This window comes from Caretta caretta, chromosome 2, assembly GCF_965140235.1.
Source record: "Caretta caretta isolate rCarCar2 chromosome 2, rCarCar1.hap1, whole genome shotgun sequence".
Classification (NCBI taxonomy): Eukaryota; Metazoa; Chordata; order Testudines; family Cheloniidae; genus Caretta; species Caretta caretta.
This window is the reverse complement of record NC_134207.1, coordinates 190,302,418-191,328,957: the sequence shown is the minus strand read 5'-3', so window position 1 is coordinate 191,328,957 and position 1,026,540 is coordinate 190,302,418. Positions and strand designations below refer to the sequence as shown.

At 41.8% G+C, this 1,026,540-nt stretch overlaps 15 protein-coding genes and 2 long non-coding RNA genes across 54 annotated transcripts; 8 read left to right on the top strand and 9 right to left on the bottom strand.

Moving 5' to 3' along the window:
• Positions 1 to 82,623: 82,623 nt before the first annotated feature.
• On the bottom strand, positions 82,624 to 186,097 carry LOC125631703 (uncharacterized). Of its 2 annotated transcripts, XR_012667180.1 has the most exons (11): positions 186,009 to 186,097; positions 157,606 to 157,714; positions 151,204 to 151,305; positions 130,096 to 130,235; positions 119,886 to 120,018; positions 109,644 to 109,722; positions 108,233 to 108,311; positions 103,642 to 103,708; positions 94,084 to 94,826; positions 85,653 to 85,719; positions 82,624 to 84,880 (listed from the first exon to the last, which is right to left on the bottom strand). It is a non-coding gene; the product is annotated as an uncharacterized LOC125631703 (long non-coding RNA). The 2 variants fall into 2 exon arrangements; XR_007355016.2 differs by lacking the exons at positions 94,084 to 94,826; positions 109,644 to 109,722.
• On the top strand, positions 100,509 to 119,976 carry LOC125631702 (prostatic acid phosphatase-like). Its single transcript, XM_048838771.1, has 11 exons — positions 100,509 to 100,645; positions 101,952 to 102,047; positions 104,009 to 104,095; positions 104,983 to 105,135; positions 108,220 to 108,318; positions 111,492 to 111,587; positions 113,947 to 114,079; positions 114,592 to 114,674; positions 115,869 to 115,975; positions 117,404 to 117,572; positions 119,892 to 119,976. The coding sequence occupies exons 1-10, from the start codon at positions 100,532 to 100,534 to the stop codon at positions 117,558 to 117,560; spliced, it is 1,125 nt and encodes a 374-aa protein (XP_048694728.1). The 5' UTR covers positions 100,509 to 100,531; the 3' UTR covers positions 117,561 to 117,572; positions 119,892 to 119,976.
• Positions 130,450 to 152,895, top strand: ACP3 (acid phosphatase 3). Its single transcript, XM_048838769.1, has 10 exons — positions 130,450 to 130,622; positions 138,331 to 138,426; positions 139,546 to 139,632; positions 140,677 to 140,829; positions 144,000 to 144,098; positions 146,063 to 146,167; positions 147,014 to 147,146; positions 151,286 to 151,368; positions 151,979 to 152,085; positions 152,687 to 152,895. Exons 1-10 carry the CDS (start codon positions 130,509 to 130,511, stop codon positions 152,859 to 152,861), a joined length of 1,152 nt encoding a protein of 383 aa, XP_048694726.1. The 5' UTR covers positions 130,450 to 130,508; the 3' UTR covers positions 152,862 to 152,895.
• Positions 186,098 to 186,154: 57 nt separating the features above from the next.
• On the top strand, positions 186,155 to 290,994 carry DNAJC13 (DnaJ heat shock protein family (Hsp40) member C13). 3 transcript variants are annotated; one of them, XR_012667179.1, is made up of 58 exons: positions 186,155 to 186,358; positions 195,334 to 195,414; positions 209,955 to 210,030; positions 211,003 to 211,152; positions 212,379 to 212,420; positions 214,278 to 214,478; positions 215,541 to 215,747; positions 215,841 to 215,936; positions 216,329 to 216,420; positions 217,809 to 217,975; positions 218,086 to 218,165; positions 218,246 to 218,415; positions 220,573 to 220,672; positions 221,055 to 221,162; positions 222,133 to 222,288; positions 222,955 to 223,011; positions 225,400 to 225,521; positions 232,626 to 232,701; positions 234,096 to 234,191; positions 234,405 to 234,548; positions 236,386 to 236,400; positions 237,161 to 237,243; positions 238,846 to 238,999; positions 241,399 to 241,502; positions 241,595 to 241,754; positions 243,209 to 243,271; positions 243,742 to 243,843; positions 244,250 to 244,354; positions 246,210 to 246,412; positions 247,103 to 247,187; positions 247,437 to 247,591; positions 248,491 to 248,536; positions 251,473 to 251,627; positions 252,463 to 252,664; positions 255,106 to 255,221; positions 257,467 to 257,545; positions 258,294 to 258,429; positions 260,625 to 260,809; positions 261,598 to 261,672; positions 261,859 to 261,978; positions 264,222 to 264,401; positions 265,621 to 265,788; positions 266,748 to 266,861; positions 267,243 to 267,359; positions 268,209 to 268,386; positions 270,498 to 270,589; positions 271,482 to 271,581; positions 277,981 to 278,055; positions 278,226 to 278,338; positions 279,342 to 279,511; positions 280,034 to 280,076; positions 281,757 to 281,930; positions 283,020 to 283,199; positions 283,912 to 284,052; positions 284,814 to 284,957; positions 286,010 to 286,109; positions 288,362 to 288,473; positions 290,126 to 290,994. XR_012667179.1 is itself a non-coding variant. In XM_075125699.1 (57 exons), exons 2-57 carry the CDS (start codon positions 195,347 to 195,349, stop codon positions 290,221 to 290,223), a joined length of 6,738 nt encoding a protein of 2,245 aa, XP_074981800.1. In that variant the 5' UTR covers positions 186,157 to 186,358; positions 195,334 to 195,346; the 3' UTR covers positions 290,224 to 290,994. The 3 variants fall into 3 exon arrangements, 2 of the variants coding, with proteins under 2 accessions (XP_074981800.1, XP_048694724.1); XM_075125699.1 differs by lacking the exon at positions 288,362 to 288,473 and having other exon boundaries at positions 186,157 to 186,358; XM_048838767.2 differs by lacking the exons at positions 236,386 to 236,400; positions 288,362 to 288,473 and having other exon boundaries at positions 186,157 to 186,358.
• LOC125631700 (myb/SANT-like DNA-binding domain-containing protein 2) lies at positions 275,346 to 277,984 on the bottom strand. The gene is made up of 2 exons (XM_048838770.2): positions 276,476 to 277,984; positions 275,346 to 275,886 (listed from the first exon to the last, which is right to left on the bottom strand). Exons 1-2 carry the CDS (start codon positions 277,053 to 277,055, stop codon positions 275,732 to 275,734), a joined length of 735 nt encoding a protein of 244 aa, XP_048694727.2. The 5' UTR covers positions 277,056 to 277,984; the 3' UTR covers positions 275,346 to 275,731.
• Positions 290,995 to 292,702: 1,708 nt separating the features above from the next.
• Positions 292,703 to 353,598, bottom strand: ACAD11 (acyl-CoA dehydrogenase family member 11). Of its 4 annotated transcripts, none has more exons than XM_048838785.2 (21): positions 353,462 to 353,596; positions 350,452 to 350,525; positions 348,319 to 348,418; positions 346,255 to 346,380; positions 344,395 to 344,556; positions 342,067 to 342,231; positions 339,066 to 339,213; positions 338,365 to 338,486; positions 337,470 to 337,576; positions 336,964 to 337,090; positions 334,260 to 334,337; positions 331,259 to 331,397; positions 331,036 to 331,143; positions 328,976 to 329,074; positions 301,775 to 301,841; positions 300,654 to 300,739; positions 300,365 to 300,436; positions 299,611 to 299,765; positions 297,206 to 297,322; positions 296,063 to 296,172; positions 292,703 to 293,682 (listed from the first exon to the last, which is right to left on the bottom strand). In XM_048838785.2, the coding sequence occupies exons 4-21, from the start codon at positions 346,267 to 346,269 to the stop codon at positions 293,568 to 293,570; spliced, it is 1,992 nt and encodes a 663-aa protein (XP_048694742.2). In that variant the 5' UTR covers positions 346,270 to 346,380; positions 348,319 to 348,418; positions 350,452 to 350,525; positions 353,462 to 353,596; the 3' UTR covers positions 292,703 to 293,567. The 4 variants fall into 4 exon arrangements, with proteins under 4 accessions (XP_048694742.2, XP_048694741.2, XP_048694739.2 ...); XM_048838784.2 differs by lacking the exon at positions 353,462 to 353,596 and adding an exon at positions 353,290 to 353,408; XM_048838782.2 differs by lacking the exon at positions 350,452 to 350,525 and having other exon boundaries at positions 353,462 to 353,598.
• Positions 319,861 to 323,929, top strand: ACKR4 (atypical chemokine receptor 4). Of its 2 annotated transcripts, XM_048838802.2 has the most exons (3): positions 319,861 to 320,057; positions 322,003 to 322,091; positions 322,776 to 323,929. In XM_048838802.2, exon 3 carries the CDS (start codon positions 322,784 to 322,786, stop codon positions 323,846 to 323,848), a length of 1,065 nt encoding a protein of 354 aa, XP_048694759.1. In that variant the 5' UTR covers positions 319,861 to 320,057; positions 322,003 to 322,091; positions 322,776 to 322,783; the 3' UTR covers positions 323,849 to 323,929. The 2 variants fall into 2 exon arrangements, with proteins under 2 accessions (XP_048694759.1, XP_048694758.1); XM_048838801.2 differs by lacking the exon at positions 322,003 to 322,091 and having other exon boundaries at positions 319,864 to 320,057.
• Positions 353,599 to 353,654: 56 nt separating the features above from the next.
• On the top strand, positions 353,655 to 368,957 carry UBA5 (ubiquitin like modifier activating enzyme 5). Of its 4 annotated transcripts, none has more exons than XM_048838799.2 (12): positions 353,655 to 353,772; positions 358,054 to 358,099; positions 358,194 to 358,283; positions 361,601 to 361,710; positions 362,155 to 362,241; positions 363,035 to 363,131; positions 364,087 to 364,191; positions 364,408 to 364,535; positions 366,164 to 366,299; positions 367,043 to 367,118; positions 367,878 to 367,984; positions 368,733 to 368,957. In XM_048838799.2, the coding sequence occupies exons 2-12, from the start codon at positions 358,061 to 358,063 to the stop codon at positions 368,814 to 368,816; spliced, it is 1,059 nt and encodes a 352-aa protein (XP_048694756.1). In that variant the 5' UTR covers positions 353,655 to 353,772; positions 358,054 to 358,060; the 3' UTR covers positions 368,817 to 368,957. The 4 variants fall into 4 exon arrangements, with proteins under 4 accessions (XP_048694756.1, XP_048694757.1, XP_048694753.1 ...); XM_048838800.2 differs by lacking the exon at positions 353,655 to 353,772 and adding an exon at positions 353,858 to 354,033; XM_048838796.2 differs by lacking the exon at positions 353,655 to 353,772 and adding an exon at positions 355,247 to 355,493.
• Positions 368,958 to 371,180: 2,223 nt separating this feature from the next.
• On the bottom strand, positions 371,181 to 417,465 carry NPHP3 (nephrocystin 3). Of its 4 annotated transcripts, XM_048838777.2 has the most exons (27): positions 416,663 to 417,465; positions 414,427 to 414,552; positions 412,603 to 412,753; positions 410,969 to 411,121; positions 409,206 to 409,339; positions 408,781 to 408,941; positions 406,344 to 406,491; positions 405,024 to 405,098; positions 404,171 to 404,350; positions 401,305 to 401,408; positions 400,465 to 400,579; positions 399,471 to 399,614; positions 398,898 to 398,995; positions 398,395 to 398,497; positions 397,729 to 397,811; positions 395,251 to 395,389; positions 391,816 to 391,980; positions 390,410 to 390,507; positions 389,433 to 389,555; positions 388,546 to 388,735; positions 388,144 to 388,385; positions 386,549 to 386,624; positions 382,682 to 382,809; positions 376,612 to 376,852; positions 374,185 to 374,310; positions 373,189 to 373,304; positions 371,181 to 372,585 (listed from the first exon to the last, which is right to left on the bottom strand). In XM_048838777.2, the coding sequence occupies exons 1-27, from the start codon at positions 417,014 to 417,016 to the stop codon at positions 372,405 to 372,407; spliced, it is 3,954 nt and encodes a 1,317-aa protein (XP_048694734.2). In that variant the 5' UTR covers positions 417,017 to 417,465; the 3' UTR covers positions 371,181 to 372,404. The 4 variants fall into 4 exon arrangements, with proteins under 4 accessions (XP_048694734.2, XP_048694735.2, XP_048694736.2 ...); XM_048838778.2 differs by lacking the exon at positions 374,185 to 374,310; XM_048838779.2 differs by lacking the exon at positions 399,471 to 399,614.
• Positions 417,466 to 417,498: 33 nt separating this feature from the next.
• Positions 417,499 to 827,589, top strand: TMEM108 (transmembrane protein 108). 8 transcript variants are annotated; one of them, XM_075125690.1, is made up of 9 exons: positions 417,499 to 417,638; positions 503,762 to 503,862; positions 540,358 to 540,437; positions 588,134 to 588,255; positions 641,089 to 641,213; positions 699,801 to 699,886; positions 808,366 to 809,466; positions 824,654 to 824,808; positions 827,250 to 827,589. In XM_075125690.1, the coding sequence occupies exons 6-9, from the start codon at positions 699,847 to 699,849 to the stop codon at positions 827,370 to 827,372; spliced, it is 1,419 nt and encodes a 472-aa protein (XP_074981791.1). In that variant the 5' UTR covers positions 417,499 to 417,638; positions 503,762 to 503,862; positions 540,358 to 540,437; positions 588,134 to 588,255; positions 641,089 to 641,213; positions 699,801 to 699,846; the 3' UTR covers positions 827,373 to 827,589. The 8 variants fall into 8 exon arrangements, with proteins under 8 accessions (XP_074981791.1, XP_074981793.1, XP_048694746.1 ...); XM_075125692.1 differs by lacking the exon at positions 641,089 to 641,213 and having other exon boundaries at positions 824,657 to 824,808; XM_048838789.2 differs by lacking the exon at positions 641,089 to 641,213.
• LOC125631718 (uncharacterized) lies at positions 794,768 to 889,809 on the bottom strand. Of its 5 annotated transcripts, none has more exons than XR_007355020.2 (6): positions 889,716 to 889,809; positions 886,493 to 886,605; positions 816,063 to 816,306; positions 808,728 to 808,886; positions 796,160 to 796,246; positions 794,768 to 795,240 (listed from the first exon to the last, which is right to left on the bottom strand). It is a non-coding gene; the product is annotated as an uncharacterized LOC125631718 (long non-coding RNA). The 5 variants fall into 5 exon arrangements; XR_007355022.2 differs by lacking the exon at positions 889,716 to 889,809 and adding an exon at positions 889,609 to 889,686; XR_007355021.2 differs by lacking the exon at positions 889,716 to 889,809 and adding an exon at positions 889,560 to 889,665.
• Positions 836,357 to 877,143, top strand: BFSP2 (beaded filament structural protein 2). 2 transcript variants are annotated; one of them, XM_075125695.1, is made up of 7 exons: positions 836,374 to 836,923; positions 850,815 to 850,897; positions 857,174 to 857,330; positions 860,409 to 860,570; positions 872,387 to 872,518; positions 873,662 to 873,882; positions 876,974 to 877,143. In XM_075125695.1, the coding sequence occupies exons 1-7, from the start codon at positions 836,468 to 836,470 to the stop codon at positions 876,975 to 876,977; spliced, it is 1,215 nt and encodes a 404-aa protein (XP_074981796.1). In that variant the 5' UTR covers positions 836,374 to 836,467; the 3' UTR covers positions 876,978 to 877,143. The 2 variants fall into 2 exon arrangements, with proteins under 2 accessions (XP_048694771.2, XP_074981796.1); XM_048838814.2 differs by lacking the exon at positions 876,974 to 877,143 and having other exon boundaries at positions 836,357 to 836,923; positions 873,662 to 874,214.
• A 130-nt stretch (positions 889,810 to 889,939) lies between the features above and the next one.
• On the top strand, positions 889,940 to 914,327 carry CDV3 (CDV3 homolog). 6 transcript variants are annotated; one of them, XM_075125696.1, is made up of 6 exons: positions 889,940 to 890,544; positions 893,291 to 893,370; positions 897,834 to 897,970; positions 900,602 to 900,761; positions 902,030 to 902,079; positions 902,461 to 904,400. In XM_075125696.1, the coding sequence occupies exons 1-6, from the start codon at positions 890,326 to 890,328 to the stop codon at positions 902,475 to 902,477; spliced, it is 663 nt and encodes a 220-aa protein (XP_074981797.1). In that variant the 5' UTR covers positions 889,940 to 890,325; the 3' UTR covers positions 902,478 to 904,400. The 6 variants fall into 6 exon arrangements, with proteins under 6 accessions (XP_074981797.1, XP_048694767.2, XP_048694766.2 ...); XM_048838810.2 differs by lacking the exons at positions 902,030 to 902,079; positions 902,461 to 904,400 and adding an exon at positions 909,250 to 914,327; XM_048838809.2 differs by lacking the exons at positions 902,030 to 902,079; positions 902,461 to 904,400 and adding an exon at positions 906,522 to 907,797.
• A 4,614-nt stretch (positions 914,328 to 918,941) lies between these two features.
• On the bottom strand, positions 918,942 to 965,368 carry TOPBP1 (DNA topoisomerase II binding protein 1). Of its 6 annotated transcripts, none has more exons than XM_075125688.1 (28): positions 964,986 to 965,368; positions 963,598 to 963,685; positions 962,511 to 962,645; positions 961,762 to 961,905; positions 958,581 to 958,762; positions 958,263 to 958,456; positions 956,311 to 956,490; positions 955,377 to 955,546; positions 954,755 to 954,918; positions 953,152 to 953,399; positions 952,439 to 952,758; positions 951,416 to 951,588; positions 950,609 to 950,820; positions 948,188 to 948,486; positions 943,678 to 943,851; positions 942,355 to 942,464; positions 934,631 to 934,754; positions 933,893 to 934,039; positions 933,215 to 933,320; positions 932,528 to 932,720; positions 930,041 to 930,264; positions 928,091 to 928,302; positions 924,506 to 924,620; positions 922,879 to 923,042; positions 921,688 to 921,828; positions 920,533 to 920,622; positions 919,838 to 919,999; positions 918,942 to 919,184 (listed from the first exon to the last, which is right to left on the bottom strand). In XM_075125688.1, the coding sequence occupies exons 2-28, from the start codon at positions 963,676 to 963,678 to the stop codon at positions 919,041 to 919,043; spliced, it is 4,608 nt and encodes a 1,535-aa protein (XP_074981789.1). In that variant the 5' UTR covers positions 963,679 to 963,685; positions 964,986 to 965,368; the 3' UTR covers positions 918,942 to 919,040. The 6 variants fall into 6 exon arrangements, with proteins under 6 accessions (XP_074981789.1, XP_074981790.1, XP_048694730.2 ...); XM_075125689.1 differs by having other exon boundaries at positions 963,598 to 963,755; positions 964,990 to 965,368; XM_048838773.2 differs by having other exon boundaries at positions 964,990 to 965,368.
• A 2,224-nt stretch (positions 965,369 to 967,592) lies between these two features.
• LOC125631713 (C-C chemokine receptor type 5) lies at positions 967,593 to 971,936 on the bottom strand. Its single transcript, XM_048838806.2, has 2 exons — positions 971,760 to 971,936; positions 967,593 to 970,954 (listed from the first exon to the last, which is right to left on the bottom strand). Exon 2 carries the CDS (start codon positions 970,941 to 970,943, stop codon positions 969,891 to 969,893), a length of 1,053 nt encoding a protein of 350 aa, XP_048694763.1. The 5' UTR covers positions 970,944 to 970,954; positions 971,760 to 971,936; the 3' UTR covers positions 967,593 to 969,890.
• Positions 971,937 to 985,779: 13,843 nt separating this feature from the next.
• Positions 985,780 to 994,002, bottom strand: LOC125631712 (C-C chemokine receptor type 5). 3 transcript variants are annotated; one of them, XM_048838804.2, is made up of 5 exons: positions 993,937 to 993,993; positions 991,823 to 991,968; positions 990,636 to 990,732; positions 987,994 to 988,192; positions 985,780 to 986,979 (listed from the first exon to the last, which is right to left on the bottom strand). In XM_048838804.2, the coding sequence occupies exon 5, from the start codon at positions 986,966 to 986,968 to the stop codon at positions 985,916 to 985,918; it is 1,053 nt and encodes a 350-aa protein (XP_048694761.1). In that variant the 5' UTR covers positions 986,969 to 986,979; positions 987,994 to 988,192; positions 990,636 to 990,732; positions 991,823 to 991,968; positions 993,937 to 993,993; the 3' UTR covers positions 985,780 to 985,915. The 3 variants fall into 3 exon arrangements, with proteins under 3 accessions (XP_048694761.1, XP_048694760.1, XP_048694762.1); XM_048838803.2 differs by lacking the exon at positions 990,636 to 990,732; XM_048838805.2 differs by lacking the exons at positions 990,636 to 990,732; positions 991,823 to 991,968 and having other exon boundaries at positions 993,937 to 994,002.
• A 31,071-nt stretch (positions 994,003 to 1,025,073) lies between these two features.
• On the bottom strand, positions 1,025,074 to 1,026,496 carry LOC125631022 (C-C chemokine receptor type 5-like). The gene is given in 3 exon segments (XM_048837209.2): positions 1,025,074 to 1,025,245; positions 1,025,247 to 1,025,601; positions 1,026,187 to 1,026,496. Coding segments are annotated over 3 exon segments (837 nt in total).
• Between the last annotated feature and the right edge of the window lie 44 nt (positions 1,026,497 to 1,026,540).

Here is a 1,026,540-nt window from a genome sequence, read left to right as displayed (position 1 = left end):
ATTTCCTAAAGTATAGGATCAGGCCAAAACGCAAAATTAAATCCTTATTGTTGCAAGTGCCCTGCAGGCTATTAGAATCACTATTAGTAACAGTGGCATGACAATAGTACCTAGAGATTCCCACTCAGATTGGAGCCCCATTGTGCTAGGCACTGTACAGGCAGGTGGTCTGAGACAATCCCAAACAGACAATACGGACAAAGAGTGAGAGGGGAAACAAAGGCACAGAGATAGCCATGACATGCCCATGTGGCTTATCGCACAGCAGATCAGTGTCAGAGCTGAGAGAAGAGAGCCCAGATCTCTTGACTCCTTGTCCAGTGCCCACCCACTAGACCACACTACCTCTTCAAAAGAATCAATCATTCAAATGCTGCCGAGGACTGTAAAGTAGATGGAAGGGTTTACCCCCTAAGAACCTGCTTCTCATTCAAGCAATAAGAAGTTTTAAAATATGAAGCCTATATAACCCTCTTTTTAAAGTAACCATATTTTACATGTTAACTGGTCAGAAATAGACCCAACTTTTTTAAAAGTGGGTGCAACGGGAGTATCCACAAAAATGCGTGTGCACATGCTGGATTTGCAAAATCCCACATTTGTGTATGGAAAAAGAAAGACACATGAAATCAAGCCTGTGAAATGAGAATTTAGCTGGCGACTTGCAAAGCAGCATATTTTCCAGTTTGCTTTTCTGTTGATTCTGCAGTCTTATCAATGGCCGAAACTTTTTCTGAGCAGTAAACAGGTATGACTCAAAGACACCCGGGGAGCAGTTGCAATCTGACGAGCAAGGCCTGATCCTGTGATGTGATCTTTGAGGACAGACACCTTGCACTGTCATGTTAACGGGGATATGCAGGCAGATGGGCGTCAACCTGCAGAGACCACTGACTTCTTGTACAACACAGGCCATAGAGATGCCCCAAAATAATTCCTAGAGCAGATCTTTTAGAAAAACATCCAATCTGGATTTTAAAATTGTCTGTGATGGAGAATCCAGCATGACTTTTGGTAAATTGTTCCAGTGGTAACTCACTCTCCTCACTATAAATTTACGCCTTATTTCCAGTCTTATTTCCTTATGTCCATTGCAAGACAAAGACCTGAAGAAAGTACAGTAGACCCTCAGAGTTACGAACACCTCGGGAATGGAGGTTGTTCATAAATCTAAAATGTTCGTAACTCTGAACAAAACGTTATGGTTGTTCTTTCAAAAGTTTACAACTGAACATTGACTTAATATCGCTCTGAAACTTTACTAAGCAGAAAAAAATGCTGCTTTGCCTTTATTTTTTTGGTAGTTTACATTTAACACTGTACTGTACTGTATTTGCTTTTTCCCCCTCTGCTGCTGCCTGACTGCGTAATTCTGGTGAGGTGCTTGGTTGACTGGTCAGTTCGTAACTCTGGTGTTTGTAACTCTGAGGTTCTACTATAAGGTGTTTATGACAACACTTTTTTGACTATGTCATTTTAAAAATTGAAGGTTTTAGAAGGAATAGAAACTTTCATGCTTCAGGACATAAGCCAACCACTAAATGATCGGAGGTAGGAAGAAACTTTGCCATTGGGTATGTTATTTCATACCCATCCACCATCTGAAGTATCTGGTCCTAATCACTCTCCGAGACAGGATTCTGCAATAACATGGAACACTGATCTCATCTGCTCTGGCAAGTGCTGTGTTCCCCTATTTAAGATTTGCCCAGCAGTGCTGCCTTTTACACTACATAACTGTAGTTCTAAGACATAAAAAAGTAAAGCATTGTTCATTTAGCAAAAAAAGACGACAATGTCTTTCTTAGAAGCATCACTGTTCATGTAGTTTTTCCAACACATAACGGAGTCATCTTTCCAAAAATGTGATCTGTGATGTTTCCATTTTTCAGACATTATGTGTCATAAATAAAAGGATGAAGGAGCTCTTAGATTTCCAACAGGAAGGCCTTTCCTTTGTACTCCTAACCATCTACGTCTAACACTGCTGAGCTCATATTTTTCTGTATAGCTGCTGAAGATGGTAGCTGAAGGTAACGAGAGACGAACTTCAAGGTCACTGTAATTTTCTACCCATTTTTAATGAGAAAGGGTTATCTCCCAGTGTGCCCTTTTCCACTTTTTTTCAAGTTAACAGAACATTTAGAAGAGGCTACCCTGATGTACATTAAATGCCTGGTTACTTCTCCACAAGACATTCAATCATTTGCTAAAAGCAATTTAGAAAACAGCCTATCTAAATAAAACATTACCCAAGATAACTTATTAACTCATAACTGGCTTGAAATCCTGGGATGTCTGCTTCTGTGCCTTAAGTCAGTTCTGTTGTTCCACACAGGAAGCCTGCAACTGAGAAATTAGAAACCAGGTGGTTTATTCTCTTTTGATCCCTTTTTGTCTTCTCTGTATGTATCCTGACCCTTTTAGCACATTATGTCTCATGTACTCCTTCTCTTTCATCTGTTTTTCGTTCCATATGCTAACTCATCTTTTCCTTTTCTGTCTCTCTAACCGGGTTCTATTTTTTGTTTTGTATGGCCCAGTAAATATCCAGGATTACAAAAGATATTGCTAATCACATAGTCTCTCATTCTATTAGCAACCTTTTATTATGCATCTGCTGCACTGTTGAAGTCGATTATGAAAATAATTACCTCTTTGTGAGAGAACAGCAAGTTGGCTTGACTCCAGAAGACAGGTGTTCCCAGGAAGAGTTCTCACTAAATATTCGTGTTCAGTAAGCTCTTGTCTGAATACTATCTACCTATTTAGCAAGCCCTTAGTATGCAACAGCTTTCCTTTTCCATAGCAAATATTACATTATCATTGATGAATCACTGGAGCCAGCAGTTCCCACTGAAAGATTTGCACATGGTTATTGGATGGAGTCCCACATCATCTGTTATCCATAAATTCCTCTAATGGGTCAACAATAGCTATAGATGAACAAAAGAAAAGGAGCAAATATTTCGTATATTCTGTAATCTAGTCATTAACTATGCAATTACTGGAACAATATCTTCACAGACCTCCCCAAGTTGTGAGCTAACCACCGTTGCCAAAAAATCTGTCTGCGCCACGGCTAATTCCAGGAGTTAAAAACACTCCCTAGTAAGGATATTTTAGCTACTTAATTCTGTTCCATCAGAAGTGTCATTCTTAAGAGGTGGAAAACAAGGTTCCTCTCTCCTGTATGGCGAGAGTAAGTAAATTATCCACCACAGCATTGGTGAAAAGTAAATATAGATTATTGGGAAGAAAAAACAGGAGGAAATATGATAGGACCGCCCCACACCTAAAGGAACGACAGCCACTAACTCTAGCCCATTTCCCTGCCCAATTCAGCCCAAAGGTGGCATGCTCATATGCACATAATGGGCCTCTCTCCCACTCCTTATTAACTTTGAGAGGAGCAAGACTAGTCCCAATTATTTCTGTTTAAGAGCCATTCCAGGTCAAAAGTAATCAAACTGTGCATAATTTAGTGTTTGTACAATTTGTTATTTAAATCCTTATCTTTATATTTTCCTTCTGAATCATTGTAGCTGTGTTGGTCCAAGGCTACTAGAGAGACAAGTGGGTGAGGTAATATCTGTTATTGGACCAACTTCTGTTGGTGAGAGAAACAAGTTTTGGGGCTCTTCTTCAGCTCTGGGAAAGGTTCTCAGAGTGTCACAGCTAAATACGTGGTGGAACAGATTCTTTCCACCACAGATTCGTGGTGGAACTGGAATGCGTTACCTAGGGAGGTGGTAGAATCTCCTTCCTTAGAGGTTTTTAAGGTCAGGCTTGACAAAGCCCTGGCTGGGATGATTTAACTGGGAATTGGTCCTGCTTCGAGCAGGGGGTTGGACTAGATGACCTTCTGGGGTCCCTTCCAACCCTGATATTCTATGATTCTATGATTCTTTGGCATAAATAGTGAACACATATTGTAAGAAAGCATTCAGGGTGAAGTGGGCCATTAACACCTCCATAATTATGGGACAAAAAAAGGGGGGATTAGTGTGTTACAGATTGTTGTAATAATCCATACATCCAGTGTCTTTATTAAAACCATGATTTTCAGTGTCTAGCAAAGTTATAAATGTAAGCTTCTACTGTTGTAGATTTCCTTTGAGAACGAGGACTGAGAGGTTAGATAAAGAATGATCGTTCTGTGAAAGTGTTTGCCCACTCATGATATGCTGTTTTTGTCTTTTATCATGTTTCTGTGTGAATTCATTTGAAAGCGTAACGATTGTCTGGTTTCACCCACATAATAGTTGTTGGGGCATTTAGTGCACTGGACAAGGTTTTGTATAGCAGAAATTCTACTCAAAACCTGTCTCTTTCACCAACAGAAATTGGTCCAATAAAAAATATTACCTCACCCACTTGTATCTTTATATATGTTACATAATCTAGATCGGGGGTTCTCACACTTCATTGCACCATGACCCCTTTCTGACAACAAAGTTACTACAGGACCCCAGGAGGGGATCGGAGCCAGAGCCCCACCGCCCCAGGTTGGGGGAAAAGGGGCCGCAGTCCGAGCCCCGACACTCTGGGTGGGGTTGGAGCTCTGGCTTCAGCTTCAGCCCTGGGTCTCAGCAAGTCTAATGCTGGCCCTGGCAACCCCATTAAAATGGGGTTGCGACCCACTTTGGGGTCCTGACTCACAGTTTGAGAGCCGCTGATCTAGATCATTGTCTGTTTTGATTCACCGTGAGTTTACTCTGGCAGAAGGCACAGAATGTCTGCCTAGAAAAGGGTAGGAGCAGGTGAAATGGAGGCTGCGGATGCATTGCACCTGCTGCTGTCCTTTTCTGGACAGCCCTAAAACGTGACACTGCTGAGCACCTCCTGTGAGGTGCCAAGTGCCCTCAGTTCCTTTGAGTACAATGGGAGTTGAAGGCACTCCTAAGACTGCAGAAACTGGGATCCAGCTGACCAATCACAACTAGAGATTTTCCTGGATTTCCAAGTGTCTGTCCAGGAACTTATGAAAAGCATAATCTCTCCCCTCCTCAGCTGGAGTTCAATTCTCCTTAATGTCTGTCTCTCTTCTACCTCCTAGCTGGTGACTTTTCCCAAGGGAGTGGAGTTACAGGGCTTCTTATATTTTAGCATCTTAACCTTCACAATCTATATTTACCAAACAGGCCCATTTGCAGGTTCAGTATTTGTATTTCTTTCTGATCCCTTTTCTGCTGCTCTGCTAAGGGAATTTATTTCCAGACTGTATTATACTGCATACTGTGGAAGGTGAGCCTTTCATGTTCAAAATAATGCCATTCCCCAACGTTTTCTGTCCAGGTGGGCTCTCTTACCAGTATATCTTCCCTTACACTTAGCGTTCTTACATCAATTAGAGTAGTGAAAGCCAGGTACATACCACTTCTGAATCAAACATTTTTAGCTACTTCTTTCAAGTTTTATTAATGATTAATTCCTGTTGATACCTTGCCAAAAGCATTCTTTGGAGAATGGCAAAACAATTAGTGGCTATCCAATCTAACTTTTTGTCCTGGAAACTGCACAAATTGAATATTAAGGGAAAGTGTAATTCATTATCCATGAACATTCACAACCCACATACATTGCCACCTGCACATGTCTATTTTCAGTAATCTATTCAAATATTCTGCATGCTAAAGTCCTTCATATCTGAAACATGACACCCAAAAATTGCTGTAGAAGATTGAGGTCAAAGACGATGAGTAACCCTGACTCCAATTATGTGAGACATGGCAAGTCTGCACCTTATTATATCTCTGTTGCCCACAGCATTTCCAAGGTACAACAGACTCCCTTGACTCAAGTGTTGCCACCGTAGTAACAATGTTAGCAGCACTTACAGAACGCTTTCCATCTCCAAAGTACTTTCCATGTATTAACACACTGATCCTCACAACAGCCCTGTGAGGCAGGGAAGGGTTATCAGCACAAACTGGGAAACTAAGGAAGACATTATAAACAATGTCATGGAGGAAATTAGTATCAAAGCCATGATTAGATTTTAAGAGCGCCTGACTTCCAGTCCTATGCTTAGACCATGAGTCCACACCTCTCTCATTTTTGCTACATTCTTTCTTTACAGTCTGATGCTTCATCAGATAATATTGGTGTTTCCCTGCCCCCATGTAGGTAGCCATTTCATTTTCAAGCAAATAGATAAATAATGTATGTTTACTTCTATGGCACTCCATGCCTGAAGACTTTTAAGTGTCTAACAGAGAGTCTAAAAATCAAAAAGATACTGTCAAGCTCCAGCATAAGACAACACCAAAACAAGTGCTCAAATATACAGTACATAATATCTCACCCTTTCACATACATACCGCATATCACACCCCAACTACGCAAAACAAAATACTTCCCACTCCAGATGCAACACACAACTAAAAAGGAAACCAAAATGATAAGAATCTTGCCCAGAAGGAAGACACAAATGGACACTGGCATATATTCAAGAGGAGAACATTTCAGAGCCAGAAGCTCTTGATGGAGAATTTAAATGTTGTAAAGGGCCATTCCCTTAGGCCTATACTGGTTAAAGGAGGTCTGTATTTGGTTTGTGTTTGTCCTATTTAGGGTGACCAGATGTCCCAATTTTGGGGACTTTTTCTTATATAGGCGCATATTACCTCCCCATCCCCATCCCCATCCCATTTTTTCACAGTTGCAATTTGGTCACTCTAGTCCTATGCATATTCAAACCTTTCCCTTTCCAACAGGAGCTGGAAGAGCTGTCTCTTCTGGGTTGAACCTCCCCTGATTTCACTATCCAGTTCTCCAAAGTTCTCCCCACCTCCCCCTCAAAAGGGGTAGGGAGTCAGGTCACAGAACTATCCATAAACAAAGTAACTTTTACGACTGAAAGAAAACCCAAAACAACAACACTTTTTGAGGCTGTCTTTATAATTCATAAAAGAACAGTATTAGAGCATAACTATGCTTTTTCTGCTTTGCTGGTCACTAGTAAGTTTTAAATATTGAGACTATGGCCTTAATGTACACTCTCTGGATAATAACAAGAAGCTAATCCTGAACAAACATTTGCCCCACAGAGGCATTCATAGAAAATGGGTTTTCCCCCAATTAACAATGCTCTGTTTAATTTTAGCAACTTAACAAGTTTTGATTAATTATTAATTACTCCAGAAGTGCACATTTTAAAAACACAATTTTTTTTATTTTTCCCATTATCTAGGAAATGTAAGGTATTGATTTGCCTGGTAAAACAGGTTAATTATGTTTTGGTAAATTATTAAGTATTTTATTATTTTAATTAATCCGGTTTCAGATGCATATACCAGAGCAGGAAAATCTGATAATAGTTATAACAAAGATGCAGTTGTATCCTGTCTGCCAATTACTATTATAGAATGGATATCTGGAATATTTAAGGCTTCCTTATCCAGTCTAGTGTATATAAAATTTAATTAGGGTTTGATTAAATTCTGCTTCAGCTATTTAGGGTTGGCAGGTCCAACAGGAAAAAACTTCTTATGGTTCCTTCTGAACATGCATTTTTAATGCCTCGAGATTTGACATTGCAACCTGTATAGGCTTGAAGACTGACAATAGCATATGCTGGGTCATGGGAATGAGGGGTCTGGTTTGTGATCCACGAATTGTTAGGATCACTATTTGGCAGCTCACATACTTTTTATCTGTTGGCTTAGATTATTATTACTAGTAGCAGTATTATTACAGTTGTGTCTAGATGCCCTAAGATTGGGGCTGCCTTGTACCAGGTACTGTGTAAACACATACTGAGAAATAGCCCCTGCCCTGAAGAGCTTGCAAACTAAACAGAGGACAGATAGAGGCACCGAGAGTTGACGTGACTTGCCAAAGACACACAGCAGGTCAGAATCAGCAATAGATGCCAGGTATCCTAGTTCCCAGTTCAGTAGTCTAGCCACTAGACCATGCTGCCGCCAATACAGAAGAGCTAGTTGCTATGAAGCATTGAACAAATGGCATGAGGGGAGACATTCCTCTCAAGGAAGCCTTGTAGTGTACAAGAAAAAGAAGGCCTGTGGTCATTTTGGTCATTATCTCTCTGCAGGTGAACACATATACGGATTTAGGGATCTTAGGAGGAATTGGAAAAGCCTCAGATTAGTGCCACCATGAAGTCAATCAGCATTTGGGGATTTTGTTAAGGACTAAACTTCAAAGCTTTAAGAAATGGAGATCTGGAGTGATTGCTCTGGGACATACACTAATAACTTGTTCCAATCTTTTGAACAATGAAAAGCAGAGAAGAGCTTCCAAAATATTTACTGATTCAGATCCTAGCTGAGGGATATTCTAACCAAGCAGTTTGCTGGAACTGATGACAAACTGGTTTCATAACCCTCCTGACAGTTGCCACAACTGTTCTATAGGGCGGGTTGTGGATGATAGTTGGATGCACATAATCCCTTGCCCAAAATTAGTCATAGCAAGATGCTAATGCCAATACTAATAGACTAGTAATGTGCATGAATGAGAGTACAGTACATTTAAAGAGAAGATTTTCGAAGGGAAGAATTTCAGCAAGTGTATAAATATTTTGCATTGGGCTTATTTTAAGGCTAGACTGTGCCTGTAGGCATAGCCCTGACCAATGGGTGGTGTAAAACGAATATCCCAGGAGACACTGTGTCTTTGAGATGCACCTCTAAGCCACAATTCCTCCCCTGCTCTGGGGAAGAATCTCTGGGGTTGGTGGGTGAGGTAGAAAGAGTAAATTAGTGCAGCTCTTGGAAAGGGTATAGTTTATTTCACTCCTTCAGACATAACCAGCTCATGGGACAAGTTAGTAGGGTAAATAAAGCCAAGACTCAACCTACACCCTCACCCACACCCACCATCTTGTTTGCCTGTGGGAATAGCTAGGGGGATTGCACTTCAGAGCAGGACCCAAGGTGCAGGTAGGTCTTAGGAGAGCACAACCTAGCCCTTAATGGGTCTGATTCTGCTGTCACTTACACCAGGGTAAATTACGACTAGCTCCATTGTATTAAAAGGAGTTACACCAGGTTACTATACCAGGAAAAACTACAGGAGACACACCAGAATAAAACAAGATGGCAGAATCAGGTGCTAGAAATCCAGTTGTCTTCCTTTCATTTGCCCCATGATTTTTGCTTGATACAGCTCTAATCATGGGGTATTAATGGAAGATTTGAGATTACAGAATGTACCCATAGGCTTAATCCCCTAGTCAATATCTAGTCCCCTAGTCAATATTGAGGGAGTCAATATCTAATTTATTTATTCATGTAAGTTATTTCTAGGCATTTCCAGCTCCTGCATTCTCATAAAATCTGCGCATCCTAATTGTCTCTCCCAATCCAATTGTTTAAAATGGCTAAGAAAAGCTGCCTCCTTTTTATGCCTTCCTTCTGTTGGGAGGCTGTTGCTTTTCTGTAGGATGCTAGCATGTCAATACATTATAATTGAAATATGTTGGAGAGGTATTTAAATATATTTCTCCTTTCAGCTGACTATTTAAAAATAACTAGCAATGTGTGGTGTATATTTTTAGAGGATGTCAGGTAATGTTATTTTTTTGGTGATACACCATGCCTTTCCCCCCATCACTTGGAAGAGAGTTACGCTGGAGTTAATGCGACATACTCCAGATGATCTGAGGAGGAGTGACAATACACAACAGAATTACACCATTTAACAGTCCCTTACGTAAGCTTTGCTTTTAATCAAAAGAAAAACAAAAGCCAAATATTTCATGATTTTTATTATCAGGAAAATTAATTTTTCACTGACCTGAAGCCTAATCCTGCTCCCACCAAAACCAATGGCAAATCCCCAATGCTTTTAGTCAGAGCGAGAGTATGCCCCTCGGTGGTGCTTTTTAGGTGGTCTTAGGCTGAGAGAGAACGGGGTTCTCATAAGTTGTCTCTATAATATCAGTATCTGTGTGGTGAAGTAGCAGAGAAGCGGTAATGTGTGAGCTAGATTGTCATTAAATGGCTGTAGGTGTATGAGTATAATACAAGCACAAGGACTATGTTATGATTTGTACTGAAGATCTTAATATAAACTAAGAAGGAAAATATTTATTAAGGGGTGGACTGTGCCTGTCCCTTATGTGGGGCACCAGGGGTAGCCAGTGGGAGAAGGAACCTCCTCCGTGCATGGACAGCCTAAGGGCCAGACTCAATTGCAGTCCCTACCCTCCTCTCTCCCTACTGTCCCAAAAGAGAAGACAGGAAGGAGTCTGAGCTAGGGCTCTTTCCTCCTAGACACCCTCCCTCATACCACCAGTACATCAGCTAATGGAGTAAGCAGCGTGCCATGAAGAGTGTATAAGCAGATGCTCTACTTTTGCTCCTTGAGCTAGAATGCTTCTCAGTGTTTGCCCTGCACCCTCTCTCAGTTCCAGGCTCTGCCTTAGAGACATGACTGAATCCAAGAGGTTAGTATTTTAATTTTTAAAAATGAAATGGAAAAGATTCCCAAACAAATCCCAAAATGACTCTAACAAAAGATGTACGCTAGCTTCTCTGAGAGCCACAAGTGGCATACGCTGAAGCATCCACACCACTGTTCCAAGAACTTCAGTAAAATGCAGTGTAGGCTGCGGCAAGTATAAGCTTAATGGCTGTTTGGTGGCCTGTGTTAAGTGAGAAAGTGCTATCTGCCCCACTCCTAGGGGACAAGTGTTCACATTACACACCTGTTGGAAGTCTCAGCAAAGAGGTCAATGGGTGACTAGGCCATGGAGACTGAATTACCCTCTGATCCCACCAGGTCAGGTCTGAGAGAGACTGGCATGGTGAAGGAGCTTTGGTAGTTCAAGAAAAAGTCCTGACATCTTTGATTGTACAAAAACAAGCTGTTCCAGTTCTAATGGTTGAAATTCAATACTGTTCCAAATTCATCCCTGCTGAAATGCCGCTGACTTCAATAGATTTAAAATGGGAATGAATTTGGCCCAATCAGGAAACAAGAAATCAATCAGTAGCTGGAGAAGAATCTGTCTATCTTGGTGGCAAGTAAAACATCAGTATCCAGAAAGAGTTCGTGTAGCATACATCAACAGTCACATTCAGTGCTAACACTCAAACATATCATCATCCTCGTACAACAGCCCTGAGGTCCAAGGGCCTAGGGAATTAACACCAGAGCACATATTTTTCATGACACTTTATACAAGCAGCAGTGTAAACAAAGCACAAGGAGGAATAAAACTCGTTTTACTAAATCGAAAGAGAAGTTTTCTCTCGGAGTTCTCGTGGAAACAAAAAAATAATTCAGTTCCTGTGAATTTCTGCTCACTTTGAAAACGTCCAGCATCCATATAATAGATTGTCTAGCAGCCTGATAAGTCAGAACAATATCCAAGAGCCTGTCCAAGAGGTCCAAATGTATAGGGTTATTGATTCAATGTACCGCCAAGGGGCAACAGAGAATGGAGTCCTGTAACAATGAGTTTTATATCATCCAGAACAGAGTTATGCCGAACTAGGAAGGAGCTGTGCCTAATGGAGAGCAATTTCAGGTAGGCATGTAGCCTCAAGGTACTACAGCAACTAACTTCGTCCAACAGCAGCAGCAAAAAAGTCTTTCAGCAAATCAAGTTCCCCCACCCAAGTATTTATTCTTGAGGTTCATATTGCACAGGATCCCACACAAACAAGCTCATGCTACAGCAGAGTCTCTCTAGCAACCCGCTGTGGGGCTCAGGCATCCTGTCTGACTCCCAGGAAGCTGACTTGATAGAATGATGCCACCTTCCCCAGGCTACCTTATTAAGCCAGCCCCATTTAATTCCTCCACCATGTATACCCTGTTTGAAATCTAAGCAGGATGTTAACTCAGTATTATACTAATGTGCTTTGCAGTGACACCCAGAGACTCCAGTCAAGGTCTCGGGTAATGTACAAATACAACATAGATAACAGTTCCTGCCCTGTAGACCTTACAGTCTGAAGTAAGATATTGCTGATGCCTCTGCACCCTATCATAATCTGCTTCTCTGTTAAGAATGACTTGAACTGGGACAGATTCCTCTTACTGATTAATGAAGTAACGTTGTGTAGAACTTTGTCAGCGTCCCCAGCTCAAGCCATGGTCTAGAATTAGCTGTACAAGGGAAAACTGGCAGTCTTTTACTGACACTTGCCCATGGCTGTGAGGGATTACAGGCCTCAATCCCAGGCCTGCAGGTCTCTAGGAAGTGCTCAGACTGGGGCTACCACCAAGTAGCTCACCTGAACCTGTGAGGAAGGGGGCCAGTGAAGCTCTAGCTCACAAAGGGCCCCATCCACAAAGTTTTTGACTGGGGGGAGATATCCAACCCCACCAATTGGCCAGGACACTCTACTTAAACCAGAAAGAGGCACAGAAAGTTCAGTTGTCCGAGCAACTAGGTGAATCCCTGGCAGGCAGGCAGGCACGCACACATATACTACTGACCCTGCCTTCTTGCCTGAGCCCTGCTTTCCCTCCTGCTCCTGGTTCCTGCCCTCCTTATCCCAGACTCCTGTCTGCTCCCAGTTCCTGCATTCCTGCCTCACTCCAGGTCTTGCTCCTTCTCTCTCTACTGACTCTGGCTTTGTCCACTAACTTGGCACCTGACTAAGGCCCCGACTCTTGCCATTGGCTTGGCACCTGACTCTGACCCGGGATCCAGTTCCAGGCTCCTGACTCTAACTGTTAGGCATGACCACCCACACCTTAGTGCCTACAATGACTACTATTAACCTCATAGCTCACAAATGGAAGCAAGTTACCCACTCTCCCTTTCACTAAGAAATGGTCAAAAAGTATAGGAAGTCGTAGAAAAACTCCATGTTTCCAGAGAATCAATATCCCACACCATATTGCCATAGACCTTTGACCATTTCATCAATATGCTAAATGGCAGAGCCAAAAATCCACAAAGTTCCAAGGCCTTCATGTTTTCAATGTGCAGCTTCTCACCACAGAATGGGACACTCAAATGTGTGTATGATACACACTGACATAGACCAAATTCCTGATGCCATGACAGGTTTCTAAAAACTGTCGTCTTTTTTTTTACCCTCAGTACCTTTTGCCTGTGAATTCATATTGCATGTTGGTTTGCACAATGCCTTTGCTAAATATAAAGTATGTCTTGTATATATAAAATGTGCTTGTATTTCAAATGGTTCTGCACATATATAATTCTTTTATAGTTGTATGTGACTTCTAGCTTATTTCAACACGTATAGTGCAATGGGAACTATTAAAAATTCAGCATTCACTGCCCTAGGTATATGCTATTACGATGGTATCTTTGAAAACTTAGAACAGGAGATAAAATGATGTAGCAATCCCTGCCAAGTTGCAAATGTTGAGATTGTAACTGCTTTCTGTGTATACTCTATGCCTTTGAACAAACTTGTTTTTCAATATTGCTTACCTCAGATCTGCCCTACATAAAATTATTTTGAGGATAATAAAGAAGATCTGATAGCCCTGGGAAAGAAGAGGGCTGGGAGACCCAAGTGGATACATCTGATTCTCCAATAGGCAACATCCCATTTAAGCTGTTTTGCAGTATTAATCTCATACAATTGAGTTTTTCCATTTATTTCCATGGGCATTTATTACTAGAGAAGGAGGAGTATGTGATTGACGTTACAATGTCTAAATGAGCCATAAATTCAAACTATTGTACATTTATATAAGTAGGCAGCAAACAGGAGGATATACTGCATTGGGTTTGGAGCTAGGGTGGCCAACTTTGATAAGATGTATTCCTGGAGGTTTCATCACATGACAATCTTTAATGAAAGATTGATTTTTAATCCCTGGAGACTCCAGGGCAATCCTGGCGGGTTGGCAACCCTATCTGGAACTCTTGTGCATAATTCAAATCACTTACAGAAGGCACACTAAATTCATTTCTCATGGAAGTCAAAAGCGCAGTGCTGAGTAGTAATGAGGTTCTCAATAACTATTTCTTCGCAAAGTTCTAACCCACAGTCACCATCTAGCTCAAAAGTACTTTACTGCTTCTTTTTATGCCAGGGAATAATCAGCACAGCATCATTATAAGGACCACCGTCCTTATTCTTGTCATTTCCGAGTCTCTTCCCATTTGAGATGAAAGAAAAAGCTTACTTTGTTTGTGCAATCTAGCACCACCCATTTGAAAGGCCACACTTAACCTTTCTGTTACTGAAAAGTGTGATACCCCCTGCACTCAGTTTGTTTGTAACTGTACATCCATTTGAGTATTTACTGGACTCAAACTTTTATGATGTGCTCTGCAGAACATTAATATTATGTAATGCATTTCAGGGAGTTCTGGCTCACTGAACACACTTCTATCTTCTATACAATTTTTACACTTCAGGATCATTGCACAGTATAAACAGCTAATTCACTCTCTATGAACTCGATCTGGGTGAATTTCCATATTCATTTTACAGTTTCAGTGTAAAATGACTGGGCCCAAAGAACAAATTTATTTGTATCAGGTCATGAAAAGAGCAGATGAAATTATCTGCTTTTGTGTAGCACAAGTGTAAAATTTCAAGAAAGTTGATGTGATAAGCAGTGAGAACCAGACTGACATATTGGGCCCAATTCATCCCTGATACAATTCACTGAAGTCAACTGAATTACATCAGCTGTGAGATTTCCCCTTTCCAGGGCAGGCATTAGAGGTGGGTGATCAGGGTGGTTGCTCTGGGCACCAATTTCTGGGGGCACCAAATCAACATGGAGGGTGCCAGGACTGGGTTTTTGGGGGGAGGTGGTGGGAGGTTGCTCCTCAGGGGATGCCCAAAAATGTTTTTTGTCCTTGGTGGCAAAACACACAGGGTTGCCCCTGCCCCTTCCCATGTATCTAACATTGCTATCCGTTCCCTAACTGATGAGACACAACATTTTGCATGCAGTATCACACTAAATTTAGAATCTTGAATTTGTTTTAAGCATCGTGAGGGTCATTATAGCTGTGTGACTGGCTGCAATGTACCAATATTGCAATTCTCGGGGGGGGGAACATTCCCCAATATCTGCTTCATGGAGGGGACCACATAAACAGACCCCCACTCAGACACACTGACCCATGAGAATGCTGGGCATTAGCCACCTCCATGGCACCATCCCTTCTTTCTTGATCTTCAGCCAACTTTGTAATGGGCCAGTCACTCACCAAAAGTTAAAGCAGCTTGATGGCTGTTCTAAATTATGGCAGCTACTAATGGTCTGAAGGGTTGTTGGGGCAGCTGGAGATCACCATGACACACAGAGAAGCCATGGTGATGCCCACTACACTGGCTGCACAGAGGGGTTGTGATGTACTGTGCTACCAGTAGTCCCCATGCCCAGCTCCAGCTCAGCAATAATGGCAGCTTCCAGACTGTAGAATCAAAGGAGTATAGCTAATGATATCAAAGTCCAGCTCTCCCCTGCTTCTTGCCCCATAGTATGCTAGAGTCAGAGTAAAGGAATATGAAAGTGGCTGAACTGGTTAGAAAAGAAAATTCAGCATATGCGTGCTGTCATTTCAGATAAGGAGCCCTCTTTCTGTGATGCTCAGCAAAAGTGATCGTTTAAAAGTAAACCCATGGACCATTTTAATCAATATACAAGCAGCTCTGCTAGAGGCCAGAAATTCTCTTTGGGCCTCACTGTAGTCAGTGTCTATACAGTGTGCAAGGAGACGCCACACCCTTAAATACAGATGTACACACATAGGCCAGCTACAATTGCACCCCTTGCGCTCCACTGAGGAGCCAAAGCAAATATGAACCCTATAATTAAGCCCATAACTCATTTATTGTTTATATACTACAAAGCAATAGAGACTATACCTCATTGCCTGGACTGTGATACTTAATTGTATAGCCATGCTAGAGGCATCAGTACACTTACAACACAATATACAGGCTTACATGTATCAGCTAGAGACTTTTTGCTTGTAAACTGAAGGATTCTTTAGGAGAAGTAGTACATAGGAATACATTCGCAGATGGAACAATCCAGAATACTATAATAATTCCTAGTGTGAAAAGTTAATCCCATCCCAATCAGACCTGGAAAAAAAAAACAACAAAAGATGACTCTGACAGTGACATCTATCTCCTCAAGATATTCCATTAGACGAGGCATTATTGTGTCAAGGGAATGGAAGAATATATGATCAGAGGTAAAGAAAGCAAGCTGTTCTTGTTGCAAAAGTTGTGGGCCTGGTGCTAATTGATTAAAAAGTAAAAGGATCCAATTGCTATAGTCAGTGCCATCTGCATTTGGAAATAACAATCCTTGATTTATGTCAGGATGAGTCTTATCCAGGTAGTCCAACTACTTATGAGGTCCTGTATGCAGCTCCCCACAAGTCTGGAAAACAGGTAAATAGTTTCTGATCATCTCAGTCCAGACCAGCTCTTGATTCAGTCCTGAAGGAGAAGGGTTCTGGTATTTCATTTCTATAAGGATGCTTTTAGTGCAAGCAAGTGGTGGAAAAGCACCATCAGAAAAATTATATGTAGCTAGCCACTACTGAAACACTTCAGTCAGAATTTCAAACTAGCAAGGAGAGTTTGGACCTTAATACAAAAACATCAGCAGAACCTTCTTAGCTTTTTCCACAGACAGACCAAGGACTGAAGGTGCTGTGGAGACCAAACTACTTTTACCCCAGAAGTGTTACAGTATAGCCAAGATGTACTGCATTATGGGTATGGGAAAGCTCCACTGATTTTCCTTTTGCCATATCTGCTCTGTGGACAGAACACTTTGGTCCTCTGTCCAGTTAGCTTGTCACATTTCATGAGCACCAATTTCATTTTCAAAATAAATACCACAAAAGAAAATATGAAATAGCACACAAGTGCTTTTCTCAAGACAGCCACTGTGTTTCTTATACAGGAGCATATGTACTATAGATATTACTGTACCATTCATTCATAAACTGTTGTATGTGGACAACTAGCGGCTCCCAGATCATTTGCTGGTGATTTATGGAGAGCTGGCTAGTCACACCCTACTGGCACTTCTCTTTGTTACCAAGTGCTAAAACTTACATGAAAAGACAGATAGGAAAAAATATTTTTTCCTATTTAGTAATTTCTGTACTTACCACAGGGATATTATAAAATAGCAATAGGAAGAACGGGATTTTGGTCTACCAGGCAACCTTTCTGTTAATGAGGTGATCCATACTATGAAAACTTTTGAAAACCCCAGTAGCAGAGTATTTGTGGCATCTCGCAATATGTCTCCCAAACTTGGCCTAAGGACAAAAATGGCATTTCTATTAGTAACTTGGCACTCAAGGCTGATCATGAGCTGGCATTAACAGTTCAGTTGACTAATCACATACAGTACAATATTTTGCATGTGGTTATGTTAATCATTGCAACTCAGCTGAACAGGTCAAATGACATCACAAAAAGAATTAAAACTAGGCCCTTGAAAGTCAGTGATCTCTAAAAAACAGTACCTGCCTATCATCCAAAGAAACAAAAACTGGGATTTTCAGTGGATCTTAAGGGAGGTAAGATGCCCAAATCCTATTGGACTTCAGTAGGAATTAGGCACCTACCTCCCTTAGACTCTTCTGAAAACCCCAATCTGAAATCTTTCCAGTGAAAGAATATAATGTAGGATTCCATCTCATAGATATATCTCCTCTCTGCCATCATGATTGAAAAGTCACACCTATGATTATGTACGGACACTTAGTCAGTCTGTTATGGCAGGAACGTCTGGGTGAAAGTCAAAGATTTAATGTAAGGAGATCTATCCTAGCAGGATTTTTTTTTTTTGTTACCTCATAAAATTACTTGTCTGTTTAATGGTTCCCTCCAAGTTTCCTTAAATTGAAACTGCTCTCGGTTGTCAAAACATAAATCTTAAATCAAGAAATTCTCTCCCAATTCTGAATTTGTATCAGTCAGACTGAAAATACAAACTATGCAACTACGTATCGACCATGGATGTTTAATAAGTATTCAGCATTACTCATTAGCAATTTGATAGAAAGTAGCAATATCAATTTATCTGAAATCCATACGCATAGAAAAGTTCCTATCTGTCAGAGGAATGCATCTTTTTAATCCACCTTGACAAAATGTGTGTGCATTTGCAGTTCTCCATTAGACAATCTATCCCAAAAGACCTTTATTTGTTAATAAAGAAGATTATTAATAGGTTCAATTGAATTGTGTACCACAGAAATTTGTCTCTGTAGCAGGGATTTTATGATGGTCAAATGCCTTCTGTGGAATTTAAGATTTTAGTAAAAAATATTTAGCAGTTCTAGTCTTCTTGATAATCCAAATATAAATCAACAGTGATATCTTCCTGAGTCTGCAGAGAGAGAGGTAGCTGATCATGTTAATAAAGACACCTAGCCAATGTGGTTTTTATCCAGACTGGGGAGATTAGTTTCCAAATAAGGTCGCAAAATTTTAAGATGCAAAAAAATAAAGTTATCCACATAAAGAGTTATTTATTTATGTGGATTTGAAAGAACAAGAGCATTGTGGCTTAACTATGGATTGACAGTGGTGTAACTGAAATCAAAATCTAGCACAAACTTGACTTTGACTTGCCAAAATATGCAGTATCAATTTTTGTTATAGGAAAATGCTACATTACCTCCAGGAAGAGGTAGGGTCCAAGATGCTGCTGAACTGACATGGTTTTGTTGCACAAGGAGAGAGCAGAATATCTGAGTCTGCAGAAGAGTGGCCCCCTGCACACTACAGACTGCAGCTCCCTGAAGGCTCTCAGGGTATGTCTACATTGCAACTAAACATTCACCACAGCTGGCATGTGTCAGCTGACCAAGGCTTGCAGGGCTTGGGCCCTAGGTGCTGGAACTAGGGTGTGCTGTCCTACCCCCTGTCCTGAAGTAGCAATAACAGCCTAAATACATGGTTTCCTCCTTCAGCACCCCCACTATAAAAATTGGTCCAGCACCGCTGGCTCAGGCTATGGAGTTGTTTAACTGCAGTGTAGATTTTCGATCTCGGACTGGAGCCCAGATTCTGGGACCCCACACGAGGGAGGGCCCCAGAGCCTGGCTCCAGCCTGGGCCTAGGATCCAGCTTGAGCCTGAACTTCTACACCACAATGAAACAGGCCCAGGCCATAGCCCACGCCCAACAAGCCCAAGTCAGCTGACGGGCCAGCTGCAGGTGTTTAACTGCAGTCTAGACATACCCTCAGTGTTGTTGTGTGCACTGTGTAGCTACGCCAGCTATAACACCCTAAGGACCAGTGGCAATAGGGCCATGAAGCTTACTCCAGCCTTGGGGCTGGTGGAACAGATCCACTTCTTCTTCATGGGGGCCAAGGTAGAGGTTTCTGCTCCCTCGCTCCCTCCCCCTGCCCATCCATCAGAGATGCACACCATCCAACCCAGTAACACAGCCTGTGTGCTGGAAATAAGAAAACAAGCCTATTATCAGAAAAGTTTGTGGTCCTGTATATATCGTATTTCATAGTGGGATCTATATGGGGGGGGAGGGATAGCTCAGTGGTTTGAGCAGTGGCTTGCTAAACCCAGGGTTGTGAGTTCAATCCTTGAGGGGGCCATTTAGGGATCGGGGCAAAAATTGGGGATTGGTCCTGCTTTGAGCAGGGGGTTGGACTAGATGACCTCCTGAGGTCCCTTCCAACCTTGAAATTCTATAGTTAATATTCTGTCACACAAAAAACTTCTCTCCTAGTAAGATTAAATCAGCCTTGTGCAAAGATCTAGTGCAGGGGTTCTCAAACTTCATTGCACCGTGACCCCCTTCTGACAACAAAAATTATGACAGGACACCAGCAGTGGGGACTGAAGCCTGAGCCCGCCCAAGCCCTGCCACCCCAGGAGGGAGGGTGGGGCAAAGCCAAAGCCCCATTGCCCCAAGCCAGGGAGCCCAAGCCCAAGGGCTTCAGCTCCAGGCAGGGGGCCTGTAACCTTAGCCCCACTGCCCAGGGCTGAAGCCCTCGGGTTTGGGCTTGGGCTTTGGCCCTGGGCCCCAGCAAGTCTAGGTCAGCCCTGGCGACCCCATTAAAATGGGGTCAGGATCCACTTTGGGGTCCCAACCCACAGGGGTGGCAAGTTATATGGGCCTATGGTGCCCATGCTGCAGGCATATTCAGGGCCTGGGGGCCTAGCTCCACCAATGTTCGGGGCTGGGTCTCTCCCTTGGCCCCGCCTGCCACCCTCTTGCGCCTCCCCTGGAGCATCTCCTGGCCCCGCCTGCCAACCCCAGGCAATTTAAAGGAGCCCAGGGGCCCCACCGGCAGCAGAGTGGGGCTAAGGAGACTTCCTGCCCGCCCTCGCTCCGTACCATTCCCGGAAGCGACCGGCACATCCCTGCGGCCCCGGGGCGGGGGCGGGGGTGTCTCCGCATGCTGCCCCCGCCCTGAGTGCTGACTCCACAGCTCCCATTGGCCAGGAACTGCAGCCAATGGGAGCTACAGGGGTGGTGCCTGCAGGCAGCAGCACACATAGACCCCCTGGCCCCCCAGCTAGGAGCCGCTGCCAGAGGGGCGTGCAGGTCGCTTTCGGGAGCCGCCCAAGGTAAGCACCGCACCCTTCACCCTCTCCCGCACCCCAACCCACAGACTGTACTCAAATGCCCTCCCAAAGCCCCTCCGCACTGACTCTTGCACTCCAACCCCCAGCCAAGAGCCTGCACCCCAAAACCCCTCCCGCACCAAATTCCCACCCAGAGCCTTCACCCCTCCCACACCCAAACTCCCTCCCAGAGCCTTGGGCAGGTGTGTGTGGCAGGGGGGACTTGGACCCTTTCTGGGCACCACCAAAAATTATACAAACCTGACGCTCCTGCCAATGCACAGTTTAAGAACCACTGATCTAGTGCTTAGACTACAATGTGGTCCTGACACAGACCCACCAGATGCAATATTTATGCTTATATTAGAGTTGTGAAATGGATAAAAAATGGATACATCCAACAGGCAGACAAAAGAAATAGCTCTGCATAAAAATGAGGAGCATGATCTACAGATAAGTGAAATTATAAGTTAATAAGTGAGAAGTAATAACTGGAATTACTGTGCCTCTGGGAACCACATTTAATTTATCTAAGGCTTCCAAGAGCCAGTAATTGGCAAAATGTCATTTGTTGTGTCAATACGCGGACAGAGGCATCTACCAATTCATGCTTACGCAAAGCACTATTCCAAACCACTCTTCACTGTCAAATACCAGTCAACCCCTAAATGAGGAGTCAATTGAACCATTCAACTTAATAGAGCAAGGATGCTTGAGTCTCTTTCATCCCTTCAATTTTCAGCACTGGTTCAATGGTGTTTCTAGTAACTGCCCTTCCTCCACCCTTACTGTCAGCAACTCATTGAGAGGAAATGTGGCTTGATAATATTAGAGTAGGCATATGAATTGACAAGATCTACCTGGCTTTGTTCTCTGCATTCCAAATAATAAAAGCATGTTACACACATAATAGAGCTTCATACTAACTATGTCTAGGGGAATTGGTGGGAGGAAGCAATTGTACACATCTGAAGTGTTTCTATTAACTCTGTGTGGATCCCTACCTATATGTCTGTAAAAAGAAAAGGAGTACTTGTGGCACCTTAGAGACTAACCAATTTATTTGAGCATGAGCTTTCGTGAGCTACAGCTCACTTCATCAGATGTGTACCGTGGAAACTGCAGCAGACTTTATATACACACAGAGAATATGAAACAATACCTCCTCCCACCCCACTGTCCTGCTGGTAATAGCTTATCTAAAGTGATCAACAGGTGGGCCATTTCCAGCACAAATCCAGGTTTTCTCACCCTCCACCCCCCCACACAAATTCACTCTCCTGCTGGTGCTAGCTCATCCAAAGTGACAACTCTTTACATAATCAAGTCGGGCTATTTCCTGCATAGATCCAGGTTTTCTCACATCCCCCCCACCCCCATACACACACAAACTCACTCTCCTGCTGGTAATAGCTCATCTAAACTGACCACTCTCCAAGTTTAAATCCAAGTTAAACCAGAACATCTGGGTGGGGGGGGGTAGTTGCTCTTTACACATGATTTTTCTGGGAAATATGGGAGCAGGATTTCGGAAGCTTGAACAGGGGGTTTATTGCTGCTGCACACCAAAGAGCATGGCAGAGAACATAGGCTAGTTTGAGAGATCTGGGCACTGTTTCTAACTGCCACTGACTCACCGTGTGCTTTGGGAAATCACAATCTTTGTGCCTTAGTTACTTATCCGGGAAAGAAATACTGATCATATGACAGTGAGCATGCCGAGATTTTGGATGACAGTTGCTTTATAAGTGCCAATTATTATTACTTCCTTCAAAATCAACAAATCCCTTAAAATGCTTCTGCCTTATGATCTATAGGCCAATTCCTCAGCCTCCCATCCAGACGTTTCCAGCACAAAGAAGCCAAAAACCTGCCCCAGAAAGGCAGCTGTTTCCATCATAAGGGAATTTTTGAGTGGGGATAAAACCTACATAGCCAGCTCTATACCACCTTATTCTACCACAACACCCCAGTGTAGGGGGCATAGCCAGAGCACTTGTCTTCCAGCAGATTGGTCCTTAGGGGACCTTTACTGCCAATGTTACTTAGAGCAGCCTTTAGGCTGAACTAAAATATATATGTAACCCTTCTGCCCGTCAGAGTTGGCAGCAACAAGGGCCGGGTTCAATATCTAGGGGATCCATTCCAATAACACAATGCAAAACCGGCTCGAGCCCCCACCCAGTGACCTGGGACAAATATATACCACCCCCGCTGGGCGCCTCCAAGAGGCAATACTTCCCCTCTCGCAAGCACATAGTCTGAGTGTAGCAAAAGCCTTTTAATAACAGAGAGAAACAATGTGGCATTATGTTGGGGAAACACCACCAACAGGATTCATAACACAACCCATGAGCAAAAAAAACCCACCCCAAGCAAATTGGGGCATGCCCTTTTCTCTTTGGTTCTTGAGTCCAGCAACCCCAAATCACCCAAAGTCCCAAAAGTCCAATGCCCCAAAAGTCTCTGTCCCTGGTCAGGGCAGCCCCAGAGTTCGAAAGTTTATCTGCGGAGCTTTACCTCCCAACCTGGGTGGAAATGGGATGGGGGTAAGAGGCACCTTACATGATCTGAAGCTGACTGCCCCATAGCTCCACAGCAGCGCTCCGCTCCGCCAGCCGCCCCACGAACTCCTTCGCTCAGCTGCGCTCCGCTCCGCCAGCCGCCCCACGAACTCCTTCACTCAGCTGCGCTCCGCTCTGCCAGCCGCCCCACAAACTCCTTCGCTCAGCTCCATGGCCCACAAGCAGCTCCTGCCATCCACAAACTGCTCCGCATCGAACTGCTTCACCAGCCGGTCCGCAAGGCACTCCAGCCGTCCCGCAAACTGCTCTACAATATATCTTCAGGCTCCCCCACTACTTAACACAACACTCAGTGAATTCAGCTTGTAGTAGGGGAGCCCCAGTGCTGGTGCACTGTCAGCCCAAAATGAGCTCAGCAGCCTATAACTAGACTTCTAATGAAATCAAAATTAGCTCTAATATTCCACAGTGGAGAGAGGAGGAAGTGCAATTAGCATTTAAGACCCTCACCAAGGGGCCCATACCACCAAGTATTAATACTTGTCCCCAGCCTCTCTCCATTCACAGTTTTGGAACCCATGACCCTTGCCTAGCGAGTGCTACTTAGTTGATGGTGAATCCCTCCATCATAACAAAAGGCCACGTACAGTTCCAAGCACAGTTCCCATAATCAGGGTAATAACAATTTATTCTTCCTGCCCCAATAACAGAGACACTGGGGATCCCACAGCAGCCAAAGTGACCATTTGGGCAGCTATGGTCTCATTCTAGGCGTGGTGGGTGTGCCTATGCAAATGAGATCGGCCCCTGAAGTTCTTTTCCACAACTTGCCACACCTCACCACCAGATGTCAGGGTGGAGCTCATCCTGACACTGCTTACATATATTATCAGGCCCATAAAATCTCCAGAGTGTTTCTCTCATGCTCTATGATCTTCCAGCTCAAAGCCCTAACAGACAGGCCAGCAGATCTCTGAAAGTTCAAAGGGGCTGTGCATAGAAAACAGAATCATGACCACATCCAGCACAGTTAAAAGGGACAACTAATCCTTAGCTCGCTGTGAGTTGCCAGAGCTCCATTGAAGTCAGGGAGCTATGCCAGTTTATACCAACTGAGAATGTAATTCAGACTTTCCTTTTTTCTAAAGTTTCTTCACTGGGCTCTGACTCTACCTCTTTTCTCACTCTTGTTAAGCATAGATTTTCTGGAAGGAAAGGCAGAAGAAATGAACATGTCAACTAAAAGCCAAAGGAAAACTGACAGAGTAGTCAGTGATAACAGAGAAGCAGCAGTACGTGGTAAAATTAATAGAGACAAAAGAGAACCATTTTCTTCCTTATTGCATTGTTCATACTGGCTTCCCATTAACTGGGGTGAGAGGCCAGCTCTATAATTGTAATTGTACACTAATAGTCTACTGTACACACTTAATACCTGCCAGAATAATAATTAAGAATTTTTTTTCTGCTTCATCTGCAAGGTCTGTTTTAGCACCTCATAGCCCCACTCCTGTTGGCTCTGATGCAGTCTTGCCCCAGTCCATTCTCACGTTGGCAGGGTTCTGTTTCCAGTCTCACTACTCAGTAACTGTTTGTGAAGGTAAGAGAGACAGTCCTAATCCTCCAGTGCAATTATAGCCATTTTCACAAGTTTAGGATTCGACATTTCCCCTAGGGCAACTCCTTCCTTGCTAAAAGAAAAGGAGGACTTGTGGCACCTTAGAGACTAACCAATTTATTTGACCATAAGCTTTCGTGAGCTACAGCTCACTTCATCGGATGCTGTAGCTCACAAAAGCTTATGCTCAAATAAATTGGTTAGTCTCTAAGGTGCCACAAGTCCTCCTGTTCTTTTTGCGGATACAGACTAACACGTCTGCGACTCTGAATCCTTCCTTGCTGTTGCTAATACCATCACTTCAGTGGTGCTCTGCTGATCTGCACCAGCTGAGGATCTGGCCCACAGTCTTATACACATACTCAGGTTTTCAGCACCTAGCATTTGCACCTCAGAAGAGGGATTTCTGTTTTACCACACTTAGGAGATGGGCATATGAAATACATACACACCGCACTAGGGTTCTGAATCAAGCATCAAACTTTGTTGGAGAGAGGATTATTATATCTGAGTGACAACAGACTTGGTCACTCTCTTTCCATAAAACTGTACAATCATAAGCAACCCAGAATGTCCCTGTTGACTGGCTATCCAGAAACTGGATGTTATACGCCTGAATCTGTATGCCTGATATGGACAGCTGTGCTGTATGCTTACCACTGATAAGCCATCTACAGGACATATTGCATAGTATTTGATTTATGTTGGGTTGGGAGGAAAAGTCCATTGTGGACAGAGGGAAATTTCACCTCACAATTTGAGCAGTATTTTTCCGTAGCTGTTGCGGTTATGCTGAGTGATGACAAGAAAAAGAAATGCAGTGTCTCCCTGGTCCTTTTTGGGTGATAATTAGTGATGGGCAGACTCCAAAAGTTCAGGGTTGGATCTGGATAAAAAACAACCAGAAGTTCAGATGCTTAGCCAAATATTTGAAGGAGTCCTCACAGACCTTCCCCTCCTGCCAAGACTTCTCCCCATTCAGGCAGGAAGCAAGCAGAAATACTGCAAGAACAGACCTGCTAGTATTGATTTTAGCATTTCTAGTTCACAACCACGCTGGTGACTCTCATGTAATGGACACACTTCAGATTCTGGATAAAAACAAATGAATAGAATCAGCATGTTACAACCTGCAAAAACTTTCTGTTTTAAGAAGACTATGGGAGTATTTTATTTTGACCAAAGTTAACAAGCTGTCAGTAGAATCCAACAGGCTTCTTTATTAAGGCAGCACACAGGCCCAAATTCAGCCTTGTCATAATCAGGCTTAACTCCATGGATTTAAGTAGAGTTACATCTGATTACACCAGGGATAAATTGGATCCCGGAACATAAGCTCTATACATTCTTTTTTCTACCTCTTTCCTACCTGCCCCTGTTCTTGTGGAAAGTCCTATAAGTTTAACAGAGATTAAACCAATGGACTTCTGAAGAAGTTACTGTAACATAATAGAAAATCATATCCCCCATCTAGGATTTCTGAGCTATCCACAGGAGCATGATGTACTTTATTGCACTGTGGTTCTGTTCAGTTAGCATTGGATACAACAGGGTAGTTCTTATTTTATTGACACTTATTCACCCAGTGTATCCAAACTGGACAGTGTTATGATGCAGTCATTTCAGTTCCCCATCAGTAGGCAGAAGTTCTCTGTGTGTTGCTATCTCCATACACTAAATATTTTTGGAGCACAGCAAATGAATAAAATGTATGAAGTAAGCTTTTCTTAAATGATGTGTGCATTTCACAGGAGACAGGTATGTTAAGATTGCCACTTTTGGATGTTAGACCTGTAGAATAATAGGGTGACCAGATGTCTCATTTTTAAAAGGACAGTCCCATATTTAAGCTCTCCTGAAGGTGTCCCGACTTTTTCTTAAAAATGGGCTGTCATAAATATAAAGGGAAGGGTAAACCCCTTTGAAATCCCTCCTGGCCAGGGGAAAGCTCCTCTCACCTGTAAAGGGTTAAGAAGCTAAAGGTAACCTCGCTGGCACCTGACCAAAATGACCAATGAGGAGACAAGATACTTTCAAAAGCTGGGAGGAGGGAGAGAAACAAAGGGTCTGTGTGTCTGTCTATATGCTGGTTTCTGCCGGGGATAGACCAGGAATGGAGTCTTAGAACTTTTAGTAAGTAATCTAGCTAGGTATGTGTTAGATTATGATTTCTTTAAATGGCTGAAAAAAGAATTGTGCTGAATAGAATAACTATTTCTGTCTGTGTATGTTTTTTGTAACTTAAGGTTTTGCCTAGAGGGGTTCTCTATGTTTTTGAATCTAATTACCCTGTAAGATATCTACCATCCTGATTTTACAGGGGGGATTTCTTTATTTCTATTTACTTCTATTTTTATTAAAAGTCTTCTTGTAAGAAAACTGAATGCTTTTTCATTGTTCTCAGATCCAAGGGTTTGGGTCTGTGGTCACGTATGCAAATTGGTGAGGCTTTTTATCCAACATTTCCCAGGAAAGGGGGGGTGCAAGTGTTGGGAGGATTGTTCATTGTTCTTAAGATCCAAGGGTCTGGGTCTGTAGTCACCTAGGCAAATTGGTGAGGCTTTTTACCAAACCTTGTCCAGGAAGTGGGGTGCAAGGTTTTGAGAAGTATTTTGGGGGGAAAGACGCGTCCAAACAGCTCTTCCCCAGTAACCAGTATTAGTTTGGTGGTGGTAGCGGCCAATCCAAGGACAACGGGTGGAATATTTTGTACCTTGGGGAAGTTTTGACCTAAGCTGGTAAAGATAAGCTTAGGAGGTTTTTCATGCAGGTCCCCACATCTGTACCCTAGAGTTCAGAGTGGGGGAGGAACCTTAACTTGGGCAAATCCTGTATTTTCTGTCTCTCCCCCCATCAGTACTGGCAGGTCCTGCTGCTGGCCGAATCCCTGCTCGCCAGCCGCCTGCCCACCAGCTGTGAGTGGGGGTCCAGTGGCCGCCGATGGGAGTGGGTGTACAAGACTGCTGGTGGGGCAAAGATGCAGCGTGTGGGGCTGACCGCTCCCCCTGTTGGTCCGTCAGTGCAGCCCACACTGCATGCCGGCTCTTGGCCAGCAGGGCCCCATCCCCCGTCCCATTTCCGACTGGCGCTGGTTGCGCACTGCAAGCTGCAGAGGCTGGTGTGTGTGGGCAGACGCCAGGCAGCGGCCGGCTATGCATCTCCTCTGCTACCCACCCTTTACATGCTCCCCCTCTCACTGTCCATGATCACCCTATGTAGATACACATCTCACAAATTCTGGTAGGCTGAACTAATAATCTCATGGGAGGACGCTAGTAACACAACTAACCCTGGGGCAACAAATTCACAGAAACTGCTGGTTCTGGAATATGTGTTTCAGTGCTTACTCTGTTTCAAATGTAACAAAAATCATTTGGAAAGTATAATGCTGTAACGTGAAAAAACAATTAGATGAGATTGTACAAGGCTCTCAGTAAAATCAGTAAACAACATGGTGCCAGTGGACAGATATTACCTTTTTCCTATGGGCAAAGAAACCCAGTACACTATCCTTATGCTTATCTAATCTCTCTCTCTCTCTCTCCTCCTCCACTCCCAACATTTAGTAAATGGAGAGAGCTGTGAACTCTCTGTAAACTAAGGGATGGCATGACTTATTTCTGTTGTCACTAGGAATGGACACACCGTGGGGATAAAATAGAAACCAAGCTGAACAGTTGTCCCAAACTTAGACTTTTTGAACATAAAAAAATTAGGTTAACATATCTTTCTTTTTCACTGTTCCTGGTTTCATCAAGAGGTGGAAGTACTGAAACCCCCAGAAAGCTTTTTCTCAAGGCATTTTGAACTAAAACAAAACCTGGAACCAGGAAAAACTAGAAATCTCACACAGCTGCCTGTTCTTCCAAAATTTCCAGCCTGATATTTAGACCAGTGAAGTTTGAATAAGTTTGAATAAGTTTCAGATAAGCATCCAAACTTCTAAATGCATATTTGAACCAAATCTCTGAACCACGACACATTATCAGCCTAAAGTACAAGATATAACAAGGTAGCTCCAGTGACTAAAATGGCAGGGTTTTGTGACATCTTTAAGTCATTTGTGATAAATTTATCAGTGTACTAGGGATATGGACATACCCAGGTGCTCATATAGAGTTTAAGACACCCCCCCATACCAACCCAAGAATAAAGAGAGTGGTTTGCTACTGCTGCCATTTCTACTGCTACCACTTATGGTCTCCACCATCATCCCTGCAAGCACATCTCTTCCTCACAGGTGCATCCTCAGCAACCTTCATCTTCTCTCAACATCATCTTTGTAGGTACCAATATAATGTGACATGCATACAGCAAGCCCTGCTTTCTGCTGTTAGTATTTATAGGAATGACTTTAAAGAGCAGAAAATCAACTGGTTTGTGGTTATGGAAATATTTCAAAATACATGCTGATCTCTCCTCTCTGGTCATCTTTTGAATCTTATAATCTATCTGAATCTTCATTATTATCTATTCTTTTCCTATGCTAAGAGGAAGTTATGGCAACATCAGAATTCCAAGAGTTATCTCTTAAATAGATTTAATTGATTTCTGCATGCCTGAATGAGATGTTAAAAATGAAAGTTAACCTAAGGAAGAAGAAAATGGAAATTGCAGAATTCTTTGAAGGGATGGGAGAAGTTCCTAGTTTGGATAAAATGAGAACTGACTCATACTTTCTCCCAAGTAACTTTGAAGTTCATAATAAGTTCTATTAATTTTCTTTCACACACACACCCCCCACCCCCAGCAACTTTCTTTGTGATTTCCATAACTTTGTGTATTTCTAGTTCAATACAGAACTGGAAGCATACGCATTGACAAACTGTCCCATATTTCAATGCAATATAGGTATATTATGAGGTGAAAGTAAGATAAAATACTTACCGGTACAGGGGCCCGGCTCTGGGCCCTTGGAAGGGGTGAGGCCTTGGGCAGAAGGGGGCGGGGCTGAAGGTCAGCTTCCCCCAGCCCTCCCTTCCATGCTGCCCGGCCTGCTGCAGTAGAGGCGGCCAGGAGCTCCAGTCCCTTTTAAATCATCAGGCCCTGAGGCAGCTGCCCCTTTCACACACACCTCCATCGGCAACCCTGGGGGAGGCAAAAGGGGCAGCGACCTTAAAATGCTGCCATGGCATTTAACATGGGCTGTGTACGGGCTGGTACCGGCAGCTATTTCTTACTGGTACACCGTACTGGCCCGTACCAGCCCACTTTCACCTCTCGTATATTCTGTATAACAAAGGTATATAAAATAGGAAAAATTCTGTGCGGAAGAAGCTCTGAATATAATTACATCAATTACGTCACCAGAAACTTCAGTTTCAAAATTGCTAATGAGAATTCAGAAACAGAAAAAGAAATTAAGTAATATCCAACATTTAATTCAGAGGAGAGCAACACCTCAATAACTCAAAAAGACATTTTGTCGATAAAGCCAGAAAACCTCAAAAGCAAAATATAATTGCATAGATTATATAATTTAGAAAAGCCACATGAGAAATTATAGAAAGCAATAAAATTATATTAAAAAAGACACACAAGTAAAGTTAAAAGTATAAAAAATAAGGTTTAATTAAAAACAATATACACAACAGTATATATAGAATAAGTCTTAAAAAGAAAACCCTGGAGACTAGTTCTGCACCAAATGCACAATTTGTGTAAGGAATTCTGTCACAAAATGCAGCTTGTAAAGAAATTTTGCCTCCTGATTCTCAGTTCATATCTAACAGAAAAACTATGTGCTATTTAGACTTTGCAGGATTAGATTTTTAATGGGTAAATATCAGTAAACATCGATTTCACCATACACATACAAACAAAAAATATTTCCATTGATTATAGTCAAAATTTACTGACAGGCAAAGTAAGAAAAGTGCTGCTTGAGGACTTAGAGTTGGATATAAGGATAGTATTTTGTATATTTTAAGATGTGATATTGACAATTTGTGTTTTATTGGTTATAAAGCTTTAATGTTGAATCTCAGCATCTACTGTCATTAAAATATTGTCTAGCCCTATATGTGTATGACACAAACCCCATAATTTCCTGCAACTGTGGAAAATTTAAAATGATAAAAATTGGAAAAAGCCTTCATAAAATCCATAATTTTGTGCAACTGTGAAAGTTTAAAAATCTGTAATTTTTAAATGCTTAAATAAGCAGATTTTATCCGTTGAAATTACTTTTAAAAAATCAAATTCTGCTGAGCCTAACTATATTATTTATTAAATTATATTATACATTCACACTGCAGTACCATCTAGAGCAGGGGTTCTCAAACTGTGGGTTGGAACACCGAAGTGGGTCGTGACCCCATTTTACTGGGGTCGCCAAGGCTGACTTAGACTTGTTGGGTCCTGGGGCCAAAGCTGAAGCCCAAGACCAATTGCCTGGGGCCAAAGCCTGAGGGCTTCAGCGCTGAGCAGCAAGGCTCAGGTTACAGGCCACCTGCCTGGGGCTGAAGACCTTGAGCTTTGGCTTTGCCACCAACCTCCCCGGGACAATGGGGCTCGGGTTTGGTCAGGCTTCCGTCCCCCCTCCCGGGGTCGTGTAGCAATTTTAGCTGTCAGAAAGGGATTGCAGTGCAATGACGTTTGAGAACCCCTGATCTAGAGGCCTCAGCCAGGTCAAGGCCCCATTGTGCTAGGCACTGTACCAATATAATAGATGACTGTCCCTGCCCCATAGAGCTTACAGTCTAAATTGATGGCCAGGCTCAAAAAAAGTTGTTTTAACAGGCACCTACTTGTTTGGTATATTCATGAAAGATGCAGTGGTGGGAGGACTTAAATTCTACTTCCAGGATAAAGAGGAATTTCCTGTAAGTGCAGAGGAGTTTGCAGAGTAAAGGTTCACTTCCGGCAAGCTGTATCAGTCTACTTACTACTCACTTCACAACCTAAGCGACTGACTTTATGAAATTCATTATAAGAGTGAATTGTCACTGACTGGGTGGAAGCACTGAGAGTGGAGGTAGAGTCATTTTGCTGACAGAGCAGAGTTCACAAGCAGATCTTGGACTGCATAGTTAATACATCACACAAAAAGCAAGGGAGGAATTAAGATGCCTCAGTAAGGAACAGCTGAGAAAGGGAAGAACTTGGTCCTGGCTACATTTCCGTAGCTCTTTCCCAATGGACCAATGTTATTATTTCATTACTCCTCTTATTACGAATTTTTATCAAATGCTAAAACTGCCAGCCTTTTCACTGCTGGTAAGTTATCATTACTAGCAACTAGCCTTACGGTTAAAAATACTAACTGGGTGGGAACACCAGGTGTTGCCTGCAGCCTTGATGACTTTTTAAAAAAAATAAGATATTTGGAAACATTTGCTAAAAGTCATTACATTAGTGAGCAGCACAAGTGCCTGCTGGTACTTCTAATGCAGTACACTAAAACTATCTGGCCAACGAACAACCTGAAGGAAGCAATGGGTCATCCCAGTAACACACCAGAAATCTGGTAGCAAAGTCCCTGAAGATGCATCAGAGTGTATTTCTGGGGTGTAACAAGAGCCACTGAAGTCAATAAACAAGGCTGGTGGGAGTACTTATTTAGTTATTTATGTGGTATTTGCAGTTAATGTAGTCCTTTGGAAGAGTACTGTGTATATTTGGTGAGTTAGAATTGAGTTGTTATAGAGAATGTGTGAATCCCTTTATTTAGCATCTTAGGTATATCTGGACTTAACTGTTCATTTCCTGGTTTGAGGGCTTAAATCAATGATAATAACTGCACATGTACAACCTTAACTCATTTTTAAAATAATTACTTACTGAGCAGAATGGCAGCTCAGCTGTATCTAAGGTTCAGTCACCTACTGTTTAACAGATGACATTTCTAAGTGTTCTAAAGCATAAAGAGTGTTCATTACATATATTTAAACATTTAATTTCTCCAGAGTGAACCAGTTTTGGACAAGCCCACAGAATGTTCCAAAGAATCCCACATTCATTCCAACAAAGAGGGAGACAATATTGTACCTGTTAGTCAAGAGTTCAATATCACCTATACGAAATGTGATAGCTCTGCAATTTTGATCTACAAAGAGCAGTTCCAGTTTTCTGCTGAGTTTCCCATGTTCAATTCTGTAGTGTGGACACTGACGTAATTAGGTCAATGTAAGCTACCTTATGTTGACCTAACTCTGTAGTGTAGACCAAGCTTGAGATAGCTACTGCCTCCTCTTTTGATGTCTCTCCCCACTGTCAGCTGCTTACATGGGATCCGGAGAAGGGAGCAATGAAAGTGGAGGATGAGAGGCAGTCTGTTTTCTTGAAGGGTCAGCCCCACAGCATCTTGTGTGGCCAGGAGAAAGAACTGCAGGGAAACCCTACTGCCTTTCTGCAGCCATGCAGGATGCATGATGGAGTGGAAGCCATTGCAAGGTGTCACACAACAGGGATGAAATTAGCGAAGTCTGCAATTCTGATGGACAGAGACAGTAGAGAGGGCAGAGAACACCATCATAAACAAACAGGAAAGGAAGTTCTCCCGGGGGCTAGATAGAACAAAAGCTTCATGTCCAGGGGGTTTGTGTGCTTTTGTTTAATATTTTGTATTTTTACGTATCTATTTTTTTATGCAGATTTGTGTCTCTTTACTCTAATATTGTTGTTTTCTGTATCTGTGCTTTTTCTAATGTATTAGTTCAATGTAATTATTTTTCACTCCATTTTTTTTTGAGGTTACTGAGATTGTAATCATTTCTGAATTGAAATGTTATATTTTGACTTTTTTGAGGTTTCTAGTGATATGATTGATGGCAGGAGAAAAGAGGAAGGAGGAGTTTTAAAAGAGATTATTATGGTGACTTGTGAAGCTGTGTTTGAATACAGGCAAGTGGAAGCCAGTTCTGTCTCTGGGTTTTGCTACTGCTGTAGGCAGTATAACTTACTGGGTCAGAACCTAGTGCAGCTGCGCTGCTTGGAACTTAATCTGTTCACATTCTAATCACAATATAGAGGACAATGGCTAATAACAGATAGGCACACTCAGCATCGTGCTCACTTGGCATAGTTCAACAAGAGATTATTCCCTGGAGATCAGCCAGTACAAAGACAAAGTTGGACAAATACTTTCAACAATTCTCCATTAATATTTGCTTCACTGCAAAACTATGTTAATTTGACTGTGTTCATACCCCTTTTGTGTTTGCTTTCCATGTGTATTTCAGCACACGCATTTATTGGAAGGAATGGTCACAATAACAGTGAGTTAGTCACAGAAAGCAAATTCTGAATTTGAAAATATATTTTTACCAGAGGCCTCGTTCTAAGAGTTACACGCATCCAATCAAGGAACAGAAACACCACCAGGTGTCCCAAGTGTTCAATCAAAACTTTCTCGCATGGCTCAAGTTTGAATATGGAATGAACTACTTTGAATAATCTACATGCCAAGAATTATTCACAGAAAACTACCTGGTGAATAATTCAGAAGAGTGACTGTTTGGGAAATCAAAAAGTTGCTTGTGAAAAATGTACTAACAGAAAAAGAGCATAATTGGCCAAACTATACATAAAGATTATTCACTAATTATTCACTAATCAGACAGTGTCATCCTTTTTCATGTGGAGTGATATCTTACTCCATGAAAAGCCCCATTTAAATAAATGGGATTAATTGAAGGTTGGGGGTAAAATCCTGGCTTCATTGAAGTCAATGTCATTTTTGCCATTGACTTCAGTGGGGCCAGGATTTCATCCTGAAATTTTAGGAGCAAGCTAATAGGAGTGTGATAATGCTTTTTATATGAATAGCACTAAAGTGGAAGGATAAAAATACATCTTTTTTATCTTTTTACATCTTAAATTCAATCATCTTTCAAAGGAATATTATTTTGCTATTTTTAAAAATGTTCTTTTAATTGTATAGATGGTCTCTGATATCACAATAATGCTGTTTTCCTCGCTTATGATAGAGTGACAGTTGTACACCTAGAACACAGGCCAGTTTAGTAGCTTAAACACTTAAATATTTAGGAATCTTCATGTATAATTTGAGTTTTCATTCTCTCCCCTCCACCAAGAAAACCTCTTTTATGCACAGATAATGTAGGTAATTTAAATATGATAATTCAGCACACAGTGCACACCTGATTATAATTAATATATAGCTTGCTGATGAGATGGCTTTAAGATATCCTCAGAGAATTGAGTTTGATAATTTTGACAGAGCTCTCAGTGGATTATAGATCATATTAGGAAAGCACCATATGCTTCGCACAGCTTGGAGTCTTCGCTTCTATAAAGGCCATGACTGAATTAAGAGAGAGAAGACTAATATCTCCATTCACCCCTCACATTCTATGAGTCAAACCAAGTCTGTAGTCCAGGCAGTGGTGCTGGAACAAGGCATGCTGGGGATCCTGCCATACCTGCTGGCTTGAAGTGGTAATAACAAACACCGAATGCATGGTTTCCATCATCAGCACCCCCAGTATAAAAATTGTTCAAGCACCCCGGAGTCCAGGTATATTCAGCAAGTGGTTACTGGGAGGCTATACAGAGAACCTGTCTGCAAGGAAAACATTACTGCAATTGCAGCACACTCCTGGCCAATTAGTACTAACATAATTATCACCTGGAAAAGAAGAAAGGAACATCCTGACAGAGAAAGTTCAGGGAGTCAAAACATATTTTCTGGAAATGTTGTGTAGACTTGCTTACTTTGTCCAGGCACAGTTGTGTTCCTGAACATGCACCTCGGCAGGGAAGAGAGGGGGCATGAGGCAGCTGAGCTGGCCCAGAGTGGGAAGCAGTCTGTGCCAGGTACAGGGCTGGAGCAGATTATTTACCCTACAGAGAAAGAGGAGATGCAAAGGCCAGATTGTGACTACAAGTTGCTCTAGGGGCAGGGCAATTATTTGGGCTTTGGGGCAAAGCCACCCTTAAGCCTTTTAAAGGCTTTATCAGAACAGGTCAGAATTTTCCTAGCAAAAAGCTGAGGCGGTGGGGGATTCCCAACAAATTGCCCTTCCACCCCCCCAATCAAATTATTTACAAAAAGTATGAGAATTTTTTTTCAGTTTTGAGGAATCCACTTCAAAGGTTAACTGGACTATAAAAGAAAGTATCAGGGGGTAGCCGTGTTAGTCTGTATCCCCAAAAACAACAAGAAGTCCAGTGGCACCTTAAAGACTAACAGATTTATTTGGGCATAAGCTTTCGTGGGTTAGTGTTTCTGTGATGTGGTGTGTAGTTGCTGGTGAGTATTTGCTTCAGGTTGGGGGGCTGTCTGTAAGCGAGGACTGGCCTGCCTCCCAAGGTCTGTGAGAGTGGATAGGTTTTCCAGGATAGGTTGTAGATTGTTGATAATGTGCTAGAGAGGTTTTAGCTTGGGGCTGTATGTGATGGCCAGTGGTGTTCTATTATTTTCCTTGTTGGGCCTGACCTGTAATAGGTGATTTCTGGGTACCCGTTTCGCTCTGTCAATCTGTTTCCTCACTTCCCCAGGTGGGTATTGTAGTCTTAAGAATGCTTGATAAAGATCTTGTAGGTGTTCGTCTGTAACACTAACCCAGGAACCAATCCCTGTAGCAAACCTCGTTGCCCACTCTGTCCCCATATCTACTCTAGCGACACCATCAGAGGACCCAACCACATCAGCCACACCATCAGAGGCTCTGTCAAGGTTCCTTCCCCATGCTGAACTCTAGGGTACAGATGTGGGGACCTGCATGAAAGACCCCCTAAGCTTATTCCTACCAGCTTAGGTTAATAACTTCCCCAAGGTACAAACTTTGCCTTGTACTTGAACCCTATGCTGCCACTACCAAGCGTGTTAAACAAAGAACAGGAAAAGAACCCACTTGGAGACGTCTTCCCCCAAAATATCCCCCCAAGCTCTACACCCGCTTTCCCAGGGAAGGGCTTGATAAAAATCCTCACCAATTTGTACAGGTGAACACAGACCCAAACCCTTGGATCTTAAGAACAATGAAAAATCAATCAGGTTCTTAAAAGAAGAATTTTAATTAAAGAAAAGATAAAAGAATCACCTCTGTAAAATCAGGATGGTAAATACTGTCAAAGTTTGACTCAGACTCACAATTTATCAGACCACTCTGTTTTATTAGCAAAGCTGCTCTGCTAATACATTTAGAAGTGAGCCCCTCGAGTGGGGCTTGTGTCTCTTAATTTATACAGTTTTTTGGAGAACAAGTTACAGAGAAGTTACAGACAAAAGAAGAAAAAGATTTTAGTCACCACCCTTCGAGATCCCTGAGACCAGTCACATATCTTCAATTACCTGCCACCCTTAACAATCTCCTTTAACAGCTTCCAGTTAACTTAACTAATTGCCCTTCAGACCTTCCATTCTGATGCCTGCTTCTTAGATGTGCTGGCTCTATCTTAATTGCTTCTCCGTTCAAAAGCTAACTGTCCCTACGTGTGCTCCCTCAGATACTTTGTAACATGTTTTGGCATGCCCTCTCATATACAATGTATCCAGCATGTCCCCTTATACAACTTTATACTTATACAATGTTATACTTCCACAATCCCCCCTTTTGGTCAAGGCTACGCCCATGACCAATGACTTACTGGATTCCATACATCAATCGTTCTTTTTCATTACTTTCACTGGTGACATTTAACAACATTAGATTAGCACTCTGGTTAGGGGTAACCTGATGGATGGTGTGTCTTGTGCAGTTTTGGATACAACAAGAAATCAATTGAAAACACACAAAGATTATTAGAATTCCAAATAGGATAGTCAGGATTCCTTGAAACAACCAGTTTCCCAGACTAGAGAAATTGAATAAGTTACTTATCCATTTCCACAAGGAACTTGGTTCTTCGTGGGGAAGTATGCAATTTGCTCCAGATGGCTAGCACGATTTATTACCTCATTAGTATTATCAGGTATGTATACACAGCATTCTGTTCCCAATAGAGCACAGGTCCCTCCTTTGGCTGCCAGTATTATATCTAATGCCCGACGGTTTTGGAGGGCCACTTGTCAGACTGCTCCTGCTTCTTTGGCTAGAGCTTTTAAGCTCTCTCCTGTTTCATTGGCCATGATCTCAACCACCGCTTGTAACCTTAAAAGCCTTTTTGCATGGTGGATTACCCCCCCTACTGGGACTAAAGAAATGCCAACAGCTTCTTCTCAAGTTAGGGGGCTTATGTTATCCACATACCATTTAGCATCTGGCAAATCCCTCCTTTTTCGCCTGAAATTATGGAGGCGATTTCGTGGGAGGGATTGAAGCACCCAGAATTGTGGGAAAAGCTGAGCAGGATAACAGATACCTGACCAATTTGCTGGTAACACAGTGTAAGCATTTTCCCCACAAACCCAGTGATGTCCCATTAAAGCTGGGAAGGGTTGACTGCAACCCTTTGACATGTAAGAATTTACGAAGGAGGAATAGTATCCCCCAAAGGGCACAGGATGATTTTCACTGGGAAAAGAGGTAGCATTCACATGACATTTGTAGATGGTGCTGTTTTTCTCAGGGAGGCTGTAGGGGGAGCAAGAGATTGAATCTTTGGTTTGGTCCCAGGTTGAGAGGAAGTTTATCTTTCCATACCCGGTTCGCCATTCTCCAACCTTGTTTGAATAGTCCCATACACCATGGGACACGATGTATTGGAGACAGCTGCTCCTCCCTAGATTCAGCCCTGTCCCATTACACACCCAGCACCAGTGGCCCTTTCCTTTCACCACACTTATAAGTTTAGGAACATATGTTTTTCCCAGCCCCCAAGTGTCATTTTCCTTCCATGTCCTTTTAAGTGGATAGGGTTCTCCAGCAATCTCTGAGGAATTCAAAGGGATTGCCATGGTGGGGATACTAGCTTGTGAGTGAGCTGGGATGTGGCTACAGACCCAGCAATTAGAAATATTCAGGATCTGGGCCATCTGCAGCTGTTGTTGGATGAAAGAATTGTCACTGTCACTCTGGATTCCCCAGACCCTCAGGACACAGTAGCTGAGGATTAAGCTTCTCAAAGGACACATGTTGGAAGCAGGACCCTTTCTGGTTCCGAAAACCCCTTTCGAGGGAACCACAGTCACGGTTTTACATCCACCAGGCAGCAGGCGCTAGGCTCACTACTGCTTCTTGTTTGTTGGGTCCTGCTGTCTGCTTACCCTCTGCTTCTGGCAACCCTTACGAGAGCGCAGATTGTAAGGTATTGCAGGCTGTTCCTCTTTGTCTTCTGGGGTTGAAGCTCGTTCTGCGTGGTCTTGCAGAGGTGCTTGGTCCCCTTGAGGTGGCGCTGGCTTACACTGTGAGGCGTGGATCCAAGCAGCAATGCCGGATAATTTCACTGCTGTCTGGGTGGTGAGCAGTACCTGGTATGGACCCTTCCACCGGGGTTCCAAGGCGTGCTTCCGAAGGTGGTGCCGCAGGTAGACCCAATCACCAGGCTCAAGAGTGTGACAGGCAGCAGAGATGGGTTCCGTCGGCCAGCTTCAATCCAACCCGAAAACATACATATTATAACTAAAATGAATTCATATTTCTGACACTTTGGCATTTGTACAAAATCAAGTTGCCAATGTAGGAAAGGTGCTTGAGGCAAACCCCGGAACCCTTGTGTTACTTTTACAGATTTGCCTACATTGTGGCTTTGACAAGTAACACAAGCGGCACAGTGACGGGTTGCAAAGCAGCTGAAATGGGGAGCCCACCACCCCGCCTTACTCATAGCAGAGACCATCCCCTCCTTGCCGACATGCGAAACACCATGTGGCAGGGCGGCTAGAGACAGGTAGAGTGAGAGGGGGGCTACAAAGGTACCGGTGGGCGATCGCCAAAGGGAATTAGAATGCAAAGAGCAACCCAAAGCACTCCAGGAGTCTTTCTCTGTTTCTGGGGCAGAATCCTGGAGCTGAGCGAGATGAGACAGGGATGGTGGCATTACAGAGACAGAGAGGGGACCAAGAAATGCTTCTGGTGAAGGTTTTATAGTGGCGGCATATTTTGCAGCAGCATCAGCAAGTGCATTACCTTTTGCCACCTCGGTGTCTGCCGCTGAGTGGCCAGTACACTTAACAATTGCCAAGGCAGATGGTAGTAAAACTGCATACAGGAGGGCGGCAATGTAGGGGCCATTCTTGATAGGGGTACCAGTAGAGGTAAGAAAACCTGGAGCCTGCCAGAGGGTGCCAAAGTCATGCACAACCCCAAAGGCATACTGAGAATCAGTAAAAATAGTGGCAGAGAGCCCCTCGGCTAGAAAGCAGGCACGGGTTAGAGCAATCAGTTCAGCCACCTGGGCAGAGGTCACAGAGGGTAAGGGCGCAGCTTCTATGGTCTCAGAGAGAGAGACCACAGCGTACCCTGCAAGAAGGTGGCCTTGGTCATTTCTATAACAGGACCCATCAGTGAATAATACCAGGTCAGAGTTAGGGAGAGGTACATCTGAAAGGTCGGGGCGCGGGACAGTGATAGCGGAGACAGTTGCAAGGCAGTCATGGGGTTCACCATCACTAGGTAAAGGCAGGAGGGTAGCGGGGTTTAACCGGGAGCAGTGCTTAATCATGATATGTGAGGCTGAAAGCAGCAAAAGTTCATACCTAGTGAGGCGAGCAGAGGAGAGGTGAGCAGTGTTGCGTTGCAGAAGGAGAGTTTCCACAGAACGGGGAACCATGAGAGTGAGAGGAGAGCGGAGGACAAGGGACTCAGACATCTCGACCAGGCGTGCTGCAGCAGCTACAGCGCATAGGCAAGGGGGTAAACCCTGGGCTACAGGGTCCAAGGTTGCAGAAAAATAAGCCACGGAGCGATTTCTGTCAGCGTGCTCCTGAGTAAGAACCCTGAGGGCACAAGCAGATTGTTCGTGACAGAAAAGGGTAAAAGGCTTGTCATAGTTAGGTAACCCTAAGGCAGGGGCAGAGGCTAAATTCTGCTTAAGGGAGATGAAAGCAGCATTTGCTTCAAGTGGCCATGGCATGGGGTTAGGTACAGAGGATCGAGTGAGTTCTTGGAGTGGTTTAGCCAGAGAAGCATATTGGGGAATCCATTTCCTACAGAACCCTGTCATGCCTAAGAATTTTCTGACCTGGCGTGGAGAGCAAGGCTGGGGAAAGCTAAGGATGGCTTGTACCCGGGCTGGATAGAGTGTACGGGAGCCCTGGGAGAGAAGGAAGCCTAGGTATGTGACAGAGGTTTGGCAGAGCTGCAATTTTGTGCAAGAAGCCTTATGACCCTTGTTTGCTAAAGCTGTGAGAAGTGTTAGTGAATCAGTTTCTGAGGCAGACAGAGAGGGGGAGCACAGGAGTAAGTCGTCCACATATTGGATCAGTGTGGATCTTGATGGGAAAACCAGATCAGCGAGATCCCTGGCTAGGGCTTGAGAAAAATAGGATGGACTCTCTGTATACCCCTGGGGAAGGGTAGTCCATGTATATTGCTGACCCTTGTAGGAGAAGGCAAAGAGATACTGGGATTCAGAGTGAACTGGGACAGAGAAGAAAGCGGAGCACAAATCTACAACAGTAAAGTGGGTTGCATTTGGAGGAATAGACGCTAGTATTGTAGCAGGGTTAGGAACCACTGGAAAAGAAGGTATGACAATACGGTTAATAGCTCGAAGGTCTTGAACAAATCGCCATGATTTGCCATCAGCCTTTTGAACTGGGAGGATAGGGGTGTTACAGGGGCTGGAAAAAGGGACAATAATTCTTTGTTCTTTTAATGCAGATATAACTGGAGCAATCCCAGCCTCTGCCTCAGGATTCAAAGGATACTGAGACAGGCGAGGCAGAGGTTTGGAATTGTCTACAGTAATCCGAACTGGGTCAGTATTTAATCGGCCCACTTCAGATGGGTGAGATGGCCATAGGGAGGAAGGAACCTGAGAGATTAGGTGCTCTAGGGACGGAGTTAAGGGACAGCAAGGGACCGGAGTGGAGAGGGAAGTTTCAGACAGCAGGGAGGCTACAGAATCACATAAGGAAGACTGAGGGATTTGCAGATAGACACCATCTGGGGAGCAGTAAATAGAACAGCCAAGTTTGCATAGCAAGTCCCGTCCCAGAAGGTTTGCAGGGGTGGAATCAGAGAGGAGGAATGCATGCTCCTCAGAGAGGGGACCGACCTGAACAGACAAAGGTTTTGAGAGGGGAAAAGAGGTAGGGATCCCTGTAATGCCAACAGCAGACACAGATTTTCCAGATCGGGGAACCTCAGGCAAGTCAGTGGTGCGGATTGTAGAAAGAGAAGCTCCAGTATCAACAAGGAAAGGGAGAGAGAGATCATTTACAGTCAGGACACATTCTCCAGTAGGGGACAGAGGTAATAAGGGAGCTAAAACTTTGTGAGGTTCCCCAGCATCCCATCATTGTTGGGGTGAAAAATAGGGTTGGGGATCAGCTGGAGGAACCAGCGGGGGGTTCACTTGATTTCCCATACAATTATTAGGTCGTCTTGGACACTCTTTTTTCCAGTGTCCAGGCTGTTTACAGTAGTTACAAACCCCAGTTAATCCAGCCCCCCGCCCCCTTCCGCAACCCCGTCCCTGTCCCCGGTGTGGTCTGCTTAGTCCTGAATAATGCTGTATCTGCAGAGCCATTAACTTTTGGGAGGACTGTTCCTCCTTTCCTTTTAAAGTGCGGTGGCAATGCTCTGCTACTGCCAGCAATTTGTCCATGGTTTCAGTTTCCCATCCCACACTTTATTCGTTTTAACATGCTGCCTGTGGCAGGGAGAAGACCATCAACAAATGCATGTGCCAAGGCCCCCTGCCCATTTACATCGGGCTCTTGTATTCCTGAATGTTGTAGGAAAATATCAGTTAGCCAGGACCTATAGTCGCCTGGGCTTTCTCCTTGCCCTTGCTTACAGCAACGTATTGCTGTCCAGTTTGTTTTAGGAGACCACACTTTGGGAATGGCTTGATGCAGGCTCTTCCAAAGAGCCATACACCGGTCTCTGTATGCCGAATCTGGGCCAGTACTTTTTATGGTTGAGTGGCGTGCCTCAGCTGGCCAGTCTGCAGCAGCCAACCATTTTTCATAATAACTGGCAGGAGCTAACAATTTACACAGTTGGAGGAGATCTGTCTCAGAGGGTTCATAGGTTTCACAGATTAACAGAAACTCATCAGCAAATTTGACAGAGTTTTCCTGTGGTTTGGGAAAACTTTTAACTATAGATAAAAGTTCCGTACGAGTCCAGGACTTATAATCCCATATGGACTCACTTTCTCCCATCTTAAGGACTCGTAAGGGTGCCACAACAGCGTGATCAGAGTCTCTCATTAACCTCCCATCAGGTTCTCTTTTCCAAGAAGAGATGTCAAGAAAATCTTTGCAGTCTGCTTTGGATTTCTTCTTCATAATATTTTGCAGAGCTGCGAGGCCAATGAGGGTATCTTCTTCACTTTCATTATCTGTAGTCACTGAAGATTTTTCCTTTTCTGATTTCTTATTTGCACAGGAGTATGGTGGGGGTCGGGTTTGATCTGGATCATTGCACAGGACTGGGCAAAGGGGAGCGCTCGGACTAGTGGTGGGAGAGACTGCATCCAATTGAACGGTTAGTTTTTTGATAGAATTTTTAAGAGAGGTGAGTTTTGACTCAGTCCATCTACGATTTGCCTCTTCCCACCACTGCATGAAGCAGTCTACTTCTCCTCTCTCCAATTTGGTTTTTGGGAGGACGAGTTTGCTTTTTAAAGCGTCCACTCGATCCTTGTCCCAAGAACCTAACAGTGGCCACTGTAATTTGGGGTTCTCTAGAGCTAATTTGGACCATTTTTCAAGAAACCTACAAGAGTCCGGACCCCTCCTAAAATACATAAAATAAGCTGGAGTTCCCTTAGGGAACTGTTCTACCTTAGACTTCTGATTACCCATCCAGGAGGACTTCACACAGCACTCACACAAGAAGGAAATTCGGGCTCAGCAGAGCGGTACCCGGTGCAACACACAGAAAGGAGCCCACAGGCTACTGCCTCAACTGCCCTTGCTTTCACACCAAGGGTTATACCCAAGGCATGGTGCGGCTGCAGCTGTGCAGATTCCACTTATTCAGACCATGGGGACCCCTTGGTCAGCCAGTCTCCGGACAGAGATGGCTCCCAGATTCACACACACACCACGGGGAAGACGGATAGACACAAAGACAAGACAGTCCTCAAACCGGTTAAAGCACAAAAATAATAATTACCTGAGACGTCTGATTCCAGAAGCTGGATCCAAAGACCCCTACCCGAACAGAGTGGGAACCAACAAGTTCAATGGTGTAGACTGCGCTGCTGCTGTGTACCTTTCTGTCTTGTGGAGGATCGCTTGGACTAAGCGTCCAGGCGCCGGCTGCCACGATCGTCCTGCAAGGCAATTAGGGATCACACAGCCTCAGTGAAGCCGCTTGCCATCTCGGTGGAACCTCCAAATTGTCAAAGTTTGACTCAGACTCACAATTTATCAGACCACTCTGTTTTATTAGCAAAGCTGCTCTGCTAATACATTTAGAAGTGAGCCCCGCGAGTGGGGCTTGTGTCTCTTAATTTATACAGCTTGCTGGAGAACAAGTTACAGAGAAGTTACAGACAAAAGAAGAAAAAGATTTTAGTCACCACCCTTCGAGATCCCTGAAACCAGTCACGTATATTCAATTACCTGCCACCCTTAACAATCTCCTTTAACAGCTTCCAGTTAACTTAACTAATTGCCCTTCAGACCTTCCATTCTGATGCCGGCTTCTTAGACATGCTGGCTCTATCTTAATTGCTTCTCCATTCAAAAGCTAACTGTCCCTACTTGTGCTCCCTCAGATACTTTGTAACATGTTTTGGCATGCCCTCTCATATACAATGTATCCAGCATGTCCCCTTATACAACGTTATACTTATACAATGTTATACTTCCACAATACCTTACAGGGTAATCAGATTCAAAACATAGAGAATCCCTCTAGGCAAAACTTTAAGTTACAAAAAGACACAAAAACAGGAATATACATTCCATTCAGCACAGCATATTTTACCAGCCATTAAACAAAAGGAAATCTAATGCATTTATAGTTAGATTACTTCCTAACTTAGAATTTCTGAGACTGCATTCCTGATCTGCTCCCGGCAAAAGCATCACACAGACAGACAGACAGACTATCTTCCTTTGTTTTCCCCCTTCCAGCTTTGAAGGAATCTTGTCTCCTCATTGGTCATTTTGGTCAGGTGCCAGCGAGGTTATCTTAGCTTCTTAACCCTTTACAGGTGAATGGGTTTTGCCTCTGGCCAGGAGGGATTTTATAGCACTGTACACCCTTTATTTTTATGACAGGCTCATTCACCTGCACATCTACTCATGTTATATATGCCTTTATGTGCCAGCAATGCCCCTCTGCCATGTACATTGGCCAAACTGGACAGTCCCTATGTAAAAGAATAAATGGACACAAATCAGACATCAGGAATGGTAACATGCAAAAGCCAGTAGGAGAACACTTCAATCTTCCTGGACATTCTATAACAGATGTAAAAGTAGCTGTACTTGAACAAAAAAACTTCAGAAACAGACTTCGAAGAGAAACAGCAAAACTAAAATTCATTTGCAAATTTAACACCATTAATTTGGGCTTGAATAGGGACTGGGGGTGGCTGGCTCATTACAAAAGCAGCTTTGCCTCTCCTGGAATTGACACCTCCTCATCTATTATTGGGAGTGGACTACATCCACCCTGATTGAATTGGCCCTGTCAACACTAGTTCTCCACTTGTGAGGTAACTCCCTTCTCTTCATGTGTCATTATATAATGCCTGCATCTGTAATTTTCACTCCATGCATCTGAAGAAGTGGTTTTTTACCCACGAAAGCTCATGCCCAAATAAATCTGTTAGTCTTTAAGGTGCCACCGGACTCCTTGTTGTTTTTATAAAAGACAATGACAAAGGAACCAGACCTTTTGGAGGGAGATCCTGACCTCAGAATTTGGTCATCCCTGTTGCTGGGACCATGTGGAAAGGATTTTAGCTTGTTAAGTTTTAGCTACTAGTACCATTTCTAACTTTAATACCCAATACTTGAATTCACTTAAAATCCTGTCTTCTTTTGTTAATAAATTTGTTTTATTTTTTAATCTAAATTGATCCAGTGATGTGTTTAAACAGAACTGTTTGGCAGCAAACACTGTTTGGTAGCAAACTGATGAATATAGACCCTTTGCAGGAGCAACAGACCTTTAATATCTGAACTGCCCAGGAAAGGGCTAGACAGTGGAGAACACATTATGGGGAAAATTTGGGACTGGGAATGTATTGGGGTGACCCTGCATGTGTTAACCAAGGCTGCTGGAAGCCAGAGTGTGGCTTGTGTGTTGCTGACAGGCTGCTGGGGTCAGAGTTGCTGGACCAGGACTGCAGCTACACAAATTCACTCAGGATGTGACCTGCATGTTGGTAGGCTGTTTCTGAGTGTCCCAGCTTGGGAGATACAACAGGAAAGCATTGTGAGACACCCAGTGTTACAGAGCAGACGGTGACACAGCCCTTCACTGGTCTGGAGTGCAGCCCGGAATGTGACAACCACCCACACGACAACATCGCCAGCACATACAATAATCCTAACCATCACTCTGAAGCTTAGAATGTGTGTTGAGTCAGTATGAAATGATGGAGACAGCTAGAAACATGGTGAGTGCTCTTTTTGTTGAGAATATCGCCAGATTCAATCATTGCTAGAATTTGCTGTCTGTTACTGTCCAAAGTTCTCAACCATAAACATACAACTTTATGAATCACAGGCTTTCAGCTACTAGTTTACTGATAACATTGCAAGTTACTGCAGCATGCAGGCAATCCCTCTGCTCCAACCTTACCTGCTTCCTGGGTATCTCAACTCCCCAGAGCTATAGTTCCATGGACAATTAAAAATGAACTTTATGACTAAGATAAAAGTTTAGTGCTGCTTCCCACTTAAAATCAAATTTAAAAGCCCAGCTACACAGGGCCAGCTGAATGATTTAGCCAGGTCTTGGTACTACAAGCAAAGCCAAGGATGGGATATCAATATTGAATGCACGAGTGTATTGATTATTAGCTACCAGCATTGCACTGAACAATGTGTTCCACACGTTAGGGTAACTACTAGCTATTGCTTTGTGTTCGTGAAATGAGAGACCCCACACAAGATTAATGGGGCAGATAATGGATGTCAACCAACTGGCCTGGACATCAGTCACCTCATGCCTTGTCTCTCCATAGACACAACAGGGATTTGAAGGCTCCACATACAAATACATAAGTCATGAAATCATTGCATGTCATCATTATTCACAACATTGAACATATATGGCTATTGAAAAGCTGCAGGTGCCAGGACTGGAGCAGAAGTAATGACCCTCCACATGAAAGACTGAATCAGAGTATTTCACATTTCTCAAGTCTAATGTTCAGTACATAAGAAAAACCAGACGTGCACGCACGCACGCACACACACACACACAAACTAACTTCCAATCATTTCCAAAATTATAGCTTTGTCTTTGGTGCTCAGATAATGTTATTAACACACTGCCACCTACTGGCACTGTGGAAATTTTAGTCCTGTACTTTTTGTTCATGATATATACATTTGTTTAGATGGAATTTCACTCAAAACAGCTGCTTTAAAATACCACTGCGCAGCTGGTGTTTGTCCATGGATAGATTTTACTAAAAATCAACATTGAGAAAATGTCCCTGGCCTTCCACATATTGGAAAGCCACAAATCCTGGATCAATAGCTCAATCAGAAAGGAGCTAGAACTGCACAAGACTCTGTGTGCCATGTGGTCCAGAATGAATAATCAGTATAAAATTATAAGGTGATTTTCAGAATTGCTGAGCATCCTCAACTCCAATCAAAGTCAATGGAAACAACTAGCATCCAGCACCTTAAAATCTGACTTTAGTATCTACATTCTGATCCACCCCATAGTGAAAAATTGTCTCCCTCCAGTTTTGTTTGTTGTTCTTCAAAATCTATGCTAATCAAGCGGCTGGCAGAATTTACTGCAGCTCATGCCTCAATCAGCAGGCTGCAGGTGTTACGTTGATAAAATATGTCAATGAAAATAATCCTTTGGTCTCATATTACATAGCATGTAATCAATAATGCAGTTTTCGTTTGAGGTGTTTGTGACCTTATTAATTTATTTCCTGTGAATGTGCATGTAAGTGATTTGCTGTGTATTAGGAATGTTCACAGAAAGAGAATCTCAGGAATAGTCATGTGTCTGAGTTTGGGTTAAAGTTCAACCCAGAAGCGTTCTCACTGAGATCTGACTCGGCTCTTCTTATTCATAAACGTTTCAGCCATCTAACCAGGGAGCAGAAGTGATACGACATAATTTTGGTAACCACTCAAATGCCACCAAAAGCAAGGAGTAAAAAATAGTCTAAGAGGATACTTCACAGATAATCCTAAAATGAATAAGTTCACATACTGTACTCACCAAATGACTGTTAACAACAAATACATTCAGAAAAATCAAATTCTGGTCACAGATAATTCCTATTCAGAAAGAAAGGGGCTAAAGTTGGTAAATAAATTATTCACTACAAAGAATTAGTCCAGCTGTGATTAAGATATGAACCTTTACAGTTTCCTGTGTCTCTGAGAACGTCTATGTTAGTTTTTTATATGGCCCCCCATCACCATAGTATCTGCGTGCCTCACAATCTGAACGTAGTTACCCTCACAACACCCCTGCAAGGTAGGAAATTACTCTTATACCAGTTTTACAGGTGGGGAACTGAAACACAGAGGAACTAAGTGACTTTCCGAAACTTATACAAGAAGCCTGTGATAGAGCAAGGACTCAGATCCAGGTCTCCCAAGTGCTAGAATAGTACCCTAACAACTGGACCATCCTTCCTCTCATTCAATAACTTCCTCCTAGCCGCACTGTACCAGTTGCTGAGTTTTCCAGCATCACAGCGCTTGACCTTCATCTTATTTTTCTATCTAAAATAATATCTTAAGCACTTATCACCATAGCAACTAGTTGCATATTCCAAATTACATATACGTTAAATGTGGGGGATAAAATCCTGACCCCACTGTAGTCAACAGGGAGTTTTGCCATTCACTTCACTGGGGCCAGGAGTCCACCTAGGGCAAGGGTTCTCAACCTTTTCCTTTCTGAGGCCCTCCTCCCCCTGATCCCAGCATGCTATAAAAACTCCATGACCTACCTGTGCCACAATAATTGTTTTACTGCATATAAAAGCCAGGGCCGACATTAGGGGGTAGCGAGCAGGGCAATTGCCTGGAGCCCCACATCACAGGGGACCCTGCAAAGCTAATCTGCTCAGACTTTGGCTTCAGTCCCCGGATGGTGGAGCTTGGAGCTCCGGACTTCAGCCCTATGCGGCGGGGCTTCAGCTTTCTGCCCTGGGCCGCAGCGAGTCCAATGCCAGCCCTACTTGGCAGACCCTCTGAAACCTGCTCACAGCCCCCTAGGGGGCCCCGGAGCCCTGATTGAGAACCACTGACCTAGGGTATATTCACCTAACTACTAGGAGACATGAATCGTGGCACAGCTCTATGAATGAGGCCCTGCTGAGCCAGATACTTTTGATTTGCAGAGCTGTCTCCAAGTTAAAACTGTCAATTCTACTTGAAATGAAGCTTATGATTAAAAGTGGCATTTGTGAGCCATCATCAGTACAGGCTTCTGGGTTAAACTGTAATCTTTTGCATTAAACATATCACAGTAGAGCTCTTTCTATTATAAAAAATAGCATTACAGCATAATGGAAATCGTTTAACCAACTCTGCCACTGGAATCCAAAACTTCTAGTTCAGGTAGCTACTGCCCATCTCAATTTTCACAGGACGAGCCTGGTTTTCACAGGCCAGTCAGACATCCATCAAAGTAGGCTTGCAAAAACATTACAGGTATCCCAGAATATCTTCAAGGCCAGTGGAAAGTCAAGAAGCAAACATGACAATATAACCCAATGAGTTTGTCCCAGAGGGCAAAATTTTTAAAGGTGGCTCCACTGTTGCTAATGACAACCCACTTCAGCAATATAGTGTCTGCCATCAGATGGCCAGGAAATGCCAAATTGGATGTGCAAAATATTTGCTTCAAGTGGCATACATTTAATGATTTGTACCTGGTGGAAAACATTTATTGCCCTTATAATCTTTAGAAATGATGCACTGAATAAAAATGCATACAGACATTTTACTAAGGTTCTTGTGCAAACAGTATTTGACCACATTTTGTAGAACAAAAATGAAAGCCATTCCCTTCCCTCATATTTCATTTGCATGTAACCATTCAGGAGTTGAAGGGCAATAAAGATAATAAAGGTGTTGCTGAGTTAAACTGGAGTTGAAATGTGGATGTTTGACCTTCTAGAATTTAAATTAATTCTGAAGGACACATTTAATGGAAAACCTCCTATAGGAAATGCTAGGCACAATGCATTGCTCACACAATCCTGAACTACTCCAGAATCTTTTCATGGTTCTTTCTTTTATCTTGCGCTGAATTTCTGAGACCTATAACATTTCTCCTTTCCTTTTGTTTTTCATAGGCTTTTTTTTCTGTTGAATGCCATTTGATCTTCTTTGCAGCCACATGGTAGACTAAACTGTCCTTGATCTGGTTAACCCTTAAAATGGTCACTCTCCTACTTAGGCCAGTTTTGTGAAATGTGAGTGCCCAATCCTGTTCCCATTGAAATCAACAGCAGAACTCCTGTTGCCTTCTGTAGTCCTAATTTAAAACCCATTGACTTTAATAAGTCTGGATTGTGCCTAATACTGCCTCCCACACGGATTGGTAATAGGGGATGGAGTCTTTCTCCTTTTGGCTGGTAGTTTGAATCTAGCCATAGTTGCTAGTGACACAAAATTGTTGGCATCTGATGAATTTTTGCTGACCCATGTGAAGTGAGGTGTGGTCTCTGTTTGCTTCCCAATAGACATGTGCACAAAACACAAGGTAGACACTAATGGACTCCCTTGTTGGTAAAATCAGAAAGAAGTCAAAGATGGAATGAGCAGGAGAATGAAGTAGCATCTGAGAACTTGACTTAATCCTTCATGTCAGCACTCAGGTAAATTGGTAGGGTGGCTTAGGGAAAGTTGTTCAACTACTTCTACTGTACCGATTCAGTCGACCGAGAGAAGGGAGTTCTGTATTTGGGCACATCAACCTAGTGCCTTTCACCCTTTACATTCGCTTACATTTTAAAAAGAAAAATATATTATTGTTAGTGGCTACAGTTTGTTCTGATCTCACATCCAGGTACGGTCAAGGGCATATGCCAGTATGAAAAAAGTGCCAAAGTTGAAAGCAGGAGGAGATAAATGGAGCACTACAGATACAGAATTGAGCAGAGTATAACGCACGAGGAGCAGTGGTTATATGAGGGGAAGAGAATTGGGCAGGGGCACTGTTCAATGCCCCTGTCTGTGCCTGGTCTGCAGAGAACAGGAGTCTGTTATAGCTGTGGGATTTAGTCCTTCAGCTCGAGCCCTTCTATGCTCATGCTTTTCCCGCACTCAAGACCAACGTGGTGACATTACACTAGCTCTGGAGATTCTGTATTTTCATTCATTCAGGTCCCTGAACACTTACATTGTTTTAGAAAACTGAACAGAGATCTGTGCCCCAGGGGCCAATGCCTGAAGTCCCTACTCCATACTCAGTACAACTGCCATTTACCTCCACGAAGATGTGTCTGAGTGAGGACTGACTAGGTGCCTGGCCCTTCTGCGCTGTGTGGGGAGGGCACAAGGAGCCTTGGTTCTTGCATAAGGGCTAGGCTGAACTGTAATCCCTGTGCTCAGGAAATGGCAGGGCACACCGTTCCCTAAAGTCATGGGGGTGTTGGAGCCATGGCCCAGCCCCCATTCCCCTTGCTCCCAAAGGGAGATTAGTGTACCGTAGGGGACACAGTGTGCATGCACTGACTGCATGCCAGTGTGGCAAGAGAGGCCTCTCTCTTTGTATGTGCCCCCGAAGAGAGCGAGTTCTGCCACATATGCAATACCACATGCGGAGCTGTGCCTTAATGAGTCAGGAACTCATAATCTGACCCTAGGTAAATAGGAGTACTATACCTTTTACTCCAGCATATGGGAATTATGGGATAGACTGTCCAAACAGAAGATGAAATTGTCTTTGTAGATGGGGCTTTAAACAAACTACGGTCCCAATTAAGCAAAGCACTTGCTTCACTTTAAGCATGTAAGTAGTCCTGCTGTGTTAAAGTGAAACAGGTGCTTTAGTGCGTTGCGGAATTGAAACCAATACTGGGCTACATTGAGCCCTTTCCCTGCATCAACACTGGATAGAACAAGGACTATTCCTTCCTAGCATCTTCATGGCGTGCTCCACCCTAAACAGGATGGGGAGGAGGCAGGGCCATGTCCCCATCCCTAATTCTGTACCAGCCAGTGGAGCCCTAATGTACAAACCATCCCAGGACTCCCTCTGGGGTGGAATCTGTATGCCCACCTCCTCCCAATGAGGACCTGCTTGCTAATCACACAATCTGGCTCATTACATTTACTGCTCAGCAGTACAGAGAGCTAACACTCCATAATGCCAGCCTAACACAATGGCTCTTAATTTTATATGTGCCACAACCACTTTCACACACAAGTCAATTGTACCTATAATTAATTTACACAAATTGAACCCTCAGCCGCCGTCTCATACAGCCTGCAAACGCACATGCTGCAGAAAATTGTATTAGTAATTAATTTGTCAAGCAAATGCTAGGGAAGAACAACACTGGTAATTTGTACCATAGATGTTCAAATTAAACATCTTGCCTTAGTGTTTTAGTGTCAAAAAGTAGAACAGTTGCAGAAGAACAAAGAAACATAGTCTTCCTCCTGCAACTTCTTGAGGGGAGGTGACTGCAACACACAATGGGCCACATTCAGACCTTGTGTAAGTGGATGAAACGCTACTGAGGACAGGTCAGAATTTGGCCCAACCAATGGATGTTAGGACACACACTCTACCTGTATGCCAAGCATCTGGGAAGGGATTGTGCTGGCTGACCCCCAACCCTGCATGGGCCTGTCTGGAAAACCCAACCTCCAGACCTGTCGGAAGATACACACAGATTATGGCTAAGATTTGTTGCATTCTGGCTCTTTGCAAAATGGCAAGGTTGGGTAGTTTGCATTCTTTTTCCATGCCATGAGCCCTTCTAGTAAAAAAACAACAACAACAACAAAAGACAGTCGGTTTCTGACACCACCAGTTTACTGGAGACAATTAAAAAAAATACTCAGAGGGGAAAAAACTAAAGCCAAAAACACCAGAGGAAAAAGCCAGACATTAAAGCCAAAAAACTAAAAGGGAAAAAAAAGGAGCTACACACAAGTTACGCTTTAGTCAAACAAGTTACTGGGCTCAACACAAGCGAAACCGGGTGCAAATTAATGCCCAGTGATGTAAAGGTGGTCAGACTAGATAATCTAATGGCCTTAAACTCTGTGAATCTATATTAAAAAAGTGAACATTGTATTGAAATCCCTCACGTTCCCTCCTCGAATTTTCAACATGTGAAAATGTCAGATCAGCTCTACACTTTACAGAGACCTGCCCTGCTCCTGCCAGATCATCTCAGGAAACTGCAGAAGGGCCCAGCATGGATTCAGCAACACTCTCGTTGGCAGCAGCACCTACCTATACAAATCAACCCTTAGACATGGCCAGAGAGGAGAATCTGTACTGATGTAAAAACCCAATTAAATTGGGTGGGGCAGAAGAAACGTTTACATATCTAGGGCAATTCTCTGCATTTCCTAAGATGAAGACATTTCAAAAACTGGAATGCCAAAACCAGTGTGATATTTATGGCCTCCCCACTGCTCCCCAAGAGGGGAGACATAGCTAGTGGAGGGAGGGGGCCTCCTTCTTCTTTGCCACTGCAGTGGAGAAGTCAGCACTGGGGGTTCTCCCTCTTCCTTTCTCTCCCTAGAGTGGGATAGGAGCTGTCAAGAAAGAAGATGCCCAAACTAAGACCCTTATCCTCCTTCTGTCAGGTGCTGCTGCTGTTCTACCTTCTATCAGAACTATTGGGAGCCTCATGATTCCTCAGCCAGGCACCAGCGGCTCCACTCTCAGATTTCTCTGCTTGGTGAGTCCTCCCCATAACAGTCAAGGAGGAGAAGAAGATTTGAGAGAGAAAAAATGAATTCCTCCAAGCCAGGAAGAAGAAGAGGTAGAAGAGGGGGAGCTCTCTGCATTTAACAGAAAAGGTGTAGCTGTGTTACCCCATACATCTCTGTACTTTAACCCTTGCTGGCAATATAAGAACACTGGAATTATCTGTTCATATACAAGCTATCATATACAAGATATCAATATATCACCATCGATGGACTTCCAGTGAAAGGATGGACTAATTGCACACCAGGCTGTAAAGGCAGGTAAAAAGGCAGACTTAATTGACAGCATCCACACTTATTATTGAGGTGAGGGACAGAACTGTGCCAAGCTTAGTTAGTGTTTTCCAGAGCAGCGCTCAGGAGATCAGTGACAAATGAATCCGCTCCAGCCAGTGTCCAGATGATCAGCTTGCACGGTCTTGTCTGTCCTGAGATGATCCAGTCTGATGAAGTACAGTGTATTTCTGAATGAGTGCCGATAAAGGCAAGCAAAGCGCTCCCTTAATTAAGGGAACACAAAATGTCATCCATAAATACTTAATACTGCCTCAGCCCTTAATAACACTAATCCTTTTATTTTTTTCCTCCTCCTTCAGGCATCCTCTTCTTGATGTTTTCATAAAACTGGTGAGAAGCACTTGCCACTGCTGAATGTTATTGACGCTAAGCAGGCAACCGACCTCTATGGCTCTTGCTATCACTGACTGGTATTAGAGTAGAGACAGCAAAAGCTAAAGCTGTAAGAAGAAAGAGGGAAGCTTTGAAACCCTAAATACAAAGTTGCTTCAGAAATTAAATGTCTGGTTTGAACTATAAAGATTGCAACATACATACCTCAAGATACCCCACTTTTCTGTTAGAAAGAGAGGGACTGCCATGGAAGAGCAGACTAGTGGACCATATAGTTCCATATCCTGTTTTCCACAATGGCAGGAAACAAGTGCAAGAAACCCTTCAGTGGATAGTTATATGAGCAGGCAGCCTGCCCCCAGGGAAAGCCTCTTCCTAACCCCTGTCAGTTAGAGGTTAGCTTATGATGCACAGGGATTTGTAATCACTTGTGTTTATTGTATTTCATGTAACTGGGGATGTTCTAATAGTCACTATTAATGTCTTTTTTGACCATGGCCATTGACTGCCTCCCAAGCAACGCCTTGTGCCCAGGTTTGTCTCTGTGGCCATCTCACCTCTGTTTCCATTTCATCCAGGCCCCCTTTAAGAACTCACTCAGGTCTTCACTGACTTTCTAAGCTGAATCCTTTCATTTGCTCTTCACCAGTTCTTCTCAGGCTGGCAATAGAGTGAATTCAAAAATCCCAAACAAAGCTTTTCAGCTCATCTTCCCCTCTGACCTCCCACTCACAGGCTTTGTTTTATCTGGTGAGGGCTCTGCAGGAGCCATACTTGCTCCTTATGGCTTCTCCTTCCACCAGCCCCAGCTCCACACAGTGTCCTGAGCTTCCGCCACATAGCAGATGGTGTCAGAGTGCATCTATCTAGATACTTATATAGCTCTAAGAACGAGGCGCACTTGTGGCACCTTCAAGACTAACAAATTTGTTAGTGTCAAAGGTGCCACAAGTACTCCTCATTCTTTATCCTGATACAGACTAACACAGCTACCACCCTGAAACTTATATAGCTCTAGAACCCATAGTAACAGAGTGCCTCAAACAAATGAGAGGGAAGTATCAAATATAGCTACTTGTGCTGTTCAGGGCTATAAAACCCACCAAGAGAATGTTAAACAGAAACACTATTCTGCCTCTTCATGTAAAAAGTAGAGGATGGGTTACATTCACATAAATTGCCCACTGGGGTAACTTCAAAAGGGAAAAAAATATGCTTTCATGGGATAAAGATGGACCTTGTGGTTCTGGTACACAGCTCGGAATCAGACCAAGTTATATTCCCTGCTCTTCCAGTGATGGCTTGCTATCTTGGGCAAGTCATTTATCTTCTCTCTGTCTTTGGTTCCCCAACAGTAATTTGGGGCTAATGCCTGCATGGTAGTGGCGTTGTGAGGCTAAATTAATTATGGGTTGGAGAGTTATTGAAATTCTCAGGTTGGAGTGTTATGGAAGTGCAAATTATTTTTTGTTATAACCTATTCCTGGATTTTCATTCATGTATTTGTGAAGAGAGGAGCAATCTTCTATAGCTGACTATTAATTTATGTTGCCAGAGTTGTAGCTTCGCTGGTCCCAGGATATTAGAGAGACAAGGTAGATTAAGCAATATCTTTTATCGGACCAACTTCTGTCGGTGAAAGAGGACCTGAAGAAAAAGAAGACGACCTCTAGGTAAGCTCAACAGACAATGATAGCTGGGAAACCTGAAGTACCCTCTTACTGGAACACAAAAATTAACCATGTACTATATTAATTAGACTATCAGGATTAGAATCACAGCACAAACTGCAAACTGGCTAACGTTTCAAAACCCAGGATGAAAAATTTATTGAAATTCACTAAGTAAGGAATTTCTAAAGGATGGTAATTACACCCTGTACTACGCAAAGTAATTGTTTGATGGTTTTCAGCTATAAAAATATGCTAATAGGAGCAGTAAACAAGGAGAAAAAGACTTTGAAACAATGATGAATACAGATAAAATAGACCAGTGAAGCAAAGAAATTTCCAAGTACTAGAGAAATCAGAGTTAAGAAATATTGCAATTATTTAGCTGAATACTCAAAAATGCCTAAAAGGTACAACTTAAAGCTGTACACAGGAATAAAAGCTCAAATCTAGTTAAAGAATGTGAGGCAAATTCTGCTCTCATCCCACTTAGATTTTTTTTAAACAATGAGTATCTTTCACTAAACCAAGATCAGATTGTCAATGAGTATTAGTTTTCTAAATAGCTAGCCATTTTACCATCTTCTAAACAGCTCAGGATGCTTTCCCTTCAGCAGACAGAATCAGGGGTCCATTTCACATGGTCCTTATCTAACCGCATATGCACATGTGAAATAATTAACCTTCTGCTTAATGGAGCAAAAAACATAGAATTATGAGAGAAGGGAAGGAGCACAGAATACCTTAGCTATGTTCTATGTTTTTTGCTCCCATAGAAAGGAGAGAAATAGCCTTTTACAGATGGGGAAACTGAGACACAGAGCAGGTACTGCCTCAACCAACAATTAAGTGCTAGAGATGTCAGCTTTACTCTCCCTTTCATAAATGAGGGATGCCTCCTCTACATTCATTCTCTCTCATACCTATTCATCAAAATGGCCATTAGGAAAAAGTATTTTACCACACCATATAAATCTGTGTATATCATCCCTTCAGCCATTACCTTACCCCTATTCCCTACTTATAAGTTTCCATGAAAGGTGGTACTACCCATACACTCTTGTTTAGTTTACAATTACGGACTGCTTAACATTTTGACACTTCAAACAGAAGATACGTTGGCTGCCCTGCTCTGCCTTTTGACCAGATTATGCAAAATGGTATGGCCCTGTCTTTTGGCTCTGGTTGTTCATTACTTCCCTGGTTACCTTCATGATCCTTTTGCTAGGAGTCTGAAGAAAAAGTGTCCACTATTTTGTCCATGATTTCCTGAGCATTTCTTCACCTACTCAGTGACTGGCAATTAAACAATTTCTTCAACTTCCTCTTGTTCCAACAAATGTTAATTTAAAATGGCAAAACATTCAGCTCCCTTTTGATTCCCAAAGAGCTGGCAGATTTATGGAGAGTATATTGCTGACCAATTATACACTGGTTACTATGATACCATGCCTTTTACTCTCAAACAGAAGAAGGCTGAAGAAATAGAGTTTGATCTCTGGTTTCCTTGCAAGAAATTACATTGCAATGTTTTATATTGGTCAGTGTCACCTCATTCCAAATGTTGGCTCAAAAGCTGGAGAAACCTGATGAGAGCATCAGCTGTGACGCTCAAACCAAGAATCAGAATTGTCAATGCATCTAGTTTTCTACTGCGGAGCATGCCAGGAGTGGGGGAAAGCCTGTTCTTGTAACATATTCTCTACCAACAAATCTGTGACCTACTTTCCCTCCCAAAATTGTTGTACAAAACTTCCTGATCCTCACATGCTCCGAGGGTTGCCTTTGGCCCTATGTGGTATTCTAATAGGCAGCTGGGAATGTCAGTGCTTGTTAGGTGGATCTGGAGGCTTAATAGCTGGGAAGTGAGCGGGGGGTTGTCACAGGGTGTTTGGTAGATTTGGAAAGCTGGATCGTGCAGAAACAAAGAATATCTTAGATGTGTGCTTTACATAGTGTTACATTAGTTTAGTAACTAAAGAGTTAATTACCTCAAATTATATAACATGGATGCAAATGGCATCCACTTGGAATTTACATAAGATTTTGTCTGTACAAGAGGAAGCATTTTCAGAGATATCTAGAATATGGTAACATAGCTTAGAAAAGACTAGGGGGGTGAGTTAGTATGTTTAATTGCCCCTACTTAACAGAAGATGGTTACAAAAACCAAAATGAAACATGCTTTCTAGAATTTCTAAAATGTAATGTAACATATTACAATCCTGGTCTGAGGCAACTTCTCATCTACAGTCAGTTCTCAGAGTACACAACCCACATGATTGGGGTGATCTACCTTTCACATATTTCAAAAGCGCTGGCCTCATTTGTTCCCTAAGAGATGGATAACAAAGGAGTCCCCTTTCTTCCCTTTTATACCAGAAAACCTTTGAAATGTATTCTTTGAAAAGTAACCCCAAACAAAGGTCTTCTCCCCTACTGTTTGTTCATTGGGGTGCTGGCACCAATCCCCACCTCCATCCTCTTCTCAATTTGCCTTTTCAATACGCTTGATCATGTTGTTTATCTTAGATGCAAATATAATTTAATTGCCCTTTGCTTGTAATCAAGCCATGCCGTTTTTCATCTGCCTGTTAGCCTGGTCCATGCAGACAGATAAATCTGCAGTCCTTTGTCTAGGGCTGGTTTATTTCTCAGTTGTCTCCAGAACATTTTCAGAACACATTTCCAGCACACCTACATAACTCTGTATATACAACCTGTACATTTTTCATGCAAGGATATTAATGACCAGCACGCCACTAGTTTTCGTATGATAACCAGGTGTCTTGTAAGTATTCTGGCAACCGTAGGTTGAGTGTAGTGAGGTTGTCAGTCCTGCTGAGATTTATTGTGACGGAACAGTGTGCCCTTTGCCATCTGGCATAAAGGGGCTCTTAGGTCACACTCACCCTCTCCACTTTTTCTCACGAGCTGGCAACTCTCAGGGCTAGAAATTATGTGTAGAGTCAACATGACTGCAGTCGTTCCAGCCACAGTAACAGTGATACCCTGTATACAAAGAATACCCATCTCTTCCAGCCAGCAGTACTTCCCAAAGGTATTGATGGGGTTTGCCCATGAGTGGAGGGGTACCACCACTTTGGTGAGCTCACCAAAGAAATGCTACAGTGATGATCATGTGTAGGGCTGTTGTCACTGTCAGCAGTCTACCCTAGCAAATCCCGCAATAAGAGGGACCTCTCACTGGAGGGCTGCTATCATTACATAGTGACAATGGACATTTCCCTTTGGAAAAAATGAAACAAATGAACATGGGAGCACTTCTTTAGGTTTTTTTTAAACAAAGGCTGTAGATGTAAAGGAACATCTGTGCATGACCTTTGAAATCAGACACACAGGAAGAACAACAAAATAGCCCAAATTAATAACATCCTGTGATCTAGTGGCTAGAGCACTAGAATGGGTCTCAAGAGACCTACAGGTACTGGCCTGCCGGGTGACCTGGGGCAAGTCAAGTTTCTGCTCTGTGCCTCAGTTTCCCCATCTGTAAAATGATATTTATCTCCTTTGTAAAGCACTTTGAGACCTACTGATGAAAAGTCCTATATAAGAGCTAGGTCTTATTGTTTTAAATGAATACTGCATTCTATATTGGGAACTGTGTTTCTTCTCTATCTCCTATCACTCTCCTTTCTTTGTCTTACTTGGTATTTAGGTGTGTCGTATATAAATCTCATTTCTGTTTCCCTCTTCTTCAGTCACAGTCACAGAGTCTTCAACCTTCCGCAACTCCAGTCAAGAAATGAAGTTGTAAAATCAGGTCATTACTGTTTCACAATACAAAATACTGCAAGAATTTGTGGTATCTTGTACATGCTTATGCTAGAAATACTACTGGTTTGTGCTGGAAAGCCCATAGAAAGAATGGCACTTATGGCATATCTTGCAATTTGTATTCAGCACAAATCTTTGTAACACATAGGACTTTTCCTTTGGACCAACTGTTTGCAAAAATGGCGTGAATTTTAAGGGACAGTGTCCAGTAGAGGAGGTTTACATTTAACCAAATTTTATAATCTGGTTCAGAATATCTGCTATAGTTTAAATACCAAAAGGATTACTAGTTTTGATTTTCATTTTTAAATCCCCACTCTATTGAGAAACCATCTGAAAAACAGGTGCAGTTTATGTGCTTGTACATTTTTGCTATCATGTTGCAGAGAGAGAAGAAGATAGCTAACTAATATTTGTCTTAACACGAAATTAATGAAAATAATAGAATTACAAATCGAAAAGACCTAATAGGCAATCTAGCTTGTAAACTCCTCAGGGCAGGGACCATATCTACCTCTGTTTGTACAGTACCTAACACAACAAGGCCCTGATTCTGACTGGGACCTTTGGGTCCAATGTTATATGAATAATAATTAATAATGAAAGGTGGAGAATGATATTGTCTCACCGAGAGGATGTATCAGTTATGAAATTGCTGAGCATTACACATGATATAACCAAAAGCACTAAAAGCTGCCATTATAATCACAATGCACAAACAAATATAAAAGCCATAATAGCTTGTAATTCATATGAATCGGGGTGCTAAACTGTTTGACTGACATTAGCTGTGAAGAGGGTCCCCTGTGTATAGCTCCTTCCTTCCCATGGGAGATAGAAGTCAGCTTCCTCCATTGCATAACCTTACCCCCCATTCCAGTTGCTGGAGAAAAGTGCCTCTTCCCTAATGTAGTCTGTAAAAGCCAGCAGTATTTATGCATTCTAAGGCTGCATTAAGTTTCTTTGCCCTTATCTGTGCTGAAGGGGAAACACCTCAAAGTGTGTTCCCTGGAGCAGGGCATTCCCTGACAGCATGGCTTCAATATTCAGTGAAGTCAACAGTTACTCTGGATTTTCTCTGCTGTAACTGAGATCAGAATAGGAACAATATTTGCCAAATGGGAAAGCAAACAAAAGCTGGAAAAAAAGAGGTTCTCTCTCAGCTATGTTTCCAAAAAATTGGGAAAAGGTGCCTTTATATGTGTACACAGTGCTCCTGCATTAGACTTTTTGTTTGTCTGAAGCTAGATTCAAACTGAAACCCCTCTTTTCAGGGTAAATTACATCTGAGAACCAACAAGGGTACAATTAGGCTCAGAGGGCAAGGAGTCAAGAATGCTTGCTTAATTATACATCTGGTAATTAATTTGTAATTCTCACAAAAGGCATAAGGAGAATGTTAATTTTTGGACTGCACAAGGTACTATTATGAAACAGAGAATTCATGTTTGATATTCAAAAGTCTCCTTTCCACTGGGGGTTCAAGGTTGGCACGGATATGAGCAGCTGGCTTTGTTTATCCAGTGATGGAATGTTAAAGGAAGTCCCTTGTTCCCAGAGTGACAAACCCAAAGGGAGGTGACATGTTTTACATTTCCTAGATGTCAGAATCTAAGGCAATGGAAGCAAGTGTTAGATGTGAGACTGCTTTCTCAAAAAGAAAAGGAGGACTTGTGGCACCTTAGAGACTAACAAATTTATTTGAGCATAAGCTTTCGTGACCTACAGCTCACCCCATCGGATGCTCACGAAAGCTTATGCTCAAATAAATTTGTTAGTCTCTAAGGTGCCACAAGTACTCCTTTTCTTTTTGCGAATACAGACTAACACAGCTGCTACTCTGAAAGACTGCTTTCTGTACATCACGCAAAACCAAATGTAACTCCCTAAGATGCAGCGCCCTGGAACTTTCAGAAACTTTTCTTGACTAATACCTTGCATGTTTTGGGGAGAGGAAGATTACCATTGAATCACAGATGCTGCAAGAAATAAATGCTAAGCATAGGGAAACTCGGCTGTTTATTTACAGTTAACATTTTCTGCCAACATTCCTTATCTCCCCAGTGTTGGTTTCCCCTCATGCAAGGGCACTGGAACAATTTGTATAGTGGGGGTTGTATGTGCTGAGAGCCATTGAACTAAACTGTAAACCCTGTATATGATGGGAACCACTTCAAGCCAGGGGGTGTGGCAGCACCCCCAGTTCCAGCACCTGTGCCCTCATGAGTATCCAGAGTAGGGTTTGCTACACCCTAAACTCTCTTCATTGGATGTGGACTCCCCTGGCTCATCCATACAATACTCATCCATACAATACTCACCAGTAACACAAACTGAGGCTCTGATTCAGCAAAGCATTTAAGCATGGATTTCACTCAGAGACCACCATCCTAAACCTAAGCCTAGCCATGATGATATTCATGCTGCTTAAACAACTGTGTTGCAGATAGAGAGGAAAATCCATTCCCAATATCCCCATTGTGACCTGTCCTCAGGAATTCCCAGGGAAACTGGAACCCATGTATGCCTGAGAAGATGACCAGTGGATGGATAATGGCCAACAAATGACATTCTGTTACCTTTGTTCTCAACTCCTTAGTCCCGTCCCATTTTCATGGATGCTGAACTCCTGTCTGGCCACTCTTATTTTCTTATTTACAAAGACATCTTCCTTTAATCAGACTCTGCCCAGACTATCGTCATGTCGTCTTACTAATTACATCAATCTATCAGGGCTTTTATTCCACTGTGGTGCCTGGGAGAGAGCAAAGGAAATGAGAGGGAGCGAGGGAACTGCCTGCAGGAGACTTGCAGCCTGGAGCAGACTTGCTAAATGAGCGAACCAGACACACCTGGTGTGAGGAGGGAACCTCAAGCGGATGGTTCCTCATAAGAAAGCTGAAGCAACTGTTTGAAAGGGCTCACTCTGGGACGTCTACAGAGGAGTCAGCACTGAGCAGGACAGCTGCAAGTCAAACCCCAAAGTGCGTCACTGTGACACTCTGTCTCAAAGCAGCAGCCTGGAATGTCCATATGCACCACTGTCATAGAATTATGTTTTGTAAAAAGTAAGCCTTGTGAGGTATCAGTTTAAAAGTCTTGATCTGTTGAACATTAATATCCCATTGGATTGTATGTGCTATCATTTTATGTGACGTTATGAAGTTTTGCTATGTGTATTACTGAAATATGTTGTAAGGTTGGGAACTAGCCTTTCAGGTACAACCATGGAGTAGCCAGATGCACTGATGGCCCATTGAAGGGAATCCACACTCCCAGCAACCATCCCAGAAGACTTCTTGGAGAGAGCACATAGACAATGGAGGCTGCTTGACCAATGGGGGTGGACCCCAATGTCACAAAAAGATCTTTCCAGCAAGCTGCAAGAAACTATAAAAGGGGGAAGTGACATCATGATTTGGTCTCGCTCTCTCCAAAACTCAACACATGGAAACACGTCTGGAGCACAAAGACTCTGAACTGAGGGAGGGTGGTCCCGGGCTGGAAGTCAGTTCCAGCCTGTGTATTGAAGGTCTGTGACCTCTTTGTACCATCTGTCAGTGTGAGACACAGCTTGATTCAAATCCTGTTTCATTTATAGAACTCATATAGACTGTGAATTTACTTTTATTTCTTAGGTAACCAACTTTGATCTCTATGCTTACTACTTATAATCACTTAAAATCTATCTTTCTGTAGTTAATAAATCTGTTTTATATTTTACCTAAAATGGTGTGTGACAGAAATTTTACCTAAAACAGAGGTGCTTGGGAAATCTCAGCTCAGTTTACACAGGCTAGCATGTGTTCTCTCTACATCAAGGGAGGGGCAGACTGGATAATGAATTTACACTGGTCGGCCTTCTGACCAGGGCAGGACGGTACAGCCCCGGGGTTCAAGGCTCAGGAGCTCGGGGGAATTGGCTGGAGCCTCTCTACTGTTGGTTCATGACTGGGGAAAGCATTCATGTAACTCAGCTGGGTGTATCACTGCCTGTGGATGTCTGTGTACGTGCAGCACCTACCAGAGGTTTGTAGCTTGCCAACTGCATCACAGTGTGAGAGGCAGCCCGGATTGGTGGGACAGAGGGCTCAGCAGTCCCACAATCCAGGCTGCACCCTGGGAACCCTGACACAGTCCCCCTTAAGAATTCATACAAGAAGGAATCTATGAAGCAACCCTTTTGCTCATGCAAGCTCTGAGGTATGAGCCAGGCCTTTGGACAAATCTTTGGGACTTTGAGTTTCACTTATGAGTTTTCTGACTGAATAAATTCAGACCCCCAATAAGCATGGTGTTTGGATGAGCAAGTGTGTGGAGGCTCTGTAAAAAGGCCTGGCAGAGGGAGAATAAAGGGCAGGGCAGTACAGACAAACCCCACCCACGAGAGGGTGCATGAGGGCAGCCAACTTGTTTCTAATACTTAAATTGGGGGTGCTTCTTCTCCTGTTTCTGTGCATGTATTAATCACTGCCTAACCCATTACTTCAACGCCTTGAGTACTTACATCATCTCACTAGCTTCCTGATAGATTCAGGACATGCATCCTGTAAGGATTTCACTCACCACTTAGATCAGGAGCATTAGTTACTGCCCCAGGCCAGGTCTTTATGATTCTTTGAGAGACACACAGGGGACAAGTTTCAGGCATCACACAAATTGCTTTTAAAATTAGCAATTTCTCAGCAGAAACACTTTCCATGAGCATTTTGGACCAGCTCCTCCACACTGGGGCTGTTTGGATGGATAGATAGATATCCGCCATGGTGTCTCCTTTTCTACCTTTAAGCAGGAGGCTCCTGCCAAGAAAGTGGGAAGACCCAGGTTCCTTACTAAAGTGCTATTATTACTTACATTTTCCCAAGCTGATCCATACAATATGCCCTCCTAACCATTCATTTGGCTGCCAGTCTAAAAACCAATAGTGTTCTTTCATTGTAATCCTTGACTATTATTACAGTCATTTATTTTAACTGCATTCCCTCCTCAACTGGAAACCTGGGCTCAGTGGCAGTTTCGTGAGTCTCGATTTATTTTCACTCTGCACTTCCCGTGCATGTCATTCCTTAGTGCAGAAGGAACATGTTCACTCAAAGGAAAATTGCTTGGCCAAAGGATTGTACCACTCTCCCTTTCTCCTTGGAACTCAGCATACTATAAAGTAGGTGCAAAACTGGTTGAAAGACCAGACTCATAGAGCAGTTATCAATGGTTCACTGTCAAACTTGGGGGGCAGGGGAGAGAGAACATATCTAGTGGCATCCCACAGAGGGCTGTCCAGGCCCTAGTCAATATTTTCATTAATGACTTGGATAATGGAGTGAAGAATATGCTTATAAAGTTTGCAGATGGCACCAAGCTGTGAGGGGCTGCTATCCCTTAGGAGGACAGGATTTGAATTCACAAACTGGAAAACTGGCCTGACATCAACAAGATGAAATTCAATAAGGACAAGTGCAAAGTACTACTCTTAAAGAGAATAAATCAAATGCACAACTACAAAATGGGGAGTAACTGGCTAGGTGGTAGAACTGCTGAAAGTCTGAGGGTTATAGTCAATCACAAATTGAATAGGAATCAGTGTGATGCAGTTGTGAAATAGGCTAATCATTCTGGGGTATATTGTCTTGCTGTACACAGCGCTGGTGAAGCCTTAGCTCATCTTTTGGAGAGAGAGAGATTCCCAAGGAGAGCAACAAAAAATGATAAAAGCTTTAGAAAACTTGACCTATGAGGAAAGGTTAAAAAAATTGGACATGTTTAATCCTGAGAAAAGAAGACTAAGGGAGACGGCCCTGATAACCTTCAAATATGTTAAGAGCTGTTATAAAGAGGACAGTGATCAATTGTTCCCTATGTTCACTGAAGGTAAGACAAAAAGTAATTGCAGCAAGGGACATGCAGGTTACATAGTAGAAAAAGCTTTCTAACTATAAAGATAGTTAAGCACTGGAACAGGCTTCCAAGGGAGGTTAGACATCTTCTAGATTCACTTGGTCCTACCCCAGTACAGGGGGCTAGATTAGATGACCGCTCGACTAGATGTCCTTTCCAGCCCTACATTTCCATGATCATATATTCACTAGCAAAAAGGAAAGCAGTTGACCAAAGGTTACTAAATAAAAAGAAACAAACCAAACAAAAACCTGAATTATAAATACAGAAGTACAAGCATTTCTAGGAGGTGTATTGCAAAGAAACCTCCTATATTTTGAATTGGTTCCCATCCCCAAGTTCATGGACCTGAAATTCAAAGAGGCATCAACCAAGTGTCCATTTTTGAGAATGCAAAGATGTGTGCGTGTACCAGCCAAGCACGACACCAGCGTACATGGATGATCGATTCCAACATCTACATGTGATGGGCCTGGCCCATCGCCTGCATCCCAGTGCTATTGCTTGAAAAGTGTGTGGAGTGGGTGTGCACAAAAGGGGAGACAGAGTGCACTTTCGGTAAATCAGGTCCCACACAAGAGACCTTACAACTATTGAGGAAGTTAAGTTAGCCCTAATAGTGTGGGGTTTTTTAAACTTTGCCGTTAAAATGACTTACCTTTTCTAATGTGGCTGCTTTTATGGATATCACATCTTTATAGGTCTGACCTACTCCTTTTTACCATGACTTTTGTTTGTCTGAGAAATTTGTTGGGGACTTTAAACACAGCAGTTCACTGAGTTCAATTCAGTTGCTGTTACAATGTTGCTGCTTCATGTAGCCTTGATCTGAATGTTACCTACATGATTAGCAGTGATCATTCTCTTGATAGAGAGATCTTGGCAGTAAAAGCAGCACCAGACAGTACGACATAACTGGAAATTCAGTACCTTCTGGTAATAGATTGCATCGCAAAATTAAAATGGTCTCAACTGAAACAAATTGGAAGACATAAAACAGCATCTAATCATGCAATATTATACCATTGACAACCATTTCTTTCTGATCTCAGCTGGTGATCAATTTATGCTCTGAAGTCTGGATGACTAATTCACTGCTAAAAGATAGAAAGTTTACTGATCAGTACTAAAACAGATCCTAGTCAGAAAAGTATACCTTTAGGTCTTTAGAAAGAGAATGGGTGTCAATAGGTTTACTATGAAAACACTATATTTAGCATTGGTTTAAATTTTCATGTACAATCATGTGTATAGATGAGTAGAAGGAACAGATGTGTTTTTCTGGACAGGAAAACCGAGGCACCACCTATGACTCTGAGCCATTCCCTTCATGGCTAGTGAAAGAGTTTAAAGCATTTACAACCTCTGCTAACTAAGGCGGTCAGCACCACCTCTGAAAAAGGACATCTACCATCTTTGCCACCCCAAAACACACCATTCAGCAGCCAAGCATTCTTAGTGTGCAGGGGACAGACTTGTCCAGTGGTTACCTGAAGTAGTGTCTTCATGGCTGCTAGCTGTAGAACAGAAATGAGCCAAGGACACAAAGAGGTTAAATACATTCTTCCATATGTTCATGACAGAGGAAGCTGGAAGTGTTGGAGGAACAGGAATGTTCCCTGTCATATTCCTTCAATTAGAGGTAATCCCCCAAAAGCCCAGCAGGACTCTAACAGGGTCTGAAGTTTCCCTTCCTCACCATTATGTAAGTGTAGGCACTTGTACAGGGTATTTAGTCAGTGTTACAATTCTCTTGGGCTGCATGACCTGAGCGTGGTGGGATGCTTATTTACATGAGCCTCCCTTCCACTCTCTCATCTCCTTAAACCTCCCTGTTGTGGAAGAGTTTATTTATTGACTTTGTACAGCAAGAAGATCTTCCTTATCTATGCAGTCTAGGTGCGAGGTCCCCTGGAGTCTTTAGACTGCAGCCACCACCCAGCAGCTAACTGGTACCAGCAGAGATTGTGGGCTGGTGGACCCTCGCTCACTATAAGCCCCACCCATGAAGCTCCCAATTGGAGGAAAGATCCAGTGTAGCTACAGGTATTTGTTAGATGAGATTTAGATAAAGATAAGAAATAGGTCGGAAGCAGTCATGCAGGAGAGCTACAGGCCCTAGCTTGTAAGACAATAGCTTAGCAAAAGGATATAAGGCTTCCAAAAGCTAAAGTAGCTAAATAAAAGTTACCTTAAGTCACAAGATAGCATACGATAGAATGCTATAATAAGCAAGTATGACTCAACTGCTGACAGGTAAACACAAAGTCTCATTTGATGCCAGTTTGGGTATTTTAGGACAGGAACATCAGCAAGAGTTCAACCACAAAATTGCCATAGTAACCAATTGATATGTATGCTACTAAGTTTAAAGTAACAAACATATTAACCTATAAGAGGAGAACACCGCAACATTATTAGGATGAGGAAGTTTAGTTATGCACAGACAAAGCTGAATATCCTTATGAATATTCCTGTCAGCCACTGAACCCCATAATGGGCTAACCATGGCCTAAGCTGTTGGGAACTTCTGCCACTCCAGGGAGAGGATAAAACCCTGCATGCACCACCACCTGTCTCACCAATTCCAGATCTACACAAGGATGGTGGGAGTATACGATTCTTTGATGCTGGACATATGGTCAATTCTGTATTATCTTTAGCTTTTTGTTTGAGTTGGAGTATTTTTGCTTTTGTTAATTGTGTTAAAACAATTGTAAATTCAAAAGGTTTTCCCTACGTGTGAGTGTTGCTCCCATGCACATTAGAGGGTTTCCAAATTAATAGTAACTAATAACTCTGGGTCTGGTCATGGGACAAGTCCCTGCCAAACCACAGAGTGTTGACTGGGGATTCTTAAGTAATCAATACAATTAATACACAACCAACAGATCAGGCAACACCAGCCTCTAGAGTTGGCTCAGAGTCACTATTTAAGCCAGAAGGCGGCACAGGAAGTTGTCTGAGCAGGTGAATCCCTGGTTGGCTGCTACATTGGACCCTCCCTTCTCGCCTGACTCCAGAGCCTTGTCTCGTTCCTGCTTTTCTGTTCTGTTCCTGGTTCCTGCTTCTTTGCCCAATTTGGGCTACTGGCTTTGGCTCCAAACCTTGGCTTGATTCCTGATTCTGATGCTGACCCATAGCTTGACTCCAGTTCTTGGCTCCTGACTCCTGCTCTGACTACTAAACCTGACCACTCCTGTTCTGACTACTAGGTCTGACCTGTGCCCTGGGTCTGACAGTTTACTTGGACCACCAACCCCCAAGTGGGGTCCAGCCATGTATAGACCCAGGGGAGCTCCCATTACCCCCGGGATCACTGGCACTCCATGAGCAGGCAACGAAGCCTTGCAGGCGCAGATCACGCAGCTGGTCACCGAGAATCCTGCACTGCAGGGACAAGTCCACCAACTCTGGGCTCAACCGCCCACATCACCCCCTGAGCCAACACCTGTCATGCTCCCTCTTGGAGTGCTGCAGCAGGGATTGTTCCAAATTTCAAGGCTTAATGAACTAGTGCCACTCTTGTTCTTGTTTTGCCCTCAAACATACTCATCCAAGGTAGGCCTGCTAGTCAGCCTGCTGTTGGTCTGGGCCTTCTCCCTCCTGGAGGCCAGCACCCTCGTGCTATCTATCTGGGACACCTTCCAGCAGGCAATATCAACCATCTATGGTGATGCCAACCATGCTTGCTCTGCTAATGCCACATTGTGGAAACTCCAAGAAGGGTCAGGCACAGCTGCCTCCTATGCAGCACATTTCCACCACATCACATTGGACACAAAGTGGAATGAGGCAGTCCAGCCTGTTACAGTTCTTGTGGGGCCCGTGGGGTGAAATCAAGGATGAGATGCTAGAGCTGAGACCCCAGCGGAACTGGGGACCTTCAGCAGGATTGACAACTGGCTGCATGAACAGCAGGAAGAAAGCAGTCATCCCTAGTATCCCACCTGGAGTTTGCATACAATAACATGGAACATTCCATTGTAAGACAAAGTCACTTTTTAAACCAAAATATGGGTTCCGCCCTTGATTTTTTTAACCCAGACCTACCCACAACCTCCCCCACTCCTGCAGCCTTAGACATAGTGCAACAAATCCATCAGGCCCAAGATGACCTGAAGACCCACCTAGATGAAGGCAAGGGAAGTTACAACCAATATGAGTACCACCAGTGACAAGGGCCCATTTTTTCCTTAGGCCAGATGGTATGGCTCTCAACATCTGCACACACAAGCAATCTTGTAAACTGGATTACCAGTTCCTGGGCCCCTACCAAAATCACCACCAAATCAATTCAGTCACCTTTGAACTCCTCCTGTCCCGATCCTCCTGCCCTGATTCATCCAGTGTTTCGCATATCACTTCTAAAGCTCCATACATAGGATGCATTGCCTCCCCACTCCCTACCATGTGTTTAAAGTCACAACGTATGTGTCATCCAGGGGATACCTGATGCCAGAATAAGGTTGAGCAAACTATGATATTTGACTGGGAAGGTCACAGTCCCAAAGGAAAAGGCGTACTTGTAGCACCTTAGAGACTAACCAATTTATTTGAGCATAAGCTTTCGTGAGCTACAGCTCACTTCATTGGATGCATACTGTGGAAACTGCAGAAGACATTATATACACAGAGACCATGAAACAATACCTCCTCCCACCCCATCTCCTGCTAGTAATAGCTTATCTAAAGTGACCACTCTCCTTACAATGTGTATGAAAATCAAGGTGGGCCATTTCCAGCACAAATCCAGGTTTTCTCACCCTCCGCCTCCCCACACACAAACTCACTCTCCTGCTGGTAATAGCTTATCCAAAGTGACCACTCTCCTTACAATGTGTATGAAAATCAAGGTGGGCCATTTCCAGCACAAATCCAGGTTTTCTCACCCCCGCCCCCCCCCCCCCAAAAAAAACACACACACACACACAAACTCACTCTCCTGCAGGAAATAGCTTATCCAAAGTGACCACTCTCCTTACAATGTGCATGATAATCAAGGTGGGCTATTTCCAGCACAAATCCAGGTTTTCTCACACCCCCCCCCCCCCCCCCGCACACACACAGACTCACTCTCCTGCTGGTAAGAGCTCATCCAAACTGACCACTCTCCTTACAATGTGTATGATAATCAAGGTGGGCCATTTCCAGCATAAATCCAAGTTTAACCAGAACATCGGGGGGGGGGGGGGCGGTAGGAAAAAACAAGGGGAAATAGGCTACCTTGCATAATGACTTAGCCACTTCCAGTCTCTATTTAAGCCTAAATTAATAGTATCCAATTTGCAAATGAATTCCAATTCAGCAGTTTCTCGCTGGAGTCTGGATTTGAAGTTTTTTTGTTTTAAGATAGCGACCTTCATGTCTGTAATTGTGTGACCAGAGAGATTGAAGTGTTCTCCGACTGGTTTATGAATGTTATAATTCTTGACATCTGATTTGTGTCCATTTATTCTTTTATGTAGAGACTGTCCAGTTTGACCAATGTACATGGCAGAGGGGCATTGCTGGCACATGATGGCATATATCATGTTGGTGGATGTGCAGGTGAACGAGCCTCTGATAGCGTGGCTGATGTTATTAGGCCCTGTAATGGTGTCCCCTGAATAGATATGTGGGCACAGTTGGCAACGGGCTTTGTTGCAAGGATAGGTTCCTGGGTTAGTGGTTCTGTTGTGTGGTATGTGGTTGTTGGTGAGTATTTGCTTCAGGTTGTGGGGCTGTCTGTAGGCAAGGACTGGCCTGTCTCCCAAGATTTGTGAGAGTGTTGGGTCATCCTTCAGGATAGGTTGTAGATCCTTAATAATGCGTTGGAGGGGTTTTAGTTGGGGGCTGAAGGTGACGGCTAGTGGCGTTCTGTTATTTTCTTTGTTAGGCCTGTCCTGTAGTAGGTAACTTCTGGGAACTCTTCTGGCTCTATCAATCTGTTTCTTCACTTCCGCAGGTGGGTATTGTAATTGTAAGAATGCTTGATAGAGCTCTTGTAGGTGTTTGTCTCTGTCTGAGGGGTTGGAGCAAATGCGGTTGTATTGCAGAGCTTGGCTGTAGACGATGGATTGTGTGGTGTGGTCAGGGCGAAAGCTGGAGGCATGTAGGTAGGAATAGCGGTCAGTAGGTTTCCGGTATAGGGTGGTGTTTATGTGACCATTGTTTATTAGCACTGTAGTGTCCAGGAAGTGGATCTCTTGTGTGGACTGGACCAGGCTGAGGTTGATGGTGGGATGGAAATTGTTGAAATCATGGTGGAATTCCTCAAGGGCTTCTTTTCCATGGGTCCAGATGATGACCCAGATGGGGTGGAGTACCCCAAGGGTCGGTCCTGGGGCCGGTTTTGTTCAATATCTTCATAAATGATCTGGAGGATGGTGTGGATTGCACTCTCAGCAAATTTGCGGATGATACTAAACTGGGAGGAGTGGTAGATACGCTGGAGGGGAGGGATAGGATACAGAAAGACCTAGACAAATTGGAGGATTGGGCCAAAAGAAATCTGATGAGGTTCAATAAGGATAAGTGCAGGGTCCTGCACTTAGGACGGAAGAACCCAATGCACAGCTACAGACTAGGGACCGAATGGCTAGGCAGCAGTTCTGCGGAAAAGGACCTAGGGGTGACAGTGGACGAGAAGCTGGATATGAGTCAGCAGTGTGCCCTTGTTGCCAAGAAGGCCAATGGCATTTTGGGATGTATAAGTAGGGGCATAGCGAGCAGATCGAGGGACGTGATCGTTCCCCTCTATTCGACATTGGTGAGGCCTCATCTGGAGTACTGTGTCCAGTTTTGGGCCCCACACTTCAAGAAGGATGTGGATAAATTGGAGAGAGTCCAGCGAAGGGCAACAAAAATGATTAGGGGTCTGGAACACATGAGTTATGAGGAGAGGCTGAGGGAGCTGGGATTGTTTAGCCTGCAGAAGAGAAGAATGAGGGGGGATTTGATAGCTGCTTTCAACTACCTGAAAGGGGGTTCCAAAGAGGATGGCTCTAGACTGTTCTCAATTGTAGCAGATGACAGAACGAGGAGTAATGGTCTCAAGTTGCAGTGGGGGAGGTTTAGATTGGATATTAGGAAAAATTTTTTCACTAAGAGGGTGGTGAAACACTGGAATGCGTTACCTAGGGAGGTGGTAGAATCTCCTTCCTTAGAGGTTTTTAAGGTCAGGCTTGACAAAGCCCTGGCTGGGATGATTTAACTGGGAATTGGTCCTGCTTTGAGCAGGGGGTTGGACTAGATGACCTTCTGGGGTCCCTTCCAACCCTGATATTCTATGATTCTATGATGATGTCATCAATATAGCGCAAGTAGAGTAGGGGCATTAGGGGACGAGAGCTGAGGAAGCGTTGTTCTAAGTCAGACATAAAAATGTTGGCATACTGTGGGGCCATGTGGGTACCCATAGCGGTGCTGCTGATCTGAAGGTATACATTGTCCCCAAATGTAAAATAGTTATGGGTAAGGACAAAGTCACAAAGTTCAGCCACCAGGTTAGCCGTGACATTATCGGGGATAGTGTTCTTGACGGCTTGTAGTCCATCTTTGTGTGGAATGTTGGTGTAGAGGGCTTCTACATCCATAGTGGCCAGGATGGTGTTATCAGGAAGATCACCGATGGATTGCAGTTTCCTCAGGAAGTCAGTGCTGACTCGAAGGTAGCTGGGAGTGCTGGTAGCGTAGGGCCTGAGGAGGGAGTCTACATAGCCAGACAATCCTGCTGTCAGGGTGCCAATGCCTGAGATGATGGGGTGCCCAGGATTTCCAGGTTTATGGATCTTAGGTAGTAGATAGAATATCCCAAGTCGGGGTTCCAGGGGTGTGTCTGTGCGGATATGATCTTGTGCTTTTTCAGGAAGTTTCTTGAGCAAATGCTGTAGTTGCTTTTGGTAACTCTCAGTGGGATCATAGGATAATGGCTTGTAGAAAGCGGTGTTGGAGAGCTGCCGAGCAGCCTCTTGTTCATATTCCGACCTATTCATGATGACAACAGCACCTCCTTTGTCAGCCTTTTTTATTATGATGTCAGAGTTGTTTCTGAGGCTGTGGATAGCATTGTGTTCTGCACGGCTGAGATTATGGGGCAAGTGATGCTGCTTTTCCACAATTTCAGCCCGTGCACGTCAGCGGAAGCACTCTATGTAGAAGTCCAGTCTGCTGTTTTGACCTTCAGGAGGAGTCCACCTAGAATCCTTCTTTTTGTAATGTTGGTAGGGAGGCCTCTGTGGATTAGTATGTTGTTCAGAGGTATTTTGGAAATATTCCTTGAGTCGGAGATGTCAAAAATAGGATTCTAGGTCACCACAGAACTGTATCATGTTCATGGGGGTGGAGGGGCAGAAGGAGAGGCCCCGAGATAGGACAGCTTCTTCTGCTGGGCTGAGAGTATAGTTGGATAGGTTAACAATATTGCTCGGTGGGTTGAGGGAACCATTGCTGTGGCCCCTTGTGGCATGTAGTAGTTTAGAAAGTTTAGTGTCCTTTTTCTTTTGTAGAGAAGCAAAGTGTGCGTTGTAAATGGCTTGTCTAGTTTTAGTAAATTCCAGCCACGAGGAAGTTTGTGTGGAAGGTTGGTTTTTTATGAGTATCCAGTTCTGAGAGCTCATTCTTAATCTTTCCCTGTTTGCTGTAGAGGATGTTGATCAGGTGATTCCGCAGTTTCTTTGAAAGCGTGTGGCACAAGCTGTCAGCATAGTCTGTGTGGTATGTAGATTGTAATGGATTTTTTACCTTCAGTCCTTTTGGTACAATGTCCATCTGTTTGCATTTGGAAAGGAAGATGATGTCTGTCTGTATCTGTACAAGTTTTTTCATGCAGTTGATAGATTTCCACTCCCAAATCTTGGGAGACAGGCCAGTCCTTGCCTACAGACAGCCCCACAACCTGAAGTAAATACTCACCAACAACCACATACCACACAACAGAACCACTAACCCAGGAACCTATCCTTGCAACAAAGCCCGTTGCCAACTGTGCCCACATATCTATTCAGGGGACACCATTACAGGGCCTAATAACATCAGCCACACTATCAGAGGCTCGTTCACCTGCGCATCCACCAACATGATATATGCCATCATGTGCCAGCAATGCCCCTCTGCCATGTACATTGGTCAAACTGGACAGTCTCTACGTAAAAGAATAAATGGACACAAATCAGATGTCAAGAATTATAACATTCATAAACCAGTCAGAGAACACTTCAATCTCTCTGGTCACACAATTACAGACATGAAGGTCGCTATCTTAAAACAAAAAAACTTCAAATCCAGACTCCAGCGAGAAACTGCTGAATTGGAATTCATTTGCAAATTGGATACTATTAATTTAGGCTTAAATAGAGACTGGGAGTGGCTAAGTCATTATGCAAGGTAGCCTATTTCCCCTTGTTTTTTCCTACCGCCCCCCCCCTCCCCCGACGTTCTGGTTAAACTTGGATTTATGCTGGCAATGGCCCACCTTGATTATCATACACATTGTAAGGAGAGTGGTCAGTTTGGATGAGCTCTTACCAGCAGGAGAGTGAGTCTGTGTGTGGGGGGTGGGTGAGAAAACCTGGATTTGTGCTGGAAATAGCCCACCTTGATTATCATGCACATTGTAAGGAGAGTGATCACTTTAGATAAGCTATTACCAGCAAGAGAGTGGGGTGGGAGGAGGTATTGTTTCATGGTCTCTGTGTATGTTATGTCTTCTGCAGTTTCCACAGTATGCATCCGATGAAGTGAGCTGTAGCTCACGAAAGCTTATGCTCAAATAAATTGGTTAGTCTCTCAGGTGCCACAAGTACTCCTTTTCTTTTTGCAAATACAGACTAACACGGCTGTTACTCTGAAACCAGTCCCAAAGGATGCTCCTGGGAGCTTGCAGAAAATGCCCATGCACCCAAAGTGGTAAAGGCCTTCCACAAGAACCATCCTGGAAAACCCAGCCCACTGATAACCGGAAGGCACCAACAAAAGGGATCATGGGTCTCAACCCTAGTCTATGGGTCCCCAGGCAGTCCTCAAACAACAGCCACCACTCAACAGGTACCATCAGGAATTGTGGGTTGGTGGACCCTAGCTCACCATAGGCCCTGCCCACAATGGTTGGATTGGCTCAGACTCACTATTTAAGTCAGCAGGAGGCACAGGAAGTTGTCTGAGCAATTAAGTGAATCCCTGGTTGGCTACTACATAGGATCCTGCCTTTTTGCCTGACTCCTGAGCCCTGCCTTATTCCTGCCTCATTCCAGTTCCCATGCCCCATCCCTGGCTATTGACTTAGTTCTGACCCTTGGCTTGACAGCTGGATCTGACCACTAGGCCTGACAAGCTCTGTTCTGATCATTAGGCCTGACTGCCTACATCCCAGTCAACAACAATAGGTAACTTATTTGACTGCCTTTGTCCACCTACCACCTGAGTGCCTTCCAAAATTTGATGGATCTCTCCTCCTCACACCCTCCTGTGAACCAAGCAAACAACTTTTTACAGATGGGGAGTTGAGGCACAGAGAGATTAAGCAACTCTCTGAAGTCCACATAGGAAGTATGTGGCAGAACTTGGATTTGAACCTAAAACCCAATTCACTGCTTAACCACAAAGCATAATTTCTCCTGAATATTATGGCCTACCCAGTAAACACCATATTCAGCTTCTGTTGCTTATGTTGCCCAGAAGCTTAAGCATTTTTTCATGTAGCAGCAGCCCAAATGTATCAAAGTCAACAACAAGTGGGCATCAAAAGCAATCACGCTTCTGTGCATATGAGAGATTTAATGCCCATCAGTTTCATGTGTCAGCTGCTCTTCATTTATTTTGACTTCTTGCCATCATGCTGTTGTCTTTTACAATTTAACTGTAAAAGCCTTGGCTATGGAAAGCAGTTAGAGTGCTTGGTAAAATCCCATTAAAGGGAAACTGGTAGGGGGTTTAACGATGAAGTACAATTTGATAGTATTTCTTACAATGTGATTCATTAATAAAACTCAAAAGAAATAATCCATACAGAATATAATCTTACCTGTAGGCACATTTAATAAACTTTTTTTTTATTTTGAACTGAGTCATATTCACGTCTTCCTGACTAAATATTATTAGAGACTAAAATATTCAACAGAGCTGCTGCAGAATGGATGTAAATATATAAGTAGATGTAAATGAATTAGATTTTTTTTTACAATCAGCTTCATTAATTAAAAGCTGTATTATACAGGAATTATTTTTAATATATAGAAACCAAAACTAGCCAATAGGCCATGAGCAGTCTCTTTAAGAAGGGGAGATTGCAACCACTTTCTGCCATGCACAGTGGACTTTCCACTCCTGCAGGCCTCTGTCAAAAGAGGTCACTGTGACCAGGTGCTTGGGGTGGGCCACACTGAGAATGCCCCACTCTGGGCAGACTGCAAGAAATAGGGCAGACAATCCCCAGAGTTTGTGGATTATTCTATAATTAGATTCACCAAACCAGTAATAAAAGAGCCTCTGCAATACTATACTGGTTAACCAGAAGCCAAATGCATTCCCCTTTAGGCATTCCAGCCCTTGGCTCCCATCCAGGCAATCCAATCTAATATAGTGAGAGGTTATTGAAAACCTATTTCACCATATATGAAGTTCTTTCTAATCCCAAAGGACCAGACACAGGTGAATATGAATCTCAGCTCTTACCCAAACATCATGCTGTCAGCCAACCCTTAGTAAACTAAAGATTTAATAATAGAAGAAAATGGTTATAAATGGTGAATAGATCTTATACATGCAAATGATTGAACAGTCCGATATCAGGTGTGCAGCAGTGATGAATTAGACTGCTGGGTTGTAAAGTCTCTCTGGTAACTTCCAAAAGATTGGAAGGTTCTCAGTCCATAGTTCAAGATCATAGAAGGTCAGGGTTGGAAGGGACCTCAGGAGGTCATCTAGTCCAACCCCCTGCTTGAAGCAGGACCAATCCCCAATTTTTGCCCCAGATCCCTAAATGGCCCCCTCAAGGATTGAACTCACAACCCTGAGTTTAGCAGGCCAATGCTCAAACCACTGAGCTATCCCTCCCCCCAAAACAGCTGTCACACAGAATGGCCCCCTCAAGGATTGAACTCAAACCCCTGGGTTAAGCAGGCCAATGCTCAACCCACTAAGCTCTCCCTCCCTCCTTTTAGTTGTAAATCCACAGTCCAGAAAATTAGAGCAGGAAAAGAGGGACACAGAGATGTCGCAGGTATCTCTTTATGTCCTCTGCCATGTGCAAAAGGTTGCCAACCCTCCAGGCTTGTCCTGGAGTCTCCAGGAATTAAAGATTAATATTCAATTAAATATTATGTCATGTAATGAAACCTCCAGAATACATCCAATCAGAATTGGCAACCCTACATGTGCATGGAAATTTACTGTCCCAAACAAAGCCCAAAGCCCCTGTCTGTGGAAAGTTACTGGCCAAGATGGAGTCCAGGGTCACATGAGGATATCACATGCCCCTACATCTGGGCAGGCTGAGTTTCTTCAATGGCCCATAGTTAGAGTGGAGTGTCCTTGACAGGCCATCAGCACATAGCTGTCGAGCACTAATGTAAATTCTATCTGGGGGTGTCACCTGGGAATACGACAAAGGTTTAAGATACAAGTACGTAACGAGTATTCAGATACAAAGATGATACATTCATATAAACAGGATAATTATATGTAGCAAATCATAACTTTCCCATTGATGCCTTACATGACATACTTTGTACAAGATTTATTGCAATGTGTAACAGTGGTTACAGCAATGACACAAATGGTCATCTTTCTTATACATGGCATCACAGGCACCATACGTCCTGCAAACTGAATGTGCCCAAAATGCATATCAGAAACTGATATGTCACAATAGGGTTGTGGTTCACCTCAATGACTAAGCGCACGTCCTTTATCCCAGATTCTGAGAGCACTGCAAATGGTACATAGGTTTTGAAGTTTCATTGTCTGTCAAATAGCATTTCACTTAATTTTTCACATCGTTAGCACATTTGCTATAAAACTTTATACTAGATACGTACAGATAAATACCCTTCCCTGAGTAAGTTAGGCAGAAACTCTGCTTGCTTAATACAGCCCTTGATTTTTAGTAACAAAATGGAAACACTAAAATAAATAATTGCCAGGGCATGGCTGCAAGCCAGACACTGCACTATCTCAAGAGGATTCCCTGGTACAATCATTGTTATTTCAAGAGACTAAAAAATTAGGTAATATTTTCTTGTTCTTCTAATTAGACCCAGGGGAAAAAATGAACCAGCAGGACTCCCTCATTCCTTTTTAATATGAGAATATAATGTCTGAAGCTCATTAAAGATGACCTGGTTAGTAATTACGTCTTACCCAAAAACCAGGATTTTATTTCTCTGGAACCTATGTAATTTCATGTTCATTAACAAGCCTTTTCTTGCTTTCTGGTTATTTGGGACCATTATTTTACAATATATTTCCCCATTTCCTTCTCCCTCCTCCATTAGGTGTTTAAGTGCAAAAAATACACATTCATTAAGTGCGAAAATATACATTGTGATACTGGTGTAACTCCCCTCCTACTAGGTGACTTCATTCTTGTATGTATTCATAGCCTGGGTCCTTCAGTCAGGATGGTATTGGCCTTGACTGTGATAACGTCTGTTGATAAACAGCAGGATCTGAAGTCATCAATTCATGGTGGTTTTGCATGAGACCTCTCACTTTAATCAAGATGAGCATGCAATGGATGTAACCCAGCCTATAAGAATAGTCTTACGGTGCACAGTGTGGCTTAAACAATATTCTAGGGATTCAGACTTAAGATCATCAGGACAGTGGGGAACCCTCTGGACCTCCTGAAATTAGATCAGACAACGTGAATCTCTTGGTATTTAATGTCTCCACAAGACAGAAGTGAAGGCACCCTCAATATAAATATGTGTAACATGCTTCTTATACTGTATTCTGTTAAATATATGGATTTAAAGAAAAGTATTGAAGGTTAAGAAATAATATAAATGCAACATGGAAGAGGAGCAAACGAAACCTATAAAGACGGACCGTGGAAGCTGGATTTCTGTAAAAACAAACCCAGGATGAATTCAGGTTGGGTTCCATTTCATCTGAGTCACCACTGAGAAGGGGCAGTAGTAGCTGGATAATGGGTTTTGGTCCATTCGTCATAATTCTTTCTGAATAGTTATCTGGACCTCAGCTGTGCTAGGACTAGACCTTTTCTTGACCACACAATCTCTTGTGCTGACAGGCTTTGAATCACATCTTCCTGCTCTTTGGAAGGGGTGAGTGGATGATAGCCAATAGCTTTTATCTGACAGGGATGGTCAAAAGATTTTTTGTTTGTTTATCTTTCCAGATTGTGGGAAAAGAAACAATTATTCTGTTCAGAAGCAGCAATACCATCCAGTGTGAGAAAATAATCATGTCATGAAGCTGTGACACTGCATTACGACACTGCCGTTGTCACAGGGTGATGCTGTGTTGACAGTACTGCAGCCTCAAAAATAAATCTGGGACTTCTGGGGGACACAAGGCAGGCTTACAAAAGTTGGGTCTGCCTCGGGATTTTGGAGATGGAAGGCAAGCCTCCGCTAACCATTTCAGAATTACATTTTGATATTTGTATATGCATTAGCCAGCAAGTTTTCTCCTTTTCCTTCTTCCCTGTCCCTCTATTCCTTCCCCCCCTCCCTCCGCCCCAACCACACAAGCAATATTCCCAGAAACTCCCAGGCTAGATATGTCATTACAGCAATACGCTTCTTAATAGAATGAGTGCAGTTAGATATCGAGTTCTAGCAGTGTATTAATGAAAGGTTCAAAAAAGAGCAAGCAACATTTAGCCTGCCAGATCAACATGAAATAAATTTGCTTGCAGGAAATTAAAATGCCTGTGCCCTTATATGTGTTCAGATACTCTGTTCGTCACCAGGTGACAATGAAAACAAAAAAAAATCAATGTCTTGAAATTCATTATTTTAAGTAATGCTGACAGAGGGTGAAGAAAATACAGTGCAATTCAAGAGACCAGCAAAAACTGGTTTTTGAAGCAGGAAGCTGAGTTACATTTCTCAGTGACAGAATTAGTCTGGGAAGAAATATGGCAGGAGTGTCAGAAATGTATCCATTTCTTACAGCTATAATTTTCCAGAACAAAATTTTATACATCTTCTGTCTGACACCAAAGCATCTTCATAAAGCAAGTTTAGCTAACCGTGGTAAATTCTGGAGATGCACTACCCTAACACACAATCTTCTCTTGTCACAAAGATGGGGGCCATATTTGGTACAGTGTAAACTCCCAGAGCATGGATGACTTACCTAGTGGGTGGAGCAGGACTTTGCATGGTGGGTGTGGTGGCGGTTCAGAGTAATGGTGAGCACAGACCCAGGAGTCAAGTACCAAGCCGAGGGTCAAGTGGGAGTCAGGGTTGAAGAGCCAAACCAAAGGTCAGAACCAAAGTCAGAATTAGGAATAAGGCAGGTAGGCAAGACTAGACTGGAACTCACAGGAGTCAAGGCTGGAATAAGACTGGAACCAGGCTGAAGCAGGGGGCTGGAGGTAGGACCATGGCTACTGCAAGTATAGGCGTGGTACATGTCGAGCAGCCTGTATGCTACTGCCAATGCAAGGCTGAAGTAGCAGGCTACTTGCTCCCTCGCCCAATCAGGAGGCATCACCCTTTGCAGAGGGTTCATTGGGCCCAAGCTGAGCTTGCTAGGTTGCCTAACAACCAGGCTGGGAGCCATCTGTGCTCCTAACATTCATATGCAACATTTAATCAACCTTTTCTTACACATGTTTAGAAAGTTCGTGTAACTTTTGATGTATGTAAATACAACGACGCTGCCCTAAGTTTGAGAAAATGCTCTCTGGAAATTCTTTGGGGCTGAGAGGTAAAAGACCTGTTGCTTCCCATCCTTCATGAAAGCTTACTAGGGAAGTTGAGAGTGCTTAACACGGGCAAAACAACATATTATTCCCTAACCTCATTCTTGTAAATGGTTGAACCATTTGGCTGAATCTTTCCAAAAATTCAGCCTGAGGCAGATATGAGACATGGGAAATGTGTCCTGAACTGTCAAAGTTTAACAAAGTTATGAGCAACTGAAAACAGAGTTTTATAATGAGAAGCATCATGCAACCTTCATAATAGGCTTATTATAGTGCTACCAGCCCTGCCTCTAATATATACAAATTGTACAGTGTTCTATCATTTAAAAAGCATAAATTTGGATCAATCTGATTCATAATTAGGTGTTAATGCAGGAAGATGTGCTAACAGAGCGAGGTATGAGCTTCATGCTTTAATTGCATGGAGCAACTGTTAATTGAGAGCTATTTATAAATTTGTTGATCATTATTCGTCCCTTGATTTTTTTTTTTTTTTTTTGGTGAGGAGGTGGAGATGAATTTTAGGTACGTTTGTTCCTTGCTGGAAATGTACAGGTCATTTGGCTTAAACCCTGAACTTTTCAAGTAAGAGTTGTTACACATCTTCAAAATCTGTAGGACAGTATCAATTTTTCATAGGTCTTTCTCACATCCCACCAGCTAAGATAAGCATGTAGGGCAATTAAAGAATCCTGAATTTATTTGGGGCATGACTGTTCTGCATTGATCTGTGATTACGTTGGATCATGGATGACATGGCTCGAACAGTCTCATTACACATGGAAGCAACTTGTACTGTAAACAAATGTACATTGCAGTATCAGTGCACTTATAATTTTCCCTTCAAAACAAATGAAAATAGGGGAAATGCTGATTTTCTTTTGTGAAAATATACATTTTACCAAAGATAATGTGAGATGACAGAGAAATTTTGTAAGAACAAGTGAGTCTAGAGGTCAGACTTAAGACATGTAGAAATAAGACAAAGAAAAAGGTGTGAGAGGACGAAGAGAATAAGTTTTTATTTAGTCCAGCCTGATCTTAATGACTACATTGTGCAAAATTAATCCATAATATTAGATTTCTCAGGGAGTGTGCTGGATTCATGTGCCAGCAACAATGAGAGAGTCCAAAGGAGAAAGTTAATTAAGGGGTTATGATAAGAAAACACACACACCTTTTCACCAGTGCTATGGAAACAATTACTGGACACAAGATCATTTTCCATTCAAAGGGTTCTCCGGGCCCCCCACCTCACCCCGCACTGATTGTTCTCTACTACCTGGTGTCCAGTTCCCAGAAGTTTGACAAGGAAACTACCGGAATGAGAGTTTCATGGCTCAGAAACAGCTGGTATATGCCGTATGCCATACTGGCACTTCTATGAAGCTATAACCTGTCTTTCCAGAATCTCAGCTTTCATCATCAAATAAGTCTCAAGGAGAGTTGGTCAGGAATTTTCCATCAAAATGTGGTGGGACGGTTTATAGAAAATGAGTTTTCTGCAAAAACAAAATTTTCTACACATAAATGTCAATTTTGCTGAAAAGTTTAGATTTTTCATTTCAGTTTCAACATTAAGCTACATTCACCTGACCTATTGTGGTGCCTCATGGGAGTTATAGTTTAGGTGCTTCATATACGCATTCTCTTCTATAGGCTTGGCTATATCTTCCAATGTTGCACCATGACCTCCCCTCTAGCTGAGCCAGCATGGTGTATTATGGGAGTCCCATGACCACGGTGCATCATCAGCGATGCAATATGGCTCAGCCCACAGGGAAGAATGGAGTCATCAAACATCTGTACTTCAACTCCCAGGAGACACCACAGTAGCCAAGGAAGATGCAATTTAAGTTTGGAACGGTCCAAATGGAATGTTTCGATATTTATGAATTGCAATTTTTCAGAACATTTCCTTCAATTAAAAGTTTTGATATTTCAACCTTTCATCCCAATTAAGGACAAAAATAAATGTTACAGTTGAGAAAGAAAACATGAAATGTAACCAGTCCAGACATGAGTCTCCAGAGAGCCCAGAGCAATAACTTGGGGAGGTGTGAACTCAGGTGCCCCAGTGATGATGATTTAAATGTCAATTGTTGCGGTTCAAATACAAGACAGGACAAGCTTTAAGCAAGCAAGCAGGCTGGTCTGCCGACGGGCTGCTCCGCCTGTCAGCTTTTCCACCCTCTCCTTTATTTCTCTCTCCCCCCGCGCATTACATACTCCAACAGATAAAAGGAATACACTGGCTTTGTATAATATTCTTATTTACCAATTTCTATCTACCGCATTCCTTGCTCTCGGGCCTTGAGCCCAGTCCTGGGAGGCTTCCCACGGTTCATGTCATCTGGGCGAGATTCCAAGGTTCATGCCCTTGAGAGGAGCCGTGTGTGCACTGCTCCTACACAACACTCTGGGTGTGCCCTGAATGTTGCCAAGTGCATGAACCTTGCATGAATGCTATATCCCCTCCTTTTTTGTTTATTTGTGCTCGGCCATCTCATGGTAGCCATCAATTTGCTTTTGCAAGCCATTAACTCCCGGACAGACAAGATCATAACTCATGGAGCCTGCCAGGGTGGTTCTCGACAAAGCCTTAACAAAAAAGAAATACATTGCACACAGCAACAGCAAAAAATAAGCTTCAGAAGGTAAAGTGTAATTGGCCAGGCCCCAATTAGCCATGCTAGAGTACTGGAAGAGAGGTTCGCGTAAGCAGCGAGCATCGTCTCATTCCCTATTTCCTCAGGGTGATGACATACTGGAATAAGGCACATACCTAACAATTCTTCAGCTGCTACAAAATCAGATAAACAAAAGTGGGTAACATTTGCTATTGAAGCCAATCTTTCCCATAGGTTATATGTCATTTGGGCCCGTAACAGAGGAGGCGCTCCCGAGACAACCCCTACAGGAAATAGCAGGCACATAAGGCACACAATCAATACAGAATTAGCAGTGATTTGGGTGAGAATGGCCACAAACAGAGTCTCAGGAGTCTCTGGCTGTTGGTTTGCTGCCAGTCTTCATTGAGCCGCGGCGACCAATGCTTTTACTGCTCCCCAGGTCACGGGCTGGCTTGGGACGCTACATCTCCGCCGTCTCCGTCCCGCCATTGTCGACCCAGGAGGCACTGCGTTCTCCTCCAAGGTCAGCTGAAACTCCGGTATGGGGTTCGACAGCCCCTGGTGCCACGCCATGCTGTTTCAGTGCCGGTCGCACACAGCGGGCCGGAACCCACAACGGTCCTGCAGGGAGAGACACAGCAGCATATCCCCAACCCCAAGTAATTAAAGGTACTGGGCCCAACCATTGCGGGTCGGGCAGCTGACGGTAATAGACACGCGGTCTTTCCAGTACCTCGGACTTATGAAAATGCTGATCCGCGGGGGTCTGCTGATCTGCGTTCAGTGTTAAATTATTTAAAGTAAACAAAAGGACATGCAATTGTTGCTGAATGTCTCCTAAGGTTCGGAGACACAGCTCCCCTTGTTTTAATTGTTTGTCGAGCAAGGTTTTTAGCATGCGATTTGCATGTTCAACCATGGCTTGGCCCGTGGAATTATAAGGGATCCCGTGTTTGAGACAGACGTCCCATTGGGCACAAAAGGTGGAGAAGGCTGTGGAGCAAAAGGCTGGGGCATTATCCGTTTTTATCTGGCTCGGGCGACCCATAACAGCAAAACAGGCTAGCAAATGGTGAATAACTTTGGGAGTGGCTTCCACACGCTGTGGGGTCGCCCAGAGGAATCCCGAATAGGTATCAATGGAAACATGTAAAAACAAATAGGGGCAGAATTGTGGCACGTGAGTGACATCCATTTGCCACAGCTGATTTGCTGCAGTACCTCTGGGGTTAACGGCATAAGAAAAGGTAGGGGCAGCAGCAGCACAGTGGGGGCAGGAACGAACAATAGAATGTGCATGATCAGCAGGAATGTGAAACTGTCGGGCTAAAACAGAGGCAGACTGATGAAAAAAGGAATGGCTTTCAATGGGGTCAGAAAAGAGGGAATTTACCTGACCATGTAACGTGCGATCGGCGCGCGCGTTGCCTTCAGTAAGTATCCCAGGCAGAGAGGTATGACTGCGAATATGAGCAACAAAATAAGGGAAATTACGAGTGGTGATGAGATACTGTAAGGACAAATACAGGCGAAGGAGGTCAGCATCGACCTGAGGGGTAATAAGGGCAAGGGGTAAATGATCAATTACCTGATAAACATAATGTGTGTCCACAATCAAATTAAAGGGACAATCAGCAAAAAATTGAAAGGCCAAAATAACAGCAGCAAGTTCTGAGCGCTGTGCGGAATGCTGAGGCAGCATAAAACGAGAATGCCAACAAGGGGGGTCACCTAATTGATAGGTGACAACACCTCGACGTGGAGAGCCATCAGTAAAAAGAGTGATAGCTGAAACAATAGGTCGAGAGCAGCTAAGACGATGTACCATTAGTGGCACCTTTTGTGTGATCACCAACCGAGGATCTTTCGGGGGATTATAAGAGATCTCTCCCACATAATCACAAAGAGCAACCTGCCGGGCCAAGGAGGTGTGGTACAAGGAATCAAATTCACTACGTAATAAGGGGAAAACAATGGCAACTAAATCAGTGCCTGTGAGTTGCACTGCACGGTGGCGGACTTTACGAACAAGGTCGGACAGGGCATCTAAATAAGGATAAAATGTTCCGAGGAGGAGTGGAAGACAAATATATCCACTCTATGATAGAGACGGCTGTATCTGTACGAGGTACAAACAGAGCAGCAGTAGGCGTATAAGGGGTGGCAAGGAGAACCAACCGCAGGGGACGAACCTCAGTGAGTCTATCCACAAACTGCTGACTCAACACTGCATTGATCTGTCGAATGCAGGCAATGTGCTCCTCAGTGGTGGCAATAACTGCGCCTGGTGCCCGAGCTCCACGTAGGAGCTCAAACAACGGCCGCAGCATCGATGTGGGGAGACGGAAGTAGAGTCGAATCCAATTTAAATGACCCAAAATTTGTTGTAATTGAACGAGGGTTAGGGGTTGGGATAGAACCACTTCTGGGCGAACAGGGGCAGCATAGGTTTGTAAAACCTTATACCCGATATATTGGTAGGGATAAGAGCGTTGAATTTTTTCTGGTGCCACTAACAGGCCATTTTGACCGAGAATCTGGGACAAATATTCAAGCTGTTGTGCCGTGACCTGGGGACCGCTAAGCAAAATATCATCCATATAATGGTAGACCTTTAGTGTGGGGTATCGGGCACGAAAAGGGGCAAGGGCCCGATCCACAAAAAGTTGACACAAGGTTGGACTATTTTGCATTCCCTGGGCACAAGACCTTCCACTGATACCTTTGAGAGGATCACTGATTATTATATTCTGGCACCGTAAACACAAATTTTTCACGATCTTGTCAGCAAAGGGGGATGGTGAAGAAACAATCTTTTAAATCTAACACACAAAGCTGATCGGTTTGAGGAATTAAATTCGGGCTTGGCAACCCAAACTGCAAGGGGCCCATGGGTTGAATGCGTTTATTTATTTCCCTTAAATCGTGTAACAGCCTCCATGCACCAGATTTTTTCTTAATAACGAACACCGGGGTGTTCCAAGGACTAGTGGAGCTCTCCAAGCGCTGTGCATGCAAATGTTGGTGCACAAGCGAATGAAGCGCTTTCAGCTTTTCTAGGGGGAGGGGCCACTGGTCAATCCATATGGGCTCTAAGGATTGCCATACCAATGGTAATGCGGAGGGCAAGGTGGGTGGGGGAGGGTTTTGGGCCATTATATATTAATATCGAGGGTGGTGTCCAGCTTTACAAGTAAGTCATGGCCCCAAATATTGAGGTGGACAGAGAGCACAAAAGGGCGGATTGTAGCAAGGGCACGGCCTCCTGGTTTAGAGACCGTGACCCAAGACAAACTTTGGCGCCCAGGTTTGCTACCCCCGATCCCCCACAACTCTTTAGAAGGAACTGTTGGCCAACTGACTGGCCACTCCGGATCACGAATCACCGTAACGTCAGCTCCAGTGTCCACCAGCCCTGTAAAAGTGTTAACTGAGGTTTCGAGGGGCGGAGTGGCATTGTTAGAGCAACAAGTGGAGAGGACGTGTTGTGAGACAGCAACTGAGACAGCGTTGATCCAAAGCCGCTCCCGCTCTGGGCCCAATCCTCTGCGGCTGGCACCTGATAGGGGACTAAAATCAATTGTGCAATTGACCGTCCACGCGGGAGCGACTGTGGAAAATGGGTCCACACCTGAACCTTAATAACGCCGGTATAATCGGCGTCAATGACCCCTGGGATGACAAAAAAACCCTGTTTCCCAGCATGTGAGCGAGGGAGAACCAACACTCACAGGAGAGGTCCCGTCACCTGTGTAGGTATGGCGCAAACCTCCCCCGGCAACTGAAAATCAGCGTCCTCCTGCATAATCAAATCAAGCCCTGTACTTCTGGCAGTTGCCGCCCTCATGTAGTCTATGGATTTTAAGGCAGAGGAACAGTTGTCTGAGTGGGGAACACCCCCGTTTGGCCCTGGGTTCAGGGGGGACCCGTTGTGCGGTTTCCCGACCCGCTACGACACTGATTAGCCCAGTGATAGCCCTTCTGACACTTGGGGCACTTCGAGGGGCGGGCGGGCGCCGTCGATGAGCGGCACTCCCGCTGAAAGTGACCCTCCTTACCACAGCGATAACAACGCTTCCCCTCCTTCCCGCTTTTCCACAGGGCGGCAGCCAGAACCCCAGCTTTATGTGCTTGTGTGCCGATGTTTTGGCACACCCGCAGCATGTCCGTCAGCTCTAGAATGCCAGCGGCTTGTGCCGCCTGGAGAGCACGGCGGCAATCCTCGTTCGCATTTTCAACCGCCATTTTTAACAGAATCTCCTGAGCTGCCGCAGGGTTATCCACCTGTCGGAGGATAGCCTCCTGCAATCTGTTGGTAAAATCCATAAAGCACTCTGATGCACCCTGACGGATACTGGCAAAGCTTTTGGTAGGCTTGCCTGAATCCGGGACCTTCCGGAAAGCATGCTGGGTGCAGGCAGAAATAATGGAGAAGACAGCCTGCTGGAGTTGAGACTGCATCTGAACGGTAGCAAACGGGCCCTCCCCTGCTAACTGCTCATAAGTGACACCTTGCGCTATATATACCTGGGCTTGGCGTTCCGCCATCTGCCGATACTCACTAAGCCAAATAACTTACTGACTGGGCGTCAGCATCATGCGCAACAGCGCCTTCCAATCTTCAGGGACCAGGGTGTACCCAGTACCTAGCCCTTCAAGGAGACCACGTACATACGTGCTATGAGGCCGAACTCGCGAAACACTTTCTTTACCTCTCTGATCACTGAGTAAGGCAAACTGACCCAGTTTGCAAGCTGGTTGCCCTGGCCATCATCCTGCCAGGTCACCGGACAAACTGAGACCAGATCAGCTAATTCCTCTGCTGTAAGATCTGGGCGAGTCTTCGCTGCGTGAACCATTTGTTGCACCAGCGAAAGCCCCTGAGCAGACGCGGATGACCCCCCGGGGGGCCCCGGAGCATGGGGGGACGGTGGGGGGACGTCCCATGGGGAGACGGTGACCACTCACTGGCTCCAGAGGGGAAGACAAAGGAGGCGGCAGTAATTGAGGTATTGGGGGCGAAGCAGGGGGAGGGATGGCTGCAGGAGCGGACGGGAGTGGCGAGATCACCAGCCTCTCTATTGGCGTGAGGGAGGGCCTTTCCGAGGCGACACGCTGCATCGCGTCGCGGCAGAGGTGCCAGGCATGTAAAGCCTGCACGGGCGCCCAAGGCTCTTTGTGCAGTGTCTGGCCCAACCGCTCCCAGTCCGCTAGCTTAAGGGTTCCGGCTTCAAGGTACCACGGGCATTGGGCACTCACCTCCTGTAGCAGGAGAGTGAGTTCTTGAGTGGGGCAATCATGCTGAGCCTTACGCAGCAAATATTGTAGCGCATTGCGGTGTTGCACTTGCAAAGCAGAGAGGGAGTTTCCCATACTTACCACAATGAAAAATACTCACTGGGATCCGCGAAGCGGATGAGTGACGCGTCTGAAACCCTTGCCGGGCGAGGTGAGTGCTGAGGGCCCCATGTTTGGGCGCCAGTTGTTGCGGTTCAAATACAAGACAGGACAAGCTTTAAGCAAGCAAGCAGGCTGGTCTGCCGACGGGCTGCTCCGCCTGTCAGCTTTTCCACCCTCTCCTTTATTTCTCTCTCCCCCCGCGCATTACATACTCCAACAGATAAAAGGAATACACTGGCTTTGTATAATATTCTTATTTACCAATTTCTATCTACCGCATTCCTTGCTCTCGGGCCTTGAGCCCAGTCCTGGGAGGCTTCCCACGGTTCATGTCATCTGGGCGAGATTCCAAGGTTCATGCCCTTGAGAGGAGCCGTGTGTGCACTGCTCCTACACAACACTCTGGGTGTGCCCTGAATGTTGCCAAGTGCATGAACGCTACAGTCAATATTGTTAATTATTTCATTCTTCAAGTGAGAAAAGAGGGGGAGGCACAGATCTGCAGATTTTATTCTCAGTGACATCTCATTTGGGTGCAACGCATGGGTTGTGCATGGCGGATACTACCACTTTTTTTTAACCAATCTAGAAGCCAAACCCAAGGATTATAACAGAGTCCATTGGCACATTCAAGCAACTCCATGGGAGAGCCAAGATCAAGAAGCCTAGTAGAGCCAAGCAATACACATGATCATATTTTGGTTTTCTGTACAATCTACTGTGAGCTGTATCTCATTTTGGTGAAGCTTATTTTGTGGGCAGATCCTGAAAATGTGCCACCACTTTTTCCCCCCAGTTTAAATCCTGAACAGTTTCTTCCCTGGCCTGTTCCCCTAGGAAAGGAGACCCAAAAGGCTCCTACAATTGCACAAATCCTCCTCTATGAACTCCATTTCCCATGAAGCCCAAATTCTTCCCTCACAAAACTCTTCCAATTAATCGCAAATTGCACATTGTCTCAGCGTGGGGCCAATCTCCAACTAAATCAAAATGCCTCCTTTCCTTTTGGACCCATTTTCACCACAGAGTAACCTCTGTAAGTCTACTTCTGGAAGAGTTCCAAGATTGTCAGCTTCCTAACTTCCACCACAGTCTCAGCACAGCACTGCTATAAAAATGAACTGGTAATTTTTCTCCAACCCTTACAGAAAACCTGTCAAGAAAGGCAATGAAACAGGTAAAACTCAAGTGCTACATCTAACACCCTCCCTTCCAACTCTATTCACCAGAGAAAAGCCAGAGGGGGGAAAAAAACTACTTCAGAAGACCTTGTCCCAGTTCTCCCAAACTGGAAGTTTCATTAACAGAGCACAAAGTTCACTGATGCATTGATTAAAGACTAGAAGGGTATCACAGCCAACTGCAGCTATTCAAAACAGACCTCTGTTTAACCTCTGCAAAGGTCCTCTCTGGTGAGTAATTGAAATGTGTTTTATGTTGTCAACAACCCCTGTCTTTGTAAAAGTTACTGGACTAAACTCTGTTAGTTATGTAAGCTTGTAAAATGGCTTTAGACAATGCATTCTTGATTTCTAGCTGAAAATCTACTAGTCAAAACTTCCCAGCATACAACTAGAACTCCAAACACAATTATGAAAGAGAAATAATTGTCAATCAAGAATATGTTACAGTTAGACCAAACAAAAAGAGAATGACTTAGGACAGAAGCTAGCACTAGATGGCAATATACCTTTGTAAAATAATTCTTCTAGGACACAGATATTTGCACATTTAATTTTGCTAAATATTATACTACCTACTTACTGCTGTAGATACAGATATAGGTTGACCTGGGTCTTTTAAAAATAAACTTAGTTTTTTCATTTCTTTCTTTCTAATTTAGAATTACACCTCCCCATGCGCTAGTCTAGAGATGGTCAAAATAGAAAAAGTGATTTATAATTTTAATCCAAAGTATGTTAGCCACTATTCATCATTTATCAGTCTCCTGTTTTAAAAGCTTCAGTCATTCAATCAGGAACAACACAGCGTGACTTAGGTGACCAATCATACAAACAATGAATAGCAGCTAATCAAAGTGAACTATACATGAAGATCCAATAGAGTGGGCTGAAATCTGTACACATTCTACTTTATTTGACAAATACTTTGTATATATCAGGGTTGGCTTGTAAAGGGTTTATGAAGAAAACATGAGTGCTACATTTGTTATATAATCCATACAGAATGAGCAATTCAACTTGCTCCACTCTAGGCACAGTATATTCACTCTCCTTTCCATTGCCTTCATGGTCCCTTCTCAGCTGCCCCCTCCCCCTTGCCAGATAAAGCCTGGGAAACCAGGTCTTTCTTCCCATGTGTCATCAAACCTAGGATGTGATGAACCAGGGCAGGAAGTTCATTCCAGAACCAAGGACTCAACATTATCAAAAATATCCTGCCAACATCCCATTCTTTTTAAGCCAGGAGTGGGCTTTGAGTTAATGAGCATTAGAGGGTGGCAATTGCTCCAGTATCAGGTGTAGTCAGGGCCAAATTATTAAAGCTTTAGGTTTTAAAGAAGTTTACATTATTTTTTCCTGGGTAAGGGCAAGTAATGCCTCTTGTAGATTTGTATCCTACCTTTTAAGGTCATTCTAGGAAGAACAGACTGGTAGTTCATGGAAAACCTTAGAGGCCAAATTCTATTATGTCACCCCATAAACAGCTCATTTGAAGTCAGTGGAATGTACATCAAGACAGAGCTGGTTCTAGGGGCCCAACCTTGCACTTACTGATGTCATTTGGAGTTTAACATTTGACTTCAATAAGAATATCACTGGGGTCTTGAGGGTAAAATTCCCATCTCTGATCTGCACTGGGTATCTCTTGATTGCAACACTGATCTTAGTTCTCTATTTTGCTCTCATGCTGTGCACGGAGCACCAACTGAAGTCTGCGTGTAAAGTACGGAATAGACAACAAAGATCACAGCACAGGCTGGAGAAAGAAATTTTGCCCTGTTTGTTTTTAGGTAGTGTTTTATAAAGTGTTGGGAATAAGTACAATATCACCCAAAACCACAATGTAGTGTGTGAGAATCACTACACAACAGAACAGTATAAGGCCTTGTCCACATTATCACTTTAAACTGAGTTGATAACTAGTTAGGGGCATGATGCATACTAAGTAACTGTGGCAGCTCACAGCAATTTGCTCTTGCCAGTGCCCTGTGCTGCTTCATGGCTACTTGTTGCTGGCATACTTTTTCTGCAGCAAAAAAAGGACTTCTTGGTCATGACTGAGGACCTGCCAATCATCTTTGCTCCCAACTCTATGTGGTAAGATATCTCAGAGTGAAACAGCAGATGAGCTGCTGGTGCCACTCTGCTCATCGCTTTAGCCATTGCTGAAGCACTATGGGATGCCTGCCCAGATTTTCAGAGAAGGCACAGACACAAACAGAGTTAGGGAGCATAGGAGGTGTGGATGTAAATGACCATGTTAGGAGTAAAGCTGCTGCCTGGGCACCCGTTAACTGTGCTTGTTGTAGTCAGATCGGATGAAATTCACAAACTAGTTTCAAAAACAGAGTGTATTTAAAGCGTAGACAAGGTTTTCAAGTTAAACCTCAAATAGCTCAGTCCTGCAAGGTGCTGAACATTCTGGCACTGATTCAGCAAAACATTTAAGCACTTGCAGGATCAAACCCAGTTATTTCCAAAGTCCAAACTACATAATTGTTACAGCCTTCAAAACACCTATTTCCATGGCCTTGGTGTACCAAGCCTGAGCTAGACTGCCTTTGGCTTTAGGTGAGGGATTCTAGATATATAATCCATAATTTAGCCCTAGCAACAACAGGAACATTTTAATGAGAATCCCTCAGCTAAAAGGAACATTAGAAAACTCCAATGTGTACTTCTGTCAAGGTTCCTCCCCCACTCTGAACTCTAGGGGGACCTGCATGAAAACCTCCTAAGCTTACTTTTACCAGCTTAGGTTAAAACTTCCCCAAGGTACAAATTAATTTTATCCTTTGTCCTTGGAATATCCACTGCCACCTCCAAACTCTAACTGGGTTTACTGGGAAACATAGTTTGGACACATCTTTCCCCCCAAAATCCTCCCAAACCGTTGCACCCTACTTCCTGGGAAAGGTTTGGTAAAAATCCTCACCAATCTGCATAGGTGACCACAGACCCAAACCAGTGGATCTGAGAACAATGAAAAAGCATTCAGTTTTCTTACAAGACTTTTAATAGAAATAGAAGTAAATAGAAGTAAAGAAATCACCTCTGTAAAATCAGGATGGTAGATACCTTACAGGGTAATTAGATTCAAAACATAGAGAATCCCTCTAGGCAAAACCTTAAGTTACAAAAAAGACACACAGACAGAAATAGTCATTCTATTCAGCACAATTCTTTTCTCAGCCATTTAAAGAAATCATAATCTAACACATACCTAGCTAGATTACTTACTAAAGTTCTAAGACTCCATTCCTGGTCTATCCCCGGCAAAAGCAGCATACAGACAGATACAGACCCTTTGTTTCTCTCCCTCCTCCCAGCTTTTGAAAGTATCTTGTCTCCTCATTGGTCATTTTGGTCAGGTGCCAGCGAGGTTACCTTTAGCTTCTTAACCCTTTACAGGTGAGAGGATTTTTCCTCTGGCCAGGAGGGATTTTTAAGGGGTTTACCCTTCCCTTTATATTTATGGCAACTTCTTAGTGAAATCACCAGATAAGCCAATCAGCATTGTTAGACACAGTGCAGTGACTCCCAGAAAAATGCAATTTGTGTGGCAGCAATTCCTACAGTGACATTGTGACGGAGTGCTGGGAGTTAGCAGGTGAGCCAGCACTCTGATCCCTCGGGCATGAATTAGTCTCACCACAGAGGTCTGACTAGGGAATGGAATGGAATTAGCTAATCAGGCTGGGTGAGCTAAAATACTAATTAGCTCATCAGCTGAGGCACAGGAAGGCAATACTGAGATAGAAAAACAGGGCTAACTGAGCTCAGTCTCACAGAGAAGGGAGACCTGTTCACCTCCCAGGCCCTGGAGAAGGGCTGAAAGCACAGGGAACACTCTGAATAACATTGCTGCACAGGACTGTAAAGATGTTTGTGGAGGGAATATAAGTAAGCATCATGGTGTGGATACACAACCAGTGGAGCTGGAGCGGTTTCTGTGATACTAAAAGGCAGGAACAGCATGTGGCCTGTAACAGACATAAATGAAAATGATGTCAAAGGGGAATATTCAAAATATAGAAAAAATACGGAAACTGCCTAAGCAAGCATTGAAATCATCCCCCCCAAAAATGAATCAAAAATACATTACTCAATACAACTGTGTTACTATAGTAGAAGTGAGCCCCAGAATGAAATGAAGGTATGATTTAAAAAAAAAAAAAGTAAAAACATTAAGAGCAAAAGAGAGCAAGAAAATATAAGAAAAATGGAAGAAAATGGTCATAGAAGAAAAACAGCATTTCTGAAACATATTATGCATCTGCTAATCCTTCACATCCAGTTCAGAATATAAACACTGGAGACGGAGAGCTATCTATCCATAGAGGTGTTCTTACTGTACGCATCATCATCATCATCTATGCCCATTATTAAAGAGAAGTTGCTGGGTCAAATTTCATCCAGATTTTATGTTTGTAAAAATTGTTGGATTTTTTTTAATGCCAATGGAAACAATTTTATTTAAAGCAAATATCTGTCCCCCTATAGCATTTGGATTTTAAATATTGTTGCATTGTGCTAGCCCAGTACCAGCAAGCATTCCAGCTGAATAGAACAATTGCTTTAATCACAGTTATTGTAGTTCACAAAGTTAAATACAATTATTAAAATTGAAAAGAAAGTATTCTGAGGTGCACAAGAACAATAGCTGGATGCCTGACTACACACACAAATCGTTTCGAGGCTCCTGTATGCTAGCACCTGGAGGAAAAACTGCTGGCTTAAACCTGAGACAGACTGCTGTGATGATGGTTGGATGGAAGAAATGTTGTCCTCCTCTTACATCAAAGGTATCTGGCCCTCTTTGTCAAAATCATGTGAAGTCTCAGAGACCTGCACAACTCATCAATAAGTCTAAATGATCAGGGAGAGCAAAGGGTGAAAATACTCTTCTTCCACATCAGGTTTGCTAGGGAAATAGCACCTATATAAAGCATATAATCATATTGGTTGGCATGGATGACGATGTGTCACTATGACATGGGCATTTTGACATACTATGCCATTGTTTTCCCTTTAAAGGAGATAGGACTTGGGACGGGAGGGTGACAGGATAGGACAGGGCTCTGAGGTGACACTGAGCATTCACTCCCTCATGTGTTTAGCTGGGTAATTCTTGCTCACATGTCAGGATCTAACTGATCACCATAGGTGGGACAGGGGAGGAATTTTCCCTCAGTATCAGATTGGCAGTGACCTTGGAGGGGTTTCTCCTTCCTCTGCATCTTGGGCTGACAGTCATTTGCCAGGATCATCTGGTTATTTCTCACTTAATTATTTTCATACCATTGCAGGGGCCTCAGGCATTGGTACACCTTTGTCCCTCCTACTCTCTGCCTGTGGCACATAGTCCCCTGTGGGCTGTTATACTTCTGTCTAATTTTAGTTGCTGGGTTTAGGGCGGGGTGCTACCTGGTGCTGGTGACTGATGAAACACAAGAGTTCAGACTAGATGATCTGTGGGTCCTCGCTGCCCTTAAACTCTGGCTCTAATTCCTTCCTCCTACACGGTAATCTGGTTCTGTAATCCACACTCCAGATAAGGTTACTGGAACTTGCGGTATTTGGGGCTGAAGATGCAAGCAGTGGAGGGGCTCCATATTATGCAGAATTCATCAGTCTGCCTCCTCTATGAACCAAAGCCACAGTGACTACCCCCCATTGTGTGTGATACCTCTATTGGCCACCATTCTGCTTCCATTACCAATTCAAGACCTTGATCCTGATTTTACAGTCATAAATCAGTAATGGACTAGCTACATGAGCAACTACATCTCAGTCTATGCCCAACCCCCACCCACGTCAGCTGTGCTCATGAGTAAGAGGTGATCTTCAACTGCTGTAAATGGACGTAGCTCCGTCAAAGTTAATGGAGCTCTGCCATCCTACATCAAATGAGGACCTAGCACTATATTTATACATATCCCACACACAGCTCCCTATATCCAGGAAAGGGACATGAGCAGAAAGTTCTAGGAATTGCACAATGGCCTTCAGATCATGGATCTAATTCACCTGTGTAACAATTAGCTGCAGTGATGGATTCTATGCAAACCTTATGATAGATAAATCTGGAGTAAGTACATAAACTGGTTTAAAGTTAGACATAGAAGTTAAACAGAGTATAGTCTAACCCACTATATACAAAAGCACTTTTAATAGTTGCCGATTTATGTTACAAGGAAAAGTTTAAATCTATTTATCATACTTTAACTCTGTACTGAAAAGGGTTGAAAAATATATGCCAGTGTAAAAATCTTTAATAAAAACAGTACATTGGCTTGCGCAGAATCCATTTTTGTTGAGATGGGGGACAATGTGTCACTGTGACATGGGCATTATGACAAGCTATGCTATTGTTTTTCTCCTGACAAAAATAGATGAAGAAACCTAATGTAAGCACCAGCCTTTATCAGATTCAGCGACGCCCAACTATATAAATATTGCAGAATGTTTTTACTGCAATTAGTTGATTACTTCAACTGGAAAGGTTAGTTGAACTGACACTCGCTCTTCTTCTCTCCACTCCCCATGATACGAGAGCAAAACAGCTTGGATGAGAAGGATATAGCCTCATGAAGGAGTCTATTCTTTCATAGGTGTGTGAGAGAGTTACCAGTGTAACTTTGACTAGGTCAAATTCATCCCTTGTATAACGTCACAAAGGGAAAGAAGTTACACCTCCAGGGGTGAAGCTGATCATATAGTATGTTTTAGAAAGCGTTAGCTAAGACTGTGTGAAGGTTAGCTCCCCTCTAATACTGTAACCAGTGTCATTCATGGCACAATTTGATCCAATTTGTCCTTTTGAATTTAAAAAATGTGCAGTGACACAATAGTGTCACTTTTAGGCATGTGCACTCTGAATACTAAACAAACCCTAAGTTTCCTAGATGCTACTGCAAAGATCCAGCTGACCAATATTGTCTCATTGTTTCCTTCTCCTCCCCTGTCAGGCCTGTCTGTACCCATCTGTTGTCTGATACTTATACTGTATGCTCTTTGGGACAGGGACTGTCTTTTTGTTCGGTGTCTGTACAGCACCTAGGAGCATGGGGTCCTGGCCCACAACAAGGGCTCCTAGGCACTATGATAATACAAATTATAAATATATCCTGTGAGGTTTTTTTTTAAGATACCACCACATGGCATATGCTCTAGAGGTATACCTTTATCTAAGTATTTATACCATGCTCATAAGCATCCTACCAAGTTTATCACAATCTGATATCACATGATCTAATTTTCTTCCTACTTGCCCAAGGGAGTCATGTCATTTATTTGTTTGGGGGTTTTTTGGTCGTCTTCTCCTCTTGTCAGTTGCTTTGGCTGAGGCTGTGTGCAAACTGAATTGAAGAAGCAAATTTGACATTTTTCTCTGAATGGGGTTAAATTTTGATGATTCTCATTAAAATCAAAAGGGAGTTTCCGAGGTTGCCAAGAGGTTCTGGCTGCCAAGAAAGCACTGCTCTCAGGAGATTCATCCTGCGTGTTGATGACTTCATAGTTTCTGTGGAACATAACTGATGAGGGAGAATGCCCCCACAAGGGAAGAAAGGCACCTACATGGGTAGGGTGGGATTTTCAAAAGGACTTTGCGTTCTCCTAACTCGGCTACCTTCAACCGGAGCAGCATTAGGTGAACACGTTTTGAAAATTCCTCCCTTAGAGCCTCTCTCTTATTAGTGCTTGCAACATAAATACATAAGACAAAACAGAAAATAATGTTAGCTATGACAATGCCATTTTGTGGCCTACAGCCAGAATATTTTCAGTCCTATTGCTATAGTCCTAGAATAAAGTGGGAGATAGAGAGTGCTTGGAATAAAATAACATTTGAGGACTGTCACTCTTGGTACGGATATGTTTTTCCAGCTAGATCTACACAGAGTAGGTGTAGGTTTGCCAGAACCTGGGAATGAGCGACTGAGAATGGATCACTTGATGAATGCCTGTTCTGTTCAGTCCCTCTGGGGCACTTAGCACTAGCCACTGTCAGAGGACAGGATGCTGGGCTGGATGGACCTTTGGTCTGTGTGGCCCAGTGTGGCCATTCTTATGTGTATATGATGTATTTATTGTGTCCCTTGGAAATGGAAGATAGCACATTTTCCTCAAAGAAAATGTATGAAGCATGCCTGCCACTGGAGAGGGCAAGTTATATAGAGCATCGATGCCTTGCAGCAGTTGACCCTGCTGTGCCAGTGTCTACCATTTAAAAAAAGAAGTCTTCCTCTCAACAGACTGAGGCAGCTCTGGATGTTGTTCCGTTACTGGGCTCAAGTGCTCACAAAAGCAGAAACAGTAGAAAAACCATCTTGCAAGAGGATTTTTTCCCCTGCCATCTGAATGCTTCTGAGAGGCATCTCTTCAGTTCTGATGAATGTGCACAATGTGAATGTTTTTATTCCAGGCATTAGAAGTGAGCAAACTGCAGATCTGGTAATTAAGGCAGTTTTTATTAATTCTTGCTTTAAACTATATCCTGTGAATTGTATACACTTGTTTTAGGCTTCAGCCTGACATCTATGACATTTTGTCAGCTATTTTCCTTAACGCTACTATTTGTTGGCAATTTTTTGTCACCAACAAATTGCTCCCAATTTTTACGTATTAAACAGGTCTTAACTTACTTATGAAGACAGGTATTATATAATGTAAGGAGGACAAATTGTTAACTGATTAAATGTCAAGACTTAAGTGTTAAAATTTAGCAAGATCAAAAGTCACTGACACAAAGATGTAATTGCACCAGAGGAAGACCAATAAATTGATCAGATCCATGGTGTCTCAGCTGACCCTGATTGTGAACCAGATACTTTTTCTTTAAATTTAACAAATAGCAGGATGATTAAAGAAATATCTTCTGACTTACATATGTTGCGGCATTAAGTACATCTGCTGCAAGAAAAGTTAACAAGCAGAGAAAGATTTACCAAGAATTATGGCATGTTAGGGGAAAGTTCTTTAGAGGAAATTAGTAACCATTACCACCGGAGAGATTATCAATCCATTGAGTGAGATGGGAAGTTGTTGGACACATTTTTATTCTTGCCAGTTAATTTAGAGCTAATAAATAAAAACACCTGTTTTATTTCTCCTAAACCCCACAGCCAAATCTAGAAATGCCCAAAGGGATCCAATAATGGAAGACTGCCTATTGCCACCACTGTTGCTGTATACGTTCCCATACAAAGTACTGAGACAAAATGTGTTTGCTTCTCAGCCGTTGGCAGTTATCTTGGGAGAGACTTTTGTATATGGCATATTAAAACCACACCAGCATACTTGCAATGTTTTCATTTATAAAGATGCAACACTCAAACAGATCTATGATGGTGTTACTAGGCTTTAGTTTAAACAGCGTAAGCACTCATGGGCAGCTTGTATCCAGCTGCACTGTCAGGGTGCATGGGGCCCGAGGAGCCTCTCTATCACGTGCATCCTGGATAGCACCAGAGTGCCCTGCTCCCTTCACAAGTCCCCTGGCATGCAAGTAACCCAAAAGGGGAATAAGATGAGCAGGAGGCAGGACTATGGCCCATTTCTAGAATTCATAATGCATAAGACTGACTCCTCCCCTCTTATTCATCTAACTGTGTGTCAAATCTGCAGTAGGGCTCTGTCCAGCCCAAGCACTTGGTGTACAAAACATTCTTAAGCTATTGCAAGGATGAGAGTGAGACAGCTGCTATGTGGAGTCTGGAGTTTATGCTTCTTGTTTAGTCTTTTCTTGATTTTGCTTCACCAAACCACAGCGAAAAGAAAACTGAAGTTTGTGTCTGTAGTAAGTATATGGCAGTGTTAATTTCACTATGTGAATGGAAGGAATTTTTTACAGCACCTGCGGTTTATTGTTCTTCTTGTGTTAGAAAGTGTTTCCCAGTGAGGGGGAGGGGGTCAAATGTTTTGTAGACATTTAAATATTTCTTGAATAGTCAAGCTGTTTTATCGCTTCCCATAGAAAAATAAACAAAGTCCCAAATTTTAAAGAACAGTTTGTAACTTTGCTTCCTTTTTGCAATCTCAGGTGATACTGAAGCAAGCGCCTTATTTGTGACATTAAATGATCATTGCAGAATGCCTCTTTTGAAGTTGTGAAATAGATGAGATGCCATAACTAGTGTTCACTTAGTGGAGAATTCCTCTTTGCCTTGGAACTAATTTATTGCTCTCAAGGGAAAGCAATGTCTCCCTTATGTGTAATCAAAAACAGATGTGTGCTGCATTGAATGAATAAACAAACAAACAGTCCAGATGCACTCCTGCTGCAAGTTGGCACAACTTGCGTTGATTTGCAAGTTGCCCTGGTTACAGGAGGTCTGAATATGGCCTATGGTGGACATAGCACATGCATTTAAATCACTTACACTTTTTTTTAGATGTAATCTTAAATTTTATTTTATTTCTACTTTGATGATTCAGGGAAAGAATTAATTGTGTAATACTTAGTTTTAAAGTCATGTAACTAATAGGTATGTGTAGTCAAGTGAATTATACAGGATTATAACATGGAATGGAATGAAAAGGGACTTCAGGATAGAGTCAGAGTTTTCACAACTATCTTCCCTGAGTTTAGATTATGATACTTGCAATATTTGATATCTTCCTGCCTACACACTACTGTCTGAGAGGAACTTTTATCAAGAAAAATTTGACTGGTAGTTTTTTCACACGGATTGTCCTGCCTGCTTAATGTAGTGTGAACTATTCCTCCTATGTTATCCTGACCTCTCCAAAATAGATCTGGCATATGATATACAAGACTATTATACAACTTATACAGATTGCAAATGAAACCCTGAGCTAGCTACTTTTCAAATGCAGAGGAATAGAGTCACTATGCCGTGTAAAGTTCACAATCTAAAAAAAATAAGTTACTGTAGGTCTGTGACTAGGGCTTCTAGGCACAATTGTAATACAAATAATTATTTATTATTAATAGATATTATAGACAATAAACACATGATAGATGTATTAGTACACAGCATATACAGCACTCACTATTAATGAAAACACTAATGGAATTGCAATATTTTTTTCTAATAAAAAAGAAACAATTATGTTGAATGGAATTCAATCTATTTTGTCAGGTGTTTCGCCATAGTGATTATACCCCATGTGAATCTTTTCCAACTGATAAACACAAGGAAAATGCATGGCCACAGGGATTTGGACAACTTACTAAGGTTTGTTGGCTTTACAGGGGCCCATATTGAAACAGAAATTGTCTTTCACATGCTAAAGTTTGAAAGGTGGTGGAACTGTATTTTGGCAAGCAATGACTCCGAAAAGGACTTAGAGGTCATGGTGAATAACCAACTGAACACAAGCTTCCGGTTTGATTCAGTAGTAAGAGAGCAAATGCAATCCTTGAATATATACGCAAGGGAATATTAAGTAGAAATAGGGAGGTGGTATTAACATTGTATATAGCATTAGTGAGACCATTACTGGAATCATGTGCGCAGTTCTGGTATCCATATTTTAAAAGGCTGTTGATAAATTTGATAGGGTTCAGAAAAGAGCTACAAGAATGACTCAACATCTGAAAAAAATGCCTTCCAGTGACAACCTAAAAAAGCTCAGACTAGTTAGCTTAACAAAGAGGATGTTAAGAAGTGCCTTGATCAAAGGAGAACATTTCTGATGGCATGGAGCTCTTTAATCTAGGAGACAAAAGCATAACAAGACCCAGTGGTTGGAAACTGATGCTAGACAAATTCAGACAAGAAATAAGGAGTGAGTTGTTTATAGTGAGGGTAATAAACCATTGGGCTATCTTACATACAGATGTGACAGATTCTTCTTCACCTGAAGTCTTAAATCAGGAGTGCATGTCTTCTTAAAACAGATGCTTTAGCTCAGCCAAAAGATGTGCACTTAATTCAAAACCATGGGATGAAATTCTATGGCCTGTGTTATACAGGTCAGACTGGATCATAATGGTGCCTTCTGCCCTTAAAATCTATGAAAGTTGGGGTCACATTTGCAGTACAGTCTTTCGTGCAGATGGTATCTACAGATGCTAATATTTCATCTGAAACAAAGTCAGCACTCTACCTCCATTCATTGAACAGGTGTTCAGGTGCTCAGCACCTTCCAGGATCAGGTCTTGAATTTCTATCTTTGTCTATTATGACAATGCAAACATCACAATACAAACAGATGCACTGCTGCCTTTTTAATCCAATTTACAGAAAACTGCATCTAACTAAACAAGAAATATGGGAACTCGTCCCTACCCCATCCTGCTCAGTTCAATAAGATATAAATTTCAAAGGCTAACTACAATGATGTAAATTGTATTTGTACACAATGTAGCTTAATCCCAAACAACCCCCCGCCCATTTTTTAAATGGCAACAAAATTAAATGTTGAAAGGACTATGTTCATGCAACTCTAATGTTTCACAATTACAGTCAGAGTGAGGGAATCCAAAAGCTAAGGCTGTAACATCAATGTTAACACAGCCACTTTGCAGGATTTCCCCCCTTCCTACATGCCCACCCCCCTTATAAAAATATTTTAAGGTATTTTCTTAATTAGGATGTGAATAGTGTTTACTCATGTGAGTTGCCTGGTTAGCAGACCCAAGGTAGTAATAATAAATGAAATAATAATGGATTTATTTAGCTGCTTTCATCCACTATTATTATTATTATTAAAATGTATAATACCATGCTGAGGTTAAAAACTGTTGCATTTCCTGATTTTTGTGCTTATGACTATGCATCTTCAAACTGTATGACTATAGATGTACTGCATTTCATTATATATTACCGTATATGCGGGAAATGTTGCTTCTCTTGGACAGCTCAGATTCTATGCAGCATAAATGTTGAGATACCTAATAGATAAAGATTTAAAATAAATCAGATAGAAAGAGACATGAGTAGGGGAAGCATGAGTGCCTAGCTAAGGTTCTTGCACATAAAGCAATCAGATGTGGTGTTTTCGGGTGGGTTTTCTTGGTTTTATTTTAAAAATATCCCAGGGCATCCTGTGAGGACAGATCAAAAAGAAGGAAAATAACCTATAGCAATTATTTTATCTACTGCTCCCTCCTCTTTTTAAAAATCAGCTAAACCTGAATTACTCATCCACAGCTACCTTACATTGGCACTCATCAATATTGTTGCTTCCACAGCTTGGAATACAGCGGCAATATAAGCTTGGGCAATACATGCGGAAGAGATATAAACATTTCCTGAGTACCGTATATAACCAGTTTGAGGCAAGTATCAGAATTAGCATGAAGGACTTTTTCTACATACTAATGGGACTTCCTTAAGACATGAGGGGTCTGATCCTGCCTGGTAACTTACACTGAAGTCAACAGCAGTTGAGGGTTCTCAGACTCCCTGAGGTTGTGGCCCAAAATTTTGTTCAAATTGACTCATTATAGAAAGATAACTGAAGAGTTAGTGCAAATAGATCTTCACTTCAGCTGTATATCAGGTTTGGCAAGAAATCAATTTACACAGAAAGTTGTGGTGTTTGGGTAAGCCTGAAAACGCCTGAAAAATATCGGTGTTGTATTTGGATTCCAATGAACACAGAGATCATTGCCTTAGGACCTCACTAATAGCAGCCTCACTTCAGATACTTCATCACTTCAGTGATGCAATAAGCCCTCCTGTGTAGGCCCACATCCTCCTTACCATGGACCTCAGCCACTGACAATGGGTGTCCACCTCTCTCCTGCTTATGAGAACCTCACAACTGGAAATTCCATAAGACACTATTAGAATCTCTTGGCTGCTCTCTATTTGATATCTTTGTCTGTTTCATTTGGGGGTCCAGTAGCTCATCAGATCCATTGCTGCATCCCAAAAGCTAGCTGGCCAACTAGAGCCAGTTGAATTTTTTCCACTAGAATTTCTAGTGGGGCTGCTATTACATTCCAGCTCACTATCCCCACCAATGTTTGTTCCTGCTCCAACTCACTGCTTCCTCTCTTCCTTACTATCCCAGGTTTCCTTTTTGGCCTCAGTCCCTTTGGATGCCAACCCTCCCTTCCCATTTCCAGTTCCCTCCTTTCCCACTAAAAGTCAGACAATTAACAGGAGCAGGGTTCTGTTTGTGAACACTAAGAAATAATTCTTTCTATCCTTGCTCCAGATTTATGTTCAAAGCACAGATGCTGATCCAACTCTTATGAGTGCCCAGGCAAGTCTTGCTGGGCTGTATCCACTGGCGGGTAATCAGGTCTGGAACCCCAAAATTCTTTGGCAGCCAATCCCAGTTCACACTGTGCCAGTGTCACATGACAAGGTGAGTACAAATTGGGGACTTTCTGCTTCAGAAAGCCAAAATATGTGACAAAGAGTGAAGGAAGTGGACGAAAGTGACACTAAGCTAAGGCATCATACACTAAGAACTGATAGCGTGGGCAGCACCATTATGTTGAGATTCCTCAAGAAGAGAATTCCAATACACAGCCTTGTGCTTAATGAAAATAGAAAGATCTAAGTCTAAAATGTAAGGAAGTGAATTTGCCCACACTGTATGAGAACACAACTCAGAGCTGGTAACAGATTAACCCACTCTCTTGGCTTGCACAGATACTAAAAATAGCTTGCTCCACTTGAAAGCTGGGAGGAAAGTACATTTTTCCCCCACAATTCTTTAGGGCTGTGATTTTAAGTCTTTTCTGATCCATGACCCACAAAATGGCCAAAAAAATTGTCCCATGTCTCATCATATCCCACAGTGAGATTTGGAGTGTGGGATAATGTTTTAGCTATTTTGTCAATTGTTAGTTTTAAAAAAGTTGGGGTTGGTGCTGCTGAGGGTGAGGCTTGTGAGGTAAATAGATCATGCTACTCCTTTCCCTCTCTTCTCCTCCAGACCCACACAGTACTCCACTCTGGGAAGTGGGGAACACTTTTCCAAGGGGATGTGTTGAAGCCAGCTACACAGCCACTTGAAGTGCTGCTTCCCCTGCCCCAGAGCTGGGACTTGGGCAGGGAAGGGGGAAATATGGGCAATGTCAGGAAGGGAGCAAGGCAGGAGGAGTAGGGAGAAGAGAGTGAGCTGTTCCTTCCTTCCCTTTCTTAGACTCCCACTGAGTCCTACACACCTAGGAATTTTTCAGCTCTCAGTGGAGGTGCGCCCCACAGGTTGGGGACAGGTGGCCTAGAGCACTGGTATCAAATTCAGCAAAATGTCTCACATTTTTATCCAAGTGATTAGAGAGCCATACCCTGGCCATATAACATACACAAGTGAATCAAATTACTGTAAAACATTTCTGTCGCCCTTATTTAGCTTGACCACTGAATGCTGCTGTCAAGGTTCCTTCCCCACTCTGAACTCTAGGGTACAGATGTGGGGACCTGCATGAAAGACCCCCTAAGCTTATTCTTACCACCTTAGGTTAAAAACTTCCTCAAGGTATAAACTTTGCCTTGTCCTTGAATCCTATGCTGCCACCACCAAGCGTGTTAAACAAAGAACAGGGAAAGAGCTCACTTGGAGACATCTCCCCCCGCCCAAATATCCTCCCCAAGCCCTACAACCCCTTTCCTGGGGAAGGCTTGATAAAAATCCTCACCAATTTCCATAGATGAACACAGACCCAAACCTTTGGATTTTAAGAACAATGAAAAAGCAATCAGGTTCTTAAAAGAAGAATTTTAATTAAAGAAAAAGTAAAAGAATCACCTCTGTAAAATCAGGATGGTAAATACCTTACAGGGTAATCAGATTCAAAACACTAGGCAAAACCTTAAGTTACAAAAAGACACAAAAACAGGAATATACATTCCATTCAGCACAGCTTATTTACCAGCCTTTTAAACAAAAGGAAATCTAACACAATTCTAGCTAGATTACTTACTAACTTAACAGAAGTTCTGAAGAGCATTCCTGACCTGGTCCCAGCAAAAGCATCACACACACAGACAGACAGACCGACCCTTTGTTCCCCCCCACTCCAGCTCTGGAAGTAACTTGTCTCCTCATTGGTCATTTTGGTCAGGTGCCAACAAGGTTATCTTAGCTTCTTAACCCTTTACAGGTGAAAGGGTTTTGCCTCTGGCCAGGATGGATTTTATAGTTCTGTATACAGAAAGGTGGTTACCCTTCCCTCTATATTTATGACAACTGCCCTGGTCTGATGCCCATTGTAGGTACTGTACTGCAGTCACTAGAAACTATGTTAATAAAAAAATTCTCATGAATAGGAAAATGTAAAAGTAGATGTGATTCCCCCCCTCATTATTTATTACATTTTAAATTACTATGAACATACAGCAGACTTGACTCCAGAAGTGTCTTTCTATTCAAAGAAAGTGTCCATCAATTACATCAAGAAAAGTCATATCTCTTCATTAACATATGGTTAGATTTCAGGATGAAATGGCTCAAACAAGTAGATTTTTAAAGCAGTAGAAATACAGGTGTGCATATATCCAGGCTAATGATCTCTTCAATTCTCCAAGGTTTTATTTAAATCTCTTGTTTTAATTGTGCCACAAGTACTCCTTTTCTTTTTGCGAATACAGACTAACACGGCTGCTACTCTGAAACCTGTCATTATTCAAGGCACTGCATTTAGCCATATGGAGTAGAAATCTATCAACTTCATGATAAATCTCCTCACTGTATTTTCCACTGAATGCATCCAATGAAGTGAGCTGTAGCTCATGAAAGCTTATGCTCAAATAAATTTGTTAGTCTCTAAGGTGCCACAAGTACTCCTTTTCTTTTTGTTTTAATTGTGTGGCTACAAACAGTTTTATTAATTATTTTGTGAGAGAGGGCAAAACACATGTTAGTAGGAAAGATACTTGCCTCTTCATTGCAAATTAGTTGTAATTTTGGTTTTTACTATTTAAATTTAATGCCGATAATTTCAAATAAAAATTCTCAGATAATGCAAATACACATTCTTAGACCATATAATCTAAGCAGTCTTTAGCTTGTGGTAAGAGTAAACAAAGTTTTCAAAAATCTCTAAGACTGAACATCAGGGAAGAAATCACCCCTGTGCAGAAGGCCAGCAAAAGGCATAGGCACCATTTAAGCCCTATTTTGAAGGCTTAAGCAGTATATGAGCTTGCAACAGCCTTCTGCACAGGTGCGGATTTCACCTTGACTGATTATGTTCTAATTTTCAACCACAGCATCTTTAAGCAGGGACTTCAATAAAGGTTTAATAGTTATATTACAGAAGTGAGTCCACAGGGCTATTATAGTTTACCTTGGCTGAAAGGCACTGGGAAACAAACCAAAACCCCTGGTGCAGTTTGGCTCAACTAGCACACACATGAAAAATGGAGTCTCTTGAGAGAACATTAAATATCCAAATGGGAAACACCCTGCCTAACTAATCCATTGTATTTTTTATTTTAGTTGCTACACTTACCTTATCCAAACTGCCCACGATACAACGAACTTCAGAAAGAAACCTTTGCAACAAGGGCATTTCGAAGACACTTCAAACACTACAGGGTAAAGAACACAACATATTTTCAGTTGTGGAAAAAGTCTAATTAAAAACTGTCTGTAAGGGATTGTTCGACTCACCACTGGACAGTGATGCCTCCTGGTGGTTCTGGGGTTCAGCTCAGTCAGGCTGATGCCCCTGGCCGTGGTTATACCCAGTCTCCTAGGTTACCCTTGTCTCACTCCAGAAGCCACAGCATCTGCTTTCTGACTCAGTTGTCTGGCTAGGTCACTATTGTGGTTTGCTCTTCCAAGGAGAATGTATCAAGCAGTCTCAGGCAGTCTTCCACTTCACTGCCTCACAGTGCCACTCCTGCAATGACAGGCAGGGGAACCCAGGCCCACCCTCTACTCTGGGTTCCAACTCTGGGACCTTCTAAACAGCAGCCAAGGTGCATCCTCTGCCCCTTTCTGCCTTTCCCTGAGCTGCTTCCATATCTCCTGGCCTTCCCCACTTCTCTGGGTTTGCCAGTCTCTTCACTCCCTCCTCCCAGGGAGTAATTTGAGGCAAACTCATAACTGCAGACCCCTCAAACACATATCCCTTCTCCCAGGGAATAACTGTAAACACCTTCCCAGCAGCTCCGTCTGCTTCCAATTTCCTGTCTTTTGTAGAAGCCCCACATGTCCCTCTCAGGTGAGCTTCTCTCTAATTAGCTGCCTCCAGCCTAAAACTTCCCTATTTGCAGCCTAATTAACTTACTGGCCCCACCTGGCCCAATTCAGCTCTTGCAGGGCCAGTTTGGGGAGTACACTCCATCACACTGTCACTCATGACAGAATTAGCCAATGGTAGGTCACCAGAATGGAAATCAAGAGAGTTTGTTGTGATGTTCCCCTCTGGTGTTATCTGGACTGGTGATCTGCTAGGTCACTCCAATTCTAGACTCTGGGAGCCAGCCTTACCCTGTTCTGCTCTGAGAACCCCCCACTCCTGGGCTGTTCACGCACAGCCTTTAGCATGTAAACTGCTCGTTGGATTGTGCAACCGAATGACACTAGCCAATATCTCCGGTCTCAAACACAACCCTAGGAACGTCCATCTTGCAGTGCCCCGTTATGCCCAATGGACGCTGCAAGTTCAATATGAGTTCGTCAATTTAACAAAGAAATTGATATGTGCCGGGCTTGTTATTCCAAGGGGAGTCTCTGACATGCTTCAAACTAAACGCACTGCTTCAGGTAGAATAAACAAACAGATTTATTAACTACAAAGATAGATATTAAGTGATTATAAGTTAAAGCATAACAAATCAGATTTGGTCAAATGAAATAAAAGCAAAACACATTCTAAGCTGATCTTAACACTTTCAATGCCCTTACAAACTTACATGCTTCTCACCACAGGCTGGCTTGTTCTTCAGCCAGGCTCTCCCCTTTGATCAGTGCTTCAGTCACTTGATGTGGTGTCTGTAGATGTAGGTGGAAGAGAGAGGAAGAGCATGGCAAATGTCTCTCTCTTTTATCGTGTCCTTTCTTCCCTCTTGGCTTTGACCCCTGCCCCACTTCAGAGTCAGGTGAGCATTACCTCATCGCAGTCCCAAACTGACCAAACAAAGGGGGGTGACTCACTCTAGAGTCCAACAGATTCTTTTGTTGCTGTCTAGGCCAGCGTCCTTTGTTCCTGTGAGTCTGGGCTGGGTTTGTCCCATACATGCCCTGATGAGGTGTGAACTGCCTCTCTGCTCTTGGGGAGTTTTTGCCTGGGCTTACTTTGAGCCATGAGGGCACATTTTCAGCCTCATAATGTTGCAACATTACTGCAACAACAATTACTATAATATTACTATAACAACAATGCTCAGTACATCATGAACCTTTCGAAGACACCCGACATGACAAACTTTATATTGGATTCTACACAATCATATTATAACGATGAACATGGGGATGTAGGGTGTTCCCATGACGTACAGAACGTCACACTCATATATTCTTCTTTTAACGCAGGTATTTCATTCCTACTAACATTAACAGGCCTAACTACCACATATTGGAAGGAGATTATACCCACTAACTGATTATGAAATTGTAAAACCTGCTAGGCTGGCCTATCTACACCAAATGACAGGTGCAATTTTAGTGAAGGCCACCATGTATCAAAACTCCACCTATCACTTGGATTAGTGGAAATCTACAAAACAAAACTCAGCTCCAGACCAACCTCTCCCTCTCTGCTCAGTCTCATATCCACAATGCCTCCTCTGACATCTCTCCCTGCATATGCTCCTCTGCTAGCTCAGATGACTCCTCCTCCTCCACAAAAATCTCCTCACTATTTTTTCTCATTGTCATGTTAGAAAATTCCCACCATTTCACTGCAGTCTCAAACACCTCTCTCTCCCCTTCATGTCTCGCATTCAGGTTGTTGCTCAAGTGTTTCACTTCTTTCACCACAACATCTCAGATGCCTCTCCCTTCCTCCACATCCCCACTATCAAAATCCTTACTGTGACTGGGTTAATCTTCTGTCAACTCCACTGCAACCTCCTGCTCTCTGGCCTTTCTGACTTCCACTTTCTAACCCTCAAGTCTAACCAAAACTTTGCTGTCAAACTATCATCTTCCACTGCTTTGACCATGTCACCCCTTCTTAGACTCTTCACTGGCTCTGCAACTTGGCACCACATTCAATCTACTCATATTTTACACAGTTCTGCCTCTGCTTACTGTTCACTTTTGTCTCCTGCCACTCTCCTGCTCAATACATACTTTGAACTAGTTCTGCTTCCCCACATGGTCCTGTTTACCCCTTTCCCACAAAGTGCCTGGGTGCTTTTCCCCATGTTTCCTCAGACATCTGCAATCTCCTCCCTGATCCAGTAGGTTATGCAGCCTCCCTCTGCTCCTTCAGATCCCATCTCAAAATCCTTTTCTCCTTCTACGGTGTCCCACATTCCCACAACAATCTAAGAAGAAAAAAAGTCAACATTTTTAGAAGGGGAACTTGTGATGTATATATCCTATAGGACAAGCAACCTCAACCATGTTGTGTGTAAACTTCCTTTCCTCTTGCCTGTTGTCATCTCTCCCTGACTTGTAGGTTCACTGGAACAGCATCTGTCTTTATTCTTCCTATAACAATTGCAAATACTACTAAGGCGTTATATAGGAATGTCACAAATGAGCAAAACAAAAGCCTTTCGTCATATTTAATGTTTGTTGTTTTTGTCTTCCAGCCGTTTCTGAGATTTTTAGCAGTTCACACAGGATACCCATTGAAGAGGCTGAACACTGAAAGAATTATAAAAATATATGACACCTTACTATGTGAGGTAAAAGTATATAAGAAAATTCCCCTAAGATTCAATTCAGACATGCTACAGTACAAGAAGGATTGATGTACAAACTTCATCCTCTGCTCCTTGTGGTTAGAAAAAAGCTATACGTTTGCAAGGAATAGGTGTTTTAGAATGTCCAGAGCTAGGGATTCTTACCAGACCAGTTGCCTCAAATAAGTGACACACATATCCTTCATCCAGTTCTATGCCAACATAGCTCTTTTTTTTTTTTGTTAACTTTCTTGTTGCCCTAAGTACCATTTAGAAAGTCTATCAGTCATATTATCACCACAGTTCTGGAAGGGAAAAGATGAGGTAACTTTTAGACCCTCTGCTTGTCATATTATTTATACAGAACCATAAAGATGTGCAGCGTTTATACTAGTAAAAATACATGGATTGGCCCAGAAAATATAATCTTCCCCCTCAAAGATTTTAGAGTCAAATGGTGCAATCAGGTACAGTAATAATTAGGTAGTAGCAAATGGAGTAGTGTGTGGATGGAAACATCTGTAAGATTCATTGAACAAGTGGGATTATGGCAGTAATTTGAAGGAGGCAGAAGGCTATTGGTGAATATGGTTTGGGAGGCTATTCTGAACATAGGGACTATGTCTTCCAGTGCAGGAGCAAACAAAAATTGAAAGGTCTCGCAATGTATGTTGTTGGTTGTTGTTCTGTTTGTTTGTTTTCTTTTATTTAAATACCTGTTTGGCATATTACCTAGAAGACTAAAGCAGTTTTAAAGTAGATTACATTGTGGATGCAAACTGCCCAATTGTATTATGCAATAAGTTGCCATCTGTCTTGAATTTTCCACGATAGTTCCAATTTTGCCAAGGCAATCCCACATGGGACATTTCCCAGATCTCTACATTAGTTCAATGACCCATGAAATGTCAACGTAATGGGAAACTGCAACTTGAGCATGTTGCAGCAAATCATCACCACATACCAGACAGAGATGTGCCAATGCAAGGGCACAATGCTGTATTGCAAACATCATGGTGTTCTGAGACAGGAGTTTATTCCATCAGGTAAGCTTACAAGGTTGCCCATCCTTGTCGGTCTCAGTGGCCCTTATGCCAGAGAGAATTTAACTAATTAGTAGAGTACTTCTTCCGGTGTTGGACTCTGAGTATGGGTCCTTCATGTTGCTCAACGGGGACTCCCACCACAAAAGCAACAACTCTACCAGCTGTGCAAAAAGAGTCTTGTTGTTAGCTGTTTTCATGCAGCCACAGTAAAGTCACCTCACCGTATTATTTATTATTGGTCACATGCCATTTGACTTCTAGGTAACTCCAAAGACACAGGCACTTGTTTGCCTGCAGCAATGCTATGAAACAGTATTCACTTAGCATATCCTCTTCTTTCTAAACAAATCACGTTTGTTAAAGAAAGAAATAATACATTGTGACCTGAGCTGATTTAACCTGACATGATCCATTGTTTCCCCTGTTTAAACAAATCCTGTCAATAATTAGCAAGTCCTTGTCAGGACATAACAGGTAGTATGGAAGCAGGTAGTTCTGAGAATGCTCCCACTGTTTAGCTCACTTCAATTGTCACACTTTGATAAGGATACACTATGTTATGACAAAATAGACTGGTTTTGTTAAACAGGAATTCAGTTCAGTACAAATCTGGAGCATTGTGTGCATTTCCTACCTCTTCACAGTGGTAGCCTTTAACATATCTGACTTCAGCCCCAGAGGCAAACATAGCCTCATTCTACTTTGTTTTGGGGACTGAGGCAACATCTGTAAGAGTTGGTGTAAAATGGGCCAGAACTCCCCAACCCTCACCAGATGTTAGGTTGTTCCAAATCCAGATATAAATGTGGCAGTTTGAGCCATTCTCTGGCTTACTGATTTCTCAGAGCTGCCAAGCCAAAAAGTCTTGACTGCCATGTAAGTTTTGCTTGAATAGGGGTTTCTGGATGTGGCCCAGGAACTTGCTGACAATAGAAAATTTTCACTAAGACACAAGATTCATCCTTAATAATTTTTGATGATGATCATCCTACTATAAATGCAGCCATTTTTGTATATCCCTCCCTATTAGTGCTGCGCCACCTCCTAGTCTTCATGAATACTGTCATCTCTTCTTACCCTTTAAAAGTTGCTGTCTTTGAGCAATATATTGATATAAATGAGAGTTCCACCACCACCCAAGTGCAGCGTCTGGTCCTTAGTTTAATATAAAATAAAGAGAAATCTTTAATTTGGTCAAACATTCAGGATTTGTATCTGAATGTACCACAGCATTGCTGTTGGCAACAATACAAAAGGAAGCAACACAATCTGGTAGAAATCAGTGAGAAAATCATTGTTTTCTTTCTTTGCTGTAGGAGATCAACAATTACACTTTACCATCATGGGCCACTCATGGTGTCAGGACTAAGCTTCTAAAGCTCACAGAACTGCTGCTACGAGCAGAATTTGGGCTCCACAAACAAAAACAGAAGTCCCGACTCCAGGGAGGTAAGCAAAAATACTTAATTCTAAATGGGGTGAGAGTGTGATGGGAAAACAGAGTGGAAAGGGTGTACAGTCAACATTGGAATTCATACCATATTTAGAACTATGGAAGCTGCTATATACACATATATTACAAGGTGATCACCATCTATTCTTATTTGCACCCATGGAAATCAGGAAGTTACAATGGAGTTACACTAAAGAGAGGGCCAGACTCACCAGTACACTCTGGCTTCTTTGCACTACTCTTGTGAACCAACCAGTTAAACCAGTTTATGGCTGCTTTCAGCCACTAGGATCTACCAATGAATCTGGCCCTAAAATTGGTGCATGTGGGAACACAATCAGGCCCATTATTTATAAAAAGATTGGGTCAGATGCATCAGAACATTTCAAAAAGTAGCTATTAACCCATGTTAACTAATCTACCATGTGTTTAAGCACTTCCTCGTGTTAAGAATATCAGCACAAGTTCCCTATACCATTATTGTCACTATTGCCCTATTTTCTTCTAGGTGTTCTTTTAAAAGATATTCTGAAACATCTCTCGACTGCCAGAAAGCCTTCCAACCAGCGAAAGATAATTATCTATTCTGGAGTGAGTAATTTTTTTTCTTTTATGTTGGATTTTTGAAGTTGTCAACTATAGTAAAAGACATGGGACTTCATTTCCTGCATCTAACAACAGTTACACTGGGTTTTCTTTCTTCTGTGGCTAGCTTTAACCATTTCATAATGATTTACTTAGGAAAATTTAGCTCAGGTACATACAGCATCGCATTTCCCAGTCCAGCCTAGTGGCTTACTTCATTCTTAAGCTGTTTTGATTGTTTAGTAAAGAAATCAAAAGGCTTGTCCAAGGTCTTGCACTGATCCAAAAGGACTTCCTTGATCTAGAAATCAGCCTACTGCTGCTTTTTTAAAAATTAAATGTAGTGATTTTAAAAGGTGTTGGACTGGCTGTCTTAGATACTGAGGTTTTCTATTTTTGCACGGAACATGCACCTTCTCCCAGTGAACAGGGAGAGTCCTGGATTACTGATGGCAAAAACTATTTATAGCCCAGTTAGGTTGTCAGATGTTGGACCTTAGGACCAAATTCTTTCAAATCTGACCTCTAATTCTAGATGCCCAACTGGAGAAAGCTTGAGCCCAATTGTAAGAAGACCAGAATACTCCCAACTCCCATTCACTTTCACTAGAGTTGCAAGTGCTCAGGTCTTCTGATGCAAGATGTCTCAGGTTGAACATTCAGAATTAGAGGGCACATTTGAAAGCGTTTGGCCTAACAACTGAGGTACTCAAAATTGAAGGCCACTTTTAAAATTTAGGCCTAAGTCTACCATTGGATTGGAACTGATAATTGCCAGTCCTGGACCTCAGGACAGCATGATTCTGGGCAAATTAATATATATTTGGGATGAAAAAGAAGGAAAAGTTTATGTGGCCGGTTGTTATTGTTATTTTTAATGGCAACTGTTTGAACCTGCTCTGAGATTTGGAATATGAGTAGTAGTCCTGGAAGGCTGATATAGATGCATTTTATCACATAGGTATCTCCGCTCCAGGAGAGATGTATTTATTTCTGGAAAAAAGCTAACTTTTTTCAAAGCTATCTTAAAATAAGAATAATCAAGGATACAGAGATCAGAGGCCAAGTACCTATTCACAGAGTTGTGCAAGTAAAGTGAACTGTGAAGCTGAACTGGTGGAGAAATTATCAAATGTTTGCTCAGTAATGATCACATCATTCTCAGGAACTCTTTAATGGGAGTGATTCTTCTGTTTACAGCATGCTGCTACCATTGTTGCCTTACAGATGGCACTCAATGTTTTCAATGGAAAACTCCCTCCATACAGTGCCTGCCATTTTTTTGAACTTTACCAGGAAAAGGATGGGTAAGTATCTGGATAAAGCTGTGTTCCTGAAATGTACTTTTTAAAAACCAATTTACTGAAGCCCCAAAGTATTTTATAAATAAAACTGGTTTTGATGGCCAAAATTGAGCTGCCTGGACACATTGGGCCTTAAATAATAATAGGGACCAATTAGCTTAATTATTATAATCTGAGTGACTTTAGTGCTTGTGAAAGGCACCAGGTTCACAGCCCTGGAGCCTGAAGTCTCTCCCTACAGTATAAGCTTCCCCACCAGTGAGTTTCAACCCTGCTCTAGGACCACCTCCAGTGGTGAGAGGTTTTACTCAGCTCCTACTGCTACTCAGTCCTCTGACTCTCCATTGAGAGTGGATCTGTAGAGTTGAGGATCCCCAGGTCCCTTCAGCTCCCAAATTCCCCCTCCATGCTGGGGACACAGGGAACCCTTGTGGAGCAGAGCAACATAACACCCTCCCCTGGCTCACAACACTCTTTTCACTGTGAAATCACACAATTCTGGTGCCTCAGGCTGAAGGAACAGCTTTTTCCAGACCATGACTAGTGCTAGTTCAGGGATACTAAATGCCATACAAAATGGCTGGACACCAGGTGGGATTGTCAAATGCATCTAACAGGACTTAGAAGCATAAGGAGTTGGGCATCTAACTCCCTTGGGTCCTTTTGAAAATCCCACCCCCATGAAAAATGCCCTAACAATAAGGTCAAGTAGAGAACATACAAATCTTCCAAGGAAAGATGGTGAAGTTTCAAAATAAGTTGTTAAAATTAGACTGGACAAAACACCTTGAGAATGTACAGGAAAGCTGGTCATGTCAGCGCAGGAAAATAGCTTAGATGATGGGTTACCTCGGGAGGTGGTAGAATCTCCTTCCTTAGAGGTTTTTAAGGTCAGGCTTGACAAAGCCCTGGCTGGGATGATTTAGTTGGGGATTGGTCCTGCTTTGAGCAGGAGGTTGGACTAGATGACCTCCTGAGGTCCCTTCCAACCCTGATAGCTATGATTCTATGATCTAATGCCAGTAAATCCTTTTGATTCTCAATATCTACATACAAAGGCAGATTTAAATGTTAGAGTATAGGACAAAATTGACTCATGCTGTGTTACAGCACAGGTGAAGTTGATCCATAATGTTTTACAGACATTTATGTATCAATATTTCATTTAGACCTTGTTAAAATGGTGAAATACACCCCTCCAGGCTACCCGTGACACCCTTACTAACAGGAGGGCACATGGACTGCAAGTTCCTGTCTCTTATAATAAAGCACTGTTTCTCTTAATAATTCATTCCATTTGGCACTTTTTATAAAGAGTTAGACAAAGTGTGTCAAACTTGTCCTTGGTGTAACTGCATTTAATAGGGTCCAAACACTGCAACTTCAAAGAAGGCGTACCTAATTTTACTTTTATTTGTGTGCTGAACTCAGGCAACACACCATTGAAATGTACTATCGGAATCACTCTTTGAAAGATCCCCACCCGCTCACTCTGCCAGGCTGCAAATTTCGCTGTCCTATCGAGCAATTTAATCAGCTACTTTCGTCAGTCATAGTGCACCACTGGACAAAAGAATGCAGGATGTAGGGCATAAACAAGGTAAATGTGGTGCTGCTAAATGTTGTGTGTGCGTGTGTCATCCTAAATGTGTGGCAAGAGCAGATACAGCCCTGACTACACAGAACTTTGAAACAGCAATATTTTTGTAAAGGTTTGATCTGAAATGAATGGCAATCCAGATCCATTAAGACAATTTTCCTCCTACCTCTCTATGGATGCATATGCCCGGCCAACCACAAATCTAAACTGCTCTTCTGGTGGAAGAAAAATTCAGGTTAAATCTACCTTGCAACCAAGGGTGTAACTTGCAGCTTGTTTAAACGTACCTGCTCTAGCTTTAGTATAGCTAGCTTGCTAAAAATAGCAGTGAGGACATGGCGGCACAGGCTTCAGTGCGAGCTAGCAACATGAGTACATAGCTGATGCAGGCTAGATAAGTTTGTACGGCCTGTGCCGAAGCCATGTCCTCACTGTTATTTTTAGTGAGCTAGCTAGATTAAAACTACCATATGTACTTCTCAATGAGCCCCAAATTGCATCCCCAGTTGCATTGTAGATGTAGCCTCAGAATGAAATCAAGTATTATTATATGACTGAAACATTGTAGGATACTATTTTTTTTTATTTTATTTTAGCATAGTCAAAAAGACATTTAAGTTACTAAAATGAGACAACAGGAGTTGGAAAGATATCTCAAAGGACTGAGCTATGTCAAATCTCCCAATCTTCTGTACATGGAAATATACCTCTCAGCTGATTGGCAAGTCCATGCCAAGTCCTTTGATTTTTCAGAGATATCCGTATTTGGGAGGGGCAGGTGGAAAAAATCATGCTTTCCTTCCTATATCTGGCTTCACATTCCTTACTATAGAGTCCAAAAATAAATAACTGCCAAGAACACAAGTGCACACAGAAAACTGTCAAATTTTTCAAGGAACAATTGTTGTATGTCATGCTTGGAAATCCCATATGGCTTTCTGAATCACTGGTCTCAAGAGGAATTTGGAACTGCAGATATTAGATGAGCATGAGCTAATTCACTTGGCTCTAAGTATTTTCTTACTACACTCTTCCAAATCCATGAACAGAAGGAAGATGTTTTAGCTGGAGTGAGTGAATAATCAGCAATGAATAATTTACTCAAGGAATTTCACAGACTGTCAGTAAGCTGATCAAGAAATCATGAAAATTATTCACTATTGAATGTGATTCCTGTAGTTTTTGACAAACGTGATCAAGAAGAGTGTGTTGTAAATATCCAACACCTGCACTGTGCTGTTTAGCTACCTAAGTCATTGGGATACTGATTGGATAAATTATGTAACTAACCAACAAAAAAACAAGTGAAAAATTACTATCAAATACATAATCAAAATTTGCTGTTGGTAACTGTTTGGGTATTCAGACTTAAAGTACACCTCTGTTAAGAGGGCCAGCATAAGGCCTCTGCACTGCTTAAATTCTCAAACTAGGGGCAAGTCAGGTTTAGGTGATGCCTAGGCCTCATACTGGCCCTTTGCACTGACACAGATTTCACCCCTGAGGACTGTTTGTCCTAGTAAAACTTGAACACTTAAATATATATGAAAAACCAAACACAAGAGGTCACAAACCTGGTTGACTTTCAAATCTGAATGAATATTTTCAGACCATTTTCTCCACTTTGTGCTAAATTATAATTTCAGCTGCTGCCCCAAAGATTACCAAGTCACTGTGAATCAGGACAGAAGGGAACAACCGATCCTTAATATCCTGAAACTGAAGCAAATTCACAAGAACCTCACACAGATTCTGGGCCAACGTCAGTCCCAGTGTGCAAATAGTTCCAATTCTTTTTAATTTCACCTGCAACTTTCTCAGAATCATCTTTAATATTGTCCCCTGGTGCTGCACATGTACTTTGTGTTAATACTTTGAAGAATAATGTGCTTATGAGTGAGCATCCATTGGATAGAAACCCCTAACATGTTTATCTCAAGTAAAACACTCCTGGCAACCATAGAGAGTCGGAGGGGTGTTTCTAGGCAAGGGCCATGTCTTTTCACCTGAACATTAGGACAACTATGCTGAGGGGCAGAGTGTTCACTTTACATGCATGTAGGAAGAGAATCCCCTTCTCACACTCTCCTTGATGCTCAGGGAGCATTATGCCTTTCAAAATGGGCTGAGTCACCACTGCTACAAGCTTTTAATCACCCATGTATCAGCCTTTTCTGTGTCTAGTTATGCCAGTCCCCATATTCAGATGCTGTTAATTCAGCTAGTAGCTGAAACTGTCCCCTACTCCTCTGCTTCATGTTCATCATGTTTCGTGAGAACAAGGCTGCTTGCTAAAAGCTATAATTCATTTACCTTCAGATGCATGCTCTAAGATCTTCAGGTGACTAGATTTGTGAAGCAATTCCCCCCACACAACAAAGTGACATGAACCTTTCAGCTATTTCAGCATTAACTTCCATCAGCGTGACCAGAGCCAGCATTGTACCTGTCAAGAGAAAATACATCTTAGAACTGCAGTGGACTATGAAAACTGTACGTGGCTGTGACTTTTCTTAAAGAATGTTACTTCTGCTTTAATCAAATCATGTACCTTAAATGAAATATTGACTTTACAAAGCCATAGTAATTTACCAAGATTTATGACTGTTGAGTTGATTGACATTAGTTCAGGTAGATTACTTTCAACTTTATGGGTATACTTTTGATGCAAACTTTTTGGGGGGGTTATAAGTTTAACTTTCAGCAAAGATGTGATATTGCCCATTGAGTGCTGCTGCCTCTTTAAGAAACAACAGGATCCTTTAGGTCTATGATCAGGTATGAAAAGCAAAATCAGAAGGAAAGATGCATGCAGATAGAAGAGTCAATCCAGTCAGCTCCTACTTTCATCTATTCCAGGAACAGTTAAACATTTTGTACAAAGATCCAGAAATCCCAAGAAACAAGGAAAATTGTTATTTAAGTGAAGGTGTGATACACAAAAGAACCCACATATGAGCAGGAAAAAAGACAAGAGGGATGGGGCAAAATGGACTGCTGGCCTGCAACTAAAAAATAAAAACATTCCCAGGTGGCACGTCTGCTGTAAAAGCAGCATAGACGGTGAGCTCGAGTGACAAGGCAAAGGAGCATCAAGCCATTCCCTTCTTTTTGAGGAAGCTGCAAGTCTCAGTTGTCATGGGTGAAAGAGAAATCACTTGTTGCTTTGTGTGTCATCCTTTCACACAAAAAATGTACCTTGCTTTTGGATATAATTGTCATTACTTTGATCACAGTAAAGTCCCTGCTTCAGAAAAATTCATGGGTCAGTGCAAAGTCTGAGTTTAACAACAAAAAATGAAGGTCTTCCAAAAAGCAGAGAAAAAAGCCAGAAGCTGTTAAGTGCTAGATAAAACACAGCAGAATACACTATAGGGAGCAATCCTCCATTAATTGGAAAATGGGCTAGTTGACTTACAGAGCAAGAACTTGAGAAGTCTGCAAGTGCACAACTGTGAGTATAATTTGTGGAAGCAACTACCATGACTGCACGCAGTTGACAAATTAAACATGTATCTGGTCATTTTCACATGCAGTTACCACTATTTCAGCAACCTAACCTAGGAAATTACAACATGCCCATTTGCATACATGGGTGGAATTCACCCCTGTACAGAGAACCCATACAAGGCTTCAGCACCTCTTCAGACATGAGTGTTAGTGATGTATAGCCTTTATACTGGGACTGGCTGAACAAGAAGACTGGGGATGGATACTGGGAGTTGGGAGGGAAGAGTGGGATCAGAAGAGGAACCTTGGGTTGTGGGAGACTGGGATGAGGAACCCCAGGAGGGAATCTGGGACTGGGAGCCAAGATGGCTGAGCAAGAAGCCAGAAGAAGAGACTGGAACTAAGAGTCTTTGGGGAAAAGCTGAGACTCAGATGGGGAACCCAAAAGTGGGGACTGGCTTGGTGAAGAGGTCTGTACGAGGAGCTGGGGGAAGGAGGAGTTACAGACGAGGCTAGGACTAGGAAGGGACAGGTTAGGCTGGAGGGAACAGCTGTAGGAGGGGTCAAGTGTGGAGGAACAGTGGCAAAGAAAGTCTATGACCATTAGAGAACACTCCCTTCCAGAAATGGGAATGGAATCCAAGATTCCTGGGTCTCACCTCTCCTCAGCAAATCGCTGTGAAGCCAACAGGCAAAGTGAATCAACTTCCTCTAGTGGCTGGGCCTCACAAAGGATGACAATATACTATTCCTCAAGTGGCAGAGGTCTCTATTGTGGATCTAAAGGTTCCAGCCCTACTGATGAACCATATGGGTGTCACTACAGTTCCACCTGATGGAATTTCTGAGTTTATTGTGTAACTCTCTATATATTTATAATAATCCTTTCCACTTCAGTCATGTCTGATTTCCATGTATACAGGGTATTGATAGTCCTATTTTGCTTCAAACCAAGAAAAGCATTTTGGCTCGAATTTTCAAAGCAGCTTAAGTGAACTTGAATTTCAATGGAACTTGGGCGCCTAATGGTCTTTTGTGCCTTTGCAAATTCTGCCCCTTGCTCAGTCTATACCCACACACTTTCCCCAGCAGAAAATAAAGAAAACTGGAAAAGTGCTTTTTTGCATGTCAAACAAGTTCTTATTGTGATTTTTCCCTCTCGGTTTTTCTAATCTCCCTCTTACAAATGTAATTTCTGTAGCTCCCCTGGAAGTTGACTCAAACAGACTGAGGTTGCTAACCTCTGGAAACAGAGGGTGTTTCTTGCCACCCAAAACAGACCCTTTTTTTATGAGGGGCCTCATACTGCTGCCATTGCCCTCAATGGGTGCAGGATCAAGTCCTTAAATAGAGAAACTGTGGTGATATGTGAGAAAGGGGGCCTTTTTGACATTCCAGCTTCCTTTCCACTGTTTTGAAGAATGAGGTGCATTACAGGAGATAAAACCTTTTAATGTATCTTTCTGTCTCCATCAGCCAAGGTGTGACTGGGTCCCTACACCCTTGAAGAAAAATAAAATACCAAAAATAAATGTGGTTAAAACACACAGATTCTTTTCTTCCTTCAGGCAGGTAACACAGATTCGGGATTCCCCTCTTAGCAGGAAGGCCCCATTCTGTCCTCAGCTGGGGCCAAATAGCCCCTTCTCTTTCCTCCACACTGGTAGGGAGCTACAAAGAGGCTCCCAAATGGCAGGCTCAAGAAACAATAGCCCTGGGTCTGCTTTGTGGCAAAGAGGAGTGAAAAAATAAACAAAGGATTCCCTCTTGGCAGCATAAATAACCAAAAAACCTTCTCCCTTTGGCATAGCAGCAAAATAAAGATAAAAAATGTCTTTTCTCTTTAGCTTAAGGGCAGCCAATTCCAGGTCATTCCTAATCAAGAGAGCAGCTTCTCCCTCCCACAAGCCTTTTTTTCCAGTATAACCCTAATCCTTTTAATAAGCTACAGCTAAAGGCCTTTCCAGGCCTGGCTGTGCATGCAGCCTTTACAGCGTAAGCCAGTGTAAGCCAGTTCAAGCACAAAAAGCATAGGGTCAGTCAATCATGTCTCCTTTTCCTAGGAGAAATTTATCTTTTGCGATCAAAACACTAGTAAAGACCAAATCTTACTTTTAACCTCTTCTCTGTCTAACCACTTTCCACAGTGCACACAACCCATCAGGCACTTTTCCTTTCTACCACCAAAATGGCAGAAGCACAGCAGGGAATACTTTGCGTACATCCTTCTCTGTTTTAGAGAATATTAATATCAGCTTTTGTGAAAGCTGAACCACAGGATCCAGATCTTCAGCTCTTCTTTATAACTGAACATTTGAAATGGAAATGAATGTGGTTTTGGTCTTTTCTTTTAAAAAACCCCTCAAACAATTACAGCTCAGCCTCAGTGCTATTTAGGTATTTACAACTGCACAGAAACAATGGTACAGCGGATCATGGCATAACACCCGTATCACAATGACACATGGGACCCTCATCAAAACGCACAAACAAAACATGTTTATCAAGAAAAATATTTTAATGAGGTTTTAACACCTGAAGGTTTATAGCAGGAGAGGTTAAATACCATGTGCCATAACTACGGTCCTTCGAGTGGTATCCCTATGGATGCTCCATTTCAGGTGTGCGGGCACTCCATGGCACCTTTGATTGGAGATTTCTGATAGCAGTGCCTGTTCTGCCCACGCATGCGCTCAGACATCCTCATGCCCCACAGTGAGGATATATAGGACTGTGGAGGTGAACCACCCTCAGTTCCTTCTCTACCATGAAGTCCTGTGAGACAAAACTCTGAAGCAGAGGCGAAGGAGGGTGGGTAGTGCAACACCCACAGGGATACATATATTGAAAAAACACCAGCTACTGCACAATTAAGTAACCTCTCCTCCTTCCTCAAGCAGTGTCTGTCAGCCTCCTTCCCAAGCAGTATCCGCAGAAGGAGAAGGGAGCGTCGAAGTCGGATCTAACGCTGAAGACAGACCTGCACTGCCAACCACAGCCTCCAATCTGGAAGCGTGAAAATTGAGTCCCAGGTTGCAGCTCTGCAGCTTTCAACAACTTAGAACATCTTGCAGTAGCTGAACACTGGTGGCGTCATAACAAGAGAGAACATACCCACAGTGCCAAGTCTTTGAGTGGAAATTGTGGGTCCTTTGGCTCGGTCCGCAAATGAAAACAATCAGTCTGGGAGACTTTCCAAACAGTTTGGCTTTGGTTCTGTCCAGATAGAAGTTAAAGTAAGTAAAGAGAACTATGCCAGAACTAGAGTAGAACGGCTAAGCTACAGCTAAGCTGAAAGCAGGCGCACAAGATACTCTGCCTCAGGTTGTAGGGCGGTTGAGAAGGAACTGAGGGTGGTTCACCCATGCAGCTCTGTATGTCCTCAGGATGGGGTACAAAGTTGTTTAGAGCACATGTGCAGATCCAAAAGGCACCACATTTTGGGTTATTCCCTCACAAGCAGACTGTTTCCAAACAGACATCAGTACAAAAAGAAAAGGAGTACTTGTGGCACCTTAGAGACTAACCAATTTATTTGAGCATAAGCTTTCGTGAGCTACAGCTCACTTCATCGGATGCATACTGTGGAAACTGCAGAAGACATTATATACACAGAGACCATGAAACAATACCTCCTCCCACCCCACTCTCCTGCTGGTAATAGCTTATCTAAAGTGATCACTCTCCTTACAATGTATATGATAATCAAGTTGGGCCATTTCCAGCACAAATCCAGGTTTTCTCACCCTCCACCCCCCCGCACACAAACTCATTCTCCTGCTGGTAATAGCCCATCCAAAGTGACCACTCTCTTTACAATGTGTATGATAATCAAGGTGGGCCATTTCCAGCACAAATCCAGGTTTTCTCATCCCCCTCCCCTTTTTCCAAAAACCACACACACAAACTCACTCTCCTGCTGGTAATAGCTTATCCAAAGTGACCACTCTCCTTACAATGTGTATGAAAATCAAGGTGGGCCATTTCCAGCACAAATCCAGGTTTTCTGACCCCCGCCCCCCACAAAACACACACACACAAACAGGGAAAGATTAAGAATGAGCTCTCAGAACTGGATACTCTCATAAAAAATCAACCTTCCACACAAACTTCCTCGTGGCTGGAATTTACTAAAACTAGACAAGCCATTTACAATGCACACTTTGCTTCTCTACAAAAGAAAAAGGACACTAAACTTTCTAAACTACTACATGCTACAAGGGGCCACAGCAATGGTTCCCTCAACCCACCGAGCAATATTGTTAACCTATCCAACTATACTCTCAGCCCAGCAGAAGAAGCTGTCCTATCTCGGGGCCTCTCCTTCTGCCCCTCAACCCCCACGAACATGATACAGCTCTGTGGTGACCTAGAATCCTATTTTCGATGTCTCCGACTCAAGGAATATTTCCAAAATACCTCTCAACAGCATACTAATCCACAGAGGCCTCCCTACCAACATTACAAAAAGAAGGATTCTAGGTGGACTCCTCCTGAAGGTCGAAACAGCAGACTGGACTTCTACATAGAATGCTTCCGCCGACATGCACGGGCTGAAATTGTGGAAAAGCAGCATCACTTGCCCCATAACCTCAGCCGTGCAGAACACAATGCCATCCACAGCCTCAGAAACAACTCTGACATCATAATAAAAAAGGCTGACAAAGGAGGTGCTGTTGTCATCATGAATAGGTTGGAATATGAACAAGAGGCTGCTCGGCAGCTCTCCAACGCTACTTTCTACAAGCCATTACCCTATGATCCCACTGAGAGTTACCAAAAGCAACTACAGCATTTGCTCAAGAAACTTCCTGAAAAAGCACAAGATCAAATCTGCACAGACACACCCCTGGAACCCCGACTTGGGATATTCTATCTACTACCTAAGATCCATAAACCTGGAAATCCTGGGCGCCCCATCATCTCAGGCATTGGCACCCTGACAGCAGGATTGTCTGGCTATGTAGACTCCCTCCTCAGGCCCTATGCTGCCAGCATTCCCAGCTACCTTCGAGACACCACTGACTTCCTGAGGAAACTACAATCCATCGGTGATCTTTCTCATAACACCATCCCGGCCACTATGGACGTAGAAGCCCTCTACACCAACATTCCACACAAAGATGGACTACAAGCCGTCAAGAACACTATCCCCGATAATGTCACGGCTAACCTGGTGGCTGAACTTTGTGACTTTGTCCTTACCCATAACTATTTTACATTTGGGGACAATGTATACCTTCAGATCAGCGGCACTGCTATGGGTACCCACATGGCCCCACAGTATGCCAACATTTTTATGGCTGATTTAGAACAACGCTTCCTCAGCTCTCGTCCCCTAACGCCCCTACTCTACTTGAGCTATATTGATGACATCTTCATCATCTGGACCCATGGAAAAGAAGCCCTTGAGGAATTCCACCATGATTTCAACAATTTCTATCCCACCATCAATCTCAGCCTGGTCCAGTCCACACAAGAGATCCACTTCCTGGACACTACAGTGCTAATAAACAATGGTCACATAAACACCACCCTATACCGGAAACCTACTGACCGCTATTCCTACCTACATGCCTCCAGCTTTCACCCTGACCACACCACACAATCCATCGTCTACAGCCAAGCTCTGCAATACAACCGCATTTGCTCCAACCCCTCAGACAGAGACAAACACCTACAAGAGCTCTATCAAGCATTCTTACAACTACAGTACCCACCTGCGGAAGTGAAGAAACAGATTGATAGAGCCAGAAGCGTTCCCAGAAGTCACCTACTACAGGACAGGCCTAACAAAGAAAATAACAGAACGCCACTAGCCGTCACCTTCAGCCCCCAACTAAAACCCCTCCAACTCATTATTAAGGATCTACAACCTATCCTGAAGGATGACCCAACACTCTCACAAATCTTGGGAGACAGGCCAGTCCTTGCCTACAGACAGCCCCACAACCTGAAGCAAATACTCACCAACAACCACATACCACACAACAGAACCACTAACCCAGGAACCTATCCTTGCAACAAAGCCCGTTGCCAACTGTGCCCACATATCTATTCAGGGAACACCATCACAGGGCCTAATAACATCAGCCACACTATCAGAGGCTCGTTCACCTGCACATCCACCAATGTGATATATGCCATCATGTGCCAGCAATGCCCCTCTGCCATGTACATTGGTCAAACTGGACAGTCTCCACGTAAAAGAATAAATGGACACAAATCAGATGTCAAGAATTATAACATTCATAAACCAGTCGGAGAATACTTCAATCTCTCTGGTCACGCAATTACAGACATGAAGGTCGCTATCTTAAAACAAAAAAACTTCAAATCCAGACTCCAGCGAGAAACTGCTGAATTGGAATTCATTTGCAAATTGGATACTATTAATTTAGGCTTAAATAGAGACTGGGAGTGGCTAACTCATTATGCAAGGTAGCCTATTTCCCCTTGTGTTTTTTCCTACCCCTCCACCCAGACGTTCTGGTTAAACTTAGATTTATACTGGAAATGGCCCACCTTGATTATCATACACATTGTAGGGAGAGTGGTCATTTTGGATAAGCTATTACCAGCAGGAGAGTGAGTTTGTGTGTGTGTGTTTTGTGGGGGGCGGGGGTGAGAAAACCTGGATTTGTGCAGGAAATGGCCCACCTTGATGATCATACACATTGTAAGGAGAGTGATCACTTTAGATAAGCTATTACCAGCAGGAGAGTGGGGTGGGAGGAGGTATTGTTTCATGGTCTCTGTGTATATAATGTCTTCTGCAGTTTCCACAGTATGCATCTGATGAAGTGAGCTGTAGCTCACGAAAGCTTATGCTCAAATAAATTGGTTAGTCTCTAAGGTGCCACAAGTACTCCTTTTCTTTTTGCGAATACAGACTAACACGGCTGTTACTCTGAAACCAGACATCAGTACTTACTTCTCCAGCTGCAATAGACATCTCCATCCCTCCCCTTCCATGTTACGTGGATATCCCTGCACCCCGGAGCCTGCACTCCCCTTCCCACACCCCAACCCTCTGCCTCAGCCCGGAGCCCCTCTTCTGCACCCCAACCCCCTCATCCCCAGCCCCACCCCAGAGCCCACACCCCCAGCCAAAGCCCTCACCCCCTCCCACAGCCCAACCCCTTGCCCTAGCCCCCCAAACCCCTCATTTCAGGCCCCAACCCAGAGCCCACACCCTGTCGCACCCGAACCCCCTCCCCAGCCAGGTGAAAATGAGCAAGTGAGTGAGGGTGAGGGAGAACAAGCGACAGAGAGAGGTGGGATGGAGTGAGGGGGGGTGAACTCAGAGAAGGGGCAGGGCAGGGGTGGGGAAAGGGTGTTCGGTTTTCTGCAAATACAAAGTTGGCAACCCTAGCCCCGCATACTCACTTCCAAGCAAGCAGAGGCCAACGGGAGATCAGGGAAATACAGATGGAGGAAGAAAAAAGTTGAAGCAAGAGCTGAAAATTATCTGCAGACAGAACTGCAGAGAGGTTGGGGCAGATGGAGATGTCGCAGAGGGATACCAGATGGAGCTCTGAACGCCTTGTGACTTATAGGGTGCCAGATGCTTCTTGATACATTATAAAGCAAAATTAAAATGGTAAGGGGTACTTTGTACCCAGTCCTGAGATCACTACTGCAGGAGCTCAATGGAGGACACCAAGGCATGTTTGGGAGTGACTTTGGACAATTCCCAAGAAATCATTACCGATAATAATACTTGGTGCTTTTTTAGCACTTTGTCAGCACTAATTATTCTGCACACAGCCCTTAGGAGGGGAGTGTGAAAGCATCATTGTACCTATTTTATAGAGGGGAAAGCTGAGGCAGGAAAGTTACATAACCTGCTCAAAGCCAGTGATTCAATTTCAGAACCAGAACTATAATTATGATTCATTGTTTGTATCATGTCTAAAACGTACGTGGCACTTTACAGGCACAGTCTGCAACCAATCGATCACAATCTATGGTCCCGATTCTGCAATGGGCTCAGTGTGAGCTCAGGGATCCACCCACACAGCGTTCATTGCAGGATTGGGGCCTAAATAAGACAGAACACAAATTGGTACAAAGGGGTAAAACAGGCTTGCAGCAGAAAGTGAGGCAAGTGGTTACAAGTACAAGATCACACAGTAAAACCTCAGAGTTAGGAACACCTCGGGAATGTAGGTTGTTCGTAACTCTGAAACGTTTGTAACTCTGAACAAAATGTTATAGTTGTTCTTTCAAAAGTTCCCAACTGGACATTGACATTATACAGCTTTAAAACTTTACTCTGCGGAAGAAAAATGCTTTTAACCATCTTAATTTAAATGAAACAAGCACAGAAACTGTTTCCTTATCTTGTCAAATCTTTTTTAAACTTTCCCTTTATTTTTTTAGTAGTTTACGTTTAATGCTGTATTTGCTTTTTTGTTTTGGTTTGGTTTTTTGTCTCTGCTGCTGCCTGATTGTGTACTTCTGGTTCCAAATGAGGTTTGTAGTTGACCGGTCAGTTCATAACTCTGGTGTGGGTAACTCTGAGGTTCTACTGTACTGTTGCTCAGCGCTGCACATGCATCTAGGAGGTTAGATTACAGTTGTTGGGAGCTGGGTAGTTTTAGTATATTTTAGTTTTTGTTTATATTATTTTTAAAAAGTAGTTTGACCTGGTCATGGGAAGTTGAGTTAGACAGTAGGAAGAGAATGGTGGGGGAATGGAAGAAAGGCCTTAAAATACTGGTGAAGTGGGAGGAGAGGTGACTGGGAGGGAGGAAAGGGAATTAAGGATTGCCCTTCTCCTAGTTCAGCGCTTATTTCTCCAAGCCGTATTGCCTCCCGCAAAGTGTCCAAAAACTGAAAAATATAGACAAAGCAGAGATGCAAAAATCTGCAAATCTGGTTATTTATGGAATGATGACCCCCTTATTTTAAACCCCCCCAAAAAAATCACATGGGAAAAAACAAAACCACAGTATTCCCAACCCAAAATGTTCAGAAAGCATGAGTCAGGCTCAACAAAAATCATGAGACTGGCCTTAAAATCACAAGAGTATGGAAAAATAACAGATTTGGCGTTCTTTGTACTTGCCTTCTGCTTTTGGAGCCTTTAGGATGCACTGGGGACACACTTCGAAGCTTTCTCCACCGCCACGAGGGCTAGAAACTCACTTTTTCTTTAAGAACAAAGGGTGACATCATCACGTAATCACTTGACTCCAGGAGCTGGGGCTGTAAGGAAAACCATAATTATCGTGAGACTCATCACAAAAATCATGAGAGTTGGCAACACTGAATTAGGTTAAAAAGAATGGAAACAGCAACTTGGAAAGAAAATGATTTGAAAGGATAGATGTGTTACATAATCACTTCCAAGTTTCTCCTGCATTTGAAATGCACAGGAAGCAGATCCACCCCTTTTGTCCTTTTGAAAGTACAGCTTCACTTCAGGCTGATAAACCTGAAGAGCTACTATAGCTACAAAGCTTTTTCAGCTGCTGCAGGATGGGAACGACACAGCTTCCATGCAGGTCCAGGAGTTTTTGCTTCGCTTTTAGTCTTTTCGTCATTCTGCTTCACCAAACTGCTGCAGAAAGAACGCTGAAATATGTGGTTGCCGTAAGTAGATGGCCTCATCGTTTAATTGCTGGCAATGATTTCAATGTGGTGTTCCTTGAATTGATAAAAATGTAAGATTTCAACCCCTCTTTGTACAGATTCCACAAGGAAAGAAATACTGTAGGCATTTCTTTGTACAGCGGATAATCAAGCCTCAAAGGCTCATCTTAATGAAGATAAAATAAGTCAAATTGTAAAGATTTTTTACAAGATAAAAGAACCCCCAAGATGTGTGGGTAAAGCACATGAACGGCAGTCAAGAGATTGGGGTTCTATCCTTGTCTGTCCCTCCCAGCCTTTGTGTGCCCATGTCAATCTCTGTGTGCCTCCGTTTCCCCATCTGTAGAATTGAGGATACTTACCTAGCTCATAGGTGTTTCAAAGGTAAATTTATTCATGTTTTTATAGTTCTCTGAGATCTTCAAATGGAAGGCATGCTAGAAATGCAGGTATTTTATTTCTTATAACAGCTGAATTGGCCTAGCAGTGTGCAGAGGCATACAAAGCCTCATTTATTTAGTGTTGTGATGTACATGCTGCATTAACTAGGAAGAATTTGGAAACTGGCTGCAACAATTTTTCATGGCCCATTTCTCGTTTTAAAGTCAAAAGAATAACAATACAGCATCCATTTCCCCTCAACAGATTTGGGGAGGCTTTCCCCTCAATTGATCTGGAATTTCAGTAGTATGTTTTGAAGCTGGCCCTTTATATCTTTTTCTTTATATACGGGTGGCAATGATTAAGAAGATGCAGTTTAAAGTGTTGCTTCCAATATAGAACCTTAGGCAGTGAAATGTATTGTTTGTAACAAGGAACGCTATTATACAAACATTCTTGTACCTTCCACAATTCCCAATGAGTGCTTATTGATCCTTGTAGAGAAAACAGTACTACCTATTGTGTTCTTACTCAACTGTCTGTGCCAAAGAAAGAAAATCTGTGATATTTCTTATGTCTCTGTTGGCTGACGTTAGTAGGAGTACCATTTGGCTTGTGGGCCAAAATGCCTTATCCTACTCCCGTTGACTTCAGTGGGAATCTCAAAGGGAATTGGATCAGGCACCAGGCAAAGAAGAGACCCAAGTTCTATTTTCAGCAACATGTTCAAAGTCTGTCCCATTCATTAGTGCATGTATATAGGAATATCTTAAGAGTATTAAAGTGAGTGAAAAAGCACTGAATGCACAGGTGGCATCAGGCAGATGGCATCATCTGGAGACTGGAACTCTCTAAAGCAGTGGTTCTGAAACGTATTAATTGGGCCCCCCTTCTTTGTGTCTGTAGTCGTTTATGTCCCTGCTCTCTCTCTCCCACCCCTGCCCCAGCTCTGAAGGCAAGGCATCCAGCTGTGAAGGCAGCGCACACCAGCAGCAACACAGAAGGATGGCAACATAAGTGTGGGAAGTAGAGGTGTGGAGGGTGCTGCAGCACCCCTAGGTTTTGCGTATGGGGGGTCCTGGCAGCTGGCCCCGTGTCTGGGGTTTGCTTCTGGCCCCATACCCAGGGCTCCTCTCCTGGCTCCAACCTCCTCACCCACCCCAAGCTGTGGCCACAGCCTCGGCCCCCTTACCCCTCTCTGTGTCCCCCCTCCCGAAGCCACAGCCCTGCTCCCAGCCTTAGCTGGAGGGACCACTGAGGAGCGTGTACAGGGTTAAGGGGAGCTGCAGCTCAGCACCCCCACTCTGAAAACTGTTCCAGTGCCACTGGGTGTCAATGCGAAAAGTGATATTTGTCAATATCACTTTTCACAGCAGACGTAGAGTCCCATTGCCACCCTTACTTTTGTGCTGCTGCTGCTACCCCGATGTTGGCAGCTGGAGCCCCAGCGCTTCCATGTGATGGATGTGGGGGAAATGAAAGCCCAAGCCGGCTGCCTCCGGTGAGGGATTGAGGCGGGGTGGGGGAATAAGAAGAGGCTGGGGCTCCAGCTGTCAGCCCCAGGCTGCCGGGACTCCAGCTGTCCCCTTTATCCCCACCTCCCAGATGTGCATGGCCCTTCTGCATGAGCCCCAGCCACTCGTGACTGACAGCCAGAGCTCTTTCCCGCCCGCCCCCCCCCCCCAAAGGCTACAGCTCTCATGCCTTCGGAGGTCTGCCGCATAGTTTGAGAAAGCAACTTAAGCTTGAGCTGAATAGGTGTAACTATGTTCTACAAATTGATGTCCTGACCCAATTTATTAATTGAGAGTTCTGCAGAGCCATTCATAGGAGGTGCTCACTTTCTTGGAGAATCAGGTCTTTAATATCTAAGAACCACCTCTTTACCTCTGTTCCATGTTCCATTCACTTTCTGCCACCCACTGAAAAAGAACATAGTACTCCATTTATTTCTAGGATAGCATACACCATTTTATTTATTTCCTTACTTACAATAATTGCTATTCCAGAGAATTTTCATGTAAATTGTCCTCCTTTTCAGATAAAGGCTAAATTATTCTAGTATTCCAGTTACACTTTAGCTGGTTGAGCAATCAGCTATACAATTCCTATAGATCTGGTCTTACTATCAGAGTATATTTCCCCTTCCCTGGCACAGCTTCACTGGGTTGAATTCTTATCTTTTAGGTGTTGTCTCCTGGACTTGCTGATTTGAATTTGAACGATATACTGAAATGATGTGCCAAAATGGAAACCATTTTCACCCCTTTCTTTTTCTTATTACTGTACTTTTCCCTCCTAGCAGCAAGTCACAGCATAAAGCACACCTGCAGCAGTAAACAAGACAAATGTTTCCCTTTCTTATTTTCAGGACTTTGCCAGATTCTGAAAAGCTGCCAAGCTTTCTCCAGCTGACGTTCACCTTTGCGCTGACTCTGCACTTTGTGCTTTACAGACCACTAGTTCTTTTGCCTGAAGAGGAATAATTTAAGCCATTTTATCAAAATGCTATTTTGACTTTCCTTCTGACGTGTAAACTTTAACCTCCACTGGAGCTGTTGTGCACGGCCCTGATGCTGAATGTCAAATGCAATCTGGTAGAAAAAATGGGAAATATCTAGCAGAATCCCATTAGGTAGAAATGAACTTCTAAGACATTGCATCTATAAATCACAGATTCCTAGAGACATATATTCCCCACCCATGGATATAGGAAAGAAGTCACTCGCCCAAAAGGTGAGTCGTTTCTGAAAAGCTGCAGCTGCGCCACATCCTCCCCGTTGTAACACAGGATAGGCAGCATTGGAGAAGAGGCAGAGGGGTGTGGCACACAGGCAAAGAACCCAGGAATAATGATAGTCCAAACACTTTGGAACCTTGAGCAAACCTGCTCAGCTTCCCAGCCTCTGTGGATTTCCTGGCACTGGTAGCATGGCTGGTTTCATTGCATGCTGCTTTTGCCTCCCCACTCTCTATATGATCTCTCCGTTGGGGTTAATAGGGCACAGAGTGAGCATCAGGGGTCATAATTACCCAGAGCCATATATTTCAGCATAATTTGCTATGTTTTCCAATGGACAATACCAGATGTTCCCTGCCCACTGAATTTCCCCCTCCCCTCTTTTTTGTGCATTATGGTTCTGCAACCTAACTGGTGCACAGGAGCAGGTGGTGGCTACATAATGCCTCCATATGATTCACAAGTCCTCCCCTACCCACACTTGCCATTTTCTCTGCTCTGAGGTATGCAAGGAGAGATAGATCCCAGCTGTGAAGTTCAGATTCAAACTTCTACAAACTTGATGGAGTCATTCGAATGCAGGGTTTTAGCTTGGGCTCATCTCTGGAGAGATGGAAACAAGATAAGGAAAAATCAGGCAAGGAAGAGATAGGAAAAGGACAAAAGGGAAGGAGACCCTGCTTATAAATATTGTTCAAACACAATATTGGGAGGCAATTTGTTTTGGTTAAACCTACATACTCAACCTCCTCCTCTGTTGTGACATGGGCTAACTTAATTGCCAGAAACTTGTTGATTGGTAATATGTTCTGGATGGTGTTACAGACACATTTCAAGTTCAACCTGTTTGAAACTCAAGAAAACATAATTCAGAGATGACTGGAGTAACTCACCATGACCCCAAGATCAGGAGAGGACATTGGGGTTTCTAGTCTAAACCATGGGGGAGATGTCCAAAGGCATAAATGCCAGTTAGGCACTTAACTTCCACGGACTTCCAATGGGTATTAGATGCCTAACTCCCATTTGTGCCTTTGGAAATCTCTCTCCCACTCTCCCCAATATCTGCAAAGCTCAGAAGCAGTAAAATACACAAACCAAATTCTGTGTTGCATAAAGGCATTAAACTGAAGCTGGATGAAAACAAAACCACAATGAACACCTATGCAGTCAATGAACATAGCATATGACACAAATGAAAGAACACCGATGTATGCTTTCATAAAACACTACCTCCCTCCCTGAGGACTGGTTGAGTAAAATATTTGAATTAATGATGCTGAAGTGAACACATTTATCAAGGGAAACTGCTCTCATTTTGTCCCATCTCCATATCTCCTCCCCGCTCTGCCTTTTTCTGTTTCCCAGTGTCACCAGTACAAAAAGCTACTCTTGCCATCACACAATCCCTTCTCTCTTTTTTCCCCTTTCATCCTGCCATTCTCTACTGAACTGCCAGGTGAAACTAAGAAAGCTCCAAGTTGCTACAACATGGGTTTGCTTTAAACTTAACTGGAAGTAACAGCTCCATTTTAACAAGAGGTAAAAGGTCTAAGTGTCAACTTTGAAATACACATTTATAGCGCAAGGAGCACCTGGATCTTGGACCACAGTTGAGGTTTCTGAGATTGTTATAGCTGCCTACTTAGGGTGGTTAGTCCTTTAGATCCACCAATAGCAATTCATGCCTTTAGTGCGAAAGATATCAACTTCAATCCCCTCTCCCAACCTGAGCAAGGTAAGTTTCAAAAGTAGCACACCACATTTGGGGCTTGAACTCAAGCAGACCTCAGATGCTTGGGAAGCTCAGTCACATGTATTTCCTAGAACCATGGGCTTAGGCCTCAGTAGTCTTTATTCAGCTCTTCACCCTTCCAATACAGAGAAATGGAGTTACATAAAGTTTATACTATGCAATGATCTTTGGATGAAGACATACAAACCAAGGTCTTTTCTGCTTTGTGTGGACTTAAAGAAGCCATGGCACTTTTTAGAAGAGGGCAAATCCCTCCTCTTCTGAAAAAAGGTTTCTTTAATCTATACCGAACAGAAAGGATGCTGGTTTATATGTTTTCATCTTAAAAAAATTCCATGCACATTCCCACTCTTTACCCACCCAGACAGAGCTACAATGCTGTTTTACTCGGCACGATAAATGCTCTTGAATGAGAGAATTGGAACTGAAGAGTATGCAAGAAGTTATGTTGCATACAGAGTACAGGATGCTGAGTGCTACTATTACAAATCTACCATGATTTTAGTGACTTTCTACTAATTAACAAATAAGGCACGCTTCTGTATCAAGGGCTCGAGCCAACAATCATTGAAGTCTACAGAAATCTTTCTACTGACTTCAATGGGAGTTGGTCTGGGCAACTTCCATGTACTTAAAATTAGAAAAAAGTATCTTGCTATGAAGTTATATTGTGGGCGCATGCAAATTGCATAGTTGACTTTTAATTGGGAATTTAATCTTCATTCTTAGCAAAGGCATCAGCTTCTTCAAAAGAGCAAATTAATCCCACAAGAGACTTGTGGTATATCAACGTGACAAAAACGTGGCCAAAGAAACAAGCGACTTTTCTTCCCCATCCCCCCAGCAGGTCCCTCATTCCCTCCCACCCTGTCCACTTGATTCAATCATCAGGGAACACAGCTCTTTACTTAATTATCTTGTCATTAGAGGTGCCCTGAGAAGGGATTAAAAACACTGTTTTGAGATTTTAAATCAGTAACAAAAAATGTGTGGAATTAAAAATTATATATAAATATATGTAGTATACATTATATTGAATAATATACATTATATTGAAAATCAGATTCTCCTTTGCTTACATCCCAACACCTGAGTTCAGGAATTTAGGATTATGTGTTGTTGATAACATTAGCACCTTACAGAAAGCTTCCTTATGCTGCTTTAGGTGTTAGTCGGGACATCTACTCTAGCAAGATGAACTCTGAATTGGTAAAAATACAGTTACATTCACCTTAAAGGACTGGCAGCTTTTCTTTATTTTTAACACTCACCTTACCACCTGCTGTTTGTGCATATTGGTACTGAGGGCTACCAGGAAGGTGGGCATGGTAATTGGCGCTTTTAGGGGAGTGGTTAAAAGCTGCATGCTTTAGTTTACCATCTGTAAAGTGAATATAAATAATAATAATACACCTCACAGCAGGTACTGGGGGACTTAATTAATATTTGTAAATTTTTGTGAGCTTCTGGGATGAAAGGTGCACTTGCAGTGGAAAGTACTATTTACAATGAAACTGTTTGCAAAATCAAATTGCATTGTGGAAGTGTGATGCATTTATTCTCAAAGAGGCATTCAGTCCATAGTACTGCAAAGGCAAAGTCAGGGAATGAGTCTGAAATTATTTTAAAAAGTGTACAGGATAAAATGGGGGGGGGGGGGGCGTTGGGGTGGGAGGGCATTTTTGTGATGAGAGAAATTCAGTTATTCAGAGCTATTTAAAACAGAATGTGTAGGGCTGGCATTTTCTTTGTACCCTGGAATAAAAGGACCACAAAAGCAATTATATATGCCCTCTGATGCATGACTCATGTCACCACTTGCCTTGCATGTGCATGCACAGTCGCTCATGTGTTCTGCTTATCAGACGGACCAAACTCTCACGGCAAAATTCTGGTCCCGTTGAAGTTAGTAGCAAAACTCCCAATGACTTCAAAGAGCCAGGGTTTCACTCCAAGTCCACCCAAAATCTAGGTGGGTACCTTCTTAAATCAATCAGATTTACATGGCACACCAGTCATTTCAGACATATGTAAAGGACAAAAAATTCAATACCCCCTGTTTTCAGGGTTAATGGAAACAAATTCTTGAATTCAAACTTTTAAAAACAGTCCTATCATCTGAGGAGACCAAAACAGGAGGTAACATTGAGATAACATATTTTAGGATCTAGATGCAATGGAGCCAGATTGTGCCTTGCCCTTATGCAAGAGTGTGTATGTGGGGGGGGCAAAGGGAGGGGGGAATAGCAGTCAGTAGATATTTACTAAGGTAGTGATATTTTTTTATATAATGTGACCACATTGGAATGACTGTGAAAATGGAAAGGAAGTATCACAGGATTAGACTTCAATTGCAATACATGGAAATAATATTCTAAATTATATTACTAACAAATCAATGGCCAACTCTTTCAAACTTGGGTGTCAAAGCTAAGAACCTAAATCCATATTTAGGCCCGTGAATCTATGGTCTGGTTTTCAGAGGTGAGCATTCACAAGTCAATCAGGCCACTTGTTTAGGTGCCCAAATATGACTTTGGAAGCCTACCTCTGGAATTCAGGTTCAAAATTTTGGCCAATATACTTTTATGTCCTATGTGAGAAAAATCATCAGACTCTTCCCATTCACAGTTCAGTGGGCATTGGAATGATACCCCAATATCTTAATATATACTTCAATCCGACTTGATGCGTTGACCTGTGTTTCTGCAGACTCTCCAGTTCTTTGGATTGCCCAAGAGGTGCTAGGACTAAAATGATATGCTAGTCTTCCAGACAAGTAAAAAGGAAACCCAAAGGGAATTAATTCAGTCTTTGATTCATCTCACTAGATTTTTCGACATGGTGACCGAACTCCAATTCAAAACTTTCCAACTGGTCTACACAAAGAAAGCAAATGGCCACAGGGATTTGGACAGCTTACCAAGGTTTGTTGGCTTTTCACAGAAATGAGAACATTAATGCAATAAAAATTATGCAGGTGTCTGATCTGTGATTGAAAAATATTAGCAACTAACCAGGTAGGTGTAATTCATAAATTAAACCTTTAGTGCAGTGATATTTCACCAGTAGGTGTTAAATTCGATCTGGCTCTTTATAGGTAGAGATGTGACTCTCAGCCTGGGGGGAAGGTACTGCACACCTTCCTGATGATGTGGCTGCATTAAGATAAGAGGCCATTTAAATTTTAAAAAAGCATGCCAGTTAGACCTGTATTTGTGTTGGTAATCCATTTAAAACAAGAAAAAACTTTTGTCTTAGCTTGTAGAAAGCTGCTCTAATTTATTTTTATTAATAATTTTTAAATGTTCCATTCATTATATTTTATTCTTAGTATGTGAAATTTTTTTGTGGATATCAATAAAAGTGCTTTTTTGGCTGCTAAAGGTTAAGGGATCCTACCCACAGCCTTGGAGAGATCTAATAGAACAGATAAAATACCACTCCAAGACATGTTAGCAGCTGCTGTTAAACCAAATACAAGTTGGCAGAATGTAATTAAAGGGATGAGAATCAATCTACAAACTCAGGAGTCAGATCAATAATTTAGTAACAATGAGTTGCTATGAATAAGCCAATCATTTTCTTCATAAGTATTTGGATCACATAAACAAACATACTCATTTGACACTAACTGACCACTCAACTTAATGGGCATGATTCTCTTCACACACCCCACAGTGTAAATCAGGAATAACTCTGCTGAAGTCAGTGGAGTTACATCAGTGTGAAAGCTCTAAGTGAGAGTAGAATCTAAGTGACAGTATAATCCATCTCTCCCAGCAGGACATGAACTATGACGTAACACCCTCAGTATCTTAGAAAGTATAGTGTCCTAATATACTGAGACTAGTTTATGGATATAATTGAACTTTCCCGTTGAAAAACAAGATGTAAACATGCACAAAGCATACAATATGGCATAAAAATGGTTAATGATCACTGGAAAAATTCACTGAAGACAGAAGGAAGAGTGGAAAGGAAAGCTGTATTAAAGTTTCACAACCACCTTAAACTGACACTCACCTGTACTGCTGTCCACACAGATTGGAATGCAGCAACAATATGAGCTTGGACAGTATATGCGGAAAAGATACTCAAACTTCCTGAATGCCACATACAACCGGCATGAGGTAAGCATCAGAATTTGTGTGAAGGAAATTTCTCTTGCACCATTGGACTGTGAAACTTGTACTTCTGGGTCAAAAAAAATCAACCCACCATATTAAAGCAAGAGATAAGGTTAACAAAATTTCAGCATTTTTGAAAATCAGGCCACTTAATTAGCTACATAAATATAAATTAAGGAGCCTAATGTTAAGCACCTAAATTTGAAAATTCTGGCCACACAGCATATCATATAAAGGATTAACAGAATTTCAGAAAGTCACAAGAGAGGGCGGGAAACTGCATTACAGTCCCACATTTCCCTAAAATCCTGCCCCACTGGGCTAATGGATGAGGCTGAAGATGAGAAATGCTCTAAGCACGACTGAAATGGCTGATACTCAGATGATATCCTTATCAGGGTCCTGTTATCTGAGAAAATTCTTCTTGAGAAAAATGTATATAATGGAAGTAATAGGGTATACTGTGAACTATGATGGGCAAGGGAATGAAGGCAGCCACAGCAAATACCGTGTGTAAACTGTCAACCTTGCCCCGGAAATGGCACACAGGAGTAATTTAAAACACACCTTAAACATACAAACCTATACACAGAGGTGCTGGAACAATTTTTATAGTAGGGGTTCCGAACCAAACTGTAAACCCTGTATATAATAGAAACCACTTCAAGTCAGGGGATGCTGCAGTACCCCTGCATCCCTAGTTCCAGCTCCTATGCCTATACATGCTTGTATCTCAGAGGAACGGATAAATTTTTTTTTAATCTAGATTTTAGTGCTTCTTCATAATTTTTTCTGTGTTTAGATTCCAAGGTGAAAGGTGCCTTTGAGAAATTCCATTTAGACTGATGAAGTAGAGTCCTAGAAACAGGACTTAAGTGTGACTTAAGTGGTGCACAAATCTACCGCTAGCCCTCTGCACAAGGGTGAATTTCACCTTTTGTGATTTATGCAAAACAGGAGAAAGGAAAAGAGGGACACATAGAATGGGAATTTGGATCATTGTTGTTAATTATTAGGAAAAAATTATTTTTGTCATTTTACTTTCAGATTTTCATTCAAAGCACAGACTATGATCGAACCATTATGAGCGCTCAGGTATATCTCGCCGGACTCTTCCCCCCAGTGGCCAATCAGATCTGGAATCCCCAGATCCTTTGGCAACCCATCCCGGTTCACACTATGCCACTATCACAAGACCATGTGAGTACCAATTGGGAACTTTCCACCTCTGATCAGATTTTTCAGTAGGAACACGAATTAGGAGATGAGAATGTAACTCTCCCCTCAACATGTTCAATCCAACAGAAAACACCTTCCATAGCTGGTGGGCTATAAAAGTGCCACATGCAGTCATGCAGGCCCAGCCATAATTGTTGCATGAAAGTAAACAGGGACTGAACAGCTGACATGCATTCCTCATCACCATCTCCTCCACAGGGAAGCTCTGACATTATCCTGTCAGGAATGAAGCTGAGGAAGTTCCACTAAAATCTTTTCATGGGGGCTGGTTCTTTCTTTCAGACAGACAGACCTTTAAGGTTGTTTCAAGTTTAAATTTGCTTTGAATTCTTCCCTACCTGACAGGTTTGCTCCTGAGGTCAGCCAAGGAAAGAAGTTTACATCAAAACTGTAACGATCTCTCTGTGGTTATTACTAATTTATACTGCAGTAGCACCCAGGAGCCTCAGTCATAGATTGGAGCCCCATTGTGCTAGGTGCTGTATAAACACATAATTGAAAGACAGAACCAACCCTGAGAAGCATACAAACCAAGTGAATGTATCTAAGAAATGATAGGGCAGGTAGAAGCTATGGCATAAACAACTCTTTCTGACTGACTCAGGTACAGATCTGTCAGCCAGGGGGTGCTGCTGCAACGAGGCACTGTGCAGGCCAAAGATTTAACAAGAACCAAAGCTGCGGAGAGCAGAGACAGAAAGGGCTTCATTCCTCATGCTACCTCCAGTACTTTGAGGAAACAGAAACAAGGATCAATAAAACCACCACCCGCCATGTCATCAAGGTCATCAGAGGATGGGTCACAGTCATTAGGCCACCATGCCTGTCTACTCCAGAGATGTTCATGAGCATTACGCCATTCTAAAGCCATGTGTGAAAGTGAGATGCGGGGGGGTGCTTCAAGCAAACTGGATCAGACACAATGTGACTCAGCTTGAACCTTCACTCTGCCCTCCAATGAAGCAAGAGGAAGGGAGGTTTTCAGGTGGGAAGGGCTTGAAAGTGGTTTTGATAAGCATCAGACCTGTCAGATGTTTATCCAAACCAAACCTCCAAACCCTCTGAGTCACCACTTTAAAAGGAAAGGGAGCTGCGGGAGGAGGCAACGTCATTTGCATGAGTGCTCTTCTTCCCTGTCAGCTCTGCAACTTTCCCAGATGGGGGAATTAACCTGGTCACAGATTATTTTCTTGTGATCCATTAAGAACTGACAGGTAGCAGCACTGTGTACTACTTAATGAAACCAAAGGGAGTGGCTTAAGTGATAACACCCAAAGGGTGGTAATTAAGCTATACAGCAAAAGGAGCATTTGTTATGATGCAATAAAAAACAACATTCCAAAGCCTTCCATCTTAGCCTTGAACCTCCAAGGTATGCTGCTATTGCAGAAGAACACACACTCTGGAGGTCATGCAATATTTCCAATTTAAAGCGTTAACTCCTCTCTGCTAGCATCTGCTTCAGTGAGGAAGGCCTACGTCCAGGGGGAAGCACTAGAGGTGCATTCTGCCCAATTTACCGGGAGTGAAATTCACATTAGGTCAGAGAAGGCCAATACAAGACACGCGACACTTAAGTCCCACTTAAGCCATCAAAGTTGGGCTTAAGCAGGAGTGAAGTGATGCATGGGTTGTGCAGATTCTTTGAATAGGGATGAATTTCACACATGGCGTATTAAGCAGTAATGACGCTATTACATAGGCACCCTTTCAATACTTAGGAGCACAGTTCACTTCTGTCTCTTGTTTATTCCCAAGAATACTCAATGGCAAAACAGGTACCAGGTTATTGTGGCTCCACTGAAAAAATGCCATATTTTACACATGAATCGGAGAGCAGGATTTGGACTGAGAAATCAAACTTTCAGCCATCTCATATGCCGTTTCCAGTGCTGGGCTGCATTTGGTGTGACTCAGGAGCTGAGAAGTGAGGAAAAAAGGAGTTTCAAATGCCTTTACACTGTGGATCCTGGGAACTGGGCCAGTTCTCGAGCAATTCTAAGATATACACAGCAGCTTAAGAGGGTCATTCTGACAGCCAGGATCAGCTAGATTAACAGCTTCCTGGACATGCCAGCAAAATCTTCCACTGCCCAAATTCACCAAGTGTATGAACAACTTGCACCAATGGATTGGCACAAAGCAGCTGCAGCATGTCCATGAATCTGACTCACAACGGTTAGACACTACAGTGACAGATGAAGCTAAGTTGGGTTAGATAGATGGTGACAATGGTCCAGACCCACCAAGGTATTTAGGTGCTTAAGCTCCAGACTGTTTAAGTACCTATACACAATGGAACACTAACTGGGCGAGAGAGAGAAAGAGAGAGAGAGAGAGAGAGAGAGAGAGAGAATGAAGCTGTAGGTCAGTGATTAGGGCACCACCTAGGAGATGGGAAACTCCAGGTCCAGACCCTGTGCTCCAGTCACTCTTTCATTATTTACCCATAGTGCAACAGCTTCCACAGGAGAGACTGAAGGAGCCCTAAAGCAGAATATCCCATAACTATGGGGCTGGACAATGTACCTGAGAGTGGGGAGATCCCTGATCATATCTTTTCTCCCTCTCTGGCAGAGAAGGGGGAGTCGAACCTGGATCTCACAGATCCGATGTGAGTGCTTTAACCACCGGGCAAAAAGCTATCAGGTGGGCACCCCCACCACCTCCTTCTCTGTTGTGTTGTAGAGCAAGGCAGGTGCCTCACTCAGTGCCTCAAGAAGTGGCTTAGGCACTTCAGCTGCCTGACTCCATGTGGCTGATTCCCATTCATGGATTGCTAAGCAAAGATACATGCCTCCCTTCAGCCTGGACTTAGGCATCTAACTCAGAGAGATGGGCAGTGCTTAGCACACATCCCTGTCATCTGCAATTGGCTAGCTTGGGCAGCTCCCCACCTAGCCATGCTAGCTTTTGTGGATTGCAGTCTAAGGAGTCTGCCTCTCTCCTTCACTGGATAGGGAGCTTAGATGCCTTTCTTAGGCTTTGTGGATCCCAGTGTTGTTCCTGTTATTTTCTAAGCACCTGAAAGTTAGGCGCTGTGATTCCCAGCTTTGCAACACCTAAGTCCCTGTGTGGATCCCATTCAAAGTTCCTGCCCACTTGACAAGTTTAACTTTTTTTTATTTCAGATGCTCCACTTTCCTACTTCTAACTGTCCATGTTTTGATGAACTTCAGAATGAAACCCAGGCATCATGGCAATTACAAAACAAGTTGCAACCCTATATGGTAAAACAAAAAGGAAAGAATGTAAACTTAAGGGATTGTGACATTGGATTGTTTCCATTTACTGAAATTCTGTTACTGTCTCCCAAGGAACAACAGCCTCTTCAAAATAAAATTACCACAAGACAGGCTAATATTACTATAAAAATATAATATACCTGAACTCTGAACAAGTCTCAAATATATATTTTAACTTGAGTTTTATTTTAATTTTAATTTTTAGATGTGAATGTATCACTAACTAGCTCATGCTATTTGAGTTATATTTAATATGTGATAAATAGTCGAAAGAGACTGAAAATATTCCAGAGGCAGTAATTTCCTGCACTACATTGTAGCACAAAACCAATCATACAGATGCGATTACTCTGCTGAAACTGAGGAGAAATAAAGACCTCAAGATGTGACTGTTGCAATGCAAAACCAATGTAAAAACAACTCAAGCATTTCCACTTGTGCAAGTTTCATTACAATGCTATTTATTTGCAACCTCTCACCCAAAGTTGAGCAGTGTTTCTGCTTTGGCCTTGACACACCTCTTCACCCAAATACCCCCCAACTTTTCCCGCTACAGAGGCTGTAGCAGGCAATAAGTAAATAGGGTGAACAGGCCTTGAACATCACAGTCTATGGAGTAGCCACAGCTACATTGGGTAGCCTGCTGAAGCAGTGCCTAGTTGTGCTGCCTCAGTGTCACTAGTCAGTTCCTGCTTCTTCTTTGTTTTATGGGGGAAAGCAAGCTGTACCTGACTTTTTCCTTGTGCAGCTTACTTCCCACTCTTCACCAACTGCTGTGCTGGCCAGCGTCACCCATTCCCATAGCCAACTGCATGGGAGGGGAAGTAACAGCCTGACCGCCACTACTCCCTCTTCCACACTGTTACACATGGTTCAGGTGAAGAACACATAGGCATAAAGTGGCTTAGAGTCCCCTTACACCCCCTGCAGGAGCACAGAGCAAGGGTCCCTGCAGAACCAGCTGTGAAACCCTTACATGAATAAGTGCAGAGTAAAGCCTGGTAAATTCCTATTTTAGACTTTGGTATGGTTACATCTCTCATGGATGAGACAAAGCCTGCCCCCCACCCCGTGAGACCTAGCTGTACCAACTAACCCCAGTGTAGACCAGCACTAGGTTGATGAAAGAATTCTTCCATTGACCTAGTGCTGGTCTATACCAAGGGCTAGGTCGGTATAGCCAGGTCTCTGGGGGGTTGGATTTTTCACCTGCCTGAGAGACATATAGACCAGGCCTACCATGAGCAGGGCTTCACAAATGGTCTCTGGAAATGGTACATAAATAGGTTATTGCAAAAAGAGAAGGAAGGCAGAGCCCTGCATAACCTCAGGCAGTTTCAGGCCCCTAGGGGTTAGAAGGAAAGACAACTCTCACAAAGAGTACATTGCGGGTACTTTTTTTATAAAGTCAAATTGATACAAATCATTCACAAGGAGCGCGGGATATAGTGGGGCTTCCATATTTCACATTCATTTTACTCCAATGTAATTATGCTTAATTTTCACAGAACTGGTAGTCTAGGACTGTGGCTCTCAAACTGGTTCCCATTCTGGTAGTCCAGAGGCAAGGTGCAGGATTGCTCAGTTTTGAAAGATTTTTCCAAAGTCATTCCTAGAGGTGTAGAGGTCACCTGGCTGCCAGCTACAGTGTACATACACATCCTGGTGACATTTAGATTGTGTCTCATGTGATTCATTTAATTATCCAGAACCCCAAAGCTGAAATGGTATTTCAGGCTGTTTCAAAGAGCTGATCCTCCTCCTGGATTGAAATTCTCACATTCACTACATTCTTTGCCCCATCCATTGCAACCTTACATTAGGACTATTCACATGTGTAAAGTTAAGCACACATGTAAGAGTTTGCAGGATCAGGGCCTATGAGTCCACATGAACATGTATCTAAGTGTATTGAGGCATTCATTATTCCTTTTGTTTTTGTCTTTCAGGGGTTTTTAAAAACTATGGCAGCTAACACAGGATACGATGTGGACAGTCTCAAACAACTGAATAAGTTCAAAACCTGGAATACATACGATACTCTGCTTTGTGAGGTATTTAAAAGAGAAAGCAAGAGAGAGACTAATCCTGAAGATCTGATTCAGTTAAACACAGCAATTTGGTTTCAACCAAACACAGTAATGACTGACCTTCTGTTCTGCCCTGGGCTTGGTTTCTTTTCAGCACCGTTTGAAGAATGGTGAATGATAATGAAGCATAATTTAGTGCATTAGAAAAGGATATTCTCAAATCATAGTTTACAATTTAGAAAACTAATCTTCATTCATCCCTGTTATTTATCATCCCTTTAAAACAGGACACTAAAATCCATCTCCTTATATTATTTCCCTTTCTGTACAACCCAGTGTGTTACTGTAGTTACTCAAGCATGCTGAGAAGCTCATAATGATTTTTGCTAATAGAAAAAGTGAAGTATTTTCTTTAGAACAACTCCTTATAAGTATATAAATACTTACCTGGAAGTTGAAAATAAGAGGTAGCAGCATTGTCTAGTGGTTAGAACAGGAACTGGGAGTCAGGAGATGAGAGTTCCCCACAAAGAGCTAGATTATGCCTTGCAGATCCAGTGTTAGAGAAGGGGCAGGAGTGAGTTGGCCAGGCAGGACATGCATCTTCCTCTCCAAACCCACACACTAGCAGAAACCAAGAAGGAAAGCGACTGCAGTAAGAGAAAGAATTACATTTCCATTGGGGCCCCCTCCATGATGAGGAACCTCCCTAAAAGGGTGTTCTGGGGGAGATACCAGGAAATGAAGCCACACAACAAAGGAACTGGGAGAAAGCCACAGGGAATCCAAAGGCAACAGTGTAAGGGTGGACTGGGGGGACAGAAAATGAATGGGAGAAAAAATAATGTTCACTTTCCTTTTTTACGATAGAGTATTCACAATTATACTCTCCCTGAATGGGCTTCCCAATATGTAATGAAGAAGATGAAGGAGCTGGCAGCATTGTCCTTACAGTCACTCTTTGGGATATACAAAACAAAAGACAAATCACGACTACAGGGAGGTAAATAAAATATTGCACAGCACTGAAAAGGGAGGAGTGATACTATACAACAAATCCAGTCTCCTTATTCATGCAAAGCTCCTTGTTGAAATGGCACTACAGTGTGTTTCTATATATACCTGGACACAGTAATAAACATTTAAAAATGTATTTTGAACACTGGTATTTGCATGATCCCTGGGATATCCTAAATGTACGTCCTAAATGTAGAAATGTCTTTGATTACCCTAGTTCAAGTTTCAGATTTGGTTGCAGAAATCCCAGCAGAAGATTCAAGGTCATTCTGACCTGAGTCTGACATATAATCACAGGACTGGAAGGAACCTTGAGAGGTCATCTGTCCAGTCCCCTGCCTCATGGCAGGACTAAGTATTATCTAGACCATCCCTGATGGGTGTTTGTCTAACCTGCTCTTAAAAATCCCCAATGATGGAGAGTTCACAACCTCCCTAAACAATTTATTCCAGTGCTTAACCACCCTGACAGTTAGGAAGTTTTTCCAATGTCCAACCTAAACTTCCCTTGCAGCAATTTAAGCCCATTGCTTCTTCTCCTATCCTCAAAGGTTAAAAAAAACATTTTTTCTCCCTCCTCCTTGTAACCACCTTTTACGTACTTGAAAACTGTTATGTCCCTCTCAGTCTTCTCTTCTCCAGACTAAACAAACCCAATTTTTTCAATCTTCCCCCATAGGTCATGTTTTCTAGACCTTTAATCATTTTTGTCACTCTTCTCTGGACTTTCTCCAATTTGCCCACATCTTTCCTGAAATGTGGTGCCCAGAACTGGACACAATACTCCAGTTGAGGCCTAATCAGCGCAGAGTAGAGCAGAAGAATTACTTCTCATGTCTTGCTTACAAGACGCCTGCTAATACATCCCAGAATGATGCTCACTTTTCTTGCAACAGCATTACACTGTTGACTCATATTTAGCTTGTGATCCACTATGACCCCCAGATCCTTTTCTGCAGTACTCCTTCCTAGGCAGTCATTTCCCATTTTGTAAGTGTGCAACTGATTGTTCCTTCCTAAATGGAGCACTTTGCATTTGTCTGTATTGAATTTCATCCTATTTATTTCAGATCATTTCTCCAGTTTGTCCAGATCATTTTGAATTTTAATCCTATTCTCCAAAGCACTTGCAACCCCTCCCAGCTTGGTATTGTCCACAAAAGTTATAAGTGTACTCGCTATGCCATTATCTAAATCATCAATGAAGATATTGAACAGAACTGGACCCAGAACTGATGATCCCTGTGGGACCCCACTTGTTACACCCTTCCAGCGTGACTGTGAACCACTGATGATTACTCTCTGGGAATGGTTTTCCAATGAGTTTTTCACTCACCTTATAGTAGCTCCATCTAGGTTGTATTTCCCTAGTTTGTTTATGAGCAGGTCATGCAAGACAGTATCAAAAGCTTTACTAAAGTCAAGATATATCACGTCTACCACTTCCCCCCATCCACAAAGCTTGTTACCCTCCCAAAGAAAGCTATCAGGTTGGTTTGACACCATTTGTTCTTGACAAATCCATGGTGACTGTTACTTATCACCTTATTATCTTCTAGATGTTTCCAAATTGGTTGCTTAATTATTTGCGCCATTATCTTTTGGGGTACAGAAGTTAAGCTAGACTGGTCTTTAATTCCTCAGGTTCTCCTTATTTCCCTTTTATAGATTAGCAGTACATTTGCCCTTTTCCAGTCTTCTGGAATCTCTCCCGTCTTCCATCACTTTTCAAAGATAATCGCTAATGGCTCAGATATCTCCTCAGTCAGCTCCTTGAGTATTCTAGGATGCATTTCATCAGGCCCTGGTGACTTGAAGATATCTAAATTGTCTAATTTTTAACTTGTTCTTTCCCTATTTTAGCCTCTTCTGATCCTACCTCATTTTTCACTGGTATTCACTATGTTAGACGTCTAGTCACCACCAACCTTCTTGGTGAAAACCAAAACAAAGAAGTCATTAAGCACTTCTGCCATTTCCACATTTTCTGTTATTTTTCCCCTCTCATTGAGTAATGGGCCTACCCTGTCCTTGGTCTTCCTCTTGCTTCTAATGTATTTGTAGAATGTTTTCTTGTTACCCTTTATGTCTCTAGCTAGTTTGATCTCGTTTTGTGCCTTGGCCTTTCTAATTTTGTTCCTACATATTTATGTTATTTGTTTATATTCATCCTTCATAATTTGACCTAGTTTTCACTTTTTGTAGGACTCTTTTTTGATTTTTAGATCATTTAAGATCTCCTGGTTAAGCCAGGGTGGTCTCTTGCCATACTTCCTATCTTTCCTACACAGTGGGATAGTTTGCTATGGAGCCCATAATGGTGTCTCTTTGAAAAACTGCCAACTATCTTCAATTGTTTTTCCCTTAGACTTGCTTCCCATTGGGATCTTAGCTACCAACTCCCTGAGTTTGCTAAAGTCTGCCTTCTTGAAATCCATTGTCTTTATTTTGCTGTTCTCCCTCCTACCACTCCTTAGAATCATGAACTCTATCATTTCATGTTTCAGAGTAGCAGCCGTGTTAGTCTGTATCCACAAAAAGAACAGGAGTACTTGTGGCACCTTAGAGACTAACAAATTTATTTGAGCATAAGCATATGGTGAAGTGGGTTGTACAGAACTCCTGTTCTTTTATCATTTCATGACCACTTTCACCCAAGCTGCCTTCCACTTTCAAATTCTCAATCAGTTCCTCTCTATTTGTCAAAATCAAATCTAGAACAATCTTTCCCCTAGTAGCTTTCTCCACCTTCTGAAATAAAAAATTGTCTCCAATACATTCCAAGAACTTATTGGATAATCTGTGCCCTGCTGTGTTATTTTCCCAACAGATGTCTGAGTAATTGAAGTCCCTTATCGCCACCAAGTCTTGTGCTTTGGATGATTTTGTTAGTTGTTTAAAAAAAGCCTCATTCACCTCTTCTTCCTGGTTAGGTGGTATATAGTAGACCCCTACCATGACATCACCTTGTTTTTATCACTTTTATACCTACCCAGAGACTTTCAACAAGTCTGTCCCCTATTTCCATCTCAACCTCAGTCCAAGTGTATACATTTTTAATATGTAAGGCAACACCTCTTTCCTTTTTTCCCTGCCTGTCCTTCTTGAGCAAGCTGTACCCTTTAATACCAATATCCCAGTCATGCATATTATCCCACCAGGTCTCTGCAATGCCAGCTATGTCATAGTTGTGTTTATTTACTAGTATTTAAATGAATGACAGCAGCCTAGACCAGGTTTAGGTTCTATTTCTCCAATATTAAATCTAATTGTTTATTGAGCTTCGATTTTTTTTCTCTGATTTAATGTTAACCTTGGAAACACCTTCATGGCGACCTCACTGAGGCCCAGATATAAACCTGCCCCCAAGCAGCTCTGGGCACAGCTGATGCTAGGGGATTCAGAGTCCTTGGTAGCCCTCTCCTCTTGGGTCTGGTTCTACACTGGTTCCAACCACAGAGTAAATTAGAAGAGCCTCAAGTCAGCTCTAAACTGCACTGCCTGACAGCTGGCCCCCAGAGCTATTCTAGCAGGCAGGGATCGACAAAGTGCAGGGATACCTCAGCCACATCCCTTCTCCCTGGCCAAGCCCCTGTTCTGGGAGCAGGAAAGGGAATGGTGTAGGTGCCCCTAGAAGGATTCCTCCACTGGCTGGTTCTGCTGGCTTTAGGACACTTTTGTATTGTGAGAACAGCACAAAAGGGCCCTAGGCTAAAAAGACTCAAGAACCAAGCCTTGAGGGAAAAGGCAAGAGTCAAAGTTATGGCAAGTGAATTGTTGAAATATTTATCTGAGGTGCAGCTGTTATCAGAACGAAAGGTCATTGGGGAGAAGGCAGCGCAGCCTAACTAAAGGGGCAGGCATTGTAACCCTAATTCTCAGCCATATTCTAGCCTGGGTTCTAATGCTCCTGTTTCTCAAACTATCCTGGATTCAAAATATTTTTTTCATTTCTGTAACATCCATTGTCGAGCTCTGAATTCCATGTGAACTAAAAATGAATTACTGTTGTACATTCATGAACAGATCTTTCTGTTTAATACCTGGGATCTTTGAGTTTGGGCTTCCATCTGAATAGACTTTATTCATCAACATCCTCATTGCTCTTCCCCCATCTTCTTTAAGGTGTCCTGGTGAATGCTATTCTAAAAAACATCAAAAATGCCACTCAACCATCAAACAAGAGAAAAATGCAGATCTTTTCTGCAGTGAGTAACTTTATTTTTCCTAAATGTTGGTGTGATATGTTTACTAGTGGGAATTCAACAGAATGGGCTTTATTTGACTTGTACTGGGAGCAAATGCAGAGGGAAATTTATAAGCAATGTTACCAACGTATTTTGATGCAACAACTTTTCAATGTTAAAGAAAAAGATTACATTCCTGCTACAAATGGTGCAAAGGGGCTGTATGAGATCTATATTTTTCATTTTAAAATATTGTAACCAAATTCATGCTTGGTGTAACTCAATTTATTTATCTGTTCCAATTTATAAAGTATCTATAGTTTAAGACACTGTATAGTGATTAAAATACAACAATTAGAGTGGTATATAAACAAGCTCAGTAAACATACAAACAAGAGACTTACTCTAGGGAAAGATTTGGATTCCTTCCTCCCCCCTTCAACAACCTGTCATGAGCTTTCTTGCCAAAGGGGGCAATAGGTGTTTCAAAAATAAAAAACAGACCACAACTGGGGTTTTACTTTATTATCCCTTCCTAGAACTAAAAAAGGTTGTTGGAGGTAGGGGCAGCAAAACTCCACTTAAAAGCAACTACTATATTACATGGGAGCATTATTTTCCTTTTTTACAGCATGACACCACAATTGGTGCCCTACAGATGGCGCTCAATATTTTCAATGGAAAACTGCCACCGTACAGTGCTTGCCAGTTTTTTGAACTCTACCAAGAAAACAGTGGGCAAGTATCTTGACACATCTGCAGCAACCAAATGTGTTTTGCTTTCAGATGCCAATTTATTAATGCCTTAGATTATTTTTGAGAGAAAAGCATCCTCGTGAAATATAATTATATTTTAAATGAATTTTACTGAGCAGTCCTATTCACAATGTTGCATTAAATGCATTCAGAACCAATAATTGACTGAAATATGAGAGAGAGAGAGAGAGAGAGAGAGAGAGAAAACACACTTAAGTTTAGTGGTGGAAATTAAGTGAATGGATAAATGTGACTGCTTCCCTAAATGGTGGCAATAGTTTTCAAGCTACCCCTTAGAGCTTATTGCAGTCAGACATCCTTACATAGGGTCTGGTTCTGTTTTCATTTAGTTAAAGATTTCAAAAGGGCCTGCTGACATGACCTGTGACATTAGCAGTGACATGACTGTTCTAAGGAGCACTGAGCTTTGAATGTCTTTGCCAAGGTCTCTATTCTTGAAGAATTTGTTCTACAATAACTTCCATTAACAAAGGCTGTAATTTGCAGAGGGCTGTGTCTCTGAAGAGGAAATTTTAGATATAAGGATCTGATCTTTCTTTTTCTTCCGGGCACTGTAAATCAGGCACTACAGCATTGAAATGCACTATCGGAATGACTCCTTGACGGATCCTTATCTACTCAGGCTACCAGGCTGCACGTCTCCTTGTCCACTTGAGAAGTTTGCTAAGTTGGTCTCTCCTGTCATAGTGAAAAACTGGTCAAAAGAATGTGGAAAGTGTCAGGTGAGGGATTCCTAGGGCTGAGGAAGCAGGTCCCAGCCACACACCTCTGCACAAACACCAATCCCCTGCCCCCTAAGGGGTCAGAGTTCACTCCTGGATCAAGCATCATGCTTAACAACAGAACAACACTTATCTAACCCAGGCAAAGCCAGGAGTAAACCCAAGGCAAGATCTCTGGTTAGAGATAACAGACCTCCTCACCTCGGTAGAGCACAAAGCCCCTGTCCCCATATCTGGCTAGACACACACAGACCGTCTGCCCCAGGCCCATGCAACCGGCCCTCCACCCCACCCCGGGGCGGTCCAACCTCTTTGCATTCTGGTGCTGGTATGCCTTGTGAGCTCAAACTGGTGGGTGTTGCTGTGTAGTCTCAGCTGACCTGTCAGCTCCAAGCTGTGTTTGCAAGAATCCCCCGGTGCAAGCACCAATGCAGCCGTGCTGACTGTCCTCCAAGCAGCTCCCTAGTTCAGACTCTGTCTCTACCTCAGCTCAGGCTTGCTGCTTCTGCTGGCTGCTGCTCTTTCTTTGTTCCCTCCGCAAATCTTCCTTGGCTTATTTCTCCCCATTCCCGCACCATTAACTCATTGGTTTAAGCCGTCCCAGGTGGTCTGTAGTACCATTGTTTTGGAGTGGCACTCAGCCAAACAGGTTTGTGTAGAGTAGCAGGGAGGGGGGAAAGAGGGGATAAAGGAAGGCAAAAGGGCTCTTTACCCAGTCCCACACCAGTCACCATGTAAACACACCTGTCCTGAGGCATGCCCCTTGGCTTGGCCACCCTCAGCATTACTGTATCAGTTGGGTAGGAGGCTGAACCCCCCATTCAATCTTTGAGAATGTCTGAGAGCATTGCAGTACTCCCACCTCCCTGTTCTGCTCCTCGCCTGCCATGGGGCCAGATTTGGGTGCCTCTTCCATAGATGCTGGAACTAGGAGTGTTTGAAGTAGTAATAACAACCCAAATACATGGTGCCTTCAGCACCCCCTCTATAAAAATTGTTCCAGCACCACTGGCCTCTTCCCTGAGACACCCAATCTAATTCTACTTTCCCCTGCCTCAGAGCCAGGAGAAGGGTTGGGTGCTTCCACCGGGGATCCCCCCCATGTGAGCCACCCTACTAATGGGAATGGAGTGACTCCTTCTAGCCCTGCCTCTCGGCTACTGGGACTAAGATCTGCTCCCCCTACCCTGTTTGGTGGCTTGGGTTAAAAGCGTCAAGGCCTGAGCATATTCTGCTGGACCACCTTCTCCAGTCTCTCTGCAGACTGCTTGGATCTTCTATACTGGAGCCATTTGAAGTATGGGATCCCACAGACGATGCACAGTTTGTGGCACCAGGCTGCATCCAGTTTGGAGCGCCTCTGCTGCTTGAATAGGACCTGCCAATGGTTCCCTACCACCAATGGGCCGGCAGCAACATGTTTGCTATAGCTCCATTTCTATGTCTCAAGCTTGGTCCAGGTTCGCGGCTACAAGCTAACCTGCTTCACAGAGGTGTTGGTGACGCTCATTCTGAGGCCCCTGGTTGGATGCCCAAGGTCACGTGTATTGGCAGCTGCCCATTCTTGCCAAACATCAGGAAGAAGAGAGTGTACTCCATAGATGTGTGCAGCATATTGTTATACAGATAGGTCAGCTCTGGCAGGCAGGAAGTTCAGTGTCTCCGCCACATCCCTGCTAGGAGCATCTGGTTGACTCACACACAGAGGCTACTGCCTTGTTGGGGGTAGGCTGTCATCCTTAGCTTGTGGCTGCCAGATAGGGAGCACAATTTCTAGAACATCTGTGATTCAAAGGGCATGCCTAAGTCTGTGAGCACCTTGGTGAGGTAGCCACAGGCCGGGGCAAAGTAGTGCCAGAAAGCTTCTGTGGATGCTCTGACCATGATCTCCCTGAGGGGTGCAGCAACCAGGAATTTGGTGTGGTGATCCACCATCGTCAGGATGTAGGATGCATTGCTCTGGCTAGGCTCTACTTTCAAGTGGTCCCGTGCTCCCAACGTCAAGAGCACAGTGGGCTCTGTCCCCCATTCCAGGGTTCCTTCTGTTGGTGCAGACCCAACCTGCCTGTTCAGTAGGTGCTGGCATGCACTGTGAGCACAAACTGGTGGGCCGTGCTGGGTGGTCTTAGCTGTCCTGTTGGCTCCAGTAAGAATTCCCTTTTGAAAGCACCCGTACAGCAGCTGGCTCTCCTCCAAGCAGCTTCCTATTTCAGACTCTGTCTCTGCCCCAGCTCAGGGCTGCTATTTCTGCTGCTCTTGTTTTGTTCTCGCTCCAAATCTTCCTGGGCTTCTTTCCTTCCCTAACCCTCATTGATTTAAACCCTCCCAGGTGGTCTGTAGTTAATTCTGTGTCCTTGTTCTGGAGTGGCACTCCCCACCCCCCAGCCAATCGGAGTTGTGCAGAGACACAGGGGTGGGGGAGGGAGTGGAAGAGGCTCTTTACCCAAGCCCATAAAAGAGAAACAAAATGAAAGGCAATGGAATAGGATTGTGTTTTGTCTGCACACAGCATTTAAGCAGTAACTGCAGGAATGGCTTCAAACTTTCTATGTGCCATGATTCTTTAAAATAGTAGACTGATCTTCAGCTAAAGAATATGGGCCACATTCATCACTGATGGGGAAGGGAGTATAGATTACATTGCCTTGTGCAAGTGAGCTCCCTTGCATGCAAAGGGGAAATGCACCCAAAAGGAGTGAAGGCAGTGTTACTCCCAGCACTTTTCTCCAGTGCAGCTTTAGTACATAGCCACAACTTGATAAAGCCCATATAAGTTTGCAATTGAGACTCCTAAGGGAGATTAACTGAATCAAAGCATCTTCCAACACTCTTGGCCATGCCCTCTTCCCACCCATACTTGGTTTTGCTGACCCCCACCACACCTCCCACAGGCACCACCACATATGTGGTACATAGCTCTGACCCTGTGAACACTTATGGCCATGAACAAGAACTATTCACATGCATGATGTTATGTACATCAGTGTTTCCAGAATTGGGGTATATGTATTTATATAGGAGTAGCATATGTATTAATGTACTGGCACACATATAAACTTACCAGAAAAATAAACAAAATTCAGCTACAAAATACTTTAATGCAAAATATTAAAAGTTAAGACTATAGTCTGGAACTCTAAGGTGACATATATTGATACCTCTTCCTCACATGCATATTTTCCCTTTACTATTTTATCCCAAAGATACATTCCTAGGATTTGACTTTGCTGTTGGCCTGTTGTTCATCTTTGATGCTGTGCTGTTGTACCTCCTCTATGAATATGGAAGCTGCAGGCGTAAAAACACTTACCGAAACTTTTGAAGGTAAAAGAATGAATAACTAGAAACTGCAAAACTTCTAGACCAGCTAGATGTCTGCTGCTGTTAAGTTGCCCTCAGTGTTTTACAATCTACGATGATCTCTGGTCAAATGTTTCTACAAAGTGCATTGAATGACGAGCATCTGCAACCCAATTTATAAATCACTGGATCATCACTGAAATAAGCTCATGTTTAGAATTTGCCCTTGTAATTTTGTTTAGGAAAACAGGGCTTAGATCATTTTAAACAATCTCTTTACTCCATACGACTGATAGCTTTTACAGCTGAGCATCATTTATGTTGTTCACTCAGATTTTTTCAAAGTCAAAGCTTTATCTGTGGTTTTTATACCAATTATTGATGCAACCACCAGAGAAAGCAGTGATATACTGTCCAACTTGATAAACGTTATTACCATCTGTCCCTCTCTCACCTCCACCAAAATAATCTTTGTTGAAAATCAGAGTCTATATTGTTTTCCTTACTTCTTACGTGTGGTCGTTCTGTCAGCATAGAGGAACACATTTTCAGCAGGTGGAAACTGCAATTACTGTGCAAAGAATGTTTGTACCAGCATTTGTGTCCACAGTTACCACATTTATTCATGCAAACCATGCCTAAGTGCTGGCCTCAGCTTCCACCTGCAAAAATGGCTGACCTGATTTGCAAAGGTGCTATACTTTCACACTCTCATTGAAGTCAGCTGGAACTGTGGGCACTCACTAGCACATCTGAAAATCAGGCCAGAAGCCAATATTGTGTTTATTATCTACTATTTCACTCCCCTCTCTCATCACTCTTCCCACCCTTGGACCTCCCCAAGCCATGGCTCTCCCCTCGCCTTTGTTTTCTCTGCCCCTGATCCCACTCCTATACCTAGAGTAGCCTCTCTCCTTCAGTACACTACCGACCTCACACTCTTCCTTCAAGTCCCTCCATAAACATCACTCCCTTCAGCCAGCTTTTAGGCACTAACCTTCTATATACCTGATCTCGGGCCTCACCTTATCTTTTATTTTAATTCACATTGCATGTTAACTCCCTGGCAGAGGCAGTGCTAGCCCATTGGGGTTGCTAAGCAGGAATATCCCCCCCCCATACTAAGTCCACGTTTATTATAATAATAATAAAAAGCGAATAAGGGCCACCCTTGAGTTGCTTGGGGCCCTAAGCAATTGCTTGGTCTGCTTACCCCTAGCGCCGGCTCTGCTCTCTGGCCTCTCTAAAAATCCTTGGAACTAACAAGACATGTGCTGAAAGAAACTAATCAGTTGTTTTGCTTTTCATATTGCATCTCTTTCCTGAACTGCATTTAATCTATTTAGATTGTAAATTCTTTGGGCAGAGAACTTGTCTCCTTCCATGTCTGTAAAGTGTCATACACAATGATGGTGCCATATAATTCATTAATAATCATATTTTAAGGGGCAGTTTGTACCTTTTCTGCCACAGCTCTGTAGGGGGTGATGTGGGCCACATTGCCCCAGTAGAAACATCATGAATAAATTTCTCTCAGCGCTGCTCCATGCACAATCGCCATCATTGCCCTGGGAAGATGAAAAATTAGAATGAAGGAAATTGCTCCCCTCAGTGTAACAGCCCCACTCCATGGGTATGGAGAGGAGGCAGCCCCTGGCTGTGCCTCATTTTCAGACTCCTGTTACCCAACAGTGAGCAAGCACTCCCTCCATCATCCTTATGGTGACACACTATGAGGAGAAATTTCTTGGTGTCCCCTGTTGTAATAACTGGGCCTAAAGATTTACCCTAATTATGAACTCAACTGTGAAATGCGAGTGAAAGTTTATAAAATGTCATAACAACCTATAAACAACAAATGCTGAAGGGAAAAGGTACAAAAAAACCCAGGCAATGACTGAACAAACAAACAAATAGTCCAAACAAAAAGGTTTATGGATATAATTCAAGGGTTGTGTTAAGATCATGACTGGTAAACAAGAGCAGTGAGACAGTGAAAATCAATTAACCAACATTGGTGTATTGGAAATAGGTCTAATTGGTGGACAAAATAATGAGGGGATGGGCTATTCTACTGCTCCCTCCCTTTTGGGATCCTTAAAACACCCCCCCCCCACACACACACACACACACTTTGGGGCATAAAGCTGGCTACCATGATGCCAGCTGACTGAAAAACAAGAGAAGAGGAAGGAGCAAACTTTATTATCATGGCTGCCACCTCACCGTCTCCTGGGACCCCAGATCATCGTCTTTCTAATCCTGAGAGATGCCCTGACCAGTCCAGGTCAGAGAGAGGAAGCCAGATGACACCACCACTTCTACCGGCTCTGGCTGAATCCTGAACACCTGCAATGTGTGATTGTGTCTCTGCCACGTGTCCTTTTCCTCCCCCGCCTTATTTCTTCTCTTTCCTATCTCTCTCCTTTTCCTTCTGTGTAGTAAGAGTCTGGCTTAGCTGCACAACACTGCATATTTTGCAACACTGCTGTAAGCCTGTGACCAGAAAGGCAGCAAAATGCAATACCCTAACCAACCCAACATTGGTACAAGGTTGCCAGGTCTTGGAGTGGTAGAGAAGACTGTGTGCTGTGCCTGTGTTTTTCCAGCAGTGAGGTTGCAAGTGAAAGTCAATGGCAGAGTCAGATGCTCCATTTTTTAATCTTTGCCATTCTTTTCTTTCCCCTTTTGTGAAATGAATATGAAAGCTTGTTAAAATAAAAGCCTTACTTAATTTTATGTTTTAAATGTATCTTTAATAACAGATTAAAAGGATTTTTAATGGTGTTTACGCCATGGTACTAAGCAGCTGAGGTCTCTGTATACCTGTTAGGATATAGATATTCAGGCCTGTCTGTAAAGGCCTATACTCTAAGAATGTAGGTATATGTTTATCATTTAGCTAGTAATAGAAGTATACAAGAAAGAATCTGTGTAAGGGCCTTCTCTCACTGTGACAGTCTGAGGCCCTGTTCTTAGGCAGCCATAAGCTGGGAAGCGAAGGGTCACATCCTCACATTCCAAACTAGTCAATATGGGGCTGTTAGGAAGGTGATCCGATCTTTCACCTCTAGAGAAAGGGAAGAGCCTAGAAGATGTAAAAGGAAATTTAGGTTGATAGTTTTCTGTCTGGTAAGAACTCACTTATCAATAGACACAGCTGGGAAACCCTTATGTCTTTATAGATGTAGTTGTGAAATCCTCACTTCTGTATTGTTTTGTCATTATAGTTCCCACTTTGCTATTAGAAAAGGAGTACTTGTAGCACCTTAGAGACTAACCAATTTATTTGAGCATGAGCTTTCGTGAGCTACAGCTCACTTCATCAGATGTATACCGTGGAAACTGCAGCAGACTTTATATACACACAGAGATCATGAAACAATACCTCCTCCCACCCCACTGTCCTGCTGGTAATAGCTTATCTAAAGTGATCATCAGGTGGGCCATTTCCAGCACAAATCCAGGTTTTCTCACCCTCCACCCCCAAATCCAGGGTGAGAAAACCTGGATTTGTGCTGGAAATGGCCCACCTGATGATCACTTTAGATAAGCTATTACCAGCAGGACAGTGGGGTGGGAGGAGGTATTGTTTCATGATCTCTGTGTGTATATAAAGTCTGCTGCAGTTTCCACGGTATACATCTGATGAAGTGAGCTGTAGCTCACGAAAGCTCATGCTCAAATAAATTGGTTAGTCTCTAAGGTGCTACAAGTACTCCTTTTCTTTTTGCGAATACAGACTAACACGGCTGTTAGTCTGAAACCTGTCACTTTGCTATTGTTTATTGGCATGGTCTCTGCCTGGTTCTGTGATTGTTTCTGTCTGCTGTATAATTAATTTTGCTGGGTGTAAACTAATTAAGGTGGTGGGATATAATTGGTTAGCTAATCATGTTACAATATGTTAGGATTGGTTAGTTAAATTTCAGTAGAATGATTGGTTAAGGTATAGCTAAGAATATTAGTATATAAATTAGGGGCAAACAGGAAGTAAGTTGGGATTCGAAAATAAGGAAAAAGGAACTTGGATTTAAGCTTGCTGGAAGTTCATCCCAATAATCATTGAATTGTTTGCACCTTCGGACTTTGGGTATTGTTGCTCTCTGTTCATGCGACAAGGACTAGGGAAGTGGGAAAGTGAAGGAATAAGCTCTCTAACAATACCAAACCCTGAACCTTGCTTAAAACTGTTTAATGTTGGACAGTTTCACGGTCAAGTTAACACCTTTAACTCTTTGGACCTATATATTCCTTCTAAAGGGATAATACAACACTCCTACACAGCCACAGATGAGTTGCACAAAATCTGTCCCTAATCGTACAAAATGATATAGATCTAGTACCTAGATGCTACAACTATGGACACATTAGAAATGTGAGAGACAGATATTGAATGGCATAAACAGAAGAGTGGGATAGCACAGATTTATGGGAATAAGAAGATTCCCAAGTGTATCTCTTTTTTGCCAATAGTAACTTCAGCCAGTCAGGTGACCAGCTTTTGAAGTGATGCTTTTCCATCAGTGGTACGACCTCATTTACGTCCCTGATATTAAGACTGCCATGTTTATGTTGGGGATGTCATGATCAAATGATGGATTTACTCAATCAGTGTTGAGGATGCTGTATTGTACAATGCTTTAGGGAAATGCTGTTGAAAAGAATAAAAGTATCCTTATATCAGATGTTTTGGCTGCATCAGCTTCATAGATTTGGTACTTCTGATCTTGGGTAGCTACCTGCAAAGAAAACGACTTGGTAGATAAGTGGCAGTGAAGATAGCCATTTTGCGGCACTGGAAAGACAATGGCACTCCAACCGAGGTGGAATGGAGCATGCTTATCCAAGATGGCTTTCTACAAAAGATTGTATTCAAATAGGGAAATAGAGGGGTTTTGAGGGCATTTGGAAATCTTTGTATGGATTACATTTCTAAAGCTGATGCTACTACTCAGAATTTCCGGATGGGTAGCCACCCTAACTATATTGAGTGCTGGCATGAAGCAGTTTTATTTCTGGGATTCATTTCCGTTAATGGCATAAAATTATTACAAATGATACTTGATAAAATCCAAGTGCCCTTAATAAGGATACAACAAACACATGGTAGAATGTAATGGAATCTGCAAATTCAAAATTCTCACTGTGATGTTGGGGGAGGAAGCCATGATCAATTAGTAATGAAGAGCCTGATTCTCAGTTATACCAAGGCCCTTTACACTGCTCTGACAAATTAAATTAAAGTCATACCCACTTTAAGGCCCCTTTACAATGCCAAAGCAATATAAAGCGACCTTAATGTAAATAAGAATCAGGCTTCTTGGCTTTTAAAAGCTACATGAGAAACCCAAAAGCCTTAAAAAAGTTAACTTTTTTCTCATTGGTGACTCGTTAGATCGTTTGAGACAAAAACTATACTGCCCACAATTTTGTAAAACTGCAATAAAAAATATTAAAGAAAAAAGTGTGTGCATTTATATTTGAATGAACTACAATAGAACCCTACTAATGTGTACTTAGTGATCTGTAAATCCACAACAAAATTGAATTTTCTAGTTTCCTGTTCACTGAAGCAGGGAACAGCAAAACACTAATGCATTGTCAAGGGTATGGCCAATGCTGATGGCAGCTTAGTCCCTAAGGACAAATGGAAGAGCTCCACATAACCCTGTGGGTCTGCCCGCAGTACAGTCATGGAAGCAGTGACATCAGTTGGGTATACAGCTCTGTTGCAGGGTTTGCTGGTGCACACAGGAACCAGCAGAAGTGACAAGGTATTCTTACACTGGCTCACAAGGAGAATGCTCATACTGTTATGCTATACAATCCTGCTTGGCTCCTACAATACACATTGGCTCCACTCCAGTGCTCACTAATCCTCATACACACTGGGGGTCCAGCCACATTTATGCATGTTAGGACTTCTGCTGTTCTACTGTATTTTTAAGGTGGAACTATTACATGAGACAGATGTATGTGCTGTCCTGTGTGGTTCTCTTGACTTTGCCTTTTCACTCCCTGAAAGATTCCAAGTCTCCAATCCTGTTGGATGCCTTTAGTCACATACCATCCTACTATTGCTTGACAACATCACAGTGTGAATTGTCTTTAGACATTTGATTTTCTGCAGTCTCTTCTGAGCTGCACATTCTTCTACAGTTCTCTGAACTGCACATGGCTGCGGTTTGATGACTGTAACACCCAGAGCTGACTGAATCCTGGCTCTTGTCATACTAACTCGATGTCTGCATGTTTACACACAGATGATGGAGAACAGCCTGACAACATGTTGCACTGGATCTGAGTGGCTGAGGCTTTGCACACTTTACAGTCAGCTTTTGCAGGACAAGAGCCGAAGAGAAAATCTCCCAGATCATAGTGCACTTCATGTCACTTGTTAGGTCCTGAAGTCAAAGGGGAAACAAGTACCACAGCCTACCTGATTGGTTGCTCTAAATATGAATGAGAAATCATCAGATTGATACATAAGGTGACACATCATCATGATGATATCACAAGACTGTCCACTATGTTTAAAACTTTCCAAGCGATCAACTGATTCATGTACAAATCCAATTTCACCTGCATATTTGTTCCATCCCTAGAGAGAAAACTTCTCACCATACTTCACATAAAACAGTGGATCAGCATTCATTATTTATGAGAAACAAAATCACCATTTCATGCATTAAAGATAAACTGTTAGATTCTTCCGTTGCTGTTTTACATATGAAATGGTGCTCAGAGTTAGAAAACCAAACTGAGCCTTCTTTCATTTCAAGGTTACTTTTTAAAATTCTGGGCCAAATCCTCAGCTGGTGTTAATTAGCATAGCTTCACTGACTTCAGTGGAGCTGCACTAATTTCCACCCGCCAGGGATCTGGCCCATAACTTTCATTGTGTACAATATTTTAAATGTATGGCCCAATGCTTCCTTCACCTATGCAGGTGGAGAAAGCAAAAGCAAGCAAAAAAAGGCCTGGGAGAGTCAAAGATATGGAGCAGCAACCCCACTGCATGCTTGTTCCCTAGCACCTCACAGATTCCCCTCTGCCAACATTTCATGAGAGGAATAACAAGGGCAGGAGGGGGCAAAGCTAAGGAACAGATAGCCATGCACTTATATAGGCAGGAATAATAAAGTTTTACACCCACTTTGCACTGACATAAATAACAACATAAGACTGTGATGTCTATACTTTTATGTTCACCACTTTTATAAGACTAGAATCAATTTTGTACAAAGTATGTCTTGTGAGGTATCATTTGAAAACTTGTAAACTGCTGAACATTATTGTCCTGGTAAAATATATGTATCAACATTGTGTGTGAATTTATAAGACTCTGGTGTATAACATTGTTATAATATTGTTATATTGTTATAATATATATAACATTGTTATATATGCTCCAAGGTTAAGAAAAGCAGGCCCAAACCAGTTTTTCAGAGACAACGACACATTGACACCCCAGCCAAGTGTTAAAGAGCTGTCACCTGCTTAAGCAGCCATTCTCCAGCAACAGGAAAGTGTGAGTAAGAAATTTATTTTCCATCACAGGATGGGTCAGACCTAGGGTTGTCAACTGTCTAATCGCAAAAACCCAAATATCATTGCCCTGCCCCTTCCCCATCCCATCCCCATGGCCACACCCCTGCCCCACCCCTTCTCTGAGGCTACATCCCCACTCACTCCAGCCCTCCACCCTCACTCACTTTCACCAGGCTGGGGCAGGGGGTTGGGGTGCGAGCTCTGGGCTGGGGTTAAGGGGTTCGGAGTGCTGGGGTCGGGGGCTCCAGGCTGAACCTGAGGCAGGGGGTTGGGGTGCAGGAGGGGGTGCCTGGTGCAGGCTCTGGGAGGGAGTTTGGATGCTGGAGGGGGATCAGAACTGGGGTGTAATCACTTAAAATCTATCTTTCTGTAGTTAATAAATGTATTTTATTATCTAAACTTAAGTGGTTTTGGATTGAAGTGTTTGAAACCGCCATTTGAGATAACAGGGTTTGTGCATATCATTTTCTATTCTATTGAAATGACAGACTTTCTATGAGTTTGTACTGCACAGAAGGAAAGCTGAGCAGAAGAAGATGCACATTTCTGGGGACAAGTCTGGGACTGAGAATTTGCTGGTGTCATTCTACAACATAATTCAGGAGTGGCTGGCTAGAAGCAATCATATAATTCACCTAGGAGTGACTGTGCACGCTAGAAGATGGATGAGAATAGGACAGGAGTAGTTGTTCTCACAGCAAAGTAGTGTGAAAGGCACCCCAAGCCTGGAGGGTTGAGAGGACACACCTGTTCAGCTATTTCAGATTGTACCCTAGGGAATGTCATAGGAAGGTACAAGCCTTTGAGCTTCACAGAGGTCTTCTTTTATGTCTAGGAAAGGTAACCAGAGTGTCTGAGCTAAATACAAATTGGGACAGATTGAGATACATCAATGACATTTTCATCCTCTGGACAGACAACCTAAACTCCCTCAAAGATTTCCACCACAACTTTAACCCACCACCCACCCATCCAAACTCTCTCTAGAACACTCACACACCAGCATCAATTTTCTGGACACTATGATCAACTTCAAACAATGGAACTCTGCAGACAAGACAAGAAACCCACAAATCACCAGACTTACCTCCACAGATCCAGCAACCACCCCAGACACATCAAGAAATCTGTTATCTACAGCTAGGCACTCAGATACTATAGAATATGCTCAGACGATAAAGTCAGGATATACAGCTAAGCACACTTAAAAGCACTGTCACTAAACAAGGATACTTAAGCAGAGAAATAGATCACATCATGGAAAGGGCTGCCCAAATACCCCAGGAAAACCTGCTTTGATACAGGAGGAAAAAACCCACTAACCACACACCCTTAGTTGTCACCTACCACTCCACACTGGAACCCATATAGGATATCAAACCATTACAACCTAGATTAGATGGGGACCCCATTCTGAAAGAAATCTTTCCCAACCCCCACTCTTCTGCCCTTCAAACAACCCCACAATCTCACCAAGAAGCAAGCTCCTAACAGACTAGGACACACCAACTCAAAGCAGCACCAGACCCTATCAGAACAGATGCAAAACCTGCAGACATATCTCCACTGTTTATGATGATCAATACCCTCCACAACACACCTTTCAAGATTCATGGGTCCTATATATGCCTATCACAACATGTGGTATACCTCATCCAGTGCATCTAATGCCCCAACAACAACTATGTGGGTGAAACCAGACAATCACTATGCTCTTGAATGAACTCGCACAGAAATATGGTAAAAAACAAACACCCCATCAGCTGTGGGCAAACACTTTTCACAAAATGATTACTCCATATCTGATCTCTCAGTCCTCTTCCACAAAGGAAACCTGCACAACACCTTCAAAAGGCAAGCCGGGAACTCAAATTCATAACTCTGCTAAATACTAAAATCCAAGGTGGTTTTATGGCTCATTATAAATACACCTTACTGCCTGCTTACCCTTAAAGGCACACTTCATTTTAAGTGGTCTCTTACAGCAGTGGTTCTCCACCAGGGATACACGTACCCTTGGGGATATACAGAAGTCTTCCAGGGGGGTACATCAACTCTTCTAGATATTTGCTTAGTTTTACAACAGAGTACATAAAAAACACTAGATAAGTCAGTACAAACGAAAATTTCATACAATGACTTGTTTATAGTGCTCTAGATACTATACACTGAAATGTAAGTACAACATTTTTATTCCAAATGATTTTTATAATTATATGGTAAAAACGAGAAAATAGCAATTTTTCCATAATAGTGTGCTGTGACACTTTTGTATTTTGATGTCTGATTGTGTAGGCAAGTAGTTTTAAAGTGAGGTGAAACCTGGGGTATGCAAGACAAATCAGAATCCTGAAAGGGGTACAGTAGTCTGGAAAGGTTGAGACCCGGTGTCTTACAGCATGTGTGAAACTCATATGCTTAACAATCTGTCCCAATTTGTATTTAGCTCAGAGGCTCTGGTTACCTTCCCTGGCCAGCCCTGAAAAAGAGCTCAGTGAAGCACCAGCATTTGTCCCTTCCATCAACAGAAGTTGGTCCAATAAAAGATATCGCCTCACCTACCTTGTCTCTCTTATAAAACTACTCTGAATCATCAATTTACTATGAATAGAACCGAGTTGTATGGTGCATCTATACCATCCATAATTTGCAGTATATAAAATAGCTGATCTATTTATCATGTAATCAATCTCTCTCTCTCATCTATTTATATCTAATCTCTGTCTCCTCTTATCTGAACTCTGTCTAGATAGAGAGATTAGACAGAAGATAGGGTTTGATGAGATGTGAATACTTGTCTCATTACGAATGGACTGAAAATCCCAAATTCATTTCAGACAGAGACCACAACACAGGCATTATTTACTACCTAGCTGGACTGGGTGAGAATATACTTGATTATCACAAGTGGAAGGCTCTGTAAATATGATTTACAGCTGTAGTTTTCAGGAGAAACCTTAGCGCACATTTAAAATGAAATCTGCTGGAACAATATACTGTAGTGGATGGGACCCCTGGGACTCAGGCAAGTTGGGTTCTATTCCCAGTTCAGCTGCTGATTTATTGTGTGACCTTGGGCTAGTCACTTCACCTTTATGTGCCTCAGTTTCCCCTCAGACCTGTTGTCTGTCTCATCTATTTACATTATAAGCTTTTAGCAGACTGTCTATGGGTTTGTACCACACTTAACCCAATGGGACCCAATTTTTGTTGGAGTGTGTAGGTTCTAGTATAAAGCAAACAGCATTGCCAACCCCAAGTACTCAAAAAACAGGAATCAGGCCTCAAAAATCATACCAGTTAAAAAACCATAAGATGGTTTTAAAATCCATTTTGATTCCTTTTTATTTGTTTTCTGGTTTCTGATTTTTTGGTGTACACTACAATCCCATTTTCAAGCTTTTCTCCCCAACCCAGAGAACTAATACCTTACTTCTTTAACAAAAAGAAAGATGCAAAGAAATAGAAAACAGATTCTAATGTGATCACTTGGCTTCAGAAACTGGGGCTTTAAGGAAACAAGTATCATGAGAATGAAAGTGTGAGAGTGAGCAACACAGCTAATAAACAATAATAATCATGATAATGAAAACAAGCCAGAAAATCACGCATAGAGGGAAGGTCCACACCTCGGGATTTTACCTGCAAATGGACAGCAATAAAATTCTGCACTTGGCTGGACCATCAAGGGTGGTGAAACACTGGAATGCGTTACCTAGGGAGGTGGTAGAATCTCCTTCCTTAGAGGTTTTTAAGGTCAGGCTTGACAAAGCCCTGGCTGGGATGATTTAACTGGGAATTGGTCCTGCTTCGAGCAGGGGGTTGGACTAGATGACCTTCTGGGGTCCCTTCCAACCCTTATATTCTATGATTCTATGATTCTACTATGTGGACAAAAGCACTAACAATGGTAGCTGTGTAATGTTCCACTGTCTGATGAAATGAATGTGAGAAATAGAACAGCCACTAGAGGCCACTGTGCTCCTTTTTATGTACAATCTCACAGGCAAGGTGAATATGGTTAGTTCATGCGGCAGGACCTCACATGCATCGACAAACTACAGTGGGAAACAGCACCTTGGACACGTCCCTCAATATCTGCCTGATATTTGCAATTATTTATTTGTATTCCCATGTTGCTCATGAAAATGAAGTATTAAACATAATGGCTACTGCCTGGAACAGACAACGCAGAGATGCCAATGCACTTTGTTATTGTCCCTGCTATTCCAGCCTAGGCTTCCCCATGCAGCTCTCCCAATGCACTTGGCTGAGGGTATGGTCATGAATAGTGGCAGATTTTTCTGTGCCCGGTGATGGGGCCCAGAGATGTATGTTTGCCTAGCGTCTCGTGATGGGTTAATCCAGCCAATGTTATTTATCCGTCAGCAGAAAGGAGTTTGTACTGTACTTCTTGGGAGAATAATAGGGTTGCTACTGGGGCTCTTCTTGCTTAAGGCTTTACTTAAATTAAAAGAGTCAAAATATCACAACCTCTGACACCTCCATCTCTCCCCACAAATATATCCTAGATTCTGGGAGCTCCTCAATTTCTGATGCAGTTTTGAATCATTGTGTGCAGTGCCCCAGAAAAGCTACATGTACTACAGCCATTTTTTCATTTGTGGAATTAATACACCTCCTGTGGAAAAGCTACCTCCTCTGGAGTACAGGGTAGCAGCTAAGTGAACTCAAGCACACAATGCTGCATTCTAGTGCAAGAAGAGAAAACATTAGCCACAAACAGCCCTTAGAATCATAGAATATCAGGGTTGGAAGAGACCTCAGGAGGTCATCTAGTCCAACCCCCAGCTCAAAGCAGAACCAATCCCCAATTTTTGCCCCAATCCCTAAATGGCCCCCTCAAGGATTGAACTCACAACCCTGGGTTTAGCAGGCCAATGCTCAAACCACTGAGCTATCCCTCCCCCCTTCAGCTGAATCATATGAGACATCTCTAATATCCATGTAAGAAACTGCTGTGGCAATCGCTTTGTGCATAGTAAGTAAAAGTGAGGACTTTTCCTCTTACTAAAGGAAGATGTGAGCTAAAAAATACCCTTTTACAAAGGATGTTGTACAACTTTATACCCTCCAAATAAGAACTCTTCTGACTTTTTACCCCCAAATAGCAACACACTCACCCTGACATATAGGCAAGCTTTATTCTCACTTCATGGAGGAGAGAAGATGGATGAAGCTGTAGCGAGTGGCCTGAAACCACACAATCTGTAGCATATCTATTGAGTTGTTTTTCTTCCCACCCTGCTTGCTCATATCACTGAACAAAACTTCATCGTAGCTCGAAATATAACAAGAGTCCTATTTCTCTAAACCAGTGGTGTGCAACCTGTGACCCATCAGGGTAATCCACTGGCGGGCCACCAGACAGTTTGTTTACATTTGCACGGCCGCCCTCCGCTGCCAGTGGCTATGGTTCACCATTCCCAGCCAATGGGAGCTGCGGGAAGCGGCGCAGGCCACAGGGACATGCTGACCACTGCTTCCCGCAGCTCCCATTGTCCTGGAATGGCAAACCGCAGCCACTGGGAGCTGCAGGAAGCGGCCGTGCAAATGTAAACAAACTGTCTCGCAGCCCACCAGTGAATTACCCTGACGGGCCACAGCTTGCCCACCTCTGCTCTAGACCCTTCATTCTAGCTAGAGCTTAAATTCAGCCAGAGCTGAGCACCGGTGAATATTTTCAAACCCCGCCCCGGAGTTTTTATAGCATACTGGGGCAAGGGGCACATGGCGGGCTCCAGGAAATACTCTATAAGCATTTAAGCCCTGATTCTAGCCGTTAGGCTGCACTCCAGTTCAGAGCCAGAAATCAGCCCAGCACTACTGACTAACAGTTCCCCTGTTCTAACCACAATTCTAATGAAGCCTGCGCACCTTCATTATGCTCTGATCTGTGAAAAAGTGACTTAGGGCCTCCATTTTCCTGCAAGGGCAGAGCCCTGCAGTACTTCTGGCCTTATAGCAGGCTGTGGGTTGAATTATAGTAGCCTGTGTGACAACTGCTTTACAAGCCTAATTTGTGATTCACTTCCACTATAAAATGCAGTTGTGAATGACCAAGAACATATCCCAGTCTGGGATGAGAACTTAAGGAGAATCCCACTTACTGCAGACAGAAAATAAGGCAGCAGAGTATTTGGTATGTTATTTCCCAGCCCTTCAAGCCACTGGGTTTAACACCTATCATTAGTGAAAAATGCCATGAGACATTCATAACTGCAATGTGTATATTATTCAAAACAGCCAAAAGACTGTAATTCCAAGATCTTTTTAACCTTGGAATGAAGTAATTGCTGCCTTAATGGATTCAAAGACTGACTATCTTTGAGGGTGTATTCTGTGTGGCAATTTATCTTACTGCATACAGCACTGTCTTAAAGTGTAATTCTAAACATACCTGTTATCAGAGGAAACACTGATTCCCGGTGATGACAGACCTTGACTGTCCAAGTCAGAAAACAGTCAAATAAAAACATACGTGATCATACAACTTGGAAAATACAAAATCAGTGAGATAAGAGGGTCATACAGGATAAAGTAGAATAGAAATAGCATTGTCTTTGCCTCCCAACTTGTGAAAAAAGAAAGTCATTGGGCACAAAAATCTAAATTGAAAAGCATATATACCATAGGTGCTAAGCATTGCACAAGTTTTTGTATAGGCTAAATACCTCAAAAAATAATCAATCCAGCTGTGATGCATGGAAGTGACTTCTCTTCTGCTAAAGTGCTCAAAATTAATTACCAGTATAGGATTTCTTCGCTCATTGATCCCCTGGTAAATGTTAGCCTGGACATGGAGAGGCAAGTATCTAGATTAGCATCTCAACACTAATCTTAATACCTGCTCAAAAATAAGTATTTCTGAAAAAATCTAAGATTTTAGATTCTTTGGGATAAAGACTAATTAACTAGATACAAATAGAACAGAGATTTGATTTTAATGTAAATAAATCTGGATGAATTAGGATGAAGCATCAATTAGGTTAGTGCTAGATAAGATTAAACTGAATAAGGAAGTTGAGCCTGTATGACTTTTCACTCTGGGGCTGGAGCTCCTCTGCTCCAATTCTGCTTCCCTAATACGAACCAGAAGCGATCTCCCTCTCCTAGCAGAAGGAAGGTTACATAGTCTCTGTGTTTATTCAATACTCATCTCTCTATATTTCAGAGAGCAAGGAAATTGAGATTTGGAAAAGGGAAGCAGTACAGTATGAATCAATCCCTAGCAAAGCTGAGAGCCATTAGGAAATGGAACTTGCAACACAAGCTACCCACATGAATTCAGCCTCGCCTATTCACCAGACAGTTGCAAAGTTAGTATTGTAGAAAGAAACAGTAGTGGGATTTTAAGATAAATTAGTGTAAAGGCACAGTAATACCTTTACATAGGAGTCTATCGAAGAGGGAGATGCATTGGCAGTTAGAGAGATAGAGGTTATACAGCAAAGGTTTGACCACTAGAACTGGGTAAAATTGTTCAGCCAAAACTTTTTTCAGCTGACCAAAACATTTTGCAAATTCATGTCAAATTGTCTTGCTTGAGGGGAAAGAAAAAAAATTACAAAATATCAAAACGTTGACATTTTAGAAACTGAATATTTTAGTTTTTAATTTGAAATTACATTTTGTGTAGAAATTTACTTCATTTTTATGTTAAAATTAAAGGTTAAAAAAAAGCTCAAATGAAAGGAGCCATTTCACTTTGGGTCAATCAAAACATTTCATTTGACCTGAAACAATTTTTCTTGCCATAGCCACTCTGCTTTGGATTGCTTTTTACATTACACAATTTGAAATGGTTTGGGCACATTTCTTGACATAGGCATAGTGTGACTGGCTCTTCCAATAAGACTATTTTGATGTTGCATCAGTGTGTAGAGCCCATATGCCAAAATTCTGAAAGCAGCAGACCCTTTCTCCCTCCATCACCTTTACCTGCAGGCTCACAGTTTATAGTGTCCTCTCCTTCCATTTCCTATTGATTAGTGTGGGGCGTCTGCCATCTGCTGACCATAAATATTGCCTGCGCTTTCAGATTTCTGCCTAGTATGTTTGGAAACAGCTTTAAATGCACGATATGTCATCTTTGAGGTTTCAAGATTTTGGGTAAAATTCATCTTGGGAGTAACACCACTGATTTCCCATACCACAGCAGGCTCTCTTTTTGGTGTTGGAGAATGGATTATTAACAGGATATTATTTTCCCTCTGAGAGACACTGCCAGGAGGGCTTTAGAGATATTAGTGCCAAACGAAGGAATCCTTCTGTCTTTCACATTACAGAAGAAATCACCACACATGCAGGTTAAAATAAAAAAAGCTGTACTTATTCAGGATTAATCAGTACACTTTGGGATAGATGGAAACTCCTACTCAATCACATTCAAAGGTTAGAGCTTTGTGTTGACTAGGCCTTCTGAGCCTCATTTGGTCTATGTGTGACCCTCTTAGAGGGAAGGGAATAATGATGTCAGTCAGTACTTCTGTGATGGTTCCCACATTTCTTCTAAGTGATCTTCCTTACTTCTGACTCCCTCTCCCTAGCAGCTGTACTATACTGTACCTTTTGTTCGCATCTCTTAAAATCTTATAATATTTCTGTTCAACAACATTACAAGTTGTAGGCCCAACATCGTTTCCACTGAAACCAATGACACCAGCAATTGGCTAGTTGTGTTATTTATTAAACACGCTAAGAGAGCATGTCTGGCAGTTCCAGTGTTTGGGCCATTGCAAGAAGATTTCTAGTCAGCATTGTAAAGGGTGTGTCATGTTCATTGGACACTAAGTTGTGTTAAAGTAAAACTGAAACTAAACGCCTTGAGTTACACAACTCTTTACTGACAGAAAACTAATGAAACAAAACAAAAGCCAGAAACGGAAGAATATGAATAGAAGTTTCCTTGCTCAGAGCCCATTGATCACAGGTTTAGATGTGTTACACACATTCAGTGTGCATGCTGTTCCACAGACTTTCTCCCAGCACATGCTTACTTTTTTTTCCTTTTCGTAGCCATAAATCCATGCCATGGCACTTGGCTACTGATTCTGTAAACTGGCGTTTCAATGGGGTCTTTTCAAGTGGGGCTTGTCTGGAAAGCACTCTTCAACCTTTTTGTCTGCTGATGTAACATGCTTTTGTCACATGAAGGCCCTGACTTTCTGTCCTGAAGTCGATGGGAATTGTGTGTGTCTTGCAAACCAAGCTGGGCACTGAAGGCCCAAAAAGCCTCCAATTTTGGAGGTGGGAGTGGGCTAGAAATGTAAAAGAGAATCTCCCTTTTTGAAAAGTCTGTTAATGCTGAAAAGGCTCTTAATGAGTAAGCATGTGGCAGTGGCGGAGGAGTGTCCAGGGATAAAGGAGCCCCATCTCCAGGGTTCCCCTCAAAAAGAGCCTACACCCTCATGCTCTATCCAGTGAGATCTGTAAGTGTAACCTTCAAAAATGAGCCCCTGAGACACCAGTTCTTCCCCTACTGAAGCCCAGTCATGAGGTTAGGCCAAAACTAATAATTTTTATTTTAACCAACACAATGGTTCAAAAATTAGTTTTTATTCTTTAGAATAGTGCCTTACTATTCACTATTTGATTTTGGATCCAAATCAATTTTACTACAAACCTTAAGAATGAAGCATAAGCTCTAAAGCAGCTTGTAGCACAATAGCTTCTTCCATTAAAATATGCCAGTGTAACAATTTGGAAAGAAGGCCGTCTGTGTATGTGTATGTATATAAAATGTAAACAAGAATAGTTTGACCTTTTCTCTATTGATGTAAACAGGGAGGGATGTGTCTTAATGATTCCCTTAATCCTGTTGTACAATTAAATTATTGTTCAGAGTTGCAGAAGAATGACGACACACAAACAAGTAGACTGCCACAGTACATTTATTTTTTGTTTAGCAAATTACAGTGGCAAAGGGGACATTTCTTGGGGAAACTGATACTTAGCAGAGGCTAATATTCAAGAATTGTTTACTGATTTCCAGTAATTTTTTGTGGCACAGGGCAATACTGTTTAGCGTGCATTCAGATACTGTAGTGAGAAGAGCATAACACAGATTAGCTAAAAATAGCCTGTGGGACATAGAGCTACAGAACTAAACTGAAGCCTTATCCAGCAAATATTCACTAACTGAGTCATCCTCACCTATGCAATAGTCTCATTTACTTATGCAAATACTCTCATTAAAGTCATCCAAGTCAAGGTTTGCGGGGTCAGGTCCTTGCCACTGTCTTTCTAGCCAGTGAAGATGCAAAGCAGCATAAGCAGGGAAACAAAGACAACCTATAACTCGTATGTAATGTGCCTAATTTTGGCCAAGTTGAATATTTGCTATTACCTCTGCTCTTTAAAAGACATACATGTTACTAACAGCAGCCTGATGCTTAAGATGCTACATGGGGAGCCACAGGGGAGAGAAGAGTAAAGGACAAGAATTCCTTCTGAAATCAAAAGATGGATGATATTCTGCATTGGGCTGCCTGAGGTAGACTGTCACCAGAAGCTCACTGTAAGAGAAAATGGGACTACATGTGATCAGTCGGTTGGAAACCGGACCACCAGCTTCAGGTTTTTTGGTTTTGCTGTTCTTCAGCAACATCTGCATTTTGCCATTCTTTGCTGGTTGAACTGAAAGAAGTTTAGGGCTATGACTGAACAATTTGGTATTCTCCTGCCAGGTGCTGAGTCATCACTCTAAGTTTCTGTAACATCTGTAAGACATTAGTGTTCCTACACGGCCATTTGAAAAAACCCAATGTTCCAAAGCTGGTCACAGGAAAAAAAGTATATTCAGAAATCTAATAGCTGTCAATCTCTATATAAGAAAAGAGGGAAAATAAGTACAAGGCTCTGCAATTTCTTTACAAGATGTATCAAAATATTTAATTTTATACATCTACAAGGAAATTCAGATTCAGTCATCACAAGTACATTTCGCAAGTACATTTCTGTAAATCCAATCCTGCTGCTTATGTATATAAAGCTTTGCTGTTAAGGATCAGCTGGCCTCAGGTCATAAGGATTATGCTCTAAGTAGCTAAGTCAGCAAAGCCAGTGTGGTTCTCTCACTCTCTCTTCTCATGCTAAAATATTCAGCTCCATGATGTTCAGTACTTCCGTTGTGCAACAATGTAGAGATCTTGCAGTGTATTGGAAAAAATGCTAACAAGATGCCAGGGCAACTGAGTGAATAGTTCAAAGTTCCTCAGTGTATACTCTCCAAGCTCCTGAAAAGGAAGACAAATACTGAGTGACAAGTTGTCCTGTTGGAATTTAGACTACAAGCAGAAACAAGATAAGGAGATGGAAAAAGATCAGATGGTATTAAGTTGAGCAGTCATATCTCTATGTGGTCTGCTGCTAGTCCAGGGAGCTAGTAATCCTGTAGCAGAAAGGGGTAAATTAGTCTGCAGAGCATCCAAACAATTTTATGAAAAGGAAAAGGACGCAGACTTCAGTGCATTCAGGGCCTGCAAAACTCAGATTTTTACCTCTCCCTCTGTGGGAGAACAACAAAGAACATACCTAGAGTGATGATGGGGCTGGGCTGTATCAGAAAGGGGATGATAACTTTTAAAGACTTTCCTGACTTGAGGCGGTGATGGAAGAAAGAAATAAAACAATCGCCAGACTCCAGTGGAAAAGATATATTTTTGCTATGGGAAAATCTCCATTATTTTCATGGAATTCATAACATGCTGTACCTATTGAATACAAAGGCAATGGAAATGTGTGGATGGCTGCAGCTGGGTTTTACTGGATTAATATGTAACACAGATTTCAGTCTTGAAAGACAAAAGTGTTGTGCCTGTTATTTGCCAGTCAAAAACATTGCTTCTTTCCACATATGGAAAAAAGCCAGGAACATCCCTTACACTGGGGTTTAGTGAAAGCATTCTTAAACCTCTGCATTCACTTTTTGCAAAGCAAAATGGGTGTGGGGGGGGGGGGGGGCGGGGAGATAAACATGGATATCTGCTGCCTGAAATGGATACTGGATGTAAGGTTAACTTACTCAGTGCATTTCACATGATTATTACTGTCTGCTGTGCTCTTTCACAGTTATGCATTGCAAACTGTTCCCATGAAATGTGAGTTCATGGGCCAGTCACTTGATAAAAACAATTGAGATGAAGAAATTCTTCCCACAGGGTGGATACATAAGAGTTTAATATGCTTGCATATCTGCAATACAGTGAAATTGGCCAGGAGGAGCTCAAAGATTCAGACATAAGATTCAGACATGTCTACACTGCAATTAGACACCCACAGCTGGCCTGTGCCAGCTGACTCTGGCTCAGACTAAGGGGCTGTTTAATTGTGATGTAGACCCTCCTACCTCACAGGGTCCTAGAGCACAAGCTGCAGAAATACAAAGGGAGGAGAATGGAGGTGAGACTACAGAGAACAAGGAAGGAATCTTTGCTTTGCCAAACTGCAAGAATATAGAAGTGCGCGTAGCTGTACTTCCTCTTGCTACTGAAAGGGGAAAGTCTCTAAATGATACTCACTGATGCTCATTTTATAATTTGTACCGTCTGCTTCTGCAGATGCCCCTGGACAGCAAAAGAAAACTATTGACTTCTTTGTGCCAGTAACTGTAGTAGGGGAAGGGGAGGGGGATGAATGTTGTATAACTTTATAGACTTGTTCCATCTGCTAGTAGAGAGGTGGGCTGGTTACAACTGTGTAAAGTACAGTACTTTTAATTAGAATGTGTTTTTGTAACTAATAATTTTGATACTTTACAGAGCAGTTCTACCTTGTGTGCAAACTCCTGCCATTCAGTGCTCTACTCTGGGGTTCATGATGTAATTGTGAACAGAATAATATAGTGTTTAATTATGTACAAGTAGCCTGTTCAGTTGCATCTGAAAGTTTAATAAAGTATGAAACTGGATAAAATTGACATCACATGTCATCTGATGTCTTTGTCAATGTGGGCATCGTGATCATTTAGATACAGGGGGTATGTTGCCCAAACGGACCCAAATAACTCATCTCCTTTACTGCTCAGAACTCAGCTCTCTTCCTTGGTCTTTTCCCTTGCTCTAATCCAGAGGCTCTCAAACTGTGGTCCATAGACCACCAGAGGTCCACGAGCTCCGTCAATAGTTCCCTCTAAGGTGGGCGCCTGGGTGGCCGCACACAAGAGAATGAAGGGCCATCCACCTAATTAGTGGAGCCGCACAGGCATGGCTCCATTAATTAGGTGCCTGGGCCCTGAAGAAGATGCACATTTGAGGTGGTGGCCATGAGGGGGAAATTTGGGATGTGCAGGGCTGCAGCAGCCAGAGAAAGAGGCAAGTTTCCCCAGCCTCAGCTCTGTAGCAGCTGGGGAAAGACCCCCCCGTCCTTCCCAGCCTCAGCTCTGTAGCAGGGGAAAGACCCCCCCACTCCTTCCCAGCCTCAGCTCGGGGACTGCTGCAGTGGGGGAAGAGAGGGCACATCCATCACATTAGAAAGGTAAGACTACTGATATGAAAATATGCGTTGTGTGCTTTCATTTGTAGCGCTATATAAACAAAACGTTTTGTTTATATAGTGCTTTTATCCAAAGCGCTTTACAATAGTTAGCTAACGGTACAAACACATTTGGAAAGATCATTAAGTGGTCCGCCAAGACTCTCAGCAATTTTCAAGTGGTCTGTGGAAAAAAAAAGTTTTAGAACCACTGCTCTAATCACTGTACCACAGCCAGAATGCTGACAGCCCCTGCTTTGTGTTGTTGACCAAGAACCTAAGCTTAGACAATCCTTCTGTCATGGGGTCTGCACACCTCCAGTGTGCCTTCTCCTGGTTGCTCTGGAGATTAGTTGATTCTAGGTCAGACACCTCTTTTCCGCCTCTCGCCATCTGCCCTGTTTCCTCTTTCTGGCTCTGAGCAAGGCAAGCTCTTTTGTGTTCATGGCTTAGCCCTCCGGCCAAGTTACGTGTCCTTCCCTTCCAGGGTATCAGAGCGTCTTCTTACAAATGGACTCAGGCAGTCTTCTCATTCACTACCAAGCTAGTACCACTTCCCCACTGGCTAGTAAGGGAACCTTGGCCTACCCTCTACCCAGGGACCCTCTAAATCAGCAGCTAAGGTCTTTTGCATTCTGGACCTTAGCTGCCTTACTGAACAGAAAGCTCCCCCGCTTCTCTGGGTTTGCCAGCCCCAAAGCTCTCTCCTCCAAGGGAGTAACTATAGGCTACTTTGGCCCAAGAACCCCCAATCAGACATCCCTTCTCCTAGCAAGTAACAACAGACTACTTCCCTGCAGCCAACTTCCTGCCTTTATAAACTCAGCCCAGCTGTTCCTCCTCATCTGGGCTCCCTCATTATTCAGCCAGGTGATTACTTAAGCTACCCGATTCCCCTCAGCTGTGACCTGTCTGCTTAATTAGCCCCCTTCTTAGCCTACATTAATTTCTTCAGGGCTAGTGTGGGGGTGAACAGCTCATCACACCTCACCCTCCATGGGCCAGCTCACCTCAATAACTCCAGACCAATACTGATTTAGCTTTAAAAAATAGGGAAGAGAGTCAGAGAATCAATGGAAATAAAATTAAAACACAGAGTTTAATATCTAACATTAAAACAAACATCACAGGGTAGGCAGTAAGGCTCTTGAAATACAGATTAAGTAAAAAGCAAAAACTCTTTCATCCTGAGGTTAGCAATGTCCCTATTTCATTCTCAGGACTGAATCTGCTTGGTCCCACTCAGTAGAATATCTCATGACTTCCCTAGTATCCATAGCAATGGACCCCAGGGTGACTCATACGGCCAGTTTACGGGCCAGTTTGGGTATGTCTACACTGTAATAAAACGCTTGCGCCAGGCCGGTGTCAGCTGACTCAGGTTCACGGGGCTCAGACTGCAGGGCTATACATTTGCCGTGTAGATGGTTGTGCTGGAGCCTGGACTCTGGGACCCTGTTACCCGGGGTTCTTTCAACCCAAAGCTCTTGGTAACTTTTACTCTGTGCGAGGTGGTGTCAGGAAATAAATCAGGGGAGACATGGCCATCCGACCGATAGATGGCTGGCACAAACAGGACAACAAAAGAGTGCTTTCACTTAAAGCTAAACTTTACTTACTCTCAAGCACTTACACACATGTCCCCAACAGGTTAGTAAAACACCACCAACCCTTGATAATTACCAAAGCTGAGTGTGGCTCTCGAGTGGCACAGCGGCAGGCTTCCGGTGGCCAAATCTTCCGTCTGCCGGTGGGGACTGCAAGATGTATCCAGAGGGAGAGTCCAAAAAGAGTCCAACTACCTCAAACTTTTCTCCCTTATGTATATTTTAGTAATAGAATGACATGTCCCGTAAAGAAAACTTGTTAAGTAAGCAGTTTCAATAGTCAAGCAAGAGGTTCCTTCTGATTATCGGTTAACCAGATATGGGTTTTTCCAGAGTTTGCAGCTTTGACGCCCCCAGTAGACATTCCTGGGGCACATCCTGCTCTTCTAAAATGCATGTTTCAGCCACTTCAACACAATTCTTATCAGGAAGGACGCGGAGTCAAGCTGCCCTCTCCGTGGCACCCAAAGATCCCCGTCCCCTCCTGCCTTAAGCTAAGCCTGCTGACTTGGCCAATTTACAGTCTGCTGACTTGGCTGCTTTTAGCAATAAGCCATAGTGGTTTCAGGCACTTTACTGGTTTGCCAAAGTCTCCCCGTACAACCCCACAAGGAGAGAGGGTTCCCAAGCCCAAATGTCTACACTACAGTATTACACCCCTGCAGCCTGAGCCCTTTGAGCCTGAGTCAGCTGACACAGGATATCCATGGGTGTTTTATTGCAGCGCAGACATATCCTTTGTGGTTGATTTAAGCATTTTCAAAACCCCTGAGGGTTATTAAGCCTCCTCTCTGTGCTTTTTCTGCTTCCCTCAAAACTGTTATAGTTAGCTATCAGTTTAATGACTTCCGATCAAACTTTCAGGCTTTTGTACTGTTCACTCAGATTACCTGATCACACAGTGCTAATGACTCCTTTCCTGGCCATAAAGCACTCTATGATCCTTCCAGGAAACCCAGACCATTGTACCACCAAATTCTACCATCCAGATAGGCTGAATTTGGATCTAAGGCACTAGGCCTACATGAACGAAGAATTTGGCACATGGATTCTCAATATTCCAAACTACAGCTATAATTATATAGACATATCAGTGTGGGTGAATTTTTACCCCTGCATGGAGCCCTATCGCTTTCATCCATTGCACTTGCAAAGGTCCACTTGCAAGATCAGAGCTAATGACACTCATAGCAGCTATTGTTCAGCAAATGCCATTATGAAAATCTAAGGCCAAGGGATTTAATTTATTGTTTTAGTATTTTAAGTTAATGTTGTCTGTTAATTTAACAGCCAGGGAAGGTGCCCGTCTGACAGTAACAGTTAGTGAGGTCCTCTGCTTAAACACAGAAAGGGATTAGTATACACAGCCACAGTGGATGCTTTTCTAGCTTCCTCCATTGGTGACTCAACCGTCGTTGGAAGAACTACCTCTGAGGCTTAGACCGTAAGTCAGTCTCCATTTCTAGTCAGAAGCTGCTTGCTCATTCTTTGCGTGCTAACAGCATGGCTCAAACAGAACAAAAAAGGAAAGAGCACATAATGAAACAAGTTTAGCAGCAGCACTTGCACTGGATACAATCTGTGAAAACTTCTCAGTCACAGCATCCAAGCAAACTTGATACCAAATACTAAACTGAAATGAGGACAACATTTTAAACTGATAAATTTACATATAGAAATCAGGAGAACACAAGCATATGAATATTACTAACATTAGGAAAATCTGAAGGAAAAAACTTGTATACTGTAACAGGGCTAATAAAACATTTGTTCTGTAAGATGGATGGAGTACTTGTAGAATATGCCCTCAAAATATGATGGATAGACAGCTAATCATACTAAAAAGGTTTCTTATATAGTTCAGCCTGGATGGTACATAAGTAATTTGAGACAATTTGGTATAAATATGAGGATTAGTTTGGTAAAACTGAATACATTCAGGAGTACTATATTGACTGGATCATGACTTCAGAGGAGGCTGGAAAGAGTGATGCATTAAAACATTTTATTTTAGGTAAAAACTTCATATTGCGTGCAGTTTTCTTTTTTTTAGCTCCGTGCAATAATCTTTGCAAGGCACATAGTACTCTCACTCTGAGCATGATCAAAGGCAATCACTAGATCAATAAACTAAACAAGACTGGAATATACACTCCATTCTCTCTTAGCTGTATTCTCTTTTAACAGGGAGAGGATCAGTCAGTTCTGCTCTTTACAAGAGAAAAATTTCTCCCCCGATGAGATGGATATTTGAGATGTTTAAGATATTTAACCCTTAAATTTTGTGGCAACCCAATCTCTATTTTTGCATCTGCAAATCTGCATCTGCATTCTGTGGGCACAAGTGATAGGACTTAGGAGGGAGATTGTCAAAGGTACAGAGGGGAGTTAGGCAAGCAACCTCCTGTTGACTTTCACTTGGCATTTGACACTTACCTCCACTTTGTGCCTTTGAATATCTCCCCTTAACCATCTATTTTATTTGTGGGATCAATCAGATACTGTAGTTAGATGTCTACATATTCAAATGCAGGGACAAAAATGGAGGCCATTTTTAAAAGCATGACCTTATATAGTTATTTTAGCATTACTAATACTGGGCTAGATTGTGCCATTTAGGCACAACCCATATTATGGACTAATGCAAAAACTCAGAACCCCTCAGAACATGGAGAACAATGACATTCTACCCCATGTGTAGCTTCTGCTATATGCCTTTGTAGGGTGCAGCTACCCCCCACCCTGTTGGTTGGCTCTGCTGTGCAGTGAGGAGGGAGGTGAAACTACGGCTCCTCCTCCTCTCAGCTTTATTCGGGGCACACTGAGCCCACAAGATAAGCTGGAGGAGACTCTGCCACCCCACAGTACTGGAGTGTAATTCTGCCCAACCTTCACAGATAGTGCAAGGGCAGAGGCTCTTTTTGCCCACTTTACCCTGCACACTTGTATCCATGCTAGGCAGAATCTGGTCCTTTGTGATTGCTGTGAATCTCAGTAAACGTGCTTTACAAAAACGGAACCCTGCTATTGTGAATTGTATTTAAATGGTCAAGATACCTTATTGTTCTTGTTGCATATATACAGTGCATTGGTTCTCTGTTGTATCAAGGTACTGTAACATATCTGAAGAATTTAGATTAGACCAAAAAATTTAGAATTTAGACTAAAAAAAAATGCACAACCCTTTAGATTAGGTGCTGATCACAGAAATAGTTTGCTGTAGTGTTAATTATTTAGTAGTAGATTGGAGATCTTCATTCCTTCCGGATTCCAGTAATTGGATGGTAATGAGAGACCTTGTTTGCTAGACTGGAGGTAGCCTGACTCTTGTGCAAATGATATTATTTGATCTGACAAGGTCAGATTGACATTTGAAATAATTCTTCAGGTGAAAGATCTGGAAGTAATGAAGACAGGTGCATTTCTCCAAAGCAGATTGAGGTTACCAAGAATTTTAGCCTTGAAAAAGACACCAAAAGACATTTTACTGCTTTAAAATTCCAATTTTTGTATAAATGAAAAATGGTTTCATACTCTGTTTCTGACTCCAGGAAAATCTGGCCCCACTGAAGTCAAGAGCAAAACTCTCATTAACTTCAGTGGAACCAGGAATTAACCCTGATGTTTTCTTTACTGGTTTATTTTTGAATTACTTAAACCACAAACTTTAATATTGGAAGGTCACCTAGCTTTTTAATACTGAAATATTAGTTTAATCTGAATAGATATGTTTATCAGTCCTGCTTGATAAAACCTATAGGAAGCAAAAAATTGGTTTCTGGAATTAGCTCCTAGTTTTAATGTTTACAACAGTTTATTAATGTAATTGTATTACTTATTAGTCAGTTTTTGGTGTCCAGCAATAAACATTTTACAAAAGAACTCCTCATCTACTGTGTTTTTACCTTCTATACATAAACAGCAAATACTAGGGGGGAAAAACCAAAAGTCTGTTGTATCATGAGTAATATGTATTAGAATGTACAACTTTTCCGGTCCTCACCATTTCCTCCTGCAATTAGACCCTTGGAATTTCCAATGTAATAATAGAACAGTGAGTTCTATTTTAACTTTTTCAAACTTCTGTGACTACAAGTTATCCATCAATTTCACCAAAGTGATACCATCTTCCCATTAGCACTATTTCAGAATGGTGGTCCACATTTTTCTGACTGCTACTTTGAATAATAAGAATACTTGGTCATTTAAAATGTTTTACCCAATTATGGGACATGATGAATACTGTATATGACAAGGACAAGGATAGTAGAAAATGGAAACTAGATCCCATTATTTTAGGGGGTTTTATAAATGTTAACTAGACTAATACATCCAAAGCCTACTTGAGAACATTCAATAAATAAATAAACCTAGCTCTTATATGGCACTTTTCATCAGCTGCTTTAAAAAACAGTGTTACTAACGGAATGCAATATAAGGACAGGTTTCAGAGTAACAGTCGTGTTAGTCTGTATTCGCAAAAAGAAAAGGAGTACTTGTGGCACCTTAGAGACTAACCAATTTATTTGAGCATAAGCTTTCGTGAGCATCCGATGAAGTGAGCTGTAGCTCACGAAAGCTTATGCTCAAATAAATTGGTTAGTCTCTAAGGTGCCACAAGTACTCCTTTTCTTTTTGCGAATATAAGGACAAACACTCGAATTCAAAGTTTTTTCAAAAACTTTTACCTCTGTCCTCAGTTATATTAGGGACACTACTGCAATGCTGCCCTAAAGCTGCTGTAGACGACTATGGGAAAATCACCTCATCACAGAGGAATCCTCTGATTTATACAGCAGGCTCCACAGAGCTCCTACATCATATTCTAGCATAGGCATGGGAAGTAGGAGTGTGGGGGATACTGCAACATCCCCAAGTTTTGTGTGGGGTCCCGGCTGCTGGCCCTGTGCCTGGCTGCTGCCCAGGATACCAGCTGCCAGTCCTGCATCCTGGGTCCTGGCTGCTGGTCCTGTGGCTGGGGTCCCAGCTGTCGGCTCCGGGACTTGGCTGCCAGCTCTGTGCCTGGGACTCAGCTCCCGGCCTGCATGAGGGGTCCTGGCTGTCGGCCCCACACCCAGGGCTCCGCTCCTGGCCCTGGCCCAGGGTTCTGCACCCGTCCCCAGCTGTGGCCCCAGCCTTGGCCCCCTTACCCCGTCCGTGTCCCCCCCTCCCGAAGCCATGGCCCTGCTCCTGGACTCAGCTTTAGGGGACACTGAGGGATGTGGACGGGGTAAGGGGGTTGCAGCTCAGCACCCCCACTCTAAAACTGTTCCAGCACCACTGTATTCCAGGGACAGCATGTGGAAAGCAGATGATGGAGGGAGGGCATGTCTGGTGCATTCTTATACCACAACCATCCTCAGCTGCTATCAGAAGTGAAAGGTTTCAGAGTAACAGCCATGTTAGTCTGTATTTGCAAAAAGAAAAGGAGTACTTGTGGCACCTTAGAGACTAACCAATTTATTTGAGCATAAGCTTTTGTGATAGCTCACGAAAGCTTATGCTCAAATAAATTGGTTAGTCTCTAAGGTGCCACAAGTACTCCTTTTCTTTTTATCAAAAGTGAAAGTAAGCCAGTACAGTCCAATGGGGCATACCAGCAAGAGCTGGTACGCCGTGCCGGACCGGCTTCCCCAGGCTGGCGACTTAAAGGGCCTGGGGCTCCCTGCAGCGTCCGGAGCCCTGGGCCTTTTAAATCACTTTCCGAGCCCCGCTGCTGGACCCCCGGGGTAGCGGCGGCAGCGCTCCAGTGGTGATTTAAAGGGCCCAGGGCACCCCGCAGCGACCGGTGCCCCGGGCCCTTTAAAGTGCCGCCCAAGCCCTGCTGCTGGAGCCCCGGGGTAGCGGCGGCAGGGCTCCGGGAGTGATTTAAAGGGCCAGGGGCTCCTGGCCACTGCTACCGCAGTGGAGCCCCAGGCCCTTTAAATCGCCGCCTGAGCCCCAGGGTAACGGCGGCAGCCGGGAGACCCTAGGACTCCGTCAGCAATTTAAAGGACCCAGAGCTCCGCTGTGGTTGCGGCGGCCAGAGCCCCGGGCCCTTTAACTCGCCCCTGAGCCCCAAGGCTCCTAGCCGCCTCTGCAGCTGGTACCTCCGGGGGTGATTTAAAGGGCCTGGGGCGCTGGTTGAGGCCACGCCCCCTGCTCAGGACTCCAGTATACCGGTAAGTCCTTTAAGTTACTTTCACTCCTGGCTGCTATACTCACCCCCAACCTCAGCTGGCAGCCTGTATAATTTAAATGAGCCCTCAGGGTTAACATTAATTTTAGGGTTAACTATATTCATATTTTTATTACTTTCTACCCCATCTTCCTAAAAAAACTGACATAGATAATTAAAAAGTTGCTTCAGTCTGATGGACTGTTGATTTTGCAGCGTGCCTTGCATTGGTTGAGTGCAATCCACCACTTCTCAGGTATCTGCATTTTGATGGTGCTGTATGTAACTATGACACAACCTGGCAGCTCTTATTTATGAAAAACATAAACTGAACTCAACAGAAGTACAGATTGCTCGGTCAGGCCCATAGACTGAAATGTGGTAGAGGACAGGGTGTGAAAAATGGAGGGAGCCATGATTATTGTGGGCATGTCAATGTTTGAGGCCTCACCCCAAGCAGTCACAAATCAACAATCACACTCCCAAAAATCATACGGTTGGATTAAAACACATGGAGACCTAAGAAATAATGCACATGGACATCTTCCATTCAGCTTCTGTGTAACTATGAACTGATTTTACAGACCCAACCTTCCACCCGCCCACACCATCCTCACCCCCAAAGGTCCTCCCCAGTCCACCCATAACCGTCTCCCCTTCCAGTTCTCACAGCCTCCTTCTCCAACCCTGCCCAGTTCTGCTCCCCGCCACTGAACCTCCCTCGCTTCTCCAGCCCCCCCCCCGTGCCCCACCCACTCACTGACCCCTCTCCCAGCCCCTCCCCTGTGTCCTGCCCTCACACTGAGGCCTCCCCAGCCCCAACCCTTTGTGCCCCGCTCACTCACTGAGCCCTCCCCAGCCCCTCCCCTTTGTGCCCCGCCCACTCGCTGACCCCTCTCTCAGCCCCTCCCCTCTGTGCCCCGCCCACTCTCCGACTCCTCCCCATCCCCCTGTGCCCCGCCCACTCACTGAGCCCTCTCCAGCCCCTCCCCCTGTGCCCCACCGACTCACTGAGCCCTCCCCCAACCCCCCCGTGCCCTGCCCACTCACCGCTGCTCTCCGATTTGCGCGTGCGCACGCAGGCGACTGCTTGGTGAGGGAGGGGCGGTTTCGCGACGGGAAAAGGGACGGCGAGAGTCAGCTGACAGGGTCTCGTGATAGTGTGGGAACTGACTGTGCTTGCGCACAGAAGGCGTTTCGCTGCCGGAGTGAAAATGGCGGCCTCCAGCGCGAGACTCTGAGGGGGTTCAGAGAAACGGGGCGCAGCAGCGGCAGCCTAGGCGCTGCGCTCGGCGACGGCAGCAGCTTCCGGGTCTGCCCGCCGCCGTTATCTTCAGCGCTGGTTGCGGCCGGGCGGCAGCCAGGCTGGGGGAGTCCGGGCAGCGCAGCTCTTCGGCCAGGTAAATCCCTCGGGTCTCAGCGCCTGTGTGGAGCAGCGGGATCCCGGGGTGTCCGGCCCGCGCCTGGCTCGCTCGGAGCGTGTGTGGGTCAATGCGCTGCCGGCAGCTCGGGAACGGCCGGGGAGGCTGTGACACCCCCCCCCCCCCGACCCCGGTCACCGACTCCCTCCTGTCACACACACTCACCGGTATCCACCCCTCCCTGCCGCGGGGGAGGCTGTCATACCCCCGCCCCAGCACCTCTCTCCTCCTGCCCCATTTGGAGGGGGGTGGCATAGAGGAGGCTCATACACACCTCCTGCATCACCTGGAGGAGGATGGCACTGGGGAGCACCTAGCAAAATCCTCTTTCTTCCTTCTCTTCTCTTCTCTCCTCTTCCCCCACTCCCCTAAAGAGGCTGTGACGTTTGCCAAAAACTCCTCCCCAACTTATCGTCTCCCCTGATGCCTGGAAAAAGGAAACACACACAGCAAAATCTGCTCCTCCTTGTGTTGGCTGAATCAGTTTCCTCCCCGAGGAGAGGAGTTAGTGGAGGCTTGGCAAAATCTGCATCATCATCTTCAGGGGAGACTAATAACCACTCTTAATGTTCATTTTTACCATTTATCTCTTTCCCTCTCCCACCACTGCAAGATCAAAATCTTTGGACACCATGGTGCACTCTAGAAATAACCTGAGGGTGGGTCACTTATTGGTGAGGGAGGTCCTTAACGGGAAACTGGACTTCAGGCTTCAGCAGTAGCTCTGCAAAGAACAAGCTAGAGAAATGTAATTTAGTTCATATGGTCTACCCAGAAATGTGTGTTCTCCCTTCAATCCTGATGCGGTTGCATCCCTTCCTACATCAAATGTTCCAGGTCATCTGCCTTTAAATGTGACTTAAGTTTGTTCAGCTTTTCCACTGTGAACTGTAGATGATGATGGAGGGTGAGAATCTGCTCTTGCTCTTAGGAACTGTTGCGCTCCATTTCAGGGAAAAAAATTGTCTAGGGGATGTGAAATGATGGGAATTGAGACTAAATAAAATTTTCATACACAACTAAATTCTCCATTATTTGAGGGAACTACAAATACTGCTTGAAGATTAATCTGAAAGACATCTCTTTTGTGCCCCTCCCCTCTTCCTTGCACATGAATTAGACTTTTGTCAGCAAGTCTGAGAAGATAAAATTGCGTAAATGTTTCTCCTCTTGGTGTTAATGATTATTTCAGGAAGTCTGTTTCCCTTTTTCAGTCTTGTAAATGTTGAGTCTCTGCTTCAGTTTATTTTTAGGAAAGATTTAAGTTTTGGGGATAAATTATTTGTTTCGGTTTGTGGTGGTGGTATCTGTGTTCAGTGTGAAGTGTAGGGGGTGGGGAGCATGAGTGATTCTGGTTTCACCCATGAATTTCAAATCGAGGGGATGTGAGGAGCTATTGCTCTCGCTATCTGTTTAACCACTACTTCATTTAGTAGCAGCATTTTGCCAGTGCTCATTTCTAAAAATAATTTTAAAAAGTATACTGGGTTTTAGCCCAGGTGAGTTCATTAACTTGAAGCTTGATCTAATCTGTGTTTGCTGTAGGGGGCCAAATGCTAAACCACAACATCAGTAATACATTTGGGTGAACACTGAAACTTTTTTGATAAATCATGTTCAACAACTTGCTGCAAATGGAAGGATAATGCTTAAAGTTTCATAAACTAAACCCTTTCCCCACATAACCTATGAACATTTTTCCAAATTATTTTCTTTCTTCTCTTTGCTGCTGCTCTCATTCTCCTTAAGTCTCCATAAAGCAGCTTAGTTTTAAAAACCAATAAATCAAGTATGTATGTTTGACTGGTCCCTCTGAATGGTCTAGGGTTATACTTTCCATGTACTTACTTGATGATTCAGTCCCTGAGACAAGTATCTTCAGAATGTTTAAACTCTTGGCATTTCAGAAACAGTTCTTCTTAATGGTCAAAATTTCAGATTTGACATTAGTGATATCAAACTAAGCAGGAGATCTGATGAGAATCACTTTAAAAAAACTTCAGATCTTACTTTAATAAGTTCATCCATAAATCTTAATCAATACTCCTCTATAAACCTTAATTTCTAATATGTATAAATGAATAACTTCATAGTAACAAAGGCTTAATTTATGAGGCCTATATAGATGTTAAAAAATCTGAAACATTTAAGCAAATTTTGGAATGTATCACTACAACTTAAATTAATTATGGAAAATTCACAACTCTATACCTCCTCTTAAATAAAAAAAAATCCACACTGCAGTCCTCTTCCTGCCCCCAAACAACTAAATTTGTAATATTCATTATTCATAAATATCTATTTAAGATCATATTTAGGGTACCATAAACTGTTCGTTTGGATTTAGATATTTAATAATCCTTGCAGGGTAGGGGAGAGACTTAGAAGGTTCCAGCCCACATCTTTTGACAAACATCTGTTTACCTGGAATGAACTCATAGTCTGTATTTTGACTCTCCTAATTTAAACCGAGTCAAGGGTCAACTATACAGACTCTTTTAGAAAACCTATTCCTATCCTCTCCCTCAGTTTCTTCACTTAAGCCTCTTTCCAGCTGGTCTCCATTCTCTACTCCATCCTCTGATCAGTCTTACCTCCCTTCTTTTGTTACTCCTTTTAGGTAATCCCTTCCTGTCTTCCCTTGTCTCCCACTCATGCCTTACAGTACACTTTATAAATCTCACCCCAATATTAATTACATAATAAAAAATTGTTGTACAAATATGATACCTGCAAACCATTGGCTCTGCTTGTATGTTGCCCTTTCCCCACCCTGTTTCTGACTTGTGTATTTAGATTGTATACTCTTTTTGAAGAGCACCATCTTATTCTTTGGGGTCCTGCAGTGGTAGGCACTGTACAATCTTAGTAGGCCCCTACTTGGTACTGTAATGCAAATACTAAACATGTCACTTTGAGATACAAAAGATTGAAATAGCATAGAAATAGGCTTTTTGGGAGTTCAAAAAAAAATAGTTTCACTGGTGGTTCAAATTTAGTTCAAGTTCAAGTGCATGAGTAATTTATGCTCGAGAACTCTTCCATTGAATTCAGTGGAACTACTCATGAATGTGAAGTACTTACATTTGAGTGTTTGGAGGATCAGGGCCATGGTATTAGATAAATGAGTTATCAGCAGCCTTCTTTTTCTAAAATAAAAACCTAAACAAAGATCCCTTTCCACTCTTAGCCAACACCTGATGGTGTCCAGTGTTGCAAAATTAAAATGGAACAGAAGGGTTAAAATTAGTGATGGTTTGTATATGTGCAACCCACTGGTGAGTGTTTTATATAAAAATCTTAAGTCAGGGAACACGCAACTTTTAAACTCTATTGGACCCTTTGTAGTAGACACATGAAACTAGTATCTTACTAACTCAGTGCTGTGTGCAGTGCAAGAAAAATGCAAATCTCACTTTTCCCAACGTTTCATTCATTCTTACAATACTGTAACTGCAAAATATTGCTAAATAAACTTTCTTGTTTTTGTTGGAAGCTTGTTTAACTTCCATACAGTGGTTTACAAAACCTGGAGGGTGCTTTAGAAAATGCCTGTGGACACAAGTGGGGTATTCCATACTTCACTTTAACAAAAATAAAACAACTAGATGCCATGTTGAAGATGGTGTAGGTGATAGCACTACTATTACATGCAATTGAGCTAGGTTTCAGTAGTTTTCTGGTCTCCAACACTTAATGCGGTGGATAATTATATGGATTACAGTGGTTCCTAAAAGCACCTGTCCCGATCAGATCCCAGTTGTGCTTTAGGCACTGAAGAAACCTACTGAAAGAAAGTGTTAAAGACTGGCAACAGTGAAGCTTTGCTTTTGGACAAAAAGGCTGAACATTTCTGATATTAAGATAATCTCCTGTGAGTTTAAAACCTTTTTTGTAACTGACAAGATGCAACAGGTGAATGTAACTACTGGATGCAGGGGAGGGAGGATAAGATAATAAAATGAGCATGATCTTGTAGTGACTCTATGCAAAATAGTGCACCCCTACTTAGCTGTTATCACCAGGTTAGGATGCTAGAACTAAATTGCCTATTATGGATGTATATAATGCAGTGTGACACCTATGCTTTGGTAAATTAGTCTGTGTGTCATGTACTTATATTGCCCCCATTATTATAGGGCTGCTCTTGGTTAATGCTGTAAATCGACCTAAGTTACACTACTTTGGTTACAAAACTGAAGTCTGCACCATGCTGTGTCAACGGGAGGTACTCTCCCACCAACTTACTTTCCGCCTCTCGGATTTAGCCATGAGTATAGACCAGCCCATAGTATCTGAGCAACTCACAATCTTCAAAATACCTTAGCCTTGCAGGTGGGGAAGGTACAGCTACAATTCTTCCATATTCTCACTTGAGATCTATGGGGCACTGAGAGTCTGCTTTCCAGAGAACTTTTTGTCTAGTGACAGTTACAGTTCCCCTCTCAGTTCTTGCTGAGCTGGTAGGAAGCTTAAAATTGGAAAATGAATTCTGTGTCCTCAAAGAATCATAGAAAAGTAGAGCTGGAAGAGACCTTGAGCGGTCATCTAATCCATCCCCTCCTACTGAGACAGTGACAGGTATATTTAGACCATCCCTGCCAGGTGTTCAAAACCTCCAGTGGCAGGGATTCCACAACTAACTTGGAAACCTGCTCAAGTGCTTAATTATCCGTAGATTAGATATTAGGAAAAATTAACTGTTTTAAAATCTCCTTGCTACTCCAGACTACTGACAAGCAAACAGTCCATATCAAGGCCAGATAAACTTATGTTGGAGGTTTTTTCCCCCCATGAAGGTGTGTGTATATATACCTTTTACATTCAGAAAACAGTTGCTGTGGATGGCTCCAAAAGACTGTTCTAGTATTTATGTACAGAAAACCTTAGTAAAACTGCTAAGTAACCCAGTAGCAAACATTTGTGTGAGCAATTTATGGCTGTTTGATATTTTCATTAAAATAATAAAGAATAACATAAAAGTTGTAACATGCTGAGACAAAAGCCAGAAAAATCAAAATGATCTATAACTCAGTCTTCAATTCACTAACTCGGTTCTCATTATCTTGACTTTTATTGGCTTCTGTCAATAGGTGCTTGAATAAATAAGTTAATATTTCTGGAGTAAGTTGCCCATAGGCCATGTAACCTGAATATTTCTCTTAAAATGTGCTGTTTGGTAAGATTGAAAGAATGGATGTATGTAGCCAGAGGTGTATTAAACAAATGATTCATCGTCTCTTGAGCTGATTCATGGTTAGGAATATATCAATTTGATGAATGTCATTGAACTGCTTTAATATCAGTGGGAGCTGTGAAGAACTCCATAGATTTAAGATTGTTCCCTAAGCTAATATTCCAGCATAGATTCTGTTCAGCTGTTGGATACTGTTTGACAGAGCTGAGAATATTAGACTACTTCATGGTGTTGTGTCTCTGCTTTAGTAAAATATTTCCTATAGTTTACTCTTGATTCTACTTGTGATTTTAAGTACTTGCTTGTCTAAGGCAAATTAGAGATGTAAATAACAAATCAAGTGTATAGTTACATGTTCATAGGTATGTATGTAGGCTTACAGGAATAGGACTTTGCCTGCCTGGCTCCTGCCCCGAGGAGCTTACAACCTAAATGATCAATGACACTGAGTAATGGCAAGAAAATTGTGAACGCTAATGTTTTGATACTATCCAAATGGATAGAATAGAGAATGCCTACTTCTCTGAAAAGTGGCCTTAAGAATTGCAAGAAATTCACAGATCTGCAGTGCTTAATCTTATCACTAATTCATACTAAGATATACATGCATACAAAATACAGGCAAATCAGACCTCATTATACTGGCACTTCAATTCAGGTGTATTTATTTTTCTATGCTCGCCCATAAATAGGGCATGTATTACTTTTCATGACTCTAAATTCTCTTTTTGTAAGGTGTAACATTTTCAAAAGTAACTTAGGCTGCTAAGTCCCATTGACTTCCAATGAATTAAGTGCTGAAGTCACTTTTGAAAATGGGATTTAGGCTTCTGAGTCATTTAAGTGCTTTCTTTTTTTAAGGAACAGTGCCCCCATATTCCTCATCAGGTTTGGTACTGCATAGCTAGTAATGATATAATGCCTTTTTTTCCATTCAGGAGTTCTAAAACTTTCTCGGCGTGGAGCACACTTATGTGCAGAGACCTTTGTTTAATTCAGGCTGGCCTGTCCTTTCATTCGTGATTGTGTAACATCCCTGTAATTGCTTCCACAGAAAAGCAGTTCTTTCCTGATACTAAACTTTTTAGCTGTCTTCTAATGCCACTTATGATTGGGGGATTGTTGTGCTGACTTCACCTAATTTACCTTGCAGTAAAACTAAAGTGCCTTGTCTTCATTGTATTTTTAGCTTGGAATAGCTCGCTCATGTTAGTTACCACCAGGTAAAATATACGCCTCTTTCAGCAGTGAAGATGTGATCTTAGTGTCTCTAGTATCTCTTAGCGTTTAACTGCTGTGATAGGTGGCATAGGAAACCAAAAGTCTAGTTCGTTGTGGTAACCTAGTTTAAAACATAGTTTAAATTGAGTATTTGAAAGTAAATGTTCTAAATACTGCGTAATTAGATACTATATAAGATAAGTTGGTGACCATTAAATTTCTCTAATCTTCCTTCCTCAGTTTTTTCCGTCAAATATGCTCAGTTAACAAGTAAAAATGCTGTCATCTTTGATCCAGACTCATCCTAGAGTTGGAAAATAGAGCTGTTCCCTCCCCTTTAGTGCTCTCATCACTAAATGAGGGTTATCAAGTGGTTTTAAAAAAAATTGCAATTAATGGCATGATTAGTCACAATGTTAATAATCGAATATCATTTATTTAAATAGTTTTGGATGTTTTCTACGTTTTCAAATATATTTCAATTACAAGAGAGAATACAAAGTATACAGTACTCCCTTTATATTTTTATTACAAATATTTGCACTGTAAAAAACAAAAGAAATAGTATTTTTCAATTCACCTAATACAAGCACTACAGTGCAATCTCTTTATCATAAAAGTTGAACTTACAAATATAGAACGATGTATAAAAAAACCCTGCATTCAAGAATAAAACAATGTAAAACCTACAAGTCTATTCAGTCCTATTTCTTGTTCAGCCAATCGCTCAGACAAACAAGTTTGTTTACATTTGCAGGAGATAATGCTGCCTGCTTCTTGTTTACAATGTCACCTGAAAGTGAGCACAGGTGTTTGCATGGCACTGTTGTAGCCGGTGTCGCAAGATATTTACATGCCAGATGCGCTAAAGATTCATGTCTCTTCGTGCTTCAGCCACCATTCCAGAGGACATGACATGCATCCATGCTGATGATGGGTTCTGCTCAATAACAATCCAAAGCAGTGAGGACCAACGCATGTTCATTTTAATCATCTGAGTCAGATGCTACTGGCAGATGGCTGATTTTCTTTTTTTGGTGGTTCGGGTTCTATAGTTTCCGCATCAGAGTGTTGGTCTTTTTTAAGACTTCTGAAAGCATGCTCCACACCTCATCCCTCTTAGATTTTGGAAGGCACTTCAGATTCTTAAACCTTGGGTCGAGTGCTGTAGCTATCTTTAGGAATCTCACATTGGTACCTTCTTTGCATTTTGTCAAATCAGCAGTGGAAGTGTTCTTAAAATGAACAACGTGCTGAGTCATCATCTGAGACTACTATAAAATGAAATATATGGCAGACTGCAGGTAAAACAGAGCCGGAGACATACAATTCTTCCTCAAGGAGTCACAAATTTTAATTAACGCTTTTTTTAAAATGAATATCATCAGCGTGGAAGCATGTCCTTTGGAATGGTGGCCAAAGCATGAAGGTGCACACGAATGTTTAGCATATCTGGGACATAAATACCTTGCAATGCCGGCTACAAAAGTCCCATGCGAATGCCTGTTCTCGCTTCTTGGTGACATTGTAAATAAGAAGTGGGTTGCATTATCTCCCGTAAATGTAAACAAGCTTGTTTGTCTTAGCGACTGGCTGAACAAGAAGTAGGACTGAGGGAACTTGTAGGCTCTAAAGTTTTGCTTTTTGTTTTTGAGTGCAGTTATATAACAAATCCACATTTTGTAAGTTGCACTTTCATGATAGAGATTGCAGTGCTGTACTTGTATGAGGTGAATTGAAAAATATTATTTAATTTTTACAGTGCAAATATTTGTAAAAAAATATAAAGTGAGCAATGTACACTTTGTATTGTGTTGTAATTAAAATTAATATATCTGAAAACATAGAACATCATCCAAAAATATTGAATGAATTTCAATCAGTATTCTATTAACAGTGATTAAAACAGCAGTTAATCACGATTAATTTTTTTTGAGTTAGTTGCCTGAGTTAACTGACTAATCGGCAGCCGTACTAATATTCTGCAAGTTTAGTTAAATGTATTGATGAGCAGGAGCTGCTTACTCTTCCATAGCTGTAGTTTGCAAAGGTAAACAGAGCGAAATTACCTTAGCCAGTTAAGAAAACAGATGTCATCTCTACTTGATTTTGTGTACTCTGAATCAGATCAGACAATAAAACTAAATTTGCTTTCTTCTTTGCAAAGTTACTAAAGTGGGGATTGTTTTCTGTGCACTGTCAGTGTGCATACAGTAATACTAATATCTTAAGCATATCGGAGTAATGCAATATTGTCTGCTCTTAGATCATTACATGCTGGTAATAGGGAGGAGAAGAAATGAATACTTAAGTGCTCTGCACTCAGTAAATAGTTGAAAACCATATTCCTTCAAGTAGCTAAATCTGAGCAGCGGTAAGGTATCTCAGGAGGTCTTAAATTGCAAACAAACCTGAGTGAAAGATAAATTAATTTAATCCTTTTATCACATGTATTTTAGACCATATCAGTGATTAGTGGTTGTATTTGGTCTTAATTAAGATCATAAGTATTAACATGAGATTTATTTTGTTTCAGGTCTGGGCACAAAATGAATATAATTAGGGAAAATAAAGATCTTGCTTGTTTCTACACAACTAAACATTCGTGGAGGGGAAAGTAAGTTTTAAATCTATTACTTTGTCTCATATCCATACAAAATACTGTCATGTCTAGTCAAAATAGCTATCTAATCTGTTTATGATCTCTAATTGTGTACTCAAGTCTTTAAAAATGTTGTGGAGCTGAAGGCTCATGTTACTGTAAAGTCCCTGCTCTGACTGCCTCTTCAGAAGCCAGAACTACTACTATTTAACCATCTGCTCAGCCTGCCTTCATCCACTTCTGTTCCAATTCTCTTCTCTCTACTGTAGGTTTCCCAGTTTTCAAGAGAACACCTCTGGGCTATGCTGTCTGATTGTCTTAGTTCTGTTGCACTAGTGAGATTAAAAAAGTGATGAGTCAAAGTATTTCAAATTACATAAATTGAAAATTTAGTAAGTCTCTAACTAGTACCTGAAGATTTAGAAACTGCCTTTTCATGAGTCTTTTTTTTTTCTTCTTCTTTTCCCTTTTAATGGATGAGCTCACTAGTCTGTCCTTCTTCTTGGACTGTATTATTATGGGTTAAGTGCTGAACTACTAATGGAGATTATTTTGGGAACACCTGTTCTAATGTATTGTAGTCCATCTTAAATCTTTTTCACTAAGTAATGCACAAAACCTTCCACTATTGCTGACACAGTAGTGGATCTGAACTGGTCTTAGTGAAGGTGGGAGCCTTACCATACATGTTGCTCCAGTATTTGTCTTCAATACCATAAATTAAATATAAGTAAGTCTGAGTTGGAAACTGTTGCCAGAGCTCAAGAGCAGCATATCGGTGTGTTAGGCACTGATGCAGCTAAAGTAGTGTTGGCAATAGCAGCAAATCTTTGTAAAAATTCCCTATTGTAGACTAGGCTTTAAGGATGTGTGGCTTACCGTTCACGAGCCAAGCAGAGACATGGCAAATTTTCAGTGTATAATTTCCATGTGCCGTCATGCTGTGGATGTTTGTTTGGATACTAAAGCGAAATGTAATGTTGTATATGAGGGTTTAGCGAATACAAGTCACAATTCAAAGTGCAATAGTCATTAACTTTGTTTGTTGATTCTGGTTTTAAAATCAAACTTAACTTTACTTTAATTCAGTCTTTGTCATATAAGTTGCCTTGTCTATTTTTAAAAGCAAATAATTATCCACTTAAGCGTGCTGCTTAGAATGTTTTGTGTGTTTGCTTTCTGGTACTTCAACCTAAAAACAAACCACCATACACTCTGAGCGAAAGCTTTTTAACCTTATTGTAAAAATGCCATAAGACTATGGGGCCAAGCTGTCACTTGTATTGAACATACAATGGTTACATACTATCTGAGAAACTGGTGGCATCCGGAAGTATCACTTCAGTGGTGACATGAAGGAGAGGGACATAAGCCTCAGGCAAGGGTTTTTTTTTTTTTTCTCCCCCCCCCCCCAACTGAAACCTGAACTGAGGTGACATGATGCATTTAGAGCATACAATTGAAGTGTAGGGGGGGAAAAACACACAAATAGTTATTTGTTCATTGGCGCATCTGTCTCCTTGCATGATAAACTTAAATTTGGAGGCCTGCATAAAAATAAAACTCAAATCCTGGTTTCCCTCCTACTATGGTGGTGACTGACTTTCAACTTAGCAGTACTGTGAAGTAGAACGTATTGTGAAGTTACCCCCCTTCGTGATTCCTGACCTCATCCGCAATATTGCTGGCATATTTTTCAATCCAATGTTTTAGTATAAAAACTTCTGAAATTCTGCTCTACCTAATCTTAGCAGAATGGGATTTAAACTCTGCTCTGCTAAACAGCATTCTTACTGGCAGCAAATCTTTCTACACAGTTTGACTATTTCATAGTGCGATAGAAGTTTTTTAGTGTGCGGTGTGTGGGGACTGTTTGAATTGATCCAGCACTCAAGTCTTACATGTAGCATTCACTGTAGGATAGCATTACTTTCATGCTGCTGCTTTCTGAATTCTTGGAGTATAGTGCATTCCTCCTTGTTGGGGACAGATACGGGGTTAGCCTGAAGACAGATGCTTGAACAATGAATTGGGGTTGAAACCTGATGACTTTTTATAATACTCCAGAATTCAGGATCAGTGTCAGCTCATTCCTCAGCAAAGGCTAGGAGCTCTAAGTCAAAAGTGACCCACCTCTGCTTGATTGAAGTAGCATCATCATGAATTCTTGGAAGAGGCTAAAGGAAGGACTGATGGCCAAGAACTCTTGAAATAAAACTTGTCAATATCTGACAGAGTTCTCTGTCCAACAACAATAAAACTCTAAAGCCTGGCAGTTCTACTCAGTCTGCTCTGGGCTACATTATAACTGCCTTGATGCAAAGGACAAGGCTCTGCCTTAAGTCACCACTGTAAAGAGGCCTAATCTCTGAAATCATGATTATTGCTTCAATTGTAAACTCTCAATTAAAATCCTAATGGAAAAATTACTCACATCTTTTAAAAGGTACGTATGTTGCCTGAGGGTAATAAGAACAAAAACACTTAATGCTGAACTTAATTAAAAACACACCATTAAAACAAATCTGCAATTAAATGGGCAAAAGGACATACATGCTATTGCAATAACAAATTTACTGGTAAATAAGTATTTGCTGCAATGTCTTGTGTGGACAAGGATATTTTAAAAAAAAAAATTTTTTTTTTTTTTTGGTCTGACCTCTTTTCTAAAGGTGCTGAACATTTGTTGTTCTCATTGATGTCATTGACATCAAGGACACAAATGAGAGCTGCAGGGCCTCAACACCTTTGCACATCATGCCACTTACTATATAAAGAGCTGGTAGTGCTGCCTATAGCTAAGGTTGCCCAACATTTCCCATAATACTTGGCTTTCAATTGTTTATACCTTTGCCAAAGTTTTAAGTTGAGGATAAAATTTTTCATGGTGGGTGTATGTGTCAGGCTGGCTTTTTTTTTTTTAGTTCTAGCAAAAATGGTTCAGCTGGCTCCAAGAACTAGGACATGCAAATACATTGTCTTGTTCATGTTAAAAATTCTTCTAGCTGCTTCACTGAGAAACCTTAGCACCACCATGCTTTGAAGCAGGGATTTGAAGTTTGGCAATGGTGGGAGTGGGAAAGCACACTGGTCTAGAGATGTGCCTTTTGATGTGCCTCTGTGGAAAAATCACCCAAATCTGGCCAAGTCACGAGCCTCTGAACACATGCGCCCACGCTCACACACTTGTAAGAGCTTGGCAGCTGAAGTCTCTAGAGATTCTGTCTGTGCTGAACATCATTCATCTCAGGGCTGAAGAGACACAGCAGGATTTTTGCTAACTGCTCCTGTCACTGCTAGGGGCTGCTGTGGTGCCATGCACCAGAACTGAGATCAAGGAATCTCTCCCTTGAGTTCAGTGCTCTGCTGCTGGCCTCCAGGCAGTGCAGAAAAGTAAGAGCCACCTGACTTGAATGCAGAGGAGTGAGGAATTTGGGCTGAGTCAGGGGTGTTGCAGGAGCCTGAGAGTATAGGGGCTGGGTGTATTTAGTAGGAGGGTGGCAGGAGCTGGGGCATTGTGGGCATGTGGTTGGTTAGGAGCTGGAGTACAGTGCAGAAGAGTCTATAACCACTATAGACCTCACTCCCCTATAGAACCTCAAATTGAACCCAGGAGTCCTGAATCTGAGTTCCTCTGCTGACAACAAATAGCTATGAAGCACTCTGGCAAAGTGTGTCTCACTCTGTTAATAGTGACTGGTCACAGAGAAAAACGGCCTACTGCTGCTGCATGTTACTCTATTAACTCAAGCAGTGCAGGTCTTTGCTAAAGGTCCTATTGCTGATGACCCAAGCTGCGGGTGGATAGAATTTTTTTTTTTTTCAAATCAGGAAGTTGCATTTTAAAAACAAACCTGCAATTAAAAGAACAATAGGGTTGCAGAGTCAAGCATTCAAATATTAGGAAACTAGCATGCGATAATGTAATTAGACTCTATCATATGGCATGTGCACACGAGGACTGAATTAAGGTTGCACAGGAAACCTTCATTCTGACATTTTCAACTCTTGAGTTTGCAACTTTAATGCTCTTTTAATATAGGCTCTTTTGGGTGTATATGTGTAAAGGAGAAATATATGATTTAGTTAAATTAAAACCTAGTCATATGTGTCACTAAATCTATAATAGACCCCAAATTTTTCTTTAAACTTTTACTAAAGGCAATCTTCTTCTCCCCCCCCTCCAAAAAAAAAAAAAGCATTACCATTACAATCAGTTTGTCTTGTTCAGGGTACTATTATTGTAGTGCACACCTTTTTGACTGTTCTTACAAAACCCTGACAATTGCTAACTGTTCCTTAACTTGAATCTTTGCTTACAAATAAGTATAAAATGTCTGTCGAGAGCAGTGGCTCTCAAACTTTTTTACTGGTGACCCCTTTCACACAGCAAGCCTCTGAGTGCGACCCCTCCCCCCCCCAAGTTAAAAACACTTCTTCTAAATATATTTAACACCATTATAAATTCTGGAGGCAAAACGGGGCTTGCGGTGGAGGTTAACAGTTTGTGACCCCCCCTGAGGGGTCCCAACCCCCAACTTGAGAACCCCTGGTCTAGAGTAGGGGCATTAGGGGACGAGAGCTGAGGAAGTGTTGTTCTAAGTCAGCTATAAAAATGTTGGCATACTGTGGGGCCATGCGGGTACCCAGCTTTCGTCCCCTAATGCCCCAACTAAAACCTCTCCAGTGCATCATCAAGGATCTACAACCTATCCTGAAGTACGACCCATCACTCTTTCAGATCTTGGGAGACAGGCCAGTTCTTGCTTACAGACAGCCCCCCAACCTGAAGTGAATACTCACCAGCAACCACACAACAAAAACACTAACCGAGGAACCTATCCTTGCAACAAAGCGCGTTGCCAACTGTGTCCGCATATCTATTCAGGGGACACCATCATGGGGCCTAATCACATCAGCCACACTATCAAAGGCTCTTTCACCTGCACATCTATTAATGTGATATGTGCCAGCAATTCCCCTCTGCCATGTACGTTGGCCAAACCAGACAGTCTCTACCTAAAAGAATAAATGGACACATCAGACGTGAAGAATTATAACATTCAAAATGCAAACTAGGTACCTTTTTGTAAAGCGCTTCAACATGCTGCTTTTTAACCTCCCCATGCAGACCCTGCTGGCATGCTCTAAAAAAAAAAAAAAAAAAGCCACTCACTTTCTTGGAAATGTTGTTCTTAGAGATGTGGTGTTCATGTCCATTCCAAGCAGGTATGTGGATGCCGCGTGCACACCAGCCGGAATATTTTTCCCCTAGCAGTGTCCGTAGGGTCAGCCTGGGGCGCCCCCTGGAGTGGCGCCTTCATGGCGCCCAATATCGGGCCCCGCCGACAACAGTTACGAGAAAGTGAGTAACCGTTTTTTCTTTGAGTGATCGTTTATGTCCATTCCAAGCAGGTGATTCACAAGCTAGAGTTCAGAAGGTGGGGTCGGAGTTATCCACAGAAAAGAGCACGGCTCGCCCAAAAGCCACATCGACCCTGGACTGTCCTGTAATTGCATAGTGCGACGTAAATGTATGTATCAAGGACCACGTGGCTGCCCTGCAAATTTCCTGAATAGGGACTTGTGCCAGGAATGCCGCAGAGGAGGCCTGGGCCCTGGTAGAGTGAGCGGTTATCTGCGGAGCGGGCTCCTTTGCCAGGGTATAGCACTCCCTTACGTAAAAGAATAGATAGACACAAATTAAACGTCAAGAATTATAACATTAAAAAACCAGTTGGAGAACACTTCAATCTCTCTGGTCACTCGATTACAGACCTAAAAGTCACAATTCAGCAAAAAAAACCTTCAAAAACAGACTCCAACGAGAGACTGCTGAATTGGAATTAATTTGCAGACTGGACACCATTAAATTAGGCTTGAATAGAGACTGGGAGTGGATGTGTCATTACACAAAGTAAAACTATTTCCCCATGTTTATTATAAAATAAAGTAAAACTATTTCCCCATGTTTATTATAAAAGAACAATGGGTGGAATTATTGGTCACTACAGTGAAACAGCTATTAGATGTAATCAACTGCATGGTGCAGAAGGGTGAATGGGTGGAGTTGTGAATCACAGGGGACTTGCTTTGCTAAAATCTAGAAGCTTTTGGACAGATGGGCATTGCATTTGATAACATGGTTCCATATCAGTCTGATTTAGCTCGTTTGTTTTTATTGTTCAATGTGTTCATTCATTGGTGGTTTCTTGTTCAAACAGTAGCAAGTAGGAAAAACTGAACCAATACTACTAACAGGTGAATAGTAAAGATTACCAAGAGTTACTATGAAATTCTGACTCATTATGCCTTAGAATCAAGGTGGAAAGATTTAATTCAGCAAGCAGAACCTCGATTTAATTTTGTTTTGCATCTGTACTTTATTCACTACTTAGAATAAGAACTTTTTCAAGATCAGGTGTCCCACTGAATTAAATGGCATATTGTATGTCACATAACACAGATGATCATGCAGGCAGGACATTTTATATATTGACCACAACAATGGAATAAGGTCCATGTTCTAGGCTTTTCAGCAGCATTTAAACAAACTTAACTCAAAGAGTCCATTAGTATTATATCGTAAAAGATGTTGTAGAAGAACTTGTGATTATTCCACAAAACCAAAAAGCAGAATAAGGAAGTTTAAAAACTTTTAGGCTAGCATTACCTTTATTGCAGCAGTCTGTTCACCTGTAGAACTGTAAAAAAGATTGAAGCCAGCACCCTGTGTCTGTCATGTATTTTATGGATTGTGAGGAAGTGTTTTATGAATTACAGTTGGAGAACTAGTACCTCATATAGCTTAGGTTCTAGTTACCAGCAAGACCACGTCTCACCAAGCAGATTATGGCAGTCAAGCTTCAAGACCAGCTGGCAGTATTGGAACCTTGGTGGATGGTGGGAGGGTATTTTCAATGGAGAGATCTTGATTCTGGATTTCACTTGCCCCATTGGTCAGAAACAATGAGAGTCTGTTGGCATTTAAGGCATGGAACAAAACCTCTGTTCACTCAGACTTTTTACCTTAGGAGGCTGGTGGAGAAGAGGATTCTGTATTTAAAGATAGCCTTTGTTTCCTTCTCCCCCCACCCCGATGTTACCACAGAATTTAAAATGGAATAGTTGTAAAGTTCAGGAGTGTCCTTTCATGCAGACAATAATCTGCAATATGTTAATCAACATAACTGTTTTAGTTAATGAAGATGTGCCCACAGGCTTAGGAATATACTTATTTGTATTATAATTTAAATATAAAAATGCAGGATACATCACAGCCTCTTTAAATCCAATTTTCTTCCTTGAGGCTGTTCAAACTTGAATCCCAACAGTGTTCTACTGTCAGGGACGCAAGACAGAATTTTGGCTATCCAAAAGTCTCTTCACTGCACTCCAGGAGAATAGTCTGGCAGTTTAGAAGAGACTGTGCTCCATGTTTATATCCACATCTGCACACAGTATGAGAAGAGGCTGGTGTGTACAATTTTAGATACCAGTGATTTTATAAAAAGTTATTTTTCATGATTATCTAGTATGAAATAGCACTGTAGGATAAACTCCAGTACCAGCTAAAGCCAGTACTTTGTTTCAGATACAGCCTGTACCAGAAAACTGCCTATAAAAAGTTTAAGTAGACATATAGCTAAATTGCTATATGAAAACAGCTTTTTATAGAAGGTTTTAATTCTGTTGCTCAGATCTTCACACTAAGGTAAAGCAAAAAATAAAGCTACATTTTTAAAAGCTACCACTTTGTCTGATTTCAGAGTAGCAGCTGTGTTAGTCTGTATCTGCAAAAAGAAAAGGAGTACTTGTGGCACCTTAGAGACTAACCAATTTATTTGAGCATAAGCTTTCGTGAGCTACAGCTCACTTCATCGGATGCATTCAGTGGAAAATATAGTGGGGAGATTTATATACACAGAGAACATGAAACAATGGGCATTACCATACACACTGTAATGAGAGTGACCACTTAAAGTGAGCTATTACCAGCAGGAGAGAAAAAAAACCACACACACACATACCCCTTTTGTAGTGATGATCAAGGTGGGCCATTTCCAGCAGTTCACAAGAATGTGTCAGGAATAGTGGGGGGGGGGGGGTGACCAATAATTCCACCCATTGTTCTTTTCGACTTTCTAGAACATTATAAACGTTTCCTGAAACATAAAAATAATATTGAACTCAATTCCCTTACTTCGTTAGACTAAGTAAATCTTTTTCAGGTTTTTAGAGCCTGATGTTTCTCAGATCAAATATATTTGTGTAAATGAGTAACATAGGATTTTAAAAAATGAAAACACTCTTCAGAAATAAGTTGCATTGATTTATTCTCTAGTTTTTAGGCAAACTTTCCATTTACACCTTTAAAAGATCAATAGAAATGTGTCTTAGGTCTGATTTCAGAGAACTTCTTTTAAATATAACTTTTGACCCAAAGTTTCATTGTCCCTCTTAAACATGAACACATGGGGCTGTTAAGTATTAGCACTCCTTTGATATGGGAAGCACTCTCTTTTTTGGGGCTTTCTGTGGAACCTCATTAGACAAGCGTGTTCCAGTACTTTGCAATACTTCCAAACCTGTATACGGACTACACAAATAACATGTATGTTAAAAAGAAATTGTAGCATGTGTCTTTTAAAAAGAGGACAACTCAAAGTGGAGACATAATTACTCAGTCCACTAAAGTTGTTGAGAAGCTGTTAAAGCAGGAAAGAGCCTCCCACAGCACTAACCACGGTGTTGCTGGATTCAGTTCCCTACCGTGCCATTAACTTCCATGTAACTTTTTGGGCAAGGTCATTTAACCTCTCTGTACCTCAGTTCCCCATCTGTAAAATGAGGTTAATGCTTCCCTACCTCATAGGATGTTGTGAAGATAAATATATTTAAGACTGTCGTGCTTTGAGATCTACTGATGAAGAGCACTATATAAGAAATAGGTATTAAGTCAAATGACATCTGATTTGGCTGACTGGTATTCTGTAGGATTTTTTTTGTATGATGCTAATAACATTAAGTATACATCAGTCAATTGAATAGATAATCCCTTATCTGTGGCTCATGAAGAGGTAGGTTACTCAAGAAATTATCAACTTTTAATTTGTTACATTTTTGTAAAGTTGAAGTTTTTGACTTAAAACATAACCTTACGGGAGGCTTTGAGACAGGTTTCAGAGTGGTAACTGTGTTAGTCTGTATCAGCAAAAAGAACGAGGAGTCCTTGTGGCACCTTAGACTAACAAATTTGAGCGTAAGCTTTTGTGGGCCAAAACCCACTTCATTGGATGCATGCTGTATTTTCCACTGCAAGCATCTGATGAAGTAGGCTTTGGCCCACAAAAGCTTATGCTCAAATAAATTTGTTAGTCTCTAAGGTGCCACAAGTACTCCTCATTCTTTCTGGAGGCTTTGAGTGAGACTTTAACTCAGGGGTGGGCAAACTACGGCCCGGGGGCCGCATCCGGCCCTTCAGACATTTTAGTCTGGCCCTTGAGCTCCCGCGGAGAAGCAGGGTCTGGGGCTTGTCCTGCTCCGGCACTCCAGCTGGGGAGTGGGGTCAGGGGTGGCCTCTGCTCTGTGCGGCTCCCGGAAGCAGCGGCATGTCCCCACTCCAGCCCCTATGCGTAGGGGCAATCGGGACTCCGCACACTCCCCCCGCCCCAAGCGTGGCCCCTGCAGCTCCCATTGGCCTGGAACCATGGCTAATGGGAGCTGCAGGGGCAGCGCCTGTGGACAGGGCAGCATTCAGAGCTGCCTGACTATGCCTCCGCATAGGAGGGGGGGGGCGGCGGCGGCTGCTGCTGCTTCCAGGAGCTGCTTAAGGTAAGCACTGGCCAGAGCCTGCACCCCTGCCCCAGCCCTGATCCCTCTCCCATCCTCCAAACCCCTCGGTCCCAGCCCAGAACACCCTCCTGCACCCCCATCCCCTTGTCCCCAGCCCCACCCCAGAGCCCGCATCCTCTGCTGGAACCCTCACCCCCCACACCCAAGCCCCTGCCCCAGCCTGGAGCCCCCTCGTGCATCCTGAACGCCTCATTTCTGGCCCCACCCCAGAGCCCACACCCCCTGCTGGAGCCCTCACCCCCTTCCACGGCCCAACTCCCAATTTCATGAGCATTCATGGCCCGTCCTACAATTTCCATACCCAGATGTGGCCCTCAGGCCAAAAAGTTTGTCCACCCCTGTTTTAACTTGCTATCCTTAGGGAAGGTAGATCTTCTGATGTGTAAGAGTTGTAGCTGGAGTGGTTGGACCCTTCTGTCTGAAGAGAAATTATCTTATTCCTATTTCAAAGAGGTAAACTCTTCTTTCTTCTCATAAACTGTTTGTTTGTTTTACTTTTTCCCCTTCTGGTCTCATGGTGATTATTCTGCTAATGATGAACATGAGACTTTTTGGACTATACAGCTTTTAGCATTAGTGGGTGTTGAATATGGAGAAACATTCATAAGCATTTTTTCAAGAGCATGCATTAGTGTTGCTGGTAAGACTGGTTCAACTAAGCTTGTCTCGTTGCTTGCATTGGCATAAATAGAGGGAATTGGTTAGAAGGATGCATGGAGGCCTCCATGTTGAGAACAGAGAAAACAAATTTGATATTGATAAGATGTTGCCATAGATCTTCCTGTAAAAGATGGAAATAAAGAAACAGCTTAGTGGTTTTGTTCTGCTTTGTACAGCACCTAGAACAATGGGGGTCCTCTGCCATGACTCGGGCTCCTAGATACAGTGCAAATAACTAATAGTTCACTGTCTGGCACTTCTGTCCCAACTGCTATTGATGTAGAATGATGTTGCAAGGTATTGTGGTCCTAGCTCACAAACATGAACCATTCCTTCCCCCGCTATTAAGAGACTTTATTTTCCTGTTCCTGAACTTTCAGGAGCCTGGATTAGTGAAGCTGAGCCCAGAAAGGACATTTTGGTATAGGCCGTAGTCTCATTCCTTTTCCAAATTCTTAAATTAAGCTTATTGCTTTTGCTATAGATCTTGTCCAGAAAGGCTCCTAAAAGGGAGCCACCAGGTTAAGTGACTTTACAAATTAAGTCCTCACTCAAGTTGCTAGTGATCTCCCTGTGACCTCTGACCCTTCTTTGGTCTCTGAATACACCTCTCACAGATAATGGCCTTGTGCCTTAGCCCTTTCTACAGTGGAATCCTGTGATTCCCCTTCTTTTCCAGGATTGTCTTCACTGCAGTGTTAACTCATGGTATAACTCGAGTGTTGGCCCTATTCCAGCTCATGTCCACATGCAGCTCTCTAGCTGGAATTAGGTGGGACCTTAAATTCAAGTTAGCTGGCCTGTCGGGGTGTGGGTTAAATCTCCAGTGCTGCTGACAATCCAGTACAGTGGTGGGGATTCAGCTACCTAGCTCAAGTTAGCACAAGTCATCAGCTGCTAATCCAGTCATTCTATTGGTAAGCGAGACCTTACCTTAACTGTTAAAGGTGCATTTTTACTTTTGGCTTGTGTCGTGTATTTTTCTTCATTGCAATAGTTAGCTTAAATGAGAGTAGCCACACTGTGAAACTCTCAAGCTATCCACTGATTTAGGCCTTATCCTCACTGCAAAAGCAGAGGTGGGCTTGCCTGCCTTATAGTCTTTACCGGCTTAGAGATTCAGTGTAAGCTGACAGATGAAGTTCTCCAACCAGCAACGCTAGCTAAACAGACAGAAGCACTCTTGTGTGAGCATAGCTGTCTACATCCGGGTTTTTGCTGGCATAGCTGTGTGGGAGAGTGTGTTTTATTTTCATGCTCCTAGCCAACATAGCAATGCTGGCAAAACTTTGAAGTGTAGACTAAGCCTGTGTGACATAAGTGAGCTCAAAAATACTTCTCAAAATATTTCTCAAAAATATTTGCTTTGCGTAGAGGGGCCTAACTATATTTGGAAGAATTATAATTAAAAGGTACCCCTCTACCACCAGCTAGTTAGTTTTCTCCTACTACTAAAACAACTGGTGCTTTTCTAGGCCTAGTTCACTTTATTTTACTATTTGTTGCAACCTACTCTTTAGTTTAACTGACAGTTAATTACATTGGTGATATTGCTGTGGTCTGTTCAGAAGTTCTGTAAATTCAGACTTTGTGTCTGTGCTCATCATTGCAAACCAGAGGATTGAAGGTTTGTAAAAGTAGCTAAAATGTAAAGGAAGCAGCTTAGATGCAGCTCCATAAGAGGATGAAACAGATCACTCCACAGGGTTATATGGGGCCTCGGATACATAGGATGATGTCCATGCTATGGAAGTTTTGACAGCCATACCCCTAATTCATGTTTGAAAGGTGATGTAAATGTAAATTACCATTTTGTTCATCTCCCCGTGATTATACAAAGTCAATATTTTTTATTTAATTCTAGAACGTAAAGCAGAATTCTTGTATTTCAGCATCCTGACTGCTAACAGAACTGAGAAGTGAGGAGAACAGAATGGTCGTCTTGACAATATCCCTATAAGGATAGAATAGATACCATGAGAGTTTGCATTCATAGATCTATTAAGTTTTTATAAGATAAACAGTTTCTATTCAAGAGCTCTTTCTGGGTACTCTAAGTATTTGAGTTGTCAACTGTTTCTGTACTTGCACCTTATTTTATTTTCAAACAATGATTTATATTGTAAACCAAGTATAGCAGAGGTTAGTAAACACTTCAGAAGTTCATTAAACTTGCTCAGAGTCAAATCTAGTTTCTTGATTTCCCTCATCCCTCAAATTATAGCTTCTAAATGTTCAGTATTGTTACTGGAAATATAATTTAATGTACATAATCTATAGCATACAAAAAAGCTGTGAACAAATGGAAGTGTGTAAATCCTTCCTCGGACTAATCAGATTTGATTTATATTCAGTCATCAAATACTAATATTTCAAAAAGATATAATGGTGTAACTGACAAAAGCAAGGAAAATATAATTAAAAGTAACTTGTAAAACTAGTCTCTTGGGGGGGGGGGAAATGTAATTTCTGACACGGTGACTTAACATTAGGCAGTATTGAAATGACACCTTGAATAAAGGTAACTTTTTATTTCTCCTCCTAGGGTTGCTTGTTTCTGAAGATACTCATAACTAATTGAGGAATATCTTTCAAGTAGTAAAACTGAGTGCTGCCAGACCCTGCTTACTGACTTTTCACCTTTTAGAAATCTTAAACTGACTTGTGTGTAAAATATTTATTGAAGGTGCTTTCTGGAAACTACCTCTTTCACTTACTTGGTCATTTAACTTTCTGTCCACCCAAAGCCTCTTACTTCCAGGCACCTTGAATAGGCACTAAAGGTCATTGCATCACACAGAATACACATGATATAAAGAACAGCTTCACTTTGAGACCCTCCTCCAGTTCACTTGTCTAGTCACTGAAAAATGTATCTGCTTGCTTGCCTCTGCAATTCAAAGGAAATCTTTCCTGTTTACCATTCCACCATGATCCAGAGAAAAGTGTCTCCTTAATACCTCCTCTGCTGATGGGAAATCCCACTATACCTACCTTATCCATAGTTAACAGTCAGCCCTGAGATGCACTCCTGCCATACCATTTGCAGCCACGTTGAGTAGAGGGTTCTTGGTAGCTGAAACATGCTGAGGAATGTAAATGTCTTTCATATGTGTGAAGTCTGTATGTAAAATATAGTTAGTCTAATTACAAATACTTTTGATGAATTATACTGGGGTAGGGAAACGGGGTATGACTTAAAGATGTTTGTAGAACTCTAATTCCAGATTTCTAGCTGTTGTATTTGCGTAAACGTTAAAATGCTGATTTACAAACACAGATTGACCTTGAAGTTAGAGGTGTTACTCTTTTAAATAAGATTTGTACAGATGATCTATACTAAGTGCTTGCTGCAAACTAGCAGTTGATAGATTTGGACCAGTTGGCTTTTCTTTGAACCACACAAACCATCAAACTTCTGGTGCAGCTTTTGTATACTTTTGTTGTTGTGGTGTTTGTTGAACTACGTCAGTATAGTTCCTTGGAGAAGAGTATTCAAGTAGTTACTGTTAGTTGGAAGCTGTGTTCTACATTCAGAATTGTCTCAATTTATGCTATTTTGAATTTGTGAATATCCATTTTCTCCCTCATTTTTTTTTTTTTGCCTTTCTACATATAGTCATGTTGGTGAAAATATCCATTGCAAGTTTCCCATTGGTATTTTGTACTTGTCAATGCATGTTGTTGAAGTTTTTGGGCTTAGATCTTCCTGAGCTTGGCAGGGAGGGAGAGAATGCTGCAACAATTAAATATTCTTAAACCTTTCCTTTCTCTTCTGTTCACCAACCACATTGGAAAAGAGGCAAAGACGAAGGTATAAAAGAGTACTCTAGCAAACTTAATCCTTTATATTGAGAAATAATAGCATACTCACTTTATTAAGTCTGGCCATTCTCATTGTAATGGTTAGTGACTAGGATTAGGCTTATGTTGGTTCTGTCCTAATGGGTGATTAGTGTATTTATCTGTACACATTTTGCTTTTTTTATGAGATTTCAGGAAAATACTTTTAAACTAAATACTTTCTTGGTATGCTTTAGGTATAAGAGAGTCTTCTCAGTTGGAACCCATGCCATCACTACGTACAATCCGAACACACTAGAAGTTACAAATCAGGTAATGATAAATGTAGTAATAGCCTTCTTGGATACATTAAGATATCCTAATGCAATCTGAGTTCATGTTAATATTCTTCTGACTTGTCCCCTCCTTAATATTTGAGTGTGGTCAGCTATGTTTTACAGAGGGTTCTCTCTTGTGATAAACACTAAGCATAACTAAAATGGGTGTCAGTTCCACTAATTACATGATTGGGCACTGTGGTGACTTGGCTTGCTCAGGCAAACTGTCCTTTTATAGGCTAAAGAAAAGTAGCTGATGCAATAGTTAACAGTTTAAATGGTGATTTGGTGTTTTTTGAAGCTCGTATAGTCTTTTGTCCTGTTACACAATAGAACTAAAATTGTTACTTAGTAAAACAATCTCCTTCAACTTCCCTTTTTGTGCGTGTGCTATCTCAGGACTACTTGGCAGTTCCAGTGTCCTTGAAGGGAATCACTGCAGAGCAGAGATCTACAGGGTCACAAATTTTACCCAACTTTGCACTACTCCATCCTTGTTTGCTTGGATCCTTGTGCTTTTTCATTAGTCGAAATGTTGGCTTTTTCTTGAGCTTTTGAATTCCTAGCTACCACTTTGCATCCGACGAAGTGAGCTGTAGCTCACGAAAGCTTATGCTCAGATAAATTGGTTAGTCTCTAAGGTGCCACAAGTACTCCTTTTCTTTCAGCAGAGAGTGAATGCATTGCATTGAGCTTCCTCATCAAACTTGAATGCTTAGTCATAAAACAGATGTATATGCTGTTTGTTGCCCTATTTAGTTACTCTGTACCTTTATTTTAATCACAAACTAGAGAGTTGGGTTTTGTTGTTATAACCTTAATTGTTAAAAACAATTTAGCCCTCTTATAAAGAGACCTAAGGTACAAATATACCCTTAAATACCTGTTTCACTACATTTGGATATAAAAGATTCTATTTCTTACATTAATTGAAACTTATCAAGTGACCTTAATTTGTTTACCTTAGTGGCCTTATGGAGATCTTTGTAGTATCGGCCCTGTTGGAAAGGGGCAAGGAACAGAATTCAGCCTCACCTTTCGTAAGGGGAGTGGAAAGAAGTCTGAAACGCTTAAGTTTTCTACAGACCATAGGACAGAACTCATTACAGAAGCGCTGGTAAGAACTAGTTATTTGGCTATTCAGCCAATTTAAGATATGTTACTGTTTTTCTTATTAAATCTAATAATATTGTATGTTCACTTTGGATTTTATGTGATGAGAAGGAAAGCTGCTGTGCTTGTATATTAAAATGGATATTCATATACTTGGACTACGGTGTTCATTGAAATAACTTGTATGTAAGACTCCAATTTACTGGATGCATTAGGCTGGTGATACTCAGACTTCAATGGTTTAGGAGCCAAATTAGTGATCACTATTACCCAAAAGAGCCACAGTAGTGTGAATGTTTCATTTACTATAGTACTAAATATTTTATATTCTCACAGCAAGTAAGTTAATAACTTAATGCAGGTTGATGATTTTATTGGTTAATAACCAGGGGTGAAAGTAACTTAAATCTCCTACTGGTACGCAATGCTGCCAGGCCCCTGGGCACGGTGTAGGAGGCCCAGCTCCAGGCCCCCAGAAGGTGCGGAGTCTCAGGTGGAAGGGGTGGGGCCAGTGGTGTTGGAACAATTTTTTGGGTTCGGGTGTTGAGCTGCACCTCCTTCTGCCCCTGTCCACATGCCTCACCATCCTAGGCTGGGATCACAGCTGGGGGTGGCTGCAGAGCCCCAGGCTGGGGTCAGGAACGGGGGCCGGTGTCAGGGATCCTGGATGGCAGCAGAGGGGCCAGCAGGTGAGGAACTGGGACCCCGGGTGAGGGGCCATGCTGGGCGCAAAGCGTGGGGGTGCTTCCCGTGTTGCCTGGCCAGCGCTGCCTGGGGCTCTGGCCACTGCCCTTTTAAATCGCCCGGCCCTGGGGCAGCTGCCCGTTTTACTCTGGCTGCAGCAACGCTTTAACATTGGCCGTGTACTGGCCTGTACCGGCGGCCGCTTTCTTACCAGTACACCGTACCAGCTTACTTTCACCTTTGTTAATAACACAGTAAAAGCATTCGGATTGATTAATAATTAAATTGCACAGTGTTTTAATATCATACTGCAAAGAGCTGCAGGAGACCCATTAAAGAGGTACTTGTGGCTCGTGAGCCTCTGTCTGAGTATCACTGGTGGTGAACAATGGAGCGAATGTATCCGTTTATATAAAACAAACGGTGCCCTTTAAATATACAACTTTTAAATCTTTAAGTTTTAGACTATCCAAAAGAGATTCAAGTCGGAGTCCTTCTGGAATAATTAAAACAACGAATTATTTGTTTTCATTCTCCTTTTTACAGAGATTCAGAACAGACTTTTCAGAAGGAAAAATCACAGGAAGGGCAAGTATCTGGCCTGTCTATATTGGACTACAAATCCAGTCATTTCATAATTACAAATACTGTAAAAACAGACTAATTTCTAGTTGACCATGTCCCTTTATATTTTAAATAGTTACGGCTACCTACTACACCTAAATCTGAATTTCCTGCCAATTTTGTGGTTTTGTAATTTTCTTTTTTTTTTCTTTTTTTTTTTCTTTTTTTAAATGTTGTGAGATGAACATTATGGGAGAACTCTCCATAGAGAGCAGAGAGGTAATGTACTGGTAACTGCACAAACTGGAAAAAATATACTTCAAGGGTTGCTACCAAGTTACATTTATGTGGTGTAACCATAGTAGGCAAACTACAGAAGTGCAGATCTATTTCAAAAATTACTTTAAAAGGAGATTGAATATTATTAATTAGAAATAGTTGAAATTAAAGTGAAGTTATCAGAACACTGTTCAGCAAAGACTTGCATTTGAAAGTAAATGTGTAGTAGCACTTACGTACTTTGGGAGGACTTCACCTCCTTTCTAGCCAGTGTGAAGGGGAGGAAAAAAGAGAATTCTTGGTGTATAGTGGGAGTTGGGGAAAAGTTCCAAGCATATCTTCTCAAATGGATTTATGGAGAGAGCTTGAAAGAGCTTACTGGAAACTAGCTACTGAATCTCTCTGTAGTACGTCAGCTTATGAGATTTATGCATTTAACACCCATACCTTGACACGTGGTTTCACATCCACTGGTCTCCCTGGAATGCATCTTAATAGGTCTTCTGTCTTGATGGCTTTGTTCATTTATATCCTTTTGAGTGTCTAGAAGCCTATTACCATTCTAGGACTACACCAAGTAGGACTTTTTTGAAGTGATACTTTACTAAACAAGTATTCCATAGCACTATTATAGAACAATCAAGATTCTAATGGCTGAAATGTGTTGGGGATTCCCTGTCTAAGGCTATGTCTACGCTGCAATGTAAACCCAGGGTTTGTAGGACTTGAGTCAACTGACCCATGATAGGGAACCCTGGGTTTGAGTGTCTACATAGCATTTAAACCCTGCATTTAAGGCTCTTCTAACTCGTGCTAAAACTTAGGGCTCTGGCGTCCGGCAGTGCTCAGACCCAAGTCAGAGTAACCATATGCCAGAGTCCCTAGTGTCCCCTGCAGAATGTGGCTTCTCTAGCCCTACAATCAAGGTGCACTGTGGGAAAACTTTACTGCTTACCCTGCACATTACAGGAAGCTTGAACAGATCACCCAACCCAGGAGGCTCTCTGATCACCACTCTCTGCAAGCACACTATCAGAAGAGAATAGGTTAACACTGACCTGAGCTGCTCCCATTCACCAAGGGGGGGGGGGGGGGGTAACTTCAGTTCTCAGAGTGGATTGCAGGTTGTTGGGATAGTTGTCTCATGGAACTGTCATACTTCTGGATGACTCCCAGGACCTGAGTCAAGCCAGGCTGCAGCCACACTGCAAAGCAATAGGGCTTGGACCCCTGGGTTCCAGCTGGACTCTACCTTGAGTCCTCCTACCTTGCAGGATCCCAGGACCCTGGGTCTGAGCACTGGGTTAGCACAATTTCAGTATAGATGCGGGGAGGGAATAGGCTTGAGCCCAGGCTCATGTTTCAGTGTGAATAGACCGTAAGTGAACAGTGTGTCAGGATTGGGTTAATCTTATATCAATTACAATGTAAAGATAAGTCAAACCATGCTGTGCTGTCATGGCTTTCAGATTTATTGGGGACACTTGCTTGATCATACAAAACCATCTCAAATTAAAGAACTTATGTGTAGATGTAGTCCTCAGGAGGTGAAGAAATCTTTTTAGTTTTCTCTGGACTTAACAGCAGTTCCTTCTTTCATAGAGATACAACTGTTATAAGCATCACTGGAGTGACGTGAGAAAACCTGTGATTCTGGAAGTGACTCCTGGAGGGTTTGATCAAATTAATCCTGCAACTAATAAAGTCCTGTGTTCCTATGACTACAGAAATATTGAAGGTTTTGCTGATCTCTCTGACTATCAGGGAGGTTTCGCTATACTTTATGGAGGATTTAGTAGATTGGTGAGTATTATAACATTTTAGACATATGTATATCAAGTCATGAGAAGTTTTTTACATAAACAGAATAAGTATGAGGCTGTCTCATTCTCCTGCCTGTAAGTTCAAATCACTACATGGCAGATAATAAATGGCTTGTAGATTGAATAGTTTGGTAAGTTCAACAGGGCCAATTATACAACATTTAATATTGGTAGTGTTGTAGCCATGTTGGTCCCAGGATATGGCAGTGACATTGGGCCAACTTCTGTTGGTGAAAGAGACGAGCTTTTAATCTCCACAGACTTTGAAAGCTTCTTTCATCAACAGAAGTTGGTTCAATAAAACATTTAATACAGAATTCTGTCCAAGTCCCCTTGAGTACTAACTGGGAGACTGGCTATTATCTGCCTGTGTATAAACTTGAGTGGAACAAGTTAAAATGAGGGAGCAGAGAACCCATACAGCCATGCAGAATTAAAATAAAAATCCTAAGCCATTTATTGTGGACTACACTGCAAGCAATTGAATGGTGTGCAGCAAAATAAGATAGCTCTGCAATAGGAATTACCTTAAACTTTTTAGATTCTTTACATCACTGCTGCCACAATTGTTTTAATTTTCTATTTATTAAAGAGGGAAACATGAGTTAAGCGATTCAAGACATACTGAGTTTCTTATTTCTTTTTTACAAAAAACTTACAATGGGTATTGTTGATTATTAACTTCTGAATAATACTTTATTTCTGATTATTTTAGGAAAATGTCTTTTTACTTAAAATATTTTTATAACCATTTTAACTAGTGAGGTCAAGTTACAAAGTGCTGAGGAGAAATGTTAATTCTTTATTGTCATAGTGTTTCTAGTTGTGTGGAGGGGGGAAAATATGTCATTTGTTCAAGTTAACAACATTTACTAGTAAATGATACTAATAAAAAAAAAAATCAGACGGTCATGCAATATAAACAAGTTCACTTTTTTTATAACTATTAAGAAACTTTAAGCCTGAGCGGATTACAGCTGATGTTCAGTTTTCTTATTTTTTGTGTTAAACTTACCTAAATATATCTTTCTAAAATTTGCAGCACATGTTTGCATCTGAGCAAAGGGAAGAAATTATCAAAAGTGCAATAGAACATGCTGGCAATTATATAGGCATCTCTCTCCGAATAAGGAAAGAAGCTTTAGAATTTGAGCAATACTTGAGCCTTCGCTTTGGGAAATACAGCAATGATGAATCTATCACATCTTTAGCAGAATTTATTGTTCAAAAAATAACACCTAGACATTCGGTAAGGTCTACAAACTTAGACTACATCTTATTTGTTTGATTTATTAGGTGGCTAAAAAAGAGGTCCCCTTTTCTAACATGTTTTTTCTTTAAGGAACCTGTGAAAAGAATATTAGCCCTTACAGAAACTTGCTTAGTAGAGCGGGATCCTGCTACGTATAATATTGTGACACTGAAACCTCTAGGAGAGGTAGGTGACAATCCTGTTTAGAATAATACATTTTGACTATTAAAATACAATATTCTATAGTACTACTGCAACGTGACAATTAAAATTGAAGTTCACTTATTAGTACTATTTACTGTGTTCATTCTGTCAGACCCCATTTTCTAAAGATGCAGAAACCATTCTTGGGATTCATTTTGAAAAAACCTAAATCAAAAAAGCTGACACAACAAATTCTAGGAAGTTCTGATTACACTTGCAGTTCGTTTTTTTTTTGGGGTCATTTCCTTGAAACTTGAGTATATATTGTAACATTGAGCATTGGTTCAACAATTCACTTCCTTGACTACCTGAGAATTGCATTAAATGTTTCCTATAAGTGTGGGTGGTCTCATTACATGGCTTCTTCTTTTTAGGTATTTGCACTAGTACGTGATTGTGAAAATCCACAGCTTTTTACCATTGAATTTATCAAGGGACAAATCCGAAGATATTCTTCAACAGAGAGGTATTTTAAAAGTTTGATTACAGGGAAATGTAAATGGGAAATTAGTTGAATGACAAAAATATAATGTAAGCTGTGTGAAGTTAAAAACACCTTCAAGGGCCAAATTCAGACTCACTTCATTCAAAGCCTGCCTTCAATTCTCTGACTTCCCCCTTGAAGATGCCTGTACTACCTCAAACAGATAACATGTGACGTCTCACTTAAATTTGTGAACTCCTTGGTGTTCCATATCTATCTGCTTTCAGTAAATGGGATAGTGGAAGAAACTTTAAAAAAAATTTTTCTCCTACACTTATATTATCCCATACAGGTGAACAGTTATAGAGGGTCAGTTAGAAATATATATTTTGTCCACTTGGTGTCAAGGTAATTGACGAGGTTTTGAAAAGTTTTGTAGTTAGACGTGCTGTTTAAACAAACTGGAGTGTTAGGAAGTAGGTTGATTAGAGGAGAGACAGTATTAACAAGCTCTATCTTGAGAAACAAGTATTGATTGAAAGCTAATATGTTAAATCCTAGATGTTTAGCTGGTAACCATGTGCCAGTACTGTTTACTGTCTGGACTGAATTGGTCTGGTCTCTCCTCTCTCCTCCTCCCCCGCCCTTTCCCCCTCTTTGTCTGTCCACCATACCTGTATGGATTAAATGTGGCTGAGGGCATTATGTAGAGTGGTGGTGCTCAACTTATTACACAGGAGGGCCATATAAACCTAAGCACAAACTTATGGGGGCCAAATAGATTCTACATATTAAGATTTAAAGTCACCTGTATTGATTTATATTTTAAGTTCAGCTTATTTTGTATGTATTTAGTTAGACAATACTGTACATAGAAACAGCCTATTTACACCCTTGTGTAAACTAAAATGATGTAAACATGACAGCAGAGTGCTAATGAATGAGTTGTTAATATATTGTGTGGAAGCGGGCAGTGGGCCTTCTGAAATGCTCTGGTGGCCTGTGAATGGTCCGTGGGCCATAGGCTGGACACCTCTGATTGTAGAGCAAGGTGCTTGTGTGCAGAAAATAAAGGAATGTAGCACATGCAAGAAAAAATAGGCCAGAAAAATCTAGTCTAGCTGAAATACTACTTTCCTTACCATACTGCACCATCCACTATCACTTTACATATCTCTTATTGTTAGTGGAAGAGTTCCACTATAGTTTTGTCAGGTCATTGGCTCATGCAGTTGTTTGTATTTGGTAGCATTGCATACTTTAAAGAGTGGAAAACCTTGATCTGTGTGAATTCCAGTAGAAATATTGGGCACATGTACTTACGGTTCAGTCAGTGTGCTCAACCTTTTCCTTATAACAATCATAATTTTCCAGTTAAGTGTCTAAATTCACAGGGTAATAAGTGTCTAAACATTTTTCTCTCTTCTCAGAGATTCCCTGTTAGCTAGCTTGCTGGATGGAGTAAGAGCCTCTGGCAATAGAGATGTATGTGTGAAAATGACCCCAACGCACAAAGGTCAGCGCTGGGGATTGCTGAGTATGCCTGTAGATGAGGAAGTAGAGAGCCTTCACCTCCGGTTCTTAGCTGCTCCTCCAAGTAAGCTCAGCTTTTACTTCAGTTCAAAGTGCATTCTTTTTTATAGCACAACATATCTTTAAGCCATTTAAAATATGTAACTCTCAACTACATTTTGTTTCTCATTGCAGATGGCAATTTTGCAGATGCTGTGTTCAGGTTCAATGCTAACATCTCATACAGTGGAGTTCTGCATGCAGTAACACAAGATGTAAGAATTAATTCTCTGCCCAACGTCTTACAGTTTTTGTTACTTTATGCAAGTATTAATGGCTCTTACTCTTTTATTAGGGTCTGTTCTCTGAAAACAAGGAGAAACTGATTAATAATGCCATAACAGCATTACTGTCTCAAGAGGGGGACATTGTAGCATCTAACGCAGAACTTGAAAGCCAGTTCCAAGCTGTGAGACGACTAGTTGCTTCAAAAGCTGGCTTCCTTGCCTTTACTCAGCTTCCTAAGTAAGAGTTTCCTGCTATCCGCTTAAATAATGTTCTAAAGGCTTATACTCACTAGTCTCCTTGAAACGTTGAATCTGCATTGAGGTTGGGATCATCCATAATAGCTGAGGCGTCAGAAAAACTTCTATAAAGTAGCAGTTTCATGTATGTAAGACTATAAGGTGGTTGGTACTGGATCACCTGGTAGCGTAAACTGCATCTTGCTGACAGTTTCTAAATTAGGGGTTCTCAACACTAAGCTTTAATCTTTTAGCGTTGCCAGCTATGGTTCTGCTTTTAAGTTATAGTGTATGTTAAATATTTACTGGTAAAACTGATTTTTTTTTTTCTTCCCCCATTGAACAAATATAATGGCTTAATCCAGGGGTAGTCAATAGATGGACTGCCAGACACTCTTGAATGAACCCCAAAATCTTTATTTACTACTTTTCATTATTGTTTTTTGTTTTCTCTGGCTTCTGGACCTTGACTTATACCTTCACCAAGAAATTTGGACTAAAAAATAATTGACTACCTCTGGTTTAATCTTTCTGGTGACACATCAGCTGCAATTACAAATTCCATACATTCCCCAGGGGATAAAAGGTGCAGTGAGCACCAAGCTTAGTGTAAAGTCAGTTACACCTTAGATTGCATGTATTTGAGGGGCAAAAAGAAAGAAGTGAAGGAAGTAGGTTTTGAGATGTTGCAAATTGGCATACTCATAATTGGCTTAAAGATTTAAGATGCAATCTTGGAAACCTTTTGACTGACTTTCTGAAGAAATTGTGCATGTCTTGTTCATTGTTGCAATTAGGCTATTTTGTGAAAATGAAATCAGTTTAGCCTTCATTATATGTGTTAAGAGTATGTATGTGGCTTTTAAAAGGTTATTGTGAAAAATTTTATAAATAGAACAAATTGGGCAAATTTAAAATAAAATCTTCTTGTAGCTATACTTACTTTTCTTTTAAGAACTGAATTCTCTGATTATTTGGGCGTTAGTCTATTGTAAACTCTTCACTGGTCATGTAAAGTGATAGCTAATTTCCTTTGTGCATTTAGTAAGTCCATGTCCTTACTGTAACTACCATTATGTCATACTTTGAACTCTGACTTTGGGCTTTTGGGCTCCACTTTCTTTTGGCCATAATGTACGTTGTTTAGTTGAAATGAAAGAAAAGGAAAATATATAGAGAGGTCCTCTAAAGGCTTGTGAACATATGAGCAGTTACACCCCAGCTTGCTCCACGCTAAGTCTACCCCACACCATCCTGCTGGGCTCTAAGGGTATGTCTACACAGCAACTAGACCCACGGCTGGCTGGTGTTAGCTGACTCAGGCTCATGAGGCTCATGGGGCTCAAGCTTCAAGGCTGTTTCGCTGCTGTGTAGAATTTCAGGCTCGGGCTGGAGCCTGGGTGCTAGGACCCTGCAGTGTGGGAGGGTCCCAGAGCTTGGGCTTCAGCCCAAGCCCGGCAGGCTACACAGCACTGAAACAGCCCTGCAGCACGAGCTAGTCTGCGGGCACGGGCCAGTTGCAGTTTTTCTCTTTGCTGTGTAGACATATCCTAACTCTCCATGTGGACCCTGCTGTTGCACACTAAAGATTCTGTAGTGCACTTTGATCTACTCTGCTTTGAAATGGAAGTAGATCAAAGTGAACTTCAGAATCTTTAGTGCACAGCAGAAGGGTCCATGCAGAAACTCAGGCCTTGTCTACACTACGGCTTTAGTCAATATAAATTACGTCACTCGGGTGTGTGGAAAAAACCACCGCCTGAGCAACGTAAGTTGCATTGATTTAGCGCGGTGTAGACGCCACTTTGTTGGTGGAGATGCTGTCCTGCCGACATAGCTTCCGTCTCTTGTTGAGGTGGAGTAATTACGTTGACGGGAGAGTGCTCTCCTGTCGACGCAATGTATCTTCACCTGATGTGATGCAGTGGCACCAATGTAGCGTGCTAGTGAAAATGAGCCATTAGTATGCAGCAGGGTAGCGTGAGGTAGACTTATACCCCAGCTTGCTGCACACTAACAGGTCTCATAGACGAGCCCTAAATACTGAGTGAGCTGCTCAAAGGCTTGATATCAAAGGCTTTTTAGAAAAATATCTTGATACCTAAAATGTAAACGCACTTGCAATATCCATTTTAAATTACCTTTTTTCTTGTGACAGATTTCGGGAACGTCTAGGAGTTAAGGTGGTAAAAGCTCTTAAAAGAAACAATGATGGAGTAACCCATGCTTCTATTGACATGCTGTGTGCTCTCATGTGTGTAAGTGTTTAACTCACAACTATGTTACAGAATAAGATTTCAATATTTTGAAACTATTAAATGTGTGAATTGCAAGGCTCTGAAAATGGGGTTTGTGTGGAAAGTGTAGTGCATGCGTATCTTGCAGTGTACATAGGATATCCCAGGTTGAAATAGTAGGATATCACATGAGTAGACTCGGTTGTCCATGGTTATTTAGAAGTAGAAATAGGATTCACTCTCCTAACTAGCTTGTTTTCCTTTGTCATGAGTTCACTGTTAGTATTAAATTTTGGTGGACTGTAGCTTCATTCAGCTACATCAAAAGACTTGTTCAGATCTTTAAGTTTAGTTCGAAGGCTGAAATATGACTGCATTTGTGAATGCTTTCTTTGTCAAATAGCCTATGCATGATGATTACGACTTGAGGCAAGAGCAGCTGAACAAAGCTTCCCTTCTTTCTTCAAAGAAGTTTCTGGAAAACTTATTAGAGAAATTTAATTCTCATGTGGTAAGTCATAGATTAAGGCATAGTTCGTGAAAAAGTACTGAAATATTAAAGGTTGAGGGTTTGACAGGTCATATGTAGCAAGTCCTTTAACGTAAGCTTGTGCGTATCTTTGCCATAAGAGAAGTTTGCACTGGTGGCTCAAACCCAAAAATATATCTGTAATTGATATTGAGACTGTGTTCAGTCAGTTTGTATCTGGGGAGACGAGTGAAAGCTTTCCACAGAACCTAAGAGCAAGTCTACTCTGCCCTGCTGTTTGCACTAAGGGCATATGAATAGCAGTGTGCACCAAAGTGCTATGCTGTAACTCCCCTGTGTGGATGCTAAAGGTGTGAATTTAAAGGTCCTGAGTTACCAAAGAGGACTAAAGTCATGATAACTCGGGACCTTTAAGTTTGTGCCTGCAACATCCACGCAGAGGAGTTACAGTGCAGCACTTTGGTCCTATTCAAACCCCCTTTGTCCAAAATGCAGGGCTGTGTAGACATGCCCTTAGAGGGCTCTCATCAGCTTTTTTTGAATGTGTTCAGCCTAATATAGGCAGAAAAGCATTCCCGTTAAATCAATCCTTTCCAACAAAACAAACTCCTGCAAGGACTCTAAAAGGACTACTTAGAAACTGTCGCTCCTCTGATCTGTAGTGCTCTGATTTATTTGAGCTTTTTCTGGTTTTCAAAAAAAAAAAAACCTTTCAACTCTGTTTAGAGGACTCACTGCTACTGTGAATCCTTTGTGGGATGCTCTGGAAACTTTTTTTTGTTTTGCCACACTAAAATGATAGCAATGGTTTTTATCTTTCTGTATTTGAAATACTGCTATTTGTTAGCTACAAGTAGAATACAGGTAACGGTGGTGGGGGGAAGTGTGTGTACTCCTTTTGTAGCCAAGGACAATACCGAAAAATTCTAAGCAAAGATTTTAAAACCAGTTGCTATGATTAAAATTCTTATACACTTCATTTAAATTTCAGGATCATGGGACAGGTGCTCTTGTTATTAGTTCACTTCTGGACTTCCTTACATTTGCCCTCTGTGCTCCGTATAGTGAGACAACTGAAGGGCAGCAGTTTGATATGTTGTTAGAGATGGTAGCATCTAATGGGAGAACCCTCTTTAAGCTCTTTCAGGTGAGACCTTTTTGTTCTCTTACTACCTAAAGCCATACCTATGTGCTAGCAGGAACAGAGGCATTTCAAAAGGGCATGGGCTTCCAGTCACCGATTGTGGAGTTCAAAAAGTCTGTGGGGACAGTGGCATTGTGGGATTGTTGCTGGAGAACTCTCTCTGTACCAGTATAAGTAATTGAGCATCCACACAGGCATTTTGCCAGTAGAAGAGTGCTGGTAGAGGGTTTTTTCTGCTCTGGGAACTGGTTTAATTTGACCAACAGAAGCTCAGGGTTTTGTCAGCAGGATTTAAAATTGTGTGTGGCTGCATATAAGGCTGTTCTAGCAAATGGTAAGTTTTGCCTGTAAAACTTCGTAGTGCGGACCAGGCCGAGAAGAATTGTTTCCATATCCATTTGATCATTTCAGTCTTTGAGAGTACCCAGAAAACTGCCAGTAGTGCTCTTGGCATGACTGTAATATGGACTCTTATTCATAGGAACAGGTCAGAGCTCTTAATTTATTTCAGGGGCCCTGAGCTATAAAAATTTGGTAGTTTTTGACCAGAGCTGAATTCAGAACTGCATCCTAGATGAAGTTCAGTTTCCTATCCATTGAACGGTTCGTTTCCCCATAAAAATGGAAGTTACTTTGTGCTGTTGCTAAATTGTAATGAACTCTTTTCAGCACCCTTCAATGGCAATTGTAAAAGGAGCTGGTTTGGTTATGAAGGCAATAATAGAGGTGAGTGTTTTTTGTTTTTGTTTTTTTTTAAATAACAATTACTTTGGGATAACATGCTGAGAAGTGTTGAATGTGGCTTTCTTTCTTTCCTGAATAGGAAATTGGAATCTGCAGCTTGTCAGTAGTAAAAACCAGTTCCAAGTTTTCAGTGGTAAAGATTTGAAGGACTATAGGAGAATGAGAGAGTCTATTCTGGCTTGTACATATATAATGTGACAGACTGAATTTTCTTGAACTGAGCTAAACTGTATTGAATTAGGTTTAATACCTTTGAGGTCCATTGCAGTAAAAATGCAGTTGTGTATGTGTTGAGCTGTTGGATATACTTTCTCTAGTAGGAGAGGGATGCTAATGTACCTTCTCCATTATCAGCCCATTGAAGCTGCCCCCAGGGAGAGGTATGCATATACTAGTTCAAACTGAATTCTCCATGGCTCCTAGACAAGGATTTTTTGGACAAATAGACTGGCTTTAAACGGGCTCAAGACCTTCTTCCTGATCTAGCAAATGGGCCCTTGACAAACGGAGGTCCTCCCCAAGTCCTTAGACAAGGGTTGGAAGGAAGGACTGGGCCTACTGAGACTGATAAGTCTGGGTGTGTGTTCTGAGCTGAAGCTGTGATGTATTTAAAACCCAAAGGAAACCCTTTGGGTCAGCTGTTTTGAGGGACTGCTCCAGTCAGAGCCCATGTTAGGGTTGGGAAATCTCTGGTAAACTTATTAACATGTGAGTAGGTTTTTATTTTAGGAATAAAATAGGCTTGAATAAGAAGAGCTGTTTGGTAGCTTATAACCATTGACAAGCATTCTGTCAGTCTCTGAAAGCAAGCAGGTGTGTTTGGGAAGCCTGGCTCTGCTGGGAATAACACAGTGAAGGCAGGGACCTGTGCAGCCTGGAAATAGCCCAGTCAGAAGGGAGTGAGAGACAGGTCTTCATCCAAGAAAGGCAGCTGTTGGGAAGCTGTAAGTCAGAGTTGGTGGAAGCCTGAGAGTAGGTGCCCTTGCTGGACCACTGTGGGAAATATGGGTCCAGTTGCCCTGAACTGTGAAGCCCAGCACTGTTAACTAAGTTCAAGTTGCAGACTCTTTAACTGATGGTAGTACACAAGAAAATCCAGCTTTTCTTTCAGATACCAGGTTGAATTTGTGGGGCTGGTTGCTGGGGAGCAAAACATCACTCCTTCTAAAATGAGCAAATTTGGTGTTACTCTAAATATGCCATTTTTAGGTTGTAATGGCTATTTAAACTAATGTCTTATAGCAAATTGACAGGTTTCAGAGTAGCAACTGTGTTAGTCTGTATCCGCAAAAAGAATAGGAGTACTTGTGGCACCTTAGAGACTAACAAATTTATTAGAGCATAAGCTTTCCTGGGCTACAGATTACTTCATCGGATGCATAGAATGGAACATAAAGTAAGAAGATAGATAGACATAATAGCTCATCTTAATTAGCCTCGTAGAGTTGGTGTGGAAACTTCCACTTTTTCATGTTTGTGTGTGTTATATAATGCGCACGTGCACACACACACACCATGAAAAGGTGGAAGTTGCCACACCAACTCTAAGAGGCTAAGGTGAGCTATTATCAGCAGGAGAAAAAAAACTTTTGTAGTGATAATCAAGATGGCCCATTTCAGACAGTTCACAAGAAGGTGTGAGGATACTTAACATGGGGAAATAGATTCAATTTGTGTTATGACCCAGCCACTCCCAGTCGCTATTCAAGCTCAAGTTAATGGTATTTAGTTGGCAAATTAATTCCAGGTCAGCAGTTTCTCGTTGGAGTCTGTTTTTGAAGCTTTTCTGTTGCAAAATTGCCACCTTTAAGTCTGTTACTAAGTGACCAGAGAGGTTGAAGTGTTCTCCTACTGGATTTTGAATGTTATGATGCGTGATGTCAGATTTGTGTCCATTTATTCTTTTGTGTAGAGACTGTCCGGTTTGACCAATGTACATGGCAGAAGGGCATTGCTGGCACATGATGGCATATATCACATTGGTAGATGTACAGGTGAACAAGCCCCTGATGGCATTTAATCACATCAGGGTTGATGTGGGCTGTAGCCCATGAAAGCTTATGCTCAGATAAATTTGTTAGTTTCAAAGGTGCCACAAGTACTCCTGTTATAGCAAATTGGAAAGCTTCTGTTCTTGTGACTTCACTGCAGTTAGATCCTCTGATCCTTGTTGCTGAGAATTCATTTTTTAAAGCTATGTAGGAGGCATCCTGAATAGAAGTCCCAAATTAACCATTCAGAATTACCCAAAATGCATGTACTTAAATGAGTCAAATGGTCAAAATAGTTTGTAATGAATATTGTAAACTAAAGATAGAACAGCTCAATTAATATTTTCTCCATAGTAATCATCTTGTCCTGTTTCCAAAGGAAGGAGATAAAGAGATTGCTACCAAAATGCAAGATCTCGCCCTCAGTGAAGGTGCCTTACCTCGTCATTTACGTACTGCTATGTTTACAATAAGCGCAGATCAAAGGATGCTGACAAATAGGTATGTCAAGTTCATTTGCTATTTCATGTGATGGTTAATATTTGCATTATTCATATGTGGGAAAGCTGAAACATTGGAAGCTTCCATTCTTGTTTTAGAAGAATCATTCTTCATTTTAAGCTTAATTTGCATATTTAAATGGTTCAAGTGAAGTACTCTATTATGACTGGGTGTAGTGTTAGACATTTTCTTTGCATTTTAACTGCTTTGCCTAGAAGCACTTTAAATGTGACAGTACAAAAAGTACAATTTCACAAACAAGATGTCACTACTCACTTTTCTTGAATTCCTCATACAGTCCAGTTTTAATGTGGCCTTAATGATCAAGATGGCATACATTTCTTTGCTTACTATGTAAGTTGGATACTTAAACTTTCTTATGGGAACGTATGGGGGAAGGATAATCTTTCCCTAGTAGTCTGCCTTTGGAGTGCCTTCCTCTATTTGTTCAGATATGTGATCTGTTTGTGAAAATTCTACTTTTATCATTGTCTCCAAGTATAACTTTAGGCTTATCTACATGGCACTGGCAATATGCACCAAAGTGGTGCAATTCATAAAGCTTTCCAGTATGTTTCTGTCTTTAACTGCTCCGTGTAGACCGTGCTAGCATGCTTTAAAAGGTAACTAGTTCAAATTAACGTACCTTCTTCTTCGAGTGATTGTTTGTCCATTCCAAGCAGGTGTGTGCACGCTGCGTGCATGCCAGCTGGAAGATTTTTCCCCTAGCAGTGTCAGTAGGGTCGGCCTGGGCGCCCCCTGGAGTGGCGCCTTCATGGTGCCCAATATCCGGCCCCGCCGACACCCCCCCCTCCCTCCCCCAGTTCCTTCTTACCGCCCATGACAGCTAGCTGGAACTTTGCTCGCTCTTACAGCAAGCGCCTTAGCAGTGTCTGTTCTTAGTGTACATAGTTCAATAGCTATTCTCTATAGTTATACTTCTTCACATAGTAGGTAGTGGTTTGTTAGATAGTTCGTTTCCCCTTTGGGGATATGCCCGGATCTCCGGGGTTTAAACTCCATGAGTCCTGTAGAAAGTTTATGCCCAAGAGTGATCCTCACTCGTCTTGCCTGCAGTGCCTTGGTGAGATTCACCAAAAGGAGAAGTGCCGTATTTGCAAGGGTTTCCAGCCAAGAACCCTTAAGGACAGAGAGCAGAGACTAAAACTCCCGCTCATGGAGGCGGCTCTGAGACAGCAATCTGACCCGGGACCCAGTGACCCAGCACCGAGCACGTCCTCTTCAGTGCGCAGTGCTCCGGTGCCAATAGGGCCCTGCTAAGGACTCTAAAGCCCACTGCCACTGCTCGGGCCATTGGGCGTCGGCCTCAGTTCGGCACCGTTCTCCATCTCCAGTGCCGGTAAAGAAGAGGAGGCCGGTGAGGGACCGATTGCCCCCCTTGAAATCTAAGGGACCGGTGCCATCCGCGAGTCGCTCGGGACAGAACACCTACACCTCGCTTCCGCCCAGGGTTTCGTCGACTCCTGACCCGGCTGGGGTCCAGTCGAGTCCGAACCCCTCCTCGGTCCCCGGACCATCTGGTGGACGTACAACCACCATCGACGCTGGAGGCGTTCGAGGTGGCAATGGACTTGATGTGCCTCCCGGTGCCGTCCTCCCCCAAAGGAGGGACAAATCTGTGGCAACCGCATGCCCCCTTTGCCACTCCAGGGATAAGCCAACCATGACAGCCCATCGGTCTCCATCTCTGGCACCGTCCGCACAGATGCAGGAAGCGCACCGCTTCCCGAAATTGAGTTGTCGTTTGTTGGCAACCCAGAGGACTGCTCCTCCATGGTCATCTTATTTGGAGACCTCCGAGTCGGAGGCGGACTCGGCTCGATCTAGCAGATCGCGAAGCAGAAGGTCCAGGTCCCGGCGCAGTCACCAACCATACCCGGCACCGTGGCAGCAACAGTGGCAACCACTGGCTCAATAGCCCTTCTGGACACCCTGGGCGTACCGTCAGAGCCAGGGTCAAGTCCATGGTCCATGCTCCAGAACGGTGTCAGTGTCCTTGGCGGCGTTCGTGCCACAGTCAGCGCCGCTGATGACGGCGCAGCCCTCGGGCAGAGTGGCCCTGCTGACTCACATGGTTTCCAGCCAGCTCCAGCACCGGCGCTCTAGGTGACAGCACTGGTGGAAGCCTCAGCTCCGTCCCTACCGACCCCAACGGTCTCGGTCCCACCAGTTTTACCTGCCCTGGCACTGGCTGCGGCGCAGGGTTCTTCATCAGTACTGGCTCCACAGCCTGAGTACCGTGTGCCGAGGGACCCCGGGGGGGGCAGGGAGAGTGGAAGGCAGTGAACTGGGCCCACCTCATGTTCTCTCTTCCTCGTCCTCACCCGATGAAGCGGTTGCAGGGACTTGGACGGCCCCAGCTTTCAAGGACAACCAGGTTCTTCAACAGCTTTTGAGGCAGGCCACCCAAAGCCTGGGGATTCAGGCAGAGGAGGTGGAAGAGGATTTAGACCCTGTCATAGACGTCCTGGCTCCCTCCAGCCCATCCAGGGTTGCAGTGCCATTTATCAAGTCGATAACTGAAACATCTAAGAACTTGTGGCAAACTCCCGCTTCTCTGGCACCTACGGCCAAGAAATCCGAGCACCACTACTTTATTCCCTCTGAGGGTATGAACATCTTTACACCCACTCTCCTCCGGACTCTTTGGTGGTTGACGTGGCCAATCGGAGAGAATGTCAAGGGTTTCAAGAATCCACCCCTAAAAACAGGGATGCCAAGAAACTGGACCTGTTTGGCCAGAAGGTCTACTCGACAGGAGGCCTGCAACTTCGTATAGCCAACCAGAAGACCATAATAAGCCGCTACAGGCATAACACCTGCTTGTCTATGGCAAAGTTTACAGAACTTCTGCCCCAGGAAGCTCGGGGGGAGTTCTCTGCACTCGTGGAGGAGGGGAAACTGGTCTCCTGAGCGTCTTTGCAAGCAGCCTTCAATGCGGCGGGTGCGGCCTCCCGCACTTCGGCCCCAGGGGTAGTTATGAGGAGAGGCTCCTGACTACAGGTCTTTGGTCTTCCCCACGAGGTCCAGCAGACCATTCAAGATCTCTCCTTCGAGGGTGTAGCTCTCTTATCCAAGAAGACGGATAAGAGATTTCACAGCTTGAAGGACTTGAGGGCTACCCTTTGTTCGCTGGGGCTTCTCACGCCTGCTACCCAGCGCAGACATTTTAGGCCTCAACCTTCCCCTCATTCTTACCAACCCCAAAACCGCCAGGACGCTCCGTGTAGGCAGAACAGGAGCACTCCTGAGGAGGCAATGCCCTCCCTCTAGACAAAGCTCTGGCCAGCCCAGGGCCCCACCGGACTCTAGACCACCCTTTTGAGGGTACGGTCGAGGACGGCTTGCCAGTACAACCTTTGGATCCTTCCCATCTTATTTTCTCGTCCCGTCTATCCCCTTTCTACCATGCCTGGTCTGGAATTACTTCAGACCAGTGGGTGCTCCGCATGGTAGAGAGGGGATATTCCATCCAATTCTGCACTCAACCCCCTTCCCCCTCCCTCTTCAGGGACCCCTCTCACGAGCAACTTCTAATTCAAGAGGTGCAGTCCCTCCTCTCGGTAGGGACAGTGGAAGAGTTTCCTCAGGAACTAAGGGGCAAGGGTTTCTACTCCTGGTATTACCTCATACCGAAGGCCAAGGGGGGGCCTCAGACCCATGCTGGACCTGCGACAGCTCAACAAGTACATAAAGAAACTCGAGTTTCACATGGTCTCACTAACCTCCATTATCCCCTCACTGGATCCAGGAGACTGGTACGCCGTCCTCGACTTGAAGGAAGTGTATTTTCATATCACAATAGTCCCACATCGCAGACAGTACCTCCAGGTTCGTGGTGAACAGAGGCCACTACCAGTTAGCCGTCCTGCCGGTCGGACTGTCAACTGACACCCCCCCCCCACCGAGTATTCACAGAATGTATGGCAGTTGTCGCGGCGTTCCTGCGCAAACACCAGATACAGGTTTTTCCATACCTCGATGACTGGCTGATCAGAGGTCGCTCGAGAGCCCAGGTGGAGACTCAGGTCAAGTTTATAAGGAGGACCTTCCTCGACTTAGATCTCCTCCTGAACGAGGAGAAATCTACTCTGTCCTCGGTGCAGAGGATAGAGTTCATAGGCGCGGTCCTGGGCTCTACCCATACCTCCCGGAGGCCAGGTTTTGCCCACTTCAGGACATCATACAGAGCCTCAGATGGTTCCCCACAACGTCGGCAAGAAACTGTCTAAAGCTGCTGGGACACATGGCCTCCTGCACATATGTGGTGCAGCATGCCAGGCTCAGGCTGCACCCACTACAGCCTTGGCTGGTGTCGGTGTACCGACCAGCCAGAGATGCGTTGGACGGGGTCGTAACCCTGCCCCACCTGGTACTGGACTCCCTCGTATGGTGGCTCGACCCTTGAATGGTTTGCACCGGGGTGCCTTTTGCCAGCCCTCGCTCACCTTGGTGTCAGACGCCTTGGATCTGGGTTGGGGGGCTCACCTAGGGGACCTCAAGACCCAAGGCCTCTGGTCTCCAATTGACCTCGCTCTTCACATCAATGTCAAAGAGCTGAGGGCAGTGTGTCTGGCATGCTACGCTTTCAAAATGCACATAATGGGCAGATGTGTTTCAGTCCTCGCAGACAACACCTCAACGTTGTTTTATATCAACAAACTGGGTTCACGCTCCTCTCTCCTGTGCTGAGAAGCCCTTGCGCTGTGGGACTTCTGCATAGAGCACTCGATCCACCTGCAGGCTTCATGTCTCCCAGGGGTGCGAAACACGCTGATGGACAGCCTCAGCCAGACCTTCAATGGCCACAAGTGGTCCCTTCGGCCAGACGTGATGAGCTCAATCTTCCGGTTCTGGGGCTCTCGCCAGATAGACCTGTTTGCCACTCCGGGCAACAGGAAATGTCAGACATTTTGTTACCTCGGGAGCCACAGCTTGGGGTCCATCGGGGACGCCTTCCTTCTCTCATGGGAGGGCTGCCTTCTGTATGCTTTCCCACCCATCCCCCTAGTCCACAGGGTGCTCCACAAGATCCGCAGGGACCGGGCCCAAGTCCTACTTATAGCGCCGGCGTGGCCGCGTCAGCACTGGTTCACCTCGCTCCTGGAAATGTCCATAGTGGCCCCACTCACCTTACTGCTGGTCCCTGACCTGATCACACAGGACCAGGGCCAACTCCGGCATCCGAATCTGGAGTCGCTCCACCTTACGGCCTGGATGCTCCATGGCTAAGTGCTGCAGAGCTGTCTTGTTCGGACCAGGTCAGACAAGTCCTCCTGGGTATTAGAAAGCCCTCCACCAGGGCTACTTACCTGGCCATCTGGGCGGAGCAACGTAGTCAGTTGCCGCTCCTCGCCTCCATACAGTTTATACTGGACTACCTCCTTCACCTAAAGCATTAAGACTTGTCCCGGTCATCAATAAGGGTCCACTTGGCCACTGTCTCTGCCTTCCATCCAGGCTCAGATGGTCTCTCGGTCTTTGCAAACCCTATGCCCAGTTGTTTCCTCAAGGGTTTGGACAAGCTCTTCCCACACATGCGTCAGCCTGTCCCTGCCTGGGACCTCAATTTAGTCCTCTCCAGGCTTACAAGCCCGCCATTTGAACCTCTGGTCACCTGCTCCCTGTTTCAGAGTAGCAGCTGTGTTAGTCTGTATTTGCAAAAAGAAAAGGAGAACTTGTGGCACCTTAGACTAACAAATTTATCTCAGCATAAGCTTTCGTGAGCTACAGCTCACTTCATCGGATGCATTCAGTGGAAAATACAGTGGGGAGATTTATATACATAGAGAACATGAAACAGTGGGTGTTACCATACAGACTGTAACGAGAGTGATCACTTAAGGTGAGCTATTACCAGCAGGAGAGTGGGCGGGGGGGGGGGGGGGGACCTTTTGTAGTGATCAAGTGGGGCCATTTCCAGCAGTTGACAAGAACGTCTGAGGAACAGTGGGGGGGGGATTAAACATGGGGAAATAGTTTTACTTTGTGTAATGACCCATCCACTCCCAGTCTCTATTCAAGCCCAAGTTAATTGTATCCAGTCTGCAGATTAATTCCAATTCAGCAGTCTCTCGTTGGAGTCTGTTTCTGAAGTTTTTTTTGTTGAAGAATTGCAACTTTTAGGTCTGTAATCGAGTGACCAGAGAGATTGAAGTGTTCTCCAACTGGTTTTTTAATGTTATAATTCTTGACGTCTGATTTGTGTCTGTCTGTTCTTTTACGTAAGGGAGTGCTATACCCTGGCAAAGGAGCCCGCTCCGCAGATAACCGCTCACTCTACCAGGGCCCAGGCCTCCTCTGCGGCATTCCTGGCACAAGTCCCTATTCAGGAAATTTGCAGGGCAGCCACGTGGTCCTTGATACATACATTTATGTCGCACTATGCAATTACAGGACAGTCCAGGGTCGATGTGGCTTTTGGGCGAGCCGTGCTCTTTTCTGTGGATAACTCCGACCCCACCTTCTGAGCTCTAGCTTGTGAATCACCTGCTTGGAATGGACATAAACGATCACTCAAAGAAAAAACGGTTACTCACTTTCTCGTAACTGTTCTTTGAGATCTGGTGTTCATGTCCATTCCAATACCCACCCTCCTACCCCTCTGTCGGAATAGTCGGCAAGAAGGAACTGAGGGTGTGGGGGTCGGCGGGGCCCGATATTGGGCGTCATGAAGGTGCCACTCCAGAGGGCGCCCAGGCTGACCCTACGGACGCTGCTAGGGGAAAAATCTTCCAGCTGGAGTGCACGCGGCATGCACACACCTGCTTGGAATGGACATGAACACCACATCTCGAAGAACAACCGTTATGAGAAAGTAAGTAACCGTTTTTTTTAGAGCATGCCAGCAGGGTCTGCATGGGGAAGTTAAAGAGCAGCAAGTTGAAGGGCTTTACAAAAAGATACGTAGTTCACATTAACATACCTTTTATTCTTGCTCTTGTGAACAAAGGTCATCTGAGTGTTGGATGTGCTGACAATGTAAACTCTCTTACAAGGCGGTACTGAATTCACAGTAATGATTAAAAACCTACTGTTCTAGCCAAGACAACAGTAAAAATTTCTCATGTCTTCATTTTTCAGACAGCTAAGTAGACATTTAGTGGGCCTTTGGACAGCTGAAAATGCAACTGCTATGAGCTTGTTGAAACGTATTTTGGTAAGTGAGTGATCTACTCTTTTTAAACACCACTTCTAAATATTTTTTTTGGTCAGTTCATGTGTCCTCAAATGTTGGTATTCTCTTTAGTTGTAAAAAGTTTCAACTAACTATACCTGAGAAGAACAGGAAAGAGTGTGGAGTGAAGCCAGTAAAGGGGCAAGCTCTAACGAGGGCACAGGAGATATAGTAAATAATGCTTTTTAAAAGTTTAAGTAAGTTTATTGGAAGCATTGCCAAACAGCTAACTTTATTGCTTTACATTGAAGGGTTTGGCTTTTGGGGTGAGGGAAAGTTATGATGCAATCATTGTTCATTTGGCTAGTATCCTAGTCCAAGGGAAACTTGCTAAAATCTTTGATTCTAGGTGGATCTAGTAGCTATGCTTATAGCTATGCTGCTGTTACTCATTGCTTAAAGAACTGCTGGAAGGCACTTTTTACTTCCTTATCAGTGTAGTATCTAAGAACTTCTATAAAATAGTTTAAGGTTGCCTTACCCTTTCCATTATTGGACTGAGTTTTCAGTGCTTATAATTTTGTCAAACTTCAACCATTCTGGCTGATATTTGCCGGGTCTCTGTTTCAGGCTGAACTTTCTTTAAAAAGACAAAACAAAAATTCAGTTAAGGCAAAGAAATACATGGGAAAAACTATGTTAAATACTTTCAACCATCACTGGCAAGTTCTAGCATCTCCATGCTTCTGGGAAGGGGCTCAAAATTGGGCATGGGGATTGCCCTGGTGTCAGGGATGTCTCTTGTGCTAATTTTCATGGAGACAGCAAATTTGGCAGTTCTAAGCCTCTGGGAAAATCTCATTGGAACTCTGTGGCATGGGTAGAGTGGCTTTTGCATCAGAACGGCCATACTGGGTCAGACCAAAGGTTCAGCTAGCCCAGTATCCTGTCTTCAGACAGAAGCCAGTGCCAGATGCCCCTGATTAACTGCATTAAACATAAGGCCATCCTGTGTCTCTTCCTGCAGTCCCCTGCTTCATTCACTACACAACTTCCAGCTTCCCCAACAAATGGGGCAGGGGTCCTACATACAACATTCTGCTCACTATGCAACCCTGATTAACTTCTTGAGTACAGTCCATCCTGTGTACTGAGTGAAGCAGGGTTCTGTGGGGGGAAAATAGTCTTTAATTACATACTATCTGAATGTATATGCACAAGGGGGGGCCAGATTAACGTTGCCTGTGCAACTTTAGTGTTAGCATTTCCTAACTTGCAAGTGTTTGACAAGTATGTGGCAATATTTCCATTCTTTTAATTTAGGGGGTTTGTATATGATAGACTACTTACCTACATTATGCACTTACACCGGAATGACTTACTCTTGAATTCAGAGAACGGTTATGGAATACAAATTATTTCTTTTGTGGATTTAGCCACCAGGTTTGCTGGCGTACCTGGACAGCGCTGATCCTGTTCCTGAGAAGGATGCTGACCGGATGCATATTAGGGATAACTTAAAAATTGCAACTGTAAGTAGAAAAATTGTATTTATCTAAAAAGAATGGTGAGCTTTAAATGACTGATTCTCTATTCAGCTGTGTAACTTGTTCCATGTACCGTACCTACTATTTAAATGAGGGAGGGAGGGGAGAAACTGTTGTAAAATATTGATGCTCATCTTTTCCAGTACACTTATTAAACAGAAATTTAATCACAAGTTACTGATAAGTTTTGTTCCGCAGGACCAGTATGGCAAGCTTAGTAAAGTGCCCGAGTGGCAGAGATTGGCTGGAAAAGCTGCTAAAGAAGTAGAAAAATTTGCCAAAGAGAAAGTTGATCTGGTTTTGATGCACTGGAGGGACAGAATGGGCATTGCTCAAAAAGAGGTAAAAACGCAATAAACAAGTTTAAGAGAAATTTGAGATTAAAAAACAGTATAAGTCACTAGTTACCATGCTGTGTAAATACTGGGCTTTTTTCCATGACTAATGCAGTGTAACTGGTAGGTTTTAGCCATGGTTGATTTCAAGGACTATGGTGGAAATACTGATTCTTGGCTTTAACTGTGAAATATGCTATTTAAAATACTGTTAGAAAACATTAGTTCTTTGTTTCCAGGTTTATAAATTTTTGTCTCTTCCCTTTTTTTCATTTTTAGCTAGAAATGTGAGTGATTGTAGTGAATCAGTTGAGGTTGGGAGAGGGGCATATTAGTATCTTGCAGACATGTCATTTGTCATGCACACATTTCCAACTTGCATAACCACCTCTTTTTGCTTAAACTAATTACCTAGGAAACTAGACTGCAACTGGATTCTTTTGCACCCTTCTGGGTATGAGCATCTTACAGAAGTTAGAGCAGCAGAAATCCTTAAGAGGCTGCTGCAGAAACAGCCTTTTAAACAATAATGTGGTGGGAAAATATTCAAGGATTTTCAATGTGTATTTGAGGTGTATATTCATTTGGTATATTTATTCATTAGTATCACTGTACTTCATCTGACTTCCTGTCTGTTTGGAAGACTAGAACATTGTCTTGAGTGGATAGACTTAAACTTTTGATATCGGAATTTCTTCCACTTTTACAGATCCAGACTAACACGGCTACCCCTCTGATACTTGATAGTAATGGCGGATTTTTACTTTAAGGTCACCTGGCTCTTATTCAGTCTGTGCCGCCTCCTCAGTACTTACATTATTTAAGATGGTGGTGTAGGTTTGTGTGTTCAGCAGCTATATTCTCTTAATATCCAAGAGGTCACCCTGTTTTCCTTGTTGAGGAAACTGGAAGGTGCCGTGAGAACCACCACCCCCCGACTTTTCCTTGCATTTATTTTATGTTCTGTCATTCCTCCTCTTCCCCTGTCCCTTCTGTGTGGTTGTTCTTTTGTGGTTATAAAGCTCAGTTGGTGAGACTTACCCCTTTTTTTCTTGCTCTTATAATTCCAACTTTTTTGTCCCTAGTCCTTTCTTGCTGACTTTTGGTTTTTTCACGACTAAGCTTGGCATTCTAGTCAGTTATTCCTCTAAATGAAACAAAAATTGCCTGATCTCTGAAGTTTCAGTTCTTCATTTAGAAGTTTGTCATTTTCAGTTTGCTGCCCATACATAGGAAAGATGGAAAGGTAGGGGAAACGCAACACATCACATCTGATTTTTAACACTTTCTCCTGATTTCTGATCTAAATAAAGTCTTAAAGTAAAACACAAATGACACAACTTAGAAAAGTAAGAAATTATGTGGGTCCTGAGGCAGGTTTACTCTTATTTAGCTTTAACAAATGTTACACAGAAATAGGCCAAACAACACTCTTTGTGGGATAGAGTGAAAATTCAGACCGAAATAAATCATAGAGATGTATGGATGTTTCTTTTATTTTAGCTGAATTTCTCAGTAAAATCTCTTTCAATGAGCTGCATATTATAAACTCTCCAAGTATGAACACTTACAGCTTTTCCTTGATGTCTTATTTACTTGGGAAGGATAAACCATGAATACACAATAAGTAACAGATATGGCTCTGCAAAACAAAATTCTGAGCTTTCACTTTTGATGATCAAATTAATAAAGGGAGATTGTGATTCATATTCATCAAATTATATGGAAAGTATTTGTGTGGTAACATTTTATAACTCCATGTTACCATATAAAATACTTTTAGTGGCTGTATCTTATTTTGTTTAAATATTCCTCTTTTCTTTCTACTTTCCAATCACAATCAGGACAGAAACAATATGGTGAGTCTGCGTACTACTTTTGTGGCTTATGTTTCATTAAACTCTGCCTGGCATGTGGTGTCTTGTCTAGCAGTGCATTTTAGATGTTGTTGATCAAACAGTCTTTCAATTTCCAAGTTGTGTCTGTGACTGTTTCCCTCACCACCACCCCTCCTGCCCCCCTGGCTGTTTAAAGATCCTTTACTTCTGAACAACAAAGTAGCCTTTTGTGTTCTCCAGGTTTGTGGCTGCCAATTTTACTGTGGGTATTGTCTCCTGAAAGATTGGTCTGGTTTTGGTCCCCAGTCACTCTCTTTGGCTTGGTGCAAAAGAGTTTTCCTGCATGGTTAATATATGCATGTAATACAGTATATTTAAATACAGGATTACCCAGCAGTTTTTGCAGTGTGCATATGGTGATGGGATTTGGCTTTTTATACAAGATAAGGGGTAACTGTGTATGATAAAAGTACATGGCTGCAAGTTTCTCTGGCATGATTTGATGACCTGTGTTGGTAATTTAGTATTAATATGGTGCAAGTCACTAGCTAAAGATTTCAGTTGTGGTGTTCTGTTGTCATTGCCTGTGACATCACTGATTAGAAAACTGCATCACTAGTAGTAGGCGTTCTCTTGGAAAGCTGAGATCTCTTAGGAACAGCCAGTGAAAACAAAGCTTCATTTTCATGTTTAAAGTAACGCTAGAAACCCACTTTTATATCTGGTATCTGTTATTGCTAATTGTCCTAGCCCTAAATTTGGCATCTTTTTCTATTTGCAGAACATTAATCAGAAGCCAGTAATACTAAGGAAACGAAGGCAAAGAATAAAAATAGAAGCAAACTGGGATCTCTTCTATTACAGGTAAATATCTAGAATAAATGTGTTAACTTTAATTCATCTGTTTTGGTTAATAAATCACGGCCATTCACTTGACAGATACAGAAGCCCTAACTCAAAGCTACAGCTATAAAGGTAGAGTTTTAACAATACAACCTGAAATATTTGACATGAACTTTAACAAATACAGTGTATAGAGCAAAAAAATACTCAAATGCACTAGGGAAGTTGTTTAATCTGCTTTTGGAATGCACATGGCCAGCCATAACCTCTCTTGCTTTTGACATTGCATACTCAGATACACTTGACAAGGCTGTATATGACATTTTTGTAAGACACAACTGTAGTATGTTTCCCTTTTACCATTTATGCTGTCACTTGTACAACGAAGTCCCAGGAGGTAGATTGCATTTCAGAGTACTAATAGGGTTAATGCTTTTGAAAAGTAGGGTATTCCGATTTCAAGAACCTTATTTTAGTTAATCAACTGGCTCCTAGATTTATTTTAAGGTAGAGTGGATGTCTTGTCTGATGCTCATAAAACACTAAAGATATGACTACACAATAGAGAAAAAACCATAGCTGGTCCCTGTAGGGTTGGAGGGTTCCAGAGCTTGGGCTCCATCCCAAGCCTGGAAGTCTACCCAGCAATGAAACAGCCCCACATCCTGAGCCTTGTGAACCTGAGTCAGCTGACATGGTCCAGCTGCAGACTTTTCTTTGCTGTGTGTAGACAAACCCTTAGACTAGTGGTTCTCAAACTTTTTTTTTAACTCAGACCACTTGAAAATTGGTGAGTCTCAGCAGACCACTTCATGATCTTTCTAAATGTTGTTTGTACCATTCGCTAACTATTGTAAAGCACTTTGGATAAAAGAGCTATATTTAAAAAAAACTCTATAATAATTAACTTTGTTCTACAAATAAAAGCACACAACTCTTATTTTAATATCGGTAGCCTTACCTTTCTAATGTGATGGATGTGCCCTCTCTCCCCTGCTATGGCAGCTCCCAAGCTGGGGCTGGGAAGGAGGGCCATCTCTCCCTGGCAGCCACAGACCTGGAGCTGGGGAAAGTTGCCTCTTTGGCCGCCACAGCCCTGCACATCCCAAATTCCCCCCCCTTCTCACCCCACTGCCCCCTCCAACCTACCCCCTATTTTCCCCGCAAGGCCACCACCTCACCTTACATGTGCGTCTTCTCCAGGGTCCAGGCACCTAATTAGCGGAGCCATGCCTGTGCAGCGCCACTAATTAGGTGGGTGGCCCTTCATTGTCTTGTGTGTGGCTGCCCAGGCGCCCATCTTAGAGGGAACGATCTGCGGACCACATGAATGGAGCTCGTGGACCACTGGTGGTCCACTGACCATGGTTTGAGAACCTCTGCCTTAGACTAATAACAAAGTAGACATATTGAGCAAGTCACTACTGTAACATCAGAATGATTTAAAGACAAATGAGACCTTGTTTTGTATAAATCAAGAATAAGATGGCAAAGCGTATTCCCTTCTGTACTATTTATCAAAGTACAGTATGCTCTGATGTGCATGGCAGGTTATATGCATTTTAAACTATCTTCAGCATTAAAACAGTTGAAAACTTTTTTACTAGCCATGCTTTCTCCTAGATTTCTTCAAGATCATACTAAGTCAAATTTGATTTGGAACTTCAAAACACGGGAAGAGCTGAGAGATACCCTTGAATCCGAAATGCGGGCATTCAGTATTGACAGAGAACTTGGCAGTGCTAATGTCATCTCATGGAATCATCATGAGTTTGAGGTAAACTTTTCTAATATGTTTTATTTAAGTCACTAATATTGTAGTCCTAGTGTCCTTACGCATCAGCTTTTTTTAGTAACATTCTAAATGAGTATTGTACACAACCTTTGTCAATAAATGATTGGGCAGAGTGTATGAACTCAAAGCTATGAAGGAGAAAGCAGGCACCTTCTCTGTATGGTGCTGATTTTTTTTTTTTTTTTAAATTCACCGTCTACAGGCCATGCAGACCAGTCCCGCTCCAGGCAGGGTACATGGTCCTTTTTCAAAGGAATCGCTATGAACTGCCTCATACACCCAGATTAAATGGCCTTGTACAGGCAAGACAAATCTCTGATCAGCCAAGGGGAATTCTAAATATATTCACTAAAACCACAAATAGCCACTTTTCTTAACAGTGAACGTGGCAGAGATCTTTAGATATGGCAAAATATACACATAAATAGACTTGTCTGCAGTGCTTCAACACATGGATTCAAAGATTAATTCATCTTAGAGAAGCTGTCATTGACAACCGAAGTTGGGAATTTGGGTCAAAGTCCCATAAACCTAACACAGAGGGCTTTTGACACACTGGAAGAAAGCACCTATGTATAAATTCCCAATAGAACAACGGTTAACGTTCATTTCAAGCATTAATCCTAGCAAGGTTAACACTGAGGTGAAAGCCATTAAAATGTAAGGTCCATGCACTATTCCTGTTTCTCTCTTACAGTATGTATCAACATACTTGTCCTGATAATTTATTGTATATTCCCATGTTCAATTAAAAGTGAATAATAGTTAACAAGTGCAAAGATCAGTGTGGTACCAAAACACCTGGAGGGGTTTGCTTTCAGAAAGCTTACTAAATATGAGGCAACCCATCTAAAGTCCTGAATAGATTGGCTTATCAAATCGCATGCAGAACATCGATGCTTCTGGGAGGAATAAGCCCTTCAAGACATGTCATTGACACAGTAACCTTTGACACCGCCAGAGTAAAAAAATTAATTCCATATATCAAAACTGTGTTTTGGAAATGGGTAGTATTTCTCTAAGGGGTCGCATAAGCCAAGAGGCCATAACTAGGTAGGAACAGAATAAACTGACTTCAGGTGTCTTTGATTTAAAAAAAAAAAAAAAAAAATTCAATAATAAAGCCTTCAGATAGCAGACTGTCTCCACAACAGAGTGGATTGACTAGAAAACAAAAATAGGAAGCGGAACTTGAGTGCTGTTGAGGGCAAACCACCATCTCATCAGTAGGAAGGGTCTACTAGAAGTAACTAAATCCAGTTTTACATCTCCAATAAATGCAATCAAACAACCTCAAACTCTGCACAGTATATCATAAATACTTTCTGCAGTTGTTCACTGATATTTTGGTCACATATGAAAAGCTTACAGAAAACTTGTTATATGGCTTTAGAAAAAGCCTGTATTCTGGGAGATCACCCCCCAAATCTACAAAACCCGAGTGTATCACCGCAATGTATGTCACGAGGAAATCTACAGGTACAATGTGACTAAACAGAGGGAACGTACTACACTTCAGATTGGTCCAAGAGTGGCTTGAGGGATATTGGCATTCTGTCAGTAAACTATCATAACCTGCAAGAAATAGACACTGGTGTGTAATGCCACACTTAAAACATTTTAACTTACTTTTGTATTCTTGCAGATATCTTTACATGCAAGCATTCTTATATTAGTGGTTTTTAATTGAGGCTGGGTGAAGGGTACAGAGTTTAACTTCATCTTGGAACCCCATTAACTCATGTAATTATGTGATTTTGTTTGTACTCCTGCTATTGCACTGTTTCCTCTAGGCTTTGGAATACCTATTTGACTTATTAAATATTAGCTGTTACAATGCTGTACTGTATCCATTATTGTAGAGATCCCTGTACTAGATTGTTTAAACAATGTGCTTAAAAGGTGTTTAGTATAATGCTTCAGTTTTAGGTAAACGCTTTGTTTTAAAATACATAGTGTATTAGAATATTAAAATTCCCTGTGGATTTCCAGAGGCTTTGTGCCACTTAAAGTATTGTGGCTGTCTGGAAACAAGTTGGATATCAACTGTTCTTTAGAATGTCAGTTTCTAGTCTTCATCCGTGTGTAAAGAAGTAATTTTTCAGCCATAAATGTATAGGTTAGTAAAATGAAAACTGAACTGTCATTTAGAATAGCAATTAATATAAATCATATTTCATAAATGTTGCTTATTAAACCTTACTGCTTATTGCAGGAGAGAGGCTCCTTCACAAAGAAGAAAAACAAACAAACCATACTGAGCATGTTAAGCCATGAAATCAAATAAAATATAGATTGCATGTGACAGCTTGTTAAAAATTCAACTTTAAGTGTATAATCCGAAATAACAAGTGGTTTGTATATGTATGTTTCATTTATAGGTTAAGTATGAGTGCCTTTCAGAGGAAATAAAAATAGGGGATTATTACCTGAGATTATTGTTGGAGGAAGATGAAACTGAAGAGAGTGGAGCAATCAAAAAATCGTGAGCCACAGTTCAGTTTGTCTTCCTTATTTTTTTTTTCCTGAGGTTTAATGCATGTTTCCTTCAGTGTGAACTTTCTTCCGTTTTTACAGGTATGAATTTTTCAATGAACTTTATCACCGCTTCTTGCTCACCCCTAAAGTGAACATGAAATGTTTATGTCTACAAGCACTGGCCATTGTTTATGGAAGATGTCATGAAGAAATAGGACAATTTGGTGACACTAAATATATTGTTGGGATGTTGGAAAGGGTGAGTTTTCTTTGGCTGATATTTTTAGATAAAAATAAATGTTAATTGGTGGCTAGGAATAGCTTAGTCATTGATATGCTGCTGTCCAGTTTAGATTTCAGTATTGCAGACTTATCTTGAAGTTTCATTTGGAAGTTACTGCTGGATTGGGTCATTTTTAGTCAGTTTCTCTCCTCTAACTCAGTCTTAATTGACACGTTCTGCTGATGGAAGTCTGTGATGATGGTATTTTTAGTCACGTTACTTTTAATATGCAGGAATAAATTTATTTGAAATGGGACAAATAGAAGCTCTACCTAAAGAGTAAAATAGAGATGAAAACAATATACACAGCATTCAATGCAGTTTTTTAGTCTTCCACTTATTCCTGAAGCACATCAGGGTTTAACAGCAAACTTGGAATTTTTGCACCCCTGTGGAGAGTAGACCTTCCACGAAGGGAGATGCTTTACCTTCAGAATGGCTTGTTCAAAGTGCATTGGCAGTGGTCTTTTAGACAGCATGTTTTCTCCAAAACTGTGGGTGTACTAGTATACTTAAGGATGATGCGTTGGAATTGTTTGTAACCGTAAAAACTTGGAAACCCTTTAGTGGTAAAGGCAGACACAAACCATGTTTAAGTACAGTTGAGTTAATAGGTTCTAATTCTTATGCCTGTTTAATCTGTTGAAGGTGAATTGAAGAGGTTTGGCCCATCGTCAGGGTAGTTCATGGTTGCACTTCTCTAGTAGCAATTGAAATTAACATTTTAAGCTTTAGAGAGCTGCCTTTTTTACAATGCTCTTGTCTTAGTAGTCTGGCAGTTCTTTCTGGAGAAACATTAACTCAAGCCTTAAATGGGAGCTCATCTTTCATTTAAGTGCATTTAAATTATAAACTCATACATGCTTTAATACCAAATCAGTAATAGGATATAAGATAATAAAAATCAGTTAACGATTAAAACTCCATTTCACAGTGAATTCTATAGCATGTCTATTTGGCAGTGGTATTTTTACCTTTCCCATAACATGAACAATTAACATGGATTAGGTGTGGTTCAGAAGAAAGTTGCATGCTTGAAATTACTTTGCACAAACAGACTTCACAGCAAACTGTGGAAATTATTCAAGAGCTGTTTTTAGTGTGAAAACAAATCCAATAATACTACCAAAATTAGTGAGACTGTTTATAGTGACTTACAAGATATTTTTGAAAATGTTTGAGACTTTTGTAACATGTTTGCCAATACCATGTTATATATACATTTTTCTGAAATCTTACTGTTATAAGTAGCCTTATCTGTTGTTGCACAGTTTTTATGTTTGTCACGAGATATTTGAGAATTTGGATTTTACTCTCTGGTTAATGCAACATGCTAATTTTTTGAGGCTTGAATAATTTGTATTTCCTGTTGGACATGTTTGACTTGTTCTTCTCTCTCTCCCCCCCCCCCATTTTTTTAACCCCAAAAGTGCACAGATAGACTTGAGCGGGACAGATTGATACTATTCCTTAACAAGCTCATTTTAAATAAGGTAGGAGTACTTAAAAGATTTTTATTCTTCTAGTACTTAAAAGAAAATTCATGAAGCATGGATACATTTCTTAAACTGTTAAAATGATCTCCAGTTTGAAACTAATGCTCTGAGTTGATTTTAAAAACTGTAACTGAATATCTAATCTTGTGTTCACTTCATGGAAAGAAAGATCTCTTATTAGATGCAAATGTTAAGGGTAAAACTCTCTACATTTCTGGCACAGATGCTATCTCTATAGGCATGATTTAGCATTTTTGAATGGGTAATGAGGGGATAAGGAAGTATAAATGTTCTGTGCTAGATTTCTAAAGAATATGGTTGAGTGTGAGGAGAGTTGAAATCTCACCTTTGAATCCCATTTAAAATACTATACAAAGGTGGCACTTACAGTGCTTTTTACGTGTCCATAACACACTTCTATAATGCTCACATGAAATAAATGTGAAGGTTTTCTCTCTTGTTTACAGAAAAATGTTAAGGACCTCATGGATTCAAATGGCATTAGAATCCTTGTGGATCTGCTTACCATGGCACATCTCCACACAAGCAGGGCTACAGTACCATTGCAAGTATGAGGTCTTTTGGTTTATTCACACTATACCTTTTTTGAGGAACTTTTTAAAATCTGACACCGTTTTAAAGGGTGCTTGGTCAGAAACTAGGATTTTATGAAATTCAGTCTTTTAAGGCTGATATCTTTTACTTATAACAATGTTGAAAAACTCACAAAAGTAAGGAAACAAGCTGAAGTTTCTCTACCAACCATAACTTTGTCCTTGTTTCCCTGCACATACTATTTACAGTCTAAGCCTTCTTTAGCACCACCCAACTCTCATACCCCCCTCCTAATGCAGATCATTGTAAAATCCCCTCCATAAACTAGCTAGCTTCCAAATTGCTAAAGTCATATGGGATCAAGACTGGATCTTGCATTAAATTGGGTACATCGTTTATATATAAATATTTAACTTTTAGAGCAATGTGATTGAAGCAGCACCAGATATGAAGAGAGAAAGTGAGAAAGAGTGGTACTTTGGCAATGCAGATAAAGAGAGGAGCGGTCCTTACAGCTTTACAGAGGTATCGTATTCTTTTTATGGCTGATTCATAAAATAATTAAACTTAAGAACGGCCATATTGGGTCAGAATAGCCCAATATCCTGTCTTCCAACAGTGACCAATGCGGAAATGAACAGAACAGGGTAACTGAGTGATCCATCCGCTGTCATCCAGTTTCAGCTTCTGTCAGTCAGAGGCTTAGGGATGCCCAGAACATGGGGTTGCGTCTCTGACCATCTTGGCTAATAGCCATTGATGGACTTATCCTCCATGAACTTAACTAGTTGTACTTTTGGACTTCACAACATCACCTGGCAATGAATTCCACAGGTTGACTGTGCATTGTGTGAAGAAGTATTTCCTTATGTTTGTTTTAAACCTGTTTCCTATTTTCATTGAGTGATCCCTGGTTCTTGTGTTTATATGAAGGGGTAAATAACATTTCCTTATTCACTTTCTCCACACCATTCCTGGTTTTGATAGACGTATCTCACACACACCCAGTAGTCTCTCTTCTAAAATTATCAATCCCAGTCATCTTAATCTCTCCTCATATGGATGCTGTTCCATATCCTTAGTAATTTTCGTTGCCCTCTGTACTTTTTTCCAATTCTAATATATCTTTTTTGAGATGGGACGTGGGCATACTCTGGATATATATGTAGTGACATTATGATATTATCTACCACTTTCCTAATGGTCCCTAACATTGTAAGGGGTGTTTTTTTTGACAGCTGCACACTGAGCAGATGTTTTCAGAGAACTATCCACAATGACCCCAAGATCTCTCTTGAGCTATGACAGCTAATTGAGACCCCATCATTTTGTACGTCTAGTTGGGATTATGTTTTCCAATGTGTATTACTTTGGAATCGGTGTTCCTTTTTCAAGAGGTCAGGATATTGTGTGTTTATAGAAGAGGAAAGAGTCTACACTACTCCAATACGTGCACATTGTTTAGCATAACTTATCAAATTTTGGGTAGATAATCCCCCCCCCCCCCCAAGTTTGAGACTTCATGGAATCCTACGTAATAAAGGAGAGTGATACTGTCACCACCTCTGACTATAACTGGCATTCTAATAGCATGGTGGAGTTCCACAGGCTACTGCTTGTATCTGCCATATGGTGGAATGAATTAGTCTTCTAGTTTACTGCTCTCTGAGCCAGTCGGAGGTCCATCATAAAAAGAAATCTTATTTAACATGAAAATGGTATTAAAATGTAAAGATGTGCACTGGCATACCAAATTACTGTTGTAATTAATTGTCTTACACTTAGTCCACATCCAATATATATTTAGTATTGTTCTGATGGTACCCAATAAGCTTAATATACACAACCTCTGAAAAATGTGGGTTTGGCACATTTAATGTTTCAATTCATAAGCTTCTAATTTTGTTGTGCTAAGGAAAGATTAAATTCTCAAAGGAAATCAGTGATCTAATCATTTTGGATACGGTGTTTGTGCATTTTATCTTCGTAACACAAACTACCAAATGGTGTATAAAATAGTATTTTTAAGAGTACTAGAATCAAAGCTTTTAGAGTTATAATTCTGTGTAGTCTCCAAATGAGATCAATAATGCAATTTACTATAATGACTTGACTTAAATTCAGTTGAAAATCTCTTCCCAAGTTGGTTTTCTTTTGCTTTTCTGGACCCTTTTTTCCTATCCTACACAAGGGTAGATTTTACAGTTCTTAAAGGGAACAGGAATATTTTAAGCTGTATTGGTTTTTCATAGCAAAAAATCTTGGAGGGCATCTGATTTTATATGCATTATGAGCTACCAAGACAAGTAATGAAAAATGCCAGAAAACCTTACTGCTTATAGTGTGAAGCATCTAACTTGTACCTCTGACTTTAAAAAAGATGCAGGAATTATGGACCAAGGGAAAGCTGACTGCAAAAACACGGTGTTGGGCTCAGGGTATGGATGGCTGGAGACCATTGCAGTTTATCCCTCAGCTTAAATGGTGCTTGCTAGCCAACGGACAGGCTGTGCTGAATGAGACTGACCTTGCCACACTTATCCTCAACATGTTGATCACAATGTGTGGCTATTTTCCCAGCAGGTAATGAGTCTTTTTAGTTCCAAGAGGAGAAAATGGCTGGAACTTTCCATGGTTGTAGCAAATGTGCATAATTGCTATTCCAGTTTTATTGATACATTATATGGGAGAAACTTTTTTTAAACAGGACATGCATCTACCATCTCGTAGCAAATTTCATTTGGTTAGTGAACATGGAAGTTTTAATCTTTCTACCATGAAGGGAGAGATGAACTAACACAGTTTTATGATGGGACAAAGATAAATCCATTTAATAGAAGTGCCATAAAACTTCATGGTCACTGCTTCTCAAACTGAAATTACAGTAACTTAACATTGTCTTAAAAATTATAACACAAGTGAATGTCTCCAGTTACTTTGATAGCATTAGAAATATAATCAAACGTCTTATAACTCTTCTTAAACAGATAGCTAATCTCATTGTTTCCATACTTAATGTGAATTTTACTAAACCTCACTGATATATTCTATATCAAAGCTAAGACCAGGTGAAAGTTTGAATATTTAAGAAATGAGGATAGAAAACTTGTCAGAATGTATATTCAGGATCTTGATATCAACCCAGTCCATTGGATCAAAATCTAAAATCTGCCTGAGAAATCGGTTCAAAAACATTTAAAATAAAAGCACAAATACTGTATTTATATTTATGTATTATACACTAAACATTGATTGGGAAAATACATATTTTAGGGATCAAGATAATGCCATTATAAGACCTTTGCCCAGAGTAAAGAGGCTGCTTTCAGACAGTACTTGCCTTCCCCATATTACTCAGGTAAGTTGCTTGTTTTGTCAGTCTGTTCTTTCGAAATGTGTAACTATCCAGAAATGATTCCCGCTAACTTAATATAATTTAACAGTTATTGTATCCTGGGCTGTTGTACTTTATTCTTTCTGCTGTATTTCACTAACATATTTTTTGGGTTTAATTTTGATTAGCTGGTTAAAGTTAGTTTGTTTTATGGCTACTGATCATCTAAAATTTGTAGATGCTCCATGTAAATTCTGTCTGTCGTCTTTTCAGCTGCTGTTGACGTTTGACCCTATCCTTGTTGAGAAAGTTGCCATATTGCTGTTCCACATCATGCAAGATAACCCACAATTATCTCGTTTTTATCTAAGTGGAGTATTCTTCTTTATCATGATGTACACAGGTTCCAATGTACTTCCTGTTGCAAGGTAAGGACAAGAGGAATGGTGAAAATAACAATTTTAGGTATTTATGCGTGGAACTGCCTCTGCATATTAATACTCCTAACTGGATAGGGGAACCTGTTACTTCTATCAAGCAGTGAACAGCAAGGTTTTTATAGTGGCTTGCTTGTTTGCTTCTGTACAAGTGATTACGCTATAAAAAACTTCATGTCCACTTTGGTAATGTGCATACATTTACAGTTTTGTTGAACTGAAGTAGTGTTTGGGGGAGTGTGTGCATATACTGTGCCCAGCTGTACAGCTAAAATCATATATCTGGTCAAGGTTTCCAATGACTTAAAGCCATTAGAGCAAGTTCCAATTATCTATACATAATACCAGAATTAGAAGAAATATTGTAGGCTTTTGATGTGTACTATTTGAGTTTTTATTTTTATAATAGTTGGGTTTCAACAAATCTCTGATCTTGCAATGAGATTCATATAAGGGTCCATAAAACTCATTGCAGGATCAATGCCTAAAACACTTTAATGTAAACATTCACGTTTATCAGACTTGTATCTTCAAGCATGTCTAAATTGCTTTCTATTAAGCAAATGAATTTGAGTTTTAAAGCAGTTTTGCTGCATGTAATAAATTATTCTTCCCATACATTATGAATTCAAAGTCTACGTGCTCTATGCAACAGAATGTCAGAAATAAGTTCTCTGTTTGTAAATTAGTCATTTACAACTTGTAAAAAATTCAAAGCTTTCTATAAAGCTTATAGGAGGCAAAAAATCTAGGGTTAAGCTATAAATTTGATATGAAGACAGGACTGAAATGAAAAAGCAAATGCATTTTTGAATCAGCACCTATACTGCTGTTTTCTGCAAAGCCTCATTGAGAATATCACTGAACTGAAACATTACTTTTTCTCCTAGGTTTTTGAAGTACACTCATACAAAACAAGCTTTCAAGTCTGAAGAGGTGAGTAGAAATTACTAGTATAAAAACATTTATTTTTGCTCTCATAAACGAAGTTAATTAATTCTATATTAAATATTTTCTGAAGTAAAATCAGTTTTCAATCTTTCTACCTTGTGCTTACGTCCTCATCATAAATGGACACTTTCGTCTTCTATTTTGTTAAAGATAAAGATTCTTTCCCTCCTTGCACTCCATGTTTAAAGTCCTCTTTTTTTTAAAAAACAAACAAACAAACCCAAACCTCCGCCCCTCACCTTGAGCAGACAACTACCTAATTCTCTTGGCTGTGTTGCTTGTGACCGTTGTGCATTGTCAGTAATTCATTACAAAATGAACTATATTCCCTCACCAAATACAGGGCATAGAGACTCCTGTATTCTTGACTTCTGTCAGTCAAGTCTGCTTTGAATCTCCTTTAGAAAGCATTTTGTTTGTCATATCTGCTCTTTCTCTTGGTTTCTAGAGAAGACCATGAAGAAATGCCATTTGCATAGCCAAGTAACTTTTCTCGCTGCTCATTCAATGTCGCTGCTCATTCAATGCAATCAGTGCATTAAACATACTCTTCTTTTCTAAACCAAGCATTGGCAACTAAGATGTGAAGAAGTTTATTTTAGTAGTGCTACAAATAGTGATTGGAGTAACAATCCAAGCAACTACTTGTTCCTCTTACAATTAGACCCTTTGAGACACCTAGATCTCACTGCTTACCACCTCTCCAGGCAACATTCCCATTGGCTAAGAGTGGGATTTCACTAGACACTGCCTATTTGCATGTCTCTTGTGTGCGTCTAGGCATGTAGCAAAAGAACTAACTTGGGTCTTAAAGTGAGGTGAGTGAACACTTTAAGATGACCAGAGAAGTCTGTTTTCTGAGACTGAATTTTTTGTCTTAGGAAGCTTCAAAATGGGACATTGGCTTGTAATGTGTTAATGAAAAACCTTCACTAGAACCCCATGGAAATAATAGGGGGAAGCACATTCCCTATATTCAGTGGCAGAGAGAGACAAAATCTGGTGGACTCAATTACCTTCCCCATCCAACATCTTGTACAGGAGTAAAATCATACAGATTTGTACAGCTTGTGTGGCCTCTATCTTCCGAGCTTGCAGCTAGGATGACTGCAATTGGCATTTCAAAAGAGGTCTGTTTATTCTTCATAACACAAGTGGAAGCAGCTTCGAGCTAAGATGAGTTTGGAGCACTTTCTGGCTTGGCCAGTACACCGATCCGTGAAACTCTTTTCACTTTGTGGACCATAAGTCTCTGATATCAGTTGTGTTCCTCCAAGTGGAATAGCTGTGTACACACAGTGCCTAGTAAATGATCAAGCTAAAGGAATCCAAAAAAAACAAAGAAATAGATGTAGTTCACTGGTCTGAAGTGGCAAAAATGAAGAACTTGGAACTGTAACCATTATTTTTAGGTTGTTATATATTAGGAACTCCTTGTCCAAGTCATTTTAAACGTTGTATGAAGGTTCCTGGCCAAAGTAGAATTTAACATTACAATTTTGAGATGAATTTGAATTTTGCCAATTTTAGTAGGGAAAAGGCCAAATATGGCTTTTAATGGAAACTTGGTTGCAGCTTAATAAACTGTAGGGAACTACATTGATCCAAGCTAAGGTCTTAATAAACTGTGAGAAGTAGTGCTTGTTGGTGTTAATACTCAGTCACCTTTTTAAAGGGGATAAATTGCCCTTGCAGAAAGTGCATCTTAATTCACCTACTCTACTTATGTCCGAGTGTTAAAGCTGAACCAGGGGAGGAGATAGTATCCAGAAGCTGCTTATCGTGCTAGTCTGATGGTGGTTTCCCAAGGATTGGTTTCTTCCTTTCTTTTGATATAGAAGGCTTGCAATACATTGTTTTGTCTGAAATATTTAGCAGTATCTTTATGCTTTACAGTCACCCTAAAGTCACATTTTAAACCATATAAAAATTGAATAATCTTACAAAAATAAAATTGTAGAGCTGCACTTATATTACTACTATAGTATGTGTGCCTGTCTGCCTGTAGTACTGTGCCTCTGAATTAAACATACTTCCTATTAGCATTCTTATAGTAAGCAGGATCCAAGAACATTCCTTGTTCTGTAAACCAGCGTAACTTTCCATGTACTGATCTACTTTATTCAAGGTATGAAGGATGCTAGCTCACATCAGATTTTTTTTAATTCATGATATCAAAAAAGATTTATGATATCGTTGCTTGTTAAACTCTTTAAACTTAAACTAGATCATTGATGTAGCAAACAATTTGACCAGTAAATGATATAATTAAATCTGTCTGGATAGCTTTTAGGAATTTTAGATAGGATTTTTGGCTCACAGGAGACCTAGTGACAATTTTGAGTTCTGTATAGAGACTTGCTGCTTGTTCTAGTCTTGCCATTGGCTGCAAAATGAATATTCTACAATAAACTTCAGTGTCTTATGCTTTCCATTGATGAGCTGAACCATACTGCTGTTGGACATAACTACAATGACTTTAAGATTAGTGTTTCTTATAGTCCACTGCTTTATATCGCTAAGGATGATGGGCTTCACTGCCCTGGGTGTAAAACTGGTACACTTTTTAAAGTGCTATGACTGTTCTGGGTTAACAACTGTGACTTACAGTATATTACTTAGCTGTGTTTCACTCCTTTACAAGTAATGTGAAGATGACTCATGGTCAGCATCCTTTTAAAAAATCAGCCTCCTTAGCCACTCTTACATGTAAGTAGCTGTTACTGACTATCAAATTGTTGCATACTTGAAGCTACGTAAAGAAACTTTACGAACATATTTAAGATCCTAATCAGTTTAATTGAATTCCACTGTAAAATAGGAAAGCCTTATCCCGGAGTATGTTAATCATTCAATGAGTGTGATCAAACTACAGCTTAACTTGGAAACACCTCAATACCTGTGAAATTCTTTCATTTTAGACAAAAGGGCAAGATATAGTTCAAAGAAGTATACTAGGACACATCCTTCCTGAAGCAATGGTGTGTTATTTAGAAAACTATGAGCCAGAAAAATTTTCTGAAATTTTCCTTGGGGAATTTGACACTCCAGAAGCGATTTGGAGCAATGAAATGAGGTAAGTATTTTTATCTATTTCCCATTAAATAGGGGATCCAGTCTTTTGATTAAACTTGTATTAAGTGCATACCATGTGATTTGATCTTGGGCAAAGAGGGCTCAGTGGCTCATTTCACTTTGCTATAGTAGCAGTTGCCTGTAGAAACTCTCTCCAGTGAAATGGATTTAGTTGTCCCAATTAAGTCTTCAGCCCTCTGTTCACATCATAAAGCCAGGAAATGACATGACACAACAAAGTCTCTCTTCAAAAGAAGCCCGTGGTACAAATATAAGTGTCATGGAACAGTTACGCCATTTCACTTTAAATTCTCCAGCAGTTTGCTTCATGCCTGCCTATGTCATGCTTAGTTAGTGTCAGTAAATGTTATCTGTCTCTAGAGTGTGACCATTCTTTACGGTTTCCTCGCTAAACTACATGGTGTTACAAATCACATAATTCCTGCCTGGATAACATACCTCTCTGGTTGCTAGGGCATTTCCCATATAAAGCATGGAAAATCTTTCTAATTATATATCTTTTTATATAAATCTAAATCTTCAGTGTTAAAACAAATTTGAGACTGCTCTCGAATAGGTAGGCAGAACTGTGTACGCACCTTCTGTATTACTGCTTAATTTTTTGTTTGTTTTTTTGGTGTCTTAAAATTAAAACCAGTCACATGAGATTATAGGACTGTAGTATCCCAAATTGCATAAGACTTTTAATCTGTTCAAGAAAATATGGCTAATTATGGGAAATTAAACGCTTGTCAAAAATGCTTAGTAGTGTACTTATGAAAAGTACCTGACCAAAATCTTGTATTGGTGTAATTCTCAATGTTTGCAATTCAAAGGCGCCTTATGATCGAGAAGATTGCTGCTCACCTTGCTGACTTCACCCCTCGTCTTCAAAGTAATACAAGAGCACTCTATCAATACTGCCCCATACCAGTTATCAACTATCCACAACTGGAGAATGAGCTGTTCTGTAATATTTATTACCTCAAACACCTGTGTGATACACTCCTGTTTCCAGATTGGCCAATTAAAGATCCTGTAAGTCCAGAAATCTTTCTATACTTGTATATCCATAGTGCACATGCACAGACCTAACACTCAAACATTTCTAAAATCCAAAAAATCCAGGAGTGGCATATTCTTAATAGTTGGCCTCAAACCTTGTTTCCTCCATAAACCTCAATATACTTTGGTTTACACTGCAAGTTCCTGTAACAACTTATGCATGATGAACTAAAAATCAGTATTGGGTAAACGGGAATATAACTGAGTTGTTCACTGAATTCTTGATTATGGCATGAAAAAACTGTTCTGCTGCTGTAACAGATATGATTGCTCATACTTACCTTTGTTTCAGCAACTCTTGGGATGTCTACACTGCAGTGTGAGTCTGGGATTTGAATTCAGGCTCAAGGCCCCTACCCCTTCCATCTACGCATAAATCTTACTAATTAGGACTCAGACCCAGGGTCCCAGGAGGTGGAGGGTCTGAGCCTGAGTCAAGCCAAGACCTGGGTTTAAGCCATATTGCTTTGCAGTTTGTAAAGACAGACCCACTGGACTCGTCCTCTGGGACTCCACCAGAAATATTCCATGATCCCACAGGCCAGCTATCTTTGCCCTCTGGGCAGTCGAGTCTGGTGGAGAGTCAAGTTTTCCCACAGTGCACTACAAACAAAGGACTAGAGCAACCAAATTTTGAGAGGGTGCTAGGAAGTCTGGGATATGGGAGGTTGGACTTAGTCTGCCCACATAAAACCGTGTAGACACTGGAGCCCGAGGTTGGGACACAGGGTTCAACAGCTCCTAACCTGCGGTTACAAATGAGTGTAGACACTCAGACCTAGGTTAACAAACCCAGAGTATGCTAACTGAGTTCTGCTAACCCTGGGCTTAAAGAGACTAATCCGGATAAGTAACCTGGCAAACTCTTTTAGTAACACTTTTTAATGCTTAAACTTGTAAAGCATAACAAGAAACCTAGACTTAGACTTCATAGATGGCGATGTCTACTTTGACAGTTAACCCAGGTGATTGGCACCTCAGTTAGCCTAGCAAGGGTGAGAGCATCCCTGCAGCAAAGCCATATCTGCATTACAGTTTCTGCACTCATGCATGTGCCTGGAAACATAGCCCATAGTTCTTTGTGCTGAGATCCTGTAAGACTTACCCAGTAAATTGGGAGATAAGGATAAACTTATTTATCCTTTTGGAGAATTGTGGTAAAGACACTGGAGGACTGCTGGCACTTGAATTATTTTATTTATTTATTTTTATTTTTCCCCTGTGCCCTCAATACAAAGTAGACGGGTTCTATCCTGACTTAGAACAGAGCCTGGCTTGTAGCCCTCCCATACAGCCAGGTAAATTGGTCTGTGCTTAAAGAGCCTCTAAAAAGCCAGGTCAGAGGTTTTTCATTTGTGAATGGTAGTGGGGTTAAGGCTACTGTGCAGTGTAGATATGATATTCTCTTAGTGTTTGCAGTTCACCTCACTTGGACAGTGAAACTAAAGGTCTTGTGTAGTCACTTATTCCTTATATGCAAAGGAATTCTTACTTGTCTTAAATTACCCATTGAAACTTACAAAATGTAAATGTTTTCATAATTTTAACTTAAAAGTTGCAACAAAGCTACTTGGCAGAGTTCAGGTTAATATATCTGTAGCAAATGCAGTAATCAAATGCTAAGAATCAGTCTAAAAATATCACTTTAGTGCTATAACTCTGAGGCTAATTTTAACTTACTCATGTACAAAATATCTAAATGGAATTCCCCAAACAAAGATGAAGACTTACCAGGTCTTTCAGGTACAGTACACTTTCTAGAGCTCTGTCCACTCCAAATTTAAATGAAACACATTTTTAAGAACAAGACCGCAGCGTGGAGCAAAATCAGAATCCCAGGGTATGTCAGTTCAGGATAAAAACTACCTTAGAAAGCATTTAAAATAGGAGTATCTAAGTGATGTTACATGCTAACATTAAAAAAATTTCACCTCTGCATTAAGTCTAGCTACCTATGTATATTAGCATTTAGCCACAAACTGGAGAACAGCTTTATTTGCAAGTAACTCAAATAGGCAACATTACCTGTGTTCAAATCAACTAATATACAAATTTCCAGTGATTGATGGTGGAAAGATTAAATTAAAATAGGTTTCAGAGTAGCAGCTGTGTTAGTCTGTATTCGCAAGAAGAAAAGGAGTACTTGTGGCACCTTAGAAACGAACACATTTATTTGAGCATAAGCTTTCGTGAGCTACAGAGCTCACTTCATTGGATGCTTATGCTCAAATAAATTGGTTAGTCTCTAAGGTGCCACAAGTACTCCTTTTCTTTTTTTAAATTAAAGTAGTTAGTCCATAACCAAGAGCTTCACAACATCTGAATTTCTTGATCAGTACTACTTCAGTATCAAGTGCTGACAAGTATGTTTGACACTGGCCATAATATCCTTAATGGATTTTAATTAATTTCAGGTTAAATTGTTAAAAGATACTCTGGAGGCTTGGAAGAAGGAGGTAGAAAAGAAGCCACCTACAATGTCAACAGATGATGCTTATGAAGTTCTTAACCTTCCAAAAGGACAAGGACAGTAAGTTGCCATAAAACTTCCGAAAACAAAACTGAAGTAACTGCTACATTGTTTTATATCATAAGTTACTCCAGATAAATTGAAACTTTGATCTCAGTTTATGGTACCCAAAGCTGGAGATATCTGAAAACCAGCTATCAGATGGCATTGTGTTTCAGGCATTTAATTGATGCTAATGATGGCGGCTACCTTTATTCAGCATGGAATAAATGCTGAAAAAATCCAAAACTGTTCGATTTGATATTCAGGTAATCTCTATATATAAAAAGTGGTACTTGCATTAATTTGGGGAAAAAATGTCTGTTTCAGTCTTGAGCTCACGCCAAACTGCTGTACTGGATCCAAACCTTGGGTCCCACATACTCTCTGTTTTCTGGGGCTGGGCAGAATTTAACTTTCTCTCTGAGCGTGTAGGGATACACTCCAGGTACAGCCTCCAGGTCTGACATTCCTGTTGCCAGTGGGGACCTTGCAGTCCAATTGCATAGACTCTGAAGTTAGGGCCAGTTCCTGCAAGCCTCACAGTAGCTGTTTGCACACTGAGTTCTGTCAAAGCTGTGACCTGCTTGTTTACTGTTCCCTCTTTTGGGACTACATGACTATAAGCAAGTAATATACAATCTGCAAAGGGATTTCTAAAGGCACATCCTTTACGCATAGAGAAATCGTAAGATGTACAGATCCATGCAAAAATAAGTATCCGCAAGCAAAATCCTTCCTTTCGTATCCTCACTGCTCTGAGAGCTCTTTGGGCTTTGGTCAGTCCTTCCAGCGTCCTGAGACCCTCCTCTCTTCTCCTGCCCATTCTTGCTTTCTTGTGACCCTCCTAATCAGCCTCAGAGACTGTCAGTGATGCCTTGCAAGGTTACCAGCTCACCTAGAAGGACTGGCTTCTGTGGGTGGTAGCTAGCTCATAGTTCATAAGTGCTTGTATTTGAATAGGAGACCCACCAGGGTAATTAGCCTTGATTTGTTTTATTCGGCCTCTGTCAATGCCATTTGGAAATTTTCAGTCCAGGGTGGAGACAGACTACAGGGAAGGTACAGTAGTCTTGCAATGAAATGGTGCTCACAACTAAGTGGAGTTGGTAGTCTGATGTAGATAGCCTTGTTGCCAGGCTGTAACTATTTTGTCACCCCAAATTCAGCCATTGGAGAACACTTCTAAAGTGAATAGTGCTTTAATAACTGTTCTTTGTAATCTTATTCATAGCAATCACAACTAATTGAGAGTCACAGGACTTCTGTGTCTTTGGGAGGAGCTCTCATGAAGCCACGAAGCTCCTCTGTTCTTGACTCCACACACACACACACCCCCCCCCCCCGAGCTGTACACATGGGCAGAGCTCTGCAAGAGTCTTGGAGCTGAGGACGCAGACCTGCCATTGCTATTGCACCATGCCTTCATGTCTGGCTCTATACCCATAGTAGCAGAGAGGGAGTCCTGGGGCAGTGAGAGTTGGGGAGGGGGAGGTCATGGAAGTTCTGTGGCTGGGGTCCTAGGACAGCAGGAAAGAAGGATAATTTAAAATAAAATTATTTTAGCTATTTGAACAATTGTGAGATTTTAAACTAAATTGTAATTATTTGATAGTTATGTGGTTGATCAAAATTATTCAGTGACCTAATTTTTTTAAATGCTTTGAATGTGAGAAATTATTTAAGGATTATAAACATAATTACTGAACTCGGTTATAGAAGGTTCTACTTGGGTTAGGGTGGCTGTAAAAACATTCTCACATGGAACAATCTTTGCAGCTTACAAAGAAAGGTGGTGAAAAAAATTGGAAACTTGGTACAAAGGGAGAGTGTTTGATATTTCTTGGGTGCTCACTGTTCATTTTCCAGCTCTCTCTATAGCCTTTGCATGGAAGGAAAGTATGGGGGGAAGACAGGAAATTAGGTGGGGAGAGTTCAGACAGTAACAGGAAATGGATGGTAGTTTCCACCTCGAGGGGTAAGGGCAAGTCTCCTTCTGAACAGCCAGGGAGAGATGTGCATTAAAGATTGACTTTTCAACTTGAAATTATCAACCACTTTGTAGAGGAGTTTAAAAGTCAAAAGAGAAACTAAAATGTGCTGTCTTTTTTTTTTTTTTTTTAAATCTAAAGATTTTTGGGGGGTCTGACTCATGATTTTTGATTTCTTGAGGTTGGTAGTTTTGAACATGTAAATTTGTTCTTAATCAATTCTTATGCCAAAAGTGAATATTATCTTATTGACATTCTCTATCTGCATCTGACAGGCATGATGAGAGCAAGGTCAGAAAAGCCTACTTCAGGTTGGCACAAAAATATCACCCTGATAAGAACCCAGAAGGGAGGGTATGTACTGTACTATATGACTTTAGTTTACACTGAGACTTTTTTTAAATTGTGGTTTAATGGGTTTGTCTGATTTTAATGAATATTTACATTGGTAGTGTTTTCAGAGCAAGTCATTTTCTTCCAGAATACACTTGCACAAATTCTAGAGGTCCATAGCATTTTAACTGGAATATGACACTTATCAAAAACATTTTCTTCAGGGGGACTCTGAAATAACAGTTCATCTCATTCCATCATGCCAGGAAATGGCATGCACTGCATGTCATCTTGTGGGGTTTTGAGGGATGAGGAGTTTAAATACAAAATAAAGATAATATGTAACTTCCTTTACAATAACTACTAAACCATCTGTCTGAAAAAGATTCGCTCTTACAGCCCACTTTTCCACTCACTTGATTCTGCAGTGAAGCCATAATGCTAAATTTGTAATATCACAATTTCTTCACTGATAAGACTCAGTGCAGGATTACCCCTTCACTGAAAGACTTAAAGAGAAAAACTGATCTGTGAACCAGCAAAATATTACTATAGCAGAATACGCAGTTACTATTTTTCAGAGTTTTCTCCAATGTGACACTCCCTTGGAATTTCATTTGCAATGGTATAATATAGCTAATGTCATTGTTTACCAGTTCAGAAACAAAATAGGGAAAACAGGTTGAAGCTGCAACTGAGTTTTGAGACTTAGTAAATATTCAGGTTTTGTTGGGTAACAGCTTGATGTTGTCCATATTGTTATCTGCAGGATATGTTTGAAAAAGTAAACAAAGCATATGAGTTCTTATGCACAAAATCTGCCAAAGTGGTGGATGGCCCAGATCCAGAGAATATCATCTTGATTCTGAAAGCTCAAAGCATCCTCTTCAACAGACACAAAGAAGGTGGGCATACTGACTCAGAAATATCGCTTCCACTGTATTTCTCGGAGCAACTTTTTGAAGCTGCTTTGAGTTGTTAATGTATTAATTTTGAAGTTTTTCATGAAATAGTGAAAATACAAAAAAATTCATGAAATGTGGAAGCTTCATATTTAACATAGTATAAGTTAAATAGAAGACTTTTTTTCTCTAGTTTCATCTTCCTCTCTACACTATCATTAGGGGCCTACCAATATCACAGCCGTGAAAAACGTGACATGGACCGTGAAATAAGCCTTTTCCCTTGAAATCTGATGTCCCCTTATTTCTAGGTGTGCCCCAGCAAAGGGGACTCCTAGTTCTGGCTGGGCTGGGGAGGGACAGGACTTGTCCATCCTCTGTACAGCTGCTCAGGTGGAGGCGGGAGACCAGACCCATCTCCGGGTGCCTCCCCCTGCAGCAGGGCGCTTTTGGACTGTGCATCAGTCCCAGAGGTTCCTGTAACTGGAGAAGGCACGTGGACATAGATCCAATCTTCCCTTCTTCCTAAGAGCACCCCAGAAAAGGGGACTTCTAGCTGCTAGTCCAGGCAGGGCTGGGGCAGGACAGGACTTACCCAAGAGCAGCCCTGCAGGGAAAGAGCATCTCTCCCAGCTGCAGATAGCTCCACACCCCCTCTTCCCCACTCTGTCCAGCTCTGAAGGCAGCACAGAAGTGAGGGTGGCAATCCCATGATCCCCCTACAACAGGTTTGCGACCCCCACCCACAGTGAAATTTACCAATTTTCAAATCCTGTGGCTGTGAAATTGACCATAATGGACCATGAATTTGGTAGGGCCCTAACTATCATGCTTTCTTGTTGATACCCTGCCTCTAGTAAAAATCTGATAACAGGAAATATAGTAACTTCTGTGTCATATTGTGTCAGTGGTGGACCAAAACTCACTTTTCACTGTGGTGGAAACTAGTCAAATAATAATTGGGCAGTATTGTAATTGTGACTGAAAAGTCATTTTATTCAATTAACATTTTCAGGTGCTTTGAAATAGCAGGAGATGGCAACAAGGCTGAAGGTGAACATTTAGCAAGACAATTTGTTAACGTGTTTGCCTGGTTTTGGAAATCACTAATGAAGAAAAGAGACTTTTTATCAGTTAAATGTCTGACTCTTGCACTCAAAGGTCTCAACCTTCAGTCTTGTCAGAGAATGAGTTCTCCAAGAAAACTTTTTAGCGCTTACGAAATGTCACTTAAAATAGTTCTAAACATAAAAGTAGTGCATGCTGCACATGTGCAGTGTGACTCTCTTTCTTAAATGTACTTAAGAGTCTCTGTCCTGATCTACTCTTTGCCATACTCAAGTAGTCCAAAGGGAGTTGAAAACTGACTGCATCATTCTAGTCAGGGTTCCCCCTGCTGTTGCAGTCCCCAGGAGAGGTAGACTCTGCATGTACCAGCTCCAACACCACCCTCTTCCTCTGCAGTCCCTACCAGAGAGGAGGGATGGCTGAAGTGGTCTAATAATTCCTGACTAACAATCCTTGGAACCCTTCGCATTACCATGTGTTAACTTAAAACACAAACATCTTAGTCGTATAAAATACTTGCGTGCAATATGGCACGTAGCGTAGGGTACTACAGCTGTATCTCTTGACTTGTGTGGAAAAGGTCACCCATAATATTCAATTAGATGCATTAAACCAAATACTACTTTAACATATAGATTGCCTTCTTCTATAGCAAATTAAACGTTTTTGTTTAGAATTGCACTTAAGCCCATCTGAAACCCATTTAGAAGGTTTGATGCCTTATGTGAGAAGGTGATAGACTCAGGTTTCAGCTGTCATTCTGTAACATTAAATATAAAGGACTTCAGCAACCTTCCCAATTTAGTATTCCCTTACAAAAACTGACTTGATAACATTAATAGTTTAAGTTTTTTTCACTTAATTTCTTGAAGTAGGCTAGACACATACTGTGAAAGATGGCAGACTGGTTTGTGCATTACTAGAAAATCTCAAGGGCTACAGAAATAATCCTATTTGTCAGATGAGCCAACATTGTGTTCACACATAGCTTGGCTCTGAAGGAGGAGAAAACATTTTGTGAACGAGTAATTTAGTAATCTGAAGCAGATCATGATAAAATCCTTACACATTTAGACACTGCTAGTTAATGGCTATCAGATTTGCTACATTTCAGTTTGTTTATCCTTCAGATTTGAAGCCTTACAAATATGCAGGCTATCCCATGCTGATTAAGACCATTACACTAGAAACTTCAGATGATCTTCTGTTTTCCAAGGAATCTCCTTTGTTGCCTGCTGCTGCAGAGCTGGCTTTCCACACAGTCAATTGTTCAGCACTTAATGCAGAAGAACTGCGGAGGGAGAATGGAATAGAGGTAAACCCAAAGAAACTCATAAGCACATCTGTTTTCACAGCTTGTTTGTTGATGGTTACTGCTTCTTGGATAATCAACTGAGGAATGGGGGGAAGAACAAAATTGATGGTGTAGGGTTATCCGCACATTTGCCCACTTCCTTCCTGCAAGAAACATTCTCATGGTTTCTTCTGGGGGACGGGAAGGATCTCCTTCTGGAGTAGATTAATTCATCCCTCCACAAGGTGGCTTTGAATTGATTTACATAACATTCATCTTCCAGAACAAGTTCTAGTGGCCGTTACATGGAACAGCACTGTCTGTATCGGGCTTCTGTGTTGTGCTTGTTTGGTGCAAAAAAACCTCATAAAAAATAAATAGTGACTTGCTTTAAAGGGTGGGAGCCAATCATTTGAGTGTGGTTTGGTTATTCCAAATGAACACTCCTCAGTAGCACAACTGGGAGAAGAGGATGCCACTATATTAAAAATCTTCTAAAAACTTCCTTAAACTATAATGGCAGTGTGAAAAGGCTAGATATTTCCAAGGAGATAATTTTTACATGATGGATAATTCATATGAAGTAGCAGTAAATCTCCCTTTATGGTTGTAAAATGAAGCCCGAACAGCGAAAGCAAAATTTGTTTCAGTGCATAGGACAGCTGTTAAACCGTAACAGGAGGTAATAGATTTACAGACCCTGAGCAGGCTTTATTGAACCAAACCTTGTAAAGCTACACTTTGGCAGAAAGATACTTTCTTTAGGTTTATGATGAATTCTAACCCTTGCAGCTTTTTACTCCCTAAAGGTATTGCAAGAAGCATTTAATCGTTGTGTGGCAGTCTTGACTCACTCCAGTAAACCAGATGACATGTCTGTACAGGTAAGCAATACAGAAATTGTAAAACGGTACTTAACAGTATGTCAGGCCATACCTTTTGTACCATTTTCTTATGAGGCTTTGTGCAGCTAATAAAAAGTGGTTTAGAAATTTGTGTGTCCTTCTCCTGTTCAGGGGATATGCAGTACACTACATTAACTCTGTGGCTTAAAGTGTTTCTGTTTGTAGGTATGTGGGCATATAAGCAAGTGTTACAGTGTGGCAGCTCAGTTTGAGGAGTGCAGAGAAAAGATCACTGAGATGCCTAATATCATCAAGGATCTCTGTAGAGTGCTATATTATGGCAAGGTAAGATCTCCTGGCTTACTACCTAAGCTGTTGTAGTTTTCTTGTTTTATATTTAAGTGTTGTAAATACAGTACTAGAAAATGAGCCACTATATGAGACTAGTTCTTAAAATAAGTTTTTTATAAAAACTGTGTGAATTTCCCAATAGTACAGATACTTGCAGTCTGTATGACACAAATATGAGGCTTGGTCCACACACAAACTTACACTGATTTAACTAAAGGTGTAACATTTTTTTAACAGGTTTAATTAAATGGTGCTAATTCCCTGTGTAGATTCTTATATACATTTAGCTTGCACCTATAAGTTTTATATCTAGCTTATATTGCTTTTTTACCTTTAAATTCTGTCTGTAAATTACAAGATTCAAGCTATACCCTGGTTTAAACAGCTCAGATCATCCACAGCGGGTTTTGCATTAGTTTAATCAAGTTGGTTTAAAAACCAGTGCAACTTGTGTGGAGACAAATCCATAAATTCTGACTCAAAGTATTTCCACTTAAATTTAAATCCTAGTTTTAGGGAAGTACAAGAACAATCTACCAATTACAGTAAATGAAAATGCTACCTGTCAGAATATTTCTCAGATTGGTGACAAAGGCCACCACCCTGGCTTACCTTCCACATTGGGCCAGATTCTGTTCTGTTTCACAACTGTAAAAACCAGTAACTCCAGGGGGTTTAATGGTATTACTCTGAACTTTAAAGTTTAAAAAGCAGAATTTCACCACTAACTACTCATTGAATTAGCTAGGCAGAATAACTGTCTTTATTTTTACTCTAATATCTATTTTTACTTCTATAAGTAGAAAAAAAATCTCAAGTTTAAATTCCTTTGGCTGGTGATTTAAAATAGCATTGCTGCACTAGGAAGACAGTGGCACAGCAGATGTAAGGAACAAAATCTAAAGATCTGGCTTAAAACATAAAAAGAGAATGCAATGGTAAACCTTCAAAAACTGGCTAAGGAAATTTAAAGCTGGTATAATTTCTTGAGGTTACTTCTACCTTATTTTGAATATTGAAAAGAAACATAATCAGCTGAGAATGTAGTAAAAGTATTTTGAGTGACATCTGTTTGAAAGTTCTTCCAAAACGCAGTAGAACTTAAATTTTACTTTCCATTAAGCAGTTCTTTGCAATACTTAGTGCAGTCTATCAATTAAGAACTTCATGTGAAGTGCTTGAGATAGTCAACAATTAGACTGCTCCTACAGAACATCACTGTAGAAGTAAATGTATATAACTATTGAGTAATCCATTCAAAGACATGGCTCTTCAAAATTTGATTTCTATAAACAAAGTATAGAATAAGTTCTTCAAAATGTAATACTGATCAACAAATATGTCCATGCTGAGGGGTGTGGAAGAATTGCAGACTGGAGTCTATTAAAGCAATTTGTATCAGAAGTAGTCCATCTTGATTGCACCATGTGAGGGAAAGCAGGATATTAAATCCCAAAAGTCTGACTCCGCTATGTTTTTGCTTCTGAATACAGTGAAACCTTTAACTGAGTTTTGGTTAACCAGGGTTTTGATAATCATTTGAAGGTCACATGTGAAGCTGAGAGGTGACCAGAATATCCATTCTGCTGAAAACTTTTTCACAATGTTTTTGTTCTGAACTGGAACAAAAAGTCAAAAATGAAAAATGCAAAAATTTTCCACAGAACAGTTGCCCGACTGGCTCCTTGCCTCCCTGGCACCCACACAGACAGCTCACCAGCTGGTAGGGAGCAGAGGCTCTCTTTGACATCAGTCGCTCCAGCTGCACAGGAGACTGGGGTCTGGAGAGGCACTGCTCCCCAGCAGCTGGGCAGGAAGGCTGCAGAGGATCTTGGGAGCTGGCTGGCCTAACCAAGCAGGCAGACAGTCCAACTGCCTGGCTTCCATTAAATCAGGATTTTCTGACAGAAAACTGTTCTGTTGGAAAAATTTTGAACCAGCTCTAGCCATGTGTCCCTTGAAGCTTTATGTAGATGCTTATGCTGAAGTCGTGAGCACCATAAGCCTTTTTTTCTCCCCCCACAGACTTCAGATTTCATCAGTTTATGCAGATCCTTAGTATCTCGCTCATTATATTTAGGTACAAGATTCAAAATCTTAAACATGAAATTTCTCTAAAACCAAAACATTGTTCCTGTTGACGAATTTGCTGGTGTGCTATTTAACTTTTTCCTTTTAGGTTAAAATTTTCCTCAGTCACCAAAAATACTGAATGTCAATTCTCCTTCATTCCTCAGAACATTCCGCGAGTGGCTTCCTTGGGAGTGGAATGTGTCAGTTCATTTGCTGTTGATTACTGGCTACAAACACATTTGTTTCAAGCTGGAATTTTGTGGTATTTACTCGGTTACCTCTTTAACTATGATTATACGCTAGAAGAGAGTGGCATTCAGAAGAGTGAAGATTCTAATCAGCAGGTAATATTTCTGAGCAACTTACACTTGACTCTATTTCAGACTTTAAGATGGATGTTGGTTACCATCCATCTTAAAGATTTGAACTCTGTTAGGCTTGAAAAATACATTTCCCCAAATTACATGGCTTTGAGTTTAAAAATTACTTGCATCTAATCTGGAACCATAGATGCTAAAATGCTTTAACTGTAACCATATGATAAATGTATGGTGTCATACAGGGCAGAGTTAATATGGTTTGGGTGCACTAAATGTGCACTTCCAGATCCTTATGGTTATGCTTACAATATTCTAACGTGTTAACTCTGAATTTTCTAGCTTACAGTACTTTGGTTTTGGGATAATTAGGGCATCCCTGTAACGTATATTACAATAAATTATTGATGGGTACAGTTAATGTTAAATTCATGTTAATGTAATTTTTTTATGGGAGTAGATAAAATGATAGGCCGTAAACATTATTATCCAAATATAGTACAGATTTTCCTAGAAGAAGAATAAGCAGGAAAGTACTAGCTGCAGATAGTCCAGAACTGAAGAAGTAGCTGGTTAGTTGTCAGAAACACTAATTTTATCTAAAAAACTCTGATTTATATTAGCACCCTGACAGGTTCCTCCTTAGCAGAAATGTATAACTTCAACTGGTTGTAAAACCCGTGGGTCGGAATCAGTTATTCAAAACTGCTGCATATCTCTCTTGGATCAGCTCAATGAGGAGCCTTGCCAGGGTGCAAAAAATACCATCTTTTAGTGCACTGTTGAATCATTATACAAACGTTTAAATATCTCAGAAATATGTCTTTGTTCTAGAAATTGCCATTCTTTGGTCAAATATCCCATTAAATTATGAACTAAGAAATTTTCATGTCTGTTTAAAGCCCCAAATTCATCTAGTTTTCTTCATGGGCTTTACACAGGTAGATGCAGACAAACTATATTGGTGTTACATGTCAAAAACTGTTGGTGTTCTGCAACACCTAGTGCTGTGCCCAGATGTATGCATATTTCTGTCTGTCAAGTTTGGTGCATAAACAAGAAGTAAACTAAAGGGAACTGAATTTGCTTATGATCATGCAAGGCATAAAAAAAGCATTGGACAACTCTTTTCAAGAGGTGGTTTTTAAAAAGGTAGTTGATATTTCTCTTTAGCATGCTTCAGGTTTCTGTTCAAGATTAATAATAGGATTGACCTTTTTAAAATTTATGTATTTTTCATTTACAGGAAGTAGCCAATGGTCTCGCCAAACTCAGTCTTCTTGCTTTGAGTCGTCTTGGAGGGTATTTGTCTGAAGAACGAGTTACACCTGAAAATCCAGCAATAAGGAAAAGCTTGGCTGGAATGCTGACACCATATGTTGCAAGGAAACTTGCTGTGGCTGCTCCTACTGAGGTACAAGAATGTCTAAGGCAACCAAAGTATTGACATTATGTAAAACAACCTACAAGAAATGATTGTTTATTAAAAACTTACTTGTTAGCCACAGTAACAAATAAACCAGAGCAGCCTGAATACTGAGAAATGAAGTGCAATTTGATAACCATTTCCCAGTTAAATGACTAAAATAACTAGTGATCTTTAGAACAGAACTCTTGATTCTTGTGAATGTTTTTAGAACAGTACCTAGGTAACAGTGACTATCTAGTCAATTTTTTTAATCTTAATAAAAATTTAAGTCTTGAATTGACCAACGATGCAGGTGAACACCCTTACCCCAAAATGTATGACAGGTACAGCGCTTTGCAACACAAAGATGGGAACAGAAAGTGAATTCGGGGGTTGCAGGTACCAAGGTTTGGGGTAGACAGCATGATGTTGGGAAACAAAAGTCAATGCAAGGATAGAATTAAAAGACTATAGTGTTTAAAAGAAGGGAGCAACAACGTACAGAAGGATAAGAGCAGCAGAGAAGTTGGAGGTTAGTAAAATTATGAGAGTAAATTATGGGGTGGGTGGGAGCATGGGAGTGAACAGGAGATGAGTTTGTAGTTAGAGGTAAGTGACAGCAAACAATGTTCTATTTTAAAAAAAAAAAAATTAGTGACCAATATGAGTGTGAAGTAATACTTCTTTTGTGGAGCATTCCATCTGGCTCTTCTCCCTTTCTTCCTCCCCCCCCCCCCCAAAAAAAATCATATCTGGAAAATTTGGCCTTAAGCCTACTCCTGAAAGCCAAGATCTAGCCAGTGGGCCACATAATCTGAACCAGATCTTCACAAAGGCCATAGTGTTTTTTTTTTTTTCCCCCGTATGATCTCTTCTCTTGGAACAGTGTTAAAACTCCGAATGTGCTTTTTGTATAGAATTGTTAAACCCACTTATTTACCTAAACTCTTGATTCTGTCTCCTAGATTCTGAAGATGCTCAACAGCAACACAGAGAACCCCTATTTGATCTGGAACAATGGGACAAGAGCTGAACTTCTTGAATTCCTGGAATCTGAACAAGAAAGCATGATAAAAAGAGTGAGACACTCCTAAACATTTTTATGATGGAGCCTTTTTCTAGGTTGCCTTAAATGATCTGGTATCCTCACATTATAGGAAGCTTTTTTAAAGCTCAGGAAAAATGGGCTCATGCAGTTTTAATTATCCAACCACCGAGAGAAACCTTACACTGGCCAACTTCTCAGATATTTTTGTTCTCGCTGCTTTATTCTACAAACTTAAAACATATTTCTACGAAGTCTTGTGCTGTTGCTTTTGCCTTGTCTGTGTTTTGGTTTGGAAATAATGGAGTCACAGCAGTTAACTCTTTTCCATACCTCTATTTAAAAAAAAAAAATTCTGTATATGGTGGGTCATTTTGTAAATATATTTAACAAAGCATTTTTTTTTTTCTTGAAGGGTGATTGTGACAAAAGCTATGGATCTGAATTTGTCTTCAGTGACCATGCAAAAGAACTTATTGTGGGAGAGATTTTTGTTAGAGTTTACAATGAAGTCCCTACTTTTCAGCTAGAGGTGAGATTGTTAATTTTGCTGTTTGTGAAGAAACCTAAAGCTGGTCTTTCAAATAGTACTTATTTTGTGAATTTAAACCAAACTGCCATTTCAAATAGCATTCTGAAGGGCATCAAGAGTTAACACTCCCAGGAAGTTTTATACAAAAGCTTCAGCAGTCTTATTAGAAATATGCATCTAAAGCTGGGGCATCTGCAGCTCTTGTTAACTTCTCAGGGTATCTCAACATCACAGTGTAGACTATGATCTTAGGCATTTCCATTTGCTTAGGATATATCTTCTTGTTTTATCTCCCAGTTAAACAGGAGAGACAAGAATCCAAATTGAAATTCTCACTGGCAAAGAAGCATGGATTTGGTCAGAATTTGTGTCACAGGCATTTTGACACAATTTTAAATGGCTAAATACTTCCCTAGAATGGCTTGAGTATTCCACACTCTTCTATCTTAAGCTATTAGTTTTATGCTTTCTCAACAAAGATGGAGATGCTTGGTCACATCTTCAAACTCTTAACGGATTTTATCTGTAGTTAAACTGTAGTACTGTCATGTCAGAAGAGGGGAAAATGGGCATTACAATAAAAGACTGGTGTGAATATACAATAATTGTCCACTGAGGGTCAGAACCTTCTGGTAAATAGGAAAGGAATCCTAGCTAGAGCATGATTGGTGAAAGGGGAGGTTCTGGTATGGAAAAGCTGAGAATCACCGCTTTACTGAATTTGGAAATGGCTTTTGAGCTTGCTGTACAATGCAGTTCCATACTTCTAGTGCAGAATGCTTTGTATATGTTTTTGAAATACATATAAAGATTCTTATGTACACTTATTGATCTCTTCGTTATTTCAAGTTTCCAAAAGCATTTGCTGCAAGCCTTTTGGATTACATTGGCTCACAGGCACAGTACCTTCACACGTTAATGGCTATCACACAGACTGGGAAAGTAGAGTCTGATCAACATGGAGACCGGTTACGGAGGGTTGAAATGGCATTGGAGGCGCTGAGAAATGTTATAAAACACAACCCAGGTAAACTTAAACATGTTGAATTGATCAATAAGCAGCACTTTGCAAATGACCTCATTATAGATTTATTTTAGATACATGAATCTAGCACTAAACCTGTGCATGTTGCCAAGCTGTAGAGGTTCATGCTGCTGGCTAGCCAGTTGTCTTAAAAGGAGTATTTCTGGAATACTTTTTAAAGACCTTTAAATAGTTTAACAGCAACATTGGTAGAATGCTTTGCTTTTCTTTGCTTGGAAAATAGTGAATTTCACTGAGAAGGTGTTTTGTTTTTCCCTTTTCTTGCTGTTGGTACATCAGTCTCACAGAAATCTTCACCGCTTCTCCAAGGAGAGCAGTTTTTTTGCCAACTGAGTAAAGTCTCTTCATGCAAAGTGTTTTTTTTTTTTTTAGTCACCTATGGTAAAAGGGGGTATGAGAACACTTTGGGCCTAGCATAGTGAAATATCAGGATCATTTTGCAGAGCTGTTGTACGGTGTTCAAAGGCTTGTTGAAAACCAAGCCAGTTAAAAAACAAAACAACAAAAAACAAAAAACCTGTCCTAGCATAGCTCTGTTTAAAGGATGGAACCTCAGGGATGGTAGAAAATGTTTTAGTATTTTGAGGGAAGATGCTTTTCAAACACACTGGATTGCTAAATTTTTAATTTAGTTTTATGGAAACTATTACAAGAGGAAAACTTATTAGAAATTCTTAATTCATGTCTTTGAACGTGTAATAATACTACAACACTGAAATGTTCTTGGCGTGGTGGGAGTGCAGCCTAGACCAATTCAGAAGTAGAGAAAAATGACTGCTTTTATTAACAAAGTTCTGTCCGCGGAATAGGCTATTTTGAAGGGGCCAAAGAGGGGATGGGGGAGTTTTGGTGAACTACTAGATATTATGTTCTGTGTAATCAAGCTGAACTTTCATTTAAAGGTTGTGTGGAGGGGTTTTTTAAATCTTTCCAGAACAACCTGGGTTCTAATCCAGTTCTCTGGCAACTGCAGACTAAAACTGAAGATAAAAATTTGTGTCTAAAGTGAAACTGTTTCCCTGTGTTCCTTCAAAGGGGGGTTACTGTCAATGCTAACTTTTTTGGAAGCTTTTTTGCTAAAGGAATTTAAAAATACTTATACTTATTTAAAAGTATCTATTTAAAAACAAAGGGGATTTTTTCAGCTACTCTGATGCTGACTTTAAGGGCCTTTTCTTTAAGGAAGAGTGGGGCGGTCCCAAAACTGAAGAGCTGTCAAATGCACAAAATAAACAGGAAAAATCCAGGAAACTACTACTTTCAGTTACTTGTAATGTATGAGATTACTGTAACTGTGGAAGCAGAAATGTGACTATAATGTTGGTAATGTCCCTACAAGTAGTGAAAGCTCACTTTGGCAAAGATTAGACCTAAGTCTAAAGTTTAATTCTTACAACACTGAAGGTCGGCATGTTAGCAGTTCTGCAGTTGACAGGCAGCAGGTTCTTGCAGAGAAGACAGTGGGGTAGGATTGGCATGAAAGTGTTTGTTTGAAATAGAGACTGAACATTAGTGTTAAATGTATATTAACTCTATAGAAGTGGACTAACTTTGTAACAGCAAAAGAGAGAAAGTAGCTAAATGTCTGTCTGGAAAACCATTTGAACTAGATAGTTGAACTGTAGACCCTAAATGTATTTGATTTTAACTGAATTATCGTGTTTGACAGGTGCTCGCCAGTTCCTGCAACCTTGAAACTATACACCCTATTTTTTATCTACTCAGTACTTGGTTTTCCAATAGTGCCATTAATGACTAATGGGGGAAAACCTATACTGATCCCCCTTCTTTGATATAGCTATTTTTCATGTTGGCTTGGTGCTTTCACAGTTGGACTTGCAGGCAGCTTTTCAAATATTTTATGCATAGTTAGTTAGTTGTATTGCAGTAGCTGCGAGTCCTAGTTATGGAACTATAATGGAACCCCATTTTACAAACCTAGTAATGGAACCCCATTTTACAAACACAAAGATGGCCTGTGCTCCAGAGAGCTTAGTCTTTTTAAAGTAATTCATACTGTGTGTAACATTGATTGGGCAGCTCTTCATTAAGTGTTCTTTCCAATGGTAAAATAACTTATTCCTCCTTTATAGGTTCTGAGTGTGAATGCATAGGTCACTTTAAGCTGATATTCTCCCTTCTGCGTGTCCATGGAGCTGGTCACGTGCAGCAGTTGGCTTTAGAGGTAAAAACATTGCTTAAGCAATATTTTTGTGTATCCAGCCCACAGTACCTAATCACATGGATGCTGAATGTAGCTTGTTGCATAGATGAGCCAGGTACACCTGGCTAGGTTAAGAAATTGCATTTTTTATTTGTTAAAATCTGTCAAATATCCGTCATAACTTGCTCCTATTTAAAATCTAGACCTGATTCCAAGCTTACCGTTTTAGACAGTAATTCCTGAACATTGCGTGCACATTTTAATACTGACTGTTTTAGGATATACTAGAAAAAATTATCAGTTTCTAACATTTGTTTAGCAAACAACTCGACCAAATAGCTCTTGAATCTGTTTTCTCAGTGGTTTTAGCACTCTTATATTTATATTATATTAATATTTAATAAAAAAAATTTAGGCTAGCTTAACAGTAGCCAAAAACTTTAACATATGTATTTTTAGGAATTAACACCTTCATTGTACATGTCCTGTAAAATTTCAACATTGGGTTTTGAATCTAGGTTTATTGCACCCACTGGAGGCTGTACTGTGCTACAGTAATGCTTAGAAGTCCTGACTGAGACTGGGGGATTGGGGTGTCCCATTGGGTGCTAGGTGTTGTGCATACACATAGTAGGATAGTCCCTACCTTGAAGAGTGAGCTAAATACTCTTGACAAAGTACGGGAAGGGAAACTGGTACAGAAGCAAAGTTCTTTGCCCAAGGTCATACAGCAGGTCAGTTGCAGAGCTATAATTTGTGAGTCCTAATCCAGTGCCCCATTGACTGGACCATGCTGCTTCAAGAGAATTTACCTGATACAATATTGCATTTCTTCGCCAAAAGTGGCTTAAATGTATAATTTGCCAAGAAACTTACTTTTTTTCTAATGATTCATGCTTTTCATGTTTTACAGGTGGTGAACATAGTGACTTGTAACCAGGAATGTGTTAACAACATTGCCGAGGCAATGGTTCTTTCCAATTTGCTGGCCCTCCTGCATTCCCTGCCTTCAAGTATGTACTATGCAGTTGCTTGTAGAAAGTTTCGTATAAAAGCCAAACTTGGCAAACTTGTGAAAAGTTAGTGATTTGGAATGCAACTAGCTGAACTTGTAACCTGATCTTGAGAGTATCCTTAGGGTATGTCTACACTACAGAATAAGGTTGAATTTATAGAAGTCGTTTTTTAGAAATCGGTTTTATATATTCGAGTGTGTGTGTTCCCACAGAAAATGCTCTAAGTGCATTAACTCGGCGGAGTGCTTCCACAGTACCGAGGCTAGAGTCGACTTCCGGAGCGTTGCACTGTGGATAGCTAATCCCACAGTTCCCTCAGTCTCCATTGCCCATTGGAATTCTGGGTTGAGATCCCAATGCCTGATGGGGTTAAAACATTGTCGCGGGTGGTTCTGGGTACATATCGTCAGGCCCCCCGTTCCCTCCCTCCGTGAAAGCAAGGGCAGACAATCGTTTCGCGCCTTTTTTCCTGAGTTACCTGTGCAGATGCCATACCACGGCAAGCATGGAGCCCGCTCAGGTAGCCGTCACCGTATGTCTCCTGGGTGCTGACAGACACGGTATGGCATTGCTACACAGTAGCAGCAACCCATTGCCTTCTGGCAGCAGACGGTACAATACGACTAGTAGCCGTCATCGTCATGTCCGAGGTGCTCCTGGCCACGTCGGCTGGGAGCGCCTGGGCAGACATGGGCGCAGGGACTAAATTTGGAGTGACTGACCAGATCATTCTTTTTAGTCCTGCAGTTGGTCCTATTATGGTGAGCAGGCAGGCAATACGGATTGCTAGCAGTCGTATTGTACCATCTTCTGCCGAGCAGCCATGAGATGTGGATGGCATGCAGTCCTTCTGCACCGTCTGCTGCTAGCCAAAGATGTAAAAGATAGATGGAGTGGATCAAAACAAGAAATAGACCAGATTTGTTTTGTACTCATTTGCTTCCCCCCTTCCCCTGTCTATGGGACTCATTCCTCTCGGTCACACTGCAGTGACTCACAGAGAAGGTGCAGCGAGGTAAATCTAGCCATGTATCAATCAGAGGCCAGGCTAACCTCCTTGTTCCAATAAGAACAATAACTTAGGTGCACCATTTCTTATTGGAACCCTCCATGAAGTCCTGCCTGAAATACTTCTTGATGTAAAGCCACCCCCTTTGTTGATTTTAGCTCCCTGAAGCCAACCCTGTAAGCCGTGTCCTCAGTCGCCCCTCCCTGCGTCAGAGCAACGGCAAACAATCGTGCATCTGAGTTGAGTGCTGTCCAGAGCAGTCACAATGGAGCACTCTGATGGGGCTAAAACATTGTTGCTGGTGGTTCTGGGTACATATTGTCAGGCCCCCGTTCCCTCCCTCCCTCCGTGAAAGCAAGGGCAGACAATCGTTTCGCGCCTTTTTTCCTGAGTTACCTGTGCAGATGCCATACCACGGCAAGCATGGAGCCCGCTCAGGTAACCGTCACTGTATGTCTCCTGGGTGCTGGCAGACGCAGTACGGCATTGCTACACAGCAGCAGCAACCCATTGCTTTCTGGCAGCAGACGGTACAGTACGACTGGTAGCCGTCCTCGTCATGTCCGAGGTGCTCCTGGCCACGTCGGCTGGGAGTGCCTGGGCAGATATGGGCGCAAGGACTAAATTTGGAGTGACTTGACCAGGTCATTCTCTTTAGTCCTGCAGTCAGTCCTATTGAACTGTCTTATGGTGAGCGGGCAGGCGATACGGATTGCTAGCAGTCCTATTGCATCATCTTCTGCCGGGCAGGCAAGAGATGAGGATGGCTAGCAGTCCTACTGTACCATCTTCTGCTGAGCAGCCATGAGATGTGGATGGCATGCAGTCCTTCTGCACTGTCTGCTGCTAGCCAAAGATGTAAAAGATAGATGGAGTGGATCAGAACAAGAAATAGACCAGATTTGTTTTGTACTCATTTGCCTCCTCCCCCATCTAACGGACTCATTCCTCTAGGTCACACTGCAGTGACTCACAGAGAAGGTGCAGCGAGGTAAATCTAGCCATGTATCAGTCAGAGGTCTGGCTAACCTCCTTGTTCCAATAAGAACAATAACTTAGGTGCACCATTCCTTATTGGAACCCTCCGTGAAGTCCTGCCTGAAATACTCCTTGATGTAAAGCCACCCCCTTGGTTGATTTTAGCTCCCTGAAGCCAACCCTGTAAGCCGTGTCGTCAGTCGCCCCTCCCTGCGTCAGAGCAACGGCAAACAATCGTTCCGCGCCTTTTTTCTGTGCGGACGCCATACCAAGGCAAGCATGGAGGCGACTAAGCTCACTTTGGCAATTAGGAGCACATTAAACACCACACGCATTATCCAGCAGTATATGCAGCACCAGAACCTGGCAAAGTGATACCGGGCAAGGAGGCGCGGTCACGTGAGTGATCAGGACATGGACACAGATTTCTCTGAAAGCATGGGCCCTGCCAGTGCATGCATCATGGTGCTAATGGGGCAGGTTCATGCTGTGGAACGCCGATTCTGGGCTCGGGAAACAAGCATAGTGTTGCAGGTCTGGGACGATTCCCAGTGGCTGCAAAACTTTCGCATGCGTAAGGGCACTTTCATGGAAATTTGTGACTTGCTTTCCCCTGCCCTGAAGCGCATGAATACCAAGATGAGAGCAGCCCTCACAGTTGAGAAGCGAGTGGCGATAGCCCTGTAGAAGCTTGCAACGCCAGACAGCTACCGGTCAGTTGGGAATCAATTTGGAGTGGGCAAATCTACTGTTGAGGCTGCTGTGATGCAAGTAGCCCACGCAATCAAAGATCTGCTGATATCAAGGGTAGTGACCCTGGGAAATGTGCAGGTCATAGTGGATGGCTTTGCTGCAATGGGATTCCCTAACTGTGGTGGGGCCATAGACGGAACCCATATCCTTATCTTGGCACCAGAGCACCAAGCCGCCGAGTACATAAACCGCAAGGGGTACTTTTCGATAGTGCTGCAAGCTCTGGTGGATCACAAGGGACGTTTCACCAACATCAACGTGGGATGGCCGGGAAAGGTACGTGACGCTCGCATCTTCAGGAACTCTGGTCTGTTTTCAAAAGCTGCAGGAAGGGACTTTATTCCCAGACCAGAAAATAACTGTTGGGGATGTTGAAATGCCTATATGTATCCTTGGGGACCCAGCCTACCCTTTAATGCCATGGCTCATGAAGCCGTACACAGGCAGCCTGGACAGTAGTCAGGAGCTGTTCAACTACAGGCTGAGCAAGTGCAGAATGGTGGTAGAATGTGCATTTGGACGTTTAAAGGCGCGCTGGCGCAGTTTACTGACTCGCTTAGACCTCAGCGAAACCAATATTCCCACTGTTATTACTGCTTGCTGTGTGCTCCACAATATCTGTGAGAGTAAGGGGGAGACGTTTATGGCGGGGTGGGAGGTTGAGGCAAATCGCCTGGCTGCTGGTTACGCGCAGCCAGACACCAGGGCCGTTAGAAGAGCACAGGAGGGCGCGGTACGCATCAGAGAAGCTTTGAAAACCAGTTTCATGACTGGCCAGGCTACGGTGTGAAAGTTCTGTTTGTTTCTCCTTGATGAAACCCCCTGCCCCTTGGTTCACTCTACTTCCCTGTAAGCTAACCACCCTCCCCTCCTCCCTTCGATCACCGCTGTCAGAGGCAATAAAGTCATTGTTGCTTCACATTCATGCATTCTTTATTCATTCATTACACAAATAGGGGGATGACTACCAAGGTAGCCCAGGAGGGGTGGTGGAGGAGGGAAGGAAAATGCCACACAGCACTTTAAAAGTTTACAACTTTAAAATTTATTGAATGCCAGCCTTCTTTTTTTTTGGGCAATCCTCTGTGGTGGAGTGGCTGGTTGGCCGGTGGCCCCCCCACTGCGTTCTTGGGCGTCTGGGTGTGGAGGCTACGGAACTTGGGGAGGAGGGTGGTTGGTTACACAGGGGCTGTAGTGGCAGTCTGTGCTCCAGCTGCCTTTGCTGCAGCTCAACCATACACTGGAGCATACTGGTTTGGTCCTCCAGCAGCCTCAGCATTGAATCCTGCCTCCTCTCATCACGCTGCCACCACATTTGAGCTTCAGCCCTCTCTTCAGCCCGCCACTTACACTCTTCAGCCTGCCACCTCTCCTCCCGGTCATTTTGTGCTTTCCTGCACTCTGACATTATTTGCCTCCACACATTCGTCTGTGCTCTGTCAGTGTGGGAGGACAGCTTGAGCTCGGAGAACATTTCATCTCGATTGTGTTTTTTTTTTTCTTTCTAATCTTCACTAGCCTCTGGGAAGGAGAAGATCCTGTGATCATTGAAACACATGCAGCTGGTGGAGGAAAAAAAAAGGGACAGCGATATTTAAAAAGACACATTTTATAAAACAGTGGCTACACTCTTTCAGGGTAAACCTTGCTGTTAACATTACATACATAGCACATGTGCTTTCGTTCCAAGGTCGCATTTTGCCTCCCCCCACCGCGTGGCTACCCCCTCAACCTTCCCCCCTCCCTGTGGCTAACAGCGGGGAACATTTCTGTTTAGCCACAGGCAAACAGCCCAGCAGGAACAGGCTTCTCTGAGTGTCCCCTGAAGAAAAGCACTCTATTTCAACCAGGTGACCATGAATTATATCTCACTCTCCTGAGGTTAACACAGAGAGAGAAAGAACGGATGTTGTTTGAACGCCAGCAAACATACACTGCAATGCTTTGTTGTACAATGATTCCCGAGTATGTGTTACTGACCTGGAGTGGTAAAGCGTCCTACCATGAAGGACGCAATAAGGCTGCCCTCCCCAGAAACCTTTTGCAAAGGCTTTGGGAGTATATCCAGGAGAGCCGCGAATGCCAGGGCAAAGTAATCCTTTTACATGCTTGCTTTTAAACCATGTATAGTATTTTAAAAGGTACACTCACCGGAGGTCCCTTCTCCGCCTGCTGGGTCTAGGAGGCAGCCCTGGGTGGGTTCGGGGGGTACTGGCTCCAGGTCCAGGGTGAGAAACAGTTCCTGGCTGTTGGGAAAACCGGTTTCTCCGCTTGCTTGCTGTGAGCTATCTACAACCTCATCATCATCTTCTTCTTCATCCCCAAAACCTGCTTCCATATTGCCTCCATCTCCATTGAAGGAGTCAAACAACGCGGCTGGGGTAGTGGTGGCTGAACCCCCTAAAATGGCATGCAGCTCATCATAGAAGCGGCATGTTTGGGACTCTGACCTGGAGCGGCCGTTCGCCTCTCTGGTTTTCTGGTAGGCTTGCCTCAGCTCCTTCAGTTTCACGCGGCACTGCTTTGGGTCCCTGTTATGGCCTCCGTCCTTCATGCCCTGGGAGATTTTGACAAAGGTTTTGGCATTTTGAAAACTGGAACGGAGTTCTGATAGCACAGATTCCTCTCCCCATACAGCGATCAGATCCCGTACCTCCCGTTCAGTCCATGCTGGAGCTCTTTTGCGATTCTGGGACTCCATCATGGTCACCTTTGCTGATGAGCTCTGCATGGTCACCTGCAGCTTGTCACGCTGGCCAAACAGGAAATGAGACTCAAAAGTTCGCGGTTCTTTTCCTGTCTACCTGGCCAGTGCATCTGAGTTGAGAGTGCTGTCCAGAGCGGTCAAAATGGAGCAGTCTGGGATAGCTCCCGGAGGCCAATACCGTCGAATTGTGTCCACAGTACCCCAAATTTGAGCTGGCAAGGCCGATTTAAGCGCTAATCCACTTGTCGGGGGTGGAGTAAGGAAATAGATTTTAAGAGCCCTTTAAGTCGAAATAAAGGGCTTCATCGTGTGGACGGGTGCAGGTTTACATCGATTTAATGCTGCTAAATTCGACCTAAAGTCCTAGTATAGACAAGGGCTTAATGTTGTAAAATGCATGACCTGAATACCAGTTTTATACATCTAACTTTTGGTTCAGCTCAAGTACACCTCTTAATCACTTAGATTTCAAGCCTTGCATTTTGGGAAACATACAATTAACACTTCTTTGACATTCACTTTATAAACTGAATACTTCTGTCTACAATTCTTAATATCTATACAGTGTGCAATATCTCAGTTTTTGTAGTTTCAACTGGTTGGTCTTCACCTGAATGACACCTTTGCTATGAACTTTATAAAGGAAATTTTAGGTAGATGGAACATAATTGCCTAACTGGAATTTAGTCAGGACTCTAGGCCTGCAATCTCTGACTTGTACTTACTTTTAAATCCTTTCTTTCAAATTCTCATTAGGTAAGCATTATTTTTTACTTATTAGGATGCTTTCCAGGAACCAGTTCTTTGAGGGGAAAATCTCCTTGGTTGGCTTAACACCAGAACTGAAGTGTTCTGTTCTTCATGGCACTCAGTCCAGTAAATCGTATATGGCAGAACTAATCGTAACAGCAGGCATAATTTCTCTAATATTTCTGTTTAATCTTGACAGGTCGGCAGCTTGTTCTTGAAACTCTCTATGCCTTGACATCTAGTACAAAAATAATTAAAGAGGCCATGGCAAAAGGTACAGTATTCTCTGAATGGCTGATAAAGTAGACGTGTACAAAATGAAGATCAAAACTGTTGCAGACATGGTGGTGTGAGATTTTGCTCTGCTACTTAGAGCAGTGCATAACTAGTGGCTGATGTGATCTGGAAAAACCTAAACCTTTTCCCCCCTGTTTTTCCAAACAGGTGCTTTAATCTACTTATTAGATATGTTCTGCAATTCAACACATCCACAGGTCCGAACCCAGACAGCAGAGCTTTTTGCCAAAATGACTGCAGATAAGCTAGTGGGTCCAAAGGTGAGCAAGAGTGAATTTAAAAAGTTGCTAGGTTATTTTTCACAGAAAGGACTTGGTGTCCCTGAAATTAAAGAAGAGGTACCGAACAACTCAAAATTCAGTCAACTTTGAGGAGTTAAATGTAGTTTACTACACCTGCCTGTAAGTCCCCCCCCCCAACAGCTTTTGTGGGCTTACAGGGTTTTCTTAATGCTTTTCTCCTCTGTTGCTTGTCAAAGACTCAAACATGAGAAACTGATGGTACAACAACAGGGATACTGGCTAGAAAAACTGAATGTTTCTCTAATCTTTCAGTTATAGTAACATTTAGGTATTTGTTTGAAAACATTTTACCTTTTGTAATATGATTAGATTGCAATGTTCCATGGAGCTTGCATAAGAACAGATATGTTTCATGTGATCACAAGAGTACTTGGCAAGATATAAATCACATTGGTAGATCTAGAGGGGTATGGATTTAGGAAATACTGTTTTCCAGCATGTAAAATCATTGATAGGGACAAAAGGCATCTCTTCAGGAAGGAGACTAAAGGGTAGTTTGATTTTCAGGATCTTCAAACTTGCATATCAAAAATGTGAGCTATTTTTTCCATGTTTATGTAAAGAGAAAATATATCATTTGTATTTATTTAACTGAAATGAATTGTCATTTTTTTACTTTCTAATTGTGAGATTTCAGTATAAAAATCTCAAAAGCACCCGTAACCAGCATAACAAAGATGTGATCTCCAATTTATCATTTGTAACTGACTTTTAGTCATGAGATGCCGTGAAATTAATGGTTGGGTTCTTATACCAGATAGCTTATTAAATGAACTAGACATAAAATTGAGTTTGAATGATGCTTTCTCTTATTAGACAGAAGTATTTTGGCATAGTCATGTACAAATACATGAATTTTAAAAAAAACACATTACATAGGAAGACCTTTTATGATGCCATTGAGTTTAACTGGTATGGTGTTTGATATTATAAAATGGTTGGGATTGCTTTTCTTTTGCAGGTTAGAATTACCCTAATGAAGTTTCTGCCTGGAGTCTTTATGGATGCCATGAGAGATAACCCTGAAGCTGCTGTTCATATTTTTGAAGGAACACATGAAAATCCTGAGTTAATTTGGAATGACCTCTCCAGGGATAGAGTATCAGCAACAGTTCGAGAAATGATGCTAGAGTATGTAGACTTACTATGTAAATAGCTACTGTATGTGCTAAGTGACACTTGTGTATCTGTTTGATTCCTTAGGTTCATTCTCACTAATTAACACAAATCTCCATCTGTGACAAAAATTGAGTTCTGATTGATTTAAAAAGTAGAGAAGGATTAAGGCAATGCCTTCCGTTAGAGCACAACTGTGAATAAGAACCAAGCAATGCAGTGCATGTAACTGCCACCTGATGGCCACCCGCTGCCTACGGAGATCTAGAGAAAAGGATGGCACTTAGTTCTGTGTGCTCTCTCAGCCCAACAGGTCACATTGTTTCAAACTTGAGAAGGGAGAATTGAAAGTGAGGGGAAAGAAGGTGGAGTTTTGGAATGTGACCTTTGCTTAACCATTACATGTGTCAGAGAGTGGGGGAGCCAAAAAGGAGAGTGAAGGTTTGGATTTTGAGTGGGAGCCAAAGTTTTGTTGTATCTAGGAACAATAGTCTTTTAATTCGCCTAATTTCTTTCTTTCTTTCTTTTTTAAAACAGGCACTTTAAACTTCAGAGGGACAACCCTGACACTAACTGGAAGGTAAAAGCAAAAATGTTCATATTTTGGGGCCCCAAGAGAAACAGTAGGGAAATTGGTAATAAGTGCTCACGCTTTGTTTTCACATGCATTCCTTTTCTCTGCAGTGTCGTAGAAAATACCAGTGACACGCTTCTAGCAAAACCCATCTGCTCTCTCTCATTACTGTAGTCTAGAGTTGACATCTAAAAAACAAGTTACACTGTAGAATTACTGAATCTATCCTCCAAATAACTCCACAAAGTCGGTCTCTTGCTAGAAGCGTTTAAACACGAGCAGGCTACAAATGTACATAAGTTATAAACTTAACAGTGAAGTTCAAAACTAAATTGTGATCAGAGAGCCTTAATTGGTCCCCAGTATGCTGACTTTCTGAACAATCAAATCTGTTGCGTGATCATAGCAAATTACTCTGTTTTCCAGTTGTTAGTAATCCAGTAAGGTTTTCATCACATAAAAATGTGTCTTGGCCAACTGAATTGGTTGTATAGTAAATGCCACCTCACTAGTCTGAACTGTTAAATGTATAGTAAAGTATTTGTAAATCTGTCCTAAAAATAATGAGTCCAGTGGTACCTTGAAGACAGATTTATTTGGGTATAAGTTTTCATGAGTAGAAAACCCACTTTTTTAGATGCATGGAGTGAAAATTGCAGATACAGGCATAAATATACTGGCACCTGAAGAGAAGGGAGTTATACTGGTTCTCCACTTGTAAGGTAACTCCCTTCTCTTCAGGTGCCAGTATATTTATGCCTGTATCTGCAATTTTCACTCCATGCATCTAAAGAAGTGGGGTTTTTTACCAACGAAAGCTTATGCCCAAATAAATCTGTTATTCTTTAAGGTGCCATCAGACTCCTCGTTTTTATGGATACAGACTAACACGGCTACCCCTCTGATACTAAAAATAATAGGACATTAGAGTCTCTTCCACTGCAATTCTAGTAATTCCCCTCACAAAATGTAGTTCTGACAAGACAATTGAGTAGTGTTTGGAAATAGCTTAACATAAACAACACACCTTGACCTGTGGAGTATGTGCTGCATGGCTTCACACTTTAAACTGTCAAACACACAAGAAAGGAAAAAATGCAATTGTTGGTTCCAATAAAAATCTGAACTGGAACTTTTCTACCAGTTCTGGTGTAAAGCTTTCAATATTTGAATGTCTTTCATAACAGTTGAGATGAGATGATTTACTAAAAAATCAGGCTCATTAGATTATCCTCAGTTAATGCTACACATAAAACTCATTAGTCTTCATCAGCCATGTCATTTAATTTCTTTTGTGATTAGTGGCCATCACTAGTATATTTTCATTCCCTGTGCAACTAGCTGAACCCATGGACAAGATTTACTTGAAAATGCCCACTCACCATACAGTACTTCCAAGTTCAGTGTCTTGTTTTATAGGAAGGAATCAGGTACCTAGTGTTTCTACAGTAAGTTACTGTAAAGAAATTATGGTATTGCTAATGTTGCTGAACAATTCCGTGTTGGACATGTTTTAGGGAACAGAAAGCTGATAGTCTGTGGGTCTCTAATAAAAAAAAAAAAACTTTAATGAAATCATGGCTGTAATTGGTTACAAGGTTTTACTGATTTGCCTCTTTCCCGATAAGAGGGATGACTTATTGCTGAGTTTTATGTTAACTTTTGTTCCTCTCCAATTTTATATAGCTGTCTGAAGACTTTGCTGTGGTGTATGGTGAAGCAGAAGGTGAACTTTCTGTAGGGGGAGTCTTCTTAAGAATCTTTATTGCCCAGCCGGCCTGGGTTCTGCGAAAACCTAGAGAATTTCTTATTGCACTGTTGGAAAAATTCACTGAACTACTGGAGAAAAATAACCCCCATGTAAGAAGCCTTTCTAGCTATGCGTTTAAAATTGTGTGCAACATATAGTAAGGGCAGAGTTGGGCAAATTTCAAAGCAATAATGTAAGATGCTAATTAGCATTTGGTTAATTTTGCTTCTGTCTTGGTGCTTGTATTTCTGCTTGCAATGGTGGTAGCAGTTTCATTTTCAACATAGAAATAGCTTTAAATTTTATTTCTGATTTTGTGCAAAAGCACTTAGATAAGATGAAGCGCTTTAAAAATAATAAATAAGCGGACAATTAGAATTTGAATGCCTTAAATCAAGAGTCCCTGTCTTTTGATTGCTCCTTTAAGTCCTATTGGAATTTTAGCTCAGGGTATTGACTAAGGGAATACAAATCCAAGAAAGCTCCTCAAACATTCTATAACTTCATGGCTTGCTTGGAGGAAAACTGCACCTGTCTAGGTCAACCTAACAGTACAAAAAGTCAAAGAAGCACTTGCCAACATAAACTGCAACATTAAAAGCAGGTTAGAAAGGGACGTTCAGTTTGTGTCACTGGCTTCCCATACTGCTGTTGACCCAGTTACATCACTGCTGAGCAAGGTTGCCTCCCCTATCACTCAGCTCAGTGTAAAAAGAATAAACCATTTTTAGCTTATTCACGGGATGAGCAAAATCATTAATTGTGCTTGAAACTCTCTGTGAGGGAAGTCAGTGATTCAGTGGTATCAAATTTAACTTAAAAAAAAATTCCCTGGACGCTGTCTGGAGGAACTCAGGTAGGCTGAAGCCCATCCTGGCTCAGTTACTTCTACTCTACTCATTCTAGGTTTTTAAATGAAGCAATGTATTTAGTGAGTTTATGCTAACTTGTGTTTTGCTAACAGAGATGCATTCCTCCCTCCCCCCTCCCCTCAAATTTACTGGCTTTAAATCACTGTAGAAATCAATGCGTATCTGTAATACTTCGTATCTTCTGACTTTCCACAGATCAGAAGCAGCAAGTACTTGTGTACTGCAGTTGCAGTGGTATGGCCTGCTGCACTGAGCTTCTTTAATGTTAAAGCTAATTTTGACCTGGAAAATTAATAATTTAATGCAAAGACTTGTATGCTTTCACAGGGGGAAACATTAGAAACCGTAACAACAGCAACCGTGTGCCTCTTCAGCACTCAGCCTCAGCTAGCAGATCAACTCCCACCACTTGGTCATCTCCCCAAGATTCTCCAGGCTCTGAATCACAAGAACAATGCTATTCCTAAAAGTGCTGTTCGTGTCATACACACACTGTCTGATAATGAGGTATCGCATTTAAGATTTTCTTTTAGATGGAATGTATACTAAGTGTATATGGCGTGTACGTTCATACCAGCCTAGGGCTTGTGTACATGGTCCAACAAAGCACTCTAGAGGGGTGTGATTTGTAGAGCGTTCTAACTGCCCCACTTAGACCCGGCTGGTGCCCTCTAAAATGTATCTAGTTTGCAGCAATGTAGTGTTAATGCAAACCAGGTACCTTTGGAGTGTGCCAGCAAGGTCTACACAAGGTAATTAGCGCACAACATGTTGGAGCATTTTACCGCAACCTGTAGACTTTTGTGGCAAATAAAATCTTCTGAGAACTCTCCTAATAGCCATATTGGTTACCTACGTGGATATTTCACCCCCTCACTCTTAAAACTAAGCCAACATAGCTTCTAACGATAGGTGGGGTTTTTGTTTGTTTGTTTTCTTCTGTGCTTGCTGCATTACTGTGTTGATTGATTAGTAAGCGGTTTTAATTCATCCTAATTATGGATAAAAGCATCCAGCAAACATCTACTGCAACAGTTGGTGCCTGCTGCTCCTATTGTGCAACATGTAAAACTCCTCCAGGAAAGTATGAAGGGGACAGTCGGATATCTGCAGTTTATCATCGTAGTAGATGTACAAGTTGCAATAGTATTCAGGATTTGAATTTTAGATTAAAAATACAATCAGTACAGCACAAATGCTTTTCCTTCTCTATGTACAGCTTTGTGTTCGAGCAATGGCATCACTTGAGACCATTGGCCCTTTGATGAATGGAATGAAAAAGCGATTGGATACGATTGGTCTAGCCTGTGAAGCACTTAATCGCATGTTTCAAAAGGAGCAGAATGATTTAGTAGCCCAAGTAAGCAAGCTGTTCTAAAGAAATGGTACAAGTACTTCTCACACTCAGTTGTGCATTAGTCAGTTCAGGAGGTGTGCAAGAACTGTGTCCTGTGATTACTGACTACTTTAGAGTGCTCTATGGTGCTCACTTCTGTCTTGCCTATTAACTTGTCTATTTTCCTGTTGTCGGTCTAGTGCTATTAAAAGTCCTCGTTTGACAAAGCTAGAATCTGAAATTCCTCACCCATAGCTCAGAACTGCAGTACAGGCTTCCTCGTGCTCTTTGGACAACAGACTTAGACTTTTATTGTAAAGCTTCTAAGGTGAGAGGGTAGCTTATGACTTGCATTCTGTAACTTTTCTCTTCTGAGACAATAGAAAAAACGATGTCAGTAGGGCTTGCTTCAAGGATGTGGACCAGGAGCAGAACTGCCAGCTCACTTCAAAATTGTCGCAGAGTAGCTTAGTGTCTTCTGAGTTTAATTGACATCATTGCATTGTCTTTTTTTCCTGGCATTTTTATCTTGTCTGCAGCGGCGTGAGCTTAGCTGTTTGCATACCTGTACTGACCTGTCTTCAGAAATAGGTGTAATAGAACAGTTCAGAGTATTGTGGATCTTCAAAAGAGATCCTGTTGTTCCAAAAGACAAAAAACTTATTCGTGCAACAGCTGTTCTAAAGCAGAGTGAAGTGAGCAAACAAACACTGGTAAAATTCCATTCAATTCAAGTGTTCTCAAAGTCCATTGTATTAAGTATCTCCAATAATTTTGCTTTGTAGGCTTTGAAAGCAGATTTGGTTCCGTATCTCCTAAAATTGCTTGAAGGTGTTGGGCTTGAAAATTTGGAAAGCCCATCAGCCACGAAGGCTCAGATAGTTAAAACCTTGAAGTCTATGACTCACAGCCTACAGTATGGAGAACAGGTAAGTACTTACTAACAATGTTCTGAATCGCTGGGCTTGAGAAAGCTTAATCATTATATACAGAGATACAGTTTTGAGCCAATACACATGAGAGCATGTCTCCCAGGCTAACCTTTATTGAAGTGCTTAAGCTGTGTCAACTAATGGTTTATGTTAAGTGGCAGAGTATCCCAGATTCACAGCTTTTAATGAGTCAGTCAATCCATATCTTCCTACGAAGGGAAGATCGGGAGCAGAGGATGAGATTTGTAGGCCACCGGATAAAATATAGAAATAGTGTCTGAGAGGCCTAGAGTGCCAGTGAAGGCTGACGACATCTGAAATTAGATAGGCAAGACTGATGCACAGGTGTTCTCAGAGCCTGTACGCAGTGGGTAAAGAGTAAAGTATCTGGAGAACTGCAGCTTGAAAACTTTTTGGATTCTTGAAAATTCCTCTGCACAGAGAATGCTTTAGAGTTGAGACCTAAAAAATAAATTGTCCAAGTAACACAGATTCCTCTGACCAGTTGAGACTGTGTACACTTCCACTCCCACCGCAATAGTAAAATCAGAATCTTGTTCATACATCCCTCTGGTTCAGTTAGTCCTGGGCCCCTTTTTTCCATCCTCATTCAAGACTGTCAAGTACTATCCAGGTTGACGCCCTGATTCTGCCGCAAGGCAACAGTTCTGCTTCTCAGGCTATCTGACATTTGAGGCAGGAGACTGCTATGATTGCTTCTGCTCTCCCTGTTGACCAACTGAATGGGTGAGGGAAGAGAAGCACTAGGGAGAAATTCAAGCTGTTTGATAGCTCTAAATCTTCTTGGAATCTCTGCTTGTATATTCAACCCCCATGCAAACGATGACCAACTGTTTACCCTATGTAATAGTTGTGGTTTTGGGTTAGGATTGTGTATGCCTATTTGGATACTTAAGTGTTCATTTTTTATAGATCTAGTTAATGTCTAAAAACTGACCTTACCACATTTAGTAAAGAGTGGAATGTTTCCATCCAGCTACTGTAAGCAGTTATTAAATGTAGACACTTACCAGCTTTTTATGTTGTAGGTAAATGAAATCCTGTCTCGTTCCTCTGTGTGGAGTGCCTTCAAAGATCAGAAACATGACTTGTTCATTTCTGAGACACAAACAGTAGGATACCTCACAGGTCAGTAACACTTATTTCAGATCAGAGTTGTAACCTTCACTTTACTGCTACTGTTTCAAATGAACCTTGAAATATGCCTGAATAGAGCTGAGATACTTGACTTATTGTTTTAAGGTGTGGTGGGTCCAGCCTTCTATTTATCCTCCAAAGTTTTGCTGCCATCATGTGACCATTCGTTGCACTATGTTAACACTATGAAGTACTGTTTTTCATTTTATACTGTTTGATCTCTTCTGCTGACATGGGTAGGCCATCTCTGTTGTTGTTAGCCCATGACTGGCGCATACCTGAACATGTATTTCTGAGAAATTAGTTACTATGGTTTTTAGTGTTTAAAAATAAAAGTGTAATGGGCTTTGTAAGACTTCTTATGCTTGCAGATTTTCCTACCAATAGCAAATAGTCCTCACAGTGCTCTGTGGTGGTACAGCTAAAGTGTGTTCCAGCTCCAGCTGGCTGTTGTACTTAAAGATCACAGGCAAAGTTCTCATAAGTGCCTAAGAGCACAGTTCATTATGGCTTCATCACTTCTAGTGTATGGGTTCTATTCTCCATTTTTGAAATAACATCACTTTGTTCAAAAGCAAATTTAGCCTTTGTGACTTGGGTTTATCAAGAAGCATGGTGTTACCTGTTCACACTGTGCAAATATTTGATTAATTTATTGACTCATGGTAGCTCAAAATTATGCTGAAGCAGCATACTTGTATTCTGAGACCTGTAACTTTGTGGTAGGAAGAGCTCAAACTTTGAGAAACTTGCATGGCTAGATTTTTCATTTTGATAAGGCATACTGTATTATACTGTGGTTTCCTTCATGGAGTCCAAAGCTAAGCTTATTTTATTTAACAAACAATGAGTTCAGTTTTAGTTGATGATTAACATTTCAACATAACCTACAAACTGTCTACAAGCTGTAACAACAGGTTTCTTCTCATTGATTGCTGATAAAAGCAACCTAGAACACTGTTATGAAATTTCTCCACTAAAATAAATTATTTAAAACTGAGGGAAAGGCCAAAAGGTTTGTATGGGAGTTTAATTTTTAAGACTTCTGATTTTGAAGGACTTCATTAAGCCTTTTCTCAAGTCAAGTATGACTAAGCTTTTCCTCACAGTCTAGGGAACTTGCATGCCTTTCCCCAGATAAGCACAGAGTTATAGTCACACCTTCTCTCTCTACCTGCATGTGGTCATCAACCCTCACTTGTGAAGTAATACTGACTAGATTATTCACACACAAAGACAAATGTGTAGAAAGGAAAGGCTCTGATATTTCTGATCATATTTCCAGATAAAGCTCACTGAGCCCTTTTGGCTAATTGAGGTTAAGAATGTTACATTACGAGCAGATTCTTAGCATTTGTTGGGCTGTAGGGGTATACCATTATTTGAACAAGAGAACCCTAATTTGTGGTTTGTTTGCCCTACATGAAAAGGGCATAGCACTTCTAAGTCACACATCCATGTTCAAGACTGTCTAGCTGTTTCCTAGACGCTCACTACTCCATTTATTTGGTAAACAGTCTCACTTTTTTTCGGCTATCAGCAAGACATCAGAGCCAACATGGTTCCATGCATTGGTAGACTTTCTGAAGACAGACTCATTGCTTTTTTGCTGAGTAGAGTCCTACAGGATTTCATTTACTATAGGATTTCTTTGGTATAAGTGTTAGCTGACTTCAGCTGCTGGGGGGAGGGACAGAGGGACCCAAACAATTTATATTCTTAATGACCAGACTTTGAGAGATTCTGGACAAGTCAAGTAACCTCTCTATGCCTTTCTTGTTTGTAGCATTGGGCGATTCTTAAATGACGGGGTGCGGCTAAATTCCTTATGCTTGTAAGGTGCTTTCTGATCATAGGAGGGAAGACACTGTAGAAATGGTAATCTAACCATAAACTATGAGTATTTCTCTATTTATACTCCGCACTTGTCTACATTTAGATTGCTGTAGCGCTTTGAAGATGCTACCTGTGCTCACATGGGAGAGCTTCTCCCATTGGTGTAGGTACTCCACCTCTCCAAGAGGCAGTAGCTATGTTGACATAGTGCTGTCTACACAGAGCTTGGTCAGATTAAATGGGTTGCTCACGGGTGTGGATTTTCCACACTTCTGAGCGACGTAGTTAGTCATGTAAATCTGTAGTGTAGACCAGGGCTGACAGTGTTCTGTCCTACCTTTGCTTCAAACTGCTTCGCTGTCTACACTTCCCTTACAACTTCCCTTGCTTATTTCTTTTTCTCTCAGGTGTCTCTTCTCCTTCCCTTCTAACTGGTAGCAGTCCCCTTCACCTCAGAAGTGGGCTTTAGATGTGCTCTGCCAGGCAGCTTGCTAACTTCTGTGTAGCTCTCTAATGCAGGTAGATATCATTTTGCTAAACGCATGTTCCATTCACTGCATTCCTAGTAACTGACTTGTATGCTCTTTTAGATGCATGCTATGCAATAGGAGCAAGTGTGTAGTCTCCTCAAAATATTGCAAAATACTATATGGACTATTAAACTGCTGCAATTGTACTTACTGTTCCAAAAATTGTAACTCGCTCCTCCTAGAGAAGATGCCTTGTTGAATGACTATGTAAATATATAGACTAAACCATTCCTGAAGGAATTTATTGGAATATTTCTGGGGAAAATATTTGAGGAACAAGTGAATTGGATTAGTATGTTGAATCTGTTAGGGTTCACACATGATTTTGAGTCCAGTCCACTGCTTTGTGCCAGTAAGCTAAGGTATATATCCACCAATTGGTTTGTGAAACAAGTATACCTTGTGTATATATACAGTAATGGAGTTAAGCTTTATTCAGAAATCCCTAAGTAGCAGGGGTTTTGTAGGGTTTTTGTTTTGAAAAATCCCTATGAATCCTTACACTTCCCCTGCCCTACAACCAGCTTCTTTTCACCAGTTAGTACTCTGCATACTTCATCCTCCAGTTGCTTTTGCTTCTAGATCAACTTTTCATGAACATGAAAGTGGACTGCTTTCTACCTATGTTTACTCACAAGGGTCATGAAGGGTATGATGCATTTGGATCACCTCAAGACACAAGAGGGGTCATAAAAATGTAACGTCCTTACTTGGCTACTATTCTTGAGTCACCCAGTACCTACCTGCGAGTCCAGGTTTCTCATATGGAAAAATTTAGTCTTTGTGGCAGTGACTTTCGATTCAAGCTCTAGTGACAAATCCACTGTAGACTAAGGTTACTGTTAAAAGAGAAGGAGTGCAGATCTGTTAAACTCTGATTCAGAGAAGAATTACAGGGACCTTCCTTTTCTTCTGAGGAGATGGAACATTAATATTCACTTTCTTCAGGCTTGGCAGTGCTGCTTGTATTCTGAATGCTTTCTGCCTTTTAAGTGAAAGAGAAGCACTAGGAGTTGTGCTATGCCATCTCAACAGGGATAGACACGTTGCCAGCTAGTGAGACGGTTTAATGGCTTTATCCCTCCAAAGTATGGGAGTTCCTCCTAGTTGTATCCGAAAGCAAAATGCCAGAGTGAGGGTATCCAATTATAAAATATCTGAATACTAGTTATCATTAGGTTACTTTATTTTGTCAGTTTCTCTTCCATTGGGCTGGAATTGATTTTTCAGGTTTTTTTGTTTGTTCCTTGTTGTCTAGTGATACACAGCACATTAGATTTATTAAACCTCAGACTCAAATATATGAACATGCCACCCCAAACCCTAGGCACCCTCTATTTCCTTAAGCACAAATCCTAGGAATTTCCTAGGCTCTCATACTACAGTGACTGGGGATGGACAGATATGAATGAGATTTATCCTCAATTCCTGATGGCAAGTCTTAAAAATAGAAACCATAAAACAGATTTTGTTAACCTTAATGAGGAGACAGCTATAAGGTCAGTCAAACTGTCTCAGTATTTTCAAAGATGAAAATGTTAACAAGAGTGATTCTGAATAATAAGTGTGGAGAACTGCCATTTGATTATTAAAACTAATTATCAATATTTTTCTCTTTCTCCCCCCCCCCCCCCCCACCAGGCCCTGGAGTTGCTGGCTACCTTACTGCAGGAACGACATCCTCTGTAATGCCCAGTGTACCACCCCCTGTAGACAATGAATTGGGAGATACCAGCTAAGAGATTTGAAATACCCATGAAAGACTTTTAAAGGCAGATTGGCCAGTGATGAGGAACTGCACTTTCCTCCCTCTGATGCATTGAAGTGAACTTACTGCCTTTCCAATTGTTTCCTGACAGTGTTATTCCTTTTTCTATGAATATATTTTTTTTAGGGGAAAAAAGTCAGTGCGTCTGTCACATTGTAACATAAGAAAGCACGCTAAGGATCAGCCCGAATGAGTACACAAGAATTTTTTTCTTGTTGTACGTAAGCACATTTTGTTCCTTTCTATTTGTTTACAAGACTGTGAATCAAACAACTTTTTCCTAGTTTTTATATTTTATGAATTAGCATGACTGGAGTTGAATTACAGTCCAGAAGAATTGGGCTAAGTCACTTGACCCCCACCATCCCCACTAACGGAATTTTCCTCCTCTACTCCTGACATGATCAGTCTCATTGAACATGACTTACTAGAGGTTTGTCCCTGCACCAGTTCATTGATGTCCTTAATCATTAACATTATCTTCCTGAGATCAAACTGCATTAGACACTTGTATAACTGGCTTTACCAAATTGAAAACACTTCAGCAAAAAATAAATAAATAAATAAATGATGTCAACCTGGTATGTAAGAACCTAGTGTAATTGTGGAATGTTCTATACATTATCCAGTATATAAAAACTTTCTATATTGAATGTACATTATACAGATCACTCATATGTACATAAAATTTTAAAAATAAAGGGAATTGAGCCTTGTTAATGAGACAAAGCTGTTACTTTAATGGAATGTTTCTTCCTTCTTGAAAACGGTTAGAATTCTAGAGCAGCCAGCTAGACAGTACTTCTGTGAGAGGGGTGTTCTTGTGTGATGGGGAAAATGTACTGAATTCTAAGTATTTTGCCTGGAGCTGAGGAGATGGTCTAATCCACAGCTAAACACTATGCATAACCTCAGTTATTTGCAGTGTTAACATGCAAGGTCAGTGTTGCTCTTGTTAAAAGTTCAGCTGGGTAAAGTGTCATCATTATAGCCGTAACTAGAAAAAGGATGAAATTTTACCTTCGTATGTAAACATGTACATATGAGGAAAGAATCTGTCCTTTAATGTTCAGTGGTATGGTTTTGCTGAGGTCACAGACTGGTCTACTGAAGACACATGCCATTGGCATAGGGCAGGGGTGGGTGAACTTTTTTGGGGGGGCCTGAGGGCTACATCAGTGTTCCAAAACTGTATGGAGGGCCTGGTAGGGAAGGCTGTGTGTCCCCAAAGAGCCTGGCCCCTGCCCTGTCCTGTCCCATGTACCCATCCACCCTCTATCCAATCTTCCCCCTCACCCCCCTTCCCTGTCCCCCTATCATGCCACCCAGAGCACTGGTGGCCTGGCAAGCTGAGGCTGTGGGGGAGGGGCTGAGAGCTCAAGGGACAGGCAGGATGGTCCTGTGGGCTATAGTTTGCCCACCTAGCATAGGGGATGGCTACCTCTCTGCTATAAGCTTGGGCCCCACACTTCAAGAAGGATGTGGATAAATTGGAGAGAGTCCAGCGAAGGGCAACAAAAATGATTAGGGGTCTGGAACACATGAGTTATGAGGAGAGGCTGAGGGAGCTGGGATTGTTTAGCCTGCAGAAGAGAAGAATGAGGGGGGATTTGATAGCTGCTTTCAACTACCTGAAAGGGGGTTCCAAAGAGGATGGCTCTAGACTGTTCTCAATGGTAGCAGATGACAGAACGAGGAGTAAATGGTCTCAAGCTGCAGTGGGGGAGGTTTAGATTGGATATTAGGAAAAACTTTTTCACTATGAGGGTGGTGAAACACTGGAATGCGTTACCTAGGGAGGTGGTAGAATCTCCTTCCTTAGAGGTTTTTAAGGTCAGGCTTGACAAAGCCCTGGCTGGGATGATTTAACTGGGAATTGGTCCTGCTTCAAGCAGGGGGTTGGACTAGATGACCTTCTGGGGTCCCTTCCAACCCTGATATTCTATGATTCCTCTGCCTCTCATCAAGATAGCAGAGCATAAATAGCAGCCATGGAGGCTTTGTACAGCTGTGCTGAATAAATACCTACATTCTGGACAGATGTGTGGCCTGCAACACTTGCTCCCTAACAGTTCCTTCTAAACCTTGATATGTTAATATGTAGTAAAACCAATATTCAGTGTCTCATGATGCCTGTCTATCACTACATTGCTGAAGAGCTGCAGAAAGTGTTTCTTCAGAACCAGCCAGAACAAAGAGCTAGCATCTGAGAGCAAGCAAGAGCTTTCTCTTGTTTCCTTAATTTCTCCCCCTGTCCCCCCCCCCCCCCAACTTGATTTAACAGAGGGTAGAGACGGTTATTATCAGTGACAGGCTGGCTCATTCTGTAGATTTAAGGCATTTTTGGCTTGTGGTACAAGCAACACTTAAGATTTTTGCCTTTAGGAATGCTCTAGAAGAAATGGAGTCTTCCTCCAAACTGTTCCTTTTGTAAAAAAGCAGCATTGGACTGTTGGGGGAGAGATCTTTTATTCAGACTTATGCATTAGTGACACTTTTAAAATCTCAAACAGTAAACTACATGCTTTAGCTGGATGCAGACAGAACTCCAGATGTGATCTGATTGCTGGCAGGCTGTTTGTGAATGACCCAAGTTGGTCATACTTTATCAAGCCCTTAGTTCTTATGTCACAGATGTTCTCTCAATCAAGACCTCTATGATGCTGCCTGTAGAATGTTAGTTTATTTTCTATCTAGAGTTACAGCCCTGGTTCAGCAGCTCTGCAACCTGCCAGTACATACCAGTCATGCTGTGGCTTCCACCAGCCTTGGTTACCACATGCAGAGTTACCCCAACCCGCTCCCAGATTTTCCTAAAACATGTCTGCTCTGCACTGTCAAGCCCTCTCCTGCACAGTCCAGCTATATTAGGTATATTGCCCTTCTAATGGGTCAATATACAACAATTTGCCACTTTCAGTGAAATTGCCCACACAGTTCACAACACTAGATTAGTTCTGATTAAACAATAAAACAAGTTTATTATTTTATTTCAGAAAATAAACTAACATTCTACAGGCAGCATCACAGAGGTCTTGATTGAGAGAACATCTGTGACATAAGAACTAAGGGCTTGATAAAGTAATCTTCAGGCTAGTGCCCTGAAAGGTTAACTGTTATTTAGCAGCTTAGGACACTGGTACCTTTAAGTAAAACAAATCCAAGTTACCTTTGTACGATTAAACTTATCACTGTAGAATGTAGAAAACAATATAGGTAACTTTAGTTCAAACTTTTAAATCATTCAGAAGTGTTTAAAAACCTGGTTCCTTTTAAAACTGAAGCAATGCTATTGTATGATTAGACTAAACTTTATTACATTTTTGAGGTCAGTTGCTTGGCTTGGTCCTGTAGTTCCAGTTTTGCAATTGCTGAGAGGTGAACTTCATCAGGCCCATCAGCTATTCGGAGGGTCCGAATAAAGGCAAACCTGCATAAGAAGTTGTTCTGAAATTAGTGTGGATTCTAGAGCCTGCAGTGCCAGCACTTAATAGTGTGGCTTAGTAATGTGACACAAAAAATGTAACCTAAGATTTTTTTTTTATATAGTTACATGTCTTCTCAATAAAAACCTAAAGTAGGATGTTTCCTTAATACATGAAGTAAGGAACCTTATGCTGCTAGAATTGTTTGAACAGAACTGGTTCTGGGGAAGGAGACATTCTTAATGAGTAGAGCTAGGCTAGAGGAAATGAGAGTCAATCTAAGCTGGAACTTCTTCAAGACTAAATCCAGCTAGGAACCCCCTGCATGAAGCCAGCAGCTTTTTTGTACATTAACAAGATTGGAGCACTTGGAAAAGCCAGCAACAAACTCTTTTAGGAAGCAAGCCTTTCCACTTCCTCTGGGAATTGCCTAGATAATGACTCAGTTTTTACTGTAATGTAAGCAGCCTTTTGTTTAGAGATTTCAGATACAGAGTCCTGAAGTTAACTGGTGCTCTGTTAAGAATAGAAGGGTAAATGGTTCTACAACTTTAAGTACCATATCCTTTTCACTACAGCCAACTGCTACAGTTTCCTGGGATATCAACTGTAGCCAGGCTAGAGCTGATCAACATGGGGACTAAACAGCAGCTAGACTTGTCTGCTACTGGCTCTGTCCTTTCACCTCAAGCAATAGATGCTATGTTGGCAGAGAGAGGTCCCACATTATGGATGATGTTTGGGGGTGGGGGAAAGTAGTGACCTTTAGGGGATTGAACCAGCACCAACATGCATGTGTACACTGCAGTTAGCCACCAGGGGCTGGCCCCTGCCAGCTGACTTGGCCTCAGGCTAAGGGGCTCTAACCGCAGTGTAGATGTTCAGGTTTGGGCTGCACTTTGGGACCCTCCAGCATCTTACACTACAGTTTAAACAGCCCCTTAGCAGAAGCCAGCTGGGATAGCCCCCCAACTGCAGTGTAGCAGATAGTGCATCTGGCCCTTAGAGGGGGAGAATTACACTTAAGTTTCACTTCTAACTCTAGAAATGCACTTTGTTGTATTACAGTACTACCTGGAGGACCCATGGGCACTGGGCTCCCTCCCATGGTGATGGATATTATACAAACAGGTCTTGAAGCAGGGACTGTCTTATTAACAGAGGGTGGGAATGGAAACAAAGTGCCTTTCCCAAGATCACAGGGAAAGCTGGGATATGAACCCCGATTCCAGTGCACTGTTCTATTTTCAAACCATACAGCTATCACCATCAGTGGGGCTTGGGCGCCTCTGGAATCAATAGCCTGGGCCCATGTCGTGTAATGGAGGTGTTTATCCAAACTTTGCCAGTAATGCTTGCACTTCATTGGCACTGAGTCATCAGAAGATCCAGTCTTGGTAAGACACACTAGTTCATCCAAGTAATGGAGATCAATGCAAGAATCACTGGGCAAAATTCCACAGTATGTGTTATGCAGGAAGTCCGACTAGATTAAAGACCAGAAGGGACTATTAAGTTATTTATTTTGCATACCACCTCTCTACTCTGAGGTGTGGAATAACACCTTTGAGTACAGGAGACAAAATTCTGCTCTCAAATGCAGCCCCACTGACTTCAATGGAGGTGCAAGAGTAGAGCTGGGCAGATAATGGATTGTTCCATTCACTAGCAGTTGCAAAAAATAATCATTTTGGAATTCTAAGTTTGTCAAAAATCAAAAGAGCAGCCACATGTCTTAGTCACTGGGCTCCGGATCATTCCGTCTCTCCTTTTGAAGGTGTTTCACTTATTTATAAACAGTCACTAGAGTAGGGACTGGGACTTGAACTTATATCTCCCATATCATCAGTGAGAGCCCTAAATTCAAGTCCCTGTTCTAATAAATTATTTATTAAAGTAAAACAGCTTCCACAGGTCTGAGAATGACCCAGAGCCCTATGGTTAGGACACCCTGCTACAATGTGAGACTAAAGTTCAAATCCCTCAGCAGGCAGGGTCTCTGATATCTCATGAGACTGTCCTAACCCCTGGGCTAAAGGCGATTAGGGAGCTGGCCATCTTCCCCACTCCCCAAACTTTAAAAATCTAGTCATTTGCTTTTCTGAAAATGCCTGAACAAAATTTTGAGGTTAGGTCAAAATTACATGTTTTTGACATAACTAAACCATTTAGAGAATTTTGGGGTGGTCAAAACAATCTGATAAAAATTCACATAGTTTAGCATTTTTTTGGTCAAATTACTTGCCAAAAAGAAACTGCCCAGCTCCAGTCCCAGCAGAATTTGGCTCAGTCTCACCTGAAATGTAGCGCATTTTAACCAGTTTGACAAGAAAGGGGAAATACTGCTAGTTTTAGAAACATGGGATAGATCTCTCTCCTACTCACATACGAGCCAAAGGAAAATCCTGAGAAACTCCAGCTCCTCCACAAACTTGGATTGCATAGTCCACCACTTTAAGGACAGCTCTAGGTGCAACCACCTTGATCATAGCTATCTGTATTAAAAAAACAAAAACCTGAATGTAGGAGTTTTCCCACCACAAGGGGTGTAGGAAAATGGGATTTTCACGCAGCTCTGGTTCTGTTTTTTCCACAGGCCCGGTTCCAAGAGCTGGACTGCAACTAGCTGTGCATTTGCCACAACTCAGGGATTTTGCATTGCAAGCTTCCACTCCATCTTTAATGTAACTTTATCCTGACCTTCAGGAATGACCTCAGTGGCTACAAAAGCCTTTGGACACACTCAATTCTTGGTCTCTCAAAGACTGCCAACTGTGATGGGGACACTTCTAGAAATTGGACTAATGTGTCATATCATATTTGGGCTATATTCAATAATTGTTGCAAGGTGCTAGCTCCCAAAGAAAGGAAGGGTGCTTTGCACCATGCAGGATTGTGGCTTTAGAGAGTAAGGTTCTGTACTTATCCTCTAGGCCATCCAAATGCATTCCACCCCATTTATACTGTTAGGCTTAGATTAACAAGTAATGATTTTCACCTGAAACATAAATAAATATCAGGTAAAAGATTACCAATATCCATTAGTGACTGGACCTCTTTAACCTGTTTTAAGTGGCTAACAAACAGTAGTGACCAAAAATATCAAGCTTTTGCACAGAAGGAGCAAGAGAGCATAAATTTAAGACAATTAAGTGACACTTTGATTTCAGAATTTCCAATTTTTTTTTTTTTCTGGATTCACTGGGTCAAATCTATTAAGCAGAACTGGTTGGAGAAAGGCAAGGAGTTGCCAGGAAATTAAAAACAACAAAACAAAACAAAAAAACCCCACCCAACTTCTATTTTTCAAAACACAGGAAGTTTGCCATTTTTTTGAAAACTGGAAAAAAATCTCGTTAAAATGGAAAATTGAATTTTCTGTGAAGGTGTTCTCTTCCATAAACAGGCTGGGGTTTATCAAAAGATTTCCACCAGCTCTATTAAGATAGGAGCAAATCCTGAAAGTGGGTCCTTTATTACTTTAATTTTTTCTCTGAAAGACCAAAAAAATAAACAAACCCCGCTTACCTCTTTCCTTGCTTGTGCACTGCCCTTAGTATCAATGCTGCTAGCTGCCTTCAGTGTAAGCAATCGGGCCTGCTCAATAGCAGTGCGGCTTTCAGCAATCCAATGGGCAACAACCTCCTGTAGAGGCATAAAGAGAAAATTGTGGGCATAGAATATCAGGGTTGGAAGGGACCTCAGGAGGTCATCTAGTCCAACCCCCTGCTCAAAGCAGGACCAATCCCCAATTTTTGTCCCAGATCCCTAAATGGCCCCTCAAGGATTGAACTCACAACTCTAGGTTGAGCAGGCCAATGCTCAAACCACTGAGCTATCCCAGCCCCCCCATGAAACATTATCTGGGTTTTCAGAACAACCCTTTGCCTCTCTCAGCTATACACCTGCAAAGTTTTCAATGCTGGATGCTTAAATAAGGCTCCTGGATAGAAGTGGGGTGATCATGAAATGTACTGAGCTCCCGCTGGCTTTGAAGGGATTTGTGTGTACTCAGCACTCCTGAAAATCAGCCCACTTCTTCTACACATGAGAAAACCATAAATTAAAACTAACCAGACAGTCAGTCAACTAATAAAAGCTTTTCTCATCCAGCTACCAACCCCTTAAGCCCAAGGCCTACGTGGACAGAGAGACAGCAGTGTCTCTTCATGGATGGGACAGGCAATATCCAGCCTCAGAGTTGCTGTGGGTCTGTTCTTATACTAGAATCTAAAAAGAGAAAAAAGAACCACACAACTGCCCATCCTCATTTGTTTGGCTCTTCCCATTGCTCTGGCTCTGTGCCCCTGCCTGCTTGCTGTTCAGACTCCCCACTCTCCTCATGCTCTGGTAGTGTTGTCTACTTCTGCCCTATTTGCACCTCCTCTCCTTGCTATTACTACCCATTCAAACCACCTCCCTGCAAAGTCCTTCCATGAAGTTCAATTAGTTGACTCCAATGTCCAAATCGGGGGCGGGGCAGGGGGAGCAATGCGGGGCTTCACGACCTAGGGAAACAGTTGTGCTGTGGTTCTTAGTGTATCTGCCCTTTACTATTTTTGCCAATGCATTACTAGTCCCACTATAGTCAACTACACAAGCTCAGCTTGTTTGCAGTAATTTAAGACCTTGATAGCAGCCCTTCTGTGCTATTTTCAGAACACCTTTCCTGTATGAGGCTACCTTTCAGAAGTAACAGCATCTGGGCCATTTACAAAATGATAAAAATTCCATTTTGCACCTTTTGTGAACTCAGCAGGCCAGAGCCTCAGTTAGTGCAAGTCAATGTAGCTGAGGATCTGGCCCAATAATTTTCCCCCACAATCTTTTTTCTAGGTCTATGCTTCTAAGGCTATGTTAGTGTTGTGGGGGGGAGAGCGCTCCTGCCACCCAACTGCTGTTCACACTGGTGCTTGTCGTTGGCAAAACTTTTGTATTTCCAGGGGGGGTTAACATCCCTGAACGACAAAAGTTGTGTCTTTCACTTGCCACTCTAGACAAAGCCTAACGGTTTGTTTGTTTATTTGAAAGGGACTCCGACAATGTGTGCATTTTGTGATTCCACTGTTTGACATGCTAACGGTGGTACTTTGATTTTGTGTTTGTTTCGTGTGATGTGCCAAGATGTTTATACAGCTATTTCTAATTATATCAGTTCTGTATAAACATTTTCTAGAATCTGCTACAATCACTTCACTTCCTTCTTCCCAGCCTTTACTTTATGAAAAAAAGACAGACAAACATTTGTGTCTTCTTGGCTGAGACCCAGAAATACTTGATGTCTGCCAAGCAAAGGGAGTCTGCAGCACATCAATTTACAGACGTAGCAAAACAGGCAAACTCTATCAGGAAGGAATGTCTGGCAGATCAGGCCAAATACTCAGCCTGGCCTTAACATTGATTTGCACTGGCAAAAATGAAGTTATTTTATGGCTATGATCACACAGTTCCCAGTCTCTGATTGGACCCACAAGTCAAGGCTAGACATCTAAGTGCCCAATAATGGCAAATCAAATTTGTGCCTGTGAAAACAAGTCCAGGGTTTGCAGACCTGCCCTGCCTCTGGAGTCCTGGTCCATGCTGATCAGAGAAAACCAGCCAAAACTCTGCTACAAAATGTGTATTTAAATACAGTGAACAGGGCTTTAGTACTTGTTAGGAAAACAACTATAGGAATTCACTCAGATTGCAGATCTTGGCACAATCAAAATGGAGACTCTCCCAACCTTAATATTTTCTTTCCTATTTGAGACAGGATATTTAACCTACAGCATCTCCAGAGTTGCTGGGAATTGGTGGTTATGGGTAATGCTATCTGACATCTCAACCTTTTCTAGAGTGACTGTTACTGTGGAAGTTAGAGTCCCAAGCTTCCCACATGAGCTAAGCCAAGGGGTATTCATAGCAAACTAGGCAAAGAGGTAGTGGCTTACATGCTGGTACAGTTTCTTCCCAAAGGTCACCCTCTGAGCTGCACGCTCACACATTATCTGTAGAGCCGATTCAGCCACACCTATTGATCTCATGCAGTGGTGAATGCGGCCTGGCCCAAGCCGACCTTGAGCGATCTCAAAACCCCTTCCTTCACCTGCGTGAGAAGAGAGGTGAGAAACTAAATGGCCACGCGGAACTCATTTCAATGCTTCAAATAACCGCGCACTTCTGCTCTGAAGAAAATCAGTGGCCGTACTGCAGGTATTGTCTGTTGCTACCCTAGAGAGGAGCTTCTTTACAAAGATTATTTTGCAGCACTGTAGCCATTCTAATTATTTCATACCTATATGTATTCACACAAAGCAGCAGACACCAAAAGCAAAAGGTCAATAGGTTGGAAACAGATGAAGCACAATTAGTGGATGCTTTTCTACTTTGAAGAGACAACTCAGATTCTGCAGACTAGTAGGAGATGTTTGGAGGCAGAAAAGTACAGCTAAGGGATTGTTTGCTGGCCCAATTCAACCCGTTGACACTACTGTTGAGAATGAACTTCTCTCTCCAAGAGGCAGCTCCTGGAAAAACTGTCTTTACATCTAAAACAGATGAAGGAAGAACAAAAACTTAACAGCATATTCCTTACCTAGGAAGGTTATTCATCACAACTTCCATCAGATTTTTAAAAGGACACAATTACTTTAAAGTTAGTATCATTGCAGTGACTTTCAAAGAACAGTTAACAGTGAAGCTCACCTAGTATTAAATTGGAGGCAGGTACTCGCACTTCATTAAAATGTATTTCAAAATGTCCACCGTGGGGCTGATCTAATCACACAAAGAAAAAGCAAAATATCCATGTATAAAATTGATTCTAGCCAATGTTCACTCGCAAATTACAGGTGCTCAGTACTGATGTTCATATTAGATATGCATTCTAAGGTGTCTTTAGTACTTTATGTTTATAGAATAATTCTTACTCCTGAGATTCCGAGTAGGCTAATACAAATGCAAACGTAGCTGATAATTACTATTTCCTCCTTACCCAGGTAGCCAAACACGGAAAGAGGTCTTATAAGCTTCAAGCCTGGTATGTCCAGTGGAACTATGATCATACTGTGCTGTCTGTTCCTGATTAAGACAAAAGTAACAGGTTAGGAGAAATCTCAACAGCTATTTTAGATTTTAAAAAAAAGTACGTTTAAAAAGTTTGGTATGATCTGTCCTCTCCTGTGCTACACATATGGGTGGAGAGGCAGACAAGAGCTGTGTTTAAGAACTGTGGGGGGAGGAGGGAAGAAATGAAGGTAAAAATGCAGCGCCCAGAGGGGTTGGGCAGCTGGACATCGGGTTCCAACATTCATAGAGGGGTGCCAGACAGAAGGTGTGTGCCCTGAGTGAGAGCCTAAGGTTTTATAATAAGCATCAAAATAGATGCCTTCATATTTTTCTCTCTGCTTGATGTACATCTAAATACAATACATTTTGTCAGGAATGGTTGGGTTGAGAAGACTGAAGAAATACTCCCTGCTTTCAGAACTTGTGGTATGAACGAACGGTTAAACCCCTTGATTCAATTAACTTTTCCGGATATACGGGCATCTCGATCTTGCCCCATTTAAGTTAATGGGAGTTTTGGCATTAACTTCAGTAGGAGCAGGATTCAGGCCTTTGATTCTTGCACTTATTTTTTCTGTGTATAGTTTTGCCTTTATTAATATTCATAGAACCATTCCCTCCTCTAGTTATGCTTTAATAATACACTTAATGAATTAAAAATGTAAACCAGGTCTGGTGGTAGGCTTTAATTTTAAAAAGTGAGTATTCATGATGTTGATTTTAGAGGATACATTTTCAAAAGGCTGAAGGGAGAATTAAAGACATTAGGGCCATATGTTGTCCTTGATCCAACCCATACAGATCAAGAGTACCTTATGACTTGGACTCTTTATTTGAGAAATTCTGAAGTTTGATTAGATTTCTGAGGGTACATATATGGCCTAAGGTTCCATTTCTAAACCACACTCAACTCTAACTGACCAATGCAATTAAAATTGTTCCATGTAAAGGTTTTGTGAGCAATGGCTGGTTCAATAAATAGGGTTTTTCTTTGGGTCTCATTGCTTGGATACTGAACAAATGTCTCAGTAACCATTTAATTCTTACCTGGATGCAGAAGTATTTTTATTTTTGGCCATCACAATTGCGACTTTGCAATTTGTATTCCCCGCCCCTAAAAAAACAAGAAATCGCTTTTCACATAAAAATCTCTCTAGGGAAGTAATTTATTGAAGTTTCACAGAACAACTTCTTACAGTGTTTCTTTAGTGTAACCATGGCAAAAGTGAATAATCTATTATCTATGCTGTTTCTGGGCTATTGTGTAGAAAAGGAAGTGCAATCACCTGATTAACATGGAGAAAAAAAAAAACAGAAAATGCCCTGGATCCAGTTTCATCATTCATTTTTATTTTTCTAGGAAAAAGATCAAACAAGGTGCTTGAAGAGGGAGTCTACATTAATTCCATCACCCTTGCAGCTGAGCAAATAACGAAGGCAAGCACTCACTCATGCCAGATGCTGCCTTTCAAGCACAGCTAGTTTTTTACGCACTTTTCTCCCCATTCAAAGTGCTTTGTTCTGGTTTCAAGACAAAAATAAACTCAATGGGAATTCTTATCTGAAAATAAATCAGTAGTCTTTTGAGCCAGCCACAGCATTATTAGATATATGTTTGTGTGATAGAAAACCAAAAATTTAATGGATACTCCAAAAGATTATTCTAGGATGGATTATATGGATCTAGGTTACAATGGTGACTAAAAAATGGCTTCTCAACAGATCTGCTCCCACACTATGATCTACTCAGAGACCCTTCTCCTTTAGTACTATTACATTGCCTTGGTCCTTTTTATATCCTACAGGAATACCACAGCTATGGGAGAGCGAGCTGGATTCTATTTGACCTTGCACAACTATCAACAGAATTGTTAAATTGCCATGGCAATGAAGACATCACACTTACACAGATCGTGTCACTGAGGACAGGATTTGACCTGCAGGATCTTTATTACTGGTGGTGATGAACCAGAAGCACAATTTGACTCAGATCCCAAGTCAGATCCCAAGCTGAGGCTATGTCAACACTACTGTGGTAAACTGACCTAAGTTACGCTACTCCAGCTACGTGAGTAACATAGCTGTAGTCACCATAGCTTAGGTCAGCTTACTGAGGTGTTTACACTGCTCTGGGTCAACGGGAAATGCCCTGCCGTCGACTTACCTTACTCCTCTCATTCCCTCTGGAGTACCGGAGTGCACTGGCGAGCGCTCTGCCATCGATTTAGTAGGTCTTCACTAGACCCACTAAATCGACCCCCGGTGCATCAATTGCAGCAGTGTCAATCCCGTGGTAGCGTAGACATAGCCTCGAGTTTGCTGAGCTGGTAGTTAGAAAATCCATCTCGTTTATGGTGTAAAGTGAAGTGGTTATACGGAGATCAGTGAGACACAACAAAACAGTAACCCCACGTCGACACTTTTCAAGTCATACTTCAGGGTAGTACCTCACATGAATGGAACATCTTTTCCATACACCAAGCCGTTTTTCACTAATTCGGTACAAACAGTGCCTATTTGATATCAACTGACATTTAAACCATTCTCGTTTGAATAGCAGCTTTGAAAACATGTGGAAATGCTGCCCCAGTAGCTCTTGGGGGGGGGGGGGGGGGTCTCTACTATAAAGGGAAGTAGCTAGAAATGGAGCTACGATGACCAGAGTCAAGCTGCTATAGGAGCTTTGAAGATAACTACTGCCTGGGGAGCACAGCCAGCTTGGCTTTGAAGAGAGCTACCAGCACAAGAGCACAGCCACCTTGACACAGGAGCAGTCTATAGTTGCATGTCCTAAGAGTGACAAGGGTGGGAGAGAGATTTACTTTCTTCTGCTAAAGTCTGTTTTTGCTTGGAGGGCAAGAGTTCTGGCTGTTTATTTCCCTCTTTCCTAACACAACATTAACTTTTCTTTAAGAGCAGAATTAGCAGCACTTTGTGAAACGTAAGATGGAGATGTCAAGTTTGCAAACTGAAATATCACATTGATAGAAAAATCTTGGGCGGGGGGAGGCGGGGGAAAGAAAAAAAAAGGTCTCTTTCAAAAAAAGCTGGAACAATTCACAAAATTCTGGATTAGTCTAGATTATACAGCAAAGTGTTCCCAAAGTGAAGCACAGATGTTCCACTTAGCCGTAAAACAGATCAAGTTTGTACATTAAAATGTACTGGAGAAAGGGATGGGAGTTTGTAATCCATCAGTAATGGTGTTATTTTCCTAACCTTTGAGTAATGAAGCTTTCACCATAAAACCTGTCTCAGGACAAATGTGACCTTCTGAAATTATTATTTAAACAACTAAAAACAATTAGAAAAACTTTTCATTTTTAAGTTAGTGCATAGTTCAGCACTGAGCCAAGACGTCTGGTCAGATCTTATAAATCAATAGCACAAACAGTGGCATGGAGAAAAAGAAATATCTCAATCTTGAGTGCAGCACATAGCAGCCAGCAAACAGCGCTGAAAATGGAGGAGTCTGAGGTGAGAGATTGTAAGGGGAGAATGCTTGTGTGCGTTTGCATACTTGTGTGCTTTTGTTCTCGTGGACAGGACTTTAGGCGAAAAGGCTATGACCGCTACATAGGTAGCGGTGGTAGTGACCCAAGGAATGGAAGAGACAAGGAAGATGATTGGATGTGGGAGCTGTGGGATGTACATTATCCTGGAGCAGGTACCTGATAGGTGCTTTGTTTGCATGAAGTGCTGCCTGATGGATCTGATGGAAGAGAAGAGAAGATCCAAGGTTGGGAGATGCAGGTAGAAATTATTGTTGAGTTTTGAAGGGGATTTGAACAGATGATGAGCTGAGGAACAGGTTTGCTGACTTGGAAAATGAAAGGGCATGGCAGGTAGTAACAGAAGGTGGGAGGGCAAAGAAGAAGAGAAGCAGAGGGAAAGAGTCAATGGAGATAGCCAGAGTTCGGAGCACCAGGAGGATAGAGGATGACTCTCAGAAGATTGCAAGTGAGAACAAAAGAGAGAGGACTTGCAGCCAGAAAGATGAAAAGGAGGAAGGCCAGAAAACTGCACCAACACTGGGAAGAGGCAGGTCTATGTGATTGGGGACTCCCTACTAAGAGGAACAGACAGGCCTGTCACCAGAGCTGATCCAGCAAACAGATGGGTATGCTGTTTGCCAGGAGCTAAGATATGGGATGTGAACCTGAGGCTAAAAACGATCCTAATGGGAGCAGGAAAGAACCTGCTGTGTCTTTCATGTGGGAACAAATGATACTGCTGGATTCTCACTGGAACACATCAAGGGAGACTATGCCTGGCTGAGGAAGATATTTAAAGAAATGGAGACTCAGGTGATCTTTAGTGGTATTCTCTCTGTCCTTAGAGGAGGAGAGTGAAGGTGAGACAAGATTAAGATGATCAACAGATGGCTCAGGCAATGGAGCTATAAGAAGGGCTTTGGGATGTTTGACCACTGGTGGAATTCATGAATAGAGGACTGCTCTCATGGGATGGACTCCTCCTGAATAGAGAGGGAAATAGACTGCTGGGATGGAGGTTGACAAAACTGATTAAAATAGCTTTCAACTAGGAATTCGGGGTAGACAGTTGGGAGATGCTCAAGTAATCTCCATGCCTGATTCTAATGCTGATCACAAGGAAAATCAAGTAAGACAGAATACAGCAACGGAGAATAGAACAATAGAGGACATCAAGAGGAAAGTCACTGGATTTGGCACTCACAGTCAAGTAGGCTATACTGGCAGTAGAATAACGATACCTAATAGGGAGAGGAATCTGGGCAAAGCCAAGCAACAACAACAAAGATATATAAGAAATCTGGATAACAAAATGGAGAAACTAGAATTATCAGTGCAAGAAGTGAAAACAGATATGATAGCAATAACAGAAATATGGTGGAATAATTATCATGACTGGAGTACAGGTATTGAAGGGTACGTGCTGCTAAAGAAAGACAAATAAAGATAAAGGTGGTGGAGTAGCATTGTATATTAATGACATGATAGACTGTAAAGAAATTAAAAGTGATAGAACAGATAAAACTATCTGTTTGGGTCAAAATCACTTTGGAGAAGAAAAAGGTTCTATGAGGATAGTGCTTGGAGTATGCTACAGACCCCTGAGGATCTGATCTGAACATGGATAGAGACCTATTTAATATTTTTAAAGAAATCAGTATTACCAGGAATTGTGTAATTATGGGAGACTTTAATTTCCCAGATACAGATTGCAGGACACGTGCTACTATGTTCTTAGATGTTATAGCTGACAGATTTCTTCACCAAATGGTCACTGAACCAACAAAATACAATGCCATTTTAGATTTAGTATTGGTAAGTACAGAGGACCTCATAGAAGAACTGGTTGTAGAGGGCAGCCTTGGCTTGAATGAACATGAGCTAATTCAGTTTAAACTAAATGGAAGGATAGAAAAAATAGGTCTGCAACTAGGGTCCTTGATTTCAAAAGGGCAAACTTTAAAAAATTAAGAGAAGTAGCTGGGAAAGTGGACTAGACTGAAGAACTCAAGAATCTGAATGTGGAGGAGGCTTGGAATTACTTTAAGTCAAAGTTGCAGAAACTATATGGAGCCTGCATCCCAAGCAAGAGGAAAAAATTCATAGGGAAGGGTTGCAGACCAAACTGGGTGAACAAGCATCTCAAACAAGTTATGAAGAGAAAGCAGAAAGCTTACAAGGAATAGAAGGGATGGATCAGCATGGAAAGTTACCTCTTGGAGGTCAGAAAGCACAAGGATAAAGTGAGAACTGCCAAAAGCCAAGGAGAGTTAGACCTTGCATAGGAAATTAAAACCAGTAGTAAAAGGTTCTTTAGCCATATAAATGTAAAGAAAAGAAGAAGTGGGACTGTTAAACACTGAGGATGGGGTAAAGATTATCTAGACATGGCCCAGCACCTAAACAAATACTTTGCCTCAGTTTTAAATAAGGGTACTGAGGAGCTTAGGGGTAGTGGCAAGGTGGTCAATGGAAATGCAGATAGGGAAGCAGAAATTACCATCCGAAGTGGAAATCAAACTCAAACATCTTAATGGGACCAAATCGGGGGGGGGGGGGGGGCACAGATAAAGGAACTGGCACATGAAATTGCAAGTCCATCAGCAAGGATTTTTAATGAATCCGTAAACTCGGCGGTCATAGGACTGGAGAATTACTAATATAGTACGTATTTTTCAGAAAGGGAAACAAAGATCCGGGAAACTACAGGTTCATTTGACCTCAATTGTGTGCAGGGTCTTGGAACATATTTTGAAAGAGAAAGTAGTTAAGGACACAGAGGTAAATGGTATTTGGGATAAAATACAACATGGTTTTACAAAAAGTAGATGGTGGCAGACCAACCTGTTCTCCTCCTTTGAGAAAATAACTGGTTTTCTAGGCAGAGGAAATGCAATAGATCTAATCTCTCTGGATTTCAGTAAGGCATTTGATACAGTTCCACATGGGAAATTATTAGTTACATTGGAGAAGATGGGGATTAATATGAGAATTGAAAGGTGGGTAAGGAACTGGTTAAAGAGGAAACTATAACAGGTCATACTGAAAGGTGAACTGTCAGGCTAGAGGGAGGTTACTAATGCAGCTCCTCAAGGACCAGTCTTGGGACTAATCTTATTTAACATTTCCATTAATGAGCTTGGCACAAGAAGTGGAAGGGTGCTAATAAAATTTGAGGATGACCAAAAGTTGGGAGATATTGCCAATATAGAGGAGGACTGGATCATCATACAAGAAGATCTGGATGACCTTGAAACCTAGAGTAATAGAAATGGGATGAAATTCAACAGTGCAACGTGCAAGGTCATCCACTTAGGGACTAACAACAAGAATTTTTGCTATAAGCTAGGGACATATCAGATGGAAGCAACAGAGTAGGAGAAAGACCTGGATGTACTGGTCAATCACAGGATGTCTATGAGAACGGAGAGGAGTCATTCAAGTTAAGAGCCAATAGTGGCACAAGAACAAATGGCTATAAACTGGCCATCAACAAATTTGGGCATGAAATTAGACAAACATTTCTAACCATCAGAGGAGTGAAGTTCTGGAACAGCCTTCTAAGGGGAGCAGTGGGGGCAAAAAACCTAATTGGCTTCAAGATTGATCTTGGTAAGTTTATGGAGGGGACAGTATGAAGGGATTGCCTACAGTGACATGTGGCCCATCTGCAACAGCTAGTAGAAAATATCTCTAGTAGCCGGTGATGGGACACTAGATGGGGAGGGCTCTGAGTTACTACAGTGAATTCTTTATCACGTCTCAATGATGAGTCTTGCTGACAGGCTCAGGGTCTAACGGATCGCCATATTTGGGGTCAGGAAGGAACTTTTGCCCAGGTCACACTGGCAGAGACCCTGGGCCTTTTTCACCTTCCTCTGCAGCATGGGGCCTGGGTCACTTGCTGGTTTGAACGAGAGTAAATCGTGGCTTTTCTGTAACTTCTGAAGTCTGTAAGTTATGATGTGAGGACTTCAGTTACTTAGCCAGATATTGTGTGTTTATTATAGGAGTGAGTGGGTAAGGTTCCATGGCCTGCAGTGCACAGGAAGCCAGACGAGAGGATCATGATGGTCTCTGCTGTCCTTACATCTGAGTCACATAAGCAGAGTTTCCCATTCCTCATGGAAAGAGGGAAAAGTGGCTTTCCAGTTTTTCCCCACCCTCAAAAGTTTGAAGGTCTGATAACCATAGGGGTTTTTTTCTATCCTAGAAAAGAACTGTAAGGAATCGGAGAGAGATCTCTGTTCCAGGGCGAGATTAAAAGAAGACTCCTGTGCGTCTGAAAGTCCAGAATTCAATCTGGTTTACAAACCAATTTGGTATTTATTATATTTTATTAAGTAAAAACAGAACTCAAAGAAGCGGGGACTGCCATTTTGGCAGGAATTAATAGTAAGAGTGCAGGAAACCCAATGTTCAACAAATGGGAACAGCAGACTTAGAAGGCTGACTGCAAGTACATTTCAATATGTATATTAGCCAAATTTTAAATTAGCTGTCATTTTTATTTCTTCGGAAGTTGGCCAGAACGTTTAGACTATAACTCTGTCTAGACTTGGACAATGAGGTCTGGTTAGCCACTTGTTAACGAACACGTTTTTAAACACTATGGGGCACCTTACATAGAACAGAGATGAAGGTATTTAAAAATGTGTTAGCTGATCATGGTCAACACTATATTTTCTGTCATCCTAAATTCCCTGTGTGTGGTTCCAAACTAAAGAAATACATGTTCAGAATTATCTACTTTTACTCAATTGCACTTAAAACAGACATAAAATGAGTCCATTGCTGATGAAGAGTATCAATTCTTCCCTTAAGAGAGCATACGTACCAGCTTCTCTTAAGGAAGTATCTGTGAGACCCTTGCTCTAGAAGCCAAAGCTTCATACTTACAATCTGGTTACGTATTGTCCAGCATCTACTCTTTCCTTCTGGGTTCAGATTATAGAGAAGGTTAGGGCAAACCAAGTCTGAGTACTTAGATGCCCAGAATATCCTTGACCCTTGTTGCTGTGGGTACAGACCCAAATATGCCACAGACTGCACTGTGGACTTCCTACATTACCTTCTCCTGCTAACAAAGATTGTGTGTCCGTGCTGATATTTATTGATCTATTGGCTACCTTCAAGGCCATTGATGAAAAGGTGTTATTGACAGTCCTGTTGGCAGTAAAAGGCTAGAAAAAGGCTAATGTAGTGCCAATCTTTAAAAAAGGGAAAAAGGAGGATCATGGGAACTACAGGCTGGTCAGCCTCACCTCAGTCCCCGGAAAAATCATGGAGCATGTCCACAAGGAATCAATTCTGAAGCACTTAGACGAGAGGAAAGTGATCAGGAACAGTCAGCATGGATTCACCAAGGGAAAGTCATGCCTGACTAATCTAATTGCCTTCTATGATGAGATAACTGGTTCTGTGGATGAAGGGAAAGCAGTGGACGTGTTATTCCTTGACTTTAGCAAAGCTTTTGACACGGTCTCCCACAGTATTCTTGTCAGCAAGTTAAAGAAGTATGGGCTGGATGGATGCACTACAAGGTGGGTAGAAAGTTGGCTAGATTGTCGGGTTCAACGAGTAGCGATCAATGTCTCCGTGTCTAGTTGGCAGCCGGTATCTAGCGGAGTGCCCCAAGGGTCGGTTCTGGGGCCGGTTTTGTTCAATATCTTCATTAATGATCTGGAGGATGGTGTGGATTGCACCCTCAGCAAGTTTGCGGATGACACTAAACTGGGAGGAGTGGTAGATACACTGGAGGGTAGGGATACGATACAGAGGGACCTATACAAATTGGAGGATTGGGCCAAAAGAAATCTGATGAGGTTCAACAAGGACAAGTGCAGAGTCCTGCACTTAGGACGGAAGAATCCAATGCACCGCTACAGACTAGGGGCCGAATGGCTAGGCAGCAGTTCTGCAGAGAAGGACCTAGGGGTGACGGTGGACGAGAAGTTGGATATGAGTCAACAGTGTGCCCTTGTTGCCAAGAAGGCCAATGGCATTTTGGGGTGTATAAGTAGGGGCATTGCCAGCAGATCAAGGGACGTGATCGTTCCCCTCTATTCGACACTGGTGAGGCCTCATCTGGAGTACTGTGTCCAGTTTTGGGCCCCACATTACAAGAAGGATGTGGATAAATTGGAGAGGGTCCAGCGAAGGGCAACAAAAATGATTAGGGGTCTGGAACACATGACTTATGAGGAGAGGCTGAGGGAACTGGGATTGTTTAGTCTACGGAAGAGAAGAATGAGGGGGGATTTGATAGCTGCTTTTAACTACCTGAAAGGTGGATCCAAAGAGGATGGATCTAGACTGTTCTCAGTGATAGCAGATGACAGGACAAGGAGTAATGGTCTCAAGTTGCAGTGGGGGAGATTTAGGTTGGATATTAGGAAAAACGTTTTCACTGGGAGGGTGGTGAAACACTGGAATGCGTTACCTAGGGAGGTGGTGGAATCCCCTTCCTTAGAAGTTTTTAAGGTCAGGCTTGACAAAGCCCTGGCTGGGATGATTTAGTTGGGATTGGTCCTGCTCTGGGCAGGGGGTTGGACTAGATGGCCTCCAGAGGTCCCTTCCAACTCTGTTATTCTATGATTCAGTAGCTAGAGTGGGCAGAGCTGCTCTTGGGTGACCGGCTGAGAGGGTGGTGTTGGGTGATAGCTCTTCCTCCTAAAAGTGCTGTCATGTGGAGTTCCACTGAGTTCCATCCTGTGTCCCCTCTTGTTCAATATGTAGCCAGGGCCAGCCAGTAAGAGGGTTAGTGAGGAAGCATGGGCTGTGGTGCTTTCGATAAGCTGTTGACACCCAACTCTATATTTTTATCTCATCCCACCCAGCCACTGCTGATGAATGCCTGATTCAGTGTTTGGGGGAGATTGGAGCATGGATGAGAGCTAACCGCCCAAAGCTCAATCCAGATAAGTACAAAGTAATGCTGAATAGGTTGTATGGGGGGTGGGGGCGGCCGGAGGGAGAAGCAATCAGAAGCCAGTGAGAATTGTTCTGTTGTTCCTGGGGGTGGTTGCCAATTATATGTAGCTAGAGCTCACAATCTGGGGGTGGTGTCGGAGCCCCAAGTGCTGTTAGTTTCAAGAAAGTTTCCACCCCTTCCCCCTGATCTGGCAATGATTTTGTGATAGTTTCCTTCAGTTATGGGCCTTGCTACTGTGATCTGTGCCTACGTCATCTCAAGAGTAGATTATTGCAATATACTGGATCTGGTCCTACTTTTTGTGGGAGGTCTGCAAAGGCACAAAACACATTGGGCTTGTGCCTTCTTTTGCTTCTTCATGATATATAAAGAAGGCCAGAATGTATGTTTGTTTAAAGAAAAACAAAAACACAACCTGCTTGTTTTCCCCTCCTCCCCCCCACCCCGTGAAGAGGGAACATCACAAGAGAATGAAAGCTGAGCAATTGGGAGGGGAGGGATTTTTAGTCTGCCTCTTTAAAACTCTGTCCACCTGTTTAACTTCAATGACTAAAACACCATTTTACAAAAAGCCAGCATTTGTAAAGCTTCAGTTCCCCTTTCCAGTTAAGGTGATAGAGCTCAGACTAAACATGTCCCAGTAGCTCCCCAGCAAAACCAGGAGAGAATAGGCATTTCTGATCTTTCTAAAGGTCAAGTAAATCAAGAGGGATAAAATTAACAACAGAAAAACACCACCTTCTCTCTGGGGCTATCAAAGAAAATAAACAAAAAAGTGATGCACTAATCCAGTGTTAGGAAAAACACACACACAAACTTGGATCAGCTATAATTCAACTACAGTTGCCAACTTTCACGCAGTAAATAAGCACCTTGACTTTCACAATAAGCCAAAAATCAAGCTAATCCCATTTCAAAACAAGGCCAAAACAAGCCAATCCTTAAGAACCCCGACACTCTGTGTGAGTAGATTCCCCCCGGTTTGCAGTCTGGGACTGTGGTGGGCCTGCTGTGCACCCCCTAACTCTCTCCCCCCGTTGCCCCTGCTTGCCGGGAGCCGATCAAAAAAAAAATAAAAAAAAAGCAGCAACAAGCTACAACAAACAAAACAACCTAAAAGCCTAAAACTAGCCAACAAGCAACTCAGAAGCCAATTAAGCCAAAAACAAGCCCACTTTCTGCATTTTTTTTTCACGGGTTTGGCATGTCTGAATTCAACCCCGAAACTGAAATTGGTGCAGAATGTGGCAGCTCCCTTATTAAACAGTTTGCTGCCCCAAACAGATGCCATCAGTGCTCTGGAACTGCCCTGGCTGTCTACTGATTTTCAGGTGGATTTAAGATGTTGGTTTTGATTTATCCTGCCTTTTGATTTGCATGTTTGAGAGAGTACCTCCTTCCCTGTGCCACCCTGCCATGTGGAGTCAGCAGAGGCATCTGAGCTGCAGCTTGTAAGAGTAAGAAAGCAAGCTGTTCTCATTGAGGGGTTCTGAATGCTGGAACCTGCTCCTCTCACCTCCTGTTTCAAAATAGCCCAAATTTGTTAATCTTTAGGTCGTGTTGCAAGGCTGAACTATTTCCCCAGGTTTTTAGGACGCACGGAGCATAAGAAGGGCTAGCATATATGGGGGATGTAGTGCTGGTTGGGCTTGATTTATTGTGGTTGGTTATGTTTTGGAGACAAGGAGTGGCTGCTGGCTTTATTTTTGATGCAGCTGCACGTTCAGCTTTTTAGCAAAGGCAACAAGCGCTCTGCGTGGGCACTGCTTATGTATCTTGAAACATGAATAAATTATGCTTAGCCAAAAACATCCGGTCACACTCAGTAAGCTAAACAAAGTTCAGTATCATTTTAAAAAGTTTACTCCACTCCTTAAAAGCCCACCACCCTTATTTATTTTAAAGTGCCCTACTGCTTTTTAAACCCTAAGCCCTGGTCTACACTAGGAGATTAGGTCGAATTTAGCAGCGTTAAATCGATGTAAACCTGCACCCATCCACACGATGAAGCCCTTTTTTTCGACTTAAAGGGCTCTTAAAATTGATTTCCTTAATCCACCTCTGACAAGTGGATTAGCACTTAAATCGGCCTTGCCAGGTCGAATTTGGAGTACTGTGGACGCAATTAGATGGTATTGGCCTCCGGGAGCTATCCCAGACTGCTCTATTGTGACCGCTCTGGACAGCACTCTCAACTTAGATGCACTGGCCAGGTAGACAGGAAAAGGCCCGCGGACATTTGAATTTCAATTTCCTGTTTGCATGGTCACCTGCAGCTTGCCATGCTGGCCAGAGCTCATCAGCAGAGGTGACCATGACGGAGTCCCAGAATCGCAGAAGAGCTCCAGCATGGACCGAACGGGAGGTACGGGATCTGATCGCTGTATGGGGAGAGGAATCCGTGCTATCAGAACTCCGTTCCAGTTTTCGAAATGCCAAAACATTTGTCAAAATCTCCCAGGGCATGAAGGACAGAGGCCATAACAGGGACCCGAAGCAATGCCACGTGAAACTTAAGGAGCTGAGGCAAGCCTACCAGAAAACCAGAGAGGCAAACGGCCGCTCCAGGTCAGAGCCCCAAACATGCCGCTTCTATGATGAGCTGCATGCCATTTTAGGGGGTTCAGCCACCACAAACCCAGCCGTTTTGTTTAACTCCTTCAATGGAGATGGAGGCAACACGGAAGCAGGTTTTGGGGACGAGGAAGATGATGATGATGAAGTTGTAGATAGCTCACAGCAAGCAAGCAGGGAAACCGGTTTTCCTGACAGCCAGGAACTGTTTCTCACCCTGGACCTGGAAGCAGTCCCCCCCCCGGACCCGTCCAAGGCTGCCTCCCGGACCTGCCAGGCAGAGAAGGGACCTCTGGTGAGTGTACCTTTTAAAATACTATACATGGTTTAAAAGCAAGCATGTTTAATGATTATTTGCCCTGGCATTTGCAGCTCTCCTGGATGTACTCCCAAAGCCTTTGCAAAAGGTTTCTAGGAAGGGCAGCCTTATTCCACCCACCATGGTAGGACACTTTACCACACCAGGCCAGTAGCACGTACTTGGGAATCATTGTACAACAAAGCATTGCAGTGTATGTTTGCTGGCATTCAAACAACATCCGTTCTTTATCTCTGTGTTATTCTCAGGAGAGTGATATCATTCATGGTCACCTGGTTGAAATAGGGTGCTTTTCTTAAGGGGACATGCAGAGGTGCCCGTTCCTGCTGGGCTGTTTGCCTGTGGCTAAACAGAAATGTTCCCCGCTGTTAGCCACAGGGAGGGGGGAAGGTTGAGGGGGTAGCCACGCGGTGGGGGGAGGCAAAATGTGACCTTGGAATGAAAGCACATGTGCTGTGTATGTAATGTTAACAGCAAGGTTTACCGTGAAAGAGTGTAGCCATTGTTCTAGAAAATGTGTCTTTTTAAATACCACTGCCTCTTCTTTTTTCCTCCACCAGCTGCATGTGTTTCAATGATCACAGGATCTTCTCCTTCCCAGAGGCTAGTGAAGATTAGAAGGTGAAAAAAACCGCACTCATGATGAAATGTTCTCTGAGCTCATGGTGTCCTCCCACACTGACATAGCACAGACGACTGCGTGGATGCAGACAATGTCAGAGTGCAGGAAAGCACAATATGACCGAGAGGAGAGGTGGCAGGCTAAAGAGAGTAAGTGGCGGGCTGAAAAGAGGGCTGAAGCTCAAATGTGGCAGCAGCGTGGTGAGAGGAGGCAGGATTCAATGCTGAGGCTGCTGGAGGATCAAACCAATATGCTCCAGCGTATGGTTGAGCTGCAGGAAAGGCAGCAGGAGCACAGACCGCCGCTACAGCCCCTGTGTAACCAACCGACCTCCTCCCCAGATTCCATAGCCTCCTCACCCAGACGCTCAAGAACGCAGTGGGGGAGCCTCTGGCCACCCGGCCACTCCACCCCAGAGGATTGCCCAAGCAACAGAAGGCTGGCACTCAATAAGTTTTAAAGTGCTGTTTGGCCTTGTGCTTCTCTCCTCCACCACCCCTCCTGGGCTACCTTGGTAGTTATCCCCCTATTTGTGTGATGAATGAATAAAGAATGCATGAATGTGAAGCAACAATGACTTTATTGCCTCTGACAGCGGTGATCGAAGGGAGGAGGCGAGGGTGGTTAGCTTACAGGGAAGTAGAGTGAACCAAGGGGAGGTGGGTTTCATCCTGGAGAAACAAACAGAACTTTCACACCGTAGCCTATCCGGTCATGAAACTGGTTTTCAAAGCTTCTCTGATGCGTACCGCGCCCTCCTGTGCTCTTCTAACCGCCCTGGTGTCTGGCTGTGCAAAACCAGCAGCCAGGCGATTTGTCTCAACCTCCCACCCCACCATAAACGTCTCCCCTTTACTCTCACAGATATTATGGAGCGCACAGCAAGCGGTAATAACAGTGGGAATATTGGTTTGGCTGAGGTCGAAGCGAGTCAGTAAACTGCGCCAGCGCGCTTTTAAACATCCAAATGCACATTCTACCACCATTCTGCACTTGCTCAGCCTGTAGTTGAACAGCTCCTGACTACTGTCCAGGCTGCCTGTGTACGGCTTCATGAGCCATGGCATTAAGGGGTAGGCTGGGTCCCCAAGGATACATATAGGCATTTCAACATCCCCAACAGTTATTTTCTGGTCTGGGAATAAAGTCCCTTCCTGCAGCTTTTGAAACAGACCAGAGTTCCTGAAGATGCGAGCATCATGTATCTTTCCCGGCCATCCCACATTGATGTTGGTGAAACGTCCCTTGTGATCCACCAGTGCTTGCAGCACTACTGAAAAGTACCCCTTGCCGTTTATGTACTCGCCGGCTTGGTGCTCCGGTGCCAAGATAGGGATATGGGTTCCGTCTATGGCCCCACCACAGTTAGGGAATCCCATTGCAGCAAAGCCATCCACTATGACCTGCACATTTCCCAGGGTCACTACCCTTGATATCAGCAGATCTTTGATTGTGTTGGCTACTTGCATCACAGCAGCCCCCACAGTAGATTTGCCCACTCCAAATTGATTCCCGACTGACCGGTAGCTGTCTGGCGTTGTTAGTTTCTACAGGGCTATCGCCACTCGCTTCTCAACTGTGAGGGTTGCTCTCATGTTGGTATTCTTGCACCTCAGGGCAGGGGAAAGCAAGTCACAAAGTTCCATAAAAGTGCCCTAACGCAAGCGAAAGTTTCGCAACCACTGGGAATCGTCCCAGACCTGCAACACTACGCGGTCCCACCAGTCTGTGCTTGTTTCCCGAGCCCAGAATCGGCGTTCCACCACATGAACCTGGCCCATTAGCACCATGATGCCCACACTGCCAGGGCCCCTGCTTTGAGAGAAGTTTGTGTCCATGTCCTCATCACTCACGTTACCGCGCTGACGTCGCCTACTCGCCCGGTATCGCTTTGCCAGGTTCTGGTGCTGCATATACTGCTGGATAATGCACGTGGTGTTTAATGTGCTCCTAATTGCCAAAGTGATCTGAGCGGGCTCCATGCTTGCCGTGGTATGGCGTCTGCACAGAAAAAAGGCGTGGAACGATTGTCTGCCATTGCCCTGATGGAGGAAGGGGCAACTGACGACATGGCTTACAGGGTTGGCTTACAGGGAATTAAAATCAACAAAGGGGGTGGCTTTGTGAGAAACTGAATAGCCCCCTCAAGGATAGAACTCAAAACCTCAAGGATAGAACTCAAAACTGGGTTTGGCAGGCCATTGATTTCACAGAGGGAAGGAGGAGAAAATGAATACAAAACAAATCTGGTCTATTTCTTGTTTTGAGCCACTTCATCTATCTTTATACATCTTGCTGGCAGCAGACTGTGCAGTACGACCGCTAGCCGTCATCATCTCCTGGGTGCTCGGCAGAAGATGGTGCAGTATGATGACTAGCCATCATCTTCTACTGGCTGGAGGTTAAAAGACAGTGCACTGCCGGTAGGACTGAATCGCCACGAGACAAAACTTAAAAGGGAAATGACCTGGCTGAGTCACTCCCATGTTTGCCCAGGCGCCCGATTAAAAGAGCACCCAGGACTATGTCGATGACGGCTACCAGTCACACTGCAATGTCTGCTGCCAAAAGGCAATTAACTGCTGCTGCGTAGCAATGCAGTATCATGTCTGCCAGCACCCAGGAGACATACGGTGACTGTTTGCTGAGCGGGTTCCATGCTTGCCGTGGTATGGCGTCTGCACAGGTAACTCAAGAAAAAAGGCGCAAAACGATTGTCTGCCCCTGCTTTCATGGAGGGAAGGAGGGAACGGGGGCCTGACGATATGTACCCAGAACCACCCGCGACAATGTTTTAGCCCCATCAGGCACTGGGATTTCTACCCAGAGTTCAGATTGGCGGCGGAGACCGCGGGAACTGTGGGATAGCCACCCACGGTGCAACGCTCCGGAAGTCGACGGTTGCCTCGGTACTGTGGACACACTCCATGCACTTAGAGCACTTGTGTGGGGACACACACAATCAACTGTATAAAACCGCTTTCTACAAAACCGACTTCTATAAATTCGACCTAATTTCGTAGTGTGGACATACCCTAAAGGTTGTATTAGACTATGCTACCATGGTATTATACTTTCCCACCCGTCTGGGAAAGGGGCCCTACCCCATGGTCTTCCAAAGCCGAGTCTGAAGAGTTTAAGAATGATGGAACTCCAGCTTCCACCTTTTGCGAAGTCAGACGCATAGTCTGTCAAATTAAGATTTTTCCAGAGTCTGCCTATTGGCCAGTAACATTGCTAACAATACCATTTTAGCTAAATGTCAACTCTCATTGCTATCTTCTCCTTGCAGTTTCAAATGGACATGGCAGTTTTCTTTCCCAGTCCTAATCTGGTTGTCTAGAATCATAGAATATCAGGGTTGGAAGGGACCTCAGGAGGTCATCTAGTCCAACCCCCTGCTCAAAGCAGGACCGATCCCCAATTAAATCATCCCAGCCAGGGCTTTGTCAAGCCTGACCTTAAAAACTTCTAAGGAAGGAGATTCCACCACCCCCTAGGTAATGCATTCCAGTGTTTCACCACCCTCCTAGTGAAAAAGTTTTTCTTAATATCCAACCTAAATCTTCCCCACTGCAACTTGAGACCATTACTCCTTGTCCTGTCAACCGCTACCACTGAGAATAGTCTAGATCCATCCTCTTTGGAACCACCTTTCAGGAGTTGAAAGCAGCTATCAAATCCCCCCTCATTCTTCTCTTCCGTAGACTAAACATCCCCAGTCTAGTGGTATTGTGGACTCTTAGGCTCTGATCTGAGACACTCCGAGTGATTTCAAGGGGGATTTGGATCAGGCCCATAAACAACGGCATTCCTTGTCTGAAGTGGTTGTGCTGAAAGTCAACCAGAGTTAGGCACCTAAGTGCCTTTAAAAAAATCTCCTCCTTCTTAGACTATGTGAGTGAAGTGCTTTGATGTCTCAGATGAAAGGCACTATAGACAAGCAACATGCTGTTATAGCAGGACTCTCTCTGAAAGTTGGAAATTCCACTCCCCTCCTATTTTTCTTTCTATGCAGTACAAATCAGGTAAAAAGGACTTGAAACAATGTTTGCTACACCTGGCTCTAGCCTTCCATTTTGCAAGATGGAACCTATAATACACATTAGACAGATATCAGCACAGGCAGAACATGGCAAGTGCTACTAATTATCCATTGTACCAAAAAGCAAAGCCTTGGCCTGCTTACTGCTTTCGCTGTCTGGCATCCTGTATGCCATTTACTGTAAAATATTGAACTGCTACAGGATACAAAATGACAGGGCAGAATAAAATCTGTTCAAGTGTGTGGGAGGCTGCTGATGTTGTATACACACAGAAGAGCAGCATCACTGTCATGAGGTTGGCCAGATGAGCTAATCTGGGCAAGACTCTCCTGTTTTGTAACTTCTTGAGAATAGACACTCTGCCATAATGTTGATGATCAAAACACTGCACATGACCTCCTAACTAAATAAATCTGCCTCTCTTTCTCACTATTGTTAACTGATACATTACTTGTGGGGTCACGATTAAATTAGATTATAAACATTTCTGGGCAAGGACATTATCAGCTTATGTTTCTGGCAAGTGCCCAGGTCATCTCAGACCCTGGAGAAATAATTAAATAATAATAATGCTCCAGCCTCATTCAGGGCCTCATCCATTGCCCATCAGGGCCTGAGAATTCTTCCTCAGCCCTGGCAGATAAACATATCACTGGCTTTTCCACTATTTGCACACCAGCCTTCTGGCTTTATTTCATCTTGCACACGGCCAAACTGAAAGAACCAATAAAACATCCCCTACTATCCCTTAATAAATTGTAGAAGTGGGGACCCACTGGAAACATTCACATTTGTATGTGAAATATTGTAGACAGCCAAATAAGGTGCAGCACTACCATTGTTAACATTGTTAACCTCACCAAAAGGTTCCCCTTGTAATGAACCTGTTTTTATTTTTCACATTTTAAGAGAGTGAGTTGTTGTTAAGTTTGTTATTAATTTTGTACACAATATATCACAGAGGGGATGCTTCAAAAACATTATTTTTTGAAAACATTATTGTAGTAAAGATTCAAAATGTTTACCTATCCCTTTTAGGGAATCATACCTAAACAAGAGTTGAATGCCACTAGCTGATTCTCCAGAGAACTCTGCTGTTCTGGTTTAAACATGCACATAAGTAGCAAACTTGTTACTCAAGCTCACAAGTGACAACTGGCTTCCAGGAAAGCAGGATTTTTACAGGAAAATTAAAATGAAAGTACACTTGGGTTCACTTTAAGGGTGTGGTGCAGGAAAGGGGACGAAAAAGATCAGGGTGAGTCACACCAGAACTGAACATTCCACTGTGGAACTTCCAAACTTCAGCTTCTCCTACCAGCTTGCCGACAAAAAAAACAGGTCAGTTCTCTTTATTTAAATTTTAGTATTTACTTAGCTGTACATGAAGTGTAATACTGAGCCTATTTGTAGCTAGAAAGACTGGAGAGTTTCCTCTTGGTGGATGTTATTGAAGTTTCTTTTACAGAGTATAAGGATTTCACTGAGCCAAGTAATCAACTCCAATTCTGAAAGTCGTGTTATTAATTAGGGATAGATTTCTGCCCATGTGGTACAGTAATGTCAAATCCGGGGGGAGGGAAGAAGGAAAAATCTGTACATTTCTCACTATGCATAGTTAATCGTAGTGGTGAGCACAAAACCCATACAGAGCGCTGCCTACCCACACATGCAGAGTAATACTGAATTCATACCAAAAAGGTAACTTCTGTAATCATTTTTATAAGATGTGCAAATTAGTATATTAGTATTCATACTAGAAACAATGCATGTCTATGAATAGGAATGTTGCTCAAGAATAAGAAATATTCTTTTTAGGGACAAACGGCCACCGTGCAGCATCAAGCAATTATTTAACACAGAACTATGTCAGCTATCTGAACATGCTCCCCTACAAGCCTCCCTGCTTTATGATGCATTAACAAAAATGTCAGTTTTCCTGGAACTGTTTAAATTCCCTTTTTATTAGCCCTCAAGAAAATCTGCTAATAATCCTCTTCGATTAATTATTTCCAGATGAGCTCTAATATTTAGAGCATGGAGTCAGGAAACCTAGATAATATTTCAAATTTGCTGTCTAATCTTGAGCAAGTACCTTAATCTCCCGGACCTCCATTTCCTTTTTGGTAAAATGGAAATACTAATTCCTACCTTTGAATTCTTCCAATGAACGCGCTATGTAATTGCAAAAATATTAGTGTTGTTCAAACATCTGATAGATAGAAACTACCAGTGGTAGAATATATATAGTAGTATCTGTCTTTTGTCAAACAAAATAAAAATGAATAGAATCACTTTATCTTCTATACTGTATACTTAACTACACAGTAATACCAGATGACAGACGTATTAAAAAAACCTAATTCTCATTTTAAGTCCAGAATAGGAAATCTGTTGGAATTTTTTTCAGCCAACATTTCACAGAGGTTAAGGATTAAAAACAAAACCAACTAACCAAAACATCAATATTAAATAACCAGCATTTATTAATTTGAGAGCAGTTTCAGGACCAGGCAGGGAAACAATTTTTGGATTCAAGTATCAAATGAAAATGTTAATATTTATCAATTTTTTTAAAATTCAAGTTTCCAACTTGATTAATCACACACTCAGACCTTGCACATGACATTAACAACAATTTAACTTTTATTTTCAGAAAAGATATTTTTAAAAGATTTTCAGATAAATATTCTGAGTAAGGATTTGGCAGATGTTTTCTATAAGGACAGCCAAAGTTGTGTGTGTTTTTTCAAGTTTCAAAAACCCCACTGGCCAGATATCAGTTTAGCATCTGTTTTCAATAAGTTTAACACTAATATTCTGAAACATTGTACCAGAGAAAATATGTTTGCTCCATTTAGCAAATTTCTGCTCTTGGCTAGCATTAGTCCAGTTTATTTCCAGATAATGGGCCATTACAGGATCTTGCAGTCTCTATTTACGTTAGATAGAATTTCAACAAGTGAGTAATTCTATATAGGTATTGGAACTGGGAATGGGATACAGGGAAAATGTAATAAGTGATTTGTCTACAAGATGCAAACTGGAGATGGTATCTCCTAAACTTTAGGATTAAAGGGCAATAAGAAAGTCTCATGATGAGACTATTTATAGCATGTACTTGTACTTAATCATTAAGTAAATCTGTCAGCATAACTCTTTGAAATTTACTGAAGTTTTTGGTTTTGAACAATTTTGCTGACTTTTAAAAATTCTCACTAGATACAAAACTGTCTGTGCATAGTTTACTGGGAAAACTAATAGGTGGCTTCCTTTCTTTCCTCAGGACTGAGACTGCCTCAGAGGGTACGTCTCCACAGCAAAAGCTGTACAACGACTAGCCTACACAAGCAAGCTTGAATACATCTGGCACAGGTAACGATAGTAGTAAAGACAGTGCAGCCCTGCATACGTACTCTGTTTGAGAGCCTGTTCTGAAGCCTGCATTGCACTGTCCTCACTGTTATTGTTATGCGCATTCGCTGGATTCAAGCAAACTTGGGTAGGCTAGCTTTTGCTGTGGACACATACCCAGACTATCAATTCTACAAACAGATCCGTGTAGGTGGACCCTGCACTCATGCAGAGCACCAATGAACTCAATATGGCCAGAATTGGGGCCAATTCTGCTCTACTGTTTTTAAGCAGCCACCTCCCATAAGCAGCTGACTTGCACCTGGCAAGTCTCACACACACACTCACATCCCTGCTGAAATATACAACTGCAGGCACCCCTTAGCAAGGTCTGCCTCGGTTTCAAACAGGTAGCTCTCCTTCTCAGTGTATGTATTCTGATAGCACCCTAACTCTCCAGCCAGGATTGATTTGCTCAGATGTGCTAGGTGCTCTATAAACAGATAGGAAGACACGGTTCCCTGCCCCTAGGAGCTGGAGCTCTGTTGCTTGTTTGGGGTAGTATCTTACTATTTTCAAATATATTCATAGTATTAGTTTTTACTTGTATTTAGTTTAGATCTTTATACAAACCCTAACGTGTTCTAGGGCCCACTGACAATCTTTAAACATGCAATCAACTTGGATTTGTTTTTTGTCTTGTAGCTTTTGCCATGGAGCAGGGTGAAAATACCTCAATGGACTATTATGAGGACAACAGTGAATCAAACTTCACCTTTGACTATACTCAGTATGAAATGCTTTGTGAAAAAGAGGAGGTGAGAAATTTCACTAAGTTGTTCCTACCTGTGTTTTATTCACTGGCTTTCATTGTGGGAATTGCAGGAAATTCATTAGTGGTGGCAATCTATGCCTACTGCAAGAAACCAAAGACTAAGACAGATGTTTATATCATCAACTTGGCAATTGCTGATCTGTTACTGCTATTCACCCTCCCTTTCTGGGCTGCAAATGCAGTCCTTGGATGGGTGCTTGGAAACATCATGTGCAAGGTCACTTCTGCTCTATACACCATGAACTTCAGCTCTAGCATGCAGTTTCTGGCTTGTATCAGTGTGGATAGATATAATGCCATTTCCAAAACCCAAAGTCACCATAGAAGTGGAAAGCAATGCAGCGTAACCTGTATCGGTGTCTGGTTGGTTGCCATTTTGTTGAGCATTCCTGAACTGATTTTTAACACAGTCAAGAAAAACAGTGACCGGTATGGATGCTTTCCTGTATTTCCAATGGATTTGGGAACACTCCTTAAAGCAACCATTCAAATCCTGGAAGTCATGCTAGTGTTTGTGTTACCCTTCCTCGTCATGCTGACCTGCTACTCAGCTATTGCCAGAGCACTCTTGAGGTCTCCAAATGTTCAAAAATCTAGGCCCCTCAAAGTTCTGCTGACAGTAGTGGCTGTTTTCATTGTCACTCAGCTGCCTTACAATGTAGTCAAGTTCTGGCGAGCCATAGACGTCATCTACTTGCTGATTACAGACTGTGACATGAGTAAAACTATAGATGTTGCCCTCCAAATAACTAAGAGTATAGCCTTATTTCACAGCTGCCTGAATCCAATCTTGTACGTCCTTATGGGAAACTCTCTTAAAATGCACATTATGAAAATAGCAAAAAATTTTGGACATTGGAGGAGAAGTCGCAATACACCAACTGAAGAGATTTCTATGAATTTTGACGGCCACACAGAAGAAACAAGTAGCTTTACAATATAGCAGCTGTAGCACCCTCTCTACCCAGTGTAACAGAAGGGAACAATTATAATACATCTGAGAGCTATTTCCTCTTTGATGAAACTTAACATCCATGTTACTCTGCAAGTCAAATCTGAAGTGACGTTCTGACACATGAACCAGCCAAGATGTTGCAAAGCAGTTCAAAATAGAATAAGACCAAAAACCATATAGTAAAGGTAATGGAAACAACGCTTGAAAAAAGTGGGATTTAAAGCAGAGGTAAGCAAACTACAACCTGCAGGCCACATCCAGCCTGCAGGACCATCCGACCTGGCCCTTGAGCTCCTGGCTGGGGAAGCTAGCCCCCAGCCTCTCCCCTGCTGTGCCCCCTCCCCTGCAGCCACGCCACCAGCGCGGCTGGCTCCAGCTGGGTGACTTGGCTGCCAGTCCTGCCACTCTGAGCAGCATGGTAAGGGGGCGGGGGTGTTGGATAAGGGGCAGGGGGTCCTGGGGGACAGTCAGGGGACAGGAGATGGTTGGATGGGGCGGAGGTTTTAGGGGGGGCGGTTATGGGATGGGGAACGGGGGGGTTGGGGGGCTGGATAGGGGTTGGGACAGTCAGGGGACAGAGAGAAGGGGGGGTTGGATGGGGGTGGGATCTTGGGAGGGGACGGTCAGGGGGTGGGGGTCGGGCTGATTGGGAAGGCACAGCCTTCCCTACCCGGCCCTCCATACAGTTTCGCAATCCTGATGTGGCCCTCGGGCCAAAAAGTTTGCGCCCCTCCCCCCATTTAAAGGGTCACAGCGCTAGGCCATTAATTAGATGAGGAGTGAATGGACTACATACTGGTATGCTAATCACAACAAATATACACTTAACATGTAAAAAGGGGGGAAAAAACACACACACGATGACACTGAATTTTGTGCCCCAGTTAATAATCTTCAGTCCTTTAAAACGTAACCCTGCAAAGTTGCTTCTCAAAACTGTTTCAGGTCTTCCTACTGATTTAAAATGTTTGTCTGAAATTGCAACTCTGTTTTTCCTCAGCTGTCACTTCACAAATAGCCTTTGAGGCTTGAGATGAGGAAATAGTTTATCTCTAGTATTTCACAGAAGCAGCAGTAAATAGCAAGCTATGGTCCAGTGTTTTATGATTCCAAATGTGTGTGGCATGTTTAAAAGAGTTCCTTTTCTGTAACACAGAATGCCTTTTAATTATATTCTGCCTGCACTAGATTGCAATGAGTCCTTTTTCCTATTATAGGCACATGCCAAATCTTTGGTTTTAAATCCATATTCGTATGAGATTACTCAGAGCCTCATTTTGGTCATTTTCTGCAAGGCAATTCACATTTCCTGTGACCTCTATAAAATGCTTTGGGAACTGATGCAACAATCAGTGACACTTATGACTTAATTTTGAACATGTAGCCCTATACTGTGTTATAGAAAATTAGTTTTGATTTGTAAATGTATTGCATGCATTTATGGATATTTTGCAGGTGCACTTCAGGCACCAATCTCTCTAGCTTTAGCTCACAGAGTATAAATAACTGGCTGAAGAAAGAGCATATTTATACTCAATAGTTCATGAGAGGATACAGTCATGGTCCTTAGGGAAGGAATTAGTGAGATTAAAAAGTACTGGCCTGTGATAGCTAGAAGGCAGACAATTTTTTTAATTGTCCATTTAATTGTTACATGTAAATGTTTAAAGAATACTCAGTTTCCTTCTACTCTCTGTAGTCTGTTTACATGAGTTTCACTGAGAGGATGATTTTGGTAACAAAGGTGGATCTAATTGGCTACGCACCCCACGTTACAACACTCTCAAGACAGTCATATGTATTTGATGCAGAAAATAAGGTAATGAATACAGACCCCCTGAATTAAGAAAGGTGGCTAATCAGTCAGCAAATCCTGTGAGCATAGGGCCAGGTAGCTGGTCATTTGGCTACAACGTAAGCTCCCTGCCCTAGAAAGAAGGGGGAAAAAAAACAAAAAATGAGGAAGCTAGAGCAGGGAAAAGATTGGGCTCACGAGAGCAGGAAGGTAGATATGTATGTTGGCAAAAGATGAAAGGCCGGCTTTGTGGCCTCCAGTGTAGAGACACTAAACCATTACCTGCGCTGCTGCAAGGCAATTCTGCCAGTCAGTTTTACTGGGGAGATGCTAAAACGGAGGAGTTGGTGTTGTGCCCAGTAGCTAATTTTGAGAGTTTTTTAAAAACATATAAATAAAACAACCTTTATTTATACTCAAAGCCTCACCCTAGTGAAACTAACATGCATTGATATATCTAACATTCTTCATCTGTAATATGCATGTATTGTGGGCTTCACTCTCAACTGGCGCATACTGGCATACCTCCACGATTTACAGCGGATCTAGCCCGGTGTATGTTAAAAGCAGTGTAATCAATATATTAACAAGAATTTAAGTCTATACAGAAGAAAGCGCTCTAAGGCAACCTCCACACAAGGGGCCTGGCATTTCCACATGAAGTAGATGCTGTGGTAATTACGACATACATACATAAAAATAAAGGTGATACTGTAAAATAGTGGCCCGGTTGTATTCACTTCTGGTTTTAATTATATCCTTGCTTTTTATTAGTAAATCTAATATTTTATATTAGATTTATAATATATGGAGAAGTAAAAATCTCTGCCACACTTTTTATATTTGCAATCTGTTGAAAAATTAAGCTGTTTCAAGCAACTTGCATTTCAAAAGGTGTTCCAAAAACAAACACTTCAAGTCATCACTGGGCTCCAACATAGGGTATCATTCAAAGCCCACTGAAGTTAATGGAAGTCTCTGGATTGATTACAATGGGCTTTGGATAGGCCCCAAATGCACTATTTTGACCTGTAGAAGAGCTCTGTGAAACCTTGTCTGTCTCTCTCACCAAGAGAAGCTGGTCTAATAAAAGCTACTACCTCACGCAGTCACTCTATTTTGAGAAGTGTGAGTTGTGTGTTCAGACTAACAATAGGTATACAGGTTGCATCCGATGAAGTGAGCTGTAGCTCACGAAAGCTTATGCTCAAATAAATTGGTTAGTCTAAGGTGCCACAAGTACTCCTTTTCTTAATAGGTATACAAGAAATCATCAGGCATGCTTTGTAGGTTTAAGCTTATGGACTGTAAGAAACCTGTGTAAGATTAAAGAGAAGACAAGAGACAATCTTCTTTTTTATGTTGCGATAACAGCAGCTATCAACCAGTGATACTCCCATTTTGGAAGGTGACAAATATGACAAGTTTCCTTTTCACTTCAGTCCCTGAAGTATTAGGCCGAGAGAGAGCCCTCCATCCACTGGTGATTCTAGATATTGCAGGTCAAACTGTATTAGTAAATTATTAGAGCTATTTGCAAACTCTGTGGATGCATCTCACTATGTAGCTCCATCCCCCCAACCCCCCCACACATAGGCAACACTCAAGCTCCATTCCAGTTAGTGTCAGTATAGATATCACTACACCATATTTGTGGCCCTGCCCTGCAAAGTGCTGAGTGCCCTCAGGTCCCATCGACCGATGGTTTTCTGTTTGCAGATTTTCTAGAAATACAGTAACAAGGTTATTTAAATGCAATTTAGTTGATTTTATTGGGAATTCATTATCAGAATCTCCTGGGATTAGATGCTAACTTAAAAAATACAACAGTGAAGCCTACAATATAAGCAATTTATGTAAACTAGAATTGCATTAAGCTATATTGGAATATAGTATTTAGCATATGTATTTCTGGAAAGTCTACAAAAAGAAAATGATCATTTTTTTCTATGAGCTTGGAACTGCTACTTAAAATCATAGTTAATCACAGCACTGTCATTGCTTCAGTTACTTTGCAGTAATTTGGGATACATTTTACATTCATGCTTTTTTTTCTTTTTTTTTTTTTTGAATGGTGAGTTAAAATGTTCTTTATAGTACATTACATTGTCTGTGCTGGTTTAAGGCTAGAAAGATTAGTGCAGAGACAGCAGAATTCCTCTATCCCTCCCCAGCTATCAAGGACAGGAATAATATTTGTCACTGCAAGGTTCACCTTGTGATCCCCCTTACAATATTTTAAAATCACACCAATTAACTGCTTCCAGACCAGCTTGTGGAGAAACAGATGCTCAGCCATGCTGAGGGTAGGATCTAGGAAAGCAGTTGAGTCCTATTTAGTAAACCTGACGGTATGTCTGTACTATCTGCTGGACCGGCGGGCAGCAATCAATCCAGCGGAGGTCGATTTATCATGTCTAGTCTAGATGCGATAAATCGACCCGAGCGCTCTCCCGTTGACTACGGTATGCCACCGGAGTAAGAGGCGCAAGTGGAGTTGACAGGGGAGTTGACAGCAGTCGACTCACCGTAGTGAAGACATCATGGTGAGTAGATCTAAGTACGTCGACTTCAGCTACATTATTCATGTACCTGAAATTGCGTAACTTAGATTGATCCCCCCCAGTGTAGACCAGGCCCGAGTGTACTATAGCACTGAATAGAGAGACTCAAGATAAGAATATCCAGGTTGTTGCTGTTACTCATTTAAATGCTTTGGTAAAGTTTTTGCACTGTAGCTTCAAGGATATTCACCATTTATGCACCAGCTCATAAAGCTAGCTAGGAAGTGAGACAGGAAGCGTTCAGACTAGGGCTAATGCATCAGCACCAAAGCCTAGTCTAAAGTAGTAGCTTTTATAAAGAAACAGCCTGGGAAGCATGACTTAAAATAAGCTCCTATATAGCTCTCCATAGTGTCCCCGTTCCATGCACGAACTGCCAAATATGAAGAAAGCCTCAGGACAAAGCTTAAAATACATGGGTCATCTGATGGAAAGATACATTAGAAGAGTACAGTGCAGCTCAATAGCTTCTGGAAGGGTTTAAAAGGGTCCAAAAAAAAAAAAAAAAAAAAAAAAAGAGTAAAAGGGTACAAAAAAACAACAGCACACATCCCTAACAGAATGAAGGTTTGGGTTTCATGAATTAAAACCAAGCCTGAATATCACTTTCCCCACTGTTTTACAATCCAGCACCCTGGTCACAGAAGAGAGACGTGAACTTCTCAGAACTGGAACGCAAATTATTTTTGTTTCACCATGTTTAGAAGGAATTCAAGCATAAATTCATTGTTCTAGAATGATGAGCTTTGTACTTACCACTGATCCACCATTTCCTGCCATTGATTACGTAGCTATCTCCATCTCGCCAAATGCTGCATTCCATGTTGGTGGCATCACTCGAAGCGACATCAGGCTCTGTACAAAACACATTTATGAGCATGAACAGTGTTTTTGCAGTTAGATCCATTATTCATATATTATGGGAGGAGACTACTACTAATTTTGGTTTTGCTTATACAAACATCATACAACAAAAAACTGGAGAGAAGGTAAAAGAGGTGGGGATAAAAAGTGTAATTCAAGGCTAAAGCAGAAAACACTGACACTATGCTCTCTAATAATCTCTCAACACTTCTGGACCAAGCATTTCAAAATGCAGTCATAATTAGGGCCATGTGGAAACTTTTGTGCAGTCATTAGAAAGCTAGTTTGCTCTGAAAACACAATTGTAATGTTCACTGTGAAAAATATGGCTTAAAAAGTGATTAGAGCTTTAGTTATAACATTTGTCTATTTAATTGTAAGGCTTTTGGGACATGGAGCTGCCTTATTCTATGTCTGAAGTACCTCAGGGCCCTGGATAAAGAATTAATTTCAACAGCCAGTCAAATTTGTTGTTTTTAAAACCCTGTGTGGACTTGTTCTGGTTTATCTCACAGACCTTGGCTCAGGTTTTCTGCTCATCCCAGTCACTGCTGGAGGCAGGGTACAGTCAGGGAGCCAGTTAAGGCTCCTTAATTCTCAAGCTGGTCCCAGGATTAATTGGTAAGTGCCAGATGCAGGCAAACCCTATTCTAGGACAGGGTGGGATTGTATAAACTCTATGCCATCTGAGGACACCCTCATGACAAAGGAATTCTCAGCTGGTGAGACACAGATTTTTTTCTGGACCCTTTCTACTACCAGAGAGCAGAGCAGGGGAGAAAATCTGGGTCCTTCTCATTCTCTACATCCTCCTAAAGCCAGTGACCCTGGAGTTCTTCATAGAATGTTATCACTGATAGAGCAACAGTCTTTTCTTTGCAGCTCCTGCTGTTTGGAACAACCTCCCTTCAGTCTGCTTCATCAATATTCTATTTCCTTCCAAATCTTAGGTGAAAACACCTCTTCCCCTTTGGAAACACAGCAGTAAGAGAGATTATATCCTATCCTGCAAGATGCAGGATTATCTAAACTCCCGCTGACTTGCAGGGGGCACTTAGCACCTTTCAGGATTTGGCCCTATACCTGTGGACCAAAATTTTCAAGCTTGGGTGCCTAAAGATACTCTCCTATATCAAAAGTGCCAGTTTTTCCAGAAGTGTGCTGTCCACCAGCAACTTTCACTGAGAGGATCATTTCAGGCACCCGGGTTTGAAAATTTTAGCCAAAATGTACAATGTAAACCCAAAAGGAATGATAAGCAATTGCTATATAGGAAAGGCACCATGTTTTGGGGGTGATTTTCTACATTACACTTCACAAACATATGAAATATTTGCAGATGGACTGTCATTGATGTTTGAAATATTATTAGCTGCTAAAGTGGTATAATATTTAGCATATTTACAGTGCGTTTCATCAGTGATCTCAACACACTTTACAAAGGAGGGTAAGTTTACTGTATGTCCTGTTTGCATAGTAATTTTGTTTGGCTATTAATAAAAAAGCAAGAGTGAAGATATTCTTACAGCAAATAGTATCGGGGGGGTAACAGTGTTAGTCTGTATCCACAAAAACAACAAGGAGTCCGGTGGCACCTTAAAGGCTAACAGATTTATTTGGACATAAGCTTTTGTGGGTAAAAACCACTTTTTCAGATGCAAGGCCAAATAAATCTGTTAGTCTTTAAGGTGCCACCAGACTCCTTGTTGTTCTGATAGCAAATAAATTAATCTTAACTATGGGAAATGGCAACTACTGTAACTGTGGAGACTATGGATCTTGCAGAATTAGACCCTCTGGCTGTCGATAGCACATAGAGAGGTTCAAAGCCATGGTGGAAAACCAAAGGTATTAACACATAATAGCTTGTGTTTCTGCACCTCTCTGCACTGCTGTGAAACGTGCATGATGGGGTGGGGGTGGGGGCAGTTTTCAACTGCAAAAATGTTTACCTGTCATGCAGAAGCAAGAACTAATTTTCCCTTGAAGGAGAGGCTCAAGCCACTGTTTCTTTTGCTCTTCAGACCCATACAAATGCAGGACCTCCATGTTTCCAGTATCTGGGAGAAATCAGAATGTGTCTTTTTGCAATACATAGTTCATACAGCATAAAATGTTCACAAAATTGTGACTAAGGAATGGGGGGGGGGGGCGAGGGGAGGGGCGTTTGCTAACCTGGTGCATGACAATTGAAAATTTCTGGGGCAAAGAAGCATTTTCCTGTCTCCTCTGCAATTAATGCATAGTCAACCTGACTGAGACCACTGATGGCTGGCAGGAAAAGGTTCCACAGACCCTCTGCTTTGGCCATTTCCTGTCAGAAGAAATAAGATCAACACACAGTGAATCTTTATTCTGAGATTACATGATGATTCAGTAACCATCTTGCCTCCCTCAGGTCAATCTTGCAGTCCCAACTATAGTTCTCCTTTCCTGAGTCTCTATATTCCATTTTTTGGCATAACATTCAGGCTTCCCCCTCACACTCAAGCTCTCCCTAACTTTTTCCATGTGTACATCTCTCTCACACACACTCACCCTTTCTTTGTTTCCTTCACCTACGCCTGAACTCCAGGGTTTCTACCACATAGCCACATAAGTCCGGAATATCCACCCAGACAGTACATGTCAAGCTTCCACACACTCCTTCAAAAGAACAACTGTTAAAAAATCTGCATGCTCCATGAAGTATTCTGGCTAGAATGGCGATAACTCACTGTGTGCGCATGCATGCATTCTGGTTTGCATGGTAGTATATTGTTTTCCTTTTGTGCTTTAGGAATCTATGCTATATGAATGAGGAGATGGCTAATTGTTTCAGCACACATCACCCCTGTACAGCACTATGCTGTATTGTGATGGTATGCTCCAATCCCAGGACAACTAAAGAAAGGAGCTCTCGCTCTCTCTCCACAGTGGTGCAGGGCCTCCCTTCTCATGGGACCAGGGTACCCCCCTAAAGACACTGTGAATACTTTATTTCAGCTGTATTAAAAATAGAGAACTGGAATATAGATTAGCAATGTGTGAGGCAAACTCTGTTCATGTCAACATAACAATGAAAACAGTTTCAAGTGTAAGCACAGCATTTTCTAAAGACCGTGTGTGCGCGCGCACGTATGTGCCTGCACGTGTGCTGGGGTGGGAGAGGGAAGGAAGGGAAAGACTTAGGGCTTATCTAAACCACACGGCTTTTAGCGACAATGCGGTCTCCACACAGCCTTGTCACTAAAAATCAGTGTGTGTAAACACTCTTTTCTGATACTTTGTCGGCACTTTTGCAGACAAAATACTTCCAGCCCCGTGAGCGGCGTTAACTTGGTCAGCAGGAGAGCGCTCCTGCCGACAAAGCCGCATTCACACTGCCACTTGTGTTTGCAAAACTTTTGTCTTTCGCAGGGGGGCTTTTTTAAGTACCCGTGAAAGAAAAGTTTTGTTGACAACTTCGCAGTGTAGACAAGCTCTCAGACAGGCCTCCCACTTTTTCTCCAGTCTCACATCTTTTTTTAAAGTTTCTAGCTGCTCTGGTTGTGAATAAAGACTTGAAAATGTGACCCAGCTATAACTGATGTAATCACCTCTGCTGGAGACTGCAGAGAGCCTGAAATAGGAGCTTGAGAGGTGTGAACTTCCCCATTGACTGAATGCATCCCATGAAGTGAGCTGTAGCTCACGAAAGCTTATGCTCAAATAAATTTGTTAGTCTCTAAGGTGCCACAAGTACTCCTTTTTTTGCATTCATTTCGGTATGTGCTAACTTCTGAAATGATTACACTTTAAATGTCAGTGTTGTTAACTATTTCACTGCTCAAAGCACGTAAGAAAGGAGATGAAGAACCAATATGAAGAACACCACAATCTGCTCTGAGATGCCGCTTATACTGTGTAAGACTGTAAAAAAGTCTAGATGGAATACCTGGGCTAAACAAAACCTTAAACAAGGTTTAGGGTTAGTTATACAGAGACCTCAGCCTGCTTAGTACCCTGGCAAACACCATTAAAATCCTTTTATTAAAGATACAGAAAAGCAGGAAAAAACAGTTAAAGCATTTGGAATGTAAAGTAAGGCTTTCATTTCAAGAACAATCCTTATTCCCTTTCTCTCTTTCGCTGGAGAGTGTCTTTAAAAGAAAAAAAATGATCCTTGTTTGACAGTCTTTAAGATAGTAATAACACATAGAAAATAAATAGGAAAGACAGAAGATGCATTTTCTGTCTCTGATGTTGAGTCACTTGCAAGCTCACTGCTGGAAAAATACATATACAGCACACAGTGTTATCAGCCACTGTCAAAGGCTTACAGACATATGGCAAAATATGCAGTCTCGGCCAGCTAAGCCAGACTCTTATCAGACAGAAGGAAAAAGGAGAGAGTTAAGAAAAGGACTTGTGGGGGATGGGGCAAGACAAAGTCTCACACTGCAGGTGGTAATTGGGATTTAGCTAGAGCCAGCAGAGATGGCAATGTCATCTGGCTCCCTCTCTCTGGCCTGATCTGGTTAGAACCTTTCTCAGGGATTAGGATGAAGAGGGTCCAGGGACCCATGAGACGGCAGGGGTGTCAGCTATGATGGTGAATCTCACTCCAGCAGCCAATTTTTCCTCCCAAAGTCTCTTCCAAAAAGGAGTGATGAGTGGAACAGTCCCGACCTCTCATTTTGTTCACCAATTAGGCCTATTTTCTGACACACCAATTTGGTTCAATGATTTCTGGTTCCCCGCATCTCTTGTTTACCAAGCATGATCTTAACACAGCCCTTAAGTTATATCAGTAGGCTTTTTCGTTTGGACGAATTCAATCAGTCCCGCTTTTGCATCTTTCCCCATCAGCATTTGTTATGGGTTATTGTGACATCTTATGAAATTATGCTCACTTCTTGGAGTTGAGTTCACCATTACGGTAAATGTGTAGGCCCAATTATCACATCACCACCATATGACAGGGTTGTAAGGGGCACAAAAGGTTTTATTTTCCTCAGCTTTCAAAAGCTTGGGAAATACATGGATTTTTAAACTGCAATTCCTTTTTAAAAGCGTATTGTATTTTATATGCATAAGAGAAATATGATGGTCTAAAAGGTAAACTACTCTAGGTAATATTTGCTCAGGCAATTGCATAAACTCCCTCATTTCCATCATCACTGCAATACTCAGGCGAACATTCACTTTGTATTACCTTCAGTTTCACAATCACTGAAGGTTTCTTCCATCTGTCCAGTGAATTTTCATCTTTGACATAGTACTCAACCACTTCCTTAGGAAAAAAAACAAACGTACAATAAAAAGTAATATATGGTTTCTTCTACTGCCTCTTTCCCAATCTCCACAAACCGCAATGAATTCCTATTACATACTAGAAGTGCATCTTTATTGTATAATAGTACTGTATATGTTAAAAAAAAATTAAAAACCTAATTGCAATCTGATTATGCCTCACATCTAAAACAGGCTTGAGACTCCTCGTGAACTTTAGCCAAAACAGTACCTCACTTCAGATATAAAAGTGACTCAGTGCTATTCAAAACACTTTTCTGGTGGTGTCTGAAGTTCAACATTTTCCGGAGATATGAGTAAGGACTTGTCATGACTAGTAATTCTTGAATGGTAATTGTATACAAAATTAATGACACTGTGATGAAATAAGCATTACTATATACAATTTAAGCTGACTATGTTGACACAGCACATGTAGTACTACCAGTGGAATATTGCAACATGCAAGCTAGGTATCCAATTTTAGTATGCAACAAGTGAAAACATGAAGAATACAGCTGTTTCTCTTTAAATAGGTGATCTTTTCATTGTGTACTCGGTCATTTCGAGTGCTAAATATTAGCACTATATACGGTTGTGCCCTTCATAGCAATCCTAATGCTAAATGTTGCTCTCTATGGGAATTTTGAAGACTAATTTTTTTATGCACTGATTATATTTCACAGTTTTTAGTGCTTTTTATTCAGGAATCTCAAAGCACTTTTCAAACAACTTTTGGAAGGTTAAATGACTCATTATACTGAAAGGTTAAAAGACCCACCTAAAGTCACACAGTGAATCAGATTTAGGAATGGTTTCAGAGTAGCAGCCGTGTTAGTCTGTATCCGCAAAAAGAACAGGAGTACCTGTGGCACCTTAGAGACTAACAAATTTATTTGAGCATAAACTTTCATGGGCTAAAACCCACTTCATCGGGTTTTAGCCCATGAAAGCTTATGCTCAAATAAATTTTGTTAGCCTCTAAGGTGCCACAAGTACTTCTGTTCTTTTTGCAGATTTAGGAATAGAACTCAGGAGTCCTGACTTCCCAACCCCAGCTGTAGCAAACAAACAAAAACATACATGCATTTCCTTTAAAGGATTACGTAGGGAACGTTCCATATTGTTTTTTTGTTAGTTAAACACACATTCCTTAGAACACATTTTTTCCTGAAGAGAAACAAAACTAGTTGTGACCAAAAGATGGCTGCTCAACCTTTGAGAAAATCTTTCAGAAACAAGAACTCATCTGGAGCAGGTACATTAAGAAATCATCTTTTCATAATTATGGACCTCTCTGGCCATTTCCACTATCAGCTTTCAAGCCTACATTAATGTCAGACACATCTAGGAACTGAGGGCATGATGGTATATTACAGAAATGTACTTAATATCAGATATAGACAACGCTTAACCTTGTTAGAAAGGGCTATGGGAAAGGTAAAACGTTCCATCCAGGATTGGGGGTAAGAACAGCAGCCTTCCTCCTGGATGACAAACACCCCTCCAATGCAATTCTTCCCTCTGGGAGGCAATCAAGCCTCTAACAATCTTAGTAGCATATTATGGCTCCACAAGAATCAATGTCCTATGGGCCTGGGAACTTACAGTCAAATACTTTACTGAATATTACATTATCTTCTAACAACATCATTAAAGCAGGACATCAAAGTTTCTAACAAATTAACCTGGTTGCATGGCATGTTACCTCCCACACACCAAACAAGAGACCAGAGAAAACAAACAACCTAGCGCTGCAGGCAAAGAACAATCACAGGGACAAAATGCGTATCCAAGTAGAGTATTAGCCAAAAAACTGCTTCTTTCAGAAGGCTTGGATCTTCAGACTTAATCCCAAATTTCCCAACAAGCAGTTTGTCCTGAAGATCAGAGATGTTGTAAGGGAGTTAGTCACAAGTGCATACAGAACTTGCAGCAGCTGTAATGCAACCATTAGTCATGACAACACATTAAGCAAACATAGTTGGCAATGATTATACTAGAGTTACTTTCAACTAAGGATCTCAAAGCACTTTATAAACAATTAATCATCATAAACAAATTTGTGAGAAAAAAAATAGATACAGAGAGAGGCTGAGCAACATCCCTAGGATCATACTTAAGTGAGCAGCAATATTGGGAACTCAAGTATCAACTCCTAATCTCCTGCTTTCAGCACTCCCTCGGATCTGAAGAACCATGAACCTCAAAAAGCTAAAGGAGAAACAATCTGGGCCAGGATTCAGGCAGACCCAGTATGGTATAACTTTGTGGACCATCAACATCCTCCAGTTTGTGAGCTAGTCAGAGCACAATAGTGCCTGTCTATGTCCAACATCAGGAACCCCCTTTGCACTCACTCCCTACAACAGTTCTGTCTTCTCTACTGTGAAGGATACTATTATATTTGTTATTAGTAGAGTATTTTCTCGCATTCAATATTCTTTCTCTAGCATTCACTACTAATTCATACACTGATTTATAATCAGTAATAATCTGCAAAAAATATCACTGACTGGACAAAATTAAGCTCTGTCTCTGTTCCTAAACAAAGTGAAGATGTGAGCTGTGAAGTAAGCTCTGAATTTCGGCACAAACATACTACTTCCTGAACAAAAAGCTTCTACCTTTTCAGCTGGAAACACATGCTGCTTCATGAACCTCTTCACCTTCAGCAGAACCTCCTGGCCTTTTTTAGTCTGCTGGAACAGCTCTCCTGTATCACTGGGTTGTGCATCACCAGTGAAAGAAGTTCTAGGGAACAAAATTAAAATAAATAAATAAGGTCAGGTTCTCCTGCTGTTAATACAAACTTCCTTACATAAATATAACTATTTAAAGAAATATATAAGAAAGCTGTGAAAGGTCTGACTTGAGTTAGCCAAGCCTTTTACGGCATATCAACACAGGGATAAAAGACCCAGGTCAGCTGACTCAGGCTCGCAGGGCTTGGGCTGAAAAATTGCTGTGTAGTCATTTGGGCTGCAAGGGTGGAGGGTCCCAGAGCTTGGGCTACAACCTTAGCCCAAATGTCTATACAGCAATTTTTCAGCTACAGAGCACGAGTTCTACGAGCCAAGGCCAGCTGTGTTTTTTTAACCCCTGCATAGACATATCCAACAAGTGCTCTCACCTTTTTGAGAGCAGTAATCCAGTTTCTGCCAAGGGTTTCACCATCTCAGCGAACTCATAACTATTCTCTGCAGAAGAATTTCCAAGGAGATATCTAGCATATACACCCTAAAACCAAATAAAACGGACATATATGATTTAATATCTGCTTAAAATTGGAGTCCAGTATGACATAATCTTTGTGAACTGGTGGACAAAATTAAATGCATATATTCCCAATAAAAAGAAGTAGTCAGTTTTCCAATATAAAAATTGGTCAAATTTTAGTTGAATCCATTAGTAGTGCCATTGATCCATTTCCAATCAGTAGCGATACTGAGACACTAAAAGAAAATACTCACTCCATTGTAGACAGACTAATGGTCCAAGTCCAAAGGACAAGCATCAAAATCAGCAGCACAAATGACAAGTATTTACTGTGCAAATGTCATATACATAATTGAAAAAGTTCATGTGGGGCCTGATCCAGTGCCGGCTGAAGTTAATGGGTTCCCATCTGTTGATTTCAATAGGCACTGGATGGGGCCCACAATGCTCAGAGTTTAAAAGGACAGTATGTGATTTTTCCTGAGGTCCCACCCCCCCTCTCCCCCCATCATCTAGCATCCATGATGATCATACCCAAAATGAACAAATCTAAAGAAAGCTAATGTCTGCTTTAAAAATTGAGTCAGCCATCACCAGATCGGTAGTTTTATAAAGGGAACAATAGCCCAGACAGCTACTATTGACAGGCAGCTAACATGCTACAGCTTTTAAAAGAATAAATAAAATTACAGAAGCTTTTCAACTTTATCACATTTCAATATTTTTTTACATTTTTAATTTACATTACCAAACAAAATAATAATAATTAAACTATAAGAAAATATATTAAGTATTAATGAAAATTTTACCTGGCATATTCCAGCTATTTTAAAATATGAAAGAGCAAGAAAGAAATTCAAGTTCGAAAGATCTGCGCTAATACCCCTGCAGCGGCAGTAAACTGAAATCAATTCTTCAAGTGATGGAATTCCTAGGAAAACCATACAGAATATTTAGCATGTCCAAAACTTTTCTCTTCCTTCGTTTTTAAATTCTAATTAATTTGTCACCAATTATGCTGTTTGTTTAGTCTTACAAACTATATTCAAATTACACAACAAAAATAAACTAGTAAGTGCCACATACTGGTTCTCATGCACTAATATAATGCAGTTATATTTGGGAGCCAAACACAAATGGGGACTGTTTAAATTCCAACCAAATATAAACACAGCACTTTTTCAGGTCAGTAAAAAAATAATATTATGTTAAAAGACAAGACAAAAAGATTAAATTTTAGGCTTAAACTATCTCAGTGTCTCTTTAAGAAAAAGAGCATTCAAAATATCCTTTCACTTAAAGGAATATTAATAAACACAAGTATATTTCAATATACATTTCATATCTATAATTTTATAGAATGTAATAAACTTGTTGTTAGTAAACTATGGAAGTTATTTTCAAGTTTAATATGGTATGCTTAATAATTGGCTATCAACTGTTTATAAAGATAAAAAACTAAATAGAAATCAATTTTTAAAAAACTAATTTCAACAAAATTACAAATTACCTACAGTATCTCTAAAACTCAAGGTACCCCCATGGCCTAACTGTTTAATTGTGTTAGGCCAGAAGTAAAATGCAGCGGTATAAGCTAAATCTGCTAAAGGATGCCCAGTGGTTGAAAGTTCCCAGTCCAGGACTGCCACAACACGAGCCTAAATAAATAAAAAAAATCCAATGAATGATAAAGGTAAGCAACTTAAATTAACTACATCCATGCCCCTTCCCATTTAGAAGACTAATATAGGATGTGTGGGTGTACAGATATATATATATATATGTGCACCATAAGATTGTTACAGTGATGATAGTTCCTTAATACAGTACTAGGTCTTGGGATCTAGAGAAAAGTAGTGTTCATTTATATGAACAAATTAATTTTTACTTATTCTATTGAGATAACATTATATACACTTAGCATCTATATAGCTCTTTTCATGCTTAAAGCCCTTCGTAAACACTCTAATCTGTCTCACGGAAGTCCTGTGAGGGAAGTAGGCAAGGAAGTTTGTAACCCTATTTTACAGATGAGGAAATAGCACATGACCTGTTCCTAGCCACAAAGAAGAGTCAGTGACAGAGCCAGGATTAGAACTCATAAATTTGTGGTTCTATGTTCAAACCACAGGTCCCTCTTTGTAACATAACAGTGCACAATAGACTAAATCTGGAACTTACTCAATTACAATATAGACTAAGGGTAGGCAACCTTTGGCATGCAGCCCAACAGGGTAATCCGCTGGTGGGCCGTGATACAGTTGGTTTACATTGACCGTCCACAGGCATGGCCGCCCACAGCTCCCAGCAACTGCAGTTCACCATTCCCAGCCAATGGGAGCTGCAGGAAGTGGCGAACCACTGCCACTGGGAGCTGCGGGGGGCCGTGCCTACGACGGCCAAGGTAAACAGTGTTGCGGCTCGCCAGCAGATTACCCTGATGGGCTGCGTGCTGAAGGCTGCCAACCCCTGATATAGACAGACACTGTTCCCTTGCTATAAAGGATGGGGGGAGAACCTTTGAAACGTGTCCCGTTTGGCATGCTTGAACAACTAGCACACAAGGGATTACTAAACTTGCGCAGAAAGATTGTAGTTGGCTTTTATGATCCCGAGAAGATTGTTTTAAAACAGAGTACACCTCAAATGTCATTTACTGCACAATCTACACCTAATGCCCAGACTCTGAACTGTGTTCTGCCACTGTTGAATAATTCTGTTGATCATATGGCCTAGGTTTACCTTTCACCCACAAAGTGACATACAGTATGTGGGAAGGGAGCACTAAAGCAGCCAATGATTCATTACACATCATTGACAAGAAAGAGTGTGGTTGCATGCAGAGACCAGAGAACAATCCTCTTTCTCAAAGAATGGCAGATCATGGGTTTCCAGCGGTTACATGATACCAGCCTTGATTTACGTAGTCTCCTTACTTCAGGCCCCCCAACCAGGGGTGGGGCAAGGAGGGCAATTGCCCAGGGGCCCGAGTGATTTAAAAGGGCCCGGGGTCCTTGGCCACTGCTGCAGTAGTAGCCCCAGGCCCTTTTAAATTGCCCAGGTGGGCTGCAGGGCTCCCAGACATAGGCGTTGAGTGCTGAGCATGCACCGGCGGGCCCCTCCACCCCATCCCCCCAGCTGATCAACTCATCCTCATCCCCCTAGTGCCTCCCGCTGTCAGCTGTTTGGTGGCATGCCAAAGGCACTGGGGAGAGAGGGAGGAGCGGGGGTGGGAAGAGGTGGGGCGGCCCTGGGCAACGCATGGCCCAGATGCCGGGAGTGGAAGGGGCAGGACCAGTCCCTTCCAGACGCTGCTCTGCAGCCCTCCCTGCCTGGGGAGGTGAAGTCTGCTCCCTGCCTGGGCTTGGGTGCCAGGCAGGGAGCTGAAGCCGCCTCCTCCCCAGCCAGGCTCTCCCAAGCAGCTGCCAGGGAGGGCTGCAGAGCAGTGACCAGGAGGGGCTGGCGATAAAAGCAGTTCCTTCCTGTTCCCTGCCTGGGCTCCTGCCCGCAAGGGAGAGTGGCAGAACATGTGGGGGTGGTGGGGCAGGCACAGAGGGAGGACAAAGCGCGCCCTCCCCCGCGGTAACATGGGGTGGGGAGAGCACAGTGACCCTGGGAGGGGGGGGCAAACACATGACCTACCCTTTAGATCGTGCCCCCCTCCACTATGGGGAAGCACCAATTGTATATTGTATGAACAGGGGTGGGAAGAGGTAGGGTGGGGATGAGGCATTAGGGGAATGAGCCTAGGATGGAGCGGGGGGGGTGGGTGTCAAGCACTCCTGGGAAGTCTGGAAGTCGGCATCTATGCTCCTAGGCGCATGCAGGGTGGTACTGACAGTGGCAAAGGCACCAACCGGGCAGGCATGTGTAAGCCCTGGCCATGCCAGAAGACCACACAGAAGAGAGGTGGCCCATTGACTGTTCTGCCCTGGAGCCCGGAATTGCTGTCAGTGGGCCTGCCGTATTTTCACAGGTTTTTTTTTTTCCCCCTTCTCCCTTATTTTTATTGAGATTGCATATCATATATTTAGACCTTTTCGCTCAGTGTTTGTACAGAGTCTATCACTATGGGGTCCTAGTCTATGAGGAGGGCTACCAGGCCCTGTGAGAATACTAATAGTAAGTCCTGATCCCAAACCACCTGAAGTTATGTGGAAGTCTTTCCATTGACTTCAGTGGGCTTTGGATCAGGAATCTAAGCATGTGCTCAAATATCACTGATCGATATCTTACATCGATTTTATGGTTCCCTTTTTGAGCTATATACTCCAAATACAATAATGGAGCAGGATTGTTTGCACTGGGGGATGTGAAGATGGGAAGAGAGAAAAGAAGGTCTAATGAATTGGAGTTAGGTTAGTGAATTTGTTTTAAGTAGTCCTTAAATTTACCTCAAGAAAATTGTACTCTGCAACGCCCGTCAATGTCTATTACGTAGGTAGGAAGGTAGAGAAACAGTACAACAAGAACTAAGAAGTAAGATTAATGTATATATATGTTTGGGGTACCTCTCTTGGATGGAAAATGATGTTATCTATTCTAAAATCTCCATGAATCAGATTTTCTTCATTATCACCAGCTGGCAAGTTGTTCATTAACCACTCAGCCAGCTGGTTCATAGCAGGAATGTCTAAGTGAGCAGATGCATCATACTGTTTTTTCCAAGTTGTAACCTGAAAAATATAAAAAACACATAAAACATCAGCTATTTTAAAGCAGAACATTATACAGCTGAGGGAGCGAGCCATTCAAACTTCCTTTTTACTTGTTATAATTCAAAGGTGTTAAAAAAATATTTGTCACCATATACCATCCCTTTTCTATGATGGTTTTGCTCTTCATTTTTGTAATTATGGCTATGAATATGTCACCAAGATGGTTATGAAACATGATGCACATTCAATTTTTCCACTGGTAATAGTGACAAAGACCATTGTTGAGATTTTCTATTCACCAGTAAACTTGGCACTCTTTTTTCCCCCCCTCTCTCTTCTTGGATTCTAGGCTGACACAGCCAAATGATTTTATTTAAAGGACAATAATACATTATGTTCCAGTCATAACTATGCACAGGTGCAGGGACGCACTCACATGCAGCTAGTTGTGGGCCTGGGAATTAGAACTTTAAGGTGAAGAAATGTAACTGGCAGGAATATGCTTGATTCTGTTATTCCCTTATGCATTTAAAATCCCATAAAAAATGACAAAACTGGCTGGATCTAAAGGGTTTGCACTTACTACAATTTGTACATATATATTCCTATCTTGTTTTCTCTAGCTCTTCAGCCCATTATGGTCAGCTGCTCCAGCCCATTCAGTCCGCCCTGTATGCTCCCTTTGAACGTCCCACTGTTATGGTTTTAGGCCTCGTCTACATTACAAACCTATAATGGTATAACTACATTGCTCTGGGGTGTGAAAAATCCACACCCTAAAGCAATTTAGTTATACCGACCTAATCCTCTCTGTAGATAGCGCTATGTCGGCTGGAGAGCATTTCCTACCAACAGAGGTACGCCTCTCAGGGAGGTGGATTAACTATGCCGATGGGAGAGCTCTCTCCCATTGACTCAGAGCGTCTTCATTAAAGTGCTAGGGTAGCACAGGTGCGTCAGTGCACCTGCACCAATGCATCATTTTAAGGGCAGACTTGCCCTTAGTTTACAAACCACATCCCACTGCACTTTTCTGTGTGTTGCTTTGCTGCTCTGAGCTTCTATTTCACCTTTACTCATGGGTCTCTGTTTTCTCAAGCCCTCAGAGCTCTCAGTCACTTCCAATTGCTCACTCTGATTACAGCCATCCAAAGGACTTCTGGTTCCTTAACCCATCTGATACCAGCCAAGCTATTTTGATCTCTGCTCATTGCCCTCCGGCTTTAGATTATTTTAGAGATCCAATAAGGTACAGAAGAGAATTCAAGAAGGTTTAATAAATAGCAGAAAATTACACTTCTCAATCTTTAGCCTTTGTTTCTATCACTGGCGGAAGGCTGAGTGCATATTTTGTTTCATAACCTTGCTATGTGTTACAAATGTAAGCACAACAGAAAATCAAACAGCATGGATCAACTCCTCAGAGATACTGTTCAATAAGCTTTGATACTTCCACATCTTCACACTAAAACAAAAAAGAAATAGTCACATACAGAGTCAATTTCTGAAGCTCAGGAAACTGTCTAAAAAAAACAAAAAACAAACAAAAACAAAAAAAACAACTTAGGACCAGATTCTGACCTAGGCTATACCACTATAGATCCACAGCAACTCCACTAAAGTGATTCTTGATTTATACTGGTGTAACATCAGATTCTGACCCATTGGAATACATGATTAAGATCCTTTCCAGCTTCCTCTAAAAGGGACAAAGTAAGTCCCTATATCAACGTGCACAGGTGATCCAAATTCATGAAAATTAATCTTGAGAGTTCTATTCCTGCTTCTGGATTTTGACAGTGTTGTTATACCCTTAGTAGCTCAGTAGATTTAAATTTGTATTAAATACATCTGGAAAGGAAGAAAGGACACTGAAAGATAGACCTGATCTTTGTTGTATTTCAAATATAAATCCCACTGCACGTGTAATTCCAAATCTGGAGGTGCGACTCAGGTGAATGGATACTACAGTCTGATAATAGGACCATAAACTTGTTCTAAAGTGTTTAGAACACATTGATTATGTAGAGTAATTGAACTAATTATAAGATATTAGGTAAAGCCAAAACCTTGAGTAGTTTAAGGATGTTAGTTATTTTAATATAAAAAGTGTTGTAACCAAATGAATACAAATGAAACATTCAAGGGCATTACAAAGTAAGTGGTTTTTGAGACCATTACCTGCCTCCTACAGTATCCTGGTCCTCTGCCATATCCTTGGAGACCCAATGAATGCAAACTGAATGAGTGCAACCGGGCCAGGGTTTCTATCATAGCAACATATAAAGCAGATCGCTCCGCTGGACTGACTTCAGGTAGTGAGAGGTCTCGGAATACACGACCCTAAAGACATCATAAATCAGATATTTGGTGGGATGGAAAGAGGAGGGGGAGGAAAGGTCACACAACAACAGCACAAGATGTGTATGATGTATTAACAGTCATTGCGTCAGTAATCTCTTCCTTGCTCACTTGTTTCTTGTCCAGGAAGGTCAAGGCACTCTTGCTCACTGAAATCCAAAAACTACCAATCTCACAGGATCTCCCTGAGCAGTGAATTTAATATATGTGTCTTGTAGATCCTGAACTAGAACTCTAGAACCAGATACCCTCCAAACTCTGAGGTGTCTGCAAACTAGATTGTATTTCTTGGGTCCACTCAAATATTCTGAATCCAAATAATTCAGTGTATAAACTGAAAAATGAAATAAGCTCTAGTTTTGTAAGGTTTTTTCACATTTCAAAAACAGTTAAAAGTTATCCGCTTAATTTTTGGGAGGGAGGGAGGGGCTATCATTTGCCTCTGAAGTGGGCCCTTTAATATGGGAAAAAGGAAAAACTAGGCAAATTTTCCCTCTAAACCCACTCACTTCCAGATAGTTAATGGTTTAAATAAATGTACACAGCTAACACACTGATTAGGTTAGTTTTTGCCAATTAATTGTGGAAGAGTAGAATTTATTGTAGCATTACATGATACTGTTTAGTCAACATACATGTTTCATCAAATTCTGTTCTATTTTCTAAAACCTTGGACTATATTAATGAAAAAAAATAAAATAAAAGCAACTCGGCTATCCAATTTAGTCAAGTGTAAACTTACAACCTTGGGAAAAAAATAAATACTGAGGGAATAGATTTATTAAGAAGAAACTTCTTGCTCTAGACAAGACAGAGAAAATTCCAAATGTATAAATGTACCAAAGCAAAGATTGAAAAACTGCTGGGATATTTCTAAGTTAACCTAATTGGAAGCAGTATTAGAACATGCTTAACAAACAAAAACACACACACACACACACACACCCAACTCATCTGTCTCCTAAATCGAACACACAACCTGATGATTTGATATTAACCCACTTTCTTGTAATTTGATTTGTTTACAGATCATTTATGCTTTTGCTTATTTAAATTAATAAAATATAGAACATTGGAAACATATGTGGTTTGGATCAGAGCAGTCCCCAGAGTAAAGAAGAGGCACCTCTGTGACCCATCTAGTGGTGGTCCATAGACCTTCCCTATATTCCTATAATTGCTGCCTGAACTACAACTCTCTTAGCTTTTGAAGGACACTTGATTAATGCATTCATCATTTCTTTCAAAAACCCAGAAACTTTGAGGGTCTGGGATTGAGAACATTTACCCAACCTTAAAGCCGGACCAGCTCCCCCTAATGAGTCTAGGGTTCTCACACCAGGGATCCTGTCTGATTTCAGAATGTCTGCCTACAACCAACCTGAGAAGATCATGTTGAATGGTGAGCCAAACACATGACCCTGCAAGAGGGAAATAAGTCCTAAAAAAACTGAAGTCAATGGCCGCTATTGGTGATCAGCACCTCTGAAAAAAATCAAGCTATTTTTATTTAGGTGCCTAAACGGGGGCTTATGAGCCCTATTCTAGGCACCCAAGATTGAAAAATTTCATCAAAGTTCTTATTTCAACATATAAAACTTTAGATATTTTAAAGCAGTTGCAATGGAAATAAACCCAAAAAGAAAAGAAAACAAAATCCTACAACATGTATTGACTAACCTGTACATGTTCCATCACATAAAATTCAGTTCCAATCACAGAAACATCACTGCAATACAGTAGGGGCTCAGGGACTGGAAATCCAGCTGAAAATAACGCTTTCTGCACATGATATTCTCTATCAACCTAAGATAGATATAGTATGGTAGGTACAGAATAATGTTCAAATTCTTCAAACACATTTAAACTTATTTTACATATACACAGAATATAACATTGTGCCCTACTAAACACCAAGCACTGGATTATGCAATACAGAACACTGGTACTGGTTTGTGCATTTGAATAGTTAATTGCATTTTCTAACATTTAACACTTCTAACATTCAATATCCACTTAAATCTTTATGCCAATCGTTACGCGAGGAAAATAGGCCACTTGAGAGTTGGGCCTGGTATAAACTTTAATTTTCTTTATCTTAAATCAGATTTATATTAATAACATGTAGAGCAGCTCTGTCTCTGGGTTAAAGTTGCTAAGAGCAAGACAACCCTTCAGCCAGTTAAAGCAACTAACTGGTAGTTCCCCAGTTCCTTGTCAGGATAGGGGTCATGTGACAGTTGCAAAGAGGCCTATACATTTGCTTTAAGAAATGCTAAGAGAAGATATGGAGATGCGTGAAATGTGTAACCCTGGGCAAGGGAAGTTATAGCCATCAAGGCCTTCTAACGAATTGGTGCCATCTGTACCAGCCAACTGAAGACAAAGACCACCACAGACTAGGCTTAAGTGCCCAGAAGATTTTGCCAGCACCGAGGTACTGACCAGACATAGCATGACCCAACATGGGTCCCCGAACTGTAGTCCTGACTGATGCAATGTGATGCCAAAGACCACACAAGCTGAAGAATGCATCTTTTTCCTTAAGTACTTCCCCCTTTTTCTTATGTTGTTACTGGGTGGTGATGTCCCCATTCTTCTTCTTCTCTAAACACTTAAGATGTGCATGTGTGTGTTTAAATGATTGGATGTATATGAGAGTTCATTTGGAGTAAGCAATATTAATCATTTCCTAATTCAAGTTCTAGGCAGTCCTGCTTTAAACTTAGACTGTTGCCCTGAATAGTGAAGGGTGTCAGCAACACCACGCTACTCTACAGGAGAGGTAAGAGCTGTCGACTCTGTTGTATCAAAGATTGGGTAATTAAACCAGAGAGGGAGTGATCAGTATAGTCACTAAGCACACAGTAACTTTGGGAGGAGTCCAAATATTACTTCAAGGGCTGAGAGGTAAACAAGTTTGTTTCAGAATCAGAAGCATTCAACCAGGTCAATAGATTACTTTGCCAGGAGCAAGATCCTGTAACTGGCGGTTAGAGCTAAGCAGGTGGCTGCCTCCTCAAGTTTTTGTATTTGTAAAAAATTGATCAGGTGCTGTACTAGCTTTCTGATTAAGGCTATGATTATGTCATGGAGGTCACGGAATCTGTGACTTCCAGAGACCTCCGTGACATTTTCTGCCCTGGGACTGAAGCTGTCAGCCCCACAGCTCTCAGCCATGGCTAGCAGTGGGCCCCCTGTAGCTACCCAGCTGCGGTGGGGGGACCCCTGTAGGCTGCCCAGCCCAGTGAGTGGCGAGAGGACCCCAGAGCCCCCAGCTGCTGCAGGTGCTAGACCCTCCCAAAAATTCAGGAACACCAATGACCTGTTCCTGACTTTTACTAAAAATATCCCTGACAAAATCTGAGCCTTACTTATGATTTGATTATTGTATTACTTTGATGACTTGATTAATTGGTGACTCAGTTCATATTATTAATTCTAATTGTGAGCTTGATTTGATAATTGTACTGTCTAATTCTTAGTATAGTATGTGTTTATAGTAGTTAACTTTGTGATAAGTTTGATTAACTTTAAAGTTGCTTATTTATTGATGTGTAATAAAATCCATAAAAAGTATACAAAGCCAGTTTTTTTTTCAAATTTATAACTGGGTCAGAAAGCTTTAGAATGAAGATAATTTAGCCTAGGTATTTGTGAGCCATTTGGCTCTGTCCTTAAATTAAAACATTTGTTCCTCACAATTATGTACATTTATAGTTTGCCAAAGAATTGGCTACTCACCTTGTGAGCTCTAGGCAGAAGAGGGCCATGAGGCTTCTTCCTAAGCACATATGCCCTAGAACCCTTCTGCAAGTAAAAGGTTGGATTGGACTGGCCTGAGCTACAGAGGAACAAGAAATGAATTACTAAGAAACAAAGTTGCAAACATTTAACAGAAAGAACAACAGCAACTCAAAATTGGAAAAGTGCACATCATTGTTTGGGCTGAAGAGGATGTCCAAGTACAATTTGGGAATTCATCTCAGGGGTGTTCTTTTAAACATACAATCTTACAAATCAACAGATGACAGTTCAAAGTCAGTAGTCATGGGCTCTATTCCCAGTTCTGCCACATGTTTCCTGTTTGACTTGGGAAAGTCACAGGTATTCCATGCTTCTGTTCGCTCTTCTGTAGAAAGGAGGTAACACCCACAAAGATGTTGTGAAGATTAGTTAATGTTTTCAAAGCACACTCAGATTCTTAGATGGAAAGTAGTGGCCTTAAAAATTTACCAATCTGGATTAAGAAAAATAGACTAATTTTTTTTACAGTAGTGCATAAACTTCCGTTGACTCACAATAGATGTGTCAGAAGTGAAAATGTTCTGTAACACATTTATGAATGATGCTCATGGCAGTTAACCCTTTGGCTTAGTATTGTTACCGAGTGGGTGCAGAAGGGATAAAATGCTTCCCTTGGAACAGAGAAAAGGTATAAGGTATTTGTGCCAGGTAACTGTCTGGGTTGATCTCAATGAGCCATCAAGCGCTGGCTGGAATCAACACATATCAATGGAAGATCCACAAAAAACAATGAGAACCCCCCCCCCCCCCCGTGACTAAATGATTAACACTTAACAGCAGGTTTCAGAGTAACAGTGGTGTTAGTCTGTATTCGCAAAAAGAACAGGAGTACTTGTGGCACCTTTGAGACTAACCAATTTATTTGAGCATAAGCTTTTGTGAGCTACAGCTCACTTCATCGGATGCATACTGTGGAAACTTAACAGCAAGATGCTCAGGCAGGCTGGACATGGAAACTTGGCATGGTTTTCAAGTGGAAGTACCAGAGGGGACAGGAATCTGCAGTAAGAACTGGGCTGACAGAGACACAGCAGTTCTCACTTAGGATTGACAGACAGAGAAAGCAAGATCGGCAAGAGAGCAACCTGGCTTGGTGGAATTCTAAGGGCTAGTCTACACTAGGATCACTACAGTGGTGCAGTTGTACTCTGTAGCGCTATTAGTACAGATGCTTTACGCCGATCAGAGAGAGCTCTCCCATCGGCATAATTCCTCCACCTCCCTGAGTGGCAGTAGTTATGTCAGCGGGAGAGCGTCTCCCATGGACATAGCGCTGTCCACATCAGCGCTTAGGTCAGTGTAACTTACGTTGCTCAGAGGGGCAGCTTTTCCACACCCCTGAGCTACAAACTGTTTCAAAGTAAGCATTAGTGTGTACAAGCCCTAACTTTGGCCAGTCTGAACTGTCTTAACCTTTGCTTCTCTACACTAACCTAAGGAGTTCCTGATGCTATATTCCAGTTGATTAATACACCCTACTCGGTTTTGAAAAGGCTGCCTAGTCTTGCTGCAGACACCTACAGATGTACACTGAGGGGTAAAAGTCTCAGAACAGGAGTCTCCCTCAGTTGGGACTCACTATTCAGTGACCAACCCTTGTGGAAAAGTGTGATCTGTTGGCCATCTGGCATATAAAGGGATACTCCCAGAAGACTGCCTAAAGGCCAAGACATAGCACAGATCCAGCACATCCGTGACAATAGGTTATATCTTGAATACAGAACACATTGAGATAGTTCTCTAATCAAGGCCCCAATCCTATGATGGAATCCAAGCAGGTGGACTTTTGCATTAGCACTGAGCCCCAGTGAAGCCCATGTTGCTCTATATGGGCACACAGGTCTGCTCATACTCACCCTGTGTGTGATCTGTCCCTAGGGCACTGCCTGAGACAACTGGCAAGTCTTTAATGATGAATGTTGAAATTGGGAAGTATGCTATTAAATACAATATTAAGATTGGAGGTGTGATTTATTACCAAGCAATGTAATCAGAGTGTCCCTCCCTCTTTAAATACCTTCAGGGACTCCTCTCTCTCCACCATATCAAGTTCCAACTTCTAGTCCTCACCTTCAATGCCCTGGATTGATCCACTGTCTTCTCCTCATTCAAGTCCCTCCTTAAGATTCACTCTGCACCAACACCTATGAGATATTAGATGACTAAAACATCTATTTTGTTTAAAATAAATATATCTACTCCTCCATACTATGCTTGCCAAATAACCATGTAATCATTCTGGTTACCCTCTTCCTCTTCCCAAAATCCTCCGCCTACTATCTTGCTACCCTCTTTATTATGTCATGGGTAACTAGGACGTTCTGGGTTGCAATCCAGTACTAGTGAAGGGCTGTTTCACCCCTGCCCTGCAACCTGGGGTGTCTCATAGTGCTTTGCAGAGGTAACTTCCAACTTGGGTCATTCACAAACAGCCTGCCAGCAATCAGATCACATCTGGAGTTCTGTCTAGAGTTACAGCCCTGGTTCAGCAGCTCTGCAACCTGCCAGTACATACCAGTCATGCTGTGGCTTCCACCAGCCTTGGTTACCACATGCAGAGTTACCCCAACCCGCTCCCAGATTTTCCTAAAACATGTCTGCTCTGCACTGTCAAGCCCTCTCCTGCACAGTCCAGCTATATTAGGTATATTGCCCTTCTAATGGGTCAATATACAACAATTTGCCACTTTCAGTGAAATTGCCCACACAGTTCACAACACTAGATTAGTTCTGATTAAACAATAAAACAAGTTTATTTAATTACAAAGAGATAGGTGTTGAGTACAAGTATTAAGGCATTAAATAAAAAACGTTTACAAGAAAAATAAAGATAAAATGCTTTCTAGTCCTAAACTTAAAGTAGACTTTGTTCAAGGTGACATTCTTACCACAGGTTTTCAGTGGCACTGCTGACCAAGTTTCAGTTCAGGATCTGCTCCCAAGGTCTCTTAGATGTAAGAGGCCAAGGGACAGGAAAAGATAACTTGAGGTGTTTTTGCCCCCCACTTTTATAGTTGAGTCACCCTTTGAAAAGCACTTTCTTGAGTGTGACCCCTAGTTAAAATTCTCTCTCGCTGAGAGCACAGAGACATGGAGTCTGATGGAGAAAGAAGGCTTCATGCCGTTTCTTTTCACCCATGTATGCTGTTGCCGGCAAAAATGTAGATCTCTTTGTTCCTGCTCTCTTCCCTTGCCAAATAATGGCCACCTGATAGATCATGGCCCATCAGCTTTGATGACACCTGACTAGGGGCCTCAACTTGTCCTTTGTCTTGGGAAGAGAGACTCACTCACATCCCAGACTTGTCTGGCAAACACACTTCAGTCATGATTTCATCTTATGCTCATAATTTTACATATAATGTTGCTATACACATTTCACCATGATATTATTGGCCAGCAGGTTATTAGTTTTCAAATGGTAGTTTTCAAATGGACAAGGCATATTTTGTACACAGATTATTACCATAGTGTATAGGGTGTGAACACAAGGGTGCATTCTGTCACAGTAACATTTTCAGAAGTGCCTCTGACTTAGGAGCCCTTGTTCTATTTTTAGAAGTGACTTAGGTGCTTAGAAACCTGCATCTCATTGCAAGTCAGTTACATTTATTCTCCTAAGTGTCTACAGTCTGGTCTACACTACAGAGTTAGGTTGATGCAAGATCATTAAATTTACAAAGGACATAAATCTATTTTGTCTATTCTGCCTATTCTGCTATGGTAAATGTAATCAAAGAGTCTTCCGCATTATGAAAATTTATCTTTTAATGTCTTTTTTTATACTTAGACTATGGTCTTGTGATGTCATGTTCTTGGGGAGGAAAAAAGTCACTAGTGATTTTACAATGATATTACCAGTATTTCTAATTTTTTGGTATATTATCACCTCTCACTTTTTTGCAATCCAATTAAGAAGACTTAATTCACTTTTTACAAGTATTTTGTTTTAGATCACAGATGTGATCATTTATCCAGTCCCTTTCTTCAAACAATAGAACATGAGAGAACCCCAAAGGCCCCATCACTACAGAATTGTTTAGGGCCTATGCACTGCTCCTTGTCGACTTCTAACACACACATCAATAAAGTTAATCATAGAAAAGTTCATCGAAGAGTTCATCAAAGAATTTGTCCTTAAAGCAAATACCTTTATTCACATTGAACTTGTGCCAAACAGGATAGGTTACTGTTTTACAGTAAATAAACTTTGAACACAATAACATGTTTTGTAACTGACGAACTTTCACACTGATAACAGAAGGTACAGAATTTTGCTTCTGCATTACCATAACATGTAGTCATGATTTTCCTTGGTGTCCCTCTTTAACCGCACAACGTGCTCAGTGCGGTACCACACACACCTCTGGCTCTGTTCAACACATGTATTTAACTGATACACTTGGACAGGCAGATTACAGATGTTGTCATAGACACTAAGGTGATGGGTACACTAAAAACAGGTAAGATACCAAAAACTAGGAGCTTTGCCTACCTTATGGGCAACCATCCTTCCCAGCATTTCTAGGATGGATCCATCTTTTGAAGAATGACCCTACCTACCACAAACAACATTCACAGCTCCCAAAGTCATTCTTAGGGCGACCTAAATCAGTGGTTCTCAACCCTTCCAGACTACAGTTCTCCTTTCAGGAGTCTGATTAGTCTTGCATACCCCAAGTTTCACCTCACTTAAAAACTACTTGCTTACGATATCAGACATAACAATACAAAAACTATGACTGAAAAATGGCTTACTTTCTCATTTGTCTGTATGAAATTTTAGTTTGCCCTGACTTTGCTAGTTCTTTCTATGTAGCCTGTTGCAAAACTGGGCAAACATCTAGATAAGTTGCTGTACCCCCTTGCAAGACCTCCGAGTTACCCCCAGGGTTGAGAGCCACTGACCTAAATGATAGCTGGCGTCACACAGTGGCCGTGCCCGCCATGACTCGCCGCCCCGGCGTCCGGCCCGCAGCGACCGCGGGGATTTGGAGCGTGTGGTCCCGGGAGAGGAATGGGGGGGGGAGGCGGGAGGCAGCCGCAGCACAGGAGCGGGGAGACCCCCCTGCGGGGTTACCTGTACTGCCTGGCGGTCAGCGCTTCCGGGGGCTGCACAGGAAACCCGGCCAAACGGCGGGAGAGGTATTTCTCCAGGGCTCCCTGGTCAAACCTGTGCTGCTCCCTCACCGCGGTGGTGCCCGGCTCAGCGGCCATCTTCCGCCCCTCGGCGCGCCGCGGCGGAGCCCCAGCCCCGGCCCAGGTACGCTAGCGGCGTAACCACAGCCCCTCCCCCTGATCTACGCCAGGTGACACCCCTCGCCCAGCGTACGCTATTGGCGCGGACAGTCCCCTTGCCTTTGAGGACCCTCCCCCGTGGGCAAGGCTCGGGTAAGTTGCCTGAAGTCGGGTGGTGCAGGGTGCAGGGGTCTGGCCAGCTCTGCCGTGCCAGGGAGTAGGTCGTCAAGCGGTAGCGAGAGCAAAACCAGCTCCTTCACCACTTCTCGGAGGTGCCAGGTGTGTGGCTGACAGGCAGACAGGCAGTCACCGGTGCTGGCACCTGTGTGTATGTCACAGCCAAATTTTGCCACAGCCACATTTGCAAGTGTTCCGACCAACTGTAGAGCTGATTTGGGGAGGAAAAAAAAGGAGGTGAACATTAATATAAAATGTGAACACTTCAGTCTTTTTGATTGTTTTCATTCAGGTTTAGAAGATTCCAACACTAGCTCTAGCCAGAGCATTTCATGTGCAATCACATTGTGACATGCGAATGACAGCCTGGTCGCAATGTATCACAGACAACCACGAGGTGACTTTTAACTCACAGCTGCATCGCAGCAATCCTATTGTGATGTTTAACCTACAACCATGTCACGTGAGTGAAAACCATGCTGAAACATCAGCTTACAAGCCTGCTGTGTGATGTTTAATGATAATCATGTTGTGACATCACACTCTTGTGCATTATCCTGATTTTTATCACAAATCTTGCTATATTTGGGGTTTTCCTTAAACCTCCAAATTCCGGAGTCAAGTGGTTGCATAAGAATTGTGGCCTTCGCTTAAAAATGGAAGTTTCTAGCCCTCGTGGTTGGTCTGAAAGCATTGAAAATGTGAACCTTAAAGTCTCAAAAACCAGAAGACAAATATAAAGAACCCAAAATGTATTATTTTGTAAAATCTCTTTACTTTTCAGTTAAGTTCCTGATTTTTAAGGGCTTGACTCAAGATTTTTTGAATGCTTAGGGCTAGTAATGCAGGATATTTTGAATCAAAAACATGCCACAGATGGACCATCAGTGTTTATAATAACTGTGTATTCCCCATAGGGTGTCTGCCTTCAAAGTAAAAAGCAGTGTCTGTGCCTCCTGTACAGTGCAGTGCATATATCGTCTATAATACCGTGCCTGTGGCTTCCATTATCCTAAATAATGCTTTATGTATGTCTCCTGTACAGGGCAAAATATCTCTGTTCCTCTAATGCAGTGTCTCTACCGTTGTTATTATCAGATGCAAAGGTTTGGGCTCTGACTTCAGCGGGGCAATCACCAGCATTTATTTGCTATTTATTGGTCGTTAAAAGAAAAGGAGTACTTGTGGCACCTTAGAGACTAACCAATTTATTTGAGCATGAGCTTTCGTGCTCATGCTCAAATAAATTGGTTAGTCTCTAAGGTGCCACAAGTCCTCCTTTTCTTTTTGCGAATACAGACTAACACGGCTGTTACTCTGAAACCTGTTATTGGTCGTTGTTATTATGATAATCCGTCGTGCACGCACCAGTAGACTCACCACCCCATTGCCCCCTGCTGCTCGGGCTCTTTTGTGCCCGGAACTCTCCTCGCGGGCTGGGTTGCGGCGGGGAGGACTCTGGCTGTGGGGCTCCCAGCCGGAAGGCCGCCGGCTGTGGGGACGTGTCTCTGCGCTGCCGGGCCGAGCGTGTGGCTGTCGCGAGCCGCTGCCATGGCCTCGGCCAGTCTGGTGGAGAAGCTGCAGCTCCGCGTGCGGGAGCTGGAGGAGGCGCTGGCCAGGGAGCGGGGCGGCGGGCAGGGCCAGCGGGCTCGCATCGAGAGGATGAGCCCGGAGGTGACCGACTCCAACCCCTACAGGTGACGGCGGGGGGAGCTGCCCTGTGTGGGGGGCACCTGCCTTTTGGGGTGGGGCGGGGCAGCTATGTGGGCGTGGGAGGAAGGGACAGCGCTGCCACGGGGCGGGCGGGGAAGGGGCCCTGCGATGTGGGGACAGTGGGGACAAGCCTGGCACGTTGGGGTTTGGGGTGGCAGGGAGGGGTGCTGCCACATGGGGTGTTGTTATGAAGGAGGAGGAAGAGAGCAGGAGCGAGCACTCTCCTCCACCTTTATTGAGACTGCAGAGAGTTGCCGTATGGCGGCTGTCTGTTGTGCAGGGGATTTGTGGGGAGAGGGAGGCTCCCTATACTGTGTGGGGAGGGGACGGTCTGACCCCGACCTTTGTTTAGGAGAGGCTATTTATTAAGCAAATTAAGACATCTGCTCCAGTTTCATTCACTGAGAAGTGGTGCGATGTGCCACCCCACTCCGTCCCCCCGAAACCCTACCTGTCTCTTGGTGATGAATTATAAGACTGTTTTGTATTTTCTGTCTTTACGGGTGGAGTATTTTACTCTGAGTTACTTACGGAGAAGCTATTCATAAGGAATTAGTATACAGTATTTGGGAGGAAATGGGAGTTGGGACCCCTGGGTTTTTTCCCCACTAATTTACTTTTGCGCATTGGGTCATTTAGAGCTTGATTATCAGAGGTGCTGAGGCTCTACAGTGCCTAACTTGTGGATTTCAGCACTTCTGAGAATCAGTCCCATAACCTTTCTGTGCCTCAGTTTGCCCTGGGATTAAATAATAATATATAGATTTAAAATAGTCCTTCTTTAGGAACACTTCAACTTGTAATACTTTGCACTTATACAGCAATAAAATAATAATATAGAGTAGACACAGTACTTTTTGTAAAGCACTCTGTTATCCTCTATAAAAAAGTGCATATTAGTGCGAAGTATTACTGTTTAAAACATTTCTGCAGCAGGATTGTGTTTAATCCTCTCCATTCTAGTTGTCCTCACAACCTTAAAATAGCTCAGTCCCTCCAAATTTCTCTCATAGTCCAGTATTGAAGTTTAAAGGTTGTTCTCCCTGAAAGCTTTTGTTGTTTTGTTTTTTAAGGTTATCAGATGTTATCAGGGTGTTAACCTGGCACCTGGAAAGCAGTTATTGCAGCCACATTAGTCCTCAAAATGATTGAAAGTGTGTGTGTGCACGTGCGCACGTGTATACACACATCACATCACATTTTATCCTTATCCTGCAAACAATAATAATGTGAATAGTCTCATTTGTTTCAGTGGGACTATTCACACTAATAAAGTAAAGCATGTAAGTGCTTGCAGCATTGGGGCCTTAGTGTTCTATGCATAGAGATGGGTTTCCATTCTCACTTAGTACATGTCCACTTAGCAGTTTTAAGTGTAATGAGCACAGTGGTCTTCAGTTTATTCATTAGAAATCTTTAGAAACTCAGTATGCAGAAGAGTTAAAGACATGTTTTACTGAAGCTAGCAGGAAATGTTTTGTTTTTTTCCCCCAAGCTGCTGCTTACGGAATGTGATGGTGATACTAGTGGGTTGGTTGCACGATATAGTGATATTGGGGCTTTCATTCTGAAATGTGCCTAATACTTCAACTTTCTGAAATGCATAAACCTTAGAAATAGAATTGGAAAACAAATGAAATAAATGGAAAATAATACAAATTAAGGGTCTCAACTTGTTCTTGATAACAGCTAGCTACAAGTGGGAAATTTAATTATTGTAATCCGCTTTAGCGACTACTTACTATTAGATTTCAGGGAAGAGATTATAGTATCTGGTGAGAAATATGACAGTTTATGTTAGTGTTGATTTCAAAGCCATTAACTAATTTTCTTTGCTTTTGAATTTATCAACATTATTATGTTTATTTTCAAATAAATTACCATTTTACCTTAGTCTCAGTCTTCCAATCGCTAGTACATCTTTAATTGTTTGCTTAAACTTTACTTTTTAAAAAAAGTGTTATCTTAACCCTGGTCTACACTGGGGGAGATCGATCTAAGTTAAGCAACTTCAGCTACGTGAATAAAGTAGCTGAAGTCGACGTACTTAGACCTACTCACTGCGGTGTCTTCACTATGGTGAGTCAACTGCTGCTGCTCCCCCGTTGACTCTGCCTGCATCTCTCATGGCAATGGAGTACAGCAGTTGACGGGAGAGCGCTCAGGGGTCGATTGCTGCCCGCCGATCCGGCAGGTAGTGTAGACCTACCCTTAGAGGACTACTATGATAAAACTGAATATATTCATATTATGAATCTTTTTCTTTTAGATACCTTAGTGAAGTAGTGTAAATCTAAATATTTCTGAAATAAAATTATAGATGCTAATCCCTCTTATGTGTCCTTTCTCTGTAATCAAGAATTCCACAGCATTTACTGTGTAACTGTTAATTCTATTGTGAGCTCCTCTGGGGCTTGTTCTTTGTTATTTTACTTTTTCAACTTTTTACTGTTGCTCAAATAATTGTATCTCAAAGTGATTTTGAGAGAGCTTTCCTTGACTACGTTGGATGGTTTATTAATTTATTTGTTTTGTTTTTCCTAGTCGCCTTATGGCATTAAAACGAATGGGAATTGTGAAAGATTATGAGGTATGATTATATTTGTTTTAGAAAATCGTTTTTACTTCCTCTCATGAAGGCTACTTTGTAACATACTAATCTGTATTTATTTTTCTTGACACAGAAAATCCGTACCTTTACGGTAGCAGTAGTAGGTGTTGGTGGAGTTGGCAGTGTGACTGCTGAAATGTTGACAAGATGTGGTATTGGTAAGGTAATATACATTTTCTTCATGTACCAGTAAACAGATGAACTAGTCCGATATATAATAGGTACTGGCAAGATGGATTTCTTGTTTGAGTCTGCATCAATGTTAAAGTCAGCTGAAGCAAACAAAAGAGTAATACTGACAAAAACATTGAAAGTGATGAGTCTTCTGAGGTAGATTGTTCTCTGTTCTCTGCCCTTACCTAGGGCCTAGTCCTGTATGTTGCAGACCACCCTCAGCTGGGTGCTCCACATTCTGCAGGATCAGGTTCCTTCTGTATTGCTTTTAGTTCAGCCATAGAAGGCAGTGAAGGGAAAAAAGATGTTAATAAAGATGGGAGGGTGCATAATGCAGAGAAGGAAGATTGAGCACTTCTGTTTCTCATAAAAACAAGAACAAGGGGACATTCAGTTAAATTGAGAAACAATGAATTTAAAACAAATAAGTGGACACAATTTTTCACACAATGCACAGTTAATACATAGAACTCATTGTCACAAGATATAGAGGCTAAGAGCTTAGCAGCAGGAAAAATTAGATTTATATGGGTAACGAGAACATCCAGAGTTAATATAGTACAGGATTTTTTAAGTGTAAGAAGGGATCTAAACATTCATGCTTCAGGGGAAAAGCTAACCTCTAACTCTTCAGGGTTAGGAAGAAACTTTCCTTATGAAGAGGTTATTCATAACTCATCCTAATAAGCATGTTATATCATTTACATAAAATAGCTAGAGACATAAAGGGTAACAAGAAAATGTTCTACAAATACATTAGAAGGAAGAGCAAGACCAAGGTAGGCCCAGTACTGAATGAGGGGGAAAAAACAATAACAAAAAATGTGCAGATGGCCAAAGTGCTAAATGACTTTTTTGTTTCGGTGTTCACCAAAAAGGTTAGTTGTGATTGGACGTCTAAAGTAGTAAATGCCAGTAAAATGAGGTAGGATCAGAGGCTAAAATAGGGAAAGAACAAGTTAAAAATTACTTAATCGAGTTACATGTCTTCAAATCACCTGTGCCTGATGAAATACATCCTAAAATACTCAAGGAGTTGACTGAGGAGGTATCTGAACCATTAGTGATTATCTTCGAAAAGTCATGGAAGACAGGAGAGATTCCAGAGGACTGGAAAATGGCAAATAGAGTGCCAATCTATGAAAAGGGAAATAAGGACAACCCAGGGAGTTACAGGCTAGTCAGCTTAACTTCAGTACCCAGAAAGATAATGGAGCAAATAATTAAGCAATCAATTTGAAAACACCTAGAAGATAATAAGGTGATAAGTAACAGTCAGCATGGATTTGTCAAGAACAAATCATGTCAAACCAACCTAATAGCTTTTTTTGACAGGCTAACAAGCCTTGTGGATGGGGGGGAAGTGGTAGATGTGGTATATCTTGACTTTAGTAAGGCCTTTGATACTGTATCACGTTACCTTCTCGTAAACAAATTAGGGAAATACAACCTAGATGGAGCTACTGTAAAGTGGGTGGGTGCATAACTAGTTGGAAAACCGTTCCCAGGCAGTAGTTAGTTATCAGTGTTTCACAGTCAAGCTGGAAGATCATATTGAGGTGGGTCCCGCAGGGATCACTTCTGGGTCTGTTCAGTATCTTCATTAATGATTTAGATAAAGTAATGGCTGAGAGAGTACACTTATAAAGTTTGTGCATGATACCAAGCGGGGAGGAGTTGCAAGTGCTTTGGAGGATAGGATTAAACATCAAAAGCACTTGCAACTCCTCTGGGATCTGGGGGTCATAGTGGATCACAAGCTAAATATGGGTCAACAGTGTAACACTGTTGCAAAACAAGTAAACATAATCCTGGGATGTATTAGCAGAATTGTTGTAAGCAACACAAGAAGTAATTCTTCCGCTGTACTCCCCACTGATTAGGTCTTAACTGGAGTATTTTGCCCAAATCTGGGTGCCACATTTCAGGAAAGATGTGGACAAATTGGAGAAAGTCCAAAGAAGAGCAACAAAAATGATTAAAGGTCTAGAAAACATGACCTTTGAGGGAAAATTGAAAAAAATTGTGTTTGTTGAGTTTGGAGAAGAGAAGACTGTGAGGGGACATGATAACAGCTTTCAAATACATAAAAGGTTGTTACAAAGAGAAGGGAGAAAAATTGTTCTCCTTAGCCTCTGAGGCTAGGACAAGAAGCAATGGGCTTAAACTGCAGCAAGGGTGGTTAGGTTGGACATTAGGAAAAACTTCCTAACTGTCAGGGTGGTTAAGCACTGGAATAAATTGCCTGGGAAGGTTGTAGAATCTGTCATTGGAGATTTTTAAGAGCAGGTTAGACAAACACCTGCTAGGGATGGTCTAGATCAGTGGTTCTCAACCAGGGGCCAGGGGGCCATGAGCAGGTTTCAGGGAGTCTGCCAAGCAGGAGCAGTGTTAGACTCACCGGGGCCCAGGGCAGAAAGTCTAAGCCCTGCCACACAAGGGTGAAGCCTGATGCCCTGAGCACTGCCACCAAAGGCTGAAGTAGAAGCGTGAGCAGCTCAGCCTTGCGGGGTGCCCTGTGACGTGGAGCCCCGGGCAACTGCCCTGCTTGCTGCTACTTAACACCGGCCCTGGCTTTTTTATGCAGAAAAAGAGTTATTGTGGCACAGGTGGGCCATGGAGTTTTTACAGCATGTTGGGGGGCGCCTCAGAAAGAGAAAGGTTAAGAACTCCTGGTCTAGATAATATTTAGTCCTGCCATGAGTGCAGGGGACTGGACTAGATGACCTCTCGGGGTCCCCTTCAGTCCTGTGATTCTATGATTTCTTCTGAAGCAGCTGGTAATGGCCTCTGTCTAAGACAGCATACTTGACTCTTTGGTCTACTGACCTGATAAGAATTGACATATCAGATGTTCTTCTGTATTAGCTAGTCATTCAAAATAAGTAATTGTTATCTACACGCTAGAGTTGCAGCTCAAAAATACAATCAGAAATTAGCTTGAAATAATCACATGTAGGAATGTCAAAAGAACAGTCACTAAAGTTAGTGTCTGTTGATGTGGATAATCTGCGGAATGTTCTGCTTATCTTAGATAAATGTGTTCTGTTAATCATCATTCTGGTGACTTGATCTGAACAGTTTGGTGTTCTCAGGTCTTAGTGACCAGTAGTTTAGGGCCCAGTCCTGCCGTCCATACACCTCCGTAATGGTTTGCACATGAGTTGACTGAGTAAAATGGATGGAACTACTCACATGTGTTTCTAGAATCAGGGCCCGTCAGTTTGCTGTTTATAATACCAACATGGTGTTCATCAGCAGAGACCCATTGAAAAGTCATATATATTATTATAATCTTCATTGTAGCTGCTACTGTTTGATTATGACAAGGTGGAGTTGGCGAACATGAACAGGCTCTTCTTCCAACCTCATCAAGCTGGACTAAGTAAAGTGCAGGCAGCGGAGCACACTTTGAGGTATATAGTGGGGATCAAATATGTTTAACATGGGATGTTAATTCAAACTCTGACATTTCACTGTACAAAAAAACCCACAACAAAGTAGCATGTTCATATGGAGTCAAAGGACTGACCTGCACTAGAATTTTTGCTGGTATAATGTAGGATATTTTTTGTTTGTTGTTGTTTATGACATTTTTACACTGGAAAAGTCTTAGTGCAGATGCAGTTAGACCAGCAAAAAGTGATTTTTGCCAGTAAAGCTTTTCATTCAGAGAACTGGCATAAGCTACACTATGCTAGAAGGGTTTGCCAGAATAGCTATACTAGCTAACCTTTTCTAAGCTAAAGTGTGTTTCTAAAAACTCCAGCAGTGCTTGTGACTTGGAGGAGTTGAGGGAGTTCTTTGGGGTTGTTAATGCATTCATTATCACTGTTGACTGATTTTATTTTCTTTACAAGGAATATTAATCCTGATGTTCAGTTTGAAGTACATAACTACAATATCACAACAGTGGATAACTTCCAACATTTCATGGACAGAATAAGGTAAAATGTTTTGAGAAACACACACGACTTCTTTTGACGTTTGTTAGTAAATAAAGTCTAAAATACTCTATTGGCTTCATAATTTTTTTTAAACATTAGGCCTCTAACTGGAAAACAATCGCATTTTATGTAAAATATATGTATATAAAGACACTTTTTTGTTTCCTAGCTCTGTTATTCAAGTAGATCGTGGTAAATAGCAATTACTTTTGTCTCACTTTAAATTAAATTTGTTCCATGTTTATATTAGTGTATTTTTAGCTTTCCAGCCAAATTAAAGATTCCATATGTTGTCATTCTTCTTTAAAAAGACATCAAATTGCACAGTCCCTTCTTTTGAGTATCTTGACTCTCATTTCCATTGAAAATAACACAATGTAATTAATATCTCAGAAATTAGTTCTGAAATGACTGCGGATATGTTATGTAAAGGGAAACCATTAGGGGAAATAAAAATTTATACTACATTTCTTAAAATTTGTAAGAGGTGCAAATTATGCCCAGTGAAATTTCCTTTAGTCTGAAATATCCTCTTATCTGAATCTCTTATGACTCCTCAGATGACCTCATTTTTAAGGACTGCCTTTTTACTTAATTCTATTGATGTCGCTGCACGTTTTGGATAAACAGGGTTTTATTGAATTGTTTGAGACTCTGTGAGTGTTAAATAGGATTCAGACTATTTTGTTAGATAGGAATGTATTTCCCATCAATTTATGTAGTGAAAAGAATGAAATGTCTTGACTACAATTTTAATAATGTGTTTTGCAAACCTTCCTCATGTAAACTGTAGTATTTACTTTAGTTATGGTGGGTTAGAAGAAGGGAAACCTGTTGATCTTGTGCTGAGCTGTGTGGACAACTTTGAAGCTCGTATGGCAATTAACACTGTAAGTACAGCACCTGAGGTCTGCGCATACACTTGCGGGTTTGCTAATATATTCTTCCATTATTATTATTATTATTTACAGAAGTTATGTGCACCATAAAGAAGGCAAAACCTTGTTAAGGAATCTGTTGATATATGTAAAACTAAGGAAGTTTGGGGAGGAAATGACCTTTTTATTCAGTTCTTGGAGCATAAAGAGTAGACGTAAAACAGGTTACATGTGATAGTAGGTAATGGTTAGTAAAGGAAAAGTGTATTTTTCGTTAAATTTTATTTGTATTGAGTCATCTTGTAAACGCTGTCTAAATTCACTAATGACTTTCTTTGTGTAACTATCCTATGGAAAATTGATAAGAATCGTTATATTTTTATGTACATTATTAAGGCAGTATACCGTTTTTACTGTGCAGTTTCCCTTCACAGTTGTAACAAATACAGCGTATTTTCCAAAACACACATTTTTGTTGCCATCCACCTGCTAGCTTGATCAGCATGTGTATATATGATGCATATAACTGTATAAATATAATAGATCCATGCTTGTGTGTGTAAAATAAACATAATTAAAGGGAGAAAACAGTAAAGAAATTGAATAGAAAATCCTAATAAACACCATATTAGACTCCTGGGCCCTGATCTGGCAATTGTGAGTCGGAGCCCTGTACATGTGCAGAGCCCCATTGATTTTTATGACACTCCAGATAAGTGCAGAGATCTGCCCTCCCGAATCTAATACCCATATTTGGACTTCAGTTTTTATTATTGTCACTAAAACAAGGCACAGAAATAGTTTACAGTAATACCTCTTTTTTCATCTGACAGTTCGTTTTTCTTCTGGCTTTAATGGGTAAAAGTCACAGATTCATCAGTATAATGCATGATTTCTAATAACCTTTTGCAACAAACTTCTGCAGTGTTATTTTATTGTAACTCTTGTGTATGTTTGTTCTTTCAAGGCCTGCAATGAGCTTGGACAAACATGGATGGAATCTGGAGTGAGTGAAAATGCAGTCTCAGGACATATACAACTTATCATACCTGGTGAATCTGCTTGTTTTGCGGTATGCAATCCTTGGCCAAGGGGTCCTTTTCTGAAATCTGGGATCCACTGGATTTCTAGTTTGTGCTTTTTAAAACAGGATGTGTGGTGTGAAACTGGTATTTCAAGGCTATATGGCCACAACTTGTATTAGTTCAGAGTAATTCTGGTTATTGCCTTTGTGTGGTCTGAGGTTTTTATTTGTTTTGTTTAATGAGAGTTTTTTTTCTCCTCCCAGTGTGCTCCCCCGCTTGTAGTTGCTGCTAATATTGATGAAAAAACATTAAAACGAGAGGGAGTTTGTGCAGCCAGCCTTCCTACCACTATGGGAGTAGTTGCGGGGATTCTTGTACAAAATGTCCTGAAGTAAGTTATTTGAATGAACTTCTGTGACTAGACTTACAATATCTTGATATAAAGAATCCATCAGGCTTCTTTCTGATAATTTTAAGAGCTTCACATCTTCAGGACTTTATAAACTTATGAGATGCGTGATCTTTCTTTCCCAGTGACAGATCTTCCTCTTTCATACACTCTCATGTGCAAAGGCGTTTGCTTAAAGGAGTTGATACGAAGATATGTGGTACATGGGTACATCTACACTGTAAAACAAAACCCTACTGTAGCGAGTCTCAGAGCCTGGGTCAACTGTCTCAGGTGCTATGCAGCTAAAAACAGCAATGTAGATTTTCCTGCTTGGGCTGGAACCCATACTCTGAAACCTGGGGGGGGGGGGGGGGGTGCTGGGTCTCAGAGCCCAGGCTCCAGCCTAAGCAGAAAAGTCTACACTGCTGTTTTTAGCTCTTTAGCTTGGGCCTAAGTTAGCTCAGGCTCTGAAACTTGCTGCCATGTTTGTTTTTCCCCTCAGTGTAGACTTATCCGAGTCACTGAACTTTTTGTTTTGCAGCTACCGTTTCCTACAGATCGTTTCAAGTGCTCATTCGCGATACTTGGTTTTTTATTCATCTTGAATTACGAAGCCTTGAAGAACGTCAAAGTAGCAGAAAAACGTCTGTTTCCTTTGCACAAAGCATGGGAAGAGAATTAGTCCTGCATAGTTTCTGTTCAGTGATGCCAAACAGCTATAAATATTTTTACTGTATAGTAACATTTTCTACAAGTAATTATCACATACTCCAACTGTTCAAAGAACTGTGTGCACGAGAAATTTTGAACAATTCTGTGTGCATAACTTTATATTTCCCTTTCCTTATTTTTAAGTCTGGAAAATAGGATTTTTGTCTAGAGTTTGTGCGCTAAAATCCTATTTTAGACACACATTCTGGGAATAATTGTCCAGGTGCTGTTAGCTGCAGATGATGAATTAAAAACAATCCAGATCTCGTGAAGTAAAACGGGGTTGTTTTGCCTTCAGCTACAGAGGTATTCCATTGACTTTAGTATATGTTGTATGAATGCCTTTACGTAAAAGCAGAATTTGGTCCTGTAGTAATAAATATAAGAAATTAACTAATTTTAGTGTGGGATTTCCAAGACGTCATCCTGGCCTAATTTTGCTCCCACTGAACATTTTTCTTCAGTGGGAGGAGAGTTAAACCAACGTTAATTACTTTTGAAAATTCCATCCTGTCTGAATGGGATTGGACACAAGTAGGGTGGAGGTTGCACTATTAGACATTCTAAACTTATCATTTCCTGGATTTGCAGTCAAGTCTCAGATTTCATCCGTGATCCATCTCTCATCTTTATACGTATACAAACACAGGGCCAAAGTCTCATGCGGTATAATTCAGGATAGCTCCATTATTTGATAAAGCTATGCTGATTTACACCAAGTGAGGATCTACTACATAATTTCTGAAGTAGGTATAGGTAATTTAAAACCAAATACCAGTAATTTAGGGTACTAATACAGTATGACGACTGAGGGGTACAAAAAATAACATCTGGAAAAAACATTTAGGCAACTCGCTCTGAATCTGTGAACAAGAAAATACTTCCATTTCACTGCAGTTCTCATTCTGTTTTTCCAGGTTTCTATTAAATTTTGGTACTGTGAGTTACTATCTTGGTTACAATGCGATGCAGGATTTTTTTCCAACTATGGCAATGAAACCAAATCCACACTGCGATGACAAAAATTGCAGGAAACAGCAGGAAGAATACAAGGTAAAAATCCATCTGATAATGCATGCTGAAGATCTGTGGTAAATAAAGCAGATCATTCAGAATTGAAGCAGGGTTGACAGGCTGTTTCCTGCTGGTTGCACAAACTTTAAAGTTAGATGATTTGAAATATTTTTAGAAGTATTTGTAGGTTATCTTAAAGTAAGAGGTAAGCAAAGTGACTTATGAAACTTATCACTTTGCAAAAAAAACCCCAATCAAATATTTGTCACTTAGGCCCAAATCCTGCAACCTCTTACAGATGTGCTTAAGTGTGCAAAGATGACATTTAATGGATTTCTTTAAGAAATTATGCTTTGCTTTCTGATGAATAAAGAAGATTTAAACTGTTATTTTTTATATTCTTAAAAATATCAGGAGTGTCGCCTTTGGTCTTCCCTGCTTTTGCTCTAAGATTTGTTGAAGGTTTAAAGATGATATATACTGTAGGCTCTCTTAACCCCTTAATTGAAGGGTGAGAGTGTTGAATATTCAAAGTCTTATTTTCCCCAAAATGTTCATTAGTCATTGATGTTGAATTGGAGGAAGAAATTATTTCAGGCCTTCTTTATACATAGTAAAGGAGCATGCCCTTTTTTAATCCTGTGTAGGTCACCCTTAAACGTTTCCTAAAAGGCCATAAACAAACTCTCAAATATTTAGAATGACTTTACTCTCCTCAATATTTCAACAAAAATAACCACAAATTCATGTTTTTGTTTTGTTTTTTCATGTTCTCTCTCCAGGAAAAAACGGCTGCACAACCAAAACAAGTAGTAGTTGAACAGGAAGAAGAAATAGTGCATGAAGACAATGACTGGGGTAAGCAATCACCTCAAACTTGAACGGACACCACCAACAAACTCAGGGAATTTAACTAATCTTTATTAAACACTATCGGTTCACATTTTTTCACTTCTAATAAATCTGACAATTAAACTAAATCAATTTTAATGTTTTGATTCTCATACTGAACAGGTTAAAATTTAGTCTCAACACTACAGAAGTATATTTAAGTAAAATATTTTCATTTTATTTCTTTAATCTTGTGAAAATACATATTCATTAGATTTTATAGGATCTTTTATACAAAACTTAAGCTTGGGTCTAAGTTTATTCCTTTAAATATCTTGTCAACAAATCTTCATTATAACCAAGTTTCGGTAACATATATAAATTCCCTGTAAGGGCATTAACAACTGAGAGAATTGCTGGGCTGAAACTGTCAGCGAACTTGTCAAATAATTAAATTCATACACTCTTGAAATGGTTACTCTTTGAATATTGTATTTTTAATAAAATGAAAATATAAGCTTACTTTCAGGAAAAAAAAGTCCTTAAAATGAATGACTTAGACTATGAAAGAGTACCAATAGAGGAGTTGAAAGGCCCATCCCTGGAGCCCTTTAAAATACGTTGTATGGAAGATGACTTAAAAGGTCTCTTACTGGATGTACTGTTAAAGTACTTTTTTTATTTTCATAAGCTCTGGTTGCTGCAGTTTTCATCTAATGGTAATAAACTGTAATCAGAGAATCAGAGTTAAATAATTAGTTGACATTTTGACTTTTTGATACTTAGGTATTGAGCTAGTATCAGAGGTTTCAGAAGAGGAGCTGCAGGCTGCTTCTGGTCCACTTCCTGATCTTCCAAAGGGAATTACAGTAGCATATACTATACCAAACAAGGTAATGTTAAGTCCCCTTTTTTTTTATAGATTTATTTAATTACAGTATTAGAAGGTTCTATATTATGTGAAACTAGTCAACAATGAAAACACTGTAAAGCAGTTGTCTGCTGTATCCTTTGGAATGTACTAAAAAGCATTCAGTTATTACATAAACTGATGAAAATACATGAGTTATCAACTTATTACCATTTGTCCATGGTAAAACTCCATCTGTAACAATTCTAGTAAAATAACTGCATGCCTATACATTCAATTTGAGTATATCTTACAATCAAATTATTATTGCTTGAGTCTGAAGAATAAAATTATTTTAAACAATTTATTAGCTTGAAACTAGTTCTGAGGGCAACAAAAATGAATGAATTTTAGTTTCTCTATTCGTGTTGAGGTTTAAGCACACTGAGGAATTCCCCAGTTGTTTAGGCAGTCAAAACCATTTTTACAAATTACTTTTATCCTTTAAGAAAGATGCAGTCAAATTACCATAAAGCTGAAGCTCAGTCTGTGGGAGGTTTAACTTCCATTCTTATGCATCAAAACCTAATTTTCTTAAATTCTAATAAAAATGGAGTTTACCAATGGATTTTTGGGTCAGATGTATAAAACTGTAAATGGCTATGGAATAGCTTATATTGTAATGTTTGGGCCTGATCTTGCAAGAACTCTGTATTCTGAACTCCTTGGGTCCATTATATCCTGTTTTATTCACAGCAAAGAAACTAAATTTTTCCCCCTTTTGCCAATAGGAAGAGAACGTTGTAGCTGTGGAAACAGTGGCAGAGTCTGAGGAAAGCCTAGAAGAACTCATGGCCAAGATGAAGAACATGTAGGCAAATGGAATATTGAATTAAACATTTGAGATCTTGCACTAGAGCTGGATCCAGAAATAAGGTCCTGTAAGAAATTCCAGTCTTAAAACTTGAACTTTTGGTAAAACAGAACCATAAAAACTTGCAGATGGCATCTCATAACTGTATTCTGGTGTCTATCTATATACTGCTTTAAAATACCAAGTTGTACTACTGTAAGTTTTCATTTCTCATCATGCTAGGGTCCAAATCTCTAGGGGAAAATGAAAGATAATAGACAAACTGACACAAAGTTAAGCATGGTGCCTGATCTGGAATGATATTCCACATGTTGGCAATATTGGGGGAAATTAAAGGTGGAGTAACCTTGTCTGGATAGAGTGGTTCAGGGGATTGATAATGGAGTCTTTAACACATATGTTAGTGCTTCAAATGCATACCAGACTTGTGGTAGTTATCATAGATATCCTAGAATATCAGGGTTGGAAGGGACTTCAGGAGGTCATGTAGTCCAACCCCGTGCTCAAAGCAGGACCAATCCCCAATTTTTGCCCCGGATCCCTAAATGGCCCCTTCAAGGATTGAACTCACAACCCTGGCTACTGTTCAATGGGCTATGTTGTCTAAGTTTGTAGCGTGGCTATACCTGTTTTGTGGGTAAATGGAAGGCTTCAATCTTTTCATAGGCCATAAATTTCACTAGAAAAATTGTAAAGGGTTGAGTGATTTGTCAGTTTGTCACATCCCTATTCTTTCTTAAACAAGTATTTGTGCATACATTGCTTTGTGTTTGATAGTGGTGTGAGTATGCAGTTGTAAGGCACAAGTGTTTTGGTATGAATTCTTTGTTACCTGATCAATGACTGAGTTGACCAAAACAGCTCCTAACATATCACTGCAGTTGTCAGCCATGTGTTTACATAGTAAAAATGCTTATGACTTATCACGAAAAAAAATTAACTGCACAGGAAATTTCAGTCATTTCAAAAACACCTACAAACCTTCCTTTGTTTACTTTTAAAAGCTAGTTATTCTAAAATCCATTTAGAATTATTTATTTGGCTAGCATTTAGCTCAGGACCCCTCAAGGGGTCACAAGGTTATAATGGGGGGGGGATTGCGAGCTGTCAGCCTCCACCCCAAACCCTGCTTTGTCTCCAGCATTTATAATGGTGTTAAATATATAAAAGTGTTTAATTTATAACAGGGAGTCACACTCAGAGGCTTGCTATGTGTACAAAAGTTTGAGAATCACTGATTTAGCTATTACTTTACATGGCTGACAGCTTTATAAAAAGGCAACTATTTACAATTTTATCCTATGTACAGTTTTACAAAAATAGTAATTAATACATATATAAAATTATTGGAGAGATGTTGTTAGTGTATGCAAAATAGTTCTTGACTTCTGACTATAGTTAGTAAAGCAACTTTTACACTTGCCCATTCCAAATTGTAAAGTGAGGTGGTAGAGTCAAGACCTAACTTTGCAGAAGATTGTGTACCAGTATTTAAAAAAAAAAAGCCCTGTGGCTGATGATGTTTTTCACCTTTGCAATTAAAGCATATTGGAATGTAGAAGTCTAAAAAGAACCATAGTATTTCTCTGACTGAGAAATCTAGTGGAAATTTCTGATTTTTTGCAACTCAGTGAACAAATACACTTCAATGCTGTATATTTTTGCTAACTTTGTTCATTTATGTGGTAAGCTACAATATATTATCAACTTAAATTTTTAACAGTGAATCTTAATAATGAGACCTTGCTATGGGTCTGTACTATTAAATTTCTGCTGGTACACTGGAAGACACTATCAGTTTTGATGTGGAGTTCTACTGTGTTCATTAAGTTACACAGAATTTGGCTTATACCAAATATACAAATGCTTCAATTTCATGTACGAACAGAACTTGGTGGGACACCTTTTCTACAGAAGAAGAATCAAGAGCTATTACACTTGTTTTGGACACCATTACAAAGAAGTCAAACATCCATCTGTTTGAAATTTAGAAGATTACAATTTTTGTCTAGATAAAAAACGCTTTTCCTATGCTGCAAGAACCTCATATCATTTGTGTAGTCTGTTAGTTGAAGAAACTTCTAAGTTTTAGTGCTGAATGTCAGTTTTGATTTTGTACATTTTTCATTGCAGCAGTATAAAACTAATCAAATTTTTTTTTCTATTCAGAAAAAGTGCTGAATGGGGGGGGAAATTTTCCCCCTTTTACAGTAAGCAATTAAGTCAAAGGGGAAGATAGATAATATCCCTTTGAGATAAACAGCCTCGGCACTTTAAGACTAGCTGAATAATTGGATTAGTTCATGAATGAAGTTTCTTCATAGATCTGACACTTTATGAACTCTAAAGTATGAAAAGGAACATGTCACTTTTAAAGAATTTATTTGTAAACAAACAGACTTAATTGATCATTGTAACTAACTGGGAGAAATACTCCATTGTACATTTAATACAAATCAGTTTACTGCTATTCACCGATGCTATTCAGTTCTTTCTCCTGGTTAATACAAGCATGCTTGTATACTGGAGTTTAATGAGCAGTTTTTCTCTACTAGAACTGAGGTGTGTGCACCAGTCCCCAATTAATTCATATGCTTCTCTCAGGTTACTCACTGAAAAAGCATATTCCTAGTAAAAATAAGTGGCTATAACTGACACCAATTAAAAAGCTTTAGCTAGAGAGGACAAAAATATCAGTCAGAGCTTGTCTATATCTTCAGTTCATACATGACAAGTGGGGGTGTAAATCTACAGTGCATTAGCATGCTGCACACTGAGGCACTAAAAGTTCTGTAGTGCACTTCAATCTGTTTCAGAGTTTAAATCAAAACACACGACAGAAATTTGTGTGTGTGGTATCAGGGTCCCAATGGCCAGTTAGTGTGAAGGCTGGTGGGCTGCAGATTTACACCCAGGCTTGCCCTGCACAAACTGACCACATAGACAAGCCCTCTGTCAACAACCTTGATCTAAAAACTCAAAAGCATGTCTTACTAAGAACCCAGTTTCCTTTGCATAAGTTTCCTTAAAGCCAAAACATGGGCAGGTGGAGTTTGGGGGTATTTTCCTTCTTTTGGTGGAAACACAATACATGGTTCTCAAAATTACTGTGTCCCTGAATAACAAAGTGCTCCTGAAAGACAGAAAGGTATAGTAACAAAATTCCACAAACACCATAACAGTGTGGACACTGAAGGAACTGATGTGGAATAAAAACTAGTAACTATTTTGCTGATTATACCCTGCAGCTCACAGGTCCTCTACTAAAAAGAGGTATAGAGAAAAAACAAAACTGATGTTTTCTGGCATGACAGCTTCAGACTGAACAATAACTAATAGAACACACTCAGCAGTCTTTCACTAAATGCCTGTGTGTAACACAGAGGTAACTCTGTACCACATGGTCCACAAAAAAGTTAACATGAACAGAAATATTTTAAATTAAAATGTAAATTTTTTGTTCAGATTACCATTCGTCACAAATATTTCATCTTCATTTTTTTAATCTCTGAAGAATGCTCAGATATATTTTTTAACACTTTAACCATCAAGCATTCTTTACTAGCATTTGTTTTTGTGCCAGTTTGCATCACCTTTGTCCATGGTCTAGAAAAACATTTGGAGATAATGTACTTCTTAAACTGAAAGTGTCTCCACTTGATGAGGGTCGGGAAGCTGCTTTTCCTCCTACCAACGAAGTCTCTGCTTCTTTGATTTCCATGGCTCTCTTGTACAGCTCAGCAGCCTTCTCGAAATCTCCTCCTTCATAGCTTTGGGAGAGAAACCAAAATTTAACCAACCCTGCCCCACCAACTCACTCCTGTACTGAAGTCTGCAAAAACATACAATTAAACAGCAAAAAACTTTGTTAATGCCGAGTTCAGATTGCCTGGTGTTAACCTGTGCCCTTCCAGGATATTGAGTTCAGCAAAAATTTCTGAAAACAAGGAAATACAGAGGTGAGGTACGGTAAAGGATCATACAACCTTAACGCTGGCACTAGTCACGAGGAATTATCAGCATGCACTCCCGCTGCATTCACTGTGTTAAGTGTAACTGCATTGCATCATGGAGGAATAAGCTGAAACAGCTTGGAAGAGTTGTGATTGTGGTAGGACAAAACCCTGGATCCAAGTTCCCCCAGGTTTGTTGTCAAAGGAAAGAGGTGCATATATACCTCAAGGTTCCAGTCTTCATTATATCAGACTGTCGCCCTACTATAATTAACAAAGTTACCAACACTGTCTACATTTTAGCCCCTAAATTGCCTAATAAAGCATTTTCTATTGATATAATTATTCACATTTGTTAATTTTTTTTTAATGGAAGCAGTTCCCTATATTAGGTGACAGGAGAAAAATATCTGGCCTTACCTCAACACAGCTAAGTTTTTTAGCGTTTCTCCCACACGAGGATGCATATGACCAAAGCTGTCTTCATAAATCTTTAATGCACATTCATAAAGAGGTAAGGCTTCAATGTGCTTTTTCTTTTTGGGTGGGGGAAGGAAAACAAAATGAAAGCCAGTTGTTTAAATGGGTATTCCACATACTATTTGGTTTCTGCAAACTGTATAGACACATCCTAGACTTGAGTTTCTTTGCTAAACCAAAACAATGTTTTGTTTTTAAAAGAATTGCTGTTTACATAAGAGTGAGACTTTTAAAGCAACCTAAAAGATTTGCACACTGAGTTCCCATTAATTTTAGGATAATTGGGGTCAGAGTTCCTTAGGTGGCTTTGAAAGTCTCATCCTAAATGAATAGGTTATAAACTACCAAAACACATTCCTGGGTTTTAGCTAATCAGCTGTCACCTCTTATTGAAAGCCAGGTTTACAGATCCCAAGCAACATAACAGAACAATATATGATATATTAAGTAGAAGTGTTTAATGTTATTGATACTAAGGAAACATTTACCGAGATCTTACCATCCATTTGTTTCTTTCTCTCTGACCTATATTAGGTTTAGAGTATAAAGTCTACAACTGCAGTCTTATCAGAGCTTAAAAGCCTAGGCAAGACTACACTTGATAAATGTGCATGAAGGAGTGCCAGAATTTCAGTCGGTAATGCTCCCTCAGTCAGTACTAAACCAGTGCTTTAGATGGTAGTTTTAAATCAAAGGCCATGATTTATATGATTTATTAAAAATCCCATGGTATCTTTTACAAGATTGAAGGGGTTAACAACCCCCTTTTACCGCTGGCTAAATTCCAATCAGTGCAATCACATTTTCCTGCTAAATATGTTCTTTCGGATTGTAAAAATGTACATGGAGATTCTGAATTCCCTGACGGTGTCCTTTTATATGCTGTTAAATTTCATATATAAAATTGCTGAAATATATAAGACAGGAAAAACCTACCATCTGACAATAAAGAACAGCCAGGTTTACCAAGGCAGTAGCTACGCTAGGGTGCTTTGGACCAAATGATTTTTGTCGAATTTCAACAGCCAACTCATACAGAGGCACTGCCTTGTCAAGCTTTCCCTAGAAAACAAACCAATGTTGAAACCAGCCATGTAGTTATAGCAGGCTTAGATGCATGTATAATTTTTTTGTGAATAAAGAGCTTAGAAAAGTTGTAATTGCTTTCAGGAGAAGAAAGTTCAGAATTCTTGATCTATATGCTCATAGACTTTAAGGTCAGAAAGGACCATTATGATCATCTAGTCTGACCTCCTGCACAACGCAGGCCACGGAATCTCACCTACCCACTCCTGCAATAAACCTCTCACCTATGTCTGAGCTATTGAAGTCCTCAAACCATGGTTTAAAGACTTAAAGGTGCAGAGAATCCTCCAGCAAGTGACCCGTGCCCCACGTTGCAGAGGAAGGTGAAAAACTTACAGGGCCTCTTCCAATCTGCCCTGAAGGAAAATTCCTTCCTGACCCCAAATATGGCCATCAGCTGAACCATGAGCATGCGGGCAAGACTCACCAGCCAGATACCCAGGAAAGAATTCTCTGTAGTAACTCGGGTCCCATCCAATCTAACATCCCATCACAGGCCATTGGGCCTATTTACCACAAATAGTCAAAGATCAATTAATTCCCAAAATCATGTTACCCATCATACCATCTCCTCCATAAATTTATCAAGCTTAATCTTGAAGCCAGATAGGTCTTTTGCCGCCACTGCCTCCCTTGGAAGGCTGTTCCAGAACTTCACTCCTCTGATGGTTAGAAACCTCTGTCTAATTTCAAGTCTAAACTTCCCGATGGCCAGTTTATATCCATTTGTTCTTGTGTCCACATTGGTACTGAGCTTAAATAATTCCTCTCCCTCCATGGTATTTATCCCTCTGAAGTTCACTTAAACCTTGCAGAATTGGGCTCTTAATGAATATCTACAATAAACCATTCCTGTTGATCATCATTAATGGTCCAAGTGCCTTCAACTCCCATTTAAGTCTTTCCCGGAACTGTCTCTAGCTCTGATTATTTCTTAGGCATGTTCCTTCCTGATTCATTGGATGTACTGAATTAGTGATTTAATTTTTTTTTTACTTGGGATTCTATTTCTGGAATATGGATGTTTGACATTTAGCATGAAATGGAAATTCAGGAACACGTCCAAGGTAGTTTTGGATGTGTAAAGTTTATAGTTTTCTCTGTTTCTTCACACCCACCAGCTATGATTTTATATCAAGAGGTAACTGTGAAAAAGGTCAATCACTGTCTACGGTCAAGTATCTAACCATTCTTTATGTACCTCCAACTCTAGTCTCTTCCCTTCCACTCACTCCCCTTGTGTTTTCATTTATGTTCATCCAAGCGCAGCAGTTTGCTTTTCTGGCAGAGTCCACTGCAGCAGTCTGAAATGGGAAAAGCTCATGTGATCCCAACCCCTTTCAGAATGCTGCTGGAGGGGTTAGCAGTAAAAGCACTTGTGCAAGAGCACAGGAACAGTCTGGCCAAGAAATAAGTTTACAGGATTCTTCCAATTTAGAAGAATGGCAAAATGCAGAAAGAAACACTCATCTACTATCACTCTATTCTGAATTTGAACTCTTCAGTGTAACAGTTGGAAACGTTAGGGTTCACGTTCTGCCTAGCTGCAAGGCTGAGCACAGTTTACATTATTCCTATAGACAGGGATTCCCCTTCATATCGGACCAGACAACTGACAATTTATATTTATAAGGTATTTTGAAAACACAAAATTACTATTGTCACCACATAGAGTATTCAGCAAGAGAGTGATTGCTTATTTTTCACTGAAGTGAAACGAAGTAGAAATGGCTCAAGATATCCACAGAGAGAGCTGCTGCCAGTTCTATTTAAATACTTAGATGGCTGACTGGGTTCATATGTAAAAATTAGGAGAAATTATTCTGAAGTGCCAAAAATATGGTGTCTGCATCTGGGTTGATTGGAACAAAAGCTTGCAAAGGATGCTGCATACAGTATGCAGAGGAACACAAAATATGAAAGTGGAGAAGAGATTTCCTGGCAACAGCCATAATGCTGTCTTCTAACTGAGTTGTTTTCTTTGTGGTAAATATACTGGCTGAATAAATTTGTCTGAATGAAGTTAAAGGAAAAGCTTGTAGGTGCCCAATACACTGAAGACATTATTAAAGAACAGCTTTTCTTTAGGAAAATGTTCCACAGAGCTCCTACGAGGTGCAAAAACAGAGAGAACTTTAATTTATATACTTAAATTTGTTTTTTAGTGTGTTTCTGGAGGATGCTGATATCCAAACTCTTTTTGATACTCTGCCTCTTTTGGGATGGAAAGTGCAAGACATTATTTTTAAATGATGTACAAAGCACACACATACTTACCACCTTTTTGTAGAGTACTGCAAGGTGTTTCACAGTGTAAGCCAGTGAGGGATGATCAGGGGCTAGTGCTCTCCTCCTAATTTCTAAAGCTCTTTCATACAGTTCCTCAGCCTTATCGTAGTGTTTCTTTTCATTGTACAGAGCTGCAAGGTTGTTCAAAGACTGTGCACAGTCTGAGTGGTCTGGTCCCAGGACCCTCTCCCTCATTTCTAGGGAGCGCTTCAGAAAAAGTTCAGCTGTCCTACAAACAAATTCACACAGCAATACTCCAAAGATTAAATGTGTGCATACCATGAAAGTTACTTTTGTGCCTGCAGAAGTGCCATTGTATTCAAATAGAAATTTCAGCTGCCTCTAGTGAAACAAATACAGCAGAGCAACTCATTTAAACACAGTCTTAGTGAAAAACTGTATATCCAAACACAAAAGACGGACAATAGATAACAGCACGCTGTCTGACTGAAAGCATGTAGTTACAGAGTTAACCAGAGCATCAAATGCAATCTCAGAGCACTCATACTAGCTGCCCAAAAGCTAGCACTTTAGGTCAGTTGGGTAGAATTCTTTTCTTATATTACATTACCTTGTGAATATTCCTTTTGAGTCTGATCTGTACCCTTTTTTATACAAGTAAAGTAACCCATACTCATGCGAATAATCCCACTGGCTTCAGTGTAACTCCTCCCAGGAGCAAACATTCATGAAACAAGTAGCAAGATCAGGTGACCAACTCTGGAACTATGTAAAAATTCAGCAAGTAGCAGTTAGAATTCCCTTTGCAAACAATTGCAAAGACTGTAAAAGAAATAGGTTTATGTACAATAGGCTCAGCTGCTATAATTTACACATTAAGAACTAGCTTAAGGCTTTCTCTGAAGTAATTGTTCAAGTGTCTATCCTATCAAACAGTTATGTATTTTATTACATTATCGTGGTACTATTCTATCACACATTTAATATTTTCCCTCTGTGGCAAAAAGAAAGTGATTCCCCATAGAATCCCTGCATGCAATATCCATTACAGCTAGGTAGTTTGTCATCGTGACAAACACACATTCTATTGGACAAATAACCAGGGAAGAGTATAACAATATTGCTCGGGCATGCAGGAGTGAAATCAGGAAAGCCAAATCACACCTGGAGTTGCAGCTAGCAAGAGATGTTAAGAGTAACAAGAAGGGTTTCTTCAGGTATGTTCGCAACAAGAAGAAAGCCAAGGAAAGTGTGGGCCCCTTACTGAATGAGGGAGGCAACCTAGTGACAGAGGATGTGGAAAAAGCTAATGTACTCAATGCTTTTTTTGCCTCTGTCTTCACGAACAAGGTCAGCTCCCAGACTACTGCACTGGGCAGCACAGCATGGGGAGGAGGTGACCAGCCCTCTGTGGAGAAAGAAGTGGTTCGGGGCTATTTAGAAAAGCTGGACGAGCACAAGTCCATGGGGCCGGATGCGCTGCATCCGAGAGTGCTAAAGGAGTTGGCGGAGGTGATTGCAGAGCCATTGGCCATTATCTTTGAAAACTCATGGTGATCGGGGGAGGTCCCAGATTGACTGGAAAAAGGCTAATGTAGTGCCCATCTTTAAAAAAGGGAAGGAGGAGGATCCTGGGAACTACAGGCCAGTCAGCCTCACCTCAGTCCCTGGAAAAATCATGGAGCAGGTCCTCAAGGAATCAATTCTGAAGCACTTAGAGGAAAGGAAACTGATCAGGAACAGTCAGCATGGATTCACCAAGGGCAAGTCATGCCTGACTAATCTAATTGCTTTCTATGACGAGATAACTGGCTCTGTGGATGAGGGGAAAGCAGTGGACGTGTTGTTCCTTGATTTTAGCAAAGCTTTTGACACGGTCTCCCACAGTATTCTTGCCAGCAAGTTAAAGAAGTATGGGTTGGATGAATGGACTATAAGGTGGATAGAAAGTTGGCTAGGTTGTTGGACTCAACAGGTAGTGATCAATGGCTCCATGTCTAGTTGGCAGCCGGTATCAAGTGGAGTGCCCCAAGGGTCGGTCCTGGGGTCGGTTTTGTTCAATATCTTCATAAATGATCTGGAGGATGGTGTGGATTGCACCCTCAGCAAGTTTGCGGATGACACTAAACTGGGAGGAGAGGTAGATACGCTGGAGGGTAGGGATAGGATACAGAGGGACATAGACAAATTAGAGGATTGAGCCAAAAGAAATCTGATGAGGTTCAACAAGGACAAGTGCAGAGTCCTGCACTTAGGACAGAAGAATCCCATGCACCGCTACAGACTAGGGACCGAATGGCTAGGCAGCAATTCTGCAGAAAAGGACCTAGGGGTTACAGTGGACGAGAAGCTGGATATGAGTCAACAGTGCCCTTGTTGCCAAGAAGGCCAATGGCATTTTGGGATGTATAAGTAGGGGGACTGCCAGCATATCGAGGGACGTGATCGTTCCCCTCTATTTGGCATTGGTGAGGCCTCATCTGGAGTAGTGTCCAGTTTTGGGCCCCACACTATAAGAAGGATGTGGAAAAATTGGAAAGCGTCCAGCGAAGGGCAACAAAAATGATTAGGGGACTGGAACACATGACTTATGAGGAGAGGCTGAGGGAACTGGGATTGTTTAGTCTGCGGAAGAGAAGAATGAGGGGGGATTTGATAGCTGCTTTCAACTACCTGAAAGGGGGTTCCAAAGAGGATGGATCTAGACTGTTTTCAGTGTTTGCAGATGACAGAACAAGGAGTAATGGTCTCAAATTGCAGTGGGGGAGTTTAGGTTGGATATTAGGAAAAACTTTTTCACTGGGAGGGTAGTGAAAGACTGGAATGCATTACCTAGGGAGGCAGTTGAATCTCCTTCTTTAGCAGTTTTTAAGGTCAGGCTTGACAAAGCCCTGGCTGGGATAATTTAGTTGGGGATTGGTCCTGCTTTGAGCAGGGGGTTGGACTAGATGACCTCCTGAGGTCCCTTCCAACCCTGATATTCTATGGTTCTATGTCACCCTATTCTTGAGACAGGTCAGTTTAGTAAATTGGAAATATTTGTTTCACATTAGATGGAGAGAAGGAATATATACACAAAAGATGAGTTCAAGCCTGGAGTCGCCTTGTGGGAGCCAAAGAAGTGCTCCCTACATAACGGCTACAGATCAGGCTTACATTTATCAGTTGATACAAACAAATTCCCTTCAGCTGCATCAAACTATCAAAAGAGACTCTTTAATGGTTGATTCAGAACTACAGCACAGTACTCTGTTTCAAAAAGCAATAACAAACTTTCATGGATATCTTTACTAGAAGACTGTGTGCCATTTTGCTCACCAATTAAATTGGGAGGAAAGAGCTACAGGAAATAGGGAGTATTTGAAAAAATTGCGGATGAACTGACAGATGGTGGAGTATACAATGATCTCACAACAGATTTTACAGATATCAGTCATTTATCATCAGTGACTTTGGCCTGACTGCATGACAAGTAAAACAAGAAATAACATACATGCATCAACTGTTACAAGTCAATTCTCATAACTAGCTAACTAGTGCACTAACTAGTGCACTAACTAGTTAGCTAACTAGTTAGCTAACTAGTTTGCACTAACTAGTGGCTATACATGTAAACACTCTAAATCACACCGCATTTTAACTTCTTTATTCTGCCATTGAGATCCTGAGCCCTGGTCTACACTGGGGGGGGATGAGGGGAGAGGTGTCGACCTAAGATACGCAACTTCAGCTACGCGAATAGCATAACTGAAGTTGGCGTATCTTAGGTCGACTTACCTGGCCGTGGGGATGGTGGCGAGTCGACCACTGCTGCTCCCCTATCGACTCTGCTTCCGCCTCTCGCGAGCTAGAGTTCCAGAGTCAACAGGGAGCGTGTTCGGGGATCGATTTATCGTGTCTAGGCGAGACACGATAAATCGATCCCTGATAGATAGATCACTACCCGCTGATCCGGTGGGTAGTGAAGACCTGCCCTGACATTCAGATACAAGAAAAATATCTAAAAGGACTTAAAGACTTGAGGTGAAATTCTGTGTTGCACTTCTAAGAGGCACAGCAAAAAAGAACAGGAGTTAAGGTGGCTTTAAGGTACCCTCCCAATCCAGGGCTGCTTCAGGTATCGGAGAGGCGCTCAATATAACTTACACAGCTCTGGGGGCCTATGTTAAAGAACATCTGCAGGTTGCTCTGTGGGCTGAGCTTGCAGGGCTCTGGCCCTGACACATCAAACCCTCTAAACTGGGGCTTGTGAGGCAGTCCTTGGGACACAGTTTCATACATGTCTTCTGCTTTTCTTGTGCAAGGGCAGGGGTCGGCAACTGATGGCACGCGAGCCAATTTTAAATGGCACACTGCTGTCTGCCGAGGACAGCAGCGTGCCATTAAAATTCCTGCCTGGCCTGGCCCACTCTTCTCTGTCCACCGCTCTCTCCTTGCAGGGCAGGCAAGCTTCCCTGTCCCGCCGCCTCTTCCCCCAGTGTGCAGGGTTCCTGCCCCTCCTTCCCTCCCTCCCTCCGGCCGATCAGCTGACAGCCCTTGCTACGGAGGGGGAGAGGGAAAAGCGGAGCCGCAGCATGCTCTCTGCTCCAGGGAACTTGGGGAAGAGGGTGGAATCAGCATATCCCCTCCAGCCCCTGCCGTGAGCCACTCAGGGCAGGGGGCTGGGAGCACTCCCACGACCCCAGCCCACACCCGCAGCCCTCTGCCCTGACCTCTGCACGCCCCTTACAGCCCCCCAGCCTCTGCCCTGACCCCTGCACGCCCCACACACCCCAGCCCCGTGCCCTCACCCCTGCACCCCCCACATCCCCACCCCCACCTCCACCCTGAGCACCAAACGGGAGCTCCTGCACAAACACACACCCCCACATTCCCACCTGCACCCCTCGCACCAAATGGGAGCTGCCCACGTAAGTGCTCCACACCCAAACCTCCTGCCCCAACCCTGAGCCCCCTCCCTCATTCTAGCTCCTGGTCAGACCCTGCACCCCAACCCCCAGCCTGCTCCTTCATCCCCAGCCCTGTTCTCAGTGCACTCCCACCCTCATCTCAGTGCAAAGAGAGGAAGAGAATGGGCCAGAACCAGGGAGAAAGTAGGTACCTACTCTATGTGGACAGGGCCAGGACCCCAAACCGGCAGCGGGCTGAGCAGGGCCGGCAGCCAGGACCCTGGCTGTCAGGAGCTGGCAGATGGAACCCCAGACCGGAAGTAGGCTGAGCCGCTCAGCCCACTGCTGGTCTGGGGTCCCGGCCGCTGGACCTGTTCAGCCCGCTGCCGGTCTAGGTGAACGGAATCCCAGGCCGGCAGCTGGCTGAGTGGGCCGGCGATGTAAGATCAGCATTTTAATTTAATTTAATTTTAAATGAAGCTTCTTAAACATTTTGAAAACCTTGTTTACATACAACAATAGTTTAGTTATATAATATATAGACTTATAGCGATAGACCTTCTAAAAACATTAAAATGTAGTATTGGCATGTGAAACCTTAAATTAAAGTGAATAAATGAAGACCCGGCACACCACTTCTGAAAGGTTGCTGACCCCTGTGCTAGGGGAATTCTCTCCTGGCCAGTTACGTAGCTTTTGGTGCCTCTTTATGCTGCTCTGGCCCTTTTGCACATCATAAAGGAATCAGAGCAGGGGCAAGGATCTCACCTATAATATATATGTGCAATTTATTCATTACTTTCCTTGTAGGACCGACATTTTGAATGCTATAAAAGAAAAAAAAACCTTCCTGTTAGAATGAGAATTTTATAAAGGAGTCTGATGTAACAGAGAACCATGGTAGAGAGAACATAAAAATATCCCATATATTTACAACTAGTGATAGTTAAATTTAATGTAGTAGTACATCAGTTCTAAAACAGTGATGTGGTAAATATCCAGATGCCAATGACACTCACTGTACAGCAGACTTCAGATACTATGAGTTAATTTCATAATAGAAAACCATAAAAGAAATTGGACTGTATTTAGTATTTGAGAGTGTTTAGCCTTATCACTAAGAATTTTTCATGTGGTTCCATATAATGTGTCTCATTAGATATAAAAAAGAGAGAGGGAATTATGACTGTGTGACAAACATTACTTACTCAAGATTATTCTGCAGATAATAGAGAACTCCAAGCTCATTGAGGGTTCGAGCATTATCTGGTGTGTCTTTGCCTAACGTGAGCTCTTCCAGCTGCAAGGCTCGTTGACGTAGAAGAGCAAATCCAAACTAAAGCAAAGCACAAGGTAACGAAAGTCCATCAGCATCAAAAGTTTAACATCTACGACTGAAATTCACCCCCATGCAGAGGGCCAACAAAAGGCCTTTGTGCCAAATAGACCCCATGTAAGCCTATTATGAGAATTAAGGGTTGCATAGGCCTTTTGTTGGTCCTGTGCATGGGGGTGAATTACACCCAGTATGCCTCCGTGAAATCACAGAATCATAGGACTGGAAGGGACCTCGAGAGGTTATCTAGTCCAGTCCCCTGCCTCATGGCAGGACTAAGTATTATCTAAACCATTCCTGACAGGTGTTTGTCCAACCTATTCTTAAAAAACTCTCCAATGATGGAGACTCCACAACCTCCCTAGGCAATTTATTCTAGTGCTTAACCACCCTGACAGTTAGGAAGTTTTTCCTAATGTCCAACCCAAACCACCCTTGCTGCAATTTAAGCCCATTGCTTCTCCTATCCTCAGAGGTTAAGAAAAACAGTTTTTCTCCCTCCTCCTTGAAACAACCTTTTACATACTTGAAAACTGTTATCATGTCCCCCATCAGCCTTCTCTTTTACAGACTAAACAAACCAATTTTTTCAATCTTCTCTCATAGGTCACGTTTTCTAGATCTTTAATCATTTTTGTCACTCTTTTCTGGACTCTCTCCAATTTCTCCACATCTTTCCTGAAATGTGGCGCCCAATACTCCAGTTGAGGCCTAATCAGTGCGGAGTAGAGCGGAAGAATTACTTCTTGTGTCTTGCTTACAACACTCCTGCTAATACATCTCAGAATGAAGTTCGCTTTTTTTGCAACAGCGTTTCACTGATGACTCTCATTTAGTTTGTGGTCCACTATAACACCCAGATCCTTTTCTGCAGTACTCCTTCCTAGGCAGTCATTTCCCATTTTGTATGTGTACAACTGATTGTTCCTTTCTAAGTGGAGTACTTTGCATTTGTCCTTACTGAATTTCATCCTATTTACTTCAGACCATTTCTCCAGTTTGTCCAGGTCACTCTGAATTTTAATCCTATCCTCCAAAGCACTTGGAACCCTCCCAGCTTGTTATTGTCCACAAACTTTATAAGCATTCTCTCTATGCCATTATCTAAATCATTGATGAAGATATTAAAAAGAACCAAACCCAGAACCAATCCCTGCGGGACCCCACTCATTATGTCCTTCCAGCATGACTGTGAACCACTGATAACTACTCTCTGGAAAAGGTTTTCCAACCAGTTATGCACCCACCTTACAGTAGCTCCATCTAGGTTGCATTTCCCTAGTTTGTTTATGAGAAGGTCATGTGAGACAGTATCAAAAGCTTTACTAAAGTCAAGATATACCACATCTACCGCTTCCCCCTATCCACAAGGCTTGTCACCCTGTCAAAGAAAGCTATCAGGTTGGTTTGACATGATTTGTTCTTGACAAATCCATGCTGTTACTTAACACCCTTTCTAGATGTTTGCAAATTGATTGCTTGATTATTTGCTCCATTATCTTTCCGGGTACAGAAGTTAAGCTGACTTGTCTGTAATTCCCCGGGTTGTCCTTATTTTCCTTTTTACAGATTGGCACTATATTTGCTCTTTTCCATTCTTCTGGAATCTCTCCCGTCTTCCATGACTTTTCAAAGATAATCGCTAATGGCTCAGATATCTCCTCCATCAGGTCCTTGAGCATTCTAGGATACATTTCATCAAACCCTGGTGACTTGAAGACATCTAACTTGTCTAAGTAATTTTTAACTTGTTCTTTTCCTATTTTAGCCTTGGATCCTACCTCATTTTCACTGACATTCACTGTGTTAGACATCCAATCACCACGAACCTTCTTGGTGAAAACCGAAACAAAGAAGTCATTAAGCACCTCTGCCATTTCCACATTTTCTGTTATTTTCCTCCCACATTGAGTAACGGGCCTACCCTGTCCTTGGTCTTCCTCTTGCTTCTAATGTATTTGTAGAATGTTTTCTTGTTACCCTTTATGTCTCTATATATTGTGACAAAGTTCTTGCTCTACCTTGGTGGGTCTTGCGCTTATTGGCAGATTTGCTCGCCTTGGAGCTTCACGGCAGCCCTCAGCTTGGCCGTTTTTCTGAACCCACAGTCCAGGTCGACTCCTCCTGTGTCTGACCAGGAGTTGGGAGGATTTGGGGGGAACCCGGGCCCGCCCTCTACTCCGGGTTCCAGCCCAAGGCCCTGTGGAATGCAGCTGTCTACAGTGCCTCCTGGAACAGCTGTGCGACACCTACAACTCCCTGGGCTACTTCCCCATGGCCTCCTCCCAACACCTTCTTTATCCTCACCACAGGACCTTCCTCCTGGTGTCTGATAATGCTTGTACACCTCAGTCCTCCAACAGTCCGCGTTCTCACTCTCAGCTCCTAGTGCCTCTTGCTCCCAGCTCCTCACATGCACACCACAAACTGAAGTGAGCTCCTTTTTAAAACCCAGGTACCCTGATTAGCCTTCCTTAATTGATTCTAGCAGCTTCTTGATTGGCTGCAGGTGTTCTAATCAGCCTGTCTTAATTGTCTCCAGAAGGTTCCTGATTGTTCTGGAACCTTCCCTGTTACCTTACCCAGGGAAAAGGGACCTACTTAGCCTGGGGCTAATATATCTGCCTTCTATTACTCTCCTATAGCCATCTGGCCCGACCCTGTCACAACATCCTCTATCTACTATGCTCTGGTTTTGCCTTCCCTTTACAATATGTTCTAGTCTTCTTAAATTTTTCAGTCCAAACAATCTGTTTCAATTAATTTCTTAGGTCTTAAGAACTCAAAATGGAATTCAAGCTGATGTCGTATCAAACCATTATAAAAATATTCCTGAAGGATTTTGTAAAGCTTCATAGAAAGGCTTCGTATGGCAATACTTGTCATAAATGATGTGGAGTGAGAGTAAAAAGTGTGATCAGAAACTTCAGAGACCTCTTTGATAACACCCCCAGCCCACACTAATAGTTCTAATAAAAAATGTTTGTGTAACTGAAATCAATATGAAAGTTGACAACGTGAAATCCCCAGGAACAGATTTTATTTTTCTTTAAATAACTGTGGTGGGAAGAGTGACATTTCCATTGTTTTTCTTTATGTTGCTTCAACTATATAGTTCCTAGCAGAGTTCTTGTACTATGGGTGCTTCTCTGCCTCTATGAGGCAGAGACTGAACCTAAAACTAGAATTCCCCTAGGAGCTTTATGGCAGGAGAAACAGAAGAAAAAAAAGAGTAAAAAAAAAAAACCATGGACGTGCCCTAAGGAGGGAGTACACGCTTAGGGCTTCATCCTTAAACCACTACCAAATATAGTGGTTACTGACATTGTCACCAGTGTGACACTGTTATCTACGGTAGTAGGCACTATGCACAGTAGTGTTGTAGAATTAGGCCCTCAGTTACCTCCTATAGAGCACTTTCTCTAGTTTCCTTTCAACAACATATAGTCTCAGCATGAAATCTGAATCCCCAAAGTCTGATATTTGGAGGGTTTCTATATCCACTTATTTATTCTCCATCACTCACTACTATATTCCAGTTGTACTTATCCACCTTTATTTCCAGTGAGGTTGAAAGAGCAGATACCAATGCTGCTCCTAAAGTGGTTAAGCTGGCAAACTTTCAATTATCAAAAGCACTTAAGCATCAGATTTTCAGAACACCTCCTCAAACACACTTCATCATCCATACAACAAAGCCACAGCTAGCCCCTATTTTGATTAAGTATCAAATCTTTACCAAATTGCCTTTCCGCCTTGCTGCTTTTTGTCGCATTTTAAAGGATTTTTTCCTCAGCTGTTCAGCTTGTTCATATCTGAAAATAGTTATTTAAAATGTTAGAAGAACACCATACATGGCAACGATATACATTTTGGGTTAGATTTTCAAAATGCCACCTAAGTGACTTAAGAGCACAAGTCCCCCTGAAAGTCACCTAGGTGCTTTTGAAAATCGCACATTTTGTCAAAGATAGAAGTATGCAAAATACTTATGATTGCGTTAGGAGTGTTAACAGGGTAGCAAGATTCTTCTGTTACCCCTCCCTCTTAGCGGGCATTGGAATCCTGCATAGAAATGCTGACTAGTTGTAGATAGCATGTCTTAATTCCACCCCAAATATAAACAGATTCAAGTTGCTTTCTGCGTAGAGAGAACTGGCGAGTAAGACAAAAACTCTAAAGGCAGTGCTAGAAACTTCCTAGTTTGAAGGAGAAATTTAGGCTGAACTATTATGTTATTGCAACTGCCCTTAAAAGAAAATCTCCAAGAAAGAGGGGGTGAGTTTGGACACAAATCTAGAGTGCGTTCTGCAACTGAGAGGGTAAGGACTCAGAGTCTTGGTTTTCTATGGTTTGGTTAGAGAGTAATTTGCAGAAGAAGAAAGAGAAGAATTTTGGCAGTTTCCTCTAGAATTACATGCAAGTACAGGAGCTTGATCTGCAGAGTCAACAGTACAAACTGTACCAAAGGACTTTTTGAATGAGTGTTACACTTAAGTACATTTCCCGGAAGAGGACTCCTTCCCTTTCTTCCCCCCACTCCCCCCAATATCACTAAGCTACTTGCAATGAGCACTAGGAAAGGAATTGCCTCATAAGAAGTGTCAGGATATCTTCAGTATATTGAAGTATGTATTGGAGAAGAAGGATGGTCTTGTCATTAAGGCACTGGATTAGGACTAAGGCGATCTGGGTTTTGTTCTTGGCTCCACCAGAGACTTACTGTCACATTGGAAAGGTCACTTAATCCACGTGCATTAAGTATTAAGGATAAATCATTTTGCTCGTATGTAAGCCTTCCCTACTCCATAGACACGGTGTTAAAATAAAACAAGTAGAATTTGGATACATTTATCCTTCGGAGAACCCATAGAAATCTGCAACCGGACTTGTAAATTCTACCTACACATTTGCCTGGAGCTAGTAATTTGTTTTTGATGGACAAGTAAAATATCCTTAAGATATTTTTCCCTGTTATCATCAGTTACCTACCTCCTGTGTTTGGGCTGGTAAGTATTCACAACTATTTTGCGAGTGTGACAATTGTACCAATACAAGGGCATTTTTAAAAAACATTACTTTGTTATAACTATATATTTGAATACTGCACAAATATGTTTACTAATCTTTTTCTAGACCCCAAAAAAGGTCGTCTCCTCCTCTTGAAACAAGCACATAGTTCTCATTAATATTAATAACAGTTCTGCACATGCATCAAAAGGAAGTTACATCTATTAAAACGTGTAATCGTAGAAACAGACAGACAATGTAACAACCTCAAAAGACTTGCATGTTATGACAAATCCAGGAAATCACCAATACGATTAATCTTACTTGTTCTGTTTCTGGTATAATGTTGCAAGTGCATCCAGTTCACGAGCAACCCTGGGATGTTCAGCCCCATAAGCATTTTCAGAGATTTCCAGAGCCTGCTTATATAACTGCTCAGCATTTCCAAACTTCTTCCACTGCACATAAACTCCTGCTAACTGATGGAGGGACTGTGCTACCCTTGGGTGATCTGGATCCAGTGCAGTCTCCCGAATTTCCAGAGAACGCTGCAGAGGAGCAACTGCCTGTAATAAAAGAGTTGAGACTGTGACTAGAGCAGGAAAGATAATGTACAAAAAAACACTGCAATACAAAACATCCTATCAAGCACATACTATGCTCTGCTTCAATTCCTTGCTTGCTTGCTGTTACATGGTATTCCCTTTGGTTCCTAGATGCACTTACCTGGCTGAGAAGACCTAGATCTTTTAAGAAACGTCCCAGAGTTTCATAAAGATCAGCCAGACAGATCATATTTTCCTCTCCCTCACAGCTTTTCTCATATTGCTTTAGAGAGTCAAAATACTCTGCTGCCATTGAACTCTTATCTTTTCCAACAAGCTGCCAGTAACTCAGTAATTCTGCAAAATGCCCCCTGTTTTAACAAGAAAAAATAAGTAAGAAGTAAAATACAGAACACCAAATCTCAGTGCTCAGAACCAGCTACCCTGCTGGATGGCAGGGTCCAAGGAAGGGGGAATATGCACATCAGGAATTTTCCCTCATGCTGCAAAGTGGCTGCAAAGCGGCTCTGTGAAGGCTACTGTAGTCCAGCAGTTAGAATGACCCATGCAGCACCTTACTGGTCTCCCAACTGTGCAGCAGTGAAAGGACAGAGGGTCTCTGCATGACAGTGGATTCACTGCCCCACCCCCATGCACACCTACACACTACCATGCTCAGAGCACCAACGAGCAGGGTTCACGCTACACAGGGATATACCTAGCTGCACAAAAGGGACAGGCAACAGAACAGCACTGGTTCCCATGCCTTGGGTGCTTTGCAACTGGGCAGCCAGGCAGGATATCCCATAAGTGGTATTACACTAGATATCTCCGTATAACTTTATACTTAGCTATTTCTTAGCACCCTTCAGCCAGCTTTCAATCCCTGCTATACGGTTACATATTGGTATTGGTCTAGTTTAATTTCTTCCCATATTTGTGCATTTTATCATTTCTATTATTTATTTTTTAAACAAAACATTAAAGACACTTTATTTCATGCCTTTAACTTGACACTAAACCATTTCAATATGTTTATACATACGAAGGCCCTGGCTACTCTCTTACCTTTTGTAAAGATTCTGAGATACAAAGAGGTTCAGGAGACACTTGTGTAGCTTCTGCTTGTTGCCTTGTTGTTGGAAAAGCCAAGGAAGTTCATCTGCACTTCTCCAAGTCACTCTGCCTTGACTAATGGAAGAAAAGCAAACAAAATAAAATCCCTTTCCATTCCTAACATTTAAAATTATAGGGCTTGATTTGGAAAATAGTAAGTCATACAACTACATGGACAAACAACCAGTTAGCATCTCTTATATCACCAATTACCTGACTTGTGTATGCAATTTCCCACCCGCTTTTTGTGAAAAGGAGGTCTATAATATGAAACAGCTTGAATCAAAGATCCAAAGTTTGTCTTTGACTCTTTACAATATTAACAGATCTACAAAACTCAAGAAACCCAGGGTAATGCAAAAGCAAAATGTCCCCAAGTTATCTTTAGACACACCCTCGTTTACTGACATGTTTTAATGCAAACTGAAGTTTTACAAAAGGGCAAACCCTGTACCCTGTGCGTAGCCTGAATTTCTAGGCTCTGTGCCCAAATAGTCCATGACAGTTGAGGAAGGTATTGTTTCCTCCACCATAGATTGCTCCTATGTTCTCAGGCCTATAGAACCTGTGTTTCCTCTGTGTCCCCCCCTCCATGGCAGATTAGTATGGCCACTGATTCACTGGCCCCATGCCCATGTCTTCCATAGCCCAACACTGTTTTGGTCCTTGCAAGTACTGAAGTGCAGAGAACTGTGCTCCAAAGCCCACAGTGGGTACACTTCAGGTAGAGTCTGAAGCAGCTATGAATCTATGCCTAGAATAGAAGTGGCTGCATCAATAATAATCTGAACTGAACAGGATGAGGTTTAATGTTACACAGTAACGGACTGCTTCAATGAATTAGGCAGAGAAACCATTTGAAAGAAAGTAAGAAATATCCGCTGTAAAGACTATAACATTTTTTTGTGTTCTGAGGAGTTCTGAAATACCTTAGCTGCATGGTGAAGTAGTCTATTAGTTTTTCTCGGTAAGTAGAAATAATCTTTTGACCTTCTTCCATGTATTCTAGTTGCACCGTTTCCCAAGCCTGGAAAAGAGAGTTATAGTAATCAATATATGTCTGTTACATACTAACAGTGCATGGGGCTCCCTAAAAGACACAAATGGGAAACAAGAATCCTGTGCTGAGGAATTTAAAAATCTTTTTTTGCTAAAGGGATCTTCAACTTGAAAGCAAATCAATTTTAAACAAAATGAGGTAAGAGAAGCTACAAAGGCCCAAGGTATTTAAGAAGAGGAAATATATCATCATGTGGGAGAGGGAGCGGGGAAAGGAGGAAGCCTGATATTTATTTTTCTCAGTAACAATAATTTCATTGGGTCTTTCGTGTTCACCCTTTACCTTGGAAACTGTAACTCTTTTTGTTGCCACTAACATCATAGTTCTCAAATGGCCTCCCAGGCTTTGCTGGGAAAGGGGAAGAAAATGGAGGTACAACTAATAATGCATATTTACTTTTTGTGAAACTAATAAAGTTATACATTGTTGGCATTCAACTATAAACAAAGTACTAAATTAGACTAAAGCTCTTAGATTTATCACTTGCTTAAAAATTATCATTCTCCTTTCCCCTTCAATTCTGGCTTGATTTTTAGTAGACAATATTTTCTAGGACTGCTAGAGTTAACAATCAATGAAAAAGCAACTTTTGAATGCTGACGGTGAACAACATTGATCATCTTGGAAAGAATTCTCAAGATAGCAGGCACTGATATCAGATCAGAACTGAAGGGAGAAAAAGTGGGAGAGAAGACATGCATATAATCAAAATTATGTAGTTTGAAGGCTGATAATCTAGTTAACCACCAGGGCTAGAAATTAATGTATAACTGGCAACTTCGGATCTCCCACTTTCCATGGTGTACATCATTTATTTCTAGTCTTGTTGGTTCTCTAGACCTTAAAAATGGTCACAATATTTAGACCAGCAGTGCTCTTTAGCACTGGTCCAGGGCTTAATAAAGCACTGGTCCTGGACCTTGGAAGCAATGAATTTTTTATTCCAAGGAGGGAAAAAATACAACACTTAGTATGGCTTTGCAACCATTCAAATAGTCTACAAAGTGTCTTTTTTTTGGTGCCTGCCTTAATTCTTGACTAAGTCAATGACAGTTACATAACAAAATTAAACAGATTTATATAGTATGCTTGTATCTCTAAAGGAAGACAGCAGGCCATACTGCTTTGATTTACCTTGTTGTAAATCTAGAGAAACATAAGTGGATTCAAAGTTACTCTTGGAGTTACACCGATGTATTTAAGAGCAGAATTTGGCAAAATATTTCTAATTTAGTGGAGTATTATTTGCATATGTCTAAATGTACGGAATCTTACTTGGAGGTGCTGAAACTTTAGCAAACCACAGCCATATGTCAGCATACACATCTTGTGCAGACTGTGAACTAGAGAGGCTAACATGGCACAGGATAGTTCGGGATAAAGTTCCATCAGTTCTGATTCACTCACTCCATTGTGGCTAACACTGATGAGACAGAGAACCTGTGTGGCCAAAAAATTAATGCTTTAATAAATTTAACAACTGCTCACTGAGTAACTCAGGTATACTGAATCCCAAGACAAATACTGAATGCTAGGTTTTAAAACACAATATAGGCTTCCTTGATACATTTAGTACACAAAGTACATCGTACAGTTACCGAGGGTGGGCTGAAAAACAGGCTTCACAAATTAGTTCCACCTAAAGATGAAGTTATGGATGTATAATTTAGGCAAAACTCTGCTAGGTTACACTGGTGTCAATCTGGAGTCAATCTTATTGGTTTCAGTGGAATGACTCAAGATTTATACTGCAGTAAATAAAGGCAGTATTGGACCCAACATGGCATGACGTCAGAAATCTTTCCAAAAATATACAAAACCATATCTCTAATGAACATTGTTACCCAAGTATTCTAAAAATATTTATGTAGTCTTACCTTTAATACAGTAACTGGTTTCAAAAATAGGGACTATTTAGACTGGAAACATTATTGAAAGGGTAAATTATTCATCTTTGGGGTCCACATAACTAAGACTGTTAGGCAAATTTGTCAATTTCCATTTTACTACAGCAAATTAAATACATATTTTACCCTTCAAAAGGTGTTTTGTTGAAGCAATAAGGGAACTTCAGAGATTGCAGTTGCTCGAGACGCTATTCAGTACAATATAAATATCTTAATCTCACAAGAACTACATGCACCAAAATTGCCTGCAAATACAATTTTAAGTATTACTGCTTTCACATTCTGAGACAAATTTGTTCCTCATGTAACTTCAATGAGGATGGATTTGGCCATTAATTTTTTTTTCATCTTAGAATAACCCAAACATTGGATACTGGCTCTTGAATGTTTGTGGATCAATATCTTAACAGAAGGACACAAGATGGAGCACTACTTAAGTGTCTGCTATAGACCACCAAATCATACTGGAAAACAGAATGACTGGCTCCTTAAGCACCTACCTATAAAGTATAGACGAAAAAAAGCTATGTTATTATGGGGACTTCAATTTGAGTGAATATGGTGGAGGGCTCATGTGGCCAGTTCTAAAATGTCCTCAGAATTTCTAAAAGTTACAGATGATCATTTCCTAACTCAAAAAGTGTTTCATCCAACACAGGGGAATTTTGTATTAGACCTTCTCTTGACTGATAAAGAGGAATTGATCACAGAACTAAATATTGGTAGTTGCTTAGTGTAAGTGAGCATAGCTTGATTATATATGTTAAGTGCAAAACAAGACACAGTCCAAACTAGTGCTATATATATTTGGCACTTGAATAAGGGCCAGTTTCACACAACTGAAAACAATTATAAGTCTAGTCAACTGAGAGAAAGAATTTACACAGAAAGATGTGAATGATAATAGAGAACTGTTTAAGAACATTTTACCGAAAAAGCCACAATACAGAAAGGCAGGCTAAACTGGTCAAAAAATAACCCATCTTAGAAGGGAAGTACATAATGAATGGAAAAAAGGGGAAGCTGATGGTAATGAATATAAATCAGAGGCTAAGAATTGTAGAAAATTGATAAGGGAAGCAAAAGGACACCAGGAATAATTTATGATCAGTGGAGTTAAGAACAATAATAAGAAGGAGTTTTTCAAGTATATTGGGAACAAAAGAAATCCTAACAATGGTACCAGTCCATTACTAGAGGAAAATGGTAGAATTCTTAATAACAATGTAGAACAAGCAGAAGCATTTAAACAAATATTTCTTTTAGTATTTGGAAAAAAAGACAGATGATGTAGTCATCATGTGATGATGAAATATTTTCCATGCCACCAATAACTCAAGAGAACATTAGACAGCCCTTACTAAAGACAAACATATTTAAATCAGCTGGTCCAGAAAACTTGAGTTTTAAAAGAGTTGGTCGAGGAGTTCTCTGGATCATTGGTGCTGTTTTTCAGTAACTCTGGAAACACTGGGAAAGTTCCAGAGAACTGGAAGAAAGCTAATCTTGTGACAATATTTAAAAGAGATAAATGGGATGACCTGGGTAATTATATGCCAATCCACCTGATATCTCTCCTGGACAAAATAATGGAACTGCTGATGCAGGACTCAATTAATAAAGAATTAAAGGAGAGTAATACAATTAATGCCTCTTGACATGGGTTTATGAAGAATAGATCTTGTCAAAGTAACTTGATATCGTTTTCTGATGAAATTACAGGTTTGGTTGACAAAGATAATAGTGTTGATGTAATAAACATAGACATCTATAAGGCATTTGACTTTGCACCCCACAACATTTTGATTAAGAAACTAAAATAAAATAAAATCAACATGGGACACAATACATGGATTGCAAAAAGAAAAGGAGGACTTGTGGCACCTTAGAGACTAACAAATTTATTTGATCATAAGCTTTCGTGAGCTACAGCTCACTTCATCAGAGGAATGCATCCAATGAAGTGAGCTGTAGCTCACGAAAGCTTATGCTCAAATAAATTTGTTAGTCTCTAAGGTGCCACAAGTCCTCCTTTTCTTTTTGCGGATACAGACTAACATGGCTGCTACTCTGAAACTAAATGGATTAAAAACTAACTAATTGATAGATCTAAAAGGGCTAATTGTGATACTTGGCTGTATAAACAGGGGAATATCAAGTAAGAGTAGTGTTAATATTGTCTTTACTCTGTCCAGTTCTGGTGTCCACAATTCAAAAAGGATGTTGATAAATTGGAGAAAAGAGCCACAAAAATGACCAAAGGATTGGAAAACATGCCATCTAGTGAAAGACTCAAGGAGCTCAAACTATTTAGTTTATCAGAGAGAAAGTCAAGGGGTGACTTGATCACAGTTTATAAGAACCTACAGGAAGAACATAACTTGATAATAGAATACTCTTCAATCTAGCAGACAAAAGTAAAACAAGATCCAATTTAGACAAAATTAAAAAATAAGGTGTAAATTTTTAAGAGTGAGGGTAATTAACGATTGGGACACCTTATCAAGTGTTGGGGTGGATTCTCCATCACTGGAAATTTTTAAATCAATATTGGATGTTTTTCTAAAAGATCTGCTCCAGTTCACAGAGGAAATAATTCAGGGAAGACCGATGGCCTGTATTACACAGCAGGTCAAACTAGATGATCACAATGATCTTTCCAGCCTCATAATCTATGAAACTATAAATTATAACTTTGAATCAATGAAAAGTCCTCAAGTACTTTCTTTTTATTTAATTCACAGAAACTCATCCGGAGGAAAGGGAACATGTTCCAAAAGTTTCCATTGCATTTTTTGCTTACCTCTCTCATAAGGTGTTTGTCTTTATCGTTCAGCATGGACTCCTGAACTGATCGCAGAACAAGTCTGTATAGTGATACTGTATCTTGACATTGGAAACACTGTTGAAGGATTTCATCAATATTTCCTGCACTTCGAGCACTGAACGAATGGACAAGATTAGCTTTTTTAATATGTTAAATTTGACAACCACAAAGTGAATTTAAGCTATTGAAGATCTTCATCTTGTGAAGTGTTGTGTGCCCTCAACTCCTACGGGCTTCAGGAGGTGCACAGAATCTTGCAGGATTAGAACCCAAAGAGTTTAACACCTGAACACATCTACCAACATATGCCATAAGAGTCTCCCTTTTGTAATAATAAATAAATAATAATAATAAAAAGCAGCGATATAGGATACCTTTACTTTAGCAGGCAACGGAATGGGAAGAAGATCATATCACATAAAGAGACAGAAATGTAAAAAGAAAAGGAGGACTTGTGGCACCTTAGAGATTAACAAATTTATTTGAGCATAAGCTTTCGTGAGCTACAGCTCACTTCATCGGATGCATTCAGTGGAAAATACAGTGGGGAGATTTATATACACAGAGAACATGAAACAATGGGTCTAACTATACATACTGTAACGAGAGTGATCAGGTAAGGCGAGCTATTACCAGCAGGAGAGTGGGGGGGGGGGAGGGGGAGGAGGAGGTGGTGAAACCTAGGAGTGGATGGGTCATTACACAAACTAAAACTATTTCCCCATGTTTATTCCCCCCTCCCCCCCCCCCCCCCCCGCTGTTCCTCAGACATTCTTGTTAACTGCAGGAAATGGCCCACCTTGATTATCACTACGAAAGGTTTCCCCCCCCCACCCCCATCCCGCTCTCCTGCTGGTAATAGCTCACCTTACCTGATCACTCTCGTTACAGTGTGTACAAACCCAATTTTTTCGATCTTCCCTCATAGGTCATGTTTTCTAGACCTTTAATTATTTTTGTTGCTTTTCTCTGGACTTTCTCCAATTTGTCCACATCTTTCCTGAAATGTGGTGCCCAGAACTGGACACAATACTCCAGCTGAGGCCTAATCAGCGTGGAATAGAGCGGAAGAATTATTTCTCATGTCTTGCTTACAATACTCCTGCTAATACATCCCATAATGATGTTTGCTTTTTTTGCAACCGTGTTACACTGTTGACTCATATTTAGCTTGTGATCCACTATGACCCACAGATCCCTTTCCGCAGTATTCCTTCCTAGGCAGTCATTTCCCATTTTGTATGTGTGCAACTGATTGTTCCTTTTTAAGTGGAGTACTTTGCATTTGTCCTTATTGAATTTCATCCTATTTACTTCAGACCATTTCTCCAGATCATTTTGGATTTTAATGCTATCCTCCAAAGCACTTGCAACCCTCCCAGCTTGCAACCCCTCCCAAATTAATACTCTTATTTTATAAAGTGTGTCCCCAGCAGCAACTAAGCAACTAAAAATAAAATATTTAAATAATAAAGAACAAGCAGCAATTGTGAGCCACCAACCACAAGCGTCCTCCTTTGGAGTCTCTAAAGTCAGACTGCTGGCCTTTTAAAAAAATACATGCTAGATCAGCCACAAGTTGCTGTGCTCAGTTATGTTCTTTGACACAGTAGGGAGGATTAATCCTCTCCACCTGCAGAAATTACAGGGTGAAATCTTATGTCCTGTATTATGCAGTAGGTCAGACCAGAAGATCATAGTGGTGCTCCCCTGGTCTTAAAATCTTATGGGCTCATCTACATGGCCCCAAAGTTTGGACTATGTGGGTGTGAAGTGTTCCACTGTAACTGTCCCATGTAGACACTGCTAGCGCAAACTAAAAGGTACTTAGTTCACATTAACAGAGACCCGTTTGAAGAGGAATACGTTAACGCACACTAGGTATCTTTTACTTCACACTAACAGCAGCATTCTCATGGGGCAGTCACAGCGCCGCACTCTGGTGCACACTGGAGTTTACACCCCCATAGTCTACACTGCAGCACAGTGTAGACTTAGTCTAGGATGCAAAGCATCAGGCACATCAGCAAACCCAACAGCCCACAGACAAAGCACCTCTCAAAATAAAAGGAATACTTCTCAATTAATATTTAAAAAGGGAATAAAGGGACTGACAGCTACAAAAAGAAGAATGAAGCAAAAGGATGGAGAGAAACCTGGATTTGGTTCCTGGATTCAGAATAGGGAGAGGATTATATACATACATTCAGATTCAGTGGGTACCTAAATATTTAGCATCAAAATCGGATAGATCATTAATTCTTTATAGTTCTGTTTTCTTTTCTTTTTTATAATAAATGGGGAAATAACTTTCTATTTTCTTCTGTTAAAGCAATTTCATCTCAACAAAGAATAATTCTGTTTCAACTGAACATTTTCTGATATGCTGATAAAGCAATTTGTATTTTTAAAATCTACAGACTCACACAATAATGTCAGGCCATCTCAACTTACCAAGCGATCATTTTGCCCAAAAGAGTGACATACAAAGCATTGCAAGTTGTGGCAGAACGACAATGTTTCTCAAGTTTCTTCTCCTAAGACAAGTATTAAAAAAAACATTATAAGCCAATGTAATATTAAGCACTTTGAAGAGTTAAGGATTTGACACTAAAACACAGATTGTGGATGTTAAAAAAAGCACATAACTAGTGTACAAAACATTGTGTGTTTTTCCTTTAAGTGGGATATATATAAGTGGAGGCTTCCTCCTGAGAGCTACATCATCTCAGGATATGATCGACACCTTGTTAGGATCAGACTCCATGGATAGGATTCAAAATGTCTTCTTTTCACATGTCCAAGCATTTTTACCGCAATTACATATTATACTAAAACAGGAGGACATGTCTGCAGAAAGATGGGTAAAAGTATAGTTCCCTTACTAGTAATTTATACTATTCCATCTGAATTTGGTGCTATCAGCCTCTGGATAAAAATATTTACACCAAATCCTGTGTAAAATGGCTATACGTTAACTAAATAAAACACATTTTCCTGGCTATTGAAACATTAACAAAAATAAGCTTTTGTCAGCTCATTTTACTCTTCCACATCTTCAATAAAATTTATACTAGACTCTAGCGTGAAATACTTTCAACAGAATTACAACAGACATACCTGTTCATTGGTCAATTTAACATCTGCACAGCTACATTCTGCACTAATGAGACATTTCACATCTTTAGAATTCAATGGCTCAAGATGAAGAGTTGGCCACAACCTTTTAGTGGGAGAGAACAAAATTACATTCAAATCCAGCAAAATAGTATGTGAAAGAAAAGAGACCTAACTATGTGACGGGGAAAAAAAGATGTCAATGCAGAAATCTGAAACTACACTCTTCTGCTGTTAAAGAATTTTAATAATACAAAGTCACATTTGTATTTTTAACCTTGCCCTAAGATGGCTGACTACATCAAAGTACTGGAAGTCTGCAAGTGCACATGCCTATGTTTAATATGCACTATATCACCTTTAATGGGGAAAATCGAAATCCAAAATTCCCACTGACTTCAGTTGGTACAAAATCAGACTCAGATTTTATTCTGCAACCTATCTATATGTATAATAAGTATATTCAAACCCAGGCTAATTTGAAACCTCCTCAAAGAACAACGTACCTCCAAGCCTGCGGACATGTTTCCACGTTCACAGATACAATCACCCTTACATTCACTGGCAGTGGATCTATCAGCCATTTCATATGTTTTTCAGCTTGCTTAAAAACAAGTTTCAGGGCATTAATTCAAAATTCATTAAAAACAAATGCCACAAATCACTGTCGTCTCATTAACTGTTCAGCCCAGTGAAAACAATCTTCCAACGCCTCTGTTCTCTTAAAATTGTTCAGGACCACATTTTTGATATAGAGCTAAATTCCCCTTTTTATGTGCAGCAGCATGGTGACAACTTAAGTAAAGCAGTTAGCGTAGTATCATGTAGACTCTCGCCACCTAAAGATTGGATACGTGACCCGACCCACAAATCAGTCCACAATTTTGGACCCACCCCCGCAGATAATGCAATGAGACAAATCAAAAGGCAACATACTCTGGCAAATTCCATAAATACCACGTTTTATGGATAAAACAAATGACAATTTAATTCATCTAGTAAAACTGCAAATTATTTTCTACATATATCACTCCAAGTTTGTTTTGCATTTGTAAAGGCCAAGCAGGTTGGAAATGTACCTGTATTTGGTCTATAGAGTCAATAATTATGATAATGCTGCCTTGGTGACGAGCAGTAAGTTTTTCCAGCCAACGAGGAAACTCTTCCAAGAGCTTAGCTGGATCCAATGTTAAAGGTGACACTAACCAAGAATGCTGCATGAGCTGCAAAATTATAAACATGCATAAAAATATTGCATCTTAAGAAATGCTTAGGGGAGTTGGACACAAGATAAAATCATTCACTCCTGGGGAGCTGATTTCAAACAAGTCCATCCAAAGTTGTTTTCCCTTCACTACATATAAGGAGCAAGAATTTAAGAAAAAGGAGAATGTTTTTTGAAGTTCTTGTGTATTTAATTTTAGATGGACAATGTGAGGTTAAAAATCCCATGGGACCATCTGGGGAATAAGAAGTGCGGAAAATGTACAAATAAAAATGTGAAGATTTTTAACAACACAGGGAAGAGTTGATTTAATCTTTCTGAAGGGCTCAGTACTATGCAGCCCTGAGTGTCCTCTTTTGAAGATAAAGGGAGCCCAGATCTTGGCAGAATCAGGCCCCTCATTTATTCAACACATATCAGACACGTACTTCTAAAACAAATTAACATAGAAGAGTAATAGTCCAACTATAGTGGGGTGCCAACTGGCAAATGCAGCTTCAGGTTTCTCAATGCATAGACAAAAGACATGCCAACTGCTGCTTTCCTTGGCCAGATGGCAGGAAATAGTAAAAGAAGCTTATGTCGCTTTCTTTATAAACCATCAATATTTTTCAGTGGAATCATAATTGATAACAATGTATTATGAAAAGCCTCAGAGGTGATATTTTAATATATTTCTGATATATTATCAACTCAACAAAATGCGGAAATCATCATCTGTATCACCCTGATTTGGTACAGACAGAGCCAAAAGAACTTTAAATAGATTCATATGTGTATATACACACACAAACACACACACACACACAATGAATAATGCTACATGTGCTAAACAATAACTAGAGTACCTTTAAAGTAAGCCGTTTAATTATTAGTGCAGATTCTGAACTGGCAGACAAGGGCTTCCCAACAAAGTGATAGAGAATTAGTGTGTTTGGTGAATGCTTCTGTTGCAGTTGAATCCTATTGGGGCAAAAAAAACACACACACATTCCCAATAGCCCACATTTTTCTAAATATATTCTTATTTCCAATAAATATTATTGTAGATTTGTCAAATGTAATTATATATTTCAGCTTGGCACCTGCAGTATATACATAATAAAATAAGTCAGAAAATTAATCATCCATAATCAAATATTTTCCATCAGAATTTTCACTTTTTATCTCCACTGGACTAGAGGGATTTTCAGGTACTTGCTACATTCACAGATTACAAAGATAAAACATCAAAAAGAGGAGATCCTTGGGGGAAGGGTGGGTAATGAATGCCCTGATGGCATCAGCATTCAAGTGTTACTCATCGGAATACTGTCAGTTTATTTTATGGCAGTAGGTTCTGTTGTAGATCATGACTGACTGCAAGATGCATTTCTGCAATAGGTTTCTGGATTTGGATCCTCCCTTCCATTTACCTCAGCGGGGGCACTTAGCGGAGATGAAATTTTCCGTTGTAACCACCACCACCCTCATTCTCAGAACAGTGCACAGCTCCCTGTGTAGGAGCTGAGTTGGGGTTCTCCGTGGCACTCTCCCCTGTGGGTTGTAACGGGGTGCCTAGACTTTAGAGGGTTGCTTTTGGAACTTCAGTATTTTTCTAATGCTGGTTTCTCCTGCTACCGTCCAATGTTGTGCTGTTCTTGTTTGAAGTGTAATTTAAAAAAAATATTAACCATTTTTAAAAATACCATTTTGACAGGAGAAGAGATTTGCCAGAGCCTGGTCCTCCAGACACAAGAAGAGGTGGGATGGGTGCTGGTGCTGCCACTAGATCATTTAGACGTTCATAATACTGCAAACAGAACAATTTAAGTTACAAGGGCTCCAGTATTAAAGAAATACATATCCTGATTAATCAATATACTGATTAATGCATCCTCCAAATATTTAAGCACATACTTAACTTTAAGAATGTTTAGTTCCATTGAAGTCAGTGGACTCAGAGTAAAACAAAATATATGGATATAGAAACAAAGTGCTTTTGTTGTTGCTTTTTTAATGGGGAAGGAAGCATGGAAAGTGCTAGAATCACTAAAAACTACTATTTAATACCTCTTCCATAAAAAGTTTAAAAGTAGAAAATAATTTTTAAAAATTAGTTTGGGATGAATTTGCAGTACTAATAAATATGACTGACTAGTGGCATTGGTACAGTAAGACCTAGTACAAGAAGGCATGCAATTCCCTCTGCACCTCTGCTAATGCACTGCAATCTTGGCCTGCCAGATCCCAGTGGTGTTCCAGACTTGTGTCTCATGAGAATGTATTACCAACTGGACTAAATTATTGTGTTGTGGTTTTATGAGGTGAGCAAATGTCCATTAGGGACTAGAGTGAGACAAAAATTCATTTTGCCCCTGACAAGGCAAATTTGAATGTAGACCTCCAAGAATGGAAGGATGGTCCAGTGGTTAGTGCATTAGGTTTAATTCCCTGCTGCACCACAGACCTCTGTGTGACCTTGGGCAAGTCACTTAGCCTCTCTGTGCCTCAGTTACCCATCTCTAAAATGAGGATAATAGCTCTGCCGCACAGAGTGTTGTGAGGATAAATACAGGCACTCAGATACTATGTTGATGGGGGGCACATAAATAACTAAGATAGATAGCCAAGGATAAAAGGATAGTGTTCTAATATTCCGTGTCACCTACTGCTACAAGTAGTTACACTTGATTATATGGAACTGGCTATTTTTAGAAGCTACAAATTCTTATAGAACCAGAAGTACAGAATAATATGAATGAAGAATAGCAGAGCATATTCCTTATAATTCTAAGAAAAGGAATTATCTCTGTGTTAACTTTTTAATTTCCATTTCTAAAATAAGTTAACCAAATTTACTGGAAAAACAGCATTCAAACTTGTCTCTGTTCAGCTTTCATCTCTATTGGAGGCAGCACAGCAGACTGTATCAGGTTTGCCAATAACGTATGGGACACAACATCTACCAGTGGGAGATGGACAGTTTTCCAGGACTAACTCCTCACATTTGATCCCTATCATTACATTTTTGCATTCCAAAACCCCATAGAAGAGATTCTCTCCCATTATGGCCTCGCCCCTGAGTGCGCTGTGGCAGTGTAGAGGAGCCATAAAAGCCCCTGAGCCAGGGTTCCCTCGGTACAGGTACTGCATAGGACAGCTGTTGGCTCACTTAGATCGTATCTAACAAAGAAATTATACAACTTTAACTATTCCCGTATGTTATTAAAGTGGTGCAACCCCCTAGTGTGAACGAAGTTCTAGGTGAATGGTATAGCTTATTCCTGTAAAGGGTGGAGGAACAGCTACGCTGGTATAAGGCACCTTTATGCCGCTATAACTAGGGGTACCTTGATTTAACTACTTCAGTAGAAAATTCATATCCTTAACTGAAATAGTTCAATCAGTACAAAAAAAAGTGGATAGACCAGGGCTAACACAGGACCCTTCGCAAGCCCTGAAACAGGGGGTGAGGTCATAGTGCACGGTACAACGGCCATTTTGAGAAGCTCCAGGTTGCCGAGCTGTTCAAAGGCAGTTCAGGGAGGGCTTCTGTAATTTAGAGCAGTCCCCTGGACTTCTTAAATTACAGCATGGGCCATTTTGGTTCCCAATCAGCCCAAAATCCCAGGGACAAAATGATGGCTTACAGCCACCTTTGCCCCTCTTTCTCAGAGCTGTGCTTGTGCATGCTGCATCTCCAAGAGGCGCAAGCATAGAGTGTCAGCCAGTTCCTCTGGGAAGCACAGCACAGCACGAAAGCACACCCACTTATTCAAGCAGCAACATAATTCCCCACCAGAGACACTTTTCACGGATTCCTCTAGATGTATTAATTCAACCCTTTCTAGGTGTATCTGTTTTTGACTCCTAGTTTTACAAGGGCTTACAGGTGAGGCAGTCCAGGAATCGTAGAATCATAGAATATCAGGGTTGGAAGGGACCTCAGGAGGTCATCTAGTCCAACCCCCTGCTCAAAGCAGGACCAATCCCCAATTTCTGCCCCAGATCCCTAAATGGCCCCCTCAAGGACTGAACTCACAACCCTGGGTTTAGCAGGCCAATGCTCAAACCATTGAGCATTTCAGTACCCCTTTATTTTTTATTTTACTATGTCTTTCTCTCACACAGAGTCAGAGACATTAAGATTGTGGACTATGTTTCATTATCATAATCCAATTCCAACAGACCTAATTCTCTGTATTGACACAGGGCTTTCATTTGCTTCAAAAAGCTGTTTGAGGCCTTTCATTTAGACTTCAAAGTATGGTGTGTTACTCACCCTCTAAGAGAACCCCTTATTTCTGGACAGTATACTATCACGGCAACATTTCCTCCAATGGAGAAACAAGGACCATTTCTTCACCAATGACACTTTAAAACAGACATAACTGGCATTGTTCCAGAAACTAAATATATCATCTGTCTAACACATATGGTCTCCTCTAGCCTAAGGTGTAAAAGCTCCAAGGTTGTTCTCAAACATAGGTCCTTCCATATAACAGCATCATTGCTGCTCATGAAACAGAGACATTTATTTCCCTTAATCAACAGACATTTCTATCTGCTTACTTTCTCAAATCCTAGTTCACATGTTGAGTTAGAAGCCTGCTGGAAAGCTTCCATCTGTTCTTGTTCATCATGTGCATCCCACAGCACATCTCCAAAAACTTCCTCTTCAGGCGCAGTGGACTCCTCTTTATTACCCAAATCCTTGCCTTCTACTTCTGTGCTTTCACAGCCCAATATATCCTGTGTAAGAAACAAACCACATGGAAATATTGTAACTTATTCCTTAAAAGTATATGCTATCATTGCCCCAGATTCTTTCAACTAGGCAGTGGGCACCGCTTACATGTCATTTTGGACTTACATTTGTGGCATGAAATGTATTCCATATGGTATGGGCTGCATACCATACTGACACACACTGGACAGGACAGTTTTTATGCACTGTATCCCTTCCCGCTTTAGGTAACAATTCTGGGGTAGATGAGTGAATTCTATTCGTGTCAATGGATCTGTGCCCATGTACGCCAGCAGAGAATGTGACCAAATGAGTCCTAGTGATGCTTTATATTGAGATCTCAAGAAGCTGCTTTCAGTTTTCCCCATGATGGAGGTTACCTACAGTAACATAGTTCTTAAACTATTTTATTCAGTTGTGGCTTTCCTTACTTCCAGGTATTAATAATGCTGAAACATATGGAGGCCTTTGAATTAAGACAAAACATCACTCATTTGTAGTGAATATAAATAGATTATTAAATAGACCGTGGATTTACTACAGTGCTTGCAGAATACTGGCAATATAGCAATTTTGTAAAGCCATGGATGGCACTGCCCCAGAGTCTACCATTCAAATTGTAAGCAGGAATGCGTAAAGTAGCCTCTCATGTGGAATACACAGCATCATGCACTCTACCTGTTTAATTATCTTTTCCACACAATTATAAGTTTCATACGCTCCTTCTTCCACTCCTCCCATGTGATCAATGAGCTGAAAAAGTTAATGACAAAATATGAAGCAACTCTGGGATTGACTATTAAACACAGATGCAGTTACTGAGGCATGTAGATATAAAATATATCCAAAGCTTATATTCTTTCCAGAACAACATTCGCCACCTTTCAAAATGAAAACTACTTTGGAGGCTTAGCCTCTGGCACCGTAAGACAGAATTTCATTTAAAAATGAGATGCTTCCACCTCACCAAAGATACTTTGGCAGTGGATAAGAAGGCTTAACGATGAGCTAGGACCCAGGAGGGTTCCTCTCTCAGCTCAGGGAAGCTAAGAGAGGACTTCTGGATAATGATTTACTAAGGCAGCTGCATTTCATTGCTAATAAAGGTGCCTGTAAGAAGAAGTCATCTTCCAAGGGAAGTTGGCCGCCAAGAGAGTGTATTCAAGCAGAGCCTGAGTACGCTTCAGGGGATTATTTGTTTGTTGTCCTTTTCCTTATTTGAGTAGTCAACCCACAGGCAGGAGGAGGAGGGGACTTTGAATCAGAGTTCCTTTGTTTTGATGATATCCAAAAAACAATACAGGAAAATGTACTATTAATGATGTGGTTAGATTATTTCTCTAACTGGAAAGTCCTGTAAAATGTAATAGGGATTTAGCATATAAAAAGTTCATAGTATTCTATAGGAATTAGAGTATAGCACAGAATTTAAACAGAGAATGCCACTTGTATATACATTTTTAAAAATCATTCCAAATCATAGAATCATAGAATATCAGGGTTGGAAGGGACCCCAGAAGGTCATCTAGTCCAACCCCCTGCTCGAAGCAGGACCAATTCCCAGTTAAATCATCCCAGCCAGGGCTTTGTCAAGCCTGACCTTAAAAACCTCTAAGGAAGGAGATTCTACCACCTCCCTAGGTAAATTCTATAGCAGGGTTGTATTTTCCCAGAGGATGATCCAAAATAATACAGAACAGTTCTTTTCTATTAAATATTATAGGATTTTTTCATAAGGATTCTGTAAGAAATTTAGAGCCAAATTCTGCTCAGTCGCACCCCCTGCGCAGCTGAGAATAAAACTTTGTTCAAGTTTCTGTACAGGCACAGTGCTCAATTTTTTAAATCTACAATTTCATAAAATTCAACATCATACACCTGTTCACAAAAGATGTCCATAACAAAGCATGTGTTGTAATATTTGAGGTTACAAGTATTATGCTACAAAATAAGAGGACAACAAATCTCTGAAACATAACAACCTTCTACATGTTGTACCTTTGCTTTGTTCACATAACAAACTTGCTCAGTTAACTGCTGCACAGGGTCTGAGCTGACTTTGCCATCTTCTATTCTGCGGTAAATCAGCCGGGGCTTTCCTTCAGGATTTTTCAATAAGGCTTCCTCACAGTCCTCCAGCAAACAGCTAGATTGGAAATCAGCAGTCTTGAGCTATAATACACTGTTGCAGTACGCAGTTTAATCAACATAAGCTCCAAGGACGGGTTTCACTGCAAAATCTAATTGAAAGGGCACACCTTTTACCATGAAGGCAGCCAGACATTGAAACAGAGGATATCCAACGTCTGGGCCAGGAAAATGGAGAAAAGTTCTCAGGTTGCTAATTGTACTCACGATATTAAGATTCTTTCAGTAGCAGGTTTACACATGATTGCTTTTTTAATTCAGAAGTCTATTTTCTACAAACCCTCTCATCATACTGGTACTCAGATTAAACAGTAATAGTTCTGCATTAGGTTTTCATACACATAAGAATAGAGTCACAAGTCATTATTAACAAATGTCAAAAGTATTGATGCACTGTCATCAATTATTTGAATGCCCTATCCTGCTCCCTAAAGTCAGAGGGAAAACTTTAGGGTTCAGGACCTTAGTTAAGGCTCACCAAAATGGACAATTTACACTCACAACTTGAATCTGAACAATGCACTGTACCTGTATGTGTGTGAAGGAATATCCGTCTTTATTCTTGAAAGTTCTGCCTTGTGAATCTATTATGCTACACAGAGAGCCAGCATCAGGGAGACAAACTAGCAGATAGGTGTAATCTTCCACACATGAGGCATTATAATCTTAATCTCACTTTTTGTACAAGAAACTATTTAAATTAATATTGTTGTCAGGAAGGTCTCATTCTTCTCTGAGCTGTATTGTCCACATGGATTCCACTCTTGGTGCACATGTGGCCCATGTACACAAGATTGGATTTTTTTGGCCAGCAATGTCAGTAGGGCCAGAAATGCTCTCAGTGTCTTTGCATTGCCCCCACTTCTCCAAGGACATAAAGGGCAGAGCAGACCCAATTTTCCCTCAGTTCTTTTTTACCACCTGTGCCAGCAAGATGGAACCCCTGCAGTGTCTCTGTCAGCCTGCTGCTTTGCACACAGTGCTAGCATTAGTTAGTCAGCAGTATTATCAATTAGCAAGTTGTTAATTAGCCTTTTTGCCCATTAGCAAAAAAACCCTTTTTTAGTCAGATATTTAGTTTATAGGCTAGACACCCCCACATCTGAACCAGGGTGCTAGCAAAATGGCAAAAGGAAAATCGTCAGGATTCAAAACCTAACTCCTTGTGTAACATTTCAATGGCACATATCAACAGACACTGTAGGTACCTTTTTTTGTTTAGGAGAGGGACACATTCCTGAATGATGTTCTATATGTTGCTCTTTCTCTTAGCAGACTCAAAAAGCTAGAGAAGCCTCATCCCAAGTTCCTGACCAAAGCTGACAGAGTTCCATATGAATCAATTTATTCATCTCCAGCTTTCTTCCCCAATCCTCACGCAACTCCAAAGGCAGCTAAACTTCAGACACTTAATGTAGTAATGTCATAGTTCATTAAAAGGCCAAAAACTAGACTGTTCCTGGCCCCTTGCTAATAAGATTATGGGTCAGACAATATCCTGACAGAGATTATCAAAATGGCTGTTCAACTGTATAAGGACAAATTGAAAATGACGACTCTATGCCCATTATTTAGTGTTTTCACTTCTAATCCCTCTTTTCTTCCTCCTTCATGGTATACAGCCAAAAAGAAGAAAATTCCAAGCTGCAAAATAGAAACAACTGAATTGTAACATTATCCTTAAGTCAATACTTTTGGTTTAGAAAATTATTTTTCTTCTAGTAAGACGACCAATTATTCACTGCACAAGTGAAAAGCACTGCATTACCAGTTGTTATAAAATATCATGGATTTAGTAAATTACATCACAACAGGCTAGGGCAAGACTCTGCACTGAAGAGCCAGGAAATTAACCGAGAAGTAAGTTAGAGAGACAAAAAGAATATGCAACCAAATAAAACAGGTAATATAGGCAGGTGACTAGACAGATAAGCAAATAAAACACACAGAATATGTTCACACATGCCATCTCTAATTTCTATGATTCTATCACTAGGAACAGCAGAAAGCTGTTCTTGGAAAGCAAGAAATTTGCATATTTTGATGGCTCTTTTATGTTGTATTTTAACAGAATCTAGAGCCACAGGAACAGGGAAACCTCAGAAAGAAGCTGCTTTCTCTTAACTGTCTGTGCTAGAAAATCTAAAGTCTGAAGGAAGATTTGTTAGAAGAAACTAGCTTAAGAAATGCTGTAAGTGGAACACTGCATACATGTTAATAAGCTATGTGTTATACATAAATTATCAGTTTCTCTTTGCTTTGTCAATCTACAAAACTATTAACTTACCTTGGCAAAGTTAAATGTATGAACAAAATGACTAAGGAACTTTTCTCAATTTCCCATTTTCTCACAGCCTGGAAATGATTTCCATTTTCTACTGGAAAATGAACAACTTGAAAGAAGTACCCCATTGTTTCACATATTCTTTGAAGTTTTGGTGAGTAGTTCTGAAAGGAAATTTAAATAAACTGACCTTTATTATTAATTATGCATTTCAATAAGGACCTATTAATAAACCCCAATTTATTTTCAATATAAACTTTCTCCCATTGAAATCCATAACAAAACGCCCACTCATTTCAATGGGATCAAGATCTGACTCCTAAACTTTTTAAGAACTACCACAGAGTTTTGATGAACAAGTATTAGAGGAGAAAAATAGAGAACCTTAAATGAATGATTAACTAACATAACTTTTGTGCTGTTCTCACCTGAATGAAGATGTCCACTTCAGGTTGAGTCTCATCTGTATTAATGAGATAGCACCTTACTGTGTTACTCCACAGAGAGTGGGAAAACAGTGGAGTGACCTGCAATAAACTGGCAATAGCAGCATCCCAGTCATCTGCAAACAATATACAAAACCACAGGTCTCCTTATCTTGTTACATCATATAACAGTTTGCATCAATGCTCTCTTAACACACCCTAAGGAAATAATATAAAATATATATTATATTTAAATAAATATATATTTATATATTATAAAAATATAGCAAAACAAAACAGCAGAATGTTAAATACATTCACATTACATACCTATTATGTTTCTTTTAAAATAAGTGTTTGTGAAATTTAGCCAAAATGTCAAGTTGATGGCTTTCATACAAAAAAATTAAATTCTCTAACAGAAGTAATAAAGATGCCCATGTAATTAAATGCCTAACTAAGCAATTGTTAGTAAAATACTGCTGCTTTAAAATTAATTGTAAATATACTAAGCTAACAAATGTTGGTGAACTAATAGGTAGCATAATTCTTCTTTAGATAAACTGCATTGTTCTCCATGTGTATGCTGTATGTCAATTCAGCTTATCACAGAAAGCTTTAAAGCTAATTCTTTTCTTAGCTTCTCATTTTGTAGGCTAACATTACCTATGATCTGAGCAGTTTCAAGGAAGCTACTTGACATGTGAAAGTCTTAACACTTTAGCATTACTGAAAGGTAATTTTGTGTGTAATTTTGTATTTTTATGAGATCTCTAATAGCTCACTATAATCTTGTAAATTCCTGCAAATGTATTTTGAAATATAAAACACCATTTTTCTGATAAGCTGACTAGTGAGTTACTAATTGTCTCCTGAAAATGTCAAAAAGTGACCTTTCACTAGCAGTAAAGTGGTGTTGCAAAGTGACATATACAGAGAAACTCAAAGTTAAGGATGATACGTTACTTGTCTGAGTAACTAATTTAAACTGAGTCTGTGTCACAGGCTAGTATTGAGATTAAGGTAGTGAGGCAAGCCAAATTAGAAAGTGTTGTTACTAACTACAAAATACTGGAATTGATAGGGAAATCAGTGATAATCTTTCCCATAGTACAAATGTAATTCAGCATGCATAGGTCCTGATCATGCAATTGGATCTGTGTGGATGAACCCTCAAAGTCATGGAGAGTTCCATTTAAGTCAATGGGATTCTGCCTGGAAGGGTCTTCCTATGCAAATCCAGGTGAAGGAGAGGGGGCATGGTTTGTGACATCATGCATGTGGCCTATGTGCCGAAGGATCTGAGCAGTGTGAAAAATATTTGAAATTATTTGAAAAATAAGGCAAAAATCGGACAAGATACAGGGACTATGTCAGGCTAAAATAAATCACATTTAAAATACATTTTTCTTGGTTATGTTATTCAAAGCAGGGTCATCTAAAGCCTTTTCTTGAGCCCCCCCAGGCAATAAATTGGTATTTGGTATATTTACTCTGAAGCATTCAGATTCACTGTCATTACCTAAGAATACTGCTGCACATATTATTAGCAGTAAAAATATTAAACACCATTAGGCGTGTCTTAGCTATACTTTCATTTTATTTTTATAAAAAGCAGTCATTCAAAGGAAAATATGGAGTGACAGATACAGTAAATCCCTTAACGGGGGATAAGAATGGATACAAAAGACCTCCAAGGTAAACAGTACTTGTATGTAAACAGCCACTTGTTAAACCCGCTTAGCAGACAAACACGAGTTGCTTACCTCTGTTTATGTTCGCAAATGGTCCTTCCACATCTATGGAACTATGAGCAAACTCGGGCCCTCTGAAAGACTGCTGAAGTTGCATCATACTACCCATAGATGGCTCACTTCCCAACACTCCACCAGTCCAATATTCAGATTGGGCTCCAGTAGCTTAAAAGTAAATACAAACTGATTTTCACTAAATGAAATACATTATCAAACCTAAACACTTCAGTTAAAATTGGCTGACAAATGCCACTAAAATTCTTCTCCCTTAGCAGGTTCGCTCACTGCTTTGTCTGATGTGGTTTTAAATCTGCACTCCCTCACTGTTACTATTTCTTTAGTAGCATGGCTTCTCAGTAACAGAGCATGTTAGTACATGGGTCTCTCAAAACTGAGGACGCCATCATTGGTTTCAAATGCTGTATTAGGTCACCTATAAGGAAGAGTTTCATAGTTTTACTGTAGTCATTTGTGCACGTCACAAAGTCACCACACTGTTGACAGTCTCTGTTTAAGAAAGACCCAGACCTAAGGAGCAGAAAAGTGTTGCAGGTCAGAAGTGAAATACATTTCTTAGTTGGGTGGAAAAGCTTTATAGTTAACTTCTCATATTATCCTTGGATTACACCATTGCCTACTAATCTATCACTTTCAAGACCACTAAATTCAAATTTTTGAAGAAAAAAATGAAAATAAGTTAAGAAAGATTTTTAAAGGAGGGATGAGGAAGTATAAAACACAAATAAGAAGGAATATAAAAGAAGAAGGGAGAAAATATATATGGGGAAGAGGTAGGAATCATAAGCCCGTTAAAATCAATGGTGTCACTAGAATTTAGCACGTGCATAAGTGCTTTGCAGAATCAGAGCCATACATAGCACTATGAAACATTTCTAGTTCTGAAGGTTATTCAGCCACTTCAGCTGTGATTTGTGTTACATCTTGTTAGCAAAGCAGGGTCAGATGTAATAGCACGGGACACTGGACTTCAAGGGAAAACCCAAGTGTTGCAGGAAGTGATGCTGGTGATCCCTAGTCTGTATCTAACCAATACCATGGCATGGTACTAATGGGCACTGTGCTGATGGAGATGCCATGTTTTGGATCAGATGTAAAACCAGGAGACTGAATGCTTATAACCGCTAAATATCCAGTGTTGTTAAAGATTAAGGCTGTTCAAAACTGGTCCCCCCTGTCAAATTCCAATTTGACATTCTGCGTAGGTTTCCAATTTTGTTCATTTTCTGTTCTGATGGGTTATATGGGGCTGATATGCCAAACTGGAACATAACCTCTAGACTTGAGAAAATGAGATCAGATAGCAGGAAACTCACAATGAAAATACAAGAAAAGCAGAAAGGTTCAGGGAAGGTAGAAAGTCAAGGTGTTTTTTAGAATATGGAGCACTATAAATATAAATGGAATCACCAAAAATGGCTAATTTGTTTAGGGCCTCCACAGACTTAAAAAAACCACAATTTAAATTGTAAACTGTTTTTATCCTTCATACAATATGTCTTTGTGCTTTTAAAACTTGCATTATAAAGCCTCACAATCTATAGTGCATATATATTTTCTTTTGCTATACTTCATAAAATTTAATCTTTTTTTATTCGCTTGCTGAAAGTAGGAAATGGAATTCTTACCAGTAACTTCTGTGCAATTGTCATCTGAATCAGACTCTTCGGGATCGAAGACTTGGATCCCTTGGGCTTGCAGTCTCTGAAGTTTTGTTTCCAGCTCTCGTTTGGCCCTCAGTAAATCCTGAATCTCATTTTCCTTAGTTTCCCTGAAAATCTAGAAAAAGAAAAGGATTTTTTTTAAAGTATAAAGCCAACTCCTACTATTTTATCACAAGTCTTGTGAAATTTGATGTTTGATCTATAGCCCCAGCTCCTGAATTCATGTGATCTGCTGTCATTAAAAAAAAAGTGAGATTTGAGCCCTCGCTATGGTAGAGAAAGACTTGAAAACGTGACCCAAGTGAACATAAGAACGGCCATACTGGGTCAGACCAAAGGTCCATCTAGCTAGTATCCTGTCTGCCAACAGTGGCCAATGCCAGATGCTTCAGAGAGAATGAACAGAACAGGTGATCATTAAGTGATCCATCCCCTCACCCATTCCCAGCTTCTGACAAACTGAGGCTAGGGACACCATCCCTGCCCATCCTGGCTAATAACCATTGATAGCTCTATCCTCCTTGAATTTGTCTAGTTCTTTTTGAATCCTGTTATAGTCTTGGCCTTCACAACTTCCCAAGTGCAACCCATTCTCTCAAAATCAGAAGGCGAATAAAGGAATCCAACATTTATATTATTTTTAAATCAATGCCATGATTTTGGGGTTACTGACTCATGATTTTTGAATGTTTGGGATGGACAGTACTAAAATAACCTCATAAGTAATATCCATGGTTTTTAACTTAGTTTTAAGAAAAGCCAGCTTTTTTCAGCAACAAAACTATAATTTGTTCTCAAAGATTTCCCTATTATTTTTTGAATGGACGTATATTATTTTACTGTGGATTGTTGTACTGACAGCTATACACCTTTAATTTAAGTAGTTTAAAATACAGAGACCAGATATCTGGAATTGTCTTATATATACAATATTACTATCACAAGCTAAAACTGATTAACGAGCTTGGTCTTTGATCAAAACTAAGTACTTAAGATCCCAAGCGTATACAAGAGATCTGTAGACTTAATTACAAATACAATTTAAAACAAAACTCTTTGAAAGCAATCCTTGCCTTACTTATCTACCAAAACATTTCCTCTGCTACAGTTGATCATATTGGCAAGCCCTAAAACAGTGCAGAGAAATGCATTCACTGTCTAATTTTGGGTGCTAGCAGTGGGATCAGCTGCAGGAGGGGAAAACCAGAAGCATCAGCTTGGCAATTAATAAGCATTTCAAGTCACCCTAATGCAAAAATATTATGGCTTTTATCGTCACTTGGCTCTTGTATTTTAGTAGCACAAAGAGATGTGCCCATAGCTGGCACAGGGGGTATTTTTTTAATGAAAACTAAAAATGTTGAACATTAAAAAATTAAATATAAGCATTACTGAGAAATAACCGAAGTCAGTGAGCCTACAATTTATTTTTCTTTATAACATCATGTAACATAACTTCTGATCTGCATGTTCCTTGCCCCTTCTAGGTGTGAAATTGGCAAAAGCTGATGAAATGGCACAGAAGGTGCCAGGATGTTGAGCAACAGTAAATTTTCTCCTTTCCATTTTCAAAAGCATTATTTTCCACTAAGACTAAATGTTATTAAAAAACATTTCTACAGGTAAATTTTGGTATGATTAATTTGGAGTAAATAGTGGATTAAGGCCCTGGACCTACAATGAGTTTCAAATCAGCAGACATCTGCATCTAGGCAGAACCTACCCAGAGAGAGTTCACTGAGGGATTTTCTTGGTCATTTTCCTGGGGGATAAAGTGAAGATGCTTACCTTGAATTGTCTCTTGACTTTGTCTCGGTCATGTTCAAATGTAGCAGCTCTCTCCATGGCTTGATATTTGGCTTCTAAAGCACTTTCTTTCTCTCTAAGTATTTTCTGGTAAGTTTTCTGAAGAGCCTGAAAATATTTAATATATGATTTCTCTGAAAGAAAATTATTATTGCTATAAAGTTTTAGCATACTTTTCAGCTACTGAGTTTAGATAGCAAATTCAATAGTTTTGCTGCAATAGCCCTTTTACAACTCTTAATTCAATGAAGAGGTTTTTGTTTGGTTTTTTGTTTGTTTAGATTTAAACATTGCATTGCAGTGTTGGAACACAAATCAGTGCAATCTTATCATGAATGACAAACAAAATATTTAACATTTTTATTAAAGCTAATGTTAAAGTTATATAATACACAGGTTGAGAAAAGAGTGTCTGTACATCTGGGTATAGTGCTCGGGGGTTCTTGCAACAAATTTTTGGGTGGCCTCAGAATGTGGCCACCAACTCTTGCTGGTGGCTGCTCTGACAATTTTTCCTAAAATACTTAATAACTTTAGAAAAAACAAATAAATATGTGCATATACATGTCCAAATCATTGTAATTTATTTATGTAGGGGTTTATTGCAGACTCAATAATTAAAAATAATGTACAGTTGTCTACCATTACTGGACCTAAACAGAATAGAAACACAATAAGGTGCTTTGCATGTTTTGCTTTTTTTGGTTGCTTTTTTATTAGACTTGCTAGCTAGTAAGTCTGCTGTGAAAAGTGACTTTTGTATATTTGTTAATACCACTTTTACAGCAGACTTGCTAGCTAGCTGGGAGGCTGTGAAAAGTGATATTAATAAAATATCACTTTTCACAGCAGACATACTCAGCCCCGGTAAGCTGGGGGACAAATTAAGCCCTGGATGGGGAAGTGGGTAGTGGGGCCAAGGGGTGAAAGGGGGATAGATAGATGGGAGTCAGGGAAGATGGGGGAAGTGAGTCCAGAGCAAGAGCCTGGGGCCCTGGTGCACAGATGGGGACTGGAGGAGGCAGCGAGGGCCAGGGGCGATGTGCAGGGGGTGATCCTGGAGCCCTGCAGCTGTGGGATGGAGCCTGCTGCCACACGGCCAGAGCCTGTACCCCCACCCCCAGGCTTAAGCCTGAAGCCGAGCCCCACTGTTCCCAGGAAGGTGGGGAATTCACACTGGCTGCTTACTCCTACATGTTTGTGGCTCCAGAAGGGGACAGAGACCAGTCCCTACTGGTGGCCCTGGGGGAGGTTTACTCCCCACACCCCCCATCATCACCCAGGAGGCTGTGGCTGCAAGAAAAGCCCCTGGTGGCCACATGCTGCCATGGTGGCCACATTTGAGAAACACTGGTTTAGATTATCCGCAAATACAAAGTTTGTTTTTAAAGTCATAAAATACATATAGTGCAAGCAGACTCCAGTGCTCTAATGCAGCCCCACTGACTTCATTTTTACTTCAGTGGGGCTCTGAAGAAACCTGGAAAGAAAAGTGAAACTGACCAGTTCAAGCTGGAAATATTGCAAATAATAAACCAATTGTCTAAATGGTGTAAATTAGATGTTTTATTTTATTATAAAAATTTAAGCTTTTATTAAAGATGTCTAGATTAACATAGGTAAAGAAATTGAACACATTTTTTAACTGTCCATTTCTTTTTTTAGTTGCCGATTTGTCCATGTAAAAATGCCATCTTGATCTGAAATATTTTGCCAGCAGTTGTGAATCTTGTTTCTACCATGCTATATTTAAAAACTGGATTTTTATAAGGGTGCTACTCAGCAGCTCCACACAGAGTAGGCGGGAGAATACTGGGAGGTGGACAGCTTGTCCAGAAGATGCTGGGAACAGGAGGAGATAAAGAACCCTCGACTGCTCTCCACCAAGAGACTAGTTGGGAGGAAGGAGGTCAATGCTAAAGCCATAGTTGAGGGGTCTATTCCCCATTTCAAAAGGCGTATGGGGTAGTGGAAAGAGATCTGGGTTCTGTTCCCAGTTTTGACACTTATTTCCTGAACAACTTTAGACAAATCTCTTGTCTTCTTTATCCCTCCGTTTTCCCATCTGTAAAATGGAGATACTCAATTTATCAAGTGCTTTGAGATGTAAGGATGAACAGTGCTAGACAGGAGCTAATATTTGCCTCAGAAGATGAGATCTTCCCTCCCACCCCTTTCCCTATCAACCATGGCGTGGGTCAGTAGAATTGCTAGTTACCTGGAGCTCTGCCCGGAGTCTCTTGTTCTCCAGGTCCAGCTTGGCTTCTTTCTTGACCATAGAGGCCACCTCGTTGTTCTTGCTGACACGGAAGATCTCATATTCTTTTTTCAGGCGCTCATACTCCGCCATGCACTCCAACTCCTGTACTGAGGCAGTGGATTTGAAGCTGGCCCCAATGAGGCCTCCAGGCCGCGAAGCACCCACCCGGCGGAAAGAACTGCGCAGCAGGCGAGCTTTGGGCTTCACCTCTACTGGGATCTCACAGGCTTCGCCACCACCTCCCCCATAAGTGTCCTCAATCACCTCCCCGCCAGTGCCCGCTGGGCTCACCAGGGAGGAAGCTGTCCCCATCGTTGGGGGCCAGGTTGGGATGCTGCCCTCACTGCTGCTCCCCTTTCTCCATGGGTTTGGCAGCTGGAGTCACCCAGTAGCCAGGCATGGGTGCCAGGCACGTGTCACTGGTTCTGTCCCTCTAGCAGTTTATACCAGGGTCATGCCTGTGGTGTCTGTGCACCGGTGGAGTGGCTGGCAGTGGGGCTCCCCACACAGGTCAGGGGCTTGCCCGGGCTCTCCCCACCAGTCCCTACCAACTAGACTGGCTTCAAGCCCCACTTCCACCCAGGGGAGCAATGACGGGCTGCCCCGCTGTCTAGGGCGGGCCCACGGGACAGCAGCAGCAGCTCCCCAGGGTGGCATGAATAACACCCCTCGGCAGGGGGGAGCCAGCCATAGCCTCGGGGACTCCGTGCCCCCGAGCCCGGGGTCTCGGGCAGCCGCAGCGCTGCAAGGGGCGGGACAGGGCTCAGAGGAGGAAGGAAGGAGGGAGCCACGTGGGCCGCCTCCAGCCCGCCCCGGACAGGGCAGGGTGGGGGCCGGGACTCGGGAGTCTCTGCGCCCGGCGGGCTGCAGGGCGCCTCCTGCGGACAGACCCCGCTCTGCGCGGCGCTGCTGGGCCGCCGGCTGGGAGCGCCAGGTACCGGCCCGAAGGGTGAGGGGAGGCGGGGCTGGCGGCCCGAGGGGGAAGAGGCGGGAGGGTGCTGACAGGGGCTGGTGGAAGAAGGAGGGAGGGGGGCAGGTCGGGGAGAAGAGGGGCCGAGCTGGTGGGGAGGGGCTCGTGGGGAGATGGGGAGATGGGGGCTGGAGGGGGGACGCCTCGCTCGTGGCGCGGGGGAAGGGAGAGGGGCAGAGGCAGCGAGCAGGTACAGAAGCAAGGGGTTGGTTTGTTCCCCAGAGCAGAGGGACACGTCTCGAGATAAAAGAAATAACTGTGGGCGCTAAAGTATGGGGTGGGGAGGAGCGAAAAGAGGAGGGGGGGAGCCTATTTCCCTAGAAGAGTTGAGGAGGCAGGAGTCGGGAGGCAAAGCAGCCACTTATAGCATATTTTTTAAATTCTTTTAGCCACTTTTAGCATATTTTAGTTGGAGAGGTTTCAGAAACAATTTGCAAGAAAAAGAACAAGGAGGGGAAAGGAGCCAAACCCAAATAGGGCGACGTGGTAAATAGAACAATCTGTTTCCACCAGAAGTAATTAGTACAGTAATGCAGCTGGGGGAAACAGCATTGTACTTTAGGCTTTATAAGCTCTTTGGGGCACTGGCTTTTTTTTTTGTTGTGGGTTCCTACAGCGCTTAGCACAATGGACTCCTTGTCCCTGGCTCAGGCTGCTAGGCACTACATGTGACGTTCCCCTGGTATTATCCAGACCAGTGATCTGCTAGGTCACTCCAGTCCTTGACTCCGGGAGCCAGCCTTACCCTGCTCTGCTGTGAGAACCCTCCCACTCCTGGGCTGTTCATGCACAGCCTCTGGCATGTAAGCTGCTCCTTGGATTGTGCAACCAAATGACACTAGCCAATATCTCTGGGCCCAGACACAACCCTAGGAACCTCAGTCTTGCAGTGCCCAGTTATGCCCACTGGATGCTGCAAGCTTATAGGAGTTCATCAATTTAACAAATAAGTTGATATGTACCAGGCTTGTTATCCCAAGGGGAGTCTCTGACATGCTTCAACCCAAACACACTGCTTCAGGTAGAATAAACAAACAAATGTATTAACTATGAAAGATAGATTTTAAGTGATTATAAGTCAAAGCATAAAAAGTCAGATTTGGTCAAATGAAATAAAAGCAAAACGCATTCTAAGCTGATCTTAACACTTTCAGTGCCCTTACAAACTTAGATGCTTCTCACCACAGGCTGGCTGGTTGGTTGCCCTTCAGCCAGGCTCTCCCCTTTGATCAGCACTTCAGTTGCTTGGTGTGGTGTCTGTAGATGTAGGTGGAAGAGAGAGGAAGAGCATGGCAAACGTCTCTCCCTTTTATCATGTTCTTTCTTCCCTCTTGGCTTTGCCCTCCCCCCTTCAGAGTCAGGTGAGCATTACCTCATCACAGTCCCAAACTGACCAAAGAAGGGGGGATGACTCACTTGAGAGTCCAACAGATTCTTTGTTTTTGCCCAGGCCAGTGTCCTTTGTTCCTGTGAGGCTGGGCTGGCTTTGTCCCATCCATGCCCTGATGAGGTGTGAACTTGCTTGGCCTTGATTTAAGCCATAAGGGCACATTTTCAGCCTCATAACTATATACATGAAATTACAACCTATAACATTACTATAACATTACCATAACAATGCCAAGTACATCATGAGCCTTCCGAAGACACCTGACATGACAAACTTTGCATTAGATATCACACAATCATATTATAAGGATGAACATGGGGTGTACGCTGTTCCCATGAAGTACAGAGTGTCACACTACAGTCATACAAATAATAACAAAAATTAATGGTAATTTTTGTGTGCACTGAAAAATCTTCCCATTTTCAGGGGATCTCAGCCCTTACCATCCATTGAATCAGTTACTGTGCTAATTTATCATTTCCCAAACAGCACAAATGGAAGTGCCCATTTGTTAAGGATGGTTAATCAGTTTCTATGTTCTAGCAAAAATATTTACGATTGTCCTTCCAGAATATGATTCCCTCAGAGGACTGCCACCTGTCCTGAAATTCACAGACAATTTAGAGCACCAGAGTTATTTAGGCTTTTACAATGCTAGGTCCCAATCCTGCAAGCACTTATGCACATGAGTAGTACTAATTCAATGGGACTGTTCATGTCCATGAGTGCTTACCGGATTGGGGCATTATGCAATGTAGCTGTCATCCCGTAGTTCTGTAACTGAATCCGCTCCTGTGATCTTACCAGCCCACTTAGCGCCTATCAAAGTCATTGGGATTTGATGGTGCCGAGCATTTCACAAGGGGTGATCAATGCCTAATAGGAACAGGCCATGACATTATGACATAATGGACAACGTCTACATAGGGCACTCCTACTTCAATGTGCTTTGTTGGAGTTAAAAGGCATATCTTTCTCCTGCCTTCATGTCTCTTTACAGCTTTCAGATCTACTCCTCGCGGATATCTTGGTTGTGGAGAAGCCAGGAAAATCCCTGCTCCCCTTAAAATTTAAGACTTAAATTATCTGTCTTCTGGCTCTAAATATTTGTTAACCTTCCTCCCCAGTAACATATGTCCTCTTTATCTTCTGGGGTTTGAATTCCATCAACTAAACACATTATAATGCACTATTTACATCTGTCTTTATCTTCAAGACTTTTGTCTGGCTCCCCACACATCCTGGGATATTTACACAAAGAAACCAGTGAGACTCACAAGCATGTTGGTTTATTCCCAAACCTCAGAATCCATCATACTGTAACAGTATGAAAGAAAAACAAAAAAAAATGACCAACCACATCAAAGAAGATCTTGTCTGGCTTATACATTTGCTGGGTGAGCAATTAACTAACTTATAATGTAGTAAAAGAAAAAGTATTTTAGAGAAATCTGATATGATCTCTTTCCGAACGCCTACACAATTGTTTCTGTCAGAGAGGAAAATTAGTGTATTGTACACAAATCAAAAAGGAAATGATTTTATTTTCTTTAATAACTCTGGCTTGTGAATTATGGGGTAGTGGCATGTAGCAAGATACTATGCTAACATGGAAAGATGTTGCATGTCTGTATGAAGAAGCAACTCGTTCCTTGGCTGAATGATGGGCTGTGGTTGATTGTCCTATGTAAAACTTATTTCAGCTAAAAAACCATTTGTGGCATACTGAATATGGGGTGTGTGGAAGTGCTACATGGTTCCTCACATTGACATCAATGGGAGTTATGCATGCCTAGCCAGAGCAGCATGCTTTCTATAAATATATCAGAGGGATAAATACCATGGAGAGAGAGGAATTATTTAAGCTCAGTACCAATGTGGACACAAGAACAAATGGATATAAACTGGCCATCGGGAAGTTTAGACTTGAAATTAGACAAAGGTTTCTAACCATCAGAGGAGTGAAGTTCTGGAACAGCCTTCCAAGGGAGGCAGTGGGGGCAAAAGACCTATCTGGCTTCAAGATTAAGCTTGATAAATTTATGGAGGAGATGGTATGATGGGTAGCATGATTTTGGGAATTAACTGATCTTTGACTATTTGTGGTAAATAGGCCCAATGGCCTGTGATGGGATGTTAGATTGGATGGGACCTGAGTTACTACAGAGAATTCTTTCCTGGGTATCTGGCTGGTGAGTCTTGCCCACATGCTCAGGGTTCAGCTGATTGCCATATTTGGGGTCGGGAAGGAATTTTCCTTCAGGGCAGATTGGAAGAGGCCCTGCGGGTTTTTCACCTTCCTCTGCAGTGTGGGGCACGGGTCACTTGCTGGAGGATTCTCTGCACCTTTAAGTCTTTAAACCATGATTTGAGGACTTCAATAGCTCAGACATAGGTGAGAGGTTTATTGTAGGAGTGGGTGGGTGAGATTCTGTGGCCTGTGGTTGTGCAGGAGGTCGGACTAGATGATCATAATGGTCCCTTCTGACCTTAAAGTCTATGAGTCTATGAGCATATAGATCAAGAATTCTGAAATGAAGCAGGGCTCTGAGTTTCCTCATTTGCATGTTAATATACAGAAGCTCTTCTATTTCAGAGCAGCACTGGTGTCTGAGTTCTGAGAACAAAGTCCAAGATTTGGTCATGCTTTTGGTTGCACCAAATTCTTTTCTGTGTTCTGGGTTCTTTGCAAGCCAGAATTGTGGCTTTCCTCACATGTAATCTCATTACCTTTGTCCTAGAATAAAAAAGACACGTTCTGCATTATAATGGACCCTTGATCCATTGCTAATAATCCACTGATAGTAACAATTAAATTGGAGGAATTGTTGATATTGCTTCTCTGATTGGTTCCTCCCACCTCCACCCCCATATGTGTTACAGGAATTTAATATGGGGACGAGAGAGTTTCTGAATAAGAAAATTACACTGCTTCCCCGTTGTTTCATGGGTTGGTTTTTCTGATGTTTAAAGATTTTAGAATAGACTTCTCCAAAATTTAATTTATAAATCTTTAATAGTGAAGACTGGTTAAATATAGTATAATTCAGAAGGGTCATTGCATAGCTGCTGGAAACAGAGCCTCAAGGAATGTGAAGACTGGCTGTCTTAATTTTCAAAGATTATTAAGTGACCCTGGTAAATGATAGTTCAGCCTTTGACCAAATATCAGATCAAGTTCTCCAAAAATGGTGTCATATTACATTTCATTTTTCTTTTTCTTAAGCCTCAACAGGAGCAACTTGACTAGCAGTCCTGTTGGGAATAAAACAATTAGGCATATTGTGATAATGTCATTCACAAACCAGTATGGGGTAGAATCTTTGAGCTAGGTTATGTCATAGCAATCCAACTATGAGTCCAGTTTATTGAGTTCATTGGGACAACTCGCATACATAGCTAATTGTGTTTGTAGAATCAGGACCCATCTTTGTAAAGCCCCTCCATGGCTGCTACTCCATGCTTTGGGCTGGAAGAGCAACTCCTGCCCCTTGTCACCTCCATGTGAGGGTCCTTACTCATTGGATCCATGTAATTGCAAATCCAGTGGTCCCCCCACCAGATCTACCAACATCTCTACCCTTATATCGACTCCATTCTGAGTCAATAAAGAGTCCACATCTCTGGAACACAGGCGATGCGTCCTTTCCCCTGAGCAGCCACTTTGCCCATATTTCCCTCCTATGCAGATTATTATTAATTATTTGTATTACCATAGCACCTAGGAATCCTAGTCATGGACCAGGACCCCTTTGTTTTAGCTACCACCCTGCTTCTATGGGGTTCTCCACAAAAGGTGAATTTCACCCTAAAAGAATATTATTTGTCAGAGACTCTACAGGCTTTAAGCATGTCATCATATTACTTCAGTGTTGTCAGAGAACTTTACACTGAAAGCCTATCACAGATTTTCCAGAACACATTCATTCACAGTGGAGACACAATGGGGCCAAATTCATCTTTAGTACAACTCCATCTGAACTTCACTAGGGTGAATATATATCCAGCTTGTCAATTTTCTGTGCAACTGGCCTTATTTCTTAGAAAACAAAACTGCATTGAAATAATAAATAAATAATAAATCTAAAGTTTTAAAAAATCTATTTGAAATCCATCATGGTGTTACTTTTGTCTTCAGTGTATACCGTAACATTTAAAAATGTGTGTTCATATGCTTAATTTGATGTTTAAGTTTTCACACTCTTGCCTTTATTCCATTTTAGGATATATTGTTGATCATGAGTTTGTAGGCATGGATCTGTCCCCTAGAGATAACTGGAGCATCAAGAACTGCTGTACTATATGAAGTTTTCTACAGATTTGTTCTGTGCAATGCCTTTTTATTTGTGGAAAAAGAAGGTAACTGTATAATTCTGATTATAAACTAAGTGGCCTTGCCTCTCACACACATTTTTGTGCTGTTTTATTACCCTGAGATTCATGACAGCTAAGAATTAGCACATCCAGCATCTAGCCACATAAATATTCCAGTATAATTTAGTATAAAGAGGTACAGAAAATAGCAAAGAAATTTGCAGCTGGAGTGAGTGTTTCAGAACATAGGCTCCCACAGTCTGACTGCATGTTATAAATAAGAGTTTTGCTATGATTGGAATAAATTATTGAAAACAGGATGCTCTAAATAGAAAACAACCGTGCGGCTCAAAGCTATCTTCTTCCTTATAAATTCAGAGTTTAGAATAATTAAATACTACTGACAAAGGCAAAGCATTAGAAAAGCCCTTCATAAATCAATAGTAAGTTGTTTGTGGCTGTACTGTACCAAAACTGATCAGTTTTTTATGATTTCATGGATTATTCCAAAATACATGTCGAAGCACAGCTTTTTGTCACATCATGATTAAGAGAGTTCTAAGGGGGATGTGTAGTGAAAGTAGTGCAATGTGGTAATTCTAAAAATGTTGCTTTTATTCTGGATTATACATCACTCTTGTTACTGGCTGTGAAGCTTTTAGTCTAAAAGTTAGCCTGATTGTCATCCCCAGTATTCTGGCCCATGTTATGAGTAGAAGCCTGGAGGGGCCGAATGGTGGAGCAAGTTTTAGCTTGGTTAAATTATTTTAACCCTTTTCATAGTCTCCTGAAAAGGTAGAATGCAGAATCTGGTATATAGTACAAAAAGAGCTGAGCTCTCAATTAATCAGCATCTCAGTTTTGTTGGATTCATTGTGCGGGTACTGGGCAGTGTTGCTAGCATGTGATATACAGGAGGTCAGACTAGATGATCTGGTAGTTCCTTCTGGCTTTAAACTCTATGTCTTTATGTAAAATAATGCCTGATTCATAGCCCGTTGAAGTTGATTGGAGTGTATCAGTGGACTTCAGTGGTTCTTTGAGTAAGGTCCTTCATAGAATCAGAGAATATCAGGGTTGGAAGGGACCTCAGGAGGTCATCTAGTCCAACCCCCTGCTCAAAGCAGGACCAATCCCCAACTAAATCATCCCAGCCAGGGCTTTGTCAAGCCTGACCTTAAAAATCTCAAAGGAAGGAGATTCCACCACCTCCCTACGTAATCCATTCCAGTGCTTCACCACCATCCTAGTGAAAAAGATTTTCCTAATATCCAACCTAAACCTTCCCCACGGCAACTTGAGACCATTACTCCTTGTTCTGTCATCTGCTACCACTGAGAACAGCCTAGATCCACCCTCTTTCAGGTAGTTGAAAGCAGCTATCAAATCTCCCTTCATTCTTCTCTTCTGCAGACTAAATAATCCCAGTTCTCTCAGCCTCTCCTCATAAACCATGTGCTCCAGCCCGCTAATCATTTTTGTTGCCCTCCGCTGGACTCCTTCCAATTTTTCTACATCCTTCTTGTAGTGTGGGGCCCAAAACTGGACATAGTACTCCAGATGAGGCCTCACCAATGCCGAATAGAGGGGAATGATCACGTCGGTCGATCTGCTGGTAGTGCTCCTATTTATACAGCCCCAAATGCCGTTAGCCTTCTTGGCAACCAGGGACACTGTTGACTCATATCCAGCTTCTCGTCCACTGGATATGAGTCAAATGGCTGATATACCATACAAGGCCCGGTACAGGGGACAAAAATAGCTCTGCGATTAGCCAGCATTCACCATTAGGCCAGAAGTTTATGGGTTTAAATTTCTGAGTAAAACTTTGGCATGAAGACATTAAAAATTAAGCTCCTTTCTGTTGGTTTCTGGTGTCTGAGAGTTAAAGTTCTCCAGGGCATTTTTAAGAGAGTAGATGTCCTGGTCAATCAAATTTGTTCTGATAGCCCAGGCTATGTGTGCATTACTGAATACAAAATGGCTGTCATGTGTTGGGTGGCCAGGTGTCTGGTTTTCGACCAGAAAGTCGGGTTGAAAAGGGGACCTGACAGCAGGAGCAGCAGAAGCTCCCTAAAAGTGTGTGTGTGGGGGGGTCACTGGTGCATGAACTGTGGCCCCACCCCATGAGCCACCCCTTCCTCCAGAGCCCTCCTGCCCTTACGCCTCCCCTTCCCACTGAGGCTGCCTGCCCGCCCGTGCTGCTCCTTCTCCCCAAAGCCCCGTCCCTGCACCGCCCCTTCCCCCCAAACCCCTGCCCTCGTACCACCCCTTCCCCCGAGTAGGGTTGCCAGCCCTCTAGGATTGTCCTGGAGTCTCCAGGAATTAAAGATTAATCTTTAATTAAAGATTAGGTCATCTGAGGAAACCTCCAGGAATACTCCAACCAAAGTTGACAACCCTACCCCAGAGGCCCCGCTCCCACATCACCATTTCCCCCAAGGCCCTGACCCCTCTCACTCCTCTCCACCCTCTGTCCTCCATCACTTGCTGGTAAAAAGTGATGGGGCCATGGGCCCTGACCCCACTACCCCGTTCCAGCAGCCCTGCCTGACAGTGTAGGGTCAGATCTACTGACCAGACACCCAAAGTCCTGTTACTGTGGGTGGGGGAGGTGAGGAGGCACCGGATCATCACCCATGCCAGCCCCTACTCAGCTGGGTGCTTTGGGTGGCTGCAGCTCCCAGCCCCAGCGCCGCAGGCAAGTCCCTCCCGACCCAAAGGAGTGTGGGGGAGAGGGGAAAAGCAGCAAGCGACGGGGGGGGAGAAGGGAAAAGGAGAGAAAGGGGGTCCTTGGGGGAAGAGCTGGGGCAGGGGCGGGGCCTCGGGGAAGAGGCAGGGTGGGATGGGGCCTCTAGGGTAAGAGGCGGGGCAGGGGTGGGGCCTCAGGGGAAGAGGCGGGGCAGGGGTGGGGCCTCAGGGGAAGAGGCGGGGCAGGGGATGTTCCAGCACTCCTGCTGGAGTGTCCAGTTTTTAAATATTACGAAGTTGGCAACCCTAGACATGTGTACTTTGTACATGGTAGGTTACAGGGCTGGAACTAGCAGATCAGGTTTCTGTACCAGATATGGACTGACTACAGAGCTTCCTTTTCAGAGAGATATACCAAATGTGTTCACATGAAGCCCTGGTCTATACTGGGGGAGGGGATCCATCTAAGTTACTATACTGGGGGAGGGGATCCATCTAAGGGGATCCATCCACTCATAGCAAAACTCTTATTTATAACTATGCAGCCAGACTGTAGGAGCTTATGTTCTGAAACATTCACTCCAGCTGCAAATTTCTTTGCTATTTTCTGTACCTCTTTATACTAAATTATACTGGAATATGTATGTGGCTAGATGCTGGATGTGTGTTCTTTTGTAAAATGAACATCTGCTAATTCTTAGCTGTCGTGAATCTCAGGGCAATAAAACAGCACAAAAATGTGTGTGAGAGGCAAGGCCACTTAGTTTATAATCAGAATTATACAGTTACCTTCATTTTCCACAAATAAAACGTGAAAACATAGCTGAAGTCAACGTACTTAGATCGACTTACCGTGGTGTCTCCACCGCAGTGAGTCGACTGCTGTCACTCACCTGTTGACTCTGCCTGCACCTCTCACAGCACTGGAGTACAGGAGTTGACAGGAGAGCGCTTGGGGATTGATTTATTGCGTCTAGACTAGACGCAAGAAATTGATCCCTGCTGGATCAATCGCTGCCCGACGATCCAGCGGCTAGTGTAGACCATACCCTAAGATACTTTTATGTTCTACAGGAATGGCTGAGGTTAGCCTAAATAAGGTATGTGACACACACATCTCCACTTAGTGGCTGAATAGTATAATACAGTTTACCATTCCATTACAATGGCTGTCCCTTTTCACTGCATCATCATTTCAGATGATTAAGAAGCCTTTCATAGTTTTATAGAAAGTTATGCAACCCTAAAATATGACCATAGGTAAAGAGAAGACTTATCTGAGGAATAAAGTAAAGATTGAAGAAATGTCCTGAATATCGCATCTGAGGTCTTATTCCTCTTTTCCATACCATTCTGATTTCTTTTGATGAGCATGCTTTATGGCAATATATTGCAATTTATCTTATTTATTTATTACTAAAATAATACACTACATAGGTAAAAAGAAAAGGAGTACTTGTGGCACCTTAGAGACTAACAAATTTATTTGAGCATAAGCTTTTGTGAGCTACATCTTACTTCATCGGATGCATGCAGTAGAAAATACAGTAGGGGGATTTTATATACACAGAGAACATGAAACAGTGGGTGTTACCATACACACTGTAACGAGAGTGATCAGGTAAGGTGAGCTATTACCAGCGGGAGAGGAAAAAAACAAAACAAAAAAAAACCTTTTGTAGTGATAATCAAGATGGGCCATTTCCAGCAGTTGACAAGAATGTGTGAGGATCAGTGGGGGGGCGGGGGGAATAAACATGGGGAAATAGTTTTACTTTGTGTAATGACACATCCACTCCCAGTCTTTATTCAAGCCTAATTTAATGGTGTCCAGTTTGCAAATTAATTCCAATTCGTCAGTCTCTCGTTGGAGTCTGTTTTTGAAGTTTTTTTTGTTGAAGAATTGCCACTTTTAGGTCTGTAATTGAGTGACCAAAGAGATTGAAGTGTTCTCCGACTGGTTTTTGAATATTATAATTCTTGACATCTGATTTATGTCCATTTATTCTTTTACGTAGAGACTGTCCGGTTTGGCCAATGTACATGGCAGAGGGGCATTGCTGGCACATATCACATTGGTAGAATTACCACAACAAACATTATTTTGGAACAGTATATAGCTAATCAGCTCACTACCTCTTATGTGGTACAGTAACCTTATTACAGTCTATGAAACTGAGCTCAGCATGGATGTACCCAGAATCCATTTCTTGAGAGGCCTGATAATGACTTGGAATAGAATTGATGGAGGAGATGACATCCACTTTTAAAAGTTCCTGTGCCTTTAAATTTTGTAAACCTTCACCACTAGAGGTCAGCAACACTTAGGGAAAAGATGGGGAGAGGGTGGCTTCGTGGACAGAATAAGCGGGAGTTTACCTACTAGTTATACAGAGATAGGAAAGTCTGAGATTAAAAAGTGATGAGTTTCTACCTATGTTCAAGCCACGTAAAGAATTAAGACAGCATAACTACAATGCTCTCCAATGTGTTTGGAGTCACAGTACTGAGCAGGGAGAGAGAAAGTTGCATAAATACAATATTGTATTTTTATACAGTACGCTCCATATCTGCTATATATAGAAGCATTCTGAAAAGCAGTCACTAACCTAGTAGTTGTAAGAGCCAAACCCTGGTTCCATTGAAATCACTGACAGTTTTATCATTTGACTGCAAGAGGATCAGGATTTGGCCATAACAACTGTCAGGGTTTTTTATTTTGTTTTTTACATGAAGGACTGAATGCCCTAAAGGCTTTTTAAAATTTCATTATTCAAGGTAGGTAAAAATAATTGATAACCATCAAAAACAAAACAAAACAACCCTTTCTTCTAACCACACTATCTGTAAAATTCAACCTTAATTATAGCCTCACTACCAAGCTGTAGTACAAGTGCACAAGAAATGTTTTGATTTAAATAACTTAATTGCATTCAGAATTGATAATTGAAACCTAACTTCTCACCTTGACAGCTGTAAGATGTCAGAACAAGACACACACTTAAGTCTGTATATCAAGTGACTCAGCAATGCTACTCTATAAAAATCTTGGCCAAGCCTGTCAGACAGCCATGACTCATTGTCTGTCTGAATTGTGTTTTGACTGACAATCCAGTTGTCAGAGATCTACAGAGGATTCAATAACCTAGCCTTTATACAGTCTTTTTGGGAGCACCTTAACATTCACTAGGCCCTGGGCTTAGACTTTCACAAGGTTGACCCACATGGCTCAGAGATAGGGCCTCCAGGATACAGCACCTCTCTTTCTTATTCTGTGCTCTCAGCAGCAAGTCCAAATGAGTTCAGACTCCTGTTTAGAGACTTTTACCCCAGTGCAACTAGTAAGTATTTGCAGGGATGCAGGGCAGCCTTTTCAAAACAAGCCAACATTTATTAGTCAACTGAATTCAGAATCTGAGAGTCCTTAGGTCAGCATGGAAAAGCAAAGCTTATGGCTTGAGCTACACTTAAAAGTTAGATTGACATAGGTACATTGGCCAGGGTATATAAAGCACACCCACCTGACATAGCTATGCCGATCTAATCCCCAGTGTAGATGCAGCTGTGTCAATGGAAGCTAACTTCATTCGGGGAAGTGGTGTTCCTATAAAACCTCTTCCATTGAAGGCTATATCTACACTATGGTGTTATGCTAGCATAGCTACACCAACATAACTATGCCAGTATAATCAGTAGTGTAGACAGGGCCTAAGACAGATTCTATATTGGCAGAAGCAACTTCCCCAATATTCCATGTTCTCCTGGAATCTGCTTGTGTTTCCTTCCTTCCTTCCTTCCTTCCGTGTGTGTGTCTGCTCTCTGTGTGCCCTTTAAAGGCCAGCATCCACATCTTGGTTCCTTTCTCCAGCTGCTGGGGTTTTCCATTCCAGTTACCTGCAAAGAGTTAATAACTTGCTCTTGGCTGCTGGTCATTTAACTAGTTCAGTTGTTGGGTCTTCCATTCACATGTATTGATTCCATTCACATTTTGATGATGCATTTGGTTCCAGTCGAGACAGACCTGTTGCCTACATGATGTCCAACTGTGTTTTATTTCCCTCGTCTCCATAGTAGAGTTTAAACCCTTCACATTCAAGGAATAGCAATACAAAGTGAGTGAGTAAACTGATCACATATTATTCATAAAAATGTTTTAAAAATTCCCAAATTCTCGACACCAAGAATGAGTTATAATCCCAACAATAGAGTGAATACTGAAACACCCACTTCAGTAAGTGTGCATCGCCTCTGGCTTTCTCAGCCGAATAGTCACTTCCTTCTATGTCAGTGTGATGGGGCATCTGCCCCACACTGGCAGATGAGGGGTTAAAGCAGCCCCGGGGAGACTGCGCAGGAGGCAGCCAGTTAGGAAAGGGCTTGTAGAGACAGCCAATCAGGGCCAGGCTGGGCCATACAAGAAGGGCTTCTGAACAGAACAGCTGGAGTCACTCCATGGAGTTTGAGGAGGGAGGACTGGCGGCCCTGAAGGTGGAAGAAGAGAGAGCACCATGGCCAGAGCGGTGCTGGGCGGGGCCAGGGGAGCATGAGTGAGCTCCCGGCTGACCGCTGCCAGACTGAGGCCCTGATACAAGGGTGGAGAAGGTACTAGAGCTGTGGGATAGAGGCCCAGGGAAACAGACAGCAGGGGTTGGAGGTGATGCAGTGCGTGGCTGCTGGCTAGAGGGTCCCTGGGCTGGGATCCGGAGAAGCGGGCAGGCGGGCCTGGGTCTCCCCCCTTTGGCCCCACTTCCCACTGGGGGGAGTGGCTAGAGTATGGGCTGCAGTTTGTCACTGATGCAGGTGGCTAGACCCTGGACTGCAATCTGCCACTGAGGCCAGTGGCTGGACAGAGGACTGCTGGCTCCCCGGAAGGGGGGGGATAGAAATGAGTGGGGCACAGCCAGAGGACTATGTCCAGAAGAGGACCCGTGGTCCTGAGAGTGACACGAGTCCCGATTTTTGGCAGAAGTGACAGTGGCGAGACGCCACTAGATGGGGGCGCACTGGCAAACCAGAGCTAATTCCCAGGACGCCCAGCAGGAGGTGCTGCAGTGGTGAGTCGTGCCCTGTTACACGTGGTGGAGAACACAGGTAAATGGTCACCCCTGATACAAGGGGAAGAGAGAGAGGACTGTGGAGACTATTACCTGGTATAGATGTTTGAGAGACTAAGGGACACATAAGGTGGAGAAAATGGAGTCAGAGGCCTTCTTTGAGGAGGGCTCTGGGGCCTTCATGAACTGGACTCCAAAGTCGGTGCCACTGTGGAAAGGGGCCGACAAGGAGCAAGGGCACTTCAGATCCTGCTACAGCAAGTGCTCATAGCCCAGCAGAGACAATGGGAGGCACATGAATACTTGCAGACCTGTATGGCCGGACTAGCAAAGCAGCAATTGTACCTGTTAAATCGCTGCGAGGGGGAGTCCAGAAGAATCCGAGGAAGCAAGAGGGGAATTCAGGGACCAGGAGCCTGGGAGAATATTTCACCTGTGGACAGCAGGGACACTTTAAGAGTGAATGCCCCTACCGAAGAGAGGAACAGAGGCCTCATCTGGAGAATGAAAGGGAGAAAGAGCCAGGAGAATCCCCCTTGTGAAGAGAACAGGGAGGCAACAGGGTACCTGAAGAGGGAGTGTCAGACTGAGGCCCTGAGACAAGGGCAGAGAAGGTGCTAGGGGAGTGGGGAAGAGGACCAGAGAAACAGACTGAGTGGGGCACAACCGGAGTACACTGCAGAAGAGGACACTGCAGTCCTAAGAGCGACATGGGTCCTGACAACAGAAGCGACAGCAGCAAGACACCACTAGATGGGGGCACACCAGCAAACCAGAGCTAATTCCCAGGACGGCCAGCAGGAGGTGCCACAGTGGTGAGTCACACCCTGTTATAGTCAGTTATCTGAATCTTCTATGTATTCACCAGCTCAGGGGACAAGTGAGGTCTTCTTTGTCATATAGCTCTTTCTTGGATCATAAAGGCTATGACTACGCTACAAAGCTTACAGTGGCGCAGCTGCACCCGTGCCGCTGTACCGCTGCTGGTGCAGATGCTCTAATCCAATGGGAGAGAGCTCTGCCATTGACTTAATTACTCCAGCCCCGCGGGCGGTGGTAGATATGTCGGTGGGAGAAGCTCTCCATGCCGACATAGCGGTGTCCACACCGGCACCTAGGTCGGTTTGACTTACATCACTCAGGGGTGTGGCTTATTCACATCCCTGAGCGACATAACCTATATTGACCTACACTATAGTGTGTAGCCTGAATATAAGTGTGGAATGGGGTTCAGGAGTTAAAGGAAGTTATTATGAGTCAAAATTATAGGTTATTTTTCCAGCTGTGACATTAACCACCTGCATGATATTAGGCAAGTGACTTTTTAATTTAAAGTGAATTTTTAAAAATGTGAACTAATTTTACTAATTTTGCATGCCTCAGTTTTTTGAGTATCCAACCTGAGACACCTATGATTTGCTTTTCAGAGATGCTGAATACCCAAAACTCCAATTGACTTCATTTTCATTCCCAGTATCTAGCTGTCTTCATGTCTCTGCTAATATTTTCCATTATCTCTTTGCTTAGCATAATAGGGATCTCTCAAACCAAATTGGTTATTATGGTTATATGTTATTTGCTGTTAGTTGAGATAAAATACTGGAGTGCGTTTTAGGCTGACCTGCCTTTGTAGCTGTCTTTGAAGGATCTTTTAATCATATGCACTTTTGATGCAAAAAGAGACAGTTGCCCCTCTCTGACTGTTTTCCAGTCAAATCTTTCATGCTCTTGGTCTGTCCTCTAGGACCTCAATCTAGTGCCCATCAAAGTCAGTGGGAGTCTTTCCATTGACATCTCTGAGTGTTGAATTGGACCCTGTGCTCATTGTGCCAAAGAGGCAGTGTCTCCACTTAGAATTTTTAGCAATTCCTCTACCACCCGGGAAGCACCAGTGCAACTCCCTGGTTAATGCACTAATGTAGGCTGGACTCGGATGTTTCTACCACCATGGCATCCATCCCTGCCCTAAGATAGACCAACAATGGGAAGATTGCTAAAATGTTCTTAGCATGAACAAGGCCAGAGAGCATACTAACTGAAACAGGCAGCATCTCAGCTTTCAGTTCTGATCAAATCCCCCTCAAACAAGACATAATATATGTTATCATGTAACTAATTTGATTGTTTTTTGTTGACATGATACCCATCCAGCAGGGTACTGGGTACTCTCAATGCCCTCCTCGTAGGGCCAGGCCTTTTTTTTTAACCTATCTGCAAATTAATATTTATTTACTTTACTCTTTCCTTAATTCATAGAAATTTCACAGTATAACTATACGTGCTGGTTACTGGCTAATCCTACTATATTCTATTATTCATGCAGCTGAAATGGATCTGATTATAAACAATTAACCCAGACATGGAATAAGAGTGCTAAAATGAATGAAAAAGCATTCTCGAATATTTTTCGGGGAGTGAATGCTCTTTGAATCCTCTAGAAACAATGTGTGGTTTCTTGCTGTATGGAATATTAATTCTGCACGTACTACCTGTATCTGACAGTTGAACAGTGCAAAATTTGATTTCTAAACCACTGTCACGGAGTGGTATATTTGATGAACAGCTTTATATAGCTTTCAAGCAAAAGCCGTAAACAGTTTTTTTAGCAATATGCCATATGTGGTATTTGAGTTTCATATATGGCTCATGAGATGAAGCTTGATGGCAATTGAATGATGTTGTTCTTTCTATAACAACTGGAGCAGATTCTATGTTTCCTTGAGCTATAATTGGCTGGCACATACATAGCGTAACCACTGTGTAACATGAGTGCCTAATACAATGATGCCAAATACACTCTTTTTACACATACTCCATTTTGAAAATGTTATCGATAACCCTAACTGATTGTGGGGGTCATGTATGTATTAAATTAAGTTGCAAGTGTAATTTAAACAAACATTAAATCCATGTTGTGCATTTTAGAAATCAGAACAGTGGATAATAATAATGGCAAAAGGTCTGGCTAATTTTTCTCTGAAACATGTGAGGCATGCCATTGCATTAACTCTATTGGGAGATCTTTAGATTGAAGGTGTAAAGGTCTGTGATTACATTCCAGGTTCATGCCACAACTCGTCTCACTTCAGAAATTTTGTAGCAATGAACTGTGACCAAAGAGTGGGAGGCGAAAGACTAGTATGCAAGTGCTAAAGTGATGCATTCAACAGAAATGTTCACTTGCAAGTTTTGTCATGGCACACAAAATGTTACATTGGATCTCAGCAAAATGTCTCATTTAGAGTGGTTGAATCTTTGCGTAGTGTATATTTATATGTATGTGGAAATATGTAATATCCATAATTAGATGGGCATCACATATACTATTGGGGGAATACTGCTTTTATATCTTCAAACACCTTTTCCCTATAAAAACCCAAATTACGACCTTGTGAGCTTTGAGCTCTGGGGCTGGGAAGCACCTCCGCCACTCTAGGTGGGGTATCCCCTTAAAGGGATGTTGCAGCGAGGGGACTTTCCTTTGTGCAAGGCCTAGTATGGCTCCATTCTACCCCCAATATAGGGCTGTATCTAAATGGCACAGTTCAGCTTCTGAACATTGCAAGTGGGTATGTGTGATGGGTTCCCCTGGGTTGCCATCTGGAACTGGGGTACCACTGAGCCCTCTGACCCACCTGCCTAGGCTCCCTCTCACATTGTGCTGCTGTGACAAGTTGCAAAGCCTTCCAAGCTTGCACTTTCACCAGCATTCACACAGGCAGTCACATGCAGGCTCTCTAATCACCAGCCTCCCAGCCTAGGACCCCAGGGCAGTACTGTCCTGGCCTGGTCAAATCTGGCCAGTATATGAGTTTAACACTTGGTCTGCCTCTTCCTCAATGTGAAGAGGACCATGCACACTTGTGGTAACCAAGCTGAGATTTTCCTCAGACACCTTAGTCAAACGCACACTGGTTCGGATTAAAACATAAAATAAGTTTATTAACTATAAAAGGATAGATTTTAAGTGATAGCAAACAAATTAAAGCAGATTACCTAGTAAATAAACAAAACTGCAAACTGAGTTTAACATACTAGATAGGTTATGAGTTAGTAAATGGTCAACCTAAGTGATAAACAGGGTGGTAGATTATTAAGGCACAAGCTTTCTTGGCTTTGCAGCTTGGCTTTCCCAGGTTTTCATACACAGGTTAGAAATCCCTTTAGCCTGAGACCGTCAATTCCCCCTGTTCAGTCTTTATTTCTCAGGTGTTTCCAGGTGTGTTGTTGTAGGGAGAGTGACATCATGATGAGACCCATCATTTTCCCTCATTTATATCTTCTTCCCACTTGCTGGAAAGCTCTTTTGCTGTGACCTGAGTTAAACAGTTCCTATTGTGTAGTGCTATCTCTGAGAGGTTTCTGTTGTACACAGTTCCTGGGGTAATCCTCGTGCTTGTGTGCATTTCCTCAATAAGCCATTAACATTGTGTGGCCTTTTTACTGTTGTAACTGAAAGGCTGCTTGTGGATGTTTTCAACCTCACAACATATTTCAGTAACACAGACATAGCCTAACTTCACATACGACGATAGCACATGCAATCCAACAATATATTAATGTCTAACAGATCAAGACTTTTAGAATGATACCTCACAAGGCATACTTTGTACAAAACATATCCTAATTACATGACAGTGGTGAATATTGGGGTGCCAGGGTGTCACACTGTCTATACTTGGAACTGGGGGTGTGATTCCAAGCTCAAGGAGACATACTGGCACTGCTCTCATTGAGCTAGTTCACTAAAAATGGAATATAGCCACTGCAGTATGAGTGGCAGGAGGAGCTAGCCACCCCGAGTGTGCCTGGGCCTTACCAAGATAGATAGAAGTATAGTCCTTAAAAAGGAGGTGTTTATTAAAGAAAACAACTACAGCTACAGACAGACATGTTTTTGCACAGCTCAAGTCCCTGTTCTGTCTTGTTTACCAAGGATCACACATAAGGAGCAGTTCTTGCTACACTTTTGAAAAGTGTATAGTTTGCCTGAACTACTTTGTCCCTCACTCAGACTCCCACACTCCCTCACCAAAAAATCCTCTTCTGATGGTGCTTACCAGTAAACAGAATCAGTACCATAGCTCCATTGCAGATCAGTGACTGTAGATTAGGTCGTTGCTCACCGTGGATATCATTCTGCAAGTTATCCAAGAAGTCACAAGGTAAAACCAAGGGTAGAGCTAACTGGAAGTGACATTCGGGTTTTGAACTCTTATTCCATTCTCCTTGGCATCCTAGTAACTCATTATTTCCTTTCTTGATGCATGGTTTTCACCCCACCCTTCAGTGCTTGCGTCAAAGAGTAATTTTCCATGTGGATTATAGCTAGCAGAACCTCTTCTCCCCTGGAATCTAGGTCCAGGAGTTGCAACGGCCAGCCCCTTCTCTTCACTCCCCAGGGCACTGATCAATACTGAGTATTTGGCCACTCTCTGTCCTCCACTCCCATAACCAATAACTCCATTCTCTGGCTACTTTTACTCTACAGCGTGATGAAGCAGCTGATACAGGGAGTGGGAAAGGGATGGGAGATAGCTGTTGGCTGAGGCTCAGCATGGATGAAAGAAAGAATAAAGTGCCTTTCTGTCCCCTCATTTTTCCTTCTTTGGTAGGAAGGTAGACAGAGAAGGTCCAGGGGCCTTTAGTGGGAGCACTGTCTTTACTACCTGCTATTACTTTGGTACATCAGAAGGTTATCTTTGCTATCATAAAATGAAAACTTCAACTAGCAAAACTGGAGGAAGACAGAGGCTACAATTTGAACAGACACTTAACTCTTCCTCCTCAAACTCTAGGCAGACTCTAACAAAATCAAAACCAGGCAAATCTTTGTCTATTTTCTACTTGATATTTCATTTTTTTAAAAGCCTTGTTACATTGACTTCAAAAGAAAAAAATCTGCTGCAATGACACTTTTTCAACTTATTTATACACAGGGAATTGTCATTTTGCTCTCAAATGAGGTAAACAAAGCCATAAAGAGCATAGCTCAGACCTGTCAAAACCTGCACAGCCTTTAAATCGGAAGGAACGTTTCCCCACTGCATCTTCAAAACATTGTGACATTTGTTGAAGTGAAACTAGTATTGGAAACAGAAACGTACTTAGTTTTAGAAATATTAGACATGAAAGCTGGGTTCCAGTTCACTATGCAACTAAATGATGAATAGCACCATTTGGATGACCTTTATTGAATAAACCATTTGTTGTTGTCTTCTGGCAAAGCCTTTCTGTTGACCTGACTTACTTTAAGTTAGATAAGATGTCGTCAGAATTAACAGTGTTAGTATCTAACACTAAAGAAAACATCTTAAATATCACTTTTCCCCCATAAAACACAATCGCCTTATTGACATTCATCTGGTAAGGCATGCCGGGGGAAGTCCATGGCTCTTGGAGACGTTCTGAGTCTTGTTTTGAAAATTAAATAGAAAATTTTTTTGGACTAAGTGCAATGGCTATTCTTTCTGCTCTAGTGATTTTTTTTTTTTTTTTTTTTTTGCAGAGTACAAGAAAAGCCAGCTGTACGTTGTCATACAGTTATAAAATGTCCTGTGCTGATTGGGGGACCACCCAGGTTGTTTTGGCCCTTACAAAGGTGCAGTGGGGGGCAAGATCCAATGAGCTTTTCTTCACCCCTTACCCCTGCACAGCCTGTCAGAGGACCAGGCATACCTGCACTACCTGCATTCAGAGACAGAACATGGACTGCTCCCTCAGTGCTCTCCATGGAGCACACAGTGCTCCACCCAGGGTGGAAAGGAGATGAGACCATGGTTCAGTTTTCCTCCTGTTCCAGTTCACGGAGGTGTACTAATGCAGCCGGGAGGAGTAACAAGCTCCCACTGAAGGGAGGTTTCAGTGAGGTGGCTCGCCTTTGTGGAGGGGCTAGTATGGCTTCATTTTAATCCCAGTATAGGGCTGTGTCTAAATGGTACGGTTCACCTTCTATTGTATTGCAAGTGGGTATGTCTGCACTTTGCACTGGGGATCTGATTCCCAGCTTGAGACATATTGCCACTAGCTCTCATCGAACTGGCGCACTAAAAATAAAACGTATCTGTGTCAGAATGACCAGCGGGACGGGCTAGCCACCTCGAGTACATGACTATGCTCTCAGACAGGCATCACAGCAGGGAATCACACCCCCGCTCAAAGTGTAGACAATACCACATGCGTGAGTTTGGGTTTGGTTTTTTTAAATATAGTGCCTACATTATGTGCTAAGCACTTTGCAGAAAGGTAGGAAGACAGAATAAAGGGCTAAGTATACAACTTCCAGACAAATGATGGAGGATGGATGGGATGCAGGAGAACCCACAGTGATTGGGCAGCAGAGCTTAGCATACATTTTGTTCTATGGCTGTTGGTTAGAGATTGTCTGTGTTCTTGGTGCTGGGATTTGTTTTTGTTAAAATTCACACGACCACAATGGAACACATAGTTCCAGTAGCTCCCAGTTTTTCACACAATAGATGGTTGAGTATCTTGTACTCTTTTTGTCAGGGCCTGCTCTTGCTCCTGTTGTCACAAGTGGGGCCAGAAATGGGCCCTCACTGTGTCAGTTATTTAAACTGGCAAAAGAATAGGTGTAGTAAACAATTTCTACAGTAACAACGAGGAGTCTGGTGGCACCTTAAAGATTAACAAATTTATTTGGGCATAAGCTTTCGTGGGTCAAAAACCACTTCTTCAGATGCATGGATGCCCCGTCATTTCAGGCATTGGCACTCTTACAGTAGGATTGTCTGGCTATTTGGACTCTCTCTTCAGACTCTATGCTACCAGCACTCCTATCTTCGAGACACCACCGACTTCCTGAGGAAACTACAATGCATCGGTTATCTTCCTGAAAACAACATGCTCGCCACCATGGATGTAGAAGCTCTTTACACCAATATTCCACGAGGATGGACTACAAACTGTCAGGAACAGTATCACTGATGAGGCCATGGCACGCTAGGTGACTGAGCTTTGTAACTTTGTCCTCACCCACCACCATTTCATATTTGGGGACAATTTATACCTTCAAGTCAGCGGCACTGCTATGGGTGCCCACATGGCCCCACAGTATGCTAACATTTTAATGGCTGACTTAGAACAACGCTTCCTCAGCTCTCGTCCCCTAGCGCCCCTCCTCTATTTGTGCTACACTGATGACATCTTCATCATATGGACCCACAGGAAGGAGGCCCTTGAAGAATTCCACCTGGATTTCAACAATTTCCATCCCATCGTCAACCTCAGCCTGGACCAGTCCCACACAAGAGATCCACCTCCTGGACACTACAGTGCAAAAAAGTGATGGTCACATAAACACCACCCTATACCAGAAACCTACTGACCGCTATTATTACCTACATGCCTCCAGCTTCCATCCAGGACACATCACACGATCCATTGTCTACAGCCAAGCCCAAAGATACAACCGCATTTGCTCCAGTCCCTCAGACAGAGACAAACACCTACAAGATCTTTAATCAAGCATTCTTAAAACTACAATACCCGGCTGGGGAAGTGAGGAAACAGATTGACAGACCGAGACAAGTACCCAGAAGTCACCTACTACAGGACAGGCCTACAAGGAAAATAACAGAACACCACTGGCCATCACATACAGCCCCCAGCTAAAACCTCTCCAGCACGTCATCAGCAATCTACAACCTACCCTGGAAAACAATCCCTCACTCTCACAGACCCTGGGAGGCAGGCCAGTCCTCGCTTACAGACAGCCCCCCAACCTGAAGCAAATACTCACCAGCAACTACACACCACACCACAGAAACACTAACCCAGGAACCAATCCCTGTAACAAACCCCATTGCCTATTCTGTTCCCATATCTACTCTAGCAACACCATCCTAGGACCCAACCACACCAGCCATATCATCAGAGGCTCATTGACCTGCACATCTACTAATGTGATATATTCCATCCTGTCTCAGCAATGCCCCTCTGCCATGTACATTGGCCAAACTGGGCAGTCTCTACATAAAAGAATAAATGGACACAAATCAAACGTCAAGAATTATAACATACAAAAGCCAGTAGGAGAACACTTCAGTCTCCCTTCACATTCAATAACAGATTTAAAAGTAGCCATCCTTCAACAAAAAAACTTCAAAAACAGATTTCAAAGAGAAACTGCAGAGCTACAATTCATTTGCAAACTTAACACCATTAATTTGGGCTTGAATAGGGACTGGGAGTGGCTGGTTCACTACAAAAGCAGTTTTCCCTCTTTTGCTATTGACACCTCCTCATCAATTATTGGGAGTGGACCACATCCACCCTGACTGAATTGGCCTTGTTATCACTGGTTCTCCACTTGTAAGGTAATTTCCTCCTCTTCATGTGCAGTATATCTATGCCGGTATCTGTAATTTTTACTGCATGCATCTGAAGTGGGGGTTTTTTACCCATGAAAGCTTATGCCCAAATAAATGTTAGTCTTTAAGGTGCCACCAGACTCCTCATCGTTTTTGTGGATACAGACTAACACGGCTACCCCTCTGATAAATCTCTACGGTGCTAAACAGACCCCTTATGCAATTCTATGGTAATAAAAAGAGAAATTTACTAATATCCGTTACAGATTTGACAGAGAAAATAATCATAGTGTGTTGTACATAGTATATCTATTTGCCTGCTTGAAACCTCAGTAAATTCATCAGGTAAAAATAATTGACATAGACGTTTCTTATATTAGTCTAGTCATGTAACTCTTTTTATAGGTTTGCACTTTATTAACTTTCATGTGCATAATTTATATGATCTAGTTTTTCAAAGCACGGAATTTTACACACAGGGCCCGATCCATCTCTCCTTTAAGTTAATGAGAGTTCTTTGCCACCAACCAGAATAAATGTGCATAGCAGCTCACTGAAAGTGCAGTATATATTACCTGAAAAGCAACATGATGATTTTATAGGATTCCAACTTGTGTGAATTCAGTTGCTTTGGAAAGGACTTATAGAAAGAAATTTTTAATCAGCCATTTCTAAGTCTGTTCTGATCATGCCAGCAGCAGTGTGTGTGTGTGTGTGTGTGTACGTACGTGTATGTAAACCAATGACCTGCAATGATCATTTAAAATAAGACCTGCTTCAAGTATTCATTTTTGGAACACATTGTTTTTCGCACTGCAGTAATATAAAATCATACATTTAAAAAACTATTAAAACAAAATTTGAAATACCAGACAAAATCAGGGGTATTCAGAGTTAAGGTTGTTAACCATCGTTAACTAACTTTGAGGTGCTTAATTAGTGTGTGAATGGGTATGTTGGCCTTTGAGATTTAAACAGCAAACCTTTCTCGGGTGACAGTGTCCTACACATACACTGTGTAGCTGCAAATTTTTGTTCTGCTCCAAGTGTGACATGTTATGCAAATTACTTATTGAGATTATTTGCATTTTTGCAAATAACTTGCATATATCTATAATTTCAGATTATGGTCAACACACCCTGCCCCGCGCACTGGTATGGTTAGGTCAGGGAGCTTCACAAAACTTGGCAGATCTGGCTGGGTGCTCCAGAGTGTCTTGGGGGTCGGGAGTATGTAGCTGGATGGTTACCTGCTGCTGGGGCTGTTGGAACCAGGGAATTCCTGTAGCAAGTAGGAGGCGCTGGGAGGGTTAGAGGGTTCTGGGGCTACTGGGGAATTTGGAGGCTGCTTGGTGGCAGGTGTCTGGGTGTAAGTGAGGTAATGTCAGTTTGTGGTAGGGTAAGCCTGGTGCAATTGCATTTACGTGGGATAACACAGCTGCTCTTTAGCTAATCTCAGAGTTCAGCACTGCCTAGGGTTGCCAATTTTGGTTGGACATATTCCTGGAGATTTCATCCCATCACATAATCTTTAACTAAAGATTAATCTTTAATTCCTGGAGACTCCAGGCCAATCCTGGAGGATTGGGTAACCCTAGCATTGCCATAATGTACTGTGGCATTTATTCAGCCCGAGTTGCCATGACTTTGAGTGCATATTGAAGGCAAACCCTTGCTATGTTCTCAGATCTTATTATACAGATGATGGGGAAAATTTTCAAAAATGCCATAGTGATTGAGGAGAATAAGTCCCATTTTCAAAAGTGACTTTGGTGCTTAGACTGATGTTGAATGAGACTCAGACTCCAACATCACTTTAGGAAATGGGACTTAAGTTCATAAGTCATATAGGCACTCCTGATAATGTTATCTTTGGTCTGTTAGCAAACATAGGGAATAAGAACTAATATTGTTTTACTCCCCTAATTGAATTGCTCAAGTGGGCCCATGATGCTGAGTTATGAAGAGCAGTGTTGGCAGCAGCAAAATGGGAAAGGAAAATAAAGAAAATGTTGAGTAAAAAATGTAGGAGGAAAATACTGATGTGCCCTAGCAATTTTGTTTTTATAATTAATTTCTTCTTAAATTCATGTTTACAACCTGAGGCATTCTATTCTCTTATTCATTTTGCATTTTGTAAGTATATTTGATAATTTATACTACTCCAACTGCAGCATCTAATATTTTAAGTCTCACAAAATATCTATTTTTAAATATTGCATTTGCTTCTGACTGATTGCATCTGCTCAGTTTTGAAAAACTGAGTCAGTTTGGATAGAAGGCAGACTTTTAAAATTTTCAATGCGGTTAGTATATGTTTGGGGTTGGATAAAAGTGAGTAATAGATAAATGAGGTGCAGATAATTGAGGTTATTACACTACTTGGGTTTGAGCTGCTATCCTGGACTTTCTTCAGCCCCTGAGATGACGTGTGTCTACTACAGAATGAAGTTTTGACTGTTCTTGGGCTACTGTTTCTCTCTGTTAATTTCTAGTGTACCAATCACTGTGGCATCTATGTTCCAAGTACAAAGTTAAGAATCACTCACCCATGCCCATTATGGGAAGCTGGAACTGCTGCTAGGGCTAGTTTTGAACATTCCTTACTCTCAGGGGCCTTGTCCCTTTGCAGGATAGGTATAATTCCCACTGAACTCAGTGAACTTGTATCCTGTGGTGGGAAGACTGAGCTCAGAGTACGAGGTCTGAGACTGAGCCTAACCTCTGTACATGGCTGCAGGAAAGAGGCTTCTTGTGCTCTCTCTTGCCATTTGTGAAGTATAAACCCAGTCTGGATCTAAATGTTTCTTGGAGAAAATTAAAATATATATTTAGGTGTCAGGTGCCATCACTATTGTAGTATTTCAAAAGACCATGGCAAACTATTCCTTTTGCTAACCTGCTTTCTTTCCAGAAAAAAATCTTGTTGATCTTAATTTATTTTTAAGCATTGTTAGTGGGCAGAAGCAGCACATCTGAATTTCCATTTTTGTTATGAATAAAGTATCAACATGATAGAAGGAATGTTGATTTGTGGAAGAATTGCAGAGACTCTTATCCAGATAGCTTTACTGTGGCATTTTAAAACCACTTTTAATACAACTGACAGATGATATCCAGAAAGGAGATATTGCATATTAAAGAGCTCAGGCCTAATAAAGGCAGATAAGATATGTTTTTTCCATATCTAACAATGCTGGGTTTTTTTAATCACAAAATAAGTTAAAGTTTATGAACAACAAACATGCTGCCAAAGATACAAACCACTGACAACATAAATAAGGGTATGTCTACACTACCCGCCGAATAGTCTAGACGCGATAAATCGACCCCAAATGTTCTCCCGTCAACTCCTGTACTCTACCACCGTGAGGAGCAGGCAGAGCCGACAGGGGAGCGGCAATAGTCAGCTCACCATAGTGAAGACACCGCGGTGAGTAGGTCTAAGTACGTCGACTTCAGCTATGTTATTCACGCAGCTGAAGTTGCGTAAATTAGATAGATTCTCTCCCCCTGCCCCTGTGTAGCCCAGGGCTTAGTGTAATATAGAATATAAGCAGAGGAGACGGTTTTCCTTTGAAAAGAGGTTAAAAACATTTTCTAGAAGACTTCAATAAGAAAAAGTAGGATGATATCAGTAATCACACAGTTCACATGGTAAGTTTCCCAAAGATGATGTAATTCTGTTTTAATACAGCTTTTTTCTGATAGTACAAGATGTGGCTTGAACCCAGAAACCTCTTCTAGAGAGTTTTAATGTCTCCCTAAATGAGCTCAGGAGTGGTCTTGCAAAGGAGACTTTGCTCCAGTTTTTTTTTTTTTTTTAAACCTTGAAGAAAAAAAAGCAGACATGTTTTAGGCACATCAATTTATGCATGCAAAAAGCCCAGTGTTTATGAATGCATTGTCTGTTTAATCTGACTGAACAGATGTTCCCATAAGTTTTGCAGGTACACTTTTAGAAGTTACTTTTCAAATTAACAATTTAGGCCCCAATCCTGCAAGCTGATCTATGTAGGCAGATGCCTGTGCCCTCCCAGAGCACATTTATCAATGTGATAAATTCTCCATCACTGAGTCTTTAAATCAAGATTGAATGACTTTTTAAAGATAAGACCTATTTCAACCACAAGCATTGGCCTACATGTAGGGATCATTGGATGATATTAAGGACTGTGTAATATTTACAGGAGCTCAGACTAGATTATCATAATGGTCCTATTCAATTTTAAAATCTGTTTATGTATCGACTTTAATAGGGGCCTGCATGGGTATAAGAGTCCATTCATTTAAATCAGCCTGAAGAATTGGGCCCTTGTACATATTGTCAAAGATTAGTGGAAATATAGATACAAGACTGCTAAAGAAATTTCAGGATAATACCATTAAAAGAAATAAAACTGTGTTTTACAGTGACATTCCCTAAAATATAAGGAGAGAAGACATTGCAATACATTCAGTACAAGTATATGCAGTATTATGATTTATTATAACACTATATTTACACATACATTGGGGAGAGAGTGATTCTGCTATTGAAAGCTATAATAAAATAAGAAATTCTGCTTGTCCACATATAACCGTAATCCTGACATTTTGAAACTTTTAGCGCTTTATTTTGCAACCTCAACATTCTTTAAAGTGTGTGAATGCACACATACACATATCAATTCTTCTATTTCTGCCATGAAACAAAGATTATGTTGGTGGATATTATTATTTATAATTTGTATTGTGATAGCATTTAAAGGTAGAGTCTTATTGTGCTAGGCACTGTACAAACATATAACAAAGAGATGGTCCCTGCCCTGAGGATATTGCATTCCAAGTATGAGACAAATGATAATACATGGACAGAATTGTGTCCCTTTCCTGATTATTGCTTGCTATTTTTCAAAGCATGAATTTTGTTATGAATTCCAAACTGCTACGAATTATACCAGATAGGTCACGCACAGGAACTGCTGTGAATTATACCCGATAGGTCACGCTCAGTTCGAGTCTAGGCTGATGCACACGAACAAAGTCCACAAGTGCAGAGTTCCCAAAGATACTAAGTTTATTACGCTCGAGCATCGTGCCCCCCTGCTAATCAGGAGGGGACCCCGCATGCAGGTTATACAAAGATTATATACCTTTTAGCAAAGCATGTTGCCTTCGTGCATCGGAAACCTTAGCCAATAGACAAATCCTTCCCTTATCTACCACCTATCCCTGCTAGGTACATTTCCCGTGCTAAACCATTACTTCAACTACATTACATGGTCCTTAAGAAATACATCAGTAACTTTTCTTATCAGGATGGGAGGCTCACATCAAGGCCAGGAGGCAGGGAGTTAGGAACAGACAAAGAACAGAAACCGGGAGTCGAAACAAGCTGGAAACAAGGTGGGGAGGATTTTCACAGGAATGCAGTATCTAAGAAACACTCCTTCTGGTGCGTGATGTGCTTGCTTTTAGACAATGGTGGGCCCCAAACCAAAATGGAGTCACATATGCTAACTTTTCCTTAACAATACCTAAACTCAGTTTACTGGGAGAGAAGTGTGTCTTATCTGCAAAGAACCACAGTAATTTTAAATTACTCCAGACGGGTACATTCTATTGCTATGGTATGGTCTTATGAGACTCAGAAGACTTCTAAGAACCTCCTTACTTAAGTTGTATTTTAGATGACCTGTTTATAGTAGCAATAACAATGTATTTATTACTATACACATAGAAACAGTTGCCTATCTGTAAGCAATATAATAGTTTCTCCTTTTTGACTTCACCTACTCATCTATGTCCAATCCACAATGACATTATTAACAAAGAGGTTCTCTTTTGAGATGATTCTTCTCTTTAGCTATGAATAAGGGGTCTGGAAAAAGTAAATGCTTCCAATGAATCACGGCAGTACATTTCAGAATATCCAACTTTTTCCAAAGTTGGATTGTCCACCTTAGAACTAAACAAAGGATGGGTGGCTCCAAGTTTAGTTATCACAGGAGGATTTACCAAGGGAAGGTCATGCCTGACTAATCTAATCGCCTTTTATGATGAGATTACTGGTTCTGTGGATGAAGGGAAAGCAGTGGATGTATTGTTTCTTGACTTTAGCAAAGCTTTTGACACGGTCTCCCACAGTATTCTTGTCAGCAAGTTAAGGAAGTATGGGCTGGAAGAATGCACTATAAGGTGGGTAGAAAGCTGGCTAGATTGTCGGGCTCAACGGGTAGTGATCAATGGCTCCATGTCTAGTTGGCAGCCGGTATCAAGTGGAGTGCCCCAAGGGTCAGTCCTGGGGCCGGTTTTGTTCAATATCTTCATAAATGATCTGGAGGATGGTGTGAATTGCACTCTCAGCAAATTTGCGGATGATACTAAACTGGGAGGAGTGGTAGATACGCTGGAGGGGAGGGATAGGATACAGAAGGACCTAGACAAATTGGAGGATTGGGCCAAAAGAAATCTGATGAGGTTCAATAAGGATAAGTGCAGGGTCTTGCACTTAGGACGGAAGAACCCAATGCACAGCTACAGACTAGGGACCGAATGGCTAGGCAGCAGTTCTGCGGAAAAGGACCTAGGGGTGACAGTGGACGAGAAGCTGGATATGAGTCAGCAGTGTGCCCTTGTTGCCAAGAAGGCCAATGGCATTTTGGGATGTATAAGTAGGGGCATAGCGAGCAGATCGAGGGACGTGATCGTTCCCCTCTATTCGACATTGGTGAGGCCTCATCTGGAGTACTGTGTCCAGTTTTGGGCCCCACACTACAAGAAGGATGTGGATAAATTGGAGAGTCCAGCGAAGGGCAACAAAAATGATTAGGGGTCTGGAACACATGACTTATGAGGAGAGGCTGAGGGAGCTGGGATTGTTTAGCCTGCAGAAGAGAAGAATGAGGGGGGATTTGATAGCTGCTTTCAACTACCTGAAAGGGGGTTCCAAAGAGGATGGCTCTAGACTGTTCTCAATGGTAGCAGATGACAGAACGAGGAGTAATGGTCTCAAGCTGCAGTGGGGGAGGTTTAGATTGGATATTAGGAAAAACTTTTTCACTAAGAGGGTGGTGAAACACTGGAATGCGTTACCTAGGGAGGTGGTAGAATCTCCTTCCTTAGAGGTTTTTAAGGTCAGGCTTGACAAAGCCCTGGCTGGGATGATTTAACTGGGAATTGGTCCTGCTTCGAGCAGGGGGTTGGACTAGATGACCTTCTGGGGTCCCTTCCAACCCTTATATTCTATGATTTTCAAAGGCATGAAAGTCTTTTCTTTCTGCTCACAGCGTACAAATTCTGCTGTGTTACAGTGGTGTAAGTCCCAAGGAGTTGCAGAATTTGTCATAAGGTCTTCAGAAGCCTCTCACTGCCGCTGTTGGTGTGCCAAAAACTGCACTAGCAACACCCACCCTGTGTTTAGCTCCTAAGGTAGACAGCCCAACTTTGGGAAAAGATAATATTGCTTTGAGTGATTAAATACAGTGATTTGCAGTCAAAGAATTGTAAGGAAGTAATGGGGTGCTGGAAAAGAGACTCAAGAAGAAAAAAATAGGGAAGAAGGATGAAGGAAAAGTGAAAGGATAGGGAAACTCTACTTATCATGATGTCTGAGTACCTTTTCAAGAAGATAAAACAAGGAGCTAGAGGACAGTAAAGAAAACAGAAGGGAATGGAGTGAAAGAATAAAAAATAGAAATTAAAGAGAAAGAAGGGAGAACTAGGAGAAGGATGGGATTACAGACGGACAAATGACGGGCCACTAACATGAAGAGAAATGCTAAAGGTGAAAAGGAAGGTATGTGTCATGTGGCACACTTTCACTGGAATAGAAAACACTTCCCTCATATAGCAAAACCCTCAATTTGTCCATTACCTTGCTCACATTTTTTTTTTAAATCTGCTTCTGATCAGAAGCTGGAGAGAGAAAGCAATCCAGTGGGAGTGATCATGTTATGGGAGTACCTACCAGTGCAAAGTAAAATGTACAGATTGATCTACTTACAAAAATTTAATCCACTGTACAAAATATCTGTAAGTAAATCTTCTCATTGGGTAGGATAACAGCTGTATATTTAATATGATCTATTTAGCTTTTTTCTAAGTGACAAACACTTTTGAATTATAATGTAAGATTTATGTCAGGGGTGCTGGATCTTCAGCTGTTATAAAATGTCAGTTCCATTGACTTCACTTGAGTTACAACAGTTTAATATAGGAATCCCTGTGGAAGAATTTGCACAGCTTTACAAGGCAATAATCCAGTTCCTGTGTAAAGAAGTTATGAAGTAAAACTTTTTTTCCCCTCGCTTATTATTAAGTAGACCTGCCTGGGTTAAAATTGAAGCACTCTAGTTTAATATTTATGCAAACTGAGAAGTCCTGTTATGTTAACAGTTGACTGCATCCCTTAATTCCACCAAGTAAAAACTGCATACTCACTTTTGTTTTGCTTTAGATCAAGGAAAAGAGACATAGCAATGAATTATCTGTTCAGTCAATCAGCAAAACAAAGGCTATATAAAGGACAATGGACTGTAAAGTTCTAGAAATCCCTAGAAATGCATGACCAGGATAAGATTTTTATTAAGAAGTGGAAAAAATGAGGGCTACAGTGCTACATTTAGAAAAAAAATACAATTCTACAGACTTCAAAGAACAAAGTTAACAAAAGGGAAAGTTCTGTGAAGACAATATCCAAATGTAAAATACAGATTAATTGTGTTTGACCCCAATCAAGGACCCTTATGATGTTCAGCCCTTTCTAGTACAACTTTAAAAAAGACACTCTCTAGTATTTCCATAGTTTTTAATTTATATTGTCTATCTAGTTGTCAGAATTTGACAGTTGCATTTTTCCTCTGCTGATTTTATCCTTGTCATTTGAAAATCATTGACTTACTTGCTTGTCTGTGGCAAGGAGCAAAAGACAAGATGGAGCTCCTGGGTTTACTGCCTTGTTTTCATTCTAGTATACATTGTTTGCTTCCTTGTTCTTTAATTATATACAAAAAAAAGAAAAAATGATCAGCCAACTAAAGCAATTTCTATCTTTCCAGAGCTTTAGCACTGGGATTCACATGGGTCTTTAACAGACTATTATTTATTACTAGTAGACACAGTGGTGGTAGAAACGGAGTCTGCAAAGACTTGTGCATATGCTTTACATAATGTGAATAGTCCCAGTGGAGTCAATGAAACTATTCACAGTGTGTAAAGTTAAGCACATGCATATAACTTTGCAGGAACAGGGTATACTTTATTTATTTTGATTCCTAATACCAATAAAAAGGCACCTATCCAAAGGCTGTGGCACCCAGTTGTCTCTGAAAATTGTTTGTGTTGTAGAGTTTTGCATGCAAACAAACACACACTATAGTTAGATGCAACTCTTAAACAAAACCCCAACAACCAACCAAGCCATTCATAATCCAACAAACAAAACAATGACTCCAACCCTACTCCATCCTTTCCGTAGCTCCCCTGCCCTACCCTTAACAGTCTCAAATGCTTGGGGGCAGGAAAGATGGGCCTTCCAGGATGCCCTGAAGATCAACAGGCTTGGTATATTTCAGATCGGGTGGGAAGGGATTTCTGTAGAGAATGCTCTGCCAGCAGTTCCCTCTCTTACAGCAAGGGGGCTCCAGCCTGAGTATTGCAGTTGTGGCAGTATTGTTCAAATGTTGAGAGAGGTAGAAATTCCCTTAATAGAGGTGTTCACAGAAAGCAAAAAATTCTTCACCCATTCCATCCTACTGAAATTCTCTTAGAAAATACTTTGTATTATGTAGTATTGTACATTAAGAAAATCAATACTATCTTATAACAAAGGGAAATATGCAAGGTTGCCATTGAATTAATTTGTATTCTATAGTAAGAGTCCAAGCTTAATTATTGTGTCTGCATCATTTCAGTCTAGTGCTTCAACTGAAACAAAATAGTATAAATTAAAAAAATTGATCCCTACATCTCATTTATGCCAACCAAACCTCAGTGAAATTATTATTTCAGAGGTTTCTTTTAAAGATGTGTTCCAATTAAAATAGGTAAAAGAAATAAGTTGACATTGATTTGAAATTTGGGTCTCTGCACACAATTATATATTAACTAAAGGAGCTTGTAAACAATAATAAAATGCAGCAGTGTATTGGGTTTTTTTAGAAATAGCTTGACTCAAGAAAAGGGGTGCAATTAAAAATACCCAGAATCACAGTTACAACAAAGGCAAACAGAACTCATTATAACTTCCTACAGGTAAATGCTAAAGAAGAGAAGTTTGTTTAGGTCTACGGAATTACAATTTTAAAGGCCGAGCTCTGAATTGGAATGCAATAACTCAGACCCCTGCACATATGGGCGTTCCTATTTACGTCAGCTAAACTCTACCTGAGTGCTCCTGTGCTACAGTTGAGGAGCTGGCTCACTGGTTTCAAGGGGGCTGCATGGATGTAACAGAGTACAATTTGTCCCAAAACATTTTGCAGAGAGAGCATTCTTTGCTTTTACCACCTGAGCTAATTATCAAACTGGCTTGCTTAGCCAAAAAAGGTTAGCATAATAAAGCAATGTTTTTAATCACAGATCATATATCAAAGAATGAAAACATGGTGTGAGTCCTTGCCTGATTAAGGTTCTTCAATTAGGGTTAAATTCTTCTTTCAGATTCACACAGAGGAGCTCACATCTGATTATCTACTCTCTCTATTTTTGGAATTTCTATCAAAATAGACAGAATAATATTTTCAGGCAGATGAGATCTACCATGTATATTTAAGAGCAGAAGTTTTCCTCTCCTCTTTGAGGGAAATTAGGCCGTGCACCTTCTGGTATGCCTAAAAATGGCTTGTTTTAATCTTTGTTGCATTCTGAAGGTTCTGCCATGTGAATGTCTTGTTTAGCAACATTTGCCTTTTATGTCCTAACAGAGAGGCGCTTCAAAAAGCATGGGTAATGTGTATTCATCAGTAAGCTAGATCAGTTGAAAACTCAAAGAAATGTCAAAGTCCTGTTTAGCTTTGTTTATAAAAATGCAATTAAAAATGTAAAGCTTAAATATTTGTAGAAAAAAAAAAGCACAAAACTCAGTGACTTTTCTTTTTACAAAGGAACGTCTCAGAAGTAATGGGCTTGAAGCTTTTACGGTAGGTTACACGAATAGATGGGCCTGTTTATTTGTATTGCGGTAGTGCCTAGGAGCCCTAGTCATGGACCAGGACTGCATTGTGCTAGGTGCAGAACCAAGAGAATAAAAAGATGCTCCCTGCTCCAAAGAAGTGACAGTCTAAGTGTATGACAACAAGCGGATACTACTTCTGGGGGGATTCTGTGCCAAAAAATTCTGCGCCAAAAAATAAAAAATTTTGCAAATTGCATTATTTTGACAATGTAATCACACCAGTTTCAATAGTTTTGGTAAGTTATTTAAACTTTAATACAGAAAAACATCACTAACTACTCAATTTCCTAAACATATGAAAGTTAAATTACAAATACTTAATACCCTGCATTCCAGTTATAATCCTGGATTTTCATTTAAATTATGTTACAGAACACCAAACAGAAGAAACAAAGTAAAAAATGTCATTTCAAATTGCTCAGACTTTCACACATGAAAGTCACACAGTTTTGCTAATCATTGTCCTGGACCTAGCTGGGTACTTTGGAAAGTGCTTGGTTCTGATTGTCCTGACTTTTTATTGATTGCTTGGTAAATGTTTTATTTGCCCTCAAAAGTCTTTTTTTTTTTTAAACATGGGTAAGTAAAAATCTAACCCCTTTGTGCCACTTTGGCACAGGAAAAAAGTGAGAAAGCACAAATTTTCCTAGCTGATTCCCTTACTGTCATTTATAAGGCTTTACATCGCTCTGGCAATGTAGAGGCCTTAAAACATCTACAGGTTTTTATGTTCCTGAGGCAATTGACTGAGAATGGGAACAGTTAACTAACAATAGAATAATTAACAACATTACTGTGCAGACTGGTTGCTACATTTCTGCCTCAGAATGAGATCAATTAACCAGCAACATTAACAAAATGTGGGGTATTTTTGTTTTTTTTAAAACAGAAGCTATTTTGCTTTAACTTAAAAACAAACAATTTTTCAGTAAAACGATACTAATATTTAATTATGTGTTTTTTCAAGTCTCAAGAAGTTACATTTTACTAGGCAGGTAGGCTGCTACACTTCTGCTTCGGGGACAGAGCCTTCCTCCTGCATAACAAAAAGACCTATCCTCCTCCACACCCCACGAGCAGCAGTATCAAGAGAGAGGGACAGAGTCTCTCTCGCTTGTTGGCCAGGCCCACCCACTGTTGGTGATCAACATCTTCCCCACAGGCACGTACACCAAGCCTCTTCCCCCTGCAGTGAATTGCATCTGTGAAGCTGCTCCAGATATGCTGGAACAGACACACTGGCAGGGAAGACGCGTATCCCCGCACAGATTTCTTGTGTCTTTTTCTGCGTGGGGGGCACAGAAATATGCAGGCCATATGAATTCTGGGGCCCCACATCAGTGCAGAATTCTGTCAGGAGTAGGATACAGATAGATAAGGGAGCGTGATGGGTTGGATCACAGAAATCCCCTTGGAGCTGCCAACTATTGTGCCAAGACTACTTCTTCCCCTGCTTTCCCTGCCAGCTTGGGACTCCAGAGCCCTGCCTGGCTGTGCCAGACACGCTTGCTGGCCACAAATACAGACACAGGTCTGAACCACGTCCCACAACTGCAAACTTAACTGAAAGCAGCTTAAGAAGTGTTCCTGTCTTTAACACTCAGATGCCCAACTCCCAATGGGGTCCAAACCCAAAATCCGTTTTACCCTGTATAAAGCTTACACAGGGTAAACTCATAAATTATTAGCCCTCTATAACACAGAGAGAGATATGCACAGCTTTCCCCCTCCTCCCCAGGTATTAATGCACACTCTGTGTTAAATAAGTAAAAAGTGATTTTATTAAATACAGAAAGTAGGATTTAAGTGGTTCCAAGTAGTAACAGACAGAACAAAGTGCATTACCAAGCAAAATAAAATAGAACATACAAGTCTATGCCTAATACAGTAAGAAAACCAAATACAGATAAAATCTTACTCTCAGAGGTGTTCCAGTAAGCTTCCTTTTACAGACTAGTCTCCTTCTAATCTGGGTCCAGCAACCACTTACACCCCCTGTGGTTACTGTCCTTTGTTCCAGTTTTTTTCCCAAGTATCCTTTGGGGGTGGAGAGGCTCTCTCTCAAGCCAGCTGAAGACAAAATGGAGAGGTCTCCCTGGCGTTTAAATAGACTTTCTTTTGTGGGTGGACACCCCTCCTTCCCCCTGTGTAGGATCCCAGCTACAAGATGGAGTTTTGGAGTCACATGTCCATGCATGACTCAGAACTTACAGGTAGCAGCCATGGTTCACGTGCTACCTGGAATTTCCTCAAGTAAACTTCGTATGTGAATTAGAGCCTTCCAAGATCCATTGTCCGTTAAGTGCTTCTTGATTGGGCACTTAACTTGCACATTCCTTTCTCAAGAAACTGACCAAATGCTTTACTAAGGCTACTTAGACAATATTCATAACTTCAAAACACAAAAATGATACATGCATACAAATAGGATGAATAGATTCAGTAGCTCATAACCATTACAGAGATATGTTATATGGCATATGTAGCATAAAACATATTCCAGTTCTGTCATATATACATTTATAAGCATATTTTCATAAAGCCTTATGGGGTGTAACATCACAGGGAGTACCAGGAAAACAAGGAGACAATATGAGTCAGCATGATAGGCAGTGGTCTGAACACACCATTGTCAAGTTTTTTGTAGGCATCATGCTAAAGGAGAATTTTAAGGAGGATAATGAAATAATTTTGCAGATGTTTACGAGGAATCTGCCCCAGTGTGAGGGAAACATGGATGAAAGCACAAAGATGCTTATTTGAAAATTTAACAAGCGGATGATGGAGGCTGGCATCATGGGTCTTCAGAGGTGCAAGTCAATATCTTGATACTGAATAAGAGATGATAGATAAGGTGGAGACTGAAGACAAATTGTTTATGTTTGATGTAATAGATAGGGAAGCCAGTTGAGGAATGCAGAGGAAAGAGGTGAGATGGTGGGCTAGGGAATTGATCTTTGCAGCTGCATTCTGTCTGCCAGAAGCTGGGAATGGGTGACACGGAATGGATCACTTTATGATTACCTGTTCTGTTCATTCCCTCTGGAGCACCTAGCATTAGCCACTGTCGGAAAACAGGATACTGGGCTAGATGGACCTTTGGTCTGACCCAGTATGGCTATTCTTATGTTCTTATTGATATGAGTGGGGCAAGATTGCTTCTGTCAAGACAAAGAAAGGATGTTGTAAATATCAAGACGCAAGGTGATGAGAGCCTAGATGAGCATTTTAGCTGTGTGGATGGATAAGAAGGGCCATAGCTTAGAGAGGTTACACAAGATTGGGATATATCCTGGAAGTGAGGATCTGGAGAGAGGTCTGAGTTAGAGATGATACCCAGGTTAATTGCCTGATGGTGGTGTTGTCCACTATGATTGAGAAAGGAGGTAGAAGGGTGGTCTTGTGGGAGAAGATTAAAAGCTGTTTCAGCCATGTTGATCTTGAGCAGACATCCATGAGGAGATGTCAGAGACAGAGGCCAAGATTTTAGTTTGGACAGGAGACAAGTCTGGAGTAGAGTGGTAGAACTGTGAGTCATCAGTATGGCGATGGTAGTTGAATTTAAGTTTACAAATAAGGAGATAAAGGAAAAAGCCTTGTGAAAACCCCACAAAAAGCTGAAGGGTAGATGAAGAGATCTTCTGAAGGACATGCTGAAGGAGCAATTAGAAAGATAGGAGGAGAACCAGGGTAAGACAGAGTAACGGAAGCGAAGGGAGTACAAGATTTCAAGAGAAGGATCATGGTCAACTATATTGAAGGCAACTGCCAAAGTCCAAAGAGGATGGCGTACTAGTTCTGAGCTTTGGCTAGGAAGAGGTCATTAGAGACTTGGGCAAGAGTGGTTTGAGTGGATTGCAAGGGGCAAAAACTGGATTGGAGAGGGTCAAGGATGGTATTGGAAGAAAGGAATTCCAAATGGCAATTGTAAATAGTGCATTCAATAATCTTTAGAGAGATTATTAAATTATTAATTAAATAATAATTAAAGAGAGAAGGAACGATAGTTGGAAAGACAATAGCATTCTATAGTTTGGAATACCAGATTTGCTAATTACTGTTTTTTTTCCTCTCTACTTTATTTTCTCTACTTTTTGTAAAATTTGGAGAGGTGGGGCAGTCTCATTATTAAGGGATACATGGAAATAACAGATTTCCTGTAGGATTGGCAATTACCATGTATAGCTCCAAACTAAGCTTTGTTCAGTAAACATTCCCACTTCAATCACCTTTTGTTTCAGTGATATTCCTTTTGTCAACAACTTTGGTTCCTGTGTTAATAAGAAGGGTTTCTTGTGATAGTTCTTTCAGTATCAAATTATGAAGGAGAGCAACACACTTCATGAAAGAAATCCATAGAAAATGAAGAGTTTTTAATGTAGTTGGTTTTCTCCCAAGATTAAGTCACAAACGAGGGATTCAGAGGGTTCCAAAAGGTGTGAGGTTAGGAGTATAAGCAATACATACATTTTTCTTTCGCTGTGTAGGAAGAAACTTGGGTGTAAGTACATTGGAAATCTTAGGGTGAGAAATGAAGCCTCTTGATACGGAGGGGTAAGGTGAAGAATCTGATACTTCAGAGTATTTCTCTTTATAAAATAGTACAGGTATTCTCCAGAGATTGCTGTAATCAATTAAGCTAAACAAGATTTTTGAGCAAAATATTCAGTTTATCCACACTTCTCTTTAGTAAAGCCAACATCATCACAAAAGTACCACACTGAATGTAGTTAGCACCAGTGTTGTATTACACAGTTTAGGTTACAATTTTCTGAAAGGAGGAGACTAAATATGTAAAAGTTAGGCATGAAGCTTAGCCTGTCCCTATAGCCTAGGCTTGTGATTCATTATCTAGTGCATGTATTGTTGACCACAGTGCTCAGGATCATTAGCATCAGTAAAAATAATTTGTATGAAAAAGTTTTCAGGTATTCCAGGTGTCTTTTCTTACTTCACCACCCTGGCATACCATTTTCTTTTATTCAGCTTTATACCATCTACAAGAGGATTAAATTCTGTTTGTTATATTATAAGGTTTATTCTAATAGCTCCTAGACAATTTTCATTAGGGAGAGAACAATGACAACAGGCTTGGGAGTCCTAAAAACTGAGGGAATTTATCCTGTGGTTTCTGGTCCTATCACATTCATCTTTCAACCTAGTTTATCCCCAGTAACAGCCTCTGACTCCAGTTCACTTGTTACCAAAGACCTGATTTTTCAGAGGCGCTAAGTACCTATTGTTCCAATTGACTAAGATATGGTTGCTCAGCACCTCTGAAAATCAGTCCCTACGGCCTGAGATTGTGAGCTACTGAGCTCCCTTCTATACCATTGTCTTCAGTGGGAATGGACGGAGCCCAGCACTTAGGGTTTCAATTTGTGAGGTACTATTACTGGGTCTGCTGCTTGCTCTGATTAAAGAATGCTGGCCAAATCCCCGATTACATTGGTCTCCCCTACCATTACACACACACACAGTATTGACTAGTTATTCGTCTCTGCCTCATCTCTTCCTTTTTATCAGCCCAAGTCATTCACCAGAATGACTTATTTGCTCTTAAATTCTGCAATAATCATTACCTATTTACCTTGCATTTACAATTATTCACTCTTTTTTCCTGGATACACTGATGAAAGTCTCCTCATAGCAATCATAGATAAACCATACTAATCAGCTCAGGGCAACCATCTATTTCCTCAGCTGTTTCCTTACTCCTAGATGTTCACATTTCTGGGAGGTCTTACCTTAAGTTTTTTTTAATATTCCACAGTAGTTCAGTACAGGATAATTTAAGTAAGTAATATACACACAATTCGATTTCACAGAGGGAAAATGTTTGTCTTTCCCAGCAGTTTAAGTACATAGGACAAATCATTCTTTTCTAACTACAGTCCAGATCTCATCAGTTACAACTCTTCATAAAGAGATTTTTTAGAAATGTCACATGGTGTCCTGCTCCATGGGTTCATCTTGCCAGATTCTGATGTCATTTATAGCAATATAAATCCAGAGTAACTTCTTTGAATTCAGTGGAATAGCTCCAGATTTACACCATTGTAAATGATATCAGAATCTGGCTTGTCATCTTCACTAATACTCTTGTAAGTCTTTAGAGTAAGTCAAGGAAGTAGAATATGGACTACTGGTTTTGAATATGGACTATTGGTTTTGAACATGGCTATGAATGTATTACAGTGCTTTCCAACCTCGTTGTTCAGTAAGGTTCTCTTTGCAATTGCCAGTAGTATTTGCAGTCTCTTATGAGGTCGCCTTCTTTGCGTTTCAGCTTCAGTGATGTTGTATCACTTAGGAGGCACAGTACTGGGGAGAATTCTATGTCCACAGACAAGTATTGTCTCACAAACAGAATTTAGTAGATTACCAAATGTGGCAACAACTGAATCTTAACACATTCCTATAATATGTTGCAAAATTGTGTTGTTTCAGGCATTTGATGTCCACAAAGAGAGCCATTTATTTTTCCTTCATATCTTATATGTACAATATACAGGGTGATTGATCTGTTAGCTTGAATACTCATTTATACTGTGATACATGATTTAACAACAACACAGGTTTAACACAAATCAGAAAATATTCTGAGTTTTTGTTTGTTATATCAGCATTCCATCTATTTTTTTTAGCGCATGCCTCCTATTTAGGTACTAAATAAATAATCAAATGCTTTATAAATTGTATTGATTTAACAGTGTCTCAGTGAGATGCCACTTCGTATTTTATAGCGGATCTAACGGATTTTGATGTCATATGTCTGACTTGTAGATTTTTTAGAAAGTTGTATTTGGGGTATTTGTTATTGCTCTTGTAACTGTTAAAATTAGAAATATATTTACCATAAGCAGATCACTGATTTTTTTTCAAGAGGCTTCTGCCTAGGCTATACATTACTTCACAGTAATTTCCCTGATTCTAGAGTATTCTTACAGGAAGAAAGCTCCAATTTAGCTCCAATTGTTCTTCCTGGTGGCTCCTCCCCCCTACCTTTACATGCAATTTCAAGTTCTTAATTGAAAAATGTCTTCTAGATTTTTTTTCCAGTATTTTGTTTTGTCAAATGATCCAAAAGAAGAATCTGGCCTGAAAGGTTATTTCCATATGGGAGCCAGTTTGGAAGAATACAGTTCCTTAGATATCTACACACATGACATGGACATTGTTGCTCTGTTACAGTGGTGGGCAACCTGTGGCCCAGAGGCTGAATGCAGCCCCACTGCTTCCTGCAGCTCCCATTGGCTGGGTGTCATGGGGCACAGACTCACCCAGCAGCGCCTCCTGCTGGTCATCTCGGGGAATTACTGTCCAGCCTCCAGAGCGCCTCCTTCAGGCCGGTGTCTCGCCACCCCAGCTCTCATGTCCCTCCTTGACCCCAGTGCCCTTGTCTTCAGTGCTGGCCCCTGGCAGTACCCCCACAGTTCTGGGTCTCCCCCTCCCAGGGGAACCCCCACCTCACCTCAGTCTTAGGCTACAGCTAGTCACCAACTAGCCCCCACTCCCTGAGGCAGACTGCAGTATAAGCCACTCATCACAGGCGAGGGGGTTTGGACCTGCTGCCTCTGCTTACCTGTGGCTGCCCCTGCAACCCCCATACCTAATAGGCCTTCCCGGGCCTGCAGCCTGGGGCTTTCCAGGCCAGAGCTCCCCGTACCCCTTGGCCTTTCCCTAGCCCTGCTCCAAACTAGGTCCTGCTCAGCACCTTGCAGCCAGGCCATTAACCCAGCAGAAGGAGACTCTCTCTGGGCTTCTGGCTCACAGCCTTTATAGAGCCAGCTGGGCCCTGATTGGGGTGTGGCCCCCAGCTGAGGCTGCTTCCCCAAGCAGCCCTGCTGCCTTCCTTCTACAACAGCCCTCTCCCAGGGCTATCTTAAACCCCTCTGGGCCCGAGTGGGTGTCCACCCTGTTACACTGGGAAAGGCAAACTGTGGACACTGGGAGCTGTGGGGGGCCGTGCCTGCGGATGATCAATGTCAGCAAAATGTCTCAAGGCCTGCAATCAGATTACCCTGATGGGCCGCAGGTTGCCCACCACCGCTTTATTGTCAGATCACCGCTTTATTGTCAGAATAACATTTCCTGTATCTTTTTCTTGAACAAAGTTATTCAGGTTTTTTTTGTTCAGTTGTTTTTTTTACCCAAAATGTGCTGGGCCCTGCACATCTTTGCCCCAGCTTTGTGTTTTGTTTGACTCAAATTTAAAGGGCCTAATTTGTGACCCTTGCACTGGTAGTACCTTACTCTTGCTGAAATCAATAGACTTCTTAGCACACATAATGGTGGTAAAATTAGTGCCTGTAAAGGTATCATTTGTAGTAATGATACTTCTGCCCTTTCATCTGAACTTCTCTCATTGTATCCCGGTCCCTCTGTCTCTCCCTGTACCGGAGCATATTTCAACCTCCATGGAGCTGCTGCGGGAGGAGAGAGAGGGGTGCCAGGATAAATCCCCAAATTTAAAAACAAAGAAGGCACTTTGGTGTTTCTAGAAGAGACTTTGTGTCCTTTCTCCATCCTGCTTTGTTTTCTTCTTGCACTCTACTGCTGGCTGACAGCTATATTTTGAAATTGTCAGCAAGGATATCACTATCTTAGGACACACAGCTAATTCAGTCTTCCTAGCTGACTGACAGGTCAGGAAGAAATCCCCTTCTTCCTGCCTGTGAAGTCCGAGGCATGGTGAATGCTCAGTATTTCCCTGCACAGAGCATAGTCAAAGGTGCTATAAAGCTGCCAGGGCTAAAGGACGTAACCCCATATTAAGGGAAGTTTGCATCAACTATTTATATATATTTTTTGGCACTGAACACGAGTTTTATTTCTCCAATCCTTGACATTTTTGGAACATTTTTTATTTTTAAATATGTAAATTCTTCCTCAGCCCATTGGAATGAGCCCTTAGAAAATCTGTATTATGGTTCTTTCTTGACATGATGTAGGACTCTCTAAGTCTGAGAAGGGGGGAGCAAAAATACTCTTAATTAAAAATTGCAGAGAGACTTATGTGCTAGAAATGTACAAAAGAACATTTTTCTTTGTTTTCAGTGGGATCTACCTTTATACACTTAGTCTGTTCTGTCACAACCTCACTGTGGACAGGGACATAGGACTCCCCTTGCCTCTGGCCTCTTTAAAGTGAATGGACAGTCCGCGAGCTCTGAACCATAATACTCATTCATGACTCAGAATAAAGCATTTTAAGTCACTTCATAAGAACGTATAGTCTAACTCCAACTTGTCGGAGGCTTCCCTTTACCTATTCTTGAGAGACAGTGAGCCAAACAATAAAATTATATGTTGATTTATTTTACACTGCCTGTCAAGGCTCCAGTGGGTGTCTACAGCCCTGTAACAGGATTCATTCACTGTTGGGATACCTTGTGGCTGCATCTGAGGATCAGCTCCTTTCAGGTCTGACCACCCCCTTCCTTCGGTTGCTCACTCTGATCCTCCTTCACTTTCCAGGACTCTTGGTACTCCCTCTTTGTGACAGTCTTTCCACCAGGACGCTATATAGTCCTTCCCTTCCAGGATACCAAAGTCCCACTGGGTCAGCTGTCCGCATGCCATTGCGGACAGTCTTCCGTTCCAAGGCCAGGTCCTGTGCCACTTTCCCAGCAGCTGATAGAGGAGCCTGGGCCCATCTACTAGTCCAGGTTCCAGCCCAGGCACTACAGTCTGCCTGCTCCCATACCCCACTGCTATTTCCATGGACTCCTTCCTACTCCATTCTCTCTCTTCTGGACCTTTCCCCTTCTGTGTTTGCCAGCCCAAATTCCCTTCTTCCAGGGAGTAACTGTAGACTACTTCCTCTCTTTGACTTCTTGCCAGTTGCCGTAGTCCCAAACGCACATCTGTTTTCCCAGGGAGTGACTACAGACTTCTTCCCCTGCAGTCCCTTTCTGTTCTCAGCTTCATCCCTTTCAACAAGCCCAACCTGCTCCTTCCTAGCTGAACTTAATCTTCCATTATGCTTTACTGAGCTCCAGCTCTCCCCCAGGTACAACAGATAAGGTTAGTTGAACTAATTCAACCTTCTTTGCCTTGTGCGGGGTGGACACCCTATCACAAGCCTGCTTGATGATCACTCAAATCTTACAGATTGAGTTACTTCTAAATGAACAAAATGTCCATATTTGCTTTATGTTTAGATCTTCAGGGAGAGAAGACAGTTGACATAGGCAAAACATGAATAGAAAAAGATACCTTTTTTATGCTGCTATGGTGGTTGCTGTTAAAAGTTAACATTTGCTAACAGTTACCACATAGCAGTACTACATTTTCTCTCTACACTTGAGCCATGTCTATGCTGGACCTTTTTCCTTAACATTTTCCAGTTGACAATTTTCTAATACAAGTACAGCCACACTGGTAGTAGCCATAGCAGAAACACTAGCACAGACTGGCTGCCATTGTTTTAACCAGTGTGATATCTAACCCTGCCTAGAGAAGGTCATAAGAACATAAAAATGGCCATACTGGGTCAGACCAAAGGTCCATCCAGCCCAGTGTGCTGTCTACTGACAGTGGCCAATGCCAGGTGCCCCAGAGGGAGTGAACCTAACAGGTAATGATCTAGTGACCTCTCTCCTGCCATCCATCTCCACCCTCTAACAAACAGAGGCTAGGGACACCATTTCTTACCCATCCTGGCTAATAGCCATTAATGGACTTAACCTCCATGAATTTATCCAGTTCTCTTTTAAACCCTGTCATAGTCCTAGCCTTCACAACCTCCTCAGGCAAGGAGTTACACAGGTTGACTGTGCGCGGACTGAAGAAGAACCTCCTTTTATTTGTTTTAAACCTGCTACCCATTAATTTCATTTGGTGGCCCCTAGTTCTTATATTATGGGAACAAGTACATAACTTTTCCTTTTTAATTTGTCCACACCACTCATGATTTTATATACCTCTATCATATCCCCCCTTAGTCTCCTCTTTTCCAAGCTGAAAAGTCCTAGCCTCTTTAATCTCTCCTCATATGGGATCCGTTCCAAACCCCTAATCATTTTAGTTGCCCTTTTCTGAACCTTTTCTAATACCAGTACATCTTTTTTGAGATGAGGGGACCACATCTGTATGCAGTATTCAAAATGTGGGCATACCATGGATTTATACAAGGGCAATAAGATATTCTCCATCTTATTCTCTATCCCTTTTTTAATTATTCCTAACATCCCGTTTGCTTTTTTGACTGCGCTGCACACTGCGTGGATGTCTTCAGAGAACTATCCACGATCCAAGATATTTCTCCTGATTAGTTGTAGCTAATTTAGCTCCCATCATATTGTATGTATAGTTGGGGTTATTTTATCCAATGTGCATTACTTTACATTTATCTATATTAAATTTCATTTGCCATTTTGTTGCCCGATCACTTAGTTTTGCAAGATCTTTTAGAAGTTCTTCACAGTCTACTTTGGTCTTAACTATCTTGAGCAGTTTAGTATTATCTGCAAACTTTGCCACCTCACTGTTTACCCCTTTCTCCAGATCATTTATGAATAAGCTGAATATGATTAGTCCTAGGACTGACCCTTGGGGAACACCACTAGTTACCCCTCTCCATTCTGAAAATTTACCATTTATTCCTACCCTTTGTTCCCTGTCTTTTAACCAGTTCTCAATCCATGAAAGGATCTTCCCTCTTATCCCATGACAACTTAATTTATATAAGGGCCTGTGGTGAGGGACCTTGTCAAAGGCTTTCTGGAAATCTAGGTACACTATGTCCACTGGATCCCCCTTGTCCACACATTTGATGACCCCCTGAAAGAACTCTAATAGATTACTAAGGCATGATCTCCCTTTACAGAAACCATGTTGACTTTTGCACAACAATTTATGTTCTTCTATGTGTCTGGCAGGTCTAGTTGATATAGTGGTTAAAGCGCTAGTAACTACTTTTGATTTGCCCACACCTGCACTCCCACCATTGCTACCAGTGTTGGAGTTGCACTGATTGTAGCAAAAATGGGAAACTTTAAGAAAAGAGAGGCAAACGTAGAAGTTTTATCTCAGCTACCACTGGATAGTAACTGTTAGTAAATATTGACTTTTTAACAATGACCACAATACTTAGGGCATAATGGGTCAAATTCTGTCTTTACTTACGTTTGAATAATCCCATTCATAGTTCCATGGGTGAAACTCAGGGAAGAATCTGACCCAGTGAATCTCCTCAGCCCAACTTTCCCTGTTTTCTGTACTCAGGTGGGGTCCAATTCATATGATATGCTTTTCACTTCACTTCACATGCTATGAAAGTTGTAAAAAGAACGAGGAGTACTTGTGGCACCTTAGAGACTAACAAATTTATTTGAGCATAAGCTTTCGTGGGCTAAAACCCACTTCATTGGATGCATGCAGTGGAAAATACAATAGGAAGATATATAGATATATATACACACATAGAGAACATGAAAAAATGGGTGTTGCCATACACACTATAATGAGAGTGATCAATTAAGACGAGCTATTATCAATAGGAGAAAAAAACCTTGTGTAGTGGTAATCAGGATGGCCTATTTCCAACAGTTGACAAAAAGGTGAGAGTAACAATGGGTGGGGGCGCGGGGGAATAAGCATGGGGAAATAGTTTTACTTTGTGTAATGACCCATCCACTAGGTTATTCAAACCTAATTTAATGGTGTCCAGTTTGCTAATTAATTCCAATTCAGCAGGCTCTCTCGTTGGAGTCTGTTTTTGAAGGTTTTTTGTTGTAATATTGCGACTAAAACCTCTCCCGTGCATCATCAAGGATCTACAACCTATCCTGAAGGATGATCCGTCACTCTCACAGATCTTGGGAGACAGGCCAGTCCTTGCTTACAGACAGCCCCCCAACCTGAAGCAAATACTCATCAGCAACCACACACCACACAACAAAAACACTAACCCAGGAGCCTATCCTTGCAACAAAGCCCGTTGCCAATTCTGTCCACATATCTATTCAGGGGACACCATCATAGGAGCTAATCACATCAGCCACACTATCAGAGGCTCGTTCATCTGCACATCTACCAATGTGATATATGCCATCATGTGCCAGCAATACCCCTCTGCCACGTACCTTGGTCAAACTGGACAGTCTCTATGTAAAAGAATAAATGGACACAAATCAGATGTCAAGAATTATAACATTCATAAACCAGTCGGAGAACACTTCAATCTCTCTGGTCACTCGATTTCTGACCTAAAAGTGGCTATTCTTCAACAAAAAGACTTCAGAAACAGACTCCAACGAGAGACTGCTGAATTGGAATTAATTTGCAAACTGGACACCATTAAATTAGGCTAGAATAAAGACTGGGAGTGGATGTGTCATTACACAAAGTAAAACTATTTCCCCATGCTTATTCCCGCCCCCCCTCCACTGTTACTCTCACCTTCTTGTCAACTGTTGGAAATGGGCCATCCTGATTATCACTACAAAAGGTTTTTTTCTCCTGTTGATAATAGTTCACCTTAATTGATCACTCTCATTATAGTGTGTATGGCAACACCCATTTTTTCATGTTCTCTTACAGCTGATATATATATCTTCCTACTGTATTTTCCATTGCATGCATCTGATGAAGTGGGTTTTAGCCCATGAAAGCTTATGCTCAAATACGTTTCATAGAATCATAGAATATCAGGATTGGAAGGGACCTCAGGAGGTCATCTAGTCCAACCCCCTGCTCAAAGCAGGACCAGTCCCCAATTTTTGCCCCAGATCCCTAAATGGCCCCCTCAAGGATTGAACTCACAACCCTGGGTTTAGCAGGCCAATACTCAAACCACTGAGCTATCCCTCCCCCCCAAAAGGTGCCACAAATACTCCTTGTTCTTTTTGCTGATACAGACTAACACAGCTACCACTCTGAAACCTATGAAAGTTGTATCACCCTTTGATAAAATCATAGAACCATAGAAATGTAGGGCTGGAAGGGATCTCGAGAAGTCATCAAGTCCCTCCCTCCTGTGCTGAGTCAGGACAGTGTAAACCTAGACCATCCCTGACAGGCATTTATCCAACCTGTTCTTAAAAACTTCTAATGATGGGGATTCCACAATCTCCCTTGAAAGCCTATTCCAGAGCTTAGCTGTCCTTATAGTTAGGAAGTTTTTCCTAATATCTGACCTAAATCTCCCTTGATGTAGTTAAATCCCATTACTTCTTGTCCTGTCTTTAGAAGACATGGAGAACAGTTGATCTCAGTACTCTATAATGGCCCTTGACTTATTTGAAGACTGTTATCAGGCCCCCATCCCCAGTCATTTTTTCTCAAAACTAAACATGCCCAGTTTTTTTAATCTTTCCTTATCGGTCAGGTTTTCTAAACCTTTTATCATTTTTATTGCTCTCCTCTGGACTCTCTCCAATTTGTCCACATCTTTCATATAGCGTGGTGCCCAAAACTGGACACTTCTCCAGCTGAGACCTCACCAGTGCCAAGCAGAGTGGGACAATTACATCCCACGTCTGACACACAACACTCCTGTTAATACTCTTCAGAATGAAATTAGCCTTTTCCGCAACTGCATCACATTATTGACTCATATTCAGTTTGTCATCCACTATTACCCCAAGATCCTTTTCTGCAGTATTACCACCTACCCAGTTATTCCCCATTTTGTAGTTGTTCATTTGATTTTTCTCTTCTAAGTGAAGTACTTTCCATTTGCCTTTATTGAATTTCATCCAGTTGATTTCAGACCAAATCTCCAATTTGTCAAGGTCATTTTGAATTCTAAATGAATTCCTCCAAAGTGCTTGCAACTCCTCTGAGCTTGGTGTGGTCTGCTAATTTTATAAGAAGGCTCTCCACTCCATTGTCCAAGTCATTAATGAAAATACTGGATAGTACCAGACCCAGGACTGACCCCTGCAGAACCCCACTAGATATGTTCTTCAAGTTTGACAGCGAACCATTGATAACTGCTCTTTGAGTACCATCTTTCCATCAGTTGTATACCCACCTTATAGTGATTTTATCTAGACTGCATTTCCATAGTTTGCCTGTGAGAATGTCATATGGGACTATATCAAAAGCCTTACTAAAATCAAGATATATCACATCTACTGCTTCCTCCCCATCCATTAGGCCAGTAACCATGTCAAAGAAGGAAATTAGGTTGATTTGCAACAATTTGTTCTTGAGATCCATGATGGCTATTCCTCATAACCCTATGGTCTTCTAGGTGCTTACAAAATGCTTAATAATTCGTTCCAATATCTTTCCAGGTATTGAGTTAGTCTGACTGATCTATAATTCCCTGGGTCCTCTTTGTTCTCCTTTTTAAAAATAGGTACTATGTTTGCCCCTCTCCAGTCCTTTGAGACCTCACCCGTCCTCCATGCGTTATCAAAGATCATTGCTAATGATTGCAAGATTGCTTCAGCTAGCTCCTTAAGTACCCTAGGATAAACTTCATCAGGCCCTGCCAACTTGGATACATCTAACTTATCTAAATATTCCACCTGTTCTTTCCCTATTTTGGCTTGTTCCTCCCCCCCTTGTTGTTAATATTAATTGTGTTGAGTATCTGGTCACCATTAACTTTTTTTAGTGAAAACTGAAGCAAAATAGGCATTAAACACCTCAGTCATCAGTTATTAGTTTTCCTTCCTCACTAAGTAGACCTACACTTTTCTTTGCCTTTCTCTCGCTTCTAATGTATTTAAAGGAACTCTTCTTATTGCCTTTTATGTCCCATGCTAGGTGTAACTCCTTTTGTGCCTTGGCCTTTCTGATTATCTCCCTACATACTGGTGGTATTCTTTTGAACTTGTCTTTAGCAATCTGTCCAGGTTTCCAATTTTTGTAGGATTCTTTTTTTATTTTCTGGTTATTAAAGAACTACTGATGGAGCTGTATTGGCCTCTTACTATTCTTCCTATCTTTTCTTTGCATCAGGATAGTTTGAGGTTGTGCCTTTAATACTGTCTTCTTGAGAAACTGCCAGCTCTCCTGAACTCGTTTTTCCCCTTACATTTTTTTCCCATGGGATCTTACCAGTTCTGAGCTTGTTAAAATCTGCTTTTTGGAAGTCCATCATCCTTATTCTGCTGTTCTCACTCTTTCCTTTCCTTAGAATCATGAAGTCTATCATTCCATGAACACTTTCACCCAAATTACCTTCCATCTTCATATTCACTACCAGTCCCTCCCTGTTGGTCAGAATCAAGTCTATAATGACTGTCCCCCAAGTAACTTCCTGCACTTTCTAGAACAAAAAGTTGTCCCCAGTATATTCCATGAATTTATTGGAAATTTTATGTTTCGCTATATTACTTTTCCAGTAGATGCCTTAGTAGTTATGTTTTGTAACTGGGTATAAATGAGAGAAGATTTTGGCTCTAGGGACTAAATTTGCTCTTTGTGTAGCTCCACTGATTTATGGAGTTACCCTAGAAATGAATTTGGCCCCATGTTTCCAGGCCATTCCTTGTTGGCTGTATACTCAATATTTTCTTCCTTTAAGGTCGATGGTTGTTTATGCTTCCTTGGCCTGATCCTGTTCCCTTTGGAGCCCATGGCAAAAATCTCATTAATTTATTTGGAAGCAGGATCAGACCTATTAGCTAGCTTCTGATAGTAGCATATGATTAATCTGAATTCTTGCATGAAATGCCCATTTCCTGTTTAGCAATCTGCAGGAACAAATGCACCAGATTAAGGTAAAGTTTTCTGGACTCTTATGACTTTACCAATGTTTGGAGTATTAATTCTAAGAAATTCAAATCTCTCACCATGGAAACAGATAGGAAAATCTTAATTATTACTTTTCTATGCTGTGCCCTTGAAATCAGACTTCATCTAATGAACATTAAACACAAAACTGTTCTGCTAGTGTTTGAAACTTTTTTGGATGCACAAAATATTCGGAGTCCTGAGTGGTGGTGGGGATTGTTTACATTTTTTGGGGGGGGGGGAAATTACTGAAGGGAGAAAACCAATAGGAAGTTGTGCTACTAGAGTTTACATTCTGGAGTGACAACTGTCTGGTACACAAATTTCCTGGACCATATTCAGCCCTGGTGTCCTCAAATGTAATCCCATTAAAGTAAATGGAGTTGAATCGAGCTAAACAGTCTGAATTTCTGCCTTTGGCTGTGGAGATGAGTAAAATGGTCATGCCCATACCTTTAGCATCTCTGCTAATGCATTCAACTACTTTGGGACCATAATTACACCTCAAGCATCACATTACAGAATTTACAACATTAATATTTCTTGAGCTAACCCTTAAATTATTTGCAAGGTTCTAAATGCCTATCTCATTGATGCTGCAGTTAAATCTGGAGTAATTTAATGTTATTGTAAATAGTGAATTTGTTTGGGCTTCTCCAGGTGTATGTTTGTGATTCTCCCAATATAGGGAACTGTCACATGGTTGCTGACAACTTTAAGGGGAGTCTGGGCCCAAGCTACCCATGATGAGTTTATTTGAAAGGAATGAGCTCATCTAGGCATTTAATTGAATAATGAGCACTTGAGCCTGATAAACAACTGTCAGGGCTCGGTTGCAGGGAGGTGCTCAGAGAGGAGCTTCCAGAGGCCACAGGTCCCAAGTAGGAGGGCTGTGTAATCCCTGAGCCTGAGTATTTAAAGTTTATTTGGATTTAATAAAGTAGAACCCCAGCAGGGTAATTTTGTCTTACATGCTTTTGGACTATGTGGTGTTCTTACGGAGCCCCGAGACGAGGGAAACTGAGGCAGGGAGTGCCAGCAGCAACACATTAGGTCAGCAGGGGGCACTAAAGAGCACACTGCCCTTTCACAGGCACTAAATTAGACATGAAAAGTTTTTAAAATGAAGAAAAATAATGCTTTGCTTCTCGCAAAAAGAATGAGAAAAATAAGAGATGAATGAAAGAGAGCCATCTCACCCATCCTCTGAAATTTTTCACTATTGTTCGTTATCAATCCATTAATGCAGGATTATTTCCTATTGTCACACCTGCTCGTGCTTTGTCCAGTCTAGTTTTAAATATATGAATCAATAAGGCTTGCCAAGAGATAGAGATTTAAGAAACGGTTACTTGATAAACTTATTGACTTGCTGTTAAATAAAATAAATTAATAAGAATAAGAAATATTGAAAAACACTTTAAGGGAACTTAACAAAACCTTAACAGGAAAAAATAAGCAATAGTAAATTCCTTTGAATAAAATGGTGTGATATAGTGATGTCCCCTTGACATGTATTTCAGCATTTTTATAGCAAAATGATACACATGAAGGATTTTATAAAACACATGACTAGGTATGTATGAAATACAGCTGCCTCTCCCTTGTAATTTAAGTGAAGTGTTAGTTTTGGATTTATGTTAATTAAAGATCAACTGTTAAAAGAACTCTTAAAAGAACTCTTAACAATTATGTAAGATAAATCTAGTTACCGTGTAATTACTTCACAATTAGGTAAGCAATAAAGGTTTCTTTACGTTCTCTTGTAATGTATTAAATTTGTACAAAATATTTAGATATTTAAGAGTCTGCTCATAAAAAATGTAGAAGCCATTTATGAGATTTTAGCCTTTCAAAAACGTGGACTGAATTGCAAACATGAAAAGTGTTTTCCCCTACACCCCATGGTTAGATAAGGTACTGCTCTAGAGCAGCCTTAGGACAATATGGTCCTGCTCTTTCAGGGGCTACTACCACAGTCAAACACCACCTTCCCATGAAGCACCATCTTAAATTCCCAGGTCCTGATTCTCTCCTTATTTACACCAATGTAAATCTGGAGTGACTCCACTGAAGTCAACAGTGATAAACAAATGTCAAACTGGTGTAATTAAGAGCAGAATCAGGCCCTGTGTGCAGTCCCACCTGACTACAGCACCGGTATTTTCTTTGGAAATGTTGAAATCCATGTAACTGAGAAATTACTATATCACATCATATTATTCAAAGTAATGTATTATGGCCCTTGGCAAAGACAGCTCATTTTCCTACCTCAGCAAGAATCTCAGTACTAATCAGTAGGCTTCCCCCATAACTCTCTGTAGATCAGCTCAAGACAAATAAACCTTTTGAACCAGTTGGAGATGAGGATTTTCAAGACAGTCCTGATTGGAAAGGAGAAATTTGCCAGGAAGTAGGTGAAGATGAAATGTGATCTCTTGCCCTACCAGAGATGGAAGCATTTCATATTAATTGAATCTAACTGTTATACCCCAGCACACTTAAACTGGAATTTACAAGTTTGTCTTGTGATTTTCCTTTAATCCTATCAGCTTTCATGCAAAGAAAGGATGAGATGGCCACAATTACTCAAAATTAATATTTCATAAATGAAAGTAAATGCAAACGGTGCCATTACCAAAAAGCTGGATTTCCATGCCTTTGTTTGTTACCCTTAATAATCAATTACATTAGTTATAACAAGAACACATAGCTCAACACCCACCACATTTACCAAACAAACTGCAATAATGGAGAAAATCTTGGATTTCATACCAATTAGTAAGGTGGAAAAGTGTACTCATGCTGTGACAGTCCTCGGGTTACCCAGGACTGAGTCACCTTGTTACCCCCTGCCTCCAGCCAGAGGGGTTCTTGACTGTGATTGCTGGGTTTTGGCTTCCTAACACCACCAGCCTGCTAGCCACTCAAGCACTCTTCTCTGGGCTGTGCTAGCCCTGCCTTCGTCTTCCAGATTAACAACAACCTGTTCCCCGGTCCCTGAGTCCCTTTTGAGCATTCCCTTGTGATATCCAGCCACTGGCAATGGTTACTCACAGAAATCCCAGACCTGTGTAGCAAAGGAGCCGTGTACCCCAAATTACTGGTTTTTACCTTAAATCACTGCTCCTCTGTGACCCATAGCACTTGTACTAAAACAAAAGAAAGTTTATTTATGAAAGAATAGAGATTCAAAAAGAAACAAGGGAGAATGATGGAAACAAATGGTTACAATACAAAAGAAAATTGTAAAACACAAACTAGAGCCTATATTTATTAATACCTTTCCTATCTAATAAAGTAGGTTCTCACCCCTCAAAGCTCAGTCTGTTGCAGATCTGGTTGGCTTCATACGAACCAGGATCCAGTCATTCATGAAACACCCCTGGTCAACAAGATGTCTCCTCCTCAGTGAATGGATGTAGAGTGTCTTTCTCCACCCTGTGATATATTGAAATAGTGTTTTGTCTTTATTCACACACTGGGGGATCCTGACTGTTATAATGTTCCTTTTTACCTCCAAGTAGTTTTGATTGTTTGCAGTTTTCTTTGATGGTTTTCCATTGACTGTTCTGGGATGGGGCAAGGGTAGACAACTGAACCTTGCATTGCCTCACTGGCTGACCAGGGAGGGGTGACAACTCCCTCCTGCTTGAATGGGCTGTCACCAAGACATATGATTCCCTGGTGACCAACTTTTACTCCAAAACCATAAGACATAGTTTTCAATCTGGTTACGTTATTCCTTAAATATTATCCAGGCACACATCTCGCAATGATTATGAATATTGATCAGTTACAAGCTCAGATGTCACATGCTATCCTTCATAGATAAATACCACAAAAGTGGTGTACTAGGTGTAGTGAGTTTGTCAGGTCAGAGACAGGAGTTGCTTGTAAAGAACAGGGAACCCTTTGCCTCTTGGTACCAGTGGGCCTCTCTGTCACTGTAACAGGGTGGTTTGCCTGTGGGGTGGACGACCTGGGGCTAATCCAGCCCTGATTCCAGGATGAGCCACGCTTTGGTTGAATCAGGTGGTCCCCATATAAAAAGAGCAGGACATTGTAGTAAAGAACAGAAGCTTAGGAGGTTGCAATTATGTCTGTAGAGAGCACGAAGGCTCCTGCAGGGTCTTGAATCAGTAGGGAAAAATTTGAACAAGCAGAGACAGAGTGAGAAAGCTGTCCAGGGAGGCCTGGGAGAGACCCTCACTCGGTCTATTCAGGGGGAAAACTGTAAAGGCCAGTTGGGCTGAAGACTGTGAGCTTGTGTTTTATGTTATTTTGAGTTAATCAGGAGAGAGAATCTGAACTGGGCTTGAGACCTAGAGGGCCTGGGTGTACTAGAGGACTCAATAAGGTGGGAATCTTGAAGAGGGAGGGAAAACAGAGGCAGGGTGCTGTAGACTGACCTCTGGGCATGAAGGGGTGCTTGTGTGGTGGCCAGCTCTGTAACAGTTACAGATGGGTATAACTTAGAGAGAATGTTGGAATTCTAAAACTAGATCTGTTTTCAATATCTCCTCTCTTTAAAATGGGCTGCACTGAAATCCCCCTGAAGCTGGGGATGACTGAAATTTCAGCTGGAATTCTGTAGCTTGAGCCTATCCCTAACATTAACATAACCTGTTATGACTTTGTATAATACTACACAAATATTCCACCCCAGAAATATTTATTCCATTTTATCCACAGGAAGGCTTTCTGCATTGACTGGAGCATTCATAAATAATTAATAATATTAAAGTAATTCTTTTCTCATTACAGATGAGCAGGGATCCTAGTTTTCCATTATTAAAAAAAACCAAAATTCTCCTAAAAAAACCCATAAAATCCACCTTTTTCCACTATTAAAATGAAACACTGAACTTTAATTTCTGGAGCTACAATAATATAGGCAACAGTTGAACACAATATTTTACTATGAGAGTGGAACCCCGTTTAGCTAATCTAATTGGAACTGGGGCTGGATTGGATAATAAAAAATACAGATAATCTGGGAGCTTCAGCCCCCAGTGGTGCGGCTAGGTCTTCAACTGAAGCCTGAGGCCCACTGCTGTCAGTGAGAGCCCTGCTACTCGGGGCTTGGGCTGTCAGCGCCAGCTTGGTTAATACAGATAGCTGGATAATGGCAGCTTGGATAAACGGGGTTCTACTGTACATGTTTTTTCCTCCACAAAATGTAAAAACTAAAGATTCTCTGTAAAAACGCAAATTCTACATTTTTCCATGGCAAATGAATTTCTAGGATCTCTGCAGATGAGGTAGGTTGGTGGTGTGTGGAGCTTCTTCTTTTTTTTTTTTTTAAATTGTGCAGGGCATCTCCTTGAATTTCTGTAGCAGAAGAGAGAATGCACAGACAGTCTAAGAGCTTGTCTTCACTACTGGGGTAAGTCGACCTAAGTTACGATACTCCAGTACATAAGTCAACATAGCTTAGGTTGACTTACCCAGATGTCTTCACTGTGCTGTGTCGACGGGAGATGCTCTCCGGTCGACTTCCCTTACTCTTCTCAGGGAACTGGAGTACCTGAGTTGACCAGAGAGCGCTCTGCTGTCGATTTAGCTGATTTAGCACGCTGCCATCTTCACTAGACCCGCTAAACTGACACCCACTGCATCGATTGCAGCAGCATCGATCTCCCTGGTAGTGAAGACAAGCCCTGAACAAGGAGTCCAACCAAGTCAGATTGAACATAATTAATAGTGGCAGGAGTCTGTTTGGCTTGATATGGCAGCCCCCTTTAGCTATTCCAGAGATGATGATAACTACCAGTGTAATGTGATGTGGTGTAAAACAAATAAAGACAATGATCAACTCATTTATGATCACTTTCATGACTTTGATCTTTTTAAGCTTTTTGGTTGTAAGCCCTTCCGTAAACTGTTCACAAATAGGAAGCCAGTAAACCACAATTCAATTCAAGGGACTTAAGCATCTGCTTACATGCTGTGTCGAATCAAAGCAATAATGAGAAAAGGGTCAGGAAAGCCAACAGGCAAAAATCAAACAATGTTTTAATTTGTCTTTTCACAGTTGGAAGAAAAGAGGTTTTCAATCTTTGCAGGTGTTCCAAGAATCAGCAGCAATGACTGAGTGAAGTTCACCTAGGGAATAATGCTAGTGACGTGAGCTTTGGTGGCTTTTTGGATCCCTGTTGATCTTAACTGGGAGGCTGAAAGCACAGAGCTCACATTGACACAGATTATGAAACAGAAAGTGACGTATGCGCTCACAAACCTTAGGAATCAAGAGCAGAGGTATGTGACGCTCCCAAGAGGCTAGTGCCTCCCATTCAGCTGGTGCATTATTTTAATTTGTAAAACCATCCCAAATGCCATGTCAGCAATTGTCAAATGCATGAAAGATGTTCATATGGGTTTTGGCTTTTCTGTGATAAATGAATATCCTCAGGGCAGTGGTATTACAGTAGAAGCCCAGGATGTGAGTAACCAGATATACGCAGAGAACAGGGCATCATTCTCAGTTGTGCTTTCCCAAGTATAATGATGGAACACAAGTACCTCACTCGAAGAACTGTGAAGTGAGGATTCATTTTTATACTATATTCTGCAGGTTCCTGTATATGAATCTACTCTGTCACAGAGACATATTAAAATAATTTGGTCTGTATTTATAGTACTTTATGCATATTATACTTTCTAGCTGTTTATAATGCATTTCCCTCGAGTTTATAATTGAGTGAATTAAAAGCATAAAAGGTACAGCTACAAAAAAAAAAAGAAGAAGAACCTAATCTAAGCATTTTGTAATGGGAGCTAGGATACTACACAAGCCCACCTGCCTTAACTGTTTGAAGTAAATAATAAACGTCACAGGCAAGGAAAGGTCCTGAAGTCTTCCTGAAAAGGAAAAGAAGCTGATTATATACTATCTATTTATTTAATTAATTACTTTGATGCCTATCCAGAGTTGTGAGGCAATTACTAAATTTTAAGACACACAATTAGAAATCTAAAATTTTCAGTGCAAAACTTTAGTTCATCAATTTTTTTCAATTACAAGAAGATTTTCTAATTAAAATTTCCCCACAAGAACTTAAGCCTGTCTTCCTAACCATATAATACAATCTCACCTAAATTATTCTTCAGCCTCCAGCCCACCCAAAATGCGAATTTGTTTTTTATTTTTACTGAAATTTCCACTATTTTTCAGGAGACTATTTTACCATTGGTAGTATAGTGCAGTGGAATCAGTAATAACAATCTCAAACAAGTCATAACACAAATAGAAGAGGCTCAGAGAATGGGCACTGAAAATATTAAGAGGCTTTGGAAGGAGTAAAAAAGAGTAGGGTTAGTTTGGAAAGAAAGATACAGAATAAAAATAGCAGGGAAGGGACAGAACCATTAATAAGTAGTTAGGACGTGACCAAGCACTCTCTTGGTGCGCAGTAAATAATGGTAGAGAAGGATGGAATTAGAAAACAACATATTCAAAACAGATTAAAGGAAATGTATTTTTATAACAACATATAACTAACGTATGGAACTCACTTCCTCAGGATGTTATTGTGGCAAATTATTATTGCACCAGATCGTCTTACTGAAGAAAAGCTCATGCCAAAGGAAACCTCAGCAAAGCTTCCTCCCACAGAGTTTTCTCTGGATCATTCCTTTTAGAGGATGCGGTTTTCCTTGCCTCCCAAACCCACAAAACCCACAGATACCTTGTGATCCAGTTGACGCTAAAGCCATGTATATGAAATTTGTCTCCACACATCAGCTCTAGGGACCCTTGTTCCTCACCCTTTAGCTTCTTGGTAATGTGGTTCCGTAGGAGCTGTGTTGCCGCTGTCTCTTTAGTTCACTGCTGCGCCTGGAACCCTCTATGCAGGAGGTGGCGAAGTGAGTGCTGTCTTAATTCTTCTGAAAATTCTCTGCTGGTTTCTTGTGTTGGAGGAAGTGTGTCATGTGCACAGAGCCTCTGACTTTTTGTGCAGATCCCTGATGCTGCAGTAGGCTCTGCATGGAAACTACAGGAATTGTGTTATAGAGGACACCTCTGCACAGTCAGGAGTGCTTTGCAGATGGATCCTGGGGCATGGTTTGGTGCCGTGGTATGTTTCAAAGTAGATAAAACATTTTTGTTCATCTGCAGCTACACTGTAATAAATTATAGGGACCCATGTTGTGAGGCAGATAGGCCTGCATATAAAAATGCAACCCCAAAGTTGTGATTTTTGTGTGTGTGAAGGAAAATACATTTACTGTAACCAAGATAAAGTCTAACCTCCTATCCAGATTTTGTGTGTCAAAAATTATGTTTCAGGTTGAGCTGCTGACTATTGAAATATAAAAGGATAGATCATTAGCATTTTCTAGTATGTCAGTTCCTGTATTCCCAGGCAGGACATAAAATAATTCCCAGACTTGCAGTGTTTGAGAATAGATTATGAAATCAATGGAATTTTTGACCTAGTAGGATCAGGCCACATATCTGTATACTCGATAAAATAAAGAATCTTTTCTCTTGTCTTAGGGTTTGTCTGTTAGGTATGTGTTCTCAAAAACAAGTCTCTGAAAGCTGCAACCTTTCAAGCCAAACCCACCGTTTTGTGGCTCTATGCTCTACTTGAGGAATATTGCACTGAAAAATTTTGATTTTTAACTTCAACTGCCTGATCTTAGAACAAGTTAAGACTGCTGATGAGTAAAACGTAGGGAATTCTGTTTCATCTCTATGCTGACAAGTTGGGTATATTAGCAGTCTGGCTTTCATTACTGTTCCTTTTGAATTTTACACTCAGGAGTGGCATAGGGTTGGTAAATGGAGATACAAAGATTGTGAGAAACAGCTGTTAGGTGCCAGAAACTACAACGTAACAGCATTTAGTAAAGAAACAGTATCTGATTTTTTTCCCTTTTTTAAAGAGGGACTGGGATGGCATAAAGGGATGTTGTGTGTTATGAAGGCACCTAGAACTGGATTACTGTTAATGTTTATTGAATTCAATGTAGTTTTTCAAATGAAAAATGTACCCATCACTTATATCTATCAGGGATGAATAATCTACATATGGGTATCATCTGTTCATTGGTGTACTGACCCAGAGTCCTTCAGGGAGTATACTAAATCCATATGATGTCCCTGAAGCTGCATATTGCATTTGGATTTCCAAGTTAGTTGACAGATATGTAAAATCACACAGACAGACAGCTCCCCATTGACTCTGCATCTGAGAAAGTTCCTGTTGCAGTGTTTTAATTAAGGTTATTTATTTCTTTATTATGATGATTGTGTTTTAATTGCTTGTGAATCACTCTAGGGGCTGAGGTGTGGGTGTCTCATGAATATTATTATGACAGCGAGTACATGGAATACATTGCACTTTTGGAAAATGAGCCCACATTTATACACTTCTGATACATTCTTGCCTTTGTCTTGAATAGTTCCCATTGAAAAACAAACAAAAAAGCTGACTTGGAATTCCGATTTTAGTCTCTGAATGTTATTTTACGACTCTCCCCTGATTCAGCATAGGTAACTAGCAGTATATGTATTTACAGCCCATATTAATGTAAGTACATCTTGTTCAGAGAGCATAGTTCTGCTAAAAGTAGTGGGGTAATTTTGAGTAGAATTCTACGTGAAGGTAAAGTCTTTTATGCCCAAATCCTCCCCTCCAGAACACAGCCTGAACACTGGGGTGGATCTCTGCAGGGGGAGCAAGGAAAAGGGAATCCAACTTTCGTGACTATATTGCAGCCTCTGTGCTCATATGTGCGGATCTTCTGGCCCTTGCGTGTTGACAAATAGGGCTGAGAGAAAATTTTTGGCGTATAATTTCAAGACACTGGAACTGTGAATTCAGCTCAAATTTGGTGAGTAGTTTCAGCTGAAAAAAACCCCCCCTGAAATTTGTATTGGAAATGTCAGTGTTTCATTTGGACACTTTCTAAACTAACCATTTTGATGTTTCATTTTGAATGGACACTTTGTTTAGAAAATGTCATTTTGAAATTACATTAAAATGAAATCTTGCATCTTTGGCCTTTCATTGTGGCAATTCTCTTCTCTCTTTCTCTTCTTTCCTGTCTAGGTGAGAGATCCAGAACCCTAAGAATCCCATTCATTTTCCCACACATTAACTTCCCCTTAAAGCCCCTATTTTCCAGAGAATCCGTTTGAAGTTGAAGTCCATTCCTTAAACAGGAGAGGGAATGTCCAGTGTCTGAAGCAGGGGAGTCAGGAGACTTGGATTCTATTTATGGCTCTGCCACTGATTATGTGTGTGTGAAGTTGGACAAATAATTTAATTTTGTTTGCCAGCTTTGTGCCTCAGCTTACCCAACTGTAAAAAGATAATAATACCCATCTTTGCAAAGAACTTACAGATCCTTGGATGAAAAGGTGTTAACCAAGGGCAAGAAATGATGATTGTTGTTGGCTGGAGAATTTTCTGTTCCATCGGACTGAGCATCCTGCCTGTGCCACTCTTCCATCCCATGCAAGTCCAGAGAAGGAGACACAGGGACAGGCAGTTTTAACTAGGCAACCTACGTGGAATGAAAATCAGGGCAGCCTGTATTTTTTTTAACAACTTTTTTGATGCAGCCAAGTGGATATGTAATGTGCATAGATAGCATTCATCCACAAGAAATCTAGTAGCTGTCATCCACATATGCCCAATTCAGACAGAGCCTGATCAGCTGCATTACTGAGCACAAATAATTTCAAATGCTAGAATAGGCACTTCCCCCTCTCCTTTTTGAACATATGAGGTGTGATTAGGGTTATCAGCTGTGTTAATGCAGAATTTTATTCATTAATTACTGACTACTCCAGCTTGCAAAACCATAGCAAAAATGTACCAATCCAGATGCAAGAAAGATTAAGATATTTGACAGGTTTCAGAGTAGCAGCCGTGTTAGTCTGTATCCGCAAAAAGAACAGGAGTACTTGTGGCACCTTAGAGACTAACCAATTTATTTGAGCATAAGCTTTCGTGAGCTACAGCTCACTTCATCAGATGCATGCAGTGGAAAATACGGGGGGAGATTTTATATACACAGAGAACTTGAAACAATGGGTGTTACCATACACACTGTAACGAGAGTGATCGGGTAATGTGAGCTATTACCAGCAGGAGAGAAAAAAAACCTTTTGTAGTGATAATCAAGGTGGGCCATTTCCAGCAGTTGACAAGATCATGTGAGGAACAGTAGGGAGGGAAAATGAATGTTTATTCCCCTCCCCCACTGTTCCTCCCACTCTCGTTACAGTGTGTATGGTAACACCCATTGTTTCATGTTCTCTGTATATATAAAATCTCCCCCCATATTTTCCACTGCATGCATCCAATGAAGTGAGCTGTAGCTCACGAAAGCTTATGCTCAAATAAATTGGTGGGTCTCTAAGGTGCCACAAGTACTCCTTTTCTTTTTAAGATATTTGACTTATCCAATAGAATAATTTCTCACCCCAGGTGAGCAGGTAAGTTTAATTTTGCAAGACTGCCATGTGCAATATTTACTCCAATAGGGCATATTCACATTGCACTGTAACTCAGCCAATGAAACTGCTCCAGTGTGACAGTACAAGACTTAATACTGATAGTACAGTTTGTACCCCCTTCATCAGCTAGGACACAACTTCTACCTTTGGCTAGTTGGGTGGGAGGAATAAAATGTTTTCACAGTATCTTGTGTCAGGGCAGTCTCTATACAGATTTCTCATGTAGTGGTAATACCTAGCTTAGTAGGTGTCCCTCTAGGGTTCAGCTCCAGCAACTCTAACAACCAGTTACTTTCTACCAACTGGGTTACTCCTTTAGCTCAAGTGGCAGAGGCTCGTGCTTTTGATGCTTAAAGGCCTCAGTTGGATTCCTGCTAATGATAGTAAACTCTGCGTATATGGTCACAGTTCTTTACACTCATGCTAAATAGACTCCAGGGGTGAAATTTAAAACTGCTGCCCGCACCACATTCTTTACATCTGTTGCCACTGTTTACTTTCCAGGCAGTGGATCATGCTCAGATGAGAATTTAATTGTCCCCTTGTCCCACCCCCAAATCATCAAAGGATAGAACTGTTGGGGCAGAGGGTCACTAACTATGAACTGTTCTGTGTTCCCTGGCGTCTTGATGTGTGGATGAAAACAACATACAGATATTAGAAAATATCATGTATCCTGATGTACTATAAGAACAATATAATAAGAGGCCATATGATGCCCTTGGGAATCTCTTGGAAGGCTGGAAAATAGAAATTCACCTGAAATGAGTTAAAATAGGAATGACTTTGGCCTACAATATGCCAAAATATTCTAGGCTGATTTTGCCCTCAGTTATACTGGCACAATTTCATTGACTGTGTTTGAGATGTGCCAGTATAATTGAGGGCAAAATTTGGCCCTCAGATTTACACATTTTTTTAGAAAATCCCAATTATGAATCACTCTGTCATAAGCTGATAGCCTCAGCTGGAGTACTGTGTCCAGTTCTGGGACCAACATTTCAGGAAAAATGTGGAGAATTTGGAGAAAGTCCAGAGCCTGGGCACAAGTCAGACAGCATTGTGTATAGACAGAAGGGGTGGGGGGTTGGGCTTGAGCCTGAGGCTGGGTTTACATTGAAGTGTAGACATACAATTAGACATTTCAAAGTCAACTGTGGGACTTCCTACCCAGGATTGGGTCCAATGTTAGGAGGAAGCACAGTCCGGACAAAATGAGCACAGGTTTGGGAATCTAAAGCTCTAATTCTGGCTCTGTCACTAACTCACTGTGGTACCTTGAGTAAGTTACTTCACTTCTCTGCCTCAGTTTCACCATCTGTAAAATAATACCTAACTGTTTTATAGAGGGCTATGAGAACTGATTAGTTAATGTCCATAAAGTGCTTTGTAAACATTAATCTAATCTGTGCTAAATAGTAGTGTTTTGCTCTATAAAAATTGTGATACTTCCAAAATTAACATGACTTTCACAGAAATAATGGGAATGAATGCAAATTGGGTGCCAATTCAGATGTAGCCACTTTGAATTTAATTTTGTAAAAAAAAAAAAAAATTGTTTTTACACAGAATATGTGACAGAACAGAATTTGGTAACCTGGGAGGGCTCTCTTCTCAAGTGAGTTTTGTTCTTTTAAAAACTGCTTTCAGTTTCTTGGCCAGATTTAGTTCTGACACTGAGCTGTCCTCAATGCCAGAAGAGGTGAGGGAGGTAAACTAGGGTGCTTTCAGCCTATGCCAGCTCTCACCAATTGCCAGAGCACAGCCATGCTGATGCCAAGTGTCGCGTTTGACTTTAATAATGATTCCAGATTGTCAAATAACAGGCTCAGATGGAATGATGATCTTTGATTAAATAAATCAGAGATTAGTGCAGCACTCTACAGAAAGAATAGATACATTGCCACCCTTGGAGTAAGGTAAAGAGCTGGCCTCTGTGTCTCTCTTCTCTTTACCTGGTAGGATGCTGGCAGTTTGCTCTCCCGCACCTAATTCCCAAAACATTTGTCTTTTTTTATAGAGTATGAGACAAAGAAACCCCTTTTTGGGGGAAAAAATACTTTCCTACGATTAATTTCACTGTGTCCTCTTTTGATATTTTCAGTTTACTTCAATACTTATAGAATTTATTTTATGGTCTCTCTCTAGGTTACTTGATCGGTAAGCTAAGATGAATTCTAATCTAAGGTCATTATTACTGTTTCATCCCTCACAGAACACATCTGTACTAACAATTATCTGTCATCAACCACCCAGTCCATTACAGAAAACATCTCCCTTAACAAGTATTCCTTATCAGTCACCCAGTTTTGTTTATACTTCTGTAGCCACTTCTAGTAGTTTGTGGGGGGCTTGTTTTCCCTGGACACCTATCTTCCCACAGACTTGGAAGTAGCAGTCATAATGAAGTACAGTCTGATATTTGATCACATGGAGATTCTGAATTCAGGTCACTCACAGATTAATAACCAACACTCTCTTGCTTTAGGATTAAAACATATTTTGCTAATACCATAAAGATTTTGGAAGAATAGTTTAATATGTGAAAAAAATTAACATACATCAGAAAGAGGACTACAAAGTTTACTATTTACTAACAGGTACTAACACAGGGCTTTTCCTTGGCCATTCCTACATGACTCCTCCATGGGAGTGGGGAGAGGCTGTATGAGGTTGTCATAGAGCCAGCTCCACCGATGGGTTCCCCTTATGTCAGGTCTACATGCCTGTTAAGGCTTTAGGTTCAGAAAGCTGGAGATTCATGTAACAGATGTAATGTCCTAGTGTGCATATTTAGTCAGTGTGCATAAATAAATAATTGCTTAATTTATATAAACCCCCACCAATAAAGTCTATCACTTCTCCTCTCTTGGTTTCTCTCTGTCTCCCCTAACTCTTTTTCTGCCTCACCATATAGTTCTTTGGAATTTCTGCCTCCCCCTCTCTGACTTCCTCCATCTTCTTTCTCTCCTGCCCCAGCTAGAAGAGTGGCTTAAAGAGTGGCCTGCCTTTTGAGCCTTTAGCCTCATGCCCCCATCTCACCTACCATGGAAGGTAGCTTTCCTGGTGGCAGTGACGTCGGCGAGGCGAGGCTCCAAGCTGCGAGCCCTGACCTCAGAACCGCCATACATGGTCTTCTATAAGGACAAGGTCCAGCTCCGGCCCCACCCAGCCTTCCTTCCTAAGGTGGTGTCTACTTTCACATGAGCCAGGATATCTTCTTTCCAATCTTCTGCCCTAAGCCCCATGAGACTAGTGAAGAGAGGTGCCTCCACACTTTGGACATAAGAAGGGCCCTGGCTTTCTACCTAGATCGGACAAAGCCTTTCCATATGTCGACTCAGCTTTTCATCTCTACAGCTAATAGGATGAAGGGCCTCCCGGTGTCCACCAAGAGGATTTTTAACTGGATCACCTCTTGCATGCGGACCTGCTATGAGTTGGCGGGAGTCCCTCCACTGCCAATTGTCAGAGCCCACTTGACCAGAGCTCAGGCATCTTCAGCGGCCTTCTTGGCACACTTCCCGATCCAGGACATCTGTCGAGCCGCGAAGTCGTCCTCAGTGCACATGTTCACGGCTCACTGTGCCATCACTCAGCAGGCCAGGTACAATCCTGGGTTCGGCAGAGCAGTGTTGAAATCTACACATCCGTGAACTCCTACCCGCCTCCGAGGGATAATGCTTGAGAGATAGAGGAGCACAAAGTAATAGTGAGATGATTATAATTTGTCTAATCAGCAGTGTTAATAATTCACCAATTGTTTGGCCATGGGCATATCTTTCTTACCATAGTTGAATTTGAAGGCAAATATCCATGCTTTTCATACTCTTGCACTAAATTTCCCCAAATAGTTTTTGGTGGAAAACCCAGAATATCTTGTGTCTGCCACTCTTCTGAAAAGGCAGTGCAGCTATATTCTTCAGTTCCCTCCAAGCGGACTGTGAGACTCACATACCTTTTGCATCTTCTTATTTTTTGTCATCTGTGTTATCCTGAGCCTAGAAGTGGTATCTTATTCTCCAATGTTAAATCTAAGTGTTAAATATTTTCAGCTGTTCAAAAGCCTTCAGTTTCAGAGAGCTTTATTTAAAAGCATAAAGGAAGTGAACCAAATTCTGTTATCTTTTATTTAGTCATTATTCAGGCAAAACTCCCACTAATTTACCTGAGTAAAGACTGTCAGGATTTGGCCCAATACCTGTTGAGATTTCCTGAAAGGTATAATAGTGAAGCTTGTCTTGGATTCCTGTTTTTTCTGGTGCTGCTTTTGTCTTACCGTCTCCTTTTTGCAACTTGTTTCTTTTAAAAGTTGTCTTAACAGTATGTTATCTGACTGTCTGTAAACCCAGTGGTGTACTAGATTATCCTGATCTTAGCTAGTATTCAAGAAATGTCCATTGCAATTTTAAAGTAGTTCAGAAGTTTGAGGATTCTGTAGCTGTTGTCTCACTCTGACTGTATTTAATTTTAAAATTAGTTATAGGTTTCTAAAAATAAGTATAAAACAGTCATTTCTAGGCTTAGAAAAATTGTTCTCACAGGTTGCTGAAATCCCTCACTGTAATTTCCATTGACTATTTCTTTTTTCCCCATCTCTGCTTTCCTGCCTTGAGATAAAAAGTTTTCTGCTAAAACATGGAGAAATAAGCAGGGGTGCTGGAATAATTTGCATAGTTGGAGTGCTGAGAGCCATTGAACCAAACTGTAAACCCTTTATCTGATGGAAACCACTTCAAGCCAGGGGGTGTGCCAGCACTCCTACTTCCAGCACATATAGAAATAAGTCAGTTGTTGTCACTGGGAAATGTGGACACTGGGAAAAGAGAAACGGTAACAATGATCTTGAAGTTAATTACAAAAAATAGACTGTGTATTGATTGATATGGATTTTGGTTCATTATCATTGAGGTGATACCCAGGATTTAAACCTTTATGACGTGAATACCAAAACCACAAGTTATATTGATGAACGTGAACCAATAGTTTGATGCTTTCATTGTTTTACGAAATCAATACCATGTGGCTGTTTGGTTTTGACTGGTTGGTTGTATACTTTTAAAAAGTTCATACATATGTATCTTAAGGTTACGCTGAATTATTTAGCAGATAAGTAATGTGTTTGTGCAAGATTTTTTTTAAAACACCATATAGTCATGTGTGTTTGTTTATATGGTATAAAATGCATTGAGCCAGGTTTTATAATGAAAATTTTTGCTTGATTAAATGTTAATGTGAAATAAATAGAATATTGTCAAAGAAGCATTCAAAAACTCAAAATGAAATAATAAAACCCCATTAGGAAACATGTAAGATAGGTCTCAGGCCCCAGTCCTTAATGACTTATACATGTGCTTACCTATAAGTATGTGAACAGTCCCACTGCATTCAATAGGAGTACTCATGTGCTTAAAGCTATCCACAGGTGTAAATAAGTCTTTGAAAGATCAGGGCATAAGTGGAACCCCCCTGCAATGTATTAAATCAGAGAAGAATTCTTTGCTAACTATGTTCCTGGTCATCACGGGCAAAAACATTTTTTAATTGCATGAGTCTTCTGAAAATCTTATTCTAGATCATAAATTGGGCACTTACAAATAGGTACCCAAAATTACTGGACATTTAAATGTTTTTACCTTAACCTCACTATGCCCCACTTTCTCCATCTATGAAATGGGGATGATATCGACTTGAGAGAGTTTTGTGTCATATAAAGCTAAATTCATTAATGTTCATAAAGTGCTTTCTGATCTCTAGAGAAGTACTAATTTGTTCTTATGGGTTGAGATTTTCAAAGCAGTTAAAGGGATTTAGCCACACATCTTCCCTTAAAAATATTACTATTAAAATTAATGGAATATGTGTGGTAAAATTCCCTGCACTGCTCTGAAAATCTCAACTATTCTTTAAAATTGTCTATTTTTCATGTCAAGAAAACATTCAAGCTGTATTGCCAAAACACACCAATTTTACTTCATATATACCTTTAGCTGGAAAAGCTAAAAGGTAAAAATCTAAAAGCTCTCATTCAGGTAGCCTCATTCTCTGGAGCAGGACAGTACATGAACACATATCATGCTGTTATGGTCTTGTGCATAAACCCCAGCACGCAACAACAAAGATACTATATAAGTGCCCAGTATTGATAGTGGGTACAATAGGATTCTACAGTAGTGGTTTGGACTAGCATTTTTTGTTTTTTATGGCTGTCCAAGATGGGCCTGTCCCCTTTAAGAGGAGAGCGGTCCAGCCCACCTGTGACTAATTATGGACCATCTAATCAGGCCTAATGATGGCTGGCTGGCTGGCTTCTATAAAAGTCAGAGGGGAAGCTCAATGGAGAAGAAGTGAGGGAAGGCTGGCTAGAGACTGGAAAAGAGCCCATGGTGACCTGGGGAGAAGGAAATTACAGCGAGATTGAAGGCTCCTGCAGGAGTCCTTGAAAGAGGGAAAGGAACTGAAGAAGAGAGTGAAGGTTTTTGTAAGGATTTCCTGGAAAAGGGGTGAGAACAAGGGTGAAAGACTGATGGGAATTCCTGGATAAAACTGCCACAAGACCTGATAGTGCAAAAGACTTTCTGTTGATTGTCAGGATAAGGTATAAAACTGTATGAATTTCGGGTGGGGTGGAGTATGTTCTGTATCTAATAACTGATGGAGAAAATTAAAAGGCAAAGTCAGAAAGTGAGAGGACTGCCTGGATCATACTGTTATGCTTATAAGAAGCACACAGGATCTTTCTCAGGGGAAAATACGCCGCATTTATTGAAGATGCAACAATTAGCATATGCATTCAAACACACACACACACACACTCTCTGTCCTGCCAGTCGATGTTACAGTTACCAGTCCAGAGTCTGGATCAATGTAGTGGCCAGCTAGGTTGATCACAGGTAGGTAGGAGCTGGGTTCTGTTGGTCGTGACACGATGCTTCGGGGAAGTCTTGGCAGGACAAACCCAAAGTTTCATGGCAAGGCACCCTTTTTATATAGTGATTTTCCTTCATTGGGATCAATGAGTTTTGCACCATCGTGCTATAATCAATTGTTGTTTGACGAGTGCTTGTTTTCTTAAATTGTCCTTCTCATTCTTTATCCTGTTCTTTCATTAAGTCTCTCAGGGTGTTATCCCATGCTGGTTTTGATCACAGTTATCTTGTCCCCATTGATAGGTGCCCGTCTCATCTTTAGAGTCGTCAATCTGCCCTCTTCAATAGGGGCGTGTTGTAATCTTCTGGTGCCCTTGCATCTGTCCTCGGTTCCTCCCTAGAACATCTGGTTCGGTGATGGCCTTCACACTTATCTTCTAACACACACATTCCTCATTCACACACAAAACAGAACTGATTTACATAGAACATTTGAACAGGAACATCAAGTTGCAATGCAAAAGCAAAACAATTATTTCATTCTTTTACTTATTTTAAAATGTTAAACCTACAACAAAGTGGTGACCCTAAAAAGTCTGTTACTGCCTTGAAATCAGCTCAGATACAGAATTATACAGACATAAAATCCTACTATTATAATATCTAGTTTAAAAAGAAATGGGCCAGAGGCCAGGAGGAGGTGCTTGGGAGGTAGTGACCATGTGTCAGCGGCCTATTATAGAGATTTATGTCAGTCAGATTTTGGTTGGGGATCCAGATCCAGGCACTGGATACCACAGTGATGGACACTGTATATCCATTTCAATAGAATAGGTTTAAACTAGGGCTGTTAAGTGATTAAAAAATTAATCATGATTAATCACATAATTAAAAAAATAATTGTGATTAATTGCATTGTTAAACAAGAATGGAATGCCATTTATTTAAATACTTTTGGGTGTTTTCTACATTTTCAAATATATTGATTTCAATTACAACACAGAATACAAAGTGTAGAGTGCTCACTCTATATTTATTTTTGATTACAAATATTTGCACTGTAAAAAACAAAAGAAATAATATTTTTCAGTTCACCTCATACAAGTACTGTAGTGCAATCTCTTTATCATAAAAGTTTAATTTACAAATGTAGAATTATGTACAAAAAATAACTGCATTGAAAAATAAAACAATGTAAAACTTTAGAGCTGTAGGATATGCGTCCATGCTGATGATGGGTTCTGCTCGATAATGATCTAAAGCAGAGTGGACCGATGCATGTTCATTTTCATCACCTGAATCAGATGCCACCAGCAGAAGGTTGATTTTCTTTTTTAGTGGTTTGGGTAATACAGTTTCCGCATCTGAGTGTTGCTCTTTTAAGACTTTTGAAAGCATGCTCAACACTTCGTCCCTCTCAGATTTTGGGTCAAGTGCTGTAGCTATTTTTAGAAATCTCACATTGGTGTCTTCTTTGCATTTTGTCAAATCTGTTGTGAAAGTGTTCTTAAAATGAACATGTGCTGGGTCATCATCCGAGACTGCTGTAACATGAAATATATGGCAGAATGTGGGTAAAACAGAGCAGGAGACATACAATTCTCCCCCAAGCAGCTCAGTCACAAATTTAATTAATGTATTATTTTTTTAATGAGTATCATCAGCATGGAAGCACGTCCTCTGGAATGGTGGCCAAAGCATGAAGGGGCATACGAATGTTTAGCATATCTGGCACATAAATACCTTGCTACGCCTGCTACAAAAGTGCCTTTAAAACACCTGTTCTCACTTTCAGGTGACATTGTAAATAAGCAGAGACAGCAGCATCTCCTGTAAATGTAAACAAACTTGTTTTTCTTAGCAGTTGGCTGAATGAGAAGTAGGACTGAGTGGACTTGTAGGCTCTAAAGTTTTATATTTTTTTTTTGAGAGCAGTTATGTAACAAAAAAAATCTACATTTGTAAGTTGCACTTTCATGATAAAGAGATTGCACTACAGTACTTGTGTGAGGTGAATTGAAAAATACTATTTTTATCATTCTTACAATGCAAAAATTTATAATTAAAATAATATAAAGTGAGTACTGTACACTTTGTATTCTGTGTTGTAATATAAATCAATGTTTGAAAATGTAGAAAAACATCCAAAAATATTTAATAAATTTCAATTGGTATTCTATTGTTTAACAGTGTGATTAATCGTGATTAATTTTTTAAATTGCGATTAATTTTTTTGAGTTAATCGTGTAAGTTAACTGTGATTAATTGATAGCCCTAATTTAAACCTCTGAGAAGTGCAAGGGTGTTTAGATCTGGGGTTTTGGTTTGGACCCATCTCTGCTAATAATAGTTTCTAATAGTGTGTCCCATCTTAACTATATGAAATGCAATCTGCAAATCCACTTTCATCTAATCTATATGGAAAATAACTTTTAAAAAGTAACCTTTCTGTAGGTTGTTGGATCCATCCTGTATAATTAAATATTATTTCTATAAGATTCTTCAAAAATGTATGTAATGACATCTATTGTCTATTATTAAAATTTGAAGGTTTTAGAGCAATATCTGTAGAAATCCTATTGGCTTCAGTCCTATTCTATAGAACATTTTCATAATGTTTAACTTCACGTAGTGCAGAACAAGATAAGAACATAAGAATGGTCAGACCAAAGGTCCACATAGCCCAGTATTCTGTCTTCTGACAGGTTTCAGAGTAATAGCCGTGTTAGTCTGTATCCACAAAAAGAAAAGGAGTACTTGTGGCACCTTAGAGACTAACGAATTTATGAAGTGAGCTGTAGCTCACGAAAGCTTATGCTCAAATAAATTTGTTAGTCTCTAAGGTGCCACAAGTACTCCTTTTCTTTTTGTCTTCTGACAGTAGCCAATACCGGGTGCCCCAGAGTGAATGAACAGAACAGGTAATCATCATGTGATCCATCTCCTGTCACCCATTCCTAGCTTCTGGCAAACAGAGGCTCGGGACACCATCCCTGCTCATCCTGCTCATCCTGGCTACCATGGAGTAGAGCAGAAGAATTACTTCTCGTGTCTTGCTTACAATACTCCTGCTAATACATCCCAGAATGATGTTTGCTTTTTTTGCAACCGTGTTACACTGTTGACTCATATTTAGCTTGTGATCCAATATGACCACCAGATCCCTTTCCGCCGTACTCCTTCCTAGGCAGTCGTTTACCTTTTGCTTGTGTTAAACCTGCTGCCTATTAATTTCATTTGGTGACCCCTAGTTCTTGTGTTATGAGAAGGAGTAAATAACACTTCCTTATTTACTTTCTCCACACCAGTCATGATTTTATAGACCTCTTTCATGTCCCTTAGTCATTTATTTTGCAAGCTGAAAAGTTCCAATCTTATTAATCTCTCCTCATATGGAAGCCGTTCCATATCCCTAATCATTTTTGTTGCCCTTTTCTGAAACTTTTCCAATTCCAATATATCTTTTTTGAGATGGGGTGACCACATCTGCACACAGTATTCAAGATGTGGGCTTACCATGGATTTATATAAAGGCACTATGATATTTTCTGTCGTATTATCTATCCCGTTCTTAATGATTCCCAACATTCTGTTAGCTTTTTTGACAGCCGCTGCACATTGAGTGGATGTTTTCAGAGAACTATCCACAATGACTCCAAGATCTCTTTCTTGGGTGGTAACAGCTAATTTAGACCCCATAATTTTATATGTATAGTTGGGATTATGTTTTCCAATGTGCATTACTTTGGATTTATCAACATTGAATTTCATCTGCCATTTTGTTGCCCAGTCACTCAGTTTTGAGAGATGCTTTTATAGCTCTTTGCAGTCTGCCTGGGACTTAACTATCTTGAGTAGTTTTGTATCATCTGCAAATTTTGCCACCTCACTGTTTGTCCCTTTTTCCAGATAATTTATGAATATGTTGAATAGGACTGGTCCCAATACAGACCCCTGAGGAACACCACTATTTACCTCTCTCCATTCTGAAAACTGGCCATTTATTCTTACCCCTTGTTTCCTATCTTTTAAACACTTACCAGTCCATGAGAGGACCTTCCCTCTTATCCCATGGCAGCTTAATTTGCTTAAGAGCCTTTTGTGAGGGACCTTGTCAAGGCTTTCTGAAAATCTAAGTACACTATATCCACTGGATCCCCATGCTTGTTGGCCCCGCTCAAAGAATTCTAGTAGATTGGTGAGGCATGATTTCCCTTTACAAAAACCATGTTGACTCTTTCCCCACAAATTATGTTCATCTATGTGTCTGACAATTTTGTTCTTTACTATAGTTTCAACTAATTTGACTGGTACTGAAATCAGGCTTCCCAGCCTGTATTTGCTGCGATCACTTCTGGAGCCCTTTTTAAAAAGTGGCGTCACATTAGCTATCCTCCAGTCATTTGCTACAGATGCTGATTTAAATTATAGGTTTCTATGCATCCGATGAAGTGAGCTGTAGCCCAACAAAAGCCTATGCTCAAATAAATTTGTTAGTCTCTAAGGTGCCACAAGTACTCCTGTTCTTCAAACTACATTTAGTAGTTCCACAATTTCAGCTTTGAGTTCCTTCTAGGGATGCCAACTTTCTAATCGCACAAAACCGAACACTACTTCCGCACCCCTTCTTTGAGGCCCCGCCCCCACTCAGTTACCTGCCCTCCCACCGTTGCTTGCTCTCCCCCACTCTCACTCACTTTCACTGGGCTGGGGGTGGGGTGCAGGAGGAGTTGTGGGCTCTGGCTGAGGGTGCAGTCTTTGGGGCCTGGGATGAGGAGTTTGGCATGCAGGAGAGGGCTCAGGGATGGGGTAGGAGGTTGGGGTGCAGGAGAGGGTGCAGGGTGCAGGCTCTGTGAGGGGGCTTAGGGCTGGGGCAGGGGTGCAGGCTCTGGGAGGGAGCTAGGGTACAGGAGGGGTGCAGGGCTGTGGCAGAGGGTGGGGTGCAGGAGGGGGCTCTGTCCTGGGGCAGTGGGTTAGGGTGAAAGAGTGGGATTGGGGAACGGACTCAAGCTAAGAAAGGCTCCCTGCCTGTCCTGGCTCCACGCAGCTCCTGGAAGCAATCTGCGGCCCCTAGGTGGAGGAGTCAGGGGGCTCTGCCTGCAAGTGCTGCCCCTGCAGCTCCCATTGGCCGTGGTTCCCGGCCAATGGGAGCCCTGGAGCCAGCACTGAGGGAGAGGGTAGTGCATGGATCTTCCCTGATTGTCCCTCCACCTAGGAGCCGCAGGGACATGCCGGCCGCTTCTGGGAGCTGCACGGAGCCAGGGCAGGCAGGGAGCCTGTCTTAGCCCCGCTATGCTGCTGACCAGACTTTTAACAGCCCAGTCAGCTGAGCTGACCAGAGCCACCAGGAACTCTTTTTGACTGGGCGTTCCGGTTGAAAACCAGACGCATGGCAACCCTAGTTCCTTCAGAACTCTTGGGTGAATACCATACGGTCCTGGTGACTTATTACTGTTTAGTTTATCAATTTGTTCCAAAACCTCCTCTAATGACACACCAATCTGCGACAGTTCCTCAGATTTGTCACCTAAAAAGATATACAGTCTTAATTTTGTTCTTGAGTTTAATTCATCTGTACATCAGTCTTTTTACAGTCTGTCTTCTCATTAAAGAAAAAAGGGCTGTCAATTAATCTCAGTTAACTCAAGCAATTAACTCAAAACAAATTAACTTGATTAAAATATTAACAGTGATTAATCACAGTTTTAATCGCACTCTTAAACAATAATAGAATACCAATTGAAATTTATTATAAATATTTTTGATGTTTTTCTACATTTTTAAATATATTGATTTCAATTAAAAACACAGAACTGTGTGCCAGCTAGTTCTTATGTAATAGGACAGGGTAACTAAGAGGGTTTCTGTACCATTTATAATTGCATATGCTGCTGTCATGAAATCCCCCTTATTCTACTTCTTTTTAAAGGTCCAAATGTTGGCCCTGTCAAGGTTCCTCCCCCACTCTGAACTCTAGGGTACAGATGTGGAGACCTGCATGAAAAACCTCCTAAGCTTATCTTTACCAGCTTAGGTCAAAACTTCCCCAAGGTACAAAATATTACACCCGTTATCCTTGGAATGGCCGCTACCACCACCAAACTAATACTGGTTACTGGGGAAGAGCTGTTTGGACGCGTCTTTCCCCCCAAAATACTTCCCAAAACCTTGCACCCCATTTCCTGGACAAGGTTTGGTAAAAAGCCTCACCAATTTGCCTAGGTGACTACAGACCCAGACCCTTGGATCTTAAGAACAATGAACAATCCTCCCAACACTTGCACCCCCACCTCTCCTGGGAAATGTTGGATAAAAAGCCTCACCAATTTGCATAGGTGACCACAGACCCAAACCCTTGGATCTGAGAACAATGAAAAAGCATTCAGTTTTTTACAAGAAGACTTTTAATAAAAAATAGAAATAAAGAAATCCCCCCTGTAAAATCAGGATGGTAGATATCTTACAGGGTAATTAGATTCCAAAACATAGAGAATCCCTCTAGGCAAAACCTTAAGTTACACAAAAGATACACAGACAGAAATAGTTATTCTATTCAGCACAATTCTTTTCTCAGCCATTCAAAGAAATCATAATCTAACACATACCTAGCTAGATTACTTACTAAAAGTTCTAAGACTCCATTCCTGTTCTGTCTCTGGCAAGAGCAGCATACAAACAGACACAGACCCTTTGTTTCTCTCCCTCCTCCCAGCTTTTGAAAGTATCTTGTCTCCTCATTGGTCATTTTGGTCAGGTGCCAGCGAGGTTACCTTTAGCTTCTTAACCCTTTACAGGTGAGAGGAGCTTTCCCCTGGCCAGGAGGGATTTCAAAGGGGCCTACCCTTCCCTTTACATTTATGACAGGCCCCATGCAAAGCTAAAGCAATGGGCTTTTTATAGAGGTGTTCTGTGATGTTTGATGGGATAGAATCCTGTTTCCACACCCCATGTTAGTTTTGGCAGGATTTACATAGCTTCAGAACTCCTTGCTAAACCGTTGATTTCTTTCATGCCAGCACAGACGCTGCCCCTGTGGAGTATAGCTCTATGGCTATGATGTAGTCCCCCATCTATGGGCTCCCCACATCCTGCTCTCCATCATTCCTATGAAGTGGAACCCCTTCCGTTTCCTTTGCCTATTAATCTGAATATGACATGAAGGTTGGAAGACATATTTGGCCAGGCTAAATGTTCTTAATCTTCTTTAGCTGCTCCTTGTATTGAAAACTCCTCCCACAATCTCCATGCACCCCAATGGTCTTCTATGTGGTTTTTTTGTCCTTATTGTAATTCTGCTATGTCATTTTTGAGATGAGATCACCATACCTTAATGCACTATTCAAAGTTAGGATGCATCAAGGATTTTGATAAGGGCATTATAACATTTTTATTATTATTCATTATTTTCTTCTTAATCCACCTCAATATTGTGCACACATTTTTTGGCTGCTGCTACACATTGAGCAGATGTCTTCAATCAGCTGTCCTAAATGACTCCTAGATCTTTTTCCTGAGAGGTTACAAGTTACTAATTCAAAATTCACCTATGTGTAGTTTAAATTGTTCTTTCTAACAGACATTACCTTGCAATTTTCTACATTGAATTTCATCTTGTCATCATATTGCCCAATCACTTGTTATGATAGGTCCTTCTGGAGTGCCTCAGAATTACACACAGAAGCTTCTGAGCTCTTTATCCTGTTTTTCCTGTCAATATAATAATGGAGTAATTTAAGAGAGGCAGGAGATCAACACATTATCCCAATGAAAAAATCCTACACAATTTAATAGAGATGAACTCAGTTGGGTTCTATATATATTACTCTTAAAATCTATAGAAACATATTTAGTAAAGAATGATATCTGTTCTACAGGTTTTTTAAAAACATCTTATGGTGTTCTATGGCAGGAATACAATTTTCTGTTATATTCTGTAGGTGGTCCAAAAAAACACTTAAAGTTCATAATTTTCTTTTAAATTCTGTCAGACTTTCCCCAAGGATATAGTCACAATCAATCAACACTATGTGACAGGGCAAGGCCAGATGGCTCTATAGAAAAGTAGTTTGTTTGTTTTTTTTGAAGCAGAAAAGAATTTTATTTGTGTAACACTTACAAGGAATCACCAAAAAGGGTAAAGCAAAACTATGCAACAAAACAAAAGCAAACACAAGGTATAACACAGCAGCCTTCAGGAGGGAGAAGTGTTCAGGCTAGCCTGGGGTCAGCAGGACAGTGTTTTTTTTGTTTTTGTTGTTTTTTTAAGCAGAAAAGAATTTTATTTGTGTAACACTTACAAGGAATCACCAAAAAGGATAAAGCAAAACTATGCAACAAAACAAAAGCAAAATACTAAACTAAACTGATACTAAACTGGGAGGAGTGGTAGATACGCTGGAGGGCAGGGATAGGATACAGAGGGACCTAGACAAATTGGAGGATTGGGCAAAAGAAATCTGATGAGGTTCAATAAGGATAAGTGCAGGGTCCTGCACTTAGGACGGAAGAACCCAATGCACAGCTACAGACTAGGGACCGAATGGCTAGGCAGCAGTTCTGCGGAAAAGGACCTAGGGGTGATAGTGGACGAGAAGCTGGATATGAGTCAGCAGTGTGCCCTTGTTGCCAAGAAGGCCAATGGCATTTTGGGATGTATAAGTAGGGGCATAGCGAGCAGATCGAGGGACGTGATCGTCCCCCTCTATTCGACATTGGTGAGGCCTCATCTGAAGTACTGTGTCCAGTTTTGGGCCCCACACTACAAGAAGGATGTGGATAAATTGGAGAGAGTCCAGCAAAGGGCAACAAAAATGATTAGGGGTCTGGAACACATGACTTATGAGGAGAGGCTGAGGGAGCTGGGATTGTTTAGTCTGCAGAAGAGAAGAATGAGGGGGGATTTGATAGCTGCTTTCAACTACCTGAGAGGTGGTTCCAGAGAGGATGGTTCTAGACTATTCTCAGTGGTAGAACAGGACAGGACAAGGAGTAATGGTCTCAAGTTGCAGTGGGGGAGGTTTAGGTTAGTAAAACTATTAGGAAAAACTTTTTCACTAGGAGGGTGGTGAAACACTGGAATGCATTACCTAGGGAGGTGGTAGAATCTCCTTCCTTAGAAGTTTTTAAGGTCTGGCTTGACAAAGCTCTGGCTGGGATGATTTAATTGGGGATTGGTCCTGCTTTGAGCAGGGGGTTGGACTAGATGACCTCCTGAGGTCCCTTCCAACCCTGATATTCTATGATTCTATGATTCAAACACAAGGTATAACACAGCAGCCTTCAGGAGGGAGAAGTGTTCAGGCTACCCTGGGCCCAGAGCCGGGGGGCTTCCTTGACACTCATGGTCTTCAACCCTCCTGAGTTACCTGGTGGCCTAGAGCGAGGCGGCTTCCTCGACACTCATGGTCTTCCACCCCCTCGAGTTACCTAGTGCCACACCCAGTGTCACCGATTATTCCTCTCCTGAGAGTGCCCGACAAGATGGGCATGGCTGCAGGGTGGGCGGTTTGGGAGTGGGGGGGACGTACACCACGTGTGATAGGACCCCTCCTAGGTGACAGTGATGATGGTATCCACAGCGGCAACGGCTGGGGCTGGGGTCTCTCGCTCTTCCCCTCAATCAAAGGGTCAGATGGAGGGAACCGGACGGGGTCACCGAGCAGAGAACCCTGGACAGCGCCTACAGAAAAGTAGTGGGAGGTAGATATATTAGCTCCAGGCTAAACAAATCCCTGGTACCAGGTTAAGTAAGACACCTGGGGCCAATTAAGAACTTTCCAGAAGGCAGGGAGAATGCTAGGTTGATTGGGACACCTGAAGCCAATCAGGGGCTGGCTGAAACTAGTTAAAAGCCTCCCAGTCAGTCAGGTGGGGGTGCATGTCAGGAGCTGTGGGAGGAAGTTGTGCTGTTGGAGAGGCTGAGTAGTACACACCATATCAGGCACAAGGAAGGAGGCCCTGAGGTAAGGATGAAGTGGAGCTTGAGGAAGTGAAGGCTGCTGTGGGGGAGTAGCCCAGGGAATTGTACATGTCATGTTTCTAAAAGGTCAGCTACCATAGCTGATACTATTAGGGTCCCTGGGCTGGAGCCCGGAGTAGAGGGTGGCCTGGGCTCCCCCCACCTTTGCCCCCTGATTAATCACTGAGACTGGGAGACAACAGAGACTATGCAAGGAAGGATAACTTCTCCTCACCTCCCTCACTGGCTTATGATGAAAATGGCTCAGTAGACTGTGACCCTTGTCTCTAGAGAAAGAAGGGTTACGTGGAGGGTCACAGTGAGCCTCTGAGGCTAGCGAAATCCACCAGGAAATGCAGGACCCACGGGGGGAAGGACAGAGCTTTGTCACAGCTACCATATCTGATCAGTGATTTCTAATAATAAATTGCACTATGACTGAGAACTCAGAATTTTAAGAAAGTCCTTGGTGTGCTAGGATTATTCCTGTCTTGTAGCAGACTTTGTCTATCTGTATGAGGAGCAATACCAATATCCAGGCAGGTGATGTTGTCAGATGATTCACTGGTTGCTGGATGATGTCCCAGGCTCTGATCTTGCATTGAGGACAGCATGGGTGCACCCCTCGGTCTGTGAGGTCCTCATTGCCATATCAGGGGCCTAGTTGTTGCTGCTGTTTTATATGTGATTTGGCTGGAGTAACTGCAATTCCTTTTTTCTCCTTTACGTGCAGACACTTGTCACTGTATCAGCTTTCCCTAAGGTCTCAATTAGTAACACAATAAATGTTCCATGGGGAACCTATGATTAAACCTGTTTTTTAAAGGTGTCTGTTTCCTTTCCTTTTGTGATAGAGAACAAAATTATGTTTCCAATTTAAAATAAATCTGCTCTATTATCTTGGAGTTTGGTTTGGCTTTTCCCTTGCCCCCACCTATTTGCCACTAACATCGTTAGTGGAGAAGAAGCCAGAAAACAGTATAACTAGTTTAAACTAATCCTACGCTCTACATTTCCAACTGCTTTCCCAAATGACGTGCAAGTCTGGATGGCACTCTCTTTTAAGGGGTGTGACAAAGTTTCTCCTCTGCCTCAGTGGGTCCTGTGCTTATTGGCGGATTTGCTTGCCTCAGAGATTCACAGCAGCCCTCAGTTTGGCCACTCTTGCTAGTGGCTCAAACCTGCCATCCACTCAGCTAACCTCATCACTGGCGAGCATGGGGGGAACGGAGAACAATCCCCGCAGTCCCTGTGTCCCACCTAGTGGGTTGGGGACAGGGCAGATCCCTTTGCAATTTAGACCTTCCGTTCTGGTGTTTCTCACAGACTAGGTTCGACTCCTCCTGTGTCTGATCAGGAGTTGGAGGGATGGGGCTGGGGGGGGAACCTGGGCTCACCCTCTACACCGAGTTCCAGCCCAGGGCCCTGTGGATAGCAACTGGCCATAATGTTCCCTGCATCAGCTGCGTGACAGCTACAACTTCCTGGGCTACTTCCCCATTGCCTTCCCCCCAGCACCACCTTTATCCTCACTGCAGGATCTTCCACCTGAAGCCTGATCATGCTTGAACTCTTCACTCCTCCAGCAGCACGCCTTCTCACTTCCTGCTCCTGGCGCGCTCCCTTACTAACTGATGGTAGGTCCTTTTTAAACCAGGTGTCCTGATTAGCCTGCCTGCCATAACTGAATCTAGAAAGTTCTTAATTGGCTCCAGGTGTCTTGATTAGCTTGCCTGTCTTAATTGGTTTTGGCAGGTTCCTGATTGCTCTAGGGCAGCCCCTGCTCTGGTCACTCAGGGAACAGAAAACTGTTCATCCAGTGGCCAATATATTTGCCTTCTACCAGACTCCTGTATCCCACTGGTCTGGGTCTGTCACAGGGGGTAATAAGTTGCTCCCTCACTGCACACTTTAAAGAAACCTAAATAATTCTAAATCCCTTATCTATTAGACTCTGATTTCAGAGTGATGACATAGTCCTCCCCAGTGTATTAATTAATGCTAGCTCAAATAATGGTGTTGCACGCACATTTTGCTAATTCTCTATTCATCTCAACTTCCCAGTTGATAGCAGGAAGTGGGAAAGCATGGCTAGAAGTGATGATGAGAGGGTATGTGTGGCCTATTTAATTCATTTGTAAAGCATTACTGTAGTATCAAATTTCCTTTGGCTACAACATGTTTAAGTTTCATTCTTGTGAAAGGGAAATAATAATGACAGTGGTGTTGTGAAGCTTACCGTTGGTAAAATGTTTTGCAATCTTTAGGTGAAAGATATGATGTCTGTGCAAAGACTAGTATTACTAGAGCTGATCGACTTTTTTCATCAAAACATTTTTTGCCAAAAAATGGCTTTTCAACCAAAACCAAAACAAAAATTCATTGTGGTTGTAATTTTCCATTTTGTGATGAAAAATGAGGAAAAAATATTTATTTTTCAGTTAAAAATATTAAATATTTGTCTAAAGAAAAGGAGTACTTGTGGCACCTTAGAGACTAACCAATTTATTTGAGCATGAGCTTTCGTGAGCTACAGCTCACTTCATCAGATGCATACCGTGGAAGTAGTTTCCACGGTATGCATCCGATGAAGTGAGCTGTAGCTCACGAAAGCTCATGCTCAAATAAATTGGTTAGTCTCTAAGGTGCCACAAGTACTCCTTTTCTTTTTGCAAATACAGACTAACACGGCTGTTCCTCTGAAATCTGTCATTAAATATTTGTCTGTACACTTTTTAACCTAAATCTGACATTTGTTTTTCAAATGACATTTTTTGTAACAAACAAAAGTAGTTAGGCTTGGTTTTTTTAATTGAAAAAGCAAAAAATGTTGACAGGAAACTTTGGGGGAAAGTTTTTTAAAAATTTCCAGTGAAAACATAATTAGCATTTTTTCAGTCAGCTCTCATGAGTGCTAAATGAAAAATAAAGTTAATTGAACTCAGTTTTGTGTTTGGTTTTAAATTGTGGCAAAGATTCTGGTCATTTCTGTCAACATTTCTGTCAACGTATGGCTTAATTATTGATCATTCAACAAACCATCCAGAAAGAATTCTTATTTTTCTCAAAAGTTCCCCAATCACAGGGATCTACAGGTGTTGACAAATCCATTTTCACTTATTTCCTATCTGTGCAACCAGTATTAGATCTTTAATGAAATTATGTATTCAATTTTATTAATATTTTCATTACCTAATTGTATCCGAAATCAAATCACAGCATTTTCTCCATTGGAGTCATGAACCTGTCAACACATACATATTTTTTGGTGATGTTAACAGTTTAAGCTCAGAATGTTTGTTTGGTACAATTTGCATATGTGAAAATGACTAGAAGAGGCTAGAAAATAAAACAGTGTTAATTGCTGTTAAATACTAGATGTTGTTCAGTTCATCTGTGGTGGGTTGTTGTTGTTGAGATTGGACTCCCATTTGCACTCCCAAATTTGTTGAAGGAGTTGATATCATGTTGATGTCTAACTATAATACCTGGTTGTACCAGCAAACCAGGATATCACATGCTCCTTCAATTGTTAGTGTCTCAAGTTGTGGTTGGAAAATGAGAAGTTAAGTTGAGCCTCATTTACTTATCTGGTTCGCAGTGTACACTAACAACATGAATACATGGGAAATTGCAATAACTATCTGATTTTTTTTTTCCTGTTCAAGTAAGCCAGATGATTGGGAAAGCATTTGAGGAATATTTCTCATCCCAAATGTCCACATATCCTCCAGCAAATAATATCAAACACCAGATTGTTTTCAATCTCATTTTTCAGACTGTCAGCCAAATGAGCACTTCCACGTACATGTAAATATTCATGGTCTTGAAAGGCCAGGTGCGTGAGGTAATATATTTTATTGGAACAACTTGTGTTGGAGAGAAAGACAGGCTTTTGAGCTATGCAGAGCTCTTCTTCAGGAAAGGTACTAAGAGTACTTCTTTTTCTCTGGGAAAGGTACTAAGAGTGTCACAGCTAAATACAAAGTGCAACAGATAGTTTAGCATAAGTAGTTAGCACATATTATAAGGGACCATTCAAGCTCAAGTGGCCCATTAACATCCCTGTAGTCATAGGACAAAAAGGGGGTTAGTGGGTTACAGATTATTGTAATAAACCATAAATCCAGTCTTTATTAAGACCATGATTTTTAGTGTCTAGCAATGTTATGAAATTGAGTTCCCAGGCTGTTCTTTTGAAGATGTGATGCAGGTTTGCTTTGAGGATGAGGACTGGTAGGTCAGATGGAAAGTGATCACTTTGTGAAAAGAGTTCATCCACGGGTGATATGATGTTTTTGTCTTTTACCATTTTCCTGTGTGAGTTCATTTGAGAGCATAGTGATTGCACCTGCATAGTTATTAGAGCATTTAGTGCACTGGATGAGGTACACTATATGTTGTAAAAAGAAAAGGAGTACTTGTGGCACCTTAGAGACTAACCAATTTATTTGAGCATGAGCTTTCGTGAGCTACAGCTCACTTCATCAGATGTTTACCGTGGAAACTGCAGCAGACTTTATATACACACAGAAATCATGAAACAATACCTCCTCCCACCCCACTGTCCTGCTGGTAATAGCTTATCTAAAGTGATCAACAGGTGGGCCATTTCCAGCACAAATCCAGGTTTTCTCACCCTCCACCCCCCCACACAAATTCACTCTCCTGCTGGTGCTAGCCCATCCAAAGTGACAACTCTTTACATAATCAAGTCGGGCTATTTCCTGCATAGATCAAGGTTTTCTCACATCCCCCCCACCCCCATACACACACACACTCACTCTCCTGCTGGTAATAGCTCATCTAAACTGACCACTCTCCAGGTTTAAATCCAAGTTAAACCAGAACATCTGGGGGGGGGGGGGTAGGAAAAAACAAGAGGAAACAGGCTACCTTGCATAATGACTTAGCCACTCCCAGTCTCTATTTAAGCCTAAATTAATAGTATCCAATTTGCAAATGAATTCCAATTCAGCAGTTTCTCGCTGGAGTCTGGATTTGAAGTTTTTTAAAACTTCAAATCCAGACTCCAGCGAGAAACTGCTGAATTGGAATTCATTTGCAAATTGGATACTATTAATTTAGGCTTAAATAGAGACTGGGAGTGGCTAAGTCATTATGCAAGGTAGCCTGTTTCCTCTTGTTTTTTCCTACCCCCCCCCCCCCCCCCAGATGTTCTGGTTTAACTTGGATTTAAACCTGGAGAGTGGTCAGTTTAGATGAGCTATTACCAGCAGGAGAGTGAATTTGTGTGTGTATGGGGGTGGGGGGGATGTGAGAAAACCTTGATCTATGCAGGAAATAGCTCGACTTGATTATGTAAAGAGTTGTCACTTTGGATGGGCTAGCACCAGCAGGAGAGTGAATTTGTGTGGGGGGGTGGAGGGTGAGAAAACCTGGATTTGTGCTGGAAATGGCCCACCTGTTGATCACTTTAGATAAGCTATTACCAGCAGGACAGTGGGGTGGGAGGAGGTATTGTTTCATGATTTCTGTGTGTATATAAAGTCTGCTGCAGTTTCCACGGTAAACATCTGATGAAGTGAGCTGTAGCTCACGAAAGCTCATGCTCAAATAAATTGGTTAGTCTCTAAGGTGCCACAAGTACTCCTTTTCTTTTTGCGAATACAGACTAACACGGCTGTTCCTCTGAAACCTGACTATATGTTGTGATAAGCATGTGTAGGACCCATGAAAGTTGAAAGGTGTGCCCTGATCTGTGGGGAGCTTTCTTCTGATGATGAGGTTGGAGAGTTGTTTGAAGGCCAGAAGAGGGGGTTCAGGAAAGATTTCCCCATTAAGTATGGGTTATAGTGGTTTGATAATACCCCATATGGGACGTGTGATGGCTGAAGTTGTGGTGGAAATCTATGAGGGAATTTAAGTTGCCTGTCCAGAGGATGAAAATATTGATGTATCTCAGGTATATTTTTGGTTTCATGGTGCATTTGTCAATACATTCTTCTTCAAGGGGGTCCATGAAGAGGTTAGCATATAGGGGAGCCATCCTAGTACCCATGGTTGTTCCCATGGTTTGGACAAAGTATTTGTTGTTGAATGTAAAATTGTTATGAATGAGGATGAAATGGATGAGTTTGGTGATGTATTTGGGGTGGATCTCTGAGGGTTGTCCATTGTCTTGTAAATACTTGAGGCAGGCAGCTATGCCATCATTATGTGGGATGTTGGTGTCCAGTCTAGAAAATCCATACCAGGCACAAATCAGCCCTTTCAAATACAGCAACTCAATACTTATTCATATTAAACATAACACAGTGCCATATTTCACAATAACTGCACAGTAGTTTCATGTTAAATCCAAAGGAAACAATGGCAACTAAGCTACTGTACATTTCTATGATTTGGAGGATATTATAATACTTCTATATACAGAAGTAGAGCTACTAAAAGGACATATTGCAATGTAATGGTGCCTGTGTTTGGTACTCCTTCAGCCAAGTAGCAACCACATTTGGAGCCTGTTGGGATGGGAAATTGGTGGTATAGGGTCAGAGGGGAAATTCTGGCCCCATTGAATTCTGTGGTGTCCGGATTTCACCCAGGGTATATTTTTTTTGTGTAGTTTGTTTACAACATATTCACAAAATCCTGTTTCTCTGAACAGTGGGAAGAACAATTTTCATGCAGGCAGCCCTATTTTGCAGAGATGCTAGGTAAGGCACTCCAGCCCTGTCCCAAGAAACAGCTGTTTTTTTGCCCCTGCTTCTCTCAGGCTGTGCCCTGACTAGGAAAAAAGGTGGGTTCTTACCTTGAGTTTTAGTTAACAAACATGAGGGTAAAATCATCATGAATATGTGAAAGTTTGTAGTTTTCACACAAGTTAGCTGGGTCAAAGCAAGTACATTTAAAATTTTGAACAGAAGTCCTAATACTTTATCAGTACTCTATCAACTCCAAGCAAGACTGGGTGAAAACTGAATAAGGACCTCAGGATTTTGCCCAGTGAATAGAGACACAAAAATTGAGATCCAGAGTTTATTTACACTGAGTAGAATGAATCTCTTCTCTTAAGTTGTAAAAAGATGTGTACATTTTTTTAAGGCCGGTTCTCTTTCAACTATTTGCCTCTGTGAAAAGGAAACAAGGAATCTTTCTGTAATATGTTCATTTACGCTCACAGGCTGAGGGCTAAGGTGAAGCAAGAGAAGAAGGAATCCTCCCCTGGGCCGTGAAGCTGCTCTGGACCCATTCCACAAGTGCTTCAGCAGCACTGGGACTCAGGTAGCTCTCACGGTTCTAACATGCCCCGTCTAGCAGCAAAGGAGGTGGATCTATGTAACAGTGCATTCTTTGGCCTTCCCCAGCCCACAATTGGTTTTGCCCTCATTTGGCCATTGTGTGCTGATGTGCAGGGAGCCACTGTGGACACCCTCCAGCCCCAAATTCTTGCCCTGGCCCTTGCTCAGAAGAATTATGCTGGTTTTATTGCCAGTGAGCCTTTCACAATTATTTGAGGGAGCAGGATTTTTCCCTTAAAGCACTGTATTCAGTTTGCTCCTCTCCCACTTGCTGTCTCTCTCCTTCATAAATGCATTCAGATAGTAGGATGGTGCAAGTGCAAAATATTTTTTCTTTACCATTTTGAATGACATCCCCAAGTGAACTCCATTCCTCCTTTCATCATTAAAACACTTCTGTGGAGACTGAAATCTATTCATCATGGGAAATATTTTCATGTTGTTAGTGCTTTTATGAAGGAGCATTTCCACAGCATTTATTAGGCAATAAGATCACAAGACATAAACACCAGGAAAGTTTTAGATGAGAAGAAATCTAAAAAGGACCTTCAAAATCAGGGCAAACATGTTGTGCCAGAGATTTGAAAAGTGTTCCAAAGAAGCTTTATCTTGGTTTTAGGGAAGGGTGGAGGGGGTGGGGGAGAAAGGAAGGAGGCAGAAACCCAGCATTATCCTCTTGGACCAAGGACATATCTTTGCAATTAAATCCAAATTATTCTGAATCATATGTTGACTATCTGTTCAGTAAGGGTATCGGCATTCCTCCATCAGCAGCTACAAGGATTGTGAGGCAATAGTCATCTAAAGGATTCACTGAACTGGAAAATGCAGTTCTGTCTGTGAACTCCAAAGTGTTTAAAATCTATGGTTATGTGATGAAGATGAAGGGAGCCATTTAAAACTGCTTAACTGAATTTTTGCCTAAAGATATAGCAACTGAATGAGGTAAAAATTCCTAGAGAAAAGGAAATAAGATCATGGTTTATTTTTACTTTGACAGCCCTGTAAAAAGGTCAAATGTTTCTACTCCCTCAGACTTGACCTACTGGGAAGAAGCTCATGCCTATTTCCAATGTTAGTAATGTTCAGGAAGGCTAGTGTTTAGAGGTCCATGCTGATGACGGGTTCTGCTCGATAACCATCCAAAACAGTGCAGATGGACGCATGTTCATTTTCATCATCTGAGTCAGATGACATCAGTAGAAGGTTGATTTTCTTTTTTGGTGGTTTGGGTTCTGTAGTTTCCGCATCAGAGTGTTTCTCTTTTAAGACTTCTGAAAGCATACTCCATGCCTCCTCCCCTCTCAGATTTTGAAAGGCACTTCAGATTCTTAAATCTTGGGTCAAGTGCTGTAGCTATCTTTAGACATTTGACATTGATATCTTTTTTGCATTTTGTCAAATTTGCAGTGAAAGTGTTTTTAAAATGAACAACATGTGCTGGGTCATCATCCGAGACTGCTATAATATGAAATATATGGCAGAATGTGGGTAAAACAGAGCAGGAGTTCTCCCCCAAGGAGTTCAGTCTCAAATTTAATGCATTATTTTTTTAATGAGCATCATCAGCATGAAAGCATGTCCTCTGAAACGATGGCCGAAGCATGAAGAGGCATATGAATCTTCAGCGCATCTGGCACATAGGTATCTTGTGACACCAGCTACAACAGTTCCATGCGAACACCTGTTCTCAATTTCACATTACATTGTAATAAAGAAGTGGGCAGCATTATCTCCCGTAAATGTAAACAAACTTTTCACATTTCTCTTAGCGATTGGCTGAACAAGAAGTAGGACTGAGTGGACTTGTAGGCTCTAAAGTTTTACATTGTTTTGTTTTTGAGTGCAGTTATGTAAAAAAAAAAAAACCCTACATTTGTAAGTTGCATTTTCATGATAAAGAAATTGTACTTGTATGAGGTGAACTGAAAAATACTGTTTCTTTTGTTTATCATTTTTACAATGCAAATATTTGTAATAAAAATAATATAAAATGAACACTGTACACTTTGTAGTCTGTGTTGTAATTGAAATCGATATATTTGAAAATGTAGAAAAACATCCAAAAATATTTAATAAATGTCAATTTGTGTTCTATTGTTTAACAGTGTGATTAATCATAATTAATTTTTTTAATCGTGATTAATTTTTGAATTAATCATGTGAGTTTGATGTGATTAATCGACCACCCTAGTTTAAACCACTTGCTGGTAACTCACATTCACCCAGACATGCCCATGAAAGTACTGGTCAGGGACGCCCTTCAGTTGTAACGAGTAAGAAGGCTGCTTGTAACCTTGTAAATGCCAGACTCAATCACTAGTTAGCTGAAATTATGGTGCGTGATTCACAGCAGGATATGAGAATATTTAGCAATAGCTGTGATAGGGAAGAATGAAAACAGGACTATGATCTGAACATGGTAATGTGTATGTTAGGAGGCTGAGAGATCTAGTCCTTTAGAATACACTTCAGTGGTTGTGATGAAATTACCCTTTTCATTTGCTGTTCCAGTATTGTTTTATATAGCTCTGTGTGTCGTCTTTGCTATTCTCTTTTCCATCAGCAAAAATCCCAGAATTGTACTGGCATTACTTAGATTTGCTTTTTGAAAAATGATAGAAAGACAAAATACAATAATCAATACAGAAAACGCTTTTAATAAAAAAATAGAAATCAGAGTTAGAAATAACCCATTAGGTCAGTCAGTGTGTCTCTCTACCAGTACAGGGTTGTTCCCTATTATATAATTTCCATTGTTGTATCCATTCGAGTTTTAAAAAGCTTCTAGCATTTCTTTTGGGTGACTTTCCACAGCCTAACAGAGCTCAATATGTGATATCAAGTCTAATGTTTCCTTTCTAAATCTCATCCTATTATTACATCTAGATTATAACTCTTAGTTATAACCTTGTGCTCCACCCTAAACAATCCTCTCCATCCCTGAAGTTTATACCCTTCAGATCTTGTTTCCATGTTTCCAACTTCCACACCTATTAACTAAACAGAAATCCTTGCTTTTCCTTCCTTTTATTCAGATCCCTTGGGCCTCGTTCTCCTCTTACATACACTGGAATGAGTCATTCCATTGAAGCTACACCAGTATAAAACTTGTGTAAGAGGAAAATTGGTCATTAGGTGCCTGATTCTGATTTTACTTTTTATACTGGGCTACCCAGGGTAACTCTATTAAATTCAATGGTGTTATTTCTGATTTACACTAAGGAGCAAGTGTAGAGTATTCCCCTGAGATACTGGAAAGACACACAAATCAGGATTGGGCCCTCATTATACTAAACGCTGTATACACACAGGGTAAATGACTAACCCTTTTCTGAGTATTTTACAGTCTAAGACAAGATGCAGCAAATTGAACAAACACGGAAAGGGAAGGAAAGATGAGAAAAACAGTAAATGAAAGGACTTCTTGAGTCAGATTTTGAAATTATTACTATTATCCCAATTTCTCTACAGAGGAATAATGGAGAAATTAGCAGATGAAATGAAAAACTGGGGCTTTGTACAGACAAAATTGAAAACAAAGCCAAGTAATATATTTTATGAGATACACAGTATCTTGAGATTGGGATGGAGCCCGAATTGTGTAGTAATGCAAGAGTTCTCCAGCATATGCTATAGGATTATAGAAAACTTAATTATAAATCAGTGAAAATATACAACAAAGCTTTTAAAAACTGTCACATTCTTTTGAAAGCTCTCAGAGAAATTAAATGAGCTGGAGTGATGACAGAAATATCAAAGCAATATAAATGGTGCTATTAAGAATTAAAACTGTAGCTCGCTCTTGTTGGCAGACATGGGATGATTATAAATAGGTCGCCTTTGTTCCACGTAAAGTCAACAATCACACTCCTAATAAGTGTCCCCAATGGCATAGCACAATAATGCTTAAGAAGCTAGAATATTTAATTCACCAAATAGTGTGGTTTTATTGCACAATTGGCTTAATTAGCAACCTCCAAATAACAATTTTAAAGTCTCCAGTTTCCTAAATCTTTCTGAATCAGGAGCCCTCTGTTTTCAAAATGCAGGCTTCATTAAAAGAAATGACTCACTGTACAGACATTTCCTAGACATCAAGAAAAGGAATACTTGTGGCACCTTGGAGACTAACCAATTTATTTGAGCATAAGCTTTCGTGAGCTACAGCTCACTTCATCAGATGCATTCAGTGGAAAATACAGTGAGGAGATTTATATACACACAGAACATGAAAAAATGGGTGTTTATCATGCACACTGTAAGGAGAGTGATCACTTAAGATGAGCTATTACCAGCAGGAGAGTGGGGGGGGGGAGAGAAAACCCTTTGTAGTGATAATCAAGGTGCGCCATTTCCAGCAGTTAACAAGAATATTTGAGGAACAGTTGGGGGAGGGAGGAATAAACAAGGGGAAATAGTTTTACTTTGTGTAATGACTCAACCACTCCCAGTCTCTATTCAAGCCTAAGTTAACTGTATCCAATTTGCAAATCAATTCCAATTCAGCAGTCTCTCGTTGGAGTCTGTTTCTGAAGGCTTTTTGTTGACGAATAGCCACTTTTAGGTCAGAAATCGAGTGACCAGAGAGATTGAAGTGTTCTCCGACTGGTTTATGAATGTTATAATTCTTGACATCTGATTTGTGTCCATTTATTCTTTTACGTAGAAACTGTCCAGTTTGACCAAGGTACATGGCAGAGGGGCACTGCTGGCACATGATGGCATATATCACATTGGTGGATGTGCAGGTGAACGAGCCTCTGATCGTGTGGCTGATGTTATTAGGCCCTGTGATGGTGTCCCCTGAATAGATATGTGGGCACAGTTGGCAACGGGCTTTGTTGCAAGGATAGGTTCCTGGGTTAGTGATTCTGTTGTGTGGTGTGTGGTTGCTGGTGAGTATTTACTTCAGGTTGGGGGGCTGTCTGTAGGCAAGGACTGGCCTGTCTCCCAAGATTTGTGAGAGCGATGGGTCGTCCTTCAGGATAGGTTGTAGATCCTTGATGATGCGTTGGAGAGGTTTTAGTTGGGGGCTGAAGGTGGCGGCTAACAAGAGACTGCTGAATTGGAATTAATTTGCTAATTGGATACAATTAACTTAGGCTTGAATAGAGACTGGGAGTGGTTGAGTCATTACACAAAGTAAAACTATTTCCCCTTGTTTATCCCCCCCCACACACACTGTTCCTCAGACGTTCATGTTAATTGCTGGAAATGGCCCACCTTGATTATCACTACAAAGGGTTTTCTCCCCCCCCGCACTCTCCTGCTGGTAATAGCTCATCTTAAGTGATCACTCTCCTTACAGTGTGCATGATAAACACCCATTTTTTCATGTTCTGTGTGTATATAAATCTCCTCCCTGTATTTTCCTCTGAATGCATCCGATGAAGTGAGCGGTAGCTCACGAAAGCTTATGCTCAAATAAATTGGCTAGTCTCTAAGGTGCCACAAGTCCTCCTTTTCTTTTTGCGAATACAGACTAACACGGCTGCTACTCTGATTTCTAGACATCAGCATCTTCCCAGTGACAGCTTAATTACAGGACTGTGTTGGATCATATTAAAGAAGTTCTGTATTAAAATCACAAATGAGTTTGATTCCCCATAGTTTAAATTCCAGGGTATTACTAATTAAGAAGTCTCTTGGTTTTTGGTACTGTTTCTCTCCCTCTATGTTTGAAACTTGCAAGCTGCTAATTGTGTTAGTACTTTCTAAGACAGAGTCTGTTCTCAAAGCAATTCACAGAGAGAGAGACTCAAAGCAATACTCTAACAACAGAAACAACACCCAGAGACTCCCCACCCTTTTGTTGTATTAACAATTGTGATTAAAATAGAGATAGAGGATGTATGTGGATGGATGCTTGGTGTGGATAATAACTGAATGATCAGGGAGGTGCCAGCCTAAGAATCCAGTGTCCATCGGCTGAAGAAGGCGTCAAGTGGAAATAACCAGAGGACCCCCGGAGGGCAGACTGGAATCCACCCAACAGCCTCAAGAATGGGAGAACCAAAGAACAAGATAACATCTAGGAGCACGGGAGCCGTCAGGAATGTGCTATCTGCTGATTGATTCAGCAACAGCATGATGAAGCAATTCCCATAGACTGGCATGGGAAGAAATTCCTATAAAAATAGACTCTAAAAAGTGAGAACTTTGGGGTCTGATTGTGCAAACCAACTTCCAGGAGCATCAGATGAGCATCTGACAAGGCCCTGCTCCCTCCTCATGTCCAGGCCACCTGGCCAGTGGCTTGGCATGAGCAACTCTAAGGCTGGTAACTATGATAACAACCTTGCAGAACCTCTGTGTGTGTGTGTGTGTGTGTGTGTGTATGAATGAATGTGAGAATAAATTTGAGATTGAATGGAATGTTATAACTATAACTAACTGCTTACTATGATTCTTTCTGTAGTCACAGTAAATGTGGTATTTTGCCTTTTTCCCTTTAATAAGATCCTGCTGGTTTTTATTTTATTGGTACCACATTTTGGTGGAGAATTGCGAAAGGGGGAATATTGGTAAAAAACCTCAGTTATTGTAAATATTGGTGTGCACACCACCAGCTCTAGTGAGCTAGGCATTTCTATTAGGTTAACCAGACCTGCTGGCCTCCGAGAAGGTAGCAGGGGACCTGCTGGCCTCCGAGAAGGTAGCAGGAAAAACAGATTAAACCAGACCTGCTGGCCTCCGAGAAGGTAGCAGGGGACCTGCTGGCCTCCGAGAAGGTAGCAGGAAAAACAGATTAAACCAGACCTGCTGGCCTCTGAGAAGGTAGCAGGGGACCTGCTGGCCTCCGAGAAGGTAGCAGGAAAAACAGATTAAACCAGACCTGCTGGCCTCCGAGAAGGTAGCAGGGGACCTGCTGGCCTCTGAGAAGGTAGTAGGGAAAACAGATTAAACCAGACCTGCTGGCCTCCGAGAAGGTAGCAGGGGACCTGCTGGCCTCCGAGAAGGTAGCAGGGAAAACAGATTAAACTAGACCTGCTGGCCTCCGGGAAGGTAGCAGGGGACCTGCTGGCCTCCGAGAAGGTAGCAGGGAAGAACAGGTTAACCGGACCTGCTGGCCTCCGAGAAGGTAGCAGGGAGAAATAGGTTAACCAGACCTGCTGGCCTCCGAGAAGGTAGCAGGGAGAAATAGGTTAACCGGACCTGCTGGCCTCCGAGAAGGTAGCAGGGAGAAATAGGTTAACCGGACCTGCTGGCCTCTGAGAAGGTAGCAGGGAGAAATAGGTTAACTGGACCTGCTGGCCTCCGAGAAGGTAGCAGGGGACCTGCTGGCCTCCGGGAAGGTAGCAGGGGAAAAACGCATAGATTAAGCTATGATTTCAGAATCTAGGCTGTGTCACTTGCTAAGTAATACCAGCAGTGACAAAGAGATTGAAATATCCATGTTAAGATGTTTAAAAGAAAACAGGGTAAGCCAGTACCAGAGGGAGGAATGGAGTCAGAAGGAACTCCAACCTCACCTTTTGTTAAAGAAATTACACCTTTTAAACAAATCCTTCAAAAATGTGGGCACAGTCCTTGGACTAAACAAGCCCTAGCTGATGTCTGCACTATTTCGGACCTAGAGGATAGATTGGCTCAGTATATCCTCATATACAAACCTTCTAGTGCTGCCAAAAGAGATGCAGCAGCAATTTGGTTGTTGTGGGAGGCATGTAAGGATTCTTCCCTCCGCTTGTCTTCATGTAAAGAGGAAAAGGCACAAACGGAAAAGGGAGCAGACAATTGGAAGGTGCTGGCTACAAATACCCAAAGCCAGCTGAAAATAGTGAAAGAGGCACTCCAGGAATACAAAAAGAGTGAAAAAGTTAACTCTGCAGAGGCTGGAGGGAATTAAGCAGTTAAACGTGTATGTATCTGTCTGTGTGTGTGTGTAAATATGTAAAGTTCTAAGGACCAGTTAGTTTTGTTTTTGTTTTAAATAATGCCACTAAAAATCCATTTGACTCTTTAATTCAAAGTTGCAAAACTGACAGACCTTTTTGCTAGACACAGGTAATTAGTGTTGTTTGGCTTTGGGATTTGGCATTTAACCCTTAAAAGGTAACTCAGTGCTTTACAAAATTTAAAATGTTTTTAAGTTGTGGCTGCAGCAGGGCAGTCAAAATCAGGAGAATATAAAAAAAAAAAATTTTTTTTGGATTCTTTTTGTTTGTTTGTTTTTGTAACAAAATAGCAGATGAGAGTTATAGTAAAAAAAAAAAAATTAAAAAAAGACAGTGCCTCTCTGAAGCAACAGCAGGGGTGAGGTGCACAAAACAAAAAGAAGCAATGTTAGAAACACTGAGTCTTAAAATGGCTCTGAGTAATCAGACTGTCACTTTGATAAAGGTACATGAAAACTCTGTAAGCAAAAAAAAAAAAGAAATAGTAACACCTTATGTAAAAATGGATCTGGATAATGTTATAGAAGTTAAACTATGGAAGGAATGTGCATTTGCCCCAGAACATGTGCAGGGTATATTGTAGAAGGGGCAAAAGAAATGCAAACATACCATGCTACTTAATTAAAATGCTATTAGGGCTCCAAAGGGAGCCACAATAGGTTGGGTTTTCTTTTTCAGATTGCTGTGTGTTTTGGAAGCAGAAGTTAAAAGTAATCAAAACTCTGGTGAAAGTTGATTGTGTCCTTTTAAGATAGAGTCTCTGAGCTGCTGATGGCTTTAAATCCAAAAGCAGGAAGTTTCTGTGAAAATGCAAATTACCTAAATGATAAAGGAAGGAAAGAACTAGCAGCACAAAGGAGCTGCAGATAAAGGACATACCTGGTCAGCAAACAAATTGTCTAAATAAAAGGCATGGGATAACAAGATAATTTTAATAAATTTAATGATAATAAGTATCCCTGTAACAACGTATAGTGTGTATGATTTTTGGAAAAATCCTTTAAGGTCGTATGGTAATGATGCTTCTCAGTTACTACCTGTAAATAGAACTTAAAGCTTAACACAGCAGGAAAAACATAAACTTGGTCTGCTGTATAAGAAGGAAAACTCAGGGATTTAATGACTAAACAGTGGGATAATTTCCCCATAACCCTTAAAAGATAAAAGCCATTGAAACCTGGCCTGCCTATAGAACAAAAACAGGAAAATATGGGGGCAATTTCTCTGTTTTGCCTGCAATCAGCCAGGGTATTTGTAAAAGAAATATTTTAAGCAATAATCTGCCACCCCAAAAGGGGTAGAAACATGTTCTTTTTGTCTTTCAGAAAATCAGGAAAAGCTGATGCCAGCTGAAAAGCAACCCAATACCATGAATCTACTGTCACAATAGAAATTGTGTTCTGTGTTCTATGTTTTGTCTTGTGTTTTGTCTTGTTGCTAGCACTGTTGTGTGTTTAAAAAAAAAAATACTGAAGACCTGCAGGAACTTAAAAATAAATTAAGCTTTCTGTCCCAGCTACAGGACAGCCTGATACAAAAACAAGTACATGCCAATGTAGACTTGGTCCAAATTGGTCTGGGTAACCTAAAAGGCCGATGGAATCTTTAGTAATGGCTTAATACTACCACATGGCTTATCCATAAGAAAAAAAAAATATATTAGAAATAGGAAACTACACAGCCATAGCTATGGGATGCACTGAAATGCAGATACTTGCACTAGCTACTTTGGAACACAAAATGTTCTGGGTCATATTGGGAAATATTAAGGGTTTGATGCATTTGTTAAAAAGAAAGAGATCATTGTTTGACATTTATCAATATGAATGGATGCAATATGTTTCCAGTATTGTAAACCAGACTTGTTAATGGGAGAAATTGTTGTCAAAATTGCACACCAACAGTCCCTGGAGGCAAAGGTATTGAAGGTTAACCCACTCCCCATATTACACATGGGATACTTCTGGCTACCCTGGACCTCAAGCCAGTGGGCTGGGGAGGGAGGGAAGCTATTGGACACTAGAGGTTGTACCGAATGGACTCCTCAAAAGTGGGTGTGCCTCACCTTGCCTGTTGCCCCAGAACCTTGTAGTAAAGATACATCACTAGGATCATGTATGTGGCATGAATCGGAATCACAAACTCAAATTGCCTCACAGTACTTTCTCTTGAATAGGCTACATAGAAAGTGACACTGACGATTATAAATCTTAGTGTCAAAAGGGGGATTATGTTGGATCATATTAAAGAAGTTCTGTATTAAAATCACAAATGAGTTTGATTCCCCATAGTTTAAATTCCAGGGTATTACTAATTAAGAAGTCTCTTGGTTTTTGGTACTGTTTCTCTCCCTCTATGTGTGAAACTTGCAAGCTGCTAATTGTGTTAGTACTTTCTAAGACAGAGTCTGTTCTCAAAGCAATTCACAGAGAGAGAGACTCAAAGCAATACTCTAACAACAGAAACAACACCCAGAGACTCCCCACCCTTTTGTTGTATTAACAATTGTGATTAAAATAGAGATAGAGGATGTATGTGGATGGATGCTTGGTGTGGATAATAACTGAATGATCAGGGAGGTGCCAGCCTAAGAATCCAGTGTCCATCGGCTGAAGAAGGCGTCAAGTGGAAATAACCAGAGGACCCCCGGAGGGCAGACTGGAATCCACCCAACAGCCTCAAGAATGGGAGAACCAAAGAACAAGATAACATCTAGGAGCACGGGAGCCGTCAGGAATGTGCTATCTGCTGATTGATTCAGCAACAGCATGATGAAGCAATTCCCATAGACTGGCATGGGAAGAAATTCCTATAAAAATAGACTCTAAAAAGTGAGAACTTTGGGGTCTGATTGTGCAAACCAACTTCCAGGAGCATCAGATGAGCATCTGACAAGGCCCTGCTCCCTCCTCATGTCCAGGCCACCTGGCCAGTGGCTTGGCATGAGCAACTCTAAGGCTGGTAACTATGATAACAACCTTGCAGAACCTCTGTGTGTGTGTGTGTGTGTGTGTGTGTGTATGAATGAATGTGAGAATAAATTTGAGATTGAATGGAATGTTATAACTATAACTAACTGCTTACTATGATTCTTTCTGTAGTCACAGTAAATGTGGTATTTTGCCTTTTTCCCTTTAATAAGATCCTGCTGGTTTTTATTTTATTGGTACAACAACTGTGCACTTAGTTATAACTAATTTCTTATTTAAGAATGAAGATACAGAAAATTATATACATACCAAACTGAAAGGCAACCTGCAGCTGGGTCCTTTTCTTCCACAAGGGATAAAAATCAGACTAACAAATATAACTTTATTAGACTTTCTGCTTCTGTTAGAAACAGAGATGTACTATACATGGCTATTTGAAATATGGTATATATATTTGTCCATCACTTGGCCCTGTTCAGAGTATACCCAAGAAGGCCATACAATAAGCCGTATTGTAACTTCTCATGGAAGAATAGAGGGACCAGAAAACTCTGTGAGGTTTATCTCATGGAGGGACAGATCCAGCAAGGTGCTGGGTGCCCTGAACTTCTGTTATCTGCAAAGAGAATTGAGCGTGCTCAGCACCTCTCAAAAGGTGCTCTCAGTACACTGCAGCATTGAGCTCGGTATTTCTTTCTGTTAGATTTTGAGGCTAATAGAGCCAGATTAAGGCTCAGCTTCTCTTTCCCTCTCTCTCTCCCACTTCCTCAAGACACACCCCCCTGGCATGGCCTTTCCATAGGTCCACTGCAGGAGGGAGAAGTAGGAACTGTGCAGAGATTCTCTCTCATGCAGGTGGGTGGAGAACAGGTTAAACTGGGCTCTGCCACACCCCGAAAACAGCAGCCACTTGAGCTGGTGTGGGGGAGGCAGTAGTTATCTCTTAAAGGTGATCAAGGCCAATAGCAGATTACTGTCCCTCAGAAGCAAGGTGGGGTTCAGGGAAGGAATTGTGCTTGGGACCTCCTGGGGTGGTGCCCAATTTAGCCCTTAATTCTTAAACTTCTCGCATCTGGAGTGCTGCAACCTCATCTCCTCTGGCCTATCCTGATGCAGACTCTGTCTGTCTAAACTGCGGCACCTAAGATCATCTTCCTCACTTCCCCATTTCAAATCCTGACACTGGCTTCCACTTGCATTCCACTTCAGGTTCAAGCTCCTGGCTCTGTCTGATGCTGCTCCAGCCTAAATATCTGATCTTGATTAACGTCCCCACCCTCTTCCCCCACTGTGCCTCACCAATGAAGTCTGCCTCGTTCCTCCCTTTGTATCCTTCTCTCAGACTCAGCTTTGTGCCTTCTGCAGGGTTAAAGACTCTCCACACCCGACCCCCTCCATCCCTCTACCGTGTACTATGGATTATGAAAAGCAGAGCACAATATTAAAACTAAAATCAAACTTACTGTATTGCTGTGTGTCTCCATCCCATTGTTGTCTGGTGCTGTGGTGTTTAATTATTGTCCACTGGTCTGATACAAAGCCCACAGATGGCAGTGAGAGTCTTTCAATTGATTTTAATAGGCTGTTTCATTGACTATAATGGGCTTTAGATCAGGCCCATGTTGTTTTCCTCGATTTAGACCTTTGGGCAAGGTCCACGGTTGCAGAGTGATAAAGGCGCCTAGGCCTTCCATCCTGTGCAGAGTCCAGGGATCCATGCAGAAGTCTGTTTCCAACCCAGTGGATCTCATAACCACTTGCAGTACAGATTCAAGGAAGCTGGCAGGTTCAGCCAACTTCCGGTAAAACATTGATCCATATTTAGGTTTAGTAGGAGAGCTGGGTCCTGCTCCTACAGTGCTCTGCTCATCATGGTGTAGCAAGACCCTATTTCAAATCCTTACTCAAAATGGTGTCAGCCCCAGTTGCACTGTAGAAGCCTCAGTGGAGTTTCTCTAGAATGAAAAGCATGTGAGATGAGAGTTCAACCTAATATCCCCTTATTCAAAATAAGTACTGAAATAACCTTTCATATATAAATTAGGTTTTGCTATGTTCTTTTTTCTTGAGTTATTTTGTTCTGAAATCAAGATATGCCCAAACCAAAACTCCCAGATACTAATGCCCCTGAACTATGAAGATATCATATCTAGATCTGCATTGGAAGTAGCAGGACCCAGCTCTCATACTAAACCTAAATATGGATCAATACTATGATACATGCAGTGCATATGGATACGTATTGTAGATATTAACTGCTGATGTCTTGTTTTTCTTATATGGCTTTATATCTGATGTTTTGAACCAGGAGTTGTCTGAACCTGTCAGTTTCTTTAATATTTTGATTTTATGCTGACTAGCCGTCTATGGAGGACTTGATCCTATGAAATAGTAAGAATCTCCTACTCCCATATAGGCAAATGTGAATTTACAAAACAGAAGGACCTCAAAAGGTGAGGTGCTCAGCATGTTGCAGCATTGGATCGAGAAATATATTTATGGGCCATGCACACTGTCATGCTTGTTTACTACTTTTGTAATGCTTGCTTGAAATCAAACCCCAACTGTTGATGTAAACATGAATGAAATGTATGTACTGAAGCTGTTTTCCACAGACTTGTTCAACATCCTCCCTTGAGAGAGATCGGTACTCAGTATGATATATGAATGTCCTTCCCTAGACTTTTAGCCATGGGTAGTATAATTAAATGAATGACACATCTGCAAGTCTCTGGGCTACATAGTAAAAATTACTAGTGAACAGTAAAAATATTAGCTACTTTATTATTTCCAACTCTGGCACATTTACTAATTATAATTGTAAACTGACACACTATCAGTTTCTACATTCTCAACAAGGTATTTTTGTTTATTATTCTCATCAATTTTTATGCTGCAATATTAAAAAATGAGAAAAGATGTTTCCCTCATAGGGTAGAAAAGTACGTGCTGCTCCCCTACTCTCTCCTCATTATAAGTGAATGTTTAAATATTCAGAAATCTCAATAATAAGAATGAAAAATGGAATACAGTGGTAGTTCATGGTTCTGCCTCCAGTTTCTGTAAGTGGAAATGACTTACAAAATCCCTATTTTTCAAATATGACTGATTTGGTTAAATGAATGATTTGGTTAAAAATCAAAAGTATGCTTGTAAAAAAAAATCCAAACATGGACAATTTTTTCAAAACCAGATACCTGCTGTTAAGCATCCAAATAAGTGACTTGACTTTCCAAAGTGAATCCAGTAGTAGCTTTTGAAAATCAGGCCACTTATTGAATTAAGTGCCTAAACATGAATTTAAGAACCATACATCTAGCACCTGGTTTTGAAAATCTGGGTAAAACATTAGGGATATCGTAGACCTCAGGGAAGGAAGAAGGTGAGAGGTTATCATTCTTAGTTGGTTTGTTTCTTTGGTTTTTGGGGGGAGGGGGTTGTTTTGTTTTTTAAATCTGGGGAGGTGCTCAGACACGACAGTGATGACGCCAATGTAAGAACCTTGATAGATAGACATAGAGTGTTCAACTGCCATATCATACTTTCTGCCAACGTCTACTCAACTTCTGAGTGATCCTTCTGTGCAGACTAAGGGCCTGATTTCAATTTACATGAAGGCCTCTCTACACTGATCTGGCAGTGCATAAATTAGAAGCAGGCCCTAAGATTTCAAATTAACATTTCATTTGAGCATATGTGTGAATTATATTGCAGAGACGACAAAGCCTGGATTTGGGAACATGTTTGAGCCACCTGATGTAAACGTGTGCTTTTGATGTCAGAGACATTTTTTCAAATTAAGACACTGCACTGTGTCTGCAATATTTTTTGGAACCTGCACTTGAGACCCTTTAGTCATGTGAGCAGTCCTTACTCATACAAGTAGTCCAGGAAATACATGTGTAAAATTTTGTAAGTGTGGGCCTGCTTTGTGCAACTCTCAAGAGTGCCTGGCTGTATTATGTCTCAAGGTCACTTGTAATACGAGTTCCTTACCTTCATGTATTCTCCTCCGCTCTGAACAAACACAAGAGAAAGAAACTGCAACTACTTCCTTCCCTCTTCCATAACAATTAGAAAGCAGTGGCAAGCTGAATTTTCAGCATATGGAACACGATGTTTTGACATGAATATTTTGAACCAAGGCAAATTTGCTGCAAAAAGTTGACCTGAATCTACAAAAGCACAAAACCAACATTACTTAAATGCAAACTACAGATGGACTATAATTTGTCTGGAATATTTTATCAGTTTTACACTTCCAGAAAAACTGTCCAGATGTTTTGGAATATTCCAAATTTGTCATTATTAGGGCTGTCTATTAATTGCAGTTAACTCACCCGATTAACTCAAAAAATTAACTGCAATTAAAAAAATTAACCGCACTTAATCGCACCCTTAAACAATAGAATACCAATTGAAATGTATTAAATATTTTTGGATGTTTTTCTACATTTTCAAATATATTGATTTCTATTACAATACAGAATACAAAGTGTACAGTGCTTATTTTATATTTTTATTACAAATATTTGCACTGTAAAAATGATAAACAAAAGAAAGTATTTTTCAATTCACCTCATACAAGTACTGTAGCGCAATCTCTATTACTCTATAGCTTACAAATGTAGATTTTTTTTGTTACATAACTGCACTCAAAAACAAAACAATGTAAAACTTTAGAGCCTACAAGTCCACTCAGTCCTACTTCTTGTTCAGCCAATCGCTGAGACAAACAAGTTTGTTTACATTTACGGGAGATACTGCTGCCTGCTTCTTATTCACAATGTCACCTGAAAGTGAGAACAGGCGTTCGCATGGGACTTTTGTAGCCGGCGTTGCAAGGTATTTACATGTCAGATATGCTAAACATTCATATGCCCCTTCATGCTTCAGCCACCATTCTGGAGGGCATGATTCCATGCCGATGATGTTCATTAAAAAAATAATGTGTTTATTAAATTTGTGACTGAACTCCTTGGGGGAGAATTGTATGTGTCCTGTTCTGTTTTACCCGCATTCTGCCATATATTTCATGTTATAGCAGTCTCACATGATGACCCAGCACATGTTGTTTGATTTACGAACACTGTCACTGCAGATTTGAGAAAACGCATTGGTACCCAATGTGAGATTTCTAAAACTAGCTACAAGACTCGACCTAAGGTGTAAGAACTGAAGTGCCTTCCAAAATCTGAGAGGGACGAAGTATGGAGCATGCTCACTAGCTCCATTCCAGAAAAAAATGCATGTTCAGTGAGAACACAGTACAAGTTGACTTCTTGGAAATTCTGAACCACTACTGCAGTCTTCAGAGGCACGTATGTTTTGCTAGACAGAGTACTGTACTTGGTGGAGGATGGGATCTCTCTTGTAACAAAAAAGCAACAATGATCAGTTTTAAAGACATTTTAAAAATTCCTTTATAAAACAAAATTGATTTTATGTATTTGAATTTTTCTTTGCCCATGATAACAGATTACTGTACCGTTCACCAAATTAAACACAGCATATAGCGTGATCCTCATACAGTGTATATTTCAAACTTGAATGTGTATAATACATGTAACTAAAACAGTTTAAGGGCTTGATCATGCACCTACTAAAGTTAATGAATGTTTTGCAATTTTTTGACTTCAAGGTGGGACTGAATTTGGCTCTAAATTTTATAATGGTTCGTTAATAGGTGGTATGCCAGGATGTATATATCATTTAATGGAATTAAAAATGAAGGTCATATAAAATAAAATTTACATTTTGATATTGAAATGCTAGTAAAAATGTGATATGCAAAATGCTATGGTAAATCCTATTTAAATCATTTAAATCAATACAGAAGCAGACTTTGTAATAATGTAATTTAATGAACAACGTTTGATCTCAGCATAACAAATTCTACATATATATTACCCAAGTGACTTTAGGGAACTGTTCAGAATTAGGAAGTTTGCAGATATAAATATGAAATAACATTAAAGTTCTGCATTTTTTCCTTAAAGGCTGGAAGCAGTACTGGCATTGAAATGCAAGTTCTCTCAGTGGCTATAATCTTTCAAAAAAACATGATATATGATAGAGATTACAAAAATGTTGGTTCTAAGCAGTTGCACCCAGAACTACCAGGTTATTTTTATTCAATGTACAGAAAACTCAGTGCATTCTTTACAAAATGTTAATTGCACACCCGTATGTAATTGCATGGGTTTGTGGAACCTTCATTCACTCTGTTGGCTAGAGAACAGCAATTGCTGCTTATGATAGGTTCTACTTATTCTGAAGGGTCTGAGACAGTTGAAGACATGGCTGAGGATGAAAACCATGGGGCTGGTTTCAAGAATTATAACATTCATAAACCAGTCGGAGAACACTTCAATCTCTCTGGTCATGCGATTACAGACATGAAAGTTGCGATATTACAACAAAAAAACTTCAAATCCAGACTCCAGCGAGAGACTGCTGAATTGGAATTCATTTGCAAATTGGATACAATTAACTTAGGCTTGAATAGAGACTGGGAGTGGCTAAGTCATTATGCAAGGTAACCTATTTCCCCTTGTTTTTTCCTACCCCCCCCTCTGCCCCTCAGACGTTCTTGTTAAACCCTGGATTTGTGCTGGAAATGGCCCACCTTGATTATCATACACATTGTAAGGAGAGTGGTTACTTTAGATAAGCTATTACCAACAGGAGAGTGGGTTTGTGGGGTGGGGAGGAGAGAAAACCTGGATTTGTGCTGGAAATGGCCCAACTTGATTATCATACACATTGTAAGGAGAGTGATCACTTTAGATAAGCTATTACCAGCAGGAGAGTGGGGTGGGGGGAGGTATTTTTTCATGCTATGTGTATAAAAAGATCTTCTACACTTTCCACAGTATGCATCCGATGAAGTGAGCTGTAGCTCACGAAAGCTTACGCTCAAATAAATTGGTTAGTCTCTAAGGTGCCACAAGTACTCCTTTTCTTTTTGCGAATACAGACTAACACGGCTGTTACTCTGAAACCATTGTTTACATGTTAGTTTGAACATTCCCAGGAAAGCTCAGATGTGGATTGGCGTCTCCCAAAGTCCATTGTCAGTTAAGTGTTTCTTGATTGGGCGCTTACTAAGAATAGTCCTTTCTCAAGAAGCTGACCAAATGCTTCACTGATGCTACTTAGAATCAAACACATTGAGATACAAGTACATAGACAATATTCATAACTTCAAATACAAAAATGATATTCACACACAGACATTATACTCAAAACCAACAAATTACAACCTTTCCATAGGCATCTTACTTGACCTCCTTTGTACAAGACTTGGTGCAACTGTAGGACCTTGGTTGCAACAATGATCTATACGGTCACAGTTAATGTCAATAATATCACAGTTACCTGCTAGGCATGGTTTGGACTCGCAGAGTCCTGAAGAGTTTGCTGGGCAAGGCAGACAAGCTGCTGTGTCTGGGAGTTTTCACACAGCTTAGCGATAGCAAAAGTCTCACTTGCTGAGGCTGAGAGGGGTAACACAGTTACTGACAATTCTGGGAACCTTAGCAGATTGTCACATTGGCAGATGGTTTGGGGAAAATTTGTGAGGGAAAGGGTTTTGGGGTAACTCTTCAAAAAGTAACTGGGTGGTGGAAACCAGGGTGCGACCTGCATTCCTGTAGGCTGGCTGTTGGTGTCAGGGCGGAGAGCATTTAAGGCAGTCAGAATTGCAGGTTGGTGGTGACACAGCCCTTACTGTTCTGGGCTGAACCCTAAAGCGTCACAGTTGTTCATGTTGTGTGACTTGATGATGTATGTTGGGGTTTTCCATGCTTTGTACTTATCACTTGTATTTCATGGGTGCTGACATGTTCAGTGCTATATCAAAACAGTCCCTACCACAAGAATCTTACAATCAAAATCAGACACAAAATACTGTCCAAATATTTAGGTCCCAGTTCAGAAAAAGCACTTGAGCATGAACTTAAAGTTAAATATGTGCTTAAGTGCTTTGGTGAATGGGGACCATATACATTAAACACAGATAGGCAGTTGAGGGCTTGATTCATGCTACTTTCATATGGTGTAACTTCATTGATTTCAGTGAAGTTACTTCGGATTTATATCAGTGTATGAGATCAAAATTAGGCACCAAATCTTCAAGCTACCAATGTTTTTTCTTAATATTCTTCAAATAGTAAGAAGAAATATTTTTTAAGTAAAGCTGGTCAATATAGAGTAAGGAAGACCGACTATAAGGCTTGTATACTGTGAAAATTGGTGGTTTTATGAATTTTTGGCTGATTAAAGTCCTTTAAGCTATTATTTAATTTTGAAGAAAGAGTGCATTGGGAAGTCCAAGCGAGCTTTTTTTAATGGCACATAGGATTGTAGGAACTCTACCCCATCCATTCAAAAAAGCACATAGACTCCAACTAAGTTTCACTTGGTCCATGGCATTTACTATGTTGATAAGAGCATAAAATCTCTCAAATGAACAGCAGATCTGTTCGTTGTCTCCTTGACATTTCTCAGGGTAGCCAGGACTGAGAGTCACCTTGTTACCCGTTTCCTCTGGTGAGAGGTAGCATTGCCCATGGTGGCTGGGTGTTATGTCCCTAATGCCACTGGCCTGTTATTAGCCACTCAAGCACCCTCCTCTGGGGTATGCCATCCCCATCTTCACCTTTTAGATTAATAGTAACCTGTTCCACGGTCCCCAAATTCCTTTGAAGTGTTCCTTGAGCCCCAACACTGGCTACTCACAGAAATCCCAGATCCTTTGCCGCAAAGGAGCCATGTACCCCAGTTTTACTTTAAATCACCACACCTGTGTAAAAGCAATTGAAGGTTTATTTAAGAAAGAATAGAGAGAAATAAGAGAGTGATGGAAATAAATAGTTATGGTGCAAAATAAAATCATGTAACACAAACTAGAGCCTACACTTTCCTGTCTCATAAAGTAAGATGTCCCCCGATTCCCTGCCAAAAGTTCAGTTTGTTGCAGAGTTGGCTGGCTTTGCAGGAACTAGGATCCAAACTTTCATGAAAACGCCCTGTGACGTTCCCCTGGTGTTATCTGGACTGGTGATCTGCTAGGTCACTCCAATCCTTGACTCTGGGAGCCAGCCTTACCCTGCTCTGCTGTGAGAACCCCCACTCCAAGGCTGTTCACGCACAGCCTCTGGCATGTAAGCTGCTCCTTGAATTGTGCAACCAAATGACACTAGCCAATATCTCCAGTCCCAGACACAACCCTAGGAACCTCCATCTTGCAGTGCCCAGTTATGCCTGCTGGACACTGCAAGCTTGTATGAGTTTGTCAATTTATCAAAGAAATTGATATGTACCAGGCTTGAAACCAAGGGGAGTTTCTGACATCAAACCAAATGCACTGCTTCAGGTAGAATAAACAAACAAATTTATTAACTATGAAAGATAGATTTTAAGTGATTATAAGTCAAAGCAGAACAAGTCAGATTTGGTCAAATGAAATAAAAGCAAAACACTAAGCTGATCTTAACTCTTTCAGTGCCCTTATAAACTTAGATGCTTAGATGCAAACTTACAAACTTAGATGCTTACAAACTTAGATGTGTCTCACCACAGGCTGGCTGGTTGCCCTTCAGCCAGGCTCTCCCCTTTGATCAGTGCTTCAGTTGCTTGGTGGTGATGTCTGTAGATGTAGGTGGAAGAGAGAGGAAGAGCATGGCAAATGTCTCTCCCTTTTATCATGTTCTTTCTTCCCTCTTGGCTTTGCCTCCCCCCTGTTCAGAGTCAGGTGAGCATTACTCCATCAGAGTCCCAAACTGACCAAAGGAAGGGGGGTGACTCACTCGAGACTCCAACAGATCCTTTGTTGCTGCCTAGGTCAGTGTCCTTTGTTCCTGTGAGGCTAGGCTGGGTTTGTCCCATACGTGCCCTGATGAGGTGTGAACTGCCCCTCTGTTCCTGGAGAGTTTTGCCTGTGCTTGTTTTAAACCATGAGGACACATTTTCAGCCCCATAACCATATACATGAAATTACAACCTATAACATTACTATAACAACAATACTCAGTACATCATAAGCCTTCCAAAGACACCCGACATGACAAACTTTGCACTGGATACCACACAATTGTTTTTAAGGATGAACATGGGAGTGCCGGGAGTTTCCCCAAGGAACAGAGTGTCACACCTCCCTACTCCACAAGATGTTTCCTCAGAGAATGGATATAGTGTGCCTCTCTCCAGTCTTTTGTCTCTATCCATAGACAGGGTGATCCCCTGTGTGTTGTAATACTCCTTTTTTATACCTCCAAGTGGTTTAGATTGTTTGCAGTTGTCTCTGATGGTTTTTCATTGAAAGTCTTGGGATGGAGCAAGGCTAGACAATTGAGCCTTGTGTTACACCACTGGCTAGCCAGGGAGGGGTGACAATTCTCTCCTGCTTGCATGGGCCATCACAGAGACATATCATTCCTTGGTGACCGACTTTTACTTCAAGACCATAAAACAAACTTTCAATATAGTTACATTATTCCTTAAATATTACCTGTACATACATCTCACAATGCTTGAGTCTTGACAAGCTACAAGCTTGCGGTTAATACCTTACATATTACTCTTTTTGGATAAATATCTTGCAAGACGTGTTTGGTGTAGTGAGTTTGTCAGGTCTGAGGGGAGAGTTGTTTTCCAAGGGACCTCTCTGTCAGTCTATTACTACCACTGCAGATTGAAAATGCACACGGGCTGATCTTGACAATTCTATAGTGTCTTGCTTATGGGTCAAGAAACTGTTTTCTAATGCTGTGGCTTTGCTCAGCCACAATGTCATGATAAATTAAAGGCTAGCAGACAGATGGAGATCAAAGGCTAGCAAACAAAGCTTGAAACAGCAACATTCAGAAAGTGTTTGTTTTTTTAATGGTGGAAATGCATTTTTGGAAGTGTAGGTGCACAGAATATGCCCAATGAGCATCTGTGAGGAGTTTGGGATCACAGTTTGTCTTTAATCAAGGACTGAATTTGGTATTGCCCCCTCTTTCACACCATTTGAAAGCATGGATGTCTCTAGAGCAATTGGCATCTTTCGCTAACTGCATGTCTTTTGCCTGAAACCAGTGTTTGTGGCCTGGGCTGCCAAGTAAGTGTGGGTTGTTTGGGTTTTTGTATGTTTGTTTTTTAAACAGATTAGTGGCTGCCATAGCAATCCCATCCTTAGTTTAAGGTTTGACACAAGGCTTAGGAGCTGGGGGGGAATAGTTGAAAATTGTAAAATTTTTTGTAAGGAATGTAATTCTTTCATGAACAGAGTTATCACACAAGATTTGATTGATGCAATTGGATTAAGGCAGCATGCTGTATGCTAATGCAATGTTGGCTTGCATATTAACAAATACCCAAGGAAGAGACACATTGTAATGTAATTTGTCATAAATATAAAGGGAAGGGTAAACCCCTTTAAAATCCCTCCTGGCCAGAGGAAAAATCCTCTCACCTGTAAAGGGTTAAGAAGCTAAAGGTAACCTCGCTGGCACCTGACCAAAATGACCAATGAGGAGACAAGATACTTTCAAAAGCTGGGAGGAGGGAGAGAAACAAAGGGTCTGTGTCTGTCTATATGCTGCTCTTGCCGGGGATAGACCAGGAATGGAGTCTTAGAACTTTTAGTAAGTAATCTAGCGAGGTATGCGTTAGATTATGATTTCTTTAAATGGCTGAGAAAATAATTGTGCTGAATAGAATGACTATTTCTGTCTGTGTGTCTTTTTTTGTAACTTAAGGTTTTGCCTAGAGGGATTCTCTATGTTTTGAATCTAATTACCCTGTAAGGTATCTACCATCCTGATTTTACAGGGGTGATTCCTTTAAGAAAATCATCCTACGAGACTTCAGTACACTGTTTTGAGGATGCATGTTCTCAGGACTATGTTCCTGACAACAAGATAAGGATGTAGTTAAGTGGTATTTATCCATACCATAAGTTTAGCACACAGTTCAGGTCTTTCTAATTACGAGCTTCAGGAGTGAGTCAGCATGGAAATCAAACTGCCATCCTCCCTCTGAAGAAAATTTTTCAGGTTCGGGCAGATGCCACTGTGCACCAATGTGGACACTCTTGCTGCTGTGCTTGTGGAGTTTCTCCTGGCCTTCGCATAGACTAACTCAAATTGAAGCATCAACACTCCACCCTATCTGCCATTCCAATTAATGACTGCACTGTACACGTTTTGAAGGGTTTTATGTTTATACCTTGCTTGCTCTCTCTGAGACTTACTCTCATGGAGCTCATTAGAGCAAAGTCTTGCCATTTTTATCGTAACTCCAGAGATTTTGGGGGGTGCTTTTCCGGGTGCTCCCGGAAACAGGATGAAAAGCTGCCACCCCACAGATTTTCCCTTATTGGAAATGGCCACCATCTTCTATTACTGTCAGTAAGACTGAAGCCAGCAAGGAAGTGAATGGGGAGAGCAGGAGGCAGATTTAGGGGTTGCAGTGTAATGTGGTATAGTAAGTTTGAGGGGGCAGGAAGGCAGGCTGAGGGTGCAGAGGATAGTGATGGGGGTGGGATATTGAGGGCATGAAATGGCAGCTTCTCAAGCCTGGGGGAGTGGTGGGTAAGGGGCATCCCTTCTGATCAGCCGGGGGAAGGCAGTGTTGCCAACTCTCACAAACTGATTGAGAGTCATGGGATTTTGGCACCTGCAGGAGGAATTGGCATGATGGTATGGAAAAGCTCCTCTGATCCTGTGATTTTTTTTTCAGGGCTTGGAATCTGGGCAGAGCTCTGTGCAATGCTGAGGATGCAGGCCTTCCTGGCCACCGAGCCCTGCCTTTATATATGGGCCTATAGCAGACAGAGGGTCCTGATGCCAGGGAGGGAGGAGTTTGGGAAGTTGTGCTGGCTTAAACCCATGCAGAGGAGAAGCCTGGGGGAGGTTGGGATGGAAGCGAGTGGCTCTAATAGGTCTGAGGTAGAGAAGTCCCAGGGCAGCAGGAACCAGAGAAGTGGGTCAAATAGGAGGGGAACTGCCATCCATTTATCTTAGCTGTGAGGAGATGGTAAGTAGTCTCCATCTGAGCAGCCAGGGAGAGGTGTGCATTTTTGTGTGCGTTAAGGACTCTTTAAACAAAAATTCTCCCTTTGTCTCCATCTGTCTTTCACACAGGCAAAGGAACAGAGGGGAATTTAAAGAGTCAAGACATGAAAAACATGATTTAAAAAAAACCCTCATGATTTTGGGAGCCAGTCTCATGATTGTTGGAGGGTCTCAGCCATGATTTTTGATCTCTTGAGGTTGGCAGTACTAGGGCATACTATGACAATTTTGATAGTCCATTCATACCAACCCAGACATGTCTGTGTGACTCACTCCCAGTCACTTCATCACTTATTCTCTTGTCTTGGGAAAGAGATTAACCCCTTCATACCAAGTGGGTAACAAAACGCAAGTGAGTGGGAAAACTGAGTCACACACACACACACACACAAATAATCCAGAAATTCCTCATGTCCTCCACACTTGCTTATACTTGTCCTTCTTAAGTGTTATTCTGATGATGGATCTGTTCTTTTAGAGGACAACTGTACAGTAGGTATAGAGAATATTTTAAAACTATAATGCACATAATTATCTGTAGAAGACACAACACAACCACGGTACGGACCTTTGAATCACTTGCCATCTGCCACAGTGAGAAGTGGATTTGAAGCCAGACAGAAAAGAGCCTGAACCTCTCTGGGAATTGTTTATTTTCATGCATGAAGGGCACCCAACAGAATAAGGACCTTGCTTTTGAAACCAGGTTTTTTGTTTTTCCAGGAGCTGAATCATTGCACCCTGTGCCCTGTATCTTCCAAATATAAATGTTCAAACAATTCAGAAACATCTCAGCACAACACAATGAAACAAAGTAACTTACTGAAATGGGCTGTATAGCCAGCAGCCATTCTGGGAAAATACTCAAGAAGCAGGCAGTTTTAGAAAGCCATTTAAAACTATCCATAATGAAATGGAGTTAGTTGTTACACTGCATGAAAGAACAGTGAGACCTAGGCTATGTCTACACAAGCGCTACAGCAGCACATCTGAAGCACTGCAGCTACACTGCTGTAGCGTAGATGCTCTCCACAGAGATGGAAGGGGTTTTTCCTGTCACTGGTGGTACTACATTACATACACAGATTCCCTCTTCACCTGTACCCACATTTGCCCCAGGTTTGTTGCACCACTGTAGTGATATTGCAAAATGAAATGTTTCAGAGTAGCAGCCGGGTTAGTCTGTATCCACGAAAAGAACAGGAGGACTTGTGGCACCTTAGAGACTAACAAATTTATTGGAGCATAAGCTTTCGTGAGCTACAGCTCACTTCATCGGATGCATGCAGTGGAAAATACAGGGGGGAGATTTTATATACAGAGAGAACATGAAACAATGGGTGTTACCATACACACTGTAACGAGAGTGATCAGGTAAGGTGAGCTATTGCTAGCAGGAGAGAAAAAAAACAGTCTGGGAGTGGATGTGTCATTACACAAAGTAAAACTATTTCCCCATGTTTATTCCCCTCCCCCCACTGTTCCCCACATGTTCTTGTCAACTACTGGAAATGGCCCACCTTGATTATCACTACAAACTATCTTTTTTTTCTCCTGCTGGTAATAGCTCACCTTAAATGATCACTCTTGTTACAGTGTGTATGGTAACACCCATTGTTTGATGTTCTCTGTGTATATAAAATCTCCCCTCTGTATTTTCCACTGCATGCATCCGATGAAGTGAGCTGTAGCTCACAAAAGCTTATGCTCAACTAAATTTGTTAGTCTCTAAGGTGCCACAAGTAAAAGGAAATGTTACTGAGATGAAATTTTCAGCTGGAGGCTACTGTAATAATCATTAATTAAAATAATGGAAAAACAGAGATAATGAACCCAACTGCCCTCTTACATCCAGGAACCAGAATTCTTTTTCTCAACTAATCAGTAACTCATAGGCCCAAAGCTACACTCCTGTCACAGGTCAAACATCCATTCAGGATGCTGTTATTTTCCTCAAAGAATGTTGCAGAAGTTGAAGACCAGAGATTGTGCATTAATTGTCAGCTTATTTACTGCTTTCTGTTTCTCCATGGTTTTTTGTTTTGTTTTTGAGCTGGACGAGGCTTCAGAATTGCCAGAGTTTGACCTCTTTGGGAGAGGCATTAAAGATCCTGCTCAATAAAGAGCAAAGGCATTCACTCCATTGGCTTTAAATCAGCCACAAGGGCAAGAATCCATTTTACAAGTAGATGAGTGGAGCTTGTGCATGTGCAGCTATCAGATATGATTATCATAGAATATCAGGGTTGGAAGAAACCTCAGGAGGTCATCTAATCCAACCCCCTGCTCAAAGCAGGACCAATCCCCAACTAAATCATCCCAGCCAGGGCTTTGTCAAGACTGACCTTAAAAACCTCTAAGGAAAGAGATTCCACACCTCCCTAGGTAACCCATTCCAGTGCTTCACCACCTCCTAGTGAAAAAGTTTTTCCTAATATCCAACCTAAACTTCCCCCACTGCAACTTGAGACCATTACTCCTTGTTCTGTCATCTGGTACCACTGAGAACAGTCTAGATCCATCCTCTTTGCAACCCCCTTTCAGGTAGTTGAAAGCAGCTATCAAATCCCCCCTCGTTCTTCTCTTCTGCCATCTAAACAATCCCAGTTCTCTCAGCTTCTCCTCATAAGTCATGTGCTCCAGCCCCCTAATCATTTTTGCTGCCCTTTGCTGGACTCTTTCCAATTTTTCCACAACTTTTTTGTAGTGTGGGGCCCAAAACTGGACACAGTACTCCAGATGAGGCCTCAGCACTGCCGAATATAGGGGAATGATCATGTCCCGCGATCTGCTGGCAAAGCTTCTACTTATACAGCCCAAAATGCCTTTAGCCTTCTTGGCAACAAGAGCACACTGTTGACCCATATCCACCTTCTCGTCCACTCTACCCCCTAGGTCCTTTTCTGCAGAACTGCTGCTTTGCCGCTCGATCCCTAGTTTGTAGCAGTGCATGGAATTCTTCTGTCCTAAGTACAGCACTCTGCACTTGTCCTTGTTGAACCTCATCAGATTTCTTTTGGCCCAATCCTCTAATTTGTCTAGGGCCCTCTGTATCCTATCCCTACCCTCCAGCGTATCTACCACTTCTCTCAGTTTAGTGTCATCTGCAAACTTGCTGAGGGTGCAATCCACACCATCCTCCAGATCGTTAATGAAGATACGGAACAAAACCGGCCCCAGGACCAGCCCTTGGGGCACTCCACTTGATACCAGCTGCCAACTAGACATGGAGCCATTGATCACTACCCCTTGAGCCTGACGATCTAGCCAGCTTTCTATCCACTGTGACAAAGCTCTGTCCTTGTCTCCATTGGTCCTGCGTTTCCTGGCAGATTTCACTAGCCTCAGAGGCTCATTGTGACCCTCCACATAATCCTTCTCTGTCTAGAGACAAGGGTCACAGTCTAGTGAGCCATTTTCATCATAAGCCAGCAAGGGAGGTGAGGAGAAGCTATCCTCCCTTGCATAGTCTCTGTTGTCTCCCAGTCTCAGTGATTAATCGGGGGGGAGGGGGAGCAAAGGGGGGAGCCTGGGCCCACCCTCTACTCTGGGCTCCAGCCCAGGGCCCCCAATAGTATCAGCTGTGGTAGCTGACCTTTTAGAAACATGACACGTACAATTCCCTGGGCTACTTCCCCACAGCAGCCCCCACTTCCTCAAGCTCTGCTTCACCCTTACCTCAAGGCCTCCTTCCTTGTGCCTGATATGGTGTGTACTGCTCAGTCTCTCCAACAGCACAACTTCCTCCCACAGCTCCTGACATCCACACCACCTGACTGACTGGGAGGCTTTTAACTAGTTTCAGCCAGCCCCTGATTGGCTTCAGGTGTCCCAATCAACCTAGCATTCTCCCTGCCTTCTGGAAAGTTCTTAATTGGCCCCAGGTGTCTTAATTGACCTGAAGCAGCTGCCATTTAACTTATCCTGGTACCAGGGATTTGTTTAGCCTGGAGTTAATATATCTATCTCCCACTACTTTTCTATAGCCATCTGGCCTTGCACTGTCTCACCTCCTTATAGTCCATTCATTCAGCCCATACTTCTTTAACTTTCTGGCAAGAATACTGTGGGAGCCTGTATCAAAAGCTTTGCTAAAGTCAAGGAATAACATGTCCACTGCTTTCCCCTCATCCACAGAGCCAGTTATCTCATCATAGAAGGCAATTAGGTTAGTCAGGCATGACTTGCTTTTGGTGAATCCATGCTGACTGTTCCTGATCACTTTCCTCAACTCTAAGCGCTTCAAAATTGATTCCTTGAGGACCTGCTCCATGATTTTTCCATGGACTGAGGTGAGGCTGACTGGCCTGTAGTTCCCCAGATCCTCTTTCTTCCCTTTTTTAAAGATGGGCACTACATTAGCCTTTTTCCAGTCATCCGGGACTTCCCCTGATTGCCATGAGTTTTCAAAGATAATTGGCAATGGCTCTGCAATCACATCCGCCAACTCCTTTAGCACCCTCGGATGCAGCGCATCCAGCCCCATGGACTTGTGCTCGTCCAGCTTTTCTAAATAGTCCTGAACCACTTCTTTCTCCACAGAAGGCTGGTCACCTTCTCCCCATACTGTGCTGCCCAGTGCAGCAGTCTGGGAGCTGACCTTGTTCTTGAAGCCTGAGGCATAAAAAGCATTGAATACATTAGTTTTTTCCACATCCTCTGTTAGTAGGTTGCCTCCCCCATTCAGTAAGTGGCCCACATTTTCCTTGACCTTCTTCTTGTTGCTAACATACCTGTAGAAACCCTTCTTGTTCCTCTTACCATCCCTTGCTAGCTGCAACTCCAAGTGTGATTTGGCCTTCCTGATTTCACTCCTGCATGCCTGAGCAATATTTTTATACTTCTCCCTGGTCATTTGTAAGCTTCTTTTTTGTGTTTAAGATTAGCAAGGATTTCACTGTTAAGCCAAGCTGGTCGCCTGCCATATTTACTATTCTTTCTATACATCAAGATGGTTTGTTCCTGCAACCTCAATAAGGATTGTTTAAAATACAGCCAGCTCTCCTGGACTCCTTTCCCCCTCATGTTATTCTCCCAGGGGATCCTACCCATCTGTTCCCTGAGAGAGTCAAAGTCTGCTTTTCTGAAGTCCAGGGTCCGTATTCTGCTGCTCTTCTTTCTTCCTTGTATGAGGATCCCATCCACTTTCACTTCCCCTACTAATTTTTCCCTGTTTGTGAGCAGCAGGTCAAGAAGAGCTCTGCCCCAAGTTGGTTCCTCCAGCACTTGCACCAGGAAATTGTCCCCTACACTTTCCAAAAACTTCCTGGATTGTCTGTGTACCGCTGTATTGCTCTCCAGCAGATATTGGGATGATTGAAGTCCCGCATGAGAACCAGGGCCTGTGATCTAGTAACTTCTGTTAGTTGCCTGAAGAAAGCCTCGTCCACCTCATCCCCCTGGTCTATAGCAGACTCCCATCGTGACATCACCCTTGTTGCTCACACTTCTGAACTTAATCCAGAGACTCAGGTTTTTCTGCAGCTCTGAGCAGTCATACTGCTCTCTTACATACAATGCAGCTCCCCCACCTTTTCTGCCCTGCCTGTCCTTCCTGAACAGTTTATATCCATCCATGACAGTACTCCAGTCATGTAAGTTATCCCACCAATTATGCAACTATATGAAACTCAATTAGAGAATATGGAGCATTTTTTCCTACAGTTTTCAGACTGCTTCAGACTGAGAGATGGCTGTATCCCCAGTTTCCATAATATTATGAAAGCCTCTCCCCGACTCAGGAGCCTGGTGAATTTTTGCCTTGGCTAATTATTGCAGTTTAAGGTCACTAGATAATAAACAATAACCAAAGAAACTAGTGTTAACTCATCTGCATCAGTGGTGCACTGAGGTAACTAGTTTTTTGGGAAACAACAGCATCCTTAGCTGTTAACTTTTCTATCCATGACCAAGATGAATCTTGATCTTGACTTGCATCCGACGCACGCTCGGTGACACATGGGGTGTGAATCATTGCAATGTGTGGGCTAGAGTATTGATTTTTACGAAATGCAGTGACCTTGACATCTGAGATTTGAGTTCATAATGGAAAACTCTTAATAAATGCACATCCTCTTTTTATTCTTGGTCCCCTAAAAATAAATGGCATGGCCTTCAGCATTCTGTTCCCTGTAGCCAATCACAGGTTTCTATGTCAAATCTAATACTACTTCATCTCAGGGGCCAGTTCTGCCCTCATTTGCATGAGGGCAGTTTCCTTTGATTTCAGCAGATGTTACACCAAAGCAAATGAAGATCAAAGTGTGGCATTGGTATCTCTAATTCCTTTGGTTGTGGGAGAGAACAGGTTCATGAAATTCCAGTTTTTAAATTAGTACAATTACGAACACCTCAGGAATGAAGGTTGTTCATAACTTTGAAACGTTCATAACTCTGAACAAAATGTTATGGTTATTCTTTTCAAAGTTTACAACTTAACATTGACTTAATACAGGTTTGCAACTTTATTATGCAGAAGAAAAATGCTGCTTTCCCTTTATTGTTTTAGGAGTTTACATTTAACACAGTACTGTACTGTATTTGCTTTTTTCCCCTCCCTGTTTCTGCTGCTGCCTGGCTGTGTACTTCCGGTTCCAAATGAGGTGTGTGGTTGACTGGTCAGTTCATAACTCTGAGGTTCTACTGTAATCTCACCACAAGAACATTAACATCACTTGAGACCTATCACTGCTTACTGTTATCTGCAGAGGGATTGTTAATGACTAGTGATGTAGTAATCCACATGATTAGGCCTAATGCTGTTCTTCTTAAGGGGCTTGTTTTGGGAACATATCAGCTTACTGCCTTTATCTGAGACCAGGAAAAAAAGCTCTTGAATCTTTTGTGTGGATTTGCCAAAGAAAGCCAGGATCTACTGACCTTTAGGGCATGCTGTATGACATGTCCCACGTTTTTCAGTGAGTGAGGTTGAAAAGTTACGAAATGGAGAGGAATGAAGTTTGTATGGGTGCACTGAAGGATTTCTGACCTATCAAGTGTCTGCTTGCATTTTAATTAACTGTACAGTGTCTAAAGGCCAGGACAGGCATTTCCTATACATTTGGAAAATGAATGACTAAAATGATGAAAAGAGCATAACATACAAGTCACTAGACATAAGATCACAGAGTTGTCCTCTGCTGTGTCTTTGGTTTTTCTTTTCCTGGAAGCTGCACCATCTTAAACTGTGATCTCAGCCAGGCACACAAGCTAAGTTCACATATAAAAAAAATGGCTGTAATGATCCAAAACACACCAGTAGTAATACTGCAAGAGTGGTATTGGACCATTGCTGTAGAATAGGATAGCTAGTTTGCTTTATCACAATATTTGAGATTTTTCAAGACCAGCTTGTGAGCTTGTGCTTTTGTTAGTATTTAGTTATCCTTACAGGGTCTTGTTACCTGGTTTCCACATAGTGGCTATACGAATAGGAGCCTGATTCAAAGCCCCGTGAAGTCAATGTGAGTTTTCCCATTGACTTCAGTGGGCTTTGGATCAAGATCTTGATGATCAGGGTCCAATTCCCCTGTTCAAGTCTATGGGTGGAGAGAATCCATGCAGGACAGATGTGGGTTGGAAGCATGGAAAGGGATGGAAGCACCAACTCTATGACATTGTCTTTGCTATCCCAGTCTGTGTAGGAGCCCCTGCCATGGTACATGTTGGGTATGGGCAGGTGAGACAGGACAGGAAAGGGCAGGGCTTGTGAGGGGGAGCTACTCTGTGTGACTGCCCCCCTTGGTTTTCCCCATTATAATGTAGTATTGACACAGCTTGGATTATCTTATGTGGTGAACAGCTCTGCAGTGTGAATCCCCCATTGTTCGGGGACAACAGTAATTGGGAACTATGTGGAAGCACAGTCCCTGAAGAAAGTGCCTTAAGGATCAAACTCTGTGTATCCATTTATGTAGAAAGCCAAGTCATTTTAGTTGATATATTACATTTTAATGCATTACTTAAAATATGGTTCATGTTCTAAAATTAAACAGCCTGGGGTTATCATAAAATAGGAGATAAAATATTCATTTCTTTATAATTACAGAGCGTATGGATTAAATATAAAAGGTTGAAACCTAGTAGTGCTGGATTTGGAAAGAAGTTGTATTATAAGGATAGAAGTGACCATATGAATAGTTTCAAAATTAATAATGTGCTCTAGAGTAGAGTATATAAAGTGCTCCCTCTGATTTTAATACATGTGTTGTGTATTCAACTTTTTTCTTTTTAACAAATAAACTAGCAAAGTCCTTTAACTGAGTGATAGCATCACCTTAAAGGAAAATTCCTTGTGACATGGACATTGGAGTTAACACAATTCAAATATATTATATACATTTAAAATATGGCAATTTTACAAAAATATTACAACAGATGTCCAGGGAGCAAATGCTGTACAAAACCAAAAAGAAAAAGGATTCAGAGTAACAGCTGTGTTAGTCTGTATTCGCAAAAAGAAAAGGAGTACTTGTGGCACATTAGAGAATAACCAAGTTATTTGAGCATAAGCTTTCGTGAGCTACAGCTCACTTCATCGGATGCATACTGTGGAAAGTATAGAAGATTTTTATACACACAAAGCATGAAAAAAAATGGGTGTTTACCACTACAAAGTGTTCTCCCCCCACCCTACTCTCCTGCTGGTAATAGCTTATCTAAAGTGATCACTCTCCTTACAATGTGTATGATCATCAAGGTGGGCCATTTCCAGCACAAATCCAGGGTTTAACAAGAACGTCTTGGGGGGGGGGGGGTAAGGAAAAAACAAGGGGAAATAGGCTTGAATAGAGATTGGGAGTGGCTAAGTCATTATGCAAGGTAACTTAAGTTAATTGTATCCAATTTGCAAATGAATTCCAATTCAGTCTCTCGCTGGAGTCTGGTTTTGAAGTTTTTTTGTTGTAATATCGCAACTTTCAATCTCTCTGGTCACACGATTATTACAGACATGAAGTGTTCGACTGGTTTATGAATGTTATAATTCTTGACATCTGATTTGTGTCCATTTATTCTTTTATGTAGAGACTGTCCAGTTTGACCAATGTACATGGCAGAGGGGCATTGCTGGCACATGATGGCATATCACATTGGTAGATGTGCAGATGAACGAGCCTCTGATCGTGTGGCTGATGTTATTAGGCCCTGTGATCGTGTCCCGTGAATAGATATGTGGGCACAGTTGGGAACGGGCTTTGTTGCAAGGATAGGTTCCTGGGTTAGTGGTTCTGTTGTGTGGTATGTGGCTGCTGGTGAGTATTTGCTTCAGGTTGGGGGGCTGTCTGTAGGCAAGGACTGGCCTGCCTCCCAAGATTTGAGAGAGTGTTGGGTCATCCTTCAGGATAGGTTGTAGATCCTTAATAATGCATTGGAGGGGTTTTAGTTGGGGGCTGAAGGTGACGGCTAGTGGCGTTCTGTTATTTTCTGTGTTAGGCCTGTCCTGTAGTAGGTGACTTCTGGGAACCTTTCTGGCTCTATCAATCTGTTTCTTCACTTCCGCAGGTGGGTACTGTAGTTGTAAGAATGCTTGATAGAGCTCTTGTAGGTGTTTGTCTCTGTCTGAGGGGTTGGAGCAAATGCGGTTGTATTGCAGAGCTTGGCTGTAGACAATGGATTGTGTGGTGGGGTCAGGGTGAAAGCTGGAGGCATGTAGGTAGGAATAGCAGTCAGTAGGTTTCCGGTATAGGGTGGTGTTTATGTGAGCATTGTTTATTACCACTGTAGTGTCCAGGAAGTGGATCTCTTGTGTGGACAGGCTGAGGTTGATGGTGGGATGGAAATTGTTGAAATCATGGTGGAATTCCTCAAGGGCTTCTTTTCCATGGGTCCAAATGAAGAAGATGTCATCAATATAGCGCAAGTAGAGTAGGGGCGTTAGGGGACGAGAGCTGAGGAAGCATTGTTCTAAGTCAGCCATAAAAATCTTGGTATACTGTGGGCCATGCAGGTACCCATAGCAGTGCTGCTGATTTGAAGGTATACATTGTCCCCAAATGTAAAATAGTTATGGGTAAGGACAAAGTCAAAGTTCAGCCACCAGGTTAGCCGTGACATTATCGGGGATAGTGTTCTTGATGGCTTGTAGTCCATCTTTGTGTGGACTGTTGGTGTAGAGGGCTTCTACATCCATAGTGGCCAGGATGGTGTTATCAGGAAGATCACTGATGGATTGTAGTTTCCTCAGAAAGTCAGTGGTGTCTCGAAGGTAGCTGGGAGCACTGGTAGCGTAGGACCTGAGGAGGGAGTCTACATAGCCAGACAATCCTGCTGTCAGGGTGCCAATGCCTGAGATGATGGGGTGCCCAGGATTTCCAGGTTTATGGATCTTGGGTAGTAGATAGAATACCCGAGGTCGGGGTTCCAGGGGTGTGTCTGTGCGGATTTGATCTTGTGCTTTTTCAGGGAGTTTCTTGAGCAAGTGCTGTAGTTTCTTTTGGTAACTCTCAGTGGGATCAGAGGGTAATGGCTTGTAGAAAGAGGTGTTGGAGAGCTGCCAAGCAGCCTCTGGTTCATATTCCGACCTATCCATGATGACAACAGCACCTCCTTTGTCAGCCTTTTTGATTATGTCGTCAGAGTTGTTTCTGAGGCTGTGGATGGCATTGTGTTCTGCACGGCTGAGGTTGTGGGGCAAGTGATGCTGCTTTTCCACAATTTCAGCCTGTGCACGTCGGCGGAAGCACTCTATGTAGAAGTCCAGTCTGCTGTCTCGACCTTCAGGAGGAGTCCACCTAAAATCCTTCTTTTTGTAGTGTTGGTAGGGAGGTTTCTGTGGATTAGTATGTTGTTCAGAGATGTGTTGGAAATATTCCTTGAGTCGGAGACGTTGAAAATAGGATTCTAGGTCACCACAGAACTGTATCATGTTTGTGGGGGTGGAGGGGCAGAAGGAGAGGCCCCGAGATAGCCCAGCAGAAGCAGCTGTCCTAAGGGTATAGTTGGATAGGTTAACAATATTGCTGGGTGGGCTGAGGGAACCATTGCTGTGGTCCCTTGTGGCATGTAGTAGTTTAGAAAGTGTAGTGACCTTTTTCTTTTGTAGAGAAGCAAAGTGTGTGTTGTAAATGGCTTGTCTAGTTTTAGTAAAGTCCAGCCACGAGGAAGTTTGTGTGGAAGGTTGTTTTTTTATGAGAGTATCCATTTTTGAGATCTCATTCTTTATCTTTCCCTGTTTGCTGTAGAGGATGTTGATCAGGTGGTTCCGCCAAACACATTCTAGGTCGATCTGCTGTTAGGATGACCAGATAGCAAGTGTAAAAAAATCGGGACAGGAAGTGTGTGTGTGGGGGGGGGTAAGAGGTATCTATATAAGAAAAAGCCCTCCAAAACAGGACTATAAAAATCAGGGCGTCTGGTAACCCTATCTGTTGTAGTTGCAAAGAGTCCTGTGGCACCTTATAGACTAACAGACGTAAGGGAGCATAAGCTTTTGTGGGTGAATACCCACTTCGGTGGTTGCATGTAGTGGAAATTTCCAGAGGCAGGTATAAATATGCAAGCAAGAATCAGGCTAGGGATAACGAGGTTAGTTCAATCAGGGAGGATGAGGCCCTCTTCTAGCAGAAGAGGTATGAACACCAAGGGAGGAGAAACTGCTTTTGTAGTTGGCTAGCCATTCAGTCTTTGTTTAATCCTGAGCTGATAGTGTGAAATTTGCAATGAACTGAAGCTCTGCAGTTTCTCTTTGAAGTCTGGTCCTGAAGTTTTTTGCTGCAGGATGGCTACCTTTAAATCTGCTATTGTGTGTCCAGGGAGGTTGAAGTGTTCTACAGGTTTTTGTATATTGCCTATCTGCTGTGTTATTCCACATATGTTTTTGAGGCCATAAACAGGCCAGTAATCTGTGCCAAGTGACAGTGTCACACCTTCCTGATAGACCTCTGCACCTGTTTATCAGGCATCTTAGAGATCTAGATTATGGTCAGAATGTGCAGCTGCGAGCTACAATGGTCAGACAATGTTATGAAAGAACATAGGAACTGCTCACCTTTAAACTAGGGACAGCTTGGTTGTAGCTATGATTTACTAGCAAACACTGTGGCTCTGAGGTTCACAGAGCTGTTGGCCTTTGGAATGTAGGTTTCTGATCTCTAGGTGACTGTAAAAAAATTATAACATGATGTTAAATTGGAAAAGATAATATTAGAAACCAATTCAGATACCACTTATAATGGAGGTTATAACAGCACCTACAGTTATAGACAAACAACAAATCAAAACACATGTAAATATAACCCCAATTCTAACTCCTGCAGTGGTCATAAAAGAAAGGGATAAACTCAGAGGAGCATAAAGAAACATTCTGTAATTTCCCATTTATGTCCTACTCTGCAGCTGCATATTTTTTCCAAATCTCTCTGGGACAGATTAACACTTTGCTACAACAAACAAATAGAGATGGTAACAAGTCTTAAAGTCACATTCCTAAATGAAAACAGATTCCCTCCCTTTCTCAGCAAATGATCAGGGATCAGATTCTGTTGTACCTTTGCAATGTTGGTGCAATTGTATGTTCACATTGGAGGTGCCTGGGATGGTTATCACTCAGTGCCTTTGAGATATTTTATTCTTTTTTCTCCTTTAGTAACTGGTGTCAAAGCTGCTGGGTCAATTTTGTATCCTCCATTTCAGAGGAGATGACTTGAGCCCTCCGGTGAGGTCCAGGTAAGTGCTCACCTATTACTGTATGATTATTTTAGTGGGGACTTTACCTACAGTAGATCTTTCTCATTGTATTATTATTACTTTATTCTTTTTTCAGAACCCAAAAGTATGCTAGGTTTTTATAGAACAGACAGATATGGTCCCTCTCCCAAGGGGGCCTTCGTTTGTAAGATATCTTGTCTTCAGTGAGGTTCTGAATGGGCGCAAGGTCCCACACTAGCAGATCCAGTTACAGGATAATGGCCTCACTTTAAACATGGTGCAATCAGTTAGGGATTGGGATAGGATGAGGAGGGTCAAAAGATAGAGCAATATGGTTACTCAGTTTAACCATCTTAGTGGTTCAATCAAGTGGGTTTTTTTAATGGTCTCAGTTCTTCTTGCGATCAGGTATCCAGCCAATTGCATTCATGCAGCCTCTGTTCACTTCAGTAAGCGTTACATGTCTGCAAATAATGGGATGGTCAAGCCTCTAATGATTTATTATACCTTTGCATGAGTTTAATTTTTTTAATTAAAAAAATTCAGTTTAAAGAAAGAAGTTTAAAAAGTTTTTAAAAAGGAGTAATAGACCTACTGAACTCTGGATCAGTGTCAACTGAGTTAAGCAGGCACAGCAACTAGATTGATTGTAGTGGAACAATCTGCTTATGCTACCAGTAATTTTTATCCTCTCTATATTTTGTACATTAGCACAATGCTCTTAATACTACCACCAATTGGAGTAAGCTACAGGGAAACTTCTCAGGAGGCTGCTGCTGCAGAGTATCTTCTCGTGTACTAAATAAAGTTTTGTTCCTCCTTTTTTGGAATATTATCTCCATCAGGCAACCGATTTTTGTTCCCTAGAGTGGTCGCTTAATACAGATCTCGCTGTATTTGCTTTGGGCGTTTTAACTAATAGTTGCTATTTTGTGAGCTAACGCTAAACATCTCACAAACTATCAGGTTAAATTATCTTTGAAAAAAAGAGATGGAAGTTTTCTATGTAAGCATGAAAATACATAAAAACTTTTAAAGTGTGTATAATATGAAGACAAGTGATCTATTATGTGTGCTTTCAAAATGTTTCAATGCAAGTGGTACAAAAGTTTGGGAAATCTTCTGTGTGTTTGTAGAACTGGGTGGTATTAATCACACCTCATTTGCCTCTCTCCTTTTCTGCTCTTATTATTTACTCCTTTAGAAGTATTGTTTGGAGCTCCCTCCTTTTAAAGCTTTTATCTGAGCTGGTTGTCATACCTATGCAAAGCAAAAGCACACAGCCCCATGAGCAACTTGGGGTTAGACTGTGATTCAATATTTAAAGTAAGGGTTGTGGGGTAGGGGTTGCATTTCAAGCTTCAGACAGACCCAGTGAATGTCAGCTGTATACATTTTCCATACTTCTGATGGGGTCTTGCAAACATCATTTCCCACAATAGTTAAAGGATGAAATACTTACAGGCATCACAGGAGTTGGACATCTCAGTATAGCCATGCAGCTTTAAGAAAGCAACTCTGCAAATTTTTTTCCATGGGGAATCATACAGTCTTCATGCTTTTCCATGTGGAGGTCAAAAGCATTTCCAATGAGGACAGTTCTGACTATTTTCACATGATACAGTTTAGAATGCAGGCGCTTGTTTGATGAATTCATATCAGATAGTTACTTGGGTTACTTAGTTAAATTGGGTTACTTAAAATGCAGAATAATTAAAATATCAGATGTAGCCCCTTTCAAAGCCTGCTGTTGGCTTCTTTTTTTTGATCTGTCTTGAATTAATGTATTAGCTGAAGTGGAAATAACCAGCTACATTCCACTCAGTTACATGTATCTTTCCATGTCTGACCTTTTACAGTAGTTGGATTTTAATTGTGAGTGGATGTAGACTTTCATAGATTATAAAACCGGGAGGGACCATTGAGATAATCTAGTCTGACTTCTTATATAAGACAGGCCATAGGGTTTCCTTGAATTAATTCTTGTTTGAACTAGAGCATTTTTAGAAGAACGTTCAATTTTGAACAAAAAATTTCTACTGAGAGAATCTACCATGGTAAATTGTTCTCTTGGTGAATCACCCTCACTGTCAAAAATGTGCACCTTATTTTTTAGTTTGAATTTGTCTAGCACAATTCCAACCACTGGATCTTGTTAAACTCTTGTCTGCTAGATTGACGAGCCCTCTATTACCAAATTTCTGTTCCCCATCTACGATTTATGGACTGTGATCAAGTCACCCCTTAAACATTTCTTTGTTAAGCTAAACAAGTTGAGCACCTTAACTAGAAGGCAGGTTTTCCAATCTTTTAATCATTCTTGTGGCTTTCTGGACCCTCTCCAAATTTATCAACATCCATCTTGAATTGTTGACACAAGAACTAGACAGTATTCCAGTAGCAATCTCACCAGTGCCAAATACAGAGGTCTCTACTGGATATTCCTTTATTAGAAACACACCCACTCAGTGATGATTCTCCATTTAGTTAAATTTTGGGATCTATCAACTAGCCAGTTTTTAATCTGTTTAATATGTGCCATGTTGATTTTGTATCATTTTGGTTTCTTAATGAAACTATCACGTGGTACCTACCAAGTCAAATGCTTTACAGAAGTCTAAGTATGTCACATCAACATTGTTACCTGTATCAGCCAAATTTTTATTTCGTAATTTTTATTTCCATTTTTGCCAGGGATAGATGTTAGGCTGACAGGCATATAATTACCTGGGTAATCATGTGTACCTTTAAAAAAATATTGGCACAAAATTAGCTTTCTTCCAGTCCTCTGGACCTTACCCAAGTATCCAAGACTTCTTTAAAATCAATAAGGCTCCTCAGCCAGCTTTTTAAAAACTATTGGGTGCAAATTATCTGGATCTGCTGATATAAATGGCTAGCTTTAGTAGCTGCTGCTTAACATCTTTCTGAGTTACTGTTGTAATGGAAAATATTTCGTCTTTATATTATATGTCTTTTTCCCAAATACAGAACAGAGGTATTGATTGAACACTTCTGACTTCTTTGCATTATTATTGAGAATTCTATTTCCATCTAGTAATGGACCAATACTATTGTTAGGATTTCTTTTGTTCCTAATATACTGAAAAAAACTCCTTATTGTCCTTAACTTGGCAGCCATACATTTCTCATATTGTTTCCCTTTGCACTTTTTTTTGGTTACAATTCCTAGCTTTACATTCATTACTATCAATTTCCCCTTTCTTCCATTTTTAAAAACATTCTTATAGATGTTTTCACTTTGCCTATAAGCCAGATTGTTTTCTATCCGGTGTGGCCTTCTTTTTCGATTGTGGGATTGTGACTTTTTGAGCATCTAATAAAATGTATTGAAACAGTTCCCAATTCTCATTCACTTTTTTCCGGTTTACATTCTTTCTCCACAACTGATCTGACTCAATTTTTTTCTTGTCTTTGTGAAATTGTCCCCCAGCCTATGTTACCCGCCACCCATAAGAGACAGGACATTTGTCATAGAAAAGCCCTGGGACAAGCCAACTCAGGAAGGAGCTCAGGTCAAGGTTTTTGTATTTGTTAAGTACAGTCCTGACTCAAGGCTTTGTTAGTTCAGCTAAGAATAAAGGCAAAGCCTGGGAAGGGGGATACATTTTGTACATTACCTCTTTGTGCACATGTGTGTGAAACAGTGCAGGGTCTTCCCTGATTCATTTAAACTAAGAAAAGTACAGTGCTTATTAATACTACTCTGCCCTAGAGACCAGGACATTTCCTCCTAGCCAGCAGATCAGTGGCAACAAGTTTGACCAGGAATCTCTGATATCATTGGAGATGAGGATCTTTGCCTGATTTATCTATGTGTGTGGATGGATTTGAATCTTTAACATTGTAATCTACAGTGTTGCCAACTTGTGTTATTTTTACCAAGAGTTGGTGTTTTCTTAAAAGCCCAGCTTGTGGAATCATGTTGTTCTGTGGCAGATAATACATTTCTAGACCTCAGGCTAAGAGGTTGCAGAGAAGAGCTGAAAAAACGTGACCTGACTGTATCCTAAAGACTCAAAACCCAGAAGATAGAAAAAATGGACCCCAAATTTATTAATTCTTTTAAAATCTCATGATTTTTACATGCCTTTAAATGTTTTGAGGTCTGATATATGATTATTTTTTTTGAATGTTTGGGATTGGCAATACAGAATCTGTCATGAAGGTGTTTTATCGGCCTTGCCAGCAAAAGGGGCAAAACCGTTTGGTGGTACTCTTCGTTTCTCTGGTTTTCCATTCAAGATGCTCACATCATTCTACAAGTTAAATAAAGTTAAACATTTTTTCTTAAGTCAAGTTTTTCCCCTCTTTGAGTAGGCATTTGAAAAGAATGGTATTTCCACAAACATTACTTACTGTGCACCTGATCCTCCCATGTATACCATATAAACTAGAGGGTAGCTGAATGGAAGTGTGCTAAGAGTTACATGAAGTCTAAATAAGGAGAAACAGATCTTCCCCTTGCTCTCTGGTCTGCTGAAGAGAAAGAGGGTTTAAGGAGACTCTTCTCCACTGGTGAAAGTAGTAGGGTGGACTTCTGCCTAACATTGGGTTGATTTTTAGAGAGGTGAGACATCTAGCTAAGTAGAAATGGCCAGGTCTGAGAGCTAGGGTGTGTATCCAGTCCGGCCTGAGTAACCTGGTGTGCCTACCACGGTCGGGTGCAAATGCTAGCCAAGAATGCAAACAGCTCCTGTTGAAGTAGCAACAAAGTGCATTATGCAGCACATCTTACCTGCAAGTCTCTACAGAATTCCTGCAACATTCCTGCTCCCCACACAGTAACAGCTGGGGCAAGATTTGGCCCTATATGTGCATCAGAAATAGAAATGCATCCCTTTGTTAATTAACTAGTAAAAGTACAACTGTGAAAACAATGCATTGAAAGCTACTGCAATAGCAAGAGGGAAAGGGTTGCACCATTATTTTTACAATATTCCCTCCCCATACCCCCTACACAGACACTTGCTAGTAAACTGCTGCTGTTTATCTTAGTGCTGACAGTGTGAACAGGAAATCAGATGTCCTCCATTATTCATGAGGGGGAATGGAAAGTAAATATTGTTTTTTAGCATTAAATTGCTGATTTGGAGAGATGCTATTTTTGGATGGTGTGGCATGAAGAAATAAATCCAGCTCCTTTCCCAGCTTAAAGCACTAGATTCCAATGGTCTAGAATGTATGTTATTTCCTCTATGCCCTCTGATTACATATTAAAATAAGAGCAATGGGGAAAGTGTTTATTCCCCATTCCTGGAGATCTAAATAATGAAACTCAGGTGCAGGTTGAGGATGAGGGGAAGAACAGGCCTTAGGCCTCCTCTCAGTTACACTGATGTAAAAGGAATAACTGACTTGAAATCAATGGCATTTCACTGGTATGAGAGCAGAATCAGGCCCATTGAGTTTCATTTTGTGGTCCTTCAAATTAGCTTTCTGCCAGGAATCCAGTACTGTAATGTATGTAAGGACAGAACGCGGGGGGGGGGGGGGGGGGGGGGGAAGAGGTGGAGGTAATCTCTTTTATTGGACCAGCTTCCGTTAGTGAGAGAGACAAAGCTTTCGAGCCACACAGAACTCTTCTTCTGGTCTGGAAAAGGTACTCCGAGTACCTGAAAAAGGTCACTGTGTGACGCTAAAGCTTGGTATTTCCTCACCCACCCTATCTCTCTATTATCCTGGAACTGACACAGCCACAACTACACTGCATAGGACATAGGACACTGCATACCCTGTGCTCAGTAATAGCATCAGGTTTCCTATTGCCAGCATTTAAATATTAGGCCATAAGAGAATCTGCTGCTTGAGCTGTTGCCATTGCAAATCTGTTACCTTTGATATAAAAGAGAAAATAAAATGTGACAGTAAAGTGGCTATGTGCCTTTGGCCAGCTTTAAGGAATTTTCACTTAACAAGAAGAGACAGTCTTCCCACTCCCACCCAAATGTTGATTTTTTTTCTTCCCCAGTGTCACTTTTAAAGACTTATTTCCCGCATGACAGCAGGAGGATTAATCCCTTGTCAAAGAAATAAGGATGACTTCCCTGCAGTGTGCTCCAGGCTGCTTTCCTCTTTGCTTTGCAGTGGAACTGCTGGTCAGTCTGCAATCAATATAAGACGGAGCATATTTACAATGCAGAAGGAAGACTTAAAATGTGTTGATGGCCATTAACCCTAAAGAAACAGCATTTCCATTTAAGTACTAGCCTGGGGTCTTCTCTCTCTCCTGTGTAATGGATCATTACCTGCATAGAAAAGTCAGCTTGAAAAGCTGGGTGGGGGCTGAATATACTTGTTAAATGTAGAGGGGGAAAAAGCTCTTTAATCATGAATACTTTCTGGGGATGCTGATACAAATTCAAAGAGAAGTCCTGTTTTCTAAAGGTCAGGGATGTAAGACACTCCCCATGCTGTCTCAGTTTTTAATTTGCTTGACTGATGCTGGCTTTGTTTTCCAAATGTGTTGAGTATCGATCCCCTACCTTTTATCTCCACACTTCCCCTTTCTCTTCCCCTCAGGAAGTAGCTACAATTGGGAAGGTGGCTACTGAAGTCATAGGGTTGCCGCCAACAAATGCTGGCTATCAGAATGCATTATTACAAGGATGATATCTATCTCCTACTTCCAGTGGGAAAGCCAGTCATTATCTGACTAAGTCTTTATCTTTCAAGTCCTGGATGGATAGTGTAATCAACCCTCGATTTAAATCAGTCCATCCAGTCACTCAGGCTATATCTATACTACGCACCTTTTAGGGATACAACTGTGCAGCTACAGCTGCTGTTAAAAGGTGCCCAGTGTTGCTGCTGACAAACAGCAGCTGAGAACTCTCCTGCCAACAAAGCACTGTTTACACCGGAGCTTTTCAGGGGAGGGGGTGACAAAAGTGTTGCCGACGGAAGTCCAGTGTAGACAAAGCCTCTGTCAGGCACAGATTAAGGGCAAGTCTACACTTAAAACTCTGCACTGGCGCAGCTACATGTCTGGAGTGTGTTAATGAAGACGCTCTAAGCTGATGGGAGAGAACTCTCTCATTGCCGTAGCTAATCCACCTCCCTGAGAGGTGATAGCTATGTCGATGGGAGAAGCTCTCCTGCGGACACAGAGCTTTCTACATGGAGGGTTAGGTCGGTTTAACTATGGAGCCTTTTGGGCAACACTGCCCCCTGCAAGCTTGCTGGTGAAAAGGCAGTTGCCGAAATCTTGAACACTATGGGCCAGATCTGAGGCACTGGTGTTATTTGGAGTCATTTCATTGACTTCAGTGAGCTACATGGATTTACACCAGTGGAGATGGTAACTGGCCCTGTAACTCCCCCTCAGCACGCCTTTCACTCACTTGAGGCTTTATGCTAGCATCTGCTAGAAGTGAGTTTGGTATAATGTTATGTTTAACTTTCCTGGGCCTTAGCAGCTCAGTAACACACAGCCAAATGCTTTATGTGTTTGGCATAAATACATAACGATCAGACTGTTTTGATGAAGCAGTTATGTGCTATTACCTTATTGCTGCTGGGAAATGCATGGGAAAATGATTTCAGAAATGTCTGTTTAAAAAAAACCCTAAAAAATAATCTCTGTATACATTTAAGAGAGAACCCATTTCACTAATCTTCTTAACACCCTGGCCCTCCCAGGCTACCCTGAGAAAATGCATACAAACCACATAATTTTGTGCTCTGTCAGTCTCCATTCCAGGCTCAGATTGGAATGAGAAAGCAGGTTGTTTGTCATACAGAAGGGAAGTTCCATTGGTTGATCTTACTGTCATTCTGACGATGCGCTTTTGCTTCCCTAATGTGAAACTATTCTGGATTCCACTGTAGGGTTTTTTTTGCCATACCACTTGTCCTTTTATGCTGTGGAAGTAGATAAAGGGAACTTGGATGCAGGCCTCTATATTGAGCAGGAGTTGGGCTAACTCTAGCTTTAATAACGCGAGATTTGTAGAAGCAGGGATAGTGCGAAGCGAGCAGAAAACAGCTGTGAAAGAGACTGTTGTGACCTTGTATTAGATAAGACCAGAATGCCAATTATAAGAGAAATGGTAAGAAAAATAAGAGATCATGAAGGAATACAGATAAATACAGTTTCTCTCTGACAAGGCGTACATCAGTTAGTTTCAGGAGTGTGCTAAAATATCAGATTCATAATATTGTAAGATAAGGGAAATGACTGAGCTTTGTAAATTCCTAGTCTACTCAAATGCACCCATAATTTAGATTGGATACAAAGTTGCTGACTGAAATCAGTGTATATACTTCCACTTCAGACATATGCTGTCATTTATTCTCCAGATTTACCCAGTTCATTCAACTGACTCCATCTGTTTAGCAAAATGAATCAGACACTAAAATAATGACCCCAAAACAGGTATGTGTAACCATCTAGATTGGTAGTTTATTGAAGGGAATGAGACAGAGGATATCAGCTTAAGTATCGGTGATATTTATAGCAATTGTATTCTTCTGTAAATTATAATCTGCCTACACTTCAGGTTCTTATGTAACTCCCAGACTAGCTTTAGGTTGATTAACTTAAAAAGTAAACTGGGTGAGATGTTAAAAGGTCTTGAAATAACTTTTGAATCCTGTGTAACATCATGTCATAACCTTCCCCCCCTTTTTTGAAGTCATATGGATGTTTTATAGCCAACCCAATTATTTTAGTTTTGGCCATTGAAAGGTATTTTGGCCAGCATTTTCAAAAGTGAATGCCTGAAACTGGGCACCTATTAGTTAGGCAAGAAAAAATCATGCCCCTGGTTTTCAGTTGTGCTGTGCACCAAAAACTTGCATGGTTGTCAGGCAACTCTGAAAAATAGGCTACTGATTTAGATGCCTAACTGTAAGCATCCTAGAGTGAAAATGTTGGACCCTCCCCACATGCTTGGTTTAGTAGTTCAGGAACAGTTTAAGAGCATGGGCTCTATTAGGAAGAGCACTATGCTCCTTTTTCCACGCTCTCATTTCATGTAGATGCTCTACACTTTTTGCCAGGAGGCAGGCAATAACAGTGCCATATGTCAAATTTGTAATGTTCCCAGGTGGTAGGTAAATGATTTCAAAATACAGTAACAGATTTGCAAAACAAGCTACAGATTTTTTGCTCTCAGAGGGAAAAATACTTCCTCGGATAGCTCATCATTGTAGAAGACTGAATTTGCATCTTGAAATGCTAAAATTAAAACCTGGCTGAACAAATCACTAGTTAATTTAGAGGAACAATCCTTCACAGCTAGCAAGATGTACTGCATGGGCTAATAGGTCTCCTCTTCTATTTCTAACTTCTGTGACAGTAATATCCTTCAATTTTTAAAACCCTGTGCTATCTAATAGGGGTCAGGCAGCACCCTCTAAAAGCCATGTTGGAACAAGTGGGTGGGATGTACATGTATGGTGTGTGTATCTATCAAATCTATGTAGCAAATGTCAAAGCCATGTGATAAAGGATTTTATCATTCACCTTTGAGCACTGCACCGGCCCTCTGCCAATTAATCCATCTCCTTGGGACTTATTCTAACATTCCAAACCTCCCATTTAAGAAAAAAGTCAACATTCCCACTTCTGTCCTCAAATGTTAACACCCTCTTTTATTCCACAACCCCCTCGCATCTCTCCCCAACCCCTTCCTTCTGAGCCTCGAGACTGGTGATGGCTCTTCTAGCCATAAAAATGTCACAGCATTCAAGTCTGATCTCTTTCAGTCCTACAGGGCTAGCAATGAGCGCTTTATCCCACTGGAAGAAGAAGATTTCTATCTTCCCAGTGCGGCACACAGCACTCATGACGTGTCCTTCCATGGCTAGAGGCAACAGACTTAACATTCATGACATTTTTACAAATAGTAAAATTGAGCCCTGTACAGCTGCACTAATTAGCTAATGCACCTGGCGTTACAGATGGAAGGATAAAACCAAGTCCCAATCCCATTAAAAAGTTTTAAAACTCACTTAAACACATAAAATAGCTTTTCTGTAGCATACACAGAAAACAAGATTATGTAGTGTGGTATAAAGGTTCTAGTGGCAGACATTTGGGATGATGTGTATGTAACATAACCCAGGGTACAATCTGGACTGTTGAACAGCTGTGTCCCCTTAACCCTTTAGCCTGGGGTGCCTTTCACACTGCTGTGCTCTCAGAACATCCACTCCTGGGTTTTCTCACACAGCCTTCAGCACACAAAATTCACTCCCAGTTAAACACATGAGCACTCTGACCACCTGCAAATTCTTAGTCCGAGACTTTCACCCAGAAATGTGCATTTTGTACAGTCCAGCACACTACTGAACAATGCAAATGTCATAGAAATTCCACACTTTCATCAAAGGAAAATGAAATATGCACCAGCCCTGTATCCCATATGGAGTTTCCCCACACACTTTAGTCCAAACACACTGGTTAAGATAAAACCATGAGATAAGTTTGTTAGCTACAGAAAGATAGATTTTAAGTGATGATGCATAAAAGTCAGGATTGGTTACTGTGACAGGGTTGGGACTCACCACCACAGCACCTCCTGCTGTTCATCCTTGGGAATTAGCTCAGTTCATGCAGAGTGCCCTCTGCCATTGGTGCCTTGTCCATCTCTTGCCCTCTCTTGGCGCCTAGACTTGTGTTGCTCCCTTCTTGTAGCATCCTCTTCAAGACACTGCCCTCCAGCAGTGCCCCCTAGTCCTCATTCACTGCCTTACAGGTGGAAGGGGTTTATCAGTAGTCTTTCACTTCACCCAGCCACAGCAGCCAACCACACCCCAAAGTCTAACCCCTTTTGCCAGGGATCCAGTGCAGTCCACTATCACCACATCCAAGGGCTGGGTGTATGTGCAAGGGGGAAACCCAGGCCCACCCTCTACTCCGAGTCCCAACCCAGGGACCCTTTGGCAGCAGCCTTCCTGCCCTCCTTCTCTCCCCTTGTCTGCCTCTCTCCCTAGGTTGCTTCCCCTTCATCCCCTTTGCACTGACCTAGCCCTTCCCTTGGGGCCTGCAGCCTGGCAGATACCAGGCTGGAGTTCCTTCTGCTCCCCTTGCCTGCCCCATCCCTGGTGCTAATCCCCTCACACAGAAGGCAGACCTTCACACTCTGAAGACCTAGGAGAGACTACCTGCTCCCTTCCTGGGCAGCCTTTATATAGGGCTGAGCCTGGCCCTGATTGGCTATCTCTTACTCAGCTTCTGATTGGCACCTTAGCCCACCTACACAGCCTCTCCGGCCTGCTGGAGCCCCCTCTAGTATAGGAGTGGGGCAGCCACCCACTACAGTTACAAAAGAAAATAAAAGAGTAATATGCAAGCTAATATCTAATTTAATAAGCTAGGTCAACTTTAAAGCAAAGGTTTTGTCTTGCCGTATGCTGTTGTAAATTTCACAGGCTGGGTCTCCTTTCAGCCTCGGACCACTCCCCCTTAGATCAGTTCTTTGAGAATTGTTGATGATATGAGCAGAGAGATGGGAGGAGAGGTGAAGAGGCTACTGTCTTCATATTTATACCACTGCCCCCTCTTTGAGTATTACCCCCTGCTGGGGTGCAGGTGACAGGTAGTCTCTTGTGAACATGAGGGTTGAACTGTCCCTGTGATGAAATGTAGATTTCTCGTTCACACCTTTCCGTTGCTGGAGAACGGCAGCTCAAGTAAGTGATAGCCCACTTGACTGTGTTGATACCTGTCTGGGGGTGCCAGTGTGTCTTTGCCCCTGAAAAACTGGTTTGGACCTGCCTTTCTAACTCTGGAACATGTTACAGAAATGTTACACAATAGAAATGTATAACCTCACATACAGTGTTGATACATATATTTTTCCAAGACAATAATATTCAATAGATTATGACTTTTCAAGTGATACCTCACAAGGCATACTTTGTGCAAAATTTATCATAGTCTTGTAAAAGTGGTGAACATGATAATATAAACCATCACAGTGTATAACTTCCTCATGGCTTAATCATTCTTGAGTAACGCACCCATCCCATACTCATACTTGATGATATCATCATACCAGCATCCACCATTTCTTTCTCTCTTCCTCTTTTACACACATAAGCACAGCCTATCTGCTCTGTTATTCAGTCTTCTCCAACCAGAACATGAAACCAGCAATACTGGAGTCAAACTTTTGAATCTAAGATGTTAGAGTGGATTCAAAATTAAACAAAAAAGTTCACCTGTCCCTGATTTAATCTAAACTAGCCCTCAAGAGAGGCCAGAGATAAACCACATGTCTTCTGGAAAATGCCAGTGAAGGCTGTGATCTGTATGCAATGACAAAGAACTAAAAGGGAATGATACAAAATGGCCTTTTAAATTCAGTGCTTGCCAGGTCTCAGAATTAGTTGCTGACTCTGATGTGTTCTCATATTTCTTTCTGTGGGTATAGTTCTGTAGGTCTATGCATTTTTTTCTTGATATCTGCATGATCACAAGATGAGAGATGTATAATTCTGTCCTGGTTTCCAGATATTATTTCTATCTTATGATATATTTTTTTTAAAATCTGCTAATGTGCCTTTGGGGGTCAGATTTCACTCAGCATGTGTACTGAGGGAAATTTGGCAGATTAGATTTAGAGCTGTATGTGAAATACTTGGCACCTAAAGCAAAAATGGGGAAGTGAGTTCTTTTTTTGCTGTGCTGGTTTACAGGTGGAAAAGTTCACTTTTCAAAAGCTTTTTTTCACCCTAAATGCAAAGTTCAAAGGTTTGTTTAAAAAAATAACACCAAAACAATAGTGATGTGTTTTAGTTTAATTAGTCACATAAAATGCACCTCCAAAGATAAATAATAAAATCAAGTTTTATAACAAACAAAAAAACTACACTTAGATTTGAGCTGCAAAATTTGAATCCTGATTCCCATCCAGGCCTGGTTTTGAATGCTCTGTGACCAAATGTACCTTCATAATCACACCCTAAGCACCATTGTAATAATCTTTGTCCAAAATACGCCTTGTGAGGTATCATTTGAAAACTAATAACTTGCTGGTCAATAATATTATGGTGAAATGTATGTAGCAACATTATGTGTAAAGTTATGAAATCCTCCTGTATGAGGTTATTAGCACATGTTCAAAATCACACAGCCCTGCCTAGGGAAGAGCTGTAAAACAGGTTTGTCCTAAACAAAGGAATGTCTGTTTACCTCAGTTTACATCTAAGTTGTAAACAGGGTCCTCAGGCATCAAGAGTGGGAAGATAGGAGACCTCTTTCACTACTGGACACCATGTCACCTTCTTTACTGTTTAAATGAGCTTATTCTGGGGGTAACCCTCAGGAAAATGCATTTCTAAGGATGACTGAACTATAAAACTGAGGGGCAAAAACACCCCACGTTATCTCTCCCTAGCTATCTCTCTTTCTTCCACCTAAGAAGAGAAAAGAAACAGCCTGTGGACTTTGGGCACAGACCCTGACCTGAAAATTGATCAGCAATTTTACTGAGAACCGGTGGTAAGAATTTCACCTGGAACCAAGTCTATTTTAAGTTTAGGGTTTTATCTTTATTTCTCTTGTAACCATTTCTGACTTCAATGCTTTATACTTGTGCTCACTTAAAATCTCTCTCTTTGTAGGACCAGTGTTGTGAATTGCTTGGGTAACTGCATTTAAAGTAGCAGACTGTTGTATATTGATCCCTTTAGAGGGGCAATGGACCTAATATATCTGGACTGTCCAGGAGAGAGCTGGGCAGTGCAGAACACTTGTTTTGGGGGGAAAATTTGAGACTGTGAGTGTATTCGGAGTCACCCTACAAGTAGTAACATGGCTTGAGTGTGGCTGGATCAGGGCTGTGCCTATACAAAGACACTCAGGGTGTGACCTGTGTGCTGGCAGGCTGTTTGTGAGCATCGTCAATGGGAGCTACAGCAGCAAGGCAATGTGAGGCACCCCAGCTTTCAGGGCAGGGGTAACACAGCCCCCCACTGATCTGGATTGCACCCCAGAGTGTCATACCCTCCAAATGTAAGGATATCAGGGTTCAGATTCACCCCCATTGTACTAATATAGCCCATTCATTAAATTTGGATCAAAATCTGTGTTCAGTTTGAAGCCATGCCAGATTTGGGGTTTAGGTTCAGGCTGATCACTCTCTCTCTTTTAAACTTATGTCTAAAAACAGAAGCACTGTGGGTCCCGCTTTTAAGAATCCTCCCATAAGTGAAACAGTTTCTGCTAGCCATACATTATCTCTCCACTCTTTGTGCCTCAAATCACATAGTCACACCGTCACAGGGAGGCAGCAGCGCATTCTAGGATTTGCTCTTTAGTTAGGAATAAACTCACCCTTTAGATGCATCAATGTAAGATCTGCCACCCCACTTGTTATAACGATATGGACTTTAAAGTTTATAACTTGGCTGTAATATTGGATCTCTCACTAACATCACTACGATTCCCTTATATTACATAATGTCATCAACCTGGGATTTATTTTAGAATCATCAATTCAGTAGCACAGTACCCAGTTATTCAAAAATTTGTTTCCTTTTGATAAACCTTCAGATTTAATCTCCATGGTAAACAGATAATGATACCAAGAAGGGCTACAGCTACATTTCAAGTGGGAGCTGTATGTTTCAGCTCGAGGAGACGTACCTGCGCTTGATCAAGCTGGTGCACTAAAAGTAGAGTAAAAAGAAAAGGAGTACTTGTGGCACCTTAGAGACTAACCAATTTATTTGAGCATAAGCTTTCGTGAGCTACAGCTCACTTCATCGGATGCATACTGTGGAAACTGCAGAAGACATTATATACACAGAGACCATGAAACAATACCTCCTCCCACCCCACTCTCCTGCTGGTAATAGCTTATCTAAAGTGATCACTCTCCTTACAATGTGTATGATAATCAAGTTGGGAAAAATCACTGTCCTTACAATGTGTATGATAATCAAGTTGGGCCATTTCCCAACTTGATTATCATACACATTGTAAGGAGAGTGATCACTGTAGATAAGCTATTACCAGCAGGACAGTGGGGTGGGAGGAGGTATTGTTTCATGATCTCTGTGTGTATATAATGTCTGCTGCAGTTTCCACGGTATGCATCCGATGAAGTGAGCTGTAGCTCACGAAAGCTCATGCTCAAATAAATTGGTTAGTCTCTAAGGTGCCACAAGTACTCCTTTTCTTTTTGCGAATACAGACTAACACGGCTGTTACTCTGAAACCTAAAAGTAGAGTGTAGCTGCAGTGGCGTGAGTGGCAGGAGGAGCTTGCCACCCCACATACGTACCTGTCCAAGAGACTAGGTACGTATGGGGGGGCAGCTAGCCCTTCCCACCACTCATGAACCCACGGCTACCCCTTGAGCTGGAATTGACACCTCCAGCTTAAAGTGTAGCCATACCCCAAAGCCAGGCACTGGGGTAGTGTAGAGATGACATCATATGAATGTCTGATTTTAGCAACCCAAGAAGAACTCACTGATTTTGCAGCCATATGGACAAGAATTCCTTATATTTATTAAAGAAAATAGTGTCTCCTGCAGTGGGCCTTCAGTGATGTCAACCTGTCTCATAACAATGGGGGGAAAGGGTAGGTCAGCCACTTCTTTGACCACATTTTATGTGGTCACCCTTAATATTAAAGGTGCATTTTTAATTTATAAAGGATTGGTAAATGAATAATAGATGCTTTAAACAATCTATAGTACTTGCTAAACCATTTATTATGCCACCTGGAGATTCCTCCATGCCAGAGGTGGCCAGCTAAGCCTGTTTGTATGAGGGAACAATGCAAAGCAACAACATCAGGATCTGGCCCACTATTTAGAAATGTGCTGTTGAAAGGTTGCTCTAACATCTATAAAGTGTAAATGATTAAAAATTACTCTAGGTGATGTTACATAGTAACTTAGGGTCACTGTTATACTTATTGGGCCACATGCTGGCCCTGGCTGCAACTGCTTTGTGTCTGTCCACTGCCACAAAGCAGGCTTATTTAGCTACCTGGGGATGGATGGCATCCAGTCTATAACACATGATTCATTAAAACATCTGTTAATCATTTAATATTTGATAAACTATTTATAAATGTACCTTTATTATAAAGTGTGGCTAAATATTCTGCCCATTTAATATCATTCAGTTGCTATATTTGTGAACAGGAAAATATCCTTGTTATGGTTACAGGGCTAGCTGTGCTCCTCTTTCCCCTTTCTGGTGTCTGAAAGCACCGGTTGGATTGTCAGGTCTCCCACCTTCACTTATCCTGGGGCAGAATTCCTCAGTTCTGCCATTCTTAGGCCAACCCCCAGGCTGCAGTACCCAGTGTATCAACTGCACTTCCCCAGCGGGTCCCAACTGGGCTTGTACACCTGTGGTTCTTACCTTGGGAGTCTGTGACCAGTGGTGTATATAGGGACCAGACAGCCTTCTCAAACACAAGCATTGTTCATTTTAATAGTAAGAATAAAGCATTTAGAGAAAAAGGATTTTAAAATAGCCTACATGGATGTATCTTATCTAAAGGCTTGCCATCCTTTGATAGTAACCTAGACAGCCTTCACTTTTTCAGATCCCCTAAGTAGGTTCCTGTGTCTCCAGTGTGGTTCACCCAAAAAACCCCTGTCTCCCACGCACTCTTCACCTCCTTGAGAAAGGTCCCTTTAAAATGCTAACTGAGTTCTTTTGATCTCCTTTGTTCATGCACTTTTTTTTCTGTCCTGGCATTGTCTCTTAACAACTTTCAAGTGTTTGCTTAGGGGTGGCTTATCTTGAGCCATTCTTTCTCCTTCCTGCTTTTTTCCTGCCAGCACCCTATTAAATTCAATCAATATATTCATACAGTAAACATCCCAATAACTAGCTCAACATACAGTATTTACAAGTTATTACAGAATAGCTCCAAATCTGCGACAGTTCTGATCCTTAAAAAAGATGGGGTCTGGTCTTGCAGTCACTTTACAATCAAAACTCACATCATTACTTGTACAATAACTGCAGATTCGGAACCCCAATGTATCAAATCAAGTCAGTTACAGTGCTTGTAAGGATCAATATCTATTTTGGAAAGTAATAGCTTAATTTTTCAGAACAACACTAATGAGTCTGGTAAGTAATATCATGATTTGTGGTGATGTTCTAGTTTTTTCTAGTTTTTCTAGTTTCTTCTCCTCCTCCCTTTTTGGTTCCTAAATTACATTTGAAAATGTTCTGTCAGTGAAACCTCATTAACTATGAATTTGCAAGGTACAAAGTAATATTTTTTCAAGCACCTTATTTTCTTCATTCCAGGACTTGCTAGAAAAACAAAACCATAAGCAATGATTAATTTGGCACTGCAATCCTGTAAATGCAGGGGGAAACAGAATAAATTGAAAGTGTAGATGTGAGAGAATTAAGTTCAGAAAAACACCCAAATGATCCTGTGAAAGCTAAATAGAGAGAGACAGCAGTGAATAAATGTATTTCAGTATGGCTACCAAAAACCTCCAACCCTATAAAAATGGGGTTGACAGGAATAAAACTACTTAGAGAAATGGAATGAATTACTTACTTGAATTACAAATGGAATGTATTAGATTAATAAAAGGATTATCTGAACGAAGATGCACCAAAGAAAATGAAGTGATAAAAATAATTGATACAATTTATAGAACAACAACTCTTATTATACCAAGAAGTACTTATTAATGTCAGTAGTCCCACTGACATCAGAGGGACTGCTGGTCTAAGTAACATCAGTGTGGGTTGCAGAATCTGGCCCTAAGTAAGGGCTAGATTTTGTCATCCTTACTCAAGTTGAACAGTATCTTAAATGCAGTTAGTTAATGGAGTCAGATACTACTCAACATGTATAAATGTGGAAAAATCTGGACCTTTGTCTTAAATAAATATATATATATCAACTCAGATTTCATGACATTCCTTTTTATCAGAAATACTTTTGTGTTCCCCATCCCAATAAGATTATTGTAATTTCCCTCTGATTTTATGAAAGTTTTGGTGAAATCAAAGCAAGACCTGTGTAGAATTAATGTACTGAAATCCATTACCGCTTTGATGCTCTGTATTTAGCAAATGGGTAACAGCATTGTGTGAGAGGTAGATTATTCAAAATTATGAACACAAACCACAAGTCTGATATGAATATCTTTCTTTTGCAAGTAAATTCTACAAATAGATTATCCCTTCCAAAGATCCATTCATCTGGTGAGGTTATTTATTCCAATTTTCTTTGTTGTTGTTGACGTTTTGCCTATCTTTGTCAGAGGACAGGGACAAATAAGTACTGTTCTCAGGAGCAAAATGAACGATGAATGCATTTAAATACTGAAAGGTGTCATCTGAGGAGGAAATATTTTTAAAATAATGCAAATAAAATTCTGTAAAGAGCAACAAGAACAAGGCAGACTGTGAGCATGGAATGTATCAGGTTTTCACAGTTAAGATGTGGCGACTGGTAGAGTTAACATTACAGTAGCTGGAATGGAGTTGCCTGTGATTTTGTGCCATAAGCAGTAGCTCTTTTGTGTTTTTCTTAGTTAATTAAATGGGTGCATAACAGGCATTGTGTCACTTCGTCATATTGCAGATATTTCCAGTGGCAGACACTTTTTACTTAACTAGAGCTTTAGGTGAGATTTCTCTTTGAAACTTGAAACTTCCCTGCTTTCTAGTTCTGTTACAAACCCAAAGCTAAGCTCAGATTCATCACAAGGTTCACAAATCTGGGCCCAATTTTGAGCGAATCTAGACTCGTTGAAATATGGTTGCCTCACTTCATCCATTTGTAAAAGAGAGACGGTCAGTATTGGTTTAATAGCAAAATATGAATGTAATTAATTTTTTACCAGGGTTTTGAGTGGAAGGAGAGACTTGGAGGATTCCAGAGTCCCCTGCCCCAAATAGAATGAGACCCATCCCTTACTATGATATCTGAGAGGGGACACCCAAGGCATTATTATGTATCAGTCCACCTGCTTAAGAGAGAAGTGTGAAATAGGACCAGGAAGCCCAGCATGACCTGTGAGTGCTCCTGGTCAGTTATGTTCATGCACACCAATATATTTAAAGGAAAGGGATAAGAACTGCTTGCTAGAATAGAAGACTTTCTGGCTCTTTTGTAGCACCTTCTTGAGGAACCCGGCATGCTAACCATGTGGAAATGTTCAGATAATCAACATTTGGCTCAAAACATAGGTTTTATTTTCAAAATTATTTTTCCAAATCAACAAAACTGAGAAAAAGGCAATTAAAATGAATTAATCACACAATCTGTCGCCTACAAACGACAGGACACATTATGCCACCTTTTTACAAAGATGTAATTGAAATGACCTAAACCAAATTTGATATTTTATGAAGCTGTTCAGTTCTTCATGGCAGGGATCCTCTCGTACTCTGTTTGTCTAACACCTACCGCAATAGAATGCCTCTAGGTGCTACTTTAATGTAAATAATATTTCTGACATGGCTCCATCTTTACATTTGGATTAGTTTCTCACATTCTGGACAGTCAAACTGACTGTATGTGTTTCAGGTGTTCAGGTTATTTCCAAAATCCTTGGTTTTGTTCTCTGTTTTCCAGTCAGGCTCACATTAAACTGGAATCTGTCTCGCTGCAGTAGGAAAGGGCTGTTTGTGGCAAACCTGTCATGTAAAAATTATGACTGGCAAAATGAGATGCTTTAAAGGGACTTGTTCAATGAGAGGTGCCTTGCTTTCCTGATTTACATTCCTCATATTTGTTAATTTTCCACTACCTTTCATTCACAGATGAGGCTAGTTACAATTACAGCTCAAAGGAAAAAAGTGCCTAATAATTTTGATCTAATGGAACAGATCAATCCACTTTCACCTGGTTTCCCCCAAGTTTGGCAATATTAATTATTTATGATCATCTTCTTATTTTAGTTGTTACTTCCTACTGAATTATATAAGTCAGGAAACAACAGGTGAGGAGGATGACAAAACACTTCTGAATCTAAAGGAAAACAGTATCTATTTTGCTCAGTCCAGTAGCTGAAAGATAAAAAAAAGTAAGCAGCATTTCTCAGCAGGACAAACTCTGACCTGTATTTGAGAAAAAATGGCCTGATGCCGCTACCTTTGAAGTCAATAGCAGAATTCCCCTTGATTTCATTAGGTGGAGGATTGGACATTAAGGCTCTTTAAATGCAAACAGGAATTTTAAGCATGCTGCTCAAAAGGATAGGATGGCTCAAAGGATGCCAATGTAGGGGTCACAGCACGGTCTTCTCTCTAGCCCATTCTGCATATGCCGTGAAGGCTGAGCCCCCTTGCCCAAATAGGGCAGCAGCTAGTCCCCAGACCTGGGAGCCTCTTGAGTGCTTGGTTACAATCCTGCCTAGATGCTGTACATGGAGAAAGAGGCTTCCTATCATGCCCTCTTTTCTTACTAATGCACCCACACAGGAGAGGGCAAAATTTTGGTTTTATAACAGAGATTAACTTTAGCCCCGAAGTTTACATCAGCCTCTGAACTTTCCCATATACAGTATCGGGGTATTCAAATCTGGTTGTGGTTTATACAGGGGCCAGCTGGTAAATTCAGGTCTGGATCTAGACCCAAACTTTGCCAGAGTTTACTGCGGCGGAGGGGTGGGGGTTAAGTGGTTATTTGGTTCTGGACTGAGATTTGTGTCCATCTAAGCCTTAGTATAATAACAAGACAAAAATGTTTGTATGGAGACTGGAAAAGTACTCTGCTGTAAGTATAAGTCCCACGTGGACACTTGTCACACTTATAAAGAGTGACAGATGGGGTAGTAGTGATGGTAATAAACTAAGACTGCAAAATTGGTATTGTGTTGAGTGTGAAAGTGGCTTTAACATTTTGATTTCCCTGCTTTTTAGTGTTTGTGAGGAAGTACTTTTGGCCAACCTTGACTCTTCATTTAACACAAATTTTTAGTCTGGGAATATCCTGTACTCCTAGTAATCTTTTTATTATTGGTAACAGCCAGGAAAAACAAGGCAAATTAATTCAAGTTTATTTTAATAGTAGCATTGTTAGAGTTGATTTGAGTACGAGTAAGATGATCTGTGATGAAGCTGAGAAGATATTCCTGGAGCTGGAAGAGTGGAAAAGGAATGGGAAGAGTGGAGAAGGAATGATTTTAGAGATTTCTCATTGGAAGAGTAATGTAGAATGAACTCCAAAGAGAGTCTACTAGATTGAAAAAACTATACTAGCTAAATTAAAGGGGCATCTGGCTAGGTTGAAAATGGCTGCATCAAAGCAGAATATGTGATCTGTGTAAACTAAAATAAATCCAGACTGAGGGATTAAAACTTTTGAATGTGCATGTGTTGCTTGAATCCATCCTCCTACAATTCCATGGACAAACTCCAGTACTGTAGTTGGTTGGCACAAATTGCTTTATGCCATTCATTTGTGCCATCTATTCATGCCAACATAAATTGCTCTAGGAAAGTCTGACTCCTGATCCAGATTTAAAACAAAACAAATACATCAAAAGTAGCTCCAAAAGATACACATTCTTTTTTGGTTGATTATAATTGTGTACTAAATTCTTCCCTCAGCTGACTTTATTGAAGTGTGAGGTAATTTAAGAGAATCAACTGGTGTACAGTCAAACTCATGATCTCTGAAAAGTGCAAAATTCAGCAAGCTATTGGCCGGAGATTCTGTTACAGTTGTACCTGCTCCATTACATCTATATGAGTTAAGTTAAAGCACAGCATATTTAAAAACTGGGAATAATTGTGCAGTCCTGAGGGAGCAGGGCTTAATAAGTACTAATGCCTGTTCCCACTCTGTTATTACTAGATGACTGCTTTTTTATTCCACTATCTAAACTTGTACAACTTTACTCTTCAAATAAGGAGCTCATTGACTTGAAAATTAGCAGCATTCAGCTGGCTCTACAACTTTTGCCCCTGAGGATTTTTTAAAATAATGTAAACCTCATGAAACCACAGATATTTGCATAGTAAGAGGGAAGAAAAAGAATAGCCAAGCAGAAGTCTCCATCCTGTTATGAAGAGCAGGGCCAGCCCTAGACCAAATGGCACCCCGGGGTGAGGAGTGTCTTTGGCGCCCCCGCCTCCATTAAACTTTTGAATATCTTATTTTTTATTGCATTTGTAGCCCATTTCATGACTTTGATGCATGATTTGCATTCATGATTTATTCCTGTCATATAAGATGATAAATTTGCACACTAGAATCTGTAAATCTGTATTTATTCATGCAATATATAAGCAAATTAAAAAAATATTAATTTCCTCTAAGCTTATAGAAACTTCTTAAATTTTAAGAATAACTGAAATGTACTAACATTAAGAAACCAAACTGTGCACCAACATTGGGTGTACCAGTATTAAATACTGTTACAGTAGGTGATAGTCTTAGAATGTTAACCGTACTCCTTTAATTCAAAAAGTTGCTTTTCTCGCCTTGTGAAGTCAAACAGAGCATCAGAGAGATTCAAAGCCTGGCCAATTTCATTTTCAAGTGATAAAATAGCAAGCAATGTTGGTCTCCCATTCGCCATCATCGATCAAAGATACGTTTTAATGAGCCTGAACTTTGAAAAGCTGAACTCACCACTCTCAACTGTGACCAGTAGCATGAGCAGAATCCTCAAAGCTATCCACACATTAGGAAAAGTGTCCTTCAGCTCTGCATCATAAAAGAATTGGAGAACTTGGAGTGGAAAGTGCTTCCCGTGTGGCAAAATGTGTTAGATGTTGTCCAATTCAACATAGAGGTCTTTATCATTGACGTCCAAACATTCTGCATGTGTCAGCATCCAGTGAAGTTCCGTACAATTGTTCAAGAGTGTTTTCCTGTCTGCCAGCAGCTTACTAAGGTAAGCCACATAGGCTTTGTATGTCCTTACACTGTCAATGCAGCTCCCCCAGAGAGTGTCACTTAGTGGCTTCATGGTCAGATTTGTAATATTGTCTGTGAGAATCTTCTACCTGATAGTTGATGCTTCATTTGTCCAAATCTTTCTTTGATGGACACCCGAGCAGTGTCAACAAGCGGGCAAAAACACTCCCTCTTTAATTTTTCTTCTGAGCTTCCCATCACCTCATCTCTGCCCTTGTAACCAAACTTTCTCTTCTTCTGATGAATACAGCTTTCCTTGAAGGCAGGCTCAACTCCTAAGTCTTCTGCCATTTCTTTGGCAGCAGTGATGGCATCTTCAAATCCCTTGTCTCTGTAGGCCACAATGAAATCAAGGCAGCTTCTCATCATTGTAGCAGTCGTAATGTCCATCAATTGAGTTTGTAATGCCTTGCTTACAACATTTACATGGAAGAGGATATCATGCCAAACAACAATTGAGATGAGAAATTTGAAGTTGGTGATCTGGTTTCACAGGCTTTGCGCCTTGTGTCGGAGTCCGGCCTCAGCTTTACTTGACAGTGCCAGTTCCATCAGGGTGTCATAAACCTCAGTCACTTGGTATTTCACTGGCCTTATGCTGTCAATGGAGCTCTCCCAGAGAGTGTCACTTAGTGGCTTCACAGTCAGATTTGTGACATTATCTGTGAGGATCTTCCAGCCAACAGTTGATGCTCTAAACAGGACATACATCCTTTGCCTTACTCCAAAGAGATATACTGAAGCTAAAGAAGATGATGCTGCATCTGACACAACCAGCTTGAGGTAATGGCAGCCACAATGCATGAAGAAAGCTCTTGGATTCAGCGCAAGAATCCTTGCCTGGACACCACTGTTTCTTCTCTTCACACTCATGCCATTGTCATAGCTTTGGCTGCGGCAGTCCTGAAGCTTTATTTTATTCTCATTTAAAATGTTCATAAACAATTCTGCTAGGCCTTTTCCAATAGAGTTGTCCATAGACTGGAAACAGATAAAATGTTCCTTTACTTGGATACAGCCGTAGCTTCTTTACGACCTACTCAACATAGGTGCTCACGCGTGACATCGTATTTCCCAAGGAGCTCTTCCAAACTGAGGAAATTACTTTTATGTTCAGTGAAATGGTGGTTCAGGCTCCAGATGCATATACCGCCACCAAAGCAGTGTGCATTTAAAAGCCCTGAAAAATACTGAGTTTCACAGTTCATCGAAACAGACCCGTTTGCAGTTGTATGTTTTCCAATGCGGTCTTTCATAAATCTTAATCCACCTAAGAAGTTGAGATTCTTTAGGCTCCTGGAAAAGCCATATTAATTGGCTACATTATTATAACAGAAACATAGTTCCAGTCTGGTAAGGACATTATTTTCCCCATTCTCCTCCTACTGATGGTCTGATTGTAGGGTGGAATCTCAGGGTTGCCATCTCAAATGATTTGACCGCTAGTTTGAGTTTCTTAAAACCTTAGCTTTTGGAGTAGTGGGGTTATGTGACCATGTCAGCTTTCATTAAAAATGTTTTTAGCCCATTTGGTTGTGGAGAAAACCTTGAAAATATGACCTGAATGCCCAGAAGTCAGAAGGCAAATAAAAAAACTCCAACATGTATTTAAAAAAAAAACAACTCATGTTTTTTAAAATAGTCTCATGATTTTTGAACCTTTGAGGTTGGCAATAATGCAGTCTTTTCAAGAGGAGTTCTGGCACAGAACCAACCGTCTTCAGTGTTTTAGCAAAGGTCAGTACTATTCTCAGTGTGCTGCATTACTGCTTGCAAAAATTCTATTGAAAAACCAGTCTGCAAACAGTAAGATGCTACTGTGTGCTAAACTAACTCTACACCGAGTAACTTTGAAGGGAAAGAGCAGTATGATGATTTAACTGGGAATTGGTCCTGCTTCGAGCAGGGGGTTGGACTAGATGACCTTCTGGGGTCCCTTCCAACCCTTATATTCTATGATTCTATGATTCTATGAGTAGTTTAGAAGAATCGACCCCACCCCTCCATTAAATGTTCCTCTCTACCTGTGTTGACATGACAGATGGTGAGTGGAATCCTGGGTAATCTTAGTCCTCACAAGTGAAATCAATTAAGTTTAGAAAAACTATTTATTGCCAAGGAGATTAAAAGATAATTAGCATTTATAAAGAAATCTGCAGGGGTCTTAGTTATAATGAAGCGATAAGTTTGGGTTTTGGACAGAAGGGAGGTTCCAAATGGGAGGGGAGTTTATATCTTCTCTCTTTTGTTTTGTTTATTAAGATAATATCAAGCTGTATCTTCCAGCTGTCATCATAGCGATCTCTGGAGAGTCTTCTTGGATTTTTATCATGATGCTGACATAGTAGCATCAAAATCAATTTATTAAAACCCAGTTGCAGGATTTAATACTTTGCTAAGAACATTTAGCGCCAGATATGAAAATAATTGACACTCTCTCTATACTTGTATCTAATACATGTCTATAGTTAATCATCCTCTTCCCTGCCCCCACCCCCATCACTTTATTTGTACAATTGAAAAGTTTTTCTAAGTTTTCAAAGCTTGGGCATAATTCATCCTTGGTGTAATTTAATTGATGTAAGGGATGAATTTGGCTCCTTGCATTAGTTAATGCGAGACACAATTCTACCCATTCTGGCAGCACAGCATTTTGAAAAGTTCACATGGTGACAAGAAATTTTTCTCCTTGTTTAAACTGTGAATATTTTTTAAGCAAAAAAACCTGGAACAAATGTTTTCAATCAAAATAGTTGCCAAAGTGTACAGAAACAAAATTTGTTTATGGTGTGGTATACTTGACTCCCATACTTCTGGTGTCACAACTGCTGTCACTTCAGCAAGATGACTGCTGCCAGTGGGAAGTCTCAAATGACCATATCAGTTCAGCTAGAACTACTGTACATTGAACATAGATTTAACTTTGTGAGAAATGCTACTTGCCATATGAGTTTCCTCCAAGTGATTGTACTGAGCAAAATATATACTGCTTTTCTTTTAATTTCAAAAGAACTGTATTACACATTGCGTTTCAATAGGATCTGGGTGAAATACTTATCTTCAGCACATTGTAGCTTTTGACAAGTTTCTTTCTTACAGGAAATTACTGCATGCAGAACAAAAGTCTCCATGTTTTGAACTCTGATTCATAGTGCTCAGATGCATGAGCTCAGAAGATCACATAGCTTGTGAAATTGGCTACTAGGTATTAGTTACTGGCAAGTTTCAAATGGCTTGTTTTCTGTTCTGCTCCATTCAGTGATTTATACTATACTCAATTATAGTTTCCAAGTGGCTTACAGAATTGCCAAAGGAACAGTCACACAGAAATGATTTGGGGTGTTCTGTCTGTTTTTTGGTTGGTCTTTTTGAATCTCTTTCTTGTCTTCTTCTTGAACAATTGCTCAGAAGTTGGATGTTTTTCTTAAACTTTCTTTTAGGTTTTCTTGAGACATTTACAGCCCATTTTCATGACCTGTTTTCTACAATCAGCTCCTCTTGTGAGCCTTTCATTGCCCTGGTTCTCATCCAAACCACATTCATGGACATTTTCCTGGATCTGACCAGTACCCAAACCAGACCCAAGTTCTGATCTTAAGATACCTGCTTTGGCTGCTTCTACCTGCTCCGCCATTTATTCTAGGGAGTTTAGGTAAGCATTTCTTGTCTGAGCAAAAATTATAAAGATGGAGATTTTCAAATTTACAGGGCTAAAGATAGACTCCTAAATCTATATTTAGACATCTAAATAAAAATGTTCAGTTTTCAGAGAAGCTGAACATTTGCAGATCCCACAGTAGTCAGTGGGATGGGTGGATGTACAGCATACCTGAAAAGCAGGAGCTTAATGTTAGGCACCCAACTTTGAAATTCTGGCAAATAAGAAAACAAATATCTAGCGCTTGCTATTATAGATTTCAGAGTAACAGCCGTGTTAGTCTGTCTTTGCAAAAAGAAAAGGAGTACTTGTGGACCTTAGAGACTAACCAATTTATTTGAGCATGAGCTTTTGTGAGCTACAGCTTATGCTCAAATAAATTGGTTAGTCTCTAAGGTGCCACAAGTACTCCTTTTCTTTTTGCTATTATAGCGAAATTGCAGTGCTTGATGTTATGAAGGCAATACACCAGAATCCACATCAAGTTTAGTCCTCTGAGTAGACTGTTAGCAGCATTATTAGATAGTCAAGTGGCACTACTGCTCTCACTCTGTATCATGGCTCCCATGACTATGGTGACTCTGTTGTAATTACACATTGCTGAAGCTGTAGCCTGTGCATTTGTCCCAAGGCTCTGTCATTGTTACTTTTGTCCCATCTCCTTGGGATCCTTCTTTGCTTCACACTAGATTATGACTGTAACATTGACGGCAATTTTCATGACACTGTAAGGAATTATCTATCAATTCAATTTGAGACTGCAAGAAAAGGAGACGAATAGTGAACAGGAAAAAGCTGTCTGTTTTAAAAAGTGCCTATAATAATAGTAATTCATTGCCAGTGCTTCTCAAAGATGTATTTATAACTGCAAGTATTATAAGCAAACACATTTTTGCCAAAAAGGATGTTTTAAAGGTATTTCTTTATACCTGTAAGGTATTCTTAACAACTCATTTCCAGGTCTTATTTTTTAGAATGGGGCCATCATATTTTAGTATAATTCATTAAAGAGTTTAATAATCTGTTAGCTCTTGAGTTGTAAGTGAAGCATGTAGGAGGAGAAGGATTAGTACTAAAAAGTTCTGCAGGAGGAAATGATCACAGTCTTTTAGGAGAGGAAGAAAAGGCAGAATACATTGTAATACGTATGGTATTCTTCTTCCTTCTAATACTATACTGATTCATAAAAATCAGGGTAAATTTTCAGAGGACCTCTAAATTCTCAAGCAATCAGTTTGATTGTCCAAACTGTGCAAATGTTGTTGCTGCTGCTATTTATTATTTATATTGCATTATGCCGAGAGCCCCCCATTGAAATTTAGCCCCCAGTGTGCTACATACCATACTAACATATAGCAACAGACAGACCCCGCCCCAAAACAGCTTACAATCTAAGTAGACAAGATAGACTGTGGGAGGAGAACCAAAGGCTTAAGAAGTGAAGTGACTTCTCCAAGGTCATACAGCAGATGGGTGATAGAACAGCAATAGAACTCCGATCTCAGCCAGAATCCCAAGCCAGCAGTCTCTCCACTGAACTGCTCTATTTTATGGACTTTGTGCTGCTCCACTGAAGTTTGCAGAGTCACATTGACTGCAGCGGGTTTTAGATCAGGTTTGCATATATGGGTTCCGGTATACAAGAATGAATTCATCCACAATTAGAGGCTTGATATCCCTTGAACTTATTTATAAAGTACTTCATTCCTTCATTCATCTTCCTGGATAACTATTATCCATTTCATAAAGTCAATTTTTTATCCGGTGTGTAAAGCAGTTCTATCTGAGTCGCCTGTTCATTCCAAAGCTTTCATATATTTTGGTTCAGCAACTTATCTCATTTTTTACTACTTTGTAGAGGGAATAATGTATATCATACGTTTATGAATCCTTTGATAATTTTGAAAACTTCCAGTAGGTTACCTCAAAGGGTCTGTTCTTCCACTGAGGAAGAAATCCGAATCATTTTAACCTACCTTTATAATCATCTGCATTACAGTGATTCTAAGGAGTCAGGCTCACCAACTTCTGTTCTTCAGAGATAGTCATATCATCCTTTTACATTATATATCTCTGAAGAGATTGAATATTAGTTTTGATTTGCTTAAAAAGCATATTTTAACTTATAAATAACTAATGCTGGATGGTTTAAAAACAAGAGCATAAAACTGGTTAAGCTCAGGCATGTTCTACAAGGACACCCAAATAATTTCTATGAAATATGGTTTTCATATGTGGTTTACACTAGAATAATGTGTTCTTAGCTGCTAAGATGTCCCACGGATTACACTAAACAACTATAAGAACAGGCTTTTCCAGAGAAAAATTCTGAGAAGTCTTTTATCATGTTTGATGGACACTCAGACAAACTGGTTCTATCTGTTTGTGGAGCATAGAGGTGTTCATTAACTTTGGTCAACAGTCTTACAACATAGAGTGATAGTTGTCATTCACATATGGCTGCCTCAAGAAGAGTAAGTACAATGGTACTCTCCCTGTCTCTGCTCATGTCCCATTTAGGTCCTTAGCAGTATTTGAACCTACAATATTCACCTCTAAAAGCATGCCACCTCTCCTTCTTGAGCTAAAGAAACACTTCCATTACCTATAGCTACAGTAAACATTTATCCTCCTTTATGGATTATCTGCTGTAATGAGACACAAACACACACCGTGTACTTAAATGTGTGGGTGCCTGTGTAACCCCCGCATCAGCAGTTCTACAGAAGCTTTCAAACAGCTCTGTTAAAAAAGAGCTTTTGCCAATCAACAAGAAGGATTTTTACCGACAGGTTAATAATCAGGTTGATTAATCTGAACATTTAATACTTAGCAAGATAAACTTTTCTTCAACCATTCAAAGGTTGTTTTCTCTTAATTTAGGTTCAGCATTTTTTTTCTTCTACTGTAGCCAACATTGGTTCTGTATCAGGTTCACATATCAGCAGTGGTCCTGAATTAATCTGTTACTTGCCTCCAACAGGATTCATTGCCAGCTAACGTGTAATAACTACTGAGTCTGCATAACCAAGATGCTTAACGAGGAAATTTTTACAGAGTGTGGAAGGCTGAATTGTCTCAAAGAGGAAGTATTTGATCAAATTGATTGCTTATTGAAATTATTGCTGACAAAGTAGAGTTTGACATTAATGGGCACTTTTTCAGTGGGCTTCCTTAATTGTGCACTTAAAATGTCCAGTTTGCATGTGCAGACCCCACATTTCCACATACTAGAGTATAAATCCAATCCTGTCCCCTCTTCTGTGGCTGTGGAGGGCACTGGCTGTGGTAGAAATGATGCACTTCTGTTACCCAAGGGATGGGGTGGTGCAGCTTACGGTATGTGGGTGCACCCCCTTTCCTCCTCCCCCCCAATATCATTGGGCCCTGGCTTCTCCTTTTTGGGCTCCTTTTGCCAAACATGGAGTAGGAAGAAGCTGATGGGTCGTCAACACAAATCCACTGGCCATTAGCATGTGCTCATGTAGGGGCCACAGCCAGCCCGAAGGCTACTGCTGCGACTCCACAGCCTGTTACAGAAGATAGGATTATGCAGGTTGTGTGCTTATAGACAGATACATTCACAAACTGATGGCTATAATTGAGGAAGCTGATGGAAAATTTGTCCTAAAATCCATTTGTTCATCTTACAGGAGAAGCAGAGTTTAACAATTCATGTCTGGCTCTGGGTTCATTGTATCTGTTCATTTAATGAGATTAGTTAACTAATTAGACTAATTCTTTTGTGTTTGTATGGCACTTTGAAGATGTAGAGCATTGTAAGTGCTGTCATTAACAGTGTTCTGTGACCTGGACCGAGCAGTTCATTTTGATATTAATATCAGATAAGATCAGGACAATATTTTGCAAAAGAAGAAAAGACAATGGAGGGTTATAAACAATGGTGCAGCAGTTGGTGCTCTTCCATGAGTCAAGGGATATCTCACTGAATAATCCATAGTTTCAATGCTGGTAATATTTTACCTTCAGCGGCTCGTTCTGAAGTTGGATGGAATACTACAAAGTTTGCAAACACTAAGGCCTGGTCTACACTATGAGTTTATGTCGGATTTAGCAGCGTTAAATCCAAATTAACCCTGCACCCGTCCACACAACAAAGCCATTTTTCCGACATAAAGGGCTCTTAAAACCGATTTCTGTACTCCTCCCCAACGAGGGGATTAGCGCTGAAATCGACATCGCCGTTTCGAATTAGGGTTAGTGTGGACGCAATTCAAAGGTATTGGCCTCTGGGAGCTAACCCACCGTGCACCATTGTGACCGCTCTGGACAGCACTCTGAACTCGGATGCACTGGCCAGGTGTACAGGAAAAGCCCCGGGAACTTTTGAATCTCATTTCCTGTTTGGCCAGGCGAGCTCATCAGCACAGGTCACCATGCAGTCCCAGAATCAAAAAAGAGCTCCAGCATGGACCGAACGGGAGGTACTGGATCTGATCGCTGTATGGGGAGAGGAATCCGTGCTATCAGAACTACGTTCCAAAAGACAAAATGCCATCATCATAGACTAGTGCCATCATAGAATATCAGGGTTGGAAGGGACCTCAGGAGATCATCTTGTCCAACCCCCTGCTCAAAGCAGGACCAATCCTCAATTTTTGCCCCCAATCCCTAAATGGCCCCCTCAAGGATTGAACTCACAATCCTGGGTTTAGCAGGCCAATGCTCAAACCACTGAGCTATCTCTCCCCCCAGAATATCAGGGTTGGACGGGACCTCAGGAGGTCATCTAGTCCAACCCCCTGCTCAAAGCAGGACCAATCCCCAATTTTTGCCAAAACTTGTCAAAAAATCTCAGAGGTCATGAGGGACAGAGGCTACATCAGGGACGCATCACAGTGCCGAGTGAAACTTAAGGAGCTCAGACAAGCGTACCAGAAAACCAAAGAATCAAACGGACACTCCAGGACAGAGCCCCAGATATGCCGCTTCTATGCTGAGCTGCATGCAATTCTAGGGGGGCCGCCACCACTACCCCACCCCTGTCTGTGGACTCCAATGATGGGGTACTCTCCGCCATGGCTGAGGATTTTGCAGATGGGGAAGATGAGGTGGAGGATGAGCTTGGGGAGAGCACACAGCACACTGTTCTCCCCGACAGCCAGGATCTTTTTCTCACCCTGACTGAAATACCCTCCCAACCCAACGAAGCCGGAGAAGGGACCTCTGGTGAGTGTACCTTTTAAAATATAATACATGTTATAAAAGCAAGAATTTTTTAATGATTAAGTAGCCCTGAGGACTTGGGATACATTCATGGCCAGTACTGCTACTGGAAAAGTCTGTTAACGTGTCTGGGGATGGAGCAGAAATCCTCCAGTGACATCTCCATGAAGCTCACCTGGAGGTACTCTAAAAGCCTTTGCAGAAGGTTTCTGGGGAGAGCAGCCTTATTCCATCCTCCATGGTAGGACACTTTACCACGCCATGCTAGTAGCAAGTAATCTGGTATCATTGCATGACAAAGCCTGGCAGCATATGGTCCCGGTGTTTGCTGGCATTCAAGCAACATCCATTCTTTATCTCTCTGTGTTATCCTCAGGAGAGTGATATCGTTCGTGGTAATCTGGTTGAAATAGGGGAATTTAATTAAGGGGACATTTAGAGGTGGCCGTTCCTACTGGGCTGTTTGCCTGTGGCTGAAAAGAAATCCTCCCCGCAGTTAGCCACGCGGTGAGGGGGGAGGGGCTTTGGCACTGAGCTGTTTGCGTTTGACTAGCAGGGATCTTCCCTGATACCAGCCAGGTGGTGGGAGGAGGGGAAAAGCAATCATGCCAGAGAATTGGATGGGGGGGACGGAGTTAGTTTGGTTTCTGCTGCTGCACGTTAACAGGAAAACTGCAGCACTAAATGGCCAACTCAACGGGCTTTGCTTGGTATGGGAAAGGAGAGCGCTGCTGTTATGAAGGTTGCAGAAGCCGAAAGACTATGGCTTACCATGGCCGCCTGCAAGCCGAATTCTGTTGCCCGGCCTTGTGTGTGTGATCTCTAACACCAAAGCCACAGGCACTCAATATAAGATGCAAAATGCGACCTTGTACCAAAATCACATGTGCTATGTAATTTGAATAGTGTTGTTCACCGTGAAAGAGTATAGCCATTGTTCTGTAAAATGTATCTTTTTAAATACTTCTCTCTCTTTTTTTCCTCTAGTAGCTGCAAATGTTTCAAGCCTCCCTCCTCCATCCCAAAAGCTATCTCAGATAAGGCGGCAAAAAAAACGCACGTGCAATGACATGTTCTCTGAGCTCATGCAGTCCGGCACTGACAGAGCTGTGTGGAGGGACACAATAGCAGAGTACAGGAGAGTGGCCGATGAACATGAAGAGAGATGGCGGCAGGAAGATCAGAGGAGGCAGAGGCAATGTTGGGGCTACTGTGGGATCAAACGGACATGCTCCGGCGTCTGGTGGAGGTTCATGAACGGCAGCAGGATCACAGACTGCCGTTCCAGCCTCTGCTTAACCGCCCTCCCTCCTCCCCAAGTTCCATAGCCTCCTCACCCAGACGCCCAAGAACGAGGGGGAGGGGAGGCTTGAACAGCCCAAGCAACAGAAGGCTGGCATTCAACAAGTTTTAAAGTGGCCTTTTCCTTCTCTCCTACCTCCTCCTACATCCCACCTGGGCTACCTTGTGAATTATCTCCCTATTTTTATAATCAATTAATAAAGAATACATGTATTTTAATGATAGTGTCTTTATTTCCTTTGCAAGCAAGCTGTGATCGAAGGGGGGAGGGTGGGTGGCTTACAGGGAATTTAGAGGCAACCAAGGGGGTGGGTTTTCATCAAGGAGAAACAAACAGAAGTGTCACAGAGTACCCTGGCCAGTCATGAAACTGGTTTTCAAAGCTTCTCTGATGTGCAATGCTTTCTGCTGTGCTCTTCTAACTGCCCTAGTGTCTGGCTGCGCGTATTCAGCGGCCATGAGATTTGCATCAACATCCCACCCCGCCATAAACGTCTCCCCCTTAGTCTCACAGAGATTGTGGAGCACACAGCAAGCAGCAATAACAATGGGAATATTGGTTTCGCTGAGGTCTGAGCGAGTCAGTAAACTGCGCCAGCAACCCTTTAAATGTCCAAATGCACATTCTACCACCATTCTGCACTTGCTCAGCCTATAGTTGAACAGCTCCTTACTACTGTCCAGGGTGCCTGTGTATGGCTTCATGAGCCAGGGCATTAAGGGATAGGCTGGGTCCCCAAGGATAACTATAGGCATTTCAACATCCCCAACAGTTATTTTCTGGTCTGGGAAGTAAATCTCTTCCTGCAGCCATTTAAACAGACCAGAGTTCCTGAAGATGTGAGTGTCATAAACCTTTCCCGGCCATCCCATGTTGATGTTGGTGAAACGTCCCTTGTGATCCACCAGTGCTTGCAGCACCATTGAAAAGTACCCCTTGCGGTTTATGTACTGGCTGCCCTGGTGGTCCAGTCCCAAGATAGGGATATGCGTTCCGTCTATAGCCCCACCACAGTTAGGGAATCCCATTGCAGCAAAGCCATCTAGTATGACCTGCACATTTCCCAGAGTCACTACCTTTGATAGCAGCAGTTCAATGATTTTGTTGGCTACTTGTATCACAGCAGCCCCCTCAGTAGATTTGCACACTCCAAATTGATTACTGACTGACCGGTAGCTGTCTGGCATTGCAAGCTTCCACAGGGCTATTGCCACTACTTGTGAACTGTGAGGGCTGCTCTCATCTTGGTATTCTTGCACTTCGGGCAGGGGAAAGCAAGTCACAAAGTTCCATGAAAGTGCCCTTATGCATGCGAAAGTTTCAGAGCCACTGGGAATCATCCCAGACCTGCAACACCATGCAGTCCCACTGGTCTGTTCTTGTTTCCCAGGCCCAGAATCGGCGTTCCATGGCATGAGCCTGCCCCATTAACACCATGATGTACAAATTGCGGAGGAATGTGGTATTAGAGAAAAGTGTGTTCATGTCCTCATCACTGCACTTCCGTTGCCTCCTCACCTGGTTTTTCAGGTGCTGGTTCTGCATAAACTGCACGATAATGTGCAAGGTGTTTAGAATGGTCATAACTGCTTCGGTGAGCTGAACAGGGCTCCATGCTTGTTGTGCTATGGCGTCTGCTCCTGCTCGGGCAATCCAGGGAAAAGGGCGTGAAATGATTATTTGCTGTTGCTCTGACGGAGGGAGGGGAGACTGACAGCATGGCTTACAGGGTTGGCTTACAGGGAATTAAATCAACAAAGGGGGTGGCTTTGTGAGAAACTGAATAGCCCCCTCAAGGATAGAACTCAACACCTCAAGGATAGAACTCAAAACTGGGTTTAGTAGGCCATTAATTTCTCGGAAGGAGGGAAGAAGGGAGGAGAAAGTGAATACAAAACAAATCTGGTCTATTTCTTGTTTTGATACACTTCATCTATCTTTATACATCTTGCTATTAGCAGACTGTTCAGTACAACCGCTAGCCATCATCATCTCCTGGGCGCTCGGCAGAAGACGGTGCAGTATGACTGCTGGCCATCGTCTTCTCCTGGCTGCTCATTAAAAGACAGTGCACTAGGACTGCCAGTAGGACTGAATCGCCATGAGACAAAACTTAAAAGGGTAATGACCTGGCTGAGTCACTCCCATGTTTGCCCAGGCGCCCCGACCTCATCGAGGTCGGTTAAAAGAGCACCCTGGACTACGTCAATGATGGCTACCAGTCATACTGCACTGTCTGCTGCCAAAAGGCAATAAGCTGCTGCTGTGTAGCAATGCAGTACCACGTCTGCCAGCACGTCTGACATACGGTGATGGTTAGCTGAGCGGGCTCCATGCTTGCCGTGGTATGGCGTCTGCATGGGTAACCCAGGAAAAAAGGCGCAAAATGATTGTCTGCCATTGCTTTCATGGAGGGAGGGAGGGAGGGAAGGGGGGCCTGATGATATGTACCCAGAACCACCCGTGACAATGTTTTAGCCCCATCAGGCATTGGGATTTCTACCCAGAATTCAAATGGCTGGCGGAGACTGCAGGAACTGTGGGATAGCTACCCACAGTACAACGCTCCGGAAGTCGATGGTTGCCTCGGTACTGTGGACGCACTCCACCGACTGCATGCACTTAGAGCATTTGTGTGGGGACACACACAATCGACTGTATAAAAACGCTTTCTACAAAACCGACTTCTATAAATTTGACCTAATTTCGTAGAACAGACAAGGCCTAAGTGAGCTTCAGGCTCATTGACTTATTGCTATGAACTTTCAAATGTGTTTGAAGCACATTGTGTTACTTTACAAGTTTGATCCTGGGTTTCTTGCACACTTCTTACTCTCAGTGAAGAAAAAAATGAATAGGCTAATGTAATAGAAATTGGAGGAGTGACATACAACAGCTACATTTGGTTCGAATATCTGTATAGTAATGGAAAGTCAATGGCAGTTTTAGGTGACAAAAAAGGAAGCATTTGTGCCCTACATCAGTGAATATGGAAAAATGTGAGAGGAAAAGTATATGTGAGAATGATGGGGGAAGAGGGGCAAAGAAAGCGAATTGTTTGCAAGCTGCACGGCATAGGATGAGATACTGGATTGGGAATCTGGGGACCTGGGCTGTATTCCTGGCACTGTGATTCAACTGCTCTGCTTACCTTGGATAAGTCTAATCAACCACTCTGAAAATGTTTTCTCATCTGTAAAATGGAGATAATGATACTTCCATTCATTAGTACAGTGCTTTGAGATTCTTCACTGAGAACTGCTCTAACACAGGTAAATATTATGCTAGATCAGGAATGATAGAGCTGTGACAGATTTCTTCTGATGGTCTCTTCCTGCCCTTGTTCAAGATTTACAAGACTTACAGTGGAAGATCAATAGCTGAGATAAGTAAGACCCACAAAATGTTGACTTAATTGTTAAAGGAGCCACAGAAAGCCTCTGCAGCAACCAAATTGTGTTAGAGCAGAATGTTATCTTATTTTAATACTGTTTATTTACAGCACTTACTTTCATTATATATTTGACCTTTTTAAAGTGGCCCTCTAAATTCAGAACTTCCCATTTCAGTACAATTATTGTTAATCCAATATAGCTCTTGTAAATCCTGTCTGTAATCACTGTAATAACCTGTCCCTGTTATTGCAACAGTACGTCCTCATTTATATTCAGTGACTGTGCTTCACTAACAGCTACTTTGCTCTGCTCTGTGTCCCACTGAAAAGACTCTGGCTCCTGTTTGGACTCTTTATACATTCTCGCAGCCAGAGATTCTTTACCAGCCTGACACCAGTGACCTCACATTGGTCACTTAAAAGTGCCAAGTGTCTATTACTTGTGAGGCGAGTCCAAACAAATGAATGGGGTGAGACTTCTGCTTCTCCCTATTGTGTCTGACCTGAACAAGCTGGAAGCTATATAAAACATCCCTTGGGATTTGGAAAGCAGAAGTAGGCACTGCAAAGAACATTTAGGGGATTGGCTGGTGCTGTCATGTGACCGATGCTAGGCAACATGTGCTATTGGCCTTCTTGGTTGCAGACAGATCAGAAGGAACATCAGTTTGTGTGTGTATGTGCAAATGAGGCTGTGCTTTTTCCACAGCAGTCTGGGGGAGCTTTAGCACTTCTATTGAGGTAAGCAATAATGATGTCTCTTTATTCTAATAAATTAGCTGCTGGGAATGGATGCAGCAGGATTTTCTGCTGTACAAGCACAGAGTAAAATAGAAAAAGGGCTCCACTCTTAAATTCTGTATTTTGATTTCTTTTGATGTTTTTTAAATTCTAAATTAAATATGATCCAAGGTGATAAATACTCAAATATGCCCAGCAATTTTCTTTGGTAATTCAAAATCATTGTATTCTATTTTAAATGTTTTACATCTTGAGAATATTAAATTATATATTAGCAAGCAGTTGCACAGACAGGCATGCATTGGAAATAGTGCATAGATAAATTTCTGTCTTTATGAAGGGGTGGAGAGGGAGAGGAAGGTTGATATTAATACCTATCTTTGCATGAAAAGCATCAGGTCATTTTTACAAAGCAGACTGTTTAAAACAAAACCTGTAAAATGCCTGCCAAGACCAGTCATTGATACGTGTTTTGAGATGCATGTTGGCAATATTAAAGCAAAGGCGCAAGACAGATGCTCAATATCCTAATGGATTTGGAATCTATGGCTTGTATATTGTATTTAAAGTAGAACAGTGAATGAAAGACAGCAGCCTGTTTAAACAGGTCTTGAACTGTAGCCAATTAAAAAAGCCCATTGTAGTCGTGTGGTAGGCATACATCTTAGCCAACTGCTTCACAAGAAATAGATTTTATGTATTTCCTCCAAAACTATAGGGTGGAGTGAATAACTGTCTATGGAAAATATTTTAATAATACACTGAAAGTGAAGTTTATACCAAAGATAATTAAAGCCATTGTTGAAAAGAATTAAAGCTGCTAAGGATTAAACTGACTGCACCACAAAAAATGAAAAGGAACTGGACTGTATTATGAATAAATGGCTCTGCAGCAAAACTACAGAATCTATAATCAAACTGAGAAAATCCTCCTTCTGTAAGTGCAGAGAGCATTCATGCATTCAGGCTACATGGATGTAGTAGCTTGTCCAGAGAAGCTGCTGTGAAAGAGAAGTTAATGTCAAAACTAAGCAGGATCAGTCTTTTAAAATCCCATAGCTCTCCCAGGAAGTAAATCAGGAGTGAGAATGTGCTTTTGATGAATGATACTGTCATCTTGCAGCTGCTGCTAAATTTTTTTAATTCAAAAGACCAGATTAAGCAGGAAAGTTCAAAAGAACAAAAAAAAAAAACCCTTCACAAAAAATCCAAACCCACTAATATATAACATGCCTCTGCAGTGTTAATTCTGGGGACCAAATGCTATTGCACAAAACTAAAGAAGCTCTGACTGTTTTCCATATGCAGAACCATTTAACCAGGAGCAGTTAAATTTCACGACTTTACCTATATAAGAAAAAGCAATACTTCTGCTAACTTGATCTAAAAGTAGTCTATTTGCTCAACTTTAACACAGAACGGTCAGAATTAAAACTAGGCATGCAAACATTGAGAATGTTTTCTACTATGCTGTACTCCCCTAGTGAACTATTCTGATCTGCTTTGTTTGTAAAGCTATTGACTAGTATAGCTTCCTATCATAAAATTATTTTTGATACCATACTTAGCTTATCGCCAGTATAAATTTAATGCCGGCTGTTCTAATTTTCAGGGATTTTGTACCATACTTGCAGTTTGTGAGTGCTAACAATTCCTTAGAAATCCATTTGCTATTTTTCAAGGTTGAAAAACTGGGAAAATACCTATAGTCCAGTTAAAAAGGATGGAATTTGTAAACTGATGTTATCTGTATTTGTTCCAAATATGGAATAGGTTGAACTTTTACTCTTCTCAGAGGTGTGATTTTTTTTTAAAAAAAGATAGAACAGGAGATATAAACAATGATAATTGCTTGATGCAAAATACCAATATGTCTTGAGCATATTAATAATGTAAAAATAAAGATCTTATGTTATCTAATATACAAATAAAAATTGACATGCAAATATTATACAAAAATAGCAGAGAAATACTTACACTAAAGATGTATTTGTTTACAGACTTTTTTGACACCCAGTGCTTTACAAAGTTTGAAAACAATAGGGAGGCAGTAATACTAAATGGCTCTGGTGTAGCATCTGCACTGTTACCTTCCCCTGGAGGCTTTGTAATGGGAGGCTGTACAGGGTGTATTAGGCCTAGAGGCCCCCTGCAGGAGGCCTTGTGATCCTACCACACCCTTTCCCAGAAAGGAGCAGTAGAGAAGTCCTCTAGGCTGCCTAGAGTGGCTGCTGGGGAAGCAGCCAATGAGAGAGTTTCATTGAGCAACCAATTTGGGCCAGGGAGGGCCATATAAACGATGCTGCAGAGGTAGAGCCAAGCAGTTGCTGCCTGGAGCTGGAGGAGGGAAACCTGTGCTCCTGGCTGGTTGACTGACTGAAGAAGCAGCAGGACCATGGACAGTTCAGTTGCTGGCAGGGACCGAGGGAGCTCCTGGCTGGCTGCTAAGACTGAGCCCAGGAAGGGCTGCAGGAAGACAGTGTCTCCAGTAAGGAAGCCCTGGGGGTACAGCCCCATACTGGGGCTGGGAGTATTTAAAGACCAAGCCCAGGGAGGGGTACAGAGATACCAACAGAGGGGTCCTGGAACAGGCCTCTGGTGGACTGTATACCCCAAAAGGGGTCTGTTCTGTTTCACATACAGACTGTGTGTGTGTGACTTGGCCAGAGGGCTGAGTCACTGAAAACCCACCTAAGAAATCTCCAACAGGGGTCACCACAAATGGAGACTGCAGGCACACACACTCGACTAGGGGGTGCTTGCAAGAGGGGAGTGCCACCCTGTTACAGAGGCAGCTTTAAACTGAAGCATCAGCAGCGGATTGTGCCTGGCAAATGTGTTGGATCAATTTGCATCTGTGATGCCCTTGCCATGTCCCCCCTCTCTCCATAGTTGCCCAAATTTGAGATTTTTTTGGTGATGAGGGTCCCCTAAAAGAAGAGAAGTTGTTAAATGTACACACTGCAACCTCACCTCCATGTGTACATTCTGCTGGGGCTCTAGGTTACCCCAAGCCAGCATAAGGGTGGAATCTAGCCCAGTGCAGATAAACAAATTCTTCTCTCAAGACTTGCTTATAGTATAGTTTTTGGTGCTGCTGTAACTTGAGCTAATCAGTTGCCAGATAACTCAAGTTAACCACACATGACTGTAAATTCTAGCATAGATTCTCAAAAATGTTTGTTCCTGATAATGGTTCATGGGTTTATGTACACTACAGGTCTTTAAATTGATTGTTCCAAGACACAAATGTGTGTGGAGCGTCCAGATTAGCATCTGCAAGTGTGTTAGTTTACTAGCATTAACTGACAATCAATTATCTTGAGTTTAAAATCTCTAGAGTAGACATACCTCCTCAGAGTTAAGCCAGGTTGAAGAATAGTTGAGCCAAAAATGTGTGTCCTGGAACAAACATCTGTGAGTTGGCTACAGAAGAGTTTACAATCTTATTAGTTAACTTGAGTTAATTGCGATCAGTTAGCTCAAGGTACAAGACCAAAAACTCTAGTATAGATATATGCTGAACTGTTCCAGTGCAACCCCAGTGAAGTTAATGTATTTGCATTAGTGTAGCTCTGAAAAGAATTTGTCCCAAGGCGTATTATGGCCACGGTGGGTAGGTAGACTAGGAAAATTAACATTAACTTTCTGACTCAAACCAACAAAAGAAAAGAGGTACGTAGTTAAGGCTCCCATTTTACCCAGAACTAAAATTGACATCTACTCTGGGTGGCTATTTCAGATACTTCTGTACAGGACCAGATTCTTCTCTTTGATCCAGTTTTCACCATGCTGTAAAGAAAACGGCTGGTGCCCTTAAACACACGTGCCATGGCTGATTTCCTTGAGCTTATCTGGTGATAAGCACGAAGTTTGAGACTGAAATGTGATCAGTAGTTTGTAGTGCTGTCAATCCAACTCATACAATAAAGGGTTAAATCCTACTATGGCTGGAGGCGGGGGGACACTGCCAGGCTTGCCCCCACTGTCAGCCAGGGCAAGATTCCTCATAGTAGGTTGAGGCAATGGACTGTGGGAGCACTTAGACTGTGCTTTTACTGAAAAAGGCAGCTGTTTCTGCTGTTGCTGGATTGTGCTTGCTGCTGACCACAGCATAGGTGCAAGCTAGCTGAAGCGCTAGTCATGACTGTTTAACATGTTAATAGCACTCCCTTAGAGATGTGGTGTTTGAGCCGGTGCAATTACTGACCCTCTTTCATTCTGCCCTCTCGAGCACCATGGAGAGATACTTGCTTTCTGGTTTTGTGGAGGAAGAGATTCCCTGTGTTCTTCGTTCCTTGTGCACCAGACAGCAGGATTTTATCCACGCAGTGCTGCAATGCCTCAGAGAAGTTTTGCCAGCTAAAGTTGCTGTGGGAACCTCTCTTCAGATGTGTGATCTGAAGGAAGAGACAGATAACATGATGCCACAAGTGGGGAATGCAGCAGGATGTTATGATACAGAAGCACAGAGTTTGCTGTTAGCAGCTGTGACCATTGGGGGGCTCCTGTTTCTAAGGAGAACTCATATCACTTATTCAGTAGCTTCTTTTACCATTTGGTTTAGTCTTTAGTTTACATTGTTTCATCATGACCTTCCATTCTTACAGTGGGGAGTCTGCAAATGAAATCCTTGTCCTGCTGTTCAGGATCGGGTTTGTATTGGCTTAGTCATTTTAGTGAGGTGCTTGTAGAGAGACAGGGAACAGAGACCTATTTAAATACTCTCCATGAATGTAAAGGCAGAAACACATGCTACCATCAAGAAACACTGGCTGAGCACATTATTGGTTTTGCCCACATGTGATTGGTTTTGCCCACCCCACTAGCAGATGTCACAACACTCTCCAGTAGTTCCTACAAGTGATTGAAGTAACTAGCCAATTTAAAGTGAAAACTAGGCACACATTGGTTGCGTGAGATTTTTCAGAATCTTTTTTCCATGTAGAGAGGCAGCATGGTCCAGTGGATCAAGCACTGGATTGGAAGTCAGCAGACCTGGATTCTGTTTCCATCTCTGCCAGTGATCTGCTGGATGACCTGGGGCAAGTCATTTAAAAAAAAAATCTCTTTGTGCCTCAGTTTCCCTATCTGTAAAATGGAAATAATGATACTGACCTTCCTTTGTAAAGCACTTTGAGATTTCTGGATGGAAAGATCTATATAAGAACCAATTATTATTATTATTTTATTATTGTCATGTACAGAAGGCTATTAAAGACTCATTAGTGACCAATCTGTGTACCCAAAATATTGCTTTCAATAGAAGATACCATAGGACTTCAATTTATTATTCATGTTTATCTAGCCTTCATAGTGTAATAGGTGCATCACGAATACAGATAATATATGGTTACTGCTCTCTAGGGCTTACTGTCCAAGCTTAGACACAATATGTAACAAGGGGGGGAGTCACAAACAAAGGGGAGGAGGATGGAAGATCAAGGCTTACAGCAGTGAAATAGGGTTGTTTTTAGATTTGATATAAAAACTTCATAACAATTTAATCTAAGAATCATGTTTCTAAAATGATTGCTATAATTTGTTTTTAGTGTGCACTGTGGCCAATAGCTGCATCATAGATAATATTGAGGTTTCTCACGGTGCCTTCTGTTAGCCTTCTTTCCAGAAAGTGCTAATTACTTACATCTCCCATTAATGTCTGTAGTAGGATTTGTGGTTGCTCATTGCCCCTTAAAAATTAGGCCATGTAAGTATACCTTTCCCTTCCCGCCATAGTGCAGCACTGACTCTGGCAACACAGGAGAGACCAGAATATTAACCCCTCTTCCAGAGTTCTGTAAACTTCCCAACTCCCTCATTCAAGTGAAGACTCTGAGAAGACAGTTCACTATTTTTTCCTGAATGCTCAATATGGTGCGACAGGACTGAGATGGTGAGGAGTGTGTCCCTGCGTGGTTGGGGAGGAGCGGAATGAAAGAGGGGAAGTCAGCGAATCTTAGGAAAGGGGTGGAGAGAGAAAAAAGAGAAGGTAGGATTTTCACAAACCACCTGAGTCCCATTTTCAAAGGTGATTTAGGCACTTAGGAGCTTAGGCCTCATGGGCTTTCAATGCACAGCAGGAAAGGCGGAAGGTAGAGACTAGAAGGGAATGGCATAGTTCTGCTGAAGTCAAGCAGGAGAAAGAATGGGATATCCAGGTCGTGGGTGCTGGCAATGAGAATGCAGAGCAAGGGGAAGAAGAAAGAAGGAGGAATGAATGCTGGAAATAACCAACCAGCACATTGTCTGAAAGAAGCTGGTTCACCCCACCCTCATGGTAATGCCATTAGTGATAGTCAACAATGTTGAGTGTGATAAAGAGGTGTTCTTCTACTAAGGGCAATTATGACAGGGTTTAATGTAGCCATAGTCTATAGCTCAGTGACATTCGTGTGAATCAAAGAAAGAGGAGTGTTATAACAGGGAGGTGGGTATGTGCTATGCTGAGGTGCACCACCACAGTTAGGTCTGCATTACAGACCATCCAGTGTCCAGTGCCGTGGTTCAGTCCTAGTAATTTGTGGCATATGATGAGCTTGTAACTAGGCTAAATACAGACAAAAAAGGCCTGAATTTTCAGAGGTCAGGGGCAGATGCAGACGTTCAGATTCTCTGAAATGTAGGCTCTTACTATATGAAAGTAAAGTGCCTGCTAAAAAAGCCAATATGTTTCTGTAAATATTCCCCAGCTGTGTACATCTCCTTTATTTTTAGATACTTCATCTGCTATTAAGAGGTCCTTTCCCCAGCTGAGATTTTTTTTTTTTTGAGACTATCTTAAAGCCTTGTGATGTGGATCCAATATCTTTGAAACCCATATCTCATTGCAGGATATCTTTCAAACAGGAGAGAACCATACCTCTAAACTGTCTCTTGTTACAGACCCAAATATACCTGATCCCCAAAAAGTTGTGGAGTGATATTTCACTTTTATAATTGTAAATTACTGACACACAGGAAATCATAAACCCTAGAAGTGTTTATAAATAGATGGCAAAGACAGTAAGTTTCTTGTATTTTTAGCTTTGAGCTACTAACACTTTGTCCTTCATTTTGGATAATTTCCTGCCCCATGACACTGGATCCCTCATTTGGGTGTTTGCATTAAAGGTATGGTAAGGTGGAGAGTTTTTTCAGTAGTGTCTCAGTTTCTTGGTTCTTCTGAGTTTGGTTGCAGGAGGGGGTTCTGACCTGGGGTAGGGGGTTCAGGGCTTGGGGTCTGGGACAGAGTTAGGGTGAGGAAGGGGGTTCCGACCTGCAGCAGGAGGTTCAGGGTGCAGGCTCCTGCCGGGCAGCACTTATCTCAGGCATCTCCCAGTTGGTGGTGCAGTGAGGCTAAGGCAGGCTCCCTGCCTGCCCTTGCTCTGTACTGCTCCCTGAAGCAGCTGCCATGTTCTGGCCATTAGGCGGATGCTCAGCCAGGCGGGTCTGCACGGTGTGTGCTGCCCGCACCCACAGGTGCTACCGCTGCAGCTCCCATTGGCCGCGGTTCCCGGCCAATGGGAGCTGTGGAGCCAGCACTGGGGGCAGGGGCAGCATGCTGAGCTTCCCTGATCGCCCCTGTGCCTAGGAGCCACAGGGACATGGCAGCCGTTTCCAGGGAGCTGTGATGGACTAAACATGGAAGGTTGCATAATAAGGGTGGTCTGTTGTATAGGCTTCACTGCACTGTATGTATACACATATACAGATGTTTAAATTTACTACAATTTTAAAATATCCAGTTAGTTTGTGGGCCCTCCATAATCAAATAATTCATTATACAGCTATGCCTTCTTAAATGCTTTGGGCCAGAGCTTCAGCTGCTGTAAATTGGGGTGGGGCCACCCAAATTGGAAGAGCTGTATCATTTGACACCAACTGTGGATATGGCCCATGGTTTTTAGTGGCCTTTGCTTTAAAATTTTGGAAAGTCACCAAGAATATAGGGAGGGATTTTGCTCAGCCTATAAAATTCAGATTCAAAGACATCAAAGGTGTGATCAGTGTGTGCTGAATTAAACTGTTAAAGCAAAGGTCTGTACTGTCTTCCTCAAGTGTGTAGGTCAAGATTAGTGAGCTATAGAATGTACATAGTAAAACCCATCATTACCAAAACAAAAAAATCTCCCTGACTTTCCCAGGTGAGGATTCTAAGAGGTAGTACTAATGTACGTATAAGTGGAGTTGTGAGCTTTTGGGATCTGTTTTTAAAGCTAGTAAGGCTCTATGGCCTGATTCCAATCTCTGTCACACCTGACACTGAAACCAGTGGAGAGCTACTCCAGATTTACACCTTTGTGTGTTTATTTCATTCAAATATTTTCTTCCTTTAGCCTTAGTTGGTGGGGCAGTGTAGCGAGGCGGTGTGGCTCCCTGCCACCCCGGAGAGAGTTGAACCCCTCCAGACACCAGAGTGGGCGGAGCCAGGAAGCTCTGAGCCCGCCCCTCAGAGGGACAGGTGGCGACCCGGAAGTAGAAAGGCGCGACCCGGAAGTAGAAGGGCGGGCCCTCAGAGCTTACTAGAGGACCAGCCGCCGGGGAGGCCAGACGTAGCTAGCCTAGCCTGCGACTGGGGAAACCCCGTGGCCCCAGGTCCACGCCAAGACTGGCCGGACCTGCCCTGCGCCAGCTCTCCAGGGGAGTTACCGGACTTGCCCTGCGCCAGCTATCCGGGGGAGTTACCAGGCCGGCCGCTTTTCCACTGCCCTGAGGAACCCATGGTGCTGGACCCCCCCGGAGAACACTGCCGGGACCCAGGTTCCAGAAGGAGGGGAGTTAGGAAGCAGCCATGGGGCAGCCGAACCTAGTCTGGCTGTAGCTCTGCCAGAACCCATGTCATTGTGTTGCGGTCAGGGTCCCCAGTGACCCAGTGAGTGGCAGTCTCCCCCTCTTCCTCGTCCTTAGAGGCCTGGGCTAATTCACACATGCTGTGTTGCTCAGCCCCGGCCTGAGGGCCTGAGCTACTGACTGTTTGTTCCCCCGTCCTGACCCAAGGCCTGGCCTGCTAACGTTGGGGCTATTTGCTCAGCCCCTGCCTGATGGCCTGAGCTACTGACTATTTGGTGCCCCACCCTGACTCAGGGCCCGGACCTACGGTGCTCAGTCCAGTTACTGCAAGGGCTGCTGAGGGAGACTCCGGTGGCTGGACAAATTCCCCAAAGTTAACTGTGTGTAGTGAGCCAGTGTGGCTCCCCGCCACCCCGGAGAGGGTTGAGCCCTGGCTTAGCCCCTGTACAGGCAGTTAGCTCAATGTATGTTCTAGTAAGCAGCCGTTGCACGAGACTGAAGATATTTTGTTAGTTATCCCCATGACACTTCTGGACTTTATATCATGTGAGCTATAAAAACTTTTAATACCCTTGCTCACATTGCTATGTGGGACAAACTCCCTTCAAATAATACAGTATTCTGCAGCAGTGGTCAAACATGGTAGGAACGCAGTCATATTTTGTTTATAAGGGCAGATTCAAGGTATCTCCTATGTTATTTCCCTCTAGGTTCATCTCAGTATTTGAACTGAGTCTGTGCCTCATCAGAGTAATTAATCTTACTGAGCCATCAAGAAAACACACAATTCCAGATGGCTTTTCACAAATTCTTCAGCATCCTTGCTCCTCGTCCATTCCTCTCTTTGTTCTCCACTGCAGGCTACGCCACATCTATTCCCACTGACGCAGTTGCACACATTCATCTAGTGTCCTGTAGTAATGTTCATTTTTAAATGTTAACCTCCACTATGTAAAGTAGTGGAAGTGGTGTAGAATAGTAGGTTTCTTTTGTTATCCCCAGCCACTAGTGGATTTCTTCACTTAGTGGAGGAACCTCACTGTGGTTCCCTTAACTGTTGCATAGAACAAGCTCTGATATGGATTTCCTTCATTTCTACTACCCTTTTGTGCCAACCCTGCTTTTGACATTGTACACACACTGAATGTTGTCCAAATGTACCGTTTCCTGCAGTTTTCCTTTATTGCTGTCTGAAATAACAAACATACCTCAGCCTGAGCTTCCGTCTGAGCTTGGCTATTCCTAGGGTTTCTCCCTGCAGGACCGACTGCACTGTCCCACGAGCATTCCCTCTGCCTTAGAGAGACTCTCAACCTGTTTATACTCCCTGATTTTGAGATGAGTCTCACCTGGTCTAAGTGCCGGGATGAATCAGCAGATGCATTACCACAATTGACATTTAAATTAAATATTTTGAATTAAAAATAATTCTTTCCTTTTTATCAGGATAAACCTTTAACACAGATGTTCACAGAGAACTCAACAATTAAAGGTTTCTAATGTATGAATTCAAGTAAGACAAGACCATGTTCTTAAATATGATATTCGTTGATTGAATGTGAGGTTCTGTAAAGATGTTAAAGAAAATCCCTTAGAATCACTTTTATACTCTTCCATCTGCCTATTTATCTTCCAAAAAATCAGTGACCTACGGAAACATTGCTGCGTGTAGGTCATGGGACTGAAAGCACTTCAGAGGAATAGGAGCCACATGGCACAGTGCCATGTGCATTTAAATTTAATGCCTTGCAGAATGAGATATGGATAAGCATCTTGGCATAACACACCCACTTCTGTAAATTTACAGTTTGCACCAGCCAGCAATGCAAAAAGCAAAAAGAAGCAGAATCTACAGTTGAACAGAGAGCAGACTCAATGGGCTATGCGAATATAGATGCGTTTGAAGGCGTCTACACATCCCACTCTAAGGTAAGACAATTTTCTGCCATTGTTGCTTCTGCTTATTACAGACCATCCAGTGTCCAGTGCAGTGGTTCAGTCCTAGTAATTTGTGGCATATGATGAGCTTGTAACTAGGCTAAATACAGACAAAAAAGGCCTGAATTTTCAGAGGTCAGGGGCAGATGCAGACGTTCAGATTCTCTGAAATTTAGGCTCTTACTATATGAAAGTAAAGTGCCTGCTAAAAAAGCCAATATGTTTCTGTAAATATTCCCCAGCTGTGTACATCTCCTTTATTTTTAGATACTTCATCTGCTATTAAGAGGTCCTTTCCCCAGCTGAGATTTTTTTTTTTTTGAGACTATCTTAAAGCCTTGTGATGTGGATCCAATATCTTTGAAACCCATATCTCATTGCAGGATATCTTTCAAACAGGAGAGAACCATACCTCTAAACTGTCTCTTGTTACAGACCCAAATATACCTGATCCCCAAAAAGTTGTGGAGTGATATTTCACTTTTATAATTGTAAATTACTGACACACAGGAAATCATAAACCCTAGAAGTGTTTATAAATAGATGGCAAAGACAGTAAGTTTCTTGTATTTTTAGCTTTGAGCTACTAACGCTTTGTCCTTCATTTTGGATAATTTCCTGCCCCATGACACTGGATCCCTCATTTGGGTGTTTGCATTAAAGGTATGGTAAGGTGGAGAGTTTTTTCAGTAGTGTCTCAGTTTCTTGGTTCTTCTGGGTTTTGTAAAGACAGATAACATCACTGTGGCATAGTTGTTGAGGGTAAGTGTAATTCTTGGCACCCTTTTAAACATTCTTACCATTTGGTTTCAGACTGAGAAATGTGTTAAATTGCCCAGAAGTTATTTAGGGAGCATAAGAACAGACTGCCTGCTGGTTGATGGACATCACAAGCATTCACATGTGAACTAAAACCTGGCCAGCTGCTGCTAAAACAGTTCAGGGACCCACCACCTTGACTGATAAAGATGTGATTTTAAAGGAAAGCTGTTTAGAGGGCTAGATTAAGGAATCTCAAACGGTGCAGCTCCAATTTAGAGATGTTCAAAATTGGTAAAACTCCCACAATGTTTTAAAGGTTTGGACAATCTAGTTTCTCTGCAGAAAATAATGAAATCTCTATTTTCTACATTGAAAATATGACAGTTCATATTTCACATCTCCATTTTCAAATTTCAAAGTAATCTTTCAATGAAATGAGCTAATTTTGCTGGAAAATGAGCCAATTTTTCAGTGGAAATTCACAAAATGTAGTCAATTTTTTCAATGAGAGGTCCCTTTTTTGATTCATAATAAAGTAAAAAAAGTCTGATTATGACTGCTGTTTTGCTTTTCTCTGCAAATATTTTGCTCCTCTCTTGCTCCATTGTGTTACAGTGAATCAGATGACATATGTAATGCAAAATGAAAAGAAAAAAGCTGCAGATTGAATAATTTATCTATTGGAACCATAAAACAAAGAGGGTAATTCACAAGTCAGAACTACACTGAGTTGTTATTAAAACCCTTGATGATGCTTTGCATATTTGATGCCGTGTACATTTTCCCCATTCCCTTTGGAACTCTAGATCCAAAAAGCTGAGTAATGCTACCTTAGAGTTCTGCCAATCAAATATTTGTAAGTGGATTACTTTAATTATCAAGTAAGCAATTACTGTCAGAAAGGCCAAACAAAGAACAGACATTTTATTTTAATCTTTTGGAAACTGTAGGCATAAGGCCAATTTGAAATGTAGGCTCCTAATTTGTACCTACAAAATATCTATATGTATGGGCAGACAGGCACTTTACATGCACAAATGGGGACTTTTGCATTGTTACCCGTTTTCATACACATCTACCTATTATGCATGCACAATTACCTGTTACCTATTATAGGCATAGCTTGAGCATGTGTGATTGTCAATTTGGACTATATTCTATGTATTGTACAGTTTGTTACCTTAAGTATTCATTTACTGGTGCTGCAAAGCTAGAAAATGCTAGAGTTCTAAGGTTAAATATGATATTCTTATGGAAGTGGAAGCAACTTGTCTCTCAGAAATAGGCATGCATTCATTAGAAGTAAAGGAAAAAACTCTATTTAAGCAGTGTCTGTAATGGTGTTTGCAATACTCTTGGCACATACATTTGTGCTTAGAATCTGAGTGGTTCAGAGGAAGTGGATCCAAAAGAAGAATCTTGTTTTCTGCATTTTCTGAAAGCTTGGTGTTTGAAGGGAGGCAGGGGAGGGGGGGAGCAGGGCAGGCGGAATTGGTCAGACAGTGTGCTACAAACCATGTAATTTCTTCTGGCACAGTAAATACTCACTAAAAAAATACAATGACATTTGCCCTATGTGACATAATTCAGAACATTTTCTCCATAATGCTTCCTACTTAATCTGAAGTAGCCAAACTGTCTTTTAGCCCTTTTGCTCCCTTATCCCCAGTGAGGAGCTTTTGCAGTATGTTTCCTAGAGCTGCTTGAAGCCAAAAGATGAGATGGCAACTAGCAATACAAGTTTTCCCCACTGCTACACAAGAACATGTTAGAAGAAGAGTCATTAATTCTTCATGAGGCAAATCATGAAATAGCTTCAGAAGCTAACCCTCCCAAAGCAGGTATTATGGTACAGAAGTAACAACAAAGTCAACGGACAGTATGGAATGTTAGCACTTACCATTTAATTACGACTGGTATTAGACATGTTGGTCACAACGTATTATGTTCAAAACGGAACAAACAAAAAGTGGTGCAGATAGAGAGCAGAGTCTTCACAATTAAAAAGAACCCTGTTGTGGTTGAGATTTCTGATGTAAAGGACCTGTGGGTTGCCGTTACTTGGAATTGCTTTGTTACAACTAGCTTTGCTTTTAGTGTGGGTCTCAAAGAGGAATCGGGATTTTCTCCGGAAGAGTACTGCACAGTTGGTTGTTGCCATGTAGAAAGACAACATCTACGCAAATAGTATCTGAGATGCTGCAGATCTTTTCTGTCCTAGGAATAATGAAATACAGTAGTGCTTTAGACACCATTCTATAGTAACTGTAAATGCTGAAGTCAGAAGAGCTCCAGTAATTTACACCTGCTGAGGATCTGGCCCTGAGTTTTTCATGGCAACCACTTTATTGGTATTCCATCTATTTAACAATATACATTTGAGCAAACATGGAACCCATTAATACAGTGTTTGAGAAAAGTCTCATAGGTATAGTTAAATGCATTCAAACGTGCTGGATGGATCCACCACACAAGCAGAGGAGGCCTAGTGACACGACGAAGCCTCATATGAGGGATAGAATTACCGAAGGGATTCATCCAAAAGAGCTATGGAGGAATGAGATGCCTGGTGCATACTGTAGAGTCTGTCCCCTCCATGTTCCTTCCAAGTACACTGCAGAAATAGGTAGGTAGGTTTCCTAGCTTTTATCTTTGGTACTTATATGGCTCTCACTACCACAGTTTCTGAGCACCTCACAGTCTTTAATGAGTCATAATCAAGAGGATAAGTTCACAACTCCCTCTTGTGAGGTGGGGAAGTAGTGTTATCTGTGTTTCACAGATGGGTACCAAGACTTGCACAAGGTCATGTAAGAAGTCTGTAGCAGAGCAGAAATCTGAACCCCAGTCTCCAGAGTACAAGGCTAATACCCTAACAATTAGACCATCTTTCCTCTGTTTATCATAAAATCATAGGGACCTCGAGAGGTCCTCTACTCCAGTCCCCTGCACTCATGGTAGGACTAAGTATTATCTAGACCATCCCTGACAGGTATTTGTCTAACTTGCTCTTAAAAATCTGCAATGATGGGGACTCCCTAGGCAATTTATTCCAGTATTTAACAATCCTGACAGTTAGGAAGTTTTTCCTAATGTCCAACATAAATTGCCCTTGCTGCAATTTAAAACCATTGCTTCTTGTCCTATCCTCAGAGGCTAAGGAGAACAATTTTTCTCCTTCCTCTTTGTAACAACCTTTTATGTACTTGAAAACTGTTATCATGTCCCCTCTCAGTCTTCTCTTTTTCCAGACTCAACAAAGCCATTTTTTTCAATCTTCCCTCATAGGTCATATTTTCTAGACCTTTAATCATTTTTGTTGCTCTTCTCTGGACTTTCTCCAATTTGTCCACCTCTGCCTGAAAGTAGCACCCAGAACTGGACACAGTTGAGGCCTAATCAGCACGGAGTAGAGTGGAAAAATTACTTCTTGTGCCTTACTTGCAGCACTCTGACTAACACATCCCAGAATGATTTTTGTTATTTTGCAACAATATTACACTATTAACTTATATTTAGCTTGTGATCCACTATGACCCCCAGATTTCTTTCTGCAGTACTCCTTCCTAGGTGGTCATTTCCCATTTTGTATGTGTGCAACTGATCGTTCCTTCCTAAATGGAGTACTTTGCAGTTGTCCTTAACATTATGGAGTTATCCCATTAAGAACCTGGTTTTCTTTATGTAGGAACTTAAAAGTCCAGAACAATACTGTAGCTGAGAACATCCACAGTTATATTAGACAAGATCATTTTTTATTTCATCTGAGGATTTAAACCCTCATATTTTAAGCTATAAGCTAAGCACTAACAGGAATTAGGAAGGAACTTCCCATATGGAGCGAGAATTCCTTAATTGCTAAAACGTATATGAACATTAACTTTAAAGATGGCATTAGTCAGTAGGGGTTCTTTTTTATTTTTATTTGTTTTAAGGAAGAAATTCTCTTTTTTGCAGTACTCTGTATGACCGTGTCTAATGTGCTTCTGTAATAACAATACTATTTTAAAACATATTCCTATATGAATTCAGAAAATAGTGTATTCAGACCTTAGTTTGTATCAGAATAAGAATGATAGTACCAGTCTTGAATATTGAATTAATACCATTATGGTAATGAGTTGATCTACTGCAGAATGTACTAGGCATACAATAGTTCGATTCAATTAGATTAAGGATCAATCCATTCAAGTTTCATCCATGAATTTCTGGATCTCATATAAATCAAATAGGATGGTCACATTTTGTTCCAAGTAGTTGCCATTTGGGAGGAGGAAATGGAAATAGATGTGCTGCAAGTGGGATAGGGTAGTAGTTCAGCAGTGATTGCTAGTTTCAGAGAAAGTTCATCTCATTGCAAAGGAAAGGTCAGAGTGAATTTTTCAACTCTGCTAATCTGTCCACACAGGTGAGCTGTAGCTGAAACAGAATGACCATGTCCTATTCCTTTTCCTATAGATGAAGAGCCTCTTAAAGGGATTCTATCAGTGTAAAAATCACATGTTGTAAGCAACTGTATTTACTAATTACATCTTAGATTGCTAAAAATGAATTTTAAAAAACCATCACATTTGTCACTATTTCTGCTTTCTTAACTATTTGTTTTTATTCTGTTAATATTCTTTTCCCCTTTCTTTTATACACACTGAAAAGGATGCTGACAGCTTAGATTTGGCTGCAAATATAAATTGTGTAAAAACAAGCTTTTATAAAACCTAAGGCCAATCAAAATATTTCCCCATTTTAAGAAAAACAAGTAAACACTTTCATTCAGTGCTCAAAAACCAAACAGTGCACTGCTAAAAACCCCAAAGGGAGACTAACTATAAACTAAAGTGCAACAAGTGTCGTTGATTTTCATTGTCCAAGCTGAGAGAAATACAAGAGGTATAATATTTAAAATGTTATCTTTGGTTAATCACAGAAGCATGTTATGCTCAGTTTGGACAATGAAAATCAGCATCATCTGATGCACTTTAGTTTACTTATTCTCACTTTGTGGGTTTTAGTACTACAGTGAAGTCGTTGAACGCTGAGTAAAAGTGTTTGCTTATTTTAAAGAAAAGTGGAGACAGATTTTGATTGGCCTTAGGTTTTATAAAAGCTTGTTTTAATGCAGTTTTGTTTAGGGGCCAAGTTTAAGCTCCCAGCATCCCTTCAAATGCATATAAAGGAAAGGGAATAGAATAAATTAAATACAAATTTATCAGAAAAAAACAACATAGTATTTCCATCTACAGATATTAAAAAAATCTTGCGCCAAGCCCCACAAAAACATGAGAGGAAAAAGATGTTGGATTCTTTTTATTGCCTTCTGCTTTCTTAGCTCCTATGTCACACTTGGGTCATATTTGCAAGTTTTTCTTCACAACCGTGAGGACTAGAACCGTACTTCTGTTCTGAATTCAATCTATAAACAATTCTGGCTATATAGAGAGTCAGTCTGTCCCACTTGCACTTCAGGTCAGTCATAAGAGTGGGGAAAAAAGGGCTTGTCTAAAGGGTGGTGCAATATGGGGATATGAATTACAGAAAGGTTTAGTGTGTTGTGGTCTAACTGTCCGGTGTAGATCTCACTGGAGCAAACCAAAAGTTTGCTTATTTGAAACGGGACTACATTAATGTGAACTAGGTACCTTTTAGTTTGCGCCAGCATCTACATGGGGCAGTTACAGCAAACGCATTAGAGAACTCTACGATTCGCATTCCTGTAATCTGAACTGCGATGTCATATAGACAAGCCTAAAATTCATGTTGCATTTATAATACAAAATTACGGAGAATACAAAAACAAATGTTCAAAAGCCTCCTTAGATCTGTGTGAGAGTTTATTTTGATGGAATGTTTCACCATATGTTGTACATTAATAATAAACATGCGCTTCGTGGCTAGTGGTTTTGACCATCATATTGAACAGTGTGATTGCCTTTTTCATGGTAATACTTGATTCCAGCTCAACTCCTTCCTCTGCTATCAGAGGAAACTTCTCTTTTTCTCTGTCCTTTTCTGACTAAATGCTTCCGCTAAAGCTCTACCCAATCTTCCTTGCCTGAATTCTCCCCCTCGCCCCCCCATGCATGCAAACACGAGTATTATACTAATCTGTTTCATTAAGGGGATAGTCTTTCCATTTCTGGACTTTCCCATATTATGTCTCTGCTGAGATTCTTGGGGTGCATCCATTTCCTTCTAGTTTCCTTCTAGTGATGTGTTTACCTATTGACAGATTCATTTAATGATTTTCTCTATGTCCCTTATTTGAGTTTGTTCATATTTCCATTGCTTTTGTTCCTTATCCCATACATTCCACCATCTCCCTCATCATGCTTCTCTTAGGAGTGGCAAATTTCTGATCTGTTTCCTTGATTATCTCAGAATTCTATTGCTAATATTTTGTTCTGGTCCTAGATCTTCTTCTGTGGGTTGGACTAGAGGAATATCCTTTCATGTGATTCATTTTGCCTTGTAGTGTGGCTGAAATACAGTGACCCCAGTTCAGTTAACTAGCAGTCCCACTCCAGAATGAGTGACAGAGAAGTGTGGTCTGAGCATGAAATTAGGAGTTAGGAACTTCTGTCTTCTCATCCCAGATCTGTCATTGACTTTGTGGCCTGAGACAATTTGTCAGCCTCAGTTTCCCCATTAGTAAAATAGAGAACACTCATTTTCCTTTTTGGTAGGGGAAAGGGGTGGAAATGGATGTGGGGGATTGTATGCATATATTTATGAAAACACTGTGGAGATAAAAAGTGGTAAATATTGGTATTATGTGGTTGCAGTCCAGTGAACTATATAATGCACTGCTGAATTTGATTACACATTGTAGTGAGCTCTCAATGATGTACACATTTAATGTCTTAACTCCACGGTTGATGTCCTCTTTTGGTTATAACAAGGCCCTAATTCTTGATTTCTTCTGCTTGGTTCTTATAATGTACAGGCTATTCTAAGATGTCATATTGTATTTGTTTTGAGTGATGTTCAGATCTGGCTCTGCCCTTCTTCTGAATGCCCTGAGTAGAGTAGCATCCTTTCGATTCCATTTCTGGGTCTCAGCTACTGAGCTTAATCAAATTTTGTAGGTCAGGTGTAGTGTATATATTTCAGGTGGTTCAGCTGCTCTGCATTTTGTTGCTGAGTCTTCTTTTTTTCTTTGCATCTCAATTTCCAGAGGAGAGTTTTGGTTTTGGATTGTTTTGTTGATCATGGAAAGGGGTAGGTGGTGTTCAGCATGAGCCGTTTAAAGTCTCTGAACTGTTCCTTCTCAAATCTTTGTTTAGAAACAGAAAATAACATATTTCTCAATTCACTAGGATTTTCCTTTCCTCAGTGATATCTCATCTTTAGATTTTCACCATATTCCCCCATGAGACACATTTGTCATTCTTGTCTTGCTGTCATGTTCTCCTCGCCAGAGCTTGACATCTACTTTTTCAGGCTGACAAAATTCTTCCGTCCTCTTATTGCATTTTTCTAGGTTAATTTTAGCTGTCTGCTTACTGGTGATCAGCATGGCTTTATCCAGCTTTGTGTTAAGCTGTATCTTACATCTGCCTGTCCTGTGATCACTTCATCTCTTGAACTGGTTGTGCTCTGTAAAAAACTGGAAATCCACTGCCTCTCTGTTACAAGAAAGACAAGACAATTTTGCACTCCGCAAGTTAGCTTTTTTTTCTTATCTACTTATAGATCAAAGGAATACAGATGATCTCTCTTACCTTTTGACTATAAGCAATTTCTATCAGCTTCTCTCTTCTGTTGTGCTTAATTCCTATTCTAAAGGAGTCTGTGGTATTGCTCTCCATTTTCTTGCACATTTAGCTATGTAATCATATATGATGATATTACAGTGAATTATTCACGCTCTTCACACATACTCATATGGGTGACATCCCAATGCGACAGTAACCTTAATGGCTATTTTTTTCTCCTAGGAATCTTTTGAAGCCCTGAGGAGCTTCAATTTTCTCCCCAATTTAACTCCATTCCTTTTAAGGCCCATCATCCAAAACACCTCACTTCCACACTTGTAGAAGTAAAGGGGACTCCTTTCACAGCCTACTAATTCAGCAGATGGAGATGAAACTATTGAATAATTCAAGTCACTCTCTTCCTGCAAGAGGCTGACAACTCATAGGGCCAAATTTACTTCTGGATAAGTGCACAACTCCATTTAAAATACTGTAGCCTCGAAAACAAGAGACCAGGAACAGAGAGTAAACGAAAGTGCTCCCGCCCCCATTCACATATAGCAGTGCTACACACATGGCAGTGAAGAGCGCTACCACAAGGTCACTGGGTTGTCCACAGCCTTAGTGATTTTCACTTGCTCATGTTCTCTTCATATTTGTGATTGTTTGGCTCATGGCGTCTTTCTTGCAAAAACAGAGGGTTCAGTCTCAGGCTGTTAGAAGGGGAACATAAAGCATTGGTTTTGGTTTATAGCCAGCAGCTGTTATAAAGTGCCCCCTCTGTTTTTCTTCCTGCCTAAGGCAGTCATGGGGGAAACAAAATATTTCTATAATGTTTTATAAAGAGCTAGATGGTGGCTGGCTTACGCACACAGGAAAGCACAAAGAGCCTTCACCTCCCCTTCCCTACCACAGAAGAGCTGGCCACATTTTCAGATGGGGTTTTTTCACAAGTACAGGAACATATAATCATAGCACTGGAAGGGACCTTGAGAGATCATCTAGTCCAGTCCCCCTGCACTCATGGCAAGGACAAAGTATTATCTAGACCATCCCTGACAGGTGTTTGTCTAATCTGCTCTTAAAAATCCCCAGTGGTGCAGATTCCGCAACCTCCCTGGGCAATTTATTCCAGTGCTTAACCACCCTGACAGTTAGGAAGTTTTTCCTACCCTTGCTGCAATTTAAAGCCATTGCTTCTTGACGTATCCTCAGAAGTTAAAAACAACAATTTTTCTTCCTCCTCCTTTTACGTACTTGAAAACTGTTATCATGTCCCCTCTCAGTCTTCTCTTTTCCAGACTCAACAAACCCAGTTTTTTCAATCTTTCCTCATAGGTCATGTTTTCTGGACCTTGAATCATGTTTGTTGCCCTTCTCTGGACTCTCCATTTTATCGACATCTTTCTTGAAATGTGGTGCCCAGAACTGGACACAATACTCCAGTTGATGCCTGATCAACACAGAGTAGAGCAGAAGAATTACTTCTCATGTCTTGTTTACAGCGCTCCTGCTAATACATCCCACAGTGATGTTTGCTTTTTTTTGCAACAGTGTTACACTGACTCATTTAGCTTGTGATCCATTATGGCCCCCAGATCCCTCTCTGCAGTACTCCTTCCTAGGCAGTCATTTCCCATTTTGTATGTGTGCAACTGATTGTTCCTTCCTAAATGGAGTACTTTACATTTGTCCTTACTGAATTTCATCCTATTAACTTCAGACCATTTCTCCAATTTGTCCAGATCATTTTAAATTTTAATCCTATCCTCCAAAGCACTTGCAACATCTTCCAGCTTGGTATCATCTGCAAACTTTATAAGTGTACTCTCTATGCCATTATCTAAACCATTGATGAAGATATTGAAAAGAACCGGACCCAGAACTGATCCCTGCAGGACCCCACTCAGTGTGTCCTTCCAGCTTGACTGTGAACCACTGAAAAGTACTCTCTGGGAATGGTTTTCCACCCATTTGGAAATTGTACTCTCAGGGAAATGGTTATGCACCCACCTTATAGTAGCTCCATCTAGCTGTTTTTCCCTATATTGTTTGAGACGGTCATGCGAGACAGTATCAAAAGCCTTAGTAAAGTCAAGATATACCACATCTACCACTTTCCCCCATCCACAAACTGTTATCCTGTCCAAAAAAAAAAAAAAAAAAAAAGCTCTTAGCTTGGTTTAACACCATTTATTCTTGCCAAGTAATGGTCAGCATGGATTTATCACCTTATAACTTCCCAGCTGTTTGCAAATTGATTGCTTAATTATTTCCTGCGTTATCTTTCTGGTTACTGAAGTCAAGGTGAATGGTCTGTAATTCCCCAGGTTGTCCTTATTTCTCATTTTCTAAATTGGCACTATATTTATTTACCCTTTTCCAGTCCTCTGGAATCAATCTCATCTTCCATCACTTTTCAAAGATAGTTGCTAATGGCTCATATCTCCTCAGTCAGCTCCTTGATGTATTTCATCAGGCCGTGGTGATCTGAAGACATCTAACTTGTCTAAGTAATTTTTAACTTGTTCTTTCCCTATTTTAGCCTCTGATCCTAACTCATTTTCACTGGGCATCCACTGTTAGACGTCCAATTGCTACTAATCCTTTTGGTAAAAACTGAAAAAAATCATTTAGCACTTCTGCCATTTCCACATTTTCTGTTATTATGTCCCCTCCCTCCTCCCTTGAGTAATGGGTCTAGATCAAACATGGTCCCCACTGCCACCCCCTTGGGTGCAAACCACCCCAACGAGTGAGGACACGGCCTCAGCATCTTTCTGCTTTGACCAACATGGAGGGGAGCATCTGCGACTCTGTCCTACGGGATAGCACAGCAGCTGTATTCCCCAAGAACTGCAGGAGGCACCCCTGCACTGTCCCCAAAGTGGAACTCAGTCTAAGGGGCAGAGTCTGGCCCAAATCATGGGTTGTTGCAAAGGGACTGATGGCAATTTAGAGAAATTTATAAAGATATTTTCCCGAGAGAAATCTCTGTACTGTAGCAAAGGTTCATTTATAAAAGTCAGACGTTCTTTACTATGAATGACAGTGGTTTAATGGTTAAAACATTGGATTGGAGTAGCTGGGAAGGCTGGGTTCTGTTCCTGGTGCTGCCAAAGGTTTCCTGTTTGGTCTAGGACAAGTCACTAAGGGTATGTCTACACTACAATTAAGCACCCATACCTGGCCCGTATCAGCTGATTTGGACACGTGGAGCTCAGGCTGCGGGTTTGTAAAATTGCAGTGTAAACACCCAGGCTCCATCTGGAGCCTGGGTTCTGGGGCCGTCCCCCTCCGTCAATATAATAATTCCCTATCTCACAACTCGGGTGTGCTTGTGAAGTGCTTCGACATTTTCAGGTGGTGCTACAGCACAGAGGTGCAAAGCATTCGAATTCAGAAGTAATGAGTGTTTTTATCAAAGTTTAGAAAGAAAATAATTGGATATTTGCCAAATAACTTGTTTAGTTTCAAATACAGTGGGCTACAGTGTACCAAATAACCAGCAGGACTCCCTAGAATTATATTTTGATATTTGGCTACCACTAATGGCACTTATTCATGTTTTAAAGAACAGGCAATTTTGTAAATTGGCAATTCATTATTGTGCACATATGGTCATGGATTAAATCTGATAGCGCAGCCGTTAGAGCCCAGAATGGTAAGGCTCTGGTGTCTCGCTCAGGAGAGAGCCAGGGAAGGCATTAGAAGGGGGAACGAAGATAATTTTCACACTCTCTTGCAAGTAGCATAAGTTCGTAATCATTCTTTAATATAGTATCCCGAAATCTGACATGGATAACTACCGATTGGGGGTTTAACAGACTCTAATTAAAAAATATTTATGTATAGAGAGTATAACTCACTGAAGTATTGCAGGAATGGTAGCTATGAAACCTATTCATTGCTTTTTTCAGTGTTTTCATCCTCAGTTTAACCTCCCATTGTAATGTATCACCTTCATTGTCATGCATGAGGCTGTTCCCTTTCTGATGTAAAATGCATTAGTCATTTCTGCCATGTGCTCCAGATCTTTGGCATCTAGGGGCTAATTTGCTATTATTCCGCAAAGTACCAGCAATAGTTAATGCCTTGCAGGTATGATTTAATATTTTGCACTTACACAGCACCTGTAGTTCTAGGTTCTTAGTGTTTTACATGGATTAATGAAACCTCCTAATATCCCTTAGAAGCAGATTCTGCCACCCCCAACTTAAAATGGGTGGTACCTTACTCCTTGAGTAGCTCCACTGAAATGAATGTGGCTGTTTGGAACTTAAGATGCTACTCAGCATGAACGAGGATGGCAGAGTCTGGCCTTAACAGATGTTCAAATGTCCTGCCCAAGGTTTTAGAGCAGGGGTCAGCAACCTATGGCACGCGTGCCAAAGACGGCATGAGAGCCAATTTTTAATGGCATGCTGCTGTCTGCCGGGGTCCGGCAGACAGCAGCGTGCCATTAAAAATCCTGCCAGCCCTACCCGCTCTTCTCCGCCCCCCACTCTCTCCTTGCAGGACAGGCAAGCTTCTCCCTCCCTTCCTGCGGTCGATCAGCTGGCGGCTCTTGCTACGGAGCGGGAGAGGGAAAAGCGGAGCCACAGCACGCTCGTGCTGTCTGCTCCAGGGATCTTGGGGAAGAGGGTGGAATCGGCATATCCTCTCCAGCCCCCTGCCGTGAGCTGCTCAGGGCAGGGGGTTGGGAGCATCCCCACGACCCAAGCCCACACTCCCAGCCCTCTGCCCTCTGCCCTAAGCCCTGCACCCCCACACACACCCCAAGCCCCATACCCTGACCCCTGCAACCCCCCACAACCCCACCCCTGACTCCAACGCCCCCCCAGCCCTGACTCCTGCACCCTACTCACACACCCCTGGCCCCCTGCCGCACATGCGCACACACACACACCTGCACCCCTCGCACCAAATGGGAGCTGCCCAGGTAAGTGCTCCACACCCAAACCTCCTGCCCCAACCCTTGAGCCCCCTCCCTCATTCTAGCTCCTGGCCAGACCCTGCACCCCAACCCCCAGCCTGCTCCTTCACCCCCAGCCCTGTTCTCAGTGCACTCCCATCCTCATCTCAGTGCAAAAAGAGGAAGAGAATGGCTAGAACCAGGGAGAAGGTAGGTACCTACTCTATGTGGACAGGGCTGGGACCCCAGGCTGGCAGCAGGCTGAGCGGCAGGGGGCTGAGCTGCTCAGCCCACTGCTGGTCTGGGGTCCCGGCAGCCGGCCCTGCTCAGCCCGCTGCCGGTCTGGGGTTCTGGCTGCCGGCCCCTTGCCAGCCGGGGTCCCGGCCGCAGGCCCCGCTCAGCCCGCTGCCAGCCTAGGTGAACGGAACCCCAGGCTGGCAGCGGGCTGAGTGAGCCGGCAGCATAAGATCAGCACTTTAATTTAATTTTAAATGAAGCTTCTTAAACATTTTGAAAACCTTGTTTACATATGACAATAGTTTAGTTATATAATATATAGACTTATAGCGAGAGACCTTCTAAAAAACGTTAAAATGTATTATTGTCACGTGAAACCTTAAATTAAAGTGAATAAATGAAGACTCGGCACACCACTTCTGAAAGGTTGCCGACCCCTGTCTTAGAGCATGTCAGTGGCACAGCCAGAAATAGACTTCAGGAGTCTTGGCTCCCAGTACTGTGTTGTAACCAGCAGAGCTGCTGCCTCTCTGCAGAGGCTTTTCTGTGTGTCACCTTGACTCCAAATGGGAGACTAGTGATTTTTTTCCCCCTTTTGCTTCAGGGAGGCAATTCCTTGCTCCAAAATCAATTTTGAAATAAAATGTAATTTGAATAATAAGTCTCCACAGCTGCCTCTTAAGATTTAGATTTACTGTATTGAACTGTAACTTGAATTTACTGGCTGCTTGCTTCATGCTAGGGAACTGATAGTGCATTAAAATTGGCAACACTCAAGCATTTTTTGTGTATATGGAACTCCATTACCAATGTGGCAGTCGTGTTATTTATTAGAGGTGTTTGGAAAACTTCAACAAAACACGGAAACAAAATTTTTCATTCTGCCCTCTGCACTCTGTTTCCCATCTATCTGTTATTTATAGAGATGGTAGAAACTAGCTTGCTCCATCCTAATCGAACCTGACAAAGTCCCAATTTAGCGTTTGAAGTAATGGGGACTATTCTGTCAGCCCTAATGCAGACTCCAACTCCTGTGTTATAAATATAACAAAATATGAGAAATGTGAGCACCAAAGGACTGCTCAAGCCGATTTGATATCACCAGTGCTGTGACTGTCTTTAGCCTACAGCCCAATAATCTTGTAAATTGGATAAAAGTCAAAAGCAATCCATCACATCTCATTCTGGGACTGCACTCTCTTCTCTAGTACTGTAACTAGCTTCACAGGTGGGAGGGAATCCTTTGGATCTTGCTGTTAACAATGCAGTGTGGTGAGCAAACCAGTCAATGAAAGATCAGCATATCTTTGATGCCTTTTCACTTCCCATGGGAGGGCTACCAGCTTTTCTTGTCTTGTTGGACAAATGGATGAATATCTACTGCCTTCCTATGACATCACTACCAACAAAAATGATGACATAATTGGCCATCAGAAGTACAAACAGCAAAACCAACCAAGCCCATAGAGACAGGTTTCAGAGTAACAGCCATGTTAGTCTGTATTCGCAAAAAGAAAAGGAGTACTTGTGGCACCTTAGAGACTCTCTAAGGTGCCACAAGTACTCCTTTTCTTTTTGCAAGCCCATAGAGTTGGTGCAGGGATACAGCACCTCTGCATAGATGCCTGTGATCTCCTGAGGATTCCTGGAGATCCACCAGGTTTGGGAATGGCTCCCACAGCAGCTTCTTTATTTTGAACCTTGTCCTCTCATAGAATGACGTGGTGGTATCTCCACTAGGGGATCCTCATAGAGATTTTCTCCTGGCTCTGCTGGCTTTTCCACAGGAGGAGATAACCTGGTCCAAAGCTAACACAATGTAGCAGCAATGTAATAATGCATTTAAGAATTCACAGCTAGATTTTCCCTCACCTGCAGAAAACTGATAAAATCATACTTTTTTGTTGTTGAAAGAACACTATCCAATGCCTCCTGAAATCAGTGGTGGTCTTTCCATTGACTTTATGGGGCATTGGGTCAGGCAGTAAATCCTGCTTGGTTTATTCTTGTAATTGACTTAAATTAAACTAATCAGATGTATAAGACAAGCATGATTTGATACCAGGAAAAAAATAATATAATTACACTATATGGCCCAGCTACTGCCCTTGATGTGATCTCCTAAGGAAACAATCCTTTTTTGTACATAATATTTGTGGTCAGCTAAACAAAAGTGTTAACCACAATTATGGAACTGCTTAGGATACAGTCCCAATCTGAGATCTGCCATGGAATCTGTTCATCTAGAAAAAGCTGTTTTCTTCCTGTTAACTAGGGAACTAATGAATAACTGTGGGCCAGATTCTGCCACCCTTCCTCAGTACTTGAAATCGGGGACTACACACTGAATAAAGTACTATTCAGCATGAGTACATGTGGTAGATTCTAGCCCTGTGCTATTGAAATTCTTAGTTTTAATTCACAATCTTCCTTTGTTCAACTCCTTCAATCTGAATTATTCTTCTGTTTCTACATTCTCCTTTGTTGTTAACTAATGCAGTGCTGCTCACTACATTGTTTTGCTTTGCCCAAGCTCAGAATCTGCAGTTATTTTTCATGCCATTGCATCCGCCTTATCATTTTAGCATCCTTTTCCTGTTATGAATACAAAAATCTCTCCTAACATCCAGCTTCTCTGTAGAGTATTTTCCAAAGCCTTTTGATATTATTTTTTTTCTTTTACATTATGATCTGCTTTATTTCTTGGATTGTAAAATCTATAATGATCCATTTAGTGACATCAGATATAAATAAAGGAAGAGTCTGCCTCAGCTGCTCTTCCTCCCACCATAGCCTTTCTCCTCACCTATTCACACTCAGACATACCTGGACAGCATTCTGAAATGACACAGACAGCCATGCATGTGCATGCACACACACTTAATAAATCTTATTCCAAAGTTGTTTGTTAATAGCAAAGCTCCAAAAAGGTCTGGTAAAGTATGAAATTATCTTACAACTCATTATGGATGAACCTCTGATACCATAGTCCATCTTAGTGAGCTCTTGTTTTCTCTAGATCTTTCTATACAGTATATTCAAATTATTCTGTTCTTATGTAGAAATCAGAGCTGGAGAAGGCCACAGATGTCTTAATGCATCACCATGCCAATGCAGGATTGTTCCCTATGGTATATGTCCTGTTGCTTTGTCCAGTCCACTTTTAAATTACTCAAGAGGCACAGCATCTATAATTTCATATATATAGATAGAGTTCAAATTCTTAGCTGAAGAGATTTTCATTAAATGGACCGCCCTTTGTTGCAGTGAGAAGTTTGTCAGTGCTGCAGAATAACCTGTTGCAGTGATAAAGAAATTAATCCTCATATCTTGCATAATAATGGTGCTGGTCATAAACTACTATGACTAGATTATGACCTACCATATGCAAGAGGAAGCAAAGGCACAACGGCAGGTGCAGTTAAAAATGGGAGCAGAGACATTGCTCCCAGCTGGCTCAGGTAGTCATATTAGTTTCCTAAAGAGAGCAAGGCAAAACACACCTTCCTGTACTGACCAGCAGAGCTGAGCGTATTGAGGGGGAAGTATATGCTGTAGTCTTTTTAAGAATGGCAGAGCTATCACTCCAGCAGTCACCCCATAAGAGGAGTCCTGCCTTGAGTCATCAAGAATTCTTTCTGGGGCTTTTAGTGCAGTGGAGCACCTCCCATTCTCCTTGTAGCCTGCATTTTAGAACTACACACTGCTAGTTCCAATCTCCCATGGAGAATAAAAACTGGGGTGAGTAGAATCTCAGCCAGGAAAAAAGGGGCATGGGTGCAGTTTTTCCTTTTCCTCATCATTAGGGAAGTGGCAGTGTTCCAAAATATAATTATTAAACTCCCTGTAATCCAGAGAGAGGGTTTAACTGAGCAATGATCTGAAATGCCAGTCCTTCCCTGTATATAACTCTTAATCTACAGAGCTAAAATGACAATCCAATCTAGTCATACAAAGCTCTCTTAATGCAGGTAAAACTTCTTTCTCTCTCCCCCACTCCCCTTTCCCACAGTCCACTAACCTTAAGTCTTTTACTAAACCTTCAATTGTTTAAGATTTATCTAGATTACTTTGTATTCTGCTTACTTTATTTTCCCCAAACTACAATTGTAATCTCTTCCAGAAATAATTTTCCATGTATAATTGTTATGAAGAAGCTACAGCTCTGACTCAGATGTTTCTGTTCTCTCTCCCTTCATTTAACCAAGCAAAACATATTAATGAACTATAAATTACAGCTGCACAAATTCACATCAGCACATAAACCAGCTAGCACAAGCGATTACTGCAGTCTGTTAAATCCATGCTTTATTCTGTTTGAACAGCACATCTATCCACCATGCTTTATTCTTCCTTTCCCTGCTGCAACCAGAGCGATTGCCCTATTCCGTATCTTTCCTCCTATAGAAAAAGAAAACGTTTTAAAAACTTGTGATTGAGAAACAGGAAACAGAAATAGACCCGTTAGTGTGACTTCCCAGCCCTTCATTAAACAATTGTGGTAACACAAGCACTTTAGTCAGTGAATAAAGAATATGGGGGAAGGGAGGAGAAGTTGGAATCTTCCATCACTGCACTTGAGTGTTGGTTAGGGCAGAGGGTTGTAAGCCAGGATTACTGAGTTCTGTTCAACTGACTACCTGTGTGACCTGGGGCAAGTTAGCTACCCTCTTTACACTTCCCATGTGGCCATCAGTTAAATGGATATAAATATTACCCTGGTTAACAATTGTGTTATGATGGTTATTTGCAAAATGCGTTGAGATCATTGAATTGAAGATGTGATATGAATGCAACGTGGTGCAGTTGCTGGGATGGAACATAAAATCTTACCCTTGTAGAAGCACTAGAAGAAACACACTGGAAACCTTTGAAGTGTATTAACTCTACAAAGTCTATTTAATCTTTCAGTGGGCAGTTACTTCTTGGACTTGGCAGGAAGCAAAGTGCTTTGTGTAGCCTATTGCATATTTTTTTGCTACTTGCTTTCTTAAATCCCCCATCTTTTGAATTTAGGCTTCATAAACGTTTTATTCCCACTCTAGAACCTCTGCACCAGCTCCTCAGCTCGTGTAAGTCAGTGAGTGATGCAAATGTACATGAGCGAATGATCTAGATCAACACCCTGAAGAACTTGGGAGACCAAGTGCTGCCTCCTAGATGGTCCCCATAACAGCTTTTTTCTGTACATACACTTCCCCTTCCATCTCCTGCTCATCAGTCCAGTTTGAACTCTTTGCAAATCACAACGATGAATGTTAATACTGTCTTGGAAACCACGCCATATAACAACCCCCCTAATATTATGCTACCCATCACCCCTTCCTCATCATTTTGCTTTTTATTTCCCTTTTCACTGTCTTCTTCTGTTTCCATCCCCATCCCTTGTCTTCCAGTTTATTCACCTCCTTCAATTTCAACATGGCTGTTGTGATTATAGTGTTCAGCTGGTGAGGGAAAGCATGAAGGGAATAGTTCCTTTAATGCATATTTGCTGTGTGATGCAGAGAGCTATCTATTGCTGTGTTTCAGTGGTGAGGCATGCAAGAGGTAACAGATGGTACAGATGGTGAGCTGAGAAGACATGAAGGTATGAGGGAGCAATGTTTCTTTAACTACAGTAACAATGCTGGCAGCAAGTTACTTGAAAGGGGAAGACGCTTCAGAAGCCAATAGAAAGGTCTGGAGCAACTTGAAGACCAACCAAAAATCAACAGTGGAACAGTCAGTTCAAGGAGTTCATTTTACTCAACTCATTTTCCAGCCTCGTTTGTCTGTTTCATCCACTTGGGGTATCTTGCTTCCAAATCTGTTTTGCAAATTCCTTGGAGCAGGGACTGTCTTTTTATTACCTGTTCATACAATCGAGGGTACAAATAAGAGCTAATGGGTTGGGGGCAGGTAAAGGGGGAGCACAGCTCTACTCCTCTGTGGAAAATCTCTTTCACCACTGTGTACAGCCATCTAGTGCAATGGGGTACTCGATTGCAGTCTCTAGGTGCTATTGAGATACAATTATTTTTATTTATGTGTAACGTAATGCCCCTGGACAGGTTGTTGGCAGCCGGGACAGAGAACCACACTGCATAAGCGTGGGGTCACACACTTCCCTGGCTGGGGAAGCTCATCCTGAACTTTAGGGGTTTCACTCTGCTGAAATCCCCGTACAGGCCACTTTTTATGATTTGGCATGCCAGATTGAACCTGTGGATCTAAAAGCAGGAGTGTCAGAAGACCCACATTTGTTAGTCAAAGGCTGTGACTGCTATATGGACTGTGCACTACAGAGGGACGGAGAGCCACACCGTGTAAGGGTTAAATAATTATCATGAAGAATTAGAGACCCAGGACAGGAAACAACTGGACAGTTGGGGCAGTGTGATGGGGTGTTTACCCCACACTTGCCCTGCTGAAAGAGTTAATGCAGACTGAGCATTAATTAACGCAACAGGCCACAGCGGAGAGGAATCGGGTGGCTAAGCAATCCCCTGACTGAAAGATGAAGCCCAGCTGAGGAGGAAAAGCTGGGCTGGGGCTATAAAGGCAGGAAATTGGCAGCTGGGAAAAGTTGCAGTTGCTCCCAGGGAGAAGTGTTTGGAGATTACAGGGACCCCATAGTTACTCCATGGGAGGGGGAGTTAGGAGGCTGGCAAATCCTATGGGGGGAGTGCCAGGGGTAGGAGAGGGCTTGGGGAAAGGCAGTCAGGTCTAGAAGGGAATAAGCTTGATTGCTGGCTAGAGGGTCCCTGAACTGTGACCTAGAATAGGAAGACTGCCTGAGCCTGTTTGTTGGAAGAGACTTCCCCTCTGCTCCCCAGAAGGGGAAACACATGTAGTGACCTGGCTGGAGGGCTGAGTCATGAAGAGGCAGCAACTGTGGGAAGGGGCGGTGCCCTTGCAAAGCTAATCCCCAGAACTTCCAGGAGGAGGTGCCATCCTAGCAGTGAGTGGAGCACCTTGTCACAGGCAGGCACCGTAGAAGACAGTGGTACAGCATGCCAAGCACACACAAGCTGAAAGATAGTGGCCTAGATTTCCAGGGAAAGTTGGCAGCCTCAGTAGTAAAGGGGAACACAGAGAGAAGAAAGACGAGCTTGTCAGCCCATGGCTTAAAGTTGATCAGAAAGAATATCTGTTCTATTGTACATAGGTTCTTATACTGCGGTATCTGAACACATGTTGGTTGTTCTCTCGCCCTCTCCCCGTGTGAGCAAAGTGTGTGCAGTGGAGTGTCTTGGGATTTTTTTAATAAATATAACCTTATGTGTTTATATTTTTACCTGGGTGTCACAGGGTGGGCCTCCCATGTAGGGTCCACTCCTGACCTAGTGTGGTGCTGCAGGCACTCCCTGACTCAGTTTGCCCTCTCTCAGGGCTCCTTAAGAACTACACACAGTCCAAAAGCGTAAGACAAAATTTCCATGCTGCAGTTATAGCTTATTAAAGCCAAATAACCTTGAAATAAAGTCTCTCCCCTTGAGCCGGGGCTTCCACAGCTCTCCTCCTTGGTCTGTGGGAGCTCTTCTCCCTTTGAGAGTTTTTCTCTGTGAATGCCACCCTCTAACTGAGCTATGATGGCTTCTTATTAAGCTCATGTGCTCATTATTCAATTAACTGCCTTGAAGGACTCAATCTCCTTATAAATTAGCTCCTCACTGGTAGCCTGGGCCTACACTCTCCTTAAAGGGGCCAGCAACCCTGTGACACTGAGCTTAGTAGTTCAGATCACAATGTGAAGGGAAAAGAATTGATAAGTATTTAGTTTCGATCCAACATTATGTAAACATGATGGCTTGTGATATTAACTGTAAATGGTTCTTTGCTGATAAAGGCGCTTTCAAAACTTTCAGACGGGATCATGTGAAGCTTCTCTTTTAGTTGACAAGCATCAGAGTGGTCCAGGCAAGTTGAGATAGGTAAGATCGCAATAGTCAAGTGTCCGTATCTCTCACATAGGGTACAAGTAACTCCCACTGGCTTCAATGAGAATTGTTTGTATTGTGCAATGGGAGAACACGGACCCAGGGGAGCACAAGAAAAGGATCCAAGTCCATAGCTGCAAAATATTTGCTGTTCATTCCTGATCACTGTTTGCATTATCAATACTATTGCCTAATAATCAGTGAGATATAATGGGTCAGGTCCTCGGGTATATCAGTTTCAGTGAAGCCGGTGGAGCTACACCAGTTTACACCGGCTGGGGATGTAGCCCACCATCAACAAAAAACATGTAGGTACTTCTGAAGCTTCTGCAAAAGGGCAAGAGCAGAGCAGCTTGACATTTCATAAAGAAACAGGACTGTTCGTGACTTCAGGTTTGGTAGTAAACCTGAAACTTGGCCTGGATTTGTGAACTTCTAGGCAGACAGTGGTGGATTTTGAGGGAAGTACCTCTCCCCCACAAGTTCTAGGGAGGGATTTGTGATTTTACGTTGAAATAGTGGGGATGGAAGGAGGAGGATTCAATCCAAAAGACAGCAAAATTTGGCTGCTTTTTTGTTTGCATGAATTTGGCTCAATGCAAACAAACCTCAGCCATCGTTGTTTGTTTTGTTGTTTATTGTTAAAGCTGTTTAAAAAAAAAAGGGGTTCATGAAAATGTTTTCCAACTTTTTTAATCTCAAAATTTGCAATTTCATTACTTTCAAAATTTGAAACATTTTAACCAGATCTACTAATTGATTAACTGTGAGTACCTAAAAACGTGGTAAGAGCCTCAAAAAACAACAATACAAAAAACAGTAAAGACACCAGACCTTGCCCTGAAGAACTTGCAAAGTAAACTTGATATGATGGACTGTGGCTCCCAAATGGATAAAAGATGAGGAAAGGAAAGATAAGGTGACAATAATATCATATGGATGCATAGTTGGGCATGTTGATCTTGGTGATACTGCTTATATAGTTTTGGCTTTGGTTTGCTTAATTGCCCCTTCATTTCTCATAGACAAGAGAAACAGTTTTGGTTTGAGTTTTGTGGAGTCATTTGAACCTTGGGGACTCAAATCAAAACTCATTGAGTACAAAATGAATAGAAACACATTGCAAAGCCCTTTGTGAACTAGAATTGCTCAGTTTTGCAGACCTCTCTAGGAACAGAAAATAGGATTCTTGGAGTTTTATCCCATAAGAAGTAGCTATACAGGGTTAATACTTAATGGATGCAATTCCTATTAATTTCACTAGGAACTGTACTCACTTAAAGTCACAAATTGATTTGCTCCTAATTCTTTAGTGTTTGCTGTCGTTCTGTAAACAAACCTATGCCATTTATTTCTAACTAATTAAAAATTATTTAGTCACTCGTGCATCAGAATAACTTTTATGTAGTCACAGAGACAGGCATTTAGTTCAGTCTGCTGCCTCCTTACTGCAATTTATTAACCAAAAACATAATCTGAAGTTACTTCTGTCTGAACCCAAGCAGCTGTGATGTTAAAGTTACTGTGTCTTATAATTGGTGCTTGATAGTTTTAAGCAGATAATCAGCTAAGATCTAAATGCAACTTCCCAGGAAGCAATTAGCAAATCAGGATAATAGGCTCAGTGTGTTAGTATGTTACACCAATCTTATGCTTGTGCAACCCCACTGAAATCAGTAAAATTATATCAGTGTAATAACAGAGTAATGCAGTGGTCAGTAAGTCCAATATATTTTACTAGAAGAATTTTAAATTTGCATACTCCCCACCAGTCAGAATGGTTGAGATAAAGATGCTTACCTGAGTATGGATTGCTATGCACCTTTTTCCCATAGATATCCGTGTTCTTTCAAACTTCTTTTTTTAATAATGAAGTTGAAAAATGAGTCATTGTTTTCCCATAGAAATCAGCTTTGAGAATATATTTTTACCAGGGCTCAGTGTTTCAGATCAAAGTATGAAAGGAAAAGGATTGAGTGTTTAGTTTTGATCCAGCATTACATAAACCTGACGGCTTGTGATATTCATAGTAAATGGTTCTTTACTGATAAAGGAGCTTTCAAAACATTTAAGAAGGGGTCATGTGAAGCTTCCTTTTCATTGACAAGTATGAGTGCGGAAGCACACTGTTTGCCCAGACTATGAATTCATGACTCCATCCTCAGCACCAGTCATGCTGTGATCAGTTCAAGAACTGTTTGGGGAGAAGGTTGAGGAAAGTAGCTTTAAATAATCTTTATGCCTCCCTGATCCAAGGCGTACAGAAAGCTGATATGGCCCCTGCCACAAGTGACAAGAATCTTACGTGAGAAGGCTGGGAAATGGGGGTGACATAGAGCTGGCTGTGGAGAGATCCATTGCTGGAAACAAAGGTTACATCTACACTGCAAAAAAACAAAAACAAAAAACCCAACCCCTCACAGCAGCGAGTCTCAGAGCCCAGCAAGTTGCGGGAGGGTCTCGGAAGCTGGGATCCAGCCCAAGCAGAATGTCTACACTGCTAATTTTAGCCCCATAGCCTGAGCCTCACAAGCCTGAGTCTGTTGGCCTGGACTCTGAAACTCACTGCCTTGGATTATTTTTTTCAGTGTAGATGATAACTCCAAGGCAGTTATTCACAGTTCATTAAGGAAAACTGTCTGCCCCTGATAATGAGGGTCCATTCTGGGCCACTCCTCATGCTTTGTGCTGCCGTGGAAGCACAGAACAAATAAAGATTCCAAAAAGAGGTAAGTTTGCCAAACTTTTCTAGGGTAAATTAGACTAATGTGATTTCACACAGTAACTCCATTCTATTGAGCGGATTTAACTGACAAATTTTCATGGTATTACAAAACTTGTATAACTTAACCCTTTGGATCTGTTTGTTGCATTTTTCCATGTTGATTGTACCAATGAAAGCTATACACTCTGATTAGCAGGAAGCGAACATTCCCAAAGATTCCTATTAACCCCCTGAGTGCCAGTCCATCTCTTAGCATTCTCAAGGCTGCATCATTTGGCATGCCCTTGATAGTTTCAATGTCATAGCAGGAACAGCTGGAACTGTATATTCAATGTCCATATGAATATGAGTTGTGATTTGTTGGACATATGCTGCGTGTCCAGAGACACATAATGGATTAATTTATATGAAGCATGCAGCTGAACTGAAGATACTAATCCTCAACCTGGAATCATTACTCTGTCATTCTCAAGCACAACTAATCATGCTTGATTATTTGTCTTCCCATAACTACACTGCAGAAAAGAAGGCCACTGCATCATAAGTTAATAACATCCAATAACAAATGGCGCCTATTTGTTCATGCATTTCCTGTCAAACTTCAAAGTAGCTGTGTTATTTTGTAAGGGTCAATCATAACCCAGTTGTATATTTTACACCTAAGTGCAGCTATGAATGAGTCAAGGGCAAGATTTAAATAATTCAGTAGAACTCAAACGCTTTTATACTAACTAAACATGCGCGCACACACACAAAATATGACCCTACCACTGATAGTGACATAAAACACACAGCAAATGTCATACTTAGTTGTTGAGGTTAGGTGAGCCACAATCTCAACCTTGCTGTCAGAGTTCTATTGTAACAGTGTTTTATGACACCTAGGACTTATATTGATGACCTTCCTGCCCATATAAATTTGTTTTCTTCCAGTGAGTAAGTTAGCCAGCTCCTTTCCCCCACCTTCTCACACACTAAGTAAGTCTTTATAGTAAATTGATTCAGAGCATTTAATCCATGTAGATAGTTTAAAAAGCCAACACCAGTACATTAAAAATACAATGCAAGACCATAGTGTTTTTTTTTGTAGATGCCTTCACACAAGTGTGGTGCAGAACTCTTACAAGAAAATAAAACATCAGGTCAGAACACACAATTGGCTACAAGGACCCAATCTGGCTTGCACTGAAGACAGCAAAAATTGCTCCACTGTTCCAACAATAGCAATTTATCCAATGACTTCAAAGGGAGTTGGACTGGGCCCCAAATGATCATCAAAGAGATGTTGGTGAGAGATTTCAGTTTCATGATGAACCCATGCAGACTTGCTGAAAAATCTGGCCCTCTCCCTTGTCTTTCAAAAGATTCAAGTCATGCTCATGGTTTTAACAACCAATTCTAATTGTTTGAAGGCACTGCTGAGCCACTAGGGGTGAAAGTTGAGTGGTATGGGGAAGGCTAGAGTTGTGTCAACCAATAGGCAGGTTTTGTGGAAAGATTTTTTTCATTATCTTTCTTGAACTAGTTTCAGTTAAGTTGGAAATATGGTGTGAATATTCTTCCAGCCCTGGCCAGAACCAGGAAGTGGAGAGGTTTTGTGAAAATGGAAAAACAAAGGAAACAAAATTATGTGAACTTCTTTGCTTCTCCAGTTAAATGTTCACTTTGGGTTTTGGACAGTGTCTTAATTAATGTGAATTGGTTGATTTATCCCTCTCATCTTTCTGAATATCTCCTTACAAAAACAGAATAAGGGATTCATTTCAAGATCAAGAGAACTGAATATAAGGAAGCAGCTAACTTACCCATTGCCAATCCAAGGGAAGGAAATTTTCCATGGGTAAAAAATTCATTGGCCAAAATTTGGCTTAGCTAGCAGAGTTTTAATGGAAATCTAGCTCAGAGTTGGATTAGGAATGGCACACCCTTGTATCTGTAGGTGCATAGCATCTCTGGATGGAGAGCTGTCTGGATGTTCTCAAGTAGGAAACCAATTTTCAGCCTCCACAGTTGATTCACGTGCTAACTTCTGGTTGGGGCTTGGTCTGGGAATCACCTGGCTTTAGAACCTGCCAGCAGTTGGAAGACTGAAAGAGAAGTACAGTCTAGGTGAGAATCTTTCATATCCCGCTGGAAGGGTCAGGAACTTCTCTAGGATGGGGAACAGCCTGGTTCCCTTGAAAGGCAGTTTAACCCCTTCCAGGGGTGCTGGAACAATTTGTATAGTGAAGTTGCTGAGAGCCATTGAACCAAACTGTAAACCTTGTATATGATGGAAACCACTTCAAGTCAGGGGGGGTGGCAGCATCCCTAGTTTCAGCACCTATGACCTCTTCCATATCCGTCTTCGTATGGGGCACATACACCTGGTCAGAGACTCCATTTATTGAGGGTGTGGGGTGTTTGTGTTACTTTTATAAACCAGTGATAACATAATTCACCAGAAGGTATTTTTATTTATTATATGCATACAAATTTTGCCAACTTAGTTTCCTAAGAGACAGATTTAATTTTCAAGATAGTCCCAGTTTGGGCAGCAATCACACTTGAGTACAACAAAAAGCCATTCATAACAAGGTATGTCGCATCTGAGTCTAGAACGTTGATATAAAGCTTTGATTTTATCATTGGTTGTATATCCTGGCAACAGGGCAGCTGTTGTTACTGCTGCTACTAGTGCATGAGTAACGAACACTTCCTATTGCCATCTGTCTTGTTAGACTTATAATTTTCAAGATCCAGCCAGAACCCCTCCTGGTGTGGTTGATTTAGAATCATGATTGACATTAACAGCTATTTTTAAAAGTCAGAAACCAGATTTTATTTCTGACAAGGAGAGCTTGTTTGATTGATATTGAGCTCATTACACTCATTTACTGGAGTCCAGGAGTCCTGATGCAGTGACATTTATGACAGCTATGTTTTAGCCCACACATTTATAGCAGTATTCAGGTTGCAGCAAGCCTGCCTTGCTGTTTATAGTTTCTAATGCCTTGATTTGAAAGGAATGATAGCTTGTAGAGCAGGAAAGTGCTCCATTTAAACTCTCACTGCTCCCTTGCAGACCGTGAGGGAGCCAGTGCAAGTCAAATGTATATTTTAGGCAATGACTTACTTCAGCCAGATTTTATTAGCACAACTGGATATGCATCCCTTGTTCTTTATGTGGCTGCATGTGGGCATTGCATAGCTATCTGTGTATCTTCCTGCCTGTCTGAAACAATCATAAAATGCTCTGCAATGGTACTAAACTCCTATCAGACATCATTGGCTTTTTAGATGCTTGGGAAAAGCAGATTTTCCACTGGTGTGTTTTTTGTCATTTGTGGATGGTTCATAGCCCTTTATCTAAGCTATAATAAATAGCCCTGAGAGATGGATGCAAAGCTGAATCATAATTTTTTGACTTTTTAAGTTATAAATAAAATGCTGTATTTAAAAAAATCCGAAAAACACATGAACTACGTTGGCAAGAAGAATTAAACGCTGTAGCTTTAGTAAGTTTAATTGATTATAAGAAAGAAGGAACAGCTGTGACTGAGGTATAAAGGGCAACAGCTATGGTTTGAAAAATCAATATATAAGAATAAATCACACAAAGTACTGACTACAATTGAGAAGCGTTTGTAGAGCCAGTTATTTGCTTTTTACATTAAAACTGAGATATTCTATTATAGACCTCTCGTAAGAGAAGTTGCCACTCTTCTATTCAGCAGCTCTCCGTGTAATCTCTTTTTTAAATGGCTTGTAATGAACGCATGAAAAGACACAAAGAAGGAAGCTTGAAAAGCTGTTGTTATTTTTTAAAAAATATGCCTGTAGTTTTCTATAACCAAGAGGAAAAATGATCTTTTTGGCTCAAGCGTGCACTGGGAGATTTGGGTTCAGTTCTCAGGTCTGCCACAGACTTCCTGTGCAACGTTAGGCATGTTGCTTAGTTCCTCTGTGCATCGGTTTCCCATCTCTAAAATGAGTATGGTAACACACTTTTCCTACTACATTTTGTCTGTCTGATCTTTTCAGACAGTAAGCTCTTAAGGGCAGGGACTGTCTTTTACAGTTTATAGGTGCAGGGTCTAGCACACCTATTTCACAAGAAATTTAAAAAAAATGATTTTGCTTTCATTCCAGTTTGGAACAAATACAATTTTTGAAATGTCAAAATCACACAACAGAAATTCCAAGTTTCATCCAGCTCTCCTTATCACATAATTAGCATGGTAGGAAAGCCATGTGTTCTTTTGGGGTAAACAGGAATTATGTTGAGCTGAATGCAATTGATTGTACCCAGGTCAACATATTGTATCAGGTGAAAATTGAGAGACACATCTGCAATAAGAGTCATTGCTGCCACCTGTCAAAAGCAGAGGGAACAGACAGTCTCTGCAACCCGTGGAACACTTCTGATAATCAGGTTGTAGGCACAGTGTTTTAGCAAAAATGCACATGTATGTGTTGCAGACACACAAACCCCAGTTTAATTGATGATATTGGATATTTGTGCATACAAAGAGGTAAAAAAGTCTGAAATTTGCATGCACAAATGATCACTTGTGCGTGTAAATGCAGTTTTTTGTTACTAAAACTTTCATGAACTTAGTGAATTGGCTATGTATGGGTGGAGAGAGGGAGTCATATGTTGGAGGGAAATGAGGTGGGGAGAAAGAGACAGAAGTGGAGTCAAAAGTTTTAAGAGTTGGTTTTCCATATGGATACACAGAATTATTTGATATGAACTGCATTGGTAACCATTGGCAAATGCTGACTTTTTAATGGAGCCATGGCACGCATATTATATCCCTAACCACATGCATATAAAAACTTAGAGGAAGGTACAGAAAAATAGTTAGTTTTCAGGAAAGGTGTTCTTATATTCTGGGTGTTAAAGAAATTGTGTTAGGTTTTGATGTTACATATTCCCCTTCTCCCAGGAGGGTTGCTGCCCAAGGCTTGTATAATGTATATGGGGAAAGGAGAGTTCAAATCCTGGTTTAATGTTTCCTATTCAAATCCATGCTGTAGGCTTGTAAAGGGAAGCTATTCTAACACTTGATGAACAGTCCCAAGTTGGGTTATTGTAAGGATCTTCTCTGTATATATACCTGAAAACATAATGGTTTCCTCCTGGCTTCCCCACTGAAAGAATATTTAAATGTTAAAAAAGTTAGATTTTTATTGCTAGGAAAAAAGCCACTTCTTTTAAAGGAGATCTTTTCTTTATTTCAAGTGTGGGGGGTTTTCAGCTGTATTAGCCACAGATGCAGAATATTTTTTATGGTTTGCTGTCCACTAAAAGGACTTCTAAAATTGATTCTTTAAATACCAAACACTACATTTGCACAGCTATGGACCTCTGGTCATTGCTTTTCTAAATAGATTGAACTCCAGAGACAAAGCAAAGATTGCATCTACTTCTATAATGACCTATTGTTAAGGTTTTGTATACAACTTCAACAATAATATTTGCAGAGTCAGTGCTAACCACCTACAAGTTGAGTGTTCTATGAAGGTGTATTTTCTTTTACTCATTTGGTGGATGACCTCTCTAAGGCAGTGAAGACCAAGTCTTCAGTGGAGAGTATTGGTTTCATATGCCATTCTGTACCTATTTGGGTGATTGCAACACCTGTGCATTCAGTTGAGATAATTTCATGCACAAATTGGTATTCAGATGTTTAAATGCCCATTTTTGTGTGATTCCATATACAAATATATGCATGTGTTTGTGTGTGTGTGTCTTTTAACTATTTCCTCTGCAAACTGAATTTGAAATTCTAGGCTGGACTTGGTAGGCACAAGTAGCTGGAATTTTGAGCAAGTCTCAGTATATTGCATAATTTACTACATTTGTTCATGGGACAGCTTTTTTTGTGGGCACATGCAAATTTAGGTGCGTATGATATGTTCTCATCTTATGGTCTTCTCTTACTTTCCTTTGAAATATGTGCAGTGCTATGCTTGTGTCCAAACTTTTATCTGCCCTCTCTTTAGGGAAGGGGCGAGGCTGCTAAGACAAGAGGAAGGCCAGTTTCTTTATGGAGGAGTAGTGGTTCTCCAGCATAGGACTGCACAGGGATTTATATGGACCATGTTATCTCCCCATTCAGCTGCTTCCTGCTGGGGAGAGCTGGGGACTTCTGAGGAAGAGGAAGGAAGAGGAAGGAAGAGGAAGGAAGAGGGCTTAGCAAAGATGTCTCTAATGATCCCAAGCAACAGTGCAATCACTTTCTTGTTTTTTCTTTCCCCTCTGATTCCCTCAGTGTGAATTTTCTGATGAGCCCAGAAACTGATGTGGACAGGCTGACCAAGTCTGTAACAGGTCTCTCTTCCCCTCCCGATTACTTGAGTGCCATAAAATACTGTCCTCGAGGTACATTAAATCAGTGGTTCTCAAAGCCGGTCCGCTGCTTGTTCAGGGAAAGCCCCTGGCGCACCGGACCGGTTTGTTTACCTGCCGCGTTCGCAGGTTTGGCCGATTGCGGCTCCCACTGGCTGTGGTTCGCTGCTCCAGGCCAATAGAGGCTGCGGGAAGGGCGGCCAGCACGTCCCTTGGCCCGCTCCGCTTCCCGCAGCCCCCATTGGCCTGGAGCAGTGAACCGCGGCCAGTGGGAGCTGCGATAGACCGAACCTGCGGACGCGGCAGGTAAACAAACCGGTCCGGTGCACCAGGGGCTTTCCCTGAACAAGCAGCGGACCAGCTTTGAGAACCACTGCATTAGTTGTAGGAAATTTCAAACATATCATAACTAAAACTTTCCGCTTTCTAGTCCCAGTCTCTCACTTGTTGCTACTTAGTGGGATGGAATGAGTGCACAGTGAAAGCAGCAAACTTACCTCAAAACAACTGCCTCCAGTATCTTTGATCAGCCACTCCTCCAGCCAATTGTGAGGTGTGATGTAGATTTCAGTGGCCAATGGGACTCCCGTGAACTCCTCCACTGCTGGATGAATGGTTACCATGGCATAGGACATGACATGAGGTTAAACTGGTGAAGGATGGGAGGCCCCAGGAGTTCCATGAGCAACACAAGATGGCTCCTTCACTGGGATGTGTGTGTTTGTGTGGAAAACAAGTCACCTGAACGGTGTGACCTGCAAAGCACAACCAAGACATTTTCTGCAGCCAGTTTTGCTAAAGGAAATATTCTGTACCAAACTGCTTAAAAATCAGAAGAGGAATCTGAAAATCAATTATACAGACTTGACCACAAGCCAGGCTAGCTTTCTTAAAAGGGGCAAAATTCATTCTCACCATTTTACTGCTCCTGTTGTGAAAAATCTGAAAGCAGTGATCTGTACCAACTGGAGTTTAGGCAATGTTTTAATAGCAAAACAGTTATGGATTTGTGCTTAACATCACATTGGCCATATATTTTACAGCAGTTAGCAGTTTTATCCTTTAATCTTCTTGTAAACCCTTTTCACTGGCTTGTAATATAGGCTTTCTTTGGAAATGTGAAATGTAGAGAAGATTGGAAGCTGTGTAGTGTCACACTGAGGGGAGTATCCTTTGTTTTAATTTAATAAGAAGCAATGTCTTCATATTTGGCCTGAGTAAGCAGTGTGTCATGGTACTGGAGTTACTGGTTAAGTGAAACAAGGGGGCAAGAGCAGCCTCCAGGTTAGGCATACATAAATTGATTTGGGTACAATTGGAATCTTTATTCCAAAACTTGAACTGAACCCAAACGAAAAGCCTTTGTAGGGTTCAATAAAGTTTAGCTAACAGACTGCTTTTCTGCACATGACTGGAGTCCCTAGTTCCTTCTATTGCTCAGAGCAGAAGCACAGAAATCATACAAGTCATAGAGTTTAAGACCACTTGATCATCTAGTCTGACCTCCTGTATAGCACTGGCCACCAACACCGCCCAGCACCAGCACACTAAACCCAACAACCGGAATTAGAACAAAAAAGTATTACAACCCGCAGAGGACGAAATTATTACATGCAACAGGCAGAGAATAGGAGTGACCAAGGTGCACCAGTCCTCGAAGCCCCCACAGTGGCAAGGAAATGATTAAATGTGAGACCCATATAATTCTGGCAAGTGACCTGTACCCATACACCCTGGACCCTGACCATATGAACAAGAAACAGCCAACCAAGCACCTAAAAGAGAGACTGCTCAATGCCACCTCAGGGCACTGTCCAGTGTCCCATCTCCAGCTGTGGCCCTTCCTGATGCTTCAGAGGAAGGAGATTTTTAAAAAAACCCTCCCACAATACAATATGGGGAAAAACATTCCCCCCTGACCCCTGCAGGTGGCCTACTGAAACCCTGAAGTGTGAGCTTTAGGAACATAAGATATAAACCAGAACCAGGGCTGCTGAGCTCTGCCCCCTACCATCACAAGCAAACCTGTCATGCAGCACTCATAAACATGTCCAGCTGTCTCTTAAAACTAATAAAATTGTTTGCCCACACAACTCATATTGGGAGGCTGTTCCGGAACTTTGTCCCTGTGATGGTTAGAAACTTCCTTCTAATTTCCAGCCTGAATTTATTCGTGGCCAGTTTATATCCATTTGTTCTTTTGTTTTTGAGTTTAAAAGTTCTTCAGCCTCCTTGGTATTTACCTCCCTAATGTGTTTATATCCCCTCTCAGCCTTCTTTTTGCTAGACTAAACAAACCAAGCATTCCCGTCTCCTCATAAAATAGGCCCTATGTTCCCCTGAGCATCCCAGTGGCTGTTCTCTGCCCCTCTTCTAGGTTAAATTCAACTTCCTTGAACATGGGTGACCAGAATTGCACACAGTATTCCAAATGAGGTCTTACCAGTGCCTTGTACAATGACATTAATACTTCTCTATCTTTAAATATCATGAGAGAGACCCTCCCTTTGTATGATAATTTAAACTGCTTTCTATGCACGGAAGTTTCACAAGAAAACCCAGTTTTGTGATTTCTAGCCTGATTTCTAAATCAGTGAGGGAAATTTTGAATGCTTTTCTCATAGATTTTTCCCATCATTTCGAGGTCAAACAGTAGGCCTACGATGTGCCATGTAAGTTGGCCATATTTAACATACATGCAAATTCCAAATATTTACTATATGAAATAAGATACAAGCTATTTAAATGGGTATTATTGTTAGGGATTTGCATACATATTAAAGATGCTCAACTTAACCAAGAGACACATGACGATGCACAGTGCATACTAGAGGCCAGGGTCGGACACACCTATCATTTTAGCAGTGTTCTCTGCATTTATCCCCACCCCTGCCCTGCCTCTTCCCCATAGCGTGCCGCATTGCCGCTCCTCCCCTTTCCCTCCCACAGCTGTTTCACAGCAGCAAGAACTGAGAGAAGAAGCAGGGATGGCGTGCTCAGGGGAGGAGGCGGAGGTGAGCTGGGGCTGGGCAGGGAGCTGCCAGTGGGTGCAGAGCACCAACCAATTTTTCCCCATGGGTGCTCCAGCCCCGGAGCACCCACGGAGTCGGCTTCTATGCCTACAGTAGGAGCCAGTGTGCTGTTCTGGCTCTCATTGCAGAGCTGAAATGTTTGCTAGTAATCCAGTCCAATAATAACTGAGTAACACATGCAATTTCACAGAGCTCATGCTTCCTACCTGATGAGGAAACTGAGAAGTAGACCTGTGTATTTTCATATAACACTCATTTATAATATAAACATATTTGATTCTATATACAGTAGGGTATTTTGCAAGTTCTCAAACTGTTTCAGAGTGTAGACCACACATTAACAGAGAGGATATCTCATGTACAACTGCCCTTCCATTCACAATCATATAATATCTCTGTGGCAACTACATAATTTCTTAGATGGAAAAGTAATGTTAGAGGTTTTTGGTCTCTCTCTCCATCTCTCTCTCTAATGCACTAGGTATTTTCTCCTTTTTGTAAAATGGAAATCACTAGAGTGGGTTGGAATGTCAATAAAATGTTTCACAATTTTTACCAGCTGTATTAATCATAGCACTTGAGATCTATTATATAATTAATCATTTAAACATTCCTCTGAGGTCCAAAAGTATTATGTCCATTTTACAACTCGTTAAACTGAGAGAGAGAGAAAGCAACTGTCCCAAAGCCACAAGAGAATCATTGCCAGAGACAAGATTAGAACTCGGAGCTTTCCAATTACCATCTTATGCATAGTAAATAAACTCCTGATCTACCCTGCCCTCACACAGCAATGTATATACATGCCCTGCACACAACTGCTGTTTCCTTAGTGTTTTTCTTACAAATCTTGCAATTGATGTGATGTGTGTTTAATAGGACCTTTTTCCCCCAATATATTTGTTAGAAGAAAGTGTATACATATCAGGATTCCTGAATTCACTATCACTATTTGATGCACTAGGAGTGTCACAAATTACGAACAAGAGGGTCAGAGTCATCATTAATAAATCCCTTCTGAGGTGTTTCTCTCTCCTGGGTACAGATCTCTGTGCACCACACTCCAAAGAGTAATGATTGTGTTGTACAGTAAATCAGACCTTAGATGGAATGTGTAATGAGATCCTTCAAAGGCATGAAATAGTAATTTACTGTCTCTGGAGGGCTCCCCCTCACCCCCGCTCCCAAGTATGTTTGTTTTTTCCCATTCCAGACTGACACTACCACTCAAGGGTGGTTTTTTTTTTCTTTTTACTATTTAAAATTTTCTGTTTTCTGCAATCAAGGCAAAATAACTGGTGCAGTGAGAAAAACATGAATGACAGCACTCTGATTAGATATAATTTAAAAAAAAACCTTTCTTCTTTTCACGGGCATATTCATGAACATTATGAGCCACATACTGAACCCCCCAGCATCCCAGGTTTTTTTTCTCCCCTCCCTGGTAGAGGAAAGGTATAAGTGCTTTGGGATGAGAGGGGAGAGGCATACCAGTTCTCTATATGGAAAAGTGCACCTGTCCTCTAATGCAGGAAGAAGGCCAGGCAAAGGATCAGTGAAATGTAGTCCTAGACCGGAGCATTTCCTACCTCTTCTCCTTTACTGCGCTCTATGACAATCTGCCCCAAATGGACAGAGTACAGAAGATCTTGGACAGTGACAAATATACCATAGGGCTTTGATCCAGCACCCTGAACTCAGTTGGAGTTGTCAATGGGATCAGGCCCTCGGTGCCTAAATAGGTAAGGCAGGGGGTGTGATGCACACTGGCCGGCAAATATGTCTCTCTATGCCAGGTGAGCAGTTGACGATGGTAAAGCAAGCATTTGTATTAGGTAGTTCTTCAGTATTGATTGTGCAGGTGTCTGTGGCAGCCATGGCCAAGCCTATGCAGAAACACTGCTGCTTGCTACATAAGTTCATGCCAGTTCTGGATGGCACAGGTGCAATAGCATACACAGGCTGTTTGCCAGGAAAATCGTTGCAAATGAAGGCAACTAGGTGTTTGAAGTGTGTATCCCTGTGAAGCCTGAAGTGCCTGTATGCTGTCAGAAACAGACAGCTACCCCGCCACTGTTTGAGTCAGTACTCAGTGTGCCATGTTTAATGTGGGGTGGGGAGAAAATATCAACCTAAAGCCAGCAACGGTGGCAGTGTTCAAGAGGAAGGTATTTTGGAAGGGAGGTAATAGAGAAGTATGTTATAGTTGCAAAGTGGGCAAGTAACCCTGGAGTAAACAGTGAGCCAATTGAATGTAGGAAGAAAAATGTGCCTGCCCACTATAAATGAAAGATTAACCATCCAGCAGGAATCCAAAACATGATTGTGGGTGAAAGGTAAGCAGCAAAGGGTAAGAGTCAGAAGGGCGGGGAGGACTGTTAGGTGCCCTGCTACCTCGTGGAATTCACAGCTCTGAGTTCATTACCCAGGCACCCTACAAAACTGCATGGTAAGAGTTAGGCACCTAAGAACAGGATTCACAAAAGCCAGCATGCTGAGTGGGGAGCCGCCAAAGCTAGCCAATAGGAAATGCTGAGGGGGAGGGGTGTAAATCTAAGCTCTGTACGTCAGGAGGAAGTTAGACATCTAAATCCAACCTGGAGGGAGGGAGGTGTCTGTCTCCGCTCAGGATTCAGAGCTGTGAACCCTCACCTGTAGTTAGGCACATAAGCCAGGTCAGTTTGGTTTTTTGGTTCTTTTTTTCCCCAAGAAAAGCGGAGGGGGAGGTGGTGTGCACTCCTCTCCACTATAACTGTTAACCCAGTGGTTAGAGCACTCACCCAGAATGTGGAAGACCTGGGTTCAAATCTACCACCGGCGCAAACAGGCTGAAGGGATACTCTGAATACATGTAGTGCCTGAGTATTGGACTTAGACTCCTAACGGCCACTTTAAGCACTGAAGTCCATCTTGTGAATCCCACTCCAAGTCTTTCACATCAGTAAAAAGTATTTGTTCTTCAACCTTTCCCCTCGTCTGGAGTAAAGCCTCGGGTGGAGTAAACCTGTTCTGCAGTCCATGGAGTGCGAATGTAGGCATGGGGCTGGAGCACACAGCACTCTGGTGAACTTTGGCTGGTGAAGGCAGGCTGTGGGCGACTGACCCACTTGGTGCAACTTAAAACAGCCCTTAACCTACTCTGAATTATGCAAGGGGGGCTAATTGGCCCCCAGCTGCACCTGGAACAGGAGCCCAGAAAGCTATATTCTGTCCAACATCCTTGTCTTTAGCTATCCCAAGCGTGAGCTCCACACGGCTGAGAATTCAAGCCCCTATGTTCACTGTTCTTCAGGTCGAAAAAACTTCACTGACTGCTTGTTATAACAGTTTGCACTGAAACTGAAATCTTATATCGTCCTAAGTTTCAGTCAAATGCAGTTTACCATAGCCAACCTTTGAAACTGACACTTATAATGAAATGTCAACGAGCCCTTAACGAGTAACATCTTACTGTCATGCAGCAACAAAGTCAAACTACTGCCACCAAAAGACAACAGTAGGGCTAGTTCCTCTTCACACAGTCAGCCTTCCTCTCGGGGACACAAGCCTCATTTCACTTCACGGGTTCTGTGCACTCGGAGCTGAAAATGACATTGATTCTTTGGATTTTGTCACCATGGTGATCACTGTTGACCATGGGGTACTTCAGACCTGTATTCTGCTCATTTAGCTGTATGACAGGTTTACTTGTGCAGGCTTACTTTTTAAATTTAAGTTGCCATGGTTCCTTTTCTGCACTGAATATTTCAGGACAAAAAAAGGGCAAAGGAGTATGGTAGAACACAGGCATTGCAGCTCTGCATTTGCAATAAGAATGCTGACAGTAGTGTCTCCCCAACCTTGACCGCTGCCCTCGACCTATGCTACGGTATGGTATATTAGGCCAATTTATCATTATTATTTGCTGCTTTGTCCTTGGAGCTGCCCTGGGAGCCGCAATCCTCTCCTTGCTGCCTCTTTGCTCCTGTGGGTAGTAATTTCTGCTGGTATAGGCAGCAAACTGCTAACACCTGCTAACTGGCCAGCAAGTGTGTATGGGGTGAGTGGGAGCCAAAGCTGGTCCCTTCCCTGCCCAATCCCCACTCACCTGCTCTAGGGAAGGAGTAAGTGGGTATGCAAAACCCACTTGTTTTTTGCATGCTCAGGACCAAGATCCAGGTAGTAGGTAAAGGGTTCCCTCTCCCTCTTGCTCCTCTTCACACTCATGTAGGTCACAATCTAGTCCTAAAGTAGCTGAATAGTGAAAGATTTATTAAACATGCAGTGAAGATGTCAGGGCTCCACTATAGCCATTGCAACATCTGCTGCACGTCTAATGAAGGGTGCAGTGAATTAGGCAAGGGCCTGTAGGATCAAAGTCTGGCCTATGGGTACAGCGATTGAGTCATTTGTTTGGAATGCATCTGTCTCTAGGGCAGGGGTTCCCAAACAGTGGGCTGTGGCCCAAAGGAGGTCTGCGACACAGCCGAGTGGTCTGCCATGGGCTGAGTGGGGGGGAGGCGGGCAGTGCCCCCTCAAACTGTATATGTTGGCAAACTGATGGCCCGGCGATGGCCTCTGTCCAGGGCCGGAAGAGCCACGCACCCCTGGCGGCCAGAGAGGGCGAAGCAGAGCTGCCAGACAGAGGATGAGGAGAAGAAGCTGGTCCTGAGAGGCATCCACAGTTGCCGACTTTCTTCTTTCTGGGTGGGTGCTCCACCCTCGCCCTGCCCCCACTCCTCTCCTTTCCCCAAGGCCTCACCCTCGCCCCACCTCTTCCTGCCCCCATTCAGCCCTCTCCCCTGAACACCTCCCTCCCGCCGGCAAAGAGCAGATCAGCGGGTGGTTGGTGACTGCTGAGCACCCACTATTTTTTTCTGTGGGTGCTCCAGACTTGGCTGTCGGGATCCATGGCTGTCGGTTCCCCTAGCACTCCCTCAGGGACCTGGGCTCAGCGGTGCTGCTTTGTTTCTGCCTGGGCAGCACCGTGATCAGGACCATCATAGGTAACAGTACATGTCAGGACAGAAAGAGAATAATAATGTATCCATTTGGAACTACAATGGGAAGCTTATAGGCAGGCAGAATGTCATTATTCAATGAAAACTAACTTGTGTTATGCTCTTCCAAAAACATGCCTTGGGATATTTCATGAGCCCAGGTAGCTAGGGCTTTGTCTTTACACCTCATCTAAAGGATAGCACCTCCAACAGCAAGGTGTCCTTATCACCATGCTAGAGTATTGGTTAATTACTAACTCTGAGGGAAGAGTGCCATCTATTGAATTGCCAACATCATCAAGAGTGGAACTGAGGTTTCCCATGTAAGCCTGCCATCCAAATACTGATCAATTCTGATTCTGCTTTGCCTATAAGACCTGACAAGATCAGAGCATGAGTTGGCATACCTGTCGGCTAAGCCAGTCACCTTGCAAGCCATCAAAGTGTTAGAAAACCAACAGCTGGCCAAAGACTCCAGTCTGGCTGCACTGAATCTTTTTAAACTGAAAGACACAATTGCAGATGCATCTTTCTAGAGCTTGGTTGTCAGATGCATTTTTCCAAGGTTTGTCGGCTTGATTAGGATATAGCTGTCTTCCGTCAAAGAGAATTTCAGGCATTCAAGGATAATAGAGAGAGAGAGACAAAAGAACAACTTATAGAAAACACCAAATTGGAACAAGATTAAGAAGAAAAACTTCCATTCAGCATATTGATTCCTCTCAATGGTTTCTTTCCATATTCATTTATATGCAAGAATGCTTTCTACTGTAATAAGATTTATAGGCTGTGCAGTACCAGCACAGATTTTTAAAAGCACTAGCAGTTCACAGTTTTCAAATGCCATCTCTCTAGACACTACTTCACCTTAATAGTTTGATAACGTGGAAATCCCATAAGGGTAGCACTTATTTTTGCAAGTTTTAAAATGCATTTTCTTATTAGAAGCCTGTTCCAAAGCCTGTTTGGAGTCTTCTATTGACTTCAGTGGGCTTTGGATGAGGCTTTGTTTCTTAGAAACTAAGGGCCAGATCCTCAGCTGGTGTAAATCAGCAGAGTTTGGTGTTTTCTTCTTGACGTCAAAGGTGCTACCATGATTTACACGAGTCGAGATTCTGTCACTAGAACTTCATTACTGAAGCATTCTCGTTAGGCCCAAGGGAGCCTGGGACTTGTCCAGTACAGTCAATGGGAATGTGTACTGGCAGATGGCAAGCCAGCTGGCCAACCATAGTAATGCAAGAATTGCCACTAGCTCGCCAAGTGTTAGGTTTCTTGGAGTTCTCTTTCCCCAGGAACCTTCACCAAGCAAGTCAAAGATGGATAATTAAAGCCTCCTTTCGTTGAGAATCTGCCTTTGTGTATCTCCTTCTGATATACCTCAATGTTTCTTGTGTGTCTGCAGTGTAATACTTTTCTGTGTGTCTTAGTTTCCCCTGCTCTGGCATAGATCTTGTATATAATAATTTGTATTTTATTTGCATCTTTCGTCCAAGACCCCAAACACTAGTTGATTAACACAGTATCTCTGTGAGTTAGCTATTATTACCCCAGTTGTACAGATAAGCTAACTGAGGCACAGATATTAATGGCTAGATTGTAACTTTACAACTTGCCTTGAGTAAGGAGTCGCACATACTGCACCATCCAAGAAGCACACTAGAGAATGAATTGTGACTCAGAGTCCCGGTTCCTCCCCATTTCCCTCTTGTTCTGTATGGTGGGGCATAAGTTACAGAGCTCTTTGGGAAGAAAGGGGTGAAGTATTTCCCCATTCCCGCTGGACAGAGAGTGGGTAGACTGCTTGTCCTCACAAATCCCTGTCTTTGGATTTGGGAAGAAGAGTAGGCTGTCTTCCTCACCTTCTCCCAAAGCAGAAGATGAGAATGAGACAACCTGTCACCATCAGAAGGCAATGGAAAGATTAGGCTAAGTTACCAGGCCTCTCCTCAGGAGATGATGGAGAGGAGATACCAAGAGCAGTCACGCTGGTTTTGCACTTCCTGTGTGAAAGAGCTGCCATTATTCCCATCCCATTTTCTAATGGACAATGGGAGGAGGCTCCTGGCTGCCTCTCTCCTGGATGTGTGTCCCCTAGAAGTCCATTGTTATATACTGCATCTCTGCCACTTACCCTGAAGCTGTATGAACAAGTCACTCAGAATAGGCCCTGAAGTGCTCATCCATTACTGTTCAGTGTAATGGAGAGACTCTTCCTCTCTCTGACAGGGAGATAAATCAGAGGGGTATAGAAAAGAGAACAAAAGGCTTAGAGCTGGTGGAGAACAAACAAACTGTGGTAAATACATTGCTCTCTGAAAATGGTTTAAAGAGAGAGAAAGTGTGTGTGTGTATTCCTCCTTCCTTTCTTGCTCTTGTGTTGATAAATGGTACAGTGAATTACTTGATCACACTTTGGTTTGTTATGAAATATATTCAAGAGGCCAAATAACCAAAATCAGGCAGATTTATTGCTAAAAGCCAATAATAGTATGGTACAGGGAAAACGTTCAATGTGATACCAGACTCCGGGAATTTGACATTTCTGCCCTCAGATATAAGCAACTCCTATTATTCTGATTCAGAAGGGCATATGTATTCAGAATGGGTGCTTAGGCACGTGCTTATCTTTAAAATTAAGCAGATGTTTAAGTGCCTTCCTGAATCAGAGACATTGACGACAGAAGTTTCAAGGATATAGCTGAGGGCAGAACTGGTCCCATAGCATCCTTTTAAAAAGATGTATTCCCTTTTGTGCCTTACATGCATGCTTTATCATAGGAGGAGCTTCTTCTATGTCACTCAAAATCTAAATGCAGATCTCGGAGGAAACTAAGCCAGCCTTTGGGAATAAGTCAGGTAATATATTTACAAAAGGAAGGAGAGTAGTGGTGGGAGTAACAAGAAGCTCTGGGTCAAATTCTCCATTGACTCAGTGGAGCTGCTCCAATTTACAAAATCGGAGAATTTGGTCTATGTGCTTTTGTGGAGAGGAAGACTTGGGCAGTAGTGCTATTGGGTCACCTGAAAGCTCGTTTGTACCTCATAACAAAAGCAAAATGTCAGCATCTATCGTGGTCGGGCTTTTCCCAGCCCAACATGAAAAAATTACTTGCCAAGCAATTCTATCTGGCACTCTGTGAGTTTTTTGCAGGGTGGCCATATGCAAGTAAGCTAAAGCAACAACAGACTTGGCCTTTCACACCACATCAGTAGAGGCCGATTGCCTTGTGAAGGGACTATGCCCAGACACCATCAGGGGATAAGTGGTAACCAGTTAGTGAGGGATATTTAGGACAGACCTACATTTGGAGCTTAGGGTTTGACTGCTGTACTGATGGCCCTCAGCCTTGTTTCTCTCACAGAGCAGACTTGGCAGCACCTTGCAGTAAGAACACCTGTCCATTGTCTCATAAGATACTAGACATCTGCTGCTAGCCATTGCTTTTACCGGAAGAGCAAGCATTAGCCAACACTTTTTATCAATTTAAAAAGTGTTACTCACAGAATACACATATTTGAGACAGAATGTCAGGAAACATTCTGGGGAGAGCACCCTTCTTTTTCAGATCATCAGTAAACTAATTTAGAAATTGTCTGAGCTACAGAACATTAACAACAATGCTGGACTCAGCTGTGCCTCCTGCTAGGGTTGAGTAGAATCCCAGATTAAGACACCTGCATTTAATCAGTCCAGGGAGAGCTGCCTCAGAGTTTTATCAATACTTCTGAACTAGTACTGGTTGCTGTTACAACACTAACACCACACAGTGAAGCACCCTAGGTCATTATGTCAGGCACAAAATTTGATCATGTTATTTAATTCTCTTTGTACCATTTAATTTAGGAATTCAGATTCTGGGAAATATTGGACCTACAATCCAAATTCTTAAATTAAACATGAATTGCGTGGGAGATTTCCCAGACCTGTTGTTTGCTACGTCAACAACCCTACTCGATTTTTATTGCTTAGAGACGCAGCCATTTTGCAGAAAACTAATTTGGCCCCTGCTAAAAGAGCCGTAAGAGCTGCCTTGAGACATCCCAAGCCAATTTTCCACAGGAGCCTGTGATTTTTAATAATGCCATCAAAATCCTATTGATGGAGGCTGAGCATGAGTGGAATAAAAATCTACAAAGGGAAGGTTAATTTTCATTCCCATTAGATCATTCATTCTGTCCGCTCCTATTGAAAGCTGCCTACTTAAAGGCTGCAAAACCCCAAGGCTACTGATGTTTATCTGCTTATGTAACAACTGAGTCATCTGAACTGGACATCTCCATCATATAAAGACATCTACAAAGACCTAGATGAAAGCACTTGATTCTGGTTTTCCTGGCTAAAATAAAGCCTTGGGATTCAGTTTTATGTGTGGAGTACTGTTTAAAAATTCTTTGTTATAGCATATGGAAAAGAAATAACCAAGATGTCAAACTAAATCCATAGAAATATTTATTGACAGATGAAAGCCAGGAGGGACCTATTTAATTGACCTTTAAGTTTTCAAAGTAGTGTACAGGCAGGAGTGCAACATAATTACAGCCTCGTGGTTCTTCTGTAATAACAGGGTTTGTGTGAATCATGTACTGCAACTAAACTGTCCCCTTCTGTGTGTGAATGATTCAGTACTGACATTCAGATGCATCAGGTTATTATTCACTACTTCCCTTTGCTGTGGCTAATTGGAATGCACTAGAGAAGGGACTTAGCTGCAAAATCAAATCAGGATCTGAATGCAAATTTAAAATACCCCAGTGATCTGAGGTATTTGGATCTGGGCTTTTGTACGGGCCCATCTTTATGGCAAATATACATATTTTTATAACTGTTGGTACCTAGAACTACACAGAGCTAGAATCTGATCTTACCTCCACTGGTGTATATCGGGAGTGATTACAATTGAATTATTCCATGTTTATGCCAGTTTAACTGAGAGCGGAATTTGATTCACGATGGTGAAATACCAGTAGTACTTTGATAAAGTGATATTTTTCAGTCCTTTCCCTTCATACTTTAGTCAAAGTGGTACCCTACCTGAGAGAGAATTTAGAAGTCCTGGTCTCAGCCCTTCCAAATAAACACAGCTAGGGATACATTTCACCAACTGTATAATTGAAGTTGTGAAAAGTTTTTGTAAGAAAGCTTGTCAAAACTAGGAGATACTCCTCTGGTGTTTGGTGTCTTTGCAAACCCAAAGTGTCAGACAGATTCATATACCTGAGTAGAATTTTGGGTGAAACTGGGCCAATTCATTGTTTCAAGTGGAAAATATGCAAGACTTGTTCTGTACTGCCTATGTGGGCAGCAAAAACCCTGTCCACTCCTAACCCTATACAGAGATCTACACTGGTTCTGCTGCACATGTATTTTGTTGTTAAAGAAGGGATGGGGTTTGCCCCAATTGCATAGTTAAGCATATTCAAAGCCCTTAATTTTAGGGGTCATCAGCCAGAAGGCAGATGATATTAGTGTGTTAAAGAGATCAAAGGTAGAGCCCTGCGTGGCTACAAAATTTGTATCTGCATCTGATCCATGATCTGCAGACATGGTCTGTGGATATCCGCAGCTGCAGATATAAAGCAGATCTCTGCAGAGTTGCAGGCCTCCAATCAAAAGCACTTGTGGTGGTGGTACCTGTTTTGGAGGGAGGCTTTCTCATGGGCTTCAGTGGAGTGCAGATTTGCAGGCTTATAGTTTTCCTGAATTATTAATTTTGTTGCAGTTTGGAGGTGATTTTGTTTTTTCAAAGCAACATGGTGCCCTTCAGTTTGCCCCCTCTTTTCTTGGAGAAGAGCTCACTACACCCAACTGGATGTGACGGAACATTGTTCAGACTAGATCGGTGAGAGAGAGTGTAAACCAATACAGTAGAAACTCAGAGTTACAAACACCTCAGAAATGGAGGTTGTTGGCGTAACTCTGAACAAAACATTATGGTTCTTTCAAAAGTTTACAACTGAACATTGACTTAATACAGATTTGAAATGTAACTATGCAGAAGAAAAATGCTGCTTTTAACCATCTTAATTTAAATGAAACAAGCACAGAAACAGTTTCCTTACCTTGTCAAACCTTTTTTTAAACTTTCCTTTTATTTTTTTAGTAGTTTACATTTAACACTGTACTGTACTGTATTTTATTTTTTTTCTGTCTCTTCTGCTGCCTGATTGTGTACTTCCAGTTCCAAATGAGTGTGTGATTGATTGGTCAATTCAAAACTCTGGTATTCATAACTCTGAGGTTCTACTGTAGTTTGATTTTGCTTAGCCATTGAGTAGATTGTACGTCACCTAAGTAGCTGTTTACTTTTCCTCATTTACTTTGTTTTGACCTGTTACTTTTATTTTTGTTTCAGCAACATTTTCACCCAATGACAGGTGTGATTAAGGCTTGTCATTAACATCTGCTGAGCATGGGGCAGAAAGGGAGTGAGGGAAGAAGGAAGGGAGAGGAAAAGAGCCTTCCATTTAATTAAAAAGTAGATGACTCTTGCAGGGCTGATGCATGGTTGCTGCTGTTTTAGATAGACTGACTGGAATCCCCCCTCCTGAGACCATTTTGTATGTCTGCCAGATCTATTGAGCCTGGCTTGGAACTTTTTTATTTTTGTGAGCGATGAGTCAACAGCTAATATTGTTTATTTGCTAGCATGTAATAATTATGTCTGATTCCTGGTGCTCCAAAGAGCTGCACCCCGGCAGGGTGCAAAATAGTAATGAACGCAAAGTGCAATGTGACTTACTGAATCCAAGCAGGGCTTGCTTTTGTTCGTTTTGACAGCTCAGTACCCATCTTAGGTGGAAGAAAGTTGCATTGCTTACCTCTTGCTGCAGGGCAATCCAATAAAAGGCAGCATGCGTGGATGTGCAGTAAGGTGGACATGCAGACTGGATAATTTAATTTTTTGTTTTTGTTATCTGCCTGGCAATTTCCCGTAACAAGAACAAGGCACAACCGGCATATTTCATAACAACTGAACAGACGATTGGGAGGAGATTAAGCCTTTAATTACAACAATGGAGCATCCTTAGCAGGGATCCTACATAAACCAGGTCTAGCTTGAAGCACAGCTGAAGCTGTGAAAGGGATGTAGATCATCCCAGATGCCTTATCAGTGTGTATATGAATACAAGGATTTCTAATTTTCTGCAGAGATCACTTACTCGAGGTAGGGAGACAAGAAAAACTGGAACTTGACATCATTTTTTTTTCTTCCTACAAAATAAGGCTTATGGGATAAATCACAGGATGAGTTAGTTGCAAGGTTCTGGCCTAAATTTTCAAAAGTAAATAGATTGTGGGTGCCCCATGTTAGATGCCTCAAAAGGGCCTGATTTTCTGAAAGAGTTGAGCACCCACTCTGTGAAAATCAGGCCCTTTTAGGTGTCTGAAGTTGGGCACCGAAAAATCACGACTGGCTTTTTAAAATTTACTCCTTAGATTTATTTATTGTGATCCGGGCTCTATAATCTCCCTATAGCTAACACAGAGCAAACAAACACTCAGCTATAGCGAGTGTTATGTCTTTTGCTCTTTACACAGTAAGAATTTAAAGAAACCAAGGAGCACCGTTGTATTTACTATCGGTCCATAAACAAGGCCTTGCTATAGACATGCGACTGCTCTTGTTGTTTTCCAGAAACCTCTAAAATATAGTTTTATATAGAAAACAGTGAGTGCCACTAGAGAGCTCACAAATTATTTAAAGGGCTACTATCCTGTTCCTATACACCACAGCTAGAGAGGGGATCCAAATATGGACCCAAACTTTAGGGGTGTTTGGAGCCTAGGGTTTTGATTTGGCCCATAATAGATTTAGGGACAAGCTACAACATTTGAATCCAGATCACAATTTTGGGAGCATTCTGCTCAGGACTTTTGATTCAGGCCCATCTCTAGTTATAAAGAACTTAAAGTTGTCCTTGCTATCTCCTGTTCTGTTTACTGTGTATGTTCAATACTTCAGTATAATAAAATGAAGCTGTCTTCCCTCCTGGACAGCTGCCAGCTGGTTTTCAAATGTATTCTCCAATAATTCTCATAAGCTTTGCCTCAGATGGGACAAAATACACTGGGAGACACAGACGAGACTAGTTATTTATATTTCCACGCTTTCTCTTGGCTCTCTCTTACATGATGTTGGCACACAGAAGATGTATGACTGACACTGGTTATTTGGTGAGCCGTGCAGAAGAAGTTTATAGGTGGAAGTTGCATGAGGAATGGGAATGGCCCTTGGAGACTAGAACTAGGGGCTTGTTCTGGGCATAGTAAAATTCTCTCACAATGCAGTTCTACAAGGAGGAAGCTGTTCTGTGCAGGAGACAGAACTTTCTTGGCGGCCAGTCCAAGACTCATGGACTTTAAGGTCAGAAAGGACCATTGTGATCATCTAGGACTATCACCAACCTCTCCACCTTCTGTTCCAAGCAGGAGGTGCATTTCTTTGACCTTTCCTTCTCTGGCATAAATACATAATAAAATGTATATTTAAACAACAACAAACAATACAACCCCCGTCCCCCCCCAAAAAAAGCCTACCAAAACAAGACACTCCACTGCTCATGCTTTTCCTCCGGGAAAAGGACGAGAGAACAAATAACACATGACAGATGTTAGTCACATTGTTTAATGCACTACTTGAGGGGGTTCAGATACTATAATGATGAGGGCAGTATAAGAAACTTTAAGAAATAGAATAGAGTAGAATAGACATGAAAGGAGAAGGAAAGGGGATCCACTACTGACTGGAGTAGTATTCATGGTAGTACAAAGGAGATAAAGGGAACACAGTGAGAAATAACATCAGAGATCTACAGTGACGAAGATGGGGGCTGATGAAATTTACATTTTAATTTCTGAAAGATTTTTGAAAGAAACAATTTAGTTTCTCTTGATATTTTTCAGGAATTGGGGGTGGAGGAGTTCTATGAACAAATTCAAAATTAAATGAAAATGTTTGTTTTGCTTCAAATTTAAAAAACATTTAGTTTTTTTTTATGTGTTCGCCTTTTTCACATTTTTCTGTTGGAAAAGGAAGGAAAACTATTTTGTTGCTTTTTTAACATAAAAAACTAAATGAAATTGTTCTAAATAAAATGAACTTTCTAATTGAAACAATGAGATGTTCATTTTACGTCCGTGTGACTACTCACAGAGTAAGGTACTAATCAAAGGGTATAAGCCTATCAGAATCTGTCCCTGTAACCATGTAGTGGGTGGAACTTGTTGGCATCAGTTCTTTTCTTCTGTGTTTTGTACATCAGCAAGGTTTACTTTTTAATAGGAGCTGCCCTGTTTGGAAACATAGGCAGTGAGACCAGTTGTCTCCCTTTGAACTTTTCCCTGCTTGTTTTCTGGGCTAGTTGCTATCAGAATTTTTAAATGATTAGCATTCTTGCTGCCTCTGTTTGCCGCCATTGTGTTTATGCTAGGAGTTGACAGACAACATCAAGTTCAGAATGGCAAATACCATCAACTGTAGGCAATCTGTTTTGTTGCTGTTTTCATAAATTGATTAAAAGGCAGGATGGAGAGAATGTCAAATGAGCAACACAAAACAGCGTCTTCTCACAGTGTTTCAAAAGCCAACCTGCGTGAAGGACTAAATCTGTTTCTTACTCTGAGTATTTGGACTGATGATCTTCAATCCAGTTTGAGTGCTTTGTTTTCTAAGGGCTTGAACTTGTGAAGTACTGATCTCCCTCAACTCCCACTGACTTCAGTGGGAGTTGCAAGGGCTCAGCACTTTCCAGGATAGAGCCCTAAAAGAGCCACTTCCTTGAATGAGCAAAATTTACAATAAAAGGGTTAGGTTTTATAGGTAAGTAGCATATTGTTATGTAAAGTAGTTCCAATATGGGCTGTAATATCAGCAGTCAGAGGTGGGTGCTGATATTTATTGGACTGGCACATGCGTATATGTTGATGATTGGCACTGAAGGTTAATTTGCAATGTCAACTGGACTGCCAATGAAATGAAAAGACAACTATTAGTTGTTTCAATGAAATCATAATGCACGGATACAGCAGAGAGTAAATGTAAAGTAAAGTTCATAGAATCATAGAATATCAGGGTTGGAAGGAACCTCAGGAGGTCATCTAGTCCAACCCCCTGCTCAAAGCAGGACCAATCCCAAATTAAATCATCCCAGCCAGGGCTTTGTCAAGCCTGACCTTAAAAACTTCTAAGGAAAGAGATTCTACCACCTCCCTAGGTAACACATTCCAGTGTTTCACCACCCTCCTAGTGAAAAAGTTTTTCCTAATATCGAACCTAAACCTCCCCCACTGCAACTTGAGACCATTACTCCTTGTCCTGTCCTCTTCTACCACTGAGAATAGTCTAGAACCATCCTCTTTGGAACCACCTCTCAGGTAGTTGAAAGCAGCTATCAAATCCCCCCTCATTCTACTCTTCTGCAGACTAAACAATCCCAGTTCCCTCAGCCTCTCCTCATAAATCATGTGTTCCACACCCCTAATCATTTTTGTTGCCCTTCGCTGGACTCTCTCCAATTTATCCACATCCTTCTTATAGTGCGGGGCCCAAAACTGGACACAGTACTCTAGATGAGGCCTCACCAATGTCGAATAGAGGGGAACGATCACGTCCCTCGATGTGCTCGCTATGCCCCTACTTATACATCCCAAAATGCCATTGGCCTTCTTGGCAACAAGGGCACACTGTTGACTCAACTGTAAGTTCTTCTCTTACATTTCTATAAACTTAGGTTAGGATGTTGAAACTGTAAATACATGTGGATTTTGTTGTTTTTCTATCTCAAATTACCTCCCATGTGCCCTGAGATTCCGGATCACCATTGCCTCAGTAGTAGTTAGATTTTGCATGATCAGCTGAAGGCTTTGCTCAAAATCCGCTGCTGACCAAGAGATATGAGGCCAGATTGTCTGGTCAGCTGAGCAGTGCTTTGGGTCTGTTCAGCTGGCTGTCCACTCTTTGGTGTAAACTAGAGCCGCTTCATGCTCTGGGTGTAAAGCAGAGCCTCCTTATGTCCCTGAACTCACTTGTTGTTCTGGAAATCAGGAGGGTAGATGGCACAGAAGAAATCCTCCACCAGCCAATAAAACTGGTTTTAGACTGCTTTAAAGCCACCAGGGCAAAGTGCAGCAGTTTTAAGGGACCAGAGGATCTGGCCTTGTATCTCATAGAGGGGTTGGGTATGTATTTGTGGTGGGAGGAGCTAGCTTCAATTTAAATGTGGAAAGTTTTCCACAAAGCACCTCTGACAGGTTTGCAGATTACTTTGTTTACGTGAAGAAAGGGAGGAATTTTTTTTATTAAACAACACTCCCTAAAATGCAATCAATATTCAGAACGGCCAAAGAACAATTTAAAAAATCCTTACAAGGTACAAATTAAATTTTAAAAAATCAATTGCCGTGGTATAAAACAAGATGTTGTTTTCCTCTTTATCCTTTTCCAATCAATGTTACAACATAAAAACCTCCAAGCTGAAATAATGTTCAGTTTATGACACATACCAAGGAAATTATAGCTGAACCCGACACACAATCCTAAGCCCCCGTGTAATAGCTCAGGGAATTAACACACAAATATAGAAGGCACAGACAAAAAGGTACAGTAGCCATGCTTGTATAGTGATATAGTTTGTGGTGTTTTTCTTATAATGGATCCCAATCCTGCAAGGAGCTCTTTCCTGATGGGCTTCAGTGTGATTCTGCCTGGGTGTAGGAATCCAGCCATGTGGAGCGTCTTGCAGGATCAGAGTCATAGTACAGAGAGGTTGTATTTTTGATGGTGTTAAAGGTAACTCATCCAGCACCCTCAATCAGTGTTAGAACTCATTTACTTTTGGACAGGGTCAAATGAGTTCAACACCTGTTTTAACAAAGTAGAGTCGACATTTCTAAATTGAACCATTCCACAGCTGCAAGATAGCCAAGTTCATCACCAGTTTGAGGGTGGGTTGGGGCAAGAGAGCTGTGTTTGACACCATTGTCAAACATGAGTGAAAAATCCAATGAAGACGTCCTTCATGACTGTGTCTACTCTGGGAAAATTAGGACCTATTATCCCCCACTGGTACAACTATTTTTGTGCTAACAATGATGGAAGATGTAGGCATTTTTACCCACCTGTCATTTAATTCTGAACATCATCAGATAAACAAGGGCAAGCCCTCCCCAACCCCTTGCAATCTGTCTATACAAAGGCTCTGGTCCTGCCAGTGTTTATACACAAACTTAACTTTAAGCCTATTAATAGTCCCATTGACTTCAGAGGACAGAGTTTATAGATGGGTAGAGAACTTTACATCTGTCATTAAAACACCTTTACACCATTGTAGAGTTTAGTTCCTTGCCTTCCTTCAGATGCTGAAAGGAACAAAAAAATATTCATGAAATTTTGTGGGGAAAATATTTGGAGGTTTAGTTGAGGCCATTTCACAGTTCAGAAACTTTGCTTTATAAAAATGTTGGTGAAGTTGTTGATTTAGCTTTGAAACATGTGCCCGTTTGAATTTTTGCTCATTTTATTGTGAAATTCAAACTTCATTTAATTTTTCTTTGCTGTTATTATGTAGAAGCAGTAGGATCTCCCATAGTTATAGAACAATCATTTTCCATTATAAGTCCCAATATTTGCCCATCTTTAACTTTGGCTTGGAAAATTAGTTTGTCCTCAACACTGCCAGATTTACTCTGAATATGAAAGGGACTGTTCCTGTGAAGTTTGAAGAAAATTCATTGCACTGTTTTTGACAGTTTACCCTCATTCAAAATTTTGGGACTTGTCTAACATTTCTTAGCCATTTTTGAGTCAGATGGAGACTAATTGCTATTAATTCAAATTTCCTTATATTTGATTCTTTTCGAAACTTCAAATGCTGATTATATTTGAAGGTAATAAATTGTAGTTAAGCAAAGTCGTTAATTTTATAGTGAATATTTTTGGGGGCAATTCGACTCGACTTTCAGTGGAAGTTATGGAGGCAATATTGATCCTGTTGACGTCAGAAGTAGCATGATTGAGCAATATGAGTTTATCCAACTCCCAGAAGTCAATGGAAAGACTCCCCTTCAAACATTGAATTTGGAGTTTAATTGTAAAGTGTGTAACAGAGGTGGGAACCTACAGCTGCTGCTTAATTTCATCCAGCCTGTGGGAAGTCTCTACGCCGTAGGCCAGAAGCCCCCTGAGCCTCGGTGCCCCCTCCCCTCCCCTCAGGGCTGGAGTCGGGTGCACCACCTTGCCCCTTTGCAGGGGGAAACTAGGGTTGCCAGTCCATTAAAAGTCCGGTTGGCTCCGCACAGCTCCTGGGAGTGGCTGGCATGTCTCTGTGGCCCCTAGGCACAGGGCCAATCAGGGAAGCTCCGCATGCTGCCCCCGCCTCCAGCACTGGCTCCGCAGCTCCCACTGGTCGCGGTTCCCAGCCAATGGGAGCTGCGTTGCTGGTGTCTGTGGGCATGGGCAGTACCATGGCCGCGCCTCCACCTAGGGAGTGGACATGGTGGTTGCTTCTGGGAGCAGTGCGGAGCCAGGGCAGGCAGGGAGCCTGCCTTAGCCCTGCTGCGCCGCTGACTGGGAGCCGCCTGAGATAAGCAGCGCCTGGCTGGAGCCCACACCCCAAACCCCCTGCCTGAGGTCAGAACCCGCTCCTGCACCCTAACTCCCTCCCAGACTCTGCACCCCCACCCACACCCAAACCTCCTGCCCCAGCCCTGAGCCCCCTCCTGCACCCAAACTCCATCCCGAAGCCCATACAGTGAACCTCCTCCTGCACCCCAACCCTCTGCCGTAGCCCTGAGCCCTCTCCTGCACCCCAAACCCATCATCCCTCACCCCAACCCCCTGCTCCAGTCCAGTGAAAGTGAGTGAGGGTGGGGGAGAGTGAGCAGCCTTCTTCAGAAAGAGTTTGTGCTGTGCTTAGTATTTGAGGTTACTGATGAGAGAAAAATATTTTATTTAGATCAGAGACCTGTTTCAATAAAGTATTTCTTTGTACTTGATAAGAATAATGAATTTGTTTATTTTTTGGGTAATGTAAGCTTTGCGGTACCCTTAACTATTCATTTCCCTACTTTTAAGTGCTTGGGTTTTGTAAATGATGCCACAGATAAGTACATTGTTGCCACTTAGCAACTGTAAAAAAATAAAATAAAATAATGTTTTGGACTTCGGAATGAATGTCCTTAAGAATTGTTCTGCAGTCTTGAAATACCATCTTTCCTGCACAGGATTTCTGGCTCCTCGGCAAAAACTCCACTGAACTGAATTGAGTTCCTTAAGCAGTCTCTTCCCTCCAGGACAGCTAAAACTTCAAGGCTTCAGAACTGTACCTGACAGATCAGCTCTGAGGGTGGTAATGAACATGTGAATTCCTTATTTATAATAGGAACACTAAGAAAAATAACTTCCCTTGGCCATGCATAAGTTGTTAGTTTTTTAAATTGCTATCCAGAAGCACTGCAGATAATAAAAAAATGATGGCACATGTTTTAGAGCAGCATTTTTCATGGGAATTGGGTACTTTATTTGCAGTGTGCCACAAGCAAGCAGTGGCCTAGTTTTGCTGATGGTCGGAAACATTGTTGTTGTATCAGTGTGTTTTTTTGGCAACTGCAGCACTACTTAAGAAGAAAGAATTTTTTTTAGAAAGTGGAATATCACTGTTAGATCCTTTGGAAAGCTGCTAGATAGGTTTAACATGTTTTGAAAGCTGTGAAGATAAATTGCAATTTGAAGTTGCAGAAGTCAGTTAACTAGCAAGCCTTTTAAAGATGTAGTGGTCAGAGAGAATAATTATATAGACTGGCTTGCAAGGAAAACACAGTGCTTGATAATACTGGGCTAGTGCCACAGAATGTTATCATCAGGCATTTGAAAGGCATCCTTATTTACATAATACAATAGTAGCACAATTGGTGTATTAAGAATGAATTGGTTGTTCCTCATTTTATTTGCCCAAAAAGGTTAAGGGTATTTATTAAGAGATTATATTTGTTTGCACATTTACACTAGGGCCCAGCCCTGCAATCCCTTCTTCAGAGGGCTCAATGAGAATGCTAAATAAGACCTAAAGGATTAGGCCTGTAATCATAGAATCATAGAATTGGAAGGGACCTTGAGAGGTCACCTAGGCCAGTTGCCTGCGCTCATGGCAGGACTGAGTATTATCTAGACCATCCCTGATAGGTGTTTGTCTAACCTGATCTTAAAAATCTCCAGTGATGGAGATTCTACAACCTTCCTAGGCAGTTTATTCCAGTGCTTAACCACCCTGATAGAAAGTTTTTCCTAATGTCCAACGTAAACCTCCCTGGCTGCAATTTAAGCCCATTGCTTCTTGTCCTATCCTCAGAAGTTAAAAACAATTTTTCTCACTCCTCCTTGTAACAATCTTTTATGTACTTGAAAACTATTATCATGTCCCCTCTCAGTCTTCTCAAACCCAGTTTTTTCAATCTTCCCTCATAGGTCATGTTTTCTAGACCTTTAATAATTTTTGTTGCTCTTCTCTGGACTTTCTCCAGTTTGTCCACATCTTCGCTGAAACATGATGACCGGAACTGGACAGAGTAGTCCAGCTGAGGCCTAATCAGCGCGGAGTAGAGTAGAAGAATTACTTCTCATGTTTTGCTTATAACACTCCTGCTAATACATCCCAGAATGATGTTTGCTTTTTTTTTTTTTTTGCAACAGTGTTACACTGACTCATATTTAGCTTGTGGTCCACTATGACCCCCCAGGTCCCTTTCCGCAGTACTCCTTCCTAGGCAGTCATTTCCCATTTTGTATGTGTACAACTGATTGTTCCTTCGTAAGTGGAGTACTTTGCATTTGTCCTTATTGAATTTCATCCTATTTACTTCAGACCATTTCTCCAGTTTCTTCAGATCATTTAGAATTTTAATCCTATCCTCCAAAGCACTTGCAACCCCTCCCAGCATACTTTATAAGCGTACTCTCTATGCCATTATCTAAATCATCGATGAAGATATTGAACAGAACCAGACCCAGAAACAATCCCTGCGGAACCCCACCCGTTATGTCTTTCCAGCAGGACTGAATCACTGATAACTACTCTCTGGAAATGGTTTTCCAACCAGTTATGCATCCACCTTTATAGTCGCTCCATCTAGGTTGCATTTCCCTAGTTTGTTTATGAGAAGGTCATGCGAGACAGTATCAAAAGCTTTACTAAAGTCAAGATATACCATGTCTACTGCTTCCTCCCTATCCACAAGTCTTGTTAGCCTGACAAGGAAAGCTATCAGGTTGATTTGACACTATTTGTTCTTGACAAATCCATGCTGACTGTTTCTTACCTTATCTTCTAGATATTTGCAAATTGATTGCTTTATTATTTGCTCCATTATCTTTCTGGGTACAGAAGTTAAGCTGACTGGTCTGTAATTCCCCGGGTTGTCCTTATTTCCCTTGTTATAGATTGGCACTATATTTGCCTTTTTCCAGTCTTCTGGAATCTCTCCCGTCTTCCATTACTTTTCAAAAATAATCACTAATGGCTCAGGTATCTCGTCAGTCAGGTCCTTAAGTATTCTAGGATACATTTCATCAGGCCCCGGTGACTTGAAGACGTCTAACTTGTCTAAGTAATTTTTAACTTGTTCTTTCCCTATTTTAGCCTTTTCTGATCCTACCCCATTTTCACTGGCATTCACAATATTAGATGTCCAATCACCATCAATCTTCTTGGTGAAAACTGAAACAAAGAAGTCATGAAGCACTTCTGAATGTTCATATCTTATTATTTTTAAAACCAAGGATATGAATTAGAGGAGTAGTTCTTTGAGTTTTTGACCATATATATATTCCACTTCTAGTATGCATGGGCCCTGTACACACAAGATTGAATTCTGTTTGAATAACAGTATCTGTTGGAGCTGCAGCTGTACCCTGAGTGTGCTCTGGCCTTCCATAGCTTAGGGAAGAAAAGGTTGGATCAGCCCTACCTCAGTTCCTTCTTACTGCCCATAATAATGAGATGGAACTCCTGCAGTGCCAACATCTCTGCACATTGTGTGCTTGTTTTCCCTAGTTCTGTTTCATTTTGTATTCCTTAGTATAGTTATGCTCACTGGCATATATATATATATATATATATATATATATATATATATATATATATATATATATATATACACAAGATCTTCCACTTCAAGGGTGCTCTGAGTATCTGGTGCCGCTGGACATAGTGGAGTCATGTGGGGTATCTGGAAGAGTTGTGCCCAGTTCAGGAGCTGGTGAATGCCTCTACCAGTACCAAAGCATTGGCACCAAAGTATCTAGCATGGACAGTAGAGTGCTCTACCCTGTCATCCACAGCACCTACTATGCTGCCAGCTAATGTGGAGGACAGGCTTTCAGAACCAAGTTTGTTGGTACCAATGAGATTCACAATACTGAGTAACTCAGCAGTACCCAGCCTATCAGAGTCACCTTTGCTGGCCACTACTAAGAAACTCCTAGGCCTGTACGATCTATTAGCCACCTCAGTTCCTTCACAGGACTCTCCAGGGCCCTCTAGAACTTCCCATATAGAGCAGATATACTCTTTTTCCTCTTCCACACCCAAGCATAGAGCAGCTCCTCTGCCATTGGGCTGCCTTACATCATATGTGACTTCATTCACTCTTTCAATCACCTCGAAAGGTCTTTCCCAATAATCCTGCATTTTGTTTTTCCTCACTGGGATCAGCACTGATACCAAATCACCAATATCACATGATCTTTCTTCAGTATGCTGATCATACCAAACTTTCTGAATTTCCTGACTTTTTTTAGGGTTCTGCTGAATTAAATTAATCATAACTTATAAATTCTTTTTAAAATGAGTGACATACTCCCCTACCGTCTGTCCTGTTTCCTCAGTACTGCCTTTCCAAGAGTCTCAAACCAAGTCTAGGGGTCCCCTCACCTGCCTCCCATACAGGACATCAAAGGCGGTGAAACCAGTAGATTCTTGGGGGAACACTTCTCTGTGCATATAGAAAATAAAGGAGTAACACGTCCCAGTCGTTCTCATGTCTGGAGACATATATTATTAGCTTAGCTTTTAAAGTTCCATTAAATCTTTTCACAAGCCCATTAGTTTCTGGGTGATAGGGAGCAGCCTTTATATGCTTTACTCCCCGTAATTCCCATAACTTTTTAAAGACTACAGACATGAAATTTGCACCACAGTATGTCAAGATTTCTCTGGGAAAATGTACTCTGCTGAAAATGGTGAATAAAGCTGTAGCCACAGTTTCAGTTTCAGTATTAGACAAGGCTGTGGCTTCAGGGTACCTGATGGCAGAATCCACCACCACCACAAGTATATATCTCTTTCCATTCCTGGAAGATTTAGTGAGAGGTCCCACAATATCTACAGACATTCTGGCAAATGCCTCTTTAATAATGGGCAAAGGTTGCAATGGTGCTTTGCAAGGTCCCTTACAATTCTGACATAAGTCACAACTCTTACAGTAATCTTTTACTGTCTCAAACATGTGAGGCCAATAGAAATTCTGTTTCAATCTGTCATAGTTTTTTTCCACTCCTAAAAGTCTTGAAAATGGACCATCATGAGCTACTTGGAGCAATTCTCTCTTATATTTCTCAGGCACAACTACCTGCTTGCAAACCTCACCAGGGTGCCTCTTTTTTATTTCCTCTCCAGGAGCCTCTCTACACAACAAACCTTCTTCTGCAGAAAAATCTACCTTCTCCTTCCCCAGCTAGGGCATCACTTTGATCTGCAGACTTCTCTTGTTTCAGAGATGGGTGAGCTTGTTGGGCAGTCACAAACTTTTTTTGCATTTCACTTAAGCCCAGAGCAGACTCTGCCACAACAGAAGAATTTTCAAATTCCTCCTCAGAAGGCAAGCTACAACTCTCAAAAGACAAAGGACTGATGGCATGTCCCGCCCTTCACAGTCTTTCCTGCTGACCACAGACAAAGCAGGCGAATCAGATCCATACTTCCCCTGGGACCTGGTTATAACATTACCATGCAGCAGGTAGCAAATTTCTGATGCCAACCACTACATCACCCTTAAAATCTTCCCACTCAAGGTGGACTTCAGTTAGAGGTACAGTCACAGAGAATTCAGCCAAAATTAAAATATTTAGACTTTTGCCAGGAAGTCTGTCCTCTTCCATTGCCAAACTCTCCTTGACCAAAGTGACTTGTGATGTAGTATCTCTCCACCTTATAAATTCACTCTTGATAAATTCTTCACTACCTTCCCAATACTCAGTCCTAATATAGTTTATGAGGCCATTCTCCTCTACAATTTCCTCTGGGATCAAGGTGATAGCATTTGCACTCATGGTGGAGGTTGTGGGTGCAGATTGTGGAGTAACCTTAAGTTTTGGGCAATTTGATTTTATATGGCCAGGAGCCCACAGTGATGGCAGACTATCTGCCTTCCCTTTGGGTAAGAGGTTTTAAAATATGGGCTCCTTTGAAAGTTTTTTAACAACGTTGGGGTTAGGTTTATTCCTAGACCCCTTATCCCTTTTAACCTGAGGAGGGAGAGGGATTACCCTTCCCCTGGGGGTTTACACCCTTCACCCGCCCTTGACTCAATATATTCATCAGCAATTTCTGGATAGAATACTCTACAGTGCAGTCAGTCTCTTGATAAATTGGTTAGGCTTTCTCCCACTCCCTGCTGTTGAGAGAGGATATACTCTCAGTCTGAGGCTGCTCCTTTTGTTGCTCCAGGACTTGGAGGTGCAGTTCATGAGTTCTCTCCTCAGCTGCTGGCTGGTCCATGCATCTTTGGTGTGCTTCCCTCTCTATTTCACTGTTGGCTTTGACTGCTGCCATACGTTACATACATCTTTGGTAGGCTCTCTCCTCAGCTTCCTCGGTTTCTTTCTTCTCCTTGATCCAGAGTTCCACCATCCTTATTTCATGTTCATGTTCTTTCTCAGCTTCCAGAAGCCTCAGCCAACCAGTTCTGCTGTAGCAGTCCCTTTGGTATCTGGGGTATGGAGATGCTCAGACCCTGCTCTTTGGTCAAAGTCTATGAGCAAAAGCTCTCAGTTCCAGATCTGAGGCTTTCTTTTTATGGGATAGTCCCCTATTTTTTCATAATTTTTCAAGGTCTTTTGTGTCAAGACCCTCATACGACTGTGATTCACTCATTACTAATCTTGAACCTTTAAAACTCTCAATATAAACTTTAAACTTTTAACAGCGTTGGCCAATCAACCTGTGGCATATGAATCCTGTCATGACTATGCCAGTTGTCATGCTCTCTGGAGTGGCTCACAACTGTGAGTGTCTACCTCAGGGCAGACTGTCAGAAAACAAGGCAGACACCCCAAACTGGTGGTACGTTCTATGACTAGATTTCACCAAGCCAGTACCAAATGTGAACTTCTGGATCACTATACCAGTCTTACCACGTAGTCGCAGACAGACTGGATTGTCTAAGGGGACTATCTTGCCATACAGACAAACTGGACTTTGTGATAAATGGTCACTTACACCAAAGATCTCATAACATTTATGTTGCTTCCATTTCCAAGAGACCAGTCACTTACCCCAGATCAATTGGCACTCTAGATCTTACACCAAAGACAATGCTGGCAGCAAATTCTGTAGTAAACTAACCAAAGGGTTGTTAGCTAAGAAAAGGAAATGAGAGTTATTGAGAGGTTAAAGCAGGTAAAATATATGCATAGGTGAGTCACAGTTTGTAATTCTAAATAATGGCAGTGTTGGAATAAACTGACAGTTTCACAGAAGTCTCTCAGGGCTACCCAGAGTAACTCTGGGGATTTCTGTCTTCTCTTTCAGTTATTCTGCCCTCTTAGAATCCAAACGGAGATGAAGCATCTTTCCCTGAATCAATGTTTATAGCTTCTTCTCACAGAAAACAAGCTGACAGGGTCACTACCCACGTGGGCTTTTCTTTTGATGATGGAGAGTGAGGAATGCATTTTGAGTTTTTGATCTCCGGTCATCCTGGACAATGACAACTTGCTTTGAAATTAGCATTTTTCTTTTAAAGTTCTGCATTTGCATTTCACAAACTTCTCTCTTGTTCAATGTGTTATTTAGTTACAGGGGTATACACAATGTAAATGTTTGCTATTACATGATAACAGGATACAGATAGTTGAAAACAGTAAAAAAACATTAGTTTTCATGAAGTTTAAACACCAAATACACTCTAATGTATTTAACAACTACTTTGATCTATACTAATACATATGTGAATTGACCAGGGGCTTTGGTATGAGCTGGCATGTAGTCTGCCAACATCACGGGAACACTCGGGACAACTCAGAAGATGCCCAAATATGAGTGAGTAAAGGTTAGGCTCAGAGTTTGTCCCTTATGACTATTAATACTTCTCAGCCTGGTACTAAGCAATGTCTTATGTTCCTGACTTCCCCACTGGATATGGTTCTTCTCTTTCCTGACAGACCAGAAAACTAGCTTTATGGCTAGCTTTCCTGCTTCCTACCAGGATTTGCACTTCTCTATTTACCATGTCTGAAAGTACCACTGAATTAATAGAAGACTGATGTATTATAATGTTTTGAATAACCATGGTGCCATTTGTCAGACAGATAACATTTCATGTCAGAAGACCTATACGGTATGCAGAATTAGGAGAGAGGAAATAAATGGCATGGTTGTTAATTCTTTAATACTTGAAACTGCTTAGCAATGCATTGTTAGATCAAAGCTTTCCTTGAGAAGATTGTGTTTTAGGGACAGAGGATACAGGAGGTAGCTTGGAAGACTGTCACAGAATCCTAGGGACTCTATAGGAGGGAAGAAAATAGTGCATTACATTTCCATTAGGTTTAAAATCTCTCTTGTTTTCAGTTTAGAACATCTTCACAGCTGTTCTGTTGTAGGTTAAATGAAACTTTTCAAACACTCAATATGTTTTATTAAAGAACCACTGACTAGTTTTCCAGTTTTCATAAATATCTTTAAAATGTTAGTATCTGCCACTTTTGCAAAAACCAAAGACGTTAGTGGCATTTCTGCTTGTTAACTTGTACATGAAAAAAGGAGATAGTTTGAGATGTTCTTTTCTGTACTGAAATCTGCATTTTGTCCCCAAAAGATATCTTCTCTGGATAAATTTCAACACTTCTGATTTCTCTAACTGAAAGGATGGACAAAGGCAGTGAGCGAGTGAATCTCTCATACCTTGTTATGTTGAGCATTTCAGGGTCTGGTTCATTTTTAGAGCCCAATTTTGCTTTTGATTCCTGGGGAATCATGATTGGGACTTTACACCCAAATATTATACACAAAGTTATAATCTTATCCTATTGAAGTCCATTACAATTTTGCAATTGACTTAAACAGGCACAAAATTAGCCCTCAAGGCTTCTCTTTGGATACATCTGCAAGCTCAGAAAAATAAAATAGAAAAATACTCCAGCAACCTGAAATACAAGCAATACTGAATTACTGTTTTTTAAACAAGATACAAAATATGTGGTTGTTTTCCTCTCTGAAGGACTTGTCAGCACTAAACACGACATACCCGTTAAGCTGGTAACATCAAATCTTTGGTGATGACATGTTAGGGTACCTTATTGCAAACTGTCCATACTGAACAGGGTTCTATGCAAAATATTGACTTTTTCACCACTGGATGTGTCCCTCTCTAGAGCTCTCCTACTCCTGTACATTTCAGCGGAGTTCTAAAGTGTGTCCCCTTTGGTAACGTTTAGTTGTGAAAGAGCCTGATTCGTATCTGACTACACCAGTGTTACTCAACTGAAGTAAATGAATTTACATGAAAGTAAAAGCTATATAACAAGATTAAAAGCTGGCCTTAAAGGAATTCTCCACATTTCCTGGTTTATAATATGTGTTTGTCTCCATAAGTAGCCCAAGTGAAAAAAGAAAAAAATAAGACTGTAATTTTATCCTGTTTCCATAGGTTTGACTACCCCTTATGAGGAGTATAAGGGGAGCATCCAATGAAGTAAGCTGTAGCTCATGAAAGCTTATGCTCAAATAAATTTGTTAGTCTCTAAGGTGCCACAAGTACTCCTTTTCTTTTTGCTTATAAGGAGGGAAATTCTAAACAGAAGAGCGAGACTACAGACAGAAATTAAGATGAAAAACAGTTGTTAGGTGCACATCCATGCTACCGATATCAATTGCCTTCCATCTGATTCAAGGTAGTAAATATCTTCACTACCACTGTTAGTTTTGAAGGGTTTGCCTTCTAGTAGCAACTGAAAGAAACTTTGATTAAGAATTCATCAGAAGGTTAAGTTTCGTTGCAAAAAAGAAGGTCCCCATGATTAAAAATAGAATAGTAGTTCATTATAAATTTTCCACTGACATTTTTGACAAAAAATTGAAAACCAAATGTTTTGATTTTCAGTTTTTTCACCACCCCTTTCTATTCCTTTTTTCCATCCCCCCACTTTTAGCCTTAATGGGAGCTATGAGTGCGGAGTACACCTTAAAATCACTCATCAGTTTGCCAGATTTGGATCTTTAAGCACGAGATCCTCGACTTGTACAAATCAGTGTAGCTGAATTGACTTCAATGGATCTACTCAGATGTACACCAGCTAATGATCTGGCAAGTTGTTATATGTACTTTTCAAAGAGAGTTCTGATCCCTGAAGATGTTGCAGAAAATCGGCTATCAAGCTAAAGTTTTTAAACAGTGGGAGTAAATAATGGTAACAGAGTGTATTCTGTTATAACAGAAATGCAACTGTATTTTATACTGCTAATGAAATAGTTGAACAACAGATTTTACCTTTCATTTATGTTTGAATAGAGCAATTACAGCATATGACAGTTCGCAAATATTTGTAATTGAAGGCTGTCAGATAAAGGGATTTTAGCAGTGAGTTGTTAATTTTTAAAGTGATTCATTTGTTAACTGCTTCAGGGCTGCCTCATTTACAGTGCATCTGAGGCAAAGCACATTGCTGGAAGCACATCACTGGTGCTGCTGCACTTACCTACTATGTCCCCACAGAAGAGCCAATGTTCCGATCAAATGTTGGCACTTAAAAGAATGTTACCGCGACAAGGTGGTAAGAGGAGTCTAGCATATGACTGATTATAGCAATATGGACACAGAGCATGCATCAGAGCCCATTGGCACATGTCCCAGGCATGTTGTGAAGCACATTGAAGGCTGAATGATTTTTGTCTACTCTAGATGTGCACCAGTGGCACATAAGCTCATGCCCTGAGTTGGATCGTTGATATTAAAATATGGATCTCGTCTATTTAACCATAAATGTTTAAAATTAAAAATGATGGGTTTTGTTCAGCATATGGAGAGCTAGACTGTGCTTTTTAAGTCGTAGCCCTGTGATGTGCTGTAATAGCAGTTCTCTTGTCCTTTAAAGGGGTATGGTTTGTGCTCCCCTCAGCATCCCACTCACCTCTGCTGGGCTAAAGAGGAGGGGAACAATCTGTCCCATAATTTAAAAAAAAAAATAGAAAAAAGTCTAATTCTCCTGATTATTTTTCAGCCAAATTCTGGCCTGTGCTGCTTTTAAATTCCATGTGTTGCATGGGGTGTAAAGTCATGGCAGAATATGGCCCTTAATTCCCCCCTCGCCTCTTAAAAAAAGTAATTACAAGCAGCAGGGCTACAAGTGAAACACTAGCGAGAGAAGTAGCCCAGATGTTGATGTCAGAGCTGGGCAGATATTGCAAATCAGTGTCCATATCTGTTCATTTGAATTCTGAACAAGTGTTCCCTCAGCTGTCTCCAGGCTCTTCATTCACGAGAGGCTTGGGCTTGCACCCATTGAAGTCAATGGCAATGCTTTCATTGCCTTCAGTGGTACAGTTCGGGCCCTACCTGTGGCTATTTCCAAGGACAGGGCTTCCTTGGCACAAAGCTTTGTGTAAAGTATAAATATATTTAATAACACACTGTGATTTCTCCTCTGGGAAGCAAATTATGAGCTAGATCATACCCAAAGGGTACTGCCCATATTGTGGGGTGGCATGGAGCCACAGTACCAGCAGAGCATGAGGAGGTATTTTGCCTCAGTGAGGCAGGAAGTCTCCAAGAGCTGCCTGGCATGCAGAGGGAGTGTACACACTGCACTACCCCATTATGGGCACCGGCCCTGCTCTGTAAGCCCTCGAGGGGAGATGGAGAGAAGTGGGAATGTGATCTCAGCTCTGCTCTGCCCCCTCCACCCTCTTTGGGATACTGTGCATACTGGAGGGAGCAGTCCTTGTGCAGTCTGGAGTGCACAGGCTGCAATTCCACCAGGCCTTGATGCAGCCCATGTAAATGGGAGGGAAAGGCCCCTTTGGCTTTAGTGGGACTCCTGTTGCCTTGGATCTAGCCCCTTATGCCCTCTTTCCCTTCTGTGCATCCACATAGGCCCCAGGAACAAACTTGCCCTATAGCCATGATATCTATTTCATATATTTCTCTTTGGTAATCCCTAGGAAATGCAGGTGCTCACCGGGTAGAGAAAATTAACACACAACAAATGACTTGATTAATTTTCCACTGTTAGTCAAAACAATGCCAGCCCTGCTAGTTATTTCTGGAATGCATTATGGCTGTGGATTGCAACAGAGCCATATGCAGCAGACTGGCTTTGTTGCTAAGGAATAGCAGCAGCCACTAAAGCACTATGAAAAGAGCTGGTTTTAGAATGCAGATTGAAAACAATGTCTGGTGGGAATTCCCTCTGGATTTACAGTACATTAATCTTTCCATCTCACATCAGAACTGCAGCATATTAATTCATGTTCAGGTATCACGGCTCGGCTTTGGCACATTCTGACGAACATTTGTAGACACAAATGAAACAAATGTGTCTTCTGTGAGCATTAGTGCCTTTATTTCAGTAAAACGATTTCACAACATTTAAATTATTATTAAATTATCTTGTGAACATAGTACTCAGGAATGGTTCTGGATTGACAGCCCTAAATATTGCTGTCCCCTCGTTATGCACAGAGCTCCTTTGGGGAAGGGGCTATATTTCACTATATGTATTATATAATGACCAGCATATCATCACTCCTCAACAAAGAAGAAACACTAAGAAATACAGTGGCTGTACTGAGTTCTTCACACTTCTCTATCAGCCCATGTCAATCCTGATGGGGGGCCACTGAAGAGAGAGATTTCAGAGTAACAGCCGTGTTAGTCTGTATTCGCAAAAAGAAAAGGAGTACTTGTGGCACCTTAGAGACTAACCAATTTATTTGAGCATGAGCTTTCGTGAGCTACAGCTCACTTCATCAGATGCATACTGTGGAAACTGCAGCAGACTTTATATATACACAGAGAATATGAAACAATACCTCCTCCCACCCCACTGTCCTGCTGGTAATAGCTTATCTAAAGTGATCATCAGGTGGGCCATTTCCAGCACAAATCCAGGTTTTCTCGCCCTCCACCCCCCCACACAAATTCACTCTCCTGCTGGTGCTAGCCCATCCAAAGTGACAACTCTTTACATAATCAAGTCGGGCTATTTCCTGCATAAATCCAGGTTTTCTCACATACCCCCCACCCCCATACACACACAAATTCACTCTCCTGCTGGTAATAGCTCATCTAAACTGACCACTCTCCAAGTTTAAATCCAAGTTAAACCAGAACATCGGGGGGGGGGGGGGGGGGGTAGGAAAAAACAAGAGGAAACAGGCTACCTTGCATAATGACTTAGCCACTCCCAGTCTCTATTTAAGCCTAAATTAATAGTATCCAATTTGCAAATGAATTCCAATTCAGCAGTTTCTCGCTGGAGTCTGGATTTGAAGTTTTTTTGTTTTAAGATAGCGACCTTCATGTCTGTGATTGCGTGACCAGAGAGACTGAAGTGTTCTCCGACTGGTTTATGAATGTTATAATTCTTGACATCTGATTTGTGTCCATTTATTCTTTTACGTAGAGACTGTCCAGTTTGACCAATGTACATGGCAGAGGGGCATTGCTGGCACATGATGGCATATATCACATTGGTGGATGTGCAGGTGAACGAGCCTCTGATAGTGTGGCTGATGTTATTAGGCCCTGTGATGGTGTCCCCTGAATAGATATGTGGGCACAATTGGCAACGGGCTTTGTTGCAAGGATAAGTTCCTGGGTTAGTGGTTCTGTTGTGTGGTATGTGGTTGTTGGTGAGTATTTGCTTCAGGTTGCGGGGCTGTCTGTAGGCAAGGACTGGCCTGTCTCCCAAGACTTGTGAGAGTGTTGGGTCATCCTTTAGGATAGGTTGTAGATCCTTAATAATGCGTTGGAGGGGTTTTAGTTGGGGGCTGAAGGTGACCGCTAGTGGCGTTCTGTTATTTTCTTTGTTAGGCCTGTCCTGTAGTAGGTAACTTCTGGGAACTCTTCTGGCTCTATCAATCTGTTTCTTTACTTCTGCAGGTGGGTATTGTAGTTGTAAGAAAGCTTGACAGAGATCTTGTAGGTGTTTGTCTCTGTCTGAGGGGTTGGAGCAAATGCGGTTGTATCGCAGAGCTTGGCTGTAGACGATGGATCGTGTGGTGTGGTCAGGGTGAAAGCTGGAGGCATGCAGGTAGGAATAGCGGTCAGTAGGTTTCCGGTATAGGGTGGTGTTTATGTGGCCATTGTTTATTAGCACTGTAGTGTCCAGGAAGTGGATCTCTTGTGTGGACTGGACCAGGCTGAGGTTGGTGGTGGGATGGAAATTGTTGAAATCATGGTGGAATTCCTCAAGGGCTTCTTTTCCATGGGTCCAGATGATGAAGATGTCATCAATATAGCGCAAGTAGAGTAGGGGCTTTAAGGGACGAGAGCTGAGGAAGCGTTGTTCTAAATCAGCCATAAAAATGTTGGCATACTGTGGGGCCATGCGGGTACCCATAGCAGTGCCGCTGATCTGAAGGTATACATTGTCCCCAAATGTGAAATAGTTATGGGTAAGGACAAAGTCACAAAGTTCAGCCACCAGGTTAGCCGTGACATTATCGGGGATAGTGTTCTTGACGGCTTGTAGTCCATCTTTGTGTGGAATGTTGGTGTAGAGGGCTTCTACATCCATAGTAGCCAGGATGGTGTTATCAGGAAGATCACCGATGGATTGAAGTTTCCTCAGGAAGTCAGTGGTGTCTCGAAGGTAGCTGGGAGTGCTGGTAGCGTAGGGCCTGAGGAGGGAGTCTACATAGCCAGACAATCCTGCTGTCAGGGTGCCAATGCCTGAGATGATGGGGCGCCCAGGATTTCCAGGTTTATGGATCTTGGGTAGTAGATAGAATATCCCAGGTCGGGGTTCCAGGGGTGTGTCTGTGCGGATTTGATCTTGTGCTTTTTCAGGAAGTTTCTTGAGCAAATGCTGTAGTTGCTTTTGGTAACTCTCAGTGGGATCATAGGGTAATGGCTTGTAGAAACTCGTGTTGGAGAGCTGCCGAGCAGCCTCTTGTTCATATTCCGACCTATTCATGATGACAACAGCACCTCCTTTGTCAGCCTTTTTGATTATGATGTCAGAGTTGTTTCTGAGGCTGTGGATGGCATTGCGTTCCGCATGGCTGAGGTTATGGGGCAAGTGATGCTGCTTTTCCACAATTTCAGCCCGTGCACGTCGGCGGAAGCACTCTATGTAGAAGTCCAGTCTGCTGTTTCGACCTTCAGGAGGAGTCCATCTAGAATCCCTCTTTCTGTAGTGTTGGTAGGGAGACCTCTGTGGATTAGTATGTTGTTCAGAGGTATTTTGGAAATATTCCTTGAGTCGGAGACGTCGAAAATAGGATTCTAGGTCACCACAGAACTGTATCATGTTCGTGGGGGTGGAGGGGCAGAAGGAGAGGCCCCGAGATAGAACAGCTGCTTCTGCTGGGCTGAGAGTATAGTTGGATAGGTTAACAATATTGCTAGGTGGGTTGAGGGAACCATTGCTGTGGCTCCTTGTAGCATGTAGTAGTTTAGAAAGTTTAGTGTCCTTTTTCTTTTGTAGAGAAGCAAAGTGTGTGTTGTAAATGGCTTGTCTAGTTTTAGTAAAATCCAGCCACGAGGAAGTTTGTGTGGAAGGTTGTTTTTTTATGAGAGTATCCATTTTTGAGAGCTCATTTTTAATCTTTCCGTGTTTGCTGTAGAGGATCTTGATCAGGTGATTCCGCAGTTTCTTTGAGAGCGTGTGGCACAAGCTGTCAGCATAGTCTGTGTGGTATGTAGATTGTAATGGATTTTTGACCTTCAGTCCTTTTGGTACGATGTCCATCTGTTTGCATTTGGAAAGGAAGATGATGTCTGTCTGTATCTGTACAAGTTTTTTCATGCAGTTGATAGATTTCCACTCCATACGGCTAAATGCAGTGCCTTGCATAATGACAGGTTTCAGAGTAACAGCCGTGTTAGTCTGTATTCGCAAAAAGAAAAGGAGTACTTGTGGCACCTTAGAGACTAACCAATTTATTTGAGCATGAGCTTTCGTGAGCTACAGCTCACTTCATCAGATGCACACCGTGGAAACTGCAGCAGACTTTATATATACACAGAGAGAGTAGTTCAGACTCCATGTCCCTGAAATGTGCTCATAAAGTGTGTTATGCGTCTCCCTCTTGTGGCTGTTCCAGACAGAGGATAACAGTCTGGTACTGCTGCCAGCCAACAGTCATTCCATTAGCTCAAGTGGCAGAAGTGCTTTGGTGCCAAAAGTCCCATCTTTAATTGCCACTGACCCCTTGTGGTGCTGGTCATTACACTTATTTAATCCTTATTTCCTCTGTTGAAACTGTTACTGGGGGTGACAATTATTGTCAGTTGTAGTAGTAGTTTTTGTGAAGCGCTGGGGTGTGGATAGAGATCACTAATCTCATTGAATGCTGTCTGGACAGAGGCCACTAAACTCAGGGACAAGTGTTGTATTAATGCCCAGCTAAATTAAAGTTCAACAATAGCTGCCCTTTCTTTTTATTTTCCCCCGCAGGGATGCACTGCTAAACGCAGCTGCTAGCAGCAAAGTAGTAGGGAGGATTGAAGTCACAGGAACTTTGTCAGGGATCCATTTCCCTCGTTCAAGGAAATCACTGCCTTTTAGTTAAGTGGCTATTTCTTTTTGCTCATCCGGAAAATACATGCCAAAAATATAAGACATCTTAGAATGTAGATTGCGTCATTTTGATTTTCTAGTGTGCAAATGTTGCAGGTTAAATCTTCCTTAGTGAAAGTTAAAAACCTGTTTCTTCTCTGGGGCTTTTCATTTAGAAAAAATGAAGCTTCAGGTGCTAGTGAACAGATGTCCACATCATGCAACTCATTATCGCAATTGGCACTAAATAGCGTTGTTGTTGGCAATCTCATCCAAGAAACCAAGAACTGAAGGGACATGGAGTTTTAACTATCCTGCTCTTTCTAGGTCAGGGTTGAGAGAGATTGGTAGAGAGTCTGCAGCTGGAATGTATTGGCTGTGTACAAAAACAGAGGGCTTCTGTCTCCAGCGCTCTAAAAGGCAACTGAGGAGTACTGAATTCACATAATGTTTTAAAATGAAATATTGTCAGTATGTATCTATGGAGATGACATTATGTTGGCAAATTACTTCAATTTAAATATGAGACGAAGAAGTTCCAATGGCAAACTGATGTCACTCTGAGGCCACGTTAAGCTGCCAAAGTGAAACATTGTCAATAAAAGTGTAGTAAAGAGATGATTTGAAGATAGGAGGACATGGCAAAATGAAGTCAATGAAACGGGCCATGCTTAATTCTCAGCATCTAAGTAGTGACTAATATGTGTCACTGCCTTTAAACTAGGCCCTATGGAGGATGTAACTTGTGAGAGCCATTCATCAGTGCAAATTAGGCCTATGATGCTGACCAGATATAAATCATGATGCTAAATTTGCTATAACCTTCTCCTGGGATGAGTTCTTAGAATATTGCCAGAGAGGAAAAGTAGCAACCAAAGACACAGCAGACATAAGGTGGGGTTTCAGGTACGCAATGGCGATGCAAGTTGCATTCAACCTTGTTTTGAGCTCTTGTCACACTAGGTGGAAGACGCAGGAAGGCCTGCTTTTCAGTCTGTTGGCCTGCTAGCATCATGCTGTGCTTTTTACTTTGCCTAAGAAAATGGGTAAGAATGTTGTATACAAACCTTTGCGGCGTTAACTATACAGGGACATTTAAGTGTGTCTAGAAGCACAAGAGGCTGATACAGAAAATCAAGTCAGCTGTCTGGAACAAACTTCTTGGCTGACTTGAAGGGTCAGCTGGTTCCATTTGCTCAGTCGACAACAAAATAGCAGTTGCTGGTGAAGGGGAACTGACAGGTGCAATAAAGGGCCCTAAGCTCTCTCTATCGTCTCATCTCATTGCTTTGTCCAAGGAGAAAGACACACAAAAAATTCCCACCAAAATGCATGAGAGAAACAAAGTTCCAGCCCCACACAAAGATGTCCAAATGCATGCAGAGATCACACATGCGTGCGTGTGCACACACATAACATTATTCTCAGCTTGGAGGAAAGGGTGGTGTGTTTCAAGTATGCTTAGAGCAGGAGGACTGGAGTCAGGACTCCAGTTTTGTTCCCAGCTCTAGGGGCAAAAGAGTGATCTAATCAGAACAGGGGAACTTGAATTCATAACACTGGGGGTGGAGGTTGTGTGTGTCTTATTACAGGGTGTCTTCGAGCTGGTTCTTCCTCTGATGCAAAGTAGCGTAGCTCCATGGAAGTCAACATAAGAACATAATAATGGCCATAGTGGGTCAGACCAAAGGTCCATCTAGCCCAGTGTCTTGTCTTCCAACAGTGGCCAATGCCAGGTGCCCCAAAGGGAATGAACAGAACAGGTAATCATCAAGTGATCCATTCCCTGTTGCCCATTCCCAGCTTCTGCAAACAGAGGCTAGGGACACCTATGCCTTCTACTATGCCTTCTGGGGGCCAGGTTATAATCAAGCTCATTAACTATGCTGATTTACACCAGCTGAGGATCTGGTCCTATGTGTTAAAGATTCAAAGATGATACCAAACCTAAACCTCCTGATTCCTGACCCTCAGCCCCCCTGCTACGTAGCAACAGTCCATCTAAAAACCCAGAATACGTTTGTAGAAAAAGTAAGACGATTCTTTTATTAGGACCCGAGCAGAGTTTGCTGTGTCTGCACAGGCCACCAGCCACTAGCATTTAGAAGGAGGACATGGGACTGAGACATTTCATTTTGTTTGCTCCTGAGAGGGGTGGGAGTAGTTTAACATAGAGATTTGTCAGTCACCATTAGGCCTGAGCACATCACTCCAATACAAGTGTGCAGGGTGTATCGCAAAAGTGCTTAGAAGTCCCAGTTGTGGACCAGGACACCATTGTGTACAAACACAGACCAAAAATATGGCCCTTGCCCCAAAGAGCTTTCAGTGGGTCTTTGGTTGGCTATTCGGAATGGAGCTGGTGATTTCAGACAAGTTCCATGTAGACAGCAGTCTATAAACCAAAACCACCATAACGTTTGGCACTAGTTTTTGCCATAACTGGCAGTCTTATTAGTGAGTTCTAGGACTGCATTGGAATGGATACTGACCTGTCCTCTCAGTCCTAAAAAGCATGACTGAGGAGCCTGCCTCAGTTTACCTCCTTTAGAGTCCCCCAGTAATTCCACGACAGCTTTCTTGGTACAATAATATGCCTTCTGTGGGGCAGTTTATTACCAAAACATAGTTCAGAGAATCCATAACAAAAGTCCCCAGACACGGTCCATTAGCACTCCCCGTGCATGTAGTCCTTAGAATCACACATTCTGTTGTTCACTGACATAACACATACCACATGCCGGTATCTTCCGTCAGACCTACATTCCTAGTCAGTCCTCATCTGTCCTTCAGTCAGGACAGCCACCCTAGCCTTTCCAGCTGAGTCCAACCCTCCTCTTCCCAGCAGGAACTCTCCAGCCTCTCTGCTGGGACATCACCCTCACCAGGGGAGCATCCCTCACTCCCCCTGTCCCTCCCACTGTTCTCCTGGCTCCAGCTCTCCAGTGTGGAGATGTCAGCAGGTAAGCCACTCTGCTGTTCCCCTGCCTTGAGCTGTCTCCGGCTCTCAGCTTTGGCTCAGAAGTCGGCAGGAAACTCCCTCTGCTGCTCTCTGGCCTTCAGCCCCCTCCAGCCCACTAGCCTTGGCTCTCTGACTTGGGGAGGTCAGCTGGAAATACCCTCTTGCTGCCTTTTGGCCTTCAGCCTTCCCCAGGAACCTTCTCCCACTTCTTTCTGGGACCTCCTGTTCTCTGGCAGCTCTCATCCACCAATCTCTCGCTCCCAAGCAGCTCCCATCTGCCCTTTCCTTGACCACCTCACCCAGTCTCCTTCCCTCTAGGGCCTAAGTGCCCTCTTTTAAGCCTAAATTGGGGGTCAACTGACCAGTCACATATGCACTGGCCTCTTTCTTCTTAAAGGGCCAGTGTTGGATCCTTTCAGTTTAGGACCTGGGCACATTGTTGGGCTACTATGGAGACTCTTGCACTGCAATTGCCGGTCCTGTTCCTGGTGGGGACAGGAGACTTCACAGTGTCACTTGCGTCTCATATTTTTACTTGCCACATATGCTGATTTTTAAAGATGTTTGTCTTTAAATAGGAGCATGTATCTCTACTAATACCAAAGTTATAATGCTGAATTTTTTACATCATTAGTTTCCATGGCAACAAAACATAATCTTATAAATACAGGATTATAACTTTACTGTGGGATCAAACAGGAGGAGAACTTGGGCGATGGGGGAGAAAGTTCTTATTTAAATGCCTTACACAGCAGGAAAAGGAATATCAAGAATCACTGTCAAGAGAGTGGTGCACATTTTCTTTCAAATTAATCCATATAAATTTACAAGAAATAATTATTTAACATTAGGTGAACAAAAAAGCAAAGTCTGTGTTCAGTCTCACTATGCTAGCCCATCCCCATTGTTCATCACTCTTGACTGTTTGTCAGAAAACGAAATGTTGCACATAGGGTAGCATAGCCCACAAGGAAAATTGTGACTCCTTCTCTTAGCAGTGCACTCACGTAAATCAGTTTTTGGAATAAGGCCCAAAAAGTCAAGTGATACTGTCTACATTGAGATAGGAGTGGCTCATTTCTAACTGTCCTTTGTGAGACTTATAGTTAAAAACATTTATCTGGTTCTTTCTGCCCAGCCTGGTTGTGGAGCAGAGAGAAACCAACAGAGACCTGCTGAAGGATTCTAATCAGGGCTGTCAAGGGATTAAAAAAGTTAATTGTGATTAATCGCACCGTTAAACAATAATAGAATATACTATATTTAAATAATTTAGGATGTTTTCTACATTTTGAAATATATTGATTTCAATTACAACACAGAATACAAAGTGTACAGGGCTCACTTTCTACTTATTTTTTATTACAAATATTTGCACTGTAAAAAACAAAAGAACTAGTATTTTTTAATTCACCTCATACAAGTACTGCAGTGCAATCTCTTTATCATGAAAGTTGAACTTACAGATGTAGAATTATATACAAAAAATAACTGCATTCAAAAACAAAATAATATAAAACTTTAGAGCCTACAAGTCCACTCAGTCCTACTTTTTGTTCAGCCAATCACTCAGACAAACAAGCTTGTTTACATTTGCAGGAGATACTGCTGCCTGCTCCTGGTTTACAATGTCACCTGAAAAGGAGAACAGGTGTTCATGGCACTGTTGTAGCTGGCTTTGCAAGATATTTATGTACCAAATGCGCTAAAGATTCATATGTCTCTTCATGCTTCACCCACCGTTCTAGAAGACATGCATCCATGCTGATACCGAGTTCTGCTCGATAACGATCCAAAACAGTGCGGCCCAACGCATGTTTATTTTAATCATCTGAGTCAGATGCCACCAGCAGAAGGTTGATTTTCTTTTTTTTCTTTTTTGGTGGTTCGGGTTCTGTAGTTTCCGCATCGGAGTATTGCTCTTTTAAGACTTCTGAACATATGCTCCACACCTCATCCGTCTCAGATTTTGGAAGGCACTTCAGATTCTTAAATCTTGGGTCGAGTGCTGTAGCTATCTTTAGAAATCTCACATTGGTACCTTCTTTGCGTTTTGTCAAATCTGCAGTGAAACTGTTCTTAAAATGAACAACATGTGAGACTGCTAGAACATGAAATATATGGCAGAATATAGGTAAAACACAGAGCAGGAGACATACAATTCTCCCCCAAGGAGTTCAGGCACAAATTTAATTATGCATTATTTTTTTAATGAGCGTCATCAGCATAGAAGCATGTCCTCTGGAATGGTGGCCAAAGCAGGAAGGGGCATACGAATGTTTAGCCTATCTGTCAGGTAAATACATTGCAACGCTGGCTGCAAAAGTGCCATGTGAACAGCTGTTCTCACTTTCAGGTGACACTGTAAATAAGAAGCAGGCAGCATTCTCTCCCATATATGTAAACAAACTGGTTTGTCTTAGTGATTGGCTGAACAAGAAGAAGGACTGAGTGAATTTGTAGGCTCTAAAGTTTTACATTGTTTTGTCTTTGAGTGCAGCTATATAACAAAACAAAAAAAATCAACATTTGTAAATTGCACTTTCACAATAAAGAGATTGCACTTCAGTACATGTATGAGGTGAACTGAAAAATACTATTTCTTTTGTTTATCATTTTTACAGTACAAATATTTGTAATTAAAAATAATAACATAAAATGAACCCTGTACACTTTATATTCTATGTTGTAATTGAAATCAATGTACTTGAAAATGTAGAAAAACATCCAAAATATTTATAATACATTTCAATTGGAATTCTATTGTCTAACAGTGCGATTAAAACTGCGATTAATCGCGATTAATTTTTTTGATCGTGAGTAATTTTTTTGAGTTAATCGCATGAGTTAACTGCAATTAATTCACAACCATAATTCTAATCAAGTCCACTGCATTTTCCTGAACAGGGAGACTAAGGCAGACTTTTATTTATGTGCTGTACTACTCTGACCTTAACATTTTATAATATATCAGAAGCTGTTCATCACTTTCAGACCTACTTACATATCATAAAGTTATAGACCAAAAATGTAGGTTTACAAAAAGGAGTGGTCAACTACCATTTTTTTTTTAAAAAAGAAAAGCTACAATTTCATATTAACATAGCAATTAAGGAAGACTTTACACTAACACTCTGTATAAAAATACTACCCAACAAATTGTAGGGAAAAAGGTAATGGAATAATTCCCGGAACCTTTAATATGAAAAAGCCATTTTCCGGCATGACTGACATTTTCTTTGTGCTGGCAGGAGAGGACACAGAAAAGGAGTAATTTCTCAAATGGGCATACTCCACACTGAGGCCTAGGGTCCACAATACATTTGTCAGCCTCTAATTAAGGAGCTGGAGCTGGACTTCCTCAGTAATTAACTTTTATTTGCAGTAACTCAGGCTTCCATGCTAAAGTTGGAAGTTGAGGTTGGTTTGAGAAATAAAGAACGGATCGATGGGGAGAGAGAGGATGAAAAGAGTGTGAAGTGGTTCTGTAGTTGCTGTGAATTTTTAAGCTGAGCTCCATCATGAGGGGAGAAAAAATTGTATTCGTATCAGAATGATTGTTTTTCATTAGACACCTAATATTTTCTCACATACACACTCTGGTTGGTTTCACAGCTATGTATAGTGGCCCCCATTGAACAATCAACAAGTTTTCAATAGTTCCTACACATTAGCGTATGAGATGCCACAGGGCTTTTCCGCTATGCTTGGAATTTTTTCAGTAACAGTGTGTTCTGTTGGTAAATGTTGAGTTTTTAATGGTGGCCAATTGTATGCTGGGAAGATTGTTCATTCATCTCACAGCCATTCAATACCTGTACATACATGGGCGAGGACAGAGTGTCTGTTGTGCGTAACATTTTCAAAAGTGCCTCAGTATCTTAGGAGGCTATGTCCCAAATTCAGAAAAGTGATTTAGACATTTAGGAACCTAAGTTTCATTGAAAGTTGCTTTTGAAAATAGGACATAAGCTCCTAAGTCACCTCACATTTGAAAATATTACTCTTCAGCTTTTAATTCCTGTGGTTTTGTCTTTTGGCGTCACAGAGGTGATGTGAAGTAACATTACGCTTGCAACTAACTTTCATTTTTCTGGGTTGCTCTTCTTTGGTTTGGTTGTCATGTAAATGCTTTCACCCTAAAATCTTAAATAGATAAACTGGCACATTTTTCAAGATATTTTTATGTTAAAAAGACTCAGAGCAAGAACTCAGTCCTCAGAAATATGGGTGGTATTGCCTTCTCTCAGTTGTGCTAAATGCTAGAATGACCCTGATGTTTTCCAAAGAGGAGAATTTTTTTTCCGGAACTGTTGCGCTTCCTGCAGTTTGTGTTCTGGTTTTCTGTTTGTGGTATTACCCAGTTTTCCAAATATGTGAAACTTATCCCCTTGATTCTGTGCTTCAGATCTGGAAGTGCTGGTATCTTTTAAATGGGTTAATAAGATGTTCCTTCTAAATGAACGAATACAAACAAAAAGTGATAGCTAAGAACAGAATTACCTCCTAAAATAGGATCACTATTGATAATTAAGTAGAACATTATTGTAAATTAGTGTGGCACTAAGAGGCATAATAAAGACCATGAAAAAGAGAGGTGATAAATTAGACAGTCACAAATGCTAATTGAGTTTTGTTTGTAATTTTAAATAGTGCCTCCAGATTTTATTTTTAATGTTGCTTGTGGGCTGAGTCTAGATTATGGTGCTGAACTAGATATAATAACTCAATCATAGAAGTTAGGGATTGAAGTGACCTACTAGCTCATTCTAATCCAGCTCCCTGCAAATGCAGCATTGTTCCCTCCAGTATCTTCTCTAGTGTTTTGTCCACTCTTGTTTAAAAAGTTGTAAGCAATGGGTCTCCTTTCCTTACTTCCTTGGAAGACTATTCCGCAGCAGAATACATCCAGCTATCAGGAAATTGTTCATGATATTCATCCTATAGTAACTCTTTCTTAATTTTGTCTCATTACTCCTAGTTTCACTTCTTTGTAGCACACTAAATAATTCCTCCCCATCCCTCGTATATTTATACAATATTTGTACGCTCTTGTACCTAGACATTGCATAGCCAAGCTACACATCTTCAGCTCTTTTAATCTTTCCTTGTTAATCAGTCCCTCGATAATGTTTGTCTCTGAACTTTCTCCAGTTTGTCATTATATTCCTGGTGACATGGCGCCCAGACCTGAGTGATGGATTTTATATACCATTGTTCCAGAGCCATAAAGCAAGGTTCTGTTATCTATGTGCTCTGTGCCAAGATGCTTCTAGGGAGCAGTGATGGGCTCGAGTGATCTGGGGTTTGATTTTTGGTTCTGCCATAGACTTGCAAGCTAATGTGGGGTTGAAAGTAGTAGTTTTAAATTGTTGCACACCAAGTAATTTTGTTTTAAAAATTACTAAGAATAGTTTGTTTAGAGAAACATGACATAGTAGGCCATCTTAATATTCAGTAAAGGTACACACAAGTTTGTAACCACTTAAAATAAGTTTTAACATTGCTATCAATATCATTTTTGCATAGATATTGAGGTCTCCCCCACACACACTGACCTTAGCCAAGTCACTCAATCTCTTTTGCCTCAGTTCCCCCTTGGTCAAATGGGGATAATAATTCTTCCCTACCACACAGGGATATTGTGAAGACAACTTCATTAATGATTGTGAGCACTCCATGACTACAGTGATAGAAAGGAATATACATAGATTAAATCAAAAGCACATCGGCCATTTTTGCGGCCACATCACTTGAAAACTCAAGTGTAATTTGCTGTCGTCCTGATTGTAGGTCTCTTTCAGCATTACTATTTTCCAGGTTTCTCCCTCCCATGGGGTGTTATATTTTAGATGTATATATTTTAATTTTCTCCACATGTGGGAGTATGCATGTTTGTAAGATGTCTTGCCTTACCTTTTTCCCAAGTTATATCTCATTTTATTGGGGTGGGGGGAATGGTTCCAGCCCATGTTGCTAATCCTCTGTTCTGACTGGTGTCCAGACCCCGTGAGTCCGTGATGGAATACTTCTGTATATGCAGGAGGCTTCTAACGACAGCAGTGTGGGGGGTGAAGTGGACTGACTTGGGCTGCAGACCTATCAACTTCTCCACCCTGTGCTCCACACACCATCCTAGTTAAGTCACTGGGACTCCATGTTGGTGCAGGACTGCCCCTCTTGTGGAGCAGTTTCCAAGATAGGGGCTGTGATTGGAGTCAATGGAGGTCATTCCCTTGACTTTAATACGTTTTGGATCAGGCCCTTAGTTATCTACAACATGTGTAGGCTTTATTCATTCCCTCTATGGCTTTACCGTACATGTCATAGCTCTGTGATTATCTTGGCTGTTTTGCATCAAGGGGCCTCTGCTTAATATCTGTTACTACATATGCAAGTATTTCAACAGTGAATTGCTTGGCTTTGTAATCCCCAGAGAGCAGAACAAAAGGAAAGTGCTATACATAAATCTTTGACTCGAGACAGACCAAGGAAATATCTGTCGGAGCTTTAAGGCTTGTAGATTGGTTTATTCTTTTAATATAATTTATAAAACAACTCTCTTTTTAATCTACATGGTGCTATAAATGCGGTGAGTCTTAAATTACAATATTAGAAAGACAGAGGGTTAGTAAATCACTGTGTATATAGTATCATAATGTGGTGTCTAGTAATGGTGTAATTCAGGATTTCTTCAGGGGATTAATATCTTGACAGTTCTAAATGGCACGTAGCTGATATATGGTATGCAGCTTGTCAGCTCAGACAAATATTTGTTTCATCCTCTGACCTTTCCCACCAAAATAGTGTTATGCATTTTTCGTCATAGAATGGTAAATAAAACATCATTTGGCTTTGGTTCATCATCTTTTAGCTAAAACAGGGATTGGCAACCTTTGGCATGTGGCCCGTCAGGGAAATCCGCTGGCGGGCTGGGCTGCTTTGTTTACCTGCAGCGTCTGCAGGTTCGGCCGATCGCAGCTGCCACTGGCCCATGGTTCACCGTTCCAGGCCAATGGGGGCTGCGGGAAGCAGTGGCCAGCACATCCCTCAGCCCACGTCACTTCCCACACCCCCATTGGCCTGGAACGGCGAACTGCGGCCACTGGGAACTGCGATCGGCCGAATCCTGCAGACGCTGCAGATACACAAACCATCCTGGCCTGCCAGCGAATTTCCCTGACGGGCCGTGTGCCAAAGGTTGCCGATCCCTAGGTTAGACCTCTTTGGGTGCAAAGCCTATTCTTCCGCCACCTTGCAATTCCGCATCGCAAATTACTCTGCATTGCTCGCAAAATACACGCACAACCTGTTTTCTACAGTGTCATCTTTTATTGAACATCTCCCAGAGGACAAGAGAGAAGCAAATAATTCCGACATCTCCGAAGGTTCTCTCATTGCAAAGATGGCCCTCCAAGCCCCTCTCGATTCCACGGACACAGCAGCATGCTCCATCGCAACCTCCATCGTCATGCATTGGGCATCATGGCTACATCTATCTGGATTCCCGAAGGAGGTGCAGGCTACAGTGGAAGACTTATCCTTTGAGGGTAAGAAACTGTTAGCTGAATCCACAGACACATCCCTACATACTTTAAAGGATTCTCGCACCACCTTAAAGACTCTGGGCATCTATGTCCCTGGAATCAAGAAAAAGCAAGGCAGGTTTTACAACCAAAAATTCCAGGCTGCACCATACTCCCAGCCCCAAAGACACTATATGCAATGCCACAAACAAAGGCAGATGGAACGAAGGCAGAATCAAGACCAGCCTTCCACTCCAGGCAATCGTTTTGAAGGTCTGGTCGAGGGCCCAAGACCTCTATACTCTCTAACTCTGGAACTCAACCTCACTTTAACACCATTCGGGTACTGAGGTCAGGCTTGACAAAGCCCTGGCTGGGATGATTTAACTGGGAATTGGTCCTGCTTTGAGCAGGGGGTTGGACTAGATGACCTTCTGGGGTCCCTTCCAACCCTTATATTCTATGATTCTATGATTCTATGATTCTACTGCCTGTCACCATATTACCCAGTCTGGAACAAGATCACTGCAGAAAGATGGGTCCTGAAAATTATCCAGGAGGGTTACACCATCCCATTTATTTCTATCCCACCTACCTACCCCCCTTCCCCGTCCCTCTTCAGGGACCCCTCTCATGAGCCCCTATTATAACAGGAAATAAACCACCTCCTACAAATAGGGGCCGTGGAACCAGTACCACCTTAACACAGGGGAAGAGGATTTTATTCCCATTATTTCCTCACTCAGAAAAAGAACGGCAGATGGAGACCCATTCTGGATTTACGCAAACTCAACACATTTGTGAAAACACAGTGATTCATAATGGTGACCCTATCGACAATAATTCCAGCATTAGAGAAAGCAGATTTGGCTCTCGTCTCTTGACCTACAAGACGCTTACTTTCATGTCACCATTCAGCCAGCTTGCACTTCACCCTAGGACATCAACTGTGACAAAGCTCTGTCCTTGCCCCCATAGGTCCCGCATTTCCTGGCGGATTTCGCTAGCCTCAGAGTGACCCTCCACGTAATCCTTCTTTCTCTAGAGACAAGGGTCACAGTCTACTGAGCCATTTTCATCATAAGCCAGCGAGGGAGGTGAGGAGAAGTTATCCTTCCTTGCACAGTCTCTGTTGTCTCCCAGTCTCAGTGATAAATCAGGGGGCAAAGAAGGGGGGAGCCCGGGCTCCGGCCCAAGGACCCTAATAGTATCAGCTATGGTAGCTGACCTTTTAGAAACATGACATGTACAATTCCCTGGGTTACTTCCCCCATAGCAACCCTCATTTCCTCAAGCTCCACTTCACCCTTACCTCAGGGCCTCCTTCCTTGTGCCTGATATGGTGTGTACTACTCAGTCTCTCCAACAGCGCAACTTCCTCCCACAGCTCCTGTCATGCACACCCACTTGACTGACTGGGAGGCTTTTAACTAGCTTCATCTAGCCCCTGATTGGCTTCAGGTGTCCCAATCAACCTAGCATTCTCCCTGCCTTCTGGAAAGTTCTTAATTGGCCCCAGGTGTCTTAATTGATCTGGAGCAGCTTCCATTTCACTTAACCTGGTACCAGGGATTTGTTTAGCCTGGAGCTAATATATCTATCTCCCACTACTTTTCTATAGCCATCTGGCCTTCCCCTATCACACAACATTACCAATACAAAGTGCTACCTTTCAGACTGTCAACTGCCCCAAGGGTCTTTTCCAAGGTCCTCGCTGTCGCTGTAGCTCATCTTCGCAGACTAGGGGTCATGATTTTTCCATACCTAGACAACTGCCTATTAAGAGCACCAACTCAACAGACAGCACTAGAGGCCACACAGACCACAATGGCCCTCTCCACGAACCTCAGACTCTAAATAAATCTTCAGAAGTCCACTTTGTCCCTGTCCAACAATTGGAATTTATAGGGGCCTATCTTGACTGCCTTACAGCAACAGCGAGGTTACCACAACAACGCTTCCTCAGCTTAACCACTCTGATTGCTATGGTCATGCTCAGCCCACAAATGTCCTCCAGGATGTGCCTACAAATTTTGGGGCACATGGCTGCTACGACTTTTGACGTCAAATATGCCAGACTACATATGAGATGCCTACAAGCCTGGTTTTACACTTGCTATATACCACACAAGCAGTCCCTCAACAGGCGTCTCACCATGCCCTGCAAGATAAAGGATTCCCTCGAGTGGTGGACACACCCACAAGACATCTGCTCAGGTGTCCCATTCCAACAGAAAGCTCCTGCAATAACAATCACCACAGAGGCCTCCCTCATGGGATGGGGAGCTCACCTGGGCAACAACACGATCCAAGGTCATTGGCCAGCAGCAGAAGCCAACTTGCATATAAACATACCAGAACTAAGAGCAGTCAGAAACGCATGCGAGCATTTCTTTCCTCTAATCCACAACATTACATCAAAGTCCTTACATACAACACAGCATGCACATTCTACATACACCACCAATGGAGAGCCCGATCATACCCTCTGTGCATGGAGCAATACACCTCTGGAATTGGTACATCTCCAACAATGTAGACATCTTGGCATCCTACCTGCCGGGACACCAGAACACCGTGGCAGACCAACTGAGCAGAAACTTCTCTCAAACCCACGAGTGGAAGATGGACTATGCAACTGTCACCACCATCTTCAACTTTTGAGGGTTCCCCACTCTAGACCTATTTGCCACAGCTCACAACGCAAAGTGTCCTCAATACTGCTCCTGAGGGCTGGGACGCCATGCTCTGGGTGGCGCCCGCCTCATGAAAGGGGAGGCCCTGCTAATATATGCATTCCCCTCAATTCCACTTCTGAGTTGGGTTATACACAAGATCAGGCAAGACGAGTCCAGGGTCATTCTCATTGCCCCTACATGGCCCAGACAAACATGGGTCCCATTCCTAAGACAGATGGCACTGAAACCCCTCGAACCCTCCCTTTAATACCTCACGTCCTGACACAGGACTCAAGACGCATCAATCAGCCCAACCTGGCTCTTCTCCATCTCAAGGCCTGGCTTCTCCATGGCTGACAGGTATTGACAAAGACTATTCCGACGAAGTTGAAGCCATACTCTTGAACAGCTGTGGACTAAGCACATGGAAAACATATACACAGAAGTGGACATGATTTCTCAGCTGGTGCGAGGCTAACCATATTTCTCCACAGTCGGCCCCACAGCCCGGGGTCCTCGAATATATACTGGGTCTTAAAAAATCAGGGCTGTCCAACAGCTCCATCAGAGTGCACCTCGTTGCAATCACCTTGTTCTATGGTAACATGGATGGAGCCACTATCACTGCTCATCCAACCACTAAGCGTTTTCTAAAAGACATGATGAATATCTACCCAACGCAAATGGACCCTACACCCATGTGGGATCTTAACGTCATCCTCCATAGCCTCATGGGGAAACCATTTGAATCCTTAGCAACTTTGTTCATTGCTATATTTATCAATGAAAGTGGCCTTCCTCATCGCCATCACATAAGCGAGAAGGGTAGGAGAGCTAGGTGCCTTAATGGCACACCCATCCTATACCACATTCTGTAAAGACAAAGTGATCCTATGGCCACACCCCAAATTCATACACAGGGTAGCCTCGCCCTTTCATCTAAATCAACCAATAAACTTACCTGTGTTTTTCCCGAAACCACATGCCGACAACAGGGAGGCTTCTCTTCACATGTTGGACATCTGCAGAGAAATCGCCTTTTACCTAGAAAGAACAAAAACATTTAGAAAATCATCTCCTCTCTTTCTCTCCATAACAGAACAATCAAAAGGTCAGATCATCTCTAAAAAGAGACTATCTAAATGGATCTCGGGCTGTATCCATTTGTGTTACCAGCAGAACAACCACCCTCCTCCACTAGGAGTTCACACACACTCCACTAGAGTAGTGGTCTTCAAACTTTTTGGCTCGCGCACCCCCAGGGTGAAGACTGGAAGACCTACCTCAGATGCGCCACCGATGGAAGAAGACCGGAAGACCTGCCACAGGCGTGCTGCCAGAGGGGAACACCAGCCATGGATGTGCAGAGCTGCTGCCAAAGAAAAAAAAAGGTGGAGTGCCATCCGGCAGCGCTCCTGCTGCCGCGCACCCCCTGGGATCATCTCGCGCACCCGCTGGGGTGCGTGCACCCCAGTTTGGAGACCACTGCACTAGAGCATTATCAACATCAATAGCATTTCTCAATGACATACCCATCACAGACATTAGCAAAGCAGCTACCTGGACCTCTGCCCACACTTTTACTAAGCACTGTGCTCTTGAGCAGCAATCAGCTGCAGACACAGTTTGGACACTCACTGTCAATAAATCAACTCCAAACCCCCTCCCCCTCCTTTGAGGGGTACTGCACCATAGTCACCTAAAGTGGAGCACCCACAGGGACACTCCTCAAAGAAAAAGAGAAGGTTACTCACTCTGAGCAGTAACTGAGGTTCTTCGAGATGGTTGTCCCTGTGGGTGCTTCACTGTCCCCACTCCTCCCCTCTACTTCGTAGTTTGATGCTGGTCCTCTGGGGTAGAGAAGGAACTGGGGGTTGGTTGGCTGCGCATGCTAGGTAGCTGCTCAAAGTGGTGCGAGACAGCTGCTGTGGGTGCGCAGCCTACTGTGGGACTGCTACTACAAATCTCTGAGTATAAGCGCAGGGCGCCAAGACACCTAAAATGGAGCACCCACAGGGACAGCCATCTTGAAGAACTTCAGTTATTGCACAGGGTGAGTAACCTTCTCTTTCAGATGGTCATGCAAGAAACCTTCGTTTTCTGAAGAGGTCTTTGATATGTTAGTGAAAAAGGCAGAAACACGCAAGCAGGGAGATGTCCAGGAACTTAAACAGCTCAAAGACATTTTCCAGACCTTGGCAAAAACTGAATTCTACCTCAATTCTCTGGCCAACAAAGCAGAGAATGGCCTAAAGAATAACCATCTGCATTCAGCCTACAAAACCTGGGTAGCAGCCCTAAAACAGCCTTTTAATATCCCCATCATGAAACCAGACAGCTCCTGGCTTATCAGTGGATGAGATCCTGGAAAGGAGTTCAGTGACAAGCTACTTGAACTTGTATGTTACCACATGGTGTGAAGCTTAGTCCCTGGCATTCCCACTGCTATGCAACATGTGCTGAGCTTAAGAAAACCCAAGTGATTATTGTAAATGGAGTCAGTCCCTCTCCCCACACAGACACACACTCATTCACTAGGATTGCTTTTGGTTGACACCATTACATATTCACTTTAACATTCCAATGAAAGAACAGTGCTACAGTGAAAGTGTGTCAAATATACTTTTCTTTAAAATGTACCCAGTTGTTGCTCTACCTGGTGGGAACAGATGCATCTACTTCTCCTTTCCCTGAGATGCATAGCAGGGCTTTGGGACTTGAAATAGGCAATTATAAATCAAATAACAGATGGCTTCGCAGATTAGCCTGGATGACTAAAATCACAGTCACATTGAACAAAAGATGGTGATTAGCTAGTTGAATAACAATAGCCGGAGTCCAACGCAGATGTACTAGAAACAAGGAAAGGCTCAGACACTAACATTTCTATTTTTCTTAGTTCATTATATACATTCATTGTCACAATACCATCTTAATGTGAAAACCACGATTACGCAGGTTTCAGTTTTAATTCTTCTAACCAATCATTTATTTAGAATACCATATTAATATTTTCCCCACAATTACATGCTAATAAAAAGCTTAATGCAGTTTGCGTACAATTAATGCATTTGTTGCAAAAGTATATTTTAGTTCATTTCTTTAAATAGTCTTACAGTTAAAGATTTGCTATTTTACATGCAGTCATGTTTCTCTGTATGTACAGTGTATATAGACTAAGGACTTTTGCAGAGGTAACTCTTGTAAGTCATAAGTCAATACACACACATTGGGCTTGATCCTGCACAGATCAGATATGGAGTTTTGCATGCATAACTGCAAGGCAAAATGTGATGAACAAGTCATGTTCTAGTATTAGGCTTCAACCCAGCAAAATACTGGATTGACTGAACTCAAAGGGACTGCTCACGTACAAAAGTGAAGCATGCTTAAGTGCTTTGCTGAATCAGAGGCTTAATAATTGTACTACTGCACAGCCAAAAAATTTGGTAGCACCCCCTACAGTTAAGATTGCATGACATTTTGCCATATAAGATGCTGTTTTTAATTGCTTATAACATTGCCAAATTTAAATGTTTGGGTTGAAATTTTCCATGCTGAGTGTATGTATCAGGATGATTTTGGTAAGAACGGGGCAGGATATCAGCAAAAATGGTTCAGCCATTTCTGAGAATGAGATTAAGGGAAAATGCACTGTTTAGGCCATTTTAATAAATTCTTACAACCATTTTATTAATAAACCCTAGCACCTCCATGCTGTGGAGCAGAGAAATGAAATGTGTTGGGGGGAGGGGGTTCGCCTTGATATCTGGGATGTGCCTTTTGCCATCCTGGTGAAAATCTGCACAAGTTTGGGCACGTTATGAGCCCCTGAAAAATCTCAATTCACACATAATCAGTAGAGGCTTGTTAGAGTTTCACAGCTAAATTCTCCTAAGCTTTTGTCTGTATTGAGCATGCTCCCACTCAGGGATGTAGGGCTGAGCAATCAGTGTTCTCCTGCAGGCACCCAGAAAGCAAGGAAGTGGAGGAAGCCACTTGACTGGAATAAGGAGCCTGACCTTTGGAGTTGGTGAGGATAGAGTCTGGGACAAGTGGGTGGAGAAGGGTGGAAACTGGGACAAAGATCTTGGGGGTAGGGCTTAGGATAAGAAACCAGGGAGACCAGGATGTGGGGTCAGATGGGGAGGACTGGGCTGGAACATGGAGCTGAGGTGCGGGGATATTAAGACTGGGATATGGAGACTTGGGGGGTGTAGAGTGGGACTAGGAGTTGTAGGGTGACCAGACAGCAAATGTGAAAAATTGGGACAGGGAGTGTGGGGGTAATAGGAGCCTATGTAAGAAAAAGACCCCAAAATCGGGACTGTCCCTATAAAATCAGGACATCTGGTCACCCTAAGGAGTTGAGGGATGACTGGGACTTAAACGAGGAGATGAAGGGGACAGAGGAGAAAAGACTGTGAGGAGGCGATGAGGAGGGCTAGGTTGCAGGGAGAACGTTGGGACTTGGACAGAGATGGGGGGGTAGGCGGAGACTTTCACAAGGAGAGGCTGAAGGGGCCAAGGACAGACTTGGGGGTGGGGGCAGCCAGGAGAAGGGTCTGTAACTGTTAACATACATTCCCCTTGGCTCCTGAAATAGAACCCAGGATTCCTGGGCCTCAGTAGTCCTCTGCTATTGGCAAATAGTTGTGAAACCCGCTGGCAAAATGTTTGTCTCATCCCCCTCTAGTGGCTGACAGCCTACTGTTGCTCTCAGTTACAATGTTAATTCAAGTGGCTGAGGTCTGTGTTGTGGATCTAAAGGTTCTAATCCCACCGATGAATCATGTGGAAGTCAGTATGGTTCCACACCATGGAATTTCTGTTCTTTCCAGTTTGTTTGTTTTTAAAAGCCTACATAATTTCACACAAAAAGCCCATGTTACAAGAACATTAGGGTTGGAAGCTAAAGCTCTTAATGGTTAGGATGGACTTCAGTGCACAGGATGGACAGTGTTCAGTGAATGAGAAGTTATTCAATGCCTCATTTTCATCTCAGTGTGTGTCCTCCATACTCCATGGCTTACTTACTGCACATTAAACTCCGCTTTGAATATAGAATGATTACTTTCCTTATGGGCTTTACTTTGGCACTCATCACTGCAGCATCTGAGTGCTTCGCAAACATTAATAGATTTATCTTTACAATGTGCCTGTAGTAAGGTGCAATAATATTAATCCCATTTGACAGATGGGAAAGTGGGGCACAGAAACATTCATGTTAAAAGTGTAAATTAATTTTGGATGCCCAATTTGAGATTCCTGTAGCTTGATTTTTCATAGAACTTGGTAATCTATTGCATTTTGTTTGTTCAGACGAGAGCTGAGTGAGTAGCTGTTTTTTTGGTTCAGTGGTCAAAACGAAAAAAAATCCCTTTGGGATTGAACTGAAACTGAAATGTTTTGGTGTTTTTCACCAAAACAAAACAAAAAAAATAATTTTGGGGCAAACAAAATATTTCATTCAATCCAAAATGATTTTTTCCAATTTTTCATTTTGTTACATTTTTGGGTGTTTACAATAGTAATCACATGGGTTTTCTTAAGTTCCAGCACATGTCGCATACCAGTGGGAATGCCAGAAACTAAGCTTTATCTAACACGGTAACATTCAAGTTCAAGCAGCTTATCACTGAACACCTTTCTAAAGTCGGAGCTTGGAGAAAAGAACGTCTTACACACAGGAACATGGGCTTTGTGATAATGAATACAACCCTTGAATCTGTGATCGTGGGCACAACTGGTAAATCCATTGGTGCATCTAGTCAGATATTCTGCTGCAGTATAGAAATCCCACCCTGGAGAGGAAGGGGTTAAGAAGCTGCTGTGAGCCCAGGTGGCCCCACTGCACCTGCACAGCCTGCAAGGAAGGAACAGGAGCTTAAAGGGCGGGCAGAGTAGCTCGGTTGCAGGCAGGCAGGCAGTGAATGAATCCATGCTGTCAGCTCCTGGTGAGGAGTGTTGCTGGAGTGCCAGCTGCCTGGGGAGAGTGGCTTGACCAAGCCTACAAAGAAGGGGCCTGTGATTATTTGAAGGTCAGAGACTTTGTCTTTAGTGCCTTACTTTATCCTGTAGGAAGGGAGGGGATTGGTAGGAAGTGATCCAGGGGGGCAGCTGCACAGGGTGCTGGAGCTCAGTGGGGGAAGTGGGCCCAAGCTCTTGTACCAACCCCTAAAGAGGGGCGACTTTAGGAATGTATCCCTCAGCGGTGAACCCAGTTGAGGGAAGATACAAGAGACCCTTACTCAGAGGCAGCTCTGAATCCCTTGCTTAATCCTGAAGACTTCCCTGTTACTGGAACCTTTTTGTATATACCCCAAAAGGGGAGCAGAGGGATTGAAAATATATTGGCCAGAAGGCTGAGTCCACTGAAAGGAGAAACCACTGCAAAGCAGAGTATTAGTAATAAAGGGAAATGCCAGGGAAGAAGTCAAGCTGTCTCAACCCTGTCTGTCCCCTAGGCAGTACTGGGGGGGTGTTCCCCTTCACAGTGTTTCTTAATCCATTTTTAACCTTTTGTAACAAATCCAGCTAAATTTCTAAATGAAATGGTATTTCAAAATGAAAAGCCAAAACATTTTTGGTTTGAAAATGTCAACCTTTAGTTTAGGGGTTTGTTTTTTATTATTTAGCTGAAACTAATCCCCAAATTTGACCCTTTCAATATTTCATTTGACCAAAAATGTGGGTTTTGGCAAATAAACTATTTGCCAAAAGAAACTCTCTCCGCTCTAGTTCAGAACTCCGGTCTTGGTGACTTGATTTGCAGCTGTGAGTGCTGAGAGCCTCTGCAAATCAGGCCCCAGGCTTCTCAAGTTGTGCATCAAGATGAGAGCACACAATTAGTGACCACCTGTGAAAAGTTAGGCAAGTCATTTTAAAACAATCACATAGGAACTCTGAGGTAGGGATAGAATGCTGCTCTGGAGAACTAGATTCATTTGTCTTAATCATGAGATCCTCCTTTCTCTTCTTCTAATCCCTTGGCTCATCCCTACACATCTTGCAATTTCTACAGCAGAAGAGGCAGGGATCTGGCCCACGGGATTGCCCCCCGTGGTGCTACAGGCCCCGAGCTGCTCTTGGAAGTGGCCAGCACCAGGTCCCTGTGGCCCGGGGGGGGGCCCTGTGCATTGCCCTTGCCTCCAGGCACCACCCCCCGCAGCTCCCATTGTCCGGGAACAGGGAACCGTGGCCAGTGGGAGCTTTGCGGGAGGTACCTGGAGGCATGACAAGGGCAGTATGCAGAGCCCTGTGCCCCCCACTCCACCAAGGGCTGCATAGGGATGTGGTTCTGGCCGCTTCCCGGTGCGGCGTGGGGCCAGGGCAGGCAGGTAGGGAGCCTGCCCTGGCCCTGGTGTGCGCCGTTGCCACCCCGGAGCCACTTTAGGTAAGCGGCGCCGGGTCAGAGCCTGAACCCCTCCAGCACTGTGCCCCCCAATTCCCTGCCCTAACTTCCCTGTCTGCACCTCACACCCCTGTGCACCCCAACCCCCTGCCCTGAGCCCCTGCTGCACCCTGCACCCCAATCCCCTTCCCTGAGCTCCCTTCCGCAGTCCACACCCCTCCTGCACCCCTTCCCTGAGCCTTCTTCTGCACTCCGTGCCCCTCCTCTGTCCCAATCCCTTGCCCTGAGCCTGTTCCTGCACAGCCCACTCCCTCCCGCACCCCAACCCCCTGCCCCAGCCCTGCATACAATTTCCCCCCCTAGATGTGGCCCTCGGCCCAAAAAGTTTGCCCACCCCTGGCCTAGAGAACCTCACCTAAGATGAGACCCTTTGTACAACAGACTGTACATATATCTAGTAAAATAAAATGCTGCCCCCAGGAGTTTACAGTCTACAAACAAGATAAGGGATTGATTGGGTGGGGGGGGAGAAAATCTCCATTTTACTGAAGAGAAGACTGAGGCACGGAGAGGTTAAAGGGGTCATTTTTAAAGCCACAAATGGAAGCTGGGAGCCTAACATCCATTTGTGCCTTTTTAAATCCCTCCCCAAGCTGCCTGAGGCCTCATCAGAAATCTGTGGTAGCCAGATAAATTAACCACAATATTATCCTTCATCCTCCTTGATGTGTTCACTCTTGCATTCCCTCATCTTTCTTCAATAGCTCCTCACTGATTTTGTTTAAATGGAGTTCCTCTGGCTTGACACTAGTGTAATTGAGAGCACAATTTGGCCCATCTTAATGACAAGGTAGAAAAAAAATCTGACACATGAAACTGCAGTCATTACATTTTAGGTTAGGTAAATCATCCAAGTAGCTGTTTATTGACCTAATTTCCTTATAAAGGATCCTTGTGGTTGCATATTTATTCTTTCCTGTCTGGACTATTGCTCTTATGGTCTGTTGTACAACAGACTAGATATGTTGGAAACGTGATAGGAAGGGCTGCCATCTCATCTCAGACATGCCAGCAAAAATCTGTAGTAACTCGATTGACCAAATTTGCACTAATGTAACTGTGATCAGAATCTGGCTCTTCATAGTCACCTCTGTTAGGGGAAAGAAATTGCCTTCTTAAAATACTTGGTCTCCGATTATTCTACTTTAAAAATACAATGGGGCCAAAGCTTGCAGCCCTTATTAAAGCAAAACTCCCATTGAAGTCAGTGAGTTTTGCCTGAGAAGAACAGGATCTAGCCCAATTAATGAGGGCTCTCGCTAACTCATTTAAATCAACGGTATGCCTGAACATAATCCTACTTGTCAGCATGGCATGTTTCCAAATGCTGCTGTTTGAAAGTTCCTGTTACCTGCCGTTTTTCATATATTAGTGCTTCAGCGTACCGAAGAGAGGAAAAGGAGCCCTTTAGCCAATAGCAACCTTACTAACTGAATAAAGCAAAGGGGAGAAAATAAGACACACAGTGATCAGTGTGCTAAATCCACCCTAAAGCTATCAGACCTGTCATTTAGAGCTAAATCTGTCTGCAGAGCTATCAGTGCTGGGTTAATACCGGCAATGCCCCCCGTCTCTCCTTTTTCCCGTTCTTCCCTCCCCCTTCCCAAGTGACTGTAGCTAATTCATCATGTTGACACAGAGGGCTATTATTATTCAAAGTTGCATAAAAAGTGAATTCATATTGAATAAAACCAATAAGCCAAGCTGCTCTGACATTTAATTTTCTTGGAAACTTCCTGTTGAACCAGGCAAGTCTACATACATTTTCAAAATGAAATACAGTGCTTGGACCACAATCTCAGATGGAGCATGCATGAATAATTTGAAAATTATCAGAACGTGCGCGCACACATACACACACCCCCTCGAAGCCTCAGTCTTTATGGGACTGTATTTCTGTGTGTGATGCCATGTAGTGTGCTTGTTTTATTCCCTTCCATTGTGTTTCTAATGGTGTATGAAATACTCAGCTATAAAGGGATTTATTTATGGCAGGGCCACTGGCTGATGGTCCCCTATATTTTTTAATAGAGGAATTGCTTCCTTTCGCATCAAACCCTGAAGCTGAAAGTTGAGGATAAATAAGTGGTATCCCTTGAACTAGAGACAGTCATCATAAACTCTAATATGAAATGTCACGTATAAGCCAGTGTGCTGTTGTACTCTTCAATGTATGTTGATGTCAGCCCTCTAAGGCAAAGTAGTCGAAGTGATCTCTGAAATGCATCTCCCTTCTCTTCTTAGCATATGGAATGTCTGATTGTCTGAAAGGCAGTAAATGGTTCTGTTAAAAGGAGGTTTAACCAGAGGGGCACAAGTCAGGACAAACTTATTTTCAGTGGCACATCATCATGCACATATCCATCAGTCCAAACCGCACAAATGATTTCTGCTCTCTGAGCCTGAGTTATAATTTCACAGAGGAAGTCACTTCATTTAGACTTGGTCTTCAAAATGATGGACACTTTTCCAAGGTGAATGGGTGCTACAAAATGACCACTTAATTAAAATGTTTTCTAGATTTCCTTTTATCATGCAACAAATCATAGAATCATAGAATATCAGGGTTGGAAGGGACCTCAGAAGGTCATCTAGTCCAACCCCCTTCTCAAAGCAGGACCAATCCCCAATTAAATCATCCCAGCCAGGGCTTTGTCAAGCCTGACCTTAAAAACTTCTAAGGAAGGAGATTCTACCACCTCCCTAGGTAACGCATTCCAGTGTTTCACCACCCTCCTAGTGAAAAAGTTTTTCCTAATATCCAACCTAAACCTCCCCCACTGCAACTTGAGACCATTACTCCTTGTCCTGTCCTGTTCTACCACTGAGAATAGTCTAGAACCATCCTCTCTGGAACCACCTCTCAGGTAGTTGAAAGCAGCTATCAAATCCCCCCTCATTCTTCTCTTCTGCAGACTAAACAATCCCAGTTCCCTCAGCCTCTCCTCATAAGTCATGTGTTCCAGACCCCTAATCATTTTTGTTGCCCTTTGCTGGACTCTCTCTAATTTATCCACATCCTTCTTGTAGTGTGGGGCCCAAAACTGGACACAGTACTCCAGATGAGGCCTCACCAATGTCGAATAGAGGGGAACGATCACGTCCCTCGATGTGCTCGCTATGCCCCTACTTATACAATCAGGAACAGTCAGCATGGATTCACCAAGGGAAGGTCATGCCTGACTAATCTAATCGCCTTCTATGATGAGATTACTGGTTCTGTGGATGAAGGGAAAGCTGTGGATGTATTGTTTCTTGACTTTAGCAAAGCTTTAGACACGGTCTTCCACAGTATTCTTGTCAGCAAGTTAAAGAAGTATGGGCTGGATGAATGCACTATGAGGTGGGAAGAAAGTTGGCTAGATTGTCGGGCTCAACGGGTAGTGATCAATGGCTCCATGTCTAGTTGGCAGCCGGTGTCAAGTGGAGTGCCCCAGGGGTCGGTCCTGGGGCCGGTTTTGTTCAATATCTTCATAAATGATCTGGAGGATGGTGTGGATTGCACTCTCAGCAAATTTGCGGATGATACTAAACTAGGAGGAGTGGTAGATACGCTGGAGGGCAGGGATAGGGTACAGAGGGACCTAGACAAATTGGAGGATTGGGCCAAAAGAAATCTGATGAGGTTCAATAAGGATAAGTGCAGGGTTCTGCACTTAGGACGGAAGAACCCAGTGCACAGCTACAGACTAGGGACCGAATGGCTAGGCAGCAGTTCTGCAGAAAAGGACCTAGGGGTGACAGTGGACGAGAAGCTGGATATGATTAGGGGTCTGGAACACATGACTTATGAGGAGAGGCTGAGGGAACTGGGATTGTTCATTCTGCGGAAGAGAAGAATGAGGGGGGATTTGATAGCTGCTTTCAACTACCTGAGAGGTGGTTCCAGAGAGGATGGTTCTAGATTATTCTCAGTGGTGGAAGAGGACAGGACAAGGAGTAATGGTCTCAAGTTGCAGTGGGGGAGGTTTAGGTTGGATATTAGGAAAAACTTTTTCACTAGGAGGGTGGTGAAACACTGGAATGCGTTGCCTAGGGAGGTGGTGGAATCTCCTTCCTTAGAAGTTTTTAAGGTCAGGCTTGACAAAGCCCTGGCTGGGATGATTTAATTGGGGATGGGTCCTGCTTTTGAGCAGGGGGTTGGACTAGATGACCTCCTGAGGTCCCTTCCAACCCTGATATTCTAGGATTCTATGATCACTTTCCTCTCATGTAAGTGCTTCAGGATTGCTTCTTTGAGGACCTGCTCCATGATTTTTCCAGGAACTGAGGTGAGGCTGACTGGCCTGTAGTTCCCAGGATCCTCCTTCTTCCGTTTTTTAAAGATGGGCACTACATTAGCCTTTTTCCAGTCATCTGGGACTTCCCCCGTTTGCCACGAGTTTTCAAAGATAATGGCCAATGGCTCACCAATCACAGCCGCCAATTCCTTTAGCACTCTTGGATGCAACTCGTCCGGCCCCATGGACTTGTGCATGTCGAGCTTTTCTAAATAGTCCCTAACCACCTCTTTCTCCACAGAGGGCTGGCCATCTACTCCCCATGTTGTGATGCCCAGCGCAGCAGTCTGGGAGCTGACCTTGTTAGTGAAGACAGAGGCAAAAAAAGCATTGAGTACATTAGCTTTTTCCACATCCTCTGTCACTAGGTTGCCTCCCTCATTCAGTAAGGGGCCCACACTTTCCTTGGCTTTCTTCTTGTTGCCAACATACCTGAAGAAACCCTTCTTGTTACTCTTGACATCTCTTGCTAGCTGCAGCTCCAGGTGCAATTTGGCCTTCCTGATTTCATTCCTACATGCCTGAGCAATATTTTTATACTCTTCCCTGATCATATGTCCAACCTTCCACTTCTTGTAAGCTTCTTTCTTATGTTTAAGATCCGTTAGGATTTCACCGTTAAGCCAAGCTGATCGCCTGCCATATTTACTATTCTTTCAATCATCGGGATGGTTTGTCCCTGTAACCTCAAAAGGGATTCCTTGAAATACAGCCAGCTCTCCTGGACTCCTTTCCTCTTCATGTTAGTCCCCGAGGGGATCCTACCTATCCGTTCCCTGAGGGAGTCGAAGTCTGCTTTCCTGAAGTCCAGGGTCCATATCCTGCTGCTTACCTTTCTTCTCTGTGTCAGGATCCTGAACTCAACCAAATCATGGTCATTGCCTCCCAGATTCCCATCCACTTTTGCTTCCCCCACTAATTCTTCCCAGTTTGTGAGCAGCAGGTCAAGAAAAGCTCCCCCCCAGTTGGCTCCTCTAGCACTTGCACCAGGAAATTGTCCCCTGCGCTTTCCAAAAACTTCCTGGATTGTCTATGCACTGCTGTATTGCTCTCCCAGCAGATATCAGGAAGATTAAAGTCACCCATGAGAACCAGGGCGTGTGATCTAGTAGCTTCTGCGAGTTGCTGGAAGAAAGCCTTATCCACCTCATCCCCCTGGTCCAGTGGTCTATAGCAGACTCCCACCACTACATTACTCTTGTTGCTCACACTTCTAAACTTAATCCAGAGACACTCAGGTTTTCTGCAGTTTCGTACCGGAGCTCTGAGCAGTCATACTGCTCCCTTACATACAGTGCTACTCCCCCACCTTTTCTGCCCTGCCTGTCCTTCCTGAACAGCTTATATCCATCCATGACAGTACTCCAGTCATGTGAGTTATCCCACCAAGTCTCTGTTATTCCAATCACTTCATAATTCCTTGACATCAGCAGGACCTCCAGTTCTCCCTGCTTGTTTCCAAGGCTTTGTGCATTCGTATATAAGCACTTGAGATAACCTGCTGATCGCCCCTCATTCTCAGTATGAGGCAGGAGCCCTCCCCTTACAGACGTTCCTGCCTGTGCTTCCTCCCGGTATCCCGCTTTCCCACTTACCTCAGGGCTTTGGTCTCTTTCCCCCGGTGAACCTAGTTTAAAGCCTTCCTCACTAGGTTAGCCAGCCTGCTCGCAAAGATGCTCTTCCCTCTCTTCGTAAGATGGAGCCCGTCTCTGCCCAGCACTCCTCCTTCATGGAACACCATCCCATGGTCAAGGAATCCAAAGCCTTCTCTCCGACGCCACCTGCGTAGCCATTCATTGACTTCCACGATTCGACGGTCCCTACCCAGGCCTTTTCCTTCCATGGGGAGGATGGACGAGAACACCACTTGCGCCTCAAACTTCTTTATCCTTCTTCCCAAAGCCACGTAGTCCGCAGTGATCCGCTCAAGGTCATTCTTGGCAGTATCATTGGTGCCACATGGAGAAGCAGGAAGGGGTAGTGATCCGAGGGCTTGATGAGTCTCGGCAGTCTCTCCGTCACATCGCAAATGCCATGTCACAAGGTCCAAAAGGATCCAAGTGGGTCCAGAAGCAATTTGTAGTAATTTTTAATACCTGCTCCAGTTATTTACATAGTTATTTACTACATTTATGGCTTTACTAGACATCATTACAAATCATGTAATTGTTATGGTATAAAACTTCATAATAAAACTAAAGTACAATAACTAATGAATGTTAACTGTGCAATATTAATATTGCATTAAGAATTCTGCATTACAAGGATAAGTGCAGGGTTCTGCACTTAGGGTGGAAGAATCCAATGCACCGCTACAGACTAGGGACCGAATGGCTAGGCAGCAGTTCTGCGGAAAAGGACCTAGGGGTTACAGTGGACGAGAAGCTGGATATGAGTCAACAGTGTGCCCTTGTTGCCAAGAAGGCCAATGGCATTTTGGGATGTATAAGTAGGGGCATAGCCAGCAGATCGAGGGACGTGATCATTCCCCTCTATTCGACACTGTTGAGGCCTCATCTGGAGTACCGTGTCCAGTTTTGGGCCCCACACTACAAGAAGGATGTGGAGAAATTGGAGAGGGTCCAGCAAAGGGCAACAAAAATGATTAGGGGTCTGGAACACATGACTTATGAGGAGAGGCTGAGGGAACTGGGATTGTTTAGTCTGCAGAAGAGAAGAATGAGGGGGGATTTGATAGCTGCTTTCAACTACCTGAGAAGTGGTTCCAAAGAGGATGGTTCTAGACTATTCTCAGTGGGAGAAGAGGACAGGACAAGGAGTAATGGTCTTAAGTTGCAGTGGGGGAGGTTTAGGTTGGATATTAGGAAAAATTTTTTCACTAGGAGGGTGGTGAAACACTGGAATGTGTTACCTAGGGAGGTGGTAGAATCTCCTTCCTTAGAAGTTTTTAAGGTCAGGCTTGACAAAGCTCTGGCTGGGATGATTTAATTGGGGATTGGTCCTGCTTTGAGCAGGGGGTTGGACTAGATGACCTCCTGAGGTCCCTTCCAACCCTGATATTCTATGAATTCAAAAGTCAGTTGTGTGATCAGACCCTGATTCTAAAATACAATATAGTATTTCTTTCAACCTTAGATACATCCTGAAAACTTTATTCACTTACACATATGCATTATGACTAAAGCTGGTCAACATTTTCCATTCAACATTTTTAGATGGGGGGGGAAGGCCTCCCCCCCCCCCGCCGAAAAATTTTAAAACCACTTTTCATTTCTTAAATTTTTTTTCCAATGAAAAACTGAAAACAAAAAATTTTTAGGTGTCCTCTCCCCTCTTCCTTCCCTCTCCCCTCCCTTCCCTTCCATTTTGCCACTGGAAAAGATTGCTAACAAAGACAAGAGAGACAGGCAGGGTTAAAAACTTTTTTTTTCCCCTCCAGATTCTGAACACACAAAAAATCTGCTTTTGGAATTTTAATTTTTTTTTTTTGGGGGGGGGGGGTTGTTGAGAAAACAAAATCTCTTAATACCAACATTTTTCAATATTTTCCATGAAAAATTAGCAATTTTCAGCCATCTCTTTTTATGATAGTTTGTGGTGTGGTTGTACTCTGAAAATTGCATCTTTTTACCAAATAGATCTACTCTTTGTGCTTGTTCTGAGACACATCTGCTTATTTTAGTGACAAAAGATAACTTGCTTCTGCAGAGCCCACACAGTTGACCACTTGCTACAGCAACAGACTTGTTTACTAAGTTCTGATCAATTACACTTGTGCAAAACCCATTGCAGGTACTGGAGCTACAGAGCTGTCACTTATGACATAATTCAGCCTACTGTACTCTTATGTTTAGTGATGTGTGAGCAATAAAGAACCCAACCTGAGTCTCTGGTGGCAAGCTGAGTTTGTTGGGTTAGTTGTCGGAAACCGCTGTCCTTGTAACTTCTTGATATGGAAGGAACTGAAACACAATCTTTGCAGCATAGGCATGGAGCTTTGTTTGTCTTGCTAAGCATGGTGCATATTTTTCTGCACTATGCAGAGGCTTCTCTATCAGATCTTCTTCTATTTAAAAAAAAAAAAGATAGGGAAAACAGCATGCCCTTCAATACCTCTTACAAGGCGCACAGAAGGGAGCCCTGCTCCTGTGAACCTTAGAAGATGTGTGTCTGGAGAAGGCACTTCATGTCTAGTATGACCCTTCACCAGTATAGCTTGGAAGCAGGGCTACCTACCTCAGCTGTGACCTACATGGGAATGCAGGAATGGCATTTTCTCCACTCCCCCCTCCCCTGTGTGTTGCTTAGAAGTTGTCGATATTTCTTACTGGCTGGAGCTGGGGCTTCACGAGATGTAGGGGCAAGGCAACTTTGTGGGCATGGAGAGTCTTTTAAACTGAGAACAGGATCAATACATATAAAGCTTTCAACAACCAGTGGGAGCCTCACATTGATGAAAAGTGTATGGCTACAGCACACACCACTTTCTCATCTTGAATCTGATTTGATATTAAAAGGTTTTCCTGGCTTTTGGGTCCCATAAGACCCTGTAAGTAGGTACTTTAAAATAGCACCAATTACACTGAAATCCATCAGATTCCATCAAATAAAAACCACTTTTCATGGGAACACCAGAAGGTCCTTTTCACTAAGGACTATAGCTATGCAGAATATAAAACTTTCTAGCACCAGCTATTTCTGGCACTAGCCTGATTTTTTAAAAAAATAATACAAATAAAAGTTGAAAGAAGTTGGTTTTTCCTCCCGAACTCTTTGTAGTTGAACTGTAGTGGTTTTGCTCTATTGGGGTATTTTTTTAACTTTCAGGCAGGGACCAGGTCTGTACAATTGTAGCATAAAAGATGAAAGTTTCAAAAAGCAATCAGTGAGTGAAAACAAGAGACTACAGCAGGAATGCTTGTGTAGCCTTAACCAGAGCTATCATTCGTGTTATCAGCGATCGTACTGTGGTGCACATGCACACTAGCAATTTCATTAGTGGTCTGTACTGGATGAAATTAGAATTGCTCAACTGTGTGTCTCATATGCCCTACAACACATAGCTAGCGGGGATTCTCACTGAATTCAAGTGGTGGGAGCATATACTTATTTTAGCAGGGAAATGAGTTCTCTCCACTGTTATGGTGAGGTTAGGAGTAATAACCCTCGTGAGTTGAATGGTGAGCACCATGAAGTCCTATGTGGCCATTGTTTTGTTACAATTTAAGTATCTAATAGCATTCTGTGGTTTGTGCTGCAATTAAATGTTAGTTTGTGGCAGAAAATAAATGATACCCTGTGGGACAATCAGTTTAATCTTTAATGCATAATGACTTGATAACAGTAAACAGATGATTTAATTTATTGGAAATTAAGAGGTAAAAGTGGAGAAGTAGAACCACAGCCACTGGGAGCCGCAGGCAGCTGTGCCTGCAGACGGTTGATGTAAACACTGTCTTGTGACCTGCCAGTGGATTACCCTGATGGACTGCAGGTTGCCCACCACTGGTGTAACCGCCGCAAAACAAAATTCAAGAATAAGGGGGAATACCTTTTAAGTAATGACCTAAAGAAGTATGAAGTAAAGGAAATATTATTGCTTAAATGCAACTGGATCCAGATCAATCTTTGGTGATAGGCTTTTAAATGAATCTCCCCCTTTCAACCTTCCACTGTGTTAGTGAACAAGCTTTAATTTATCAAATTGACTGGCAGCACATGGATATGAGCAAATCTTCTTACAGGCATTAACTTTCACTGTGAACTCCACAAGGGGCAATGATGAAAGGGAGAGGCACCTTCAGATACTTCAGTAAGGAGTTACCCTCAGCCTCTGATTTTCCCCACAGGGATGCATGTGCTCACATGTGGGAGTGGGGATGAGGGGAAACAACTGAACTGAACTCAACAGCAACTGATGTTCTAATTCATCTCCGTCTGGAGTTCCCTTCCCAAGGATTTGCCAATGGCAAATAATGAGCTAACTAAATAAAATTCCATGCGCTGGTGATTCAAGTATGGTAAAGGAGATTCTACAGCTAATGCTTGGTGATTGTTCTCCCCTTTCTCTTCAAGACTTCTTACAGTAGTTCAGCTGATTAAAAGGGAGCCCATCTGGGCTGCTGGCCTTTGTCCTGATGGTTTTCCTGATAAGGTCATGGGGCTTAAGTGTGCCAGAGGGCATGCATACATTCAAAGTGGAAGGCCAGAACAGTCCAAACATTAAAGGACCTTTTCATTTACATTTTTTTCTTTTTTGTCTCCCCTACTCCCTCTTTTGACACTTGCCCTTCACCATCTCAGTGATTTCCCTCCCCCACCACCATAAAACTACCAAAGGGGCCACATGACCATCTTGTAAGGGGGTTCTGAGTGTCTGCATCAGGAAGCTAAAGGCAGCCCTATTGTCACATAGGATTTTGAGGCTAAATTATAACTCTGGCTGCCTTCATCGCATGGAACTCCCTGCAGAGAGGGAGCCTTCTGCATACGGATCTCTGCCTCACATACAGTTGCCTCTGTGGCATCATTTCCACCACCCTTCCTGAGACCCTGTCAAGGACTCTCCACAAGGCTGGGTGGAGGATGTGGGAGCGAGCGTACGGGTTGGTGTGCATATCCCCTCACCAACCCCATGGAGATTACCTGAACATATCTCAGTCCTAGGACTGCATCACCTTTTCTGTGGTCATCTCTCAAGAGGGGAGGATGTGGGGGTGTCCCTGGGGCTACCCTTCATGGGAGCAGCAATTTTAGGGAGTATCAGGATTCCTGAAGCCAGTGATGAGGCTTGGGGAATCTGGCACAGGGAAGAGGAGCTGCAGATCATTCTCTGGGAGAGGGAACTATACCCTGACCCCTCCCACAATGAATGATGTCGTTTAGGGAGACTTTGCAAGAGGCACCTCACAGAATATCCTCCCTCCAGGCCTTGTATTGCAAATGTTTCTTCAGAAGCAGGCAATTTGGGCAAGTCTCCTAATAATCACTTTTAAAAAGATGAGTTTTTTTAGGAGCCTAATGAGTTCTCTTTTTAATAACAGTAATGCTAACCGCTTACAGTTCTATAACAGCACTCTTCCTAAGGGATCCCAAAATACTAGATCTGTGGAGCAAACTGATGATACACAGAGCTCGCTCCATCCACCAGTGAAATACAGCCATTGCTGAGGTGAAACATGTCAGCTGTTCGACAGTGCGCAGGAACGCTACCCAATGGCTTAGAACACGAGGTGAAGAAGAATATTGTATCCAGTTGAAATGGTGGAAGGAAAGTATTGCAAAGATTTTAACAAATGGGTGCCTAACGTTAGGCTTCTAATACCACATTTAGGATCGTAAATAAATTGCTTGATTTTTTTTTCAATTGATTTTGATGGGAGCTGCTGGTTGCTCAGGATTTTAAAAAAACGCCCCATTTATTTTGATGCCTAAATATTGGTTTAGCAATCTAATTTGGGCACATGATTTTTTTGGAAAATTTTGGGCTATCCAGACAGAGCCTTACTCAAGGTGGAGTTTGGCCAGGACACCAACATGAGTTCTGCTTATCTTCTGAGAAACTCAATGGGACATATGTTAGTAGTCAAGGCCATGTTTTTCCACACGAGGTTTACTTTGTGTTTCTTCCAATCTTGTCTGCCCACCCCAACCATCTCCTTTGCAAAAGTGTTTTGTGGCTTGGCTGATCTTCATGTCCGTTAAGAATATTTTGAACTACAAAGAGAATGATTGAAAAAGGAGAGAGAAATGTTACATCCGTTGAGTCATGATGTATTCCTTTCAAGTGAATGTGATGAAAGGAATCTGAGCAAGCTTTTAAATCTACAGTCAGTTTTCTCTTGCATTGTATAGATTAAATCCTTGTCGTCCTGACTAGGACCTGCTAGGTAAAGGAAAGCCTTTTGTCTAAGCATAGGTCAGTGCCACTTGCTAAGGCCAGCCCTGTTGCTATCATGTTGACAATATGGAGATGCGTCTGTGGAGCCGAGAGCTTTTACACAAAAAGAACAGCCAGTGTTATCTGAACTTGAATTATGTATCCTGTGTACCATTGTAGTGCAGAAATGTTAATTGCCTAATTATGTTTTATGTACGATCAGGTCCAATTCAAAACTACCCAACAACAGCTACACTCTAGTTCAATTACAATTCGTTGAGTTAGATTGAGGAATCACTTGGTAAAATTCTGTGGCTGAGGTCATGCAGGAGGTCAGACTACATGCATCTAGTTGTCCTTCTAGTTGACCTTTTGTGGCTTAGGCTCATCTCTAGTTTTTAGCAAACAAATATATTAAAAGGAAAACAAAACAAAACAGCAGGTCAGTCTGCTATGGATGAAATAAGAACATCCATCCATCCCAGACCTTTAGCCAAAACCCCTGTTGAGTCAAAAATGATTAGTTAGCATTTTTGGCTGCATTTTATTGCTGTGGCAAATCTGCTAACCACTTAATGGATGCTAGCAAAGGTCTCCGTGCATGTGCATAGATCTTAGGCTGTGACACCAGCACTCGGTCCTCTCCAGTTGCCCTGCACGTGTGCACCATTCCCCATCCCATCTTTGTGGGCAGTCACCTTGATTCGCTTTCCATGCATCTGGTGAGGGGAAGGGAGAGAGATCCTCAGTCTATTCAAGACTCAATAGGTGGAGACCATTCTACATACCCCTCAACTGTTCCTGAACTCTATAAAAACATTCCTATGTATTTTACCATTCAAAGGTGTGTGTATATGTGGCACCATAAATGTGCATGATACATTACAGAAAATGAAAACATGTCTGATTTTCAAAAGTGCTGAGCTTCTGCAGTTCCCGTTGAGCCTGCTCCTGTTCTTGGTTATTCTTGTGTAAATCAAAAGTAATTCCATGGATGACAATAAAGTTATTCCAAATTTAAACTGGAAAAATGATTATTTTTAAAAAGAAAATCAACGCTTCCTAAGAAGGCTTCAGATTTGAAGTGTTCAGAGAGGCCAGTAGCTGGTGCCATAGAGCTTGCAGGAGTGCCTTCCTTAGCGCATGGTGGGAGTTCTGTGAGCTCAGGGCAACCTGATATCAGCTACGAAGCAGCTTCTACAATAGTGCCCCTTCTGCATGCAGGTGGGTCTGTGCGAGAGGTACTGCTCTCTACTGGACTCCGCAGACGTTCCCAGTGCTTTTTTCCATTAATGTGTATTTTCATGTTGCCTTTGCTTCTGAGTTCCCATGCAGATTAGAAGCAAAAGCACTGAATGATCAAAAGAGGCAATGACCTCTACGTGGAAACCATAGATCTGTGTGACCAGTATGGCCACATGGAGCCCTACATTTCCAAAGCCCCCACATGGCATGCAGCTACCCAAATGGTCAACCTGGAATGATGCCCAATTCACTTTGATATCTGACTCTGTCTCTAGAAGACTGAATTCCTTAACTGCCCCCTCAAGTTACACTTGAGTTCCATCTCCTGGCTTCCCAGCCCCTGCAGAGGCATCACTAGAAACCACAGAGCTTATCAAACCGGTGAGAGGAGGAAAAAGAAGTCTGGGTGGAGAGTGTGTTGATTGAGCACATTCCTGAGCAATCTATGCCAACTCCTATGAAGCCCCAAGAAGAGTTAAAGATGGCTGCCCTCCTTAGGGGTAATTCCTCCCTGTTGTGCAAGAGGTCTCACTAGGACAAGGCCCTGCAAATGGCTTCTGCCTGTACCAGGAGAGGTGAATCCAGCTCAAAGAGCATATAGGAAAAGTCTGTATAATGGAGAGCTCAGCTTTTTTGAGGGAGTAAAAATTCCCCAGAAGTTAGATTGTATACGTTATACGAAGATGGTAAATATTGTTTGCTTGAATGCAGCTGTGTTCCAGACAGTGGGGAATAAATCGTCATAGGTGATTGAGTGCACATTGAACAAGAACATAGAATTCTTGCTGCAAGGAACCTCATTGCCACAGTCTTTAACTAGTGATCCCAAAGGGTTTCAGACTTAAATTTTGCCAAATAAAGGCTGGATTTTGGAAACAGGCCGCAAAGTTTTAAAAAAAATCACTCAAACATGCAAACACAATAGGTCAACTTTGTAATTCCTGTGTAGCCTTGAAAAAACCCCTGGTATAGAAGGATTGGTGTTGTGATGTCACTTGGCCAGCACTGAACCTATGCTCCTGCCAGCATATTAAGAGCCATTGTACTGCTGCAAGAGCCATCCTTTGGAGGACATGTTAAATGCTGTGTACGAGAACAAATGAATCAGTGGTGGGTAGTCTGTGAATACCAAAAAAAAAAAAGAAAAAGGAGGTTCTTACTGTGACACCCTGGCAAACCAGTATTCACCACTGTCATGTAATTAGGATATGTTTTGCACAAAGTATGCCTTGTGAGGTATCCTTCTAAAAGTCTTGATCTGCTAGACATTAATATCTCGTTGGATTGCATGTGCTATTGTCGTATGTGAAATTATGAAGTTTGGCTATGTCTGTGTTACTGAACCATGTTGTGAGGTTGAAAATACCCATAAGCAGCCTTTCAGGTACAACAGTAAAAAGGCCAAACAATGTTAATGGCTTATTGAGGAAATGCACACAAGCACAGGGATTACCCCAGGAACTGCTAGCACTACACAATGGGAACTGTTTGACCCAGGTCACAGTGAAAGAGCTTTCCAGCAAGTGGGAAGAAGATTTAAAGGGGGGAAAACGACATCCCGTGAGTACCTCGCCCTCCCTACAACAGTGGTCCCCAAGCTTTCTGTGGGAATAGTACATTCCTATTCCTAAAAGACTGTGGTGGGCGGCAACCTGCTGCCGAAATGCCGCCGAGAAGCGGCAGCAGAAGGAAGCCTCGCCACCGAAATGCTGCCAAGAAACAGCAACGCTTCTTGGCGGCATTTCGGCGGGCGGTTCTCCAGTGGCCGTGCTCGGCAGTGGCATTTCGGCTGCACGGTGTCCTGCGGGGCACACAACTGCCCTGGCGGGCCCCATTGCATCCACAGGCACCGCACTGGGGACCTCTGCCCTACAACAACACACCTGGAAACACCTGAGGATAAAAGACTGAACAGGGGGGAAGTGATGGTCCCAAGCTAGAAGGATTTTGAAGCTGTGTATGAAAACCTGGGTAACCCAAGCTGCAAATCCAAGGCAGCTTGTGCCTTAAAAATCTGCCAGCCTGTTTATCACACAGGGTGAGCATTTGCTCATTCATATCCTGCCTGTCTAGTATGTTAAGCTCAGTTTGTGGTTTTGTTTATTTACTATGTAATCTGCATTGATCTGTTTGCTATCACTTATAATCACGTAAAATCTATTTTCAGTAGTTAAACTTATTTTATGTTTAATCAAAACCAGCGTGTGTTTGACTAAGGTCTGTGGAAAATCTTGGCTCAGTTACCACAAGTGTGCATGGTCCTCTTCACATTGAGGGAGAGGTGGGTTGTGTGTTAGACCCATATTCTGGTCAGATTTGACTTGGGCAGGATGGTACTGCTCTGGGGTCCAAGGCTGGTGGTTAGACAGCCTGCATGTGACTGCAGCTGGGTGTGTCCCTATTGTGTGAATGCTGGTGAACATGCTGCTGTGACAAGTTGCAAAGCCTTCCAAGCTTGTACTGTGTGAGAGGGAGCCCAGGCTGGTGGGTCAGAGATCTCAGTGGTACCCCATTGCCAGGTTGCACCCTGGGGAGGGGGACCTGTCACACTTACATCTTTGCCGATAGGACTCTATTGTGGCTTTAAGGTACAGCCCATGGAGATGCAGAGATTCGTTAGTCCATCAGCGGCTCCTGAAGGCAGTACACCTCCCTGAGTGGTAGGCAGAGTGGCTGCTACTGAACTCTTACAGGGAGCAGTATTTGCTTTTTCCTGCGCTGCTTGGACAGTTTCACAACCCAGTGTGCAGGTATGACCATAGCCTTGTGTTACACTGACCTTCCCCCAACTCTTTTATGGAGTATTTAGCATTGCATCAGTAAGAGTCCCCAGGACATTATAACACTGGAAGCACAAGGACCAACATTGTGGCTCACCCTTTGTTGGGGCAAAAGAGGGGGTTGGGAGGCTCTGGGTCTTCTCTCCCCTTGCAGAGCTAAGCATAATCTAGCTCAAAGTCTTCAATGATGTTTTCCCCAATAGTTTTTCCTTCCAGAGTGATGCATAGCAGGGAAAGGAACAGCTAGGTGTGAGAGGATGTTTGGATACAGTGGCTGGATGCTTAATGGGCTGTAACTGTCATGCCTTTTGCCTAGCCCCTTTTTTCATCATCATTTCTTCTGTTTCTCATTTATTTCAATTGGCTGGTTTCTATCTGACAGACTCACAATGGCATGAGGGCTGTCCAGTGGCTGTTAGGCTTGTCTCGACATTTGTTTTCTATTTGCCTCCATTTCTTTCTTAATTTAAGACACCGTTGATATTTTTTCCCCCTTTCAAACATAATGAACGACTGAATGTTCAGGGAGCTGTCAGCTCTATTGGAGTCTTTTGTCTTCTATTCATCATTGTCTTCATTGTCCTCTTTAATTTAGCTGAGGCACTAGGGGGATCACTTACTGTGAAAGACAACATTGCCAGCTGTCCATAGGGATTTCACACATCTATTAATCATCCGGTGTGAAGCTGCACTGTATGTGCAGTACTTCACATTATAAAGGGCAGAGCATGTTGGTCCTTTTCAGACACACAACACTTCAGCTAATACTTTTGAACTTTGGTATCTGAAATTAGATATCTGAGGCCTTGTCTATAAACTCTCGCCAGTTTATCTATTAAAAATGGATCAAGCTGTGGTTTATACACAAACTTGGACTGGTTTAATTACATTGGTTTAAAATACACCTTCAGTTATATAATGGTGCAACTTGTAATATAGACAATACCTGAGTTTCAGAGGGAGCTGCTTGGTGCTCAAACTATTGAAAATCAGGCCACTGCTTAGGGGCCTACATATGGCTCTAATAACTTAATTTTAGGCACCCATTTTTTAAAATATTGGCCTAAACTCTAATATATTTATAATGGCCCACATCCTCAGAGGTACTCCTAATGCTTCACAGAACATTAAAACACACTGTTTTTAAACAGTTATTTATTTTTTAAAAAACATTATAAAAATCAATGAAATATAAATAATAAAAAATCAATAAAGTAGGTTAAAATGAATACTATGATATATATGTACACACACACACACACACACACACACACACACAATTCCAGACAATATACCTGGATTTCTAATAGCTTAATTATTTTAAATTAACGAATTTTAAAAATCTGTTTTATTTTGTATCGTTTTACAAAATATGCTTTTCTGTTTACTACTTGCTTTACTTTACTGGGCTTGTACAATGAAAATCAGTCTGTTTCAATTTCACTTCAAGACCACGGAGTTATTCTGGGTTTACATTGGCCTACCTAAGATCAGAAACCGGCCCTGTGCATGCAAATTCCATTGTTTATGTGCACAAATGGTGTGCAAAACTACATGCACAAATCAATGTTTAATGCAGCTTAGCCCTCCCAGCTACCATTGAGAATCTAACCTACCATTCCTAGGTGCAATAATTGGAAAAACCTGCCAAGGGTTTTCTCCAGCTCAATTTGGATGCTCTCAGCATCCTAGACCTCTGGTAAACAAACTTCAGGTCAGGAGAGGGAGGAGACTACACTGGTGGCACAGATGGATGATCTTCATTTTGTCTGTGGAAAATATAAATTATTGGACATACATCCATACTTATTGCAGGTCATCTCTGTAATATATCATACTGCTGGCTATGGATTGTTGCTGTCCCATCTCCAAGACAAGGCTGGGGTCAGCAGGCTTTAGTCATTTCTCTCAGGCTGCTCTCGGAAAATCATGACAACAGCCTGTTTCGTGGCCCTTGTGTAATTAAAGACTGCATCATAATGCATATGCTCAAAGGGGCCAAATTAAGGTTGCACAGGCAACCTTAATTCTGGCTCTTCTTTACTTTTGAATACTTGACTTTGCAACCTTAATATTCTCTTAACTTCTCTGTGTGTTTGTCTATCTACATTTCATTTTCCAACTTACACTTTCATATCAGGGATTTTTAAAGATTACTCCACTGTCCTCATGGTGCTGCTTAAATCACTTTTGAATTGAAGCTATATAAACATTATATTCAAAGCAGTCTGGCTAGTTGAAATTAGTTATGTGCAGTTCCTAACAAATTCAGAAGCTATGGATAACATATGGTTCTGGGGTGGTCGTGGTTTGTTTGTTTGTTTTTTTTTTTCCCCACAGCCAGAAATCTCATAGCTGTTTGAATTTGAAAAGATTAAGAGTCTGAACTTCCCTAGATGGACAGAACAATTTCAATTTCCAAAATGTGCTACATTTTCAAAGCCATTGCATCTGGTGCTGATCCCAAATGTAGGGCAATCCATTTGGCTCTGTCACACCATACTGCCTTTAATCACTTCTTTTGGTCCCAGTGTGTACAGTCAATGGGGCTACTCAACTGAGTAATACTATTCAGTGTAAGTAAGGGTTGTAGGATCTGTCAGTCTATATGGAAAATCAGCCTAGTTTCGGTTTCCAAATTCATCAGTACCTCTGTTTAGAAAATCAACATGACTTTTGTTTTCAAACTTATGCAAAGATTGTCTTTCTGTGGATGAAAATCTCCTTGCCATTTCAGACTTGCTATTGTTCCATGTTTTGTATGCATTGAAAAACACAATTCTGGGGTGGGAGAGAGAAGTATTCCCTCCCAAACACATGCCCCAAAAAACCCAAATGATTTTAAAATGCTAGGACCTCCTCCTGCTGTGTTTGTTTTTTCCACTCGTGTCCAAATTTTGCCCTGACTCACCTCAACAACTTTAATCGAATGGAATGGGTTGTAAAGTCAAGGCAGAGTTTGGCCCATAGAGCTTCACTCAGTTTACTGTGTAGAATTTTATGTAAGCATTACTGAGAAGGTTCACCAGCAACATAAAGATGAAAGATTTCAAACTAAAACCCTGCTTGATATTTTTTACCTTGCACAAGTCTAGTTTCTGTCTCTTAGAGAGGCATAAATTATCCTAATCCATTTAAATAGAGTGGTTTCTTTCTTATCTAAATATACAAGAGCATATAATTCATTATGCACACCAAGATGGAATTTACACTCAGTAAACACTTAAACACTATGGACAGCAATAGAATGGGGATAGTAAAGAAATGCAAATAATTCCAGCAGGCAGTCAGAAACATGTGATTATTATATCCCTGTGGCCAAGCACAATACAAAACAATTGGCACATTACACTGATTTCAGGGTTGTGATTAAGCAGCTTTTGTGAGTGGGGGAGGGTGTTCTTTTTATTTATACCACTTTGCTTTAGTCTTTTTTTTTTTTTTAAATCCTGCTAGACATAAGCTGTAAACAGAGCAATGGAGATCTCGTAAGTGGTTTGTGCAATGAGGATCTTCTGCTGTGTATATTTTGGTTAAGATATTAATTTAAGTTATGCTAAACATAAAATTGTGTGATTGTCTCTGTTTTGGAAAATATTGTAATGAACTATCGTATGTCTGGTTTGTGCATACAGGCCCAGATTTTCTGCCTTTCACTTCAATGAGTGCAGTAACAGAGCCAGGAGGCCTTGATCTTGCTCCCTCTGATATAAATAGGAAAGCACCTGCTTGTACTAAGAAAATCTTCCTCTCTCCTTTTGTTTGCTACTCAGGCCAAAATAAAAATGGGTCACTCCTCAGTGGGTTTTCATGATATATGTGGGTTTCACCAACATTGTCATGAACCTCAATTCAATTTAATTTTTAAAAAATTCAGTGATGGTTACTTTAATTTAGGAGAAAACACAAATGATTTGCACTATACAAACTACTCAAGGTTCCTCATTTTACTAAGGGCTACTTTTTTAAAAATGGAAAAAAAAAAGGAAAGACTGCAAGAGTGATCATTGTCACTGTGTATATAAACTTCTGTATTTGATAACATAACAAAGACTCCTCTTCCCTCTTCCGTTGCACAACAGAGGCAATAAAAGTGGCAATCCTAGGAGACCTCCACATGCAAGTCAAATATGATTCTTCTGTTTTCATAAACTCCTTTGGCATTTATTCAGTGGAGAAGTGCTATTTATTGTCTTGGCTGGTATATCTGATGTCTTCAAGATATCTCTTAAAGAAGCCCTGAAGGATTTATACCAGAGCATGTAAAAATGACAGCTAAATGCCTTCACTAGTTTGGATGATGAAAAAGTTTGAACTGAAAGCTACGAGATATCAAGTGCTGTTTAGTGTTGACTGTATTTTTTTTTTATTATTATTTTTATTGAGAAGAATTCAGGAGAATGCCCTCAGTGTTCCATGTATAATCTCCTATCAGTGTTAGAATTTTGAATGCTATTCTTTCTTTGAGTACCAAGTATGACATTATTCACAACGTTTGCAGTGTTGTTGTAGCTGTGTTGGTCCCAGGCTATTATAGAGAGAAGATGGGTGAAGTAATATATTTTATTGGACCAACTTCTGTTAGTAAAAGAGACTAGATCTGAAGAAGAACTCTGTGCAGCTCGAAAGCCTGTCTGTTTCACCGAACGAAGTCGGTCCAGTTAAAAATATTGCCTCAACCCCCTCGTCCCTCTATTATTCACAGTGACATTTTGGAACCACATTTGTGTTGTGCTTCTGATTTATGCATTTATTTTTAACCTTGAGCAGAACAATGTGATTGTGATTCATTATTACATATTTTTAGGAGAAAAATATCTATGCAGATTATTGAAAACACATTTTGCAACGAGGCACACATTTTTATCAGTTGCTGCATAAACTTCTCAACACGGTACTGCAGTGTTCACTGTATTGGAGAGGAGGAAAGATGGTGCGTCTACACATTTTTTTCCACTTTCCCAAGATCTGCTCAGCTCAGGAGAAAGGCAGAGTTACCATAGAGCCAGTTTTATGGCTCCCTGGTTCTCTAGCTGACCCAACTCCAACCCCAGCTCTGGCATAATTTAGAGCACCTTAGGGGCTGATCCAAGTTACAATGGCTGACTATAGACCAGCTGAAAATTTTCAGTATAATCTGTGCTCCAACATACTTCTCCACCATCATTTTGAGAACCTTCCCTTGCCAGGAGACTTCTTAAGAGGACAGCTGTAGGCAGATCCCATCCCCTTTGTCTCCACTGGTTCTGGCCCCTTTGTGATACCTGAGCAGCACAATTTGGTACTCTCAGTTGAGCACAACCACCTGTATCCCTCATTTGAAGTCTTTGGGTCAAAAATACAGTGTTGAGTACTATATAAACAGATGGCTACCTGAGGTATCTGAAATTCACTTCTGCTATGCCAGTGGCGGGCCTTCCCCAAAACCACAATCAGAAATGGGCCTGCTGAGTGGAAGTCTTGTGATATGGCCAAATGATGATTTGGGACTAGACCAAGATCACCAAACTCCTTGTGAATTGGTTTCGAGTACACACCATGGTTGGCAGCCACTGGGCCATCCAACATTTGTCAAAAATATATTTGTATCATTTTAAGACTCCTATTAAAGGATTGCATTTGCGTCAATGCTGGTAAAGACCCACCGTCATTTCCATGATAAACTAGCATTTTTGAACAATTGGTAACTTGGCCATAAATTTGCTATGTGCTGGATTTTCACAGATAAATCCTATACCTGGGAATTAATTTTTTCATCTTGAAAATTCCTCAGATAGCACACACATAGCCAATATTTTTCTAAAATCTCTAGAGGATCCTTCATTGTCCATTGGATCTTTAATGCACATTTTAAATATTCTGGACCTATTTCTGTCCTGAAGTAAATAAATCAGTGGGTGAATTGGCTAACTAAACACAGCAGAATCTCAGGGTTTATCAAGTCCCATGCACAATACAAGAATAATTTCTTAGTGCTGATGTTCTATGCCCTTGCTTTGTCATCACAGTTTTGTGCCTGCCTTTCTGACCACAACCATGCCTGTACCAATGTGCTGTTTGGGGAGTCTGGATACAATGTGTAAAACAAAGACTAGGGAACCAGTCTCCCTTTTGCTAACCTATATTACTTTCCTATGCAGCTGCCTCTTGGCAGGAGGAATTTCTTCTTGCAATTAATCATTGATTTTTTTTTTATTCTTTTAATTTTCTAGACAGAATCATGAATAAACTGGCAGACAAGCAAGACCAGAGGATACCATGAAGAGAAGTTTACAGGTCCTCTATTGCCAACTGTTTCGTAAGTAGAGATTTGTTTGTTCATTTATTGTGAGAAATATATGATTCAATGTCTCTCTAAAAAGAGTAATCGAACCACCAATTTAGGAGGTCCTTAAGCATGTACTAATTTTAAGCACATGAAGGGTCCCAATGAAATCAATGGGACCCTTCATGTGTAATGTTAGGCATGTGCTTTAAGTCCCTTGTTCAATCGTGCATTTGGAAGCACGTTAAGAAAGTGTTCGGTCTTCAGCAGATTTAGCAGAGTCTTATTCAAAGGTGAAAATGCAGAGCAATAATCATCTAAGCCATAAGAATTCTCAAAGGAATGAGATGTAAGAAGGTTGGGAATGGTGGTTGGTAGCAGGAGGTACCGGGGTATATGGGCCCTTTAAGAGAAGAGCTGTGGGGGGTGGGAGGGACAAAGGACCTGTTCCAAGGATTTGGAATGAACAGAGGCCCAGGTAATGGCCTGGCAGTTGAAGAGGGGAAGCAGGAGTTTGATACAGGGGGAAAACCCTGGACACTATTCCTTTAAGGGGCCGTGTAGTATAGGTAGGGTGACCAGATGTCCCAATTTTTTGGAACTTTTTCTTATATAGGCTCCTATTACCCCCACCTCCTGTCCCAATATTTCACATTTGCTGTCTGGTCACCCTAAGTGTAGGGTGGGGTAGGGCTTTCTTTCAGCCATTCAGGAGGAGCACTCTGGAGGAGGGTAGTATCTAGACTGCCTTGTCCCTCAGAACAGGGGAGACACTGGCAAGAGAGGGAGGTCAGGAAGGCTAAACTCCATAGGGTCACCTCTCACATCTGTCTCACCCTGAAGAGCACGCTGCAGGGCAAGAGCTCCTTGTGGCTGGCAGAAGAACCAGAGATAATTATGAACCTTTGTAGTGCAATGGTGGACTTGACTGGTCAATCTGGGCGTTAAACCAGCCACAAGTGGAGGGTGATTGGTCTTATAAGAAAGGCTGTGTGGAATCTGTAAGGGGCACTGAAAAGGGGGAAGAGAAGGAGGCTGCTGCAAAGGGAACTCTCTAGCTGGGAGGGGTTGCTCTGTTAGCGGCAGCCCTGTTACACAGGATGTAATGTTTTGCTTCTGCACTGTTTGCTCAAACTGACTTGGGCTGGTAATAAAGGAAAGCTGTTATCAACTAATGATTATTCCGTAATCTATGTGAAATGCATCAGTGGCTTCTGCCTAGTTCTCAGTGGGCAAAAAACATCACAGTAGCCAACCTTGGTGGTGGTCTCAACATAAAGACCAAAGATGGAATGGAGACTGAATTACCCTCCCACACTTACGGGCCCTCCAGATCAGGGGTTAGGCAAAACAATGGGAAGAAACCTGGATTGCTGTTTTATGTGTTTGTATATACATGGAATCCATCTGTTCTCAGTGCTGTCAATCTGGCAACTTTCCTGGGGAATAAATTCACTTCCACAACTTAGAAAGAAAGTAAATTTAAAAACAAAGGGTGCAAATATGATCATTGCTTATTGTTTGTTAATTGTATTTTACAAAGTAAAGTGTCTGTTCACAACAGCATTCTGGTAGAATTTTTTAATGTCACCTCACTTCATTAGAATTTTCATCTGTCTGATACATATTGTGCTACCCAGTTCCATAAAGAAACCTAGTTATTAGGATCTCTTTTATGTTCATTTTTCACATTGCAGGGATGTTTTCCCAGTCACTTCTAATCTACTTAACTAATCTTTTATAAAGGCGCAAAAGTCTTGACTTGTGGCATAATAGTATCTTTAGAGGCCCAGAATTCATACTGTTTGAATGGGTGCATGGGACTTAAAATTCTGTTCCATGGAGGACAGCTAGGTCATTTATCAGATAGTAATGCTTTAAGCACCCAGAGTTCAGCTGCGAGGGATATATCTTCTATTCGTTTGTTATAAAAATAACTCTAAATATTAGTATGTTTTATAGATGATCATGGGAATCCATTTACTGTTCTTCATTGTCATAATGATGCTAGCCTGGTTATACTTGTCCTCTTTATTTATGACATCAATACAATGTAAAGGAAAAAGAAAGTGGATCACCAGTCACAACACAAAGGGATAGATACTCAGCTGGTATAATGGGTCAAAAGTCAATGTGGTTTCATATTAGTCTTAACTAGGCCCATCTAATAATAAAGACTATTTGTGTAATTCTATTTTGCACCGCTAAACAGTCTGTTACAAAGTTGGATGTTTTTCTGCTGTGTGTGGTTTTTTTTCTTTTTTCAGGGCAGTGTTTTGAAGGTAATAAAAAAAAACCTTGGAAAATGCAGAGGGAAAGAATGAGCAAACTGTACTGAAATTGTATGAATAATCAGTGGCAAAGTAAACTACATGATATACTTTGAAAAATGGAATGTAAAAATATTATTTTTAATCCAAGTTGAATGAAGTTTTTCATTTATTTGCATGCACTCAACAATGGTATATAGTAAATGTAGCTAGCATTACCCATTCCTAGCTTTGTAGTAGTCTATCGGTGCAGACATTCCAATGTTACATACATTTTATAGGTTTCAGAGTAGCAGCCATGTTAGTCTGTATCCACAAAAAGAACAGGAGTACTTGTGGTACCTTAGAGACTAACAAATTTATTGGAGCATAAGCTTTCGTAAGCTACAGCTCACTTCATCAGATGCATGCAGTGGGAAGAGAAAAAAAAAAAAGCTGTAGCTCATGAAAGTTTATGCTCAAATAAATTATTTGTCTCTAAGGTGCCACAAGTACTCTTGTTCTTTGTACACTTTATACTATGCATGCATTCGGGGCTATTATAAGGAGCTGTTTCATTGGTTTGTTTGCTTTATAGAGCCTAAGGTCATAAGGTTTGTTTGTTTGTTATTCCCAGCAAACCAATTTTGTCATTTATATCAGATAGACATATTGCTTTAAGCTAGGCTTCTTCCAATTGCTTCATAACCTCAATTACAATCTCCAAAGAGTGTATTTTACAATAAAACAGAAGGAAGTGTTTTTAGTGTATGTTTTGTACATGTCCTTTGTGCCATGAGGAAGCACCCATAATGTAGTCCTTACATTTCATCTACACAAAGGAGGGAAAATTGCTACTACAGTACAGCAAAAGAATATACTTTTGAGAATGCATCAATAGAGTAAGTCATCTGTAGAGACGATTCACCATTGCCATGCACCTTGTGTTCTCATTCACAGCAGTATGACGTGGGTCCAGAATGCTGCCGTTTTTGTGTGATAACATTTTACACTCACTTTGCACTGGGATAAGTGACGGCATGAAGTTCTGGGCAATGGAGACTTGGGCCCTTTATGGCTACTCTGCACGCAGTTCCATTTCTAATATTCTGGCCGTTGCTTCAGTCAAAGATTGGGATGTAATAAACAAAGTGTTCATGTAGCTGGAGAGACAAACCCTGTCTATTTTAGGAACAACCATGTTTGCTGTAGGGTCTAAACATGGCTTCCCTGGCCAGTGTGAACAGTGAATTTTTTTCCCCTGAGGATTGCATCTGAACTATGGGAAGCAGTCTGGTCCAGTGGCTATGGCAGTGCACTGGGTTTCATCAGTCCTAGCTTCTGTTTTTGGTTCTCCCTCTGACCTGCTGTGGGACCTGGGCAAGTCACTTAATCTCTCTGTGCCTGTTTCCCTGTTTTGTCGATTTAAATTTAAATCTCTTCAATCTAAATAGGGCAAAGGACAGTCTCCAAATGTGTCTTTGTACAGTGTCTAGCACAATGTGGCCCTAATCTTGGTTGTGGCGTCTAGTTGCTATTGTAATAATAATATTTAGGCACCTACCTGATTATGAGACCAGGAAAGCTGTTAGCTGCTCAAGTCTTTTGAAAATCAGGTTGGTGTCTAAATATGAATTTAGGAGACTAACTGTAGACACCAAGGTTTGAAATTCTTGGCCTAGCCATCTAGCCAGTCCATAGAAAGGTTTTGTAACATTATTCTAATTTGGTTCTCAGACAGAATATCCGTATTGGCTGGTCAGGAAAACCGTGCTAAAACCCTGTTATAGCAACACGTGTGGCTTTTGTTCTTTAATGTGGTTGTAGGTAGCCTGGATCTGATTCCAGTTGCCAGGAGGTAGCCTTGGTAAAAATTATGCAGCTACATTTGGCCCAGGATAGGAATTCTGAGCTATGCTGCTTTACCTCTAGTCATTCATAATTTATGTATTAGTAATTTAAACATGTAACATGTTCTCCCAAGAAGCACTGATTTCAAATTGCATCTTCCAATATACTGTCCAGGCTGAAATCTCTGAGAAGTTTAAAAAACAAATAAAAAGACCTCAAGAAACCTGTTCCCTTTTTGTTTTGTTAGCAGGAGCTTTGATGTCATTAGCTGGATTGTGCTGATGAGCACCAGTGAAAGCAAAACATTTGTCCACAATTTGCTGCCATTTGTTCTAGATACATTTATGGATTAAGTTTGTTGCCTCTGTAATGGTGAATGTGCATGACTTTCCCATGAGGCAGCACAATATCTTTGTTTAAAAAACAAACAAACAAAAAACTTACTGTGGTGATTTAAGCCCTGTAGCTTTATACACAAAATGCAGACATATTGTAGAATGGAAACATGCATGTTATTTTACTGTAGATGCATTTTTCACATAGGAATTTGAAGTTGTATATAAACTAGCAAAAAATGTAGAGAAAGGCCACTGATGAAGGCTGTGGGGGATGATGCTTCTATCTTCAGGCATTTATTTTATTGAAAACCATGAGGATATGATTTCTGTTTTTCTAGCTTGCCAGGTTCCGTATGGGCACCCATCGCAGTAGTATCTGGAAAATAAATGCAAGTAAAATCCCAATTATAAGTATTTCTTCATGCCATTGCCACTTGGTGCATTTCCTGGCATCAGTGTCTCACTGTTCTGTATTACAGGCTTGACCAATACTCATTGAAGTCAGTGGAAAGACCCCTATGTATAGATCCCATAGACTAGGCTCTGTCAAACTGACTAGGGTCCTAAGACTGCTCCCATTAAATTCTGTGGGAATTTTGCCATTGATTTCAGTGGAAACAAACTCGTATTGTGGTAGTTTGGGGATGCAGAACTGGAGCATATGACCTATTTTAAGCATTTGCAATATTAGCTAACGTTTACTTTTCTTTCTTTTGGCCAGGCTTTTTGCATGGGATATGATTGCAGTCTGGAAGCCCTAGTTGCTAGAGCTATGTGTGGAAGCTGAGATTTGTATTCGTATGGGGACTTGCTCCAATATTGCTATTAAAATATGAATGAATATGGATGTTGCTTCCAGCACTGGCTTTGTATATTAAGAGTTCAATTTTCCTTTTAAAAGGATATGATTTGGGGTTTTTTCTTCTATTACTCCCACTTGCACAACCGTCCCTTTGCACCTCCCTGAACAAAATGTTCTTGAATGATTGTGTTTCGTAATGTGGAATACCATAAGACCACTTTTCTCCCAGTGCTCTGAGTGCAGTTCACTCTGTTCATCCTTAAGCCATAGAGGCCTTCCTGTATTCCTGTTAATTCACATGGAGTGAAATTCAACCCTGCACAGAGGGCCAGCACATGGTCAGTGCTCTACTTAAGTCCAATTTAGGTAGTGGGACTGATAATTGTTGCCATAGAATCAGAGAGCCATAGGGTTAAGAGGTACAGCGAGGGTCATCTAGTCTAACCTGCTGCCAAGATGCATGACTTGCATCATGCCATAAATGAATGAAGCATGTTTGTCAAAGAGCCTGATTCTGAGTGTCTTCTGAAGGGTTCTCAGCACTCTCAACTCCCAGTGACTATTTTCCCCCTAACAGGAATAGACTCCTGTTGATGCCAGTTCTCGCTGCTGACCTCTGTGTGTAGATAGGTTAGTGTGCATTGCTCTTCACGTAAGGCATTTTTATGGCCTTTCCTGGGGTGTGTGTGTGTGTGTACACATGTGTGTATATCTATATCTATATCATCAAAGAAAATAACATACCCCCCAGCTTCTCTGCTTTCTGGGGTTTTTGAGCTGGTATCGGAAGTTTTGGTCACTCTTTGCTATTGAATTCCATTCTTGTTTCTGAGTGCATTAGTCACATAAAGTACCATGTTTTAGCTTGAGTGTAGAGAGATCAGTGTATCCCTGCAATGCAAAGCATTTTGGGAGCTGATCCTGAGAGATGCTGAGCAGGCACAATTCATACAGGAGCTTCTGCTGGGGTGCTCGGGGTGGAGATGGTTCTGCATTGCCTAAAGTCTGATTCTACTGCCACAACCTGGCCCTTGTGGTGCCTGATAAATATTAATTGTGTGCAGAGATGAGAAATACTTGGAATGCACTAAATGCTTCCACATCATTTACAGCGTTTGAGTAGTCACCCGATTGATCTTGCCCTTCGTATATATTCTAGGGCACAGATCCTCAAGTGGTGTAAAGTGTCCTGTTTCTGCCTACTTCAGTTTACACCCGTTGAGGATCTAGCTGTGTATATTTAAAATATGTGATACGTTTAAAAATACTGGAGATCATTTGATACAGATATTAGGGGTTTTCTTTCTATCATTCAAAGGAATTTTTAGAAACAAAAGAGAATATTCCTGTTGTTTTCTGTGCAGGAGTATAGGTGGTGGCCTTGGCAAGGTGTATGTTGGGGAGGGGTTATCTAGCAATGGATTCCATCTGTTTTTTTGCTTAAAATTGGAAAGGGAAACAGCTGCTGGGTATGCAGTGTTTCACTTGCAAAGCTTTTTGAGATGCTGCTGAGTTTGAGCCTTTAGATTTGTGAGTCACAAGGCTTGGTGACAGATTGCCTGTCAGGCAGCTCACAGCAAGCAATAATATGCTCTGGCTTCCCCTAGAAATCAATTAAAGATTGTTTACAGTTCTCAGCAAGAACTGCACCTTCTTAAGAGAGACTGCTGTCACTACTTTGCTGTCACTATTCAGCTTGTGCATGAAGGCACATTCTCTATTCAGCAGTTGTGATTCTCCCATGGAAAAAAAAAGAATCCAGATAATCCTTTTTTTTTTTAAATAAACCATTTAAAGGTGAACTGAAATGCTTTTATAAATTAATGCAATTGTGTGTGCCTCTTCTTACCAAGTGTGGTGTGTAGCCTCAGTAACAAGCAGTTCATTGTATTTGACATGAATATGTAGATCACGTGGCATACTTCCGTTCATTGATTGGATGAATGTAACTCTTGGCATTCAGTTCTTCATGCACATACTTGTGATTATGAATTTGAAACTTGCTTTATGTAAACATTTTCAGTATTTACTTTAAATTTGCTGTTTCAGTGAATCTTCTTGCCAGAAAATGTGTTCACTAGAATTTTCACAGAAAGCAAACACTGTAATGACTTGTTTTAACTAAGTTTGAAAGTGTGGAAAATATCTTCCATTATTCATTCAGGATGAATTCTAAATTTGCAAACCTGGGACCCCCAAGCCACTGACACATTGTGGTAATTCCTCCACTAACCTTTCAGATTTGTGGAAACATACAGCGATGTAAACCATCGGTCTGACATTAGAATATGGCCCAAGGCTATGTATTTCCAGGCTGTAGTTTAAACCTGTGACAGTGAAGTTGGGATTAAAAGACAACAGACATCTGCACTGTGATATTGGCTCTTTCTGTCAGCCGCAGACAGGCAATTCTGACTTTTCACACAGCATTTGATAGTGTTCTTAGAATAAAGCATCTTCATTTTTATGCTTATAGTGACATTGTTCATATAAGAACCCTTAAAACTAATGATAAACGCATAGCCTCCCAGTGTTCGTAGTCTCCATGCATTCACGCACCAGAAGTGGAAGATTTTTGTTAACAACTTCACTGGCTATCAGACTAAAAAACTGAGAAATATTAAAAATATAAGATTTTTGTTTTGAAACGTCCCACACTCTTATTAAAGAAATGAAATGAATCTCTAATATTCTTTTCATTCTGAATTATCTATGTTTTGGTCATAATGCAGTCCCCTTTCCACCACAATAAATCTGTCTAATCTTCTGTTTCAGATTTAGTGTTTCCCTCAAGCTTTGTCACAGAGAGAGATTTTAGAGTGAGAACGAAATAGGCAGGCGTATGAATGTGTCATCCCCCCACCCCCTTTTTTTTTTAAAGGCCCATTCTTCTGTCAAACTTCAGGAGTAATGACTGAGTAGGATGGGTGCTCGTGTGTGAGTCTTTGAGACACAATATCAAGCCAAGTGAAGGAAGAAATGATACTGAGAGGCAGACTGAAGCCTAGGAGCCATGGGCGAAATCCTGGTCCTATTGGGTACATCTACACTGTGATAAAGAACCCATGGCACCAAGTCTCAGGGTACATCTACACTGCGATTAAAAAAACCTACAGCACCAAATCTCAGAGCCTGGGTCAGTTGACTCGGGCTCCCTGGGCTCAGGATGTGGGACCATAAAATCGCAGTTCAGATATTTGAGCTGGAGCTGGGCTCCCCATTCATAGGGTCTCAGGGCCTGGGCTCCAGCCTGTCTCTGAACAGTGACATTGCAGTTTTATACTCCTACAGCCTGAGTCCCATGGGCCGGAGTCAGCTGACCGGGTCAACTGCAGCCTTGCTGTCAGTCTTCTATCACAGTGTAGATATACTGAGGTCAATGGCAAAACTCCCCTTGACTTCAGTGGGGTAAAAGCCTGTTCCTATGTCCTCAAGCAATGGCAGTGCTTTGTGTCAATATGTTATAAAATAAAAACACACTTTCAAATATTAATTTTGTTTCTAACCCCTCCTTTGTTTCCATCCTAAACACAAAAACATTGATGGTTTTGCACTCAGTACGTTGTTCAATGGGGTAGCAATCAAGCTCCTATCGGGCAAAGCACGTAAATATATGAGTAGTCCTGTGAGCATCAATTGGACTACTCACGTGATAGAGTTACGCATGTGCCTAAATGCTTTGCTGGATCAGGGCCTCAGTGATGGTTGGTAGGAAAATTCTTATGGCAGCACAGACTGTGACTACATCTACCGTACATGAATACCTAAGCATCCCTTAGATCGTGTTACTGCAGGACATGCAGAAATAATTAATTTTTAGACATTTACCATACATTATCAGATATTCCCCTGTGTAACTGCAAAATATTTGTCCATTTGACATTGTCATTAATAACAAAATAATTCATATCTTTTGTATTTAGATTCTGGATAGTATTTTCACATGTTAAACTGAATTTATTTTTGCAATACCTTTGTAACTATTCTTCCTTTTTGTTGTTTTATGATATCTTTCAATACCCTGCAGATGTTCCCAACATTGATATACACCATCAATATAGCAGTACTGTAGAAGAAAATCCCTCTTTTGTAGCCAACTGAAGCCTGGAAACAATCTAGAAATGAACAAATATAAACCATGTGCAATCCAGAGCTGTCACTGGAAGCATTCATTATGTTCCCACAAACCCTTTTCTATCCCTAATTATTACACATCTATAGGTCTCCTCTCTGATCTGTATTGTGGATCACTTGGCCACTCTGAGATCAGCAGCAGGAATTGGAGAGACGAATTTTCTTATAGGTTCTAGCCTAATTGAAATCCCAGTTCAGCAAGCACACGTGACATGGGTCATATTAAAGACAACAAAAGACTACAAATCCCCCCCTGTAGATAAATTGCTGAAACATGCTGCGTGCTATTCTAGCTGGAATAAAGCTGTTCTCTTCCCTAATCAGTACCTGGGACTGATTTTATTTTGAAACACCCCAAATGTGGTATGATGGATCTAAACTCATGCCAAAAGTTAGGCATGTGCATCAGTACCTTGCTGAATTGGGTATTGAACTTACCTCAATTCAGTTTAGCTGGTTGGTGTGTTTTCTTCTGAATCACATATTCTCTAATAGCTCAGAGCCAAAAGCACAGTGGTGGTTGGTGCAGGGGAAGAAAAAATTCGGAAGTCTCATCTTTCCAGGAAGGGAGGGCAGGAGAACCACAGCTGCAAAGGGTGTATGTAGTCTGATAGGTAGGTTGCCAGACCCCCACCAAAATAAGTATATGTTGCAGTGTACAACACGTGCTAGCTAGAGAGCATACCACTCTAATTTTCAAAGGTGCAGACTATGTTTTTCCATCACACCTGCCCTGAGCCATTCTGCACAGGGATGGCAGGATGGTTCTTGGAACCACCATTTTTGCCCATGCCATATCACTGGTTCGGACACTCAGAGTGATTCCCAGTGGCAAGGGTCGAATTTAGGGCCAGATTTTCAAAGACACTTAGGAACCTAAAAATCAGTTAGGCAGTCTAGTGGGATTTTCAAAAGTGCCTGAGCATGAGTTATACCAGGAGTTATGACTAAAAAAGATAATGAATGGGAATGCAAATTCACAGTCCATAATAATAAGTACTTATTCACAGTACTGTGCAAACACTAACTAATTCCTCTAAATTCCATCTCAAATTAAATTTAATTTAGGCTCCAACCTAGAATTGTACGAAAGAAAATCGGGGCTATCCTTGGTGCCGTTCCACCTAATTGAAAGCACTGCATACTTCTTTAGAACTCAATCATCACTGTTTCATGAGCTCCATATATGGGGCAGCATGTTGTTTTTCTTACGCCACCCCAGGAGCAGCCCAGGAAGCAGATTCTGACTCGGTCACAATCTGTCTCCGAGTTCCCCCACTGCTCCAGGGTGAATGGGATCTGCCCTGTGGCAGCCCTGTATCTGGCACAGTGTTAGTTCCCTGGTGAAGCACGTTGTCTGGTGCATTGGAGAAGTAGAGCGAAGGCTGTGCTCCTGCTCACTCCCGCATGTGCGGGAAGACATAATGGCCCATGGAGGCTGTCTGCTCCCCTCCATGCAGCTCCCTGTGGTCTGCATAGCTATAGCAGGGGATCAAGGGGACGACATATGTCCCAATACTGCTCTGCTATAGTCAGGAGTGAAAGTAACTTAAGGGACTTACCAGTATGCAGGGCGGCCAGGATCCTGAGCAAGGTGTGTGTGTGTGTGGGGGGGGGGGGGGTGGAGCCTCAGGCAGAAGGGGCAGGGCTAGGGCCAAACTCCCCCAGCCAGCCCTTCAGTGCAGTCTGGGGCCAATTTAAAGGGCCCAGGGCTCCAGGCCGCTGCTAGTGCTACCCCAGGGCTCCAGCAGCAACTTAAAGGACCCAAGGCTTAGGCCGTAGTAGCGGTGGCCAGGAGCCCCAGGCCCTTTATATCACTGCTGGAACCCCATGGAATGGTGGTTTTGCAGTGTGTTCTAAAGCACTAGATGTCACTGCCGCCTGTAGCGGTGGCAAGTTCATTATGGTATCACAGCTTCCCGTTACTGAGGGCATTAACATACAGACATCATAATTAAGATGTCAAAGAGAAGAGGGAAGATGAAGAGCACAACCAATGAAAGTACCTGATAAATGGACAACCGTAAGCGACGAAGCGTATGCTTCCAGGGTGAATCACTTACGTTACTGATTTGCATAAAGAGAGTAATTTTGAACCTTAAGAAGCAGCATAGGGTAAGAGAGGAGTATGTTTCAGACTTTGGGGGTACAATGGGTCAGTTATCTCTCATTTTGTGGCTTCTCGCTGCAGTAGCAAGTTAGGTTTTAGCCGTCTTGTTTCCTTAAAGCCACCAGCCATTTCCCATTCTTCGAAGCTGTTTTGTTCTCCCTTTTCAAGAAGGAAGTGCCACTTTTCTGAGTGAGGCCTGTGCATGCTTGAGAGCCTCCTGTCAAATCCCTGCCCCGCAACCCACCTCTTTCAGTGAGGATGTGAAACATAAAGTTCATCACATCAAACCATACTGACAGATATTGAGAACAAAGTCTGTACGAGGGAGAGACGAGTGGCAGCACTGCCATACAGGAAGCCAGCCCAGTGAAAGTGAGCGAGGGTTTGGAGAGGGAGCAGGGATGGAGTGAGTGGGGGCGGGGCCTCAGAGAAGGAATGGGACATGGCCAGGGCTTCGGAGGAGGGGAGGGGCAAGGGGCAGGGCAAGGGTGTTCAGTTTTGTGCAAGTAGAAAGTTGGCAACCCTAATTTGTGTGAGTGGTCTGGTGGGGGATCTATAGGCTCATGGTAGACATTTCCAGATTTGTCTAGGGCAGCAAACCCCTTAAATAGAGAGAATACCTACAAAGTATGGTAACCGAGAACCTACCTGACCTTGGGGTGTATGCATGCATTCCAATGCACTTGTTATAGATGGGAGCTGTAGTCACATGTGACCTATAGGAAGCCATATATAAGCTTAGGCAGGGACAGGAGACATTCAGGGTCAGATATTCACTAGTGTGGATAGATAGAAGCCAGAAAGGTCTACTAAAGGAGAAAGGTGTGTCCTCTCCCGTCTCAGCTGAGGGAAGCTGGGAAGGCCTCACGTGGTTAGTATCCAAGGTTTTGAGCTAATTTGCTCTTCTTTTGGTGTTCTTGTTTGAAAATAAAACCAGCCTGGAGGAAAAGGTCTTGGGCTGAAGGGCTGTTCAGAGCTTCATTCTATCTTCTCTGGCTGTTGCGAATGCCCATTGGATTAGAGGTACCTACCTGGTTGGCCTTTTTCCCCACTGAGATGTTGCTGCTGTTCTGCTGAAGTTGGTTATACCATTTGTCAGCATGATTCTTCAAAGCACACCTCCCACTTCAGCCTATTTTAAGAGTGACCCTAGCTTAAAATATGCAGGCCTTTCTTTGAGACAGGCAAAAATTCCATAGCCCCCAGACCTCAGATGATGGTTCCACACCATCCAGTGGGTCACGCTGCATCAGTATTAGAACAGTGCAGTTCTTCCTGTTAGCATGGTTTCAACACTGCCCCATTGAATCGTTCTTAGCTGGCTCAGATCCTCAGCTGTGACCAAGGATAACCCAGTACAATTCAAAATGGGTGTGTGCAAAGGTGCTTTAAGCCACCTTCGTTCTCCTCCCACTCCTGGGGCCTACTGTGCATCAGCCCAGTCCCAAGTTGTAAAGTAGAACAGCCTGAGGGTTGCTCTATATTATACTAACTGCTACTGACCCAAATGGTCTTATACAGCAGTCAGGGATTGTCACGCTTAAAGGAATCCCTGAGCTTGCCCTCTTTTCCCTGCCTTGTCCCCTGTGCTGGCTGCATGGAGGAGATGTTGTGTAGAAGCCATTCTAGTAGCTTTACAACACCGAAGGATCTCTCTGTGCTGGGGTGATCATCCTATCGCCCTCGTGCAGGCGAGAAGTTAGACAAGTAAGTACATTATTCTTGCCTCTGGATTTCCCAGCATGCTTTGCTTCTGTGTCTGTCTTTTAAGGTGTAAACCATTTGGGTCAGTACTGTCTTTATTTTGGCACATTGTACAGCACTGAGCACACTGTCAGCACTTTAATAACTAACTCTGGTAATTACTAATAAACACCATATGGCTAAAAATAATGTGAGACTCAAAAGAATTGTTGGGCCATTTATTTTCTGTGCATATGAATGTGTAGCTCATTTAAGCCAATTATTTTTCTATTAACAGGCATTGGTTATGCCATCCTTCTGGCTATATTTTTAGAAATATTCAGATTATTACAGCAAGTGTGAAAAATGAATGAAAAAAAGAAATCTGGCTACTAATACTTATTTTCTAAAATTAAATTTCCTGGCTGAATAATCTAGTTAGTCCTCAAAGGAATTTTGTCCTCCAAGACTGAATGTTGCTGGCACCCTTGGGTGACTGCTAACAAAATGCCAGAGAACAGGAGATACATGAAAAGATTTCCTTGTCTTCTTCCAGATGTTTGTTCCGTGCAACAGATGGGTTATTTTTATAGCACTACATAAAATGAAATTTTCATGAATCCAAGCGCAAAATTGGAAAGCAATTGGGCTTGATTCTGAGGCTACCAACACCCACCCCAGCACGCTTACCCCCACACACTCACTTGTTCATAGAATGCAGACTGGTTCCTCTCAAGTTAATCTGTAAGTGGCATTTTGCCCTTCTGAGAAGAGCAACAAAATGATGAGAGGTTCATGGCTAGATTTGCCCTCTCCTGGGACCAGAAGGGCTTGAAATTTTGTGAGGGCCACCTTGTGGAGTGGAGTTTTCTAATGCAGGGAATGTGGATGCGTGTAGTGGGTAGGTGTAAGGCCTTCTCCTCAATACATGGTGCTGGGATTCAAGAGAGAGGACACCCTCAGCCCCATGGGCGGGGGGGAGAGAGGCCATGCATGGTCAGCTTAACCTCCAAACTGTTACTGTGGCCCTCCCTCTTGTTGAAGTCATGTTGTCATTGACTGTGTCCCTGATCTCCTGCTCAGCTTGTGTGTATATGTGTTTTTATCTATCATAGGATGCAGATTAAACCTTTGTATGAGTTTGTGATGGCAGCATTAATTGCAAGACTGCTTTTAAAAAAAAATCTGTTCAGAGGAAAGATATATGAAGGTTACTGTGGAAAGTTCCAGCTGCCTGATATATCGATGTTATTGCTAAGCAGACTGTAGAAATGAAATGACAAACTTTGAATTGCTCTGTGAAGTAATGAAAAGGGAAAAAAATACAGATCAGTTTTTAAAGTGTTTCGATTTGTTTCTTTTTTTTTTTTCTTCAGGCTTGTGTTAATATTTTTAACCAGCTGCCACTTATGCTCCCTGTTAATAATAAGCCCATGGCAAAGTTGTGTGTTACCAGCTGTGTAAAGCTACTGGTTGTTTTGACCTCAGATGTCACTGGCAGGCAAATAAGAAGCTGGTCACAGGAGCCATTGGTTAAAACTGCTCTGATGATTAGTCAGTCAAGGAACTTCAGGCGATTAAGATATCATGAAGAATTTATTGACATGACTTATCTGCAATGATTGTGAATATATTGTATCCAAACCCCATCTCCACAAGTATATAGCAGGTCTCAGTAGCTACAGATGTATTATTAATATTTCTTTGGAGACCCATATATTTTTGCACAATTTATACATTCTCCCTGCTCATGGATTTTGAATACTCCAAAAAATTGCTGTAAATCAGAAGATCTTTAGCTATTGAAATATTAATAAATCCGGGGGGAAAAGTAAGAAGACTTTTAAAACTGGTGAAGTTTTATAACAGCCATCCATCAGCCTGCCTGAAGTTCAGGGTGCCTAGCAACCAGAAGTGGAGAACACTGAGAACGATCCTTCCCACAAAATGAAAAATTGCCCCTCTTGATTCTGTTTATGGCAAAACCTCCTTTTTATTTTGGAAATTTACACTCTGAGAAAACATACGCCGTACTTTGTAGAAAAGAAATACAGGCAGTGAAGGGAGAAGCTGGTGATCATTCAATACTCTGTTCTACTTTTGACTTTGTGAGTGCCTGCGATAATGGGAATGTGCAACAGTTACCAGGGACAGGTGTATTTTTGCAGGGGAGGGAGGAGTGGTCATTTTGAATGAAAGATAATAGGGTTAGAAAAGGCCCCTTGGGTCAGGCAGTCTCATCCTTTAGCACTTTTTTCATGATGAGCCACTAGCTCAGCCCATTAATATCTGATTCCTTACTAACCTGCTAGGGCCCAGATTTTCAAGTGTTCGGCATCCACAATCAAGGTCAGATTTTTCAAAGGAATTCTCAGCTCCCATCTCGGCACCTAAAGAAGGGTCTGATTTTCAAAAGTGCTCAGTACCCAACATGCTGAGCTCTCTTGAAAATCTGGCTCAGAGTGTGGGCCCCTCTGAAAATCTGGCCATTGGGAGCTACATTGGTGTGATTCAGGAGAGATGCTGCCCAGTTACATGAGTGTAAAACTGGTGTGGATGAGAGGCGAATCAGGCCCTTATTTAATAATGACAGAAGTGGTACTGTGATCCTCTCTGCTGAATATTTGCTCCACACATTTTTGCACATAAGATAAAAGTTTGCCCTTATTACACTGACTGCAGTGTGTAGACAAGTGGCAATGGTCCAGCCACGCAGAGGCCTCCTCAGCCATTCTGCTGGCATAGAGTTTGGAATCTTAGGACCTCTCTCTAATGCACCTTACTGCTCATTTATTTTCCCACACCTCTACTTGGTGTTACTGAGCCTCATCCTGAATGCCTTATAGTAGGGATGTCAGCATTGAGCCCTTGATTTGCTCCAGACAAGCACCTACACTTTCAGAGGACAAATTCTGCTCTCGCCTTGTGAAACTGCATTGAAGTGAATGAGCTTTGAACAGGTGAAGTCTTTTGCCCACCCTCATTCTTTCCCATTAAACTAGCCTTCTCTGAATAGTTATCTGTACTACTTGTGCATCTAAGCCAGGCAAAATTCAAGTATTCTATATAATAAATCTTTGCAAAGGTGTAGAACAGACATGAAGTTTGTTGTGAAAATGATGAAGTTTCTCTTATGTAAAGGCCACAGCTGTGGTGATTCTAGCACCATGGGCAGCTTGAAAACTGAATTCAGAGTTTCTCCTTAGGCCAGGAAAAATGGGCAGCAACTATGTATAGTTCTGAAATGAATTATGGGAGCACTTACTTACTTGGAAGTCACTAGCTGCTGAGCTGTAGATACCTATATTCTCACATTCACCTTCCTGAACACACTGGTGTGATGTATTATTTTGGTGTGCAGTATCAACCTTTTTTTCCAGTAATGTTAAGCAACCCAGTAGTATTTTATATACATGTAAAATGACATATTCATGATACATTAAAGCAGTTTTGATCAAGTTTAAGCCCTGGTTAATTCTAATAAATGTTGATATTGGTATGAAGGACAAGTGTTTTAATGAAGATCTAAATCAAGCAGTCATAAGTACCTCTTTTGCAATGTTCATATATAAAACCATCTGCTGTAGCAGAGGTTCCCTAGCACTGATAATATTAACCCTTCTGCTGTGAATCTCTTTCTACAATTTATTTTAAAAGAATCTATCTGTGTATGTATCGATCTATAATCTGATGGGGAAACTGTCTTCCCATTCATTACATTTATATAACAGAAGATTCAAATTATTGCATAAATTCTTAAATACTAGAGGGAATTCTAAATGATTCCCCCTTCTCAATAGTATGGGAATTTCATACTCTTCTAAACTCTAATATCATTCACAGTGAACCATTCGAGCAATATTTCTGGCCATCATTCTGTCTCCAGTTTATTGCAGTGATGCAACATGTATGATGATCTGCCTTGTGGGCAGGTGGCATATGTGTACATTTGGTGCAAGCAACTTGTGGCCTCAGAGATTGAGTACAAGCTCTTGAGATCAGAGTAGCTGAACTGGAGGAGCTAAGGGGGACAGAGAGGTACATAGATGAGACTTTCAGGGACACAGTAGAGAGGTCCCAGACGCAGTCTGACAGCCTCTGTGCTGTTGAGGGTGAGAGTTTCAGGGAAGGAGAACATCAAGCTGGAGCACAAGGAAATGATCTCATAGTTGGGACAATCCTTGCAGATGTTGTCACAGTGTCCTCTCACACTAAGGATACCTCTCTGGGAGAGGGGACTCCTAATACTAGAAAAAGACAGGCAAGAATAATGGGGAATTCAATTAGAAATACAGATAGTTGGGTTTCTGATGACAGGGAGAACCACATAATGAATTGTCTGCTGGGTGTGAAGGCTGGAGACCTCTCACGTCATCTAAATAGACACATGTGCTGTGCTGAGGAGGAGACAGTGGTCATGGTACATGTAGGTAACAATAACATAGGGAAATGAAGAAGGGAGGTCCTGGAGGCCAAGTGTAGGCTGCTAAGTATGAGATTGAAGTCCAGGTCCTCCATGGTAACATTCTCTGAAATGCTTCCGTTTCCATGTGCAGGGCCAGTTTGAGATGGGCAGACCTGCAGGCTCTGTGTGATGAGATAGTGGTGTTGGCAGGAGGGATTTATGTTTATTAGGAATTGAGGAACCTTTTCGGAAAGGAGGAGCCTATCCAGGAAGGATGGGCTCTACCTAACCAGAATGGAACCAGATTGCTGGCATGTAAAAATTAAAAAGGTGGCAGAGGAATTTTTAAACTAAGGGCTGGGATAAGCTGACAGATGCAGAGGAACACACAGTCCAGACAGAGACATCCCTTATGGGAGGATTTATTAAAGGGGATATTTTGTACCCTAGTAAAGAGGAGAGGATAGAAGCTGATAAAGTACAGGTAGGAACTGAAGAGAGAAACAGTCAAACAAAAGTCCCATTCAGTCACATCACATGAAGGCAGAAAACTAAATAATTATGAATTTTATAAGTGCTTATATACAAATGGTAAAAATCTAAATACTAAGATGGGTGAACTTGAGTGCCTGGTATTAAATGAGGATAGGCAACACAGAAACTTGGTGGAACAAAGACAATCAATGGAACACAATATCAGGGTACAAAATATATAGGAATGACAGAGTGGGTCATGCTGGTGGGAAAGTGGCACTATATGTGAAAGAAAGCTGTCCAAGCTGTCTGGAATGACTGAAGGGCATGAGTCCCAACCTCAAGGCAGACTGTTAAGAACCTGGACACAAACCCCAAATTGGTTGTGAGTTCTATACTTAGATTTTACCAACCAATGATCAACTGTGAACTCCTCAGGCACTCTAACAGCCTTAACATGGAGTTACAGACAGATGATCTCTTACAGCAAGGATCATGGCAATATTGAGGTTACTCCCAGTCCCAGAGGACCAGTCACTTATCCCAGGTCAATTGCACTTTAGATTACACACCAAGGACAATACTTGTAGCCAATCCTATAATAAACTAAACATTTTATTATATAGGAAAAGGAAATGAGAGTTATTTACAAGGTTAAAGCAGGTAAACATATATACACACAAATGAGTTACAATCTTCAAGTTCAAAAGGTAATTGCAGCTTCTGTAATTAGCAAGTTCTATATGTCCTTTAGGACTAACCCAGGCTCAGCAGCTGGGGATCCTTTGCTTATGCCCAGAAACCTTGCTGCCCCTGCCCTCCCCCTGCCCCCACCCTGCCCCTGAATCCAAGCAGCATAGAGATATAGTTCCTTCTAGTTAGGGATTTTTATTCCCTTCCTCCCTTGTGCTTTAAGCTGCAAACTCAGCTGATGGGAGGAATTCATTTGCATGACTCGGGGGGAGAGCAATCAACAAAGTTTTTATCCTTCTTAATGTATTACAATAGTTGTCTGGTGTCGACGCAAAATTTGCAGATGATACAATGTTACTCAAGTTAGTTAAGGCTAAAGCTGACTGTGAAGAGTTACAAAGAGATCTCACAAAACTGGGTGATTGGGCAACAAAATAGCAGATGAAATTCAATATTGATAAATGCAAAGTAATGCACATTGAAAAACATCATCCCAACTATACATACAAAATGATGGGGTCTAAATTAGCTGTTACCACTCAAGAAAGAGATCTTGGAGTCACTGTGAATAGTTCTCTGAAAACATCTGCTCCATGTGCATTTGTAGCATGACGGGGCAAGGCCAGATGACTATAGAAAAGTAGTCTTACTGGGATCCAGGAAGTGGGCAGGCAAAGCCCGCCCGCTGCTAAAGGATCCCCCCCAGCCTAAGAGGGGGGTCCACAGGACCTGGAAAACCAAATAATTACGGGGGACAACTAATGAAAAACAGGGACAGGAGTGTGGTCCAAGGGTCAAACGAAGGGAACCGGACGGGGACACCGAGCAGAGAACCCTGGACAGTGCCTACAGAAAAGTAGTGTTGTTTTTTTTAAGGCAGAAAAGAATTTTATTTGTGTAACACTTACAAAGAATCACCAAAGAGGATAAAGCAAAACTATGCAACAAAACAAAAACAAACCGAAGGTATGACACAGCAGCCTTCAGGAGGGAGAAGTGTTCAGGCTAGCTTGGGCCCAGAGCGGGGGGGCTTCCTCGACACTCGTGGTCTTCCACCCTCCTGAGTTACCTGGTGGCCTAGAGCGGGGGGGCTTCCTTGACACTCGTGGTCTTCCACCCCCTCGAGTTACCTAGTGCCACGCCCAGTGTCACCGATTATTTCTCTCCTGAGAGTGCCCGACAAGATGGACACGGCTGCGGGATGGGCGGTTTGGGGTGGGGGGGGATTACACCCACATGTTATAGAACCCCTCCTAGGTGACAGTGATGATGGTATCCACAGCGGCAACGGCTGGGGCTGGGGTCTCTCGCTCTTCCCCTCGATCAAAGGGTCAGACGGAGGGAACCGGACGGGGTCACCGAGCAGAGAACCCTGGACAGCGCCGACAGAAAAGTAATGGGAGGTAGATATATTAGCTCCAGGCTAAACAAATCCCTGGTACCAGGATAAGTGAAATGGCAGCTGCTCCAGGTCAATTAAGACACCTGGGGTCAATTAAGAACTGTCCAGAAGGCAGGGAGAATGCTAGGTTGATTGCGACACCTGAAGCCAATCAGGGGCTGGCTGAAACTATTTAAAAGCCTCCCAGTTAGTCAGGTGGGTGTGGATGTCAGGAGCTGTGAGAGGAAGTTGAGCTGTTGGAGAGACTGAGCAGCAACACCATTATCAGGTACAAGGAAGGAGGCCCTGAGGTAAGGGTGAAGTGGAGCTTGAGGAAGTGGGGGCTGCTTTGGGGAAGTAGCCCAGGGAATTGTACATGTCATGTTTCTAAAAGTACCATAGCTGATACTATTAGGGTCCCTGGGCTGGAGCCCGGAGTAGAGGGTGGGTCTGGGCTCCCCCTTTGCCCCCCCCCCATTAATCACTGAAACTGGGAGACAACAGAGATTGTGCAAGGGAGGATAGCTTCTCCTCACCTCCTTTGCTGGCTTGTGATGAAAATGGCTCAGTAGACCATGACCCTTGGCTTTAGAGAGAGACGGAAATGTGGGACCCATGGAGACAAGGACAGAGCTTTGTCACAGAGGTCAAAAAAGCTAACAATGTTAGGAACCATTAGGAAAGGGATAGAAAATAAGACAGAAAATATCATAATGCCACTGTATAAATCCATGGTACACCCATATCTTGAATACTACATGCAGTTCTGGTTGCCCCATCTAAATTTTATATATATATAGATTAGATTTGAAAAAAATACAGAGAAGGGCTACAAAAATGATTAGGTGTATGGAGTGGATTCCATATGAGAAGAAACTAAAAAGACTGGGACTGCTCATTTTAGAAAAGAGATGACTGAGGGGATATGGTAGAGGTCTATAAAATAATGCATGGTGTGGAGAAAGTGAAGTGTTATTTACTCCTTCACATAACACAAGAACAAGGGGTCACCCAATAAAATTAATAGACAGCAGATTGTTTAAAATCATAAGTACTTCTTCACACACCACAGTCAACCTAGGAACTTGTTGTCAGGGGATGTTGTGAAGGCCAGAAGTATAACTGGGTTCAAAGAAGAACTAGATAAGTTCATGGAGGATAGATCCATCAATGTCTATCAGCCAAGATGGTCAGGAACACAACCCCATGCACTTGGTGTTGTTAAACCACTGACTGCCAGAATCTGGTACTAGACAACCTGGGATGAATCACTCAAAATTGCCTTGTTCTATTCATTCCCTCTAAAGCATCTGGCATTGGCTGCTGTTGGAAGGCTGGACACTGGCCTTGATGGACCATTGGTCTGACCCAGTGTGGCTGTTCTTATGTTCTTATCTAAAGATATATTCTCATCTTAGTGGTAGAGTCTTCTACAACATCTCTTATGTAAAACAATAGGAGTTACACAGTTAAAACCCTGTATATAGAAGGGAATATATATCTTATAGCTTACTAAATTAGCTGTAATAGTTGCACATTCAATTGTTTTAAAATATTCATTTATTTGTATTCCAATACTTAATCCAGTTGTCCATTGAGCAGCACACAGATATTTCAACATGTCTGCCATATATGTATTATTTAAACAGAGTTATTACCAAGTGGTACATACATCAGGCATTGTAGATTACTATGATGTTGCCTCTAGGGCAAGTTTTCATATGACCTGCATCAATCTTGTGGTTACTTCCCTCTTCACAGCCTCCCCCCTTTTCATTTGTAGCGAATCTTGTTATGAATAGTTACCATAGTAACATGGTAGGATTGTTCAAACAGGGAAAAAAGATGGAAATGTGCAGAATTACCTGTAACTGATTCAGGTTGCTGCATCCAGTATGTACCCACCAACCACAGCCAGATACAGGACATGAAAACAATTATCAGTGAATATGTGGTGAGAAAAATATTGTGATACTATTTGTATTACTGTGACATCTACAGGCCTCAGTCATGATTGGAGCCCCCATTGTGCTAGTTGCTGTATAAATATAGAGTTGAAAGATGCCCCCTGATCCATATATTTGTGAAGTATCTGCCTAGCTTCATAAGCTGGTGATCAAGGGGGAGAAAATGTACTACAAATTTATTTGAAAACTATCACAGAATCCTTCAAAAATTTTGACAAATATCTGACCAGTTAAGGAGGAGGCTTTGCTGTCTCCCAAGTAACTAATCTCCACAGCATGAGAGATTACTTCTATACACATTGCAGGATGACATGTAACCAAATGGAAACCTTGAAAAGGTCACCATTGCTGAGATATTCACACAGTACTCTCTGTAACTCAGCAGCCTTATTCACTAGCTCAGCTTGAATATGAATGACGTTCCCCATGGCCCCTGATAGTACCCAAATGGTCTATTTTTGAGGGATTTTATTCTGATCTACCTCAGTATGTTGAGAACCACCCTGAGGCTGTTTTTCATTTATGTTCAGATTGCAATATTTAAAAACATGGCTGGCAGCCACAGAGCATCTGCCATTTCATAGATTATCAGGGTTGGAAGGGACCTCAGGAGGTCATCTAGTCCAACCCCCTGTTCAAAGCAGGACCAATCCCCAACTAAATCATCCCAGCCAGGGCTTTGTCAAGCCTGACCTTAAAAACCTCAAAGGAAGGCGATTCCACTACCTCCCTAGGTAATGCATTCCAGTGCTTCACCAACCTCCTAGTGAAAGAGTTTTTCCTAATATCCAACCTAAACCTCCCCCACTACAACTTGAGACCATTACTCCTTGTTCTGTCATCTGGAACCACTGAGAACAGTCTAGATCCATCGTCTTTGGAACCCCCTTTCAAGTAGTTGAAAGCAGCTATCAAATCCCCCCTCATTCTTCTCTTCTGCAGACTAAACAATCCCAGTTCCCTCAGCCTCTCTTCATATGTCATGCGCTCCAGCCCCCAAATCATTTTTGTTATCCTCCGCTGGACGCTTTCCAATTTTTCCACATCCTTCTTGTAGCGTGGGGCCCAAAACTGGACACAGTACTCCAGATGAGGCCTCACCAATGTCGAATAGAGGGGAACGATCATGTCCCTCAATCTGCTGGCAATGCCCCTACTTATACAGCCCAAAATGCCATTAGCCTTCTTGGAAACAAGGGCACACAGTTGACTCATATCCAGCTTCTCATCCACTGTAACTCGTAGGTCCTTTTCTGCAGAATTGCTGCCTAGCCATTCGGTCCCTAGTCTGTAGCGGGGATTCTTCCATCCTAAGTGCAGGACTCTGCACTTGTCCTTGTTGAACCTCATCAGATTTCTTTTGGCTCAATCCTCTAATTTGTCTAGGTCCCTCTGTATCCTATCCTTACCCTCCAGCCTATCTACCTCTCCTCCCAGTTTAGTGTCATCTGCAAACTTGCTGAGGGTGCAGTCCATGCCATCCTCGAGATCATTAATGAAGATATTGAACAAAACTGGCCCCAGGACCGATCCTTGGGCCACTTCACTTGATACCGGCTGCCAACTAGACATGGAGCCATTAATCACTACCTGTTGAGCCCAATGATCTAGCTAGCTTTCTGTCCACCTTATAGTCCATCCATCCAGCCCATACTTCTTTAACTTTCTGGCAAGAATACTGTGGGAGACCGTATCAAAAGCTTTGCTAAAGTCAAGGAATAACACATCCACTGCTTTCCCCTCATCCACAGAGCCAGTTATCTCGTCATAGAAGACAATTAGATTAGTCAGGCATGACTTGCCCTTGGTGAATCCATGCTGACTGTTCCTTATCACTTCCTTTCCTCTAAGTGCTTCAGAATTGAATCCTTAAGGACCTGCTCCATGATTTTTCCAGGGACTGAGGTGAGGCTGACTGGCCTGTAGTTCCCTGGATCCTCCTCCTTTTCTTTTTTAAAGATGGGCACTACATTAGCCTTTTTCCATTCGTCCGGGACCTCCCCCAATCGCCATGAGTTTTCAAAGATAATGGGCAACGGCTCTGCAATCACATCCGCCAACTCCGTTAGCACCCTTGGATGCAGCGCATCCAGCCCCATGGACTTGTGCTTGTCCAGCTTTTCTAAATAGTCCCGAACCACTTCTTTCTCCACAGAGGCTGGTCACCCCCTCCCCATGCTGTGGTGCCCAATGCAGTAGTCTTGGAGCTGACCTTGTTCGTGAAGATAGAGGCAAAAAAGCATGGAGTACATTAGCTTTTTCCACATCTCTGTCACTAGGTTGCCTCCCTCATTCAGTAAGGGGCCCACACTTTTCTTGACTTTCTTCTTGTTGCTAACATACCTGAAGAAACCCTTCTTGTTACTCTTAACATCTCTTGCTAGCTGCAACTCCAGGTGTGATTTGGCCTTCCTGATTTCACTCCTGCATGCCTGAGCAATATTTTTATATTCCTCCCTGGTCATTTGTCCAATCTTCCACTTCTTGTAAGCTTCTTTTTTGTGTTTAAGATCGGCAAGGATTTCACTGTTAAGCCAGGCTGGTCGCCTGCCATATTTACTATTCTTTCCAATATGGAGACCAGTCTGCACTTTGTACAGACAAAGTCGCTTCTGTCCTGTGAAAGAAAGACAAACATGGCACATCCTGTGCCGGTAACAGCTGAACGCTCACCGTCCATATTACCTTCCTTCTAAGAGCTTCCTCAGGTGTTTGTAGTAACTATTCAGAGAAGCGTACAAGATGAAAGCCTCAGTGGACTCTCCCCAAGTGAACTCGCTCTGTTAGCCTCTCCGCTGTTTGCCACTCAGCTGTTTCGCAGCTGACTGGCTTTTTATAACAGCCAGGCCCACTCAAGGCTCACCTGGAACAAAGCACTCCTAAGTTACACTTTTCAAACAGTCAAGCACACGGTCAAACTGACAAATTGTCCCCACAGCAGACACTCAGATACTCACCAACACTTAGCAGCACTTAGCGTACCTCCTCTCGGACAGATCCCATTCCTTTAATTATATTTAATCGGGTTTTGAACAATAATTAGATTTAAGGAGAACTCCGCAGATTTTCTCAAGAGATTGAGACCACCCATGCTATTGCCCACAAAAGTGATTTATATTCTTTTCATTGTGATAACATCTCAGCTGGCAATCACTAACAATCATTGGGGGCGGGGGGAATAGCTCAGTGTTTTGAGCATTGGCCTGCTAAACCCAGGGTTGTGAGTTCAATCCTTGAGGGGGCCACTTAGGGATCTGGGGCAAAAATTGGAGATTGGTCCTGCTTGAGCAGGGGGTTGGACTACATGACCTCCTGAGGTCCCTTCCAACCCTGATATTCCAGGACTCTATGATTCTATGACACAAATGCTTATCTTAAACAAGTGAATGGAAGCTCCAGGTTAAAAGGAATTACAGAAGGCACAAGGAAGAAAAGAAGGCGCTGAGTTCCCTGAGACTAAACAAGGGTTAATCAAAACTGTTGGTACAGGACAGATGATTACGGTGCAATGATAGCAGCAACAACAACACATGAAATGGAGACAAGATGAGTGTATAGAAAATTAAAATGTATTTTGGACATGGATCAGGAAAGGACAACTTCTCCTGACCCTGTGAAAAATTAGAACTCTTATGTCAACCCTGTAAGGGCCACGTCCTGGCTCGACTCGCATCTATGGGTATTCCAAAAACTAGAAGCAAGTCAAATGTAAAAGCAGCACGTTTGTGCAGTGCATCCCAGTATCAAACAGAGGATTAGGGTCTAATTCTGCTGTAATTGAGATCAATGACAAATCTCCCATTGACATCAATGATGCAGGATCAGGCCCTTCAGACACCAGATGTATTTTTCCATACGTTCCCTGTGACATAAATAGTGCAGCATTTTATCTGAGACAGTGGATGTGGCACAGGCATAGCAAAGCTATATCCCAGCAGACTAATTAAACCCATGCAAAGTCTCTGTCAAATATATGCTTCCTCCAGCTCTGAGCTGAAACAAGACCTGCAGTGATTGCAAAAGCTAATGTGAGAAGTAATGGTGGAGAGAGAGACCCCAAGAAAATTAGCTGGGCACGGCAGGATGACTCCAGGATACCTATGCATCACTAGAATAGAAGTAGCAAGTTTCGAACAGCCCTGGCGGCTCTAGATAATGGTGGGAGACAAGCAAGTGGTGAAGAGCACAGGGGCCATGAGTAAAGCTACATTTTAGTCACAGGTATTTTTAGTAAGTCATGGACAGGCCACAGGCCGTAAACAAAAATTCATGGCCTGTGACATGTCCATGACTTCTACTATAGACTCCTAACTAAATCGGGGGTGGGGTGGGGTATGCAGCCCTGCTGGGGGTGCCACAGGTGCTGGGGGAGTGGGGGTGGGGCAGTGGCGCGCAGCCCATACGGGAGCCCCACTGGTGCGGGGGGGGGGGGGGGGGGGAGCGCAGGCAGTGGCATGTGGCCCGGGACCCTTCTGGGGTTGGGGCTGGCAGGGCCGGCAGGCTTCTTACCTGGCTCCGCACCTCCCCAGCAGTGGGGATATCGCCCTCACTCAGCTCCTAGGCAGAGGCATGGCCAGGCAGCACTGCGCACTGCCCCTGCCTGGAGCGCTGGCTTCACAGCTCCCATTGGCCGGGAACCGCCATCAGTGGGAGCTGCGGGGGCAGGCGGAGGTAGTGCGCAGGGCAGCCTGGTCATGCCTCCTCCTAGGAGCTGAGCCCAGAGCCCACCTCACCTCGTCCCGTGCCCCAACCCCCAACCCTTCCACACCCAAACTTCTGCTGCTGCTGAGGGAGCAGGGTGTGGTGGCCCAAGAGTCCCCAGCAGTGGCCCGTGCGACAGGCAGAGGAGCTGCCCTGGACCAGGTGCACCAGCCATTGCAGAAGTCACAGAGGTCACGGAATCCATGACCTCTGTGACAAACTCGCAGCCTTAGACATGAGTTTATATGGGCAGCAGGTGGATACCTTCAATCAGTTTCTCATGTTTAGCTCTGCAAGTGCATAAAAGCCAGGTGGCAGGCACAATAGTGTACAGCCGTATAATAACCCATATGCATCTCCAGCCCCTAAGCACAGGACTGACTGGTAACAGCGTACAGATGGCTGGAGTCTTGATGTAGGTTACTGATTTTTTTATATATATATATACTAATGTGCTTCCTTCACTGGAGAAAAAAGGAAAAATAACTCCTCAACTTTGCCCTGCACAGGGCATATGAACAGCTATTGTAATTCAGTAATGAGCATTACTGTAATAATACTGCTAATAATAAATAATACTTGGCATCTTTCTTTCATTTGAGGATCTAATAGCACTTTGCAAACATGAATTGAACAACTTATACCTTATTATAAGATTCAAAATTAATTGCCCCAAGCTACTGCTATGTGATTGGTGCTTTATAAATATCCCTGTTCTATGCTTCGGTGCAATCCTGATGGACATGACTGATCTCACCAGGCGGTCAGTCCAGCAATCGTCAGCTCCTCTCTTGACACGGGTGATTTGGACATCTCTTAGATCCTGTGGTCTTACAATGACATAGTCTAGAAGGTTCCACTGTTTTGAGTGGGGGTGTTGCCAAGCTGTTTTGTACTTGTTGTTTTGTCTGAAGATTGTATTTGTGATCACAAGGTTGTGCTATGCACATTTGCTGAGTAGAAGGATGTCATTGGAATTGGTCTTGCCCACTCCTTCCTTCCCAATAGTGCTACTCCATACATTACAATCTTGGCCAACTCTTGCGTTAAAGTCCCCTAAGAGGATTATCTTATTTGTTTTTGGAATAGATGACAAAATTTTATCCAGGTCAGTGTAGAAGGATTCTTTCTGTTCTTCTTCAGCGTCAAGAGTTGGTTCATATTCACTGATGATAGTGGCAAATGACTTATTGGCCAGTTGGATGCGGAGGGTCATAAGGCACTCATTGATGCTGATGGAGAGCTCAGTCAGGTGTTTGACTAGGAGGTTGAAAGCATAGAAAAGCAATCCAAATCACACAGATGGCAATACAACATCCAAAGACTTCAATCCTCAGTGCACCAAGAGAGCTTCCAAACACTCCTCAGTGAAAAACTGGCCATATGCACACCTGGAAATGACAGCACAAGTGTCGAAGAAGACTGTGAAGCCCTAAAACAGACCATCCATGAGGTTTGCGAGGCACTCGGACAGCATGGTGATGGGAGCCATAGGTATTAAAAAATAGTTAGATGTATTATATGTCTGAGACAATTTGTGTAAGGTAATATCTTTTATTGGACCAACTTCTGTTGGTGAAAAACTAGCTTTCAAGCTACACAGAGCTCTTCTTCTGGTTTCCTTGTATGACTGTCTTTTAAAACTATATCTCTCCATTATACTCAGGTGAATAGGACCTTGAAAGCGGGTGAGACTTAGCATGAAAGCCCTGTAGGGCTCACTCATTCTGTTCGAGCCAGAACATGCCCCGAGAGGTGCCTCAGAAAGAGCAAGTCTCAAGAGAATACAGTTGGAGCCTCTGTGAAAGCTAAGATTTTCGAGGATGCTCACACTGCTGAATGGAATCAGACCTGCTGCATTGGCTATGGTCATTTTGCTCTGCAGTGGTTTGCCTACAGAGATTAAACAAACCCTAATGCTGACGGCTCTTGGAGACACTCTTTTAGATCGTGTAGCTGAAGCCTGTGTTTTTAAGTGTGGGCCACGTGCATGCAGTTTTAGTAGCAGCGAGAGTCAATATGTATTTGGGCATGGATTTGCTTGTGATTTCCATAGTTTTTCCCATGCACGTGTACAGAACACTGAGATATGAGTCTTCTAATGAAGAGTTTAGTATAGGAACCTAGAACGATTAGATTTTCATTCTGGCTGGTGGGGTACAGTAGGTATGTGTGTGAGAGGGGATATTTTAACACTTATTGAATATCAGATACCAAATGACTAAGCACAGTTGTGCTCATTATTTCTGTGCTCTTTTGTTAAAAGTTGAACCTTTAAAACTGATTGTTAGCACAAAATCATGGATATTGGACATGGAAAAGAGCTCTTAGGACATTTAGTCTACCGTCCCCTGCTGCCCAATATTCTCCATATTTGTTACCTCGTGGATGTTCCCACATTCTGACCATTGATAGACCATGGCCCCTCAGTCAATGACTGGTATTATATTCCTCTGAATGTAATGGTTACTGAGGTGAGGAATGAGGAGGAGTTGAGTTCCTCATTCCCCACCTCAGTAACCTTTCCCAGCAACCAACTATGCATTTGCTAGTGAAAAAGCACATTAAGCTTAATCTTGCTTCTAAAATGATCAGTAGTTTTAAATGTGGACATTTAATTTATTATTCAGAGTTAACACGACTTTGAGATGAATGAGGCAGAACACATCCTTCTCAGAGCTACAATTTCATATTCACATTTGAAAAGGTTTCTTTACAACCACAAGGACTAAAATGAAATCTTAGATTCTGAAACACAATTAAGCAGCTACTTTTAAAAATGCCATTTGTACGGTTTTTTCACAGCCTCATAATTACATTATACATAAGGCTCTGGTTATTATTTTAATTGCTTGCTGCCTTAAATTCCCCCTCCCTCCTTGTTAACTGCTTTACTGCTGCCTAATGTGCCACATATGCCTGGGAAAATTATAACTGAAGCACCTAGAAGCCAACTGAGATTGGGGCCCTATTGTGCTAGATGCTGTACAAACCCAGAATAATAGCCAGTCCTTGCTCTAAAGAGCTTATAGTTTAAATGCACCTTCACCATCCATTCTAGTTGATACATCAGAAAATTCAATATAGAATTTGGCGGAGGAACATCAGTGGAATGATACTGCATCACAGATAGTACACAAAGTAGTTAGCTACAGTTAAGACCTGGATCCTACAAGCTGCTCTGCACAGAGCCTTATTGAAGCCTGTGGATTGCAGGATTTGGGCCTAAATTTTCAATCCTGTTGTCCTTAGAAGGTTTTTTTATTATTATGTAATTATTTATTGTGGGTCCAATTCTGCCAGTCTTACTCAAGTTGAGTAGTGTTATTGGAACAGCTGCTCGGCTTGGGTAAATGTGACAGAATCGAGCTTCTAGTTACTCTTTATTATTATGTTTGTTGGGCAGATTATTCTGAGTTTAGCATCAGGTTTTGTTTCCACCATGAGACTGGCTGTTCTTCAGCAACTGGGATAAAAAATATGATTCTTCAACTTGAAAATATTAAAGGGGCCCATCAAAATGAGGCCCACACAGGGGATTTAGGGGCAGAAGTTGATGACTTCAAATAAAGCAATTCTAAAGAGGGCTGCTTTTGACAAACAGTAGGACAGCAACTCTCTGAAAATGTGAATAAACTGGAATCAATTCTTTGGCTGGTTGTGCAGTAGATAAATTGAATTATCACTGGGGGAAAAAAAACAGCTTGCAAGGACATTGATCTCTATTGTAGTGGAACCCCAACTGTTCTGTGAAAGGGAATAACAGGGCCATCACACAACTGCTGCAGCACACTGTGCAGAATCAATGCGTATAGTATTATTCAGACCCCTGTAATTAGAATGCCTCAGTGGTTTTTGCCTGTTGGCTAGAAGACAGGGTATGTGTCCAGATAATGGAAACTGAAGAAAAAGAATTCTTTCAATTATCCGTATTCTGTATAATTTCTGACCCTTTTTAAAATATATTTTTGTTCCATGAATTGGATTAGTCCAGTGATACTCAGACTGCAAAAAGAAAAGGAGTACTTGTGGCATCTTAGTCTCTAAGTGCCACAAGTACTCCTTTTCTTTTTGCGAATACAGACTAACACGGCTGTTACTCTGAAACTCAGACTGCAGTGGTTCAGGAGCCAAATTAGCAAACAGCATTACTCAAAAGAGCCACAGCAGTGTGACTTCATTGTTTCATTTACTATTTTATTTTTATACATATAGAATATTATTTTTCACAGCAGAATGACTGACCAATTATTCTACAATTGTTTAATAACATAGTAAAAGCATCCTGATTGGTTGTTAGTTAAATCACACCATGTTTTAATATCAAGTGCAGCAAAGAGCCACAGGAGACGCATTACAGACCGACTTGCGGCTCCCAAGCCTCAGTCTGAGTATCACTGGATTAATCTAATTTTTTCACTTGTCCTGGTACCACTTATAAATAAAACAAATATATAGCATTGATTTCAACTCCATCATAGTTATTCCCATAAGTGCCCCAGTCTTCTGTTGTTGAGGTTAGGCTCAGGAGAGTCAGATACTCTGGATTATGGAGTGAGTAGGATGTGGCTCCCTTTGAAATTGGTGGGACCACTGTCTCCTCTCATCCACTTTCCTATGGGGAAAAAAATATTGTCATGACCACAGCAGTAAGTGCTGGATGGGATTGCAACTACTGTGAAACTGGAAAGTAAGCCAGTAAACACCTGTTGTAGCAATCAGATGCAGTTGAGAGCTTTGTGACTGATTGCCATCCTTCCTAACTTTAGTGTCTAATCTTGCCATTCTTACTCACAGGAGCAGTCATTATAGGCTAGACTGTGTCTCTCCCTTACATGGCATATAATGGGAGAGGGAGTAAGGCTCCCTTCATATACACACATCTCCTGTGGCCGGTGTAAGGGTAAAGCAGAATTTATAAACCCTGTGATAAGGGGAACATAGGGCTTACCACACAGATGCTGCTCCTGTGAAGCAACTTAATCAAAAGAGGGTAAGGAGCTGGTGGAGTGATTGCAGATGCCTTCTCAGGCTCCCTCTTGGTTCTGCGCCAAACTTTGTTGTAGCAACCAGGCAAGGTACTAACACACTTCAACAGGATTTTATTGTTAAAGTGGAAACCTCTTTACCAAGCTGCTGCTGCACCTTCGGTAGCTCTCACTCCACCGCCTCAACTCCCCCCCTCCCCTTCCTGTTTCCTGTCCTTTCAGACTCCCAACAGCCAGTGCTCCCAGTTCTAATAATTACAAGCAGCATCTAAACACCACACTTTATTTACAGGCTCTGTTCTGTTACCACAATATTGCCCTATATGACTAGTCACATAGAAGTCAATGAAACTAGAAACTACTCGTGTGCGTACAGGTTGCAATATCGCACCTTATTGTTTTGAATAAATTGATGGGATTTTTATGGACATTATTGAATGGTCCAACTTATAATGAAATAGGCAGGAAGAGCTGTTTCTGAGTGTATTGGTCTGTGTCTGAGTTAAGGTTTGCCTGTGTGTGAGGGCTGAATACTTTACAGTTTCTGAGCTTGGAAACAACATTTCCAGCTAAAGAGCATCCCGCTCCCCACTTGGGAACAGTGGCTTGACTTGTCACATTGTAAGTCATGTTGTAGATTTTAAATGATGGTGATTATTTGAAAGCACCATCATGAAAATCCAGTAAGTATATTGCATGTGGCTCTTGATTAAGGTAAAACGTAAGACCTACTAGAAAGTTGAAATCTTCCCTGTTGTCTGCAATTGATTCTTCTAAACAGGGTGTCCAGTGTATTTGGAGGGCCCATTATTTATCTGTCTTAAGTATTGGCAGAACACCAGTTACTATTATCTATGACCCACGGGACTTAGAGTTATTATTTAGGGAGAGAGAGAAACTGAACCCCAAACAAAGGTATATCTAATTATTACCTTTGGAAATTGGCAAGGACCCGATTGCCCTCACTTGCAAATAGCGCCTTGATCAGAGCCTCTTTGTTATATCTCATCCAAAAAGATAGCAGCTTCAGAAGCACAGATCCCTCTATCGTCATGCTGTGGCATTGATTTGTTTTTGACACAGAAAGAGTGCCACCTAATGAGTAACCAACCCTACTGCCACCAGTACTCAAAACCTACATTTTTCTTAAAGGTTTTCCATCGAGAATCCACTAGACCAAACCAGATTTAGCTTGTGAGATCAGAAGAAATAATATCCAAGATGTAGCTTGTCCCTGCTGTGGACAGCTGTTAAAGTCATTTGGTGTTTAGTTGGAGATTTATCCACTGACTTTCATTTAAATCTCCCTGCATTTGGCATCACGGAGGTTCTTTATATGTTACTATTTTTAAAGAGAGCGGACTTGCTCACCATGCAGGGAATTTTCAAGCTCACATAGCTCTAAGAAAATATTGATCGCTCAGTATATAAACCAAAACTTTCTTGTGCACTTAAGGGTCACGATGGGGAAAATAACCTCAAATTGCACTACAGGCCAGGAATAGAGCTGGGCAGAAAATGGGGAGGAAATTGGTGAAAACATATGCCCCCTTTTTTTTTTGTTTGAAAAATTTCATAATTCAAATTTTCTCTGCCAGCGTTAGAACTGGTTAAAAAAATGGGATGAATTTTTCATGGAAATGTTTGCAAAAATATATTTTCTGGTTTTTCATTGAAGCATGTTTATATTCAAAATTTCTTGAAGAGTTCTAGCCAGGAATCCCTAGGATAGAAGCCGGAGCCCCAAGCAGATACAAGGGAGATAGTAAATAAAGAGTGCACGTGTCCCTTTAAATGTTATTCAGGATATTAACAATTACTATTGTTATAAAGGTGCATCTCCTCTCTTCCAGATTCCTGTTTTCTGTTATCACAAGTGGCTCTACAGTCCTTTTATTTGGAGAACATTATTGAATCTGATTTTCCCACGTTACTGACCATGTTGTATTGAATGAAAAGAGGCAATCAGTGTTGTTTGATATACAGTACCACCCATTAGTGCAGTCAGAATGGACGAAGAACTTTCTTCCATCGCTTACATTCATTAGTTTTAATGGATGCTCTAAAAAGTGCATCATTAAAGGCCGATTGTGCTTAGATCAGGTTTTAAAAAACAATAGGGGAAATAACTCTCATTTCACAAGAACATAGGAATTTCAATACCAGATCAGATTAGTGTCCATTTAGTCTGGTTTCCTGTTTTTAACCATGTCTGGTACCAGCTATTTCAGAAGAAAATGTGAGAAACACCATCGAGAACAATTGAATAACCTGTCCATGGGATTAGTTTCAGTTAGTGATTGATTCATGCCCTGAAACATGAGGGTTTATATCACATATTCAATTTTTATTCTAGTTAAAGTAACTGTGGATGTTCTCTTTATCTACATAAATATCGGATCCTTCTTTAAATCTTGCTAAACTCTTACCCTCAGTGATATCTTTTGGCAAAGAGTTCCACAGGTTAATGGAACATTGTGTATACAACTATTTCCTTTATTCAGATTTATGTTTGTTGCCTTTCAATTTCATTGAATGTCCCTTTATACTTGTATTATGAGACAGGATAGGTGGGAGTGTTGTATTTGCCTTTATTGTACCATTTGTTATTGTGTGCACATCTCTCAGATCCTGTTACGTTCATGTCCTCTCAAAATTAAACAGCCCCAGACTTTTCAGTCTTCCTTAATACAGAAAGCTTTTCATGATCCAAATGATTTTCATCATCCTTGATGTGGTTGGTGTCAAGGAAATTAGTTAGTGAGGTTTTCCCTTGCTTCAACATCATATTCTTGATTAGATTCCTATTCTTTCTGATTCACAGATCTATACTTCTGCTTCCCTCTGTGTAGTGTGTTTAAGAGTATGTTGGATGTGTAATTGTAAAGAAAACAAGGGATAATTATGCTACTCAATAACTATGTAATATGATCCCAAACCCAAGAAATGGCATTTTGACAATTAACTAATTGAATTGACACTTATAAATGATAAGTTAGGTATTAGCTCTGCTTGAAGAATATGGTTCCATATGCTAAGCATGACCATTGTGTAGTCTCTATTGTATGAGTCATCGAAGCCTATGTTTTCTGTTCTATGTACAGTAGTGCAATAAGCATCCATCAAACAGTAGAAATGTAGAAACAGTTTTTTGCTTCTGGTAATAACATACCACTACTGTGTCAAGCTTAAATTATTATTTACATCAGTTACAAAGTACCGCTTGTGCCAGGATCTTCTAGAATCAAAGTGAGGAGAAGGACTAGAAGGAGGAGAAAGAGGACTGAAGACAATGGGAACTGCTCTTTGTTCAGCACAGTTGAAAACCGGGGCAGTTATTTAAGTGCCGAAGTATAGATTTAAGAGCCTAATTTTGTGCAACCACTTCTGAAAATCCTGACCTTCAACAAGAAGGCCCCAGTTCAGTAGTGCCCTTAAGTACATGCTTAGGTCTTATTGGCTTCAATGCTTCAAAACATATGCTTACTGTTAAGCACTTGCTTTTAAGTGTTTTGCTGAATCTAGGCCTAAAGGAACTGGGCTAAGTCCTTGGCTAGTTCAAACTGGTGTCAATCCTTTGAAGTCCCTGGAGCTATATCAATTTATACCAACAGAGGATCTGGCCCACTTGTCATGTGCCACCACAGGAGTAATTTAAGCCATGCTCAAAGTACAACGGCCAGAAAAACACTTGGATTTCAATACATCAGAGAGACAAGGTGGGTGAGGAAATATCTTTTACTGGACCAACTTCTGTTCTTCTTCTGGGTAAGCTAGAAAGCTGGTCTCTTTCACCAACATAAGTTGATCCAGTAGCCTGGGATCAACACAGCTACAACAACACTGTGGTTTATGCTAAGATTTGAACAGCATGGGCTTCCATATAACAGTTTTAAAGGCTTTGGGAAGATGTTTTTTGCATTTTATGCAGTATAAATTCTTCAGTCTTGAAAGCTTAAATTGATACTCTTAGCCCTGGTCTACACTAGGACTTTAGGTCGAATTTAGCAGCGTTAAATCAATGTAAACCTGCACCGGTCCACACAATGAAGCCCTTTATTTCGACTTAAAGGGCTCTTAAAATCGATTTCCTTACTCCACCCCTGACAAGTGGATTAGCGCTTAAATCGACGTTGCCGGCTCGAATTTGGGGTACTGTGGACACAATTCGATGGTATTGGCCTCCGGGAGCTATCCCAGAGTGCTCCATTATGACCGCTCTGGACAGCACTCTCAACTCAGATGCACTGGCCAGGTAGACAGGAAAAGAACCGCGAACTTTTGAATCTCATTTCCTGTTTGGCCAGCGTGGCAAGCTGCAGGTGACCATGCAGAGCTCATCAGCACAGGTGACCATGATGGAGTCCCAGAATCGGAAAAGAGCTCCAGCATGGACCGAACGGGAGGTACGGGATCTGATCGCTGTTTGGGGAGAGAACTCCGTTCCAGTTTTCAAAATGCCAAAACCTTTGTCAAAATCTCCCAGGGCATGAAGGACAGAGGCCATAACAGGGACCCGAAGCAGTGCCGCGTGAAACTGAAGGAGCTGAGGCAAGCCTACCAGAAAACCAGAGAGGCGAACAGCCGCTCCGGGTCAGAGCCCCAAACATGCCGCTTCTGTGATGAGCTGCATGCCATTTTAGGGGGTTCAGCCACCACTATCCCAGCCGTGTTGTTTGACTCCTTCAATGGAGATGGAGGCAATACGGAAGCAGGTTTTGGGGATGAAGAAAGATGATGATGAGGAGGAGGTTGTAGATAGCTCACAGCAAGCAAGCGGAGAAACCGGTTTTCCCGACAGCCAGGAACTGTTTCTCACCCTGGACCTGGAGCCAGTACCCCCCGAAACCACCCAAGGCTGCCTCCTGGACCCAGCAGGCGGAGAAGGGACCTCTGGTGAGTGTACCTTTTAAAATACTATACGTGGTTTAAAAGCAAGCATGTGAAAGGATTAATTTGCCCTGGCATTTGCGGTTCTCCTAGATGTAGTCCTAAAGCCTTTGCAAAAGGTTTCTGGGGAGGGCAGCCTTATTGCGTCCTTCATGGTAGGACACTTTACCACTCCAGGCCAGTAACACGTACTCGGGAATCATTGTAGAACAAAGCATTGCAGTGTCTGTTTGCTGGCATTCAAACAACATCCGTTCTTTATCTCTCTGTGTTATCCTCAGGAGCGTGAAATATAATTCATGGTCACCTGGTTGAAATAGAGTGCTTTTCTTCAGGGGACACTCAGAGGAGCCCATTCCTGCTGGGCTGTTTGCCTGTGGCTAAACAGAAATGTTCCCCGCTGTTAGCCACAGGGAGGGGGGAAGGTTGAGGGGGTAGTCACACGGTGGGAGGAGGCAAAATGCGACCTTGTAACGAAAGCACATGTGCTATGTATGTAATGTTAACAGCAAGGTTTACCCTGAAAGAGTGTAGCCACTGTTTTATAAAATGTGTCTTTTTAAATACCGCTGTCCCTTTTTTTTTCTCCACCAGCTGCATGTGTTTTAATGATCACAGGATCTTCTCCTTCCCAGAGGCTAGTGAAGCTTAGAAAGAAAAAAAAACGCACTCGCGATGAAATGTTCTCTGAGCTCATGCTGTCCTCCCACACTGACAGAGCACAGACGAATGCGTGGAGGCAAATAATGTCAGAGTGCAGGAAAGCACAAAATGACCGGGAGGAGAGGTGGCGGGCAGAAGAGAGTAAGTGGCGGGCTGAAGACAGGGCTGAAGCTCAAATGTGGCGGCAGCGTGATGAGAGGAAGCAGGATTCAATGCTGAGGCTGCTGCAGGACCAAACCAGTATGCTCCAGTGTATGGTTGAGCTGCAGCAAAGGCAGCTGGAGCACAGACTGCCACTGCAGCCCCTCTATAACCAACCGCCCTCCTCCCCAAGTTCCATAGCCTCCACACCCAGACGCCCAAGAACGCGGTGGGGGGGCCTCCGGCCAACCAGCCACTCCACCACAGAGGATTGCCCAAAAAAAAGAAGGCTGTCATTCAATAAATTTTAAAGTTGTAAACTTTTAAAGTGCTGTGTGGCATTTTCCTTCCCTCCTCCACCACCCCTCCTGGGCTACCTTGGTAGTCATCCCCCTATTTGTGTGATGAATGAATAAAGAATGCATGAATGTGAAGCAACAATGACTTTATTGCCTCTGCAAGCGGTGATTGAAGGGAGGAGGGGCGGGTGGTTAGCTTACAGGGAAGTAGAGTGAACCAAGGGGCGGGGGGTTTCATCAAGGAGAAACAAACAGAACTTTCACACCGTAGCCTGGCCAGTCATGAAACTGGTTTTCAAAGCTTCTCTGATGCGTACCGCGCCCTCCTGAGCTCTTCTAACTGCCCTGGTGTCTGGCTGCGCGTAACCAGCAGCCAGGCGATTTGCCTCAACCTCCCACCCCGCCATAAACGTCTCCCCCTTACTCTCACAGATATTGTGGAGCACACAGCAAGCAGTAATAACAGTGGGAATATTGGTTTCGCTGAGGTCTAAGCGAGTCAGTAAACTGCGCCAGCGCGCCTTTAAACGTCCAAATGCACATTCTACCACCATTCTGCACTTGCTCAGCCTGTAGCTGAACAGCTCCTGACTACTGTCCAGGCTGCCTGTGTACGGCTTCATGAGCCATGGCATTAAGGAGTAGGCTGGGTCCCCAAGGATACATATAGGCATTTCAACATCCCCAACAGTTATTTTCTGGTCTGGGAATAAAGTCCCTTCCTGCAGCTTTTGAAACAGACCAGAGTTCCTGAAGATGCGAGCATCATGCACCTTTCCCAGCCATCCCACGTTGATGTTGGTGAAACGTCCCTTGTGATCCACCAGAGCTTGCAGCACTATCGAAAAGTACCCCTTGCGGTTTATGTACTCGGCGGCTTGGTGCTCCGGTGCCAAGATAGGGATATGGGTTCCGTCTATAGCCCCACCACAGTTAGGGAATCCCATTGCAGCAAAGCCATCCACTATGACCTGCACATTTCCCAGGGTCACTACCCTTGATATCAGCAGATCTTTGATTGCGTGGGCTACTTGCATCACAGCAGCCCCCACAGTAGATTTGCCCACTCCAAATTGATTCCCAACTGACCGGTAGCGGTCTGGCGTTGCAAGCTTCTACAGGGCTATCGCCACTCGCTTCTCAACTGTGAGGGCTGCTCTCATCTTGGTATTCATGCACCTCAGGGCAGGGGAAAGCAAGTCACAAAGTTCCATGAAAGTGCCCTTACGCATGCGAAAGTTTCTCAGCCACTGGGAATCGTCCCAGACCTGCAACACTATGCGGTCCCACCAGTCTGTGCTTGTTTCCCGAGCCCAGAATCGGCGTTCCACAGCATGAACCTGCCCCATTAGCACCATGATGCATGCATTGGCAGGGCCCATGCTTTCAGAGAAATCTGTGTCCATGTCCTGATCACTCACGTGACCGCGCTGACGTCGCCTCCTCGCCCGGTATCGCTTTGCCAGGTTCCGGTGCTGCATATACTGCTGGATAATGCGTGTGGTGTTTAATGTGCTCCTAATTGCCAAAGTGAGCTGAGCGGCCTCCATGCTTGCCTTGGTATGGCGTCCGCACAGAAAAAAGGCGCGGAACGATTGTCTGCCGTTGCTCTGACGGAGGGAGAGGCGACTGACGACACAGCTTACAGAGTTGGCTTCAGGGAGCTAAAATCAACAAAGGGGGTGTCTTTACATCAAGGAGTATTTCAGGCAGGACTTCACAGAGGGTTCCAATAAGAAATGGTGCACCTAAGTTATCGTTCTTATTGGAACAAGGAGGTTAGCCTGGCCTCTGATTGATACATGGCTAGATTTACCTCGCTGCACCTTCTCTGTGAGTGAGTGCAGTGTGACCTAGAGGAATGAGTCCCCTAGACAGGGGAGGAGGCAAATGAGTACAAAACAAATCTGGTCTATTTCTTGTTTTGACCCACTCCATCTATCTTTTACATCTTTGGCTGGCAGCAGACGGTGCAGAAGGACTGCATGCCATCCACATCTCATGGCTGCTCGGCAGAAGATGGTACAGTACGAGTGCTAGCCATCCTCATCTCTTGCCTGCCTGGCAGAAGATGGTACAATACGACTACTAGCAATCCTCATCTCTTGCCTGCCTGGCAGAAGATGGTACAGTACGACTGCTAGCAGTCCATATTGCCTGCCCGCTCACCATAAGACGGTTCAATAGGACTGACTGCAGGACTAAAGAGAATGACCTGGTCAGGTCACTCCAAATTTAGTCCCTGCGCCCATGTCTGCCCAGGCGCTCCCAGCCGACGTGGCCAGGAGCACCTCGGACATGACGAGGACGACTACCAGTCGTATTGCACCGTCTGCTGCCAGAAGGCAATGGGTTGCTGCTACTGTGTAGCAAAGCCGTACCGCGTCTGCTAGCACCCAGGAGACATAGGGTGACGGTTACCTGAGCGGGCTCCATGCTTGCCGTGGTATGGCGTCTGCACAGATAACTCAGGAAAAAAGGCGCGAAACGATTGTCTGCCCTTGCTTTCACGGAGGGAGGGAGGGAACGGGGGCCTGATGATACGTACCCAGAACCACCCGCAACAATGTTTTAGCCCCATCAGAGTGCTCCATTGTGATTGCTCTGGACAGCACTCTCAGATGCCCGATTGTTTGCCGTTGCTCTGACGCCGGGAGGGGCGACTAAGGACACGGCTTACAGGGTTGGCTTCAGGGAGCTAAAATCAACAAAGGGGGTGTCTTTACATCAAGGAGTATTTCAGGCAGGACTTCACGGAGGGTTCCAATAAGAAATGGTGCACCTAAGTTATCGTTCTTATTGGAACAAGAAGGTTAGCCTGGCCTCTGATTGATACATGGCTAGATTTACCTCGCTGCACCTTCTCTGTGAGTGACTGCAGTGTGACCTAAAAGAATGAGTCCCCTAGACAGGGGAGGGGGGGAAGCAAATGAGTACAAAACAAATCTGGTCTATTTCTTGTTTTGATCCACTCCATCTATCTTTTACATCTTTGGCTGGCAGTAGACGGTGCAGAAGGACTGCATGCCATCCACATCTCATGGCTGCTCGGCAGAAGATGGTACAGTACGACTGCTAGCAATCCTCATCTCCTGCCTGCCTGGCAGAAGATGGTACAGTATGACTGCTAGCAGTCCGTATCGCCTGCCCGCTCACCATAAGACGGTTCAATAGGACTGACTGCAGGACTAAAGAGAATGACCTGGTCAAGTCACTCCAAATTTAGTCCCTGCGCCCATGTCTGTCCAGGCGCTCCCAGCCGACGTGGCCAGGAGCACCTCGGACACGACGATGACGGCTACCAGTCGTACTGTACCGTCTGCTACCACAAGGCAAGGGGTTGCTGCTACTGTGTAGCAGTGCCAGCACCCAGGAGTCATAGGGTGACGGTTACCTGAGCGGGCTCCATGCTTGCCGTGGTATGGCGTCTGCACAGGTAACTCAGTAAGAAAGGCGCGAAATGATTGTCTGCCCTTGCTTTCACGGAGGGAGGGAGGGAAGGGGGGCCTGACGATACGTACCCAGAACCACCCGCGACAATGTTTTATCCCCATCAGGCATTGGGATCTCAACCCAGAATTCCAATGGGCAGCGGAGACTGCGGGAACTGTGGGATAGCTACCCACAGTGCAACGCTCCGGAAGTCGACTCTAGCCTCGGTACTGTGGAAGCACTCCGCCGAGTTAATGCACTTAATGCACTTAGAGCATTTTCTGTGGGGACACACACACTCGAATATATAAAACCGATGTCTAAAAAACCGACTTCTATAAATTCGACCTTATTCCGTAGTGTAGACATACCCTTACAGGATAACCTTTCACCATGAAGCCTGCTGCAAATTACTCTGCAATGATCATTCTGCTCTAATTCCAGGCATGCTGCTATCATTCTTTCTAACTGTATTTTCACTGGAGTCTGGAGCGAGGCAGGTAGGGCCCTTTTAAGAACAAGACTGTGAGTCTTTTTGCCTGTAATTTCACAGTGCATGTATTTCTGTGAGTGTAATTACCTTCTGTGTAACATTGTTATGCATTTCGGTGAGCAAATTTTACACCCACAGAATTCACCCTTTTCCACAAAATCATACTTCGGAATCTAAACGTTCATTTAAAAAGTTTCTAGCCCTCGCCTCAGTGTTGTGAGAAAAGCTTGACAATGTGACCTCAGTGTAACTGATACAGTGGTGTCTGCCTGGGTCTGCAAACCGCTTGAAACACTAGCTGCGAGATGTGAACTGCCCCTTCATCATAATGGGGTGTTTAAAACATAAAGATGACAATCTACAGAATACTGAGAAATCTGGAGCCAGCATAAAATAAAATTAATTTAATATCAAAATAAATAATACTGAGGCTACTGTTCTAATTATTCATTTTCATATTTAGTCCAATAATTCATATATTTTAATGTATTTGCAGTTGCCCCAGGATTTCCATCTGAGTGCTGCAGAATTTAGGGATCTTACAGCAGATTTTAATTCCAGCTAATTGGGGTGTTCACAAGGTCTTGGCTGTGGTGACACAGTCCATGTATTTCTTTGAGTGTGTGTGAATATTCTTTGAAGGGAAAGGTTTTGCTTACAAGAATATTAATAGTTCAAGGAGCTAGATTCTTTGACAAAGCCTTTTGTATCACACTAGTAGGACTAAGAAAAAAAACTTGGTTAAAATGTACAAGTTGACTAGTTTTATATTTTAAACAAAACCAAAATCAAAATGAATCGAGCACCAGGCATCTTGGAACCCAAGGCTTTGCCTCTTTACCCAAGATCCCTTATTTGCATTCTATTAAATACATCCAGTGTTTGTGGAAGATGATGGTTTGTCAGCTCTGGAAAGCAGACCCTCTGCTGATCATCGAAGAAGGTACAGAAGCAATAGCAGTAGTACTAGCTTCCCTACCTTCCCACATGTGCCTCAGCATGTAGCATAGAGAGACCAGCTCTGTGGCAAAAGCACCAGTCAGTTGTCTCCATTTCTGGGGCTTAGTTTTGTTTCACTATTTGTGGGTGCCATCAAAAGGGAAAGGCATCAGTTTGTAATTGTGTCAAATTTGAGACATTTGTGACCATCACTCTCTGTCTCACTGACGTCCTACATCCACCACCTGCATTTTCTTGATCCAAGCCTATGGCAAAAATTGTTCTGAAGCTTATTGATACATCACACTCTTCAGGAACAGAGAAATTCAGCGTGACGCTAGCTTGAAACAGAGAGAGGGCAAGTGTCAACTTTAATAGAAGTCACATAGCCGTATTTAGCATAGCAGCTAACTTTGAAGGTTTGTCCCCCAAATACTTTCTGTCCCCCAAATACTTTCTATCCCCAAGAGCATTTAACTTATGGTCACATACAAACAGTAACACAGTCATGGATAAAATGTGTCCCTGCTGTCCGTTTTGGGGAGTTGTAATTATTGCTGAACAAATTACTGGATCCCTGCTGAGACAATATTTAACATATTCCCTCAGGTGCACGGAAGCTGATTAACTGAATGCCTCTGTAAGCAGGCATTAGATTTCAGCAGGGTTTGCATTGTTTTGTCCCCTCCCCCCCCCTTAATTTAAAAGACTCTGGCTCTGTACCATAGGATAGTCCACCTATCCCATGTCTCGTTCTTTAGTGTCAGATAGGTGAAGGAGAGCTGCCGCTTTGAAGTCTGTCTGAGACTATGGCTTGGCTTGGCTTGACTTAAAACACATCATGATGGCTAGTTCTTAAGCCGATGTGACTGAAGATTTTCTTCTTAATCAAGCACGTGCATCAGATTAATCAAATCATTTAAAATGGCCCCAAGTAACAAAGGAGAACAGTAATCCAGGCACTTTAGCTCTGGAATCCGAATGAGTGAGCATGACAAAGAATTCCTGAGATAAGGCTTTGCCAATTCTAATAGTGTGGGTTAATCGAAAGGTGAGTTTGGATTGGCTGTGAGCTAATCCATGGCAAAAATTCTAAATTAGCTGTCTGCATGCTGAGAGCATTAGGATATTTCATAAACCTTTAAACTGCTCATGAAGTTCATGCATGCATTTTAATCAATCTTATGCAAATCAGCCCCCAGGGGGAAGAAAAGGTTAGCTAGATCCTGATTTTTAATCTGTAGTTCGTTTAAATTGTGTTACTCCCACACTGATTTACCATCCTGGAGCTTTAAAACTCTAGAGGCCAGATCCTCAGCTAATGTAAAACAGTGTGGTTCTGGTAATTTCAAGTGAGTCATGCTAATTTACACCAGTTGATGGTCTGTCCTTGTCTTGCAGGAAAGGAGTGGCTGCTTTTTGTTCACAGGATCTCAGTGTTTATTCAGTGGAATTCATCAGGCAGAGGAAGTAGCCCTTGGATAACAAAAGGAAGTTGAAAGCTCCCAGACTGTATCTATGTTATGGCATAAAGATGATTGTTGTTTAAAAGTGCTTTCTGGCCTCTGTCAAAGTGAGCCTGATTTGTAGTAATGCTCATATAAATGGATCTTTCCCTAATTATTAATGTCTTCACAGTCCCTCAACATTGATTTTTTGTGTGTGTGTGTGTGTGTGTCGATTGCCTGGAAGTGTTTCCTGAATTGATTAACTTGAGGTGACAGTGTGTGCGTCTGTGCACGCATACAGTTCTCTTTTGACTGTATCTGAGACATAAATGAATAAATAATTAGAGCTGTGAATACTTGCAAAAAATTCAGCTGTGAGCAAGCCCTCTGTCGTCTTTCCTTTTGTGCACCTAGAAGATCTTAATCTCAGAAGAGGAAAAAAATAATAAAGTACAAGCCATTTTTGCTCAGGGCCTATGGGGTATTCTTTCAAAGCAGTATATGAGGTTTTAGCCACATGACTCTTACTGAACTCAGCAGGAGCTTTGCACAGCCCTGCACAGCCCTTCAAAAAGTTTTACCCACAAAGTCACATACTGTCAGATGTATGAACACAGCTTGCTGTACAGCTTGTTTTGTGTCCCACATCTTGCAGACAAATGGGCATCAATTAATTTGAGGTTTTGGGTTGTAGTGGAGCCAGGACTCCGAATGTTTCTTTAACTTCTGGAACTTTCCAAAATAAAACACAATACCAATAGTTCCCATCTAAGCATTCACATCAGACTCAGCAGCAGCTTGTTCGGGCTATATATTTCTCTTCATTTGTAGATAGGTGTTCATCTTCACTTCTTGGGTGTTTATACTGATACCTGTTTCCCTTTGTAAAACCCCAACACGTGCAGTTGCTCCTGCGGCAGATTTCAAAGGGATGTATTTTACTCAGTGTCCAGACCTTCTGACTAGGTAGTTCCGGGCTGCATTCTTATGTACAACAGCCACTTGCTCCCAGAATCCTCTGGCTCTCTGACTCCCCTGGGCTTCTGTGCTGAATTGCCACGCATCCTTCCTTGGAGAAGGGAAGTAATCACCGTGCTCCAGGAGGTCTTAATCTTACAAGGACAGGTGGTTGACTGTGCCCTGCATTATTACATCACAAACATTTCCAGGAGATTACAGACAGATTCTGATTGCGTTACATGACAAAATTCTTCTCTCACCCCAACTTCACTGGCATCATTAGAGTTACTCCAGCACTGCACATGGAAAACTGAGATCAGAAACTGGCCCTACGCATCTGGTTGGCAAGAATCTGACAGACCAAATGCTGCAACTCTACCAAATATGCATACATAACTCTCAGGTCAAGGTTCCCATTTTAAACTCATAATTACAAGCAACAGAAGAGGACTTATCCATTTAGTTCCCCTTTGTTTTGCCTCAGTTTGCTTACTTCTCAGTTTTCCAGCACTATCAGATTTCAAGGCCCCTGCTGTCAGCTGTAATTACTTCAGAAGAATTGGTTCAAAGAACCAAATCACTGACACTACATTTTCAAAATTCCCCCTTGAAACCTTTCTTCAAATACTTTTGCCTAAGAGCTGAGGTGAAGTTAGGTTAACTCAGTGAATGCTTAAAATGATTGCCTAAAATCCTGCTTTGGCTATAGAATACAGACATTCAAAGCAATTAGTTTCGAAACAAGAAATTAAAATAGAACTATCATAAAGTGGGTGTACAATATTTCTGTCCCAATGCTGCAAGGACTGAGATCCTTCAACCTTCATTGACTTCTGTTTGAATTTCTCCTTCCTTGTAAGTGTTAACCAGGATTTGGGGACAATTCTGTGTTGAGTGAAATGATGTCTTTGTCTAAATACTTATTTCAACTTAATCTTTTTCCTTTCCCTGTCAACCATAAATACAAATGTACCATTTGCATAGATGTGCTTCAATCTATAGCAGACTTTTATTATTTTCTCTCCCAACACTGCTTCTGTGTCAGAGCTAAAGGCCTTTTGGTAGTCTACAAAATTCACATACAGGGGCTTGTTGTACAAATTTGGCTTCTCCGGAACTTGCTTTATTGTTTCCAGTAGATTCCTTAATCCTGATAGGTTTTTTCTTCATTAAGAAGGAATGTCTCAATTTGACATATCACAAAATTATTTTAAACTAATATAATGGGGCCGTACTCCTGTTTGGGGCCTCTGTCCACTTTTGTCATATAAATGTATACAGTAATAATATTTCCTACAGTTTTTATGAAAAACATGTGATATTTTTAATCCACTATAAGGCCCAATAGTTCCACCTTTAGTCACTCGGAGTAGTACCTTGGGCCCCTGATCCTGCAGACCCTTTCACATGTGCTTATCTTTACTACCAAAAGAAGTTCACAAAGGAAATCTCCAGCTGCCCATTTATGGCTAGCATCTGTCCTCTGTGGCACCTGATCAGCACAAAGTGGCTGAAATCTGCTCTTCCCCACCCACCCCTGCCGTTTCTGTGGATAATCAAGGAGGTATCTAGTTAGGTAAAGTTGGTCTTGAGATTGAGGAAGTGGGGGGGGGAGGCAGATTAAATGGGAAAATAAAGATATTGAGGAATGTGACTGGGCTGAGTACCTGATTGATCCCATTAGGCATTGCATATGGGCATGGGCCAGTATTCCAAAGTGCAGTGCACAGGATGTAGGTAGCATGTGAGTTCATAATCTCCCCGCTGTCTGTTCTTTTCATTTGGTTTTACTGCTTGTTATGTTCTAACCAATGGTTTTCTTTGCATGGCATAACTAACTGGCAGACTGGTGGGGCACTAATCATGATAAAGATATTAGAGGGACGTGATCGTTCCCCTCTATTTGACATTGGTGAGGCCTCATCTGGAGTACTGTGTCCAGTTTTGGGCCCCCACGCTACAAGAAAGATGTGGAAAAATTGGAAAGAGTCCAGTGGAGGACAACAAAAATTATTAGGGGACTGGAACACATGACTTATGAGGAGAGGCTGAGGGAACTGGGATTGTTTAGTCTGCAGAAGAGAAGAATGAGGAGGGATTTGATAGCTGCTTTCAACTACTTGAAAGGGGGTTCCAAAGACGATGGATCTAGACTGTTCTCAGTGGTAGCAGATGACAGAACAAGGAGTAATGGTCTCAAGTTGCAGTGGGGGAGGTTTAGGTTGGATATTAGGAAAAACTTTTTCACGAGAGGGTGGTGAAGCACTGGAATGTGTTACCTAGGGAGGTGGTGGAATCTCTTTCCTTTGAGGTTTTTAAGGTCAGGCTTGACAAAGCCCTGGCTGGGATGATTTAGTTGGGGATTGGTCCTGCTTTGAGCAGGGGGTTGGACTAGATGACCTCCTGAGGTCCCTTCCAACCCTGATATTCTATGACTCTAATATTATCCTGCTTGCTAACAGAACTTTCCACAGCTTAAGAACAGACTCCTATTATGTCTCTCCACTTCCACGTACAGGGCCAAGAAATGTCCTCCCCACTACCCCCACAAACCAACCTTACGGCAACTCAGAGACTCGGGATTCAATTTATGTCTCTCTCTCTCTCTCTCTGTCTCTGAATGTAAGAAAATGAGGATGTGTTCTACCAAAATATACAGATGAATGGTCCATGCCTCAAATGTAATAACATGGCATCAGCCTGGCTTCTTTCTGGTAGAGCTGTATCCGTCATTCTTTAATCACATGGGTTTAAAGGGAATCACATTATCAGGAGTACATCTCAGGAAAATAGAAAACAATGTAATCATACCTAGATGAAAAATGTCTCTCAGATATTTTTTTCAGTTCTACTTTATGAATCGATATCAGAGCTGACAGAAAGAAATAACCATTTTTCTCATGTACTTCAGAAGAGTTCAGAGTCATTGAATGATGTTTAGTTTGCAAATAAGGCACTGAGGTTAGAATTCTAATCACACTTACACCAGTGTAAATCATGTGTCCTACCATTCAAATGAATGAGATGCATTGGTGTAATGATGCTATAAATGAGATCAGAATCTGGCCCAATCACTTTGGGGTGAAAATACACTTACACTGAGCAAAATTGGAAACCTATGACTAAAATCAATATAATTTTTTGAGCTATAGAACAGTAATATGATTTTAGAAATTAATTTGAAATTAGCAGTGCAGAATGTCTATGAAAATACAGTATGCTAAGACTTGTGGTGAAAAGATTGAGAAGGTTCTCTGGCTTTGTACAGGAATGAAGGAAGAGAGGAAACAGACCCTCTCTGGTATTGCAAACCTGGGTGATTTGTGCTGTAAGGTTTTCATTTACTACAGTGGGTATATGATCAGATAGGGATCAATCCTGAAATTGGAGTTTATGGGATGGCACCATTTTCATGCTCTTCAATTGAGGAAAGTAATAGTATTACCTCTTGGTCTTCTTTGGAAATATCTATTGCCGAGTGATTTGGGTTTTCAATGTAGGTAGAAGAAAGAAAGATCTAAATATGGATCAGAATATATGGAGGATACTGTTCCCTTAAAAAAAAATCTATTTCACTGCACACACAAGTGTAGAAAAACTGCCACCTGAAAATTTGACTTACAGTTGTTTGCAGATGACAAATAGTAAAAGCATTCATTTATAGTTGGTGCCAAAAAACATTGCCAATTTGTATTCTTTTTCAGGCAAAAAACAAAAATAAATAAAACCAAAAACTCATTGTATATTTTTTGACCACTGAAATGGACTATAATAGTGACCAATAGTATTTTCTGCTAAATAAACTTGGCAGTAACAGATGTGGATCAATAATTGGCTCACTCTCCTTGGGCACGAATATTGCCTTTGTTCACCATTTTCCCCAGTGAACATGCTTGGTTGAGGAAGATGGAATTTTTTGCTGCAGCTGAAAAGAAGTCAGAGGATCAGTTAATGTTCTGCTGTTAAACATCCTCACGATCGGGAGCCTCAGGCTTGGTTCAAGATAATAGACAATGAAGCTTCAAGACAGAAACAATTTAAATTACATTTTAATCAACCCTCAGGAGGAAAGGCAGTATTCTGTGAAACTATTCATAGAAAACCAGCAATTTTTCTTACCCGTACTATCATTTGTATACATTATGCTTGAACAATCTGATAAATTAACAAATTATCCCCTGATCCGCTCAGAGGCCTCTTCTATGATGCTTAATAAAGAATTGCCCTCTCCTTTATTTTCTTGGGGTAATGACACTGGATAACCAGGGTCTCTGATCAACTTGAGCAGAAGGTCATTGAATTTTAAGAACAAGTAGGGGGTGGGAATGTAAGACAAGGCAGGGAAAAGGATAGGCTCTGAGGTAATTTCTACTTATGTTGTAATCACCACATTGTGAATTTAAACAACTATATTTGTGGCTTGTTGGGTTTTTGTTTTTGTTTTCACCAGTGGTGTTGCTGTAAGGACCCAAGATCTGTTTCTATATCATGGACCTGGTCCAAAGTCCAGTGAAGTCATCAGGAGGCTTCACTGGTTCTTTGGAATAGGCCCTGCTACTTTACATGGACACATTTAGGTCTCAATCCAGGAAGGCCCTCAAGAATGTGCTTAGTTTTAAGTGGATGAATAGTCTCTCTCATTTCAGTGGGACTAGTCATATTCTTACAGTTAAGCACATGCTTTGTTGGAACAGGACACTAGATTAGGGGTGGGCGCGGGCTGTCCGGGATAAGCGAACCACAGCCACTGGGAGCTACAGGCGGCCGTGCCTGCAGACAGTCAGTATAAACAAACTGCCTTGTGGTCCGCCAGCGGTTTACCCTAATGGGCTGCAAGCGGGCCACAGGTTGCAAACCACTGCAGTAGAGCCTGATCTATAGTGGAGTTTTAGGAATGCAGGATTGAGCCCTACATTATTATATCTTGTTCTTGTTACAGAAAGAAAACTCAATGAACACAAAATGGACCATAAAAATCCTTTAATGAGAAGTGTCATTGACAAGAACAAAATGGCAAGCATGTTTTGTTAATCCCACTTCTCAAGTTGTAAACAGAAACCACTGCTTAAGAGCAGCAAATCAATTTCCTAACCATACCTCAAAAAATAAGGTAGTCTACAAATAGAAGATTAATGGGAAATGGATAATATTGTGCAGATTGATCAATGGAAATGTAAAGGAAGACAAATTGTGTGTAATTTTCCTTTTCCCCCCAGCCAATCAACTTCACCTCCATAAAGAAAATAAAAAGACCACATTAATAATTAAACAAGCAAGTTTAATGCAATGCCTTGCCAACACTTTAGAATTAGTGCATTAAGGAAAAAATGTTTTATGGGAAGCAACAACCATATCACCAAGATTTCTGAGATTAGCTGAACTAAAAGCTTTAAATGTCTTACATTATACCAACACCTACTAACCGTGCAACAGAGAGAGACTTGGAAGAGGGATGAAATCAGGAGGGAAAGTGCTCAAGGAGGGATTTTACTGAGCCATAGAAAAATTATAAAAAGTGGTACTGAAATTATTAACATCTCTTACTACTTTTAGTTTTAATATAGCTCATAGGCCATTTACTGCACAGATATACACCAATGCAATCCCATTAACTTTATTTGGATTACTTGGAGTGAAAATCAGTAAAGAATTTTGCCCATTGAGATGGGACAGTGCTAATGAAGTTCAAAGAAAACAAGTTAAAAAGTCAGATCCTCAATTGAAGTATGCAGATTTTCAACAAATATTTTAAATGTCCGCAGCTGTACTGTCTTCGTCTAGCTCCCATTTGATTTCATAAAGGGAGAAACAGCAAGCTGAGTCAGTAATTGCATGGCAAACATCCAAGGACCGCTGAGGTGTTGAAGAAAGTTGTGGGTTTGAATGGGGAACACTTTCCTCTGAGTAAATATTGAACTGCTGGTGTTAGAGAACAGTATGCTGCTGAGAGATGGTCCAGTGGTTAGAGCACTAGCATGGGACATGAAAACTGGGTTAAATTCCCTGCTCTCTCTGACTTCTGGTGTGACCTTGGGCAAGTCACATCCTCTTTGTGCCTCGGTTCCACATCTGTAAAATGAGGACAATAATGGTACCTCACATGGGTGTTTGTATAAAATGGTGTCTTTTGAGCAGAGCTAGTCAAAAAGTTTCAGTCAAACTTTTTTTTTTTTTGACAAAAATGGCCCATCTCTCTAAATTAAAATTTTCAAGAAAAAAGTTTTAGTATGATTTTTAGTTTTCAAAACGCAAAACCTGAATTATTTTTAATTTTTGGTTTTAAAAAACACAAATTTTCAGTTTGTTTCTTCATTTTAAAAAAAAACAAACCAAACAAAAAAAGAAATGGGTTAATATTTTTTCAGCAAACACCATTTCGGACCTATTCTGATTCGGGGTAAGAAGTACAAGTGAGGGCCTGGTCACTGAAAATCCCAGGCCAGATTCTCCAGTTTGCTCCAGCCGCTTTTGTTCCGCTCATGCGGCACAGAGGACAGATTCCCGCCATAAATGGGCAGCTGAGATTTCCTTTGTGAAACAGCCCTCCCCACTAGCGTAAAGGTAATGGAGACAGTACAGCCAGTTCCTGTGCCAGCCACACACCATGGTGTAGGGAAGGTGCAGCCTGAGCGACATTTTAATATACACCATCAGTCAACAGCCCCACAGGACACAAATTTCAGGGATCCGTGCAGGATTGTGACATCCTAATAATATCCCCCTTTCCTCCAGCCCCATATACCACCAGCAGGGTGAGGGGTAGGTTAGGAGCCTCTGTGCCAGCTCTGGACTCCCCTTGCACTGAGGTGATCCTCCTAGAGCCAGGTGTGTTGGCTCTACAACCAGAATCCTCAGGCAGTTGAAAGCAACCGTTCTATAACCCGGTGTCTGGCGTGCAGTGTTAATAAGATACATAAGGCGTCCAGTTTAAGAATTGTTCCTGGAAATAAATCTTTAATTTCCTTGCATGCAAAATTAATGTATAAAAGTTTGGGGGGTTGGTTGGTGGGTTGGTTTGTTTAGCCTAAGTGAGAATGAATATAATAACCACAGTCAACAGTCGTCAATCTGCCAGCCTCACTGTATTGCATGCCTGGACCAAATTCAGCCCTGGTGTTACTCCATCAATTTCAGCGGCACTCCATTTGCTTGCACTGGCTAAGAATTTGATCCCATGTGTCAGATGAATGTGAATGACCCTATCGATGGCACATGAAGCAGTACAAACCAGACAGCACTGTAACAAAAATTCAAATGACTTTGGAAGATACCCTAAGGTTAGGTTTCAAAGTAGCAGCCATGTTAGTCTGTAGCCACAAAAAGAAAAGGAATACTCGTGGCACCTTAGAGATTAACAAATTTATTTGAGCATAAGCTTTCGTGACTACAGCTCACTTCATTGGATGCATGCCTAAGGTTAGTATTCAAGAGGGCTTATAAATCAAATGATACTGAGCCGTGGTGTTCATCCTGCAATGACAACTAAGTAACCTTAAGGTCATCCCAACATCGGGTGATCATGCAGTGTAGTATTTGTAGGAACGGTCCATTTTTACCATATCTCTGCTGTCTGGTTTTGTTCAGAACTTTGCTATTAATCTCGAGCAGCACATCAGACAGAGGAGAGCATGGTGTCTGACTCTTCAAAGTTGCTCTCATCTTGTCTGCTCCCAATTGTGCTTATTGGCAACCTGAAGCATTTTGCCAGAAGATAAGATAAACAGCACAGTTGAAAGATGGAGCTGGCTGGAAACACAGTAGCAACTTCATAGAAACACACTCTTCCAGAGAGAGCTCTATGAAAAAAAACAAGCAAACCCACAAATGATTATTTTTGTGAAAAATTCTTTAATTTCCCTGCAGAATCTCACAGGGAACTTCAGCTTTCCACCATCTTTACTTAATAATGGATTTGGCAAGTCACATGCATAGGTCCAGCAAATGAGGATACTCCTGGGACCAGATCCTTCTCTATGGAGAGCAGGTGTGCTTGGATCAGGGAGGGCACAGAGAGCCTCTTATCTCCCGTAGCTCCTCTTTTGTATTGAGACAGCACTAGCATAGGATTCCTGCTTTGGTCCACAGCCCCAGGGGAGCATGATCAACCAGCTCAGAGGTGTGGCCAAGCCATCATTGTGGGCTGCAGCTGGTAGTACACAAAGAGCAGTGAATGTTTTTGAGAGCTGCGGTAAAGTGTGCACCAAGGTGTTTTCCCTACAGTCTGCTGTGCTGGCAGGATAGCTTAGGGCCCTTCCAATAGCCGGCTCTCCTCTGCTTCCTCTTCCTTCACTGCCTTGTATTGTCAGGGCAGGATTTTCCCTCTGAGCATGGAACTCAAGAGAGGTTTCCTTTGTACAGTGTCCCACTCTTAGTACAACCTTTTATTTAGCCATCATGAAAGTAGGTCATCGGAGTTAGTATATGTGCTTATTCTGTCCTAGTTTTGCTGATGCAGAAGAATGACTCTATGCCCTCAAAGAGCTATCCATTCCTTTGCTATAATTGCATGCAAACTGTTGAATCTGTCTCACTTCCACTTGTTCCTTGTGTCTGCTAAGCAGTGCAAATCAGGGGCGTGAGAGAAAAATATACAAAGGTCATGTTTGAATTTCATCTTTCCAGAGCAGAGGGATGCAGGAGAGGAGCAGAAGTTCAAAAACTGTCTCTTACCCTTTTCAGGGTGCCTTAATCCCCTTGCCTCAAGAGATGGCTTGTCTGTTTGCCAGTTGGCCTTGAGTCATCAGCCATTGCTATCACAGAATTGCAGTGCCAGGTATATTCTGCAAATGTAGAAAGTAGCACTTTAGAAAGGTTTGACATCACCAGTGTTCTGCATTTGGATTCAACAGCTATTGCCAGGGGCCTGATTAAAGGGAATGGCATAACGTTTCTGTTTGGAGCAGCCTCAGGCTCTAGTTTCTTAAAATGAAAGCTAGGAACCAGACACATGAGGAGTACAAACAATTATTATAAAATAATTTGAAAGTAAAATAAGCGACAATTAGTAATTTAATTAGTATTTCTTTCTCCACACTGGCTTTCCTGCCGTGGGCCAGATCCTCAGCTGGCGTAAATCCACATAGCTCCATTGAAGCCAATAGCAGTATTGCTAACCTTACACATTCAAAAATGATGAGTCAGGTCCCACATATTCATGAGACTGGCTTGAAAGTCATGATATTACAAAAATAAATTTGGGGTTCTTGTTCTTTGCATTCTTTGCATTTAGGATTCGCATTTTCAAACTTTTATGTACAAGTGTATAGGCTAAAAATTTACTACACTTCTACCCTGATATAACGCGACCTGATATAACATGAATTGGGATATAATACGGTAAAGCAGCGCTCGGGGGAGTGACGGGGGACGGGGGCGCTGCGTGCTCCGGTGGATCAAAGCAAGTTATATCTAACGCGGTTTCACCTATAACGCGGTAAGATTTTTTTGGCTCCCGAGGACAGCGTTATATCGGCGTAGAGGTGTATTGTAAAAATGAAAGCTGAGATTCTCAGCTAATGGACTGCTTACAGGCTTTAAGAAAAACTCAAAATGTCAGGAGAATTGTTATAAAATTGCAAGAATTGGCAACTTTGCAATAGAGCAATGCCAGTTAACAGCAGTTAAGGATTTGGACCATATAATTCCATTGACTTCAGTGGAGTTACTCCCTATTTATTTCAATATAAGTGAGATCAGAATCGGGCTGTAATTCTGCAGATGAAGAGGAAGTGTAGCAAATTTAAAATTCATCTGTTTCTTGTTTGTCCTCTAATTCCCCATCACTCCTTTTTTTAAAAAAAGTTCTAATTCAGGCAGGAAGGTGCAAGACAAAAAAAAGTACGGTATTGTATAACCAACATAAAATTGATTCATTTGGAATCATACTCTGTTTTTGCTGCTTCTAGTCAATTTAGTTAGTTGCTGGCACAAAGTTCCTCTATGAAGATGAGGATTTGCTTTATAAGATAATTCTCATATTTTGTAGCATGATAAAATCTGTTACTCAATTTAATCCTAAATAGCAATGCTGAGATACATTTTGATTAGTGCAGTCTGAGAATTTTTTAAATCTGTCTCTTCTGTATTGATAGAAACTAATTATAACTAAATGCACAAAGCTTTAATTAAATTGTCAGTGCACAGACAGTGATGTTTGGGAGATTGTTGTACAGTCATTACTTTTTAATAATGTCTGCTTCATAATTGGGGTAATTCCAGATTTATGAGGATTAGAAGAACCATCTACCCTACAGTATTTCTTGAAGATTCTTGGAAGAAGAATGAATGTGCATGTATGCTATGAGAGTGGACCCATAGACAGGATGATGACAGCTAGATAATGCCCCCTGCCTGGAAGTAAATACTGCATTTAAGTGAACATTTTCAAAAAATAGTACATGCCCAGCTGCAGATAATACAGGCTGCCAACAGATGAAGACAATACAGTAGCAAGAAGGAAAGAAGACAAAAAAAGATGGTTTTCTGAAGCAGACAGGGTGTACTGCCTATTAAGCAGGACAGTATACACAGTAAAATTTGGCCTCGATTTTCAGAAGTGACTAATGTTTTGGGGTCCATTCTTTTTTGGGTATCCAGTTTGAGACCCCATAAATCATTTAATTTTTCCAGAAGATGGATTCTCGGGCCCCTTTAAGGTGTCTCAAGTTGGGCACCTGAACGATGAGGCACCCAAAATCACTGATCCTTTCTGAAAACTGTCACCAGTAAGACTAGTCCCAGTAATAAGCACCATGCTCAGTAGTAATAGTTTTCAGTGTCAGGCTCTGAATAATCAGGAAAGCAATGGGAAATTTAAAAAACCCAGCCAAACCCACTGTGCTGCTGGGGAAAGCAGGGCACAGGGGCAACAGGAGTGGCTAGTGGTTCATGTTCACTGTATCCAGTTTAAATTCTGCTTTTAAAAAGAGAGAGTGCTGATATGTTAAACATCAACATTGCTATGGAAGGGAGAAGGAGGTGAGATGCCTGTTATTTCTAATAATTTCATGTGTTTGTTGTCTGCACCACAGCAGATGTTCACATACATACGTCATATCCCTGCTTGCCTGAGACAGCTGTCAAGAGATCAACGCTGTCATATATCATGTGCCAACATAGTGCAGCTCTTCAGTACTAATTGGATTTTTATTAATGAAAGTGCATAATGTTTTCACCAAGAAGGTTGGTGGTGATTGGACATCTAACATAGTGAATGCCAGTAAAAATGAGGTAGGATCAGAAGAGGCTAAAATAGGGAAAGAACAAGTTAAAAATTACTTGGACAATTTAGATGTATTCAAGTCACCAGGGCCTGATGAAAAGTATCCTAGAATACTCAGGGAGTTGACTGAGGAGATATCTGAGACATTAGCGATTATCTTTGAGATGTCGTGGAAGACAGGAGAGATTCCAGAAGACTGGAAAAGGGCAAATATAGTGCCAATCTATAAAAAGGAAAATAAGGATAAGCCAGGAAATGAGACTCGTCAGCTTAACTTCTGTACCCAGAAAGATAATGGAGCAAATAATTAAGCAGTCAATTTGCTTAAGGTGGTAAGTAACAGTCAGCATGGATTTGTCAAAAACAAATTGTGTCAAACCAACCTGATAGCTTTCTTTGACAGGGTAACAAGCTGTGTGGATAGGGCGGAAGCGGTAGATACAGTATATCTTGACTTTAAGCTTTTGATACTGTCTCACATGATCTTTTCATAAACAAACCAGGGAAATGCAACCTAGATGGAGCTACTATAAGGTGGGTGCAAAACTGGTTGGAAAACCATTCCCAGAGAGTAGTTACCAGTGGTTCACAGTCATGCTGGAAGGACATAACGAGTGGGATCCCACAAGGATCAGTTCTGGGTCCGGTTCTGTTCAATATCTTCATCAGTGATTTAGGTAATGGCATAGAGAGAACACTAATAAAGTTTGTGGATGATACCAAGCTGGGAGAGGTTGCAAGTGCTTTGGAGGATAGGATTAAAATTCAAAGTGACCTGGACAAACTGGAGAAATGGTCTGAAGTAAATAGGATGAAATTCAATAAGGACAAATACAAAGTACTCCACTTACGAAGGAACAATCAATTGTACACATACAAAATGGGAAATGACTGCCTAGGAAGGAGTACTGCTGAAAGGGATCTGGGGGTCATAGTGGACCACAAGCTAAATATGAGTCAACAGTGTAATGCTCTTGCAAAAAAAGCGAACATCATTCTGGGATGTATTAGCAGGACTGTTGTAAGCAAGACACGAGAAGTAATTCTTTTGCTCTACTCCACGCTGATTAGGCCTCAGCGGGAGTATTGTGTCCAGTTCTGGGTGCCACATTTCAGGAAGGATGTGGACAAATTGGAGAGAGTCCAGAGAAGAGCAACAAAAAAGATTAAAAGTCTAGAAAACATGACCTATCAGGGAAGACTAAAAAATTGGGTTTGTTTAGTCTGGAAAAGAGAAGACTGAGAGGGGACATGATAACAGTTTTTTAAAGTACATAAAAAGTTGTTAGGAGGAGGAGGAAGAAAAAAATGTTTCTCTTAACCTCTGACAAGGACAAGAAGCAATGGGCTTAAATTGCAGCAAGGGCGGTTTAGGTTGGACATTAGGAAAAACTTCCTAACTGTCAGGGTGATTAAGCACTGGAATAAATTGTCTAAGGAGGTTGTGGAATCTCCATCATTGGAGATTTTCAAGAGCAGGTTAGACAGACACCTGTCAAGAATGGTCTAGATAATACTTAGTCCTGCCATGAGTGCAGGGGATTGGACTAGATCTCTCGAAGTCCCTTCCAGTTCTATGATTGTTTCCCCATGAATAGTGCTTTAATTTGTATGGTTAAAAATGGTGGGAAATAGGCCTAAAATTGGGAGCTGAAAAATCTAGTGTTTTCCTAGGAGTACGAGAGAACAGTGAGTGAGAAGTCACTAATGCCTCTATGACAGATTTCAGAATAGGAGCCGTGTTAGTCTGTATTCGCAAAAATAAAAGGAGTACTTGTGGCACCTTAGAGACTAACCAATTTATTTGATCATAAGCTTTTGTGAGCTACAACTCACTTCATCGGATGCATCCGATGAAGTGAGTTGTAGCTCACGAAAGCTTATGATCAAATAAATTGGTTAGTCTCTAAGGTGCCACAAGTACTCCTTTTCTTGATGCCTCTATGAGAGCGTTCAGTATGGAGGGTCCAATCTACAAGATGCTGAACATCTTCAGCTTCCATTTTAGCCACTGACAAGTAAGGGTGCTCTGCACTTTGGTCAGGACATCAAGAGTGAACCTTCAGGCTCAGCACCTTTTTAAGGATTTCAGGATTGGCTCTCATTGTAATGGATGGAATTCAACAGTGGGCCTCTGCACAGGGTGAATTTCACCACTGGGTTTGACTCTCATTTACGCTAAGGTCCTATACACTGCTCTTTCAGCAAAAATTCTAATTTGGGTCATGAACGTTTCATGCTTCTAAAATAAATACATAAATAGATTTTAAAAGAACAACCAACAGAAAATGATAATTAATGTCCAGTGCACAAATGCAGCATTGCTGATAGCGTTGCCTAGTAACCAGTGGAAGGTATGTCACCGACCAATCCAGAACCAGCGATAGAATTGGAATTATATTGCAGACTGAGTTGTGAGGGGTTTTTTTTCAGAACAAGAGAAAGAGATTGACCCTTACTCAGCTGTCTTCTTGGTAACCTAGAGCTACATCTTTTGGACAGAAAAAGAGTCTTGAAAAAAAAAATATATATATATATATATATTAGTGGAAAAGCTATAAATAATTACTAACTCATGTGAAGGAAACCTTACAACAGCATTAAAGGCTAAAGATCTTTTAAACCATATATTTACTGGTATTTCTTGTTTAGAAGATTAGAATTAGGGAAAGATGTTAACCAATTGAGTGTGTGTGTGTAGGTGTGTGTGTGTATATAATATAAACATCTTCCAAGACTATGTTATGTGTATATTTAGAAACTCTATTTTTATAGTACATCAGACACTTGTGCTTTGTTTTGAAGTGTCTGTAAAGGGCTTTGAATAACATTATATTCCAGTGAGGGATTTTTTTTTCCATATCCTTGTTTCTTTGATCATTATGGCATGGTGAGGGGAAGCTGATTGTCTTCATTTCTGTAACTAGGCAGGGTGCCCAACTTGACAAGGAAAAACAATTCTTACCCTACAGATTTGCTTTTTTATGACTTAAAGAGCATTGGAACAATTTATGCATTGGTAAGTGCATTAGGAACAGCCTTGAAAAGAAAATGGACAAATTCCTCATGAATCAGCTTTTTTGCACTTCTTATGCATTCCAATCGTATTAAAATGCAACACATGTTTTCCTTGGTTTGCTTCATTGTTTTGTCTGTGTTTATATAACCAGTATCATTTTGGTTTCCTATGACAGTAGCTGAAATTGTAAACAAAAAATTTCTCTTAATTCAGTGATAAGCAAAATAATTTGGCAATTGAATTGACTTTTAAAATAACTTAAATAGATTCCACAGAAATGGCATCTATTATAAGGATCAGTTTGACCAATCTCCATTTTGTTCACTGTGTCCAAATAAGTATTAGATCATTTCTGCCGGGTTCTGAGAACTCTCATCTCAGGATGACGCAGATCCATGAGCAGTGAAACTTCCCAAATCAAATGCATGCACAGAAACAAAATGTGTATCTTGTAAGGGCAGAGCTAATTGTACTTGGCTTTTTTAATGCCAAGATAGGTCAGTCAGGTTATAACTGGGTCTAATTGGCTCTCCCACTGGCTGCAACGTTCTTTACATGTAGTTGAGTGGTACTCTAGAAAGATGTGATTTTTTTTTCTTCCTGTTGAAACCATCCTGCAAAATCACATAGATTACTTCCAGTCAGAGCCTTACAACTGAAAGCTCTGATGATCAGTATAAGTGAGAGGTAGGCACATAACAATCAATATAAATTGGTTTTTGCAATTCGTTTAATGAAGTGAGATTCTGTCTCTCAATTATGCCCAAATGATTTTGAGTTCCTAGTGACACTGACTGTGAAGGGGGAAAGTATCTTTTGGAGTATTTTGTTTTTGTTTTTTGTCTTAAATAGACTATAATTAATTACCAGCCCATGCACAGGAAACCTTACAAATGCATTAAAGCCTACAGATCTTTTTAATCATGTATTTACTGCTATTTCTTAATGTGTAGAAGTTTGGGAAAGCTGTTAACCAATTGAGTGTCACCTTTGTCAGCCACTATAATCTAATAAACTGTAAGGGGATAATCTTTTATCTATTTATATCTCCAGTAAAAGTTTTCTCTTGATTCAGTATTTGGAGAAATCCCTATTTGTTCAGTCTAATTACTGGATAAACAGATAGAACAAACTCTTCATAAAGGAATTTTTCAAATGGCTTTTTATGGCAAGAACATTGAATGGCCTGGAATTAAAAGTCATGGCATGAATATACATGGAGAGGGAACAACTTGAAAGAAATTTTAAAGATGATTAAAAGAATTAAGGATGATTAGAAGGTCCACAGAGTTTGGAACCTCCTATCAGAATCCTGGCATCCAGTTAATAGGAAGAATAGCAGCTTTGTTATTAAATTATGTAGGGACACTAATAACAGTAATAATAGACAATAAAGAATACAAAGGTCAGCCATCTTTCAAAGGCATTTTCAGTTTACACGCTGCATTATTCAAAGGCAAAATGCTGAATCCACTGAAAAAGGTTCCATGTTTAAAATTCTGACCTCTGTATGTATGGAAATGAAATGCAGCTGCAGTTCTAATTACATGTGGTACGCAGAGGCAATGGGTTTTCTGTTCGCTTGGGAGTATCATGAGAGCAAGCAAAATGTGCACTTCTAAGCTAGAGGCCTAATGAAATATTACCCACCATGTTCAGTATCCAGGAGACCATAGGGAAAAGCTGACAGCCTGAGAGGTGCTTTTTTTGAGTCTCAGAACACATGAAGTTGATTAGGAGGAGGAAGCATAAGTAGAGGAAAGGTATCATCCAACTTCTTTGAAAGACTGTGCAGTAATTAACTGTTATGGGGAATAATTCAGTAGGCCAGTGTATTATAAACAATAGGAGAGTGCAGGTAGTGTAGTGTGTGAGCTCCTTTCGTCATAGGGATGAAGCATGTATCAATCTTCAAGCAATAGTGCTTCCTACTGGTAGTAATCCAGGCCATGATGCTTTGGGATGCAGAATGTTTTGAAGAACAATGAGTCATTCAGATAACGAATGAAAAGTTTAGCAACTTATATGAACCAGCTGGGTATACATAATTGGGCTAGAAAATGTCACAAAGCTAGATTCCTGTGAGATTTCCAACATTTTCTGCTCAAATAACTCAAAACAGACTTTCAAATGGCAGGTCAAATCATCTGCTGCTATAAATTACTAATTTACCTCAGCAGAGCATTTGCCCAGTATTTTAGCACTTACAGTCCTAGCTGGATCCTGGTACCTACAGTGGCCTCAAAATAGGCCTTAAGTAGGAAGGAAGAGGTATATAGACTTGGTGTTGGCCCCCTGCACCTCAGTGAATTTCACCCACATGTGCACCTACCTTGTAAGTGCCCTCATAGAGTAACACCCTGCCTTGAGTTTCATAGTGCACCAGATGGAAAAGGGACCAGACACTTGTTTCCCCATTCCCCCCCCCCTTATTTTAAATTGCATATGATTCTGATCCACAGGGTTCTTGAATGATCTAAACCTTTGTGTGAAGTTGTATGCCAAAGGCATGAAAAGTTGTGATGTTTTGTACATTTAAAATCTATTTCCCATACATCCATATCCTTTACCATCTATCAATAATGACATACAACTCCAACAACAAATCAAAAATGCAAACCCCATATAGTCAGACTACAGAAATGTTAGAGAAGCACTGAAAGCGTCAGCAGTATGAATCTTAAGAATTTTGTAAGGAGGAGAATTCCGCCAAGCTGGGGCCATGTCTATTGCAGATGGTTTAACAAGTGACAGATTGGAAACAGAACCTCAATTATGAGCAAGTACATAAACACACATCAAATTTCTCCAATAGGTAGGAGTCAGTCTCAAGGGTCTTCAGTGACAATAACAACATATTAATTGTAATCCTCGAAAAGTAGCCAAGTGCATTGCCTGAATAAAGATGGAACATGACAAGATGCTAGAATAACACAACAAAAATTGTAAACTAGTTGCCAAATTTGGAGTAGATTGGTAAACAAAACAAATAAAAAAAGAAGACTGGAAAACCAGCCAAAAACTAAGTATAAACAACGTTAAAAATTACTATAAAATGGACCAAGATTTTGGTGACAGGCTACATTGCAGAGCTTGTCTGAAAATGAGAAAAATATTTTCAAATTTTATATCTGTTTTTCATCAAAAAATGTTATTTATATTTTTGATCAGTTCTGTTAGGTGCTTAAAAATGTGTAAATCTTCCAAATATTAAAGAAGCTATAGACATGCTATAGAGCAAATTTGTGTAACCAGTGTGGCAGTGAAAGAAAGATCAAACTTAAGAATATCTCAACCCCAGCAAGTGTAAAGAGTAAAGAGGAACAAGTTTAGCAAAGCCGAGGTTACACAAATAAACCCTACAATAATCAGCATTTGGGAAAGGAAAGACCAAATCTGATTTTTGGACTCAGAATAGCAAAATGATTATTTATACTGTCTGTAAAACAAACTAACGGGTGGAGGAAACTCTGTAGGTTGTTACTAGCATTAAATAGAAAGATTTATTATAGACTTGTTATTGGAAATGAGGGGAGTGTTTTGATACCCGAAAATGGGAAGTACAAGAATACTGCTTTAAAAAAAATCCAGGTTTGTCAGCCACGAGAGATCAGAAACACAGGGCTATCAAGGGGGAAAAAATTGTACACACCAAAAAATGTCAGGGTGTCAGCAAAGGTATTTTTATACTTGACCATGAATAGCAGGGAAGGATACATTGTGATTGCACTGAACTCAATTGGGGAATGTTGCCTAGTGGTCTGAGCTTTGGACTGGGAGCCAGAGCTCTTGAATTCTAATGCCAGATCTGCCACTGAAATGCTGCATACCTTAGGACTAGTAACTTTAGACTATCTTGTGACTTGGACTACATACCCATAAAGGAGCATTAATGGGAATAAGAACCTCCCTTATACCCCTGTGCCGTCTAACCTGACTTTGCGTCTGGGTGGGCAGGAGTAAGTGGGTGCTTTGTTCCTGCTACCTCCCTCCTGGGGCAAGTGGATGTGGATGCTGGTGAGTGGCACAGGAGGTGTCATAATTTGCTGACCAGTACTACCCCCACGCTCCAGAAGAAGAGGGAGTAGTCTAGCCTGCTAGCCTTCAGTTTCTTGATCTTTAAAATGCAGGTGATAGGATGATAATTATCTACGTCACAGGGTTGTGTGAGGACCTATTCGTGTGTAAAGTGTTATTTATAGCTATTTTAAGCTATTAGTATACTTAGTATTGTGAGTATTTATGGGGTAACTTTCTGTAAGAGGGGGGCCTAACCTCTTTGCTGTGGCGTCTCCCTGCAGCCTTGTGCTGCTATGTAATGCAGCAGTGGTGTTCTAGCCAGTGGGATTTTGACACTTCAGTAGGCATGAACAAGGTATGTGATGGAGCACTGAAGGTGGATTTTTGCCATGCATGTATCTGGTATGTTTGGCAGCACTGGACAGAATAATTGAAGTGGCACCTGCTAGTATTGTTGAAGTGATTAGTGTTCACTTTTCAGCAGTTCATTATAAAGTGGCCATAAAAATCTGTTCTGTGCTGAAACTTGGTGCAAATAATGTACTTATCTCAGACTAGATGTGAGCTGTCTGGCTTCAGGTGCTGTCTTTGGGATGTGTGGGGCTGAGGGGATGTTTATATGTGAGCTCCAGTGATCAAAAATCATTTCAATTTAAAAGCGGTTCCAGGCTTTTAGCAGGGATGAATGACAATAATTTGGTTATCATAAAGTGTGACCTGATCCTTGGCTGGGAACTCTGACTCAGCTGATACTGTTCAGAGGTGGCAGTAGTTTCAGGTGATCTCAGGGGATTTGTCAGAGACATGGGTCATCTGCACAGAGACATTATGCTTCTGCCCTGTCTCCTAGCCCATATCCATTATCCCCCTCCAGCTCCTTGGCAACTCTGGAGGGGAAACACCTACAAGTCATGGCCGCCATTACTTATGTGAGTTTGGTTTATACCCTAAAATTAGGCTACCATGGGGCTAGAGGGATGTGGGAACATGCCATGGAGCTGCTACTTCCCTGTTTACACACATCCTAGAATAGGGTCTTCAGCTGTAAGCTCTCTTCCACTAATATAAGTGGAGAGGAGCATTTTGTTAGATAGGCGCTGATCCATCAGGCCACGTTACTTAAACTTGTGGAAAGACTGGTCTCTCAGTGTATTCATTCTATTGTGGGAATGTGGGCCTGTTCTTTTTTTCCTCTCATGAGAAACACTCCACCTTCTGGAACCAGAAACAGCCATACATAGTAAAGAGCTGTAGCATTTCATAGTTCTGCAGTGTTTCATCACTCACCCATTTCCTCTTCAGTTTTCAGAGTTCCAGAATGCTATTTAGTGTAATAGGTTTTGTTTATGCACTGAGTATGCTTTGTGAAGCCATCCTTGGGAGCCAAGCCTGGCTTTTGGGAAGAGATGTGGTTGTAAGGAAGATGTTTATAGCAAGGATTACTGGATAGTACTTTGGTATGAAGTCATATCTTAGTCATCATGTTACTTCTGCCCTATGTCTTGCCCCTTGACATTTCTGAATTACTTTGTCACTTTGATCTACTCAGATGTCCTGCGGGATGAAGCAAAGGAAAGGGTAGTTAATTTAGCCCTAAAAGTCTGCACATATTCTCAAAAAGAACAGGAGTACTTGTGGCACCTTAGAGACTAACAAATTTATTTGAGCATAAACTTTCGTGAGCTACAGCTCACTTCATCGGATGCATGCAGTGGAAAATAAAGTGGGGAGATTGTATATACACAGAGAACATGAAACAATGGGTGTTACCATACAGACTGTAACAAGAGTGATCAAGCAAGGTGAGCTATTACCAGCAGGAGAGCGGGGGTGGGGCAAAACCTTTTATAGTGGTAATCAGGATGGGCCATTTCCAGCAGTTGACAAGAACAGTAGGGGGGGAAGTAAACAAGGGGAAATAGTTTTACTTTGTAAAAAGAAAAGGAGTACTAGTGGCACCTTAGAGACTAACCAATTTATTTGAGCATAAGCTTTCGTGAGCTACAGCTCACTTCATCGGATGCATTCAGTGGAAAATACAGTGAGGAGATTTATATACACACAGAACATGAAAAAATGAGTGTTATCATGTAATAATATATTGCACAATGTAAGGAGAATGATCACTTAAGATGAGCTATTACCAGCAGGAGAGCGGAGGGGCGGGAGAGAAGAAAACCTTTTGTAGTGATAATCAAGGTGGGCCATTTCCAGCAGTTAACAGGAACGTCTGAGGAACAGTGGGGGGGGGGGGGGGAATAAACATGGGGAAATAGTTTTACTTTGTGTAATGCCACATCCACTCCCAGTCTCTATTCAAGCCTAAGTTAATTGTATCCAGTTTGCAAATTAATTCCAATTCAGCAGTCTCTCGTTGGAGTCTGTTTTTGAAGTCTTTTTGTTGTAATGTTGCAACCTTTAGGTCTGTAATCAAGTGACCAGAGAGATTGAAGTGTTCTCCGATTGTTATAATGAATGTTGATGAATGTTATAATTCTTGACATCTGATTTCTGTCCATTTATTCTTTTACTTAGAGACTGTCCAGTTTGACCAATGTACATGACAAAGGGGCATTGCTGGCACATGATGGCATATATCACATTGGTAGATGTGCAGGTGAACGAGCCTCTGAGAGTGTGACTGATGTGATTAGGCCCTATGATGGTGTCCCCTGAATAGATATGTGGACACAGTTGGCAACGGGCTTTGTTGCAAGGATAGGTTCCTGGGTTAGTGGTTCTGTTGTGTGGTTGCTGGAGAGTATTTGCTTCAGGTTGCGGGGCTGTCTGTAGGCAAGGACTGGCCTGTCTCCCAAGATTTGTGAGAGTGATGGGTCGTCCTTCAGAATAGGTTGTAGATCCTTGATGATGCGTTGGAGAGGTTTTAATTGGGGGCTGAAGGTGATGGCTGTAGCGTTCTGTTATTATCTTTGTTGGGCCTGTCCTGTAGTAGGTGACTTCTGGGTACTCTTCTGGCTCTGTCAGTCTGTTTCTTCACTTCAGCGGGTGGGTATTGTAGTTGTAAGAATGCTTGATAGAGATCTTGTAGGTGTTTGTCTCTGTCTGAGGGGTTGGAGCAAATGCGGTTGTATCGTAGAGCTTGGCTGTAGACGATGGATTGTGTGGTGTGGTCTGGGTGAAAGCTGGAGGCATGTAGGTAGGAATAGCGGTCAGTAGGTTTCCGGTATAGGGTGGTGTTTATGTGACTATCGCTTATTAGCACCGTGGTGTCCAGGAAGTGGATCTCTTGTGTGGACTGGTCCAGGCTGAGGTTGATGGTGGGATGGAAATTGTTGAAATCATGGTGGAATTCCTCAAGGGCTTCTTTTCCATGGGTCCAGATGATGATGTCATCAATATAGCACAAGTAGAGTAGGGGCGTTAGGGGACGAGAGCTGAGGAAGCATTGTTCTAAATGTTGGCATACTGTGGGGCTTTGCAGGTACCCATAGCAGTGCCGCTGATTTGAAGGTATACATTGTCCCCAAATGTGAAATAGTTATGGGTGAGGACAAAGTCACAAAGTTCAGCCACCGGGTTTGCTGTGACATTATCGGGGATACTGTTCCTGACAGCTTGTAGTCCGTCTTTGTGTGGAATGTTGGTGTAGAGGGCTTCTACATCCATAATGGCCAGGATGGTGTTTTCAGGGAGATCACCGAAGGATTGTAGTTTCCTCAGGAAGTCAGTGGTGTCTTGAAGATAGCTGGGAGCACTGGTAGCGTAGGGCCTGAGGAGGGAGTCTACATAGCCAGACAGTCCTGCTGTCAGGGTGCCAATGCCTGAGATGATGGGGCGCCCAGGATTTCCAGGTTTATGGATCTTGGGTAGCAGATAGAAAACCCCAGGTCGGAGTTCCAGGGGTGTGTCTGTGCGGATTGTTCTTGTGCTTTTTTAGGGAGTTTCTTGAGCAAATGCTGTAGTTTCTTTTGGTAACCTGCAGTGGGATCAGAGGGTAATGGCTTGTAGAAAGTCGTGTTGGAGAGCTGCCTAGCAGCCTCTTGTTCATATTCCGACCTATTCATGATGACAACAGCACCTCCTTTGTCAGCCTTTTTGATTATGATGTCAGAGTTGTTTCTGAGGCTGTGGATGGCATTGTGTTCTGCACGGCTGAGGTTATGGGGCAAGTGATGCTGCTTTTCCAGAATTTCAACCCGTGCGCGTTGGCGGAAGCACTCTATGTAGAAGTCCAGTCTGTTGTTTCGACCTTCAGGAGGAGTCCACCTAGAATCCTTCTTTTTGTAGTGTTGGTAGGAAGGTCTCTGTGGATTAGTATGTTGTTCAGAGGTGTGTTGGAAATATTCCTTGAGTCGGAGACGTCGAAAATAGGATTCTGGGTCACCACAGAACTGTATCATGTTCGTGGGGGAACCACCTGATCAACATCTTCTACAGCAAACAGGGAAAGATTAAGAATGAGCTCTCAAAGGTGGCTACTCTCATAAAAAAACAACCTTCCACACAAACTTCCTCGTGGCTGGACTTTACAAAAACTAGACAAGCCATTTACAACACACACTTTGCTTCTCTACAAAAGAAAAAGGACACTAAACTATCTAAACTACTACATGCCACAAGAGGCCACAGCAATGGTTCCCTCAACCCACCCAGCAATATTGTCAATCTATCCAACTATACTCTCAGCCCAGCAGAAGAATCTGTCCTATCTCGGGGCCTCTGCTCCTGCCCCTCCACCCCCACGAATGTGATACAGTTCTGTGGTGACCTAGAATCCTATTTTCGACGTCTCCGACTCAAGGAATATGTATATAGATTTCTTCTTACTATATGTTCCATTCTATGCATCCGATGAAGTGGGCTGTAGCCCACGAAAGCTTATGCTCAAATAAATTTGTTAGTCTCTAAGGTGCCACAAGTACTCCTGTTCTTTTTGCGGATACAGACTAACACGGCTGCTACTCTGAAACCCACATATTCTCAGTGTTCTTCTCCATTCAGGGTACAGATCTGTCTTTCCTCCCTCCAAACACAGAGTGACAATCAGACAAGTGTCTAACACTGCCTCATCTGTTTATTGAATAAGAAAGCAAAATTACCCTTTAAGAGGCATATATGTTTCTCTTCCCCCCCCCCCAACGGTTCTTTCATCCAATCTGCAATATGTGCTGATCACACAGGAAGGAAGCAAGCAAGCATTACCATGGGAGGAACACGTACTGACGGGATTTTAATTTTATAGATGTAGGCAGCAGACATGCAGCCAAATGAAATGGCAGCTTTCACCAAGTGAGGCGCTTGAAACACGTTTCAGTTATTTCGGAGAGCTGTTGGTGCTAGATCACTTCCTGGAAGAGGCGAGACAGTGATAAATATGGAAAGGAAATAGACTGAGCTGTTTAAAGAAAGCAAAGCAACAAAAATTCAGCCTGTCAGCACTACCATAGCATGACAGCTGTGGTGTGACTGAGAGCTCCTCGCATGGGGCCCAGTCCTAGTGAGTGTGTCTCAGACACCGCAGGAGAGCCTATTAAGAATATAAGGAAACTACCAGACATCCTGTAAAAACACATCTTCATGTGTGACAATTTATTTAACCCAATGTTTTCACAAAGGAATGGGCATGTCATTCAGGGAAATGGGTATTCCCTCCTTCCCCTACAATCACTCTCTCTCCGTAAAGCTTGAGTAGTCCATCGTGCAGCCTCCAAGTTCTTCAGAGCACATACCACTATCCTTTGCTCAGCACTGGGACCCAAAGGACCTGCAGATGCCATTGGCAGCCCGATCTTCCTGGAACACCCAGTTGAACGATAGTGTTTTGGGACTACTCTGGGGAGTGAACAATTAATTGCTAATTAAACATGGCTTCAGGCTATGGTCACAACTCCTTTTGAGAAGATGATTAAAGAAAAATAAGTCAGTACGTTTTCCATTTGGAAAAGATAAAAATCCCTATTACCGGGGGCATGGGGGAGTATTACTACACTGAGGGCTTGTGACAAGGGCGAGACAGGCTCTTATTCAGCAAGGATAATGTAGGTGCAGTGAAACTTTCCCTAATATTTCTATTCTAAGGGTGAGATTCTGGTCCCTCTGAAGACAGTGGGAGTTTTGCTAGTGAATTCAATGGGAGTAAGGTCAGGCCTTACACTGCAGTTGCTTGGTAGGTTGGTTGTATAGAGGGACATGTACATTGGAACCAGTGTTTTTAAAACAAAGGAAAGAAATCTTTATACGGGGAGCAGACTGTCTGGTCAGTCACTTTCTGTATTCCCTTGGCTTCTGCGGTTAATTTTTTTTGTAGGTAATTGTGTTTGACTAGGAGCTTTCTCCCTCCCAATTCTGCTGCATCTGCTTGATGCTGCAGTGAAATCATAATCCTTTGTTTCTGACCTCACAGTCTGTTGCCATGGAAATTTAGCTCTGTGACTTCACTGGTGTATTAAGAAGAAGGGGAAAGATAGAGTGTGTGGGAGACAAACCTTTGTTCAAACAAAAGGGCCAGATTCAGGCCTCAGTGTAAATCCTGAGTAACTCATTGAAATAAATAGAGTGAATGGGGATTGGCAGTGATTTGACTGAAATCAGAGTCCGGCCTAAGTTCTCTATGATAACACTGAATGTGTGTGAAACATGAAAGGTTTTGTATGTGACTTGGGGCCTGATTTTCAGAGGGTCTTCCATTTGTGCTTGTGCAACTTTGCATGAGGGCCAAATCACAACAGCAGCTTATGTCAGAATAAAAGGTGTCAGACATTTCTCAGGATGGGAACTCTGCTGGGAGACTGGGTGGTTGTGGTGCAAGTGGGGTTTGCTAGTGTGAATTTGTTTGTTTGTGTGGACAAGTAACAGGGCATGAAAACTGTACATGCAACTCATTTGAGGGCCCTTTACATTTAAGCAGAATATATTGTAAAGCATAGTGGCACAGGGAAAGTTCCTCTTTCAGTCGGCCAGTGCCAGTAATCCAGGTACCTATCCAGTTTCTTAGACTGGTACGCACAGTAGCTTTGTCGGATCTGAGACCCTATTATGAAAACAATAAATGGTCCATTTAATTCTACATGTTCATAAAGTTTATATGATTATTTAAGCACATTGCAAAAGGTGCAGAATAACAGAACTAAACCCTGCAAGTTCCGCATGCTATGTCTGCAAAGGACCTGTCCTGACAGGGACAGAGGTACTGAGTGCTTGCAAGTGTCATTGACTTCAATGGTAGTTGAAGCACATTCATCAGAATCAGACTACAAAATTCCCCACAGCCCTGCATGAAACTTCAGTAGAACATTTTTGGCACCAGCCAATAAGGCTGTATTGGTATCGCTTTTCTGGGTCTGAGACAAGCACCCACAGGGCATGAAGGTGGTTAATGTGATGAACGTATCATATCTCAGTTTTTCCCAGTACAGCAGAACTCCCCATTCCTGTGCACCGTTCTGCACTATTCATCGCAAAGTGGCAGAAGGGAAAGATTCTAGTCAGCATTCATGAGGAAAACCTCTGTGGAGGAAAAAATGGCAGAAGTACAGACAGTGAAGCTATCAGAATAAATATCAAAATTCTGAATTAAAGCCCCCCACTGCAGGATTCAGTCTGCCCTGATATAACCTGCTGGGTCAGTACAGTTGAACAGTTACCTGAATACTCTGTAGAATTTGTTCTCCTTGCTGATGAAAATGGTAGCTTGGGACCATAGGTACTATGTGAGGATAGAGGGGGTGGGAGTTATACTAGAGAAGGGTAAAACATCTTTTTTATAAAATAAGAACCAGATTGAAGGCCTGATTTGAAGCCAGTGTGAGTCTTTCTGTTGACTGTAGTGGATTTTGGATTAGGCCCTAAACTTCTACACTTTTCCCTTACCAAATCCTGAATCTTTTTAATTGTTTGATTATATTATATATGTGGTCACATATAGGTTATATAGGACCCTCTCTCCTGTCCTATATAACCACTCCTTCCATCCCACAGTCCCATATAAATCACTGGTTGCTTCATTCTCGGCAGCCTTCTACCTCTGAGCACCTTATTGTGGAACCGTGCATGGCTCCATAGAATCATAGAATATCAGGGTTGGAAGGGACCCCAGAAGGTCATCTAGTCCAACCCCCTGGTCGAAGCAGGACCAATTCCCAGTTAAATCATCCCAGCCAGGGCTTTGTCAAGCCTGACCTTAAAAACCTCTAAGGAAGGAGATTCTACCACCTCCCTAGGTAACGCATTCCAGTGTTTCACCACCCTCATAGTGAAAAAGTTTTTCCTAATATCCAATCTAAACCTCCCCCACTGCAACTTGAGACTATTACTCCTCGTTCTGTCATCTGCTACCATTGAGAACAGTCTAGAGCCATCCTCTTTGGAACCCCCTTTCAGGTAGTTGAAAGCAGCTATCAAATCCCCCCTCATTCTTCTCTTCTGCAGACTAAACAATCCCAGCTCCCTCAGCCTCTCCTCATAAGTCATGTGTTCCAGACCCCTAATCATTTTTGTTGCCCTTCGCTGGACTCTCTCCAATTTATCCACATCCTTCTTGTAGTGTGGGGCCCAAAACTGGACACAGTACTCCAGATGAGGCCTCACCAATGTCAAATAGAGGGGAACGATCACGTCCCTCGATCTGCTCGCTATACCCCTACTTATACATCCCAAAATGCCATTGGCCTTCTTGGCAACAAGGGCACACTGCTGACTCATATCCAGCTTCTCATCCACTGTCACCCCTAGGTCCTTTTCCGCAGAACTGCTGCCTAGCCATTCGGCCCCTAGTCTGTAGCGGTGCATTGGGTTCTTCCGTCCTAAGTGCAGGACCCTGCACTTATCCTTATTGAACCTCATCAGATTTCTTTTGGCCCAATCCTCCAATTTGTCTAGGTCCTTCTGTATCCTATCCCTCCCCTCCAGCGTATCTACCACTCCTCCCAGTTTAGTATCATCCGCAAATTTGCTGAGAGTGCAATCTACACCATCCTTCAGATCATTTATGAAGATATTGAACAAAACCGGCCCCAGGACCGACCCCTGGGGCACTCCACTTGACACCGGCTGCCAACTAGACATGGAGCCATTGATCACTACCTGTTAAGCCCGACAATCTAGCCAGCTTTCTACCCACCTTATAGTGCATTCATCCAGCCCATACTTCCTTAACTTGCTGACAAGAATACTGTGGGAGACCGTGTCAAAAGCTTTGCTAAAGTCAAGAAACAATACATCCACTGCTTTCCCTTCATCCACAGAACCAGTAATCTCATCATAAAAGGCTCCAGGTCCCACCATGATCCACATTGGTTTGCAGTGGTGTGGAGCTCCTCTGACAGGGTGTCCACCTACATCTACTGCTCCCCTAAATTATACAACCCACACTCCTGGACCATAATCTGTTTTCTGACAATGTGCCATCTGGTTACTGCTACCCCAAGTTGAATATCACAGTTCCAACATGACAATACTGAGGACATACACGAGATGTGGGGTTTTATATATATCAGTTAATACTAGATTCTGGTTCCTGGGCCACGCAGCTCAAAGTGTGGTGCCAACTTTACCCTCCCTTTTCCTCCTATACTGGCACAACTCAATCTCAGTAGCAAAGCAGCTGGAGGTTTTGGCCAGAGTGTACACAACTTGGACACTTTCTCTTGCCCAGAAGAAAGAAGTCAATACGTGATTGCCTTTCCACGAATCAGAAGTGGAGACAGTGATGCTGCTGTTGCGATTTATTCCTATTTGCAGTTTTGAATTGAAAACTGACTAATATGATCATCCTTTGACTGGCAAAGCTCTAACACCACCAATATGGCTTGGAACCTGGTCAGCTCAGTAGTGGAGACCCTTTGTAATATATATGCACCATGTTTCAAAAATATTTGCATCAGCTAATACATTTCCAGTTGAGTCTGAGGCTGCAGGCAAACCCTAGATTTATTACCTCTGTCATGTGTAAAATAGCCTCCCTGTACCTCACATCAACCTTCTTTCAAACCAGAAAGCTACTTACATTTTATGGCATGTTACATTATACTCATTTGCTGTCTATATGTATTACATTTTTGTATGGGCTTAAATGTTAAGGGACACCTTTTTGCCTTATTTGATGGAGGGTGGGAGAAGCATGCATTAGTAAAACTGCTGTCATTTATTCCATCACATCAAAGGCAAGTATGGTTGAACTAGCTAATCCATTACAAGAGAGGTAATACATTATCAGTTATTTGCTGGATACGAAATCAACCACTGGCTTAGGAGACAGACTTATGGATTTGATATGTGGAAAAGTATAGTGAATGTGCAGACATGATACACAGGATTAATGTTAATATTTGCTAGTCTACAGTGATTGTGATGCATCAACATCCCCCAACCCATGCACATATGCTCCCCCCCCACCCCAGTGTTTAATTTACATCCCAGCTATCAGTCACTTGCAGGGTGATCCTATCCTTCAAGATTAGCGGAACAGACAGTGAAAGAGAAACGAGGGAGGGGTGCCTGTCAGACTGTTGTGTCCTAGCACCTTTACACATGATGGTTACTGGAAGTTCAGTAGCTGTAGAAAGATGTTGACTGTGCAGGTCTTTCAGTATTTCCTGTTTACATTAAACTGTCAAAAGATGTGAAAGTGAAGAGGGTAATTATGCCTTCATCTATAACCCATCCACATCCCATTGAAATCACTAGAGTTTGGATGGTCTATACAGATGCAAGTGGGGGGTGAAATTTGGCCCCGAATGTTTTGATATATTTTTATTGTTGTTTAAAAAAAAATTAAATCTGCCGTTTGCCTCATGAGGTTCATTTAAGGCATGCTGTAATGTGTTGGGCTGTTTAAGCCACGTCACAGTCCCTCCCTGAATAGCCCAGTGCACGGGGGTGGGGGCTGCACTAACTGCATCCTGAACCCAGAGTAGAAGGGGCAGGACGGGACCCCATGGGCACACGCCAGGCGTAGTCCCTGCATTCTCTTGAGTTGTGGTTGACCCTTCGGCAGGCTTTGCAAGCGGGGGGTGGGGGTAGGGGGCGGGTTGTGAAAGGTTTCTTCCACATCACATCAAAGGTCCAGCTATGGCATGCATGTCCGCTTTCATTTTCTAACAAAATATAATTTCAGGGCTTTTGTGGCCTGTTGTTAAACCATTAACACTGCTTCACATACAATCTTTTTGTGGCTGGATTTCCTTATTTTTATAAAAGGAAAAGAATAACAATATCCAAATTAAAAGGAGTACTTGTGGCACCTTAGAGACTAACAAATTTATTTTAGCATAAGCTTTCGTGAGCTACAGCTCACTTCATCGGATGCATTCAGTGGAGAGATTTATATACACAGAGAACACGAAACAGTGGGTGTTACCATACAGACTGTAAGGGAGAGTGATCAGGTAAGGTGAGCTATTACCATCAGGACAGCGGGGTGGGTGTGTGTGTGTGTGTGTGTGTGTGTGACTTTTTGTAGTGATAATCAAGGTGGGCCATTTCCCACAGTTGACAAGAATGTGCGAAGAACAGTAGAGGGGGAAATAGTTTTACTTTGTGTAATGACACATCCACTCCCAGTCTTCATTCAAGCCTAAGTTAATTGTATCCAGTTTGCAAATTAATTCCAATTCAGCAGTCTCTCATTGGAGTCTGTTTTTGAAGTTTTTTTGTTGAAGAATTGCCACTTTTAGGTCTGTAATCGAGTGACCAAAGAGACTGAAGTGTTCAATATCCAAATTATGTACTAACCCAGTAGTTCACAACAGCTCCTTATTTAACACAACAATGCACTGTTACAACTGATAGTGTCTCTGCTTACATTGAGGTTTGGTGTATATAGATCATGGACCCATTAAATATCTGGCAGTTAACAGCTCCCTAAATAAACATCATCAACCCTGGATGGTGTCTGCTCTTACTATGTTGGAGACATCATTCCTGAGCCTTGTCCTTGTATTGCAGTCAGCATGCTATGACTGCTGAATCCAGGCCAGGACTTAGGGAGACTCGGTGTGAGGACACTAAGCAGCAGGACACTGTGTTAGACAGTCTAGGAGCTGGAGAGCCAGAAAGGCTTGGAGAGCCAGAGCCTTAATAAACAGTCATCTTTGCATTTATTCATTACAACCGAGTTCTGTGTCTTCTCTGCTAGGGCAGACTGTACAGTTCTGATGGGCAGTTGCCTTCTGACATTTGCCCATCCCTTGTACATCTTAAGCCAGCTAGTGGTGCCCCATTAGCCCATGATGACCTCACTTTCCCTTAATGTCCATCTGTTCTTCTATCCCCACTTTAGAAACACAGGACCAGACTTTTTTATTTCAAAAGATGACCTTTCCCTTCCCCCTAATCACTAAGCAGGTCCCTCACTTTTTCTCTTCTGTTTGTTGGTAGTATTACATTTATTTTCAGCATGTATAAAGTTTTTATAATGGAATTATCCTAATTTGCTCTGAGGGTCCTGTTGCTGGCTGCTTTATAAATAGCATTATTATATTTTTAAATGAAAGTGCTCTATGTTCACTGAAAGCCTGCGCGCTAAATCTCCTTATTAATTTCTCTCTCCACCTGTCAGTGCTCTTGTGTTAGCCCCATTAGCTTAAATGGGAGTTCTGTGCATGCACCTCAGGGAGCACAGCCCCATAAATATGCATGCACAGTAATCCATTTTTAAAATGGAACAACATTGCTATTACAGTTAATATTTCAATACAGCAAAAATATAATGGGTTGGATTTTGCTCTCAGTTATGCCATTACCACCCAGTTGATTTCAATGTACTGTAGTTGCATTACTGAGAGTAACATGTATACACTTAGTTCACATTATGAACTAATCATTCTCAAAAGATAATTATAAGGATAAAACTGCTGTTGAGTCCTCCTGATAGCACACAAATCATCTCCCACTTCTTGTTTTAGAAACAGGCTTCAAAAATGGCAGATTTCTTCTTGGGAAGCCCTTTGGCCACCTCCATTTTCTTACCCTCGTGCTTCCCCACCTCCACCATCAAATGTGTCATGACGCTGCATGGCTGCTGTCTGCTCTTCCCAGTGAGTTAAACTCAGTGTGGTGACTTCTGCTAGAGCACTTCAGTTTCTTTCCTGGGTTTGCCAGAAGGGTCTGCTCAAGAGTTCTTGTCCCCTGGGCCTTCTATAAGATGAGCACACAGTGAATGTCCACAGTGCCCCTTGCAAGGTCAAGAAAACAGTGCTGGAAACTGCATAGGTGACGTGTTGTGATCACTGCCTCTGATTGGCTAAGGATGTGCACATAGCTACCCAGTGCTAAATAGAGCTGGCTGAAAAATTTTGAATTCCAAATCGTCAACAAATTAAAGGACATTTTTTTCCGCATACTGCTAGAATACCCTTTTTTTAAAATTATTTTTGGCCTCATCCACTCTTGCCTGTTTGTCTCATCCACTTGTTGCTTTTTAGGGCCCCATTCCAATAAGGTACTTAAAACAACTCACAGGCATAAAGTTAGGCCCATGCTTAAGTCCCTGGCTAAATCAGGGCTTTCAACTGTAAACTTCTGGAGCAGGGACTGTCATGTACTATGGCTCCAATTCAGCAAAGTTTTTAAGCACTTGCTTAATTCCTATTGAAGTAATTGGATTAAATGTGTGCTGAGAGTTAAGCAGGTGCTTATGCTCTTTATTGACTGGGAATGGACAGCAGAATCAGGGCCTATATGTTTGTGCCTAGTGCAACGTGTCCTTGACCTGTTTTGAGGCCTGTAGATGCCACTGCAGTAAAAATGTTAAATAATAATAAAAAAGAACCAATAGACAAATTCCATAACAGCAGCACGTATTTTGCTAGCACAGTTTTGATTGCAGTCTGGCCTGTGAGACTGAGTATGAAAGATAAGAGCTGCAGCCTCTGGCAGTAGACAGGGATGATCTGGCTGAGATTGTACAGACATTCCCTACAGTCAGCTTGGTAGAATGCTTGACTGACCAATATACCAAGTAGATAAAAACTGCCAAGGTGTCCCCTGATTTTCTAAAGATAAGAGTCAACACAGCTGATATAGGAAAGAAGAAAACCACAGTTCCACTCAGGCATGCAGAATCTGCTAAAGTTATTTCCATGACCCAGACTTGGGAACTACTGACTTGACCTGGGAAAATAAAAATGGTTGTCTACAGTTGAGTTACAGTTTCCAGTCTCACCCCCACTTTTTGGTTGCTCATAATTTCCTCAAACAAATTACATTTGGGATGTGTAGTTTGCATGCTTGCCCTCAGCCTAAAGATAAATAATTTGAAAAGCCTCAGCAAAATTAGTTTGGCTGTTTTAAAATTATGTAGGCCTGAAAAGAAATCCACTTTGCTTACGTGTTCTGACTGAAATGTTTGTGCTTATGTAGCTCAAAAAGAGCTGATGCTAGGACATTTGAACACATCTCGTTTTATAGTCCCTGGTGATGCAGTAAACAATTCACATCTGAAGAAAATCAATTCAGTATTTTCAGAGTTATGAACATTTTAAAGTCCAAGGCCAAGTTCTGCTCTGAATACACCAGTGCAACCACATAAAAACTCCATGGTGAGAGCAGGATGTCTCTGGGCATGTTTTGTACATATTTATTAGGATATTTGTTTTTTCCCCCAACATATTAAAGAGGCAGAGAACAGAGCGTGTCAATTTCATTCTGTGGAGAAAGCCAAATTCCATTTTTCATTGTGGTCTGTAGGTTGGAGTATAAACTAGGAATACAGTCTATTTTCACAGCAGATAGCTCAACAACTTCAAGGGCAGGTTTGTACAAGGATCAGAAGCAGAATGTGGCCCTTGGATAGTAAATACATTTTATCATTATTTATTTAGTACTTTTTTGTTGCATTCAGCATCACGCAATGAGAAAATATACTCACGCTGCTATTTTTGCCTTTTATTTTTCTTTCTTCCCCATCCTCCTTTCTCTCCCTCTTCCCAGTCTCTATGTCCCTCCTATGCCCTTCTCTCTTCATTCCTTCGTTACAGCAATTCCCACTATCCATGGGTTTCACTCTCAACACCTTCCCCATTCCATTTGCCACAGTAATCAGTAATTAAATAATGTTTACATGATGGTGTTCTTTAGAGTTAACACTCGAGTGAGGTTAATGAAGGATGGGGGCCAGAAATTTACTTTAAAAAAAACCCAGCAACCAAAATCTTAGATTCTTCATAATCTGAATATGTCAGGTAGGACTGTATCTGGACTGTGATTGGGTATGTAACACTCCTGATTTAATGAATATTGTGGTTTCAGTCAAGATGGGGATTTGCATAAAACTCCAGATGCCGTGGGGATATTTGCCTGGCAATCTTCAGCAATACGCTCTTTCATCTGGAAATCAGTTATTTGGTCCAAGATTCATCAGTAGCAACTGCAAGTAAAAGATCAAGAAAAAAGGATGTGTTAAAACTCCTGGTGTTCATGTCAGATCTTCAGAATCCAAAATTGTCCAGTTGCTGATTGATATCAGATTGTCCTATACTGGACAATACAAACTTAAAATGAATAACAGATAAAAAGAAAAGAAGCTTCATCCTGATGCTAGACTCATTACAAGAAGTCCCCCTAAGGTGCAATCCCTCCCTGAGCGCCCCCCCCCCCCCCCCACGGCAATGTTGTGCTGCTTTCTGTGCCAATGGCTAAAGCAGCAGTTTGGCCCTCAGTCAGTGTGCTTTTTCTCTCTTGTTTTTCATTCCGGGGTGAACAAAGGTCAGAATATGTCAGCCTAGATTTTTAGCCAGTCCATTCTGAATTATTTTACCTTCTGTGCATCTAAATCAGGTCCTTTACATTATTCAGATATTCTATATCTGTGCTTGAATTGACCCTAGGTCACTCTGTGTGGGTGTGTTTAGGATGAAGCATGGATATGATTTTTCGCTTTACTTGGCATGGACAAGCATACTTATAAAGATATTTAGCCTTCATGAGCTGAATGACCAAGGTATTTTGTTTATGGTATTTTGCTATATGTACATATGATGCCTCCCATATTAGACAATTTTGCCTGGATATCTGCAATAGAATCTAGCAAGGAGTCTATCATGCAGCTTATCTTCAAGGTAATAAAATAGTGAGTGCAGCAGCAAATATTTAGCTCATTCTTCTCCAGGATTTATGAGACTGGAGACTACTCATATACCATGGATATTTCAGACTACTTATCCATTCTCAGCATGTTTTGTTTCAGGCCATAGAACATTATCTCTTATTCCAGCCAGTGTTACTAGCATTGCTAAGTTCTGACAAACTAAAACTACTATTGACTCTGATGGGACGTGAACCTGGATCTAGCTAAGTCATGCACTGCATTCTTCCTCAAAATTCTTCTAATTTATGTGATAAAATTAATGAATGGAAATGAAACATAAAAACAACCACCACCACCAAAAGGCCCAGCCAAGTTCCCCAGCGCTCTAATTGTAGTGGACTTTTTAAAAATAAATGGATGTAAAGATCTCTTCTTTGGGCAAGAAACATCTTCAGAATAATCTCACACACATCATTGGAAGGGACATAAATGCTAAGCCCTAAGTAGATGTCAAGGTTAAACTTGAAGAACTGGTTGGCATAAGTGCCATTAACAACTCCTCTCTTCTGAAAGTCAGGATTGATTATATCCATTCCTACGAATGAGTGGGTGATGCATTTTTTAAAATGCAGATTATGATTGGTTATTTTTCCCCCAAATCTAAAAACATTATCCAGCATTTCCAACCCAGCCCCAGTCATTCATGGTAATCAGTGTGTTTCTGTAAGGCTGTTCACTCAACAGCACTTTGTTAAGAGTGGGGGGAGGGGTGGTAGGAAGAGGGGTGTGTTGACTTGGTTCTGTTAATGAATTATGCCACAGTTATTGCACTCATGATTTTCAGCCATTAAAATTATTGCTCTGCAATTCTGGCTTTAAATGTGTTGTACAGATGTTATGGAGCACTTGGCTTTGCAACTTTCCAAATACTTGAGCCAGCTCCTCAGCTGGTCAAAATTTGCATTGCTCCATTAATTTCAATAGCACAAACTGACTTACTCCTGCTGAGGATTTGATTCATTGTTTTAAAGGACTGTAAGGTGGTAGAGTGGGTTACCTAGACCAGCAACTGAAAACAAAAGACTACACTGTGGCTGCTCACTGTATCGCCCCTTGGGGATAGAGGGACAAAGGAGATGCCAGTGCAACATTGTGGCCAAAAGGGCTAATGCAGTCCTTGGTGCATGAACAGGAGAATCTCCAGTAGGAGTAGAGACATGTGCCTACTGCTGGAATACTGTGTCCAGTTCTGGTGTCCACAATTCAAGAAGGATGTTGATAAATTGGAGAGGGAGAAGAGCTATGAGACTGATTAAAGGATTAGAAAATCTGTTTTACAGTGATAGATTCAAGTAGCTTAATCTATTTATTTTAACAAAGAGAAAGATAAGGGGTGACCTATTACAGTCTATAAGTACGTACTTGGAGAACAAATAGTTAATAATGGGCTCTTCAGTCTAGTGAAGAAGGCATCACAATCTAATGGCTGGAAGTTGAAGCTAGACAAATTCAGACTGGAAATAAAGCATAACAGTTCAACAGTCAGAGTAATAAAGCATTGGAACAACCTACCTAGGGTCAGGGTGGCGACTCCATCACTGACCATTTTTAAATCAAGATTGGATGTTCTTCTAGAAGATCTGCTCTGGGAAATATATGGAGGAAGTTCTATGGCCTGTACTATGCAGGAGGTCAGACTAGGTGATCACAGTGGTCCCTTCTGGCCTTGGAATCTGAGTCTATGAATCTGAGCCTCCTACCTGTTTGTACTGCCACGTGCTACTGGCGAATACAGACCCTGCTTCCTCCCTACACTTCCCTTTCTGTTTTGTCCATCAGAATTTAAAAGTAAATCATTTTTCTATGGGTTTTTCAAGCCATCCCCTAGTATTTAATAATTGTATTCCTCTATAGAATTCCCTAGGGCAATTTAAAAATGTTATAGCAAGGATATGAGTTGCTATTAAATTCCACAGGTTTGAAAGAATAATGTCGATAGAACCCTGTTGGTTTCATCCCTAGGGAATTCTATAGGATTCTTCCATAATGACCCCCAGACACGAGCAAGACCATTCCCCCTCTCATCCCCATAACTGGCCATGCATGGAAGGGGTAGCATATTGCACAACTGGTGTAGCTGCTGTGCCACTAGGAGCAACCCAGACGAATTTATGCTGTCAGCCATGTTTGAATGTACCAAACGCACAATCCATGGTCTTATGGTGAAACTTTTTTCTCTCCAAGCCTTTATCCTGGAGCACAAGTTAGAACAAAGTAAAAGTTTTTGTCAAACAGAAAAAGAGCAGCTCTGGCTATCCCCTAGCTCTCTAGCAACAAGGAATGGTGCAGAGTAGTGCCTGTTCCGAGCTGCCAAATGGTTGTGCCCATCTGGGCACATCTCTCACTGGTGAGAAAAAGTCATAGAGCAGCTCTGATAGGGAAATCAATCTTACACTTGGCTGCTTATTGACCCAAGGGGCTGTTTCAGCAACCAAGAACTGCTGGAGCACAACACCCTCCAGCTACCCTCTTTTACCCCAGCCACATCTCTGGCACACACCCAGCATCAGGTGGTCTGACTCACTGTGGCATTGAGCTGGTTAAGACAGCTCTATGCTATCTGGAGAATTCCCTTACATCTGGTGTAAGGGAATTCTCCCTGGTGACTGCAGCCATGGGCTTTGTTTCCTTGCTGCCTCCAGAACAGTCTAAAGGAGCTGTAAGGTAATGAAGAATCTGGTCCTCTATTAATAAAAGTTTCACTTCCAGATTCTCACGCACTAGCAGGTCATGTATTTGGACTACAGGGTAATGTTTAATTTCATCCATCCATCCATCAACTGTTTTCATTTAAATTTTAAAAATAACTCATAGAAATGTTTTTAGTCGTATCAGGTTATTTAACCACGCGTGGCAGAGATGTCACATCTAGAATGTTTCTGTTCAATTGTTTTTGTGCACAAAAAGATCTTAAACACTTTCTCTGACTCAGAAATGGCTGAATGAATTTTCCTTACATTCCTCCTTCTCCACCCCCAAATCCTCATGACATATCACATCTGGACTGAGTTCATGGCAAGTTTCAGCTCACACCATTATCATGACAGTTGTGAGTCTATTGAACACACGGGGTTATTATGGAAGCCATAATCTTAGCCACCACTTTAACTATAGGTAATATTAACTGTAGCTTTCGCACAACTTGTAAACTCTTCCATATATATTTTTGTAATATGATTGAAAGATTTCACACATGAAAAGATATTACAGGGTAAGTGGTTTAGAAATGATACTTGATAAACAAATTAGGTTAGCTAATCTGCTCTAAATTAAGAGAATGAGACTGGATCTTGTTTCCCACTACATGGTGCATGCCACATAGCTTGGCAAATCAGTTACTGCCTTTGACACATGCATGCTCAGCAGATGATTTTTTAGGATACGCTCTGAAAAACCCAAGTGGCCAAAACTGAGCCCTGGTGAAAACAGAGACCTTCAACTGCCTGGTTACACCAAGGCTGAATTTGACTCAAGGAAACTAATAACCTATGCAGTTGGAGCCTCTGTAAAAAGGCCCTGGGCTACTGCCAATGAAATGAGACGCTTGTGTCTTGCCAAATGTGTTTTTTCATAATGATCAGCGAATGGATCTCAATTGTGCAAAGGCCCTTAATGATAAGTCTCCTCTTCTGGGTGTACAATAGAACACTATTCATTGAAAGCATTAATTTATACAGAGGCATAATTTCACATGGGGCGTCTAGCAGGGATGGTTTATGGTGTAAGTAAGTATACAGTGTTCACCAGTAACTCTCGTGTTCAAACTGCAGCGTCTAGCTGGGGACAAATCACTACCTAGTGTTCCTGTTTCATTTTTTCTTTTTGTTTTATTTCCTGACGGATAAATATCTTAGACCCAAGGTCGCCTTAAGGAAATAGTTGTAATGCGATAGAAACGTTGCAGTAGGTGCTGCTGTGCTTCTGGAAATGTAATTGACAGTGGGCGAAAGTGCAGGAACAGCTCCCAGCAGGGAAACTTTGAATAAACATACAGTAAATAAACCGAAACACCAGAGGCAGAATAGGAAAGAGACGTATTTGCCTAAAGAGGGGTGTGCTACATATAACATCAGATGCCACTGGTAGCTTGTCTATAAGGGAGTAGTTACACTGTTTCCTTTCAACTCACAATGTCCCCACAGGGCCCACCTTCGGGAAGGTATTAATCACATGTACAGCTTTAAGCCCAGGTGTAGTTCCACTGATGTGAATGAGAATCTTCACTTGCTTCAATAACTGACTGAATCCGGGTCCCCAAACCTTTATTTAAGAAGTTAAAATATTTAGGGCCACATTCAGATCCTGTTGAAAACAGTGGGCCAGATTTTGACCTTAGTTACAACACTCCTAGATTCATAGGGTGGGATTCAGGAAGGGACCTTGGCATTGCAACACTCAGTGTCACGGCGCCTAACTTTTGGGCGTCTGAAAAGATCAGAGGAATAACACCGTGATCCACAAAGCTGATTTAGGTGCCTGGGCTTCCTGTACAATGCATGGGAGAGAGAGGCACCATAGAATGGATCCACAAAAGCCAGGAGACTAGGCGCATAAGCTACATCTCTCCCACTGTGGGAGGTGCCGGTGACAGGGATGTATGCTAAGCTCCACCCCTCTCCCAGAGTCAGGCACCTAAGTCTGGGCTGGAGGGAAGTGCCTGTCTCTGCTTAGCGATGCATGAATAGATAGATGCCTAAGCCACTTTTTGGTTAAGCACCTGCCTCGCTCCACACAAAACAGCCAGAGGAGGAGAGGGTGCCCACCTTATAACTTTTAACCTCGTGGTTAGCGCACTTGCCTGCGATGTGGGGGAGCCAGCCTCAATTAATTCCCCCTCTGCCTGAGGGAGAGAGAGGATTTGAGCATGGGTCTCCTACCTCTCAGTGGAGTACTCTAACCACTCAGCTATGGGAGATTCTGATATGGAACTCTCTCCATCTGGGTTTCGTCCCCCTGTTCCAATCACTCTTTCATTACTTATGCACCCTAGAACCGCTTCAGCATGAGAGATTAAGGGAACCCCACATCACAATATCCCATTCCTTGGCGGTAAGAGTACCGTTCTCAGAGGCAGAAGACCACTGTTTAAATCCTTCTGTCCCTCTGACAGAGAGGGGGAGATTCAGAGATTCCAAGGCCAGAAGGGACCACTGTGATCATCTAGTCTGACCACCTGTGTAACACAGGCCATAGAACTTCCCCCACATAATTCCTGGAGCAGATATTTCAGAAAAACATCCAAGCTTGGGTTAAAAATTGCCAGTGATGGAGAAACCACCACAACCCTTGGTAAATTGTTCCAATGGTTAATTACTCACACAGATAAAAGTGTACACCTTATTTCCAGTCTGAATTTGTCTGGCTTCAACTTCCAGCCAATGGATTGTGTTATACCTTTCTTTGCGAGACTGAAGAGTCCATTAATAAACATTTGTTCTCTAAATAGGTACTTAGAGACTGTAATCAGGTCACCCCTTAACCTTCTCTTTGATAAAATAAATAGATTGAGCTCTTTGAGTCTGTCACTGTCAGACAGGTTTTCTAATCCTTTCATCATTCTCGTGGCCCTTCTTCTTCTTGAATTGTGGACGCCAGCACTGGACATGGTATTCCAGCAGTGGGCACAGAGGTAAAATAACCTCTCTACTACTTTAGAGTCTTCTGTTTATGCATCCAGTTGAACCTGGGTCTCCCACATCTCAGGCAAGTGCTCTAACAACTGAGCTAAAAATTATATGGGCACCACCACCCATAGTTCTCTCTCTAGGCAGATTTTGAATGGAACCTAATCTGGTAGGCAGCCTCTGAGCATGCCTACCAGATCAGACCCTGCATACAACTTAGGCAGCTGACCGCTTATCTTTCCCTGGTTCGTGAATTGCTCTAGGACTTAGGCATCTGGACACCTAAAGGGAGGCAGCTGTGCACATGCTCAGAGGTAGAAACATAGACCTAAGGAACTTCTACCCTGAAAACTTAGGTGCTGATTGAGTTTACGTGCCTACCAGGTTTGGCAAGAGTTTGTGGATCGCAGAGGAGCCAAAACTGGGACTTAGGCACCTAAACTTGAGACTTAGGTGCCTGAGTCCCTTTGTGGATCTGGGCCATAGAGTTTGATGCCAGAAGGAATGACTGACACTTTCTGAGGATACCAGAGTTTTGAGACACCTTGCTACCACTTGTCTTTGTGTGAGGAAGTCTTGACTGTGCCTGCCAGTAGTCAGCTCCTTACCTCCACCAGCTACAAGCAGCACAAGCATTCCCCTCTTAGCCTACACAGGACTTGCAGTCCCTCTACAAGTTAGCAATAGGTACACTCCAACCTGACTCCTATAAGTGTCTCCTGGACAGTCCTTGATTCACTGGACACTCACAGAATTCCCAGATCCTCTGTTCCCAAAGGAATAATGCACCGTAGCATCTCAGTTAAGTAGAGCTCTGTTCTACAGTGTAACACCCAGCACTTAAATTTGTCTATTAAAAAAAGTAAGTAAAGTTTAACAAAGAACAGAGAGTTCATTAGTTCTATTTGCTATCACTTGAAACAGAGTTACGTATAAAATTAAATCATAACACACATACTCTAGAGCCTGGACTTAACTAACAAGATTCCCTCCTGTCTATGAGGTTTATCTTACCCAAAGTTCTTCTCCTAGCATTTAACAGCCTGTCTGACTGTGAGCCTTTTTTCATGAAGGAAATCCATGGTCTGCTTACTTCCTAAGTGAAGGATTCAGCATGATCCTCTGTCTCCACCGTTATAGTCCAAAAATCTATTGTCTGCACTTGTAAACAGGATAACCCTCACTGCTTGTGTTTTCCTGTCTAGGGTCTCTCCTGGACACTCTGCACGCACTTGATTAGCATTTTGCTCAGACTGTAAATGGACGCCCATTGTGCACTCAGTTTATATGTAGACAGACAGATAAACATTTTTTGCCTAAAAGAAACTTGTTTAACAAGTTCTGGTGACTGGCCCTAACTCAGAGACCTTGTTTTTTGGTATATATAAGTAATTCTTTACACATTATCCATCCATACATTTCACAGTTATGATGACCAGTGTGACACAGGCTTTCAGTATAGACCTTTCATGACACACTTTGGCAAACAAATATGTAGATACCAGACCTAGGGGAATCCTGTAACTCATGCACCCCTGTATCCTCTGCCACATGGCACCAAGAGATCCCTGGGTCACAGTAACCTCCTGTATATCACTGGCCATCAAATTTCACACAGTTACCCCAATATTGAGCCCAATAACTTATCCCTGACTAAACTTGCAGAAGAGCATCTAGTCATGATTTAAAGACATCAAGAGATGGAGACTCCAATTCCCTTGGTAATTTGTGCCAGTGGCTAAAAATTGTTCCTTATTTCTAATTTAAATTTGCCTGGAGTCAGCTTCTAGCCATCGTTATGCCTTTCTCAGCTAGATTGATGAGCCCTTTAGTACCTAGTAGTTTCTAGGTACTTACATGTTGACTTCAGTGGAGTTATATATTTACGCCAATGTTAATGAGGCCAGAATTTGTCTTGAAAGAGGTTGGGTTTTTTGGCACTGGTTTCACTGGGACCAGAATTTGTCTCTTGAGCAAGTTTTTCTTTATTTTATTCCATCCTAGCCCACCCCTTTCCAACCACTCATTGATTTGGGTTAAAACAGGCCACTTTATCTTAAAGTTATGTTTGCTGCATAGTGCTCATTTATATTCCCCCCCCCCCCCACACACACACACACTTTTTATATCTTGACCTTTCATAGGGGTAAGGAAGTGGCTGTTGCTAATATGTTCACTTTGCCACCATAGTCAATGTTAATGCAAAGACTAATGTTCTCCTGCAGCTGTAGCGGTGATGTGTCATGCCTAGTGTTCTGTCTCTAAACAGAATTGGCTTTCTGTACTGCACTTACAGTGTGAATAATTTCACTGTTATGGTGCAATGACAGCTGAAGATGCTTGAAAAAAGAGAGAGAGGGGAGAATGTAATAAGTGAAAGCGTGGCAACAAGGCACTTATTGTCAGCATTACTATTAGATTTGAGGGAATGTAACATTTGATTGCCATACAGATCTTCTGATATGCAAGCGTATTATATGTCCATTGAGAACACGGTGATGTTAATTGTAATTGGTTCAAAATGCTTCAACACAGAGTTTATAGTTTGTCCTTAGCTCCCCCGTTCTCTAGTTTCAAGGTTATTCTTTGACCATAATAAAATCTAAAGCAAGGAAAGCTAGTGTAAGAGCAATACAGACATTTTTATTAACTCTTCCATCCATGGGGCAATCTTCCCAAATGCATACTTATATTTTTGCACTTACATCATATTTTTTAAAAACCACAGGTGTTTACAAAGTCCTGTTTGTGGGTCAGGGAAGGGGATCTGAATTCCTCTCTCTGAGCCAGCCCTTGAACGCACGTTGAGGGGGCTGCTGGCAGAGTTGTCTCCTTTCTGCTATGCTCCATCGGGGCAGCCGTTGAAGCTAACTGCAGCTGATGGTGCAGGTACCTGGCTGCCATTTTAATGATTTCAATGGACAAATCAGTAGCATGCAGCAACACAGCAATCAGAACATAGGGCTAGGAACAAAAGGGTAAATGCGTGTAGTGCAGACACCTTGACATTTGGCCCAGATCCTCAGAGATATTTAGGTGCCTAATTCTGGTTGATTTCAATGGAAGTAATGAGCCTAAAACCTTTGAGGATCTGTGTTTTAAGGGGAAAACCCAGACTGCCTCAGGAAATAGTTGTGGTGAGCAAGGTGGCACATTTCCCTTTGAAGTAGCACTTGGCCAATATCCCAACAAGATTTTATGGGGACAGAATCAGACTGAATAATCAGAGGGTTTTTAGGGCTGTCAATCTAACACCTTTCAAGAAACTGCAGAAGTGACTGCGTTCCAGAGAAGGGTGAAGTGATTTCTGTCTCCTTCATATATAAGTGAATGGTTTAGCTCTCCAATTCAGGCAACACTCCTCACGATGTCTGTGGGTATTTTACCAAGATGTGGTGGTTAGATGTTGCTTGTAATTAAACTGCAGAAGTGACTGCGTTCCAGAGAAGGGTGAAGTGATTTCTGTCTCCTTCATATATAAGTGAATGGTTTAGCTCTCCAATTCAGGCAACACTCCTCACGATGTCTGTGGGTATTTTACCAAGATGTGGTGGTTAGATGCTGCTTGTAATTATTAGAACTGGGAGCACTGGCTGTTGGGAGTCTGAAAGGACAGGAAACAGGAAGGGGGGGAAGTTGAGGAGGTGGAGTGAGAGCTACTGAGGGTGCAGCAGCAGCTTGGTAAAGAGGTTTCCACTTTAAAAATAAAGTCCTGTTAAAGTGTGTGAGTACTTTGCCTGGTTGCTACAACATAAGAGTAAGGAATGCAAGCGTTAAGGTATTCCTAGGGTTTCCATCAGCCCCAATCTGTGGCTCCTGGGAAGCTTGTCAGGCCTGGAGGTGGGCTTTCAGTGGGAGGAACTCAGTGCAGTAAAGGTAGCACTCCAAAGCACACAGAGGCGGAGGGCCCTGGGGCACCAACTGACCTATGGCTTGCAAGCACTGTCTGCACAAGCCCTCTGCGGAGAAAGATGGGCTGGGCTGGGTCTCGTTGTTGAAATCCCCTAGGATTAATCCCTTATCTTTACTCACACTGAAAAGTGAGAACTGAGACTGAGTGACCGCTTCTCTCTCCCTTGCTCTAGGAAGGGAGCTGGGGAAGTAGTTTGCTTTTGTTGGGAATGCTTTACATCCCCTGCAAGGGGGCAGACATATTAAATGACACAGCTGGAGTGCTACATCCCCATACCCTAGAACCAGACCACAGGGTTGTGCCTGCCCAAAGAATGAGGTAAGGGAAGTGCCTGCTCTTGCCCCAAAGGGATGACTTTGAGATGTTAACCTTTGACAAGGCTAATATGACAGTCTGACCCCAACCCAACAAAGCAATTGATATTATTAGGGCTTTTTTTAGTAAGGCCTCATGACATTCTCATAAGCAAACTAGGAAATATGATCTAAATTAAATTACCATAAGATGGGTGCACAACTGATTGAAAGACTGTACTTAAGAGGAGTTATCAATGGCTCACTGTGAAACTGGGAGGGCGTATCTAGTGGGATCCTGCAGGGGTCCGTCCTGGGTTCGGTGCTATTCAATAGTTTCATGAATGACTGGGATAATAGAGAGGAGAGTATAGATTGCTCTTAAATTTGTGAATGACACCAAGTTGAAATCAACAAGAAATTCAATAAAGACAAGTGCGTAGTACTACCCTTAGGAAGGAAAAACCAAATACACGACCACAAAATGGGGAATAACTGGCTAGGTGATGGTACTGCTGAAGAGGATCTGGGGGTTACAGTGGATCACAAACTGAATGAGTCAGCAATGTGATGCAGTTGCAAAAAAAGCCTAGTTATTCTGGGGTATATTAAGCGGAATGTTGTATGTAAGACATGGGAAGTAGCTGTCTCACTGTACTTGGCACTGATGAGGCCCTGAACAGAAGTACTGTGTCCATTTCTGGGTGCCAGATTTCAGGAAAGATGTGGACAAACTGAAGAGAGGCCAGAGGAGAGTAGCAAGAAACCTGACCTATGATGAAAGGTTAAAAAAAACCAACTGGGCATGTTTAGTCTTGAGAAAAGAAGGTTGAGAGTGGGCCCTGGTAACAATTTTCATATCTGTTAAAGGCTGTTATATAGAGGATGGTGATCAAATTAATTGTTCTCCATGCCCCATAGAGACAGAACAAGAAGTAATGGGCTTAACCTGCAGCAAGAGGAATTTAGGTTAGATATTAGGACAATCTTTCTAACTCTTTGGAACTATTTTTAGTCAGTTCTGCTTTAGGGAAACTATTTCCATAGCAGTCAGTGCATGTAAATGGTATTCTGTATGCACCAGGTGCTTCTACAGTGTGAGGGGGAAACTGAGGCCTGAGCATATTCAAAATAACATTCAGAAACACCACCCAGACACTGATTGTTAAATTGGAAGGAAATGCAAATGTGCACATAAAACTAACACCCCAATATGGAATTCAATACATTGCAGTCAGTATGTAATGCCATTCACGCTCAAATGGAGACATAAATTACTGATATGATAAACTGTATCACTGGATCAGGCAGTATATGAAGTACCTGTACACTGTCTTCTATGTCATTGACTATGGAATTGAGTTAATCAAGCAATAAATCATATCAGTACTGAATTAAGTACAAGGTGCCAGGTCCTTCCCGCATTAACAGAAATTGTGTGTTGTGTCCAGCTGAGGTATAGCTGTGACCTCACTTATAAGAACATAAGATTTACCAGACCAGACCAGACCATCATTCCTTCTAGTTCAATATCTGACTTCAAAGGAAGGCAAAAATTCATATATCAGTAGCTAGCCACTTATGCAATTCCCTTAATGGGGAGAAAAACTGTCTTTATCTCAGCAGAGATCAGCTTATGTTGTGAAGCATGAGATTTGATCTACAAATGTTATTACTGGTCACGAAACTGTCCAGTTCCTCTCTAACTCCAGCTGCAGCATTAGATTCTCTGACCTTCATGGGCTTTGAATTCTAGGGTAGTGAATTTCCCAAATTGCTGTCTATGAAAGGGATGAAATGACTGAGACACATGAAAGGCCAGTGGAAGCTCAGTCAGTGTGTGTGTGTAATCCTAGTATAACATCTAACTAAGGAACTGGTGTTTCTATAGCACCTGCCCCTGACTTTCCAGGAATGGTATGGAAAAAATGACACCAATCTTACTAGTAGAAGGATTAATGGGTAACAAAATGCCTACCTTAAACATTCTGCCTTGGGGTGGCACCACATCTTTCAGACCGTGTTTGGAAGCATCTTTATAGAGAGAGGATATTTCTCCAGAACTTTCACATGAGAGAGCTCCATTCTCCCCAAGATGTCACACTACGTGAATATAAATGCTAAGGTCATAGGGGGCTCAGAAGTAACAAAAATAGATAGCATTCAAGTTTTAATACTTCAAATTGCTTCCTCTTTGAGGAATTTCTTGCTAGAACTCCTTTTCCCTAACCTCCACTTCAGGGCCCCATCAGGTAGAGTCCTCTCCTTATGTGCAAACCCGTCTTTATAAATCTAATGAAAGCAGACATCTTCCTGGAGATTTGTTCCTGTCATGTTTAGTTCATGGGTTTCAAACAAAGCTGGAGAGAGAAATATTACTGGCAAATAAACAAAAAAATCATTGCTGGTTGTAAAAAAAAAAAAAAAAGAGAGAGAGAGAGAGAGAGAGAGACACCATATTGAGACTGAAGTAACAGTCCATAAAGGAACCACTTTCTATGTGACATAAGTCAAGGTAAATTAACTATACAAGATATGGCTTTCATGCTGTGCAAACTAGCCAAGCATTAATATCATTGTGCTTGATTTTACAATCCGTGTTGAGCCCAAACTCCCAGTAACATGAATGGAAATTCTGAGTATGTCCTGCAGAAGTTAGATCTGAAAAAGATTTCATATGTCGTTTTCACCTCATGCCAATGAAATATTGTTCTTTCTATAGCGTGTTTTCTAATGCTTTGTAAAGTCTGGTTTTGAAATGTCTCAAGAAATGAGATTTCCACTGCTTCCGACTAGAGACTATTTCACAGTCTGATAGCTCTCATCATTAGAAATAGTCTAATTTTTACCTTTTCCGGGTTTCATCCATTGCTCCTTTATGTATCCCCTTGATGTAACACTCTAAAGAGTTCCTTTCTCTGCTTGAGAGTTATCTCATCCAAATATGTGTAGGTATTGTGTTTGGCTTTTATTTTGGAGGAGACTCCTTAAAATAGTTTTAAATCCTTTTGTCCCCTTCTTATTGCTATAAATGAAATTGATACCCTTGACTGAGCCAGCATTTGTGACACCACGTAAATCCCTTCTTTGACAAGGTCCCATTTTAGCTTTCCAACATGCAGTATGGCTATTTATGCAATTGTCAAAGTTCTTCATAAAGTCATATGACATTGACTGTAGGTCTTAGTAGCCAAAGGTTGTACAGTCATATCAATAGTATCTGCAGCAGTAAGTGCAGATTAAAGAAAAGCCAGCTGCACATCCAGTCTGTTTCCCTTGGCAACAGCATCCTGCCAACAAGAGCACTGCCAAGTAAGGGCTGGAGAGGGAGGGACATGGATTACAAAATTAGGGATGGCAAGCAATGTGTGAACTGGTAGCATTCAGACCAAAAAACATCTTGCAAATTCAGATTTCTTTCAAAAATATTCTTGAAATAGTTTTGCTTGTTCTGTTTCTTTTTCTTTACAGACAGACCTATTTCTTTGAGTGGATGCTAAAATTTATGCCAAGGTGCTAGCAAACAGACTGTCATCTTGCCCAATTATGTTCACCCTGACCCATCTGGGTTCATTGCTGGCAGACTCTCTGGTATCAGAAGAACTCTAAACTTCATCTGTCATGTTAATTCTAGCAATTCTTCCTGTGTTCTTCTTTCTTTGGCTGCTGAAAAAGCCTTCACCTGGCCGCAGTGGGAGCACCTCAGACAGATTTTGGTAAAGCTGGCTTTTGGAAATCAGGTTTCTACAGGCATATTGGCCCTGTATACTCCTCTTTAAGGCTGCATGTCTGTCATGGAGGTCACAGAAAGTCACGGACCTCCTTGACTTCTGCAGTGGCTGGTGCTGGTTCAGGGGCTGCCTGGGTCAGCAAAGGCAGTAGTTTGGGTGTGTGGGACAGGGCTCAGGGTTGGGGCAGAGAGTTGGGGTGCAGGGCAGCACTTACCTGTGGGGGGTGGCTCCCCGGCTCCCACCAGCATGTCCCTGCAGCTCCTGGAGGTGGAGGAGCCAGGGGGCTCTGCTTGCTGCCTGTGCCTGCAGGCGTCCCCCACCCCCGCAGCTCCCATTGGCTGAAGTTCCTGGCCAGTGGGAGCTGCAGAGCCAGCACCTGTGGCGGAAGCAGTGCGCAGAGCCCCCCTGGCCGCCCCTCCCCTAGCCAGCTTCGCCAACCCTTCCCTCCCCTCCCACCCCCATACCAGCAGGGGTCCTGGGCTGCGCACTGCTGCCTGCCCCCTCTCAGCACCAGCGGGAATCCCAGGTCAGGTGCTGTTGCTTCCCCCTCCTAGCATGGGTCCCAGGCCATGCACCGCCACCCATCCATCCTCCCCACCAGCACCAGCGGGGGTCCCGGGCCAGCCCCCCCTCAGCACTTGCAGCACCCCCAGACCGCCCCTCCCAGAGCATCTGTGGCTCCCCGGACCAAGTTTTAGTGAGGAGTGTATAGTAAAAGTCATGGACAGGTCACAGGCAGTAAACAAAACTTCACAGCCTGTGACCTGTCCATGACTTTTACTAAAAATACCCGTGACTAAAATGTAGCCTTACTCATCTTTGATTGTCTGCTTTGGTTAATGATCATCAATCACTTCCTTTTAATTTGTCTAGGGGTACAAGACAAGCCTTCCCCTTATCCTCTGTTAGCTTTGGCAATGGAGCCATTTGCAATAAATATGAGAAACCACCCCTTGTTAAAGGGCAGCAAAACATGCTAAAAATTATAGACCAGTTGATTTGGAATTTGGGCAGGTATCCGGCTTCAAAATAAACTATAATAAATGTGAAATTTTAGAAATTAATATTCCCAAAAGGGTCAAAACAAACTGTTGTCAGCTATATACATTTAAATAGGTAAAGCAATCTTTAAAATAAAATAATAAAATACATGGGGGAATGGAACAAATATGAAATTTCTCAGCTAGGTAGGCTAGCCTCGCTGAAGATGAATGTCCTCCCAAAGTTATTTTTGTTTCAGTGCATCCCTGTTGGTATTTCTGGCATGACCGTAAAACATGACAGGATGCACTTTTAATGTAGATAGTTAGCACCCTCTTCTCAAACCTTGTGCCTCTTGTGGCAAGCTTATGCTCGTGAATGACCCACACTCCAGTTATCTGGGAGAATCTCACATGAAAGACCTCTGCCAAATTTGTTGGAACTTTAAACCTCGCACAAAGGAGAACAGAGCAATCAGACTTAAAGCTATCCTAAAGGAAGCTGCTCTTAGACCAGCCTTGGAACTTGGTGCAAAGTACTCCTCCGGCACTGTTCTCCACCCCCGGGCTGAGGAAGAAGCACAAAAAGAAGCACACTGATAGAGGGCACTCGCCAGTGCCAAAGAAAGGCAAGCAAAGGGAAGGCAGTGGAGCGCGACCCACTTCGGGCACTCCTCCACCCCAGGTCCCATGGTAGCACCATAGAGTCTACTGAGGGACCCTCCGCCGACGGCAGGAAGTCATCGCGGCACCTGCAGAATTGCAGTGCCTTCAACCCCGGAGATCTTTGCAGCAGCCAGAGACTTGTTGTCACTACCGGTCATGCCGACCCCATTAGGTCAGCTGCCAGCTTTGTCGTCCTTGAGCAGGAGAGAGCACAGAAGAAATATTATGTGCCAGTCAGTGGGTATGAGTATCCTTACTCTCACCCCCCTCCTGAGTCCCTCGTCATTTTGGTGGCTAACAAAAGGGACAGACAGGGCCCGCTGAGCACTACATGCAAACAGAAGGATGCAAAGAAACTTGATCTGTTAGGGAGGAAAGTTTATTTGACAGGCGGCCTACAACTATGTATCTCAAACCAGCAAGCCTTACTGTGGAGATACGACTACAATTTGTGGGACTCTGTCCAAATTTAAGGACTCCATGTCTTAAGACTTATGGCAGGAATTTTCAGCCATCTTAGAAAAAGGAAAGAATGTTGCCAGAGCCTCTCTCCGGGGGCACTGGATGCAGCAGACACAGCGGCCAGGACAATGGCCTCCATTGTCACCATGAGATGATGCTCTCAGCTGCAGTCATCGGGACTCACTCAGGAGATCCAGCAGTCTATCCAGGACCGCCCTTTCGAGGCTCCTCACTATTTTCAGAGCAGATGGACGCGAGACTACACGGCCTGAAGGACTCAATGGCTACCCTCAGGTCCCTGGGCCCCTTGCTCCGTCCGCTTTGAGGAAGCACTTCAGGCCTCAACAGTCGCCATGCTTCTTAGCTCCGCCTCTGAGACAGGACCCCATAAGAGAAAAGAGAGAGGTTACAAGCGCTGTCAACCATTTCTGTTCACCTCAACCTCCCAGCCAGGGTCACACAGGTACTCAGCTGAGACAAAGCAGGCTTTTGAAAGTGCGCCCAAGGGCGCTGTACCAGTTCCCACTTCAGATCCTGCCTCCCCTTTATTTTTGGGCCAACTGTCCCACTTCAGCCTGGTGTGGTTCTGCATAACATTGGACTCCTGGGTGCTAAATACAGTGGCGATTGGTTATATCCTGCAGTTTTCATCCACCCCTCCTTACCACACCCCATCCCTGTCCCTCTTCAGGGACCCTTCTAACAAGCAACTCCTTACCCAGGAGGTGCAGACCAATGTTCCCTCTAATTTTTGACAGGCTGTGTGTGCAAAAAATTTCTTCTGTGCAAATGTTTGTGCTTCTGTGCAAATGTTTGTGCGCGCGGTATTTCGCCATGTGCACAGGGTTTAGGATCTGTGTGCATGCGCACACACGCACAGCTTAGAGGGAACAGTGGTGCAGACACTCCTACAGACGGGGGCCATGGAGAACTTACATCAAAACTTGAGAGGGAAGGGGTTTTACTCCCGTTATTTCCTAAGCACAAAGGCCATAGGGGGCCTTTGTCCCATATTGGGCCTCTTTCAACTCAACAGATATCTCAAGAAACTGAGGTTTCGTATGGTCTCCCTGGCCTCCATCATCCCCTCCCTGGCTCCAGGGGACTAGTATGCTGACCGCCCTCAACTGGAATGATGCTTACTTTCACATTTCTATCTTCAGTGGCCACAGATCATTTCCAGTTTACCACTCTTCCCTTTGGCCTGTCCGCAGCCCCCCGGGTTTTCACAAAATGCCTGGCAGTGGTAGCTGCCTTCCTCAGAAAGCAAGGTGTTCAGGGATACATGTACCTCACTGACTGGCTGATCAAGGGTTGTTCAGAGGCTCAAGTAAAGAACAGCATCAACTTGGTCCAAGCCACCTTCCGAGCGCTGGGCCTAATGATAAACGAGCAAAAGTTGACCCTTATGCCAGTTCAGAGAATAGAGTTTATTGGGGCACTGCTCAGTTCGACTCAAGCGAGAGCCTTCCTTCCAGAGGCCTGGTTCCGGACCATGTCGGACCTGGTATCCAAGGTCCAACCAATTACAACAGACCAGGTTTGCCTCAAGCTACTGGGGCACATAGCCTAGCCCATAGTCTAGCACAGACGTGGCTAGCTTCAGTTTACTCCCTGAACAGACACGACTTGGACTTGGTGCTTACTGTTCCAAACCCGGTCCTCATCTCCCACCACCACCTCTCCTCCCCACTCCTCTCCCAAAACAGCAAGAATGAATTTTCTAAGGAGACTGAGGGTAGCAAATTGCTTGGGCTATTCCAGCACCCATAGTAAGTGAGGAATGCCTGAGACGCTATATCCAGACATAGACTGGCTGGGATTCTCTCATGTTAGGTTGCAGTGCTCCTCTAACACTGAGACCCATCTTGGTGCATACTGTCTGAAAGCCAATTATTTTCCCTATTCCTTTTGGGGAACACTTAGCGTATTGAACTAGGCCAATATTTGTGCTGCTTGGCCAATGTATTCTTCCATTCACCCATCCTTACTGCTCGTGTAACACAAACAAAAGAATATTACCAAGCTGGCATTAAGAATCAGGAGGTTGATCTGTGTTTTCAATATTTAAAAAAAATCAAAGTGATAAAACATAAATCATAAAGTTATCACCAAAGAGAATAATAAAATCTATGCGGTGTTTTGACTCCAAAGAAAGGAAGAGAATAGGGTCAGTATTTCATTTTACATATTTTTCTCTGACAAGAATTTTAATAGTCCTATAAATAATCAAATGAAGGTATAACTATTCTTAGAGGTATAGAATCGGGAGCTAGGTTTGTAAAACCCATCTGCATGCTAAAAGCTAAATGATATATCAGAGCAGGAGCATTCTGCCTTGAAACAGAATATTAGGCAGTCTCACAAGGACGTGCAGCCGTGGAGCTTGTTGCTGTTTTGTTCCCAGCAAACTAGAACAGACAGTGATCCTCTGTAGCATTTGAATAGAATTGTGCCAGACAGACTGTATCTGGACTTGATAGAAGAGCAAGCTGGAATACCAGCCAGCCATTCAGTCTGCTTGCTGAGAAAGCAAATGGTTCAATAACTAATAAGCTTGCTTTGCGTTTGCAATGGTATTTCATAAAGGAGCACAAGCCTTTTATTTTACATCTCTGGAAGACACGCCTCCCTAGTCTGTGTCTGTCTTCATTCCTCCAAAGGAATTCCAACATTAGCAGCAAACTCTCCTCAGTGGAACTACCTCATTAATTAGGAGATGGTAGCATCTTTTATTTTTTACGCTGAAATACGAAGCTTCCAAGTCTGCATGGCGTGAGCAGGTGAGGATGTCTGCTGACAAGTCCAAATGATATTTTCAGGTAAGTGATTCCCTATTACAATCAGATAAAAGTCGTCATTTATTTTTCTCCTCAGTAATTATTGTGCTATTAGATTGTCAATGATCATTTTCACAAGGATCAGAAGTCTGCATGTATTTAAATGAATGGGCATCTATAGCATTTTTAAAGCACCTATTACCATAGCATCTGTCTGCCTTTGTGTGCAGCATAAAAATGAATGAGAAGATATTATTTTATTTGTAATACCTGGTGTTATATCACTTGAAAATCTAAAATTAATTTTTGCTTATGGACAGACTCACTTGAAGCCTTTGATGGAAATGACCCTTACCAGCAGTGATGGTTGCTCTTATAATAATTTAAATTGTTAAAGGGCTGGGCATAGTTGCTTTGTGCAAACTCTATGGCAGACTCTTATATTCTCATACTGTGTCAGTGTCTTCTGGTTGCTCTTAGTTTCTCTATGTGATTTCCAAAACTTCTGTTCAGGCTATTTTATGTTATTGCTGTTAGATTAATTGCACTCCTTTGTTATTCCTGGTGTTTCACTTTCTGTGTCATAGATTTTAATCAGACCTTGAATACAAAAGTAGGGTTGAATTTGTAGTGTAATCCATAAAATATTAACTGCATTTCCCTTCTCCTCTGACCAATACCTTGAAAAAAAAATAGAAAAGAACGTGTAATGGCACGTTTGAGAACTATTGCATGGCATTCTCGGACTCGATGTAAGATGGTGTGAAGAAAAACAGCTTATGTGGAAGTAGCCTATTTTTTGGTCAGTTCCTCCATTGCTCATGGTAACTGAAATTGCTCAACCCTTTGCTTGTACAAATGTTACTCTACATTGTTTACATGAAGAACAGGAGGACTTGTGGCACCTTAGAGACTAACCAATTTATTTGAGCATAAGCTTTCGTGAGCTACAGCTGAATGCGAGCTGTAGCTCACAAAAGCTTATGCTCAAATAAATTGGTTAGTCTCTAAGGTGCCACAAGTCCTCCTTTTCTTTTCGCGAATACAGACTAACACAGCTGCTACTCTGAAACCTGTCATTGTTTACATGGAAATCCTATCATTTATTTTAAGCATTCATGCAGCATGTAAACAATAAAACATACCAAAAAATTACGTGAACAAAAGTTATAGAATATTGCAGGTTATACAGTTTCCATATTTTAAAAGTCACTGTTTCTACTTTTGTTGTTGTGAGCTGAGATGCACATGACAAAAGAACAGGATAATGCAGAAGGTTTTCACTACCAAAATGTGTTATTTCAGTTGTTTTGAACAGTTTTTATCAAGTGCTCTCTTTACCATTTAGTAATTCAAGAATGTTACAGGCACAATAAGGTTCAAGCACACTGTACTCTGCCCAGGTATACATGCATCCAAGATATGCTTTTGTAGTCTAATTGGGATCTGTACATTCCCCTTGTAGAACTGTTCCTTTTGCTTCCTTTGCCCAAGGCAATCTGAGAGAACAGATCCAGCAGTAGGTGTAAATACAAAGCTGTTCCTGACTTCCCACAGCAAAGATGTTTTTCAAGCACAGCTCAGTGAGGCTCTGTTTATTCTGCTGCTGGGTCTACGGTGGGGAGGGCCAGAATAGGAATCTTTGCTTCCAAATGCCAGACTGAACTCTTTGTGGATAATCATTCACCATGAAAGATGTTAATATGGGGCTCAAAACTTTTCACTATATCTTATGCAATTAGGGCTTGGTCCAAAGCCCACTGAAGTCAGCGGGAGTCTTTCTACTGACTTCAGACCACATGTTGCATAAGATGCTGTTGTTTAAAGATTCTACCTAACATCTGAGCTGACTCCAGTAACATGCACAGACTCTCATGTAAGGCTAATAAGCTATTCTTTACTTTTGAAGAAGTTAAAACTATTTACCAGCTACTGTTAGTAAAGTATCTAATGCAACCTCTGTCTGTGTTAATTCCTGAGCAGACCCCACCCCTCCATGCAATGGAACCCTCTTAAGAGGGGGCAGCAGGGGCAGTGGACAGCTCGGGAACCGTGTCAGGATGGCTTCACCAGACCTGTGCCAACAGAGCCAGGAGAGAGCAGCAGAACTGAGGCTCAAGACCCAGCAGATTAGATACCCAAAGAGCTATAAGTTCTGGGGACTGAACCCCCAGCTTCTTCTGATGGGGAGAAAGCAGGCTATTCCTTTCCCTCAGTGAAAGTATTCAGAAGAGGCTCCAGAGCAGTGGTTCTCAAAGCCTGGACCTCTCTCCTTTAGTAATGTGGGAAGAACAGGGTGATCACAACCTCTTGACACCTGTTCGCATAATGAGCCCCAGGCAAAGACCCTTGCTCTAGAGGAATTTCATCATTTTCTTCCACATAAACATATCCCTTAGCTCTTCCTGTGAGTTTTTCCATGGAAGGGAGCAGTTTCAGAGTAAGCCTAGATTTGGCCCTCTGTATTGGGGATTTATCAAGATTTGGTCCACTGTATCCTGGTAAAGACTCTTATTGGTTTCATCTGCATATATCATCCTTTTACTGCACTATTTTTCATACCTGAGTGAATTCATTTTGGACTTAACGTACAGTACTTGGACAGTGCTCAAAGTATTATGCAAGAACAGAGTGATGTTGTTCCCACTGCCAACATACGAGGTCCATCAACATTCTTGTTAGGATTGAAGGGTTTTTAACAGAGCTATTGAATTAGGCTCCAAAGCTCACACTTGATGTATGACACAAATAAAATCTTTTGGCCATTTCTGAGCATGAAGAATGCAAAAAGAAAACAGGAATTAGTTTTGAGTTTCCATGGCTTTCCAACCCCATAAATCCTAGGAAATGAATTCCCCAGTCTGCTGGATATGAGAAGCACCTGTGTGCACACACTTACTTTTTACACGCATGAGGAGGCCTATTGAAGTCAATGGGCCTTATGTGCATAGAAATATATGTGCTTAAATCTTTATCAGACCAGGGCCTAAATGCTCCAGCATCTTTCAACATAACAGCATATTCAATATGTAGATTAAAAAAAAATCTTGTGCCTTCAAGTAATTGTTTTTCAGATTTGTCAGGACTCTCCTCAGTTTTCATGTTAGGGCAACATCACATTCTTCCAACTCACCTTTCCTTATTTTAAAATTATATAATCCCACATCTAAAAATATTGGATGCCTTGTAAATTGCCTCAGTGTTTTTTTTAAGGTGACTTTACGTAGAAAAGAGATGGACTGTCAGGAAAGAGAACAGATTTTTCCACTTATTCATGAATATCTGCTAAAATCCAGAGTGAGTCCTCATTAAGCTATATTTTGCTAACCTTCTGTCTGAGCATCTAAAAGCTATAGGGACAAATTCTGCTCTGACTTACACCTTGTGAAAATCAATGGGAATTCAGTGTCGGACTGCCTTTTGTGCTTTCAAAAATCTCCCCTCTCAAAAATGAAATGTACCTCACCTCCATGCTGCAGTTCTGTTGACTGCTTTCTTTTGTCACAGTTTATAAATAATATCTTTCATTTCTGCACGGGATACTACAGTCTAGTTTTGGTGTCAAATGTTCACACTCAAAGCTCTGTCTTGATATTTTAGCAGTGTGTGTAGATGCATTTGTGTTCATTGTTGAGATGAACCATTGTTTTATCGAGGACAAGTGCATAGTATGTACAGCAGTGGTCCCCAAGCTTTTTACCTCATGCCCCCACTTATCCCTGTTTGTGCCACCTCGCCCAAGCCAGGAGTGGGGCTGTGGCTCTGGGAGCAGGGGGACACGGACAGGGGTAAGGGAAGCCGAGGCTGGGGCCACAGTGGGTGCAGGGGCAGAGCTGAGGCTGGCAGCCTGGGCTCCAGGCCACGGCCAAGAGCGGAGCCTTGAGCTGGCATTCGCAGCTAAGAGCAGAGCCCTGGGTATGGGGCTTTCGGCTGGGACCCCTGGCACAGTGAGGGGACAGGGCCAGGAGCAGAGCTGGCCTGGGCCCCAGCTGCACCCCCCCCCGAATCTTCCTCTGCACGTGTCCCATAAATTGGGGACCTCTGATGTACAGAGACTGTGGAGTTCAGGTCTGTGGTATGGCAAATAGGAGAGGACACTAAGGATATGTCTACACTGCAGCCGGAAGCATGCCCCTGCAGCCCAGCTAGACAGACACATTCTAGCTCTGTGTGAGCTAGTGCACTTGCGCTAGCAGTGTGGACCTTGTGGCATGGGCTAGCCATCTGAGTATGGACCCAGGGAGTAGGCCAGGCTTATACTCTGGTAGCTAGCCCAAGCCATTTCACATTCCACGCTCTTTCTAGTGCACTAGCTTGAGCAGAGCAAGTGTGCGCGTGTCCATCTACCTGGGCTGGGAGGCACGCTCCCAGTTGCAGCATACCTCTATCTGTAGCATTAGTGTATGGACTCTCACAAGGATGGGGCTGATCATTGTTGAAGCCTATCATATTTTCTGAATCCCGTTTTAAAAGGTCCATGGTACAGACACAAGTCCCCATTTAAACTGGAGGCACGTGGCATCAGACCTTGTGCCCATGCAGAGCTTTCAGCACCAACATTTTCAGCATCTGCCTCGCAAGCTAACGGAGAGCCTCCTGTAGTGGTATACTAGCTCTTACGCGGTACCTTAGATCTCAATGTGTAAGTATCATTATCCCCGTTTTACAACTGGGGCATGGACAGTGGCAGAGCCAGAAATAGAACACAGGTCTCCTAGCCACTAGGACTCTCTGGCTCTTGCAGTATTTAGACTTCTGTCTTCTTAGTGTCTGATTACATTGCCCTCTGGTGGCTGGAGCTCTAATACAGTTTTGGCATTCTGTCACTAGATGGCAGTGGTACGTATACGCGCTGGGCAGTACACTGTATACTCCCCCAGATAGATGAAGCTGTGCCTTGAGCAGCTGGAGTCCATATCCAAAAAAAGGGGAAACCTGTCCTTAACTACAGTATGTGTGCATACCGACATATGCCATGGTTAATATCTGAACTGTACATGTAAGCATCAGGGATAGAAACTAGGATCTTCAGAGGTTCGCCTTTAGTTCAATGGGCAGTTTCTGATGGTGGAGCAGAGGAACTATGGGTTAGATGGCAATTATAGAGTTCTGTGTTTTGTGGACATGGAATCAACCCAGACTGACTGTTGCCCAAGTGCTGAACTGGAACTCCAGCTGCTGGAGCTCTGTTTAAATGAGGAGGCGGTGGTAATGTAGTAAGAATGTAGTAAGAGCTGGTTGAAATATTTTTTCAATGAAAAATGGCTTTTAAACCAAAATATTTTTTCTGGTTTTCAACCATATAAAGCTTTCGGTGTGAAGTAGTTTTCAAAAATTAGTTTTTGTAATTGACAATTTTTGAAAGCCAAAGGTTTTGATTTTTGGTTCTGTTTTGTATTGGAAAAAAAAAAAGTCCTCGAAAAATGAAGTGTCAGTCCTGTTACTTCCTCTGACTGGGCTACAAAGGTTATAAATCCTAATGTCTGGCAACATTGATTCATAATTAACTTAAATGATAGAGGTATGTGTTTTTGGAGAGGAAGACCAGAGGTTCTAGCTCTGCTGCTTTGTGTGCAGCATAGCTGGCAACTATGTCCTTTGTTAGAAATTAAGAAAAATCCAATGTACAGTGAAGAGTGTGGCTGGAGGTTGTTATTCATGCTACTTCCAAAATTAACAGGAGTTCTATCATAACACACTTCACCTTATGCGTTTAGAGCAGTACCCCAGAACTTTTCTGAAACATTATCTCCAGAATCCAAAACAAATCTTCATTCTTCCCTTTTAAATTGTTCCCCTGCAGCTACTTGTCTTGGCATGAAATATTAGCCATTTGATCACTGAACTATCTGCCTTGACCTTGACCTCACAGTATGTGCGGTCAGAAAAATTTCCCTGCATTTCACTGAGTGGTGCTCCATTGGTATTCCTGTCTGTTAGAAGCATCTCATTGTTCCACAATAGTATATTTTTTCACTTTGATCAAGTGTCTTCCTTTCTGGTTAGGGGTGGAGAGCAAGATACCAGGTTGGGGCTTATCTGTGAAGTTTATTTATTTATTTTATTTCAGAAGCAAAAAGCATTCGCTGACATCTGTGTCAGTCACTAGAAGGTGCTGAGTTATTTGTAGGGCTGTGAAGCCATTAAAAAAATGTATCACCATTAATCGCGCAATTAAAAAAAATTGATCGCTCTGTTAAACAACAATAGAATACCATTTATTTAAATATTATGGGCTGTTTCTACATTTTCAAATACATTGATTTCAATTACAACACAGAATACAAAGTGTAGAGTGCTCATTTTATATTTATTTTTGATTAAATATTTGCACTGTAAAAAAAGAAATGTATTGGATGAATTGGAAAATACTAAGTACTGTAGTGCAATCTCTTTATCATGAAAGTTGAACTTACAAATGTAGAATTATATACAAAAAACTGCATTCAAAAACAAAACAATATAAAACTTTAGAGCCTACAAGTCCACTCAGTCTTACTTCTTGTGCAGCCAATCACTCAGACAAACAAGTTTGTTTACATTTACATCATCTGAGTCAGATGCCACCAACAGAAGGTGGATTTGGGTTCTGTAGTTTCCGCATCAGAGCTTTGCTCTTTTAAGACTTCTGAAAGCATGCTCTACACCTCGTCCCTCTCAGATTTTGGAAGGCACATTAGATTCTTAATCCTTGGATCAAGTGCTGTAGCTATCTTTAGAAATTTCACATTGGGGTCTATGCATTTTGTCAAATCTGCAGTGAAAGTGTTCTTAGAACAACATGCTGGGTCATCATCCGAGACTGCTAATAACATGAAATATATGGCAGAATGCGGGTGGAATAGAGTAGGAGACATACAATTCTCCCGCAAGGAGTTCAGTCACAAATTTAATTAACACATTTTTTTAACGAGCATCATCAGCATGGAAGCATGTCCTCTAGAATGGTGGCCAAAGCATGAAGGAGCGTACAAACACTGAGCATATCTGGCACGTAATACCTTCCAATGCCGGCTACAAAAGTGCCATGCAAACGTCTGTTCTCATTTTCAGGTGACATTGTAAATAAGAAGCGGGCAGCATTATCTCCCATAAATATCTCCCACTGTTTCTCTTAGCCACTGGCTGCACAAGAAATAGGACTGAGTGGACTTGTAGGCTCTAAAGTTTTACATTGTTTTGTTTTTGACTGCCGTTATGTAACAAAAAATCTATATTTGTAAGTTGCTCTTTCATGATAAAGAGATTGCACTACGGTACTTGTATGAGGTGAACTGAAATACTATTCCTTGTATCAGTTTTACAGTGCAAATATTTGTAATAAAAATAATATAAAAGTGAGCACTGTACACTTTGTATTCTGTGTTGTAATTGAAATCAATGTATTTGAAAATGTAGAAAAACATCCAAAATATTAACAGTGCAATTAAAACGGCGATTAATCACGATTAATTTTTTTGAGTTAATCGCGTGAGTTACCTGTGATTAATCGACAGCCCTAGTTATTTGTATAAAAGTTTTATACACTGTATTTTAAAGTCAATTTGTTGACCTCCTGTATAGGCAGCAACACATACTGAGTGAGCATGAGTGGAGGGATAAGGCAGTTTAGGGTGGGGAAACTACAGTGAGGCAGTTCTAAGCTGTATGGGTTACGTGGCTTGTGATCAACTAGCATGTGGTAGGGCAGGAGGAAAAAGTGCTACTACTTTGGTGGTTGGGTTTTTTTTAATGTGTTTTTTTGTTTGTTTGTTTTAGGGGTTTTTTACTTTATATCTACTAAGTCCTTTCTTTTCAAGGGCTCGGGATGGGCATCCTTTAGTATGGCATTTGTATAAAATCAAAATAACTAATCCCAGCAGTGTCCAGGGACCCCAGTGGAAGTTATAATGCAACATCTTCCTTGATGCTCATGAGCCCCATTCTACAGAGGTTTCACTTTTCAGTGGTGAGAAATTACTCCCAAGTGAATTAACATCAAAATGGCTTTTAATAGTGCTCGCATAGGAGGTTGTGTGGGTGTCCCACACTGCTGGCTGGAAGGCTTAAAATTGCAAGGATTAAAATGGATTAATTTGGTGTCCAAGACGTTCAAAACACTTGGCTCAGTGGGCTGGTTATAGGCTATGGAGCCTTTCCTCTCAGGATCACTGGTTCTAATGCCAACCAGTTTAGTACTGCCATCTAGTGGTGGCCAATGGCCTCTTAAAAATGAATTGGTTTTCTCAGTGCATTTCTAGTGGGCAGGCATCCACAAGGTAGTTGACAGTTTCAGCAAATGGAGACATGGCATCAGTGTGGTTCCTGCAAGTTGTAGTGACATAGGGGTACATCAGCAGAACAGGGTAAGGACTTCTACTGTTACTGTTATCTGGATTAGAGATAAACACAAGAATTCACATTGCCGGTGTTACTTTTCATGAGCTAATAGTCACTTCCTGGGCGGTGGGAAGGGCAAAAGCCTACAGAGAACCCCAAATTCCACAACATGTACAAGCACAGGAAATGATAATTCAAACATCCTGTCATAAATATAAAGGGAAGGGTAAACCCCTTTGAAATCCCTCCTGGCCAGGGGAAAGCTCCTCTCACCTGTAAAGGGTTAAGAAGCTAAAGGTAACCTCGCTGGCACCTGACCAAAATGACCAATGAGGAGACAAGATATTTTCAAAAGCTGGGAGGAGGGAGAGAAACAAAGGGTCTGTGTCTGTCTGTATGCTGGGTCTTTGCCGGGGATAGACCAGGAATGGAGTCTTAGAACTTTTAGTAAGTAATCTAGCTAGGTATGTGTTAGATTATGATTTCTTTAAATGGCTGAGAAAAGAATTGTGCTGAATAGAATAACTATTTCTGGCTGTGTATCTTTTTTGTAACTTAAGGTTTTGCCTAGAGGGGTTCTCTATGTTTTTGAATCTAATTACCCTGTAAGATATCTACCATCCTGATTTTACAGGGGGGATTTCTTTATTTCTATTTACTTCTATTTTTTATTAAAAGTCTTCTTGTAAAAAACTGAATGCTTTTTCATTGTTCTCAGATCCAAGGGTTTGGGTCTGTGGTCACCTATGCAAATTGGTGAGGCTTTTTATCCAACATTTCCCAGGAAAGGGGGGGTGCAAGTGTTGGGAGGATTGTTCATTGTTCTTAAGATCCAAGGGTCGGGGTCTGTAGTCACCTAGGCAAATTGGTGAGGCTTTTTACCAAACCTTGTCCAGGAAGTGGGGTGCAAGGTTTTGGGAAGTATTTTGGGGGGAAGGACGCGTCCAAACAGCTCTTCCCCAGTAACCAGTATTAGTTTGGTGGTGGTAGCGGCCAGTCCAAGGACAACGGGTGGAATATTTTGTACCTTGGGGAAGTTTTGACCTAAGCTGGTAAAGATAAGCTTAGGAGGTTTTTCATGCAGGTCCCCACATCTGTACCCTAGAGTTCAGAGTGGGGGAGGAACCTTGACACATCCCTATCAAAGTTAAAACAGAGGTTGACTGTATTGGGTCAAAATTGGAAGCCTATAATACTGTAGTTTCAAAACTGTGGTCTTTTGAATTTGCCCATGTTAGAGTGTTTGAGTGTTTTGCACTTCTCAGACACTGTAGATAAAAGGCAAGATTTTCAAAAGTGACCAGTGATTTTGGGTGTCTCAATTTCTTTGTGCCCAACTTTAGACACGTTAAAGAGATCTGAGTTTCAGAAAGTGATGAGCCATCCACCTGCTCAAAAAATCAGATCTCTTTAAGGAATCTCCAGTTTGGCACTCAAAAACAGAGACACCCTAAATCACTACTGATGCTTAACAATCTTAGCCAAAGAACAAGGAAGCTAAAAACCGCAACAGGCTCACAACAAAGTGGGAAGCTGTCTGGAAGGGGGTGCTCCTGGGCACAAATAAAATTGAAAATATGTTGATTTAATTGCAACCCCCTAGGGGTACACTCTAAAGCTTCTATTGACCGGGCACATTGGACACACCGGGGGCTCCTCAGATCACTCCCCACCAGCTCCCTATGTGCCACCTTCCCATTCCTATCTATTTCAGGGACTCCTCCCACCCCTCCACCACATGTTAGGGGCTATGTGTGATGCCTATTCCCCCTTCTACTACATGCCAGGAGCCCACCACAGATCTTGAAGCCCAGCAGGTGGGAAACTAAGGTGGCTTTAAACCATTTTTGCACCTCCAGATCCTGGGCTGCTCCAGGGGCTAGAGTAGCCCAATTACAGCACCTTCTGCAGGCGACTCTGAGTGGCAGCACTGCCTGGAATCAACATGTTCCAGCCCTGCCCAGGACACACCCCTCCTCCTACTCCCAACCCTGCGTCTGGCCTGACCCTTATGCTAGGGTCAGAAGGCAACCTTACAGCTGCCTTCCTGAGTTCCCACACTGGAGGAATCCTCCCACAATAAGAACTAGGGCTTTCAGAGTTCCTTTAGGCTCTCTTTCCCTTGTCCCTTCCTTCTTGATTTCTTAGAGAAGGAGGTGAAGATTACAGTTAGTCGTGAACTTTTCTGCTGCACTATAACTTAATGCTTTGGTGTCTTCCTAAGGCTCTCACTGCAATCTCTTTACCTAATGTATGCGTGCCTGACAAATTATAGTGAACTAACTTATAAAATACCATGAAAGCTTGAAGAAGGAAAGCATGAGCACACAATAATAAGGATTTTAGTCTGTACCTCTGTGGTTTTCATTTCAATACCTTTCTGTGTCGTTTCCTCAAGGTGTTCTACTGATCTTGGCACTGACAGAAGAGCTGGTGTTTGCTGTTCAGATACTGCCTCCAAGTGTATCGTCTCGGGGCCTCCTGACAGACACTACCGCTATCACAGCCATGGGGATAACACCTCGACACAAAGGCCATCACACGACAGGACCCGTTCCCACAACTAGTCATTCAACTCGCCCAATGGAGATACCTGCCCCTACCATTGACCAGAAGCAAGCAACCAGCAGCCATCACGCTGCCAAAATGGAAACATATCATTTATACAACCAGAGTGCTTTGTATTCAGGACAGACTCGCCCAAAGGGGAAAATATTTCAGATTTTCAAAGGCAGCTTCACAGAATCTACAGAGCCTTACCTAAAGACAGCACTGCACTCTCCCTTTCCTACTTTGAGGCGCCCATTCACTACCCATCCATTTCAGCCCCAGATTGCAGCCTCCAATGATCCCAATAGTACCAGGCCAGCAACGACGACAGACGCAAGCTCTTCTCTTCACAGCAACACCTTGGAAGGCCTTAAAAAAGCAGAGCAGGTAAATGGAACATGGCTAGTTATGCAGAGAGCAGATCTTACCCCCCCAACAGCTGGCCCATCGACTGATCCCAAAACAGTGTCGGTGCCTTTTAAATCCACACACTATGATATATGGGATATCCTGAGCAAAAATAACTCTTGGGTAACCTTGAGTCCAGGTACAAATGTACCTTTGTTTGCCAGCCCTGGAACTGCAACAGCAGCAGGTCATTCAGTTCAGAGCAGCTTTGATGTCAACATTTCATCACCTACAATGGGAAACCCTAAAGGAACCTCCATGACGCAGCACACCATGGTGAATAATGCTGCTTTATCCAACCAGGCTCTCTCCACAGCACCCACCACAAGGTTGGCTGGCTCCATTTCAACAGCTGGCTCCACAGCAACGGGAAACTTTCTAAACAGACTGGTGCCTGCTGGAACCTGGAAGCCTGGCATGCCCGGGAATATTTCCCATGTCACTGAGGGGGATAAACCCCAGCACAGAGCAACCATTTGTCTCACCAAGGTGGACATTGCCTGGATCATTCTGGCTATCAGTGTACCTATATCTTCATGTTGTGAGTTAATTACTTCTTTTCTTTTTTCCTTCCTTGAGATACAAAATGTGTGCAAGCCTGATGGGACAAGTATTGGCTGGGGAGCTTAGCACTGGCGGTGTAACACATTCATATGAAACAGATGACAAGCAATGTTCAGATAAATAACACATTCTTTGATTTAAGTAGCCAAGACTAGAACACTGGTCTCAGCTCCAAAATGCAGGTGAAACACTTGAGCTAAAGGCAAACTCCCTTTGCTGGGATTAATAAGCAAGTCAGTTATCCTCTCTGGGGGCCATTCAATAGAGGATATCATAATTTGCCAACTCATTCACATAAAGTCTGGACATTACAGGAAGGAAAGCAGGCTTACTTCAAAAATGTCTAAATCAGGGATAAAAAATTATGCAGGTCCAAAATCTTGGAATTGTTATATTCAGCCCTGGAGCAGTACTTCAGAGTACTGCTGGACTGAAGGACCAGTAATAGCTTTAAAGATTATACCATTGAAAAGCTAGTGTTCCAGAAGATATTAAAGTATTTTACTTTTATTTTTATTTATTTTATTCTTACTTATATTTTATTCACAGTCATCTTGTGAGCCATTGGACTTTAAAATCACATTATTCTGATTAACATCTTGCTTTCTTTCTCCATTTTAATTCTGACATAGTTTTATCTGATGATGTCTAGAGAACAAAGTTTGAAATCTTAGCTTTCAAACAATAAAAAGCATTAATTTCTAAAGCCCTCTATACACTACAAGTACAAACCATGTTTCCATAACCAATTTGTGACCTTCTAATCTGACCCAGTTATATAACAAAAATGTTTGAACTATGTCTACCCAGAAGCTTTTTCACAACGCTAAACTATGTCAACCACACTTGTCTGTCCACTATGTAACTATTCGTATCAGTGCATTCTGGGAAAGTCTAAAATGTTATTCCATAGTAATTAACCACTCAAAGAATTTACCCAGGGTCTTGGTGAATTCTCTATCTCTGGCAATTTTTAAATCAAGATTGGATGTTTTTCTAAGATATACGCTCTAGGAATTATTTTGTGGGCAGTTCTATGGTCTGTGTTATATGGGAAATGAGACTCGATCAGTGGTTCTTAACCTGGGGTACAAGATGCCCTTTCTGGGGGTGCGAGACACACCAAATTTTTTTAGAAGGTAAATCACTGAAAACAAATTAAGCACAGGCACGTAAGTACAACTACTTTGTTTCATCAAACCTATGTATTTATTAACATTATACATTTTTAACAATTACTGTAATATACAAACAAAAATATATCTAGGTTTAAATAACTGATCCACTTCAACGATTTTTGATAAGGGGTGCGAGAACATATTTTGAGAACCAGCTGGGTGCAGGCTGCAGTAAATTATCTCAGTGGTCCCTTCTGGCCGTGGAATCTACAAATAGTACTTCAGCAGGAGATAGTGTCCTGACAGCACACACACGGGGTGACACAAGCAATCTGAGACAATATTCAGAGCTGAGATGGAGGTTCCACCAAACTGATCACACAAGCACAGTTAAGTGGGTCCATCGACAATGCAAACAGAAGTGTGTCAAACAGTTACAGGAACAAAAACATTTGCCAGCGTGGATGAAACAACTGTTAGCAACCATGGCTCCTGAGCATTAACCCTGTTATGTTATATACAAGCTATATTTAGACCCAATTTTGTTACTAATTACAAATTTGGTTAAAATGGTAGTGGAGACAGGGCCTAATTCTGGCTGATTGTGAAAATAATGTTGGAATTGAAGTAAGTGTGTATGTATGTGAGTGAGAGAGAGAGAGAAGCAAGTATAATAAAAAATGTGATTTTTTTTTAAGGGCCAATATATCATGACCTGCTAAAGCTAGAAACACGTATGTGGACCGGTAGAAATTCTGTCAGGACCAGAAAATATTTCTTAGGACTGGTCTTGAACTAGAGATCAGAAAGAAAAGTATGTTAAAGCCCTAGATAAAGCATCTGTCTGAGTGCTATCAGCAAGCAGCATCTCAGGAGTCTTTTTGAAGGACTTCTCATTATCAATTAGTTTCTTAAACTACTTTACTGTAACAGATACTGTAATATCATGTGCTCATATACACTACATTTTTACATCTCTTATATTGCAAGCTGTGATTTCAACAAGTCATATATTGTTTTGAATTTGGCCTACAGCAGTAGTGAGAGGGCAACATTCTCAAATGCAGATAATGACTAAAGAGCCTAAGTCCCATTGACTTTTCATGACTTAGACTCCTAAGGCTCAGATCCTCCAAGGTGTTTAGGTGCCTATCTCCCATTGATTTCAGTGGAAGTTAGGCACCTAAACACCTTGGAGGATCTGGGCTTAAATCTACATACAAAAAGTTGTGCTGTTTTAACTACACTGATATAATTAAAGTGCTACAACCCCCCTAAGGGTGGATGCTGTTATATTAACGTATATGTGCTTAGAGTGGCACAGCTTATTCCCATAAGGGAAAGGGAATAAACTGTATCAGTATAATGCACCTTTATACACCTATAACTGCATCTACACTATGAGTTGTACCAGTTAAAAAAAACAACAACAACAAAAAAACCCAACGTGTTCCCTACCTTGCAATTATACTGGTACAAATTGCATGTAGACCAGGTCGAAGTTGCTTTTGAAACATTTTACCCAGAGAACTTTTAACATTTGGTGGCCACCTTTCAGATAATTTTCTAGCAGAGAGATGTACTCCTGCCAAAGCCACTGCAGCACCTGCTCTGCTTTTTTTCAGCCTCAACAGAAGGTCAGTGGCTGTAATGGGCATGAAAAACCATCTCTCCAAGTCAGGGTCGAGGCATGTTGGTGGGATGATGTGAGGAAACTTGCTCAAGCTGTACCTGCTGCATGGATAATTAGTCCCCAGCATTGTCACTGTGGCAATAAATTCATTTTTAAATGTTCTGAAGGGTCAGGCATTATCTAGATATCGTGGCAGAAGTGATTCTCCACATTGCAGCTCTCACATACTTTTCTCCGGTCAAAGGTGCAGAGTTCCTTTGCTTTCTTTTCATTGCTTTAAAGATTTAACCACCTCCGCACACAAAAGCACCACAGTCTCTTTTTACCTGCTCGATGCAAATGTTACTTTAGCTTCAGCACTGAACACTCAGCCAAGCAGCAGGCCTGGGACTCAAATCGCACTATATGAGTGATGTGAAATGAACATAATAGTAATGCATAGCTCATTAGTGCTAACTCTACACATTGATCTGCTACCATTGTATTTCTAAGGAAGTCTCTCAAGCAAGAGTACACCATTCACAATGTGTACGACTGCCCTTTTGAGTTATTTTGCTTGTCATGTTAAAATGAAAAGAACGTTTTCCCTGATGGCACCAGGGAGCTACAACAGGCCTTTCCATTTCACAACCGAGAAAGCGTTGTCTTCTGAACCTCTCTCATGCTCATATGTATCCTCAGACACAGTGGAAATGAACAGTTGGTACTGTAGCTCTGCTACAAAACCACCTGATGAAGCTGGGTGTATTGCATAGTAAAGACATTGCTGCCATCTTCAGGAAACAAGGTGTTTGCAAACAAATATATAAAGTCCTTCATTCCAATCTCCAGGCAGAGGTGACTATAGATGAAAAGTAGTGGTTGTTCCTAATTTTGAGAAAAGATGAACTTCAGCATTTGATGTTAAGGAACATGTTATAGTATAGTAAAAAAAAATGACCTACAACTAACAGATTTGCTATGGGTATCTTCAAGGGGTGGTGTTGCAATGAAAAGGTCTCACAGCTATATGCAGTGTGCAAAATAAACTGAATGCAGTCCATCTCCCTTTTTGGGTGATAGGGGGTGGGAAAATATAGTGTGTTTTGACTCAGCTCCAAGTCAAGTCTATCGAATCTTAAATTCTTAGGCCACTGGCCCATTCTAAGGTGTTCAACACCTTACGTGCCTAAGGCAGGACTGAGCAGTGAGTAAGGGGAAGGAAGATTGACTCTGAGAGGCAGGACTTTTGTTAAGGGTGTTCTTCAGCTACCGGTTCCCAGCTCTGATGGGGAACCAGCAGGGTGAAGGCAGCATGAATTGGGAGGGCTGAAAAGAGGTGTAGAAACTGGCACTGACCCAACAGTTACATGCTGAGAAGTCTGCCAGGGAGTACGAGTCTCCCTATCTGCTGAGATAGAGGTAGGGCCTGCCAGCACTTGGCATTCCCAACTCCCTAAAGAAAGGGAAGGAGAAACAGGTGTGGGGAGGAAATTGGTGCCTTTGCACAACAGAAAGAGAGGAGAGAGAGAGGCAGGAGTCAAATTAACCCAGCTCCCACCTCCGTGAGGAGAAGTGTGTTCCATCAGTAGGCCTGCAGATTTAGCCAAAACAAAATATGAGAACTTTCCAGCACGTTCCAAAGGCTTTCTGTTATCACACTGTGCGTAAAGTATCATGCCCTCTACTTCAGGTGGTCCCCAGCTACAGAACCTCATTTGCCCATAAATGAAGCTTTCTAGAATAAGACCTCTCAAATCAATTGACTCTTGAGGATGCTTTCACAAAGCGAATGCACACATTTTTCTAGAGGAGCATGACACTTATAATCTCTACTACTACTCCTATCAACCTGCAGGAGCAGCACCTTTCCCCAGGTAACTGATGAGACCCCTAGAAGGGCCTTCTTTGAGAAGTAGTTCTTTTGTGCATAGGTACAGGGACATACAATATATTGGGAGGAGGAGACATCACTGCTCTGGGTGCCCCACATACAGAGCATGACCCACATACTCCACTCTAGCACTTCCCCCCACCCCCAACTGTTACCATGAGGGCCAGCTAGATTACCTGCAGGAGTGGTTTTCTCTATATTATGTGGATCTACTGCTAACTAAGGAGCCTCTGGAGGTGCCTTCACTTTCCTATCCCATGGAACCAGAAGAAGGGGAAACTACACAGCTCCTGCAGTTCTCATCTCCACAAGTCCAAGGGAAGAGGAGTCATGAGGGTTTTGGCAGGAACTGCACTGCTTGTCCCCAGGGGATTAAAAATCCTCAAGCAGCCACCTACATTTTCACTGATCCTGCTCATCAGATGGAAATTTGCCAAGATCAGGAGGCAAGTGAGTAGCATAGGATCTCCCCAACTCAAATGTGAACCAGCACCCTAGCCTTAGTCTGCCCTCAAACCGAAACCCACTATAAACCTAATTCCAATCCATATCTGAACACTGCTATCTCAGACCATAGCTAATGTAAAGGTGACAGTGCCACAATATCCACCAAATCTACAAGTACCTGTTTTCAGGGCTACATCAAACTTCTTAAGTCTCCCTGGCATATGACAGGGAATGCCATTCAGTGGTTAACCACATCAATCAATGCACAGTATCACCTATCATGACACAGAATAGTTTAGTAGCCCAGCCTGGGAATTTGTGGACTTGGGGTTTATGTCCAGCTCTCCTATGTGACCTTGTGAGAGTTGCTTCAGTGCCTCAGTTTCACCAGCTAGACAATGAGGGTAAGACTAATAACTCCCCTTTGAGACCCACAGATAAAAAGGGCTAAATACTGTTATGTTCCCAAAGTGCCACAGAACAATGAGATCGCTATTTTCAACTTGTCACAGTTTTTTGTGATGTCCTTCAGGCAGCTTTGAACATTATTTTTGGTCTCTCTCGCACTCCCAGTCGCAATGTAGGATGTGTTGTGAAATGATTTTAAAACTCACATCACTGATCCCTCAAGTTCCAAGTTCTTTAAAAAAAAAAGTGAAAAAAATCCTTCTGTAATTACCAAGTGACATGATTAAATGTAGAAGAATACAAACCTGGCCGTAGGACGCACAGCAGTACATTCCTTTAGCCACTTCTGCTGATAACAGAAAATGTGAGAGGGAGGCTGGCTTGCAGTGTGGAAACATCAGCAGAACCCAAGAACATATGAAGTACTGCCTTGGATTCAGCTCTGCCTAGCTCATATTTCATCGCCTGGGGAATGCTCAAAAGTGCCTTTTGCCAACCTTCATTGAAGAATTTACGAAAGTTTGTCCTGTGGTCTAGTTCTCCCAAGAGATAGATACTCCGGCCCTGATTCTGAGCTCACCCTGTTTCATGCAGATGTATTGCACCACTGTAAGTGAGATCAGACTGAGATTTAGGCTGTTTCCGCACTACTCGCTAGGGGTGCGATTCCCCTGCTCATGGACATGTACTCATGCGAGCGCCCATCGGTCAAGCGCTAGTATAAATACATTGTAGCCACAGTGGCACTGGCAGGAGCAGCAGAGGCACAGCTGAGCCATGCCGAGTCCAAACCTGCCTGAAACCGGTGGATTTGTCCTCGGCATGGCTCAAGGGTGTCTCTGCTGCTGCTACCAGGCTACCGCAGCTACACTGCTATTCATTTGAGCAAGTATCTGTATACGAGCAGAGGAATCACACCCCTAACTCACAGTGTAGTGAATCCTGTGTCCAGCTGGCAGCAGCTGTTTGTCAGTAAAGAACTTCAATAATAATAGTAATATAGCTAAGATAGTATAATAATATAGGCAGTGTAGGTAGTAAAACCTATTGTTAAAGTTGCTGGGCACTTCCTATTATAAGAGAAGGTTACTCACCTGGTACTGTAATTGAGGTTCCTCGAGATGTGTCCCCCTGTGGATGCTCCACTTCAGGTGTTGGTGCACCCCTGTGCCATTGATCGGAGAATTTCAGCAGCAGTGTCCGTCTGGGTCATGCATGCCCAGTGGTGGTCTCGCAGCGCCATTGGCGCCTCATCTATCACACGCACAGCCCAACCCCCTCAGTTCCTTCTCAACCATCTCTGGCCTGACATGGAGTTTTGTAGCCGCGTCCCAATGTCTGTGACAAAAGAGAAATAGTTTTAAGTTTCATAGGGTAGTTAGTAGTAGTTTAGTTAGTCTTCTTTATCATATATATATATATATATATATATATACACACACACATATACACACACACTCTAAGATCCTGTTTTCAGTTGCATATAACTTTGCAAGTTAAACCACTTGAGTTGAAATTTTCCACTCTCGGTGCTTGCCTCGGGCTGAATTTTTCTGGGGAGGGGGGTTGCTTTTTGTTTTGAAAGTTTCAGCCAAAACAATTGAGCTGTTTCTGCAGGTGAGATTAGGGAAAAATCCATTATTTTGCTCACATTATTTTTACAATCAGTGCATTATTTTTTAGATGCTCTAGTGTCTCCATGCTTTGGAGCAGGGACTTGAAATTTTTGTGTGTGTGTGTGTGAGAGATATGTGGCTTTTACTGTTCCCATGAAAAACTATTTTCACAAGGTATGAGCCTTTAAAAAAAAAACTCAGCTCACACATGATCAAGGGAAACTTGTTAGAGTAAAGCTGCTAAAGTCTCCAAAGATTCTGTCTGCACTGAGCCCTCCACAGCTCCTATGTGCAGACTACACTGTGTGTACTCCACCATGGGGCTGCAGGGGCTGGCCTGAGCAGGACTTTCCTGGCAATTCACAATAGCAGTAGACCCCAGGAAAGAGAACAGGGAGACTCTCTCTCTCTTGTGCTCCTAGTGCTTCCACTGCTGACAGCCAGGTATTGAGCAGAAGAAGAAAGCAGCCTGGTTTAGAATGAAGAGGGGTGAGGAATGAGAGAGACAGTGCAGTGAGCTGTAGCTCACAAAAGCTTATGCTCAAATAAATTTGTTAGTCTCTAAGGTGCCACAAGTACTCCTGTTCTTTTTTCAAAGGGGGGAACAGTAGCCAAAAGATATGGGGGGAAGCAGTGGGAGATAGGAGCCAGTCAGGGAAGCAGCAGAAGGGGAGGGGGACAGGGTACTGAGGGGAATATAGGTGTCAATAAGAGGGAAGATTATAGCTGAGGAAGAGGGGACAGGAGCTAGGAATGGATAGATAGGAAGAAAGGTGTACAGAGATAAACTTGTGGCGGATACAGGGATAGAAGGGTCTATAACTTTGGAAAAACACACTACTCTCCAGAACCTGCAACTGAACCCAAGAGTCCTGAGTATCTACGTATCTCTATTGTCCGCACATATATGTGAAACCCCTGGCAAAGAGTGAGTCTCGACCTCCTCTAGAAGCTGACCCCATATTTAATCTTCTACTACTACCATCAGTTACTCCATTAGCTAAGTGGTAGTGGTCTAAGGTCCAAATACTGCTAATAACCCAAGCTGGGGGTCAGTATGGTTCCACATGATGGAATTTCTAGATTTTTTCCAAATTTTTTTAAAGTAAGGAAATTATATTTAAAAAACAATGTGAAAAGAATGGTGAAGTTGTAAAGTCAAGTTCTCAAAAGTTAGGAGATGTCAGATTTAAAAGTTGCCCATGCAACCTTAATTCACCCCACTTATGTGTAGGCATTATAATTGTAAGCAGAGCCTCTTACTACCTATTTCCACAGTTCCCTTGCCTCTCAGTGCACATGCTACTCTTGGGGAAATTCTGTGCCCCTGTGGAGCAGCAGAAAAATGCCCCCTCCCCCCCACAGATTCCTTTCTGCTTCCTTGAAGAAAAAGGTTTCTGTGGGGGGGAGCAAAGAGCCACTGCACCAGTACTCAATGACCCCTCCCTGGCAGCTCTGCAGCTCAGACATGTCTGTTCGGGCAGTCGGGGAGAGAGGTCTGGGGATGCCACGGCCACCCAGGGATATTAGTCCCAGCTGGGTGGGAGATGGGGAGGATGGAGATGGAGTTCCCCCTCCCTTGCACGGAGCAGCCAGGACTGGGTCAGATCAAGCCCCAGAAACTTTCCCTGGGTGGACGGGGGAGCAGCTCCCTGTACAGTGACCCCTCCCCCCAGCTGCACACCCGGAACCCCCCTTCCACAAAGCCCCCCAAAACCCTACCAAGCATCATCCCCTGCATCAGGAGCCCCCCACACCTGGACCCCCACCCCACTGAACCCCAATCAGCTTCACCCTGACCCCCCACCATCAAGCCCCACTCCCACAGTCCTCCCCTGCACAGCCCTAACCACCTTCACCTGGACTCCCCTACAGAGTCTCATTCCCTCTGCACCCAGAAACCCGCACTGAGCCCCTGTACATCCAGATTCCCCCCTGCACCTAGATCCCCCACTGAGCTGCCTGCACCCAGATTGCACCACACAGAACCTTGATACTTTTGAGGGAATTTTACACCAAAAAATTAAATATTCTGCACAAAAAAAATTTAAAATTCTGTGCACAATATTTTAAAATTCTGCAAAGTTCTGCATATTGTTAAAATAACACAGAAACACAAGAAGAGTATAATCACACCATTTTCAATTATTTTTGTAATTTATTTCAAAATACTTGTCAGCAAATAATAAAAATGGTGTGGTTATATTGTGTTATTTTGACAAATATAGTAAGCAGAATTTTCCAGAATTTTAAAATATTGTGCGCAGCATTTTTAATTTTTGTGTGCAGAATATTTAATTTTTTTGGTGCTGAATTTCCTCAGGAGTAACATGCTAGACCTGCTCTGGGAATGTATAAGTGTTGTGTAGTGAAGAAGGTTATTGTCTGTAGGACTACTTCCTAATTTGTTGCAGAAGTTGGAGGCAAGGGATTGCAGGGAGGGAAAGGATCATCTCATGGTTAAGGCAGTTCAGTACTTCCCTGGAAAATTTGATTCTATCCCTCTCTCTAACACAGAGTTCCTATGTGATGCCAGGCAAGTCACTCAAACCAAAAAGTGTTCACAGCTGGCCACTAATTGTATGTTCCTCATTTTCTTGGTGCTTACCATGAGACACTTGGTGCTAGATTTGCAGAAATGCAGGGCATTCACAGCTGTGATCTGAATATATAATGTGCTATAAAACTGTTAAGTACTCTGAAAAATCAGGCCCTCAGCGTCTCAAGTTGTGCACCTTAAATGAGTGGGTACTTTTACCAATTGTTACCTTTATCTCTGTGTCTCAATTCCCCAGTTCTAAAATGAGGAACTACCACGTAATATCACAGGGGCATTGTGAAGAAAATTAATTAACGTTTGTGTGGTGAATAAGGTCTGGGGCCACACACTGAATAAGGATAAAAAGAAATATTGAATAAGTATTCATTCACTGAATGAGGCAGTGATCCTGTGGAAAATACAATGTGATCACGCAATTAAAGACTATCATAATGCAGAAGGGAGGCAGAATGAAAGGTAGCAGAGAGATCCTTAAGTCTGGCATTTCCTAATTTTTGAATGTTTGATTTTGCAGCCTTGAAGTTCTTTTAACATAGGGGGGGGTTTTTTGGATGCAGTAATATAATAATATTAAATAGTGAAGAGGGCAAACACAGCCCTTGGATGCATAAGAAGGGGAGTATCGAATAGGATTAGAGAGATGGTATTATTGCTGTATATGGCATTAGTAAGACCATTACTGGAATGTTTTGTTTAGTTCTGGTATTCGCAGTTGAAAAATAATACTGGAAATTGGAAAGGGTTCAGAAAAGAACTACAAGAATGATCTGAGTTCTGGAAAACTTGCCTTATAGTTAGAGACTATGCAAAAAATGAAATATAATAGAGAGGGAAAGGTCAATCAAGCTTTGCTGAGGGTTCAGGTAAATTTTTGAGGAAAAGCTGTAGTTGTTCTTATTTTATCCAAACAGATTCACACCTCACTAAAAGAAATGTGATGTTGCAGCATTAGTTAAACAATACTAATTTCTAGTCTTCACTAGAGTACAAGACACATTATAGAAAAAGCAAGATGGAAGCTGTGACTTTTTTTTTCTATTCTACTCTGTTGTCTTTACTGTTACCTCATATTTTCAACCCACCTCTACTGTGTTTTGTGCGTTTCATACATTTAGGATTTCCTGTCTGACAGCCTAGATCAGGGGTTCCCAAACTCGGGTACACATGCTTGATGATCCATCCATTCACTTCACAATTTTTAAAGAAGGTGGTATGTGAACCAGTAAAGTTTGGGAGTTGCTGTCTTAGATTGTATGAACGGAAAGGTCCTGGAACACTCTGGGTGTTTCCGTAATACAGATAATAAGATAACCGTGTATAGGTACCCCCAAGCACTCTGGTAAATGAAACACTAGATTAGGACCCAGCAGAGCTGGGTTCTATTCCCAGTATTGTGAGTTGGCAAGTCACTTATACCTGCTCCTGCCTCGGATTCCCCATCTGTATAATTGGTATAATACTGTAGTTTTATACCCACTTTTATGAAGTACATTTAGATATGTGTTATGTTACATTACTTTTTTTAAAAAATAAACTTTGCCAACCAGCGTGCCAATAAGTGTTAACTGTGGTGAGTCTCAGCAGAGAGGCCAAGGACTGAATGAGCCCAGAGACAGAAATCCCCTTCATAAAACAGTCTCTCCTGCTTAGGGTTCAAGCACCTTGAAAAGACAGCATAGGGGATCTTTCACTGCTGCTATACTTAATCTGTAATAAACACAGGACTTCATTCTTCTGGCCTTTCAATCCGGCAGTTCTCAGAAGAGCTAAGTGTTTGATCCTCAAAGGGACTTAGACAGGGCCGTCCCTAGCCATATGCAGCCCCAGGCTTCCGCGGGGGCGGGTACCTGCTCCTCGCCCCCCCACCGCCAGGGTCTGGGCTGCGCTCAAGGTCTGTGGGGCCCGGGAGGCAGGAGCTGTGGGGGGCCACTTTGGGAGGCCCAAGAGGATTAGCAGAGGACCAGGAGCAGTCTGCTCCGTTTCCCTCGCCCCAGCCCCGTCACTCAGGGGAGGAGGTTTGGAGGCAGGGGTCCCCCCCTCACCGGCAGGAAGCGGAGCAGCCTGGCCCCAGCCGCGGTGCTCCACTTCCCCCCAGCGAGCGACACAGCTGGGGCCGGGGCGAGGGAAGCGGAGCGGGCTGGAGCCGCTTCCCGCCGCCAGGGAGTGAGGGGGGCGCTCCTTTCCCCCACCCCCGCACTCACCGGCAGTGGGAAGCGGAGCGAGCCGGCCCCAGCCCGCTCCGCTCCCCGCGCCCCAGTCGTGTCGCTCAGGGGAGGGGGTCTCCCCCGCCCCGCACTCACCAGCGGCGGGAAGCAGAGCGAGGTGGCTGGGAGCTGGCGGAGTAGAACGGGCTGGGGCCAGGTTGCTCCGCTTCCCGCCGCTGCCAGGGAGTGCGGGGTCGCTGGGGGAAGAGGTGGAATGGGGGTGGGCAGAGGAGGCGGGAAGGCTAAGAGGTGGGGCGGAGGGAGTTGTCCGGGGCTCCACACCCCCTTAGGGGCGGTCGTGCCCCTTCCAGTGGGCACAGCCCGCGGGGGGGCGGCCGGCCAAGGGATAGGGCTGGTCGCCAGAGCTGGTGCCCCAAATGTCATGGTGCCCTATGCAGCTGCGTATTCTGGGTATGCCTAGGGACGGCCCTGGCCTTAGACGTTGCAATGCCTAACTTTTAGGCACCCTGCCTAGTGGAATCTAGAGCCCTAAGTGAAGTGCCCAGGCTCTCTATACCATGCACAGGGAGAGCACAGCACCTAAGCAGGGGTTCCCAGAAGCCAGCAAACTGAGCTGTGAGACACCCCCGCTAGCCAGCTAAGGAGAGGGGTGGGGCCTAAGTCCCCTCTCAGAGGGTTAGGTGCCTGCCTCCACTCAGGATTCACAGCTGTGAACTTTCTCCAGGAGTTAGGCACCTAAGCCCTGTCAGTCCTTTCTTGCAAAAAATCTGAGAAGAAGGTGGGGATCCTTATTATATCTAACAGCCCACTAGCCAGGTCACTTTCCTGGGATGTGGGCGCTGTAGGTTTGAATCCTTGCCTGAAGCAGGGCCCCAGTGGTGGGGGAACACCTAGTTTGAGAATTCTGTTGCAGCTCAGGCATGAACACAGAGATGTCAGGACACAGGCTCCTATGGGCATGTTAACTGGCAGACATTTAGGTGCCCTGAGGTCTTTACCAGTGGAAACATAAGGGCCTAGGAACTTTAGGCACCTCCAGGATTAGGTGGCAACTGAGTAGGAGTTTTGAAGAGCTCAGTGTCACTAAAATGTTGAATTTAGGCACCTGAGTGACAGGCAGTTAAGTCCCTTTGTGGATCTAGCCCCAAGTTCACATTCCAAAAACATAATGGAGGGTAGGGGAGAGGAGAGAAAGTTATGTTCATAGAGGAAGTACAAGATAGCCCAGGACACATTTATGATGCCTTTTGAATAAATACAAATTTCTCACTGCTCATAGTACCACTGTTTTTCCAGCTCTCAGAGACAAACCTCATATTTCACTGACAATAGCGACATAATTGTACAGACTGCAAATCCTAGATTTTTCAAAAGATCTGCCCAGAATTTAACCATACATCTCCCACTGATTTTAATGGCAGTCTTGTCATTAAATCTCCAGGCAACTTTAAAAATTCTATCTATTTTAGGCATTTACAGAGCACCCACTACATAGCAGCTAGGAAAATTGAAGGAGTATTGTTGTTGTTATGCTCACTTTATATAGCCTACCAATGGGGATAACTACATGTTCTGCTTCACTTTCCAGTCTTAACATGCCTCCAGGGCAGAGTGGAGACATCTAGTGGTTATTGACACTGGTTGAATAGTCTGAAAAGATAAGGGCACGACTGCAATTTTTATGACTGAGTACTTTCTCAGGCAGAGCAATTCAATTGATTTCAGTGGGACTGCTCATGCAGTGCTCACCAGCGTGACTAAGAGTTGCACAATCAAACCCGAAGGAAATTCATGCACTGGAAGTGAAGTTACTAGTAATGTATAAATTGAGGCTAGTCTGGATAATAGCGTCATAATGGCCTGCTGTTTTGAAATGTGCAAGCATGGTATGAAATATTTTTCCATTATTTTAATAAAGAGATTTACAGTATAAGCATGTCTTTTGCTGTGACTTAAGATAGAGACTGCCTGAACTCAACCCATGAACAATTCCTCTGTTGTAGCTTACTCTATTTTAAACAGAGCTCTAGCCTTACGCTTTTGTATTGACATTCTTTGTGAATAAATGGGATGTGAAACTAGATCCATGGCAAACGCACATTTGTTATGTTTGTCAAAATATACAAAGCATCTCTGACCCCTCTAAATTGTTTCCTTTCCCTTAGGCTACAATCCTAATAAGTAACTTTAGCTGGAGCTGAGAAAGTATTTTTTTCCTAATTCATGAATATTTTCTCTCGTTTTCTCTGATTAGGGATCTAGACATTAGGGAGTACATTTTCAGAAGGGCAGTCTTCTTTTCATAGGTGCAAATGAAAGTACATTCATCACCAAGTACTCATTGTGGGTGTAAATCAGGTACTTTAAAAGTACAAATGCTTTAGATTTGTGTCCACAATTTATTTTTGCAGGGACAAGTTTTGTAGGTACAAACTGAACCTACAAAATAAAGGATCGACCTGAACCCCACTGAAAATTAAACCCCTGTGTGTGCTTAAATCTCCACAGTTACATGGACCATTGAGATTAGTACATATAGCAAAATGAGTTTGGCAGGCTTAAATAAAATTGCCCAGATTCTTAAGCTTTTTTTTTTTTTAAAGTAAGAAGAAGAAGATTAAGCCTCTCGATCCAAATCAAAACAGATTTGAGTATACTGAAAGCAATCCCGGAGAACTCTTTCTCAGTCACTTTAGGTTACAACAGCACGCTATGGAAGCTGATTATATTTACCCTGCTAGTAATATGAATTCCAGCATCACTGCATATTTCCAGTGTTCCATGACCTGAAGTAGATGCTTTTCCAAATGAACATACTAGCTCACAAACTTATTCATGGGATCCGTATTTGCAGCTGATTGGCAGTGTCTGTCTGTCTATATATCTAACTTATGATCTGCTAACATACTCCTTACTGCAGGATCTAAGTACTGCACAGGTAGAACAGATATATGCAGTGAGGTCTGTAGTGGACTTCATGGAGTATTCTGCTATTCTTGAAGTTCTAAGAAGCTATTTGTGGTTTATATATATCATTCCAGCCATGGTGCAAAAGCTTCATCAAAAACAAGAGGGTTGGGTCTTGCAGCAAATTCTAAAAGTGGCCTCAGAAGGTAAGGAAAAGCTGCAATTTCTGCAAAGCCCAAAACATACTCTGTATGGGCTAGATTCTGAAACACTTGCTCATTTCAGTAGCATCTTGCTCCATAACAGCAGTGGAGTAAGACACTATTCCATGTGAGTAAGGATATCTCAATATGGCCACGTGTCTTGAGAAACAAATCCAAGTCACTAAGTGACTTCCCACAGAACCTATCAATTTCTTGTAATTTTTCTGTTAACAGCAGTTCTGCTGACAGTCTGCTGCATGAGGAGGAAGAAAAAGACATCTAACCCAGAAAACAACCTGAGCTATTGGAACAATGCTATCACCATGGACTACTTCAACAGGCATGCTGTAGAGTTACCAAGAGAGATCCAGTCCCTTGAAACTTCAGAGGTACCATAGTTGCATGGTAACATATCCAGCGACTGACAAGCTTTACTGAAACCATACTAGATGAATAATATTAATAAACTCTTTTGAAAACTTTATGTACATCCAGAGAAACAACCTTTCAAGGAAGCTCACCCCAGTGTGATGTGATGACACACTTACTGTATCTCAAAGATTCTGTGTCCTGTTGTTAAAGTTATGTTTTTCCAGAAAGCTCTTGCTGTCTATTCCTAGGACTGAACACCCTGGGTTAAGCAGTACAACACAAGGTTGTTCACTTTGGCCTTGCCTTAATTTGGGCCTACAGTTGAGTATAGCATTCCATTCAATGAGTGGGAGTGGTTCAGGGTATTTGTGGCAGTAGTATGATTTGTGCCAATTATTGTCTACAGTGGTTCAGCTTAATCTCTGTAATGTGCCCATATATCATGATGATGGCACAGTGGAAGTTAATAACATAAAAGATGTCTGAACATCCAGTTCTCAAGAGGTTTCTGTAGCTTCTCCTGTGACAGTTTCAGGGGTGCATTCTACAAGTAAGAGAAAATTGTAAACACCTGCCAGTAAGACTGTGAAACCCTTACTTACACTGGTGAGCACTTACCCAAGCATTCTCATTGATTTCAATGGAACTATTCACATGGGTAGGTGCTCACCAGTGCGAGAAGTGTTCGATAGCTTGGAAGAAGAGGAATTAGTTGGCTTAGTTCAAGAATGTAAACTTGGGAATAATGGATGAAATTAAGCAAAGGATAAAGGATTAAACAAGTGTCTACACTAGTGTCTATTTTAACTCAAGTTAGCTGAGTGAGCCAGGTTTGGGTAAGTGACAAACATTTGTGTCCAGAAACAAGCCTTTGGGAAGTGTCTAGACTATCATTTACAATTCTGTTGGTTAACTTAGTTAACTGGCACTCATCTAACTCAATTTAAAACCAAACCACAAACTCCTCTCTAGCCACACCAAGAGACAACTTCCTAATGGTGAGATCTTTTAGGGCAGGGGTGGCCAACCTGTGGCTCCGGAGCCACATGCGGCTCTTCAGAAGTTAATATGCGGCTCCTGGTATAGGCACCAACGCTGAGGCTGGAGCTACAGACGCCAACTTTCCAATGTGCCAAGGGGTGCTCACTGCTCAACCCTTGGCTCTGCCCCCACTCCACCCCCCCCCCCCAAGCCTCCTATATACCATGAAACAGCTGATCGGGAGGTGCGAGGAGGAGGTGCTGATCCCCGGGGCTGCTGGTGGGTGGGAGGGGCTAGGAGCGGGGTGGGAGAGCTGATGCAGGGCTGCTGACTTATTACTGTGGCTCTTTGGCAACATACATTGGTAAATTCTGGCTCCTTCTCAGGCTCAGGTTGGCTACCCCTGTGTTAGGGTGTGGAATAGTCACCAAAATGAGAAGGGGTGGAAGCCCTATAACTTGAGTTATTTAAAACTGAATTTGACATAGTATTAGAGAATATATTGTATAACCTGCTAGTGGCCCCAAGGGGCCAAAAACGCAACTAAGGATCAGTGCAGCATAGGGAGTCTCCCAAAATGCCCTCATACGTCCAGGACCCCTGGCTGGCCATTTGAGATTATGTAGGAGCACTGAGATGGATAGATATAGATATGAAATACAGCAACCCTTTGAAAAAATGTGTGGATATTTTTGCCTTGTTTTTTTTAATGTGGAGATTCATTTTTAAAAACTAAATTTCTATTGATCCCTATTCCTGACCCCAGTAAGTACATGGGGTTTGCGGCTCTGCAATTTCTAATTTTATAAGAAAATTTAGCCAAAGCCAGAATCGCAACTATAATGTTTCTTTGCTGTCTTGTCACTAATATGAAGTGGAAAAGGAACAGACTCCACTGTTAATGTCATCGACATTTTCTGGATACCATGGCACCACATATTCGCTCTTGTTACATTAAAAAAAGAGGTTGAAAACGTATCTTTGAATTCATTCCCCCATAATTCCCTTCTATGCAGGCTTGGGAGAGTCTTTCCTGTAGCTGACTGGCTGGGAATCATGGATATGAAATTTCACAAAATATTATTTTTGCAAAATTTGAAGAAAGCAAAATGACATATAGAGCCAAATTCTATAAAATGGCCTATAATTTTGGGCTACTCAATTTTTGGGTGGCCAAGTTGAGTAAGCAGTGGTCTGATTTTACAACCCACAGCTCCCATTGACTGCAGTTTGGCAAAACCTCTGGAAATCAAGGCCTGGTTTTCTAAAGCTGGATATCCAGAAATTGGGGCGCCCAAAATTAGGGGACACTTTGAAGAATTTGCACATATTCTCTTGGCTTTAAACTCTATAGATCTTATAATGTAACCACATTCCTTTATATTCCATAAACACACACAGCAATGTGCTGTAATGTACACCGAGGGTAGATAACAGAATTTAAATAGTTCATGCTCTTTTTCTCTCTTTCTCCTAGGACCATCTGTCTGAGCCACGCTCCCCAGCCAATGGTGATTACAGAGACAGTGGGATGGTCCTTGTTAACCCATTCTGTCAAGAAACACTATTTGTAGGACATGAGCAAGTGTCTGAAATATGACCCCACACCTGTCCTTGTATTGCCGTTCCATCTTTAGTGTCTCCAAATTATAAATACATATATATATTATAAATATAATCTTTGTGTAACCCTGAATTATGAGAAATGTTTTCAGCTTTTTCCCCCCCTAAGAATTGTCAACCTCTTTTTTATAAGTGTGGTAAAACTTTACAGAGCAAACTGTGGCTTTATAAAATAAAGGTATTTCTAAGCAAAACATCTATTGAACCAACTGCTTTTCCTGCTGTCATTTACTAAATGCTTATACAGAATGTTTAGTCTGTATCACCACCAGGTAAGGTTAGCTTCACTGAAAACAGTGCCTGTTTGGTACTACACCCTGTCATGATGCAGGGGCAACCTGTACCTGTGAATCTCCTCTGTCTCTCCATGGGCACTCTTTCGTAGTGACAGACCTCTACTGCACTTTGTCCAGAATGGAACTCCACAGTTACCCCACTTTAGACAGGATCACTAGGTTTCACCAATTGTATTTACCTCAGCCAGCCCAAATTGGTTTGGGTCTGGCTACAGAATCTTCTCTAGGTACTCGTGAGCAGTTTAAAAAGCAATGGCTCAGGACAGCTTCTTCAAGAACAAGGTTTCAGAGTAGCAGCCGTGTTAGTCTGTAGCCGCAAAAAGAACAGGAGTCCTTGTGGCACCTTAGAGACTAACAAATTTATTAGAGCATAAGCTTTTGTGGGCTATAGCCCACTTCATCAGATGCATAGAATGGAACATATTGTAAGAAGAAATATATATACATACAGAAAAGTTGGAAGTTGCCATACAAACTGTGAGAGGCTAATTAATTAAGATGAGCTATTATCAGCAGGAGAAAACAACTTTTGTAGTGATAATCAAGATGGCCAATTTAAACAGTTGACAAGAAGGTATGAGGATACTTAACTTTAGGGAAATAGATTCAATATGTGTAATGACACAGCCACTCCCAGTTTCTATTCAAACCCAAGTTAATGGTATCTAGTTTGCATATTAATTTTTCCAATCTGTTCTTAAACTCCAGTGATGGGAATTCCACAACTTCCCTTGGAAACCTATTCCAAAGTTTAACTATCTTTATAGTTAGTCTTTCCTAATATCAAACCTAAATCTCCCTTGTTGTAGATTAAGCCAATTATTTCTGGTCCTATCTTCAATGGACACGGAGAACAATTGATCACCATCCTCTTTATATCAGCCCTTAACATATTTGAACATGGATATATAATATTCATAAAGGTGAAACAGATATCACCCCTGTTTGGCACAAATTCTACATTAGATTTGCATGATAGAGCAAGTGTAGTGATCTAATATGCTGGGATATTTTCTAGCTGTTCCTCTGGGATGAGCTATGGAAGACAGACAACAACACACTGAGCCCCTCTCAGCCCTAGCACTGTAGTGCTGGACCCAGACAGCATGCTGATGCTAGCAGTCCCTGAGCTTTAGGGAATTGGCTAGCAAGCCTGGCAGAAGTCCAGTCATTGCCCCAGCAGGGAACGGATAGCCAGGTCAACGGCTTGGATAAGGCACTACCTCCTGTGAGCATCTAGCAGCCTGAGCTGAGGGGAGTGAATGCTGCATCTTTCACCAATCAACATAAGCTATACAGCATGCTCCTGCAATGCTCTCTCAATGCTTCAGTGCACCTCCCATTCTTCTGCGAGATCGCCACACCTCCAGCACTCCTCCTATCAGACAGTTTTTGCCTAATGATTTAGGATGATCATAGGAATCTGGATAGCAAATATGTGCAATACTGAGGGAAGAATAGTTCCCTAGGGGACTAATACCCTGCTCTCCCTCAGGCAACACTCACACTGAAGTCCTGGTGACAATGGAAGTTTTGCCAGTAAATTCTATAGTGTAATGGCAGTAAATGAGAGCCCTCCATAAAACTTGCCTGCAAGTTGAACTAGCCAACTTAATTAAGATCTCTGTTCAATGAGTAGTGGTGGGTAATAAAGATCAAGATATCAGGATGTATTAAAAGCAATAGAGAATAAAATGAAAACTGTAATGTCATTACCTAAATCAATGGCATGTCCTCCCCTTGAACAACCTAGTACCGGCATCAAAAGATGTGTTTTCATTTTTTGCTCCCGAGATCCCCTTTCCTATACTGTTCATTGACTGAGGTCCAAGCTCTTCTCTCTCTATTGTTATCCTTTACTCACTAGATATTTTTATTTATTTATTTAATGTTGCTAATTGCATACACAGTTTAAATCAGGGGTAGACTGTGAGACAGTAGAGACCCTGCCAGGGTTTTCCAGTTGGACAGACAGATATTAGCTCCTACTCTGGGTGCTTTGTGCTACTCAAATGAAGCCAGAACACCAGCTTACTTGGCTAGCAAAAAATTTCCCTTGCATAAGGGGAATGCTCAGGTGCTGTAGAGCTAGTGTAGTCCCATGGTCTGGCAGGCATGACTAGATAAACAGGAATGTGACCAGGGCCCCGTTAATCTACCTGTTCCTTGCTGCCAGATTGGCCCTGAGTGCTGTGGGTAGCTGGACATAAATTAGTGCAGCCTCCAGGGTGCCACTAGTCTAGCATATATCATTAATCTAACTAGTGCTGGCGCTAGAATCTTGGAGCCACAAAAGCAGCTTAGACCCACCCCTTCTACAATGCTGAGACAGTACTCCGAATCTGGGCCACAATCTTCACAGAACCATAAAATCATAGCTTTTAAGGATAGAATGGCTGTTACTGGTCATTTCATTCATCTCTTTGAATCAGAGAAGTATAGTTTCTCTGCTTCTCTAATAGGTAATTAGATTTACTGTCAAGAAGTTATTGGATATGGATATGGACAATGAGAGCATTCAAGTGCACACACGCGCAACGGAGAGGCAAAAGCTGTACATCCTTAACTCTGGTGACTGAATGATAAACATTCCATTTGAGGAACATCTGATCGGATTAGGGTGTAACAAACTTCACTAGGATCTGGCCTGTGGAAAAGGCTGCAGGACACTGTACACTGTGTATTTATCATCTGAAGCATAAAGGGACAGTGAATAGAGTTAAATTCATATCTTCCTTACAGAAGCAGGTACAATTCCCGTTGGCGTAAATAAGAGTTGTACTTATCTTCTGCAAGGGCTGAATTTGTTATATGCTATATGGGGAAACTATACTGAAAGTATCATTTAAAAAAGACTGGAGAACTTTTAGCTGTTTGATTTGTAATGTAGATTCAAATTGGATATTTGAGTAGAATAGGAATAATAGAATATATATTATGTCTCTGCATATGTACATAGGGTCTGAGTCACACTTGCTAGTACGAACAATGTAAATGCAAATTTCACTCTTCTGTGCCAGCAACAGTCTCTACACCAAGAGGGAATTCGCCCCTGTAGAAAGACAAGCAGTGTTTATACCACCAGCATCTCCTTAAGGTACTTCCAGGGGAGTGCTCCTTTAATTTACCAGTGGGGTTCTATAGAAGGCCCTCCATCAAGGTTCCCTAATAAGGTCACTGAATCAGCACATTCCCCAGGAGGTCATGGCCATAACCCTACCTGGCTAGCATTACCCACTGGCACTGGATAACGTATACAACTCTCAAGTTTGAAAAGATACCACAAGTCTTTAATCTACTCCAAATGAATCTCACACAATGCTCTCTACAGAGTGAAGGACTGAGGAAATACTAAATGTCTTAATTAAGCACATATAACAGATTTTACAGCTGGAGGATACTTATACAAAGACTGTAAGGAATTTAAACACTGTTGCCCCATTATTCAACACAGATTTTGGAAAAATAAAGACAGACAACACCATGCAGAAAAATACATGCTACTCGACATATCAGGCATCCTAGAGCTCCCATATCTAAAGAAACAGCATTTAGAAATAAGTAGTAAAGATTTTTTGGATGGCATGGCTTAGAAAGGATGTGTTATTTCTAGTTGGCATATGCAAGGATGCTAATTCAATCTTAACATCTACAATAAATATACCTACCAGGGCCCTCTGATTTCTGGGCATGCTTACACCACCACCACTCCATGAAAAAAAGTTAGCAAATCTAACCGTCCCAGTATAGAATTTTCCTGCATACTACAGATGCCAAATCTGCCTGGCATGAACCTTCTTAATAACAGGTTTCAGAGCAGCAGCCGTGTTAGTCTGTATTCACAAAAAGAAAAGGAGTACTTGTGGCACCTTAGAGACTAACCAGTTTATTTGAGCATGAGCTTTCGTGATCTACAGCTCACTTCATCAGATGCATAAAGTGGAAAATACAGTGAGGAGATTTATATACACACAGACCATGAAAAAATACACATTGTAAGGAGAGTGATCACTTAAGATGAGCTATTACCAGCAGGAGAGTGGGGTGGGGGGAGAGAAAACCTTTTGAAGTGATAATCAAGGTTAGCCATTTCCAGCACATTTCCAGGAGTTAACAAGAACATCTGAGGAACAGTGTGTGTGTGGGGGGCGGGGATAAACAAATAAATTGGTTAGTCTCTAAGGTGCCACAAGCACTCCTTTTCTTAATAAAAAAAGCCACAAAATAATTCACTGATGGAAAAACTATGGGTGTAGACATCAACAAGACATATAAAGCAGAGTGGCATAAAACAGGTCTATTAGAGACAGCAAACTAAATTAATCACTACAAAATGCTAAACAGACTCCATTGGGACTTCACCAATTAGCTCCTACCCTAAAGGTCATGGCTGATGATAGCAAAAAGGATAAGGGATACAGGCTACGGGACATAGTGAAATACTGGCTAGAAATCTGTCCCCCTCCTTATCCTCTCTCCTCACCCCAAAAAAACTAATGATTTTGAGTTCCCAGATCTCATACATTCTATAGGCAAATGAATAATGGTGGCTACAATTATCATCGAACTCATCATCAGACACTACAAATTAAAAAAAACTATACGCAGAATGGTTCATACCAATGACAGTCATCTCATCACTCGTGACAACAGGCAAATGAAGGAAAACCGCAGCGTCCTTGTTAGAGTGCATAAACTCAGTTCTAGAAAGCACATCCAAAACCAAATATCACCTCCCAAATGTCCAAACACATACCTAGGCAGCTTTTATTATAGATATAAGCCAAAAGTCCATGCTGTTACACAGGTGTAATTCATAAAGTCGTGTATGTAAAACAACCAAAAATGGCTGAGAATTTATAAACCAGACTGTAACAGACCACAAATCCCAGCAATAACTGAACCTACCAATATTCTAAACAAAAAGAGCTCTCAGTTTTTGACTGTTTCTATCACTGCACACTGACTGTACAAACATTCCAGGGTTCCGAGTGATGTTTGGGGTTATCGTGCTCACTGGTTCTGTTGGGTGTGTGTGTGTGTGTGTGTGTGTGTGTGTGTGTGTGTGTGTGTGTGTGTGTGTGTGTGTGTGTGTGTGAGGGGATTGTACTGAGAGATCTGTGTTGATTTATGCAGGTGTCAAATGAGGGGTGTGTGCTGCAATGAGGAACCGTGTGTATTTGGGGTTGTGTTGTGCTGGGAGAGTTGTGCTGATTTGTGTAAGTGGCAAATGAAGGGTGTGTGCTGGAGCATGGCAGTTGGGCCAAAAAAGCCACTATCTATGCAACGTCCCTCATTACACCAATGAAACTGTTGTGTGCAAATTAGCTGTAGAGTAAGGGCACTGATTGGCTGAGTTACCTATGCTATCACAATGGTCTAGGACTCTTGGCAGGGCATAGATACATGCCTTATTGTAGCTGCATATAACACAGATATAACTCATACAATCAAAACAGCTGAAAATGCAAAAACTGGACATGAACAGACTGAACCTGGTGATATTGTGAACAAAAAGAGCCGTCAACCATGCTTGTAACTGTTTCCATTAATTCCTAATGACTTTATAGACATCATAAGCTTCAGACAGACACTCAGTGACAATTCTGGAATCTTATCATATAGATATATGGGAGGACATTCCAGTCCAAATCCACCCCACTACATCTGAACACCCATATATAAACCTACACTACACAAGGTCAGTGCTTGTCATCAGTATACCACAAACACACCTGGGTACATGCCCATATACTAATCCTAAACAGGAACAATTCTGATTTTATAATTTTGATGTGTCTGTTGGACCAGGCATGTCAATATACATGGCCTCTGCTTGCTGAAAAACATTATGCCACGTGCCTATTATATCATCTATTTACTTGTATAAACTACCCATCCAAATACTATGCAAACACCCAATAAGGAAAAACTGAAATAAAGAGAATGAAAAAAAAGTCTTTTAACCTTTATCTTCCATTTAGTCAGTACGTTTCATTCATGTGCACCTATGCTATTGGGGGTTTTAAAAATACAGAAAAAAGAATGTGGCAAGCATGACATATGCTGCTAGAATAGGTAGAGCTAACTCTACAAGTTCTTGTGCAGTCCTTAGCCAGAAGGCCGGTGGTTGTGATGTGATGCTTCATATGGTTGTAAAGGTGAAGTTAAAGTCTGGAGAAATGACAATGTAATGTCTCAGAGACCCAGAGAAACTCTGGAGGGTGAAGGGGAAATTCTAATTTCTGAATCAATTAAAATCCAGGTAGGTTATGTTCCCGTTAACTCTTTGGAAACTGGACATATATGCTGGGAGCCAGCTTTCAATACTCATGCCCATTTTGAGTAGTAGTTTACTCCATGAGCAGTCCCCTAGGTACAAAGCGATTGGATGTCTAACATAGTGAATGCCAATGAAAATGAGGTAGAATCTAAGGCTAAATTAGAGAAGTACAAGTTAAAATTACTTAGATAAGTATTATGTTTTCAAGTCGGCACAACCTGATGAAATACTTCCTAGAATACTCAAGGAGCTCATTGAGGAGATATCTGAGCCATTAGCAATTATCTTTGAAAACTCCTGGAATCTCTCGTGTCTTCCATAGGACAGGAAGAGGGCAAATATAGTGCCCATCTATAAAAAAGGGAATGAGTGCAATCTGGGGAATTACAGACCAGTCACCTTAACGTCAATATCCAGAAAGATATTGGAGCAAATAATCAAGCAATCAATTTGCAAATACCTGGAAGACAACAGGGTGATAAGGAACAGTCAACATGGATTTGTTAAGAACAAATTGTGTCAAACCAACCTAACAGCTTTCTTTGACAGGGTAACAAGCCTTGTGGATAGGAAGAAATGGTAGATGTGGTATGTCTTGACTTTAGTAAGGCTTTTGCTACTGTTTCACATGACCTTCTCATAAACAAACTAGGAAAATACAGCCTAGATGGAGCTACTAAAAGGTGGGTGCATAACTGGTTGGAAAACCGTTCCCAGAGAGTAGTTATTAGTGGTTCCCAATCAAGCTGGAAGGACATACTGAGTGGGATCCCACAGGGATCGGTCCTGGCTCCGGTTCTGTTCAATATCTTCATAAATGATTTCGATAATGACATAGAGAGTACACTTATAAAGTTCGCGGATGATACCAAGATGGGAAGGGTTGCAAGTGCTTTGGAGGACAGGATTATAATTCAAAATAATCTAGACAACCTGGAGAAATAGTCTGAAGTAAATAGGATGAAATGCAATAAGGACAAAGTATTCCACTTAGGAAGGAACAATCAGGGCTTGTCTATGCTTACCGGCGGATCGACGTGCGGCAATTGATACACTGGCGGTCGATTTAGCGGGTCCAGTGAAGACCCGCTAAATCAACTGCAGATTGCTCTCCCATTGACTCCTGTACTCCACTGGATTGAGAAGAGTAGGGGGAGTCAACGGGAAAGTATCTCCCATCGACATCTCGTAGTATGGACCCCACAGTAAGTAGATCTAAGCTATGTCAATTTGAGTTACGCTATTCAAGTAACTCAAATTGCGTAGTTTAGATCGAATTTCCCCTGTAGTGTAGACAAGGCCTCAGTTGCACACATACAAAATGGGAAATGACTGCCTAGGCAGAAGTACTGCAGAAAGGGATCTGGAGGTTACTATGGATCACAGGCTAAATATGAGTCAACAGTGTAAGTGTTGCAAAAAAAGGGAACATCATTCTGGGATGTATTAGCAGGAGTGTTGAAATCAAGACAAGAGAAGTAATTCTTCCACTCTACTCTATGCTGATAAAGCCTCAGCTGGACTATTGTGTCCCGTTCTGGGAGCCACATTTCAGAAAAGATGTGGACAAATTGAAGAAAAATAGAGGAGAGCAACAAAAATGATTAAAGGATTAGAAAACATGACTTCTGAGGAAAGATTGAAAAGACTGAAAAAAATGTGTTTGTTTAGTCTGGAGTAGAGAAGACTGAGTGGGGGACATAACAGTATTTCAAGTACATAAAAGGTTGTTACAAGGAGGAGGGTGTTAAATTGTTCTAGTTAACCTCTCAGAATCAGAAAAGAAGCAATGGGCTTAAATTGCAGCAAGGGAGGTTTAGGTTGGACATTAGAAAAAAATTCCTATTAGGGTAGTTAAGAACTGGAACAAATTGCCTAGGGAGACTGTGGAATCTCCATCATTGATGGTTTTTAAAAACAAGTTAGACAAACACCTGTCAGGAATGGTCTAATTATTATGCTTTGAGTACAGGGACTGGACTAGATGACCTCTCAAGGTTCCTTCCAGTCCTACACTTCCGTGATTCTACAAATAGGACTACTCATGAAGTATGGTTCTTCTCAACATGAATAAGGGTGCCAGAATCTAGCCGTGTGTGTGTGTAATATATATGTATATGTAATATGCTAAGAATCTGTCTGCCTTGCAGCCTAGAAAACACCAGTTTTATTTTAACATATGCACTATAAGAAATTATTGTTCTGCAGTCACCGTAAACAGCTTTGTCCTTTTCATATGCTATACTTGCAGCAGTAGCAGCAGAGAGATTTCTTTTTAAATGGATTTGCTGACCCAGTGAAAAGCCCCAATGTGACAACCATGCCTGTGATGATCAGTGAAACAATGTTAATGTTCCAGAAGGAGTTGGGACAAAGCAAAAACAACACAAAACCAAAAATCTGCTTGGTTCTGCAAATCCTACCAGTGTGGGTACGGCACAGAGGCTTCAAGGCAGAGTCAACCTGTTTAGTGCAATAGACTCTAGCTGCAGCATGCCCATGCCAAGACGTAGATCTTCATTCTTGGGGCAACAGCCCTCTTCCTCCACGACTGAAAGCACTGGGGCTACCAGCCAAAGGTTAAGCATTGGGGGTAGTGGCAGCCTACCTAGACCCCGAGGTGTCTATGTGGGTACTGTCCCCACTGGAGGTGTGAGCAGCCTAGGCACCCGCGTGTCCCGTAGAGCCCTAGGCATCAGCAGTGTCTTCTTACAAGGTCTGCGCAGCTCCTGTTTAACTGTGCCATTAGCCCAGGGGCTGGAAAAGGGAAGGGGCCTATCCTATGAGAGCCTGAATGGGTGCCTGGTGGAGTACATAGAGAAAGTGAGAGCTCTCGAACAGGTCAACCAAGAGCTGGAAGAGCACATCAGAATCTACCTGGAAAAGAAGTCATCCAATGTCAACAGCTGGGAAGCACTGAGAGAGAACTGGGAGACTATCTATCATCAAGTGAGTACAAGAACTTTAACAATTAAAAAGATTAATGAATCATTAGCAAACCCCTAGCAGTAGGTTTTGATGCTGATGATAAATGCCGCCTGATTCCAATGCCCTAGATGAAGGATTTCAAATCTATCTTCATCATAATTAACATTATAATTTCACAGTGTATTGTGGAAAATGCTTATTAAACAGGAGAGCAGCCCCAGGCATTACACGGGGGGGGGGGGGGAGGGAGGGACTGAAATGCACCCCTAGGTGTTATAGTCTGGCCTGATTAAAATCAGTTATTTTCTCTTAGTTGTGCTTATTACAATGAGGAGCAGAATTATTAAAAGAAAACTACTAAGACTGAATAAGTTTATCCACCAACTTGATATCATCACAACCTTGTTTTTAATTAGCAATTCAGATTTCAGTTTTATTCTCTGATTTATTTGACCACATTTTCAAAAGCTCTATTTAGTTAAAAGCAATTATTACATGGTCACGACCAGGTAGCTCCCGCCTGGACACTCCCACCATCCCCTCGCCCTTCCCTGTCCTCCACATACTCAGTGTTTTATACACAAGTTAGGCAGCACATTCTATACAATGTTTGTGAAGAAAAATATTTAGCACCTGACTGTAAAATGGTGACCATGTTTATGTCGAGTGGAAAAAGAATAGGAAAACCTGGAAAGCCAACACAAACTTGCAAGTGATACTTTTTGCAGGACTAATGAAAGGTGAGAGTAAAAACAGCTAATATTTGAATCTTAATGTTTCACTTGTGCAGTGTGCACAAAGCATACTCTTTCATTTGAGGATCTCAAAATACTTTAAAAATATTTATTGGCTAAGTCTCACAACACATTAGAGGTAGGGTGGTTTCTAACTGGGCAAAGTAAGGCACACATAGGTGAAGTAACTTGCCTTGGGGGTAGACAATGGATCAGTGGCAGAGCCAAAAAGAGAACCCAAATATTCAGAGTCCTAGACCTATTCTTTAGCCATCAGATAGTACCTTCTCCCGTTGGAGAATCAGTCCCTTCATCAGAATATAGCAAAACAAGGTGGGAGAGGGAAAGACACTCTTTCATTGTGGTCCAGTGGATATAGTGCCCAACTGGGAGCCAGGAGACCTGGGATCAATTTTGAGCTCTGCCATTCATCACTTATGTACCCTTTGGCAAATCACTAAGTCAGTTTCCCCATCAAGTGATAATTATGCTTTCCACTTTTGTAAAAACTTTGAGATCTGTAGATGATAAACTATGAGTGTTACTATTACATTCATATTCAGAGAATGAATGGGAAGAGTATAGGAAAGTATCAATTTTCTTTGACAGTGAATACCATACCCCAGTAAATAGGGTAAACTAACTTTTCCCTAATGTAACAGCCTGGAAGGATAAATGTCTGATGAGTCATTTTTCCCCTTTAGCATTGTACAGAGGTGGACATGATAAATGACTGCCTGTATGTTCCTAAATGGACTTTGTGGACCAACTTTTGAAAGCATCTGGCTTTTGGCTGACAACAGTGCATTTGTGCATGCATATGCCCCCATGTTGGTACATACAACCCCCACATTTGAACACACAAACTAGGTAACTGCATACACAAATACTGTACCTGATTTGAAGATGCATGTGTAATACAGTGGCTTAAATAGTGTAACCATGTCTCCCTCTAGTGGTTGCTACTGACTGATGACTAATAGAGTTACTTCTTTAGCTCAAGTGGCAGGGATAAATGATGATTACACATTCTCTGCTAGATTGAAGAGTCCATTGTTAAACATTTGTTCCTCATGTAGGTACTTATAGACTGTAATCAAGTCATCCCTTAACCTTCTCTTTGCGAAGCTAAACAGATTGAGCTCTTTAAGTCTATCACTAAAAGGCATGGTTTTTATCCCAGACATTCTTGTGGCTCTTCTCTGAACCCTCTCCAATTTATCAACATCCTTCTTGATTTGTGGGCACCAGAACCGGACATAGTATTCCACCAACAGTCATAACTGTTCCAACTATAAAAGAAAAATAACTTTTTACACTCCTCCTGAGATTCTCCTATGTATCCCAGGATTGTATTAGCTCTTTTGGCCACAGCATCACACTGGAAGCTCATGTTCAGCTGATTATCCACCACAACCCTAAATCTTTTTCAGAATCACTGCTTCCTGATATGTAAAGGACGAGGAAAACATACCTTCCTTGTTTGAGTGATTATTAAATGTTTAGCGCTAGAGAAGAGTTTAGAAGAGAGAGATTCCTTGGCCTTAAGCCCCTAGAAAATAGTTACTGAATGTAATTCTAAATGCTGCAGTTAATTAAAGGATCAGTCCTTTATTTCTTTCAAACTTAATACTCCCATTTGAATGGATATGGACAATAGCTGACTCCCACTGTACTGAGATGGATTGCAAATGAAGGGTTCCATAAAGAAAACTCCGATGATCTTCCAAAATCTCAGAACCACATAATCTTCATTGAAATCACAACAGTGATGAAATTGGCCTGCCACATTTTTTCCATTTCTGTTATTCTGTACTTCTAGGATTTGAACTGTACTATTTGCCATCTGATACACAAAATAAGTTCCCTCTTCCCCTTTTTCATTCACACACACCCAACTGAATAATCATGGAGATTTAACTAACCTCTCATCCCCTATAAACTTACTAAGATTAGTTTAAGCACTCTTTTTTCAGGTTCTTGTATTTCTCATTACAAATAACTTTCTATTTTGGGGAATAGACATTTAATTAGAATTTTAAATCTTTTTCACTTTACATAAGCAGATTGGGAAAGGAACTGAAAGGAATAGGGTGAGAAGGATAAAATTAAGTAAATTTAAATTTCTGTCACATACATTCCTTTCAGCAAGATTTTCTCAATTCACTTTGTTCCTGTAGAAATCCTCCCACTTTGCATCTGTCCCAACTAGCATGTGTACACTTGCTTCAATAAAAAGCAGTTGTCCAAGCTGATAATTAATACAGTTAGTTGGATGGTAGCTTCAAATCATTCTGATCTGTCTGTCTTTTGGTTAAACAACAGGCATAGGTTGCTGATGGAGGGACAATACCAGACCTAATGGTTTATTGGGCTTATCTGACAAAATATAGGTCTGTTTTTGATTTTTTTTTTTAAACTTTCCCTTTCTTAAACTTCCTCTTTGCTTTCCTTTTCAAAATCAGTTCATCTTCTCGACTCTTTCAAGAAAATAGCTGACTGTACTGGTGACTCCCCCCATTAAAAGCTCTTGAAACTGTCATTCAAATGAACAGAATGAAGGCATCCATCAACTGCTAGAGAGACCTTCTCCCAGTTTCAGAGCTTGTAGCTTCTTTAGTCCAGTCATGTTCCACTGACTAGGAATACAAATGTGGCCTCAAATTTAGGCACACCATAGAATCATAGAATATCAGGGTTGGAAGGGACCCCAGAAGGTCATCTAGTCCAACCCCCTGCTCGAAGCAGGACCAATTCCCAGTTAAATCATCCCAGCCAGGGCTTTGTCAAGCCTGACCTTAAAAACCTCTAAGGAAGGAGATTCTACCACCTCCCTAGGTAACGCATTCCAGTGTTTCACCACCCTCTTAGTGAAAAAGTTTTTCCTAATATCCAATCTAAACCTCCCCCCCTGCAACTTGAGACCATTACTCCTCGTTCTGTCATCTGCTACCATTGAGAACAGTCTAGAGCCATCCTCTTTGGAACCCCCTTTCAGGTAGTTGAAAGCAGCTATCAAATCCCCCCTCATTCTTCTCTTCTGCATACTAAACAATCCCAGCTCCCTCAGCCTCTCCTCATAAGTCATGTGTTCTAGACCCCTAATCATTTTTGTTGCCCTTCGCTGGACTCTCTCCAATTTATCCACATCCTTCTTGTAGTGTGGGGCCCAAAACTGGACACAGTACTCCAGATGAGGCCTCACCAATGTCAAATAGTGGGGAACGATCACGTCCCTCGATCTGCTCGCTATACCCCTACTTATACATCCCAAAATGCCATTGGCCTTCTTGGCAACAAGGGCACACTGCTGACTCATATCCAGCTTCTCATCCACTGTCACCCCTAGGTCCTTTTCCGCAGAACTGCTGCCTAGCCATTCGGCCCCTAGTCTGTAGCAGTGCATTGGGTTCTTCCGTCCTAAGTGCAGGACCCTGCACTTATCCTTATTGAACCTCATCAGATTTCTTTTGGCCCAATCCTCCAATTTGTCTAGGTCCTTCTGTATCCTATCCCTCCCCTCCAGCGTATCTACCACTCCTCCCAGTTTAGTATCATCCGCAAATTTGCTGAGAGTGCAATCTACACCATCCTTCAGATCATTTATGAAGATATTGAACAAAACCAGCCCCAGGACCGACCCCTGGGGCACTCCACTTGACACCGGCTGCCAACTAGACATGGAGCCATTGATCACTACCTGTTAAGCCCGACAATCTAGCCAGCTTTCTACCCACCTTATAGTGCATTCATCCAGCCCATACTTCCTTAACTTGCTGACAAGAATACTGTGGGAGACCGTGTCAAAAGCTTTGCTAAAGTCAAGAAACAATACATCCACTGCTTTCCCTTCATCCACAGAACCAGTAATCTCATCATAAAAGGCGATTAGATTAGTCAGGCATGACCTTCCCTTGGTGAATCCATGCTGGCTGTTCCTGATCACTTTCCTCTCATGCAAGTGCTTCAGGATTGATTCTCTGAGGACCTGCTCCATGATTTTTCCAGGAACTGAGGTGAGGCTGACTGGCTTGTAGTTCCCAGGATCCTCCTTCTTCCCTTTTTAAAAGATTGGCACTACATTAGCCTTTTTCCAGTCATCCGGGACTTCCCCTGTTCGCCACGAGTTTTCAAAGATAATGGCCAATGGCTCTGCAATCACAGCCACCAATTCCTTCAGCACTCTCGGATGCAACTCGTCTGGCCCCATGGACTTGTGCACGTACAGCTTTTCTAAATAGTCCCTAACCACCTCTATCTCCACAGAGGGCTGGCCATCTCTTCCCCATTTTGTGATGCCCAGCGCAGCAGTCTGGGAGCTGACCTTGTTAGTGAAGACAGAGGCAAAAAAAGCATTGAGTACATTAGCTTTTTCCACATCCTCTGTCACTAGGTTGCCTCCCTCATTCAGTAAGGGGCCCACACTTTCCTTGGCTTTCTTCTTGTTGCCAACATACCTGAAGAAACCCTTCTTGTTACTCTTGACATCTCTTGCTAGCTGCAGCTCCAGGTGCGATTTGGCCCTCCTGATATCATTCCTACATGCCCGAGCAATATTTTTATACTCTTCCCTGGTCATATGTCCAACCTTCCACTTCTTGTAAGCTTCTTTTTTATGTTTAAGATCCGCTAGGATTTCACCATTAAGCCAAGCTGGTCACCTGCCATATTTACTATTCTTTCGACTCATCGGGATGGTTTGTCCCTGTAAACCATACCACATACCAAATATTTCAAAAAGGGTATTCACACTAGTGAAAACTTGGACATATTTTGAAAACAAACCCATTTTTAATTTTATGTTTTTAATTTTATTGGATCATTATCTGTCATTTATGTTTAAATTACTCCTCTCTTTGACAGTTTCCATTTACTCTTCCTACCTGCCCTTTTAATGGAATCATAAAGGTGAATTTTTGCTACCACAGTCATTTCCATGGTAACTGATTTTCATGTCATTTAAAAAAGGTTTGTGATTTCTGTACCAACAGTAGGAGGCCTCTAGCAGCTTAGTGCCACAGTTAATAGGTTAATAGTTTTTGGACTGAATAAGTTTTAGTTTTTCAAGTTTGTCCTAATATTTAATTTTTCTTTAAATTACAGGAACATGACATATTAGACAGATTTTTACATAAAACCTCAGAATGTGCATGAACAATTGAGCTAAATAAGGCAGCATGCCACAGCTTTGTTACTTAGCATATGTGCATTTTTTCCCAATGGCCACTTGATAATGAAATCTACTGCATAACTAATTGGAACAATTTGTTCGACATTCTTTAATATGTTAAATGAGTATGTATGATTAGCACCCTTACTTACATGTTGCTCCATAACACTTGGAAAACTTAGTGCTTTATTTTTCTGATTTCCTATACGTAAGTGCCCAATGTTAAAGTCAAATCTCATTATGAGCTCCATTTACTCTTCTCAGTTTAAAAAAGAAAAGAAAAAAGCACAACGTGCTTGAGAGGAATAATTGTAAAACTAATTCACCCATTTACACTCAAATGTTGCATTTCATACCAATAAAATAGGGAATGTGTTTCTGTGAAGATCCCTGAAGCCAAGATTCCCTTCTGTTTTAACACTGGATGCCTCCGAGTTCTGCATATGTGGCACACAACTTCAGAAAAGGATATCAATTTGAACAATAGAAGATTCACAGCTAAGAAGCATTAAAACCCCAATATAACACTCATATCCCCACTGACTTTCATAGCAGTTAGATTGGCTCCAGAGTGTCTGATCTTTGTAAGCACGCCACATGCAGAACTCCCATTAACTTCAGTAGGAATTCTACATACTGAGTGCTAATAGGATTGGGCCTCAAATCACATTAACTAGTATAAAAAGAAATATTTTTAAAGGTCAGTACATAAATTACCACTACATTAGTACAACAGCTAATACAGATTTTGCACATCCATTTATACTGTTGTTCAGTAAAATGGGGTAAAGATGACATCCACTGCATCACCTGGTACATATACTAATAAAAAAAGACAGAGAACTTTTAATAAATGCAACCCCTCCAATGTGTCATGTGAACCACTGCATACCGTACAGTGCTACCCAGATAAAACTGTAAAACTGCCACAGTAAACGGACAGTTTCCCTCCAGGCCTTTAAAGTAGGGTTACCAGATGTCCCGATTTTACAGGAAAAGTCACGATATTTGGGGGTTTGTCTTATATAGGTGCCTATTACTCCCCCACCCCGTCCCGATTTTTCACCCTTGCTATCTGGTCACCCTATTTTAAAGAGCCACCAACTGCACTTTCCTTAAAAAGGAAAGTCGTGGTGAATGCTGTAACAACCTCAGGTGAGTTAGAAAAAGAATTAAATTTTGCTGCTTTTGAGATTCCCTTGAGCCTGAAGCCCCCCTCCTTTCCAAGGGGAAAGTCCCTCTTCCAGCAGAATTACCTAGTCTGCTAGCAGCAGCAGCAGGAGGGCGTAGGACAGGCAGTAGCTGCTGCTGTTGCTTGTCTTAACAGCATCAGACACTGCCCCAAGATCTGCAAGGAAGTGAGAAACCGATTTCTCTCCTTCCCCGCAAGGCTCTGGTGGAATGGAGGCAAGCAGGGAATCATCCCGACTGCCCAAAATTGGCTGATAGTGGCTAACATGCACATTCTGGGAGATCCCTCCTGGATTCCCAAATTCCCTTTCTGCACCTCTCTTTCAGTTTATAGTGCCCTCTTTCTATTCTTCCCTTACTGGCATATTTAATCCCCTTCTGCCCCCAGAGACTAATCTACTTTATTAGCCTGCAGTAGCACAGGCTCCTCTTCCAGCTTCACTGTGGTCCTTTTCCTTAGCTTCTGATAGCTTTCTCTTTCAGCTACAGCCACTCTGCTCACGGTTCTGCCTACCTTGCAGCTGACTCTAGAGCTGTGCTGTAGGAAGCAGAACTGAGAGCTGGCTTTCTGGTTTAAGTCGGGGGCCGTGTAGGCTTGCCAACTTTCTAATCACGCAAAACCAAACACCCTTGTCCCCCACCTGCCCCATTCCTTCTCCGAGGTCCTGCTCCCGCTCACTCCATCCCCCTCCCTCTGACGCTCGCTCTCCCTCACCCTCACTCACTCATATTCACCAGGCTGGGGCAGGAGTTCAGGGTATGGGAGGGGGTGAGGGCTCCAGCTGGGGGGTGGGAGCTCTAAAGGGAGGGAATGAGGGATTCAGGGTGCAAGAGGGGGTTCTACGTGTGGTAGGGGATGAGGGTCCGGCGGGCTCTGGGTGGGAATGGGGGGTCCGAGCTGGGGGGTGGGACCGAGGGGTTCGGAGTGCAGGAGGGAGCTCAGGGCTGGAGCAGGGGGTTGGGACGTGTGTGTGGGGGGGTGAGTGGTGCAGGCTCTGGGCAGCGCTTACTTCGGGTGGCTCCCTGGAAGCGGCAACATGGCCCTCGGCTCCTAGGCGCAGGGGCTGCCAGTGGCCTCTGCCCCCAGGCTCCACCCCCGCCACTCCCAATTGGCCATGGTTCCCGACTAACAGGAGCTGTGAAGCCGGCACTTGGGGCAGGGGCAGCACACGGAGCCTCCCTGGCTATCCCTCCACCTAGGAGCCGAGGGATATGTTGCCCCTTCTGGGGAGCCGCATGAAGCCAGGTAGAGAGCCTGCCAGCCCCACGCCAACCAGACTTTTAACAGCCTGGTCAGCAGTGTTGAGCGGAGCTGCCAGGGTCCCTTTTTGACCAGGTGTTCCAGTCAAAAACCAGACCACCTGGCAACGCTAGGGCCATGGGGAAGGTGCTACTGTGCAGCTGGAAGAGGCTGTCTAATCGTTGTCATACTGACACAGGACACTGTTGAGGCTAAGAACTTAACAAAAAGGAATTGTATATTTTTATAAATAATGAGAATATACAAAGCTATCATAATCAATGAGAGCAAACATTTTGGAAGATATATTAAACCTCATGCTTCAGGGTTTAAGCCAATCTCTAACTATTAGCAATCAGGAAATCGTCAATCATCTTGAGAGAATTCTTCCCCAGGGACCAATGTAGTACAATTTACAAAATGCATTACCAGGAGTGGAAGGTGTACCTCCCTTTGAAGCATCAGGTAATGGCCACTGCCAGAGACAGGATACTAGATGGACCAATAGTTTGATCCACTGTTGCAAATCGTATTTCCTATGAATATTGGGAAAATAAATTAAAAACTAAATGTAATACATCTAGGAATTCACAATAAAACTAGTGGAAAAATTGCGCTGTGGCATTAGTCTAAGAATTAAAAGCATATGTTCAAAGGGTAAATTACAAAGTTATTACAAAATATGAATATAGAAATATATTATGTGACTCAGAAGGATTATTAATTATACAATTTTGTATTTTATAGCACTTTCTATCTTAGGATCTTAAAATGCACTACAAACATTAAAGAATTAAGGTTCACAGCACTCCTGTGTGGCAAAAAAATAGTCTAATTTTACAAACAGAGGAAGCAATATCTAACTGATGTTACTTACTCCCCCATGAGCCTTGTCATTTTAAATGAATATAGATAAGGACATTTCCTAAACTGCTGCATCACCCATTGTAATCAATGTAGCGGTGACGAGGATTACAAATTGCAAAGATGATCATTTCTCATTAATATTAATTTTTGTATTCAACTCCTGATGCTAGTAGAAGAATGAAATCGAACAAAAAAGCCACTAGATGGAAGTCTTTCATCATTTCTTATTAGTCTATAGAAGAGTAACCTTTTTATACTCTTTTCACAGCTAATGTAAATACGACAGAGAGAGATGATATTTTCAGTGTTCCACGTTTCTCCATAAGTTATCCATATACATTTCTTCTCAGTTCTACTCTCCAGTTTTTAACAGTATGGGTCTGATTTTGAGAGGTGCTGAAAGACACAGCACTCGTTGACTTCAGTTGGAGTTGTGGGTGTTCTATACCTCTGAACATCAGACCCTACAGATGTTCCTATTAGCAATGGGCTCAAACCACAAAATTCAGGTCTGAATTCAGAATTTGAAACATTTTGGATTCAAAGTTTGAACACTACCAAAATTTAAGACAGCCTGGACCCTGAGGTTAAAGGTATCTCCAGTTGCCATCTGTAGGCCATGTAAAAGTTAGACTAAGCGTCTCAGTAAAACTGAGATAGTACTACTGCTAATGTATGTTATTATTCTTAAAATAATTAGAACAGATAATGTGCCATATGTGACTTAATTGAAACCAATGGGCTATACCAGGGATCAATTTGTCACAGTGAAGACATATAAAGCCAGCCAGCTGAAAATCACCAATTACTCCCCTCTGTGGCGTCCATTGTATGTTACACTATTTTACCCACACATCAGGAGGCCTTGTTTCATTTTGAACTGAACTGATTAAAGTAAAAAAAACATAATAGTATTTGATGTGAATAATAAAAACACCATTATTCAGGTTTGTTTCCATTACTCAGGGTACATGGTTAGTGTAAATACATATATTTTTATTTATTCATTTTTAGATAGACTGACTTTCCAAGAGGGTGGATAGACAGCAATCCATTGACATTTTACAACATATACAAAGCTGAAGCGCTCTGTTGTATTACATCCATGAGATCCAATAAAGATTCCACTCTAACCAAATCCAAAAGCACTGGACAATCCTTTTTCTGGTACAGGAGGCTAACTGGCCCAGCTGTCGCTATGGATCAAATCCCATTTCTTCTGAAGTAAATGGCAATGCCTAGAGCAACATGGAGCAGGAACATACACTAAGTCAGTAGCCGTTATGGGCCTTACCCAAAGCCCACTGAAGACAATGGGAGTCTTTCCATTGACTACAATCAGTTTTGGATCAGGCCCTTTAAAAGGAACTCTTTCAAAAAGAAAAAAGCAGTGATGTTTCACTTATACTGCTGTTACTAGTGGAAAGAGGTTTCACATGATAGCAGATTCAGAACTGCATTTTTGGTAAAATACCAGTGATTTCTTTATTATTATTTTTGGATGAATTTGATACATATGAGAGTCAGAAACTTAAAATCATAATTGTGCAAGGTTCCCCATACAGATGTGCACCTGCTCCTCACTCCTGACCTGCAACACCATTGCTATTTTAGTGCCAGATCCAACTTTCCAACTTCTTTTGTAGTCAATGGAAAGACTTGGATCAGCCTCTTCCTAAGAGCAGACTGATACCCATGCCACACAGAGAAGTGGCTTTTTCATGTGCGCAAACATTCTTTAGGAACTTGGGCCCAGATGGTCAAAGTTATTTACGCTCCTAACTTCCACTGAAATCAATGGGAGTTAGATGCCTACATACCTTTGAGGATCAGGGCCTTGGATAAGACCACCAAGCATATTTCATTTGTGGACTCTGCAGAGTTTGAACCCATGTTCAGGTGGATAACTAAAGCAAAACGACTAGATATTTCAGGTCAAATTTTGCTTTCATTTGCAACTCCACTGAAGTTTTACCTCACTGCCATTGAAATCAATGGATTGCATAGGTTTAACTGTGGCCAGAATTTGACCTATTGAATTTAGCCAGTGCTTCTAAACAAAAGTTGACACTTCTTGGTTTATGCTCTTCAGAGTGGCAAGGCAGAATGCTGAGTGTTATAAATAGGGTGAGAGCCTTCATTTTGCATTTTCTGGGCCACATTCACACCTGACATAAACAGGTGCAATTTCACTGGAGTCAAAGGATTTTCACCGTCTTACACTAGGTTTCAATTTGGCTGCTTATGCTTTGGTGATTAATAGAGTGTAGTAAATAACTTGCAACGCATAATTTGATGAATGCAGTCTTGTTTTGGCTGGGCAATGCGCCCAATTTCCTCAAATTTATTCCTTTTTCTAAAATACTTGACAAATTATTTTAACCATGTAGACTGGATGAGTAAGAAAAAAACTGATTTCTGAAAAAATCTGTGCATGCAACGTTGCAATGAAAATTTGATTGCAGGGCCGTCTGCAGAAAGCAAAACATAAAAGGACTCCCATAAGGAAAACATTAATTCATTTAAAATTCAAGAAAAATGTTTTGCAGTATTTATCTGTGTCTTATGGCTACAATCAAAATTCAAACGTAATTAAAATGTAGTCCAAAATTCTTAAAATGAAAAACAACCCCCCAAAGCATGATGGTATATGACAGACTAGGGTCCCAGATGGGGAGAAATTCAAGCTCTTGCCAAAGATGCAGCACTAGTAGTGAGAAACAGGCTAGGCTGAGCTCTGCTCCTTATTCACCCCCTGGATCACAGACAGTGTAATAGGACTCCCTAGGGCATTTGTCTGTATGTGGTAGACCCTTCCTTCACACTGCTGCCCTGTGTCCCTCCATCTCCCCCTCCCCTTTCAGAAGTGGAGCCTGAGTTCTGGGAGGGGAGACAGAGACTCCAGCTGCTGCCAGAGAGAGGTGAAAAAGCATGTCACCAAACCCCTGAGATTTTTCTTGCCACTCTGCCACGTCTTCCGTGAACTGCTCATTCATGTAGACAGATTGACTGTTTAGAGGGAAGGGTGTAAGGCCTGTGGAAGTGAGGCTAGATTGCTGAAGAGTAGGGAAGGGAAGACAAGGGGTTGAGTGGTGATGGAGGATGTGAGTGGGGTTTAAGGTGCTTAACTGTATAGTGGTCAGGAGCAGCCCCTACTCACATGCTTCAGCCATTTTCCCACAATTCCCACCTAAATCCTATGACCAGAAAAATGGGTAAGTAAGTAGATCAACTTTAGTCTCCAGTGACTAATTTTGTAATCTAAAAGTGTTTTGCATTTTGATGGAATTAACATTACATTGTGGATTTTTCAAAGTTTGAATGTGTTAGCCCAGGGAACGGTGTAGGATAGTTTATTCTCCAGCTGCTTATTTATCTAGCTTCTGCACATCACCTTTTGGTCATGCCTAAAGTTTGTTTTTCATTAACTCAAATGTTATGAGTTTCTAAAATGTTTTAGGATATGGGTAATAAAACACCTACCCAGAGGATATGTGTTAGCTGGTGTGTAAGAACTCCTGAGCATTAACATCTGATTTAATTGCCTATCAAGTCCCACCCACATTCATTGCATTTAGTTGGATGCTATAGAGAAAGCCCCGACATTTATAACACTCAACTCTATGGTAACAAAAATGTCCAGAATTTAGAGTATTTTAATTCAGCTCAAACTTATGTAGCATACTCTAAATATTATGCAAAAGTTAGAGAGTTATTATAGTCATTTGTTTGCAGGCATATTTATTTTTCATTAAAAGCAAAGCTAAAGACTCATTCTGGATTTATTTTTAATTCTGTCTTCCATAAGTAGCACTGGGTGAGTAGAACAACAAAGTATTTTTGAGCATTCTTGAGAATTACACCTGCCAGTTCACTTAGGGATATTTGTGCCTCTCTTGCTCACGTTGAGTAGTTTCTTGCCATATATCAAAAATATCTGCAGAGTAAGGTACTACTCTATGTGAGTCAGCGTGGCAGAACTGAGCTCTTTTGTGGAATTCACAACCCCTTTTATCTGCAAACATTTGGTTGTTTTTATTCACAAAGAACATGTGGAAATCAAAACATTAATTCATAGCCAAAAGAAGGATTTGTACTGCAATTACTCTGTTGGCCAGTTTGAAAAGCTCTTTCCGGCCATAAAGTAGGTTTGTCTAACAGTCACAGATCTTCATGGATAGACTGAGTGAAAAGAGAAAAAGAATCCTGTTTATGAAGCCATGCCACACAATTAGGGAACTGAAACATTATAGGATTTAGGCATGAACAGCAAATATTCACTGGGTGAAATTCACTACTGTGCAGAGGGCCCAACACAAGGTCCATATACCACTTGTGTCCTACTTATACCTTCTACATTGGATTTAAGTAGCACTTAAGTTATGCATAGGCCTTGTGCTGGGTCCTCTGCACAGCAGTGAACTTCACCCACAGTGACCTTCACCCACAGTGACCAGTTTGCAAACGAGAAGCTACAATTTGTTTACACAACTAGCTGTTGAACAATTGTGAACAATGAAGAAATTAAGAAAAATTACACCCTATTTGTGGATAATTTGTGAACAAATAGGTGTCAGGTCCATGGAATAATTTGAGTAGCTCTAGGCCAAAGGTTAAATTACTTTCAGAATCTAAAATTATGTATATGCTTGCAATATACACATATTTAATATACTTAATTGTTCTAACTCTGTTGTGTCATTATTCTAGGTGGGTGATGCAGTCCTCGAAAATGCACGCCTTATGTTACAGATGGAGAACATTCAAGCCTGTGCTGAAGATTTTAAAGACAGGTAGCTTTCTTGAGGCAACAATATGGGTGACTTCTTTCAATAAACATACACTTACCATATTGAATATGAAAACGGAATGTCCATATTAGAGAGAATTAGATCTGACTCACTTTTTGACCTTGGACATCCTGTGACCTTATCTCACGGTCTTATTATGTAGCTAAATTAAGGTTATAATGAATTCTGAGATCCTCAGATAGGTGATTTGAGAGCAACATATTATTATTATTTTGAAATAGTGCAACTTTAAATATTTCCAGCAGTCAGAAATTTACTGGCAAAGTTATTACTGGGCTCTCACTGATATAAAGACCTAGGGCTCTTGCTAAAGGGACACAACTCAAATCTGGCTCAAAATTTTAATTTTATAAAAACAAACCTTTATAAAACCCAATTCCTATGGAAATGTGTTTATGTTTTTTTTTAAAACATCATGTGAAACAAGAAATACAAACGTCGTAGCACAATGAGCCTCAGTGCAATGCCTATATACAAAAATGAAACCGACGACTGACTTTCATTGTCCATGATGAGAGTAATGAAAAGAGTAAAAGAAGAGCACAAATAGTGACAAATTGTACTTTTAAAAATTCTTACAGTTTTCAAAATCTAAGTTACCATTTGTACCACTGGTAGATGTCTGTTTACAGCAGAGGTTCCCACATTGTGGGGTGCGCCCCCTTTGGGGGGTGCAGGGGAATATTCAAGGAGGGAGTGGCTGGGGCTCGGGCCTGCCCCCACAGGGGGTGGGGAGGGAGCACCACCCAGCTTCACTCCTGGCCCCAGCCCCGCAGGCCCTGGCTGCCAGCCCCATTCCCGCCCCCAGCCTCATCACCCTTACCCCTGTCCATATCCTCCCTTCCCAGAGCCATGGCCCCACTCCCAGACCAACTCCTGGGGTGCGGACAAGGGTTGGGGGGAGGTGCGCAAAGTAAAAAGTTTGGGAACCACTGGTTTATAGCGCCCCTTTGAATTGCACTTACTACTACAACAAACAACAACAACATATTAGGCCTGATTCTTCTAACCCTTATTCATATTAGAACTGTTTACATAAGCAAGGGTTTGCAAGATCAGACCTTTATACTCCACACGTATTTCACACTAGTTTATCTTCACCCTTCAATGATTTTGATCTTTTCCTCAATTCATCTCTCTTTAATAGTTAAATTTAATAACATCAAAATATACATTGTGTTCTTGGCCTTCTCTTTAATGTTTCTGTCAAAAAGACAAAGCTTTGAGCTGCTAATACTACTCTTTCAAATGCAGTCTGTCAATTTCATAATCTAAGCGGTAAAACAAAATTGCCCACTGACTTTCACTAGCAATTTAAATACACAACACAAAACATTTTCTTTGTTTTCACTGAATCAGAGCAACGAGTATTAAAATCTCTACTAGCTCTCACTTGGGTCATCCACCTGTTTCCTAAGCTACTGAATTCCAGGCAAAGAAGGCAGCTCACCAATGGAGGAGTGTAGAAATTGTTTATGAAGCTGGCTCCGTTCACACCTGTACCAAGAGAGTCCAGCTGCCCAAACTGGCTGAATTCAGTGCTGCAGCATCCATGAACTGACAGTCTGTGCCTTGAACAAGAGACTTTTCACATGACTAGGCCAATATCATGGCCGTAATTTAGAATGAAAGATTAGAATGAGAAAGGAACAACTTACAGTAATATAGACAGACAAAGCAATATACAAAAAAAAAAAAAAAATCCCCATTGAGCTCGTAGCTGCATTTTTCAGCCAGGCATTGTGCTTTAATAGCATGTTTTTTTACTAATGAGCAGTTGCCACCTGATTTTTTTATTTTCATTATAAAGCAATGGCCAAATTAGAGATGCTTGCAGGAACATTATATGTTATGATATTTTTAAAAGAGAAATAAGAATATTAGGCAGTTTGTGTGCATAAGGCCTGTGCTGGTGACAGGGTAGTTTTAAGTCCAAAGTCAGTGGCAAACTTTCCATTTGCTTCAACGTGACTGGGATTTGCCCTTAAAGGTGGATGACATCCCAAGGAACAACAAACCAAGCCTTCCTCCGATATGTTTAATAATAAACAGTAATAGTAATACTTGGAGCTCATATAGTGTTTTTCATCCTTAGTTCTCACAGCACCTTGCAAAGACGGGTGCACATTACTATCCCCATTTTATAGATAGGGAAACAGAGATACAGAAAGGAAAAGCCATCCAAGATCACTTAGTATGAGAATGTCAGATCCAGGAAAAGAACACAGGTCTCCCAATTCCCATTCCAGAACTCTACCCACTAGACAATGCTGTTTCTTAAACTGCTAATTAGTGTCTTGACACAATTCGCCTTTTAATAAAGCAAGGCATGATGATTGACCTGACAATGGTTTTGAAGTGTATGAAGAAATGGTATGGTCAGAGATATCTTCTGTGCCTATCTATTTGGTACATACCAGTAATTAACATGATGGTGTGATATTTTGGGGACTACTTAGACCCGTAAGGTGTCCTGTTCCCGCCTCCCCTGTATTGTGCCATGCAGCTGTGGTTCAGATCCCTGACATGAGTAGCTAGCCCACAAGCACAAGGTCTCACCCTGGCTCTCACCTTTGCAGCTTGACACTGACAGCTCTTCCAGTCCTAAGTCTCCCCTAATACGTCCTCCCAGAGTGTCACAAAGGCACTTTTTTTCTTGATCTTCTGGAATTTGCCAGTACCTCTAGCTAAATCAATAGTAGAAAAAAAATTGCTGACTTTAATGCTGCTAAATAATCTTCAGTTCTAGATAAGGAATAGGCAGCCTTATGGGTGACCTGGTTCAACTTTCAATGAACCTACACAAAAGCACACAGTCTCCCATCTTTTTTTTTTTGAATTAGTATAACTGGCACAGCTCACCTGACTTCTATATAATGTCATAGGTCTGGCCCCCATAATTCAGAGTCACAACTGGTACTAATCCTTTCCCCATTACAACTTTTTTGCAACTATTGTAGGATTCCCTTCTTTACCTCAGCGAAGTAAAGCAATATATCCCTGTCAACCCATTTTTGTTTTACAAATTAAAATGGTTTCTATATTTGGGTGCAGCTTGATGGGAAGCGTCTCTTTTATTCTCACTTTCCCCATATTGATTATAAAAAGTATTATAATTTCTTATATGTCTAAACGTATTCTGCCAGACTTTCTTTTTTTGACTGGAGAGCTGCTCCTGATCCTTAGTACCTGCAGCAGCTCCTCATAACAGTCTTGCAGTAGATTCATACCTATGACTGTTGGTGGTAAGCTTTCACTGTTGACATCACTAACAAAAATCCCCTAATTGGGATATTTAGTAGTCCCACTTTTAATTTCAGCTTCCATGTAGCCAACACATGGGATAGCCAAACAATTTCCTGGTACCAACTTCACCCTGTACTTAGTAGTCAAACAATTTTGAGCCTAATATTTTATGAAATGTTGGCTCTAATGTGGTAACTTGTGACCTGGTATCCAGGAAGGCCCACATTTCTATCCCATTAATCTTAAATAAACAGACAGGCATTTTCCTATAGCAGCAGCCTGCCCTCCAATGTTGTTCAGGTCTATTCTCTTGTCCCTCCAAGATCCAACCCCCAATCCGCAACCTTCTGTTTAAAGCCACAGCATTAGTATTTTTAGTCATGTACCTCCTTTCTATATGTCCCACCTCACCGCATCTCCTGCAAATAGGATTACCATTGTAATCAACTATTGGCTGTGCAATGACCCATCTCAATTCCCTGTGGCTTGCATCTGTATTCTCTAGGTGCCAAGACTTCCTGTTTCAAATCCAGTCTCATATCTTGAATTTCCCTCTATACCCCTCTTAAATTTTCTCCAAAAATGTATTTTCTATCCCAGATTTACCATCCTCTGACTTTTGGCCAGCCTGCACGACACACTGACTAGCATTTTCAGACTGCAAGGCAACAGCATATTTATAGCCATACTGTGGATAAACCATAACGGCCCTGACTGGTCCTTTACCTCTCATAAGTTTTATAGCCTCTTCTTAAAGTCCAGGATGGAAGTTTCCAGATTCTATCTTAACGATAACTTTCATTCCATATATAACATAACATACATAACCCCTCAATGAATTTGTCTTTCAGCATGTTATCAGTATCTTGGGCTTCGTGAGATTCTAACTTTTCTATTGCTTGTAAAACCTCCTGTAATCATAATGTGTACTAACTTCTGTTGGAGTTTGTACCCTAGGGAAGAACCTCTGTTTCAATTCTGACAAGGTACGACTGTCAAACATACAGCCTAATCTTCTGACTATTTGTTCTACAGTCCCTTTTTCATTTTTCAGCCATGTACTCACTTCTTTTTCAGCTGTACCCACTTACTGCCCAGTCAGAATCTCAGTTTTCTCCATGCAGTCTAAACATTGACTGGAGCATTGTTTTAAATTCTCCAAATGAAACAGCATTACTCCCAAAACTGTAGCTAGAAAATTTAGACAACCAAGGAGCTCCAAAGAAATATGACATGATCAGTGGTGTTGGCGCGAGTGGCTGTTGGGCCGCGCCACCAGTTGTCCTTTCTCCTGAGTTATCCCCTGACTGACTTATGTTATTTTAACATGGTCACCCTCTTGCTTTGAACTCCTTCTATCTGGTTTGTGACAAAAATTTGCAGTGTTAATCCACTAATCCATTAACCTTTGCAAGCTTGTACACACTACTCTTCTTAATTTGTGCAGTTAATACCAAATGCGTCCTTATTAACGAGAACAAAATAAATTTCTCAACAATATACTGAGTCACTTCAGAGAATAATCAGTTTTTCCTCTCCTGGGTTGTAAGTCCAACTCCACTTTAGCTGTCCTTTGCTTCACTTCGACTTGTAGTATTCCTTAGATTCGATGATCCTGTGGCCGTACCTCTGTTCATCAAGTTTATCCACACGCAGGGTTTCTTCACCTAGTGGCTCTCAGTTGGCCATTAGATGCTTTCAAATTGCATTCCTTCAACAGATGTTCAGTCTTTCTCTCTGTTCATTTACTTTAGGTCCTTTGTGGTTGAGCTTCTCATTTACTGTTTTCAGAATCTATTTTCACCTAACACAACTTTTTGATCAATTCCCTTTTTCACCAATTATATTTCCTTTCAGTTCTTTTCCCTTGATAGTTTCTCTCCAGTACGTCTGCAGATTTTATTTCCCTCTACTTCCCTTCTCTAATAGTATCTGCTAACATACCCAGTTCTATTTTTTTCTGCTTCTCCTGACCTGAAAGCTTTCCTGTTTTCCTTCTCACCTCCTTACTTTTATTCTCCTGTTCTTCTTTTATCACCTCATCTCCTACTCCAGCTCAGGTTTATCCACTAACTCAGCCCCTAGATTAGGGTGAGCAAACTTTTTGGCCCGAGGGCCACATTGGGGTTGCAAAACTATCTGGAGGGCCAGGTAGGGAAGGCTGTGCCTCCCCAAACAGCCTGGCCCCCACCCCCTATTCGATCCCTGCCACTTCCCGCCCAGACTGTCCCCCTCAGAACCTCCCACCCATCCAACCCTGCTGCTCCTTGTCCCCTGACCACCCCCTCCTGGGAACCCTCGCCCCTAACTGCCCCCCCCCAGGACCACACTCCCTATCCGACCCCCCCCGCTCCCTGTCTCCTGACTGCCCCAATCCCTATCCACACTCCTGCCCCCTGACAGGCCCCCCAGGACTCCCACACCTATCCAACCCACCCTGGTCCCCGTCCCCGACTGCCCCCCCAACCATAACCTCCGCCCCATCCAACCACCCCGACAGGCACCCCGAGATTCCCACACCTATCCAACCGCCCCCTGCTCTCTAACCCCTGATTGCCCCCAGGACTCCCTGCCCAGGCCCCCTTACCATGCCGCTCAGAGCAGCATGTCTGGCAGCCGTGCTGTCCGGCTGGAGCCAGACACTCTGCCGCGCTGCTCTGCAGGAGTGCACAGCCCCAGAACGCTGCCCACATGAGGCTGGCATCACTGCTGGCCCAAGCACTACCTACCCCTTGTGCCGGGCTGGCGCTCCCTCACACATTCCTCCAAACTCTGCTTTATTTCCACAAAAGTGGGCATTTGCCCCATTTGCTCTTGCCAACTTGCCACTTTTGCCAATAAAGCTTAAAAAAGGGACTGTCCTGGCCAAAACGGGGTATATGGTCACCCTAGCCCTTATAGTATCTCTATCTTAAAACTACAGCAGGTGCTGATGCTGGGGCCAGGGTTACTACAGTATCATTTACAATATGCAAGTTTGCCCACATATGCTTACTACGTTTTTCTCTGCAGATATGAAAATGAGCAGCCATTCAGAAAGGCAGTGGAAGATGAAATTAATTCCCTATATAAAGTGATTGATGATGCTAATTTAACTAAAATGGATCTGAAGCGTCAGATAGAAAGCATGAAAGAAGAATTAGGTCTGCTGTCAAAGAATCATGAAGAAGTAAGTCAAGACTGGGTGCAACTCATAGGTTGTATGTGTCTGTTTAAGTCACGTCAATATGACACTATCTTAACCAGAAGCGAAAAAGCTAATTCTGTCAAGAATAAATGATAGTTATGTATCTGAAAATTATTACTATTTCTCTCTCTGTTAGCTTACAGACCTCTCATCTTTCTAGTCCTAATTAAAGTTATCCACATACAACTTTCCACATTTTTGACATCTGATAAATATAACAGAGCTGAACTATCTTCACTCCATATGACACTGAACACGATGAACACACAAGATGATTTATGAGGCTGGACCTTCATTAGGTGTAAATCCCCAGTGCTCTGAGGCCTGATTCACCTCTTATTCACACCAGTGTAAATAAAAAGTAAACTCCACTGAGAGAAGAATCTGGCCCCATTTCATCTTTAAACCATCAAACTTCTGAAATAACGTACATAAATTACTTTACATTAAATGTGCCATACTTAGCAAGCCACTCCATTCCCAAGATTCTTAATTTCGCCATCTGTTCTGAGCAACAAATCATTGAAACAAGTCATAATTACTTGAGAAAATAGACCACCCACGGGCCCAATTTTGCAATCCTTATTCATTGACTTAAGCAGGAATTGAATTAGTGAAGATTAGTCATACCAGCAAAGGCTTCAGCATCTAACCCCAAATAAGCACCCTCAATGACAGAAGACAAATTGCAGAGTTACCACAAGGCCCATTTAAGGGCAGTGAATAGTTGTGCTGCCCAGGGAACAGAACAGGGAGCAAACTGTGCCTCAAGAGAGTCAGAATTCAGTATCTGCATTCTCCTTGTTCCACTGGGGAAGTAAGTTGGACCAGCCCTATATCTAATTTTAGATTGCTTCCCCATCCATTCTGGCACAGCTGTACCAAGCCAAGGCTCCATCCACTCCCTGTCTCAGTCTGCCTCTTTCCCATCCACGTGTGGTGGGAAGGGAAGGGAGTAAGGCTGTCAAGCGGCTAAAAAAAATTAATCGCGATTAATTGCACTGTTAAACAATAATAGCATATGATTTATTAAATATTTATGGATGTTTTCCACATTTTCAAATATATTGATTTCAATTATAACACAGAATACAAAGTGTACAGTGCTCACTTTATATTTATTTTTGATTACAAATATTTGCACTGTAAAAAGAAATAGTATTTTCAATTTACCTACTATAAGTACCGTAGTGCAATCTCTTTACCATGAAAGTTAAACTTCTGCTGGTGGCATCTGACTCAGATGATGAAAATGAACATGCGTCAGTCCGCATTGCTTTGGATGGTTATTGAGCAGAACCCGTCGTCAGCATGGACGCATGTCCTCTGGATTGGTGGTTGAAGCGTGAAGGGACATATGAATCTGTAGCACATCTGGCATGTAAGTATCTTGCAATACCGGTTATAAAAACGCCATGCGAACGCCTGTTCTCACTTTCAGGTGACATTGTAAACAAGAAGCGGGCAGCATTATCTCCCAGCAAATGTAAACAAACTTGTTTGTCTGAGCGATTGGCTGAACAAGAAGTAGGACTGAGTGGACCTGTAGGCTCTAAAGTTTTACGTTGTTTTGTTTTTGAGTGCAGTTAGGTAACAAAAAAAATCTACTTTTGTAAGTTGCACTTTCACAATAAAGAGATTGCACTACAGTGCTTGTATGAGGTGAACTGAAAAATACTTTTTATTTTATTACTTTTACAGTGCAAATATTTGTAATAAAAAATACTATAAAGTGAGCACTGTACACTTTGTACTCTGTGTTGTAATTGAAATCAATATATTTGAAAATGCAAAAAAAATATTTAATACATTTCAATTGGTATTCTGTTGTTTAACAGTGCGATTAAAACAGTGACTAATCACAATTCATTTTTTTTAATCACAATTAATTTTTTTGAGTTAATCATGTGAGTTAACTGCGATTAATCGACAGCCCTAGAAGGGAGTAGTGGCTCTGTAGCAACTGTTCTCCTTCTGTACCCAGAGGAGTACGGTTGTGATGTATGCATCATTATTTACCAGTGCAGGGACATAAGGCAGGTCACAACTGAACCCAGAAGAAGTACTTTATCTTCACATGGAAATGCCATCCCAGGAAACGGTTGAACAGAATGATTATATTAAAGGGACCTCAATCCAGCCTCCATTTTTGCACGTACATGTTTACATACCCTTGCCCGCATATTCTCCGCACGGTCATCACTTGTAGGTGATATTGTTTACAGACCAATTCACACTGTTCTAGCAGTATATGGAAATGGTATACGTAAAGAGGGTGGTGTAAAAGGACTACAATTCAGGCCTACATGTGCAAACCTCATTTGTTTTTGTGCCCATACAAGTGACAGTGCTCAAAAATATTTGTACAAGCATTTGTAAAAGAGGTGGCTTGAAGTTGGCCTGCAGAAAATAAATATTTAATAATTGGCCAGTTACCAGCCATCAAAATAGTTTTTCCCAAGCAGTGATGAACAAACACTTTTCCAGGAAGTTTTATTCCTTTCATATCCCAACCTCACATCCAAGAAGCATGCAGATCCTCTGAGCTGAGACACAGTATATTTATACATACATACACACACATGCTTATACAGCATCAGGTGCAGTTGGGGGCTGTGCTATACTCTTGGAAAGGATCCTACAGGTGCCTGTAACACACCATACTTTGGAAATCATATGAAAGAGTTGATTAGTTGGAATATTCCCACCACAGAGCGGGACAGACAATGGGCCTGTTTCTCCACTGCTTTGCACCTTATACAGTCATTTATTCCTGTGCAGATAAAATGTTCAACACTACCAAAACAGAATGACAGTGTTTTACACTCACACTGCATTCACTTTGCAATAGTGTAAATGACCACAAAAGGTGCAAAGTAGTGGAGAATCAGATCTTTTAAGTAGCTTGCAATAGCCCCAAGAGCTAAAGTTTAAATAATGGCTTTGTAGATGTGTTTGCATCATACCAAGACAACTGAATTGCACCATAAGTGCTCCTTAGTATCCTCTAAAGCTGGAACTGACTGCTGACCCTTTTTCTTATATGTATGTTTTTTTCAGGATGTGAAGATGTTATACAATCAGCTTGCTGGATCACAGCTGGAAGAACTGGAAGCTCCTATTGGAACTGGCCTAGATGACATACTGGAAAAAATCAGAATTCACTGGGAGAAGGATATAGAGAAAAATCGTGTTGAGACAGGTGCCTTGCTTCATACCAAGGTAGGCACCTACAGTGTTCTCTGCAGCTGTCTCCAACACCAATGGATACTGCAACTGAAGAAAAATATATTTTTTCTAGTCCCCTGGGGTAATCATTAAAATATTTTTTCTTGAAACAAAGAGTGATAACAGCCTAAGGAACCTTGATCCAGCTTCATCCCAAGAAACATTCATGCAAATCCACTGACTTCACTGGGGTGGCATAGATGTAACTGAGGGTGGAAAGTGGGTCTATTTATATCCATTTTAAAACATCAGTGCTTTCATTGCAAAATAAGGGAGTCTATACACATTTTTGCTTTCCTATCATTTCCAATGCAGAGACGCTAAAGCAGAAAATTAGTTCTCTACAGCAGCGTTTCTCAAACTGGGGTCTGCAAACCCCTGGGAGTCCCTGAGGGTACTCCAGGGGGTCCACAGGCCCAGCTGATCAACTCCTTCCCCTTCCTCCCTCAACTCCTCCCCCTCCCTCCCAGCGCCTGCTGCACACCAGGGAACAGCTGTTCCCCGGCGTGCAGGAGGCACTGGGAGGGAGGGGAAGGAATGGGGACAGGGCAGAATCATGTCTGGGGCTGCTGGCCCTGCTGATCAGCTAGGGTTGCCAACCCTCACAGTTTCGCTGGGAGTCTCCCAGAATCAGGCTTTGTCTCCCAGAGGCTACTGAAGCCAAACCGGGAGATTTCAGGTACTAAAAGTCTGGTGGCGCAGGGGAGCTAAGGCAGGCTCCGCATCTACCCTCGCTCTGCACCGCTCCTGGAAACAACCAGCACATGCTTGTGGCCCCTGGGGGGGGAGGTGAGGGGCCGGGGTCTCTGCATGCTGCCCCAGCCCCGAGCGCAGATTCCGCAGCTCCCATTGGCCGGGAACTTCGGCCAATGGAAGCTGTGGCAGCAGCACTTGTCTGCAGGAGCAGCGCCTGTGGAGCTGCCTAGGAGCCGCTGCCGGAGGGATGTGCTGGTTGCTTTCGGGAGCTGCCCGACATAAGCATCGCCTGGCTGGAGCCTGCACCCCATCCCGCACCCCAACTCCCTCCAACAGCCCACACCCCCTCACTTACCCAAACTCCCTCCCAGAGCCCATACCCTACTCCCCCTCATGCACTCCAACACCCTGTCCCAGCCTGGTGAAAGTGAGTGAGGGTGGGGGAGAGCGAGCGGGAACAGGAAGAGGTGGGGTGAGACCTTGGGTGAAGGGGTGGAGTGAGGGTGGGGCCTAGGGCTGAGCAGGTGGGCTTGGGAGTCCCCGAAAAATTTTAAATTAAAATGGGGGTCCTTGGGTTGCTAAAAGTTTGAGAACCACTGCTCAACAGGATTCAAGAATGAAATCTTTTGTCAAAAGCCACACTTTCTCAACTACTTTGCTGGGGATGGAAATAAAAAGGTAGAGTTTAAGGAAAAGCATGCATGACCATTAAACATAGGCTAGCACCCAACATCCTAGCAAACAGAAGGATTTGACTGCTGTCAACTAGGAATGACCATAACTGTGTGATATGATTTCATATAAAAGGAGAGCCATTTATAGGTGTGGAGAGGAAACTTGTCCCCTAGATTTGGCTTTACCTTCAACCCTCCTTAAAATTGTCATTCTGTTTTGCTGCCCCCTCACCCTTCTTGCTTCATCTACCATGTCTCAGTACACAGCCATCTTGCATACAATGCAACTAAAATCACTGAAATGTACTGCAGCTTTTCCTCTGCTAAAATGAATCATGATTTGGGGGGGATGGAGGTGGGGGAAACAGCTACCTTAGGTAAGTAATATTGCAGTTTTGCAGTATCAAGCTCAGCGCATAATCCTATGTTTTTACAGCCATCTCACTCTCCATTGACTATTGAAACAGAGCACAGTAAAATCACGATTGCAGCTGTGCTGCAGAAATACTTAGAAAAGACATAGTCCCCATAAGGTTTACGATGCGGAGCTGCTACAAAAATAGAGGGTGCAAAAGGGGTGGAGAGATAAGGAGGACAGCAAAATGAAAGGAAAGAGGAATCTGAGGTCCAGCCTGTCTCTGTAAAAAGTATTTAAATTTAAAGAATGTTACTATTTTATAGATAAGAAAGAAACATCCCTTGCATAGGCAACCGACTTCATGGGTGCTCCAGGGCTTGAGCACCCATGGAAAAAAAAATGGTGGGTGCAGCAGCCCCCCTATCAGCGCCTTCCCCTCCCCCCAGTGCCTCCCACCCACAGGCCTCGCAATCAGCACCTCCACCTACCCCCCAGCACCTCCGACCCACAGTGGATCAGCTGATCTGCGGCATGCAGGAGGCGTTGGGGAGGAGGGGGAAGGAGTGAATACAGGTCGTGCGCAGGGAAGGGGATGGAATGGAGCGGGAAGAGGCGTGGGGGGCCTTGGGAGAAGAGGTGGAATGGTGGTGGGGCCTGGGGAAGAGCCCAACACATTAGAAAGTCGGCACCTATGATCCCTTGATTTCAACAATGACATCAGGGTGATGGTAGCCATATAAGAACCTAAAAAAATGAGTTTATCCAGGAGATTCTTCATCAAATCCTTACATTTCAAATCTTGTTAAGCAAATCTTTCACAGAGCTGATCTTATGTAAGCCAGATCCTCAGATGGCTTAAATTGGCCTACCCTACCCTCACTGAAGTCAATGGCACTACATCAAATTACCTTTGTTGAGGATGTGGCCCACTACATGTTTTTAGGAGTATGATAACTGCCTACGAGAAACCAATTCCTTCAGTCCCCTCTCCTCACTTATTCCTCATCCTCATGTGGAAGTTGATCCTCTCACTCTTTCCTATTTAAAAAACAGAAATTTATTATAGCCTCTACTAACAACCAGCACTTCAACTGTGCAGAGGTGTCACATGCAAAGGGGACTTTTCACACATACCCAACTTTTCATAGGGCTTGTCTACCCTGGCAAGTTTTGTCGATGAAACTAATGTCAACACGAAAAAAATCGACAAAAGCAAAGTCACCAAAGCGAGTCTATATTTGCTCTCTCTGTCGACAGACCATGTCCACATTCAGGGCACCATTGTCGACAGCATGAGCAATCCACTGTGGGTATGTATCCCACAGTGCCTGGTGACACCATCTTTCGCTAGGTGTTGTGGGAAGGTGGAAACGGAGCACGGCGCATCCTGGGACGTGCAAAATGTCCCGTCATGCACCGCTTTGTGTCCCAGCCCTCCAACGGTTTCTGGCTTCCTTTCGCGCCGTTTTTCCAACTGTCAGTCTTTGTAGTGCAGGCCAGCATCTGCACTGAGAGAGGATGGATCCTGCACTTCTCTCCTATGCACTGTTAACTGTCATGAGGATATCATGTATGGCAGTAGAGTTACTCGCAAAGTTACTGACAGAAGATGAACCGAAGGCGCCCGAGTGTGATATGGACAGCAGCAACTTATCAGTGCTTTTGGCATTCACAGAGCAGCTGCATATGGTAGACCGTCGCTTTTGGACTAGGGAAACAAGCACTGATTGGTGGGATCGCATTGTCATGCAGGTGTGGGATGATGACCAGTGGATACATAACTTTCAGATGCCTAAAGCAACCTTCCTGTAGCTATGTGCTGAGCTGGCCCCCGACCTGCGGGGGGATGAGAGCTGTCCTGTGGAAGCTGGCGAATCCACACTGCTACTGGTCAGCTGCAAACCAATTTGGAGTGGGGAAGTCTACTGTTGGGGCTGTATTATTCCAAGCATGCAGGGCAATAAATCGCATCCTGCTGCGGAGGACCATGACTCTGGGAAATGTGCATTAAATAGTGGATGGCTTTGCAGAGATGGGTTTCCCTAACGGTGGCAGGGCAATTGATGGCACACACATTTCAATTTTAGTGCCAGACCACTTGCCTCAGAATACATCAATAGGAAGGAACACTTCTCCATGGTGTTGCAGGCGCTTGTGTATCACCTGGGGCGTTTCACGGACATCGGTGCAGGCTGCTCTGGAAAGGTGCATGGCGCATGCATCTTCAGGAACAGTGGCCTGTACAGAAAGCTGCAGGCGGTGAATTTCTTTCCAGACCACAAGATCACAGTGGGGGATGTGGAAATGCCCATAGTAATCCTGGGAGACCTGGTTTACCCTTTACAGCCCTGACTCATGAAACCTTACACAGGACACCTGTCAGCAGCAAGGAGCGTTTAACAACAGGTTGAGCAGGTGCCGCGTGGTAGTCAAATGCACCTTTGAAAACTCGCTGGAGGTGTCTCATTGGCAGGCTAGACCTTACCGAGGATAATATTCCTGTGGTCATAGCTGCGTGCTGCACTCTGCATAATCTGTGTGAATCTAAGGGTGAAATGTTTGCTCAGGTGTGGAGCACTGAGGCAGAGCACCTGGCTGCACAGTTTGAACAGCCAGATGCTAGGGCTGTCAGAGGAGCCCAGAGGGCTGCTATTAACATCGGAGAGGCTTTGAGGAAGCACTTTGACAATGAGGGGCACTAACACCTGTCTGCTTTGGAGTTGCCTCCCTGGTGCATCCATGTACAATTTTGGGGCCCAAGATCCATGCAACAAAATGATTTAGAAGCCTGTTCCCGAGACTGAATTGATTGCTATATGCTTTTGTAGAGCACAGAATAAAAATGCTGTACCATTAAATAGCTTAGCCTTTATTTATTGTTAAAAAGGGTAAAACCTCACAACTGTGTGTAGCTCCAGCTGTGAGAGGGGGTGGAGTGATGGGGAAACTCAGAGGAGGGCTGTGAAGCGAAAAGGAATGTGAGAGCATAGAGGGGGTGGGGTTGGCAAAGAACTGTGCATCCGCATGTGCTGCAGGGGAGATCGACCAGGGATCTGCTCAGTCTGCAGCTGTACCAAAGACTTGAGCACCTCTGTCTGATCCTCCATCACTTTTATCATCCGCTCTGTTGCTTGCCTAGCAAATGCTGTATTCTCTTTTCTGTCCTTGGCCTGTCTCTCATCACGCTGCAGCACCTCCCAGAACGTGTCTTCTTTGCTGCATCTCAGCTTCTTCCTTATCCGCCAAAGCTGGTCGGCAGGGGTGCGTAGTGTGTTCCTCAAGGTCTCGGGCACTGTGGACAACTCACAGAAGAGGGAGTGTTACATTCCAGCAAATGATTGAAACATTTCAGTAACCAGGGCTTTTTGCAACTTGTAGCTATCACTTTCTTACTGACTCTAGGCAGGCACACAGCTCCACAAGCACCTCAACCACGGTGAGTGTTGGGAGTGGGGGGAAGGCAGTTGTGAGTATGGACAAAACAGTCACTGCTTGCATGGCAGCTTTGCAGGGAACTCATTCTAAAATTATCACACACTTTTTCACAGGCAGCCAACCTGCTGGCTGACATCTTGCTGCTGCAGGTAAGCAGGGAAACCAGGGCACAACTACTGCATGCTTGTGACTTTCAACCTGGTCTATATGAAGCTCAACTACGTGCCGCTTTGGTCACAGCTGCAGTGATTGCTAAATGGCATGGTGCAGTTTCCTACAATGGGGGAACTAAAAAGGCTGCAATCCCTTGGAATCTGTGGCAGAAGATTAACAAATACCTCTTGGAAACTTTCCAGAGCTTCTCTCTGGAGGATTCCCTGCAGGTCTCCATGTCCATCAACACCCTGCTTGGCCATACAGATTAGCTACACAGGGCCATGTCCAGCTCACAGAAAACACTACCTGCCTCTCACTTTTTGATTCCCTACACAAGCCACAGCAACTTACCCAGCATCTCATCTGTTTCCTGCTCCCCGCAGAGCAGTTCTGAAGTGGAGAAAAGTTCCTGGCTGCCTGCCCCACCGGGCAACCCCGCTGGGAGCTCCACATCCTCTTCTAGCTCCACTTTTCATCCAGAATTTCAGCCTCCGGGTTACCCCCTCTTTCTGCTGCCTCTGAAGTATCCACGGGGCAATCGGCGATGGAGGTGGGATCACCACCGAGGATAGCATTCAGCAGGTCTTAGGTTTGGAGCGATGGTTTGCCTCCCGAGCCTTATGGGTACGCCTTTATCTTCGCTCTGCACTGCTGCATGTCCCAATCATAGTCCTTTTCGCAAAAGCCTCGAGAAATATGCCCATATGTGTCCCGATTCTTACGGGTCAATCGCAGCTGCGACTGAACAAACTCCTCTCCCCATATGCTGATCAGATCCAAAAGCTCAGCGGTGGTCCAAGCAGCAGCGCATTTGGTGCAGTAGCCAGCCATGCTCACCTGGGAAGCCAGCAAGCAGGAAATGAGATTTAAAATTCCTGGGGCTTGCAAGGGGGAGGGGCGGGTTGACTGCCGAGCAGTGGAGTTCAAACCACTGACAAGAGCAGCAGCATGGGAATTGTGGGACACTTTCTGGAGGCCAATAAAATAAATTAAAAAAAAAAAAAGCGTGGTGTTTACATTTGCTGTTTGTCGACAATAAAGGGCGGGGGGGGGGGGGGGGGGAGGGAGACAAAAGTCTCTTGTAGGGGTGGAAGTTTTTTGTTGCCAAAACTGGGAGGTTTTTTCGACAAAAGTCCCATCGTAGAGTGTACATTATCGCTGTTTTGTCGCCAAAAGGCAATAAAACTTGCCAGTGTAGACAAGCCCATAGATTCAGAGATTCCAAGCCCAGAAGGGACCACTGTGATCATCTAGACTGACCACCTGTATAATACAGGCCATAGAACTACCCCAATATGATTCCCAGAGCAGATCTTTTAGAAAAACATCCAATCTTGGGTAAATTGCTTCAATGGTTAATTTTTCTCCCTATTAAAAATGTATGCCTTATTCCAGTCTGAATGTGTCTAGCTTCAACTTCCAGTCATTGGATCATTATTAAATATTTGTTCCCCATGTAGATGCTTATAGACTGTATTCAAGTCACCCCTTCTCTTTGTTAAACTAAACAGATTGAGTCTATCACTATCAGGCATATTTTCTAATCCTTTAATCATTCTTATGGCTTATCTCTGAACCCTCTCCAATTTATCAACATCCTTCTTGAACTGTGGGAACCAGAAATGGACACAGTATTTCAGCAGCAGTCTGACCATTGCCAAATATACAGGTAAAATATCATCTCTATTCCTCCTCAAGATTCCCATTTATGCATCCCAGGATCGCATTAGCTCTTTTGGCCATAGTGTCACACTGGGAGCTCATGTTCAGCTGATTACCCCAAATCTTTTTTCAGTCACTACACCCCACGATAGAATCCCACATTCTGTAAGTATGGCCTACATTCTTTGTTCTTAGATGTATACGCTTACATTTAGCCAGGTTAAAATGCATATTGTTTGCTTGCACCCAGTTTACCAAGCCATCCAGATCACTCTGAATCAGTGACCTGTCCTCTTCATTGTTTACCGCTCTCCCAATTTTTGTGTCATCTGCAAATTTTATAAGTGATGACCTTATGTTTTCTTCTAGGTCACTGATAAAAATATTAAATAGCATTGGGCTGAGAACCAATCCCTGCTGGACCCCACTGGAAACAGACCTGCTCAATGATGATTTCCTGTTTACAATTATATGTTGAGACCTATCAGTTAGCCAATTTTTAATCCATTTAATGTGTGCCATGTTAATTTTATATCGTTTTGTTTTTTAGTCAAAATATTATGTGGTACTAACTCAAACACCTTACAGAAATTTAAGTACATTACGTCAACACTATTACCTTTATCAACCAAACCTGTAATCTTCATCAAAAACAGATATCAAATTAGTTTGACAGGATCTATTTTCCATAAACCCCTGATATGCATTAATTTCCTTTAGTTCTTTATTAAGTGCCGTATCAGCTGCTCCATTATCTTTCCTGGAATTTGGTCCTTACCTGTTACTTAGAAAACGTAAAAAATTGCATATTGGATCAGACCTGTGGTCCATCTAGTCCCATATCCTGTCTTGATCCAAGACCAGCACCAGAAGTTCACAGAAAGGTGTAAGCAACTTTGCATGAAGCAGATGTGGGGTAATCTATGCCCAACATTAGACCTCTGCCAAATCTCTTATGTATTGTTAGAGAGTGGCTTAAACCCTGAAACATGATGTTTTAATATCTCTTCCAGAATTTGTCAGCAGTAACTATAACAACTCTTGTTATCCATGTAAACGTCCAATCTCCTTTTGAATTGTGTTACATTCTTAGTCTCAATAACATCCTGTGGCAGCAGGTTCCATTGTCTAATGGTTTATTGTGTGAATAAGTATTTTCTTTTATCAATTTTGAATTTTCCACCTTTCTATTTCATTGAATTCAATGAATGAATTTATGTCATTATGAAAACAGAACAATCTACCTTATCTATACAATTATTTTAGTATACTTTTAACACGTCCCCTCTTTATCTCCTTTCTAAATAAACAATCCCACTCTTTTCAATCACTGTTCACATGAGAATTTTCCCAGACCCAAATAATTTTCATTGCCCTTCTCTGAATTCCCTTTAATTCTACAATCTCTCTTTAGAGATGGGGTGACCAGTACTGTATACAGTTATCTAGATGAGGCCACACCTTTCATTTATGTATAACATCATTACAATATGTTCTGTATTATTCTACATGCATCCTAACATCTTCTTTGCTTTTCTGACCACAGCTGCATATCGGGTCAGATTTGTAAAGGTATTTATGCATGTAAAGATGTTAATAAGCGCTTAGTGGGATTTTCAAATGTGCCATAGGTGCCCAAACATCTTTAAAAATCTGGCTCAATGTGCAGCTGAAGTCTTCACTGACTTGTCTACAATGATGCTCAGATTCCTATCCTGAGCTGACAGTTAATTTATATTTTAAAACGGTATATAAGTTTTTTAAATATTTCCCTCCAAATGCACTACTTTGCCATTTATCAACATTGAACTTCATTTATCACAGTGTTGCTCACTCACCTAGCTTGGTTAGGTCCCTCTGAAGTTCCTCACTAAACTAAATAACTTTGTGTCACCTGCCAAACTGGCCATCTCTCTCTTCACATACACACCCCTCAAGGTTATTAACAACATGGGACCTTGTACAGAACCTTGAGGCATCCTGCTGTTAGACTTTTGTCATGATGATAACTGACCATTTAATGCTATCTTTGTTTCCTATTAGCTAGTTTACCCATCACCTCATGACTACTTAGTTTCTTTCATAGCCTCCTATGAGACACCTTGTGAAAGACCTTTTGAAAGTCTACATGAATCACAATTCCTTTATCCACTACTTTACTGACATGTTCAAAGGATTCTGAGAGATTAGTGAGACATGATTTCCCTTTGCAGAAACCATGCTGATTAGACTATCAGATCTATCGTCTTCCAGATGTTTCATTATTCTATTTTAATCATTTCAGTTATTTTAATTCTATGAAAAACAAATTAACTCAGCTTCCAGACTTCTGAACAGTGCACAATGCAGAGAAATAGCACAGACCGTCCTAAAATCAAACGGTTATCTAGGAACTTCAAAAATATAGCAACATGCACTTAGAAAGAAATCCTGTCCCATCCCTCCCTCACCCAAATGCCTCCAGGCACAAGGAATTTGGTGTACACTCTCCCCTCGGTACAACTGCACAAGTGCAGGAAGAATAAAAGCAGGAGGACACAAAAATAATCACATCAGGCTTCGGGTCAGATTGTGAGTGGCCCTTGTGCTGATGCCCAGTGGCGAGGACACTAGGATACCTCCCTCCTCCGTGCACCTCATACAAGGGATAAGGAGATTTGCAGTCCCTGTAGAAGCATAGGGATGGCTCTCTCTGTGCATCCCTAGAAGTGCAAATTATTTCACAGGTGTGAGGACCATATACACCAGGAGTTCATCAGGTAGTTCAGGGGGAGATTGTATTTCTTGGAGGTACAATCCCTCCCTAAAATGCCTCTGAGCAATGTGGCTCTGCACCATCTGCTACTCACGACTATGTCTAATAAGCAAAATCTAGTCAGAGCAGAATTCACCCCTTTACAATGCAGCACAATGCATTACTTAAGTCCTACGTAAGCCCAATTTTGAGGGCTTACTTGGGACTTAAATGATGAATGTGTCTTTGCTGACCTTCTGCACATGGAAGAATTTCACCCATATGGACTAAGATAGGTTTTTAAATTTCTTTACAATGGAGATAATAAGAGTCAAATCCTGTAACAAATAAGTTGAGCTATATAACTGCCCACACCCTACTATTTGTGTATCTGTATCTATGCATTCCCAATATTAGCATATAGAATCACAGAATCATAGAATATAAGGGTTGGAAGGGACCCCAGAAGGTCATCTAGTCCAACCCCCTGCTCGAAGCAGGACCAATTCCCAGTTAAATCATCCCAGCCAGGGCTTTGTCAAGCCTGACCTTAAAAACCTCTAAGGAAGGAGATTCTACCACCTCCCTAGGTAACGCATTCCAGTGTTTCACCACCCTCTTAGTGAAAAAGTTTTTCCTAATATCCAATCTAAACCTCCCCCACTGCAGCTTGAGACCATTACTCCTCGTTCTGTCATCTGCTACCATTGAGAACAGTCTAGAGCCATCCTCTTTGGAACCCCCTTTCAGGTAGTTGAAAGCAGCTATCAAATCCCCCCTCATTCTTCTCTTCTGCAGGCTAAACAATCCCAACAATATGAAATTCCAGATGTATTTAAATGTTATATTACCTTCATGGTAAAAGATTATGTGGTCAGAAAATAGGCCACAAAGTGGGATAGCGCTAGGCTGAGCATTCAGTGTGAACCCAAAGTACTCTACATAAACTAGTAATAAAAGTGACCTGAAAGGGAGGAGGAAGTGGGACTCGAGTTCTTTTTTTGGTTTTGAGATGTGAAAAAGAGAGTTTGAATGTTTGTTTTGCCCCAGAGAAGAGAGATTTTTCCTACTTGTTTTTTCTGAGAAATATCAGGAAAATCAAATCTTATGTTTGCTCGATGCAGACTTGGAGCTCTTTTGACCCTTGACCTTTCCCAGTCCTGAACAAGAGCTCTGTGTAGCTCGAAAGTTTGTGTCTTTCACCAACAAAAGTTGGTCCAATAAAAGATATTACTTTACCCATCTTGTCTCTCCCTTACTAAAAGAGGCAGTCATGTTTAATCTTTCATAAAAGTATTTTCCGTTGCCTATTTCTAGGGAGCCTGAGTTAAACAGGTGTTAAAAAAACAAAATATAAAGTATGAAATTACAACTCTACCCTGATATAACGCTGTCCTTGGGAGCCAAAAAATCTTACTGCGTTATAGGTGAAACCGCGTTATACTGAACTTGCTTTCCTCCACCGGAGCGCTGCTTTACCATGTTATATCCTAATTCGTGTTATATCGGGGTAGAGGTGTATCTGAATAATAACTTCCCCTCTTCATTAATCAGGTTTTACTTCATTGGTCTTGATGTCGTAATCCTATTAGTTCTTCAGTCTTCTATGAACCCTACAATCTTCCATTAAAAAAAAAAAAGAGAGAGTTGAAGAGCTGTGGATTTCTAATATAAAATGAAATGGGGGGGGGGGGGGGAATCCACAAAACTTTCTTGAAAAAACCCACCAAAACTTTCATTATATAATACATCATAAAGAGGAAAAAGTGCAAAACCCCATTTTTCTCTTTGCAGGTCACTTCTAATGTATTTGTATGAACACTAAGCACCATGCTGACGGGAATATATGTATGTATCCTTGGATACATGTATGCATAGACCAATTTTACAATACATATACAGAAAATGTGGTGGTTATGCTCTTAAAAGTATCCAAAACTGTTAAAGGAATGTAAAATATAAATGACAGATTTAAAATCTGAGTAGCCCCAACTTGCAAAAGACTACTTTCATTATTGGATGGAAGGAATGTAAATTATTTTATTATTATTATTAATAAAGAATTTTGTGACTGACAACTATTACCTGTTGTCAGCAAGCCACAGAATCGGCACCTGCTGTACAAACCCAAGAGGAAGAACTGGTGGAATCCCTGAGAACAGAGTTCCATGAAACAGCCTGCAAAATACAGAGTCTGCAAGCAGAGACTGAATCTTTAAGAACTCTGGTAAGTAGCTATCGATTTAGAACTGGTGTCTACTCACTGGAATATACTCAAAATTCAGTATGCTTTTCTAGGGCATATTCTCATCTTGATGCGCCTGGTGAGAATAAATCCCTATACGCCCGCACTCCCATTGATTAAACTGGTGTTGTGGGTGCCCAGCACTTATAAAAATCAGGCTCTGAAATTTTATCCCTCAACACTTGTTAACATTTGTAAACCTCAATGAGATTACTGGGTACATAGTGTTATAGAGCACAACATATTATTAAGCAATTTTTAGTGCCTTGTAACCAGATAAACCAACGGTTTGCGAACTTTTTGAGCTGAGCACCCCCTTTGAGTTATAATTTTGGTTGTACCCCCACAACTCAGACAAAAATAGATAAATGAAAAAGTATGCTTGATAGCCTTCTAATAAACCTAACAAAGGCCTTAACACAACTTGAAGTAAATTACCTACACCTGTAAGCTTGAAATACACAGATACTTAGCAATGGCACAGCCAAGGCTTCCTCAGAAGCAAGCTGCTTCTACTTTGCAGCCAGGCAGTGCTGCTAGGGCAGGGCCAATACCTGCCCCTCTGCCCCTCCCCTCTTGGGTTTTCAGGGTGTGGGGGGAAGAGCCTGAGAAGGTCTCTGGGAGTGGAGCCAGGGCTGGGCATGGAGGCTGCCACAAGCAGAAATCTGCACAGCCTCAGCGGATGTTGAACCTGACCCACAGGCTGGGTGGCCCACTGAGGTGGGTTGGGGGTGGAGCTAATGCTCCCTCCCCACCCCCCCATGGGGGCTGGTCCAGGCTCCGCTGTGGGGGGCTGGCACAAGCCACCTGGCGTCACCACTTGCCCTCCCACAAAGTTCCTCCATGCTCCTGTAGGGGGGACAAGCCCCACAGTTTGAAAAACTCTGAGATAGCCTCAGACAAAACAGTTCATCAGTCCACATTGCACAGATACAATACAAATATCTAATGAACAGAACGCCCAGTATATTGGGGTCTCCATTTCAGCAGATTCAAATGCAAAGGGTTAGGGCGGTTTCAAATTTCCCACACAAACCATTCACCGAGGTCTAGCTGAAACACTACTACAAAGATTATCTGAAGTTATGACTCTGTTCTGAGTGTTATAATTAATGTTTCATGTAGAAAAGGGGTCTGGAGAACTCATTGTATGATGCTAAGCACTGGCATGACATTGAACTTCAGAACCTAGGCTCTGTCATTACCAAGCTAGAGGCAGAGGTGCGAGAAATCAGAGCAGAAACTGAGCAGCAGCAGAGGGATCGTGAAACTCTGCTGTCCAACAAAATACAGCTGGAGAAGGATATCGCTGCATATCACTGTCTTCTGGATGCAGAAGAAAGAAGGTATTTCTTTTTAAAATGGAGAGTATGTCATGAACACAGAACTTGTGAATAACATGAATAATAACCTTGTGCACTGTGGGTACGCGCTGAGATCCCCAGAGACAACAGAACTGGCATGGTCCACTGAGAAGTGTGCATAGGTAGCTAGATTTGAAGAAGCTGTACAGGGGATGTACACCTCAAATCCAACTCTGCATAGGTTCCTAGTGCTTTGCATTAGGTGCCAGTAGTGAGAGAGCAGGGCAGGGGAGGAGTAGACCAGGGCCAGTGGATCAAAGAGCCTTCATTTCCCAAAGCACTGAGACGTAAGAGATAAAGAAACTGTGACAGCCTCAAAGCTACACTAACTGCTGTAAAGCAGCTGTGAAGCTGCTTCATATGTTGGGAACATGATTCCCTTCCTTAGACTCCCCTCCCACCCAGTATAAAGACCAGCCACTCAGGCTGGGCTCTTGGGGAAGGCCTCATCCTCTCTACAGAACAGAAAACATGAGTTAGGCCATGATCCAGTAAAATACTTGAACACATTTACTTTTAAGCATGAGTAGTCTCATTGAAGTCAACAGGATTATTCACATGCTTAAAGGTCAGCACCTGCTTACATACTTTGCTAGACAGTGGCATGGCTACAATAGTGAAAGTGGTGCAGTCACTCCAGGGCCAACGACGCTATGGGGGCCTAAACAGACAGAGTAGCGTTACAGCACTTCATTTGGTACACAGAGTCTCAACACCACTCACTCAAATTAGGCCGTCAGATGGAGGGACAGTCAGGCCAAATTTGAGTGGCATTACAACAGGGCATGCAGGGTTGCAGTGCTGTTCAGATTTGGCCCAACTGCCCCTCTGTCACGACAGGGGATAGCCGGGCCACATTTAGTGGCCTTGCAACTTGGTACACGGGATTGCAGGCAACACCACTCAGATCTGATCCAGCCACACCTCCATCATGACAGAGGGGCAGTTGGGGCAAACCAGATCAGCACTGCAACTCCAGTGTGCACTCTCACAATGCCACTCTTCACTCAGATTTGGCCTGTGTTGTGTGCATGTGGGGTGGGCGATAAGAGTGAGCAGAACCACTGGGACTGGGAGGAGCCACCCTAGTCCAAGAGAGGAACACAGCACTGAGCCACGGCTGTGTCAATGAGTGGCCAGGAAAGTCCCAGAGGCGGTGGATGACAGGGCGAGTTGTTGGTGAGCTATGGGGTGAGGTGGGGAGTGTTGGCGGGGGGCACCAGGATGAGGGGTTGGGGACAAGTGGAGGATGGTGGGGTGAACTGTAGGGGGATTGGGTGATGTTGGAGAGTGGTGGGCTATGTTGGGAGCTATGGCCCAGAGTCTGGAAGGGGCCCCCTACCCTTGTCTTGCACCAGGGTGATCTGGGTTAGTGATTAATGTTTAAACTATGTTCTAATATTTATCAAGGGTAACATTTGTTTCTTTAAGTTGATTGTTTCTTGCTTTACTATCAAATATACCATATTTTCCATCACTGAAGAAAATACTGTATCAAATTCTGGTTCAGAATACATGGACTATATTCTGCTCTCAACTGAGGAGTAACTGAGCGCCCCTGCAATTCAGCAAAAGTACTTAAGCATATGCTTAGTTATAAGTGTGTGCTTAAGTGCATTGCTGAACAGAAACAAGCTTAAACGCTTTGTTGAATTGTGGGGGTCTAAGCTGAATTTGGCCCATTATCTATATCTTTTGTGGACAAAAATAATCCACTCTTTTTCTTTGAACAATTTTCCTCTGGAGAAAAAATTCTAAATTCATTTCAAGTGTTTTTGCGTTTGCTTCTGGGAGATCTCTAATCATCAGAATTAGCCACAGAGCCTACAAGAACTCATGTCCTCCCCCCTCACATTCCAAATCAAAGTTTTCTGTCAACAGGCCCTCATTAAAATGGTTTGCTTTTCAGACAGCATAATCTCCTGCCTAATAGAAAATACTTTGGTGCTAGTCAGGTCTTGATCCTCCATATATAGAAGACCCAATTTCACAACTGTAATTGGCTTCTGAGTGGGCTGTAAGATAGCAACAAGGTGAGCAAATGCACCTTGTGAAAATGCTGAAGAAAGTAAAAGTAAAAAAAATTAAATTTCTGCTGATTTTCATTCCAAGTTTTGTGGGAAAGTGTTGAAACATACATTGAAATTTCCAGTTTACACTAATCATCAGAATGCCCAGTATCAGCTATTGCACAGAACCTACCTACTGTCTTATGAACAATATAATGGAGCAAACTGATCATGATAAACACAGGTACTGCAATTCTGTTCTAAGCTCTTTCAAACAAATGCAGTGGGATTGTACATTCAAACAGCTAACTACGTCCATAGCTCTGCAGGATGCTTGTAATGATCTTCCAACTAAAACAACTGATTCCCTCCTGTTTTCTTTTTAGAGTTGCAAAACTTTCTATTGCAGCCTAGTGGTGTAATTCCCATGTTTCTTTGAGGTAAAATTCACCTATGTGCAGAGAGCCAGAAAAAGACCTGTACACTTCTGACATGCCATTTCGGTACTTAGAGAAAGGGGACTTAAGTAGTCTACAGACCTTATTCTGGCCCTCTGTATAGAGGAGAATTTCACTTATGTGAGGGGAGATATGTGGGAGTGAAGACAGAGAAAGAGGCCTGAGCCACAAAGTTTGGATGGAGAATTAAATTTCAGTAAAGTTACATGTGTGTTGGGCATGAATTTTGGTCCATGTTGATCTCTAATAAATACACATACTACCTTTCCTGATGAATGTATAGCAATGGTAGAATTTTAATAACGATCAAAATGTTATCAAAGAGCAGGAATAAAGTTACTGGGTGAAATTCATTACCATGCACTGAAGTGATGCACAAACTTTAAGAAGGTCCTCTGTGAAGGGCTAAATTTCACTCATTGTGAGGTAAATTAATAGACTAAGCGAAACTGTGTTGTCAGTTACTGAAGGTATAATCCTACTGAAGCCAATGGCATTTCACCAGTGGATGTGAAAGTAGAATTTGGTCCAACAATTTCCCCTTTCCTCCTATTACTTGCTCTAACCAGCAAAAATAATAATTATTCTTTTTTTTTAAACTTTCAGTTGATTTTGAAATTCCCTGTCCACAGAAGACAATGTTGGAATTCAAAGCAAAAGATGATGTCACTGACAAAAATGTTTGTAGAAACCACAAACCCATCAAAGCAGCCTGCTTTATTCAGTTTGATTTAACAATCTAAGTAGGTTGTAGCTTGAGCAACTTTATTAGAGTCTCTTCCTCATGTGTATGCTTTGCTGACAGATGTCAAGTTAGCCATGGTGTTAAAATTATAATAATAAAAGTAAATAATTCATTGCAATTGTTTGATTTTTTTTAAATCATTCTCCAATACTTTTCAGTGCTGCTGAAAGGTACTAGATTAACAGCAAAGGTCCTCTTTTTATTCACAAAGTTTATTCATCTCTTTTTGCAATACAAATACTTTACTATTAGACTATTCTCCCACTATGCAAATTGTACAAAATGTATTTTTACTGCAATGAATGGAAACTGCAGGTTTCCATGTTGCTTCACAAGAACTTGGACTCATTAGTGTGAAATTTAATTTGCACTAATAAACCTGAGGTTGATAAAGCATGAAATTAACTTGATGCAATTAGTTTTACAGTAGGTAAAACTTGGGCAGCAGAAATACAAGCTTCCCTACATCGCCCTGAAAACATACCTTAGTTCTCTTCCAGAAGAAACTTCACCGAAGACAAAACAGGGTAACTAATTTTCCATGCGCCTTCAATTTTTGGCCTTTCTGCTGAGCTTGCTAACATGAGTGGTAATTAGTGCAAGCATAGTGGTACATTTTGTAATATGACCACCTTGCAGCAATTGGGGCTAGATCACTAACTTTTCTCATATGCCACTAGTCACCCATCAATTGCATGGACTGACCTGGAGCATATTTGAACTGGCGCTTGTGACAAAGCAATCTGCATACTATTGCCAATCACCTCTACTATTTAGTCTTCCTTTTTATATTTTAATATTCTCATTTTATTGTATTTGTAATATTGTTATATACTCTGTAAAATGTTCAAGCAGTTACTATTTAATCAGAGAAATATAAAAGTTTGGCCTCACTCCTGCAAACCCTTATGCATATGATGAACTTTTATTTGTGAGAGTAATCCCTTCATATAAGTAAAGCTAAACACATATGTTTTTGCTGGATCAGGGCTTTACAATATAAACAACTAGATAAGAAATAAATGCTTGGCACATATCTGCTTCGGGATATTTTGATATACATCATTACATGAAATCAAAGGTTGCTAAGACATTTAAAGAGTCACAATCTGAAGACGTTTTTCTTTTTTTAATTAAAAAAAACAAAGCTACAAAGACCCTTAAATGGATGAGAAAAACAAACTAACTCCAGATTTATTATACTTCATCAGCAGTGATGCCAGCCTTAATACCCTGTTAATGTGTTTCTCTCAACACTATCTTAACCTTTCCTCTATACCAACCCCCTAGGCATACAACATCCTTCCTGAGATAGTCCATAAAACAACCTCTCCTCATTTAATCTCTCATTAGGACCCTGTCAGGGTTCCTTCCCCACTCTGAACTCTGGAGTACAGATGTGGGGACCCGCATGCAAGACCCCCTAAGCTTATTTTTACCAGCTTAGGTTAAAAACTTTCCCAAGGCACAAATTCCACCTTGTCCTTGAACAGTATGCTGCCACCACCAAGTGAGTTGGACAAAGTATCAGGGAAAGGACCACTTGGAGTTCCTGTTCCCCCAAAATATCCCCCCAAGCCCTTACAACCCCTTTCCTGGGGAGGCTTGAGAATAATATCCTAACCAATTGGTTACAAAGTGAACACAGACCCAAACCCCTGGATCTTTGGACACTAAAATAAAAAATAAATTAAAAAAAAATCAGTTCTTAAAAGAAGAATTTTATTTAAAAAAAAAAAAAGAAAAGGTAAAAATCCCCTCTGTAAAATCAGGTTGGAAGATACCTTTACAGGGTAACAAAAGATGCACAAAACACAGAGGAACCCCCTCTAGCCTTAGTTTCAAAGTTACAACAAAACAGGGACAAACCTCCCTCCAGCAAAGGGAAAATTCACAAGTTGAGAAAACAAACTAATACGCCTTGCCTGGCTGTACTTACAATTTCTGTAATATGAGAGACTGGTTCAGAATGGTTTGGAGGACATGAATTGATGTCCAGTCCCTCTTAGTCCCAAGAGCGAACAAACACAGAAACAAAAAACCCAAAACAAAGCCTCTCCCCGCCCCCGGAACAGATTTGAAAGTATCTTTTGTCCCCATTGGTTCTTTTGGTCAGATGCCAACCAGGTTATTTGAGCTTCTTAACCCCTTACAGGTAAGGACGAATTTTGGGCTACCCTTATGGTTATGACAGACCCATTTCAACCGTGACGCCTATAAGATTTTGGTCAAGAAATATCTAGATAGAGGAGTATATGGGAAATAACTATATGCCTCATTAAACGCAACAGAAAAGGGCTTGTATGTGTGGGCAGCGCATAAACCCCCCGTTTGTGGAGGCTAGCCCCCTACCCCTTTTTGCCCGAGGCCCTGCCCCTGTCCCCCTCTTGCCCTCCAGGGCCAGAGGAGCCCTGAGCCCCGCACTGCAGCTGGAGGAGCCCTGGCTGGCCCGCCCAAGCCGCCTTGAGCCCTGCCCAAGCTGCCCCAAACTCCAGCCAAGCCTCCCCACCCAAAACCCAGCTGCCCAGAGGAGCCCCAAGCACCAGCCATGGCCCCAGCCTCCATTACACACTGCCCATGCTTGTATGTTGTATCCATTTCACGTGACATTCATATATTCCTTTTCTTATTAGATTGTAAAATCTTCAGAAAAGGGACTGTATCTTCCTATATGTTTGTACAGCACCTCGGAAATTGTGTGTGCTGCTACAGTATAAATAATTATACACAAACTGGTGCACAGCAGATCAGATGGAATGTGTCCACTGTTTGACTTAAAATGGATATTGTCCTGGATTGGTTTTGACTTCAACAAATAACAGTAGAGAAAACAAGCATAGCATGAATCCTTAAGGTATAAGAGCTATCAAACAGGCCAGTTGTCAAGCAAAGACCAAGAGCAAATCAAAGTTGTTTCTAAACTTGAGATTCAGTGAGTTTCCAAGTTTGATAGAGTCTCTCTGCAATATAAGGAAGAAGACTGAATTTACAAGTCACTTTTGCGTTTTCGTATACCAGACTATTTCTAGGGTGAGGGTGGCAGTTGCCTTTTATGTACTATAATTACAGTGAGCAGCTGCTTTAAATCATTAAATGAATAATCTGTTGGCAGGAAGGATATATCATACTGGTGCTACTAATTCTTGGAACATTTTCTTGATGTTTCTAATGATGCTTCATTAAGAGGTATGAAAAAGCACCCTCAACTACCCTGATGTGAACCTATTTTTGTAAACTTCACTGTCAGAGATAACCCGTGTGAATTTATGAGTTTATAGCCACATTCTGACAAGCAAGATCCTGGGTCTTCTACTTTAATTTATTTTAAGAGTATTTTATGTGAAATAGGGAATCTTCCAGAGGTCTTTTTTTCAATGTGGACTTGGATTTTAGGTTCAAATGATCTGGCATATCTTGGATCTGGTTTTGAATTGTAATGTAAAATATAAATTATTTTTCCAGTAAGATCTTTTTTCTTTGGAATTGCAACAGTTTCTTGAAAAACATCTGTGTTCTACCTTCCTCAACTTTAATACTTAGAGTCAGGGTTCTCCCAGTTTTTTTTGTTGAACTTCCTGTGACCCTCTCTTCCCTTAGTAAAGACCAAGAGCTAATCAAAGTAGTCTCCCAGATATGTGACATGTAGTACAACTGGCTCTTTTAAACAAAGTTCTTTCCTATGAAGTGCATTAGAAAACAGTTAGTTTTATCCAGGAATACAGTATCTACAGTATTTTTATGGTGTTCATCACCAGCGTATCTGAGTACCATACAAATAATAATGAATTATTCTCACAATACAAGTGGTTTATAGGGAATATTTAGAAATGGGGAACTGACGCTCAGGCAAATTAAAGGGAAAATTTTCAAAACTGTCTGCTGACTTTGGCTTCTTGAATGTCCAGGTCACCTGGGTCACAACCCAGGTCACTTTTGCCCCAACTCTCCATTCTAGCAATTGTTATGTTAGATACAGACCTACATTTTTCAACTAGGATGTGTTTCAAACTGTTTTTTTTAAAGAACCATTCTTTCCATTAACTTTCCCACTTTCAACTTTACTTTTATTGCAGTTTCCACCATATGGTCTAGCGTAAAATCCTACTGTGAAAATCTGAGCACATCAGTGTTATTAGTGGATTGATTTTACAGTCTTTTACTAAAAAAGAATGTCAAAAAATCCCTAGAAAATTTCAAACTATAATTGTGTAATTACCCTCCTCAAAAAACTTTAGACCTTAACAAAACACATTTATCCATCATTAAGTACATTCTGATGATTCATGGCTAGGGGGAACGAGCAAGAAAACTTTTTCCTTCCAACTGTGAGGGTCTGAAATTGTATCAAACACCTAATAGCCAGAGGCTGATACGAATGAAGCCCTCAAGCAGATTCAAATGACAATCCTGGCAGGAATCCCAGTAAATTACTACCTCCGAACAGCTGTGAGGGACTTCACTAGGGCATTGCCCTTGGATCTTGCTAGTGCTCTGTCTTCCTGATATTTTTGTTTGTTTGTTTTAAATAGACTCTGTCTAGTACATATAGTCCTCTGGTTAGTAGTTGCTGTCTGGCAAAGTGTTCAAGCTCCATCTATTGTGTGCCTTTGATCTGGGAGTATCCAAGCAGTTTACTAAAGTATTATCATCATTTCACAAAGAGATGAGACGAAAACAGAAAGCTAAGGATGCGGAAACAGTATGGTTTTATTGTTAACACAGGAATAGGAGTCTCGAGATGGTAGGTCTATTCTCAGTTCTTACAGAGACATTGGGTATGTTTATACTGCAAAGAAAAACCCATGGCTGGCCCCATCACTACGGTGACCAGATATCCCGATTTTATAGGGACAGTCCCGATTTTTGGGTCTTTTTCTTATATAGGCTCCTATTATCCCCCATCCCTGTCCCGATTTTTCACACTTAATGTCTGGTTACCCATGTCTACCCATGACAGCCAACTTGAGCTCAGGCTATGGGCCTGTTTCACTGCTATGTAGTCTTCCAGGTTCAGGCTGGAGCCTGGGGTCTAGGTCCCTGTGGGTAAGTATAGTATATGACAGTAAAGCATAATCCATTCCATCCTAGCATCTTGGCCTCAACAGATTATGCCTTAGTAAAGTGGTGCTACTGTTTTCTTTGGTTTCTGCTGAGTCAGTTCCAGATTTAAGAGCTGAAACAGCTATCAGTACCATGCTCCTAACAAGTATTAAATCTGTAATCAAGAGAGGACCATTCCACAGCCTTATGATATTGTGTTTGCAAGAGATGAATGACACAAAAGAAGCAGAAAGGCATTAGGTTCACATTAGCCCTGGTAACAGAGTGGAGTTGTTTATCGATAATTGCCTAATGAAAAACTGTTATGTCGGGTAAATGATCTGCATTTCTGTATCTCAGGATCAGGTGCAGCACTTTCTTTAGTGGCAATATGGAAGACAATACCAGTTTATCTACCAAGATAGTTAAAGGAAAACATGCTGTATGGAAACTGATTGCCAGCTTGGATCATTTCACTGTTGAATCTGCAAGTCATTGCACAGTGCACTGCAGGATGTGCAAGCTCACTATGAGTAAAAGTGAAAGTAGTGCATTGGCACAAGTAAGTTCAAGCAGCAGGTCTATTACTCCACACTGAGCAGTTAGGTGTCAAGCTCTTGCATAGTCTCTCTATTCCTTGCAAACAGACAAGGTGTTGGGGGGGGGGGGGTGAGAAGCATGGATGCACCTGGGGAGCAATGGACTTCAGGATGATCTAATAAGTTATTTAGCTACTTGTTCCCTGATTAGACCTTACACCTACCTACAAGACACAAGTAATTTGGCAGCCTTTCAACACTGCTCTAAATATCAGAGATTCCCCAGTGCTCCCTTGTTCTGCTCATAATTTTTAACCTATACAACCCTTAGCACCTGCCCTGCACAGGATCAAGCCATCTAAGCTAAGCACACAGATTGTCAATGCTAATAATATATAGAAATATAAAAGCAGCATCGTATAATACATACACAAGGATAACTGTGACAAATCTTAGAAACTAGTTAGAAAGCCTCAGCAGCAATGGCTTTGTTACTTAATATAAAGTTGGCAGCTAAGGGTATAACTGCAAAGAATTTCACTAGGAAAGAGGAAGAGATACTTGATCTCTGAGATGCTGAGAGGGAGAAAAAGAGTGACAGAAATAGCTTGACAGTCTCCTGACTCTAAAAATGTAAGGATTTGATTCTTTGGCTTAAACCACAGCAAACTGTTAGCACAAATTTTTTTACTAATATTGTAGGGCTGTTATACAAACTGTAGACTAGATATGATTTGTACCTTTCAATTTTCTCTCAGTTTTCTATTTAAAAATGCCTCTGGAGATATTTTTAGTGCTACTGTCACTTGAGTATCTGTTGCAAATCATTCTTGATCAAAAGGAACACATGTTTTCGACCTCTCATGAGAGAAGGAAATAGGACAAAAGGTACCTGGTCGAAGGGTACTTGGCCAACGGCATGAGCTGGAAAAGTCCACACTTCCATAAGCTGCTGCCAAGATGCTGACTACAGTCAATAAGGAGTATGGAGAAAGCCTGGTAACAGTGAAGAGTGACAGTAATAGGAGACCACGCAGCAAATTCTGGGGTGGTTTGGCTTTCTACAATTATGTAGGTAGCCACAGATTTTAAGCCTTAAAACACCTAACTCACCCAGGTACTAGACTGAGAGTCTAAAGAGTGATATAAGGCCAAATCATACAGTCCTTGCGCATTTGCCTGAGGAGTTCTCCACAAGCAGATCGGCCTCCTTCTGTGCAGAAGGGGACTCAGCTGTTCCCATGACCCTGTTACCCAGTGGCCTGTGATGGGATGTTAGATGGGGTGGGATCTGAGTTACTACAGAGAATTCTTTCCTGGGTATCAGGCTGGTGAATCTTGCCCATATGCTCAAGGTTCAGCTGATCGCCATATTTGGGGTCGGGAAGGAATTTTCCTACAGGGCAGATTGGAAGAGGCCCTGGAGGTTTTTCGCCTTCCTCTGTAGCATGGGGCACGGGTCACTTGCCGGAGGATTCTCTGCACCTTGAAGTCTTTAAACCATGATTCGAGAACTTCAATAGCTCAGACATAGATGAGAGGTTTATCGCAGGAGTGGGTGGGTGAGATTCGGTGGCCTGCATCGTGCAGGAGGTGTCATCAGACTAGATGATCATAATGGTCCCTTCTGATCTTAATGTCTATGAAACTGTGGAAAAAAAAAAACCCTACCACCCTGATTCAGTAGTGCTTTCTCTGTGGTTCAGGGTCCACGTTGAGAAAAGGGGTGATGAGTAGGTAGGCTGGAGGGAAGCGTGGTTAAGTTGGGGGTGATACACAGAGTTTCCCCAGACTGCATTATCTTTTCCACATTGCCCACAGTGTGTTCCAAGCACTACATGGCCAAGGATCCAAGGGTGAGGAGTGAAGCTTGCAGGGGGAAACCTCTGCTTCCCTCCATGGAATGACACGGAGAACTCTCTGCAAAGGATTCTTCAGGAAGATTTTTCTTCCCCCAAACCCTGTCCCACAGCTCTTAACACTGAAGAGAACAATCTGCCTCCTGGGAATGTGCTTGTTAAGTTCTTCGTGGCTACCCTTAGATTCTGCCAACATCAGCAATAACCTTGTTTATTTTGCCACAGATATTTTAGAATGCAGGCTGGGATACATTTTGCACATTAATTTTAATAAAACAAAAACCATCTTACAATGAGCATGCATCTGCATTAAGGCAAAAATTTAGGTAAACACACATGACTGAAATTCAAATAAAATAAGTTAATTGTTCAAAAAACAAAGAATATGAATATTTTCCGGTATAGATGTGTGTAATACACTGTTTATAATGGCTACAATTTTCTGCCATCTTGTAATCTTTAGGGCCCAGGACCTGCTATTATCTGCAGCCACATGGACCTATTTATAACTACTACTGTGAAACTGAATATAAACACACATTTCTGCCAGTCAGGGAGATGTACATTTCTAAAATATTGTATTAATAAATGTACTTCTCTTGGGCTTCCACAATTATGTACTAGAATTTATAAACAGATTTATCATATTTAATATCTACTATTTGCATGCATAAGTAACTCATAGAAGAGAATCAGGTAAAAATTTTATGTTTGGTTGCCTGGAGTAAGGACCCAGTCCAACTCCCACTGAAGTCAGTAAGTCTTCAACTTCAATCAGAACTGGACTGGACCCTAAATGACAGGGAAGAATTTGGTCCTTACTCCTTACAGTGTAGTTCAGGTCTGAAACTATTTCTGTCTGTGCTACTAAAGTGCCCTATGACCTTGGGCAGTCACTTAACTTTTCTATATCTCAGTTTCCTTTCTTTAATATGGCAACGACACTTCTCTTTATTCAAGAATTTTGAGACTTATGGACGGAAAGCACTAAGTGGAAGTAGTATTTTAATCCATCAAGGCAAAAATCTATCCAACACTATCTTCCAAAGTTTGGGAATACATAATTTTACTCTAAGAAAAAAATATCCAGGTTATAAAATGGCACTAAAAATAGGAAATATAAATATTGCTACCAATATTTGACAGATAATTTTGGTTCTGGTTAGCACGTGAGCAGCAGATACTTCTCCTGGTTATGGCAGACTAATAAACGTACCATACAGTAAGAATTTTACATGATTAAAAGTGCACCATTTTAAGGTTTATCTCCGTTGCTGATAGTTTTATCCTGGTCTTCAAAATGTGTTGAGTCCCAAAACATATGACAACACATTTTGAAGCACAATCTCATTCTTATTTATTTCCACCTCTTAATTTGTCCATTGGAGGCCGAACTTTTTAGTATCAGTGTCCCTGCATTTTTTCACAAAAATAGGTATTTCCTAAAGAGCAGGCCTGTGTGCAGTACACATTTTGTACTAGGCCAATGCACTTATATATCTAAGAAAAAATGCTTTTCCTATTTTAAACCAATGCCACATTTTTGACAAGGGGGCTTTCCCACTCTCTCTTTTCAAATACTTATGTTCTCCTGCAAACTGATTTCCCTAATGTCTTCTGCTACTTTACCTTTGCTCAAGAGAGATCTTTCCCTATAACTACAAGCATTAACATGAATTTTCAGTATGCCAAATAGGTATATACACAGTAACTGACCAAAAGTAAAAATGTGTTTCATTATATCTGTTCATTAGTTAGGAGTATAGAAAGAACAGAAAGCAGTAATTACACCTGGTTTTTAAGAAGTGTGCAGTACTTTTCGAAGGCCTGAGTTCATCAACTGGGCTGAACAAATCAGTTTACAGCACTATAATCCATTGGGCTACCCAACGCTAGAAACAAGACTGGACAATCTACATAGATAACAGCAATGGCTTCTTACCTTTCCAATATATACTAGATTCCAGATATCAGAGTAAAATGAGGTTCACTCCCACCCAGGTCCAATGTTGCAGAAAAACATTCATTTCCAGTGCATACAAATTCAGTATCTGGCTTTAAAAAAAAAAAAAAAAAAGGTTCTGTTTGTAATGTTTACTTGAGTGGAACGGATCTGCTACTATGTCTATAGGGTCTCTGCCACTCAGTTCCAGGCTTTGATCAAACAGCATACCTGATAATCCAGAATTTTGCAACACCACAACAATAAGCCATTGACAATAAATCATAGAAATGGGAGGGCTGAATTCTAATCCTGTCTCCAAAGTGTTTGCAACTTTCCCAGTTTGGTGTCATTCACAAATTTTAAGTATACTCTGCACTCCATTATCCAAGTCATTCATGAAAATTTTGAACTGTACCAAATCCAGGACAGACCCCTGTATTAACATTCAACTTGAAAGCCAATGCTGATCCCCCTCCAAGATCCACAGAACAAACCCCAAGAGGGTCTAGTCAGATCATGGCCCCTATGTATACATTTCAGTTTAATATATTGGGCCCAGATTCTGCAATTAACTCCACATGGGTGGATTCAATAACCAAAAATACATTCTACTTGAAATTAAATCCTATTATGATACAGTGGCAGTTATTCCATAGTTAATATTGCATCTTCATTTCCATTATAAACTCAGTTTTGGTTCCCCCATGTAAAATCCAAGCTCAAATTTGGTAGTTTAATTTTGGGACTGAGACAGAATACTTATCAAATTTGAAATAACTGAACAAGGAGTAAATAAATGAGATGCTCACCAGAATTCAAAGTCTTAACTTCACTTTTTATTGTCTGTGAAGAACTATGCATACCTATTGCATTATAGAAATAATAATAATCTTTAATGGAATACAGTAGTTCACCATGTTTTTACTAAGCTACTTACAACAAAGGCTTCTGACATGAACTTCTGGTAATTTAACATAGAGACATTTCCTTAACAATCCCATCCTGACACATCAAAAATGTTCATACCTGTAGACCTTTACCTGCCCAGAAAAAGTAAATGTCACATCTGGAAACTTTTCCCCTCCCCTCAAATCTCCACTTCTGGAGAAGTGGATGAGGCAGACACATAACTGAACATTCACCCGCTTCTCCCTCTCACCCCTCCCTTCACCTCCAGAGGCCCACCCCACAATTTCCACATACATTTGGAACCCTAAACCCCTTCTCACATCTGGAGACACCCCTTCCTCCCAGACCAGGCCACCAAGTATTACCCAAGATTTGACAGTCACACATTTTGTTCCTATACAACTGGCAATATGTCACACCATTTTTGAGGGAGGGAGGGAGAAAGCAAGAGCAAGACCCTGCAATACAGCGTTGCCTATGGGAAGATGCACTAAATTGTCTTCTGAGAGCCCATGTGTCTAATGCCAGCTCTTCTGCTAACTGCTCTGAATATTTCTAGTCACTTCCTAACCCTTATTAACCAAGGCATCATTTCCCCCACCTTTGGGTAGACATAATTATTGTTCACTCATTTTACAGCTATGATAACAGACAAGTGGGAAAAGGTAACATCAGACTAGACAGAGGTAGGAATAGAACACACCTTACCACACTACTTCTCAGATGGAAGGAGATAAATTATCTCTTTGGGTAACCCATGCTAACACAGTGCAGATCTTTGTCCCTTTCTAGGGGTTAGGCCTCCTGTAGAGATTTATGAGTCTCTTACCGCCTCCGTGCTAATAGGAAAGGTCATTCTACTTAATGGCAGATGCTCATGCAACTCCCATAGAAGCAGTTGGTGCCATGTATCTGAAGGTTATAACTTATGGATTCAAACTCTAACGGCCCATGCAGGGCGGGACATATGTCAGTGTGAAGCCCATGCAATAAATATTGAAATGATTTTATATAACAAAACATATTTGTAGGTATTTTGGTTGTTGTATCAATATTTGTTTTAGTGTAGTGAGAACTCTTCTGTTAGAAATGGGTGGGATACTTATTAAAACGCTTGTTTAAAGAGGAGAAAGCACAGTGGGGATATTTTTGCCTGTGTATACAGAAAGTGGAAGACCTTGCCTGCATGTGCTCTAAAAAGATCAGAACTTGGTTAAACAAACATATTTCAAGAAAGCAATCTTATTTTCAATAAAGTAAAAATTAGCTCTGAAGGAGAACTAAATGCTTCAGCAAAAAGAAAAGGAGTACTAGTGGCACCTTAGAGACTAACCAATTTATATGAGCATAAGCTTTCGTGAGCTACAGCTCACTTCATCGGATTCCTTGGTTAGTCTCTAAGGTGCCACTCCTTTTCTTTAGTACTCCTTTAGTACTCCTTTTCTTTTTGCGAATACGGACTAACACGGCTGCTACTCTGAATGCTTCAGGCCGTCGCTAATGACCAATTAGCCTTTCACCTGTAGGTCAGCAGTGCCAATCCAGCCCAGCCAATTAAGGAATTAAAAGTTGTTCCCACCCTAGAGATCGATCTTTAGGGTTCCCCCACAAAGCCTTCGGTGGGCCTGTTCCGGCTCCCACATCACACACGTTCCCCACTAATTGGCAGACTCAGCCCAGAGAAGCCAAAACCTGCACGAGTCAAGGCAGGCGTGAACGCGCCTTCTTGCTCCGAGATAAAGCCCCCTGCCCCCACGCAGGCCAAGGCCAGCACGTGGCGTGGGAAACCTGCCGGCTCGGTTCTCACTGCGCTCTAGATAAGAGCGAGGGTTTTCTTCGGCAAGGCGGGCCCAGCCCGCAAGCCACACGGCTTCTGTGCTAAGCTGCAGACAGGGCCAGAGGGGAGAGAGGAGGCGGCGGGTGGGATCATCTCTTTTGTCACCGAGCTCGTACTCGGGTTACACGCAACGCGGGTACAACCACAGGGCTCATTAACTCGCGTGCACATAACCCGCGCGCACAGGGCTACCGCAAACGGGGGCGCTATGACGCTCCTGCCACCCCCGCCCCCCGCGGGAACGACGCCTTGCTCGCGCCAGCTGCCGCGCGAACTGCGCCCTGCTCACAGGCAGGGGGAGCGTTTCCCGCTCTTTACCACGCGCGCGGGAAGGCGGGTCTGGGGCGAAGACGGCTCCGCAACCTACGTTCCCTGTGTGGCCACCTCAAGCCCCGCTCCGCTAGTCATCCACCCCCTCGACTTTCCTTGCGCGCATGCGCTATTCTAAAAAAAAAAAAATTTAACTCAACCAACCTTGCCTGAGGTATGTTCTGTGCTGGACCAGTCACAGGGCCGTTTGCTTCCTACGCAGGCGTCATGCAATTTGACGCATCGACGTCAGTCCCCCACTCCAGAGGTTTTCTATTCGCCCAGAGGAGCAACCTTCTCCTCAGCTCATTGGTCAGCGCTATTAGGCGCATGCGCCTGTCGCAATATTACTCTTTGCCGGAGCGCCTAGCAAGTTAGCGTAGCTCGCCTTTTTTCTCCTCCTCCTCCTCTTTTCCCTCCACCCCCCTTCACGCTTTCTCCTTCCTCCTGGTTCCTGGCTGTGTCAAGAGGCGGCTGCCGCCACCACCATCGTGGAGAGCAGAAAGCTGCCTCCGAACGTTGGGGTGGCTTCGAACCGGCTCCTCGAGGCGCGAGCGGTAACCGTTGGACGGTACCAACTGCCTTCTGCCGAGGAGAGACGCCCCGCCAGGCGGTACCGATTGACACAACCCCGCACCTGTTGGTTCTTTCTTTCAGCCGCCTCCCCGCACCCACTCGGGGTTCCGGCGGCTCCCCCTCAGCGCGTGAGGCAGAGAAACGCCCGCTCGCCCCGCCGCAGCCGGCTCGAACCGGAGCAGGCGCCGTAGCCGCCGCCATGGCCGAGACCGAGGAGAGGAGCCTAGACGACTTCTTCGCCAAGAGGGACAAGAAGAAGCGGCGGGAGAAAGGGAGCCGGGGAGCCGCCGCCGCATCCGCGGCCTCCTCTGTCTCCTCCGCCTCCAGCGTGCCGGGGGGAGCCCGGCCGGCCGAGGGGGGCTCCGGGGCCGCCGGGGCCGCCGCCAGCACCGTCTCCTCCGCCAGGGCGATGGTTAAGGTGCGATTGGAGGGGGGGCTACGGTATTGGGGCCCCTCGCGCCCGGGAGTTGAGGCGGGGGGGAGGGGATCGGTTCGGGGAAGGAGGAGGGACCCGGCTCCCCCCGGGCTACGCCAGCGCTTTGCAGCGAGCCAACGACGACCGCTTGCGCCCCGGCGGCTTCCTTTGGGCGGCGGCGGCTTCCTGCCGGCAGAGGGCGGCGCTGCGGGGCTGGCCAGGCCTCCGTGCCTCGGCTCTGGCTGGGTGGGGGCCCCGATCAGGCCGCGAGCCCGGTGCCGTGGCTGCCCGGGGACAGCGGGGGAGGGGAACCAGTGACTGGCTGGCGTCTCTCGGCCGCCCCGCGCGTGCTGGGCCCTGAGCGCCTGTCAGCCCTCGCGAGGCGGTGCTGCCTCCTGTATTTACCGCTGCGGGGGGGCGGGGGGGGTCTCTGCTAGAGCTCTGGGGCTGGAGTCGCCGAGATCGGCCACCGATCGTACTGATGGAGGTGGGGGGAGACTAATACCGTTAAACTGGGGGAGTTAGCGTCAGCAGATGCATCTATTAGAAATGTAATGGCAGGAAAATGACCGAGCCAGGCTTTTGCAGCAGGGACGTGATCTTGCTTTAATGTGCAAATGCTTCGAGCCGGTCTAGTATCTTTATACTTACACTTGGAAAACACAAATTGTGTAAAAGACTCCGTTTGCAATCTAGAAGTTTAATATATCTATCCACAAATAAGTACATCTATAGTGGGCAGCAATGGGCTGACCTGATGTGAATAGCAGCTGGAAATAGGAGGATCCATCATCATGTGACTAGCCAGTCTTCTAGAAACTCCAGAAAGTTACCACGTGGGTCCCTAGCTCTGGCTGTGGACCTCTGAACCAGAAGGGACCCACTATGTGCACTAAATCCTTTGTATCTCAGCCAGTTGAGGCATTGATTTCTGATACCTTTTGTGAATGTAGGGAAGCAGTGCAGTGAGAAGGATAGCGTGCAAGAGAAAACACAAAAATTGCTGTAATAGGTTAGACCACTGTTCCATTTAGTCCAGTATCCTAGCTTTGAAAGTAGGCATTTCCGGAAGCTTTGATAAACTATCCTCTAGAATAACTTCCCCAGAGGGAAGTTTCTGCCCTAATGCAGATTGCTGAGATGTTGAGGGTATGGGAATCTGAGACCTAAATTACATTTCTAACTTGTCCAGGATTAGTGATCAAATCACTTAACATTTTAATCCACATTCCTAAAGTAGAGAGAATAGTTAATTACTTTAGGCTTGTTTAAATAGAACACAAAAAAGCTAACAAAATGAAAAATAAAGACAAGGGAAAATCTTTTAATTTAGAAAATACTGATCTGGCAACAGTTTGCCATTAGAAGGTAATGTAAGAAATCTAAAGTGTTTCAGATGGAGAGTAGCATCCTTAATGAAGGAATAAAGTCTCTAGGCAACCAATCCCAGTAACATGAAGTCATTTGCTATTAATATTGCTACTTTAAACCAGGTCTTGGCAAACAGATATTTGCTTAACAGAGACAGATGTAAATGATAAGGGGAGGGCTCTGGGATAAGAGGCTAAGCCCTGTGCCTCTTCAGCTGTTGGGAAAAACAAGGGTGCTGTTACAGACCCTGCATATGAGGTGTTAATCTTTCATATCAGCCTACAGGAGTTTGAAGTCATCCTCCTTTCCAAAAAACAGTGGGAAGGATGAGACTTGTTCTCTGTTTCAGCCTTTTGGATGCTGTGGAGGTGGGGTGGGGTCTCTTTCCCTTCCTCTCTTGTCCTACTCTTTGGTAGTGGCAGAGGTAACTAGTACTGCTGCTTGTAATTTTTTTCAGGGAGCAGGGTAAAACTAACATGAGTTTCACTGCCATTCATGGGGTTCTGAACAGAAACTATAAAAGTAACCAGAATCTTAAATTTAGCTCTTCAACTTGGCAAAATTATGGTCAACAGCAGATTTCAGAGTAGCAGCTGTGTTAGTCTGTATTCGCAAAAAGAAAAGGGGTACTTGTGGCACCTTAGAGACTAACAAATTTATTTGCGCATAAGCTTTCGTGAGCTACAGCTCACTTCATTGGATGCATGAAGTGAGCTATAGCTCACGAAAGCTTATGCTCAAATAAATTTTAGTCTCTAAGGTGCCACAAGTACTCCTTTTTCTTTTTGCGGTCAACAGCAGAGGCAGTGCAAGTGTTTGTAGTCAAGAGGGACAACATTGCACGACCTGCCAGAGTGAAACACATATAAGGTAATTTTTGTAACCATAGGGAAAAACCTACTTATTTTAAAAAATTTCATCCTAGTCTGCACCCTGCGTGTGTTTTACCAAGCCATGCCTTATACAGCATTTAAAATGCAAAAGAACCTTAAGTCATATTCTGGACCTAGTTAAAAGTTAATCCTCAATCACAACACTTTTTTTGTGATGAAATTGGTGTCTTCATGGATAATTTGATTTGTATGACCTTGCTTCTAATTGAGAATCTCCAAATATATTCAGATCACAACCATCGTGAACAGCGTGAAAGTAGCTAAATGCACTAATGTTGTATCTCTTGTCCTGAATCTCAACAGACTATTTTAATATGCATAACTACTACGTTCAGGTAACAAAGTAGATAAATAGGAAATTTTTAAAAGTTAGTTGCCTTTCCATACCTTTTAGGGAAACCCTGGTGCTGTAGTTTCTGTACTGCTTGCACTTTTAGTTTTCTCATGAAGTGGTATCAAGCTTATAAAAATTTATTTTTGTTCAGGAAGAGGATGAATGGAAGGAATTCGAGCAAAAAGAAGAGATTGACTACAGTGGGCTCAGAGTTCACTCCATGCAAATAAGGTACCACTGGTTTTTTCATCTTTTACTAAGAATAGCTTTTTGCTTGGAGATTGAGCTCTGCAGAATCTGGTTTAACAAAAGGTTTGTAATACATTGTAGCCAACAATTCACATTGTAGCCAACAATTCTATGTAGGCAAAAGTGAATTTGGATTTGGAAACTCTACAGATATAAATGGAAATCTAGTTTCAATAAGGAGACCCTGAGATCACTTTGTCTCATGCACTAAGACAATTTTGAGTTGTCATATTCAAGGTGGTGTATCTGTAACCCAGTTCACTCATCACCCTTATTTCCTAGATTTCTCTTATTGGGGTTTCCAGCTCCACACAAAGCTTTGCTTTTTGGCACAACAGTAGTACTAGCAGGATTGTGGCTCCAGAATATTGATCATCTTGGGTTCAGACTTTAGAGAATACTTCTTCACATTCTCCTACATAGACCATATCTTAGAGCTTTCTTGGAGGGAAAAATAGTACAAGACAGTCAGACCATCCAGTTTCTTCAGTCACTTCAGCCCCACCACAGAAGTAACTGAATCCATTTACCCCACAATCCACTCTCATTCTTGGTGTAACAAGAGTCCTCAGCCTAAACAAGAGTCCTCAGCCTAAATATTGTCACCCTGAAGAGAGGAAATAATACAACCACTGGCTTGTTGAGTAGTGTCCAATAAGGACTCTTCAAGCCACTTTCTTCTGAGGCTATATGGGGCATGCTAGTATCCTCTGTCAAGGACTCCCATGATTTAATTGCAAAAACTTCTCATTTTCATGTCCACTCTTGTGTCCATTGTCCAGCAGGTCCCTCCTGTGATCATCTGTTAACTGACTTCAGACCAGGCTACTTGGGTAAATCCTGGCCTAGGATACTAGCTTGGTTTGAGGGAATAGGGGAAGGGCGGGCATGGTATGACCACAATTGTACAGGGCACGTGGTATAATCATGGAACATAAATCACATGAACTGAATGACTTGATTTTTTCAGATGAATACCCTAAAAACTCAACACATTTATTCTGAACGACACTATGGCCATGACTTGTGTGAACAGTCAAGTGGGCATTGTCATTCCTTTTCTTAAAGGAAGCCAACTCCTAGTTTGTGATCCATGGATCTGTCTGAAGAGAGCAGTGGTTCTCAACCTGTGGCCTAATCAGTACGCAGCTGCAGCCCATGTGACATCCTCAGGGCTGTACAGGTAGTATATATATTGTGTGGATGAAGTCCATATAACACAGAGAGCGGCATATGTGGCCCACACCGGTAAATAGGTTGAGAACCACTGGAATAAAGTCTGCAACCTGACTTCCATCTACCCAACAAATGTGATGCTCCAGTGATCTGTGGCTTTTGGTCTTGAAAACAGCTATACTTGTTTTTTCCATGGAGGCAAAGTTCTGGACACTGACTGCTATAACCCAGTCATTGGCCTAATCTTGTAAGTGTCTAGTGATACTTGGATGTCCAATTTGACACTTTAAAGCAGACTTTTCCAGAGGGCAGGTGCTTGGAACTTTACGAAAATTAGGACCCCTTTAAAATGCCTAAATCTTGCATCAAAACTACTAATTGCTTCTTTTGGCCTAATCCAAGTGTGATCTAATTACCATTCCAAAAGGCTCATTCCTTCTTGGTCATAATGATAGTTCCATGTTAACCAAGCAGTTTTTTGCCCTCAGAGCTGCTAGTCCTGTTGTTGTGTGCCATTTAATATTTCTTCACCAACCTGACATTCCACATACCCACAAATATCACTTAGCTGTTCAGAGACTAAAGGGAAGTAACCAGTAAGGACTTTTTAAATGACCATCTCACTTGGAAAGATTTTGCTAATCAGGCCTTCATCAGAACTTGACTTGCATCTTCCTGATGTGATTCTTTCAATGGAAAGTCTCTGCAGAATGTTTTTTTCTTACCTTCAAGGAAAGAAAGCACTTCCAGAGTGCCAGTCTTGGATGCTGGAAGTGCCCCACATAATATGATGGGATTCCTGAATATGCTTCCACAAATTCTATGTAAAATAGATCTTCAGTCCTTTAAAACCTGTTCATAAAGTACAATCCCTGTATTGAAAGCTTCTTTCAATTCCTAGATTTCAGGTTTTCTACAGCTTAGTTTTTGTTTCCTATCAAGATCACTAGTCACTGCCTTTTCTTCAGCAAAAAGTCCTTAGTCCTGACATCTACGGTATTATGAAACCACCCAGAGCCGTGTGACCTGTGTATAGGTGTCTTGTAGCTTTACATTTTTGAAAACTGACACAGGCCTCAGTTTTGCATTGTGACTCATTCCATGAAGTCAGTGTCTATTTTGTAAGCATAGAAGACTCAAGTTTTATGAAGAGTTTTAATCAGTGTACACAGTTCCCATCTTGAGTCTCTACTGCTATAGATACATCCCACTGTACAAGTCCTACTCCTGAGGGAATTCTGCACCAAAAAATTAAATGTTCTGTGCACAATATTGTAAAATTCTGCATATTTTATTTGTCAAAATATCACAATATAATCACACCATTTTCAATTATTTGCTGGCAAGTATTTTGAAATAAATTACCAAAATAATTGAAATTATGTGATTATATTATTTTTGTGTTGTTTTGACAAATAAAATGTGTAGAACTTTGCAGAATTTTAAATTTTTTTGGTGCAGAATTCCCTCGAGAGAACCAGAGTTCTGTGTGGTGCAGTCTGGGTGCAGGCAGCCAGGTAAGGGTCTGGGGGCAGGGAGGAATCTGGATGCACAGGGGCTCAGTGCAGGGTTCTGGGTGCAGGGGGAATGGGCTTCTGCAGGGGAGTCCAGGTGAAGGTGGTTAGGGCTCAGTGGAGGGGATGGGGAGTGGGGCTTGGTAGGGTCGGGGGTTAGAGTGCAGCTGGTAGGGGTCTGGGCATGGGGGAGGGGGCTCCTGCTGCAGGGAGTGAGGGCTTGGGGGGCTCAGTGGGCTGGGGGGGGGGGTCTGGGTGCTGGGGAGCTCTGATGCAGTGGGGAGGGGTCACTGTACAGGGAGCTGCTCCCCCTGTCCGTCCAACCTCTGTGCATCTGGATCTTCTTTTCCTTCCTTCCTTCCTCCCCCCCGAGCCTCAGCCCCTGCACCTGGAACCCAGAGCCCCCAGCCCTCATTGCCAAGGCTTCTGAGACTTGATTTGACCCAGCCCCAGCTGCTCCATGCAGAGATGCAGGGGGGACTCCATCTCCATCCTCCCCACACCTGCCCAGCTGGGACTAATGTCCCTGGGCAACTGGGGCGTCTGCAGACCCCCCTTCCCGCTCAGTGATTTACCTCTTCTGTGTGGCCCACCCACCAACTGACAGGTATAAGCTGGTGGGGGAGAGAAGTGAGTGAGCACTTGTGCAGCTTCTCTTTGCTTCCCCACAGAAACCATTTTCTGCAAGGAAGCAAAGGGAATCTGCAGGAGGGGGGACATCTTTCTGCTGCGTTGCAGGGGCACAGAATTTCTCTAGGAGTAAAGTCCAGATAACTTACTCTTTTAAATCAGTCTGTAAATCGTTTTGCTAAACTAAGTGTATCAACATCTGAAATGCTTAGCTAGTGTGGCTATTTGCTTATTTTATAACCTGACTTTACTCATTAGTTTGGATTTTCACTGACCTAAAATGAATGCTGTGAAAAATTAGCATAGTCCTGATATAAAGTAAGAAATATTACTTCAGTGTTCCTTAAGTAATAGCCAAGATAAAATTTAAAATCTACCAACCCAGTTTGGCTCACAGGCGTAAGGAACTAAGTCTTATGGATTCTGCTGGCAGGAAATACCACTTGTCACAGAATTGTATTTTAGAACGTAAACTTTCATTTGCTGTTTCTAGCCTTATGGTTGCAGGGAATCTTAAACACTAACAAAATATTAGGGCTTCTTGAATCTTCAGGCAGTCTGACAGTAATTCTGAGGTATAAATTGCTCCAGTCACTACAATGAAACTAATTCAGACCTCAAGATGGCAGTTAAATGTTGACAGCTTACTATCAGAGATCACTTTGGTGGAAACGTCCAGCTAGAATGGTGCTCGCAATCATGGATTCCCTTCTGCTCCTTTCTCAGGTGTCGGTTATCTCAACACCACTTCAAACTAGCTGCCAAACTCCAGCTTTTCTGTAGAAAAGTTTTTAGTGCCTAATTATCTCTGTACAAAAACTTTGAGCAAGATGAAAACATAAGGACAGCACAAAACTGACCAGCTAGTACAGTATGTGTATCCTGTGTCTTGAGATCTCTATTCACATTCATTTAGGTAATGAATTTCATGATTTAAAAGTGAAACTACTGCAGAAGTTGACACTGCATATCCCAGGGCTTGATTGTTAAGTTGTTGTAGTCTAGCAATAATGAGAAGATGGCATTGATAATGAAGGAACTAAAGTCTTTTTTCACACGCTGTATAATCTTTTTGGCAAGTGTTTAAATCTTTTGGTTATAACATGCTAACTACTATTCCACTAGTGAAAAAGAAGATGATGAAGGTGAAAAGAGAGAAGAACCAGGTGACAACTGGGAGGAGGCTGGTGGTGGTTTAGAGAGAGCATCTGGTCCTTGGAACAAGACAGCTCCTGTGCAAGCACCTGTTGCTGAAACTATTGGTAAGTTTTTCTTGTCTCTTTCACTGGCCTGTAAAGACATACCAACTTTAAATCTAACTCTTAAGAAGTTGAGATAGAAGTCTCCGGTATTACACCTGTCCCCAGAGCTCCCTGTCAGTGTTTATAGTACTAAACTCTTCTAATTATTTCTTCATGGGTCTTTTTACTCAATAGCAAACCTGACTCTGCAGGGAAAAGTGAAACTGAGTAGACTGTGCTGCCAAAGGTATAAAATAGTTTTCTAATTTAAGGTATGGTAATCTTGGGTGTTGTGATAGGAGTTAATCTTTTAGACAGAAACCTTTACATTAATAGGGTCTCCAAAAACTGAAGTGTAGATCAGTTTTAAACTCGTATCTTACGATACACCTTTGTAAATATAGCTAATCTAACTTCCCAGTAGAATATAGACTAAATTAAATACCTTTCAGGAGTGGTATGGGAGAAAATAACATCCAGTTGGTATAGTTTGCAAACTTAAGCTAAGTTTCCTCATTTGATCTCCTCTCTTCCCCCCCCATACTGCCATGATAATTCATAATCACATAGTAGATGAGCAGAAATGTTTGTAGTCATTATCTGACATGTAATGTAATGATTCTCAAACAAGATTCAATAACTAGTATATCTATATAAACATCTACAGTCCTTCACTCTTCTCGATTATATTGTGGTGAAAGGATTGTCGTCTGATGTTTTGGTTGAGGGAAAGACTTTAAATGTAGTCTCTGTCCAAAATGACTTAATTTGCTATCTCCACTAACAAATCTATCATAAATATTCTCTTGCTTTCTCAATGCACTTCTCACTTGAGATGGGGTTGAAGACATGAGTTGCCATTGGCACTGCCTTGTCTCAACTTTTGACAGCTTCTTGCTTTTTTGTACAAGCAGAATCCTGAATGTAGTGCTATAAATGTGGTAGAACTATGAAGGGATGCAGAAGGAAACTATTGCTTCTTTCTGAGCCAGCTTCCCTTTTCGTCCTTCCATGTGTAAATCACCACCGCGGTTGCAATTCATAATCGAAGCTCAGTTTGGACAAGCAACCTACTGGACTATGTGACAGTTGCCAACTATGGGGGGAGGGATAGCTTAGTGGTTAGAGAGCATTGGCCTGCTAAACCCGGGGTTGTGAGTTCAATCCTTGAGGGGGCCATTTAGGTATCTGGGGCAAAAATTGGGGATTGGTCCTGCTTTGAGCAGGGAGTTGGACTAGATGATCTCCTGAGGTCCCTTCCAACCCTGATATTCTATGATTCTATGCACGGCAGAACCAATGCTCATTATAAAGGATTCAGTCTGAGTTTAGAAATTCTGTAAATTAAAACCTATAATGCTCTTCTTTGGCATGTACCCAGGTATTTAAGCAAACTTCAGATGGAGGCATGCAAAGAGGCAGATGACTAGAGGAGGACAAACTCCTGTTTGACTCAGTCAGATCTTTTGCAGCACTTCCATCAGAAGTTTTAAGCCAAAACCATGTAGCTGTCTCAATGTGGAGAGCAACCAGTTCCCTTGAGCCTTTAAGTATACCTTGAATAGATTAAGAAGGCTTTACCAGAGGACACAAACATACTTAAAAGTGGCAAGATAGTCATCACTGAGTGTAACCAGCAGAGTTGCTGTGGATTTAAAGGTAGTAGGAGTACCTAACTCAAGCTCAGTTTTATTAACATAAATGTGTAACTCAACCCTTAATCTGATATCCCTGCTTCATTGATGCAGTTTCTCCTAGGGCACTGATAAACTACAGAACAGCTGAAAGGTCGGAAAATGACTGCATCTAAAAACTATTAATTACAAATACATTACTAAATAGCATCTTAAATACAAAAAGCTAAATTATGTTTTTATTTTATGACTGCTGATCTTATAATAAACCCTGCTTTTGGTTATCAGGAAAATTTTAAAACTCTTAAGATCCTTACAGTGGGATGTAAGAGCACTTGGAATTGGAAAATCTAGTTAAACTTAATGAGGGTGGGTCACTTAGAATCATAGAATATCAGGGTTGGAAGGGACCTCAGGAGGTCATCTAGTCCAATCCCCCTGATCAAAGCAGGACCAATCCCCAATTTTCCCCCCAGATCCTAAAAGGCCCCCTCAAGGATTGAACTCACAACCCTGGGTTTAGCAGGCCAATACTCAAACCACTGAGCTATCCTTCCCCACTAGCATGTCATGCAGATGTATTCTTCCCTCTTTTACAAGTTTACAGTAGATTACATTTCATTATTTGTTAGCAAATACTTCAGTTTGCTTTGAGGCCATAGGCAGTTTCATTGAACTAAATTTGGAAAATATGGGGAGTACAACAACTTGAAATTTAGCTAGTAATCACAAATGTTAGCAATTACACTCAAGTCCTGTCTAGTGGCTTTTACCACCTGTGACTCTGTGGTGCTGTTCTAAAACTGCATTTAATTTAAAAAGGTCTAGTCATTAGTCGGATAATCTTGAACACTCTCACTAATGATCTGAAACTAAGATCTTCTGTATTAGATCAACTCAAAGATTAGAATATCTGACCATTGGAAGCAAATAACACAATAGAGCCCAAAGCCAGAGCTTAAAAATAAGGCTATACACTTTTTTTTGTTTGTCTAAAACTCTGCTAATAAACTCTTAGTTACAGAAACCCCGGAACCAGTGCAATCTAGTGGTGTATACCGACCGCCTGGTGCTAGGGAGACCAGGACACGGAAAGCACCACAAGGACCACCAGAGATCTATAGTGATACACAGTTTCCATCATTGCAATCCACTGCCAAGCATGTAGATAGCCGAAAGTAAGTATATTTAATCCGTTCCTCTAAGATGCCTATTTAAAATGCTTTCCCATCAGAGGCATAACTCCTTATTTGGTGCCAGATCATCATCTTTCCACAGAGGTCTGTAAATAGCAGAAATGATTAGTTGACGGGGTTGGGGTCTAAATTTTATCATTCCCCTGTCTTTATGGAGATCCCCACCCCATCCCAATGCATCTCAAAGGTCTGAGGAGTGGGACTCCTCTCAATGAGGAGAGAGCCAGATTAGGTGATTACCACTCTCCTTGGCCACCTAGTCCCTATATTCAGGGATTTCCCTAAATAAAACACTGCTGATCTTGACAATATCGAGTTCCTTTCCACATTAATCAGTGCTCTGTGGCAGCTGTCAGCAGGGAAGCAATAGTAACATGCTGCTTGAGCAGAGCTGTGTTATCATGGGCAACTTCAAAAGGGGTTGTGTGGAGCAAAGGGAGGAATATTGTAGACACAGTGTTTCTGCAGTTATTACATTAACCATGAGTTTGGAGGGCAATGTCATGACCCTGAATGACTTTAAGGAGACTCCAAATTGACATTGCCTGAGTTTCCTATCCCTCCCATAGACTCTTTCCCTGCTGAAGGGTTAAATAGACCTCTAACTCATCTGCTGTTATCACCTCTTGATGTGGCATTGATTGATACAGCACAGTAGCATAAGCTTTTTTTCTGGTCTAGTTTGGTGTCTGCCACTTGAACAAGCAGTGTTATCAAAGATGTCTTGGCTTTTCTAGGATATGAGCTTAGGGTTAATCTTAAAGACCAGCATGAGACATTCTGAATTATGCTTGAGTAACATACTAACTGCAGCACAACTCTTTCCATATCTTCTACATGACTCTTAGGTTTCATGTTGCAATGTTCAGACCTCACTGGGAGAGGCATGGACCCCTATTTTCTATCGCCTTTGAGAGAAATGCTATAGCATGATTTGAAAGTGTTAACCCATATGTATTGCGTTATACAGTATACCATATTGGAATGTTTTTTTGGAAATGAAGTCACCAATGTAATCTGAACAAATAGCACAGAAAGGGCAAGAGCTTTACTCTGGAAATAGTCTATGCAGCCTTCTGTTCTCTTGGGGAATGCATGGATATCCTGTGGAATCCAACCCACTTCCTCTATTCTGCATTTGTAGTGTAACTTTCTAATTTTGTTGGTTTTGGGGTGGAAATTGGCTAGGAATTTCACAATTCAGAAGCTAGTGAATAAGACAATTACTGACTACATTTATTTTCCCTTAGGGATAAAGAAATGGAGAAGAGCTTTGAAGTAGTAAAACACAAAAATAGAGGTAGGGATGAGGTCTCAAAAAACCAGGCACTTAAACTTCAGCTAGACAACCAATATGCTGTGCTTGGGAATCAGTAGAGCTGCATACACATTACAATTAAGGAATGCTTTTTTGGTAACCCTCCTAAGGTAACTAAACTACAGCTAACGACTATGATGAACATGCCATCTTATTTCTGCTGGATCTGCTGCGGCAAGTGCAGACTACTTTGACATAAGTGATTGCTCTCGCACTATGGAAGCATAATGTGTTGCAACTTTCTTCTCCATTGGATTTGGGGGAAATTAATGTAAATGGTTGAACAAGATTCATCAGTGTTCTTTAATTACTCTGAAAAAGTATCTACAGTCAGTGGTCATTTCAAAATCTTTTTATGTTCAGATACTGAGCCTTCGTAAGGGTTGACTACCTCAGACTTGCTGCACTCATTGTGGACACCATGTGGATCACAACTTCTGGAAAAGAAGGTTACAGCTGTTTTAGTGGCCATCTGAAACCAGCTTCTCTACTGGGTACCTGTCAGAAATCCTGAAGAAGTCAGCCATTTGGTTCTGATTTGCTATAAATAACAAAGATTTAAGTGACCTTAATGAGAAACCTGTCTGGTGTCCCATCCTGAGGAATCCTTTCATGTGTACCATAGCCTACTAGAGACTTTTTGGAGCATACCACTTTCAAAAACTATCAAAGTATAGTACAGAGCTGTAGTTTGTTTACCTATTTAGATAGAGCTGTACTGAGGTAACCGCAAAACAAAACTCATTCCAATACAAAATTGGAGGGTGTGTGGGGTGGGGATTGATTGGGCTGTTTGCATTAGCCATTTTCACAGTTGTGTTTAAGCGTTCTACAAAATATGCCTTCTCTGTTTCTAGTATAAAATTGCAGTATACTCAAGTAAAAATGTGTTAATAGTGATGAGTTTATCTTGGTTTTCATAATTGGGTTGCTTCTCTTTCTCTGAGGCACTAGGACTTCAGTAGGCTTTGATTTGGCACACAGCAGAAGCCTGTGCTCCCATTCTAGTCTTCAGAACATAGTTTCAAAAAATACATGCAGTATACAGGGCAGTAATAATATTAACCTCAAGATAAGTTTTTCTCTTGTGGCAAAAGTAACAGCTGTCTCCAACCAATCCTGTCTTATATGGGTAAGCTGATATAAGACTCTGAAGGAAGGATAACCTCAAACCTGATGAGTTTTCATTTTATGGCTGCTTCTGATCACCTTGTGAGCTTGCAAACTGTTCCAGGCAGAAATCCTCACTTTAAATGGCATTTTCTCAACTGCAGGAAGCCTAGTGACAATGGAAGGAGTGACGGCTTTGTTCAATTTTTGGCCAGCTCTATTGACTTAATTTAGTGGAGATAAATAAAATGTATTTGTATGCTAGAGGTATAGGATAAATAATACCCAGTTGCTTCTATACAATGAAGAGAATCTGACAACCACCCAAACTCTCCCGGGGCATACCATCTGTCTTTCCCCTTGCTTCATTTAGTTTAGTTTTGTTTTTAGTATGTTAAGTGAGTGAGCACCTCTTTCCAAATCTAGGTTTCTCCCTGTAAATGTGAATGCCAAAAGGAGGGGCTGCAGACTTATTCCCTTGTCCACTTCATACTTGCCAATAACAAAACAATCTTTCTGATGTGGCAGTACTTCACCTATAGTAGACCAGGCTTGGTGGCTCACGCAGACATTACATGGTTAGTTTTGTTTGATTTAATTGCTGATGCTTTAAAGTCTGATTCCTTTGAAGTCGGTAAGAATCTTGCTGTTGACTTCAGTGGGATCAGGGCTTTCCCCTGATTCTCACAATATGCTTGGAATAGAACTGGCCTTAAAGCCCTTGCAGAGTTAACTTTGTCAGTAAAATTTCCAAACTAGCAGCTGTGAACAGATAGACTGATCAAAAGACAAATTTAAAAACCTGAAGATTCATTTTGAGAATCAGAACCACTGAAAGTAGACTTACATTGATACCGTTGGACTCTGAGCCATGTATCTTCCCTGAAAGAATATCTCTGCCAACAAAACATATGTTGGTTTATGTCACTAAAAGTTTAAGATTGTCCTATTTGCGGTAAAGGGAGGTGTCACTCTGTGACATGGTAGAAACCTGAAATACTAAATCCCAACTTTGTTCTCACATTTAAAGGATATTGGAGTTGTTAATACACATGAATCAAGTTTTTAATATACTGTATGATGGGTAGATGAGGCTGTCCATTGTACCTTTATTTGAATTCTCAGGCATGGTTTTGGCAGTGCAAGAAAACCTGTAACATTAATAAATCTAATAAAGTGGAAATATACATGGATCCTGGAGTCAAATGTATCTTTACCTGTAGTCCTAGACTATACCATGCAGCATTTAAATAAATGGAGGATAACTGGATAGCTTTGGGACAGATAATGGAGGTATGCAGTCGTTAAGTTCAAATCCGAGATTAGAAGAGCCAAAGTTAACAGCTCATGGCAATGTTTGGTACTACATAGCCTTCATATAGTGTGGTAGCTAGACTGAGGCCTCTGGATAGTATCTAATTCAAATCACCATCTGTTTTTAGCCCAAGGTGGCATTCTCAGTAGTGTCCATAGACTGAAAGGACAGAAATTAAAAATTATGCATGAGCTTTGAAGCCTTATTTTAAAATGAAGAAAACTCTCACCTTTACAGCAGAAGTACAGTGAAAATATCAGTCAGTGGTATCTAGTTCAATGCAATTTTAAGTGACTACTTGTTTAAACACTCCTGTGGCTAACATGCAGACTTATGATGTAAAAGAGTATATACCTCAATGCATGTCTTATGCAGAAGAGAGATGACACATAATTACAAAGCCGCTAGTATAACAGTGCATCCAATTACACTAAAACTGGTGCACAAGGGAATATTTTGGATTTAAATTTTTGATGGCAGACTAACTTTTAAGGTTAATGATAAAATCACGAAAAATTTTGGGGGAGTGTGGGGAGGGAAAATGTGCTTATACTATCTCCTGGGGCTTTCTCCAAAATGGGATTTCCAGAACCTCAGCTACAGGAATATTGGCATCTATGCTAATTAATTACATCAGAGAGGTAGAACAGAGTTGCTGTTTAACTCAACTCTGTTACTCTAGACTGGTCTTGCTTAGTCTCAATCCAAAAGTAATGAGGAAGCAACAGCTACATAGTTGCCATGTATGGTATTTGATTTCCACTAGTTTAAACTATTTTTTGTAGCTGGCTTTATCAAACTTGTCAAGGATAAGTGTCCTTATAATTTTTTTAAAAATCTATTTTTAAATCATTCATTTAAGTCTTCACTAGGGTTCTCTGACTTCATGGGTGCTCATTTCATATCTGAATGCATGGCCTTTTGTTCGTGGAAGCTACTACACTTCCATATGCTGAAATTTTTAACCCATCTGATTTCCTTGGTCTGCTCTGAATTTGACAGCAACAAAGAAGGCAAGACTCCTGGAGGGGAGTTTACTTACTCTTGCTATGAAAGTCAGCATCTCGTAGACACACAGAGGAATTCTATAGTTATGACTCTTTGCCTAAGTGCCAAAACTCGATAGCAGCTAAATCTTTCCTTGACTTAACACAATTTCAGGTAACATAAATATGCTGCTAATTACACTCTCAATAGCTACATCCCTTTACCTCCTCAGTAGTGTGAGCTATTCAAAGAAATGTACTTCAGAAAATACACCTCTCTGCTTGATATGTATGATAATCCTGCTGAAACAAATACTTTTAAAACCAGGTGTCTTTGGCCTTTTTTTGTTTTGTTTTTGTTCTGAGCACAAAAGAAGCATCTTCATTCTCTTGTGACCTGTATTGTAAGTCTAGCTAACTGCAGGATGCTCAGTCTCAGTTTTTCCTAAATAGACTTCTAAGGTAAGACTAGGTATGGGCATTTTCATTCTAAACTCTGTGTGTGTGGGGCGGGGGGGGGTTCTGAATCGGAGTTTAAATGAGATGGTGGTAGAAAACATGCTGGTAAAATTTCAGTAATCTAAAACAGCTGTGTCTGGCACAATACTCACTTGATAGTAAAAACTGAAAAACATTTTGTTCTCTGTAGAGTTGAGTAAAAACTTTCAAGGAAAATTTAAGTAGAAGTTAAAAATCAAGGATCCAAGTTTAGAAGGGGAGGTGTTAGTTTGGGTCAGCTTTAGGTAGGGAGAGAAGGATATTCAGTTTATAGCAGATATCAGAATAGAGCACAAGACACCACTCTGATACAAATTATATATAATTTGTATCTCCAGTGTTAGTTTGGATAGAAAAGAGGTACTGCTTATTAAGGAAGTAACTTTGCTTCTCAAGCACTGTTTAAGGTAGCTGTTGTGTGTTTGGTTTCAGACACAATGGTACAGGAACAATTTGAAAAGGGTAGGGAACACAAAAATAAGGCCTGTAAGTAATGGTTAAATTGTTGTGTACAGGATAGAAGGAGGAGGTTGTGTTGGAGGAAAAATGCAAAAGCTTCTGTGCTGAAGAATGCTACAGCAATGAAGAGGAGCAGTCCTTATTGGTCAAAGGTGACATGCATCGTAAGATTTAAATTGAAACAAAGAAAGTTTGAAAATCAATAGTGGGGGGGAAGCCTCAGAATGCAAAAAAATACATATTGGAAAATGGCCTTTGGGGAGGTTGTGGAATGGCCATCTGTACACATCTTATAATCAAGTCTCTAAACTACCACACCTGTTTTCAGTAAATTAGGATAGTGCCAAGTTGCAAGATTCATTTATCTTGAATGAAACAATAAAATAATAGTGTAAGATCTAGTTAAAACAAAAATAATTTCCCCCCTCCAACGACTTAGATAAAAATTGTGACACTGATCCAAATTGTTCTGAAGATATCCATGTGTATTTCCTTTTTTCATGAAGCAATTTCTAATATGTTGATTAAACTTTTATATGCAATTGCTCAGGTACAATACACTATATATCAAGCTTAGTGAAGTTTCAGTGGGCTACCTAACTAGAATATGGATATTCAAGGTGGTGTACCAAAGTATTAAATCCTCAGAGAAAAAGAGTGGCACATCTAGGAATACTGACATGGAAGATCTGGTCTAAAAACAAGAACACAAGAGGAAGACTGGTCGAAAGTAGTTAAGGCACAAGTCTGAGAAGCAAATTTGGGTTCTATTCTCAGTTCTTTCATTGACGTGCTGTGGAACCTTGGGCAAATAATTTAACTTCACTCTGTCTCAGTTTCCCTAGCTGTAAAACAGGTCATATTTCCCTACCTCACAGGGGTGTTGTGAGGCTTAATTCATCCTTTGTAAAGTGATTTGAGACCATTTGATGGAAGGTGCTATAGTGTGCAGAGTATACAAATGAATTAGTCCAATGCTATTGGTTGTTTCAGTTATAATAAAAGAAGACATCTGGATTAGTTTTCAGTACAGTAGTTTAATACTACTTTAGGGGAAGCTTATATCTATGAAATGTAATATACATTCTATTATATTTAAGTATTATGGGATCATGTAACTACAAACTTATAATCCATACGTTCAAGGGGCATAGTTAAGGTTGTGCATTCAACCTTTAATTGGCATTTCCTGATTTTGTGTAATTAACTATGCAACCCTAACATTGTATTAACATAAGTTGTTTTGTTTTTGCATGGAATATATTTAAAATCAGTTTTGTCATTTTATAAACCCCATGATGGAAATAAACTTCTGTTCACATTGTTGTTTAATACCCATCTTTTACAATTTTCAGTCTTTAAATTTTTATTTAAATGTGAACTAGAAATGTTCACTAATACAAGTGTATTCACAGAGAATTTACTCATAATGAGAGTTGGTTGCTTATAGCAGGAGGTGCTCTTCTTTCCCCTCTCCTTTTTCCTCCATTATTGTTCTTTCTTCCACTTACGTATATTGCAGTAATATCCAAATGCCCATTTATGCTAGGTACTGTGGAAACACATAAGAAGGCCTAGCTCCTACCCTGAAAAGCTTACAAACTGATTTAAGACAAGAGGACATAAGAATAGGAGGAGACGAGAAGGGAGGACAAAGGCAATAAAAGTAATAAGCGTGGTTATTTATTGTGCTTCTGTTGGGAAGGTGTCTGTGAAATAGTAATGGGGTGAGGGTGATGGGAGGGCAGGTGCAAAACATACAGCCATTGGGGATGAGAAGAATGATGGAGGTAAGGGTTGGCAGGAGGAGAGCAGGAGGTATGCTACTGACCAGGTAGGATGTAAGAATAAGGATATTCACTGTTATTCAAACATAACTTGTCAAGTAACTGCAGCTGGAGGACTTGGAGCCCAAGGAGCAGATGTGAAGAAATATAACTGACACAAAAAGACTCTTGAAGTTCTGTCTCAAGTTCTGTTCTGTTTGATGTTGGGGATTTAAAGGTCTACCTTCAGTGCTCTTGCTGATGGTGCCCATGTGTGTTGGGAGACCAGGTGGTCATGGTGGGGGCATGCAGCAGGCCCCAGTTTCCCCAAGCAGATGCCCTCTGTCTCTTGTGGGTGTTGAACTGGAGAGAAAGATGGATGAAGTTTGGCTGTCACTACCTGGCTCCTCTGCTACTGCCATCACCTCCCTTTCTGCTGGTGTTTTATCATCACAGCACCCAAAAATGAGCTGTTAAACATCTGAGTTCTCTCAATCATTATTTTCCCTCTCCACATGAGTATAGTAGTTATTGTCATGCTCCAACAGATTGTATCAGATATTTCAGGGGAGATTCTTGTCCGTAGCTGACCAGTGAGTCCTGAAACATGAGCAATAACCTTTCCAGCTTTTTTTATCCTAGCTAGTGTAACAACAGATATTCTACATGAAGCAGTGAGTTCTACAGATTAGAGACTGAGTTAAAAATGACCTTTCAATGAGTGTCCTTTTTTCCCTTGATAAATAGCAGCACTGCTTTACGATGACTATCGGCTATTCAGTTGGAGTCTCAGATCTTTATCTCATCTCTTATTTCTTTTCTCATTTCAAAACTCAATAATCCTACTCTTGCAATCCCTCCAGGTATGAAAATCTTTCCCCTACATCTGATCGGTTTTTCCTTTTGTCTTTCTGTGATATCTTTTGATATGGTGATGAAAACAGAGCAGTGTTCAGCATGAAGACCTGTGAGAAAAATATATGCCATAATATTTTTCCATATTCTCTCTTTAATGCAGCCTAACAACTTATTCGCTTTCTTGACTGCAACTGCACATTGAGCAGAGGTCTTCATCGAGCTGTCCATGGTGATGCCTACGTCGTCTCCTTGAGAGATAACAACTAATTCAGAACTCATCAGTGTGTATGAATGGTTAAAATTCTTTCCAATATTCATTACATTGCATTTGTTTCTGTTGAATTGTATCTGCCTTTGTCTTGCCCAATTATAAAGTTTGTTAGTTTCTTCTGGCATTCACCATCCTCTCTAGTGATGGCAAACCTAATAATTGTACATTGACAGCAGTTTTTGCCACCATGCTATTCACTCAGTTTTCAGCTTACAAACGTATACCACCATTCTTACCAGTAATCGCCGTGGCATGCCCTTATTAGCTTCTGTTTTTGTGCAGACTTGATAATTTCTTCCTGTTCTTTATTTCCTGTCTTTTATTCTTTGATGTTATATTTTCTTACTTATTCAATTGTGATAGCAAAGAAATCGAGTCATGACCTTGTCCCATCTTCATAAATTTATATGTATATTGCAGTCTTCATTGGTTAAAGTATCTTCATGTGTTTTATTTTTAAACTGAAACCCAAATTCCTGATCCTGCATCTCTTTCAGAAAATGTGACTCTCATCAGAAAATTTCTTCGATAATTTCCTTTGTGCTAGCAGCATCTCCCACAATTCTGGATATCTAAGCTGTTCTCTCTCTGAGGCTCACAGAAATGGATCAGTGTTTTGGCATTATATGGTCTGGCCATGCCTCTCTGCTCCTACTTGCTGCCAGATGAGTTATTCCCAAGATGTGAAATCTGCATAACATATTATTAACAAACATTCCAGAGATAACAAAATAACTATGTACATTAGACCTAAGAAGATGATCAAATGGTAATGATTCCGTTTAATATCTGACTGACTCATGAGCCATCTGGTGGGGTAGGATTGTGGGAGACTACTAGCAGAAAGGAAATTATCAGTGAGAAATATTCTGTTCTGCAGTGCAGTCTCCCACAATTCTGGACATCTGGGAAATAGCAAGCAGTGAACGGGGGTAGGGAGAGAGTTATGAAATAAAAATTTGGTAGCAAGGAAGTGTGTGAGCTCACTCAAAATCTGTACTATTTCTTAACCACTGCCTGCAGCACCTTCCTCCCAAAGAAAGCCTCTGCAGAAGATAGAAGGTCCACCTTATAGTGCTTAATGAAGTTGTTAGCGGTAGATCAAGTGGCCGCTTTGCAAATTTCCAAAGAGGACACGCTTGCTTGTACTGCCCATGAGGTTGCTAAGGATCTCGTGGAATGCCCCTTGATCCCCTGGGACAAAGGCTTCTGGTTGATCTGCAGGCTTCCACAATACATAATCTAATCCATCTAGCGATGGAGGACGTGGAAGTTCTAATTCCCTGGCATTTTGGATGGAAGGATAAGAATAGGGAACCTAAGCGTAGATTCAGTATACTTGAGATAGATATTCCATGCTCTTCTCACCTCTAAGGTGGACCACACCTTTTCAGTTGGATATTGTGGTTTTGGACAAAATGAAGGAAACACAACTTCTTAGGAAGTGTGGAAGGAGGAATTTATCTTACAAAGAGAGGATTCTGGTGTCCTAAGCATCACCTTTGTCCTTGTGGAACATGCAGTAAGGCTCCAGTATAGATAAGGCTGCCAGTTTCAATGCTCACCTGGCGGATGTGACAGCTGCTAAGAAACAAGTCTTAATGGATAAATAAATCAGAGGCTCGAAGGGATAGCTTGTCAGAGCCCTCAAAACTAGCAGAAGGTCCCATTTTGGGAAGAGTGGCTTGGCCGCTGGTCTGGCTAATCAGATTGCTTGATTAGCCAGACCAGCTAATCTGTGGATTGTCTGCCCGAGAGCCCAAGGATCATGTGAACAGCAATCTACTAAGAGCAGACACCTGACATGTAATGGTACTGGCTTGAAGGCCTCTTTCTATGCCTTCTTGGAGAAAGTCCAGAATGGTTGGAATGCTTGGGATTTGCTAATATTATAGTCTTGGCACCAGTTGTTGATTCTGGGCTAGATGAGGAGTATGTTTTTAGTGTTGATACTCTCCTAGACGAAAGCAATGACTATGGAGGACAGATTGAGACCTGTCTGTCAGTTGAAGCCGTTTTGGGTCTGGATTAAGAAGAGGACCTTGCGAGAGGATGTCCAGTCTCCATGGAAGCAGGAGAGGGTACTCCAGTTTCAGCTCCATCAGGTCGGAGAACCAAGGTCTCCTCAGGCAATGAGAAGTTATCAATATTAACATCACCTGTTCTTGTTTCATTTTCTGGACCACTTTCCCCAGTAGTAGAAAGGGTGGAAACGTGCAAAGTAGGCTCTGCGGCTAACTGTGCAATAAGGCCTGTGTCTCCATGTACTTGGGATCTGCCTTCCTTGTGAAGTATTTTGGTCTCTTTACCTTTGTACAATTAGCAAAGAGGTCAGTTGAAGGGAGGCCCAATGTCTTAATGACGAGATCAAAACCTTTCTGATTCAGGCACCAATTGGAGGAGTTGACCCTGTGCCTGCTGAGCCAGGCTGTTTTTGTCTCGTCCCCTTTGATGTGGATTGCTCTGAGGGAGAGGAGGAACTGTTCCACCCATCTCATTATTTCCATTGCTTCTGCATGTAGTGCCGGACTCCTTGTTCCCCTTTGGTTGTTTGTACATGTGACTGTAGTGTGGTGGGCTGGAACCTTTGCAGAGCTAGCTTGACCGTTTTCAGCTCTAGGAGGCTTATGTCTTGAATCTTTTTCTCCTCATTCCGCAGACCCTGGGGTCTCTGAATGAGCTCCCCAGCACTCTATGGGAGGATTTTGAGGCTTATTCTCAGGAACCTGCTCAGGTTTCAGAGCCAGACAGCTGACCTTCCTCAGTGGAGGAGTCGTCCCAGGACTCCTGGATTTCTTGGGCCTTTTCCTTCCCTGTTTAGCCTTTTTAGATTGGTTTTTAACCTTTTTTGTGCACTTTGGGAGTGTAGAAACTCTGCTGCAGCCTTGGTGAGGCCTTTTGTGGCCTACCTTCTGTTGGGATCTGTCTCCGAATCCTCCCTGCTGGCTCCCATTCCCCCTGGGAACGGGAGAGGAGTGAACTCATTGTCATGGGAGGAAGGGGGGCTGATTAGAAGCCCTGCTTCTTTCCTCAGGGCACTAGGGACCCACTTCATGATTGGGGGGCTGGGGGGTGGGGGGGGGAAGAAGGACTTGTGGCACTACAAGCCTCTCCTCTTTGTTCAGCAAGGATCCATTGAGACTTACGCTTTGAATGGCCGGGTCCTCCTTGCATTTGATGCCTATCCCTGCTCTGCACTGGGATTCCTCGTCCATTCCCTCCCCGCCCTCTTTGAATTCACAGCTGCATCTGTGGATGGGGGACCCCTCTTGCCTGTCTGACTTGTAGCCCTGGGACCTAATGGAGTTAGGGATGGAAGCCTGGGTGCAGGCTGGACACAACTTGCTATCTGTGAGCTGAGAAGGCTGCCTCGTATATGCCGCCCTGCTTGGATTTGACCCAGTGCTTTCTTGGCTGCTCTGCCATGCCTGTATGGGACAGGCTCAGGGAGGGTTAAACCCCTGTGGGTTTAACTGGCGTGGGGAGGAGAAGGAATACTGAGGAGGAATAACACTGCTCCCCACTACCCATAAATGGGGCGGAAAAGTTAAAATAGAATGTGTGAGGGCCGAAGCAAAAGAAACCACCACTGGCTGCTGCTCCGGGAGGCAGAGAATTTGGCAGCAAGCAGGAGCAGAGGTGCTGTGGTCAGATTTTGTGGTGCCAAAACACTGATTTGCCTCCACAAGCTACAGAACAGCCCAGATGTCCAGTATGTTGGGAGATGCTGGGCTGCAGAAAACACCAGACTTGTCCAGATCAGATTAAAACTGTAAAAGCAGCTTCTCATTTACAGGAGCATGCTGGAGAACTAATGAACTGCTAGGCATATACAACAGATGCCTGACTCTGATTTCATTCTTGTGTAACTTCATTGACATTAGTGGAGTTACTCCTGATTTACGCTCCTTTGAGATCAGATTCAGATCCATTAGAGCTTGGGTTGGGACTTCTCTTTTGAAGTCTGTGTTGTTTTCTTCTTCTCTTATGGCTACTTAACAAGCTGAACTTGTTGAAGTCTTCTACTTTATACTTCACTCATTTTGAAAGCAATTAATGAAGCAAAAATTATACCCTCCAGCAGACTCTGTTTCTGCAAGCCCTCCTAATCAGGACAGTGGCTTAACTGGCACAGTGCTGTTTCTGCTGAAGTATGCTAAGCAAACAGATTTCACACTGTTATTTAAGGAACAGTAACCCATTTCTTTTGCATTTAGTTACTACAGCAAGATAGAAGGAAGAGTGGTCAAAACAGGGAAGTAGTTAGTAATAGATAGCTATAAAGCAGAGTGAGGCAGTAACTAGTACTTTGCTAGTTCAAACGCCAAACTTATGCTTTTGGACACAGTGATGTAGCCAGATGTTAGGAAATCTTTAAAGATATGGGAGGGTGCTTTGCAAAGAATTTTAAGAGGACATCTTGGTGCACAAAAAGTTGATATTGAACTTGCTTTCAAATATCATACATGGGAACATCAAGCCGCAGTAATGTAGTGTTTCTAATTCCAGCCTAAACAATGGTGAAAAGGAGAAAAACAGACAAATAGCTACTATAATGTCTAACACAGTTTGACGTCTACCAGCTGTCTGGAAAAAATTGTGGCTGGTGATGGCTTGGTACAACAGAACTTTTTTTTTTTAAATTGAAGTAGAATCACAATCTGACCTGGTTCTGTGACTCCCCATATGGATCCCGCAGTTTGTACAGGAATATTGAAGGTGGCCCTTATACTATATATTTTATAGTCCTAAAGAAGTTAGTACATTGGGCAATAATTTTATCAGTGAATTTTACTATGGTTTGCTAATTACAGCTTCTGCATATGACTCATCTTCTAAACATGTAGCATGCACACCTCTTGTCCTTTATCCATGTGTTAGAACAACCATATCCAACGCTGTAAAGTATTTTGTGACAGTTCCTCTGAAGAAAGCTAAAGAAAATAAAATTTATTTTATCTTTTACAGTAGTGACTTCTGTTTTCAGGTTGATTTTACTTCCTCAAGCCTGTTTATCTTGTTAAATAGCCTGTCCGGCAGTATTGGTTAGGACACCTTTACCGTAGTTGATTCTGATATTGTAATTAAAAAATTATGTGCACAGGTTAAGAGTTAGGCAAAGGATTTACTAGATTTCAGTCACTTAAGTGATTTTTTTCTGTTTTATCACATTTTAAAACTCACATTTCAAAAGTGTGCAGTATTGTTGTGAGGAAGGATGGTCTAGTGGTTAAGACATAAGCCTGTGAGTTGGAAGACCTGGGTTTAATTTCCTGCTCTGCCATAGACTTCCTGTGTGATTTTGAACAGGTCAATCTCTCTGTGCCTCAGTTTCCTGATTCTAAAATGGGGATAATAGGGAAGTACTATCTCATAAGGGTGTTGTGAGAATAACTACCTTTGAAGCTTGTGAGGCACTCAGATAATCTCATGTTGGAGGCCATGTAAGTACCTTAGATATTACATTCCTGTAATTCTAAAATTGCATTGTGCGAAAGTGGAATGTGGAATTGCTATTGCAATATGGAAACCTTAAACCATTACAACAGCCTTACCACATCAGACCAGTGGTCCATCTAGCCCAATATCCTGCCTTCTGACAGTGGCCAATGCCAGATGCTTCACAAGGGAATGACCAGAACATCCCATTGTCTAGTCAAAGTATCTGGCAGTCTGAGGCTTACGGACAACCAGAGCATGGGGTTGCATCCCTGACCACTTGACTAAGAGCCATTGATGGACTTACCTATGAACTTAACAAATTCTTTTTTGAACCCAGTTATCGTTTGTCTTCACAACATCCCCTGATTTCCACAGGTTGACTGTGCATTGCGTGAAGAAGTGCTTCCTTTAGTTTGTTTTACACCTGCTGCCTATTAATTTTGTTGGGAGGCCCCCAGGTTCTTGTATTATGAGGAGTAAATAACACTTCCTTATTCACTTTCTCCACACCATTCATGATTTTATAGACCTAAAGCATATCCCCCCCTTAGTCTCTTTTCCAAGCTGAATAGTCCCAGTCTTTTTAAGCTTTTCTCATATGGAAGCTGTTCCATACCTATGATCATTTTTGTTGCCCTCCTCTGTATTTTTTCCATTTCTAATTATTTTTTGAGGGGGCGGGACCAGAACTGCATGCAGTATTCAAAGTGTGGGTGTACCATGGATTTATATAGTGACAATATATTTATCTTATTAACTATACCTAATCTTGTTAGCTTTTTTGACTGCCACTGGACATGGAGCAAATGTTTTCAGAGAACTATTCACAAGGATGCCAAGATTTTTTTTTTTTTTTTGAGCGGTAACAACTAATTTAGACCCCCATCATTTTGTATATGTAGTTGGGATTATGTTTTCCAATGTGCATTACTTTGCATTTAACAACGTTGAATGTCATCTGCTATTTTGTTGCCCAGTCACCCAGTTTTGTGAGATCCCTTTGTAACTCTTCGCAATCTACTTTGGACTGAACGGTCGAGTGATTTTGCATCTTCTGAAAACTTTGCCACCTCACTATTTACCCCTTTTTCTGGATCATTTATAAATATGTTGAACAGCACTGCTCCCAGTACAGATCCTTGGGAGAATCCCACTATTTATCTCTCCATTCTGAAAACTGACCATTTATTCCTACCCTTTGTTTCCTGTCTTTTAACCAATTAATGATCCATGAGAGGACATTCCCTCTTAACCCATGACTGCTGCAACCAGTCACTGGTTCAAATCTGCCCTTGTAACCATTTCATAGGTGGTATGTAAAATAAGTTAGTGACTGCAGTGCCAGTTAGACCACTATTGTTGGTGTTTGAGATCAAGCAAAAACGAGACATAAGACTTTCAACTAGAGGTCCTGGCTTCAGATCAAAGACCCCATGGTGCCCCATTTCTGTCGAGAGAGACAACTTCAGCTGCTTAGACCAGCACCTTTTAGGAGCACTAAATGCAGTTCAGATCTCACGGCACTTGCTTCTCTTACCTCACCTTTCTGACAGATCCTTTAGACTTTCTTCCTCTGTCAACATGCCTTAGAGCCTTCACTGGCCCTCTCCTATTCTCCTAGTACATGTTGTCTCAAGGTAGTACCTTCCATTGCCATTCCAGTACCTTACACAGGGAAATCAGAAATATCTTTGCATCTGGAACATCCACTCTAGTGTTTTGCAGGTAACTCAACTTGGACAAAAACTGAACTCAGCTTTCCCCCCGACTCTTCCCTCTTCTCTATTAGCTCCCTATTCAATGGGCACACAATCTTGGTTTCATTTTTTTATTCCTTCCCTCACATTGCTGTTGCCAATAAACCCTGCTGGTTTTTCCTCTACATTTCCAGAATCCATCCATTCTTCTCTGTTCCCACCACAAAATGTGTCATTCAGGCCCTTGTCCTTCATCTTAACTATTGTAAATTCCTCCCCAGTCTGGTCTCCCTTAACTTTTACAGACACATTTTTAATGGTATATGTGGGGTTTGTTGCTCTGACGGTAGCCATGTTCAGCTCTTCCAGTTTTTTCACTGCCTTCTACATCATTCTTACCCTCAAGGACCAGTCTAATTAAGTTCTCACTTTACCTTCTCTCTCATTCCCCCACTTACTCCACCCAAGCAGCACAGCTGAAGTGTCCCTTTCATGCAGTCTCTCTGCTCGTCCCCTTGTCTTAACTTAGAGCTTGATGGTAAATTTGAGTAAACTGTCAGAATCAGGTCCTGCAACTGTCAGCTCTTTGGGGAAAGTCCACATCTTATTGGTCTTGAAACATCACAATTCCCCATAGTGTCTTGGCTTTTTATTTTGTGTATCATTCCAAATGTCAAGGCATGTGCTTTCTTATGATAGTCAATTCCCTAAATGAATATTGAATCCAGTGCTCACCTTAAAAATGCAATCTCAGCTTTTTGTGTAATCGACAGGATGCGGTAGCTGCTAACACCAGCATCACTAATATTTTCAAAGTTGTAGAGTGCTTTAGTGCTAAGATATTGGTAACAGCTGATAATGTTCTTTTACCAACATAAGCAATTCCATTATACTTCTCAAATGTGTAAGTACTTATCACCTACTTCCTCTGCTAAGCTTTGATTAATATATAGACCTATTTTAACATTTTCAGCCAGGTTTCAACTAGTTGTATTTTTTTAATTAAGTTTTGTTACAGCCATGCAAGACTGTAGTGCAGCATCTCACTAATAAGACTGCATGAAAAGATTAAATATATTGGACCAAGATGTGCAATAGAACAGTCTTGGCTAAATGTGAGTTAACAGCAATGAAGAGTCAGAGGGATAACTTGGGTGACAACAGAAATTGCACCCAGTGCCTGCTATCTGCCTGATTTCTGATCTTATGCTCACTGTGACACTAGAGAGAGAAGCTATTATTTTTAAAATCGCCTGTCCTGGTTAAAGGACTAGCTGCACCTCTCCCCTGTCTTGTCTCTGACAGCACTCTTCTCTGTTGTTGGGTCTTTTGCCTTAACCTGGGTTGGGGTGGAATCTGATTTTTTCACATTTAGACCCTATTTATGCTAACCACTTATCACTCTGCAGGTCTGACTGGGTTTTAGGTAGTTGTGGCTCCTCCCTTCAGGAACCTGTGACATTGACCAACATCCTTCTTAAAGTATTTAGCAGTTGGAAGAAAAAACATTAGAGAAAAAATATTTTAAAACAAACAGTCCATCTGCATATTTAGTCTCAGTTTAGAGTGAAACAGGCTTTCATCTTATCTAATTTGTTACAGGAACAAAACAATCAATTTACATTCTCTCAGCCAGCCCACATCCTTCTGTGTGTGTGTGTGTCTGTCTCTGCCACTGTCTCTTAAGTGTAAGCTGTTAGACAATTATTAGAAAGGGACTCCTCTCTAGTTTCTAGGTGGACAGGCTCTGCTAACCAGACAGATCCCAAGGTGAAATACCCACTTCTGTATATGATACAAAGACACCCTGCTAATGAAATATCAGTAGTTAGAACTCCCGCATTTCCAGCTCTATCACAGACTTAAGTTGGAACCTCAATGGAGTAACTTCATCACTGTATCAGCTCTCCTCCTTCTCTGTGAAACTGGGGTATTACTAGTTACCTACCACACAGGTTTGTTGCAATAATTAATTAACATTTGTAAAGTGCTCTGAGATTCCCAGATTAAAGATTGTATAGCAGTGTTTTATTAGTCTCGGTGTGCACTCCCTCTTCACAATGAATTTAGAAAATGTTATCTTTCCTTTCCCACATCTGCTTCTTCCCTTACCCTTCCAAAAATATATATAGATTGGTGGGGAAGCTCATGCATATATAAGATTCTATCATCCTATGGCAAACCCAGCAGCATCCTTACTAACTGATACTATCTTGACTTCAAAGTAAAGAAAAGACCCCAAAAATTCTTAGTTTTTATTATAGGCTGTTGTCCCTAAGTGAACTGAAAGCCTCAGTGATCAAAATATTAAGTAGACAAAATATTTTCTTGTACAAATGTGGATGGTGTCATTAGGTGCCACTAATAGAGTAAAGCAATCTTTCCAACTAATATTACAGCAAACTAAACACAAGGAAACTTTAAAGTACGTTACATTCAAAATTAAATTAAAAAAAGCTTTTAATTTTTTCAGCATTGAGATTGGCAAAATATTCATAAAATAGGAATTTAAAATACAAGAATTACAAATGGAGAATCCCCTCAGTGTATTCTGGATCGTTTGACTTTGCTTGTTTCTCCAGGTGCTTTTCTCTTCTGAGATAATCCAATTCCCAGTTCTTTACTATTTTGAAGATAAGAAACAGCTTCTGGCAGACAGTAACCCTCCATGGGAGGAGGAAGCTCCTTCAAAAGAAAAAAGTGTTTTACTCAAATCTATTTGTTTAGCTAGACAGTATTAGAAAAAATATTCTGATTGACCCTCCTTTAGCAGCCAACTAAAATTAAAAGAGAGTCATCATTCTGAGACACCATATGAAGGAGTTATTAAACATATCCTGATTCTGACACATTGAAATAGTTTTAAAACTTTTCTGGTTTGGCATGGAATTATCAAAAATTTATCAGAATCCTGATGCAAAATGCATCCCATGTAAATCTCAAGGTCACGCACACATAATTTAGTGTATTCTAAAAACCATCTAGCTAAAACAATGCTCTATATCCACTTCCAACACTGAAACAAACCTCTGTCATTCTTTAGTGGCCAGAATTGGAAACTCAGCACAAGAATATTAACATTAGATCTTATGATCAGAATTATGGGCAAACCCGCTATAAAGATCTAAAATTGGAATACTGACATCAAAATTCTGTTTCATTACAAGCAAATGCCAAGCAGCTCTCTGCCCTCCTTACATACAATAGTTTTCATTCAATGAATCAATGGGTGAAGCAGTGTACTTTAATAAACATTATTTACATATATTTGATGATCTAGATGTGGACTGTTTTCTTCAAAGCAAACAAATGGTACATAATACCCCTAATATGCACACCTGTATGAGGTAGTCAGCAATGTATTCTGGTTTCAAGCAGTTCACTCCTTGGGCAGCAGCCTCCAGTACATTAACTCTGGTATCATCTGGCTTCAGTTTACTGAAGTCAGCAAAAAGGTGAGTAGCTTCTTTATAGAGAAATAGAGAATGACCTGGCAGTACCTACAGATTTAAACACAACAGAAAGTCCTTTTTATTTTTGTATTTATCTTGGTAATTGTGTACATGTTTTACAGATTATGTACTCACTAATCTCCATCACATCCACAGTATGTCATCAGAAAACTGCGTACCAAGTACAGCCTCATTCTACAAAATAATTTACATTCCAATGAGAGGAAGGATGATCATCTTGTTAGGGCAACAGACTGGGACCCAGAAGCTCTAGGTTCAAATCCCATCACTGCCACAGACTTCCTGTGAGAGCTTGGGAAAGTTACTTACTCTCTGTGCCTCAGTTCCCCACCTGTAAAGGGGAACATCACAACTTCCTTTGTCTGCCTTGTCTATTTAGATAATAAGTAATTTGTGTCAAGGACTGCCTCTTCCTACTTGCATTTACAGTGCCTAGCACAACAGGGCCTCTTGGTACTACCGTTCCATCAACGACAACCACCAACCAAACAAAACATCAGTGTCTATTAAGATGATCTTAAAGTAATTTATTGAATGGAATTATTTTTTAAGTCACATACCTTTGCTCCTCCTGATTGAAGAAGACGTTTGAATCCTGCTTCCTTGGTTTGGTCAACATTCAAAATCACTTTCCAGCCACTAAATGCCCCCTACATAAAATATTCAGTTTTTAAAAAGAACAGGGTTCTATGAAAAACCTAAAAGCTAATTATACCCCACTCAGGAACATTCTGTGAGGCAAGATTTATCACATACACACCATCCAGGGGAGGTTTTTTGTTTTTAAATAACAGCAGGGATGCACAACATGTAAGCCAGGGGCCAAATTCCAGCCCACAGGGTCATACAACATTTCACCTGGCTACCCACTCCTAGTTAACTGTAGGATGAAACAACAAAGCTGATTAAGTGCAGATGAACTCTCATATCAAGTATATTCTAGTGTGTTTCAGGAAGGCTTGGAGTACAACAAAATATTAGGGTTATGTACATTCACTTTTGTTTAAAATGTCAATGTAAATATATACACAAATCAAGCATAGCCCTAATGCTCCTGGCAAGACGCTAATAAGCACCCCTTAACCACTGGTTTCTGTGGTCGTGCACCCCTATTTTACAAGATGCAGTTCTCAGTCCTTTACTGGTGACTTGTTGGTTTGATTACTAAAGGTAAAAATTCAAAGGTGCCTAGTGACTTAGGAGGCTAAGTCCCATTTTCAAGAGTGATTTAGACACTTGAGACAAAGTCTCAAAAGTCGATAGAGCTCCTTAAGCTCGTAAGTCACTTAAGTACTTCTGAAAATTTTACCCTAGGACAACTGCGTGATGGCAAATACAGGTGTCGGAGTTGTTTAGAATCATAACGTTAAAGGATAATGATTTAGTCATTTAAAAAACAATGAAGCAGTTATTTAAGTATTAGGATTTCCAGTTTGCATGCTAGTTAGCAATGGGAGTTATTGCAGTCACCAGTGCCAAGAGGGGACAAAGACCATTAATTAATCTTCAATGCTAATAATGTTCAATGCTGACAATAAAAGCATTTAGGAAAAAAAGAGATTACATTAGTATGGATCCAGCTAGGATGCTTTGTTTTTAAAAGAACAAAGCAGGTAACCCTCTCTTGGCACAGACTCTGGGTTTCTTGGAGCACATCCCATTACAGCGCCTCCCTCCCAACATCAAGAGGTTCCACTTCATATGTTTCCAAATACCTCAATGATGCCAGTTTCCTGCCTCCTTTTATGGATTTTTTTCCTCCATCTCATTGCTGCAAGTGCTAGTTTCTTTTGGTTTACATTGATTCCAGACAAAACATTGAGTATGGAGTTACTTCCCCATTCATAATCTTCCTCCTAAAACAATTATAGCCACACCAACAGCCAGAAATTAAAAAATAAAAACAAGAACACACTAGCTTTGCACATCAATTTTACCTGACAGAAAGCACAGCAGTAGTTATTAAAATTAAATATAGTGGCTCCTGGTTAAATATTTGTAATTTTTCCCTACGTGTATAGAGCCTCTCACTTAGATTTTAAATAAACTCAGTCTTTTCATTACCCTAAATTATCTCCAGGCAGCTATAGTTCCTTTTGTGGTTAGAGACAATGGAATGTAACCACTAAGCAACAGAGCGTGAAAGCGACCATCACTTACTCACAATCCCCCTCTCTCTCTGAATTTAATAAGATTTCTTCCTGAACAATACAAGTGATTTATTTTTATTTATACAGATTAAACAAAAAACAAAAAAACAGAAAACAAAACTTTGTAAGTCAGCCAAGTCAACAAAGCTGCTAGACCCTGGAGAACTATGAAATGGAGACTGGTTTCCTGCAGAGTACCCAGACATGCTGAATTAATTACAATAATTAATTAAGTGGTTTCAGAGCACTACTAAAGATACCAAAGATATTTTAGAGTATCACTAATTATAGATTCAACTGCACATAAAAAAGAAAATACAAAACTGAAAAGAAAGACAAGGAGGAGTTTGGTTATTTAGACTGTTATGCTTATAAACTATAGGATAAGGATTTAATTCTTGGCATAAAAGGATCCATCCCATTATTTTCAATTGCACTTATAATTTACCTAAGGCACTTCATTCTAAATTATCAAAAGTGACTAGTGATTATGGGTGCCTCAGCTGTTGGAGGACCAACTTCAGACAGCTGGAAAGGGACTGATTTTCAGAGGGAGACTGAGTGCTGAGCAATTTCTGAAAATCAGATCTCTTTAGTATGACAAGAATTGGGCAATGAAAATCACTTGTCCCTTGAGAATTCTGTCCTTAAGTTTCTGCCATTAGCTGTAGTAGAGACTTCAAAAGCATTTTATTACTAAAATTAAAACAGCAAAGGAGATGTAACAACTGATGTATCACTAATAGAGTTATGAACCTGTACAAAGCAGCAGGCTGCTCTGCATGCCTCCAGGTAGGAACGATGAAGCACCCACTTTCCAGCAGCCATCGAGGCCAAGTATTTCTCATTTCGAAGAGGATGTCCCACAATGATGTGTGTACAACTTGGATCAAAGCACTGCTTCTCAAGCACCAGTCCACCTTGAAACACGGGAGTGAATGCAATTCACGTTATTTCAAGGAAGGGTCTACCAGAGAAACGTCAATTGAATAAATGAGGAACTATTTTATAATTCATACTTAAACTCAATGCTATGCACACTAGAATCTAGGCAGAAAGCCTTGCCATTAACTGATATAACCTCGTGCACAGAAGGCAAAGGGGGAGCTAGCTTTGATAGAAGGCAGTACCACTGTAACTCATGCATAGCCACTTTGGCACCAGAATGCTTAAAAAAAGGTAGAAAAAAGCCTTAGGAACTTAGAAGAAAGGGGAGAAACACCAGTGGAGAGCAGGCAGGCTCCTAAGCAAAAAGAGGGAATTTTCTGCAGAAGAATCCCACACAGCAATTCCCAGTCGATAAAAAGCATCACCCTTTCGGTGGTAAGTTTAGGCTCGAAATAAGACAAAGGTTTCTAACCACCAGAGAGGAGTGAAGTTCTGGAACAGCCTTCCAAGGGGAACAATGGGGCAAAAAAACCTTTATGGCTTCAAGACTGAGCTTAGTAAGTTTATGGAGAAGATGGTAGATGGGACTGCCTACAATGGTATGTGGCCCATCGGTGACTGCCAGTAGCAAAAATCCTCAACTGCTGGAGATGGGACACTAGATAGGGAGAGTTCTGAGTTACTACAGAGAATTCTTTTTCAGATATCTGCCTGGTTGGTTTTTCCCAGATGCTCAGGGTCTAACTGATCGCCATATTTGGGGTCTGGAAGGAATTTTCCCCTAGGTCAGATTGGCTAAGCCGCTGGGGGGTTTTTGCCTTCCTCAGCAGCATGGGTCACAGATCACTTACAGGTTTAAAGTAGTGTAAATGGTGAATTGTTTGCAACTTGAAGTCTTTAAATCAGGATTTGAGGACTTCAGGAACTCAGCCAGGTTAGGGTCTATTTCAGGAATGGGTGAGATTCTGTGGCCTGCAACGTGCCGGAGGTCAGACTAGATGATCACGATGGTCCCTTCTGACCTTAAAGACTTAAAGTCTATGATAACTTCAAATAACAAAAACATAGTGATAGAACCACAAGGCCTTGTTTCAGTGCTAAAAAAGGTTTACTTTTTACCTCTGGGTAACTAAGGTGCATTAGCTATTCTGAGGTAAAAAAACCCAGGGAAGACAAGGCATTTCAGTTTTTATAAAGTACGCGAGGTCAGCACTATATCCCTGCCTGGTCTTGACCTCACCTAGTTTATCTCACAGTAAAACTCAAGTGCCTTGTCTCCACTGTGTTTTTACAATGTGATAGCTAACACATATTATTATCCCTGGTGGAATACACACCTTACCCTTCTTTGCCAGTGAAGACCTAGCCAAAGCATCTTGAGAGCTACAGGTCTGAAACCTTAGATTTAGATTAGCAACGCATTAACAGAGGCCCCTTTTCAGCCCCCAAAGCCCCATATAAACAAACTTTAGAAGTTTTACAAACATCTGGCTACCTAGTTTCTCAATCAGATGGCAGTAATCGATTCGCTCTTGAGGATTAAGTGAAGACAGCTGGAATTTGCGCGGTTTTTCTGGTTCTTCATCAACCTTCTCATCTACTGTAATAGCCTGGAATATGACAAAAGTTATAGGGAGAGTTGCGTAGAAAGTTAAATTCAAGACTCAACTATTTCTCTTGAGTATTCAAGGTTTTCCTACATTGGGATTTCTATCTGCTGTGAGGTTTGAGAAGGCAGGAACCAGAGTCAGTCACTAGACAAGGGTTTGGCTTCCAGTCAAGCAGACTGCATCCAAAGTTGAAAAATACATAGTACTCTAATATTCAAAGTCAACCTAACACTTAACCTCCCCTGGTTCCCATCTATAGGGCACAGTTTAATAATCTGTCATGAAAATGACTTTTTCATTCTAATTGATGGAATGGCAAGCTGGATGCACTGACACATCAAATACCAAATGTACCTCCCTATCTCTCTTATCCAAGCTTTCTATTCCTACAGTGGGATTCTATCAGCAAACAAAATCCCAGAGGGCTTCAAGTAATTATTTAAAAGTCAAAAATGTGTCAAGAAAAATTGTCAGGGCTACCACAGCATGTAATACCCTGCTGCCAAAGATAGCATCCAATGAAGCCTATACATCTACCTTATAGCATGCCAGGGTGCTTCCGTCCAGACCTCTTCATAGATGGATTTTTCAATCCAGGAAACTGATACTGCCTATTTTTGGATGGGCTTTGATCTTTCCTGTCAAGTTGTGCTCCTTCACTTTTCATATGCTGCTGTTTTGCCTTTACTGCTGGGTACTATAAAAACAACCCAAAGATATTCTCACCAGGTAGTTTTTAAATTGATTTGTATGTGCGCCTTGGGTTTTGTGCAGAATGATGCGAGAACTCTTTCCAGAGACCTGTGAAATACCATATCACTGCTGCTGGAATCCCTCACCACCAAAAGTGTCTGTTCATTTCTATACCACTGCTAGGGTCACCTGGTTGCAGGGTGTCAAAGGAGGATCATTCCTCTTATGCCATGCCACGCCACAATCTGCACTGTGCTAGTGGGTGCACATGCCAAAACTGAAGAAATTGTTGCTACCGTTCCATATTAGGGGGTTAGTGCTGAGGCTTAAAATCTCGAGCAGAAGGGCAGAGGCTGCTCCTGAGAACAAAACAATGCAAACTGCTCCTGCCCAGCAAGGTTATAGGAGAGATGAGCATAACAGGCACCTTTTCTCTTTGGGCTTCTGCTCATCATGGGGTGGTGTTCACAGTAGGCTGTAGAAAGAACAGAGTGAAGAAAAACCTGGAATCAACTTGGCAATTTAATAGTTTTTCCTCTGTGCCCTGTAGTTTGCAAGGAGGAGGTCTGGAAAGTGCCTGCAGCTGCCGCCAGGAAGATCAAACTGAGTTTTCCAAAAGGGAAAAACTAAGCCCCTGCCTGATGATTGACAGGTCTGGTCTTGCCTTAAAGTGAAAAGTAGAGGGGAAACCCACTGTAGGACTGGCAAGCCTGGATGAGAGAAAACAGTTACACATTCCAAACAAAGTTTATTTACTAGTGTGAGGAAATATGCCACTGAACACACATGCCTGTTGAAAAGATCAAGCAACAAAGTTATACAAAGGACTAGTGAAATAAAGGCTAGATTAATTTTCCATAGCCCTTTGTGAATTTGCTACAGATTTTCAGCACTGACAGCTTATTTGTAAGTATTAATGCAACATACTACCCAAATGATTAATCAAAAAGAACTTCTCCCCATTATTGTCAGTCATTAAAGGGGCTCTAAAACACTACAGAACCCCCAACCCTGACCCCACCTCTGCCTACAAAAATCTATTTCATTAACATGACAAGAAAGTGGATTAAAATGATGTTTTTCTTTTTGAAAGTAACATCCTCTAGAGCAGCGGTCTCCAACCTTTTTAAGCCCAAGATCACTTTTTGAATTTAAGGGCAACACAGGATCTACCCCTTCCCTGAGGCCCCAGCCCTTCCCCAAGGCCCCGGCTCTTCCCCAGAGCCCCACCCCACTCACATGCTCTTTCCCAGCCTCACTGGCTTTCACCGGGCTTTGGTAGGGGTTTGGGGCAGGATGCAGGCTCTGGGCTGGAGCTGAGGGGTTCGCAGTGTGGGAGGAGGCTCTGGGATGAACCTGGGGCACAGGATTGGGGTGCAGGAGGGGGTGAGGGGTGCAAGCTCTGGGAGGAAGTTTGGGTGTGTGTGTGTGGGGGGGGGGTTCCGGCCTGGGGTACAACGTTGGGGTGCAGGAGGAGGTACAAGGTGCTGGCTCTGGGAGAAGGGTCAGGTCTGGGGCAGAGAACTGGATGCAGGAGGGGGTGGGGGTGCCAGCTCTAGGAGGGGGGTCAGGGCTGGGGCTTGGGGTGCAGAGGGGGTATGGGGTGCTGGCTCGGGAAGGGGGCTCAGGGCTGGGGCTTGGGGTGCAGGAAGTGGTTCGGGGTGCTGGCTCCAGGACAGGGCTCAGGGCTGGGGTGTGGTCTCCCTCCAGGCCGCACTTACCTTCAGCGGCTCCCTGTTCGTGATGTAGTGTGGCTGCCGCTAAGGCAGGCTCCCTGCCTACCCTGGCCCCATGTCGCTCCTGGAAGGGGCCAATGCACCCCTGTGTCCCCTGGGGGTGGGCAGCATGTGGCTCCACGCGCTGCCCCTCTCTGCAAGCACCACCCCTGCAGCTCCCAATGGCCTCAGCTCCCCATTTCCGGACAATGGAAGCTGCAGGTGCAGTGCTTGCAGGTAGTACAGCATGCAGAGGGAGACCCCTGTCCCCAAGCCGCACTGGCCACTTCCAGGAGCAGCGTGGGGCCAGGGCAGGCAGGGAGCCCGTCTTACTGGCGCTGCTGGAGATCACGATCGACTGGGAGATCCTCTAGGATCGACCAGTCGATCACAATTGACCGGCTGGTGACCACTGCTCTAGAGAACAACAACAAGGATAAAAGGTTTAGAAAACATGGTCTATGTGGAAAGGTTAAAAAAAAACTGGCCATGTTTAGCACTGAGAAAAGAAGACAGAGGGGAGACCTGATAACGGTTTTTAAATATATTAAGGGCTATTCTGAAGAGAACAGTTGTTCAACTGTTCTCCATGTCTGCTGAAGGTCAGATAAAAAGTAATGGGCTCAAACTGGAGCATGGAAGATTTAGGTTAGCTATTAGGAAAAACTTTCTAACTATAAGCGTAAAGTTCCGGAATAGGCTTACAAGGGAGATTGTGGAATTCCCATCACCGTAGGTTTTTACGAACAGGTTGGACAAACATGTGTCACGGATGGTCTAGGTTTACTTGGTCCTGCCTCAGCACAGGGGGATGGACTAGATCACCTCTTGAGGTCTCTTCCAGTCCCACATTTCTATGACTTGCTCAGAGTCTCTTGGGAGAAATGAAAAATTTGGAACTAAAAGTACACTGCACAGAAATTATCCACTATAAAAAATGTTAAACTGATGAATACATTTACTGTCAGCGTCAAATCTTAGGTGCATTTTAATAGTACACTGGGTCATTTCTTAACAGTGCAAGTATGATCCTTTAAAAACAAGTGTGCTGCTATAACAAACCTTTGCTTTGGGCTGTGGAGCCACAGGAGGGTTGGCCAGCGGGAAAGCAATGCTGGGAGCTTGCGGTGTGGGGATCACTTGATCATCTTTTACTGGGGTTTTTGGATCATTATATATTGGATGCTTTGGTACCTCTTCCACACCTGTGTCCTCAGAATCATGAACAGCTGTGGATAGTAATTCATTGTTGCTTGATTTTGTTTGAATTTTTACTATGATAACATTGAAAAAAGTATTAATCCCAAATGAACAAGAAACAAATGCCATCACAACATTTATTCTGCATTTTCAGAAACAATTGCTTATTCTCTGTCTTAAAATTTACATCCTTTCATCACAAAGCAGCAGTTGAGCTGTTGCAAGCCTCATGTTTTTGACTATCTCTACTTCCCAATTGATTCCTTAAGATAACTTGACATGAAGCACTCAAACTGGCCACATAAGGGGGCTGCATTGATTTAACTAGATTATTTTATAAACCAATTTCATTAAATCACTACAACTTTCTCATGTAAGACTGAAAAAGAAACCATCCTCCAGGTAGGCTGCTTCAAACAGAGCTGTAAGGGGATGGGAGGTAAGGGGATGGGAGGTGTCAAGAATGCCCCTTTCCCACACACACCACGCTGTAGAAAGCTTGCTGCAGAAGGATGCGAAGGGAGAACAATGTTTGTGTAGGTCAGCATGACAGCATGTGAAGTATTCATGCATGGTCTGACAATGAGCACAGGACTGAGGAGCCAGGAACTTCTGATTCTAATCTCAGCCCTGTCAATGACTCAGAGTAGGGCCTTCAATTCACTTCTGTTCCAGTTTCCCAATTTGTAAAAAACACCAGAAATATTTATGTCACACAGGTTTTTTGAGGATTCATGTTTCCACAGCACTTTGAACACGTAAAGCATTATGTGAATGCTAAACATCACTACAGATCTCTTCCTGCAGAGCCACGTGATGGCTGCCCATCTGCTAGCTTCTACTCTCCTCTCCTCACATCTAGCTCTTTTTCCTGCAGTCAAGAGGAGAGTGGAAGTCAGGAAGCCATCCATCCATCTCAGAGGAGAATATTCACTGCCTCTTAAGTACATGGAGTGGAAGGAAGGGGAAACAGAGTAGATGACTCAGCTGTGCTTCTTCTCCACTCCTAACAGCAGGATAAAAAGGCTTGCAGGGATAGAAGGAAATAGCTAGGCAGAGCATGTAATCAACTGCATTTGTAAAGACAGCAAGAAAGATATGAATAATAACTTGATTGCATCCTAGTCCACTGATCTCCCCAGCAGACTTGCTGCCAGATTTTTATGGGGCTTCTGGGCATTGGTGATCCTTCTACACCTCCATTCTTACCCAGCATTGTGGATCTTCTTCAGCTGCTATTAAAAAACTAAGATTTTACAACCGTTAAGCACATTAAGAGGTCCAAGTGGGCTCAGTGGAGTTATTTGCTTTAGTAAGTACACGTCTTAAACTCGAAACCTAAGTCTAAGTTGAATCAGGGTATCAATGTAGAGGCGTCATAAATGCCGTTCGTCATAACTCAAATGTCGTAAAGTCGAGGATTGCCTGTACTATTCAACATGAATAGGTGTTCCAGAATTGGGGCCTAAAACAAAAAAAAAAAACCTATCTTTAGGCAAAGGCTGTCTCCATACTGCTTACTGATGTCAAAAACGTGCATGGGGTCTTTCTGGAGGAAGAGCAGAGTTAAAAAAAAAAAATGAAAAAAAAAATATTTACCTTTTTAAACAAGACCAATAATGGTCTGCCACTCATCCTGAGCCTCATTATTAAAAAGGGAAAAATGTTTAGATCACTTAGAGAGATCACAACACACTAAAGCTGAAAAAGACAGATGTAATAGTGTTGTTTTCTTTTGCGTCTAGAATGCCATTGTATCGTAACAAATAACCCTAACTACAGTCCAGCTTAAACATGTATTTTTCTCCTTACCTAATTCAGTAACTTCTCTATCAGTGAAGGATTCCCTGAAAGGGGAATCATTCATGTTATTTACATCAGTCTGAATTTGTTCTGAGTACTGTGAAGGACTATTGGGCCACTGTAAGTTGCTGACAAGCCTTGCTCTCTCCTCTCTTGCAGTGGGGTCATCCCAAACAATCTGCTCATTTTGTGATGGCTCTGTGTTTATGTCCATCACTGCTTGCCGTGACTGCCTAAGGAACAAAAAACGAAATCCACATAAAGTTTCCTTAAAAAAAATAGATGAATTATACTTGAGGGCAAGGATGTATTTATCATCCTGTTAACAATGTACTACAATCTTTATTACTGGATAGCATGGTCAGGAAAGAATAAACTTCAATATAAAATTGATAAGTCAGGCAGTTTGATTACCTGGGTATCAGTCAGCACGGCTACGAAAAAGTGACTGTGAACAATACTGGTCATTTTTAGCACGTATCATGCTACTAAGGTGTTTCATGATCAGCATATCCCATACTTTACTGTCCTTATATTCTTGGTGTAAATTTGAAAGTTAAAAAGAGAGCAATCTAGCTTCTTGGGTGGTAAATATTGGAAATTTCCAATATTTACCAGGAATCAGGCTCTTCATCATTAATTCCCTGCATCTGGTTTACCCATCAAGTACTTCTTAATTCATCGGAAAGTACATGCCCTGTATTCTAGGTTCTTTTTAGAAACTACGGGTAGATCTGGAAGGCAATCTCACCCATGGTGAATTAACAATGTTTTCATTTTGACTGGAGGTTTTAGCTATGTTTTCTACATTCCCACAGACCAGGGATGGATTTTAAACTGCAACAAGACAGACTTAATTACATGAGTGGCAAAATGCAAGTGTAATACTTGAAAGCCTCATAGTCGGAAGTAATCTTCACATTTGCAAGTGTATAAATGCATAATGAAACAGTGTACTTATAGCTATCGTATGGCAACTGATATTTGAAAGGTTATTAGCAGGGCTGTCAAGCAATTAAAAAATTAATCGCAATTAATCATTCTGTTAATAATAGAATACTATTTATATAAATATTTTTGGATGTTTTCCACATTTTCAAATATATTAATTTCAATTACAAGACAGAATACAAAGTGTACAGTGCTCACTTTTTATTTTTTATTATTAATATTTGCACTGTAAAAATAAAATAAATAGTATTTTTCAAATAACTTAATATAAGAACTGTAGTGCAATCTCTTTATCATGAAAGTTGAACTTACAAATGTAGACTTGTGTACAAAAAAATAACTGCATTCAAAAACAAAACAATGTAAAACTTTAGAGCCTACAAGTCCACTCAGGCCTATTTCTTGTTCACCCAATCGCTCAGACAAACAAGTTTGTTTACATTTGCAAAAGATCATGCTGCCCACTTCTTGTTTACAATGTCACCTGAAAGTGAGAACAGGTGTTCGCATGGCACTGTTGTAGCTGGCGTTGCAAGATATTTACGTGCCAGATGCACTAAAGATTCAAATGTCCCTTCATTCTTCAACCACCATTCCAGAGGACATGCATCCATTCTGATGATGAGTTGTGCTCGATAACGATCCAAAGCAGTGCAGACAAATGCATGTTCATTTTAATCATCTGAGTCAGATACTACCAGCAGAAGGTTGATTTTCAGTTTTTGTGGTTTCGGTTCTGTAGTTTCTGCATCGGAGTGTTGCTCTTTTAAGACTTCTGAAAGCATGCTGCACACCCCGTCCCCACCAGATTTTGGAAGGCACTGCAGATTCTTAAATCTTGAGTCGAGTATGTAGCTATCTTTAGAAATCTCTCATCGGTACTTTCTTTGCATTTTCTCAAATCTGCAGTGAAAGTGTTCTTAAAATGAACAACATGCTGGGTCATCAAAAGTGCCATGCAAACGTCTGCTCTCATTTTCAGGTGACATTGTAAATACGAAGCGGGCAGCATTATCTCCTGTAAATGTAAGCAAACTAGTTTCTCTTAGCGATTGGCTGAACAAGAAGTAGGACTGAATGTAGGCTCTAAAGTTTTACATTATTTTGTTTTTGAGTGCAGTTATGTAACAAAACAAAACAAAAATCTACATTTGTAAGTTGTGCTTTCACGATAAAGAGATTGCACTACGGTACTTGTATGAGGTGAACTGAAAAATAATATTTCTTTTATTTATCATTTTTACAGTGCAGATATACTGTACATTTTGTATTCTGTGTTGTAATTGAAATCAATATATTTGAAAATGTAGAAAAACATCCAAAACATTTAATAAATTTCAATTGGTATTCTAATGTTTAACAGTGCAATTAAAACTGCGATTAATCATGATTAATTTTTTTGAGTTAATTGAGAGTTAACTGCCATTAATCGACAGCCCTAGTTATTAGACATACTTAGTTTTTGCTGTCCAAATTTTTGTAAGACTGTCAAAGTCAAGTAAAAGAAAGCAAGACAAAGTAAGACATTTACATGTAGCATGATACCTTAGAGCTTCCAAGACTCTACTACGACCGTTACGCACAGATCGTGTGCCATCTGGTGTGGTAGGGGAACTGTCAAAACCATTCCTTGACAACGATCCTCTTTGTGCTTGTGGTTTCACTATCGATGTTGCAGACATGATCTCCTGTAGTTGCTTTTGAAAGTTCTCCCTCATTTCCAGTGTCTGGGTTAAAACTTGAAGTGAAAGAAAGTCACAACAAGACTTAGGCCATTTAATTTTACATTTCTAGAATGCCTCAGTTTAATCATGTAGCTCTCTTTCAGGACAAAGATATGTACATTTTTTCACATGTGGCAATACTTTCAATTAAGTCTTTGCTTCACATGATAAATAATTAGCAATATCCAGTCTAAGATATTCTAGAATACTAAAGACAACAGCCCAATAGTTCATCAGGGATGGTCAGTCCTCCTTATGGATTTGCCAGCATCTTTAAAGCAGGGTACAAAACATCTCTCCTCATACTCTGCAGCACTTATGAATAAGAAGCAGCCAGCACTTTTCCAGGGAAGCCTGGTTGGCTACATTGTGCTTAGGTATGAGAATAAATGACACTAAAACCTCCAGATCTTAAAATTCAAGCTTCCCCAAAATAGTAAAATACTTATATTTAAAACTGTAGTTTCCACAGCTGTTTTAAAAAGAAAACAAAGAATATTTTGTTTACCTCCTTTGGCTTCATTTCCTGCAATTTGCTCCTCCCTTACTGTGACTGCTTCCTTTACCTGGTTAGTAGTTACATCTCCTATGTCATTTTCATCCACTGAAATACTCTAAGAATGTTAAAAATATAGAACTTATCAATCTAATTCTGAAACCGAAAGACATAGCAACTTGCTACAGTGTTCAGTGGGGGATAAGCATGTTGGGGTGTTTTAGGGGACAGGAAGAACTCTACCAAAGCTCCACCAACAAACCAAAGATCCACTCTATCAGCCTCAGATTAGCTTAATGTTTCTGCCACAGCAGTGAAATAATAAAAAAACCCACTAGACTGGAGACTTAATATCCTATTAAATTCAATAAAATTCACACCTCTCAGGCCTACTGTTTATGTCTAAATGAAGACACACAGGACCATACCAATTCAGATTTGAAGACTGCGTCCACTCTAATAAGATAGATAGATAGATTTTTTTTTTTTTTTTTTTTTTTTAAAGAGAGAGTTAGAATGCTGAGAAACTGATGGAGTCTCCAGGATAGAGAAAGTTTACAGCTGCATAACTGCTGAACTTGACCCCAGAGATTACTAAATAACAATATTTGTATTAGTTTATATTCATTTTGTTAGTGAAACAACTAGATTAAAATAATGCCAATGAATCCAATACATCTTATCGTATACCTCAACTTCCTTTGCTATTTTTCCAGTTGATGGAAGTCTACTGGAAGAAAGTCTGCCATCTTGTACTGCACTGATATCCAGACTCATTTTGGGATTGTAAGTGTGAGGGAACAGAGATTCGGGAAGTCGTTTATATTCTTGTGCACTCTGCAACAAAGTTCATAAATATAAGAAATTATGAGAAATTTGGGAAGAACAGAGTAATTTAGATAGCATGATGCAAAACTAAATATAAAAAATTTCAGTAAAAGTAATACTACTGGAAACAAACACTAACACAGGAGGCACATGTAGTTCTTAGGACAGTAAGTATGAAATTCTTACTTTCCAAAAAGTTCTGAAGATTTTTCTTCATGACTACTAAATCTAACTTTACCACTGCCCCATTGGCAAATACGTATGCAAACAAAAAGTTATTGTTCAGGGAAACCTCAACCAAAAGCTCTGCTAAACTGAGTCAATGTATTGGATATGAAAAGCAAATATATGAAGAAATTGTCAATTTCAGCTCTACAGTCACTACTGAGGTGAAGGCACACCAATGAAAATTATTTAAGATTTAGAAGGATGAAGCCTGCAAATTAAAAGCAGCATGCATAAAGCATCAGCTATTGTGTATGAACAATTAAAACCCGTGCACGTGCTTTTTAAAAAATGGAAAGTCAGTCCAATACATCTGATCTTGTCTCCATTCTCCTTTACATTTCAGAGGAAAATAAAAATAAATTTCTTCCATACCTCTAAAAGCCAATGCTCTGAAACAATGTGTATGCCCCTTTCTTTAACAGATTTGTATTCCTTACTGCTGTCATTTTGTCTTCCCTGGTAGATGAAGTGAGTTACTGTTTCATCAAAGCACCATCTAGAATAAACACCAATAAAATGTAATCTGAAGATATCAACTCCAGTTTAATATTATAATTACTGCATCCTTGAAACTGAGTCTTAACCCACCAAGACAAATAACCATTACTATGAAGCTTAACAAAAGCTACAAAAAAAACTTACTTATTTAGCTGCCCCCTCAAAATCACCATCATCCAACATACAATAATTTTTTGGGGAATCATGTCATGAATCTCTTAGTAATTCAATTGAATATTAATAAAATGTGCCTTAACATTTGATTTGTTTTTTTTTTGTTTTTTTTTTCCATTTTATAAATTGAAATATTTACGTAGAACAGCAATATACTTTTGTATTTTATTCTATATAGGTTCTTATATTGCCCTCCCCATTTCTTGTATTTGAGCACCTTTCAGTAGCACATCTGACCAACACCTGTCACGTGATTTCTTCTCTCTCATATTCTCTCTGCACAGGGAGAATTGTGTGCACAGTGTAGTGTTTAGTTTTGGTTCTGTTTTTGTAGTTTTTGCTTTTAAATGTGCACACTATTATTGGATGTTAGAGACAGCAAGGCTGAAGAAGCACACCTTGCATGTGGTGCAGAAGGGTTTGAGATGGTCCTTAGTTCCTGTGGGAGATCATTCCACAATCTTGAACTGGCCCCTGAGGAAGTTCTATCTCCCACATGGACAAGCTTTAGCCTTATCATAGAGAGTTCCATTGTGCCAGAAGAGCAAAGATATACCCTGGTTTTCATCGCTGAACTTTAGGTGATCTTTCAGATATCCTGGGCCCAGGCTATTGAGCATCTTGAAAATAAGGACTGAAACCTTGAACTTGATTCAATATTCTATGGAAGGCCAGTGTGGGGAGTGGAGGATAAGCCTGATGACCTTGCGGTATCCCGTGTTGCAAGGAGACATACTGCAGCATTCAGTATTAGCTGGAGTTTACTAAGGGTTGATGGCTTTGTGGCCAGATATACTGCATTGCTGTAGTCCAGACAGGAAGTGACAAGGCAGTATAACTGAGACCAGGTCACCATCCGCCAAGATGGGATGGAGTCTCCTAACGAGATGTTATAAGGCATTACTTGCAGATGCTGTTTTGTGAGAGATTAGCATCATCAAGAAATCCAGGAGAACTCCTAAACTGAAATGACCACTTGTGGGTGTTTGCCTTCAACCAAAGGAGACTGACTGCATCAAGACTGTGAACTCTTCGAAGTGTTTTTCTCTGCCCACTACCATAACCTCTGTGTTGCTCGGGTTCAGTTTCAACCAGCTGTTGTTCATCCATGAGCTGATCTCACTCAAGCATTAGACCATCTTGGTGATATCAGTATGGTCATATGTGGTGAAGGGTAGGTAGTGCTGTGTGTCATCTGCATATTGCTAGCGCTTGAGTCCATGCCATCTTACCAGTCCTCCTAGTAACTGCATTTAGATGTTGAAGAGAACCAGAGGGAGAATTGATCCTTGCGGGACTCCATAAGAGAGGCGTTTAGTGGCAGACACACAGTTTCCCATCACAACTTACTGGATTCATCCCTCCAGGCAGGGCTTAAACCATTTTAGTGCATGTCCCTAGATCCCGGACAACCTCTCTCAGGCAGGACAGCAGTATCTCATAGTTAGGGCCCTACCAAATTCACGGCCATGAAGAACGTGTCACAGACCGTGAAATCTTGTCTCCTCCCATGAAATCTGGTCTTTTGTGTGCTTTTACCCTATACTATACAGATTTCACGGGGGGAGACCAGCATTTCTCAACTTGGAGGGTCCTGACCCAAAAGGGAGTTGTAGGGGTATCACAAGGTTGGGGGGGGGGGTTTTCGCGGTATTGACACCCTTACTTCTGTGCTGCCTTCAGAGCTGGGTGGCCGGAGAGTGGCAGCTGTTGGCTGGGCACCCAGCTCTGAAGGCAGCACCTCACCAGCAGCAGCGCAAAAGTAAGGGTGGCAATACCATCCCATGCCATCCATACTTCTGCGCTGCTGTTGACAGTGGCTCTGCCTTCAGAGCTGGGTTCCCGGCCAGCAGCTGCCACTCTCCAGCAGCAGCAGCAGTGCAGAAGTAAGGGTAGCAGTACCACAATCCTCCTACAGTAACCTAGCAATCCCCCTACAACTCTTTTTTTTGATCAGGACCCCTACAATTACAACATTGTGAAATTTGAGATTTAAATAGCTGAAATCATGAAATTTACGATTTTTAAAATCCTATGACCATGAAATTGACTAAAATGGATGTGAATTTGATAGGGCTCTACTCATAGTTGACAGACTTGAATGCTGCTGAGAGGTCCAGGAGAATGAGAATAGCTGTCTGCCCACTTTTCAACAACAGCAGGAGATCATATATCAGTGCCCCAAAAACTGTTCTGTCCCACATCCTGGCATGAATCCAGATTGTATTGGTGTCTCCTTTAGAGCATCCCTATGCCAGAAGCTAGCAGTGAGTTTCAGCTGGCATGACCAGTTCAGTATAACGCTACTAACTATTGTTATACTCTCTATCTAAAAGGTGTCATAGAATCATAGAATATGAGGGTTGGAAGGGACCTCAGGAGGTCATCTAGTCCAACCTCCTGCTCAAAGCAGGACCAATCCTCTACTAAATCATCCCAGCCAGGGCTTTGTCAAGCTTGACCTTAAAAATATCTAAGGAAGGAGATTCCACCACCTCCCTAGGTAGCACATTCCAGTGTTTCACCACCCTCCTAGTGAAAAAGTTTTTCCTAATATCCAACCTAAACCTCCCCCACTGCAACTTGAGACCATTACTCCTTGTTCTGTCATCAGCTACCACTGAGAACAGTTTAGATCCATCCCCTTTGGAACCCCCTTTCAGGTAGTTGAAAGCAGCTATCAAATCCCCTCTCATTCTTCTCTTCTGCAGACTAAACAATCCCAGTTCCCTCAGCCTCTCCTCATAAGTCATGTGTTCCAGTCCCCTAATCATTTTTGTTGCCCCTCGCTGGACTCTTTCCAATTTTTCCACATCCTTCTTGTAGTGTGGGGCCCAAAACTGGACACAGTACTCCAGATGAGGCCTCACCAATGTCGAACAGAGGGGAATGATCACGTCCTTGATCTGCTTGCAATGCCCCTCATATACATTCCAAAATGCCATTGGCCTTCTTGGCAACAAGGGCACACTGTTGACTCATATCCAGCTTCTCGTCCACTGTAACCCCTAGGTCCTTTTCTGCAGAACTGCTGCCGAGCCATTCGGTCCCTAGTCTGTAGCGGTGCATGGGATTCTTCCGTCATAAGTGCAGGACTCTGCACTTGTACTTGTTGAACTTCATCAGATTTCTTTTGGCCCAACCCTCTAATTTGTCTAGGGCCCTCTGTATCCTATCCCTACCCTCCAGCGTATCTACCTCTCCTCCCAGTTTAGTGTCATCTGCAAACTTGCTGAGGGTGCAATCCACACCATCCTCCAGATCATTTATGAAGATACTGAACAAATCCGGCCCCAGGACCGACCCTTGGGGCACTCCACTTGATATCGGCTGCCAACTAGACATGGAGCCATTGATCACTACCCGTTGAGCCCGACAATCTAGCCAACTTTCTATCCACCTTATAGTCCATTCATCCAACCCATACTTCTTTAACTTGCTGGCAAGAATACTGTGGGAGACCGTGTCAAAAGCTTTGCAAAAGTCAAGGAAAAACATGTCCACCGCTTTCCCCTCATCCACAGAGCCAGTTATCCAGTCATAGAAGGCAATTAGATTAGTCAGGCATGACTTCCCTTGGTGAATCCATGCTGACTGTTCCTGATCTCTTTCCTCTCCTCTAAGTGCGTCAGAATTGAATCCTTGAGGACCTGCTCCATGATTTTTCCAGGGACTGAGGTGAGGCTGACTGGCCTGTAGTTCCCAGGATCCTCCTTCTTCCCTTTTTTAAAGATGGGTACTATATTAGCCTTTTTCCCAGGCGTCCGGGACTTCCCCAGATCGCCATGAATTTTCAAAGATAATGGCCAATGGCTCTGCAATCACATCCGCCAACTCCGTTAGCACTCTCGGAAGCAGTGCATCCGGCCCCATGGACTTGTGCTTGTCCAGCTTTTCTAAATAGTCCCGAACCACTTCTTTCTCCACAGAAGGCTGGTCACCTCCTCCCCATGCTGTGTTGCCCAGTGCAGTAGTCTGGGAGCTGACCTTGTTCGTGAAGACAGAGGCAAAAAAAGCATTGAGTACATTAGCCTTTTCCACATCCTCTGTCACTAGGTTGCCTCCCTCACTCAGTAAGGGGCCTACGCTTTCCTTGACTTTCTTCTTGTTGCTAACATACCTAAAGAAACCCTTCTTGTTACTCTTAACATCTCTTGCTAACTGCAACTCCAGGTGTGATTTGGCCTTCCTGATTTCACTCCTGCATCCTCGAGCAATATTTTTATACTCTTTCCTGGTCAGGGGGAGGGATAGCTCAGTGGTTTGAGCATTGGCCTGCTAAATCCAGGTCAGTGAGTACAATCCTTGAGGGGGCCATTTAGGGATCTGGGGCAAAAATTGGGGATTGGTCCTTCTTTGAGCAGGGGGTTGGACTAGATGACCTCCTGAGGCCCCTTCCAACCTTGATATTCTATTCTATTCTATGATTTGTCCAATTTTCCACTTCTTGTAAGCTTCTTTTTTGTGTTCAAGATCAGCAAGGATTTCACTTTTAAGCCAAGCTGGTCGCCTGCCATATTTACTATTCTTTCTACACATCGGGATGGTTTGTCCCTGTAACTTCAATAAGGATTCTTTATAATGTCATATAATGTGTCACTAGAAAACTAATAACTCATGGATCACTAATATTCTGGCATGTTGTATATACTATCAACACCCAAAGGATTATGTAGATGTGCTGGAATTATGATTAAAACGTGTTTAAATTAGGCATGTCAGGGGATGTTGATAAATAGGTTTTTTTTTTTTTCCAGACAAAAGAATGCGGTTCCCACATAATTTGAGCAAGGTGTGACAAAGAAAAGCACATTTGCATGCCAGGCAATCAAAACTATCAGGAGACCAAGTAGGAGGAAAATGATCACTAAGGCCTTGTGTACACTACCAAGTTTTGTTGCTAAAAACTGCCTTTTGGCAACAAAATAGCAGGAGCGTACACGCTACAATGGGACTTTTGCCACAAAAAATGCCCAGTTTTGGCAACAAAAAACTTCCACCTCTATGGAGACTTGTCTTTTCCCCTCCCTTTATTGTTGACAAAGAGCCAGTGTAGACACTGCTGATTGTTTTGTCAACAGAACTGGCTTCCCCAGTATCCCACAATGCCTGCCCTGATTGCTCTGCTCAGTGTTTTGATCTCTGATGCCCTACAGGCATGCGCCCCGCCCCTCCCCTTTCAAAGCTCTGGGAAGTATCTGTGTGCTGCTCTGTTTGGGGAACAAACAAACCAAGAGCAAATCATTGGCATGCTCCTGTTCTGCCCTGCACTAGGAACACAGCAGCAGGCAGACTGCTACTACAGCAGGAGGGGGACAGACTGCTGTGCTGCCTTGCCATTCCTCAACATGGAGAGCTCACAGGGCTACTCATGATGCTGCTCTCGGCAGCTGAGGGGGCTGTGGGAGAACTTGGAGAGAATCCCAAGATGCTCAGCGATCAGCTCTTCCTTCCCACAACACTGCACTTTGGGATACATACCCACGGTGCATTGCTCACCCTGTCGATGATGGTGTCCCCAATGTGGACATGATCTGTCGACAGAGGGAGCAAGCGTGAACACGCTTTGGTGATTTTTGTTTTGTCAACTTTTGGGTGTCAACATACGTTGCGTCAACAACGTGTAGTGGAAGTGTAGACCAGCCCTAAATCTCAATGAGAATGGAAACTGCACCCCCAAGAAGCGTTTCTTCCTCTTGAAGCAGGGTCAATGAGCTTTGAGAAGAGATACTTTTAAAAGGTTTACTGGACTATAAAGAGAGGGGCAGAGAGCCCTTAAGTTATTCTTCACCTATGGAGACAAGAATGGGGATCCTTAACTAAGACCTAGTCTGCCATTGCTGGAAAAGGAAGACTGGTGAGGACACTATCTTGAATGAAGATTGCAGCTGGTTAAGTTAGATCTTAGCCATTAGAAAGTGTGTTTTTACTTCTGTCTGTAACCCTATCTTTATGCCTTTTGCTTTAACTCACTTAAAACCTCTCTCTTTTTGATTAAACAAATTTGTTTTACTTTTTAGCTAAACCAACCCTGTGCTTTGACTGAACTGAAGTGATGGATAACTACAGTCAAGAAAACACACTGCTGTTTGTGTCTCTTTAAAGGATTAGCAAACTTAATATCCTCTATGAATGTACAATGACAGGGGTCAAGGGCTGGAGCTGACTAATTGTTCCCTGGTAGGCAAGGTTTGGGCTGGGAGAACCCTGAGCAGTTTGCCGGCAAGGCAGACAAGCTGGTGTGTCAGGGAACTGTCACAGTTTAGCTGCAGCAAAGCTCCCACTTGCTGAGGCTAAGAAGGAGAGCACAGTGTCTCACAGCTCTGGGTATCTCCCGCAGCTTGTGACAGTCAGGCCGAGGACATTAGTTCTTTGGCTAGCTTCTCTATGAGCTTTCCTCAGGATTGGAAAGTCCGTACTTCCTGAGCTCTTATGGTCACAGTTTAGGATCCAACTCTGTCCTGATATAAATGGAATTGACACAATGGAAGTTATGTCTATCGGAGAACTGGGCCTTTTATATTTGGATTCCTTCCAAAATACATTTTTGCCCATTTTGTTAACACTAAAATTCAATGCACAATTATTTTCAACCAAATCAAGACCATTCAAAATTTCAAAAAGGAGCCATTCTAAAGATTTTTAATCTCAAAGTATTTAATTAAAACGTTCTCAGAAACACTTTCTAGCAGGTACTGAAACTTAAATCTATAATTGAAAACATGAAGATCTCTCTGTTTTCGGTGTTACCAAAGGCTCAAACTGGAATTGTGGTCATCCAGTTACAAAAAACACAGGCCTTTACCACTTGAACTTTGAAATGAAAATTTCTTTTAGCTATCACCTATAGAAGTGTACATGTCTGATACTGCTCCCACTAAAGTCAATGGCAAAAAAACTTCCACTGAAATCAGGGGGAGCAATATCGGGATCCAAACTAACGACAAAAAGTTAATAACTTTACTTAATTACAACCTCTTTTCTTGATATCTAGATGGTGCAGGAATTTGAGGAGATTTAACAGGAGCTTGAGGAGAAAAATTAACAAGAAGTTTTTGAGCTACAGTGACCCCAAAATACATTAGACCCAAGTCAAAATCTAAAATCAAGGTACATTTTAAAATAATCTGTAACTCAAAAGCTGTTTGACAAATTGCCTTCATACTTATGCCGAAAAATTCACTTTACCTTTCATTGTATATCTGAGAATTTTCAGGCCAAACTGATTTTTGAAGCCATGTTATTAGGGAGAAGGGGACAGGCAAATATAGGGTTTTACAATGGAAACTGGCTGCAACCTTAATATAGAGAAGGCTAATGCTTTGCTATAATTAAAAGCCATATGCAGACACCAAGATTCAGATTCATTCGAGTGAAAAGTTGTATCAAAGCAGAGTGTAGTAACTGCTGGCATCAGTTAATACCTGTAATCTGCTCCAAGAGAAGCGGCAACAGCATTCAGTTCACTTTGCTTTTTACTGAGTTTCTTACTAACACATATGACTAGATCAGCAAGAGGTTTTGAATCTTCCACCTGTTCATGGTCATGGGGAAAAATATGAAAAAAATCACGTTCTGAGCATCTTTAAACCAACACATTTGTAATGATAAAGAAGGGAAACTACTTAGCAGAGTTCTGCTTATCTCTGCTTCCTGAATCTCCCCATTATTAAGGGAGTGCTGTTATGGCTCCACATGCCAGGAACCAGGACTCAAAAGACTTATCTCACAAAGTCTCATAAGAATATCTCACACCTCTTTCTTAGCAGTCTGAAATCTTCTTGAACTTTTAAACAGGGAAAATACTAAAACTGCCTACACAAAAACATCTTAGTATAAAGGTGAATGGGGGCCCAAAATGTTCATAGCATGAAGGGAGTGAGAAAGAGGAGAGTACAGCATGACAAATTACTGTTAATCTTCCCTGGCAAACGTCATTCCATTTCTCCATTCTCATACTGATTACAGAGTACAAGTGTGGCAATTAATACAAAGCACTGCCTTTGCCTGCATCTTCGGTCCACTGCACCGCACCTGCTGTACTTTTCTCCCACATTTCTGTTTTCTATTCTCTCTAACTTTGCTCTCTGCATGATAGATCAGATTTAGTACAAAAAGGAATCATGAAAAGACTGTGCTCCTTGCTTCCAGGAAAGAGATGTAAACACACTACTAGGAACATGAGGAAAACTCATGTTATTGTGGAGGTGAGAGTGAGAAATATTTTGCCTCCTGCTTCCGAGTAAGTGAAGCAATAACAGCACTCTAAGAGGATGGGGGAAAAGGGAGATGCATGACAAAAATAAATTCCAATAACTTCACAGAAAATAATGGGTGTTCTCCAATATTACAGTTAATCAGAGTAAAAGTATTTACCCTTGCCCACTGTTTTCATGACACCAGACACTGGGAATTCCTTAACAGTGATGAGCTATAAGTTCTAGAACTATGGAATATCAACAGTTACATGTTTATATACACATATTGCCTAACAATTGTTAAACCAGGTCAGTAGAACAAACATCTTTAAATGAGTTTCTCTGCCTTTTAGGAGTCAAAATTACTGGTCTTGCCTCTTTCAACTGAAACAAAAGGACAGGTAATGTTCTGCGTGAACATATCAAAATACAGTATCAAAGCTAACATGATTCATAACTCTCATGTAAAGCTAAGCATCTTCTAACTCAACTACATGATTACACCGCATGTTCTTAATTAACTAAATTTTAAAAAGAGCATAATCCTACCACTTCTGCTTGTGCAGCCCGCAGCTGAGGGCTGGCAGTAAGAGCTGCTGTATGACGAGTGCTGTTTGCCAGAGCCAATTTCAAGTTCCTGCCAATGACTTCAGAAAGAGGAGTACTCGGATTCCTGTTTCTCTGATTGGGAGCCCCTGGAGTTTCCAAAGCTGCCAGGGCATCCTACCAAAAAGAGTAAAGAAATAATAATTGAATCAATATAGATGAACTATCCTTTCTCCAGGATCAAAAGTTCTCTCATTGAATAGCAGGCCCCCCTAATGCAATCTACATTAAGGCTTCATACTATTCAAACACCAACCCACTTCTTATTTGTATTACAGTAGAATCTACAGACCCCAAACAAGATTGGGGTCCCGCTGTGTTAGGCATTATACAGACATAGCAAAAGACAGCCCTTACCCCACAGTTCTTGCAATCTACATAGACAAGACAGACGAAGGACAGGACAAAGTAACATCTCAATTTTACAGATGGAGAATTGAGGAAATAGAGATTACTGAATCACAGAAATGTAGAACTGGAAGGGACCTCAACAGGTCATCTAGTCCAGTCCCTGGCATGGAGGCAGGACTACGAATTCTCGACCATCCCTGACAGGTTTTTGTCTCCAGCGGTTCTCAAACTTTTGTATTGGTGATCCCTTTCACACAGCAAACCTATGAGTGCGACTCCCCCCCCCCCTTTATAAATTAAAAGCACTTATTTATATTTAAACACTATTATAAATGTTGGAGGTAAAGCGGGGTTTGGAGGTGGAGGCTGACAGCTCGCGACCCCCCCATGTAATAAGCTTGCTACCCCTGGAGGAGTCACGACCCCTAGTGTGAGAACCCCTCATCTAACCTGTTCTTAAAAACCTTCAATGACAGAGATTACACAACCTTCTTAGATAATTTGTTCCATTGCTTAACTACCCTTACAGTTAAGAAGTTTTTCCCAATGTCTCACCTAAATCTCTGTTGCTGCAATTTAAGCCCATCACTTCTTGTCATGCCCTCAACAGTTAAGGAGAACAAATCATCACCCTCCTCTTTATAATATCTGTTTTAAGTACTTGAAGACTTATGTCCCTCCTCAGTCTTCTGATCTCCAGACTAAACAAACCCAGTTTTTTTCCAATCTTTCCTCAGAGGTCACGTTTTCTAGATCTTTAATCATTTTTGTTGCTCTCCTTGGACTTTCTCCAATTAGTCCACATTTTCCCTGAAATGTGGTGCCCAGAACTGGACACAATACTCCAGCTGAGGCCTTATCAGTGCTGAACAGAGTGAGAGAATTACTCCTTGTATCTTGCTTACAAGACTCCTGCTAATACATCCCAGAATTATGCTTGTTTTTTTGGCAACAGTGGTAAATTGTTGACTCTTATTTATTTTGTGATCCACTGTAACTCCCAAATCCTTTCCTGCACTACTCCTTCCTAGACAGTCATTTCCCATTTAGTATTTGTGTAACAAATTGTTCCTCCCTAAATGCAGTACTTTGCATTTGTCCTTATTGAATTTCATCCTATTTATTTCAGACCATTTCTCCAGTTTGTCAAGATCATTTTGAATTTTAATCCTGTCCTCCACACTGCTTGCAACCCCTCTCAGCCTGGTATCATCCACAAACTTTATAAGCGTACTTTCTATGCCATTATCCAAATAATTTATGAAGATATTGAATAGAACTGGACCCAGGACAGATCCCTGCGGGACCCACTCGATATGCCTCTCCAGTTTGACTACTCTCTGAGTAGTTTTCCAGCCAGTTGTACACACATCTTATAGTAAATTTGCCTAGGCTGTATTTCACTAGTTTATTAAAAGGTCATGTGAGACAGTAACAAAAACCTTATGAAAGTGGGCTGCGTCCCCCTTATCAACAAGGCTTGTTACCTGTCAAAGAAGCATATTAGGTTGGTCTGACATGATTTGTTCTTGACAAATTCATGCTGACTGTTACTTATCGCCTTATTTTCTTTTAGATGCTTACAAATTGATTGATTGATTATTTGCTCCATTATCTTTCTGGGTACCTACATTAATCTGACTGGTCTATAATTTCCTAGGTTGTCCTTATTTCGCTTTTAAAAGTACACCTATACCCCAATATAATGCGACCCGATATAACACGAATTCGGATATAACACGGTAAAGCAGCGCTCCAGGGGGGCAGGGCTGCGCGCCAGTGGATCAAAGCAAGTTCGATATAACGTGGTTTCATGTGTAACGCAGTAAGATTTTTTGGCTCCCGAGGACAGCGTTATATCGGGGTAGAGGTGCACTATATTTGACCATTTACAGTCCTGGGGTATCTCTCCCATCCTCCATGAGTTCTCAAAGATAACCACTAATGGCTCAAAGACCTCTTCAGCCAGCTCCTTAAGGATGTATTTCATCAGGCCCTGCCGCCTTGAAAACATCTAACTTGTTTAAAGTAATTCTTAATCATTCTTTTCCTATTTTAGCCTTAGATCCTACCCCATTTACACTAGTGTTCACCATGTGAGTCGTCTAATCACTGCTAACTTTTCCAGTGAAAAGTGAAACAAAAAGGCATTTAACACTTTAACCATTGCTGCATTTTCTGCTGTTATCTTTCCCCCCCTCATTGAGTAATGAGCCTACTCTGTCCTTGGTCTTCCTCTTGCTTCTCATTTATTTGTAAAATGTTTACTTGTTACCTTTTATGTCCCTAGCTAGTTTAATCTTGTTTTTTGCCTTGGCCTTTCTAATTTTGTCCCTACATGCGTGTGGGTTTTTTTTATATTCATCCTTCCTAATTCAACTTACTTTCCACTTTTTGTATCACTGTTTTCTGAGTTTCAGATCACTGAAGATCTCCTACTTAAGTATGGTCTTTTACCATACTTTCTGTTTTTCCTACACATTGGGATAGTTAGTAAAGGCACAAAAGCAATGTTTCTTTAAAAAACTGCCAACTCTCCTGAACTCTTTTTTTCCCCTTAGATTTGCTTCCCATGGGATCTTACCTACCAATTCTTTGAGTCTGCTAAAATCTGCCTTCTTGAAGTCCACTGTCTTTATTCTGCTGTTTTCTCTCGTACTTTTCCTTAGAATCACAAACTCTATGAACACTTTCACCCAAACTGCCTTCCACCTTCAAATTCTCAACTAATTCCTCCCTATTAGTCAGAATCAAATCTAAAATTACCTCTCCCCTACTCGCTTTCTTCTAGCTCACACAAGAAGTGTATGGAAGAGCCAGGAACCAAATTCAGATCTCCAGAGCCCCAGTCCCATGCTCTAACCACAGGACTAGCCTCTCTCTATACTCTCTTCTTTAATATCTATTCAAATATGACCTAGAGCACAGATCCAGTTTTTTTCTATTTGCCTCTTTAGAAATGCCTAAAATAGTCTGAAAAGGGATTTATACCACACCCATCTTCAAATTTACTGCCCTCTACTTGAAATTAGAAGCTGTGGTCCTGTCCACTTTGTTTTTCCTTAGCTGTTATGGAAAAATGAAAAATAATAAATTTAGGACAGCAGAGAAACCGTGTGTGTGAAACTGGCTTTACTGAGAAAGGAAGTGATTTATATTCAAACTGTTTGGGGTTTGTTGTTTTTAACAGTGTTTAACTTAATTGGGGAAAAGAGCTCTCTGTTTATATTCAGTACCTCCACTGAGTAAGCTTCTAGTAAACACTTGAGTCAGTCAAGAAATCCAGCACTCATATATCTAAGGTTAAACAAAAGGCAAATGACCTTTTTTATGCAAGAGAAAGAGGCAGAAAAGGGCAAAAATCCAGTCTATTTTTTTCCATTTGCAGGCCATCTTTAAGACAGATGTCTCCCCTTCACCTACTTCTTTCTCTATCTTCATGCAACTACATCTTTGTACGAGAGGGATAATGGCTACTGTTCTTTCAGATGTATAAGGATTATCACAGTAAAGTAGTAGTTCTGTAGAAGCCAAGAGCAACAGAAAATCAAGGGCATGCTTGGGGAAAGGAGAATCAAAGAATAATGTTACAAGGAAATTAATATTGAAGGATAAGCAAGAAAGCTTAAATGTATACGTTTAAAAGCGTACATAGTCCACTGGAAACTATTTCACTATGGGCCAAATACAGACTATTTTATGATAGTTGGCAAAAACTGTAACTCTTCTACTAAAATTTCACTGTTTTTTTAAAAGAGCAACACAGACCAGGTAACATAGGTCATTGCTTTAGGACCCTCTGGTATATACTGCAATAGGCACACTGGGCTTTGTTATGGGTGCTATAGTATCTATTTCTCAAAATGTTCAGGCTTTAATTATTTTTATATGCTTTAAGTATCAGTTCTAATAACCCCGTCCCTTAGAACAAGTGAATTTTCAGAACTGCCTGCCAAACTAAAAATCCTAGAAGTATTTTATTTGTGTGTTATTAATACACACTCTTTACAAAAGGTTAGCATAGGGGGTTTTGTGCCTTTTTCATTCACACACATATGACCCTGGGGGCACTACTGGTTTAGAAACTTGCAAAGGAGTTTACCTTTACATCGAATGAAGGCTTGAAGAGCTTATCTTTGGAAAGAAATTTGGATGGTGTGTCAAGATGCAAAGACGGTTCTTTCTGGAGCAGTCTTCCTTCTGCAGGAAGGGTTGGCTTTTGCCCAATATGGTGCGAGATCACACTATGGAAAGCTTTACTCTGGAACCGGTTCACATCAAGAGGCGTCACAGCTATTTTCTTCCCAGCTTCAAGGAAATTGCTAGGATGGTCTGGTATATCTGAAGACATTATAGTTGTCTCTGTCTTGTTGGACTGACTCATTAAACTCTCTTCTTTATCTTAAATGAAATAAAGAAAATTATAATTAAGCACCACGATTTTTTCCCTTAATATAAATATGCATATACTTGCATTATGCTAAGGACTTTATTTATCCAATATTTTGTTGTTCTACATATGTTCTAAAATGAAGGGAGGATTTTTGTTTTTAAGTTCCTATGTTCTACACTAGTGCTTGTGTTATACCACATTATTACTGTGCTAGGCCTTAAATGCCTAAAAGAAGAGTAACCCTTGTCTCTCTCATACTGTCTTGTGCTTCAGTGAATTTTAAAGTATTAAACCAAGAACAGGAACATTTAATTATGACACAGTTGAAAAGCTACAGATACTCACCTGTTTTCTCTTTAATGACCAGCAGCTTCACTATAGACTGAAATGTTAATGGCATAAATACTGCTAATCAGCACTGGGTAAAGCTGAGGAATCTGAGAAATCAGAGATGGAAAAGATCTGTTAGGCAAGGGGTCGACAACCTTCGGCACACAGCCCATCAGGGTAATCCACTGGCATGCCATGAGACATTTTGTTTACGTTGACCATCCGCAGGCACCGCCCCCTGCAGCTCCCAGTGTCTGCGGTTCACTGTTCCTGGCCAATGGGAGCTGTGGGAAGTGGTGTGGGCCGCAGGGATGTGCTGGTCATCACTTCCTGCATCTCCCATTGGCCAGGAACGGCAAACTGCGGCCACTGCAAGCTGCGGGGGGCTGTGCCTGTGGATGGTCAACGTAAACAAAATGTCTCATGGCCCACCAGCGGATTACCCTGATGGGCTGTGTGCCAAAGGTTGCCGACCCCTGTGTTAGGCAATCTAGTCCATCATGTTGCCAACTTTTCTCTGCTGTATTATTCTCCAACTCTTTGCCAACCCAGCTTTTAAATGACTTCAGTAATAGGGCTTCTAACACATCCTCTGGAAGGCTCACATTTTATATTTAATTGTACGTTTTTTGAAGCGCGGACTTCATAGTGCTGGGTGGCGTTGGTGGCCTGTGATATATAGCAAGTAGAACTACCTGGTGGTCCCTTGTGGTCTTAAACTCTACAACTGTACAGAGTCTAGTACTACAGCTCCTCAAACCAGTTTACACCCTCTGGTTGCTACTCTAAAACAAATATTAAATAAAAAAACCCTCAAAATTAGGATTTCCCCCCCTCATTTTCAGGCTGCATGTTTTCCTTTGCTCAGTTTCATTCCATTACTACTAATTACACTCCCTTAGGCCACCCTGTAAAATTCTGCTCCCTCTTTTGGCCAAATCTTGGTCTCATTCAAGTCAACAGACACTGGCCCTTGGAGTTTACACACTTCAAATACACATACATAAATATGACTTGTAGTCTGAATTATCTTTTTGTCAAACATATATAATTGGTTTTACATAAAATCATTCCTTCCAGTCCCTTAATCATTTTGTTGCTTTTCTCCGAATTCCTACTCAACCTGTCAAGATCCTTCTGGCACTGAGGTGCCAAGAGCTGAATGCAGTATTGCAGGTATGTTTTTAAATCACTACAATTTTATGGAGCCCACAAATGCATTGGTAAGAACTAGTGAGTTAGTTGGTATTCAGTATTAATGAGTCCAGTTTGCGTCTCAATTCTAAAAGGGGCACTGTAATTTAAGGTTTGTTTTGTTGAGAAAAACATTTTACAGAACCTTCCTTCTCTTGTAAAATAGTTTTTAATTAGATTTAAACACTATTCCACAGTGTTTTACAATTTAACACAACAGTATCATGTAAAGGAGTGTAAACCAGAAAGTGCAAATAACTAGACATTGGGCTAGATCCTCAGTTGATATAAATCAGCATACCTCCATTGACTTCAGTACAGCTACACAGTGATTTACCCCAGCTAAAGATCTGGGCCACGGACTATAAACAAGTGGAAACGACTAGCCTTTATAGTCTAAGCTTAGGGATAGGCAAAAAATAAACATCTTAACTAGCAAAAAGTAAATTATAAGATGAAAAGTCTTTCGGTTTTAATAGTTTAAGGTCCTAAGTATTAGAAATCAGCTTATACTCAAAAATTTCTCTTAACGACAGTGCAATGCAGTGGAACATGGCATGATTAAGGTATATTAAAACAAACAAGAAAACACAAAAGACAACCAACCTCCAGCATTAACATTTTCAACTGGGAACTTGCTTTCATCTGCTTTCTTTCCTGTCCTTGCAGACTGCAAGAGCCAAGCCATAGTGACTGCAGGTAAATTCCATTTCTTTGCTGCTTCATACTTAGAACCATCTGGCTCTTTGACCACTAGGTGGGTGCTGGCAAACATTCCTTTCGTTGGGTTGGCTCTTCGCACAAAGAATTCCTGGACTCTGAAATAAGCGTATATAAGTAACCATTCAAAAACACAGTCATTGTTTAGACTGTTCCTGTTAGCACTACAGAGCCAACAAAGGTATGGAAGAGTGAGCTGGGTTCTAGTTCTGCTCGGGTATCATAAACAGAACTGTTAACTAACTTCCAAAAGCAGGGCCACATTCTTCCCTCACTTACACCTGTACAACTCCACTAAAGACAATGTGGTGCACACTTTTAACTGGAATGGGGGTAGAGTTGACTACAGATTTTTTTTTAAACTGATGACAATGCACAAGCCAAAAACTTCAGCTAAATTTCTATATCTCAGGCTGAGTTTTTATGGCTGGCAACCAGGGAGAAAAAAAGGTTTTACTTGTACAATGAGCAAACTCCATGAAAATCATTGACCAAGTAAGTATGGACAACCACAAATGTCCCAGTCTTCCTCCCCCTCCTTTTAGGAGCCATTCATTTGGTAAAACTAAAGAAGTCTAGAACAAAATTTAACTCTAAACTCAGTTTTTTGCTCATTTTTTCTCTAATGTGACTAAACACTTGAAAAATTTTTAGATGCCAGAAAATGAACGTAAGTGTCAACAGACTCCATACCTCGCTCCAAGAAGACCTGCCAAGAACACCAGGGAGTCTCTCTCGGCACCAGTAAACTGGCTGAAAGACAGTACACAGTCTTCCAGAGGAGTGCTTCCTTCCATTACTGATACTGGGGTGAAAAGTGGGTTGGACTGAGGGTTTAAAAGGAGCTGCTGTTCTACACACATAATCTTAAAAAATGATGAAATAAATGAAAATGAGAACCAAGCCAAGAGAAAAGAATACGACAAACATTATTTCAGCCATTGTACTACAGGATTTATGGAATCAACAGCAAGTCATCCCTTTGTCTTTGTGCCTCCAGGTCAAATTAGAACATGTATTATTCTATATGTGATCAGATAAATTACTTCAAAAGATCCAGAAAGTTTCAGTCAAATTCACATTAAGATTTAAGCCTTCTAAATTTCTATTTTTCCAACAATGAATACAGCTTTAAAACATTTTAAAACCCAATCTAAGAGTTAGCATGGGTTTTATTTCACAGTTAATTATCTAATAATGAAAAACACCAAATGGCAATTAATCCAGGTGCTAAGCATTATCTAGGTCAACATATTTAAATGTTTGACCACCTGAGCTATAATGTCAGCCTGCAATTGCATCACCCAGATACAGCTACATATGTTATTAGAGAGATATGGGGAAGTGTGGGGCAAGAGAAAAAAAGATAGCTTACTAAACAGAAGTTAAAACAGAAATGTCATTCACAACTTAACTGCACCTAGCTCTCTCTTCATAACCCTATTATGCAGGCAACTAGAGCAGAGTCTTGTGTACAAAGTCTTTGTGCCACTAAGTCAGAATCTGATTTAATAAAGCAGGAAGAAATAAATGAGACAGGTAAAAGACATACCTATAAAGAAGAAGTGCATTAAAGCACTCTCTTAATTTGGTGTACACCAATTAAACAAAGCTAAAACCTCTGTTCTAATGAAAATATAACCATCAATAACTTTTTGGTTTCTATATGTCTAACACTAATATTTGTTTGGTCATAGCTCTACAGTATACCCTTACCATCCATGTGTTTGTAACAACATCTCCTACAGTTGACTCCACCTTGCATCCCAATAAAGGAACCACAGCATAGTCTGCAATTGCTCTGTTTTGAGGGGGTAGAACTTTCCCAGCATTCTCCTTTATAATTTCTACAATGCAGGACTCATCCTCTTCACCAAAACCCAAAAGAAGGAACCTCTTTCTGCTGAATAAGCCTTCTTCAACCACTGTAGAAGTCTCAGTCAGTGAACTGTGACAGATAGAGGACTGCTTCTCTTCTTGAATGGTAACATGAGTAGCATCACTGAAGTTACCAGTTTCTAGCTTTTCAACTTCAACTAAAATAGAAAAAATAACCACTTGATGAAAATTTCACACACTGGGATGTAAGGGAGAAAATGAGTTTCAACCATCCTATTAGTTATTAATTGAAAATAATGCAGTACTGGAACCCAATATTTTAGATTCCATTTACAAACTGCTCAATATGAGGCATGCTTACATCTAATTTATGTTGTTTTCTTAAGCACAATAGGGAAATTAATATACAAACCATGTCAAGATTTTAAAAATGTACATGCTACGGGGTATGAATCGCAATTTCTTTACATATGATTAAAATCAGGTAACTACATTTTTCTATGTCCATCTTAGTAGATGGCACCACAAGTTTTTCATAAGAGCTATACATAAATTTTGTCTTTTTATGAAGTGCTTGGACCAGAACTTACTTAATGTGGAATCATTATTCACATATTGAGAGAGGAGGTCATCTTCATCTGCTTTCTGGTGCTGTACAAGCTTTACAGCTTCTTTTTTTGTGAGACTATTACTTTTGGGAACAGTTCGTTTAACTCCAGGTTGCTCCAAAACTGGATTTTCTATTGGCTGGTAATTCAGAGAGATATACTGCTCCACTGGAAGTAAGTAACCCTTACCAAAGCACTCCAGCAACCATTTTGCTGTCACTGCATGAGGCCTATAAAATAAAATTATTTTTTATATTACACACACAGGTAAGATAGGTTAAAATGCGTTTGAGAGTCATATTTTTTTTCCTCTCAGACACTGCTCACTCTACAAGTACACTTGTGTTTCTGTAAGAAGTTTGGGACACTCATCTGACTTCAGTTACAACAAAAAAGTTTGAGTTTTATCCACACTGCAGCCTTTTTTGCATTTTTTGAATATTTCAAAGTTTGAGAATATGGATTTTTACACATATTTTCTACAAGAAATACAACCAAGAAAATGTAATTTATCACAAATATTTAGGGTTTCTAGAATTTTCATATAATCCTCACCAGCTAATATTTTTTTTCTGTTGAATGTGAGGAGACTCAAGGAGCTTGGCTTGTTAAGCCTAACTAAAAGAAGGATGAGTAGAGATATGATTGCTCTCTATAAATATATCAGAGGGATAAATACTGGAGAGGGAGATGAATTATTTAAGCTGAGTACCAATGTGGACATAAGAACAAATGGATATAAACTGGCCACCAGGAAGTTTAGACTTGAAATTAGATGAAGGTTTCTAACCATCAGAGGAGTGAAGTTTGGGAATAGTCTTCCAAGGGAAGCAGTGGGGGCAAAAGATCTATCTGGCTTTAAGATTAAACTCGATAAGTTTATGGAGATGGTATGATGGGATAACATGATTTTGGTAATTAATTGATCTTTAAATATTCATGGTAAATAGGCCTAATGGCCTGTGATGAGATGTTAGATAGGGTGGGATCTGAGTTATCCAGGAAAGAATTTTCTGTAGTATCTGGCTGGTGAATCTTGCCCATATGCTCAGGGTTTAGCTGATCGCCATATTTGGGGTCGGGAAGGAATTTTCCTCCAGGGCAGACTGGAAGAGGACCTGGAGGTTTTTTGCCTTCCTCTGTAGCATGGGGCACGGGTCACTTGCTGGATGATTCTCTGCTCCTTGAAGTCTTTAAACCACGATTTGAGGACTTCAATAGCTCAGACATAGGTGAGGTTTTTCAGGAGTGGGTGGGTGAGATTCTGTGGCCTGCGTTGTGCAGGAGGTCAGACTACGTGATCATAATGGTCCCTTCTGACCTAAATATCTATGAATCTATAATGGTCCCTTCTGACCTTAGTATCTATGAATCTATGAGATACCCTACCTAAAAAACACTATTCCCAGTGGTAAAATGTTGTTGATTAGTTACCACAACTTAATGGTCTTTACCATTTTTATCTCTATGGTATACACAGCTATTTAGTTTAAAAAAAAAGAAATTTAATCAATACATATTTTCTTTGTTTACAAGAGGAAACATGATTATGGAAGTGTCTTTTAAGCAACATAGTTATCAGAACCTGTGAGTAGTCTTGCTCAAAAACTGCTTCAGTTCATCATTATATTCTCCCACAATAACATGGGTGACATCTTCATTGAGCTGATTAAATCGAACACCACCACCAGAGTTAATAAGCCTTCTCATTTTATCTAACTTCCTGCCACTGAAGCCACAGAGATAAATCTGCAAGGAGAAAGAAAAGAACAAGGTAAGATATTTTTGGTTGAAGTAGCTGTATTTTGATACCGTTCATTACCCAATCAAAGAAACATACAAATACACAAGCTTTAGCTTATGAAAAATTGCAAAGAAAAAATTATTCCATCCTCAGTGCTCATCCTTGTGACTTCGTCTTGCACAACTCAACTTCCCACTAACAGAAGGAAATGCCAATAAAATATTTCCCATTAAATAAAGTTGCCAATACTGCTTCACATCTTAACCAACTCCAATTTGAAGACACTTTTTCCAGTACCCCAAATACGTTATAAACAGTCTAGTTTGGTTTATCTTGAAATAGATTATATCTTTGTGCTGGGAGTAGGACTAACATTTTACTGTAGCAATAACTACAGAAGACCCAGACTAGCTGCATTCAAAGGATAACTGGTCATTTCAGAATTGTACATAGTTAAACTTACTCGACACCCATCTAGTAAATCATCAGGGGCTTGAAAAGAACTGATATCCACATTTTCCAGATCATCAGGAGGAGGATCCAGCCTGCTGTTCAAAGCAGAGCTACATGCAGTTTCATTAATGCCATTCAAACTGATATTGGAAATGTGGCTGACATCTGAAAGGGTACGATCTTTAAATAAAGTTAAAATAAAAAAGACGAAAATAAGTTACTCTCCCACTGCTTAACCAAACAGAATGTATGACTGTCAAATATGATTTTACCATGCTAATAAGGAAGACAAAACCTGAGAACCACAATAATGCATAGTCTAGCCTCTGTTAAAATGTCGGGTTTCATTACACCAGAAGTCAGTATGCTCTCACTAGTAGCAACGGTGTTTACACAGAACTCATGTTCCTCTTTCTCCTGAAGAACTGTCAGTCTTAAGATGTGGGAGAACAGTTTATGAAAAATTATTCTGCCCAATCAGCTTTGTGGCCATCTACTAAATTAGATGTATTTACATTTGATATGAACATAGTCTGCTCTTGGATATTGCCCTCCAATGCTCCTAAGCGGACCAAAATATATATATTTATATATATATTAATATAAATTTATATATATATATTTATATTTTTGGTCCGCTTAGGAGCATTGGAGGGCAATATCCAAGAGCAGACTATGTTCATATCAAATGTAAATACACACACACACACACACACACACATAAAAAAAATTGGGCCCTGACCCTGCAAACACACACACACTTAACTTCAAGCATGTGAATAAACCCATGTACTAAAATTTAAGCATGTGTTTGCAGGATCAGGGACTCATTACCAAAATTTTAGTGCAGTTAGAGTTGGTAGCAGCCCACTCAACTCAAACATTTCCTTTCTCTTAACTGAAATTTCATCAACTCACTCAATATACTGAGATGTCTTACTTACTGTCAGGTTTGCTAGCTTGGCTAGTAGGAGTTGATGTACTGGGTGTGGTATTTTGCTTTTGTACAGACTCTGTCTTATACATTGCCTCATCCTGGCAGAAGCCATTCTCGATACTGTCAAAAAACCACTGGATGGACACACACTGCACATTCCATTTTTTGGCACATTCATATTTCTGACCTTTATATAAAGACAAATCACAATCAATAAAAGGCTAATACTCCAATAAGTGACAATTCTGAAAGGATGACCACACATTGTAAAATCAAGGAAGTTAAAACAAAAACTGCATTTGGAAGTGGTAATTACCAATACATTCTCAAATACCAAGGGGCTTTTTCTCTATTCCAAGTGGCAGTTTACATCAAATTCACTAAAGCTGTATCAATGTAATTTGGTTCCTTTGACAGCACTATTGCCTATGATATAAAAGATTATTTGTTGATTTTATATTACATCTTTCATAATCAAGCTATCCTAATTTGCTTTAAAAGCAATGTTAAGTATGCTAGTGCAAGCACACTAGCCAAATAAGTCTAACACATCCTCGGACATTTTTATCTGTTAGGTTTTCTGTTTTGAAAACTGCCACAAGATCTTAAACATCCATCTGAACCGCAACAAGAAATTGGCAGAAGAAACTGCTAGATGTCAGATACAGATGAACAGCAATACTACTAAATAATAATCATACTAAGCACTATTTATGATTAATATACTTACCACTTACAGGATGCTATAAAATATCAGTTTTATAGTTCATCTGTACTTCACTGCAGTGCTAACATTAGACATTAGTCCAAAGTTCTGCTATGGAATTTGAAATCATGACTTTATGGACTAAAAACTATGTGTTTTTAAAATATATTATATATAAAAGCAAATGCATACTTTTCTTCACATACTTAAAATGGAAACAACTGTCAGCTAGCAAAAAAGTCATCTTGTGACCATGTTATTAGGGAGATATATTTCGCAGTTGTGACACCAAAGTTGCAAAACATCCAAGGTTAAAACTTTTGCAACCTTTTAACCAATATAATTGTATTGTGTACAGAAAATTAAAATATATGGTTGGCTGAGCTACCAACGATATTAAATCTCATCTACAATGAGCTGTTTAAAACGGTCCTAAATTAAAAAATAAAAAAAATCAAATAAAAAAAAATCAAATGAGGCAGTCAGCATTAGCACATTCTGTCATGTTGCAATCAGATTTTAAGTCTTACTTGGCTCACAAATTCCAGACTGACATGTTTTGGAAGTGTCTATACAGGTGTTTATACTGCTTTCATCATTCTGTTTTCTGAGCACTCAAGCATTCAGACCCAGTGACGAAAATGCCTCACATTGTTCTGCCGAGCTGACAGTTCCACTAAAGGAGCTATGCCAAGCTCTTTGGCCAGAGACAGAATTGCCATAACAAGATCTTGGGGCTTCAAGAGGGGAAAAGAGAAATCACAAAATAATCGCCCAGGAAAAGTATGGAGGAAATTTAAAAATTCTGTCCAGTGTGTCTCAAACAAAACTACAAAGAACAATGTAGTGCTTTAATTTTATTTTCGTAAGAGGAAATTCAGAAATTTTAGTGGGAAAATTTTATCTTCAAGTTTATTTGTAATCCAATTAGTATCATCATTGAAATTCCTAAGTCTCCTAATTTCATCAAAATTTAGTTTAGATTCTATTTTTTCTTTTCTGAAGGCCTCTCCCCTTCCTCCGATAGCGTTTGGGTCTCTGCTTGTGTGTCCCTTTTTGTTCTCATTTCCACCTTCCCTTAAGAATACTCTGTATCACTCTTCTTGCATATATTTATCCTAACAGCACTGGCAATAATAACAGCATAATGAAACAGATACAGACTTAGGCCCCGATTCTCCAAACACTTGTGCACATGCTTAGCTTTATGCTAAGTTGTCCCTTCAAATTTAAATTGACTGACGAATACCTACCTTTTGGCTCTTGAACAATGAGGTGGGTGCACTCATTCATCTTGAGCTGCCCTGTGTATTGACCACCATGCTCAGTAGTGAGACGCTGCACCTCCTTCCTGTCCACACTGCTTAAGCCAGTTACACAGATTGTACAGCCACGAAACAAAGGACAAATGAAGTTTTCCATGCTTATATCTGTGTATCTAATCATACTGCAGGAGAAAAAAAGAAAGAAAATAAGACAGATCTTTTTCCAACACAACTCCAAAGGAATAAGTATAGTCTAGAACCAATACAAGATTTAATATATCCTAATAGAAAAAGTGGTTCTTTTACCCTTGTTGGGACTTATCCCACAATGCTTTTATCCAAGTAGGAAGCAATATGGGTTTCTTCAGAGCAGCAGCCACTAAATATTTCTTGCTGCCAACTTCTCCAGCTATAAGATGAGTTACTGATGCATTGAGATCTCTGTACACACGGCCACCCATCATCTGTACATACTTATGAACTTCTTCCTAAAGAGCAAAAAAAACAAAACAAAAACCCGCAAATAAAGATAAAGTAGTCAAACAACAAAAAGTAGATTTTAATATTGCTTATTTTTTTTTTTTAAAAAAAGATTACTCCATGTCCTATGATTTCTCCTGGAACTTAACTTTATGGCACCTTTAAAACAGAAAAATGTCTTTTGTCTACATAGAAATGAACAATTTTGAAGGAATCCCTTTAAAAACTGTAAAATAGTGGATACCAGGGGATTGCGCCCTCCAGAACACATTTACAATACAGATTAAATAAGGAAAAATGCCTGTGTTCTGTTTACTACCCAGGAATCCACATCACATACTATTACTAGACAGAAACAGTCACTTAAGAAAAAATGTTGTCGTTTTTATTGAGTAAATTTATAAATAGCTTATAAAGGGTTAACAAATGAGTAATAGATGCCATAAGCATGATATAGAATGAACACCATGTGTGATACATGGCTATAACCTAGGGCTGTCAATCAATTAAAAAATTAATTGTGATTAATTGTGCAATTAAAAAATTAATCGCAATTAATTGTGTGATTAATCACACTGTTAATACCATTTATTTAAATATTTTGGATGTTTTCTACATTTTCAAATACATTGATTTCAATTACAACACAGAATACAAAGTGTACAGTGCTCACCTTGTATTTATTTTTTATTACAAATATTTGCATTGAAAAAAACAAAAGAAATAGTATTTTTCAATTCATTTAATACAAATACTGTAGTGCAATCTCTTTATCATTAAAACAGGTTTCAGAGTAGTAGCCGTGTTAGTCTATATCAGCAAAAACAATGAGGAGTCCTTGTGGCACCTTACAGACTAATAAATTTACTTGGGCATAAGCTTTCATGGGCTAAAACCCATTTCATCAGATGCATGGAGTGAAAAATACAGTAAGCAATATATATATTACAGCACATGAAAAGATGGGAGTTGCCTTACCAAGTTGGGGGTCAGTGCTAACGAGGACAATTCTATCAAGGTGGAAGTGGCCTATTCTCATCAGTTGACAAGAAGGGGTGAATATCAACAGAGGGAAAATTACTTTTTGTAGTCCTAATGAGGCCAATTCAATCAAGATGGACATTACCCATTCCCAACAGGTGACAAGAAGGTGTGTTAAACATTCCTATGCCCCTTCATGCTTCGGCCACCATTCCAGAGGACATGCTTCCATACTGATGATGCTCGTTAAAAAAATGTGTTAATTAAATTTGTGACTGAACTCCTTGGGGGAGAATTGTATGTAACCTGTTCCGTTTTACCCACATTCTGCCATATATCTCATGTTATAGCAGTTGCGGAGGATGACTCAGCACACGTTTGTTTTAAGAACACTTTCACTGAAGATTTGACAAAACATAAAGAAGGCACCAATGTGAGATTTCTAAAAATAGCTACAGCACTTGACCCAAGGTTTAAGAATCTGAAGTGCCATCCAAAATCTGAGAGGGACGAGGAGTGGCACATGGTTTCAGAAGTCTTAAAAGAGCAACACTCAGATGCTGAAACTACAGAACTCAAACCACCAAAAAAGAAAATCAACCTTCTGCTGGGGGCATGTGACTCAGATGATGAAAATGAACATGTGTTGGTCCACTCTGCTTTGGACCGTTATCGAGCATGGACACATCCTCTGGAATGGTGGATGAAGCATGACGGGACATATGAATCTTTAGTGCATCTGGCATGTAAATACCTTGTGATGCCGGCTACAACAGTGCCACGTGAACGCCTGTTCTCACTTTTAGGTAACATTGTAAACAAGAAGTGGGCAGCTTTATCTCCTGCAAATTTTAACCACACTTGTTTGCCTGAGAGATTGGCTGAAGTAGGACTGAGTGGACTTGTAGGCTCTAAATTTTACATTGTTTTGTTTTTGAGTGCAGTTATGTAACAAAAAAAAATCTACATATGTAAGTTACACTTTCACGATAAAGAGACTGTATGAGGCGAATTGACAAATACTATTTCTTTTGTTTATCATATTTACAGTGCAAATGTTTGTAATAAAAATAATAATATAAAGTGAGCACTGTACGCGTTGTATTCTGTGTTGCAGTAGAAATAAATATATTTGAAAATGTAGAAAAACTTCCAAAACCATTTAATAAATTTCAATTGGTATTCTATTGTTTAACAGTGCAATTAATTGCGATTAACTTTTTTGAGTTAATTGCATGAGTTAACTGCAATTAATTGACAGCCTTACTATAAGCACATCAGTAGAAGTTGTTATAGGTGATTATAAGACACTTACTAACCTGGACTCTAATTGATTAACTAGACAAACATCTATTCATAATTTATTAAGCCTTTATAAATGAAACCTTAATATACAGTGTGATCAAAATGTTCAATATTTAACAGATATTGAGAGTAGCCTGAGTATTAAATTTTTAATTACTTTATAGTTTGATATAAACTGTAACACATTATATGGTCTGTGACATCTTAGCCGTAGATAGCTAGCTGGACAATCCATCTAGATCTCAAGTCAGTTCATGAATGCTGTTAATTATAAATTATTCCTATGCCCCCTCAAACAACCAATGAAGTATTTTTTTCTACATACTACTTGTATAACACAGATCTGAGGTTTCTGCTGATCTCTTTGATAACATCATTCTTTAAACAAAGTAATCAACTGAAAAAAAGTTAAATGCATCCAAACACCCAAAGTAAAACTGCAGATATTTTCTTCATCTAAAATATTAGAATGGGAACTTTAACTCATTCAAAGGGCCAAAAATTATTCAGATGGAAAAAATAAGCGTCACATCATCATCATTTAAAAATAACTCTTTCTATATATATTTGAATTGTATTCCTGACTTAAAAGTTTTCAGTAAGTGAAAAATGCATTTACAAAGAAGTAACCAATAAATCTTTTTACTGCTGTATCTGGAAGTAAACTTCACAAAAATCTAGCTGAACAATTATTCTTCCATTATATATTGTAATAAATTACCCTAGTTTCTTTTTCAAGACTAGTACAGGATATTGTTATATCAGCCATGGCCATATTATGAACAGGGTATTCGGCTCTCGGGACACATCGCTGGTGCTGCATACAAAATATGACTACCTGTGGTCCAACGATCCTACAGCCAAGCTGCAACAAAAATAAAACAAAAAGATCAAAGAGGATTAATATGGAAGGAAGGGTGACACTTTTCTCACAAAAAGGGGATCTTGTCAAAAAACCTATCTTGGGGAATATCCAACACCCCATCCCAGCAACACAAAGCGGTTGAAACTGACCAACCGATTGGCTGGGGATTGCTCAAACATAGGGAAATCCTCACATGGAATAGAGCTGGCCCCAACATAGGTAACAGAGGAAATGTCTGGAGCGCCACTGATCTCTGGCTATGCTGTCCTTTGCTACTGCAACTTCTCAGAGATCACTGCAACCATGCCATTTTCCCAGACTGCTCTATGACTGGGAGAAACAAAAAAGGTGGTCACAGGTCCTGTAGAAGCACAGGCCATTGAGACTGAAGGATTGAATCCCTTGTCTTGCCTTACCTTTTATGCTATTCCTACCCTTTGCAATTTTCCCACTGAAACTCTGTTTAACAGCATATTACATATATTCACTGTGTACATTACAAGCCAGTATATAGAATTCAGAAAGAGAAAATGTGTAGGATCATGTATATGAGCATTCCTTAGAAAGGAATAGGACACTTATAACTAATCTAGTGGGTAGCAAACCTTTTTGAGGTGACTAAAAACAATGCCACTAAAAGGGTCACAGATGTAAAGGGATTTGTCATTCTCTTTTATATTGAGTGCTGGCACTTCTTCAAGGATCTGGAGATATTCTTCTGACTGAAATTCTTTTATGGACTGCAAGAAAACATGAAACAACAACATACTTAAATTCCTTTCCCTTTGTTAGACAATTCTTTTAAATGAATCCTACAGCAACTGCAAAAGCATATCCAGTTGAAATTACTTATAGCAAAATTACTATACAAGAATCGATTTGTAGTGAAGTTGAACAAAAATATCAAATTATTTCAATCCACTGCAATGTACAGTGTACAAATTTTCATCTATTGGACCTCATCTGTGCTGAGAGCCTTCTAACTCTCACTGACTTCCCAGGGGAGAATGACTTGACACCCTCCTCAATGAAGCTATAGTAGCGTGGATGAGGAATCTGAACCCTCAGGATTGCAGCTCACGCTGTTCTGGAACCTGTTGAGTGCCCTCTACAACCACTGTATGATCGGGATGATCATTCAAATGCTAGTTACCAAGGCACAGCATTTAATCCCTTCAATAAATTAATTCAAACCCTGTGGGACAATTTGCTCCTTGGAGAGGTCAAGGTTCTTAATTAGGTTATACAATCTATCTTCAATTATTTAAAAAAAACACTTCACGGTAGTAAGCACTATGCCAGGCAGCAACTGTTTGCAGGGTTGGGCCAAAAGTTTTGAGTGCTTCAGCACCTTTCCAGAGGGACACCGCACCTTATAGGATTGGGGCCACAGGGAAATCAGTTTCACAAAACAATGATTTCACTATATGAATTTTCCACTGTATTAAGAAGTGAAACTAACCCACTATAAATTAGTAAAAATATATAACAAAGAAAATGTTGACCTTCGCTGTAGAAAAAAAGTTAAACAAGGCAACTGTATTATCTAACATTAAATGCCTTCATCTTACAGAAACAATATATTTTATTTACAGATATATGCATTAATAGGCTACAAATAACCATGAAAATAATTAAATGGAAAACTAAATTCAGAAAAAAGCAGCTGATAGTGGTACCAAAAGTGCTTACCTCAAGAGCTTTAAAAAAATATTCTGAGTTTCCAGAAGACTTTATAAATTTAACAAAAAATGGTTCCTTGTCACTTTTCATCCTTTAACTAATGGATGAAACAAAAAAAAAGTGTTGAAGTACCAGTTTTCAGAATAACTTCGTTATGTATTCAAGACCTGCATTAATGAGATGTACCTAACTTATTTTTCCACATAAATTATTGCTTTTTCGGACTTTTTTGAACAAATCTATCCAAACATTATAAAGAATTCACCCCCTGGAAATGTCAGTGCTTCTAATTTGCTCATATACTGCCCCAATATCTGTAGTATGTAGAGGATCAATATATCTCAGAGATCATTCTCTCTGATGCAGAAACGGAGTAGGGGGGGTGGAGATCAGGTACCTGTTGGCTTAGTTCTCCCTCCCTGTACTGCCTGGAGAGTGCGCCGGGGCTACGAGGAACTGTACTGGGTAGGCCTAAGCACAACATCCTCCACATCAGCTATGCTGAGCTCAGGGCAGAGAGAGAACACAGTCCCGGGCTGCGTTATCTTTCCATGGACCTTCTTTACCCGGGGAGTCCCTTATCAGTATGTCACCCCTGGGCTTTCCCACGGGACACTGTGATCGGGTCCTAGAAGTGCTGAACTTCTCACGGAAGCTTCGTTCAACACAATACAACCTAAAACATCGATGTAAATGTTTTTCCCCAGGAAAACCCCGGGCTGCACTAGCGAAGCAAATCACACTGCACGCAGCGTTCCTCAGCTGCTGACAGCCCGACCTGGGGCCGAAACGCGCCCTACCGTTGCTTTCCGAGCTGGCTCTCCCCCAGCCCAGCCCAGCCCAGCCCAGCCGCACGAGAGGGACGCTGGCGGGGGGAGGGGGAGCAGGTGCAGCAGAGGGGGAGCCGAGCCGAGCCGAGCCCCGGCGGGGTGCCAGGGAAGTGGGCGGGGCCGCTGCGAGGCGAGCGCCTCCCTCCGCGCGACACCTTCACGAAAACTCCGCGGGGGAGGCGCGGTTCACTCGCGTGCGCAACGAACACACGCGCTGGGGCACGTCACACGCGTCGCGATTCTCGCGCCGGCCACGCGCCCTCGCAGGTCGGTCACCTCAGACCCCTCCCGCCGGGTAGTGCTGGGTCCTGCCGGGCGATGCCCCGGCGGGGCATCCCTGCGCTCAGGGCTCCCTGCCCACAAGCGGCGGCGATCCCCCGGACCAGCCCTGACCGTGGAGGAAAGGGCCGAGCCGACTGGGTTCGCCGCCAGCCCGGAAGAGTCAGGGGCCCCTGGTGAGCGGGAGGGTCAGCCCGGGGCGAGAGGAAGGGCTGGGGCGGCTAGAGGGGAGAGTGGGTTCGGGGAAGGAGGGGGGAAACTGAGGTTATGGAAGAAGCGGCCTCTCACCCACCGGAGTGGGCTCGCTCCCGCAGGTACTGCTTCTCCAGCCGGTAACTGAAGGCGGGCGGGAAGAGAGCTAGAGCCACACTGCGCAGGCGCGCCAGGAGACGCTACGAGGCGCAGGCGCACGCTCATCCCTAGCACGTGATCAAGTCCCGCCGGACGGGAGCCGCTCTCGGAAGGCAAGCCGGTGCGCGTTTAACTCCCTCGCATAGAGCCCGAGCGCGCGCTTCTCGACTTCGGCCCGCGCGAGTGGTTCTCTGCCGCTGGCTGCCCGTTCTTCTCCCAGCGCTTGCGTCACTAGCCTCCGCCTGCGCTTTGCCGCGTGACTGAGCCGCCGGAGGTGCGGCGCGGCGCCCCCGGATGCCTTCCTGCCGCTTCTACGCCTGCTCCGGCCTCGGCTCCCGCGCGCCCCGCGGCGCGTGCTGGGTGCAGTGGGGAGCCGCCCCTCGGGGCGTCAGCGCCTGGCTGCCTCGCGTCCCCGCTCAAGCCAGCCCGCTGGCGCCCTGCCTCGTGCCCGGCTCTTGTCGTGCCCGGCTGGGCGACCCTGAGGTCTTGAGATGCCAGCGGGGGGCTGGGCGCCTCCCGCAGCGGGAGGCTTGTGGGATTGGCGATGCTCTTATCCCACCCCCAGTACAGCGCGGGTGGGTCTCTCCTGAGGGACGCTGTCCCCACCCTCCCCGCGGGGCAGCTGTGCCCCTTCAGCCGCCCCATTCAGGACAGGAAGTTAGGGGGGTGAACGCTTAGGGCCTGTCTACCCTGGGAGCTCTCACCTTATCTGAGCTGGGCGCTGAAAGGACAGTCTGCTGAGCTCCCCCTTTGGTGAATCTGGGCGAGGTGGGGACGGTGCTTGTTCCAGTTCCAGTCCCACTCCCAGTGAAGATGTAGCGCACAATCCTTTTTCCCCCTCCCTGGGAGAAGCGACTAGATTGGGGGTTCTCAAGCTCTTTCTTTCTGAGGCTACCCCCAATGTCTATACAAACTTCACAGACTGCCTGTGCCACAACAACTGTGTTTCTCCATATACAAACCAGGGCCAGTGTTAAGAGGTAGAAAGCAGGGCAATTGCCCAGGGCCCCATGCCATAAGGAGCACCGCAAAGGTAAGTTACTCAGGCTATGGCTTCAGCCCTGGGTGCTGGAGCTCAGGTCCCTGGGCTGCAGTTCTGCCTGGCGGGGCTTCAGCTTTCTGCCCTGGGCCCGAGTGAGTCTAATCCATGAAACCTGCTTGTGGCCCCCAGATCTCTGGTTGAGAACCAGTGGACTAGATGATTTGTTAACATTGTTATGGTTCCTAAAGGCTCCCAAGAGTTTCACAAATTACCTACAGCACCACTGAGTTGCCACTGCTGGTTGGATAGCAATAGCCAAACCGCACAGCTGTGGGGAAAACTTGGTCAATGGCAGCAGGGCAAGCTCCTATTTTTATAAAATGCTGTGCAATCTGTACATGCAAAGCCAATAAGCTCATTTTTATAATAGGTTTCATCTGTCTCTAGATACTAGTCTCTCTGATGCTCTCCAAAGTCTTGCCATTCTCCTTACGGTTGCCTGATATCCTATAACAATCACTCTGAGGATCCCGAGACAGCGGTATTAGACTTCTGGGAGAAAAGTTCAATGCTCTGTTATTTATTTATTTTTTAAATACTGTTAAGAATTTTATATCCTTTCAACAGGTTTGGTTTAAATAGACAAAATGTGGCCACATGGTGGCACTGTAAACTCAGTATTTGGAATGGCTAAGACCTAGGCAAAAGTAGCAATGTAAAATAGCAATTAGAACCTAGAGTTCTTCCCCCTATAATAGTAAGATAGCAAACTACCCTTGATTTTAGCCAGAAAGAGTAGAAGATATTTTTAATGTAAGTAAGGAATAAGTTTAGAAGATTCATTTTATTAATATCTAGCATTAGCCCTGTTTAGGAGATCTTAGGTATTGTTCACACTTTTTAAGTGAAGCATTTGAGCATAAAGAAAAGGAGTACTTGTGGCACCTTAGAGACTAACCAATTTATTTGAGCATGAGCTTTCGTGAGCTACAGCTGAGCTCACGAAAGCTCATGCTCAAATAAATTGGTTAGTCTCTAAGGTGCCACAAGTACTCCTTTTCTTTTTGCGAATACAGACTAACACGGCTGTTCCTCTGAAACCTGTCATTTGAGCATGTTCAGCTTCCACAGAAGACAACAATTCAGCACCATGCAGAATAGGACCATTAATGAGTGAGGAGCTGTTAAGTCTGAATAGGTTGTTTGCCTTGATGTTGACACTAATTATATTTGATGTGTGAGAAAGTGTTTGGTCACACACTGTCAGAAGCTAATCTTCCTGTGGCAGTGATATCACGTAGCAGAGGGCTCTTTAATCCATCAGACAGAGGCTTAAGATCCACTGGCTAGAAGCTTGTCACCACTATTGATCCATGATGGTGGAATGGATTTGACCTAGAACTGAAAGGCTCTATATCCAGTTACTAATGCTCAGAACCATCTACTTACCCTGTGCTGTCTGCTCACTCGATATTGCAACATGCTGTGTGGAAGAGTATCTTTGCCATCCCTCCCCCATTCTTTGAGAACACACACTTTCTTCTGCAAGAAACCAAAACCAGAGAATTCAACCAACTTTAATGAATTGCAAACACAAACATACTATGTCATAGTATGAGTTATTTTGTTTCTGGATCCCTTAGTTATATATATCAAGAGTGCCATCTAGTAGCAGAGACTCCACCATTTCTGCATCTCTGCTGTTCTCCATTTAATATGGCTCACTATATATATCCAATGGGTAAATGGGACCTGGCTGGTCCCAAGTTTTCAAAGCAAGCTCCAGTTCCACTGAAGTAACAGGTCCCTTAAGAAGAGGCTGTAGTCCCATCAGGTTACTTGTTTCCGTAAGTCCAAATGCTGTCCTTTACTACAGCTCACTAGGCCCTCCAAATATTTCTTCTCCAGAAAAGATCCATGCTGTAAGTGAAATTCCTCCTAGATACAAGGGCCCCTTTTAAGTCTCCCTTACTGAGCTTCAGCTGTGTGCTCTTCCCTACATGATTGAGATCTTGCACAAGAGTGGTAGGGCTTTTATCTCCCTTTGCAGGGAGAGGGTTAATCTTTTCTGACTGGAGAGTCAGACCACACACTTCACACTCACAATATGTGTGTGATTCATAAAAACATTAGTGGAAGTTCTCAGCTCTTGTTGAAAAGTGACTAAATCATAAAGGGGCTTTTTTATTTAAGTTAAAAAAACCAAAACCTTGCAAGCTGGTTACTATATGCAGGAAAGTACCTCCTTGAAAGAGAATTTGTCCTTCCAAAGCTTCATCAGTTGACATGAAAATGATCTTTTTTCTATTGAAATTAATTTATCACTAATCACTTTTTCAGGATACAATCTGGTAAAAATTCATATAAAAAATTCCAAAAGATGGCTCATGCATAATGTGTGAAAAGAAAGTAAAAAGCAAAACCTAATGAATTAGAAAAGAGTTCCAGTTTGCCCATACTTACTTTATGGATGTAGCCCAACAGTAATGTAATAATATACCGAAACTGAGAATAAGTTGAAAGAAGTGGTTGGATAAGCAAGGATTTCCTTATTTCATTTCCTGATTTCAAATGCACTTGATAATTTGAAACATCTTTAATACATTTCCTGTACCACTTTCCGATCAAAGTATTATTCTAAGGCAGGGGTTCTCAAAGTGGGGGTTGGGACCTGTCGGGGTCATGAGGTTATTACAGGGGGAGTCGCAAGCTGTCAGCCTCCACCCCAAACCCCGCTTTGTCTCCAGCATTTATGATGGTGTAAAATTTATAAAAACGTGTTTTTAATTTATATAGGGAATCACACTCAGATGCTTGCTATGTGAAAGGGGTCACCGGTACAAAAGTTTGAGAACCACTGTTCTAAGGGCTTTATAGAAACATAAGAAAACCGGAATTGCCATACTAGATCAGAAGAGTGGTCGATCTAGTCCAGAATCCTTTCTCTGACAGTGGCCAAAACCAGATATTTCAAAGGAAGTGCAAGAAACCCCAGAGAGGGTGTCCCTGATCCATCAAAACACTAAAGCATGATTTCATGCACATGAGCACCCACATGCTTCAAGTTATGTATCTGTTTAAGTGCTTTGCTGGACCTAAATTTTATGGAGTAGCCTGCTTATATTCTGCTATCAATCTCATCAAAACTCTCATTACAAACTTTAGGAGTTTTAGATACAAAATAATGGCTGGATAATGTCCTACTACTATACCAATAAAAATGCTTAACAACCAAAAATAAAAGCAGAAGCAACTAGAAATGCTGGAGTTTCTTTTTCCAAATATATGACATTTTTTAGGATCTCAATTTCAAGATTTTGTATTACAGATGTCAATTTAACATAATTAACGCTGATATAGCACCAGGCTTGTGTGGGATGAAATACATTTGAGTATAAATGGGTGGCATATCTCATACTAAGATATGAGAGGTAGTTCAAGAGGATGTGTCTCCACTTCTGACCTAATTTCATGTTCTAAATTATACTTTCTCTGAAGAGGTACATTGGAAGTTTATTCATGAGCCCAAAGACTTAGTGTAAAGAACAAATTCACAAACTTTTCCAGGGTCAAGTTGACCAAAACATGGCATATCTATTGTATTTTCTAAAAAAGGGGTGAACCTTTAGTCTAAATTTATATATCCAAGTAAGTAGTTAGGTATGCATACCCCCTTTTAAAATATACAAATACACATTTGTATAAACAAATGCCGTTTCTTTCTGGAGAAAACTCCTGTGCATCTAAAATGTGTAGGTACCCCTTCAGTTGCCTCTTTAAAGCCAAGTATTCAAAGCGTTTTGGTCCTTTGCACAACTGTTTCCACAAAAGTGAATGTAACTTTTTTACTTAGATACCCGTCACAATGCAGCTGAGAATTCCTGCTCCCCCGTAGATGGGGTGTATGTAGAACTAACTCGGTCAGGTGCCTCAGCATAGAGAACTGGGCAATATTTATACAAATGGATTGCAATGTGGTTTCGGAAAAAGGTATAAAGATATTTCCTAAACTTTTCACCAGCGAAAGCATAGATCATGGGGTTGATACAACAGTGGATCATTGCAGTCGCTTCTGTCACTTGGATTGCTACCTCTAGCTGACTGCTGTTCTCACAGTTATTTAGGGAAAATGAATCTTGAAAAGTGTACATGAGAACAACGATGTTGTATGGTGCCCAGAAGAGAAAATAAACAATCATTATGATAAAAATAAGCCTGACTGCCTTATGTTTTTTCTCATTCCTACATCTCAGTAATGTCTTTATAATCTCGGCATAGCAAAAGATCATAATGACCAGTGGAATGACAAGTCCCAGGATGTTCATCTTTAAAGTCTGGAATTGCTTCCATTTACTTTCCTGTCCCAATGGATAATGAGGGCTACATGTAAAATGATATGACTCCCTTTTAGCTTTGTGAAATATAAATCCTGGCAGAGAGGCTAATATTGCAACACCCCAAATGACAACACTTGTGATGATGCCATAGGTAACTGTCCTAGCCTTTAAAGCAAACACTGCATGGACAATGGCCAGATATCTATCTACTGTCAAAAGTATTATGAAAAAAATTCCACTGTAGAAGCCAGCATAATAGATCCCTGAAAGAATTTTACACATTGCATTTCCAAAATCCCACTCATGTGCTGCATAGTAAGCCCAAAATGGCAGGGAAAGAATAAAAAGCAAATCGGAAATTGCCAGATTCAGCAGATAGATGTCAGTCATGCTTCTCAGCCTCTTGTATTTTATCAGGATCAGCACAACTAGCGCATTGCCCACCAGGCCAAATATCAGCACCAAGGAGTACAGCGGTGGCAGAAACTGGGATGCAAATTTTTTGACATCAGCTTTTTGGCATGGTTCTGAGCCAGTATAATAATCATAGGTTGTCATGTCAGTTTCGTTATCCATCTTGTTCTGTCCTGGATGAAGAAAGAGATGGTAGAAACTAAAGAGATGGACTAAAACTCAGACGAAGATTGGAATTTTACCACAAACAATAATTTTGGTGGCTGGTGATGACCCCCATATTTCAGCTGCCTAACATTTCCAATTATAAAAGATTATTGCAATTTTTTTTTTGAGAAGCTCTGAGATTTCCATTATTTGCACAAGGCCTTTGAAATGCAGTGGGGAGAAAGCCTTAGGGCTAGAGGAGCGCCTTTTCTTTTTCCCCATGAAATTCTGTTTATGTTTTGCTGTGTTATGACATAAAAATACAAAAGTGTCACAGCCCACTATTACTGAAAAATTTCCTACTTTCTCAAGTTTACAATATAATTATAAAATAAATCAATTGGAATATAAATATTGTACTTACTTTTCAGTGTATAGTACATAGAGCAGTATAAACAAGTCATTGTCTGTATGAAATTTCAATTTGTACTGTCTTCGCTAGTGTATTTTATGTAGCCTGTTGTAAAACTAGGCAAATATCTAGATGAGTTGATGTACCCCCTGGAAGACCTCTGCATATCCCCAGGGCAACATGTACACCTGGTTGAGAACAACTGTCCTAAAGCACCATGCTTACACTGCTGCCTAAGCAGCAGCAGCAGCCACTGCACTGGTAGTGCTTAGGAGCTGTTGGAACAGTTGCGGTGCAGAAGGAGAGAGAGTCAGGTCAGCTTCCCACTAACCACACACCCAGACCTAGCATGTAGCCACAGCAACCTGTTCCCCCCAGCTTCCCCCTGGAAGAACCACATGGGAGAGAAATTCCCCTACCTCTTGGGAGGATGTGGGCAAAGATGCAGTCCAGGCTCCCCTGAGCCACTCTTGAGATACAGGTGTCCACATACACGTGTGTGTGCTCTGAGATGATAGCTTTCTCCTGCTGGTAGTTACTGTAGCTCAAATGGTTGATAACTCTATGCTTATGCCAAAGTTTAAGAATTCAAACCCTGCTGAGTACACATGAAAGAAGGATTATTAGAGTTGTACATAATTTGTTTTCTTCTAAAATGAAAAATACATAAAAACACTAAGTTAATAGAAAATTATTTAGGTTGCAAAGTCAAGTACTCAAAAGTTAGGAAATGCCAGATTTACTGTTGCCTGTGGCACCTTAATTCTGTCCACTTGTGCACATACACTGTGATACAATATTTAATTACATGATCCCCACTCATTTTTCCCACAGGATCTTTTCCACAGTCAGTGCACAAGATGGATGCACAAGGGGGCAGAATTAAAGTTGCATAGGCAACCATAATGCAGGCATTTCCTATATTTTGATTTTGCAACCTAAATAACATTCTTTTAGCCTTGTTCGTGTGTACACAACATTTGTAGGAAGAGACATGCAGTCTGGTCAGTCTCATCTTTTTATTTCCTTGACAGTAAACAGTATATGATTATACCTGTATCATATAAATATGTAAAATATAATGTTGATCAGACTTATGAAAATACTCTGAGTTAGTTGTTGAAAACTTTAAATATTGCTGATTAATGACTGCAAGTCTACAGATGCATGAACTACACATGCTTGTGGGCCAGATCCTTAGGTGGTGAAAGTTCACCTAACTTCATTGAAGTCAATGGAGCTATACCAATTTATGTCAACTGAGGATCTGGCCCTTAATGTACAGTATTATATGTTATTTTTATCTAGATGGAGATATCTTGCAGTAAAGGGTTAAAATTATTACTGCCCATTAAGAAGCAAGCTGGTCTTAAAAAGCAGGTAACTGAGAGACCTGATCAGAATTTAAGGTGTCATTGTCTTTAAGAGACAGGGTTGCTTTTCAATGAAATAGTTGCCTTGTTTTAGTTGCTGTGTCTCAACTTGGTGCCAACTGGCAGAGGGCACAGGGGATACTCAGTTTTCCAGGGATCCCCTGCATCAGATATATGCATAATAATTCCCCCAACAATCAGGGGCACTGGAATACTTTTAATAGTGGGGGTGCTGAAAGCTGTTTTTACTTTTTACCTCATGCCCCCCTTACCCCTGTCCATGTCCCCCGCAACCTCCAGAGCTGGGACCAGGAGCAGAACTGTGTCTCTGGGAGAGGGGGGAACTCAGATGGGGTAAGGAGGCCAAGGCTGGGGCCACAGCTGGGGGCGGGTGCGGGACCAGGAGTGAAGCCCTGGGAACGGAGCCCTGGGAACAGGGGGGTCGGGCATGGAGCCCCGGGAACAGGAGGCAGGGCCAGGAGTGGCATGGGTCCAGTGGCTGGGGAGAGGGGTCCGGGGCTGGCGCTCCAGAGCAGAGCTCCAGTGCAGGGCTAGGAGTGGGGCCGCAGGTGCCAGGCATGGAGCCCCAGGCGTGGGGCCAGGTGCAGAGCCCTGGGCATGGGGCCAGCAGCCAGGGAGCAGGTCCCATGGCGGGGACCAGAGTCCTGAGTGCAGGGCCGGCGAGTGAAGTCCTGAGAGCAGGGTTAGGAGCGGGGCGCTGGGCTTGGGGCCGGGACCAGGGCCCGTGGCGCAGAGCCCTAGGTATGGGACCAGCAGCTGGGGAGTGGGGCTGGCAGCCGGGACCCTGCATAAAACCTGGGGGTGCTGCAGCAACCCCTGCATCCCTAGTTCCTGCACCTATACAAACAATGGCATGTGAGGTCTCTACTGAGAGCCAGTAGCCCACAGGTCATCATAATCACTGAAAAATGTATGTACAGATAATATTTAAGGACATTATGTATCTAAAAGTTCATAAGGACTTGGGATTAGGGTGGGTCACCAGGAGGTGACATACCTCAGGAATATTCCTTTCAAGCAGGAGGTAACAGACACTTCTCTCTCTATCTGGTCATGGGTGTACTTGGCATTGTAGGCCTTTCAACAGATGCCTGTTGGCCTACTGAGCCAAATGCTAGTCAAGAGATTGTGAAATTTTTAAGAGAGGAAATGTACAGGAAGAAATAAACAGCAGCAGAGGATCATCTTTATGAGAAAAGACAATGGATTGGTAGGGTACATCTGGGGATGCGGACATACACTGGAATCTTTCCCTGAGGAGGCAAGCTGACAGCATGACTTGTCTCATGAATGGACAATCACAGCCAAGCCTGGCTGTAAAAGACTGGAAGGACTTTGGGTGAGCATTGCTGATAAGACAGGAGAGTATCTAGATAAGTAAGTCTAGGTTCTAGAATGCGTGTGTGATTTTATTTTATTTGCAACCATGTGTTTCCAAAACTTCCACTTGCTATCGTTTGAATCTCTATGCTTTGTTAAATAAAGTTTTATGTGTTTTCACTATAAACATCTCTAAGTGCTGTGTGTTCAATGGAGTGGTGACGAGAACACTCCAGGGAGATGCTTGGAGGGCTCAGGGGTTGGAGTATGCCAATCACTAACCTGGAGTGAGAGAGAAGAGCCTGCGTAAGGCTGAAGGGGAGTGTTTGTGTTGTCCGTGGCCAATGGAGTGAGGGAACTGACCAACGGCAGGAACAGAAAAGCCTTCCTCATGCTAGAGGAAGTGCCTCATGACCCCGGGTACCACTGGGAAGTGTCACAGTTCCTTCATATCAGTTTTCTTTTTTGTATTGTCAAATAACTATAGAGATAGGGGCACCAGCCCAATATGCCCCATTTGCATAATTCCCTTAAACACGTGGTCGAAGTATGGCCAAGGGTAAGAGTAGTAACAAATTATGTGGCATTTGAAGTGCTGGGAGCAGAATTAACAGCAGGGAGTTAGGCTGTGTACACACTACAACTTAAGCTGGTGTAAGTTATGTTGCTCAGGGGTGTGAATGATCCATCCCCCTCAGCGATGTAAGTTACACTAACCTAAGCACCAGTGTGGAGTGTGGACAGAGCTATGGTGACAGGAGAGCTTATCCCACCAACATAGCAACCGCCGCTCGTGGGGGCTGGAGTAATTAAGTCAACAGGAGAGCTCCCTCCCATTGGTTTAGAGCAGGGGTTCTCAACCTTTTTCTTTCTGATGCTTCCCAAACTTGCTATAAAACCTCCATGCCCATCTGTGCCACAATAACTGGTTTTCTGCATATAAAAGCCAGGGCCGGTGTTAGGGTGCAGGAACCAGGGCAATTGCCTGGGGCCCCACACCACAGGGGCCTCCATGACGCTACGTTGCTCAGGCTTCAGCTTCAACCCCGGGGGCAGGGTTCAGGGACCTGGGATACAGCCCCAGGCAGTGGGACTTCAGCTTTCTGTCCTGGGCCCCAGCAAGTTTAATGCTGGCCCTGCTTGGAGGCCACGCTAAACCTGCTCGAGGCCCCCTAGGGGGTCCCAGACTCCTGATTGAAAACTACTGGTTGAGAGCATCCGCACTCGCAGTGCTGCAATGACTCAGCTGTACTGGTGTAAGCTCTGTGGCGTGGCCATTGCCTTAGAACAGTGGTTTTCAAACTTTTTTTCTGGGGATCCAGTTGAAGAAAATTGTTGATGCCCGCGACTGAAAGGAGCTGGGGATGAGGGGTTTGGGGTGTGGGAGGGGCTCAGGCTGGGGCAGGGGGTTGGGGTGCGGGAGGGGGTCAGGGCTCTGGACTGGGGGTGCAGGCTCTGGGGTAGGGCCAGGGATGAGGGGTTTGGAGTGCAGAAAGGGGTTCTGGGTTTGGGGGGGCTCAGGGCTGGGGCAGGGGGTTGGGGGCAGGAGGGGGTCAGGGCTCTGGGGCTGGGGATGAGGGGTTTGGGATGCAGGAAGGGGTTCCAGGTTTGCGGGGGGCTCAGGGCTGTGGCAGGGAACTGGGGCACGGGGTTGGGGTGCGAACTTACCTCTGGCAGCTCCCGGTCAGTGGCGCAGCCGGGGTGCACCACGGACCACGCTGTGCCTCGGAAGCTGCCAACAGTGGGTCTGGCTCTTAGGCAGAGGTGCACAGCACGGCCCCCCCAGTTCCCATTGGTGGTTGCTGGCCAATGGGAGTGCAGAGCTGGTGCTCAGGGTGGGGGCAGCATGCGGAGCCTGGTGCCCCCCCGCCTAGAAGCCGGACCCACTGCTGGCCGCTTCCAGAGCACAGCGTGGTGTCGGAAAAGGTAGGCCCTTATCTGCCTTAGCTGGGCAGCACCGCTGACGGGACTTTTAACATCCCAGTCGATGGTGCTGACCAGAGCAAGGCGACCCAGCACCTTACATGCTGTGACCCAGTAGTGGGTCGCGACCCACGGATTGAAAAACACTGCCTTGGAAAAGAGACCTGAAAAAGATTTTGCAAGGAACAAACCTGCAGCAACTAAGCGGACATGGATTTTTGTTCATGGAAGCATAAGCCTTTGCCCTCTGTGAGGATGTATGGCTGAACTATGCTGCAATATGACAGGTTTCAGAGTAACAGCCGTGTTAGTCTGTATTCGCAAAAAGAAAAGGAGTACTTGTGGCACCTTAGAGACTAACCAATTTATTTGAGCATGAGCTTTCATGAGCTACAGCTCACTTCATCGGATGCATACCATGGAATAGAATCTGCATAAGGATCTTGTTGGTCTGCAGGAACTCTGATCCTGACATTTTAGGATCATAGTGATAGGGACATGGGCCTATGGATGGCCATTAAGAAAGGTAGCATCATGCACAATGGGGAACAAGTTGATTTTTTTTTTTGGACATTAGCCCCCTTTAACCTATTTTGTCTCTTTGTTTATCTGACTGGACCATTCTACTTTTATTAAGACCTTGTTAAACTACTTGTGGAAAGTTATCATAATCACATGCATAGCAATACATCTGAGTTCTATTGAAAACTAAATAGGCCAAAATTTCAAAAGTTACTAGTGATTTTGGGTGCTTCAATTTTTGTGTGTCAAATCTGAGTCACCTTTAAAGATGCCTGATTTTCAGAAAGTCCTGCACATTCTCCCCATGAGACAGTTGTTCCACAGCTGTGTTGACTCTACAGTCATTGTGAAAGTAAAAATGTGAGTTTGTTATGGCTCAGCTACACTGGTAGCAAATGAGTTTAAAGATTGTTTTTTTATATAGTCACTTTTACCGGTACTTTAAGACAAGAAGCTTCTCCAAAAAGTAGCCAATAACCTTTTCCCTCCATAACTTATTTTTTCTATTTGGTTTGGTTTGCCTGCACATTCACTTGCAGAATTGGGGCCGTTCTTTGTATCTGTGGCCTGAACAACTTAAGAAATTGAATTGGTTTCAAGAACTTCAATAAGGAGAATAAGCCACTCCCAATATGTCTTCTGCTCATGACCAACATAACTCTCCTTAACCAGGTGCAGCAATCACCAGGGAGAGAGGAGTTTAGATAAGTTGCTGGTGTTTAGGGAATAAAATGGCAGTCCTGCTCAGCAGAATGGAGCATTTCAAAAGCAGGTGCTGTGGAATGGGTGATGGAATTTGAGACTGGTTAGAAATAGTGGACATGCATCTTTATCCTAAGCTTGTACTGATAAGCCAATAGAGGTGTGACAAATACCTGATTTGGAACTGATTTGTACAAGAGTGTGGCCATTTTGATAGACTGATACAGTACAAATCTGATTCTGAAATGTAGGATTTTATATTTGTATTAGAGGTTATAATTAATAATGTAGTATGTATTAATGTATGATTTGATTTCATCCTGCCACCCCCTTTTTGAATAGCAGAAAGGAATGACCCTCTGGGATATTGGTAGAAACGCATCAGACAGGCTGCCTGTGTCTGAACTAATGTTAAAGCAGGAACAGACCAGAACAGTCCTTATGGATGATTATGGTCACCTTTTGTTTTAGGAAAAGTTTTCATTACAGTATTTGCTATAAGGTCTTGTTTCTTATCTGCATTGCAAATGAAGTTGTGTGAGGTTCCTTTGTAATCCCTTTAGTAACCATATAACCCTTTCTAAAATGTAATCCTGTCTGAAATTCTCTGTAAAATTGTTTGGTGTGAGTAAAGGATGTGTGCATGGTTAAGGATGAGTGTGAAAGCCATCACAAATGTCCAGATGGTCAAGAAGACGTGAGAGACTTGGAGAGACAGCAGGAAATAATCAGAAAATATCCATTGTATCTGATGCTAAAACGAGTTAGCAGCATTGACAACTGAGGCAGAGGTGAGGCAAACACCCCCGAAGGTGAGACAGCAAATAAGAGGTAACAGCAGAAAACCCCAAAATTAACACCACTTAAGGACTAACGATAACACAATAACATTGCAAAATCCATAGACTAAAGTGGAAATTTACAAGTATAAAGCTGGGGTATTTTGCCATAGAACTCTGGGTTCAGTCCTGCAAAGCCTCAGAGGATCAGATCACAACTGACAGAGCCCAGTTCCTCACTTGTGCTCAATCTAACTGGCCATTAGATTGACTCGAGCTACGACAGACTGGTAACTATAAAGACCGTCTGCAGGACTTGTGTGTGTGTGTGTTGTGTAATAGAATGTATATGATAACAGTTGTATTTTCAATAAACGCGGCATATTGCCCTTTTCCCTGAAAAAGATCCCATGTGCTTCTTATAAGCATAACAACTTTCCTCCCTCCACTCTGTCTCTGGATCGTGAGAACATCACCATGGTGCTTGTCTTCTTCCACCCACCCTGTCCTCAGGGCCTAAATCCTGTTATCTCTCCCTTCTTTCTGATTGGTTCCAGTAAAATCCTCCTACTAGCTCCTTTCCTTGCTTCAGAAGCCTCTCTCCACAGTATCTGAATCTGAGATTAGTATCTATCCATCAGATACTGATAACTACCATTGGGTGCCTACCAATTTTAAAAGAGCAGGATTAGCAAATCCCTATATGCAGTATCCCATGAAGCAATTTCTTCCACTCTTTTAGGAAACTGTTATCCAGTGCCTAAGACACTTGACTAGGAGTCAGATGACCTGGGTTTTATTTCTAGCTCTACTACTGACCAGCTGTTTGATTTTAGGCAAGTCATTTCACCTCTTTGTGCATCAGTTTCCCCATCTATAAAAGAGAGATGAAGATACCCATCCTTTTGGGAAAAAATGCTATATGACCTACGGATGAAAAGCACTACAATATGGGGGTAAGTGTAGTCATGACCACAGAGTACGATTTCTTCCCAGAAATCTGCGATCAGCCTATCAAAAATTCTGTTTGTCTGGTGCAAGTTAACCCAATCTTTATTGCTTTTGAGTTAAAAAGCCTCCCATGCCTTAAGCATACACAAAAATCAGCAAAGCCAGATATTACTGTTTCACAGAAATGTTCAGATCATTTTTTGAAAAAAAAAATGGCAAAAATTAAAACATTAAAATGTTAGACTGCGGAATAAAACTTCACAATAAACAGCTAAATTACACGGGACTTCCTGTAGAAATACATATTGAATATAAATAGGTCACATCACACACAGTGTTTAAATTACAACACCAGTGTTTCAGCAGTCATTCTGAGATAGGTGTAAATATGCCTTAGCCAGATAGATTCTCCTCTCTTCTGGACAGAAGGGGGATCATCTTTTAATATGCAATGGTAAACTGATACTTAGGAATGCAATTTCCATTAATTATGACAGGAGTTGTGCACTTGGCATCTTGGAGTCAGGAGTGAATCCTGAAATCTTTATTAAAGCAAAACTGATTTCATATCACTGTGAAGGACTGCAAAATCAGACCATTTGTCTGGTGTGCTGAAAAGATGATATATTCCAGATTAGGTCTGAAGGATTTTATGTTTAATGTGCTCACATTCTCAGATTTCAAACCAATATTTTCCCAGTATCGGAGCAGTTCCTCAGCTTATATGAATTCGTGTAGCTCCACTGACTTCAGTGATACTACACTAGTTTATACCAGTTGCAAATCTGGTCCATTATTGTGTTTTCAAAACAGATTTTTCTTCTTGCTACAACTGGTATAAAAGTTTTGACAGAAAAATCTTTCCTGTTTAATTCAATTGTTATAGAGGTATCTTATTCCATTGCAATCTCATCCAATACAGTCCCTGGAAATTTGCCTCATTGTTTATCTGGTTTCCCTTCTGAACACTTCTAATGGTTACATCCTTTTAAAATAGTTCATTCTAGTGCATTCCCCCTGCCCTTCTCAATTGTTATTTTTATAGGTGAATCCACTAACAAATGACTCAGCAGATTATTTTCTGTGTTTACAGATATAGGCATTTGTGTTACCTCTTAATCTACATAAGCAACTAATAAATGTATATATACTAAAAACAGATGAAAGATGACTTACCAGATATCTAAGAAGTGCCACTGATGTCTTAATCATTTAGACTGGCTGCACTGCATAACTCAGTTTTGCACATAACAAACACAGGGCAGGCATACACCCCTTCCTGTGTGAAGAAGGATACAATATTCATACGTTTAGCAGACTTTGAGTGAACAAGAAATCATTGTCACTTAAGTAGTTCTTCTTTTCTATAAAGGACTTTCAAATGCTCCTATAAAAAGTGCGTTAAAGCACAGATGTATAGATTTTGAAATCCTAGTGGCAGGACTTAGGTTTCACAATCCAAACCTATAATTATAGAAAGAATTTGGTTTTGTTTGTAACCCACTCTTAACATTGCAGCATGTAGTGGTGTGAAAAAGGGAAGAAACCGTTAGAAGGATACATAATTTCTTCTTTTTCATTTGGGGGACTCTCTGTGCCACACTTGCCAGAGGCAGGAATGATGTCCTGAAATTGGGTGTGGAAGCACTAGGTGTGCTCATTAGCTCTTTGAAGTTACTTTGGTGATTTCCATTGTGGGCAAACAGATTGGCAGGACACACCCAGAGTCTCTTTCTAAGAGTGGGATCAATGGGAACTCATGGGGAATGGGAGGGGTTTATAAATAGAGGGAGCCATAATACTCTTCCTTCCTGGTGCAATCAATCTCTTCTTGAACTTACCCCATGTACCCATACAATAAACCCCCTTACTATAATCAAACTTACCATTAGCAATTATCTTTAACATATTCACAAACAATCATAGGCAATTCCAAATCTGTCAGGTGTGAATGAGTTTTTCCTGAGTATGGGAAGGACTTTGTTTTTCAAGATGAAAAAGTAGGAAAGATGAAAGAAAAGGGGCTTGTCTCTTTCTAGAAACATAGGAATTGCCAGCCTGGATCAGACCCATGGTCTGTCTAGTCAAGTATCCTGTCTCCAGTAGTGGCCAGCACCGACTGCTTCAGAGGAAGCTGCAAGAAAGCCTTGTAGTGGGCAATTGAGGAGAAACCTGCCCACGGGTAAAATTTCTTCCTAAACCCCAATAATTAGAGTTTGGCTTATGTCCTGCAGCTAAGAATTTATATCCCTTCCAAAACTGTTGTTTTTTGCTGTTTTAATGATTAAGCTTTGTAATCGAAGTATCACAGTGAAATAAACATACAGACCTGAATTTTTTCCAATAACCACACCAGTTCATGATATATATGAAAGGATATGTGATCAGAGATCTATCAATGTAGATCATCGATCCATCGAGATAGATCTATCTAGTTATCGCCAATGAGATAGTAAATGTCAAATGACAGGAGTCCAGGAAGGGGCATTGTGAGGAGGGTTGTGCACTGGAAAGGAAGTGAACTATGGTTAGGGCAGGCTTTCCAAAAACATAGGGCCAGCCCCACGGTGGAGTTTGGGTGGGGCCTGAAACTCATATCCTACTTTTTGACTATCTTGAAAAAATGCAAATTACTGCATGAGATTTTCTGTTAGATTTCCTGTGCATCTGCCACCAGCTATCTCAGTGATTTTCTGGCATAGAGGAGACAGGGTCTCAGTCCCCCCACACCCATTCTGCACCCCGAGCTTCTTCCCTGTGAGTCCCTTTATCCCCAGCTTGTACCTCCCTCAGGTCCATTTCTCTCCCGAGTTCCCAGTTGCTCTTCAGGCTCATTCATCTCACTGAAATGTTGCAAAGTAAATGCTAGTGTGAGTTTCTATCCTTTGACCTTCTAGCATTGCATTAATTATTGCTATATGTGAACATTCTCTCTAACTCACATGAAGGTGGGGACTGAGCTCATTTGCTTCAATAAAAGTGAGGCATGGTAGCAGAAAGTTTGAGACCCACTGGGGCAGGGAGTGGATGTCAGTGAGCCACGTTACCTGGTCTTGGAGTGAGAGGCTGTCAGGGAGGAGGAATATATTGAGATTGGCAGGAGATCGAGAGGGGATGATGCAGGGGTACAGAGGACTGGGATGCATGAAAGTCTGGTGCAGGAGATTGGGAAGAGCATGAAGGGGGAGACTGGGGAATGGTGGGGACAGAGCAGGGAACATGGAGAGGGATGTAGAGCAACACGCACTTACTCATATTTAAATACTTAATACTCTGTAGATTTAAGGGCCAGATTCTCTAGTTGGCTAATATCACTTTATACCACCTAAGCAGCACAAAGTGATCGTACAGTGGCTAGAGCTGGCTTGTGGGAGAATTCAGTTTGTTCCCCAGTGCTAGATAATTTTTCCTCACTCACTTTCATGCCATCTGCTTTATAATACCCACCCAAACTGATATTTGCCCCCTAAAATTAAAAAAATATATATTTTCAAAGGTCAAGTACCAAATTCCTCCTCAAGTTTCTCGGTGAATGGGGGCTGTCCCAGCTGCAACATCTTTTAGGATAGTGCAGCAGCTCCACACCCAGTAGGTTTCATTTCCCTGTGGGCTGGTGTGGGGGAGGGTTCTGGTCCATGACTCGACATCCTCTCCACGCCCTTTGTGGTTATGTGCGTTCCCTTGGTATCCATGTAAGGAGCAATCCCTGCACTTTCCCAGGATCTGGAGCTGAAGCCTCTTTCCCACAAAGACAATGAGAAACATACAATATAATGATTTTATTAATAACTTGCATTAATGTAGAAGGAGAAAGAAGCATAAAATGATAGCATCAGAATTCACACCCCAAAAAAAATGGAAATGGAGACAGCTCAGTAAAACTGAGCATGCATCTGATGAAGTGGGTTTTAGCCCACAAAAGCTTATGCCCAAATAAATTTGTTAGTCTCTAAGGTGCCACAAGGACTCCTCGTTGTTTTTGCTGATACAGCCTAACATGACTAATACTCTGAAATAGATAACCATAACACTGACATGCATTTGGTATTAAAAAGGTGCTTTCACACTAATGCAAACTTGCAGAAAATATTTTTTCCATAAAAGGAAGTTTACTGTGAGAGTAATTTTCTGCCTTCACATTGTAGTACTGCAGATATTTACCTCACAGGGCTGTCATCAGGATGAATAACTAGTTATATACAGAGGTGTGAGGCTGCAAAGTACTATGTAAGTGCTAAGATATTGGGATCTGATCCTGCCAGCTCTTACTCATGTGAGCAGGACTTGCATGCATTAGTAGTGCCATTTGGAGCAAATGGATGGAAGTCAGGGGACCGTCTGGATGAGTAACGCTGGCTTGAATGAGTGTTTGCAGGATCAGGCCCTTAACACTTAAATAAGAGCTTGTTGAAGCATACCCATTTTCTCCTCACTCTTCCTGTGCATATCACATCATTCTCTTGAAACTGAGTTGTTTGTGGTGTACAAAATGTCATTGTACATTAAAGGGTGATATGGCATTAAATATTAGGACTCTAGATGAGTAAAAACTTTCAAATCCAAAATGAAGCCAGAACTTTATAAATTTTCCTGAATCCCAGTTGGCTGCAAAAACTCTTGTTCTTGTAAGAAGTTTTCACATTGGTTCATGAGAAGGCAAAGGATATTATGACCAAGAAAACCTCTTTCCAATGGGAAAAACAGGTTAGATGCAAGCCTGTAAAATTCAGGTCTTGCATTTTCAATCTTTTTGCATTTTCCCTTTTTTTTTTTTTTTTTTTTTTTGCGCAGTTAATGAAAAAATCTAGAGAGCTGTTGAGATTTCCAGCCCACAGTACTATTTTGCATCTCGCTCCCTCCTGTGCCATTGTTTGCCATTCTTTTTAGGATCAAACAAAAAAAAATTAATATACTACAACCATCAAGACTAATTTTCATTTCTCACTCTCCTGGATTTGGTTTATGTTCTTTTATCAGAGCATGGAAGTTGTTGTTTCTCTATTAAGGATATGCTTCAGAGTAGCAGCCGTGTTAGTCTATACCCGCAAAAAGAACAGGAATACTTGTGGCACCTTAGAGACTCACAAATTTATTTGAGCATAAGCTTTCATGGGCTACAGCCCACTTCATCAGATGCATAGAATGGAACATATAATAAGAAGATACATATACATACGGAGAACATAAAAAGGTGCAAGTAGCCATACCAACTGTAAGAGGCTAATTAATTAAGATGAACTATTATCAGCAGGAGAAAAAAACTTTTGTAGTGACAAATCAAGATGGCCCATATAGACAGTAGACAAGAAGGTGTGAGGATACTTAACATGGGGAAATACATTCAATATGTGTAATGACCCAGCCACTCCCAGTCTCTATTCAAACCCAAGTTAATGGTATCTAGTTTGCATATTAATTCAAGCTTAGCAGTTTCTTGTTGGAGTCTGTTTTTGAAGCTTTTCTGTTGCAAAATTGCCACCTTTAAGTCTGTTACTGAGTTACCAGAGGGGTTGAAGTGTTCCTCCTACCATTTTTTGAATGTTATGATTCCTGATGTCAGATTTGTGTCCATTTATTCTTTTGTGTGGAGACTGTCCGGTTTGGCTGATGTACATGGCAGAGGGGCATTGTGGCACATATCACACTCGTAGATGTGCAGGTGAACAAGCCCCCAATGGTGTGGCTAATGTGATTAGGTCCTATGATTGTGTCACTTGAATAACCATGTGGACAGAGTTGGCATTGGGCTTTGTTGCAAGGATAGGTTCCTGGGTTAGTGTTTTTGCTGTGCAGTATGTGGTTGCTGGAGAGTATTTGCTTCAGGTTGGAGGGCTGTCTGTAAGCGAGGACTGGCCTGTCTCCCAAGATCTGTGAGAGTGAGGGATCATTTTTCAGGATAGGTTGTAGATCTTTGATGATGTGCTGGAGAGGTTTTAGTCGGGGGCTGAAGGTGACAGCTACTGGCATTCTATTATTTTCTTTGTTTTCAGAATCAAGATCCTGTTTTGTGGATACACCTTTGCCTTGCAATTAATAGCATTTAGATTTCTAATGTCTTAATATGTGTTCAGTTACTTCCAGAGTTGCACTCAGAAAAGAGAAGGCACTCTTAAAGAAAATATTATGCTGTAAAGATATAAGAATAAATATTTTAATGCTTAAAACTTCCTCTTTGAATATATAAAACTGAAGTCAATATAATTGAATGCAATAGTCAAGGGGAAAGGATTATTTTAAAGAGACAGTCACCAGCTAATAGGATACCCCTGCTTAACACAAGGTCAGTCATATCCCTTAACAGAAGTGTGCACATTTATCAAAAATCTGTTTTATGAAGATTTAACAGCTCTTCAAACCCTATAGGAAAAACAATGTAGCAGTGTAATTGTAAATAAATCTTCTCCACCTCAGATAAGAACTTGATTACATTATGAAAAAACACTAACTTATAAAATTCATGGGAAGTTTAGAACTTTTTATGATTTTTCTGCAAAGGTTTTTTTCCTGGAATTAATGTTGAATATTGAAGTAAAAAGGTGCATCGAGCCCCATGTAAATGGCAGTAATGTCCTCCCATGGTTGCCTTCCTCCTAAAGTTTTTCTTGGGGTTTTGCATATAGGTAAATGTCTCTTGAGAGAAGACAAACCTTGTTCATTGCCCTCTTCAAGCCATCTTCTGAATTATATTTCCTGAGGAAATAGTTCTTTGACCAGAGTCTAGGTTTAAAGAGCAAAATCATACTACATAGGTAGCCATGTTACAGTGGATACTTACCAAACTGTAGAATTTGAATGTTCCTGGGGGATTTGTAATATTCTCTATGTGAAAAATGAGAAATACTACAATGTCACAAAAAAGTTTTATTACTGTGATTGGTAACTGTCCAGGTCTTATTGTCATCGTATTAAGAGTTTTGTTTAATTGCACAATCTTTTAAGTAAAAAGGAGGATGAAACTTTTACTGGCTACATTTCTAATGCATTTTACAAACCAATGGAGATATCATGCTCTGCAGTGGATGGGGTGTATGTGGAGCTAACCCGTTCTAATTTATCACCATGAAGAGCTGGACAGTGTTTGCAGAGGTAGATTGCAATGTATTTTCGGAAAAAGGTATAAAGATATTTCCTAAACTTTTCACCAACAAAAGCATAGATCACGGGGTTGATACAACAGTGGATCATTGCAACTGCTTCTGTCACTTGGATTGCTAGCTCCAGCTGACTGCTGCTGTCACAGTTATTTAGGAAAAATGAATCTTGAAAAGTGTACATGAGAACAACAATGTTGAATGGTGTCCAGAAGAGAAAATAAACAATCATTATGATAAAAATAAGCCTGACTGCCTTATGTTTTTTCTCATTCCTACATCTCAGTAATGTCTTTATAATCTCTGCATAGCAGAAGATCATAATGACCAGTGGAATGACAAGTCCCAGGATGTTCATCTTTAAAATCAGGAATTGCTTCCATTTGATTTCATAACCTAATGGATAATGAGGGCTACAGGTCCAGTGAGGACCTTCCTTTTGAACACTGTGAAATATAAACCCTGGAAGAGAGGCTAATATTGCAACAACCCAAATGAAAACACTTGTGAAGATGCCATGGGCAATTGTCCTGGCTTTCAAAGCAAACACTGCATGCACAATTGCCAGATATCTATCTATTGTCAAAAGTATTATGAAAAAGATCCCGCTGTAGAAGCCAGCATAATAGACCCCTGAAAGAATTTTACACATTGCATTTCCAAAATCCCACTCACGTGCTGCATAATAAGCCCAAAATGGTAAGGAAAGAATAAAGAGTAAATCGGAAATTGCCAGATTCAGCAGATAGATGTCAGTCATGCTTCTCAGCCTCTTGTATTTTATCAGGATCAGCACAACTAGCGCATTGCCCACCAGGCCAAATATCAGCACCAAGGAGTACAGCGGGGGCAGAAACTGGGATGCAAATTTTTTGACATCAGCTTTTTGGCATGGTTCTGACTCAGGATCGTAGTAGTAGGTTGTCGTGTCAGCTTCTTCAGTCATCTTGTGCTGTCCTGCATAAAGAAAAAAGGGTTAAAATGAAAGATGGACTAAAAGTTAGACAAATATTAGAATTTTACCACAAATATTATTGGGAAGCTGGCAGTGACTTCCATATTTAAGTTGCCTAATGCTTTCCAGTATAAAAGATAATTGTAACCCTTTTTTTGAGATGCTCTGATACCTCCACTATTTATTAAATATTGGTTTCCACATGCACTATGTATGAGAAATATTTGTCATCTTCAGTGAAGTATGTCAGCACCAGGACACAACTGAGAGCTGGCTGATGACTAATCGCAAAGGCAGCTAGTTCTCAGCTGGTTTGTTAGAAGTGTGTTTAAGTGGTTTTCAGAAGTGTCAGAATGAGACAAAAAAGAGCACTGTTAAAAAGGAGCCTAATTAGAGGAAACACTGTTTTTCAGGTTTCCTACCCACATTCATATGTCACTAGCCCACACCACAGCAATAAGCCATGAGTGGTTGTGCATTGGTAGACTGTGGGTGGACAGCATCTAAGTAGCATTTCACAAGCAAAATTTGCCAAACACATTAGTTGTTACAAATTATTCTTTCAACAAGTTTGCTCATTTCTCACATTAACTGACCTCTCTGTGCTTCTGTATTTGGTTTAGTTTGGTTCTGAAAAAAGACATTACTCATTACAGTATATATAGAAAGAGAAACCTGAACAACCCTAATTTTTGGACATCTACATAAAACTAAAAAACTGCTAAAAATAAACCCTTGAAAACAGAAGCCATAAGGCTAAATGAGAATGAGGCCCATATTCTTTATTTAACAAAATTGTTCCTTTGGCCTTATTCTCATTTACACCCAGGCCATTTTAAACTGCTCTAGTCATGCATAGGAGCCTTGAAGGAACTGAATATGAATATAAATTATTTTTACTTTAAGGCCCTTTTACACTGTCAGAGCAAGGTAATGTGGTCTTAGTGTGAATGAGAATCAGGCTCTCTTGTTCTGGTCATGATAATATCCTTGTGTACAAGAAATAGGTGACTTACCTGTTAATTAGGAAAATGTGGAAGAGGTGATTAAACAATCCTGCACTAGAGTTGACTTTGTAGGATGAAATGGCAAATTTCACCTCTCTTGCAATTCAGATCAAGTCCAAGCAATGAAAAATGTAGACTTTGAATGAAAGCAGAGTACTGTTCTCTACCATCCAAGAAATATTCAGCACGTTATTCTCAAGTTGATAACCTGTAAGAAAATTCACAAATCTATCAACTGATATTGAAACACCACCCTGAATGACATCAAATAATTTCAAAACCATTGTCTTTGTTGGGCTATATTCTCATACTGTAAAACTTGTAAAAAAAAAAAAAAAAGATGCTCTCCAGTGTCTATTTTGAATGTATCTGCAGTTGGCATTAATTATCTTGTTCTAATTACTGGATTCTGCCAAAATGTAATATTGGGTTAACATGATTCACTTGATTCAAGATTTTTTTCCTCTTATTGCAATGGCCTTTTGCCTGAACTGTAAAGTGGTATATCCTTAGCATCAGAAATGCCTATTGTCTAGAGTTTGAAAGTTGGTTGGAATCAATGATTTAATAGATCTTTTCCATCAATAACAGTCAAAATGAGGCAGACTATTAGTAGCTGTTTGCAAATTATCTGTGAACAAATTTTGCTATTTATAAATATTAGTTATTCAAAGGTTTTGTACAAACAAATTATTTCAGCCTATGGGTTTCTCATTAATTATTCCCTATGACTGTAGCTTTGAATATTCATGACTGCATTTATAATTCACTATTTGTGCTGTGCAATTGATCACCCAGTTCACAGGGCATTGTTTCTTCTTTCTGATTGGATGACTGCAACTCTTATAAAGAGTAGGGCTTGACTAAGTCCTCTCTAGCGTGTATTGTTGTGTGGACATATATGCCCAAGTTTCTGCAAACATTCTTGCTAAACAAAACAAATAATTAATATAAATGTTTGCAGAAAACAAATTAAAAGGTTGCAAATACTGAGTCTTCTTGCAGGATTCTCTGCACCTTGAAGTCTTTAAACCATGATTTGAGGACTTCAATAGCTCAGACATAGGTGAGATGTTTATTGCAGGAGTGGGTGGGTGAGATTCTGTGGTCTGTGTTGTGCAGGAGGTCAGACTAGATCATCATAATGGTCCCTTCTGACCTTAAAGTCTATGAATCTATGACTGAGCAAAGGCTACACACATTCTTGCCTTATAGCAGCACTCTTGGAAACTGTAGTGTTTTGAATGACTATAATATATTTGAAAAAAGGACAGAAATTTTGGGTGTGATGTTTGCCACTTCATCTGCAATGACAGTTGCAGTGGAGGAGAAAAGCACAGAGAGTCCTTGGTGGTGATAGTTATTACTGCACAGATCTTTTGTTTTTTCCACATAGGCTGGAATTCAGCTTTGTGGCTGTACAATGTTTCAGGAGGTATTTTGCTGGACAGTTCCCCAGTGACGTTCTATGGCACCATCTGTATGCATCAAGGGGACACTATTCCTTCTAGTGCTAAATCCATGTCCTCTCACTGATGGTTAAACATTGTACAGCCTCTGGTTTGCTTGGCCTGTTTAACCAAAAAATTTACTTACAGATACATTCTATGTGAAAAGATCATTAAATTGCAAAGTCTTAACCTGAAAAGTTAAGAGATGCCAGAATAGTAGTATATGACTCGATAGTATTCAACACCATGTATTTGTTGACAGGTTTCCATGCTCCATTTAGGGCTTATGTCCCACCCTTGATCTCTGTTTCCGGTGGTGTCAAGGTTTGGCGCTGTCAGCCATTTTGAAAAAATATTTTTGATTATTTTTTAATGTTTGAATAGGGGGAGTGTGTTTGTGCTTTGATAATTTGGTTGCTTGTTTAGAGAAAAAAGGTTCAAAGAATAGAGTGAGAGCTTAAAGATTAAAAAAGAAAGCTTTGGTAAGGTTTAGAGGAAAAAAGGAAAGAACCTTTGGTGTGGTTGAGTAAGGAGAGATGATTTTAAAGGCCTAGTTTGGCATGTTATTAAAGAATAGAAAGAACTTAAAGAAAAATAAAGATTTTTGTTTTTAAAGGAGGAGTTTGAAAGAATAGAGGCAAGTTATTAAAGAGAAGAGAGATTTTTAGTGAGGTTTAGTAAGGAGAGGTGTTTTGAAAGGACTAGTTTGATATATTATTCAAGAATAAAATTGAGATAATGGAAAAAGGTGCATTAAATATAAGGGTAGGTTAAGAAAAGAGCATTTAAAAAGAGTTAAATAAAAGAGAAACAAAGGAAACGGTTTATTAAAACATGGTAAAATATGAAGGTTGGTTAAGAAAAACATTTAAAACATTAAATAGGGTAGGTTAATAAAAGAGCATTTAAAACATTAAATATTGAAAAATAGGTTAAAAAGAACAGGCATGGCAAAAAAGGGAATGTACTAAAGCAGAGACTGTTTAGTAAGCACATGGTAAAAAAATATAAAGGCAGGTTAATAGAAAAGTATTTGAACTATTAAATACAAGGATAGGTTAAGAAAAGAACATTTAAAGAGTTAAATAAAAGAGAAACAAATATAGGTTAAAAGAGAGAACAGGGCAAGAAAAGGGAAAAGAAAGCTTCTTTGCAAAGGGCAAAGATAGACAGCACATGACTGAGTTAGAGAGATCTTACCCTTCCAAATGTTTCTGCAGAAAGAGGCAACTTCCAAAGGTGGTGATAACAAGCCTGAAGAGCTGTGAACCTGGGATCGGCCCAATCAGATGTTGCTCTACAGCAGCGTCATAGAATTCATTTTCCTGAACCAATCCTATAGTCCCAAGGTTTTTAAACAAGAGCCATCTCACCCGCCCCACCCCTTTAACTGCCTTATTCTTATCTAAAAGAACAGACCCCAAGCATTTTTCCTTGCAATGTAGCCCTTTTATATAGTGGCTTTAATATAAGTTAAAGCCATAAGCCCTTAGTAACAAACAATTTTTAAAAGTTTTCCCCTATGTTTTAGACTAAGATTGGTTATTTTTTAGTGAGGACAATTTGAAGCTGCAGCAAAACCCCTGTTAGCAAAAACAGCATCTGAGAGTCAGTGGATCAGAGATAAGAAGACTGCTTCTTCCCCAAACTTTTTAACAAATGCAAGTAAAAGCTATATTAAGTCTTGTAAAGGGATAAACACTTTAAAAGACAAACCTATATGAAGACACATCCCTTTATTTACAGGTGTGTTTCAATAAACTAGAGTATGCAGACACACCCCAGGTTTAAAACCACAGGTCCTTAGTGACAGTCAGTTTATATTCCCCCTATTTTGTAAGCCAATGATGTGACGGGTTGGGTCACAGAAACCCCCTTGGGACTGCCACCTGATGTGCTGAGACTACCTCTAAGCCAGTTTTCCCTGGCAGCTTGAGACTTCAGTACCCTGCCTGGTTGTGCCAGACACACTAGCCTGCTACAAACACAGACCCAGGTCTGAACCACATCCCCCAAAAGCTGCAGGCTTAACTTAAAACAGCTTAAGAAGTGTTCCTGTCTCCAACACCCAGATACCCAGTTCCCAATGGGATCCAAACCCCAAATAAATCTGCTTTACTCTGTATAAAGCTCACACAGGCTAAACTCAAATTGTTCACCCTCTATAACACTGATAGAGAGATATGTACAGCTGTTTGCTCCCCCAGGTATTAATACTTGCTCTGGGTTAATTAATTAAGTAAAAAGTGATTATTAAATATAAAAAGTAGGATTTAAGTGGTTCCAAGTAATAACAGGCAGAATGAAGTAAGTTACCAAGCAAAATAAAATGAAATATGCAAGTCTAAGCCTAATACAGTAGGAAACAAAATGCAGGTAAATCTCACCCTCAGAGAGGTTCCAATAAGCTTTAACAGACTAGACTTCCTCCTAGTCTGGGTCCAGCAATCACTCACACCCCCATAGTTACTGTCCTTTGTTCCAGTTTCTTTCAGTCATCTCTTTGGGGTGGAGAGGCTATCTTCTGAGCTAGCTGGAGACAAAATGGAGGTGTTTCCCAGGGCCTTATATAGTCTCTTGTGGGTGGAAACCTCTTTGTGACATTCCCCTCTGGTGTTATCTGGACCTGTGAGCTGCTAGGTCTCTCCAATCCTTGACTCAGGGAGCCAGCCTTACTGTGCTCTGCTGTGAGAACCCCCTCTCCTGGGCTGTTCATGCACAGCCTCTGGCATGTAAGCGGCTCCCAGCTACTTGCAAGCGCATGACACTAGCCAATATCTCCAGTCCCAGCCACAACCCTAGGAACCTCCATCTTGCAGTGTCCAGTTATGCCCACTGGATGCTGCAAGCTTATATGAGTTTGTCAAACTAACAAAGAAATTGATATGTACCAGGCTTGTTATCCCAAGGGGAGTTTCTGACACACTACAAACCAAATGCACTTCAGGTAGAACAAACAGATTTAAATCTACCTTTATAGTTAATAAGTGATTATTAAATCAAAGCATAACAAGTCAGATTTGGTAAAACGAAATAAATCTGCCTTATGTGCTTCCTACAGCAAACACTTTAAATACAAGCATGAACCAACTCTCATAACTTCAGATATAAAAATTATACATGCATGTGAATAGGATGAATACATTCAGAGGAACATATCTTTGCAAAGGTTATGTTACATGACATATCTAGCATAAAACATATTCCAGTTATTTACACTCATATTTACACTCAGAAGCACATTTCTATAAAGCATTATGGGGTGCAACATCACAGTGGATCAGAGAGCAGAAGTTTGTTTCTTCCCCCACTTTCTAACAAATAGAGGTGAAAGTTATATTAAATCTTGTAAAGGAATAAACACTTTAAAACAGTGGTTCTCAAAGCCAGTCTGCAGCTTGTTCAGGGAAAGCCCCTGGCGCGCCGGACCGGTTTGTTTACCTGCTGCATCTGCAGGTTTGGCCAATCGTGGCTCCCACTGGCTGTGGTTCTCCGCTCCAGGCCAATGGGGGCTGTAGGAAGTGGCGCGGGCCAAGGGACGTGCTGGCCGCCCTTCCTGCAGCCCCCATTGGTCTGGAGCGGCAAACCGCAGCCAGTGGGAACCGCAATTGGCCAAACCTGCGGATGCAGCAGGTAAACAAACCGGTCCGGCGCGCCAGGGGCTTTCCCTGAAAAAGCGGTGGACCGGCTTTGAGAACCACTGCTTTAAAAGACAAGCCTATATGAAGACACATCCCTTCATTTAGCACTTTTGCATATGTTTCAATAAAAAGTGAGCATGCAGGAACGTTCCAGGGTTAAAAACACAGAGAACCTGTTTATAAAAGTAAATTATAGTGATAAAAAAAGTTTCCCCCTATGTTTTAGGCTAACATTGGTCATTTTTTAGTAAGGACAATTTGAAGCGGTGTGCTTTTTCAGCAAAAACAGCCTTTGTGAGACAGTGGATCAGAGCGAAGAAGCTTGCTTGTTCCCCCACTTTTTAACAAATAGAGGAGAAAGTTATATTAAGTCTTGTAAAGGAATAAACACTTTAAAAGACAAGCCTACACAAAGACACATCTCTTCATTTAACACTTTTACAGGTGTGTTTCAATAAAATAGAGCATGCAGAAACACACCAGGTTTAAAACCACAGGTCCTTATAGTCCTCTTATTCTGTAAACCAGTGTACATCTAGGGTTACAGTTTGCACAAAAAAGTGTTTTATAAAAAACAAAAATATATTATCTCGGGGCTTAGACAAGATAATGATCAACAAAATTGAAACTGTTGCTTTGCAGGCATTGCTACAAAATATCTTTAAGTTTGTTTTTGTTAATATTTCCGAGAGGCCATAGGATGGGGGAAGATAATACCTCATAAAGTGGGAAAGTGCTTCCAAATGACAAACGCTTGCCCGAGCTAAAGCATAACAACTAACACAGAATGGCTGTCTACAAAACTGTTCCACTGAAAGAGTTATCAACATTCCCCCTAAAACTCAGAACAGCTTTCTTACCCTCCATGGCCTGATCTCCGTGGCTGTGGCTTTTTTTAAAATGTGTTTGTCCTCAGTTTAGATTTTAGAAAGCATTTTTTAAAAAAAAAAAAAAAGGGGGCAGGGTGTGTAGAAAAGTGTGTGTGTGGGCGGGGGAGGAAGACGCCTTATCTCTGGTAGAAAACAGCTAACTTTTTACATAAGCTAATTTTTTCTTGCGTTTTTTGTATAAATCCAAACTTTAAAAAGCAATCGTTTATTTTTTTGTTATTTTTGTGTTTTGTTTTTTTTTTATTAAAACACATGTGTAAACTCCCCTCAATTGTCAGTTTTCATATTCTTACCCAGTTGCTGTTTCGGTACTTTAAAAACACTATTTTTAAAAGGGTAGGCTAGTATCTTAAGCCTTTTTAGTTCACTAAACTTCTACCAAATATCAGCTCTGTCAATACTGCTTTTTCATGTTAAACTTTTAAACACACAAACATAATGCTTCAAATAGGCCTCGCTGCATACAGAATATCCTTAAAAAAGGTCATGTCATGTTACATCTCAGTCAGTGCTGTATTTTCATGTTAAAAAACCCTTTATATAATGAAACACTACACGTTTAGCAAGTATTACAAGTATGGGGGAAAGTTGAGGGGTGGGAGTGTTCTTCAAATAGGCTATCTCTGAGCTTTATGATGGTGATGGTTTGTCTTTTACAATCAGTAACTGGAATAAAATACTTGTTATAACTTTCACAAAGTATTTGTTAAAACTTTAACAGTGTTTAAAAAGTTAGGAAAGAAGTTGTGTAAAAAAACAAGCAAACTAAAGTGGTAACCGCTGGAGCCTTGCTAAGGCAGACTATGGTGCATGGATCACTGGCTCGCCTAATTAGTCTTATCTGTTTATAAAATGTAGAGAAAGCCACAGCTCCAGCCTGTGCTGTATTTAATAAAATCTATGGGACCCAAAACAAACACAGGAGCTTGTACCTGTGTATCAGCACACAGGTTGCAAACATTTAAAACCAAAAAATTCATACTTAAATCTAAAAGTGCTAAGAAAATGAAAGCTTAATATAACTTTAGCATGGATTTGTTAAAAAGTGGGGAGGAAAATAAACTTCTCTCTGATCCACTGGATTACAGAATGTCCAGCAAAAGGGTGGGGCTTGGATACACTTAATGAAGCCACACCAGGTGCATAAGTATAACCAGTTTTATTGCCAAAGTATAATAAGCTTCCCAGCCTTTACATGTTACTAAATACGTGCTAAGCAATCAAAAAAAAAAAAAAAAAAAAGCAAGAATCAGTGCTTACACCCCTTCTGCTACAGACAGTCCCAGACCCTCCAGCCTTGTCCTTGAGGGCTTGTAGCAGGTGCTGCTCTAGCGTGGGGAATTTCTGGGCACCCACAAGGCCAGGGTACTCAGATGAGACAGTTCATTTAAAGCAATTTGCATAGGTGATTTTTATTTTTTGGGGGGGAGGGAGGCTGTACATCCACAAGCAGGCTCTGGCAGGAAACGCTACTATTTTTTAATTTTTATACTTTTTTTTATTTTTTGTTTGTTTATTTAGTTGAGTGGTTACAAGCCAGCCTGGCAGGTCAAAGCCAGTTCATTACTAGCTCCCCCTGTAACAACAGACCAAGGTAACTTGCGATCAGCCTCAACACAGAATAAGGGGAATATAAACTAGCTGTTACTAAGGTTCTGTGTTTTTCACTCTGGGTGTTTTCCGCATGCTCATTTTTTTTTTAAATTGAAACACACATGTAAAAATCTTAAATAAAGGGTCTTGTCTTCATATAGGCTTGTCTTTTAAAGTGTTTATTCCTTTACAAAACTTATTACTTTCACTTGTATAAATTAAAAAGCAGGTGAAGAAGCAGCCTTCTTATCTGTGATCCACTGGCTTACAGAGGCTGTTTTTGCTGACAGCGGCTTTGCTGCAAAAGCATGCTGCTTCAAATTGTCCTTACTAAAAAATGACCAGTGCTTGTCTAAAACATGGGGGAAAACTTTTTTTTATCACTATACATTACTTTTATAAACAGGCTTTCTGTGTTTTTAAACGCTGGGTTGTTTCTGCATGCTCACTTTTTATTGAAACACATATGCAAAAAAGAGCTAAATGAAAAATTGTTTCTTCAGATAGACTTGATTTTCAAAGTGGTCTTCTTTTCTAATCCACTACTTAAAAAGGCTGCTTCAAATTGTTCTCAATAAAAACATAGGGAAAAGCTTTAAAAACTTTTTCTTAGTAAGAGTTTGAGAGTTTAGGCCTGGGGTGCTTCTGCATGCTCTTTTGTTATTGAAACATATGCAAAAGTGCTAAATGAAGGGATGTGTCTTTGTATAGGCTTGTCTTTTGAAGTGTTTATTGCTTTACAAGCCTTTCACCTCTATTTGTTAAAAACTTAAATTACTTTTATAAACTAACTGGCTGTGGTTTTAACCCTGAGGTAATTTCTTTTTTAATTTTACATTGTTTATAAGATTAGTTACAAAGCAATGTCTTCTTCACATAAAAAAAGGAAATGTTTATTTCAACAAGTATTTGGTATAATTTTGTTTTAAAAGCAAGCCTAGGGCTTTCTTGTTATGTTCTGGCCTTCTTATCTCTGATCCACTGACTCACAGATGCTGTTTTTGCTAACTGTGGCTTTGCTGAAAAAGCATGCTGCTTCAAATTGTTCTCACTAAAAAATGACCAGTGCTAGTTTAAAACTTAGGGGGAACATATTTTATCACTATACATTACCTTTATAAACAGGTTCTCTGTGTTTTTAAACCTGGAATGTTTCTGCATGCTCATTTTTTATTGAAACTCATATGCAAAAGTGCTAAATAGAGAAATACATCTTCAGATAGGTTTGTCTTGTAAAGTGTTTATCCTTTTACAAGACTTAATATAATTTTTACTTGCATTTGTTAAAAAGTTTGTGGAAGAAGCAGCCTTCTTATCTCTGATCCACTGACTCTCAGATGCTGTTTTTGCTAACAGGGGTTTTGCTGCAGCTTCAAATTGTCCTCACTAAAAAATAACCAATCTTAGTCTAAAACATAGGGGAAAACTTTTAAAAATTGTTTGTTACTAAGGGCTTATGGCTTTAACTTTTATTAAAGCCACTATGTAAAAGGGCTACATTGCGGGGGGAAATTCTTGGGGGTCTGTTTTTTTAGACAAGAATAAGGCAGTTAAAGGGGTGGGGTGGGTGAGATGGCTCTTGTTTAAAAACCTTGGAACGATAGGATTGGTTCAGGAAAATGAATTCTATGATGCTGCTGTAGAGCAACATCTGATTGGGCCGATCCAAAGGTGGCGATAACAAGCCTGAGAGGCTGTGAACCTGGAAAGTTGCCTCTTTCTGCAGAAACATTTGGAAGCGTAAGATCTCTCTCTCTAACTCAACCATGTGCTGGCTATCTGCAAAGGAGCTTTCTTTTTCCCTTTTCTTGCCCTGTTCTCTCTTTTAACCTTTTTTTTAAATGCTCTTTTCTTAAACTATTAAGTACAAGGATAGGTTAACTGCTTTTCTATTAGCCTGCCTTTATATTTTTTACCATGTGCTTACTAAACAGGTTCTGCTTTAGTAAATGCCCTTTTTTGCCATGTGTGCTTTTTAAACATTTGTAAATGCTTTTTTCTTAACCTAACCTACTCTTATATTTAACATTTTAAATGTTTCTTTCTTAACCAACTTTATATTTTTACCATGTGCTTACTAAACAGTTTCCTTTATATGTTTCTCTTATTTAACTCTTTTTAAATGCTCTTTTGTTAACCTACTCTTATATTTAATACACCTTTTCCATTTATCTCAAAATTTTTATTCTTTAACATACCAAACTAGTCCTTTCAAAACACCTCTCCTTACTAAACCTCACTAAAAATCTTCTCTTTAATAACTTGCCTCTATTCTTTCAAACTCACCCTTTAAAAAAACAAACAAAAATCTTTATTTTTCTTTAAGTCCTCTTTCCATTCTTTAACAAACTAGGCCTTTAAAAATCATCTCTCCTTACTCAACCCTCACCAAAGGGTCTTTCCTTTTTTTTCCTTCTACACCTTACCAAAGCTTTCTCTTTTAAATCTTTAAGCTCTCACTCTATTCTTTCAACCTTTTTCTCTAAACAAGCAACCAAATGTATCAAAGCACAAGCATGCAACACTCCCCCATTCAAACATAAAAAAATCAAAAATATTTTTTTGAAAATGGCTGACAGCGCCAAACCTCGATACCAACGGAAATGGGGCATGGAAACCTGTCAAAATATACATGGTGATGAACACTATTGAGCCGTATGCGACTCAGAATGAACATTGCCTGTTAGTTAACACACCCAGTCGTAAAGTGGCTCACAGAACTCAGAGTCTGTAAATCCTAAGTAAATTGCCAAGGCAGAGATCCAAGGTATTTAGACTCCTAACTTCCCCTGAAATCAATTAAAGGCAGGAGTCTAAATAAGTTTTTGCATCTGGGTCTAAGTCCCTGAGAAAGGAGTGAATAATTGTGAATATGGGACATTAACACCCTTGAGGACCAGGGGTACTCCAGGAAGGGCTACATTAGGAAATGTTAGAACCAAGGTTGCCTGTACAATCTTAATTCAGCCCCTTTGTGCATATGCATTATATTCTCTTTAATTAGTTGATCACATACTATTTTTTCCACAGGACGACATCTCATTCAGTGCACGGTATGGACTGTGCTCACACTGAGTTGGTAGCTATTCAATATTTCGTTTTGTACTTATTTAGTATGTGGCCCCATGTTTTTTATTTTAGTATGTATCCCCATGTGTGCTATCCAAGCCCTGCACACATAATTAATCATTTCCTCATACTTTTTATAGTGTTCATGTAACTAGCTAATCTGAGTGTTTCACAAACATTGATAAATTTATCTTCATAACACCCCTTTGAAGTAATGGGGTGATATTATCCTCACTTTAGAGGAAAGGAACTGAGGCACAGAAAGATTAAGGTAAAAAATGTCCACTAATTTTGTGTGCCCAATTTGAGATCTCCATGGCTGATGCTAAGGGTAGCATAAAATCCTTCCTTTACCTGTAAAGGGTTAAGAAGCTCAAATAACCTGGTTGGCACCTGACCAAAAGGACCAATAAGGGAAGAAGAGCCTTTCAAATCTGGGGGGGGGGATGTTTTGTTTTGTGCTCTGTGTGTGTTCCCTCTTGAGACAAAGAGAAACCAAGCAAGTAATCCAGCTTCTACTGAAATGATACAATTTCTGTAATTTTAGATGTAAGTAATAGCAAGGAAATGCATTAGGTTATCTTTTGTTTTAGCGTTGGGAAAATTCACAAGCTAAGAGGGAGGTTTATTCCTGTTTTTTGTAACTTTAAAGTTTTGCCTAGAGGGGAATCCTCTGTGTTTTTAAATCTTATTACTCTGTAAAATTACCTTCCATCCTGATTTTACAGAGGTGCTTCTTTTACTTTTTTCTTTATTATAAAGTTCTGTTTTAAAGAATCTGATGGGTTTTTAGTGTCCTAAAAACCCAAGGGTCTGGTCTGTGCTCACCTTGTTTACCTATTTGGTTGGTATATGATTCTCAAGCCTCCCCAGGAAAGGGGGTGAAGGGGCTTGGGGGGATATTTTGGGGAAACAGGAACTCCAAGTGGTCCTTTTCCTTGAATCTTTGTCTAACTCACTTGGTGGTGGCAGCGATACCGTCAAAGGACAAGGAAGAATATGTACCTTGGGGAAGTTTTTAACCTAAGCTGGTAAAAATAAGCTTAGGGGGTCTTTCATGCGGATCCCCACATCTGTACCCTAGAGTTCAGAGTGGTGAGGGAACTCTGACACTGTGCTTTTGTTCTGAATGTGTCATTTCATTTCAGAAGCTCTGTTGGGTCCTATTCTCATGATGCTTTACAATTGATGTTCAGATGTAATATGAAAACCAGGATTGTTCTATATGTAAGTCCAGTGGACCCATTCAGGCTTCTTCATGCAGTGCTAGCCTACCATTCAAGAATAAGAGTCCTCCTGAGTCTTAGTTTTCATGAGTCTTAGTTCTTGAGCATGATGATGAGATGAGTTTCCAGGGGCGTCATAATTGTGCTCACTGCTGAGTGATTTTTGAGGGCCCTTGAGTTCTGAGGTTGCCCTATACCTGAATTTGCCCACAGACCCTTGAAAATCACTTGTTAACATTGAACCCCTCAAATCCCAGGGAACTTTCAAAAATGTACTATTTTCCTCTGCAAGCAAACAGTACTCCGTGTACAAAAGTTATGGCTTGCCCTTCCCCCCAAAATTAGTATGCTCCAACACTTGATCTATATTTTTTATAAAGCATTCCTTCATTCCTATGGGTTTTTTCCCCCCCAATCAGCTGCACTGAGAAATGAGAATGTGGGATGATTATCTCAAATGTCAGGTTTCAGAGTAACAGCCATGTTAGTCTGTATTCGCAAAAAGAAAAGGAGTACTTGTGGCACCTTAAAGACTAACCAATTTATTTGAGCATAAGCTTTCATGAAGTGAGCTGTAGCTCATGAAAGCTTATGCTCAAATAAATTGGTTAGTCTTTAAGGTGCCACAAGTACTCCTTTTCTTATCTCAAATGTGTCTCTCCCCAATTTGCATTCAAGGATGGCTGATGGAAATGAGTTTCAAAGGGTTGGATGAATCTCCAACCATTTGCCAGACAGACAGAGATAAGGTGGGAATAAGTTTTGACACCCCTTTGTAGCGGAGGGGCTTCTATGTTAGTTGTATAGTTCTTAGAATTTGGTGATATTTGAGAGAAAATATTTGCTTGGATTTTGCAAGTCAAAACCACACACAGAATTGTAGATTTGTGCCATTCAGTTTCTGCAAAGAAAGAAGAAATGTCTTCTATGCTCCTTGGAAAAATGCAAGAGCTTCTCCATACCACAAGTGAACTAAGGAATAGGGTTTGGTAAAGAGGAGTGTAAGTGGAACAAAATAGTTTTCATGGTCAATTAAATGAGGATGTGAAGCTGCTGCATTTAACAACAACAAAAACTAGTTCATGAGGGTTAGGTTGTATTTTTGTCATGCAGAAACATACCTTTATTTTCTGGGTCCAAATGGCAAATTTGATAGGCCCTTACATTTCATAATGGAATTATGGGAGAATCAATGGCCTTCAGGCTAAGGCATTGGATTGGGACTCTGGAGATCTGGGGCCAGTTCCTGGTTCTGCTACTAATTAACTGTGTGGCACTGGGGAAGTCACTTGATCTCTCTGTTCCTTAGTTCTGCATCTGTAAACATGGATGAATATACTTGATCTGTCCACATGGTAAGCTCTTTGGGAAGGGGCTGTCTCTCACTGTGTGTAGGTACAGTGCCTAGAACAGTGATGGGCAATGTTTGTTTACATTGACCGTCCACAGGCATGGCTGATCGCAGGTCTCAGTGGCTGCGGTTTGCCGTTCCTGGCCAATGGGAGCTTCAGGAAGCCGTAGTCTGCTGAGATGTGCTGGCTGCCACTTCCCGCAGCTCCCATTGGCCGGGAATAGCAAACCACAGCCACTGGAAGCTGTGGGCGGCCATGCCTGCGGATGGTCAATGTTAACAAATTGTCTTGCGGCCCGCCAGCAGATTACCCGATGGCCAAGTGTGGCCCACAGGCTGCACGTTGCCCACCACTGGCCTAGAACAATGGGACCTCAATCTTAGTAGCTGCTATTATGATGGAAAGAAATAATTTAACAAACATTTCACTGGTCACTATCAAGCAGACAATACTTTATAAGGGCTAAGATATTATTTAGTTTATCTGATGAAAGTAGCAAAGAATTTCCACTCTGTTTATCTTGATACTTTGCTTTGGACATTTGAAAAATGTCAAAAGGATAATTTGATTTTAAAATGTTACAGATTTCAATAATATCAAATTTAAGCACACACATTCTGGAACTTCTATTGTGGGAAATTAGATTTGAAATTTGCTTCCTGAAAATGCAGGATTGGGTGATCCAGAGCACTGAAAAGCACCAACAGATTTAAGGTTTTGATCTGAAGCCCAATGAAGTCAATAGGAGCCTTTCGATTAACTTCAGTGCACTATATACTTCCACTAAATGAAGAGGGGCTACTTCTCTTGGTTTTTATACTAAGCTCTACCATAGTCACCTGATTTTCCACAAAGCAGATTGGGATATGGGAGAATGCTGCTAAATGTAGATTTACTTTTTATGATCAACTGGACTATAACGGGGTGGGCAGGGAGGGAGGGAACCCAGCTGTATGAAACGTTCTCCTGCTAGACTGTATGTATCAACATTTAGCAGAAATGTTTCCAAATTTAGAATATTTCATGTGGTGCAAATAGATAAAAACAATCAAACCAATAAAACTGACATATGAAACGTTCTGCTTTTAGACTGCTGGTGTCAAAATTGGTTATATGCAGTGTTGTTGTAGCCAGGTAGGCCTCAAAATATTAGAGAGACCGATTTAAAGAAGAGCTCTGTGTAAGCTTGAAAGTGTGTCTCCCACCAACAGAAGTTGGTGGAATAAAATACATTGTCTCATCCACCTTGTATCAAAATTTAGCAGAAGTGTTCCCTATTCAGAATCCAATTTTGTCTGCCTCAGCATTTTATCATATTTTGTGTACAGTCGCTCTTACTTTAAAGTCTGTCAGGATTGTCTACAGAAGAGACTCAGTAAGGCATGCAGGTTAGCCCATTTCATGGCAGGTAGGCTCTGGCTAACGCCTTGGGAAGTAAAGGAGAGCACGTAAAAAAAAAAAACCAAGCACTTGGGTTTGGGGCAGGGACCTCTCATCTTAAAATCTGGCTGGAAAATTTCACTATGTGAAGACCCTGTTTAGTAGGGATGATAATGTCCATCTTTGAGGGATGTCTCTCAGCCTGTTTTGTGTTTAGAGAGAGCTCTTTTGTGAGAATCCATAGGTGACCGTTCCCATTCTCTGGATCAAGTAATCTTCATATGGTGGAGATTGAGGGTAAATTTTGTGAGGGAAGCAAAAGCAGAGCTCTAGTATCAAGATCCTTCCCTGAAACAGACTGTCTGCAAGGCCAAACCACAAGTGCATCAATCTCATGTGTGAAGGAAGTGTGGGTGAGGAAGCAAACACATACAATGAAATAGACATTTTGCAGTTAGTACAAACTAGAAATATATTCTCTAAAATACCTGCAAAAAAATTCATTCCCCTCATCCTCACAGATTCTCAATTAAGAAAGATTTTGAGTAGGATCTTCTATGCAAATTGCAAAGGAAATCACTATTTGCATTTTGAGTCTAATAATGGTTTCTGCTTGTGTACATTCAGAGAGATGATTGTTGAGCTGAGTGCATTAGATCCGTTTGCTTGTCGCTTCAAAGTAACCCAGGGATGCATATTTTAGGCATCTTTAGGAAATGCTGCCTGCAGAATCATCCCCAAAGAAACTCATTCTTGTACAGTCTCACAGGCATTTTTGGGGATGATTCTACAGAGGACAGCTATCTCCTTGGATTTTTTTCCCTCCTATCCTCCACTCACCTTCTGAAACTGCAGAACCATGAATGGGGAACTATTCAGGGTACTTTTTGGTGGGGGTAAAGTATGAATTATGTTCTTATTGAACATCTTCCCATGCACTTTCCATGTGTACAGGCCAGTTTTGCTGGGTATTGTTGCAGTTTCTGGCCTGGTCTGTGCACATAGTGGGTGACTAGATGGTTTAGGCTTCAGTCTTGGAGAAGGGGAGCTGTCACCAGCTCTTACCCCTTCAAGTCTTTGCCTCCTTCCAACTTATTCTATATGTACATTGTGTAAACAGAGAGTGTGTGTGTGTGCACGCGCACACACACACACAGTGTCTGGGACAGAATCATACCAACACCAGGAAGAGGCAGGTCTACGTGACTGGAGACTCTCTACTATGAGGAACAGACAGGCCTGTCACCAGACCTGATCCAGAGAACAGAAGGGTGTACTATTTGCTGGGATCTAAGATACAGGATGTAGACATGAGGCTGAAGAGGATCCTAATGGGAGCAGGAAATAATCCACTGAGTGTCTTTTATGTGGGAACAAGTGATTTATAGCTAGATACTTGCTGCGATGCATCAAGGGAGACTATGCCAAGCTGGGGAAGATGCTTGAAGAAATGGAGGCTCAGGTGATCTTTAGTGGTATTCTGTCTGTCCTTAGAGGAGGAGAGCGAAGGTGAGACAAGATTATGATGATCAACAGATGGCTCAGGCAGTAGTGTTATAAGGAGGGCTTTGGATTGTTCGATCACTGGGAGACATTCACAGACAGATGATTGTTCTCATGGGATGGACTCTATCTGATTAGGGAGGGGAATAAACTTCTGGGATGGAGGAGGGGCTGATGGCACAACTGATTTAAACTAGGAATTTGGAGGAGGAGATGCTCATGTAATCTCCATGCCTTATTCTAACACTGAGTGGGAGGAAAATCAAGTAAGAGAGGGTACAGCTATGGAGAAAAGAACAGAGAAAATGGACATTAAGAGAAAAGATAGTGTCAATGCCAACAACAGTCATGTAGGCCAGCAGATCTCAACTGGGGGTCTGTGGATCCCTGGAGGACCGTGAGCCCTTTTCAGCCCCGCTGCTGAAACCTGGTGCCCTGAGCCCCAGCGCTGAAGCCGGGAGTGGCGCAGGGATGAAGGCGGCAAACCTTCCCCCACCCCGCGCACCAAGCCAGGAGCGGCAGGAGGCTGAAGCCGGGAGCCCCAGCACCCCCGCCCGCTGAAGCTAGGAGCCACACTGGGAGCTCCCCTGAGCCCACACACAGCCCCAGCTACTCCCTCCCTGCAGCCTGAGCTGTTTTCAAACTTTTTGAACTGAGTCTCTCCTTTGAGTTATATTTTTTGGTTGCATCCCCCCACAGCCCAGACAGACTGGGTAGTCTCCTGAGTGAGTCAAGGGGTGGAGGTGGTTCTCGCGCTCTGGACCCCACTGTGCGGAGCTGGGTCGAGCCCTGCCAGCCCTTGCCCCCCCCAAATAGAAGTAAAACTATGCCTATGCCCAAGGGTTCCCCCACAGCCCCAAGTTCCCCCTCACCCCTGCTGGGCCCTGGAGTTTTTAATAGAATGTTGAGGGGGGACTCACCAAGAGAGCCCTTGATGTAGGCGATACTGGCAGTAGAAAGACTGTACCTAAACAGGAGAGGAATCTGGGCAAAGCTGAGCAGAAACAACTATAGCAATGCAAAGAGTTTGGGTAACAAAATGGAGGAACTAGAACTACTGGTACAGGAAGTGAAACCAGATATTATAGGGATAACAGGAACATGGTGGAATAATAGTCATGACTAGAGTACAAGTATGAAAGGTATGTATTTTCAGGAGACACAGAAATATAGGTGGTGGAGGACTAAGTTCCCTCTAAGCTGCATGGCTGTGCAGTAGCCTATTAAGTGCCACACAGGCTCTCGGGGCTGCGGTGGGGAGAGATGCCTCTCCCCCAGCCGCAACCCAGCTCTGGACTTGCCGCAGTCAGGGAAGAGGCACCTCTCCCCCCTCCAGCTCAGGTTCTGCTGTGGGGAGAGAGAGCTGGGAGGAGTCCTCACTGCAGCCCTGGGGCAGCCTGCAACCCAAACCCCTTATTCCCAATCCCACCCCAGAGCCTGCACTCCAACCCTCTGCCCCAGCCCTGAGCCTCCCACACTCCAAACACCTCAGCCCCAATCCTGCCACATGAGTTTTGTTTGGTGCACCAATACGGAGGTGACGTGTCACGCCCCACCCCCATATTGATGCACATAACAAAATTAATTCCACACACGCATGGGAAAAATTAGAGGGAACACTGGCAGAGTAGTATTATAAATGGTGAGTTAGACTGAAAAGAAATTAGACCTGAGGGAATGGATAACACAGGATTGGTTTGGGTCAAAGTCACTTTGGGGAAGAAAGGTAAGAGAGGCTGTGCTGGGATAGAGCTTAGGGTCTGCTACAGATCCCGAGGATCCAATTTTGTATATGGATAGAGACCTCTTTAATATTTTCATGAAATAAATACTACTGGGAATTGTGTGATTATGGGAGACTTTAATTCCCAGCTATATATTAGAGGACAAGTGCTACTAATATTGATAGGGCCCAGACATTCCTAGATGTGATAGCTGACATATTTCTTCACCAAATAGTCACTGAATCAACAAGAGGAGATCCATTTTAGATTTAGTATTGGTAAGCACCAAGGACCTCACAGAAGAACTGGTTGTACAGGACAGCCTTGGTTCTGGTAATCATGAGCTAATTCAGTTTAAACTAAATGGAAGGATAGACAAAAATAGGTCTGCATCTAAGGCCATTGATTTCAAAAGGGCAAACTTAAAAAAATTAAGGGAATTAGTTAGGGAAGTGGGTTGGACTGAAAAACTCAAGGATCTGAATGTAGAGGAGGCTTGGAATTACTTTAAGTTAAAAGTTGCAGAAGCTATTTGAAGCCTGCATCCCAAGCACAGGTCAAAATTCATAGGAAAGGGTTGCAGATCAAGCTCAATGAGCAAGCATCTCAAACAGGTTATTAAGAGAAAGCTTACAAGGAATGGAAGATGGGATGGATCAGCAAGGAAAGCTACCTCTTGGAGGTCAAAAAAAAGTAGAGTTGGACCTTGCAAAGAATTAAGACAATAGTAAAAGGTTCTATAATCATATAAATAAAACAAAACAAGAAAAAATGGGACTGCTAAACCCTGAGGATGGTGGGGGTAGAGATTAAAGATAATCTAGGCATGGCCCAACACCTAAACAAATACTTTGCCTCAGTTCTTAAAAAGGGTAATGAGGAATTTTGGGGTAGTGGCAGGGTGGCTAATGGGAACAAAAATATGAAAGCAGAAATTACCACATCCAATGTGGAAATCAAACTCAAACAGCTTAATGGGACCAAATCAGGAGACCCGAATAATCTCCATCCGAGAATCTGAAAGAACTACTGGCACATGAAATTGCAAGCCCAAGAGCAAGCATTTTTAATGAATCTGTAAACTCAGGGGTCAGACCCTATGACTGGAGAATTGTTAATGTAGTACCTATTTTTAAGAAAGGGGAAACAAGTGACCCAGGAACCTAGAGGTCCGTTAGTTTGAACTCAATTGTATGCATGATCTTGGAACACATTTTGAAAGAGAAAGCACTTAAGGACAGAGGTAAATGATAATTGGGATAAAATACAACATGGCTTTAGAAAAGGTAGATCATGCCAGACCAACCTTATCTCTCTTTGATAAGATAACTGATTTTTTTTTAGACAAAGGAAATGCAGTAGAACTAATCTACCTGGATGTCAGTAAGGCATTTGATACATTTCCACATGGGAAATTAGTTAAATTGGAGAAGATGGGGATTAATATAAGAATTGAAAGGTGGATAAGAAACTGATTAAAGGGGAGACTACAATGGGTCATTCTGAAAGGTGAACTGTCAGGCTGGAGGGAGGTTACTAGAGGAGCTCCTCAGGGATCAGTCTTGGGACCAATCTTATTTAAGATTTTCATTAATGACCTTGGCACAAGAAGTGGGTGTGTGCTAATAACATTTGTGGATGACACCATGTTGGGAGGTAGAGCCAATATGGAGGAGGACCGGAATATCATACAAGATCTGAAGAACCTTGAAAACTGGAGTAATAGAAATGGGATGAAATTCAAAAGTGCAAGGTCATGCATTTAGGGACTAACAACAAGAATTTTTGCTATAAGTTGGGGACGTATCTGTTGGAAGTGACAGCGGAGGAGAAAGACTTGGGTGTATTGGTAGATCGCAAGATGACTGAGACGCAATGTGATGTGGCTGTGAAAAAAGGCTAATGCAATCCTAGAATGCATCAGGGGAGGTATTTCCAGTAGAGATAGTGAAGTGTTATTGCCATTACACTGGTGAGACCTCATCTGGAGCACTGTGTGTAATTCTGGTCTCCCATGTTTAAGAAAGATCAATTCAAACTAGAACAGGTGCAGAGAAGGGATACTAGGATAACCAGAGGTGTGGAAAACCTTATGAGAGGAGTATCATAGAGCTTGGCTTGTTTAGCCTAACCAAATGAAGGCTGAGGTGAGATATGATTGTTCTCTATAAATACATCAGAGGGATAAATACCAGGCAGGGAGAGGAGCTTTTTAAGTTAAGCACCAATGATGACACAAGAACGAATGGCTATAAACTGGCCATCAACAAGTTTAGGTTTGAAATTAGATAAAGGTTTCTAACAATCAGAGGAGTGAAATTCTGGAACAGCCTGCCAATGGGAACAGCAGGGGAAAAACCCTAACTTGTTTTAAGACTCAGCTTGATAAGTTTATGGACTGGATGGTATGATGAGATGGGCCACATGGCACTCTAGGCAATTTGCAACTGCTAGTAGCAAATACCCTAACTGCCGGTGACGGGACACTAGATGGGGAGGGCTCCGAGTTACTGCAGAGAATTCTTTCCCAGGTGTCTCAGTGGTGAGTCTTGCTGACATGCTCAGGATCCAACTGACTGCCATATGTGTGGTCAGGAAGGAATTTCCCTCCAGGTCAGATTGGCAGAGACACTGGGGGGTTTTCACCTTTCTCTGCAGCATAGGGCACAGGTCACTTGCTGGTACAAAACAAAGTAAAAGGTGGATTGTCAGTAACCTGGAGTCTTTAAATCATGGTTTGAGGACTTAAATAACTCTGCCACAGGTTAGGTGTCTATTACAGGAGTGGATGGGTGAGGTTCTGTGGCCTGCGATGTGCAGGAGGTCAGACTAGATAATCACAATGGTCCTTTCTGGCCATGAAATCTCTGAGTATAACACTGAGAAAGTCCCATAGATTCCCCGTAGAGACTGAGATATGCACTATGCCTCCAGAAGGTACTGCCCACAGAGGCATAACCCAGGAGGATGGGGGACAAGGGTGACTTTAAACCACCTTTACAACCTTGGGATTTGGGACTGTTGGGCGGCCCAGTGAGCTACTGTAATCTACAGCAGACTTCCTGGTGCTACCTATGCCAAAGCAGTGTGTGCTATGATCCTGCTCTGATGTGCCCCCTCCCACTACTCACCCTGACCCCAGCATGCCAGTGATGCTGGAATTCTCTCCTGGTCAGTTAAGGGGCCTTTCGTGAGGGCAAAGAGGATGCTGGGGCTATGAGGAAGTGGCCAGACAATTTGCTGCAGTAGCCACTAAGGGAAGTGGCTGAAGAGCAGACTGCAGGAAGGGGAGTGCACAGTGTGTAGCATGGCCGGAGGGCCGTGTCACTGATGAGGACATCACAGTCCTTGGAGAGACATGGGTCCAAGAGCAGGAGTGACAGTGGCATGCAGAGCTAATTCCCAAGACAGCCAGCAGGAGGCGCCAGAGTGGTGAGCGCACCCTGTCACAGCCTACAAGACACATGAGGGGTTGACAAAGCCTTTGCTCTTCAGAGTCATTTCTGGCCAAAATAAGTGTATGCTATAGGGGAAAACTACAATTTCAGACTGTTCATTTCAGCAAAGGGGTGGGGAGACCTGGCTGAGCATGCTCAGAAAAAACTGGGCTGCCACTTAAAAGAGAGTCATTTGAATTCTTCACCACTCCCACTACCCCAGACCAAGTTGGAAGCACATGCGCTCCTGAGCAAAGCAGATAGTGGTCTGCATAGCAAAACCATGCTTACTGCAGTATGTTCATAGGCCTGAGCATGTAGCTTTGATAATATTTCTTTAGATTTTTAGAACTGGATGTTTGGGCTGCTTTGAGCCAAGCCTTTGAGCCTCTTGAATATCAGCTTTCACCTATGAGGGGACTGCAGGTGACATCTTTTAGCCATTCAAGTGTCTGGGTGCTGGTATGTCTAGCTGATATTTCCTAAATTGTGCATTTAGGGACCCTTCAAGCAAGAGGGACTCAGAATTGCAGCCCTGACTCATTCAGTTATGCCATCACAGATCATTGCTCAATGAGCACGCTGTGTTTGAAATGATCCCAAAAGGGGATTTAGCCAAAACCACCTCACAGCAGTCAGAATAAATGTTGCAAAACTACAAGTCAACAGTGACTGTATCAGAGGGTGGAGTATCCCTCATCAGCAGCAAGAACAGCTCACAGAACAAAAATGACTGATGATGGGGTGTCATCTCGAGTTGCCCCTTCTGGTATCCACACCAACTGCTACTAGCTTTCTTCTTCTCTGCCACTTCCACCCATTTGCCTGCCTCAATTAGAGTTTTGGGCTTCCTATCTAGGATGTACCTTTCTATTTCCTCAGGAACACCCTCTAAGAACTGTTCCATTTGTATTAGGAGCAGTGTCAGGAAAATGCCACATCTGGTTTCCCCCTTAGAGCTCTGATCTGCTTACGGGCATGCATGGGTGTTAGCCCCATCCTAATTCTGGCCTTTTGTTTAAAAAAGTTTGTACTTGTTCATGTGTTCTTTAGGCATTTCAGCTGCCACCTCAACTAAGGGTCCACTGAGTTGTGGCCTCAGCTCCACCATATACTGGTCTGGAGGGAGGTTGTACCCAAGGCAGGCCCTTTCAAATTTTTCTAAGAAGGCCTCTATATCATTGCTTACCTTGTATGAGGGGAATTTTTTTGAATGAGGAGTGGTACCTGGAGGACTGTTAGGGCTACCTGATTGATCCAGATTAGCCTTTTCCAGGTTTAAGTGCTTCAGCTCCACTTCCAAGCTCTTCGCCTCTTTCCTCTCCTCCGCTTCCACCTCCAAGCACTTAATCTCTAGGAAGAAATTCCTTTCTGCCTCAGTTAGAACTTGGCCTGAGTTAAAGGCATCCCTCCATCCTGGCACCAGGATCTCGGGTGGGGGAGGGCTGACCCTTCCTTTCTGGGAAGTCTCTGGTCCCCACCCCCTCCTTGCATTTCTGTCATTGAGCTGGATGTTTGGGCTTGATCTGGGTCTGTCTTCTGCTTTGGAGAGACTGGTTGCTCCAGAGTTTCAGTGTCTGATCTCAACCTCATGCAAGGGCTGCCCTACTCTAGCCTAGCTATTTCGTCTGGCCCTGGCCCTTGTGTAGAGGAGAAGAGGGCATAGGGCCAGGGAACCCCTGGTGCAGGAAAGTGAGGGAGCAAGTATTGTAGGAGGGGTGGAATGTAGAGCACACAAGGGAAGAGCAAATTTGGGAGATTTGCAGGTAGTCGCTAAAAATAGAAGACACTTTAGGGTTGTCAATCAGGGAGACCAACATTCAAGAGTGCCAGATAGACAAGTTGTGGGTTTTTTGGTTTGCACATCAGTGTGTACACGTATGCCTTGAGTGGGGGCACTGAAAATGCCCTCAGCAACAAAACATTTACAGTCAGTCCTGGGGATGGGAGGGAACAGAGGGATGCAAGGAGCCCCTAGCGGATACAATGTGCTTGGCCTACACAATCTATGAAGTGTGCAGTCCCCTAGTTGGTAACTCAAATAGTAGCAAGAAAAGGATAAATCCTTGCCCTTCCCCCCCCAAGGTTGGCTGGTCCTAGAGGTTTCCCTGAAGAGACTTCCTAGGTTTGTGCCCAGAGAGTCACTCCCTTAAATCCAAGGGCAGAAATAATTGAGCTCAGCCTGCCAGGAGGAACCAATCAGCATCTCCCAATGCCTGCAAAGAGAGCAGCTCACTCAATATTTATGATTTAATTTGGATTTTGGGCTTAGACAAACTCCTCACAAAAGGGCATCCATGTAAAGCTCTAGCTGCCCTTGACAGATGTAAAAACATAATAATGTAAGAGTTGCTAAAGGTGCGTTTTTCCTCCCACCCTATGTAACCTTGATTTTAAAGTTCTCTCAATTAATATTAAGTTGTTCAAGCTAAGGATGCAATAAACCAAACTAAGTTTTCAGGTTCAAGCTTCTAGGTGGGTTACAGATAATTTAGTTTAATAGAGGACCCTGGATGACCCTCTGAATGATAGAGCCAAATTTTCTTTAAAATGAAAATGATTAGTTAAGCAATCAGGCATACAATTACCGTTCACACAGCTACTGCAATTACCTTCCATCTTTGAATGTGATTTATCAAGCAGTGATCAATCCAATGCCAACAGAATGAAGTCTAGCCTTATAATCCTGGAACCTAGTAGTACCCTGTCACAGGAGTACTCACCATTGGTGGTGCCTCCTGATGGCCATTCTGGGGATTAGCACCAGCCAAGCATTGCACCCCGGCAGCATGTTTTCCATTGTCCTCTCACCCTGTAGACCCCTCTCATTACAGGAACCACAGCCTCCTCTTCATGACTCAGTCCTCCAGCCAGGTCACCAGACATGTTCCCTCCTTCTGTGGTATCAAAGTCCTTCTTGACAAATGGGCTCAGGAATTCTTCCTGCTCATTGCCCTGCCAGTATCGCTTCATCAGCGGCTGGTAGTGGTACCTGGGCCCACCCTCTATTCCGGGTCCCAGCTCAAGGGTCCTCTCATTAGCAGCCATTAGTTTGACCTACCCCATACCTCGCTACTCTGTCCCCTGAGCCTTGCCTACCTCTCTTGCTCTCCCCCTTCTCTAAACTTGCCAAGCCTTACTGCCTCCTCCCAGGGAGTAACTATAGGCTACTTGCCTTTAGCCCCAGACACACCTCCCTTCTCCCAGGGTGTGATTGCAGATGCTTTCCCTCTAGCCCCTTTTGTTACCAGCTTCCAGACTAATATAGGCCCCACCTGTCCCTGCCCAGCTGAGCCTGTTCTACTTAAATCCCTGCTCCCTGTCTCCTTCTCCAGGTGCAGCATGGGCAGTTAATTGGCCCACTTAGCCATCTTAACATTTGCAGCCCTGTTTGGGGTGGACACTGCATCACATACCCTTTTGGTGTTACTTGGAGCTATCTTCAATTTAGAAAGGTTACTCCTTTTATAGCCTATTAAAATACTAATTAACATTAAATCTATCCATTATAATATTCACATTTCCACCACCTCTTTATTGGCTCTTTATGTACATATTGTTTAAATTAACAGCTGCACCAATGTCCTTCCCATGCTATCAGTACAAATAGCATTTTAATTCACTTTCAAAATTCTCAGAAACACTCATGAAAAGCTCTGCTAAAACCAGTTATGCCCCAACCTTGCCACAACATAACCCTGGGTCATGTCCTTACTAACTTCAATTTTCCCACCTTACTGTCTCCAACTTATCCTTAACTTATGCTAACAAATTCAATTTCCCATACTCCTCTATTCTTAGCCTAACTTAAACAAAACCTAATTTCTACTTATTCCTTAACCTAACATGCTCTGTAGGGCACACCTACCAGACCTCATCCAAATCACCAGCCACATGACCAATATAGCTGAAATCAAAGAACACCTGTTAAAGTGGGTCCTCTAGTTGTTTTACCTGCTTATACATTGGAAAGGGGAAGCCTTGTGTTTGGACTCTGGAAGGAAAACTTTAGGCTTCATTTTTGACTCCGGCTCTTAGGGATGGGGTGGGCACCCACTACGGTGGCCCATGAGACCCTCCTGCCTATTTCTGGGGACAGTCAGGGGACGGGGAAGGGGGAGTTGATGGGGCAGGGGTCCTGGGGGGCAGGGGTGGGCAATGACCCCCTCGTGGGGTGAGGAGGGAACCTGTTAAGATTTTGGCAGCTCATCACTGGACGTTTTTACCTATGTCTGGTCTTGTGAGATATGCCAGAAGGATGGGAAAGCCCCAAGACCAGGTCAAGGCCGCTCTCCAGCCACTCCCCATCTTTGAGGTTCCATTTCAGCATGTAGCTGTGGATATTCTGGGTCCTTTCCCTAAAAAGGCACCCAGAGGAAAGCTGTCCATACTGACCTTCATGGATTTTGCCACCTGATGGCTGGAAGCAGTAGCTCTACGCAACAACAGGGCTAAAAGTGTGAGCCAGGCATTGGCAGACATTGTTGCCAAGGTAGGTTGGCCCTCTGACATCCTTATGGATTCGGGAACTAACTTCCTGGCAGGGACCATGAAACGTCTTTGGAAAGCTCATGGGGTAAACCACTTGGTTCCCACCCCTTACCACCATCAAATGAATGGCCTAGTGGAGAAGTTTAATGGGACTTTGGGGGCCATGACACGTAAATTCGTGAATGAGTACTCCAATGATTGGGACCTAATGTTGCAACAGTTGTTCTTTGCCTACAGGGCTGTACTACATTCCAGTTTGAGGTTTTCACCCTTTGAACTCATTTATGGCCACAAGTTAAGCAGCCATTACAGTTGGTAAATCAGCAATGGGGTTACATCTTCTCCAGGAACTAACATTTTGGATTTTGTAACCAACCTGCAAAACACCCTCAAGGAATCTCTAGCCCAGGGTGGCCAATCTGAGCCTGAGAAGGAGCCAGAATTTACCAATGTACATCGCCAAAAAGCCACAGTAATATATCAGCAGCTCCCCATTAGCGCCCCCTTCCCCGGCTCCCAGCACTTCCCGCATACCAGCAGCCTTGCCGATCAGCACCTCTCCCTCCTTCCCTGCACCTCCAGATCAGCTGTTTAGTGGCATGCAGAAGGCTTGGGGGGACAGCAAGGGCATGGCAGGCTCAGGGGAGGGGGCGGGAAGGGGTGGAGTGGGGGCAGGGCCTGTGGCAGAGCCAGGGGCTGAGCAGTGAGCACCTCCCAGCACCTTGGAAAGTTGGCACCTATAGCTGCAGCCCCAGAGATGCTGCCTATACAAGGAGTCACACATTAACTTCTGAAGAGCCGCATATGGCTCCGGAGCCACAGGTTGGCCACCACTGCTCTAGCCCTTGCTTGAGAGAACCTACAGGATACTCAACAAGAGCAAAAGGCCTGGTATGATAAACATGCTAGAGAGCATTCCTTCAAAGTAGGTGACCAAGTCATGGTACTGAAGGCGCTCCAGGCCCATAAGATGGAAGTGTCATGGGAGGGGCCATTTATGGTCCGAGAGCACCTGGGAGCTGTTAATTACCTCATAGCATTCCCAAACCCTACCCTAAAACCTAAAGTATACCATGTTAATTCTCTAAAGCCCTTTTATTCCTGAGAAATCAAGGGTCTCCAATTTACAGCCCAGGAAAGAGACAATGCTGAGTGGCCTGATGGAGTCTACTATGAAGGAAAAAGCAATGGTGGCGTAGAAGTGAGCCTTTCCATAACCCTTTGGCGTAAGCAGCGACAGCAAATCCAGTAGCTGTGCACCAGCTTCACACCAATGTTTTCAGCCACCCCAGATCAGACAGAACAGGCGTACCACTCCATTGACACAGGTGATGCTTGCCCAATTAGAGCCCAGCCATACTGGATGGCTCCTCAAACCAAAACCGCAATAGAAAGGGAGATCAAGGACATGTTACAGATGGGTGTAATCTGCCCCTCTGAGAGTGCCTGGGCCTTTCCAGTGGTTCTGGTTCCCAAACCCAATGGGGAAATCTGCTTTTGCATGGACTACTGTGAGCTAAATGCTGTAACTCACCCAGAAAACTATCCAAGGCCATGCACAGATAAGCTATTGGAGAATCTGGGACTTCCCCTTAGTTAAGTCTAAAGTGGAGATGAACTGGGCTACTGGCAAGTGCTGCTAGATGACGCAGCCAAGGAAAGGTCAGCCTTCATCACCCATGTAGGGCTGTATGAAATTAATGTGCTCCCTTTTGGACTGCAAAATGCACCCACTACCTTTCAGAGACTGGTAGATAACCTTCTGGATGAATCAGGGGAATTTGCAGTCTCCTACCTTGACAACGTGGCTATATTCTCAGATTCATGGGCAGAACACCTGGAACACCTTCAAGCTATCTTCCAGCACATAAGGGAGGCAGGATTAACCGTTAAGACCAAAAAATGTCAAATAGGCCTAAACAGGGTAATGTACCTTGGACACCAGGTGGGTCAAGGAACTATGAACCTCCTACAGGCTAAAGTAAACACTATCCAAAATTGGCCTGTCCCTAAGTCAAAGAAGCAGGTCCAATCCTTCTTTGGCTTGGCCAGGTATTACTGATGATTTGTCCCACACTACAGCCAAATTGCCATGCCACTGACAGACCTAACCAGGAAAAAATAGCCAAATGCAGTTCAGTGGACTGAAAAGTGTCAAAAAGCCTTTAACCAGCTTAATCCCGGATTTAGACCGACTGTTCGTCGTAACCACAGATGCATCTGAGCATGGTGTAGGAGCTGTTTTAATGCAGGAAAGACCAGATCAATTCCATCCTGTCATGTTTCTCAGCAAAATACTTTCTGAGAGGGAAAGCCACTGGGCAGTCTTAGAAAAAGAATGTTACGCCATTGTGTATGATCTGGAAAAGCTACTCCTGTACATTTGGGGATGGCGTTTCCACCTGCAGACTGACCAGGCTGCACTAAAGTGGCTTCACATAGTCAAAGCGACTAACAAAAAACTTCTTTGGTGGAGTTTAGCTCTTCAAAACTTTAATTTTGAAATACAACTCATTTCTAGAGCCTCTAACTAAGTGGCTGATGCACTCCAGTGGGGAGGTTTCCCAGAATCAGCGAGGTAAAAATGTCCCTGTATTCTAAGTCATTGTAGTCCTTGAGGTGTGAAAAATAATGTTTAGTTCTTCATGTAATTAGTAGTAAAATTAGAGGTGCATGTATCTTATTAACTCTGTTTCCTAAACCTCCAGGAAGAAATCCCAGCTGGTGTGAACCAGACCTGAACCAGGCTGGCAGCACCGTCTGTGATTTGGGGGGCGTGTGATAAATGAAGGTGGGGGAGTAGCTCCCTTTTATGGACCCAGCCAGCCAGTTAGTTATAAAATCCCTCTTGGTAGCTGTTCTCTACTTGCTTTACTTGTAAAGGGTTAAAAAGTCTGACTGCATGCATAGGTAAAAGAAAGTGTGTGGGCACCTGGCCAAAAGAGCCAATAGGAAGGCTAGAACTTTTAAAAATGAAACAAGACTCCCCTTTTGTCAGTCTGTGGTTGTCCTCCAGGAGAGGAGAGACTGGGCTGGAACTATGCTGTAAAAAGCTTTGAAAAAAGTATGAAAAATCATCAGATCCTACCTAGAAACTACTCATTTGAAACCCAAGATATGTAAGTAGATCACATCTTCCTAGACATTTCCTGATTAGGTTTATTTCTTTATGGCTTGTGGATTCCTCTGTGCTAACCCCAGGTGCTTTTGTTTTGCTTGTAACCTTTAAGCTGGACCTCAAGAGAGCTATCTTGATTCTTAACCCTTGTAATGGTTTTTTTTTTATTTAACAAAGCCCAAATTTCAAATGTATTTTCTTTTTGTTTTTAATAAAATTTACCGTTTTTAAGACCAGGATTGGATTTTTGTGTCCTAAGAGGTTTGTGCACATGTTGTTCAATTAGTTGGTGGCAACAGCTGATTTCTTTTGTTTTCTTTCTCAGCGCTTCCCTGGAGGGGGGTGAAAAGGCTTGAGGGTACCCCACAAAAAGGAATTCCCAAGTGCACCTTCCTAGGCTCTCAAAGAGGGTTTTTGCACTTGGGTGGTAGCAGCATCTACCCATCCAAGGTCAGAGAAAAGCTGTAACCTTGGGAGTTTAATCCAAGCCTGGAGTAGCCAGTATTAATTTTTAGGTTTCAGAGGAACAGCCGTGTTAGTCTATATTCGCAAAAAGAAAAGGAGGACTTGTGGCACCTTAGAGACTAACCAACTTATTTGAGCATGAGCTTTCGTGAGCTACAGCTCACTTCATCGGATGCATACCGTGGAAACTGCAGCAGACATTATATACACACAGAGAATATGAAACAATACCTCCTTCCACCCCACTGTCCTGCTGGTAATAGCTTATCTAAAGTGATCATCAAGTTGGGCCATTTCCAGCACAAATCCAGGTTTTCTCACCCTCCACCCCCCCACACAAATTCACTCTCCTGCTGGTGATAGCCCATCCAAAGTGACAACTCTCTTCACAATGTGCATGATAATCAAGGTGGGCCATTTCCTGCATAAATCCAGGTTCTCTCACCCCCTCACCCCCCTCCAAAAACCACACACACAAACTCACTATCCTGCTGGTAATAGCTCATCCAAAGTGACCACTCTCCCTACAATGTGCATGATAATCAAGGTGGGCCATTTCCTGCACAAATCCAGGCTTTCTCACCCCTCCCCCCCTTTTTTTCCCCCCCGGGGACACACACACATACACAAACTCACTCTCCTGCTGGCAATAGCTCATCCAAACTGACCACTCTCCAAGTTTAAATGCAAGTTTAACCAGAACGTCTGGGCGGGGAGGTAGGCTACCTTGCATAATGACTTAGCCACTCCCAGTCTCTATTTAAGCCTAAATTAATAGTATCCAATTTGCAAATGAATTCCAATTCAGCAGTTTCTCGCTGGAGTCTGAATTTGAAGTTTTTTTGTTGGAAGATAGCGACCTTCATGTCTGTGATTGCGTGACCAGAGAGATTGAAGTGTTCTCCGACTGGTTTATGAATGTTATAATTCTTGACATCTGATTTGTGTCCATTTATTCTTTTACGTAGAGACTGTCCAGTTTGACCAATGTAAATGGCAGAGGGGCATTGCTGGCACATGATGGCATATATCACATTGGTGGATGTGCAGGTGAACGAGCCTCTGATAGTGTGGCTGATGTTATTAGGCCCTGTGATGGTGTCCCCTGAATAGATATGTGGGCACAGTTGGCAACGGGCTTTGTTGCAAGGATAAGTTCCTGGGTTAGTGGTTCTGTTGTGTGGTATGTGGTTGTTGGTGAGTATTTGCTTCAGGTTGCGGGGCTGTCTGTAGGCAAGGACTGGCCTGTCTCCCAAAATTTGTGAGAGTGTTGGGTCATCCTTTAGGATAGGTTGTAGATCCTTAATAATGCATTGGAGGGGTTTTAGTTGGGGGCTGAAGGTGACGGCTAGTGGCGTTCTGTTATTTTCTTTGTTAGGCCTGTCCTGTAGTAGGTGACTTCTGGGAACTCTTCTGGCTCTATGAATCTGTTTCTTCACTTCCGCAGGTGGGTATTGTAGTTGTAAGAAAGCTTGACAGAGATCTTGTAGGTGTTTGTCTCTGACTGAGGGGTTGGAGCAAATGCGGTTGTATCGCAGAGTTTGGCTGTAGACGATAGATCGTGTGGTGTGGTCAGGGTGAAAGCTGGAGGCATGTAGGTAGAAATAGCGGTCAGTAGGTTTCTGGTATAGGATTATTAAGGATCTACAACCTATCCTAAAGGATGACCCAACACTCTCACAAATTTTGGGAGACAGGCCAGTCCTTGCCTACAGACAGCCCCACAACCTGAAGCAAATACTCACCAACAACCACATACCACACAACAGAACCACTAACCCAGGAACTTATCCTTGCAACAAAGCCCGTTGCCAACTGTGCCCACATATCTATTCAGGGGACACCATCACAGGGCCTAATAACATCAGCCACACTATCAGAGGCTTGTTCACCTGCACATCCACCAATGTGATATATGCCATCATGTGCCAGCAATGCCCCTCTGCCATTTACATTGGTCAAACTGGACAGTCTCTACGTAAAAGAATAAATGGACACAAATCAGATGTCAAGAATTATAACATTCATAAACCAGTCGGAGAACACTTCAATCTCTCTAGTCACGCAATCACAGACATGAAGGTCGCTATCTTACAACAAAAAAACTTCAAATCCAGACTCCAGCGAGAAACTGCTGAATTGGAATTCATTTGCAAATTGGATACTATTAATTTAGGCTTAAATAGAGACTGGGAGTGGCTAAGTCATTATGCAAGGTAGCCTATTTCCCCTTGTTTTTTCCTACCTCCCCCCCCCAGACGTTCTGGTTAAACTTGGATTTAAACTTGGAGAGTGGTCAGTTTGGATGAGCTATTGCCAGCAGGAGAGTGAGTTTGTGTATGTGTGTGTGTGTCCCCGGGGGAAAAAAAAAGGGGGGGGGTGAGAGCCTGGATTTGTGCTGGACATGGCCCACCTTGATTATCATGCACATCGTAGGGAGAGTGGTCACTTTGGATGAGCTATTACCAGCAGGATAGTGAGTTTGTGTGTGTGGTTTTTGGAGGGGGGTGAGGGGGTGAGAGAACCTGGATTTGTGCAGGAAATGGCCCACCTTGATTATCATGCACATTGTGAAGAGAGTTGTCACTTTGGATGGGCTATTACCAGCAGGAGAGTGAGTTGTGTGTGGGGGGGATGGAGGGTGAGAAAACCTGGATTTGTGCTGGAAATGGCCCAACTTGATGATCACTTTAGATAAGCTATTACCAGCAGGGCAGTGGGGTGGGAGGAGGTATTGTTTCATGATCTCTGTGTGTATATAATGTCTGCTGCAGTTTCCATGGTATGCATCCGATGAAGTGAGCTATAATAGCTCACGAAAGCTCATGCTCAAATAAATTGGTTAGTCTCTAAGGTGCCACAAGTACTCCTTTTCTTTTTATTAATTTTTAGAATCCTTGCAGGCCCCCACTTTCTGCACTCAAGGTGCCAGAGTGGGGAATCAGCCTTGACAACATATAATCAATTTAAAATAAAAAAGATCATGTTCTCCCTTTAATCATAGTTTATGTTCCTTTTTTAGAATGAGGAACTATCAGTATATCAAGACCCCAAGATATTAATTCCACATATAACTGAGATTGTGCCTGTAACTGACTTTTCAAAAATTCATAGTTTGGGTCAAAATGTCCTTTGTTCTCAATATATTTAGCAAAATCCTAGTTACAATACTTAGCTTCCTATGGAATGTGCTATAGAAATGCTATGAAAGTGCTGTACAAAGGTTGTTTCACTATAGCACAGTGAGTAAGAGAAATGGAGGCAAAAAGATATTGTGAATTCCTCAAGATCACAATCAAGTCTGTGACAAAGGTGATAGTAGGCCTTGGTGCTCAAGTGTCCTGGGCTTTAATAACTAGATTCTACTTTCTACGATATGACTGCTTCAAAGAAAATCAGGTCAGATCAATTCAAACAAACCACAGACTTTAACAGCTCCTGCATTCACAACCCTTGCAGGGGTGGAGTTAAATATAAACATGCAGGGTAATACTCTATACCAGAGATTCTCAACCTCGGGGTCACTGCCAAGTGTCAGAGGCTTATGACCACCCTGCCCTTCCCATATTGCTAAATCGGGGAAAGGGGCCTGAGTATGGAAGAGGTTGAGAACCACTGTTCTATCCTATATAAGTACTACTGCTCAATTACGATGGAATTGCACATTATTTGAAAGCAGGGCTTCTACCAAGTGTTCATATTGCAAGAGCCAGTGCAGTTTTTCTGGACCACTCCTGCCACAGCTTTTACTTCTTTCTAAACAGAAGAGAGCCTCTTTTTGCGGGGAGATAAGATGTTAAATAGTACAGTCTCCACCCAGTGCATGCGGACTCGCTCGTATAAATCCGCATTAACAATAACAGATGTTGTGAGCTCAGCCCATGGCACGCAATGAATCTGATACCCCCTGGATTAGATATGAAGCATTTTATGTTCAACATGCCAGTGTTCTTATATGAAGTTGTTTACAAACTAATCTTTTCCTGAAGCAGTTTTGGAACTAAAATCCAGAATTGTTTTTAATATAATGTTTGTCAGACATTTTCAACAAAACTGCTCCTGTTTGTCCTTATGGCTTTGGGCAGCATCTCATACCACTGCATTCCCAACTAGCTCAATCCCCGTCTTGTTTCCTTCCTGGTTTCCTGCTTGACTGGTTCTGAAAGCCTGCGTCCCATGTTTAATTACACCATCATTATTGCTAATTCTTAATAATTTAGTATACCTTTCCACTGAATACATTTTTATATATATATATATATATATATATATATATATAAAATATGAAAGAGAGACAAGAAAGATGAGATACTCACTGATTTACCAAGCTTCTTATGGATGATAACTGTCTTCGTTCTTGTGAACCATAGCGTGATTAGTCCTGTCTACATCTTCAGAAGCTCAGAAACTGCTGCTTCTCAGAAGTTTTGCAAGAATTATTACAAGAAGTAAAGGAGCAGTTCTTCTTTTTCTAAAAATGGACTTTTAGCAACAGTTTCACTTAGAACTTAATGGAAATGTTAGAGTGCTGAATTTTCAGAGTGCATGTTAAATGCAGAACTGAGGGCTTAGGTCCTCAGTCCTATAGATTCACTAGTGCAGACTCTGTATGGAGTCCTACTGACTTCACTCCACATGGGAACAGTCTGAGCTAGAACCTCTGTTTGCAGGATCAGGGCCTAGTTCCAACTTCCATTGGGGTATTCCCATTAGCTTTACTGGGAGTGGGATCAGGCTTAGGTACACAAAATCGTGTCAACTATTTTTGATTGCACTAAACACTTTTGTAGCATATTCAAAAATAAGTTGAAATATTTTGTGATGGCAGCTTGTCTACAATAGGAAATTAGGCGGGCTCAGGGTGTGAAAAGCCCACACTGCTGTGCGGCGTGGTTAAGCCGACCTAAGTTCCCGTGTAGACCGTGCTAGATCAACGGCACAATTCTTCTGTTGACCTAGCTACCGCCTCTTGGGGAGACGGATAACTACACTGATGGGCGAACGCTTCCCCTCAGCGTAAGTAGTGTCTATGCTGAAGCTACAGTGGCACAGCTTCAGCACTGCAGTTGTGCTGCTCTAGCATTTCAAGCGTAGACGAGCCCAGAGTGAAATTCAAAAAATACGACTAGGGCCTGCCTCCAGTGTTTGGTGCCTCCCTTCAAGAAAGATGTGGACAAATTGGAGACAGTCTAGAGAAGAGAAACACAAATGATAAAAGGGTTTAGAAAATATGACCGATGAAGAAAGACTAAGAGGACTGGACATGTTTGGCCTTGGGAAAAGAAGACCGAGGGGGACCCTCATGCCAGTCTTCAAATAGGTTAAGGGCTCTTACAAAGAGGATGGTGATCCATTGTTCTCCACGTCCACTGAAGGTGGGACAAGAAGCAATGGGCTTAACCTGCAGCAAGGAAGATTTACTTTAGATATTAGGAAAAACTTTTAACTATAAGGGTAGTTAAGTTCTGGAATACGCTTCCAAGCGAGGTTTTGGCATCCCTTTTCTTGGAGGTTTTTCAGACCAGGTTAGACAAACACTTGTTAGGGATGGTCTAGGTTTACTTGGTCCTGCCTCAATGCAGGGGGCTGGACTTGATGACGTCTCAAAGTCCCTTCCAATTCTACATTTCTATGATTCTATATAGAAAACACCTTCACAAACAATCACAGGCAATTCCAAATCTCACAGGTGTCAATGAGCTTTTCCTCAGAAAGGGAAGGACTTTGTTTATCAAGATGAAAAAAGTAGGAAAGATGAAAGAAAAGGGGCTTGTCTCTTTCTAGAAACATAGGAATTGCCAGTCTGGATCAGACCCATGGTCTGTCTAGTCAAGTATCCTGTCTCCAGTAGTGGCCAGCACCGGCTGCTTCAGAGGAAGCTGCAAGAAAGCCTTGTAGTGGGCAATTGAGGAGAAGCCTGCCCATGGGTAAAATTTCTTCCTAAACCCCAATAATTACAGCATGGCTTATGTCCTGCAGCTAAGAGTTTATATCCCTTCCAAAACTGTTGTTTTTGTTGTTTTAATGATTAAGCTTTGTAATCCGAGATCACAGTGAAATAAACATACAGACCTGTGTTTTTCCCAGTAACCACACCAGTTTGTGATATGTATGATACAATATGTGATCAGAGACCTATCAGTATAGATCATAGTTCTATAGATCTATCAATATGATCATCGATCCGTCAGGATAGATCTCTCTAGTTATCACTAATGCAGTTTATCATCTGAGACCGCGAATGTCAAATGACAGGAATCCAGGAAGGAGCCTAGTGAGGAGGGCTGTGCACTAGAAACTGTAGGGTCTGGGTGGGGCCTGAAACTCTTATCTGTCTTTTTGGCTATCTTGAAAACAAAAAAAATGCAAATTGCCACATGGATTTTCTGTTAGATTTCCTGTGCGCTTGTTCCATTTCCAACCACAGTTTCTCTCTCCTGCATCCTGGAGGACAGTAGAGACTGAGCGCAGTTCTCCTGTCAGTCCTCCCTTCTCTTGCCCAGCCAACATGGAGCTGCTTGTGGAGTGAGAACAAGGAGGGGAAGAAGTAAGTAGCTGCAGTTGCCAGCAGTTATCTCAGGGTTTAGCCGCAGCTGTCGGGAGCGGCATCCTCAACAGCTCTGTGAGCTCTCCGTGCTGTGCTGAGGAATGTCAAAGCAAAAGCAGCACGGCAGCCCCCCAGCTCCTCGCAGCAGCAGTCTGCCTGCGGCTGTGTTCCCAGTGCAGGGGAGAAGAGAAGGATTGCACCCTAATGATTTGCTCTTTGCTGCTCAAGCTGAGGAGCAGGTTCAGCTGTCAGAACTTCCTGGAGCTTTGAAAGGGGAGGGGCGCATGTCTGCAGCCAGGTGCAGGGCAGTCGAGTTCAAAACAGTGAGCAGAGCGGGCACAGCAGGCATTGTGGGATACTGGAGGAGGCCAGTTATGTCGACATAATGAACGGCAGCATCTACACTGGCGCTTTGTCACTTTAACTTTGCTGCAAAAAGCTCTTTGCCTCTCGTCAAGGTGGTTTTATTTTGTCGGCAAAGCGGCCAAAAATAGCTTTGTAGTGTGTACACCTCCACTGTTTTGTTGGCAAAAGCTGCCTTTTGCTGACAAAATTGTGTCCTGCAGACAAGGCCTAAGGAGGCATCGAGGGCAGGCAGGGCAATGGTGGGGGCAAGGAGTGGAGCATGGAGAGGGATGTAGGACAACAGACACGTCTCCATGTTAAATTGTAAATGCTTAGTACTTTCTAGATATAAAACTTTAAGGGCCAGATTCTCTGGTTGGCTAAAGTCACTTTATACCTCCTAAGCAGCACCAAGAGATCGTACAGTGGTCAAAGTTGGCTTGTGGGAGAATCCAGCCTGTTCCCCAGTGCTAGACAATATTTCCTCACTCACTTGCACCCGCCTTGATTTTTTAAAACCACCAAAACTGATATTTGCTCCTGAAAATATGAAAAAAAAGTGTTTTCAAAGGTCAAAGTGCCAAATCCCTCCTCAAGCTTCTTGGTGCACAGGATCTGCACCAGCTGCAACATCTTTTAGCATAGCCCAGCAGGTTTCATTTCTCTGTGGGCTGGTGTGGGGGAAGGGTTCTGGTCCATGACTCCACTTCCTCTCCACTCCCTTTGTGGCTTTGTGCATTCCCTTGGTGTCCGTGTAAGAAGCAATCCCTGCCCTTTCCCAGAGATCAGAGCTGAAGCCCCTTTTCCTCAAAGACGATAAGAAATATGCAATATATGTAGATTTTCAAACAATGATTTTATAAACACCTTTTAGGAACAGGTAAAGATAAAGAAGCAGAATAACCATAGCAGAAGAATTCACAGCACAATAAAAATGGAAATGGAGAACTCAGTTTAACTGAAATAGACATTTCACTATAACACCTCATTATGATAAAAATCAGCCTGATTGCCCTATATTTTTCTCTTACTACATCTCAGTAATGTCTTTATAATCTGTGCATAGCAGATGATCATAATGACCAGTGGAATGACAAGTCCCAGGAGGTTCATCTTTAAGATCAGGAATTGCCTCCATTTTGTTTCATGGCCTGATGGATTATGAGAGCTGTAGGTCCAATAAACGCTTTCCTTTTGAACAGTGTGAAATATTAAACCTGGAAGAGAGGCTAATATTGCAACACCCCAAATGACAACACTTCTGAGGATGCCATAGGTAACTGTCCTAGCTTTTATAGTAAACGCTGCATGGACAATTGCCAGATATCTGTCTATTGTCAAAAGTATTATGGAAAAGTTTCCACTGCAGAAACCAGTGTCGAGCACTCGAACCCCAGACGGGCACGGTTCGTTGTCTTACTGGAGAGAGACAGGCAACACCAGCAAGGTCCGAACTCAAAGCTCTTTATTGAAGAGTGCACACAACAATAGAGAGCAGCCCGTCTCCAGAGAGAACCAGCAGCCTCTAAGTAAAACTCATAAGTTTTTATAGACAGTCCCGTCGCGGCACAGATTTATTCATAAAGCATCCCACCCCTCCCCTATGTTAGTTAAAATCCTCTTTCTCTATATGCATGCACATCTACCCACTTTATTGTAGATAACTTTTAGCAAATCGTAGTGCTTCACTAATTTTCTTAACGGTATGGGTGTCAACCAGGAGACGAGGAGTTAAAACAGACATAACACAAGAGCAGGGAGTGGAAAACAGCGCCTCTGTATCTCAAGGACTGATCCCAGTACATCTGGTACAAAAATGCAGGAATGCAGGCCTTCCCTTTTTTCTCACTCTGTGTAACTTAAAGATATATTCCTTCATTCTACTTTCAGAGACTTTCCCAGCAGCCTCTCTTAGCCTGACTTTGGTTCAGTTGGCATAACTGCCTCCTATTTAGCTTTTCTCACCTAACACCAGCATAATGGACCCCTGAAAGAATTTCCCAGATCCCACTCATGTGCTGCATAGTAAGCCCAAAATGGCAGGGAAAGAATAAAGAGTAAATTGGAATTTGCCAGATTCAGCAAATAGATGTCAGTCATGCTTCTCAGCCCCTTGTGTTTTATCAGGATCAGCACAACCAGAACATTGCCCACCAGGCCAAATATCAGCACCAAGGAGTAAATAGGTGGCAGAAACAGGGATGCAAATTGTTTGACATCGTTTGTACATGGTGTTGCATGATCATGACTGTAGTTCTGTGTTGTTGTCAGTATCTCCATCTCTTCTTCACTGAGAAACTGCTGATCTTTCACTCGCCTTAGGA

Coding starts and splice junctions, on each gene's coding strand:
- LOC125631712 (XM_048838805.2), bottom strand. CDS start 986,968: ATGACTGAAGAAGCTGACACGACAACCTACTACTACGATCCTGAGTCA.
- TMEM108 (XM_075125691.1), top strand. CDS start 699,847: ATGAAGAGAAGTTTACAGGTCCTCTATTGCCAACTGTTTC. Junction 699,887..808,365: donor CCTCTATTGCCAACTGTTTC/GTAAGTAGAGAT, acceptor CGTTTCCTCAAG/GTGTTCTACTGATCTTGGCA. Junction 824,809..827,249: donor AGTCCCTTGAAACTTCAGAG/GTACCATAGTTG, acceptor TCTTTCTCCTAG/GACCATCTGTCTGAGCCACG.
- BFSP2 (XM_048838814.2), top strand. CDS start 836,468: ATGCCCATGCCAAGACGTAGATCTTCATTCTTGGGGCAACAGCCCTCT. Junction 860,571..872,386: donor GTGCCTTGCTTCATACCAAG/GTAGGCACCTAC, acceptor ACCTGTTGTCAG/CAAGCCACAGAATCGGCACC. Junction 872,519..873,661: donor CTGAATCTTTAAGAACTCTG/GTAAGTAGCTAT, acceptor TGTTTCATGTAG/AAAAGGGGTCTGGAGAACTC.
- ACAD11 (XM_048838782.2), bottom strand. CDS start 353,598: ATGGCCGCTGAGCCGGGCACCACCGCGGTGAGGGAGCAGCACAGGTTT. Junction 338,487..339,065: donor GAGTTTTAGAGATACTGTAG/GTAATTTGTAAT, acceptor TGGTTTTCCTAG/GAATTCCATCACTTGAAGAA. Junction 337,091..337,469: donor GGATTACTGCTCTCAAAAAG/GTGAGAGCACTT, acceptor TTTGTTCCCTAG/AACTTCTTTCACTGGTGATG.
- LOC125631713 (XM_048838806.2), bottom strand. CDS start 970,943: ATGGATAACGAAACTGACATGACAACCTATGATTATTATACTGGCTCA.
- CDV3 (XM_048838808.2), top strand. CDS start 890,326: ATGGCCGAGACCGAGGAGAGGAGCCTAGACGACTTCTTCGCCAAGAGG. Junction 897,971..900,601: donor ACCTGTTGCTGAAACTATTG/GTAAGTTTTTCT, acceptor ATAAACTCTTAG/TTACAGAAACCCCGGAACCA. Junction 900,762..902,029: donor AAGCATGTAGATAGCCGAAA/GTAAGTATATTT, acceptor ATTTTCCCTTAG/GGATAAAGAAATGGAGAAGA.
- LOC125631700 (XM_048838770.2), bottom strand. CDS start 277,055: ATGCAGAGCTCATCAGCAAAGGTGACCATGATGGAGTCCCAGAATCGC. Junction 275,887..276,475: donor AGGCGGAGAAGGGACCTCCG/GTGAGTGTACCT, acceptor TTCCTCCACCAG/CTGCATGTGTTTCAATGATC.
- TOPBP1 (XM_075125688.1), bottom strand. CDS start 963,678: ATGAAAAGTGACAAGGAACCATTTTTTGTTAAATTTATAAAGTCTTCT. Junction 956,491..958,262: donor CATTGTTCAAGAGCCAAAAG/GTAGGTATTCGT, acceptor CTTTATATAAAG/GTCAGAAATATGAATGTGCC. Junction 951,589..952,438: donor TTGTTACAAACACATGGATG/GTAAGGGTATAC, acceptor TCATTTTTTAAG/ATTATGTGTGTAGAACAGCA.
- ACP3 (XM_048838769.1), top strand. CDS start 130,509: ATGGGAACGACACAGCTTCCATGCAGGTCCAGGAGTTTTTGCTTCGCT. Junction 151,369..151,978: donor AAATGCAGATCTTTTCTGCA/GTGAGTAACTTT, acceptor CCTTTTTTACAG/CATGACACCACAATTGGTGC. Junction 152,086..152,686: donor CTCTACCAAGAAAACAGTGG/GCAAGTATCTTG, acceptor ACTGTAAATCAG/GCACTACAGCATTGAAATGC.
- NPHP3 (XM_048838777.2), bottom strand. CDS start 417,016: ATGGGGACAGCTTCCTCCCTGGTGAGCCCAGCGGGCACTGGCGGGGAG. Junction 382,810..386,548: donor CAAGGCGGAAAGGCAATTTG/GTAAAGATTTGA, acceptor GCTTTGCTTTAG/TTTGGATTTGCTCTTCTACG. Junction 374,311..376,611: donor CAGTACTCTACAAAAAGGTG/GTAAGTATGTGT, acceptor TTTGTTTTCTAG/GGAAAGCTTGACAAGGCAGT.
- DNAJC13 (XM_075125699.1), top strand. CDS start 195,347: ATGAATATAATTAGGGAAAATAAAGATCTTGCTTGTTTCTACACAACT. Junction 216,421..217,808: donor AGATATTCTTCAACAGAGAG/GTATTTTAAAAG, acceptor CTCTCTTCTCAG/AGATTCCCTGTTAGCTAGCT. Junction 258,430..260,624: donor CTTCAACAGACACAAAGAAG/GTGGGCATACTG, acceptor TTTATCCTTCAG/ATTTGAAGCCTTACAAATAT.
- UBA5 (XM_048838796.2), top strand. CDS start 355,348: ATGGCCTCGGCCAGTCTGGTGGAGAAGCTGCAGCTCCGCGTGCGGGAG. Junction 366,300..367,042: donor AACAGCAGGAAGAATACAAG/GTAAAAATCCAT, acceptor TTCTCTCTCCAG/GAAAAAACGGCTGCACAACC. Junction 367,119..367,877: donor GCATGAAGACAATGACTGGG/GTAAGCAATCAC, acceptor TTTGATACTTAG/GTATTGAGCTAGTATCAGAG.
- LOC125631702 (XM_048838771.1), top strand. CDS start 100,532: ATGAGAGTGAGACAGCTGCTATGTGGAGTCTGGAGTTTATGCTTCTTG. Junction 100,646..101,951: donor AACTGAAGTTTGTGTCTGTA/GTAAGTATATGG, acceptor CTATTTTGTCAG/GTGTTTCGCCATAGTGATTA. Junction 111,588..113,946: donor ATGACACCTTACTATGTGAG/GTAAAAGTATAT, acceptor TCTTTGCTGTAG/GAGATCAACAATTACACTTT.
- ACKR4 (XM_048838802.2), top strand. CDS start 322,784: ATGGAGCAGGGTGAAAATACCTCAATGGACTATTATGAGGACAACAGT.